The following is an 885,516-nucleotide window of genomic DNA, read 5'->3' as shown; positions in this document are numbered from 1 at the left end:
CCGATGGGCCGCGGGGCGAGGGGGAAGGCGACCGCACCGCCGCTGCTCCCGGGGGAGCCGTAGGGGCTTGGGCCGGGTTTTGGGCGTGTGGGAGCTCAGCACGCCCGGGGAGCGTTTGCACAAACGCGGGTGCATCCGAGGAAATTAACTCGTCGGCAGGGCAGGGGCTTTGGCGAGCCAGCGCTTTTGTCGGCCGGGAGCTTTCCAGCCACGCACCCGCAGCCCCCTCCGAGGGCCAGCAGGGATCCCGAGCACAGCCCCTCGGCATCCTGCTGTGGGCCGAAAGTTTTGTCTGGTCTGGCTTCGCTGTCATCAGTTTTACACAGGGAAAGCCCAGGAGGTAGCTGGACCGTCAACGAGATTTGCTTTCCCGTTGTCACTTCCATTTTGTGCAAGTTTTTCCATCCAGAGTGCAAACCGCACACTTTTCGGGAACAAGGGCTGCCCTGGACCTCAGCCTGTGCCACCTTCCTGCCCTAAGGTACAGCTCCTGCGTGATGAGACGTGAGAGCAGTCTGGTAACAGGAGCAGTCAGGAATAAGGCCATAAATCCAGCAGCAAGCTTTGGGTAGGCAGAGGGGTCAGGCATGGTTGTTGTCCTTTCAAATACAGTGATGGAGAGGCAAGCCCCGTATTGCCAAGACTGAAAGAGCACTTTCCTTCCAGCTGGTGGAGTTCAGTACGGACTGCCTCTGCCATGTTAATGTTTCTCAGTAATTACTTGCTCTTTTTGTGAGCTGTGCTGCCAGATGTCAGAAGACTTCTGCTCCTCGGCAAGGTAAGGTGCATTCACTTGCACGGAGCCTTGCTCTGCTCCCCCTTGGCTGCCTGGGTGCACTGGTGACGTTATATAAAGCTTGCTCAGATCCACATTGCATCTGGTCTGCTGGGCAGGTAAACCATTTGGATCATCAGGCTGTGGGGCTGGCACTGGTCTTGTGTTGTGAAGCTAGTGCTTTGCTATGGCTGGAGCAAATGCCCCAAATAACCCTTACCATAGACACAACTGGATGCATTACACACGATATTTTACTTCTTGCTGGAGAGCTGCACCAAAACTGCCCCCAGGAGTTAGAAAGCTTCTTCTAGTGCCCAGCCTGAATACATTCAAGACCAGTTCATAACCACATGTCCTTGTGCCATACAGTGCTGCAGAAAGGCATTTCTCTGTCCCTTGCCTTGTACCTGTAACGGGTGTATGGGCAGCAACCACAGCCACTCTCGACTTGCCAAGCCTACCAGCAAGCTCTTTAGTCTCCCCCTGTAACTCAGACAGCTCGATACAGCTTGAATTCAGCTTTCTTCCCCACAGCTGACATGAAACATGTAACATCTTTTCACAAAGTATTGCCAGTCTTTGCAGCGGATGAAGTCTCTCCCCAGATGACCATTTTTCATACAGGCAATTTGCTTTTTATATGACCAGATCACATTGATGGTTTGGGGTCACACTGTGAATGACTAATACAGGCAACTCCTTCTCTTTGTCTGTCATTTACAGTCCATAATAAAAATGCTTTTTATAAATGTCTAAGTGCATGACCTTATCTTTTCCATTATTGAATTTCGTCTCATTTCTGTTATTCCAGTTCTCAAGATTATGTAGTCATCTCTGTAAGATGTTCTGAACCTCCTTTGTATTGACAGTCCTGCCCAGCTCTTTGTGACCAGAGTGCACCAGCTTTCACGCTGATGAAAATACATGCACATGTAAACTATGGGTCCCAGAACAAACTTTAAGAAACAGCAGGAATAACTTTTCCCACTTTACATGTTCCCTTCCAGGGCAGTCATTTGCAGCGAGTTCCCAACTCAATTTGCAGCGTCGTTTCAGTTCCCTAGCTCTTTCAGCTTAACTAGGCAATCCCTATGTGGCATCACATGAAAGCTTTTAGCAAGTCCAGATAGACTGTAAGTAAATCTAATGGGGTTTGGGATTGCTTTTATTTTTTTTTATTTTTTTCCTGGCTCCTGGAATAAAATACATGTTTTTTTTTTTTTTTTTTTTTTTTTTTTTTTTTTTTTTAGGCTAGAAAAGCCATGTCTGAGTGTCTGAGTTGTGCTATCTGTCTGGAGGCACCTCTAGCTAGTCTTAAGTGAGTGATACAGTCATGTTTGATTGGCAAATTCACACTGTGCCAGCTGGGTACTCATCCTGTTCTCTGATATATATTAAAAAAAAAAAAAGGTAAAAAAAAAAAAGAAACACTTTCCTGCCAGCCAAAGAAGCAAAAGAACTCTAGAAGAGTTTGAACAAGCTGCTCCTGCAATACAAGTTGTTACAGGCTGAGGCAATGCCACACTGAAGAAATGACAGATCTGATATCTATCTCTTTGAGATCATGCTAAATCCTGTCACATTTGGTACCTTCCATCTTTGGCAAGTGAATATGACTTTATTGCAATTATATAGTAATTTCACTTCTGCTCACCTCCAACTGTGAAAGTAGGAAGCTCCACAGATTGTCTAAAATTGTCATCCTCTGCAAGCTCTTGAACACAAACAGCAGTTTTTCAGCCTGCTGCTGGTGCACATACCATTTCTGCTCTCCCTTATTTTTCTCCAGTAATTGTAAGAAGGAAGATGCGCAACCAAAGGGAACCAGGGAATATGCAAGAGCAGGGAGAAGCTGCCAGACTGGCAAGGGAGATTTCATTTGCCAGAGATCTGGAAAAAAAAAAAAATATATATATATATATGTATTTGTGAAAGCACTGTTTTATTTCATCTTAGATTACAAAATGGAGAACAGAGATCTCTAATTTAGTGAAATCATTAAACGGTTGTCTGGAGCCCCATGTACCTGTATGCACGAGGCGTTAGGATCATGCCCTTGCCATTATATATATATATCTTTTTTTTTTTTTCCTAGAGAATTGTACTTGTAAATCTCAACTTTCATTCTTAACAAAAATAAATAAATTCCAATTCCTGTGCTTGTGAAGAAGACATCAAAAATGTTAGCAGAGTGCAAACTGGAACAGTGTTCACAGACTCACAGCACTGGTGAGGCTGGCAGAGCCCTCTGGAGGCCACCTGGTCCCACCCCTGCTCCAACAGGGACACCCAGAGCAGGCCGCCCAGGGCCACGTCCAGGTGGCTTTTGGAGATCTGTCTCCAAGGAGGAGACCCCACAGCCTCTCTGGGCAGCCTGTGCCAGTGCTCAGTCACCAACACTGTGAAAAAGCGTCTCCTGATGTTCAGAGGGCACCTCCTGTGTTTTGTTTTGTGTTCCTTGCCTCCGGTCCTGAACCAAAGACCTTGCTGTCTAACCAAATCTAGAGTCAGCCTCAACAAAAGCCTCAGGATCTCTCCTACAAACTATTTAATTTTTGTTCTTTTCATCAAAAATACTCTGTTTGTCCAACAGTTGAACTCATTTCTCTGTCCCCATTTTTTTCTGCTTCTCCTCACTGCCCCAAATCTCATCTGACACCCACCAAAATCTGCCACCTTCATCATTTACAACTTGAAAAATACAAATAAGGATCTTCAGAATATGATCCTGCTGCATTTTATTAATATAAAATGAGTGCACAATCAAAACAGTCAGTAAAGGACCAGGTGGTAACGGTTATGTCATTTAGTTCCATATGTAGTTAATTAGCTATTAAATTTCGTATTTAATTGATTCACATTAAAATTATTTTTCAGCACCACAGAATTTCTTCTGTGTTATTCCTACACACTTCAGCTCCCCAGTGCGTGGCCCAGGATTTAGGGCACGTCCAACTCTCGGTGCAGAAGCTTGATGAAGCGATTCAACACCTCACAAAGCCACCCCCATAAACTGATCACGGCTCTGGGACAAGCAACACTGGCAGTGGGACAGCAGCCATTTTGTGGCTTCCCCAGCACCCTAATGTCCTTTCCCAACTCTCAAAGCTGCCCCAGTGACTCACCAATTTTGGAGGCAGCAACATCTCCAGGGCAGTTTTTCAAACGTTTACCTACATCTTTCTTTCCTAATTTTCTGCTTTTCACTTTTTCCATTCACTATGGTGCCCGATCTGTTTCTCTTCTTGCAGTTGTTTTGCCTTTCCTTTTCCAGAATATCTTTCTTCAGCTGAAGGACTTGACCAAAAACCCATTTGGCTCAACAAGATGATTTTTAAGAACCAGGATAGAGATACATTTATTCTTATGTCTTAACAATCTTAGCTCATCTCTCCATTAATATGATAAATCCTTGTCCCCACGCTAGCCTGCTGGACCATACATGTTCTTGAATTTGGTGTCACAACATCTACAGGAATCAAGAAATATCACTGAGCCCATTTTGGAGCCGAGAAAATTGAGGCATGAAGTGATTGCTGTTCTTTTAGGGGTGATGTGCTTTTTTTGTTTGTTTGTTTGTTTGTTTGTTGTTTTGTTTTGTTTCAGTGATAGCCATGGGTCACAAATGGTTCTGTAGCCATTTCAGAGCAAAATACTTGTCTTTTAAAACCCAGTTTCAAATGCATGTTTCTTCCTTGTTATTCAGTTCTGCTTCCTCCCAGCACTAAAACCTGTCTTGGCTTTTATTCTGAGTGGTGGCAGGAACAGTGGTAGAATCTGCATAAAAATTTCATGGCACAAATACGCTTACCTGTTAGGTGTGCCCATCTTGCATTGCCATTGCATATGCATTCTTGGATCTTACTAATCTATTCCAAACATTTTTTTTCCTTCTTTAGTTTCTATAATAAAGTATGACCTGTCATTTAGTGACTTCACATATTCAGGTCTTTTAATCTTTCCTCCTTAATCAATTCTTCAGCACATTAATCATTTTGTTACCATTTTCTCAGTTTCTTCTCATTTGTTGACATCGTTCTCTTACTAAGAAATACTGCCAGCCTCTAATGGCTGATCAGTAAAAAGGATTTCCAGATGTTGATAAATGTTTTTGTCTCTTATTAATTGAACTGTTTCAATTCTTTGTTAATGTGGACACCAGTGAATCATATCTAGACTGCAGCTAATTCACAACATAGTAACCTATGTGCTCCAAGGGATACCAGGAAGGTCACACGTTATTCAATTCTACAGTTCTTTCACTATCTCCATAAAATAAAGCAGATTTGAAATTCTTCTTTTAGCTTTTGGCATCCTGAAAGGCAAAAATATAGTATATTTCACCAAACCTGAGCTGTACTGCCCCAAAAGATTTCTGTCTTCTGAATCAGATGGGTATTTAGTTTAACTATAATCTTCAGTTAATGACTACTAGGGATCTTGCCAATTATGCCCCTTGTTTTGAGAATACCCTTCACGTTGCTATCTGCAATTCTTAATCAAAACACAAAAGCAGATTAAAGAATGACATGCTTTATGCTGCATTTAATTGTCCCCAATGACTGGTTTTAGTAGTACATTATATAGTAAAATATTCTCAAACATTTTTGTCAAGGGGCTCTGTAATTTCAATTTTATTTTGTTTTAATTTTTGTTACAGAAGCACACAAGTGAATGCAGCATACTACTTGTCAGCCCACTAAAGACATACAGAAAGGGAATATTACCTCCCTGTGCTGTGACAGTGTGTAATTCAGAATTGCATAAGCTTTTCTTTATTGCTATATTGCATTGCATTTCCCAGCCTAATTTTCTCTGGCCTTCTGCTCTTCTTGCACTCTAGTTTTGCGTAACTTTTTAAAGTTTATTAACTATTTCCGTGATGCTGCAAGTTGATTTCTATCATTATACAGCTAGCTAGCCTTCTCAAGCATAGCCAGATGCGTTCGTATCAATGGCTATATTTCTTATGCTTGTATTATCACCAAACTGTCCAACCTTCATTTTCCTAGCTATTTTAATGATGTTTAACACAAAAGAGGCAGATTACATTTTTCTTGCTCCACATTATACGTAATGCTTATAAGCACAAAAAGCAATTACATTATCTTTATGTTAATATGAAACTATACACTTAGAAAAAAAAGAAACTGCCAAGGACAATGAGAAACAGAAAAGTTGTGTATTTTTTTAACATGCCCAGTGATTGCAGCATATAAAATAAGAATTAGGCAAGTTGCCAACTCTAACTTAATGCATTCTCAGGTTAATGAGAGATTAGGGTCTGGAATAATGACATTCTTAAATGATAACATACTTATCTTGGTTCTCCACAAAAATTCAGAAAGAATTTCCAAATCTCGTGGAAGTCCAGTGTGTGTCCATTAACATAGTAATATGCTTTTTCCAGTGGAGCACATCACTAAGTATTTGCAAGCCATGACTTATAAATGGAGGTTTATTGAATTTCCAGAACCTCGTGAAATCTCCTTTGGTGGATAATAAAGGCAAATGAATAAATTTCCATAGGAACTTGTCTAATATTATTACATTTGTATCCAGAAATATGAGACTATTAGGGACTTAAGCTGGCCAGAGCATTGTTTCTCCTGCTCCATGCGTTTCTTTCTGTCTGCTGGAAGTTTTCAAGATAAGAACAAGGCCTGTGGTGGGAACCATCACGCCATCTGACGAGAGGCAGCTGCTGCACCTTGGTGAGGGCACACCTGGAAATATGGCGCTTTTGGCAGATGCCTAATGGAGGTGTTGTAGTGAATGAGGAAGATTTAACAATGGCTTGCCTGTTCAAAAAAAAATAATAATAAATAAAAGCTAGCTGAACGAAGCATTTCCTACCATTCGGTTATGCAACAGTAATAGCGGTCTGAATCCAGCTTCAATCTTTTTGACAAAGTAACTTAATAAGTAGTCCCTTAATATCAATGGTGAAATTTCTACTTGGCAAGATAGGAGATGAATATAGCTTTTTGCAGGTAGCACCGACCTCTTGATTTGCTGCAATCACATGATTTGATTGCATGTAACCATGCCTCCTGCCCCAGTTCCCCCTCGAGAAATTTTACTTCTTTTCCACTAGAAAGATATATTGCCCAAATTTCCTCAAAGACCACCTGCTTCTGACAGATTAAAAGTACTTTCTGTTTGAGATCCTTTTGCAGGATATTCCCTGGGCAGCAGAGCTGGGGTTTGGTGGTGGGGCTCTGCAAACCAGGCTTCCCTGGCCACCAGCAGGCTGCAGGGTTCTTCTCCTCCTTCTGCCTGCTCTGCCACCCTGTGTGGGCACAGGCTTTGAGTCTTGGAGGTCCCTGTTGCCTCCTAACATTTCACAATATCTCAAACACTTGCCTGGAGTAGGGGGGCCCACCTTCTCCTTTTCAGAGGGACATGGCTGGTGGAAACACATTAAACCTGCAGCATTTGCGTATGCTTGTGAAGCAGGACCCTCTATATTTAATGGTCGGGGTTCCTTTGTAGATAATACAGGCAGCAGTAGGACGCAGATTCAGTAGGTTTTGGAGGATAGTATCAATTACAGGCAATTTTCCCATTTGGAACTTTCCCCTGTATCACAAATGCTTCTAAAGTTGCAAGGTTCAAAGTACTTCTCCCTGCCCTGGGATATGGGTTTTGTGTTGGGAAGTGGCACTAATTGCTTTTAAGTGGAGAACAGGCTAAATTGGCTGATACATATCAATCAATATAAAAGCACTGACTAAAACTGTTAAGTGAGATGCACTGCATCTCACATAGAGGGAAATGCAGATACTATATGATTATTGTGCAGTCCTAAAAGATGCAATTAAATGTTATTTTAATTGTATTATTTCTCCTGTCCCTGAGAGACCTGACTTTGTGGATACCGACATAAGTCATAGTTAAATTTCAGAGTATCATTAATCCCTTTGTTCTTCATCAGGTCATGCATCCTATTGATGCTTGTGAGCATGAAACGGGTATTTCTTCACAAGACCCTGAACTTGCTATGCTCCTTGCTTTTACAAAGGGAGAAATGGATTTGCATCAGAGTCTCAAAAACTGCAGATTGTGCTAAAACCACATATTCTACCAAAGCGCTTTCTATGCCTAGCTAGTAGCATAATATGTAGTGAACTTATTGTTGACACAGCTCTGGATATTTATATTCCTTCTGGAATAGCACAACATGATTTTGAATGTCATGTGGAGATTGACAATGGGATTGCTACTGAAGGAAAGAGAACTTGTTCTGGACTGTGTTCTGAATTTCAATTCTGCACAAAATGAACTTTCATGTGAAGACTGAGGGAAAGCAAGAAAATCATTGCTTTTATTAAGTTAAATTTTATGGAGCATTTTTAATCTCTCATTGATTAGTGACCAGTATCATTGAGATAACTAATTTTTAAAAGAACATTTGTATGAATCTGCAGGAATGATGATAAGATGTAACCCACTTTCAAGGCTCTATTATTGGGATGAGAAATGTTTTTGTTTATTCAGCATTATGCTTTAAATTGAGCTAGAGGTTATATCACACTTTTTAAATTCTATTTTTATCTCTCTCGTGGTGTTTGAAATGTGCAACATCTGTATTACTTACATACATTACTTTGAAATAAATTTTAGTGTGCAGAAAAATATGTTTTTCAGATAGATGTATTTGTTCCAGTACCCCAGATATGCATCTGGCTTGCACCAGCTGTGGGTAAGGAAGTTAATGCTTGAAAGTTTCCACAGAAGTGCCTTCATCTTCCTGTACATACAGATTTTTTTAGCAAAAGTCAGTTCCTGGGAACAAGTGGTGGAAGGGCTGTCCAAGTCTCTTTATGCTGTTCCTCCAGCATAGCTGCCATTGCGATGAGCTCAGGGCCAAGTACAGTCAGTGTAATTGAGGAGAAAACGTTTAAGCTGTTCTTACACTAAGAAACAAGGTGCTTTTAATTTGACCTCCAGTGTGCATATGCACTCGTTTATAGCCTCCTCATACATGAGGCTCCCACCCCACCAGGATGTCCTCCCTTTTTTTCATCCCAGTCTGCACATCCTCTTCCAGGATAAGACCCATATGTCGAGGTTGTGCTGCTCCACACGCTTGCAAATGTGAAGAGGATAGGCTTGCTACCCAGAGAACCAAAAAGAACAAATCAACAGATGTGTCTTGGAGGTGGATTTGGTGTTCCTCTCCTCTCACTGTGCACCACCAGGTGGGATGAAAACCCAACTTCTATTTGCCTTCTGGGAACCTGCAGTACTCAGAGCTGTCAAAGCCGGATCTTCCACCGCCTTTCTTAAACCCCCTTCTGCAAGGCAGATGGTGGACTAGGAAGGAAGAGGAAACTTCATCTGCCACACAGGCCTTCGTTTTTGGCGTCAGGCAGAGTTTGAAAGCTCCTCAATGGGTGGCTAGACAGACCTCCCCGCTTTGCTGAGATGCTGGCCATGGCAAGGCTGGTACAGCAAGAAGCACCACAGCTGGCACTTGCCGGAGCCTCCGGTTCTGACAAATCAGGAGATAAATGGATTTGTCACGTCCCTGATTTATTTCAGTTTAAGATTGAAATGAAAGACACTGAACTGTGAGGAACTTTGTAGTCATAGCGATGATGAACAGCACAAGTGCACGTGAGCATGTATTGCTGTATACTTTAGTTATTTGCTGACTGATTCCTGTTGGTGATAAGCACTCTTGTAAAATATCGCTGTCTTGCTGGCAGGTCTTTTCTACATTATTTTATTTTTCTACATTATTTCGATTTTCAGAATCTGACCCTGACAAACAGTAATGTGGACTTAGCATTATGTTTCTCAAAAAGATGATACAACTACCCACTTGAAAAAATCTCTATTTCCCTTAAGTATTTAGAAGCTGAGTTGAAAAGCAGCTTACAGATACCTGCGATACATAACTAACAGTCTTATCTAATTCTATCATATGCACTTGGACACCTGAGAAGAAAACAATGCGGTTGATTTGCTTCCATTGTTCTAAAGATTACTGTGAGAGAAATAGAAAAAGGCTTTCACTGATTTGCACTATCTGGAAGGAATGATGTGCAAGATGTCTTCACAAGAAAAGATTAGAACTGAGATAAATTATTAATAAATTAATTTTTAATTTTGGTTCCAAAAGTTCTTATTTTTATGGCTAGACAAATGTACATAAATTACTAATGTTGGAAAGGCATTTTTCCATTAGGGGAGAGAAATAAAATACAGCACTACAATAGCACAATGTTGCTATTTCTAATGTCTTATTAACAATTTGAGCTACCTGACTAATGAGATACAGAGAGAGCATTATTAGGGAATAGATAATCTTTTTTATATTACAAAAATGTAATTAGACAAAGGAAATTTAATATGAAATTAAGTGAAGGGTAATATGAAGATATAAAAATAGATACTTGTTATTTGTAGACTCTAAGATGTATTTAAAAATTTGTTAACTTGTAAGATGCAAAAGGCCAGTATTATCTAGAAAATAAACTGATGCATTTAGAGATACCATGCTACCCCCATCAATATCATAGCTAGATCCAAACCAGAGAGGGTTTTAAGAAAGGCAGTCGCAGATCTGCCTTTGACAGCTCTGGGTACTAACTACTGCCTGCATAGGCAACCACTCTATACATTTTGCATACTAATACACAGACTGCTTCAGAAAAGCTGATCATAGAAGAGTAGGCACAAGAAAATGTAGAAGAGAATGACATCTGGGAGTTTAGTTAAGTCCTCAGGCTAGAACTATGTTTGGCAATATTTTATTAACGCTTCCAAAGGCTCAGAAACCCAGTGGACCTTCATGCTCCAAAGAGTCTGGTGCCCTGAAGTTTCCAGATCTGGGCTCGGTGGAAAACCTGTCCAGCTACTTTGATGTCTAAACGTTGATGGCTTGCTGAACTCTTCTGAAAAATCCTGTGCTTAGAGTCTGCTTCATTTATCATCTATTTAAAATAAAAGTTGTGACATAGACCGTTCTAACTAGAAGAGAATTGCAACTTCTATTACAGCATCTTCCCACCACCTTTCAATTGTTCCTAACTCTGGTATATTAATTTATTCTGGGTAGTAATGTTCCAATTATGCTTTCAGCACAGCAGCATTTCTTTTGAAGTGAATCAGCAAGCTCTGTTGTATTATTTTTAAACTCTGCATGGTAAGGGAAGAAGTGGTGAGACCTGTATTTAAGATAACCAGAATTTTCCATTATAAAATGTCTTGCAGCAGTTTTTTAAAGAACTGTTGTTTCTCCATGATTTACAGTCTGGTGCCAGAGCTGGCCTTGAAACAAAAAGCCAGGTTCCATTTTTTGGACTTTATAAAAATCAGAAAAGGGCAAGTTACTAACATCCAGGCCCTGGCATTTTCTGTGTATTTGTTTTGTCCAACCTGAAACACTGGCAAAAACCCTTAAAATGCCCCAAAAAATCCCTACCCTCATGCAGCTTCAAAAGGAATCAAATTCCAGTGTTCAGGGACCCCTCTGTAATGTGAATGGTCATTAAGGATGACTGGGAAAAGCACTCTGGGACTGCACTCCCAATTCAAACTGAAGTAATAACATAGATGCACTCAAAACAGCAAACAGCCGTGTTTTCTGTGTCTGAAAGGCATTCTTTCTCTCCAGGGAGCTTTGCTGTGCTTTCCTCCATGGGGAGCTGTTCTTCCAGGAGGAAGACGATGAAAATGCAATGCTGGGTAAAGAACTATGGCAGCAGAGTATTGCTGCTATTCCCTAGTTGAACCAAAGAGCCCAGGAGCTGTGGAGGAAAAGAAGAGAACTGGAGAGAAGAGCTACTGGTGCTTACAAGGCAATGTTACATCACCGAGGATACCAATCTGAACATTTGCTTTATTTATTGAGCATTTATTAGTAACACAGTGCATGAACCCACAGGAAGCAAATGGCATTGCTGCTGAGCTTTGTTCCGTTTTTGAGGAAATAATAGGAAAGGGACAGAACACTGCTACGAGTTTACAAAGCACTGTTAAGCCACACACCCTTATTAACCATCTTATAATTTAGAATTGTGTAGCATAATCTTATTGATTTATCGTCTAAAAAGATGTTCTATTAGGCCTGATCATCGTGTTTCTGTTAAAATCAAAGCCCAGTTGATGGAAGTGTCCAGTAGTTGGCAGTGGTAGCCAAATCTTTCTTTGAATTTGAACCAACTATTCCATCTCTTGAGCCTGAGCTCTGGCCTAAAAGAAGTCATGCAGACTCAATCCTGACAGAAAGTGAATGATTTTTGCTGCTAATTATGAAAATGCCTATGTATTTTATTTGCAAGTAGATTACAGAAACGTTAGTAGATACATTCTCAAAAGATTTGCTTGTACAGGGTCTTGATGACAGCAAAACAGCCACACACACTCTATATAAAAATATATTTTTCCATTTGCCTGCATAATATCTTCTTGGATTACTGGTTCCTGTCCTTAACTGTTCCTCTCTCTGCATTTTAACTTTTTCAGTTGCCCTTGTTGGGCTCAGATGCTAGCATCTATCCTTTATTTACCTTATCATGACACTTTGCAAAAGGAGGGAGACAGAGAACCACCATCTTTCATTTCAGCACTTGAAAAATGATGGAAAAATATTTCAGGCAGAAACTGACGGCTTTTATTTTATTTTATTTTATTTTATTTTATTTTATTTTACCACTTTTGGGGTGTTTTGCCCTTTCAGGGTTTCTGAAGAACTTTGCCTGCAATAGCCATTACAGTGTAGCAGCTCTCCCTTCATGGTGGCAATATCATATTTGAGACAGGTTTTTCTCTGCCTAATTTTTCAGGTAGTACAGTACCACACAGACACAAAAAAATCTATTCTCAGTTTTGACAAAACACCTATAGGATGACAAAGCCCTGCTGATGTATGGAGTGATCCATCTTTTTCCCCACATATTGACTATTTTTTCAAACATGTGTAAAACTATTACATAAATGTAAACATTTCTCTTCTACCAGCTTCTCTCAAAGCTTTTAAGGTTTGACTTTTCTGTGCAGTTCTAAATTGAACTTGGATTGTATATAGGTGTTGTATATGTTATTTAACACCTATTTAAAGATAAATTATCTCGAATGTGGCTTATCAGCTTCAGATAACTTTGAAGTTTGCTTATCAATCGTTGGATACCTGAGCTATAATTGCCAAGTAAAAATACAGCATGACCAAAGCATTTGAAACTCCAGTGTGTGGGTGCAGGTGCCTTCAGGGTGTGGGGCTGCTCCATGAGGTGAGGCCGGGGCTGCCCCATGCTGGCGCCATCTGGCTCCAGCCAGCCCCTGTGGCCGCACCACTGGGCATGGCTAGGCTGCATATCCAAGATGGCGGTGCCACATGGGAAGAGTGGGGAAAAAAGAGCAAAACGTTGCCTGGCAGCCATTAAAAAAGGTGAGAAATAGCACTGCAGGACACCAAGCTGAGAGAAGAAAGAGGAAAGGAGGTGCTGCAGGCGCCAGAACAAAGATTCCCCTGTAGCTGCTGTAGGACACCATGGTGGAGCAGATATCCACGCTGCAGCCCAAGGAGGGCCCCATGACAGTGCAGGTGGTTATTTCCCCAAGGAACTGGAGCCCATGGAGAGCCCATGCTGGAGCAGGTCTATCCTGATGGACTGTGGCCCTGGCCCACACTGGAGGGAGGGAAAAGTATGAGGAGCAAGGAGAAGCAGAGAAGACCCATAACGGGCTGACCACAGCCCTCCTTCCCCACCATCCCTGCACTACTCATGGGGAGGGAGCTACGGGAGCTGGCAAAGAAGGACAGAAGCTGAGCCTGGAATGAAGGGAGCAGTAAGGGGAAGGTGTTTCATCTTTTGTCTTTGTTTCTCACCATCCACATTTATTTTAATTGTCAATAAATTAATCTCCCCCAAGTTGCCCATGGCAGTAATTGGTACATGATCTCCCTGTCTTTGTCTCTACACACAAACTATTTTCAACCTGTTTTCTCAGGACAGAGCTGCTGTTTAGGTGTCTGGCAGCTGTGGGCGCTACAACCAGAGAGCACCCCTGTCTTACTAGAAGAGGGTAACCAGAAAATTTGAACTGAATCACATGCTATCTTGCAGTCTGATGACTTCAGTGAGTTGGAGTTGGATGCTGCCTTGAGCATCCAACTTGATGCCTTGACCATTGACTGGAAATAAAGGCACTCTATAATCCAAGATCTGATAGCTGCAGAGCACCTGATGTATTTCATTGTGAAATAAATAATATTTTGTAGTTTACCAACTGAGGCTCAATCAAATGGTTTAGTGTTTGCTATTGATGACAGTATTAACAAAGGCTAAATAAACATTTTTAAAAATCTTAGAAAACCTAGGGGAATAAAAGCTTGCCAAAGCTTTTGGTGGGATCAGTCACTTTCCAGACAAAATGAACTTTAGGCAGGCTATTTCCATTCATCTATGACACGAGAGCTCAATTGTGGTTGACGAGCTGTTTGTGACTTTGTGAAAAATTCAAGAGCAATTCCTATGCCAGGACTGCATGGACGTGAGTGGCAGCTGGCTGAGCTGGAGCAGGGGTTGCTCACTAAATGCTCAACAGCATGGGGAAGCAAGTTGGCAAGCACCAGGCACCTCCAACATCCAGCTGCACACCCAGCCAACCCCTATCTCTCAACAGATCAGTAGGACCCCAGGGAAGCCACTGGTTGTCTTCTCTTTGTGAACTACATGTGGCTTTTCCGCATCTCACGGTTCCCCAAGTAAGGAGCATACAGCCTTCAATTGCTGCCCTGGTTCCAACGCCTCATAAGACTCAGACTCTGATTTTGTTTACCACGTGCACAAAATGTGTTTGCATTTATTTACTTACTCTGTACTTGACAGTGTTGCAGCTATGCTGGAAATCCAACTTTTATGTTGGTTGGATACTTCTGAATCTTCAATGCTGAGTGTGAAAAATTACAGTACTTATGCATGAGTCATCATCAGTTTTACCACTTTAGATCAAAGAAAGCAAAACCATCTGGATTTTGTGTCTTATATGACTTTCAAAATTATAATATATCTGCAGTCAGTTCATGCATATACTTTAAGAAAGTTATATAGGCTTCTGAGGGCTTTAGGTCATATAAGGTAAGATTTTCTATAGCTATTTCCATCCTCATCTTTCAGAAACTGATATTTGCGTATAATTCTACTTAGATTGGTATGCCTTTTTCACTGTATATGAAATGTCAATCATCTCTGCTTTCAGTGCAGGTAAACAGTTATGAATTTTTCTGTGGACTGACACATAAGACATTGTACAAACAATCTCTTTCTTGTCTTGTCTAAAACAAACCATTTATTCTGAAAGTATGGATATATATAGTACTTTCTGTGAACTGAGACATAACACTGCAAAAGTATTCTATATTCAGGAAGATAATAAAGTAGTCATAGCCACACGCATGCAGTACATTATTGTGCAGCTACCGCTTACAGATTAAGATGCCGTCCATCTTACTAAACAGGAATGCAGTCCAAAACCAGCAAAAGGTATGAAAGGATTATTGATATCTGAGGCTAAATTTTGTTTGTAGCCAGTTGCTCAACAGTAACAGGGGCCATTTCACATACTTCCTAAATGAAATCCTGTTAAGCAGGCAAGAACTAATGAAGAATATGAAAAATTTCCAATTTCTATTGTTGATATATAAGTGATCAGCATCAACAGTTGGTGCCAGAATATAATGCTAGCAAGAATTGTTCTCTAATGGATTTCACTCTTAAGAGATGTTTCATAAACATTTTTGGATTTTTTTCTTTTTAGTTATGAAATTCAGAATTTAAATGCAGGAAATTTTATCACATAGGTGCACAAGTTGTTACTGACTGTCATTTCAGCTGCATATGTCAAAAATCTAGTTTCTCAAAGCTCAGATGGTAATTAGTACCAGAGTTACATTTAGTGTACAGCTACACTGGTAATTTGGATCGATCTTGCAAACTGTTTCACACACTGTTAAGCTATTTCTTTTCCATGTCACTCCTTATTGGTAATCCACATCATTCTTCTGGCTGTCGGACCAGAAAATTGTTTTCATTTCTGCGAATTGCTCTAGTTTCTCCTTTCAACCCCATCCCTGGTAATCGTCAAAAGAGAGGAAGCGGGGTGCTAAGATCAAGTATGATACCTGATTTTACCACTCATGTGATGCGTGATAATTTGGTTTGACAACAAAGCAAGCTGTGTGCACACATAAAGAAATCTTTACCTGGTAACTGTCCAGGGATACATTCCTACCCCACAGTAAATGTGATACACTTTCACTAAGAGATAAACCACCTCCTGTTTTCTATGAGGTAATAGTGTGACCAAGTGTCATTGTCATGGAGCAGTTGTTGCCTGGTAGTTTCTTATTGTTGCCTGATAATTTCTTACTGTTGTCTGATAATTTCTTGTCCTTCAGTAAGTCATTTCTGAGTTTGTAATCTCCCTTCCTAAGTGCTGTAGCCTGTGTAGCAATTGCATCCATCCTGCCTCCAACACTTCTGCAAGAGTCAGTGGGGCAGAAGGCTTGAGAGGTGAAGAAGACAGGGTTGGTGGTATATGGGAGGAAGGTGGAAATGATAAATGAATGGGAGTTTGGGGTTGATGGGGTAGGACAGAGGGTGTGGAAAATGGAAGAGGAGGCTAAGAAGGCAGGGGTATGCAGTAGAGAGGAATAAACATGTACTTGAGGATTGGAAATGTTGAAGTGGTTGCATACAGTTGGAAAATAGGTTATGGAGGTTGGACAGCTGAGGGGTGAGGACTGGACTGGCTTCCAACAGCCAGAGGGATTTGAAAGAGATATGAGAGCCTCAGAGTTGGGATCAGAGCAGATGGTGTTGTCAAACACCTACGTAGGGGACTAAACAGCTGGACATAACAGTAACTCAAAATTAGTCTAGTGATCTCCACACACATTGCTTTCAGAAAACAGATCCCGCAACTCCAGACGAAAATGGAGCAAGGCGGATCTGTCATGGTAGCTGGACTTGCTACCCTACGCAGTGTAGCTGTGCCTCCCTGCTGTGAACTGCTCTGGGATGGGACTTTCTTGCTCCCATGTATCTGTCCTTCTTGCTGTTTAACTTTGCATAGAATAGTCAGATGTCTACTGGGCATAAGAGATTGTTCTCTTTGTGGAGAAATAACGTACATGCTGTCAGCTAGAGCAGGGAATGTGACTCTGGCCTTCCAGCTCTCTTCTGCATACTAGAAAATTTGTGGTGTCCTCTGAGGTTTTGAATAAAAGAGGATGAACAGCACCTTCCTTTTACAGCACTTTGAAGTAAAAGGGTATTCTACACCTTTGTGGGGGGGATTTTTTGTTGTTACTGATTTGGTTTGTTTTTTATTTGTTTGCTTTTATGTATATAGAAAGAGCTTAGGCACTTTAAAAAAGGTTAAAATGTTTCGGGCCAATGGATAAAACCCTACAGTCCAGAGTTAAGTGGCTAAATGCTACGGATGGTGATATTTAAGAGAACTCTGTGTTTCGTATTAGCTGGAGGAAGTGACTCTGTAAGAGTGCAGGCTTTTGAGCATCCTGGTCTTGCATACCCATATCTCTTGAAGGAAAGAAAATACTATATGTGGAAGTGAGGATCTTAGAAATTTTTATACCTGGGACTGAGGTATTTTTCTGTCTGGGACTGAATTACCTAATGAACATCAGCTAGTGCAATGGGTGGATGCTTAAGTCTTAAACTGATAGCCTGTGAGGATACAACCTTATGTTAGACACTGAGTTCTGGCCTCAGGTGTCTTCCAGAATGGACTGCCTCTTCTGCAGGCGATGTTCCTTTCAGCCTCCTTAATTGCAGTTGTATGAAAAATAACACCAATATTTCAGATTTACAGATATGGTGATGGCAAATAGGAAATATCAGATCCTTTTCTTTAGTAATGAAAAAGAATACTGTTTTATTTATTTTGCTTCATTTTTTGTTTGTTTGTTTGTTTTTACCTTAACTTACATGCAAATCCATGGTCTTCTGTAGTAATGTAGGCTTCAGTCTGCGATCTAACACCAAATGTCTCATTTAGGATATGAAAAAAAAAATGAATCTAATTCTAAGAAGATGTCAATTAAACAGCACATTTATTTCTATGACTTTATGACTTGTAGCCCTTCTTTGAGCTTCCTTATGTCTTTAAAAGTAAGGCCAGACCTTGGTATATTTCCTCCCCAAGGATATTGTATATGAAGATTTAAAAGTGCCTTGTCTTGCACTTCATTTCAGTTAATATGACAATAAATGTAATAATCTTTTCTGGAGGCAACGGGGATGGGATGGTGCTTGTCTGTACAGTGGTGAGAAAATTCTGAGAGCGTTGCTGAGCTCTCATTTGCCAGTAGTTTCACACAACTCTAATTTCTCTGAGACTTAAGTGCACAGTGTAGCAGTAGAATAAATCTAACGTAGGCAAGCAAGAAAACACAATGTTTTTTTCTCTAATGACACTATTAATCATTACACGGTCTTTGTTACATTGACAACTGCAGCGTAAAGCTCATTTCTTGAAGAAACTTTTCAGCATTCCAGCTATCTCTTAGCACAAGCTAACATGTTCTTAGAGATTTTTTCTTGATAAGTCTGGTATTCTTGCAGGCTGCATGTTTTAAATTGGGGCCAAAGATTATCTTTGGCTCAAATGACACAGCATGCTTTGTCTCCAGATGACTCTTCCCTCTCCTCCCCAGCCCCCAAAATAGAGTGGCTTTGTCTGCACCATCTTAGGAGGAATGTCCCCTTGTACTTCTGTCCCTCAGTGTCCAGGCATCACCTGGGAGAGAGCTGGTTGGCAGAGACCAAAAATATGCAAGCAGCACATGAGAAACAGCACAGATAATCTCAGGCCAGTGCTCAAGCCTCTACTCTGGCATTCATTAGCTAGTGTAGATGTGGCTGTAGTGATTACTGAGAGGAAAGTCCTTCCAAATCTTGAATATTAGCATATATTTATGTCTTTTCACCTAATTTTTGAATAAATTTCTATTGAAGTGAAAGAACTTGGATCAGACTATGATGAAATGCTGTATTTTCTTGTTTCTTTTGGTAGTGTAGTCATCCTGAGTCAGACTTGCCTGGTACCGCAAGGTATCATGTGTTATACAGCAAAGAACCTGGAATTGAGCGCACATGGCCCTCTTCATCTGCAGTCCATTCATACTCCGAAAATGTCAGCAGCAAGAAATCATGTAGGAGCTTGAACTTTTCCATCACACTGCATATTGCCCAATACCTGAGCCTGGGCCCAAGTATGTTTTCTAAGATCTGGATAGCAGTGAAGTAGGGACTCAAATGCTGGCTACATCTCAGGTTTAAGTATGTCCTTACAAAGATACATGAGGACACTGAAGAAGAATTCATTTGAATGTGCTCATAGATTGCGAGAATTGTTTGGTTCATAGGTCCTTCGGTAGTAGCTAAGGTTTAACTGCTTTCTACTCTCTCAGTAGTAACACAGGGTTGTGTCCAGGTCTGGGTAAACCCAAACTGGTGTTTCCACAGCATGTGGCATTTTGGTTATCATTGGGCTGCCGCAACAACTTCTGAGAGGTTTTTGCAACCAAGCATTAATTAGACAAGCTATTAGGGGCAAGAGTAGCATAAGCCATTCCCTTATGTCTGCACTAACTGATCCCAAGCATCCTGAAGTCACTGAAAATATTTTTATTGATTTTCAGTGAACTTTGTATTAGACCTTGGGTATTGCTCAGTTACAGCAGACAGTAAGGACGCTACATTCTTGTGATGTTGTAGTATTATTCATGAAGTATTGTAGACATGGTGAATTAGTAATGGATACTGTTCTACAGCTTCCTCCCGACCAAATGACGTATATGACACATTGAATGTGATTCATCCTGCTTTTCCTCATTTCTGTAATATTTCTATTTCATAATAACAAAAATGTAATTCCCATTCAAAACCTGCTGGACTTTCTGACTCAATGACATTTATCAGTAACGGTGTTTGTGTTGGCTGCAATATATCCTTTATCAATTTTAAATATTCTACTTTCACATTTTGCATTCTGTTTTGTTATTTTCTTAGTGTTTACCAAGTCTACTTACTTTACAATATTCAATATATAGACCTTGCATGATTTTCCTTTTTTTTTTTTAAAAAAAAAAAAAGCAAACTCTTCTTATTATATACAAATTCTCTCCTCTCCCACGTATAGCCTTTTGATTTTCATCACTGCTGTCAAACTTGTCAAGAAGAATAATCAAATATGAACCAAGGATTCAGGCTGCAGATATGCTGTAGCAATAAAGCAAATCATGCTTTACATACATTTTTGTAGGTAGAGTCATGCCCGCTGTTTACCCTGTAATGCCAAAGGGATTTTGATCTGCTTATCAGGCTTGACATTACATATGTACCACATGGTTGTGGCAGAGCACTGCTATATGCTGCTACCATAGTAAGGGAGAACACAGATTACTGTTGAAAAAGTAGGTATTCTATGACCCCTAATATTCTGATGCTTAGTTTGCTCACCGGCTCCACTAAAGGATGTTCAGGAGATGCTTCCTTTCTACTACCTCAAATTTGAGGGAAGACCTCAAATTCTTTCTTTCTTTTGCTGCTGCTCTCAGTGGAAGAGAGAAAAAAATGCAATTGACTTTTCCTGTTGCCTCTGCTGTTGCTCTTAGAGGGAAATGTCTGTGCAAAGTGATGCAAGAGAAAGTGTGTAGGAAAGAAGACAGAATGTGTGTAAGGTTTAAGATGAGTTCATCTTTGGCTTAAACTTTTAACATCTTCTCCACTTCTGTTCTTTGAAAACAAGTTGCAGATGATTCCATGAAGAGTCCATTTCTGCACTGAACTTCTCCATCACTCTCTGTTCAGCTCCTCAGTGTGTGTTATATCCTTGAAGAAAAGAGGGCTAAAATGGGCAGATGTAGAAGACTGGAGGCTGGGCATGTGAGTGATGGGAGAGAAGCAGATGGACAAAGGAGAGAGAAGACTAAAATACAACCACTGTTTCCTGTAATCACTGCCAAAAACTCCAGAAGCAGTGGAGGAAGACTGCCTGGTTGTGAAACATGGAAGTGACAAGAAATTAATTTGCAAAAGGAAATCATCTGTTTCAAAACTTCATGAATATACAATTCATAGTTACTCAATGATGCACTAAATCCTTCCAGAATCTCAAATGCATCTATGTTCCAACTTCTGATAACAGAAAATGTGATGTAGGAAACAACATACCCAACACAATCGTCTCCTAACCCTGTGAACAATGCCAGAACAAGTCAAAAGCAGGAACTGTCCTTTTTGCTTTTCTGTTAAACAGGGTGTGAGGAACGGAACATGTTGTGTCCCAACTTTCCTTCAGCTCCGGCACAGCTGAGGTGCCGCTCACAACTCACAGGCTCAGACACTGACTGTACTTGACTGTACTCAGACACTGAGGCTGCTCCCAATAAACCAAACTGTATTTCTAGAAGTTACCACTGTTAATATCTTCTTTAAAAAGTTTATTAAAACATCATCCTCATTAATCTCTTAGTGAACTCCCCTGGACATTTTCTAATAGAACATATATCTTCTTCTTTGGGAACTTATCTCTGACCCAGTGTACAGCGAGGGGCAGTTACTATACCTCAGTTTTCTTCTGCCCTAAAAATATTATGCTCCACTTTACTTGAACTTTACTTTTCTTACTTGCTTCATTCTGATACATTTTGATTTATTTTTAAATGTGTATTTTCAAAGAATAGAAATAACAGTTATATAATTCAGATATTTTCAAGCGACATTTGTTTATTCCTCTTTCAGGGTCCACCTATTATTTCAGCAAGTCTGTGAATAAAAACTATATTCCTCAAATTCCATTGTAGCTATTGTATTGCATAAAATATTACAGAATAGTAGGCTCATTTCTGTAAAATGACTTAATTCAAGTTTTTTTTTGTTTTTTTTTAAAGAGCTGTGTTTGGAGGGTACAATTAAATACATAAATTTCCCTTTCTGTGCTACAAGAAGCTGAGATTATTCAATTTTTGCTCAACTACTTGAAATGCAAAACTCTCTTCAGTGAATACTCAGGAATTAGCTGGCACTTTTGTTGCACCCTCTCTGCATCTGCCATTCCTCACTTCAGATAATCTGTCAGAACAGACGGGGTAAAATCAGCTGTTCTTCAGCAACACCATTTTTTCCTGCTTAGAAACAGAGAATGTGGATATCTTGAAAGAATATAATGAACATGCAACTATTTTTTTCTCAGTAATTGTGGGCCATGTATTTAAGCCAAACGCTTACCCATTATAACAGCAGCCCATTGACAGGTGCTAACGGGCAGTATATTATCTTATGCAGGGATAATTGTGTTTAACAATATTAATGGCTAAGCAATAATTAATATGAAGATTGGCATAAGGTATACATTTTTAGCAATGCCAATCTTTAGTCTGTCAGGAAAAAGAAAGAAAATGTTGAACTATAGCACTGGACTGTTGCCCTGATGAAGCCATAAATTACTCCAGAAGGGAAATCAAGGAGACTTGGCTTCCATTGGCTCATGGAAAGAAATCAAACCACTTCACCCAGAGAAAGAAACACCATGTTCTGCAGCATATTTCTTCCATGGAGACAGAGAGGATAGAGATCAGCTGCAAATGATCCCTGGTCAAGCTTCCAGGTGTGTTGGGAAAACTTTCTGCTTAACCATGGCCATGAGTCAGTCTGTCTTAAGCTGACAGGTTTGTTAGGCTCATAACTAGAGAAAATAAAAATGCTCATGTACAAAGACAGTGAATATTTGTTTCAGATTTATGAATTTTTTTTCTGTAAAGGAGAAAAAAAATACAATATTCTTATCTGAAAAGACACTTGTCAATTCTCAGAAGTAAAATGGGCTTGTTCTCTTGTGCATTGTGGATTATTTAACTGCTGTTTTGTTCTACATGAGCATGTATATATATTATACATAAATGTCTGTGCTACTTATGGGCGGCATTCCAGCTGTAGCTAAAGAAGTTTTCTACAGAACAAAAAAGGGAACAAAGATTAGTCTGAGATTTCTTTGAAATAAAAGAAAGAAGCACATTGGGCACTGAATATTCCAAATGGCTGGGTAAAAGTGTTATTTTTGTAGCAACTTTCCAAACATCTTATTAATGATATATGCTAGGAGTTGTTTTAAATATTACTATGACTTAAATTTTTCAGACATATCACAACTGTGTGTAATATGACCTACCAGTAGTAACTACTGTTGTGATTGCTTTTCAAGCAATGTTTTTGAAGCTATGGTTGCATTTCTGCCATTTTAGCTTCCAAATTTTTGTTATATCAGTTCCAGAAAGCTTATATGCTTTTTATGGATATTTATGTACTGAATGCCCAACCTTATGCTAAATTGTCAGTGATTTGATGAATAAACGCGATTAACACATTAAAACTTTCAAATAAAGTGATGGTGATTTGTGAATTTATGCTTAAATTTATTGTACTTTGTTCATCAGTCAGTGATATAAGACAAGAACAAATTTAATACAGTCCTGGCAGAAAATTCACTTTTAGTCAAGGAATATAGTGGATTATATTAAATAGAATTTAGAAAAAAAATGGAGATTTTAAAGAAAACCTGTTAATGTTAAGGTACTCTACAGTAAATAATGAAAAATAAGTGGGACCGTCAAAAATATTCAGTGGTATACTCACAGAGAAAAAGAGAGATTATAATGTGTTTTTAATACAACTTTATATAGATATTTCCAATACCTGGCCAAATGACCGGTATAGCTAAGATGCAGGACACTAAAAACAAAACAAAACAAACAAAACCACAATTTCTACTTTCATTTAACACCTCTCTTAGCCTGGATAAATTCTTGAAGCTTTTAGACACATCATTTTAGGTTGTAACTGGACAATAATATGAAATGTGTCATTTAGTTTGTATTTCATTTGGTCATGAACTTCATCTATAAAAGAATAATCATTTTGACTATTGCTAATCAGGAATAGTGTAATAATGCTTTGCTTCTTTCCCAAGTATTTCAGCAAAAAGCTTTACTTTTAAAGGTATGGAATTACACATGTTGAACTTATGGCTGAATCCAGTCTATTTGATGAGTTTATATGACCCATTATTACTTTTTCATGTCCTGAAAAATGTGGTGTTTTAGAACAAAGTGATCCACATTGCAATGAAAAAGAAATGCATACCTCAGAAATGTATTATTATTGAACAGCATCTGCTATCAGGACGATACAATGCATTTATAAATAATGCATGAAATCACCTCATTTGAACAATTTCCGGATCTCTCGTGGTGTCAGAGTCCAACAGTCTCTGGCCAAGTTCCTTTAGATACTCTACACAAGGAGAGTCTAATGCTTTTGATTTAAAAGAGTGAGACAGCAAGATTCTGAAATCACAAGACAAGCATAATACAGTAATTGCAATACTCAGTTAAACCACATTTCAGATGGCTTGCCCGTTGACAGTCTCTGTGTGCTCTGCTGTAATGATGCTGGGAAGGAAATACATGGCCAGCAGCCAGGTCAAGCCTCTTGCTCTCTTCACCGCTCACTTAGTTGGCTGCTCACTTTTGATCCTCTGTCTTGGGCTAAGCCACGCAGACATTACTCCTGTGCTGGTCTGGCTGGCTCAGGAAGACATTTGCTCCTTTTTGATCATCTCAGGGATGGCCGTTTACACAAGCAGATGATCCACCCAACCGACACAACTGTGTCTCTAAAACAAAGGCCAACCTCTGTTCCCCCTTGTGTTCAGAGAAGTGCAATTTTCTTTACAACATCTGTGGCTGCTTGCTACATTCTTCCCTGAGCTTCATGAGCACATCATCTGGGCCCACCTCCTCTGAGCCTTTGTCCACTGAGGGGGTATGTTGACTGGTCAATTAATTCAATATTTCATTCATTTGCATGGTTCAGCCACACGTGGGCAGTGTCTGTTCTTCATGATCATTGCACATTTGATCAGTAGCTATCATCTTCCTAAATTTGCCTATCTTGGCTGACAGACATCAGATTGTATAAATATTAATATAATCCTGCTGCAATATATTAAATCATGGCATGGTGTATTTTCTATAAAGATCTTATAAGGAAGTCACTCCCTACAAAATTATCCCTGCATTTCGCTTATTAACTACTAGTTATTTAAAATAATGAATGATTCTGATCTGTTTTCATCATCCAAAAGTAGTTGTTTTGTGCCTATTAGCTGATCTAAAGCTAAATTATAGTACTACTAGCTAGTCTGCAATGGACTCAAATATCAGGAGTTCAACCCTAAACAGTCACTGAAAAATGCAGGCAAAATGGTACCACATAACAGAAGGTATAATGTTTTTTTTTGTTTTGTTTTTTTTAACAATGAACCTCCTGTCAAAACCAAGTCTGCTGTAAGATAAAGCACGTGAGATTTATTGACACAGGTTTGGAGATGCATCCCTTTTTGCTGTTCTCAGAGCTCTGTGAGGGTATCCAAAACCTGAAGCCTGTGTTGAGTTCAGGTTAGTGAGTTCACTGCTCACATATTCTTTCCTGGCTTTGGGTGCCTAGGTTTGTGCTTTAATTGTAATTTCTATAACCAAAAACCTTCTAGCATTTGCTTAGATCCTTAAATTAGAACCTGCCAATTCCCAAGCAGCTCCCCCAAAATCTCATCCAAGATATAAGACCTCAAGGTGATATGTTATTTAATTATGAGACAGTATTAAATTTAGCACATGATATACCAAAGATCTTAAACATGACTTTGAAATAACCATTGTTCTTAAAAGATAAACCACAAGAAAGTAGAGCTCATTTTCAATGCCATACATATCTCGAGCATTATCTAGACTCATACTTTGAGCTTGACTGGCGATTTCTGTGTTCCAGGAGGATGAGATTCTCCTGCTATCTTATCAAACTCTCTGCTGCTTCCCTCGCTTTGAGCTAGTAAAAATAGTCCCCTAAATAAAGCACCTCTAATCCTTTGAAGTGTTCAATGGCCTTTGTCATGAGACCTCTTGACCTTTCCTTACAGGTCGTGGTAAACATTATTCTTAAGCTATGACTCGGAACTCTACTATAGATGAAACACTTTGACCATAATACAGTGTCTGAGACATATGAAATTGGTAGGATATTTTTTTCAGAGATGGCTTCTGTTTTTGTTTTGTTTTGTTTTGTTTTGTTTTTTAAGCTCAGAGTCTCTTTGTCTTATACAAGGGGCTCTGTGCAACTTGTAGCTTAGAGAGGAGTAGCATGAAGAGCAGAAAGCAAGCAATAAACTGAAGACATTTAGGTGGAAGGCACAGGGCACAGAATGTCCTAGAAGTGATTGGTAAAGTTATTCTTCGGAGTTTTGGTTATAAGAAGTACTTGCTAACATAGAAGATTATATGAAATTGTTAGAAGTACTAGACTAAATGTATAAAACCAAAAAGCGTTGAAAGAATACTCATGAAGTTGAAATTAAGTAAAGCAAAACAGGGACAGATAATCAAATCCCAATAAAAGAATAGTAGCATTTGTAATAATAATAATAATAATAATAATAAAAAATCTCATTTCACTAGACAACACCATTCCATGCTCCAGGCATCAGGTGTGAAAAATCTATGCTAAAAAAATCTATATCTAAGTGTTCAAAGATCATGTGGAAAATCCTTTGTAATCAACTTGATATAAGTGTTAAAAGTCTCTGAAAATTGAAAGAAATGTGGTAAGCACAAATAATGTAAAGTGTAGGAAAAAAAGCGCATTAGATTAACGACTTCAATGAGTTTAACAGTGAGGCTTTGGGAGAGCATGTGGTCCCCAGTCATTAGCTTGAGGGCTCACCTGTGCCCTGCAAGCCTTAGAAAGCAATCCAACACGCCAGACTGCGTCATTTCTAGAGAGATGATAATTTATGTCAGATTTTCTGGGAAATTTCACTCTAATTTCCATACAAACACCTGACCACATTAGTCTATATTTTTCTCTCCTCTGTCTCCTCAGTACCAGTGAGGAGACTCATAAAATCAGTCTCAGAAAAGAGAAAGATCCTGAACCTTTTTTTTTTTTTCCTGTCCTTAGCAATTCCATGCAATGTCAATATAATCTTCCTTACTAAAATTTCTCAGAGTCCTGTACATTTCCATGAAACATTCTGGCTTTAATAATAACCCATTGCTGTAAATGTAGCATGGCTTTTCTTCACTAATTCCCTATCAGATACAAAGGTTTATAACGTTTTCATCTTTATTTTCAATTGAAATAATGGGTCAGTCCCCAGCTATATTAGTCACAGAAATGACTGTACTCCCTTGCCACTATGGCATGTCACAAAGCCAAGATCAAAGCTGTACAAGATCCAGAAACAGGGCAATAACTGTTCCATAAATAGTCCACTAAGGATTATTGATTCTGCACTGAAGATGTCTCCCATACTTAATGGCAGTACAGCCTCTAAGTGACAAAAAAAAAAAAAAAAAAAAAAAAAAAAGATACAAATCCTTGCAAAGCCAGTGCTACAGGTGCTGTGACTGGGTTGATTCTTGTAAGTGGATACAGGACAGAAAAAAGGGTATCCCCCCAAAAGAGCTTTTTTAGGGTTCTCTGTAGCAGTTTATACATATCCCTCAACTTGAACCTACTTGTCTGGGGCAGGTTTCAAAGTTTGTTTGTATTCTTATTGAATCTACATTATGGCAGATATGGTACAAACACGAAGAAGCATGCCTGCTTCAAAGAGTTTACACTCTAGTCTTTAGAAAATTTAATAACCCTCATAAACTCAAAGGAAGTTTGAATCAAATAGACAGCTGTGAAAATAATGTAGGACATCACTCTTTCTAAATAACAGACAGAAATGCATCTCATCTTTGCCCTTAAAGCATTCTCCATGAGTGTATCTTGCTGGTTCCTATACTGATCACAGCAGGTGAAGGGCATTCTGCCTCAGCCCTTCTCTCTGACCTGGGATAATCTTGCCTGAAATGTTTAGTTAAAGAAAATTGATGCATGGGTATTTTCTTCAAATTAATATTATTAAAAAATTAATTGGAGATGTTAGTGCTGTTTTTTCCCTTTAATTAACAATGTATAATGCAACTTTAACTGCAAGTTAATTACATTATAAAGGCAGAAGGTATTTTCTGAAGGCTTTTGAAGTGTTTTTTCCCTTGCTCTTGGGGAATTAATCCCATTAGTATTAATAGATTATCTGCTTAAATTCCTCATATATTATTATGAGAACCGAGCTCAAAGTTTAACTATTCTAAAAAATGTAATGCTTTTAAATTAAACATGTTCTACTAGATCTTAGAGCCATTAAAAAGAAAAGATGTATGGAATTTCAATGTGATTTTGGCTAAACATGTTAGAAAAACTGCTGCATTGATGAAGAGGATCAAACTGAAAATAATTAGTGTGATATTCACAGGAAAGATTTTGACATTGACAGGGGACACCTCTTTCCTGCCCAAAAAGGAAGGTGTGAAAGCATTCCCATTCCCATTGCCATTCCTATACTTCTCAAGAGAAAAAGTTGACTCTTCTCCCCTTGGTTGCAACAAGAGACTTCTTTTCTCCTTAGCTCCTTGGTGTTTAGGTTGAGTTAGCCATCTGCACAGCATTCTCTTAAAGAACAGGCTTCAGAGAAGTGGCTTTTGGTTCTGGCAACTCATTGACATGAATGATGCAATCCACATTCCAAAACAGCTGGTTCAGGCTATCATCCAGTTCCAGCAGATAAATTTCTTTGGTTTTACATAGGCCATAGTTCTAATTAACCTATGGGTTAGCGATTCACCTGTACAGAAAAGAAAAAAAAGAAAAAAAGAAAAAAAGAGAGAGAGAGAGAAAGTCATCTCCCCAAATCTTCGTATTCTTATGCATCTATCTAAATTTCAAAAATAGGTAAAGAACAACAGATCCCAAAATTCATTTTGTCCTAACCAGCAGAGGAAACCCAGACATCCATAACAGGCCACAAGCATGTCATAAGAAAATCCATTACACCCCCTCAGGGGTGAAATCTTAGAATGACCACCAGAGGCAAAAGACTGGCAACAGATTGATTAGAGTTGCAAATGCCATGTTTCCTTTAAATGTACCATGTGCAACTGTCTGTTTTTAATGTGAATATTATGTGTATTTTGAATTGACAAGTTCAAGCACAAAGGTTGAGTTGTAGAAGCAGAGAAGTGGAGAAATAATACTTAAATTTTCTTGGACAAGCACTGTGAAGTAAGCCTACCTCAGATTCCCTAGCTGAGATAAGCTAATCTCAAGAGGAAACAGGTTGAGCTGAACACACTCTCACCTTGACTACTGGAACTAGAAGATCCTGATGCATTTTATTGAGGATAGCAATGCAAATGAGTGAGTTTCTACAAGAGTTTCTGAAAAGCACTTCCTATGTAAGAAGCTGAAAGAGCTCCGTTCTTTGTGTATGCAAAGGGAAAAGTATTTTTACAGAGGCATTTATCCAGGTAAACAAGCATTCCCTCAGTTTCTCTAGACACACTTGAAGAGCAGTTGCAACAAATATGAAATTGTATTTGATGGAACAGTAGGCTCTGAGAGAGGTTCAGAAATAAGGACAGATCTTTTTCCACCAAGTCAGAGTTCCCTCTAAATTTCTGATTCCACTTCTGAGGAGCTTCTCTGAAAAATAATGCTGGAAGGTGAAGCAAGAGATCTGAGTAAACTCTGATGATGCCATGTCTACTGAGCACCTCAGTAAAACTGAATCACTATGGATTAGGTGGAAAGTATCCTCCATGGGAGAGGGAGGAGGCCAGCAAAGAGACATGTAGACAACTATGACTTTCTATGTCCTTGTAGAGTTTCAGTCTCCTTATAAAATGGAAGTTCTTAAAAAGTTCTTAAAGTAATGATGTCAACCTTCCCCACAACTCTGGGTGGAGAAACCCATCCTAGGTATTTTTCAACAGAATACTCAGACCAACCGACCCCTTGTGAATCTGTAACTATGACACGCAGACAGATTATAGTAATGTCAGGATTTCAAGTGCTGTTGGACAGACAGCTCATTCAGAGTAGTCTGTGTGTTGTGTTTTCTGAGAGTCATTCTGAATAATGCTAGCTTCTGGATACCTAGGGTAGACCCTAAGGAGATTTTACCTTCCCCTCTATAATTTCTTTGAGACCTCTGGGGAGACTCCACAAGGCAGTTTACAATTTTTCCTGCTACCTATGACTGCTTTGGAAATGCTGCCGCACACATCTAGGCAGACTGCTGGCTAAAATGGCTTTGAACAACTCACAGTTTGGTGATGTGCATTTTGCTGAAAAATTTCTTAAGCTAATTCAACTTTGTCAGCTTTGAATGTTTCTAGTTTAACACCTACATCACTATCCTATGAGCAATAGGATGAAAAATGCTATGTAGATGGAATTTATAAACTAAGGTATTACAGTAATTCCCATCAATAAATAGTGGAAAAAACTTTACTAGGTGTATTCAAAGCTATAGTGAAGGAAAAAGGCAAAGGATTAATTTTGCAGGCATACAGAGTTGATCCATTTCCAATTTTTGTATAATTTGATTTATATATATTTCCTTGTTTTATCTTACATATCGTAAAAGATTTTTTATACTTATTATTCTGCCTGTGTCTGTACGTAATCAAGGCCATAACTATCCACAAGGGGTCTCTAAATAATTAGGGTGAATAGTTAAAGCTTCAGTGAATCCAATACAATTGAAACCTAGAGTAACTGATCTGCAATTTGATTGCTTTAAAAACTATACAATGTGTATATAAATGAGGTAGTTTACCAGATGAATCAATTTCTTCTAAATTATGGTAGCATAAAATTAAAATCTTGACTCTAAACTTAATGCTGATGATTTATATATAGTTGTGATGAAAAGACAAAATAAGGAGCTAACTAAAATGTCAGCTGGGTACACTAACACTTACAGATGACACTACAGTCATAGTAAATATGCAGACATTTTATCTGGTGAGGGCAAAGACCAGAACAAAAGAAATTCTAGGAACATGAATGCAGTTTAAGATTATTGTCCTCATTTTAAATATCAGACATATATCATCTGAGATTCAAAGGGTAAAACATGGAAAAAACTATGATAGGCTAAAAAAAGCGAAAGCAGAAACAGCAATGAAAACAATCAAGTGGACTTCATTTTAATTAAATACCAGCCGAAAAAATAATGAAGTTCCTGTTCATTTGTGAGTGACACATGCTCGGGTAATATTTCTGGATTCTATAATTATCTTCTTGAGCAAAATCCAGCCAAAAAAAAAAAAAAAGATAGAATAAATATATATGTGGACAAACTGTCAGTGGCAATGATGGATTCAAGTGATAAATGTGGAAACTGACTTATACACATTACTGAGCTGCATGAAAGAATTACTAAATTAACACCAGTTTTTACTTGGATTTTCTGAATACTTCTTGGTATTTCTATTACAATAGCCCGTTTATCACTTGCTTTCCCCACACTGCTTGTAAACTTATTTCTGCATTTATCTGAGTTCCCAAGCTACATTCCCATTTACTATTAAGGTTATTTGAAGATATCACTTCTACTCTTTAATCTTCGAAAAAAAACCTTCACCAGATCATCTGCATTCCTCAACAGGGATTCATAATCCCCTTGCCTTATTGAAATGAGATAAAGCGAAGGCAGACAATATTGATTTTCTAGATATTTGGATATTGAACGAAGTACAGAACCAGATTCACAGGAGAACTAATGCTTCAAATTTTTATTTAGAAGCTTTATTTCCTAAACAACCAAGGAGATGATGGTGTTAAACGAGAGGCAGGTACATAAACACCCATGAGCACTGAGGACTATAAAGAATGTAGGTTATAAAATCTGGGCCACCTCCTCAGATCTCCTACTTATACTGATTTTTCCCATTTAACACTGAAATGAATTACTTTAACTTCTGTCTTAAAAGTGTTTTGTGTACAATTAAGGTATGATTATGTCCTTTCTCTACTGCCACTTTACAAAAGCAATGTGACTATGTAATCTGCTTCAGTGCCTATCTTTTCACCTTCCCAATCCAGGTTTAATGAAAGCAGCATGTCTCTAAACACTTAGCATTTTTGTACTGAAAAGCACTACTAAACTTTTATCTTGTATTGACTAAAAGCATTCCTTGCCTTCCCCCATTATTTACCAGAACCTCAAATACATGTGCAGTTTCCTTTCCAGTTTAACCTTTTGAGAATGTCGAAAGAGAGAAAAATTTCTATTTCTCCTTGAGATATGTTTCAGAAACTAGCTTTTGAAAACAGTTCACTGAAGCAACTAGTTCTTATGTTTCAGAGAAAAATAACACATCTTTTTCTGTCATCTGGGAAGTTCAGACTTCAGTGCTCTGAGGGCTCCCTTGGTCTCTTATTTTTTTAGCTTCAGTCAAAGCTAAACAGAGACAGTCAATCAAATTCCGGCTTAAGTTTTACAATAAAGGCAAAAATAAAAGATGAAAGGTCCCGAGTACTTCAAGTTCTGGATCCTGAGGCAACAAAAATACTGGGAAAATGTCAACTGGATTTTGAATGTAGTGAATGAGATAAAGTTAAGCACATTATAGTGAACAATGAACATCAAGAGACATTTCCGAATAACAATCTATTAAAATGTGTATTTTCTTCTGGGCAGAAAGGAATTTTCAACACTGTAATTAAACCTTGACTAAAGTAGATAGAGTGATATCTGTAGATGCAGAAGGATAATGCCACTTCCTTATTCTCCTATGTGAATTAATTTCTGTACTTCAAGAATGTTTTAAAAATACAAATACATACAGCCTGCAAAACCCATACATGAAAAAGTGTGAGGAAAATAACATGAAGTTAGTTACGGGTTGATATTTTTCTGGCTGTTATTTCTATCAAAACTACTGGAAAGTCTGTGCTGATACACTAGTGGTAAAGATAAATTGATCATTATTTAAATAAAATTGCTAGAAATAAACTTAATTGTTGTAGCATCTTACAAAATAAGTCAAGAAGATGAAGTGGGTAAAGAACAAGCTTTTAAAAAATGTCCAAAGAAATTCTGCTTTTTGGATTTTAATATAGCTTTTAACAGTATCTATTGTATAACCATGAGAAAGATAATAAAAATTAAGAATTAATAGCAATGAAAGTTGCTCTTCTATACAAAAAAAGCAGTTAGCTCTGAATTTCTGGAGAAGCATGAACACATCAGAGAATGGGATATCTGAAGACCTACCACTATCTCCCAAAGAGTTATGAACTGGTAAAAAGATGCCAGTAGTTGTTTCACCTAAGCTCGTAAAAATTTTTGAAACTTTAAACCTAAAGAGGTAGGAAAGGGTTTATCTGGACTTTCAGATGCACCTCGGTGTGTTATATGCATCACTCACATTGAAATCTACAAATTGTGTCCATAGTGCTCGAACACTTGAAAAATGACTTAGTGCACCTCTCTGAATCTTTCTGTGTCTAAATGTAACTGGCAATTTGTCCCTTATTAATTCTGCAGGCCAGAGCACATACTTACAAATGAGAATTATAATATTCAATTAAATAAAATTGAAACTGATTTGGTGACCTCAGATGGGACACTCCAGGGAAGAAAAATGTGTTAAACATATCAGGCAATAAAGCGACAGTACAGAAGACAAAACAACACAGATGAAGAAACATCACAAGCTATGTCTTTTCAGATGTGCCACCATAAATAACAAATTAATCAAAGAAAGGATTTCTCGATGAGTGAATTTTTGGCCACAAGTTTAAATTTTTTATAATAGTCAACAGAAAACTATTTTAGCTCATTCGTATTAGTTTCCAGGAATTTGTGTGCCTTCCTCAACACAATGAATCTACTTAAGTACGGCTTTACACTAATTTAAAACTGCTTTGGTTTGAAAATAGTGTGTTCATTTAGATATGAATGGTATTCTAAGTATGCAGTACATATCATAAACAATATAATCTGAAACAAAAGTTTTTTTTTTATCTGTTCATACTTCAGATAACTTCTTGTAATCATTTGCTGTTCTTTAATGTACTTGCTACTTCTGGGACTCAAAACACTACACAAATTTAGCTTATGTTTCAAATTATCTTAGCCATGTTTTAATACTCTTATCTTGCAGAACTACATTTACTGCATTTATTGTGTTTATTTCTGTATTATATTATTTCATAGGTGTTGGATTGGTAACTAGCAGCTAGACATTTGATTGCTGTCTTATCACAGCCCTAGTACTAATGCTTTCTTCCCAAGTGTTCCAAGAATCACTGATTTAACATAAAATATATGTAAAGCAGAACATCCATTGTGAGGTAAAACACCACCACGAATGTCCAGAGGATTTGTTAGGTACAAAAGTGTTTTCCTGAAGAATGCCGTGCTGTCCTCATGGCAGTTGTCTATGGGCATGCCGAGAACAGGTAGTGGGGTCTGCCTACAAGTCATCTCATCTCTTGTTGCAAGTCTGGGCTGATGTAATCACATCAGTTACATTTACAGAACTCCCCTGCCTACTTCATGGCCAGTGAGTTTTGGTTATTTCTCAGTGATCCTCTCCATTATATGGATACGATATATAGCAGCTCTACAGCTTCTTGACACCTTCATGACAATTATGAAAATCAAATCCTGACATTCAGGAAATCCACTCTGTATTCAAGTTATTGTTATTGTGATTTTATTGACCAAAATCTTGTCATGCTATCAGACAGAAATTGCTCATTGTGATGCATGGACTGACTAGCGTATCTCAGATTTGTCTAAATGTCAGATTGATTTATAACAGCCTGCTATCTCTTTAATCTTTTTTTTCTTCTTCTTCTTCTTCTTTTTTTTTTTTTTCCTCAGAACCTTTCCAGTCAGAAACTTTCCTATCAGTAGCATCTTGGTGTTAGAAGAATAAATATTAGTGTAACATACATTGGGAAATTTGAAGAGGTTTTTGATGACATTAGTTTAAGACAGGAGATTAAATTGTTTTTCATTCTAATTGAGTTCTACAACAATTAGGTATTACAGAATCCCAGAATCACAGAATCAGAGAATGGTTTGGATTGGAAGGCATCTTAAAGCCATCCAGTTCCAGCTCCCCTGACATGGGCAGGGACACCTCCCACCAGACCGGGTTGCCCAAAGCCCCATCCAGCCTGGCCTTGAACACTTCCAGGGATGGGGCATCCACAGCTTCTCTGGGCAGCCTGTGCCAGTGCCTCACCACCCTCTGAGTGAAGATTTTTCCTCCTAACATCTCATCTAAATCTGTCCTCTTTTAGTTTAAAACCATTACTCCTTGTCATATCACTACACTCCCTGACAAATAAACCCTTGCCAGCTTTTCTGTAGGCCCCTTTTGGGTACAGGAAGGCAGCTATGTATTTGTGCTTGGGATTGACCCAGCCCAGATGCAGGACCTTGCACTTGGCCTTGTTGAACTTCATGAGGTTCGCATGGACCCACCTCTCAATCCTGTCCAGATCCTTCTGGATGGCATCCTTTCCCTCCAGCATGTCTACCGCACCACGCAGCTGTTTTATTCACAGGTACAAAGAGGCTTTTTAAAGTCTCGTTTATGCATTACAAACCTTGTTTTAGTGGGCTAAACAAGGAATAATCTTTAAGAATGCTTTCTTAGTATAACTTCATGGGTGGTTTGTGTATCCACCCTAGATGTCTTCACTTTCCAGCCTGTGCATATCCTTTGTGAAGAGCATTGTTTATTAATAGGGAGAGAAAAGGGTAGAGATCACAGTGAGGACAAGAAGTAAGGTACAGAATGAATATGTTACTTGACCCATTCTTATTCTTTTTCAAACTTTTTAAAGAGGAGAAGAGGAAGATTCATTTTGCCCATGATCCATTCAGACCTTGAATTCTGTATAAAATGAAGAACCACGATACCTTCTTGATGTACACACAGTGCTATCAAGTATCAAGGGTTTGTGCAGGAAGTGAAAAACCTGAACACCATATAATACATGGAGAAAATTATCATTCGTTTACAATGCTGCCAATGATGTAGATTTTCTTCATAATGGCAATAAAGGCACCTATCTAACCCAAAGACTCTTTTGCCAAGCTTCCGAAATGTGCAGCTAATCATGAAGGAACTGGAGTTGCTGAAGATCTAACCATTTTCCTTATTTCAGAAAGCAGTAAAACTGGGTTAGACGCTGCAATTCCTTCTGTCAGAATGCCTATATAGTAATGAAGTAATTATGCCAGACAATCACTTTCCAAAAGAAATATCCTTGAAAATTTTGAATGTATGGTTCTTAAAAGCTATCTATATTGAAGATTGGAAATATGGTGCTTACATTTAATTTGAAAAGGTACCAAAGATTTACAAGCCTCTGATTCACATCCCCCCCCCCAAAATCTTTTACTGATATAAAGTTCCCATTCACATCAGTTTACCAGAACATTTAATTTTAGCAAAATTTTCCACAGAAAATATTTCTCACAGCCAAAACAAAAAACTAACAACAACAACAACAACAAAGGATAGGTTTCAAATTAAACAGTAAATGGTGTCATGAGACACCAAAGCTGTGATTTATAAAAAAATATATGGAGAGAAAATGACAAAAGAATTTAGAATCACATATTTGCATCAACACATACCGCATGACAGTAAAATAGTCTTGGTAGCAAACATCTCCCGTTTAGAGAACGAAGTCTGAAGTGTTATAAACATCCAACCTTCTAGATGGTGGTGTCAAAAATTATATATTCACATGAGTACCAAAGCAAAGGATGTCTTTAGGAGAAAGAATTGTTTGCTGGTTTTTGTTTGTTTGTTTGTTTGTCTGCTTTTCTATGATAGTAGAGAAGAAACTTTCAGTTAAAATAACTATTTCAGATTTGTTTAAGGACACCACAGATCTTTTGGAAGATTTAAAGAAAACTGAATTTTAGACATTAATTCAGTAAAAGATACTAAGGTTTCGGCAAGAAAACCGTGTCCAAAATATTAAGGTTTCACAGCAGCTTTTTTTCTTCTCTGGTAGGCAATATGTATCTCTTTTCCTTATTTGGAAACGTATCTTCAAGTCTGAAGAATTTAATATCCTTTTTTGAATTTCCACTCAAATTTTGAATTACCATTTTTGAAGTTTTAAAACAAAGCAACTTTTTAAAGCTGCTCTTTGGCTTTTGCCTTTGATTACTTTTTATGTGTTTTCAAGGAAGATGGTAGACTTGATAAACTCTCTGCTTCTCAGTTCATAATTATAAGCTTTTGCCTTGTTAAAATACTTGTATACGTGTTCTCATAAGCATTCACTTAATTCAAAATTATTATTTTTTTTTCCACAAAAAGCCCCTAAATATAAAAATATTGTGTCCAGAAACTAAAATTTAGGTTTTGAACATAATGTTCAAAACATTGTGTGGATAGACACAAGGAATATAGAGAGCTTAAAATACTGTATTCTAAAAATAAAAAGACTTTGCCAGTAATAAATATGAACAGTATATACTGAATGATATGACAATTTTGCAGCTGCATTCTCAGCTGCCCATAATTAGAATGAACAGTACATATACATATAGTACAATAATTATTGAGAATCTGTCCCAGAATTGTGCCTCAGCTTCAAATGAACAACATCCTATGTGGACTTAGTTGTAGCGTATGCATCCAACCACAAAGTTATCATCATAGAAAAAGATGATTAAAGTGTGAGTTACTTCACGATTTGCAATGTTATTTACAGTAAAATTTGGGAAGCTAAGTTATTACCTAAATGGCACTATATTCTAAATTTGGTTTTCTTTATTCCATTGGCAACAGAGTTTTCCATCTCTTCCACTTGTAGCACTGTTGTATGTTTATCTCACTTTAGTAAGTGCAAGAACGACTGATGTCCACAGCTGCTGGTATGCAGGTAGGCAACCAAAGAACTGAGTTAACTGAGTAGCTACCATGGAGAAGAAAAGATGTACACCTATTTACAAAAGGCTTGATCAAAAGCCTGCTGGACAAAGCTGTGTAGAGCCCAGGGATGCTGTCAGACTTCAGTAGCCAGGTTAATATCAGTTTATCCACCTAATTCTTTTATGTGTGTTCTGAGTTAATGGTCTGATTCATCTCTATGGCTACTTTGCCAACATAGCATTAGTGCTACTTCACAAGCAACAAGCTGTTGGCTAGTTTTGTAAAATTGTTACAATCACCCTTCCCTACCACTCAGTTTGATTCTTGGCTAAGGCACAAGATGAATTTCAGTTGCTAGAAAGCACAAAATCAAACACTGGGGCTTCCATTATTTTGGTGCTACAACAGATTTCCAGTAACATCTACTCTGTGGTTAACCCCTCTCTTGCAGCTGGCACTAAGATATGACCTGTAATCAAGAGGGTACAGTCAACTTAAGTCATACCTTTACATCTTCAACAAATTATTCTAAGCATTTCAGGAACACATTTTATGCATATGTATGTTTATGTATGTATTTATGTATGCTTATACTCACGTACATGTGCTTACACATTCCACTACTTAAGTTCAATTAGCTTCAGCCCCCAAACCTACTTAGCATACTTAGCATTATGTGAGATGGCTTGTCCACAGAGAAGAGTTTATCTTTGTGCAATGTTGCAGGCAGATGCAGGTTTTGCCTGGGCTCTTGGCGAACTGTGCTATACAGCACCAAATCCCCCCTAGTTGCTTTGAGAGACTGGATACATGAGCTCTGACTCGGTGACTTGCTAAGGGGGTCTCAGGCTTTTGGACGAGAGCAAGTTCATAAGCTGCTTCCTCAGAGTGCAAGAGAGCATGTCCATACCTGCCATCAGTGCAACACTGCAGCTGTGCTTTACAAAGCTACCTGTGCTTTACCACCTGTATTTACAAAGCTACCTGCAAAGTAATTAAGCATTACTAACGTGCCTTTTGGTACCTCTCTTTTATCCTTCCCTTCTCTCCTGCCCAAAGGAAAGAAGGCAGTTGCATGTACAATGGAATATTTTGGGTATTTTTAAGTATGTAAAGCCTGTTCTTTCCTTTTCTCCTCCCTAATAGAAAAAATGGCAGTTGCATGTGCAAGGAATATTTTTGTTGTGTTCAGGCATGTTAACTGCTTTAAAAAACTCAGATGAAGAAATGCCTTTCTTAAGGAGCAGAAAGTAGTTAGAAAAGAAGATCAGCATATGCAGGTCATCGGACAAAGTTACAAGAGAAGCATTTGCAGGAAATCATACAGCAACCATTACCGTAAATGCAGTATTAGATTTTTCTGCCCTTTGTTTCTTTCTATAGGAGCCTCCTCTGGCTTAGGACTATAGCACTAGCAATTGTGGAGGTTTTATCATGAGCCAAGAAATACATGACGAAGTGTGAAATACAGTCCAGAAATACCCAGTGTTCAGCTTTTTGAGTTATTTGAAAAAGTCTATTTTGAGTTTCTGGGACCATGGTTGTAAAAGAAACTGAAACCAGACATGTATCTCTGACATCAGAAGATAACTTTTATTATTATTTTCTTCTTAAAAGAGTATAGACTTTCAGCCATACAGGTTCGCTTTCAGCATTTGGCTCATTGTTTTTAATACTTATGATTAGTGAATTAGTGATCCTTGGCCTTCTCTTTTCTTTGCTCATTTCTGAAGTAACAAGGTGCATGTGGATCAAATTTTCTTTTTTCTTTTTTTTTCCTTTTTTTCCACTGCAACTGCAAGAGCTAGAAATGTATTTTAAAGACACGAACACTGAAATTCTCTTTCAAAGACATGATTAAATAAACTGTACTTTAGGGCTTTAAAATAACCTTTAGAAAGCAAAATTAAATATGGAGTCATGAATACACAATGGGTATTTATTAAGTCCCCTCTACCAAATACATTTCATGAAAATTCTTACATCTCTCCACTCTCCTCTTTATGATCTAATCTGAAACTGCTCAGGAGACAGAGCACAGAGAATACCTGAAGGCTTTTCTGAATCCACAAAATTTCAGTTAGTGGTGTGAGACACAAGATGATGAAAATATACCTTTATCCTTTTCCCAACGCTATATTTTTAGTTAAAACACTATCCCTGGAGGACAGGACTTCTCTCACTTCAGTTTTCACAGGACTTCTCTCACTTCAAGTTTCACTTTTGTTCCATCCTTTCACCAACCTGCAACAATGAGTCAAAGTTAATCCTTGGGCACTGGGTCAATGGCTTCAAGTAAAACTTTAAGGATATATGCCAGTGGAAAGACAGACTTACTAGAGCTTTGCTACACTGTGTTAGCACATTGTCCTCAAGTCAGGACACTTTCCTGTGGTTGGTTGGAGCAGATGGTATAGGCAATGGTTTCGTGCACCTGTAGATCTCTGAGACTGGGGGACTGGAGGCACCATCCTTTCTCAGGGCACCACTTACAAAAGGAGCTGCTTATCAGCAAGAGGCTCAGAGACTACAACTGACTGGTGTAACCTCTACATCATTTTTTCTTCCCTGTTAAAAATATTCCGGTGACCCTCTGAGGAAAATAAACTCTTCTAAGTTTTGGAGGGTGGGGAAGAGATGTGGCGATCAGGTCAATGATCTTTGGATGGTTGGACCAGATGATCTTGGAGGTCTTTTCCAACCTTAGTGATGCTACGATTCTATGTAATGCTCATTTTCTGGATACTCTTGTGTAACCTGACTTACAGATATGCTGAGAACCTGTCATGGGACTATTTGCCATAAGTGCAAGTTTTGCTTTCTAACAAGCAATCAGAAAGCGTAGTCTGAAAATATATGCATGTATAAACAACAACAAAACACAAACTGGATGCCTAAACTTGACTATTACACATTTTATTTATTTATTTGTTTACTTTGATTGCTATCAGTGCAGCATCTCTGCAATGTTTCTCAGTGTTGATTGTATTTTGTATTGTCGAGCAAAACCCGTGGAGCAATGCCACACAGGAAAAAAAAAAAAAAAAAGAAAAAAGGAAAAAAGAAAAGGCAAAATTTTGGCCTGAAATACATATATAATAGGAGAGTTCTTTTGCTGTCACTTGTGCTCTACTTCCAGTTCTGTTTCTCTCTTTTACTTCTGTACAGACATCTTGACAGCATAAATGGTTGGGTAAATAGCATTTGTTATCCGTATGGAGAGATTAGCTATTTTTTGGATGCAAAAGCATTAACATGTTCTTAGTAACTTTGTGCTGATTGACTCAGAATTGTGAGTAGCAACTTCCAATTTTACTGTAGCAACTGGGTTACTCTGGAATTTTGAAACGTAGTTTGCTCTCCGGGTAAAGAAAGGAAGCCAGGTGATTGTCTTACAAGAAGAAAGTTCAAAACTGAGTAAGGTGAGGAATAAGAGAATTTTTACATAGTTTGAATCAGAAAATTCTCTGATGTCCAGAACAGAAGAAATCATTGAATTTGTCGTGATTGACACCAGAATGAGAAGTGAAAGACTGAAAAGAATCCAGATGACTAAGCCCAGGAAAATGATGACATGTTAAGCAATTCACCAGCACTCATTTTCATGGGGTTAGGGAACAATCATTCAGTTTACTAAAGGACAGATTGCTGTTTCTTCTAGAAGGGACTGTTAAGAACTAAAACTGCAAGCGACAGCTGAAAGCAAAGAAAGAACTACAGAATTTGACAGTTATGACATTAAAAGTACCTGTGTACTTATGTGCCTGAGGCAAATAATATTGCACCTTAAAAGGTTAAGTTAGAAGAGCAAGTTTTAGCTATAGCTCTCAGGCCTTCAGATCACCTGAAACAAGTCAGAATGGAAAAAATCGGTGCAGCCCAGCATTTAGTGTGCTGTCAGTGCCCAATAGCAGATATGCTACCTACTGAGCTGTGGTTTTGTTGTCATTGTCTGGCAGCGAGATCATTTGTTTTAATGACCTTCTGCCATCATGTGAAAGCAATAGCTCTTTTGATTGGACATGCAGTAAAATTAAAGGCTAATTGGTATTCCACTGACAATATACAGTAGGTACCTCATTGTGCTGCTGACAAGATCTGATTGATGCCACTTCTAGAACATACAGGTTTAAAGGAAATTAGTTTGATAGGAAAAAAATTGCAGTGCCAAATTTTCAAGTTATCTACTAGTGTTCCATTTCACAAGAGATATTATACCATCCAAATTTAATACATACCAGGCAGAAGAAACCACAATGACAATAATCTTAAACATTATTGTGGCATCTGTCATATGCTGTATGAGGTTATCACATATTTGGAACAAGTGCACCTGAACACAGCAATAGTTTAACAAGAGTGAAGACTTCTGAGTGCCAATTTATCAAAACAGGCAAGTCTTGAGGCCAACAGCAGGTCTCCTACCCACATATCCTTTTTTCCTACTAGAAATGTTACAGGAGTTCCTGAATATTAGTGCTGGGCTGATAGACATCAAGAAACCCAGCATATGCCAAATAGTTCTACGTTGTATTTGCAGTAGCGTAGTGTATCTGTAGTGTTAGAAGTGGTATACATAACTTCAGAGTTCATCTAGTTAAGCACAATTAATATAACACATTTTGGACACTGTCTATTCTGCAGAACACAAACAAGTAGTTGGGGCATGTCTCTAGACCTACCTCACACATGCACTCCTGTTTCATTCCAGAAAGCTCCAGAGAGAAACATGGCAACTGTTTTAATGCACATAATACACGGTAAACGCTTGCTTCTGTGATCTAACCCTCGTGTCAGAACAAGTTTGCTTCAAGTATTAGTCATAAGAGCTTAATTCATTAAAATTTAAGCTTACATTATTCACTAAAGACAACATTTTAAAATGCAGAATTTGTCAAAGGGAAAGGTGGCCAGCCATAAATCCAATACTATCTTCAGCACAAATGGAAGAACCACAACAGAGGTCACCCTGGGGCAACATCCCTTTCACAGGACCCTGCACCTAAAACTGGAAAGAATATGCTACTATCATAAACTTCATTCTTCACCATGAATTTTCTCACTGTGGGTGAATCTTGTCTAATTAGCTCAGGTAAAGAAGTGAGGACAATGGGTGTCATAAAACCCAATGCTATCCCAGCAAGATTTGCAGCCCCCATCCATGCCAACTGGGCCAGGCCATTTGAGATTCAGGTTTCTGTTTACACACTCAAATGAGCAAAGTGTAGGAAAAAAACTTTTTTTTTTTCTAATTAACAAGAAGTTACTTGATGAAAGAATTGCTACCTCTGTGTGTTTTAGGCACATATAAAATGTACATGTTCTGTGATGCAGAATTTCTTTGGCAGCTTTCTGAAGTAAATAAAAGCTCTAGGCTCCAGATGATAAACAATACTCAGACACTTTAACTAGTATAGTCCTAAGGCACAAAGGAATAGACTCTCCATCCTGGAATACCTTGTAATTATGTTGTAGATTCCCCTGTGAAGATATATAATAACTTATGCTACTTAAAAGCATGACATGCTCTTATTCTCTTGCTTCAGCATCTTCCAGTCAATAGCATTTACAATAATTTTTAAAATTATTGCATATTATTGTATGCTATATAGTAAGTCTTCATATATACAGTATATATAAAAGTGAATATTCTACAGTTCTGAATAGGTCTTTCTGAAGTCTTTATTTTTCTCCTTATTCCTCTTCTCCATGTTCTTTTCTGATATACTTTTCTGGTGCTTATCCTCTTTTCCTTCTTGAAAAAACAGCCTCTCTTTCTAGATCTGCTACCAGCAGAATGCCCAAACAACAATAATTACTGTGGTTTACTGAATCTTGTTGGGCAGTGGAGGTGAGGCTGCCACTTCCCTAGGTCCAGTGAGTAGCAAGGCTGAGCGTGTATTGTCAGTAGGTGCACAGTACACGTGGCTGGCCATGCAGATCAACCCAGACAGAAAACACAGCACTCACAATCACAAACAGCACCAACAGCCGCATCCTGTTTCCCTGTCAGGCTGATTAGGATGAAAGCCTGTTAGCAGGAACATATATATCTATACAACATAGATCCCTCCAGTAGCTTCTCCCAGGCACTCAGTCTATCCAGTAAGCTGGACTCTGGGTCCTCTGGTTCCTCCACTTGCTGGCACCTGGATGTGTAAGCCCCCAAGGCCACAGCCCCACACCAGCTGCTGGTACTCAGACCCTCTATGTATGTGTGTGCACACCGGGGCACACACCCTGTGAATCTCTCTGGTAACTGGCCTTAGATGGGCTCTCTAGTACCTGCCTCCTGCATCCCTGGGTCTTCTAGTTGCCTCATGCACAAACACACATGCAAACAAGCTCTCTTAGAGCCCTGATCCCATGGGTCATTCCATAAGATGCCTTGGACCTCCTGGTTCCTTCCATAGCCAACACTCAGTGTGCTCTGGTCTCTCCAGTATCTAGGCCAGACTGATGTCTATTCCAGTAGTTGGCTCCCAAGCCTTGTATCCTACTATCCTGCTAGTAGAGCTTGATGTCCATTAACAATTGCACACACTGACGTACACATCAACACAGTATTCATGCACTCCAGTCTCTCCAGTTGCTACCACTCCAGACACCTACAGCCCTTGTCCCTCTTTCCAGTTGCTGGCCTGTAAACCTCCACACCCTCCTGTCATTTCAGCTGTTGGGCCCCTGTGACAGAAGCATGGCCCCTGTGACTCACGGTCCCCTCTTCAGCCACTGGGACTTAGATGCCCATGCACAAAGAACAGAGAGCCCCTCACCCAGGAAAATAGTTAGAAATGGAGTTTAGTAGGAAGAGAGGACAGGCTGCAGTGATCACATACAGGGCATGAAAAGTGCACTGAACAGCAGCCTTACAACTGGCTCCTTTTGTTCCTTTTTCCCCATCTTTTCACATTTGTTACTCCTTAAATCACCTTGATCTTCCTTTTCCCCAGCTTTCCCCATCCTTACTCTAAACATTTCATAATAAACTTTGCATAATCCCAAGTTCCTTTACATGTGCATTCCATAATGATTCAGATGTCCCTGACAGGGTGACCCAAAGCCCCACTAACTCATCTGCTGAATTTCAAACCTGGACAAGGGGTTGATCCTCCTCCTTTTATAGACCCAGGTCCAGGTGTTTTCCCTGACTTGGTGACTGGAGTTTCACCACCTGTCACTGCTCCTCTGGGTTCATGGAGATGAGCCTCTAATCACATAACTTGTCACATACACCTTACACTACAGTACTTTTTTGTTAGGGTCATATAATCAAGAAAAATTTAACAATTTAGAATTTACTCTCTGCCTGCTGGTGTTATTTTAGTACAGCAAATCATTTGCATTTTTCCTGTGACTGACTCACACAAAAATTTGGGCTTTTCTGCTGTGAAATCCGGGAGTTTTCATCTGGACTCAATACTGATATTCTAGATACATCATAAGCATTGAAGAACACAGCAGCAAAACTACTGAAAGCAAGAATTGCTCCAGACCCAAACTGTGAACTTCTTGGCTTATAAATACCGCGTGATGACATGCTCAAATCACTAGGAGCTTTTCCACTGACTTCAATAGCTGACGGATCAAGCTAAAGGTAAAAGATGTTCTGTGGGAAAAAATAGCATAACTTTAACATTTTATTTCCATTCTTTAATATTTTAATCATTTCAAGGCTTACTCTTTCAAAGTGATTTGTAAATAGGTCTAAAATGAAATGCAGCGACTGTAACCAAAGATTTGCAAGAAAATGATACAAGTCAAAGCCCTACCCTGGCAGTTAGTTCTTCCCCAGGCTTTTGTGCATCTATGCACAACACAAAATGATTTAATGCTCTTGCTGTCCAACTTCCACATAATTGTTTCTTTTGTTAAAATCTCTTTTTTTATGAGAGGAAAAAGGAAAAGAATTTGTTGAAATGAGAATGAGCCATTACAGAGAGACAGGAGCACAGCAGAAGGTCCTTGTAATTCTTACATACGGAAACCACTTGCATGCTGCTTGTTTCCATCTCTACTGAAGGACGTATGCTTATTTATGTTTTATTATTGCTGTGCACATATGCTAATAAAAACCACCAAAACTCAGCTTGCAGGTTGCTGAACATTTGCAGCCATATGGCAGCCATAACTAGTAATACCTTTTTTTTTTTTTCCCAGATATAATTCTAAGTATTTTGAAAACCAAAACAGAACACACATGAATAAAACTAAGGATAATGCTACATTAAATGTATCCTTGGGACTTAAAATATAGTACCATCAAGTATGCAATTGCTAACTAGTTTTTTTGGACAGAGGAACCTTTTGCAACAATAACAGAAGGAATTGTTTGGGGGATTTCTTTACGATTGTGAAATTCTATTAATAAAATAGAAGGATTACTGGAGCTTTTTAAGAAATCAAATGGAGTTTTGTCTGGGGTCAAACCTACCCAGAAGTTGTGTGATAACAGGTCTGCAGTTTAAAACAAATATGTTTTGTAACTTTCAGAGTTTTCATTTATTTTATACATTTAATATTTTTATTTGCATAGCTGTTCTTGTTGAAAGATTAAGAGGCAAGGAAATATCAAACTTTCCAAATTTTAAGAAACTTTCAGAGGTAGAAGCTGTAAGATATTTTCTTAGAGAAACAGCATCATTCACAGAAGCACTCCCCTGCCCACTTACTTATCATCACTTCCATCACGTGTGTAAAACTGGGCTCATACAACACATTTCTGATGAAATGTTGCAATAGCTAGAAATGGCAAGAAAGAAAGGATGTGGCTCACACAGCCAGCTCACACAGAACTGGTTTTCAATGCTAAAATGCTATCTTTTTCTTTTTTATAATTATTATTTTAATTTGAGTAGTTAAAATATAACAGCTAGGAAAAAAGAAAAAACAAACAAACAAAAAAAGGCCAGTAAATTTTAAAATCCTTTAAAAAAACTTATTTGCAGTAAAACTTGAGACCAGATCTGTTTTACCCCACCTGAACTAATCTCAGTAAGTTTGCCTCATGGCAAATTTAAAACTGCCGAGTTTTAAAGCATTTGCCCTGACACACACTCAGCAGAGCAATCAAGAAATTTTGGGGTGACATTAGCGCCAACAGTGCAGCAGGTGATATTATGTCATAAACCTATCTACTCTAAATTCAGACTGGCTGGGAAACCAGTTGCAATATTTGCTAGACTGGCTGGGAACAAAACTTGGGGGGGCAGTGCAGCTGGCTGAGGACTTAGGTCCCCTAATTCACTACAGGTACACAGAACACTTTCTCCATTAGCACTTCCTTGGATCCATCTCACACATTCCTGCCCCCACTTAACACACATTGTTAGTACCTCTCACTACAACTAATTAGTTCCTTACACTGTCTGTGAGTCGATTAACATTTTTGCTCATATTGACTTCTGAAAGTCCCAGCTGTGTGACATTAAACCTAAGTTAAGAGATTAAAGACCAGGTGAGGCCTGACAAGTCCCAAGGTCTAATATGGCCAGTGTGGTTTGTGTAACTCAAGGCCTGTTGTATAAAACCACCATACTCTATCTCAATTATAGGTAGTTAATGACTGTCCTGACTTTGTCCAGAACAGCATCTTAGGTCCATGACTACTACAGCTTAATTATAAAGGACATAATTATTCATGGAAGGTAAGTTTGCTTTAAGCCTGCTGTACTGTCAGTTAGCAACCCTAGTGCTTGCAAGAGCAAATCATTGCTCCTTTCACGTGCTTCACAGCAATTACTGTACACATCCATCAGATCCCTCCTCATTCACCTCTTTTCCAAGCTGAAAAGGCCATCACCTCCTGAAAGCCTTATTGAACAGAGCAACAAACAAAAATCGCAGTGACGATGGGCCCTGGAAGTGCCATTACACTGTCCTTGAAAGAGGCCTGGAGATGCAGGCTGCAGTTAAGGCACAGTCACAAGATGGATCCAGACAGCAGCCGAGCTGCCTCCTGCCTTGCTCTCTGCTCTCTACATAATGCTGCCTGTTTGCCCATGCTTTGTATGGTCACTGAACTATCCCCTAGGGACACGAGGGCCCCTATTTTATGTGGTCACAGCTCTGATTCATAGAGCTATGTGTGGTCCGGACCTCACAGCTGGGCAGGTATTCAGAGCAAGGCACTGGGTAGCAGATAGAGCAAAGACAACTGAAGCGCTTTAATTTTATCATGAGGCAAACTTACTTAGATTAGTTCAGGTATGGTAAAACAGGTCTGACCTCAAGTTTTACTGCAAATAAGTTTTTTAAAAGGATTGTATTTACTAGCTTATTTATTTATTATTTATTTATTTTTGGCCTAGCCGATGTGTGTTCACTACTCATATGAAAGGAATAATAAAAAAGAAAAAGATAGCATTTTAGCATTGAAGATCAGTTCTCTGTAACCTAAGCTCTGACACTTAAATCTGTAAATGACCTTGACAGGATGTGAGAGGAGAGGGCAGATTTGACACAACGAAACAGCAGGAGACAGCAGATACATTCAAGAGGCTGGAAAAACAGGCTCTGCCATTTGCCATCTGTATTTGGAAGTAATAAAATTAAATATATATATATAGATATAGATATATAACAGTCAAATGCTTAACATTAGCAGCTTAGGCATAAATGTTGTGTTACTGAAACATAATAAAGGCATCTGGTCAACAGTATTCATGCAAAATGAATTAGCATTTAAGAAAAAAAATGCACAGCCCTCCTGCATTTTACATCCTCATGCTCACCCTCTAGGGGAAAAGAAATGAATAAGGTTGAGGGACACAGCATTTTCTCAATACTTCAAAAGCTAGTACGTGGAATAAATCCGTAAGCGGTATCTGTTGCTCTCTGTTTCCAGAACTGTTCAAACCCCCTATCTCTGTCCTGTCCTCCAGTCATCCGACCCCCTGAACAAACAGGTTTAATTCAGCTGGAGACTTGGCAGTGCTGTGTACAACGAAGCTCCATGACCTCTGCATTATCTCTCTACAGGTACCTTGAAGGAGGCTGTAGCGAGGTGGAGGTTGGTGTATTCTCCAACGTGCCTGGTGACAGGATGAAGGGGAATGGGCTAAAGTTGTGCCAGGGGAGGTTTAGGTTGGATATTAGGAAAATCTTATTTACCGAAAGGATTGTTAGGCATTGGAATAGGCCGCCCAGGGAAGTGGTTGAGTCACCATCCCTGGAGGTTTTTAAAAGACGTTTAGATGTAGAGCTTAGTGATATGGTTTAGTGGAGGACTTGTTAGTGCTAGGTCAGAGGTTGGACTCGGTGATCTTGGAGGTCTCTTCCAACCTAGATGATTCTGTGATCTCCTGGCAAGCAAGGTGGCTCTGCCTGTAGCAGCAGGCAACAGAAGGAGACCAAGGGTTGAGCACAGAGTGGACATTAGGTTCAAGCCGCTGGCAGCCAACGAGGAGCCATGGGGAAAGCCATATTCTAGGGCCGGTGCCTTCATGCTCCAGCGAGCCTTAAGACTTGGCATGGGTCACAGGGGAGAGGCCGAATTCCAGAGCCAGCGAGGGTGCATGAGCAGCGTGGGGTGGCGGCAGCATTAAGTGACATGGCGGCAGCAGGCAAAATGTTGGGAGCTGTGAAAAGAGGAATAGGGAATACAACGGAGCCTGTGCTGGGGATGTAGAAACGCACAGGGCTGGGGTCTGTGAAAGGATGAACACCACCACAAAGTTAAAAAAAAAACCACTATATTTATTTAGTTTTCAGCAAGCTCTAAGCCTTTCCTTGGCCATCTCTGCCCTTCCCTGCTTTCTCTTAGCTCGCCCGTGCATCAGGCCCTCCACCGCCCCTCGCCCCCCGCCCAAGCCGCGCCCTTGCAGCACCGCCCGCAGCCCCGCTTCCAGCGCCGGGCCGCCTGCCGCTGCGCGAAATCCCGCCCCAGGCCCACGCCGCTGAGGAGCCGCGACTTTTCTTGCGCTGCACCTTCCGCCCCGCCGCGCTTCCCCATTGGCCGCCGCGCACCGGAAGGGAGGGGGGGGGGGGGCAGCGCTTGGAGCGCGTGCGTGTGCTGAGGGGAGACGGGTGGCCCGGCTCGGCGGCGGACCAACGGCCGTAACGGATGCAACGGTCGGAACGGTTCCAACGGTTTTAGCGGCCCTAACGGCGGCCGCAGCAGCCGTCTTCTCCTCCTCTTCCTCCGGCGGCGGCCGGGCTGCCGGGTAGGTGTGTGCTCGCCTTGCGGCGGGGGCAGCCGGGGCGCTGAGGTGGGGCCGAGGCGTGGCGTGGCGGGGTCTGTGCCGCCGGTGTGTGTGTGTTCCTTATGGAGGGTTTAGGGGGCCCCGTTGAATTTATAACAGTTATTCCTTGGTAATACATGGTTGAAAACTGAAATTAAAAGGCTTATTTCAAGCACGAGAAGAGCCTAATGTAGAACTCAAGTGGCGCGGCTGTGAGGATGCTATCGTCATTTTATCTTGCGTTAGAAAACTGAGTCAGGCCAAGCAAAACAAAGGTAAGGCTACGCCTGGGCGAGAGCTTCAGGCCAGTGACTGCGCTGTGGTATGCAGCTTCATCCTGTGTTGCCTGAGGCTGCACATCTGGGAAAAATGCTGTGTGCGTAAGAAATGTAATTGGCTTTTCTCATACTGTGTAGATAGCTTGAGCAGGGCATTTCAGCTAACTGTGGAAATACATTGCAGAGGAAGACACGATCACCGTTTGCACTGCATGAAAATAGTAAAACTTTTCTTTTTTCTTTCTTTTTCCTAGAGTCTTTAACTCCTAATAGGAAACTGGAATGGAGAGCACAGTATCGGTCACATTCCTTGTGTTGTTTTCCATACTATTGTGTGAAAGTTATCATCATGGAGTGGAGACGGGGACAGTTGTGCAGACATTGGAGAGAACTTTTCCGGAAAAGGCAGCCAGTGTTAACGTTGACTTGGCAGGACTAATACAGAAACTCCACCTTCAAGAACTTTTTCGTCGTTATGGGGAAAATAACTCTCTGACGATTGAAGGATTTAGAAAACTGCTCCAGAACATAGGTATAGATAAGATGAAAAGGGTTAAAATAGACCATGATCATGACCATGATCATCATCTTCATCATAACCACGTTTCACTGAGTAAAAACGCGGAGAAGACTGTTTGTCCAAACCACGAATCTGATGCTGGTAAAGGCCCCCAGAACAGTCGTTCGAAAGAACCTCATAAAGCGGAGAACGTAGATCATCAGCAGAACTTGGTACGCAGCAAGAACACTGTTAATGAAATAGTGGTGTCTATCAACACTACCCCCACAGATGGCAATCCTGAGCTGCAGAGTCTGGATCCTGGAGAAGGCAAGTCAGTTGCTCGGTTAGGTCTGACTAGCTCTAACGCCATTAACATCACAGATGGCAGCAATACCAGTTGGCTTGCTAACAGCAAAGCAAATGAATCTCTTGCTTCTCCGAAGGAATCAGAAAGAGGAAGTTACCTGTATTCTAAACTTAAAAACCAAAATACCCAAGAGGTGAGACTGACTCTTTTGTGTTCTGGGAATCCAGGTCCACTGGCGGTATTGTTACAGCTTTATTTGCTGGGTGCTTTACGCTTAGCTTGGTTCAAGCTTTGTTGTTTAACAGTGTTTGTAGCAAAATGCATGCAAGCAGCTTTCCTCGAATCTTAACCCTTTGCTTTGAAGGAATGTTACGGTCATGCGCTCAGGAAAATATGCTATCCAGTTAATATAATTTTCTTTCCTTAAAAGGCAATACATATTTATATTACCAATATTGACATGTTTTTAAACATATACTAAAAACAAAGAACACAAAACTCAGGCAAGTATAAAAAGTTTGCATACTCCACGGAAAAACTTCATGTAAAAGCAGCAGGGAAAGATCAGGTGTTCAAGGTACTTTGAAATGAATGGTACTTCATTTTTTTCCAAAATGAATTTCTTGCTTTGTAAATGCAGCCAAACAGTCATGCAGGTATATGGCGGTTGTTGAGCTTGTTTTTAGAGCTTGTATTTTTCTGCTTGTGGACAGGAAATGAGTAATATGCTCCCCCAAGTTAGAAATAACTGAGGTCTGATGGAATTTTAGACTAACTATATTACTTATTTGCTTCTCATTTCAGATATACGTAAATCAACGTTAAATTCTTAGTAAAATGTAGCGAAGGGAATGGTAAATTCTTTTAAATCTTACTGACTTCTTTTTGGTTCAGCTTGTTTTTTCTGCCGTAAAGTCAGAATCTGTATTGTTTTCCAAGTAACGTGGTGAAAGAGGAAAAGAAAATACGGCTAAAATAGTGTTATTCTTATGAGAGCTGCCTCACAGGCATAAGATAATCAGGTAGGCAAGGCAGAATTGTAGGGAATTAACAGGTACACGCATTCTCTTTTTTTCCCCTTATATCTTCACATTTTTCTTTTAAGATTGTGTTTAAGGACCAACTGTAAAATCAGAATAAGAAAAAATATTGCTGCGAAATGATATCTATTACTTTAAGATAGTAAAAATGAGTGCTGATAAAGCCTGTAATTTTGCTGTAGACAGTTCTGTTACACAATCGTATCTTTCTCCATGAAAGGCTTTTAAAACTAAGTGTCTCTCTGGCGTCGTAATGGATGCAGTCGTCCTAGATAATTCCGGGTGGGTATCTGCAGCGTGTGATTTGTGGGTGCTGGTTACGAGTTACTCTGCTTTCTGCACAATCAGACCAGGAGTGCTACGGGGGGACTCGGGGGGGGGGGGGCTACTGAACCCCGTGTGGCTGTAGGTCGTGTAGTGGAGGAAATGTGGGGTAGAATATGTTCTGTCTGAGACTTCCCATAGTAATGACCCATACAAAAAGGTCTTCAACCATGTTGCTGCTTCCTTGCGTGGCCTCCAAAACAGCCTCAAAAGTGTTAGGCTTTTTTCTAACCTCAAAACAAAGCATCTGGCACCCACCTTTGAGCTGAGAACGTGTACTGATTGCGCGTCATCTATCGGTGCTACCCAGCCAGCCTCTGGGCCCGAAGAGGGGATGAAGGTATGGTTCTTCTAGAATTGGCTCATTACCAGTTTTTAATTGCTGTTGTTACACCGTTTTTCATGCAGGGTCACTGTATTCATTTCAATTAAAATGAGATGTGCCGTTGTTTCAATATATGGTATTTTGGCTCTGCTTCACCTTTAACAAATGTGTCTTTCCACAGTGCTCCAGTGCATCCAAGCTGATGCAGTCCCACGGAATAGGCACTCAGGCTCTGTTGACTGCTACGGAATTTAGCTATCTTTGTCCAGCTCTTATTAATCAGATTGATGGCAAGTGCTGCATAGTCCATGCAAGTACTGAAAAAACTGAAACTCCTCCAAAAGGTTACTCTTTGCAAATAGGTAGGTTCCCTTTTTTAATATGGAATAAAAGCCTATTGGAAACTCGTTTATGTTAGTTATACGTTTCAGAAACATATTCCAGAGTTGAAAGAAGCTTATGATTTTCTTCTGGCACTTCTCCTTACCATGTGTAGAGAGAAATCTTTGTGGCCTACCATTTGTTAGCATCTAATTAATCAGATGATCAGGAGTATTTGATGACAGGAATGTTAAGCAAACAATCTCATACAGCAGTTGTTTATTCTAATTGCTTTTTCTCTTTTTTTTTTTTTGTTTACCAGCTTGGATTGGTGGCTTCATATCCATCTCCGTCATCAGTTTTCTTTCCTTATTAGGTGTTATATTGGTACCTCTGATGAATCGTGTATTTTTCAAATTTCTTCTAAGTTTCCTTGTGGCATTGGCTGTGGGGACTTTAAGTGGAGATGCCTTCTTACATCTCCTTCCGCACGTAAGTATTAATTACCATTTTGTTAATTATCTCAAAACAGAAACACTGACAGCTGCCAGTACCTATTAGTGGTAATTTTGATATGTATTAATACCTACATGGTGGATAATTTCTCAACCTTGTAGGGTAGATTATTTGATAGAAATAATTTTGCTTCTACTAATAAGCACCTATCTGGAGCTGTTTGTACTATTCCTCAGTCTTTACCGTGTAAGAACTTCGCACCATGTTCCCTCAATCTATTTCCTGTTTTCAGTCATGCGTGCTGCCAAATCACTCATAGTTCCTTGCACCAAGAACTTTGGGTAAATATTTTTTTAGTCTCTTATTGCAGTGCCGTGTCTCATCCTAAAGCCAAAACACAGCACCATACCAGGAAGAAGATTAACTACCCCAGCCAAAACCATGACAAATGTGGAATAGAAATCTTGTATTTTCTGTTACCAGTCACTTGTGTCGATTGCTTATCCATTGTAATGTTTTTGTCAGAATCTAGCATTTCTGAAGTCCTAGGAAAATATTGCTCGATAGGCTTTGAAATGAACTGCTGGTGTTACGTAATCTGGGCAAAGATATGGGAATATGATTGAAAAATTTCTGAATTTCTTGAAACTCTTAAAAATATTTATGGATCCAGCATTCAGGTAAGATGCACTAAACCACAGATCCTGTGCTGGTTTCAAAGCCTTGTCCTTAGGGTTCTTCCTTTTCCTTTTCAGTTAGTCTTGAACTTGTCATGTGAGGTCACTGCAAATCTAAATGTGTGTGTGAATGTATGTGCATCTGTGGATTATACCCAAAAGTTTTTTCAAGAATGCCATATTTGCTTGAAAGAGGGAAATTACTGTTAAGTGCTTTGTAGAAAAGGGTGTTTGATGTCAGGTAGCTGTCTTAGGTGGGAAAATAATTATTGTTCTGTCTTTGATTACTACTTAAAATGCAGTTTCCTTGCTAGCATCAAGGGTATTTGTAGGGGCAGTTGTGCGTCTTGTATTCAGCAGAATGCAATTAATTTCAGTAAGGGAATGAATACCAGTCCTGCTCTCAGTGTTTTTCTATCAACAATTTGTCCTCGTAATTGTTTGAGTTCGTATCCAGAGCATTTATCCCATTACAAGCGCTAAATCTGGACTCCAGACTTGAGGAAAAGAATGTGAAGAAAGCTTTGTGTGTTTCTCTCGTTATCAGTTCTTGTTATGTATATAATGATTTTGTCTGTTTGGTTCTCCCCTTAGTCTCATGGAAACCACCACCATCACCACGAAAAGCCTCCCCTTGAACAAAACAAAGGTCCTCTGTTCAAACATCTTGTTTTTCAAAGTACAGAGGAGAGTGCTTACCTGGATTCTACGTGGAAGGGACTTACAGCACTTGGCGGCTTGTATTTCATGTTTCTAGTGGAGCATTTGATCACTTTAATAAAGCAGTTCAAAGACAAGAAGAAAAAGGTATAACTATTTTGAAGTTGTGTTGTATTGCATGAGGATTTTTGAATACGCTTCTATGAAGACATAAGTATCATGTATATCCTGCTGATAGGATTTGCTAGCAGTTGCTGACTTGCTTAGTGCTCTAATTTATATTAGCAACATCTACACTTACAAACTAGGCGGTAACGTTTTTTGTGGTCATCTTCAGGAAGCCCTCTGAGTTATTTCCTTAACCAGACAGGTAGCACAGGGTTAACATGGTGAATTTTTTTAATAAGCAAACACCTGATTACAGCCTTTGTTTCAAGTTATTTAAGGTCATTGCTTATTAGTGACTTCTTTCTGACCTCTCAAGGAGATTATGCAACTGATTTTTTTTATTGTTTTAAATCTCCTACTGGCTGAAGTAAGATGACCTCTTGCAGTTGTTGCACTACTGCTGAGGGGGCACTTCCCCAAAACGGGTGAGGGTGGCAGTCACTCCTTAGACAAGTAAGCATCTGACTATGCTGTAGAAGGTGACCTTGTTAGATAGTATTCAGTTTGAAAATATCAGCTGCCAAGTTCCTCTTCTTTCCCTTCTCTGTCTGCAAAGAGGAGAGCAATACAGCCTTCGCATTACGATGCTGTGTTTTATGTGGAAGGTGTAAATAATTGATTTGGGTGGGTTGTAAACATTGGTTCAGCAGACTTGGTGCTGTGTGCTCTTTGAATTGGGTCACAGCAGGTTGTGTTGGTGTGGTTGGTGCTGGAGTAAGCTAAATTAACTGTGAGTGACAGGATCACTTTCCCAATCTATTATTAAGTGTATTCATCAAGAGATGACTTGAGTTCCAAGCAAAGCAATTATTTTCTGTGTCCTTATCTCTTAGCCACGGAGAATGGATTTTCTGTTAGGCTAATTGTGCCTTTCTAGATACTGAGTCACTGATCATAATTTTTTGTGATGCCGACACTAGTGAGTGATGACTTTATTTGGCTTTCTTTCAATACATTAGGAAAAAGCATCACACTGACATTACACTGGAAAAGAACTAGTGGAGTAGCTCTTGTTCAGCATTTGCTGCATTTTACTTACCGAATGACCCCCTCTGTTTAGTCCTTTCACAGAAGTACATGGTATTTATGCAAGTTCATTTTTTCCCCCCTTTTGGAGCCTGAGGAACTTCCGTCTCTTTATTGTACTTAGAGGTTTCTAATGTTCCTCTTCTGCATTCTTTGTATGGCTTCCATGTTGTCCTCTTTCTGTGCAGGCTGTGTAAATGTTGTGAATATTATGTTGCTCATGTATATCCTGAAAAATAAGTAAAATATTCATAACTACAGTATTTTCTTTTGGAATAAGAAAAAAAATGAAGATGATGGAGAAAGTAAGAAGTTTTCAGCGAATGAAGAAAAGTTAGATACAGATGATCGTAAGTCTCAGTAATATTATTGAACAGTTGTTGTTGTGCAAAAGCACAGCAGCACAGTTTAAAAAACCAAACAACTGATTGATGGCAGCTCATAGATTTGATTCTTACTGTAGGTTTGATCACTGTCTACTTAAATTCTCTCTGAAACAAACCTGAATGTGCACTGATCTGTAGAGCAGTAGCTTTGTTTGCTACTTCCATTTAAAAAGGATCGATAGGTTGGAAGTAGTGGATTCAGTTTAGAAACAAATGCGTTAATTCTGGATTGACCAGTGGAAGTAATTTTGAGAAGCTCTTCTGGCTATGCCTGTTGCAGATGTAGCCATACCTAATGGCTTCTACACTTCTTGTATTAGACTGTTGGATGCCATTTACAGAAATCTAAATAATAGACCATGCGTATCTGAAATCCAGACTTGAGTACTTACTTATTTTTAAGGTTGATAACCTAAAATCCAAGGTGCTGAAGTATTTGGACTGCAAATAATCAGGTGTCCTCAATACTGTGTTGTGAGCAAAGCCACACCTAATTAGATACTTGTTAGTCCTTGTAGCTAAGGGAGGCTTCCATTTTTTTCAGAAAGTAGTTGTCAGCCGTGCAGGATAAAAACATGCATTTTTTTCATTCAACAGAAGGGAAAGAACTTAAGAAGTTTGGGGTTTGTCAGTTAAAATCACTAACATTATTGTGCTCTTAATGTTTCTGTGAGGACACTTCAGTCTGTTGAAATTTTTGAGTATATTTTTCAGGTGTTCAAGCTTAAGAACTTGTGTATAATCAATTACTTCCACATGAAATACAGGAAGTTTGCCAAGATTATCTGTACTGTAGTCCTGCTCTTTTGCATTCCTACTCTGTAGCCCTAAGATGAATAAATGGCATATGCGTGTCAGGCTTTTCCCTTCAGAAGCAGTTGAACTAACAGCCTTTGTGCTGTGAAGTTGAGATGCAGAGCCTTATGCTCTTGTACTTAAATTGCACTGGGTCTTAGATGAAAAGCTTTATTTATTTTTTGATTTTTTTAAGAAGGCATTTGTGGCCATATTGTATGGGGCTGCTTTAGTGTTAGGGGACAAAATAAAATGTATTTATTGTTTTGGAATAACAGGAATTTTCTCGGAAATCTGATTGAAGGAAAAATAGCTTGTGGAGGCACTTGGTACAAGGAGCTGGGTTATCTGCCTCAACTTTCAGACTTGCTAGTTGTTTCTTTACTGTTTCATTTATTCAGCTTGTTTATTGTATTTTTGCTTCCTGAGTGACTCTAAAAATGTATAATATTATACTCTGGGTTTTTGTAACAGGGTCTGAGGGCTATCTAGGGACAGACTCACAAGATCCATCGCCCTTCATTTCTCAGCAGCCAGCCATGCAAGAAGAAGAAGAAGTCATGATAGCTCATTCTCATCACGAGGAGGTTGACAATGAATATGTGTCCAGGGGCTGTAGAAACAAATGTCATTCTCACTTACACGATACTCTGGGACAGACGGATCATCTCAGCCACCACCACCATGATTACCACCACATTCTGCATCATCATCATCATCAGAACCATCATCCACACAGTCACAGCCAGCGCTACTCGCGTGAGGAGCTGAAGGATGCTGGAATAGCAACTCTGGCCTGGATGGTGATCATGGGAGACGGACTGCACAACTTCAGTGACGGCCTAGCAATTGGTAAGTGTTAGTATGAATGCTGCAGCTTTGTCGTGTGTGATTAGAGCAAGGTCTTGCTGTCACTTATCTTTTTGTTAGGAATAAAACTAATTAGTTTTTCAAAAACCCACACTGCTAAACTTTTATCTTACAGCAGCTCTCAATGAATGATAAAATTCTCCAGTTTAACAACCTGCAGACCAGTGACGAGTAAAGCAGAAATGTTGTGCTTACAGGTGCATTTCTTTAGGAAATCTGTAATTTTTGCTCTAATTCTCACTCTTAGGATAAAAGTAGGACAAAAAGAACAGATCGAAGGTTTGTGTTTTGGGCTTCTGGATTTGAGGTCAGATCTGGGGGTCACCTTCTTTCTAGAAGGAAAGCTAGATGGTGAAAGTAATTTATAAAGTGAAGTGAAATCAGTAATCCTTAGTTCTTCTGCTAGTCTTTCGTGATCTTGACTTCAGTAATTAAGACTAATCTCTGGTTTTATCGCTATTGGCTTCATTTCCAGCTTGTATAGCATACTGGGGGCAGTTCAGCAGTAACGCTCTGTAAATTTTCCTGTATATACAAGTTCATTCTTGTTTGAGGAGGAAGCCCTATAGTAACTATTTTCTCAGAGCAGTATTTGCAGTTGTTCAGGTTCAGTCAATTCAAAGAATAATGTGAAAAGAGACCTTCTGATTTAATCTCTCTTTTATGAAAGTAGAAGAGTGGAATGTAAATTTCCTAGCAGATCAGTACTGAAAATGTGGTAGAAGGAGGATTTGCATACAAATTACATGCAGAACCAATTATCTGTTAGCATTAGGGAGATTTGGGAAGGAGCTGTGATTTGATAGTTATGAAAGGAAAAATATGAGAGGTTAATAAAAGCTTATTGAACAAGTGAGAGTAATAGCTTTTAGAAGTCCTGCTGTGTGGCTTGTTCAGACTAATGGAAATGTGGCTTTCCGTCAGTTCTGGGTGTGCTTGAAAATGTTATGGAAAACACTGATGCTGTGGGAATGCCAATACTACTTGTATAATATTTATACATATTTAAATGAAGGCGTGAATGTTTCTGTGAAGATAGGTGTAGCCAGAATAACCCTTCACTTAAGTTTGTTTATTTCTTGAGATTGCTATTGATAACTTCCATCAGTTTTCCCCCTCAAAGCTGTTGTGGTAAGTATGTAGGAATTAGGTTTAAGTGCTTGTATTTCTGTTAAAGCGTGCAACAGTTGCATCTGACTATCTTGTTTAAAATGATCTGTGATCTGAACTCTGCGTAGGTTCAACTAAATAACTAAAATGCAGAAAACTGTTTATTTCCATACTAATCTATATTTTTTTCTTTATTGGGGGGAAAAGTGATGTCTTAGGTATATTTTAAAATACCATAGCACTATTAATTCAGTTTCTTGAGAGGGCATGCTATCAGTCGGGTACGTTAATGTTGTCTTCAGTTTGAGTATTAATGTTTCTAAGAGCTATTTTTAGCAGTGAAAAATAAAAACAGATATTCCTGTTCATATTTAAGGTCCTGCTTTAGTGAATCTGGACAGTATTCAGCCATATCAGCCACCTAGGAACTTTGTAACACTGTCAGATTTTGTTTTGCTTGCCTTCGTGGTCCCCAACTCAGACTTACTTTCTGTGATTTAGCTGGATCCTTGTATTTTTCCTTTTATTCTAATAAGCTCTAAGACTGGGAAAACATTGTATAAAGGCAATAATTTAGAAGAACTGGTAGATTATTGAGGATGCAGACATGGGAGAAAGTAATTACCTTCTGCCTTCCTTTCCTTATCTAGTCTCTTCAGGATCTGAAGCCCAATTAATGCTGTTGAGTTCTCCTGTCTTAGGAGATAACTGCAGCTGTTCTCTCTCAAAAATCTGACTCAAAAACTATAAAGCGATGTTTGGAAGAAAACAGATTGCCTAGGAAAGATTGATAGTGTTTGCTAATACTAGCTCTTGCTAGTCAAGTAGCATTAACTCGTCACTTACATATTAATTGCTGTGTGGACTGCTATGACAAAGTGTGCTGGAGTGCAGTGTGAAATACTCCTGTTGAGGTCTTAAATCAAAATAACTTTAGTCTTGCACACTGCACCTCCCTGAATTGGACTTCATAACTAGAACCATAAAAATGGATGTTTCCTAGAGGTCATCTGGTCAAACCTTCTGCACCCCAAAGTGGGTTCTCTTATCCTGGGAACAGCCTCCCCAGCATGAGGAGTATTATTTGAGGCCTTTTTTAAGGCCCTGGGGACTTGGGTAGCTGTGACTTTCCATCAGCACCCTTGGGTGAATCTCATCCCATGCATCTGAGTACTTCTGTTTTATCTAAATAATCTCTAAATTATTGCTGCTTTGCTGTGGGCTGTCCATTTCTTTCTGGAATGGTGCTGATACCTGCTGGTAGATCAAGTCCTAATTTTACTGCTTCCCTTCCCAGCTTTCTTCTCTATCCTCAGCTCAGTTACCTTGTGCTCACTGGAGCACAATCTGACCGTTTTTGCTCTATTTTCCATCAGTTCTCATGTTCCTGGCGTTACTCTGATCTTGATCAAGAGACTATCAATAGGCACAAAGAACTGCATTCGTGCTTGGTTTTGTACTGGAGCTCTGTACAGCCAAGAAAACCCTTTCATGTAAACCCTTTCAGGCAAAAAAATAAAGAGCGATAATGTTTGCATTCTGTCCTCAAGCAACCTGTACCTGTTTGTGGCGGGTCAGATGAGCTTTGGTGGATCTCCACACCACCACCAAGGTGGGCTCTGCGCAGTGGACTTCCCTGGGCAATAGATCTTGTCAGCAGGTCTGCCTCTGTCATCTGCCTTGCATGTGAGGGAGTTGCCTAACACTAAAACTCTTTCTTTTTATGGTGCTGGCGCTAATCAGATCATCTGAAGTGGTGGGTGAATGTTCTGGGCTGGGCAGAACTCATTTCTCCTCTAACTGCTGCCAAGATCGCAACCATGTTCTTTAGATCAGCTGCTGCATATGGAGGTGGGAGAGTTCCTCCTGTTGCTAGGCACTTCTACTCTCCAATTTTACTCATCTGGAAGTTCACATTGGCTTCCTGGTCCCGTGCTCCTTTGGTCCTAGGCTTTTTTTTTTTGGTCCCAGGCTTTTGCTTCTGTAGAATGACTTCTGAAGACCTTCTCGATCTCCTCCTCATTAAACCAGGTCCAGAGATGCCTGCATGTTTTTTTGCACCTCCTTCACTAGGTGCAACAGTGGCAGGTAAAGCTGTTGTTGCTGCTCCTGCAGGGGAGAGCGCTGATCACCTCCTGCAGCCAGGTACTTGGGTGGCAGCGTCCACCCCCAGGAGCTTTGTCTGGGTGGAGTTTGCTGGAGTACTGGTGGCGGCTGCCCTGGTGGAGAGAGAGGATGGTCTCCTGCGTTCACCACCATAGCTCTCCCTCCGAGCCGTGCTCCTGGGACCCCTGTGTGCCAGCTGCTGCAACGTGACCTCGTGCCTTTTTCGGCCCTCGGTGGCTGCACCGTTTGCTGCACACTTGGGGAATCAGTTGGACAAGAAGCTGGATGTGGTTCTGCAGCACCCCTTGGTGAGACTTGGGGAGAAAGGTGGCTGCTAGACTGATCTGAGGAGCTGTGTGTTTGTTTTTTCCCTGTTTAAAGTAGGGTGGTTCACTGTGCATACAAGCTGTCCAGAATTGCCTAATCTTTCACTGCTGGCTTCATGTGGCTGCATGGCCTCACGTGTCATTGAATTTGCCTTCTTCTAGTGCCTGACTCGGAGAGGCAGTTGAGATGAAATCTTCCCTCTATATCTTTTGAAAACCAGTGTCCTTACTAATGGTATCTGCATATGTTGTCGGTTTTTTTTTTTGTGAGCTGCGTTGTTGAACAGTAGTGGGCTTAGTTCAGAAATTAAATGGTGAAACTTGGTTTGCTGTAGAGCATTAGAGGATTTCATCTTGCTTTGGATTGACCTTTCTGAATCTTAAACAAGAACTGTTCAGTGACGCTTTAAATGCTTGTGGAAGCATAACAAAATTTGAGTGAGACTAATCATATGTCCTGACCTAATATGAGCATGTGCACCAATGCTTCTGCACTTAATGACTGCATGTGAAGTAATGCCTCTTATTTTTTCCTTTTCATAGGAGCAGCCTTTACCGAAGGGTTATCAAGTGGTTTAAGCACTTCTGTGGCTGTATTTTGCCATGAATTACCTCATGAACTAGGTAAGACCCAAATAATTTGCTATGCTGCAACTACCTAGGTACTTATAAGTGCCCTCTGGAGAATTAAAGGTTATTTTATTATGCAGCACAGTAAAATTTCTTGATTAGAAAGCCTCAGCCATATCAGACTGTCTATTCAATAATACCCTTAACGTATTTAAAAGAATGTTTTATTTATGAACTAATTTTCCTTTTTAAACCCCAAACACCCCTGCTACTAATTCTAAAGCTCGTTGTCTTTTGCAATTACTTACAACTTGTTCTGTGCGGTTCATCTCTAGTTCGTATTCTTCATAACATAGATTCAGGAGAATACATGTCAGAATTTGTTTAGTCACATCTCTGCCTAATTTTATTGTTTGTGCTGTTGAAATGACTCCTTTGTGCATAGCATGTGCTACTTTTCCTGTTAAGTCTTACAAAGAAGCAGTAGCTATAAATTAAGCTTGGCACTATTCAGAAATCTTTCCTGGAAATACTTTGTCTCTTTGAAGCTCGAGTGATTTAAATTCATGACGGTAATTTTTTAAAGGAATGCATGTGTTGTAAGTTCGGTATTGTGCCCTTTTGCAGTGAAGCTCCTGAGAACAGGACTTGGCTGTTTGGTTGAACTCAGAATGATTTTCTTTCCAGTTGTTGAAGCATTTTGAACATGTAACTGGTATGTCTGTCTTAGCAGCCGTGGTCACATCTGGTATACAGAATGAGGAAAGAACAGTTTGCTGACACTTTTTAAGGTTTAATTCTCTAGAAAGTGCACTGTTCAATTTCATTTAACAGAGCTTGTAAACCAGCGTGTGTATGTATCAAACCATTTATTAAACAATTAGATGTACTTGGCTGTCGGTACAATCATGTTGTACAGAAATAAATTATTTTCTCTGGAGAATGTACCTGGTTTTACAACACGAGGGGAATTGAGCCTTGTTCATCTTAATCTAAATTCCGTGGAAGTCGTGGAACTTGTATTAACTACGTGTACTAATGACATTTAGTACAAGTATACAAAATAAATTCATGTTACAAGTCCGACACTTTGGATTCAAATGTCCTGTTTACCTTCAAGCAAGAAAAATCTGAAACTTAAATCATGCTTTTTTTAACCAACACAGAAAACTTGATGCAAATACCTTCTTTAACAGAGAATGTGAAATGGCATAGGAATACTAAGACAAATTGGACTGGTTAAAGTTAACTAGGGAAGAAATTGGATTGTTCTGTTGTTAGTGCTGAGCACCTGTTGATAAGATTATACCAGTTCATCTTAATTGTAACCTCTCATGGGATAAGCTGTTGTAACAAATTTCTCAACTCAGCTTTGAAAACTGCCTTTATTTAAACTGGAGTGAAGTTACATTTTCTACGTAGAATCAATTTCATTTCCAAATAATAAGCTTGTATTACTTTACTCTTTGTTTAAATACATTATACTGATCTTAAAACAGATTTCTACCCTGAATGGTGAAAAAAATCTGGTAATCTACCATTCTTTCAAATAAAATTAAGACATTATGATTGCTTATGGAAATTAATTATGACTTTCTAAATTTAAGCAAGCTAGACTTAAAGTACAAAGCAAAGTTACAGGATAATAAATGAATTCATCTTGGTACCATTGTTCTATGCAGTTAAGTGGGAATACTTGGTTTTAGAAACTGACTTGGAGTGTTCGTACATGTCAAGGACTGCAATGTGTTCGTTTAAATACGAGCTACACTACAAGCTGCCGCTTCCAAAAATCAGGAAACATTAAGGCTGTAAACTTACCACAGTAGTGTTGTTCTTCATGTGTGCTTTTTAATTTTTTGTCCCACTGTTTTCTAATTTTGTGAAGAAAAATGTAAGGCAGATAACAACATAAAAACTTCCTATTAATCTTGTAAGAAGGAACAGAGATCGTGAATACTGCAGTAATTACCTGAGGGTGTAAACACCTGCTTTGTTTTACCCTGCTGTAGGAGATTTTGCTGTGCTTCTGAAGGCTGGTATGACTGTCAAGCAAGCCGTGCTTTACAATGCGCTGTCAGCAATGTTAGCCTATCTTGGAATGGCAACCGGGATCCTTATCGGTCATTACGCCGACAACGTTTCCATGTGGATATTTGCACTTACTGCTGGCTTGTTCATGTATGTGGCTCTTGTGGATATGGTAAGTGGCTATGTTTTACGTAACATAGTTTAAAAATGAATGCCAGTTGCATTTTGATCATAAATTCTTCCACCTGTTCTCCCTTGATATGTTTTGGTACCTGAAGGTATGGAGGAGTGTTCAGTTAAATGTCCAGGTGCAAGATTACTTAAAGGTTACTGTTGGTGCAGAGATTACTTCTGCTGTTAAGCATCTGATTTAAAAACCAAGGCAGAAACAAAGTAAAACACTTGCTCTGACAGTGGCTACTGTAGCAGGTAGTGCTCAACTTGCAGTCTTAGGGGCTCTCTGCAGCACCAAATGTGCTTCGGCTTTTGCAGCAAATCGTTAGTGCTTCTTGTGATGAAGCCCGAATTGTGTTAAAATCCACACTGTACCTCAAAGGTACAACAAAGTACTTAATGGATGCTCATGGAAGTTTAACCATCATCTTAGAATAAAATTCTTGGTGTGGCTTGATTAAATCAATTGGTAAATAAGCCAGCCATTTACTCAGATTATAATTAAGACATCAGCATAATTATCATGAAAACAGTAATTATACCATTACAGGCTCTGTCTCTAGCTTATGTGAAAGTAGACTGATAATGTTATTTACGTTGAGTGATACCTAACTCAAGGAGTAGCGTGAATGCAGGCAACAGGAGAGTCTCAAGGAGTGAGGCCCAACCACTGCATGCTTCATGGCTGAAGCACTGGGTTCTAAATACCTGTTTGTTTTGAAGGCGTTTAACCCTTTCTTGTTTGTTTAGGTGCCCGAAATGCTTCACAACGATGCTAGTGACCATGGATGTAGCCGCTGGGGATACTTCCTCTTGCAGAATGCTGGTATTCTGCTGGGTTTTGGGATCATGTTACTTATCTCTGTGTTTGAACATAAAATTGTATTCAGCATAAACCTGTAACCTTTGCTGCTGGGAACAGAGCTTGGCGTTACGTTGAAAGCAACAGGTAGCTGTTTTTCTATTCCGTAACAGAGGGGTACGCGTGATAGAAGCTAGATATTTTTATTGGTGTATGTATTGCGTCACTTTCCCCCCATGCAGATCTTTTTTCCTCCTGTAGAAATGAAACTAAGTGTTTTTCACTCAGAATTTAGTTCTGCATATGGTACTATGGGAAGGCATACTTAGGAAGTCGTCATGAAAGTGCCAAACCTATGACCGCATTATCACCCGTGGTGGTGGTGGGGATCTAGTCTTTTTTTGTGAGTTTATTTACTGTAAGTAATTACGTGTAACATTGTTTTTTTTTTTTTACTTTGGTATTTGTTTTTACCACATTTATTTCTTTATGCCAATAAAACACATCAGTGGTTCTTATTTTAGCACAATCAAAAACAGTGAGTAGAAAGCACCATGAGCAGCGTAAAACAAAGGCAGGCAGTGTGTAGCGTGTGATTATATTGGTAGAAACTGGTCTCTTCTGCGTCCACCTGGTTTACATGGTGTGGCAGATGAGCCCACTCCATCCTTTTCGCAGTGGTTCTGCTTTTGGATTCTGTGTTTCCTATTCCAGCTGCTTTCTACTCCAAATGGTTTCATGTGAAATCCTGTTTCAGTTGTTTGCAACAAGTGTGTTTTACCTGCTTCATCCCTTCTGATGTGTGTTACTCTTCACTGATTACTCAAATCAGCAACAACGGTACAGCTATTATGTCGTAAAAGCATAGCTGTGTCTATAATACACTTGAATTCCATTAAAAAGACTGAAAGCAATGCTTTATCACATTTATGCTGCCTGGAGCGGCGAAGTTGTATTACAGTGTTTGATATCAAGGGGAGTAGCGTTACAGGTTGAGACAAACAGGTATTTACTGCGACAGCTTTCCTAAGTCTTGATTTATTTTGGGAAATGAACTAGTCAGCTCTTCCACTCAGCTCTGGTTCTGTGTGATTACACACAATAAACCTGTGCTTGCTCAACAGTTACATTCTTTGCAACAACTAAACCTGAAAGATCCAAAAAGCAAAAAATTCTTTGATAGCACGTATAGGGAAACAGCATATTAAGAATAATAACCAGTGTAGATATAAGTATGTAGTTTGAGCTTACTGTATTATGGTCTTAATATTTTAACCATCGTGAAAGTAACCAGGAAGGAAAGAGACAACTGTTCACAAAAAAAGAACAAGACACACCCCAGCAACTAGAATCCTGCATTTGCAGGAATTGTGAACGTTAAATTGTCGTGTGTCTCAACTTTTATGTAAGAATAAGAAGATAGGCTACCTTAACTAGCTAGGTTAACGGAGGGGAAAAAAGCCCCATAAACATTAGAACTTTTTTCTGATTCAACTTTACTGCTCTTTCAAATCACCAGCTGAATAGAAAACTGGAACAAAGAGGACCTATTTGATCATACCATGTCTGACAAGTCCAAAAAATCTGGCATATGTTGCTCTGTCATAGAGTAGCATTGGCTTTCATTTTATCACATCAGAAATAGATGCTTGGAAGGAATCGAAAGATTTTTATTTTAACTAGTTGAGAAATGGGGCCCGCAGGAGTTTGTGCAGGCAGTGGACTATTATCTTTTCTTCCTCCTTAAGTCTTTACTCAGATTAACAAGACAAATTCATTTAAACTTCTTTCCACAGTGATGAAATACTGTTTTATCAGTGTTCTCTGAGCAAGCTGAAATAATCAGCATAAATCTGTTAAGGTTTTAATGCCAGTATCAGAGCTCATATTAAGAATTTACATAAGAATAGATTTTTTTTTCTGAGTTTTCTCTGGTGAATTGTTACCACTTTTTTTTAGTGTAGAATAAGCAATGTCTTGAACTTCATTTCTGTGCTTTCTTTAAAGGTCAAATGATATCAATCTCTCCATAATAGTAGAAAATTATGGAAGGGAAAAAAATAGTGTGCTCCAATAAAACATCTATGGCATCTAAACTGTGAGCAAAAGAAAAAGGAGCAAATAAAGCTCACTTCTGTCCTGCAAGAGATTATGTCTTAAGGCTGGGAGACGGCTGCTGGCAGCTCCCTTGTAACCTTTTCTCTTGGGAAGCAGTGTGAGTGGAGCAGGAGCCAGCAGAGCTCCCTGTCATTCTTTAGACTGCCTGATCCGCATCGGGGGACCTCACCCTCAAAGGAAATTCTCACTCCTTGCATCCTGTATTCAGTACTTGGCCAGTGCATTTGAGACAGGATTTGTCTTGTTTTCTTTTGAGTCAGGAGGCAGAGAAAGGCAGCCTTCTTCAGCTTGTCCTCAAGCTGAGGCATCCTGAGGGGAGTGCTCAGGTGTGGTTGGGTCTTACCAGTTCCCCCAAATCTTTGTGTGTATGAACCTGTGGTTTTTTTGTTGGTTTTTTTTTTTGGTTTGGTCAGCAGTTGTTTGGAGAGAATAGACTTGTGTTTTAGAGCTCTCCATTCCATCTCTGAGAAGAATACTAACAAAATACAGGTACATTCTTACCTTTCATCAAGCACTCTGCATTTTGTTTTTCTTTTCTACTGTTTTCTATTCTACACTTTTGTGTTGTGGTTAGGCCTCTGTACTTTCTTCAGAAGCACACCTCTAAAGAAACAGCATATGCAGTCTGCCAGGAGGAATGCTGCAGCTCGTGGTGCAGAGGAGTCACGCCACGGTACAATAGCCATCTGCTATGTCTTTGTAACATCTCTTTGGTCTGCTGTTCTGTGCTACCTCTGTCTTTTATAAAAGTCCTATTCCAGTGTTTCCAAGATTTAGACTGAATTAGGAGTAACAATTCTAGAATTTGTCGTAACTGAACCCTAAAGGCCAGCTGCTGATCGTATTCTTTCTTTCACTACCCCTAGTGCTTCAGTGTCATCAGCTCTGGCTCATGGAGAACTGGTCAGTTTCTGGCATGTGCACATTGCTGCTATCTTCTTCAGAAAAACAAATACGTGAGTCTAAAACAATGCCCCTATGCACCTTCCCATGCCTAAACTGAAGCTTTTCATACCTTGACTAGTATTTTCTACTCTAATGCCCTTCCGTCTACGGTCCCAGTCATGGGACAGAGGTCTCGGAGCATGGCAGCTCTTTCTCCTCTGGAAGTCTCTTTCTGATCTTTATTGCAGTTGGACGTGTCCCCTTTAGAGCTGCTTCCCAGGAGTTCTTGGCTGGCTTGCAATGTAATAAATTGACATTAAAATACCTGCATATCAAATGTGCTGCTCATGTAGCAATGTGAAAAGTAAATCACCCTGTGGAATGCGGGGGAAGAACAACTAGGTAAGCTGGCCACGGGCATTTCAGACTGGCTCACTGCTCTGGTACTTTTGTCTTCGGTGGGACGTTGAGCAAACCAAGGGCTGAAACTTGCTGCAGGTTTGTGCCAGTGAGCTGACAAAAGTGGCTTAGATTTCTGTTGTCAGCCTGTAGTGGAAGCAGATCTTCTATGTCGTAACTGTACTTGCACTGAAATTTCTCACAGTTTGGGAAATGAATGGGGCTGAGCCTCTAAGAGCATTTTGCTGTTACACATGTACATTTCTGCAGCAGCTTGTGGTGATGTGCATGACAGCTGTGACTGATCAACAGCAGCACCTTTTTGTCTGTCTCCCTGTGTGCTACCTACGGTACAGATCTTAATTTTATGTGCAGCTGGAGTGCCTGTGCATGGCTGGCGTATACAGAATAGGCAAATAAGGATGGATTCCAAGTGATTTTCTTTGTAATGTATTTATTCTTCTCAGATTTTTGCCTGGGTTTGTATATAAAAGCTGTCAGGTGAAGTTCCTGTGCACAGGGAGAGTTAAAATCAGCCCATGGCAGTGCTTGTCAAGTGCAAGGCCTGTGGGGCTCAGAGTGGGATGGTGTCTCTCATGCCAAGAGCCACATCGCAGGTCTTGCAAGGGGCACAAGGACTGGATTTATTTAAAATTCATTCAAGGCTAAAATGCAGGAGTGGATCTTCTGCTGTGCCTGAACGTAGGGTCACGTGTAGTTAAAACTTCTGTGGAAAGCTGGGCCCCTCTGCTTGGCACAGAGGGGCTGAAAAGCTGTTTTCGTGAAGTGTATTTTTACTTAAGGTACGGTTTTAGTGCATATGATAATCGTTACAGACTCTATTGTATTGCTGTGTGCTAAAAAGAATAAACCACTGAACAAAATGCTCTTTTCTCAGTGTTTTCATAGAGAACAGCGTGGGTTGGAAGGGATCTTAAAGATCGTGTAGTTCCAACCCCCTGCGGTGGGCAGGGACACCTCCCACCAGCCCAGGTTGCCCAAAGCCCCATCCAGCCTGGCCCTGAACACCTCCAGGGATGGGGCACCCCCAGCCCCTCCGTGCAGCCCGTGCCCGGGCCTCGCTCCCTCACGGTGCGGGATTTCCTCCGCTCCGCTCCCGCCCTGCCCTGGTTTCGGGGCGGGGCCGCCCCCACGCCTGCGCCCGCCGGGCTGCGAGATGGCGGCGGGGCGGGCGGGCGGCGGCGGGGCGGCGCGGTACTTCACCCGCTGGTACAAGCCAGGTGCGGGGCGGCCGGGGAGGGAGGGATGCAGGGAAGGGGCCGGGGCAGCGGGCCCGCGGCCTCACCCGTGTTTGTGGCCTTTTGCAGACGTGAAGGGGCGGCCGTGCGAGGACTTCTGCGTGCTGCAGCACTCCAACAGGCGAGTGGCGGCGGGCCCCGGGCTCCCCCTAAGCAGCAGCAGGCTGTGGGGGCCCGGCTTTCCCGGGGGCACCCCGCGTCCTGTCCTGCGCCTCTCCGGTCACTGCTCCCCAGGAGCACCGGGTGTGGGCGCCCTGCTCTGCCCGCCGTGCTCAGCCTCAGCGGCTGCGGCGCAGCCCTCCAGTCCCTGCAGCCTCCCCTGCTGCAAGGGCTCTCCTAAATGAGAGGCGCTTCAAAGCCTTCTCCACGGTGGTATTTGGAAGCAGTCTGCTTCACTTGGATTCCGGGAAATCAGTTGGCTCAATTCAGTTTCAGCCCTTTCCGTTTGGCACTACGCACTCGCTTTTACTTGTACGTTCACGGAGAGGTAGGTAGCGGGCACGAGATAGGAACTAGAGATGTGTGCATTGCTTCTCCCTTGTGCAGTGGAATGGTCTGTACACAACATGCCCGGCTCCTTGTGCATGCCAGGCATCTGTGGTGTGGCTCAGTTGTTGCAGGATGAGCAGAACTTGCCTGCTGTCTGCTGCAGGAAAAGGCAGCCTTCATCTTCCCAGCTTCAAATTTCTCATCTTTTGAGGGGAGGTGAGGTGGAGACGCGTCTGTTGTTCCCAGCGGGTTGCCCACTGCTCTTACGAGCTCAAAGTAAAAGCAAGAGCTTGACACCAGCTAAACCATGCTGCTGACGTTTCCTACAGTACCTCTGGCTGGGTGCTCAGTAAAATAGTCTCTTTGCCCTTAAAATGGGTGGGGCCGTGGCTTGGTTTGGTGCCTTTTAGCATCACAAAAATCCTTTTTGAATTGCACTGCGAGGTCTCAGCTCTAATGGCTAGGTGCCAGCTCTCAGATCCTCCTGCTCTTCGCAGGAAGCCGGGGTCAAAAGGAAGCGGCTTTTCTGGTTCCTCTGAGCTGCTGTAAAGCTTCCCGGTAATGCTGGGGCATGCTGCCCGTGTTCACCGGGATCCAGCTCCCTCTTGTGGGGAGCTGCTTGCCCAGACCCTGCAGAGCTTCGGTGCTGCAGCGGCATCGGAGTGCCAGCTGTGGGCTTTGTGCATTAAGTGCAGGTCTAAAATAGGGGTGAAGTTAGGTCTCAGCGCTACAGCTGGGTTTGTCTTGAGCACTCCGGTTTTGTGACAAGAAATTCTCCACCTTTAGAAAAAGATGGGATGCAAGCAGCAGGTTAGCTAAAACCCAATTCACAGGCAGAGCACTGACAGCCCCCAGCTTCACCTTTGGCTAGTCCGAGAACTGTTGCCCTCTGCTACAACATCATCCTTCAAAAGCAAACCGTGCTTTACTTCATCTTGAAGCAGCTACTTCAGCAGTCCCAACACAAGTAAATTAAATATGCTCATGTGGAGTGCAACACTGGATAAAAGCTCTGGTTCTGTGTAATTACCAAGTTTACTGTTTTTTGATGACAGCCTAGTGTCTCAAAATGAAGCGTCTTCTCTGTGGGTTGCTTTAGGTCAGAGTTCAACTTCCATTCAGTCTGGTAGAGCTCGCTTCAAGTAAGATGCCCTGAAGAAAGCGAGTCCAGTTTCGTCCAGTAGCTGACATTTGTCTAAGTAGGAAACTAAATTTCTGTCTCATCCACAGGCAATAATCACCGTAATTTCTTCGTCATTAGCTCAGGTAAATAGCTTTCTGCGTTACCCTGCTCAACCCCCGTGCTGTCTCTGGGCCTGCTGAGTGAGCCAGCCGCAATAAGCTGAACTATCAGCTGAACTTTCCTACTAAACTGTAGAGGGACTAAACTTCCACTATAGACTATGGAAGATCAAGTATCCAACAGAGAAAGTCTTGCTAGCATTTCAGACTAGATGCCCAAGTGAAGTCCCAGTCTCAGTTTTAAATCCCACCAGTACTGGCAGAGAAGGTGGTGGAGCTTGCTTAGGGCACGTAAAGGCATGGGTTTTCACAACTACAGCATAATAATTATAACTCTTGTTGCAGAATCTGCGTCATCACCTTGGCAGAAGCCCACCCTCTTCTTCAAAATGGAAAAACAATTAAAAGTATTAATTACCAAATCAGCCCCAACTGTAGCAGACTTCAGAATAAGGTCTCTGGGAAGTCAAAAAGGGTATGTCTTTGATTTGGTTAGCTTTCATTTTAGTCTCTCAAACTGCCTGAAACTTTCTGTCCTTTCTAGAATTGAAACTTTGCAACTTAACTTTGTGTTTCATTTTAAGCCCCTTCCTAGTTAAATAATTATGACTCAAGAGAGAGAGAGCATCCCAACCAGGGTGTTACAGTGATCGTACAGCTCTGGTGGTTTCCAGTGTTGCTCAAACCAATGTTAATAGTCTCTTAAGTCATTTTGTTGTGGTATATAGAGGGACTTAAACATCCCGTAACAGATTAAAAAAAAACTGTTTTCACCAAAATGCCAAGGATTTGGAAACTACTGTTTTTGTCAAATAGACCTAGACAGCAGATGGCCTAGTTCAGTTTTTCCTGGTGGGTTTTCAAATGTGTAGTTAAAACTGCATATGCTAAAGTTAACTAAGCTATGTTTTTCTCCTACTTTTGCTTATTCTAATTTCATTAAACTATAAATCTGTTATTCCACAACAACCAGTTATAAGTAAATTTGTAAGCTTTTACAAGCTTCTATTTGTGCACACAGTTGCCATCTCTTCAGTAGGAAAGCATAAATACATAACTTGCAATGACCTGTAACTATTCCACTTCCTTGCTTTGTTCTACAGCTTACAAACTTGTTACGTTGCTGATGATACCTTAGAAGACCTGTGCAATTACAAGTGTGTGTGTGTGTGTGTGTGTATATATGTGTGTTATTTTTTTCAAATGCAGGGAGCTCAGTTTTTAACAGAACTTGCCCCACTGTGCAGGATATCCTCAACAGATGGAGAAGAGTACACCATTTATAGGTAAGGATATTGTCCTCCTTTTCCCCCCTACAGCCTGACATACCGTGCACGTTTACTGAATCTAACTACTTTCACAGTTGTATACGAGGGCGACTGATAGAAGTGAATGAAAACATTCTTAGCAATCCAGCTATTTTGCAAGAAAAGGTAAGAAACTTTCTTGCTTTTAATTTATTTTACTTATTTATTTTACCTTTATTTTACTACTAACTTCAGTCTTGCTTTTTAGCCATCAACTGAGGGATACATTGCAGTGGTTCTACCCAAATTTGAAGAGAGCAAGAGTATAACTCAGGGACTTCTGACGCAGGAGGAATACGAGGAAGTTTTGTTGAAACGTCGTAATAATTCTGCATGAAGTTAATTATACAGGCATCATCTGTATTTGATATTTAATAAGTTTCTTGGACACTGTAACTTTCATAGGATCGAAAGGCCTGTGTGTCTGTTTTTAAACGTGGAACTTAAAACACTGGTTTCACACAAGAATAAAACAGTCCATTTTGTATATGAAAATCTGCTTTCTTTTTTTTTCCTCAATTCTAGTGCCACAACAAGCTTTTAAATAAGCACAGATGGATATTTTGGAGAATGTGTGTGTTCCACAGGCTTCTTTGCTTCTGCTTAGTGCAAGCATAATACAGAAGAATCACATAATTTAGTTGTCATGTAATTTAGCTAAACTAATACAACATGGAGTTTGACAAAGGCGAATTGAAAATAAAATGCAACAGGAGCCTGTATACAAAGAGCAGATAAACTTGAAAATGAGTATTTCACACCAGGCTACGTTTTCCTAGCGTCCTGAAGTCAAATAATGCCCTTTCTACGGAAGTTTGTCATAATCAGTATCTATTTACTTCAATTTTAAATGCTATAAAGTCTACATAATACTTCAGTGGTTCCACATGCAATTCAAATTCTGCTCAATAAGTTTTAATCAGAAAGGAAGCAACAACAGCTATCTACAAATAAAGATAGTAAAAGAAAAAGGTATTGAGACAGGAGTACTAATGAGATAGGAGTATAATTTGGGAAGAATGAATCATGCCAACAAAATTAAGATTCTTTGTTCAGCTACTGCAGGAGTGTTTTTTCCTAGGACTATGCTTCATTGCAGGTATAACTCAAAACTAAGGTAACATTTCAGTGCTTTAGGCCACAGCCTTTCAGACTATATTCCTGATTGGGCTTTATAAATTCATAGACTGAAGCAGGCCAGAGATGAGTTTACAGACTTCAGCAGTAGTGTTACATATAGCATATTGAGCACAAGGTTCTGTACGTGAAATGTCTATTAGCAGCATCTTTGGGTTGGAACATCCATTAAGACATTCAGAAGCATTAACTACAAAACCAGTATTGATAGCGAGCGTAGGAAATTCATTCACATTATAAAAATATATAACGATTACACTAGTTGGTGCTGTAATTGTTAAGTAATGGGACATCTATTAGATGTGACAAAGGTCAAGGGTTTTAATTCTAATTAACCTGGTTTGACTTTCCACAAATGAAAGCAAAATTGAAACTTCAGCAAGTGTTATTCTCTGGTGGAGTTCCTGCATTTCTAAGTGCTATAGTTACTTGCTCTCTAAAAATGTCATGTTTGTTACATGATTTTCCAAAGACTTGATGCCAAATGTCTCAGCTCTCCTTTCTGGAGCGTGTGCGTTTGTGCCAGGTCGTATTCTGTCTTCTCTCCATGGTGGAGCAGGTTTAAGATAGCCGTTTCCTGCTTTATTCTGTAAAAAATGAAGATTTATTAAAAAAAATAAGCAAATGAACAAAAAGCAAGCAAGAAAAAACTAAAATACTGCAGATGAATCAAGTACCTTTCTCATTAATTTGCTGCAAAGTGGAAGAAGTTGACATAACAGAGTCATCACGTTCTTTGTTTTCTGAATGCATGCATCAACCTAAACAAGATAAGTACAGTAGAGTAAGATCACTGATTACTTTTGTCATGCAACTATTTAGTACATGAGATGATAATCTATTTTGAGCTCGAATGGATAACATTTGTCGTTCGTAAATATCTCATCTAATCAGACAGTTTTACCTAGCTGTTTTGAATTTCTCTAGTGTTCATAAAGCAACAGCATCCCTTCTGTTAAAGGGAGACTTGGGCTGGGAAACAGAAGAGAACAATACACAGCTCAGGAGAAGGAACTAAAAATAATATAGTATTAGAGAGTAATATTATGTGTTTCACTATTTTTCTTTTTTTTTTTTTTGGCAATGTCCTGTCAGCAAGATTTAGAAAGCAGTGTGACATGTAAGCCTTACCTTGATATGAGTTACACTAAAGGTTAACTAAATCTTGAAGCGTTTGAATTTAAGCTTTATGTATAACACTCAGCAGAGGTCACAAGTTCGGGCTTTTCAGAAACATTGTTTTGATAGCCTTTCAGTACTACCTAACTATAAAGAGACTGGAGTTCCCATTTAGTTTAGCTAGCGAGTGTAAAACAAACCAAGCAGTAGCTCTCAGGTGCTGACTTTGGTTTTGATTAGCTTGGATGGTCTAGCCCCTTTCAGAACTCAGCTGTCCCTCCCACGAAATTGAAACATCTCCCACATAGCTAATTGGAAACAAACACCCAGCTGCACAGAAAAATGGATCCTACTACTGCTCCTTAACAAGCCTGACCTCCATTCACCACTCAGGTTTGTAGATCTACTTATGGTAACAATGCAGAAACTTTTATGGCAGCTATGTATAAGTTTACATATAACAAAATGAGTAATAGCAGAATAAAGTAGGCAGTGTAGGGTAGACTCTTTACCTTCTGAGAAGCAAGCATGTACTTCACAAATAGAGTCTTTGGGGTTTGGAATTTATGTTTATGTAAAGTATCAATAACAAGAGAATAACAATAATTAATACAGTGGTGGTAATACAAATTGCCTTAGTTAATGCTTTGAGCACTTCTTAGCGAGCTACACTTAACTATGGTTCATATAAATAAAGTTCTGTGGCTTACAGTAAGATAAATACTGTCTCATATTATTCAGCTGAGAATTCTCAGTTTCACCATGATAAAATTCGAGTACCTCTATTTATGTAGTGAGTAAAAGTTGAGGGAGATGTTGAGAAGTTCCTTGAAAAATGTTCTCAGCAGTAGAAAACAATGTAGTGGAAGTCTGTGAACAACTTTCCTTTTTTTTTTTTTTTTTTTGGACAACATCATTGTCTTGGGAAACTCTTTACTAACAGTGAAATCCAAAACCCAAATGGTAATTTTACTATTTTTAACAATAACAAGGAAAAAAAATGTCTTATTTATTGTACTGATACTTACACTCTATAAGTTGATAAGTTACTGGTGAGGAAATTGTTCATTAAAACATTAATATTAATGATCTGGGCCAGTTAGACAAAATTTGGATATCCATGCTCCCTTAAGAAAATAGTCATATAAGCCTGGGAGTAATAATGTTCAAAGTATCCACCTGCAGGCTTCCATATATGCTGGGTGCCAGTGTATCGTATTTTGCCTCCTTTCAAACTCTCACCATGAATGAAGGGGTCAGGATAAACTTCACTGAAGCCCTGCTCTGCTACTGGGGGAAAAAAAAAAGTCCAGAAAAAGTTGCACCTGTGCTGAAGAACATCCTTTCCTAACACAGGATACTGCAGTAAATGGCTTCGGCTACAGTGACCAGTGAGACAGTAGACAAAACATTTTCATCAAGAGGAACAGTTCTTACTGTTCTTCCTCTATACTTTGCACATCAGCTTCTCAAACCATGTTAAGTGCAAAATAGTTTACTTCAAGTTGAAGTAAATTCCTCTTCTACATAAGGAACAGCAACAATGATATATTGCATAGCAGAAAAATGCTTTTGCAACATAAGATTTTGTACTTGTTAGTTTTTATGGACCTCTGGCAGTCGAAGAAATTCAGCTGTCATTAACTGTTTCATGTTTTATCAGGAGCATAAATTAGTAAAATACCATACTTTAAAACAAGTTAGGTTTTATTTTCAGAGATATATATAATTTTTTACTTCACCTTTGTAAATATGGCACTTTTACCCTGAACAGAAGCTTTTGCTGTTACTTGGAGCTGCTTGCACATAGGGATCAGTTTTTCAGCTTCCAGCAGAAGCAAAGGTTTGTCGTCATCGTGTATCTGAAGTATGTTTTAAGAAGACAAAACCACTCTGTGTTAGACTCCAATATTAAGTTAATGGAGAAGACAAAACAACCAGCCTTTACGTAGTATCATTAAAATCATAAGCTGAATGGCTTTTCAGTTGTCATACGTCACCTGATCAGAAAAGGCTTGAAAAGCCGAAGCAAGCTTCATGCCCTCTGTTGCAAAAATCTGAAAGTGGAAAAAAACACGTTAAAAAAAAAAGGTGAAGCAAATGAACCACCACTCCTTTTACCTTTTGTTTTAATACACAGTGTACTCTAAAAGGGTAACAGGAAATATTTGCGCAAGTTGCATACATTTATAATTAACAAGTTTGCAGTGACTTCTGAAGTAAAAACCTACACTAACGCATTGCCATTCTCCCACATAAGCGAAGTTTTAAAAGTTTTTCCCTTTACATATGAAAAAACATTTTTTGAATTGGAGCAGCTTACAAAAATTTTGTGGTTAGATGATACCCTGCCATGCTTGCTTACTGTCCTAACGCAGGTAAGCAGTCTCCTGTTAAACATGCATACCGTAGAAATGTCACAATTATAGTCCTTCATTTGGTCCCTTGTCTTTTGTTTGTATTATTCATATTTTTGCATCTTCTTCCTTTCCCAATAGAATACTGCTGCTCAGATTAGGATAAGTATCTGTTAACACCATCAGGGACTAAACTAAGTGACACAATGAAGAATACTACTGCACTGAAGGCCACTATTTCCCATTCCTAACTGGAATCTCAGTTTAAGTAATGTCTTAAATAAGGTCCCACCAGAGCCCTGGAAGGTTAGCTTTCAGAAAGTACCAGAGTTATGCTGTTTAAGAACTACAGTTGCCAGTCAATTTCTGATACTCTGTACTCATGTATAAGGAATCAAAGAGTTAAAGTTGCATTTTGTTATTCATTCAGAATCCCTAACTCCCAGTTCATTATAAATGTATTACCTCTGCTTGATGAAATAAATCTTGAGTAGTTTTCAGAAGTCCTTCTCCTCTGTGGAAACAACGAAAACAGAATATATGCCATGTATAGACTGCAGAATATTTTGCTGGCTGCCTGTACAATTTATTTTCTCAGTCTCTCACAAAAACATACCAGGTGTGGGGGGAATGGGGACACATCTGTAATACCAAAAGGCAGGATGTGATCCCTACATCCTTGTCGGATGGTTTGTACTATTACCTATCTTCTTGATACATCTCTTAATATGCTCCATGTAACTATTATAAATAAATAAATACTTGGCATCATAAATGTAACAAAGCATCTCTGCCTAGGTATTTAAAAAGCATCAGTCAGAGCTCTTTCATTAATGCAAACCTGCATGCTGCAGTAGCAACACGTTTTCAGTAGCTAGCATTCTAACATTTTCCTCCCATTCTATTTGAAAAGAAGGGTACACTGATATGCTCTTTGAAGTGTAGGCTCTAGAAAGGAGTGTTATTTCATTTATCGGCTAGAAAAGAGGTTGTGTGCTCCCCTCCCCCTGTGCCAGTAACTAAGCCTCTGTTCTTTTTTAGAGTGAAGTATTTCTGCAAAACACAGAAGGACCTGAAAATTACAAGAATGAAAAAGGGCATGCTAAAATCTTAGCAAACACAGAATATATTTAACTATTGAAAGTAGAAAATCTGCCAGTAAAGACAGTGAAGTACTAATACTCAGTGTCTCATAGCTAAGAAAAGGGACTAAGTGGTATTTGAATGGTGACAGCATGATGCTTAAAAGCGAACACACGAGGGCGCAGAATGAATAGTGGACCACAGACAATTAAGCCATAAAGCTAGATAACACCCAAAGAGCTTTTGCAAAGAAAAAAAAAAAAACAGTTACTGCTTAAAACGTTTTACCTATCTATTAAAGCACTCTATCCCAGAAAGTCTTAGGTCTTCCACTTATGTAAGCATTAACACCTCTGAACTGTAAAATTCCACTCTTTTGGAAGATGTTTCACAGAACTTATTACAGGAGCCCCATTTCACAGTATTACATAAATACTTCAGTGACTAGAGCACTGCTGGGAAATTACACAGAAGTTGCTCAGTCCTCATCAGCTGAGCAAGGACAGAAATCTGGGTCTCTGGCATACTGAATAATACTGGAATACTAGGTGAGATTAATCTCTAATTTTCATCAAAAAATCCTAAATTATTCAAAGAGGCTGACATTGTGCAGACAAATTTCAGAACACCCTTCAGTACAGCAAAGATCAGTAACTCTGATCTGCAGTAATATAACTGTGCATTATTTCCCTTAGTTTTGAAAATATTTAGGACCATCCATCTTAAAGTATTTCCCTACACGACAGATCTTTAATTAGTTGTTATGCAACAAAACAGATGTTTAGCACTAAAAAAAAAAAAAAAAACACAAAACACTAGTTTATTACTAAACAGTTTAAAAATTACAATTTATAAAATACAAGGATAGAAATTAAAGCTCCTTTCCGACTGTCCCCCAGTACTTATACTCTGAAAATAAATTTGCCTTATTTCTTATAAATGCTTCTAATTCTCTTCTCCCCATTGAAACATACTGCATACAGCATAATTACCTGGTAAATAAATACATGGAATAAGCCATACTTGACATGCCTTGCCCATGTTGCACAATCTCATTCTCCTGATCCTCCCATTTCTCTGTCTCAGAGTCCACATCAGATGTGAGCAGGTGCAGTTCTAATCCAAGTTTTGCAATTTTTGCCTGTTCCTATAAATGGTGACAATATTCATAACACATGAAAATACATTATTCAGACATGAGGATTTTTTTATATTTTTTAAAAATGATGGTGTCTTACCTCAGTATCTAGTTTGACTGGCTTTAATGCTTTCAGATTTGCATTATGCTTCTGTTTCAAACAAAAAAATAACATTTATTAAATAAAAAGAACTGGTAATATTTTTTACAAACAAATCAAAAAGAGATGGCTGTATACTCAGACTGTGCAGGAAAGTTCCAGCAGTTCGGACAAACTTCTCAATAGAAGCTGAGAATCTGTTCCAATTTGACTGTTCTGAAATGGCAAGTGCAGACAGGGTCTGTGCCTGCAGACACAGTAAAGTTTCAAGGAGAAGACCTCTTCCATAGTTCTCATGCTCATGTCTCTTCTCTACTTCTTCACACAGTACCATCTCTTCCCCTTACCCTCAAAATCCTGACTAACAGGTATTGCTAAATAGTCATAATCAAGTACAACTGTGCTGATTTTCCCTACAAATATGACATTGCTGTGACAGTGACTTGGTACTAGCTGAACCAACTTCCAAGCTGATCTAGGGTACAACCCACGTAAATGCTGGCATGACAACATAGCTGATCATACTGTCATTCCGTGTCAGTTTGCTGAAGTAGATGGAAACAAATATTGAAATTCTGAAGCTTTTTTTCTTTCCATCTCCAATTTAAGCCACAAACTATCTAAAATATGTTTGACTGCAAGCCAAATATTGGCTCAGATTAAACAATAATTAGTGGTACCGATGCGAGTGGAATACTTGATAAGACAGAGCTTGCAAACTGCATAACAGATGTACACGGTCATACATGATTTGTTGTAAATTAATTTGCATGTAGAGAACAGCAGTTTCAGGCTTTAACTTCATGTGCTAATGCTGTCACTGTGAAAAGACAGCGGAAACTAATAAATATGGGAGCCAGAGTCCACGCTGAGAAACTGCACTGGAGTGCAGGGAAATGAAAAGAGCAAAGCTGGTGTTGTAGCTTGGAGAGGTAAGTGTCAGCCACTAGAGGAGGTTGGATGACAAAGAGTGCAGGATTGAGAACCTTGCCTGAGGATCTAAAAAGAGCTGCTATTAATTAGTAGGAATACTCAGGCAAATTAAGCTAAGGAATCCCTGCCGGAGGGTGAAGAGGGGGAGCACTACTCATTATGAATAGCATCATAAATAAGCTCCAGGTGTGGTCTTCATCTCTGACTTGAGGAATCTGAGCAAAAATAAAACAGTACTGTTAACTTCCTACTGCAATTTGCTGCTCTGAATTTAGCTGTCATGTCATTTCTCTTTCCCATCCCCAAATTTTTAAACATTCTGGATCTTAATGTCTACCCAGACTACACACTGTAATTCTGCCTATGTATTACACATAGGACAAGCTGATCTCATAGCAAAAGATTTAGAAAAAAAAAAGTATGAATTGATGCTCCTACTTGTCATTTAAGTTTGACTACACTGTATATATTGCTGTTCAAGAAATATTAGTTTTAAGGCAGAGTCTTAAAAGAAGAAACAAATACAAAGCCAAACTAGATTCCTATTTACATACAAACTTTGGGCTACAAGATATGGCAAAAATTTAAGCTGCTGAGTGAAGGGTATTCAAGAAAACCAGCACATATTTCTTTATCCACAAATAACTAAAGAAACCTCAAAGTGTTTGTCAACTTTGGAGTTTTCTCCATTCTAGTGTTCACTCACACTATTTGAATAGGAAAATTGGTAATAAATAAATAAATAAAAATCACATGAGCAGTCACCAGTCAGCTTTTAAAACATGATTTGACATCTAATACTACAGAGGAAAATAAAGCTGTGCATTAAGCACACGTGAATCATCACCACTGCTCTGTGCTCAGCTAGGACACCATGGTCTAGCATGCCATTCACACCAACAAGCAGCACTGTTGCAATTAAAGGTGGAATAAAAAGGTAAACTAATTAGATCTACAGGAACAGTGTGGCTTTGTGGAGGGACAGCTTTGGCATTAGCCACGGACAGCAGACCAGCTCCCCCAAACCTATGCACCTTGCAAAATTCAAAAGACAAAATTCCAGAAGAGAGCAAAGTAGAACTATTTAAATCTTGGGAAGAAAAAAAAAAAAAGTATTTTTAAAAGGCATACAAACCACTATGTGAGAATATCACTTAAAACGTTTCTTCAAATGTTGGCTGAAGCTCAGAAGCTATGTAGCTTAGTCAAATCGGAACAATCTGACAGGGACAAAAACCCTACCAGGTCACCAAACCAGTCTGTTTTCCAGTGCCAGTATTTTGTGCCACAGCTGTGAAATTCATCTGTGGCAGGTGGGCTCTGCTCCTGTTCTTGGCATAAGTCTTGCTGAGGCTTGTGAGCCACAGCAGGCCTCAATGCGATCGATCGCTCCTTGAACTGGGCAGCTTGGTAGCAACAGGGCCCCAGGCAGAGCTCATTCCCATGAAATCTCTTGTGGGCAGTAATGAAGGAACCTGAGTTTGACTACAAATCAATCACTTTATCTAATAAATACCGAGCCTCATCTCTTTCTTCTCCATAACCAAAGGAGAAGTCATCCTGACACAATCCGTCTTATCTATGGAGCACGGTGAAGCCTGACTTTTGCCTCACTCCTTTGAGGCCTGTTGTTTATACGATACAGGCCTCGGATGGTCGGGGCTCCCCTCCGATCGCATCGGGGCCCTGTAGCGTGACTAACTGACAGGGGCACAACTAAGCGTTAAGAGGAGGGGGGCTGCACAACCTGATTCCTATACAAATTGGCCGATCTGAATTCTGGAAAATTACTGACCAAATGACAGTGGCCTCGCAATCCTACAAACAGTGATCCCAAACAAGAACTCTTAGAGGTCTCCAGGGTCCACAGCAGGCTGCACCCTCAGTTTCCCCCAGTGCTGACATGCCTCTCAGGATACCCTGAGGAGAAGTGCGCCTCAGGGCTGACTCCTCAAGGAACAAACTCATCCGTAGACAAATGCCAACGAGGGAGAAGGGTGAGTAATTCACTCTAGGGAGATATTTTGGAAGCACGCAACTGGATTTAGAAACACTGCTCCCCCCCAGTACCCTGCCAGTAAGTCTCAAGAGAACCTTGCCATTCACAAATCTTTAACTAAGTCACTGTTCCTATTGTAGCAAATTTCTTTAGATTAACTAATACTTAGATACTGAACAAGTGTTGATAAAATCACATAATCTAACTTTATCTGCTCTAAAGGTATATAATAAATCCTTAATTGTTGCTACATTACAGTTGTGTAAATCTAATTCCACAACATCACCCATGCTCACCCAGCCTACAATTATATTCTATTTAAATCTGCAGGTTGGATTTATAACGATGACCTTTTCTCTTACCCGTTTTTCATTAAGGGTCAGAAGTATAATATTGTGTTTCAAGTCAAAGAATTGCACAACAGAAGACATGGAGATAGGTGATTACTTCACACCCAAATTCCTAAACACTACTGGTTAAAGAGAGAAAGCAAGGAGAGAAAGAAACAACCCAGAGCTTACTGTAACTTCCGAGATCATTCTTCCCCTTCCTCCTCCCAGTGAAAAGATTCAGTACGTAACAAGGAAGTTAAATGACTGATTACAAGGTTTAGGTGGTTTCCTAACATAGAAATGCTCTCAGAAAAAGTAATATCAATTATTCAGGTAAGGGTATTAATTACCTCACAACCAAACCTGGACATTTGGTGTTGCTTTTTTTTTTTCCTGCATTATAAACCTTTAAGATCAAATAAGGAAACGAGAACCCATTACTTGAAGAACCTATGATATGTTTAACCATGTCCATTTCTTCAAAATAGGTTAATTCAGAGAACAATACCAAAACAAAAAGTCAGGAGTACCAAGACTTATTTTACAGTATGTTGAGTGTATTCTTACTATTTTAATAGCGACCAGGCATTTATTATTACACAGCATAGGAGTCAAGTATGTGGTACAAAATGTCACATTAAAAAACAGCAATTAAAGGTCACCTACAAATTTAGTTATTGAAACATATTACATGACTAGTTACCCTAGTTTTGAGTATGTTTATTGTTCAGTTAGTAAATGTACAAAGTTTGGTATTTTGCTGACAGTCATCCAGTCAAGATGCATGTTAGAGCTTAGTGATATGGTTTAGTGGAGGACTTGTTAGTGTTAGGTCAGAGATTGGACTAGGTGATCTTGGAGGTCTCTTCCAACCTAGATGATTCTGTGATTCTATATTACGAAGATATTGCTATATCCTCATTAAATGCAATACAGAAAGAAGTCAGTTAGTTAACAGAGTGTATAATGTATATAAAACAGTCCCAAGAGCAACTTACCCCTGGTCTGGGCAGTGACAGGTAGACACGCTTCTCTCCTAGGAAGAACACACATTTACACCAAAATTTGTATGCAGATTTTAATCATCAGACCACATGCCTTATTTCATCCTTCCTCAAGCTGCAGTACTACATATAAAAGTGAATTACTTACCTGTAATTTGAATATTGCAGAGGAATAGCACTCTATCTTGTGTTTTCAGAGAGAGACAAGCTAAAAACTTCTGTTTAGATTTTAGCTCTCAGTAACTGGCACCTAAGTATCTGAACAGCTTTACTCCTTAAGATTTCTAGTCCCCAGCGTGCAGTCCCATGTAAGAAACTCTCTCCGGTGACTAGTAGCTATCCACTACATGCACTCATGTTGTTGCCAAATACAGAACATACTGTGGTAGTTACATGTAAGGCTTTTCTTGGCCTTGGATGGTATAAAATTTGGAGTAGGCAAAGTCAATAGCGAGAGAGATATAAGAAAGCTATGGAGTTGTTGTTTTTTTGTGTTTTTTTTTTTTTTTTTTTTTTTTTAAGTAACAACAATAAAACCCCTATGTTGTACCGTACTATATGTATCCCATGTGCTCTGTATTTTATGAAGAAAAAAAGTTCTGTACCATTTTACACACTTACTAAATTATTTCTTATATCTCCAGGACTCTCAGTTATTCCAAGTCCAAGCAAAACAAATTGGGGAAAAAAAAAAAAACTTTTCAGGTATTAACTGAAAGTGGATAAGAAGAATTTATTGGCAGGTAGAAACAAAGACAGGGCTAATAGCCTACTATTAGAGCTCCAGTTACCAGACAATGTAAATATCAATAAAGACTTACATTTATTACAACAGATTCAGGAGAGGAAAGTCTGCTAAATAAAAATAAGTAAATAAATAAAATCCTCAGAGTTAGTGAAAAATAGGTGTGTCCTGAAGAAACAAAGGGCTGAGATAATGGTAACATGTTTGCAAGGAGATAATGCACCTGGACAACCAATAAGCAAGCAACAAAAAAAACCTATCATTGTTATTTCCTCCTCTTGTATCAGCTCCTAAAGAAATTCCACTTTGAGTGCTCAGAGGACAACTCTGTTATACATTTATGATTTTTTGAAAGGATGGTCTTTATCTCCTGGCACCACAGAAAAATCATGAGCTCCATGTTTAGGCAACGGACTTTTAAAAAACAAATTTCAGCAAATTGACAAGTATCCGACAACCCACTTGATAAGTATGGGAAATTGAATTCTTCTTTTCTGCGATCACCTCTGTCTTCTCTAGCCAGTTTTACAAAAGGGTAAACTATCAGGGCATAAGTTGCCTAACTATTTTTCTAAGAATGCAGAGTTATTTAGATATTAGTTGCCTACACATGCATCCAAGCACACCAGATTTCTAAATAAAGACTGACAAAAATTATGCGAACCACTTTACCATGTCCCCTGTATCAAAACATCAGCTAAACGGGATGCAAGAAATCATGTAAGAAGTACCAAGAACAGAAGCTAAATGCTGTAAAATAAAATATCTCCTTAACATTATGTAAAAACATGTTGCACCCTGTTAAAATGAAAAAGAGTTCAAAAGCCCAGAAAGCTTTGACATAGATGGAAAAGAAATATGTATTGAGAAGACATAAACACAAAAGAGGTGAGCGTTCAGAATTATGCCAACTGAATTGATAGTAGTACTAAACAGATATAATAATTAAAAAAAATACTTTTGGTCATCTACCAATTCCCATTATTTGGCTTTGGAAGTTTGAATTACTTACCATATTCAGAAAGAGGAAGGATCTGCCTATTTCTTGGAATGTTAATTAAAACCCACCCCTACTCTGAGTGGACCCACAGACATCATTCCTTTCAGAAGCACAGATAACTCAAGCCAGAGATAATCCTCCTTCATCAGAAAATACATCTACAACAGTATAAGCACAGAATTTATATTTGATTTCATTAACAGAATACACGTTTTTTTCAGGTATTTAATTTTCATATTTTGGAAGTCAGATCTAGGCTAAAATACTAAATGGCTTTCTGCTATATTATGATCTTCCTTTCACTTATTCCAGTCTGTCTTTGTTTTCCCTAATGGGCTTTCTGTAATGTAGTTTTCTTTTTTTTTTTTTTTTAAATAATTTTATTTCAACCTCCTTACCTTGCAATCTTCCACTTTCTAGTGTTCTTGTGTTTCTAGTAGTTCTAGCCCATGTTTTTCCTTCCAAATTTTTGAAATTTTAACTTCTAAATATTGCTTTTGACCTCATGTCTTACCTGTGAATAGGATAGCTACGTCCCTACTTCACCTGTCTATTCTTAGAACTCTAATTTCTAAATTCTAAAATTAGGATCTGTATCCCCTATTCATCAACTATGGCCTTCCTGAATCCTAACAGTCATCACTCCTCTCAAATCAAGTGAGCAAAACGAAAGGAGGGCAGAAAAGGAAGTTATCTCATAAATCATTCTCACACTTACGGCCAGGTTACAAGGAAACAATCAGGGGATTGTTTGTATTCTTTTTCAACACATTGAAACCAAAATTTAAAAGTGGGAAAAACTGACTGGAACACTGGCTGATACCCAACAGATTGGATGCTTTCTTTAGGTGATTCACCTCAAAGAGCAAGAACCTGAGATTTAAGTATCTAGCCTGAACTAGGTATTGCCAGCTTTCTGCATGGTCATCAGAGAGAAAACGATCACCTCCACTGGCTGAGCCAAATCACCCGTTTTTTGTGATCCTCCCTGTAGAGGTGCCCATCACACAGGCTGACCTTAGCTCAGACTAGGTAAGGCTAACACTACGCAGAACGGGTCTCCTCACCGTTGGATGATATGAGGTTTTAGGATTAACGAAGAAGTTCCAGCTCTACCTTACTTGACAGTTCTGCACAGCATAGAGAGATTTTCAAAATGTACTTGAAAGTGCAGCGCTCCCCCCTTCCTACCCCCAAAATGTGCCCACTTCTATTTAGGCATTTTTGGTGCGATTCCATTTCAACTGAATAAAAACAAGGCTTCATTTCCAACCTAAATTTTGCTCTCTATCCATACAAATTTTGAACCTCATTATCAGAAATACCTAGTTTGCTGGTATGAAAGAAACACCGGATAAACAGTTATGCAATTGCTTGTTAAAAAAAACCAAAAGTTTAAACAATGAGAATCTCCCGTAATCATAAAAATGCTTATTTTATTAGATGTGTCCAGCACATTTAGTCACCATTCAGTTTCTTGCCTCTTATGCTGTATTCTGTACTCTCTTACAAAGCCAAACATTTGCATTAGTGGTACAAAAATACAAGTTTTTAAACGAAGGAGAAAAAATATATATATACACCTTCTTACTGTAATGCTATCTTTTGTTAACACACAATCACAATTCTACTAGGAATAAAGCACTTGTTACATTGTAGTGTAAAATGAAGGTACTTTTTACCAACCTCAACATTAAGCTTGTTAACTTGTTAACATTAACAAGTAGCATGAGTTACAAGAAGAGCAAGTAAAATCTTATAAAATATTGTGAAACTCCATTGTGTTTGGAGCAAGAATGGCATTCACAAAACTTTTATAATCTCTTAGCAAACAAATATTTTAGTCTAATTTATTAATTGGGTTATCTGTAGTGTTTTCTAGAAGAAAAAATGTTGAAAGTGGTGAGGTAACTTTAGGGTATTTTTTGAAAGCAAAGAGGTGAGGGTAATTTCGGTGGGACTTTTCTTCTTCAAGAGTCACCCTGAAGTCCAACAACAGAAAACAAGCAAAGAAAAAAAATTGTGCACAACACAGAGGAAAACTGTAGAAAACCAGTGGATATAGGAGACCAAAATTAATTCCAAGGAGATAACTGACAGTTAATATGAAACCATCCAGATTCACTGAAAGAAATCCCTTACTAGAGAGAAATCCCTTACTAGGCTGGGCCATGCAACAAGCAAAATGGAGACAAGATTTCTTCAGCATCTTTCAAGATCTTTTAAGACCCAATGCACCTAAGGAAATACAAAGTATACAAGGTATGCTCATTATCTTACCAGAGGTGGTATCAGAGCACTTAATGCTGAAGACTGGGGAAACAAGAAACACTAACTGACACAGACTCATCTACCTATGCCAACCAGAAAAAACAGTCTTCACTGCACTCAGGCCCGTGTACCCTATACACTTTGCCATGCTCAACAACACCTACCCATCTTCTTCTGTCTCCTACAAGCAACAAAGTTGGGGCAGCTTTGTGAAATGATGCTTTAACGAAATTGGAAAACATCCATTTATGGAAAACGTCTGTTATCTGCTGACAACATCCACAAGAGGAGAGAAAGTTACTGACTAAAGGAGATGCTGGGAATATGCCATAACACTTCAAGAACTATTTGTTTTGAGAGCCAAGTGTATGCTTTACTGTGGCTGCATGGTTCTTGTCCTAATATCTTTAATTACATCGATATTTATACGTATAGACACACACACACAGATATAGAAAGGTTATCACTCAACTCTGCTAGACCATTGCATGAATATGAAAAAAATCAACTGCATAATCAGCCCTGCAAATTTCAAATTTATTGCTATTAGAGCAATACTGTGTTTTTAATTGTATTATATAAAATTTAATGCTATGTTTAGAGAAAGTTAATACGTCCTTGGCTCTCAAAACAAAAGAAAAAAGACGCTGAAAGTTAAAAGGCCCATAAGTAGGATCTCTGATCTAATAGATTGCTACACATCTTCATATAGCATTCCAGACTAAGGTGGAAGAACAAGTAAGATAACAATCACATACTTCTCACATTCCTAATAAAGTGTGCTACCCACAATTATTGCAAACCCATTCAGAATTTCACTATATGTTTTCCTTTCACAAGTCTTCAGGCCAATGCACATATCCACCTAGCAACCAGCAGCAACAATTTAAGATATCACTGCCCTGTGGTTGCTTGTTTACTGTCCTCACAACAAATTGGCAGAAAAGAAGTACCTGCATGAAAACTCAATCAAATATAGAAAATTAAACTTCCAAATTAAACTCTAATAATGAAAAAAAGTCTCATGTTAATAGCAAGATGAAGTACTATATCATTGATAAAGTGTCATCTAACCTGAATAAGGAATTACTTTTTTCTGTATCTTAGGTACAAAAAATTGAAGTCCCTGTATTTAACTAAATCTGAACTTTTTAACCTGAGCAATATTCTTAGAAATACAAGACATTCAGTATTATTATATATTACATTCTATGTGTATGCAATTATACTTTAAAGACTGAAACAAACACACAGCTGCAAGAAGTATAACATCAGGCTACAATAAACACAATCTGAAAAAAAATTACGTTAAATAAAAATGAAAAATAAGTGGTTTGTTTTTTTTTTTTAAGATAACCTATGCTAAAAGTAAACACAGATCTGTCTCGTAAGATTCCAACGTTCTCTTCTACATGTTGTACAAATACCAATAAACTTACCAACCAAAGAAAATATCCCAAGATTGTGCAGAGTCATCAGAGATTCCATCCAGGAGAAAGGACAGCAGTTTAAAAATCAAATAACTACATTCACTACATTATGAAGTAAATACAATGCAAAAATGCAAGCTGACAGTACAGAATGTATTTGTATATATATTATCCAGAAATATAGGAAATGAATTAAACATGCCACACAATTAAGTTATACCTTGATTGTCATGAATTAACATGTCCTATTCAAATCAAAAGGTAGGATGAAAGCCTTAAATCACTAACATTTGGGCACCACTGGCAAAGAGTGGTGTCGAATACTTTTGAGTACTTTGAAAAGTTCCATTCAATTTTGCTGAAAGTAATCACCATGCAGGAAGTTAAACATTCTTAATTTTACACAAACGAGGCCTTTAAATTTCTGGCTATGTTTTTCCTTGAAAAACATACCCTAATTCGACATTTACCCTAATTCGACATCTCTACGAAGTGAAGAAGATATTTGTATATTACCGCCCAGATTTCACATTGCTGTATGGGATATGGGACAGTGTATTGTGCTCTTGTCTTAAGAAAGCAATATTTCTTAAATCACAGCTAAAATTCTTAGACTTCATTTGTTTTGGAAACTTAATTTTTCTATTTGTACATAGCATTCTTACCTCTTCTTCCTTCAAACACATCATTGATTTCTCTCAACAGCATAGACATGTCACTCAGCTGAGACTCCCAGGCCTCACAGAACACCTCCAGATTTTCTTTTGCAATCTTGCTAGATGGATGCAATGCCAATGTTTCTACAGCAGAAATTATCTGGACAGAGAACAAAATATTTGTTATTGGAAGACATCCTGGTAAACAGTGTTGCACATGAATTCACAAATGCCTCCACAGGCAAACCACAAAATTTAAACCGTTACTATTTTATGTTTATAGTGTATTCATCTGACACTTGCAGGTTTGATGATCTTCTTTGTGCGTTATTTTAGCCAACACCCAACACTGAATTGTAACTCTTTCTCAGAGCTGCTTTGAACAGTTTAACGTGACATCTCCAAAGAATTCATGCAAGTAATTTTTATTTATGTCCAGTTGAAGTGGCTAGATAAAAGCTAAGCATACCTGTGGGCCAGTGACCTGAAAGGTATCTTCTGCATGTATGCATGTAATCTCAAGGGGCTCTGTTCCAGAAACATGCCTCAACAAGCGACACATCTAAATATATATATATTTTAAAGAGAAAAGAGTGGTAAAAATATGGTTTCATTAGTAATGAGAAAAGGCGCGCACACACAAAATTACTGACAGTCCTGTCAGAAACTTACTGGGGACTGCAGAACTTGGTGTTTCTCAGGGAGCATTTACAATAAAGAAAAAAAATCCTGGCTTGAAAGGTGCAGAAAAATCACCAGGAGAAAGAAAATTCTTTAAAAAAATCATTCCAACAACAATTTCACACATAAATATACCTATGACTTAATAAATCTGAAAGTAATCAGACATCTACAGAACCTGGAGACATTTTGTAGCATAAATGACATCACCAAAACAGGCTTATTCAACAATCATCAAAACTATGTGGAAAATTTAAGGCTTTTATCATCCAGAGGACTGAATTTGAGCAAAACAGTGCCATATTCACGTAGGGAAGAAATATTGTTTACTTCCACAGTAGGCAAAAGGTAGCCACCTATCTTTTTGTAGTAAGATTAAGCGTGAACTTTGGGCTGAGGATGAACACTGAAGATTTCAGATCAAAAGAAGAATTTATAAGACAGATATAGCACATACTAAACTAACTACACCTTGTCCATTACCAGAAATGCTCTAAGGCCTAGCTACAAATACTATTTTACCTCGCAATAATGCCTGGAAAAAATCAGTGTCTCACTAAAAGAGGAACACTAATAGAAGACACTAGGAACACTAATAGAAGTCATAGAAGAAGGGGACATTAAAGCTGAAATTAAAAATGACCAGAGTTGATTTGTTAGTCCCTGAAGTTCAAGCTTCTGCATAGTCACTATACTGGGATGAATTCTCAAGCCCCATATTAAATCAGAAATTTTTAGAAATTGAGTACTAGATGTCGCATAAGTATAGCTACCAGTGTCGCCATGTTCCAGATCAAAATGATACATATCTTTTTGTATCTCCTGCTGGTGCAGTTACTTCTGCTCCACCTTAAGACCATAGCATGTGACAGAATTTGTAGAAGTGAAGCAAAACCATGTATGCACACTCTTATTTTATTTTTAAATAGTTGGAATTATTTGAAAGGTTTTCTGACTTACTATGGAGAAAGATAAGGGAATTGGGAAGTTCAATTTAAATAGATACTACAATCTGTCCTCTGACAAATTCAGCACACTAAGAAGTGCATAAATGCTAAAATTCCAGAAACAGTCCTAAATATTCCTGGCACAAGAAGCTCAAGTCTTCCTCAGTCTGTCTATCTCAGTGCTCCAACACTATCTTAGCAAGCCTTGCTTTCAAACCACTTGCTTCTTCATGCAACTCAATACATCTACTTAACACCACATATCACAAATATGGCAGGCAGAAAGGCAATCTTCATCACCTTAGAAAGGAACAACAACAACAAAAATAGGCCTTACTCTGTTGTTCACATGTATGAGTACTGACATACAAAACTGTGGATGCAATAGAACCTGCAGTATATAAACATTGCTTTTCACAAAAAAGACAAGATCTTCTGTGATCCTCTGACTGAAAAAAAAAATCTTCAAAACAGTGAAGTTCATTGGACTGAGGAACTTAACCTTAGGTTCTCAGCATTCTTAAAATAAGTCTTTGGGTTCAGCTGTTGCTGGATAGCCACTGCTTGAAGAAAAGGCTATAATCTCTACTTGGATCTAGAAGTCTACTTTTTTATGAATCCTTTAGCCCCAAAAGATACATACAGATAAGAACAAGTCAAACAATGAATTTAACCGCAGACCTGACCCAGAAGGAGAATTGGTAAGACTGTAAAATGTACACTCCCCTTCTAAACAGCCATATTCCACAATTATACACCTGGCTCAGACCATACCAAGAACACCACAAAATTCAACAGTATGCTAGGAAAAGAAAATAGTAATAATAATAAACAAAAAAACAAACCATAGCCTTCCTAAAAAATAGATTAAGACAAATCCAGCCACTCATTTGCTGTGTGTCTTATAAAATCAAAGCAACCGTGAACTCACCTCAACAAGTTGTTCTTTCTGCTCTGATAGCTTGCAAGTATATTCTGCTACAGCTTCTAGATTTCCTTCTACTCCTGTTATTTTTAATGTTTTGAGAAGCATATGATCTGTATGGTATTTTAGAAGATCTGCTGCCAAAGATGTTGCTGCACCGTGGACCTTGAATAGCATTAAAAAAAGGAGAGAAAAACCTTGGAAGGAAAGAAATGCACCCAGTATCAAACCGAATCAACTTAAAGATCAAGCGATTTTTTCAAGAAGCAAAAAATTTACTGCTATGAAAGCTCATAGACAGCCTGGTGCTTTAATTCTTCAATTATTATTCAAAGTACAAAGATATATAATCCACTGCACTCAAAAACAACCCAACCAAACATGAAGAGGAACAAAAGAGCAGCTGGGTAGAATCAGGACATGAGATTATCACACAGCTGCTTTCTGATGATGTTACAGCTGGAAAAAAACAGGTGCCTGAATTCGTGGGGCACCAAGTTCAGCATAAGCATGGCACAGTGACCACTCCTCATGAAGAACACACATTAACAGAACCAGAACAAAGCTACAGCATCTGAATTTATAATACATTAGAAATTAAGTTTCCATCAATAAATTGCCAGTGATGAGAAGAAAAAAAAAAGGCTTGAAAATAATCCATTGGCTTGTGACACAGCTTTAGAAAAGTAAAAAGCTCCTTTTCTGCAAGGAGCTCCCCCTTGAAATGCATCCTTAAATCCAGACACTTTCAGACCCATGGATCTGCTCAAACTGTGTTGTTGAGAACTCTGCTTGACAAGAGCTATCAGCAACAGCTGCTGCTAGTTCTAGTGACTAGGCATACTGGCTTTACCTATGCCCTGTAACCAGCCCCATTTTAAAAACATGAGTAAAACAAACGCAGCATCCTGTTTTAGAAATAGCAGAGCATTCTTTTGACTGCTGAGTCTTGTAATATTCACTTTACTGGATTGCATTGAATATACAACACACTTGGCTGTTCCAGAAGGTTATTTTTCAAGTTCTTATGAATACAAAGACCTTGATAATGTGATGCTGGTGAGCCTTGGCTGTGGATAGAATAGAATGTTTTCTTGAATTATATGTATTTTTTTTCTCCTTTGGACTCTACCTGTTTTCCTTCCTTCCCCTATGCAGCGTCATAGAGTCATTTAGGTTAGAAAAGACTTCTAAGATCATGTTGTCCAATCCTTAACATAGCACTGCCAAGTCCACCATTAAACCATGTCCTTAAGCTCTACATCTACAAGGTTTTTGAAGATCTCCAGGGATGGTGACTCAACTTCTTCTCCGGGCAGTCTGTTCCAATACTTTACAACCCTTCTAGTGAAGAAATTTCTCCTAACATCCAACCTAAACCTCCCCTGGCACGACTTAAGGCCACTTCTTCTTGTCTTACCACTTGGAGCTTGAGAGAAGAGACCAGTCCTCACCTCACTATAGCCTCCTTTAAGGTAATTGTAGAGTGCGATAAGGTCTCCCTTAAGGACTTCCTATGCAGTCCAAAATTAAGAGGTTATGTTTGATTCTCTCTTTTTTTTCTTTTTTTTTTTTTTTTTGTTTTAATTTAGTGCAAGAAACCTGAATTGCTTCCTTAAAACCTTCTACTACTTTTTAACAGAAAGAAATAATGCCATGACAACATATGAACTTTTTATATGGTGTTGCTTCCATGCCATTAAAAATTAGCATAAACTACTAATCTCAGAAATGAAGTCAGCTCTGAAGAAAGGATATCTGCAACTTATAACGTTGAAGTAGGAGCTGGCAATTCTCATTTATATATAGACTACACTGTGATTACCATTTCATTAAAGATTCTTTTCAACATGATCTAAAAAAGAAATTTACTTATATTAATGCTGTCTCAGAGCATTAAGCAGGAAAATGATCTCAGGGAAGGAATGTACCTCTAGTTTCTTTCATAAAGTGACAAGAGATGGGGAAATGCTATTATAACAAGGTTGTATTGTGTTCTCAGCAACCCAGGCTATTAGAACATTTTAATTAGTGTCACAGTATTTAATTTCATCACCAGAGAGCCTGTTTACTGACTGATACACTGTGGCACCAGAAGTCAAAGACTGGCAGGACAGTCCTCAACCAAACACTCTGGCTACTCTGGGATCAGATACAAATCCAATCACTGCATAGGGAACAAGATAAATGACATAATACTCTAAATTTGTTTCTACTGATTAGCATTAATCTTGCACATTTTAACTAAGAAAGCTTTAGTACTTTACAGGTCACAAAATCAAGGCATACAAAACTAAGGGTTGTTAGTTTAAAAATTCAAACCCACTCAGATTGTTCCAGAATTTCTAGAATAGCTTCATACACTTTCACTTGCATAATATGGGACTAAATCACAGGGCATAGGTAACGCACTATTTTATATTTTATGCCACCTCTGTTAGCTAGCTTACAGAAGGTAATTTTCTTTTATTGTCACCTGAAAAAGTTCTTTAACATAAGTGTAATGAGTATGTAGTATTTGTCGCATGATGTTTTCACAAATAGAAGTCTGTGGGCAGGATAGTATGGTAAGATCTACATTTATGGAGCTAAAAAAAAAATCCACGATATTTGTAATTTTTTCTACATACTATATGACAACTCCTTTAGCTTTATGGTCTCTGTAATTACATAGTTTCATATTATTTTGACTGGGAATCCTTCCTTCTCATTCAGTACACAGGAATGATGTCACCCAAAAAGGACAGTCTTACAGGGGAATGTCACTCTGGAAAAGCTCTGCTTCTGATTTACTACATAACAATGACCAAAGCAAAAAATATTAGTCAAAGAGCACAGATTATGTATACTCCGTTTCCTGGGGGCCCAACACACTGCCTAGCAGCAGAAGTGCAAAGAGCTTAACAGTACCTGAAATAGATTTGAAACACAGTTCAAACCTTCAGGGCAGCTGTAGGAATTATTATAATCCACAGGTTCAAATTTCTCATTTTGCCTCTATTAAAAAATATACAGCATGATTTTTGAGTACACAAAGTTAGTATGTGACAGGTAACAAAACTAGATGAAAATGGTTTGTTAGCCAAGTATTTGCATTTAAAGCAGCTCGGAGCACAGTCCGAGCAAGTTCACTGAGTCTCTCTAACATCTTTGTACTGTTCTGTAGGCTTGTATAGAAACCATCACTGTCCTTAACATTCGTTTTGCCATCTGTTTAATGGAATAATAATAGGGAGGACTTTAAAAGATATTTGAACGCTTTTCAAACATTTCAGAAGCTGCCAGCTGCCGGTAATTCTTTATTTAGCTCAAGTCTGTGGAACAGACAAGGCACCAATGCTATCCATAAAGTGAAAGGGAGGTGGGGGGGGGAAGGTAGGGCCCTGATCAATAAGCACAATCCATCCCATGTGCTAAATGAGGCAGCTATCTCATATTGTATGTAAGGATTGGTGACATTTGGCATGCTTGCGTTTAGGAAAAGAACAATTACAATGAGCACATACACAGCTGCCAACTATCCAGAAAAATACCTCAGTATAACGCATAGTCATAACACACTTCTGCTTTAGAATTCAATAGAGGAGGTCATATACAAATGAACAACTAATGTAAGTTATTCATTTAAGCATATACTAACAAGAAAAAGCATTAAAAACAGAGTTGCATGCATACGCAAGCAGAATTTAGCTGTTACATTCAAAGTAACAATTACATACATGGTACTTTCTACCTAACACATTTTTATTTGATTCTTGTCAGAGTCAGCAAACCAACAGATTTCTAATCAGTTATAAGAAATGAAAGAGAAGGTGATTGCATACTAGCTCACTTATGTAATTCTGATTTGGCTACTCTCATCTATAAATAGATACTAGTGTTTTCAGGTCCAGGATCCTATTTTACAACTTTGTATCTGAAAAGTAAAAAATGCAAGGTTTTCTTCAGTTTTTTCAGTTTTTGTTTGTTTAAACTGAACTTACCTCTCTTTTAAGTTCATTCATGCACTGGCATGTTTTTAAAATGGCTACTTCCAAGTCTTCCATAAGATCCTTGGTCTTCTGGTTTTGCTACAAGCCAAAGAAAGAAAGCAGACAATAAATTACGTGCACACACACAAAAAAAACCCCACACAGCAAATCCCACCTTCACAAATTACTTCAAGTTTCCTTAGAAGACAGTTATTTAGTTCTAGATGTAATGTTTTCATATGCATATCCCGTGTACATTTTACTTGAAGAATTCCTTTATAGAGTTATTTATCACTAAATCAAATCTAAAATTAATCATGATGAAAGCTAATTGACTGTTTTAGTTCAACAGAAATTTATTTCTGAATCTTACTGACCTCTTTTCAGCAAAAGCATTCCATTAAGATTTAGAGCTTCCAAAAATCTACTTTAGGATGTTTAGACAGAAAAGTAACCTTTTTTTTTTTTTCCTATTTAATATCAACAAACACCTTTTGCAAATAAAGTATGACCTAAAAAGTTATATTAAATGTTTTATATTGAATTAAAAAAGACAGCATCCTTGTAAGACTTTAGCTCATTGTCTAATTTAAACAACTATGGTAGCTACTTTTTGTTGAGTTAGCTTCAAGACAGAGCTCCAACTTCTGCAAAAAAATACCCATCTGTGGAACAAAACAAATGTCAAAACACATACAGTGGGAAAAGAGTCAAGTAGCAGTGAGTTTGCATCCACATCCATAAGATATTGGAAACAATTATCCAAGGTGGGACCTTTAACAAGGGCACAGCTGCAAAGCCACTAGCCCCTCAGAGTATAATTTACATAAACACAAACACAAAATGTATGTAGATAAAGACATACACACTCTCACTTATTTTAAAGGAAAAAAAATCCCCCCAAGCTACTATCATCATTTCTTCAGGTATTCTTATCCGTTCCAAGTCTCAAAGCTACCTGCCCCTTAAATATAATGCAATGTTACCAAAATTACTTAAAGAAAAGTAACATCACAAAATCATTTTTTAACTCAAGGATCATAATATTTTATATTCACCATAGTGTCCTTTTTTATTCTTTTATGTATTAATTTAATGTGCACAATTTATCTCCTTTTATGTGCAACTTTTTTTTTTTCTTTTCAATAAACACAACTGAAAGAATTTTCCAGTCCAAATAAGCTTACAGGAAAACCTAAACCAGGACACTATCTTCCAATTTTACAAGCTCAAACATATACAGCAAGGATTTCAGAAACATTTAACATTCAATCAATAGCATTAGATTCTCTGGTGCGTTCCAGCCAGTTTGCGTTCACACAGAAGAACACAAACAAGCAGGCCAGTGATGCCAGTCTATAATTTAAAATTGATCTACATTACAAGACACTTCTGCTTTAAAATCCACTCTTCACTGAAGACTCACGGTTACTCTGCCTACTGAAAGGAAGTACGATGAGTGAAAATGGAGATAACTGGGCACTCTAAGAGCTCTACATATCACTCAGTTCATGTATCCCAAGGCATGAAAGTATTTTGGTTATCAACAATTCCATGTGAATTCCATTAAGCCCCTCAGAAAATATTCCCCCTCTGACAAAGCTGCTGAGCTAAAACTGAAAAGCCGCTTCAGTGAGCTGATACTGTTTTAACTGCGGAGTCCTCATTTATAGCTAGACCAGATTATTTATTAATGTAAATATTTAATGCATAAGCACACGTGCACACTCAAACATTTTCACGGACCATATATATGCATAGTTTTGTACTAGGCTCTCATTTCTATCACCTGAACTGTAGCATGTAAATGATCTAGAGGTGATGAGTTTCCACCAGTAACACAGCTTAGAACTACCCAAGCTAAACAGTTTTAGTTTCTTATAGTTATTGTATTCTATGCAATAAGCATTCTAGATATGTCTTCTTTTTAATAACAACACTCTGTATTATCAAAAAGATTTATATGCTCTTCAAACTGCACTACTGCATTAAGAACAGCTGATGGCTACATCTGATTCAAAGAGGAGAAAAGGAAGAAAAATGCCTTCTCAGAAGTAGAAGAATTTAATACATTCAGTATTAAATGTATCCTATACTAGTACACATCTGCCATATTTCGGACTGTTAAGATTTTGTGCTATACATTTCCTTAGGAACAAGATTGAAAGGAAGTCAGTACCAGGAACAGAAACTGCATTTTCCATCTCTGTTTTTCCTCACCCTTTTGCATGTATATTCTACTATCTTCAAGGAACAATGTATGACAAATGACAGAGAGAAGCCTAATGTACTTCTTCTCTAAAAAGCAAAATTACCATCATTGAACCTTTTTGAAAAGGATGAACAAAAATACCGTGTAGTCATAGCATCTTTTCTCTCTCTTCACTCCTTCTCTCCACAAGGAAAAGAAAAAAAAAAAGAAAAAATTCAAGTTTTAGAATATTTCACTTTTCAATAGTTTAGGTATTTCCAATATTCTGTTGAAGAACAGAAATACAAACGGTGGTCATTTTCATGGGATTAAGACAATTGAAGTCTCTGAAGAACCTCATCAAAAGACCTAGTTGTTTAAGACTGTGCATTGACATTTCTATTAGCCTTCTTGTTTCCACTTACAGCTTCATGAAAATTAGGCTATCATCAGGGTAGCCTAATTTAGGTGTTAATGAATCAGTAAAGCAATATCGCTGGGGCAGAGGGAAGACAGTATTGAACTTGCAGAAGCATAGAACAAACTCTGACTTCCTTGATTAGCTAACTTACTCTGAAGGATGCAATCAATTCTCTCTTCCTAAACCAGAGGAAGCGTGGCATTAAAAAGTTCTTTCAAAAGTAGAGGTGAAAAGATTTACTTTGCTAAAAAGCTCTTACAGCTTGCATCCATACTGAAACCAGCTGCTCTAGTTCCATTTTAGCCTGCTTAGACAGCTCCAAAATGTGTTCTCTGTGCTCATGACTGGTATAGGCAGAATCCGTGAAGTCCTCCGTATGTTCCAGGATAACCTCCAGCATTGTTGAAAGGTTCTCTTTTGAGAGAAAATACAGATTCTCACGAAGACCCTCCACCTTATTCTGAAAAAAAAAAAAATCCTTGAGAATTTATGTGGTTATACTGTTGTGATGGAAATACAGAAAGCAGATGCATCAATTTACATTTTATTTTTCTTCTCAGTGCTTTTTAGTATTCACATATTTTCAAAATAATCCAATAACTTTCTTGTATCAGACCTCCAGTTTAGGGTGGGTATTTTGTTTGTTTGTTTTTAAACAAAATTCCTGACCACTCATCAGATCTAACAGCATTGTCGTCCTGCAGTCAATAAGATGCTTTTCAGTTCAGCAAGTTTCAGAAACTAGTTGTGTATTCAGTTTGTTTGATCTTTACAAGATTTTCCACACCCATATCATCAATTTTGAGTATTTTTCTAAATATTTACATATAGTATATTGAATACTTTGAGAGTACGTCTCAAAAATTCCAACCAAATTCTAAAGAGGGGAGGGAAAAAAATAAACAAAGTACTTTATAGACCCTGAAGAAATAAGACACAGTTGTTCATTAACTCTTCTTAACTGAATATGAAATTTAGATGAGCCTTTATCAGGAAAAATACACTGAGCTACAAGATACAATTTCAATTCATAACATTTCCTTTGAATGACAGTATGCTCTTCTAAATATTTGGATGAGTATCTGTGGGCATAGTTTTCAAAATGTTACCAATTATGAAGAAAAGATTCTTCAACAACAACAATTTTAATGAAGTTCTGATATCCTGATACTTAGGTTTATTCAACATTAAAAGCATCACCTCAAAAAAAAAAAAAAAAAAAAAAAGAAAACAACCAAAAACATTAGAGTTTTGAATGTATTCTGACCCAGGAGGAAATGGAAAATATAGAAAGGTATATTTTGGCCACATCAGTGAACTTATCATCACCTTTTGTCAGGTTCTCTTACATTTTGAGACACTTATTTAAATTACATTGCTAAAAAGATGTAACTCCACCATTTATAACTAAAAACAAAATGAAATAAAGAAAAAAAATCAAGATTCTGGTTTTGGGGTAATTTTTTAAGCTATATAAAACAATACTCTTTCTATTCTTACCTTGAATTCTTTGATGCCAGAATATATACTGATGGGTGCCATTTCATTTTCTCCATTTGCTCTAGAGTCAGTTACAATTTCTATTACCTGTTCCAAAGCCAGTCTCATCCGATGAAAAACACCATCTTTGTTTATACGAGCAGATTCACAGTCTGGATGCCTAAGACAAGTCTTTTAAAGAAAACAAAGTTATATGAAAGAGTAGCAAAATGAATGCTTCCTGCTAAGACAAGTCTAAAGAATGTCTTAGAATACAACAAATTCCTTCTGTTAAAGTGCTATTGTGTTAAGCAGAATTCATAGAATTATTCAGAATATAAAGATATTCCTCTACACGTTTTTTACTCTTACACCTTTGAGTATGAAATTTAAAGTAAGCCTGAGAAAGAACAGTCAGCTCTCCTGCCAGATGCCATACGCGGTGATTTATCTAAGTTGTGTAAGACTGTGAATGCTCACTCACCTTTGAAGCAGTTAGGAGCATCATGGTGCACTTCTCAAGAACAGCTCTAGAGGCTGCCATTCTAGCCTTTTTCTTCTCATCCTTCAAATCCTAAACACCAAAAGAAAAATGATTTGAATATTGCATATTTTGTTTACCGCTTATGAGACCGGAAAAAAGAGACTCTCTTGAAGATGGACGGGTTGTGAAGAAGCTTCTTTATGACGTCTGACAACAGCTATTTTGAGCCTAGCTCATGATCTAGAACTTGCCTTTTAGATGGATTTTAATTTATGCATTTATTCTTGGCTCATTTCAATTCAGATTTCAAAGAAGGAAGATCTCAGAGATACAGAGCATACTACATAAACTGTCACTAATTTCTCTATCCTTATCATAGAGCATTATTTATAAAACAGGAAAGGAAGCAATAAAAAAGACTAAAAATATTGTCTGAAATGGCAGGGAGGGAAAGACAGAGAAAAACAGATTTTTGTTATAATGAGAGAAGGAAATAGAAAACGTATCTTTTATCTGCTTAAATATTATATTTACCATAAACCAACTAATAAAAAATGTTTTAACAGGCTTAAAAAACAATTCCTGTATAGAAAGTACTGAGCAAAGGAACTTCCCAAGAACCCTCCAGCAAAGATAGCCAACTGCTTTTTGAGTGCTAATAAATGGGCATCTGAATGCAACTTCCAATGAAACCATGCCTAGTTCTTTCGTACGCCAGCTACCCATGTGTCATACGATAGTTTTTATAAGCCGATTAAGATTTTTCATAGAACTAGCAACTTTTTAGATCTTATTGCTACTAGAACATCTAAGCTCCTCGTCACAGCAAAGTTTAGAAAACTTAATTTCTAACCTAAGTGCATTCATTTGCTGTCTATAATTCTGTTTCTACAAAAATAGTGACGTGCATTTTGCATCAAGACTCTTATTATTCATCTCAAAATACATACTGTAGAATGGACAAAGTTGTTAATGGCTGAAAAGGGAACAGTCTACAGGATGGAATTAATCCTAGATTTACTCTAGATCAACAAAAAACAAGTGGTTTTTTTGTTTTGTTTTTAAAAAAGCTTATTTCAGAAATTCTTGCATTACGTGATGATAAATCTGACCAGACTCAAGAATTGCAGGCATACTTACTATAATTGTATTAAAGAAAAATACCTAAAACTAACAGCACCACACAGCAGCCTACACACTGCAAAGTGAGCATATCAAGCATGTCCTGACAGCATTAAAAAAAAACAAAACAAAAAAACCACTAATGAAATACTCTTTCCAAAAGAGTCAAGTAGAAAAGAAAGGGAGAGCCAAAGCTGAGGTAATATTGAAAAACAAAAATAGATGAAAAGAGTATCATTACTAGCAATGCATCCTTCTCTTTCCAAGGAACATGAATATTTGAACAAAAAAAAATTTAAAACCAGCTCATTCCCAAGCAGGGATTTCCTTTAATTACATGTAACATTTCCAGAACTCATTATTTGATACTGAGCATGTTCTTCGCAGATCCAGGACACAACAAGAGTGTGATATGACTTTAGCAAACTACTCCAATGTTTATATGAAGGATGCTGTGCCATGTCACAAAAAACTACTTCCATATGCATGAGGATAGCCAATTTGTTCATACAAATTTAATTTGAATTTTGCTGTGTATTAGGGAATCTGTATATCTATATCAGACCCTGGTCCAGTTCTGAAAGGGGGATTTAATTGCCAAGGGGAAGCAACTAGAGCTCCAAGCAGAGGTCTAAAGCTTCAGCAAATTTTATTAACATGGAAAGTATCAGTAAACAGGAAGGACCATTTCCCTGATGAACTGAACAACAAAGATGAGTAGAGTCCCTCTGTAAATGATGAAAAAAGGCTTTGACCTAAACCTAGAAAGGTATTTCAGAATAATGAAAAAATACAAGCAGATGCTTTAATAAGATGTAAAGATTTCAAGTTTTGAGTTTCCTAAATTAATTCTTCTGTTTTCAAAGCCTTTTATTATGTGCAAACATCAATTGTTTCTGTCAAGTAACAGCAAACAAATTCTCTACCACAGTAACAAGCCAGAAATGCTAGAGCCAAGGATAACAAATGAAGCTAAAGCGCATCTCAGATGACATGCATCTAGGCTTCTGGAAGATACACACAGCAAACACCCCAAGCTAAGCTTTAAAGCCAAAGGAGGTACTTTGTGTGGAGCAAGGAGAAAAATTTGGGTTTCAGAGACAGAACACCAACATTGTTTTGCTTTTTAATAGTTAATAATCACAGAAGAACACAAATCTTCAAGTGAATCAGGTGAAAAGTGATACTTATAACATTTCTCATAGCTTTTTATTAATACTTACATTCTGCCGGTCTCCAGTTAAATGGGCAAACTCAACCATTTCATTTCCAAACTGGCTGAATATTTGTACAAACTCTTGGAAGCTACTGACTTTTTCTAGCTGTTCCATTGTTGCAAGAACCTGAAAGAGAAGGGAAAAATACTGTGGATTATCAAGATACTAAATAAAAACCATTACTACTAAATTAGGAATTTTATTATTTATTTTTAAATCATGTTACTTAAAACGTACATATTTTGTTACAATTGAAGTATTAATAACCCAAAAGCTGGAAATCAAAGCCTAAATTAATAATCATGCTTCAGTCAAATGAGTCACTTATTCTGAACCCTCAAAACCATTTTCTTCACTCTTCCCAATATCAAGAGAAATATTATTACAGGATTCAGTTTCCATATTTAGGAAAAATGTTATTGTCATATTAAATTTATAAACACAAGTACTTAAAAATAGTATACTGTTAATATCATGTGTGGAATTCTCGATTTCAAAGTTTAATATCAGACGCATAATTTTCAAAGTTTAAAGCTGTAGCTGAACAGTCAGTCCAACAGGTGTTTGGTGACTGGCAGTGTGAATAAAAAATTCATTCACAAAAGAAAATTTTTAAAAGTTAGAAATGCGTTAATATAATTTTATGCTTCCTATAACAACTTATTCTAACTCTGAAGATAAAAGTGGATTTGAAATATTTTTTATTATTTCTATATGAAGCAAAGTACTAAACGAACCCAAGCTATATCAAGCTCTTAGTTAAGATACATAAGAACACGTGAAATCAGCATTTTGTAAAAATTTAGTAAAAACTATCACATAGCTTATAAATTACTGAAGCTATACTGCTGAGTGCAGTGAAGTATGGTTTCCACCAGAGGTTAACGTTAGGGTTTTTCAGGTTAGATGTACAGTATCACCAAAGTGATTTTTCAAATCCACTTTCAGAAGGGAAGACAGTTAAAGCAGATCTTTGATGTGTTTCAGACTGGAGAACTAACAAACTACTTAAAAGAGAGAAACTTCAACTCAGTTTTTCTTTACTGTGCCAAAAAAAATATTTCTCTCAAGTAAAAAAGCAGCCTACATAACTGATTATGATAATTTCCCCCTCCCTGCAACCTAGGAAAACACTCATAGAAGCAGCCATTCTTTGTAAGAGGGTAACTCTTCAGTCTCATAGTTACAATCTTAGAGGTTTGACTAGATTGATCTTAGAGGTCTTTTCCAACCTGAATGATTCTATGATTCTACAGCAAGCATTCCACAAAATCCTGAGCAATGTGAAACTGAATGCCTTGCTGTGCAATATTAGACCACAGTATCAGTCTGTTTTGTCATGTAGCCACTTCCACAAATGCTGCAGAAACAAGAACTTTAGTGATTCAGGTGTTTAATCCCTGTGTGAGCCTGGCTGGGGCATAAAGGACTTGAAAGGAAACCGTACAATAATGAAGATAGGAAAGCGATGTATGAGTGTAAGAAGCAAAGAACCACAGGACTGGGAAAGTGAGGATGTAGAAAACAATGTGGGGAAAGGAGAAAACATACAAGATCCAACTTTCTTTTCCAACGATGAAAAAAAAATAATAGAGTAACTATGCTTAATCATTTTTGGTTTAAGCAAGTAGAGTACTTCATGAGTATGGTCTTGATTGCAACGAACCTCTATTACACTTACCCTAGAGCAAGTGTTTCTGTCATGACAAATCTCATCAAGTAAAAATTTCAGTAAGAGCACACACATTTCTATTACAGCTAATGATTCTAGACGTTCCAGCATAACTGACGTTCTAAGGAACTACTTACAGAAACAGTATAGCCAACCCTAAATCATCTCAAGCTTATTCAATAAGCTTCTAAAATGCAAAGTATCCGTGGTGTCTCTTTTTTTTTTTTTTTTTAAATTTTAAGCTTTCAACATGAAACATACAGACACTAATTAAAATGTACATTTTTAAAATTCAAGGTTAAAATATATATAGAGAAGACTAAGTTTCTATTAATACCTAATTTAGAACTTACTATTACACAGCTACTGCTGCACTATGAATGCCACTTTTCAGACTGCAGTCTTAGGCTGGCATCACTTCAGGGCGTGTCCATATTTTGATTCATTCTGCACAGGATAGCAACACCCCCGCTATCTGTCACTTCTCTATTCATTGTTCTGGTGCTCCTAACCTGATTGATGACAGTAAGCGGAGCAAGATGTAAACCTACTAAGTATGATGGAGAATGAAACAAATTTTGAAAGGTAGGAAAGATGTGGGCATGGACTTAAGATGTACAAAATCTAAAAACACAGAGGTGCTGGGGATACAGAGGCAGGAACAGAATCATTAGGATCATCAAACAGAGATTGCTTTTCTGCAATAGATCACCATTCCAAAAGATCTCAATCACTTCATCAGTCTATGAAGTTGAATGTCCTACCATTATGGCATTTTTCTATCCTTCACCCTTGGTTGACTTAACTACTCTTGATTCATATGTGGAAGATGATCATGACAATGAAAATGAAACTATTCGTAAAGAGGCTGCAAGAAAAGTGGCACTAAGATTTTAACATTGGGCATTCAGTCTCTAAGATGAAAATACAGGTGAGATGTTCTGGAAAAGTAACACGATCCATAAAGTCAGCATCTGTTACAGTTGACATAAATGATGATCTCACTTCTGCCTTTCCATCCTCTATGCCATACTATACTACACTGTCCCTGAGTATTTGTATGCACTGCTCAAGTCCCTGCCTACATCATCCCTCTATCACAGTATTTCTCAAAGGAAGAACTGCTTTGCCATCCATCATACCACTACCTGACACACTTTTCAGTGTACTCTCGCAGAGTGTGCCTGTATAAGACACCATCATTTGTTTGACTTGGTCCTAGATACGTGAATTGCTCTACTGGTTCCATAAACAGAAGCAGACATTCTCAAACACATGTAATACGTGTGGAAAGGAGAATGAAGTGAAACCCAAAAGACCACAAAGACTAAGTGACTACAGCAATCACAGTGAGACACACTTACTTTGGAATATAAGACTTCATTTTATATATTGTAATACTTTCCAAATTAAAACTAATTTCTGTACCTACGGTTATTGTACTCATAGCACCATAACACTCAGACATTAGTTGTCTGAATGGCTGCAGACAAAGAAGAAAAGCTCAAGAAAGGCAGCAGAAGTTATCAAATGTGCCACTCTGGTTTCCGCTGCAAGAAAAGACCAAATTGCAAGTAACAACAGGAAATTAATATGATGAAACTGATGCTAGCTTCTCCAACCACTGGGAGAAGAAAAGACCACTAAAACAGCAAATCAGTGTTGCTAAGTCTCTGAGCCAGATTGAAGCAGGTAATACATGCAACATGGTTTCTAAATCTTGGGACTCAGTTAAGTGCCTTGAATCTAAAAGCTGCTTAATAAAGAACAGCCAGTCTAGAAAGCAAACTGGGAGAAAATAAGAGAGATATGAAGCATAAGGAGTCAAAAGAAGAAAGAAAGGCTCTGGATTACGAGTTGAAAAGTAATGGAAAAAAAAAAAAAAGAGGCCTTCTGAAGCTCTCATTTTTCAATTTTTTTTTTTTTTTTTTTTATCTTAGTACGCTTTGGGGGGGGGGGGAGGGAGATATTCTGCAGTCAAGACAGTGCAGTACTTGAAATAGATTACACTCAAAGTTAAATGGCCTTCATGCACTATTTAGATCAACTAAGTTTCAAGCCATAAGCTAAACTACACAAAAAACTTTTAATCTGTAAGGCTCACTGCACTAGCACATACTTTCATCAGCATTCCTCACAGCTTTTTGCCTTAGATACATGCTGAATGGTCTCCTTGTCTTGTTCCTGACAGTAGAAAGATCCTGTCTTTTAGTAGCTTTTATTGGCCTTTTTACTGACAGACACTCTTCCCATCTCACAGAAAACTTACACATTTCTTCTCCAGCATGCTAAGTCTATAGTGCAATATGGATCATATAAAATGTAACAAGTCATTGAAAATTTTATTCCTCTTGACTTTATAGTCATCCCATTTCAGATATTTGGTAGGTGGACATAATGTAAGACATTCATTTTTACCTCTTTATTTTGCACTTCCCCTAGAGATACAACGAAAATACCCCTTCATGTAGCACCATTCTTTTGCATTGACTGCAGATAGCAGTTAAAAACTAAAAAGAAGTTAAAACAAAAAAAGAAGCTCCAAATACCTTGTTTCTGGAAGTTATTATTTGCTTAATAACAATTCTGTCTGCTAACACCAGCACTTTTGTGACCGAAGAAAGCAACAGCCTTGCAGCTTTTACCACTCCTGTTTTGTCTGTAAAGATTGTTATGTGGCTATCAGATTCCGGATGATCCAAGCTTGCTACATCCGTAAGTTGTGCAATTGTTTCACCTATAAGGAAAATTGTAAACAGTTACCATTTCATACTAAGAAAAAAGACACTGGGGTATTCTCAACTTTTACTTTTGAGGTATTTCAGAGCAATCCACAACTACTCTTTACTTCATTTCACTTCCTCTGGCTGACTGTTGGTGGCACCCTCTCCAAATTTAAATTTAGATGACTCAGTACTGCCTCGAACAACCATCTGTAAGCAACACTAATTTTCTTACAGGAGTCTACTGATATTTAAGTGGAAGGTATTTCTCCAATTTTAATAGCAAAAATCAAATCAATACCAACTCTTGCAGCACCATCACACTGAAGGAGTAGGATGCAGCAAGTAAAGAAATACAAATTCCCCTCCATCTTCCAAATTCCAGTTAGTATTCTCATAATTTGTGGATTTCATATTCCCGTGGAAGTTTTCTGGCATGAAGTATAAAGAGATTCCAAAAAATAACATCCTAATTTATAGGACTGAAGCACGACAGTGAGGCTATTGCACTTTTTATATAAAACACCATCAAACACTACATTGTCAGAAACACAAGAGAAAAACAACAATGAATCACTGATTTTTGGTTCATGAACATCTTTTAGTCAACTAGCATTTAATATAGCAACAGTTAAATAGGGCTATTTGACAACTTTTATTTTTAATGTGGTTAGAAAATTCACGGTCCAATGCAGTCAATGAATCTTCTCCTTGTCTGAGAAAATCACAGGACCCTGCCCTGTTAAATAACAGATAGTCCTAAATAATAGTCCAATACAGGAAGGGCACAGAGCAGTTTCCTTACTCCACAACTGCAGAAGGACTGCTGAGAGACCAAACACAAGCAAGCTCTGAAATAAGGCATACTTTTTATTAGCACCCAAGGCAAGATGACCAAACCACAGCTAACCTGCAGATCATCCTTGAAGATAGTGTCTAGGACATTTGATTGAGTCCCCTAGGATTCATGTCCAAAACCATGACTAAGATAATTCACCTAAGCATACAAGATAATCACTTCAAAAATCTGATAAAGCCAGGGCTCTCATATGAAGAACCTGGGGGTGCATTATTAATCTGGAAATGACACATACAAACTCTATGGAAAAAGGAAGGCCCGACAGTCCTTCAAAAGACAGCTCCACACTTCATATTATTTACACATAATTTTTCTCCTCTGATAATTATAATCCCTTGAGCTCTCAAGTTGCCTGAATATATATTCCACGACGGTAAGAGACTTGCAGTCCTTTGCCAGGACCACATCAGGTCATAAAAGTAATGCCAGAAATAATCAGAAGGTTTCTCTGTTAGAAGTATGCAAATGTGATAAACAGAGTACACTCCGAGATGGTTGACAAAATGAATTCCACAGCTGAAAGGCCTGTTTTGGCCTCCCAGTACAAGAAAAACATTGACATACTGAAGCATGTGACAGTAGAGTTTGAAGGAAGCAGGTTTGTTCTCCCTCAAGAAGAGAAGGCTAATGGCAAAGCTTACTGCTATCTATAACCATCTAGTGGGCAGGGATAGAGGCAAGAGGGACGGACTGCCCCCAGTGGTGATAGGACAAGGAACAGTGGACAAGATATAAAAGGCTTTTATGAATGTAAGAGTGGTCAAACACTGCAAGAGGTATACAAGTGAAATTGCAGTGTCTCCATTCTTGAAGATAAACGTCCTTACCAACCTCAGTTATCTTGCGATTCTACGTATCCATTTTAAACTGCTGCTTGTCAGACTTTTTAGTTTATTCCTTCTCTGTACTAAAAGACAAGACAAAAGTAGGAGAGAGCTGTCGCTCCCATTTTACTCCACGTCTTCCTTTAGGGCTATGTAGTCAACTGGCAGAGAATACTGAAAATGTTATGACACTAACTCATTCTTGACATGTGTTTTTTCTTTTAAATTAACCAGTCTTTCCTTAGTTTTGGGAAAAAAATATCACAGATGGGCATCTAAAGATGTGATTCTTTGAGTTACATTCCACTACTATACTGTCACTGTAAACACTGACACAGTGCAAGAATAGCGTTAGGCAAAATCTGCTACATGACCCTCTGCAGTGTTTGATGATTCTTTTCCAAGTCAATCAAATTACAAGGTTTATTGCAAGGAAATAGTCATAACAAGTCTGAAACACTTCAGATCACTGATTATACCCTTCACAAGAGTCAGACACTACATCTGTCATCCTTCAAAGCCTCTGCAGGATGTGCAATTGATCTGAAGACTCACTACTTTTCTCAACAATTCAGACTCTTAACGTTCTAAATCTTTTAGGATTGAGATCTATTTTCTTTGGCTGACAAATCTTCCCTTTAATTTTTGGAGCCTCATCTAATTTATTGGCTTAAAAGGAAGTATAAACAGCTCCACAACATCCTGTCCTAATCACCGATGACTTTCTGCTGCCCATGCCATCAGAACATGGGACCTCAAAGTTTCAAAATCCAGCACACAGACATGAAAAACATATGCTTTAGCTGCATGCAAATCTGCATTACAGAAATTTTGTTTCCATTAGAGTAAGAATGTTCAGAAGTGCAGAGCTAAGCTATTACTACCTCACATGTGATATCACAAACTTCACTCTACTGCTACTCCTTAACACTTCATTAATGTACATATAATTTTACAACATAGAACGTTTTCTTAAGTGACAGAAAGCTCATTCAGGTCAATTTCTAAATTTTTTGCTTCCTTAATATGCATGTGCAACTAGAAACAAATGAAACTTGGTGACCAGAACAATCTCAGTCAACAAGAAGCAGTTACAACGTACACTGAGGATATCTTAAAGGCTTCTTCTCCCACTTTTCCCTTCATTTTACCCTTGCAGAGATAAAAACAAAGGAAGTTCACACCTTCATCACAGAACTCAATAACTGAGGCAAACTACAGCTTCCCATAAGAAGAGTTGATGCATGGTTGGCTGAATTTGTTGTGGGAACTCCACTCCATACAAAGCTTTATGCTTGTCATGCGTACTGTAATGCATAAATCCAGTATTTAATGTTGCCATCTCCAGTATTGAAGGGTGGTTGATACAAAAGCAGAACAATGAGCTGGCAGTTTGGGCTTTTCAAACTAGTCACATTAGCTGACATCTATCAGTGACAAACAATGTTTCCATGCTGATTCTTTTATAGTCAATATTCTTGGATATAATTTGCCGGGAGATTTTATTGGCTTGCTCAGAAACACCAGAGCTGTTCAAAATGGCACTTGGGCTACTGTGTTCTGAGACTGAATTCAGAAGACAGCTATCCTTAAAAATGTCTCTGCACAAAGGGCTCTCTTGCCTTGTCCAACACTTAACAGTCCACAGAGATAACATGAACACAAAAACAAACTACAACACAAAAATGGCAACAAACACATATGATATACTGAGTTTTCCATGCAAGTCTTCAGTTAGATCTGAAATACATAGGTCTGAGAAAATAACTGACCTGTGCCATGGTAAATTTAAGTCTTGAAAGAAAAGTAAACAACCCATATCCTCCCTCCTCTATATTGAGGAAATAAAACTTAGAATATAGAGGAAGTATAACCATTTGGTGAGATAAAATAGGGCAGCCAGACTATTTTTAGATTCTGAGCTCCTCCTGGATACACTGTTGGAGAACGGGGGGAGAAGCACTTGGCCACAAAACAACTGCCAAGTCAAGAAACAGAGATTCACACTACACTGGTCTTTTAGCAGCTGAGGTTATCAATGGGAGCTTTTGGCTTGTCAGCATTTTACTTGGATCTCTGGAGAGAAAAGACATACTTTACATAACAAATGGAATGTTTTCAAATTAGGACATTTCTGTTTGCAGCCAAGCTTAGTGAAGCAGCCATGAATCTTCAGCCTCAAGTTTATCTAGAAGAGTTTTTCAAGTAACAAAAACAGTCCTTTACCACCAGTGTGTTTTGTTGCTACTCATTGATGAGGAATTTTCAGAGGATTTCTTACATTACCGTGCCTAATCTGTAAGCTTTTTTTTTTTTTTTTTTTTTAAGCACAAAACCAGTATTAACTGCACACGCTGAATGTACTAAACATGCATCCCCAAAGTTCGAGGCCAGCACAGGGATTTAGCAACAAATACACCAGCTAGGACACCAATAGGCAAGATCCTCAAGGCTTCTGCAGCTACTAAAAGGGTAACAAACAAACTAATAAATAAACAAAAATAAATCACGCAAACACCCACGAGTCCACTGTTTATCTTAACAGATCAATTACAGTAATCCATGTCTTAGAGTGGAGAACGGCTCCTTCCTGCAGACAAGACATTAGTGTTGAAGGAAGGGTCATTTATTTGCCATCACATCTGGAAACTTAAGACAGACTTAATGCTTCCTGTGGCTTCAGGGAGACAATCTGTCATGCCAGGAGGTACTTCTGCCTGCTTAAAAAGGAAGAACTTCAAGCAAAACTTCCCATTATCTGAAAGTATTTGAAAGAAAACAAACAAACCCCACACCCAACCACCACAAACAACAAAAGGAGCATTATTTTAGATCTGATCTTTCTGAAGGCTGCACTGCAGTTGTAAGAATATTCATTTATGAATAGTCACTAAAACATCATTCAAGGGACATATCCAGGAAGATAGTTTCTAACATGACACTGACATTCTCTTACAGTATCAGAGAATGTAACCTACTGTTTGCCTAGAGAGGGCCTTCTGAAGGGAGAAGGGTGACAAAGTCAACTCAATCAATTTTACATACTTCAAATTCAATCCATACACCCAGCAAGTCTGCAACAAAAACTGAATCCAGCAAAAAGACAAGCATGGTATGATTTTCATTTTACTGAGGGAAGTCATAAGATGACTGATGTGAGTCATCTTATTGACTCTTGATGAAATATGGGTTGACACTGACCTTCATTCACACATTCAGATTTAGAATGATCTCATATTACTTTATACACTCCACTGTTTTAGCTTGAGAGCAACTCTAAGCTTATTTTCTCAACGTTCTGCTCTCTGTCTCTAGTTACATCTTACTATAAACATCAGGTAATTCCTTGTGGCAAAAGATCAAAGCCAACATACAACTCCATCCACCTCTCATAAAATGACAGCAGTTTAAGCAAGCGACAAAAATGAGTGACAGATCAGGCCTTGAATGAACCAGCAGAGATTTAAACAATTACATAACACATTAAAGTTCTTACATTATTCCTGACACTAAAAATGCTGTGCCAAAACTGGCACATGCACAAAAGGTTGCAAATTTCGTGAGTAACTACATACCTGCTCTCCTTGCCTCGATGCAAGCAACACTCATTTCTTCTTTCAATTCACGGTTTTCGTTGGCTATAGCTTCACCTACTGTAACAAATCTTCCAACTGCCAGGTTAACTGCTTGGCCCACTCGCTGGATTGCTTGCAGAGTCTTGTCTGAACGCTTTGGTTTATCTTTATGATTAATAAGAGTAGTTATCTGTGAACAAGTAAGAGTTAATTTTTAGAACTGCATACAAGATGAGTTTTTAATATTATAGGCAAGTTTTGAGCTGTTACTAAACTCAGTAACAGCTTTTAGGATACTAATAAAACAAGTGTGGGGTCATGAGTTATCATTTAACTTCTTAGAGAAAGAAAAAAAAAATGGAGCATAAGTTTGCTCATCTGCTGTGATCTCAGCTTATCTCAGATCTGAAATGAATTGATTTTTTTTTTCCTCCTACTTGCAATATTAAAATAAACTGCCCTAGGTCTCAACAGGCTTTCACATTAAGGACAGACTAGAAGTTGAGGAGTCCAGCTGTAGGCATATCAACGCTGTTTGGGGTTTGCCAGCATTGGAAATCCTATAAAGTATTTGTGCTGCCAGGTAACTAAACTCACTCATCTACTAGGATTTAGGATCTTTGGCTCCTTTAACTGAAATAAGCCGTTCTAAAAGATGTTTTATCCAATTGAATAAGGCAAGCTTTAAGAAAGAACAAGCAGTAACACAGTCTTTACACAAAAAGAAAGACCATTTACCTTTTAGAAACTACCTGAAGCATCCTATTCTGGCCTATCCAAAAATCCTAAACCAGCATAAAAGCCGTTATTGTTGCCAAAAAAAGTTAGTCCTGCTTATCCTTGCCTCCCCTCCACCCTCCTCCCCATTTTTGCAATGAATTTATCTGATGTGGGTTAAAATTGGGCTGTGGAGAAGTTGATGTTTATTAGTTTAATTTTATTCATAATCAGTTGCCCATAATCAGTTTTTGGCAGCAAAAGAGAAAACGTACAGACTAGAAAGATGGCAGAAGTGCTTCTTTCAGTAGCAGTGCGGTTTAAAATGCATTGCAGTACTAGCCACATCCTTAGGAGTTCAAAGAAGTCTACTAAAAGAATCACAGAATTACATGAATCAAGTGCTTAAACACCTCGGCTGTATCAGCTTGATCATAGCTGCCTGTCTGTTCCTCAAAAAACATGAATCACCATTCATTCATACATTCTCCTCGAAGCTGTATCCGTAATGCTTGCATCACATCCAAGGAAAGAGCCGGAAGCAGTGTAAGAACTGTTCTGCTTCGTAATTTGATCAATGCCCAAGATTTTTGTGTTCTTCTTTCTCCATCTTTTTCCCAAGCCAGAAGTTCCAAAGGAATGCCACTTTCTACAGTTCATACAACGAATTTGTCCCTATAAGAGGCCCACACCACAGTTCACCAACCTCCATTCCCAAAGCCCAAAAACCCTTGATTTCTCTCCAGCAAAAAGACCAGTTTAGAATGAAAACAGTCCTATTAAAGAGTAATCCAAGCATATATGTCAACACTTCCAAGTTCATTCTAGAGATGGAATGACATTCCCAAAATGGATACCCCTCCCAATTACCATCACTTCTGTGGAAATTCAGCTTATGTTAAAAGCAGACGTTAAACACGCCTGCAATGTGCAGCTCTCCAAATTCCAGCATTGTGGATGCTTTGGGTACACCAAACCACCAAACACCTGCAGCTAACCTAACAAGCCCAGCTCGCTAACTCCTGACTAGCCATGGACAGTAAGCGTAATAAGAGCATCAGCCCAAATGCTGCAGAAAACCAGTTTGACAGAGGGGCACAACTTTCTTTCCTCAACTGATATTTAAGCAAACAGGAACCCAACGTTATGCAAACAAAGGACTAATATAAACCCGTTGAGTTACTGACTTTTCAAAATTATATAGAATAACAAATAAAATACAAGTTGGATGCACGTCCTGGCTGCAAGTTTGCCTCCCACAGCATTTTATAATAGCAGAAGTTTAAACATATTCAGCGTAACCCTGAAAAAATGCATACAGAACTAACACTGCAGAATGAAAGGAATCCCACGGTCTGTTACAAATCATCGAGGGCATTTTAATCCCATATGCTACTGTAAAGGTACACAAATGACAAAAATCACTAAGATGTCAGTTATGTCAGTTTAAGTTGCTTTAATAAAAGTGCTACAAAACATTTTTAGAAACACTTTCATTTGAGATATGGGAGAACTTCACGATTCTACCACTTTAGCACTCTCTTTATAGGGGTCATAAGTATCGCACAATTTCAGAAATAGCCACCTCTTATTCTCCACCACGTAAGGTGAAGCAAGAAGCAGCAACTGTTTTGGCAGGTACCACCACCAGTGTCATCTAGTCTGTAACACCCACTGAAGGAGTTTCTAAATGCAGATTAAGTTTAGTATGGACACCTATGGTTACACATGGCAGACGATGCTTTGCAGATATTTCCTGGAATAATGAAGTCCTAGCTGGGTAATATAATTTCTTTGGGACTAGCTGCATTAGGGCCACTAGAGGAACTCTCTCAACATTAGAAAGGAAGGAAACTAGTTCCAACAGAAGTTGGTCAAGAAGTTTGTAACATACCAAGACATAAACAGCTTCACGCCTATTCAAGTGTGATCAACATTATAACATTAGATGTGGCACATGCAGCCTGTGCTGATACAGCAACTTTTGTGTAGGATGCTTATTAAAAAAAAAAAAAAAAAAGGTAAAGTAACAAGCAGCCCTGAAATAGGAGTAGGTAGTTCGTAATAAAAGAATGAGGTAGAGAAATGTATGAAATATAGATCAACTAAAGGAATAAAGGCTCTTTGGTTCTAGAACCATGAGTTAGATATTCCAAACAGAAAAAAAGCTTAATGATGTCAAAGAAATGAAAGTTCAAAATTCTTCAGATATAGATGGGCTGCTCATAACCTGTCACCTGCAGAAAGCATTGCTGTGCAAGCAAGAAGAATGTATAATTCTGAGAAATACCTCTTTCTTTCATGAAATGTTAAGCGTGACAGGATATATTCAGATATATCCTCTGTTCAAATTTATGAAAAAGCAGAGGCACAAATCTATTGGAGGAAATTAATTTTAATACTGTATTTCAAGCCAATAGCCACTGCAGTTTCAGACTTTTTCGGTGAAGAATTAATCAAGCTTAAAACAAACAATCAAGGGCTACTGAGATGGTGAGGGGCCTAGAGGGGAAGACGTACAAGGAGCAGCTGAGAGGTCACTTGGCCTGTTCAGCTTGGAAAAGAGGAGGCTGAGGGGAGACCTCGTCGCGGCCTACAGCTTCTTCATGAGGGGAGTGGAGGGGCAGGCGCCGATCTATTCTCTTTAGTGACCAGCAATAGGACCCATAGGGAATGGTGTCAAGCTGAGGCAGGGGAGGTTCAGGCTGGATATCAGGAAGAGGTTCTTCACCGAGAGGATTGTTGCACACTGGAACAGGCTCCCCAGGGGCATAGTCACAGCACCAAGCCTGTCAGAGTTTAAAAGTGTTTGGACTGTGCTCTCAGTCATATGGTCTGAATTTTTGGGTAGACCCATGTGGTGCCAGGAGTTGGACTCAATGATCTTTATGGGTCCCTTCCAACTCGGGATATTCTATGATTCTATGAATCTAGTGTTTAAGGATGTTTTAGATTATAAAAAATTACTTTTTGCCCTCTATACGGCTGTGACTCACAGCCCATCCAGTGGCAATCAGACCAGAACTATTACTGCTGTGTTTCTTTCTTGTTTTTTATTTTTGAATAAAATCCCCTATGACTCCAAGAACATTATCTAAGCTCTGCTTTAAACTTAAGACCTCCCAAATATTTAATTTGCTGTATACTGATCATGCATCACCCAGTCACTAACATTTGTGGTGTTTGGGCAGGAGTTTAGAATTGAAGAGATTACCTGCAAGCCTCTTTGAACAAGAGCAATACACTACATGCTGTTTACTTAAGAATTTACCAGTCAGGTGCTAGAAAGGAAGCAGTCCTTTTGATAACACTTATATTCTGTTGAATAAGGACTCATACTTTTTCCATGAAATGCTTGGATGAGACTTAGATGATCGGCTGAAGGATTGTGCTGTCTCAAAAGATTGTCAGTTACAATCTTCAGTCACTTGCTATGAGCAGCCTCCAGAAAACTGTCTTTTCCCACAACTTTACTGAAACTAACTTACAGTCATAATAGATCAAGATGTACTTGATATTTAAGGAAACAAGTTCAACCATGGCACTTTTCAAGCAGCTGTTTTCAAAGCTTTTGGAGAGCCTTCAGATAGTGATATTTAAGTTGTTATATGCTTCATGCACAGGAAACATCATGACAGCATGCTTAGCTAAAAATATTCTAATGTCTATTTATTATCAGTGTAATTAAGTCTTGCATGACAGAATAAAGTGATATTTAAGAGATTGGGTTTCAGGAAGTATTTATAGACTACTATATATAACACCAGCGGAAACGTAGCTATTTCACAGCCACTCCCACAAACAGAAGTTAAATTGGGAAATCAAGTTGGAAGGTACCCTACACACCTCCTTACACACAGTGTACGTAGGATGATTTATACTTGTGTGAGTAATATTTGTTATTGCCTCACACTAATCAGTTTTCCTACTAGAGCAAATATTTAAGGTATTTTCTCTATGCAGTGAGGATTAGCTATTGCCCCGTAGCATCCTTAGAGTAACAGCTCCTCTTACATTCTGTGTATTTTCACATTTGTATCTTCCATTAAGTTCATGTAGGTTAGAAATCCATTTTTGAGGGAAGTATAATAGCAGCAGTCGAAAGCCTTTGCTAAGAAAATGCAATAGTGCTACATGCTAGGCAAGAAGTTATAAACCCCTACAACATAAGTGTACTGTAAAGCAAATTTAGTTGCAGTTGATGGGACCTAAAAATCTTGATCATGACAGACTTTCCAACCTGGTTCGTGCTTTCGGTAGCTTGTATCAAGATGGGGGAGGCCATGGAATGACTTCTAATACTACTTTTAGGTACGGCATCTCATTCAGTCTTGTGTAACTACCCAAGGACAAACAGACAGGTCTTCTGACTCATTTAGCAGGTCAGCCACACACATCACTCTAACATCCACATCTGCTACAGAATGCAACCTCACTTGAGAGCGTGCAGAAGCAGCAGCTGGCATTCGACATCCAGCCCATCCAGACTGCCAGCAGAACTGCCAGGGAGACTTACCATCACAAAGGACAAGCCTCAGGGAACTTGAGAAGTTGACAAGGACTACCTGCTTACTCACCCTAGAAATCAGAAGTGTTAAAATTAAATGCACATCTAGGCATTATTGAAAGCCTTATTAACCATTTTCTATAATTTTAAGCACTCATATGTGTGTACATATACTTTTTAGAAGTCTGGCTAACATGCAGATCTTTTATTATTTAAGATTTGGAAGACCTTATCTTCCTACTCCGTTTTTCTTTGTAAGAATTCATCTTTGAAAGTTTTTTTTTTCAAATGCTGGAAAAGATCAACCAAAGAGAAGTTTTGTATGCAATTAGAAAGTATGCAAAGAAGGGCTACAAAGATGGTGAAGGGTCTAGAGGGGAAGACACATGAGGAGTGGCTGAGGTCCCTTGGTTTGTTCAGCCCAGAGCAGAGGAGGCTGAGGGGAGGCCTCATGGCAGCCTGCAGCTCCCTCACGAGGGGAGCAGATGGGCAGGCGCTGAGCTCTGCTCTCTGGGGACAGCGACAGGACCCGAGGGAACGGCATGGAGCTGGGACAGGGGAGGGTCAGGGTGGGTGTTAGGGAAAGGTTCTGCTCCCAGAGGTTGGGCACTGGGACAGGCTCCCCAGGGCAGTGGTCACAGCACTGAGCTGCCGGAATTCAAGAAATGTTTGGACAACCTTCTCAGACATAGGGTTTAGTTTTTGGGTGGTCCTGTGTGGAGCCAGGATCCAGACTCAGTGATCCTTGTAGGTCCCTTCTCACTCAGGATATTCTAAGATCCTATGAAATGCAAGTGCATTAACTGCTAGTGCACTAATTAACTGTATATACCCATATTCTATTTATCCTGAAAACAGTATTTGAGACCACTGCCTCTGCTTTATGAACACTTGAAACAGAAGTTTCTTCTACACATTACCGAGCGGCAACCAACCCTTCCTTGCAGAAGTTGCACAGACCTCAACACATCGTTAAGGACCTCACATCACAGCTTCTGTAAAAGAACAGCTTCCAAGTGGTATGATCCCATTACCCATATTTATGTATTTACCTCATACTGCCTGCAGGAAGTATGCAAAGGGCAGTACAAATATGCTGCATGTCCAAGACTGCTGAGTTCTGTTAGACTTATAGTATTGGGACTGTTGTAGTCGCATCTTTACCTGAAGGCTTTCCAAAAGCATCTTCTCACTGCTTTGGTACATGCCTTTCATAAAAGCCTTCAGGGAAGCTAATGAAATAAACCACTTTAACAACCTAAGTTGGTTCACTTATCTGCAGGGAAATGCTTGGAGGAGCCTCTGGCAATCTTTCACACCTAGTGCCTAACAAGCTGATAAGCTACCTCACCTCTAGAGAGGAAGAAGGAAAAACAAAGGGCAGGCAGTGACGAGCAGAAGCTGACAAGCAGCAAAAGAGCCCTACCAACTCAGATTATTGATCTGCCTAACTGATTACCTCCAACAAGGGCTAAGCAAGGGTGTCCAGGAGGAAAAAAAAAAAAAAAGAGGTAAATGAGGTACTAGCTAATTACACTTGTATCCAGAGTTTTGGTTAACTGCAAATCATACTTTTAATTAAAAATATTTGTGTATTTCTTATGCATAACAGCTTCAACACACAACATCATTTGGAAGGGGTCGGAACAGCCCTCTTCAGCTCTTTCAGATCTAGGCTTCAAAACCTACTTCAGACCTCTCTTTGTAAAGTTTGCCAAGAAAGGCAAGAGTACACAACTTCTAATTTGAATACACCCCTCGGATTATTAGCATCATTACTATTCACTTGTTACACATTCTTGGAATTGTTTAGAGAACAAAAGAAAGGACTGAATTCATAGCATGGCCATACTATAGTAGTGAATGCCCTTTCTTTGTGCCGAATGCATTCTTAGAAATCCAAGGGTCCTTTAAACTTCAAGATCCAAACCAAACGCCAACAAAATGATTATCCAAAAAGTGAAGATACAGATGACCTTGTTCAATTGACTTTTATGACGCTAATTTATTTCCTCCAGCCTGTTTGGTTCCCTCCCCCCCCCCCCCCCCCCCCCCCCCCCCAGGAAGGGGGTGAGGGGTATTTCGATTTTCCCTCCCCCCTAGAGTAATGAAAACTCGATTTTTTTTTTTTTTGCAGTGTGATTAAGTTATTTTGAACTTTTTTTTTTAAGGGGGGGGGAGTTGCAGGAGCTCTAGAGAAGCAAGAGAAAGAATAAACACAACTCACACTAGTACAAGACATTATGTGGAATTTATAAATACTTTAATAGTACTACTAAAATGACACTGTTGTAAAGGAGAAATACACTTGCTTTTTTAACATTCACTTTTCAGACTCCTTTAAAACCAGGGAACACCAGTGATCCACAGATACAAGGCAGAAAAGTAAATGAAAACTGATGTGCACTCCTGCCATTCTCCCCCCCAACCTCCCCCCAGAACAGCAGCAGAAAAGAATCCCTGAAGAATGTTCAGCAATGCTTCACCACTGATCAAACAAAGCTAACATTTTTTACTCTTACATGCCTTACAAGTCAGAGGACTGCCTTATCTTCCCCCAAGAAAAGGCGTCTTCAGAATTTCTATAGAAATGAGTGACAGTGGCAAAGATCTTCATTTTCAAACAATCCAAGTTCCAATTTCCTTCTCTTTTCGAAAAGATGTGTGGAAGTTTACAGACTGAAATTTGCACTTTTGAGCAACTTGACACTTATAAGTTAACAAAAAAAATGGAAAATCCAATTTAACCTCCTCAGATTTTATACGTGCATCAAGTACGCTGATCACAGAATGAGTTTACCTGTCCTGAAACACATCCAAGGATAAAACAGCCTTTCATGCCCTTTTCTTTGTAAATTGGCCTTCTAACAACCACCATCTTGAAGTTTTGCTGAAGTGCACGACTGCCTCACTAGAAAAGTGAGCTTGAGCTAACAAACAATTGGTCTTCGGGGTGTGCAAGCCTGCAAAAGTGCATTTTCCTCCCCTCCTATTGTTCAATGTCTTCTAACCTAAATGGGTAGATTTCATAAACAAAGCTATTACCTTTTTTTCATTTTGCACCTAGAAATCCAGGGCATGAGCACATCTAAGAAAACAAAACCCACTCAGATGGGAGCACATTGTTTAAAGTGTACTTTCAGATGTGGTCAAAACAAATGCAGACAAGTTTTCAGCACCAGAGAGATGCAAGTCTCAAAAATAACTGAACTTACTAATACCATCAGGTAAACCTAAAACCAGAGACTCAATGTCAAATTATTTAATTATTGTGGCTTTCCTGTCAAACTTTAACTTTCCTTTGTTAGCATACTTAAACCTCTATTGCTTGTGCAAACAATGCCCGAGACAACTCTGAACTTCTCGTTTAGAAAAAGTCACTGCTGTGGAACTAAAAATTCAGATATTGTAATGTTGGATGTAGCAGGAACAACACTGATACTGCCTGCAGTTGAGAACTCTTTCATTTCAAGTTGGGACTGGCTCCTGTAGATGTGCAAAAAGTTGTTAGCCCCATAGGCAGCTTCACTGGTATGAATACCAGCCATTCACTGCGGGCTGCAGACAGGATGGTTCTTCGGGCCTTTTTTAGAGAAAGCTTCCTTAGCTGCTTTTGGCATACCACTTCAATACAGAGAAACACCTGGCATTTCTTCTTGAAAAGCACATACTTGCCTAGGGATTAACAGAGAAGTATACTGTACACTGGAAAATGCTTTGCATGTGCAACTATCATCCATTTAGAGGAGCGTAAGAAAAATAAAATACCAACAACAAAACAAAACTTGCATATAATTCAGGAACCATTACATGAAGGGCAACAAAAATTCATTCAGTTGTGAAATTTAAGGAAATTTAAATGCAACACCAAAATTCAGTAACAAACTCTGATAATAAAAGGGAACATCCATACACTGCTTTAACTCCTACATTTAATTATGTGTAACTTTGGACAATATTTCCTTTCTAAACAATTTTGACACCTGTGTATTTTTTGAATAACCTCCCCCCCACACACACACACACTTAAAACATTAAGTTTCTAGAACTCATTTTCAACTTCATTCTTATTTGAAAGAATATAATAATTTGTGTGTTTATAAGAGGTTGTATTGATTCTGCTTTATATGAAAAGTCAATACAAAAGTTTTCTTCTAGGACAAAGGCAACTGTGTAATATTTTATTTTTCTGTATACCTCTGAAAGTACTGTAGTATTTGCTCATAAATGGTGTCTGATTATTCATTTTATGTATAAAACAAAGAAATCATCCCATTCACTGTTTAGAGCAAATTAACAGTTACAGTTGGGTCCAGACTCTGTATTACTACTCAGTTACCCCACTAGCTTTAAGCAAGGCTATTGATGGAATACAGTACAATTCAGCGAGTAGAAATGATTGTTTAAGGCTCTGGCTAGTAAGGGTTATGTTTTGCCAATGAATTCATAAACAGAAAATAATCCATGCTAAAAGCAATAGGCTCATATTACCATACAGCAATTTTATTAAACTATAATCAGAGTTGTTTGCAATCATTAATTCATAATTCATCCTTTGGGGATTTCCATACCTAATCTGTCTAAAACCGTCTGTTCACAACGCTGAATAGCAAGAAAGCCGCTCTCATTCTTTTTGTGCAGTATCATTGTGAGGCAGTTTTGACTTAAAATTCATTCTGCTGGAGAACTCAAAAAATTTTTTTTGTTTAATCTACAAGAAAGCCGTTAATCTGATCTCCTAAGTGTAAAAGATAAGCTTCCGCTGAAAAAGAGCAGTTGACTTTCAGCTATGTCAGTATGAAGAACCTTACTTCAGCTACTTGACGTGCTACTCTTACTTAATTGTATCAAAGCTTAAGGTACTGAACGTCATACCAGAGGTGCGAAGCTTAACTCAAAGCCAATTTCACCATTCAAGGGTTCATGGAATGGAACGAAAACCACAGGTTTTTCCATGCCTGTGCTGTTGCTGATGTTGTAAGTTTTCAAATGTAGTTTTTCTTGTGAAGTAGATTACCATTAGTGATACCAATTAGCATCAGTAATTAGCATTAAAAAAAAAGAACATTCTGGATAGGTAAACAAAGTATAAGGTATTCCTGCAGTCCCCAGCATACCTTAAAAACCACAACCATAACTGACCAGCTATGTCCCTTTCACTGTTTCCTAACAACCTAGCTTCAATCACTAAACAGCTGCCAATTAAAACTAGCCTCTGTAAAGAGAAACCTGCAACTACATCAGCTCAGAGACCCAACTGCGGGTGTACTGTGACTGAAGGAATCACGGGATCTACAGTCAGGTGACAAACTCGTATGGTTAACTTTCCTGCAGAAATCCCAGACAAAGAAGCAGGCTCCTTAAGGGGCATATGGTACCTCGTGTACACCGAGTAACAGCAGAACTGCTGCAAGCTTTGTTGTTTGCATAGGGTAGAAGAGTAGTAATACAGAATACACACAAAACTTAATCCACAACACCTGTGGAGCCAAAGGGAGGAGAAGAGTCAATGAGTTAGTCACTAATTGAAACTAATTAGGTACAACCCTGTAAACAAGCAGCATACCACATGCTTCCGACTCAGCAGCAGAGTTAACACGTACGACTGTTTCCACAGTAGTTTCTCTGCAGCACTAAAACAGGAGGTTTTCTTCACTCAGTACAAGTAACAACGCAAGCCTCTACACAGCCATTCATAATTTCATTAGACTTGGCACTACTGTTAAGTAAAGTCTCTACCAAATTAATTCACACAGAAGAAAATCCTGGAAAAGGGGAGAAGCGGCTGCTTGTGAGTTAGTGGAATTTTTGAAGTACTGAAGGAGAAAGACTAGTACCCAAGAAGCATTTAAAGAGAGGAGCACTGTGTTTTCTTTCCTCAGATACACTGAGGAAAGCAGTAGGTTTAAGACAAATATGGATTACCCTACTTTTTCCAAAAAGGAAGTTTCCAAAGATTACCATGAGGAACAAATCCCAAGCCTTGGCACCATCTTGGAACAAGAACAGCCAGCAACATAAAAAACCTTTAGAACACTGCAGGTGGCCTAGAGGTACCAAAAATGCCTAGTGAAACACGACAGGCACAGGACTTGCTGGAACAAATCTCTCAGTGTGTCTGCTACATGGGAAATGCGAATACGTTGAAATGGGTAAGAGCTTGGACTGAATACTGAAGCTCAGGAATGAGAGTACATTTATTCTTAATTTTAAGAATATTGCCCAGAGAACGTATGAGAAATGTTTTGACAGTCTCTAAATGAAGAGGAGAGTATTATTTGATTTGCAAAAAGCTCAAAAGTAGGTATGTAACTGAGCCTGTAGTTCAACACAATGGTACAGCTACAGACCTTCAAACACCAGGACATACACAAGACTAACACATGATGCAGATGAAAAGCAAGAAAACTTTTCCAGTTCTTGCAGGCTTCCAAGAATAAAAAACGAGTGATAGCAAGTTGGAAGTCTGAGTGCTCTTAAGATATCACTCTGTGTTTTAAAGTTGTTAGTGAAAGTCCATTAAGGCAAATCCATGACTGAATAATCTCCAAGATGACTAGTTTTGCAACTGTTAAGTTTAGAAGAAACAAACACTTGTAGGAAGATGTTATATGTATCTTTTCACCTATGTGATGCTACAATCTTTCATAGATGTTTTGGCCAGTGTTGGCACCATACATGCATACGTTCCCAGAAAGCTCTCATGAAGCTCCTTAGCTAAATCCAGAGAAAAAAAAATGTCCGTCATTAAAGACACGTACTAACCTCCATATCCACAAGCGTTGTGGATCTACCTGAAGGTGAGCTGCTGTTCCCAGTTTTGCTGCTACTAGATACAACAGGAGCAACCTAGCAGTTTCCAGGCACCTGAGGACTTTTTAAGCCAATGAGACCACAAAACAGCTTTCCCAAACACAGTGTTAGTCCACAGATAGCATTCATAGACCAGTGTCATACTGAACTCAGTGTCTACAGTTTAACATAGCTCTGTTAAAAGTCTTCAATAGACTGTTTGTTTAGTTGCATGAAGATTAACAACAGTTCCACTGAAAGTAACTTACCGGCTCTTACAGTTCATTTCTTCAGGAGGCTAAGTCTGATATGCTTGGTTACCTCCTCAACACAGCTTTGCCTCAACCCTTTGACAGAAGATGAGAACAGAGCAGAGCAGAGCAGCTACTCATACTTGTGCTCAGCTACGACAGAAAGTGAAGAAATCCCTACACCAGAAGGCTCAGAGAATCTCTGTCGAATCAAAGTGACGGTAGAAGAGGCCATGAAAATATTAGATACAATGAACTGGTACAACCTGCCAACATTAGATGTCATTCACTAATATTTCAAGGAACTCAAAGATGCCACAGATGATACCAACTTTCTCATGCCACTTAAAACTAGACTGATAGTTGAGGTATGGATGTTGCCTGACACATTGACACAGAAAATGAGGAAGAACAGAAGTAGCGGACACCTGAATAAATATGATGTACTGGGAAAAACTCATGGTGTTTGTTAAGGGAAATCCTGCCTCACAAAACAACCAGAGCTCTCTGTAGAGATCAGGGATTACATGGATAAGGATAGACTCTGCTGAAAGAGAACTAGGAATCAAAGTTTACACCAAAAGTTTCAAAGAAAACCAAGCAATTCTGAACAACAAAAAAAAGATCCTCTGCACAAATATTTAACTAATTAAGAGACGGAATGAGAAGAAGGAAGATGGAGTAGGAAGGCAGAAAGTAAATGATTGCTTATTGTAATAGAGGGAGATCACCAATGGAGTTTCACAGAAACTTGTGCTGGGACATGGATTATTCTGTGTTATCACAGGGAGGGGAGATAAGCTGGTAATAAAACAATTCACAGTTCACACACCCTTGCTGAACAAGCTAGCCCATCATCCCAACTTTCAGATCATCAGTAAAAACATTAAAGCTTAAGAACAAAACAAAAATGTTAAGTTGGGCCCTGTAACAGTCCATGTTGGACGCCACTGGTAACAGAATGCCAGCTGGGGTTTGTACTACTGATCACCACCCTCTGAGCCTGACACTACAGCCAAGTTTGACCTACTCTATCACATCACTTTTTCAGTATATATTGCGTTGAATTATTTGCAAGGGTACTAGGATGATAAGGATACTACTGACATCAGATATACACTCAGCAGCTGTTCTTACGAATTAGGAAAGAAACAGAGACCACTATGCTTCTATTTATTGACTTCATCCACATCGTAATACTGTATGAGTTCTAGTTCCTGCTCTCCACCTTGACCACAGAAAACAAACAAAAGATACAGCAGAAACTTCAAAAAAGGCCAAAGAAGGATGATTAAGTATTAAACAAACGTAAGTAACAGTTTACATAAGGAATATCTCCAAGTAACTTTAGACTAACCCTTAAAAATGTGATTGAAAGTGGGATGACAGAAATTTAGGAAAACTTTATACCACTGAAGAAAATTGATAAAGATCAAGTTGGCAACGTCTCTTCCAGTGATGTATCAGAGAGCAAGTAATATAGGTGGTAGGAGCAAGATTCAAAAGCAGAAGAAAAAGCATCTGATAGGGACAACAAGACAGAAAGATCGCTGATTCTATGCCGATCTGTAGCTTGATCCAGTGTGGTCATTCTAAAGTCATGCCTTCAATCTGAAAACTACGTCAGTGAGCTTTTCACATACATGGGAAAGCATCATTTGTTGGCTCTTCCTGGGGCTCTAACACAACTCCAGATAATTCTGGAAAAAACAGGACACTGGCAGAACACTACATACATTATATAATTATTTAATATTTACTGAAATGGGAATTATTATAGCTTGCTTCAGAGAAACAATGCCATAATAAAGAACAGACTTGTTTTTTTCCTTCTCAAGGCACATACCATTGTAATTTATTCAGAATCCAAGACTGACGGGAATAAAAGTCAGCAACATTGGTATCATGGACTTTTTTTTTTTTTTTTTTTTTTTAAGTTATTTAGGCTTTGAATGTGTTGGCCAAACAAATTCCAAAACCTCTAGTGGTATCTTCCATAACAAGGAAGTTGGAAAAACATGTTCAGTAACATGGGGGCACACAATCTTTTTCCAAAGTGCCCGTGACAAATAGGCTTTGTGGATATCGAGTAGCTAGCTGTGATCCCACAGGCCTACACACAGGCAGATAGGTTACCTTCGACTGAAAAGTGACTGTCTTCTTTCATGAATGCAGGCAAAGCTCAAAGTTTCATCTCTGAACTTTTTCAAGTGCCTTACCGTGAAGACTTACAGAAAGCTATTCTGCCATTTCTCAGAACACTTCCCTGGAACAGATCCACCCAGACAGGCTCCTCTCCAGCTGTGAAGGTACCCAATTACTGCTAGGCTAGCGAGCAGGTACATAACTGCAGCTGAGGAAGTCACTGGTGGAGCCACATCCTGGAAAGTGCTTTTTCCCTCGTCTTTGCCTTTCCTCAACTGTTTAAATGACTTGTTATTAAGTGAGTCAGCACAGACCACGTTAAACACCCTTCCTGACCTGTGTTGCCAAAAACTTTCCATAAAAAAAAACTTAACATAATTAAACTGGAAACGGTAGCAGCAGTGAAGAGCTAAGGAGATGTAAATGGTACAGTGTTCAAGTGAAACACAGAACTAAAGGCACCTACCCAGAAAAAGAGATTTTTTTTTTCCAAACAAAGTGGGTTTTGACCCATAAAACCATATTTTCTGAACTGCATGCCAAATAGTTTACACAATACTATAGAATAATTCTCTTCACAGTACAGATAAATGGATAGCTAAAAAGAAGTTTTGGCTAATACACTTAATACTGTGTCTTAAGTCTGCAATTTTCTTTTGTCAGTTGTGGCACAATCAAAAAAGGGAAGCATGAAGCTATTAATAGATCTACATGAAATAAAGATCTGGTTCAATTCTGTATTCTTTTTTTTTTTTTAATTAAAGTTTACTAATAAGCATATCCAGTACTGACTCTAAGGGTAGTTTCTCCTACCAGGAAAACAAGAATCTCTTATTGCTACTGGTAGTAAATATACTCTGATAGCATATAGTCTGTAAGTAAAGCAAGCTAGAAAGTGCAATTTTATTTATTATTTTTAATTGCTAAGCAAAAACAAGTAGTCAAATATGCATTTGCAGTATTGCATGAATTAAAAATAAGAATTAATGCAGGGTTTTGTTGTTGTTGTTGTTGTTTGTTTAAGAAAGGAAAAGATTTAGCTAAACAAGGGAGGTTGAAAGCAAATTTCTCAGGGCAGCCCGTAATTTCTTCTTTGCTCAAAAGCAGTAGTGAAAAGCAGTAGCAACATTCTGACTACTTTTTTCAGTGGTAAACAAGTATCACATGGCACTTCCCACCTTTTTACCAAATGGTCTGCTATGAAGTTAACTTCACAGCAAGAACAAAAGTTCCCTTTGCAACTGTACTTTGTACAAGCACAGGCAGAAGTCCCGCAGTTACTGTGGATACACAGCTTATGCAGAACACATTTCAAGAGATCGAGTAACCTACAAACATAACTTCTGCAAAAATACTCAAAGAAAGCAAGCTAGTGAGATCCCTACTTAAAAAATCTCCATATCTCTACTTAAAAATCTTCATGAAACAGTAAAAAAGGAGCAAGTAAACCTGTACAGTAAGTAGGGCATGCTATCTGGCAAGTTTAGCTAACTGCTGCTGACACCATCAGCAAACAGAGCTCAGCACTCACACTTCAAGGGAACAAGCTTGTTTGAAGTTTGGAGCACTTTAGCAGGAAAACAGTAAGCTCGAAGTATTCAGAAATGCTCAGACACTTTATATGGCACGTAGAGGAAGTGAAAGATGCACTTCTGGAAAATGTAGTCATGGGTTTTGTGGTCATTAACAAAATCATACATGGCATATTACACGTGCAGGGAATCTACAGAGGAACAAGACAGCCTCTCTCAAGCAGTATTGGTGGAAAATAAGGATGCAGAAGTCTGTTAACAGTAAGAATTTAACATAAGCAATTAAGTCCGTCAAGCCTTTGCAATTGGAAAGGTTTTTGTTTGCTCCTAAGCTTCCTGAAAGGGGTCACCTTATTTTACCTCTCTCCGTTGTTTCAGGGGCAGAAAGCTGATTGAACTCGATCATTAATTTCACTTTGCCTTGGAACAAATGGTTGAATCCCTGAGATAGGGTTCTCTGAACTGACTGGGATTTCTTTGGAGGAAGACAAATTGCCATGGGGTAAGTGCAGAACCCCAAAAGCCCATCACAAGCCTGTCCTGCAGCCTGGCTGCACGAACGCAGGACGAGGCTTACGACAGTTTGCTTCCAGACAGCCAGGACAGTACGAAGACAACTCGGTATCACCAGGACGAATGCTTTTTGTGTCGCTGTTACACATCCTTTAAGCGTTCTGTGCAGATGTGGAGACAGGTTTTGACTTACTTTTATGACCAGTTTTCAAAAACACTACAGAGTAAACGCTGTATGTTATTTTCACTCGTTGTTTTTCAAGACAGAGCGGTTGTACCGGGTACTTCAAAATCCAGTTTTATAAGCAGAGACCAAGGAGAACTAACAAACAAACAGACCCCGGAGTGGCTTCCACACAACTACCCAGCAGACCGCCAAAAAGCCAAACTTTTCCCTTTTTAACCTCGCTCAGGGCGGCGTGGTACCTGCTGAGAGGCCCCTAAGGCTGCTTTTATGTATTATTTAACTCTTAAAATTCACCTATTTCCTTGGGGGGGGAGGGAGGGAGCCTCCCCCACCTCAGAGCACCCCGCACCCCACAGCCCCATCCCGGGGCTCCAACCGCCCCCCGGCGGCTGTTACGCAACGGCCCCGCGACCTTGCGGGGAACTTCGGCTCCCCCGAGTTTTGTTTTGCTGTTTTTATATTTTCCCTCTCGGGTGGCTGAAGCATCCCCTCGGACAGACGGACAGACGCACGGACGGACCGCAGCGAGCGGATTGCTACCTGCGACACCAACGGCACCAGCGTCTGCTCCACGGAGCGCGTGCGGATCTCCAGCCCCGCGTCCGCCCCCAGCCCCGACGAGGACGACGAGGAGACGCCGCTGCTGCTGCACGGGGACGTGGCCATGGCGAGCAGCCCGCCGAGACGACCCCTGCCACCGCCTTCCTCCTCCTCCTCCTCCTCGCCCCTCCAACTCCGCTGCCGCCCCGCCCCCCGCTGCCTTGCGCGGGCTCAGCCCTCAGCTTCCCCCCTCCCACCCCTCGGGACGGGATTTAAAGCGGCAGCGCCGCTCCTCATTCCCCGATCCCCATCCCCTCACACCGCCCCTGGACCCGGCTCTCCCCGACCCGGCTCAGGGGTCCCGGCCCGGAGGTCCCGGCCCGGTTGTGGAGACCTCCGGGGGAACGGGAGCCGGCCTGCCGTGGGTCTCTGGTTGGGCCCGGCCTTGGTGCCGGGGCACGTCGTCCGTGGCTGAATAAATAAAAAGTACTCAAAGAGGAACAAAAGTTGTTATCCATTTATTTATTTCGTGTTCTGGTTTTGGAATGGGCTGAACTTGCTCATCAGCATCAGCTTGTAACCTGTATTTGAACTTGCTCCCTAACGCATCGTCCCGTGAAGGCTTCCCATTCCAATTCAGCTCCAGTTGGTCCCACCAAGGCACGTCCACACCAACCTGTGGTATCAGGACCAAACTCCTGGGGCTATGGGCCACTGAGGTGCAAAGCAGTTCCCATCCAGAAATGTGAGAACCTAGCTCAGCACCGTATGCATGGCCACATGCACTGCCCAGCGTCAAGGCGAGCAAACCGCACTACCACCACACCATAGTTCCCCAGTCAGAGCCCAGGACCTGTGTCTGGTTTCTCAGAGTTCAAACAATGCAGCCCTAAAGACATGTATCTGGCTTTCTTATGTTGTATCATTCTGTGTCTTCGGAAATATTTCTGACCTGTTCTGCACAAAACATCCTTTGCGCGGTTTTGAAACCTAGATATAAGATGAAGGACAGTGTTTGTTGTCCCACGGAGTTATCTATATTTATTGAAAAAAGAAAATTGCCAGGACTGCAAGTATAACCCTAGATAAAGATATGACCCTACTCCTAGCTCTTCAGGAAATTGGTTTCCAGCACCGTCTCATATTTTCTAAAATGACATCTTATATAACATCGAGTGCTACATGAGAGAGAGGAAGACATAAATCTACCATGGTACAAAAACATCTAAATGATGGCATAGACTTGAAATAAATGCTAGTCATGTTTGATCAAAGTGGTTTAGAGCACACTCGAGATTTCTTGTTTTTTTTTCTCCTAAATTTTATGCATTTTTTTACAACCTATTTTGTTCTTTTCCAGGTCATTTGATTTCCCTTTATGTCTTTCTCAATACCTAGGTTCTAAGCCTTTGGAAACAATTGTTATTTTCTGATATGTTTTGGTAGAGTGCTTAGGACAGCTGTGGCTGCAGCCTCCCCAAGCCTGCACACTGACCGGTACAGGAGACTGCTGGATCATATGAGTAAAGACATACACTACACAAAGTGTCAGTAACACAAGAGAGAAGTGCCTTTCTTTGTCCTCTTCCCTCCCTACGCCCTTCTATTTCGTCCTTCAGAATTGTTAATTCCCATTCATTGACTGTTTTCTAAATATTGTCATAATATAAATCACACTGACATGTACAGATATGAATCTGTGATTCATATTAGAAATGAACCAGAAGCACACGCACACTTGGATGCATAATTTGGTGTGGTCAGCTAAGTTCATGTCACTTAATTTTAAAGACTGCCACCTGTCTTCTTCAATACAGTAAAGAGATCGGACATCAAGGGTCTGATAAACATTTTTTTTATTCAAAGCCGAGTTATTAGCAGAGGTTAACAGTGAATTTTACAGTTTTTGACTTCACATTGAAAAGGAAAACAAGTTGGGTATGAAAAAAATGGTAGCAAAATAGCAGTTCAAAAACCATTTTCTACCCAGTTTGGATGAATGATAGAAACATTACACTGACTTTCTGCAGACAGAAGTCCTGTTCCCAATCTGCCACTCTCTATTCCTGCTTTCAATTTGTTTTCACTAGAGAAGCAACATTAGTGGGCCATACTAGTGACAAGAAGGTTTCATTCTCCCACTTCTCTTCAGGTACTTTCAGTACAGACATGGAAACCACAAGCTCTGCTTCTGGGTCCTGTGTTGGGCAAGCAGAATGCATGCTGTGATGGTTTAATTTAATACATTTGAAAAGCTCTAGCATGCTGCAGACTAACATGTTTGAAGACTTCTTGAGGAGATCTTCAAAAATGATAGCCTGGAGCCTAATTGTGTTTTTTTAATTATGTTGAGACAGTTTGAATAAGCCAGTGTGATAGATTACAACCACACCTTTGGCATGCCAACACATACTTCTGAGGGAGCACTCTGAATTTGCAATGCACAGCACCGGAATGCTTTGCATATGAATATTTTCATGTGATGGATCCAGGAAAGCAGCAGTCCCTCACCCCAAAAAGAATGCCCCTCACTCCTGTAATGCAGGAGGTGTACTATTGGCCAGTTTCTAGACAGCTACTACCATTTAGCTCTGCTTTTCATATGAAAGGCATTTGAAGTACAAGGATAGAGGACAAAAGTAACACCTACTAGACTATACTTCTAACTTCATAAATTTGTCAGTGATCAAAGGGAAGGAAGTGATTCATACCTTCATAGCATTATGATCGTGGCAATCTGTTCCTCCTCATTCTGTTTCCAGACTTCACTCAGGGATGTGACACCTTCTGCTCCTCTATCCATGATCTCCCGCAAGCTTGGGTTCCCACACAACAGGTAAAATAGCTTTCTCTAATCTAGCTCTTCACCTTTTTTTTTTTTTTTTTTTTTTCCTATCTGAAGCAAGTTTTTTTAAGAGGAAAGATTAATATCCAGTACAGTGTTGAGCCAAAACACTATCTTTTCTCTGAATTAATATCCCTCACACCTTGACAGTGACAACACTCTTGAGAAGGAAGGCTGTTTTGAGCTTTTATTCATGGTTAGGCTTCTGACCATGAATGTTGGTGTCTTAGCTTTGGTGGGACTGATATGAAATGTACTAATGAGCAGGCTTTTGTTCTGTCTGCACCATGGTTTGTCTACAGAGGCTGTCAGCCAGCCTCACTTTGGTGATCTAGCACCTGCTTTTACCTTCCAGCTAAGAGATGTGTGTTCCCTGGTCTGTTTAAAGCAAAATGAGATGTATAACACTGAAAGTGTTTTTGCTAATGTGGCCTTTTTGACTGGCATAAGGTCAGTGGCCAGGGTTGAAACCTTTTCCACTGGGAGAAATCATGTGTCTAACCCTTAGGAAACAGATTGTTATACTTGTGACATGTGTGCTGTCAAGGCAGAGGCAGTAATACAGATGCCATTGAACCAGTCAAGACAGGTTTGAACTTGTGTTTTGTGAAGAGGAGCCTAAAAGTTTCTGGCCACAGAGAGCAGTTGGTCTAGGAAACACAAACTGCAGGGAGAACAAGAAAATACTGGTAAAGACCAGCTGATGGGATCAAAGGGCTTCTCAGTAAGTTTTGATAATGAGCATTTTTCCATGCATATTTATAAGTAATCAGATAAGATGTATAAATTATCTAAATTAGTAACACTTTGAGGGTGAATTCCAAAAGCAGGTAATTGTTCTTTATCCTCCCATGGAGAACATCCCAAATATCCAGGGGTGAGAGGAAGTAGTGCCACTGTTGCTTCCTTATCTCACAGCTGCAGTCTGGAAAGCAGAGCTGCGTGGGCTAAGTGTCAGATTGCTCACCTTCAGCTCCTTTTCTCTTTCCTCCAGGTGAGAATAAAGCAAGAGCAGTGTGGGAGGGGAAAGCACTTCAATCATCTTTCCAGATGAAATTTAGAAATCGACTCTAAAATTAAACTTTTCCCATGATTACCTCCAGTTGCCTCTATCACTTGACAAAGTAATATTTCTTTTTTGTTTCGATGTGGATGCTTTAGAGTGAACTCATGAAATCAGTCATTTTAAAGATGACTAAAACTTTTAGGCTTTTCAGAAATGTCAAAAGATGGGAGACAAACATTGCTTGAAATGTCTAATCCTGATTATTAATGGTTATTAACTCCAAAGTACATTACTTTTCTTTATAAAGCCAAAAACTCTCTTATGTTTACTTCTTACCCTGTAGTAAAATACTTCACTTCACAAAAAAATAGCATTTTAAAAAATGGAGAGTATTTTATGTGACTATGTATTTACTATATATGTTTGTCATTTTCTGAATTACTAGTTTTGCTACATGACTATAACATTTATTACAGGGACTATTAAGAAGAAAGGGATGTGAAAATAATGCATAAAAGATTCCAAGGACTACAGCTAGTGTCAATTTTTACTCTGAATGTTTATTCATGATGCCTGTGTGCCTATACAGCCAGAGGATGGTTTCAGACCGTGTCTCTGAGTTTATAAGGTTGTAACTGCCAAAATCTTCAGCAAGCAGCAATTATTTGGCCGTGCTACCAAATGTAGTATCCCTCCGAAACACTTCTGTTTGCTATGGCTATCAGAAATAAAATAAGGAACCTTGTTTGAATGGTTGGATATTGATAACCCATCATGGATTGACTACCTCTTTTACAGAGCACCCAAGAATACAGTTCCCCCTGATAGTTCTTAGAGAAGTCTAGGGACTCAATGTGGTTCATAACTCCTAACACCATCAAAAGACTTCTGCAATCAGTAGCTCATTTTTGAGAATTGGTATACAGTGTAAATTACCCATCACTTGCTGACTGTGAAGAGCGCAGAAGTTTCAGTTAACTGATCAGAATTATAGAAAAATAGTTAAAATCAGGGTCTGGAGAATATATCCCACCTTCTCACTGAAGTTTCTTATCCAAAGTCATAGCAGAAGTATGTCTGAGGTAAAAAAGAACAAAGGAAAAAATTTCAATCCTATAACATGTTTTTTGTTCAATGTTACTATGAGACTTTATTGGCAAGGAAAGATCGACACAAGTGAAGACTGCTAGAGTTGCCCAAGACTTTCTCCTGTAAAACCCATGCTTTTGGCTTTATATGAAAACACTAAAATTCAAACCTTCGGTGTGGTTATCTGACGGGTGTTTGTCTCAAAATTTATTTGTTCATTTAATTTTCAGAAGAAATGACATAGGTTGTTTTTGTTTTTGTTTTTAAGTGAGGTTAGGGAAAAAAATGCATTTGCCAAAACTGAATGATTCTTACCCTTGTTTTGTGGAGAAGACCCAGGCTGATTCAAGAAGGTAAAATTTAGTGACATGGATGTAAACAGGATGAAACAGTCAGAGAAATGCCTTTTGTCATCTCTTAATGAATAGTTTGCCTAGATTTAGATGAAAAATAGTTTTCTGAAAACTCTTTTTTTGGAGACATTTTTTAGAATTTGTTTGGAGGTTAACAACTAAATTTTCTGAAACCTCCACGTAGTTTAAGCAAGACTGTTTATTTAAGAGCTTAATAAACAAGACAAATGTGATGAGTTGGAATAAATGAAAAAAATGACAAGCTGAAGGAGGGCACAGCAAATGATGTGAGAACAAGGGCCAGAGTGTGAGGGGGCTTTGTAAGAGGAAGTAACTATGCTGGATTTCAGCATTCTCCAGCTGCAGGAATTACCTTCAAAAGTCTCCTCTGTGTGGCAACCAGGGACTTCTGTCTTTTCCACAGGTACGAGATACTGCAGAAGAAGTTGAAACTGTTCTGTAATCAAATCTGTTTTTTTTTTTTTCCTTTATTTTTATTTTCCGTGCATTGTCCTTTAAAAGTATTACTGGTATATGGACATGAGTCTAGCATTCACTGAGAGTGGTTTGACAACTTTTAGAGGTGAAACACCTCTTTAGTTTAGTGTCACCTGTGAATTTGGCCTTTTTTCAAAAGGACATCTGAAAAGTACATTTTCATCTTGAAAAGTGAGTAGGAATTACAGTGTATTTTTATAAAATCATATCCTAGGAATGGTGGAGTACGAGACCTTTTTGAGACTAACACTATATAGATTTAGCAATGAGTTAATGCACTTTTCAAAACTCTCAATGCTGCTGTAACATATCAGGCAAAATCAGTTCTTGGATGGTCTGTTCCTGGATGATAAGCAATAATTTAGGCTTGTTTTCTTTGCAGTCCATGAAATTCTTCTTTCATACATTTTTATTTTTTACAGGACTGTGGCTGTGGCTTGTTACTTCTAGGATCCTGTTCTAAACAATAGCTAAGAAACTAGTTTTAGGAAAAGGTAAGAGCAGCCTCACAATGCAGGATGATCATCCCTTTGGAAAGTCTTAAACAGGCCTGTAGTTAGGGATTAGATTAATCTTTGATGCAAAATGTTTTCTTTCTTTCAAATCTTTTATTATCCTAGTACTGAGCATTTTATTTTAACCATTCCTGTAGGCTATAAAATATATATGGAGGATTAAAGGTTTGAAGAAATCTCTAGCCTGCAAAATCTCTAAGAGCATTTGCCACCTAGCAACAGCCAGGACCATGTGTGTGCTTAGAACAATCAGGAATTGGGTGATTCACAAGAAACCTCCACGCTGCTTTTAAGCACGACTGTAACTTCTGGAGGAAGGAAAAACATAGCAAAAGATTTGGGTTACATCACTGACAAAGGGATTTCATTACCATAAGAAGTCCCTAACAGGGTGACAAATAATCAAGATGAAAAAGAATGTGTGAGAGCAGCAGAAAGGGAAACAATGACGTTCCTATTACAGCAGTGGCCTTTACAATAAATGATATGTCAGCTTTTTCATTTTGAATTGTGCTGAATAAGTTGGTCATTTCAATTCATCAGCAAATGAATACTTAGATTAGAAGCTATTTTCTTTTCAAATTTGCATTTACTAGCTTAGTCATGCAATAAATACCACATTCCTTGAGAAACTGGAATTATCTGCATATTATTTTTAAATGTGCTGTTTGCAAATGTTAACGATTCAAAAATACAGGTACTCTGTTAGTTTGCATGGGGATATGCAGGGAAAGTATGGGAATATTATGAGAGGGAGCGTAATTGCAACATGCATGAGCTGGCTATCCAAATCCCATTGGTCTGCATTTTGTGATGCTAATGAATACGTAGGAAAAATTACACAGCTGCTAAGGCACAAGAATTCTTCTTAGCCTACTCTTCTGCATAAGCTTTTGCAACATCTATGAATGTGTTTCATTGTATATCAGTTATCCCATTTGCTCTATTTTCCTACTTTTTTTTTCTTTCTTTCTTTCTTAGAGGAAAGAAACAAGGGATATCCAAGGACACTGTGTCTTTCATGCCTCCCAGACCTCTGAACTGTTGATACTTGTTAAGGAATTTTACCCATGTGACATTGTTAAATTAACCTGGATCCGTTGTGAAAAAAAATAAATAAAATAGAAAAAAATAAAAATAAAGGCAGCTTATAGACTTGTGATTGTATTATTTAAACTTCCCTTTAGCAGGGTACTAAAAAATACTTTATTTCAATACATGGTATTTTTAGAACACAGGCTATAGTGTCTCAGTTAACAAACCAACGCCAACCCAACAAATACATGATTAATATGCATTGCTAACAAACTACTTTTAATGCTTGAAGATGGTGCATTGTTCCTAAATTAGACTACTTTACTATTTGGAGAAATCATTAGTCTAGCTCCTTACAGGCAGCTGGTAGGATTCAATTCTCTTTCTGGCAGCAGGAGAGTACATGCTGGAGTATCAGAATTGGAGCAGAAAATTGTAAGTGCAGCTGAAATGGAAAGGGAAGCAGCAAGCTATTGCCAAGGGAACACAGGGATTTTTGTAATAAGTGCGTTTGTTGAGTTTATACCAAATATAAATAGCTCTGGAAAAGATCATGTAAATAATGGCAAATTTAGTACTAAAAGTATTTCATAGAGCTTGACATTTGCACTGAATTGCCAGTGCTGCATGAACCATCGTAATATAGACAGGCCCTAATAGGCAAAAGTTTTCAAAGCTAAACAAGGTGTTTAAGTGTAAAGAACATGTTGACAGATTGTTTTTGTGTTGTACTCACTAGCAGTAGCCCCTACTCAGCAACATGCCTACTGATGTAGGTTGGTGCATTGCCAGACAAGGACTGCATGTTCAGATATGCTCAGGACGCTGTAGATGTTCCTCCGAAAAGAGCAAGTTTGCAAAACACAGAAGGAAGTCGCTTCAGAGTCCAAGCTTTCCTGCTTCACTGTTAGTCTCTTCCAGCAATTAATCAGGATGTGAAATCTAGTTGTGTTTTGGTTAAGAAGAAAATAATTTTATAGTCATATGTTTCTTTGATTCTGTTTATTAATGAGGAATGATAAAAGTCCTGCTTCTCTGAAGACAACAGAAACCAAGCAATAGGAAACAGTTTGTGCCTTCAGAGCTTCAGGTTTCTTATCAGCTGCTATTTAGCCCACAAGTGGCTTCGGGACCTCATCCAGTCTTTTAACCTAAACGTGTATCCATTTTGATTTCTTATAATACCTAGCGTCATAGTAGAGCAGCATAATTAGAAAAATATTCTTAAAATGGCACATTTTTGGAAATGTAAAATATTACAGGGCAATATGTACTGATGGTTACACGGTGATGGAGTTGACCTCTGTCATGCTCAAATACTGATCTGCATTCAAGCAGGGAATCTCAGCCCTTTCAGCAGGAACTGTGCAACAGCTGTGTTTTATCTGCTTCTCTGGCCTTCTCAAAAGTGAGGATTGAGGGAATACAGCAAACAAGATAATGTTTCTATTAGCCCTGGCAGAGCTTGTCCTTGATGTTGAAAGAGAACGGGTTAGGATTCATATTTTTTAAAGAAACGGGCAAAGCAGAGACAAGAAGGAAAGTAAAAGAAATCCACATTGACCAGTGTAGTCTTGTGTCCAGGTCACATACGTAGCCTACAGAACCAGATTAAAATCCCTGCTCATCCAGTTTCAGACCATACTCTTGAAAACAGATTCTCTCTTCCCATGTGAGTGCTCAGCTGTGGATGCTTCAGGGTGGTGGCCTTTTTTCAGAGAAGTCCGAGACAGGTTTTGACTCCATCCTGGTACAAGACACAGCTTTGTTCCCTTACAAATCTTACCTAACCCTAGAAAAAATAATAGATGCAATAACAAATTGAATAATAATAATAATAGACAATAATAAAATTTCAGTATTGACATTTTACCAGTATACTTATGATTTATGTTCTTTTCACATGAAAATAGAATTGGAATTAAAACATGTGATGTGGAACAGTTCATAATATGTTGAGCAATATTTCATCCTAAATAAATGGTGCTACGTTCCACATAAGGATTTAAGCATAAATGCTTATTTTTTTCATTCCTAATATTCTCTTCAATGTCTGAAGATACTTTAAGATACCTCTTCCCCTTTAAACACCTTCTTAGTGAAAATTGAATGTATACTCTTGACTTCTAAATCATACAACATTTTGATTCCTTCCCTTAAAACTTTCCCCCAGGTAAGTCATATTTGAAATATGAGTTTCAGAAAAATTTCAGCATTCCAAGAGTACCTTAAAAAAGGCATGAGCACTGTTCTTCTGCCAGGGATTTTGTGTATCTGGGCAGATTAAAATGGACTTAATGTGCATGATGAAATTGTATTATAGCCATGCAGTTTGTATTATATTGTTACTTATATATCTCCCATCACTTCTTCCCAGTTAACATTCTTCTCATTTACACCTCAAGACTGTTATCCCTCAGGAGATTATTTACCTGTTTTTACAGAGCAGCATGTTCAAATGATTAGAATCACCAGTTTTTCATACTCCTCATTTTTAATAGAGAAACCCTAGAGTTGGTTCTGTTATACTTGGCTGCAACCCTCTAGCAAAAAAAGAGTAAAAACCAATTAACTCTTTCAGTACCTTACACCTACCCCATTAGGATTCCACTGAATGAAAGTCTTTGGCAAGAGCTAAAGACTTGGAAGTCAGCTCTCACCTCCTCGGTGCTCTGGGAACAGGCATAGGCCAACAAAAGGCACTTTTGTTAATCCCTGAATCCTATCACCCATCTTCTTGTAATCTCAAACTCTCTTGCAGAGACTTGGCTGTATTCTGGCTTCCTACCGTCCGATAACTTTTCATGTGTATCAAGGTATTCTCTGTTTAGCACTATTGAGGCTCTTTTTTTTTTTTTTTTGGCAGCTTAGTGTGAAGGAATTGTTAGAAGGAATTAGGTGCAGGGAACCTTCTGAACCTTACAATATGTACAGTTGTTGCGACTCTACTTTTGTCCTGTGCTACTACAGTTGATAATGAGAGACATTTCATTCCTACTTACTCAGCTTTCTTACATTTATTTCCTTTGTAATGAGATGGATGCACACTGGGGGTTGTGGGGCAGGGGAGGTGAGGGATCCTTTCCCTGCTATCTGCTGGCTGTGCGCTGCAGCTGCTCACCCTGGGTAGGGCTGAGCACCCAGTACCCCAGGGATGGACTTCACCTCCTAATGATGAGTACCACTGATGGAGCTGCTTTGCAGAGGCACAGACTCTTCAAGTCAAACATCAGTAGCAACCTCGCATAGCGGGGAAGTAGATTTGTTTCCAATAAGGAGACAACTTCTTCTTCTTGTCCTGTCTTGGGAGTTTTGCTTCAGAAGAGCTGGTTGCAGATTTTCTGGGAAAGGTTTTGGTTTTTTTTGTTTTGGTTTGGTTTGGTTTGGTTTGGTTTAAAGAGTGTTTTCCTTGTTCCTAAAACTGCACTGATAGATCATCCAACCAAAGTCAGCGTTTCCTTCTGTGGATTATTTATGTGAGGCTGCTGGGAGAATTGATGTTAAAAGCTGGAATTAAATTCTCTGGCTTTTACTTTCTGTAGATCCCACCCTTAGAGAGCATCCTAGGACAGAATAGGTCACACATAACCCTATACTATTCCAAGAAAGAAAGGAAATGCATGATTCAGATGAGTAAGTGCTTTAATGATTTCTGGTTGAGACATGCTGCTGTGCATAGTTTTTTCATCTTCCAAGGGATGATAAACAAGTTTTTGAAACTGGCAATTGAAGGGAAACTTAGAAGAGCTTTTAGCTGAGAAGGTAAGACTACATTAAGTTCAGCCTTGGTGGAAGACAATACAGGGAACTATGATCAAGTATAGAAAAGCTAAATTTAGCCCATTCCCTTCAAATTTTTATCTGAGATCAAGGTCTTATTGTTAATCGTCGCCTTTCTTTGTGCTAAGTCATGCAGTTTAGGTTATGTTCTTCCATTTAGAAAGAAGGAATAGAAGAAGAAAGATGGAAATGTTCAGTGCTTTTACAAACACGTATAAAATATAAGCAAAGAGAGGTAGTTGAGTCTCCTCTGTTCCGCAGCACTAAAGCAAAGAGAACATACAATACAGGCATCCTGAGCAGGTTTCTAGCACACAAATCTTTCTTTTTAGAAAGATTTCTCTAAGATGTTAAGTTATTGATTGAATATATATGGAGCTTGTTGCTCCAGTATAACACATAGAAAGGAAATTTCAGCTATCACCACTTCTGGCCTAGGAGGTAAATACTTGTAGAGGGCTGTGAATCACTACATTTGATTCCAACAGGAATCCTATGACAAGCTGCGTTCCCATATAGTACATGAATATGGATCTTAATGTTTATATGTATGCAATGCCCTAGTTCAACATAATAAAAAGACATTGGGTTAAGTTTCTGTATCTAGTACTAAGTTACAAAGGTAGTGGTTCCCTAAAATGCCTGTGCATCCAAAAGTCTCAGGAACTATGTAAAAGTTGTGGTAAGGAAAACCTGAACTAACCTGTTACATAAAAAGAGAAGTGCCTTTGTGCAGCTGCATCTACTTATGTACCAGTAACACAGTAGAGAAACCTGTGAAAATTTAGGGAAGACTATGAAGAACGTTAGCTTTTTTTGCTGACAAGGTGTCAACAGATACAATGACTATCACTTCTTTCTTTCTTTCTTTCTTTCTTTCTTTTTTTTTTATTAATTAATTAATTACTTTTTATTTTTTATTTTTTCCCAGTGTAGCCTTTACTGGAAAATGTTAAAAAAGGCTTCCTTGAATTCCTTGTCCTCTGCTATTTGGAAGCGCAGAATTAACCTGACTTCGCTGCTTATAGATTCCCTGCTCATCGCTTTTCCTTGGTTGAACGTAGAGCTTTTATCACATTACTACAGAGAATATTTTCCAAAGTCAATTCAGGGTTGCTTTCAACAAATATTTAATTGTGTCACTGAAATTCATTTTATGCAAACATCACAGATGGTGTTATTCAAATGAATAGGTATAGAATATAATGTAAAAACTGATGTATTAAATTAACTTAAATTTAAATATCTATGGGGAAAAATGTATTATCCATCCAATGCTCTTTTCTACAGATTTTGTATTCTCTCATAAAAATTAGCAAATCCCACCAACTTTTATGACAAGGGATTGGAGTGATTTTGTTAAAGAAACATGTCTTTACATCACGAAGTATAGACCCACAACTCCTAAGCTTTCCTTCTCTATTAATTTCTCCCACAAATATTTTCGAAAGCTCGTAACCTGTGTTTTTTCTCTGTAATTATTTTCTGTACGTGGAAACTTCATCGCAAGGGAATATGAATGATTCAGATATGCAGACTCTATTTTGTTATAATTTTAATGCCATTAATTTGATATTTTCTTTATTACTTTCAATACAGCTATATGGATCCAGATATTCAATAATGCAGTCTGAAATCACTGAAAGCTTGCTGAAGTTAGGGAACTGGAAGAAACTTACCTGTAAAGGGCTACTGCACACCCATCACATCAAACTGATCCCAGTGCTCACTCACTTCCACGCATGGCTTTCAACTTCCAGGTCTGTTTTTAATAAAAGCTTTGCTCAAGTTCTACACACTTCCAGCTGATGTAAATAGTAACTGTTTAAGAACAGGTTTATGTTTTTATGTTTATTTTTTATTGTTGCCAAGTTGAAATAGATGCTTGTTTATTTACTGTAAGAAAACTGAGATGGCTTTTGTATATTTTAAGTAGGTAAAGGTCATGAGTGCTTGTAAATGATACACCATCCTGTACTTTTCAGCCAAACACCACTCGATAACATTTCAGTCTTTACACAATTCAACTTTTCAGTTACCTTTCATGTCCTGATTCTGCCAAAGTAATGCCTTTTTTTAATTCGCATGTGAGAAAAATGCATAACTTTCAGTTTTAGCCAGATTTTTTTTAAACCAAAATAACACAGTCTGCCATTCCTTCCAAATGAATTTCTCAGGCTGCAAGGTGATCTGCAGAGTTAAAATGTGGAAATAAAACAGTCTTATAAATTCATGTACAAGATGTTCCAAGAATGCAGTCAGAGCTCAGAAGAGAAGGAGACAAAGAGGACTGGTGAAGGATAAAACACTGTGCAGACTCATTTGCAGTTCTACAGTGAACGCCTTTATGTGCCTGGTGCCTTTCCACTCCTTCTCAAAAGTGTAAGACTTCCAGGAGAGAGTGAACTTTAAATTATTTTTGGCTTTTCTTACAAGGAGAAAGTTACTAGTAGCTACAGCAAAAAGAACTAGTGATTTAAAACTAATTTCAAAATACTTGCTTTTCCTTTAACTCCTTAAAAGCAAGACTTTTGTTTTACAAATAACTAGATATTTATTTTTGTCTCTGGTTTACAGACCAGATTACAGGAACATAAAGAATTCAATTTGCTAAGACTTCCACAACAAATCTGTAGCCAAGGCAGAAACAGAAGCCTGGGTTCTTCAGGCCACTGCTCTAACAATTAGATTTGCTGTGTGTTTTTGCTGATATATATGTGATAGCTCATGGTTTTTGAACAGATAACATTCTGGATAGTTAGAAAGCAGCCCAAGTAGAAGCTTAGTCATTGCTAGGTTATATTTTTAACTGATGTCATCATCTCACCACTCACTCTACCCAGCATCAGTTTGGCTGTACCTTTCTCTTGCAGGCCATCCATTTTCTTCTACTCTATTATTGTCAGAGAGGATTTCTAAGCTGGTCCGCAGTATCCTTCTCTACTGAATGCAAATCTCTCGTGATATTCTAACACATCACTTAGGAGAAACTGGCAACCTAAGAGCAACATAAGAGGCAGTTAGAAATCATTTATAACTAAAATACAGTTCTGACTGTAGAGGCAAAATATGCCAAAGATAATATATGTATAGTAGATGGCTCCTTAATAGGCATGTTGATAGTACGGTCCAAAGATGCTTCAGGCTTACTTTCATGCTGACTGTTATTACCATTAATGCAGTGGGAAACTATACCAGCCATAAAAAGGGGATGTTACCATTTCCAAAACATTTAATGAAGTTTCATAATGAAAGAATACAAGGATCACAACAAAGATAGATAATGCCAATGAAAGCAGAGAGACTGCACAGAATGGCAGGGTTTTCTAGTTGTCGAGCAAATATGAATGTTGACTAATATAACTGTATGTTGCAGCACAGTGCTAAATGGAAAAACACCTTTCAGACACTCCTGTTGAATCTCATAGGGGACCACTCCAATCCTTGCATAATAAAATGAAGAAACTTTACTGCACTAAACCAAGAACAGATACTTTTATCAAAACGATTTAATGGTTTCTCTAGAAAAACAAAACAAAACAACAACAACAACAACAAAAAAACAAGGAACCAACCAACCAAACCAAACAAAAAAGAAAAACAGCCAAAACACTGGCTTTTCACCAAGCAATTCAACCTACAAAAAGGGGAATTGTAGCTACACCGCCCTAGGAACTCTGACTCACAGTGTCACACGTCCTCCTTGTTCCAGGGGGGAAACAGTTTGCACCACCCTTTTTCCTGGCACAGCTTGCTTCCTCCTCTCCAGCTCTGAATGCAGCCCAGCCCACTGACCCGTGAGACCACAGCTCTCTACTTTCTTTGCCCACTTCAGAAAGAGGATGGATCCGTCCACCAACATCTCCTTGCTGTCTCATACAGAACAGCAGGTAGTCCTTGCTCTTCTGTGCAGGCATTCAGAAGGGCTCACAAAAGGATTTCAAATATTTGTGCAAATGTTGACAGTCTGGATGATGTTTTAGCTTCTTAAAATAAATCAAAATGTTACTAATTTGACCAGTTCTTTAGTGAGTTTACTGTTACCTCTTGGCACATTTTCAGCAACTTCAACACAGTGAAAACTTCTGTTGTTCATCTTATCTCAAAAATGCTGTTAATTTGCCAGAAAAGGTGTACTTAACACTTAAATGCATCAAGTATGGTGGATGACTCTGAACGTACAGACAAGGCTTTATGCTAGCCCTCCCAAAGCTAACCATCAGTTCTGATTTACTGGTTTCTTCTCCTGTCCATTCATGGAATGGATTAAATTGAAGGGTGCACTCTCAGTAGTTATGCTGTAATTAATTTTTAAGGTCTAGTAAAGCATCAGGAGTTCAGCTACTGATGTGGTACTGGTCCTTTGTGACATTAAATATCACTGGATCTTGGTTACCTGTGATGTTATTAAATGCACCCCAATCATGTAAGCAGCCCCATAGTTTCAATGACACCACTTCCATGAAGAGGCAATACTAAAAAACATTGGTTAATTCCTTCCTGAAATAACACAGCACTAATTGTTTATATAGATACCTCCTTCTATATAGGATACTGCTAATTTGCTCGTGGATCTGGGAAAGAATGAAAACAGGACTGTTATGAGGCAGACTTGTTTCCTGAGACATTCAAGACACCTACTCTGAATGACAGGCCCCTGCATATTCTGCCTCCTCAGGTTACTTTTAATTCACTTCTCTCTTTTGTGCAGTGCTTATAAGAACACTGTTTTTACTGCATAGATAACTAAATATTCTGTTGTGGCTGGATGTAGGAGGGACAAGGGTAACATCTGCTTCTGCTGTTGGAGCAGTTACATGAGATGCAAGACAAAGATGTGACATGTTGAAGAAAAAAAAATTACTTCAGACTGATGGACTGCAAGGGGAACTAATAAAAATTTGGGTATAGACTAAGATGTAATGTTGTTTTGGTTAGGAATACACACAGCAGAAGAGCTAGGACAGCAGTTGTATCCATCACCTGAAATAGATTGTGGGATTAAAGAGAATATCACAAAGAAATTTAGAAGATGCTGTCGTCACTAACACTAAGACAGAGGAACGTGTATCATGGTAATTTGACTAGTAGTTTTACTGTTCCTGTTACCATCTTAAGAAAACTTGCAAGTGGCTAAATGGCAGAGCCTTCTTGAGATCCTGAAGAATTCTGTATCTGTGAAGTCTGAGCTAGATGCTTCTGGGGAAAAAAATGCAGGAAGTAAACTTGGCAGGCAAACATGCTTTAAGAGTGGAAAGAAGCTGTGATTGAGAAGGGGTAGGTTCTCTCTATGTGACAAGAGAGAGACTTGTTTCTCCAAAGAGGCAACTGAATTTGTTGGAGGAAGTAATGTTCAGGGAAAAAAAAAAAAAAAAAAAAGTAAAAAAAAAAAGTAAAGGAAATGGGCTACTTATATATGCAAACCCAGGAAAAAAAACATATTCTGGATCTTGACAATGGTATTTGGAAATTTCCCTTTCCGTTGTGGTTAGGGCACCATACTGCCCCCTTCACTTCTCTCTAGTCACCTAACAGAGTACGACCCAGGTCTGTAACAGATCTCTTCATCTGATCCCTAATTCTGTAAGTTGGACCTCAACCTCTGCAAGTTTTATCAGTCTCTTCTTGTTCTCCTCATACTCAAAGCACTGGAAAAAGTACTGCAATTAGAGCCAGATCCCATGGTTCTGGAATGGCACTCTCTGTCCAAAACTAGTTTCAAACAGCATCCTCCACTTTCTTGGAGGAAAGAATCCACTCCACTGCCTTTTTCTCCTACCCCACTCCTTCATGAGTCCTCCTGAGATCTCTCTTCCCCCCTCCAATCTGCTGGTTTATGTACTGAGTCAAACTGGGGACAGATCAAATGCATATGGTGCTCCCCTCCAGCAAATATACACACATTGCCTCTGTACCTCAGAGCTAGACTGCTGCAACAACGCAGTTGTAACTGTTTCCAGTCCACTCGGAGGCTGAGGTTGTTACAAGATGTACCACTTCATTAAGCAGGATATTTTACTGTGAGTGAGAGAGCTAGTACTCTCTGTTCTGCAAAAGCTGGTTGAGGATTATAGCCAGAGATTCAGAAGTATTGCTTTAAATACATGAATCTCTAGCTCGCCCATGACTTATTTTCATGAGGCTGTGTTTTCTCCTGTATTGTGTGACCTTGCAGCTGTCAACTTCAAGTCAGAGACTTTTAGCTGAAAGACTTTGATACATCATGAAGTATCAAAAGAGACAATGAAAAAAAAATGAATTAATTCACAGAATGGTTTGGATTAGAAAGGGCCTTAAGGATCGTCTGTTTCCAACCCCCCTGCCATGGGCAGGGACACCTCCCACCAGACCAGGTTGCCCAAGCCCCATCCAGCCTGGCCTTGAGCACTTCCAGGGATGGGGAATTCACAGCTTCTCTGGGCAGCCTGTGCCAGTGCCTCACCACTCCCTAAGTGAAGAATTTCTTCCTTATATTTAATCTAAACCTATCCTCTTTTTGTTTAAAAGTGCTACCTCTTGTTCTGTCAAACCATTATCATTTGTCCACTTGATGCTCATGGTGTGCTTTACTCATGAAGTACTAAAGCTATCACATAGCACAGCTGTAATCCAAAAGTTTAAAAAACATATGATTTATCCTGATACATATTTATCCTTATATAGAATTCCTTTATCAATGTAATATTAAAGGGGACTTTTCAGAGTGAAATATTTGCATGTTTCAGAGCCCTGCTAAGGGCTTTCACTGAGACAGCTTCATGAAGCTGATAAAGTTGAAAGTATTTAATGGGATGACTAACTTTTAACACTCACTTCTATTACTCTTTTATATCCTAACCTTATCTGTTCCCGCCCCCCCCCCCCCCCCCCCCCCCGAGACTTTTTGCATGATTTGGGTGGGTGAAGAGTCAAGTACTACAGTCATATATGTTTACCATGTACTTCATTAAGCTCTTTACCATATCCAGGGGTGTTAACTTTAATATTCATTTAATATTCATTTTACACATAATGAAGCAAAAGGTTTCACTCCGAGCATGGTGGCCTTCAAGATTCTGTTCCGCTACTGAAACAGGGCCACCCTGGCACCACAAGACTTTCTCCTTTGGCAGCCTCTCATACCAAGCTTGCAGATCCCCACCCACAAAGTTTGTTTAAGAGATACGGAGGAGCATGCTGCTCAGCTCCCCTTTGCCCAAGGCCAGTGCTTATCAGTGACACTAAGCCTGCCTATTCTCCACAAGCAATATTCCATTGCTGTTATCTTTGCAGGGAGTTGATATCAATGACACTCTCCAAATCTCAGAATCTTATTTCTGTTGTTTCCTTGGAAGGGGAAAAGCTCCTAGATTTTTAAAAAAACCTTTTCCTTCCAGCTTATATATCCTGTTGGATGATCACTAAAATATACCATGCGTATGGCAATGACTTCACAGTCACTGCTTCCCAGGTTAAACTGTAAAATTTTTGACATGCTCCATAAAAATGTCTTGTAAGTTTTTCTTGTACTGCTTATTTTCATAATAAATTGCTTTGTAATTTCATCATGAACATAAAAGGAAAAATCAAAGGAAAAACTGTGCACAATATAAGCTGTACTTGGCAGCTGCACTGGGTAATATACATGACAGAAAAATGGAAACAGAAAAATGAATAGGCAGTGGATATGAACATGAACTATGTCAGGGTTGTTCTAAATCAGTAACATTTGACAAAAGATTTCTTTAACTCTCTCTTTAACTTTCAAATTATTGGGTATCCATCATGATAGTATAAATTATCATTCTTTTGAATATCTTTTTGAAAGAGAATGTAGAGATTAAAGGAAAATTATCACATTTTACTTATTCACAGACCAAATTACTTCCCAGTTAAGCTCCAATAGTAAAACACATCTAGAAAAACATTTCTTTCTCAATGTAGGTCAGGCTAGTCCAAAAATTCACTTGATTTATTTTATTAATAAAAATTATCTAGGAAAAAAAAATCATTAGGAGATTTAACATGTGGTTGACTTGAATTGAGACAGCTTGGCTTGAAATGTTTTTATTTCTTAGTTCAAATTAGTCTCAGTTAGGCAGTCTCCCTTCTCAGTAAGCTGATATAATGCACTGCAGGAGCCATGGGCAACTGCAAAGGCAATCTGAGTGGGGAGGTCAGGCTGTTGAGAAGAACAGGAATACCACTCGCACCTCAGGTACCAAAGTAAGGCCAAGGGACAAGTTAATTTCAAGCCAAGACAGATTTATGTGTTTTTACATTTCTAAACCAAAAATGTCTAATTGAAAATGAATAAATCAGTATTTTGGCTTTGGGGTATTCAAGATGAAATCATCCATTTTTCAAGAGTGGAATTCCCAGGAACTACAAATTCTCGTTTATAATATACTAGAAACTAAAATATGCAGTGGACCTCTTAAATACATTTTACAGGAATAGTTAACTAAGAACAACGTCTCATTTAGACTTCAGCTTTACAGGTCACAGGGACATAAACGTAATAGGTTTACAAATTACTCAAATGCTAGTGCTGATTCAGAGGGTTTATTTCAGATCTGTGAAAGTTCTGGGTCACGAGCAGCTGGGCTGTCATACCAGTACTCTGTCAGTACTGTGGAGATCGGGGTGACATGAGAACGTGGGTTGAGATAAAACAACAGGTCATGGTGTAAAGCAGTGGAGTAGGACACAGGGAGCCTGGATTCCAGTTTTGCCTTCCTAGGCTTGGCTGTTTGCTGGATTCTTAAGCTCATATTTCATTTATAGAAAGAGAAATTTCATATCCAAGACGGTGACAGTCAGCATGCCTTGTTTGTCAGAAGAAGCTAGCAGTACTCCATGTACAGCAGACTGCAGGGGGTCCCAGAGTATTTAGGAACAGTGCATCAGCAAAGATTTTCTCTCATTGCTACAAACAAAAGAATTCCATCAAAAGAATTTTCATGGTTTAGAGTATATTCCTTCAGAATTTAGCCCTACAGATTGCTTCGCTTTCTCCAACAAGAGAGGAGAGGAGAGGAGAGGAGAGGAGAGGAGAGGAGAGGAGAGGAGAGGAGAGGAGAGGAGAGGAGAGGAGAGGAGAGGAGAGGAGAGGAGAGGAGAGGAGAGGAGAGGAGAGGAGAGGAGAGGAGAGGATTTTTTGCATTTTTGCAGCAGTCCCCGTGGGCAGTTTCCCCCAGCTCCACTGACTTAGGGCAGCACTACATACCCCAGGCCCAAGCTGCAAGGTACGGCAGCTCACCCGAAAAGACGCTGGAGCTGATCCAAGAGCAGCAGGACTGCTGAGGCTCTCACATTCCCCAGTGTGATACGGGGGATACCAGCACCACGAGGGAGGAGGAGGATGGATCAGCACTCTTGGCTGGGGAATGTCTTGCCCCCAAGCACAGGAATGTGAATTTGTGGATTAGTGTGATAATGAGGTAGTGAATTAGAAACATAACAAATTAGGCTAATCCATTAAAAGCAGATTTGTCCTCGTTTGAATTTCATCTAATGAGCTCATGAACTCAAATTTTATTCATGGAATACGTTGTTCTGGCAATGTGAGAGGTCCAAACAAACTGTGCCATTAGGAACTGGCACAGTGTGGTGGAAGGAGACAGGCTGCCTTTGTTTTCTTGTTGGGGGATGTTCTTATTGGTTGACTGGTTTGACTTTGCATTCACTATTCTTGCCATTTTTATGTTTTTGTTTGTTTGTTTGTTTTTCCTAGTGTCCAGCAGCATTTTTTCCTAGGTATTTTGGACTTTGTCACTTCACTACATTAAGTTTATCGGTGTTTTATATGAATATAATTTGCTACTGGCAGGTTATTCTGCACAAGCCTAGTGAATAAATTCCACTCATTCCCCATGCTCTCATTCTCCTTTACTCACACCATGTAATTGTTTTTATGGATTTAAATGGGACTTCTTCAGAAAAAGGGAGAACAGCATGGGAAGATGTAATAGGAAATAATGTGACCTTACAGTGATTGGGGTACGGTATTATTATTATTTTTTTCAGATATATTTCTTGTTGCTATATTTCTGGGGTTCTGGATATGATACCAGATACTTCAAATTTCCAGGGAATGATTACTGCAGAGTACATACTTATTTTTGACATTTCTGAAATTAACTTTGCCTAGTCAGAGGACTAAGGCTTTTGTAAAGGGTCCTGACATTTTAATTTGATGAATACTTTAACCAGTGCTGTATTCTCATTTACATTAAAACACAAACATCTTGAACTATTTATACCTCAGAGATTAAAGAGTAAATAAACTACCGAAAGATAAGATACTTAACATTGCTCTGACAGAGAAAGGAAACAAACACAGGTCTCTGGGCTCTCTGGGGATAAGGCACTGGGACACTGAGGAGAGGCATGAGTACTTTCCAAGCACCCACTAATTTATGCATCCAGATAATTTTCCCTTTTTTTTTTTTTTTGCGTATTAAGTCTCAAACTGTCATTCCTTAGTATTCTTGTCCCCCTCTGAAAATCCTTACAGTAGGGTAAATCTTCTAAATACCATTTTGGGGCAAGGCTTGTCTCACCAATGATGATTTTTAAGATCGTTTAATGTATTTTGATATGATTCCAACATACTTCCTCCTACCATTTAATAATTAATCTTAAACCTAAGTTAAAGATAAATGACATCTCAGACAATAAGTGGCAATTTTAAAGCAGCATTTGAGTGTCTGTTTTAACAGTACTGTTCCAGTCTGTTTAAGTGCTGTTCTTTAGAATCCCAGATTTTTTCCTTAAAGGCCTTTCTGCTAATTTCCTGTTGTGTCATATTGTCATCTTTCTTGTTCTACAGAAATAAATCATCTTCATATAACTGGCTTCTGACAGGACACTGACAATATTTAAGAAGGATCTCCAGGTCGGAGCATTACTATTTATCATTGTCTCCTGCCTTGATGACTGATACAGCTGATTAGTTGAATGGATGGCATAACTATTCAAAGCACCAGGAATAGTAAATGTGAAATCACTCATCACCCAGGAGACATGCAGAGACTGATCTTCTTTCATACTGATACAGCCGAGATATGTGAAGTTAGGATTTCTGCAGGTGGTGCCCAGCTAAAACAGTTTCAGTAGTCCTCTACTCTGCTTTAGTTGCTGCTGAATGGTATTTAGATGTTTCCCAGTCTGCTAGAGATAATTGCTCCTAAATCCTGCCTATTTAACTTTTGTTTTCATGGCTCCTGAACCTGGATGAAGGGTGTTTGTTTTTTTTTTTTTTTTCTATCTTGCATAACTCATTAGGGGAGAACAAAGTGAGCAGCTACGGTGACTAAACCAGGCCAGTAACAGAGCAGCTCTGCAGACAGAGTGGAGCAGCTAGAGGCAGCAACCTCTTGATGTGAATACTCATCAGCAGTGACAGTCTGCCTATGCCTGTGGGGCCATCCTGCTACTCTACCATTAACGGTTTCTAACAACTCCTGTTGCTTGCATAAAAGAAACTGTTTGCTAGGAGATAACTTACAATTCTTGTTGTGTGGTCAGACTGAGGTCATTACAGTGAAGTATAAGAGAGTAGGAAAAGATGTAGCTCTTGGATCCTGGAGTCCAGACTCTGACCTAAACTCGAGTTGTCTGAAGGCATGCTATCCGTCAGAATATGAAAAGTGCAATGTTTATGTCACAGCTGAGCAGTTTTAGCTGCACTTATTTTTCTTGTACTTCAAGTGCATAATAATGCAAGCACAACTGAGGACAAGTCAGACACAAGCTTTATGATCATGGTGAGAGCACATGTGGATAGCATCTCCCCCTCTGCTTCCCATCACTGCCCAGTGAAGACAGAGCCCTGACCCATACACTGTTTTGGAAAAAAAGAAAGTGGTGAGGAAAACCAACCATCCCAACATTAACAAGGCCAGGTACCCATCCCTGGCAGGGGAGGACTCCTGCAGTGGCTTGCTAAGTGCCACAGCTCTGGGAAGACACCGAGCAGTGGCTACACGGCAGCGTGGGGAGATGCCTTGCTGCCACTCGTGGCAGTGGCACACCCTGTGTTAGCTCAGACATGGTGAGTGGTAGCAGTCATGGACTGCTAGCTTTCGGTTGAAAGAGATTTTAGTTTGGATAAACTTCTCAGCCAGACCTCCCAAAGCTTAAATATTGCTAATTTTATTACCACAGCCTCTTGTCCTCACTGACCTGGATTATACAGCAGCAGTTGTGCTGAACTTCAAGCGCTGCTCTCTCAGTGGCAAATTCCAGGTGATTTTAGAGAGCCTTCTCAGGGTTTAGGAGGTTGTGGGTTAAAACCCCCAGAAGCTGGTGCTGTTCTCTTCTGAAATCGGAATTAAAAATGAAATTGCCATTTTCTCATAGGGTAAAACAGCTTCTCTTGAGGATGTTGGAAATCTTCCACAAGGTCTATGCAGCAGCTGTTGTGAAGTAGGGGGAAATGGTAGAGAGATGGAAATTGAGACCAACAGCTGCATAATTATTTTTTTTTTACAGCTGTCTCATGCCTTTTTTCTTTGATACACATCTTTTTTTTTTTTTTTGTGATATTTATGAACTCCTTCTCATGACAACGCGTCACTTCTGGGTCTGGGGCATGGGGTGAGCACTCGTGAGTGACAAGAAGATTGCCTGCTCTTTTATGATGAGCTGCCTGGTGAGCAGTTCCACCGGGTTGAAAGAGAACAATGACTTTGCTTTGGAAAATGAGTGCAAGAAATAGTAATTGCACTTTTGGAAGACCCCTGGTAGTTGATACTACTGCAGAAGACTCAGATGGGTGCAAAGGAAGGGAGGACTGAGCCAGGCTCCTTTCAGTGGTGCCCAGTGCCAGGACAAGAGGCAGTGGGCACAAACTGGGACACAGGAGGTGCTATCTGACTGGTGAGTCAGCCCTTCTGTGCTGTACGGGTGACGGAGCACTGGCACAGGCTGCCCAGAGAGGCTGTGGGGTCTCCTCCTTGGAGATCTCCAAAATCTGCCTGGACATGGCCCTGGGTGACCTGCTCTGGGTGTCCCTGCTGGAGCAGGGGTGGGAACAGGTGGCCTCCAGAGGGCCCTGCCAGCCTCACCAGTGCTGTGATCCTGTGATTCTGTGACTTCCCACTGAGAAACGAAGTGCAGCCACCCCCCATCCTACATCTGAAAACGTACACCATTCGATGAGATCCTAATGGAAAGCTACTAACTCCTGAACTCGAAAGTAAAGTTCTCATCCTCACCTCCCAAGTATCACTTGATTAAAGTAACCACCATGCCATGACAGAAGTATTCAGATCACTCTGATCTCCAAGTATTGAAGCCCATATGTCTTTTCTATTTGTAACCTCTCTCTCTCCTCCCATGTTGGTAGAATCGTCAGGCAAGATTAAAGAAGTCTGCTCTTTGTAAGAGCAATTGGAAAGCTGTGATCACCTCAGGAAGGGAGGAAAGAGGATAACTATGCAAAAAATGTCAGAAAATGTTTTAAGCTGGAACTCTGTAAGCTTTAGGTGTATGTTCACAGTTCCCTCAGATTTATAATCCTCTACTGAATCTTTCAATGTGTATTATTTTTATACATATTATTATAAAACAAAGCAATGCCAGCCTTCTGTCACTCTTCAGCCCTTCAATCATACGTATGGCATGCTGAAAATTGATATTTTTTCCACAGGAGGTGGCCGGAAATTCGTTTACTGATACCGACTTGTGAAGTCAGGTCTCTGAGAGCTGAGGTATGTTATTGAATTAATCCCTTCTCACACCTTGTGCTTTGTTCTGATGTGTTTTCAGATAAGAGTTACCATTATGACAAAAGAATTTGTCATCAGTTCTTTGCCATAACACCATCTGCAGAGAACGCGTCACTTCAGAAACCTCGGCGTGTAAAATGAAGCTGCTCAAGGGTTACACAATAATAAAAAAAGATTTTAACATGCTGTAAATGAAATAAAAGTCACGTTCAGTTACCAATGGCAGTTTGCCATCATCCATACCTTCATCATCTTTAAACAATTCAAAGTTTGCATTTGAGAAATCCTCACCTAACATACAGAAGAAAGTTATAGAAACTGGAAAACAGGTAGAAGTTGGAAAAGCTTTCAGATTCTTTTCAATGGCATGGCACAAAGACAAACATTTTTGGTGAATAAGACTCAGAATATTTGTGTATTCCGCTGACAAGGTGATACATATCCTGAAATTCCTGAACTTTTTGGTCTCTGAGAGATTTTTATGTAACTTTCAAATCAAGAGTTATCAGTAACATTCTTTGTTGTATTACACAGCATATAATCTGAGCAGGCAGATGAGAGCAAGTATGCTTCAATTTATTCTCACAGATACTAGAATATTCCCCTTGTTAACCTATATTAAACATGACTATAATAACTACGTTCATTCCAATTATCTAAAGTATCAAAGGCCACTGAGAAAAGCATGTCCTTTTCATCAAAGTCTTTAATTATTTTCTCCTTTTATTCAAAGATTCAAAGATCCTAAGATTCAAAGCCTGCACACATCTCACACCCTCCAAGTTATAGGTAAAAGAGTCACCCATTTCAGATTAAATACTCCACTGCCATAATATTGCCTTCTTTGGTTGGCATACTTTGATTGCTTCTATAGCAGTCACTTCTGCCTTTGCTCTTTCTTACCAACAAAATAAGCTGTTTATCAGTAGAAATGTTGGGACAGATTTTATGATTTTCTCTTTTAACTTGTTATCTGATGTCTGACAATCCAGCATGAAAAATTTGAAAACTCTTGTCTTTTTTGATCTATGTAGAATTATTCTACAGTGAAAAGGTGTCTTTTATTTTGCGAATGAAAAGTCTCAATCACTTTTAAAGTCATGGCCATCATGAATAGAGGTATATAGTTTATCAAAACATAAATATATGAGTGATGCAGCCAACCCTAACTCATCTCTTTAGTGCCTGTATATCTGTCCATTAAATAGGCAGGTGTCACATATAGCTGTATATGAGATTTTAAACAGGTAGCATAGCATACTCTTTATAGGGAGTGATTTTAGCTTTACATACTGAGAGTAGAGCTTTTTCTGGATGACACATAATGCATCTTACATTTCAGCAGCAGCTGAAATCCTTTCCATGTGAAGTTTACAAACTTATGAAATCTGGGGTTTGGGATTTAGTTCAATTACTCACAAGTCTCTGTAGGAGTGAACATTTATCGTATACCTCTCAGCTACTCCTAGTCTTTGGAAAAGAGGAGCGATTTCCATTTCAGGGTTTTTTGAAGATGTGCTGTCTCTGGATCTCACATGTGGCCTCTGTCCTGGGCTCAGAGGGATCCTAGATCTCTTTCCAATTCCCTCAAAAGACCATAGCTCTTCTTTGTCCAATGTGTGCGGGAGAATATATCAATGCCAAAGCAAACCCCTCCATGACTTAAGTTCTCCTTTATTTATAGGATGCTGAACCTGTTATGAAACTTCCATAAAGCTTTGGTAAAGTCACAACTTAAATTATAGAAACCAGAGGGGATGGTTTGTTTCTGCCTTCCCCACAGTACTCACTGCACATTTGCAATAAAACATATAAGACTTCAAATAACATAAGTATTTTCCTTTCATGTAGCCTGCATGAAGCGTTTGAAAAATTTCTTTCTTGCATGCCATTTCCCTCACTGGGTTACAGATGCAGGAATAAAAGTGTGGGAGAGCATCTGTCTTTAATTGGCAATGGCTCAGATCGATACACCACCACAACCATCACCTATTATTTCAAGTCTGCAGTTCAGAATAGCTACAGGAAAAAAAAAAATAGAAAAGGTTATATTTTTTCCTAGGCTTTGTCTTCAGATATTTTTACAAGATTTCATTCCCTCAGGCTAAACTCCAGCCTGAAACAAGGTTTAGTCAGCAATTAGATTGGCTGGTATTTTTTTGGCAAAGCTCATCCCAGTAGCATTTGACTGAGTGTTTCATTTTTTTTCCATGGCCTTCTGACAAGTAAATGAAAAAACAAAAAACAAAAATAAAAACAAAAACAAAAGCAGAAAAGAGATGTACCTTAAAATTAAGGATAGAGTGTACCCATGGTGAAAAAGTTCTTCTGCCAGGAGGGAGTGATGACACTTGTAGGTCTCATCAGCATTTACAGACGAGTGCATCAGTTTGCCCTTTTTTTGACATTGTCCTTTAAACCTACCTCTACTTTGCTAAGCCCAGACAGGTGCAGTGTCACTCCAAATGTGTTGTCATTAGTGCTATAATCCAGATCAGAACTATGCTTTTGAGGTGATTCTCCTGATTGTGTCCACTTACTTCACTTTGGTTTGCATCACAGACCTGACTTGGATTACATGAACTAGGTCTTCCTAAGGTTCTTGAAACTTCCTTTTGGATGAAATTAAACCAAACATGTGCTTTAGGACCACATTAAATGTGCTCTAGCCACTACTCATTCCAGGTTCCCAGGCAGAGCAAATTTTATAATTGAGGAGGGAATGTGATGGGGCACGGGTATTTAGCAAAAAACAGTGCAGCATCCTTTTGTCCCCACTGGCGTTGAGGTCATCTGTGGTAAAACAAAGTGACAGCTGGATATGTGCATCAGATATTTTTGGCTTCTGGATCTCTCTGCTTGGAGAGTTCGCAGAGCCCGCAACGAGAGCTGGGACCTCCAGCCAAGCCATGGTTTCTCACTGCAATCCCTTCCCAGAACTGGTGATAAGGAGGAGATTGAACTTGCAGTTTGATCCTACCTCTGGCTGCTAGAGGCTTTGCAAGGGAGTCTGAAGATGATCACTTATAAGAGCTGGGAAATTGAAGCTAGCTTCACCTCTTTCAAAATACGGAGTCACTGCTCTGGTTATGGGGGATGTGAGACCAGCCTGGTTACAGGAAAAGAGGGATGGTAAGAGCTCACTTGGACTTAATCCAGTCCAGCAACAGAGAGATGATGAAATCGAGCATTTCAAAACAAAATTATGCACAAGACAGCAAGCTGCGCCAAATGAACAAATTCTGCACCAAAATTTCAAACTCTGCTTGATTATGTGCATGCAGGAACAATTCTACATCAAAACAAATCTTTTTTTTTTTTTTTTTTTGGTGACTGAGTCAGAAGGCAATAGGATTTTCTCTGCGGAGATCTGTACTGCTTTTTTCTTCTCTAAAGAGAGAGGCAAGGTCTCGCAAAGATGGCATTTAGTGGAAATCAGGAGAGCTGCTGGATCAAGAGATGCAAGAAGTGGGATTTCTTGCCCAGATAAGCCCGAATGTGTTAAAACCTATCATGATGCTGTAGCAGAGCAGTGGGCTAAAAATTACCAAATTACCAAATTAAAAATTAGCAAATTACCCTTTACAGCTTTTACAGGGCTACATCAGGTAGTTCCTACACTGATACAGTGAAATGAAACAGCAAGTTTCAGCCTCCAGTGCCACAGACAGGTTTTGTGGTACAGGGCTGCATTTTTCAAAACCTCATTTGTTCCCTTTGAATGCATGAGGCTGGCACCTCCAGGCTATTAAGAGCTAAGGATTGTGTAAGTCTCAAATTTAATATGACTTCAAGAAGTTTGAGAAATCTCTATCTGCCCATTCCTTGAGCAGGCATATCCACTACCCCGTCTAGGTGCTTAATAAGTAACAGCCTCCTTGTCGGGCTTACTTTCCTGAAACAAATTTTTGAAGGCAGACTCTCTTCTGCTAATCTGCGCTGCCTTGTTCACAGGTCTGGAGGGTTACCAACCCTCTCTGATCATATGTTAATGAGTCATTAGTAGTGACTGTCTGTTAACGTGAATAAATCACCCCTTCTTAGTCACTCTCTGTCCAAATAAAGAAATCTGCTCTGATAACAAAAACGTTACAACTAGCCAAGAACCAACGTGATAAAATTAGAACAGTTCTTTCTCAGACCTGCCACAAAAACAACGCTTAGCTTGCTCTGACTGATCTTCCCTACAGCCTTTTTGTTTTTTTCTCCTTGTTTCATTTAAGTATACCTATTCAATTCCCTACACTTTATGTCTAAGACTGCATAATTGCATTTCGGTAAGATTTTAATGTATGTGGATGGCTAGGAACAAAAGGTCGACACTTATTAGCTGCATGGCTTTACTGAACTGTGACTTTCCACCAGAAAACTGGCACATGTTGTTTTAATTTTTTTTTTTTTTTTTTTACAGTTTCATTAGCAAGGGGGAATTACCTCCACTTCTGGGCAAGGTTAAATAGCTGACAACAGCTACAGGTTAAATATTAAGCCGTTGGTCCTTCATTTCAAGCAAGAAATTGTAGTTGTTTTCAAAACCACTCGAAACTTCAGGCAGCATCTTGGCACCAGTGCAAGGAAAGACCACTTTTAATCAGCACGGGGGACCATACGTGTCTTGAGCCAGACCCTATTTTCTTGCACCTTCACACAACCTTGCAAGAGTAGGAAAGGCAGCTTTCTGCCTGCCATATATTGTGATCTGAAAACTCAGCATAATTTTTTACCAGTGTTTGTGTGTGTTACATTCAGCAGGACTAACAATGCAATCACATGAGATGACTGAGCTGACTTCACAGTCTGTTATTGCTAAAAAAAATAGGTCTTTTTTTTTTTGTAAGTTAATTTCTGTCATTTCCATACACTCAGCTACCTCTTTAAAGGTCATATATTGCCACGTTTGCTCAGGGAAGATATTGGGACCATTGGGGTGAGATGGAGGGCATCAGTGACAAAAAAAGAGGAGGAGGAGAGGAAGAAGTACTGCTCCTTTCATTATCCTTGAGCTGTGGGATCAGCATAGTCTGTATGATCAGCCTGGACCCTTGGTGCTCTGCACTTGATTGACAACAGACCAAAGTCTCCCTAGTTAAGACATTTAGACCCAGACTTACAAAACATGTGAGCTCCTGTTATTTTATTAAACTTTTAACTTCCTGCTGATTTAATCGCTTTTTGGAGTTTGGTAATGGTTAGGATCTATACCTTATTGAGTTTGTGTCTATGGGATTGCTGTTATGGTGGTAACCTTGACGATATGAACCAAGTTTATGTCACCCATTTGCTTCCAGCTTGCAATGATAGATACCATAGGGGGTAAAAAAGTCGTCTGCATTTCAAACAGGAACTATGTACTTCTGGAGTGCATGATTTTGACTTTTTTATTTATTTATTTATTCTAAGATAATACCGAACTCAGTATTTGTACCCTAAAACCCACCAGTTTGTTGCATTTGGCCACCAGCCATTTCTCACCCCTTTGTGTATCCAGGACGTGCTTGCAGCTGAGTTTCCCTTCCTGGTTTTCCTCACATGGCATTTTGGGCTGCCTGAATTACAGCACATGACTCCTGAACTGCTAAACCTTTACCTGAGTGAAAGCATATGCCCTAACTGACTGCCCAGCCACACCACCAGCCCCGGACTGTAGCTCGCTCTGGCTTAGCTCTTGAAATGCCCTTGGGGATACGATTCAGAGCAGAGGCAAGAGACGCAGCCAGCATTTCTATAGGTGGCCACGAGCCACATTCTGCATGCTGTGTGGCTGGAATGAGCAAGTCATGCAAGCATGGAGGTTACTAAGCCATGGTCAGTAGCTGTGAAGAGTGAGGGGATGTTTTTTTTTTTTTTAACTGCACTGAACTCATGAAAGCTCCTAATTCACATCAGCTCAAAGTCGCATACATTACCTTACTACAGTTGTGTTCAATTTTACCTTCTAAAGGACTGGAAAAGCTTAAGTGGCCTGGGGAGGCCAAGAGGAAATTTAAGAAGGTGAAACGCCTCAGCTCATTTACACGGCCTCCCAAAACAAACGTGATATGGACAGTATAAGTCCTTCTAGTGTCTTTTAGCTCGAACTGAAAAAGATGCTTTCCACACACGCGCTTCAAACTTGTGCTGAGAAGAAGAGAGAACTTCCAAGAGATGTGGTGACTGTGCAAAGACAGTTTGCAAGCTTTCCCCACTGGCACATCCCATGTCAGTGGTGTTGGCTGAGGAGTACCTGCCTGCACGTTGATGTGGCTGGAGCATTGTGGTGAGGCAGCACATGGGGAGAAGCTCTGGTCCAGACCTGTCCAGTGCTGCTGCAGACTTTGTGTAGTGGGGAAAAAAACACTGAAAACTCATTCTTGTAATGTTTTATAAAAAACATCCACCGTAGCTTTGATTTTGGTAGCAGGTCCTTGGATATTAATGTTAAATTCCTACTGAGGCCTCTCTTATACTGTGTTTTATAGACTCCAGTGCAAGTCTGATGAACCATGAGAGATGAGGATGCACTTCTTTCCAAACTGTGAGGTACCTGTAACGTTTGCCAGCCGCATCAGCCTAGGTTCTGGGGTGGTGATCACAGCTATGTGGCTGCTTTTTACTAAGTAGTACTCTAATTCATTTAATAATGCAAATGCAGTCCCAGCAGTGCAGCTTTATTGCATAATAACTAACCTCTGCCACAGCAGGGTGCTGAGAATGAGTTTCTCTGGGAAGCTGTGGGTATGCATAATGAGCAGCTATCCCCAGTAAAGTCTTTTTAATCAGGAGTCCTTCTCAGATCAATTCAGTTAAATGAGTTTGCACTTTGTAAACACAATGGTTCAAGTCTTTGACTTGGGTAAAACACCACGTATACTCTCAAGTCAGTCAACTTTGAAACAAGATGACATCCTGGCCCTAAGAGTTAACTTTTCTCCTCATATGCTTGACAAGGAAGCCTGTATAACTCTAAAGTGCCCCCTGTTAGTGTACTTAGAATATGTGGTATTGCTTCATGTCTGTTTCATTTTCCCTATAGCAACTTCTGAACATACGTCACAGCCAAGGTCAACATATCTGTCTGGATATTTCAACCAAATTTGAAAAAGCAAAAAGACAAATGTTTCAGAGAGGTGTGTTTCCTACAGGTTTGAACAAATCAGGTGAGAAAAGAGAGAGGCTGTATATACGGGGAGCACTCTGAGCACACTTTTGAAGAAAATTTCCCATTGCCCGCTCTTGCTGTGTGCCATTTCATGTCACGGAGTGGTCTCAGTGTGTACGAACGGGATTCCTCTCAGATGCAACTCAAGTGAGAGATGCTCTCCAGAATGGTTTTTAATGCACTTCAGTCTCATATGGGCATATAGTCTGTGGGACTAGGCAAGCCATGCTCAAAGCTCCCTGAAACGTTGATAGCAGAGACTGTGATATCCTGTTGCTCTCTACAGACCCAGCACTATTTGTCTGCAGTTCCTTGCTATTATAGACATGGTCATCAGTGCCCCCACCTTATTAGATGCTGGGGAACCTAGCCTGCTGCCAGTGTGTCTTTGAAAACTGCACCTCAGCGGGGAGATCAGATGGCTCCCAGTGCAAACTCAGGCAAAAATATTGGTCAGACCAACAACTGTTCACAGGACTATGTGTTTAATAGAAACAGATCCACTTCCAATGTTGTATTTATATAAGTACAACTGCTAGAACACTCTGGCCTAGGAGAATGGACCTTTGCAGTTGTTCTTATGCATTAAAAGTCACTTCAGCAATATATTTTTGTGTTTGGGAGCCTATATTCCCTCAGGGACTTGCAATTGATTGTTGTAGCATTATAATTAGACGTAAATCAGTAAGTAAAAATGACAAATTTGCCTTTGAAGGCCATCCTGAATGTCAAGACCCATAACCTTTTAGAAATACAGGTTTAATTCTGTTATAATAGACTAATCTTTTATTCATAAGATCCAAGGAAATAAATTTGTGTATCCTAATATGGCCCACTGACTTGACAAGATTTTGCAGGCTTATCCTGCATGTAGGTGTATCTTTTTCTTATTTTTCTTGTTAAGGACAAGGTAAGTTTCCAGCAAGAATAATCATCTAAATTCCAAGTACAGACAGACATGGGAAAGTAAGGTATTTTTTTTCCTTGACTGTTTCTGTGTAGGTTATAGAGGTCAGAGCAGCCAGTCACAAAAATTTGGATGCTATTGTGGTTAAAGTCACTTTGTAAAAGAGGCTGGTGGCATCTTCTCACATTTTTTACCTTTTTTTTTTTTTTTAAACTGCATATTTAATGAAGTAAAAAAGATAAACTATTTTTAAGCCAAAGATGCAAAGTAGATAAGCAGAATCTGCTAATAATTTCTGCCTACTTCTAGCACCATTTGCAAATACTGTCTCCCTAGAATTTCATACCAAACAGGTTTTGTAAAAATCTAAGTCTCTAAATCTCATCTCTTCATTTTTTTATCAAACACTATGTGTCTGGGAGAGGGAAACCCCACAGTGGAATATCACACAGGTTGTGCAGTTCTACTGTACACGCACAGATCCCACTTTGGTGTGGAAACATTCCAATCTTGTCATGAAAATCAAGCATAGAAAATCTAATTATTCTGTTAAAAGCATATTTTTTTTTGCCTTTATGTTATGGCTATAATGATGTTATACTTTTTTTCTCACATACCATTCCAGTTAAAATTTTAATTATCATAAAACCATATCTGGGTTCCCTGGCCCTGGAGTTCCATAGAGCAAGTCACCACTAGGATGGGAAAAACAAGATGGTCTGTTGAAGAGGTAATAAAAAGTTGCCTAAATTTTGTAACACATAAATTCGTAAAAGAAAAACAAAGGGAACCCTCTTGGTTTACCCTCTGGATTTCTTCTTCTGATGCTTGATGGCAAACAGAAACCTGGGGACTGTTTCAGAAGGCCAGACCTTTTTGCCTGAAGTTTTGACCAAGCCATCTGGAACTAGACTTCCTTCCCGTCATGTTATATGAGAATGTATATGAGAACCACAGTGATGTGTCACTAAATATAATGTGGTGTCAGTGGGCAGCAAGAAAATCTGTGAGGGACTACAGGATAATACTAAGAGAAGAATTAATCATAGATTATAAACCTTTTTTTTTTTTTTATGGCTTACTATAAAATCAAATGTGGGATGTTCACGATAGGGAAAATTAGCTCATGAATAGCATTAGTTTTTGTATCTAAGAAAAACCATTATCCATTTATTTAAATGTGGAAAAAAATATGAGAGAGAGAGAAAGGGAAATTATTTCTAGTTTCCTCATTCAATCTTTCCGCCTACCTAATCTGAGAGACTTTCAAGGGAAAATGGACTTAAAATTGCTATTCTGTGAATGTGATAATTGATAAACTGGTCTCAATTTAATAACCATTCTTAGCTCTCTGAAAATGAAATAGGGTGTAAGGGATATTTCTCATAAAGAGATCACATGAATTTTGCCACTGGAGTTAAGAGAGCTAAATTAATTTGTTTGGAAAAGTGTCAGCCAGTGCAGAATCATTTGTAAGTTGCTATTTTTCTGTTCACAAACCTATACAAACCTACCATCCATGTAGCTTAAATTGTCACTGCAACATAAATCAAAGGCATTAGTATATTTCTGCTGAGGGTAGTGTATATGTCAAATGTCTGCTGAAGCACATTTGAGCTTTTTCATCTTCCAGGGCCTATCTCTTCTGCAGGTTCTCTAAAATAATCTCTTTTACATAATCTGTTCTCTAAAGTGATCTGAAAACCATTGGCCAAAGGCCGTATAAAGAAGACAGCACAAGCACAGTAGTCCTGCACATCGATTAGTAAAATGAGAAAAGAGACCTACATTGTTAGAGCGTTCACATTATTTTAAAAATTGTCCCCAAAGTACATTAATCTCAAGAATTATAACATGGCTGTTCCATTTAACCCTAAACTACCATGAAGTAGTACCATACCCGACCCACCTGTATCACGTGTCTCTCCATTATGGACACAGAAATGTGAATATTTTTAAATTGCCACACCCCAACAAAGTGAACACAGTCTGTCTTAACTTTTATCAAATCCCAGGAATAGCATGTGTTTGCTGCATGCAATAGAGTCCTAGGTTTTAAATTAAGTGTACCCACTGTGTGACACAACGCATAACAATGGGCAATAGTTCTAGGTGGGAAATGGTGTTTGCCTTTGAAATACTCCAGACTTGGTATAGCTGTTTCAAATTCTATCACGAAAGCAAATAAATATTAGCACTCTAAAATAGCCTCACTGTTTTACTGCCATAACTCATTCTTACTGTATTCTTTTTTGTTGGATACGAATTGTATGTTTTATATAGAAAGCCGTGCTCTTCAGGAGAGGAAGCAATTTCCAATTACATATGTCTCATAAGGAAAACATTAGAGTGACAATGGTTCCTGTGTTTAAACTGTCAAGTAATTTTCACTGTGAGATTAAAAAAAAAAAAGAAACTGTCTGTAAAACTGGGGGGATGCTAATACTTGACACTGACCTCAGGCTGGGATGTGTAAGACTTCGCCTCAGAAGAAGGGCTAGTGATAAACTTGAATATGTGTGCTCTTTGTTTCCAGTTCTCTCCATGTTGTAGAGGATTGAGTGTTTGGAGTGGCACTCTCCCTTTTTTATACAGTTGCACCCAAAATGTTCTGCAAAGTCTGCAAAGCTTAACATTTTGAAAACTCAGTTCATCTCACATGTCGTGGGCAGCGAGTGAGTTACATGCTACAGGCTCAACTACAACCACACACTCCTGTGTCTCTATAGAGCTGATTTGGCCACTCTGTTCCTCATCAGGGAGGGACTTGGCAAGAGCATTGTACTGTTTCTTACAAAGGGGAAACCAGACAAATCTAACAAAAATAATGGGAGATTTATTTCAGGTAATAATATTAAAAATGGATAAAGATACAGCGTTTGAAGTTCTGGAGTCTGAAGTTCCCCGTGTTTATAGTAGCAGATGGTGTAAATCAATTTGCCATTAATTTACTTTCATGTCAAACACTCAACATAATTAAGCAAAGTGTCATCTAAACTCTGATTACTTACTTTCAAATTAAAATTATGTGTAAAACAGACTCCTAATTATCATGCTAATACCTGTGAAATTCTGTTTTCGGTTTCAAAGCTTCACAGCCTTTATAGTATCAGACTTCAAAGGCTCCTGACAGGAATTATGGGTAGGAAGGTTAGGACTTAAATCTAGATTTGTTTAATATTATTCTTCATGTGGGAGCACTTGTTTCAGTCGTTAATGCCCTTTTCTAAATTTCACGTGTGCAACGAAGCATGACTATCCATGTTATACCCCAGGGTACCATTTGCTCCACCTGCACCCATAAATAAAAAGTGGTATTCTCCCTAACACTAAAAGAAATTGTCCAGATGAATCATTGACATGATTTAAAACCTCAGTCCAGTATATATCTTTGGTTTTATTCTGAAACAAAACAAACCAACAACACCACAAACCAAAAAATCCAACACCTATTTGTGTTAGTATTAATTACAGGCAAATTAGAACAGAAGAACAAATCTGACTGAGGAAAACACAATGCATGCCACTTGCTTTGTAACTGTGCCCACACCTAATTGCCCTTCCATAGATGTGAGACATCAGAAAGGACTTTCAAGCCATTTTGTTTATTACCTGCATTGCCACAACATTCTTCCTCTATAAGCTATTGCATTCAACCTTGTTTTCAACATTTCAAGCCACTGGCAAGCTTTTGTTGTTGTTGTTGTTCTGTTTTGTTTTTGTTTTCCTGGAGAAAATGTTGTTTAATCTTTTACAGATGTTGTGGTTTTACCCAGCTGAGCAGCTGAGCTCCATCACAACCGCTCTCTCACTCCCCTGCCTCAAAGGGAACAGGGGGGAGGAAAATACGATGGAAAGGGCTCAAGGGTTGAGATGAAGACAGGAAGATCACTCAACAATTATTGTCCCAGACTCAGCAGAGGGAGATTAATGTAATTTATTACCTATTACTAACAAGCTAGAGCAATGAGAAACTAAAAGCAAACTAAAAGCACCTGCCTCCCATCCACCCTCATCCACCTCCTCCCCCTGAGCATTGCAGGGGAACAGGGAATGCGGGGGCTGCGGTCAGTCCCTGACGCTTTGTCGCTGCTGCTCCTTCACGGTCACTCCCTGCCCCTGCTCCACGTGGGGTCCCTCCCACAGGATGCCGTCCTTCCCAAACTGAGCCGGCATGGGCTTCCCACAGGCAGCAGCTCTTCAAGAACTGATTCCACACAGCTCTGTACCACGGGGTCCATCCGTCCCTCAGGAGCAAACTGCTCCAGCATGGGTCCCCCACGGGTGGGCAGCAGCTCCCCCCAGACCCCCTGCTCCTGCGTGGGCTCCTCTCCATGGGCTGCAGCTCCGGCCCGGGGCCTGCTCCTGCGGGGGCTCTCCATGGGCCGCAGCCTCCTCCAGGCCACATCCACCTGCTCCACCGGGGGCTCCTCCACAGGCTGCAGCATGGAGATCTGCTCCGTGTGGGACCCATGGGCTGCAGGGGGACAGCCTGCTCCACCAGGGGCCTCTGCACAGGCCGCAGGGGAACTGCTGCTGCGTGCCTGGAGCACCTCCTGCTGCACTGACCTTGGGGTCTGCAGGGCTGTTCTCACTCCCCTCTCCCACCTGCTGTTGTGCAGCAGTTTTGTTTGTTTGTTTGTTTGTTTTGTTTTTCGCCTTTCTTAAATCAGCTCTCACAGAGGCACAAACAACATTGCTTATTGCCTTGGCTCTGGCCAGCAGAAGGTCCCTTTTGGAGCCAGCTGGAGCTGGCTATGATCTGACATGGGGCAGCTGCTGGGTGCTGCTCACAGAGGCTACCCCTGCAGCCTCCTGCTACCTAAACCTTGCCGTGTAAACCCAATACAACAGACTGACCAAGAAAAGGTTTCCTGATACACACGCAGCCTTTTTAATCTGAGTCATACAACCACTCCTGTTTCTGCTGCTGGACTTCAAAGTACTGACCTCAGAGTCTTATTTGTGGCTTACTGACTGCAAGCTGGACATAGGATTAGTCATTTTAGCTTGATCCCACCTGATAACCTGGGAAAAAACAGCCGTATGAGAAGATAAGATTTTCCAGGTAATATTGTTTCCACGTAAGTAATGTCTCTTTAGAAATACAGGTGCCTCAAATAACAGGAGAAAATGGTAACAACTACTGCGGGTGGGAGGGAGGATAAGCCATGCAAAAATTCTTTCTCATTAAATTTTTTTTTCAAAAGATTTGAAAATCTTTGCCTCAGCTGAAGACTAAGGAAGAAAATCAAGGAGTAGTGCAAAGAACAGCAAGGCTATCATACTTCATTAGCAGAAAATGTGTGCCTTTGTAGCGCAGCAAAAAGCAACCACCAGGCTCATCACCACCAGAAGCTCATCTTAATGGGAATAAATAAGGAGATCCACTTGCCAAATTTTAAGAAAATTGCCCACATAGGGTTTTGACCAGCCTGTCAGTGGGAGGCCAATGACAGCCTGTGTAGACTGTACAGAAGAAGCTCTGGAAAGTTTCTAGGATGTGTCATAGAGAGTTGGGTGATCTGCATTTTATGTAGCTGACAACACTGAGGACTGGCTCTGCAATTCCTGAAACCCCAACTTTTAAACAAGCGAAAGGATTTAGGTTCTACTTTGGAGACTAAATGCAGTTAAGTTTTGTAATTAGCAAAGTTACAACCTCAGTATGCTACCATGCTGAAGGCTACACAGCTAGTGCCATACACAAGGTATATAGTGTAGCTTACACAGTGGCCATACCCCCAGATGTAGGGCTCAATGTATAACACATGCAGATATCTTTATTGCCTCCTTCCAGGCCTATATAAAAGATGCTCAGCTAAACAAACCAAGTATATTTTAAACCAAGCTACATATATAAAACCTGCACTTCTTAGGTGCTACCAGTATGGTTTGTATCATTGACAATGCTTTTTATTAGAGATGCAAATGTTAAATGTAAAAATATTTGCTGGACCCTGAAATGGGACCAAAATACTTTTCTGTTGGAGCAGTAGGTGTCCAGGTAGTGCAGATCAGAACTGTATCTTTCACTTGCATTCACACTGCATTCACAATGCATTGTAGGAGGGCAGTTGCTCAAACAGATCAAACATCTCAGTACTTAAAATAGAGGAGAACATTGGTGTCACAGTTATTACCTAAATGACGCAGAATGAGAGAAATCAATCACTGCTTGAAAACAAGTGATGTTGAAAGGATGGAGCTACTTTTGAGAGTTAGGCATGCTGGTGCAAATGTGTGTTACGTGTGAGAAGCTACATAGACTCTGAGACACAGGGGCCCTGCAGTACCATTCTGTGAGTAGTACTCAAATACCTGGACCACTGAATGCAAACCAGACCAAAAATACATTATATATTCTTCACTTACAACAACTGTCAATGAAATAGGAATGAAAACAAATGTATGATGTTGTGCTTTAATGGAAAACATAACTACATCTTGCCTCAAAGGAACTCTGTTACTTACGTCTTGCTTACTAGATGTAGGAATAGCACAATAATTCATGATAAAAGATGCCAGTTCTGAAACTTTGGATCTTATTATGAGGCTGCTGAAGAAGAAAACAGTACAAAAAATAACAACATTTCTGACAGATAAGAGGCTTCCTCATTTAAGAATCTTGTGGCTTGGCCTGATTCTTGTATTAGCTTTTGGGGCTTAGGGGATTGATCAAAAAAATCAGGCAAAACTTTCTGCAGCAATTTAAGAAATAACAAAATGTACCAACCCGCTGTACAGCTACAGGCAACAGTTCTCACATGCAGAGCTGACAGGGAAGAAATTTTGCTCAGAAATTTGGTGCAAAGCCTGCCATCTTAAGCTGCATTTAAGTTATAAGACTTCAGGTCACTTTCAGACTCATGGGTTAGTGTGCATATCCCTGACTACACATCAGGACAGCATTGTAGAAGTGGGGGAGGCAGAAGGCAGAAATGTTTTATCTTCCATTGTGATCCCAGTCCTACAGAAAGGAAATTTGGATGTGCAAGTAATACAGCAGGGATGGGGCATCTACGACTTCTCTGGGCAACCTCTTCCAGTGCCTCAGCATCCTCATAGGAAAGAATTTCTTCCTTGTATCTAATCTAAATCTGTCCTCTTTTATTTTAAAAAAAGAACATTAAGACCTTTTAAGGGTTAAAAATGTTGGTTTCTCAGAAAAGCAAATTGGAGAACCCCAGTTTCACTGGTAAGAGCTGGAGGCTATCTGAAGAAGGTAGATCTAATTAATGCTGCCACCATGAGATGCTGGGGTGTTAAGCAGCACACAGTTTGGTGGAGTATTCCTTGCTTTCAAAATACTTTAGAGTGAGCTTTTGTTCTCTTGCTAACTACAAGATGTAGTTTAGTCTAAGAATGCTGTTGGTCACCAACTTGTCACTGACACCATAAGAGAAGAACTGCAAATGACCAAACTCAGTCAGATTTCCAGGATGGTGAGCATTTGTCATGGATTGATACAGGCAAGTGCTTAATCAAGTATTTGCTTAGACAAAAAAAGTTTAATAGTCTGGAATAAATAATTGTCTGTAAAGAAGTCAAAATGGGAAATCTCTTTATAGAAAGAGAATAATGTAAATCTCTACATAGGATACGTGAGGGGGAAATAAATAATACGCCATGGAAAAAAATTGAGATTATGGGAGGACAGACTATGAAGTCATGGTTATGTTTTACTATGGTCATGGTTATATTTTACTTGCTGGCTTGACTTTTAAAATTCTGCATGGAATTTAAAATGATATATAAAGATATATAAAGATATATAAAGAGTTTTGCTGAAAGATTTTAAGGAGAAGAGAGGTTTGGGGTCAAAAATTGAGGGAAGAGAATCCAGTGAGAGAATGGATGAGCAGAGAAGACACGCCACATGTAATACAGAGCAAAGAGAACAAGACATGAGAACTTTTGTGGGACAGCATGATGAAGAAATTGTCCTGAAGAGCACAGGGCTCTAACACCTGAGTAGAAACATCTTATGTCCACACAGGCTAGGAGTTAGCACCTTTACAAGGGAGGTCACCTCTGTTTTATGGTGATTAACTTGGATTTGGAGCCCAGCTTCACCCTCCAAAGATGCAAAAACTTCAAATATCTTTAACCTGCCTGTCCTATACCTCAAGAAGACAGTTTATCTTCAGACAGAGACCTTCTTGTCAAGAGAAACATAAACCAACAACCAACAACCGAGCAATGCACAAAATGTAAATCCTAAAACAGATTAACTCAGACTTGAAGATCCAAGAGGACTGTTGAGTTAAAATGTGATTCTCCTTTTATGACTAAATGATTGCGATATTACTCAATTATGTAGGTTAATATGTTTTGTAACGGTGCATATGATTTGGTTTGCCACTAGATGTTATTTAGAATTCAGTCATACTCAGAATGAAGCAGATTGTCAGTAAAGCAAAATGCACATTAACATATTTAATCCCCTTAGACACAAAAGTAATTTGTAAAGTTTTGAAATGCCAAAGTATATACAAGCTAAAAGCAAAGGATATTCATGTACTGAAAAATAAAATATTCACATGAAAAAGTGCTTATAAGAATCAAGGTAGGACATAAAACTGCTAGAAAGAAAGGAAACTATAAGAAAATATGGACAAAACCGCAAATGTTAACCCTACTCTGCTTATTTGAACAAGCCAATAGGCTGTTCGTACAAATAACTTCCATAATATTTTCACTTGGAAGATAACAGTGATATGAAATAATGGTTAAAGCCCTGTTAGTCATCTTTTATTTACTAAAGCTTCTTCCAACATGTTGTCAAATTGCATCTGATAATCCCTCTTGAAATAAAGAAGAATGTTCTGGACAAAAGGAAATAGCAGTATCTAGAATAATATTGATGCAGAAAGCAGGAAAAAAACAAGTATTTTACACAGATACATGAAGATGAGATATTTTTAGTATTTAGAAAGATTTGGATGCAATTATTTTTCACAAAATAGGTAAGGCAGATCCTGTTTTTATGGCTTAAAAAAATATGATTAAAAAACCCAAACCAAAAAAAGCACACACACACATTAAAAAAAAAATAAAAAATCAGCCAATAATAGAAAGGAAAAACACAGCCCACGAGGCCTCTGATCCATTTTTCCTACTTCATGAACACCCACCTAAAATATATGTCAATATGCCAATTGTTTTTAAACTGCAGCACTGAAAAAGGTAGATCATACTCCCAGAACTCATTAGATATTTTTATAATATAATCTGGCTACAGCAAGATATCAAAACTGGATGATGTCATATTTTACCAGGAATACCGAACGCTTACTAAAACTAAGAATACAATGCCATTTTCTTTTCACGGTTCTAGAGGCAAGCCCTCAGAAGATGTATGCAATCAAAGATTTGCTCCAATGGAAGTATAACAATTTATATCAACTCTTATATGCCTTGCATGTCTAGAGAGAGATTAGGTTTATTTTAGGAATTCTCTGAGTCATGAATTGATTGAATAAGGGAAAATAACATTTTCCCATATGTGATGGAAACAGCAAGAAAGAAAACATATTCTCTTCACAGATCTCAGAAAAAAAATATTTAAAACATTTCTTTGGCATTTTCTAGAACATCTCTCGTATGGTACGAGAAAATCTGTTTGCTTCCTATCAGAAGTTACATATTTAAAAGGGAATCAGCAAACACTGTTTAGATACAATGTTTGATATAGGAACTGACAAACATACAAAACAGAGATCACAATGACTCTTATCTATGCTAATCACCACCTCACACCATAATTTTTTATTCACACTGATGCCTTTGATCAGGAAAACTTGGGGCAGGTTATGATAACCATTCCATTGGTATAAATGTGGACAAAAAAAAATAAGCATGACAGAATGATGACAGATTATGTCATTCAAACACAATGAGAATCTGGCTCTATGGTTTTATAAATTACCTGCTAGTATTTTAGTTGTTTTTATACCATATTACAAAGTAAGCTTGTTGTATTTTTTTGTAATTACATTAGTCATTCCTTTTACTAAAAGCTCGATAAAGATGACTAATCTTTGATGCAGTTGAATGCAGGCTGTAATAAAGTCCAAGTAAATAACGCAAAATGTTTTTTGGCTAGAGTAAGAATGTGCCTGTTTCTTTTTCACTTTCCCTTGAGGCTAAAGTTTTATCCTTTATTGCTCTCCTTGGTATTATGCCCCAGTGTTCACAAGGTAGAATTGTGCTACAGGTGACAAGATAGTCTATTAAGCCCACAGTGCGTGCAGACTGTTACAGACTACCCGAGGGTCTGTGCTTTTCCTTTTTCCCAATATGCTGCCATACCTCAGTGACCTTGGGCTCCCCTCAGTCCTGCAGAGCATTCCTTTGCTGAAGAGCTCTGGTTAAATAAATAAATAAATAAAATCCTCATTAAGAATAAGGTTTTACCATCTGTTGCAAGTCTCGTGGAAACAGCTGAACTAAAATGTCTTGGCTTCCTGGGGTTCTGAATGCTTCCAATACAAGTCAGGTAATGACTAATGACAGGCAAAAAATTAGGCAAAAGGCCTTTGGAAGCAGAAGAATGTAAAGCCATTCTCACAAAGTGCAAAAAAAGAAGCAGAAAAGAGGGCGGATAAAAGTAATCTCAGCAGCTCCCTTTTGTTTCTTGCTTTATATATGCTTTGGGGTGACTTAACATCATTTATCAAGCACATGTACTACTCCTAGTCTGGGAATAATATACAGCTCCCCAGCTCAGTATAGCTGATATTTGTATGAAGAACCCATGCAACTCGTCAGCTCAGATCTCCCAACTTCTATAAGTTTGCTTTTTTTTTCTCCCTCCAGTATAAATACTACTAATTCACAGCATTTTGGGAAGATGGTACTATCTGAGAAATGTAAATGCAATGAATGCTCCTTGAAGTGGGTCATGGGCTCTTTCAGCCCATGGTTGGTAGGTCAATTCCATGCTGGGTCATGAGCAACTTTACAGTCTGCACTAGCTCTCTGGGCTGTGGCATGGAGCCTGAACTAAGTATGTGTAAATGTGGAGGGCTGAGAAGGCAGGGTTGAGGAATCTGTCATTTGGGATGAGGAAAACAGAGGAGGCTGTTCTGCACCAGGATAGAAGAGAGAGATGTAGATGAAGAGGGATGGAGAAGGGCTCTTCCTGAATGTCTGTGAGAAAGGCCCAACAATAAATGGATTAATAAAAAAGCTGTTATAGGAAAATAGAGTAAGAAGAAGCATATAGACTGTGAGTAAATCTTCTGGGGAGAACCCCTTATTCATGCAGCAACAGATGGAGCCTGGATGGATTTACCCATTGCAAGCTGTTAGATCCCATCCATGGAGAAATCCTCCTTTTTGGTCATTTGAACTATTATGTGTTGTTCTTACAACACAAAAGCTCTGTTCATCTTTTCTAACATCAGACAGAAAGGACGTGCATGTGGGAACTCCTTGCTATGTTGTCAGATAAAGGCAAGGCCACGCAGGTGGCATCACCATCAGCACTGCATGGGAGCTGCCTGCAGGCTCCTCTGTTAGGAGCAGCTGGCTGAGGTGGTTCTGTGGTCCCTGGGCTTGGACCTGCAGCACTGCACAGACCTGTGCCAGCACAGCTTAACCATGATATGGTCACTGCATCCTCAATGTGCAACAACCTCCCGGTCAGTATCCACCCCTGCATTCACACAGTTTATCTATCTCAAAATTACTATAAGTTACTCATTATATTGGTTGGCTGTTCAGCTACCAGAAAGTTTCCTGGCAGGTTGGGAGGTTATCTCGGTGTTAACACCCACTGGCACAGCTCCAGCAGTGTGGGGCAGCAGGTTCCCATACAGCAGCTCTCATGCCAGAATGCAGGCTGCAGAATATAGGCTGCTCAAGCCCCAAGTATGAGGCCCAGTGGAGCAGACATGCTCAAGATCACTAGATTCTTGTATAGGACATCTTCTGTGAGGCTCCCAGTACAGAGGCAATGGGGAAGGAAACGAATGTGAGAAGGAAAAAATGACTGTAGAAGGTAAAGACAGACTAGAAATAGTAAGATATAACCACAGGGAGAAGGTGGCATAGAAGAGATGAATAGACTTAGGATTTAATGGCTGTAGAAAATACAATTGGCTGTTAGGACAGCTATGAGAAGCATACAATGGCTTAGGCTGGATGGGATCTTTGGGGGTCACCTGATCCAACTGCTGCTATTACAAGAGGGCCTACTGGAAGAGAGGATAAATTACACAGTCAGGAAAACACTTCATAAAGGAGGTGACAGAAGCATCAAAGAGATGCAGCAGTTTGTGCAGAAGGGGCCAGCAATTCTGAACAGCACCCATTTCCTCAGGTATGGTGGTGGTGCACAGAACAAGGTTCCCAGCAGACACTGGAACAATTTCCCTGTAATGTCAGAGGCCTTGACCCAGACAGAGCTGTAGGAGGATGCAGCTGTCCATGTCTTGGGATGCAGGGAAAGCCTAGGGCCTGCTGAGGAGGCTGGTGCAACAGAAGATGGTCTTCTAGCCTACTGAAGATGTGTGCTCATGTTACCAAGTCAAGGGACTGCAGGAGATCAGCAGGTGTTCAATATCAGAGGTGATGAGAAAAAGATAGACTGGATGTTCTCTGATATCCTGCAGCTTCAAGTCAACTCACATCTACACCAAAGGAGGAACAGACAGAGTCTACCTATCAGATCCGCAAGTGGAGACTTGGAGACTCCCGTGGTGGTGAAGGCCAGAAGCTGTTGATTTCTGGCACCATGAGGGGGACTCCTTCTCCATCTGAAGACCTGTAGCTGCAGAGTAGTTTCATTGCCATCATAGCTGATAAGGAGCTATGTCTGCTGAAGCATCTGTGCTGGCTTGGTCTGAGCCACACTACAAGTTAGTGACAAGTATTAGCAGTGGGAGACACCTTGCTGTGGGTGATGGAGGCACCTGTTTGCTGACCTGACCTCTTGTCCAAGTCGGTGGACCCAGGACTTTGACAGACTGCTGAAGCTTGCCCCTTAGTCTGTTATCCCCTGCTGTGCTTCTCCACAGGCACCAGCAATACTTGCAGGGGAGCCTTGGAGCATATCAATCATGACTACAGGGTTCTGGGGGTGATAGTCAAGGACATGGGGCCAGGTGGTCTTCTCTTTTATCCTCCCTGTGAGGGGAAAGAGCTTGAAGAGAACTGAGAAGGTCCTGTGGGTCAATAATTGTTTGTACAGCTGTTGTTGGCAGGGTTTTGTTTTCTATGATCCTGCATCCCTCTTTGAAGATGAAGAATTGCTTGGAAGAGATGGGACTCACCTGGTAAGTTGAGCACAAGAGTATTTGTTATTAGGCTGGCCAAACTGGTAAGAAGATCTTTAAATTAGGGATGATGAGAGAGAGTGAGGATAACAATCAAGTGAAAAAGTAGAGGACTCGGTTGGCAAATAAAGGTCTGTAGGGTGATTTGATCAGAAGGGGCTGAAGTGGGTTCACCCCAAGCACGTGCTTATAAATGAGGAACTGTCTAAGGACAGCATTATGGGGAAAGCTCTCATATCCATTATGAGAAACCAGTACAGCAGGATGCACAATGAGATGGCAGGTGACCACAGAAAAATACAGGCACGTTGTCCAAGTATGCAGAGGTAAGGTTAGGAAAGTCAAAGATCACCTGCAGTTGAATCTCGAGAGGGATATGAGGGGCGATAAGAAGGACTCCTACAGGTCTATTAGCAGCAAAAGGAGGGGAAGTGTGGGCCTGCAGCTGAATGGGGCAGGGGGCTGGCACTGTTTTGGCATCTTCTCTTTCTCCAAAGCCAACCTGGCCAAAAAACTGGGTTAATAATACTCTTCTGGTGAGCTGAATTGACAGTCATGTTGAGATTAATCCAAAGCTGGTGCAGGTTAAGAAGCTGGAGCAGAGGTGGTGGATGCAGGTTTCCACATCCAGAGAAGGTAGTCTGAAGCAAAGAAAAGTTTTGCTGTTGCTGTTTGCAGGGGAGATGGACTTTTTGGATGGAGGAACCGAGGAAAGATCTATGAAGAATGTTGCAATCCAATTTGTCAGTATTACTCTGTGAAATGACAATTTTTCATGTACTCAAAATGAGGTAAAAATTCACTCTAACCTTGCCTAAGTTTGGTTATGTTGCAGCACGAAAGGTAAGTATCTACTCCTTAAGTACTATTACTGCTGACTGTGCAAAATTTTACCTCACATTGCTTCTCGTGAGTGAATTTCAGTGTGCACTGCAGGCTGTATTTGGCATATGCTGCTTCTGCTTGGTTCTTTAATAAAAAGCTACTTGCAAAATGCCTGGTAAGGTTTGCTAGTGCAGAGATTGCTTTTGCCCTCATTTTCTAGACACTCCTGCTTCACTATTCTATTTCTTTGTATTTGCCACTGAAAATGTAAAGAAATATGAAACAAAATAATTTGCTTCAAAATGCATTAGCATATGAGAGTTAAAGCTCTCATACCTGGAAATGCCAGCCTGAGTTATTTTGTAGGCAATTGTCTAAATGATTAACCTGCTACTTCTTTCACTGTTTCTATAAAATGTTCTCTCACAGTTTCTCCATTTCATGGTGTTTTCCTGATGCAAACTCACTTTTTTTTTTTTTTCCCTGTTTCATCTGGTAATTCAAAATAACTATGTCACTTGCAGATTAAGCTAAACAAGGCAGGTATGGATCCTCAGAAGCATTTAGGAAATTGAATAGAAATTAGGTTCCTAACTTAGTTTGGTGATTTGGAACTTGGTCACAACAGTTCTCTTCACATCTTCAACAGTTACTTGGACGAATCAGGCAGGTTTCATCTCTTGGTGGAAACAGAATGAGATGCCTAGTTTGTGGCTTTCTCCATTTAGGAGGTGGAAAACAATAATAAAATAATGAAACGTCTTTGTTCAATAATTATGTCTGATTTGCAGTGTACTGTCTGGCTGCTTGTTGTTTAAAGTTATTTCACCTGTATATTTTCACATGTGAAAAATACCTGCATTTTCATAAACAAAGTAGTCCTATATAAAGAAAGGAAGAACATAGATATGAAATTTATTGATTGATGTCTTATTATTTTAACTATTAAAACATTTAATCAGTGTTCAAAGGCTATGTTTTTTAGAACTTTTAAGCCTAAGAGGGAGGCTAAATTCCAGCTTTGGGTGCAAAGCAGAACTTACTACCTTAAATCTGAATGTATATCAAGAACTTCTATTCAGTACACTGAAGTTTCCTATATCTGGAGTAGTTAGACTGGTTTACAGTTGGGAATTTTTTTCCTCATGTTCAGTCAATATTTGTCATTTCTAAATTTTTTTCTCAACAACTATTACTACTCAGTCTCAAGTTTTTATAAGAAATAATGCTTTTCTTGTTAATGTTTTCTACAAACTGGTGTGGCATGAAGTCTGCTTTTGAGCTGCTTATTTAATCTGGGCCGTATTAAATGGAAAACACTTCCCAGCTCTGCTTCAAAATGTAATTCCTGAACTCAGGAACCATTTCATAGCCACCATTTACACCCAGTTTCTCAACTTCCTCCTGGCACTGAGCTGCCTAGCGTTGAATGAAGTGCAGTCTCAGTTTATCGGTGTATAAAAAAGGAGTCATTATGTCGCTGCTCAGTAACACAGTGTCTCTGAGTGAAGCCCACGGCCTCTTTGTGCCAACAGATTGCATTACAGATGTTGCCAAGTCCAGACCACTTGGCTGCAGGCAGGCTATGCCAGGAACTGCTGTAGCCGGTCTTTTGGATAATAGCATGGATGGTACTGCCAGCTAGGAGGGGGGGAATGTAGCCTAGATAGATGCAACGTGATGACAGGGAGGAAATAAGACCAGGCACCTGCAATTCATGCTCTTACTTTAATGGTTATGGTCATTTTGTGACCTCTGCATGGGACAGACTCGGACACTCCTTACAACCTCACTTATAATGGGTGGTAAATCAGTCCAAGAAATTCTACAAATAAACTGTTGCCTACTACAGAGACATTGTATGTTAATATACCAATGGCAAAAGAAAAAAAGTGACTTTTAAAAAGAAAACTGTATTTTGACGGAAAATGGGGAATTTCTCCATTACCTTTCTTAGGAAATGAAGATTTACCTGACAAAGGCAGGCTGTTCTGTGACAGGTCAATATCCTGTACAGTATTCTTCTTTCCCCTGTAGCTCTGAGGTTCATTAGATGTTTGTCTTTCTGCACTTAGCACAGGCAATTGGGCTTTTCTAATACAACTCCATCATGCTGTTTGCATTTCCCTCTAACTAAAATCTTAGTTAAAAGTTAAAATCAGACTTGCAGGCTGGAAGTGTACTACTTTCCATACCTGTATTTACTAAGTTACTGTAAAACAGCAACAAGTAGCAAGGAAATTTGAAATTATACAGATACATTAGGCTGCCAGCATCTAATGTCAGTAAGCAGTTGACCAATTTACAGCTTGATCAAGTAATGGACATCTCTTTGACCATTGAAGGCTTTGGATCAGGCTCATTCTTCTGGAGTTTATTATATATCACATAACTTGTGCAATGATCCTACTTGATCAAAGCCATAGAGTGGATGTGGTTGCATGCACATGTGTGTACAGATAAAACCCCCCATATTAACTCAATGGGGTTTTTTGGTGCCGTTTTTTTTTTTTTTAATGAGCATGAAGAGATGTGTCAGGAAAATATTATATATATATATTTGCAAGATGTCCTTTTATAGAGTGGAACAATAACCTATCCAAGTCATACAAAAACTGCTGCTAATACAGAATTTAAGTGTAAAATAGGATTTTAACTACTAAAGATTGCCTTTCGGAGTTTTTTTTTTTTTTTTTACATGCCCTCTGGAATGCATGCTTATTATCACATCTTCTTTTAGACCTTCTGCTTCAAAAACATAATGTATAATCAGTTCGATTGTGTGACAAGCTGTTTCATCCTTTTCTTTTTTTTTTTTTTTTTTTTTTTTCCCTTTCCCAAGTAATTTTCTAGGTCATGTTTGCATCACATCTTCCTTTAAAAAAAAAAATAAAAATTCTGAGATATTTTCTGTGGGATTTCTTTCCGCAAGCAATTACATTCATTGTTAGGAGAGCTAATTTTCATGATATTTCTAAATAATTAGTTTCCTTTTTCCTCAGAAAATCAGAAATACATTTAAGCAGTCGGAATGTGAGGCATTCATAGAATATTTAAAATACATTCTGAAAAAAAAAATTGAAATAGCTATAGTTAACATTTGTTCAGTTCAACATTTTTCACCAGCATCATTAAACTTTCAGTCTTCAATAAGATGAATTAAAGGAGAAATTGGGTCTAAAACTTATTCTAAACATTTTTAATGAACTCTATTCAAGCAATAATTTTTTTTTTTTTTTTTAATCTTGAGACATGAATTTGAAAAGGATGCCACAGGCTTATATTATGCTCAAGATACAGCAGCATTCTTAACTTTTATTGAATGTAGGACCAACAACTCCAGAATCAACCAATGGCAGTTAAAAATCAGTCTTAAGAAAATGAAATCTGACACTGAATTTTAATGGACCCAGACAACAATGTTATGAATTACATTTGTCCTTGATCATCTCTTCTGACAGTGAATCTGGTAGCTGTAGGTTCAAGGGAAAGAAAATCCTTCAGAAGCACATCATGTAGTTGGAAAAAAGGGAAAGGCTGAGACATTTATGGCAGTGGAGTTGTTATCATAGAATCATTAAGGTTGGAAAAGATCTCCAAGATCATCTGGTCCAACCGTTCCCCTACAACCAATGTCACCCACTAAACCACGTCCCTAAGCACCACGTCCTACCTTTCCTTGAACACCCCCAGGGACAGTGACTCCACCACATTCCTGGGCAACCCATTCCAATGTCCAACTACTTTTTCCAAGAAGAAATGTTTCCTAATTTCCAACCTAAACCTCCCCTGGCACAACAAGAGGCTATTCCCTCTTGTTATTTGCTGTTGTATAGGTATCCTATGTGAAGATGCCAAATAATTTAAACTCATCTTTATGTTTTTGGTCACTGCTGTTTCTCATTTATTTTCACAGCCCTTCAAGCTCTGATCCCTCAGGTGAAATCCTGGCCCTGTAGAAGCCACGAAAAGTGTGCCAGCTGTGGGATCTGTTTTCCAAGTTTTGAACGCTTGCAATCACAGCCAAAGCTGAGGGGTGCTGGGTTCCCCTAACCTTTCTATGAAAACCATTCTGTGTCTTCTACATTGGGCACTCATCACTGAGTAACTATTGGGCTTTTGTTAGTAATTCTAGTCCTAGGAAGAAATTGTAGCTCAGAAAAGGAATATAATAATACCCCTTTGCCTAACAGTGATATTGTATAGAAAAATATAGTTCACACAGTTTTTCTGAGACATTCAGGCTCTGCAGTAGCAGAAATCACACAAATAATAATAAAAGTCTATGAGGGAAAGGATAATTCTTTGTTGTCTACAAATGATGTATAGCAAATTAGGCCTAGGGCCACAATATAATTAATGAGGAGAAATTGAAATATTGAATAGCTGCCTCATTCGCCAGGCACTATTCATCCAGGTTGCTATTGGAGGCAAGCAAACTACAGTAAAAATAGCAGGCAGTAATTTGAGTACGAGGTAACTTCATTAATGATTACTTCATAAGGCATGTATACAATGAGGACAAACACAGACAGGTTAAGTTCAACAGCTACAGGAACAATTAGGCTGCTAACTTTAAAGTACTTGGCTTTGCTACTGTAACAACATTTGAACATTTTTTTTCTATAGAAGTAGACTGGATATAATTAAACTTTAAACCTAACATATGATTGCTGCTTTTCACAGTATCATGCTGCAGAATGATCTGTTAATACATAAGCCTTTGCACAAAAAAAAACTCCACATGATAAAAGCACAGAACTTTGATTTAATCTACTGAAGATCAGATTTCTTCTCAACACACACTCAATTAACAATGCATATAATATATACCCAACACTATTTTCCTCATAAGACACGAAAATAAAGATGAGGCTAAATATGCTGTTTAATAGGTTGGAATGAATTCTGCAGGAAGTGAGAACATATTTAGACAGAGAAATGTTTATATTCACGCTATTCCTCAGTTTCTGATGAATTGTATTTTCTTGATCTCTGTATAAAAGCTAAAAAGAAGTAAGAAGTTAATCCAGTGTAACTGGTGAATTTGTTTTAAGCTAAAAAAAATCCTCTTTTTTTTTTTTTTTGGTGTAAGCAGTAACTGCCTTGTTGGGATTTGTCACTATAACCCCTGTAACCCCACTGGCAGAACTAAACCAGTACATGTAAAACATGTAAAGAAGGCTATAGAGTGACTTCTAAAGTCTGCTTAGGTATCACAACCTTTTCTGATATTTGGTGAATCAAATTCTTCCTGTGCCAGAAAATTTACACCAAAGAGGGAAAAAAAAAGAAAATATTTTTACATATACTTCTGAAAAATGAAGAAGTTATTTTCCAGGAAGGAAAATAGCAAGGACCAATTTGGATTCAGTAGGGACACTAGATATGAATGAAGATTGGCAGTTGGTGACTAGCCCATAATATGACCTCTTCCACTGTTGTACTGACCACCAGCAGTACTTTCTTACAATGCATATGTTCTTAAAAAGTGTATTGGCTCTGCTGTAGTTATCTGTTCTTCTAAATTTCTCATATACTATTCCATAGAGTAAAGTTCATATATGTCACAGAGGAGTCCCCAGCCCAAATCTGTCTTGAAGAACATCATGCTTATGCCCACTGTTGCACTCAGATCCAGATTCACTCCCACAACAACAAACACAACTCCTACAACGTGCCCCAGCTCTTTGGCAGCACCAGGCCTCCTCCTGCTGGAGCCCTGACTCTGGCCTTGGCAGGGCACGCTGAGAAGGGATGCTGCAGCACAGCCATCCTCTGGACAGTACTTGTCAACTACAGCACTTTGATGACTCTGTCCATGCATTTTTGTTCAAGGAGCCATTTCTTCTCTTAGCAGCTAACATTTCCAGCTGTATCCTGTATGTGATCAGGCACAGATTCCTTCCTCTTGCACCCACTGGCAAAAGCTGTGCCCAGCTGCAACAGTGTTGTGTCAGGTTACAGCTGACAGCCAGTATTCATGAACATGCAGGCACACGGGGAGGGAAAAGCCACGCAGGGGTGGTTTCGGGTCCAAAGTATTCCATGTGCAAAGCAGACGCTGCTTCCCCTGCATGCCTGCTTCTTTGCCTTCTGCTGCTTCTCTTCCCACCCATCCCTGTTCTCTGCACAGCCATGGAGAGCTGTCTTTTCCCTCTTCCATGGGCTTTCCAGCTTTTCCAGTTCAGAGCAGCTTCACTTATTTCAGGATGTGGCAGGTACTCTTTGGGGACAGAGGCCAAGAACACCTTTAGGCAGTCACATCTGTATTTCATATCCCTTTTCTCGCTTTCTGTCTCAGTGTAGTTCATTTATACTCTGTTCCAATGATTCCATTTCTTTAAGCCAATTACTGTACAAAGAAAACTAGAATACTAAGGCAGTATATATATATATGTATATACATATTTTGGATGTCACTTGATTAGGTTTCAATGTCTTGGGCAGGGAGGGCAATAAACATAAATAAATCAAGAAATAAAAATGTAATGGATGGAATTCTCTAATCTGCTATGATCTCATCTTTTTTGTTGAAAAATAGGTGTACTCAGACATATTCAGATCACTCTGTTGTACATCTGCTGTTGCTTAGTTGCAACTTCCTGTGATTTCTATGGCAGTTATTCCAGGACATCATAATAAACTGCAATATTAAACACAGTCTGTACTCAGTGACTTAATTTGGTAATCCTTTCTTGGAGGGATGCTTCACAGGTGACAGGTTTGATCTGTAATGTGTTAATGTACATCTGCAAGGACAAACAGGCCTGGAACTCTTTAGAAACAGAAAATCATAGAATCACAGAATGGTTTGGATTGGAAGGGACCTTAAAGACCACCCAGTTCCCACCCCACTGCCATGGGCAGGGGCACCTCCCACCAGACCAAGTTGCTCAAAGCCCCATCCAGCCTGGCCTTGAGCACCTCCAGAGATGGGGCATCCACAGCTTCTCTGGGCAGTCTGTTCCAGTGCCTCACCACCCTCTGAGTAAAGAATTTCTTCCTAATATCTCATCTAAACCTACCCTCTTTTAGTTTAAAGCCATTACCCATTGTCCTATCCTTACACTCCCTAACAAAGGGTCCCTCCCCAGCTTTCCTGTAGGTCCCCTTTAGATACTGGAAGGCCACTATAAGGTGTCCATTGAGCCTTCTCTTCTCCAGGCTGAACAAACCCAACTCCCTCAGCCTGTCTTCATAGGAAAGGTGCTCCAGCCCCTTGATTGTATTTGTAGCCCATGATTTCCAGTGTCCAAAATATGAAATACTGGGAAAAGGATACTTCACCAAAACATCTAAAATAGTTCTGAGAAGGAAAATGAGAAAAAGAGATGTTAAGCTATTAAGCAGTCTGCCAACTCAAAAAAAAAAAAAAAAAAGGATAATAACCACAGGAATATGATTTCAGATATTCAATTTAGGTCTTTCCTAGCACACATGGCATTGATTTATATGCACAAGATATTCAGTTAATCTGGCCCACTGCTGGCACTTTGTATACCACTTGTGGATCTGGTAGTCTGGTAGACTCCAACCTCTGCCCCTCTTGCACCCATTTCTTCTTCAATTAATGTAATTTATTTCTGTTGGCATAAAAAATGACTTTACAGAATGAAAACTTTCAATCCTAGTCAATCCTTTGTACCTATTTATGTACCCATTTTGGCCATCTGATGGTGTGCAGGCAGCCACAGTGATACCGAACCAAAAGGACATACAGTTCCCCCCTTTTTGATAGAGCAAAATTTGAAATGCTTTATGAGCAGATAGGTCTAACCTTTGCTATGTTTAGTTAGATAGAAGGAAGTTTAGAAACTTTCTATTACCTTGCCAGCTTTGTCTGTAAGAAAATACAGACTTGCACCTCTAAGTGAGAGCAAGAGGACCCAGGCCTGGAGGATGTGTCATGCTGTGCATATGTCCTTGGATGTGTAACCAGCTAAGCTCAGTATGCATGCCTAAGTAGAAACAATACGACAAGAAAGAATGAGATGGCTTGAGCATGCACAAGAACTGGGTTCAACCAGTGAACACAGTGTGGAAGACTATCGATGACCACCAGAAGACCCCCAAAGACCACCAGTAGAAACAAATGCACATGCCCCAGGGACATTTGCATATTTTAATGAGTTATGGGAAATAATATGAATATGTCAATTATTCCTTGGAAATCTAACGAGTATGTATATTTTGATTGCATATAACCTTTGCAGTTGAGCAACTTATTACGTACACTAGGTAGAGTGATCCCCTGTGCATCTGGCACTGCAGTTAAATAATGCCTTCTTTATAATACTCCAAACTGAGTCTTGGAGAGTTTCTTTGACCAACTTTTATGGTATGAACAGCTCCCAGTCGTGACGTTAGGCGAGGAGCCAGACAGTTATTTAAAACAAACGAATGAACACACAGAAACAAACCCAGAAAAGTTTTAACCTTTCACAACTTCGCAGTAACCCCCGGGCGTTTAATGAAAAGCGTAATAAAGGCTACAAGGAAGATCAATAGTTTTTATTTTCAAGCGGTTCCCGGCTGAGGGGCGGGGGAGAGCGGAGGCCACCACAACATGGCGGCCCCCTGGCGGCGCGGGGTCGTTGCTAGGGGAACTGCGTGCGGCCGCGCACGTGGCCGGCGGGGCAAGATGGCGGCGCCCGTGTCGGTGTGCCATGTCGCCTGCTGCGCCAACCGGGCGGGTGGCGGGGCCGTCTCCTGGGGGCGGCGGGGGCTGCTCGCCTTCGGCAGCTGCCGAGACGTCATCCTCTACCAGCCGGCGGTGAGCGGCCGGGGCCGGGGGGCGGCGGTGTGGGGTCGGGCGGGTGGTAACAACAACACCGACAACGCCACCGGCGCTATGGCGAGCTGATGCTCGGTGCTTTCTTCCCCCCCCGCAGGCGAGGCGGACGGTCGCCGCCCTCCGCGGGCACACCGGCAGGGTGAACTGCGTGCGCTGGGTCCGCCGGCGGGACGGAGGTGAGTGGCTCAGGGTCTCCGGGAGCGGCTACTTTGAGCTTCCTGTTGCTTGAAAATAATACCTCTGCTCTTGAGGTGTCTTGTGTAATGCAATTCGTATTGGTCACGCTTTATTTTAATGGAAACTTTGTTTACACTTCATGGGTGTGATGCTGTGCAAGTGGTAACTAGTGTCACTGCTATGTGTTGTTGGCTTCTGTTACAAAGAGTTCACACAACTAATGCAAATGTATTTTTCTAGCGACTGAAACGGAGTTAGTTTCTGGTGGATCTGATAAGCAGCTCATTCTTTGGGAATGGAGTGGAAAAGGAGTGTGGAATGATCAGGTAAATAGAAATAGCATCCTTTTAAAACTTTTCTTTTCCCTTTCTTGTTTCTCATCAAAAACTATCTGTGAAGTGAAAGTATTTATTTTGCCCATATTTCCTATTCATGCTTCTTCATTGTACCATTACTGTTGAATCTAATGTGTATTTTCTTCAGATTGTTGTCATGCCATGTTTTAATCTAAAATGTCTTTTATTCTTGTGTAGTTTATCTTTTAAAATCAGACTTCATTAAGATATTAACTAACCAGTCATCATCTGATTTGTCTACCATGTCTAAAAGAACCTGTTTTGAGTCTTCAACTTTTTGATCTCATGTAACACTTTTCTTTAAATGGCCTTGAAATCCTGATACTATGAAGTTCATTTTTAGTATATATTTCCTTAGTTCTTCCTTATTTCTTTATATCTATTTCTAGTGATTTCTGGTCAATCTACATAACATAGTGTTTACATATAGGCAGCCTACAGGGATGGAATACAAGTTGGAGTAGGTGTTTAAAAGTACATGTGCAACAGTTGAGTTTTGTCAGAAAAATTGAGACAAGCAACTTACCTAACTTATTACTCATACTGTAGAAATAAATAAAAGGGAAAAGATGCCGTATGGCATAAGAGTCTTCAGAATAAACTGAAATTTAGAAAAAAAAGATGCTTTATATAATTATCTAGTTTTTAAAATATTGCTTATTAGGCATTAGCCTGTGAATGGCTGTGTAGGTAATCCATTTTACAGGCTATCTCAAACTAGCGTAGACCGTGAGTTTTCAAATGTGCAAGAGCAGAAATGTACTAGGGAAAAGTGCACATGCCATAATCATCAGGCTTGTTTGATGAAGGAATGTTCTTTGAAACAAATAGTTCCTGTCCTGTTTTAAATCTTTGCATACTTATTTAAAATTACTTACGTATTTCTTTTTTAACCTTTTCCACTAACATGGTACACAGCCTCATAGCAGTCTTTGAAAAAGGATGTGACTAAACGTTTATACTTTAATGACGATTCTATACTAGCTTATATACTTAAACAGACAAAGTTCTGCATTGGACCAATTGAAAAATGGCAGTGGGGCTTATGAGGTTTTGTTTTGTTTTTTGAAAGAGATGTCAAGTGTATTTAGTACAAAATCTGGATAAATGCTAGACATCTTTTAGTCAGAGAATTAAGATCTTGTTTCGTCGTTTGTATTTATGACAAACAGATTACAAAGTGAATCACCTGTATTCATTCACTGAGGAGCTTAAGTTTAAATTTAGATGTTTTAGGTTTTGTGTCAGTATTTTAAAGGACAGAAAGGTGTTCTTGCAAATTAAAACATACTAAACAGAGCTGCTATAGTTGCCATTTATTCCATTGTGTTCTGCTCAATCTCCTTCACTAAGGTTCTCCAAACTTTTATGAGATGTTCCTTAGGGTTAGAGGCAAGAGAAGGAGAGAAAGGAAGGAAAACTACTCTTCCTAACCTCAGTACTGTTTCCAGCTTTCCTCAAGGAATTTGTATAGTGTGCACAGGAACATTTAATTCTCTTCAGCTTTGATTCAGTCCTGTCAAGTTAATGATTACTACTGTTGTACCCCTTCTCTGCACTTTCTGGAATGTGCTTTAGATTAAGCGTAGTTTGACAGAAGCACCACTATCACAAACATACAACTTGTTTTCAGTACTAAGTGTTTTTTTCCCCTTTCCTTAAGATGTCTTTAAACTCCATTAACTTTTCTGAGAGAATTTTTAATTTTGTTAGTTTGTATGACTTTGTAAAACTTTCTGATGTGTTCAGCTTGTGAAAAGCATTACTCTCGAAGGTCATACTGAAGCTGTTTGTGCAGTGGATGCTGTCTACCAGTCAGATGAACCTGATTTAGATGTGTTAATAGCTTCTGCAGCGTCTGACTCTACTGTGAGAATCTGGTCTCGGCATGGTTCAGAAGGTAATTTTTTTTTTGAATGTAGCAACAACATACTGGCTTAATAAAAATGATATATTTAATAGCTTTGGGTCAGTTTTGTTCCTCAGAATATTTTATCTTTATTTCTTGTCAGTGATATGTTGGCTGAAATTACCAGTTTCTTTTTAATGTGTTCAGTCTGGTGCTCTGAACCACTGTTTGTCCTTGGTAACTGGGAAGAAACTAGTTCTGGGTCTGCTTGTGTGAAGTGTGGGATAATAAATCTTGATCTTCTGTTGAACTAGGCCCTTGTATGGACACATCAGAGAATTGCTCTTTGAAATACATAAGAAATAATTAGGACAGATAATCTAGGTTTAAAGTGTCATTCTAGCAGTTGATAGTTGAGTTGTATTGACTACATCTCTCATGCTACTTTTTGTTATCTGTTGTACTTGAGGATTTCCCGTTGCCCTACCTAAGTGAGATTAAAAGATGTGAGTTGTCAGTCTTCACCCCTGTGTTCTAGAAGGCATTTCTTATGCTCCCAGAGAAGTTGTCCTTTCCTTTCCATTTTTTTGTCTTAATCCTGCTCCTGTAGGAAGGTTGTTCAGCTGTCTTGCTTGTTACTCTGATCTTGATGTGTCACCAGTTTAATTACTTCTAGGGTCTCAAGGGTGTTAAGAGGTGTCTGGTTTTTGCTTCTATCTCTGTCTGCTCTTGTAGCCAGTCCAGTTTTAGCTTTCTGTGTAGTGAATGCTGTTTGTCACAGGATCTAATTTGCAATACTCATTGCTTCACCAGAGTGAAACTGTACAACTTTAATATTCAGTGAAGAATAGTGACTTATCTTCTAACTCAGCTAACTGTGGATGGATTGCCATGACCCCTTAACCCTCAATAATAATGTTATCTTTTATTTTCTCTCTAAAAATCAATGGATTCTGACAAAATGTAGAAGTTTTGCAGCTCCTTAAAATAAAATTGAATGGGGAATTCTAACTACATGATGTAGAAGGAGATGACAATGTAACAGTAATATGATGAACAAGATCAACACTGTCTGTTCTTATTTTCAGCTAAATGCATTGAAATTCTGCAATTTGGAAATGGATTTGTTATGGATGTCTCCTTATCCTTCTTGCCTGGCAGCAATGGTAAGTACAGCTGCATATCTTGAATATCAATGCAGGAAAAATAAAATCTAAGAAATCTCCCAACTGTGTAACAGGATTTTCATTTAACCAACTCCAGACCCTTGTGTCATATATTTTGTTTTTTAGGGAATTAGCCTAAGTTCGTGCCTGTATTTAAATATTTCACGTGAACGTTTCATAGGAATTAGAAAACTACTGGCTGATTGTAGCATTTTGAAAATGCTGCTCAAAGTTCTTTAGTTGAACTATAAGACAGCACAAAAGCGGGGTAACAGAGATAGAAGTGAATGGGATAGGCTGATATGGATGGTTTCACTCATTCCTTGTGGTGCTGCACCTTATATTTTTTGTTGTTTGGGTTGAAGGGCAAGATACATAAAAAGAATCTGTAGGGCTGCATTAGAAATTGCATGTTAACGAGCAGTGCTAAGCATGTGTCCAGTCTTAAACATGAAAAAAAGGTGCTGAACAAGTTTAACCTGACTTTTCAGTATGGCTTACAGAGTTTTCTGCTAATGTAAATGTTCAGAACTGAATCTCTTGTGTTTTTTTTTTTCTAGTAAAGCTAGAATAGATAGTAAAGCTGTTTTCATGTCCTACCAGAGACATATTCTTCTGTTGGAAATCTGTAGAAGTCTTTTTTTAAAACTAGGTGCATCCTCTAGCACAATGCAAGCCAAATACTTATGCTCAGTTAGGTTTGTGTTTAAATATCATTAGAGCCCCTCATTTGGATGGAAGAGCGATAGGCTCCTAAGAGGAAACATATTGAAGCTTCTTACAGTTTCTGGAGTTCCATCTACTTGCTGCATGTGTTCCACACTGATGTGTTTTTAGATTGCATGCCTCCAAGGCAGTTACAGAAGCTTATTATATTCTTTGGCTTGAGATAATTCTGGGAGATACGAAAGCTGTTTCAAGATGTGTTGTCCCATTTGGAAATACTTATATCTGCTTCCAGAGCATGTCTGATATCAAAAACAGTGTCTACACTGGTGGTCTCTACACTTCAAACCTCTCTCTCTTATTTTTCTTGTAAATACACTAGTAGGTGTTTGCTGAGATGATGTTAAAAGGCTTAGGTTAAATCATACTAACTCCAGTGTGAATTTTCCTTAGAAGTGAAGTGTCTGCGGTACCAGTTTAATGAGGATAAAATTCATACTGTGAAGTATTAGATTATTTCTTCACTTACTGTACTGAATCTTCTTGAAATGGTGGAATAACAAACACTTTGCTTTACTGTGGAAAATCTACTGAAGTCCCCAAAGCCCAGTTTTGCCTAAAGTTGCATTCAAAGCAGGGCAATCCTTTATTATGGCCTCTTTCCCATCCTGACTTAAATTAGTTATCCAAATAGCACAATGCTCATAACCTGAAAAAGAGTACTTTACTTTTCTGAAGAGATGGAACTAGTTTTAACTCACAAACTCTTAACTTACTTTCTGTAAGGAAAATTAACAAAACATTAAACAAAACAAAAAGCCTCTATATTTCTTTTGAATGCCATTTTGAGTACAAATGATTTGCGTTGCTAAGATTGTCCAGAAACAGTTAAAATTTTGAACTGTAAATATATATTTAGAAGTATTTCCCCAGAAAAGAAACTTTTAATAGAGCATAATCGTATTCTGTACTTTACCTTCTCCCCCAAAAAGTCCATGCAATTGAACTGGTTCAAAGGATTGTTATGTATGATTTTGTATGAAATTAAATAAAATAGCTTAAAACATTAAAAATCTAATTGCTGATCATTTAGTCAAACATTATACATATTTTTATATATATATATATATATATATATATATAACATTATTACATATATATATATATATATGTATAAAACATATTATAGTGGCAATTCAGAAGATTAATGAGTTTCAGGAAAAAATGATGTATGATAACTTTTGGAGTTGCTCTGAAGTCTTTATGAAAGCTATGCTGACACCTGTATTAAGATTTAGAGAAGCTTTCATGTTGAGGGCAACCTGCAGCTCTGAAGTCAGGAATTAAACAAAGAATTAATTTTCTGAAAGTCATAGGCTACACTCCTGATCTAGAAGCATTTACAGGAAACTGATTTCACCAATCAAAGAAATTTAAAGCTCACATTGAAAATTGATTCATATGTAATGGGTGCTTTAACTTTCAGAAGACATTGAAGTTCATGATGCCTAGTATTTTAACTGACTGTTGCTGAAATATATTTAAAAAAAATGTTGAGAACCATTCATCTCTTCAGAATTGAATTGCAACAGGTGAAAAAGAGAGCAAACTTGAGAAAGCATTGCAAATCATCTTGTCTCCACTACAATTGGACCTTAGTTTCCAACTATTTTTTTTCATTTTCTTTTGCAGGACTTCATTTCATTCAATGCAAATTACATTACTGTAGAGCATTTTTGCAAAAAATGTATAATAGGCCATTTTTGCCAGTTATATACTTCTTGATAAGTCTTGATAGAACTTTCTGAGCGAGAACATTTGCATTTGTCTGATACAGCGACTAGATCACAATTCTCATTTTTTTTACTCAAACTTTTATTCAGTAAGTATGTAATTACTTTAATGGCCCATAAAATGTATTCTTTAGGAAAGCAGGATACAGGCTCCATGAACATGTATTGTGTTATGTGGAAAGAAAACTCACTGTTGCTGAATTTCTGTGGACCTGAAACCAGGTCTTCTTTCAGAACAGTTCATTACCTCTAGTCCAATATTTTCAACCCTGTGTAAGGCAAGGACTCCGTAGCCTTTGTGTGAACAGGGAGCTGTGTTTACTTATGTGCCAAAATAACTTTTTGAGTTTTGTGTTCCTGAAATACTAGTTTATTTTAAAAAATATAAGGTGTGTCTTTAGAAAACAGTTTTTAAAAAGTGTTATCATGCCTTCCTATAAATTTATATTATTGTATTTGTTTTTTATCTATGTAGTTTTTCATATCCTAGAACATCAGATTTTGTAACTTCAGTAATGGACTTTTTTTTTTTCCATTTCAGTACCAGTACTGGCTTGTGGTGGTGATGACTGCAAAATACATTTGTTTATACAGCAGAACAGTAAGGTAATCATAGCTTTTGTGTCTTGCTCAGAACGTTACACAGTTCTGCTTCTTTTTTCTTTTCATATGTGCTGCTGATTTTTTTGAAGTTCTTTAATAGCTACTGTCTCCAGATAACCATCGCACCATACCCCTGTTCAAATAGTTCATTCGTTTTCTTGATAATGGTGAAATGCATGTTCAGAATGCTGAAGTGGATTCTGTTTGTAAAAGTGTTATTTTTCCTTATTTTTTCCCTACTTGAAGATACCCTGTGTTTCTATCCCCACTGACATGAAATAACTATGACTGCGTCTTTATTCAGTATCCATGCACTGACTGTTTCACATGGAAATGTTATTTTCAGTCTATAAATAGTTACAGAAAAACTGGTATGATTTTTATTTATTGAACTGTATTTTTGTTAACTATGCTGTTTGTGCTGAATGCTTCTGAATGTCCAAACAAATACTTGAAATAGTATCTGATCTTCTATAGGCATACACATTTTTCATGTATTATTTGGAAGCTGACAATCTTTAGTTTTTCGTACAGTTAAATGTTCCTGTGGTGCACTACAAAGAAGTTCTGTTCTCTCTTGCAGCTGTTCTTTTGTTAGACTCTAAGGAAGGTGTTCCATGACTTGTCTTCCAAAACAGAAGTCAATGTCTCTTATCAGTCCCTTTAAAAAACAAACGAACAGGGATTCCACCCTTCCCCTCAACAATGCACAAATGAGCTTACCAACCAAAACCCCTTACTGAACTAACATGTATAGGAACCAATTATTTTTCTGAGTTTCCTGAGATTTTGAAAAATAGGTATTCCTTTTTGCTTGTTGAGACAAATGAATGCCTCTTATAGATTATTTTGCTTGTTCAGGCTGTCATGTACATAATAATATGTTTTTTGTTGATTAAAAAAAAATGCTTCATCCTATTATCTCCTATGTCAGTGATATCTTGACCGCTAAGCAGGAAGGGAGGATTGGTTTCTTAGCTTTATTTTTTCCTATGAAGGAAAAAAGGAAGCTCATGAGTTAAATCATTTTAATGACATTCTCTAAGAGCTAGCAGTGGCAGAATCCCTCTCGTGATTCTTAGTGTGCTGTGGTGCTGAAGAAAGACTTCTATCTCTGTCAATGTGCAGCTGATTTTCCAGATTCAAAATCTGGAACTTGTTTACTTCTATGGTCCAGACCAAACTTTCAGTTTGATTGGTTCTCCTATTTAGTCAGGTTCTCTCAGATCTGTTGACACCTTTTGTGGCTTCTGTAGCTCTACTTTTAGAGGTATTTGAAGAAATTAACATTGTCCTGCCACTTTTCAATAAAACATGATGTAGGAGAGTGACTAGAACCGGAACTTTTGCCTTCTTCCCTCTGTGGTAAGGTTCCATAGCTCTGTCCTGTTGACTCTTGGAAATCTCTTCCTTTAGTTCATGATCAAAGACTGTAGGAATGCAAAGGTACAATGTGAGTTTGTGGGAAATACTAATGAAATTCAGACAGCATTGTTATACTTAGAGGAAGGATGAGGTATTTTCGGGTTTCTTTCACTAACTGATTCAGGCTGCCTTTTGGGTAATCTCATGAATCTTACAGATGAAATATATTTATTCATAAAAATGGTTTTGAAATTCAGAGGGCAAACTTCACATCCTTAAAGATAATTTATTTGAAGATCCCTTAAAGCATTTAGTAGAGAGAAAATTTGTTTCTCTCTTTACTTTTCTGAGTTCTTGAAAGAGGGTATTGATTTATAAAAGCACTCAGGGAAAAATCTTCAAAAACCATTCCGTCTTCCTGCTAGAGATACTACGGCCCTGTGAAGGGGAAGCAAAGCAAACCAGACTGTCAAAACATAGCTTTAAAACAACATCTGTATGTTGAGCTTGGCTTATGTAAGAAGATTTTGCTGTGTGTGTTTGAGTATGTCTTCCCTGAAATAATTCAGTCTAGTTGAAAAGTGAAGTAAGAGAGTCAAGATAATTTGGGCTTTTTCTAATTCCACGAAGATTGTCAGCTGTATGGAGGAGGGAGCTCACATCTAGTGCGTGGCAGAGAAAAGCAGTAAGACTTGGACCTCTGCTACCTATCGTCCTGTCACTGGACACCACTGAAAAGAGCCTCTCTCCATTCTCTCTACACGCTCCTTTCAGATACTTGTATATATTGATGAGATTCCCCCAGGTTTCCTCTTTGACTGAACAGATGTCTCAGACTTTCTTCATCGGAGAGGTGATCCAGTCCCTTTGTCATTTTTGTGACCATTGGACTCTCTCCAGTAGCTCCATGTCTCTGTTGTACTGAGGAGCCCAGAACTGGTCACAGTACTCTACATGTGGCCTTACCAGCACTGAGTAGAAGGGATGGATCACTTCCTTCAACCTGCTGGCTATACTTTTTGCCTAATACAGCCCAGAATGCCGTTAGCCTTCTTAGCAGCAAGGGCAAACTGCTGAATCACATTCAACTTGGCATCCACCAGGGCCCCCATGTCCTTCTTTCAAGCTGGGTGGCCCTGAACTTGTGCTGGTACCTGGAGTTGTTCCTCACCAGGTGCGGGACTTTACACTTCCACTTGTTGAACTTCATGAGGTACATGTCAGCCCTGTTTTCCAGTCTGTAAAATAGTAGTGTAACAAATGAAAACATTCTACTAATGAAATTTCTCAAAAGAGAACGTGGACTGTGTGTGTGTTCCTGTGTTCATACAGAGGTTTCCATCTGCAGATACAGTTCTTCATGTATAACACCCTTTGAAACTTAGTAATAAATTTAAGAAGCACAGGGAATATTTCTAGCCTCATAAGTCGTAATTCTTAACAGCATCATATTAAAAAATAATTATGGAAATAAATTAAGGCACATCTAGCCTTTTATGCTTGATTTTTACCTGTATTCATTCTTCACATCTACAGTAGCATTTGCTTTGTCTAATACAAATTATTTACTGTGTTATATTTGAATTATGTTATTTTTTGTGTACCACTGTCAGCATGAAAAAGCTAAAATAAAATACATTCAGCTCCTTAAATTCTTATGCTTTTCTGCTCATATGTGGGAAGTGCCATAATGTAACATGTTTACACAATCGTGACAAAACCAGAAAGGCCTATTTAGAACCTATCATTACATTACAATCTTTTGTAACAGGTTATTTTTCCAATTTCAAATAATAAAAGCTGTAAATATAGAAGACCTCAAAATCCAAAGCTAATTGACCCTATGTGCATGGTAACTAAGTATATTTCTATGATCTAACAGGAAATTTTATTCAGTTTCAGAAAACATTAATCCTCCCTGGCCATGAAGATTGGATAAGAGGCATTGAATGGGCAGTGTGTGGTCAGTATGAAAGATAAATAAAGTGGAATACTGGTTTAATAACATTACTGATGTTTTACCACTCCAGCAGATGTTTTTGATGCACTGTAGCTTCTAAGCTCTTGTGATTGAGCATTTATTTTTTTTGAGTTGGTGATATAAATATTAAAAATCAAGGTAGAACTTTGTGGCTTCTTAAAACCAAGAATTGTTGAACATATACTGCAACCATTTTTCAGTTCTCAAAATTACTACTACAGTAAGATTGAAACAGAGCACACTTGTGTTTGCATTCCTCATTGTATTTCGCTTGCTTCAAATGTGTTTACATAACTGCTGCCTAATGCAAACAAATAGGATTTTTAGCAATTTGGCTTTCTCAGTATGGCAGTGTCTATATCTGAATGAGGAATAGTTTGCTGCTTCTTCAAAGGGGTAAAAATAGTGAAAGTATTTTTCTTCTTCCCCCCCATGCATATTTTTTTTTGTAAGAATAGGAGATTAAGAAGAGAACCTATTCAGACATTAACTAATCAAATATTTATTGCAATGGCAAAAATAAAATAGAGAGCATTAGAGGATGTTACAGTCCCAAAGAAAGAAATGGGTTAAAGTTCTTATCAGTATTAGGTTACTCGTTGTGGATGTTGGAATTGGGAGAGCGAAGGCCATAAGTAACAGGGAAGCTCATGTATAGTATTACCACGAGGCATCTTTCTATCTAATAAGCAGAGAAATGTCTATAGTCAGTATATTCTAAACAAGCGTAGAGTTTGAAATGGTAGAATAAGTTGATGTTGAAATAAAATAGCAGTATTTATAATATGTGTAAAATGGGGAAAATGAGGATAATGCTGTAGTGAAAGTTTGGAAAGATAGTAGTTTAGTCATGGCATTGGTTGCAATGAAAATACGGCTCTTTAATTATTATCATGTTTTTAACCAAATAGATGAAGACCTATTCTTAGCAAGCTGTGCTCAGGATTGTTTGATAAGAATTTGGAAAGTGTGTATGAAATCAAAGGAATCTTCAGAAACTGAAGATTATTCCATAAGACTGAAAGAGAATGTTTTTACTGTTAAAGGTAGGTATCAGCTGTAAAATTCTCATATATGGCTTCTTGTATATCTGTTAGTGGTTTCAGGGGGGCTTTCAAGGTGGTTACCATCTAATTTGTTTTGTTTCTTGTCTTAAAAGAATCAGAGACCAGTTTGACTGTGTTATTTTGTTCAGCTGTTAGAAAAAATAGAGTTACTGTTTTAAAGCAATAATTGTGTAAAGTTAACAATGTGTTACAAAAATGGTAAAGCAGTGAGAGAGCTTAATATCAACCTGTACTGTTACACATATTCCAAATGCAGTACGTAGCCAGGAGATATATTTGTCTGTGGGAGGTATGCTGTTAGGCAGTTCTCCTCCAGTTTAATAACATACTTCTTACTTTCTTTTAAATTCAACGCATTAAGAGGTACCACTGTTACTTAAACCTTTGGAAAGGATTGGAGACAACAGATAAGTATGTGCAGACTTACTTTGTGGTTATTTAACATACTATTTGAGCACTGTAATGTCAGGGTGTTGCAATTTTGACATAGTGGGGTAAATTACTAGACAACTTAGGTAATATAACGAGGTTTGTATGATGTGTGTAACAAGTGCTCATGTTACTTTCTCTAATGGATCATTGTTTTTACAGTCGTTTGGAGATGTAAATATGTCTAAGAATATGGGCAGAGATGATGTCAGAGAGTTTACTTCAAAATTCCTTGAGAGCTCTACAGGAGTTTTGTGATACCACTTTGAGGCAATAGGTGACCTGTTGGCGTCAACATGGTATGCAGGGCTTGCAGCGAAGTACGTTTTCAAGGACCTGTTCAATGTCAATAGGCTATTGAAATACTGATAGATGATGAAAGTAGTTGCTTTTATCACTGAAGATATCAGAAATGGTCTGTTTTTTCTTGGCTTTTAGAAAGAAATGTGCTTTTCTCTGATTTCTGGTAGATACTGGTACAACATATGCAGTTACTTTGGAGTCTGTGTTGGCTGGTCATGAAAACTGGGTGTATGCAGTCCACTGGCAACCTTCCTTTTCCAAAGGTAAACCGATACTAAACACCGTAGCAGTTATATTAAACGTTGTACGCATGACTAAAGTCATGTGTCTTTTCGTTGTGTTTGCATGTTCACTTGTCACTGTGGACTATGAAAATGTTTAAATTCTGCAAATAACATTTTATAAGTAAGTGGATTGTTTTGGCTGAACGTGCCAGTTGCACATCTGCTGTTCATGCTGCACAGGCTCAGTCTGTTGCAAGATGCTGTATTCTACTTGCTTCATTGTAATTGATTTATTACAGGATAAAAAAATAAATCAATTTATAACTATGAATTAATAGCTGCAATATGTTCTCGTGATATATGTATTTGAAATGTATGTTTTTTAGAAGGTCATTATTAACTCAAGAGCACTCCTTTCTTTTTCTTGGACTACAAAGGAACAAATAGCAACATTCAGAAGATTAATCTCCAGTCTTCCATGCATTAATTTAACATGCCAGGAATTCCTCGAGTATCAGTTTTCTCTAGCTAGCGTGTAGCTTTAAGACATTAACGCAGAATCTTATTGAAAAATTGTTATTTAGTTACTTTAATTTTGCATCTTGATCTAGTCTTTATTTTTCTTTTTAAATCCTTAAATTCTGACAGCCTTGTTTGCAGTACTGATCTGCTCGTGCATGTCTGCCTGGCGTGTAAGGGACTGAAATTCTTGACTTGATACACTTGCATCATCAAAAGGCCCCTGTGTATTGTTATTGGCAAGGCTGCCTTTTTTTTTTTTTTTTTTGAGATGTCTTAGTTGCTGGTGGCAGGTGACTTAACCAGTACAAAGCACAGCTTTGACAGTATGTATACAGCACTTGAACAGTGGAGTGCAATTAGGATGGTTAAATATCTGTAGTGAAAGACATGGCACTTGCTTTAGAAATGCTGCCTTAGGCTGTTTTCCCTACCCCACTTTTTTTTTTTTTTTGTGGGAGGGGACAGCGGGGACACCAGTCAAGACAATACAATATCAGTCAAGACAATACAAGGTTTTGCCTCTTAAGTCAAGGTTTCGGCAAAATATAGGCGTGCAAATCTTGCATTGCAATCCAAAAACCTTTGTCGTGTTAGGCGATGAAGCTTTCCAGGTATCTTACACCACGATTGTACGTACATACAGCTGCTTCTGTTCTGTGGTCCTACCCAACCTTGCATTCCCCAAAATAGATTTTCTTGTTCAACAGAGGCAGGCTGAGTGGAGAGACAGATCAAGGGCATTGCTTACGACTTCTCAATGCAGCAGCTAGGAGATCTGGTGCTGACAATAGATACTGCCTCAGGAGATGCCCACCAACGTCTCTGTTCTGAAGGGCTCCTCAACAGTTTTCCTAGGTGTTTCCCCAATGCATGGTGAACCACCTAGCTCCTTGGGGAGCTTCACTGACTTCTGGGAGCTGTCCTTACTGCTGTATTTATTGCAAGGTGCTATAGTCAACTGAAATCCGTTAGTGAATCTAACACTGAATTTGAAAAAAAAACAGTGAATATTGGCATAGAGATTGTTGTTTTAAACTGGAAATCTCCTGGTAAGAACTTACGTGAAGAAAAGAACCGAGGACTTCTATGTGGTCTCTCTGTGAAGCTCTAGCTTTTCTTCTGAATAAGTTTTTTCAACATGCATTGATGATGGAGTGAATAAACAGTAGAATATGGTTGTTCTCATGTATGTATTTTACACTTCATTTGGGAGATTATGGTTTTAAAAAATGCAATACCTACCAAAGAAGGCCTATAAAGAGTGGCACTTAGGTGCTGCGTTGCACGTCCCCACTGCTGAACTAATTTCTTAGCTTGTTTGCATTTCAGTATGAGCAAATTCTTTTAGAAAGCTTTCTCATGGTGTAGGGTAATCTTTTTCCTTGTACTGTAGGTGGCAGCATACAACAACCAATGAGAATATTGTCTGCTTCAATGGACAAAACTGTGATCCTTTGGGAACCTGATAAGGAATCTGGAGTTTGGCTAGAACAGGCAAGTGCCAGTCTTCCTCACAATATATACTGTATTAAAAGTGGCTTTTCAGTGTTGTATGTATACAGGAAGAAACATAAACTCTGTACAGTGCTGGGAGAGAAGGCAACAACTTTTTTCTTGAAGAATACTCATTCTGACACTGTGTTGCAAGTAAAACTATGTTTATCAAAAATGATGTGGTGCAGTATAATTTTTATCACTTGCTTATTACAATAGTGGGGAGTTTCTGACAACAGTTTGTGCTCAACTGTCATTCACAGAATAGGAAGTCAGGTGCGAAGGCACAAGGATAGGATAGGAAGTAAAGTTGCGACAGGGGAGTTTTAGGTTGGATGTTAGGAAGTACTTCTTTACCGAAAGGGTTACTAAGCATTGGAACGGGCTGCCCAGGGAGGTGGTGGAGTCACCATCCCTGGAGGTCTTTAAAAGACGTTTAGATGTAGAGCTTAGCGATATGGTTTAGTGGAGTACTTAGTGTTAGGTCGGAGGTTGGACTCGATGATCTTGAGGTCTCTTCCAACCTAGAAACCTGTGTCTGTGTCTGTGTCTGTGCTATATAGTAACACACTGTGTACTCAGACAGAAGAGGAAGAAATCACCCTGAAATATTTATAGTTAATCCTTGTGGGAACATGCGTGGAAGCAGTTTCTCCAGAGCAGCTGATGCAGAATTCACAATCTGTGTTTTATTCACAGTAACTTGTTCATGGGTTGTGACATGAGGTTTTTCTTCCATTTGAGCTGGGTGTTCATGTTTCACTGTATTATTTTGAATGCTGTTCTAATGTGGATCATCTTAAATAAACAAGTAGTACAACCAGATTGATTTAATGCTTTGGTAGATGCTTTTGGAAAAGCAGATTAACTAAAAACATATAGCAGTATTTCAGCTGAATTTGTTAGTGTTGGGTTATGCCAACCATTGTTTATGACTTCCGGTCACAAAGAAAGGTTTAATACTCTCTCGAGGGAAAGAAGAGAATTAGAGTAGTGGATGTATTTTTTCCCCTGTTCCATTGAAAAGTCCATGTGCCTTTCTACTTGAAGTATAAGTTAGTTCATAATAGAGTGATCATACAGAGACTCTATTTGTTGTCTGTGCTTGTGCCTAAATTTACGAGCTTCTAAAAAGCAGTTGTGCTGTAAAGCTTGTGAGTCATTACTTTGTTTTTAGATTCCATTTGCATTGATTAGACCTCAGACTGAGCAAGATCCCCCTCCTGAGATGTTTATGAAGGGAGACTGCGTGCAGCAGTGGCATGCAGCTTTAATTCCATGATATTTTAGTGCTCAACTTTGCAGTTACACAAAATACATTTGAAGAATATTGTATAACGTAAACTCTTGCCTATAACTAAATTTGCGTCTCAAGAGATTAGGATGAGTTTATATGAACAGAAGGCCATTTTCATGGATATCTCACTTCTGTTCATTAATTCAGGTGCGGGTAGGTGAAGTGGGGGGCAATACCCTTGGATTTTTTGACTGCCAGTTTAGTCCAGATGGTTCAATGATCATTGCTCATGCTTTTCATGGAGCATTTCACCTTTGGAAACAGTCTTCAGTTAATAAGGTATGTTATTTATTTATTATTATGAATGCTTAAGAAATTACATTTGTCACTTCAGTTGAGTTGTATTGTTAACAGAAAACATCAAATGTAACAGTGCAGCTTAAAATTAACAATAGAAATGTGCGCCCTCTGAATACAGCATTCTGCAGGAGCCTCACTCCTGCATAGAAGGGAGGTTGGAATTACCCAAACTCTAAATCTTATGCCTTTTTGCAGCAACCACTAAGTTGGTGGAGTAAACTGAGTACATCTGTAGTTTTGCTTTGCTCAGAAATAGCATCTAAACCAATAACACTAATTTGTTCTAAATTGGAGCAATGAATCGGCATATGTGTCCTTGTAGGCACTCTGAGTTCTATTACAACAGTTTGCTGTTCTCATACATCCTGTTTATTCCTTTCCCAATAAGGTCTTTGTTACTTATTTTGGTTAGAATATGCTAATCAGTCAACTGAAAACTTTTTGCTTCTTTGGTGACTCTAATTTTTATAGAAAGAATGGACTCCAGATGTTGTGATTTCAGGACATTTTAACAGTGTAGAGGATGTAAAGTGGGATCCAGAAGGAGAATTTATCATCAGTGTTGGATCTGATCAAACTACTAGACTATTTGCTCCATGGAAAAGAAAACATGAGACAGAGGTATGGTCTTCAAAGACTTTGTGGGGTTGTTATAGAGGTCTTGCCTGTCCTGAGTTTGGAACAAGTATAACTCTTACCTCAAATTTCCCTAAACCATGATCTCTTCAAAACTGCTTGTGTAAATGTTTGGTTTGGTCACTCAGTATGTGTTTTCACTTTAAAAATACTAGTGGCAAGTTTTAGTTTCAAATGACTTGACTGCTGTTTAATTCTGAGTTCACCTCTGGGTTACCTTCAGTTAGTGTTCTTGTAGGCTCTTAAAAACCAGCCTCTGCAATAAGGCAGGAGGAGAAATACCTGCCTGATTCTAGTAACCATTTATTGTCCTCACTTAACATTTGGTTTAGCACTGTGGCAGGGAATTATAAAGATTTTTTTTTTTTCTCCCCCTACCCACATGCTTAATCTAAGCAGACCTCTCACTGTATTTTTTTTTTACAGTATTTTGTTTATGAATGTGACTGTTTTATCAGAATGATTACCTGCCACTGAACTGCATTTGGCACCTATGTATGCGACTTTTCAGGAACAGCTATTCCTAAACAACTTTGTTACAAAAGAAGTCTAAAGTTTGATGTGGGAAACCCTGTCTGGGAATGCAGAACTTCCTGTTTCTGGTTGGTCATGCGTTTTGGTAGTCTACAAGTATGTTTATTTTTTTTTTCTGGCAAGATTGTACTAATGTTCCATTTAGGCAACTGCCAGAAACTAGAGCGATTGAAGTCACTGTGTAAGCTGTGCTATTAGCTGGGGAAGGTAAAGGGTAGCTATTAAAACTGTCTTAGCAAAGCTTCTGTAGTGTAGACCAGTACAGGGTGTCTTATGTTTCAGGGAGGAGTGAATTTGGCACCAGTTCCTTGATTTACTTCCAGGCCACACATAAGTGGTAGCAATCCCAGCTCAAGTTCTAAGCTTTGCATTGTGTTTGTAGGAAGGGCATCTTCAATTTCCTTCCCTGCCTCTTCCCCTAATCTCCAAGCTGGAGGGTACAACACCTCTGTGGAAAAGATAGTATGTTGGATTTGACATACGGAAGCCAAGTCCAGGGCTAGCACGCTATGTAAGTTGGCAGCGTTCAAAAGAGTTACTGATAGCACATCCTCTGTGACCTACTAAAGTACCACTTTTCATTATGTGTACTGTTTGATAAATTTTTATCGGGAAGAACTGAGGTTTATATGATTTACTTGTGCAGCTGTTCCTGCTGTCCCTGATTTTTTAAAAATTAATCAACTAATGTAGCAGAGTGATAGTAGTCTTCATACCTAAGTGGACTGAATTATTTTACTTCCCCTTCCTGTTCTGACAAAGAGCAGCCTTCTGGCTGGATAAACCACGTGAAAAGCCAGGTAGTGCCAACACTTTGTGTCATAGGGTCTGGGAAAAAAACTGTAGTATCCTGTAGGTGGAGTGAGGTGAAGGGTTGAGGTAGAAATGGGTCATTTGAAGGGGAATGGAGATAACGTAAGCTTTTAAAATGCCTGCCTTTCTTTACCATACAGAGTTTAGCATTTGAAAAATTGCAATAGGTAACACCTGATGTTTGTCTTAAGATACAATGGTTCAGATATCTATGAGAAGTTAGTAATAAAGCTCAGTATTCAGGATTGTTTTTTTTTTTTTTTAAGAGTGCTCAGAGTTAAATGAGAATTATCCCTTCTTAAAATTCCAGTTCTGATACTGTACTGGGTTCACATACCAGAAATAAGGGATAACAGCTAGCTTCAATTTGTCATGAAAACTTGTACCAGGATTTTTCTGGATGAAGTTTATTGTACAACTTAGGCAACCCTCCCTTGGTTTTGGTGTCTTTTTTCGCTTTTTTTTTTCCTGTTTGTTTCGTTCCTATTGTGTGCTGTGTTCTAAAGTATGTGAAGATGCACGTAATGAAGGGGAAGAAGGGTTATTGTACTCTTATTTTTTTTTAATCAAATCACGCTCTTGTGAAAAATGAGGTTTTTGTAGGTTTTCTCAAATACTCCATTCATGTGGCATGGAAGTTTAAAAATGAAACTCAAATGAATTTTTAGTGTGGTATAGGCAGTTTACTGTAAATGTAATGCCTTTCCTTATGTTTGTATATTTAGTATAATGTAACTTCTGTATTTATTGCAGTTTTTCAAACTTTAATTCTGAAGTAATATAAAGTAAATTCAATTTAAATAACAACTAGAAGAACTAGAATTAACTCAGAAATGCACACTGTATTGTTCCAACTGAAATACCACATATAAGTAGAAGCAAATAACACTTCCTAAAAATCTTTTCATGAAGAATCATTTTTTTCATGTGTAGAATAAACTACTTACATCATTTTTTTTCTCTAAAAATCTAATACTCTTGCTTGGTTTTTAGTAAGAAAGGTAAGCAAATGCCTTGGAGCACCTGGGCACGGACACCATTTACTAATTATAAGAATTGTTTAATGGAAGAATGAGATTTAACTGATGTATGTGTGCATACATCAGTAGAAGGTTGTTATTAACTTTACTTGCTGATGTTATCAACGTAAAGAGAAGTATTAGTACTTCTTGCAACTCAAAATCTTGCTGCTTCTCTGGTTAAGAATTGTACTTTAACTGTATTTTTGTTTGTTTAGGTAACCTGGCATGAAATTGGAAGGCCTCAAGTACATGGGTATGACATGCGTTGTTTGGCAATGATTGGCCGGTTCCAGTTTGTATCGGGAGCAGATGAAAAAGTGCTTCGAGTTTTTCGTGCTCCCAAGAATTTTATAGAAAATTTCAGTAATATCACTGGTATTCCAATGGAGAAGCTGTACTCTCAGGTAAGTGTTTTACAGCAATACAAAATGAAGGCAAGCCTCTTCCATGTAGATAAAAATCAGTGCTTTAGAAAATATCAGATTGCACTAAATTCCATAAAAATGCTTTTAATGGTTCTGAAACTTAACTTTATTTCTCCTTTCCTTTCTGTTGGCTTCCTTGTATGTTATTTCAAATGTATTTTTATGGTGCTGTCTTATAAAACAGGTTGTCTTCGAAACAAAGCAAGGCCTGATGTCTGAAGATTGTAAAGACCATTGGTAATTTAAAAAAAAAAAAAAAAATCAGCCCAAGTAGACTACTGTATGCAATTGGTGATTTGAAAACAAATAATAAAGTCTGGAAATGTACTTCTCCTTAATTTAAGGGTGTAGTAGACTTGTCTAGATGTAATTATTATTGTGTGGTTATGTGGTGTTGTTTTTTATTTCCAAGCATCTGATTAAAAAAAGCATAAAGCTTTCAGCACTGTTGTTAGCTGCTATATATAAATATTTATATAAATATGTACTTGTTCATGCTTTATTTCCTCTTGGCTGTGGAAATTTTCCTGTGAGTCCTTTAGATTTCAGTTCTTAGGCCTATAGCTGTTTGTAGATAAATATGCTTTCCTACTTTGTGGAAAGATAAGACTGCAGCATTGCCATCCTTTGTTTGCTACCCATTCACTTTAAGGTCTAATTTTGGTTTTCTCTGAGTTTTGTAGAGCAGCCCTCATTCAGGGTAGCTACCCCTGTACAGTGCCTTGCGTGCTCTTTGCAATTCTGTCTCAAAAGCAAATGTTTTCTGTGTAGCTGCTTGTTGGTGGATTAGCCCTTCCATTTCATTTAACAATTGAGATATCTGGGAAAGAAATCTCTTCACTTTTGATAGCAAGAAGTTACATAAGTAGCTATTTATTGCTTTAATTCCGTAAGTCTTTGTAAGCATTTGTGTTAATGACGTGCAAATAACATTGTTCTATTATAATGCTGGCAGCTGTCATTATTTTACTTCTTTGTAGACTTTCCTTATCAGCTCTTCCTCTGACTGCTATTTTTTGATCCATGATATCACAAAGTGTTTCACATGGACTTCGTTTAAAGAGGAAGGCTTTACGAGCTCTAATGATATAGATACTCTTAAATACAGGCACCAAGCCTGTCTGAATTTAAGAAGCGATTGGACTGTGCACTTAGTCACATGGTCTAAACTTTTGGGTAGACCTGTGCGGTGCCAGGAGTTGGACTTGATGATCCTTATGGGTCCCTTCCAACTCGGAATATTCTGTGATTCTATGATTCTATAGCTTTATTGAAATAATTTTATGTGAATGCTTTTTTTCGTTAGTGCGTAAGCTTTTTCTTAATTTAGCTCACGTGCATTCTCCCCATAAAATTTACTTAAAACCAAAAAAGCCAAGTTTATATTCAAAAGGAGATGAATAGGATTTTATTCAGCTTAAATCCATGGACTTGTATTATACCTTGGGTTGTTATGAAGAAGCACTTTTTGTTTTAGAAGCCTCAGACTGGTATGTTTGTATCACACATTGTCTCATCAAATTATGAACATTTAAATAAATAACATTGTTTTTCTTAATCTGACACTTAAATTGTAAATCCAGTTATGTAAAACAGTCTTTGAACTTTCCAGACCCTTGAACAAAGAGGTTTTATAGCTGTCAGATCAAACCCTTTTCCATCTCTACACAAAGGGCCTCAATCTTATTTACCCTTTCTGATTTTGGGCTTTTCTACCACATCTTTATGGAAATATTTTCTGATTATTTGTCTTTCCTCTTGGCTTCTCTAAATGGGCACGTGTTCCAGCCACATCTGTTATGTGCTGGATTGTGTTTGAAGTTATGAGCAGAGACGCTCACCCTCTGTCCACATTTCCAAAATGCTTCCTTCTTATTTCACCTCAGAACAGACTGTGCCCAATCTTACTGCATTTAAAACTGCAGTGCTCTCAGTTGAGCGCTTATCATGTGCATTCTAGGATAAATTAAATTGTGGTAGAAAACCTTTAAGTAGGAATGAAGATGCATGCTTGATGGCAAAACTCTCGTGCTGATGCCTTAGAGAAATCTTTTTTTCATTTTTTTTTTTTTTTTTTTTTTGTGGAGTAGCATTCTTCATTTTGTCTGGGGCGTGCTCTGGATGAGTTGGGAGTGTTTCAAAGTGCCTCCCCTTTACCTCTCTCTAGAAAAGTCTCTGTTATTATCACAGGGATTCATTAACCTGTGCAATTTAAAACTTGATCCTACATGACAATCTGTGAAACCTCTCTTTTTTTTTTTTTATTCAGCAATCATCTGACCTTCCAGAAGGTGCAACTGTGCCAGCTTTGGGTTTATCCAATAAAGCTGTTTTTGAAGGTATGGTTAATGAGAAATAATGGTGATGGTGCTTCATGTGTAAAATTTTTTAAATAATTGCTTTAGTGTTTGTCTTTTTGTTAGGTCTATCATTGTGTGCTTGACTGCAAGTTTAGAAGCTAGAAGTGAAGTTGTGCAATGTGCTTATTTGTCTGGCAGCACCTAAATCTGGTGCTTAACAAAAATAGCACAAGTGAGAATCCTTCCTTGAATCGTCCCTTTATCTACTTTTCGTTCCTCCCCTAAACATCCCACAATAAGCCTTGCGCAAACCCCAAATGTTCATTCCCTGCCTTCAGTACTAGGACCCATACCCTAGAGGAAGTAACCCCACTCAGTCTGTGCAGTGCTCCCAAGAGCTTCTCCTTGTCGATTGATCTGGATGGGTTTCATACCCAGGCGCTGGGGCTTGTTGCCTTCCTGAGATGGACTTGGAAGTGTCTGGGGCAGGCTATTATTTGTATTCCCCCACCTGCTGTTTTTTTTCCATGCTTCTCCCTATCCCCTAGATGAGAAGTGGCTTTGTTGTACGTGAAGTAATTCATAAAACGTAATTTGGTAAAACCTGCCTTTTTCTGCTCTTTCACCTCTTTCAATCCTTCCACTGACAGAAGGAAATAAAAGTTCCATCTTCTAGAGTATCTTCATGCATACAATAACTAATTTCAACTGATTTCATGTGGCACATCCAGCAGTAGCACTATAAATAGAAAAACTGTCAAATTTTCCTTTATCGTCTGTTATTGTCAACCAAATGCTGTCAGCATTGATGGCTTAGGTTAAAGTGCCTTATAACTCTGTTCCTGCTTACCCTGCAGAGGAATCTTAATGGTGAACGATGATCTCAAATTAGATAAATGCTGGTATATTTTTTTTTCAAGTGGAGAAGGCAGGATGGATAAGGTGATCTCTCCTCTGCTGAATTCTCTGTACTTTATTTTTTTTTAAATGCTGTATTTAAAATGCACTTTTGGCAAAAAGGCACTATTCCGCGCCTTTGTATCTTTTTCTTAAATAATACCTTCAAAGTGAAGGATGGAGATGAATTTTAACATAACTGAGTGATTTCAGTTACTTTTAGTACTTTTGCCTAAAGCTAAAGGCTAAGCCCTTGGCCGTTTTGCTGAAGCTTGCACACTGTTGATAGACTTCTACAAGTATGGCTTTTCATGTGAGTGTCTACATGAAATCTGGAAGTTCTTCACTTGTGTCTGAGATTTTTGCTTAAAATTTTCCAGTGCAGAAGGGAAAAGTTTTAACTTTGGGAAGCACAGTTTCAGAGCTCTAAGTGACTGATTCTTTCAGGTATATCAAAATCTCTTCAGGAATCTCTAAAAGAGACTGTGCCAATGGAGAGGTCAGTCCCATACTCGAATTGGTCCAAAGGGTGTTATTTTAATATAAATATTTTTTTGTATTAGTCTCATGTCCATTAAAATAACTAGATTCTAATATTTGTATTATTGTAGCTCTGGAAGTGGAGAAACCTAATTTCAAATTTTAGAAACGTATTTAGATTTTAGAGATAATAGAGGGTTTTCACTTGTATAACGTGTGCTCATGTTTTCCACTGTGCCAAGTATGTTCTCTATAGCTAATAAAGTCCTTGTTTTGAATAGGAGATATGCCTGTTCAACCAGCTGAGGATGAAGAAACTTTTAATACCATTTCTAATCGGTATCCTGAGATTTATTTTCAACCTTTGATCCTTACAGGTATGAGATTAATTTAGATTTTATGAAGTAGAGAATGAGATTCATTGGATATTAACTTTGAAGCATTATTTAGCTGATTTTAGATTATCTAGTACCAAATTTTGAACGTGTCGTACAAATGTCTTTTAGAACCTCCCCCAGAGGATCACTTGCTGCAGAATACTTTGTGGCCTGAAATTCAGAAGTTGTAAGTTTTCTTTTTTCTTTAATTTACTTTTTTTTTTTCTAGAAAACTATTGTAACATTAATTTGATTTGATCTGGTCTGATCTTACAACTCTGCCTGACTTACTACCTGATTTGACTTCATGCAGTGTATACCTTGTTAAATAAATAAATGCATCAAAAAGTTAAGAAATTGAAGAAAATGGCAGTTAGGACTTGTGTGTCTTAAAACTGTGTTTCACTAGTTGTACACGTGAATTTTTTCATGTTTTAGCACAAAGCTATTCTTCTTTTGAATTTGTAATGATCAGACTTGTCCCTTTGGGTTTTTGTCTTTTGGAGGTCTGTGTAGGGCACAGATCCCTGTTTTTCCCTCCTTGTACCAAGATAATAGTAACTTCTCTAGTCTGCTATCGGGAGCTATTGCTCTGGAATATGATAGGCTCTTTGCATGCTGTGACCTTGGTTTACGTCTGTCTGCTCAGTGCATCTACTTAAAACCTTGCCCATACTGAAGGTCTCACAGTGTAAGGAATTTTCTGCTTCTTTCTGCTTCATGGCAGACTTTGCAGATCAAGTCTGTTTTTCTGGTATGGATGTAGCGCCACTGCTAAAGGTTGAAGTATCAAATAAGGAGCTTTCCCCTAAAGGCTAACAAAGTTATAAGATGCAATAGGTGGAAACAGCAGCTGAAACAGGTTGTGGCTAGTGGTGGAGCAAAGTGGTTAATGTTGAGTAAGATGTTTACAGACCCAGTTTGGGTGTTGAATGCTGACAGGGTAGGTTATGGATTGCAAAGATAATAGGTCCTTCCAATAATTGTTTTGAGGTGGCATGATTTTACAATTCTTCTACAGTTTTTTGTTTCTTCTGTTCCGAGATTCACCTTAAGTAGTGATTTCATAACAATTTGCAAATGAAGATTTGTAACCTGTTTGTTCATTCAGGGTCTCAGTAACATGAATTGCAGTCTTCAAAGTTCTCATACTTGCAGGCCTCACCCAGAAGAGCTGGTCTTAGCTATGTGTTGCTGCCTCTAACCTTTGTCAGCTTAATCAATTTTTTTTCTTGTCTGGCTGTTGCTCATATCAGTTCTTTGAACCGCTCAGTGCGGTTGCAAGTGGCAGTGCTAGGGAGTTGAGAGGAACTGGAGGGGATAATGCAAACAGGTTTTTCAACTGCAGCTTTTGCAAGACTGTTTTAAGAGAGTTTAGTTAGCAATGCTGCTCTGGAAGCAGAGACGTGAATGGGAAACTGAATATTTATATGTATTGGGCAGCATTCTTATTTCTGATCTTGATTCTACAGCACAAAAACATGAATCATTTCAAGCTCTTACAGGTTTACTTATGCGAATCTTCTGAAACAGTGGTCTCGGGCAGAAACAAAAATGTTGAGCCTTTGCTGATAACTGCATTTACCTTCATGCATAACCAGTTTTATGACTTTATTTGGAAGGGAAATAAAAAAAAAAGGGGGTGGGGGCGGACAGGGGATGAGAGCCTGCAAGTTGATTTCATTTGACTGAGCAGGAGGTTTTGTAGGAGGTCAGCTTTACCTTCAACTGGGCATTTAATCTTCTTTGAATACTTTTAAACACTTCTACTGCCAGGGGAGCTGGCCAGAATTAGACTGTATCTGTACATTTTGTAATTACCAATTGTTCTGTTAAATGTCTCTCCTGTGCATGCTGTGCCGCTAATGTGGCCGCTTACATAAGTAGTGAAAAGGGGACAAGGCAAAAATTTTTCTTCATTTGCCTTTGACAGTTCTCAACATCTAATACGGTGTTAATCCTTGATACTCTATTGCAGGAATACTGGCTATCAACTCTTCTATTCTCCATTCAGGAAAATATCCTATATTTTATGATTGTCTTCAGGTGACTGATTTGAACAGTTTTTCCTCTGTTTTTAGAGAAACTGCTAATGATAGCAATTCCTTTGTGCAAAGGCAACAAGATGTAGAGTGTCTATAGACTTTCAATTTTTTTTTCCTCAGGATAATCTTGAAAGAAGTAACACGAAATCACATAATGCAGATTTCAGGTTGCCATAGCAGCAGAAAAACAGCATGAGGAACTGACTTGCTAAAAATAGCTTGTTTGTTATTGACATTTGTGTATTCCCAGCTATAACTCAACACCAGATTTTGAAGGATTAGTGTTTGGTGTTGATAACTGGTTGAGTGGGTTTTAGTATGAAGAACTTGATGAATTTTTTACATAATCTGATAACTTTAAAATAAAAATATGATAAATCCTGTGAGAGTATGCTAATCTTTATCCGCTTGGAAAATTACCATAGAGTGTTTATATGCAGTATGTACATCTCGTATAATACACTGGGAAGTCTTGAGAGGTCCTTTTCAACAGTAGAAAATTACTGTAATCATTTGTCTGGAAACTTTGAATGTCCAGTCAACTTACCTGTGCATAAAAAACGTTATGAATTACACATCGCTAGGGCAAAATCGCTTGTGGCTGGAAATGTCACGTCATTATTCATTCATGCAGTTGCTTCTCTCTCCATTCTGAAGCTTTTTTGTGCTGTGTTACATAAGGGAGAGATCAGATTGAATGCGTGGGGGCAGAGGATGGGGCTGTACTGGGGCTTCTGTACTTGCAATCTTCATCTTTAATGAAGTCACACTTCAGTGATCTCTGAAGTGAGCCCCTGCTTTTAGAGATGCATGTTATAGTTCAGTTTGTTATTTATGTATTTACTTGGGGGTGGGGGTTGTACCGCCTTCAGCCTTCTAGGTATTGCGTGAAACTAAATGGCGCAAACTGTCACTTGTTCACAGCGTTGCTGTAAGCTTTGGGGATCGGTCTGGGGGAGTGAAGCTGTGGCTGATGATGTCCAACCATCGTAGCAGTGGGAGGCTCCTTCCTCTCCTCTCTTCCTTTTCATCCCTTCCCCCGGTTTGCAGGGTTCTGCCCTCAAGGCTTAGGAGACAACTCTGTTCTGATTTAGCTCTACAGAGGTGGACAGTTCTCAGAACGACTTCCTTGGTCAGCAGCATTGCAAAGACGTCGTTACATGGGATTGATGTTCATGGGATTTTACTTGCAGCCAAAACAGCTATCTGTTTAAATGACAAATTACTGTCTGTATCTGTTGAACGGAGTCCAGAAGAGTAGCTGCTGGATATATCCCACAGACAGACTCCCACACTCGTGTCTGAAGTTTGGGCATGCACTGCCTTTTTATGAAGAGTAACTGTGCCCAGACTGTCTGGGGGGAGAGGGACGGGTGGCTGTGCTTAATTGGAATGTTAATTTGCTAATCTGATTGTGTCTTATAATGATGAAGTTACGTGCTTCTTCCTCTCGCCCTGCTACCAGTAGGAGTTTTATCATAATGCTTACCTTTAAGGCAGATTTCTGGAGGCTACTGTGTATTGAAAACGATTAAAAGTCTGGTTCCTTGAACAGAAAAAAACAAAACATTTCTTCCATGAAAAGTATACTTTCAATGAAATTCAGTGAAGGAAAAATAACCTGTGGAATAACTTGTGAAACAAGTCTGCAGTTGCTTTGCTTTTATCTCATGTAATGTAGTACTGCAGAGCATTTAACAGTAACATTTTGAGCTTCTGCACACCGCTTTGCTCTTGTTAAATAGAGGCATTAAAATCTAATCTTTCTCCTTAAAAGAAAATAGGACCTAAGATAACATCTTTTTGCAAAGTCACACGATCAGGACTATCATAGGTCAGACCAAGAGCCTATATAGATCAGTGTTATCTCCAGTGAAGACAGTGGCAGTAGGAGATGCTGTTTGCAGGGGTGTAGGAGCACTACTTATGCTGCCTTCCGAAGGAGAGGACAGCTGCACGTAAGCAGGCACCCAAACGAAAGTTGTTCTATGGAGTGTTCTCCCAGCTTAGCTGTTTTCAGTCCAGGAGCTTCTCAAGCTGAATATGCATTTTTGTCTTGTTTCAACAACACTCGTTTTCTCTTCCATACGCTTTTGTAGGCCTGCTTGAATCAATGTAAAATTGCAACTCTCTTGATACCCTGCCTCACAGAGGTCAGCAAGTGTGAAGAATCCTCCTAGCTATTTTTGGTAGTAGAAAAACCAACAAAAACTTGGTTTCCCATCCAACCCTTGTGTTTTTTGCAGATCAGCTTTGTTACCCCTGTCATATTCTCCAGGCAGAGGAAGTCTAGCCTACTTGATTGCTGCCTGTGCAGAAGTAACAATCTCTGAGTATAAGGCCATGAGGAGAAATAACCAGATTCTGGTGCCTCTGTACTTGATGACACTGAAAACAGTGTCCTTATGTCATCTGTGTTCAAGAATGATGCTGGAAAAGGTAGAAAAGAGGGAGGAGACTCCATGTGAGACTGACCATGTACAAAGGTCATTTACCTTTCGTTAACAGGGATTTCTGTATTATTCCTTGCATATTTGTGTAGGCAAGTTGCATGGTCTAGATTTTATCCTATAATTGTTATACCTTTGCTCAGAACAGAAAGGGAAATGCTTCCATAGGTGCTAGAAAGCAAAACCTCTCTGCAGGAACTAGTATTTAGCTGATATTTTTCTACTGTTTCTAGATGTTCCCAATTTTATTCTGCTTCCAGCCTGTTTTGTGACTAATTGCAGTTTATGTTAGCCTGTGTTGTTTTTCTGTTTATTAGTTAAACCCCAATCCAAATACGTGATATTCCAAGAGAATTTGTGTAAAGATCTTTGTGAAGCTTTTTTTTTTTTTTTTTTTTTTACAGTTTTCTTCTTCTGATGTGATTCTTGTCCTCTAACTCAGAAATCTTTCAGTATTTCACAGAGCTGGCATCCTTTAGCTGAGTGTTTGCGGTGTATTTATTTTGTGATCTTCAAATATGTGGCTTCTGATTTTTATCAGTAATGTTAAAATTGCTGTACAAGAAAATAAGAATGCATTAAATGCTGTCTTTGTCTGATTTATTAATCATTGCAGTAGTGTCTGCATTGCTGGCGCTTTAGGACTGTGGAATAGGCTGGAGAGATTGTTCTGTAGACAGTTCCTAAGCGTGGAAGAATTTACGCAGATGTTTAAATTGAATGCAGAGCATTATTAGGAATTATTTCGGATGCAGTACAGAAAGTGGTGGGATGCTCCTGGTTTGTACCTTTCTTTTTTGCAAAGGGATTGAAATTAACATAAAAGCCTTGATGCGTATTACAAACATGACTGTGATGTGTTAAATATCTTTTCACATTTATTTCAGATATGGACATGGATATGAAATTTTTTGTGTTGCTTGCAATAATTCAAACACTATAATTGCCTCAGCGTGTAAGGTAAGAAAAGATTCTAGCACCATCTAGTGAAAAGTGCTGTCGTATTTCTCAGGCTGACAGAGCAGGTGTCAGAATTCAGTTTGAGCTGAATCTGCTCTGAATGTGAAAGATTTTGTATAAGTAACAGTTGCCTTGCAAAGGTGAGAGCGAATACAGAAATTGTGTTATTCATAAATGATATGTAGTTCGTTCGAAGATATTAGTAAGATGAATTCTAACAAATATAGGTATAAAACATTTTTATTGATACGTTGTCAACTCTGATAGAAAGTGGTGAAACAAAATTTTGCAGAGGCAACATTCCAACTCCATTGTAAGCCTTAAAGTAAACCCCTTAATATTTTAGTATGTTGAGACGTGTGATTCTTATATTTGCTTTTTTTAATTCTCACTTTTTCAAAGGCTTCTAGAAAAGAACATGCAGCAATTATTTTGTGGAGCACTACTTCTTGGAAGAAACTACAGAGTTTGTCATTTCACAATCTGACTGTTACTCAGCTGGCATTTTCTCCTAATGACCAATTTTTATTAGCAGTTTCTAGAGACAGGAATTGGTCACTGTGGAGGAAACAGGACTCAGAGTCAGGTAAGTTATGTGAAATGGATATATTCATTTGAGAACTCTAAGATTTGTTCAACGTTTTTGGCTTAAAATATTTGAAAGAGACTTGGTTAAAAATAAATAAATAAATAAATGGATGTTTTCCTTACAACTTTTAAGAATTAATAGTGGTATAAGTTCCTGTGGTTTTAGGAACAGCAATTAATGGTGTATAGAAACGCTAGAAAAGGTAGAAAAGGATATAATCAGGCAGTAAACGACGTTTAATTGATGGACATAATGAGGTCTGCTGCTTGTCCTCCTGCCTTCTGCTTGTGATTGTGCACTTCTGATTTACTGAAATCACGTATACGTGCCAGAGCGTAATGTCTGAATTTCAAACTGGTATTCTGCCATGCAAAACCTTTGCCTTGGTGTTCTGTGCAGGCTAGGCTAGAAGGTTCATAATTATACTGGTGTCCCGCATAGTACTGTCTTATCCCTTTTTGCAGGACATGACTCTTTGACACTCTTGACAGGATTAATTTCTATCTTTGGTGTGGGTTTCTGATAATCCTACACAATTGATTAATTTGACTAGGGCTGGCTCTGTCTGTAAAATAGAGCAGACAGTAAAGATTCCATTTACTTTGTCATTAGGACTTTCAGCCTTGTAAAATCATGAGGAGGTTGCTGTTGAACACTTCGATGGATTCCTTGAACAGATGCTTGTGCTTAAATGATTATCATTGCACTGTTGACTTAGTAGCGCATAAACACTACTGGGCTCTTATAAGGTTACTGAGCTCTGTAGATTTTTTCTAGACTTGGCAATGAGTTTTGGCCCCATCAGACTGTGTCTGGTTGTGTTCTGGCTGGAGATTTCTGTTCTATTCATGCTTCTATTCTAAAGCCTGGCGTATTGCTCACAGTAGTTTTGGGTTAAGCAGTACAAATTCATATAAGAAGTAAGTAGAGGAAACCCTCTTTTCATCTGTTCATCGATAACTTTTCTGTCTACAAAGAACATTGTTATAAGTATAAAACAAAACTGCTTCTGTTGTCCTCCCAACAAGTGGTTATTCAACATCTATGTTCCAAAATGACAGTAATTCCTACTTAGGAAAAGCTTTCCTATTTAGTGATCTGCTAATCAGATTATTGCCTGACTGTATGTATAGTGAAATGGCAGCCAGTCTCTTTGGGAGCAGATTAGGATTGGATCATTATGATTTGAGTTCTCGGGGCTTTACTGGTAAATAGTAACTGTAATGAGATTGTTGGTATGTATGCGTACACACAGTAAAAGTTACTCTATACTAAGGCTTTTGAAGTCAGTGTTCTTATTAAAATTGTCCAAAGAACCTCGATGACTTATGCTTGGAATTAATTTCTTTTGAAATAGCTAAGTGTGTAAAAGATACTGTTCCCGCTGTTTTTGTGCTGTAAGGGCTGACTGGTGTGGTCTTAAACCAGTAGTAATTATGGTTGTGTGATTAACGTACTCCCAATTGCTTTAAAGATGAGTGGAATAATGTCCAGCTACTCCTGCAGTTCTCACTATAGTAAGTGAGAGTAACAGTTATTTTTAATAAGCAAAATAGTTGAAGCAAGGGTTTTTTCCTCTCTGTGCTTTATTCCAGGCCCAGTTTTCAGTTGCTGTGCATACACAGACAAAAATACAGCTGTTCACAGTCGAATCATTTGGTCCTGTGATTGGACACCAGATAGCAAGTATTTTGTTACTGGCAGTCGAGACAAAAAGGTAATTAATATAAAAGGAATGTTAAAAGCCCAGAATTATTTAAAATATATTTTAGGTTAGCAAATACTATGTTCTCATGGGCCCATAATTTATAAACACAAAAAGCTTGTAGTGTGTGTTACCACAAAGATCATGGAGACTTTCATATGCTAAATAAAGTGCTTGAATATGTATGTACAAAACAGTGGTCTGTCAGTTGGACTTCCTCCCATCTGAACTTCACACACTAAGATAAGCATATGTCACATAACTCTTATGGGACTCTACTTAGGTTTTTCTTTTTTTTTTTGTAATAGAATCCGTGTTTGTTATTAGTATATTTAATACAATCAAGCAGACTTTCTAAAAGTTGAATTTTCATAAACATAAATTTGTGACTGTTTTAGTAGTCATCCCCTTTTTTCTGTGCTCTGAGAGCATTTAACTACATAATTACTTAATTCCTTTGTGAATACATTTACAAAAAGAATAAAGTGAAACTTCCTAGATGATTCTCTTTCTAACAGGTCATTATCTGGGGCCAGTGCGATTTATCTATGACAGCTGAAGGGAATATGCTGGATTCAATCAAGCCTTGTTCAACAGTACTGGATGCCAGGGATTCTGTTACTGCCGTTAGTATCAGCCATGTGCTAACTCCTGATGGAAGGTATTGCTGTTTTCTATAATGCCATTTTACATTTAACTTGAAATTAGTATTCATGTTTTTTTCCCCTTTAGTCAATTTTCTGTGACTAAACAGCTCCTAAAATTTAACTGTCAGATATTTTGACCATTCTTTTGGATTAATTAACTTTCATTTCTTCTTTCCCAGCCTTTTTCAGGTACACAGTAATTTCTTCAAACAGTGTAACAAGAAAGGGAGGGGAGGGCAAGAGGGAAGGGCTAATGCATCTGAAACACATTCATTCTTCTTACAATATTGACTGGTCTGATGCTGTAATGACCTCATTATGACTGTTGTATTTTTTTATTCTAACCAAATATATTTTGCAGGTTTCTGCTTCGTTCATTTTTATGAAGAAGCTCTGATTTAAACTTTTTTTTCATGAAAAACTGTGTATTGAATTGAAGGGCAAGGTGCAACACACCATCTTTGAGTGCTAGGTCTTTCTAGCTTGCATTAGAGCAAGCTTTGCTGAACTGCCTACTATAGTCTCTTAGAAATAATGTGTTTGTTCTCTCGATAGGTATATTGTTGCAGTAGGGTTAGAGAATGGGAATATTATCTTGTACACATGGAAGCAGAGTGGGCAAGAACCAGCACTAGCTGATTGGACTAAATGCACTGAGATGGATAACAGGTATGTCTTTTGAAGTAACTTAGCAGCAAGGAAGTGTTCCTATTGAGAATGATAGTGCTGGAGTTCTGTTCTTATATCATAAAATGATATGAAACTGCTTTATTTTTATATCAGAATTTGTTATCCTTCTAGGAAAAGGTTGATCTCTGAAAGCCTACAGATGTTTTTATCAAAACCCAGAAAAAAAAATAAACAAACATGAAACACACAAGGAGGGGAGGTTAAACTCCAGAATACTTCGCGCGTGTAAACGGTCTGAGAAATATTACCCCCTTCATTGGCTTAAAGCTCCATTTAAAAAAAAAAAAAAAGGTTGTTAACCATAAAATAAGATGATAGAAAACACTGAAGGGGGAAGAAAGATTCACTGTCTATGTACGTCAGTAAAGCATTTTGGAGTGGATGACAGAAAGTTTTCTTTAGCAGTTTCTAGCAGAAACCAAAGGAATGTTAAGCTATATGTGGTGCTGCTATGGTGACAGCTAGAGAAAATCTCTGCGGAGAGACTTTGAATATTTCATTTGGAGCATTTTCCTAGATTCTTGTGGCATCTGGCATTGATAGTACCAGAAATGAAAGTTGATGGTGACTTTGGCCTGTGTGTACTTGAAGTGAATTCAAAAGAGACACCAAATAACAGGAAATTGCAGACAAAAAGCCAGAAATCTGTCATATCTCAATAAATGAGATGCTAGACCTGCAGCTTAATGTGGTAAAACTTGAAATCAATGGCTGTTTAAATTATTGATGAGCGAGAGGATAAAATGTCACTGGTACTTGAGGCCCTACTTATTTTAAGAACTTAATACCCGCTGGTTGTCACAAGTCAGTTTTTTCTCAGTTGGTAGTGTTAAGAGTACTAATTATATAAATGTTGATGTTTATAGTCACATACCCAACTGTGCTTGACATTTTGCAGTTATGTATGGATTTCTTTTTGTTGCAGCCAAAGTCACGCTCTTGCTGTGAAACGTTTGTGTTGGAGACATCATGAGGGCAGAGCTGGACATAATGATCAGAAAAACAGCGAATGGTTGCAGCTTGCAAGTTGTGGAGCTGATCACTGTGTTAAAATATTCAACGTCAACAGATTTGCTCTTTAGAAAAAACAGCAGGCCTGTCTGTGCAAAATGGGTTCACAACATTTTATTTCAACTTTGTTTAACCATATTGATTTTTGAATTCTGTTTTCTGCCATGGAAAGTGAAACATCTGAAATGTAACTTATTAAAGCATTTTTCATGGTTGTTTAAAACACCAAATATTTTTCTAATTTTGTAGTTCCAGGAATGTGAAGTATTTGATATAGTGTGGTTGGTGAATCTCTTGGAACTCAGAGAGAGAAGGTGGCCTAGGGCACAGAAGAACAATAATGAGATGGCTTTGTTCACTGTGACTCTGGGGTTGATGGGAAGCTGCTAGTACTTGGGTTCTTCTGTGCTTGGGGTTATAAGTGGAGTACTGAAATGTTCTGAGCACCTTATTCCTGTTAAATGCAACTGTTGGTTAGCCTGCCAGTGCTGACACTGTGTGTTTAAGCATCTGTAGTTAACCGGAGATAAGAGTTATGCAGCTTTCTTCAATGGCCTTTTCACTGTTTACTACAGTGCTGTTCCAACTCTTAGACTAGCCTACTCCTACTTTAGAAGGAGTAGATTTTCTTTATGCTTGGAGTGGTCTGCTTGTTTGCTTTTCCTATCAAGTGGGGCTTAAAGCCTAACTCGCAGGCAACTTAAATCTTCTTCCATCTCCTCTGAGTAACTGTGAACCTTTCCCATGCAGATGGCTATAGAAGAACCACCTCTTTCTTTGCTTCCTCTACAGTTTGGGCTGGAAAAGCTTACAAATATTAGTGGGCAGGAGCTGAAAGGTGGCAACTGTTCCCTTATATTACCTTCTACTAACTCTTCCTGGCTCTTCTACTGATTCTTCCTGGCTTTTGAGAGTTCTGTTGAGAGGCTGAGCGGGTTAACTTAACAGTCTAATTGTACTGTAATTAGCATAGAATGATGGTAGATGGTGAGTACTTCAAAAAGGGTGCCTTTGCCCTCAGCATGTCTGTCTCTGATTCCAAAGTCTAATTAGAAATTAATTAAACTTTGGGGTTGAAACGATTTTTGTTCTAGAACCAATTGCTACCCAAACTGGTAGTGCAGAAATAAATTGGAATTGTGTTTTACTGTGTTGCATCCTTAGCTAAAGAATACAGTGTGGGCCAAACTCTTTTCAGAATAATTATAATTTATGTTTTAAAGGGATTTTATATTTTATCTTTTTATTTTCAATTCTATTTTTCAGTATTTAACAACAAAAAAAGCAATTCTTTAAAATTCTTTAAAATTAAAGCCCTACACCTTAATAAAGATGCTTTGCTATATTCATTTTGTTTGTGGTACCCAGTGTTTCCCTCACATGCGTATTTTAAACACTTTATTAATGTATCTTGTCCAAGAATTCTTAAACCTAGACTGTATCCTGACAAAAGCAAGTTATAACTTACTATTCATGAGGCTTCACAATGTTGCCAAAAATGGAACTTTGTCACAATTGTAATTCAGTATCATACACTTGATACTTGAATTTGATGATAATACTAGATAATAATTTTCAATACTAGTTATGTCTTGCCATGAGGCTTCTCTTGCCTACAGGGAAAAGTGAATCATAATATTATTGTCCCTCACTTGTATTTTGTGCTGTCATTAAAGAAACTGTTTTTACCTATACCAATGTTGTTGTTAAACAAGCATCAGCTATTACATGATTTAGTAAACCATTCCATTACACCTGGGATTTTTGTGGCTCAATCATATGGAAGAGTATACCTCATTTTTCCAACTTTAAATGTATCAGACCAGACTTCATCTCCACAGTTTAACTGTTTGTAACAGACACTTTTTATTTTCAGTTGTTAGAGGTTGTCAGGAGACTTGCACATATTTTTTTTTAAAGTACAGCTTTCTTTGTTTATATTATAGCTTTCCTGTGCATTTAGTTGGCCTGACTTTTATGTATGCCTTTATCTTCTCAGCAAATCAACTGTAGTCTTCTTAAACCAGCATGTAAATCAGCACCTGGGTCAGATACTGATTTCATTATCTCAGCTCATATCAGAAAACTATTTGGATCAACATAAGCGTGATACAAAGGAAAAGTTAGTGTAATTTTAGAGGTCATTTTGGGGATAACATTGGGCTGCCTAATGAAGAATAAGGTTCTTTAAACAGCAAAGTAGTACACTTTATAATAAAGTCCCTAAAGAATTTCTGGTTTGCTTGGTTTCTTTATTAAAAAAAAAAAAAGAGAACAGCAAGTATTTTCCAGACTCTGACTGTATTCACTCTATTTCATTATTCTTGTTTTATTGATTTTGTAAATACTACTGGAATAAAGTGCCTTCTTGCTATATTTCCTTCTTGTTGCAAAAACTCAATTATTTTGGAAGAATCTACTGTTGTTTTTGTCCACTTGAGTGGCTGTCACTTTTATTTGCTATATTTTTCCATTTATGTGTTTTTTCCTTCGTCTATTCTTGCTGAGACACATTTTCATACATTAAAATAGTGCATACAGTCATGAATAATTTCATACACTTTTAAAAAAAAGTTATGGCTTTAGTCATATTTACCTTACTCACCTGAGCATAGTCTCGTTTACCTACCAACATCTCCAACCAGTATATGTATCCATTTTTATTTCTGCATTTTCTTCACTATTGCCCTGGTCAGTGCTGTTCTTCTGTTGTGAGGTGCCATGCCTCTTTCCATTCCTACACATCCTTTTTTCTTAAAATTCATTTATGGTTCATGGCTTTCCTTAAATGAAAGCTCTTGCTGGTCTCAGGTGTTCTTTTGGAAGATGGAGTTAGCCTGTATACTTTTGCAAGTTGCTTGTATCTCTTTATAGCAGATAGTTTGTGTCATACAATAAAATAAGAAGTAAATTTAATCTTCTTTCTTCCAATTTACCTTCAAGACTGTCATATAGGCTCTGCCAATTCTAATCTTAGGAGGCTCCAACTTTTCATGACACAGCCTCCCTCATTTCATTTGTTTTCCCTTAACAATGTGACTGTGTGCAGTGGTCAGAGGTAAAAACTTGTTGTCTGGAATTCATGGTGCTCCCCATCTTTGCATTACTTGTTCCTGCCAGCATTTAAATAAGGCTTAGTGACACTGTTGCAGTGATGAAAAGCCAGAGGCAAATGGTACGTGACAAAATGCAGCCATCTATAGCAGCCTAATCCTCCATATGAATTTTCTAACTCTGGTTACAACTTCTGAGTTTCTGTTTTCATTTCTGTTATCAGACCGGACAAGGGCAGTGTGCTTATTTTAAATCCCAGTGGTCTAGCAGCATACAAAGCTAATGTGACATCCCTTATAAACTGAGGCTTTCCACAGTACTACTTATAATTTATTGTCTTTTTTTTTTTTAACCAACCCTCCCATCTGAAATGTGCAGAACTGGGTCTGTGCAGGTTTAGAAAGCTAAGCTGCTTAGTGCCTCTGCAGTGTTGAAATGGTAACTTCTTGAAGTACTGTGGGCTGACTGATGTGTAGCTTACCATTAAATAATACGTGTTTAATTAAATGTTGCCATAAACGCTAAGGCAGATGAGGTCTTGTTTCCCCTAGATTTGGGTTCTCAGCTAATTGCGAGTTTTCATTAGAGTTTTCATTAGTTTTCTTATGATTAGTTACTTAGGACAGCTTTATGTGTAGATTTTTGCCTCCAGCATGACCTTAAGGTGCCGATTCTTGTCTAGACACTGAATTTGTTCTCTTCTGTCTCAAGCCTATAAAATTGGTGTATTTTTACCTTTAAACTTTACGTGTTTAAGACAGACTGGGGTTGAATTGATCCAGTGGATTAAAACAATTTATAAGAATATATGCACATGTGTAAACCATGAAAAAAGATTGGTGTACTCTTAAAAGGCCAGGGTAATCTTAAACCCATCTACAAAAATGTAAATGCACTTCTGACAAAATGTCAACACTTGCCTCATATTTGTCCCTTTGTAATTAATGCTTCTTTTCCTTTCCTTTTCCCTGTGGTATGGCTTGCATTGGACCAAGAAAGCAAACCAGCTTACTGGTTTGTTCGTATGGGTGCTGTTGAAAAATACCTCAATAGCAGTATCAGCTTTTAGCCCAAAATCTGAATTCTGGGAAGCAAATTGCTTCCTGCATTGAAGTTGGTGGGTAAGTTTCCAAATATGTGGCTTTTTTTTTTTTATTATTTATTTTGAAGTATGGGTTGTTGTATCTTTCTGCATCAACTAAAGCCATAAATATATTTCAAAAGTCTGTAATCATAGTCTGAATCTCTGAGGCATCTGCTTTTGAATGCTACATACCCTAGTGCTTCTTATCCCCACTCAAATTTGAGTTGCAAAGTTAGACTGCTGCGTTATCTCCTACCTGATTCAAAGCCACAAGGAAATGTAACTAAGATGGTGCCATTCACTTCTCCAAGGTATCCCATTAAGGAACACCTGGAAAACACCTCATGAAAAAGGAGAGCGGCATGTTTTGCAGTGGGAAATCTTGATTCTGCTGTCTTCATGTGGATGGAAAATAATTGTGTGTTTATCACACAGCAATGATCTATAAAGTCTTTAGACTTATAAATTAAAGAGTTAGTATACAGGAATGACAAAAGGAGAAAGCCATTTGTAGTTTCTTGAAGGCCTTTTCTTTATTTTTGTGACCGTGTAATAGTTCTTACATACATTATACAATATGCTCACTGTACAGTGCCATTGAGAATAGAGTTGTAAAAACTGATGGCATGAGCTAAAATTTATAGAGAATATTCTAATACCTTTTTGATATACTTGAACTAAAGCCATCCCATTAATATTTTGGACGAACGCTGTCAAAAGTACTTTACTAGCTTCATGCTTGTTCTGAGGAGACTACAGGGCCAAGGATGTGAACTATTTTATGAAGTTAGACTTAAAGAAGTAGGATTGTCTTATCTTAAGACAGAGTCATCTGTAGGGAAAAAAAAAGTGGGGGGGGCAAGAAAAAGTGTGGATCTTGTTTATAATCTGAGATCTATAGACAACACCAGGTGGTTACTGAGAATATCCAAAGCCATCTTAAGTCTGTCAGTCCAAAACAAAGGCATCCTCTGGTCAGTTTTGAACTGAAAAGATGTGGTATCCCTGACTCATGGGGAGGGTGCTGCACCAAGACCTGGAGAAAATGAGCTTGTGTAAAATGGAAAGACGAGAGGTGCTGACATTCAACCTGAGGAGCACCTGCCTGGGCTCCACATGGCAGGCTTGCTAAACAGTGCTGCCAATGGCGAGCTATCGATTGTGCCCATTTTTCAGTTATGAAGTTGGAAGGAAAGAACAGGTCTCACACTAAACTAAGCCTTTTTTTTTTTTTTTTTTTTTAAAGTGTATATTCTTCTGTTGTCATCTGTCTTGTGGGCTGGAACTTCAGAAACAACTAGAAACTGGTGAAAATTTCAAGGAAGTCACTTATTGAGCTCTCAGCTATTGAGAATATCACTTTGGCAACTGTGAGTAATCTCTGTTTTCCCAAATATTTAATGGGAAGAGATGAGGATGCTCGGAGGCTCGCTGCCGATTGCAGCTATTGCAGAGATGAGGGAAGAGGAGGAAGCAGCTGTGTCCTCATTTAGACTCAAATCTCACTTTAAGGAAGAAGTGACTGTTGCAAATAAGAAAACTTTAAAATAACCGAGATGGGCAGCAAAAAAATATTGCTTGCTCTGTTTCGAGGAGCATCTGGAGCTGCACAAAGGATGAAACAAAATCTCTGACAGTACAAAAATCAGAAGTTGCCTTCAGTGCACTAGGAAGCTGTTGGAGGTGGGAGCTGTTGAGCACAGCTTAGCGGTGCTCCACTACTACTCTTTTACCAACAGCAATTTATTGGGATCTAGAGCAGCTCTGAGCAGTAGTTTTGAGGTGGCTGGGGAGGGTGTTTACCCAATTGCTTTCCCAGCCCTTGAGCCTCTGACCATTCCCACTTTTGCCCTGTGTACTGCTACATCTTTGGATGATTGCAGGACCTTCAGCCGCCCTTCTTTACCCACTTTGATGCCTGTGCCAACCCCCAGCTTTCCCTTACCCTGCTTCTACCTTTTCTTACACATTTCACAGCTCCATCCCCTTCAAAGATCACAGGATCAATGCTGTGCCACAGTCACCTGAACTGCCTCCCTGCTGCTTGTCACCCTGGGGAGAAGAGCAGAGCCAGGATGTCCCAGTAACACCTCCATGTACTTGCACCACCCCATGGCTGGAGAACTCAAGACCTAGGCCGCAAATATCCCACTTAGATTGGAACTTTGCACCCTGCAGCACTACCTCCAGGAGAGTATCAGACCAAACCCTTGGAGACCAGCTTTCTTCCTATAGTGGCCTACAGGCTGCCTTTGCAGTTCCCTGATATTCACACTCGAGCACAGATCGTGCTCTCTCACCCTGTGTGATGAATTCTGGTGACTGCATTTGAACGGTTTGTGTTGAGTGGCATTTTCAAACTTTGCCAGCACTGTCATTTTATTTTCTGCAGTAATTCATCAGTTCTGTAATGTGGAGGTGAAACTAAAAATGGAAGGAATTTAGAGTGGATCGTATGACAAAACACAATGCCTCAACATAGTGGCAGGGCTGGTCCCAGTACCCCAGGGTAGCTGTATACCAACTAGGCATGCCCTGGACTTGAAGTCCTGTAAGAAATCTGCTCCGTGTAATTGGTGCATGTGTGATTCAGCCAACTGTCATGCTGTACAGATGAGAAGAGAGAAGGTGTTATACCTGAGGCAATTGCCAAGTTACGATAGTGTCACCATTATATAGACTCCAGCTGATCCAAACTGAAATAACAAAGGACTCATCAATCAATTTTCTCTGCAGAGGAGCAGAGGATCCTTTTGAATCAATTGCTTGTGCAAACAAGGATTCCTGCTCTTGTGTTTTTTCCTAAACCTCTCCTTTCTTTACTCACCAACTCTTCTTTTAAGAAGGTGTTTTGCCTTCTCAGTCCCTTCTCCTTTCTTGTAGGCTCTAAATCCTCATACAATCCATCCTTCTTTTCTCTACATCCTCTTCTCTCTTTATTGTTCTTGTAAGATAATCCTCTGCTTTTTAATACAAAATCCTAAGGGAGTGCATATATATCAAGTATAACATTCTCTTGGTATTTTATCTTCTGCCTTCTATGCCTCTGTGTACGATTCCTCCTCTGCTGGGTTTTTGGCTTTTGGTATTTACACAGGCTGTCCACCCTCGTTACCTTCTTTTTCCCTGACAGCAAATTGGAAGCCGTGTATGTGCAAGCAGCACACCTTCCTCTCTTCCTAAAGCATAAGCTGTCTGCCTGCCATTGGGGGGAATTCTTCCCCTCGACAGAAGTGAATTGACTGCAGTCTCTCCAAGGTAAGCTCTCCCAGCACTTCTCAAGATAAAACAATTTTTATGTTTGCCTTTTCATTTCATAATCTTGGAGAGCCTCTATCCGAGGAGTTTTCATATAAAGGTGTACATCTTTGAGAGAATATCAGTACTCTGCAGACTCTCTTTTTGGAGCTTAGGAGCTTTCTACCAGTCAAACCCTTTGCTTTGACATGGCAGGCAGACCTATATGGGCCTGTCATGTATCAATTCACTACCAGATGCTACTAGACTTCACTGCTGTCCGCAGAGGGCACTGAACTGTGGCACAAATTTCTCTCTCTCTGTGCAGAAGAGGTTGAGCAAAGATGTTCCTTTCTGCAGGGAAGAGCCTGAGACTCCTGTGGGTTGATCCATGTGGGTCTTCGGGGTGAGTGTCTCAACTACGCAGGCCCTGAAGGTGTGATGTTCCTGCTGGTGGTAGAAACCTACCATGGGTGCATTGCTCAAGCTTCTGCTTCTTCGGTGTGTGCAGGTGGTGTCCCTGTATCTCAGATGTTGCTGTGCCTTCAGGAACAGTCCCAGTTCACCAAGCCCACTGGGATTGTTCGAGGCGGGAGCCCCTCTCCACCTGGTGAGTATTGATTAAGGCTGGCAGACTGCCACTATAGTTATAGCTACACAGTAAAATGGGAAATGAAATGTAATCTGGTAATTGTGTAAAGCCAATAAAAAGGTGTAAAAGCTGTTTTCAGTTGGCTGCTACTAGGAAAAGCACAGCTTCAACTTTTTGTACCCATCAAAAAGAATTTGGCTGTGTTTTACAATGTAAGAATTATTTTCATAGCTCAAAACAGGTGTTACATCTGGGATGTGCAATTCTGCAATTCCCATTGATTGCTAAAAAATACATTTCCATAAGTTGCTAGTAATGAAAATTTTTAGCACAATGTTTTTATTAATAACTGAAATAAAATATGGACTGCACAATTCTGTTATACTATTGCTGTAAGAACTACAATTTGGAAAGGAGCTCAGGTTGTCTCTAGTCCAAACTTGTGCTCCAAGTAGGGTCAGCTATGAGATCAGACCAGGCTGCCTAGGGCTTTACCCAGAATGGTCTTGAAAATCTCAAAAGATAGACACTGCACAGCCTCTCTGGACAATCTGTTTCATTGCTGACTGTCCTTGTGGAGAAGTAGTTTCTTCTTACATTGGCTCTGAACCTCTCTTGTTTCAGCTTATACCTGTTGGCTCATCTTCCCACAATGAAGATCTGGGCTCCCTCCATCTTCTTCATGGCCTCCTCCTGGGTATCAGGAGGCTGCTGTCAGGTGCTCCCAAAGCCCTCTCTTCCCGTATTGAGCCAGCCCTGTCCCTCTGTCTCCCTTCACAGGGTGACTGCTCCAGATCCCTCACCACCTTGGTGGCCCTCCATTGAACATGCTTCAGCTTAACAACATCTTTTCTGTATAGTGAGCCCAAAAACTGGACACAGCCTGCACACGATCTGTTACAAGAGACCTTTCTGGTGCCCGTTGCTCAATTTCCACCCCCAAGAGGCCAGTCCTATGAAGTCCAAGTCTATAATTCTTCTTTAATGCTCTCTTCACTGTGGCAATGCTGCTTCTGGGGACAAAAGACACCCCCCCCCCATCCATTCTGTCTAAGTGTCCCTGTGCCATGTACCAAGTCCAGGAGCTGGACTTGACGATCCTTGTGGATTCCACTGCTCCAGCCCAGGAGGGGTCCAGGCCCCGTAGCAGAGCTGCAAGCCCCATTAACCATTTCCCTATAATCTGGGGTGTGCAGCTCAGCCATTTATTGAGACAGCCAGGAGCGGACTGCGCTAATACAGGAGATGGCACGCTGGTAGTGAAACCAAACAGCCCCTCACAAGTTCTGTATTAAAAATACACTTGTCGTCTGTCTCAGAGGAAAATAAATGGATGCTATTTAAAATGTTTATATATGGCCATTTCACTGAAAAATTGGTGATTTATTACTTCAGTATGCCTAGGACCACCAGGGGGCAATATAAGAAAAAGGATAAATACACAGCTCCAGAACCTGCCATGTACACATGAAAAATCAGAATAAATTACAAATATATTCAGAGACAGGTATTTGGTCTGCTCTGCATTGTTTAAATGCAGTGTTTCAGTGATAATCATTTCTCATCATGAAATGCTGATTTGAAAACATTTTTTTTCCTGTTTTCGTCCTGTAGATGGGAAACCATCCATACAGCTTCAGAAAATAATGTGCAACTCCTAATCACAATGTCTTATCATCAATTATAGGCATTCTTTCTCAGCCCAACATCTCCATTTGAAGAGGATATGAAAATTATATTTTTCTTACTTTGTTGAAATGCAAAAAAGGACTTTCCTGTCTCCGTTTTGCTGCCTCATCACAGAATCTCTGTTTTTTTTGTTTTGTTTTGTTTTGTTTTTTGAAACATTGTCTAACCATGCTGATGTCCCAGAGAGGGCTTAGGCTTGTGAAGTCCTGTGCAATTCCTGAAGGCAGCTGTGATTTGTAAATGACCAGTGACCAAAATGGACCATGTGGTGAATCTCTCCCAAACTCCAGTGATTTATGGTTCAGACCTGTCTTAAACCATAGGAAGCATCTGTGTGCTTATTAGCTGTTAATGGATTTCTTCTTCCTCTCGTGGGTTTTTCCATGGAGAAGAATTCCCCAGGTTAAGCGTGTGCCATATGAAGAAACAGCTCTTGGTTGTTTTGGACATTCAATGCCTGTTTGTTCTTGTATTAGAAAAGACAAAGCATTAGTTGTTTTCCACTGCCTCCATGTCATCCCTGGTTTTATAGACCCTCCCAACCCATGTATTTCTCTTCCAGACTGAAAAGACCTACTGTAGTTAAGAATCCCTCTTATGGTGGCTGTACTCTTCCTTTCATCAGCCTTACTGCCTCTTCCTCCGCACTCCAATATTTCTACCAATAAAGAAGCATTTACTATTCTTTTTGAACCTTTCAATTTATAAATATTTGTCTGGAAGGGCCTAGTAAACCAAACTGCTTATTTAAAGTACTGGCAAATGTGTTTGTTATTTTGTTTTGAAACAAATCAAAACTTTATTTGAAGCAGTTAAGATGCATGATGTGAATGTAATTCTGTCTTTTTTTTTGGGTATCTGTGGGACAGAGTGCAGCTGCTTCTTGCCTTCAGACTGCTTTTTTCTTTCCTCATCTAAGTCATAAATTGATTTTTCTAATATCATCCTGGACTGCAGCGGGAACTTGTCAGGGGCCTCTGAATGATTGCATGGTGTGGAATAATTAGCCCTTGGTGTCAAAGGATAAACCTAGCACTAAAATAACAGGGTAACCTTGGATGGAGGTACTGGTAGTGCATGTCTGGGAGGTCTGCATGCTTGGTGTTGTGCCTCCGGTGCCTTTGCAACTCTGTCAGAGAATCAGTCACAGCAGTGGGGATTTCCTTCGTTGGCCCAGCAGAAACAGAGGAGGCTGGCAAGTGACTTCTGTGGGTGGGTGGGTGAAAGCCTTGCCAGCCATGCCAGAAGAAAGGCTTTCTGGCTGCCTGCAAGGCCTCCCAAAAGGCGTGGTGGACACCAGAAGCCATTTCCAGTTGACCTTGCCAATGAAAGTAGCGGAGAGGAAAAGTCTCCATAGGATTTTACAGGTTTAAAAACAACAAAAAAAAATCATTGATTTTGAAGTCCAGAGGAAAGTGCTGTAGCTGCTTCGTTTGTCCTTTTGCATAATATAGAAATTATTGTACCCTGCTGAGTTTGTGAGCAATGCAGTGACTATTTTTTTTTTCCCCATGGCATCACTCTGTTAACCAGGAAGATCTTTTAAAAGGCAAATGAAGTGTGAAACATCTCCTTGCTCCTCTGCAGCTCGCCTGCTATAATGTGGCTGAAAGAGGTCCTCTGAAAGCAAGGGAGGGCTTGCAGGACTGCTGATTTTGGAGAGTTGTGCTATTGCAAAGTTGGGGTGGACTGGCCATCTGTAAGACATCAAAACATGGTCTAACAACTGTTTAGGGAAGTCATGTAAAAAGGCAGTACCTACTTGTCTCCATGTGTCTCGGGGAAGAAAATGAATGTGTGGTTTTGATTTTTTTCTAAAAGGAAACAAATGTTGGGAAAACGTGGTTGACTGTTTGGCTAAGAGTAAGAACTGGTGTCTCAGGCACAGGTGAAGAGCCAGCCCAAACCAGACAGAACTGCTGGATTTCAGCCCAAACGTGTGTGGCAGAATCACATCAGATGAAGATATCGTGGAGTTCAGAGGTGGACTGGAGGTGGCTGCACAGCACCAGCCCTGCCTGGGAGCAGCCCGCACACTCTGCTGTTCCTGTGACAGGCACCTTGCGTTTCTGTGTAGGTGTGGGAGAAAGGTGAACATATGTTTTTGCAGAAGCTCTCGTGTCCCTGTTCTGTTCCAGCAGTGCCATATGCACTCTCTGAGTCACTGGGAGGAGGGAAGCTCTCCCCTTGCAAAAATCCTGTCACATCCTGCACGAGGCTGCCCTTGCACAGGTAAAGATTTTCATGCTTATATAAAACCCTGTCTGAGATGCTCTGGAGGAGAATGTGTTTGCTTTTCTTTTAGGGGCTGCAGAGATAAGGCTGCTCCAGCAGGGAGGTGAGCCTATCTTCTTGACGTGGGCTTGGGGTCATTCTTCTGTGAGGTCTTTTCCTTGCAGACATCTCCCCATCCTGTACTGCAGGTGTGCACTCACATTTCTGACCAGTGGCAACCCTTATTTTAGGCAAGTGCAATCTTTTGTTATCCGTGTGGCACTTGAAACCAGCCAGAGTTATGACTTTGACTGTGACATCGTCCCTGTCCTTGGATCTAGAAGCAGTTTGTCGTGTCTTGTGGCAGTAAGTCTGCAGACAACCAAATCACCTCGGCTCCTGAAAGCACGCCATGTCCCAGCCAGACGTTCTCTTTTTTTTTTTTTTTTTTTGTCATCAGCTGTTGGCCAATATAAACAACATTCACTTCCCAAGTGGCACAGATATGCAAATCAACCTTTCATAGGATAATGGCCATATGAAGCTTTGCTAGCAGGCATTCGTGACATGTGGAGGCATGTTGATGCCAGATGCTTGCAGGGTTTTGGCTGTGCTCTTCTCATTTCCAGGAGGATAGTCAGTATCAGGGTATTTTGAGAGACCCACTGCAGGCCCAGATCAATGACTAGTGCTTCTTTCAAAGCAGCAGGCAGTGGCACTCTCCAGGTTGTGACAGGATCAGCTGGTCCCTGAGCAGTGTCACGCTGTTGCCTAAAGTTCCTGGCCTCTCTAGCTGCTCTAAGTCTTCCTCAAACACTGAACCAATGTCATGATGTGACATCTCTGAGATGTGATAGTCTTCCGCGACACAAACAGAATGATGTATTGCTCTCAGTGAAACCATCTGGGGAATCACGTTGTGAAAGGATGAGCAAAGTTGTAGCAAAATCATCGGTTTCTTTGGTCTTTTCAAACTAGGGTAGAAACCCATATCACTGTAAGTAGTGTTTTATAATGGGTTGAAAGCAAGTCTTACTGGTACACATGGAGCTGCACGGTTTTTGCTTCCTTGTTTGTCAGTCTAAAAGACTGCCTGATATATTGAGGTCTGTTGCCTTATCAGGTACAGGAAAATATCAATCTGCTTTCCCTTCTTCTTCTCCTCTGAGGCTGAAAGTTCACCTAAGTTAGCTGAATCCATTTGATGGCTTGGCTCACAATGGCTGCACAAATGAAACGGCTGTGGGATTGGTGACCAAGCCAAACTCAAAGTCCCTGCTTGCATTCAGGTCACTTCAAAAACTGGCAAGGTCTCACCCTAACCACGGGAATCCAGCACTCCCACTCCCACCCACCCACCGCACACTGCAGGGCAGTAGCTATGGCAGGATGAGCCAACTCACCGCCTTGGGAGCCCAGAAACCAGAATCAAATCCAAGTGCCTACTCCACAGAAGACCTTCCCGTAATGCCCTAGGAGGTAAAAATAGGAGCTATTGCAGTGCAGTGGGGTCTATGGGCTCCCCTGGAGGGGGGTCACCTCCTCACATTTCTGACTCGCAGCAGGGTTACCATCAGGAGGACAGGTGTGGCCCTGCTCAGGAAGTGTTTTCCTGTTCCAGTGGCCAAAAATGAGTTGTCTGGGGTCCCACCTTGGTGTTGTGCTCTGAGCAAACTCGAATTTAAAGAGGCAACAGAGACAGCTGGAGAGACAAAATGCATCATGGACAGCACAGGAGCTTTCAGCATCCAAAGCTATCTGGATTCAGACTTTTCTTTATTCTGCTTACTGCAGAACTAAGGCCTTTAGGCTAGAGGTTTTTTTTGTTTGTTTGTTTTTTTGTTTTTTTTGGGGGGGACGTAGAGATCTGTGCTACCTCACCCTCTTGCTGGAAAGAGTCCTGTCCTCACACCTCTGCCTGCAGAGCTGGACGAACTGCCTTTTATGTGAGATTGCTATGGGCAAAGGAGAGCCCTGGCTGGTCTCCGCCCGCTCTAATCCACTTGCATGCCCTGCTGTTGGGCAGCCAGCCTGCTGCGGTTTCTAAGTGGTCAAGGTCTTCACGAGTATGCTGCTAATCCCAGCTTTTATTTTGTGATTGATCTTGCCCATTTGTGCCTCACAGTGCTGCTTTTCACTAGATCGCATTTGCTCCACGGACTTCTATTTTAAATAGACAAGGGTTGACTTAAGGTACCCAGAGCACTGGAAGGGCCTTTGCTGGCATTTCTGACAGTGTGTGCAATTATTCCAACACCAGTATGGCTGTTTTGTTTGCCAAATGCTGATCTAATTTATATCTATATTAGACTGAAAAGTGGTTTAGCTAATGACAGTCAGCTCCAACATCTCTTCATGATTGCCTATTATTGTCCTGAACCAGATTCATTTTCTATTTTCTTGTTCAAAAAATGTAGGAAGGGAAGAAGAGGTCATTTCAGTGATCGATATTAGATTGTTGAGAATAACCAGAATTTGATCTGCCACCAGGAAGAGAGACCTACAGTCTTGGGTTTGGGTAGTGACTCAGTACATAAATTAAGCAGGATGGTCCCCAAGGCTTAGACATTTCATGCACTCTGCATCATGTTAGAGACATTAAAATATTAACGAACTTTGATCCCAGTGCAGCTGAATGCTCACTCATCTCTGTTTTCAAGCTAGAGTGCATTCAGTCTTTTGAGTCTGTAGTAAACTTCAGAAAACTTGACCTGAAAGCCGGAGCACCACCATTCAGCAGCATCTAAACTCCTTGTTCAATTATTTAAAAGCCATTCTGAGAGCCTCTTTTCCATCACGTTACTGATATTTGTTGCCTTTATGTTTTTGAATATTTTTGAGAAGAGACATCTCTCTGGCCCTCGCCATTTCTTGTGAATGAGATCAGCATTGCTGCCATGCAGCAATCCCATCGCCTCTTTCTCTTTAGTACCTCGAAGCCGTCAATGTCCTACCCATATTTATGTCAGGAGGATGCAACCTTAAATATCTTAAATGGATTATGAGATAGTGGGTGATCCTCACAGATCACGCTAGGATCACCTTTCAGGAAATGTAAGAGAAGAGACGGATGTAGGAATACACCTTATTCTGTCCCTGGATATTTCAGCAGGAGCATTAGGCACCGGCCAGCTAACGAAACCTCTCTCTTTCTCCCTCCCAGCCCTTCTTCCAGGGGCTCAGTGGTGGCTGCAGCAAAGTGCCTGTGTGAGGAAGACAAATTGAATCCCTGTCAGCCCTGCCCACTGCACCAGGCACTCGGGGGTACTGCAGTTTGCTTGCATGAGGCTGGAGAAAATCGCCTGCTTGCAATAACAGCCAGCCCAGTGTCTCTGGGGTCTGGCAAGTGGGAAGGGAAAATCTACGAAGCAAAGGGAGTGGTACTGGCCTCTGTTCCTTTATTTATTTTTAATCCCCCCCACCCCCCCCCACCCCCCCACCCCAATCTCCCCACTCAGGGCTGATTTGGCTGTGCCTAAGGAAGTTTGGTGTGTTTCTGAAACTTCCTTCATTTTGAAAAGGTCTCCTGAAAAATTTCCACTAGTTATGGCTGTGTGAAATCACACGTCAGAAAGAGCTCCAGTGCTACAGAGTGACATGCCCATCATCGCTACATTTCTCTCCCTGAATATCTTCCAGCGTTCCTCCCTTCCACTGCAGCTACTCCCTCGCTCGGTTTTAATTGTTGCTTCTCATTGATCTTTGCACAGCAAATATTTTTCAGACAGCTTTACCGGAGGAACCCAAAATATCTGTTAAGGTTGACAGAGAAGAGACTGGGGAATGAGGCACATCTGTGACAAGCACCTGGGAGGAAAGAGCTTCTGCTGGTGCTTGGGGGCCCTCAAATGACCAGGAGCTCTAGGCATGTGCTTCCCACTGTGTGGCAGCTATCCTCATTCTCTGGTGTGGGTTTTTGGACTGCCAAGCAAACAGAAAGAAGCACCTTCTCACTATGGACTGGCTGTGAATTGCCTGGCAATGAAACCATAATTAAAAGAGGCAATTCGGAGCCTTTTGCTGTCACTGGCAATCAGGTTGCTAACGAGGGACTTGGGTGACCCCACGACTGAGAGCCACTGAGGCTGGCGAGGCAATTAGTGAGTGAGGTGGATTGAGTGGGGCATGTATGCAGACCTCCAGTGGGCTGAGCTGAATACTGATTGTAACTTTGCTTTATTGGGCTTCTTTTCCATCCAAAATTTTTGGTGTGTCACTAAAAGTCTGTTCCTCTGTTTCCCCTGATAATATCACTGCTCCTCCATCCAGTTTCTGCTTCAGCGGGGAGACTAATTGATCACAGTTCCTAAATGCTTTACACATTTATTTTCTAAGTGACTACAAAGTGCTTTATTTAAAAACTATAACTTCCTTGCTGTTGAACTTACAAGCAGACTAGCTTTTAATTACAAAGCACACCTCCTACCCACAGAGTGATGAACAAGCAAGTTAAACTGCCTGAACAAATCAAGTAACATTAATTAAAATATAAAGCAGACCACAGCAATTAGACCTGAAAAAGCACCTGAAATAAGAAGATTTTTTTTTTTTTAGGTTAAGCAACTAGTCTCCATTCAATTCCCAGCTGTGTGAAGATTTTTTTTTTTTCCCAGCCTAGTTTGATTTTATTAGTAACTACAGTCTAAGGGTGAGCGTAGAAACATATGCAACAGCATCATGTTCCTGCCATAGGCTGATTAATGCTAATGGCAGCAGATTAATGAAAACAAAGGGAGTGTAGTTCACCTGGCGGAACAGCTTGCTATAGACAGGACATCATTTGCTGACAAGGTTGCTTGAGGCATGGGTATCTCCAGAAGCAGCCAGGTGCACGTGCCAAATGTATGTGCACTGTGTCAGATATTGAAATGCAGAATCAAACTGGTGGGGAAATGTATAAATCGCACAGTCTCAGAATCACAGCTTGGCTGAGGCCGGAAGAGACCTTTGGAGGTCATAGAATCATATCACAGAATGGTTTGGGCTGGAAGGGACCTTAACAACCAGCCAGTTCCAACCCCCTGCCATGGGCAGGGACACCTCCCACCAGCCCAGGTTGCCCAAAGCCCCATCCAGCCTGGACTTGAACACCTCCAGGGACGAGGCATCCACAGCTTCTCTGGGCAGCCTGTGCCAGTGCCTCACCACCCTCAGAGTAGAGTTTCTTCCTTATATCTAATCTAAATCTATCATCTTCCAGTTTAAAAACATTACTCCTTGTCATATCATTACTCCCTGAATAAAAAGTCACTCTCCATCTGGTCACCTGCTCCAACCCCCTGCTCCAGCAGGGACACTCAGAGCAGGCCGCCCAGGGCCACGTCCAGGTGGCTTTTGGAGATCTGTCTCCAAGGAGGAGACCCCACAGCCTCTCTGGGCAGCCTGTGTCAGTGCTCCATCACCCACACAGCAGAGAAGTGTTTCCTGATATTCAGAGGGCATCTCCTGTGTCCCAGTTTGTGCCCATTGCCTCTGGTCCTGTCACTGGGCACCACTGAGAAGAGCCTGGCTCTGTCTTCTTTGCACCCTCTACCCAGGTATTTATAGACGTTGATGAGATCCCCTCTGAGTCAAAAGGCTTCAAAAGCTGCGATGCAGAAGGTGCATAAGTGAAGTCATGGCCAAGGTGCTTGGGAGTTTCACTGCTGGGATGCCAGGCACCACTTGTCCACATTTCATTCCTGGTATAAGACAAAATGCCTGCCTGCCATCATACCTAAAAGAAGGAAACCTGAGGATGAGCCCAGTAGTGAGCTGAAGTCAGGCTGGCAGGTCTGATGATCCCTGGCTGTGGGAGAAGCAGACCCCAGGGGCTAGAGAGCAGATGTAACTACTGAGAAACCTATCACCTGGCTTCAGCATCTCCCCCAGGCGCCGCTTCTCAGCGTGTTTTCCCCACAGGGCCTCTCTCTCCAGCAGAGATGAGTTGCTTGTGCTCCCCAGGAGATGGCAAGCAGCGGCGGGTTAATGGGTTGCACCTGCCACCGAAATGAAGCTGTAAATATCCTGCATTTTTATACAGAGTTGGGTTACCTGGCTGCAGGGCGGCTGTGGGGGTGTTGCTGTCCTGGGGGGGGGGGGGGGGGGTGGCTGCTGCTGCAGACTGTGAAAAACAAAATGCCTTGTTTGTGCGCGGGGTACACAGCAGTTACACAGCTCGATGTTTACTGGGGATACAGCACGTGTGCAGGGTACTCCTGCTAATGGCTTTCCATGCCAAAGTGTTGACTGGAAAGTCACTTGAGCTGCTAAGAAACCTGACAGATACTTTGAAATGGGATTTTGCAAAGAATCATGGCAATGAATTTGGGCAGTTCAGTGATTTTGAGAATGACTTAAGGGCTGACAGAACCAAGACACTTTGATGCTTTGGGATAATTGATGAATTAAGATAATTGCTTAGAGTCACTTTCTAATACAGGGGGACAGACAGCAAAGATAACAGGCATCAGTATCAGAGTGCATTAGCAAATAATTTGAAAACCAATATAGAGTACCTTTCCAAAGCATCTTTCATAAAAACAATGGCCTGAGCTGTTTTAAAAAAATCAATAGAACCTCAAAATTAAGTGACAAGGGAAGTTTGCTGCTAGGAGAGCATCCTGCTTTTGCCTTAAAAGTTGCTGCTGCTGTGTAAATGTTTAAGTTGTCCTTCAGACATAGCAGATGAATGAGTGTCTCTGGAAACAATTTTAACTAACTGAGGAAAGAAGCTCTAAATTGAGGTTAGGAAGCAATTGATGTTGTAGGAAAGTACAAAAGTGTTTCCATTTGGAGGATTAAACAATGCTGTGTTTTACTGTTGGCTGATCCTGGGGACGATGGCAGCATCTCTCCGCTTCACTGCACATCCTATTGCCCTAGCACATGGCTAAGCAGAAGCCTGGATGTGACGTGGAGCTGCTGTGCTATTAGCAATTTCTCCCTGCTCAGCAGTGCTTCTTGGCAGTGAAATTGTCTTGCTCTGTGACAACAAAATCGATCAGCAGCCTCCTCTGGGGTCTCATCGCCACCTTGCTGCTTACACTACATAAACTAATTTAATATTCTTCCTTATTCTGTTTTGCTGCACTACTAGTAACAGTTCTGCGTAGTATTAAAAATGAAAAAGTGAGGAAGCGAGATGTTTTTACAAACCAGCTAGACAGCTACAGTGTCACCTGTGAGCCTGCTTCCCCTCCGATCAGCTATGCCACAGTAAAAGCCCTTGATGATGTGTGAAATTGCATCAGGTTCATCACAAAGGCAGCAAACCTATGTCCATTTAGGCTGAAACAAGTGTTTTCCTGAAAGATTGTAGAAATGCAGGTTAGAATCCTTTATCTGAATCATTCTACAACACTTTTTTTTTTTTTTTTTTTTTTTTTTTTTTTTGTAGTCGGGGCTTGGAGCTGGCAATGGCTGTGCCTTTGCTGTGAGCGAGTGAGAGACGCACTAGCTACATTTTATTTGGGTCACTTGTAACATTTCATTTTCACAGCTAGTTTGGTTGGCAGAATATTTGATTATATATTTTTTGTATAATGAAGCAATGGAAATCCATAGCAGTCCTCCCTGATAACAGGCAGCAGGACGATGCATATTTAAAAAACCTGCATGGGCTTTCCTGTAAGCCTCAGGCTCAGGCAGGGAGCCTTCTTCTCCCATCCAAGGCTGAAGTGAAGATTTTTCAAAACCATAACAGCCCTCTAAGGAAGAGAAGAAATTTAAGTTACATGACATGAGGGAGGTGGAAAAAATAAAGCTGATGTAAGTGTGTAAGGGCATGTGAGATCCAGTCCTCTGAAGCAGACACCAGGAAGAATCCACCCTCCTTTGCCGGGGGGACAAAAATGCCTTGAAATTCAATTTGTGTGCTCCTCCAGGATAGGAATCAGATCCAACCAAAGGCCTCTTCTGCACTACAGAGGAAGTCACAGGTCTTTAAGTCCCATTGAGGTTTCACTGTTTGGTATTGCTGTGGTACTACCAGCCCGTAGCCCAGTCTGCCCCAGCTGTGCAGTGCTGGAGTGATGCAGGATCTGGCCCCCGGCCACGTCTGCAGCTTACAGGGCAGCTGAAAACTCTCTCGCTTGGCTGGCTGAGCCTTCGGGGATGGGGGAAGCCGAGAGCAAGCAGGTTGCATAAATTTACAACAAAAATGAGCATGCTGAAATTGCCACACTTCTATTTCTTCCTCCTGAGCGTGGGCATGAGAGATACATTTCCAGTAGGCAGGGAGTGGGTGTGTGAGAGAGCTGAGTGTCTGCTCCCCGTTCCCACCATCTGGAGAAGGGTGGACATTTCGGGGGAAAGGATCCTGACAGCAGAGTTCATCTTAGATTAGCAAATCATAGAAAACCCACCCATTCTGTTACCTTATCTTGAGTAACTGCAGAAGAGACTAGGGAAAGAATACAAAATAATATTATTGGATCACCAGGACCAGGAATTGGTGGCAGGGCTGATGTGAAGGTGCAGCTAGTAAAGGAAAGGTGTGAGTGGTAGAGAGTGGAGAGGAAGGCATAGCAGAGTGGGGGCAGGCACAGAGCAGGAATAATCCAAGCAAAAGAGCAGGGAAGGAATCTGGGGCAGGGAAAACTAGATGTGGGGAGGCAGCTGAGCTCTGGCTTTTCTTTTTTTTTTTTTTTTTCATAATTAAGAGAAGCTAAACATGAAGGTGGAAAGTAAGAGCAGGGCTAAGAGGCACCCAAGAGATTCTGCTGAGGGCCACGTGCAGGTGACACACTGTAGGACATGGCCCCGTGCAGCCACTAAAGCAAGTGCCCTTGGCACAGCAGAGGCTTAATTCAAAGTGAGCTCCTGGGGGAGGATGGTGGTCCCCAGGGGAAGGATGAGAGGCAATGAGCACAAACTGAAATACAGGAAATTCCATTTATACATCAGAAAAATATTTTTGGTGAAAGTGGTCAAACACGAGAACAGGTTTCCCAGATAGGTTCTGGAGTCTCAGCCTTTGGAGATATTCAAAGCCATCTGAACATGGTCCTGGGCAACCTGCTCTAGGTGACCCTGACTGATGCAGGACATTGGATCAAATGATCTCCAGAGACTCCTTCTGACCTCAGATGTTCTGTGAAGAGAAAGATGGGACTATTATTTTGTTGTGGAGGAGCAATGGGAAGAAGAGACCAATGGCAAGGATAGGACCCTAATTTTTCTGCATCTGTCAAAGTCATTTTTAGGGAGTAGGACAGAGAAAGTATGGGCAGCAAGTAGTACACTTGCTGTAGACGTGAGCAAGTTTCACTGCAGTAAGGCCCATGGAGTTCTTTGTTTCACCATGTCTGCAGTTTAATGATGACTGAAGGAAGAGGTTGGGTTCCAGGGCTGTTTTAATCAATGACAGACACTTGCCTGCCTGGAAGAAGAAGCTGCAGAAGAGTGGCTGTTTTAATCTTTGAGAACAACCTGCTTGCCTGGAAGAGGCTGCAGAAGGGTGTTTGCATTCAGAGTCTCTGTGGCTGTCAGTAAGCACCGAACCATCCATTGAAGGAAACAGCTGGGATCTCTGTCAGTGGCAGCCCAGCAAGACACAGCAACACAAGCAGCAGGGGAGAAAGATTTGTAGCACAAGCACTTAATAACAATAATACATAGGATCAAAGTAGGCCTAGCTAGTGATGGACAGATGGGTCAGCCATCAAGATTAGCAGCCTGGAGCATCAACTCTGATAAAGCTAGGTGGGAAAGGCAATACTTCCCACCTTACCTAGGTGGGAAAGGTGATATTTCCTCTGGGACAACAGATTAATTTGTGCCTTATGTGGATTTCTTCGTGCTTAGGCATCAAAGTGATACAACCAGGAGACGGGCTGAAAGAGGACATGGTCAAGGGTCTCACTGCTGTCCTCTTAGATGTGAATATCCTACTTGGTAGGCTTGATTCACTTTTTCCATATTGGCATGTTGACTCCCCTGTTTTCCCTTTCTGATTATTTAAAGCCCATTTATATAACTCTACTTCTGCATTCAGCTTGTTCTTTAGCCCCCAGAAAATACAATTAAACTTCCAGATTTCTTGGTGGAAGCTTTTAGTGACCTCTTAGAATTGAACCAGACCTATTTCTGCCAATCAGTACCCAATACAAGAGATTTAGTCTTTCTAAAAGTTATTAGTTGACTCTTCAAGCGCACTGTTTTTCTTGTGTGAATGTGCCCGTCAGTGAAATTGACTAACCCCATGTTCTGCTTTACAAAATGAACCCGAGTTCATTTCTTGTCGCAAACTGAAGTACTCCAGAAGGCAGTTAAAGTTCTCAAATACCTTAAAGACCAACCTTCTCTTGAGTCATTTGGCGACAACTGCAGTTGCCTGAAGCATTAAGGCAGACATCTCACAGCTTAGCCAAAGCAGGGTGAGACACACAGTATTTTCAACAGAAGAGGCCTTGACTTTAGAAATAACTTTTATGCTCACCTTCCAGGGACTGTACCTGTGCATCTGAAGATTTTGCTGCAAAATTTCCAAGGTGTGAAGAGTTGGATAGATCAAGAGTAAAATTTAGTGTGGTTTGTGAATGGCTGATCATGGTTGACGTTGGTGTATGTATTGATACTTTCTTGTTTAATATTTTCCCTGGGCAAAATACATTTTCTCCTAAGCCCAGAGGTTTGGATGATTTATTAAACACCTATCTTATCTGTAGATTAAACAGCAGATTACTTTGTCAGTTAACGATTTAACTAGAAACTTTCTTTAATTTCCTAGTTTGCCATTTGATGTCTTGTTAGGAAGCCTAAACTGAGAAGATAAGAGCTAGCTAGGACTGCCAACAACTTAGTATAAAGAGAACTTATTCCTTAAACTAGATAACTGTCAAGAGAGAGTACCTTGTCTCTTTCCTGAGGGGGAGACCTCTTGCCTTATGTTTTCAGTAATGGTTGTTGATTTTTAGATATCTGTTTTGCATGTTTGATTACAGACTACTCTTAGGGTCAAGTGTTTTTGAAAACTCAAATCCCTTAAATACTTTTCAAGCAGTCAACCCTTTCAACTGCTTTTCTCATATCTATTATCTTTTGTCTTGTGCTGAAAGGAGTAGTACTTTTTTTTTTTTTTTTTTTTTGGCCACAGGTTTGCCAAAGAAGCCAAAATAAAGAAAAGCCCTTTTGATTTGCAAAAGCTAGCCTGCTACCTCCAGAAAACTGCCTTTCTAAAAGATCAAGAAAGCTCAAACAATTTATTATACAGTCACTGATGAAACAACAGTGCAGGCACCTTCAAATAATAGTGTTAGGAACTTCAACGCCTGGTTGCCTATCCTTCTGCTTATGGAGCTTCTTGATTTGAGGATGCCTAGCACTACTAAAACAGCCTAGTGCATACATGTTCCAGCAGTGTTGCAGTTAAACTAAGAAAGTGTTGGCTGTGAAGTCATCACCCTGAGCATCTCCTGATAGTCAATGCTTCTTGATTTGAAGGTGTGTAAGGCTGGGGAAAAATGTTCTGAAAAACAAAAAATATGAACCACTGTTGTGGTTTAGCCCGGCTGGCAGCCAAACACCACACAGCCGTTCGCTCACCCTCCCCCCTCCCTCTCCGGGATCGGGGAGAGAAACGGGAAAGTGAAGCCTGTGAGTTGAGATAACGACAGTTTATTAAGACAGGAAAAAGAATAACAATAATAATAATAATAATAATAATAATAATAGTAATAATGTGTACAAAATAAGTGATGCACAATGCAATTGCTCACCACCCGTTGACCGATGCCCAGCCTATCCCCGAGCAGCCGCCCCCCCACCCCGGCTAGCCACCCCTATATATTGTTCAGCATGATGTCACATGGTATGGAATACCCCTTTGGCCAGTTTGGGTCAGCTGTCCTGGGTCTGTCCCCTCCCAGCTCCTGCTGCACCCCCAGCCTGCTCGCTAGCAGGACAGAGCGAGAAGCTGAAAAGTCCTTGGCTTGGTGTAAGCACTGCTCTACAACAATTAAAACATCAGCATGTTATCAGCGCTCTTCTCATCCTAATCCAAAACATAACACCCTGCCAGCTACTAGGAGGAAAATTAACTCTGTCCTACCTGAAACCAGGACAACCACTTATTGTCCTTTGAATCCGTCTCCTTTTTGGTGTTCCCCCTTCATTAGTTTCACAGACTGTTCCTCATCGTCCCTAACAAATTAGCTGGAATCAGTGTGCTCTTCACCAAGAACTGTTGAAGAAATTAGATGCATATACTGTTACAGACAGTGTAGTACAAGATCTTTTCAAATACCACTGGAGAAAAACATCTGGGCTCACGTATCATGAATGGATGTTTAAGGAAAATCTACTTCAGTAATTCATTCAGCTTTCTCTGTGCAGTCAGCCTGTTTGGCGGGGTATGCCACCATGCAGAGCCCTCCCATCTAGCTTCTCCTGTGGTGTAGACTTCTGCTCTGTTCTGTCGATTTGGCCTCTCTAAATATCTGTAGTGACAGAACCTAAAATTGGTATTTTTGTGTAATTTAGAAGTCTTCCAGCTGTCTGACAGACTGTTACAGAGGTGAGGATATGTTATAGACCTATAAATAAATATACGGTACTCTTGTAAGAACAACAGAAAACCAATGTCAATTTTCTTCTCCCATTTGGCAATACTACAAGCATCTGCTGTCTAAGAAAATCAACTTTTTGTAGCAAATTGTTACACTGAAACAGTGTAGGTCAACTTTTCTTATTCCCTTAGTGACTGGAAAAGAAAAAACAGAAAAATTTCTATTACCCAATGAAAGATAATGAGAACTAGGAGGTCAGATTAATGTTTCTTATAACATGCCTTGGGCAATAATACAGACAAGACATTAGATTTTATTAAAAACAACAACAACAATACCTGTTTTTCCCTCCCTTAAAGTAAGTGAAAACTGGGACAGGCAATGAACAGACTATCCATCCAGCATGTTGGGAACAGTCACTTTGCTGGATTATCCATGCTAACCAGAGAAATTTGTTGTACGTGGCAGGTTTTGAGACTAGAAAGGTCTTGTGCTTCAAGGAAGGACGTATTTAAAACCCTTTGGGCAGATCTAGCCATAGTCATTGTCTAATCACCTGGTCTCTGGTCCTGAGGTTACCTCTGCTTAATGCTGTCTCCCCAAATTTTTACTAATGATGAAAAGCAGGAAGGGATCAGTGCCTCACAGCTGAGATAAGGAGGAAAAGGAAAAGAAGAACATAATTTGTCTGAATTCTCCATCAGCTAAGCGGTAAGGACAAAGAGTACTGAACCGTGGCTAATTGTTTGAGTGGTGCCTTTTGGGGACAGCAGCTGAGGCCAATGACCTAGGTGAACACCCAGCTTCAGAGAGCAGAGAGTAACCACAGACATAAGTCTTGTTGCTTCTACCTGGGCATGCAAGCAGCAGAATAAACTATCTGCTGGACTAACAGTTGGTCTCTCTGGGGACTCTGGCCTTCCAGTAGCAGCGAGATGCCCTGTTAACCTTTCATTCAGGAAATGTTTCCCTGTTCTGTGTGATAAGGATGAAAGTACATTAGTGGAAAACGTACATACATATACAATAAGGGCCCTGCAGGGTGCTGGTCTGAGACACATGGTCTGTCCACACACACACATGCGTAGTGGTCTCTTCAGTTGCTGGCATCACAGACACACAGGCACTGTGAGTGATGGTCCCCCACCCCTGTTTCTGTCACTTGGACCTCCGTGCACACAGATCAGAGAGCCCCTCACCCAGGACAATAGCTAGAAGTGGAGCCGAATGAGAAGACAGGACAGGCTGCAGCAATCAGGCACAGGGCATGGACAGAGACGTGTACTGAGCAGCCACCTGTTTACACACAATCAGTCACTTTTATCCCTTTTCCAAGAAAGCAAGATAACACAACTTGCAGAACTTTACTTTTGTAGGAAGGATGAACATCCACAGCTGTCCTTGCAGTCAAGGGGAGGTGAAGCTAATTAAAATTGCTCAGGGTTATTGCCAGCAAAATTATACGGAAATACTGTATTCATTATTTAGTAAGCTTTGTACTCTAAAGTTTACCACATAACCTCACTGTTATAAATCGCAGTACATTCAAAGAACAGCTAAAATAGCTTGGCTTTTGGCATATGCTCATTTCTCATTTGTTTAATTCTTGACTCACAAAGCTATTTTTGTTTTACACTCTTAAATTAAAATTAATTGGCCCAAGGATGTCAATTTGAACTTAATGATTAAAAAAACCAAACAAATGAAAAACCCCACCATCAACAACAAAACAACACAACAAAAGACAGAATAAAGAAAACGTATAAAAGCAGGGCAATGAAAGCTATTGACAAAGTTGGCTATAAATCTTAGCATACTGTGTAGTAATAACAGAGAAAATCATAAATACTTGCTGGCATCATCCACCCCACATTTCTGCTCTACCAAAATAGCAAAAATTTACTAAAAAAAAAAAGAGCCCAGAACATTCTTTCAAAACTTCCTTAAAAATAAATCAACATAATATTTATGCAATATTTGTTATCTGCTCATGCATATAGGGTTGTATTAACCCTGCAAATAGGGCTCCAACATTCCTAATTTTGCAGCAAGGAGGTTTAATTCTTCAGTATAAAATTGTTGTGCTTGAACCTATGCAACTTGTCACTACATCCAGACAGCAACTTCTGATGTAGAGCTTTGGCTGGAAAAGAGCGAATCTTATTCTGTATTCCTTAATCATTTTCTGGAAGACTAACTGATTTTCTAAAACTGTGTTTAATATTTACAGCCATACATATGTTTTCCCCCTTCTCCAGACTCTGTTTTGTTTTGTAATATACCCCTGCCCCAGCTTTACAGTTTTCCATCTGGGAAAGCATATGAAATAACCATAGTTCAATATCGAACAATTTGCAACTAATATTTTCTGCCCAATGACTGGTTGTACCAGCATAAAAACTGAGGAGCAGGGGTGAAAAAATCATGGAAAAACTCACTGTAACTATCTTTTTTTTTTAATATATATATAGTTTTGTTTTATTTTTACTGTTTTGTTTTATTTTTACTGTTTTTGGGGAGTTGTTCAGGTGGATCTAAAAATTGAGTATAAAAATGTTTTCTCCCAAGGAAAAAGGGGAAAGCATTCCTCTCCCTTCTTAATTTATTCCTTACTTCTCATTTATTTTCTTTGGTTTCTAGATACTTGACTATGTTTAAAGTGTTGATTACAAAATGATCATAAGACAACACTCTGTGCTGTCCCTTATAGAGAAAAACTTGTTTCATTAACGTAAAACTTAAATGATACAAAGTAGAAGATATATTAGGAATTATGGTGACTGTTGAGGCAGAAGCAGGAAAATACATCTCACTGTTTTCAGCATTTTTTAATGAAGATTTCAGCAAACATTGAATCACTCAGTTTATGAAACTGAGGATGTAGACTTGTTTGACGAGAGAATACTTTTCATCTCCCACTGTTGGTGAAGTCCATGCTGTATTGATCTCTGGTGCTGATGCTAGGGGATGGAGAAAAGCAACAGATGCACATTTCTCAGGGAATTGATTGACCTGAGATAAATGAAATGTCACTGTTTTTTTGTTGCATCAGACCCCATGCAATTTTTGTGGGCCTAAATGAACAGTTTTTAAACAGGAATTTATCATTAATGCAATTAGTATATTAGCAGAATCAAAATACAAGAAAGGCATATGAATAATGCAGTTACCATGACACACATGTAGTGCAAGTTACTTAATTTTTGTTAATTCCTAGTCAGTTAAAACTGTCATGCACAGATTTTCTAGTTTCTGTCTCTTTCTTTGTGGTGTTATGCTCACTTTTCTTGAGTCCCAATAGCAGAGTCATCATGCAGTTAATGCATATTACATAGCCCACCACTAGCAATAGCAACGCTGCATTTACTGGTTTACATCTTCAATAGTTTTTGTTCTTGGGATTTGTGCCATTTCACCTGGCAAAGAAGAGCTCAGGCATTAGTCCAACAAACCATTAGATGGCCAGATGCTCTTGGCAGTTGTGAGGAAGTTTTGGCCACTAAAGAAATAAAAAGAGATGAAAATGAATAGTCAGAGAAAAGCCTAGGAGAATTCTTAGGGTTTGAAGCTACATACTCTCAAAAACAAGACTGAAGAAAAAATAGGTGGGAACTAGGTAGGGCAAGAAAGAATATTGTAATTTATGGGTAGCCAAATGACTGCCTGACAGGTGCAAAAGCAAGTTAGCAGAGTGTGGGATGTTTTTATGCAGAAAGGTCTGTCTTCGGGGAAGAGCAGTTCTGCACACAGCGATGGAGCCTGGAGCTGTGCCACAGCCAAGGCATCTGATGTACAGAACTGTTATTGGCAAAGAGGGATCCACTGCACGCTAAGCATGTGTTAAATATAAAGTAAACTACAGTTCACAAAACAGTGTGTTGCATGATGTACCACAAAGATCCAAATAAATCTTTTCTAGTTGCACAAATACATCCCTGAAAGGCATGTGATAGGCTACCCTCCTCAACTCATGGGATAATGTGACCTTTTTGGGACATAAAATCAGACAGAAAGTTTCTCTGTTGTAGGTGCAGGACCAGATTTCTTGTCTTAGACCACCACTGTTTACACTGTGTAGCTTATAACATCCCTTTCAGTGGAGAAATCTGCAAGTAAATTCCAAAGAGTAGGGGAATGTCCACAATGAATAAGATCCCTCTGGCCAAGAGTGTTCATTCAGCAAGGGGACTCTGAAAGTTACCACAACTGTAACATCTCACCTTGCCAGCTATACCAGGAAAGAAGAGAGCAATCTCATCTTGTGTAGCAGAGAAACTTTGTGCCAGAATTCAAGTGAGACGGTGGAGTTGGAGGAAAGTACTTTTGAAATAATAAGCTGGTGACTGGGATTAGTAAAGCTAAAAGATGACCTAAAGCTTTGGGATGAGGATCGCTGATGACTGCTTCGTGTGATGAACTACCCACCCCATGGAGAAGGTGATGCTTTCCAAAGGGCCAGTTCAAAACTAGGATGGACTTTTGGAGGAATTCATTATCTCCATAAATCACCTTCTCTTTGTTACGATGCTAAACATATATGTGAACTTCCACTATAAACATGAATTTGTATTGTAAAAAGAAACACAAAAAAGCAAGTCCTTTCCTCACCCCAACTTAGTTTTAAGTTATATAATTGCAAAACTGTATACTGTAAACACTGTTCCCCTACAGGAATAGAAAAGGGAAGAATAAGATGAAGATGCATGATTAGCATCACTAGTGTAGTGCCAGTAATATAATGTTAATATAATGAAGTAAATATAACGTCTATAAAGGATAGATTATAAGAACTGAATGAAAGGAAAGCCTTATTCTGAAAGAGAGAGAAATTAATGAGAAACACTTTTTATTCATTTCAAATATACCTTATTGAAATAATCTGAGCAAGGTTGTCTAAATTCTGATATGTTTATAAATGTTTTTACACATGCCAAGCTGAACTAGGTCCTGATAAAGGAGAAGTGTCTTCCCGGGCATTTTCTGTATATGCAGCCAGAACAACAGAGTATTCATCAAAGCATAGACAAAGTACATAACCATGGATATAATTCCTGAAGCTGCATCTGGCTACAAAACTTTCAGAACCATGCGGAGAAGGCCTTCTTTATGTAGACCGTCTTACTGTAGCTTCAGAATATTATGTACTAAATTAATTCAAGGAACTCATTATTGCTTGAAGCTTGCCTATGACAAGGGCTGGGACTGAGTTTTCTTTTGGAGCATGGATTTTAATCTATGTTAATATTCACATCAGCAGGGTAAGTTAATGAGGCCCAAGCTCATTTTATTATCTTTTATCTGACTGCAGCTCTAAGCTCCTACCCGCGCAGCCCCGGATACGCACTCTGCATGCTGGATGAAGAGAAGCAGTTTGTACTTGAGCATTTGCACTGCACAGACGTGAGCACTCTGTGGTTGGTGTTCTCCATATGGGAAAGTTCATTTTGTTTCTGTCTTGCTTGAAAACAAACAAACAATAAATCAGCAACAAGACCATAAAAAAAATGAAAAAATAAAGCAGCAAATAAGGGGTACGAAAAAAAGATGCAAGCATGCCTGCTAGGTTTGAAGCAGAGCTGAGTGTGCACTTTTTTCTTTTTAGAAGACAATGAGTGGTTTCTGTTGCTGACGTAGGCTGGGAAAAAATAGAGACCTTATTTAGAGGAGGCAGTATTAAAATAGAAACTTTTAATGCTTGAAGCTATTTTGGTCACATTTGGGTCTCCTGAAGGAATTGTTTGCTCCTGATGATATCTCAAGTAAGGTATGACAGCCTTTTCAGAAGGATCTGAGCATATCTGATGTTCAAGCACTGGTAACAGCTACCCGAAGAACAATGGAAGTGGGACATGGAGTCAAGCTGGTAAAACAGCAGAAAAGAAAAAAAAAAAAAAAAAAAAAAAAAAGGAATGCAAAACTGCAGCCTTTCTGCACATTTCGTTGCAAGGTGATGCTGTTTGGAGAGGGTCTGTCTGGCTTCCAGTGTCCTCGCTGCTCCGCCTGCCTGCAAATGCACAGGGTGCAGTAACCTGGGCAGGTTCAGGAAGATGAAGGAGAAGTTTCACCTTGGAATATTTAAAATGACTCAGGCAGGAGAATTCATTCAAGACTGGAAGCAGAGAGGAGGTAGTGAGTCTCGCCACCCTGGGATAACTTAGAATAATGCATTGAGGAAATTTGTGCTGGGAGGAACCCATGAGCATTGCTGCCACTGTTCCCATCCAGCGACCCAACAAATAATCTAACTTTAAAACAGAGTATTTGCCTTCATATTATCATAGAATCATAGAATCACAGAATCACCAAGGTTGGAAAAGACCTCCAAGATCATCTGGTCCAACTGTCCCCCTGCTACCAATGTCATCCGCTAAACCATGTCCCTAAGCACCACGTCCAACCTTTCCTTGAACATCCCCCAGGGACGGTGACTCCACCACTTCCCTGGGCAACCCGTTCTGATGCCTGACTGCTCTTTCTGAGAATAAATGTCTCCTAATTTCTAACCTAAATCTCCCCTGGCACAACTTGACGCCATTCCCTCTAGTCCTATCATTGGTTACCTGTGAGACGAGGAGAACCCCCAGTTCCCCACACTTTCCTTTCAGGTAGTTCTAGGAGCAATAATGTCTCCCCTGAGACTCCTCTTCTCTAGACTAAACAACCCCAGGTCCCTCAGCCACCCCTCACAGAACTTGTGTTTCAGGCCCTTCACCAGCTTTGTAGCCCTTTCTCTGTACATGCTCCAGGACCTTGATGTTCTTCTTGTAGTGAGGGGCCGAAAACTGAATACAGGACTCGAGGTACGTCCTCACCAGAGCAGAGTACAGGGAAACAATCACCTCCCTGGTCCTACTGGCTGCACTGTTCCTGATATGAGCCAGGATGCCGTTGGCGTTGCCGTAGGCGAACATTGATTAACACCCCCAGATCCTTATTCATCAGTTTACCATTCCTAATACTGGAATGCTTTGCCACAATGCAATTAAATGAATACCTTTATATGTCTTTCCGCCATTGTTACAATTTCAAGTTAATTTTACATCGAATGGCAGTATTGAATTCCACAGTTTGCCATCGAGAGCTCATCAGGCAGCTGTTGCAGAGATGCAGGCAGCAGTAATGCACAGTGAGCGAGGGGCCCTGGCGGGTGGAGCAGGGCTTGAACCAGCCTCTCATGGTAATGCAGCACTGGCTTTGCTCCACAACTGTGCAGTCAATTAAGCCTGTGTTACAACAGTTTGAGTTTTGTTTTTTTTTTTTGAAATTCTTTTCATTTGTCTTGGTAAAATACCTGTGGGAGTTTTGTAGCAAGTGCTATTCTTATTTGTACACATGGATTATGCTTGAACAACTCATGCATTTTTTCCACTTTGCTGGGCTTCTCATCATAAATAGCTTATTTAAGTCCAAATGTCAGTTAATACTTATGTGAAGGAATTCTCGAGCTTCTAAACTAAAACAAAGCAGTAAGTACAGAATATTAGCTGGCAGGGATGGAGAAGTCTGAAAAGCCCTCAAAGAATGAGAGCACATATTACAGAACAAGGACACATATTTTGTTGCTATTCCTCATATGGCAGCATTTCAGCTGTACACTTTCAGCTTGAAGTTGGAGCATATATAATCTCAAAGAGAAATTCTGTTAAGACCTCTGAAAACAGTAAAATATCTATATGTAGGGAGAATAATGAAATATGCCCTCTCCCAACATCCTGACAGTCCAGTTATAAAAACATGTTTTTATGTGTGCAGAACCCATTTCTGTCATATTTTCATAAGGATTGGTAATTTGCAAACTTCACGCCCCTCCAGCCACCCAGTAATACCGAAAGCCTGGAAATAGCCTAGGCTGTTCAAGTATTGCATTGAATTTCAAACTTTGAGCCTACTAGAAGATGAGGTCAAAATTTGGAGGAAGGTCATTCCCATTTTAGTTACTAGCAACACCAATGCAGTTAGTGATGGCATTGGCTTTGGTTCTGACAATTTTAGCAGCTTCCTGTGTACAGCTAACTTTGTGGGATGACAGTGACTATCTTCTGCTAGTGGTGCCTGTGTCTGGTGCTGACATTGATATTCCTTCCTCAGAAGTGACTGCAGCTGAGCACCTTGTTCATTTGCATCTTTATGACTGTCAAGCCATCTTCTTGTATTTTGTTTGTTTGTTTGTTCCCCCCCCCCCCCCCCCCCTTTTTCCCCCATGAACTCTGTTACTTTGTTGGAATAGTTTCTTCCAGAGACCTAAGTATGGGCCAAGACAAGACCATGAGGATTTATTTCCAACATTGAGAGTCAGGAGTGTTAGGGCCTAAAGCCTTTAGCCCCAAGGACTATGCTATTCCTCAGAGTGTTTTGGTAGCTTTTTCAAACTAGTAAGGTCAATCAGTACATGCTTTGATCTTTCCTTAATAACCTTTACATGTTTTTCTTTTCTGCCCTCCTTCCTGCTCAATGAGCATTCTTCCTCAAGCTGTTTTACCAAAATGGCCCTGTCCCTGCCTCTACACCATAGCCAAGCATGTGGCTCCGGTGTGCAGGGACATTACAGGAAGCCTTTGTTTGGCTCTTTGGTGAGTGGCTCCATGCTTTGCTCTCTGGGTGCCCTCAGTTTTACCTTCATCTCATCACCCTCTCCCTGCAACTCTGGTGTGAATCTGCTGCCCTTGCCCCTCCTGCTCTGGTTCTTTCCTTGCTGCTCTGCTGCCCTCCCTCCACTCATCACAGGGAGAGTCAATGTCTTTGGAAATGTGAAGGCCTTTAGGATAATCTAGTAAGACTTTACTTCCTTTTACCTTTCTTGAGGAGAAGCTGATCTATAGTCAGCAATTTGCTCTTCTGCAGCAGGTCTTTTAGTGGCACCTACATCTTCAGGTGCCCCTCAGAGCATGATGGGCCAGTAGTCCTAGCACTGCTGCCTCCCTCTGCTTTATCTCCCGAGCCAGCCAAGAGTTAATTTTTTTTTTTTTTGTCTTTGGCTCTTTGCTGCAGAGGCATCAGCTGTTGGACACAGCTTTGCTATGGATAAACTGAAGGGTTTCACAGGATGGACAAACAGCATTGTACTCTGGGGAAGCAAGAGCCATAGTGGTGCTGTCGTACAGCTGTGTCCAAAGTGGTAGGAACACAAGGTTTCCTGAAGAGAGATGTCCACACGCAGGAGAGGAACACTGTCTTATTACAAGGACTGTGCTGGTTTGCATCACCAGTTGATGGACTACTTAATAATATGAACTAACTATTACATCAGTTAGCTTATTTGGTGAGGATGTGACGTTCCTCCCTCCTTTAGAACAGATTTGTCCATCCCCCTGTCCACTGGGATGGTTCCCTGGTGTTTGGAAGTACTGGAGTGCCCACAAATAGAGGAGAGAAGGAGCCACTTGGGGTAGGAGCAGTTCAGCAGAGCACTTTATGAGTACAAAGGCATGTACATATTTCATGCCAGCTCTTTTTCGCAATCTTTAGTTTCTGCTTCATATTCCTTTTTCTGCAGTCCTGGACAAACAGAGGATGCTGAGTTGTGCAGGCTTGTGTTTTTGCACTGTATGTCAGAGTGGGCCAGAGCCAAGGAGAGGAGTTACTGAGCTGGGAATGGTTAGCGTGCCTGTGTCCTTAGGATGGGTTTTGCATTTTTGTTTTTGTTTTTTGGCAAAATCCTAAAATGATAGGTAGCATGGATGTGTCGTGCAGGGTCTCATAGTGTTTTCCAGGCCACTAACGCTGGGCTGCTTGCATTTGCACAGTGTCCCACCAGCACTCTGCTGCAATGCACACACTATTTCCCAGTCAAAATGACTTGCCAGAATGGGTTACTTCAAACCTGTGGGGTGGTTTGCTGACAGTGGCAGCTCCCCTGCTGAAGCAGGCCTCCCACATTGCTGACTGCAACAGTCGGTGGGTGGGTGATGTGGTCTCTGAAGTGGTTAGAGCTGTAGGTTGTAAATTTATTCGCTCCTTTTCTTGGCTTAAATTGTACCCTTTGCAGGTGGGTACAGGGCTGCTGCTGCTGCATAGAGATAAAGAAATCCTCTGTACTAGTGTTCTGTGTTTGCCAGCTCATGAAGGTGTCTGTCCTTTCTTCTGAAGCTCAAGGTCCTCTGAGCCTCTTTCTGCTGTTTTTTTCTAGTGAGCCAGGCCAGAGGCTGCTTGCTGCCTGGTACCTACAGCTTGCACTCCCATCTCCTGCTCCTGTCCTCACATCCGTTGTAACTTGACTACATTTAGCCTCTACAATCCAGTAATTTGTTTAAGTGCTTGTGCTATGCGTGGCTCTGATGGAGTCAGTGGTGACCACCTTCTTGGAGGTGGTTAAAGACATGCTCAGAGATAGAAGATGACCTTCTCTCCTTTCTCCACTTGCCTACCCATCACTCTTTCCCTTTATTTAGCCCATTTCAGCACCTCATCACCAGGAGAGGGGGTCTAAAGAAGTTGCAATTTGCCAAGCTGTTGGTTTAAAATGCCTGAAGGCAAGGGAGGTCAGTGGCAGCACTGATGTAGCGGTACTGGCACCCCAGGTTGCCTTTGCCAGCTACCAAACAAATAGGGCTGCTTGAAATGCATCCCTAGACCTGCAACATCCCTTAGTGAGTGCAGACCAGTGCTAAGTATAGCCGTGCACCAGCAGGATCCTGATATGCTCAAGAGGCAGACTGCTCTTGGAAGTGCACTTGAGAATAATATTCATGTATATTAAAGTAATGGACATAAGTGCCATTCACCATCTCGACAGATGGAAAAGGCAGTCAGTAAATATGAGAACTGAACTCAAATAAAAATCACGATGTTTAAAGCACTGTAATAAACCTGTCAGTCTCCTCGGGCAGTGAGAAGCAAATCCCGATTAAACAAGCCAGTGGCAGCGAGAGTCAGCCCACCAAGGGGCAGACTGGCTCATCCTTCGGGCTGTGATGTGAGCGCATTGCAGACCCCTGCTGATAGCAGCAGGCTGCTGTGGAAGGAAAGGACAGGTCCTCCTGGGCTGCCTTCCAGAACCTAGGCAAGGCTGAGCAGAAAGAGCCAGAAGCACTAATCCAGTCTCGGGGAGAACAGGCACGCTGTATCAGGATTTGTGATGAACAAGCATGTCTGAAAAGAACAGAGAAGATTTGATTATAAAACTTCAAGAAAAGGTATTATATGTTTCAAAAGAAAGAGAAGACTGAAAAAGTGCATTTCTTGCTCTTCCCTTACCATTCTTAATGTTATTAATTATTTGAAAGATGTTCTGCAGAATTGCTCATCTTCCACGGATTCAAAGGCGCTTTTATGATTTTATGGAAAGTGTAGTTGCTGTGACTATAGAAACTCAGCTGTTTGAGTAAACTTACTCCCCTGACATCTCCCTCTTACTTTCCTTGACCTCTCAGAGCAATGGTTTGTTTTGTTCTTGTTTCCTATCATTCTTGAGCAAATCTAAGTCACTCACACCCTCCCACAATTTCTGGCTGAATATAGGCTTCACAATAGAGTTGTTCTAGACATTTTTTTCTTTCTTTCTTTCTTGAATGAGCTTTGATGTATCTGCGTGAGTGTCTCCTGCCATCTGGTATTCTGTATTGAGATCCACGATCCATGCTGCTGGCTCCTCACTCATGTTTTCTCCTTAGCATGTGTTCTGCGCGACTCTGAAGTTGCATCAGAAATCTACAGGAAACACATTTGCCATGGCTCTCATGGATTTTATGTCATTTTATGCTGGCTTGAGGTTTTTCATGTTGAAAAACAAGCAACTAAAAGTGCTCTTTCCTCCACCTCACTCAATATACTCCCACCCTCCTCATGTGCTGCCAAGCAGAAGAGACTTGTTTAGAAGACAAAACCTGTGCAAAACTGTATGGATAGGTTTAATGTTTTCCTTCATGAAACAATTTGTGATCATTCTCATAGATTTTATTCTCTGAAGCAGAGGTCTGTGTATATGGCTAGAAGATTGCCTTGCCTTTAGTAACTTATGTGAAATGTTCAGATCTTCCTCTTTCTCCTGAACTCACAGTTGCTATGGTGCAAGAGAGAATAGTGTATGCATTTAGTTAGGTTTGGATGTAAATATTTAGAATACGTTTGATGCATGTTATTTTCCCATTTAAAGAAGGTCTGAGTTTCACTTAGAAACACTACAACAATTGTATTACAGGACAGAAACTCATTTGTCTTTTTTCTTTATATGTGAACCTTTGAACAACTTGGATTTGTATTTTGACTTTTTATTACACTGTGGTGTTATAATAGGATTTCTCCTTCTCCAGGGAAGACTTTTGTGTATAGATGTGTATTACACATAAAGAATGGTTTTGTTGTAGGGAAAGAGGACACTGAATCCAAAAAGCTAGGTTTTCTATATTTTATTCATAAAAACAGATTTGCAACAATTTATTAAAAATTGATCTCATGCAGTATAAGGTTATACAAGAAATTCTTCATTTACATTTTATTCTGGCAGTTCCAGTCTAGTTTAAAGCATTTGTGCACTAACATCATTGGAAAATGCCATTGGGGCACAGCCTCTTCATAAATTTACAGTACATTTTTGCTGCAGTATAAAAGAACAGAAACATTAAATAGCTATATTCACTTGGTTGGTCTTGTTATCCGCAGTAAGTAAAAAAAAAAAAATGTTATGGGAGAAACTACAGTATCATTGAGACAAAGAATGTACTGCATGGTTTAAACCTAATAAACGTCACACAGTCAGTATTCACGAAGTTACAGACACACACACACACTCACCTCCAATGGTCCGATACTTCTGATTTTTTTTTTCCTGCTAAATTGGAATAATATTTCTACAGAGATCTTTGTGTATACATTATATACAATATTGTAATTTTTCTCTTTTTTAAAAATTAACATTCCTTTTAAAATAAACCAGGCCCTGATGATATTAATAAAGCAAGAGAATACTGTCAACACACATCGAGTGACAACGTCAGTGTTTAGTGCTTAAACAGAGTAATGAGTTCTATTTTACCTGTGTTTATACTTACATGTTTTTGTTCTAAAAGCTACAGATATTTCCATAACCTCTCTTACTGTATGTGCCAAGTGAAATATTTTGTGATGCTCCTGATTGTAAGATTCAGATATATATTCATGTTGGTTTTGGCCACTATGAGGTGTATTTTATTTTTTAATGGAGATTTATGCTAGCTTGTCAAAGCTGCAGTTAAGTCCCTCAGCTAATGAACCTCTTCAGCTGTGCTTCAGTCATTGCTAATTTGTAAACTTTTGTAGAAACGTCGTTCCCAGGTCTGAGCTGAGGTGCACAGGCATTGGTCAAAGAAGACTGAGAGCCCAGTGGGTGCTTCATGTATTTTTTTTCCCCTGCTCCCAGTAAACAGCCTTGGCAGGGAGATGCCACATTTCCAGTCCCTTGGAAAAAGAAGCTGCATGTGTATCTCACCTGTGGCGGAGGGTTTGGCTCCAGAGCTGGTCCAGATGGTGTGCCACTATCATTCCTCCTAATGAATTCTGTTCAGGGGAGGGAGCTAAAGTGTAAAACCCATTGTTATTGTTGTTGTTTCACAGTCCTTTTAGGATTAAAATAAAATATTCTGTTGGTAAATTTGATCTGTCCTGTCTATTGTCCGCTACAACTGTCACACACGCAGGTACAAAGCAAACATAGTGTATATTAACCTCTATGTGTTCCGCAGGCAAAGCCTGCAGCTCCAAAGTGCTGTGCCCTAACCCCTCCCCCACCCCCCCAAAGTCCGCTAAATTAATTTTATTGTAATTATGTGTGACAAAATTCAAACAAACTATGAAAAACAATCCACCCTGTGACATTAAGACTTTACTACCCAGCTGTCCCCAGCTTCTTGAGTTATCAGCCCTAGGACGTTTCCAGACAGTGTAGTACGTTACGCTTGGCGGTGTTTACTCTGAAATAGATGCCAAAACTTTGCTAAAACAAAGCTGCAGGTGGTCAGCACTCACTACCACCATCCCCGGAAAAGGGTAAAGTGCTCTGACCCCAACCAGCAGCTCTCCAGCTGGTAGCGATGCGGAGCTGTAGCTTCAGCCTCTGCTTGGGCTTTGTGTACCGTTGCTAGTTAGAGGTGACCCTGCTCGCAGCACTGCGGAGTCTCAATGACACCCGAGGAACCATTTCTCACAAACCGCCTTTCCTACCGAACATCATCCCTGAAATGAAAACAAGCAAGACTAACCAGTGCAGAATGTTTCCAGCAATTTAACACAACTCTTGTAAAAATGAGTGTATCTATTTCAATAAATATGTTATAGCTCAACCGCTGTATTTTTCCGTACATGGATACAGTATAGGATTGCATGTTCTCAGCAGCCACGTAAAGCTCAGTGACATTTGAGTGTTTGTTTTTTTTTTTTGTTTTGTTTTGTTTTGCTTTTTTTCCTAGTGTCTTTTTTGCAAGATCCGTATTTCCCAGCCTCCTTGTTGCTCGTAGAAATTTGGGAAGAAATGTTTCCAGTGACTTCTTTGTGAAGAAATAAAAACTCCATGAATAAGGCTACAGATCAAGCTCCTTGCGTCCTTCTCCTTTGCCTTCCCACATGAGCTACCCTGGCACTCCTGTGGCGGTGGCCTCAGCAGTAGTTCCTCTGTGGTCAGAGCCAATGTTATGTGTTTGTAGCTGAGTTCTATGTCAGATGTTTAGTCCAGTCATCGAGTACTTAAAAGCAGTTCAGGAAGCACTGATCTCCCTTTCCTACAGCCCAGAAACCATCACTCGAAAGGATGGCGGCACGTGTCTGTGCCGGGGGCTGGCGCTGGGGCTTACGCAGGGACTGGCACAGCTAGCGTCGACTCCTCCTATGGACGGCAAGTAGGCATGATGAAGGATGGGCAGCTGCAAAGACAGCCGACGCTGTATGCTGGGAGGGAGACAGAGAGAGAGGAGCATTAGCCAAGAGGAAAATGTCATATATTACATGCTTGGTATGTCTGCAGGTTGCTGTGAGGAGATTTCCAGTGCCTGACACTGTGATGGAGAGAGTTAATGCCAAGAGCATCACACTTGCTGCTGTTGAACTCTGCCACCTCGGTGTTATTTCCCTTTGGGGAATTTTTCTGACGGGCTAGACATGACAAAAGAATCTAATGGTGCATTGTCAGCATCTCACAACCTCCTGAAATTCCTGAGCACTTTCAGATTAATTGTTAGACTGCTGATACTCGAAAAAAGGAAAGCCTTACATTTGCAAGGAGGGCATGTGGGCATATAGCAATCCTCCGCTCCTTGCAAAGTGATCTACTGCATGCAGAGCAGTGGCTAACTGTATGGACATTCATGAGGTCGCCGACTCAGTTTTAAGCCATGCATCACTTAGCACAAGGATCCTGGAATTAAAGATGGCATTTTTGCAACTCCAGCTAAGGCGCATACAGGTACATGGAGAGAGGGAATTCAGACTGCTGACATTTCCAAGTAGTTCACCTTTGCAGTTTAGGTCTGTGCTTTTAAGGTGCTGACTGCTCTCAGGTTCCCACACTCAGCACCATGGGACCGCGGAGTCGGCACTTGAAAAGCAGTCTGTCCTCCCACCCACACCAAAATTCAGTGTTTAGGAACCCAGCATCCTCCATCCAATTTCCATAGAAGATTGACATCATCAGCAATGAAAGGGCTTTGTTTTGATTGTTTTTAAAAGGGATGCTAAGCCATGATCACAGCTAGCCCACCTAACCCATCTCCATGGAGAGGATAGTGCCATAAGACAGTGCTCTGCTCCTCCCATGCTCTGGATATACTAGCACCTTCCACAAAAGCCAAATCCAGTTGAGGTTTGTTAGTGCACGAGATGCTTTCGGTGATTAGGATGGTATCATACTAGGATTGTGCCTGCATTTGGACACATTCGCTCTTGAAACGAGGAGAGGTTTTCTTTAAGAGAGGGCAGCTGTTAAAGTGACAGAGCTGAAATGAAGGCCAGGTCTTTAATTACAGGAGAAAAATATCCATATGTGGCATTGGATCAGTTCAATGGAGTTTTCAATTTATATTTCCCTGCCATGTTCACTGTATAGACAGACCCTTATAAAAAGTGTATGTTTGGAAGTTTCCCTTTTGACTGCCTTTCTGATTCAAACATTTCATTTCTTTTTGCTTTGTGTTAGCAAGTGGAGACAGCTACAAATGCATCTGTTGCACTGCTCAGGGACCAAACAGCATAGCTATCAAATTAAAACAGAAAGAAATGAAATGATATTTCTCTTTAGCTTCTCCACTACGGCATTAAGGCTTGTTATATACAGGGATGGGGTGGAAAATGGTTGCAGCCTGCATAGACAGGAAGCTCTTCCTCATTCTTTTTCCCTCACAAACCCTCTCTAAAAGTTTAGAGCAATATTAATCCACAGTATTTACGATCGTACTGCTGGCCATGTGTCTTTGGGATAAAAGCAAATCCACTTGTGGTTATTTTGCCACTGTTTCTGACTCTTTTTGGTTGTATCAACGAACTCGTTCCTGGTTCTCAAGGAGTGCAGAGGTGGCACGGTTTGCTGCCTCCATGCGCTGCATCCTTATTAGCCTGACACTGCAGATTGTAATTCTGCCTCTCATTGCAGGGTCAGACACAGAACTGCCTGTGCTTATTTTCCCACCGGTGGAAATGCTTACTTTGTTCAACTGTTACAGACTTCTCATTAAAGAGGGCTTTGGAAGCTATTTCAAGAGAATCCAGTTGCATAATCAAGTGAATGGTGGTGTTTTGTTTTTTTTTCACCCATTTAAATGTTAGCCATGCCATGGACAAAGCATGTTTATTTGGCTATGCACATGGTGGCTGCAGTGGGTGGCAAATTTTGCTTTAACTGTACTTAAAGTTTACTTTCACTTGAAAACTTTGTTCCTGGAATCGAGGGAGAGGAAGATAGCCTGGAGACTAGTACACAATTAAGAACTTAGGCAAAACTCATAGGGAGGAAAAACAAAATAAACAAAAAAAGTAACAAAATCCAAACAAAAGTGCCATTTTCTCCTCAAGTGAAAGTAGATCTTTAACCTTGCTTCACTCTCCATGTTCTGTTTTTTCTTTTTTTTTCTTTTTTCTCTCTCCTCTCCTCTCCTCTCCTCTCCTCTCCTCTCCTCTCCTCTCCTCTCCTCTCCTCTCCTCTCCTCTCCTCTCCTCTCCTCTCCTCTCCCCTTCCCTCCCCTCCCTTTTCCTTTCCTTTCCTTTCCTTTCCTTTCCTTTCCTTTCCTTTCCTTTCCTTTCCTTTCCTTTCCTTTCCTTTCCTTTCCTTTCCTTTCCTTTCCTTTCCTTTCCTTTCCTTTCCTTTCCTTTCCTTTCCTTTCCTTTCCTTTCCTTTCCTTTCCTTTCCTTTCCTTTCCTTTCCTTTCCTTTCCTTTCCTTTCCTTTCCTTTCCTCTCCTCTCCTCTCCTCTCCTCTCCTCTCCTCTCCTCTCCTCTCCTCTCCTTTTCTCCAACATCAGTGCTTCACCCCCTCCTCCACCCTGCCACATTTTGTCAATGCTTTTCAGACTGGTGGCAGGCATTTTTTTTCAAGTTGGCCGTACGATATAGATACGTCAGAGCGTATGGTCAAGTAGGTGGGGGTGGGAAGTGGCTTTCAAGAACTGCTCCAGGAGACTGAAAGGAAAGGTGGTGCCACACACAGAGCAGTCACTCATCAGGGTGTTAGGATAGGGTGTATATGCTCAGCTCTACAGAAATGTCATTTATTAGGAATAAATAGATTCAAGTAAAAGCTTGACTTCCAGTGCCATTGCACATAGGAGCACAATGCAATGCAGGTGGGAACTGTGTGCATGATGCTGCAAAGAGGGCAGAGGCATTTGAAAAATATTTTGCTTCTGCTATACAAAAACACTGATGAGATAGATCCATTTGGTAAGTGTGGGGAGTGAAACAACTGCGGCTGCAGTCAAACCTCTTAAGATCTGTGGGAGTGTGTAAACTGCGCCTAAGTGCTCAGAGATCATTTCAATCGATTCTTCAGCCCATTAATGTTGATTTTTAGCAGCTGCTGGGAAGCTAGGGAAGTTCTAAAAGGCTACAGTAAAGCAAGATATTGTACTAGCAAGTAAACTAACCATTCTCAATGCACCTTATTTTAACAACAGCCTCGAGTAGAATAGGCAAATATGAAGCACCATCAGTAGAGAAACTTCATAAAGGAGGTATTTCATGCCAAGGCATATGGCTGTACTGCAATAATCCAGTCATAACTGACTTTTTGGATAAGAATTTTCAGTTACTAAAATTGACATAACTAGCCCCAACAGGGTATTTGACTGTCTTTTAAATGCTGATAAAAGCAGAGCTTTAGCTCAAAAAATATCAAGGTGGTTTCTACTATATGAGTTACACAGTGACTAGCTTCTTTGGAGGTTACAAAAATGAGCACATATAGAAAACAGTCTGCTGAAGTACCAGCTCTTAGTGGGGTCTGGCAGAAATCTATCATTATTTTTACTCAAAGATCTGCAAGGCTGTTACATGCTTTTGGCACTGTTAAAATGAGCACTGTGTAAATTTTAACAGTGCCAAAAACTAATTGACTGAATTCACCACTGGTGAGAAGGGACAACGTGCGGGAATGAAGGTGCACAGAAAAATATCTTTAGAGGTTACAGAAAATATCCCATTGAATTTATGTGTGTGGCCACAGTGCAGATAAGCTGACTGATGTGATCTTTAGATAAGCAAGCACTGTCAGGCTGGAATACAACTAATATCCTGATTAATATCTCAGCACGCTGTACTGATAAAATAGGTACCAAAGTGCCACGTGCAGCTCAGGTACACCAATCTTCCCCAGCAGATCACACACCCAGGGAAAATGAAAAAGTCAAAGAAACAGCAAAATTTACATGGCACTATGAATGACCTACCAGGTCCTGCCCAGCAGGAAAGGGAGTAAGAGGCAAAGGAAATTGTTAATTGCCTACTGTCATACGCTAAGGCTTCACTACAATCATGTAGACAGAATTTTCTATAGGTGCATGGATCAAAGTCTTAGCTATGTGCAAAACAAATGTTTTTCATAATATGATTGAGATGATATAAACTACATCCTGCAAGCAAGTATGAAACAACCTCTGGCATTACTGGGCCTGAAAAGTATGGCTGTGCCTGCACTATGGACATAGCTGTATGGTAAGGAATCACAGTCATATTATTCAAATGTAGCGCTAGTAGTAAGAAAGAATGAAAAAAAAATCCAAAACCAAATCTTTTCTTCTCTCTACAAAAACTTTTATACTGATGTGCATGAATGAGTAAGGGTACTCTTGCAGAGCACAAAGTGGCAAGAGTTTGGCAAAGTTTGGCAAGAGATAATCTCTTGTTGAAGAGAGAGAATCATAAAACCCTAGTCCCGAAGACTGCTATGCTTCTTCTTTCTGGAGGATCCATTGGGCCTGGGCTGTGCAGCTCTGGTAGCCAAACTGTATCCTTAGGGAAGACACTGACCCATGGCACATGCACAGCTGTGCAAGGGCTGAAAGATGCTGTTCTGATTTAGCAGGACTGTATTGATTGCTTTCCAGAAATGTCAGTGGCTGTTCAGATTTGTGCTGACCTGACTCTTAAGACCTTTAGGAAATCTCAGTCTTCTCATCAGTCACTGCTAGCCCAGAGGAACTTCTGTCTTCACCAGAAGTTTTTTATTTTCTTCACCAAACATTTTTTTTTTTTAATAATCTGTATCAAGAGAAGACTTGATGATCCTTGTTGGTCCCTTCTAACTCAGGTATCCTATGATTCTATGATCTGCGTTTTTCTTAGTATCTCTCTTACATCAAGGGGACCACATGTAGATGAGAGCATTTATCTATTCACACCACATTATGTCTCACAAATGGTGCTGGAAAAAGATGCACATCTAATAGGTATGCATTAAAGCACTCTGCTGACCTCATCAAGTCACAAGAGCTTGCTCAGTGAGGGCCCTGTTTTTGTGAAATAACCAAGAGATTTCGACTAATAAGGGCTTTCTTTGTGTGTGCATGTGCATTAAGGTTAGCTCCTGCACAAGTTTGTGCTGTGTTTTTTTTTTTTTTTTCCAGTGAGGACAGAGATAGAACTCCTTGTATTTTCCTGCACCATGTAATACAAGGCAGTGACTGCTATCTGAAATCAGGTTTGCTGTCACTGATGTAACATGTGACTGAGTCTGGCAATTTATTTAATTTATTCTGTTTAATAAGCTTTTAAGTTGCCCAAGTACCAAACAGGAGTCTGACAGCTATTAGTTCAGATGTTCATAAAGTGGTGCCAATGCAATTAGGCTACCTTAGGGAAATGACTTATTCTAGGGACAAATAAGCATGATGCTTCCCTTAGCTTTGGGCCACAGCAAGCCCTGCTGAGCTGTTAGAGGGTATTATGTGAATTTATTATATAGGTTCCTGGAAAGCAAGGCTGATACCATAAGTTCCTACCTTCTCCATGAATCTAACCAGTGCTTTGTGCCATCAATCACAGAATTCTGTGATTCTGTGATCCTCTCCTTGAGGATGCATCATTGTTTCTAAGGAAATGCTTTTCTATGTCCCACTCAGCTCCAGCTGCTATGGTAACATTGAGCCCCAAAACTGCTTTTATTTTTCTAGCTTAAGACCAAAATGGAGTAAAATGACTATGCACACCATGAACCCCGCTGGCTTTTGTGTAGAAGGACCTAGACTGTTGATAAAGGTCATAATGTGTGTGTGTTCCCATGTACATCCTCATCTCTCCTTTATGTTGGTGGCTGAGCACAACTTGTCCTGTAACTCTATAGAAACTTTAGACATCACACTATGGGTATTTCTGTCAAGAGAAAAAAAAAACAAACATGTTTGTTTTGGGGCACTTTAGGGTCCAGTGGGCCTAATACCCTCTAAATTTGGTGATGATGGTGAGCTATGGGCAGGGAGGCATTGCGGGTGCTTCAGGAGTTGCCACTCACATCTTCTCTTGCTGATGTTCCAGCTGTCCCTTATGTTTTAAACAGTAGAAAGTGTGAGCACACAAGCACATGCATACACAAGAGAGCAGGGTGTGCCTTTCTCTACCAGTATATAATGGTGTACTACTTACTGTTCTGGAGAGTTGATGTCTTCTATAGGATCTTTGCTCGTTCTGGAAGGGTCTGATGTGCCCCACTGTGCTGGTGGATTTTGATCAAGATGATTTTTCAAAATTGCTTTCTCGCCATCTAGATGGACAACATAGTCAATTTTATTTTACTGTTATCAAGTGATCTTTCTACAATTCTTTCATTGTAAAAGTTTATACAGGTATACACGGTGCCACAAAATAAACTCTTTCTGCCCATATTGCAATACAAGCTCAGGTTTCCCCATGAGTCTTTGGTACTCGTACACTTTTGGTGATGTGGTCCTTCGTGGCAACTACCAGGAAGAAACAGAAAAGTGAAAAAAACCTCTGTTGTCCTTTTTTTTTGTCTTCTCCCTCCCTCCCTCTCCCCTCTCTTAAATATCTTCTTTCATGCCTTTATGTGCCTTATCATATGCCTTTCCCTAGTCTTGAGCTGTGTAAAAAAATATAATATCATCATATTATCTTGAACTCAAACATTACTTTTCTATATGAAAAAAAAAACACAACTTGTTTAAATATTTTCCCAGAAAAATTATGATCTCACTGATTTATGAAACCTTGGTACTCTTTATCTCACAAAAGCAGTTAAGTGCTATCATTTAACCATCTATCTACTATGATTTAGCACAGAAATATCATTCATATCAGATGCACTGGCCCACAGGTTGTCTACAGAAAGGGCAGCTAATGATTTCATAAAGCTTTCTTCTGCAGTTCTCTCTTCTGTGTAATGATAACATATTTTCTCTGCAGGTAGCATCACTTAATTCCCATGGGAGACGCAGGAGTCAGGGGCTAGCTGTGCTGAGGTCTGTGGCATGCTTCAGTCCCTCTGCAAAAAGCAGAATGCAGCCATTTAAAGAAGGCTGTCTTAACTGGAGATCCTTTCTGTTCCTGCCTGCTTTTCCAAAGTTTCCTGCTGTGTTAAGCCAAGCAAAGTCACATGGAAAACATCTGAGTAATGAGGACAGTGAAGAGTTTTCATAAATAATTACAGAGCAGCTCCAAATCTATCACAGGCAGTTGTTTGCTACGCACGCAGAAACAGTGACTGCTGCAGGCACTAAGGCAACATGGAGGAGGACTCAAAGGTAGAAGCTGGAAAAGGATCTTGCAGGATTTGAATGCAAAAGTGGGCAGGAGTGACACAAGCAGGAGAACATCTGAGAGAAATAAAAATAGCCTGAAAAATCCAGCACGCATTGAAGGCTTAAGATGCTTTTCTCTACCACTAACAGCTAGAAGCCCCAAAGAACATTCAGGTTCCAGCACGCTAGGAGCATCCATGCTACCAATGAACATGGTAAAGTGCTCCTATATGTATGTCTACCCTCCCATTGTGGCCATAACTGGCCCTAATTTGTAGGATTCACTTTCCTCTGTGCAGGTCTAACAAGCAACTTGGAAAAGAATTGCTATGGCTCAGAAGAGCAAGAAAGATTCTTCACTTATGTTGCATGGAAGACAAAGGGCTGGGTGAGAAAGCAGACAACCGGAACACACGAAGCTGCTTCTGTTGAGGCAACACAATGTCAGTAAAAGAGAGCTAAGGGATCCAGCTGTAGGAAGAGAGAGGTGCTTTAAAGGGAGGGGACACAACAGGATTCGGTGATGGCTTAGATGTGAAGCAAGGACAGCAAGGAGTCAAATCTGACAGTGGCTAAGATAAGGAGCAGTGAAACCTATCATCTCAGGGCAGCCTGAAGTTTGCTGGTGTGGCACTTGCTGTCACAAGAGTTCAGTTTTTATTTTTCATATATCACATTTCTATGTATATCGAGCTTGACATTTGCATAAGAGCCGTGTGATGTCTATAAACAGACACATAGAAAAAAAACTCTTTATTTCCGTGATTAAAAACAATGTCAATGCTGAGCTGATCTAAACTGACAATGAAAAATGCTGACTTTATGACACAGACCAAAGTTAAAATTCATTTCATCCTTGTAATTAGGGAAAGAAAAGGCCTATTATTTAACTGCTCTAGGGCCCCAAATCCTTTGGCAAAGATAAGCAATTTGCAAAACCACTGAAAATACAATTCTACACAAAATGACTGGAATATGCAACTGCCAGACTTTGGGAGTGCATGATTTCAGAGAATAATCTATGTTGTACGCCCTGGAGGGATTTTTTGTGCTTTTAGTTTTGCTGGGGGGAGGGAGGAGAGGAAGGAGGTGGTCCCTGTCAAAAAGGTGGGGGATCTAGTTTAAAGTAGATCACAAATCATATATTCAGTGCCTACTCATTCCTTAACACCAACTGCCCATATATCACTCTGGGTGGTATTCTTAATAGACCCTCTTCTACCACTCTTGCGGATGATTCTCTCAATACACTGCATGTATTTCTGTATACAAGGTGACTGAACACGAGTTTTAATATCCCAGGTTAAAAAAGTGCAGACAGAAGCCACATAGGACTGCCACAACATCGAGACTTTTTTTCCCCCGTTTCTCTCTCTCTCTCTCTCTCTCTTAAAAAACTAAAAAACAGTTGGGTAATTCTTATTTGTTGCCTAGGGCTTTAAACTTTTTGGGAGAGGAGTTTTTAGATTTTTATTCTGCAGCTATGGAAACTAGAATCTTTTCACCTTCCCTTCCCTTCCCTTCCCTTTCCCTTCCCTTCCCTTTCACGTAAATAATGAAGATCAAGATTCTCACTTAGTCATACGCTTTCAAGAGCTGGAGCTTAAAGAAGAAACACTATCACCATATGCACTTAACTTAAGGATGGAGGAAATTGATTTTGTATAGGTGAACAGCTGAAAGAAAATAAATTAAAGCTAATGGTAAACTTTTGGCTTTCCTGATTTCTCTGAAGTTTAGGACTGGCTTTAGTATTTCCCTATCTTTTCTTCCTCTGTTCATTAAGTATGCCACCTGAAAAATGTCCTTCATTCTCAGAGTACTGTCTGCCACTGCAGATGCTACTGAATAAGTTGCACTGGGATGGTCTGACTGCCTTCAAAATTGAATTTACATTAGCCAGAAGCAGTTTCTAAGTAATTTTCACCTTCTTAGACCTCAAACAGGAACTCAGAAGTCTGAATAAGTGATGCCTGAGCACTTTCCATTCAGAAAACCACGGAGAAAAAAAGACAAATAGATTTCAAGTGCCTCGCAGAGCATTCACCGATTGGTTTATTAGAGAACAAAAGCAGCTACCCGGTTGTCAGTGAGAGCCAGGAGGTGTTAGCTCAGGACCTTTGCCCACCTGCAGCAGAGAAATGACTTCCAATTACAGAGCTCTAAGCCGCAGGAGGACATTCAGTTGCTGCTGCAGAGAGGCTCAGTGAGGAGGTCAGTGCTGCCAGCTGCTTGCCTTTCTCTCTGCCAGAGGTGACTCCTTCCTCAGACCTCCCATACCCGTAACCACTTCACAACCTGCCTCCCTCAAAATTACCTGGGTAGGCTTAAACAATTCATACATTTTAGCAAACGTTGTTCAGCTGCAGGCAGAAAGTACCACATGACTGCCGCTGCTGCTTTTTTTTTTTTTTCCAGGATTCTAGAAACTGTGTTTTTTTCACCTAGGAGTTTGTTGGCACTTGTACACCATGGCTTTATTGAGTATCTTCATCATTACGCTTTAGTGGCAATATTCCTCCAATTTCTTACAACTTGGTGTCAGGACTGCTGTTCACCCTGCATTTTTCAAGTCCGCTCGTCTTCTCTTTGTTAGAAAACATATTTTATGCTCCACAAAGAAGTAAATGTGGTTTAATAATAACTTGCAAGAGCTGGCAGAGATACTCTAGTCAATTTACTGAAGAGCTCTGAAAACTTTAAAGGTAAGGGTAGATCTTAAAAATCTACTGCTATTTTCCACACTTCTGTTGTTGGGACTGTGAAACAAGACTAGTCGCTTTTGGCTTTGTATGTGAGCAGGGTGGAAAGAAAATAAAGCCAAAAAGCAAATTAAAATGATCACATCAACTGCTGGTTATACGTGAAAAAATTCTCCTGAACAAAGTTCACAGCACCAGGAAGTCTAAGTCATGCCTTCTCGTAGTTACATTTGGAGAGGAAGACTTTTTTTTTAAAAAAAAAGCTAGTAAGATTCTCTTTTGATTTATACTACTGTGAATCAGAAGAAAGTCCCTTTACTACAGATTGATTTCCATGCAAGCAAAAGCAAGAACTGAACCTCTGGCAGATTGGTCTCTCTGTAGAAATAGAAACAAGCTCCAGTTTCAAGATTGGAATACATTTGCTAGGCTTCACAGAAACTAGAATCTCTCTCTCTCTCTCTCAGGATATAATGAACTATATCTTTTCTTTAAACCAACATTCCTTAAAGCCTTGCACACCTGTTTTTGAAAACCTTTCCTTTGAATCTGTGGTTTTAATCTCAAGCTTAATGCTTGAATAAAACCAGCTTCATAGAAGTAATGTTTTCCCCTCTATCGCAGATGAACTCTGTTTTGCTTTGCATTTACTAGCAACATGCCTTTGAAATCTTTTTTTTTTTTTCTTTGTGCTGCTTTTACATGGGGAAAAACTAACACTAGGAAACATTGGAGTGGGGTGACAACTGACAGAATGTGGGCATATCTGACATGCAAATGAATGCTCCCAGTCCATTTACAGCAACGAGTAAAGACTGTTTTCTGGCTCAAAACAGAAATGACTTTCAGAGCAAGCTGGGGTGCCTGCAGAGAGAGAACTTGCTAATGTGACTAGGAAAAAGAGATTGCTCATAAGTGGGGACTATTGATTCCGTGGCTGTCGTTCATTATTTTTTTTCTAATACACTACTTTGAAATGTACAGGCAAAGGTAGCAATAAATGAAGATATTACTGTATGTTTTTTTTCTCAGCTTGGCTTTAGGTGAAACTCTATCTATCAATCATTCACGTAGAAATAATTTCATTAAAAAATATCAGATAGAAGTCAAATAGAATAAGACTGTAGGATTCTAAGCATAACAAAATTAGCCAATCCAAAAAAAACCCACAGTGTATTACTGATGCATTTTTCTTGCAGAACCAAGTTCAGTCCTGATATGCATGCTCTTTTCACTCACCTATAGCTGTCAGAGAACAGAATTTGTCCCTTGAAGAACAGAAAGGGAGAAGAGTTCAGGAACTGATGAAAAGCAGTAGTAAAAGCTAAAAAGAAACCTTTTTATAGCAGTTTCTTCCATTAGTTTATTGACAATGCCTGCTATAAATGTTGTGGAAAAGTTAATCTTAAAACTGCATGGTGGAGCCTTCTGTTATTGCATGCATGGGCTCCTCTGGAATTATGGTGGTAGCTGATAGATACCCTGTGCTGCAGCTCCTGCAGGGACAAAACCAGGTGACGCAGCCCAGGTTGTGCTGCCTCTGAAGTGGCTCCAGGTATAAATCCAAATAACACCAAGAGTGTTCTAGTTTATGGCAGCTTCTAGGGATGTGTGGTAAAAGCCTCAGTAACTTTTATCTTTGCAGTCACTTGCATGGTAGAAATAAATTCTGCCTTCACAAGGTCTTCCCTTCTTCTAATGCACTGGTGGCAGGGGTGCAGGGAGCCCTTTTGGGAAGCTCTGGTTGGTGTCCATGCTGGGGTATTTCTTCCCTAGAATTGTGCAGCACAACCTCACTCTTAACATAGCACCACAGCTATAAGCAGGTGTCCTCCTTTTTCCAAACATCAGCCTGGAAAACTCATCCACATCTCCAAGCCTCAACCTTGGCTCTTCGCTGAGTGTCACCACCAGTTACAAGAAGTGCCCGAGCCAAAAACTGTACTCACCTACAGCCATGTCCCTGTCTTACACCCAGGCTGTGATGCAGCTCTGCTGCTCAGGCAAGGTGACCAGATCCAGCAAAGAGCAAGCTGGGAGAGAAGCTCATGTTGTGCTGTGCACAGAGATGAGGTAGCTAGCAGACACCGTGATTCAAAATGATCTGAGGAAGGTATCAAGTGAAGTTAAGGGGATGTCCTGTATGTATATTTTATATCCAACTGGGGAAGCCATCTGAGGTCCCAGAGCCACAGTCCGTGGAGCACATGGAGAACTGCCTGATCAGACAAAGCTAGCTAGCAGTGCAGAAAAAAAACTGTTTTTTTAAAATATATATATATATATTTATGTATATATAGATATATATAAACTAAACCATAAACTACAAACCACATTTTCCTTATTGCTTTTCTTACATGGCCAATTGCTGTAGATGTCTCAGGGATGATATGGGTTTCTGAACAAAAGATGAGCATCTTGGATAATATCTCTCCTTAAATGAGACCTACTAAATTAAAATGTGCCATAAAGAAGGAGTCGCCATGCCAGCAAAGAGTGGGCTATGCTAGGAGCTGTTCCTGTTAATAACTAACCATGAACTCCCAAAGCTATGAGGCTTTGCCCAAGATCAGGCAGTTATAAGAGTGCTCAGCTGTGTCTGTCTTTTCTGTCTAAATAGGCTTTAGACACCTAAATTTAATTTTTGGCTCCTAAATTCATGCTTGAGGTAAATGGCAGGGGTGGAGAGGGATGGGAAAAATCAGATAACATCTTTTGACACTCAGCTATAGGCTGGGAGTTTTGACTCTGAACAATTTTTACAGATCATAAATCTACTGAAGAGTGCTATGACATTAAAGTTTCATTAGGCCTTGTTTGAGATGCATTGCATAAATCCCATGTTATTATCTGTCCTCTGAAGCTCTGGAGTTGTGCAAGCAATAGCAACAGGGACACAGTACATCACGTGCACTACATCATCTATATGAACTCTTGCAGAACAGCATGATGTTTTGCAAAGAATATTGACACAGGATTCAGCCATGTCCACAAGAGCGGTGGCAAATGATCAGCTATGATTTTTAGCTCCAAGTCAGCTGTTTCTTTCAGCATTTCTCTTCACTGTATTAGTCCCTCTCTCTCAGCTCAGACTTTTTACAAGGTCCAAGCTAGGCAAAAGCCTTGTCGTTAACTGAAATGCAACATTGGACTGGCTTTCCCAGTTGCGGGGTGGAGATGATACACATGGCCACTTCTAGGTCATGCTAATAAAATATTTACATCTTCTAAAGCTTGGCTGAAGTACCATCAGAGATGCATAATTTCAAGGTTCTGTACTTTAATTTACAGAAAACAATATGAAATACATATCTACAGAAAGCATAGTTATGTCAGTAGCTGTAAGGGCCAGAATTTTTTTAAGTACCATTTAAGTGATGTTTGTTTGTATCTGCACAGAAGCAGCAGTGACTCAGCAGCACGAATTCTCCAAAGCCGCATTATTTTTATTGGAATGGCAAATTTAAATTAAGCACATAGGTTGACTGTTGGGATATGATGCAGTGACAGAAATACAGATGAGATTCAGACATCAAGCTAAGGGGAGGGAAACAGGGAAAGAGAGAAAACAAGGAGCAGAAGACAGAAATGGAGGGACAAAAAAAGGCTGTCGAGGGTTGTTTAACATGGTGTCTCAAAGCCTGGAGGTATGAATAACTGATGTAACTTGAGACGGGATCAGGATACTCTGTCATATTCATATTTGGGGCCTTCATCTTCAAGTGTGTGACCAAGCTTTGAACACCTGATGGAAATTGAGACCCAGGTCCTCCTCACTCCCAGGTCAATGCTCTAACCTATTTAATATAAACAAGGCCAGGAAAAAAAACATCCTTCCTTCTCTTCTCTTCCTTGAACTATAGATGGTTGGTCTATTCAGAAAACTGGGTCCAGAAACTGCAGTATGCAGAAGAATATTTATCCTGTATGTTTAAATAGTACATAATTCAAAGCTTCTCAGTACATTAAGGCTCAGTGCATAAAGATGGTTTTAAATATGTACCCAGCAGCAGCAATGTAGAAGTTAAGGTACCATACTGGGCTAAACTTGGGAATGCAGAGAATCTTGGATGCTGGTGTTTAAAACAGCAGTAAAGCATCGATGTCTTCTGTAGATATAGCCACAAGTAAGTGAAGAAAGGTTGTATTTTCTCCTTGATTTCTTTGCCAGCATCCTACTGCTAATGGAGTGCAACCCGCTGTGGGAAGCATCCAGTCCTAAATTTATACCCAACGTATCTCTTGAGAATCATTTTTGTTTCTCATACCCAAACTCAGATGGCCATTTGGCACAATGTAATGTATCTTTTTCTGCTTGAAATATTATTCATGATTTATCATTTTTCCTGGAGCATCTGACATGAGTGGAACATTCTATGTGTTCCTTTCAAACACTTGGTAAAACTGCTTCATCCCACTCACTGATGTTAGTTCTTGTTGCTGATCTCAGCCCAATAATCACACGCCTCCAGCAGCTATTTACGTTTTCCTTTTCCTCCTTTCCCCCCTTCTGTTTTTTAATTTTAAAAAGGACACTGGGAATGCTATGGAGCTCTTCCTTTTTTTTTTTTTTCTTTTTGGCCAAAAGTTACACAACCAAGTGTTTACCCAGGCTAAAACAAAGAACCCCATGAGAAAGTAGCCTTATCCAACCAAGATTACAATAATTACAATATGCTTCAAAAGCATATATGAACAATTGCTATTATTTTAAAATAATTCTTCAACAATTACATTTTTTACCCTGCCACACACAGCAATAGGAAACCTGAGCCTAGCATTGCAACAAACATGCAACTCAACAACTTCCCAATACATGGCAATTAGTTTTTTTTTAGTTTTTACTTAAGGTAATAATGTTCAGCTGTATGAAGTCACTGGCCAAAATTCACAAAGTAGATCTGTTCTAGAGTCAGAAATGTAAGCTGGGTGTCCTGGCTTCCACTTTATTGCACTATGCAATATTGCTTCCCAAAAGTGAAATTCTTTTGCATATATTTCTTTGGAGAGCTGTGCAAGAAACATTGTAGGAACAACTTAGGAATATTACAGTAGTCATGAAATCCCTTTTTATCCGTTCCTAGGGAAGAATTTTCATATATAAGTGCCTTCAATTCTACATTTAGAGTCCAAATCAGCACTGAAATATTTACATGTTTCTCTTCTATGTGCTTGATAGCAGTGTCCAAAAGCAGGATTTAAGTATCCTATTCAGAAGAGCACATATTAAACTGGGCTTCCTACTGTTGAAGGCTGGCACAATTAACTCACAACTGAAGCATTCTATGACTTCTCTCCCTCCATACAGTACAGAAAACTTGGCTTCTGAACACAAATTTGTTTTTAAAAGTTTCCTACTTTATCATGTCTATTACACACGTAAGGCATACAGTAAAAGAAGAGATATACAAAGAAATAACTACTTAGTGGGTACTGTATAAGCTTATGATGCGACTTGACATGCTTTTCATAACGTAACCAAAACATGTAAAGCTCTATCTTACCAAGATCTGAGTGCTCTGGAACTAGACCAATAGGACTTGTATTCTGGTGTTCAAAACCTTGGTGGGTTACACTGCTTATAGATTTCACTAACTCTCACCTTTGCTGTCTGTGAAGTTCCGTATACTGAGAATGTCATTAAGATCCTGATAGTGGTTCTGCTTAATGTATGTTGTTTTCTCAGGAGTGTCCTGAAGCTGCATTGTGACCTCTTCTAGGTCTTTGTCCAGCTGCAAAACAGAAAGGGCATGAATTGCTAAAAGTTCAAGGATCATTGCTTCAGGTATCTGCAGTAACTGCATAGCTATCTATAATGAGACCAGGAGGCAGGTGGTCATGCAATGGCCACACAGCACCAAATACAGTGTTCTTATGGCACTACTACAATGACACTAAAAATCATGCTACGGGTAGCAAATCGCATTCAACTGTGATATAGCATATAGAAGAATAAGCTTCAGTATTTAAGGGTTTAAGTAATTCCAGATGCACTGCCGAATAAGAAAGAAATGGGCATAAGAATGCCCGGCCTGAAAACCTTTCAACTAATTATTATTTATGCAGACCAATATGCTCCAAGTGTCCATGACGCTGAAACTACTTTTTTGAACCCACAGGGTCTGGGTATTTAATTTAATTTGTTGAAGTAAAATCTAAAAAGCATATCAGGGCCCTGTGTGCACTAACACAGCACAACTGCCCTGACCAGCCTTACCTGTGTCATTGTCATGAGCCTTGCAAGGCACAGACTGAGATCTTGTGAGTTAGGAGGCTTCATAGGAAATATATATCAGGATATAGAAATGAAAATAGTGAGTAGCCAGCAGAGCCTTTATCAAAAATTGCAAGGCTGTCACACGAAAGGCACCTGGCCAAGCTGAAGAACAACATTTCTTTAAAAAGGCAGGGATAACTTTTGCTTTTGAAGTCATTGGTTGTCTGAGTAAACACCTTTCTGTTGCCTAGGCAATTGTCATTACTTAAGACCTAGACAAAGAAGTAATGGTTTAAATAAAATACCCTTTCTTCAAGGTATAAGAATAGTTCACAATATAGGCAAGAAAATAATAATTTTTATAAGATTATGGATATTTTGTCTCACAAAATGGGCAGTCTTCAGAGTTGATTGGCCATTGTTTGAAGTCTCCTGAGCAAGGATGGACATAATGGAAAATACCCATGTTATAGCTCGGATAGGATTCATGTGCTTAGTCCTCCTCAGTACAGACTGAAAAAAACTTCATGGCCTTTGTTCTGTAAAAGGTCAGCTTACACAATCATAAAGGTCCTTTCTACTTTACGAAATTTGTAATACTGTTTCATAGGCAGATGGAAGACCTGTCTAGCAAATTTTTGAGTGAATTCTCAGAGAGGTCAAGAAATAACAGCAACAACAGTCTCTGAACTCAACCACAAACAGAAACAAAGACAGCTCTTAACTGCCCTTGGGGTTGAAGGTCTCTGTTACACTTGCATGGAAAAGTTGCCCTTCTACAGCTATTGCTGTATGGTGCTCAGCATGGCTATGTGAAGGAGCAGGGTGATTTGCCTGATACAAAGGAATAGAGGAAGTTTCACTTTAATTTGCTAAGGCACAGTCTAAATTCATCACATCTGCTAAGTATTCACTGTATTAATTAGCTATTCATATAAATCATCTGTTTCCTATTATTTCAATATTTTGCTAAGGGCCAACACCAATTTTTTCCTCTAAAAAGTAGTCAACATTTAAGCAGACTTCAGAATTGCATACACAATTGAAAATAAATTGCTTAGGCAGTATGGATAAAATAAACAATACCTCTGTAATTTTCATTCTCAAGCGGTGGTTCTCTGACTGCAATCCTTCTAGCCGAGATGTGCTGGCCTGATTGACGCTGGTGACTGATGTTGATGTTTTTGAGTCTTCTTTCTTTGATTTTGAGTGAACTGAAATCTTCTGTTCTGTGTGGCTGCATCTGGATTTGTTCTCAGTGTGATGAGCTGTAAGGTTTAAAAGCCTTAAGAAATCCTGTAGATGGTTTTATTTCTGCAGTTCTTCCTTTTGTATCCCCAAATATTCAAAGGTAAACCAACAGTTCCTTTCTGACTTTCAAGTACAAAATTCTGGAAAGTGAGCTTTGCTTGCCATATGTATTACTTAAGGCAATTTCTGAATAACTTTACAGAATAGTTTGGATCAAAATGTTTTTGCAAAAGGAACTGTTCCAAAAATTAGGAAAAACCCATTTAAAATATATTAAACTGGATTTTAATTACATTAAAGATATATTTTAATATTTCATCAAACATCTATTTCTCTTTCATCGACATCTTTATACTTTCAAAGGATATATTCTCTCTTCAAGGGAAAAAAAAACAATGCAACCCACCAAGCCCTTCACTCCCCAAACACAATGTCACATGAAATTTCTTCTTTCCTACTGTTCCAAGTAACACTCAAGCAGAGAAAGGCATGAAGTAGGAGTATTAACAGAAAGAACCCTTGGGAGGTTGCACTCTGGAGATAACAGAAACTTAATTAGGTTTTAGGGACCCAAAATAAAACAAATCTGTTCAAATATATTAAATAAGCCACTTAAAAAAAAAAAAGGTTAAACTTTCTTATATTTGTTTAAATTAAATATGTTTAAGATTTAACACTCAGTGACAATGTGAAAATATTGCCTTGACATGAGGAGAAAAAGCTACTAGCTGTTTGGCAAGGGGGAGAGAGATTCTTGGAGTACTCTGGAGAGCACAGAATTTGCGATTACTTGTCAAGCGTCATACATATATATTTGTATACTGACGCAGCTGAAGGAGCTTCCTGTCCTGAGAACATAGTTATGGTATCATAAATCCGAAGCTGTTGAGTTGTTTGAAAAGACAGAAGGGGGGAGTTATTTTGTAAGCACAGTGCCGTCAGACTTTGCGGTATAGCTGTATTTTGTAATTGGTTCACCTTGACCTTCTCTAAGCGTGGCTGTTCTGCAGCTGTGGTGGCACAAGGTAAAGACCTAGCTTCTGATAGAGAGAGACATGACATTTTGGGCCCCTCGCTACAAGAAGGACATCGAGGTGCTCGAGCGAGTCTAGAGAAGGGCAACCAAGCTGGTGAGGGGTCTGGAGAATAAGTCTTACAAGGAGTGGCTGAGGGAGCTGGGATTGTTCAGTCTGGAAAAGAGGAGACTCAGGGGTGACCTTATCGCGCTCTACGGGTACCTTAAAGGAGGCTGTAGCGAGGTGGGGGTTGGTCTATTCTCCCACGTGCCTGGTGACAGGACGAGGTGGAATGGGCTAAAGTTGCGCCGGGGAGGTTTAGGTTGGATATTAGGAAAAACTTCTTTACTGAAAGGGTTGTTAGGCATTGGAATGGGCTGCCCAGGGAAGTGGTTCAGTCACCATCCCTGGAGGTCTTTAAAAGACATTTAGATGTAGAGCTTAGTGATATGGTTTAGTGGAGGACTTGTTAGTGTTAGGTCAGAGGTTGGACTCGGTGATCTTGGAGGTCTCTTCCAACCTAGATGATTCTGTGATTCTATGACTGACCAGGCACCAAAGCACTTCTTCCCTGACATAGATTTACAGACAAACCTGCAGATTGGGATGGTGAACTATGTTTGAAGACAATAAATTGCATTTCTTTAGGTGATAAAGGGCATGGAGAAGGCTCAGGTACTCAGTACCTGCTTCACCTCAGCCTTTACTGATAATACTTGCTTTCAGGAATCCCAAACACCTGAGATCCCCCAGCTAACTGAACATAAATCCATGCAGCCTGACAAGGTGCATTCTCAAGGACTGACAGTGTTGATGTTGCCGTGAGGCCACTCTCAATTATCTTTGGAAGGTGATGCTGACCAGGAGAGGTTCCTGAGCACTGGGAGAAAGGAAATATACCACCTGTGTTCAAGAAAGATGAGAAGGAAGATTTGGGGAACTACTGGCCAGTCACCTTTACCTCAGTCTATGGAAGGTGGTGTAGCGCATCATCCTGGGATCCTTTTCCAAACATATTAAGAACAAAAATGTGATTGGAAGCAGTCATCTGATTTATGAAGGGGAAATCCTGCCTGATCAATCTGATAGCTTTCTTAAGTGAGATGACAGGGCTGGTAGATAAGGGGAGAGAGATATGTTTCTTAACGCATGCAAGGGTTTCCAAACCATCTCCCATAACATCCTCACAGACAAACTGTTAAAGTAGGGACTAGGTAAGTGGACTGTGAGGTGCACTGAAAATTTGTTAACCTTCCAGGCTCAAAGGATCGTGAAAGCCAGTCACTATTGCTGTACCCCAGGGTTCATACTAGGATGCCTACCACTTAACACATTATTAATGACCTAGATGATAGGACAGAGCACACCCTTGGCAAGTTTGCAGATGACCAGCAAAGGAATAGTTGATACCGCAGATGGTTACACTGTCATTCAGTGGTATGTCAAGAGGCTGGAGAACAGGGCTGACAGGGATCTCCTGAAACTGAGCACAGGGAAATGCTAAGTCCTACACCTGGAGAGGAAGAAACTCCGCTCCCACTCCCGAACCCTGGGGGCACACCAGCTGGAAAGCAGCTTTGCAAAAAAGGCTCTGAGGATTATGGTGGACACCAAGTGGAACATGAGCCACCAATGTGCTCTTGTGGCAAAGGTGGCCAGCAGTACCCTGGGACAATGGAGGTGATCCTTCCCCTGTACTCTGGTGAGAGCACACCTGCAGCACAGCGTCCAAATCTGGGCTCCCCAGTACAAGAGGGGTACAGGCATGGTGAATAAAGCCCAGTGAAGAGCCACAAAGATGCTGAAAGGATTGGAGTCTCTATGATACAAGCAGAGGGTTGTTTAGCCTTGAGATGGCAAGGCTCAAGGGAGATTTTATTAATGTGTGTAACACACAATAACAAAGAGTAAATGAAAGGACAGAAACCACTAACTGAAAAACAGGTTATTTCACAAACATCAGAAGAAACTTTACTGTGAGGGTGGTCAAACAATGGAATAGGTGCTCAGAGAGGTTGGGGAGTATCCATCTTTGGAGTTATTCAAGATCCAACTGGTCAAGGCCTTGAGCAACTTGCTCTGTCTGAATTTTCCTAGAGCTCCCAGTCTCTCCCTTCCCCCAGTTCTATGATTCTAATTAGGCTGGTTATAATGACTGGTGTATCTAACTCCCAGGCCAAAAACTCCATTAAATTGAAGTTAAAGGTGAAGAACAGTAATTACAAGGCTTCTTAAATTATTAGGCAAAAGACTGTTACAAGATAAAAGCTCTGCAATTTGATGTGGTCTAAGTTCAAACTGAATATAAGACAGAAGTATAACTTTCCATCAGTTGACTCAGCTTTATTTTGGAGTTTATAGCTAAAGAAGGGATATTTTTGCCACAAGGATGTATGCTGTAATGAATTCATTCACATAATGTAGATTTGATGGAGAAGTCCGTGGGTGATATTGTTTCGCAGTGTACAAGGGATGAAGTTAGATGAGCATTTGTTTTTTTCTGACCAGAAAATCAGTGGAACTTGTGGTTTTTTTTTTTTTTTTTGCCTTGCATCTGTGTGGTTCCAATTTCTACAAAGAGTCAAAGCTTGATATCTACAAAGAGTCAATACCAAATAGACAAAAAATGCTATCAATACACAAAAATAGTGTTTTAATCCTGATCCCTGGAACTGATTTTGCCTTGCTGCTCTACTGGAAACTGGATGTGAATTAACATGTTATGCCATTGCAGTGGAGGATGGTATGCACTCAGTGGATGACTACAAGTGAATGCAATGTTCTATTTCAAAAAGGATGGAGCAGAAAAAATATGAGTACGAGGAAATTTAATAGATATGGATAAACATGGGAAAATTGCTCCATGAAGAGAAAATACATTTTAGGATTGCTTCTCTTAAAGAAGCTTGTGGTTGTGTTGTTGTGTTGTGTTGTGTGGTTGTGTTGAAAAATATTACATCCCTATTCTCCACTAAAAAGATAATTAGGCATAATAGTTAATTTCCAGTAGGAAAAATATACATAATATTTGCTTGAATTTTACAGATTGTTTCTACAAGATATTCTTGTACCCAGAAATATAAAGTATTTTAAAAAATGATTGAATTATTATTATTATTATTATTATTATTTTGATTTGATAATGAGAACATCCATGGTTATTGTAAGTAGGGGCAGTACAAATGGATATCAACATTTGTATTTAAGGACACCTTTAAATGGAGAGAGGAATGAACAATTTTTCCCTGATCTAATTCTACTATGAGATTTTCCTCATGTTTTTCTTAGGTACCTGGTGCTTAACAAAATGGCAGAAGAAGAGGTGGGCCTTTAACTGGAGCAGTACTGTAATTGCCACAGTATACGTAAATAGGACTAATAGAACTGACAGGTAGTAATGGAAAAATGTCATGTTTCTTTCTCTAGTTTGCCTACATAATTGAATAGTTGCCTGTTCAGATCCATAAAGAGATTGTGGGGAAAAAAAAAATGAATTCTATCACTGTAGGACCTAGAGACAGCTGAAGGTTAGTTAAAAAGAATGTGTTTTACTTTGTATTGGAGAGAAACAGAAGTACTCGCGTGGCCCAAAAGCATAGTTTATTGTTTGCGTTTGTCTGACCATGGTTAAATAAATAAAAAATTGCAAGCTTCCAAGTCTTCAGTATCTTCTCCTGTTCTTGATGAGCCACAGTCTTTAGAATTTAATCAACAATCTTCCTATGTCACCAAAACTGTACTAACTGATTACAACTATTAATTATAATTACAATTGATTACAATTAGGGAAGAGATTTGGTGCCTGTCTCACACTGAAGTCTTACCTAGATGTACAACCTGGTTGTTCCTGGATCTAATATTCCGTGGGGTCCAGGCAGGCAATCATGAAATCTAAGCTGGAGAAGGTTGCAGGAGAGAGTGCTTGCCAGCTGTCCTGCTGCAACTGGGGCAAAGCACAGCAAGAAGAAATGTAGGGCAAAATATATACTTGTGAGAAGAAAAACTGCCCAGCTGTGGAAGTACTCATATGGACATGGGAGGTGCTGCATTCCAGCTCCTGCTTTGACCTTTTTTATATACCTTACCCAACGACCATTTATAATGCAAAATAGCTAAGCATTTGGAAACCTGAGAATACATGGAATGGGATAAAGTACTTTTTGCTAGGAGGCTAGGGTTCATGTTTGCATTTTGAGTACAGAGAACTGAGAGGAAAAATGAAGGCAGGGTAGTTGCGGGTTAAAAGAAGAGCAGATGAAGGGGTTAAAAGAGGAAACAGAAAAGTCATTTCAGAGCCTGCAGCAGCAGAATAGAAGGATGGGCAAAGGAGCATGAAAGCAAAGGGTCAGAAGAGCATGTCACAGCATTAATAATATTTTCTCTTTGAAGAGACTTCTGAAATTCTATGGAGGTATTTTTGGCAGCAGAGCTTTAATATGCATTTTCATACAGCTCACACATTTAAATCTTGCAGTATTTTGAAGTACTGTTCTTTGCTGTGTTTTGTGAATTTTCCTTAATTTAGAAAGAAGTTGTGATTTTTCCTTAGGATCCAGAATAAGAATATGACTATTTATGTCTGTGCAGCTTTTAATTTTTAAGAAGTGAATTGCAAAACTTATAAAAACATCCGGGTTGTAAAAACAGTCCTAGAGAATGAATTGCTCTGCTTTGTTGCATATCGGAAGTCAGCTTCTGTTGCTTGTCTGTGTCCCTTATTTCACTCAGAGGGAACACATTGAGATAAATTCTCCCTCCTAGAACCATCACTAGGGATGCCAGTTAACACCAATACATGCTCACTCTAATTTGCTCAATTCATTCACAAATATTTTATCACTACTCAACTGAAAAGCTTAAAAACTGAGATTCTAGAGGTAAATGGACCTGCATTGTGAATCTTGCCTTGCAAATGTTCCAGACGTCCAACTGCATATACATCTGATTTGGGGTGATATGCTAGGTTTATGCAAGTCATTTTAAATGACCACAATTATATATTTTTCCACAAAATATCACATGCATTCTCAAGAACTTTTGTTTTAGCTAAGGCAATCTTATGTAGAAATCAGCTTTCTCTTCATTCAAGGTCTGTTATACTCGTGTCTAAAGCTTAATTCTGAAGTAAAACGACCAAGTTCCAGCACTCTGTGGGTATCTTAGTTCTTCTAACAACATGTAATACACATATCCTCAGAGCCAAAAGGAGCAAAAAGAGATGAGAGTATATGCTTTACAGTCCATGCCTCACTTAGTCCTCTAAAATATTGGTTATTAAAAATATCTTTAGTGTTGGCATCTGCAATGTATGTACAGTTGTTTTTTTTTTTTTGTTTGTTTGTTTTTTCTGAAGTGCTGATAAATCATATTTTACTACCATACTTGTATACCCTTAGAGGTTTCAACATAGTTAACCTTACAACATGCCATTAACTCCAAAGGTCTTACTGTTTTGTAAGAATTGAAGAAAATGTCCAGATTAACTTGCTTAGGGCACATAAAAAACATGTGGCAGAATAGACAACTGGACCTGTCCCTCCTGAATCTCTACAAAGCAACCTCTCCAAAAAGTTTCTATTCCACTGAAATTACAGAAAGCAACCTTTGTTTTCCCAGTCACACATTCAGGAAAGGTGTAGCCATTTGAAACACGTCTTCATATTGCTGTAACTTTTTATTTTCCACTTTCTCTAAAATCTCACGAAGCTTTGTTCTTCATCTCAGAATACAGAGATAAGAGATTATAGACAGGCTTGGCTTAGAATTCACACATCCTGTGTGCTGGAAAAGGTAACGAACTTTTACATATTAAATCACAATTATAAAACAGAAGAAAAAAAAATCCAGACCCATGCTAAACAAATTCACCTACCTTAGGTACAAACACAAGGCAGAGAGTAATGGTGCTGCAGAATATTATGACTAAAGCAACGATACAGAACTGCACGTTGGGTTGGTCCCGAGTAAGGAATGAAACAGCAGCACCAATTATGCACATTATGCCCACATTGTATACACTCATTCCGATGTATTTGCTATCGTTCAAAGCAGGAATGCTGACATTTCGTGTCTCCCAGGCTAAGAAACAGCCGAATAACTGAAATGGTAGAGGAAAAAAAAAAAAAAAAAGATGACAATTATAAGAAGAATTGGTTAACATCCAGGAAAAAAAAATAATTTAACTGATATGTTTTCTAACTTGATAAATATAGGCAATATTACAGTACAGAGATATACACCTACCTTTTATATGATATCTAATTACCTTTTTGATTTCTTTTGCTCAGCAGGACAGATTCCTGCTTTCACAAGAAAAATGTGAAACTTGGAAGTAGTGGTAGTAGTAGTAGTGATGGGAACAAATTTCTCTAAATGTTATGGACATTTTCATTTTATACTTTTTGTTATTTTTGAAGATAGTTCTTCCTGTTTGTTTTCAAGGATTCCAGTAAAGATCTAAGACATGTTATTCTTTTAGCTATTGTTAGCAGCTGTTCTCAGTATACTCTTATCAATCCAGTTATTCATTGTATGATTATCACCTACATTAATAAGCAGCAGTGCCAAGATGTGTCCCACAACAGACGAATATCCAATATATAAAGTGTCACCGTAGTTGCTCAGACTGCAAATATAATGTCTTTTATTGTAGTGGGATTGGTAATGGCCTTTCAATTGAAGTTGTCTGAAGATTTCTGGCATAAAGCATTCTGGTGGCAATTTTTTATTTGCTTGTTTCTTTGACATATTTTAAAGTTCTAGCCCCATTTTTATTTGCAATATGCCTTTGAAAATCAGCAGGGTAAAGTCTTTAGTATAAGGAAATCTTCTTCATCCCTTGAAAGTTAATTGTATTTTTCTACAACATGAATGACTACAAATGATTATTTTCTTTCAGTTGTGTTTCTCAGGGAAATTCTGGCAACACAAGAAAGTCATAAATGAAGTCAAGACATTGTAAATAGGTAGCCCAGCCTACAGCCTGGGCAAAGCCCAGTAAATGTGTATGGTGCCCTGGGAAGAACAGTAAAGAGTAGATGGTGCCAGAAGGAAGGGAAGGACAGAGAGAGGAACCATCATCAAGACCCAAGACATGGTGCCTCTATTATTTAGCTTTTTCTGACCACAGTGCATAGACAAACAGGAAGGGAAAAGTAAAAAAGATGCACTCCCACTGATCTTGCTACACTTCCAGACCACCACATTTATCCATTGCTATTTCACAGGGATAATCTTTTATCTTAAACAACTGCAACCGATGTGGTAATCCAGAAAAGTAGAGGTCTGTGATGATGCCTCTTGGGGATTAATTACAGTTGCTTAGTAAAAACTTAACATCTGCTTTTTACCTGGGGCGGGGCGGGGGGGGGGGGGGGAAGACTTTTAAAATTTCAAAGGCAAATAACCTGGACTAGAAGAACATTGTCTGATTGCAAAGACAAGCACAGGAGAGTTAGGAATTGACAGATTTATGTTTGCTTTGCAAACTCAGTTTTGCCCTTACATGTTTCAACTCTGGTAATGACCAGACATTAATAATTGCACGTTTCCTTCATAATATGCTTTTTTTTTTTTTTTTTTTTTTTTAAACTCAGCTAACAACAGTAACAAACCCAACTGTTTGTGACTCATCTGCTTTGCACTCCCACAGAAGGTAGCAGGCTGCAGCCACCTACCTCCTTACCCAGACTCTTCAATCCTGGACTGACTGCTGAACTGCCACCCTTGTCCTCCCATCACTGAGGTTTACTGATAGTTTATTTAACTCTCTTGCCTACAGCACATGTTACCATGCCGCATATTCCTGAGAAGACCTGGCTGAAATGCTCTGGCAGGTTATGCATCTAGTCTCAGCATATGGAGTGTGGCAGGCTGGAAGTACTGCCTTTATAGGGCAGGCAAGCCTCTTGATCATCCACTTTCCACTGCTGCTGTCACTGCCACAACCTGAGTCAACACTTGTAGAAAGAGGTGGCCCTCCAGCAGCAACAGCAGCAGCAGTTGCCTTTGAAATCCTTACTGAAACCTTCTTTGGCACCATTCCCACCTTTCCCTCTCCTCATGCTCCTGCAGAACATGGTATTCTCCAAGTCCTTGGCTCCTTGCCATAGGACTACCTCTTTTGTTTTACCCATCTCCTCTTGTAGGACCAAAGTTCACACCTGCTCTTGAGGGGTCAAGATAAATATAGATGGCACCTGGAGGACAGAGGTGTCTCAGAGTCCTTTTGTTAGGACTTAGGTGGGGAAGCTGTGTATTGAACTGGGTAGCTTTGAGCAGCAGCTCATCCCCTAATGGTTTTTCTAGATCCCATCAGGTAACCAAAGTGAAGCTTCTAATAATGAAGGATGTAGGCACTATTTCTCCAAATTTCGAGTCTGGCACTGTGCACAAATGGAGCAGAAAACCTACAGACTTCTCTACAGGCTTTTGTTTTACAAAAGCAAATTGTCAACTGTATTGACCTGGTTGCACTGGGACCAACACTGGCAATGCCTTTTTCTCAGGCTACAAACGTATCCCTCCCAGAAACTCCACCAAATCAGCAGATGACTATTCTGCATTCCCTGCACTCTTGCTGCTGTGCAGCTCAGCTGTGTTGCAGATTTATGCTTCGTCAGTGCCTGAATTGACAAACAGGCTGGGCTGGGCTGAGCCTTTTGAGGGATAGGAAGGACATTGGTCTGTGTGTGTCTATAATATGTTTTAAAAGGGATGAAACCCTGAGTAACTATTTTAGTTCTAACCCAGACGCCTCTAACCATAGTGACCATGTTTAAGGGCCAGTGTGTACTTGGCAGAATTTCTGTTTTCTGCTACAATCATTAATGAGGTGTTTAGGGTTGTGGGTCATCCCTTGCTCTCCCCCCACTTCTTCCAGTATGAACAGACTCTTTTCCAAAGCATTATTCTGGGAACACAGCCAACATACTTAAATGAGGCCAGCACTTATTACAAATAATGGGCATGAATTTATAGCTAAGGCAGTTAGAAAGCTATCTAAAATATCAATTATAATGGAAAAAGATCATTTGAACACTGTTGTGGGTGTTAAGGTTTGACCCATTCTCATTTATAATGAAAAACAGCATGGAAAATGGTTAGGTATCTTCCAGCTGAAAGGAAGATATTTATTTACTTGATAACTAAAGCAAGAGAGAGGCTCTTGCAGCAAGTGGGTTTCCTCTGAATGATGCACTACAAATTTGAGAGCATTGTTTTTAATTTTTATTGGCATTTTGGGTAAAATATTTGCCTCAGGAACAGAACTGTGCTTTTCTAAAAGTCACAGCTCATCTTTGAGACTCAAACATGGATAAAAACGGAGATTTTTCCACAGCCTGCTGCCAGGACAGTGGTGATCACAAAGATGCTCCTTGTTTGCCTGTTAGGAGTTTGAAGGGCTCCACAGAGCTGATGAGATTCCTCCTCCGAGACAGAGCCTTCCAGAGAGAACATGACACTTCATTTTCCCTCCATTTGCCCTTCTCATGTTCTCCCTTCCTGAGGCTCAATCAATCTGCAGAAAAATTCACTTTTTTGACTTCAAAAAGCCTGAAACTCCCTAAAATGTCTTTGTTAAGGAATGGGATGCACATTGTCAGCAAAAGGTCCAGATTTCTACAGTTCTCCGATATAGTTTTGAATATGAAATGTATGAGCTCCGGTTAAAAACACAGCCTCTCAGCAGCCCAGTTCAGCTGCTCTCTGCTCCTGGTATCTAAACTTTAAACATTAATCTTCCCCAGCTATATAAATCAACCTCCTCATTATGCTTGGGGGCACCTAAGTCTTGAGATTGCTGAGGAATTTAAGGACTATTTGATATTTAAAGCCTGCTGGGATTAGCAAAGCAGCTGTTTCTTCTCCTATTGCTCCTGGAGGGCTCAAGCTGGTAAGGCTTCTCAGAGCACATCTGCCAGCTTGGCCTCCACACAAAACCCAGCATCAGCCATCTTCGCTCAAGACAATGATGCTGGTGATGATCAGTGCATTGCTTGGACACCACGGCACAGTTCTTAATTTTGGCTGAAATGTGCTCCCTAATCCCAGATTAGAGGTTGTTTTCAGAAGGAGCTCTCAAACTTTTTTTTTTTTCTTTTTCTTTTTTTTTTTTTCAGAGTTGTCAGATTTTATGTAATGAGAGACTGGCTGTCTTAATTACTTGGGCACTTGGGTGGGATGTTAGCTCTAATCTCTGCTGAGGATTTTGATTAAACAGTCTTTAGAGAAGGCGTGCATAAACACACCGGGATGAAGTGAGGCAGCTGTTAGTAGTGCTAATATGCAAGATTCACAGAGGGACAGGACACATCTGTCTCCACTGTTTTATACCAGCTAGCTTAGGCAGCTTCTGGCTGACAGTTAAAAATCCCTTCCTGAGGCTCCTGATGGATCCTGTGCATCACAGAAGGAGTTTGAACAACTCAGGGCAATGCATTCTCCTATAGAAAGCAGTTATCTAAAGGTTAAGCAGCACAATAGTCTACTATTGAGCCTAGTGGTCTAATTTAAGTCCCTTTGAGTATCTCAACCAAAGATAGGTTGAGAATGCAACTAGGAAGGCTTACTACATCCTTAGAGTCATTAACTTTTAAAAAATGCCTTTTCCCATTTTGGTCTACTAAATACACATCTCATTGATGTAGAAGGTGTCATAAAATGTTGTTCTGAGCTTTTTCTGAAGGTATGGGCTGTACAGGAAAGATTCGTTTGTTTGTGGGTACGCAGCTTCAATTTGGCACCACATTGATCGAGATCATTACCTTTGCAGCTGTCGACATGGTGGTTTTTAGGCTGTGTTGTCAGTGTACCTAAAAAGGCAGTGAGAGGACTATTGTATAAATTTGGGGAAAACAGTGTCTGAAGAAAATGGAATTATACCACCGTAAATAATGATGGAATTTCAGTCACTTCACATACTGAAGTCTTAGAGGAATAACAGGACTATGGAGAATATGCTAGTTGTGTTCATAGATTTTAACAGGCAAACTTTAATTTTTCATTATCTTTTACCAACTAAATAGTGATAGCAGGGAATAGAGCAAAAGTGTTTGTAGCTGAAGTATGGGAAAACATTTAGCACTGTTTTAAGAACCTGACTAGCTAGTTCATGTTAAATCTTGTTCAAGAGAATTACTGCTAAACACACTGATGATTGCTTACTGATCCACAGCATACATTAATGCAATCAAAATTCTAATTTGCTATTGGACTACATAGACTGGCAGATGACAGGCAGGAGATTACTTCTCTTCCTGTCTTCCTTCTTGCCCTGTGCTTACCATAAACCGGTTTGCCTATATGTTTCATTTCAAAGTCATGTTTGCTTATACTCTGAACAAGGGTAAAGATGAAGAAGGAAAATTATAGCAAGGATATCAGATAAAAGCAGAGAAATAACAGAGAAAATCAGAAAAAATCACAATCATGCTTGCCAATAACTAGAGGTTATGGTTTTGGAAAGATTATATATTGGATTAGTCTGCAGCTTTGCAGCTAATTACTGTATCGTAGTAGCACTTACTGAGCTCAGTTGCGGATCATAGCCCTGCTGTGCCACATAAAAGCAAGCTTTTACTTCAAAGATCTTACAGCTATTTTTATATCCAGCTAGGGTGCTGGGAGATTTCCCCTCCCGTTGCCCCTTGAAATAAAGGCAGTTCTGGACTCTGGCCTGCAAACATCTCTCAGTCTGAAGTAATCGTAAAGTTGGAGTTGTGGGTTTCCAGATTCATGTTCATTCATTAAATTTATATCATCACAGACATAAGCATTTCAGTGAAATGGCTGCACATTTTTCCAATGAGAATTTTCAAAACTGGAAAAAAAGCATTTTAATTTTTTACTGGAGAATCAAGCAATGAAGAATACAGAGCAGTTTTCAGGAAAATTTATAGAAGAGTGATCTATTTTTTTTTCCTATTTGCCAGCACACCAAGTCAAGTTGGCAAACTGAACAACAAACTACACCCTTACAGGTCTCCTACATACACAGCACAATCTGACTTTAAAACACCATTCACTCCCCTGATCAGGTAGGAGTCAGCATTTATTTATTTTTTTTTTTACAAACTCATTTTCACAGAGCTGCTTTAGATAGAAAGTACTAAAGGGAAGCTTAATATTTCTACTGAGCATTAAGACAACAGCTAAACATTTTTTGAATTGCAAGAGGAGATATTCAGCTATTCAGCTGAAGAGCTTTTTCCTTAAAGGTCACGGTAAAGTCCCTCAAGCTGCAGGTCACTTAGTAGGGTCCTGCACAGACCAAGGTGGAACAGCAGCTGCACAAAGCTGTGGACACTAACATGCATCCAGATAAAAATTTTCACTTTATGTTCCAACCTTTCAAATAAACAGGTTAATAACATCTTCTGCCTTCTTTCTGTTCTGGTGGTATTTGATTTTCCTCCATGTAAACTCTACTTAGTCATGAAACACATTATAGTAACAGTTATTAGCAAATATCCATTTGGAATAGCTTTATATGGTCTCTGGCAAAAGATCACCACAATCACACTTTAAAATGATCAAACATCTCTGATAAAAACAAGGGTGTGTTACAATTTAAATCTATTTCTGTTCTATGAAAGTGATGCAAAGAGACACATAAGGGAATATGCAATATCTGCAGTATTTCAAAAACAAATTTGAAATTTCCTTATGGTCACAGTAGGGAAAAATTATCCTATGAAACCATATGGTAACTTATGTTTAGGACACTAAAATACTGTCAATGTTTAATTAAAGATATATAAAAATCTCTGGTACCACTATAAACTACCTTCCTCCACCGTAAAACTTAACTACCTTCCTCTCTAATGCTTATAAGATGGGACAGATGGGTTGATGTTAAACGTGCCATAAATGAGTTGGAACCATGCAGTTTAACTGAGGAAGCAGTCCCTTCTCCCGAGTACTCTTTTTGATCATGAAGAGAATTAATAAAGAATGCAAGCAAATGCATTAAAAATTACAGATGTTTTGAGATATAATTAGGAATTTTCACAGAGTTTTGAGACTATTAATTTATATATTTTTTCTTCTACACAGAACATGTATTAATTTGATGAGGAGATTAATTAAGAATATACAAATTATTCATATAGAACCATAGGATTGGGAAGGACTTCAGGAAACAGAATCACAGAATCACAGAATGGTTTGGGTTGGAAGGGACCTTAAAGACCACCCAGTTCCAACCCCTGCCATGGGCAGGGACGTCACCCACCAGACAAGGTTGCCCAAAGCCCCATCCAACCTGGCTTTAGATCATCAAGTGCAACTTTCTGCTCAAAAGGCAGGCTCAGCTAGGAGACCAGACCAGGCTGACCATGACATTATCCAGTCTGGTGATGAAAATAGTAAAGGGTGGAGACTGATCAGCCTCTCTGTGTAACCTGCTCCACTGCTTGATTTTCCTCATAGAGAAAATAAATAAATAAATATATCTTTATATCCAATCTATATTGAGTGAATACAGAAAAAAAAAGATAGTAAAAACAGAAAAAATGAGCAGTGCAGGTTACAAATCACAGCTGCAGTGTTCATAGGCTAGATGTACAGTGAGGGTTTAAAGCACCTGATGCGACAGTGAGATGCTCCATCACCCCAATGCAGGAGCACGTGGCGCCGACTGTGCAACTGGACACTGCAGCCTAAACTCTAAAACATGATATTAATGACTTACTGCAAATCTACTCCCAAATGTGTGGAACCATTAGAAAAATAATATGAATAGATTGCTCTATTAACTATCAAAGTGAAGGAAGGGTAGCTGAGAAAGAGGGGGAACAGGGGAAGTGAGGGGAATGTTTACAAACAGTTACAGAAAGATGCTTGGGTATGTGCTGTAAACTGTCTGCCCTAAACTTCATAAATGTAAAAAAGCTTTCCTCAGCTTAAAAAATGTTTTGGTTGTTGTGGAATTTGGAACAAACAAGCAATAAAATTGGCAGAAGAATAGACATAATGTATCAAAACTTAAAAAGAGGAAATCCTAGCGATTATGAATTAAGGTTCTAAAATGGAAATAGTGTATTTTAATACACTACAAAAGTGTATACAAAGTTAAATTCATAAAGAAAATGAATGGCTAACAGCATTAAGAGTATTAATTAACATTTCTTTAACAAGTGTGAGAAAAAAAAGATTCCTGACTGATTCATTCCTTGGAAGTTGACAAATTCAATAGTAATGATGCATGATAAGATATTCTTAATTAATATTTTTGTCCTATATTTATAAAGAGATGGAACAATGCATCCATGTCTTGCCAAAACAGTGAAACCCAGTATATTGCAGCAGTTAGAGAGCTCTTGAACACACTGTCAAGACTAGCTGTTGTCATCAGAGATACCTGGTAGTTTGCACACAGTAGCTTTAGGAATTGATTTAGAAACTCTCTGGACTGCTGGACTTAATTGTTGATATTTATTGGAATTCTGGCAAAGCTCCACTTAAGATATAAAGGGGTTGTATGGGAAAAGAGAAAATGGAACAACTTCAGCAATTACAGAGCCATTGCTGTAATTTATATCTTAAACAAATTAATGAAATGTCTGATACCTGATCTCAGGCAATAAATTGAAAAAAGAAAAAAAAAAAAGCCATATAATTCAACATGCTATTAGTTTCCCAGTGAGATTGTAAGACTTAACAAAGATAGTCAGATTTATGCAGCTTGCTTGGATTTATCAGTAGTGTTTGTTTCAATATAGTATGGTGATTTTAAAATAATATGTAAAAAAATCCATATAACAAATTTAAACTGATTGAAATCTAAGTGATAGATCTAGACATGTATGAATGAGAAGGCAATGAAAATGGATAGGTTTACAAAAATTCCTAACCTAATGCTATCCCACATTTACTTCTGACTTGAAGTAGACTATAACAGAATTGCTAAGAATGATACAGAGGAAGCAATGGTGGAGAAGGGTAAACAATTAATAGATGTCATTTTCATAACACAGTAAGATTTTTAGAAAAGTCACAGAAATTTGGCCACACTCAGGGTAGTTTGTCTAGCAATAAACATATCAAGTTATTTTATAGAAAGAGGGATAATAGATAAGCAGGACCCACCAAGATTTGTTTAGCCAGAGCTAGACAAAATTCTGCCTATTGATTAGAGATCCTCAAGAAGTACAGGGATTCTTTCAAACTTGAAATTAAGATTGAACATTTATCACAAAGATATATTTTAGTTGAATTAATAGTAGTTTTAGCATCATAAATCAATTACAGAGTCATGTTGTGCAACGTGTCAACCATAGTGACCAAAACAGAACACTGGAATGTGAATCACGAGAAGGAATTTGACTTGTTCTTATCAGTCCTCTTAGTGACCTCTACCAAGTCCCATCATGTATATGCATCAGTTTTTCATTTCTCCACCATGATATTTTTGTCCTTAGCAAGGTAAACTAAGGACCATACATTAAAAACTGTGTATCAGAAGTGGTCAGTAATAATAGTTACAGCTCTAAAAAAATATGTTAATGTTTACATGGCAAAAGTAGGATTTGGTATGCACAGCAATGGCCAAGTTGAAAATATACCTTGACCTTGAGATTGTGTTTCTCAGTAATATGTGATATTACATCAGCAAAAAATTAAACTTCCAACATATGAACACCTTAAATCTAATGATAATTAAATGCATTAGCAGAAAGAGGGGAATCAAACTGTAGACAAATCCAGTGTGTATGATTAATATACAAAGTACGCTAGAGGAGTCCAATCCATCCTTAATCTGGTATTGTTCTTTCTGAGATTGGAAAATAAATTCATACTGCCCAGAAAGATACTAGTAATGCAGCACTGGCAAGATCGAGATGATGTGATTTCTATCATCCTTTGGAATATGCAAAATAAAGGTAGTTTTCAACTGTGTCTACACCATCAGAAATTAAAATTAGACATGCTGCAACTGATGGTCGCCATGTAATCACAGAGAGGCCTTGAGCCTGCACGTAGCCTTTTAGGAGCTGAACCTGAGATGTGAAAAAACTGCATCCAGTACAGGATGGGGGTTGGCCAAGGTCACTAAAAAGACTAATGCAATGACAAAGGCAAGATTCAGGGTTGTCATCTTTCTATTATCCTCTGGTCACCAGTCCTGAAGAATTTGAAGCCAACAACTGAGAGGCTTTCATGCAGTTAGTAAGCATGACTTTAAAGGAAATTGAAGAACTATGAATCTGATTTCTAATGTTTGCTTACTTTCATACAGAAGAAACTTGTTCCTCCTGGCAGCTAATGGCTTCCCTTGTCTTCCCTTGTCCTGCCTCCCCTGCCCTATCCTGCCCTTCTCTGCTCTGCCCTATCCTGAATGATTTATTTACTGTATTAGTGCATTTAGGTCACAAGCATGAACAGTGTTTGTCTATATGTTCAAAACATAGTGGAAAGTACTTTTCTAGGTTAACTTAATTTCTGTTTTCTCACTTTGAGACAACAAGAATTCACCATACATAATTTTGGCCCAAGGAAATCAATAAGTCATTTTACCTTAAATATTGCACTGTGCTGTAGTTGCCAATACTAGCTCTTAGTATAAAGTATGTGAAAAAATAAATAAATAACTAAATATCTTATTATTACAAACTGCTGAGATTCATATTAGATAAAGCATTATAAAATGGTACAGTAATGTGAGACGTTCTGTTGTTTGTTTTGGTTTTAATTTTGTTTTGTTTTGCTTTGCTTTGTTTTGTTTTATTATTCCAAAGGCAAGCTATATCTGGAGTAAAAAAGTCTGAAACATGTTTGGTGATGAGATTAAAAGCATCAATCCTGTTCTCCTGATATCACACAGTTGTATGCATTACAGAAGAGTGGGACACCATAGCAATTATTTGATCAATTCATTACAGTGCCTTTCTTTTTCATATATAGAGATTTATGTGATAAATGGCATTGGAGTAATAAAAGTATATATTTCACTGGTGGTTATGAAACACTGTGTGCCTGAAATAATTATAATGACTAATACCAAATGGCATTTGCAAACTTAAACAAACTGAGTCACATATCTTGTAGAATACAGTAAAATGACATGACAACAAACCAATCTAGGGCAATGATCCAGTGAGAACCAGTGCAATTTAACTACTGTCCAGAACAACCTGAACACAAATAAACATTTCAAAGAAAATTACCTGTTTTTATTTTTTTTAATATTTAACATTATTTTTCCTGTCTCTACTAAAAAATGGCACTTTTCATTGAAAATATTACTAAAGTTATTTTTACAAAAGAAAAAAAACTGCAGTGTTTTATTTAATGCATTTTAATTTCATTTGTTCATTTACACTGCCCTATACAAAACAAACTTATTTACATGTTGCTTTTTGAACAGAACAGCAGGGAAAAAATGTCTTTAGCCATTGTATAGGGAACACTGACAACTTCTACCTGGGAAAATGTGAAATGAACTGTTTGAAATTTCTGTACAAAGAGGTTGGAAAGCAATAAAAGTATGGAAAACCAGTTATTCCTTTTAACGTATTACCTAAAAAACTCTTGCAAAATTAAGTATTTAAAGGGAAAAATACTCGAAGTGAAGAGGAGAAATTTACTGACAAATACATCTGAATAGTAATCAAGGGATATGCTAGAAAAGAGACAATAAGGTTAAATACCTTGTCAGCAATTGGGTACTAAAGCTGACATCTTAGTTAGCTATCTTACTGTCAAACCGTGGCCTCAGTGCTGGTCAGTGTCACTGCTCCTAACTTCTTGCAGCCTTGCCCTCAAAACAAAAGTCTCTTGATGCCGTCCTGCATGCTGTGGTTGCCATGAATCCAGAGCTACATTCAGCTACCCAGTAAGAAACGCTGAGATGTGGAATCTCTCCTAAATCCTGACCCCTGTGGGGTGATCATGTATGTCCTATAACTCTTGGTTTCACAGCCTGCTTGGACACCCTCCTAAAAATAGGCATCTACAGCTAGTCATATTTTTGTATTTAATTTTTAAATGGGAAGGTAGGAAGGCTTTCTTCTGGTGAGTAGCTCCAGGATCAGAGCCCAGGAAGTGGAGGGGCTCAGTGCAACCCCCTTCTCTGCCCCCAGCAGACCAGCCTGACCACAAAGCAACTGAGTGTTTGGAATAAATAGAAAAAGCTCTTGTCCCTTCCTGTGAACTTTGTGTTGCGTATTTAAAGATCTTTCAGCCTGCAAAAAGCAGCATGAAAACAAGCAGGACTCTGCAGCCTGGTAGAGCAGCCGTTTGCTGTAGAGCAGTGAGATGTGCTCTCCAGGCACTAGCATCTCGCTCTCCCTGGCTTCCCAAAGGCAGCAGCACCAGCAGTGCTGAGTGGCAGCAGCTGACCCAGTCTTTCATGGGTGTCCCAGTGAGCAGGCATGCTACAAATGCACAGAACAGATTGAACCCTTCAGGCAGTGTAAGCAAATGTTTATCTAGTCTTAGGATCCAGATGGGGCTTAGTCCAAGGTAGGTGTTCAGCTGGTCAGTGCTGTCAAAAATCAGATATTTTAAAAGCCTTCAGGCTTAGGTTCTCAGGAGCTTTTAATCATGAATGGTCACTTTTACTTTTTTTTTTTTTTTTAATCTATCAAGGTTTGAGATTGCTGGTTCTTGAATTTCATTTTTATTAACAAAATATTTTTTTGTTGTTGTTGTTGTTGTTAGAGATGGGTCTCAGTGAAAACAGGGCTATTTTGACTCTGACTTCAAATTCATCTCACATATCCTGTGACAAATCCTGAAGGACATTTCCAACTCAGAGGCAAACTTTTAGAATAAGCTAGCCCCACCCTTTTGGAGAACGTAAAGGAATTCAGATGATCAGGCTGCTGAGTTTACTAATCGTCTCATTCATAGACCCATGTTTTCACTATTTAATTTCTTGGTTTGTGGTGTATTTATAGCATTCAGCTTTAATGCTATTAGTGTTCTATTAGTTTTATGTATTCTTATATCCACATATTACCACTTAATAAACTTTAGAGCAGGCCCAATTATGAAAGATGCATTCAAGAAAGTTTTAACTCACTCTCAGCCATCAGGAAAGCAAATATAATTCCATTCATGCCTATCAGTAAATAGCAGCTTGAAAGCAGCATTATGCAGAACAAACTATGCTTACCATCAGCAGCCCTTTATATGCATAGACAATCCCAAGCCAAATTGTCATGTGTGTGTTCTCACAGTGCTCCAGGATCGGTCGGATGGAGATGTCTCTGCCCGCAGGGTCCGGCTATAAAAATAAAGATTGAAATATTTGAATTCAGATTTCATCTCTATTCACAGATTCAGAGGTAGTTAAGTCTATTCTCAGCAGACTGAGGATGTGTAGGATACACATTAACAACTCAAAAGAAACCTGTGATGGCTGCAGTCCCAAGAACCTGCAAAGGAATGTACTAAAAAGCAAAGATCAGAGGAAACAACTGCATGATAAGTTACCGCTAGACGAGGTCACCTCTACTGCAAAACAGAAAGAAAATGTCTGAAATCACTCTCTTTATCAGTGTCAGTCACATTTATCAGCTTTAGGACTTTTTTTTTTTTTTTTTTTTTTTTTTTTACGAGGCAGAAAGCTTGAATACACAGCCATGAAAATAAATGTACTTGAAGTCATCCTTCCTTTCACCTGCAGTTCTTGTGTCACTGGCAAATGGCTGATAAACAATGTATGAAACACTGCTGTGTTTTAGATGTTTTCTCAATGATAACTATGAGCTAAATCAAAGACCATTTACTATGGAAACTGCAGCAGTAGCTTAGAAGGGAGTATAAATCATCAAAAAACTGGAGCAAACCTGTGCAAAATTTAATATGGCTGGAAGTTTTGTAGCATTGTTGAAAGCAGAGTGTATAAAAGCACAGAATCAAAAGGACTTGCAGACTCCCACGACTGTTTGAATGATGGAGAAGTTATAATTAATGCTCAGAGAAACCTGCAAGAACCTCTCAATTTTTACATCAAAAACAAAAAACAAACACCCCCAAATGAACAAACAAACAAATAATAATAATAAAATAATAATAATAAATCAAACAATTGGCATAAAGAGCAAACAGGTACTAGACACTATGCTGCCTACGATTAGGGTATGGACTAGGTTATGGTGAAACTGCTTTTTAATGGTGTACATAATTTAAGAACACAAGGTGCTTCTTATATGTGTTTCTAAGAGATGCTGTTTTTGTTAGGTACCAGAGAAAGTTCCTTTTGGCTATTCAGAGCTGTGTGTGCTATTATTCAGTGTTGCTTTACAGAATACTCTGAAATCCTCAAAGCTATTTTTGCTTTCTGCTTTGAAACACTGGATCTGATCTTCAGCTAAAGTGAGATCAACCCAAACATAACTTTCTGTACCTGGTTGTCCCTGTAGGCTCTGCAATTTCCCTTTGTGACAAAAAATGTGTGTAAAATGTCTCATGCAGGAGAATAATGATTATTACATAAGCTAAGGAAAAAATCACATTTCCACCAACTGAAACACAGAATTGTAGGTGAAGGACTTTAGAGAGGTCTAAGTAATTTGCTAGAGCTTATGCTTGCTGCTTTTGATGCTAGTGTGAATTTTGCTATAGATTTTAGTGGTAACAACATTAATGCTCAGTTGTTTCCTCCATCAAACTTTTTGGATGTGAGGCATTGTTCCTGGACTCATATAGTGTAAAAATAAATAAATAAATAAAAAAGTAACAAATAAAGAGATAGACATGGGGATAAAAGAAGAACAAACAGCCTTGTGCTGTGCACTGCACAGTCCCAGGATTTGTAACTTTCCTTGCAAATACTGCAGTAGGCAACACAATAACATTTAAAACCAATTCTTATCCTGGACTTCTGTAGAAACCCTGAACAGAAGAATAAAGATCTTTGTAAAAAATATCTCCTAAAATAAAATAGAAATCAGGAAGGCAGTATTTACTGTCCCTGAGAGCTTATGACTCCACCCTAACAGCTGCTGATGGAAAGCAAATAATCATTGACCACAGAACTCAAATGAGTGACAACATGAAGTGGCAGTACAACATTTCGGATGCTACGAATGTTGGTCTGGGGATCAGTACAGCTACCCAATTCTCCTTGATCAATGATAAAAGTCCAGTCCTAAAATTTCTGTTACAACCTCCTATGTTCAACATCATTTTTGACTAGTATGAAATGAAGTCTGCGTGATAAGTTGATCAAATATAGCTCTAAATATGTAATTTACATGTGAACAGGACTGCATTACAGACACATTTTTTTCTGAAATTCTAAATTATGCTTGAGATTAATATGAAGTTTTAGTTTTGTTTTTGTTGTTGTTTTTAATCTTTATGTTACAGTAAGCCATTCCTCATGGTCTGGAATTATGGAAATTACATAAAATTTAAGGTGAATCATGGTCATCAGAATGACTTTTTCTTCACACTGCAGAGTTGCCACAGGACTGTCCCTTCAGTTCCCCAGCTCTGCATTCTTTCTATCATGTATTTCCAGTTTCATACTTTTATGAAATGAAGAGGTTTACAAACAATGTAAGCTTCCACTTGGTGCAGTGCTTTGTTTCCCTTGTTCTTTGAAACCTCCCCTCATGCTTTGACTGAAGCATCCCACCACTTTTAACCAAGTACAAGTAATTGGAATTATTCCTTATTTTGAAAAGTGTTACTGAAATGTTGAACTCCTGTTTGGTCAGTTGCAGATAACCTTTTTATTTCCACTATGTAGTTATACTCTAATGCAAATTTGCTTCAAAATTGTAAAGCATATGTCCATTCATTACTCAAAACTGAAAAACTCAGGCAGAAAAATGATGAACTGAAAAACATAACATGTTTTGAAATCCTGTTAGAGAGAATGGATTCACATCATTTCCCTAATAGGAAGATAGCCAGATTTTATAAGGCCATGATAATTTAAAAATGTTGATTAAATAATGCAGTGTATCCACATCTTCCATGTGAGATAAGAAAGTCTTGTGAAGTGCTCCAGAGGGAGCAGGAAAAGGGAGAATACTCTCTGCAGCATCAGCAGTTTTGTACACGGGACAGCACTTCTTTCCAGATCTGCAAGGTGGTAGCATATTAAACAAATTTTGTTGAGCATTTGTGCATTTGGAGTTAAGTGTTGGAAGGTAGCAGTAATTTTAGAGTGAACTTATTTTGCTGATTACTTATCACTAGTGCAAAATGACATTCCTGGTTTACTGCTTTTAATTTGCCATTCTGTTTCTTTACTGATTTTGCATGAATTAACTAATCATAGCAAAAAGCTGAGTTAAAAAAACATGATATTTTCTGATGTCAAAAGAATTTTTAAAAACTCCACAATTACAGCTGAATGGAGCACTTCACTGACCTCTCCAATCATCCACCATTTGTGCACTTTTTTACTGCTTTAGAGAGGATGACAACATAAATGCTACCAGTGATTATATATGTACTGGAAATTTGCCCTTTCCTTTTATAGAAAACAATCTAAATGCCCTTCAGATGTCATTCCCAAAAGCCTGAAGACCTCCTATCTTATGATTAGACTGAAGCTTTCCTACCTCCTCTGAAACCTAATAAGGTTTCTGACATTGACATCAGTTTCTGGAATGTTTTCAGCAGTTGAACATAAACAGTTTAATCCGTTCACTTCATACAGGAGTTGCGTATCATCTCCAGTAAAATGCTTGTTTTACATTGGATCTGCTAGGTCTAGGGAGCAACTCAAGCCAGTGAACAGATAAACCTACAAAACGATTATACACACTTTCCATGCATGTTCAAATTGTTATTTGTCACCTCTGTAGTTTGGTTGCCTTTTTATTTTCTTTGCTCTTCAGTCTGTTGGTGGTCTGGCAGATCTTCTTCATGGTAGGTGAGAAAGGACTTAAGTGGTTACTGCCAGATGGAGGAGTAAAGATTAAAACCATCTGGAAACAGCAGGAAAATTTGCAAGAGAGACCAGGGCAGGGGCAATGACAGAAACTGCTGAGTGCCTCGCATATTCCCGTACCACATCAAAAACAATCAAACAAACAAACAAACAAAAAAAAACAGTCACAATGAGAATCAAGTGAAAGTGCAGTTTCAGTGGCAGAAACGTAAGCGGTGTGGTGGCCAGCTCTCCTTGTCTTGGGCTGAGGTGTGGAAAGATAGGGCAAACCACCCTGAGGCACCTGTACCACCTAGGCATGATGTTAGGAGATTTATATAAAGACTGTCTATGTCTCCCTTTTTCATCTAGAACTACTATTTATTTTTCACTGTAGGGGCTATTGTACTAGCCAAAATCCGTTTGGAAAAGAACCTGCAAAATGGGAAGATATTTGTATGACGACAAATATATTATTGACAGATTTTGAATCTTTAATGCCAGTTTTTCTCTATAGGACTTAAGGGAGTCTCATAAGACTTAAAAGGAAAAAGGGAAGGGTCTGTGCTCCTTGAGGCATTTCATACAGTGAAAAGGTTTCCTTTCACACTGTGCCACCACACAGTACCCAAAAGTTCTTGACGTTCTCAGGGCACTTCTAGGTGGACATATCTCCAGATCATGTTGCAAGGATAGCAGACAAACCTTATTTACACAGTGGTGCTGCTGCATAGCACAACTCGTGGGGTGGAGGATCTCACCAAGCTTTCTAAGAAAATACATTGCAGATTTCCAGTATATTTTGTCTTTTCTACAGCTATAGCTTCATCAGTAAGCAAATTCGAACATTAGGCCTCAGCCTTTCTAAAGATGGATATGAAACATAAGGTAAATAGTTCCAGCTTCTGTTTACTAGGTTTAAAATAAACTGTGCAGTTCCCATCATATAGGAAAATATGGGATCATACTCTTTTGTCACACCGTTAAAATGGTCTTCATATGCCATCCCACAGTCTGTTTTGTCTTATATCAGTCATATGGAGACCAAATGTGATTCCTTATCTAAAAATCCAGACTTTGTTAAATTAGAAGATTGCCCTTACTTCTTTTTTAAATTCACATTTTTGCAAGGATAATTATAGTTAGTTTTTACTATAAATGCTGTAAAAAGTTACATTTACTTGCACATTGTAACAGACCTCCTCTGTGCTAAACTGCATATCCATATGGAAAGGTGTTTCAGAAAAGAATTTAAGCAGGTTTTATATGCAGTATATTTTATCCAGGCTCTCAATTACTGATGAAAAGAGAAAAAGAAGAAACAGAGACTGTCTACTTTTCAATTACTTAATTATTTGAGGATATTTTTAGGCCAAAAAAACTTGGATATGAAAAAGAGATTGGTCAGGAAATTGATCTTCTTTGTTTTCTATATTTTTTTACTTGGTGAAGTCATAGCTTCCATGAATGCAAAATAGCAAATGCAATACTGTGCTAGGGTAGCTCACCTAGACTCTTCCAACTAAAAATTTGGTAATCAACCTAACATAAAAGCGTACTTTGTCTGTAGCTGACTGTACTCAGATACACTGTTAAACACTTTATATGTTGCCTAGTTGCTCAGATGACTAAAAATCTGTTACCGGATTCTTGCAGTCCAGTGACCAATTTCATTTCTCCTCAAGATTAATTGAGAATGTCAGTCATTTCTGTAACTGTCTACTGATCCAAAACACTGATTTAAAGACTTTTTCTTCATGTATTTTTATTTATTTTAGAGCCTTGGGACAACTAGGGATACTAAAATAGAAAATCAGAGAATGATGGAATCACCAAGGTTGGAAGAGACCTTCAAGATCATCTGGTCCTACCATCACCCTATCACCACTGTTACCCACTAAACCATGTCCCTAAGCACCACGTCCAACCTTTCCTTGAACACCCCCAGGGACGATGACTCCACCACTTCCCTGGGCAACCCGTTCCAATGCCTAACTACTCTTAGAAACATCTCCTAATTTCCAACCTAAATCTCCCCTGGAGCAACTTGAGGCCATTCCCTCTAGTCCTGTCACTGGTTATCTGTGAGAAGAGGCCGACCCCCAGCTCCCGACACCTTCTTTTCAGGTAGTTGTAGGGAGCAATAAGGTCTCCCCTGAGACTCCTCTTCTCCAGAGGAGGGGGGTCCCGAGCAAAGGTGGGGCAGTGGTGGCCACTGTGACCTCAGCAAGCCTCTGTGATGCCCAGCGTTGAGTGGCCCACGCATGGCCCAAGGCAGCTGTGTTGGGAGCTGCCTAGAAGATGCCCTCCTGTGGAAGAAGGAGGAGGGTCAGGACGGCTGAGGGCCCCTTTTCTGGGGCTGGCTCCCCAAGGCCTTTTGGCTTGCCAGAGAGAAAGGCTGCCCCTTGGCCACAGGGACTGCCCTCCACCTCCCATCCTGTGCCCTGGGTTTATTTTTAACACTGCTTTTGAGGTAATTTCATTCTATTCTTTATGGAAAAGAACAGAAGCAAGATGCATCTTCAGCCCTAATCCCCATGTACGCTTTGCACACGTGCTTTCTGGTGTAAGCAGGTAGGTGCACATGGAAGTTACCACGTACCAAAATGGCTGTTTTGCAATATAAATAATAATAATAAAGAATAGGATGGTACCTACCACACAGTGCTACTTGTAATAACAGAAAATTACTCAGATACAGCAACTCAGTCCTAATATAAGAAATTAGCCATCTGTAATCATTTACACACTACTATTTTAAATCATCATAGAATCGTAGAATCATCAAGGTTCGAAGAAACCTTCAAGATCATCTGGTCCAACTGTCTCCCTACTACCAATGTCACCCACTAAAACATGTCCCTAAGCGCCAGGTCTGACCTTTCCTTGAACACCCCCAGGGACGGTGATGCCACCACCTCCCTGGGCAACCCCTTCCAATACCTGACTGCTCTTTCTGAGAAGAAATGTCTCCTAATTTCTAACCTAAACCTCCCCTGGCACAACCATTCCCTCTAGCCCTATTACTGGTTGTCTATGAGAAGAGGCCAACCCCCAGCTCCCCACAACTTCCTTTCAGGCAGTTGTAGACAGCAACAAGGTCTCCCCTGAGCCTCCTCTTCTCCAGACTAAACAGCCCCAGTTTCCTCAGCTGATCCTGATCGGACTTGTGCTCCAGGCCCTGCAACAGCTTTGTAGCCCTTCTCTGGACATGTTCCAAGGCCAATGTCCTCCTTGTAGTGAGGGGTCTAAAGCTGAACACGGTACTTGGGGTGCGGCCTCACCAGAGCAGAGTACAGGGGGACAATCACCTCCCTGGTCCTGCTGGCTGCACTGTTCATGGTATGAGCCAGGATGCTGTTGGCCTTCTTGGCCACCTGGGCACTCATGTTCAGGTGAGTATCAATCAGCACCCCCAGATCCTTTTCCTCTGCACAGCTTTTGAGCCACTCTTCCCCAAGCCTGTAGCACTGCATGGGGTTGTTGTGGCCAAAGTGCAGGATCCAGCACTTAGCCATGTTGAACCTCATCCCATTGGCCTCTGCCCATCGATCCAACCTGTCCAGGTCCCTCTGCAGGGCCTTCCTACTCTCTGACACATCAACACTTCCCCCAGCATGGGGTTGTCTGCAAACCTACATAGTGTGTACCGTACTCAATTCCCTCATGCAAGTCGTCGATAAAGATTTTATATGGGCCCCAACACCAACCCCTGGGGAACACCACTGGTGACCGGTCGCCAACTGGATTTTACCCCGTTCACCATCACTATCTGGGCCCGGCCGTCCAGCCAGTTTTTAACCCAGCAAAGAGTGTACCTGTCCAAGCCATGGGGTGCCAGCTTCTCCAGGATAATACTGTGGGAGACCGTGTCAAAGGCCTTGCTGAAGTCTAGGTAGACTATGTCAACAGGCTTTCCCTCATCCACCAGGTGGGTCACCCAGTCGTAGAAGGAAATGAAGTTGGTCAGGCAGGACTTGCCTTTCATGAACCCATGCTGACTGGGCCTGATCCCCCAGTGGTCCTGCATACATTGCATGATTGCACTCAAGATGACCTGTTCCATCACCTTTCCTGGCACCAAGGTCAGGCTGATAGGCCTGTAGTTCCCTGGCTTGTCCTTATGACCTTTCTTATAGATGGCCATCACATTGGCAAGTCTCCAGTCATCTGGAACCTCTCTGGATGATCATGACCACTGACAGATGATGGAAAGCAGCTTGGCAATCACCTCTGCCAGCTCCTTCAGTACCCTTGGGTGGATCCCATTTGGCCCCACGGACTTGTGAGTCCAGGTGGAGCAGCAGGTCTCTCCTGGGGGGGTGCTCCTGCTCCTCATCCCAGACTTCTAGATTGGCAGGATGAGTACCCTGAGGATAAGTGGTCTGGCTAGTGAAGACAGATGCAAAGAAGGCGTTAAGAACCTCAGCCTTTTTTTTATCCTCTGTAGTCATATTCCACCCTGCATCCAGTAAAGAATGGAGATTCTCTTTGGCCCTCCTCTTTCCATTAATATATTTATAAAAACATTTTTTGTTATCCTTGACCATAGCGGCCAGGTTGAGCTCGTGCTGGGCTTTGGCCTTCCTGATTTTTTCTCTTCATATCCTGGCAACTTCCTTGTAATCTCCCCGAGTTGCCTGCCCCTTCTCCCTCCGATCATAAACTCTCTTATTCGCTCGAATACACAGCGAAAGTTCCCCGTTCTGCCATGCTGGTCTTCTTCCCTGATGGCTCGTCTTATGGCATGCGGGGACAGCCTGCTCCTGAGCCTTTAAGACTTCCTTCTTGAGGAGCGCCCAGCCTTCTTGGACACCTCTGCCCTTCAGGACTGACTCCCAAGGGACCCTCCCTACCATTGTCCTGAACAATTCAAAGTCTGCCCTCTGGAAGTCCAAGGTAGCAGTTTTACTGACAACCCTTCTGACTTCACCAAGAATAGAGAACTCTACCATGTCATGGTCACTCTGCCCAAGACAGCTCCCTGCCACAACATCTCCCACCAGTCCTTCTCTGTTCGTGAACAGCAAGCAGGTCCAGCAGACAAGCAAACAACTCTTTGATGTAGTAAGACTGTTTTCCAGTATAGGAATACAGTTTTCTGTCCATAAAATCACTCTCTAGACTAAATAACTGTCCTTATGCCTAGAGACTCCATGACTCATGTGTGAGAAATGTGAAACATAAAGAATCTGACCTCAGGAGAAGGTGAGGACAAGGTTCTGAACAACCACAATGGACACTGCATCCGATGTGCATACTAGATGCTCACTCATGCAGGCCCCAAGGAGAAACTGCTTTTAGACTTGGATTTGTATTTGTTTTTCTTTTTCATAGTGTTTACATTTTATAAGCTTACTATCAGGTAGTTCTTTATATTTGTCTAAAAATGTTTACAGCTGATGACTATGAATACAGCTTCAACAAGATAGCATGCATTATCAGTCCCTATCTGAATAGAAAACCTTCTCATAAGGATCAAAAATTTAGGAACGCTGCTTCTGAAGTGAAAAATAATAATAAAAAAAAATCATGAAATAGTTACAACTACTCTAGCTGCCAATCTGTGAATTTAGTCACTTTGTACCAGAACAATGAAGTACTGCTCAGGGCACTATCAGAAAGGGAGATGTTACCTCATTTCTGTAGCAGAAGACAGGGAGTGATATGAAGGTTAAGCAAATTGCCTAGGAAAGCTGAGAAGAACACAGCTTATTGTGTCTTACTTCTTTAAGTTAAAGAAAACATCTTTCTTTCAGTTTTCTAAAACTTGAAAAAGATGTACCATAAAAGCCAAGGAAAAAAGTCCTAACACATTTTGTGGTTTGAAGGATATTAATGTAGTTATTTTACACCACTCAACTTGCCACAAATACAGAACTCAGGTCTAACTTTACAAGTGGATGGGAATGAAGAAAGAAAGGCAGACAGACAGAAAATAATAAAAAGCATGTTAGGGATATCCACTGTAATTACTACTACTGCAAAACAATAAGGTCTGGTATTGCAGTTGCAATGATAGCCACGCTGTACTATCTTTAAAACAAATCTACTTTCTAGTTCCCCATCTGCCTCTTGTACAAATAATTCCTTAAAACAGCAATCATATATTCTGTATGTTAGTGCGATTGAAAGTTAATAACATACCAGAAAAGCTATTTAAAAGCTCTTGCATTGTGAATGTGTCTGTGCATTTCCTTGTAAAGAAAAATCTCCCAGCAGCATTTTTTTTATAACATCACTTTACCTAATGATTTTTATTTTAGTGTTGCGGTATTTCATTTTTTTTATAAAGAAAACTGCTTGGATTAGGGGATGATATTAATAAAAATACCAAGAAACATCCGGGAACCTCTGGGCTCTCAAAAAGCAATTTCATTTGTATTAAGGTAAAATACAAAATAATAAAGTGGACCTAGTAAAGAACCACCACCAACCACACCACCGATAACCCACTACAATACCTGCAAACAAATACAGACTGACAATGAAAGGGAAAAGACAAAATTCTCTTGTATTATGGTATGTTTCAAAGATCTATGACTAAGACTTCCTACTCTGCACTCAGAGATTTACTCAATATAAATTTTACATCGTATTATTTCCTCAGAGAATGTTGCCCCAATTATATATCTAGGGACTGGATAATGAAGTGTGTCAGAGTATGTACAGTGGGATGTGTTACAAAGACTTCATAAAAGATTCTCAGCAGTAGAACATGTGGTCTTCTTTGAAGGGAGGGCAAAAGGCCAAGGTTTGGAAAAGAAGTAGTTTAGAGGAATGAAGACCTTTGGTACTACCTAGACCCTCCTGAGCTGCACAGACTCCTCCAGAAATATGCACTTTGTGGTATCAGCTTCGCAAACTAAGGAAGAATATTATTCCCTCCCTTTCTGTGAAGCTGCCCAGCTCTGTGGGTGGCAAGCTGAATTTGCATGTTCTTTTAAGGATTTTCCTTTCCTAACTAGATTTCCTGCTCTGCTGATACCATGCCAGCCACCCTTTGTGGTGGCTGGAGTCATTCATTACCTCCTTGCTTACAGTAACGGAAACAGACAGCGTTAATGTGAAAGTATGGAAAATGCAGAAAGAAGAACAGGAAAACAAATATGCAGAGGACAGCCAAACTGTTATGGTGGTCCTAAAAGCAACCAAGGCACAGTCTCTTTTTTTGCTGAGGATTTGCTAGCAGGAAGGCTTTCAGCTGTATGTGGGGATGTGGCTTACAGTTTTATTGTGGCACTTAGAGAAACAGGACTTAGCACTTTTCCTGTAAATAATCTGGATAAGCACCCAGAAGCTAAGAATCTATCAGCAGGGTGTTCCTCCCAGCAAGAACAATTCTGAGGTTCTCAAATGTGACCAGCTATTTAGGCCAAGGAGGACAACAATAGTGCCTCTATAATCATATTACATTTTCTTTTTAGTGCTTTATTTCTTTGATTTATATATTTTGCTAATATTTATTACCATGCTTATTTGCATTGCAGTGCCAATGACAACAAATGGATGTTGTCTCATGCAGGAAGTGAAAATCCCTTTCTTAAGAGCATTTAAAACATACATAGAAGGTGTGGGAGAAGAGATAAGCATGAAGTAAAGTCGTATGACATTTTCAGAAGCAAATATCAGTTGACACCACTGTCACTCTATGCAAGCACTGGTAAATATTTAGTTTCTGGGCTGCGGCAAATAGAAGGGATTATTTCTCACCAGGAAAGAAATTTGAATTTCTTCACCTATTCTTTTATACTCTCCAGAATGGTTAGATGACAGCCCGTCAACCCACTACTGGAGGATTTTGCTGCGATTCTTATGACTGTACTAAGTAATAATTCAGAAACTGTTGTATTAAGTGGAGGCCTTTCCCTTGTTTTACAATACACAAGCACACAAAGTGTACCTTGATTTTAAGGGGAGGCCTGTTTCTGCTGTGAATGACATAGCCCAGAGCAAGGTAAAATTACTCTTGGAATCTTACTGAAACAGATGCTTTTCCTGCCTTAAAAAGGGAATCTGAAAGGAGTCTTACAGAATTCCATGCTTATATCAGCATTGCAGTTAAATGAGATCATTTTGATAACTGTTTCATCTTCAACAAAACACTGGATGTAGATTTCCCTTGCATTAACTTCTGTTTGAAGTAAAACACCTCTGAAAGACAAAACCAACCAACCAATGAAACAAAAACATGAACATTTAGTGGTGGCAAACCTATATAACCCTTTCTAAGTTGTCCTAATGTCAATTCTTTTGACTGCAAAAAAATTGGCCATCATTTTGCCCCTCACTTCTAAAATGAATTTAGTGTCAGGTTCTCTGAGTTCTTACTATATTTTGTCTACTAAATTGAAGTGGTATGTAACAACATATTATTCCTACATAGGTATTTACATTTTGGCCTAGTAAACTATTAATGTAGTCCTTGATAAGCCAAATACTGAGGTCCTACTTTTTTTTTTTTTTTTTTTTTTCCCACAACAGACATATTCTACCATTCCTTAACAAGTCTTACATCTCTTCTTTGGACCACCTCCAATTTGCCACTATGCTTCCTTAATTCTAAAGAGTGGGACTGAGCACACTATGCTGGTCGTGCTTGCCCTGGTGCCTTATCCATATGGTGGATACCACCATAACCTCCAAGGTCAAGTTTACAATGCTTAAGCATTCAGACATCACATTAGCTCTACTTACAACAGCTTCAAACCAGGAAATAATTTTTGGCAAGTTAGACAAAACTATATATATGAAACCAAAAATGCCATAAAATTTATCTTTTCACCTATGTAAAGTTATTAAACAAATAGAAGTTAAGGTAATTTAAAAGATATAAGAAAGATAACAGACGATTCTCAAATCTTATTTACCAAGTATTTCTCCTGGTTTGATAGGAGTAATTGACATGCGTAAGAACCAACAATAGTTACACTAAACTAGCTTGAAAGTTGCATGCTCCCAAAACACAAAAAGAATAGCAGTTATGGAGATTTTTGATTTTTCCATTACGTCTTTCTTCTACAAATAGCTATTTCAGTGTTGCCACTTCTGTTGACGTTATCCAGAGCAAAGCAGGTAGTCCTGGGAATTTTTGCTTTCTCTTTCTCTCAGTAAAACATTTATGCAACATTTTTCTTAAATAATTTATCTTCTTTCAGCAGCTGTCAAAACAGATTTCATATAACACAAGTCTACCAAACACTCTAAATGTTGCAGGTCCTTTGCTCTGGTATATGACAGAAGAATTTCAGTTGGTAAGGAAGCACGACAATCTGGAACAAAACCCAGAAACCATAAAATCAATTTTATATTTCCATAGAATTGTTTTTTACATTGTTAGGCTCTATATCATGTGGTTGATTTTCCTTAGTTTTTGAAGCATGTTTGATGTATATCTAGTACAAGCAGATAACTCAGAACTTATTCTACCATTATGTAGTGCAATTCCTATATCTTCTTGACAAAAGTAGTTCATCTGCTTATTCATAAGATTATGCTTCATTGACTCCTTGTATTAGAAGATCCAGTCAAGACAAAATGGCTTATTTTCAGTTCTCTGATGTGTTTTTAGACATTTTTTCTATAGCTAAATGTACAGTGTATATCTATAGCTATACATTTTGCGTCTTGTCATGCGAACTCTAAGTTGTCTTGGTAGATACAGATTATCTTACCTAAAAGCACCTTCCTACTACAGATGTGCCAAAAGTCAGTTTAAAAGACTGTTTCAGGATCCAGTATTGGCGGCAAGCCTGCAATCTTGACAAGCCTTGAAGAATTCATTGAGGTGGTTATTTCTGAGATAAAGTGCTCCCACCATCCTCTGTCCATACTTTTTTAATAAGCTATATTTAGAAATTTTATCATTTCTGCCATTAATGTTTTAGGAATGCCTATTACATTTTAGCAGATGAACAAGTATAATTCTTCTGGAACCCTTCTAGAGCTGACATCAAAGCACTCAAAAAATTTTGCACAGCACAGCCTCTGACAGTTTACATTTGCACCTAAGTTTCAATTTTTGAGATCAAGGCACTGAAAAGAAACAGTGAGTGGATTAGTGTCTTTGTTCTTCCATACAGTTTCTTACCACTCATTGAAAGACAGGCAAAGGACTAGATGAGCAGACAGATAGGCAATATCAGCACTAGGGCAGAAATGCTTCCGTTCAGAAAAAGCAGCAGATTTCTAAAGGGTGACAGCTGGTGTCAGCTAGGTTTATCTGAGTAGCATTCACCTCCTTTGCAGTTTCCACCTAGTGCCAGTAGCCTGTCACACATTTCAGGACAAACCTCTTCTATTTGAGCTACCTGAGCCATTATCATGCTGCCACTGCATCGCCTCTAAGGTAACAAGAATTTAGGAAAGGCAGGAGTTGCAACTTTCTGGTACTTTGTACTGGCCTGCAGTGCTAGAGGGCTTCCTTGGAGCAGAACCAGCCCAACTAGCCTGGTAAGATTAAACAGGACCTGCATGGCCTTGGGAAATCTCAGTTTTACCGATGTGCATCAAGAAGCTAAGGAAAATGCCGAATGGTCCACTACAGGGCTCTTAGCTGATCTTCCCCAGACTAAGCCTATACTGGGGATATATGGAGCAGCCCCAGCAAAAGCCAAATGATCACACTTGGCAAAGTGAGACATTTTAGCTGTTATGCTAGAAGACGCTTTCATTACCAAACAGAAACTGAAGCTTGAGCTTGCATTCACAACTTATCTGAGGCTTGAAGTGTCAGTTATGAGAATTCTTGATCACTTGATCCTCTGTTCAGTGAAACAAACACTCTGTAAATTGGTCAGAAGATGAAAGAGGAGCCATCAAAGATGGAAATAAACCTTGGGAGAAATGCTGAGATCTCACAGAGCATCAGGATGTAATTAAATTTTTCAATTTCTAAAAAATTTTAAACCTCAAGGACTGAAACTTCAGAGTACTTTCATTCAGGAAGAGAGTGGAGAAGGGAAATGGTGGCGAGAATATTCCCTCTTGCCTTTCATAACTAAGCAGAAAGAGAGGAGGGGATAAAGCAAAAAGAGGCCAGCTTCACATGCCACATGCTCCTTCTAAAGAGCATCTCCTTCTGCCACTGTCTGCAGCAGCTAGTGGGGTATGAAATGACTATGCAACAATCCTATGCATGGTCCCCCAGTTTACATTTATAATCAAAAAATAGAGAATAAAAATAGAGAATAATTCTTTCTGTCACCCAATCACTATTTTTCTATCTGACAGAACAGGATTTTATTCTAGCTGTATTAACAAATGCATTTTATCTTTTGAAGAATGTTTTTAAAAGTGATTTTTCTTTCTGAGATGTGTTTGTGTAGGTAAATGTGTACTTCCATGGCAACAAGCCCTGATGTTCCCATAATCACCTTGACATTATTTTATGAACACATCAGGCATTCAATATAACACATTAAACAATAGCAATTACTGGTTTGAAATGAAAAAAAAAAAAAAAAAGAAAAACCAAAAACACACAAAACACATTCTTAGAAGATGGTTGATGGCTACAAAATTCACCTCTGCAAGAATCAGAAACCATATTACTCTTTTAGAAACAGGAAATCCTATCTAGGCAAAATATAGATATATTGTCTTGATGTTGACTTAAGAAAAACACCATCAGCTGAAAATAAATAAATAAATCCAACAGCTTGAAAAAAAAAAAAACCTATCCAGTGTTCCTATCCAGGGAAGAATGACAGCTATGCATAGACTTATCTTCCACTGAGCACAGCTGGGATATCAGTGGGATGAAAAAATGTTAAAAAAAAAAAAAAAAAAAGTAGATTTTGATTTAGCTAACATGTTAGAACTCCAAGAATTACATACTGCATAGAGTGAAAACCTGGCATGGTTTGTTTGCATACAATTGCGCTTTATTTTTTTCCATGAATTCTTATTTTAAATTTCTGGAATATTATATGTTTTCATGTTTTTACCTGGACTGATTAGAGTTAAAAGTTACATGAACACATTCCTTACATACAGCTTATGTGATAACCTTCCCCAGTTAAATAGGACCCTATTCCACAAATAATTCTCAGTGTAGTAATTAGGGCAACATGTGGAAAAAAGTATGACCAAAAATTAATATGGATATCTGAATCTAGTGTTTCAAAAGCAGATAGTCTGCATTACCTGATTTGCATGTTAAATAGTACCTTAGTGCTGTATGAACAAACTGTCAAAATCTGGCCCCGTGTATTTAAATGTTTATGGAGGCATATTAACTTCTTATTGTTCTTTAAATACTTCTTTTTCCCAAAAGAATAAAGTCTGTGGCATTTTGATTATTCTATCTTCTAATTATGACTAAATCAAAGGTTTTCATTTACAATGTAGTATAAATATACACTGCTTTCATGTACAGTACCAAATATAATAGTCACAGTATGCAATTTGGATTGAATCACGTATCTGTGAATCTAAACATTCAGACAGGAATTGTTCGCATGTGAATCAAATCAAACCTGAAGACCACAGCCTCTTGTGATAAGCAATAAGAGCTGCCTCCAATACACTCTCATCCATATTGACTGTGCAAATATGTTCTTTAAAAAAAAATATTCTCATAATGCAGATGTTATAGTTTAATTTCTATTCCCAACACATTTTCACAAATGTGATTTCTGATTCTCTCTTTAATAGGGTCTATGTTTGCCAGAACAGTCTCAAAAGAATCTAGTAACGTTTAGTTCTATGGTTAAAATCATTTGCCTATGCCATGGGTTCATGAAGATATAGCATGTAGCGTATAGACAGAAATCCGCCAAGAACCATTTGTTGCTTCTGGGTTTCTTGCCAGAATATTTCACATGGTGAAGAATGAATATAAATATATACGTGAAATTCTCTGATCAAACTTGTCTATATAGACATAGCAGTGTCTTCACTGGTATCTCCTGGAGCAGGATGTGGGATTATTTGCACTTGTGAATGGCCATCTCCAACCCTCAGGATTCTAACATTATCTGACTAAAACAATACAAGTAGAAATAATAAATGCACAGATGAAGGGCATGACAATACACTTTTCTATATATATCATCAGCATGTCACTTATCAACAGATGATAAGGACTCACATCTGTACAACATAGTGTTTAAAAATGGCTTTAAAGGACAGGCAGGTGCAGGCTGTGTTAGCAGATAAATTACTTTTGTGCGTATGGACAACCACAAACAAGCAGGCTATGATGTTATTAAAGCTATGCATTAATGCGACTGTCCAGTGGGGTTAACGGTCTTTACTAGAGGGTGATAAGGGGTGTCTTTTTCTAGCTCCACAGATAAGTACAATTCAGAGTACATTATGACTTTGGAGCCAGTGGCAGTATCTAAAAATCGATTGCTGTAGTTCATTCCTGTCATCCAGCTGCCAAGGCAGGGAGAGTACCTACTCAGGGTATAATATGCCTTCACCAAAGTGGATGGGAATATTATTCTTCACTTTAGGGGCGTCAGGCTTACACCTCTGATCTTTCATGTTTTCAAGCTTGATAGCATTCGTACAAGTGCAACTTCTTTGAATTAACACCTATATCACATTCTGGTTTGGGTATAGCTATTGAAATGAAGTCCTGTGGGCTGAGCACCCATTAGTGGATGGAACACATTGGGTGCAGTTTTGAAACACATCTTCCAACTTAGTTTCACTGAAAATGGGACAACCTCTTGTTTTCATCTCTGAGAACCATTCCACAAGAGCATTCCCAAATTAAAACTCTGATGCAGACAGACACAAAGTTCCCTGGGGAGGGAAGCCACTTCATACCATAAGTCAGGAACTAGATTAAACCAAATAGGTCGCATTATTAAATGTGCATATGTGTATGTGTGGCTTTGGCATTTTTTTAAAGAGGAAATTAACATTTCACAAGCTTCAGGTTGAAAATTCAAAGTTCCTCTTTTAATTTGCATTACAATGCTGAACTTTAATTTAACAACAAGATCAAAACAGAAAACCTAACCACCCAACAAAAGCTGTCTTTCAAGCAGGTAGAGAATCAAAATGTTTCTGTAAATCGCAGTCTTCAGACTGGTTAGACATTTGCCATGGTAGCACCACCACAGACAGAAACCTGGAAGATTTTTTTAACTATACCATTACTCTAGATCTTAATTATTAAATTTATGTTAACTAATGACAGCATAGGATCTTGTATGGTAAGCCTGATTTGTGACCACAGCTCCTATGTACCTATGTCCTGTAATACAAAACACCAGTCATTCTTTGTAGTTCCTTGGAGCTGTTGCATACAACCACTCACTTATGATACTGTAGTATGTAAAGGTACGTCTGTACATGTGCAACAAGTCCAGGTCTTACTGAAGATGATCAGTAGAGAAGCCACAGTGTGGCATCTTCTCCTTCAAACGCTACACCTTACACAGCTACCACCAACAAGAAAATCCTAATACTTTCCTTTACTAGCACCCAGTAAAAATCATGGGCCCACGAAATTTATTGTTACATCCGAAAGAATGTCTCTTGATGTAACTGGCAATTATTGGAGTAACATGCAGACTGTAACTTTATATCTACATCTTCTGAAGGACACCCATAGCTCAGTCGAAAGACTGTTGGAAGGGCAACATGACATTCCTATCAGGAATTCAGGACATTCTCACCTAAAGATAGCCCATCATCAGAGAATCATGGAATAGATGAGGTTGAAGGGTACCTCTGGGAGTCATTTTGTCCCCTCTGCTCCACATAGGTTCAACTAGGGTCAACCGCATACCAATATTTTCTTTAGTGGTATGCAGGGTCTTTCTAGAAGGGACTCCACATTCAGATTGTTGACCAAGCTGCTTCTTTGCTCTATCTTCTTCAAGGGAAGATAAAATAGTTGGTGGTACAAGTAGCTCATGCCCAAGTCTCTGGCTTGTCCTGAAGTTTACATAAAAATACTTTGGTCTTCAAGTGTGGGCTTTGGTCTGCATTCAAAATGAATTTTAGATATGCCAGTGAAATATTCCATGCACAGGTTTGCACCAAAAATGCCATGTCTTGTCTTCTGCTTAGTGTTCATATATATGGCTTTTCCCCTAACATATGTCCCCAATTCCCCAAGTGCTGGGTATATTGAAAATTTATGCATGCTTTACATTTAATTTAAGCATTTCCATAGCAACTGCTAGATTTCAGGATGTTTTACTTTTCTCCCAAGATACAGAATATATTCTAGTCAGAACAATTTCCCAGGTTGTGTTTAGCCACATTCGTATGACTTTCTATAATTCAATTTTCAATGAAAATTACCATAACATCTACCAGAAGTAAGAGTTTTAACAAACAGATTGACTTTTATGATTTATTTCATCTCACTCTGTTTAAAGAAGCAATTCTGCACCAAATGGAGCTAATGGAGCCTGATTGCTTAGAATCAGTGGTTTTGATTGATAGATGCAGGGGTTTAATAAGGTCCAAGTCCCAACTGTTCTTCAGTATTCTTCACTGTTCCAATGTTCTTCATTTTTTGAATAGATCAGATATGTCTCCCTCTCTTATGTCTCTTCCCCTCTTTTTCCCTCTCTTTTACACAGATGCTCTACTCTTGGGAAAGCCTAAAGGATGAATACGGTTACAGGAAGAAGCCTAATATCCAACCAGTGTTCATAATGACATGAAGATAGGTAAAACAGACATAAGACTTCCTGTATGCTGAAGGCTAAAACAAAATTAAAGGGACTAGAGTTGATGCATGGTACACCTAGTAGTTATGAATTGATGACCCATAATTCTGTTACACCAGAAAGATGGGCATCCTTGAAAAACTTTTAAAAAAAAAGAGATTCAAGTAGGATTAAAAACTGCAGGATGGGTAAAAAAGGAAACATATACACAAATAAAGAAGATGATCTTCCTTGCAGTTTTTCACTCCTTTCTCACCTGCATTTTGCCTTTCTAAATGTCACTTCTGAAAAGGATACCACAATTGCAAGCTATTTTTCCTGTCCTATGCAGTCACAACAGCAAACTTTCCTGTTGTCTGCTTCCTGTTCCAGGAGCACAGCTGGTAGAGCATGCACCTTTTGTACTGGTATACTTCTACGAACAGACAGCATAAAACACAAATTTAAGGGAGAATAGGTGAATGAAAAATTCAAATTTACCATCAGCTTACGCACATATTACCTTCATTTTGTGGAAGCCGTAATGCCTAAGCCAGGTGGTGAACAATCAGGCTTCCTACCCTGTCAGGCAGCAACCTGACGCTTTACTTTTCTGATATGTCACACAAACCTGGGCTGCTATGTAAACAGCAATAAATAACAGAGAAGTGGGTGGCAGCACATTTGCATTTGCAACTTGCACATTTCTTTCAGTCCCATCACTTTCATCCCAGGAAGCAAGCAAAGCAGTAGAGAGGTACTCCCAGGATCCTGGCAGGCTCCAGGATATAACCATCAAATAAATTAATTAACTTAACCCTAATGTAATTATGTGCTTTAGATGAAGGGTGATTTTAGCTTGCTGAATTTGTTTATAAGATCAAATAGTTATCCTAATAAGTTTATACTGTTTTCAAGATGATACTGTTCTCAGCAGCCCTGATACAACTCCGGTGGCTTGAGTGGAGCTACTACACACATAAATGAGAGCAGCTTTCAGTCAGGCAACAAAAATTTGATTTCCAATTAAAAAATAAGTCTTCAAAAATAAATTCTATAATTACAATTAAACTCTTGTGGGACCTTCAGTGAGTATGTACCTGTAACATTGAAAGCATGCTCAATTTATGGAGAGAAATTTCAATAACGGATTCAAAATCAAAGCCATTTCCTCTGTTTTCCATGCTCAATCTGTCATAAATTGCAATGTCCTTGGGAGGAGGGACTATGGGTGATGTTCACAGCAAGGACCTAGTATGTTAATTATTAGAACCTAAAGATCTGATGATTATTTTGTCTATGAACAGTGCAGTGAAGGAGAACACTGCCAGGTAAGATTCATAAAAACTGAGCACTTGGTTAAAGAGAATTCCATGATGTGGTATTTTCAGCTCCTGTTCATACAAGCAGAAAGGCCAGGGTATTCTTGCAAGAAATGAGATATAAGGCAGAAGAAAAATTTATAACTGTGTATCTTATATTCCCACAGAATATTATAGTAAGGAGACGACTACTGTTGTTATCTCTGTTTTGAGTTGTCTAATTCAGACAATGCGATCCAAGAGTGAAAACAGAAGATAAGATGAAGGAGTGCCGCTTAGGTTGTGAACACTGGCAGAGGTGGAGGAGCTCATAGCTTATGCTGTTCACTACTAGAAATGGCAGTTGGGTATCTGGAAAGTGTAACAACTAGGATTTCAGAAGTTCTGCAAGGAGAAGTGGAAACTATACCGGAGGTTGTGAGAATGTTAATTTGCACTAAGGTGCCTATGAGGCATCTAAGCAGTTAAAAATTCAGATTATTTTGTGTTCTTGCAGTGTTTTGATTATTGCTGGCCTTCCATGAACAGAACTGCCATGCAACAAATACTGCTAACTCACAACCAATGCCTCTGTTGCCACTATCTCCTCTCCTGGTACCCTGGCCACTCTCCATCTTCTGTCCAAAGGAGCTTGTTCCAAAGTAGCTACTTGTTCCTAAGTAGCTGATTAATTTAGTTCCTTGCATCCTTGGAATTTGCCTCCCTGGTACTGGTGGGAACATTCCCTGTTTATGATTTTCTTACTCTCTGTTTGTGGAGGTGAGAACTGAACAGCCAGGTTGCGACACTGCTGAGAAAACCTGAGTGCTAGAGAGGCAGCATCACCTGTGCACTGTGGGAGGTTGAGCAACAGGCAATTCTTTACTTGTGGTGTGTGGGAAAGGTAAATAAATGTCTGAGAGAAGACTGTAATAGTAAGACTACAGAAAACTGGTAATAATTGCTTACAAGCACCCAGGGCTCCCCAAGCCAAACAAGCTAAGACTGTTTAACTTCACAACTCCCTAAACTATGTGTGCGTTCAACCCATCTGAAACAGCTTGGCAGGGTATAATGATGGACTTCAAATCATAAAAAGACAACTGAACGTATAAAGGGGATGTTAACTGAAGCTAATAAACTGTTAGTAATGTATGTTAACTGAAGCTAATAAACTGTTAGCAATGTACTATTTCAGCCATCCACCCGTAAACTGGTCAAATGTCATATGGGGACAAAGTTTAAGGAAGAAAGTTCTTTACAAATTAAAATGACTGCCTCAAGCAAGAGCTAGATTTTAGTACTGAGAAGAAGGCATGAATCCCAGCTAAAAAATGACTTTAGCTAAAAAAAATTTGGACATTATTATTCTGAAACTATAAGGGCTGCACAGATTAATGGTAAAATAACCAAAGGTAGTAATTGTTTTAATTATTTCAGTTCATGTTTATTTGCAGCTCAGTTCTCAGTCCTAAAGCTAGAAGCAGAAGTTCATTTTAGCAGTAACTGGGGTTGAACCTTAAATAATAATTAAAGGCAATTTCCTTGGAGGAGAATAGATAAGAATACAAAGCAAATCCTATTTATATATATCATGAAAATTCAAACCCATCTCAAACCCATCCATTAGAAAATGAAGAGGAAATGGGTATATAGACATGGGAATAAATAGCAGGCAATTCTTTTAAATGTGTTAGATGGAGGACATTTTATGAGACTATCCTCACCAGGACCAAAGACAACAAAATGGAACAATTAAGGTGGAGAAAACTCACAAAGATGCCCAAGGCTGCAATTACAAAGGGGACAGGAGTGCTGGGTTTCAGGGATGCATGTCCGTCATTTTGGTATCACTGGTATCTGTTTCTAGACATCAGATCCCTGTGACACATCAGTTTCCTCCTGCAAAATTTTCCAGTACACACCACTACTTCTGCAGCTACTTGAATGCATGGCATCTCAGTACACTCATTTATGTGTAATCTGTTTTATGATCAGCCTTATCATAAAATGGATCCCAGTTGGCTCACTTGTTAGGCCTGATCTGGTAAAGTTGCTTAGGCAGTGCCTGTCCCTCTGTAAAACACGTCTTATGGATAGGAAAGGGAGGAGTCCTTTTCGTCTTCCCTCCTCCCATCTTATCTATCAAGGTGTTGCAGAGATGACTTCCAAACTCTCTTCCACCTCATCAAACTTGAACCAACATCTTCCACCTGAGTACCCTAAACTGCTGGAGCACAGCAGTGTTTAAAACTTTTTTTACCTAAAGTGGTAAAAGAGTGCATGACACAAACTTTCACCTCCTTCTGTACCCTACAACTTGATGCGTAACTGTAAACTGGAAGAGACAGAAAAGTAAGGAACTTCAACACCTGTTTTGGAGATGTAAATTCTATTAAACTGCGTGTGCACTTAAAAATGGACCTATTCCTCCGTGTGGCTGACCACTGGTGAATGAAGTGGGAGGAAGAAAGAAGACTAGTCAATGGTGGGGAATGCGGATCGGTAAGGAAGGTGAGAAATCTTGAGATGGTGTACTGGAATACAGAATGGCTGGCCATTAACTGCTCCACTCCTCTTCTACTTTTGGTCTAGCATTTTCATTACATCTGGCATAGAAATCAATCCTGCCAGCTGTTTCGCTGGCTTTAGGGAAGAGAAAAACAAATTCAAAGTGTGGTAGAATTCAATCCTCATGTGACTGAAATAACCAAGAAAGCAATAAAATAAAGAGGCAGCACAGTCATCAACACTGTGAACTACAGTCAACAGATCTCTTAATTCTTTTTAAATAATCTCCAGTGCCTGCTTGTGCACTGTAAGCAAATAATTTAATCTAAATAGGAGTAGTGCTGTCATACGTTCATAGGCTAGTCAGTTTCTGAAAAGATGGTAAGAGGAAGATGTATATGTATTATCTATGCTGACTTTTTGACATCTTTCTTTCAACCAACAGTTGCTGTCTTTGTTTCCTGAGGATGAAGACAGCTTCTACAGCTAATCCTGACTTGAAATGCTAAATATTATAATTCTTCCCAAGCACAGACAATGCTTGATCAGAGGCAAGCTGCATTTTATAGTATCAGGAACTGCTCTATTATCTGTGTCATCATTCATTTGACTGACAAAACAAATAAATAAAATTAAATTAAAAGGACAAAATCCTGCACTTTTGATAGGAGTTTTATAAGTATGAAAAGAATTATCACAAGACATTTTAGCGTTCATCTTGTTATAAACTAATGAAAATAATACCTTTTAACACCTCTCCTGCCCCCAGAGAATGCAGAAATGTTATACCTACTTTAGGATATCATCTATCTATACACATATAAAATATATCTTTTATTGAAACTTTCTCACTCCCAAGCCAAATAGAGTACCTCCAATGTATATTGACTAAAGAATGATTGTTGCATTTAGGGGGTGGTGAACTGAGAAAGTGAAAGATTAAATGGATTGTCCAAATTTTCAGATCATTATGCCAATCTTGGTATTAATAGTTTTAATTGCTCTTTGTACTAAGAAACATAAAATCCCATCGGTAACTTGCTCCAAAAACTTTTTCATGGTATAAATAGCAATTATTGAATTAATATCAAAGACAAACCTGTTAGGAAATAAATTTTCAACCTTACGCATTGATATCTAAAGTGCTTCTGAGATCTGGAGGAAAAAAGGTATGACCTACCCAAAGTGTCATACAAGCAGCATAAACTTCTGCTGTGGTAGATGAGTTGCTTCATTTATGAAAAGAATTGATTTATTGTTGCTAGTAAAGAGCATTTCATTTCATTTAAGTGGACTTTAAATAGAACACAACAGAAAGTCAAGTCTTCTGTATTGCTATTGCTATTTTGAAGTAGTGCTCAGCTTTCACAATGACAGGTGTGAATCTGCACTCAAAGACATAATTTCTGTTAAAGTTTGTTTTTTTTTTTTTTTTTTTTTAATAATTAATATATCACCACTGTACCACAGCATGGACAAAGGAACTGTCACTGTAGATAAAGCCAATAGCCCAGTTAGCCGGAATCTTGCTTCCAGAGGCACTTAGCAAAGCATATGAGAGCTTGCTGGCCAACCCTATTTCCAGGAAAAAAAAAAAATCCTTCCCTCAAGCAGCTGAAAATTTTGTTTCTCTCAGATGGAGTGGGAAAATCTTTATTACTTGTATAAAGGTTAGACTCTTTATTAATTATTACTACTGCACTTTTTTTCTTCAGTATTTCTTACAGAAGTGAGTTCAACAGGTTAATTATGCATAGTCTGCAAAGTACACCCTTTTATCTTTTGAAAATGTGTTGCTAAAATTAAGGCTTCTGCTGTCAGTTTGCTTATGTCACATAAAAAAAGAGTAAATACTCACAGTGGTTGGCCTTTCTGGCCATTAATTATTTTATATACTGCTGTCATATTATCTCTTTTTTTTTTTTTTTTTTTTTTTCTGAGCTTTTAGAAAGCATCTGAACTAAACTCTAATGATTTTTGTTGTCCTATTATTTTAAATTTCTCTTTCATCTCTCTGTGGGTTGCTGCCTTCCTATATTTTCCACTTTCATCACTGCATGCCACAAACATCTACAATTGCTATCGGTTATAAAATTGCACTTCAAAATGAAAACACTTAAACTACGCTTCTCTTTTCTGCCCTTTCTTCAGTCCCTTTATATTTTCTCACAACTCTTCTATATATAACTGGAATGATTAGCTAGTGGTCAGTTGTGTATTTTTTGCCTGAATAGTCAGAACTACTTTTATGTAAACTTGCTGAGTAACTGTGATCCTCATACTGATTTTGAGACAGTTTATTATTAGATCAGATCGGTATTTTTTTTTCTATTTATTTTTAACCAGTACACGAATGAAGGCAGCCTCTTCTGAACTATTAGCTACTCTTTGAACTAAAGTAGCAAAACAAAAGCAGCATCCTCTGACTTTCATTAATAAAATGCAATTCAATAATTCCATAATGCATCTTTGGTAACAGGGTAATGGTTAACTGGATCACTGCTTTTTATAACACATATAAGTTCTATTCTAGTTGTGATATACTTAGTACTTTGTAACTTGTGGTTAGAGACAGATACTGTAAGAAAATCTTTTGAAAATATATGTAATTACTCAAGTCTGTATATATTCAAATTTTGCTGCTATTCACATTTTTTTTCAGGCATTCTTGAAATGAGAGTATTTAAGTATAACGTACGTATGCACAAAGTGCTTTAGAGAAAATATAAAGGATAGTAACACTTTGTTTTTGTGATGCCTTAAAGGAAAGGCAATCTCTTACTCTTTCAAGACACCTAAAACGTATTCAAAGGCAGGCCATTTTGCCTTCTGCTGTACTTGAAAAGTGAAACTCCGGAGGTATCCTCATGGAGTACCAGACATTTTATTAGAATTGCATTTCTCTCTAGGTTTCATATTTGAAAGTGGGAGGTTTGTCCTACAAAAATGTTTGAAAGTTTCTACCTCTTCATGTATGCCTATTAGAGCATGTAGGATATATTTAGTTTCTGTTTTTCACAACTGGATGTAATGACTCACACTTTGTGGTTGTTCTCTACATTTTCAAAGTAATTGTTGTCAGCTAACTATTTCTTATATGCCTGAAGAGAACTTCTGCCTTTGTAGAAACCCTTCACTCGACAATTTGCTAGAATCTATGCTAGTGTTATATTTCATTGAATATTTCAACATGAATTTTGATCATTTTTGCTCATAGATGTTAAATTAATGACATGATAAATCCAGAACTAAATTCATCCTTGACAGAAGCACAGATTTAATACCTTAAAGCACATCTCTGTTTATTCACAAGAATAATATAAAGAACAAGAGGAAACCTTCAGGGAGCACTTTGTTAAAATGAACTTCTCTGTACTGAGTAGTTAAAGTATACAGAAATGGGAATTTTAGAGCTTGTTTTGCAGTCGTCGCAAATAACCTGTATTTTAAATATGAATTCAATAGTAAATGAAATCTGTAAACATGTCTCATGTAAGATTTTACCTTGCTGTCTGTGGAAGAAGTGAAAACTGACAGCCACAGCAAATTGCCTTGGAGAACACTTTCAGACTTAGCACAAACAGCTACCCGTAACAAGAATCTTACATCTAAATAACATGTAAATAACTCCATAAAAAGTATGGAAATCTTACAAAAACACACTATGAACCTTAAAAAAGAGTCAGCAAGTTTATTACTATAGGTTTTAAACAGAAGGGTGGAATCAGAAACAATACATTGAACGTAGTTTGCGTTCCACAAGGATGAGATGCTTCACATTTCCTCATGTTAGATCTTTCTGGGACTGTAATACTTCCCTCCCTGTGTCGACATTTTTGTAGATATTTCCATACTTATGACAAGGAAAGGAAAGAAACTTTTCCTGTTGCTTTAGGGAATGTTAGTTGGTAAAGCTCCTTTACCAGAACAAATCCAGTTTAGCATGACATTGTTAGAATACTCTTGAGATGGATTAAACCTTAAAGATTTTCTCATGTAGCTCTTATTGTGTCAATATTAAGTTTAAGTGTATTTCTGAATATTTTGATGCATAGCTGTTAGACAGCTTTCCTTTAAACCACACATCATGGGTTCACAGGAAAATTCTGGTTGAAAAGAACCTCAGGAGGTTTAACCCGTTGTTCAAAATGGGGTCAGCTATGAAATGAGGTGAGGCTATTCACACAATCTGATCTTAAGATAGACAGAGACTGCATAACCTAACTGGGCAACCTGTTTCAGTGCAGGACTGTTGTTATAATGAAAAACTTTATCTTAATATGTAGTCTGAACCACTCATTTCCATTTGAGCCCATTGTTTCTCATCCTCCCACTACATACCACTCTTTGTAGGCATTGAAAGGCGATATCAAGTCACCGAGAAGTTTCCTCTTGAGGTTGAACAAGCCCTGTTCCCTCTGCCTCTCTCAGGGCAAGTGCTCCAGCCACCAACCATGTTGCTGGCCCTCTGCCAAACTTGCTTCAGTAACAAGCTAGTTGACAGTGCTTTGCTTTGTTTCCTGCACTAGTACAATTCACTGTAAGTTTAAAAAAAAAAAAAGACTCAAAATGAAACTACAATTTTTTTTGAATCTCTAGTGATGTAGGAGGTGTGCCAACTGACATTGTAATCATGCACACTCTAGACATACTTATTAACAGCAGGAATTTTAGGACCACAAACTGGCTTTGTCCTATTTTTTTTTGCTTCAGCAGACTTAAGATCACGTGACCTAGCTCTAAAAAGAATGTTAATTTTGCAAACTCCATTTAATATGAGTTATCGTTTTGACAGATGGATGTGTATGTTTGTAAAATCAGCAAATTACATGAATGCTCACAGCAAGTAGCTGATTCTGTAAGACAGAGCTGCTACAGAAGGCTTTTACATGCAACAAACCAGGTGAAAAGTGCAAACTAGTTAAAGTTTATTCTGAAGCATCTACTATGGTTTATACTTTATCTGAGATCAAGATTTTAAAAGTGATTTCCAACATGAGAAATGATATATTTTATGTTGGTAAAACATGTGTTTTGTTGTTGTTGTTGTTTTCAATTTAACTCAGAAATTCAGTTGAGAAGTACAATGAAAACAGTTAATGACAAGGTTACTTAACCATTCTCCAAAGGGCGTGGTGAATTTTCTACTAATTTCTTTTTTCCTGTGACGAGCTTTCTGAAAGACATTGTTGACAAAAGTTCACATAGTAAGTAGAACTACAGTCCCTGTTATTCTGACACTCAGATTAAAAATTTCTCTGACATAAAGCACAATAATCTGAGAATGCATTAAAAAAAAAAAAGGACAAAAACTACAAAAGAATTGTGTTAAATGTATTTTAAAACAGGAGGAATTTGAAGAGGGTGGAAGTTAACTCTGGACTGATTTTTGTTCTAAAAGATGCATGCTTAGCCCACCCTACTAAGGCTCTGTGCATCCTACCAAGACCATAGCCTACAGCCCACAGCCTACCCCTACCTGCTCCTGAGACCAATGAAGAAATGGACTCCAGGCAGAAAATGTATATTAGATCTTTATGGTGAATAACAAGTAATTTTAGGCCAGCTGGATGTGTGCCATACAATTGATCTGAGGATATGCAGTCACCTGACTCTTCAGAAAAGCAGTGGGTATATTATGCAAGTCCAGACTGAGTTTAATGCAATTGTACAGTAAAGAAGGGGATGACATGGGAGAGGATGTAGTGAATGGATGTAGTGTATAGGTTGTAGTCTCCCTGGCACTGCAAGAAAGGTGGGATGCCCTGCAGAATGATCAGAATAAGAGGTTCTTCAACCTCTCTTCCAAGAAAACAGCTACAATGACTAGCATGCTCAATCCTCTCATAACGGTTCTGCACTGTTCAGTTCATTAATTGTATACAGGTAATTCAAGACAACAACAACAACAAAAACAAAAGAAAACAGAATAGCTATACTTATCATTGCTCCTTGCAAAGAGATAAAACTTCCCAGATATTTCTTAGGCTAAAGCGTGCTCAGAATTCTCATAGAAGCTTCTGTTTGTTTTCAAGACTTCATAGCTCACTGCCTGAATTTCCAACATTGTTTCTTTAAACTCTAAAGCAAAGTATATGTGGAGAACTTTCTGAACACTTTTTGAAATGTCAGTAGGAATATGAATACTTAATAAATTTTCCCTCACTTGGAATTAAAGCTGTAAGATTTTTATTTTACTTTTTTAATCTTAGCTGATCCAAACAAAATTTGCGTCAAACATCCAAATCTGATCTGGATCAAATAGATTTTTCCCACTTTTTCTCCTACCATGACTAATAAAAGTTATTTTATGTTAAATAAAACATTTCATTTGCCCTTAGAAAATAAACATTGCTTCAGAAACTTGTTAAAAATCAGTTCTAAAGAAAGCCTGGACTCCCCAAGCCAAGAAGAAAGGATGGGTTCATTCAGCCGTTCAGGGAACTAACACCTCTGGAGCCCCAGGCTCAGCTGTCCTCTTTGCTTGAGTGGATCTGAATTCCCAGTTCCTACCTCCACAGAAAGTGTCTTACCTTACTACCATAATGGGCAATGTGCTTTGCACTGCACTTACAGATACTCTTTTACTGTATCGTTGCATACTAAGAACAGATACTAACACATATGAGCTCTCAGGCATGAGCTGCCTACCCAGCCAATGTCCCAGCCACAAGACAGGAGAGTCAGGTTCAGACTCTACTCTCTTTTTTAGTAACTTTCAGTATTTGATATATAGCAAAACCACCTCAACAGGGAAGACTGAGGAAGCCTTTGTTTAAGATGTTGTATAATCTGACTATTGGTACCTCCTCCTCAACCTACATACACATTTTAATGTTGCAGAGGGTGGGTTTTAACAGAACTGAGTCAAGTCCCTTCCAGTCTACCAGAGCTCTAACTTATGAGGCGGCAGAGAGATACCAATTTCCCTTCCCTATCTCATGTATACATCAGGCTGATCATTCTTTTCATTGATCATTTTGGTGAATTGTGGCTACATCTGTAAGATATTTCAGAGCAAGTGAAATTGCACTTCAGAGTGATTCCCTTTTCTTACTAAAACTGTTTGTCCATCTCTTTCATAACAATGGGCCTCGTCAGTGAATACTGTTTAGTAAAGAATAACTGCAATTGCATGCCTAGAAAACTAAACACAAAAACAAAACAAAGCAAAAACAGTAAAAAAATTAGGAGGCAATGAAAATTTTGCAAACAGAACTCCTAAGAATAATAACAAAAAGGACATTGCAAATGCACTCTAGGATTCTGCACATGAACATAGCAAAGCACTGCTGTAGACACCCACCAGATGGCTCTCCATGCTGGAACATAACAGATTGTAAAAATCCCTTTTCAGAAGAGAACGTGGCTTGTGCATATCCAAAATTATTCAGATTTTCTCTTGAATCTAAATATCCACCTCGGCTGCTGAACAGATGCTCAGCCTAGGAGAGAGTGTGAAAGCTTCACGCTCAATTCTTGTGTTTATTTTGAGGCTGTTATTTTTGAATTATTGTTCTGGATCTGGAAGAACTGTAATCCCATGTTTACCCAACTCTGTTTCCCTCAGTATCTGGGAGCTGGATGTATGTCTGAGTTTGCTGTATGCTTGCCTACCATAAGAAATGCTACAGCTAAGGTCTTGTGCACGACTAATATTCCAATTAAAGGATCATGCGATCCAACCTTTAAGCTGTGTTTGTTTACTGGCTGAAACTTGTATTTCTCTTAAAATCTTTTCTCCCTCTCCCCATGACTGCTTAACCTATTTCCATGATCGCTCTGAAATGAAGCTCCCAGTCCTTAATCACGGAATACATTGTCACTTGATTGTGGTGGCAGGCATTTGTAAGATGTTGTTTTCTTCCCCACCTCTCCATACCTGAGATAACAATGATTATCGAAGTCATCATGCTAAACCGAGATGTTATTGCTGGGTTAGAGTCTGAAAAGGGTGCAGCAGAGAAAATTATCATTATGTAGGCCCAAATCCTGCTTTAATCGAAGCGCAGAGCAGGATGTCTCACATATCATCAACTTTAAATGATCATGGTTTCTTTCACTGTTTTGGAGGAAGACAGAATTTTAAACTCTGAGTGCTTCAATGTTTTCCTGCCTCAGAGTATTACCTCACCTCTGCCTCTTTAACAAGACTTTATCATTGGGAAACTAACTTCATCTGAGAGCAACAGCAGTAAAGACACCTTTAAGTTTTTCTTTCTCATCTTAATTTTTCTTTTTGTATTGATTCTTCATAATGCTGGCACCTGGACAAAGAAAGAGCACTTCACAGCCTGGCATTGACTCTTTGTGAGGTTATCACATTTTCCTCATTTCTATCTTTACAGAACAATTGTTCATGATATAAAATTTTATCACCAAAGCAAGCTAACAAAAAGAGGTTAACTTACTGAGAAATCAAAGCTATTTTTACAAAAATAGGAATATTTACTGAGGTTGTGGGGTTGCTCTGAAATAAACTGAAGTGGTGAGTATGTGAGGAGATAATACAAGAACCAACTTACAGGTGCTGCTGCTTTCTGTCAAAATTGGAACCCAAATTTCATAATCCAGGGAAACCTGAATCAAAAGTAACCTACCCCCTAGGTATAAGGTATTATATAATAACTATGTATATATGGAGTAATAACTATGTATAAATGGAATATGTATACATACAATACAATCATACAATACAATATGAAGTATGTATACATACAATACATCTCTTTGTTTTATTTATTTATTTAAGTAAGTAAGAAGGCTTCCAAATTCAATGTTTAAATGAGGAGTACAAACTGGCTGCAGCTGAAGACCAGGTTGTGGTCTGCTGGGTTCTGTTGCTAAAGACTCATTAACTTGCTGTGTTGCACCAGGTGCCTCACCAAGAACCATGATCCTGGCATGCTGATGTTGCACACAAGGAAGTGGAAAACGCACAGACAATCTCCTGGGGAAGCAACATGATAGCACTCTTCTCCACTCAAGGATGTTCTGAGAGACAATGTGGCCATAGCAACAGCAAAGGGATGGGGCCTGCCTCCTAGGAAATACAGAGAAATCCCTTTGCCAAATAGCGCATATGTCGCAGATGGTGGTAGCATGGGCGACCCAGGAATGCTTTCTGCCAGCAGCAAGTGTGTTTCCACACATACACCCAGGCCCACTCCATGGAGTTACAGTTGACAGGATTTTAAAGAAATAGAAGACTTCTCTCCCAATACTGCCTTGGAGTACATGGGCCAAAGAAAAAGTAGTAGTTAAAAACTTCATTTATGACCTTAGTCCATCTCTACTTTAAACTTATGTATTTTGTAAAATATATACGGTATTGACTTCACATGTACTTAAATAAATGTTTATTTTATTTATTTATTTATTTATTTTGAGACAGAAGGTTACATAAGTCCTAAGGTGACAATGAACAATGCAGCAGTCCCACATTTTTTAAAATATGAAATAAAGAACAGACTGTGTAATGTCAGGAATGAGTTCACTTCTAATTTCAAAGAAGTATGGCCACGACCAATATGTTAATCATGAGAAGTGTCCTGTTGAAATTAATAAGACAAAAAAAACAGTTAAAAAAAAAAAAAGGCAAAAAAAATCAGGAGTGGCAATAAGAAAGCCAAGAAAACCCTGACAAGCATGAAGCTCATGATAATATCATGAAAACTGCAAAGCAGTAAGCTGATTTTTCTTATTTTCTATGACAAATATCCAGTTGGACTTACAGATACCTACCTGCCAATTTATATATTACTTATCATTATTTCTGATGACAGAGTATTATTTCCTCATTTTAGGCTTTGTTTGGGTTTTGTGCCTTTAATTTTTGATATGGATGCACTAACATAGCCTTTGCATTTTTTTTTCTTGTAGCTTTGCATTGCCGTGAGGAAAAACAGGATAAGAAAAAACTTTCTGCAATTCTAATGGTTACCAACTCAACAGCCCATGGGACTGTTTTTCACAAAAAGCTCTGGATGTGGGTCAAGTTCAGACTTGTCTTTTTTTGCCTTCAGGCATTTCTCTGCAAGGCTAATTCTATAGGGCAGAGACACATAAGAGTACAGTGAGATAGACAGAATTTTTGTGTGGTTAAAGACAGATTTATTTATTTTTAACAATGAAAGCTTATAATTTGCATAATAATTGTGCTGTGAAGCAAATATTACATAGATACCTTGATTTTGCTGAAATGGCATCTTTTTCATGACTGCACTTGTCTTCTGTCCTTGACAGTGACAGCATATTTATTTATTTTTGCAGAGATTCTGGAGGGTCTGCAGCACAGCCCCTGTTTTATTCACATAAAAAAATTCCAGCAGCAGCCTGATTCTTTTTACAATCAGGTCAAACACAAAGAATGCAATATTTTAATAGTGGGAAAGGATAATCCTGTAGTTTTTTTTTTACACTGTTTTGTAATGTAAGCAGTATAAGGCAGCAAACATTATAGCAAATTACCACAAAAAATGAACAATGCTGGGTTTTGAGCACTGATCAAATGTCTCCTTCCAATCCCTTCCATTCATTATATCTCTGCGAGATGCTCTTACAACAACAACAAATAATAATAATAAAGGGAGAACGAGATGGAGAATTTCACATCTCCAGCCAATAGAGGAATATCAGAGGCTGATACCTGTCAATAAAACTGATATTTACAGCAGAACTAAACATGATAAAAACAGGGTTACAGATGTGTGCAAATTACCCTTTGTATCCCAAAGAAGGCAACAGAAAGCAGAACCCTCCTAACAGACAAGATTTGCCGGCTGATCCAGGAAGATAAGCATTTGAAAAGAGGCCATCGAAAGCCTCTCATGAGCAGTCCTTTCTTCCAAAGCAATTTTCCTTGAGGATACAGGAAATCAAGCGTTCATTGATACTGTTTACTTTGTAAAAGAGTCATGTGGGCCAGATTATCAGATCCGCTTCACTTACTTTTCACAATTCAGCCAGTAGCAAGGATTTAAAAACTAGACACATTTTGCCAGCTAGGGATTCTTTTGGTGCAAGACAGTTCATTATCATCACAAATACAGTGGTATCCCACTATTCCTAGCAAAGGAGGTATGCTAGCTGTAGTTTTCCTGCATTCTGCTTAGCTTAGCAAACAAATCCTTTACGCACTTGCTAATTAGCAGTCTTCAGAATAGCACTAAATTCTGCTAATGCTATAACTGATGCAGAGCCAGCACGAGAACCAGGAACCAGGCCGTCTGAGCCATGATCATCATGAATGTGAAAACAGGATTGTTCCAAAAAGTCATTAAAACTAGATATTTCAATTTTTATGAAAATGCAGAACAAATGCAAATGTTAAAATATCTTAATTTTTTTCAAGACAGTTTTTTCCCCACAGCTTCAATAGACAGCCACAGCAGTGCCTTGCTTAATAAAGCTGTTTAATTCTTACTCTTAAATAACAAAGGTGAGGTTTTTTTTTGTTTATAACTTATTGCTTATGCACAGACACAGAATTTTGGGAGGGTGCCTTATCTGTATCTTACTTAATTATTGATTTAAAACAAATTATATTTGAGAATATGGATTTGTCCCCTCCAAGTGTCTGACATTGTGTAGCAGCTTTGGTCATAATAAATGGCAGACTGGTAATCATTCATATTTTCACTGCTAGTGAAAGTCATTGTCAGACACCTCTGAACACACTCTTGAAAAAATTATGCTGTCACCCAGAACAATTATGAGTGATTGTTAGTTTTTCCTGTCATTCAGACTATATTCACCATTTCCCTTTAGTTTTCTCTCCTTGTTGGATGGAAGGATGAAAATTACCCATGCTCTCAATTAATACTCTTACTGTGCAAATGAAGCTTCCTGAAAATTGTTCCCTTAAAAATGCATTAATTACTTCTGCAACTACAATCTGTCTGCACCCAGATCATCTTGTCTTCACTCTCTCCCACAAATATCTACTAGACACAGATGGATCCACTTAGCTGTTATCCCCAGATATGGTGTTAGGATGATCATGCTGATATGGGTTAGTTCACGCTAAGTGGGTATACTGTTGGAAGTCTGATCCCTATCACAAAGTAGGAACATGCTTTTTGGAAAATAATGTCAGGCTGTGTGGAGCCCCACCAGCATTCAGGAGATACTAAAAAGTTGTTGTCTGCTTGTTTCTGAGACATAAAAGATCAAGTGACACATGATTAGCAATATCATTGAGCTGAATAGAGTCTAAACTTTGTGGGTATATCATCTCTGTGCTCTATCCTAAAACTAAGATATTTTGCACTTTCCTACAAAAGATTGGAAATTGCCTGAGACACAATATAAATACAACACTTAAAAGGTAGTGTCCTTCACAAAAATTTTGAATAATGGCTCAAGTTGCTACTCTGAACATTAGCAATATCTAATGGTGGTAATCCTTCTACATACTGCCTAGGATATTTTCAAAATGAAGGAGTCTTTTCACATGCAAGAAACTTTCCAAAATGAATAAAAGAGTAATGCAGAAAAGAAAGAAAAATCATCCCAAATATTTTAATTTCCCTTCTAGAACAATATCCAAACACCTACCCAGCCAAAAACAATCGTCACCAGTCTATGATAGTCTGATTTTGGTTTGAAAAATTAGAATGACAGAATGGATGAGGATGGAAAGGACCTCAAGATCCTATTGGCCAAACCCTCTTCTAAAAGCAGAGTCAACTACAGGAGGCTACTCAGGGACTTTTCAAGGCACATTTCAAATATCTCTGAGGATGGAGACTTCACAGTTTCTCCAGGCAACACAGAATCATAGAATCATTAAGGTTGGAAAAGACCTCCAATATCTTCTGGTCCAACCATCACCCTACCACCAATGTTACCCACTAAACCATCTCCCTAAGCACCACGTCAATCTTTTCCTTAAACACCCCCAGGGACATTGATGCCACCACCTCCCTGGCAAACCGTTCCAATGTCTGACTACTCTTTCTGAGAAGAAATGTCTCCTAATTTCCAACCTAAACCTCCCCTCTCACAACCATTCCCTCTAGTCCTATCACTAGTTATCTGTGAGAAGAGGCTGCCCACACTTCTATACAAAATACACAGCTCCCCACAACTTTCTTTCAGGAATGTTTCTATGTTTCTATGTTTGACAACTATGTTTGACAAACATATTTCTATGTTTGACAACCCTTGCCATAAGAAAGATTCTTCTAATGTTTAAATGGAATTTCCTGTATTTCAGTTTGCACCCATTCTTTCTAATTTGTTGCCATCTCCTAGGCATCAGAAGAGAAGACTCCAGAGAGTCTTCTCTTCCAGAGAAGACATCAGATGAGAAGACTATCTCCACATTCTTTACTCTTTCCCATCATGTTTTATACATAAGGATAACATCTGTCCTGAGCCTTCCAATCTCAAAGCAAAATGATGACTGCTCCACTTCTCTATCAGCCTCTCTTCATCTGTCTGAGGCTCCTTCTTCAGAGTTTTTGCTGACTTGCTCCACTATGTCCATATCTTTCTTGTACTGGGCATAGCACTCCAGATGTGCTTTCAGGGCCAAGTAGAGTAGAAAAATCACCTCCCTCGACCTAGTAGCAACACCTCTCCTAATGCAGCCCAGGTGCTGATGCTGCTTTGTTGAGGGAGGTATGGAGGGTGGAACTCTTCTCACTTTCCTGTCCTGTCCTTCTTGAAGTGCCTGTATCAATCCAATGCATCACTCAACCTGTGGGATCCCTCACACCACATCTCCCTGATCCCTATCAGGCTGTAGCCCTGCAGCTGCACACACAGTTATGATTCCTACTGGTTTTGTCCTATGCTGCATGCATCCATTAATGTAAAGGCATTTCTGAGAGGTGCTCTAGAGTGCTGACTTTCCAGAAGGTATGAGAACTTCCCTCAGGACACTTGATGTGGGCCACCTTCACCCCATTTTGTCATTCTCAGGCTCTGTCTTGTCTGCCATATCCTTCTTGCTAAAAAAGACCACCACTTCCTCAACGGACAGTGGGTCATCATAACACTTCCACACCTCATTCTTAGTTTAAGTCTCCCCAGCAGGCTTTGCTACCAGTCTGTTGGCAGAGATTCTTTTTCCTGAATCCATCCAAGAACTATTTTCTAGAATCCATCTAAGTAATAATTTCAAACATTTTCATTACTAAGTAGAAATCACACAAAGCTAGACTGAAAGAAACCTCTGGGACAGGATGAAGTGTACCAAGCTCACTGTTGATTGCATATTCATCTAATGCATCCTTAGAAATCTCCAGTGAAGGAGAATGCACAATTAGTACGTTCCAGTGCAATCTGTCTCTACACTTTTTCCTAGCATCTAACTTAACAACTCTCTCTTGGGTAAGTTCAGCTAACTACCTTTGTCCTATCCTCAGTGGGTAGGAGGAAATTCTGATTTCTCATCATTACCATAATCTTTTCATATTTCACTGTTCTTTTTTATGACAATCTTTCTCATTTGCTTAGTTTAGAACAAGGAAGGCACAACAAATTAGCAAATCCTCAAACCTTCCTTACAAGCCATTTTCTAAATTTTTATACCTCTTCTTACTTACACCTGGACTGTAGGCAATTTGTTTTGCTTTTCCTGAAATCCAAGCATCACACACACTGCTCTAGTTAAATTGTCATGTGTAAAATAAAATACCTCCTATCTCCCTTTCTTCAGATACGAGCATTCCAATTCCTCTGCTCCATTTTTTTTGAGTATTAAATTGTAGAATCATGTTTTGCACCACAGTCTCCTGCCTCTTTGTACAGTATTATCATACTTATTATGAATTTTCTGTTTCAGCATTTTATTCTTCTTTGTAATTGCAATACTTCTTTCATCTTTATTGAATGTTATTTTATTGATTTCAAACCACTTCTTCAAACTACCATGACTTCTGAATTTAAATCCTGTCCTCCAAAATATTCCCTTCTTATCTGTAGGAAAAAAAAAAATCACAACATGTTGAAGAGTGTTTTCTGGTTATTAATGAAACTAGACCTAAACAGAAGAAAAGTATTCAAAGCATGTTATATAAAAGATTTTCGCAATCTGACAGTGAACTACCCACAGCTAATTTTTAGTACACGGCAACAAGTGGGTGCACCCACCAGGTGGCAATTTCATACAGAACATTTCCCTAAGTTGCTCATGAGAATATAGCTGATACTATGCCAAAAGCCTTATTGAAGTCCAACTATAACACGTCCACAGTTTCCTTTGTATCCACTAGGCCAGTTATGCTGTTAAAAAGGAAAACAGATTTGATTTGATTTGTTCTTGACAAATTGATGTTGGTTGTTCATATGACTTTATTTTATTATCTATGTGCTTACAAACTGATTATTTAACAATTTGTTTCAGTTAACATTTTGCAACTGAAGGCAAGGGTGACTGTTCTACAATTTATAGAGTGGCAGTATTTTACAAAATAATGATGATGTTGATGATTTCTATTGTAGTCAAAGCATTCTTGAATGCCTAAGTTGAAAGTCAGCAATTTGTAATATAATTGTAAATAATATATACTCTTTTAACTAAATTACAAATTTTGCATATTCTAACAAGAACTTGTGTTCCCTGACCCTGCTCTTGTGATTGGATTTTGTCTTTTGTTACTTTTGCTATTACAATTGTGCTCCAAGCCTTGTCTGTCTTTACTCTGTAGGAGTACAGAGAACTCTTGAGGACTGTAGAGAGGCATTTCTGATTTCCTCTGAATTAGGCTACAAATTCCTTTTCTTATCCTCCTCCAAAGTCTTCCTCAGGAAGATCTTTCTTCATGATCCTTAAGCAGAATTAGCCAAACAAAAGTAGTTTGCTATGGGCTTGTCTGCACACATTTAACAACAATTAGCAAAACCAAAACTCTGATTGTATGTTTTAGCCTTCATTTGCCAATTCTTTTCACATCACAAGTGTTTAGGAATTCAAACCCTCTCACTGTTTGGACACTGTGGCCTGACATGACTGAACAAGAAATCCAGTGGGATCTAGCTATAGCAATCTCAATTACAGATCTACTATTACTTCAAAACTTTTTTTTTTTTCATGTTCAGCCTGACTAAATAAAAGCAGAACAAGGAATCTATAACTTCTGAAAGACAAGTTTTAATTAGCTCATAGTACAATGCAGTGCAGCAAAGGATTTTGAGAAATAATAAACTAGATAGTGCTTCAGCCTCGAGATAATATTGTTTACAAGTGTCATTCTCAAAAAAAAAACAAAAAAACAAAACAAAAAAAAACCCTTCAGGAACAAGATACTTTAAGGTTGCTATAAAAAGTCTTGGTGCTTTGAATGTATTATGTCGTATAGTATCTGGTCTTAACCATTATTCAGAATGGTGTGCCTTTATTATATGACTCCCTGTACTGCTCTGGATGGATGAAGGAAGGCAAGATGTTTCCTGTGGTACACGGTCCTACCACTTCATCATGGAATCACAGAATCATTTAGGTTGGAAAAGACCTTCATCAAGCCCAACCATCAACCTGACCTACCAAGTCCCATCACTAAAACGCATCCCTTTGTGCCATGTCCACACAGCTCTTACCTCCAGGGATGGGGACTCCACCACTTCCCTGGGCAGCCCATTCCAATGCTTGTCCAACTTCTCTATGAAGAACTTTTTTCTAATATACAATCTAAACCTCCCCTAGTACAACTGGAGGCCATTTCTTTGTGTCCTATTGCTTGTCACCTGAGAAAACAGACCAACACCGTCCTCACTGCAACCTCCTTTCAGGTAGTTGTAGTGAGCAATGAGGTATCACCTCAGACTCTTCTACTCTAGAATAAACAACCCCAATTTCCTCAGTTTTTGTCTCAATTTTCTTTTCTTGCCCCTTCACAAGCTTCGTTGACCTTCTCTGTACGTGCTTGAGCAACTCACTATCCTTCATGTAGTGAGGGGCCCAAAATGAACACAATATTTAAGGTGTGGTCTCACCAGTGTTGCATACAAGGGCACAATCACTTCCCTAGTCCTGCTGTCTGCACTACTTCGCATGCAGACCAGAATGCCATTGGCCTTCTTGGCCACGTGGGCACACTGCTGGCTTGTGTTCAGCTGGCTGTCAACCAGTACCCCCAGGCCCTTTTTGGCCAGGCAACTTTCTGGCCACTCTTCCCAAGCCTATATCACTGCATGGGGTTGTTATGACCCAAGTGCAGGACCTGGCACTTGTCCTTATTGAACATCACGAAAATGATATGCATCATGTTTGAAGCTTCTGCACTAGTAGAATATTCATCCAATGTCTGTTCCATATCTAAGTTCTTAGCACTTAAGTGCTACACAGTTAGCCAAATCAGAGAAAATGTCACTCCAATTTATATCAGCAACTTATTTTAAAAAGAAGTAACTTCTTATAACGCAAAGCCTTCTTTCAGTTGGTCAGGCTGCTCCCACACTCTAACACAAAGACCAATCCACTCTCCCTGTGCTACTTCTTCTACACTTCCTTCCACTACAGGATTTGCCAAAATAAGATTGCCGAAACACACTTTCCAGAAAGACCCTGACTTTGATGTCCGAGATACTGAAATCTGGTTAAATGGAAGGATGGATAGGAGTTAAGCCCATTATGCTAGTACACTCAGCACTGAACTGGACTCCAGTGAGCTTCTGGGTGAAAGGGGTAACTTAAACCTATAAAACCCTAAATAGTCGTACAAGGATCTAACTAACAGCAGCAAATTCCATGACCAAATCATTATTCCTTGCTGCAGTCTCTGAGGGTATAAGAGAATTATAGTCTCTACAGAAGATGTGACAGGCTGCTAGCTTTTTGCCCCAACAGATCCTCAGGTTTACTCCCTTCATCCATGACGTTTGCTAACTTTTAGCATGCTGTGACAACCAGTATTCTTCTTGTATTTCAGAGGAAAAGGCAAGCTCAAAGTTCAAGAAAGTGGAGAAATATTTTTGTAAGTATACAATGGAGCACAGAATTATGCTTTACAGCTTATACAATCAGAGCTCAAGCATATGTGGGCACCTACAACTGTTGTATCAAATCCATGTGTTCACACTTTCCCAACATCCATGAAAATTATCTATCTAAATTTACAGATAACAACGTGCCAAATTTAATCAAAATGCATTCAAACAAGTTAAATCACATTAACGACAGCTCACAAGCATTTCTTCAGTCATGTTTCTTTGGCTTCAGATCTCAGACAAGTGATACGAAAACAAGACAGTTGATCAAAGTAAAATTTAACTGCCTGTGGCTGAGATTAGGTGGAAAAAAAAAGAGAAATAATTGCCAGATGAGAAAAGGCAATTCCCTGTTAACAGACATACAAAAAATTTAGGTCTGTATTTGAAATACTGTGGACTTCACAAGTTGGGAGAAGGCTCACCTTAAATTAACTGTGTGCTGCTTGGCAGAAGAAGGGGACAGAAAAGCAGCAACAATTAAGTATTCAATTTTTTATTTTTTATTTATTTTTATTTTATTTTTTGTCCCACAGCAAGGAGAAAGTTGGGGCTGGAGGGTGTGGAAGAAGAGTAGTAGGCTTGGCCTATGAAAACTGTTGAAAGAGAGAGCTGAAACTTATTCTTTGAATGTTAGTTGAATGTTTGTAGAAGAAAATATTATTTGATTTCCTGTTCTACTACTTCTAGATGAACAAGTGAGGGCTGAGCCAATATAAAGTGTGACAGTAATGTCAGTGTTTCTGAATGGAGGGGGAACAGCCTCTTATCTCCTCAGGATTACACTGTTGCTCTTCAGACTGAACATTGGTGAAGGAGAATTTACAACTAATTAAGGCAAGTGAGATGCCTGAATTAGGAGCATAGGGCTCAGATACTCCCTTAACAGCTCATAAGAACTCTTCAGGTATGGAAACTCAGATGGTGGCTTTTGTTCTTTTCAGACTTGCAGGTGTGAGGTTCACTGTGAATTAACACAAACTCAGGACATAATCCTAAATCCCTTGCTATTTATACCATGGTTCTTTGTTCATTTGATGATTAATAATGGATTTCCATGCAACTTGTACTTTTATTGAGTGTTTTGTTACAATTAAGATTGCATTCATTATTTTAAAAACAAGAATCCTGTTAGCTTAGAATTGAAGAATTCAACTTGTTAAAAGAGAATAATATTTTGGAGGATTGATATTACCATTGTACATAATACAGATTTGGCAGGTAGATTTCTTCCCAGGGCTTGAGATCTTTATTTATTTATTTATTTATATTATTATTTCACACTGACTTGTTAACTTGAAACTAATCAGAGTATCAGTTCTGCTTACTGATCACTATAAATTTAACATTTACAGGCATTTTTTTCTGCAGCTGGGCAATGCAATGCATCAATCTGAAACCCATGTTACATCAAGTCTTTTGGTATTTCCCTATCTTCTAAAGAGAAGCCACAAAAATAAATTGAAATATTAGGATCTCAGGAACAATTTTAATGGTGTGGTAGGTTACTTAAAGCAGCATTCACAAACGCATGCAGCTTGTTTAGTATATCTTCCCTTTACAGGGATCTGATAAGATAGGAAGTTTAATGATGCATGGAGCTCTGAAATGAAACAGTCATTCCACTTCTGGAGCACATATTTTTAACCTGATTTACCTCTGCAAAAATTAACTGCATTTTCTTTTATTAATTCTCTGAGGTGTATTCTTTCATGTGGAAACTGTACTATATAGCAGTTCTATTGTCTGCATGTGCAAACACGCACACAACACATGTAAGACAATATATGCCTGTGTATATATATAAACCAAAGCATAGATGAAGTGTATTGCATGACAATATGTTAGAACACAAGTACACTGATAATCACTAAAGCCAATAAAGTTCAGTTAGAATGATAATATCAGTGAGGAAAAGATCTGCAGCCCCATCTGTAGATGGTATATTGTGCCAAACACTACTCAGAACCTGTCCATCAATGCTCTGCTGAACCACTGGATGGCATCAACCTATAATGCAATCAGTTGCTGCTGCTTTTATCTTTTTACAGTTATACTGATTATTCTACCATGTGCAACTGCTTTATACAGTCTGTGAACTCTTCATCTAAAACTCCAGTCCTGTGAGTCTATCCCTCTGGGGAAAAGTTAATTATCCTAATAGAGATACTAACTCTGACCTTATCACTATTCAATAACTGTTTTTAATTATACCACAATATACAACACCAGCTGCGCAAAACTGAAATAGATTCTTTTTTGTTCTCATCTATACAGATCATTGAATATAACACATTTTTAAGGACTCACAATCCTTTATGCTCAACAGACTTTTAAGTAAAAATATAGCTTTAGAGTATGAAAGCATGTACTGTCACAGAAATATCTTGTTTTATATCTGGTTGTATCTGTAGGTAAACTTGAAGAACAACCTATCCATATATACTCAACATAGAAGAAATACTTCTTTTTTTTTTTAATTTCTGAAATTCAAATGTGAGAGCTTTTACTGAACACTCATTTTTAATAGCTGAGAAAAGCCATGCAACTTGTGTTCAAAAAACTTTCCTCTCATCAAAGGTATTGATTTTGCAAAACCGTACATCTGGCTATAAATTTAATCCTGTCAATGGGAATCTTTGTAGGATGATTTATTTACATGCACATCACATTTTGCAGGAATGGGGCCTTTATGGACTCAATTCTGCCTTCAAGTATATCTGAACAACTCCATTTTAAACCAATGCAAATTAGAAAGCAGAACTGAGTGCTGTTTGTATAGTTTGGCATCACTGATAGTCTTCTTCTAAGAAGAGGAAAAGTGCTTGACTGGAATGCCCAGATTGTTATAGATAAATGTTGAAATTCATTGGCTTAGCTGTAATGCAATACTGTCAAATCTGTACATACCATTCCAGCTATGCTGTGTACACCTGGCATGTGGTATTTACATGGATGGCCATTGCAAAAAAAAAATCCTAAATAGAGCTGACAGCATGTCCTACCTACCCCCTGTAGAAATTACAAGCTTTTTCACTGCCCATACAAAGTCTAGTAACCATGACCTATTGGTAGAAGCCTCATAGTTCCATTTCATGTTATAATATGTAGTTTCATGCCCATCAATATTTATGTCCTCATGCTGTTTCTGCTTCACTTGAGGGCAAGAGTCAGCTTCATTTATCTCTGAAATACGCAACAAGGAGCATCCAGTAACAGTCCCTATAATTCATTTTGGGCTGTCTTAATTAAAATGAGATTTATTAGAGAAAAAGAATCAAATTAAACGTTAAGCAGAGTAGAAACATAGTCAGATTAATGTCATGATAAATTTAACTCTCTAGGCCAGACTCTTTCTCTTTTCTAAGGTTGCTATTTATTAGATAGATAAGAAGGAATTTAAAAAAAAAAAAAAACACAAAAAACACCTGCATTTCATAAAGTTAATTTGCCTAGCAGCAATGCACTCTCAAGGCTGGATCTAATAAACGATGATCCCAAAAGTCAGGGCTGGGCTGGGACATCTGGCTTCACAGGTTTGGTGCCTAGATCAGACATGTGGGTATTGATAGACATCCTCAAATGGGAACCAAACTAATTAGTATCATGAGGGGAAAACTGCCTAGAATTTGACAATAGGACAGTAGGATTTTTAAATCTTGCCTCTCAGGCACATCATATAGATTCTTCTGTTTCTCTTCATCCCCCCACCCCTGCCCCCAACCTGAAATCCACTCCTGAAATACACCTCTGAGTTTTTCTTTTTAAAACAAAGCTAAAGAAACGGCCTTCTGTTTTCATGTAAAAGTTGGTATCTTAGAGCACTACTCAGAGAGAGAAAGGAACTGCCTCCTTATTCATTGAATAAAATGCAAAAAATAACCTTGAGATCAGTGATCAATCACCTACAAAGACAGTTTGTGTCTCCAATCCAATAATGCAAAGTGACATAATTTTCCAGGAGACAGAGAAATGTTCATACAAAGAAGAGTCAATGCCTGGTGATTAGAGCATTGATCTATGAATTGGGACTTTAAATGCTGAGGAGGGAATTGAAGCTGGTGTCCCAGTTCTAGGGCAAACAGATTCACCATCATCTTGTGCTATATGAATGGTTGTGTTTTACAAGAAGGGGGCAGCTGTCACAAAGATTTTTTTGGAAGTCTAAATTTGCCAGAGTCAGTTAAACTTACTGATGTCTGGACTAAGCTGCTCACGTTTAATAAGACAAGTGACACTTTCCTTCCAAGTACTGCGGTAAAACAAGGTATAAGTTTGCACCATTCTGTCAAGAGCAGAGGCAATTCATCATGTGTGTTATCATTCTCAAGGATTTTAAAGCAACAAATGAAGTACTATTGGCTTAGATGACAGCTGCAAGGGAGTCTTCAGCAGTGTAGGATTTAATTACATAATTCTGCTCAAGTCCCAGTTAAGGTGCTTGAACTTTTTTCTTTCATTTCAGTTTTTAATTGGTCTGTTGACCTTCTAGTCTCTCTTCTTCATATTGCAGATCAGCTGAGAACTGCAAAACAGAGCACTAAAGAAGGCAATCAGTAATGTTATTCGGTAGGCCCAAACTTCTCCCACAGAGCCTCAAGTTTTAAAAGAAAACTTCCTCAGCCCTAATATAACTCAGTTTCTATCTATGAATTCAGCTGGGCTAATATTTATGCACAAGAATCCAAGATATTTACACTCAGCACCAGAGCTGCTTAGCTTGTTTAGTACTGTTTGATGCAGACATTGGAAGAAAGAAGCAGTCTTTCTGTCCCCAGAGATTGCTGATGTGGAGGGACAGAATCTCAGCTTCAGTTTCCTATTACTTTATCCCAAAAGGTCACTTTTTCCTTCAAAAGTCAGGATAATGTTTTTCTTCACACAGTAAGGAACTCCTCTCTTCCAGTTCTCCTCACTAGGATAGAGGATGAGCAACAGTTTTAGAAAGTGGCCTCAGAATCTGAGCATTCAATTTTTAGGCTGGATTTGAGGCCATTAAGGAATTATAGCCTTGTATTTTCATCTCAGCTATACAATCTTTCTCCTATATTATTTATATTGGGTAAGGGAACACAGATTAAAAACAGATTTATACAGAATAGACAGAGACCAGATTAAAATAGCCTTTCTGAATATTTTATCTAGTCTGACTCTCTGGAAGGCTCGTCTAGATTGGTTTAGTTATATTGAATAAAAAATTACTTTTCTAAGAAAGCACTTTCTGCTTTTCCCCCTTTGACCCCTTCAATCTCTCATGCTGTCAGTTACTTCTGGATTAAATCCACTTTACTCCTCAAATCCCAGTCCAGTAAGTCTGTGTCATTTGCTTGTAAAAAACTGACAGAATTCATCATCCTATCAGAGAAACTGATTGTAACTCTATCACCACTTCAGTGATACAATGTCTGATCGGGTGCTCCAGCTGAAGTGAGTAGAATATCCATCCTGGTAGATTAGCCACGTCTCTCATTTCTGCTGACATACACATCTAGCTCTACTTATACTTCCCAGTCCCATCAAAATTTAATATTTCAAGTGCTCCTGTCATACAATTGCTATGTTACTTAGCGAAACAGGTCAAGGTGTACAGATCTTGGATGACATTTCAATTATTCTTGCCTGAAGACAAATCACATATTTTGTCTCTGTACCTTAAAAGAGGGGGGGCATAATTCCTAGATTTCTGCCAGTTATGTATTCTTCTCTTTATTAAATATGAACTATTTATAAACTTCATATGTTTTAATCTGTCACTGTGTTAAGCAGTTTAATGTAAAATATTCCATTCCAACATTGGCTGAACAAATCCAGATAAATGCTAGAACCACACACACACACACACAAAACAATAACAACAAAAAAGCACCACCACCACCAAACAAACAAACAAACAAACAAAAAAAAAACAAAGAAAACCACCTGAGAATAAATAGTAAGACACTTATCAAAACAACAAAGAAATAGTGTTTTCTGATTTATCATCTATCACATGAGTATTGTCTCAATTTTCTGTATGGACAATTAGTACTTTTCAAAAAGGAGAACAAATAGTGAACAATAACTGTGTTGAAGAAACAAACAAACAAACAACAACAACAATTTTTTTTTCCATGAATACATATTAATTTCCCATGCAGTTCACAATTCTTTTAGATTTGAGAATAATTTTCCTAGGTATTTAAATCTAAACCCAGAAAAAAAAAAAAAAAGAGGGCCTGACAATTCATAGAAATGTATTTATCTTGTCAGAGAAGGATTTGCTAACTAATACAATAACTAACCTGTTATACTGATTATAAGAATGTCAGCAGTATAAAAGTCTCTCTAGCAGTGGTATAGATTAAAAGGAGAGACACCAAAATTTGTAAAGAGAATATTCAGATTTGTACACATACTGACTCTAGAAGAGGGAGGGGACTTAAAAACAAAATTAAATAGTCCAGATTATTTCTATATAACCCCTCCTCCAACAAAGCAATGCAGCTGACATATTCATCTGTTCACTGAATTTGCTATAATCAATTTTCTGAAGTATTTGTCTCTATGCATTCCTCATACAGAACTCTGGCTGGTGAGTACATCTAAGGACTTCAGATGTCTCATCTTAGACATTATTGGAAGCTTTTATTTCATCTATCACTCTAAGTCACCCTAGAAGCACAGTGAGGTGGTGGTGCAGACAGAGAGAAAAATAGATACTATGGTCCACCTGGACAAAACATTTGAATAACTGTCATTACTTTAAAGTAAATAAGCTTGGACTCATGTAATAAATGTGTATTTTTTTTTTTATAAGGATGTCAAAGCGCACCTCACAGAGGGCCTGCATTGTGGCCTCTTAGGGCACAAAATGATACATTTTCCACTCATTACTCATGCTCCTTCTTTTACTATCTTGATTAACCTTTCACATTACCTAGCAGCATGGGGATTGTTGACTGTTTAAAATAATCTGGTGGGTGGTTGTTTACACCTGGTAACTGCTTTGCTGTGCAAGTTATTCCTGTTGAATTTATAAGACTGAAAACTGCTCCCTTACACAGTGAATATGACCCATCTAACAAGCACAGTGCAGCTTGTCAGGATGTGAAGTGTGGCATCTTTTTTTAGGAAAAGGAAATCATTGCAGACAAATTGGATCATCTGAGTTTCAATACATTTCCAGGAAGGGTGGACTACTGAGGGTCCATATGCCTTCTGCTTGCATGTGTTGAGGCATCTGTTAAGACCATACATTTGAAGGGAAGGAAATACAACACTGAGACTGTGTATGTTCAGCATCCCTGTGCGAAGACAGTGCTACAGAAGTGATACTATAAGTGCCCATATGGTGCTTCGGACTGGCAGCCAGCTCTGAAATAGCCTCAGGTGAAATCTTGCAACTGAAGCTATGTGGGGTAATTATAATAATCACAATGCGATACAAGGATTTATAATGACCACATTGATTATAGTGACCCGAAACCTTCCTGAAACTGGTCAGGATCCTAGGGTTGCTCCTATGGAACCAAGAACTGAACTGAACTGAAGAGCTGCAGAGAAGTCCTGAGATCCTAATGAGCATGAGCAAGGCTGATGTCACCAACCTGAACTGATGGGGAACTGGCAGAGCTGGACTGGTTATATCCTCCCATTTTCTCTTGGATGTTCAGTAGGAAGCAATACAGCTAGCAACAGAAAGTTCTGCAGCTCTGAGATCAAAGTGAGATATAGCATTTCTTTAAGAGAAATTGGTATACAAAACCTATTTGCAAATCATTTCAGATGCTGGAGAAGGAGAAATGGCAACTGCAAAATGTGGGAAGCAAGAGGTAGGGTTCTTATTAACCTGGCTAAACATGTTGCTTTTTTCTTATGAAGAGATGAGATGTCTTATATTTTGCCTAGTTTGCAGGATGCTCTTTTGTTAGGACAGCCATTATTGGTTTGTATCAAAATAGGTTTCTTTTATCTGTTCCCTTAACCAAAGTACAGGCTTGAAATTTATCAAAGAATAGATGGTTAGCTTTCACAAAGAGTTGTGAACTTTTCAGTGGGATCTTCTGTCATTAACTGCAATGCCTTCAAGAACTTCTGTGTACGAACCATGATACCTTACACCACGATCACAGACCCAGAAAGATGCATGCACAAATCTGTAAATATTTTTTCCCATTATTTTCAAAAAGATTTCTTTAAAATGTAGGGGGAGTCAGTGTGACTGAGCAATGTCAGAATAAAGCACTGAGGTACAAGGACAGAGACATTAAACACAGGAAAGCATTCCATAGTAAAAGTAATGTGAAAAACACCAATCCTGAGTCTAGAGAGATGTGAGCAATAGAACTGATAGTAAATATCAACATTTTCAATGCTTAATCCATTTTCCTTCTCTACTTGTCTGATCTGTAAGGTGTTTTCCATGAAAAACATCTCTGTTTAATCAAAGTAGGATTCTTGTAAGTCAGAAAAAAAAAATAAAAATCCTACCCTACAGTTGGCATTATCCTTCTACACAGTCTGGGTACAGTGAGACGTAGAAAGAGGGGAGTCCTGATAACTGAATTGCTGTATTGAAGGCAATTTTAATGGTAAATCAGAATATGTCTTTCACAGAGATTGAACTCTCTAAGGAGGAAGTTACAGAGCAATTAGAGACGCAATTACAGTAAGTCATCACGAGCAGATGGCATTTCATTCAAGGACTGAAAGGAATAGTGTGAAAGAATGTACTGAAGAGGATATTTATTCTGCAGCTTACAAAGAGTCAGGCTTCACTCTCTTAGCAGAGTGAACAGCGTGCTGAATAGTCACTGACAGTTGTCCACTGAGTCTCTGGTGACTGAATCAAGAGCTCTGGTCTATGGGTCCTTGCTACTCCATGAGAAAAGGAATGAATCTTATGTTGTAACTTTGAAAATCATCACATTTGAACTCTGGAGAAAATTTGACTTTCGCAGTCAGTGATTACTACTGAGAAGAGAGGTCTCAAGAGGTCAAGATGAAACTCACCAAGGTTACCACAACCTCAGATAGCAGAATTAGAAGAAATGCAGAAGGTATTAAATTTGTTCCTTCTTGAAATAGATAAGCCATCTGGCTCAAGCTGGATTGGTTGTATCTATGAAGTAAATATAAAACTCTGGCAAGACTGGCAAAGGGCCAAACTGTGGCCAATGTATAATGTGAAAACAGGTGCAATGCAACTCTTATGTCAAGAGTATGGCACAGTGTTATTACCCAAAGGAATATTGGAGTAAGGTAATTCTTCTGAGATAAAACTACTTCTTCCCTGTGAAAAGTTCCTGAATCTCCCTTTGATTCGTTTGTCACATGTTTTATGGCTGTTGACCATAAAGAATTTTGCCTCATACAGTCTGGAAGTTGGGCTATTTTTGTGCCTTTCCTTTTTTAGCTGCCCAAAATTTAGCATAAGCCTCTTGTCTACAATGGTGAAGCAGAAAACTTCACCTGAACATAAAGGAAATAAAAATAAATGCATAAATGTATAAAGATATTATAAATGTTTTAATTTATAGCAGTATGCCACTATGACACAATATTCTGGTATTCAATACTCAAATGCTCAAAAAGCTCACTGGATAGAAGACAGAATAAATGAGATTGATATTAATATCTGACATTCAGATCTTCAAGATTGGTAACAAATATTTCAGTAGGTAGAATAATAGGATTTTACAAGGAGTGTGCATTTATTTCAATGATGCTAGGCTGGCTAATAACAACTAGTAAAATATTGAAGATGAAAACACCCCCTAACATTTAAGAGGTAGAAAGCACATTTTCTTTCTTCTTTTCTGGGTACTTCTGCATGTAACTAGCTCTACCATATATCCAGAAAACACTTTGCATAATCCAATGCAATTAAACCTACTGTTTATGCAAGTTATTCTTAAAAACAGAAACTGTTTCTAAAGATAGCAGAGCTGCTCTGAAAAAGGCAATCTTAGAATCACAGCCAGGGAAACTGTCTGTGAATCTAGTTGATAAGTTAGTAAAACACTGATAGATACAATTTGAGATGATTAAATTTAGCATGATCTATCAAACAAAACCACAAAACCCACAAGCTTCAGCTCATTTTGTCATCCATCAAGGGTGCCAGTACCTAGGAGTTTTTTCTTGTGTGAAAATTCTCTGCAGTAATTCCCAGCAGTCTCTACCAGAAAAGCAAATCCCATTCCTGAGTGTACAAAGTATGGCTGATAAATCAGTAGTGTGGCAATGAGTCTAGCTTTATACTGGGTTAGAACACCCAGTAGCACAAAACTCTGCCATTTCCACACCATTCAGCAGGGCGAGAGGTTCAAAACATTATAGCTTTCAGAATTAATATAAGCTATACTTACATTATATGTTCATATAAAGAAAGAACCGGAGAGTACATTTCTAAAGTTTGCTGATTGTACTAAATATTTCAGGCATTAAAATACTACAAAAGACTTAAACTGTAGAAGGATTTACACAAATTGGGGGACTTGGACTATCTTATACCAGATGTTCCAGAAATGAGTGCTTTGCCTTCTGAAAGCACTATGCCAACATTAACTAAATCTCTGGAAAAACTTATTTTGGCTTGGGCTGTGCAGGACTATGAATAAATAACTTTTATGACACAGGTGGGAAAACTGAGACAAAAGCTTATGCCAGCTAATAGTATGCCAGCTTTTTGATTCCAGTAGTTTCAGGGCATCCATCTGTAGCCCTCAAGAGCACTGTCTATATACAGACAGTTATAATTCTAAATGCACAGTTAAAACTAAAAGATGGAGCTGTAAGGTGCACATAATGCCTATAAACATTTCTAAATTTTATTAATGTGACCAAAATCTGTGGCCTGTTAAAAGAGAAATAAATCTTTGAAGTGTTTTGGGCAATACATAGTTCACCAGCCATTTAAATTATGAAGTCAAATTAAAAATTGTGCACTATTTTTATTCTATTGAAAATCCTTCCCAGCCCCTCAGAAAAAAATGCTAAATATAGTTGGACAATTTTCAGAGCATATAGGATGGAGATGCTATTTAAAAATTCGTATACGTAACCCTTTGTCATTTAACAATTTACCTATACTTACCTATATGATTTTAGATTCGCTGTTAGGGCTTCAGAGACAAGCAGCTGGGATACAAGTGCTTTGATGGTTAATTGGGATGAATGCTTTTCTTTTTCCAATATGTGGATAGCAGAGACTGGCTGTGCCACTCTTTTTTCCAGGCCTGTGACATACATAGCAGTTTCAAATTGCATCTGATGGAGCCTGAGCGTGGTTAGTACATCTGTTCTCTGGCTTAGTCCTCCTCTATCTTTGTTGAGCTCTCTCATATTTTTTTTTTTTTTTTGGGGGGGGGGGGTGGCTGGTGGGATGGCCTTCAGTTCTTTAGGAGAGCTGGTTTATGGATAGTCTGCTATGCTCTAACCTTATTTCATGTAAAATTACTGTCTCCACTGGTTTGAAACTATGGTTCTTCAGTTGCCATCCACACTGTTTGTTCAGCTCACTCACTAGATAAATGAAATATCACCAGTAGTTGGATTAGACAAAGTTATTTGGAAGAGTTTTTCCTGAGACAAGAGACACTTCCACAGAAAATACTGCAGGGAAAAGGCCATGAAATGACCATCCCAGGAAACATTTTCTGCAATATTAGCACCTCTAAAGGAAAGATTATAATCTTACCACAGAGTATTGTTGCTGAAATGGAGATTTTGATATTGTTGACTCACAGTGAGGATTAGCATAGGATGTTTGAAGCTGTTATATGCCCATGCCAAAGAATGGTTGAATCACATGTGAAACAATTCCTAAACTGCTGCCTAACAGCCTAACTAAGCCTGACAGTGACTGCAGTTTTTTCCATCTTCTAGATTGCAAACTTCACATGAGGTTCAGCCACCCCTGCTTTGGAAGAGGCAACAGCTGGGGCTAGAGGTGGGAAAACAGATGAAGGCAGCAAGCACTTCTATCACATCCGTTAATTCAACCTCTGTTAACCCAACTGGACTAAAACAGCAGTGGAGAAAGGTAATCAGTGCACCAACCTGGATGAGTAGCTACACATGGTTTCTCCATAGCATGAACTTGAATGCTTCAGGCTAGTTCATCACACTATGAGTTGGTAGAAGCACAGCATGTACATCCAGGTTTTGCCAACTCTCTACTCTCTTGCACAACAGAGTGTAGCTTGTGATCTTCTAGTGCAATCAGCACTGAAACAGGTCCATAAGGTGTTTTTCTTTTTAACTGAAAACTAATACCATGTAAAGATGATCAGCAGCATCTTGTTTTAACAGACAGTAATGTAAATCTTCTGTTTGTAACTTACTAACAAAAACTGATAATACTTTTCTGTCCTACCCCAAAGCACAAAAAACACTGAAAACTTAACAGTTCTAAAAACCTTGCATCTAGGAGTGCTGTGGTTTGGCAGAGGACGATGCTAGTCTGTGTGAAGCTATTTAATCTAGTCCTCATATTAAGTTTCAGGGCCACACTCAACACAGGTGCAGAAATATAGCATCATAGAAGTCATTGTAGTAATGAGAGTAAATTTTTAGCCACAATAACATTAAAATGGCTACTGTAAAGTAAGCTGTGAGTAACTTCCAGATTTGGGATTTTCATGTGTGCCTCTGGCTTAAAAAGAAACTATATTATTGCTTATCTTCCAGGGTTACTGGGAAACAAATAAAATGATTGTAATTCTTCTTGATTTTTTTTCCATAAGTCAAAAGTTAATTACTTTGCAGATGGCAGAATGGCAAATGGAATGAATGCAGTCAGCTTGCCTAGAAAACTGGATTCGAGAACATATGCAGTGAAATGAGACGGAAAAAAGGGGCTGACAAACAATAAATATCTATTTCCCGTTTGCTTTAAATAGACCAACAGGTCAAGAGAAATATAGGACTGATATTTATCCAAGTAAATAACAATTGCACTACTAGGTATATTGGTCCACAAGCAATTGCAAAAAGAGGGTTGAGCATGAAATTGGCTAGTAAAAAAATAGCCAATGTAGGTTATCTCTTTCATATTCTTTAATTAGAATAGATTGAGATAAGTAGTTCTAAGGTTCACTGAAATTCTGCCTTATTGCTAACTGTGATAGAGATGGAGTTTCTATTACATGTCTGAGGGATATAAAAAAATATTTTGATGTTTTTTACGTATACTTATGTAGGAACATTATAGACTGTAATTTGCAGCAATTATGGTCTGCACATGTGAAATATTTAGTACCCATGTTGAAAGATTCTTTTGTATTCCTGTGTGGTGAAGTTTATCTACCTCAATAAATAATGATTTAACATTGATGCTGTAATTGTAAGCTACACTAATAAAAAGAATGGCTAGAGCATCCCAGAATGAGCTAGGCTAAAATATTAGAAAGCTAATTAATGAGACAAGACTAGACCTACAAAAGCAATGTGTCAGTTTCGGCTAAATTCATCAGACATGTCTACATGACTGCACTGAAAACAATGGATGCAAGCGAGTGCTGGATTTTTCTTAGACCTTAATTAATTTTGCTAGGCTTAATTATTTAAAATATTATTATTTTATATTGTATGAGTTTGTGCCATGGCTATCAGAGCCTTCCCACAGATGCCAATCCCCTCCCTTACACTTTGCCTGAGGTTAGGGAGAGAGTGTATTTAAAATCAGCTGTGTTCAAATAGCCAGTACACAGTTGGTGTGCAAGATAAATGAAACATGCATTTACTACCTGAATTACAATTCAACCTCAATTATTTGTTTTAACTTTGTTCATGACTGTGTTAGAATTCTTCAATAAGCCCTGGTAACGAGTCTTAGTTCTGAACTGCTATTGTATGAATTTGGATAGGCCAAGTCTTGCAATAAAATTTTGCAATGAGATTTTGTTAGTCAATATAAATGAAATATTTTTCACATTCATTTTTCAAAAGTGACAGCAATTAAATAGTTAGTCATGGATCCCTTAGAGTTATAATGGAATAGTATGATTGACTATAAAGGATTTTTATTTTTATGTGGTATTTTGACATCTGATATTATGTGATTTGCACTCATTTCTAAGAGTAAATTTTTCATATATGATAAAACTTCCATTGGACTCCAAAGTGTTTTCTGTGATTCTGTTGAATTCAACAGATCATCAGGATGAAATAAGCTGTTGATGCAGTAATTGAAACCTACACACGATTCATTGAGTATGACACACTTCTCCCTAGCTGAACTCCCAGGTACTTTCAGCATCTGTGAAAACCTAACGTCAGGAGGTGACATGGTGAACGGTACAGAGATAAAAACAGTGTATTCCTGAAGGGATTCTGGGTGCTCAGCTTAGAATTCATGATCTACAATCAGCCACTCTTCAGGAAACACTTTTTTAAAAGGCAAATAACAGTTTTAAGTCATAGTCACCTTCAGTACAATAATTTATACCCTAATATGAAACCTTTGTCCTGCTGGAATTTCACTGTGTAGGTAAGATTTGAAGAGTCTGAGAGATTTGTGTCTGGTTTCCTTAACTACTAACTGGTTCTTGTCAGTGGTTAATTCCCTCCGCATCTGTTAAATACAGTAGTATGGGGGAGAAAAGAGTCTGTTTTGGAAACAAATGTACTTACAAAGTAGTTATAAAAATGAAGCCCTATTTAAGCACAACCACAGTTATGCCTGTATTTTTAAAAACTCTAGGGCTTGATCTTGGCAATTTTAGGCCAATAAATCTCACATCTAAACCTGGCAAATGGGTTGAAATGATAAATTAAGCAGAATAAAAAGAGACCTGAGAGACCAGGCCTGCTGGCATGATCTAATTGGCAAGGATTCTGCAAAGGAATTATCTTTGACTGTAAATAAAATAGCAGCTATGGGAGAATAAGTTAATATATTTCATTTAAAAATTTCTACAGCCAATGTTACTGCAGAGCCACGAAGTGATGGGCAAAATACGTGCAAAACCTATGAACTGAATAAATATAACACTAATATGTACATGACACAAGGGGCTGATTCCAAACATCTGCCTTAGAATGCCACTGTAGGTGTGGTCCATTTGCTTATTATTATTATTATTATTATTATTAATTATTATTATTTTAGTTATTTCAAAGACAGAGTGAGTCGAAGTACCTAAGTATCAAAGTAGCTAAGTTAGACATCAAAATTCCCAGTGCAGTCAGTGAGGGATTTACAATTTCTCTGCAGTCTCTGGGAACTCATGCAGAGATGATTTAAGAGGTCACCAATCCCAGCTGCTTACCTCTGGCACAGGTTATTGCCACTGGAGCAGACATGGCAGAATGGATGATATACTTGCTGCAATTCAATGCTCACACCTTAACTTAAAATCACTGCTGACTTTCTTTTACAGGAATAACTTCAGTGGTACACTGTGGCAGCCAAAATGTCATTCTGTCACTTCTGTCAGAGAACTGGAGAGCCCCAGTAGATAAAATGGGCTTGGACATTTGGTGGCAGCAAGTTGCCCGGGGACCTGCTGCTAGAGCTCATCTGAAACCAACGAAGGTGCTTCCAAAGGGCATTTCAATGTTTTACCACAGGGGAAACTATCCTGTAAGAAATGCTAGCTGTGCCTGATTCCTCCCAGGTGCTTCAGCTGGTGAAAAAAGGCTGCCTGGTAGGTGCTTTGATCTGCTCAGATCCAGAACTAAGAATCCTCTTCTGCAGCTATATGCCACTCTTTTCCAACAGGAGAAAGACTGCATGTATAGTAGGCAACGGGAGTGAGTAACAGCAAACTCACCAGAAAAGATGAATTCCTAGTATTCTTCCTGCTGATGTGGACCTGTCTTCATATAAATGCCAAAGAGAGTAAAACTCCACTCATTTGCTAAATTCCAAGAGGGAGAGAGCACAGCTGGATTTTGACCTTGTGCACAGGGATATCTCTGCTTTGTATCACAAAAACGGCCAATATAAAATCTAAAAAAAAATCTGATTTCATTAATGCATTATGCCAAATAGATTATCTTGGCTAACATTATCTCAATCATCTGCTACAATTACAAAAATAGAACACGTATGAAAGCAGCAAACAGTAATACTTCTGAATTTAGGTCCCTCAAAGTTAGTGACTCAAGTGAACATAGAAAATCCCAGTGCTATGTTCAGACCTGAACTGAAATTGTTTGCCGAGCTATACAAAGTTTCACATCTGAAACAGAGGATAGGACACTATCTTCTTTAATATCTAAGCAACAAAACTTTGGTTACTATACCAAAACCTAATGTTACTTTGTTGGTCTTCATAGAATTCAAATAGATAAGCTGTGTAAAGCATTAGTGCAACTATTAATCCAGCTTTACAGTTATGTAGTGAATACTACTTTGTTTGTAGTTGTATAGCATCAGCTTTTCCTCTAAACTCATATACATATATAGATAGGAATCCTGCAAAGTATAGCTTCAGGGCACATAGGCAGAAAATGTGGAAACACATCAAGTGTCCTGCTCTTCCACACATTGGAATAACAGCAGTTTTGTTATATTCAAAGTCTTCCAGTATGGTTTGAGATCCAAATCTGGAAAAAAAAACAACTCTTAACCATATGCTTCTTTTTAAGCATGAGTCACCTGTTGACTTCAGTGTATTACCCATATGCTGAAGGTGCATAACATTTTTACTTTTTTTTTTTTTGAACCAAAGTTAGAAACAAGATATATCCTTCTTCTAGAGACATGAAATTGACTGAAGTTCACAATGTGAAAAAATTTACTGATTTTATCAAGATAAATGAAAAATAGAAAAGAATTATCAGCATAATTGGGATATATTCTGTTTTAACTAGAAGAAGGATATTAATTCATGGTAATATAAAATTGGATCATGATGTCTTTTGTGGTTTGAATGCTACAATGCACTTTAATTTCAAATTCCTTACCTTTTGCCCTTATTAAATAATTCTCTGAGACTGAAGACTCACCACAATGAATGGTTTTGGCTGATGAACATGGAAATTCAAGGTTATAATGGTATCCCTCAGTGTTAATCCCTGATGAGTACCCAAACTGCCCAACCCCAAACCCCAGGCCAATCCCTTCAAGCTAAATTAGTAGTACATAGTTTGGAAAGTGAAGAAGCACAAGTTAAGACATATCACATAATTTCTGGAGTACTACTTCAGCTCTTTCACACTGGTCATTTGGGATGAAGAGTCCTTTAGGGGAAATATAACTGAATCACAATGCAAGCTCGTAGCAGTAATGAATTACAGTGGTGAGGGTTTAAAGGTAGAAGCTTTCATTCCCAATTTATTCTAAGATCGGGGAGACATATCAGATTAACTTTATTATTGTGAACTCTTATTAGCAATGAAGTAGTTCACAAAATCAGTAGATATGAAAAGTATTCTATGTAAGGCATTATGAGATAATACACAAAATGATTTTAGTAACTAACATGCAATATAGTATTAGGTCAATTACTGGAATATCAGTTGTGTTTTATGAGGAAGACCAGAGTAAAACACTTAGAGTTGCTTAACTAAGATTAGTATTTTACAACATTTAGTTTTACAAAGAACTGTCAAATTCTTGTTTTTCTAGAAATCATACCTACATAGGCATTCATCTTCAATGTTAGTTACATAAATTCTCAACTGTCTCATCATAATAATGAACATACCAGGCAAATTCTGTGTAAAAATCAGCACTTCTCATAAGTAAACTCTGTTATTGGGTTGATGAATGCTATGTTGATGCTCAAAGAACGGAAGCCATGGGTTATCAGTCCAAAAGACATATTTAGAGTTAAATAATCTCTCCTGCTGTATCAGTGAAAGATCTTTTATCCATTAGTACCTTCACAGAAAGATTTTTCTCCAATGCCGATGAAAATTATCTGCCCTAGAGTACATTTTGGAGAAAGCTATCTAATTTTGAATTGAGGATTCCAAAGAGAGAGAGGAATTTGCCACATGAGCAGGATGGTCTAATGGCTAATTACTGCCATATTAAAAATGTTTGATTTTGTTTCTTAATGTGGACGGTGCTAATTTTGATTTTCACTCAGTAAATCATACTCTCGCTGTTTGCCAGATCAAAAAGCTAGCTAACTTTTATCTTTCCATTGTGTATAGGTACTTCTGAATTTGCCTTCACAAATGCAATGTGTCTGAAAAAAAGCAACCCAGACTGCAATAACTGGCACAAAAGTTAGATAAGGCTCTGAAAAGCTCAAAAGCAGTTGGCAATGCAAGACAGCAGTATTATGAATTCTATGTATTCGGACATTTGAAAATTGTACTTGATACCTTTTCCAAAAGCTATTTATAGCTCAGGGGAATATTCACTGAGCTGTGCAGTCCCAGCTCTCCCACTTACTTATGCTAATATTTCTGAACATTCATATTCCTTAGCACCAGTTAAAGCCTCTTAGTATTACTGTTCAGGAGTAAGAACATACTTTGTATTTTACTCATGAGGTTATTTAAGGATATTTTAGCCAGAGCTGAACATAAACCACAAGTTTTAATGAAACAACTACAGATATTTTCCCTTGCAACACTGCACTGCAGAACAAATTTTCTAAAAGATATGTAATATTAGTGTTCTAGCCCTATAAAAAAGCAGGTTTCCTAGGAGGAGGTGATATATTTTGTTAGATTGACTGAAAAAAGCAGATATACCTATGGATTTATGAGCTCTTCATCAGGCGTGAAAAGGAAGCAAAAATTTCAAAGCAAGAAGAGAAAAAATGTTCTGAGTTAAACTTAGATATTTTATATACTTAGGACAACTTGAGACAAATGGATAGTTAGCACTCATGGCTAACAAAAATGTTTTCATTGCTTGCCTGTTGCTGGATTGAGGAAGATAAATCAGGCATCAAATATCTAATTTACAGTCTCAGTATTGTTTATGATTGTACATCTTTCTAGGAGCTGTGCTATGGTTCTTCTTGCAGCACATAAGGAAAATATTTGTTTTGAAGATCAGAGAGATCCAAAAGAGGAACAAACTATTATGACTCTGGACATTAGACACACAAATGCAATATTGATCTAAGCCCCTGGTGGAGGGAGGATGTGGCCTGGAGGAGGCTGTGGCCCATGGAGAGCCCCTGCAGGAGCAGGCCCCGGGCCGGAGCTGCAGCCCATGGAGAGGAGCCCACGCGGGAGCAGGGGGTCTGGGGGGAGCTGCCGCCCATGGGGGACCCGTGCTGGAGCAGTTTGCTCCTGGGGGATGGACCCCGTGGTACAGAGCCATGTGGGAGCAGTTCTTGAAGAGCTGCTGCCTGTGGGCAGCCCCCACAGGATCAGATTGGGAGGGACCCAATGTGGAGCCTGGGCAGAGAGTGACCGTGAAAGAACGGCAGAGATGAAGCATCAGGGACTGAACACAGCCCCCATTCCCTGGTCCCCAGTGCCACTCTGGGGGAGGAGGTGGAAGAGGGTGGATGGGGGGGAAGGTGTTTTTAGTTTTTTTTGTTGTTGTTTCTTATTGCTCTAGCTTGTTCTTAATTTTATTAATCTCCCTACTCAGCGTCTGTTTTGCCGTGATGATAATTTTTGAGTGATCTCCCTGTCATTATCTCAACACTTGAGCCCTTTTCATCATATTTTCTACCCCTTTCCCTTTCAGTGGTTTTGACAGAGCTTGGCTGCCCAGCTGGGTAAAACCCCCACACTGGCAGATTCATCTTCCCCGTCCATCAGCATGGTCTGCACACTTACTGGAAAACCAAAGCTGCAGAGATCATTGTGATTCGAATGCCTGTTACCTACAGAAGTTGTTCCTTCTCCCTCCTAGCATTAGTTTGCCAGCAGACACAGTGGGATAGATATTTGCCTTAACCCCAATCTGTAGATATAAAGCTTCATACACCCAAACTACCAAGTACTTTTTCATCAGTACTAAATCTATATGAAAGAAGGTAATCTTCAGAGAATTCTGCATATTTTAAAAATATATGTAAATATATGCAATTTATATATGTAATACATATATAAATATATGTAATATATGCAAAAGAGTTCCTGGTTAATGCATAATGCTGGTCACAATCATGGATAATAGGAAGAGCTGCTCTCATAACCTTTGGGTTCTGCACTATAAAGGACCTCATACTTCCCCACCTATACTTTCAGAGCACCTCTGTGCTACTCCATCACATATCTGGAAAATATTCAAATCTCTGAAGAACTTAAGTTTCTTGCCTTCCTCTCTGGTTTCCCCACTAAACTAGATTATTCAATGTGGCTATATTGGCTGCATAAACTTGACTGCCTTTCTCTCCTCAGTGCAGGAAGAAACCACAATGAAGATATAAAATCAGTCTATTATGAAATAGTTTCCTTCCCTTCCCTTCCCTTCCCTTCCCTTCCCTTCCCTTCCCTTCCCTTCCCTTCCCTTCCCTTCCCTTCCCTAGGTTGTTCCCTATTACCCAATGACAACTTGTTCAGTCTCAGGAATGATGAACTTACTTATATCCAGACTTACTCAGAAACTGCTGTAAGTATGTGTAGTGAAGTAAAACTTCTTTATTGGAAACAGCCCCGATGATTTCTTTACATCCATACTACTCTAACAGACATTCTAAACTTTCGAAAGCTATAGACCTCAAAAAAGCAGCTTTGAGAAGACTAATTAACTAGTCCTATGATTTAAAGTTTGTGTTTTCTTAGTATATAATCAATTTTAATTAACCATTAAATGGAATGCTAATTACTGTTGTCATTTCATTTTAGACACTCAAATCAGTTTCAGAATGGACTTCAGTGGACGTTATTGAAAAAACATTTCAGAATCAAACATGTGACAAATTAAGGTGTTTTAAATAAGCAAGCATTCAAATTCTAGTCTGCAAGTAGGTGGGAAAATAATTTTGGTCTGCAGCCTAGACCCTGGATGTCATGTCACTGTAATAAAAAACCTCTGTGGCAAGGAAATTAACGTGCACAGTGCTTTAATTTTCCACTTAACCAGAATTTTTGCAGTAGACAAGGGCTGCAGAGACACAGACTGGAAAAGCAAGAAGAGGGGCATTTCTAGACAGAAAGCTTCCCTCAAGAATTTTGAAATATTTTCTTGTACTAGCACATGCATTTTCTTATCTGCACTTTGCAGCCATCTAGTAGACACTAATGAGAGATTTCATGTTCATACCAATTACTTGAAATATTTAACATCCTTCTTAAGGTGCATTTACACATCAAAGAAATGACTCAGTCCAGGCATTCCACAATGTTGCAGAGGAAAAAAACATGCCCCTGCTTTGTACTGTAATAGAAATGCCTTTGAATTCTGCTGTAGCTAAGGCTATGTCATCAGGTTTCTTTTAGACCTTCATTTTTGGGGGCTGATAACCCAGTGCAAAGCACTGTACCCAGATGATTCTGGATATTTAGTATACCAGGTAAATACCAAAGCCTTACCCTCCTTAGCTAGTTAGAGACATTTTTAAGTGGACAGCAGGCAGGACACACTCAAAATCTGACAAAACAGTGAAAGTTGTAGTATGTACTTTCTGGATTTCCTGGATCCAACTGGATTTCCAGAGCAAAATAACCCACCCTATGTTAAGGAACTAGGGCGGTGGATATTAATTTTTAAGGTCTAGGGCAAATCGTTAAACTTCTCTGCCTGTAAATACATCCTTCTGGAAATAATAAATCACCTTTTTCCATTAGTTTTGTCAGAACTCAAGAGATAGCATTCATAAAACATTTCTGCGAAGAGCACTGTCTGGGTGTTAATTAACCTTTAAGTATTTAAGAAAAAAATTGCTGAAACAATAGGTTTCAATAGGTGAGACCTATGCATCTATAAAGCATGTAGCTTAGGTTGTTAGTTACATGTTGCAGTGACATCGGCTGATAACTTTGGTAGCAAGTCTCAAATTTTTGCTGTTTTTTTGTAAACCTGCTACAAAGTATATCCGGTCATCTCTACAATAACCTACATGAAACCAAAGAAAGCTGGGTGTGTTAAGTAAAAGGATCTGCTTAATTGTAAAACAATCTCATTTTACATACTGCCTTATCCATGAATATTATTATTCAAAAATTCTGATGGTGCAGCTCAGAGTGGCTGGTTAAATGTCACCATTGCCTACATGTACATTAGCCTGCTCTTGCCAAAGACTGTCGACAACTACAGTATTGCTAGTTGGTGACAAGAGATGTGATCCATACAGAAGGCAGCAGATTAACTGGATGGTAGGTGGTGAGCCCAGAAGCATCTGTGTGAAGCACCCTTCACTGCACCATGAGGCTACCACTGTTTTGCCAATTTCCATCTGAAGAAATTGCTGTTATTGTCATAGATCATTGCTTGCAAAGACATCTTACCCTCAGTACATAAACATTATCTGAATTTAGTCTCGTGTCCTTTAAAGTCTTATTAGATCTGCTTCTAGTACGGAAACATCTTTAGCTGTTAAATCAAATAACATTTTCCTAGCTTACATATTTCAATGCCTGAGTTTGATTCACATTCTGCTGCTTCAGTCTAATACACTTCAGCCTCTAAAAAAAAAAAAAAAAAAAAAAAAAAAAAAGCAAATCAGCATTGGAAATAATGCAATAATATTAAACTTTAAAATTCCTGGATCGTATTTTTGTTTAGACAACTCATAACAATCACAGATATGAAGTGTATTTCCCATATGAACAGAATGCATATAAATAATATTAAGATTTTAAAATCTCTAATTGTTTCACCATTTTAATCATTTTGAAGAGAATTTAAAATCTTAAACCTATTGAAATTAAAAATGAAGGTGTTAGTCTTTGAAACACAATATAGTTCGAAGTATAACAAAAAATGGCTGCATTTGTTTTGACTGGAAACAGTTAATATTCAAAATATCCTACATTTATCTGCTTTACACTAAAACTGACAATTCATGCTGTAGTAAAATTCATACTTGTCATTCCATTTGAAAGCATTAGTTGCTGAATTTGGAAGAAAAAACTGTTATACAGGTAGGCAGTCTTTGCGTGATCTGCAGATCAGATACAAAAACTGGTCCATTTGACCTTTTCTTCAGGTTGTACCTGAAACCATTAATTTTTGTGGCTTCTCATTTATAGAAAAAAATGGCTATTGGTATTTAATCACCTTTTAAATGGCCTTTATTTACTTTCTTGTGTTGAAATCCAGCTGAAATGATTCAGCGGTGTGCTTTAACTTTTGTTACTGTGTGCTCAGTAGAATTCCAGGCACAGAATAAAGAACTTCAGTAACTTTCCCAGAAAATACTTGTGGTATCTTCATTTAAAACCCAGATATTACATTTTCAAAATGACTTTAATTTTTTTTTTTCCAGAAAAGTGCAGCTACAGATGGAAAGCATATAATGATGTTTACAATTTCACAAACAGTTTGGGGGCCAGAGGAGGAAAAAAAATCTACAAATGTACCAAAGGAGGATTCTGAAATGACAAAATCATGGTATTTTGAAGGATCTGACAGAATCAGGAACACAACTGTCACCGGTTTTCAATAAGGCCTAGGAATTAAATACTTTCAGGCATTCCCTTTGCAAGTTCAGCTACGATGGACACGGGACATATTACAGGACATGATACAACCATAAATCAGCCACAGACCGCTGTGGCAAATAAATGATCTTTCTGTAAAAGCATACTAAAACATGAGTTTTTTGTGTGTGCGTACAAAACTTTTACACCACCATGAGGCATGTGGCATTGCCTGTAACAGAAAACTATAATGGATCACTTTACTAATGTATTTCTTAATAGTATTACAGGAAAATGTATGTAATATATAAAATGATATTTTATGTATTTCACATAAAATATTTATATATATATAATGTATACAAGATTCTGAAGTATTGTTATACCCCCCAAAGGACAGAGAAAGCAGACTTAAGGCACTTGCAGAGGGTGATCAGGGGCATGAAATACAAGGGGATAAAAAGGTAAAACTACCCTCAGGATTACTATAATATTGATACCAACAAAAAAGCTGCAGGCCAGCAGCCCATAATATTAAGAGAGAAACTGTGGAGAGAGCAAGTGGATAAAGTTTTTTGGGAAATCTAGAAAAATCTGCATCCCTTAATTTGGTTGTAATGGGGACAACACAGCTTTCTAAAAGGGCCGGGAAGAGATCATCAGCATATAGTTCTCCCTGTCCACAAACAGAGCAGCTGATAAGAGCAGCATAATAAAAAGAGAAATGATAATAAGATTGACAGGACTTCAGTATTTAATTTAGAAATAAATATAATTAGCATAGTTATATGATGAACCAGTGTGTCCTGGATGCCTAAAGTTTAGTCCCTTATTAGTAAATTGCTGGCTTTACTGTCATTTTGAACCAGATAATTGTGCTGCTGGTTTCCATTTTTTACTCTACCTTTCCTATTTATCCCTAAAACTGGTGGTCTGATGCCTGCTACCATATCCTGAACCTGTAACTTGATGGGGTTGCCTTAAGCTGCTACACACTGAAATGGACAGAATGAAGATATTTATTGTGAAGAGCACTCCTGTCATACACAATAGATGAAAGAGATGACTCAAGGATGGTCTTTCAGTGTTTGGTTTCTGTCTGTCTCAGATTAAAAATGTAAAGGTGAGTTATGCAAAAGGACGCAGGCACAGTGTGAGACCCGGCATCACAGTGCCTAACTTTGAAGTGGTTGGCTTCTGCTTCTGAAGTGCAACCCACAGCTGCCTAAACTCTCTCCAGAGCTCTTCCGAATGAGGTTCAAAGCAGCAGCACACTGAGCAGTGAGCCACAAACACTGCTCCTAGGAAAAGCTAACAAGAGAGGTGTGTCTTAAACCCCAGCCTCCTTTAGTTTTGGGCTCCCAGAAGAGGATTAGCTGTGCTAGGAAGTCACATACTGGAGCCTTTCCTGGTAGAGTTTACCACCTGCCTGTTTTTGTACAAAATCCATGGAGAATTTACTACAACCTTTTTTGGACTGGGACACCCAGACAGTGCAGCTGTACTAATCACCACTTGTATAATACACCTCTTATTGAGGACACAGGGAGCTGTAGCTGTTCCTTCCTCTACGTGAAAGGTTTCAAACTCTGACCTCCTGTGTTTTAGAAAAGAATCTGAACCACCAGAACAATTCTAGTCCCACCGACAAAAATTGCTGTCGTTCTTAGCAAAAACCATCCTGGACACATTGGGCTACAAAGAGAAAGAAAAAGGTAGCAGAGAAAAGGTAGACTGATGGGACCCGCCTGATCTTGGTTAGGGCACATGAACCAAGAACAGTTTCTGTACTTTTATAAACAAAAGCATCTGACACTGATGTATTTTCAGTGCACTTTATTCTACAGTAGATTGAATACTTAAAGAGACATTTGTAGAAAAAGGCCTGAGGTACAACATGGGTGGTAAACTTCCACTTAGTGTACATGCAGATGCAGAATTTAAGGCATGAAGGGACTAACCGGTTAAATTTAGTTGTCTGAAAACAAAGGGAAAGGGATTTCTAAGTGAAGCATAAATACTGCTGAAAGTCCTGAGAATGAGTCCAAGTCTTTTTGCCCTTTTAGAAGATGAAACTGAAAAATGAGAAAGAACAGAACTGAAGGAAATGCCCAAAAGAAAAAGATTTTTTTTTTTTTTTAATAGCAGAGGTACAAGCTATGGAGCAACTTACACATGAAGTGATGAAGTGTGAATTATTCAGACATATTAGCTGCACTGACTACATGACTACATATAGGTCACCAGAACCTGCTCTCAAAGGCTGCAAAGCAAATAAAATAACTTCAAACAGAGCAAGACATAACGGGAAAAGAAGTGATTGCAAACCCATAAAATAAAGTAATGGAAAAAAGATTACCACTATTTTAGTTATGATAGCACGTTAGAAGTTGATACAGGATTATATGTCACCATGAAGAGTGCTGCACACATATACAGAATATTTTCTTGCATTCTAAGAGTTCATAAGCCTATCAAGAACCCTAAGTCATAAACTAATACATACTAATTTTACTAAATGTAAGAATTTCTGAGTTATAGATCTCATTCATTCACATTTGCTAGTTATCAAAGCCAAGCATTCCTGCATTTCATTGTTTCTCTTCTTCCTAATTCTTACCTGCATGCTCCTGACTGCTTTTCTTCTTGTGCGAAGAGAAAAACAGTTGTGCACCAAAACCCAGGAAGACACTGTCCTTCTCATAGTATTCCAGAATCTTAACAACACAATAAAAATAAAAAGCTAAGAAAATTCATTTTATGGGCAAAATGACAAAGGGAATGATCGGCAGATTCTACTTTAGGGCATGCTTACAATGCTACATACTCCTTATGTACAAAAAATCCCTTGCATTATAAAAGGTCAGTAAAGTTGCAAAGTAGTGTTTAAGGATAGGACCTTTATTTTTGTGAAAGATTACAGTGTCATTTGTACAGCTTGAATATTGTAGCAAATCTTTCTGGTTTCGGTAATGCTGGGCTGAGTTGAAAAGTCATGACTCAAAAACCTAAACCCAAGCATTACTCACAACTCCACTACGGAAATCAGGTGGATGCTTGATAATTAATGGGTTCATACAACCAAGACATTTGCAGGCAGAAGGGACTAAACAAATGCACTAGAAGAATGAAAGAGAGGACTACTAACAAATCCAGTGACATCTGCAACTATTGGTGACAGGTACCTTCCCTAACCAGTCAGACTCCAAGGTCAGCAATTGTCACTGTCTTTGGCTAGAGACTTTTTGCCTTAGGCTACCAAATAATGTGGACAAATTCTGACCTTGCCTCTGACTAATTCTGGTCATTAACTGTGTTCACCACCAGCACTTCCGCTTTAAGCTACTTTCTCTGACCCATTTCTTCCTGGCTTCTTACTCTGACTTGGCTCAGGATTCCTCTTTGCCAGGATGAAGCTTCAGTGTCAAGTTTTCCCAACATGTTTTTCTTTCAATCTATGACCTGACCTGCATGGCTAACGGGAACAGGCTCAGCAGTCTGTCAGGTCTGACAGTTCCCCCAAGCTGGAGAAGCAGACATGGTTCTTTCAAAACATATTAGAGTGCCAAAAAGACTATTAAGAAAGGAAAAATAAGAACCAAAATCAGCCCACTGGGTCCTACTTTCTGAGCATGCTGTGTAGGATAAAATGATTTGTGTCCTGAGTTTGGGAGACCAAACAGAAAAGCAAGCTCTCTATGGGAAAATAGAAATGTAGGTTTTCTTGCATTCATAGTTATAGAGCCATTATCCAGGTAGTTCAGCTTTTTACAATATACTTTTTATTTAACCAAATTATCTGTGTGTTTCTCAAGTCATTTATTTATTAGGTGCAGGTGTGCAAAATTTCATACTGAAGAGAGTGAATGTGAAATTTGATACTGTCAGTGCTTCAGGTTGGTAGATGCATGGTAGATGCATGGAAAATATGCAGGGGTCGGGGAGGAAACCTAAATAAAGGGAAAAAGATAAATGCCATAAAATATCATACCTTAAAAATATCACTGTTTCAGAAATTTCACTATTGTTAGGATGAGCTGATAACAGCGAGCAGCAGAAATTTTATATTTCAAGGAAGGATAAATAGGCTTATGATTATTTTTCCCTAAGTGTCAGCCATTTGGACTCTAATAATAAGTATGCATAGGTTAATGGAAAGGATACAGCCAAAACTGTTAAAGATGGTTGGCTCTTCAATTTATATATAATCTGTGTGTCACCTCCAGGACCAGGATACTTGGAGCATGAACTAGTCTTCCCTGCCTCTCTGGAGAGGCTTGCCAATAAAGAGTCTCAAGTGAATTATGATGTTTTCCCATTCAGCAATGAGGACGAAATCAATACCCCATTGTTCACTGTTAATAATAATCTTTATATAACAGCAATTCAAAAAAAAATGACAAGAATATTTATGAAAAAAAAATCTGATTTATAGCACATTGAGAATATGCTTTGCCTGCAGCAGCCATCTGTCTATGCACTTCACAGCTCTGTTTTCTGTAGGAGACAGGCTGTCATATGAAACATTTCTTTCTGCTGTTTATTTTGGGGGTCTCAGTTTGAAGGAGATCAAGTATTTTGTACATTTTTTTTTTCCAGCACCAGAAGACATATTGGAAGGCTGACACATAAATCAAAGATCTGGGGAAAGTGTTAAGCTTGTATAAAAGTTTAAGTGGAAGTGAAGATTGGGTCAGATGACTGTCAGTAGCTGGAAAAGCTTTCACACAAAGTACCTTACAGAAGGCTAATACTAGTGGTTGAATCTGAATGAACCAGTGTACTGAGCAGAACAGTTTGGGAAAACAAGTACATTGTTTACTCCAAAAACAATACAACTCTCTTAACTTCTAACAGTGCAGTTATGGCAAAAGGGTACTTCTTGTAACTCCATCCAAACAAGCATTGTTTGTATGTATGAAAATTTATGATGGAGATTAAGAATGCCTCTTGTTAATTGTATATAGCTGAATTCCTTTATTTAGCTTTTTATTTCTATTTATTTTGCTGTTAAGATTCTGTAGTTTTATGGGAGAACACTGTCTTCCCAGCTGTAGGCGCACATCTGTATGCTTCGTTGTTAGCTATATCTACATACATATGAAAAGCAAACCTCTGGGAAAAAAAAAAAAAAAGGTTTCAGAGGTTGATAAAGACCTGATCACTGGATTTGGATGTTTAAGGGAGAAAAATAGGGGTGCACTTTCCAGCTGTTTTTCCAGTAACGTGGTCAACTTCAAACTTGTAGCAACAACAACAAAACAACAACAAAAAACAATACCAGAACAGTATGATGTTGGCTGCTGAAAAATGCTGATTGTAGCAGTGACCCTAACATATAAATTTTTTTTTTTTCATGTAGAAGCACACTATGGAACAGTCAGCTGGGCAAAATCCATGCATTCTCTTTAGATACAGAGGTAAGGTACAGAAGAGGAAGTATCCTACTTAATCAAACACAGATATGTTCTCAACAGAGAAGAGAAAGACAAACATTTGTCCTTGAAGGAGGAGTAAATGCAAGCTCTCAATGGCAAAAGGTAAGATAAGAGATGTAGTAGGTTAAAAGTGAATGAATAAGGAGGAAGAGAGTAATCAGGAAAAGAGGCAACTGAAAGAATGAAAGAGAAAATGCAAAATATATAATTTTAATAATGTCTCTGAAAGAGACAGAGAGAAGAGGGAAACAAGCAATGAGTGGGAGGAGGCAAGAAGAGCATTTCAATACATATATAGATGAGTCCAAACCCACTAATTTAAGTAATACCTTTTCACTAATTTCAACAGGAATTGACTCAGGGTAATAACTTGAATTTATTTTCCTATTAGATATACAACTGTGTGCAGCAAATGGAATAAAATTTGCAGGATCTGGTTGTTTTAAGATAAACAGGAATGTTGGGCTGACAAGTCCAGGGGAAAATAATCCAGCCCAAATAAGCAACAAAAGAGCTCAGAGCTTATTCTTGGTTCATGTCTGTTTCACATAGGTGCAGCTGGAAAGACTGTATGTGCCAATGTGGTGAATACACACCTCACCACTCCTCTGGTGGTTGTGTTTTTTTTTGGAATAGAAGTCCATTTAGGACAAGTTGTACTTGGGAGGGATGCAAGAAATAGAAGACATTTCTGGTACAACGAATGTCAAATATTTGCAACATCAAAGGAGCACATTTATGCTGAGATGCAAATGCATGCTAGAAGTGTTATAAAATGAAGAAGGGCTTGGAAACAAACTTCTCATCAGGCCTTAGATACATAAAATCCTTATTTTTTTTTTCAGGTTAGCAACCTCTATATATACATATACATATACATATAAATATATATATTCTGCTCAAAGGCAGAAACAAATTCTAATCATCCTGAGGTCAGGCAAGAAAGTCTCTGATTCCACCTTCCTGCAAATCAGATAATCAACCAGAGGGCCAAATACCTTTTTCTTAGAAGTGAGGAGACTCATTCAGTTGGCTCACCAAAGGCCACAACTTCAGAGAACATAACTGGGGAGCTGATGTAGCTTACAGTGAGTGTGAGCTTACAGTGAGCTTACAGTGAGTCAAACTTCATAACAGTCAGCAGGGCGCTTCTCCCCATGTTCCACTATCCATAAAATGGATCCCACCTCTCTGCTCCTTCCTCCTATCCTCTCTATCTGTGCAACAAGCCTGGGGAGAAGGTGTCTATGAGGAAAGCAGGGAAAAGAGATGGCAGTCTTCACAGAAGACATCTGATCTGGAGGTTGCCAGGGTGTATAATTAATTGCTGGACTGGTAACTCAAAGAAAGAGTGTGGGAAGAGCACAAGCAAGCTAGAATCAGCAATCTGTTTTGGCTTTGGGGGAGCTACAGAACATGGCCTAGCAACTGCTGGAAAAAGCTTTGACCAGACAGCTCCTGCACTGAATGCTGCTGTATTTTCTCTACATTAAAGGAAACAATTCAGCAGATATACCTGCAATCAGAGAAATTTTGAAGAAGTCATGTTGTCCAAACACCCATTATATTTTACAGCTAGGTAATATGTGGTAGCTACTTTAAGTTAGCAAGTCCTTACATATCAATCATCTTAGTACCCCAACCAGGACACCAACAGGTATTGCCATAATGATAAATCAAAAGGAAAAATATGTAATTTTTCATGCCAAAAGATAAATACGTGTCAAATACTTTTCAGAATTTTAAAAAGTCAAAATAAATAGAAATGTATTTTTGTGTTTTAAGTATTGCTGGATATTGGGAAGAAGTCCTGGTAATAGACATCTGCTACATTAAAATTACGAGCAAGAAAATAAAAAAAAGATGGATTTGTAGTTTGCCTAAACAAAACTCTCTGTTCACTTCTACTGCTCACAGCTCATTCTCTTAGCAAGTAACATCACTTGTTGCCATAGCCCTTATTCCATCAGAATTACGCCTGAGGCAAATACTGAAGCCTATAGATAGCCTGATAAATGGTGATCTCGGCACATTGAACAGTTTTATTTTGCAGAACTAACAAGAAAGGTGATCAATCGGAGCATCTGCAGCTGTTCAGCTGTAACAGCCAAAACTGAAAAATAGGTCACGTGAGGAGCTACCACTCTTGAAGGCCTTGTAGACTTTGTCTTGCGTTAATCCACTCTCACTAGTGGAATGAAGTGAACTCTGTTCACTCAAATTTCATATAGGTCTATAATGAATCAACAGAAGACTGTTTTTGCTTGTTTGTTTGTTTTTTCATGGTCTATAATCTGTATTTGATGATCTATGTAATTTCCCGTGACTGTGGTTCTTAGTGTTTTCTGAGTTCCTGACATTTTTGATTATTAGAAATTAGTTAGAAAAAATGAATAAGTAATAGAAAATAACTCAGACTTCTTGAACAATTCCTTATGCTTTTCCTTGTAACACATTACAATTGTTGGTAAATAGCCTTTCATTGGTGTTCTCCTGTTAGTTACTGACTACAACATCCCACTCTTCATGTTATTGCTTTCCTTAGCTGTACTTCTTCCTTGGAACCCTAAAGCAGTACTCACTCACCTTGACTGTCTCACGTGAATATTTATTTTCTTTGCAGAAGAGCAATACAAGTAATTAAAACAAAACAAAACAAAACAAATAAAACACTTTCCCTGAGTCATCTTAAATTTCTTAACAGAATCTACTGTAAAAGGAATGCTGCAGGAAGCCATGAGTTCATAAAAGCCACAGTTCAGCTGCTGAGCACATGCTGGTGGCTGTGCAGAATAGCTTGCAGAGTCAGGGCTTGAATCAGCAGTATAATTGGGAAGAAAAAAAGACTGAAACCAAAACCCTACAGCATATGTTCTGAGGAGCTGCTTTATGAGACACAAACCACAAAATGCCTTTCTGTACTCTGGATGTTAAGAAAAGGAATTTCTATCAGTAGTTGTCATACACAATTTTATCTTTTTTCACATACTGAATATTATGTACAATAAACTTCACAGTTTGCTCTGGCCACAATACTTTATTGTGTAAAAATGATACCAGTAATAAATCTAAGATAATAGAGAGAGATTACAGGTATTCAGAAACAATGTAAAATATTAATCCAGAGTGTTTTGCATTTAAATACATGCTTTTGTTATTTTCCCAAGTCTTCAGAGAAGTGAGCAATAGTTTTTATTTATTATCAATTTACCCTATTCAGTTCCTCATTCCCTTGAGAAACTTCTTGTAGGCTTCATTACTTGATTTCTTCTGCTCCTCTGCCTTTGGCTCCATAGCAACCAAGGTAAAATTGGTAGCAGAGAGGAAATCCCAAGCAGCCCTGAGTCAAAATCTTAGGAAAGTCACCTTTTTATTTAAAAAGGAGGATGGTAAATCAACTGTGTAATTTGATGAGATAACTAGTTCTGCATTAGGGCTTATGTGGAGTTAAAATTGCTAGTATACCTGTATATAACAGACACTCCTTAAATACCCCAGTGCTTGGAGACCCACTGAAACTAGTGGAGTATCAGGAGCTACAGCTTCAGGCCAGTAATAGCTGAAAGCACTTGGTCAGCACTCATTTGAAGAACAAAAAAAAAACAAAACTAAAGAAGCAAGGCTGGAAGGAATAGAATTGTCACCATTTAAACAGGTTAATATGGAAAATACATTTTAATCCAAAAATATGTTGAAGTAGTTAAGTTTGTTTGAACTTCTGTCTGGCATATGAAGCCACAGTGAAAAGCTTTGCTGTTGTCACAATAGTCACTGCCATAAGACAAAACAAGATAAATACTTTTAAGCATGCAATTGCAGGGAACAGTTTGAAATTTCTGTCCTTTTCATTTATCAGGCCATAAGCTAATTAGTTGGAATAAGTAAGAAAACTTCCCTCATGGCATATTAATTCACAATGCATATTCATGGGGGCTCCTAGTCATCCTCTCAAGCATCCCAGACCGTCTACTGAGAGGCAGCACAGTTTGCCCTCCAGTAGTGCCCTGCAGAAAAGTGGGTATAACACCACTTACTGTGTTTTGAAGTCTAATTAGCTGTTTGCAAAGAGAATTGAGGCTGGCAGATGAAAAGTGCTTCAGAATTGCAAAATATTATTATTACTATTAATAATAATAAAGAACATGTACCAATTAATTAACATAGCAAAACAGAACTGACAGTTTCATAAGATTCATGAACTATATGAAATGAATGTTAAAGAGAAGTTAGGAAAATACCTTCATTTCCTTCAACAAAACCACTTAAATATCATCATTCTTGGATTTTAATAGATTCTGTTAATACAACTGGCATTAAATGATATGCATAAGCTAGGTGACTTTTCTAAATATAGAAAATACTATGGCAAATGTTATCAAAACAAGTCCATATTAGGTTAAAAAATACTGAATGCTAATCAGGAGGTTTTCCATATTTGCAAGCACTGAATTGGCTGGTCTCTGGAAAAAACATGACCTATTTTTAAACACTGATCTTCAAAATGCTCTACTTACAGTCTTATGTTCAAAGTATTAGGCTGCAAGGTTTGGAACAATCTAAATAATTGATGATCTCCTAATCAAAAGGGACATACATCAAAGAGAAAAAGTTACAGTTCTGTTCATTGAAAGACTTAAGCAAACACAGAAAAAAAGAAAAAGGGGAGTAGTGACCAAAAATGTGGGTAAAAGCAGAATTAAATCATTATTGAACATTTTTTACAGACCACTCCTATCGTAAATCCCACAAATTGTTTACGATGAATAATTCAGTTGACAATACCAACAAGAAAAAAATTCCAAAGCAAACTAGATTTTCACTTGATATTCTTAAGCCATACTTTCTATCCCTTTGTACACAGACCAATAATAGCCCCATATCCAAGTCTTCAAATGTCTAATATTTCCAGACAGAGAGCTGGACAAGAGACATGATTCTAATCCTCCAACTTATTTCACCTAGAATGAATGTGCCTTTGTGACAGGCAACTTGCTAGTTTTGAAATTCTTAACTTCCTTACATAAAAAACACCAATGAATTAATTTAAATCAGTTACACATATTCCAGTTAAACTGGTGAAAAAAAAATGCAGAATTAGAAAGAGTGCACTGGCAAGAGTTCTGATGTGAATTAAATGGCTATAAATCAGGTCAAAATCAACACGGAGATGTCATAAAATATGTCCACTTTAGAATATACCTTTACTTAACCTGTCACAACATCATATGTAAATCACATCTAAGGATACAGAGACATCTTAAATCTTTCAGTACCGATGGGAGTAAATTTTCATGGATTCTAAATTTAGAATGTAGGTGAAGAGGATTCCTGATATAGTCCAGGAAAATATTCACATCAGTTCACCTTGCAGTTTTCTGGATAGATCTTTTAAGGCAAGAGTCTTTTTTTTTTTTTTTTTTTAACTGATGCTTGCTAACTGTGCTAAAACAGCCTAAGTTTCAAAACACACTCCAGAAACTGTAATTTTAATGGCTTAACTTCATTAACATTTTAAAAAGAAAACATTCCATTACTATTTTCCAATTTATGTATAAAAGAATAAAAGAATTATCTTGGTATTTTTTTATAGCTGTATTTTAGGTATGTCCAGAACAGTCATTTTCACTGGTAGCCATGTGTTTTTGCCTTGTTTTCTTTGCTGGCATCTGAGACTCTGATCCAAAAGAGGAACAGTCTTCTGCTCCTCTTATCTTTTTTCATTAAGTCATTTTTACCTCCCCTCCCTTTTCTCATGTTTTTGCTTGAGTAACATCAACTGAGAACTTCTCATTTTTTTCATATCTATAATGTATATAGGCAGCCTTATCATTCAGGAAAGTTTTAAAGATCATGAGACATCCTAACATTAAATTATTTTAAAAGATGAATATCTAGTTTTTAATCAGTGTTATGGTTTAGCTCTACCCTTATAATGATTTTTTTTGCTGTTGTTCTTTCTGGAGCTTTTCTGCAGAGCTTGAATAAGCCTGTGTTCTTAGTGAACTAAACATTGCTCAAAAATATGATGGAGAGTGTATGACATGGGATGCAGGACTTCAACCAAACAAGTTTGTTTTGTATGAACTAGGCACCTGGTGAGGTACATCCAGGCCAGAGAAAACGGAGGCTTACTAGCACAATTGCTACGCCTTAAGGCAACCTTAATTAGTAATATGACAAGTTGGAAAACAAATTTATTTTGAGGAAAAATAAGATGAAATTTTATTTTGTTCATTATAGGATACATATACATAATTTCTCCTACCATCTACAGGTAAAATTTCCTGCAAGTCTTCTGCAACTTTCACAAAAAAAAATAATATAAAAAAAATTGTCTTCTAAGTAGATATTTTTACAGGATGAAAAAAAAAAAAAAAAAAAAAACAGCACTTACACTTGTCACTTTCAGTGATACACACATATATGTTTTTTTCCTTTATTCCTCTAAGTCACCCTCAGGATCTGAATAACACCAAAATGGGCACTTCCTTTAGCTGCCACCCCTTTCAAAACTGGAAAATATAGGAAGATAGCACAAAAATGACTAACGAGTTACTAAGCTATTTTAGAATACAGGCTGAGTGTCAGATCTAAGATCAGTTTTTATTCTCAGGCTTAAAAAAGTAAAGGTCCTAGAAATAGTTACAGACCAGACAGCCTAATAGATGGGTATTTTGCACCCAAAGACTGAAATTAAAAGCTCTGCCTGGAAAAGAACAAGAGTCTAAAGATCTACAGATTTTCCTTTTATTAAATTCTCAAACCCTCAAAATAATTTATTGAAGGAAAAGTCAGAGCTGGTCTACATTTAGAAAAGGCAAACAACTTTGAATCTTCTCAAGATAAATGATAATTGGATGTCTTAAATGACTTATTGGAGTTCTGTTGGCCTCCAAAGCCAAATACAGAGGGGCCTCCTTAAACTGTAAAAATTTCTTTCACTTCAGGGTGTCAGCATGACACTGAAGTTAACAGTGAGGACAGCTGGAAATGTAGAAATGCAAGATTTAAGCGGAGGATGTTCACTTACAACTCAGTCTCTTGGCTTGAAGCTCAGTCCATATCCCATTAGATCTCAAGGTAGGCAATATGTCTCTTTTCTTCACTACCTGCTCCAAAACATGGAAGATAATTGCTTTGTAACAAAAGCAATTAGCTTAAAAATGATGCCATTTTCTAAAAATTTGACAGTCATAAGAAGTTGCAGCAATATTTGGTGGTCAACACTGGATTCATTCAACAATGTACTTACTAGTTTGCTTCAAACACAATTGCTAAGGAGAAACTAAAAATGTTTTCCTTCAACCCCTTTTCATGATTCATGGATGAAGTTTCTGGTGCAAATTAGAGTACTCTGCTCTGTTAAAGGGTGGCAGTTTCTTGCGGAAGGACTGTTTGTCACTATTAAACATTTCGGTCACACAGTTGGAAGTCATATAATTCTAAGTTTAGATGAACATGCCCCTCTTTCATCAAAGGTTAAACGAAACTTGGGGAACAGTTTGTTGCAAGCATTGACACAAGTCTGACATATTTTAAGCCATATACTTTTGTAATTTGCCTTGTCTAGCTTTTCCTATTAGTTTCAACAACATGCTGTGACAGTTTGATAGATTCAAAGCCCTTACAGTAACTCACAGAGCCTTCCTATATAAAATGAAAATAATTATTTTAATTAGTCGAAATATATTTGCACACATATATAAAGAGGTTTTGAGGTTTCCAGATGTGAATTAGTCTGTGCTGGGCTACAGCAAAATAGCTGTGATCTGAAAGAGACTTTATTTTGCCATGCTTTTATTTCCCTGTATTTTGTACAGCCTTTTGCTTTCCTAGTCAGCAGCAAGCCACCTGCTCTTTCATTTCCTCAAAGTAGGTCAGCAGTCAGCCATCAATCTTTCAACATCATTACAGCTAAATCCTAAAGCCTGAGGCAAATGAACCATTTTAAAGGAGATGCAGTGATAGCTGTAGTATTCTTCCTCTTGTGTTAGCCATTTATGGCTGAAAAACATCACAAAATCCAGATGAAGGTAGCCAGGCTTTAACTGGAAAATAGTAGGAATGCAAACGGTTTTCACAAGTTCTTCATACTAATCTAGTGCTCAGTTCATAAACATAGAAACATGGGTCTAGTCTCCACATCAGATAGTCTTCTTCATATACGTATTAAATTCTGAATTTCAAATGTGCAGGGTCCCATTATTACCCCATACAAGAAGACAATTCTAGATCCTCAAATAATCTAGTGTCTTCCAGCTTCCAATTACTCAGGATCAATTCTTAACTATTTTTACATGTGTCAGCTCAGACAAACAGTTTGAATACTTCTTCCCCTTTCCTGGTTTTTATTAACCCATGACATGTAGAGATAGTAATCATATTACCTCCTAGCATTCATTCCACAAATTTAAGTAAAATGTACATTTTTTTAGACATCTTTAATAGGAGAGGTTTTCCATTTTTCTGATTAATCCAATATTGCTTGCATGTACCCATTCTTTTATGAGTTCTTTTCTGACCTGAGGTGACCAGATTTAAATAGAACATCATTTCTCAAAATTTCTGAACAAAGTTTGTGGAAATTAGATTTTTTTTTTTTGTTTAATAATTCTAGATATTTATCCTGAACCTTGAAAGTCTTCTGAAACAATGGTTCTGTTTCTGTAAATCAATGAAGTGCATTGAATATAAACACTGGACAGTTTTCAGAAATATAGGTATCTGACAACTTTAACCAGTACAGGCAATAAATCACCTCACTGATTTATTCTTGAACAGCAAAAGACTAGGCAGGGTGAGGTAAGCAAGAAAGAGCTAGAAAAAACAAACAAACAAACAAACAAACAAACAAACAAAATGCAATGGAAGGAAGCCCATATAAAGAGTACATATGCAAATGCCTGGTCTACCAGGAATCTCCTGAAGTTGAGCAAAGGGAAATGTGAAGTCCTGCCCTTGGTAAAGAAGAAAACAGGCACCCAGAGGTGTACAGGCTGGGGGGTGTTTGGCTGGAAAGCAGCTTTTCAGGAAAGGCCCTGAGGGTCTTGACGTAAACCAAGTGGAATATGAGCCAGCAATGTACCCTTGCATGAGGAAGAATGTTGCCAGCAGATTGAAGGAGGCTCTTCTTCTCTACTCAGCCCTAGTAAGACTGTGTTTGGAGTACTATGTCCAGGTCTGGCCTTCCTAGTACAAGAGATATGTGGAAAACTGTATTGCATCCAGCAAGGGGACAATAGGATGCTAAGGGCATTGGAGCATCTGACACATGAGAAGTTGAGAGCAGGGATTTTGCCTTAAGATAAGAAGGCTTGGGAGAATGTTATTCATGTGAATAAATACATAATGGGAGGAAATAAAGAAGATGAGATGAGACTTTTGTGTGTTATATCCATTGAAAGAACAAAAGGCACAAACTGAAATACAGAAAATGTCATTTAAACATCAGAAAAAAGCGCTTTTTTTTTTTTTTTTTCATTATGAGAGTGATCGAGCACTGGGACATGTTACTGAGAGAGATTGTGGAGAATTCATCTTTGAAAATATTCAAAACACAACTGGACCTGGTCCTGAACAACTTATTCTAAGTAATTCTGCTTTGAGCAGGAGTCTTGAATTAGAAAATCTTCAAATCTTCCAGCCTCAATACATCTATAATTTTATATTTCAATTCTTGACTCTGAGTTGTCTTTAATTAAACTAAAATGAGTAAACAGTGGAGGCTTCTTCCTCTTTAAGACATATTAGATGAATGTGGTTTCCCACTGAAGCACAACTACCAACTACTATAAAAATACAATATCATGGTATACTAGGAAAACAATGTAAGTCACGTGTTGCTGAGAATTACTTTCTAAACATTCTTCCATCAGTGTTCAGAAGTGCTATCTGTAGTTTGTCAAAACACATCACTCTATTCTATGAAAACATTATAATGAATAGAAATAAAGCTAAAAGCAAAGAGAATCAAAAAATGACAGGCGCATTCTCCCTCCACATAGCTGATTAGTGTAATAACTGTTGTACTTGCTGACAAAGGTCTTTCTAGCCCAGTACCTGTCTCAGACAGGTGAGTGACTTATGGAAGTAGCTTGTCAATTTTCATCATTTTAACAACTTAAATAACTACTATGATCATTTCTGACATGATTCTATCATTTTGGATTAATTAAATTTTTATGAATTTAAACAAACAAGAAAACACACTGGTAAAATTGGAAAAATACCCAAACTATCATACTTCTACCCAAACTATCACACTTCTTCAAACGATCACACCCCCAGCGATCATTTCCATCTTGCTCCAGTCTAATTCCTTTGTAATGCCATTTCCTATAATGCTGTTTGATGATCTGCCATCAAATATACATTTCTATCCTGAATGTGTCTCCACAGTGCTTTAACCGGCTGTTCTTTCTTCTATATTAGTATATGCAAATTAAGAATATGAAAAATAATACTTTGCTTTAAAACTTTGCTCACAGCATTATTGTAAGATTAGACCCCAATGAAAACATTAAAGATATGTGCCTTCAACCTATATAACAAGAGCTGAAGAAATAGAAAATTCCATAGTAAATTGCTTTCTATAATTAGCTCTATAAATTTTTGATGTAGGTGTTCTGTTCCACTTTTATTTTCTGTTCCCCCAAATGAGAAGGGAATAATCAAAGCTGTTAGACAAAAATTCTTTTCTACTGAGAAGTAACCAGCACACAGAAATATATAACGGGGGTATATCCAGGAATATAATCACAATCATAACCACAGTTTGTTTCAATTACATTTGGGTCCTATACGATTCCATAAGAGATTCTTGAAATCCACATGAGCTAGGAGCTCACATGTTCAAGATTGCCAGAAAGCAAGGGAGACTCCTCACTCTGTAGCTGTTGGAAAAATACATGTATTTCAAATTTTAGAAAAAGTCAAAAATAAAAATAAAAATAATTCTTTAATTGGACATTTAGCCATCTCTGCTATCCCTGACCAGGGATATCAATGGCCAAGATTTTAAACATATGTGTATATATGTATATATAAAAACACCCACACATGCATACATATAGATATTATACATATACATCTATATGCAACATATTTAAACTAAATGTTTAGAGAATTTTTTTTTCTTTTTTTTTTTTTTGTCCACAAATATGCGCCTTCTGGCATATCTAATTCCGTAGCAAACATCAGAAGAGATTCTCCCAAACTGCTAAGTATTACACAATATTTTATTTGTTAATGAGGAATTATGCCAAAGGCTGGCATAACGGTTTTAAAATGTAAGAAGTGGTATTCCGTAGGATGAGGATGAGCCTTATAAACCCTAATCTGATATAATAATAAAGGAACTCTCAACTGGTTTAGAAAGATTCCCCAGTCTCTAAAATTCTAACTTGGGTTACAGTTACTTCATCAGGAAGCATAAAAATATCTCGGAATGAATGGAAGCTCTTGAATAAAAAGGCAATACTAAAGACACCAGCACACCAAGGAACTTAAAACCAAAATGTTATTTGGGATAACCAGAGATCCCTTATAATATCCTCATAATACAGAAGTTAATACAAAATATGTATATATTTGAGACGTAATGATATGAGAACAAGTTAGGATGGCTAATACAGGTTTTCAGAAGCAAGTAGCTGAAAGAGAACACTGAGTTACTTTAATGCACCTGAAAATCAAACAGCCGGGCTCACAACATTGCTGGAGTTAAGAAATGAAGATGACAGAAGAATGAAGACTCAGCATTTTCTGGTGAGGAGAATATTAACAAAATTCCAAAAATCAGGTGTGTTCTTTTCAGGTAACAGAAATTAAAACAATCCACAGAGATTCAGAAGATTTGGAATAAAGTGATATATTAAGTACTATGTATGCTAAGGGGTAGTACTGCTTCTTAATTGATTCTGTCCACAGGCACATCAACACCAGCACGGTGGAACCTAAATCAGGGCCACCTGCACAAAAGCATTACTGGAAGGTGGAGGAGCATTTAAAAAACTCATGCACTTTTCAGGGCACAGATACAGTTCTGGAGACATAAGAACAAAGGCAGTTTTCAAAATAGACTTTAGGGTGACTCATGTCATTGTAAAGCAAAAAGTCCCCAGTTTTAAAGCTTTTTTTCTTTACCATGATTGTGGTCAAGCACTGGAACAGGCTTCCTAGAAAGGTGATTGATGGCCCATACCTGTCAGTGTTCAACAGGCTTTTGGATAATGCCCATAGTAATGTGCTTTAACTTTTGGCTAGTGCTGAAGTGGTCAGGCACTTGGATTTGATGATGTTTGAAGGTCCCTTGCAACTGAACTATTCTAATATGTGTCATTGTAGCATTGCTAATGCTTATTGATCCCAATAAAAATATGGTAACAGCTATTGTGTGTTCTCTTTTCTCCAGGGAGAGAATTTACATCAGGATGTTTTGAAATACTAAGCCATATCTGTAAACACATTTTGTCAGATAGTTATGCTGGAGAAGACTAATAGAGAAACAAACCTTGCTTTTGAAAGAGTGAGTAGATTTGTAATAATCTGCAGCTTTTGTAGAAGAGCTCATTCTAGTGTTTGGCAGATCCCGCAAAAAAAGCTTTTAGTTACCTACATACATAAAGTGTATCTGATTTTTTTAGAGTATGCTATTCAGAGAAGAAACAAATGTCCCTTCTGAAACTGTAAACAATTTTTACATACACAAGATATAGGTAGCCAAAGGCCTTGACTTAATACTGTATGAGAAATCCATGCAGAGAAGGCCTAAGGCACTTGCAGTAAATATTCTGTGCTGCTACCGTTTTATTTATTTTTTATAGTTTTCAAAATATCTGTATTTTCATAGACATTCTATCGGTGTTTTGCATATTATAAGGTATAAATAACTAATACTGCATTGCTTTGCCAGGGTGAGACTAGGTCTTCAAGGTTTGGATACCAATACGGCATAATACTGTACACGGGTGCTGCTCTGAAAGAGTGCCCAGCAAAGTCAGTTATCCCGGAGAACTAAACGCAGAAGTGAAATGACCTATAAAGCATAGACAGAGGTGGCTTAGTTCTTGGAAGTTTTTCTTCAGGGCCTCTCCCAACCAGCACAAAGTCTCTTTTCCATAGGCTAAGTTTCCAGCACTCTGTGCCATCTGCTTATTGCCTGTGCGTGTGCCATGCCATCTAGCTAGCTCACCAAGTGTCTCCCTGAGTATGCTAGAAATAGAAGTGCTCCACGTGGCACTTCGCCTCCACAGTAAAACTACATCACTACTTATCAGGTTCGAGAAGCACTGAGGTGGTTTTAGTGCAAAGCCAGGGCATCTCTTTTAGATGAAAGAGCATTACTTCAAGCGCTGCATAAAGATCTGTGACTAGATGGCTTACCTCTCCCTACTGACGGCACCACTTACCCACCACTGACATAAATGTGTTTCAGTATAATGTGTTGTTCAGGATATTCTGAGTGAAAGACACTGACTATAATCAGATATGCTGGAGGCTGGCCTTGTCCATAAGCTTGCTCAGTGAATAAAGGTATGGTTTTAAAGGAGTACCAGAATACCCACAGTGTGTCTTTCAGTGTCAGCCTATTAAACACTTGAAGGAACACAGGAATATTCATCCCACAAAGAAGCATTAATTACATTACACAATTTATCTTAAATAGCTATTTTAGAATAGACCTTTATGTCTTCAGAGAAGTCTGGTAGAAGGATTTTATTGGTCTCTATTGCATCTTCAGCATATTCTTGGAATAATTCACTATGCTTCGTTTAATCTGTGTCAGCATATGTTTCCTGACATAAGCACTAAAATCTGTGCTTCTCTATACAGTGGTGCATGTTTACAGAAAAAAAAAAAAAAGGAAAGAAAAAAGGAGAGGAGAGGAGAGGAGAGGAGAGGAGAGGAGAGGAGAGGAGAGGAGAGGAGAGGAGAGGAGAGGAGAGGAGAGGAGAGGAGAGGAGAGGAGAGGACAAAAACAAAGAGATGTTATAGGGCTAGAAAGGGCTGAACATTGAATGTACAGGATGGAATGCCAAAAGGAAGATTAATCAGTTCCTTGATTCTGTTTTCTGGGAGTTTTTCTTAATCAGGCTTTGGAGTTGGAGGGAGGAAGAGTTTTCCTGTCTGTTTTGCTTCTGATATTAAGAACAACTCAAATAACTGACAAAAGAGCAAAACATGTTCCTGTCTGGATTATAATGTCTCTAAATCTTGACACTTAATATGCAGTTCAAATAAAATTATGTCCAGAGATTCCTGAGAGATTTATCTCTGAAGGAACAAGGAAAGCATGTGAGGAGACAAGCTTCTAAGCCCTTGCAAGTGTGGCATTGCTGAATGAATGCTGAAATATCCTAAAGCTGGGATGCTGTTATTTGGTAGTCTAGAGATGACTACCAAAAAGCATCAGTGTGGTCCTTTAGTAAATCTGTAGTAGTTTGCAGCTTTCTTAAGGGAGCATAAAAGCAATATTATGTTTGGCTCTGGGTTCAGACTTCAGAGGAATAAATCTGAATGAATGTATCCTATGTATTCAATGTTTAAGTGAAGAAATGCCACCGGGTCTACCATATACTACCATATACTACCATATACTCAGTGAATGAACAAAACTATCACAGTGCCTTCTGCATGAACCAGTCAGGTATCACTGATACATGATATGTTTCATGCTCTTCAAGCTGAATAGGTTAGGAATCATTTACCGACGGTCTAACACTATACATAGCAATTTCAGTAGTGCTGCGACCAAAAGCAGTAAATGACTGCTTTTAATCCATATTTACTTAATGACTGTACTAGGGTTAGATAGTTGCCATCTGATTTCCTTTCCTCAGATAGTCTTTTCTCTTAGGATTGAACATTATACCTTGAAATCCCAAGAGAGGAACAATAGTTTGGACTGCCAAATACAGTGGAAAGGGTGGGTCCTATTGGGTACCTTTGGTAGTTGAATTCTCATAACAAGAGGAGCTAGAGCAAAGTGTTCCTGAAGCAGAAGAGATGTACCAGAAGTGTGACTGCGTAACAACAACACAAGTAACAATAATTATACGCAAATGTACCCAGTGTCATGCTTCCACATTCCAGAGTAACATTTTCATTCTAAGAACCATAATTTTATACTAAAATCAGATTACTCAACAGCACAAGCAGGAAAATATGCAGACAAATCTTGAGGTTAATTGAGTGTAAAGATTTATGAAGAAAGTAGCTAAGGTGAGTGGGAAATATGATGACAAATATAATTCAATTTCAGTAACTGTAAAGCCATTTTCACTTAAAAACAATGGAACAACTTATGCATTTTCTAGGGGTCTTAATTAATGTATGGAAATGATCCAGGAATCATTTTGACAGTAAAACCCCAACTTCTGTTTAATAATGTATGATAGTGAAAAAGAATATACAAAACATAAGGAACAGGATGAATAATAGAGAAAACTATTATTACACAGATCTTCTGAAATATGCAATATTAGTCATTTTAGCCAAAAAGGATGCTTTAGACTTTCTATGTCATAGGAAAAAAAGCTTAATAAAAGTAGAACTGTCTACCAAAGAAAGAAGAGAAAAATAAGGATGTGTAGTAAACACATGAAATAATGAAGGGTACTGCAAAAATAGATGAGGATGATACATTTTTTTTTCCCTAGAAGAAAAATAAGGCATATTCAGTGGACTTAAAAGCAACATTTTCAAAACTGAAAAAGGAAGTTTTTCACACAGTACATAATTAGCAATTACAATGAATTGCAAAAAGTAAGCAAGAGTTAAAAAAAATGGAAATTTATAGGATTAGCAAAAGTATTCAAATAGTGAGTGTGTACAGCATTGTTGTGAGATATATACAACCGCACATTTGAAGCCCCTACTTATTAGGAATGATGGGAAAAAATTTAGGCGGGACAGATAAACTCTCATTTGTGCACTGCACATTTCTAGCAACCACATTTGAAAGTATTTGTGCCAGCCACTGCTGCAAACACACCACTGAACCAGCTGGATTACAAATCTGGTCCATGATAGTGGATCCTATGTCCCTAAGGTTGGAAAGTAGCATTTATTGGGAAGTGAATAATGGAGCCAGAACTACAACTGGAATTGCTTACTGTAGAGGAATAAACACCAGCAAGCCTCATTTTATTAAGTAGCTGAAGCAGCAGCCATTCATCCTGTCATTTTGGAACTGACCCTGCCCTATTTCTTTATTTTTGCCAATTTGATATCTGTTTCCATGGAAACAGAAGTAGAACTAGCCACCAGCTGAGTCAATCTCAGCTGCTGGCTCCCAGTCCTCACGTTTTGTTCCGTTTCCTTGGAAACTGATGTCAAATCAGAAAGACAAGTAAAACAGCTTTTGCTTTTTAATATTTACTCTTTCTTTGGACGTGCTCTAGATCCTCTGGGCCTGCGGAAGGTTTACAGCTGAATTCCATGGCCATTCATTTTTGTCCTCTCTGGCATGGCTGCCAGCCACCAGTGGGCCCCAGCAGATGCAAGTTAGAGTTCTCAGTTTCAGCTACTGCTGGCGGGCCGCCTGCTGTGAGCTACAATGGTAGGGTTTGAAAGCAGGCTACAGATTTAGGAGACATTTGGCTCCCACTGTCTGTAATATTTCAAACTGGAAGGGAAGAAATTAAATTTATTTAAAAAATAGTAGGGGAAACAGATGGGCGTAATGATATTTAGAGAACAAATTGACTAACGAGCTCTGACCTGCATTAGGCTGAACACCCCCAGAAACTACTTCAGCCAATTATATACTTCATTTCATAATGTACATTTGACAAAGTTCTCTCTAATCCAGCTGTTAGCTGACTGAATAGCCCAATAGCACAATGTAAACAACACCCCTAAACACATCTGTTTATGAATATGTACATATGTGGAAAGAGAAAAGACCATGATCTGATTGTCTCAAATCAGTGAAGAATCTGCATAATTCTACTTGACTACATAAATTAGAACCAGATATCTTTACCAATACTCCCACGTTTTCCTCTTGTGTATACAGACACACACATGCTCTCCTCTGTATATACTTTCAGGGCAGAGTATTTTCCAGTTCTTTCAGTAGCAGTGCTCATGACTGAAGACAATTATTAAAAGGAAAAAAAGAGATCATAAAGAAATGCAAAAATAATTAAAAATAATCTTAAAGGATATGAAAAAAATAGAAAAGCATTCAGGTTACTAATCTAGGACTTAAGTACAACTTTGTATGAAAATGGTATTTGATATACGTCTGTGTAGTTGAATCCCAATTTTCACATATATTTTTTTTTGTTTGTTTAGAAGCACACAAGCAAATTAATTCCACAGGACAAAAGACTGTCCTAAAGAAAGTTTTTATATTTGGTGGTCTCTGCTCTTAGTTAAATGGTCTATTAGCATACATCGTCATGCTCTCCTTAAACATGCTTTTACCCTTTCTTTCCTTTCACACCTAGTGTAGGAACTCCTTTTTGAGTTTCCTTTACATCACATCTTAGTTACGTCCACACAACTCTCACTGAGAAGCAGCCTAGCATTACTACCTTGAATAACTTCTAGAATCGTATATTTAGTTGAATTCCCCTACAGTTCAAATAATATTTTTGGAATGTTCTTTTCTTCAGGTACTATACTTGGAGAAATCTCACAGAAAAGACTACAACACTCAGGCACATTTATTCCTCCAGTCTAGTTGCACTTGTATCCATCTATCAAGAAAATACCCAACAACATCTTTGTGCACCTGCAGAACTGTCAGTCAGCTAACATTGTGATTTTGTTCTGGATTAGTTATTTGAAAGAAAACTGCAGGCAATATTAGTTGTTTTAAGTCAAGCTTATTCTGTATGAGTCAGAAATGTAGAATGAACTGAATTTACCTAATCTGAATGTGTGTTTCCTCTATCTGAACTTTAAATCAAAATCTAAAATGTCATCTTCCACTATATCAGTAAGACTTTGCATAGCAAATGAGATGATAATCTCTAGGTTTGCTGCTGAAGTTATAATCAGAAAAGGCTATTTTGCCTTATGAGCTTAACTCTCAGAAGCACAGGTTTGGGCAGTGGTAACTTCTCTAATGAAGCATCAGCCATGCTACTTCATGTCAAAAGCACATATGGCACTTGCTGCAACTGATGGATAAGTCCTGACAAACCAATGCTAACTGGTTTAAGGGCATGAAAAGGTTCTTCGAAAAGACATACTAGGTGTGGTGGATTGACACCAGCTAGCAACCAAGCACCCACGCATCCACTCCCAATCCTAGTGGGACAGGAGAGAAAACAGGAAGAGCAAAAGCAAGAAAACACATGAATAAAAATAGAGGCAGTTTAGTAAATGAAGAAAAGAAGGAAAACAAACAAACAAGAAAAATAGTGATACAAAGGCAATCTCCCATCTCCTCCCACAAGAAGACCAATGCATAGCTAGTCTCTGAGCAATGACTCTTTGGAATACAACCCCTGCACCCCTTCTTCCTCTACCCCAACTTCCATTGCTGAGCATGAGTTACTGCTGAGCATGAGTTGCTTGGCATACTGTTGAGCATATGGTGAGGAACATCTCTTTGGCCAATTTGAGTCAGCTGTGCAGGCTGTCCCTTCGCAATCTCTTGCCCAGCCCCCAGCCTACTCACTGTGTGTGCAGAATGGTAAAAAGAAAACTCTGAGGCTGTAAAAGCACTGCCCAGTATTACCCCGAATATTGGTGTGTTATCACCACTATTAGCCACAAGTCCAAAACACAGCACTTCTATGAAGAATGTTAACTTCATCCCAGACAGACCCAGCACACAAGATCACACAGAAAATATTTTCTCTGCTGTGTTCTATGACTCTTTCCAAATACTCCCTAGCATGTCCTAGCACTATATGCTTTGATTGCTACTCTGCATATTTTCATGGGACTTTATAACACCAGCGCCTTGTTCCCACATAGCACTGAAGAACTCAGAATGTAATATTTTTTATCCAAACTCAGGACTATTTTACTTCATATGCATCACCTAAAGGCTCACTACATATATTTTTTTCTACTATTTTAATATTCAAAACCAAAGTTTTGCAATGCCCCTCCAGAATTCTTCACAATTAACCCACATTTTTACTATCTGGAATACTTTACTATTACCACTAACATTTTGTCAGCTCATCATTCTCTTTCTCTTCCACTGGAGAACACAAGTCCCAGCCCAGATCCCTGAAGAACTCTACCAGCTATGTCACTTCTTTCTCAAATACAACTTTTAGTAATTCCTTAGCTCTGTTTCCTTGTTGGAATGGATAAAGTTTTATACCCATTTGAGGGTTTCTATTTTTCCATGGCTAGTTAATGGCTCTCCATGAAAGCCTTTGATGAAAGAAATTGTCAAGTCCTTTCTGGAGACCTAGCAGGCTGTCATTTTCTGTTCACATGCTTGCTGGCTTCTTCAAAAGACTTCACTGAGGTTTTGAATCATATGTCCCTCCACAAGTGCCATGTCAACTCTTCTTCAGTGTAGCATATTTATCTCTAATTCCACTCTTGATTACAATTTTTATCAATTGGCCTGCTATGGGCATTAGCTTAAAACTTTGAGGTTTCTATTCTACCTTGAAAACATGACAAGACATTTGCAACTTTTCTTTCAGATATCAAAGCAGTTCTGAGCTAATAATTATGTATGGCTGCCAGTAGTTTCACTACTACTTCCCTGAATTGCTTTAAAAAGCTTGGGAGAATATAATCTGGTTCTAGTGATTTATTTGTGAATAGTTTGTCTATTCCTACCAGAAACTCCAGTCCCTCTTCAGTGAGTTCATCACAAGGGTTCTAGCATAGGAGTCTCCACAAGCTCTTCAACAAATACTTTTGCTGAAAAAAGCAGCAAAACAGTCATTTAATCATTCTATATGGCCTGTTTTCTGCAAGTAATGCTATTATATTCTGATCAAATATTATCCCTAAAGATTCTCTGGCAAGCTTACTGCTCCCAATATGTAGAGAAAGATTTATTATTCATTTTTGTGCCTTTTGCAGGTTGGTTTTAGCCTGCTTTATTGTGTTCTACATTTAACCTACCAGAATTTATGATCCTTTCTATTTTCCTCATTTGGATACAACTTTGTTTTTTTGAAGGATGTCTTCCTGCTGTTTAGTCATGCTGAGTTTCTTCTTTTTCAAGTCTTACTTGATGTGTGGCATGCATTTACTCTGTATCTCCAGTATGATATTCTTAATAATGTCTAGGCCACCTGCAAAGATTTAACTCTCTAGGGTGTCCTCTTTAGTGTCTCTTTAAGAGGCTTCATCAGTTTTATGTTGTTCCCCTTTCTGAAGTTGAGTACCACTCTGCTGATTTTTTTTTGGCTGTTGTTGCTTCTTCAAAGCTATTGAAGCTAAGCAGGCTTTATTTGTAGCTACAGAATAGCCCTTCAAATATCAACACTTCACAACAGATTCTGTATGCTATTCAGAATGAAATCAAGGGTTAATTCTCTCTTCATGGGTACTCCAATTTGTTGAAGTGTGAAGCAGTCACTGCTCCTAAATAAGTTAGTCTGAGTAGCACATTCTGATGTGACACTTGTCCAGTTTACATACGCATTTTTTTGCTCTTGCAATATTTTTGATTCCCTCGGTATATCAATCAAAGCTGATCTTATGACTTAGTGGTTAGCAGCATGTGGTTGATAACATAGTTAAACATTTGAAAGGTATAGGAATTCCACCTCACTCGCTAATTGATTAACCTGATCTGATTTTACTCCAAGTTTTATTTAACAGACAACACTACTCTGCCACTGCCATGGCCTACTCAATCTTTCCTGCTTATTGATATTTTTATTATAGTAATGTCCTTATATAAAGTTAGACATTCTCAGTTGGGCATTCTTAGTTTCCACATTTTATCTCTATATCAATGCTAGAAGCCCATACTGAATGTGTCTCATTGATCTGGTTTTCTCGTCTGTATCTTCTAAAAGGGCACTTTTTTTTTTTTCTCTGTTGCTTGTTTATTACCATAACAGGACAATTCAGTGCGAAACCTTAAATACTTGAAACATTCCAGAAGATATCAGAATGAATTTTTAAATATTTTAAAATATTTTTATATTTTAAATATAAAAATATATGTAAAAATATAAAAACATAAATATTGTTATATTTGTAAATATTGACAGTGTTGTCATATGGTTGCATAAGAAGAAATATCTCATGATAACTATACAACTAGTACTAAGCTACCAAGGAATGCAAATATTGCTATAAACAGATAAACAGACTTTAAAATTTTGCAAGAAATGTTGCCATCTTTTCTTGAGTCTAACACTAACACCTTTTTACCCATAGGAACTATAAAATCTCATCTATCTCCCCTAGTACACAAGTTTGTGTTTGTGAAATGTTATTACTGGTTACCTTCTAAGGCCACAGTCATTCAGTTTGTGCCAGTGTTACAGATATTTGTGCTGGGAGAAGACAGGCCAGTTGCAAAAGCTCAAGCTAAACTGTAGAATTACTATAGCATTATGTTATGAGAGAGAAGTGTGTGTGATTGCATGTCTACACAAAGACTTACTGAACTGTATTAAGCATATAATTGGATTATGACACGGCTGTTGCACAGGGAGAAGTGATTCTACTTTGTAAAAGATTTTGTGATTTCAGACTTGTGGTTTCATTCCACAGCAGGTGTATCCATGAGCAACTGAAATGAGAGTGAACTGGTTTCCTATGTATTTTTAACTTTTGACTATATTCTCCAAGTCTAACTAAATATGAAGAGCCCCTGCAGCAAGGTATTTATGATGTTTGTCTTTGGAAAGAGGAGTAAACTCTCACTGAAACCCTCCTCTTAGTGGAGATGCTACCAGAACCTCTCCTCCATTCAGCTGACTGTTTTCATGAAATCTGTAGCAATGCTAAGGCCTTAAGAGCTGTACCAACTCTATCAAATTTATCTGAAATTGGTTGCTTCTAAATTTATTAGGCAATAGGAATAAACAGGTACACACAGAGTACCCTTGCATACAGACATTGCTTTCTTAAGAAACCAGGAAAAATCCAAGATGCTTTGAAGAAGGAAGTAGACCCCTGCCAGTGGGGCAAAACTTCCACAGCCAGCCGCATACATAGAAGAACTGGAATTCCTGGTGGCTTTCAAGCCCAAGAACGTGGCAGGTGAGACAAGGAAGAAAGCCTTCTAGTTCATACTCCTGGAGTAAGTTGGTCTGACAGAAACAGTCAAAATCAGATCTTAACTTTGGAAGCAATTCCAAATTCCAAATTCTGCCTAGGAAGAAACTAATGAGAAAAATGGCTGTTGATCTCTTCAGTGGTCTGTAACATCAGCAAAAGAAAAAGTATTACAGAGGATGCAACAAGAAGTCTTACGAGGAGTGGCTGAGGGAGCTGGGGTTGTTTAGCCTGGAGAAGAGGAGGCTCAGGGGCAACCTTATCACTCTCTATAGGTACCTTAAAGGAGGCTGTAGCGAGGTGAGGATTGGTCTATTCTCCCATGTGCCTGGTGATAGGACGAGGGGGAATGGGCTAAAGTTGCGCCAGGGCAGGTTTAGGTTGGATATTAGGAAAAACTTCTTTACTGAAAGGGTTGGTAGGCATTGGAATGGGCTGCCCAGGGAAGTGGTTGAGTCACCATCCCTGGAGGTCTTTAAAAGACATTTAGATGTAGAGCTTAGTGATATGGTTTAGTGGAGGACTTAGTGTTAGGTCAGAGGTTGGACTAGGTGATCTTGAAGGTCTCTTTCAACCTAGATGATTCTGTGTGTGTGATTCTGTGTGAAGAAAAACAGATGAATAGAAGTAGCATTATAATTTTTCTCAATGCTGTTTGAAAATGAGAAGCATTTTGTGTTAGAAAATGCTTTTGCAATATGTGAGAATCAAGCCTACAGTACTCTATACAAAGAGTATGTAGGAGGAACCTTACAGTTCTTCTGTAGGAGATCGGAGTACAGCTACAGAACTTTTAAACCTGTCTCTGCCTTTATCCATAGCCTGTTTGTTTTTATACAATAATTTTGTTGTCTATATATCAGATACCGAATAACTGTCCTACTAATGGTTGGAGGGACTGGATGCTTAGGACTCGGTCATTGTAACTGTTAACTTGGTCTCTTTTGTAGATGTGCATTTCACAAGGAAAACAGATGTTCAGGGTCAGGATTGCAGAGACCAATCTGAAAGATGACAGACCAAACATCCCAGTTGTTTTCTTGCCTCTATCAGGGGCATAGAGCCTTCATTCCAACAGAAGTCCTTTCACTTTCCTTTGTATTTTTAGATATAGACTGCCTATCCTCAGCTTTAAGACCAGGATAGATTGACTTTACAAATTAAACATTTTGTGAGTAATTCCAAACAACAAATGATACAGTTTTTAGGTTCCTCATTTTGGTTATTTTGACTGACATGGTTATGAAGACACAATTAATAGAAGACCACCTGAAAGTCAAATTTTCACAGGCCAAATTCAGAACTTTCACATAGGGAGCCGATGAGTATTCATAGTTAAAACCTCTCTCAAAGTACATGGATGCACAGAAATGGGTGATAACTAAAATAAGTGATAGCATTCAGATCTTTGGAGCCTACGTTTTGTTTAGCGTCTATCACTTGGATCTACTTTAACTGAGAAAAAGTGCTCAATTAAAATTATTTGTTAGAAGCATGTGGGACAAGAAATATATGTGACATATTTTCATTCCAGAAGTAAAACAGGAATACTACTAGAATAGTGTGTACTCTGTGACAGGTATTTTCCAAACACAAAACCCAATACCTGCTGAGGTAAGCTCAACTAAAGAATTCACCACAGAATCTATTAAAAAAAAAAAAAAAGTGAATACAATTTTTTTTTTTTTTTACACTAAGGAGTTTCTGGGATCTGAATAGGCTAGCTTCAGGAAAGCAAATTGCAGTTCACCTAATTGCTTATATAAGATAAAAAAAAAAAAAGTACAATATTATAATTTGCTTCGTAAAATTTTTATTTTCTTACCTCCCCAAGTCCATTACCCTAAGAAAACATTCTGACTAATTTACATAGCAAACAACTCTAACACTAAGTTTTGGTCAATTCCATGCTGAGTATTCAAAATATTGTATGTTTTTATGTATGCATTCAGTGAATGTGAGTTTTTAAAATTTTGAATGGGCTTACACAGTTCCCAGGGAGTTCCAGTTCTAATAAAAAGTTCAGGCAACTAGTGTGCAGTCCTGTGGTCTAGACAGCACCAAACGTGGAGAAAACACACCATGTTTTTAGCACTATACAATTCACATTCAGATGTAAACTGTAATCTTTGAAACTGCAATTAACATTATTTTTCAAATGTATTTATGGTTTGATAACTTCACAGTTGCTGCAGCTGTCTATGAAAATTTCAATCTAGTGATTCTGCTAAGGTCAGATATCAAGTCCATCAGTTTTGTCTTCTCTCTGTTCAGAGGAAAAAATTCTAACCCACCAACGCACTGAAATGAGCATTATTTCAGTTGGATTTTGTGATTACTCGTAATATTATGTTTAGTTTTATATGGGCAGTGAAACAGTTAACAACACTGACAATTGAAATTTCATCAATTGCAATGCAGTTGGAGGTAATGAAGTAAACAGGGTTATTGGCAGAGCTTGAAACAAGCTCTGCAAATGTAGGGCAGAAGTGTCTGCACAAGACAAATTTCAGTTATGTTTTCCATTTTTATTGACAATCAGAATGACTGGGGAGTCTTCAAAAACAAGTTCAAACTCTAGGGAATGATTGTGAAAGCTGTTTTCAGACTACAAAATGGTTTCTTGAAAGGCTTCCCTTGCAGTTTAGGAGACATAATTCCAAAAGTTATATTCCAATAAAAAGTAAAATCTCCTAATAAAATTCCAGAACTACAATGCAAAGTAGGAACAAAGGAAAACCAATGGAACAAAGTATCATACTTCCAAACATTAACATCACAAGAGAAAAAAAAATATATTTTTTTCTCACTGCTGTCAAGTATTGGAGAATAGAATATCACTCCTAGATTATCCTCATATAATCTACTTTTCAGATGTCGCCAGTTTCCATGTTGGAGGTTATAAACTCTCAAACTCTGCCAATCTGCATAGAGATAGAATGCATTTTTAATTCTTTTTTTTTTTTTTTTTCTGGTTCTGTATTGTTACTGCCATGTTTCTTGCTGACAAATCCTCCATGTCCAGAAATTCAATTATTTTCTATTCTATTCTATTCTATTCTATTCTATTCTATTCTGTTCTGTTCTGTTCTGTTCCGTTCCATTCCATTCTGTTCCATTCTGTTCCATTCTAAACCTTTACTAGAAACTTACCAGAATGCTGGAAAATGTGTACAGGTGGCATTAAGCTATTTACTCCTTCCTAACAAAATCTCTAGCATGACCTTTCTGGGAATGACATTAAAATAGGAACAATCAGTATGTGTGTTTGCACATGCTATTACTGAAAATAAATATAGCAGTAGGAAACATAAATCCTGAGCACCTCCACAAAGAATGCCATCTAAGCAGTGACCTCTCCTTCACTTATCTTGTACGAGCTCTTACTGAAATCTGCTAATGGGTTCTGATAATCTATTATTTATTGCAACAGACTCTAATAGAGAGTCTTAGCAGAGAAGTCTCCTGTGCTTACAACACTTTCATATAAAATCTCTCAGAAGTGCAAAGAAATGTGGCACCTTCAACTACAGATAGGATTTCTTTTGGTTTGCATTTGTTCCATTTCTATGTACTTTTAAAAACTGAACTTTTCTTCCCCTCAAAGATGCAACTTGACCTGCTTTCATATAAACTAATGTATATAGCCAGGTCCTACAGAAAGCTGTAGATACGCAACCGTGAGTATTAGTTGGGCATGAGGACATACCTCCATGTTATACTTTTCCACTGTCCTTCTCAAAGGATCCACAACCTGCCAGCAAATCAGGATGCAAAGATCAATCAGTAGCATCCCTCCAACTATCACCAGTAGCTTCTGGTCTTTAATGATCTGGAGAGACAAAAAAAAAAAAAAAAAAAAAAGGAGAAAAAAAAAAGGAAATTCCCATGAGCCATAGATAGATCCCTGTACAGCTTTACTCCTATATAGGGAGAAAAACACAAGTTGCTAATAAAAAAGTATTTTAACAATGAATGGAGAAAAATTTCAGAAATATCAAAAGATGAAAGCAAGAAGACAATTATTTTAGTTTTTTTCATGGCTGTTAGAAATAACAAAAGTACATTCAGACTTCTAAAGAGAAACTAAAAGTTTTCTTAAATATTAATATTGAAGTCCAGGGTTAATATTAACTCTTAGAAAAAAAAAAAAAAGTATATTTTAGAGATCCACTATTATGTTTATTTATGCAATGTGGAAAAACGTTTGTGACATCTCTCAGAACACCAGGAGTTGAGCAGGAACTTAGCCTTCACAAAGATTTACAGTGTTCACTTTTTCATAGCCTTCTTGGATCTGGAAAACATGTTTGCAAGATATTTAAAGATACGTTGGTTTTGGAGGTGTGGGTTTTTCTCTATGTATATAATTCTTTCCTCTTTTATCTAGGGAGTGGAAAAGGATGATGTATTTTTTCTATATTACAATAGCGAGAGGCTTTTATGCAGATACTACTTAAAACATGTTTTTAATTTTGCATGAATTTTAGATTCAATAAGAAAAAAAAATGCTAATAAGAACAAGCCAAACTATATATTACAGTCTTGTATAGCTGTATGCAATCCCTATATTATTTCTACTCTTTCACAAATAGCAACAGAGATAAAATACACTATAAGTGCATTACTTCATTTGCAAAGTTGTAAGCATGTTCAAAATACCAGGCTTAAATGAACTTTATGTCAGTCTTCTTGTGCTTATGTTTCTGTTTTTTAAATGAACGTGTTAAATGAACGTTTTAAATGAACGTTCCTAATGAACACTCATCCAATATTCAAAAGATATTACCAAATTGTTTTAACATGAACAAATCCACATACTTTTCTGTACTTTTCTTTCTTAGAAAGAGTTGGTTTAATCTGAATGAAATATTCAAAAATATTAAGTCTGAGAGGCTTAAAAAAATGTGATTATTTTAGTCCAATTTGATAAACTTGTTAAGATTTTTAAAATGCTTTACAAAGCCAGAAGTGTCAGCTAATCTTAATATAGGTAAGGCTGCTATTCCTGCCTAGAATAAAACTGTATTTGCATTGAACTCCTATCAAGCTTAAGGAAAGAATAAAAATAAATATAATTTGAAATAATGTAAGAGGAACTTTAAAAGTTTGTTTTTCATATTATATAGTGAGATGCATTCTTGATTTTGAAAGAAGTTTCTGCAGTACTGTACACCACTCTATTAAACTGCTAGTTTATTTTGTAAAACATTTGGGGTAAATCCAGTGTAAAAATAAGGCTGGCAATCAGAATGATTTAAAGGACTTGAGGCATTATTTTCATTTTGTGAGACCAGGTATTTAAATCCATGTAGCCAACATCATCAGAAAGGACCAGAAAACAATACTTTTCAATATGTTTGCACAGGTAATGAAGCAGCATGTCCATCATGCTGCCCTCATCAGAGAGGGAGGGTGAAGGGAAAAGATGCAGCTTTCATTGTGTTTTGTCTCACTGCTGAACAGTTTGGTAAAGAGAACTTTGCAAGGGAAAGGTGTCTCGGTGGGGAGGTGGCTAGGAGGTTGTTGCAATGTATTTTCTCATTAAACTAAAAGGAAAGCAGGTATTAAAACAAGATTCTCTGTATCTGGTCTTCTTTGGGAAACCACAACTATGCCTAACCTTTAAGTTGTTTACAAAGTTACAATCAAAGCTGAAAAAAGGCTGTTAATCACTGAGATTACCCTCTGTAAAAAATTCCCATTCATTGTTCATCTTTTATCCAATGCCTCTAAACAGGACTTAGGTGAAATATACCTAAGTGCTGCTCCTGGTAAGAGCAGAGACATAAGTTAGAAAACCACAGGAAGTCATTTCCTAATAGAATTTGGATTTAGATGAGATTTGGGCACTTCTGTCCATATCTGTGATCCTGAAAACAGCTTTCTAATAAAGTTAGAAGTGTTTTTTACCAGACAAGCTGTCCAGTAGAAAGTACCATAGAAGGCCTATGAGCAGGAGAAGCCAGTCCTCCCTCAGCCACTACTCCATCAGGGTCCCTTTGGGAGTGTGCTCTCTATCCCCAGTCCCTTCCCAGTCATCTCTGGAACCTTCGGTGCTTTTGTTGGGACACAATACTTTGCTGGATTCAAAGGAGTGCTGGAGATGGTCCTTCCTATGTTCTTGCCCAGAAATCAGGGTAAGTATTAACTCTCAGGCTATGATTTGCAAAGGAACCCGTATTATAGACAGAGAGAGAGGCAGCCCATTGTCCTCCACTGGATAGATTTTAAGAGACAATCACTTTGAAAGCAAGAATGTGCCATTCACAGGAGGAGTCATTCGTTGCATCTAAAGCCTTTCCCTCCACCTGCCCTAAGATCCAGTGGACTGTACAATTCAAGAATTACCCCTCACAGTCTCACTGTTTGCTAACTCACCAAGCCAAGTGCATCGAATCTTACGTACTCTTGTGAGCAACATGAAAGGATTATAAAATCATAATCTCTTTTCAAATTGCACTCAGAGGGTCATATTATACCAACTAGAAGTTAACTAACATAGCAGCTACCCTTGATTCATACAGAATCCATGCATAATTCACCCATTTTACAGTATTTTATATTTTTCCTAGGATCTTGGTCTCATTGAGGATCTGTTCAGAAAATATACATGCAAATATATTTGTGTGTATATACATATATGGAAGATTTTCACATTTATCAGAAACATTATTCTTTAAGAATTAACATTCTAATTAAGGTATTTCTTACTTTTGGGTAATGCTATTTTTCCATTATAATGAACAGATAGACTCTAAAGAACTTCATTACGTGTTTCTGAAACATCTGAAAAATATCACATAGGAATTCTTGTTCTACAAACTTTCCAATGTACCAGATTTTAAAATTGCTTTTCCTCACTCTTAAATGGCTAGCTCTTAAATTGGTAGGTCTTTCTCTTTTCCTCACTCTTAAATTGGTAGGTCTTTCTTTGTAATTGATGGTATTTATTTTATTGAAGTTGGCTGTTTAACCATTAGGTGTCTGGCCTTGTCTTCCAAAGGAGAATCCAGCCCACCTACCTCAGGTACAATTTCAGATCAGAGAAATGAGTGCTCTGAAATGTGTCCCTTCCTTTCTACTCATCCCTTGCCACAAGTGTGTGAAGACCATTAACTTCAGCTAAAGATATACATTTGAGAAACTTAAGCTATTTGGAAAGAATCTGCCAGAAATGTTTCCCTCTGCTCTACTGACCCAGAGAAGCCCCTTGTAAACAAACAAAGAAACAAAACAAAAACAAAACAAAACAAAACAAAAAACATAAAAACATAAGCAAAACCAAAATCAGTAATGACACCTTATATTTCCAATTAAAATAGTGAACATTTCTATTGGGACAACTAGAACAGGTAAAAAAAGAGGTATCTAACCCACTGCCTTCCCAATTTATACTGACTATATTGATATTGAAACTAGTGTTGCATCAAATGCAGATTTACCAAGACCTAACAATGCTAATCAAAGTAGTACATCAATACCAGAAGCAAAAGAATGGAAGGAGACTATTAAAATCAGCAATACTGATAAACCAGTGATAAGCATGGTCAAAAGGAATTGCTATATCTGACATTATCACTTTCTATTCAGGATCATATTGCTAAGCGCCCTTTCTTGATCATGCTCATCTTTTATTTGCATCTGACCTCACACTACTGCAGATCTGATAATTCTTAGCCTTCTTATTTTCTCTCTTTTTCTTTTTTTTTTTTTTCCAGATAATATTTCCTTGTTAGAGAAAATAGAAGCAGTAATACAGCAAACAAAAGAGCTTTTTCTTGGACACCTCTTGGAGCATTTTTTTTCCCGCATTTCATTGTGAATGGCCATTTTCTATACAGAAGGGGAAAGGTACATAACAGCAACTGTCCCAAGCAGGAGGTGTTATTCATCCTTTACTTCTGCCAGACAGCAAACTGCCAGGATGAAGGCAAGGAAAAGGAAGTCTATAAGACAACCTGAGCAAGTGATCTGTAACGAGCGCTGTAAAACACTGCACTGCCAATGCTGCATTCAGGGTAAACAGGCTGAAAGCAGGCCTCCTGAAGCCACCTCACACACACAATCTGATCCAGCTTTGTACTTTGCAGAACTGTTGCAGTAATGTAGCTCTTGAGCAGAATTCTTCACCAAAACACTACATTTTCAGAATCAGACATTGAGCTTCAATTATTTTTAAAATTGGAGGCCAAATCAATGGGTGTTGAGAGCACTGAATTCTAACAGTGTTACCTTTACTGGGAGAAAAGGGGTAACCCAATTTGTCTCTCACATTATGTTAGGATTGCCCAATGTTTATATATATATATATATATGTATATATATATTGTCTTTTCATGCTTAACATCTACCTCAGTGAAATTATTTTAGACTGCAGGAAGGAAAAAAAAATATCTTAATATCTTCGTATGTGAACACTGTTGGGGAGAAAACATAAATGCTAACCTATGTTGGAGCTTCTTTTTCCCCCAGCTATTTAAAGAGCTTTACTTCTGCAGATGATTAGCAATTTTATCCTCACATACATTTACTCTGCCATTGCCACTGGCATATCACTAGCAGCAATTCCAAACGGCCTGCTGATCTCCCCACTCGACCCGCAGGAAGCCCAGCTTTCCTTAGCTCTAGCCATTACTCACACCCACCAGTGCTCCTTAAGTTCAGTACATTCACTCCTTGGGAAACACCAGATGTACTGAAGGAGTCTTGACTCAGATCTTGTGAATCCAACAGAATTTCTATTGACTGACAAAAGAAAGTCATGAGCAACTGAGGCTCCTTACCATCAGATATATCATTCTTCTTTCAGAGGAACATTCTGATTTTTTCCCCCTTTTCACCCTCCTCCTAGCATACAGAAAATCAGTCTTGGGAGAAATGCATAGTAGCTAATAAAATCCATTTTTAGGAGAGCTCCTGACTCCTTGCTGAAGCCAAGCTCTCATACAGCAGCATCTGTGAATAATATTTTCTACCATCTGTGATTGGATAGGTGAATCTGTCTCTTCCTGGCAGATCTGCCCACTGTTATAAATGCCATTGCTACCAGTCTGGACTATATCTCTGGATATAAAGCTATCTGTCTTCAAAATAAATTCACTCAGAACAGAAACTGGTAGGCCATTTTCTCTTCAGCAATATTACTATACGAGCAAATGAAACTTTTCTTCTTTTCTGAAAACTGCTGGCTTAGTGACCATGAAGACAAGTTCAAGATCAAAGTCCTTATCTGCCCTGGACTCAGTGGTCTGATCACAGAAGATGTGAAATCTGTCTAAGGCTCTGGGATGAAGTTTCTGCTCATGAAACTCAGGGATTTTCTCGAAATATCACAGGCTGTACTACCTGCCACGGCAACTTTAAATGCCCATTTTTTTTTTTTTTTCACAGAACCTATGTGGTTTTTGTTGTTGCTGTGTTGTTGTTGTTTGTTTTCTAAAGCACATCCATTGTGCTTTGCAGGACCCTATCCTCAACCAGTGTATGGGATCAACAGGTAATTTGGCAAACAACGACAAGAAATAATTAGACTTGCTTTTTGTGGTTAAGGCTAAGGCAAACTTTATTTTGTTATTTCTTAACTCATTAGAAACTGACTTCGTATGTAAATGTAGTCTTTTCATTTATGACATGGACCTTAAAGCCAAAATATGTTCAAAACCAAGAACAAAGACTCATATGTGAAGAAGACTTCTCAAGAATGCAACATTAGGTTTGTAACCTCTGAGTTTCACAAATAGCTTTCCAACGTGGATTCAATACGTCATTTCCTCCTGGGTGTTTTGTTGTTGTTGTTGTTTGTTTGTTTGTTTTTATTAGAGTTACTTTGTTACCAGGAACTTCACCTCCTTTTTATCAGAATAAAGTATCTTTGAATTTAAAGGAAGATCTATGAGCTCTTTATTATTTATTTATTTGTTGAATTCATAGAAACATAGTTTCTACGGGAATATTTTTGTATCTATTTACAGGCTATAACATATTTTTTTTCTTTTTCCTTAAAGAAATTGATTTTTGCCTGCGTAGAAGGTATTTCTGCTTTCTTTAATGCTTTTTATCCACCCTTTCTAGTTTAGCTGATAGATCTGTCCCTTGTCTTCTGGAACTTAGTTGGATGAACACTTCATGCAATTCAGTAACTTTTTTTTAGCTGTCCCCTCCCCAAACTCCTGGGAAGGAATATAGAGGGAAAACATGTTTAAAAGATCCCTCTGTGAAGCTTGCTAGACCTTATTCAATGAAATGAATAGCAATTAATGAAGTCCTTGCAAATCTGAAACCCAATGTTCCTCTCCCTGGTACATTTAGACTGAGCAGAAATCATGCCAGTAAGAGCCCTACCTCTGAACTGGAGAGAGAAAAAATAACAGAGTTGGTGGGAAAAAAATAAAAAATAAAGCCTACAAGGCTGGAAGAAAATGGACCTTTGCCTTTAGGATATTCTGTCACATAAATTACCCTTTAATTTCTCCCAGTATGATTAACAGACACCTTAGGGTGGCTCCCTTCATTCAGTGGGTCAGCACAGATGGAATGGTGCCACAAAAATTATGATGGAGAGTCAATGGTAGGTGAGCTTTGTTATATATGGGCAAACGGCCATCTATCTTTCAGTTATTATAGCCATTAATATTTTAAAGAACTATTCTGTAATGCATTCTTAATTTCTATTGTGTAATGGAATGAGGAAGAGAGGACTATTGAAAACACATCATGCACTTGTTCCTAATAACTCCACAACACTTTTTCAACAGCTATTAACGTATTTCCTATTATAGGTTCTATGATTAGTATTGGGAACACTTTTCACATTGCAATTATAGTTTTAATGAGTGAATCCTAACATTTTAAAGAACATACTTTACACCAGCAAGCTTTTTTGACCAACAAGTCACTGGTAGTAAAAGTGGAGCTCAAGAAATTTTACCCTCTTAGAGGTACCTCAATTAATTTAATGAAAATTTTGCATATCTACTTTTAAATATATATATATATATATATTTTTTTTTTTTTCTGTGATGATATACTTTGACCCCTTCAGTTTGAGAACTTTATGAGTTTTACTGCTTTCCAGGGTGATGGAGTGCCTGGTACTACTGATAGTAATGGACAATTGGATATGACCAAAAAGCTTGTTATTCAGAATTTAGTACCTGCAGCCACCAGCCTGTTAAAGCACACATTTCTAGAACATTTCTTCTTTGCTGTGTTGTGCTCAGAATAATTTCACAACATCTTTGAGCAGTTTCACCTTCTCAGTCAATGCACTGCAAATATATTATGTTTTGACCCCACACGTTGCTGCCAAGTGAAAGTATCCAGTTAGATGATGCCTTACTGCTTTTCTATCATACAAAAGATAGCAGGAACAAGCATGGGGAGCAGAAAATACAAATTTTACGGAAGGTAGAGAAGGAGAGGGATTCAATGCCAACTTTAAAAAGTTGAATCTTTGAACCTCAATTATTGCCACAATGCACCGGAGAATCCAAGAGATGATTTTATACTATCATTGCTAATTTAATCATAGAGGGCACACAGTGATATAATATAGCTACTTTCATAAAACTCTCTTTGAAAGATAAAAATGAAAAACACTGTAGTATTAAAAAAAAAAAGTGCTAAAGAAATCCAATTTGACACTATTAGAATCAAACCACTCTTGCTATATAATCTTTCAGAGAAGAGCCTTAGAAATGGACGTTATCATTGTGGTTACTTCTGTATGCTGCCATAAGTAGAGCTAGATAGGCGGCTTTCTTGAGAAAGCTCCACATCCTGTCCATGTAGCAGATTAAATTTACCTTTGAGAGAAATGCATCTGCTGAGCTGAAGATTGCATGGGCCCTTAGTATGGAGGAATTTCTATCAGGGATGTGAATCCTCATTAGTGCTAAAAGGGATTCCAATCTTTAGGAAAAAAGTACACAAAGGATTTGAAGGTCTAGAAGAAATGTTCTGATTTTGTTTGAGATAACATTAAAATATCTAGACTTTAATATTTTCCTTAATGAACAATTCTGTGGGAAAGCATACTGCATCGTTACCAAATAGCTGGGGACATCAATGCACTTGATTACATTTACAATCCAATTTCAAGCTATTCAGGAACAAATTACCTCATACTGTATAGCGACATGTTCTTTACTTCTCTGTCATCCATTAGTCTCATAACACATAGAAATTATAGTTGTAGCACCATTTATGAGCACTTATGTTTCATACAGAGTTTTCATTGTTTTCATTGCTACTGAGGTTTAGCCTTATCAAATTGTACCATGCAGAAATTTACATACATAAATTACTTCAAAAGCAGATTTTTCTTCTAGATGTATAGTTCATTAGCTCAACATTATTATTTTTTTTTTTGTGTGTGACAGGAGCTTGAGATTTAGCTCCCCAGTCCAGATTTATATGAATTTTAGAAACGTGATTCCTATTGTTCCCTGGCTGACATTTTGGCTGATCAGTTCTTACAAAAATAGGGATGTTTATTTTACATCTAAATATGGGTTCTAGGATTTGGAATCTTTGGACTTAAAATTTATTGTTATTGCTATGGGGGGAGTAATAAAACAATTTAGTTTCCACTTGTATTGCTTTAGAAAGCACTATATCTGTATATGAATAACTCAGGAAGCTATACTTAAATAATTTACATGGCACTGTAAGTATCATGGATTTTTTGGTCCAGTCGCAAGTATTTACAATGGAAAAACAAACAAAAAAAACCCACAAACATAAGCAGATTTCAAACTGCTGTCTCCTTTCTTACTCTCAAAGAATGACCAATAACATTGAACTTTTCTTTAGGTACCCATATGCTGTTTCATTTTCAGCAGATGGCCTGTAATAGATTGTTGTACTGTTGGAATGGTTACACAAAGCAACTTACTGGATCCTGACACATCTCCTTTTCAGACTTATGATCTCTCATATATACTTACTGAAATACATGTCTATCTATCCTAAGGGAAACCCAACACATAGCTTTTTGTTATACACACAAAAAGCTCTAGCTAGATTTAAAAAAAAAAAAAAAAAAAGCTTTAGAAAAGTATAAATATTTAAAGTCTGAAAATTGACCTGGAGGAATATTTTATAGTAGTAGTTACAAAAAGAACTGATTAGTTAATATGGTCTACACTCACGCTAATAAGAAAGAGCCACATTTACAAATGCATTAAATAAGATGTAGCCTGTGAGGTTCTTACCTAAGCAACATAATCTGAAAAGTCTGCTTTCTCTATTTTTAAGCGACTAAGATAATGAGTGTTGTTAAAAACCATTTGGGGCCTTTGTGAGAAAGACTATAGGTTGCAATAAATTATAAATTCCACAGATGGCTTGAAAAAACTATAGAAAAGTTTATAACTAGAGATTACACTTATCTTATAAACTTTTTTTTTTCCCAAAGGTTTTCAAGTGAGAGATGAGGATAGTAATAAACCGAGACAAGTTGTGAGGAGAAGGTAGCGGCAAATCCTCTTGTAAGCATGTGGTTTCCAGCTGCTCTCTTCTCTCTGTTGTCTCCCGCAGGGACGCTATGTGCAGCTGCAGCTCCTGACAGTTTCAGTGTAGCTGGTACCATGGGGTGACAGCACACAGCCAGCTGCTGCCCACTCTGACCGGAGGAGATGCTCAGAACAACCTATGTGGTCTGCTCTTCACAGAGGACGTGGATGGTCTCTTGCCCCTTCTACTCTACCATGCTTCTTCATTTATGGACAATTAAGGATATGAATTGGGGAAGAGGGGTGGCTAAACTTGGGTTAAAAACAGAGTGGGAAGGCAATGACCTAAAAAATTTGAGAAACACCACTCTGCTCAACTCAAATAATGAATTTACCTCTGAAAAACAAGGAATCCTACAAGTGCTATCTTCCTCTGAAAACTGTACTCAGAGAGAGTTATGCTAAAGCATAACAAATCATTCTGGCAAAAACAGAAATTAATCTTTTTCACCAAGTTAGCACATAACTGTTGTATACGTGAGACCAGCTTTCTCAGAACTCCTTTTCATTATGTATTTTTTTCTATTCTAAGTGAAAAAGACTTCAGCAGAAAGCTCTCTTTCATTATACATGTGCATGCCCAGAGCAGACTCACTGTGTACGCTCAGTAACACTGGCATCCTGCAGAAAACTAAGGCTGCACTTATGTCCTATAGTGCACATGGGAGAACAAATGTACGCTGTAGACATCTCAGTATTAGCAAGCTGTAGGTTTTCAATGATTGACTTTTTAGCCACAGTATCAGCCTTTTGACATTTTCATGAGTCCATTCTTTTTAAAGAAATCGAAGAGAAAGAGAATTCAATTATATGTAGAACTGCATGCATCAGCAAAATGAACTTTTAGAACTTTGCACACCTCATCAGCTTGAGCGAAAAGAGTAACTAGCAGCTATCACAAGCTATACAACAGCATAGCAGGAAGACAAGGCACATATTTTGCCTGTAGGTTTTATGGATACATAATAATAGATAAAAAGAAGGGTGAAACTCTAAAACGTTGTTCAGTCTTTATGCTCTGAGAAGAAGCCCACAATTCTGTGCAACCATTGGAGTCAGTCTTATATTTTTTTCCCTCTTATTCCTTTCTAAATCTTATGATCCTTCTCCCTTCTGGTCTTCAAGATGCACCTAATCTTCAGATCTGCCACCCTGCCTCTAAATTTCAATGTTAATCTATTTCCAAACCAGGTCTGGTCCCTTCGCTAGAGTTTGCTGCCTGATTCCCAAACTCAAGCTCCATGTTCCACCATACTCAACTTTCTTGACTACCTCTTAAGAGTGTCACCCACCCACACCACATTCAACTCTTTGCTATCTCTCAATCGTACTTGAACTCTCTGGGAATTCTTATCCAAATTCAGTATCCTTCATTTGCCCATCAACTCCTTTTCCCAGCCAATAATCCCAAACTTTTCTTTATTCTTTTTATCTGGACAAGATCTGGTTCTTTCTAAAGCCCTTAGTAGAAAACCTAATTTCCCATTCTCAGCCCCTTCCCTGCTCCATATCTCGCAGCCCTGCAGTTCTCCTGCACTGCCAGGCTCCCTTCTCCAAGCTGCCATCAACAGAATAGTCTGTACAAGCTCCTATCCATCTTTGCAATGCATGAACACCACAACCCTCTTCAGAGGTCTTTTAGGACTTAGTAGGTTGAATGTAAGATTTTAAGTTTGCCACAGCCTAGCTGCAGACTGGCAGGCATAGGTAAGTCAAGTTGGACCTGTAAGCTATTTTTCTCTCCTGCAGTTGTTTGTAGCTTTCTAACACTGAGGGAGTGCCCATATCTTGTTCTCCGTGCTTGTTATTCTTTTAACCCTTTCTCATCTGCGAGAAATGTATAAAGAGAGTAAATATAAGAATAGAGAAAAACAAGATATCATGGAAGAGCAGGATTATGTTGGCTAAATTGTAGCAGCAAAGGTCTTAGAAAAGATGTTGTTATACATCTCGTGCAATTATATTCTGCATTTACCTTGTAACAACATTGTCAACATAAAGACATATGTCACTAGAATTCTAAGTGGTATTAACAACTGAGCACATTTACAGTATTTTGAGTGGAAATTAAACACAAAACATCCCTCCCTTGATGTCACATTTAAAGGATTGAGTACAAATAGACAAAGCTACAATGTACTGTTATAGGGAAGACAAGCTTACCATAGCAACATCAACAGAGAAGTATTGTGCTTTCAAATACAAAATGCACCAAGCAACATTGTGGCCCAGATCATAATGCTTTATTGTATTCACCTACAAATGGAAAATACTTGTCGTTGTAGGCGAAGAAGATATAAAACTTATGGAGCCTTTAAAAAACACTGGCTTGAATTTGTTACTGTTCTGATATTTTCCAAAAGTGAATGGTCTTTATTTGGCATGCTGGAGCTGTGCCATGCAAACACTATGCAGGATTGCTTTAAAGAGCCCTAAGACCTGCCATTCTAGGGACTGTGCAGCTCCCATCAAAAAAGATAACTTCAGAACTTTCTAAATTTCACCAGAAGGGCTGGCTTCTTCAGATGGCTCAGATGGCTTCACCAGAACACCACAAGCACTCCCACCACTGATAATCTCCACACTGTCCTCTTAGCCACAGCCAGTCCTCCTCTGCTGGTGAGCATAAGAGCAATCCCCACCTCCCAATGAGCAGTAGATATTCTGCTGTCAAAACCAACAAAAAACGGATTTACAGAAAACAGAATTGTATCTCCTTTATGAATGTTACAGTTATTTTTAATTCATTCAACTTTCCATTATCTCTACTAACCTGCTTAAAAATAAAACTAATTTATTTTCCCCTACTGCTTTTGTTATTTCCATTTAACAAAAAATTTGATTCCCTTGCACCCCTCTGTTTCAGATCAAATTAATAAAAGCTAAAATTAATACATTTTTAATTTGCTTCCTTTGAGCCCTAGCAAGATCAAAGATGGTAACAGTACATTGGGAGTCTTGAAAAATTTGTCAGTTAGCAGCCTGATAGAAGAAGGAGTGCATTCTGAATTTTATTTTTTTGATAACATACAAGTAGATTTATAAACAGGTGAAAATAAAAGAAATTCTGAGAGATAAATAAAGAGAAGTTAATAAATATCTTCACCTAATTCAAGACATCGTAAATCATTTAGTTTCACTCTCTACAGCACTAAAATGGTGCAATAGTATTAAAATGGTGTAACAGTGGAATTATTTAACATTTATTATTTAACAGGTCCAACCTTTCCTTGAATGCCCGCAGGGATGCTGATGCCACCACTTCCCTGGGCAACCTGTTCCAATGCCTGACTACTCTTTCTGAGAAGAAATGTCTCCTATATTCTTCTTTGCCTTACTTACTACCCACTTCCATGAGATGAATATTTTCAAGTGTAACAATGAGATACTTCCCCACTATTAAAAAAAGAAAAAAAAATCAGTTTGCAAATTTTCCTGATGAAAATATACAGGATGACAGGCAAAAGTGGTATACCTAAGTGTAGGATTTTACTAACATATTTGTAGGTGGAAACTGAACTGACCACAAATGAATAGGAGCCACAGAGTTTAAATAATTTTGGAACTTTGTACTCCTTGTATTGAAATGCCAGTCTGCTCTGACATGGCACAGCTAATTCAAAAAGCATTAATGTGGTGTTTGTTTGTTTTTTCCCCACACAGAACTACCATTGTTTTTTTTTTTTTTTTTTTTTTTTTTGTCAGTTTAGGTACTGTTTGTGAAAATGTATATTGTCTATGCTTCAATAGATACAAAATCCTTTGTCTGTAAACTATGTCTACTGAAAATGGAAATGTCCCTGTTGTAATATATAAGTAAAGAATGCCATGGGTTTGAATCAGCTCTTAAATACACTTTTATCTATCCTGGGAAATCAAAACCAGAAAATGTATCATTAGTAAGCATTTATTGGGGATAGCTAATTTGTTTTGATTTTTCTTTCAAGAAAGCTGTTTTTTAAGATTCATGCCTGTGTTCTAGAACAATATATAACAAAATGCAAACCAAGATTATTCTGTGGAATAGCCATTCTTCATAATTTACAGAACCAAGTGCATTATTTACTTAATCTCAGTATATTTAATAACACATTCTAACACCCTTGTTTTACTTTGAGTTTTTTTACTTTGAGTTTGACCAACTCAATGAGCATTAATGTTGAGTAGCAACTTGAAGCTCTAAAATGAAAAGTTTTCTTAAAAAAAAATAATAAAGCACATTCTTAGTGACAGTCAATTGAAGTAACTGTTCATTCCTTTTTGGAAGAGCATGTATTGTAGAAGTGATAAAATTCTCAAGATAATAAAGGTTATTAAGTAAATGCTTTGATGTTACATTGGCAGTATTTTGTGTAACCACTGATTTACAAGGATTTGTACCAATATAGCTAAAGGCATCTTTACAATATAAATTTTAATTTTTCAAGAATGGTTGGGGTGAAAAGTCTTTAATACAGGAAGTCTAAGATTGTTAATATATGTGTATATGTGTATATATATATATATATATATATATATAGGACTGTGGTAGCTTAAACTGGTATATTATAGTGGGCTCTTTGCACAGGTGCACAAAGGGCAATCTCCGCTTTCATCCATCCAGGGTATCCTCGTTTTGGTACAGACATTACTTATAATTTTAATTAATTTTAAGATATTAGTTATTTATCCTTCTTTATTTTATACATTGATATATATTTAGTATTTAATTAACAAATATTTAAATAGACCTGATCTAAGATAATAGTAGGGGGAAGGACCTGGTGGTTGTATGTTAATGTGCCATGGCACTTACTTCCTTAATAACCTGAGGCATAATAAATCCTCTCAGAAACTGAGATAACTCTCTCTATTTACCTCAGGCCAAAATCTTTTTAGGTCAAAAGGTGTATCCCATAGAGACAGTGACCCAACATGTATCAGCTATAGAAACGTTATCATAGGCAATAACAACATACAGTTCTTCCGTGACCACGCATTGAGCAGAGAAATCTGAATAAGTTTTGGAATATTATTTTACTTAGTTTTGGTATAAATGCCTCTTTACTACTTATTAGAGAAAATATATTCAGCTGCATATAGGAACTGTGTTTTGCACTATTTTTTACTCTACAGTAATATTTATGTTATTCTCTCTCTCTCTCTCTTTTTTCTTTTACACATTAACATGATTTCTATTCACCAGTTTTCACATTTCTAGAAGAAACTGTGATCAAAAGTGCTTCACATGCAAAAAGAAGCTCCATGGGAAAAATATAAAATGAACACTATAGACATGAAGTGTTTACTATAGGTAAGCCTGGTTTAGCTGTTCACAGAATACTATGTATCAAAAATGCCTTAGACAACTTCTGTGGTTTATTTTTGATCAATCTGAGAGAAAGCTTATGCAATTTCAATCAAAATTAGAAATAGAGACCTACATAAGCCTCACTTTCTCTTGCCTCCTCCTACCAACCCATGAGAAACTTGTGTGTAATACCTATATCCTAAAGAGAGATATACAAAAAGCTTTTCATAACTGCTATGAATGTAGCAGAAACAGAATTCTGGATGTTGAAACCACACAGTAAATAAGAATGAGGACAGAATGCAATTCAAAAGGTTAGAACTGCCTCCACTGTCCACCTCTTTATATGGAATGAAAGGCTGTGGCTTGATTCCAACTCTCAGACTAAAAAGAAGACCAAGAAAGCCCCAATACCAAACTATTCAGGATATTTGGATGTGACACATGAACAGAGTCAGCACAAGTATTGCAATCCTGGAAACACAGCAAAACTGTTAGAAAATGGTATTAACAGATCAATGAAAAAAGAGTTTACTTCCCCTCACCTTTTTCTTCATTTTTACGTTTTTGAAAATTGCGTGAACTCTCCACGTTTTTGCAAACATTGCTCCAAATGCAGTTGTATATCCCACTGTAAGAATCCATGTTCGGACCTAAAAAAATACATATATAAAAAAAGACAAAGCCATTTTATTTTCAGTAGGTAATGTGGATATCATCGTTTGAGCCAATTTTTTCTTGACAGTTGAAAAATACTCAAAGAACTTAATAAAAATGTTGACATTTCAAAATTGTCTCATTTATTGCTTTCTCTCTTTTCTTCTTCCTCCATCCCCTTTTCAAGTGTAACAAATCTGGGTGCTGAATTCACAATCTCTTCCATATATAACAACAAAACTCAGTTACAATATTGTCCTTTCTTTTTTTTTTTTTTTTTTTTTCCACTTTTATTGTGTTCTGTGCAGGCAGAGGAAGGAACCAGTGGAGGAAAACAAGAGACAGAGACTATAAAAACTACCCGGGGAGCTAATATTAACAGCAACATTTTGAACAGAACGGAACAGAGAAGTAAAGATGTCATTCAGACTAAATAAGAGGAAATTGTACTATGTGTGGTATGTAACACTGAAAGCAGATCCCTAGCATACGGGAAAGATATGAAAAACTGACCTTAAAGTTATTCTGTAGGTAAAAGAGGAAAGACAAAGCAACAAAGCCTAGGTGGGCAAGCCTCAGGGGCAGGACCTGAATCAAAGACAATATATGCAATATGGGTCTAAGAAAAAGGAGATGTTGAGCTCACATAGAATGATAAATTGATGGGACCCTAAGGTCGCTACAGGTTTGAGATAGACCTATCTAGTTATTTTCCTTACAGTGAGTTTCCCAAGGAAATCCAGAAGATTAAAAAAAAAACAAAACAAAACAAAACAAAACAAAAACTATCAAACAAACAAACAAACAAAAAACTTTCAGAGTTGTAGCAAGCTCTGCAAAGCCTACTCTAGTTCCTTGGAAGTTTCTACTTTCATTGACCTGGAGGTCTGGCTGTTTAAAAGTTTTTCTGCCCTGAACAGACCTCTTTTCCTTCCCAAAGAGGGACCAGAGACTACAGAGTGTAGCAGGTGGAAGATCACGCAAGAGGCACAGCAACAAGCTGGAAACATACAACTGAATCTGGGTGCCTGAAAAATTACCGGAAGAATAATCTCCTCCTTCGTCTGGAGACTGCACCTGGGACAGCTGTCACGATGGAGCACTGCACAAATGTGAATCAAGAAGTAAGAGTAAAATGTACTGTACAATGCAAATGGAAAAAATGTGAGAGAGACAATGGCTAAAGAGAGGGAATGCAAACCTGAAAAAGGGGAAAGCAAGCCTTGTTTTGGCCATGTTAACCATGCATCCTTGGCCATTTGAGCTGTTTTTTTTGATTTAAAAAATCTGATTTGTTGAAAAAAGGACAGTCAGAAATATATATATATATCTGACTGATATATATATATATTTATATATATATATATATATTTGGGTGAATTAGAGGCAAATTTTTAATTGGAAACCAACTTAATTTTACATCTGAGTTCTGGAGAGTTTGAGATTTTCAATTTGCAACTTCAGGACCTGCTTGTTGATGACAAACTATGTGCTGCAGGAAGATCCAGAACTTGGGATCTAAGATAAATATTAAGAATAATGTAAATGTTTAACTTCTAAGTACATATCATCTATTTTTGCCTTACCAGAGATCATCAGCATTTCCATTCTTGTATTAAAAACTGTTTCTTTTGTCCCCCAAATTTTCTGTGGAATAGAAATTCTGATTTCTAGTAAGCATTGGTGATTGGATATCAAGACAGAAAAGACAGAAAAGACATGGACCCACTCAAAAATTTTGATAGAGCAATAAGAGTCATAAAATAACTACAGTTCCTTAAAATAAATAAATAAATAAAATCAATTAATTACATATGGTCAGCAATAGTGAATTAGGGAGAGGAAAGTACACGTAAAACAAGTGCCTTGGATTTTGGCTAAGAGGTATATATGTGTGTGGACACCCAAAACTGAGAAGGCATATGCCACCAAACTGATAACACAAAAGAGCATGTCAACCATTGGTGGGATTAAACAGTAATGAAGGAATTACCAACAAAGTTTGGAAACAAAGGAGGAGTCATACACATTTATAACAGTGCGAAGAAAGAGGATAGTACCAAAGCAGCAGTCCTGAGAGACCCAGGGCCAGAAGATGCCTGCATCAAGCAGAAGTGAATGTGTGGGGTGCGCTGCACAGGGACAGACATCTCTGATATGCAGATGTGAACTCAGGACGTGCTTCTTCACTGCCATGTGCACTAGCAGGTTGTAGATATGCACACAAAGATAGAGAGCTCACATCTCCTACAGGATGCATCTGCATGTGGGAAACTGCACTCCCAGAAGAAAGGGTGTGCTGCTGACCCATATGTCCTGTACGCTGTCTGCATGTTACTCAGAGGGTATGTGTCCTGGTTGTGGCTGGGGTAGAGACAATTTTCTTCGTAGTAGTTGGTAAAGAGCTGTGTTTATTAGAAAATGTTGGGATACTTGTAGAAGACTGTTTAGGCATTTGTATGTATATATTAAAATTTTATAGGCAACTGATGTTGTGGTTTATCTGTTACATTGCTGATATTGACTCTGACCATACACTGATTGCTGGTTAATCATGCCATTACTAAAATCAGTAAACGAACACCAACTAAACCCAAGCCAAATGAGTTTTGCCACCTAATGACATTCTTGACTGCAGTACTGTAAAAGAATTTCAAAACAAACAAACAAAAAAATGGGAACAGATATTTAGGTTGGCAACATATTATTTTTAACTTAAATATTTTTTCAAGTCTTTGCTCATTATCAGTCATCATACATTATGCTAATGACTTCAGCAAAGACACAGTCAGACCAACTTTGAGTGATTTAAAAAATACATTTCATATCAACATGTTCTTGTTAGCCAGTTATGTCTTTTTTTAACTTCACATCAACTGAGCTGTGATAACCATACTTAGTATTCAATCTTTTTGCTTCTATTAATAAATATTCAGCTCTTTTGTGTACAGTTTAGTGATATATTTGGCAAACAGATACATGGTATTTTCATGTCTCTAATAAGATCTGTTTTGTTCTCCCCGAAAGAGTAATTGCCTCTTGGGAATAGTAATAAATTCAATTATGCTCATAATATGTTTCTAACTGGATATTCAGAAAAAAAAAAAAAAAAAGTGTTATTTTTATCATGTTCAGTTCAAAAGTTTTATGTATTCCTGATCTGGATTATGCAAATTAGAATAATATAACTATTGGCTACATTAGAAATGTTCTGACTTAAAGACATCAGGAAATTTTATCAAAATGAGATCACTGTTGCTAAGAATGAGACAATAAGTTTCAGAAGAAAATAAATTTTTAATTTTGAAGAAAATGACCTTGAATTTGTCTGCTATAATTCATTTATACAGACAGAAAAATGAAAAATTTAGAAAATATCAAAAGCCACTGAAATATATATATCAGCCCTAATGTTTTTCTGAATTTAAAATAAACTAGTACACAATGCACATAAGAATCACATTATATATACATATATATGTATAATACATTTCAGAATATATATATATATATATGTTAGAATACATATATATATTCTGAAATGTATTATACTTCCAATTGCCACTCACCTGAAAGGACACAATAAAACTGACACCAATACTTGGATAATACCACTCGAGCCTACACTGAATGCCATCACTGTGATATTATAGAATTGATCAGTAACTCTGTCATGTTGGAACTTTTTAATTATGTATTTGAACAGAAGAGAGAGAAAGATCACGCTCTCCCCAGCAACTCCTCAATAAGCAGGAATTGTAATTTGTGCTTTTTATAAATTGCTTAATAGGAGCTCTTATAAGCGCATTCCTAGTGATAGCTGGAAAAGCTAAAAATCTTTTACTTGGTGGACAACCCATTTGAACACCACCAAACACTGAGTGTCTCCACAAGGAAACAGACCATTCTTGTTCATTTTCCAGTCTGTGGCTAAGAAAAAAAAACCAACATGATGTTTATTTAAAACAACAAAAAAATCCATCTCTGTCAAATATTAATGTTTAAACAAAATTTGTAAGGTTTAATTAAAGTCACTGCATTTATGAACTGTCTGTGTTTTGTAAAAGCGTGAACTATAGCAATTCTTTTCAATTTTCCTTTGCAACAAAAAGTTTCCATCTAAGCTTACCCATAGGAGGTGTTAAAAGACCTTTTATTTATTTTTTTAAGTTTAAGTATTCTTCCACAATGTAATAAGCATTGATAGCTTAACACCCTAATATAAAGTTACTTCCATGTAAATTGTATTTCCTCTCAACCTTGAGCTTCCACTGGGTAGCCTATGTTTTGAATGCTACAATTCGATATCTTCACAGAAATCAATGTATCCATGTAAAAACTCCACAAACTTATTTGATGTCGTAACTTGTTACCTTGGAAAATGGATTGAATTGATGAAATGTATAAAGTTTCACTATTAAAGAAGTTCTATTATTTTCCCATATTTGACCACCACTGCACATGTATTCAGAAAATCTCACAGTTGTGAACTGCAGAATGCCCATGAAGGTGTTGAGCTTATTAAAGCAATAACAAGAATTTCAAATGCAGCTTATTAAGAAAGTGATGTATTTTATTCTTCTATTAAGTTGAAAGTAAAAAAAAATAATAATATTGAAACTGAATGAAATATAGCAATCCATTGAACTGCATATACCACATCTTTCTTTTTGTGCTGCAGCTTCAAATTTGCTATATTAATCCAGCTTGCCAATATCATGCAACCAAGAAGATAGGAGTAGAGAAACAGAATGAATAATTTAAATAATAATTTAAATAATCAGGAAGAAGAATTTCAATATGTGTTGCATAAAAAGCTACAAACACCACCACTTCAGAGATACTTGATTTAAAAAAAAAAAAAAAAAAGTATTTGAATAGTGAACCAGCTTGGTTTTTTAGACAACTTCTTCAGTTAGCAAAATGTTTAGCTTTTGTTCCTGCAGAGGAATCACTCAGATTTAAGATTCTTGAAAGCATCATTTATACTACCTGAAGACCATTATTTTAATGGTTTCATTTAAATAAAAACATTCATGCATTTCTTTCATAGGACTAGACACCCCCAATACCATCCAATTTAGTTTATGAAATTCAGTCTGATTCATTTGGGCAATATCAGTAATTAGCAGTTTTACACATGCATAGGGTTGGAAGTTGCAGCACCAACTGGGTCAGCCTGTAGCTGAACATTAGTGCTGAGCTGCTTGGTGGCATCTTGGTACTAGATTTAGGCTCTTAAAAGTGACAAACAGGAGAATAAACTATATCGTGGGTTTAGCCCTGAAGAGCACAATTATCTTTAAGTAGGCAATTCTGTTGATTTTTGTGGACTATTCATGGGCTTAAAATTAAGCACCGTCTATTATTCTTTGCAGACTGGGGACATAAAGGATAATTATGATGAACAAAAGTGTGCCATCTCAACACGTTTTCCCTGGGGGCTTGATCCTGCTTCTATTAGCAATGGCAACATTCCCAGTGTGAGCATAGGCAGGCCCAAAGAATGAGTTCATCCATTTGAATTATACTTTTCTCATTTATCTCAAACATTTTATGACACATGTTTAGGTCTTTTAACTCATTCTTTAGAATTTGTGTGGCACCAGCACAATTCTTACTAAAAGTATGTGGCAATAACATTACAGAATTGAATCCTGCTGTTTTCACATAAATTAAGTACAGTGGCTCTTCACATGCTGTGAAATCTCCTGTAGTGATTTCTTAATATATTTCAGACCATTTTCGAGAGTCAATCCAAGGGTAGTGTAAAAGATATTATAATTGCCCACAATTCTATAAGGGGGCTTTAAAATCTAGCTATTGTCCTACTGAAAGAGAGGCAAAATGTTTTAAAAATGCTACCTAAATAAATTGCTGGCAAGGTTGTGGTGTATTTGCTTCAGCATATGAACGATTCTGTTTCAGGGATCTATTCAGCTTTGTAAATTTTCCCTCTATATTTTTTTCCCCAGGAAAATGTCATTTACTAAAATAGAAGCTGATCAGGCTCATGTTAAACTCAGTAACAGAATTGCCTTTGAATGTAATAGGAGTGAGATCAGTCTCGGACTGAACGATGGTTAGGACAATTATGGAATTGATTATACAGAAAAGGGAGATTAAAATTAACAGCTAGACAATCAAGAAGGAAATAAACTAATGAATACACACAAAATGAAAAAGGCCAGACTAAAAATACAAACAAAGGCTATGGTTTTCAAAGACAAAGAAATAGATTAGGGGTCCAAATTGCTTTGCTGTTCAGTATGAGCTGAGCTGAGCTGAGTGTCTGTGTTTTTTTTTTTTTAATTCCTAGCCAAGAATAAACAATTTGAATAAAAGAATTAGGCAAGTATACAGTTCAAAGGGAGGGGGAGGAGGAAATGGGGGGAACCCAAAACCTATGGCAATGTCTGAAAAGTATAAAGGAAGGGAATGGGGAATAAATCATCAACTACTTAACAAATAGCAAAGCTAGATGTCAGTTAGTAGCCCAGGGTCAAGTGCAAGTGGTTCTTGCCCATAGTACACCAAGACAGCCATAAATTTGAGAGGCCCTGCCCAACATTTTTAATTTTTGTCAGTTGCCTCCAAAAATTGGTAAACAGAGAAACCTCAAAGTGCTGAGGGAAGACAAAGCAGAGAAAAGGTTGATACATCCGCTTCTTCTCCCTGCTTTATCTTTAAAGACCAGCCCCTGCTTCCAGAGCTGCTGTCAGGCAACTCTATGACTTTCAGAGTTTTATGGAATTGCCCAGCATACCCTTCATGCTGCAGTCTACCCTCTTCCCTAGGAAACCATTCTACAACCCCTCACACCTGACTTCCTCCATGCTCCTTGCTGTAATCTCTGAGTCTGTGTTTGATGAGCATGTTTTAGGATGTCTCTCCACTTTCATACCACCTTATAATCCTGACCTTGCACAGACACAGGATTTCCCAAGAAAAAGTGGAACCAATATGGACCACGGAGTTCCACCTCATCTAGCTGCTTTCTCAGTGGGACATAGATATGACTATGGAAAATCAGTGAAAAAGCATAAAAGCTTGCCTTTCACTTTGCTACATGATACAGACTCAGATTTCAAGTATTCATCACCCATAATTAAGAACAATATTAGTAGTCAAACCTTAAGTGCTTCTGAAGATCTGGATACATTTAAAGGTGAATAGTCAAATTTTAAGTACATCTTTGAGAAGATAAGGTTTCTAACGCCTACTGTTATCATGAATGCACCTGTTCTCAGGTTGTCTGAATGAGAACACAAAGTCCAGACAGTCTCACACTGCAGTGGGTAGCTGTATTTTACCAGCAGATATCTCCATTTCTTCCTTCTCTCTCTCTGTCTCTCCACCTCACCCCACCTCATTGCTTGGCTCTTTCTTTCTATGCAGAGTCTGTTTTCAAATGCCTGCATCACAGCTGAGAGCACCTGACTGAAATCTGAAAACCTGAGAACAACCTGTGACAGATGAAAGCACTGTTGAACACCACAGGCATACAAAAACCTTAATGCACTCTGTTTACTTTGCCTTTTGTTAAGGCAAAACACTGACAAGACCCAGTGAGATCACCAGGAATCACAGGATATCTGTCTGATTTTGGCAATTCATATAAATTATGCTAATTAATGAGTACAAAACAAAGCATGCTTAATTTTAGTGACAGTGTAATCTGCAACATTTCCATCCTTTTACCTTTGATGGAACACCTTTGCAGAACTCCAGAGTGCAAAGGAGACTGAAAGACGATCAACGTCTCCAGAACAGATATCTCCTGGAATGGTATGAATTCTATCATGACCTGTTCCAAATAGATCACTTGCTCCTTCCCTATCAGTCCAGTCACCCATGGAGTATATATTCTCTCGGACAAAGTGCTGATACACATTGGGACCACCAGGATTGAGAATAAGCTGAAATGTTCAGTTTACTACTATCTAGTACACAACACCTCTCCAGGTAGAGACTATGGGCATTTACAGCTACCTGAGGTGCTCAAAAAAAACCTTTCATTCAACCACATCCTAATCAGTTTTATAACAAATAAATAAATAAATAAAATAAAACAAATAACATCTGTTTTAATCTGTTTTAGTTATCTAGTTGAGGGAGACACATAACAAAGGAGACTATGGTTCTCCTGAGGCTCACAGACTCACAGCACAGCTGAGGCTGGCAGGGCCCCTTGGAGGCCACCTGGTCCCAGCCCTGCTCCAGCAGGGACACCCAGAGCAGGCTGCCTAGGGCCACGTCCAGGCAGCTTCTGGAGGTCTCCAAGGAGGAGACCCCACAGCCTCTCTGGACAGCCTGTGTCCATGCTCCGTCACCCGCACAGCACAGAAGTGCTGCCTGGTGTTTACACGGAACCTCTTGTGCTCCATTTTGTGCCCATTGCCTCTTATTAGCCTTTCATCCCACAGTGGATCCAACTTGCAGAGACATCACTAGTCTTAAATGTAAAGCATGAAATCCTCAGTAGAATATATTACAGAAGTCTAAACATTATGATCATATTTAATATTCTCTCTATTTTAAGTATGCCTGTTTAGTATGTCAGCTTAAACTCTATTCACAGGGTATGTCACTGGCATTGCTAATTTCGAGTCTCTCTCTTCCATATAATGAATGTTTTCAATTATTTTTCCACTTGCTTGCATTTTTCCAGTTGGTATCACATCTGGTTTCACACCTTTACTTCTAACTTCTCTTTTTCTATGGTACCATGGTAATTCTGAGATTGAAAACAAAGATAGATCAGATCATCCTCATTCTCTCTCCCTCCCTCATACCTGAAGCAGTTTCTAGTTTTGAATATATATGCATGTAATGAACTACTGTATTACTTTTTCTGTACAACCAATGCAGTTGCAATTGACAGTTGTAAGACATCTAACTGTCCCATACTGCACTGACCACCTTCTGAGAATTCACTGCTTCAGATAGTTTTAATTTCACGCAGCTGGAGTTTTACAATATGACACCTACTCTCTAATTCAGATATGGAATGAAATAATACTATGTTTGTTATTAGGAATCCCTACCATAAGTAATAAATTACTATTTAAATATATTTGATTTTTTTTCCACAGAAAATGGGCATACCAAGATAAAAATGAGTTATTTTGAAACCAATTACCTACTCTAGCACACAGTCAACAATATGGAAGTTCAAAAACATAATACCCCTGTTTAGCAAATTATTTGCCCATATGTTTAAAGTGCTTTGCTGACTCTCAAATACATTTAACGATTGGTTCTGTATTTCAACAGATTGATTTATATACCACATCCTCCTACTGTCAGTGCCTTGCAGAGTTGAGAATGGTGGTACAATTTAACAAAGAAATTCTTTCAAATTTTTTATCATGGTTCAGTGTCCTTGGAATATTACAGAATAAAACATATGCCATAGGTAGATGCACATTGTAGAAAAGTCAGAAAAGACCAGAGATTCTAAGCACTTCACCCTTCAAACAATGCTATAAACACTGTGCTATAGAGAAAGTGCACACAATAGATTTGGGATGTAATACTTAAAATTTGGAAACCATTTTTCCTGAATTTAGTTGGTAGATTCAGGTGTATTTACGGACCTTCCACGAGTCTTAGCAGAAAGTTATCAGAAAATTACACTAAGACAGAATAATCACAGTAACCATATGTATCTTGTATCTAGTTTTAAAAAACTTGCTATTATGTATCCACTGCTACTCTCATGAGGTCTAATCATTTTTTAAATATGGAAGACAAAGAGGGTGATTACTTGGTTTAGAGAGGGGATAGCACTAATAACAGCCTTTCAGTTTTGCATGTGCTTATAAAAGCTGAATTAAAACTTTAACTTCCCTACCAAAAAAAAAACACAAAACAAAACAAAACAAAAAAACCCTCTGCCTCCATCATTGATGTGGTTCTTCTTCTCTGTGCCTAAAATGTAGTTATTCCAGCTGTACCCACATATTTTTGGTTCAATGGCTTTTTATGATCACTCTCTATTGTAGCTGGTTCTTTTAAAGAGTAACAATCTCTCATAAAACAGGAATTTTAAACTAATTTCTAGTATGTTTAGAAAGGATAATCCAAATCATGCATTACCAGGGAAACGAATGATAAGAGAGATTTGTGCCAGCCTGATCCTATAAGAACCGGTATCTGTAAGTAGGCCTTATGAAACCAATAAGCTCGCTGCCCATATGGAGAGATGGATGTTCCTTACATGGTGCCAAACGTACACTCTGTACTCAGCACTTAGTGGGAGTTTTGGGGTGGAAAGGAGGAGAGACAGAAGAGTTACTGAACAGAAAAGTGGGTTTGTCTCCCATATTTATGAACTCAACATTAATTTAGTGTTTCCTAGATACAGAGAAAGTGCTTAGGCAGGGTGGATGGGGGCTATGCAAAGATGATTTTTTTAAAAAAAGAAAGGAAGAGAACTGCTCATTGAAAGTTATCAGCTATTCCACAAGAAAAATAATAACCGGAGGAGGGAAATTTTAAAAGAATTGTTTAATGAGCTGAAGGTTGGAAAAAAAAAAAGTCCTGATAGGTTGCTTCTGGAGGTTTTCTTGCATCTATGCTGCTAACACTAACCACTGACAGAGCTGGGATTCATAAGATAAATCAGCAGTCATGTACAGGAAATCACAATCAGAAATGCTTCCGTACTGGACTGAAAACCAGGAAAGCCAAGCCTGGTGTGAAATCTCACAGTCTCTGCTCTGTTGATGTAAAATCTCTGTTTAAAGCCTGTGGCAATATTTCTTAATCAAAATTTGGCATTGAGAACACAACATTCTCCCCTACCCCTTTCTCTTGCAGTTCAGTTAGGTAAAGCAGTTATCTTATTCAAGTGCCTGTACAGACCTTTCCCTCTATGACAGACCTCATGTTGGTAAGTACCTCTGCTTCTCATTTTCTTTCATTCTATTCTGCAAAGCGTGGCTGCTTCAAGAGGAGGGTTGTATGCAGCCTAGTCATACAGTGTCCTACAGCCTGGCAATAAGGTCAGAAGATTTGAATGTAAGCCCTGCAAGGTTGAGTAGACATCAGGACGTATAATTTGCACTTTCTGCCACAAGCTTTTTCTGCAAAGGATGGTGAAAAAAGAATGGGGATTGATATCAATAGCTCTCTTCTTAATGTCACTTCTGGTCCATTGGAAACTGGTTCACACACAAAAAAGAAAGCATATTTGCTGGATAATGAATGCTGGTCCCTATGCATTCAGAGTTATATACTTAGCTTGGGAGAGGTGAACAGGATTTTCCTTTTGAAGTCTTTGAGGTACCTCTTTCTACTAGTTATATAGAGAATTTTTGTTCTAGTTCTAGAAAAATCGAATATTCTGTCCCTCTTCTTCCTTTGGCTGCTGAGGTGTAGGTGTCTAAAACACAGATGTGTCCTAAGGAAGCTAGGATTTTGTACAACAAATCCTGCATGTTCACATGTACTATTATATCTTGTAGTGTGTCTTAACACGTGCTGATGATAACTCCAGTGTTTTGAAATGGTATCACTGAACAAGTCACGATATTTCATTTCTATAACAGTTTTAGTCAGTATGGGGATTTCAACTGAAATATTGGGATTTAACTAAATTGTCTAGCTTTAGGCATGCAACTTTCAGACTTCAAATTTTTCTCTGTAAATAAAAACTTTCTTGCTAACTTCTAATACGCAATTTGATTTCAGAATTGCTTATTTTGATTTAACTAGGATATATGCTACATGGATTTAGGCTTGTTTGAGTTTCAAGTCTAGCTTGAAAATAGCAGTAGAAGCCTTTCAAGATTCAGTAAAAAAGACTAAGTAGAAAGGTCTGGGCAAGCAGCAGTCATGAAGTATAAAATAATATGGACTCTATAAAGAAAATGTAGCTTCAAATATATTACTAGGTGTAATTCCACAAACACTGCATTTAATACATCTTCATATGTGTAATTTCAAAACAAGAAGATACATCAACAGCTTCAGTCTGAGGCAAATTCCTAATGCACCTGAAGGTTTCACCAATTATAATAAAGCTTTATGCATGTTTCAGAATTTGGTCCCAGAAAATACCCCAGAAAAGAACTAAATCTGTTATGAAAAGGAATGAGACATCCAACTAGTGAACCCTTCTATTTGTACATCTTGCAGAGCTTTCTGCAAGACATTCTTAAACCAGAATATGTGGAATTACTTACTGTGCAAAGTGTCTCAAATGTCTTTTCGGAGACAAAGGATCCATCAAGACCAAAAAGAAAAATAGATGCATAAGAAAGCATCCCTCCAAGGATAATAAGGTTGTTCATGTAGGGACTGGACATCTTTATTAGTCTATGGACAAAAGGTGATAGAGCATTAAAGAAGAAAGATTACTGAGCAATAGAGCAAATGAGAAGAGTTTTTTTTTGTAACCAGGCAAACTTATAAACCTTCTGTAGAACTCCATAAAATATATAAGCATACACACTGTTTTATAAAGTCTACCATTGTTTTAGGTTTTTGCATGTTTAGTAAAAAGGTCTCCTATTTTACTGATGGATTAATTAGTGAAGGCTAATGTCAATAGCACACAGTCAAACATTAAATTAAAAAAGAAAAAATCATACTTTCCAAACAGTATAAAAGAACTCGTCCTAACAGACAGTTTGTTTCATTTTGTATATATAATACAGTAATTCTATCTGAATAGTTCTAAAATATCATCTTTCCACAGTTTAAATATTTTCTTTACATAAATATTAATAATACACTCTACGAAGTTGGCATTTAAATGGAAAACAAATTGAAATAGAAGTAACATGTATGTCTTACTTCTGATTTCTGTTTTTGATATTAAAAAAGAGGAAAGCACTGGCCATTATCATTCCTAAGATGGTGAGGGCTGAAAGGATGCTGTAGAGAGGCAGAGAGATCTTGCGTAGCTCCTCTTGTATAATTGTTTTGTCCTTTGGAGGCTCAAGTCCTAGAATAACAAGAAGAAAAAAAAGACTAACGTCCAGCCAAATGTAGAATTTGTGTAAGAAAATATGCCTCTCCTTACTACTATACCTAGATTTAGCAACTGTAAACCACATCTGTAGCTGATGAAATTATTGACTTTGATAGACATATTTTGGTCACATTGATTGACAAGAAGGTTTGCATTTCTGGAGCAAATGAAAAAAAAAATCACAACAAAATCCAAATGCAGAACCCCATAAAATGTATGCTATCTTCATTTTAAAATGTAAATAACACCAAAATGACTGTAAAGTTTACCACAAGGTTATGCTTTTCTGAAACAAATGACAGAAACATGAGTAGAAAACAGAGGACATCACTTCTCAGCATATTTTCATTATCATCAGGGCAAATACAAATGGCCTACCTCACCTGAAACTAACTGAGAGAAAGCTAAGACTGACACAGAGCTGTGGGGATCTGGAGCCTGGCCCTTCTGCAGCCTCATTGGGGCAGAGGCTGATGGCCCCAGGGGTTGACATGGGGACTGGGGCCATGGGCAGGGTGGGAGAGCCCTGGGGGTGGGCAGGGCTGTTAGTGCCCTCAGAGCCCTAGAGAAGGGAGCAGTGTGGGAGAAAGAAAAGCCAGGATTTTATAGGGACAGACCCACTCTTCAGTTCTCTGCAGGCATGGATTTGAATGTCTGAACTTAAAAAAAAACAAACAAGTTTAAAGCCATATACCAGACTGACCGTCAGCTCCCACTAATTAAAGGCTTCTTGGTACAATGAGAATAATTACTTCCTGACAGCTAAAATGAAGCTCTTCAATCCCTACTTCACACACTACCTGCTTACTAAAATGTCCCGATACATGTAGAGAGAAATTTATCCACTGCAGTTATGCTGAAACAATTCTGACATGGGAAGATCCTTATGCTTTGGTCTTTATTTTCAACATTTCCAAATAAAAAATTCCTTTCATGTGGTGATCACACTAAAGTGATCGGTCAAGGGACCAGTTGCTAAATTGAAATTAGAAAAAACTACCTCAGATTTTCCCTTTTTCCTCTTCCTACCTGAGAGCATGCATTTACAGGTTATTTATTTGCATAACCCTTCAAGAAATTAGGCAACAAATAACAAACCAAAAATATAATAAAGCATGTGCCCAAATGAAAGGAACTGATATTAAAGAAAAAAATTCACCCTGCTGTGTCTAAAATATAGAGTATATTGATGATGCGTTAAACAACCAGTGATTCCATAAAATATATTTTCTTATTTGTAGAATGACCACTCAATTTTGTTGCTTTTAATATTGTGAATAACTGTTCTCCTGTGTTTAATTTTATACAATGGTTTAAACAGAGTTATATTTACTACTCTTCATTTGAAATGCCTCAAGTTACTGTTTTTCATACTGCTTGACAGATGCAGCAGTTTTGTCCTGCACACCATATACATGACTACCTCCACAAAAAGCCAAGGTGAGTACAATGGGAGGGTTCACTGCCACTTGTGTCACACATCTTAAGACAGACATAAGGCAGACCATGGGTGGAAGGAATGCCAGATGCAGCCAGGCCAAGAAGTAGGAGTCTGGTCCTGCGAAAAGCCTGAACAGTTTTTCACATCCTTTATTGTCCAAAAAGGCATGGAGATATATGGAATGATAACTGTCTCCTGTTACTTAATTCACCCTGCATATATTTTCTGGAAATTAATAGTATTGAATCAATATTCAACTGCATCATCGGTTCTGTTTTCCATCAAAAATAAGCAGCTGGGTCCCAAGCTTTGGCAACTGGGACAGATTCTGCACTCTTGATTTTCAAAGTCTCATTCTTCTGATATATGTGAGATGGGCATGGAGCTGTGCTCTTTTGAGTCCAGTGAAGGATACCAGAAGGAAATGTAGAAAGCTCCAGCAAATGGACAAACAGTCATGGGTTAGGTCACTGCAGTGAAATTCCAGTCATGTCCATGTACACAGGCTACATGCCTGCTGTGGACCTTGGAAGCACTGCTGGACTGAACGCTCTCTAGCCTTGTTTCTCAAATGACATTTTAAACAAAGCTAGCCCTGTTATTTTGAAATCATATTTTCCAACTACCTAACAGACACCTCCTAAAGAAAAACAATAATTTCCGTCTCATCTGCAAACACAGCACACGAGCAACCTTCAGGTGGGTGGGAAATGGAGAAGAAATTAGAATATTATTGGTTGGTGTAGATGAAATAGAAGACATCTGTAGCTCGTTGAAATAAGAAAGAACATTGTGTGCACATGTCAATATAAATTTATCTCAGTTATTGGAATGAAAAACAATTATACAACATCAAAATGTTATAAATTTCTGGTCAGAATTCTCATAATTTTCTTTTTAAGAAGAGCTCAGTTCCATTTCTCTTTATACAATTTCCCACCTTTTTGATATTAAAAATCCTAACACAGGTCTCTAAACAGCATGCAGTGTTACAAACTACATACAGCTACCCATGTAATGCCTGTACCGCTTTCTAGTTTCCCATCCTACCTTGGAACCTGATGCTGTTGTTGATTATTTCCAGTGTGTCAGCTACAGCATTATACTCTCCCACCTTCACTTCCTTTCTTTCTGCAGAGAAACAAACAAGAGTGATTGTTTATGGCAGTCCACATGTTCTCAATTATGTAACTGATTTTCCCTTCTTTTTGACAGTGTGTCAAAAGGAAAAGAAATATGCTTGAAGTGCATGGATTATTAAAGCAGAATGCCAGACAGCTAACATCATTGAAAGAAATATTTCTGATTTTTTAAAGAAATGCAAAAGATTTTTAAGAACTCATTTACATAATCAGGAAATTGTTGTTACTGGGCACAGACATCTCCAGCTTGAAGATCACACACTTACTTACTGGCTCATACTGAGTAAGACACTTTGTTGGGAGAACAGACATGGCTAAATCATGTGTTCCACTCCCATTTAAACAACTAAGACATCTTGCTTTAGTGAAGTACTTGCCAGGGGAGTCACAGTTGCAGGCTCCAGCCTGTATGGAGTAGACAGGCTAGTTAATAAATATGCTGGGAATCTAATCTCTTACTCTGACTAGGAATTAGCAACTCATCAGTGTACTGACTGCAAAACATGTTGTGTTATATAATTAAAGCTAACTTACACTTGAGCTAAAATATTTACTGGTACTCTCATCTGCAGTTTTGGGATTACCATCACCTATATGACCTTCTTGTACCTAACATAGATACAGAAACTTAGTATGTTCAGCTACTGCCTTGGACACAGTAGCTGGAACTCTGGCACATATTAGTCCCAGCCTCCTGATGACATCTGGCACCAATTAATTTCTGCCTCTTTTTTTTTTTTTTTTTTTTTAGTATTACTTAGAAGTGCGGGAACTTACTAAATTATAATTTTTATAGTAAAACTTTTAACTTTTGATCAGAGACAAAAAAGAAAAAATCAACAACACAGACGCATTGGCTACAGTGTTCTTTGATGAGCTGGCTCAGCAGAGCCAAAAAATTTCATTTCAGGCCTCCATTTCTGGGAATGCACAACCCAATTTGCATGTAAATTCTGAGCTCATGACCCTATTTGTGACACTGATTCGGGGAGCTGATGATCTTGAACTAGATGCCCAATTTGAAAAGACTGTATTTTACCCAACAGCTCCACATTAACCTTTCCTCCTTTCTCACTCAAAGCAATTGTGCACTGTTCAGCTCTGCTGAATGGAGCAGCTAGCTCCATTTTAGTAAATTCTGCAGGCTGATTAATACTAATCTGAGAGCTTACAGCAGGCAAAAGTTTTCCTTACATAAACTACACTACCTTTTGTTAAAATTGTTTATGCAGAATTGTACACTGTGCTGCAAATCTGGCAGAGAAACCTAGGCATTTGCTATATCCAGATCAAAAGCTAGAGTTTGCAGTTCTATAAACTGATTCCCTTTTTACATGAATATCATCTATTATGAGGTCCTAAGACAAGTTTGACATAAAAGTGTAATATACTGGTTTCCAGCAGCAGTTTCACCAGGCCCGTCCACAAAAACAAAAACAACAACAAAAAACAAACAAACAAACAAACAAACAAACAAAAAAACTCTTCTTTTGCAATCAGCATTACATACTCTTAGGGAGTAAATAAAAGTTGGTGCTTCCTGGCACCAGGCATTTGCTATACCCAGATCAAAAGCTAGAGTCCCAACAATAATATCTGCACAGTCATCAGCTAAATGCTAAAATGATCATTGGTAAACACTGAACCATTTCACTGTCTTCTTTATTGGAAGCATGAGAATTTTAATCTGTAGATTTAAAACACACCAAAAAAAAAAAAAACCCTAGAGAGAAGAGAGGCAAACCCCAGAATGTGTATCTATATGCAATTTGAACATCTGATGCCACATAGCCCACCGCATCTACTTACACCAAATGAGAAGGAGAAGATGGGGAGGAGATGCACACAATGCCATTCCTTTTCAATGTTTACAAATTCTTACACAGCTTCCTTCACAGATGAAAGCAACACTGAGGACATGCCTACAATGGTAATTGTAATACAGTGTAACACACTTGAAATAGGCTCAAATTGTCTAGTTCAGGTAGTAGGAGCTAGATCTCATAGAAATGGGGCTCGGTAGAAGTATTTGGAGAAGTGAACTCTGATGGTGGACTGAGCCTTTCAAGATTTAGAAGCCCAAGATGGTGGAAAATACGCAAGATGTTTAGTACCTGTGAAGCACATTAGCAGTGCCTGGTCCCTTACAAATGGAAAAGGACAGTTCATAGAGACCCTGACAGGTTTTACTGAAGTTAAGAAATGCCATGAAGATATTTGATATCTTAAAGTACTTGCATTTGTGAAAAGTAGTCTGTGAGGGAAATAAACTATATTATATTAGCAGGAAGGATATAGTATCAATATCAGAATATAATTACATCAGTGCTGAGGGGGAAGACACAGTCTTTGTGCTCTTCTGTATCCCAAAAGACAACAGCTGTTGAGTTATCCATCCTCAAGCACAAGTGCTGACCAGTGACAAAGCCACCTCCAAATAGCAATTAAAGGAAGCAGGGAGGCAGCAGCATGGCTCTCTGTTCTCTTGCATAGGCCAACATAGCCAAGGGTGGATCTGCAGGCTCTCCTTTTCTATATGCCTCTCCCTCATGTTCCCTTTAGAAATTCTGAATTATTCAAGTCAATATACTGATTGTTTAATGCAGTGCATATCTGTCAAAATCTCTGTGTTCCACAACAACTGGCCAGGAGGAAGTGAAATTCCTTCAAATAAATACACCAACTATTGTTGCTTTTACAACAATAGTCAGAACACAATGTTGGCTTATTTCTTTAGTACTTTGATTATTTTTAACTTGATCTTTCCATACTCACAGTAGAGAGATTGTACTGAACACTCCACCCCCTGCCCCAGATTAAAATGGAAAGAAAAATATGAAGGAAAATATCTGTGTTTTGTGAGATAATACTTGTCAATACTGTAACAGTAGTGGTGTGATTTTACAATTTGAATCTGCAGCTGTTCTTTCACACAAGAACAGAAAACCAACAACTAACCAACCCAAAGAAAACTGGCCCAGAAATAAGTCACTGAAAATTATGCTTAAAAGAATTATTAGCAACTAACCCTTGTTATTAAATACCTGTCAAAAAATAGATTAATTTTATTACCAACATGAAAGTCTTCTGACAACAAAGAACTGAACTGCTCTTAAAGGTGGATTAAGATGTTTTCCTTGGCATGTTTTATTGTGGAATTTTATATCCCATTTTAGGTAACTGTGGACAAATCGACACACTACTAAATTAATTGGGCCACATTTCATTAAGATAATACAACAGATATTCAACTGTGTATCAGGTAATTAAATGTTCTTGTTGAATAAAAGCAAATATAATTCTGCAATGGACATCAACTGAGTAACATAAACTTATCAAAACACATGAGAGTATCGTGATTGCTTGTATAACTGATATCCACTTACATTGAGAATTTCTAGATGGGACTATGTTTACTTTCAGTTCCTTCCACTTCATGTCTTAATGTATATCTAATGTATATCTAAAGCATGTTGCAAGTATGTCAGTCTGACTGATATGCTGCAAATAACTCTAGTGGTGCAGTTAAATCAATATGAAAATGCTTGCATCATTATAATCACCAGTATAATTTATGTCAATGACAATAAGGACACTCTGAAATAAAGGAGGAGTTAAAAGGATATGTATATTGCTATGTGAATGAATTAATAAACTCTTACATGTCTAGTTGATTATACCAATGTAAAAACTTTGCTTAGCCCACCAGAAGAAAGATGGATTAACCAGACCTAACATTACTGTGGTTCCCAAACTGCATGTCTGTAAAAGATTAAGGACCTCAAAGTCTACCATCAGCTGACATTGCCTGTGTTTTCTTCTGTCACTGCAGCATGTTATACAGTTAGAACCCCATGCAAACTGCAAAGACAAACACGTACAAGTGATGAGTATTCACTTTCCAAAAAATAAAAATTATATTTTAAAGTAAATTTAATAAAGTTACTATGGAAACTTCTCCAGATAAGCTAAGGGTAACTGAGGGTTCACCTTTAAAGGCCACTTAAGCTGTTCTCAACTTAGAAAAGGCAGAAAAAAATACTACTTATGTCTGAAAGAGTACAAAATTCTAGGTCTTGGTTTGTCCTTTATCCCTTGATAAAGGGATCTTTATAAGGTGATGCCTCTATGTCTCCTCCTATAAAAGTTTTTCCAATTATTTTTTATATAGTTCCTTCTGCTTCTCCACTCAGGAAATGATTACTGTACCCCCATGAAAACCTTCTGACATCATTTTGTTTAGCAGTCCCTTCTCCAATTCTTGCTCAGAAGAATTTTGGAAAATGCCCAAGCAACAGCCAACAGGCAAAACTGAGCATGGATCATACATATCTGAAATGCTTAAAGATAGTTAGGGAGAGAATGATACTTGTGTACACTTAACATTTGGAAAGATTTTCATTTCAAGTTTCAAATCAATTTTCTACATATGAATTGAAAATCATTCAACTATACAAATACCAAGAAGTACTCACACTTCTGCCTTACTTTTATCTCAGTCATTTTGAAAACTCTAACAAAATAATCATCTACGACAAAAGCTGGGCATGCTGTTTTAAATGCCTTTACATTAGTGAGTTAAACCAAGCGCTATGAAAGCTAATTTGCGTTAGAAGAAATACAGAAACATGTCGTGTTGAGGATCCTGTAGAAACTATTAGCAAATTAATGTAATCTTAACTTTCATAATATATCCTTGTCAAACAAGATCAGGAAGTTTTTTAGTTATCTTTATCACATATATCCATATCACTTATCAGCAATAATAAATACACATTGAAAGTTTCTAGTTTAAAAAAATCACAAGGGAAGCTTAGAAATAATGAATGAGCAAAGCCTTTTTCTTGAATTTCTATCCACCTGTAGGCAACTATTTCTTTGTTTGAAGACAGAAGTTCTGAGATTAAGAATCACAGTTCAAATAAGGAGGAAAATGTCAGGTCAGATAAAAGATTGTTCTCCAGCAGAAGTCATTTCAAAAGAAAGAATAAAGGAAGAAAATATATGTTACTTTTGCAAGGATTTAAATTACCACAGTTTTTACATTTGTAATTGGAGGTAAAAATTGGCTTTGCTAAAGAAAATATTGCCTTCATCATTTACTGCTGCATAGCTATTTCCTACAATTGACATTCCTGTCTTTGTTTTGTTTTGTTTGTTTGTTTGTTTTTGTTCTGAAATCCTGGATACCAGTTCATACAACATACAGGAAATCCTGAGTTATGAAAAGAGTATAGTATGTATAGTATGTGCTAATTACTCTTCATTGCTACTTCTGAAGTCCTACCTTGCATTCTTCCATAAAGCAAAACAGACAAAAAAGGTTAAACTGGTCAAAGGCCAAAGTGTCAAAGGCCTTAGAGTCAGGACAAAAGCTAAGAGTCAGGACAAAAGCTAAGAAGTCTTAATGTTGGACTTACTTCACTACATTAGCAATGGTATTTAACCAACAGGAAACAGTAAGTATGTAAGCAAGCAAGCTCATAAAGTGACATTAAGTACCCTGATCTCAACAAAAATTGAGTCCAGTTTTATAGCCCATGAAGATTTTTCCACAAAAAGTTCAACCATCTGCACTTTTTAAAGTTTAATAAAATTAAATTTACTGATGCTTTTTAAACGTTGTTTTTACCTTCCAGATTTTATGTCTCCAATTTTCTTGTTAGACTGACTTCTAGCTTTGCTCAGAAATTTAGTAATACAGTTCATGTGTATTTAAATTTATCTTAGGTATTTAAATATTATGAGCTACATAATGAAATAAAAAAAGTGATGACTTCGAGTTTAAAACAATTACTTCTTAAAACCTGAATTACTAACACCATAATCATAACTTTCATTCAGGACACTAGAAAAGTAAACAAATACACAGTAGTGAAGGCAGACTGTTGATGAAGTAGAATGACGTGTGAAGAACAAAGTATAGAGTTTACACTGACTCTTCTAAAAAGAAATTGCTGTTTCTTAGGATGTTAAATAAAGTCCTTGATAGTTTGAAATGAGGCTGTATATGCAATCACAATTTTGGTTTTAATACTTCTATCATAAAATCTTAACTGTGAATCATATTCTTTTAACAACTGAAACATCTGTCAGTAATTTAAGCTACCTTTAACTCCATTAAGGAAGTCAACAAATACAAACCTATATTCAAAGAATAGGTATGGTACGATTCTATTTTAGGAAACATGTATGTAATAACTGCAACCCCTCAATCTAGCTAAGGATTTTTCTCCTCTCATGTACATTCTCTTTTATGATTTGATTAACTTTTCATAGTCTGTATAACTTTATCATTGTGAGGGTTTATTTACCAAAATGAATTATCTTTGAAGTCACACAGTAACCTAAAGGTTTTTACTAAAGGTAATATGATTTCAAAATAGGAATTGGTCCCTATCAATATATTTATTTCATTTACAATTGGAATCAACTTCTTCCTAGCAAAGTCCAACATCAGCATGCTTTTCCCAACTCACAGAATTTACAGTGGGAAACGTGTAAAACTACAGGCTTGTAGTAAAACTACTGGCAGCCAGTCCTAGCACCACGAGAAGGAAATTTTCTCAAGTATTAAATTATAACACAACTTTATTAATTGTTGTGTGTCTTTAAGCACCTTTGCTCACACACGCTGGTCCATTTTCTACAGCGGGCATGCCATGCAATCGAACTGTTGGCACATGCAGGCTGGGGCTGGCTTCCTAGCACATCTCCCAGGAGGTCCCAGGGTTTGAAGGCCTATCCAGGCAGTGACAGGTCTGAATGCGGATACCACTGATCTGAAGAGAAGTCCCCGCTGGCAGCAGCCCAGGCCAGCAGTAGCTCCATCTGTCAGAGTCTCTCCGGGAGAGGGACACCGAAGCAAGGACTGCGCAGGAGGCTGGAGGTGCCAGGGAGAGAGGCTGTGCCCACGTTTTGTTGCCTCTTCAGCTCCGTTTTGGAGTGCTGAAGCATCAGACATTGTGAGGCACAGTTCAAGATATAATGTGAAACTGCACTAATTCAAAGATAAGGGACGGCAAACCACAGCAAGGCAGCGTATCCATTTTGACAATCAATGAGACTTCCAAAGAGACCCAAGACGATGAAGCAGCAGTGTTTCTGGATCTCTAAATAATAGGGAATAAACACAATTATGCTCCCTTTGGTGCCCTGGAAAATGAGTCCGAGTATGCACAGCACGTGTGATCAGGAAAGTGTAGAAAAATCAAGATTTGAATCATTATCAAATGACCAGAGAATGTTTTTATAGCTTTTTTATCTAAACCAAAAGTCACTCATGAGTTCATGTCAAATTCACCAGGCAGTGATGTTTATCTAGGGAAGAAAAGACTGGGAATAGAGCTGCTGTCAGTCTCTTCTGTCCCAGCAGATCACAGTTTGCCTGTAACTCAGAAATGCAAGCCATCCAAGAGAGTAGCCTAATCCAGGTTTGCATCATTTGTATCTGCTGGCTCAGCATTTAAACCTTTCATAACAACTGACAGAGGAAGTGACTGGCCACCACCAGAGGATGGCCTGACAGGAAAGGCAGCCCCAAGGACCTGGAAGACCTTGATTCCAGCCTAGATACTCACTCTGGCTAAAGCAGAGAGATCAGGGAGAACTTTTCCTTCTCCTGTACATTTAATACTCTAGCATTTCATTAGATTTTGTCATGGATGCCCAAAAGAAGGGTTTCATCTCATTTACCTAAACATATTTCTCGTCAAACTGAAATTTTAATATCAATTTTATATGAAGTATTGCTTATTTCTTATTTCTTAAGTATTGCTTATTTCTTATGGTTGAGAAGATTAATTAATAAGTACTCATTTCTTAGAAAGCCTTGGATGGTTGTCTCTTTCCCCAGAGATGCTTTTCTCATCAGTCCAGTGATGCACAACACGACCGGTGACAGTAGCCCCAGCCTGCACAGATTCAGCTGTCGTGAACAACACAGCGAAATCTCTGCCACTGTGTTTTCGATGGCTGCTCAAGCATACAGAAAAGTCCTCCTTTTGAGGGTTTGGTGTCCCTTCCTGATTTAGAGAATAGCCAAGCATAACGTGACCCAAATAAAAATGTCCCCTACTATGGAAATGATGTGTGCTTAGCCAGAGGATGGGGCAGAGCAGCATGTCAGCTCTCCCACACATGCAGTGAAGTGACCGAGTGCCTCATAACAAGGTCGCTTTCCCTTCACTTAGCAAAGCATGCCTGCTTTCTGGTAATCTCAGACAAAGAAGGGAGGAAACAAAGGCTCTGTTATCTCGCATCACACATTTGGATGCATACCTCTGATTGTATGATTAGGGCATTCCCTCACCATCTGCCACTGTTGTGCTTCCCCTCCCATGGGAGGGGAGGGCTCAGCACATGCCGAGCAACTTCACAGTAAGCTGTGTGTGATACTCCAGCTGAGAGGTCAGAACATGAGGTGCTCTGGCTTCTTTCCTATGCAATGCATCCTTAAAACTTTTTTTTGTTTGTTTGTTTCAGAGTAAAGAGCATATTATTTAGAGGTTGGAGTTGCACAGTTATCGTGCCTGAGATGGGAGGAGAGAAGCAGCTGGTGTGAATATTACGACTGTTGGATCTCAGCAACTCTCTATGTCCTTGTATATCTACTTGCCCTTAGTCCAGGTGGCCTGTGAAAATGCTGTAGCACATAAAGAGTTTTCTTAATGTCTTCTTTGACATTCAGGGTCAAACTGAAAGGCAGGATTCCACTACCCATGTCCAAAGATTCAAAATAAGATAGCTGAGGAAGTGTTGAACACATTTATACAAAGCTGTGAAATCTATGCTATTTTCTGTCTTGTAATTTGTATGGTAGCTGCCAGTTTTCTGTTTGTTTGTTTTTTTCCCCTGTATGAGAAAGGCAGTTTTGATGCAGCAAGGCTGGTTTATTCCAGATACTTTATTCGGAAAGAGCAGGGGAAGCTTTTCAGAAAAAAAAAAAAATATATATATATATATATAAATATATATATATTAAAGCAACCAAGATCCAACTTGTGTAATAATTTGCATCTCCAAGTGACCCCTTGCCGAGATATAGGGAAGACTATAAAGGCACACAAACAGTGATACGCCTTGAGAGTACCCCTTCAGCTTCCAGTGATTAAATGAATGAAAGCCATCAGCAAAAGACCCACCAAATTCCATAAACACCAAGCCTTTCAACCTTTAGCTCTCCCATGACAATCAGCTCCCCATGTAGAAGCCTGCCTCTGGGCTTAGAGCCAAATGGGGTCACAAGTTGTATTTCCCCTTCCTTAGGGAGCAATGCTCCCCTTAAGGGATAGGCTACATTTACACTGCTACGCTTAGGGGTAGCTCACTAGGAAGTGAGGAAAATGTTACACAAACCCAGGACACCCATCAAACCCAAGAATCGCATGAATCATAGGGTGAGAAAAGTGTGTTCAGGAGTGCTACTTTGAATGCTTTTACAAGCAGATGTGGCTGCTGGGAAAATCCTCGTCAAGTTCTGTGTTTCATACCTGTCTTTTTGATCCTTAAGATGCTAACTGAGATGTTTTTAGAAGTCTGAGGCATCCACCAGGTATAGAGTTGTGAGAACATAAGGACACATGTAAGGAACCTCAAGCCTGGGACACTGGTCTGAGGAATTAAGGTGATGGGCTTGTGCAGCCTCATGCACCAAGGCACCGGAAGACATGAAATGTCCATGTGAAATATTGGCAGCTAGAAAAAATGACCATGCTCTACTCAGTTCTCATAAGCTTTAAGAGATGAATCCAGGAACTGGATCCAGTCACAGGAGACAGGTGATCTACAAAAGAAATGGTGGGTTTGAAAAAACAGCATTTGAAATGTTCTATGTACAGCCCAGTGCAATAGTCCCCTACAGTGATATTTCTCACTTTATGAATTTCCATTTGACACCCTTTTTTGTATGTAAGCATGTGTGATTTTTATGTCAAGATGAGGCCAAAACAGTTTTGAAAAACAAGATGTTAGCAACAGCCAAATTAGAATTAACTCACTCGGATATACTTTTTTCCATGCTGTTAGAGCTGTTTGGCTTCCTCCAGTTACAACTTAGCAACTGAAGGAAGTAACTTAGTAACTTAGCTATCCGTTTTAGTAGGATGCATTCTAGTCTTGAACTTCAAAATTTATCACTGTTACTATTTTTATTTTTATTTTTAAATTCTAATGGTGCTAAAACTTACGTGAGGAAAGAGGATAGTATTTGCAAGACAGCTCATTCAGGAAATGATGTTGTTTTGGCTACATATATATATATATAATTTTTTTTTTTTTAACATATAAGATGATTTTGTATTCAAGAGGGGTGAAACACACTCCAGCAGGAAGTTGTTAAAAGTCAGAGTTTCAGAGAAAGTAACTCAATTTTCCTTCTATTTCAGTGTACCTCCACTTGCTTTAACCTCTGTTTCTAGCAATCTCTTTTTATTACTAATCCACTGAACGAAACAGAAAGGAGGAAAATGAGCCAACAGTAATCTCCTCTCAGTACTAATTTGGAACAATATATATATTTTACTAAGAACAGAAGGAAGTGGTTTAGAAGAGTGATTAGGTTATAAAGAAGAGTTTTGAAGTGGTAGTCCCTGATTTTATCTTTAATGATTGCTTCAACATTTTCCTAAAATGGCAAGCCTCATTTCTACGCTGTTCAATTTCAAATTCTGACTTATTTTTCCTTTTACTTCTTCTGGAGTTTGAATAACTACAGAAAATAGGCCTGTATTAAGAGAAAATTATCCCATGGAAAACTACAGATATTAAATTATAATTACTCTAAATAACAAAGGATTAAATAATTAATATAGAGCAGTTACATAATGCACCTGACAGCTCTGGAATAAAGTTGCTTGGCAAAGCACAGAGAGATCACATGGGCATTTATACATAAGCATAACTTTAATTTTGTGCATAAAATTAAATATACTCATGGAAGTTTCCAGAATCAGGGTTGATATTATAGGTACTGAGTAAAAACAATTTGACAAAACATGCATAGTTTGAAAGAATCTATTCTGCCCAGAAAATTGATAACATAAAGCAACGATGATTTTGTTTTGAACATTAGCTTGTTACAAGAGGACAGGATTTATGCCTGTAGGAATGATTTATAATATAAGGCAAAAATCCTTGAAAAACTGATTAAAACTAGAAAAGCAGAAGTAGGCATTCTTCTCACTTATCACTGTATTGCAGTATGACAGTGAAGAACAGCAGAGACTTTGCAATCACATGGGCATAAAAGACTACATTAAATAACCCCTGTAGATGCACAAAACTGAGTAAAATATAAAACTAGTATACAAAAGTAATGTTATCAGTCTTTCATTACAACTAGAATCAAAACCTGAAAATTTCTAATATTTCAAAAATGAGATATATACGTGTCCCTGTTTTATCACATAATCTTTAGCCCTTTTTTGGAGATAATATTAAAAATGCAGATGTATGATGGCTAAAGAAAGCTGAGTTTTGTTTAGAGTATGAGAGCAAGACAAATTTTGGAAACAGAAAATAGTTCAAAGAAAAATGTATTTCAAAAGCTCCTGAAACTGTTGATGTAATCTAAGCTGACTACCGAAGTCCTGCAAACATAGTTGTGACAAGCTTTGAAATCAAACCCAAACCATTAAACTATGCGAGTGGGGTTTAAATCTTACTTGAAGATATATCTCAGTGCATGTGTATCTTTCAATTAGGTAGGTAGAAATTTCAACCTTGCTAGTTACAGTATTCAACAGAAAATTAAATTACAGAATGTTTCAGGAATGAAAAAGAAAAAAAAAAAGAAGACTGAACCGAGGGGAACCATAATCTTTGCCACTTATTTTATATATTTATCAAAATTTAGAAAAGCAAGTACTTTACCTATTTGACCACAAATCTTTGACCATCAAATTTTAAGATGCTCAGTGCAAAAAATTATTAAATTCACATACAGATTTTCTCTCTGTGACTTTTTGTAAACAATTGCTTCTTATGCAGTAGCCTTTACAAATTAGTGAGAGCTAGCAATAAAAGTCATATGCTCTTATTAACTGCATTTCTATATAAGATGTAAAACTGCTGTTTTGTTTTACTGTGTTTTGGATGGGTACAGAAAAATCTAGCATGAATCACATGCTTCTGTAACTTTGACTTAAACAAGAACAATGGGCTGTAATGTAAAGAAATCAGCCAGAAACATATGAAAGATAGCCCAGGAAAGCAGTCACTGTCCTGTGACTACTGTGCTTGGACCCATACTCCCATACTTGGAAACCAAGGGCCCCCAGATTCCAGATGTAGTCCTTTCCTCAATACTCACACCCTCCTCACCTCCACAGAGCTACTTGCTCTGCATCTAGCACCTCCTCACTTCCCTACAGGACCAGGAAATAGAAGGGACAACAAAGGCACCGGGATTTAAACCACCTGTAGCATGGTAAGACATGGAATGCCTGTGCCAAAAGCCCACCACACTGAAATCACTTTCTTACTCAACTAAACCACATTTCTCCTCACTGCATCATCAGCACGTACAAACATTGGGCAAAACAGCACTGGTGTGGCATCTTCCTCTGCTCTGCCTGTGCTGCAGGAGGAGTTGATGGCTTCTTTTCAACCATGTCATGCATTGGAGAGCACTGCTGCTGGGCAGCACCGCTGTTTCACATGTACAGCGCCAACACTGAACTTCAGCTTGCTTTGCCTTGCTCTGCTGAAGAGTTTCTGGCACACAGCAGCCAATGCATTCCTAGAAATGCAGGTTTATTACTTACACGGAAAATATTCTGTAACTTAAATGGCTTAATCCAGGAGACAGACTGTTTCTGCAGATGTTTTCATACCTGAGCTGTAGAGGATACCAGTGTTGCAATTCATACAACTGTGGTGAAAGTGATTTCCACTTGTGCAACTGGTATAGAGGTGATGTTAACCTGCTGCATCAGGCAGACCAGGTCAGGGGCCAGTCAGGGGCTATTTCTTCCCTGTGTAGCATGCCCCCAGTCATTCTGGCAGATTCTGTAGCTGTTGTTTTATTCAAGGATAGCATATCAGGGGATTTCTGATGTTTTTTTTGTGTGTGTATGGAAGGTCAATGGAGAGTCCATGAATGTTTTATGGACTTTTCTGAACTAGCCATTAACAACATCGTTCAGTTCATGCTCCTATCCTCAAAATATTGAATCCCTTCACTGTTTTGACTGCCCTCCCTTCCCCCAGTTATACCAAACCTATCCTGTTTATATGACAATATACCTCAACTGTCACTAATAAAGCCAAGGAAAAACCTTCACTTGTGCCAAAATTTCAGTTTTTGTTTTTAAATTTCAGCAGGCTATAGGGCTGAAAAATATTTTGTGAGACCAGGAGGACTGAGAAAGAGATGAGGGGGGCAGATACCAAATGTACAGCTGCAGAACAGAGCTCACCGGTCAGGTAGGGGAGCAGTGTTAAGCACAGCAACCAGAAGGCACTGGGAAGTGCAGAGGGGTGGTGGAAAGACAAGGACACCGCCTCACCATGCTTTGTTACCAAAAGTTACATCAGCTAACCCTGGAGAGACCAAAGCCCCGGGAAACTGCCATTTAGATCCATAATCCATCAAAAAGAAATATAATTTAGAGGACTTTTTACCTATCATTAAATCCTTAATCTTTTCATCTTTGGAGAATTTATGTTCCTCAAAATTACTCAACAGTTTGGGGCATATCACTACCATTTTGGAGTTTTCCGTAAAAGGTCCAGAGAATTACAGGCCTTATTTGTCTGGGTCCCTTTCCAATACAGCTATTCACCAACCAGAACTCAGTTTGTGATTTTGTCTATAAATCTGTCCTATTGAGTTGTCTAATTTTGCGTTAAATAGATGCAAAATATAAATTGATACTCTAATTTTTATTTATTTATTTATTTTTTAACTCAGTGCACGGTGTTCTCAGATTCATGATTTCCATTTACTTCAATGGGTCTTTCCAGACATTAGAAGGCTTTTACAGATAATGCTGTAAAACCTATAATACTGAAAGATAGCTGCATTCAAATGAAAGGAAACAAACAAACAAAACCCTAAACTAAACTGAATACATTTTGTGATCTAGCTTGTACATTCTATGCTACCTTCGGTACTTTATCCTGTTTTTGTGAAAGCCCGCCCACTGATTTTGGTAAGAGAAATTGTGTAAGTTTGTTTTGAAGATATCCAATTTCCAGCTTCTCTTTTCTTAATAGAAGCTTCCTTCTATACACCCCACCCAAACCTTTCATTGAGTTTAAATACAAAATTACCTGCTATCTGAAACTCAATAATATGCTTAATTATCTAATTCCCATTCACTTCAAACAAATGATAATCATTTATTCTATACCTTGACCTAGAACACACTGTAATTTAATAATCAAGAGCGCACTATACACATAATTTGGTGAAAAATCCATTTGAAGATTCTTGAATTTCTCTGCTTCTTGCATGAGACATTTTCTTAGAGGAATCTGTGTATGACTAATTTAGTTCTACATAGGAAAGAAAACAAACCTCTTGAAGATCATATCACACAGTTATCACAACTAATTTTTGCTAAGGGCATGTCAGCTTAGATGATATTTTTCTGAATTGATATTACTACAACTTGTATAGCAATCACAAATAAGAGAAAGAGGTTTAAATCCAGGTTTAAAAGGACTATTTCCAAATCAAGTTATAGTTTTCTCAAAATATTTGGCTTTGGGTGAAAATAATTCATGAATTAATGAAATCAACTTACAGGTCTAATTACTGTATAATTTTTTTTCTTTTCTTGCTAAAAATAAATTAATCTTGCAACCTTATTTGATTTCCAAGTAAAAGCAAAAAGTGCAAAATAACTTACATGTTCAGAACTCTTTCTCAGGTATTAGACAGTATTATGACATTTAGTAAAATTTAGTAAATTTTTACAAAAGTATTAGAAAAGAAAAATTATCCTGCAGAAGATTTAAAATTACATATTCATAGACGGAGTGTAGTATTTTTCACTGTAGAGTTGTGATTGACAGAATACTCTGTATTGGTTACAAATTCGATGAGAATGCTCTAAAATGAATTAAACCTTAATTTAATCTTAATTGTCCTTAGTAGAAAAATGTATCTTGGGTTTTCTCAGCAAGGATGCTTGGTTTTCATATTTACAGATTTCATTTTTTTGACTTAGCAGTAGCAAAGTATTTCTATGAGATCTAAAGCCAATGCATAATACATGGCCGAAATTGGTGATTTAAACTTTATTATATGAGAAATCACCATAGTTTTCAAACATACAGAACAGCAAACTGAACTGTATTTGATATAGCTCATTAATTTTACTGTAATTAATTCTTCCCTTTCATAGCTACTACACTGTTTCTTAGTTAGAAGACTTGATGGGATTCAACTCTTTAATCTTACATGAGTACACTGCAGATTTCCATCTCTCAGCTAAATTGTCCAAGCTCTTTTTCAAGATATTGGGTAAAACAAGGGCTTTTAGAGCATAATTTGTGTTGAGTACTGTAGACACATAGTAAAGTAGAATAAATAGTAGAATTCATAGTAGAAATTTATGAATAGTGAATTTCATTCTGTAAGTGTCTGTATCTCTCTTTACGGTGGACCAAGGCAACTTGCTCAGATGTAAATAGCTGATCTTGGACAAATGAATCCCACATGCTGTGACAAAATGCATTTCAATAAGTTTTTAAATGTTTCTGGAAAAGGTGGGGAACCTTTAATCTTATTTTTAATAAAACGGTTAACTTTCATCCCTAAAAGATGACTGATTTTTTTCTCTATTGGTTACATTTTGGATTTGACTTTTTATGGGTGTCAGGAGTGAGCGATTTCATCTTCTTTTCTTTGAAAAGAAAGATGAATGAAAATAAACATAGATCTCATAAATTATTCCCTTCTTACACAGAGATTTACCATGCATAGTAGCAGAGCTTTGAAAAGACTTAAAGAACAAATGTTTGGAACAAATATTTGTAAAAAGGCCACAAGAGAAAGCAATAACTGCTTAAAAATAATAAAAATAGTAATAATAAAACAGTACTGTCAGTTACACCTATGCTAATAGGTCTCAGCACACAAACAACAGAAACTATGTTTAGCCAAAGATGACTGCTTTTGCATAGAAATTTTTGGTCTTAGGCTATTTCTTAAAATTTCCTAACATTTTTGCTAGCTTATTGGTTCTCTTTTCCAGGTAATGGAGCACTTAAAAGGCCAAAACTTGACATACAAGTTAGGGAATTTCCACTTTCGTTTCCAGTTCTGTTGACCAGGAAATATAATGATGTGTTTTATCAAAAACCTAGGCACAAAGGTCAGACACAAATATGGGCAATTAACAGTGAAAATATATCCTAGAGCTAACCTAGTACTTTTCTGTGACAAGTAAGAGGAATTCTTGCTAACACCATTCAGCCCCCTAGCTCAGTCACAGGAGCACTCTGACATACAGCAAATAAGAGTTTAAATTCCTCCAGAACAATGAGGGATCATAATTAATCTCTCCCACACTGCAGATGCATGCCCCAGCTCCTGGACTGTCATTTTGTGCTTTCTTTGTGGTAAATTAATTACTTAGCTATTTATAAATAGAAAAAGAAAAAAAAAAAAAAAGCTCCAGGATGAAAGACTTAAAGAGATTTGCCCCAGAAATATCAGGAGCAGTTCAGTAACTTCAGAATACAGAAAGACCTTGATGCCAATCCCTGCTCCACATGAAGTAGAAGATGGAACCAAATCTGAATTATGCACCATCCATATAGGTGCTCTGCCTGCACACATCTTGAACAAAGCCTCGCCTTACCAGACACCTTCTTGGAGCTGAAGCCACCCAGGAATGTGAGACATCACCTAATCTGTCCTGAGGTACTAGGTCTTAGTGTGCCCTATTGTAGTTGAGTCGGGAGCCGCGCATCTAGCAGACAAACACTGGTGTAAATATGGGCACACTGGGAATTTAGGATCAGGCAAGCATCTGAGGAAAGGCCCTAAGGTTCTACTTTCTAAAACCAATATAGCAGGTAAAACAATTAAAATCTTTTCAGTGGACTCCGTAATATTCAGTTACTGAATAAAACAAATTTATTGTCCAAACTCAGAATATAATTTTCACCTGGCAAACACAGACAGTTTGGGCATGTGTCAAAACAAACAGATTAACAAAACATTCAAAATGAGATATGATTTACTGTACAGGCCCTTCTGTAAACACTAAACTCTACACATACATATCTTTTTCATTTGTACCTCTGTAAGCAGGCGTTGCAGCAGACTTTCATATGCTTGGTGTATCTGCATTTCTTCAAGGAAATTAGGATTTGTATTTCATATGCCTTAAGAGCATATTTTCTGTAATTGGGTACTTATTATTAAAAATAGTTCAAAGTTTTGATTGTATACAACGAGATCAAAGTAGGTTGCAAAACAATATCTTAAAAGTTAAAAATAGCTATAGCCTCAGATGAATATTTAAGTCGTGCAAAATTAGGTCTCTCATGTTGTCTGTCAGATTATAGGGTTGATTGTATGAGGTGCTAGAAGTCATGAATGCCTAATCAATTTAGTATTCCAGGATCTACTCAGAAGTTTGTTGGATCAGGCTCAGAGTTTACAACAGTACAACTAGACCATCTTCATAAAACACTGCTTAATTAAAGTATTTGTATATACAGCAGTAATTCATCATACCATAAGCTACGGCTGATTAAAACCAGTAAGCTGGTTTTAAAACATTGTGCTCTCATTAAAATCAACAGTAGGGCAGGGTTCCTAAAGGCTTGACCCACTTCCAATGCAATTTGACCCAATTCTATGCAATGCAGTTCCATTTATAGTTTATCTGTTTGGGTTTTGTCCATCTAACAGATCAGCTATTGATTTCTACACAACAGCACAATTTACAGAATCATTCCAGATGAAAAGGGGAAACATCTATTGTTCATCTTTGTTTGTCCTTGGCCACCCCAACAGGATTAATTGTCTGACATCGTCTTTAGTAGATAAAAGGCTAGTTTGCTCTGAAAAAAAATGCAATGTGGATGGAATAACCTTCTTGGCAGGTTGTTCTACTGCCTGACTATCATGTAGAGTTACCCAATGATTTTGTTGACATTTAATCTAAATATTCCCATACATCTTTATCTAGACTCATAATTATGGACTAGAGGGAAAATTCCTATCCTTGAGAATGGCAGCTAAATTGTAGTATGGGAAGAGAAACCTACTGTGTGTACAGAGCAGGAAGCTCTCCTCATGTTTTAAGCCTCTAAGGGGCACCCACATCTTTTTGTTTAGGTAATCAGTGGTAATTTCTTGAATAGCAATACACGATTCTCAGATATGGCAATTCTCAGAAAACTTTTAACATCTGAGAAAAGGTAATAGGTGGGAAAATATTCTGGTCAAAGCGGAAAGGAGTTTACCAATATTTCAGGGACTGTGATTACTACTGGCCTTCTACAGAGACTGGAAAATGTAATTTGCATAATGGCAACAGAGGGCATGCTGTATGTTGTTGATGCTGGGTCTGTGACAGGTGTATATGAACATCACTATTTTAAATACAAATTTAACCAATTGCAAAGACTAATGCTAATTAATAGAAAGAATTGAACCTATTTTTCAAGGTTTTTTTTTTTTTTTTTTTTTTTCAGTCCCACAGAGCTCTATTCTGGGAGGATACCAACAAAGATAAATATGAAAGAATTGATGGAGAGAAAACTCAGAGGAATCTGTATTTTGTATTTCCTCTCTTCCCATTCTGTGCAGCCTTCCTGTTTCCATACTAATCAAGAAACTATTTGTAAATGCTAAGTGGCAAACCATTTGAATGAATTAGAGTAACATTATGAAACATTTCAGCTCTGTGTTTCTGTCTCCATTCTGAGCAATGTGGCTCAGGAACAGAAGTTCACTTCCTTAATACAAAGTGACTAAAAGCCACTCTCATGACCTAATCTTTCACCTAGTCAAAATTGGGTCTGTCAGCATAGAGTATTCCAGTCTCTTTATCTGGATCCTGAATAAGCTTACTTCAGCTACTTGTAACTTTTAAACTGCTAGAGATTTTCAACATTAGTCATTCTATAATTTTAAGAATAGAAGGGAAAATTATTTCTGAGATTTAACCTTTAATCCTGTAATTGTTGACTTCTAAGTGCTTGGTTCACAGCACGCAAACGTCACTTTTCTCTCTTTTGCTCTCCTCCTTTTTTTTCTTTTTTCCTTTTTTTTTTTCCCTTTTTTTTTCTTGTTTTTAATACTGCTTGCAAAGCCAAGAAGATGAAAGGAAAGCAAGCGAATGGAATATACCTACTCTTAAATAAAGAATTTCATAATATTTCACCCTAAATTCATTCCAAATGATGAGACTATAAATGCCATCTGGAATGAATACTGCTTGAATGAGTGTAAATTACAGACAGTCATGAAATTAATTATACAGCGATAAAGGATGCTGCTGAGCCACTTTGACACCTGTTCTTTTAGTCTCCACATTAGTGAGCTGGTGAAAGTGAGAAGCAACAAGTACTGCTAAGGCTTAGAAATCAGCTTTTCTCTTAACATTCTTTACATCAGTAATTTGCAGTTATCTGGGGCTCAGGAAAAGCACTGCAAATTCAGGGGCTAAAACAAGCATAATTTTAATGCGTGCCAAGAGTGCATGGATGGCAGAATCTGCTGGAAAGGTGCAGCACACATTTCTTCTAGTGTTTGCTGCCCAGCACAAGGAAGTATGCATGTAGATTGTGAAAGCTGAAGTTATCCTTCCAATAATTCTGCCTGTGCTCCTATGGGATATGAAGTCCTGCCAGGGATACTAGCTGAACTGCAAAAACTTTTTATCTTCCTATTTCTCTGTCCATGCAGGAGCAGCCAAGATTTTGCTAAATGGGAGAGCCTGAGGCCAATAACCACAAATAAATTGAACCTGGCAGATCATTTACCATAAACTTTTATTCCATTTAGGATCTCACACTAAGAAAGTCTCAACACAAAATTCCACCAGGCAGAGGTGGGGAACTTTGCAATGCTCCTACCTAGACAAATTTTCTTTTTTAATTCAGTAAAAGAGAAAAATAATAAAAAAAAAACATTATTCTGGCAAGAAGATCTCCTTTGTCAGTCACAGCAAATTAAGGGGAGAACAACTTGGAAAACTGCTTAGATGTTCAAGTTTTCAGTTACAAAGCTGAGGGAGACACTTTTTTCCCGGCAATTCATCTTACAAACGATTAGGGTTAGGATTTGCTCCATTTGGGGAGAATCCACTTTGGGTAGCATTTTCAAAATGCTGAACTGATTTAGAAATATGTGTCTTATGACTTACTTGGCTTTCCCCTTCAAATGTTATCTTGGATATTTCTTACATTTAGTCAGGCTCTTCCTTAAATGTAGCTAGATCTGAGACATCTAAAAAACCACACTAGAACTCTAGTTAAAAAATTACTAAAATATAAATCAATAAGGGAAAACAGGAGCATAAGTCCAATTTGAGCCGAGAGGAGGGATGGAATATTTACCTGCTGATCCAGGGCATCAGCAAGGCACTCTATATCCATAGAGTACATGTACATGTTTTTGTTACATACAAGCTCGGATTCCCTCCCAGACCACATGCTTCTATAAACACTACTGATTTCAGAGCCAGCCCAGAGTTGGAGTTATCTGCACCAGTAATTTTAGCCATCACAGTACACCATCAATTGGCCTAAAGCTGCAAGAGTCTTGGGAGGTTTTCAGTGATTAAAACAGGCCCACAGTGCTGAAAAATGAACCTGTAACACACAGGCAACAATCTAGCATTTGGCTGCAGGTTATCACTTGGAATGTCAGCTGAATTTATCAAACCTGGGATATGAGCAGTTAAACAGCTTCTGGTGATCTATAGCTTCTGTATATAATTGCAAACTTAAATCCAACTTAACATTTTCCAGGTGTGAAAATTCATGAATGATTTTTCAAAAATTTCGCTCTCTTCTCTAAATTCAAAAAGCCCTTCATGTATTTACTGACCTTTGTGATTCATACTTTAGGGGCCTTTCATAGTCTTTCCCTTTTGAGGGGGAAGCATAGACTAAATATGTGAACAACTTCCTCCTTTTTATCAGGCCCCATGCCATTTACTAATACAGCACAACATTTGCCTGCTGTCACATCATACTGCCACAACCATGCTCCAAATGTCACATTAGCAAAGTCAGGTTAAAATCACTTTGTGTTATAACATTTTCTGCACTGACCTTTTGAAGGGCCAGAGTGAGAGGAAGGCTTAGCTCCTATTGTTCTGAGTGGGAAGCCTCTGCTTATTTTCTCTTCTAAATGCAAGAAGCACATGCTTTGTATTAAGGAATCTGTTATAATTGTCACATCCTCACAATCCACCCAACTTTCTGGGTGGATTCTTCAAGCACTCTTGTAAAAAAAAAAAATAAAAAAAAAAATAAAATGAAATTGATTGCTCAAGAATTTGGGTCCTTTTGTACACAAGACATCTTGTTCTTTCCAATATGCGGGTCAAAGAGCACAAATGGAAACAGCTCAGAAATCTGCTTCTCCTGAGGCTGTCAGCTTTCCATTTTAACACAGTTCAGGACAGAATGTGGAGCTATGTGCCTCATAAGGCTTACAAATTACCTGACCTTTTTAGATGAGAGCAATGGATCTGTATTACTAATTTGGGAACTATAGCATACTTTTAAATGAGGCAAGTATCCACCATGACTTTATGATAGGTAGGCATATATGTTTCCTTGTCCATAGGGACAAGCTATCCAGCCTGTTCAGTGTAAAATATGTTGTGCAGCTGTGCAGGATCATTTTAGGGAACACCCTTTCAGAAAGGTATTTCTCTTTTCCTTCTTCTTCAAACTAGTCCTTATTCATAGCCCTAAGATGTTCCAGCCATGGACAGGGAGGCTGTGACAGAGTCTTCCATGTCAAGGGGGATTCTGAGCCCCCCTACTGAGACCAGACAAGTGCCATATCTAGTACAATACAAGGAAAACGTTTATTATACATATACATTCCTACACAAGGGATTAACCATCAAAGATTGCATATGGTCTTTCAAGGCGAAACATGGCCTGAATTCGATGTGCAGAAAGCAGCTTAAGGAGGAAACGTGTCCACTGCATGGACATTAAAGAAAGCAGAGAGGACTATGCTGGTGAGATAGTGAGGTAACAAACAGCTTTGTGTCAGTAGTCAAAGATCATATAAAGTAGCATTTAGCTCTAAATCACAGTTCCCTATTCCTGCCTGACCCTGTTTCTTACGTACATGGTATTAATTTGATATATTTTTCATTCTGGCAGTAGTTTAACAAACTGACTGTTAAATCTTCTGTGGTGAAATCAGTTTTTTAAAGGTTGATGTGCTAGATATATCTAATGAATTAGTTTACTTACAAAAAGCTCATCTCCTGCCCGCCATAGTCATTTAAGGGAAAATAATACATGCACTCCAGCTGAAGATAAAAAATACCAAGATGGCTGGAACTGTAAGAAAATATTTTTCTTAACAACCCACACTCATGTTCTCTTTTTGGTTTCAGTTTTTGAATCAATAACTCAAGAGTAAGATAACTATGACTCAGCCCCTTCCTCTCTGGGGACAAGGGGAAGTTTGAGTCCACAGTAGGATTTTTTTAGGGTTTTTCCTAAATCCTAAATGTCTATGTTTTTTTGACTCCCAGAGTCTGCAAGGGGGAATTTTGAAAAATGAGCTTACTCTGTGAGCTTACGGTGACGACAAAGGGTCTATACTGCCACTGGGAATAAAGAAATTGAAAGCTACTATTTCCTGAACAGGCATCCCCACTTAGTTTCTTTTGAAAGGGTGTATGTGTAATAAATTTCTGTTCAAACAAGTCAGCAAAATTCACTGAATAAGGAGATGCTTATCAGGGAAGTAAAACAAATTTAATATAGCCATTTTAAGTAATGTGATTCAAGTTAAAAAATGACACCTATCCCATTGCAGAGTATTATTTGAGGTTGGACATTTAGAAACAAAAGGGTAGAAAAGCTTGTCTCCTCCTAAATCTATTGATTACATATGCTCATTTTCTAGTACCATGTTTACAGAATCAGTCTTTAACTCCCCTACTAGATTCCAGTGATGATGTATGGAAACAGATTGTTTTTAAAGAAACTAGAAAATGTCAGCTTAGAGAACAAAGGGCCGATACAATGACTGCATGACCAGCTATACTTAGAACTGAATTAGTACATACAATGACAGAACAAAAATGAAGAATGATGAGTTTGCAGAAAGGGGGACTAGTAAATTTTAAATGGAATTTGTCTTTTCACGCCCTTTATACAAAGCTAATGTCTGGATTAATAGTGTTCCTGTGCTGTCAGTGTTTTAGTATCAATGACTTTATGACTTCTGTATGATTCACAACTGTTTTTGATCACCTACACAGAGAACAAACCCATCTTCACTGTTTTTTAAAGTGTTTCTTGTTCATCTTGTTTATCTGTAATAGGTTTAACTCTCACAGTGATCTTTGTTTTCTCCTGGCGCTATGATAATATTGCCTACAATCCCAGAACTAGCTCTCTAAAATAAATTTTTGTCAAAAATTCTCTGTTATAGAATTCCATTAACTTGGAGAACCTGTCAGATGTTATAAACTTATCTCAGTATGTCTAGCCTACAACTGCACAAACCTTTATGTGCTGGGGTGATATATTAGTAAATAATGTTTTGCTTTTGTTTGTTCAGATGCTGTAATGTCAAATAATAAATCTATGCACTTTTAGTGACCCAGATAAATTTTATTTTCTTCTCTTCTATTCATTAATTATTAAAGTTGTTCTATCTCATGGGTTAGTATCTGTTGGGGGAATATTTGAACTACAGGTATGGTGTCATTGATAGTGTCATTGAAAAAGACCACATTCTCTATTAATTATATCAAATGAAAGATTTTCCTGCATTATACACCAGGGTCTGATGGATTTCTCAGAAATCTTCTGGTGCTTTTTATTCCCTGTAGAAATTTTATTACAACTGTTTCCAGAAAAAGTGCATCTCTCCAAGATGCCAACAGGAGAGATGTTAGGAGTCTGAATACTGATTGAAAAAAAAAAAAAGTTACAATACAATTAGGAGAGCTCTGAAAGAGACATTTGACAACTCTTTCAGGTCTTTCTCATCTGCTGTTTCTTTACAGTTTGATAATTTCTGGTAACTTTTTGGAGCTGGATATGTTAAACTTTTGTAGAGATCAATTATTGTAAAATTCTTTCCTGTTGCTTTCCAGCCTTTTTTTTTCTTTGCTGATGAAGGTTTTGAAATGTAGTCCTTTTCGTTGTTATTTAAGAAAGTGCCTGAGACACTTTTGTAGAAAATAGGGACAGAGACTCATCAGTTCCTATGAAACAGTTTGTGCCTCAGACTATACCAGATGAACTGACGTGGAATCCTATGAAAACTACAGCTATTTCTATAATGCCTGTACTTGTCATAATAATAATTACTTGCACAGTCCAAATCATCTCTCAGGGTATGAACTGCTCCATAAAATCTTGTACAGGCACACACACACACAGATAAATAGGTCTCCCCTGCTTCTCACACAGGCCTTCCTCTCTTGCCTGGGGGCAAAGAATTAAACCAATTCTTTCCAACTACTCTGTGCTGGTTATTACAACTTTGGGTTACAGAAGTACCCAGCTACTGTTAAACTTGCTTACGCAAATGCTGATAGCTGCAAAGCTGTGGTCCCCCAGAGCTCTGTTCCCAAATGAAAGGTTAGCTGCCAAATTGCTTGTTTTCCTCCTTGGTATATCTCTAGCTCATAGCCGTGTTGTTGTTGCTGCACTGATAGCAGCACCCAAGCTTCCTAGCTTAAAAACTAGCTCAAGTAAAACCAAATAAGCTGCTGTGACAACCAGTGGCTGCAGTATTGGCATATTTTTTCTGTATATCCTCTCTGGCCCTGGAATTTATATCCATGCAATATGATTTGTTTCAAATGAGGCGACTCTGGCAACTCCACACACTTAATCCCTTTAATCTTTCCTTATGCCCTAAGACCTGAAACAATTTCTGTAGCTCTTATCTGTCTTTTCTCCAGTTTGACAGTTCTCCTGCAGAATTTGGATACCTGAATCTCAATATAATATTCCGTGTTTACATATAAAAATCAAAATAAGTAAACAAATAAATAAATAAATAAAAGTAAGTTATTCCGAAAGAATAGGTTACAAGAGGAACAACTAGAACAAGGGAAAAACATTTCTGATAGTATTTAGGGAAGAAAAAGATAAAATAGGAAACGTGTCCAAAAAATCATAGGTCTGATAAAAAACAGCTAGAAACAATCTCTTTTATGTTGTCATCCAAGAGAGGAGTGGTACAAAGGTGAGGCAGTGCTGATAATAAAATTACAGATGAAGTTCAGTGCTGGTAAGATACAGAGTAACATATAAGAGAAAAGTAATGGCAGGTATATATACAAAGTGGTTGATACTGATAAGTCACAAGTGAATAGCACCCGGGATGAGACCTTAGGCTTACTGTAGCTGGTTCTTTGAAAACATCACTGCTGTGCTCATTGGTGGCCAAAGAGGCAAGGAGAGGTTGAATGTGGCAGAACAGAATATTGGGAAAATAGTTAAAAGTAACATGGAAAGGTCATTCTGTGGTTTGATATATGGTGATGGATATTTCAATGTTATATGTGGCTTTCATTATGCGATCACAAAAACGGTATAAGAGTATCAAAAGAGGTATGGGATTATTAGAATTATAGAACAGCTTTTTCGTAAGGAAAAAACTAAGTGAATAACAAGAGCTTTCCTTTCTAAATGAGAGTTATTGATGCGAAAGATCTGTAAGACATGAATGGTATGGAAAAAGTGAATAATGCACAATTATTCTCAGCTTCTCACACAACGAGACCAGGGTATGCCCAATGAATCGTGAGATAGATGGTCTGAAACAAACAAACAAAGAAACAGATGGAATAGCTTTAATCATTCCATGCATAATTATTTTTGTGAAGCTCATTGCAACTGGATGTGTTGAAGGCCAAATTTATAAACATATTTATGAAAGATACGACAAATTGGTAGAGGATAAATCCACAAGGAACCATTAAACTAGATATTCAAAAGACACCCTCCAATTCAAAAAGTCACGAAGATGCTGGCCTTTGGAAACTGGGAGGATATAACTGAGAAACAATTATTCTATATATGCTTGTTTTTATGCATATGCCCATAACTGACATACACAATATCCTTCACTCCTGAGCACTGTCAAGTGGATACTGACCTAGACAGAGCTTGTCATCTGACCCAATACTGCAATGCTTCATGAACCAGACATACAATTAATTTTCCAAACCGAGAATCAAGTACTACAGCATTAGGCAATTGAAACACCAAAATATCTGCACTTCAAATTCCACACCTACAGACATGGGAAGAGTTGCATTTTCTGTTGGGGGTTGTCAGAGGGTAAATGGTCTCTTATGATAGGTTACTTAATTATCAGTGTCTTTTTTTTTTTTTTTTTAAAGTATGTGCTTGTGGGGGAAACACCTTTCAAGAACTTACTGAAAGTCACTTCTTTAAATGCTTCAACAGAAGAGGAGACACAACACTTCCCTTTCCTAGTAGCTATTTAAATAAATGGTTAGAAGAGACATCATGCTTGGGAAATCCCATGTTTAATTCATGTTCTGCATGAGCGGACTGAAATGTTTTCCTCTTTCTATTCATGTCTGGGCTATCCATTTGTCTAAGTATTGACTCTCACTTTTTGTTCTGCTAAAAATATTGCAGCAAAAAGTTCAGGACTGATGGACCAGAAAACAGAAGGACAGAAGGCCTAACACTACATTAACGATTATATTTATGATCCTCACTTGGATGAGGGATCCTCACCTCTTCTCCAGCCCTGGCCCCAACGATTACTTGAGAATTTTACATTCAAATAATACATTGGATCTAAACAAAACAAAACATAAAACAGATGCTAGAAGAGGAACAAAATCTGTTTTCTCCTCACAAATCACCTAAACAGTCTACAGTTTCATGCTTATCCTGTCTTTTACTAGAAACTATTCAAAGAAATACAACAACTGGTATTAGTAGTAGACAGGTATTTGTAAATAGATGGGTATTTGTAAATTGAATGGCAGAATCACATAGCATACACTGCAGATGAGCAATAGCTCAAAATTAAATACAGTAGTTCTAGCAGGGGACTCAAGATGTATAAAAAGTCATTTGATTGTTACCAGGCACAGTGAAAACACCTATGACACTTTAGAGGTCTGTTCAACTTGTTCTTCAAAGGTTTCAATGGTAGTGGTATTATGATCCCTTCAGAGTTTAAATATCCTTTTCATTAGAAAGTCTTTCCTAATTTGTGGCTTAAATATCCACTGATATTATTTAAATCTCTTGCTTCTCAGCCAGATGATGAGGGTAGGACAAGGCAATTTTTTCTGTTTTTAGCAGAACTGTCATATGTTTTGACCATTGTGTCTCCTCTTCTCTACGCAACGTAGATATTTTGCTTTTTCTGATGAGGTATGTTTTAAATCCTGCCATCTTTATACATTTTCCTTAAATCACTCCTGGACACAGTAGGTAGCTGTAGACTTTTGGCACTGGCTAGAGTAAAAGTACACCATTATTTATACATCCCAGTACAAGATTTTTCTTTTTATTTATTTATTTTTTTTTCTACATGGTTTTGCTTATTCATATTCAGCCTGTGGCCCACTGTAACCCCTAGCTCCTCTTACATATAACTATGGCCTGGTGAGCGTTCTCCATTTTTTATTTACCCAGCAGATTATTCCCAATGTAGCACCAGGCATTTGACCTAAATAAACAGAATTCTGTTTTTTCCTGGTTATTTCTTCAATTTGTTAATAAGTTTTTGAATGCTTGTCTAGTCCCCCTGGAGCTTGCTGGCTCCCCCAGGGACCATTGTACATTTGATAACTACACATTGTAGTTCATCTTCCTAATCAGTAAAGACAATATTCAGTGACTCCAGATTTAAGGCACATCCTTTCAGGACTCTCCTTGCTATATCTCTCCATTTTAGGAAGCTATTCTTTTCATGAAAATGAGACTCAGTTTTGTGGACACCCTCTACCTTCACATAGACAGTACTCTCCTAAATTGCTTAAGAAATTGTCACTGGTAGCAAAAGAGGGAAGTTGTACTGCACAGAGGCAGTGTGACTGAAGCACAATACCTAAAATTTTTGAATCATCCTGCTAAATGACCAGATTTAAGACAAGAGAGCACCAACGCGGTTTTGTATACCACAGTTCTACCAGGATGAACTGGTATTGAAACATTTGACAGTATGTTGAAAACTATTTTTAAGGAGGATTTCAATTGGAAGGGACCTATTAAAAGTTTCCACATTGTCACAACTAATAGCCTTGGAGCTGAAAAAAGTTACTGTCTATGCATTTGCATGTGGTGTGCTAGAAAATTGCTACTACTCATGCTGTTACTGTTTATTAGTCTTCAACAGGATGTACTGATCACTAATATAAAAAATTACTAGTCAGGAAGACATGAATGGCCACAATTTAACTACACTGCTTCTGATATGCAGATACATTGGAGTTGATACTCCATGTCTTAGGTACACCTAAGATTTAGTTCACCAAACTAAGTTTTTTGATTGCAAGTAAAGCACTCCAGTAAGGATGTCAGAAGCAAATTTTCCCAATTCCTTAATTTATTCCCTTTTTGCATGTAAAATGATTCTTTAAGGATAGAGTTATGTTTTCCATAAGAATCCAGCTATATTTGCTACCCAGGATAAACAAAACTCAATTTGTTTTACGTCCTTATTGTTACATGAAACTAGTGAGTCTTTATATTTCACTATTCACATTCTGCTCAGCAAACAAAATTCTGTATTCCTTTATTTACTTTTCCCCAAAGTTCATATCTGACTATCCAAAGGTGATCCTTAATCTTGGGGGGGGGAGTGGGGGGGGAGGGGGGGAGGGAGTGGGGCACAGCCATTGTTAAGGATTTTATTCTCATTTTGTACGTATGCGGCTGAGGTAGAGAAATCTGAATCCACTGATTCTGGATGTTTACCACCACAGACTCTGGATATTTGACATGATACATTTCAAACTTGATTTTTTCAGAGTTTTAACTGAATATTTTGTGTCTGTTGGATTATATTCTTTCAACATTATTCACAGAAAGAAAATCCACAAACTGGTTCTGCAGGATATATATTGGACAGTATACCATAAATATAAAAAATATTGAAAGGCAGTTAGTCTCATTATTTATATGAATCCTTACGAGAGCAGGAACCCAAAGTAGTTGGACTCCACTGAATTGTATTTAAAATAATAGAAGAAACTTTTCCATGGTTGAATAGATGCCCCTGGAGAACAAGATGTTGTATCTGTAGGTGATTCTGGAGAATTGCTAATGTCTCCTTCATTGAAATGGTTGTGGACACCAGACAAGTCAGAACTGAGTAGATGAACACAGACTACATGAAAGCAATCCTGTAATCTCGTGTACCTTGTTCTTGACCACAAAATAGACATTTGTTTATTTGTATCTGTTGAATAAGGAATACCTAGGGCTTTTACTGTAGAAAATCAGTAATGGCTTTTCTAAGAAAACCAATGGTCTTAAAAACATAGCCTACTTCCTAGCCTACTGCCTGGGTTTTGAGTTGAAACTCTTGAATTCTTTGACCGTTTCTTCCCAAAAGGACACAGCAGGTAACCATCCCTCTGTCTTCAAGTTTTCCCAATATGAAGTACCACAAACTTTTCCTCCTACCTACAAGCATGATTTATGTACATTTCAATGCTGTTTGTTTACAATTCAGCTTTACTTTTCCTTTCCAATCTATTCTAGCACCAAAGTCTTCTAGGTTTTCTCTAATGCCTGACAGAAATAGGAAAATGTCTGAAAGCAAGGTGCTTTTTAGGCTCCAGTCAGATGAATCAGCAATGATCTACCACAGTGAAGCACTCTGAAGAATGGATATGTATCTGTCCTTGCAGCTTCCTGTATCACTGCAATCTTCAGTCCCAGTTTTGCAGCTTCCTTCCCTGTTTCCTGACATGCACACAACAGTTGCCAGGATCCTCTCTCAGCTTACAGTTGCCAGGATCCTCTTTCAGCTTCCACTAGCCAAAAGATTTTGGCCCATCTACTCCAATTACATGTTTGACAATGACAATAGTCCTTTAATGGCACCAGTGGAAAAATTGCTTCATTCAGAAAGATGCCAAATTTCAAAAATTACATGGATATTTGAGCTAGACTGGCAGACTGATCTTTATTTATCAGTAAGGTAGGGGAACAAAATGCTGTTACATGTGCTTTGTGTTCTCTGCTGAATACTAAATCATTCCTGAGTGATATTCACAATCTATACGCCAGTAAGTAGTTTGGTCACAGCTATCCCTGGCACCACCTGTTTGACCACTTGCAAAACTAACAGAAGCTGAAAAAAGGGAAATGGCTAGCATGAGTTTGGGAAAAATTACATCTACCTCCAAAATTAAGGCAGCTATTCAAAATCTCATCACAGTGTACTGCAGTTACCCTCTGAACCCTCATGGGCTGTTTTCCCATGCCTCTGGCAGATGTCATTGTCTACTTTTCCAAAGCCAAAATGTTTGCAGATAATCTCATTAACACAACAGTTTCCAGCAAAGATTTTGTGTTAAGGACACCTGGACAACTTTCTCTTTTCAACAGTTTGTCAAGCAGTTTGCAACATGGAGGCTTTCTTTTTCCAGGGAAACACCAAATTGTTTCAGTTTGAGCACTGCCCTTTGAACCTGGGAAAAATGCCTTGCTCACTGCCTGCCTTCTCAGTTTTGTACCATTCTGCCTTTTAAGCTCTTGTTAGAGTTGTCAGGCACAGTCTGTCCAATACTGCAGGAAACAGAAATTGAAGCTCCTGAGTCCACCATAGACTGAGTTGTTTTTCTGTTCAGGCAAATGAGGAATAGAGTTTCTGGCCAAGAAATCCTACTTCTCATATATGATTACCTACTTACTTTTTATTTTTCTGCATTGATTTGCTGGTGATAATTGTGTGTTTTCATTCAAGCTATTAATAAAACGATAAACCATTGCAGATGAAGAAATGACTGTGGAAGTGCAGAACACTGATACTGATGATTCCCAGTTACATTTGGATAATAAGCTACTAATGCGTTTAATATATGTTATACACTGTTAACACTAATCTCATTAAAAAAAAATAATAAAAAAAGACATCTTTGATGTTGTCTTTTCTTTTCCTAGAAATCATGATGATTTGTATCATAGTTCATAAAAAAATGTTAATGAATTAGATATATATCTATCTCAAGCCTGATAGCACCTAACAGCTATAATTGCAAAGGAAAAGCCCATTTATTAAGTACTGGATTTAATTAGCTTCTTTCCATTATTTGGATCTGCTCCAATAGTCCAAGATTTATTAAAAGTTAATGTGAATGTTTTGGAAAGCTTTCCAACCAATGTTTTAAAGATTCTTTTTTTAAAAATTAACATTTTCTACAGGTATTTTCTACAACTATGCCACAGGTATAAAAGCCATGTATTAAAACAGTAATGAAAGAGGAAAAGAAAAGTAATCTGTTAATAGCTGGAATAGCATTTCTAGTTAAAAAGAAAAAAAAGTGTTGTTTTTCCCTATTGTTTGTTTCTTATTGTGAATATCATTCCTTATTTCAATTTCTTATATTTTTTGTATGTTGTTTTCATTTCCCAAGTTAGTGACAACAAAATTTAAAACAGAATTCAGATGTGTTGATGGACTATTGATTGTGTGAGAGATAATCCAGCCCTTCTTCTGCATTTGTCCATAGGATGCGTGGGTTACAATGAAAACAAGTAGGTTTTTTTCCTGTAGGTTAAAGGGAAACATTTGGTTGATTATCAAAATCCTGGGTATGGGCCTGAAGCAGTTCTGAAACAGCCATTATGAAATGGCAAGGAATTATAAAATGGGCAGCTGTTTCCTCTGTTCTTATTGACCCAACAGTACTTCAACTGATAGTAAAGCCATTGGTGTTAAATAGCATCTGTTGCAAAACTGGAAAACATTATAAAGAAACTCAAATTTCAAAGGTTGGCAATAGAAGTCTGTCTAAAATTAGCTATCCAGGTCTTCAGCTGCTCCTCTAGATTAGTTCAGAAGATACATGTCTCACCTCCCCATGACCCCCCATCACATCATTAATACACAGAGGGAATGTGCCAAACTTCCTCCTCACTTGGATGCTCTAGCAGGGTGCAGCTGCCTTGGGCAGAATGCACAGGGCCTCCTTCAGACTTCTGAGGAATAAACACCTTTTGTAAAATCCCCTTGTAATATTTACTGATGATTCTTTCATGTTGCTGTAAATGTTGCTACTATGAAAAAAAGGGAGGAAGGAGAGAAGCAGAGGAAGCAATAAATATTTATCATTAGTGTTGAGCAATAATTTCTAAATTATATTATGAGATGGCGTCTGCAAAATTTTAGTGGGTAGAAATGCTTCAGGGAACATCAGCTAATAGCATCAGTTGTAGATGTGAAGACAAGAACAATCCTTAAGATTGCTTTTGTAAATTAGAATGAGTAACAAATCCCCTCAAGTGCATTGCTGTTCATTAATAATAATGCCCATACAGCAGACAATTTCTGCTCAAAGGATGAGCCTATGAAACTTGGTCAGCAAGATTATGTTTAAAGTGATCCCCTAAAGAGAAAGAGTGAAAGCCTCTTTCTTGTGCACTGCCTGAGAAGGATTTGCCATCTCCATTTCTCACAACTGCTCTCACAAGACCACACAAATGTAATTATTTCCAGCTTTATCTCAGTCTCAGACTAGGAATAAAAACATTACTTGTGTTCTATGAGCTTAGAAACAACTATGACATGTCTTCTGTGAATTACCATTTCAGCAGAAAACTTTATCAAGCAAGCACCTTGTCCTGGCTGCAAACAACCCTTGACAAATCCTAGTGTCTGCAAGGAGGGGCTCCATCTGTGGTCTCTGCTGCTGAGACCATTCCCTTCAGAAGAAGCTCAGGCTGAGGGGATGCAGCAGTCTTGGTGAGTCACATTGCAGGAGAGTATTGCCTCTAAGGGATGGGGTTGGCAGTTTGTGTTCTTTACATGCTGAGGGTCTGCCTCCAGAAGCAACTTTTGGCAACCAGTTGCTAAACATCAAAGCAAGCCTTCAGAGAGCACAAATGCTAACTTGAAAGAGCTTAAGAGAAAAAAAAACAAAAACAAAAACAAAAACAACAACAACAAAAAAAACACACACACAAACAAAAAATAATAATAATAAAAAACACCTCTCCAAGACCCTCTTCAGATTCAGTTTCCAGAAATGACTGTACTAAGGACTGGGTACTAAGTGGATCGGTGCAGTTTTTCCGACGGCTGTTGACTGCTGCTATAGATCTATAGTTTCTATGTGTATGTGGATTTTCTTCTAGGAAAATACCTGGAAATATTTCAGACCATTATGTGTACAAAACACAGTACTTTAAACAGGTAATAAAACTCATATTTTTTTCTAAGTACCTTTCTGCATCTTCCAAGCACTTTCTTTTAAAAGTAACTGCACATATTTAAAACATTATGAAACAAATACAACCGATACGTAAGTTTGAAACTGCATACATAATTGTAATGAAAATAAAATTGTTTGTAACCTACCTTGGAACTGCGTAAACTTGATGGTTCCCATCCTCTCTCCATTTCTGAAAACAACTTGACCCTAAATAAAATAAATAAATAAATGTTAAAAGTTTTATAAATCTCTCCTAATATAGTTTCATTAGAACTGCAGTTATTTTTCATTCATTGTTAAAATACCCAAGTAAGGTTTAAACACTGAAGATAGTAGATTCAGCCAAGATTGAAATAACTCAGTTAACATCTCCTTAAAGATTTCTTCCACATACTTCAAATGGCCTTAGAAAGTTGATCAGTGTCATCACCCACAGTTCGAGTGTGAAAATGGAGGTACAATAAAGCCAACAACTTGCTGAATCCCCGATGACTGTTTTTATCTAGGATATGAAAGTTATTAAAAGTCATGCAAGAAATGGTTCTACATTTCATTCATCATATGGTTCTCCAAATGGCTCTTTAATCTACTTATATCAATGAGTATGGATACCAGAAGCTTTTATGGTGTGTTTTTGTACTATATCAGCATCTATTTTCGAAGCGTTATTTTTTAAATGTGATCCCTGTAAGACAGTGCTACCCTTTGTTATGTTACATGTTGTTACACTTTAAAATAAGGTCACCTCATCACCTATCCCTGAGGCTGAATCTCCTCACATATCCCTAGCAAATTACTCCCATCTTTCATCCCATCTTTCTGAGTTCAATTAAGAATACATCTTTTTAATTTTCTCCTTACTTCAGCTATTTTATGATGGAGTGTGAAAGAACAGGTTTTCATTCATTTATGCTAAGTAGTATTTTTAATATTTTGAATTTACAGTGGAATGCTGAATGCTGTCAATATAGATTGCTGTTTTACTCCACCCCCAGTTTGGATAATTATTATCATCCATCTCCATTAATCTTTGTTTTAGCAGATATTAGGATAAGAGAAACCAAAAAAGCATGTAAGGCTACATACATTTCTTTGTGTGTAAGTCCCATTGTGGATAACCTTTCTGGTCACAAAGGATGCAAAACACAGTCATATTCAGTTTACAGAACAATGCAAGAAAAAAAACTTAACTTTTACACTTGCCATAAAATCTAATCTTATAAAAATTGATTATACTATTGTACTGATATGCTGTCAATCGGAATTTTAAAAGCAGAAAGAGACTGAGTCACTGAAATCAGCTGGAACCATACCAAGGGTGTGTAGTGCTCTTGGGCCTACAAAACACTCACCCCATGTTTCCTGCAAAGCTACAGAATACCATTCCCCTTTGGTAAATACAAGAAGACACATTTCAACAAGTGTAAGCTACCATGTGATAAGGATTAGAAACCAAAAAGTCCAATTTGTGACAAAAAAGAGAGCAAGAGAAATGAGCAGTGGTAACAACACAGATTCTCTCGACAGCTACAGAAGTGCACAGGAACTGCTCCAGTCGAAGTCCAGCTGGAAATAAATCTAATTCAGTGGCTACTACCAGAGCTCAGGGAGATGACATAAAACATTAGCAGGCAGATTTATGCATGCACCTTAGCAACTTTCATCTAGATCTCCCTTAGTTTGGAGTAGTATTTAATATCCCTTAATTTGTTTGAACATAATCATAAAACAATTGCCTACTTCATTTAAATAAAAATTGTAGAAAACATTAAAGAAAAGACTTGTAAAAGGTGCTGTGCAAGTATCACTTATGGCAGATATATAGCAGCACAAGGTCAATGCAGTCATAAATTTTTGCTAAATTCTCAGTTCTGTGGCCTGTGACAAAGAATTCTATAGATAAATTTTTAACAGTGTGGATAAATTACTTTTTGATTTGCTTTTAAATTTCTTGCCTTTTACTTTAACTCTGTCTCCTCTTATTCTTTCATTACAAGATAATAGTATTGCAAGTTGTAGTTTACTGGAGTGCTGGAGATAAGCATACAGCAAGAATCATTGCTATCATCTATGATGACAGTCATCTATGACTACCATCTATTATTGACAGTATAATATACCAACTCATGAATTTTTCTGGATTCCCAGTGCAATTGGTTTGCAATATTATCATTGCCTCTTGTAATATCACCATACATTTTCATCATTCAATAGGACAGACATATACCATATGCATCTGCTGACTAGAGATAAATATATACAAACTCATTGGCATGTTATGAAACTATCAATTGAACATAGATGAGATCTGAATGTTCTGAATAAATGTAAAAGAATGGATAAAATACATATGAGGAAAAATATTATCTATATTTATATATAAATTGAGTTACAGAACTATTTGTTTTTAACAACTCTTTGCTAAGATTTATTAGACTCATCTAACCAGTAGAAAAATAAAGATATGGATGATGAGGAGGAAAGAATTATAGAATAACTCATGTGAAAATGTCCTTTTTATCTACAAAATTATTCAATCACAATATTTTACCTTCAAAAAAGCTTACTGAATAATGTTAAAAAGTAAAATGGGTTATTAAAAGGAATAAAAAATTTCTAAATACAATTTAATGAGTCCTGACATTGTCTTGGGTATTGCTGACAAACTACAGCCATTATTTTATAAAACACAAGACTATTACATTTGGGGTAAAAAGGCTAAACAAACATACAATATTTTTTTAATATTCTACTTTGTAAACTGATACTATTGCTATTAAGATTGCTATTATGGCTATTAACCAGTCAGTCTTTCAGAAATCTGTTTTGTAGAAACAATGGGCTTATGGATAGAAACCATGGATTTATGGTATAAGAAGTGAGTTAAAATCTGATGGTGTTCTATGGTCCACAGACACAGACACAGACACAGACACAGACACAGACACACAGACACAGACACAGACACAGACACAGACGCAGACACAGATTTCTAGGTTGGAAGAGACCTCAAGATCATCGAGTCCAACCTCCGACCTAACACTAAGTACTCCACTAAACCATATCACTAAGCTCTACACCTAAACGTCTTTTAAAGACCTCCAGGGATGGCGACTCCACCACCTCCCTGGGCAGGCCCGTTCCAATGCTTAATAACCCTTTCGGTAAAGAAGTACTTCCTAACATCCAACCTAAAACTCCCCTGTCGCAACTTTCGCCCATTCCCCCTCGTCCTGTCACCAGGCACGTGGGAGAACAGACCAACCCCCACCTCACTACAGCTTCCTTTAAGGTAACTGTAGAGAGCGATAAGGTCGCCCCTGAGCCTCCTCTTCTCCAGGCTGAACAAGCCCAGCTCCCTCAGCCGCTCCTCGTAAGACTTGTTCTCCAGACCCCTCACCAGCTTGGTCGCCCTTCTCTGGACTCGCTCGAGCACGTCCATGTCCTTCCTGTAGCGAGGGGCCCAAAACTGAACACAGTACTCGAGGTGTGGCCTCACCAGAGCCGAGTACAGCGGGACAATCACCTCCCTAGACCTGCTGGCCACACTGCTTCTTATACAGGCCAGGATGCTGTTGGCCTTCTTGGCCACCTGAGCACACTGCTGAACACATTTTGTTTGTTATCAATATATCACACCATAAGATTTAGCTAGAGAGTTATTTTCTTTATGGTTGAGATCCATAAATTATTAAAACTTTTTTTTTTTTTTTTATTTAAATAGTGTCCAGCACATGTGCGAGAACAGACTGGAGTTTATGGTGTGACCCATGATAAGGACAAGATCTGATGAAATCCATGTGGATATAACAACAGCCAAAATGCTCACTGTGTTTTGGTGACAATAGGCATAGTTAGATACTGATTAGCAAAGGGAACAGTGATTATACAGATGAGAAGTACTTTTCAAAAGAAAAGTAACAGAAGTAATGTCAATACTGACTTCAGAACATGATTCTTGGATTCAAACAATATTTCCCAGTCATGTAATTATTTTACTTCAAGAGATGCAAAATATGGTCTCTTCCCTTAACAAACATTTCAATCACCTAAAAAGTGAATTAAGTTCACTTAGATCAAACCACATATTTTATTATACATTAAAATAGTTAATCAGAAAGAGATTTCTTCTTCATTTAACACACATCATCCCAATGGATACCAATAGAAATCACACAGAAATCATAGCGCCTCTTTTATTTTCTTCGATCTACAATCTACAGACTTTTTGTTTTCTTTCTTTTAAAGTCATTTTCTTCACCTGTTGCAAAAGTGATGCTACAGTAAATACCAATTCTACAACAGATCTGCCCAACTCTGCGCTGTGGACAAGCACCTTTGCATTGGCAATTATTCTTGAAAAGTTGATGGGAAGAAAATAGTAAATGTGTGACTTGGAGACTGATACACAGCAATGTGAACAGAAGGTGGAAGAGAAGCTGAATAAGCTCAGTCTGGCACAGAGTTCTTGAAATATATTTCATTAGTGCTAAAAGCTGTAGAAGTTCATGTTGTGGGTTTTTTTGTTTGTTTTGCTTATTTGTTTTGTTTTGATTTAGTGATATCTCCAAGTCCAGCTGCTTTTCTTGTAATTGTTTGGCCTCTTTTTTTTTTTTTTTTTTTTTTTTTTTTCCTAAAAAGCCACAGTTTTTTAATGTGCATTTCAAATGATGAAAACCAGAACTGGACCAAACATTTCAATGTTAGTCTTACAACTGCCACATACAAGAATATGACCTTCCTGTTTCTTCTGCACACTGCCTTCTTCTATGTGCTCCATTTTTTATAAACCTAGCATTGTTTTTGTCCTACTTGCAGACACTTGGTTATACAGCATAACTGCATTTCATCTCATTACTAAAAAGACAGTTTCCCCTTGGAAATGTACAGTCTCCCTAGATGTACAATCTTCGTCTTCTTTTCTTGAATTTATGTCATTTTAAGTCATCGGTCCTTTATTTGTGGTGAGAGTAAGAAGTTCACAACAATCATCCATTCATACTCATAAAATATTAGCCAACATTAGTTTTAGTTTAGACACATGGGACTTCCCCTGTCATCATAGCATTGTTAGTCATTTGTCTACCCGTGGAAGCAGCTCTTTCATATATTTTAATTTTTTCTTGGTTGATATTAAGTAGTTATCTTTGCTCTATTATGAACATATTAAGTTCTTTTCTAGCTATGGAGCTATGGAGCACTAGTATTTATTAGAATTTTCTTTGCATTATCACTGACAGTTTTATTATTTCTGCTCTGGACATAGGCCCATGCCAATATTAAAATTCTTTCATTTCTCATAAACTGAAATGCACAGCCAACACATTTTTTCATTCATGTCTTTTGCTTCCTTCATCACTCTATAAAAGACGAGTTCAGAACATTTCTAACTGCTCTGTCAGTCAGGGACAGGTCTACACTTCAACTATCACTTCATTTACTTTATTTCTGCAAAGTGTCTCAAGTATGTTCATCAGATAAATTAACAGCATTTATTTCATGATTTTCCATACCATGCCTACAAAAAAAGTCTGCTTTAGTCCATGCATTTTCCAATGTGCCACTACTTTTCAGGGGTTCCTCCTCAGTTCCACTCCACTGGCAAGCAATCTGGGATACTGTGCCCTACGGGCAGGTCATCTACCCGTATAACAGTGCTTATCCCCGGTGGGTTTCCCTGAAATGCCCATAGCCTACATAGTCACACTAGTTCCAAAAATGACTGTCAGTAGTTTTTTCCAAAAATAAACTATCTCGGTCACTTTGGGGGTTCTTCAGTTATATATGTGAGATAACATAAACCATTTAAATAAAGGGCTGCAGAAATACCTGAAAAAGAGTGGGATCACTAAGGCAGATGAAGTTGTGTTTTTTATTGATAGAACAGTGTCTTATTGCGAAAGAATATAAAGTATTGGCAGACCTGTAATTAAACCATCCCTTTAAGCTTCATAATATCTGCTGAAATGAAGGTGTTCTTCTGATCCTTTACTGTCCAGTCCAATAAACATAGGAGACAAGGAGGGTGAAGCATCAGAGGACAGCAAACCTGAGAGCTTGCCAACACCCAAAGGGCAGGTACTGCTCTGCCATGTGGCTCCCAGCTGCACAGCCCTACACTTTCCTACTGGCAGCTCAGCACTCATTGGGCCCCTAAGTGGGCTACTGCAGCCTGTTAAACCAGCAAGATGTATTCAGCTATTTTTGGTTTGGTTTGCTGGGGGTGTGGGGGGTTGGGGGTAGGGGGGGTGGGGATGTTGTTTCTGAATTACTTTTCAGTGCCAGACTCCAAACCAGCACAAAGGAGCAGCTAGCAGGAAGAAGCATGGCACCCTTTGTTAGTCCCAGAAGCCTTTTGGTGTTATCAGGCAATCTGCACAGCCTGCTACACGTCATACACACTGACATAGATTTACTCATGCAGGACTCTTTATCTATAGCCATGCCTTCCTGGCCATGCACAGAGCAAGCTGGATCTTGGCTCCACAATGCCTAGATGATGAAGAGCTACAGGCTGTGAACCATAACCTCTTCCACCCTCCAAACATAACCTTTAAGACAACAGTAACCCAACAATTTTTTCATCAGTGTAAATCTAATCTCACTTCTGAAAAAATAGCAAACTTTCAGCCTGCACAGAACTCTTCTGGTTTCGACCTAGTTATGTCACTGAACTAGCTGGAGACAAAGGAGTCCTTGAGCATAGGTGGAGAGAGGATATGAGACAGGCAGAAATAACACTGTCACCCCCCTAAGGACAAAGAAGTAGTCATCACCTCTGGAACAGGGCGAGGTGAACAAATGCAGGGGGTGAGGAAAATTATAATGGTTTGTAAAACCAACAATGCTCCTGAATCCTGAGAATTTTATATCTGTGAATAAAATGTTTTTTAGAACATGTGATTAAAGCAGATCTAGTTACTGCAGTTTTTCAAGACTCAAGACTATTTTCAGTAAAGATGTTTCTGTCAAATTTTTCAAAATGGAACATTTAAATTTGAAATGTTTTATGATCCAACAGGATTTTTTTCCCTGCCTGTTTTCTCTCATAAGACATTTTCTAAGAGAAAGGGGTAACTGAATACTGGTGTCTGGAGAGCAGCAGAAGCAAAGCAGCTTAAAGAACAGGTGTGAAGAATCTGGTCTTGGTTAACATTTTCTAAATGAAGCATTACCATTGTTCTCAACTAAATATGTACTTGTGTTCTAGCTATGACAGAGTAGGCTTTAAAAAAAAAAAAAAAAAAGGAAAAAAGGAACATGCTTACTTCTAAGTATTAAATATTTTCCTGCTCCACAGGAATAATGCTTGAAAAAAAATATTTGCAAATGAGTAAGTTTTCCAAACATGAATACATGGGTTTTGGAGAAAGAAGGTGGGAAAGAAAGATTAATTGACAGAATAGATGAAATACACAGATGTTGCTACAGAGGTAGAGTGTGCAGAAAAATAAAAATAAATAAATAAATAAATAAATAAAAACAACAGGTAATTATGATGGTGATGGAAAAGGAAAATGGAGAACTGGTGATCATCAAATCCTGTAATATTATAACCAGGAGATGTTCATCAAAATTATTAGGACATTGGTCTATAACACAAAAAATCAGTAGCATTTTTCATTTTGTTTCTTTGCACAGCAGGCAGCAAACTTATGAAACTTGCATTGAGTGTGGATTGCATGTTTATTTTGTTTAGAAACGGGTCTGGGAGGTGGACCGCTCTACTGACCTCATGAGACATTTCATACGTTCCTATGTAGCTGCTTCTGTGATCTCTTTGTAGACAGAAGAGTAAATGGGAAAACAGCTTTATCTCAGCATTCAGGAAACATTCATGACCTTTTACATAGGTTACAGAAAATGCTTCAACATGAGTGACGTACAGGATAAGCAGATGTACAGGTTCGCATCAGAGGCCATTTGGAAATATTTGGAAATGAACACAGGAGAGAGACATACAAAAGTGTCACTTTTTTTTCTTTTTCTTTTTTTTTCTTTTTTTTCTCTTTCTTTTTCTTTTTCTTTTTCTTTTTCTTTTTCTTTTTCTTTTTCTTTTTCTTTTTCTTTTTCTTTTTCTTTTTCTTTTTCTTTTTCTTTCTTTTTCTTTTTTCTTTTTCTTTTTTTTTTTTTCCCCAGAGCCAAACTGTTTTGGAAAAAAATATCCAGCAATTTTCATTTTAAAATATGGGCTTGGTGCCTTATATTTGACAAGAAAACATCTCTGTTAACAACAGCTTGTATAAGTAAACTGCAGCACTGGCCATTTGTGCTCTGTGTTTCGGCATACATCTCTCTTAACAGCATATAAGCCTATAGAATAAATCACAGTCTCCAGAAACTGGTTATATATATATATATACACTCACATATATATATATTCAGTAGGACCTATTTTTCACCTGTGATAATACCAGAGAATGGCATAATGCAGTAAGAGAGATTGCATAGTTCCTTTAGTATGAACCATCTTGAATTACATGTCCTTCCCAAAAAACAAGATTCCTCAAAAAATACTACACTTTAAATCCCCTAATATCTCTCCAGAACATGACAGGAATGACAGAGAGCCCAGCTTCCACAGCCGGGGTGGAAGAAATGGTAACTGAGGACCAGCACCTTAAGTCTCAAATTTAAGGTTTGAAACCTTAAGGTTTCCTTAGGGATAAAACAATCAATTGTAACAACTTTGTGTGTCTATCATGCCATACATAAGTGCAAATATACATTACTATAAGCCTTACCATGCTTATCAAGCTTCCACTAAGCTCTTTCTAAAATGAGGGGTTGCAGTCTCTTCAACCTCTCCTTTATAGAAGAGGGGATTTTTTTTTTCCCTAACTCCAGCCTTTACACCCCTTTTTCAATTTTCTTATTCATTTCCTAAGGAAGGCTATCTATAACTGAAACACAGGATATCTTTTGAAAGGATGGTCTTGCTGTGTACAAGGGTGCCTCTATTTCTACCTAATATTTTGCTACCTGAACTTTACCACATTTGGGGCAGACATGCATCTCCATTTCCAGGGAAGTGCAGGAATCAGACAAGGAATGGACAGAATTTCTTTGGATGGAGTTTCTTCTCAGCTCAGGGGAGAAGATGATGTCCAGTCATCAGTTGTCCTTGCATAAAAGTGTGCTGTGGCCAGCACATTGTCATGAGATAAACCCAGACTAAGCTGTTCCATTAGATTAGCATTTAGATGTATACATACAATTTTACACAGCTATGCTGAAGTGAGACAGCACAATCATAGCTTTTTTGTTTAGCACAGCAAGCTGAAGTAGTGAACATCTGAGCACTCTGTTTTACACACAGAGGCAAGTCTAAGGGAATGCTGTTCCTGACAAGACAGCAGCAATTCTTAAGCAGGTGGAGATATGGAAAAAAAGAGTATATTAACCAGAAAATCATGCAGAAAATCAAACAGTATCGCACATGCTGGCTAGTGCAGATGAAGAAAAAATAAATCTAGTACCTTTATGCTTTGTCACTCATACTAGAATGTGCTTGTACACATTCAGCTAGGTTTATGATTAGCAGAAGGCAAAATACAATCACAATTAGTTGTCCTAGCTTTAAAAGCATGACAAGAAAGAAATTAAAATAGATACCTGACAAACTTTTTTCACAAGTATTTCTGAATACTGTGGGAACAAACTAACAGACACTGAAGTTGTTTGCAACAAGTACTTCCATGTCTGGTGGTATAACTGACTACTAACATTTAGCCAGTTTCCTGATCTGTGGATGGCTTGTGAAGCACAAGCCAAATAATGCCTTCACTCTTGATGCAATCTCTTTGAGATGTGTGTACAAACATTGGATGTAAATAACCTGTCTTTCAGGGTGGCAAGAGAAGAGGAGGAAGAAATAGTCTGTAGCACTGGGACTAGAAATTCAAACCCTTTTCAGTGTGTATTAAAAAAAGTAAATTTGAACTGCAGAGGTGATGTTGAGAATTGTTCTTTTGAGGTTGAGTCCCTGATGATTTCAGTTTCTTGCTCTGTGTGTCTGTAGAAACAGCATAACAGCATATTATATTCCACCACCAATGTGTGTGTGTTTTTTTTTTTTACTGTTTTTGTAAGAATGAATCAGAAGAGATGGCATAAAGCCTTTTAAGGACACCGTACTAAGCAGCAGTGTTATCTGTTCAACAGTGCAATTTCATATGATGTTCTGAAGTAATTTCTTCCATTCTCTTCAAACTCCATTAATCCCAGTGGAGAGAACAGCACAGGCTGCATTTCATTTGTTCTGATGATGACCCAAAAGACGGTAGGAGCCACTACCTATCCTCTGCATACTTCTTCCTGCCCCATCTCTGTCACATCTGCTGAACACAGTACATTGCTTTGTTTACCACACTTTATCCACTAAAAAGCCAGCCTATGTTATTAACAAGGTCTTTGCATCCAAAGCAGAGCACACTGGTATTATTCACGTGCATGTGATCTCACCACAGAGATCTTTTGACTATTATTGTTCTAAGTGACGAAACTTTTATTCAAAATTGCCTTAATGAGTAAGAAAAAGAAAAAAAGGCATGCAGACCAGCCAGTTTTACAAATTAATGTTTCAAGTATGAATACCTGTTAGCCTTGGATGATTCTTACTACTGGCTATAGAAAAGACTACAATAGGAGACTCATTTTCAGTCTTCCATGGCTACTCTACATCTGAAAACTCCCCTGCAGGCAGAAACGTGAGCTGACACCTATCAGGAAAGACATTTGGAAATAGATAGAAGTCTGTTGTTTTATTGCACCCATGTCTAGAACAAAAACACTGAGCTTCCCTCCTTACCCAACACTAGCTCTCACACAGGAACTCAAATATTTCTATTCAATATTCTTGAAATGTCTCTAGTGACTGCAGGATTTTAAACCTTTCTATGGCAAATCAATTAAGGTAATTCAAAGCATAGGAACTATCCAGGTCATTAATTTTCTAATATATAGTTCACGGTGGCAGTCACTAAGAGGCTGATTTTCCATTTCATAATGGAACAAAGATAATATCTCATCTAAACTTACAGCAAGTTTCTAACAGCTGTTTATTTTAACCCAGTTGTAGTTTTGGCTTTGCTTGCCAACTTTCAGAATTATTATAGCAATTAAGATGGCTTTTTCTATAAAGCTAAAGAGCCCAGACTAAACTATTTCTAATCTTAGGGCCTTTAGAATCACCTTTCTTTAAAATTTCAGATTTTGTTTATATTGCTTTCTATATCAGCAAGCGCTCTTGAAGACAGCTATGTTTGATGATAATGAAGTAGATGTTTCATCGTCTTCCACTTCCTTAGTGCTACATCCCTTCAGGTGATACTTTCATGAGCATCAAATTCTGACCAAAAGCTGCAGAGAATAGTATTAGTGGCACTGGGCAGGGACATTTTAACAGACTTGCCGGTGGCAGGAATGAGGTTTAGCCAATGGATTTTTTTTATAAAATCAAATTAAGCCCTTTTTGTTGTCCATTTTAATCCTTCAGGGTGTTCTAACCTGTGCCAACAGCCTGCAGAGTATCAATGAGATATAGTTGGAATATTTTTGAAACTTTATAGATTCTCAATTTATATCCCTGCAGCAGTTTCAGTGAGAAAAGACTTCTTTTTCCATGTTCTTCAGAAAACAGTCAGATCCAGAGACCCTGGAAGATGCTCAGTTCAGCCCCTGCGTTGTGAAAGACCAGCATCACATCTCATTAGATCCTACACAGTGTAAGAGCTTTCCAGCTGGTATATATCAGAGCTCTCAAAGGTGTAGCTCTCTTCAGATGCCATAAAGTGATTCTTAGAGTAATGGGACTACTTTGGGTTCACTTTTCCCACATTTTCAGAACACTGCTGTGAAGGCTTACTGATATTTAAACATCTTTCTACTGTGATGGATTTATTAATTTTTTTTTTTTAAGAAATACTTTATTGATTCAAATACATCCTCTGCCTAAAATTAATTTTAAATCAATGTTACACTAAAAAATTGAAACATATATAGAATGCACACTCATTTAAAAGAAAAAGTGTATTTAAAAAAAAAAAAGATATTTGTAAACCCTTCATGATTCCTATATACATTATTATGGGGATAAAAACAGGGCAACATATTGTATTTCATTGTCAACCCTTAAGTAAAACTAGATAATTTGCAGAAATAAGGAAAAATTCTAGTTATTGGTAAATTGAGTCCACTTTTTTGCATTTTTTCTAACTCAAGGTCTTGTGTAAAGTCCAGTTAATCACATGGAATAGCTAAGGGCTGGACATCTCTTTTTTTTTTTTTTTTTTTTTTTCCCCTCCAATGTTCTTGTAGCCTAGACGGTATCTACACTGTGTCATGCAGACTAATTCAGATGCACCCAAGCAAGTGAACTGGTAAATCTACATAGGAACACATGATCTGTTTGAGTCTGAAAGTACACTCAGATTCCCAGGGTGCCAAGCTTGGTCTAGTGAATCTCTTTTCTCAGCTCTGACATAATTAAAACAGCTTCTGGACACAAAGTGATATGCACAGATCTTTAAAGTACTGCTCTCAGTTCTAACTTCAAGAGGAGCACAGGCAGAAGGAGAATCAGTAAATTTGTACCAGGATAGAGTTACTACCCATCCATGCATTTGCAGGGGGCTGTTTTCACGTCTAAGCCCTTGGAATTATAAAACTCCGCACGGTGAGTTTTTAGCTTCCATCGTTCCCATCAGGAGACTGTGTATGAACCTTGACATTTTAAGTTTTCTTCCATATGCTTTTTTCTTTTTTAAGTCTTACAGTACAATTTGAAATAAACAGCTCTTTCCCCTATGTTTGTCAGCTGATATTTACATAGAGAACAAGTAGTTCTCCTCTTGGCATACCAGGTATTCTCTCAGCCATCACGGGCTAAGTTAAAAACAGCGGAGTTATCTTTCCACTGGAAAAAAAAAAATAAGAAAAAAAAGATATTATATAGAAGGTCGGCTTTTACCTACCCTGTCCAAAATACCTCTCTTGCATATAATACACTATGTTCCAGAACAGCAGCAGGGTTTTAATATCAGCATACTGATGGTGAGACTGGGGAAGAACCCTCCAAACTACTGCTGCCTGAATCTTGGACAACTACATTATGTTTAAATGGTTCTGGTGTGTCTAAAGCAGCCAGCTGCCTCACTGCATACCCTTGCATTTTTCACTCCTGAATCTCCTCCAGTCTCTCTTACTGTAATCTTCAAGGTCCTTCAGTTCTGCCCAGGTGATATTTTAATTGTCCTCTATCTTAAGAGTGCCTTTCAACTCCATGTTATCAACAAGTTGCATCAATAACTCTTCCTTTTATTGCTAGGCATAAATTAAAATATCTGGTAACATGAGTTCGAGAACTGATGTTGGCATTTTGGGGAAACTCTACTAGGAAAGTTCCTAGCCCTTTCAGTCCAGCCTGGGACCAACCTCTACCAGCTGCATTTATTAGTCATTTTTTCTTGTGGCAGTACATCAAACAATTACATTAAACCCAAACAGATTCCCTCTGTTCCATTTGCCATGCAGTCAGAGAGGTCAGCAGCTCATGAGGTAGAGCTGACAAATGTATTGGGCATAGTCCAAAGAACGGACAACCTGAGCTTAAAGTCCTGGCTTTGGTTTGGTACATTCTACTAACATGTAGTGTAAATGATGTCCGCATGTGGGCATTACTAATTAAGTTGTGCAGTGCAAGTTTGTGTCTTGTCACCTGTTCACCAAGTGATGAAAGCTGACCTCTGGCAATTTGGCATATAACACACACCTGTTATTTAATAATTAAGAGACTGTTTGATACTGGCTATGCCCCTTGCTTTTACTTACTGGCATAAAAAATGGAAAAGGAATACATTTTAAAAGAAATACAAAAAGAAAATCCCGGAAAACAAAAGAAACCTAAAATTTTATCACATGGAATAAGGGCTTAAAATCTATTTTCAGATTTTTGAACATTTCATTTGAAAGGGAATGTTGAAAGTTTTCTTTTGAAAATGTAAAAGCAATTATCTATACGTTTTTGAGAATATTTCAAAAGATATTTAAATATCTGAAAAAAAAAGTATTTGTGTATCTGATTTGTGTGAATCAGAAGACTGATTCATGGTGGCACTATCTGGAGAATTTCACTCAAAAGCACAAATATTTTTGATTGACTCATAATTGCACTTCTTAGAGAATAAAATATACAGTTGTAAAATTGCCCATCCATTTCCCTAACTTTTATTCAGAAAGGTCTGTACTTACTTGAATAGAAGGATAGGTTTTCTGTTCCCCCAAATTAATATCCTAACAGCAGTGCCCCTGCCCTACACCCCTGAATCATACTAAGCTGGACTGAATTACTGTAAGAGCCCCAGCAGTGTGCTCCAGCAATCAAGAAAGCTGATGCCAATACAAACCTGCTGGGCCCAGTGCTGGCAGCACTTCAGCTCTTGCTGAAGCAAGTCTTTGAAGCTCTTTTCTGCTGAGGATGCTAAGCTGAATCATTCAGGGCAAGATCTTTGAAGGCAAGTTCAGTGGCACTGCCCTTACTAAGCCCATTTTCCTCTTCTCAAGGAAAGAGGAGGTTGCATTATACTCAAGATCCTTCTGGGTCGATGTCAGTATAGAAACCTCATATCTTGGCAATTTGGCTTCTTTCTTCAGCCTTGCTTGAAAGATAGAATCATAAACTCATTCAGGTTGGAAAAGACCTCTTAGGTCATCTAGTCTACCTTAGATCAGACCTTCAAGGTCTGAAAAGCATTTTACTTTGAATAGAACTCCACGGAAACAAATAAAACTTTAAAAAAAATTAAAAAAATTAAAAAAAAAATTAAACATGCAGCATTCTTGATCTTTCCAGAAAACATCCAACACTACAAGTTCTAAATAAGTACAATGAGTTGAAGTTCACACTGGCAACTTTCTAATTACAGCACTCCTGCATGATGCTCCTGGCTTTCCAGAGAGGGCTACATGGAGAAAGACAGCAATAATATCTAGACAGTTTGAAGGAAGACAAATAACATATTCCATTACTTTCTCCAGCTATCTCCTGTATCGTGACCTTTTCCTTATCTCGGTCAACACAATCACACTGAATAAAATGGAACTAAATTTCTTTTTAATATTTTGACAAACTGCACTGTTCTGAACAATGGCAGCAAACCTAGTATTCAAAGCTGTCCCTAAAAATCAGTGACTTTTATTTTTTGATACTTGTCATCAATCATATATGGTAATTGACCAAGTGTAAGGCATTCCTAGAGTGTATTAAGTTTTCCAAAGTAACTAACGAGAAGCCTTTTATTTCATCTGTCTCAAGTGAAAGTGTTATTAGAATAAAAAAGTATTTCCTTCTCTGCCACTGGCAATGAAATGAATATTTATGATGTTTTTGCACTATATTGCAGTGATCTGACAATGCTGAATTCCAGCTAGAACGAGGATACAGCACTTAAAAGGAGATCCTTCTCTCTTCCTTTCCATCACTCATAAAAGGAATTAATAATTGCAAAACAGCTAACCCAAACAATTGGTTCTCAAATTAGATCATATTTTATCTTCATATTCTAAGCTGGAAAAGGAGCCTTTTAATTTTCAGCAAAACCGTCTTTAAAACACTAATAATATGAACCCATCTATTAAATATTTGTAAAGCTATTTTATGCACAGTACTAATGCTGACTAATCAAAGTGTACATAATTAATGGACTAAAGAAAGAATCATTGCAATAATGGAAATCTTATTAGCATATAAATTATCTTGTACTTAAGGGCTTAGAACAACTGTATATGGAGGATACTCCTTGTATCAGATTGTTTTTCTGAAGCCATTAGACCAAGTCAACTTCCTTGGAAGCCCATATTACTATGTCTCCTGCTAACAGAAGAAAAAAATATCCCTTGACAGAAATTCATAGGAAGTGGTTAGGAAACTTCAGTTCAGATCTGGGTACCACGTGGTACTGTTGGGCTATGTTACTGTCCAACTAGATAGAGGAATTTAAGCAGCACTATTTTTCAATCTTATTTCTCTCTCTTCTATTACTACGCATCAGATAATGTGCATTGGTAACCCCTGGAGACAGAGAGGGCTTTATTTCTCAGGCTCTTCCTTTTTTTTTTTTTCTTCAAAATCTTCCCTCTGCAATATGGCAGGGTGACCATACAGGAATAGAAGAGGTGAGACATTTGCTGATGAGGATGTGACTTTTTTGACTCAATGTATTCAGGAGAAAGAATTTTACTTACTAAATCCTGACAATAATTCTGTGGCTTGAAGCCAGGAACAATTTCCAGTGCTCTCTGATTTGTCTTCCAGGGTGGATACAATCTGTACTACAGATGAAGACATAATGTTCGTACTCTTGCCAGGGTTACATTTTGAAGATAGAACTTTATTTTGGTCCCTGTATAGTGGTGCTCACATAGCAAGTAGTGGATCTGGTGATGGAGTTGCTCCTCGTTGCAAACCTTTTTATATATAACCCCCAAGAGATTATCGCAATCCTACCTAAAAGGGGAAAAAGGGGAAAACTTTCATGTTTCCAGCCATTCTAATTTGTACTTGAACAACAGTAGCACAGAAAATATCCGAAGCCTTTTTGATACAAATTTCTGTTCTAGGACAGCATTAAATTTATTTTTTTTTTTTCTCTCAAAATGAATCCAAATAATGACTATTTTTACCTTTGGTCTTATTAGCAAAGAATATGAATTGAAGGGTTTCTGAGCCTCTGAACCTCTGTAAGATTCATTCCTAGAGGAAGCTGAACCATTACTCACTCCACCAAGATTTTACTCCTGGAAGTATTCTCATGGAAAATAACGGTTGAAATATTCTAGATCACACCTAAGCAAGAAAAACTTTCTGATTATCTTCTCTCAGTGAGAAGAATGAGCCTTTATATTTTGTATGTGGACTGCCACAGGCCATTGTAACCTTTTTGTCCAAACAAAATGCATTTTACTGAAGTTATAGCAGAAGTCAATTACTGTCCTTATTGAACAGCAAGTGAAAATGATAGTCAGGTGGATATAAAATCTTCCCATTTTAAAAATGTAGAAGATATGAAAGTGTATATAAAAATTAATGTCACACATTACAAAGATACTGAGTATTACATACAGGAGATGAATAGGGGAAATGGTGCACAAAGTATATCCCATTTTCATTGCTTCTATTTAATGAAATTATTGTAAAATCTGTGTTAAGATAGTCTATCAGTCCAGCACATAAAAAAAAAATCTAGCAACTAGTATGATATTTTAGTATTTCAGAGTTTTCACTAAAATCTTCCTTTGATCAGAAACAGTTTCTTAAAAAAGTGCCTCCACTTATAGCTTGAGATGAGGCATCTTTAATTCCAGATTTATTCACATTCTATGGTAGGGAAAACAAGTCAGCTTCAAATGCACAACCTTCTATTGGAGCTTTATTTTAAATTTTACTGTACATGAAATGCTAAAACCACTTGCCAATAGATAATAGTTATAATACAATTATACATTTTGTTTCTATGTGTATTAAGACAAATCAAGATTATCTGATCACTGTATACAGTCATCAAATTTGGTGTATCTCAGAGGGGTGCTAATCAGGGAGATATGCTCTCCATCCACAACTTTAGCCCATCCTGTAATGAACTAAATGTACTGTTGTAGTACACTCTTCATGATTCTTTGGGCATTTTGCTTCTTTCCTATTACTCAACTCTTTTACCAATGATGTAAAAAGAAAATCAACCAAACCAAACAAAAAAAATTGTAGCTCAACAACTGAAAAAGCAGCATATTTCCTGCAAACAAGATACATTCAGCAGAGATAGTGTCTTGGGTTCGTTCTCTACTCCTTTCCCCGTCTCACCCACAACCACTGCAGAACTTCAACAAGCGTCAGATCCAGCAAGATGAGTTTTCCTAAATCTGGCTGCTCATTTGAATGTGCCACAAATGCAAGAAAAGGTTTTCATGCTAACACACTGCACAAAAAAAAATGCATTAAACAAGAAAGATCACGCAGACAGTTGTTATAAGGGTATGTATTAAAATTTAAGTTTTGTTGGCTGCTGGTTACATTTCTAACATACTCTACAGTACTAGGGGCTGATTCATGCATCTGGCCTCAGAAACCAAATGACCTCAGCATTCAACAGGTAAATTAACAGGTAAATCCCCTCAGGTAGGGCTGGAAATGGTACCTAAGTTGGAGCAGGCTCGACACAAGCACTGCCTACACAGGGACCCAGTACTGTGATTCACATTTGTCAGTCTACGGGTTATTATAACCCAGCTCCTCAGTTATTTTACTTGCACTCTGAGCAACAACCCCTCAAGGAAGCACTTCTTTTCATACTCGGTTTACTGTCCAGCATGGGGGGTTTGCTGATATCACAAGAGTTAAAAAGAACGAGTAAGACAAAATGGAGGGAGAGAGGAAGAGCAAGCCTGAAACAGGAACACAATACACTTTTCTTTAAGATAAATGATTGTTTTTGTTTCATATCCCAGATCACTAATCTGAAGAGAACTGTGATCTCTTCCATTCAAGAAAACAGTGCCATCTGGTTTCTAAGAGTTTTTTTTTTTTTAATTTCACCTTTTTAGTAGGCCATATGGGGACTAATGCCCTTTGAAAAACTGATGCCCTTTTTCTTCTTTAAACTTATACTTAATCATTGTTTAAAAGAGAAATCAGGTCAGATCAGATTTTTTTTTTTTTTTTTTTTTTGTCAAGTAGGGAGACTTTAAAAACAGTATTTGCCAACAACTTCCACAAAGTAGCATACAATATAGAGTTTTCCTACAGAAGCAATAGGAAAAAGCCTCTGTGTTAGACTTGTTGTGTTGTGTTAACTCTTGATAACATATTTTGGGGTTTGGAGGTTTTTATTTTTTATTTGTGTGTGTGCGTGTGGTTTCTATTTCTTCTTCTTCTTCCTCTTCTTCTTTTTTTTTTCCCACTTACACAGACTCCAAATAAGGATACCTTACTGTTTGTTTTGTCAGACAAAAGTAGAGCATAAAAATAGCATTGTCAGTGATTTTGGGGTGAATTTTGTCACATCCAAGATTTGAAGAAATAGTTAATATTTTTTAATGTTAAACATCTGCAGTTAGTGAGTACAAACACATGCTACTTACTGCACATTTTAAATGTACTACATAGCAAATATCCTTGCAAAAATACCTTGCCTTGCCTTTGTCAACCTTAGAGATTTACTGAGCAAACTCTATCAGTAATGGCATCACAGACTTTGTAACCTTGTCTGCCAGGAGACTGCACAAAGGGATGCAGGGGAGGGTGCCAGCTCTTCCTGCCTAGATCATTTCTACCCTCCTGCAGTTAATTATAAGATCAAACTAACAAAACATCCAGGCTTCAGGAATCTGGACAGGAGAAGCAATCAGTGTTTACAATAAAATATGGTAGATCTAAACAAACCGATGTACAGTCTAGAGGCAACAAGATAAAATGTTGAAGAGTGGATGTGAAAGTGCCTGTGTCTGTTTGGATTAACCTTTGAGATTTCTTACATTGAGAAAGCTCCGATCACTCACAAACATTGCCATTCCAGAAAGATATGAATTAATGAATGGAATTTCAGGAAGCCACAGCACAAAAGCAGCTTTTGCCAACATCATGCATGTCAAGTACTATCTCCTCTCTCAGATCACACATTTAAATCAATGGTCTGCTCATTGCCACTTCTTAACATATGCATTGGTAGAAGAATTTAAATCAAATTAAAGTAATAGTGATTAATTTCCTGGGGAGGATTAAGATCTTTCCATCTATACAGAATGGCTGAATAGCAAATAAAAACATATCTTGCCACAAATAATTGAAGGAGGCAATCAGCAAAGAAAAATGTTGCAAAGATAGTCAAAGGAGAACTATAGCAGGAGGAGCAGATTAGATCTACAGCGCAAAGAAGGCTAGGAGAGAGAAATATGTCTTTAATATAGACGTCAAGCTTTGGTCGTGACCAGCAGGATTCTGTTGCAAGTACAGAGAAAAGAGCAAAAGAAAGTGCCAACACGGAGCGGAAGAGAGATGGTGGTAAAGAAAAAAACACAGGTACAGGACTTCAAGAATGTGTACCACTGTCTGCAAAGCAAACCAAACACATTTGATTAACTAAAACCAGTGTTTAAGTCAAACAGATAGTGTACTCTGATTTATGAACGTAATCTGTGCCTTATATTGGCTGCCAATTATCAAAGGTTAAAGGGACATGAACTTAAATTTGTATTTACCTAAAAGTTTCTAGTTACTACAAGGAACTTTTCTCATTACTAGAACTGAAAGACAATTGAAACAACAATAACGAAACCTTGTGAATGTAACAGACAATAAATATTTTATTCTTATGAATGATTTTTGATTTTTGTATGGATGAATTTTAGTACTTTAGAAAAAGTACTGTGGCAGAAAAAAATAGCTATCCCTTTTTTTCCCATCCTAAAATCTCATTAACGCATGAGAGAATTGCTGTGTTTCTGATTTTTTTCACTTGTTCCCCTTTCTGTATGCAACCCACTGCTGAATGAGATTACACTGGTGACTCACAGGGCATTGGACCAGATTCTTTCCTGGCTACTATCTCCTATGTAGTGCCAGGCATGACTGAATGCTGTGGAAGGCAGTCTGAGATGTAGCTAGATGTAGCTGGAAAGATGCAAGAGAAAATAATGTTGTTGTATTGTATTGGGATTGCATCACATGCAATTGCATTTTTACTGAGACAAGTCCATGACGTATACATCTTAAAAAGCATTCAGAGAACTCAAAGAATAAAGCTAACCTAACACTCAAGTTATTATTTTAATTTTATTATCTCTATTTGATACTTTTATGACAGTAAGATCACAAAATACATGCAGTCTGCAAAAGCATAACACACAATATCTCTGCTAACATTGTAGTTTGGGCTGTAGCGCTGCATCGCATGTCGTTCATAGAAGTGAAAAGCATGTCACAAACTAGATTTTCAGCTCTGACAAGCCCCTTGGGCTGTGGCATGCCTTTACTGAAAAGCCCAAATCTGACATGCCTTTAATTTCACTGAGATGCACATTAAAAATTGTATAATACATTTTGTATAACAAGTTTATTCTCTCTTAGTGTTAGCATTCATGATACTGTAAAACAGTTCCACACAGAGAGGTTACTAAACATTAAGTCTCTATAGGAAATGTTTCTTTTACTTGGACACAGCCTATCTTGAAAAACAAAGAACTTACTCTTTTAAGACTTGATTCAATACAGCCCTTTACCAGCCCGTTTGGAATACACATGCTTAATATTCAGTGTGCTCTTAGGCACTTCACTTAATCACAGCCTAAGAGAAAGAGCAATATAAACAGTCTGAAAGCATTGGGGAAAATATTTTACAGAAGTAAAATATGAAATTCAACAATTCTGCCCCCAAGATTTTAAAGTATCTATATTAAGAAGTAGAGAAAGAATATACTACATTTTTTTTAACATTTGGCTACATATCCCATGTTCACTTGATTTACAATGGAGAAATAATGCTGTTTTACATTTGAAAATAGGCAACATGTAGGATCTTCCACATTTATTTTAAAGTTTATATGGAATTCTGTCTAATATCACCCCTTTTTAGAACTCATCACTGGGCAAGCCTTTGACCTATTTATCAGTTTGTCATAATGCTTATTTAAAATACCCTGAATGTACAGGGCAGATGATCTGATAATCGGGATATACATCAAATGCATCCTATCCCCTTTCCTCTCTATATATTTATTTCAATTAGAAATCCAGTACAGTATGCATCCGTTTAAATACATACTGGATGATAGGTTTTCCAAGAAAATCAATATTCTAGGTGCTTAGCTGCATCTTTACTTGCCTGAACATTTTTAACAGCTGACATTTACTCACTGATGCACCATACAAATATAGCAATTGAAATCACCCAGATCTTTAAAGCCCCAAATGCCCAAATATAAAAAAAATAGATCTGAAAAGAAATAATTGGAGAGGTGGTTATAATGTTTTCCTTCCTTTCTTCCTTCCATGTACATTCTATCTGCAGTAACAGCTACAGAAATTTGAGCCCAGTGACTCAGATGCCACTAGCTAGGTTTTAGAGGAAAGTGTGCTTAATATTCGTGATCCACAACATTTACTTATCCAGTTGTTTTCTGAACCACATCTACTGGGCCTTTTACCCACTCTGCTCCAGCTTTTCCAGTAGCCCAGGAGCAGCTCAGATTCACGTTAGAAGTACTCTGGACCAGGTTGCATCACCTCCCTTGCAGCTATGGGTTGACTCTAAGTGGGGAAACGGCTGCTGCTGTGTCCCTTGGGACTTAACAGCTGTGTTATGGGAAATACACCTTAAGCAGAGGAGAAGCTTAATTTGGTCTACTGCAGTGACTACCTCAGAGAGTACGAGGTCCTCACAGAAGCTGTGTGATGCTGCTGAGGCCTATGTGTAGCTCACAGCTATCAGTACATTACCAGTACATTACATTTAATACCGAGTTAGTTGGTTTTGCACTCATCTGAAGGGACTAGCAAACAATCCTTAGCTGTACATACTTAGCTGTACATACAGCTTTACTGATTTACTCCTAGATGCAATTTACCCGATGTATTCTCCAAGTTACCCGAGATAACTTTTTGGTGTCATGACGTCATAACTGGATTGCTTTTTTTTTTTCTTTTTTTTTTTTTTTCACTGCTGCTATGTCAATGAAACTGGTACAATGGAGAGGAAATTGTGTAACAAGCCACCAGGAAAAGGTTCACATAAAAAGAAGAAGAAGAAAAAAAAAAGAAATAATTAACTGGCAAGACATTTCAGGTCTCAAATGTCAAGTTTCAGGGTCATTCATAATAAAAGCACCAGTATCAAAATTTCTGAGATGTGCCTGTGATCTTACAAAACTCAATGCTGAGAAAATCTAACACTTCCAGTTAGGAAATATCATTGCAGCCTCTTTTGGAGAAGCTCACATACTACTCTGGTATGCAGCAAACACCTGAATTCAGCTGAATAACAGCCTCCAGGCTACAGAAGTTTACCTCCATCTCACAGAACTCACATTCAGCTGGAACATGCACTTTTGATCAATGTAACTGCACTCCTTTGTAACTCCTGAGGAACTTTTTAACCAAAGTAACTCAGTGTGAGCATGCTGAGGCTGTAGCCTCACAGTCACCAGGCAGATGCAGCAGCACCACCACACTGCATCAGAAAGCAATTTGAGCACTAGCACTGCCGCACAAGACTAGAAAGCTGGGTGAGGTGAGGCCTTGGCCTTTCAAGCCATGCCAGAGAAAGCTGTAAGAAATCTGGTGTCCAGATGCAAATGGAGCCCTAGCACCCAGCATGGCAGTCCTTCGTCTTGGCAAAGAGAGCTTGAGGGAAGCTGAGAGCTGAACTTCAGTTCCTGAGCCCCCACCAAAGACTCACCAAGCTGTTTCCTCCTAGAGGCTCTCCATGGAGCAGGATCCTGGTGGCATCCTGGGCTGCATCAACAGAGTGGCCAGCAGGTCAAAGGAGGTGATTGTTCCCCTCTGCTCTGCCTTTGTGAGGCCCCACTTGGAGTGCTGCGTCCAGGTTGGAGGTCCCAGCACAAGAAGTATGTGGGGTTGTTAGAGTGGGTCCAGAAGAGGGACATGAAGATGGTCAGAGGGCTGGAGCACCTCTCCTATGAAGAAAGGCTGAGAGAGTTGGGGATGTACAGCCTGAAGAAGAGAAGGCTTCAGGGAGACCTCATTGCAGCTTTTCAGAGCTTAAATGGGGCTTATAAAAAAGATGGAGAACAACTTGTTGCTTGTGCAGATACTGATAGGATAAGGGGGAATGGTTTTAAAGTAAAAGAGGGGAGATTTAAATTAGAGGTTAGGAGGAAAATCTTCACTCAGAGGATGGTGAGGCACTGGAACAGGTTGCCCAGAGAAGCTGTGGATGCCCCATGCCTGGAGGTGTTCAAGGCCAGGCTGGATGGGGTTTTGGCAACCCACTCTAGTGGGAGATGTCCCTGCCCATGGCAGGGGGGTTAGAACTGGGTGGCTTTAAGGTCCCTTCCAATGTAAACCATTCTGTGATTCTCTGATAAGGTTTGGCTCTTATACATCTGATTTACATCTACTGATAATAAATTTGACATGAAACATATGTCAATCTATCATAGATGGAAAAACATTGCATTTTTTGTTGATTTTGAAATGCAGTATATGGCCAACTCTTTCCTCAAATCGTTCTCTATAATCTCTTGATTTGTGTTGATTTACTCTGGAAAATTCTTCGGTTTGTCAGTATTATGGTGGCACTCAGAGTTTTACATGGCACCCTGCGGTGAGCAGACCGTTCTCTTCTCTGTAGTGAAGAGGAAACATCAACTGTGGCCAGCTTTATTTACATAATTTACACTATTGTTTAACCATAAATTCGCTCTTTGAGTTATGCTGTTTTAGTTGGAGTTGGGTTGTTTTCATCTATGTGATCTGTTACTACACTGATACCATGAGTGGAATAACACAGAAACTGTGCAGATTATGCACAGGGTGAAGGGTCATTCAGTCAAAAAGTCTTGATTACACATAAACAATACCATATACTTTACTGAAGTGAAAGTTCTTCTGTGCATTGTGAAATCTTAAAATAGAATACTCTTAACATCACTTTAGCAGGTGCTAGATAATTCAAAAATCATCCTCATCACCAGCAAGGCTTGAGACTACACACTGCCAAAAGACGATGGTGGGGAGAAGAAGGTTACAAATACAGAAGTCTTAAAAACTAATATGAAAAATACTGGAAAAGTGTTTGAAGATGTACGATGTACATATCCAGAATAAATGTCATTATAATACTTTAATTTTCTTGTATTTCAACTAAAATGCTTGCAGGCTCCAAGAATCCTATTTACAACTAGAACACCTCTCAAAGGAGGAAAACTAGTTCATTGTAGAAACCATGACTGCCAGAAAAGAGGAGCAGTGGTGTATGAAAATATAATCTATTGAACATCAGACATGACAACTTCAGAGCCTCTCCAGACTAAGTCAGCTAATAACACCATTTTTAATATTACAGGTAGTTTCATAATACTCAACAAAATTCTATATTCAAGGAATATTTTTGCCTTGAGCTGTCATAAAGATTAACAACAGCAGAGAGTATGTTAATTGGGGAAGCCAAAATCTCAGAAGTACTGTAGTATGAACACAGAATTAAAATACATTTTTAAATGTTTAATTTTTTTGCTGGCCAGAAAGTAAAAAATTCACACTGCAAAAAATTACCCAAGGGAAAATTTTGCTCTTAGGTGCACACAAAAAATCCTATCAGGCTAAATTCCAGTTCTTCACACATCAGTGTGGGTCACTTTCAATAAAGCCAGAAAAAGATTACTTTTTATAAAGTTTTTAAATTGCCCATTGATAGAGTAACCTAGGTGATAACAAAATATAAATTAAAACGACTGTCATGCAACTATTCAGCAACAGAGAGAAATAGTCCAATTAATATAAATCAACCAATCATTGTACATATAACACAAAAATTATCATAAGCATTAATTTTATTTCTTTTCCCAGAGGATCCAAAGCACTAATGTAAAGCACAAAAAAGAATGCAAGTTAGAATTACTTTTATATGTTGTCATTTCTTTTCTTTAAGAAAGATGCTTTAAGATTTGGACATATTTAGAAATATATTTCTCATTTACATGTTTTAATCATTCTTTACACTCTCAATACTTATAACAAAGCCAAACTGATGTTGAGATTTTAAAGTAGTATGATAACAGCTCTACGAACAGTAAAAAAAAACTTATTCTGAAGATTTTCACAAACTGGTATATGAATAGTCTTCCTATTGCTTCAGCCTTCACGATACTCTCTGTATGCTCTGAGATTTCTCCTTTTCCATATTACTATTTCAGATACTCAAATATCTGATACACAGTTAAGAATTACAGTGTTGTGCCAAAAGAATACATATGAGTGCAATTGATCACTAAAATATTCAGCATTTTTATGATTTACAAAATCCACACTAGAAGTTGCAGCCTTTTATAGGCATCAGTAGATGTTACTTTGTAAATTGCTATACTCTACCACATTATTTCCATCGCTCATAGTTATTTGACATCTGAGTTATGTAATTCCACATAGCACACTATCTAGAGGCATTCTCCAAGTGTGCTTGAACAAGCTCTTGTGTCTAATCATTCATTACTAACTTACAGCACTACAACAGATCAGCACTCTTAAAATGTATTCATTAATTCTAGAAAGCATTTTGGAAGCATTTTAAAAACAAATTCTGTAAGTGAAAAGGATTTTAGAATAATATTTTGAGTTATGTTCACAAGTTAGTTATTAAAGCAGTTTGCTAGGTAAGGACCTCCTCCTGCTCACAATGAAGTTAAAAGAGATTTGCCACTGACTGCAACAGGAACAGGATAAAACCAGTAAAATCTTGCTATATTTTGCCTTTACAGGGAAATAATAATAAAATATGATGTCTAATAAAAGAAGTGAGAGCAATAATACTAAAATACTATTTTGCATCTTTATAGCATTATCCCAAAAGAGTCCTGGTATAAAGCTAGTAAATAATAACTTCCTTATCCACCTGAAATCTCAGCAAGAGTTTTAGGTACACAGAATGGAATTACCAGAGCTGGAACAATCCCAAGGCAGCAGGGCTAACATCTGTTCCAGTGGAAAATACAACAAGAATTGCAATCTCCTCAAGCACTCAGGAATTCAGTTTTATACCACTTTTAAAATATGTTCTTTCTACAATCATAGTGGTTTTTAACTGAGATGGTTTTTAACCATCATAGTGGTTTTTAATTGAGCAAATTCAGGTACGTATGCAATGATCTCTTCTAGGAGGAGGCAAGATAAACCAGAGGCAGGTAAAGGAGTTTGCAGACTGAGGCCAATGCAGGATAACTAAAACTAATCTTGCTGTTTCAGCCATTAAGCATACTGAGAGAATAAGTTGCAACTGAAGGCTGCACAATGTTTGGTGAATTTCATCCCCAAACCACTGGGCAGCTGAGAGCTTGGGAACATCTATGGAAGATGTCATTGTTTGTCATTTAAATGAAGCTGCAGCAGACAGAAGCAGTAGCATTCCTAAATTCACCATATATTTTTATTTCTTCTCTTTGCAACACTAAATGCAGGAATACCTATACCACTGAATACCACTGTTACTCCGGAAGGTCGTTAATTCATAGATCTCTGCTTAAATGTCATTGCATCATCTGCAAAAATCTCACCTGGAAACACAGTTCAGCTGTGCCTGCACCAGCCCAGACCTGTTTGATTCATACACCATCTGCCAGCTCACCATAAAAGAGCTTTGTTGGCTCTTCAGGACCATCAAGCTCCATTTAATAAACACTTACATGGCCCATCTAGTAAACACACAGCCCATACAGATATGTCTATATCTGGACATATTTCCTTGGAACGAATGTACTCCGTTAATGATTTGCTCTCAACAAGGACAGTAAAATCATCTTCAAGAGAAGCACAGTCAGGTGAGATGATGCTCATTAAAATCTATGCGCTATTAAACAAAGCAGAACAAGGTACACTAGAGAATGGAAGCTCAGAACTGCTCAGTGATGCAGATTGTATAAAAGCCTTCCAGGAAATTTCTTCCTTTCCCATTATATTCTCCCCAGTACACCTTCTCCTGTAGTCTTCTATTCCAGACTTGTTAAAATTAAAAAAAAAAAAAAAAAAGAGAGAAAAAAAAGAAAAGGTGTGTATGTGAGAGGAGGTGGGGGGACATAGCTATGGATATAATCTGTAGCTACCCTCTCTCGGGGTCTCCCCATCCAGATCCCACAGCCTGCAGTATCCAGTATTTCTAAAGCCATACACACCACTTTTGGTGTATTTCACCCCATGATGAACAATTCTTCCATGTGTGGCAGGAGGTTGCAGCTTCTTCATCAGGGTCAGTATTGCCTTTGCAGGCAATACTTGAAAGGGGCTTGACATAATTTTTACTTGTCATATTATGTGCTACCACAGATACCAAGAACTGCATCAGGTCCCTGGGCAATTAAAGCATCTGGGACTTTCTCTTTTCCATCAACCCTCACCTTCCTTCTGCACCTCCCTTAACAGCAGTGTCCTAGTGCATTCTTGAGAGCTTACAGACACAGTTTCACTTAAAGAAATGGCTATATTTCACAACCTCTGGTTGTTAGAAACTGTCAACATTGTCAAAATTTTGCACCATATTTTCCATTTGGAATTATAATTGCAGCAGAGACTTTGCCAAAACAGTTCTTACAGCATATATTGCAAACCATTAACTCTTTTCTGCTCTCTTGGACATGGACCACAGAGAGATGCGGTGTATATTCTTTTGCTGATATGAGATCAGCTCCAGAGATGCACACTGATGTGTCAGCTGACTTTGATCATAAGTTACTGGCAAGGTTTGAAGTCACAGTATAGGTAGATAGAGCTACTCAGGGTTTTGTATTAATTATCAGAGACGATATTTCATTGATACACTTACTGCAAGAGGGTCACTTCTCCGTAAGTGTTTTTTATTATTATTATTTTTTTTTAAATCCTGTCACCCTTTTTAAAAAGGTACCTGAACAGTATTTACTATTTCTTCTAATGACCTGTGTAGGACACAGAAGCTGTGTAACATTTTTCCTTCGTTTTCCACCATATGCTGGAGGGGGTGGCAAAAGAACACCTTACTTATTTAGTACTTCTGTCTAAATGGAGTGCAAGAGGTCATTTAACTATCAGGAAAAACAATCTCCTACTTATGCAAGTAATACCAGAACTCACAGTTCCTATGTTGGTTGTGCAGGATGTATATCTTTCCACTCTTTCAATATATATATATACAATAAGCATATTATAAATATATTATATATATTATATCATAAATATATAGAGATTATATATACACAATATATTATAAATATATGTATATATTTAATGGTCCTCTATACCAATCTCAGATAAAACCAACTGGAAGACGTTATTTTGAAAACTGTTTTTAAAAGTGATGACACCTTCTCCCAGCTTAACTGCTGACCTGGAGAGCTTCCAAATTTCATAAATTTAATCTTTTCTTCAATCTCTCATCATTCAACTTTAAACAATATAGAACAGAAAAACAGTAAAAAAAAAAATCAAGGTGCATTGTAAGCAGGCAGGTACAAATCAAAGCACACTTCAGTAAAAACAGTGTGTTGAAAGTACTGAAATGTACTTTATTTTTTTCAGAAGCCTGAAGAAACACAAACACAATTACTTTCACTAGAGCGTTTTTTCTTTATTATTATTTGTAGGTATTTCTGTTAGTTGCATCCATAGTAGCAACAAAACAGGTTTCAGGGCATATTTTGTGTTATGTTAAACACTGTCTAGATTAAGACAAAACTAAATATAGGAGAAAGGAAGCTAAGATCCAGATCTTAGAAAACGTTTTACTAGCTTTTCTGTAAATGTATGTTGTTCATTTATTTTCATCAAATATCCACCTATTAGAGTGACAGATGCAGTAATAAGTGTTCTACAACTTCAGACTAAAGCTTTTTTTATTTGCCATCTACTATACCTATCAAATCATCAACTGCTGGTTAGCTTGAGGGCTAATCTTGAAATGTCACAGTTAATCTCAGTTTTCACTTTAGAAGTTTGGATTTCCTTCTGTATGCAGTTTTACATTGTTGGCAGATGAAAACATTTGCACTGAATTTTCCTAATGAGCCAGCATTATTTATGACCCCATGCAAGCTTGCTGATGGCTTACTTTAGCAGCTCTCTATTTGGAGGAGTCTCCTATAAATGAATTGGCTGTATTGAGAGTAAATTATTCCCTCAACCTTTTATAGCACTCTCAGTTGTTCATCTGAGTTGGACAATGCAGTGGAAGTCAGGAGGGAGTAAGGAAGTAAGAGATTAACCACATTTATCTCCACTGCACTGAGGGAAGCTCAGATTTAAGGTTCAGGAAAGCCACAAAGAGATGTAGGAGGTCTTTTATGCAGCCAGACCCCAAGTATTTTTCTTTCTTGTGCTACACAAGAAAGCTTGTCACAGAAGGCAAGTTCTGAAAAATCAAAAGGAAAGACAAGGCATTAAGTTCAGAGTGGTTCACGCTCATAACCCATGGTGTCAGGTGTCAACAAAACTGAGATCTGCCAATAGTTGGAAAGGGTTATGAGCATATGCAAGTGTATGTATACAAGTATATATGCACCTATAGTTGCCAAACCACATTTTGTTATCTTACTGAAGTCCCTCAAATCACCCAGTTATGGATAATGGCCAAATGTAAATTTTCAAGTGCTGAAAATTAAGACAAAGTCAAATTTGAAGGAACATGAAAAAGAATGCTATGAGAAACATGAACACTGAGAGCTATTTCTATAGACTTAGGTATTACATTGCACACTAGACCCTCTCCTCCCGCCTTTTATAAAATTAAATGTACTTTGAAAGCAGAATCCTAGGTTAACAAGGAGCTAGCTCCTCATCCAACTTTTTTACTATCTGCCTTGCTTTAGCCATGTCAAAGAAGAAGGAAGGAAGGAGGGAAGGAGGGAAGGAGGGAAGGAGGGAAGGAAGAAAATTTAGACTCCAGGTATAAAAGGTATAAATAATTATAAAGTCTTGATACTGAACTATTCAAGCAAAATTAATTACAGTGATCAATGTCACTACAGAAATGTTTGTTAGACTCCCCTATTAAGCATAAGCTCACTTGGCTAAAGTCCTAATTGATTTCATCTGATTCTCTGCCATGGATCCAGGTATTTCTCAATTTCATAGGCCTAGGGAGCATTGTTTTTTTCCAGGATGCCATGAAATAAATACGTTCTCACTGTTGCTATTCTGATGCTAATACCTCCTATATTTCTGAGATGTCTGGACAACACAATAGCTGCTGAAGCCTGGAAAGTGGAGGCGGACTGCTAAAATCAATCTTCAGAAATAATCAGCATCAAAACATGAAATAAACTTCATATCAATAAACATTTCCAGTTCTGAATCATGACTGGATCCATCTGAATGCGGGATGCCAGAGACAGGCATGAAAGCTATTTCATGGCAGTGGTTTCAATTGTTCAGCAGCTACTGTGATGGAATTTTATCTTACTGTGCTACAGAGACTCTGGTTGATGTAAAAGGAAATACAACACTGTATTTAATTTTATCTCTCCTCCACTGTAATTCTTTTTCCATTACACACAAATAATAGAAGGCCACAAGGATGAGAAATAAAATAATAATTCTGAAGCCTGATTTATAATCACAGATAGCAGCAATAAACTCAAGCAGCAGAATACCCTACCACAACGACCACAGGGAACAAATGCCAAAGGTGAAGTGATTATACAAGTAAAAAAAAATAAATCTGTAAAAGGCATTTTTTAAGAATAATTCACCACCTGGCTACCCCACAGAACCCCTACAAACATTTACCATTCTGAAAACAAAATGGTATTTAATCTTTCCAAGAATAACAAACATTTTTTCCAAACAAATATCATCATTTCTGTAGTTCTAAGGTTACTGTGTAAACCTCCATAGCCTTTGAAAAGGGGAAAGAGAAAAAAAAAAAAAAAGACTGAAATAAATCCTTCCACCTTCTAGATGGATTTTGATTCAGTATGCACTAAATATGACTCAGTATCCACAAAAGCCCTCATGAAAGACAGCTCAAATTCTTCACTAATTATCATGTTTCCAAGTTATAGTATGTAAATATCACACAGAATAAAGTTAGTCTTGTTAGACTTTTTTTTTTTTTTTAATTCTTTAGAAAAAGGATGTCGCTTTAGAATTATTCTAGCTCCATGGAAAATACTTTTTGTTTTTCACGCATTTGATGGGCATGTTTTTGAAAGTATGCTATTAACCGCTATATGATTGGTATATAAATATATAGGTATCACAGATACAAATTTTGTTTCTTATCACTTTGTCTTTCTGCACTGCTTCAAACCAGTGACATTTCAACAGAGACCTCAGCAAATTCTCCAGCTCTAAATAACCTCTAGTGGATCTACTAATTATAGAAGGGTGTTCCTCAGACATCTACAATGGGTCAAAATAAATTGTGTGAATACTTCTTTTCTTTCATTTTCTGTCACTTAGGTTACCAGAAATAATGTGTATTATTTGAGAAGAGGATAGGGATATATTTAGCAAGCTAACAGACATCCGGTGGTTTATAAATCATGCAGGTGGCAGGGTTGCATTCAGCTTACATAGTTTTATCTTGACTAAGAAAAGCAGGGAAAAAATATCCAAAATCCTTTCAGAGGATTCTTTTTGTTATAGTAACTCTCCAAAGTAAGTGTTCTGGTAGGTAAGGAATTAGAAAAAATTAAACCTAGTCCTGTATCAAAAGGACTCCTATCCTGGAAGTTGGTAGTTGCAGTTGGACCGCTCTAACCCCACAATGCCTTATGCAGTTTGAAAAGGCCTGACCTCAGTGGATCTGTGTGCAGAATTAGGATATACAGACTAACAGTATTATAGGAACATCCTCTGCAGGTCTTTTGTTTGTTCATATTGCATTTCTCATCACAAAGTTCTTTTGTACCTTTACAATAGTATCCGACTTAGCCTTTAAAAAAATAGTAGCAGATAACTACTGTTTCCTGATAAAACACCAAATAATACTTGTTTCCTTGGTCTATATTCCAAATACGCTACAACATTGTATGGTAATGTCTTTAACTACAAGTTAGATAATCACAGTGGAAAAATAAGAAAAGGAACCATTTTTCTAAGAGAAAAGAAAAAAAATGTGGAGAATGAGCAGAATCTTCATCGATGTTTAAGGAATACCTACAATTTTCTTTCCCACCAAGGTTTCTAACAGTAAAACAGCACAAGTAACATCTAGGTACGAAACTTCTGGTGCTCAAAAGGAAGATTAGTTCTGTCAAGCCTTTGGGCAGTAACCTAAACTGTTTTCTAAATCCTATCTCCAAGAAAAAAAAAGAAAAAAAAAAAGATCAAGGACCAGAAAACAGGGGAAAAAAATTAAAAAATAAAAAGACATTCTCTATAATCAGGAACTTACACGCTTCACTCCCAACAAAAAATTTCAAAATTGTTATCAAAATAAATCAAAAATAAACAAGCAACAACAACACCACAAAACCCACTACTCAACAATGATTATATTTATTGTGTTTTACTGTATATAATTTCAAAGAAAATTAATATTGGATGAAAGGATTTATTTTTTATGATGTGACAGTGTTTCTGATATATGGACAGAAAGATAATGAAAGTTGAATCTTTATTAAGATTTTGCATTTTTAGATTCTTGTCTACAGCTTCTTTACCTTCTCTTCTTACTTAATCATTAACAACATATTTTACTGTATCATTGGATGAGGTGTTAAAGATTGATCATATTTAGCCCCTCCTCTTACTTCTTCTTTCAGAAACTCATTTTATATTTGGCATAGATGATTCTCTAGAACAAATGAATATCCTTTTCCTGTTTAGGATAAGTTATTAAAAATAAATTGTAAAAATTTTATTCAAAAATATTTTTCTGGAAAAATATTAAAATGCAGTTTGGCACTCCCAGACCTAAAGATTCTGTTCCCATGAAAGTTTTAAAGTAGGTCAAAAATGACAGCAATTTATTAGACTGAGTAATATAAAGTCTAAAAATATTTCTGGTAGGATTCAATCTGTTCCTTCAACTTTCTGAACATTGCAATGCAGAACTGTAAGGTCTGCTATGAAACTCTTTTTCACACATTCTAGAAAAACCTTAAGTATTGTTTGATCTAATTAAAACCCAAGAAAGTGTAGCTGGTATAGATTTTATTCTCTCCTTAACTTTTTTTTTAAGAACGTGTTATAGGGACAAGAAGTATGACCCTTTACAGATTAGAAAACAGAAAGTGAATTTAATATTGCTAAGTACTCAAAAAAAACACAAATATAATCTATGTTTATCAATATCAATATCACTGATATATATTTAGTCTGTGCATTGTCACAGTGACTTAGTGAACCAATCTTTAAAATAAACATTTTATTAAGTTCCTCAGACAAGTACTAATCACACTGAATAATCCTGCAGTAACTGCTTTAGAAAACATTATACCTGAAGAAACAAAGTTTATCAATGTGATTGAATATGTTTGGCAAAACTTTGATTCATTCCCTCTGTAAAAAGAGACAGTTCATATTTGTTTTTTTGCTGGTGTCTCTAAAAGTAATAAAAAAGACCGATCTACATCTTAGAGGTGTTTTGTGTGGGTTTGTGTGCATGTGTGTTTTACTGTGTTTGTTGTTGTTTGTTTTTTTTCCTCTGGGGTGGAAAGAGGCTGGGCGAAGGGTAGGGGTTTAGTCATAAAATGGTAATTAAGCAGTGCTAATGAGATTTATCAATTTACTATAATGGGCTGTCAGGACAAAAACAACAGGCAAAAAGGTTACAAGGGAAAAAAAAAAGGCAAAAAATATATTGTACTGTCAACTAGATTCTAGTATTGCCTCACCATATGATTGTTTATTATTTACAAATCTTAAATTAGTTTCAGTCGCATTGTGATACATACTAGTCATTTTTAGCAATTAATACGGACACCAAAAAGTTGAGCCTGCTTCATTGTTCATAACTATACTTTGACATTTCCTCCTTGAAACCATTTGTGACATGTATGACAACCTTAGTTCTGCCGCTTCAACATGTTTTGAGGTTTACTGATATCCAAGACAATTTAAATTAACTCAGGGACAGAATGTGACAAGCTACTGCACAGTGGCAGAAATGATGCCAGTTCTCTGCATGTTCTTGCTGCAGAGACATTCCTAAAAGCATTCCTTGCATGCACCACTGAGTTACACTTTTCTTTGAAACTCCGATTTCCTTATCTAACTACGTAGCAGGCCATGTATGTGACATAACAAAATGGGTTCTAGGAGCTTCTCTCATTTACTATTTACTACATATATTACATTATTGGAAAGTGTGAAGACCATTCTCCCTGAAATGAAGTCTGCTCAGCTCTCTTGGTGACGGAGTACGGCTCTGCAGACTCTCTTCAACATGTTTGTTCCTTTAACTTCTGACTGATGTCTCAAATACGTTTAAGCAATTAAGAAATTTTAGGGCTACACTCCTTATTGCCTCTTTTACTCTGCTAAAAAAATAGAAGCAATGCAAAAAAAAATAAAAATAAAAAACCTTACTATGAATTTGCAATGGTGCAATTGAAAACAGAATGAGATTATTACTACATGTGACCAACTTTTCAGTCATAGTCATGCTTTGTACTTGACTGTGAAAGAATACGAATTTTAAATACAGGTAAATGGTTACTGAAATATGTTGGAGGATTTTTTTAGGATTTACAGCACTGGAGTTGGAGACATTAGTGTACTATTACTGAAACTTATTACTGAAAATAAAAGATGGGGGAAATAGGTGTTTTCAGAACACACCCCAGCTACTCCTTAGCTGTGAAAACAGTCACTTAAAAATGTTACTGCAGCTTGCAACACTAGTGGTTTACTTAAGACAGATCTGAGTTGTTAATTCAGATCACATCCATACTTAAAAATCTGATAACTGAGTAATGGAACAGTGTCATCTCTTGGCACCACAAGGTGGTAATGAACAAGAGTCTTAAGGCATCCGCATTAATTGTGAAGATAAAGTAGAACTGAGGAATCTCTGAAGATAAAGGAAATACAGAGCTATCTTTCTTTTTTATTTTTTATTTTTTTTTGAGTATTTAAAATGTAATGTTTGCTTCAGCTACTGACTTAAAGCCACAAGTTCCTTCCACCGCATAAATACCTGTTTTGGACTTACCGTTACTCCAAAGAAGTTGGTTTCATTCATAGCATCCAGAAAAATTTTGCCAAGTTTGTGATTTGTATAGTTAAAATCTTCAATTTTTTGGTGCTTGTTAGTGGCATTGAGATACTTCATTGCCCGCTGCAGAGTCTTGGCAATCACCCATATTCCGTCATAGGCATAACCATGAAATTTGCTGGATTGCCCATCACCTCGTTTAGCATTGTATTCCCTTTCATATTGCTGTGGAGTCTGCAGAGGAGAAAAATTTCAGTCTTACTTCAAAACTTAACATTTTACAGATTTGGGTCCAAATCTACACCATGAACTGCGTGCTCCAATTTAGATGTTTGCATGACTAATATAGAAAAGGCAACCAAAGAAAGAAGCAAAAAAATCCAGAAGCATGTGCTGCTTGAGTTACAGACTGATGGTGGGGCCAGAAGGGGGATATAGGAGACAAAAAGACTGAAATGCAGTTGTTCTGCTTCTCTGTATGAAGAACAACTTTGTTTGTTTTGCTTTCATACAGAAAGTTTTAGTTCAACCAAAGCTGTCAGCCTAGGGTGCACATTGGTGAGCCATAATACCAGAACATATTAAGTCTGTATCCCTGCAAATTATTGCTCTGATTACATTCTATAGGATAATGCAAATCAATTAATTTTTACTTAAGCAACTATTTGCTTAATGTGCAATTATTTAAGTGGCAATTTGTGTACATTTTACAAGTTTACTATGCTCTTTATGGTGTGCTCTGTTATGATGAATAGCCTTTTGGTAAAGTTCCCTTTCGTGCTCAGTCAGCAAGGCATGAAAGACAACAGATGAAAAAAGATGAAAAGCAACAAAATCAGGCATGTTTATTCATTGGCTAGAGTTTGCATGCATTTGTTCTATGATAAAATATTATGTACTTTATGGAAATGCCACATATTTACATGTTTAAAGCAAGCCCCAACCCTAGCCCCCCGTTCTGAGTTACATATCACCAATGAAATTAGATATTTGCAGGATTAGGGACAAACATAAGAGTTTTCTACTTCTGTGCTCAGTTATATTAATTTGCCACGATACAGCATGTAATATTGCAGACTCTAATTCAAGCTTTATTGTATGCTTAGCTGTAAGATGCATACAGGGGATGCATAAGATGCATTGGAATTGACTTCTAAATATTTTGAAATTGCAAATCAATGGAAAGAAGAGAATAACTATGATGAACGCCAACTCTGCAGAAGCACCTTGTAACTTGACCTTTTTCCTCCATGCTTTATTGTGCCATGATGTTGTGAGACTACTGACTGTATAAAAATATAGCTGGAGGAAAAAAACTAACCCTTCCTGATATGGTCTTTATCATTTTTGAACTGAGAGGCTCAAAATCCACTCCAATATAACCTTCCATGGCTGCAAGAAGATTTTTGCTGAGACACTGTGAGGAATTAATCCAGGATTCCCACCAAAGGTTTTCATACCACCCTGGAATAATCCACTGATATTTGCTGCCATACATTTCTTCGTCATAAGCCTACAATGAAAGAAAAATAGAAAAGTTAATAGATACTTTAATAGACATATTAAACATAAAGAATATTGTTTATTGTGTTTTTCATCATTAATGAAGGAATGGCCTGACTGAAGAACACACAAGTATTTAGAGCAGTTTAGAATAATTACTTGCTGACAATGAATACCTCTTTCCTGAAGATTCCTGTCTTTAAAACTAAGGTCATGAGAAGAAAATTCAATAAAATCTATTTTGCTTCCAATAGAACGTTTATTCAAAATCAGAGGAATAAAATAATGGATTCTAAAACCAGGAGAGATAAAGAGGAACACTGGCAGAAGGCACCATGCTTCCATAAGAAATTTTACATAACAGCTTTTACATTGTGGTAGGACCACCATGCTAACATATTTAAGCTAAATTATTATCAGGCTAAAAGGCACATAAAACAGGGTGAGGTTAAGCAAGAAAACGTGGAGCCTAGACACCACCATCAAATCCCAACACTGCAAATATGAATGGCACGACTGTGATAAAATAGAGACCACAGGGACATTAAGTAAACACTTTCTTCTGATAAGCATTAATCAATGGTCAACTGATAAAGCAAGCAAACCTCTGTGATTTTTTTTTCCAGCATGAAAATTCTTCAGGTGAAATTCTAGATTGTTTGAATACTGAATACAGCCCATTGTACTTCAAGATACTGAGATGATGATTATCCCCTTTAAATACACAGAAGATACATATAACAGGAAACAGAAATATTTTCTTAATAGGCACATATGCCGGTGTACCTAAAAGCTGATCTATTCACAATAGATATTTTATTGTGAAGAATGTTCTAGGATTAAAGTTAGCAAATTTTATCTCAGATGTTTCTCTCGCTGTCTTGTAACTAGATAGTTTTCTTTTGACACTTCAGGTAGACTCGATTTCAAACAGCAGTTTTTATGCTTATTTGGTTTTAATATAAGCAATATTGGAGATACAAGACATACTTATGAGATAAAATATCCAGTTTTTAGAAATACATGGTGCAACTTTAAAGTTCTTAACTGGAAAGCCTCTAACTCTTTACAGAATCTTTACAGCAGTAGAAGGAGGAAATTCTGGGAATGCAAAGAGGAAATATTAGTTACTCAGAGCATAACTGTTTTGAAAAGTATCCCAAAGATCTTCCCCAAAGCCTATCAGATATATAAAGATGAATAGCAAGAAATACAACATAGGAAAGCCTCCTAAATACATTAATACTAAAATTAAAATTGGGCTTGAAATCTGTTATAATGGTGCCAGCTCAGTTCAGAAATCCATTATGCACAAAGCAATTTTGTTTGGACCCTGGTTGCAAGAGTTGATGTTCAGCCAAAATCAAATTTCATGCATTTGTATACAGTGCTGCTCAAAAGTGCTCCTGGTCTGAAACCCAGTGTTTGCCATCTCATATGTTATTATACAATCCACATAAATTACTTGTCTTTCTCTCTCTCTTTAATTCTATCCTTCCAGAAATACATCTGTTTTTGTTTTCCTGCCCATCTCCACTCTTTCTACTGATACAGTGACACTGCATCCCATGTCCAGCTTTGAGGAAAATAGCAATTCCATCCTGCAATATGTTTTGACGTCCAAACAAGTTTCTGCTACACAATGAGGTGATTCAAGGCCTTTCAGTGATATAGTGTCTTTTAATTGTCAGTTTTCAAATCACCGAGGACACAAATTAACACTGAATGGCACTTTTAGAGAAGGGCAAGATTTGACAGCTTCCTCTGCTCTATACAGATTGAAGTATCAAACCATATGTTGCAGGGCATTATTAGCTACGAAGTATCCTGAACCTGGAGCTATTGGAATTATTCTGTTTGCATGAGCACTTGAGTCTGTCTTCTAAATAATCTGTAAATGGCCTGGGATATTGTGTAAAAATTAAGTTTCCAAATGGCCAGAAATTCTGTCCTGGAAAATGAGTGATCATGCCCAACAAGACTACAGTGAAACTTTCTGGCAGCTATTCCTTTGAGATCTGGTGGAATGACAGAGGTGGAAGAGTGATCTGAGGAAGCCAAAAGGAGGAGGAACAAAATTAATTCCCTTAAAGCTAAGCACCATGTCACTTTTCCAGTGATAGCACAACTAGTGCTTAGGCTTAAAGAAGACTTCTATTTCAAAATATTGGTTGGTTGGTTGGCTGGCTGGCTGATTGGTTTGTTTGTTTTGGTTGTTTTCCCCACAGTTTCCTCCCTGCTGATTCTGCTACATGGAGATGATTCTGATGCTTAAAAGATGCACTTCCTTGACATGAAACATATGGATCTTTCTTGAGCTGTTTGAATGCACACAGATCACCTCTTACAGGTTTTAGATTCTATAAGGAAGATTAATTGGCACACAAGAGCAGGGTAAAGAAGGTTTACAACTGCTATCAGAACAGTGTAAAGTAGTTACAGTATCTTCCCCAATCCTTCCTGTATGCCCTATGCAGGCTACAGAACTCTGATTACAGCCAAGCATCTAGGGAAATATCCTCAGTATTTTCTGCCCTTGTGAGACTGAATTTGGTATTTTTTTATAAAACCTTTAAATTCTTGTTTGAATCCATAAAAAGATACTTATTTAGAACAAAAAAAAATATTTTGGAATTGCAAAATGCTTGGTGAGGTAGAAGCTCTGGCTCAGCACTTTACACACCTATTTTGTCATTGTTCCTTCTCTCAAAAACTCACATTAACAAACAGAGCTGCTGCCCAGAAATTAGCCAAAGATGAGATGATCAATGAAATATTTTTTTGCACTTATAAATGGCCATACTTAAAGGTTAGCTGACTATTTAAGTGAGTTTTAAAATGTAAGCTTAACTGAGCCTTATAGGAATTAGATACAAACAGGTTTTAATAATATGCCAAAATTAAATCTAATTTCTAAAGTGTATTATGCTGGAGATTTTGATTAATTATGACTATAGAGCAAGTTTGAAGAAATTGTTTTATTCTATTAAGGGCATAAAGAAATCAGGACAAAAGACAAGCAGGCACCATGCACTTGTTAAAGAGACCCTTGCTATTAATTAGTTTTAGAATAAGCTAATTAACAGAATTACTTATAAGTTATGAAATGATTAATTTATTAATCAGACTGTAAGGGATGTAAGGTTGGAGAGGATATACTACATTATTTGTGCATGGCAGAGAACTTTAACTGTGAAGTGGTTCTCAGTGTGTCAGCAGGGATGTTGATTCTTCCCTTTGATTGTTTTGTACAATGGGCTTGCATTACTCAAAACAGGAGCAACACACTCATAAAAAGCTACAGGTTATCTTTGCTGGTGCTGAATCTGCATTCATATGCAAATGAAAGTCTGCTCCAGTTGTTTAAAAGAAAACAGCAGCAACAACAAAACACACTTAATTCTGTAAGGAACCATTTTTACACCCTTCAAAAACAAGACTTTGCTCTTAGTGAGCTTTTGCCTTTGCTAATGGAACCATTACACTGAATATCATTAGGATTTTATCTGCAAGCTATTTTATGGATGCTGCCTTATTTCAAATTTCATGATATCTAAAACAGAGCATAGCACATTTGGTGTTCATTTAAAATACACATCTTCAACACATATACGGAATGCTATTAGAGACAGACTGGTAGGAAATATGTAATACGGAAGCCCCAAAAATTTTGTGAGAAATAACAATACCTCTTAGTAGTCAGAGAAAGCCAGTTTTGCTTTCAACATAGCAGATCTGAGATCTGGAATCAAGTGTAAATCAAAAAGCTGAATCACCTCAGCCTCTGTAAAAAAGTTTTCTGTGTGTAGGAAACAAATACTGGTATACTGTGCAAAAGTGGCTGCAAAACCTAACCCCCTTTGTCTTTCCATCATGTTTCCGTCATGTCAGCATGGACACATCCTACATTCCACCTCTACAAAATGCCTGTAGACTTCTGCATTGCCATGAACCTGTTTCTCATTAAAAATCAATGGTGCCTTTAATTCCAAAGCAGAGTCTCAGCAGTAAAATTCTATGAGCTCAAGGAGAGTAGAATCCAGTCCTTCTGTATCAACAGGGCTGATTAAACCTTGCTTTAGTTATTATTAAATGTTTACTATAAGAGACACCCAAAGCTCATGCAGTGACCTATGTGTAATATTCACCATCTTTAACTGTCTTCAGACAGATAATTGTATCAGCTAGGCTGACTTGATGTGCATGTGGCTATACTGCATTATCCCTATGGCTTAAAGATATGTGGAAAAATTTCCACTAACTTTTTTAGACAAATTTTCTGCAGAATTTGAAGTTTTCTTTGGGAAGATGGTGCAGTTGCATGTCAATCCAATTTCAAATGAAAAACAAAACAAAACAAAACTTGACAACAGTCCAACATAGCTGAACAGTTTGCCTGTTGAATTGTTAAGTTTTGAGCAAAATACCCTTATTTCTATTCCATGAAAAAATATCACAGTCATCCCACTGAGGTGAAAACAATGGAAAGCTAGGATTTCCCATAGAACTACAATTGCAAACTGCTTTTGACACTCATGTTAAATGAATAGCTTAGATTATGTAAACCATCATAGGAAACACCTGCTAACGTTCACTTAGGCTTGATTTAGTCCTGTCATGTTTTTAAAGTTTCCCACTGGATTAGGCTACCTTTTAGTCCATTTATCATTGAGTTATGTGCAATGCTTCCTTTGTGTGTATATGCATATGTGTGCAAAGAATATCCAGGTAAAATGAAAACAAGCATATCAACTCTAATGGAGGTCCTGAGGAAACATCACAGCGTATGACTGTTGAATCCAGACAGAAAACCAAGGTATACTTTAAAGACTTTCCCACCTACATAAATCATTAACAAATAGTATTCCCGTTATAACCACTATCAGAAATGCATATATATATTTTCCAACGGTACAATAGCACCTCTCTCTAACAAACCTAAAACTCTGCTATATGCTTCAAAATATAACAGGGAATCACAAACACAACCTGTCTGAAGTTACACCTGAGGAAGGGGGTTAAAAAACTTGACATAACTAAGTTATTGTGCTCTTAGATACATAGCTGTAGGAGTGCATGAGTCAACAATATATTTTATGACTAATAACAAGCTTACTGACACATTGTAGTGTATTAATATATAAATGACCTACTTTGAACTGCCCTCTCCTGCATTCAGTCTCCTGCTGAAACTCTCATATTAATACATTTATTAAAGCATAAATACATAATCTCCTGGTTTTCTCCAGGCTCCAGAAAAAAAAAATCCACCTTATTATTTTTGACACTAATGTACTTTAGAAGAAGCCGTCACTCTTGAAACTTGAATTACGCATGCTTTCTGTGTTAGTACCAAACTGTTCCTGTAGAAAGCTGCACCAAGCTTTTGTGCTCAAGAGACAGTCCCTGTCATAAGTCCTTCAGACTCTTCAATCCTCAGTATGGACAAGAAGACACCTTGCCCATGAGGATTTCTAGGATTTCTTCAGTGTCCTCATGGATACACAAACATGGAACAGAACTGTAGAGGAAAGCAACAACATACTAAGGGAAGTAGCCTTAGTAAGGTCAAAACTTGCCAAGTAATGGGTTGGCAGACAGCTGTGATTAGGACACCTCGGCTGGGCAAATGAAGCCCAGTCACCAGAGATCTGTGGAGGATGTGAGCCATGGAAAGAACCTTCTTTCTTGCAGGAATGGAAAAATTGAAGATTATCTTTGTCAATCCAATTTAAATGCTGGAACAAAAAGATCTATATATAAAGACCAATCGGAGCTGAGAAGAATGAAGAACCAAATAATGCTTTCCATTTCCTTTTAGATGCAAACAGATTTTGCTCCTTCCAAACATATTCTGCAATAGCTCCTTTCCAAATTTTGCCAGCAACTAGGACAGATGCTGAATAAGAACCAACAATGTCTGAGGCACATGTAGCACTCAGATTTTGAACATTTGCCTTTCCTGTCTTTGCTTGGATAGGCAACTCTGTTTCTCTAAGTGAACATCGAAAGACACCCTCTGAAGTTTAAGTGCCATCATTATTGCTTTTCCACTGTATTCTTTGTGTTATTGGCTCATACTGGATTAATCTGGTTATTTAGACTAATAATTCAATACTAGTACAAAACAAGGCCCACTACAATCTGCCTATTTGGGGTTCATTTATTTATTGATCAGATACAAAAAAAAAATCCACATTTTACTCCTGCTTCTTTCAATGGCAATCAGACTGTTTGCAGCACATTCAAATACATACAAACAAATGGTGAAGATACATTCAGTGAAATTATATATGCTGGTCTTACTACATTTCTTTTAATTCAAATTCTGTATACCTTCACAAAGCAATATTTTCTTTCAGTAAGAATATGTCAAATGTACAGTAAGTGGGAAGTGAATGGTGACTATACAATTAATAACATTTTGGGTAGCAGAAATAATTAGAGTTGTTTGGTTAACCTCTAGAGGAACCGTTTGAATTTTTTTATTCTTCCAGAGCAAAACATGCAAAAATACGTACATGCAGACCTAATGACCAGAGCACAGCTCTTTGACATGATGCAAATCTGGCAGTTCTCTTCATCTGTAGCTACATATACAACTAGATAAACAAGTGTTTCCTATGACATGACATGAAGTTCAATCTGGCATTTAATTCCATAACAGGAAAGCAGAAATAAAATCTAACAATGAAGGCTGTGCCTAAATTTCACTAAAATCAAGTGCAAAGTATTTTACTGAAACAGAAATGGAGCAAAGCATATGTAACTGTTTATAGTCAAATATATTTTTATTCAAATGTATCACATCTTTATTCAGATATGCAATTACATATATTTACTTACACAGCAGAAAACTTTCACAGCCATTTCCTCATCAAACTGGCCAAGGATTATCCGAACGTCATTACCCTGTAGATTAAATAAGATGCAAGGAAGTTAAATACAGTCACAGCCTTTCCAGAAACAACTTCAGCTGGCCATTCAAATCATGTGGAGAGTTGGAACAGATTACAGCTGCAGACAGCAAAATTCATTCAGAACTATTCCATGTTTTACAAGTTCAAGATCTTGAAACTACACAAGAGGGGGCAGCTGAAGTGTTTGAAAAAAAATGGTTAAGCAATTGCACTTAAGAGAAAAAAAAAACACAAAACAAAACAAACTGTAATGTTTATCTTGTGAAATATTACTACTCAAAACACTAAATTACCAAATATTCTTTTGATGTCTTGCAAGATTTTTTCTTTTAATATTAATTTTGTATATTAAAACATGAAAATGTTTTGAAAAAGGTACTTTTTGCTGTTTATACAAACTAATCACGTGAAGATGAGAGAATGGAGATTTGTAAGTGAGATAAAATGTGTTCATATTATGACCTTTTTGGTAACTTTAAAAGGTCTTATTCATACAACATCTCCTCTGCGGTCGCTATAAACACCTTTTCAATCCCTCTTTCCCTCCCACATCCAAACAGAAAAAAAAAAAGAAAAAAAAAGAAAAAAAGAAAAAAAAAGAATCACACTGAGAATGTATTACTGACTTAAAAAGAAATCATTTACTTTCATACTTAGAAGTATATTAACAAAATATTCCTAAATATTCCTAAATTCAGGAGCACATACAGTTAAGTATTCCTTGAGAAATTGGTCTGGCATTCTTTCACGTGAAAAATTATGGTTAACTTCTATAAAACAAAGAACAGATAGCTTTTTATAACTTAATATTACCTTTTATTTCACACAAAAGCTGGGTTCTCAGTAATAGGTTGAGCAAATATGATTTTTCATTTCTTTTATAAAATACTGGATTAGAATTACTAATAGCTCTTTCCCTCTCCAAGGAAAAAAGAAACAGATGATTCAGTGTGAATTTCAGTGGTGAAAAACATTCCAGTTTTAATTAAATCAATTTATCAAAGATTTTCAGTTTAGGTAATTTCTATGTTTATTTCCTGTTCAGTATAAAATACCATTATGGACAGTGAAGAAAAATACTATAATGCCTCTGAAGTTCAATGAATGAAATTTATCTTTGCATGGTCAAAATGGTAAAATACATAATATGCTTTGCTTATTCTGAACCTGTGCATTTTCAATAAGCTTACTTATCTTTATTTTTATAGTTAGCCACAGGTTGATAAGCAATATAAATCTTATTGAAACAGATTAGATTCTTTTTAAACAAAACTAGCAAGGTCATGTGAAACTAAACAAATATATTATGCTCACTGTCAGCAACAGTATTACATTCTTTGTAAGGACAAAAAGTAGATTTAGGAATTAAGTGGCAAAAAAGCTCATCCATGTTTTCTAGTTTTCACATTTTAGCAATCATTTTGGTCACTGTTGGAACTCCAAACTGCTTGACTTCTCTGAACATAAAAACATATTTAATATTTGAAAAATAGTAGGTTGGTTATAAAAAAAACAAGTGACACACTGAATTATTAAACTTAAAATTGAATAAATTCCTTTTCATTTTATAACATGATGAGAACCAATAATAATAATAATAAAAATAACACCACCACCACCAAAGAAAACAAACAAAAAAAACACAGGACATGTGCTGTCTCATAGATTAGGAGTGCCAGAGGCTGTAGGCAAGATGTACAGGGTAAGAATGCATGTGCAGCATCACTGCTCACTGGCTGTAGACAACTTTCAAAACTGAAGGTATAGTAGTGCCTGTGGTACCATGCCCTAAGACATTACTTCCAACTGATTATCACATAAGCCACAACACATTTCCCACAGTAAATATGCTTTTATAGTAAAGCACTATGAAAAGTGTACGGTCCAACCTATTTTTTTTCCCCAGAAATATCCTACTCCATTTCAATATTCTTACTGGCTGCTGAGATTGTCTTATACTAACATCACTGTGCAACCAGTTTGGCAATAGCATTCAGACCCAAATCTTGTACGTCCAGGCACACAGAATCATAGAAGCATAGAGTATCCTGAGTTGGAAGGGACCCACAAGGATCACTAAGCCCAACTCCTGGCTCCACACAGGACCACCCAAAAAAGAAGTCCTATGTCTGAAAGCGCTGTCCAAATATTTCATCCACCAGGCTCAGTGCTGTGACCCTGGGGAGCCTATCCCAGTGCCTGACCACCCTCTGGGTGAAGAATCTTTCTCTAACACCCAGCCTGACCCTCCCCTGTCCCAGCTCCATGCCATTCCCTTGGGTCCTGTCGCTGTCCCCAGAGAGCAGAGCTCAGCGCCTGCCCCTCCGCTCCCCTCATGAGGGAGCTGCAGGCCGCCATGAGGCCTCCCCTCAGCCTGCTCTGCTCTGGGATGAACAAACCAAGGGATCTCAGATGCTCCTCAAACATCTTGTACTCTAGACCCTTCACCATTTTTGTAGCCCTCCTTTGGACACTCTCTAATAGTCTTAGGTCCTTCTTATACTGTGGTACCCAAAACTGCACACCAGTGCAGAGCAGAGCAAGACAATCCCTTCCCTCGACTGGCTTGCAATGCTGTGCTTGATGCACCCCATGACACGGTGTAGTGGGTTTACGTGGCAAGGTTTTGGTAGCAGGGGGCCATAGGGGTGGCTTCTGTGAGAAGAATCTAGAAGCTGCCCCATGTTTGGTAAGGGCCCCACTGCTGACCAGAGCTGAGCCAGTAAGTGATGTTGTTTTGTGCCTCTGTGAGAGCATATTTAAGACAGGGAAAAAAAATGCTGCGCCACACAGCAGCTGGGAGAGTGAGAGGAGTGAGGAACAGCCTTGCAGGTGCCAAGGTCAGTGAAGAAGGAGGGGGAGAGGTGCTCCAGGTGCCGGAGCAGAAGTTCCCTGCGGCCTGTGCTGAGGACCATGGTGAAGCAGGCTGTCCCCCTGCAGCCCATGGAGTACCACAGTGGAGCAGGGCTCCATGCTGCAGCCTGTGGAGGAGACCACGGTGGAGCAGGTGGACCTGCACTGACGGAGACTGTGGCCTGTGGAAGACCCCTGCTGGAGCAGATTCTGGGCCAGACCTGTAGCCCGTGGAGAGGAGACCACGCAGGAGCAGCTGATCTGGCAGGAGCTGCTGCCTGTGGGGGATCCAGGTTGGAGCAGTTTGCTCCTGAGGGATGGACCCCGCGGTACGGACCCATATCTGGAGCAGTTCTTGAAGAGCTGCTGCCTGTGGGAAGCCCATGCCGGATCAGTTCAGCAAGGACTGCATCCCGTGGGAGGGACACCACAGCACAGGGGACAAGAGTGACCGAGAAGGAGCGGCGGCGAAGAAGCGCTATAGACTGACCATAACCCCCATTCCCCCGTTCTCCTGTGCTGCTCAGGGGGAGGAGGTGGAAGAGGGTGGATGGGGGGGAAGGTGTTTTTGGTTTCTTTCCTTTGTTTCTCACTTCTCCAGCTTGTTAGTAATAGGTAATAAATCTTACTATCTCCCTACGCTGAGTCTGTTTTGCCCGTCACGATAATTACTGTGCGATCTCCTCGTCCTTATCTCAACCCTTGAGCCCTTTTCATCGTATTTTCTCCCCATTCCTCTTTGAGGAGGGGCAGTGAGAGAGTGGTTGTGGTGGAGCTCGGCCGCCCACCCGAGTAAAACCAGCACACACGGTTGGCCCTTTTGGCTACCAGGGCACAATGCTGACTCATGTTTAACTTGCCATTGACCAGAATGCCCAGGTCACTTTCCACAGGGTTGCTCTCCAGCCTCTCATTCCCAGTCTGTACATACATCCAGGATTGCTCCATGCCGGGTGCAGAATCTGGCACTTGCTCTTATTGACAAATAGTTCTTGGAACAGTTAGGGCAACCACAATCTCAGAAAGCAAGCTTTTCTCAGAAAAAAATGGAAGAACAATCTAGACAGAGGTGCTCTGAGGGAGACAAACCAGAGAAGCAGAATGTCGCTCTGGGTAAGAAAGGTACTTTGGGATGAATACTCAGAATGAGTCAAGGATGTTGCTAGGTTAAATGGAGGGTATGGGATTGCAGGGTCAAGCTGCCAGTGAATATCTGGCTAACTATCTTTTTCTTTGTCCAGTTTCATATTCTATTATTTTAGTTGATTAGCTTTGGAAGGGAAATGACAAGAGATTCCTCCTGTTTATAAACCATGCAGATATCAATACAATGCCATAAAATGCAGTGTAGGGGGGTTTATGGATTACAGTTTAAAAAGAGTGAATAATTTAGCATGCAACCATTTAACTAAGAATTGTATGTCAGAACTTATGTAGAAGGAAGTCAGTTAGGAAAGTCTGTACAATAGCTCTTCATCTTCCTTGCATAACATCTTTCTCTGTGCAATGACGTGCTCCTCAGCAAGCCTGTTTCTCTCCAACTCTGCTTTTTGCATTTCCATTCACATTTTTCCCAGATTTGTCCCCAAAGAATTGCATTCAGTATGGTAAATAAGCCTAGTTCCATTTGAAGCCAGAACTGGGACTGCTGACTGTCCTGTAAAACAGACACTGAAGCTACAAATTCATGTGTCTGGGCATAATTCAAATCCCATGCATAGATTTTATCTGCTCTGCAGTTTACCTGAACTGGTTTCATTTCAGTGCTCATGTACCAGGACATATGTCCACGTTATAGTCTTATGCAAAGAGAGATATCAGACACTTTCTGGCACATATTTTTTTCCCTCCTTAGGTCACACTGGTAAATCAACGAGTATGATTTCCTGGCATAAATACACTATTCTCCTACACCAACTCTCATAGGATTGATGCAAATTAACACAGCACAACTCTCTTGTAGGATTCAAAGAGGCCATCCACTGGATCCTAGCAAGTGCTAAGTATTCTTTCTTTTTCATAGAGTTGTACATTGGTTGTATGGAACTGAAGCATATTTGACAGAACAAGTTTTAATTCATGGAACTAGGCAGGTATCTATGAGAAGATTAAAAACATCCCATGGGGAAGGCAACTCACTAAACTATACTTACAAAAAAAAAAAGAAAAGACCAGAGTTTAGACCATTTGCCAGATGGTGAGCTGTCATAGTTACGCTTCTCAGAGATTAGAGCAGCAATATCAGCATCTAAGCTTTGCCCCTCAGTAAGCAATACATACATTCCTACCCTTTGAACTAGAGTTCAGACAAGAAAACTAAGAACAGTTACATTTCATTTACCCACAGTTACGTTGGACTTTCCATAAAAACATGTTTTATAAGTGAAGACTACCACACAGCCTTAAAAGTGAATGACTCTCTTGTTCCCTTCTTTCTTTCTTATAGGAGAGGATATTATTCATTCACTAAATATAAAGTGTATTTGGCACTGGGTAGTACACTGTATTGGCAGCTGGGTAGTATAAACCCTGAAGCCAATGAAGGTCAAGACATCTAAGATGCTCTAAGGAGAAAGGAAGAACTTGTCTTCCACTGCCATTTCTGGTATCCTGGATATGAGGCACTCTTTAGCCTCTTCAGTTTCTAAGCACTGTACATTATGCTGGAATAGGCAGCTATTATTTTTTTTTTCAGCCTGCAGAGCTGTGATCAGATTTTAATCTGTCTCATTTCTAATGAATAACACCACAATGTTGTATTACACAGCTTTCCAGAGAAGGATTGCTGCAATATCTCATCTGCCAGGAAGAGTCAATGTCTTGGCAGGCTCTTTATGAAATATCTAAATTGAACTGCTCAGATACTCTGTCATATTCTCTACCATCTATCTGACAGTCAAGATGTTATCAATAAATCTACTCGTAGCTGGGTAGCTTTGTCAATACAGGTATCCACATGTTCTGCCTCCAAAATGCCTGGATGTCCATTTGCAGGGCTACAGGTGAGCCTCTAACCTAAGCTATGGAATTACTGGTGGAGAAGGTGAACTAGAGGATTTCAGCTCCCACCTCCACCACCATGTTATCTACGTTAGCACATATGTCACTTGCTTAGATTGAGGCCACATCCAAACCTGTCCTTGGCCCCAAATTTTAAAATTTAATTAACTTGACTGTTAGAATGAGATCATGTTCAGTCAGCAATCTAAACATCTATTGTATTTGGGACATCAGATGGAAACTGTTTCGTTCAATTGGAATTCATATATTGCATTTTTTTGTCCTACATGCAAGATACAAGGCGGTTGAAAGCAGAAGTGTTATTACTCATGCAGTTTGCCTGTGCATGCTTAGAATTTTTAAGCATATTTAAGTTGATGTACAAATACATATCCTCCAACATCTCTTTCTTTGAGCTACAATTTAAAAATGAGTTTTAAAGATATCCTTAAGCCTAAATTTACTTTCCAATTGTGATTCAAAGAGGCTGGAGTCAATATGTAGTAAAACTTAACGTATTGCCAGGGAAAATATAGAACATATATTTCTGCAAATCATACTAGATATTTCTATTTTGCATTGCAAAATTCTATATTGCATTGAAATTAATCAATTTAAATTGTGTTTACTAAAATAAAAGGTATTTTTTGTCTATTTTCATCACAATTACAGTAAACAGACACCAGTTTACCAATCTTATGTTTACATCTCCTTGACAAGAATGAACATTTTCAGAATTGAACAGCTAAGTTATGTACCTAAGGACAAGTGACCATATATTTCTATAAAGAATAAGTGATTGTCTAGATGTATGTTTATTTATTGCTGTAGTAATTCATTTTGCAGAGGAAATCAAGAGATAACTTTAAAATATTGTTTCATAGACTCGTCTGGTCTTTCCTATAAAACAAACAATATGTTGTTGACATATGGGAAGGCTGGAATCTCACTGCTTTTTCTAACCTCCTGCCTAAACACACTTGCTTATATGCATCTGTTCTTGTTCTAACATCATTTATTGGTTTAAAAATCTGGCTTCAAAGTTCTTAGTTTTCTGATACCACGGGTTAAACACCTGGCCAAAAATGTGGAATTCACTGATAACACATACTGGAGTCTTTTCAACTACAGACGGGAAATACAAACTGGCTTAAACTGGACACACATATATGGTTCCATATAAACATGATCTTATACTTTAAGCATTCAAGCTTGCATCTGTAGTATGTAGGAATAATGCACACCTAGTTTACCATGCTTCAGACCTTTTCCAGTTAGTTTCGGTAGTGGCCTAAACTTATATAGGTTGACATCCTTGTTTAAATTTCAGTATTTCAATAGTGTTCAGTCTATTATTATTTTTTTCCTGTTTTACACATATTTAAGCATTTGCAGGATTGTGGCTTTGATTATGTATTTTATGTATTTGATGCCATCAGCACCATTTAAAAAAGCTTCCTCTTGCTGCTCAATCATTTTTTCATGTTCATATGCAATATAAGATTCATAACACCTATGTCTAGTTTATTGTTGGTTGCACTTCGTAGTATTGCTAAAATATAGTTTTAATGTTAGCAGATGTCAAGAACCAAAAAAATCATTATAATAAGAGAGATATGTTAAATTATTCTGTCAAATTTCTCTTTTTCTACTATTCATATGAAATAATGCAAATCATTATAAGCAAATAATTCAATCTAGAATGTTATGAAGCTAATGGAAGGATGCTCATTGTTTCACTACATGATAATCTACCTTAAAAGGGCTCTGAGTCCAAAACTTAAGAGTTTTTTCATATATATGACTAAGACTGATGCTTTAGGCATGAATATTAAGCCAGCAACAACTTGCTTTGCTTTATGTCCTTATCAGTAACTATAAAAACTTTATGATATGCATGGGCATATGAGGGCCTCCAGGAAACCTGGGGAGGGACATTTTATCAGGGAGTGTAGCGATAGGATAAGGAGTAATGGCTTTAAACTAAAAGAGGGTAAATTTAGATTAGATACAAGGAATAAATTCTTCACTCTCAGGGTGGCAAGGCAATGGACCAAGTTGCCCAGAAAAGCTGTGGATGCCCCATCTCTTGAAGTGTTCAAGGCCAGGTTGGATGGAGCTTTGAGCAACCTGGTCTGGTGGGAGGTGACCCTGCCCATATCAGAGGGGTTGGAACTAGGTGATCTTTAAGGTCCCTTCCAACCCAAACCATTCTTTGATTCTATGATGACATCCATTGACTTAAGCAGGACTAGGCCCTCAAAATGCCATTTGTTAACCTTATTATGCAGTGGCATGCTGTAGCCACTTATACTGTAGTCATTCTTATGCAAATTTTATTAGCCTTCTTCAGAGGAAAAAAAAATCAAATATCACAACATAGTCACCACCTTCTCTTTATTCCACAAAGAGTATCACATACCTTAAGCTTCTTTACACTTGTGCACGGATCATTGGAGAAACTCTCAGTGTCTGAAATTTCGATATCTTCACCATACAGGACACCAGTCAGATCATTCCTCACCTGTCAGAAGTTGAGAAAAAGGCAAACTAGTGAACTGAGACTCAGTGAGGTGGAAGAAAATGGTCTATATTTATCCCTGCAATGACAAGCAGTGGTCTCAATGGTGGTAACGTGCACCCACATTTTTTTTCCATTTCATCTAAAAATTGATCAAGGCAAATTCTTTTACCACCATAACCTACTATCAACCAATCTACCATGTCAAGAGCATTTATTACATGTGATGAAAAGTTCATAGTGGACTCCCACTTTGCAATGCGAGACTGGACAATTCTTGTGAATTTCGAGTGCTTCTAAGACCAAAAACTTTCTTGTAGCCAAAGCAATGTTTGAGACCATATACAGGTGAAAGACTTGTCAGAAAATTCTCTAAGATTGTGAATTCCAGCGACTGACTTGAAATCACTATCAGCCCTAGCATGAATCAGCAGAGCTTAGCTTATGTCACTTAGGGTTGATAAAGCTTAATGAACTGCTCTGTGCCTCCCCCTTTCTTATGGCATGCATCTTTTCATGGGGCAGCAAGTGTTTAAGCAAGGTTTGCTTAAAGGTGACACAAGTAACCATGTTATCAACAGATTTTCTCATCTGAATTTATGGCAAGCTAGTTGAGCTGCCTAAGAGCACAAAGATGCCAGATAACATACAAAACAATCTGGTGGACAGTTGTAGGGTGTTTGCTCTTGTTGTTTGTTTGTTTTCCTTTTTCCATATAACTACTTCACGGTTTTCTGTCTTAATCAGTGCTGTTTTTCCTCCAGTCATATGACTGCAAAAACAGAGCTTCACATTACTGTTCCTAATACATGAGAAAAAATAATTTTAGATGGAGATAACATGGTTATAGATTGAAGTGAAGAGAGAGGCACTCTGATTTTAATTTAATAAAACTATGATCACACTCATTTCACTGATTACCTTTTTTGTTTGTAACAATATCAGAAACAGGAGAAACAAATCACAGTGTAAAAGAAATAAAAACAGACATTGCATACAAACACAGGAAATACAATGCATATGTGACATTATATACGAAAATTTAGAAATACCTAAATCATTTGCAGATACTTTCCAATGACCCTCTCAATGGGTCAGTAGAATTACAGATTTTAAATCTCCCTCCTAACTGGCCTTTTCCTTAACCTCCTTAGCACAGTCCATTCTAAACAATTAGAAAATATTTGCTATACAGTGACACGGCCAAGAAAAGAACAGGAAGTGTTATCTGTCCTTCACCAGTGAAACTTCATTTTGAATTTAGGTAACCGTAAAATTTATTTTATGAGAAGACACTTTAGCCATCCAAAGACCTAGGTATTGATATATTTCCTCTGCTGAAAGCCTGTCACACTGATGCCTAAGAATGCAGTAAAAGCTAGAGGGTGCAATGGGACATGAAATGTCACAGGTGAGACATCTCAGTTCAACTGGCAGCTTTACAGATAAACTCATCTCTCCAAAATCCTTCTGCCTTTCTTTAATTTATGTTTGTGAGTGTCTCCTAGATCTACGCGTGTAAGTGGTTCTGTTGGGGTGTATTTCATGTTTTTATGTTATTGACAAAATACTATGCAACTATTTTTGGTATGCTGCTTAACTGTTGGATAAAGACATGTTTTGGGGTAAAAAATAAGGACATCTTTGTACTTTGATTTTGGCTGGAATAGAGTTAATTTTCTTTGTAGAGGCTTGTATGATGCTACATTTGGGATTTTTGATGAAAATAGTGTGGATAACACACTGATGGTTTTGGTTGTGGCAGAGCAGTGCTTACACAGAGCCAAGGACTTTCGGCTTCTTGTCCTGCCCTGCCAGTGAGGAGGCTGGGGGAGCACCAGGAGCTGGGAGGGGACACAGAATGACAGCTGGCCCAGGCTGGCCAAAGAGATATTCCATGCCACTTGGCAACACGCTCAGTAATAAAAGCTGGGGAAAGAAGGAGGAAAGGGAGGATGTTCAGAGTGATGGTGCTTGTCTTTGCAAGAAACCATTACATGTGATGAGCCCTGCTTTCCTGGAAGTGGCTGACCACCTGCCTGATGATTTGAAGTAGTGAATTAATTCCTTGTTTTGCTTGACTTGCGTGCACAGCTTTTGCTTTAACTTGTAAATTGTCTTTATCTCAACCCATGATTTCTCACACTTTTACATTTCTGATTTTCTCCCCCAACCCACCTGGGGAGAGTGAGTGAGAGGTTGTGTGGTGCTGAGCTATCTACTGGGCTTACACTAGAACAGTCCTTTTTGCAAATTTCCCTATAAGTTGGTTATGCCATGTTTCTTGGTTTCTTGCCATGTTGACCAATGAAGTACTTCCTGAAGATCATTATTACACTGATTGTCTTTATTGCTTCTTTCATGGCCTCTGCTTCATCCTAACACTTTTAGTCATACTCTCAAATTACTGAGCCACATTGTTACATTATTATTAGGCCTTTTACAAGGCTTAAAACAAGTGGACACATAGACAATTATTTTATTAAAAATTAATCAGTTTTACAGAAGTAACAATCAGAATGTGCCCACCAAGATTTGGGTTATATCCTTCATTCTTTTGTGATGTTATAGTTAGTTTTTAAGGACATTCTATGTAAGTGTATTCACAGACAAAAAAAAAAAAAAAGCCAACAAAACAGTAAATAGTTGTTTTTCTCCAAGTATACTAGTGAAGTGGAGGACTGATATTTTAGCCCCAGCAATCCCATTAGCTGCTCCTTATGATACAGGCCTTTCTTGATACAAAGTAAAATTGCCTTTCTGAAATAGACCATCAGTAATATCAAAAGAAAATAGACCTCTCTTGATCATAGTTTAGCCAATGTTCAAAATCCTTCTCCTTAGTATTAAAGTTCACTAAAACTATCATATGATGCTTAGAAAAAGCAAATTTTCTCTTAGCTAACAGAACTGTACTTTCCAAAGTTGTCATATGTTTCTAACCTAGTGTCCTACCTTCTTCTATAAAACAAAACTTTTTTTTTTTTTTTCCCCAGGTTTGCATTTCTGATGTTTTCTTCAGTTTTTCTTTTCCTGGAACAGTTTTAGTAGTTTTTGCAATCTCAGGAAGACTAGATCAACATAACTCAGTTGATGTGAGCAGAGAACAGCTGATTCATGCCAGCTACCTTCTTGTCAAATTAGACCATGGGAAAATGATAAAAATTAAATACTGTTAAAATAGACTAGCCTCAGTGCTAGCTAAAATAGATAGGACTCAGTGGAGTGCACTTGATTAGAATTATCCATTCAGACCAGCTACTGCCTTGCTGTGCTTAGAACTTGTTCATAAACTTTGCATTTGAGGTGTTCCTTTCTCTTAAGAAACAGGCTTAAGAATCATAATGAATCTTTTTCTGAACAACACATTTAAATTCAGCCACTGAGAAATCTCTTTTCATTCCACCCCACCTGCTAGAAGCCCAATACTCTGAAGTTTTCATAGCTCTTGGACTTTCCATTGAACTATTTCTTAATCTCCCCAAAGTCACATTTTATTAGATTTGGTGCCAGAGAAGTTGAAAACCTTTCTCTTCAGTGCCACAGATTTTGGCTGTTTTGCAGATGCATCTGTTGTGGAGATTTTGCCAAAAGGAAGATGTTTCTATTTCTATTATCACAACTAGATATTAGAAACTTTATCAGAATTTACAGCATCACCATTTTTTTTATTTATTTTTTTATTTTTTTTATTTTTTTCCCCAATCAAATCAAGTAAAATTTTTCCCCAATTTGTCAGACAACTCATCTGACGAATCTTATCTTATGCCTTGGTCTTGGGGTATTTTCACTACATTTTTCCATCTTTGCTTTCTATTTGCATAATATTGGCAACCTGCTCAGGTTCTTTTCTTTCTAAATATTCTAAATATCTGTTGACACAATATTGAGACTTGTGTTTCTCTGTCTTCTTACAGAAGTCCTTCACTTTTTCAAATAATTTAACTATGGATTCCTCTAATTTGGATTTGGGTCTGACATTAGAATTTGCAAAGCTTGGCCTCCAGTTTCTACAGCAGCCAATTCTTGTAGAAAATATTGCAATTTTGGACTGCATTTGTGAAACTCAGAATACAAAATGCTGCACATTTTGCTTAAGCAGGTACTGGAATGTGTACCACCAGCAGTACAAGCAGTTTGAGAGCTCAGCAGTAATTGTTTTATTCCACCAACTCTGAGTAAAGAAAAATGTAAAAAAAAAACAATCAACCAACCAAACAAACAATCAAATAAACAAAACCCACTACACTTCTGCTTATTGTGTAGCATGGGATAACTTCAAGTGGAGGAAACAGCTGTACAAAGTCGTAATAAAGCTGCGTTAAGCTCTGGTGGTGATCTGAAGTTTCTAAGTAAATTTTGCGTTGATTTATAAAACAGAGGTATTATAATTCCATGTGATATAGTCCATTGTTAAAAATTTAATGAAGCTTGTAGCTATATGCCTGTTTACAATTTTATACATTTTAAAGAAACTAATATTTCATTTTCCCTAAACCAGGATTATCAGACTTGATCATCAATAAAGCTGCTGACAGACCCTAGTCCTTCACTCACAGCAAAAAAAAGAGTGCTTTACAGAGCTCTTCATACAAAGCTGGATGAAACTGGGATTTCACCTTACTACATATTTAATAGATCTATATATAGTCATCTTCAAAAATTACTAGAGGAAAAATATGCTTACCTAGCAACAAGCTAAAAAAAAAAAAAAAAAAAAAGGTTTTATATCATATATAAGGAACCCAGTTAAAGGAAGAAAAGGATGGCCCTTATGCTTGAGGCAATGGATGGAACACAAGGGAACTGTTTTTTATTCCACGTCCTACCAGAGCTGCTCTGTGATATAGCTCATATGACCTAAATAAGATTTTAAAGTTTGCTACCAATTCTGTCTGTATCTCTTTTTCTGTGATGTGGATGGTAGCAATACTTGCCTACCTCATAGCTGCTGTATCAAATTCAGTGATGTTTGAGAGCCAAACAACAAAGTCCCTGACCCTGCACCTGTGAAGGAAGAAATACACGGATTTTGAGGAGCCAAGAACTCGCATTGAAAAGAAAGAAAAGAGTTTCTTTAATCTCTAACAAACTGAGAGAATAGACAGAATGACTAAATGAGCTGGAAAAAAAAAAAAGTCTAGATGAGATCAAACTACAGCATTCCTGTGGTCTGTATCAGGAAATATAGGTTTAACAAAAGGAAATGAATGTTGGGAAACTGTATGGGCTGGCTGCTCCTTAAGGAATAGGGAAGTGAGTGCAATTACCCATTAACTGGACAAGGGCCCTCCCCTGCCAGATCTCCATCTCACACTGCCCCAGCGAGGGGATCAGGACAGGTCTGGATATTACCAGTTTCAGCCATGAGTCTAGATCATCAGCCAAATTCATAGTGATAAGGTCCAAGGTAAAGAAGGCTACAAGTCAATCCTTGAGTCAGGGAAAGGGTCAGATCCAGTGAGAGGAATTACTGTCATGCACACTTGGTGACTGCAGGGCACTGACATGACAGGTCTGAGGACAAGCTGGGAGATAAAGTCTGTGGGTCCAAACCAACTAGATCCATGCCACGCACAGCTGTGATGGAGATAGGGACCAGCACTCCTACAGCATCATTCGGGCAGGGACTGATGGCCCTGGGCCGAGCTGAAATGGGGTCCTATGTGGTGGGCAAAGTTTGGGGAGCCCTGGGGTGCTGGTCAGGGGCAGAGAGGGCTACTGGTGTTCTCGAGGCCCTGACACTGAATTTCCGTTGTTGGCATGTTGTTGACTTCCTGTATCTGACATATGATGACTTCCTGACATCTCCATATTATGATTCTATCTGCACAAAGTACAAATGACCCCCTACTTCACAATGATACAAAAGTGACGTGCATTGATTTTATTTCAGGTGAACAGATATTACTAACTTCAGTGGGACTATTCACATAAGCATCTTTCACCAAGAGTAAATTACTAGTATCCATTTTATCTCAGTACTTCGTTTTTATTTTATTCCCTTTTTTCCCAGAAAATAGTAAAGAAAGGAGATGTTCCTGATGAATTGTCAATCTAGGGATGGTGGTTTGGATTCAATCGTCTCCACTACTTAATATTTCAAACTCTGTTTCAGATGATACATTTAAAGGTATAGTTTGCTCATTTAATCCTAACTCTGCTGGTTACAAAATACATTTAATAATTTTTAGATTAATCATACTACTTTGCTTTTAACAGATATTTCCAATGACATTTTGGTTCACTAAAGCTGAATGTAAGTACTGCAAGCTAAATCCTTGTTGTTAAGGGCAATCTAATCCTACCAGATGTTGATCATAAGAGACTCCTAATGAATGAGAACCGGTCAGACCAGAGAGATTACAGTCAGATATTTTACTAAGATTTCCTGCTGCCGAGATTTATACTGTGTACTTTGAAATGTATTGTCAGAGTTTCAGTGTAGATATATAAATATATGAGTACAAAATAAATACATAAATTAAAAGAAAAAAAAAGACATTTCCTCATTGCATGGACCAAACATAAATTGTTAGTAATTGCAATGGATACATTATGGTTTCTGGGGCTAGTAGAGATAGAAGCATCTCACCATATATGATGTGTTACAAGCAAGCATAATTATCCCTATTTTCATTCCTCACATTTAGAGGCTAAAGAGCACTAAGTGAAATTTACTTACAAGAAATAATGTATCTGGAGAAGAGAGATTTGGAAATGCTAATACTTGTCATTTGCCTTAAATATAGGAGAAAACTGAGGTATACTTATATAGATACACACAACATTTGGGATTATAAAAATGAAAGAGCAGGTAGGACCTTATTTTGAACAAAAAGACAACACCAAACAAAAGCATGGATGAACCAAAAGGAAACAGTAAAATATTATCTCAGGCATTAAAAATAGAATCCCACTTCCTAATAAATAAATAAATTAATTAATTAAAAATACTTTTTTTGTGTGTGTAAAGGAGAAATAAAAACAGAGATGTGCTGGACTTCCATTTTTTCTGGTAAATGTGGTTTCACGTAAAGCTTACACATGCATGATTACCTCACAGCTCATGCTTATTCAAGCATAAGTTTTTATAAAATTAGGATAAAATGCTCTAACTTTCCCCCAAATTCTCCAAAGCAGATTTTTCTTTTTCTTATGCTTTTTGGTCATAGAAACTAACAGTAATCATGAACTCTCACGTTATTCCTAATAGCTGTGGGTAAAAAGAATTAATCGGAATTTAGGGTTGTTGTAGAGGGATGTCTATAATATTTATTTATTTATTTAAAGTTGGCATACAGTTAGAAGTTGATTTCTCTGTAACAAAAAAAGAAAATCAATCTATCTCATCATGAGGTCACTTGCTACCAAATGCCAGGATACTACAGTGACATTAAAATTTAACAAGGAAGAAGAAACGGATCCACACAATGAGATATATAAAAAGCTTATATTCTGCTTACTCTACAAGTATATAAGGATCTACACAATAGGTTAAGCAGGGCTTTGAAGAGTCCAGTGAAACAAACTCTCCTCAATAAAGACTGTCTGTTAAGAAAGCGCACAACTCTGCAGTAGAGGACGGAGGGAAAAGGCATGGTGCATTCCTTTTAGGAAAAAAATGTGTAAGGCATTGCAAAACCAGAAAGGATCCCAAAGATGGTGTAGATCAGCTATAACAGCAGTTCCCATGCAGATTTCAGGAACACTGATGAACAGACCTGAAGAAACAAATATACACAAAATATACTTCTGGTTCCTTGAATGTGATGTATTTTCTAGAACACTGAAGGCCACGTGGTTTGGATGGCTTCTAGATACTTTGGCTTCTGTATTTTTCTACAAGTTTATCAGACCTAATACGCTTCGTTGGGTTAGAAACTGGCTGGGTAGCCGGGCCCAAAGAGTCGTGGTGAATGGAGTTAAATCCAGTTGGAGGCTGGTCACTAGTGGAGTCCCCCAGGGCTCAGTACTGGGGCCAGTTCTCTTTAATATCTTTATCGATGATCTGGATGAGGGGATCGAGTGCACCCTCAGTAAGTTTGCAGATGACACCAAGTTAGGTGCGTGTGTCGATCTGCTCAAGGGTAGGAAGGCTCTGCAGGAGGATCTGGATAGGCTGGACCAATGGGCTGAGGTCAACTGTATGAAGTTCAACAAGGCCAAGTGCCGGGTCCTGCACCTGGGGCACAACAACCCCGAGCAGTGCTACAGGCTGGGAGATGAGTGGTTGGAAAGCTGCCTGGCCGAGAAGGACCTGGGAGTACTGGTTGATAGTCAGCTGAATATGAGCCAGCAGTGTGCTCAGGTGGCCAAGAAGGCCAATAGCATCCTGGCTTGCATAAGAAACAGCGTGGCCAGCAGGTCTAGGGAAGTGATTGTCCCCCTGTACTCGGCTCTGGTGAGGCCGCACCTCGAGTACTGTGTTCAGTTTTGCGCCCCTTGCTACAAGAAGGACATCGAGGTGCTCGAGAGAGTCCAGAGAAGGGCAACGAAGCTGGTGAGGGGTCTGGAGAACAAGTCTTACAAGGAGTGGCTGAGGGAGCTGGGATTGTTCAGCCTGGAGAAGAGGAGGCTCAGGGGCGACCTTATCGCTCTCTATAGGTACCTTAAAGGAGGCTGTAGTGAGGTGGGGGTTGGTCTATTCTCCCACATGCCTGGTGATAGGACGAGGGGGAATGGGCTAAAGCTGCGCCAGGGGAGGTTTAGGTTGGATATTAGGAAAAACTTCTTTACTGAAAGGGTTGGTAGGCATTGGAATAGGCTGCCCAGGGAAGTGGTTGAGTCACCATCCCTGGAGGTCTTTAAAAGACATTTAGATTTAGAGCTTAGTGATACGGTTTAGTGAAGGACCTGTTAGTGTTAGGTCAGAGGTTGGACTAGGTGATCTTGAAGGTCTCTTCCAACCTAGATGATTCTGTGATTCTGTGAATTCCTAAAGATAGCAGAATAAAAGTGAAGGGTCTGAAGTGTGTAGCATTATATAACAATAAGTTTCATGCCAAGTACTATAAATGTAAGTAGTGGCCATACTAAGAATAGATTATTTAATAATTTTAAAACCAATGCCAGAAGTAATTAATCAAGAAATCAGAAATGTTTGTTTATTAAAGCAAATTAATGTAATAGGAGTACTGAAAGTTGGTGCAAGCAGTCACATAAGGAGGAGTGTTAAAATCCTTGGAGGTAATACAGAGGTAGACAAATAAAGGTACTCTATTATATTATCTGTGGCAAGTAATTAACAACATACAATGAAAAATATACAATATGTCTTCTGACAAAAAAAAATCACAAGCTTTAGGGTATGTGCTTTGATAACAAGAACTACTTAAAAAACAAACTTTTAAAAATATTTAGAATGCATATTAAATCTGCTTTACATTGGAGAACTTGATCAAAATTAGGAAATATGGACGGAATAGGATGTAAAGTATGAAATAAATAAAAAAATCATAGTTTAGAAAAGTACCATGTATTTTGTTTGAAGCATAAGCTATTATATCACCCTCGAAAAGACTTCTATAGTATTTTTCTCATGGCACAGGAAATGTGTGAATAATGCACTAAAAGTTAGAGACTCTCAACACCAAATTACATTACTACAGGTGGACAATATATAGAATTTATTAGTAACTCTTATGTACACACATTTCAGACCACATAGAAAGAGCGCATTTACTAAAACAATTCTAAACAGAATTCATTAGGGGTGGATAATTCAAACAGAGCAACTTGAACAATAATTATTAAGAAAAGGTTATCAGTGTCAGAAGGGATATTATTACAATTATAAGGAATTATAATTACAAAAAAAAAGTGTTTTTATGTAAAATCCTTCTTGATGAAGCAGAATGAAAGCAAGAATAACATTTATGCATTCACAGTCTCTCCATCTGTGATAGATGAAATATTGTTTATTCCAACACTAACTAAGAAAGGCGTTACACAGAAATTGCTGAAGTTAAGATAAATGGGCATTTCTAAAGAATGACTCATCTCATTCATAAATTGATATCTGAAATAGGTGAGATTAATTGCACCCTGGAAGCACCTCCCTCTTTTTTCCATTAACAATAAATGGAGCTTAGATGACTCTCCCAGGCACAGAAACAGCTGAACTGCAGGTGAATCCCAGGTCTCAAAACCAAACCCTGTCTAAAAATGTTGTTCCACTAACAGGAATATTCACTGAAACTTAGAAACCCCAAAGATCCCTTACCTTCACATTTCTTCTTTAGGAAAAGGTCAGAGGAGAGGATTGTTTTCTTGCATCCTTTCTCAGTCTGACCAATCAACTGCTGAGGGAGAACAGACAAGTTGTTCATCTCCTTGGCTTGTAGAGGAGATTTGTATGAATTAAAGTTTTTCTGAAAAAATTGGAAGTTTTATCAACCTGGGATTTTATTTTATTTTTTTTCCCTCCAGAAAACCTAGGCTGAGTTCAAATACTATGCATTCAGTTGCTGTAGTTATTTGCTGTATTGGGTTTACGCAGCAAGGGTTTGGTAGCAAGGGTCTGCAAGGGTGGCCTCTGTGGGAAGAGCTGCCCCACGTTAGATAAGGGCCAGTTTCAGCTGGCTCCAAAGGGACCCAACGCTGGCCAGAGCCAAGGCAATAAGCAATATTTGTGCCTCTGGGAGAGGAGATTTAAGAAAGGAGGAAACTCCTTTCCTACAGCAGCTGGGAGAGAGGAGTGAGAAGCAGCCCTGCAGACCCCAAGGTTAGTGCAGCAGGAGGGCAGGAGGTGCTCCAGGCACGCAGCAGCAGTTCCCCTGTGGCCTGTGGAGAGGCCCCTGGTGGAGCAGGCTGTCCCTCTGCAGCCCATGGGTCCCACATGGAGCAGATCTCAGCGCTGCAGCCCGTGGAGGAGCCCCCGGTGGAGCAGGTGGATGTGGCCTGGAGGAGGCTGTGGCCCATGGAGAGCCCCTGCAGGAGCAGGCCCCGGGCCAGAGCTGCAGCCCATGGAGAGGAGCCCATGCAGGAGCAGGGGGCCTGGGGGGAGCTGCCGCCCGTGGGGGACGTGTGCTGGAGCAGTTTGCTCCTGGAGGATGGACCCCGTGGTACGGAGCCATGTGGGAGCAGTTCTTGAGGAGCTGCTGCCTGTGGGCAGCCCCTGCAGGCTCAGTTCGGGAAGGATGGCATCCCGTGGGAGGGACCCCACGTGGAGCAGGGGCAGAGAGTGACCGTGAGGGAGTGGTGGAGACGAAGTTTTAGGGACTGACCACAGCCCCTGTGCCATCGTCCCCTGTGCTGCTCTGGGGGAGGAGGTGGAAAAGGGTGGATGGGGGGGGAAGGTATTTTTTGGTTTGCTTTTGGTTTCTCACTGCTTTAGTCTGTTACCAATAGGCAATAAATTATATTAATCTCCCTTATACTGAGTCAGTTTTGTCCATGACAGTAATGGGTGAGTGATTCCCTTGCCCTTATCTCAACCCATGAGTTTTTTTCATAGTATTTTCACCCCCCGTCATTTTGAAGAGGGGGAATTAGCTATGTGGTAGTGTAGCTACCTACCAGTGTGAAACCACCACATATACTTAATTACATCAAACTCAGGGGACTATGTCAATATTTATGAAAACCTCTGTATCCAGGAATAAGCATTGTATTAACTGAAAACTATGAGTAGAACCTTCAGTGGGAAATTAAAAAAAAAAAAAAAAAAAAAAAAGAAGAAATGTTTACCTAACACAAAAAGCAGATGTCATTTTGATGAAAGGGGGATTATAGAAATCATACCTGTGAGAATACAGACAATAGGAAATTATTACTATTTCAGTAATCCTTCGAAATAGCAAACCACATTCCTCAGTCTTCCTAAATGTAGAAAGGTCAACAACATCACACTAAGATTTAATTCTATATTCTGTCTGAACTATGGGAGTATTTGTCCTCATCGCAATACACCGGGGTATATGGGCTTTAGGCTTTTTAGGAGTGGAGGGGCAGACTTGGCTGAGTTACCAAAATAAAACGTTTCAGTAACTTACTTCGCACTTGGCAATATACTGCTCCATACAGGTTTGTTTAGATCAACTTTGTAAAAAGATCTGTTTAAACTTCATAAGTCTGTCTATAATTTTCTCCCAGGTGAAAAGGGGAATACAGATGCTACTTCGGGGATGTAAGATCTTCACAGGACAATGTTGAATCAAATGATAATGCTAATATAAATAATCATGAAAATTTTATCATATGAATGGTACTCCCACCCCATGTTCCTTCCAGCTAGGAAACAGTGAGAAGTTTGCTTCTCTCTCTCTTCTGAGCCAGAAAATTTCTGCTACATTCAAGAACTAAATTAGATGCTGACTGGAGTGATGTTACTGAGCAAAGAGAAGCAATCAGGAGGTTCAAAAAATAGTTTCCTCTTTTCCTCCATTGTGTGTTATTTACATACAAAGAATCTTTCTCACTTGCACCTGTCTCTTAAATAGTGCCATTTTTTTCTCTTCTCATAAGATTGAATTTTTGTAGTGGGTGTTACTAAAGACTAAAACTTTAATCCTTTTGGAAACAAAGTTAGAAGAAATCAAACTGAAGATGTATGACATGAAAGTAGGGGTGCATTTCTTGCACTGGTATTTATTGAAGCTTCATATTAATGTTTAACTATCAAAATAATTTACAAACCTTCTGGAGTCTTTAAAGGAAGAAGCATAACATACTGATTAACTTTATTTTGTCACTGGGACACTGACACTCTGAGGGAACAACTAATTTACAGATCTAAATGTCCCCTTTCTGGACTTGTAAGCACTGCTGATATGATCATTCTGTCAAAACCTTTTACCATCCACTCTCTGTGACAGATACCTTCACTATATTCCTTTTTATAATGCAGAGAAACAAACTAATTTCACAAATATTTCTGAAGCACAATCTCTTTTTGGATCCTCTATATTTGTGAGACCATGCAAATCAACTGCAGCTCAGATCTTCCAAAGAAGGAATGTGAATCTGGCTATAATTACTGTAATCAAGAGTTTGCACTCATTCATCTATACAGCAGAAACCAAGGAGTTATGAGACCATAAGGAACTGAGACACTATCAATGCTACAAGGCAATCTCTTTCCTTCCACTTTCAAGTCCACAATTCAGAAGACGGTTAAAAAAACAAATTTTCAGTAGTGACAGTCTTCAAAATAGGCACCAAATTCCTCCCTCTGGGTGTCCTCAGACTATTCTATATTCTAATTTATACAAATAATGTCTTCCAAGCTAGCTGCATAGATACATAACCTGGGGAATGTGGGAAGAAGATCTTCCCCAGACACCCTATCATGGTTTCATATACAAAAAAATACTTCTGTAAATACTATCTTTAAAATCCCAAATAGTACTTGCTAGAGAAAACAAAAAATAATTTGTATTTCATCTGTAGCTGCACTTAGCTTTTACTGCATTCTGATCTATATATTTTACATTGTGCAATGTGCTGTAAAATTTCTGGTAAGAATACTTCATAAGTTCAATTTTATTGTCATTTGACACTATAAAAAGGTACAAATAAACAAACACAACTAGTATTTTTTCTATTTGAGAAATTCATTACTCAGTGCAGTAACCTGTGACTCCTGAGTATAGTGTCATGAATGTCCACAGAAACTCCTGCAGTATTCATTCATGTAAAATTTTGAAAAGACCCTGCATTAAAAGCTTAATTCTACAGTAAGCAATTAAAACCTTTGTGTGATACAGTTAATCCAGTTTTAATTGTATGAAAAATAAATCCCCTAAGAAGTATTTTCATCAATCATGGAACAGACAACATTGAGAAGACACGCTGCATTAAAAATAAAAATAAAAAAAAAAAAAAATTGGGTTCTTGATAAATTGACCCTACCAAACAATGCACATGATGGAGTACACAGTACCACTTGAGACTACCATACTTCCTTGAAGATGGTTCATAGATAAAGACACAGATTTGTTAAGAAATTAGAGCTGCCAACCAGGTCATTATACTTATCAAACTTCTGACACTTATCAAACAGCTGATATTAAACTACAGAACACTAAGAACGAATTTGAGAGAGGGGAGAAATTAATTTATCATGAAGAGCCACATTATATTTTGTACTTGTCAATAGAAATGCCTATCACCTGCATCACCTTTTGAGGAAGCTTTACAAGGAATGCAACTTTTAGATTAAATAGGGTAAGGCACTTTAATTCTCTATGAATGTTGAGTCTGTCCTCTAAAAGTGTACTGTTAGAGAGTGCTTAAGAGTAATTCTGTGTAAAAGTACATACATTACTTAAAGAGTAGTTTCACTAGCTTCTAAATCATAGACACTACACAGACATTTCACTCGAGTCACTTTTTTTCCTAATAAAGCAAATCCCAAATGTGTATTTTCATCCTGTTTCTCAGAATGCAGACTAATCCATTAGACATTGTGTGGAAATAGCATGCACTGATTCCACAAGACTACCAAAGGGCCATTACAGCCTAAATATGTAATTCCAGAGAAAATAGAAACTTAACAATCTTTTGATATCTAGGTCAAGACTCTACTGGCCAAAGATGAAGATCCCATGGTGGTGGTATAATTCCAGTAGAATGTGGGATGCCACCTGTGGTATACTATTGATGTACAAGGTACTATCGATAACAATTCAAAGGGCATTTTTAGAACCACTTCAGAAACACAGGCCTGAAATGTAGTTTCATAAGGGCTATAGCACATGTCAATGACTCACTGGTATGTTCAGGTGGAAAATATCCACATTATAAAATAATGCACAAAATTCCTTTATTTTAATCAAGAAATAGATTATGCATTGCTATTTTGTAGCATAAGAATATGCAGGCAGATAACAGTCAAACCAAAGTTATTCCTAATGTAGAAACATACAGGACTACAGATTTTCAAACACTTTCAACAGCTCCAAACTCTTCTGTTTCTTAAGGCAGCATAGACATATGAGGGTTTTTTTTTTTTATGCCAGACCAAGCAGGCTGGGGAAAAAAAAAAAAAGGTCCTGGAAACAAAAGTAGTAATTTCAGTGCACTTCATATAGGCTTAAAGCATGCTACAACATAAGATTTGCCCTAAGCACGAGCTAAAGATCCAGATACCAAGATGATCTAGATAAAGTAAAAGTAACCAGCACAACTCATATCATGCTGTCATTCTTTTTTGGGCCTTATGTGTACACAACAATATCAACAAATGTTTTAAATAAATTAGCAGTGTATCTTCAACACAATTTTCCCTTCATCTCATCCATGAATCAAAATCCAGAGATTGTTGAATTGCTCACCTCTTTGAGGATGAGACATTAACCTTAAAAAGACTGAAGCACTGATTTCTGTGAAAGTCATTCCAGCAGAAGGAAGCAGCAGCCATGTAAGAGCTGTATGGGGGCTATGCACCCACCTTCAACTGCTGCCACCAGATAAGGTGAGCAGTGGCTGTGATCATTCTACAAGGAATCATTCCTGCTAGGAAACCTCACCTCAGTATGCCTATCACTGAATGCTTCCCGAAGAACTGTCTTGATGTTACTGTTCTGTTTCCAAACCCAAAGAAGGAAAGGCAGTCCTAGGAAGTGTCAGAAAGGCACATGAAGTGGAATAGGATTACACGTGCAAAATTAATGACATCTAACATTTAATTAGCATGATAATGCCACCCATTGCCTGAGGAAAAAGGATAAAATTAAAAATAAAGCTGAGAAATTCAAGACTAATAAAAGACATCTAGGCATATAATATCAACTCTTTACTACTAAAATGTATTTTCAAAAGGTGTCATGCACTTGAGACAAAGTCAAATTGTGCTTCTCAGGGAAGCCCCAAAAGTTCTCCCCATCTGTCATGTGTAATGTCAGAGCTGAAGTTCAAGGCTGCTTAAAGGAATGAGAGAAAGTCGCTATAAATCTGCAACAGAAAAAAATACTTAATGTTTAAAATAATCCAGTCAATATATGCTATGCTAACTTTAAACAACATCAATTTTTCAATCCAAGTTAAAGTAAAGTAAAGCAAGACAAAGTAGTGGCTCTACTAGACCATTTTCATCTTTCTTTATAGGACTACTACATGATTAAATGTTGTTTCATAGTTTGGGGATTATCCCTTGCTCCTCCAACTTTGAAGAGACCACTGAAGCTATATTAACAGTTTTTTGAATATCGAAGAAAAACTTGCAACAACATTTCCTGCAATGGCGTATGGCTGCTATTTCACACTTTATTTACTTCAGAATCCTCAGAAGGATGCCATATGGTGGCGATAATTTACTGTACTTGAGCTTCTCAGTTTGGTTCACGTAATTCCTCCACTGAGATTTCAATTGTCAGCTAAAGCTGGACTCCAGTTACCTGTGAAAAGTCCTTCTAGACAAGAAAATTCCCCCTGGCTCTTGTATGCATCTTTTTTGAACACTTTAATGCTTTCATTAATTGCACTTGCTTTTTCTCTTCTCTGACAGACTTCTACATTCTGAAATTTCTTCCTTCTAGTACTTTTCCTTAAGCTCTTTAAATCACAGTAATTCTTGGCATATCTTATAATCAACTCCTTTACAAATAAATTCTGCACATCATTTTATATTACTTTGAATGGGATACTGAACAGGCGTTATCCTGCATCTTAGCATATTGTCCTAAGTTTTGTCTCTTTTACAGCAATGTAGTTAAAAATACCATGGTGGCATCTTTTCATTCCATTGGCTTTATGGTCTCTTTTCTTACAGAAGAATCCTCCAGGGTCACATTAATACAAGCTATTTGGTTTAAGAAAGTAAAGCCAATTTTATCCATGACTTTAAAGGAAGAAGTTTTCTTTCCTTGTTTAACAAGGAATAAGTTAAAGGGAAAATGATACAAAAATACAAGTAGTTTATCAGGACTCTCTGAGATAAAATCCCTAATTCAGTATGGAAGCCAGAAGACAAAATCTTCTAGGCTGCCTGAGAATTACTTGATGGGTTTTATGCTATAAAGAAGCAGGAAGTTTCATTTGTAGTCTTTGGGCAACTCGTTGGCAACCTTGCATGGTGAAAATTAAGTCTGTCTGTTATGAACTGGCAGTCATCTCCTTGACCATGTGTGCTAATACTTTCTATTGTCACTGTCCTTTCCATTTCAGCATTACAGTTTGTGCTTGGAATTCACATCACCTGGAATCAGACTTCACCCTTCTGTATCCCCACAAGCACTAACAACAATCTGGCATAAAAAAAATGTTCTGTACCTTCATAGGCATATGTAATGCTTTATTTTAGCTCTCTGAAAACAGGGAGGAGAAAATACACATGGCATCATTAAAGGTTATGCATTTAATTTCACCAGAATTGAACAATCCCCTTTAAAATATATTTTTTGAGTTTTAGATAAATTCCAGACCATTTATTACATGTTTTTAGTTCATCTGAAGGATAATTTCCACTTAGTATTTTTTTATATCTGTAGTTTCTATTCTAAAGTTAACTGCCAGCCCAACTCACTAACATAGAAAATTCAGAAAAACTTCAAAGCATACTAGATTGGATTTAGGGAAAAATCTGATTCTTTTGAAATCGTCCAGCACTTGCAGCTAAGCAGCACAATAATTATAACAAAAGCATCCACTAATTCTTCTGGATCACCACTTTTCCTCATATACCAAGAAAATTTCAAGTTTTAGAAACATTCATCCTGACAATGACTAAAATAAGTTTAATTAAAAAGATAATGACATAACCATCTTCCCTGTTAGCTGCATGCAAACTGACCCAGACATTATGAACATCTGAAAATGGCCATATACAACATTGTCAAATATCTATCCAATTGTATAACACCTTCAATTTTCCAGTGTATATTCTGGTTCCTCCACAGTCCACATACTGCACTGAACTCAGTAAGCACATCACTCCTTTACACATGAATGGGACCTTTACAGATGACTCTGAAACACAGGGAAGAGAAACCCAGTAGCCCATACAAGCAGAGTCTTGTCAAGAAGCAGCTATATTGGACTGGGATTTAGGAGAAGGGCATTTGTTTTATTTTGATGATTTTTTTTCCCTAAACAGAAGATTCCTGTTGAAGCTGTGCAGACATTTAAATTTAGAATGTTTCAACCTGCAATCTGAAGAATTCTGTAAGGTTTCATCTATTTATTAATTCCAGAGCTCAGAGAATTTGGTGGATAATTTCTGGAGAAGCTTGTTTCCATAAAACTGGTGGCACTCCAAAATGCCAGAAGTATAGATGGTGTGACAGCTCTTCAGAAATCGTCATGATATCTCTACAGAAGACATTTCACCATTTTTTTCATTAGTGACCATTTGTCACTAATTTGCATGAATATCAACCCATTGACATCGGATCAGATTCTCCTCCACATTATATGAACACACCAAATTAAGGGGAACAGAAAAGTTACCACTGACACCTGGATCTAAAAAGGTGTAATGGGGAAAGAAAAGGAGAGGAATTTCCCCACACACACACTCCTTCAGCAATTCTCTAGATCGCCAGCTATTTTCCTCCTCAGTTTCTCCTAAAGGAGAAGAGAAATGAAAAAAAGTGAGAGTATCTTACAATACTGTGCTTCTCCTAGATTCCTACCCTTTATCTAGACTGTTATATAATAGAGGTTAATAGATTAATTTTCAGCTTTACAAGGGAAAGTGACATCTAAGTGTCTTCATACGGTGTCTATGTCATGGTGTGAAATGAGCCTACGGGAACTGAATGGAGCTATTTACTAAGGTTATTTATCTTTGACAGAACTGCAATATCCAGAAGCAGAGCAACTATCCCTACAGAAGCTATGCTGGATTGAATGGGTGCTTGGATTGTGTAAAGGGTGGAGCCCTTCCTATTAAACTCTGTAAAATTCATGATGCATAAACATAGTTGCTCATGCCAGAGCTCTGACCAAAAAAAAAACAAAAACAAAAACAAAACAAAAAACAGGTTAATTCATCTTCTTGGTTTTATTAATAGAGGTCATTGAATAAAAGTAAAGTGGCAGCAGTAACCTTATATATTTATAACATAGACAAAAAGCACTGTGCTACAGTTTCTGGACTACTGCAGGAATTTCCAAGGTATTCTTCAGACAACTACACATGAGCTTTGCCTATTCTTTTAGGCAACCAGCAGGAACTTCAACATATGTAACTACAATGAGATGCAGCAAAGAATTAATCTGCGATAAACTGCAATACATTGCAACATATGGAAAGCATATGAATTAATTGAGGATACCACTGTCAACCCCTCCACATTGTGGAGTACCCACTCTTCCCTAAGGGCACTTTGTGAACGGTATGATGTATGTGACCATCTGACGTAAGGACCGAGTAAGGACGCCAGCGTCAATCCATGTATTAAATATTAGCAAAGCTTAAATTCTTCCTTATATTTTTTAAGATTAAAAGCAAACAAACAAAAAAACCACTTGGATACAACTGCTCAATGGCATCCTTAGCTCTACGCACAGCTAGTTGGGCATAGTTCAGATTTTGCTAGCATCTATCTGGATTGCAATGTGGATTGGAGGCAATTTGTGCCCACTTGCAAAAAGACATACTCTTCAAGACATACACTTATAAAAGAAGATATATGCTTAAAGTACCTAGAGTCCCTATACACTCCTCTCCCAAGGTCCCAAGACTGGAGATAGCCAATTCTATCCAGTTTTTCCACTAAAAGTAATGCCAAGAAAAAGTGAAAATTTAGAAGAAAACCATAAGATTGATTTGCAATTTGGAAATAGACTTTACAATAAGAGACTAAATGAGCTCCAAGATGGATTAAGACAGAACTGAATCATGATGATACAGTCTGCACATGATAAACTACCTACTTAAGGAGAATTTCTAACTCTGGTCTCTTTAATCTAGCAGACAAAAGTACATAAAATACAGTGACTGGAAGCTACAGATGAAATAAGATGCATTTTTTAAAGTATATCACTAACCACCTTCTGATGCTCTTGAGCATGAATATATGACAAACAACAAAAATATACATATATGAGTTAGACCTTGCAGCATTTTTCTTCAAAAAAAAAAAAAAAAAGCATCTTGGTTTTGATTGTGGAACAATGATTTCGTGTCAGAGCTATAACCAAGTCTTCATATTCTGAATTTCTTACTGACATTATGTCTGACCGTCATCCAAAAAAAAACCAAGGTACCCTACATTGATTTGTACCTCAGCATCTACATTGCCAAAATGAGAATAAACACCTCTAGATAACAAAAATATCAAGTTCCTTTTAACTATTAAAGACCTACGAATGAGAAATATTCATGACATCTGTTTCACGGATAGGAACCTAAGCACAAAGCAGAAATGCAATTTACTGGGTCTGGCTGAGATGAAGCTATGAAGTTAACTTATTTCATAGCAGCCTGTGTCATGCTGTGCTTTGCATTTGTGACTTAAACAGTGATGATAACACACCAGTGCTTTGGATGTTGCTGACCAGTGCTTGCACAGTGTCAGAGCTTTCTCCCTCCTCCCAGCCCCTGAAAGTCGGTAGGCTGGGGATGAGCAAGACATTGGCAGGGGACATAGCCAAGACAGTTGACCCAAACAAATCAAAGGGATATTCCAGACTATATGATGTATTCAGCAATAAAATCTCAGTGAAATTTGTTTACATTATGCTGCACACAACATTCTATTAATATAGACTGGTATGTAACACTTTTTTGGAGAAGAACTCCAAGATCTAAATGGAGGAAGGAAATATATCTGTTGTTCAGTCTGAGCTCCTGCAAAACAGAGGGCATAATACTTTAGTCGGAAAGTACTGCTTCAAAATCATGTACAGGAAGGATGACAGAATCTAAGCCCTAATAAATAAATTCCTTTTGGAAAGTCCTTTCTATCCTGGAGACAGGCGAGAACTTTTACTTTTTAATGGAGACATATTCTTAGAATCACACTTGCAATCTCAGGTCCCACAGAGTTTAGCATTTGTTTATCAAGTAATTGCATTTAGCTTTAAAAGTCTGCAGAGAGGACTGACTACAGCTGAGAATGTTTCTCCTTGCATTGCTGACCAAAATGCAAACATCCATACTGTGTACAACTGAAAACATTTTTTTCCTTGCCTTTCATTCATCCTTACATTAAATGTTATAAGGACAAGGTCTATCATACTGAAAAGGTACATGTATTCAGTACCAGTCAACATCTTGATTTTAAAATGACATAAAATTCCTACTGTTGTATCAAAGGATCTGGGAGCTTTGTTTAATGTCACTTGGACTTCTAGTAAATGTAAATCACTCTGTTATGAATTATCTCAGACTGGTAAACAGTCATTTAGCAGAACTGATACTTCTACACAAGAAATAAAAAATATAAATATATAAACTCATTTAATTGTATTTAACACATTTCTTCCTATGAAAATATATAGAGCCAGTATTCAAATTCAAGCATGTTCCATATTTATGTCAGAACTGTGTGATTTGATGATTATTATCCCTAAACTCACACTAGGTTTACATGGCAAGGTAGCAGGGATGCTGCAGGGGTGGCCTCTGTGAGCAGAGCCCAGCAGCTGCCCCATGTCAGATCAGAGCCAGCTCCAGCTGGCTCCAAAAGGGACCCAATGCTGGCCAGAGACAAACCAGCGAGAGACGCTGGTTGGGCCTCTGGGAGAGCAGATTTAAGAAAGGGAAATTGTGCAGAGGCAGCTGGAAGAGAGAAATGAGAAAATGTAGAGAGGAACAATTTTTTAGACACCAAGCTTGGTGAAGAAGGTGGGTTCTGGAGCAGCAGATCCCCTGCGGCCTGTGGAGAGGCCCCTGGTGGAGCAGGCTGTCCCTCTGCAGCCCATGGGTCCCACATGGAGCAGATCTCAGCGCTGCAGCCCGTGGAGGAGCCCGCGGTGGAGCAGGTGGATGTGGCCTGGAGGAGGCTGTGGCCCATGGAGAGCCCCTGCAGGAGCAGGCCCTGGGCCAAAGCTGCAGCCTGTGGAGAGGAGCCCATGCAGGAGCAGGGGGCCTGGGGGGAGCTGCCGCCCATGGTACAGACCCATACTGGCACAGTTCTTGAAGAAGAGTGGATGGAAAAAAGTCTGTTTTACCAAACTTACCCAGAATCAATTTTAACCTAGTTTTGCAGTTAAAAATGTAAAGGTATTAGTCCACAATATACAGGAATTCTGCCTGGGAAAGAAAGGCTCAATCGGAAGTAAATTTAATAAATTGATGGGAAGTATTTTCTATGGAAAAAAAAAAAAAAAGAAAAGGAAAAAAAAAGCAAAGTATGTAAAATATTTAAAGAACATGGCTTAAGCTAAATAAGGCAGTTAAGGCTGCATGGATTTCTTTAGTTTTGTGTTTGTGGGGCTGCACAAAGAAAAAAATAATTCCAAAGAGAACAGAAAAGTTGAAAACAAGTAGTTACCAGCTGAAAGGGTATTGATTGATAAGTTGTTTTTTGGTCTTTGACAACCATTTGTCTCAAAGTGCCTACTATTCATATAAACAAAAGCAATCATGAAACCATGGGTGATGGAATCCATCACAGAAACCTACAGAGCAAATACCATTGCTTTCCATTTCAGCAAACTGGACAAGCAAAACAAAGCTAGTTTGAGGACAGGCCTTAAGACTGATTGCAGAAGACTGACAAGGGTAACACAGAGCACTTGTCTGTTCCACCAGTTCAAGAGCAAACACTTTTGCAATCATTAGACCTGACAGAGGCAAAAAAAAAAAAAAAAAAGACATTTTACTAAGCTGTAGGCAAATTCGCTTGCTAGTACATCAGAACATCACAAGCTGAAATTAAACAAATAAAGCTAAAGTGAGGAAAACGACTGGAAAGCAAAAGAGCTGAGGGCTACATACTATACTGCAGCATATCATAATCAAAAGATAATTCATATATTCCTTTCCTCTCCATCTTCAGGGCATACCATTTCAATGGGGTGTAGACAGCCTTGCAGTCTCTGGAACTACAAGGAGCACAATTTTTCAGTATAGCCAAAGAACGATAACAGAGCTGGGAACTTTGCAAGAAACACACTGCATGAGCATGGCAGTTTGGATCTGTGCTAGCCTAGGGGTCTCTGAACTCTTAAGAATTTTTACTGTGATTGTCAGGACTAAATGCAAAACCTTGGAACCGTGGAGAAGAGGGAGGTTTGTCTTACAGAGGAAACCTTGCTTCTATAGGAAGCCATGGTTTCAGCAACCATCATGCAAAGCGCCCCTCCTGATAACTGCAAAGCCATAGCCTCACCCTTCCCACACACATACTTTGAGCAATGTATTTTTCTACATACTCTTTATTTATGTATTTATTAGGAATGGGGACTGCATCTTAGAGATATGCATCTGAGATGGTACTACAGCTTCCCCCAGTCCTTGATACCAGTTTGTTCTTTCTGGCAAGTTGTACTTGATCACACACAATTGTTAAGGGAGCTTTGCCCTGCCCGTTAGAACTTACTAATGCCGTACATCATCTTGTCTCTCATGGGGCTGCTTCGGTTTGTCTTGGCAACACCTATTTAAGACTGGGAATGCAAACTGCATGAGAAAAGCCTCCACTATGTCTGTATGCTATAAACAAAGTCACAGTAAAGACACTCCTGCACATGCCATGTTACTAACTGTGCATATCTGAAGAATGACTAGAGAAAGACCAACATCTGCTCATTTCATATCATGCAAACAACTGCCAGCTCAATGTCCATATATGGGCAGAACCTGAAAAAGTTTTGTAAGTGAAATGTTCTCTATAATGCTACCTAATTCTGTTCTGTAATCCTCCTCCCTCTAGTACATGTGTAATTTGCAGAATGAAGTACGGGAATTCACCACCCACCTTCCTCCCTCAGAGTAGTGCAGAGCAAATACAAGCATTTCTTGTTATACATCTGTTTAAGAGTATCTGGACACATTCCTTGTTTTCCACCACCTACACCATAGCCTTCTGGAATGGGCTGCCATTTATTACTGTTGTGAAAGTACTTGGAGTTACTGCCAGAAAAAATGCAGATGTCTGCTGTTCTACTGATTAGGGCTCAGTCCTGGTGGTGGGCTGATGTGAGTATGATTTCCTTTTGAAGGATTCAAGGAGAAGGGAACAGAAAACAGAATTTCCACTTCCTTGGTGAGTTCTTGAAAGAGCAGCTAAGGTGAAGATATCATCATTTGCAGAAGCAGTGTTCTGGGAGAAAGAACTGGCCTCCATTATCTATGAACTGCAGCACTCTGTGGTCCAGAAAACGATTCAGGGATGTGAATCTTGCATATTCAGAAGCACATCTCTATAGCCTTAGAGGAATGTTTTAGACTCTGTCGAAAGGACCAGGATCTAAAATACACAGGAAACATAGTGTTGTCTCTTGGATACCTTTGCTAGTTCTTGGCCTGCATTTTTGTCATTTCTGAATCTGACTTTGGGAATGCATCCAAAAAAGATTTATCCACTACTCCATCAGTCACATAAGGAAGAACAATCAAACTCCACAGCTCTTGGATCTAGGGGCAAGGAGCCTAGATGCATTTACAGGTCTAGCTTTATGAGCCTACCTAAAGGATCCTCTAGTGTCAAAGCAATTACAAAGAGCTCTGGAAACTAAGCCGAGAGACACTGCAATAACATTTCTAATGAATTTAACTCCTATTTACAGCTTCCCTCTATTAGTTTCAACAAGTATACAATTTAGCTTTTGACATTTACAGAAAGAGTTGTCTCAAGTCCTCTTTAACTGTATTGACTGTGGCAGAAGTTTAGAAACATGTGTGCTAGAAGTACTGATGCATCCATTTCAGCCAGGAAATACTAATACAATCTCCAAGTAGCTTGTCTGATCTGGACTAAGAAACTAAGCAAAAACACAAACAAGCCAGAAATCTGGCAAAAATGGTATCTAATGAACTTATAACATCTTGAAGTGAATAATGATAGCATGATTACGACGATATTTTCCAACAAAAATAAATACATGCTCATATGAAATAATTTCTCTACAAGTCATGGAACATTACTCTGCTTACAGAAATTGAAAATCCCACTTGCAGAAGGGGTTCAAGGTTAAAAATCAGTTTGATTAGATCTAGGAAAGGAGGGAAAGGAGATTCTTATTAAGAATGTGTGTATATGAAAACCACAAGAACTTAAAACTGAGAGGTCTCTTCAGATAATGTAGGCCATACAGCACTTTACAAAAGCAAAACTTCAGTCTGTAATAAAACATTAAAACCTACAGTTATAATGTTTAAAAGGAAGGATCTGTAGAGGGAAGAAAATTTGAAAGCATCACCCATATCTAGTTTCCTGCAATAGCTGGGATCTGTGAAAGTCCTGGAAAATCTAGGCACCGTGTGTTCTGTTCTACACTTCTTTTTCTGACTCCGATTAACAAGATCATACAGATTTTCCTTTCTGATGATGTTTCTTCATGTTATTGCTATTTCTCCATTCCCTGTGTCATCTACAAATTTCACAAGTTCATACTTTGTTCTCCCCCAAGTTATGAGTTGATACACTGAAAACAATTGGTTGAAAGGCTATTCCCCTGCTTCCTCCCCCCCTACTTTAAATATGCCATTATCAATTTCTTTATCCTGAGAAGTGTTCTTATAATACTATTTGCAGCAGTTTTGCCTCTAGCTGGCTCCTGCCTGCCTTAGAATTTCCTGCGCTCATTCTAACATCTCCATTCCACTCCAGTCCTACAGGGCACTGTACCAACCAATTTAGATTTAAGTTAAGCATTTAAATCCACTCTAATAGTTAGATAAAAACAAAAACAAACCACCAACAACAATTGTCTTACCATCTCCAACATGATCTTCTGCTGATAAAACTGTATTGTGATTTATCATCTGCCTCCCTGTTTATTCTTTCCTTCAAAGCTTTCCTTTTCCTGCATCGTATTCAAATACATCAGTCTCTGGGCTCTGCTTTGGGAGCTTGAGGGGCCAAGGCCCAGCATCACCAGGGAACTCCTGAGAACCCTCTGAGAAACTTGAGGGTGCCAGTTACTGCCAGGTAAAGATGAAGTAAGGAGAGCCACGAGGATGCATGTATGAGGAAGCTCTTGTAACTTCTGATGAGTCTGATCAGCTGCCTTAGCCCAAGGTGACTGAAGCCTTTGTTATAGCTTCCCCCTAATTACGGCCTGTCAAGCACTCTTTTAGCCAGGGAGAGCCCTATATAAGACAGGGCTAGAGCAGAGTTCCGAGGGTGCAACCAACAAACACAGTAGTTTATGCAGAGGGGGTGCAAAGAAGAAGGTATAGTTTATGTGTTCAAACCAGTATAAATAGTCTCAGGTAAGACAGTGCAGAGCAGTGCCCCAGCAGATTTTAAAGCAGTCAATCCTGCAAAGCAGAGGCTTCAACCCAGATGGAGCTTTGGATGGTGGGTACAGGCCTCCACATCCTAGGCTGCTGAAAGTGGCTTCTCTATCTCAACAGGAGAGAGAAAGGAGTGGATGGAAATGCTTACCAGCAGCTGTAGGAGGAACAAGTGAACAGGGCTGATGAGCGAAGGGCCTGGAATGATGTGACAGAAAGGTATCACAGAATTAGCAAAACAGAGCTTATGCAGTGTCACTTTAAGCATTTGCACATAAGCAAGAAAGTGCCTACAAAGCACCATTATGGGGCAATCCCCAAAACCCTTTCTGGGAAACCAGCATGCTGCAGAGCCTCTCCAAAGTCCCTATACGCTAATGGATTCACACAGTGTGGGGAATAAGCCTAAATTGGAGATTTGTGTGCTGTTCTGTGATGTGAGATTACAGAGATGTGGTGGAATAGCTCATCTGACTGCAGTGCTCTAATGGGGGGATACAGGGTTTTTAGGAAGGGTGCACCAGGAAGATGAGGAGGTGCAGTTCTCCTTTATGTGAAAACAGCTGGAGCACATGGAGCTCTGCTTAGGAATGGATCGTGAGCCAGCTGAGAGCTTATGGGTGAGGATTGAAGAGCAGACCAATATGGGTGATATTTAGTAAGTGTCTGCTATAGCCTACCTGACCAGGAGGAACAAGTGTATAAGGCCTGCTACAAACAGGTTGATTTTATCAGCCACAATTTGGAACCCTTTTCCAAGCTATGAAAGAGATTAGAAATTAATTTTCATGCAAACCATTAGCTTAGTGCCAGTCACTGGGAACAAAAAAGCTCAGAATATGACTGTGTCAAATAAAAATCCTTAAGAAAAAAAGTGGGAATGAAGAATGCCATTAAATTTACTAAGTCACGTCTCTCAAAGACATGTTCTCATTGAGATAAGATATTCAATTTAACAATGCAGGATACTTCTCACCTACAAATGCCCGTACTTTTTAGTTGAGCATGCACAGACTGTTTTCTATAAATGGGGACAAACCTAGGATAAGGTCCCCTCTCAGATTTCTCACTGATATGTTATAATTGTGTAACTTTCCCATAATCTCATGGTTTTTGAATATTTACCAGAACCCTGAAGAACCACAACAAATCTAGTACTTTAGTAGTGTTCAAAATTTCTAGAAGTCACAATGTAACTTTGACTTAAGGAATGGCCCCAGGCTGACACATGCTTAACTTCAAACAGTTTAACAGATTTTACATTCTTGACTCAAGTGCTTGGAGATTACCCTTCAAAGACAATGGATTCAGGGAGGGGGGGGAGATGATGATTGCTAGGTAAATTCCTGTTTAAAATTATATTTTATCTTTATATTCTCATTTTGAAAAAAAAAAATAATAAAACAAAACAAAACCAAAAACAAATAAATAAACAAACAAAAACCACCACCATCACCACCAATGAAAACACCAAAGCACAGCAAAACCTAAAAAAGAACTAGGACAATGCAGCAGTATAAGCAATACTGAATTTCAATATGTCATAACAAGCATTGTCTTGGAACATGTTTTCAACCAAATCTAAATGGATTTATTTTGTTTAAGTCTAGAGTAGTCTTGGTTTCAGATAGAGTGATGATTTTTATATTATATGCATTGGGAAATATCTATATGGAATTTCTCAGCCATGAGCTATTAGAGGTGTTCAAGCTCAGGTGAAGGTACTGATCATTCCTTTGCTTCATGTGATATTGCAAATACCACCCTGTCACATACGCACAAGATAAAGTTTAAACATGAAGCAGTTCTCTAAAAAAAAATCTTAAGTTTGATTTGTTTTTATTCAAGACACCTGACGTTTGATAAGGACATGTTCAGTTCATGGGAATCCTGTGGCCTCTTATGCTGATAGTTGACTGTAAATCTTCAATGCAAGATATAACACAACTATAATGATTTTTTTCCTTTACCATTTTTTTGATGATTTTTTTTTTCTTTTATCATTGCATAGCTGCAATTCTTTGTCAGGTGATGTTCTATCCTCTTGGTTTTTTGGTTGTTTTTGGAAGTTAACAAAAATAAGTAATGGGAAACAGAAGAAAAGGTGAAAATCACTGGATAAAATGCTAGTGCCATAAAAAAAGAAAGAAGTTTCTTAGCATGGATGACATTTGCACAAAAGGCCAAAAATATGCATGCTGTTCAGAAAATTCCAGCAAGTGACAACTTGTATTTTATATGCCTAAATGTCTTCCTTTCAGATTCCGAACTTTCTTACTGAAATGAATGTCTTGGTCTCTCTATATTTCTTCATCATTTTAAATTCCTGCAACAACTCCTACCAATTAGAAACAAATAAGCAAAGATGCACTTTCTCATTTATATGGATGGTGTCCTATGATATTAGAAGCCACTTTTATAGACTGCCTGTGAAGATCTTAATGTATCAAATTGAATTATAGGAAAGCTTAATTACAAGACAGAACAGGGAAATTCATTCTTCTTTACAAGCTCAAGAGAACTTGAAATAAGTTTTTCCTGAGATTTTGCCCTAGCAATCAGGCAAGAATCTGGAACAGAATGATGTAAAAGAAGATCTCAGGAACATTTTTGCCTGTACCTCTGCCTAGCAGAACAATTTAGAAACCACAGAGAACAGAATCTCCATATTTCTATTTATCATACTCACTGGCACTATTTGGGGGAAAAGAAGATTTTGGCTTTTGGGATCAGGAACCTGAAGTATTTTGCAAAGGAAAAAAAAAAAGCAAACATACAAAGTGAATAAAGGCAGATTAAATACAGACCTTGTTTCCCTAGCATTTTTACAGAACATTTACAATAATTCACAGTTTTCAAGGTATACATCCCAGTTTGGTGAAAATTTGCTTTTGTTTTCCTTTTAAACCAGTGATAGAATAGTCAAAAAAACAAAAACAAACCTCTTTGATACAATATATATTTCAACAAATGTTTGAAGAATACTTAAAGCATGTCAAGCACCCTTCAAACACAGGAAGAATAGACTATGTCAATAACCGTCCAATAACAATGAGGAAAATAACAACTTTTGCCTAAAAAACTTTACAATAAAGAAACCGTATAATAAAGAAGGTCAACACTTATTTTATTTCCAGTTGGCTTTATAAATAGTACTGAATACTGGGCAGAAGTTATTTGTTTATTTTGTCCCAACTGTAGCAATCTGTGTTGAGTAAATTAATCCTTCCCTGAAGACAGCTGAACACATGGAGATGGGAGAAGTTCCTGGATGGCACCAGGAAAGGAAACACAACAGGCTGAGTTTTTTTAGTTTTCCTTAGGAGTGAAAATATGAACCAGTAAAAGGAATCTGAAAGACTTTGTGGAAAGAATGAAAGAATGAAATGAAGCAGAAAACAAAGAGATGGGTAGAATATATAAGGAAGACATGGCAGGTTGAAAAAAAAAAAAAAAAACAAAAAGAAAAAGGAAATATTAGGAAGAGATAGTTTGAAAAAGTTCTACAGTTAAACAATAACATTTGTAATGTCTCAGTTGGCCTGCTCTCGCTCTTTTCTCTCCATTTCATTTCCAATATTTTTCTTTGACTGCCTTCTGTCTCACATCTCTTGAATTCTGTCTGTCTTTTCTACTTTTCTACCCTCAAAGGTGAAAGTACAGTGCTCTTCCAAGAATTAAATCAATGGGTACTGTTTGGAGATTCCAGATTCAACATCGCTGGTATCTGGTAAATTTAATGCTTCCAAGCTCATTCTTGTAGAAAAAGTAATATTTTTCTTGCTATCCTAACACCTCTTGGTACCTGAGATAGAGACTGAATGAATGTCTCTGCTCTTCTGTCTTTCCAAAGAAGCCAAACCCAACAAGTCAGACAATGCAATCAAACCTCTCTGCAGTTTTTTAACTAAAGACACCACAAACTGATGTTTAGGTTTCTTTTCTGGCTCAAGTTTGAAAGGTGCCCGGATATCTCGTTTCTTTTCCCTGCCTAATCCATCTCAGCCCCTCAGTAACTGTCACTGTATGTAACTCCTCGTATCTACTTATCCAATCAACTTTTACTAATTCAGATCTTAGTTTGCAGACTCCACTGTGAGAGAGCAATACTGCAGTAAATATACTTCTAGATTAACAAGACCTCTGTCCTGTTTTCTCTACAGAAATAGACATATACTACTTTGAGAAAGATTTTTTACTAGCAGTTTTTTTTTAGACAGTTTTCTTTCCCACAGTATTACATATTCTGGGATGAGAATTTGTATTTATAGGTGCTAAAAGATTTCAATTTAGGTAAAAATGGACTCTGATAAACCACTAATTTTTGAAGTAGATGTCACCATACGAAATACAGAACAACAGGAAATCCTAAGAATGTTAATCATGTCAGCCAAAGAAAGTAGCATTGTCCACTTAAAATGGAAGTCTGTTTTTTGGAATTTTTAGGTCATTAAACTCAATGAAGATGGTGATAGAATCATGAGGCAATCTTTTATTTTGCATATTGTTAATCTGTTTCATTAGCTTACAGCACACTTCTCATTTCTTCTGTCTTTTTGAAATGCCACCTACACTGATAAAATTACATTAGGAGTTCTCAATATTTCCAGGAAGAAGCAGAGAAATCACACAAAGAGATGACTATTAAGAAGTACAGAAAAACAGAGTCGCTTGAGACGATCAAAATTTAACTTGTTTTAAAAACAATCCCAGACATGATACTCGGTGGGAGGGAAATATATATTTAAAAGAATTCAGAAATATTATGAACATGCTACCAAAAGTAAAGCTAAAATGCAATTTCACTTAATTTTAACGTGACAGAGGAGCAAAAAGAAACAGCTTAGAGTAAGTGTCCTTCTCAGTGCCAGTCCCTTTTAGTGTATCAGTCCATTAAGTGACAACTTTCAGTTTGAAACATCCTATGAACCTAAACTTGAATAAACAAAATGGTCAATGTGTAGGAAGGAACAGTAAAATACTAAGGCACACTAGAATTACTTATTAGCAAATACAGCATTACCTGAAAATCAATACATCATTACACACTTTTCTGTTTCACAGTCATATTCTGAAGCCTTTATATTTTCTACAATACTGGTGGCTCCCAACAGTTGTGAGTTATTGATAGCTAAATATGACTTCATTCTCATGACTCTTCACACCAAACCACGAAACAGAGCAAGCACAAACCACAGGAATATCGCTTGGTTTGTCTATTTCAAAATACAGTCCCAAACAGGTAGTTCCAGATAGCAGCAGAATTAGAGGCACCAGTTCCTGCAGAATCTCCAGTCAGCTGAAAGCTCACCTCGGAACTGGAAATTGGACATAGTCAGGACTTTTCTGAGAACTGTGTTTGCAACAGCCATAATTCTTCAGGGGTGATAAACATTAAAGCTAGCTTTGCTTTGAGCAAGAGCTTGGACCAGGCAACCTCCTGAGGTCTCTTTGAACCTGAATTATCCTATGATACTGTGCCATAGCAAACACTTAAAGCTGAAAACCCTGAAAAAATATTTTATAACCTCATTTATAAACCTTTGCCATAGAATTATTAACTTTTGAAATAGAATCTTCTCCCAAAGGATGAGAACAGGGCTGCAATCCAAAAAAATCTAGGACGTATGCACAATGGGTATGAACTTGCCCTAGTTAAAAAACAGGAACTGATGAAGTTAGTATATCACCCTTGTACCATGAGGACTTACACAAGTGAAACATTAATCCAATGGAAGAGACCTTTCTGGTTGTACAACTACATGTAAAGAACTTACAGAGGATACTACTAGTGAGCTGTGCTATTGGGAACCACAGAATTCAGGTCACATTAAAAATCATGATCCTTAGGTTCTGAGCAATGTCAAGAAATGGAGCCTCAAGTCCCACTACCAGTATCAGATATACAGATATTGCTTATGTATATGCTTCAAGAATTCTCTGTTCTACCTACTTCTGATTGATCTATGATACCTAGAGATAAAGGAAGATGTAATATTTGTTTACAAGAAAGAGGAGTTTTTCTACCAAGAAAGAGGAAGTGGGTGATAACGTATAGTGTCTGCAGGAAGTGTTCCAAGGGAAACAAGTGAAAATCACAGTCCTCTGTAATTTTGGCTTCCAGAGATATATTAGAGTAAGATTGATACTCTAAGCAATTTAGACAACTGCCTCATTACAAGACAAGGTAAACCAACAAACAGTTTTATGACTTTCAGGGCAGCTAACAATGTGGACAAGTTAAGTAAACTTTTTTTTTTCATCAGGATATAAGATTGCAGTACAAATTGCAAAGACAGGAGACAGTGATCCAACTAAAGAAAAAAGTCATCAACCACAAAAACTGAAATTAGACGGCTGTGATTGAGAGGCAGTTAGATTTCCTGTTGTCTAAACTAAAAGGATACAAAGTCTTTCCTGTGTAACATGAACGAGAAAGCAACCTGTATCGCCATATAGGGGTTGGAGGAACAACTGGAGGAAATTCAGACAAATGCTGATTATTCTATATAAATTATTCTAGAAAATGAAAATTTTCAAACAGGTACAGACTTTCTGGGAGATGGAAAAAATGGGAGAGAGCAGGAGATTACATGCAGAACAAATTGCTCTAAAGCCACCTGAGTTACTACACAGGCTCCCTCAAAGACCCCATTAATTTTTGCTTATTTTATTTTATATGAGAGTAAACAGAAATGACATTCAGCTACTTTCTGCCTAGTGGCATACAATATCTTTTTAGCACAGAAAAGAAGAACCACATCCCAAAGTTACTGGGATTTTACAACAAAGATATGTTTAAGATACTACTCCACAATTTTTTCATTTTCAATAAAACATTAGGAAAATTAATAATTTAAGCATTACTTAGAATGATAGTTTTGGCTGATGTTCCTTTAGAGGAAAGATTATGATTTCAGAGTGGATGTATAGACTTGTATCAGCAACCAGAAGTCACCCTTAAAGGTCTTTCACCAGGGGTCTCCACTCACATCGACCCCAGAGGTCCAATTTAGGCTTAGTCCTGCCTGTGCCTTCAACCTCTGCCATAGACCTTCTCAGGAATCACTAAACCTAACCCTGACCTGCAGATAGGTTTCCCAGCTGTGCCTCAGAACTGACTCATTGCCATGGACTTGCCTGATGGTCTGTATCCTTGGCTGAACCTGGCCCCATCCTCTGGGCCTGTTCTGTTCCATTGCAGTGGAGCAGCATGCCCAGCCACTGGGTGCTATCCCCCTCTGCTGCTCACGGATCCTATCCCTCACTGCTTCTGGTCAGTTATTTCCTGCAATTTTTCCTGTGCTTTCACTATCTACAAAAGAATACAGAGGGAATGGAGAAACTGCATGGAGCTGAAAAAGAAAAGATGCAGCCTTAATTATTTCAGGAGCCTCAGGACTCACTATGGTCTATGAAGTCACTTGAATTGAAGGAAGTGTTAACCAGATCTTTCATTACCTGAACACTTTAATGAATCACACTAAATTGAGTTTGCAGTCTGACACAGAAGGGTGTCACCTTTCTAGAGGAATGGAAAGACCTTGAACTCAAGTTTAACACTCTAGCAAACCCTAGAAAGCAGCAGTTTTGAACATTTCTTAAATGATCAGGACAGACATGAAGTCCATTCCTCTATCCCAATGGAAGACCAAGAATACCCACGTTGTGTTTGTCTAGTCTTATCTTAACAAACCCTCTGCAACGGAGGTTCAACAACCTATAAACTCTATTTCACTGTTTCCCACTTTTAATCTTTCTTGGAACACATGTTTCTAGACTTCTTAACTTTTTAAGAGACCTCTCTGATCTGTTTCCCTTTGAAGATGGTCCTTTAGACCTGATGCTCTAACTTCCATCTAATTAGCGCTAAGTAGTGTTGAAGCTTACTCTGTGTGTCTCAAATCTCAATAATGCATTACATTGGGATTGTTGAAATGGAAGCTGTTTGCTACTTCTCTACTTTCTACAGTTTACTTTTTACTTTTGATTTTACTCAGTTGGTAATTCTTGTAGTGCTTCCCCTATCTTACTCTGGAGATCTGCTGTCTAGATAGCCATTCTTCATTAAAATAGTTGATTAGTGTAGTCTAGTATTTTGTACTTTTTCACTTACATAATATTTATTTTAAACCTTTCTCTACTTGTCAAGATTACTCTGAAACCTAATCCTGTCCCCTGCAAAAATGTTTGGAGATCTTCCCAAGTAGGTATCAACTGCATATTTAATAAACATTCTCTCTATCTAGAAAACCACTTGACAGAATCCCATCCTTCTTGTTTGACAGTGAGCCACTGATAACTACTCTTTGAAATCATAATTCCAAGCCAGTGAAGGATAAAGCATACATACATTTCGACAACTTTTCTTCAGCACTCATTTTAAAAACAGTCAACTGATCTGATGTCAATTAACCTTGTGGTGGCAAGAATATTTGTCAGAGACTGCTTGCTCTTACAGTATCTTCCTCATGATCGAGTTTCCCTAGTTTTCTTTAGGAATAGCTTTAACGTTTTTATAAGCCATAAAACATCACATTTATCATTTACTCCATCTTCTTGAGACCTGTTATCTTGTCATAGAAGGAAATTAGTTTGCTTTACATGATTTATTCTAGACAAATCCACTTTGGCCATTGTTTAGCACTTTTTTTTTTTCCCCTTCTGGGTAATTCTGAACAGATTATCTGTTCAAGTATCTTTCCAGGAATTTATTTTAGGCTGAGTGGTTTATAATTCCCTGGGTCTTTGTGTGCTTTTTGGAAAGACAGGCACACTGATCTCTCCCTCCCCCTGCAATACTCTTACTTGTTATCTTTGAATTCTCAAAGATCATAAGGGAAGACTCTAAGATTTATTAAGTACTCCATCGTGACAGAGAATTTGAAAATATCTGACTCATCCAAGCAGACGCTAACCTGTTCTTACCCCTCTTCACTGGTTTTAATTATATTAGTCTTCAGATCACAGTCAGCTTTTTTTAATGAAAGATGAGAAAGGTAAAAACAACCATGAAACTGGCATCCATCTATTAGTTTTGCCTGTCAGTTAATTGGCCAACTCGTTCCCTTGTCTTGCTCTAATGAATTAGTTATAGGATGTTTTCTTTTAACTGTTTTGTTGTTAATGCCATGCTTAAGGCAATTGTCCCATACTTTCTTTCAATTTCTATGCGCAAAATGTTGCTCAGGGTGAAACTCAGAGGATTTGGAGAGTGCATAATACTTGATCTTATCAGTTCTGGGGGCTGCGGTCATTTCTGTCACAGTAAGCTCCTACAACTCTTTCAACCATACATTTAGCAGATTTTGTCCCTCAGTATTTCAGACTGACACTTGCAGTAAATCAGAGCGTGAGAAGAAAAACAAGATGAAATTAGATTTAGTCTCTCTTTTAACTCAACCAATGTCAAGATACAAACCTCCTTCAAAATCACACACTTAGGCAAGTCAAAGCATATACAGAATCCTTTACTACAAAACAAATATTATTTTTTGCATTTGGGTGCAATGATCTTGGTGTAAAAAAAGTCAAGGGAAAGCATGAGTAGTTTTTAACCATAGCTAGTCAAAAAAGCCCCAGAAGGGAAGTAAGTTTATTTGGTACAGCAAATACAGCCTAGTAAGACAAAACCAAACAACACTGAAACAGTTCATCTGTTTCTTTTTATTTAATTGCTATTAATGGAGGAACTAGCTCCTTGGAAGTCTGATATTAGTAGTTCTCTTTGTGCACTGGAAATTATGCAAATCTTACCTCAGAGAACCTTTGTACGTCCTGGGTCAAAGTTCCTACTCTCTTCCACTGATAATACTTGAGTAACTTCAAAATTGCTGGATTTACTGCATTATCAGATGGCACTGTCCGGAAGAAATAAGGATATTTTTTCTTATCAGCCAACTCTGGGGTTGTTGCTGCAAATGAAAGCTGAAAAACAGAACAAAACAAAACAAAAATGACAACAAAGAAATGAAAGTCACCATCAGTCATCTAGCAGCCAGAAGCAAAAATTTTGCTCTACTCAGTGCAATAAGACAGAATCCTCTAGAAGCACCCCTTTCTATCATCAGGTAATAAAACAGCCCCAGGTACCAGAAACAAAGGGAATAATTATGACAGCCAAGACTGCAGCACAGAAGTTTGCCTGGCTCCCATTTTCCTTCAGTGAAGAAGCCCCCTGTGACCTGAGTAATCAAAAGGGGCCCAGTGGCTAATTCTACGTATCTAAAAACACCAGGATTGGAATGTAGTTGGAGAATGTTCATACTAAAAGAAAAGAACAAACCTGTCAACACACATACACACAAAAAAACAAAACAACAACAACAAAAATACTTCAGTGAATTCCCAATTATTTTGGACACTGAATGCCCCAGTTAAAGGTAGCATTTATATATATATAAAGGTATATATATATAAAGGTATATATAAAGGTAGCATTTATATATATATATAATTTTTTTTTTGTGAATGATTTTCAGGCAGTGTATGGAATACCTGAATATTCACTTTCTGAAAATGCTCTAATTCCAAAGATACTTATGGTTATTTCCTCCAATATTTTTAAAGCTACTAGAATTGTGTTTCTCAAGCTTTTTTTCACTCATGCATAACAGTTGAGGGTTTTTTTAAGTACCAATTTAATGCAAATTGGTTTGACTGCAGAAAAATATGATCCCTAATACAGTTATGTTAAATCTTTCAAACTCAATAAAGAGTAAAAAAGTGGAGGTGAATTCAAGCCTATGTAAGTACATCCAACCACAGTATTAAGTTTATACATTCTTCAGTCAAGATTTTGGTATATTTGTACTAGAAACCCTCTTCTGAAATTCAGAATAGGCAGATTTGCTTTGAAATAACAGAGCTGTTTCTTCATGTTTGTAAAATCTGGATTTTGGCTGGAAGGGGAGGAGTCTATTCTCTGATTTTACACTGACAAAGAACTTATTGCATTGCTATAAGCTCTTAAGCCTGAATATAATTTATTTTCCTAATTACAAACCCTGAAATCCAAACAAGTTAAAATGTGCATAACTTTAAAGTTCACACTCTACTCACAAAGAGGAGATGCTTTCTCTTCAACTGTCAGCAGCTAGAGGAGACTTTTAAGACCTTCTACTGCCATGCAAGTCTAATGTAAAATACGTTTAATGTAGCAATTGCTCTTTGTTAGATTTCATGAAGAAAGTACACTATGAGGTATTGTCATATTGTGATCTTGATTTTTCAAACCTGTACTGGTTGGCTCACTCAGCACTTCATAACATCTAGTAATCAGCAACGAGTTTGCAAAGAGCTAATTTCAAGTGAAAAAGAATGAAGGTCTGCTAGGTGGAACCAGCCAGCTTTTGTGTCTAGCCTTGTAGTGCTGAACATCGTGTAGACACTGCATAATGAAAGTGGAAGAAAGGAAAACTGTGACTTAAAAAGAGATAAATAAAAGAGAAAATTTGACTTTGAAAATTCGACTGAAATCCAGCATGAAGAGGAATGCTTCTCAGCAGCCTGGCTGCTTTCAGCCCGGTGACTGCAAAGGACTTGCTTTTCAAGTTATTGTGGTTTTGGATTGAATGTAATTTGATTGATCTTTAAGGAAAAGAAGTAAAAAACAAGGCTAAAATCACAGTAGTGACAAGCAACATAGGCAAGGTTCACAGATGGAACAGTAAATTTTCTGATCAAAAGTACAGAAAGCCTTAGTAATGAGGAGTATCTCTATAGCTGTGAGCTGGCTTTAGGGGAAAGATCTGTGAAACAGGCAAGCAAAATCAGAACCATCCTTTGACATTCTAGTGACTCAAATAAAATGCCTAAATTACGATCCTAATTGTCCAAATTACCTTAGGAAACAATTAAGTGAAACATTACCTCTTGTCATTGACTAAGAAGATTCAAAACTTAGATTTCTCAGCTTTGTAAAGCTATGTGAGGTGAATCCAGGTTTATGTGTAATACTACTGACATTTAAATTACAAGAAATTCACCTTTTCATTTTCTTTTTGATGACAGGTTTTATTAAAATGTAAAATGGGAAAATTTCATGCTTAAATAAGTCTCGGAACATTGGATATGTTCGGAGGCCTTTCTTTCACACATCCCATATGCCATGGTTGGTCACATTCTGCATCACTTTGCCATTTTAATAAGACATCTATTAGAGATGGACAAATAACCTGAAACAGTTATGTCAGTCCATATTTTTTCCCTTTCTCACAGAAAGTAAATCAGTGAAAATATTTAACTTCTCACAAAATCATCTCTCTGAGAGTTTGGGAACATGCAAGAACTTAACCCAGCAGTCTCCAGAACTTAATGGTCTGCATTGAAAAGGACAAAGAAGGAAAAAGAAGAAACAAAATCACTGTATGTTTTAAAAAGTTGTAATGGAAAGCTCATGTTAATAAATAAATTGATACGAAACAGACTTACTCTAAAAGCACGTGATATAGTGTAGTTATATAGAAATACTGACAAAAAATTAAATCTATGTGATATAACACAAATAAGACCACAACACAGTCCATCCATATGCATTGTGATGGCACAGGCCTTGCTTACTGAACATAAATCCTCTGTATTTTAGGGCTAAATTTGTTTATTCATGATTAAAAATTGAACCTATTGAAAGGCAACCTTTTCAGTTTCTTTACTTCTTCATTCTACAGGACAGAAAGCCATACAAATCTAATTCTGTTTTTTGTTACTGGAATTTCTTTTTATAACCTTTAGTTATTTACCCAAAAGTCTGGGTAAATAGCAATCCTACTGCTCATATAACTTTTTGCAAATCACAAAGGTACTATTTTTCACATTCCTGTATTTTCAGAGTACACAAAAAAAAAAATGTTACAGATGTTACATAGCTGCTGCTCTACACAGAAGAAAAATGGGAATCAAAAAACTTATATGCAGGAGTATAACTCAAGCAATAAATATTTGTGGGGTGTATGATGTCTGATTTCACAGAGGATTGTTTTATATAAGCTGCTAAAGATGTTGGCCAAAAGGCAAATTTCAAGAAGGGGTGAAAGGCTGGAGAAAACTTTTTTTTTTTTCAAATTTCAAATGCAGGACACACTATATATACCAGGTGATATATCAAAACTGAGTGTATGTGAATATGCAAAGAGGCTCTGTGCATATGTAGATATATAGAAAAAAACTATAATGTAAGTACTTAATATATATCAGTTTGAATATTATTAGAAAAACTGAAGCTACTTTTCAGTCATCCCTGGGAAACCTTTCTTTACAAAATCTGCTTACAGTTTGCAACAAGTTTGCAAGCAACTGCTTGAGAACTTAAAATGAAGGGAAATGAAGTGTATGAAGGGAAACATATACCCTATGACTCAGAGTGAGATTTCAGAGATGAAACAGTTTAAAACTTTTAAATGGGAAAGATGATAACATTTACCATTCAACTAAGGATATTAACTGTAGTTCAAACTGAGAAGCAAATAGACCAAGATATTGAAAAATAAATGTTTATTTCTTCATCAAAAAACCACACCATAATTTAGTAAAAGTTTTGCTGCCTTAATTTAGTCTACGTAAATTCTCAAATGAAGGACTTTATTAACAGCTGAAACGCACTATTTCTGACTCTTTTAAATGATTCATACTGCTTGTGGATTCACTATATGAGCAGATTATAGTTAGCAGAACTTCCTCAGAATGCATTTTGACTGTAAATGTTAAAACACAAACATAGAAACAAACAAAAAAAATGTTAATACCCTAGAAATCATTCAAGTTGGGAATAAGTATGAAAGGAATCAGCACAAAATGACTTTCAAGTCTGTCATCTGAAGTTGATGTACTAATACAATGCTTTGCTTTCTGTGGTATTCTCCCTGTAATGTACCACACGGACGACAGGGGAGCAAAAGACCAGCTAACTAGAGAGGTACATACGGGGTGACTGCAAATCGGTATTTCAGATGAAGTCTCAATCTCGCTGAAGTCAGTGCCAAAACTTTCACCAAATTCCTTTAAATCCAATTTTTCAGGTCTCTGAATACCTGAAAATCATGTTTACTTAGTGTGATTTAGCAATACTGATGTAATTGTAACTTTTTGATTTATTGATCCTGTCATATTACAGTTGCCTACACTCAGATCTGAGGCAATGCAGATTCTTCTGTTTTAAAAATAAATACACAGCTGGCCCAAGAGTGAGCTGAGCAGTTGTGCTTCATTACTAACAGTGGAGAAACAGAGCACAAAGACAGGCTAATAGCTTTATCTCACTCAGTTAATAGAAAGGAAGCAATGAATAACAGTTCTGGAATGAGTTCAAAGCAAAAGAATGCAGGAATCAGTGTGAAATAGAAAAGGAACAAAACATTAAAGGTGATGCAGAAAGGACCCATTAGCACTGTGTGAGCATCTTACAATAATGAGTTTTGAGGCCATAAAATGTAGGATTCTTTTATATTTAAAAAAAAATCTTGGAAATCATCCAAAATTGAAAAACCCCATGAGACAAACTCTGCTTTCACAGAAAAAATAAATAAATATATATATATATAATTAATATAATTATTCCACAGAATTCAAGGGAATTTCTTTGGCTTCTTGCTGCAGATAAAAGTAGGATTTGATAATGGTGACAATAGGAGAGGATACAATGTGGTACCAAATTATGAGAAAAGCTTCAGCCTAATATGACAGATGGCTAGGTTAAGGAATTTGATCTGGGGGACTTTGCTGAAAAACTGAAAATTATATCAAGTATTTTATTAAGAAGGTGCTGGGGTCAGGCATATGTTTTGGTAAATTAAATTTTCTCCAGAAAGATGGTACTTTCTGGAACAGGAAATATTATTTGAAAATCCATACAGTTTCATGGAAGAGTTTTGGCCAACGGTAGATACAGTGAGATGGGGAAAAAAAGTTAAAACTAAGTGTAGAAAGGAACAATTCTGCACTAGAGGAGTACAAGCTAGCTTTGTAACCCTTTATCCGTCTGAAATGAAGCATGGTGGATTAAGTCAAGAACATCAATCTAAAGCACTATCAAGTTAAAGCAAGCATGTTCCTATTTTGGGGAAGAATGCATTCCCTTAAGGAAAGTCAACACACAAGCAGGAATGTTAAGAGGATAAGCTCTAGCATTCATTTAAGAAAATGGGATGCAACACTAATGAAGTCAATGGGAAATACCAGGAGTTATGGAAGACAGGAGGGATATTAAAGAGCTGAAACAAAATTAGAAAAGAAAACAGCACTATATACAGAATGTATATGTTATTTATAGAAGTCTGGACATTGGAAACTGGAAGACTGAAGCAACCCTGCAGTCCCAAGAATTCTAGAGGGAAAGGAAGATGCCAGATAAGGGAAGCTATTTTCTGATGTTTGGCTGTTTTACAATCTCAGGGAACCATTTATGCTAAAATTTTGTCACCGTACTAGTGTATAGATGTCTGGGAAAAATAAGAGTGCAAAACTAGCCCACGCTCTGCACTTTTAGGGTTAACAGTCACCCTAACCTAAGGCAAAATGTCCGTTAAGTGACAAATTTATTTACAAGGGCTGTATTACCTAAAGGAAATCAATAGCAAAAACCCTTAGCAAAGATATTGTTTGTACATAAAGGCAGAACACAAAACTTCACTCTCTTAAAGCAAAGAGGGGCCAGCAGAGCAGAGTGGCTAAACAAACAGCAGCACCTCCCATCACAAATTCCCCAGCAGCTCGAGGGAGACCCCTGCCTTCTGGCAAGGCTTGCCAGAAAGTCTGGTTTTGACAAACCCAAACTCAGAACAAGGTGTCACTCTGACCACTTGCCTCTCCAAAGGAGAAGGCTCTGAAACATCTGAAACATAACTACACATTGAATGCATGGAGTACAGTATACTAGAAAAAAAAATGCCCTAGGTAGCAGGGCGATCTCCCTTTAATAAAACATCATCTGCTAAGACAACTGATTCATACTTGCATTTAGAAAATTGGGTTATTGAGCACCAGAGAGATTAGCTTAATTTTGCTAGGATTCTGCACTGTGGTTTATACAAGTGTTTTATTAATGATCCCTAGAAATTTAAATTTGCCCCTGTTGCTGCAAAACAAGTTTTGATGGAGAGTTTTATATATGCACATACATATATAAACATTTAAGTGGCAGATACTGCCTGTATTATGCTGATAAATCAACATTGCCAAACAGGATAAGTACTGTTGATTCAATCGGTCAGTGATAGCATTTATTATCACCATAACTAAAGATTGCATGTCATATTTGCTTAGTTAAGAAGCAATATTCTCTGTGAATGTGGAAAACACAAATAATTATTTCCAAAAAGAAGACAGAATGTTAGAAAGCTCCACAGAAAATATTAATGCAATGGTATAGGCTTGCACATACAGCATCTTGTCATAAGAAAGTAATGTGGTCAAAACTTAGGAAGGCAATAATTTGCAGCAATACCTAATTGTGACACCATATACCACTCCACTGTGTGCCCTGCCAGGGGCTCTAAAGCTGTGACAAACCTGTGCCAGCAATAATAATACTTGATTGTGGGCATGTGATGACTTGATGGTCCCAGGAGCTAGAAGGACCTGAATGGAAGTTAATGAAGAATTAAAAGATTTGCCTGCTGCAACTCTTGAGACAGTATTAGGTGATGTCACATCAAGAATGAAACAATATGCTCATAACTCAGAACCAGAGAATGGATTGAAGCCTAACCATTAAAATGCATTTTTATTGAACAGTAACTGATGAGTTAGTTATGTTTTGCAATAACTACTGAAAGACACAGAATATAAAGATCTAGGTTAAAAGTTAATTTAGTATTTAGAGATTAACAGTAAGCCTACTACATAAGCCACCTTGCTCAGAAGTGCAGTCTCACTACTACCAAACGATCTTACTACTAGTCAAGTTACGTATAAAGTTTTAATACAACAACAGTACTTGGAATAAGAAAACAGAGTTATATAATCAAAAGATAATCTTAAAAATTACATGATACCATGCACAAAATGCACCAGCTAATCAATTTTGATGAATGATTTGGAAGAAAGATATGTGAAAATAACACTGCAAAGTCACAGACGTATTTGGAGAATATTCCAACATAAGCTAAGTGCAGTGACTTCATTGACTGAGGCATTGCACGAATCTTCAAAGCTGATGAAAGCAACACACAGTAATAAAGATGAAGAAACAATGATAATGTGTCTTGGCAATTTGCCTGCACAGCCACTGGTGATGGGTGTCTACGTACAGAGAGTAAAGGAGCTGGTTCTTAACTGAACCTAAGAATCAAAGTGGCAATCTTCCCTACTAGCTATACTGAAATCCTGATCCCCAATAGCACAGGTGATGCAAACATAATCAGAAAGAAGAAAGAAGGAAAATAATATGTATATATAATGTGGTGCTTTATAGCAGCTACAATTTTATCTGTTTTAAGTACTCTTAAGTTTTCACCAGAATGAAGCTCTCGAGTCTCCACTGTACTTACATCCAGAAGGTTTCATGAGATTGTCATGAGACAAACTTCAGTGCTATAATGAATACAACTAATGAACATTAAAAAATGTTCTGTTAACTCTGTACAAAGACTTTCATTACGACCTTTGCAAAAGCAAACTAGAAGCCTAAGAGAACCTCTATGATGGATCACTAGCTGGTAAATGAGAAGGATGCCCCATCTAAATGGGAACATAAAATCACACATGGTATTAAACGCACTGGACAAGAATGGATCTTGTGGATGAACATCCTTTTCATCATCCATAACATATTAACCCATCTGATTAGCGCTCCTGTTCCTTTTAAAGTCAGATGTTTTGCCAAACACTCCTGCCCAGTATCATCCGCTGTTACCTTCATTAATTCTGTGGCTGAAATTGCTTCCACTGACTGCCTCCTGGCACCTGGGAGTTTCCAGAAAAAGAACCTCCAGCTGGTCTCAAGGTTGGAAGGCACCCGCCTGCATGCTGGTGACATTCCAGTGAACTAATCCAATCACAGTAAAATTGACATTCAGCTGCATGCTGCTCTGGAGACGTTTCAGGAAGCAATTCTGGCTACTGAATGAATCAATATTTTTGAGGATAGAAACTGGTTTAGATAAAATATATATATATACAAAATCCATGTGACAAGTAGTTCAAACGAAATACATGTACTTATAGGTTTATGGGAAAGAACCATTCAGTCATGTTTACTTCCACCTTCTGTAGCCTGGCATACTCCCGGAATGACATGGTAGGAACTGATAACGTCTGAATGCAGAAAATCAGACCAGATGAAGAAGTTTTGTCTTTTGGTATTAAGATTTGCTACTCCCATAAGTTTATAGATTATGTTAAAGTACAGTGATACAACTGAACCTCAAGTGAGGTGTGGTTTTGTTGTTGTTGTTGTTGTTGTTTGTTTGTTTGTTTCTGTTTTTTTTTTCTTTGCTTATTTTTAGTGGTCTTCAAGTAACGGAGAGGCTGAACAAAAGCTGAAAACTGTAGCAGATCTGCCCCCTCCCCTCCCAGAAAAGAAGGAAGAAAATGGTCTAGACATTAACATTAGTGCTTCACCTGCTTCTTAGATTGGAATAATCTGTTCACACCAACTGTTCACACCAGCCAGTGCCTACATTTAAAAACTTTGTAGAAGAACTAAGTTAAAGGAATTCCTTGAACAACATTTCAGATGAACAGAAAGTAATAGAGCTATTCAAAGAAGAATAAAGTTACAGATCAAATCCAAGTCCAAGTAATGGGATCCATTTTAAGTTCCAATAAATGCTACTTAACAAACCTAATAAATTCACTTCTGAGACATGCCAAGGAAGTACCTCATGGAGTTATGGAGAGTGTCCTTCAATTCAATGGTTAACAGTGCAACCAGTCAAGTTGAAAGAGACTTTGTCATTTAAACACTGTTTCAGTAGGTAGCTAGCTGAACACGAAGCAGAATAATCATCTCAAACAGATTACCACATCCAGCATTAGCCTAACTTGATTCTTTCACTACTAATGGAAAATAAACAACTTTTACACCTTTCATTGCACATTTCTTCTGACCATTCACTTGAAATAATCTAGCACAGTTTGAAGCAGATTTCAGAAAAAGGAATAAATCTGGCAATTATGGATTGCTTTTTCTCTAGAGAATATTTTCAGATCTACAGTAGGCACAAATCATTTACAGCTAACACAGATGTTTTGTGTACTGCTGGAGGTTGATCAGAGCATTGAAATCAAGTATCAGATCTACAGAGATTGCTGCAAAAATTCTTTAACTTCCAAACAGAATAAGAGACAAAAGCTTTTAAGCATTTTCATAAATGGAACTGCATTGTGCGAGAGGGTTGTATCTTTGTCTGTCACACTCAGTTGCTTAGCATTTGGCTGCTGGCCTGGATTATACCAGAATTCCGCTTCAAATCCCTGCTCTGCTTCAATCACAGAATTATTATTTATCCCAAATCATGCAAAGTGTCCTACACTCATACTCTATCTACCCGGCTTTCTTGTCTCCTATCTACAAGTCATTATCCTCAAAATTTAGTGCAGAACAACAACTTTGTAAGATATGTCACCTTTGACAAAACAGGCTACGCTGCAATAATACATTAAAAATAAAAATAAAACAAATGAACAAGGAAGCACACACACACACAAAAAGATCCAGACCTATTCACAACAGTTTGTTCCTGGATGGCTGCCTAAAACTATTATCATTCTATTAGTATTGTTTGTTCGGCAGACTTCATCCAGCTAACACATGTTAAAACTACATCTGTTCTGTCTACATTTGGACTTCAGATAAGATATTTGTTTTATAATTTTCCTCCTCTAAATGACGAAAAGTAGGGAAAAGCTTCCCCAGTTCAAAGATATCTTAATTGTGCAGTATGGGTTGTCTGGATGTCTTTTCATGTAAACAAATCAACATTGCATTCTGTTAGAATCAGGGAGATGGACCATTGGTGAGATTTAAGATGAGAACTCCTAATTTCTTCTGGGGGTCAGACACCTTAACACACTCCCAGTTCTGTTTTTTCTATTTTTTACTTCTGTTGCTGCAAATATGGCATCTGAAGAAATCTGAAGAACTTGAAGAAATGTGAATCTGAAGAACACACTATTAATTCATGATTTACTGAAATCCCTACAAATATCCTTTTTGCATAGCCCTAAGTCATGAATTAGCAATTTGTTTATTCCTTCATTCTCTTGCTTCAAATCTAAGCAAAATATCCCAGACTTTTCAAGCCAAAACAGGCAACATCCTCACTGTACAAAGTAGAGATAAATATGCTGTTTACTCTGTGTGGAGCAGCACAGCTCAGAGATACCTTATCAGGTCCTGGAAGCAATACCATAACAGTAATTCTGCACTCTGCTTGGACTAATTTGCCTTTTTTTTCAGGTCTGTAACTTTTCTGATGTCTCAGCACTGCATGGTGCAGTCACAATCCACTAGAAATGCTCAGAGAAAAGTCCAACATTGTTTGCTTGGAAATGTACCTTCTCTAATTATGGATGAAGAGGGGTTAACTCAAAGAGTTTGCTGGAGGTGTTGAAACATAGACTGGTAAAAAATCAGGGAACTTTATTTGCCAACAGCCATTGCCAGCAAAATTAGTACTGTTGCCAAGGAAAACGTTTCTTCCATGCCCAGCAGCAAGGTCATCCTGGCTTACATCGTCAGTATAAACCTTCAGCAGAAATGCCAATCACAATTATGATTATACTATATTTGGCATAAAAATGCCAAATGTACATTTGATTCCATTCTAAGTAATAACTAACATTACACACTTGGTAATTTTTTTTATTTGCAGTGAATAGAGATTTTATCAAGATGTTTTAGACAGAAAATTATACATACAACGCTTTCTAGTAACGTATGCAGAAAGGAAAAGTTCATGCAGATCTTTTCAGACAATCTAAACTACAAAACTATTTGTCAACTCAAAGCTATATTCTGCGGTTTCTAATCTTGAAGTAAGAATGGCTATAAAAATTTTTATGAGGCATTATATTCTATTTCTAAAAAAAAAAAAAGGCAAACTGGCAAACTGTCTTGGTCTAAGTATGGTCACAAAACAAAAATCCCTTCTGAATGTCACTGGCAACAGTGGAACAAAGCAAATGCATTTCCTCCCTGTACCACTGCCTCCAGGACATCAGCTAATTGTTGCCTGAGTAACCCTCAATGTGTTTCTCTCAATACCTATGCCTTGCAGGTCACTTCAGCGGTTACTATTAATTTAATAAATGTTTCTTTATGTCTGCATTTGATTTTAAGTACAGTACTTGCCCCTGGTCTTAGAATGCATTCTGGGTACAAAGCATTAACATTATCTACACCATTTAAGATCATGTACACTTCAATTAGATCTCTCAACCATTTTTCCTTAGATCTTGCCATCATCCTCATTTCTGCTGACCAACAACTGAATGTTTTCTCTAGACCTTTTTACCTTCTTTTGCCACTTACTCCATAAAACTGTTCACTACAATCCCATCTGTTCCTGAAAATAGCCTTTATCGATCTGCTCTTTTTATGGTATTTGCCATAACTTTGATCCATCCATCCATCCATGTTAGATAAAAACTGAACTGGATCACTCTACAATCATATGTAATACTAAACCTAATGTAGCCTTAATTTCTTCACTCATAAGGAATATCTTTGTGCTTGATCTTTGGCATGGAGTCAGGAAAGTGCTTAAGGATATCACTTAATTTTAAATATTTCAAGAGTTATATTGATTTGAGAGAAGGCACTCACATATGAAAACTCACTATGTGCATTAGAGTTTGGTAGTGCTTATTAGTTTTGGAAGGCTGGTTTACATATCACCTTTCCTAATTCAATCACATGTATTTCATTATTTATTACTCACTTCTCATGTGTGGTGATTAAGTAGTAATTTTCAAAGTCAATTGCCTCTTCTCAACTTTTTTTTTAGTGATGTAGTTTTCTAAATTACCTTTTATTTTTATACATTTTTATTAAATTGTCGTTTTATCTTGTGTCTTTTTTTTTTTTAAACTATATATCTTATATATATATCATGGCTTTGTCTACTTGGTCTTGACAGTTTATGGACTTTGACTTCTGTTATATTGGCTACCGCTGAGTTCTCTTCGACTTTTTACAAATGCCACTGTTGGACATATTTCTGCCAAGTGTGAGCGTCTACTGTTTTTACTGTCTGTACACGAGACAAACATGACGGGGCAAACACTTTATGGTAAAAACAAGAGGGCAAATGGAAAGCATCTTTGACAAAGGTTATCATTATGATTCCAGATCAGAAAATATAAATCATGAATATTCAGCTAAAGATTTCAGAAATTAAATGGGTGATCTGGATTTTTTTTTTCCCTAAAGAATTAGACTTTACTACATGCTAACATACATCCACTGTTAATTTTGAAGTATGCCCCTCAGGTAAAAATGCTGTCAGCTTTATCAATAATATATATCAAGGGATGCACTAACAACCTGTATTAATGTATTGTGCATCTGGGTGAAAAATGAAATAAGATTAACTATATTCATTACCTTTTCTACAAACAGATTATTCTGAAATCCTCTGACTTTGTATAGTTAAGTCTGTTAACTGAAGAACAACAGTTTCCTACTAAAGAAAACCATGTCTTTGAGATTTGAGACTCCTGGTATATTTGATCATTACCTAGTAACAAAAGAGAGGGCAAATCTTTGCAGCAAGTTCACAGAAAGACCTAGAAATTAATATGGCATTTTTTTCTTTTTTCTTTTTTTTTTTTTTCCCCTTCTTTTCCTTAATTTGGTTATCAGTTTCATCCAGTCCATTATCTATAAGATACTGGAATTTCCAGATTACATTTCTACTGTACTAATAATTTATTCATTTTCCAGCTTCCTGGAGTCCTGATTTTCCTCTTGTAGAGAGATTCTGATTAGTTTGAGCCGTAAAGCACCTCCTAGAGCACAGATAAGGAGTTCTCAGTTGGCAGCCAGCTTGAATACTGCCTCCTGACCCATTCCAAAACAGGGCTATGAAGATAAGAAGAAGCAGGGAGGAAATTCAGGCAGGAAATAAGTAACAGCACAAGAACAGGATAAGAGATTGTGAGATAGATGGACAAATGACAAGAGAGAACCAAGGAGGCGCTATTCAGAGCACATGACAAGACACGCTGTAGGAAAAAAAAAAAAAAAAAAAAGAGATGAACAGAGAAAAACAAAACACAGACGCAGTGGACAGATGCAGTGAACATGCTAATAGTTATGTTTCCAGAAGGAATCTTGACCTCATTTGTATTATGCTGAAAGCTGGGCTTTGTGAATACTTGAGCTGATATATGTAAAGAGAGGCATCTAACCAGCTGCATGGTTACACATCCCTGTGTTCAATTAAGGAACTTCAGAGCTCTGCAGCCACTGAAAAACCTGGCTCACCTGCACCACAGGTAGCAGTAAGTAGAGGATAGCATGTGCTTTCTAAGACTTTCCTTATGTCTACACAAGGAATTTTACCTCCCAGCACATTTACAGCAGAGTAAAGCTTCAAGTTTGATGTGATTTATATTGGTGCATCATAACTTGTATTGACTTGCCTCGGATAAACTTTAAGGTGAGATGACTCACTCCCTAGAAGCATCTACTTCTCACCACTGTAGGCACTGATGGGAGACAACAGTGACTATATCAGATGCAGCCGCCTACACTACACTTGGTCAAATGAATCCTGTACAAATTATCAGATCTATATAGATATTTAAGCATGTGATTTAAGCAGTGAGGCACCCAGAAGGCACTTTGGCCTACTAGACCCTCAGGATTTTCAGGTAATTGATCTCTTTAACTAGATGGTTAGTAAAATTGATGATGCCTAAATTCTTCAAAAATCATATTAAAAATAAATGCAGATGTTACAAAATGTTCAAGTGGATTTATATCTTCACTGTCCAGAAAAAATCTTACTATAAGTGCTAAAGTTTAAGGTAACTGAATTTTCACTGTAATTTATCTCAATCTTAAAATTGTTGAAGATTCAGGTTGGGTGTCTCAAAACAGTCTTAACCCTGTCCTTGTCACATCTTTCATAACAGCATAATACTTTCACTTCTACACAGACAACTCAGAGCTATTCATGATGCAATGGTTTACTTTGTTGAATATGGCTTGCCATTTCAACCAGTGATTTTTGCAGTGTCTTTGAGCATGGTCTCACCTCCATATAATACCCCTCTATGACCAGCAAGCTCATTTACTTTAAATCTCAAGCAACAGCCAAACAAATAAATGCCCATACACTTGCATCTGCTCCTTTTAAGCCGTTTTACTTAAGTTCATGTGGCTAAGGCCACAGGCAGACCTGTGGTACACACAAGCCCAGCTGAAGTCTGCTGCTGAACTTCTACTGAAATCACCTGTCTTGTGATTATGCCACATGGGATCCTTGGCACATGCATGGGGTCCCACTTCCAATACCATCCAACTGCTGCATGATACTTCAGCTATTGTAAACTGCCTTGGAGTTGACTACACACTCTTGTCGTCAGTTTTCTGCAGTTTCTGCTTTACCAAAATACAAGTGCAACACAGCTGAAATATGACATGAAATGTATTTTAAAGGACTAAACTGAAGACTAGGGACTACAATTTTAACCCACACTTTTCTCCACTAACCTGCTTTGCTTTGCAGCAAAAGTGTGGTGTAATTGCAGGGAAGAGGATACTGGACAAATACTACAGCCAAACCCAATCCATTTCTGATTTGGGGAGCCAGACACAATTAACCCGTATGACATCCAACTAAAGATGAAAGAGAGGCAGATGGGTCAAGGATTTTTCATTGTTCTTAGCAGAAAATGGTGCATTACAGGCATAAAGTTTCCCTGGAGATAATAGGAGACACAAACAAAAGGCAAAACACAGTAAAACCTCAAAAACACAGAGTCTGGAAATGTTTTGAATTAGTGGATAAAGAAAAAAAAAAGGAAAAAATATTTGGAAATATTACACTCTCCTTCCCTGCTTTTACTGCAATACAAGTTGATGGGTCTGGACATCATTCAAATCATACTTGTTTCAAGTCATTTTGTGTTAAAGTGATGCCTACTTCCAAGTTAGTGATCAAATGAAAATGGAATGACCCCATTGCTGATGAAAAGTGTTTTTTCTGTATTCACTCAAAGCAGTAATTCTGAAATTTGGACACCACTACTTATTGATGTTATTGAGAACTCATAAGCTATACATAATGGTCAATACACATAATTTTCTTGCATTGACAGCCTGTATGTCTCACTGCCAGCAGAACCGATCATCCGTTCAAGTTGTGAGCCTGCAAGACTCAATCCAGTGCTGTGACCTGAGGAGAGTTGGTCAGGAGGGGAAAGAGGAGAATGACTCCAAAATGAATATTGCTATTTCTGTGTTCTTGTTTTGGGAAGGTACAGGACTGTTTTGTAACAGCTGTCAAAGACTGAGAGGCCATTGCAATTTTTGGAGGGTGATGTTGGGAATAGATATGCATGTGCTCCTCACCCATACGTCTTCCTACCTCTCCCTTTTCTCCTGCCACGCCATTAGCCTTCTTGAGACCCACAATACAAATGCACACTCCTGTCCCCAAAACAGCCATCCTTCTATCCCTGGCATAACCTCAACTCACCTCCTCTTAAACTGCTTAGAAGAAACAAGAACTGGGAGCTGCTCTCCGAAGAGGTGGAATAGAAAGCTGAGGCTTGAACAAGCAGCCAAGCAACTCTAAAGGTTGGAGATAAGCCAGAACAATCCCTCTCCCTAGCTTCCATCCCACTGGCTGGGTAAGAAGCAGATAACAGGACAGCCTACCCCTGCATCGTGACACAGAGAAGAGTTGGTCAGCCACCTACAGCAACACTGCTCTTTGCTGGTTACATCCAAACTCAGCACTAATGGCACACGAAGGCTGCTGCTGTTGAAAAAGACTGGGATGTATTGAATAACAGCTAGTATTAACTAGCCTGTTAACTAGCCTGTTGCAAGTGGCTTCCTATAGCTGATTCCTATTTTTGAATCATGGAAAAAAAATGTTGTTTATATTGCCAATTATTGCCTTTATTCTTATAAAATGGAAGTAGAAGGAAATCCCTAAAGATTGTATACATTTTAAGACATATGTACATATTTATACACATGAGATCTCCTGAGTCTTCTAATTTAGCAAATGTTCTCAGCTCTCTCAGGTTCTCCTCATATGACAGATGCCCCGATCCCTTCCCCAGCACAGTGACCCTTTGATAGACCTCCCCCAGTGTTCCAGTGTCTGGGAAAGTCTATCAAGGGGCCACTGTTCTGGGGAGCTGAGACCACGACAAAGTACTCCAGGTGTGCTCTTGCCAGGGTCAAGCAGAGAAGAATCACCCTCAACCTGCTGGTGAAGCTCTTCATAATGCAGCACAGATGCTGCTGGCCACCTTTGCATCAAGGGCACGTTGCTGGTTCATTTTCCATTTCCTGTCCACCAGGAGTCCTGGAGCCTTTTCTGCAAAGCTGCTTTCCAGCCAAACACTCCCCAGCCTGTATGGGTGAGTGCCCAAGGTTTCTTCCTCCCCAAGTGCAGGACTTGGCATTTCTCTTTGCTCAGCTTCAGGAGAAACCAGATCCCCAGCCTCTCAACATCCCACTGAATGGCAGTGCAACCACTCAGTATATCAACCACCCGTCCTGTTTTTGTATCATCTGCAAATCTGCTGAGGATGTGCTTCATCCCATCCATCATTCAGGCCATTAATGAAGACATTAAGTAGTATTGGCCCCAGTATCGACCTCTGTAGTCTAAATATTAAATAATATCTTCTTTTTACTGCCTGTATGTGTACTTAAATTCTTCACTTGTCATATTCTCAGAATGTTTTCAATAAAAAATAAATTAAAACAGAAAAATAAACCCAGTAAAATAAAACAGTCATAAAGATGACTTCTAAAAATCATTAAGGTGCAGTTCAGAGTTAAAGCTCTAAAGCAGGATAATAGGTATGGTGTATCCCTCTATTTCACCCTTTGCCAACAAATTGATCATAGAGCAAATACATTACTCCGTAAGAATGATGCCCCCTAGCCCTACTATTCATATGCAGTTTTACAGAAAATATCTTCACTAAATCTAACCTGACAGCATTCAACCTCAATCCCTTGTATTGTTTCTGTATATGCAGTTACTGTACAGTACTGTTTCAGGCTCAGGCATCCAGCTTAGTGTCTCATTATTTAGATGGCTGCCATTGAAAAAACACCATTATTTGAGTCACATAATTCCAATACATGATTTAATGAATGCAAAAGCACAAATCCCACAAATGCAGTTACCTCATTACTTCTGAACTCAGAAACTACCATCCATCTAATAACTACAGATAAGACTAACTTTAGGTGTTACCTAAAACACACAACCATGGATTTATTATCACTTCACTCATCTTCATGAAGCCTGAAAGCTAGCAGTCTGAGGAGGTGAATGGGAAAAATCCACACAACTTTCAATGTTATTCCATCAGATTTTTCACAAAAGCAGACAAATTCGTGTGCTATGGCCCACTGTGCCTGAGCTACACGCTTTGATTCAAAGAAAATTTAAGAACTTATCAGAGGCCATACAAGGTCAAAGCAGAAATCTGCACAGATGTTTTCTTCACCTAAGTACCTGCTCTTAGCCATTGTTAGAGACATTTCCAAAGAAAACTCGCATTCTACAGAAATTTGGGGCACAAAGATTTGCTTGTATCTTTCTAACCTCTTTGCGTTCACTATCTCTCATGCTTTTTTTTTTCTTCTTTTTTTTTTTTCTTCCATGAATTTATCTAATTCAGTTGCTTTCTGAAGTTGTAGTTTTTGGCATGCGCTATAACTCACAGTAAAGAGATCTGTAACTTAACCATACATTAAACGAGGAACTATCTTTTCTACTTTGTCCTGAGCTTGTTTCTTCTTCATGTGCCATAGTTCTTGCTTAGAGAAGAGAGTAAACAAACATCAATCTGGAACATAATTCAGTGAAGACAGAGCAGAAAAAAAATATATACTTATATCCCTTCAAAGAATCCATGATTATGATCTTCATACAGTGATTTGTAAATAAATTTAACCCCATTTTTTTTACTAAACATTGTAATTCTCTTATAGAAATACAGGTAGGAGAACCATCTACTTCAGCAATACAGCGTGCTTATTATCATACTAAACAATATGTATATTTATTGCAAAGGATGGGAATACAAAATCTGAGTACAGTTGCTTGGCAGTCCAAAAACTGATAAACGTGATTGTAGCAGAGACAGTGGAAATATTCTTTTTTATTACTAAAGAAGTAGATGTTCATGAGAAATACTATTATAATCATAGATTAATCGGTAATTTTGTTTATCTCATTGGTAACGTTAACAATGTTACTATTATTTGCATGACTTAAAACTTAATGCCTTTATAGCAACATGACGTGTTAAGTATTGTAGGACAACTAGCCTACCAATGTTTTTGAAGGTTTATGTTTTATTACTAGCTCTTCCAATACTCACTGCAGTTCCCCATATAGACAACAAGCAGAGGGTGGGAGCTGCTGGCACAATGCTGCAACTCTGGCAATTCTTAGTTGGAAACTAAATCTCTAATCCTCAATCTGCTTTCAATTATACTGAGATAGGAAATAGCATGGAACCGCTCCCAGGATAAGAATTTTATAAGTGGCTCTGTAAAAACGTATCCTCACCCCCTAGCAATGAATAGAAAGTAAAGTCACACTGAGAATCCAGCCCCCTTCTTGAAATTGCAAGGGCAGCTGCAAGTTGTAAAAACAAATGTAATATTTTCATGGAATTAAATTTATCAGCTGGATTAACAGCAAAAATAATTCTACAGACCTTCTAAAATTCCTCAGGTTGTACCTTGGTAATTAGATTTCACTGGAGCTAAGTGAAGATGGACAAAAGCGAAGATGTTGTGAATTGTGTGTGTCAGGGCTTGTAGTTGTTACACGCATTGTTTGAAAGTCAGCACTGCTTGCAGCCATCAGAAGCCCTGTGGTTCAGAGTTCAAGGGTGGTACACGGCCTGTCAGGCAGCCGGCAATGCTTCGAGCTGACATTAATCACCTGCTTTGGGGTTCACAGCTGTTGCAAGCAGCTTCAGCAAGTTGGCGATGCTACTACCAATTTATTTCACTTAGCAACAAACACTGGCATACGGGTGTTGCTTATCATTTCTAAGGAGCTTTTTGCCAATGCTTTTAGCTTTCACAGTCAGCTGGGGCTACAGTAAGGGGAGATTTAAGATGTTTTAAGAACATTTCTAACGGTGATGCCTAACAACAAAGAGTACCTTTGGCTATAGTAACTGCATACAAACATTGCTAATATGCTGGCAACTTCCCTAATAATAACCAAATGCCTGATACTACCTACAGCTGTGGAAGCATTAGTCACTGCTTCAAAACACTGCTGCTATATCAACAACATGTATAGAGTTTAACGAGTAATTCTTATAATATCAGGAGATACTCTGCCAGAACTCCATGCAGCAGCTAAGTCCCTCAGCAGGGTATATTAGCTCAGGCTCAGCACTGTGCTAATAAAGTTACACAGATTTTGAGCAACGTGAAAATATTGAAAGCTACACTGCTGGGAACACAGACAGAGGCTCTGCTTCTGAATACTGAAAAAAGTCTTTAACACAGATGAGAGATGGTCAGAAAAAAATAATTCAGACATCACTGTCATTACTCATGAATATGTCAGACTTTTTTATTATGATTTTAAATCTCAATTGAAAACAAAAAATGGAAATGCTCAGTGCCTGATAAACGAGATGGAACAATTCCACACCACATCTCGAAAAAGAGATGGTCAAGGAAATGTTAAAGTGAAATTATTCACAAAATCAACATAATATGAAAGTTATATTTCAATTCAACCTCTGAATCCTGTAACATAGAAGCATGTTTTAACATCATTCTATAAAAGAGCAGGAAAACACCTGCCAAATCCTCGATTAACCTCAAGATTTATCATGTCTGCAAAGTTGACAGGAGAGCTTTAGAAAATTTTTCTTGTTTTTATTGGCAGGAGACAAACTTGAACAATGGTAAATGAGAGAAATGGTCTTGAAAAAATAGGATGAAATTTAGTAAGAAGAAATGAAAAACCTCTATAAGCTTTAGGAACAATTAAATTCACACACCTCCTCAAAAAAAAAAAAAAAAAAAAGCACTACAAGTACCAGAGGAGGAGAAGCCAAACATTTCTTTCATAGTTCTTTCCAGAAGTTATTCATAAAACCAACCCAGAAGCTCCAAGTGATGAACAATGCAACTACTGACTTGAAAAGCAATAGTTATCAGCTGGTAGCATATAGTCATTATGATCTGCCTACTGCAATATAAAACTAGATCTTGGTTTTTAAATCCGGTTTCAGCAACTGTAGTAAGAGTCTAGACAGCATGTGCTCCAGTAGCCCCAAACCACAAAATATTCCCTACATGCTTTATTAAATTTAAAACTTGCAGTAAGAAACAAAAGGGTCCAGGCTCCTCAGGCACAGGCACACACATGCTAAGGGTTTCTCAGCCAACCTCCTGGCCTCACAGTCTCTCCCATCACTGGTTTTGGCTTTCTGGTCCCTCCAGCAGCCAGCCCTTAGACCTTCTGGGCTCTCTGCCATCCATTCCAGACTTCTGGCTGCTGCAATAGCTCCTCACCAGCGAGTCAAGCCTGACGTTCCCTCATGACCACACACAGACATACGTAATCACACTAGCTTATGTTTGTGGCACCCCAGACACATGGGCCCTGTGAGTCACAGTCCCCACTCCAGCTGCTGGCACTCAAACCTCCATACATACAATTTTGCACAGAAAAATAGTTAGAAATGGAGTTTAATGAGAGGAAAGGACAAATGGTGCTGGGCAGGTGGAGATGCACAGCCTCTTCACACACAACCAACCTCTTTTATTCCCTTTCCCATGTTAGTTCCTCCCCAAATCACCTTGATTCCTCATTTTTCCTGCCTCTGGATCTTCCCTAAACAACCCTTAACAGGTCTTGCACAATCCCAAGACACTCTTCCCCTGCCCATAATTCTCACATCCATGACTTTGTGTTATGAATCCTTTTTTATCATTTCTGTTGCTCCTTTTAAAGGGGCATGTCTTTCCTTTGGAATTAAGCAAGAAAGCTCTCTTTAGTAATGGCAAAATCTCCCAATTTTGTATCACTTGCAAATTTTACATGAACATATTGACTTAATTCTCCTAGGTCACAAAAAATATACCAAAAAATAAAAAGAGCATTGCCAAAATCCCCTATGCAGATTGAATTAACTCTGGACAAAAGAAGGGAAAGTATAATGGTAAGGACAATCTATCTTGTAGTGTGCATTAGAGGAAGAAGATTCAAGTTTCAGTCTTCAAGACTGTATTTTATTCCATACTGCACAGTCAGTGGAAACAATAAGTAGTAGTTTTTTGTTTGTTTGTTTTTTTCAGCAGGTTATCAGCCTGAAATCTGAGGCAACTCACAACCCTTTCCCAGTACAGATGCTAGTATATGTAGATGGTGAGCCAAAATATTTTTTATTTCTTTTCCAGTGTGATGAGTCCTTAATGACAGCTTTGACAAGAGGATATGTAACTTCCCTCAAAGTCTTAAACAGCCAGCACCCTGGTGGTATGGGGGTCTTTCTGAGAAGGTGATACATATGGGTTTGAAATCCTTCAGATGAAGGACAGTGATTCTACTTTTCTTTTTTTTTTTAATTGTTGGATTTGTTTTTAATCTTTTTGATTTATTTTACTTTCAAAGTCTTTCTAACTTGAGTGTTAATAATTTCCTCCAGCAGTAGTCAGTGAAGACAACAGAAGGTACAACAGGGACAAAGATGCATTATTTTTGATATTAATTACAAATGACCAGTTATAGGGTCCATTGATTTAATTTTGTGGAACCAAATCAAATGGTCCATGTGTAAAACTGGAAGAGTGTTTCTTGCATGGGCATGAATAAAGCCATGCCTTAGGGTGTAATTTGTTAGCTTTCACACATACATGGCCTGGTGAGGATAAAGAGAATTCTGTCTAGAATTCAATGGCAAGATCTATCCCAAATTTGCCTAATTGTTTCATAAGTCCTATTGAGACAGGAAATGTAGCTGCTACTGCAGTTGTAAAATGAAAGGAAAATGGTTTTTGATTCTATTTTTAAGTATGAAAAATGTGCTTGTGTAGTACAATGATACAGATATTCAGATATACCAGAAAGGGAATAGGAATAGTATAGTAAAAGAGCAGGCTTGTATTACATTGTAAGATAATGACAACCACCCTAGACCTACGCAATATGAAAACACAATGGCTGAATAGCTTGTAAGGTTTTAAGGTTAGTAGAAGTATCCTGCCAATAATGTGCAAAATATGCTTCTAAGAATTTTATGTTACATTACTGTTTAAGAACCAGAGGACTACTGTCCCGTGAGTTCACATAACTTAAAGGCTGTCAGTAGTTGCCTGAGGTCCCTTTGGCTGGAGCAACATAACTTACCCTATGGATAGCAATCCTTCTAAAAAAAGCGTGCATGTGATTTTTATTTTAGGTCCTGTTTTAGTGATGGGGGGGGGGGGGGGGGGGGAGGCAGGGGGGGGGGGGCGGAATAAAAGAAACAAAAACAAAACCACAACTCCTTCAAGAGCCAGGTAGCTTCAGAAGGGACAACATACCTTTTTTCATTACTCACAAAGGAGAAAAATCACTGTAACCTACACCAGGCTGTGGCAAGAGTTGCACATCAGAAGTCCTGAAACACCCAGCTACAATAACAGAAATGACCGATGAACTTCATCACAGAGCTGTGCCCTTCCTGAATGGACTAACAGGACATGGCACTGACACAGCATAATGGCACTGAAGTGTTTCCAAACACAGTTCAGAAGAACTTTTAAACAAAGAGAAGCTGTCTACTGAAAACAGAGCACGATCTCCACATGGCTGTAGCAAAATGCTTCTGAGTGTTTTATCTGGAATGAATCTTCACTGTAAGACACTGAAGAAACAGGTATTTATTATTAAAAGAAGTGTTATCAAAAATAATCCATTTTAGCAGTTAGCCTATTACAACTTGTCTACCCCTGTTGATGGAGACAAACAGATTAACAGAACAAACCCTCAGCACTTTTTACAGTACTACCAAAATTTAAAACAAACAAACACACACACTTATTGACTTCCTCAAGTAAAGTAAAATTAAAAAGAAACCACAGTGACCTTCTCATGTTTTCCCTCCATTCATTCTAAAAGGTTCATATTTCAAGCCTAGTCACTTGGGAAAAGGAAGTAGGGAGTATAGAGATTCTTGCATAACAACAGCAAGTCAGGAACTGAGGTGTTAAAACACTGAATATCACACGTGTTGCAGTTGAATCTTGAGGCCTGACAGCTCTGTTCAGTCCATACAGCCAGTGGCAGCTGACAAGCAGGGGCTGAAAATGAGGGAGTTTGTGTACAAATGATATGTACCCACTGACTAGCTGGTGGGTGATGACTCAACTAAGTTTGTTAATCACTTACTAAGAATAAGGCCCTAATTAACAAGTTAGTGTAAATGTGGGTTTATGGCTTTGGAGCAGTCACCAAATTACAAACTTTAAGTCTATGCCTGAATAAAAAACTCCTTAAAAATAAAAAATTAAAAAAAAAAGTTTTTCCCCCTTTTTTCCCTAAATAATGAAATTCCATTGCAAGTTAGCCCTTATATTCCTAAATTACTTAACTAGATTTTAGAGAGGTATCTTAAAATTAGAACACCCCCATTAGTGGATGGTTATCTTATTTGTGAGATCACCAAACCAACAGTTTCAACCCTGCAGGACTGGCAAGTGAAGAGTCTGCTTTCTTCATACCTCCCCCATATCTTGGACCTGTCAATAGCTCTTGCAGATTCAACCACAAAGTTGAATCATTTCAAAGTGATTCTATCAGTCCTCAAGGCTCTGCTGTGGTAGTTAGAAATCACAATGAAGTGGAAGACCTTCAGAACCCGTTCACTGCTTCTCCTTATTTGCAGTGTCATCAGGAGAGTTGGCTTCCCTGGCACAACTTGAGGCCATTCCCTCTAGTCCTGTCACTAGCTACCTGTGAGAAGATGCTGACCCCCAGTTCCCCACACCTTCCTTTCAGGTAGTTGTAGACAGCAATAAAGTCTCCCCTGAGCCTCCTCTTCTCCAGACTCTTGTTACACCTTAGAGGAAATTGTGGTAACCACTGAGTTTCATGAGAGACCTGACCACACGGCACACTTTCACAGCATGACTTTTGGTCACTGCTGTCAGGAGATTTATGAAAAAATTAGGCGTAAGCAAGAATCAGGTGTTACACCACTCAGATTACAGAAGTTCAGCCGCATGTACGAGTAGAGGTGTTGGTGCTGGCAAAGTATTAAGTTACACTAGGACATGCCGACTAAATGTAGGCAGAGATTTCATGAAAATTTGGCTTCTACAGCTTTTGTGTTAGGTGGTCAAAGCATTCCTACATCTGACAACAGATGGATGAACTACCTCGTATTTGAATAATCCCGTAAAGTTTTTATAACAACTTGTTTCATATCATAAATGGGTTTCTCTTGCTTTGGAGGAGTTGATCAGTTGACTAGCTATACTGAGAGCAGACTGAGGTTTGGCCATTTACCAGATAACATCACCTGAAAAATATGTCTAGCGAGAAGCAGACCATTTCCACCTATTGGAGGAAGAGTATGTACTAAGTGACACACAGGAGGAAGCAATTAAATGTTAACCCAAGAACCAGGATAGTATAAGGAGAATACAAGGTATTTTTATAAATGCTATAAAAGGGTATAGATGGAGTAAAGACCCTCTTGTTCTGAAAATATAAATTTATTTGTAGTCTCCAGCTGTGAATGGGAATTTGAAGCACAGAAAACAGAAATGGTTTAGGAAATAGAAAAATGACTTTCTGAAAAACATTAGTTAGTGGTTGCAAGCTTTCTGTTAAATAAGGCTAGAAGTTTAAAAAGTATTTTTCCATGATGAAGAAAAATAATCAGTAAGTAGGTACATATATAGAAGAAAAAGAACCTGAGGAAAAGCCTTTAAACATGCAAGAATGACCCTGGGTATGAAGTCAGGTATGAGAGGGTGGCATAACAGAAGTCAAGTCAGACAATCCTACAGTGGGCTGGAAAAGGCTTTAACAGTTTTGGCAGATAGAGTACCCCATTTGCCTAAATGATGTGACAAACACTTATTAAAAGTAGAAAGTTGTTTCTGAAATCTGAGCTGAATCTTTCACAGTACAGTGAAGGAAAGGTCCTGCCTCTGTCCTTTTCCTTCTTGCAGTCACCTACTTCATGCTTTAAACTTGTTATCATTCTTTCTTCCCATCCTTCCTGCATAACTTCAATTCCTTTGGTCTTTTTCTTTGCAGGTCAGGTTTTCTGGACTGATAATCGTTCTCATTGCTCACCTCTGAGCACACAACCTTCAAGTGTCACGCTCAGAGATTGCTTATCCTTTTCCTGTTTCATATTTGCCCTTGTACTTCTCCTGCTGGTCAGAGAGCTGAACTAATTCTTTGGGCTTTATTATGTTGTTTCCCTTAGGAAAGTAATGGCAGGATCAAAAGACAGACAGCCCTTGATGGCTTGAGTTGTACTAACTACCTGAACACACAACAACAGAGCCAAAAAGCTCATTAACTTGCTAGTTTCTTGGCTCCTCAAGGACATTCTTCCACAGTTCTTCAAAAGTCAGGGTGTTTCTTGCTGTTTGTTGGCATTTTTGTTGCTGTTTTTAAATGCGTCAAATTCCTGAATTGCCCTTTTTGTCAGTGAAACCAGTAAAACACAGAAAACTTTGCAGAAGCTGCTCATCAATACACAAACTCAGGGGCTACGTTGTACTTCTGAGCACAGCTACAAGATATCAGGAGATGGTGATTCTTCCCGTGATTTCTATTTCTTTTTATGCCACTACTGTGTTTTGTCTTTTTACTCCACCACCGTGTTTGTCTGAGTATGGGAATGTTTCTTTAGCTACTGAATAGCCTTCAAACACATAACATACTAAGCACACAGCATAAGTTAAAGATGGAATGTGAGCAAATCAAAGGTCAAAATTAGAACTACAACAAAAATTCTTGATAATTTGAAGAAATAACTTGAAAATAAATAATGAATTTGATAGAAATATCAGCAAGCTATTACATTTGCAGGCAGAAATAATCACCTACACAAACAGAAATTGGGAAACAAGTGTTATTGTTTTTTTTCAGAAAAGATCACTGACCCGCTTTAGGGAAACATACTTCAAGTAGGCTGTGAAGCAAAAAGAGTGTGTTCAGAGATAAGCATAAGCAATGACCAGAAAATACCACCTTTAGGGGAAAATTAGGGTTTATCCTTGCTGAAAGACATAGTGGACCTAATACGAGTGTTCAAGCATAGAAACAGCTTCTTTCAAAAAACAATGAGAATAATCTTTTTCAAAAAGAAAGAAATTATGAGTTTATATTGCAGCAAGAAAGATTCAAGTTAGATTTTATGAAAAAGTCTTTCTGCTAGCCAAGAACTGGAGAAGGTAGCTTGGACAGATGCTATTTTGAAAAGCTTTAAAAACAGTAAAAGAACTTTGCCAGCAATGATACACATTTCATTCTTTAACTTGAAGTCCTTTACAATGATGATTGCCATGGCGACAAGGTAAAAATTTCTGATTTATTTTCTCTATTGTAATTATAAGGTTAAAGTTGGTAATAATATTAAATTTTATGAATGAAGGATTGAATCTTCCAGTTCAAATAAAGTGACAGTATCTTGCCAAATGAATCAGAAACTCAAGATCCTAAACTCCAGAAAAATCTTATTTTTATTTTATTTTATTTTATTTATTTATTAGTATTATTTTTTGGTAACCAAGTTAATACAGTGACCTGCTGTGTCTTTCAGGCTTACGCCTAAAAGTTCAGGGTGATCCAGTCTGATTTTTTTTTTTTTATCTGTATATCCTATCTAACGTCCCATACAGACTCCCATCACCCTAGTCTTTTATCTGGGAATAAACTTTGTGTTCTCTTTAGAAATTAAAATAAAATAAAATAAATAAAATAAAATAAAATAAAGTAAAATAAAATAAAATGAGAAACTGTTAAATGAATAGAAACAAACATTCTAAATATGAATAGAAAGCTGAATAAGAATTCAACTGATTCCACTCTACACCTGATGTTTTATGAAAGACTACCTAAAACCCCTTAATTTCCCACTTTTCTGCTTTCATATGTTGTTTAACCTACATTTTTTGCAATTTTTCTTGTTATATAAGTTATATGCAGAGAACCAGTCAAATATGTCAAATATTACATCTTCAAATTTAAATGACAGATGCATGAAAATGTATATTTTTATCACTCCTATTTATAAGAATAATCATTTTGACAGAATATGAATCAAGATTTTTAAACCTAGTGTGTTTCTATGAAAAAATATATTATAACATTTCCTCCAACACTGGAAGCCTACACTGAATACACAGCTTACAATATCTGGACAAGTTCTGGTTTTAATTATCTACACCTTTTTTCAACTTTTGCCAACATTCAGCAATTTTTCTATTTTCTTTCTGTATAGCTGGATAAGTCAAACTACTCCTAAAAGAACTGAACACTCATACTCAAAAAATATAGAAAAGAAGCATGTAAGATAAACACCACCACAAAAATCTGTTTTTTTGTTTGTTTGTTTTTGATGTAGAGGATCCAAAATGATGGGAACAGAGAACTGCAGTTACAGAAATATAGAAGGCACTTCTGCGTCTCAGCAAAGCAAAGGCACGTTCTCCTTGGTCAGAAGAAGAACAGCAGGTTTTGTGTTTTTGTTTATTTGTTTTGTGTGTGTCTGTATTTTTTCTTGTACTGGAAAAGTCAGTCTATCCCAAATGAAACATGACACAAGAAGAACAATGCTAAGAAGAGATGCTAACTTTCCCGTTTTACAGTACCTAGTGAGGAATAAGTGGTTACTCTCTAACTGAACATATATAACAGATTAAAGAGAAAAGAACGTGTCAAATATTTGTTAACTTCCAGTTTTTCACAACTCAATTTCTTTTTAAGCAACAAAAAGAATAAAGAAGATTGCTACCAACATGGTTTTAATATGTTCGGTAGTTACAGCAGACAGACTCAACAAAATATCCTAATTGCTGCATATTTGTTCAAACACATAACCCAATGTAATTGGTCTTACAGAATGTATTTATCTAAATGTGTAAAAAGACAGATTTTCTTTAATATGTTTTTATCTGATGGTGCAAGATAAGTTATTCTTTTAAACTGTTTGGAATTAACACGCATGCTTTACTTTCCCATCTGCCTGCAGGCATGAGTTGGCATTTGCTCTACTGCAGTGTCTGTGGTAGCCTACTGAGCTGCCATCAGGACTGCATAGGATGTAATGTCATGTCAGGCCAACAGTAAATGCAACCAGATTTTTAATTAAAAAATAAGAAAACCAAAGATAATACTTGCATAACTGTATATACAATGAATAAATACATACACAGAGAAATAATTGATTCTAGTACAATCAGTGCTTTTTAGTGTTCATGTGAGGGCAGAATAGGCCTTATCATTTTCCCTATCCACCTTCTCATTCTTGTTTGATTTTTAAATAAATTCTTACTAAAACTACTGGACAAAAGTAATATTGTCTGCCAACTAAGTCTGAGGCATTGTCCATAAACCCCGAGCTCCATTTTTCTTAAAGGCAGAGCCTTTTGTGATTTTATTTCTTTAATGCCTACAGTGTACTTATGTACTTGATGTTTTTAACAAGTATCAGCAAAATACATTAATTCACAACATGCCACATTTCCTCATATTCTTTAACATAAAACTCTCTAACAGGCACAGCACATTTAACTTTCAGGCTTCTTATGATCTGGGAAAATTTTCTGCCAAAAAATTACAGCCAAAGCCATGCTAAAGGCTTGGCTTTAGCCTGGAAGTTTGATGCAGAGTGGGCACGTACTGCTTTTGATATTTATCATAAATGGATCCTTATGTATTTTGTCATTATCTACTGCTGAAGAAATATATATATATGTGTGTGTGTATTACAGACAGAGGGTGTTTTGCAAACACAGTGTAAACACCTATCCATGGTCATTAAAGTGCATCAACACTAAGCACTGAGCATCCCCTTATGCCTTACAGTTTGTGCTGCATCATGGCTGAAACTCAGTGCAGTGATGGATCCATCCCTGTGACACCCATCCCTGAAAAGATTACGGGGAATAAATAAATAAATAAATAAAGTGTGCTTGTATTCCTCTAAATCACCAGTCATATTGTGCATCTGTAACAATGTCAGCAAGGGCATTACCAATGGCTTAGAGAACTAAATGGACAAAATGTAGTCTTGTAAACTTGATTTCATAGTAAAATAATTAAATATTTACTTATGTCTACAGGTTTAAAGTACTAATGGATATCTATCAATATATCTATCAATACTACATTTACAAAAAATCAGTCATTGCAGACAAGCAACTTCACATGAGACTGCAAAATTTAAATACTCAATGTTTGGATTTAGGCAGAGTATCTGTCTCTGGGAGTCTTTCAGCCTTTTAGCTGCAATGAGTTTCAAGATAATTTCAAAAAGACTGAGGGATCTTGACTGAAGCCTGAAGATAAGTCACAACTAACAAAGCAACTTTTTCTGCTCGCTTCTGCTTCCATGGGAAGAACGCAGCAGAATAGTAGTAAACCTTTAAGATGTGAGTTCCCAAAGGACTGCATCCTCATACCTATATATTGGCAACTTTGATAAAGGAAGAAACAATCCATACATGGGAGCCGGTCTCATCCTCCCCAGCCAAGGCAGGAGCTGCTGGATGTGACATCTGGAGAACAGCTCTCCACCCAGGCAGCACAAGCAAACCACAGGCCTCCAACCAAAGTGTTAGTGTTGGTGTGATAGTCATTGCTGTCTTAACATCTTTACCTGAGCAAAACTATGGTTGTCGGTATTGTCTTCCCCATTTTCTGTGAGAATGCATGCCAGTCAACCTTTTTAAAATACATCAATTTTTTATGTACATTCTAATATTCAAACTATTTTCATTGTTTAATAGGAGTCTTATATATATATATATTTTTTTTTCTTTAACATTCTCCTTATATCCCTTTAGTATAGGATTTATATACACCTGTAAAGGTTAATGCTCAGGGCTGCAATGCATTTTATTAACATACAGAACTAGTCAGATTATAGTCGCTTGCACACACGAGTTGATGTACTAGTGTGGATGCCCTCTGTATCGCTATGTCTGACAAGGTGAAAATTATGAACCAGCTCTTTTCTTTCTAAGCAAAAGAGAGGAGCAGACAAGCTAAGCACTTTTGGGTGCCCAATCTACATGGAAATCAAGAACCCATGTCAGTAAGTAACTAACAGTGGCATTAGGCAGGCTTCTGGTGCAAACTTCATCCCTCCTTATGCACATTCTAGCATACATGTTTTTTCAGTATCTTCAAACTATACATTAAAATGTCATTAAGAGCTGTGAAATTTAAAGTTGTTGAAACAATCAACAACAAAAAAGCTTTGGGGGATACAAGAATTGCTTCTCCTCCTCTTCTGATTTTTAGTTTTTTTTTTTTAAGATTTTCTTACCTCAATATGTATATTTTCTGTTTTTCCAGAAGCCTTTTGAATATCAATTCATTATGCAATGATTTTAACTCATTTTTAATCACAAGAATATCTCTCATCCTTATAGTATAGCTCTCAATCAGAGCCTGCTTTTACAATTTGCATCACAGGAACAGTGTTTTGTACCCATAACATTTTTTCTTGAAATCAGTGCTCTCTCTTGTGGGCATAAGGTTTTCACTGAGCAGTAGGATTAATCATGCCTTCAATTTGTAGCAGTAGCTGATAGACTAAAAAATGTCTGGAAGCTAATAAATAGACATTGGAAGAGGTCCTAATGCTTGTCATTTAATGACAACCTGTTTGTCACTTGTGGTAAGGAGCTGGTTTGAAAGATTTTTTCCCCTTTTCCTTCTCCCACCCAAGCTGTTTCTTTACAATACCCCCTCTTCATTTTCCAAGGCCATCCACAATCAGGTTTTGCTCACTGCAACAGATTTTGATATGTCAACAGAAAAACAATGAGGGCATTACTATACATTGTTGCTGTACAAGTGCTATTTTTTAAATGCCCAAACTTACCACAATACAGACTTTAGAAATCACTGCTCCTAAGCCAATCTTAGTGCTTAATTCAGAATATCTATTTTAATGCAACCAAAACTGTATAGTTACAAAATAAATATTGAACATATTCACTTATCTAAAATTCCTTCTGTGCTGATATTATATTTCAGCAGATACTGTCAACTGGACAGGCACTCAAACTATTTTACTATTATATCATCATAAATGCTTCCTATAAACTAAACCTAGTAGTACAACTTGTAACCTTTCCATCATGGAGGCATCTGTTCTTCTGTCTCAGTAAAAAAATCTGATTTTTTAGGAATAAGTAACTAAAGATTTCAAACCAGCTATGCACTTCCCTGTTTATTAATGATGAACATAACATGAATCATCAATGTGACATTGCAGCAAAGAAGACTATCAGTATCCTCAGCTGCATTAGGCAATGAATTGCCAGCAGGTCAGAGATGGTGATCTTACCCCTCTACTCAGCACTGGTGAGGCCACATGTGGAGTACTGTGTCCACTTCTGGGCTCTCCAGTACAAGAGAGATGTGGAGCTGCTGGACAGAGTCCAAAGAAAGGCCACAAAGAAGATGAAGGGATTAGAGTGCCTCTCCTAAGGACAGAGCTATTTTCATTGGTACCTAATGACAGGACAAGAGGCAATGGGCACACACTGGAACACAGGAGGTTCCATCTGAACACCGGGCAGCACTTCTGTACTGTGCAGGTGACCGATGACTGGCACAGGTTGCCCAGAGATGCTGTGGAGTCTCTGTCCTCAGAGATCTTCAAAAGCCACCTGAAAGTGGTCCTGCAGGTGTCCCTGTTTGAGCAGTGGGGTTGGACCAGATGACCTCCAGAGGTCTCTTCTAACCTCAAGTATTCTGTGATTCTATAAGTTTTCTAACAGTTATATATTTTAATAATGTTGAAGTAAATACAGTTTAATAATGTTGAACTAAATCATGAGATCTATTGTTAAAAAAAAAAAAAAGCTTTTCAAGTAACTGTTTCAATTAGTGCTCATACACCTTCAAGAAAAACATTATTTTTGTTAATTAAACTCAAACTGTGTTTTTATGTTTTTGTCTGTTGCATCAGCAAGAAGCATAGTTAATTCATATTAGCATCTGAACAGTCTTACAGATTCACTAAATTGTATCTTGTTCACTTTCAGATTTTTTAACACCTTTTCTCCACCTCCTAACGTATTTGTCAATTTTTCAGTTACAAAGACTTCCAAGTAAAATAAGAACCTGGAAGAAAAGAGGACTGTGTAGTAGACTATCTTCAATTTCTGCATAATTGATTCTTTCTCTTTTATGACTACACTTTTGTAAAATAAAGCAGTGTACATCACATTTTAAACTGGTTGATAGACTACTGGAATTTTAAAGAAAAAGAATGATATGAACTTGTCAGATCATCTGTACAACATCTGACTTCACCCAATTCCTAGTGAACTGGAGAAGTCCTGATTAAATATTCCAAGTGACACTGAGTTTAAATCATCACTCTGCTCCAGTGCCTAATTATGGTTTCTGTTAAGCATTTGTATATGATTCTTAATTTGCTAATTTTACTTTCTAGACACTGAGTACATGATAGCGTAAAGGGCCCTACTTAACATCTTTCTTTGTAGGTACTTATAAGGCCACAGATGATTCATCTCTTAATAGGCATATTGATTAAGCAAATATTATGCTGTACTTTACACTACTGTACTCATACCTAAGATCACAGGAACAAAGACATGACATGCTTGGTCATAATGATACCGAGCAGCACACCAGATGAACTCTTCAGCTTCAGAAATCAAATTATTTTCAGTTTCAGTTGAATTGTTTTTCTAAACGAGCTTAAAAAATTGTAATACTTCATTCAGCATACAATTTCTTACTTCACATTCTCTTTTTCTGAAGAACTGCAAATCATAAAAGTATACTGTGCTAAGAACAAAATCAAGAAACTTCCCCAGCAAGTAAGTTTGGACAAGATTACTAAGGATAAGCTTTAAACTGATATCTCCCATACTATCCTGACTTTAAGCTATTTTACTGGCTTTTTCAGGGAAAAAATACTGTGCATGTGCTGTAAAAAGAACAGTTCTGGTGAATTCTGGAGATCACAAGGACTTAGTGCGGTTACCACTGAATGCAATGACAAAGGCTTTCTGAAAACAAAAACACTCAAAAAATTTCTAAAAATGACCTCAGGAAATTGTGAGCTTCAAGGAACATATCTTCATTATACCATGTCTTGTACCTTCTTCAGGGCAAATGGCATGTGATAACACAGAAGAGCATTTGAGTTTCAAAGCAAGACTAGCTAAGACACAATCATTACTTGCTTTTCCTTTACTTCAATGAGAATGTTATTTATAAGAAGCAACTCTTCTGAGAAGCTAGGCAAATTCTTTTTTGGAAGATTCTGGAAGGTGAGGGGTGGGAGGGGAACAATTATATTCACTAGTGATATTCACTGTTTCTGGTCTGTGTAGAGATAATTTCTACCAGAAGAAGAGGAAAGGCAAAATATTGCATTAGCTATCTTTATGCAACTGAAAGAACTCATATTTGTCCATTATTTGTTTTGCAGTCCTATATTTGTGACTATACATATATGGCATGATAGGATCATCAGATATAAAGATATAAGTACTAAAAAGGCACATAAGTGTCTTACTTATCTGTTGCATTTCAGATACTCGAAATCCCCTAAAGCTGATATTGCAAAGGTTTCCAAATCCTTCTAAAGAGACTACTTTTAAGCTTATATTAAAAATCTAGTTTCTGTGAAAATCCTGCTCCACTGTTAGAGCAATTAAGAGATATCACTAAACAGACTGCAAAAAATATAAAAGCTTTGTTTCAATTTTTGCACTGTAGTATTGTTTCAGCAACATTGAAACATGGGTATATTTCAATTTTAAGGAAGAAACCAGTATGAAATTACTTGGAAGCCAGATGAAATATTAACATTGAAATGATAGTGGGGAAAAAAAAAAAGAAAGAAAGAAAAAAAAAGACTGGATTAAAATAAATAAATAAATAGACCAAAGCAAGAAGGCAGATTTCTAATGTATGCCACAGAACTGTTGTTAACATAGATTTACGTGTTTCATAGATTTGCAAGATTTAGATTTGCTTCAGAACGGTCTGTGCATGTTTGCGTAGAAAATAGCCACACTCAGATGCACAACAACAGGAGGCATAGAGTACTTAGGTTAAGTGTGGGTAACAAGCATAAGAGGCCAGAACTAACTATGAACTAATTTTAAACATACAAAGTGTAGTGCCAGGCAGCACTTCTAGCTCAGGTCCAGAACACACCAAACCATCCCAGAGTGACACAGAGCTAATGTAGCCTGCCTCTCAGTAGGAAATAATTTGTGGGGAAAGCTGCATGCTGACATTCATAGTCATCAAGTTGTTTTGCCATTGCCTGCTCCAGAATTACCTTAGTCACAGCATTCCTAGGATGTCTGGACTGTATTTTTATTTTTTATGTCCAAGATGGAAAGACCAGAGAGTATCTTTTAAAAAATGAAGGAATTAAGAAAGATGAGGGGGGAAGAAGCCACGCTAAGTTTTGTACCTTGTCCTTGTCCTGAATCAAGAAAAGGAAGGAACAGAAGGACAGTCAAGCTTGCAGGACAAAAAGAAAAATAGCAGAGACTGCAGCTCATTTGAATCAGTGGAGAGGGAAGTCCTGTTGACTACAAAGATGAGCTGCCAGGACACGGCTGGTGCGCAGAGAGGATAGGGCTGGAGGCAAAGGGGGCGGGCAGGTCTCCAGGGGAACGTCAGCAGGGAACTTTATGCAACACGGAGTCACAGTCTACTAGGCAGACTGTCTCTCAGGGGACAAAAACAGCAGTCATAAAACTGTCATCAACTCTACCAGTGAATTTAATGTAACACCTTTTATTTTTTTCCTTCATTATTTTTACTTCTGTCTTTAATACTTCCTTAAGGTGTTTTTTGTTTTTTGTTTTTTTGTCTTTCTCCACTCAAGAGTAGCTGATGACAAAACCACTACTCTGATCCCTTCCTCAGGTTGTAGTCACGCTGCAATTACCTGTGCCTTTGTTTCCCTAAGGATAAATCATTTTTTTGTAAAATATAGAGTCATTGAAACTGGGTATTGATGCAAAATGAGGTTGCTTAATTATTAAGAGGAGAATTTCAAACAACTCAGCACCTAATATCAATATTACAACATTTTGAGTCCTTTTGCTTTTAATAATGTATTACAGTTCCATAGGGGTTTGAGATACCAAATGTCAAGGAGTTTAAGACCTTTCCACGCGACAGCTGTTCCAGACATAGTATACATGTTGCAGGAATGCTCAAAAAATTGTCTTTTTCTGGGAAGATAATTTTGTTGAAGATTCACTTTTCATTTGGGTAGATTTCCAACTCCAAGCCTGGAGTTTTTCTGGAAGAACCAGACTGAAGGTGTTGGAGTGGAAGACTGTAGGTCTTGCAGCAGTTACAGTATTAGTCGTGAGTTTGTAGAACCAGAAGAGATTACTTTGCTCCTGATTCTTGATCTAACATGGTGTCTGAAACCTGTTTCTACTTTACTTTTCATCACTGTTCACAGTATCATCCTGTTGGCAGCTGATCAGAATAAATCACTCTATAGGACACTGTCACCGAGGTGTGACAGTAATAAATAAAGAAAATTAAAAAAAAAAAAAAGGCAAATGCCAGAATGCCAGACATATTACTAAAACAACAGCCTAACTTTACTAACTGAAATAAGGAAATGAGAAATTGACAATAAAAACTAGTGTTTAAAGAGAAGATTTTTCAAATTTTTCCATACTGATAAGAAGAAATTCACTGGGAACTGTACTTCAAAAGTACACCTGTTACACCTGTCCTGAAGGTCAAAATTAAGACATTTAATTTCTAAATTGAGATATGACACATGATATAAAAATAATAAATCTTCATCACTACTCTGTGTTCCAAAACTAACCCTCAAATAATAACATTTCTGTATTCAATATGCTAGATTTTATTCAATATTCTACACGAGAACAAGACATAAATTTCCTAAATATGATTTTCCTGTCAGTATTGACTTTATTTTCATCAGCTAGAACTCTATATAAAATAAAAAATAAAAAAGGGAAAAAGAAAATACAAGAAATGAAATGTAGTCTGCTGCCTGAAAATAGCCAGTATCAAATGGTTACAAGACAAAGCAAGAAATTCAAAGATAGGCTATATGTGAAGCTTATTTTTATTGCTGTTGTTTGTTTTTTTTTCTATTCATACCAAATAGTGACATATTATGGTCTGAAATTTGGGGTTTTGCATGACATTTTTAGGGTTTACTTTTACTATTCCCTGAAGCATGTGAAATTGTAGTAATGTTTCAAATAAAGAAAATTACTACTTTTTAATTCTATGAAGTGATAGCTTTTAATTATATTTTGAATCAACATGTTTTATTGATTTTTAAACACAAAATAAAACCTTAGAAATGAAAGAGAGTGCCTTAGACTCAGAAAGCAATACCCAACTGTGTAATATAAATAAGCAACAATACTGCGAACAAGAAGTGGGGAGTTTTTGGTGCTGCTGTTTGGGGCTATGGGTGCTGTTTTGTAGGTCCCAGTTTAAAGCGTGGGAAGAATTCAGACAGCAGTTCTTTAGGTAAAGGAAGCTGGTATTCTCTGACAGATTAAAGCACCGCTGCCTAGTTTTATATAGGACTGCGTTGTTTTCTTTTGGCTGACATTAATTGGGTGAAGATGTCAAATTTCTTTGTTTATGACAAATAAAAGACACATTTGAGTTTCAAGTCTGGTTGGTTGACATGAAGTATAACTGACGTATCACAATTTTAAAACCAGTACTTTTCAATTTTACTTGATGTGCATTTGCAGAATCAGAGAAAAGAGAATCCAACTTCATGCATCAGTCAGCATCAAAGTACAACTAGTACAGATTCTAGTATTGTGTTTGTAATAAAGAAATGGTGATCTGAAAGAGGACTCATTACAATATACCATTTAAACGTCAAAGAAAATAGTGAAAAAATGTGTGAAGAAACTGGGTTGCAAGATATGGACTTTGTGGAATGAGTCCAGCCAGCAAAGAGGCAGCCAAGACAATTAAGGGACTGGAGCATCTCTCCTATGAGGATAGACTTTGAAAGCTGCAACTGTTCATTCTGGAGAAGAGGAGACTCTGGGGGATCTTATCAATGTGTATAAACACCTCAATGAAGGGTGCAAAGGCATGGATACAGGCTCTTTTTCAGTGTTGTGCAGTAATAGAAGCAATGGGCACAAACTGAAATAGAAGAGGTTCTGTCTGAACACCAAGGAGCACTTCCATACTGTGCAGGTGACAGAGCACTGGCACAGGTTGCCAGAGAGGCTGTGGAGTCTTCCTCCTTGGGGATCTTCAAAAGCTGACCGGACATGGTCCTGGACAACCTGCTCCAAGATGACCTTGTTTTGAGCAGGTGCATTGCACCAGACAATCACTGGAGGTGCCTTCCAGCCACAATGGGTCTGCGACTATCGTAAAAGTGACTAGAGTTGTCAAATGCTAATGCTAACATGTCAGCAACATGTCAGAAACTTGTAAGATCATAACAAATAAGAAACTAAATTTTTAATTGGTCTCAGTTTGTATATCAGTAGGTAGGAAGTACCTGCATTCTTAAATCTAAAGCTATAAATTCATTATGAGGATTACGGTATTGAGCAGCTTGTTTTATACAGGAGGTAAGTCTAAATGATAACTGAAAAACATGGATTTTTTTTTTTTTTTTTTTGCTTACAGACACCTTCTAGGTGGTGTTTTAAATTAATTCACTCCAACTAAGCCTTTATTTTATCATAAGTCTAGTGTAGTCAAACATAGTGAATAAAGAAAATGCCATCTGACACGTGGCTAAAATTTTGGAGTTCCGAGCTATTTTTAAATTCTCATTTCTGAGTTTGCAAATCTCATAATCTCCTGTGAACTCCAGTGTTTGCATGATCACAGCAATAACAATCATAGGACAAGTGGATGCCTTTACAAGTTCAGCCTGTGTGAAGCCTTAAGATCATGAAAAATAAGCTCTTACCATGAAAGGAAGATCAATCATCATTGTAACTGATTTCTTTCCTAGAAGGAAAGTCAACTGACCATGTCACTGCCCTATCACTTGGCTCTAATAAGGAAGGTGCTGCAGCCCCACAGGGACCATTTGCAAGGGAAAGTATGATAAAGAAGGTAGAGGCATTTTCCCCAGGCTGACTGGAGAACTGGCCTGAGACTGGAGAACTGGCCTGAGACTGGATAAGAGGCTGAACAGTATGGTAAGCACCAACAAGAGTGCATAGGGACATTGTTAGAAACATGGTGGGAAATCTTCTTCCACTCCATTCTCCAGGACAACACATTTCCTGTGACTACCACTTCTCAGGGAACATAACAGAATCATACACATCTGACAGGCCAAACGAATCAAAATGAAGACAAAAATGAAGACAGCACCCAAACTACTGGCTTTGGTGACCTACATCTGGAAAAGTTAAGCTTTGATAATCATGAAACATGCCTTGTTGGCCAGAATGTGGGAGGACTTTACAGTTGCTACTTCAGTTGCAGTGATTTAAATTCTCATTTAATGGACTTGGTTCCACTATACTACTTTTATCTTCTAATTGAATGTGGCAAAATATTCAGTCTACACCTCGCAACTGCACAGGTGATAGTATAATAACATGCAATAATTACATTTTACTGTCTCAGTTGTTATTAACACTTGCATTCAAAGATACACATAGTTTTCGGCTGCCACTTCCAGAATTCAGATTGCAATAAAGAACATCTGTGCTAGTAACTGCCTTTTAACTGCAGAGATTTTCTATACCTTTTCTTTTTTGCTACCTTATTTGCTAACAAATAAATTAAATATCCACTAAAAATGCTTTCATGTCCACATGTCATTGTTTTCTGATCTCTCTAGAAATTGTGAAAATGATAATCCCTTCATATTTTTCTGTCCATACAAGACATTAAATTGTGCCAAAACATTTTTTTGTTCCACAGGCAGATGAGCAAGCGGAATATGGACATGTACTATGTTAACAGTTGGATTTGATGATCTTAGAGGTCTTTTTCAACCTAAATGGTTCCATAATTCTATGACAAATTGCAGCATACCTGCAGATTGATGCAATATTCATGTAGTAAAACCATACAAAACCCAAAACTCTATTTAAGTGTATACAAAGCTGTGCTCTTACACTGTAAGCACAAAGGGTGTCAAGAATAACTAAAACCATGTAATGATTCCTACAGTGTGAAACTAAAGAAAACAAAGAGGGACACAACTGAGTTTGCAAAGGGGCTAGGAAAACATAAATGCTATCAGAAAAGATAGAGAGAAAGAATTAAGTGGGGGGAGGAGGGAAGGTAAAGTGAGAAAAGGACAACAGTTCTCCAGATTCAGCAGTGCAATTAAGGTGAACCCTTTCAGTATATATTTAGACTTCCAATCCTTCAAATGTGCAAATTTTATTAAACATTAAAAAAATAAAAAATAAAACAAAAAGGCCAAACAAAACCCTGTTTCTTATTCTTCTTGTCCCATGCTCTTGTACTCCCATGAAAAAAAATAAAAATAAAAAATTAAAAAGATAAATCATACAACACAATCCAGTATCACATAGCTGAAGTAGAAACTTGGCAAGATGTAGTGCATTCCACTGCACCACTTTTTTATTTTTTTATTTTTACAGGTAATTTTCCAGGTTTTCTAAGTATTTTTAAATTACCTTGCAGGAGGTTGTAGCAAGTTGTGGATTGGGCTCTTCTCCCAAGCAGCAAGTGATTAGACAAGGGGAAGGATAGGTTTAGATTGGATATTAGGAGAAATTTCTTTACTGAAAGAGTTGTGCAGCATTAGAAGAAGCCACCCAGGGAAGTGGTTGAGTCCCTGGAGGTCTTCAAGAAACACGTAGATGTAGAGCTTATGCTTACCATGTAAGCATGGTTTAGCGGTGGACTTGTCAGTGCTAGGTTAAAGGTTAGACTAGGTGATCTTAGAGGTCTTTTCCAACATGAATGATTCTATGGTTTTATGATTTTTTGAATACATCTTTATATAGCATAGCCATTCATAATAAATAAACAAATAAATAAATAATAAAAATAATAATATTATAATTGTGAAACAGTTCTTCAACAAAGAGTAAAGAAAACTAGAGAGAGAAGTTTCCAGAAGACAGCAGTGCTCTTAACTTTCAGACGCAATGTTGTATTTACCTACGCTCATTTCAGAAGCAAGCACTTTATACCAGGGGCCTCCCACTCCCACTCCCAGTTCATGTGTAACAACCTAATCAAAAAACCTGGTGTAGTCATAACTATATCAGATCATATGTGACTACTGTCACTTATTTCAGCCTTTCTGTAGGAGATAAGTTGTTGAATTAATGGTTTACAGAATTTTAAATGAAGTGCAACTTCTCATCAAACAAAAATGGAGTAAACAACGCACACTTCACAGAACAATTTGCTTCCTCTTCTATGAAAGACACTCTTGTACCACTCAAATTGAGGTTTTCCATTGGAGTTTGTTCATCTCTTCTCTTTCAATTCTATAAAAAGAAAAATCACTGCAGCTGCTTGTTCTTCAAGAGCAAAAACCTGCAATCTAATCAAAATTCTGTTTTTCTTGCTATATAAGCATTTCCATTTTTTGACTTGCATTTTAAATTCTTTTAGCACTAAATATAGATTTAAAAAAGCAACCCAACATGTTCAGTTTTCCACACAGTCATGAAAGTGGCTTAACAATGGAGTAAGTAAGACAAAATAACGTTGATATCTAAAAGCTAACTGACATCAAACTAAACTTTACATATGGTCACACTCTTAAATGAGTTGGAAGCTATCTAACAGTTGCTGTCTTTATCGATTTATTTTTATCCATCAACATTAAGGCAATCCCCACTGAAACATCCTAGAGCAATTTTATTTTTTTTAAGACATGTAATTCATGCACGGATTCACTAATGCATTAATATGTAAATACATTAACTCACTAATACCCCAGTGGTGCAGCTTACTTTATTTCTAAAGCTCCTGTAATGCAGAAAAGTCAAAATCTCTCTTAACAAAAATAATTGTATACATATAAATATACAAATGATATAAATATTTTTTTCTTCAGCTGCTCAGCATGATTCAAGTGAGGAAAGATAACAGATTCCTTGCTCCTGGAGCAAACTCTTTTCTTTTTAGCCATTTTTTTTTCTTCTACTTCTTGAATAAAGCTGCATGTATTACCATAGTCTGTTTTTGTTGTCATTGTTGTTCTGCCTTTGTTAAAGTTCTGCAGAAACATTTGTGCACACCAACAGATTTACTTGCAGCAACAATTTTTCTTCTGGTTGACATTTTTCTCAACTTTTAGCTCAGTAGCTCTTATACAGCACACATCTTGAAGCATTAAGTGCTTATCACTAGTTACAAACACAAATTCATTTTCTTTTAATTGAAGGTCATGTAATGAGCTGGAGACAGTTTTTGTTTTCCCTATGGTTCTTGGGCCAGTTCTTGTTCCCTACAGTGCTTAATGCTATCATGCATTATCTTATTTTTCCTCTAAGTTGAATAAAACAAGTTCTTTCAGTTGGGTATGGTTTTGGCTAATAATATTTCTCCTTTCTCCTAGGAGACTAATTTTAATATTGTTGTTCTGTAGGTATGTATCTATTATTGTAGGATGATTGATTCCATTCAACACAAAAATTTAATTGTGAAGTTACTCCTTTAAGATACGAGTGCAAACACTACCAAAAGGTTTAAAGCCCAAAGACTGTAAAATTAGGGTCCATGACTTATGCATTTAAAAGAGCTAATGATCTGCATCAACTATGAATGCATCAAATTGCTGAAATCAAAAAGCTCTATTTCTATTTATATCACAAAGTCATTGACAGAATAAAGAGACTAAAAGTAGTGAAACATTCATGAATGATTTAGTAAGAGAAGATGCCGATTGCATCAAGATTCAGATATTAGTATTCGTCAGCCAAATGGGACAGAAAGCTTCTTATAAATGAACCCTCAAAAACAGATGAAATAGAAAATGGAAGTGCTGTCAATATTTTTTATTCATTACCTATAGATAACACAAATGTCTGGCATATTTTTCTTGTATTTCATAATATATTTTCTTCTGTTTACTATATCCTGTCCTGTAAGACATAAAAAGGATACCTCTGACATGAAAGGAATAACCTTCATCTCACCAAATGTATAGCCTAAACTTCCCCTACCTCCCCATCCTTATTCACTATAAAATGAAATCATTGAAAACTTAAGCACAAAAGATATACTATACTCCTTTTCTGTAGGTCTGACAGTGAAACAGCTCCCTGCCATGTACTTCAATAAAAGTGACTGAACCATACAGAAGGTTACTATTTTGTAGCCCCTTTCAAATTCTTTTATTTTTATTTAAGTTTTACATGGTGGATTTCTAAAATCTGTCTTTAGATTCTGTAACCTGGCTCACATAACCTTAAGTAGGTCTTTTAGATTTTGAGGGGGCAATTTTTGTTCTGTTTGTATTTATTTCAAAAGTGGACATTAGAATTACAAATTATATTATAAAAGAAATTGTAAAATTAATTACTTGGCACTGTAAATGTCAAAACTAAACTGCTGATGCAAGTATATATGGCAGTATGTACTGACTGAAATTATTTTTATCACATCTGGCTCGATTATGTTCCACTGAGGTACTCTGTCAAAAAAGAAGTTGAAGTGATCTGAATATAGCAAAATAATTTGGAACTAAAAATACACTAAAATGCAACAAAATCAGTTGCAGAAAGATCTGCAAGTGGAAAAAGGTCAGCATAGACAACCAAGCAAAAGCAGGTCAAATTGTAGTATCAATGATACTAGGATAAAGTAAATGCCATGCCCAGAGAAATAGAAAGGCAAATGACTGAAAATTATCGAAGAAATGGGGAATTTCAACAAATTCCTAAGAAAATAAAGCAGCACAATGCATAATGGATAACTTCAGGAACTGGAGACATTGATTTATATGAAAACAGACCCTAAAATGGATAATAAAAACAATAATGCATGTCTATATTTTCTTCAGGGACAAGTTAAAACCAGACAAAAAATTCCTTTATATCACCACTAAGAAATTCAGCAATAAAAGTAGATTTTCTAAGTAATACTATCCACATCAAGATTTTAGAGATCAAAATGGGATGACTTGAAAAGGTTGGTCAGACTTAAGAGAGTTGTTTTGTAAGGAAACACAAAAAAGTACCTGAAAACATGCAACACAGTATTCTGTAGATCCTTTAGAAAAGTAACCGTAAGATGGAGAAACATGCAGATGCTTTTAAATATACCCAAATGAAATATCAACTTTTGTCTAATTAAGGTCCTGCAGCTAATACCGGGCAACAACCTTCAGATTCAGTGAGTGTTACAAATTACTTGAATCTAACAAGACCTGTCTGTAGATTCATAAAGTACAGAGGGACTAATAGTTCTATTTTACCATGACAGTTCCCAGTTGTGAGTTACCTCCCAATATAAAAGAACTAGCCAAAGAGAATCACCTATTACTCAATATGCCTTACTGAACCAACAGTCTGAACATAAAATTACTTCACTTTCATGAGCTGCAGGTTTTAAAATAGAATCAGTTTTGGTCATTGGAGTCATTAAGATTAAGCGCCCAGTAGGTGACCAAAGCGATTTTCCTTGTCAGTCTGACTGCGTTGTAACTAGCACCTAGACATAGAGTCCATGTTTTTTATCCATATTCATTTGTGTTGCGTGCTAATTACATGTAGACAGAAATAGAGCACTTCAAAATAGAATAATTCCATTTGCATCTTTCAGCCGAAAAGGTACTAATTTCCAACCTTCCAATTCTTTTCCAGGGTGTCTGAGGTAGCATCCTCTTACCCCCTCGCAAGAAACATGACAGGTCTCCACTTAATACCAGTGGGAACAGTCAGCTGAAAGAACACTATAACTATATGGAGTAACGGAACACAGAGGAAGGATTAAAAAAAGATAAGCTTGTTCTGGATCACTGCAAAGTAAGAAAATGTGTAATTCTGTACAAAGTCTTATTTGGAGCTAGCTGAAAAGTCTTATTTTAATTTCCACTTTTTCTTTTCCTTTGCTATACAACAAAAGAATGAAAACAAAAATAGTTTCAAAATGACAGTGAAGTTTCTTTTGTTTATAAAATATTGAAACTACTAATTTTAGTTCATCCATTTTGGTCTCCCTGAAATGATTTTGCCAGTTTTTCTAAAAATAATAATAATAACAACAATGTCAACAACAAACTCAAGCAAAAACTCTTGTAACATTCCTCCAGTTTCATAAGTCATTTAATTTCAACACAACTGCTTGTTCCAATATTATAAGTTTCTCTTGTATGCTCTCCAAAAACTGATGGCCAGTTCGGAATTTCTAAGTGACTCATTCAATGATATTTGGAAGTACCTAGTCAGGAAACAACCCGCTTTTATTAATGTGAAATCAGCTACACCATAGAGCCCCTGAGTTATGGTAAGCAACTAAGTAATGCAGATAAATCACATGAATGTGGATTAACTGGAAATGAAATTTATTTATGACAGAATTGAACCTGAACACAGCAGTTACTTTTGGAAATGAACTTGACTTGACAGGAGGTCCATAGGTAGAATGCAGCATGCAAGAGAATAAAACAGGCTACAAATGTAAGGAAACAAAACATACCAACCTAAACAAAATAAGTGGCAGTTCTGCAAAACCACACTTTCAACTAGAAATCCCAACCTTTTCACAAGTACAAACTAAAACCAAAGATTAAACAAAAAACAAAAAACAAAAACAACAACAACAAAAAACTCATGCTCACAATATAGAACCGACATCTTGGTTTCTTCAATGCAAAAGTATGAAATTAGTATGTTTTTAAAGAGTAGTCTCTGATATGGTAAATAAACAGAGCAGCAGATATCATAGCTCACTCAGTTCAGTAACAGGAAACTTTTAGTATGATTTTATGGTACAAAGAATAAAACTATGTAGCTTGTACTTAAAAGACATACCATTCCAATGGAATTAACAGAACAGAAAGTACCATGTTTGATCCAAAACTAAGACTTGTAATACAGATATATATTTCAAAACAAATGAAAACAAGTGTGTGAAATCTATCTAGCTGTATTGAGAGTACGTCATACATAGAATACTGTAGAAAACTCAGGTTTTGGGTGCATGTGATGCCTGATCTTTATCAATACTGAATATGGGTCTACAAAGTAGGTGTTCTGCCTGTATACGAAACAGCTTTCATTTGACTGGCACTTTCAAGTGCTGTTTTAAAATAAATATTACCAACTGGATGAACAAGCTATAGAGAATGTCCAGCTCCTTGCAAACCCATTTTAAAATGAACAACATGCAATAAGAGGTTATGTAGTGTTTTATTGCCTCACGTGCAAATAATCTCCACGTTTTCCTCAGATACAAAATCTGAAACAATTTTCAGTGACATTCCCATATTAATTGCGACACTCGTGGAGAAGATATTTTGACTAGAAGCTGAATAGCTAAAAAATAAGTCTTGAAAAGGTCGTGCAGATGGAAGGTGAATTTATATCACAGAAAAAGCTCCAACATGTTGATATAATTAAGCATTCCTAATGAGTTAGAAATCCAGGCTAGTTGCACATGCTATTTTAGTTTCTCTAGCCTTCTGTGGTTGATGGAGAGACTCTTCTTGAAGGCAATGCCTGACTCAGGAGCTGATCCTGTTCTCTAGAGGGCAGTCTCTTGCTCTTTCTGCACTGACTACAGCCAGAAATCAGGAAGATTAATAACTAGCAGTGTCCCTTTGTTAATAACCCCATTCCACTTTAAACTGTGTAAAGATTGGCAAGAGCTATTACTTTGAAGAATTAAATATAGTCCCAAGTATGAAGCTTTACTGAAATGTTTCAAGTTTAACAAAGAACCCAGGATATCAGTTAATGCAACATCACCTGGTTGGAAGGCTTCTGTCCAGCTCATTAACCAGTGACATGTTTTGTTAAGCAGTGACTAAAGCACAATGAAACTATTTTCTCACTTTATGTCTGACAAATATTCGTCATTTGAATTTTATTGAAGGCATAACAAACTAACCATTGGAAATCACTTCACAGGAATTCTAGCACAAATGTCTATTCAGACTTTATAAAGGGATGCAAATTTGCAAAGTACTCCTAAGTATGAAATAGTATGCCAGTAAGAAACTACTGTTCCAGACATCCCTCAATGACACCTTTTGAAAATGAAATTAAGAAGGTATGGGAAAATAAATTTTAAATGATTTGCACACCATTCTTTTTGTTTGTTTTATATATATAGCATCTCTGAAAAATTCCAATGGAAACACATTTCAGAACCACTTATTCTGAAATTTATGCAGATTAAAGTGAGAGAGGATGCATTTATGTCAACACCTAACTAGCTTCTTGACCCAAAACAGAATTAAACCTCAAGGAGATTAGTTACAAATCTCCTGAGCAAATGAGAGGCAACATCAGACATCAAATAAAGTGTCTGGCAACTCTCCAAAACACCAGCCTGTGCTGAGGCTGTATATCCTCACCATCTCTGAACTTCTGTCTTGCTGGGCAAGGAAAGGACATCTAAGTAAAACACACACAATAAACTGAATTTGCAGGTTTGGGGGCCTGCTGTAGGCAGTACATCTTGCAAACAAACCACTTGTGCTATCTCCTTCACTGAGGGAAAGATTAGAAGATGGGGAAAGGTGAGAATAAGTTATAGAGAATAGCATCAAATTTAGAAATTCATCTCAGGAGTTCAAGACCTTATCTCTATTCTGAGGATGAGGAGAGATGTAAAGAGCACATCGTATTCAGATAGAAACCTCTGGAAGACTAGTTTATGCCCATGTCCTGGCTAGCACAGAAAATTTATTCATCACTGGGTGGGGGAAAGAGGGGAACTGAAATCAAGTTATCAACATGCCATCTGATAAAGGTGGTGGCATTGACCTCTGATCTGTGGCAGTGGGACTGATGTCTGAAACACACACTGCTTAGATCCTGGTCCTGTTAGCATTTTTTCTGAGGAGCAGAGACATATTTGTACATATATGCATATATGTATATATATATGTACTTCACCAGTACTTCAGTAGTAACTTTGTCTTAGAGCTTTAAAAACCAAAACAAAATAAAACCAACCAAAACACATAAAGCATAAGCAGTACAGCTGCAAACAATTCACAGATATATGAAGCTTGATCAGGAAGGCCAGAAGGAAGAATAGAGTATATTCTCGGCCAGAAAAATCACCTTCTTTCTGTATCAGTCACATTGAGTGAACCACAGAACAGTCATTTTAATGATTTTTTTTTAACCTTTCTAAGACCTCTGATCTCTTGTCTGAGAGGAACAAATATTCCACTGAGAGAAAATCAGTCTTATCATCATATCCTTTTGTGCACTTCACGTCTTTCTCTACAAGCTGTTGCACAAAAACTTCCACTGTGTTCTGATCAAAGTATTCCCTGCAGTTCCCACTTGGAAGATGTCCATGATAGCTGTCTACAAACATACAAGCACTCTGATTCTGTTCTCTCTCCAATGCTGGGGAGAGAGGGCAATGTAGGAGCAAGCATGTAACTTCTTGATCTGTGGGAAGCTAGCTGTAGGTATGGATGGAGTGGTGAACATCCACAAACTGGATCAGCAGGGCTAGCTACTGGGTTTAGCTCCCAGCAAAACTTAGGTAGTTACCGATATTTGTTCACACCCCAAATCTAAAGGTTGAATGTGTGAAATTCTCTCATTTCTTCTCTTTAATTTTATCTGAGCAAACAGCAAACGTCCTTACCCTCTAAAGGCAGAAAAGAGAGACATCATCACCAGCATGGACATTATGGACCCAATTATATGTTGCACTGCTATGCCTGGCAGAACCTGGGAGCTGTTTGATGTTCTTTGGTCTTCCTCAGCTGGCAGAGAATAAAAGTCTGAGACGTGAGTTCTTCTACTCTCAGTTAATCTAACTGGGTTGTTCACTCATTTTAAGTGCTGGCATTAACTGTTCAATGATACATTTTTGGAAAGGAGTTGCGAGAAGAAGTGGAGCCTAAGCAAAGGAGGATCAGCTGGGAGTTCTCAAAAACAATGAAACAGAAGAAAAAAGTAAATGAGAAACAGGATGATCTGGAAAGAAAATTCTAGGAATGCCAGGAAGAAAATAAAAAGCCAAAAAACAGTGGTTCTAAAATTGACTGTTTTTCCAGCTCTTTGAGACATTTGAACTCACAAAGAGGTTTCCTATATATACCAGTAGTACATTTAGATATTATTATTTATTTCATACACTTAAGAAGGGAAGAGGAGGTGGACAGTTCAGGGTCTGCTTGCAAAAGTAGAAGTTGGCCTCCTCATGAGATGTGTTCAGTCCTAAGATCTAATGCAGAAGGGCATTTTAATTTTAGTTAAATGCAAAACAAGTTATTAATACAGTGCTCTGGGCATCAAATCAAGTGGCATGTTCTTTTCTGAACAAAAATACCTTCTTGCCTGGAGCCTGCAAGAGCAGAGAAGACGTAAAATGCACTTGGCCTTCATGGAAAAGTTATAATAAGTGTGCAATAAAGAATATTCAATAATCCATGATGAGATGGCATACAGGAGAAAGTAGAAAACTTATTACAATTTATATGTTATTATTAGTATTACATTATTATCATTAGTAGTAGTAGTAGTAGCATTAAAAGGGGAGGGGTGGATTTGTAGCATCTGTTGCAAAATCTTGCATACCGGACCGTGTGATTTGTACAACAATAATAGGATTTTACAATGTTTGCTAGTGAATTCATTTTTAGCAGGGCTGACAGCACTAGTCAGACAACAATCAACACTGCCTAATAACACAGACAAGAGTTCATTAAGCAATAAGAAGAAACTGAGAAAGTATTTTAAGGTGACGGAGTAGCAGGCATCTTTCAGATGTATTAAATTATCCTTGAGGAAAGCTGTGGAGTTGCAGACAGTGTTGAGTTCTAACACACTGAGGTACTGAATGATAGACACATAAAAAGATACTTTTTTTATGACTCTGAAATTAAACATGTTTCAGCAAGCAAACCCTAAGTATTACAGAGAAACAAGGACAAATGAAACTTCCTTCACTCAGTTCAGTTCAACTTCACTTCAATCAGTTAAAAATATTCTTTACTTCAAAGTTTTGTTGATTATTAAAATGAATGACAGCAAATGCAGGGCTCATCTTGTTTGTAAAGAATGAAGTGGTGACTGTCAAAGGAATATCTTTCGGTACCTTTGATATCAGAAGCGGAAACCTTCCACTGCACGTATTAAACTATGTCACTGCAAACAAATCGTGCATGTGAATTATAGTGACATAACCTATCACCTGAAAGGACAGCTGAGTAAAAATGACAAACGTACATTATTAAGGTAAAAAATGGATTACTGTTAGAAACAGAGAAAACCCATGATTGATATTCGCATTTTCACACACGGAAAATGGTTAAAATCTTTCTAAATTTTTAGGGTTAGACAAAAGCCATTAGAACTAACAGATTATAAAACACCTTTATAGTAATGTCAATCAATACAGTCAAATTGAAATAACTTTATTAACACTTTTTCTCTTTCGCTCTCCCAAAAAGGAGCATACGTTAAACTAGGTGTGTAGAGAGATCTAATTTTTCTGAGAACTGTTTAAATATTCTTACAGTAAGAGCCATAGTGCATGTATCAGATTTTTCCTTCTGGAGCCAGAAAAATGGAAACTATTCAAAAACTCTTACACATACACATGAATAAATATACTCTTCTTTACTAGAATCTTACCCTAATTTGTCCCTTAAATTTCAGGAGTCAACCAGCTAAATCCCTAATTACAAACAATGAGAATATTTCTGGTAAAATAACTGAAAATAGAACAGATTCCTGTAAGCCAATATTAAAGCAGCAAAGTGGGAAAAAAAATACCACATGCAGTCTTCCTTGTCACTTTCTCAGAGAAGATTCAAGTGTCATAATGTGTAAATTGCTTCTCCAGTCAGAACAGACATATATTAATAATCCACGTGCCTCTTTTAGCCTAGTCTGCAAAAAAAAATCAATGAAGCAAAAAGCAAAAATACCTTATTTAAACAAATGCTGCCCTTCTCTCAAAAAAAAAAATATTATCATGTGAAGCACAAAATCAACTGAAGAAAGATGAAGTTGTTTGCTTTAAATGTGCAAAAAGCTGACAAAGCTTGTTTTTCAGAAACTGATTCTACAAAATAGATTTATATCTATCTACAGTGTCAAAACAAATTTGGTAAATTTGTGTTTGTTTTTAAGCATATATTTATTATTTATAAGGGCACTAGATTCTGCATGGGGGAAACAATATTCTAACTTCATTTAATTGAGTAAATATTAGTTTAGAAACTTAGTGGAAAGAAATTATATCACTTTCAGTAGATTTTCTGTCAGTATTAAAACTATTTTTCTGGTTATATTAAATATATCACTAAAGAAAATAAAAGTAATCTATATCATTGATCTGCTTGAGTACCCAAGCAGTCAGTAGGAAGCTAATATTACTTTTCAGACTTGATTTTATTTGCAGTAAAGGTATATATCAAAACACAACTTACAAAAACACACTTGAAAGCCTCTGAAAGTAAATCCATTATCTTTTCTAGTGCTTCCCTAGTGAATTACTTTTCCCCTTTTAGACTTTTTGCTTGCTGACAAAGCCTGTAGTGTATCTTCACTGTAAAAACAGCCATAATACCTGACTAACCCTCCTGTCATAGATACTACACTGTTGTTTTAACAGTAGATGTTGAAAACTGACAGAAAAAATGAGACATTTTTAAATCTTCCTCCTATAGAGTAAATAATTCACTGTTTGTGAAGTCTCCCTCTATAAGTTACTCAACAGTTTAGATAGCTTTCTTGTTGATTATAATCATTAGAAAGTAATGCAGAGAATAATCATTGTAACTTGGGTTTTAAAAGCCTCTAGGTATGTCAACAGAGATCCCAAGCAGCAATGCAACCTCTTTGTAGTCACAAGAGTTGTGAAAGAAAAGGATTGGGAACAGACAAGCAAACAGAAAAATGCCTTTGTTATTTCAGACTTTCACCTCTATCTGTTAGCTGCATGGTGGCAAACATTCCCTACATGCTTAACAAGGAAGATGAGTATGGTGTGAGGCTCAGAGGACCACTGAAAGTCCCCATACCCAGCTCCTCATTTAAGGTAGGCAAGAGAAAGTTTTTTAACACTTTCCACAACAACTTCCAACAACTTGTGCTTTACCTAGAATATACCATGTGGAAGACTTCCAGTAAGAGCACAGCTTCCACAACGCTTAGGAGACTGCAGTTACCATTCACAAAGAAAGATGATGTTTCCCCACACACACATTTGAATTTTTCTAGTTGAACATTGAATTCCATCACATTTAGTATGCTAAGTCAGAAAGGACAGTAAGATTATTGATCAACTCCCTGTGTAAGAGTAAAGTTCTCTAAATCTTTATTTGAACTCAGAGAAACTAGACAGAAAAAAAGAACAAAAATAAAACAAACAAACAAACAAAACCTTTGTCCAAAACCTTCCCAGATAGTTATAGTACCATTTTCATAAATTTAAATATTAAGGTCTTCTAATGAATATAGTATTCCAGTCCTCCTCAAACCATTCTTCCTATAGTTTCTGAAACATAAGTACAACAAATAATCCAGTAATTCCAAATATGCTGGAGAAGTAAATCGTACCATTTTTTCCTATATTTTCTTGCATTTACTTTATTAAAAACACAGAACCATGTGTTCAGTTCATCTACCAAGACCACTCAGACAACTTCAAATTCACAGTGCTGAATCTTAACAAGTCTTTATGCTTGATATAAAAAATGTATATAAAGTTAGAATTGGTTTTATCAAATTTACTCTGAAGTGGAAAACTTTCTACTCAATTTATTTTGTGTCAGGAAAATACCCCCTGTCTCATGTTAAAGAAGAACTTCTAGACCCCATATATTTGGTGAATTTCAAGGGAGATCACACTTGGAAAACCTACCATAATCTGAATGGAAAAGGCTTGAAAAGATTTGAACAGATAAAAATGAAAAGCATAAAATTGTCAAGAATGTACTATTAACATGGTCTTCAGTATGAAAAAGGTACTTTTTCTTAAAAAAATAAATTAAAAAAAAATCACAAGCATTTCCTTTCACAATTCATCTTCTTCATAGAACGATACACCAGAATTTCTTCTTTCATTAAAAATTACATCCCAGAATGCTGGACTATAGCTTAGCAGGTACCTAATTCCTCTCCTTCTCATAATCACACACTAAAATCAACAGGCAATAAGGAAGCTAAATAACAATGAAGAGACTAAATTTGTAGTGTAAATTGATGTGGATATTCTGCATATATTTGCTGAAACAACAGCTCTGAATAGCGTCTTTTCTCTTCTTGCCTCTCTCAATTTTTATTACATTGACTTATTAATTTCTAATTTCACTGTTTGGCCAGAACATAGGCTGGGCAGAACCTCTTGAGTCAGGATCCAGTCCCTTGTTATTACAAGTCTAGCTACTTTACAAAGACTGTTGAGAAACCTCATTTTAAACTTAAACATACCAAAAAGCTGCATAAGCTAAAGGATAAAACCTTATCTTCCTGACCCATGTAAAGAAAGCAATCAGCCATTCCTGTTCACAGCTGAGTCTTACTCTGAAGATTTATCCATTGAGTACTTCTCATTAGATTACAATGAATGGTTCAAAAGATGGGATCAAACACTAGTGCTAGATTTGCAGGGAGAACTGGAAGAGCTGGGAACAGGGGACAGTAACTTCAGCTACACAACCTAGACTATCAGTTCCACAGAGATTCTTACAGTGCACTTTGCACCGTAGACCTGAAGCAACATTATCACCAAGCAGACTTGTGGAAATTATGGAGAAAAACTGCTGTAATAGGCTTCAAGCTTATTCTCTTCTCCAGAACACTGGAAAAAGCAAGTTCAGACAGAGGTTCTGTGATGATACTAGTCAAAGCCTAAGATATGTGGCCATACTACTTAGAGAGCTCGTAAAAGTAATTGTTGAAAATATTAATCCAACGTAAAATTTGTCGATTATTTTCAGCTATGAGTCATAGTTTGTGTCTTTGCAAGGGGCAGAAGTGAAGAAAAAGAAGCATACTCCTCAGCAATAAAATAAATTGATATTTCCATGGAATTTAATGGCTGCTACTGCAAAATACAGACATCACTGTCAGAGAATTTGATGCCACTGTGCTGCAGAACACAAATGAATTCAGGTACATTTCAAACAATTTGTATGAAAAACTTCAATTCATGATCTGCTTTAAAGACATTCAAACCACATGTGCACTGTGATCAATTTATTTATGAGAAAACATCATCATTCAAAACAAAATATTTCCTAGTCTAAGAGCTGAATCATCATTTCATGTAAAAACAAAACAGAGCACACACACACACTCTAATACACACATGCAGAACTGTGTACAATCAGCATGCATTCTCCAGCTTCTATTTTTGTGATATTCCAAGTGGATTCAAACCAAAAGAAGAGGGAACTGGTCCCTATAACTGGTCGCTATTATCATATAGAAAACAGAAATTGATAAGCACTGCAATTTTTGAGATATTCTTTATTTTGAACTACTACTACTACCAAAATAAAAATAAAAATAAAAAAATAATCTGAAACAGCGCTTTCAAAATAAAAGAAACAAAAATAGTGTTTTGTTCTCACACAGAAACAATCAAGCACTATGTAAAAGAAATATGTTAATGGTGGCACTGATAATGTAAAAAGGACAAAGATGATAACTTAAATGAAAATACTAGCTTAGTTTTAGTAACAGGAATTTTGAGAAGAATACGGGAGAAACAGAGGAAGAGAAAAGAGATGGGAGTTTAGCAATAATTGAAACGATTCACAATTGAATATAGAGAGTACAAAGGAATAGGAGAAAGGGGTCATGGAATTAGAACAGTTGAATTGTGTGGTGTTTTTAGTAACCATATTTGATCAAATATACTGCCTATCTGACCACTGCTGTTACCTAACGAGTTGAAAATTTTGCTGGAAATAAGTTCTGTGTAGGTCCATAACAACTGAAATATATGACCATGCTAAAAGAAACAATCAAACCAAACAAACAATCCACCAAACATATTATCAGTAGAACTGAAATGCAGTTATGTTCCTAACAATGACTCTCTGTATTCAATAATTTTGAATTAAAATCTGCATGTACTTATTGAACACTACTGGGATCACTTACATGCCTAAAAGTTAAGCATGTCGTTAATTTCTTTGCTGAATCAAGACCTTATGTAACAAGTTTATTTTTATCAGATGTATATCAAAGATGATAATATTAGAGATGTTCTTGAGTTTGAAAGATGCACACATGACTTTACTGACAGCCTGGTTTCCCCAATTTAAAAATTTCCAGACTTCATGGTTTATTTATGGAAAAAATCACAGAGACTGTCATATCCTTTGTTTGATTAAAAGGAATGAATTAGGTAATATAATAATACTTGTTTAAATTTTGTGACACAATACACTGTGCTAGAATAAAAGATTCATTTTTCTTTTACCTATTAATTTGTATTGCCTGAACATTAGCTTATCTGAGAGAGGCAATATTTTGTAATGGCTAGAGAAATGAGAGACAAACTGCAAGTGAATAGAAATGAGTTGTATTTCCTGATCTTTAGTGTCTTTCTGTATAATTTTCAATAAATGCAAACACCATGCCAATAAAATTACTCATTACCAACAAACAAGCAAAGAAAAAACAACACTGGGATAAATTTTAGGCATCACCATTTACCAAAATGTGAGTGTCTGGCAAATGATCATGTTATGAAATTGAGATTTAGTAACCAGCAATACCGCACAAGTAGTTCAAATCCTAGACCTATTTATAACCTTTTTTTTTTTTAATGTCAACAAAGCTACCAATTTAGACTACCAGCTCAATAGTGCACTGTTTCACATACAGCATGTGCTTAGGTGACATGCTTAAACACAGACCTGGTGTCTGGTTTGGGCCTACTGGTCTAGGGAAATGAAAATTAGCTGTTCAGGCCATTTGTTTGCAGTGGTGTTCTCTGAATCTAAAAGACAGGAACTTCTAACAAACTCCAAGGCAAGTGCTCAGGCAGGCCGAGCAGGGAGCCCTCCATGAAAGAAAGGCTGAATCACTCATGTAACCCCACTTGTAGTATTCACAGAATTAAAGAAAAATTCAGGGTGGAAGGGACCTCTGCAGATCAACTAAGTTCAACTCCCTGCTCTAAGCAGAGCCTTCTATTTCAGGTAGCTCAGGGCCATGTACAGTCAAATTTGAACATCATCAGGGACAGAGATTCTAAAACCTCTCTGGGAACCTGTTCCAGGTCTGATCAGTCTGATATTAAACTAATAATTAATATATATATTTATATTTAATTGGAATTTCTCATGTTGCAACACCTCAGGCTGAAGAGCCTGGCTCCACCTTTTCTACAATTCCCATTAGGTACTTACTTTTCTAATGCTATCATTTGTGTGTGTGTGTGCCTTTACCTAGTAGTAGCTGCAATAAGAAAAACTTTCTGAGACACAACTGTTTAAAAAAAAAAAAAAAAAAACTGTTGCATATATTTGAAAATGATGTTATCTGAGAGGTAACAAAGAGGAACACAGGCTTTCTTCATTTGAACTCCTGGCCATGGCCTGGTGAAAATAAAATAAAAAAAAAAAAAAAAAGCTCTTTCTACCCCTTCCTGCAAGCTCAGTATAACTATACTATATATAAAGAAGGAAAAAGGTACTTCTCCTTTCCTTTCTATTCCCCTAAAATTGGAAAGTGTTGAAAACTGTTGTTTTAAATTCTGATTTTTTATTTTCAAAGTATTTTGAAAATATATGTAGATTTTACTGAACTGAAAAGAAAAGTCTCAGTTTGTAAGTACCTCTGTATTAAAAGATTTTTCAGTGGCAAGCAGCTCCATGACAGACAAAGGCACAAAGATGAATGACTGGTGATTGAAGCTAAGCAAAGTCTGACTGAAAATATTTTAAGACTGAGTGCAATTAATCAGTAGAACACCTCACTTAAGGGTATGCTGGATTCTCCAAAGAACATTTTAAATCAAAATTAGATGTCTTTTATAAAGATATGATCTAGCATAAACATAAATTACTAGGCTGTACAAAGATGCATACTAGATTAAAAAAATAATTATAATAAAAAAATGACCTGTGTATTAATTGGATGTCAAACTAAATGTCGTAGTTGCTTCTTCTGGACTGAAGATCTTGAACTGTGCAAATAAATTATTTTCAACCTCTACAAAACAGTAGTTTCAGTAAAAGCTTGTAAGGTCCAGAGTAAGAATGTAAAAGGCCTCAGCTGGAACAAGCTCTATGTGGTAATTCCACCCATATTATATCATGTTCCAACACTGTGAATATTAGGGTCTCTGACTGCAAGATGACTCTTTGGGCTTCCATGGATGAAGAAACAAAAAACAGAGAAGCCCAACAACTGTTCAAAAGCAATATTTACCAGGCACAGATGTCAGCAGAAGACATCATCTTTCCTTCTCAGTAGTTTGCTGCTCCTGGATCAGTAGATCCTGGGACAGGGATCTACTGCACGCTTGCAGTTCTGACAGGGTGTGTGAACATCAGTGAGAAGTGCAGAGAAAGAAGAGACAATTTGCCAAGCAAAAGCGTTGGTTCTTAGGACCCAGTGTCCACAACACCATATAGATTAGCTCTATATCTGTGGATGAGCACCAATTTCTGGTGGAGGAAAAGTTAGTTGTGTTCCTGGAGCACACATTCCTCTCAATTCTTCTATGAGGCATCTAGGTCATACACTCCAAAACCTCTCCACGGTAAGAACCAAAGCATGGTAAGTCAGGACAATTGGAGGATTTATTTCAAAATGGTGCTCCAGATCAGAACTGCCATGTAGTTATTCCCCTATAGTCCTAGCCAACTTGGCCCAGATGTAGTTGAAAAGCACAAGGACAATTTTTCTGATAGGGTACTTCCATGTCTCCATAGCTGCGAAAGTGTCCGTCATGTCTCTGTGACATCTTGGGGCACAATACTAAGGATAGAAAGTTACAATAATGGAAACAGAACCTAATTTTGTTTTAAATGTGATTTGAGAAACTGATGTTCTAACATTTAATAACATTATTTCTGTTTTAATTTAAGAGTAAAGTAAAAAATAAATGGATATAATTCCTTCTTCTCTGTCAACTACTGTGATCTGGAACACTATTTTCTCCCTATTTTCCTCCAGAAAACAAATTCACATGAACACGTTTTCCAGTTGAAAATTAAAAATATTCTCTTACCTCAAAGGGCTAGCTATTGTCTCTTTACCGAAAGAAATTTATGTGCCTCTAGTCTGTCCTCAAAATGAGGACAGTGTTTCAATGTTTTCATTATGGATTTTTGTCCAAAAAAAAATCACTAAATTACTAAAAGATCTGAGCAAATAACTTAGTCAATCATGCTTGTTCCTTTTTTTCTTTCTTTTTTTTTTTTGTTTGCAATTACTTTATCCAGTGTACTGTTAATATCCACTAATATTTTGCTTCATGTAAATTCCAGATGAATAATTTCCTTCTAATACTTTTTTCCTCAACTTAAGACAATAAGTAGCTTTCTCTGTTATCTAGGGAAGGTTCTCTGATATTTTTTAAAAGGTCATTTTCCATGCTTTCCATACTATAAATGATAATACCTAATTTTCCTGTAAATAATATGTGTTCAGCTGATCTGAAGATAAGGTTGAACCAAGTAATTTTGAGAATCTAGGGTGACCTCATAAGCCAACTAACTGCCCCAAATTGCATATTCTTTGACCTAAGGCATAGCTTTAGAAAAAAACACTTACTCTTAGCTTACTAGTAAGGTAGGATTCAATGCAAGCCTCAATAAATTGTTCTAATTATTAAATATCTTAAAACATGTAACCTATTTCTAGACTTATTTTGTCTAGCTTCTACTTTGAATTATTCAGTCTTATTATTTTTCTTTGCAGTCTGAAGCTGCTATCAAAAGTTTTTATATAGTTGAAGTGACAAAATGTCACCAACATCTGCCTGAGGGGATGAGCATAATTCTTGGAATCTTTCCATATAAAAAGATTGTTTTACTGCATTTTAGCCATTTCCATGGATCTTCTCTGAAAGCTTTGGAATTTATGACTATCTTCTGAAATTATTGACGACAGAATAGGACACAGAATTTCTTCTAAAATTCCCCTATTTATTTTTCTACCCATACAGGAAATCTGTTGTGTCGAGTACAGCATTATACTGTGGTGACAGGCTAATTATTTACCAAGATTACAGACCCTTTGGAGACACTGCTTTCCAGAAGAATATGATCCAGAAGAGAGGAGTATGATATCTATTAAGACATGCTGTTCTCTCACTAATCAGGATCACTCTGTGTTAGTGACGTGTTTTTGTTATTTGTGATTTGCTAACTCTTGCAAGATAAGTGCCTTAGGAGATTACTTAGAAACGAACTCAAGTTATTGAAAAAATAATTTATTTTTTTTTCAACAGAGATTATAATTTCATCAAAGCAAGACCAGTTTAGCAGGAGATAATTTTCATTAACGCATATGAGTTAGTTTTCTCCTTCCTCTGTCAACTCATCATTAGTCAATACCTGCATTATGTGTTTTATTCTGTAGGTCCCATTTCAGCCTATAACAACTTGGACTATCCTTTATAGTGTTTTAAGATACTGGAGCAGTATTAGCTTCCTTTCTGTTCCTTTAATGCTCTCCAGTGGTCCAAGACACTAAAATTCATATCATTATATACAAAATTATTTATAACAACCTGTTCTAAAATACCTAACCATCTATCAGCCTTGTAGGTTGATAGATTCCAAGATGCAGTAAAGCATTACTGCAGAAAAGCTTTCAGCATTTGTTTTTGTCATCTGTTCCCCCAAAACAGACACAGAAATTACATAAATATTAAATCAACACCTACTGTTTATCCATTACTGACAATACTATTTCTTCCTAACAATGAACTAGTATTACTGCTAGATTTCCTTTGGTCCTGATAAACTTAAATGTGTCTTATTGCTACCCTACTCCTTTCTCTTACCATCCTAGAATGGCAGAATAATTTAGGTGGGGAGTAACCTCCAGAAGTTGCTTAGACCAAATCCCTGCTGAGAATAACTTCAATCATATGAGATTGCTCAGAGCCTCGCTAGGCTCCAAATCATCTTAACTTCTGCTTTCTAACAGCTGTTATCACGTTCTCCTTTTCTCTGTTTTCAGTAAATGGCAGACAGAAAACCAGTTATATTTTTGTTTTGGTTTGGTTTTAATCAGGGCAGCCTGTAGATTTCTGGTTATGCAATAATATTAATAAATTATTCCTGATTACAAATTTTGGAAATTTAAGCATCTGTATGTTCAATAGTCCTTTTTTTGTTGTTGTTGTTGTTTAAGTTGCATTTTCTAAAAGTTAGAGGTTAAGAATGTTCTTGTATTGAATGTCCTTCTTCTTGTTGAGGCAGGACCTCAACATATTTCATCCAGACTGAAGTCCTCTACTGTACATCTTCATTTACCTGTGTATATATCACAACTACAACTTGAGTTCATCATCTTGTTTCTAGTGTGATTTGATGGTCTTCTGCAAACATCAGGAAATAACTTTATACTGATTACTTGCTTCATATCTCTCCAACCTGACAGTAATTCCTTAAATATTCATTTTCTTTCAAGAGGTCACTGACAGAAAAACAATAGAAATGCTATTTTTGAGAGTGCTCCCTCTTGAATTTTGCCCACTTGATCTTTCTTAAGAAGGCTGCAATGGTTGAATTTAGCGCTCTAGTCATGCCAATCTTTCCAACAGGATTCAGTAATATATAAGGTTGAATTTATGTTTATAGATGAGCAATTATAGTTCTTTTCATGTAAAACTCAAGTACAACCAAGGGAAAAAAGTCTTGACCGACTGTGCAAAACAGTGATTTTGCATTAAATAGGTGGACTTTCTCTCTTCTTTATATTCTTTCATACTTTCAGCGCAGTGATCTTCTCACCATCCTAGTCAATCTGTCTTCCTGAGTTTCTCTTTATTTTAGTAAAGAGCAAGCCATACATTCTTTTCAGTCTGCTCCACGTAGAAGGCAGACATCATTGCATTACATTATTTATGAACATTTCTGCCTGTTCTCTTCTTTGACTTTTGGGCTTGATAAGATTTTTTAGATGATCTTTTAAATGTTACTGCCTGTTGAATTTTTTGATTGTTAGGACTATTTGGTAATGAACAAAGAGCTTTAACACTTTAGTAACCATCAGATGTCATTATGGCAAGAGATGTTGTAAGTTCCAGTTATCTGAACATAAATGCTATTATTGCAGTTTTTGGAAAAGTGCTTATCATCAGCTGGGAAGCAGTATGTTTTCAGCACTGTTCACAGTCTCAGGAAAGCAATTTTTCCTTTTTTGAGAATAATTTTAAGCCTACATAAGCACACATCACATGTTGCACACCTTTTAATATTAATATCTACCTGCCACAGGGAGTTCTCTGAAATCCATTTACTTTCAGAACTTTTCAATTGTCTTGTCGGTATACTCAGCAAGAAGTTATACCTTCTACATCCAGCCACATAAGGCCACACCACATTTGGATCCAGAAATGATCACATACAACTGAGGCAAACAGCTACTTTCCATATGCCCCAAACGCAGGTTGTAAAATAAGCAATTCTAAATGCCTATTCTAATTTCACACTTCTTTGTAGTGTAAGTCATTAGTTTGAATACTTGATAAGTAAAGCACTGTCATTTCCACAGTTCAAGGAAAGTACTAAAAGTGACTTTACAACTGATACTTTGCTTTCTTGAAAGCTGTTGCTATTGCAGGATTTCTCTGATGGAACTACTTTAGGACTTATCTAGAAAATGGCATTAGATGAGAGGTTTCATGAATCTGAATGGCAGCTCAATGCAAAAGTAATATATAATCTATTACAAAAACATAAAATTTGTCTATTACAAAAAATAAAATACAGAAAACCTCCATATAAGGACTCACTTTACACCTAGTTTAGAGATTACTCCCATCTCCCCAATATGATCATTATAAAAATCACTACCTCCTCTGCAGAAATATAAATATATATAACCTGTAGAACTGTGATAAAATGAATGTTATTTGTTAGTGAAAAGCAAGCAAATGGATCACCTTGCAGACTCTGCTGTCATTTAGAAATACTTGAACACAGAATTAAATGTTTCAGTTGCCAATAATGCCAACACTTTCAGAATTCTAATGTGTGAAAGATAAAACCATCTTTAGTGTTTTAAATGTAACAAGAACTGCCACAGCTCAGCAATTTCAGAATCACAGGATCACAGAACAACAGGAAGCTCAGGAGATCATATAGTCCAGCCTCTTCCTCAAAGGCGGATCAAACCAATGTTATGTGTATTATTAAACTCTTTGTTTTTCCAAAATATTTATTTGCACATGGAGTCATACTCAGTTCAACTCAGAGGTTATAGCTCTCTGCTTCATTGTTATTGCTTTCAAAGCCTGAAGAAGGATTTGGAATACAACAGTAACAATAAATGCATACTGAATTAAACAGGATTAAAATAAAGCCTGCTCATCATTTTGGTTGATAAGGGAATCTGTAGTGAATTCAGCCAATCAGTATAATTTTGCTGCTATTACTTCAACTTTCTACAGAAAAAAAGAAAAAAAAATAAAAAGGCTATAACTGTGGGCTACATTTGGAGAATGACAGAACAGCTGAGGTAGGAAGGCACTTCTGGAGACTGTCAAGCTTAACCTCCCTGCTCAAAGCAGGGGCAATTCAAGGAGGTTGCTCTGGGCCCTGTCCAGTAACATTTGTGAATTTTTCCCAGGATGGAGTTTACACAGTCTCTGTAGGTTTGGTCACCCAAAAATGGAATTTCCTGCATTTCAGTTTGTCCCCGTTGCCTCTAGTCCTGTCCCTGGCACCACTTAGAAGAGCCTGGCTCTGTCTTCTTTACTTACTTCCTGCAGGTATTTATACTAATTGATTCAATCCCCTTGAGCCTTCTCTTCTCCAGGCTAAACATTCCCAGTTTTCTCATTGTCTCCTCACTATATAGATGCCCTGATCCCTTCATCATGTTACTGGCCACACCAGTATGTCTGTGCATCTCTTGTACCAGGGAGCCCAGACCTGGAGACACAAGTCTGCATGCGTTCTCACTGGGGTTGAGAAGAGGGGAAGGATCACCTTCCTCAATGTGCTGGTGGTACTGTGCCTAATGCTGCCAGACTCCAGGCATGGAGACTCCATAAAGCCTTTGGGCAATGTGTTTCAATGATTCACCGCTCCCACGATAAAGAAAATTCTTCTACTTATCTGTTCCCTCTTTAAAGTGCCCTGTCTAGGATACATATTTATGCTAAAACCAGACAATACATTTAAAACAGGATCTCAATCATGTATTGTGATTGTAGTTCCCATTTTTCATGGCTCCAGATATTCGAAGTATATTTCTAAAGAAACAGCTAAACTTAGGGTCAGATAGACATATCAGAATTTACAGTTTGTAACCTCCAACCAGAATCATAAGGTATTTGTCCCTGAAGGAAGAATACTTTTAAACTTTTATGCAGAATCAAGAATCTATATCCTCATCCAAGAGAAAGTTATAAAAACTAACAAAAACAAACCACAGGATTAGAAATACTGCCAAACATCAGTTTTTAATTTTGCTTGATTTCATCTAATTATACCTATTTTTATAAATACTTCAATATTCTTAGCTCTGATCTGCATGTTGTGTCATACTTTTACAGTGCTGAATTTTATGTTCAAAGAAAATATAGAGATACCGCCATGGAAAAATAAATAAATTAAAATCTGGAGGTTCATAAGTGTTTGTTCATACATAATCAAAGCAGAGCATGGTGTCAAGGAATTAGCACCGAGAGGTAAATATCTTCAAAATATGGATATACTTAGTCTCTAAATTTACCTGAAGAAAGCTTAGAAAATAGTAACATTATTTTTATTAATGTCTGGGTTCTAAAATATTAGAGCTTATATTCCTAGATTGTGTATGGAACCATAAAAGCTGGAAGATTTTTTGGTACATATTTTGTACCAAGATTTTGGTACATGTAGAATACTTCCAAATATGATGCCACAACTCCCTTAGCTTCACCTTTTGGTAAAATAATGAACATTGTGATTGTTATGTTAAGGTGGTGAAGGATCACTGTATTAATTCTCAAAAATGCTTGCTCTGAAGTTCTGAAAATTAACTGTAATCAATACCTAAATTTTATAATGTTCTTCTCTTTTGGATATTTTTTGAAACTTATCCACTAGTTTATGAATAAACTGAAGTGTTTTTTTGTTGTTGTTCTTGTTGTTGTTTATATATAAAAACATTCTCCAGTCACTTGTTCCTTATAAACAGATAATTTGACTGCCCTATCCTGAATTGATTCCAAAGAATCCACAATCTTCATCTTCTACATGGATATAAGTTCAGACATACCAAATGTCACATCATACACTGAATAAAACTTAAATCTGGCAAGATCAGTCACATGCTCTTTAAATTATATCTTTGGGAGAACAAAACACATTTTATTCCTTTATATATTACCTAGAATCTTTAAAATGAGCCGTAAGCTATAATCAATAAACTAGGTATTTCACGGTTTTATCCTTACTATGTGTTTATATTGTACAAGGTAACTTGAAGGAGCATGGGGAATACAAACTCAGTTCTAGACCACATTAAGTTTCCTAGTATCTAAAAGTTAAATACTGCAAGAGTAACTTGTGGAAGCCAGGTCCCAGAAGAGAACTCTGGACTCTTGCATGCACTTAGCTTCCTTATGCAATGAACTGGAAATGACAGTGGTGCAAAACACATAACAAAACAAACAAACAAACAAAGCCATATACTAAACAGGACACATCTATGCCCCACTGCAAAACAAGGCTTCTAAAAGGTTTGCGTGTCCAGAAAAACAGCATGTGAGGGACAGTGATCCCATAGCCTACTTGTTACAGCACCAAAATATGATTTTGATTCTCTTATGGAAGAAACTACGTAAAACTTCAAGTTCCTGGGCAAGTGCTCTGACTGCATTATTGCAATAGTCATAAATACCAGTATCTCCTTGCCACTTTATCTGCTAGCAATATCTTACAGAAATACAATGCATTTTATTAAGGCCTATTTCTGTTATTAAGTAATAGCGGCCTGTATCAGCTAGAGCCAGTCTAGATAGCATGCATAAAAAGCAGATTCATAAATGTCCAGCACCTGGAGCCAACTAAGACAAAAAGGGAGCTGACTTGTACATTTATGCATTCCTAAAAGCAGGCTAAAATTCCATGAAGGGGATTTTTTTTCAATCAGTGTTTTGATCTTCCATGTATAATACTAGCTTAAATCCTCAGTAGAAGCATACGACTTACTCTGTACTGAGCCCATAAAGCTGTTATAACAACTTTGAAGAGATTTCTCCAGATGACTATTAGATGGCCGAGCAGGAAAAAGGATTTGGCTAATAACTTTTCATTTTGTTCATTACAGCCACTTCCACAGCAGCCGATTGTGAGGGTAAAATTAGAACTGCAATTTTATGTATGGTGATTAAGCAGAACAAGCAGTTGCAGTATGATGAAAGAAAGACATGGTTTCAGAAATTCCTGGCAAATACTCATACTCTGAGAACATCAATGTTTTTTTCAGAGATATGGAAAACGAAGTTAGGCACTTAAGCTCACTGTACAGCACACAGGGAGAGTTAAGTGCCTTAGGATGGGACTCAAACACATCTGGCATACTGGGGTTGGAGGTGGTTAGAGCTGGAGCAATGAGCCATTACAAACTGAGTGCATCTGAAATCCCACCCTCCTCAGGGCTTAGGCAACAGACATTATAACTCTATGCTCTCAGGGACCAAAGCATGCTCTGAGAATGTCTACACTTCACTGTATTTCACTCTTTTCAGGTAAACCTGGAACGTGGCTATGTGGCTGTGCTTATTTCTCCATATATAGAATCATAGAATGGTTTGGGTTGGAAGGGACCTTAAAGATCATCTAATTTCAAGGCCCTTGCCATGGGCAGGAATGACACCCACTAGATCAGACTGGCCAAGGTCACAGCCAGTCTGGCCTTCAGCACCTCCAGGGATGGGGCATCCACAGCTTCTCTGGCTGGTCCAGTGCCTTGCTACCCTCAGAGTAAAGAATTTCTTCCTAATATCTAATCTAAATTTACTCTCTTTTAGTTTAAAACCATTTCTCCTTGTCCTATCCCTACACTCCCTGACAAAGTGTCCCTCCCCAGCTTTCCTGTAGGCCTCCTTTAGGTCTCCTCATGTCCTTCTTGTGCTGGGGACCCCTGAGCTGAACGCAGCACTTCAGGTTGGGTCCCACAGAAGCAGAGTAGAGGAAGAGAATCACCTCCCTTGCCCTGCTGGCCACACTTCTTTTGATGCAGCCCAGGATACGGTTGTCTTTCTGGGCTGCAAATGCAAAAAGCAACAAATTGGGCAACAAATTCAGGCAGGATTTATACAGTCTCTTGGACATACAGCTAAGAATTCCAAAGTAACACTCACAATCCACATATTCTCAGTAGACATGAATCATCAAATTTGCTGCACAGTGCCCTCTCCCCTTTACAGCTATGCTAAGGATATCCTATACTGTGTGAATTCATTTGGGGTTGGAGATGCAAGCTGTCTTTGCAAGGCAATTACAAGACCATCTGCAAAGCAGTAGAATGTTGGGCAACAACATTTAAAGTTTCATTTTCCCAGTTCACATAACCAGTTGAGCCATTGAACTAACTAGGAAATTATGCCCTGTTGGTTCATCTGCAGGAACAAACATGAACTTTTAGACATAAAAATAAATGCTTACTGTTCAAAGGAACAGGCTGCAAGCCATGACTAATTGGCAACTTGTTTCCTTTAAGTCTTCCTAGCACTGCTTGTGGCAATGGAAAACTAAAAAGTTAAGAATGAGCTGAAAAGGAAGAACAAACCACAGAATTATTGTTACAAAGATTATTACAGAATTTGTCTGTCTTGTTTTAATGGTTTAAATGAAAAAAAAAAAAAGAAAAAAAACTTTTAAGACAACGTAAATCTCTTATTGTGGTCTAACCATTAGACAAATGAATAGGAGAATAGGAGACGTCAAATTAGTGCAAGGACATTTGTTAGGAGGGTAGACCTTTTTTTATAACTGGATATATGCCTCATGCAACCTTGAGTGCAATCTATGCATAAGGTGACTCTATGATAATTATAGTTCCAAAATTGTAGCTTGAGGTCTTGATCAATAAAGGTGGATGTTTCAGGAAGCGAAACTTAGGGCCTCATAGCTGCACCTTTCTGCCATTTCCTCTAAAAAAAATAATAAAATAAATAAATAAATAAAATCTGCATTTTCTCTTTTCTTCCCAAGCTAGAAACAACATAAAGAGAGGATTTTATCACTTTGTCAGGAAGACTTCCAAAAGTAAGGACACAATTGCATTGGTCACGAGATTTTTTACATTACCTAATCGAAGAATTCATTATCAATGTTAATGTTATGTTGAAGCAATATCAGTTTTGGCAACTGCCACATTATTGAATTTCATTAGCTAAGACACAGGTATCAGAAAAGATTTCATGAAGGTCACTGATGAAAAATCAAATTTGCTTGAAGACACATTTCTTCCGGAGTGGTCTGATCACAGGAAATTTCTTATCACCATTATCAGGATACACAAATAACATACAGGCTCCTTATACAACAGTAAGCTATTGGTTTCCCTGATCTATCCTTCTCTTTCTGATTTGCAAATCAGATTTTTTTTTAATCTTTTAACTTCTCATAAGCAAGCAGAATAATGTAGGTGAAGGGCCAAAACAGCTGGAGAGCAGTAAGTCAAAGGAAAAAAAAAAAAAAAAAAAAAGTCAAACAAAGCTGCATACATAGCACCCACCTAGGCATGTCAGCCACATTCCTGAGTGAAAATTAATTCTGATACAATGCAAGAAAATGCAACCACATTTACTTGAAATGTAACACTGCCCCATCAGCAGTAAACTGAGCCATCAGAAGGAGTGAAGACAGTTTTAGCTAATTCTAAATATGTCTGTCTATATATGTAAATATATATAAACCTGTAAGAATCAGCACCAACCTTAGTCTTCACATCTTTCTTTATTATTTGCTTTTCATTTTATTAACAAGACCTAAACATAATACTGATCGCTATTGCTTGCTCAATCACTCTGCTTTTCTCAGTAGGATTTAGTGTCTTCAAAAAATAATCAATAAAAATCTGCTTACTTAAGCAAGTCTTTGGATTGATCTTTTAAATTAAACAATAGACATTAGGAAAATAATCTCTTTAGCGTGATTATGTCTTTATAGAAGACAATACAAAAAAAAAAAAGAAACAAAAACATTATTATGAATGATGCAAGTCTACCCCACTTTCCCAGAACTGACCTTTTCCTTGCAAATACAGAATTCTTAAACAGAATAGTGGATCTAGTCTGGGAGTTTGTTTACAAATGCAAAACCCAGCATACAACTTTTGATTTCTAATTGTAGACTGTTTCAGATTGAGACTGTCATGGCTCTTTTACAAACTCTTATTTTCCAAATGGTTATGACGAAGAACTTTCTTGCTCTGTTTTAAAGAACTAATTAAATCTTTCTTTGTGTCAACATGGCAATGTTTAATAATGAATACAGCTCTAAAGTACTTCATGCAATAATTTAGACTGCCTGGTTGGAGATCTTTCACTCCCCCAGCCATATATTTTCTTGTTTCATCATCTGAATATTGAAGGATTTGAATGAATCTTTCAGAAGCTGTGCCACTAATCTTTTTACTTTTGGGAAGAAAACTGACATAATGAATCCACCTCCTGATACGTATTGTGCCCTCACAGTAGCTTAATTATAAGTAGCCAGAGAACTTTCCTAGCTTAGTGTAGTATCATAAAGCAAACAAAGCTCTTAGTGGTTATGCTGTCAATCCTTCTGTAGCTTATTAATCAGCCTGCGATATGCTGTACATTGGATAACATATAGTCTAATGGACTTCAGCAAAACACAGAAAGATGAGGACTGAACTTCAGTGGGGAAATGCTTTCCTTTTTCTTTGAGAATTAAGAACAGAATGTGACATAATTTAACACAGAGTTCAGAAATCTCAGGCTATTCATTTCATAAAAAATGAACAAAACCAAGGCAAGAGAAGAAATCAAATTAAATCTGGATTTGTAACTCCAGATAGGAATTATAACACAGAGAGCCAGGAAGAGCTTCTCAAAGACAGTTAAGGAAGGTACAATTCTGGAATTATTCTTCAAGGAAAAGTTTAGAGTCAGTTACTTAACTTTCTATAGTTATGAGTCTCGAATGTGATAAGAAGGCAAAGAAAATGCCTTAGTACAAGTCTGAGCTGAAGAGCTGTGTAATGTGTTCCTGTTCTCAGTGTAATCTTAGGACCAAACCTTCTTACTCCAAATATGGATTATTTCAGCAGCAATTTTGTACGCATGTGTTAGTGCTTTTCCAACAAAGCTTTAGGGCTTTTACGCTGCAATCATCGTAACTATTTTCCGTGACTGTGAAATTCTGGTTTTGATATCTGTGATAACTAAGGCTAAAGGAAATGTGTTTCCAAATCAGTTTAACTTCAATTAAAACACAAGTATACCTTGTTTATCCCTTATTTTTCTCAAGATGGGTTAAAACTTAGCTGATGCCAGGGGAAAGCATGCAGCAAGAAGTACTGCTCTAAAATGGTACCCCAGGAATCACTCTAGAGTTATGGAGCACTGAGGATACCAAGAATTAGGACAAATACCATACTGGTCATAACGCAGATGAATCATATACCAAGAGCACTACAGTGCACTAGAAAATCAAGCCCTTTGAACAGCCTCTATTATAAGAGGATTTGTACTTCAGATCTTACTTTTCTATAAACGTATGAGCAATTTATTACTTCTTCAATGGAACACAATTAAGATTTTTCTGGTTTTAAAGGCCAGAAATATTTTATTTAAATTTCAAAATTATGTAAAGATCATCTTTTTTGCAACTGCTTAGTTTATGCATTTGTTCTCTAATCTATGCCCAGGAGCTGCTATTGCTCAATTTTGTATGAATTATTCTATCCCTCCAAATAAGTAATTAAGTCACTGCTGGCACAACAACATTTGAGAGAACGCAGGTTAACTCACCACATGAGGAAGCTTTCCTTGTCTTATAATGGGATAGTAACAAGAAATAAAATATAGAAGTAAAAGAGAATGAAACAAAGAAATGTATTTAAGATTGTGGGAGTAATAGTATGAAGCAATAAATTTTTTCATACCATGCCTTGAGTTAGTTGGTGAAAGGAACTGGACAGAAAGCAGTCCCAGGGTTTTCCAACGTAGCTACTAAGAAACAAGTCAACAAGCTAGTCTTACAGAACATACCCAAGCTACCTTTCAAAAGAAAAAAAAATAAAGCAGTTACTCCAGCATACCTTGTACCAAAATCACCAGCTCCAGCTTTACAGAAATTCTAGGTATGGGCCGTATTTGGGGGATCAGTGGTGAAAGAAGATGGAAACTAAATTTTTGGATTTTAAATGTTGCAATAATTACAGAAATACAATAGTACAATCTTAAGATTTTGGAGTAAATTAATATTGATGGCCAAGACGCAACTAAAAAGTGACAAAATTATTGAATTTTTAGGGAAGAAAGGTAGTTTTCGATCATTATAAACTGCAAAGCAGAAGAATCATATGCAGATGGGCAACCAATTAGCATCTGATTTCCCTAAACTAACTTTCAAATAACAGACATAAAAACAAGATTTGTGTGAAGTCAGACACAGAGAAAAATGCAAAGGTGATCTCAAAATGCAGTAGTGCAATTGCTGAGAAACTATAATATTGCTCCCACTCAACAATGGAAGACTTGAAGCCATGTCTGTGGGTCACAAAGTAAAAAAAAAAAAAAAAAAAAAAAAAAAAAAAAAGCAATAGGATTAAAGAATCAAAATGCAACAGGGTTGACAGAACTGAGAACAGAATCCAAGCAAGATTATCGTTAATGGGATTTTAGTGTCACACAGGTATATCCCCACAAATCATGTGTCCTTTCCCAGAGATAGTCAAGAGAAGACACTGACCATCTATGGGTTAGATAGAAATTTAGTAGCACTACTGTCCAGTATCTTGGACCATACAGAAAACAGATATAAGACAGATATAAGGTACTAGAAAAAGCACGATGAAAAAAAAAAATAAATATCTCCGACCCGGAAAACAAATCAGCATATATCACAGTCTGCCTCATCTGGCACAGCAAAGATGCCAAAACACAAGCTGATTTTCCAACAAAGAAAACCTTAGGTCTGTCTATCATATCAGGACAGGGAGCAGGAGAGAAGGAAGCGATATGATCAAAGCCAAGCATCTCCGCAGAAGCACCTCCAGAAAAAGCAGCGGCAAGCAGTAATAAACCAGCCTAGGGGGACATGACAGAATACCTCTTGTAGCAGTGAAAGAAGCTGCAGCAATGGCTGCAAGGGGCAATACTGAAACATTTTGGTAACTGAGCAAGATTCTATTTGGCAGGTCCACACTAGGTGAGGGGCTGTGGAAACCGCACAAGAAAAGACTTCAATGGTCTTTTACAGAAACTACCAAATAGAAAGAAACAAAACCAAAACAAAGATAAACAATAAGACACAAGACTTTGATAAAAATTAAACACGTAAAAAAATCCAAACAGACATTGTTTACTCTGATAATATATTAAACTGGATGCTGTAAACACTTTACCTCACCAATTAATTGAGCTAACATTAAAACAAGATTTTATGTTTGGAAAAACATCAATGTTCATATGTTATGTTTTTTTGTTTGTTTGTTTGTTTGTTTTTCCCCTTTCTTTTTATTCAAGAGACCATGTAGATTGAAGGAAGGAATATATGGAGGAGAAGGAGTATCTGATGTGTTCAAAATTAAATGTATTTTCCCAAACGCAGAGGATACTTCGTAGCAAAGTTATACCCCTGCTTTTCCAGTACCATCAATGGGCATCCTGGAACCAGAGAGGCTCTCTCATGAGAGCAGCCCTGAGCCAGAGACCCAGGCAGTCCCAGATCACCCTGCTTTGGTCTCATGTTGCTTCCTCTGATTTTTCAGAAATTTTCTAATTAGCTTTACTATAAAGAACATAATAAAAAAGAACTCTGAAAGTGTTTGAACTGGGAGAGGTAAATATTCCCCTGCTGCTAGCAGCTGGCAGAAGTGATTTTGTGGCCAACCTGCAATGCAGACGAAGCATTTCCAGATCTGTGGAGAAACACATAAGTATTTTGCTGCTGCGGCAATTCTAAGCATAGGTTGTCAAAGGGTTAGGCATTTCAGCTGATGTCTTGTAACTGTCAATGACTTCAGAATCTACTGCCCTTAAGCAGGGAATCTTGGAAAAAGGCAATTTGGAGATTTCTGAATCTCCAAAATTTTCTCAACTTTATTGTACCACAGTTTTTTTTAAGCATTTGCTGTGGAACATGTGAATAACAGTAGAGCTGTCCTGAAATTTTTGTTAAAGCAGTATTTAAGACAGACAATTCTTTTCCTGATTTTTTTCTATTTTGTCCCAATTAAATCCAAAATTGAACAAAGGACAAATAAATTAAATAAAATAAATAAAATAGTTTATGAGATCCATGCTCAATGGACCACATGTATTTTACATTATTTAGAACTTACACGTGATTTAGGCTTCACCATATAAGCTGAATGTGAATAAATCAATAAACATCTTCATATAAAGCAAAAGGCAATGGCATTGTTTTTGTTGTTCCAGAAACAAAATTCTCAGCAGGTGTACTTTGATGACGCCTTTTTCATTCAGACCCAGGAAGAGGAAAATAGGCAAATTTTCTATACTGAATGAAAATGTAATATGTGACTAGCTCAAAATTTAAATCCTATATTTCTATCTTCTAACAGGATTTCAGTGAAATAAAAATTAAAAAGGAAGAGGTATTTATTCAACAATATGCTTCATAACAAGTTTTAAATTTTTCTGTTTGCTCTTTAGACCATTACTTATTCACTCTGCATTACTGATCCAACACTGAACAAAACTGAATTAATAGATATGGAAAAACAGCTAAGAAGAAAAAAAGTAATAAAAGGATATTTTTCCCCTCAGAACATGCAGATCAGAGTTAGAATATAGATAGAGGTTCAGTATGATAGCTTTGATATCAGTATGTTATCAGTTTGATAGCTTTGACCTAACTCTAGAACTTTATTTAAATACTTTCATTCACATTTTATGTAACAAACTGAACTTGCTGACTTTACATCAAACGCAAAAACAGTGTACACTGTTATTTGCTATTTTCTCCAACAGTAGGAATACAAGACAAACGAGATGAAAAAGAACAGCTAATCATATTTAAATTAAGTGAATACTGGACAGAAGCCAATTTCAAACTGAGAGAAAGCCAGATTAAGCCAACTCATCTAACTGTAAATCAGTCTCATACATTTAAGCAGAAGACAGAAAGAAGGGGAAGGATGGTCCTGTTACATCTTGTAGCGCGTCTGCTATAGAAGATGCACTTTCTACCATACCTCAGTCTGGAAATTTTCTGAAATTTTCAATTTAAACTTTGTGGACCAAATTTCTGTGATTAACAGTGACTAATGTTTCCACTGAGGTACAACCGAAATAATGCACCAGGAATCAGCATCAGAAAGAAAGAACTTCCACTACTAAGTTAATTCTTCTGCTCTGGGCTTGTCCCCACAGGTGTACAGCAACATTCGTTTCTCTAAGTTTAAGGATGAATATATAACTAACTTCCCAAGCCTTAATCCATCCCACCTTGCACATGTACACATCTGTGCTACCCACGGAGACACAGTCTAATTAGGAGGCATGATACTGCTGATCTAACTCCCCATGCATTTTCTTCCCCAGCAGCAATCACACAGCTTCAGGAGGGCTGTGTCAATAACAGCAAAGCTCCTGCTGGCAGCTTGTATCAAGGCGAGGATTTGTAGAACTAAAAGGTCTCTCTCCCTCCAAATTCAACAGAGCCTCTCCCAAATGAGGAGAATCTTCACATGAAATTCTACCTGAAGGTCAGTCCTGCTGTGTTTTCTTCCTGTTCAGGAGCTCCCAGGCATTCCTATGATGAAGGAAGCAAAACTTCCTTATGTGCACAACTAACTCCCAAAAGCAGGACCAGAACGTCATCAGGTTTGCACCTTACATAATAAGTCCTCAAGAGGTGCTTTCCCTAGCACACTTTGCCTGTTAAAATTACAACACCAGCAAAGAAAGTCTACAAAATCCCTCCAATCCCAGGATATAAAATAGGAAAGCAAAGAAAAAAAAAAATGATGATGATGGTGAATTGAGGGCTGAGAAGCCAAAGATTCTAGTTTTGTGGTGTGCTGGGTCATATTCCAATGGGAGACTGGCCTGTTCAAATGGGACCGCCTGCATCTCATAGATAGAAGTAGCTAATCTTCTTAGCCAAAGACTAGTCCAAATGCCCTTTTCATTGCTCAGACTAATAATACATAGAAATTGTGCAGTGAAGGCAAAAGTAGCACAAACTTACTGTGCTGGAACAAACGTGATAAGGAATGTGATTTTTTTTTTTTCAAAATGTTTATGTGTCCATGCCAGAGCTCCAAGTAACAAGCACGAGGATTTAGAAAATCCAGACATTAACAAGAAGAAATATGATTCAGTGGGCAGTATAGAAACCTCTGTGATGATTTGTGTTATGGAGGTGTTAAAAAAACACTGGTTATAGGCTGTATTAACATGTATTTTAATGAGTAACAGAGCCAACAAATAAAGTCTGTTTTTGTATAGTGTGTCCTACACTTTTACACACAAAAACACCTTAAATCCTGCTTCATAATCCTCTGTGCTTTACCCCTCGTCCACATTTTCTCCACCTCTTTTTCCACTGCTATTTAATTTCTCAGTGCAATCAGTCACATTCTCATAATCAGCAGCTGGACAAGAAGCAGCACATACCATGGCAGGCTCCCAGTTACCTCCATGCTCATGTCACAGCCTCTCCTTCATTTGGATCCCTCTCCCCAGCAGTTCCTTTATGCAGAAATGTGTAGAGGCTAATAATCTTTAGGAAGTTCTTTGTTAAAATCCGGTTTCAGTTGGACAGTGGTCAGAAATTATCAGGAGGAACTGACAATGAAATCACATCAGCCTTGTTTCAGAAGGAAACCAAAGGCTAGAAGCATCAGTGATTTTCTTTAATATCAGGAGTCTTTCTGGCAATTCAGATATTGGATCTTGAATGCCTATGGACTTCTGTGATAATATAACAAATCTCAGGGTAGGCTCTTTAATACTCCATGACATCAAGCTAGAGAAGTAAAGGAGTTTTCCTTTCTAACATGTGAAGCTGCCCCATGTTAATACAGGAGACTTTTTTTTTTTTTTTCTGGAAGTCCAGCCCACAAAGTGAGTAATACATCATGATTAGAGTACCTACAGTTTTCTCAGAAAATGTTCCAACATGAGACTCTGAATCCAAAACAAGGTTTCTGTGTTGTGAATGTCATTATGATCTAATCACTGGACCTGTAGCAGTTACCTGTCTAGAAGCCAGCTGTTATGACTAGATTACATTAAATATGTGGAGGGAGGATATTTCAAGGAAGCAGTAATATTTATACTGATTCTGGAAGAGGCTTATTCCAGAGTTGACAGAAAAGATAAATGAAGCAGACTGTAAGAGAATGTAAACATCACAATAAAGGAAAAAAGAAAAATCTCCAAAATGGAGAAGTAGTTCAACAAATTGTGAGAGATGACCAGTTTGGTCAAAACCCTCATCCCATTTAAATGCTTATGTTAAGATGGTAATTGGGAAACAAAAAGTGACAGATGACAATGGAAAATAGGTGAAACAACAGTCTAAACAAATCAGGCACTTTTGACAGTATAAGAAATTCACATGGAAAGATAAACAGTTTATGAATAGCCTGAAACAGAAGAGAAAGACTGAATTATGAACAATCTCCTCCACTTTGGACAACCTGGATTCTATCAGGAACGTATTGGTGTATAATATAAAATACATAACTGGTCATTTTCAGTATAGTGCAGATACTGCCAATAATTCTTCTTCACACTGCTTAAAATACTTCACACTGCCTCAAATAAATTCTTCACACTGCCTCAAATACTCATTGAAAGGGAATGGAGACAAGATGAATCCTGAAGAATTTGATACTTAAGTATTTCCCTGACAGCAAAGAAAATGCCCCATGTTACACCTCCGCACCTTTATGACCCATTGCCAGATACAGAGAATACTATTAGCACTTTATAAGCAAAGTGCCAAAGATTCAAACCGATTGCATGCCACAGATGGGAGATCAAAGCCACAAGCAGCAGTTCCCAGCCTATGTTCAGGCTGTCAGTCAGCAAAGTAATGACTGCTGGCACACAGGAATGGCTCACAGGGAAGCTCTCAATTTTCCAGGTTTGAGAAGCTAAGGAATGGGTATATGTGCCTCTCCTTCTAAGAATGTGTGTTCAGAAACAGGTTGTGACACCTAGCATACCTCAGTGAAAGTCATTAAGGATGAAATAAGTATTTGCTGTCTAAAACAACTTGCTTTTTCCACAGATACAAAGAGCGCCATTAAAAAATCATTACTTTTGTTACAGTAAGAGATAATTGAATCAGCCAGCAGCTGAAGGCTGCCGGTTGAGAACAAAATCTCCCATTCTGTTGCTGATCATAAGTAAATCAAAATTTGCCAAGATGGGAGAAGAAAAGTACCTTCTGTTTAGACATGGTATGAAAACAAGACAGAACAAGGCACCTTCAGACTGAGACTCTTAAGCTCTGATAGTCTCTCCTATTTCACACTGTTGCGGGACACCAGTGAACTCAATTTATCAGTGAAGCAAAAGTCACTGTACTTCACACAGTGAAGTAAAGACACTGTCTTTATCAACAGAACACAGTAAGGAGTATAGAGACCACAGCTCTCTTGCAGAGAATTATCTCCCTTTCCTTCCTCTCATCACTATTATAGCATTGTTTGAGTAATAAAGGCAATGTAATAATTTCCAGCACATTTGTACTTTTTGCCTTTTATTTGATTTCTTGTTTTTGGAGACTTTTTACTGGAGACAACAGGGAAGAGGCAGAAATGAAAAAAAAAATGAAAAAGAAAAAGAAAAAAAAGTCTCCCAAGTGGAAGAAAAACAGTTAGACAGAAACTTGGAATTCAGGGCTAAAAGGCTTCTAGAAAAGTTTTCCAGGCATTCAGCCTTGTATCAGATTTGCTAAGGTAAACGTTCTGTTGTCCTTCTTTTCTTCCCTATTCTCCCCAGTACTCTCAGTATCCTGCATTTCTCTTGCAGGGAAGACAGTCATCACTTTGCACAGTCACAGGACACCTGCGTAAATCAGATCAAATCAAATGTTCATGCTAGGGTTAAGAGCTCTGTGTTCATGACCGCCTGCACCGGAGAAAAACAATGGAGTCAGACATCCAAATGCAAATCCTCTCCTCAGCAGTACGATGTCACCTTAGGTTTTGTCTATATACACTGTTTTCCTTTTTCTAGATTGCAAAACAAAATGACTTTAGCATGATCACAAATTTACATAACTAGTTATGGGAGTTTGCTGATTCTCTGAGGTGAATTTTCAAGCTTTAAGGGAGCGAGGACAGTCCTGTATTTTTTCAGGCTGAACATTATTTCTCCACTACTGAGAACTACAGATTTCTGTCTATTCCATCTATTCAAGTTACATATTTAATCAAAGATGTTCAAGACAGAGGATCCTGGGGAGTGGAAGGATTTATACTCCGTTTCCCCACTATCTTATACATGATATTTTTGCTGATTTGCTGTTTCTGTATGACATGACACTTCCACAAACTGTTTCCATTCTTGCTGTACCATCCACTAAGCTTCACCACACTCCCCAGCCACACTATCATTTGTGTTCTTTCATCATTCAATCAATATATAAAAACCTGCCACAAAGTGAAATTATGCCATGTGAGGATTGATCTAGTGCCTGCAGGACACTGAGCCCAAGCAACAGAGAATCCCTTGATATACTGGTATCATTAATAACGTTTAGGATTTTGTCACAGTTGTAGTTGTTAAATACAGAGAAATAGATTCTGTCTGGTAGCAATGCTTCATATCATTATATAAGTTAACACATATATTGACAAACTCAGCCATTTAAAAGCAACTAGAAGCTTTCTAATTGTGTTTACTTATTGACTGAGCAACTGCATTAAAAAAAAAGAAAAAAAAAAGATTTTCAGACTCTAGCAGGCAGAACTTGCGCATAAAATAAAAGGATTTAGCACAATGAAATCCCATTCCTTAAAACAAGCTACATCATCTAGAAGTTCCATGTGAAAAATTCCAAAATAACAGGGCTCCAGCCACACATTTCATTATAGCCCATGTACTAGGCCATTTCTAAAAGAGTGGTAAATGATAGTTTCAAGCTTTCCCTTCCTTTCCCAGCTCTCCCCAGAGATATTCTATTATTTTGTTTCCATAGTAGAACTGATGTTTTTCACATCAGAAAAAAAAAATCCTGAAGCATAAAAAAAGTCTGATATGACAAGCACTGCAAACACAGTTAACAAGCTACTTTAATTATCCTCCTAAGAATTTCCCATTTGTACTCTGATCATCATCTTCTTCACAAACGTAATTATGCTTCATTTGTTCATTCTGCACTCTGCTCAGTGCGTATTCCAGGTGGAAAAGAGGGATCTGTTTGTAAGTGAAACCTCAGGTGATTGCTATATATTATTATTTTATCACTCTGCTATACTATATATACATATATATTAATAAAGCAAGATACAAATTATATCTTCGGGCAATACAAATATTGAGTAGGACGCCAAGGTTTTTCCACAGCTGAAAAACAAAACCTGCTGCCTGCATTGCCTGAACAGCCATCAATCTCCAGATCGTTACTGGGCAGATGACTGAAGAAATGAAGAAAATCATACTGCTATCATCCGCATTTTAAAGATTAATATTAATAAATTCTGATTCCTCAGCAGAAGAAACCTTTCCACAAACTTGACCTTTGAGAAAGTCAGAAAGAACAGCTGGGAATAAATGTGCTCTGTGAGTCAAATACTGAAACTCTTGCACAGTTACTACTTACAATTTATGTACTCCTAACACTTTTAAAGTCAATAGGAATTATTGCATTATGATTGAGTAGAGACTGAGTAAAGACCCCAGTGTACCATAGTTTAAGGACTGACAAGTTGTTTCCTCTACCTTGTTTAGGGCTGAGATTTGCTCACCTAGCATGACTGAACTTTTAGGTTGCTTTTTGAGATACATCAGATTAATTTTATTTAATTAATCTACTGAGATGCACAACTGTTGTCCTACACTCACATATTTTGAGCACAATGCCATACCTTGGAATCTAGTACTATATAAAAGAGACTGTCCTTATTTACATGTAACTGCACTGACCTTCAGAATGGTGGTATACTAATTACACAAAATGTTAAGCTTAAAAAGCATCAAACGCTAAGGTTCTAAATTTAAAAATATATATGTACAAAATATTCAGCATTTGAATATAATTCATTTCATGTCTTACCTGAACCAAATTCCATCCCTTTAGAGATTCAGCAATGATAGATGTAACTGTTGCACATACGCCACCAAAAACCATCAGATGATTAGGTCCATATTTTATTGCATCATAGAAGGCTTTGAGTCCTTTTGCATTGTCACACTGGGGAAGAGAAAAAAAAAAAGAGAGAAAATATTCACCATCACAAATAACTTAATGAACTAAGAAATAAACAACTGGGTAGGGAAAAATGTGAGGGGTTGCACTGTATAAATTGTACAACATATAATATCTTACGGCCCAGACATGAATAACTTGAGCACTCTGCCTTGGACCCCTAACACACTACAGTAAAACAGGAAACCCCCTCCTTACATCATTAAAACCCCTTATGTCTTCCTTCCAAAGCAGAGCTGGGACATCTGAATTTTGATGCTATCTTTTAACAAAGAATAAAAAAAAAAAAATCAACAAAATATGACTGACTGAAAACTTACTCTGCATTCAGAGCTACCATTTCCCAAAGCAAAATTTGGAATGTAACACTAGATGTCAGCAGAACTTTCATAGTTGAAGGAAAGTTTGACATTACCCATTGTGTCTCTTTGTAAAGCAAGTTCCGTCTCTAACAAGGCTCCTAAGAAACTTCTCCTTAAAGTCCATGCTCAGCACTCTGTGCAAAATCTATATATATACACGTGCATATATGTGTGTGTGTGTATATATACATATATATACTAGAGAGCCTGTCATTTAGAAGGACAACACTAAGCCTCCAAAAAATATCAAAAGAATATTCTAGGAGTATTCCTAGAATATACTAGGAATTAATTTGTCTGCTCTAATAGCTTGCCCTGCTTTGAACAGAAGACTGGACTAAATGACCTTCTGAGGACCCATTCAACATGACTTGTTCTGGGAATTTCTGATAATTAGTTTGGTAATTATCCAATTGCATTAATAATTACACAATTTATTTTTTTCAATTTTAAAGATCTATAACATAAATTGTGACCAGGACTGACAATAGAAATAAAGAGTAATAGTCAGTATTGCAAAATATTTGAATATCAGTCATTGTCTGGAGTAGAATTGATCATTCACAATAATTTATGTAGTCCCACCTTAATTCCTGAGCTTGCAGCAGAATGTTAATAAAACATGTACCTGAAGTTCAGAATTTGATTCCAAACTGTACTGGAAGTCAGCCTGCCAAAAGGCTCTAATGGTAGCTACCACTTCTCCAGTAGCAGCCACTTCTTTATCTCTCATTTTGAAACAATATCCTCTGCCCTTTTTTCCCTCCTCTACAAATTCTTCCTCATAATCTTTACATGAACTATTGTACACCAACCTCCTGTTTCATTGTAACTATTCAATAAAACAGTTCATTTACTATCAGCATCCAAGTAGTAATTGTTTTGCGTTCTGTTGAAAGAATAAAGATTTTGCCTAAGAAGTTTTCAAGCTTATATTAATCTTCTTACAGAATTAATATGCTAAAAGAAAAAATATTCTATTTGCATACTACTTGCAAGAATAGAATTATTCCTCTTACTTATTCAGAAGGATACAGATTATTACTGAAGAGTTTAAAATTGCATAATATAGAACAACTTTTTCTTTTTTATTACAAGAAAAAAAAAATCAGTATGGCAGAGGCTCCCTTCTGAGTTTGATGGATCGTTGGCAAGATCATAATGTGTAGGAATCAAGACTGTGATCAGGCAGAGTCCTCCATCCTTACTCCTCCGCCCCCTACTTAAAGATCAGTTTTTAATTCCAAGTGCAGCTAAATATTCTACTACTTCTTTACTTCTATAAGCAACCAAGGACTCTAGACATTAAATATAATATATAGAAACTGAACTTAAGTGACATTTAGCCAAGTCTTTGCCCTCATCCACCCCACCATTTCAACCTGCAGCAAAAGAGATTATTGACTTGATTTTCATACCAACTTAAAACCAGAGAATACAATCATATTTTTTTCATTATGTCATATGTTTTCAGTGTTTCACTGAATAATGGTTTAAAAAGAATACATATATGAAATAAGAAGGATGTTGATAGTAAAATAGCAGTTGGAAGCTGTAGCCCATGAAGTGGGTATACATATAAGTAGTTATGGAGAAATAAAATTCTGTGTTTTAAATGATAAAGATGTACAATCTGTTATCTGAAGTATATTTCATACTAAAATTTACCTTTACATTACAAAACTTTTATACATCCTTTAACTACTATTTGCCTACAATTTTTTTTCTCACTGTATTAAAGTCACTATGTGCAGTTGTAAGAATCACAGTGGGTAAATTTGCCGGGAAGTTCAGAATTGCTATTATAATCAAGGTTCCTCTTTCTTATTTATTTAATCTCTGCATGTTTATAAAGACACTTTCATGAAAACAACACTCTTCCAATCACTCATCATTTCTCTTTGGAAGACATGCTGAAAGCTTTATTTGTCTCTCCTAAAGTGTAAAGGTTTGCACTGCAGAGATATATTACTGATCAGTCCAAAGTATGTGTGGGGTTTTATTGAATGAGATTCAGTTACAAGCCTACCATGTTGTCTTTTAAGCCACCACAATTAATTAGAAGAGTCAGTCTGCTCCTTAAGCAAAACTGTCAAAATGGTCCAAAATATTTCCCAGAAATGAAGAAAAAGGATTTAATACTGTGGATGAACAGAAAGCTGGACAGAAACAAAAGGAAAAACGATAAAGATGGAAGAAAGCAGACTTTCACATTTGTTTAATGTCACATTTCACAACATATACTGTATATAACATTCTTTCCTGCAAGCAACAGAGCAGTCCGTTACAAGCATTAAAAAATAAACATTCAGATAAAGATAATAGATCTACTGAGCCAGAGAGACAAGCAGTTACAAAAGGTTTCTTCCTGCCTTTAGTATGGGAAATTCATCTTAGTGAGTTCCTAAAGCCCTTTTATAACATCACTTTTTCAGAGATCCTAGAAGACCCTATTGCCACTCATCATCATCTATTGCCAAACCCTAATATATCCCTAAATGTGGGCAAGGTTGTTGAAGGACAAAAAGATCAGGCACCACAGAAGTGCTCACCCTATAACCAAATGAGTTCTTGAGTTGTTCTCACCAAGTGATGGTAAATAGGTCCATGAGCAATGCTACACAGCAATCTAATTACAATACAACAAAAGCTTGCATAAGAACTAAAATCCTTAGAAAAACGCAGAGGCTACAGAGTAGGCCACATGTAGATGACAAGAAACTGACTTGGTTATTAATTGGAGCATGACTAACAGCAATGAAGGGGAAAGAATCCCTCATAAAAAGTCAAACAATTAAACAATTAAAATTACTACTCAAAGGAGCCAATGTGGCTTTTGCTAGATAGTTTTGCTCTTTCACTTAAACTGTCATTAACATCTCTATTTTGCTGAGCTGAACTGCAGCCAGCTCACTTTTGACTCACATATAAAAAGAGACAGATATGCCATGTGGTTGATCTTAACTGCATGTTGAGACACTGAGGATACCTGCAATGCATTTTGTCAGAGAAATCTAGTACCATAACTATAACTTCAAATACATGAGATTTAGTACATGATACAATTTGCTTTGGAGGAAGGGCCTGAGAGCTACTCATCCCAAACATATCGATTGTTGTGCTTAGCCTCAGTCAGGAGTCAGTAATAATCCATGTACAAATAGCAAACAAACCTTTTAATGGATAATTACATTAAATGCATCTCTTAACACACTGGCTTGGTAGAGATCGTATGGACAAGTCACACCAGGAATTCACCAAGCAGAAATGTGTGAGGAGTTCTACTTCTCATTGAGACAAAGACTTATATCACAGATGATGCTTCTCAAAGTCATAGTTTCCATTTCGAAGGAAGTAGGACTACTTATTTTAATTATGAAAAATAGCAGATGATCTGCTGCATAGGAGAGGAGTTGAATGAGTTTAGGGATTGAAGTGCTGACCTTTCTGAACCCTCTTTGAAGGAGAGGCTGGCAAATAAAGACTATCATCATCTATCAAGAAAGGAATCAGGACAAACAGGGAGAAAGTACTGCCTGAAGGGTAACAGATGCACAAGGATAAGAAACCTCTCGGGAGAGGACAGCACAGCAGCTGAAAACACGAGTGAGACCTTCTAGTTTACCCAAACTGTAGCAGGTCATCCTTCCTCTCCGCTGCGCAGGGCCGTATGAAGAGCAGAACACTGAAATCAGAAGAAGCTGAACCAACCTCTGAGGGTTGCTGGCTGTCAGGAGGGCTGTCTGGCAGATAGTGAGATGCCTGGGTGTACTCTCAAACCCCCAGGGCCACAGGAGTGACACAGAGTTAATCCTCAATGCAGAGAATGAGAATTTGCGTGGAATTGATACATGAAGTTTGCTGACTCCTATGGCATTGACAGGTCTGAGTAATTACAGGACTAGCAAGAGAGCTGGTACCTGTAATTTGATGGATCTAGTTAAACCTGCAGTTTTACAAATAGCAATGAGAACTGTTGTGAATTGATGTACTGTTCAGATGCATAATTATATTTAGATTTATAGCTAGTGGATAGCTATGCCCAGCTGTTTCTCAGTTAGCTACATTCTGGCACAACTCTAGTTGTCTGAGCAAAATGAAACCCAAGGAACTGTTTTGGTATCTATTGAGATGCTGAACACTTAGGTTAGATATCCATTATGGTGAGAAGGAATAACCCACAGCTGTCATCTGCATATTGAAATATCAAACTTTTTCAAGCAATATGAGAGCTTTCAGCAGCACTTTGTGCTAATATCATCAGAGAAAGAAGGAAATGCTCATAAATACCTGATAAGACCTCCTTGAACAGAGAGAACAGAGTTACAAAGCAATTTTCCTACACTTTACAAAATCTTGCTCAGAAACTAACTCTACGTTAGACTATCAGTGTGGAAGGAGCTACGGAATGAGAACAACTAAATGATTTTCATTTGGTTTTCTTTCAATTTTAAGGTCATTAAGCAATACTGACGATTCAGTGAAGAACATATGGAAACTGATCTGAGCTATACCAAAGATCAATCAGATTAACATTCTGTGCCTGGACTTATGGGCAGGGCATACTTTTCCTAAGGTATCCTCTTGGTTTTCAGGTATCTACAACTTAGGAACTTTCAGAGTCAGAAGTTCTGTTTTTGCATTTAATCACTCTAGCTGGATTTTCCTTCCATAAATTTGTTCAATGGCTCTTGAAACCACCACTTTGATATCAACAACATCCTGTGACAATGTAATTAACCACCAAAGGAAAAACAACTTCCTTTTATTTGTTCTAAATTTCTTCATGCCATGATAAGTACAAGTGAAACATCTTGCCATCAGGTGTTATGAATATTTTAAGTTCACAAATACATGAAAAGAAATTGGATTAGTTCATAGGTTAAAAAAAAAAAAAAAAAGTAAAAACTTCTTATATAGAGCCAATGATTTTCTTAGAAAACTCTTGAATCACAAATCATTGGTGGCTAGTATATTATTCTGGGAATGTACAATTAAATGCTTGCCCTGTCCTTACATGCTCTGCTGATCATCTTTTCCAGTACAATGGAGAATACCAATACCACTTCTTGGTCTGATCGCCATTCAGTGGTCTAATAGCCATTCATGTGTACTGTATTTGAAACAAAAATACCACCCCCCCAACTACACCAGACTTCTCTGCCTCAAAACTGTAGCCAATTCATCCCAAACTGCAGGCTCTTCTATATATGATTTCTCTATCATCTTTTAATTTTAACTACGAGCAGTTAGATTTCATTTTGGTATAGAAGAAGTGGCTACAGCAGAGGAGGACTTAATTAATTCAATGAAATATTTCCCACTGAATTAACCCTCTCAGCTTGACACCTTTTTTTAGCCACATTTTGGGACCTTCCCTAGCAACTTCTTTATCTGATCCTGCCTGCTATACAGGGACTAATTTTCAGAGTGTCACCACTAAGCTACTGGTGTTTAGCATCCCATTTCACATCTTGTATTCCATCTCTGGTACTGCCTGTCTCTTCATAAATCACTGATTTCACGGCAATGGTGACAACTAACTCTTCTGTTGCCAATTTTTCTAGGGACCGTCTAAACACCTTGTGAAGGTTTGGCTTCTTGCTCAATATTATTTTCTTTTTCTTAGTTCACTGCTATTTGAGAGCTGAGTCCATCCAGCAAGACAAACAAAAACTTTCCATCTGTCCTTATACAAGGAGTATATGCATTTTCTCTTTTTTTCCCTGTTTATCTTTTTTATTATTATTATTTTTAATATGGCTTATATTTTCTCTCTTTTTAGTAGTTCCTCTAGTATATAACATTTACACTGGATGAACCCAATTTAAGTATTGCAATATATAATGGAGTTGAAGTGTAAAAAGTTGATAAATCCTGTGTAACCAAAGCTGACTCTGCCTAAGTTTCCACCATGGTTAAGCACGCAGTAAGAGCATAGATCAAGTTGGCTTCCTCTTTTCACACAAAATTTGTGTTCAGCTTGGAAGTTGAAGTCTCTCCTCAAAGAAAGTTGAAGCCTCCCTTTGAACTGTAACTGTTGCACACACAGCAGTTCAGAAGATGTTCAAGAAACATTTTGCAAGATATGAAGATCATGTCCTTTCAATAAAGTGACTCTGTATTGGGTTTACATGACAGGGTTTTAGTAGCAGGGGGCTCCACGGGTGCCCTCTGTGAGAAGAGACCAGGAGCTGCTCCAGGTTGCACAAAGGCAGATGCAGCCAGCTCCAACAGGAATCCACAGCCAGCCAAAGCTGAGCCAATGAGTGATGTTGGTTGTAAGAGCTTATTTAAGAACAGGTGAAAAATGCTGGGCAGACAGAAACAGTCAACAGATTGCAGTATATCTGTCACTCCTTCACAACCTTGTTCATCTTGTAGGACCACTTCATGCTCTTAAGGCAACGTAGTCAACAACAACAATAAGGAGAAACAACCAATGACAGTTCCTTCTTCAGCTGCTCAAGCAGCATTAGTAAACACAAATGGTTCACTGAACTCAAGGAATTCAGTTTCAACCTTCACTCTGCTTCTCCTCTCCATGTATAATTTTACACAGGGCCCACTGTATTCTTTTCTCTGGCTGTAACACTGATCAAATGCAGTTGTTCTAAGGCTGTGCCATGACAAAATTTGTAATTCAGGTAACTCTGGCCAGGACTTCTCATCCTGAATCTCTCATTAACATCTCATTCTGAATTGCTAATGGCAAGCTAACACTTGGGCCAAAGCCTTAGAGAGATCCTATTGTGCAATATGCGCAATTAGTCAGATCCCTCAGTATAACTTATTGAGTTCTCCTGGATTATTCTGCAGCTGGGCCCATCATCTAACAAGAATCAAATTGGTGTTGATTCGAATATTCCTGGGACAGAAGGGTTTTTATAAAATCCACACTTTATTTGATCACAGATAACATACAGTCCATTCTATTTAACTCATTCACTTCTGCATCAATTCAATAATTTTACAAAACACAGTTTTACAGATGTTTAGCAGCATGTAGACATCTGTTTTCACATATATATAGCGTGAATACATAAAAAACAAACCTAATTCTTAGTATTGTCTTGTTTTCTCCGACATCCCAGTGCTAAAGCACTTATCAGATATTTTGGTATAGTTCGGTATTAACTGGGAGACAAATATCTTGCTCATTTTTGCTTCTTCTTCCTTCCTATGTAATCTATACTGCTGTTCCTATGTTTTATAGAAATTAGTGGAATTATGGAAAAGCATGTAAGTCTGGAGGAACAGTGTAGGAAAAAACAAGATATAGAGGGATGTTTAAAAAACAAATAACATATCCTGTTGTTGAGAATATTGTGGCTCAATTTTCTCCAGCTTTTCTAACTTTTACCAAAGAAGTTCAATACTACAATGATTTCTAACAAAACAGAAAATTAATTTTAATTATTCATCAAGACGAAAATGTCTCAGTTCTTTATTTGCAGCATGAGGCTTTTAAAATTCCCCTAGGAAATCAGTTGTGTTTTGGCATTTAAGTAACCTCTAAAGGTGCTAATTGTTTCAAACACTTGAACCCCAAGATCATTATCACTTAAATTTATTGATGCAAGCTACTTACTGTTTTGTTGCCTCATTTTTGAGACAAAGACTTATGCAGTAGTAGATTTACAAGACATTTGCCAGTCGTAGATCGAATACAAAATGAAGTGCTAACGAAGATAATTTTGGCAAGCTCAACACACAGTCACTAATATCAATTGTTCAATTTGGTACTCATCTTGCTTGATGCTTTCTTGTTTCTTTTCCTTTCCCCCTAATTCCCTGTCATTTATTTTTACACTTATAGAAATTATATAGATTATATATATATATTATATATAGAACCTATATTTTCATAGACTATTCCAGATCTAGTCACAATTTGTTGGAATATTTCGGTTAGATTTCCTTTCATCCCATTACTGGTGTCATTTTAGAATACAAGAAAAAAAGGTCACAGAAGTAAAAGGGTGTGTGTGATCACATTTAAATATATAGAGGTTTTTTCCACAGTTAATGTATGAGTACTGTAAAAAATACTACTCAGCATGAACAATCAAAGACAACAAATAAAAACAATACAGAAGTACTTCATTCTACGTTTAGTAAAATCAATTTTCTGAAAATGCCTTAAAGTTTAATTTTACCAACATTTTTCTTTCCTTATGCCTACTGTCAACAAAGTAATGTTCCTTTCTGCATAGTTCTGTGAACATTGTAAGTGCTACCTGAATGTCACTAAACTCAATAAGATATTTACTAGGGACTAAATCATGCCGTGATGACTTCACACATATTATACATTGCACATTTGGATACATCCATGTTCTTTATATATACCTTTTTAAAAAGTATTAATACTTAATTTCAATAGGAGAATTATATTTGTCAGGTTATTTTGGAGGAAAAATTACTTAATGCAGGGAAGGTCATCATCCTCTGAACTGTTGACACTCATCTCTTTAGTATACTGAAAATTGATGTGTACTGGCAAAACTCCTTTTAATTGCAGCTACGCTCTTTGCAGCAAGTACAAAGAAACAGAATATGAAAGAATATAGAAGGAAGAAGTCCAAATTTATAAATAACAATCAGGAAGCTCTTGTAGATGGAAGAAAATGGAAATGTACTAATGCAAAACACTGGAAGTAACAGCAACATACATCACAGTTGACATCCCACTCTTCAGTAATAAGCTACAACCAAAACTGCAGCTGAAGTGCAATGATATTTTGCAAAATCTCTCGGCTCTCAGCAATCAGCAAGAATCAGTTGTGAGGGAAGTTTGTTATATGTATTTTTCCTATCCCACAACCTATTCCCTCCTGAAAGATGCTCCAATTTCATCAAAAAAATAAAAAAAAACATACAAAAACCTCCCTCTTGATAATTTTATGACATGAAATTAAAATAAAACTTTATTCTGAGTGTGCAAAGATGAGATAAAAGAGATACAGATGACTACAAGGGCCTTCAGAATTGTTCTTAGAGCTTCGGAAAGTTGGTTACCTAGGAAATGTGAGAAGATCTCTTCAAATACCACAAGAATATCTGTGACATTCTATATTTGAATTCCAATAAAAGTCCAGAAAGCATCAAGTATTTTTGAAAAATAATATCAAACTTTTTCTTTAGAGGGAAACCTTGTGTATGAAGAGTGTTACATGGCACAAAGTAGATAACTCCCAGCATGGCTTTTTCTGATGCCATATTGTTTGTTTGTTTTTTTCCTCCAGTAAGAATTTTGAAAACACAGACATAGGGCAGAAAAAACAATATAACTGACAAAGTAGGAGTTTAAAAAAGGCTTAATGAATTAAGAATGGCAAAAATGTATTTCTTGGCCCAGAGGTCAAGAAAATCTCGTATGATATTCTTCATCACGTCTATGTTTTTTTAATTAAAATCACTTAGTGATGTAAAATAGCTGAACTTTGTCTACAGTGAATAAAACTCTACTGAGCTAATTTATTTAAGGAGGAATAATGTGTGATCATTTGGATAAGCTATCACTTCATTTAGCCCATAAAAGTCAAATGAAATTCATGATATGCCTTAATTTGGATTAAATGGTAATATAGCACCAGACTACAATAACCCCCCATTTTACAGAAGTCATAGACTTTTTAAACAATGGGTTAGAAATGGTATCCAGACCCATGGTCAGACAGGGACAACCTGCAGCAAATGGATCTCTAGTATCAGAGAGACTAAATGTGCTCTTGGTTCAAAACTACCGTGACAAATACCACCATTGTGCTATATTGGTGTATTATCCATTTCCCCCCCACACACACGTACTTCCAGAGTGCAGAATGGGGCAGGAAAGCAGATAGCAATAGAGACTTTCCAAAGGGAACCAGCGGATTAACACAAACCTGAGGTGTCATGGACTTGGCTGCAACAAACAAGCAACCCTAGAAGGGCAGGGAGATGTATAGAATTCCAACTTTATGGGCACTATGGACAGGGTTATTGCAGGTGTGTTATTAGCCTTCTATTTAATAACTTGTGCAATGTTTTTGAGATTTCCCTACTTAAAGGCTCACCTTGACCTAGTTTGGTTTTATACTCCAGGAAATTAATTAGCAGAAATTAGGAACTACCTCAAAAACACGGAATGGTGGACCTGTCTTACTTGAGATCCTGTTGCATTCACAAATGGACACCAAATTTCTCTGGCTTTAAAGCTATGCAAGCAAGACATTGCCTCTGTGCAACCTGGTTAACAAAGAGCTATTCCTCTGCAAGATCAAAACAAGCTAGCAGACTGCCAAATAAATCCCTAACACTCACATTTTACAGCATGATATGTGATTTCTGCAAGTAGAATTACCAATACTTTTCCCCTTTGGAGTACCTAAGGAGAATCTTAATTAAGCTTGCCAAGAGCACAGCATTACTCACCTTGATGTATCAACTGTTGGGGGTTCCCACCTTATGCTCCATTAAAAATAGTACATGTGGACCAGAAGTGAAATATAGCTGGGCTGTATGCAGGTGAAATACCCACAGAGTACATAGATTAAACCTGCATTTGTCCGCAAATCAACCAAATACATTTAGTGCAAGTCCGGAAAGTGTAAACAACCCATACTAGAAGCTAAGACCTGCTAGCTTGGCCAGCTCAGCTTTATAAGGTCAGCCTAACTCTCTTCATTAGTTAACTAGTTTGGTTAGCTAGTTAAATATGTTATATGATTGTGACACACCTACAACAAACTGATTTGTTCTTGTGGCCTGCTTGCCATGCAGGATGAACTCTAAGAGCTGTAAACCCAAAAAGAGACTGTTTTGTCTCTATGTGTGCTATTCTTTATAATAAAATCACAGACTCCCTCTGGTCTGAATACTGATTTAGTAGATCCTACTGATTTTTTTAAACCCAGTTCTATGGAAAATTTCATTGGCACCCATCACAAAGTAGTTCCAAATGACCAAATTCTATCATTTGTCCAATTACCTTCAGACTGTGGTTACGTTTGGCACCTCACTGATTGCTGCTATTAGTTTGGCACATAATGCTCTGTTAGGCACTGCTACACTTGAGGCAAATGCATGATTAGCATTTGTGGCTATGTAAGTTGACTTTTTTCACTAGTCTAAACTCTACTAAAAGTGTCTCAGCTAAACTCTGCAAAGCTTTAAATTGCCAAACTTTACTAAATTTTTATAGTGGAAAATTGTCAGACCAGTTCAATACCTGGATAGACAAACAGATCAGTTTATCCATCTATCAAATCTCCATGATTTTGCCAGACTCTCCCTGTCCTAACTTTCCGAGAGATTAAAAAAAAATCATCCAAATAACAAGCTACTTGAGGACAGCCTGCTTTCTGTTACACTACGTATTCTAACAGAGCTAAATTGCTTTAAGATTGCACTGAGCAGATTCTTGACATCTCTTTGCCAAGTACGTACTGACTGTCACCCAGAACCCTAACAGGTTGAAATGGTATCAAATGCTAATAGGATGATTTTAATCATTTTGTCAAGTGCAGCTGACACCACATTGTCAAGTATTTAAAAAAAAAAAAAAAAGGTACTTCGTAAAGCTCTAGATCAATTTTATTTCTTACTATGGCATCTTAAAAGGAAGAGAAAAAGTGCGAATGAATCAATTTTTTCTTGGTAGTTTTTTAGGCAACAAACTGAAAGTGATATATTAAATTGACAATGACTGTGCCCAAGGTAACCTATCTTAAAATGAACCAGTGTTCTGAATAACTTAATAGCTTTCAAGTGCCTTGCTTAAATATGATACTCCAAGCGCTCCAAGGCAGATAAGAGGTTACTGTCATTACATCTCCTGTTACAAAGAGGCCATGCAATAAAAGAGACTTAAACAGGTTTTCTGTTCATTACATGAAACTCCATGCTACTCGTCTATAAATGTGTGAGAAGTTTATGTAAGTGGTTTCCACTTTGGACAAAGTGAGTTTGACTAGTTGCAGCTGATATCGACAGTTGTTCAAATATGTCAGCTGACCTCACAGACAGGCAGATAAGAAGAGTTTGTATCATCCTTTTTATTTCAGCAAATCACAGGTATGAGCGCATGTGTGTGTTGGTGCATGCATGCAGGGGTAGTAGGACAACAGCATTGCTGGTTGCCATAGATCTTCCTGCAGCACTACTTTGACTGCTATGCTTTTAAGGTGAAAGAGAAAACAGCAATCAAAAGGAGATGCTTTTTCCAACACCTCATACCTGAGCTTCAAGAACATTACAGTTTGCTGGCAGATTTCTACATATTCAATTTTTAAAAAGAAACCCACAAGTGAACCAAAAAGCCCACCCCACTGATACCTCCAGCAAATGGTGCTGGAAGCACAACTCGCTGAGTTATGAAGAAAGTGCTGATAAATAGAATCATAGAATCAAAGAATCATTAACGCTGGAAAAGACCTCCAAGATCATCTGGTCCAACCATCACCCTACTACCAATGTCACCCACTAAACTGTATCCCTAAGCACCAGGTCCAACTTTTCCTTGAACACCCCCCAGGGACGGTGACGCCACCACCTCCCGGGCAACCCATTCCAATGCCTGACTGCTCTTTCTGAGAAGACATGTCTCCTCATTTCCAACCTAAACCTCCCCTGGTGCAACTTGAGGCCATTCCCTCTAGTCCTATCATTAATAACATCACAGGTGCTGGTTTATGAGAACATGAAACAGCCCCTTCCTCATTCACAGTGGAGATTGTATTCCCTGGCAACAACAAAGCCAGTAAAACAAACAGGGACTGATTCTCCCACTGCCTCCTACTTATACTGCTAGATGCAAACCAAAGGAAGACAGAGCAAGTACAGGCTTCCAGTGTGCTCAAAATTTACTTTCAGCTACCATACGAGTTAGAAGATAGGAGACTCACACCCACACTGAACAAGAAAAGAGACAGGCAAAGATATGTATTAATCATAAAATGCACAATATTAACATGGATTTGGGTGGCATATGGTGTGTTAGCATGCAAACATGTGCCTGAGTTGGGGGGGGGGGGGGGGGGAATGTCATATGTCACCCCTAACCACACAAGCTTATTCACTCTTTTAAGCTCAGCTTACCAGAATGTTTTCAACAGATATCAGTTAGAAGTAGATATGACAAAACAACTACACCTCCAGATTTCAGAACTTCTCATGCTTTAAATTCACTGTGATAACAAAACTCTATTGAGGCAAGGAAAAATAGAAAGATTTGTCCACTGCTTTCTTCATGGTGTTGTAATCACTTCTGTGAATGTACTTGAATTCATAAATTATGCACAACGTGTCTCCCATCATAAACATTAGAAATAAATAAGAACAAAATTTATAAATAATGAGATCACACCAGAAAAATGAGACTACAAGAGTTATTTATGGTATTACTCTACTCCTCTGACAAATTATTTCAAAAGTTTGTATTTTAACGTTCAATAAACTTACAAAAGGCTTTTCAGGACTTAAGATTTGGTACACAGAATACCAATAATTTACTTTTTAGTACTTCTTCTCTATATCACAATATATGGAAAACAGAGGTGAGCTTATAGCTAACAAAGTACTAATTCTTCTTTTGACTATCTCCTGACTATTGAAAAAAGACTCTTAGGAGTCTTTTTGGTCTTAAGAGTCTTTTAAGAGTTGGTGGTTTTTGTTTTTTGTTTTAAACTTGTTTGTAAATTATATCCATCAGATGTATTATGAGCAACTTCATGCTAGCCACCTCCCCAAGCCTCACTGAGTAGAAGTAATTTGCATTCTAATGCAATTCTTTACCACTTTGAATTTTTTCACATCTTGAAATATCATTTAACAGTCTGCTTTGGTCATTTCAAAAAACACTTAGCATTATTTCCTGTATTTTCCCATCTTCAGTAAATGTTTGATAAGTCCTTGATTACAAATTCTTAGCATCCAACAAATTGGATACTATGATTTAACAAAAGCTTACAAAAACAACGTAAGAAAACCTTATGAAAGACCAAAGTACATTAATTTGATGTGAAATGTAAGTTCAGTATAGAGACAATCCTATTTGCAAGAAATCACATTTTATAAGGTATCTGTGTTAAAAGTAATACACAGCTTGAGCTGGATTGTGCGAAAGAATGCAGTTGGCACTGATTTCTATTTAGAAATAATAAAACAGAAGTGATATTGGCAGAGCTTTATTCTGTTATAAATAATTTAATTGCCTGCCATTTGCAAATAAGCCCCATTTTAAGACCTCAAAGAGTTTCTGTAAGCACTCATTAATACTACCCACTCTGGGACGTCAAACTTTAAGAAAATATTTTTGATTGAGTAATGTTTTCAAAAAGATATTTCTTCTGCCTAATGAAAAATGGTAATTTTAGGTGGGATGATTTTGTTTCCTTTTAATATAAAATACAAAATCAGGGATCAAGGACCCAAGAAGAAGATAATCTTTCTTTGATTTGCATGTCTAGAAAGAGTAAAGTTTCTTCTAACAAAAAAAAAAAATCAGGACATCTTCAGCAGAAAAGCATACCTTGGTTCTGGAGGTTAAAAAACGTCTGAGGCGCAAGCCTGAATTACCTCAGGCTGAGAAGAGTCACAAACATCGGCTCAAAATATCAGTTAATGCTCTAAACACAAAGGTCAAAGTCAGTTAATCCTCCTCTTATGCCGAGTCCAACCCCTGCCAGTGGATGCTTGTCAGATAACTCTTTTTTAGATTTGAATCTAAATGCAGTAATTCCTCGATGCCATTGATCCCTGAGGGAAAAAAAAAATAGTTTTGTGATATACAAATATAAAATTCTATTTTGATGTAATTGATTAATACCCTCAGAAGCTAGCAAAGTACAGAATATGAGCTTGGAATTCAGTAAGTTATGGGAATGACTCAAGAATTCGGTAGATTCAAAAAGGCAAAAACTGAATGAACTAAAGGAAACATCAAGGCAACCCTATTAAATGTGGAGCCAAGTGAAAAAGGACAGAGGCCAAAACTGCAGGCTGCCAGACCTCTGAGAGACACAGCTCTCTCCTTCAGGGAAGCTGTTGGAACAGCAAACTGAAGTGCTCTGCTCGTAACTCATTCACCTGGGCTCAGCCAAGTCAAATTGTTATGTTGATATACAGGAGAGCTGGGCTGCCATTAAGCTCGCCTTGACAAGCTGAAGGTGTTCATTGTTGACAGGATCCTCATGAATATCGTCAAGGCAAATCCAAAGATTTGCACGCAGGAAAAAATAGCCCCACACAACGGTACAGGGTAGGAACCAACTGGCTAAGTAGCACACTTTGAGAAAAAGAAAGTGGGAAGGAAAGTGGTGAATGGAAAGTTTAGGGTGAGTCAGCAGTGTTCCTATGCCACAGTGAGGGGTAACTGCAGACGACTCTGCTAGCAAAAGCATAGCCAGTGTTTTGAGGGAAGTCACTGTTACCTTCTGGTCATTGTTGATAAAGCTACATTTCAAGTTCTGTGTTCATTCTTGAACCTTCAGGTACAAAATAATTACTGCTAAACAGGAGAGAATCCAAGAAGTACCACTGAGAAGGTCACGGGGCGCACAAGGAACAGCTGAGGGAGCTGGGCCTCCTGTTGCCTCAGGAAGAGAGAGCTAATGTGGCCTCTAGGGGCTGTCTTCCAGTGCCTAAAGCCCAGGAGGGGGAATGTGGATGGAGCCAGATTCTTCTTGTAGGTGACCAATGAAAGAACAACAGGACACAGTGCTGCTGCAGCAATACAAATTCTGGTCAGACTGAAGAAGAAAAAGGGCACACTGAGTGATCAAGCACTGGAACAGGTTATCCAGAGAGCCTGGGGAACACAGATCCATGGAGATTTTCAACAGGTCAAGGTCCTGAGCAACCTAGTGTATCTCCAGGATTGGCTCTACTTTGAGTAGGATGTTGGACCAGATGACCCCCAGAGGTCCCATTCGTTCAAAATTATATTTAAGTAGCCACGAGAACTGAAACAAAGAAAACAAGGCAAAAATCATCTTCACAACACCATGTCCAGTCACTGCGGTATCCAATGCAGCACTAATTCTAGCTAATCCAGCAGTAACTTCAGCATGGATGCAACAAAATCTGCACAATTTTGAGCAGCACCCATGAGCTCTGAAAAAATAGCATTTTTATCCTATTATTTTTGTGATGAAGCTGTGCAGCTCACAACTGCAAAGGTTCTAGGCTAAAGAGTTGTATCACATCTTTCTGCCACCGGGAAGAATCAATCTTAATTGGGAAAGCTGAAGACAACTTCGGTTAGCATTTAAGACAGCAATAAAAATACATATGAAATGCTTCTTTCAAATGGCATTGTTAACTTTCACATAACAACAGTATGATCTCTGGCTCTCATGAGATTTTGTTTGAAATCTTGTTTTTTGTTTTGATTTTTTAAATTGCATTTCTATCATGATTTTCTCTCTGCTAGCATAAAGAACATTGTTTACAAATTGTTATGGGTAGTTGGGCAATTGGTATCATCTGTTGTTTTCTTTGTACTAACATCAGACTTTTACTGCAATTTTTCTAACTAGAAGAATTTCAATTTGTCTAGTTAAAAACTTTTTCTCTATTTTCAATATTATTTAGTTGAGCAAGTGATGGCCATATTTCTTCATTTTTATGCACTTGTCTCATGCTCATCCAGCAGCTCCGAAGAGGTAAGGAAAAATACAATATGACAATAATTAGTCCAAAACATGGGATGTGCCACCTCTTGCTGAGGTCCCAGGATAATTCCTTACAAGTCAGTTTGCAAAAGCTCAGTAGAAAATAATGACAGTCATTTTCCTTGCAATCATTTAAATGAAATATTGAAATACTATAATCTTTTAAGGTATTTATAACAATGTAATTACAACATCCCCTAGAAAGCACCAGATTGTCTAGGCTACATTCCTAGAAAGAAGGCATCTGCTTATCTTGGTAAACAGAGCAGAAAAGTGGGATCTGCTTGAGATTATACATTCTTAATATCCATTCATTGCTTTTCTCAGGACCAATCCTTGAACTGGGAGCAGCCACAGAAGTTGCCAACATATGCTACTCTCTGGGAACCAAATCCCTGCTCCCAGTCAAGTCATTCCTCAACCATACGTGCACAGTAAAGTTGCTATAGGTTATATGACATACAGAAACCTGCAGCTACAAGAGAACGGTACTTAAATGCAATTCATATGTTTTGGCATCAGGATCTTGTCTTTCAGGTGCGAACGTGGAAATATAGATCTAGGAGGTGGGAAAATAGAATTGGGAAGATTTAGTTTGGCTAGAAAAAGGGGTGGGAACAGGGAGATGGTGAAGATAGAAAAGGTAAAAGGACCTGAAACAGTCCTGACAGACAGGAATGGAACCTAGTGAATCTGTGCTAAAATACCCTTCATCTAAATATTGATTGTGACCCCTTGTCCTTTAAGACAGCTCTCATTTGAATGACATCCTTTAAGTAATAAAATGAAAAATAATTTTGTGCTCCTACCATCTGATCAAAAGAGGCAGAGGAATAGCAGATGGCAGTTCTGTGCACATGGATGTACTGTTATGTAGAGTTCCCATCTCTTCCCTCAGTATTCCGTAGCCCTTGCACCACTTCTGTCCTGAGACATCCTAATTATTTTAACTCCAATCCCTCTTTTTCACACTCTGTTGAAAATCTGTCCCCATTCATGCCTTCTGCATTCTCTTACCCCAGGGCCAAGGTTACTTACAGAACGCAATTAAAAATAAATGTAATCATAATCCTTTCTTCTAGAGAGTTAGAGAAACAAGTATCTGCCGTAGCCATATCTCACAGCTTCACTAATACTTGATCCTGAGCTCTGACCTGTGTCTAACCCAACACTTCTCCCACAACATCAGTATTTCTGTCCTACAGTCCCACTGACTATTGGCATCTGTCTTCACTGGGTACAACCTGAGATGTCCACATAAATGAGATGGGAGATGGAGGAGTAAGAGACATGTAGAAGAAAGAGAAAAAAAGGATATATTAAGATGTAAATTATATTAAAATTTATACTAATTTAAATACGAGGAATACACTTAGCCCAAATAAGATTCTTAAAGTACAACGGGCTGGGCATATTACTGCAGCAGATGTAAATACAGCAAATATCCTCTGAGAAACCATTTCTGTGCTGGACTTCTGGGAACCAATTAAATACTTTTATAAGATAGCCTTGCCATAGTTCTAACTTGGATTTCTACCAGACATCCAAAATTTTTTACTGAGCATTCAGTATCATTTTCACTTGAGAGAACACCATGTATGTTACCCCACTATTGAATACTCTGTTATTCAGTGTATTTTATGCAAGGCATTTTCAGATCTAGCATTCTCAAATGTTGGCATTCAAATAGGAAGGAAATGATCCAACACATTGCAGTATCAGTGTAGAAAATGTATTTTTAAGGAAATTTGCATTTGAAATTTTCTTCGTATAAGGAGATGGAAAACAGCACATGTTATCGTTATGCTTTATATAGTACTATCAACATGATCTTATCCTTTTTTCTATTTTCCAATAAACTTGAACAAGATGTCAGTGCCAAATATTCATGACCTTAACATACTCCCTTCAATGTAACATATCTGTTCTGATTTGACTGTTAGATTATCCATGGGAGGTAATTTAGGAGCTTCAGGAGAAGCATCTCACACTATATGCTTCCCCTTGTTTCTTCCTCATCTTTTCCTAGCCCACTAGCAATAAAAAGAGAGGGATACAAACCCTTGCATCAGCAGACTAATACAAAGCAACTACATCTCTACAGCTATCAGACCATCGCCTCAGCAGAGAAGAGCAGCAAGCAGCAGCCATAACAGCTTCTGTACAATACTTCCCCACACCCAATAGTGTTCAGCAAACTATAAGACCAGAGAGAGGATAACTGGCACACTCTGGTATGTCAGGAATAGCCAGCTTCCTATCATCCACCTCGTGCAGGCAGAGCAAGTTAAAAACTTATGATCTACAAAAATTTAAATTAACTAATTAAAGTTCAAGCCAGGAAGGAGTACAGCCAGTCTGCAGCTGAGCAGCATAAGAATTCAGTAAGCCCAACATTAGAGCTGAGCCTGTTAGAGTGCATTATATGAATTTCTTTGCAAGAGGGGAGGAGATAGTGTTGCATCCCTGACTCTCTCATTGACCTGTAGTTTGCCATTAGGCCATGCTTTTTATTTCTTCCTCCATTGCAAATGGTTCTTTCCTGTAATGCAGGACCAAACTTTAGAAGCAATATTCTTTGGCATAACCAAAGCACCATACAAGAGATGACCTAATTCCACTTTAATCTTTAATCCTTCCCACACTCTTGTTGATCTGCAAAGTCTGCTCCAGCCCCTGCCTCCTTAGCTACTCTCAGACTTGCTCTCAGGTTGCTGGTAAAAAGCAAGCAAGATTAGTAAAGGTTATTCAGCAGCCCTATGCTGTCCATATAGCAATGGATTCCATCAGGAAAAATAATCTGTGGAAAACTTTAAAGCAAAACAATAGTCTGCAAGCCAGGTAAAATCCAACCTTTGGTTGCTAATACAGTGTATTAAAGTCCCATAAGTTATGTATAGGATCTTAGTTCATTTCTAGACTCAACACTGCCATCAGCAAATATTAGAACAAACATTCTTCTTAGCCCAGAATAGAAGACAGAGTTCTGCAATTCCTAGCATTTTTAGTTAATGGTAGCGGTTAATCACTAACAAAGTTAATCCCTGTTCACACCCACAAGGAAATAGTTTACTTCTGCTACCATTTATTCTTTTCATTCAGGATACAGATTTTTACTGTGAATTTTCTCTTTTCTAACCTTGATGCTGTCTATCACCAAAAGCCTTCACTCTGAATTGTTCAAGGTAACAAAAATCCATTTAAGCCTATTGTACAACAATGTTTTATGAACAGTCAACAAGTACTGGGAAGATTAGATGTATCCAACCCAGTAAATCTACTGATTTTATTCAAAGCCTATGCTAAAATCTTTCCTGGTCATTAAAAAGGGGAGAATACAAGAGGAAATTACACACAAACTGATGTCTGAAGTCTAAGTGATGAGCAGAGTAATGAGTGGGGTGAACTACTGCCCCCCATCACTCCCCATTTAGCCATCTTTAAGAAAGATACTGTGGGGACAGATTGAGCTGTCCAAGGAACCTGATAGACAAAAAATTGAATTTCACATTCAGAGCTATCACCCTGCCATCTCCGTACATGTTGGAGGTGCACAATGAATGGGCTGAGGCTGCAACAGCCTGAGCAGACTAGGCAAGAACCAGACAGCATTACCATGAGAAAAGTCATACTGCTGCTTTCACTGCTTTTGAACAGTACATGGAGTTCATGAACACCTGGGAAGTGGCAGGTAGAGTTCCTGCTCTGCTGTGTCTGTCTCCTTCTGTCACTTCAGTGTCTTGTGTCTAGTTACATTCCACTCACAACCACAAGACCTTTTATAAAGCCACAGTGAGCCTGTCCTCAAAAGGGCAAAGTAAAAGCAGTTTGCGGGTCACTAAAATTTCCTCTGAGGGCAGTCTAACTCTCATCCTTACCAGTGAGGAGAAATATGCTTTTTTTTAGGGTGAAATTCATCCAATAGGAAGGTAGATGCTTTGCTGCCTTTTTTTTTTTTTTTGAGCTGTTATTTAAAAGCCTTGGCACTTATTGAAAAACAAGAATTTACAGCAAGCAGAACAAGCCTAAAAGCCAAGGTGTTACAAGAACCTGCGTGCATTTCTTCCACGCATGCCCTTGATGCAGCTGAGGGCACAGATTATCAAAATGACCGCAGCTGAACTAACAGCTTGCTGCTGACAAGAGCAAGAGGGCCTGGCCTTCTGCTCCTGCCATCCTCTCATACATCTGACATGGTGAGTAGGCTGGAACTACAAAACAGCAGAAAAGTAAAGAGCTGATTTTTGCCCGTGCCGATCCGTGGGATAAATCAGCTGAAATTGGGGGAAGGAGAACAGAGGGGAGGTTCAAAATAAGGAAGCACCATGGGGAGGGAAAAGGTGAAAGCACAAGAATTTTCCCTTGCTGCAGCATCAAGCTGGTAGTTTGTGCTGGCCGCACCACGAATGCACTCTTGATGATAATTACAAAGCTGCCTCCCCAGTGAGTTTTATAACAAAGGGCATGTCTTTGCATCTACTCAGGCCACACTCACACCTCTTCTCTTGTTCACTTGCTGATTTTCCATTCTTTCTCTGCCACATTTTTGCTTTGAGTGCTTACACACATGCACAGCCTTTCAATATATTCCTTCAGCTTATGACTGCAATCAGTTCAAAAATAAAAATTCCTTTTCAAAACACAGTCTTCTGGCTTTACTAGGCATCCAGCTAACATCCTATCACTTGTAGGTATCACTGTGAAGTAGGACATTTGACTCCACTTCCATTTAGCTTTACTAAAACAGGATTAAAACACACAGCTTCAGACAGACCCATGTTTGCATACAGATCAAATGCGCAATCAGTGGTAGCCATTACATGAGCAACGGCAATGGGGATTCCTCTTTCTGGCAGCATTTCTAAAAATTTGGCCTTGTGGACTTATTTTTAAGTTATGGTTTTCAATAGTTCCTTGCAAAGGCAGTTTCGTAAAGAATTCTTTTAATATTGCACATACTCGCCTGATCTTCTTCCTTACAGCAGCTATTTGCTACAATAATTTCCCTATCTTCAGAGGACATAGTTCTAACTACATTAATTTAAGTAAATTCAAAAGTAGGCCATGGAAAAAAATTGAAGGATGAGCAAAGTGCAAAAACTCTTCAATAGTCTCATTTAATTTGACATATAAAATAAATATGGATTTTATTCTGGGGTGTATTGTCATCTTCAAAAGATTGCTAATCCTAGAAGTCATTTTATTGAGTCTTTGGTTGGTGAGTTTTAAGCAATAATTTATTTCAATTAAATGACAGCATCTTTTAATCTCAACGAAGTGACTTGGCAGACAAGCAATTCTGTCTTTGGAGCTTTCATACATTTATTCATCTGCCCAAATTTCCTAAGACTTTGGAGTTCAGTTGAGTTTCATCTTGAATTAATGATTTAGAGAAAGCAATCTGTTTCATTACGACACAGAAGGAATGAAACAAGATGAATGTTAGAGGGAACAAGAGTAATGCGATAACTTCAAATCTGAAAAAAGCAGGTGCAAGCCCACTGTAATTGCTGGCAAATGCACCTCCATGTGCCAGAGTTAAAATTAGCCCCCAATGGCTATGATTTTTGTGTCACTACAACCATAAATACCCCTGAAAACAATGTCATATATCATGAAAAGATGTTAGAGTATTTAAGCAAATGAAGGTGTTAAACACTGCTGATACACTTAGGAAGTATCTCTGTGCCTGGTAGATAATGTTTAATGCCATTTAGTTGTAAAATTGGGCAAAATAATTAAACCCACCAGTAGGCATCAGACCTTGACTTCCTTGACTTCAACCATTTTTAACAGGGCTTGAGAACACATGAAGCTCTGTTCACTCACACCACCATTCTGTAGCGAACAGCTACACCGTGCTACACTCCTCCATCTTTCAAATCTTTTTGCTGCATATCAACGGAAAAAACAACAACAACGCCTGAAGCTTTCTGATAATATATATTTTTTTTTCCAGATGTATTTTTCAATTTGGAAAGAGCCCTAATAGCTCCATGTTCTATAAATGGATGTTTTCATTTGGCAGAGGAGCAGCCCGTAGACACCAGGGCACTCTTTTTTGTTGTTGTTCTGACAAAAATTGTTTAGCTGGAGTGCATCAGAAGCTGTTGAAATCTCCTTACAGAATTTATCACATTTGCCTTGTTCAGCCAGCAAAGAAAATAAGTTATAAGTTAAAAAGCTAAGCCACCTACTCAGAAGGGAGTTTCACATTATTAGACCACATTGTTGTAATTATTAAAAAGCCATACACACACACAAAATATTCCTGACCATATTAAAATATTCTTTTAATATGTTATACCTACAGATTATCGATCCAAACTATGTTGTTTGTTGGTACATTATCCCACTACCTCCTGAAGTATAAATAAATGGATTTCAAAATGTGCAACATTAATATCCATGGAATTGTTTAATGTGCCATAAGATAAACAGAATTTAACAAGGCTCTTTGGCCACATCTCTTGCACTCAGTCCACAAATATACCTCCACACTACTTAGCCTAGCAGTGCAGTTTCTATTCTGATTCACATATCTGTCACAAAAAAAAAAATAAAATAAAATAAATAATTAAGCCAATATACCATAAATTCTTCCTCTCCCTGAATCTGGGATTTATCTCCAAAGTTTGTGCAAAGCCAAGCACTGTACAACACTGAAATCCTGTAAAGTGTTAGGTTCATTGCATTAAAAAAATAAAAAATACGTACTTACATTGCCTGATAGCTTGATGTTATGGTTTACAATGAGCTATTTTAATCATGGAGGGAACCTGTTCCCATATTTTATGGAAGCCTTGCTATACCTAAATAAGCAGTGGGTAATGATCTAGGGGAAAATTCTATTTCTAAACTCAAGGTCTAGCCAGTAGACAGTCCTATGATATTTTGCCTTAGAAGAGAGGTCATGGTGGCATGAGGCAAAGAAAAAAGGACAGTCATCACCTTGAAAAAGTGCTATGGATTCTGAAACTTAGACAGATCTACAGTGTTTTACAGTGTTTTGCTAGCAACAAGAAGAAGCTGCAGTACAAAAAAAGGTGCAAAACATCCTGCAAACAGGCTGAAATAGAGTTAAACCAACCACTGAGATTCTCACATTGGTGCATGCATATTGAGCTGAATGAGAAACTGCAGTACTGACCAATGAAATTAAACATTTATATGCCTTTAACAGTCTTAGTAAAATAACTGTGCTTATTCAAACACTGCGTTTGTAAAACCCAGGAGGTTTAACCTCTAGAGTAATTGTACTCTCTGAGTTCAGCTTGTAGTGTAGGTCAAAAAATTAATTCTGTACAACCCCAAACATTCTTGTGATTCTCTGATGCTCCACAACCCTTCTCTGCCATGACAAGTGGAGTATCTGGAAATTTCCGCAGTCATTGAGCAAGGAGAACATTTAAAGGCTGTTTACCAGCACTGCCACCTGAATAGCACTAAAATAAATTGGGCCATTCAAAGTTCAAAACTCCTTTCTCAGCAAATACTTAGGTACATCTTATGATTATATATAGCTGGTTTATATTGTAAAGGTTAACTTATTTGGAAGAGGGAACAGACAACAGTTGATAGAGACTGTGTCCATACTTGTTCCCCTTACTATTTCATGCTATGGACATGCTTTATTTTGGGGAGAAAAACATCTAAAGTAAAATGTGTTTAGTATTGTAAGCATTTGATCTACACCTTTCTGTGCATTCCAGCATCATGTGATGAAAATACTAATATTTGTTTACAAGTAGATCCATTCCTAAGTGCAGCATAAGACTGGCAATATTACAGCTTGCTTGGCTTCCTGGCAGTTACATACTATCAATGGCCATGATATACAATATTATCTGAATATATAAATACACATAAATAATTGCAAACTCTACAAATGATGAGGTAACATTTACTCATGTATCTTGACATTTAAAAATTCTTATGCACCCTAATTACTTTTCCTTCTGTACAACATTTAAGCATCTCCAGAGAGTTCACTACAATGATTTCCACGTATATCAGATCACATTTAACAAAACTCAGTCAAACAAAAATTATCGCCATCTCTGTGAATAGCTCCAAGTTCATAATTTCAAACTATAGTGAAAGCATGTTTTGTCCTGATTCTTTCCCAACAACAAATTACATTTGTTTTTATGCTTTTTTAGCTTAATACAAAATATGGATGACATCTTAATGAATAATTTCTTCAAGAGCACTCTGTCTCTCACTTCTGTCACTGTGTAAGTCAATTTTCCTCCCATAGAGAATCAAGTAATCACTTGGCTTCTCATCTGCTATTGCATAGCACCCATGGGACCATCACAGAAAAGGCTTATTTGTGCTTTGGCAGAATATTAGATTATTTCATCCGTTTGGATCAGACATTTAAAATAGGGGCATTCTTTTTTTTTTTTTTTTTTTTTCCATCTTTCTTTGCTGCTTAGTTTCCTTCAGTTGAAGGAAAGCGGCAAATCAAAACCACAGCACTATTCCATACAGAGCCCATGGGTGGCATATGTTCCAAAACACAGGTGCTGTTACTTACACAAAGCATATAAGCAAAACATCGGTACAAAAAGAATTCACTGGAATTAGGTCTGTAGGGACTGATCTTCAATCGCTATCAATTCCCTGATATCCCAGCAAAGTAAACTAACACTAATAGCTTGGTCTACCATTTAGCCAGCCTAAACACCATTAATTCAGTGAAAGATCATGCTTCATAACTGGCACTACGACTGCATTGTCTGTTATCTTCTTTTATGTCAATATTTCTCAGCCTATTCTATAGCTAGATCATAACTGCTCATGAAATACATTTCAATATTGGGGCTACATATATATATATATATATATATATAAAAATCACTTACTTCTCTTGATATAGTAAGAAAAATATCTACTTCTTGAGTACCTAAGGAAACGAATAGATTTTTCTTGACCAATAATTTCTCCTTAGAATTTAAGCTTTAAAAAAGGCCGTTACATGTGTAACTTCAGGTGAAAATTATGAGAATATGGGATACTTTACATTAAAACTTCAGTATATAGTACCCACTAAAAACTGTTTACATTTTTGTGTTTCAAAAATGCAATTGACTGCTTTCATGGCACTGCAGTACATACGTTGCTACAGCAGCAGATAGAGACTTTCTCTTTAGAAGGCAAGAGAATTGTGCAATAGCAGAAATATAACTCTCTCATGACACAGAATTGCATGCCACACTGGCTGTTGCTAATTAAACAAGGAAGTAAAGAACTGCTCCTTCTAACACTAATCCACAATAAATATTTGGCCTTTTTAGCCATATTTGTGTGTCAAATTTTAAAGAGCATAGCTATTTTCACTCTATCGATGTGAGAAATTTCTTCAAGTAAAATGTGGCCCTTTACTGCTGTCAAAAAATATATTTTAAAAAATCACAATATTTGTCACAATCCTATAAATATAATTCATTAAGTCATTTAGCTTATGGTAGATGTACAAAATGAAGATGCAGTATTACAATATGCTGAAGTTGCTGGTCAGCATTGTGCAAAATGTTGTACTGATTAAAATGCCATATATTAATTATACATTAATATTTTGAGCAGGCCTACACATCAATTCCTTAATCCTTAAAACCAAGGACAGAAACAATGCAGTGTTTAAGACTGTGTGCACTCCTCACTGTTAACAGCATGGAGTCCTTCCCAGACTCTGCTCTCTGAACTATGCTGGGAAACACAAGACATTTTTGCTCAGCCCCACAATTATCTGTCCCAAAAGGCTGTCCCAAACACATTTGTCACAGTTGTATTTTGGCCTTTCAAAGTCAAATAGAGGACAAGATAAAGTTTGTTGTCTTCCAAAGGCCTCTTAGCTCCTTTTCCTATTGCCGTGCTGACCTCTCCACCCAGCCACTCACCCTTCCACCCTCATGGTGCCTCAAAATCACCATGTGGCTCTTTCAATGTACAGCTCGGACACCTGGCTCTGTAGCTATCAAGCATGTGCAACACAGCTAAAGTAGGTTAATGATGTCAGATGCAGGAGGCAAATTATAATCTCAACTAGATTTCAGCGAAAGGGATTGATGATCTCCGTTCTTCCTCATCACAACAGTGCTCTGAACTTACCTAAACACTGAATAGATGCACTGACCTCCGGGTGCCCATTCAGTATGACCTGAAGGAAGCCACATAAATACAACCCTGAATGAAAGCTCTAGTCTCTTCACATACATGAGATAACCCTCTTTCTAATAAAAGGAAAAGATACTTTGTCACTGAAATTGATATCCTTATATGAGTCATAAATACATTGCCATTATCTACGTTTACCTGAACAAGTTATTTCTATTTTTAAACAGCAACATGAACCTCAGCTCCTCAAAGATAGGTGGAGATAGACCACTGCAAAGGTTAGAAAAACTGGGTAAGAAATGAACAAAAATCTCTTTTATTCATGCTCTATTTTGCAGTTTGTTGTAATTGTGTCTCATCTCCTTGAATTTAGAGCAATGCTTATGTCTATGCTTAAGCCTAGAGGCCTACAGAAAAGCTGGGGAGGGTCTCTTTGTTAGGTCAGTCCCCACCACTTCTTATTTTTGTTTCTCTGCCTTTTCTTTGTTTTATACCTTTTTTGTATCCTCTGTATTTATTGTCCCACTGCAATCCTCAGTTCACACTGCTCCATTCCTATACATTCATCCCAGTTCTAATTACCCAACAAAAGTTAGCTTGACCTTAATAATGCATACCAACATCCCTTTTTTCACTTAAAAATGTGTAAAACCTCTCCTCACCAAACTATCAAATTTTCTTTTATGTATGGACTAAAGGATGATTCAGTTTGGTTTTGAAAGTGTTGGGGTAGAAGCCTGCTTTTGGTTTTGCCATGCAGTTTACATGCTAAAAAAATGAGCATACACTTCTGACGTTGGTCATCTAACAGCATAAATCTCTCCTGTAACTTCAGATTAATATTCCTCCCTGAAAAACAAGAATAGACACAGAATCTAGGTAATGAAACAGCCGACTGAAGGCTATATCTAGTTACCAGAAGAAATTTCTTAAAGCTGAATCACAGTGTCTTCAGAAAGAGATGCAAAGTTTTCTCCCACTGTTGTGGTTTGTTACCAAAAAAAAAAAATATATATATATATATATATATACTTTCACTTATAATAGTAAAGATTAGAGTTTTATTTAACAAAAATTTCATTTTGTTAATTTTCACTTTGTATTTTCATCTTGTACTGTATTATTACACAAGATAACACAATTAAACAGCTTTATTATAGTCGAGATGCAATTTATTTTTTTCAACATCTTCCTAATAAGATTAGGATCACCTCATTACTCATTTGGATTAAAACATCTTGATTTAAAAAAATGAAAAAAGTCTTCATTTTCCTCATAGGAAAAAATTCTGAGGTTATGCTATAACAAAAAGATCACAGCCATGCCAATGAATTGGCTTTAGGCAACAAAATGGAAAAAAGATAGAGTTCTTTTCTACATTAAAACTAGCGGCCAGTTAAAAACTGACAAACGTACAAAAGGACAAGATAATTAACACCTATTAGTTCTCTTTTTGGTCTCTTAATTACAACCTTCTTCCTCATGCTGGCACACTATTAAGAGTCATTTTGTTCCTGCAGTAAGTTAGAAATCTGATGCAGTATTCCTTACTAGTGTCATTTATAACAACTGGAAACACTACTGATGTGAAAAAGACTCAGGCCAGTCACTCAGAGTTAATATGTAAGACTACACATTCACAGCAGAAAAAGCCTTTGCAATCTAAAAAATAACTGAAATGAGTAATCAGTCTAAGGATTTTCACATGGTAGAAACGAGGAATTCATAGTGAGACTTCAAATCTTAATCACAAATCTTCAGAAGGAATTTGAGATTTTTGTTACCTCTTCATCTCCAGATAGGGCTGTATGAGAGCATCTTGACCTTCAGTAAACTAGGGGCCTGTATGTTATGAAAAAAATATGTCACAATCTGTGAATATACACCAAAATACCAGAAACTGAAACTAGCAGTAATTTTTAGGAATGCGAACTTAACATTTCTAAATCACGCTCCTTTCCCAGTTCCTACAGTCAGCATCTGCAATCTGCATGTCTTTGGTTCCACACAAAACACGCTCAGTATCTATCTTTCTGTCTCCATCTGCCTCTTGTTCTAGTTTCCTAGTTCCTCTATCTATCTAGTTTATGTTCTGAGTAATGGGAATTCTAGTTTCTTGAAGACATGCTAGCAAGGTATACAGTACCAGTACAGGTACTTTATGAGGTAGACACCAAGAGTGTTAAACAGATTAAATATCAGATACAGGACGCATAAATATTAAGCTTTCATAGAATTATCATTTAGGTCAGAAAAGACCTTCAAGGTCATCACATCAACCTGTCCTACTCAGTCCCATCACTAAAACACATCTTTTAGTGCTACGTTTATAGGGCACTTAAATACCTCCAGAGATGGGGACTCCACCACTTCCTTGTTCCAATGCTTGACCACCTTCTCCATGAAGAAATTCTTCCACATATACAATCTAAACTTCTCTTGACACAACCCGAGACCTCCCTACATCCTGTCACCTGACAAAAGAGACCAACTTTGCTGCAACTTCCTTTTGAGTAGTTGTAGTGAGCAAAGAGGTCTCTCCCCTCAGACTCCTTTTCTCCAGTTAGCCAGTCATCCATCAGTCACTCCTCATAAGCCTTGTTTTCTGGTCCCATCAACCTGTTTTTTGGTCTTCTTTGCACATGCTCAAGCAACTCAATATCCTACACATTGTAAGGGGCCAAAACTGAACACATTATTTGAAATGCAGTAATCACCAGTGCCATGTACAAAGGGACAATCACTTTCCTAGTCCTGCTGGCCACACTATTTCTAATCCACTTTCCAGCTACTCTTCCCAAGCTCATATCTCTGCAAGTATCCATGACCCAAGTGTAGGACTTGGAACATAGCTTTGTTGAATGTCAAGCAATAGGCTAAATTGGTGGGCTGAGTCCAATTTGCATCCTTCTGCAAAGCCTTCTGACTCATAAGCAGATCAACAGTCCCATCTAACTTGGTACCATCTGCAAATTTACTAAGAGTGTACTCAATCCCCTCATCCGGATCATTGATAAAAATATTAGACAGAACTGGACCCAATTCTGAGCCCTGGGGAATGCCACTGATAACTGGCTGCCCATCAGATTTCAGTCACAGTAAATGGAATTCATCCAGCCATCCAGCCAGTTCTTCACCCAGTGAACTGTACACCTGACTAGATATTAGGACTAGACATTCTGCTGGTTATAGCTGCACTGACAGATCTACATTTGTCCCTATTAGTGAGTTAAGTTATATCACAGAGTTTAAAGCTGACCTTAGAACTTTAACTTCTGTAAATAATTATTCCTATTGGCATATACTACTATTCTTCTTGTACAACTGTAAGAAATCTGGTATTTCCATCACCCCTCTACCTCCTAGATGAGTGCAACAAAGCCAAAATTGCATAGGAAATATCCTAAGAGGGAAATTTGATACTCCTACTATTTCAAAGAAGGAAGTGGGCCAAGGGGGCAGATTATCCAGGCAAGTAACTCTTTTGGGACTGATGGTCAGGATTCTCCCGCTTTGAAGGCAAACACATGCCTTGCAGCAAAGTGCTGCACTGCATACGAGCAAACTAGTTTTAATCCATTTAGCTTGGACAATAAGTCTGTCTTGCACAGCCTTGCCTTTGTGCTGCAATTGTGCATAGTGGCTCAGTAGTTCATGCTTTTTGCTCCAGAGCTTTGCTTGCACCCAGGCTAACTATATAAATGTGCTCAGACTAGTCTTAACAGGATGAAAACACACTTCCGACTACAGCAGACACAATAACTACATTATGATCTAGCCTAAAGCTTATAATTGGACTATATAACATGGTTGTATATATTACATACATGGGTGAACAGCAATTTTCTTAATCTGCAGAATTGACGAAGAAACACAATAGCAAAGACATGGGATATTATCTCTATTTAGGCACCAACATCCACATAACACTTTTTTGTAAGTGACTTCAGGGTCTCCTTTTGTGCCTCGAAGCTTAAGACTATCCAAGTTGCTGTTCGTCATGCACAGAGATAAACATTGCTTGTTTGTTTTGCAAGTGGTTTCTAAAGGTATGAAAGAAGTTTTACATATCAGTTAGATTTTCTTCCATGAGGTTACAATATGGTTAACAGGCCCACTTTGCAGAAGGAGATACTGAGTACTTTTAGCAATTACAATAATTCTTTGCCTTTGTCACGATATATTTAGCCACATTTCTCCAGCTTAGGGTTTCCTTAAGCATGAAGGAACACAGTGAGAGAGGATGAAAGTGAGTTGGGGTTGCATTGGGTTTGATTTTTCCTCTTTTACCATCTTGCAGTGGACACTGGTGAGGCTCCTGCTAGTACTCCACAATGCAGACCAGCACCAGCCTTGTACTAGGCAAAAGAAAGGAGCAAAAGCAGGGCTTCATCCTGCTTACCCTGGTGCTATACATGTCAGAAGCTTGCGCTTATTAGAGGAGAGTAGAGATGAACTTTCTTTTTGTGCTACTATCCCACTGACTCATATATTTCATCTTCCAGGATTTGTTGCCTGATCTTCCTTGTCCAGTTTGAGAGGGGTGGCTGACTTGGGCAAATGCATCAGTAGAAGTAGCTGTCAGGTTATATATCGCTGTGCTGTGATTAATTAGTTTGGGGCAATTTCAAAACATGAATTAAGAGTCTGAGTGAAATAGCAGCTGTTAATGATTTTTTTGCAGTGTTACCTGTGCTATGTATGTGTTGGTACAGTTACTGTGCATATCTAAGGTTGTTTTCACACCATTTTTGGGCTAAGTTTGAGTTGTAAAGGTAACAAACTCTCATTTCAGAAAACTTAAAAATCTATTTTTCTTGCCACTCAGCATAGCTTGTTTTGGCAGAAGGCAGGGAAGTAATTTCTGGTTTTGCAAACTACATTTATTCTTTTCCTGAGCTGACGTACAGATCTTTATCTATTCTACATATAGAAATTAGGTTGTGTGGTCATATATTTCTTGCTGATTTTCTACCACACCATGTAATATAAAGTACATGAAAGTTTCCTTAAAAATTAACAGCCTTATTTTACTTATTGCAGTAGTCTACATCCTCTCTAGCATATTACAACTTTAAGGACTAAAATAATGAAACACTAAAATTTAATAGAGCTTGTTCACACACCTACAGTGCGTATGTGTACAAACAAGAAAAGAGAAATATAAAATGAAGTTTGAAGCTCACAGTCTGGAAACAGAGGGAAAAAATATTTTAATTGAACAACTAATCACATTTAGGTATGAAAACATTAAATATAATTTTAAAACTTATTAAAGTGCTTCCAAGCATAGATGGTAACCCAAGGAATACTATGTGCATCTTGAATCACCACATTCAGGAATATTTACTTCCTAGTACAACAGATGCAGAGAAAGGCTTCTAAAATAATAATGGGAATGGATAGCTTATCTTAGGGAAAGGCTATATGAGCTTGACTTACTTATCCCATGTGATAAAAGGTGGAGAATGTTGTCCACACAATGACGTAATTCAATGATAATAGGAATGTAAAATCCTGTTAATTTTTATTTCTACGTTACGTTTACAGCATTCTGAATATCCCACCTTTGAACTGAATATGTTTAGGTTACTTTGTAACCCCAAAGATGGGAATGCACCTCTCCTTTTAAACAGCCATTCAGATTTTGAACATCCTGAAATATCTTTCAGAGTATATACATTTATCAGTCAGATCAGACCTAGCCCGCCCGGTATGTGAAGAGCGTGACACTTTCCAACATGGTGACAAAAATCCTGAGTCATATCAAGCTGGAACTTGAAGTCAAGGACATTTTAGATAGATTAATATGCCTCACATGTGAAAGCATGAAATGGAAGACTTTGAGACAGAGAAGATAACACTAGAATTTAATTTTGTATATTTACAGCACTAAAATGCTATATAAAAGCTAAAATTTAAACCATTTAATTTTATAACATCACATATTGGAACACTGTGTCTATTACCTGGAAAAGCAATTTGTATATTTAAGTACTTGTGTGAGTCGAACACAGATTTAAACACAATTCTTTCTTCCCAAAGAGAATAAGCACAATGTACAGTAAACGAGAAAACCACTCAATGCTCTCAGCCCTTCTTTCAGTAAGAAGTGTCAGTATTACTGAGAACTTTTAGTGTATGTTTTCCATTTGAAGATCACATAGATGAATTACATAGGTATAGTATAAGCATGTATTTTATTTTACACTTATTAGAGCTGCCATAGAAATGTTTCCATGAGATGTGTTCTTATGGACTCTGTGCAATTGCCTTGAGGGAGGGAGTATTTTTCTTATCTTGTCTTCTGGTAATAGTCTACTTCTAGAAACATCTCATTTATAAAAGCAGTTATAATCACAGAGGACTGGCTGGCTGAACAGACATGCTGTGGTTATGTAGTAAACATTACTCCTACAAAGTGAGCTAATATTTATGAATGATTTCAGAAGGATCTGTAAAAACAGGGAGCCTTTCCCTAAGCCTTTGTCCTAGGGAATAACATATGAGTTCTCTATCACAAAGCAGCTTCATAGAAGCATTTGTTAATGAAGTATCGACACTGTAGTTCTTGCAGAAGCAAACTCACATTCTGTTTTACCTGATCCACATCTGATATCAGCTCCTTACGCATACAAAAAAAAAAACCTTAAAATATTTCATGATCATATCAGAATATAGCTGCAGTTAAAATCACAGAAACAGTTCCTCTCACTGGAAAATTCATTAAAAAAATCTCTGCAGTTGTCATAGCTTATGGTTTAATGAATTGGTTCTTTTCTTCTTGTTTTCTTTAATTTAAATTCCAGCATGAGATACATAATAAAATGGAGACAGTTATATATTCTACTGCTATGTTAAGGTTAAGAAATAAATATGCAAATACAGAATTTCAAATTGCTTTAGAGACCACGCAGGCAGGCAAAATTTATAAATATGAAAGGAAGTCAGCCCTGGTGAAAACTCATGCAGTTCCACTGACATTCTTAATAAATGTGTATTTTTAGAACTGCATCTATACCACTTCTGTTAACACTTTGGGATCCATACAGTAGTTCTGCCCTATCAACAGCTTTAAGTGGTTTTCCTTTTCAGGAAGTACCCTGGGCTGTTAGTTGTGACACTTCCTCCTGCTTTACTGAGAGAATAACTTAAAATTTACCGCTACTTCAATACAATTGATTTTCATTTTAGTGTTGTTTCCCCCTCCTCCACATTGCTTCTGTTGCTGTTCACAAAATTGCGTTTTATGCTGACAACTGAAAATTGAAACAAGTGGAATTAAGGAGTAATCAATGTGATCTCAGAATCAGCAAGGTCAGAATCCTGCCCTAAGGAGCAGTCCCTAACAGAGGTGTTAGCACAGATTCTCCCCTAGACCAAAGGAATTACGTGTGGGGAGGATTTGTCTGTCCTATAGCAATAAGCCACAATGAGGACAAGTTTATTTTTGATACTCAGACACTGAATTCTAAAGCTGAAAAAAAAAGACATCTTGCTCTTCCCTTATTTCTTGAGTGACTTCCTAACTGTACTAGTTGTTTTCAGCCTACCCACAGAAATTCACCCTCTCCCAATCCATCATCCCCTTTCACAACCCTCCACCTTCCTGAAGTCCCAGAAGCTTACTTTAAGTTTGATGAAAGCTAATGACCAAATACCAGGAATATCCAGATTAGAGCTTTTGATTTTGTCAGGTGAGACGGTACCATGAGTTCAGTTATCCACCGAGCAGTCGGCACACAGGTGCTGACTAGCCACATGCAAGTCCCACATTAGACATATCTGCCTCTTTCCAAGGTGTTAGGGAATATGAGGTAGCTGGCAGTGCTATAAGGGCTGAGAAAGGAGAAAAATCACAGTGGTAACAAAGAAAGCTTGAAATTATATTTATCACTGTGTGTGCAGAGATCAGGCAGAGGGACTCAAATCTCTAGGACACCAGGCTTTTTTTAATACTCTTCACAGAATAACTAATTTCTAATTGGATTCTGCACATTTAATAAAAATTGCACTATGGTTATTCTTTTTCTCCACAATTATACTTTTGGTTACTGAACACCAAGGGGGTGGGGGAGTAGTCCAATGAAATGTAAGATATCTTTGAGTACTCACTGAGCTTTTTCTATTATTTGCACTACAACTAACTTATTGGCACCAAAATCTCACATTGTCCTATCTGGCTTTATAAAATAAAACAGTAGAATCAGATTTTCCACTTCTGAGCAGACACTGTCTTGCAAGTGAGAAAGGTCAAATCAACTTCTCTCTTAACTGGTTCTGTGGAATTTCTTAAAACAGAAATAAATATAAGGAGGAAAATAATCATAGTGAGAGGTAAAGAAGTTCCCATGAATTAATGCAAGGTAAGAATCTACGAAGCCAAAGTCCTATCAAAAACAAACAAAACAAAAACAAAGCAAAACAAACAAAAAAATGCTAGACTATCAGCTATGTACTATGTGGATGGAAGGGACCTATGGAGGTAATCTGCTCAAGCAGAGCCACCTATAGCAGGTTGCAAAGGACCCTGTCCAGGCAGCTTTTGGAGGTCTCCAAGGAGGAGACCCTCTGGGTCTCTCCTCACCTCTCTGGGCTGCCTGTGCCAGTGCTCCATCACCTGAACAGTACAGAAGTGGTGCCTGGTGTTCAGATGCAACCTCTTATATTTCAATTCGTGCCCATTGCCTCTGCTCCCAGCACTGAACAATACTGAGAAGAGGCTGGCTCCATCTTCATTGTATACTCCCTTCATTTAAACATACTGATACAATCCTTCCGAACCTCCTTTTCTCCAGGACAAACAGTGCCAGGCTCCAGCCTTTCCTCATAGGAGCAATGCTCCAGTCCTTTGATCATCTTGGTTCGTTGATACATTGGACTCTTTGTAGTATGTCCACGTGTCTCTTGTGCTGGACATCACAGAACTGGAGACAGTACTCAGGTAAAGCCTCACCAATGGTGAATAGAGTAGAATCCATTGGACTTCAGAAATGCATGCAAGTTTACTGTATTTGTAAAGAAAGCTGGATGGGAGGTCAAAGTATTTCCTCTCCCCTTCTTCCTCGAAAATCCTGATCTCCTGGAAAACATGCATATCAACTGAGATTCAGCAACAAGTAATTGGGACCATTCAGCGATGGATTAAACTTCTCAGCATCACAGTAAAAATATGCAAGATAAACACAAACTCTCAGCTGCGCCTGAGGTCTACTGTTTACAGATACCAGCCGGTATATTTACTCCAGAGCATAGTTTCTATTCTTTTTTCCTTGTGAACTCTATAGTGGTGACCATACAAGGGCTGGAAGCTGCACACATGGATTTGCTATTCACTAACCAGGAAAGAACTGCCTGGCAACAGGGTAATCAGCAGTAGCACTAGCTGTAGTGACCCTGACACAGAGTTCAGCATCCTGTGGGGAAGAGAAGAAGCAAAGTACAGACTCCAGACTTTATGAGAGCAGATTTTAGCTTGATCAGGAAGCTTGTAGGTGGAATCTCATGGTAGGCAGGTTTGAAAAGCAAAGGAGCTCAGGACAGCTGGCAAGTCTTTAAGGACAGCATCCTCCAGGCACAAGAATGATTCATCCTAATACTCAGGCATACTAGCAGATGTATCAGGGACCAGCTTGGCTAAGCACGGAATTCATGATGGAGGTCCAGTGCAAACAAGCATTGGAGCCCCATACAGCAACCACCACCAGAGGAATTCAAAAACATTGCCCCATCATGCACGATAGTGTCAGAAAAGCTGAAGCTCAAACGGATTTGAGACATAAAAAGAGATGCTAAGAGCAGAAAAAAGTTTCTACTGCTATGCTAGTAATAAAAGGCTGAACAGGGAAAATGTGTGCCCTCTTGCTGAACGGGATTGATGAGTTGATGACAACAGACATACCTGAGGCATGTCTGAGAATACCTGCGATTTCTTTGCCTCAGCCTTCACCAAGAAGGGTTCCCAGGCTTTATGCACCCATCTTCAAAGATGACCAAGAGAAATTACCCAGAAAAAAATTACAAGGCAATCAGTTTTCCTTTGATCCTAGGGAAAGTCATGAAGCGAGCCTTCTTTGAACACACTTCTGGCACAGGAAGAAGAAAAACGTCATTGGGAACAGTCAGCAGGGGTTTACCAAGAGTAAATCCTGCTAGACCAACCTCATTGTCTTCTGTGGTAAGACTAGATTTGCAGATGAGAAGAGAGCAACAGATGTCATTTACCTCAAATTTAGCAAAGTTTTTGACATTGTCTCACACAATATTCTTGTTTCCAAGTTAGGACATGATGTGGATGAGTGGTTAACCAGCTGAACAGAGAACTGCTTGGATGACTGTGCTCATGGTTAATGAGTTTTACTCTGCCTGGAGTCAAGCAACAAGTGGAGTACTGCAGAGATCTATCCTGGGACTTGTCCCTTTGATCTTTATCGATGCAGTGCTTGCTCATCAGCATTGTATATGCACCAAACCAGGCTCAATCAATGAAGTTGTGAGCACAGCTACCATCCAGAGAGACTCAGGCAGGCTGGAGGGATGAGTTGATGGGAACTTTGTGCGATTCAGAAAGGACAAATGCCAAGTCCTGCACCTGGGAAGGAAGAACCTCATGCAACAAAAAGGCTGGGGACAGAATGGTGGTGGAGTGGCTCTATAGAAAAGAACCTGGAGCTCCTGGCTGACCACATCATTCATTAGACATGAGGCAGCAACATGCCCTGCTAGCAGAAGCCCACAGTATTACCAGCTGTAATGACGGGAGTGAAGGCATCAGGAGGAAGGAAGTGATTATCTTCCTTGTTTCAGTGCTCGTTAGACTCCATGTAGAATACTGCATCTGATTTTTGGCACATTAATATGAGAAAACTATTGATTAACTGGAATGAGTCCATGGAAGGATCGTGGGGACAGTCAGAGACTGGAGCACTTGCCACATGAGGAAAAGCTGAGAGAACTGGATCTGCTTCAGATTGTGGAAGAGAGGACTTTGAGGGCAACTATTAACAGCCTTCCCATACCTATGAGGAGGTCAACAACGCAGAGCCAGGCTGTGCACAGTGGTGCATAGTGAGAGGATGAGAGGCAGCAGGTACAAGTTGAAACAAGAGAGGATCAGAGTAAGAAGTGAGGTAATATACAAGACAGCATTCAATCCTGAAGACAAGAATTCAGGGGAAAAAAAAAGTCTGAAACACTGAAATCTTAACATAGATTTTTTTTTTTTTATAGTCTATCTAAAAAGAAGCATCCCAAAACATAAAACACAAAACTGTTCTACCTAGTTAACCCACACAAAGAAAACACAAGGAAGGCATGTCTTAGTAAGTGTAATAATGCTGAGAGTTGAGGGCTTTTTAACTTTGAAGAAAAGATATGTTCTAACCACTGAAGGATGAACATAGTCTAGAAGAAGAAATGCTGTTTTTAAAAAAAAAGTGGGAGAGCTAATAACTATACCATAAAAAAAATAAACTGAAATTTTACAAAAACCTCCAGACCATTAAAAATCAAGTTTGGATATCTTTCAAAAAAAAAAAAAAAGAATTAGTTCTATGCAATTCAGAATATATCCATTTAACGTAAGAATTAGTGAATGAATTTCCATGGGTTGTGATACAGATGCAAGTCAAGAGAGTTGTAATGGAAGTCTCAAAATCACCAGGTCCTTATAGAATCTATGGCTGAGACCCTCTTTAAAAAAAAAAAAAAAGCTTGCTAGAAAACATTCCAAAACAAAAAACAACAAAAAAAAACTCTTCAGGTCAAGTGTATGAATTTATCCCGTCTCACAGAGAGAAAGCGTCTTTGGTAACATCCTTCATTTTTCTTGGCAAGCATTTCAGTTTTTAGTGGTATATAGAAATACCATTTACACAGCTCTCACTAACAGTTCAGAGACCTTGCTTTCCTCACTGCTAGGTGGTACTTATGTCAAGGAATGCCCCCATGCTCTCAACTTGTCTCCAGCTGCAAACGAACCAGATACACACTGATAGGCAGGAAAGTGACTGCTACTTTTGGGGGGGGGGGGGAGGTAGGGATCTGAAGAAGAATCAGCATATATATAGGCACATTTGGGTGACTTCAGTGCTTTCATTTGCAATTACATAGCATTAGGTGTTGGGATCCTGCATGAAAACAGTCTCCTCCATTTGGAAATATTGCATTGTGTCCAAATGTGGACCCAAGAGCAATGCTTTGTAGCAGTTTCCTCTTTCATTTCTGAGAAGTGTTTCTGTATACATCTTTTCTTTTCTTCCTGCCCTACTGATTAGTAAGGTACTTTAACATCTTTTCAGTGTCAGCAACTTTGTAGTGAAAGTCAGAATTTCCAAATTCACCCTCTTTATGGGTGGCCTTTATGGGTGAGGGTGTTGCAGACAGACTTATTCCAGTCCTGTACCTGAGAGAAGACCATGGAATTTGGCATAGTATGTGCAACTGTGTAGCATAACACCCTTTAACCACAGACAGGTCTTTAATGGTCAATCAAAAAAAAAAAAAAGAACGGTTAAACCAAATACCAAGAACTAACCAAAAGAGCAGGCTGGACAAAACTGGTGTTAGAAGGTAACAAAAAAAAACATCTAATACATGAAGAAGTCATCACATACAGAAAATTTGAATGTAATCTGGAATTGCAGACCAATGAAAAAGGTGGAAATATATTCTAGCAAACAAAAAAAAAAAAATCACCCTAAGCAGATTCTACAGCAATGAAGAAGAATACATCAAGATGAACATCACATCCCTCCCAGCAAAGAGGTATGGATGCTGACAATCCACCATAAGACCCTGCCCCACATGGGCAACACCGGTGTGAAACCACCAACCTCAGGATCCAGAGGAGCAGCGTAGACAGGCAAGACTTAAACTGAGAAAGGGGCAGAAACTAAAGATGTGCATGTAACAATTTTATCAGCATTGTTATTCTCTCTTTTTCTGCAGCTAATAATAATTAAACTCTTATGATTTCAATTATACTAACTATAAATGCTTAGCTTTATATTTATGTAAATAGTCGTATGCTTCCTCTTTGCCCATAAACAAAATTTTCAGCATAATACAAGGTCAAAGTGTTTCAGACCCTGTCAACAGAATCAACGGGGCCTATAGTACTCTAATTTGAGTTGCTGGACTAAGATTCTCACATCCACCTTTATATGCCTTAGGTCTGTAGGAAGCACAAATGGAACATTTCCCAGGAATTTCTTTGAGGCAAATTTGCAAAAATATCTGTACAAAGTCTGTTTCACACAGCACATGTCTTGCTGACGCAGATGATAAACATGCACTGCATATTTGCATATGTATAATATAAATTTATATTTTAAAAAAAAGTCTTTCACATATTCATGAAGTATGCTTCTGGGCTCTCAGCTGAATAGGCATACCTTGTGCCCAGGAGCTGGGCCACCTGAGCTGGCACCTGCAAGGGGAAGGTGTGGGCAGAGGCAGAGCTGAAGTCAAAAGAACAAATTGAAAATTTGATGGAATAAGGTATGGTTATACAGAACCTGATGGCCAAGCCCCCACCACTCCTTCATCTAACTACAATAAGAGAGGAACAAACGAATGCAATTCTGGTGAGGAATTGGGGGATTCAGGACACATGGAGATGTAACTACAGCCCATTTCGGGTCCCAAGATGAAAACCCCCCAGTTTGATCTGTGCTGGTGGAACCTGTGGGCAAAGCTCCATTATTACAGAATATTTTATCAGCATGAGAAAGGGGTGGATATCTTCTGAGCCTACTTCATTTTAGACAAACACAAAGGCTACTGAAATGCAGGTGGTTCAGGGTCACCCAGTTTCAGAATACACATGGACTACACCCAAAACCAGAACAGATGCAGTGTGCAGACTGGCCTTTTATTCAGGTATCACAAGGCTCGGCTCTGAATAAGTTCACCCAATGTGAAGCAGTCACTTCTTACACACAGCTGTCTGAATAGCTGACAGTGCCATCAATAGAGCCACTGCCATCATCAGACTGAACAAGTGCAAGCACAGGTGCCGTTCTTCAAAATACACTTATCCACTTGCTATTTGAGAAATTGTTTTGCTGACAAGAATATGCTGGTTTATGTATTTCATGACTCCGAGCATTCTCCTCCTCCTGCCTGTTACCCAGGGAGACTATATGCTGGCATGGTCACCATGGGAACAGTGGACAAACTTAAGATGTTTTCACTGTCGTAGACGAGCCATCTGCATGATTTTTCCATTTCCGTCCCTCATACCACCGGTGCAGGCTCCCAGGGCAAAGCACAGCCACCAGGACACCACACACAGCTCCCAGGCTGGGACCCTGCTGCTGTGCTCCTGCAGCTGCTGGTGGGACTCAGGGTAAGCCCCTCACTAGTCACAGACATGCTTTTCTGTCCCAAACATCTTCTATACATCAGGGACAGATCTTACTTAAACACACCCCATCCTCAATCAAATACTTTTAATAGTTATTTCAAAGAAAAAGTTCTCCATATAATGAGGAAACTCTGGACTCCTACCTTGATATAATCTAGGTTGCGATGTATCTGTTCTGTTCTTACTAATACATTATGGATTTCCTAGACCCAACCTAGAAAATTCACCAGAATAAGAATTTCAGTTCTATTTTTATTTCTGAATTAGGAATCAACAGCCACCATGAAAGGTCTTGTTTGTGGCTATTTGTCAATATTGATGCCATACCCATGCTTATTCAGGTGATCTTAAATTCATAAACAATTACCTTCCCAATACATGGGGTGGAAATTCAGTGAGCTTTCTTGAAGCTGAGCCATTTCTATCTGGCTAGCAAATAATCCCCTCACATACATGCCGTGTAGGCCAAGCTGACAGAATACAACCAGAAAGATATACTAATTAGCAGATTAAGTTTCTGCAGATTTTCCAGACAAGACTGACTGGATGTCCTGTACATACTTGCTGGAAGTAGAGCATGGGGTTGCTCTTCTTTCAGGGTTTTTGCTCCTTACCAGAAGCAGAACTTTAGGATGTTTCTGTTCTCCTAATCATTAAGCCAAAATTTTGACATCGTTGCACGAACATACCCTTTCCTTGTATTCAAAAAATGACATCATTGTAAAGAGCCAATTTCTTCACAATAGTACTTCAATTATGAAGACAGACATCTCAGAGGATGCTTCTTAATTTCAGGAATCACTTGTAACTCTGTTTTTATCTCTCAGTGGGTGGAAATGTACTGTTTGATGCTGCATGCCTGTTATGTGCTTACGCTGTCTGTAGCCTATAAATCCTTCTGATTCCTAATGAAAGAAAATTATTTCAATTATTGTTATATTTTGTTAAAGTTAAGAGATTCCTACTAAGCTGAGGCCTGCTGCAAATTAAAGACAGCCCAAGGAGGGTCAGGTGGTGGTCTGGATAGCAGGAGTTTCTTACCTGCCTGCTTACAGCCACATTTCTATCCCACACAACAATCTTCAGCATGATCCTGCCACAGGCTATAGTCAGGTTACTTCTTAAGCATTCATTTAATAAACTATTTTTTTTCCCCTCTCATGATTATTTTTCCAAATACCACCTTTTTTCATCACCTTGATATTCTCAAATGCTTATAAATCACACTTGTTCAGCCATTAAGTGATCCCCAAATCCATCGAGTTGCTATTTTATCTCTGTACCCATTTTTTGTACTCTTCTCCAAATATCTTACATAAGTTTCTTTATAAATCTCTCCATTACGTATAAGCAGCCAAGACCCTTTGCTCCTTGATCTTTAAAAATAAAGAAACATAAGGTCAAACACAATATTCAAAATGAACCCAGGATCATACAACTGATTTTATGCTCTATAACTGGCTTACACAAGACTTGTCTCATTTGAAAATTTAACCGGTAATAATTTCGTTTTCTTATCATCAGTGGCAGCTTTGACTGCCACAAAAAGCACAACCTGCTTTTCCTCAAAAATAAGAAGTCTGCCTTTTTTGTATTTGGATGGACTACTTGATTTTTAAGAGAGACTGGAGTCCTAAATCATCATTTACTTATCTACAAATTTTATAAAACCTCTCTTAAATTAGTTATTGTACCCTATACCATTTTCTGTAGATATGAAGAAAATCTTTCATTACCTCCTTAACTTCACCTACCAAATTTCTTACAATTCATGTATCTTTTCTTAATAAAGATGCTTTATTACTTCATTCCTTCTATTTTATCAACTTCTTGACTAAGAAGACTTTCAAAGGTATTACCTCTAAAAAGTGTCTCCTGAAGAGTGAAAACTATGTTTTTCCATGAAACTAGTTTTTCCTTTAAATGTTTCAAGATGTCAATTTTATCTTTTTAAAGAAGTGCTTTAGTATATTTACCTACTTATTTCAGTCTTTGCAAACAGGCTTTTTTAAACACTCAATAAACATACTGCCATTTTAAACCAGTTGTTTGCACATAAATACATTTATTGTGATCCCTTGATCCTAGTGAATTACCATTTTATCCATTGGTTATCTGCTCTCTAATCCACACTCATAACACTTACTTTAGAATTTGAGTTAAGTTATTAAACCTAGGTTAGGAAGTGTTAGGTCCGCCCCTTTTAATATAGGGTAAAACCTAACACAGCGGACAAATGGCTGCTGTACATCCTGAGTGTCTCCAGTGCCAAGCAAGATGTTCCTGGAGAATTAGCTGGGCAACAGCCACGAAAATATATTATTGATGGAGCCATTTTTTTCCCCAATTTTGGAAAAGTGAGCTGAAAACATTATGATTCTGTAGTTATTTTTCATATATCTCATGCCACAAATCAGACTAGAGAAAAAGATAGGCATCTCTTTCTGTGTATCCGAGGTCTTCACACAAAGCTATTTTATGAATGTCTAGTAAGATGTTCAAGGGAACAGATTCAGTAATTCAGTCATAAGAATCATCCACAATGCAGTAACAAATAATTTCAGAAAGAGTACACCCACCATGATTATTACTATAAATTTGCACCACTAGCAGGCTGGAAGACTTGTAACGATAAATAACATGATCATTACCTTTGCTTAGAACATGTCTCAAGACAGGGGCACATTAGTTTATGTAAAGGAAGCTATTTATTCACACTGATATTGTACACACAGCATAAGTACAATTAGCTGTGGTAGCTCAACATCCTGAATTAAGAACATAATTAAGTTCCTCTTAGTTGATTTCAGATCCCAACTTCAAAACAGAATTGATTATTAAACTTGAAATTTATTAGACTTCCAAGTCAGTGAGACAGATAGAACTATCTATCTTCAAGAAAAGTCAATGCAAGCTGTAGAAAAAAAAAAAGATGGGGGGGGGGGGGGATGGTTTGAAAAACTTCTGCCAAAACTTCCTAGTTCCATTTCTTTTTGTTTATACAAATGGTCACAATCAAAAATGAGAGCTCTAGTATCACAGTGGCATTTCCATTCACATATAGGATCAGTGGCAAACACAGGGCAATAGGTGTTTTGTGCTTCTTTAGCACTTTAGCAGCCTCAGAAGAATGCAACAGTCAAGACAGGTAGTTGTGAGAAAACAGTGATAAGACGTTAGCAGATTTTGGTCTGTGTGAGACCTGAGTCTCCGTAGGCTCCTGAAAAAAATAACGTCTTTTTCTTAAGCACACTGAGATCAAAAAGAAGGCAAGAGTCTCCACAAGAGGGTATAGTTTTCCTCCAGAGAGGATTCATTTGAGAGCACTGCAGTTTAAGGTCTCTGGAGTCAGAAGCGAAGAGCACAGATTTTTTTTTTCCTCCCCCATCCAAGTTTAAATCTTGCGCTTCTCAAACAGAAACTATAAGAACATCAGCCCTCCCATGATGATATCTATCCCACTTCACACATCTGTGCTCTCCTCCCTGCCCTGAAATCTGTAGCAGTTGGAAGCGCCAACATTTACCGTGATTTTTGTGAGCAGTAAACTGTAATTATGCCCATCCTCAGTAATCTAACCTATAAACTAGGTAAGCAAATGCAGCTTATAAAAGTGGTTATGTTTTAGAAGTTTGAAGACCTCTTCCCATTTCTCAAAGGTGAAATCAAGATTCATTTTGTCACATTTTTTAAGTCTGTGGGAAATAAAATATTTGTAGAGACACAACCTACCAGCCAGAGAACAGATTTATGAAATTCAAATGTCTACATAACACATAGAAGTAAAAAGAGTACAAAAATTCTTAAAGCAAAATTAAGAAGTACTTACCCAAATCACTTAGGGATGACATTTTTCCAACATCTTATAGTTGATTTCCTAAGAAATACAGCCTAGTTCTACCAGAATTTATGGGGATGGATGAATGACCAATGGGTGAAGTTCCAAACGGAAAAGAACATGTAATTTGAGGCTAACAGCTCCTCACTTGGGTCTGCTCTAAGACAGCCCTATACACAACCCCCGAAGCATCCCTCATGCCATATAGTTTCTGGGGAAATCCCCATCTGCTTTCTCAATTCTGCTATAAGATCTACATGATCAGGTGTCATAATTGATTAATTTCAATTAAGATGCTTAATGTACATATATATAAGCTGTTGTCCATTCTTTTGCATTATGCTGAGCTATATTCACTTCCTCTTCATCTGTTTGTTTGGCTCACTGCTCTGTGTGGGTATGAAATAATGTGAAGCTTTTCTGCTCTCCCTTGTGCACCGTATGGGAATACGGCAGAAAACACACAGGCTTGTGACTCCCTCACTGCAGTAGACATGATATGAAGATTTGAAATCAAATCATTCACAGTGGGATTCCATCTGTGATTTCAAATTCTACCTGTAGTTTGAAGTACAAGGATTTCTCACTCCTCAGTAAAATTCTCTAGCACTGCAGAGAGCAGGAACAATACGTTTCACATTATTCTTCTGGATATAGATTAAACCAATGCAGCTAAATGCTTTTCTCTCCAAATTTGTTTTCATTGTAAATCAAAACTATATCTGGAGGGAGCATTGTGGAGAAGTGGCACATGGGAGGAGTGATGCCACATTTTGGGACACTGGCAAGGAGCAGAGCAGATGGGACTGGCACAGAGACCAGAGAAAGGAGGCAACAGACAGCCATTATGAGGAAGAAATATTTGATGAAATACCTTGAAGAAAGGAGAGGTACACTGGACAACTGTAAAAGCTGTAAAAGTTGAGGTCATTAAATGCAAGCAAGTCCAGGTAAAGAGACGTTTAAGGAAAGCAAGGTATGCTACGCTGGAAGGCCTTGCAGCAGGGTGCTAGAGAATAGCTGTTGCCAATGCAGTCACTGGAAAAATACTTTCCTTTAACAGACCACCGTTTCATTGTGCAACTAAATACATTTTTGGACATCCATCAACATCATGACTAATTATGGGAAGTCTAAGGGCAAGGAAGAGAAAGAATAGTTCAGTAATACTGTATAAATATTAAAACGACTTTGTTGCCTGAGTACACAGGCTAAGCAGCTCTAAAAGAAATACATCAAGTTATATTTGAATGTTTTTTTTCACCTTATACATAACAGCTATGTTTGATCTCACCTTATTTTGATAGCAAAAATGAGTGGTGTTAGCTAAACCGTTTTTGCCATCTTTTTATCAGTGCATTTATAGTGGTATTTTAGACTAAGCCCCAAACTCATGGACCTAAGCGAAGCTAAGACTCAGGGAACAGCATGAAGCTGGGACAGGGGAGGGTCAGGCTGGGTGTTAGGGAAAGGTTCTGCACCCGGAGGTGGCTGGGCACTGGAACAGGCTCCCCAGGGCAGTGGTCACAGCACCAAGCCTGCCGGAGTTCAAGAAGCATTTGGACAATGTTCTCAGACACACAGCTTGGCTTTTGGGTGGTCCTGTGTGGAGCCAGGAGTTGGGCTCGATGATCCTTGTGGTTCCCTTCCTACTTGGGATAGTCTATGATCCTCATATACACTCTCTTCTATTCGTCTCAAAGAGTTTACCAGCTTTGTTTATCTACTACCCTACTTTGTTTATCTTTACCCAAGAGCAGCATCCATTCAAACAGTTGCATCAGTCTGGTAAATAAATACTAAAATAAATGGCATTTTAATTACACTGTAAATCCCCAAAACAGCACTCCCAGAGCTGCCCATGCCTCTGTAGACATCCTGATCCTCAGGAGGATCTTTACTTCAATTGAGTTTACAAGCATTCCTTCAGAAGTCTTCTAGGACAGATAGATAGCTCTATGCATGTGGAAATACAGTGCCATTTTTTCCAGTGATAATGCAGACTTGTGACTTCAAAGGATTAAAGGCTTGCCTGTCCTTTTAAGTTACAGGATGAAAGAGGACTGAAGCAATATTTCCAGAAATGTCAAAGTGATTTACATGTCTAATTCTCTTCTGAAATTTGAGAATACAGGCTTTAAAATTACTTAACTTATTTTAAAAGACCTATATCTCTAAATAACATGTGCACCAATTATGTGAAAATGAAGTCAATCACAGAATGGTTTGGGTCAGAAGGGACCTTAAAGACCACGCAGTCCCAACCCCCTGCCATGGGCAGAGACACCTCCCACCAGACCAGGTTGCCCAAAGGCCCCTCTGGCCTGGCCTTGAACACCTCCAAGGATGGGGCATCCACAACTTCTCTGGGCAGCCTGCTCCAGTGCCTCACAATGCACTGACTCTTACTTGCCAGCTAGATCACGTACATGAGATCAGAAAAATGACACACATTTAAACAAAAAACACACAAGTAAGGGAGCATGCTCTGTACTGATTCTTAGAAGTATTTGGATTAAAGAAACCATAAGACAAAGAACTGCTTTCTGATTTGTTGAAAAGTTGTAACATTTTTCCAAAACCTCAGTACAGCACAGCATGTGCATTTCAATAACTGGATCTCACATGTCTAATAGAAATGCAAGTTGTTTAGAAGCAAAGGGGTTTTTGTGTGTATATATAGACAAGTGTAGAAAAATTATGATGCTACAGTTAAGGTCAAGTCAGCCCATTGCTGGATATTAAATAAAAAACAAGAGATGTGTCTGAATTACTATGTATAATCCTATTTCCCAGCTGAATCACTTGAGTCTCAGTTAAGATTACAATTTGTGAGCTTCCTTTACACAACCCTCCTTCTCAGTAACCTCCTAAAGAGGGGATAACAAGGGAACAACAACAACAAAAAAAAAAGAGACCTCTCACTGTAACAGGTCCAAGCATGGTATTGAATGGCAGAGAGCCTTTGTCACCTGCAGTCACTGGAGGACAGTGAAAACCACATGTGCCAAAAAGATTTGTTCTCTATCTCCCACAGGAAACTAATCAAGAGATAATTAGGTAAATCACCATTATTTCCACTTTGTGTCAAATAAAACAAAAAAATTTGCTCAAACTCCCCAAAATTCTTAAATTTCTGTTCATGAGAAAATATTGAATTTTTATAAAATGAACTGAATATTAAAATTTATTATCAATAGAAATGTTTAAATAGATGTATTTAAAAATAACACACAGAACTAACATCCTAGAAAAATACCTAATCTATTTTAGAATTACAGTTGTAAAGGACCTCATGAGATTATCTTTTTAATCCCCAGTAAGTTTATATTCTCAATTTAGGGTGTTACACAAATACAGCAATCTTAGAGACCTACAAGAAGCCCTGCTTCATATGTACCTGACTGAACATGAGGAGAGGCTGTTAGTTTGTTTTGCCTTCCCCCCCCCATCATTCTCCACAGCATACTTTAAAGAATTTTGTCCAAGTTATTTTTACATGTTTCACTTCATTGCTTCCACTTACTTCCATTAAGCAAATTTTTTCTTTACTCTATTTAATCCAATTATGAAGCAAATGTTAAATTACAAGGTTAGTCAGGGGATTAGCATGGCAGAAAAAAGACTGTTCAACATTTTAAGTTTCCTGTCTAAATTTCCATTGATATCATATTTCTATCTATAAGCATCTCCAATTGCACTTGCTAGGTCTAAGGAAAGAATTCTGCTTTTTAGAACAGACAGATATGCATCATTCCTGATGTTCACCATACTTCATTTCAAAGGCTACTCCACTTTCTTGGAAGGAAGAAACATCTATGTTTATAGGATGCAGTCAGCTGCTCTAGCTGACACTCCATGAATTTATGGGGTGATACTGAACTCTCTCCTGGACCAGGCCCTGAGCACATGCAACCTAGGAGCAAGATTTCACCCACATCCTACATCCAGCTGGGACAGAGGAGCAGGGTGAGAGGTGAGAAGCTGCAGCAGGGAGGGAGCACAGTTTTACTTGTCAGTTTAATCCAATTGTTAGGCAGCAAGGCATGCCAAGACTAGAGGGCTGGAAAAGCAGTAACCTGTCTCTGAAACAAGTCACCACTAGAAATGAGAGTAAATCATGCTTTCTTATGGACATTTTAGAGAAGTATACAGCTCTATTCTAACCATGAGCTTATTGCATAGGCTTAATTTAGCCTTTTATAAATTACCATCTGCAAGATGCCCCTAATTTTTTTTTTTTTTGGTCTTTGCAGCTTTCCACATATAGTTCATTCTGGGCAATACACTATGCAGCTATGCAAACGTTTTTCCATCACATTTATTAGCTGGTATTGTTTCAGAATCAGTGCTAGTTTGTTTTCTAAGTACGTCGTTGCATCACAACATGATTTAAGACCTAAATTGTCGTCCTTGAGAAAACAAGATTTTAAATCCTAGCTCTGCTCCTGATTAACTGGATTATTTTACACAAATTACTCAACTGCCAGCACATCTACTTCCCCACCTTAAGTCAAGGCTGGACTCTCTCCTTAAGGGTATGAGATACACAGATAACTTATATAGAGGGCGTCTAAAAACTTTGCAGACTCATATAGTTTTCTACTTGAAGTTTTCATATGGGTTGACTAAGGCAGGTTAGGTGAGGAAAGTTCAGAGCAGTGGCCAGGCTGCCCCCATTCCCAGCTAAATGCTTCATATATTTTGTTTCAGACACCCTTTCTCTGTCTCAGGGTGTCAGAAAACTTCTTACTTGCTAGGTAAGTCAAGGACATAGCTGATAAGAAAATGCCTGCTTCATTGTTCCAATACAAACAGTTAAAAGAATGAATTATTTTTTTCTAGAAGGGGTGGAAGTCTGGAAGGAAGGAGATCTTCACAGAAAAAGCACTGATAAAGCAATTTATTTGCTAAGAGCAAGAAGTTGTTAGTGCTGCAAAGATAAACATAAGTGTAGAGCATAATTGTTTCTCTGCATAAGAAGTAATTAGTTACCTGGGAACACTAGGGATTCTCATAGGTTGTTCTATGAGCAACCTAAAAACCTCACGTAGTGTATCAGTAATCATCACCAGTAACACCATTAAAGACAGCCATAGACAAAATCTTATTTTTCTGTCTTCCTTTGCTCATGTGGTGGCTTAACAGGATTAGAGGTGTTATTATAGTAAATGGGAGCTAATACCTGGTCTTAGTTCATCTTCTAGACAAAAACAATCCAAAGTTGTGATAAATCTGAAATGTTATTTTAGATAGTGCCACCCTACATGTATGGAGGCACATTCTATAAAAGAGATCTATTAGAAGTGAAGTAAAAGACATTATTTTGAATGATAGGTTATCAAACTGTTTTCTGAAGTATTCCATATATTGCTAGTCTGAACTAAAGATATGTGTTGCTAACATCTCTGTGCTGACAGCCTAAAGTCAAGATTTGCAGGTGACCTCATTTTTGAGTGCTGTATCTCAAAGGCCGCTCAGCTGTGAAACTGACAGTATGCAAGGACTTTGAGGTAGGGTTTTGTTAGCAAGTTTCGAAACTAAAAGCCACAGAAGACTTAGTCTCAAGGAGTATGACAAAGATTACTTCTGGGCAGAAGTAAGCCTGTAGCTAACATATATGCACCATTTTATATAGCAGATGAACAGAAAACATCTTCTTCATATGAAGGACAGGAAAAGCCAGGAAGAAGTGAGTGGTCTAATCCCTACTTTGTTACCATAAATACATCAAAAAATGTGTACTTCCTACACATACAGGTCTGAGTGCCATTTGTTTCAGTAGGAAGTCTCTGCTGTCAGATGGCTTCACAGGTCCTCACCCAAATTACAGACTCCAGTTATGTATATTCCAAGTTGATTTGACACTTCATCTTTAATAGGTTAGAGACAACATACATGTCTAGCAAAACCAACATCCAACTGATTGAAGAGCAGCACTCTTTTCCCCCCATTTGTTTTTAAGTAGGGAAAAAGAGGCCTCTACATTGAACAACTTCATTTGTCTAACCTTCTAGGCGGTTCCCATTACAAGCACGGACCTCCATTTGAATTAAGTGCAAATAGAAACTTTACATTTTCAGTTCCACAGATGTAGGACTATACTAAGGAAAACAGGGGCAGGTGCTGACCTCTTTCTAGCCGATGATCTACTGTACCACACCAAATTAAGAAAAAGAAAACACCACACAACACAATAAGAAAGAGTATTGTCCATAGGACAACTGAAGCAGTCCTTTTGCTCTGTGGAGCACTGGTAAGGTCTTTATCAGAATATCCAGCCTGAATGCTAAAACTAAAGAAATACTCAGATTCTGCACAGTTGGCTCTTGAGTGAGCCATGCAGAAGTCTGTAGAGAAGAGGTTAAAGGGTTTATGACAGTTCATTCTGGAAAGTGAAAACTGGTCATCATTTATCAGTCTTCAAGTTCGTAAGTAGTAAATTAAAGGGGTATGGTGTACCATTTTCTCCTCCACTTCTGCTGGTAGCAAAGTATTGGCTTACATCACAGATTTAAGACAGAAATGTTCCCCATGCCCAATGCTGAAAGCTAGGATATATGACGACAAGAGGATTTAGAACCTCTCTATCACAAGAGGTTTTTAAGAATAGGTTAGACAAACACTTGTGAGAACTTACAGTTGCAATCAATCCATTTATATTTGGACAGGTACATGGAAAACACAGCCTCTTTGAGTCCTTTCCACCCCTCTTCTCTCCAATTTTCCTGTCAAGGATTTGCAGAGTTTACTTCACCAGCATAACTTGAACATATCACACTTTTGCCATACTACAGCCAGTTTAATGCCAAAGGATAAGCAACTTTCAAGAAACTACTACAAATTGGGATAAGAGACAGTGAATAGCAGAACTAATTTTCACCAAAGGAGCAGACTGCAGCATTGCACTGCATGCGTTTCACCATCCACAGTTCATAGCCCAGAACAAATACGCTTATGAAGCCAACAGTAACAAAAAGGTGAAGGAAAACATTTTAATCACATCTTCGCAGATCTTAAAAGGTTCCTTTTTCACTGAATCCCAGCTACCTGCCAACAGCACTGAGAGGCAAAAGTATAGAAACACTGATACAACATTGTAGGACCCCAGAAAGTGCTTTCAGCACAGGCCAGGAGTAGAAACCAGCAAGAACTTTAAGTTTCAGTTTACCAGTTACTGACCTGCAAAACTTGACAAATTTGGCCAGTGTGAAAGTCCCTCAGGGAGGCACATCAACAGAAAGCAGAAGCAGCAGAAATAAGAGCAGCCAGAAGTAAAGGTATTCTGAAGTAAGAGGTGCAACAAGGATTCTTTATGTTAAAAAAGCTAGCACGGAAGAACACCACATGCTGACATAACGTTACACACACTTCTGAGCAACACAGTACGCGACAATATTTTTGTTAATCATTGTACATAGCTTCATAACCACATCCATTATGGCTACCAAGCAGCTGTGTAGCTCCTGATCAGATGAAGGCAGATAAACCTCAACGTTAATTTGAATTGGGTCAAACCAGATGAATTGATAGTGACTTATTTCAGAGACCGTAGCTTAGAAAAATAACAACAAAACCTAGCAAAATTTTATTCTCCCATCTGAGGTAGTATTATTACTAGGAGTTGGAAAGTTTCCTACACTTGTGCATCACTGAAAGCATGCAATCTTGTGACCATGCTGTCCCAGTTTTCAGGTACTGTTATCCTGCTGCATAGGGCAATGCTTGGAATCATTTCAAAGCTGAAATTCAGGGACACGAAATCCAGCCTTTGAAAAACTTCATGGGAGGAACACTTAGAACAGTTATCCAGGGCTTACAGTGGCCTCTGCAGAAATCTGCTGAAGAATACAGTTTCCTGCTGACAAGGAACTGCCAGCAGAAGTGGGCAAGAAGGTGGGCAAAAGCTTTAGAAGTCATTTGAGCCTGACACTCGGGTACTAATATGAGCACTAAACACACTTGCTCTGCCCTAGCTGAACCTTAGTAAAGAGCTGAGAGAACAAGACATGAGCTTGCACTTTAGTTCCTCCTGTTCAGTCTGGCTTCTTTACCAGAAACCTTCTTAATGTGGGTTATAAAAGTGGAGGGGATGAACCACAAACGCTTGCCTCATTCTTCTGACTGTAATGAAGATGGTAATTTCCAACAGCCAGGGGAAATCTTAAATGAGCACAAGCAGATCCACCAAAACTCACCTTTCAAGTCATTAACTAATTCTAATGCAAAACCACAATAAAATCCTAAGCATAATCAGAAACAGGCCAACTGCAACTAGATATATGGGTATGAACCAGACTTAGCTACAGTATTTCTTACATCGGTCACAGCTATGCAGTGAAGAAAGAAAGTACAAAACTTTAAGGACTCCTTATGCTTTGCCAGGTCACCTTTTCCCTCTAATATTTTAACAAATAACAGAAACCCAGCAGTTCAGCACATGGTTGGTTTCTCCTCCTATCTCAGGAGATGACCTGATTAGACTGCCACATTAATATTTTTGAACCTTTGATGTATTCCTGTCCCTACATCCTCCTGCTAGGAAAGGAAAAACATCAGTCACCACAAAAGCTAGGGATAACTACTTTATTTGCTTACTCTTACTTATGAGCTACCACCAAAATCTGAAACTAAAGCTTTGATTGTAGGGTCCACCTGGCACTACAGCAGGTCCCTTGCCAGAGGGCTAACTGCTTACAGTTGTGCATTTACAGACCACAAGAACATGGGATCTCTCCTTGCACTAGGGCAAAGGACTCCATTCCTCCAAGATCTTTTTGTTTTCATTTGCATCACGATAAGGTTTTACTAATTCACATAGAGGGAGTTACACAGAATGAAGAGACTATACCTAACCTTACTTTTTTTAGCATGCATTTAAATTATTTCACTCTACTAGGAGAACATGACAGAAGAAACTGAAAACAGCAGTATTTCTTTTTTTCTATCCCACTTGATTCAGCTCTACTGCATTTTACTGCCCCAAATTCTCTTTTGTGAGCTCAGTATGAGTTCATATTAAAAGCCATTAATTTCCTCCACAATTTCTCTAAGTTCACTATTATAGCACCTGGATATTTTATGGCATTCTAAAACATCATTTTCACAACATACCTGTAATAATAACAAATGGCACAATGTCTAATATTAAAACAAGTCCTGAAGAAATTGAGGTTTTAAAAAATAAAAACTTACTATTAATTCTGTGGGCTCATCCTGAAAATGCTGAAAAGTGCTTTTTCGGGATACTTGTTACATGGTGCTCCTCCCATCCTCAAAGCCCAGCTACTATTAACTTCAGCTGCAGCTGTAACTATTCAGTGCTTCTGAAAAATCAAATGCTTAGGTCTCAAGTCATCAACCCAGAAAATGAGAGCCACCTGTGAAAAGCTGTATTTCTCTGCCGTGACTGGTGCTGTATTAGCAGAAATGATTTTTCACAGCTGTTTAGCTGTGACTAAGGCTAGGCAAGATAGCTGTTTGTTTTGTGGAGTTGTTTTTCTTTATATAATATATATATATATATTTTATTTCTAAAGAAAATTGTAAACTATTTATAAGCTCAGGTTGATTTCAGTTAACGTAGAGGTTAGCAAGCAGGAAGGCTCTACAGAAGGTCTTCATCTGAAGCAGCCCTGGCTGTGGAGACATGCCTGGAGCAGCCAGCCCTGATGCTGCTGCGTGGCTGTGAATGTTCCAGAGACTTTGGCTGGTCCTCTGTGAGGAGGAAAAAGCAGAGTACAAAGAGTTCACTCAGACCATGGAAGTAAACAGTATTTCCCGCATGTGAACAACTTCCCATCTCACTACAGAGAAGTACAGGCCTGAGCTGGAGCAGGCCTGGGTTAGCAGGAGTCTGTAGAGCCCTGATGGCTCCTTGCCTACAGCAGCTAGGATCCACCATACCAAGCAGGAGCTGTGCTAGCTCACAGGAAAGTGACTTTGCTTCAGTTCAAAAATTGCTCTTGGACAGCCTTAAAGTTGTGAGCTTAAAGAATGCAAGAGCCACAAGAGCTTGTGTTCAAGATGTAATAGTGGCAAGCTAGTCATTCCTGCTTAGCTCTTCACAGGGGGAAGTCCTGTACTGATTCTCTCCCTACAAGGAGAAAAATGGGATATTAGGTGGGTTTAAAGTATACGGAGGTTTTAGACCACTTTACAATTCACCCATTATCTTATTCCAGGTGATGTTCTTCTTTTCATGTTTGCCTTCAAGATGCTCTCTCATGCTTTGATTTTTCTGGCCTCACTTTTGCCAAACCTCAAGTCTTCCAGTAAGTAAGCTTTCCTCATAACCAAGCTGTAGGAATAATTCAAGCTGCACCCTAAGGGCCACAGCTTAATATTTATTCTTTCAGAATTATGGTTGTAGAAGTGCATGACTTGCACTTCCAGCATATATAACCTTGCTGCTACTCAGAGTATTTATGTCTCTGCTATAAATCTCTTGTCTCTGTCATTAAGTACTGGGCAGTGACTGTGGCCACCCACAACAAGGAATTACAATAGTAATATCTAACTTACTACTGGCAGTATGCTGAAAGTAAAAATTTTTAGAGGAATTCTGTTCAGCTAAAGTAGCTGATTAAAGTTTATAAAACTAAATGATGCTGTGTACTCTTTACATCTTCTGTTGCTAATCACTCTATTAATTCCCTTTTTGTTCATATTTAGATATAATAATTCTATAAATAAGTTGCATTAAACATTCAGACTAATGAACAGGAAAACATTATTTTGTGCTGGAAGACCACTGTCCTTTACATTAATTGTTTATATAATTGTTTTTATAAATGACATATTGTCCTTCACCATGTTTCTACAATAAATTTTCTTCAGTTATAAACAAAAGGTTTACAATTTGCTTATTGAGCGCTTTACTTTTTCTTTTTTGGCAAGTTGTCTGGAATGCTTTTCTTGCATTTCCTTAGTCAGCCATATTGCTAGGTAGCTGCTGAACTAGTCACCTGTACATTTGAATCTGTCACTTCTCTGTTGTGAAAAAAACAGGCTTGTATATATTTTGTCTTTTGCCCTTCACGTCTGACCTCTGCTTTAAATGCTAGTTGCATTCTTGGTCAGCCAGAATATCGAAAGTTCCAGGAGACTGGCCATCTCTGTGTAGTAATACTAGATTTGCTACCACTGGCTTAGTGCTTACAGTCACATTTTCAGCTACTGCTGGCTTCAGAAGTTCATTTGCTGTAAACAAGATAGTCTGTGTATGGTGTGACATGAGCTGTACTGGAATGCTGCCTTTGCCTTCTGGTGGTGTTTTTCTCTAGTGTACTGATTCTTTCTACAGGCTTTGTTATTCTGATATGCTCCCACTTACCTATCTCTCTCCATCTGGAGGGAAAAAAAAACAAAACAAAACAAAAAAAACCCACAGGGTTTTGGCAGTCCTGACTTTTTTTTTTTATTGCCTTGTCATTGTGGAAGCTGTTCTGCAAAGAGGATTAGATACATTCAAGCTCCTGACAAGAAAACTGAGGCCCATTAACTGTAATAACACTTGACACGCTCCGTTGTTCATTATGTTATCAGGTTACAATCAAGAATTTCCTCAGCCAAACATTCTAGTGTCGTCTGTGTTTGTATCTAACACCCTTGAGGCCTTATAGAGCTAAACTAATGTCACTAGCACTGCTATGGCAATAGGAAAAAATGCAAATGTCCTTCATAGCTTGGTGGATCAGCTGAAAGGCAACCAGAAGATCAAAAAAAATTTTCTTTGCAAACTGTTAATAGAAAGCATTCTAAATGGAAGCATCTAACACCAAATCCCTTGTTTATGATTGCTAGCTTGTTAAGAATTTTCAGTTAGGAATAATTTAATATGGAGTTAAAAATCAGTCAGTCAATAGCTATGAATGTACCTCTGTTTCTATAAGAGTTGTTGATTCCATCTGATGATTGTTCTTAGGACTTCCACTTCCCCCCCAAGCTATCAACTTGGTTTGGTTTCTTCTTCCAAAAACACTTGTAATATTTCTGCAGGATTGATCTCCTAATATTAATTTAAAGAGAATTGCTTCAAGCTTTTGCCTAATATATCCAGGTGATTTTGTTTTTTATAAAAAAACCTGCATTACAGCATAAGGACATATACATTTCTATATACTGCAGATGTTTGTCATTGTAAAGGCATAGGCTTGGATATGCCTCTAGTACTGATATCAAGCTATTACCCAATTTGTTCTTCTCTATCCACGTGTTCTGGCAGATTTTTATTTCTTAATTCTGAAATTGATGTCCAAATCTTCATTTATGCAATTTTTCTTCTTTGTTTCACAGCTGCAGCCCAAGAAGTAAGAAGCTCATGTAAGCTGAATTCATTTCCCATGTAACATATGCTTCATCTTTGCTTCTACTTGGAAATCATTGTTTAATCCAGATGTTGTACAAGAAGTTACAAAAATGTCATGCAGTGGCCAGCCTTCTGAACGACAGGTTTACCAGCAAGCAAGTAGTTTTCATGTTGCATTTGCACAAATTGGCTGCATTGCATAGAGCAAATAGCCCACTAAGTATCAAAAGGCATCTAAAACATAAAAAGCAAACATGTTATTTAAAATAGTTGAATGGCTTGCTTGACAGTTATTCCTTCCAGAAATTAGTTATTTTTGTCAAGATAAAGAGACATGCTGATAAAACCATTTTAAATGGCCATAACTTGACATCAGATTTTGCATCTGCAGTAGTGCAAATACTATTATTTATTGATTTGCAAACTCTAATTTGCATGCTGCATATGTTCATGCACTTTCAACAAGATGCAGAAATGATAAGGAGGAAAACAACAGGCAGTGTAGTACCGTTTTGCACTCCTAAAAGATAAACATCATATCTTAGAAGATAAATATTTATAAATAAACACCTGCTTTGATATTTGATGGGGGGGGGGGGCGGGGGAGTGAACACGTCTGCATTGGTAGACTAGGTTCCCTTGTCTCTCTGTCCAGCAGCTTGATAAGAACTGACCACTGGATCAGCCCAAAGACCCCCACAGATCAGTAACCTCTGTTAGGCAGCGACCAGAGTATTTTGCAAGGAAAATGTAGCTTAAGATTCACTTTGGTACATTTCCAGCTGGAAGCAGACAATATACTAAGAGTTCCCAAAAAACAGTCAGATCTTATTAGACTGCACTTAGATTTTTAGGCATAATTTTTTCCTCCCTTCCCCTTTCAGTCTTGTAAATGAAGAAATTTTTGCTGGCCGAACTCAGGGTGAGTGCACATGGGTATGAAAATACTTTTCTCTGAAGAAACACTGAAAGAGCAGTAAATGACTCTGAAAGATTCATCCATTACTGTCCAACCCAAGTCATCCTGTGGTAGGATGAGGCTAGGGTGCATTGTCCTCTAGGTCCTCTTGTATTTTGGTTTCTGGGGGTAGGAGCTTTGAGGCTGTGTACTTTACCAGACTGCCACATCTGCACAGTTGAGGTGCCAGCACTTTGGAGCATGAAGCAAACACAGACTTCAGCTAACACGCAGCCTGTGAGCATAGTGCTGTATTGGCAGTGTTTGCTAGAAGATGTGAGTAGTCTCTTAATTGAAAAGCTGTGTTACATTCACTTACTGCATTACAAATTCTATGGGAACGTTTGAGGAGGTGGAAAAAGCGTTGGTATTGTGCCTTATCTTGAAAAGAGTCATGAAACTGGTATTGTGACTATTAATTTAAAAGGATTTCCCACCTCAGTCTTCCTATGAAGATTCTGTTTCTTTCAATGAATGGAAAAAAAATCTGAAAAAATTATTTGAAGACTGGTTTCAGTCTTCTTTTTCGTCGCTTGTTTCCACCAGCAGCTGTAGATAGAAATCAGCACTTTTAGCAGCTAAAAAACAGTCAACCAAAAAGTAGAAGGTTTTTTGTCAAATAGAGATTTTTCAATGAACAAATTGAGAAAGCAGAATTTAAAAAAAAAAAAAAATCCTGGGAAAAAAAAAGGTTTGAATATCAGTAGTAGCTATTGCATCAAAACCATTAGTACTTTGAATCTGAAGCTATTTTTTTATACAAATTGTTTGGCTAGTGTACTAAAATTCATCTAACTGGTTTGAATTAAGTTTTTATTTTGGAGCCAGGGAATGGAAAGATTATCATGAAAGCAATGGGCACTGTTACATCCCAGGCAGAATTCATATCAAGCATTCAAAAATCTAGTTTACTTACTTTATACAGCAGGCAAAGTAATTATAGACACAATTTTTTGAGTACATATTAATATGATTTTATTTTCATAACTAGCACTGAAAGTGTTAATACAATGTGTTGATTGTTCTGGAAAGAAATAGCCTGGCACAGATGCCCTGAACCATTTGAAATCATCAAGATAGACCAATAAGTTGTCTTTCTCAACTATTTCAAATTTCTTTTTTTATTTTATTTTATTTTTTTTGATGGAAGATGTAGGCAGGTCCATGCTTCACAGCTTGGTCTTAGCCAGCTCAGTGAATTAGTTGCAGCAAAGTGTGCCCAGTCCCCTCTGTCTCTAGGATTTTTTTTTTCAGTCACTGGTGCTCTGGTCCCTGCTCTTCCCCACAGCCGCCTGGATGCTTTTGTTGCCCTGCGCCCCTCCTGCTGGGCAGACCTCTGTCCAGCTTGCCCAGCAAGAGCAGCCTCCCATCCCCACAGAGGGCTTGCCCAAACAAATTGTCCCAGTTAGAGAAATAAAAGAAGAGATAATAAAGCAAAAACAAAAACCTAAAATAAACAAAAACCACTCTAAATGAAATATAACATTGGTGATGTCTCCCAGCCACATTTTATTCCAACCCCTTCTCACATTTTTTTCAGTCTGTCAGTAAAACTGAGATAGTTGTCTTTCTTTGCAGACCCCTCCACACAATTCAGAAATTCAGCCTTAACTTAATCCTTCCCTTCTCCTTCTTCATTCTCTTATCTCCTCATCTTTTCCTCCTCCTACAGCTCATTCTACTCAACATGGATCTGTGTTCTGACATTTCTTCTTAAACCAGCTCTTGATTCTGCTTGCCTACTCGGTTACTTCTTTCCATCTGTAAATTTTATGTCATGTTGAATTTTGCAGGATGTGAGACTGGCAATACAATGAAAGACTCCAGTCAGAAAAATAAAAAATAAAAAAAATAAATAAAAAAAAAACAGTTAAGGAAGTCCGTTTTTGTCTTTCAGAAAATTGTTTTCCGTGTGAATTGGAGGGGAAGGGAGAGACTTTTTCTTTGTAAAAACTGTAATGTTTTTGTATAGTTACTTCTTTATTATTATGGCTAGCTTCTGTTATCACTGCTATTCACGTTACCGTATTCACCATTTAACATACTGTTTTTCCACTTTATTGCCCTTACCGTTTGTAACTCTCAAATAATTCCATATACAGTTAATTCATCAAGTCTTGTCTCCTCCCCATCAAAAGAAGCTTTTAATGCATGTCATCTTCCCTACAAAAATCTTCATACTTCCATGCGCTCTGTTACAGAAAAAGATCTATGCATAAAAATGAATTCTATCAGACGCTTCCTTTAAGTCTGCCCCAACAGGGCACTTATAAGTCTTTCTGCACCTGTCAATGTTTTAACCTTTTTTTTTCATACTAATTGCTTATTATGTTTTTCTCTCACTTTGGCTTCATGCCACTGTTATCATTGATTTTGTACCAAGACAGGATTTCTGGCCTAGGAGTATCTTTTTGGTTACTCAAGATACATCCCATGAAACAGTACTCTTTTTGAGTCCCTATTTGTTGTCACAGCATAAAGAACTTTAGGTGTTTTGGTCACCAAGTCTTAAATTATTTTGTGACTAAAAACAAATTTGTCACTGCCTCTTTATGCCAAGTACTACTTCATTTAAACCCCATTTCTGATCTGGTTGCTCACAGAGAATACAGTTCTAGAGGAAGCAAATATCCTTCTAAATTGAGTTGAAAGAAAAAGCAAGCAGAACAGTAAATAAGTATCCACTTTTTTTATTAAAATGAGAGCTGTTCTAAGTGTCAAACTGGAAAAAGGGCTACAAAGAAAGTCAAGAGTTTAGAATTAGTTACAGAAGAAAGTGAAATTCTGCTGGTTTACAATTTATACATAGAACTTTACATGACTTACAGAAGGAGTTTGCAATAGGAGGCATCTACTTTCTTAATATCCTTAAAAATTAATAATATATACTGTATGGAATTAGGATGGGTTCTCCAGTTACTTTTGAAAGTAATTAGTCATCTCTGCTTTAAAAAACACATTTTTAACAATACTGCCATTAAATTAACCAACTAAAAAGGTATTTTAAAAGTAGTAATGAAGCAAATCTCATATATTGACCTCAACGCCTTTGTGGAGACCAGCTATGTCTCCTTGCTTGAAAGGCAATCTGTGCACACAGAGATGGCACAGCCCTCTCCTCTGCTGTCATCCCTGTCACCAGCAGTGAAAGTGACGTGTGCTGCTGATACTCATCTAAATCCACAAACATGAAAGAAAAGATGAAGCTAGGCCACAATTGCCTTCCTTCTGTACCTTCCTTCTGTTACTTCATCAACTGTGAACTTCAGATGAAGTTCCATTTTTGTGGAACTTGTAAGAAACAGATCTTTTAGAAAACATCTTACGGTATTTGTCAAGCATTTCTCAAACACAAGGACGATGTAGTTAGACTGTAATGTAAATAGACATGATTAGGCTGGAAGAGGGATGATATTGTTCCCTTCTATTTGACACTGTGTCTGGAATACTCTCCAGAAAAAGTCTAGGTACCAGGACAGTCAGTCCAACAGGGAGAGGCTGAGGAAGCTATGTCGTAATATAGAAGCTACCTAACAGTACTTGAAAAGGTAACAGTCCTGAACACCTCTTGTAGAGGCATATGATGCAGCGACTGGCAATGGCTACATATTGCAGCCTGGGAGATCTCTCTGGGCATTAGGAATAATGTTTTCACTGGAGCAGTACTGTGGCAGGTGGCCTAGGGGAGGCTGCTGAGTCTCTGTTCTGGTTGTTTTTGAGGTTTGGCTAACCAGAGCCAGGGCTGTCCTGCTGCAGCGTTGGCAAGGGCAACTACTTGGAGCAAGAAGTTAGACTAGATGGCCTCCAGACATGCCTTCAAACCAGTGTTTCAGGGATTCTAATGAGGTATGCACAAAGCTGGACAGAGCCCGTACTAGCATATTTGAAAGCAGACTCCCAGCTAAAAGTTACACGTACTACAAATACCTATTGACAGATATCCACATATGTTACAAACCCATTAAGAATGCTGATCAAAATGTTTCCTAACATATTTTTGCTTTAAAGAATTTTAGTATTTTCTGTACACTTCTGTCTAACATTTCTGCTGTAGTCGGTTCAGTTCTTGTTTGAAATCTTCATGTAATAGCACAAGTAAGGAGGGACAGGAAAGAATAATATTTAAATCCATAAAAGGTGCTATAGAGCTTGAATGGTAGTTACACCTGAAGTATAAATGTACCCTATCTTTGACCAACCCTGAAGACGTACTTTGAGATATGAGCACTATCCAACTTTAATAACTGCTTTAAATTAAAATGGAATAAAACTGTTCTGAACTGGAGTTACACACCTCCTCACATTATCCTTATTCAAAAAGAACTAAAACATATTCATGGCTTTCAATGGTAGTACTTTCTCTGAAGACTGATTCAGAGATTTAAAAAAGTGGGCTCGCTCACTTACTTGAAGCCAGTTCTCATTTGTGTTGTCTACCCTCAACTGCTTTAACTCTCATTCTTCTTCTTAAATGTGTGCATGCAGAGAAGACAGGAGAGACACTCCATTCAAACTCACAAAGTGGCTTTGCCATCTATATGCTATTCAGATTTTCTAAAATAAAATAAACCCACTAGCTTAAAACCAAACAATATACATTTTCTACTGATAAAGTAAACTAGGAAAAATGACAAGCATGTGCACTGTCCCTAGAGACACAGTGAAGAGGTCCATCATTTTCACATGTAAAACACCCGTGCTACCCCCAAAAACAAAACAAAGCGTATGTGCACGATGGAAAGCTTCTTTCCAGCAGTACTAAAGGTCGAAGAAAGCATATTTTAGAACCCTTTCTGGTTAACATCTACCAACTTCCCTCCACTATTCTTGAACCTACTTCTCCTTGTCTCCTTGTCCAGATCTCCTAGCCTTTATATGAATTACTTGAAAGTCTGGGCTATTCAGGGATTTTCATGTCATAGTACATCCAAAGGAGCCTTGGTAAAATGCGTGAAAACAGTCTTTTGAGAAGGAAAGGATCTGCTCATCTTGCAAGATCCAGAAAAGTCACCACTTCATCGAAGGATCTGAAGGAAACCAAACCTACACTTGATGGGCAACTTTTTTAACTTTCTGTGTGTTTGTAATTTTTTTTTGCTTGTTTGTTTGTTTGTTTTTCTTTCCAACACCATGACATTTGAGATTCAGAAAAGAAATCTTGAGGGAGCTAGCTGTTGAGGAAGAAGTAAGGGTCAAACTGTGCAAAAAGCGGTGCTAGGAGAGGGAGCCGATCCTGTCTGTATAAGGCAACTTAGAACTGGGTAGGTTGTTGTGAGCTGTCATTAATGACAATGTAATGGAGGCTTCTTGCCTTACAGAGCATCATTACCATGGATACAGAAAATATCTCAATTCAAGTTTTTTGGCTATTTTTCTTTTTTCTTAATTTGGCCAGCAAAGTGCTTGCTGTGCTACACTGATGAAATCACAAAGTTCTAAAACTATGTTGCACTGCAGCTGCCAAACATAATAATGGAGTCTGATGCACAGCGGTTCAGCTGGAAACGGCCAAGGGACAAACAAGAAAAAAAAAATCAGTGCTACATTTGTAGGTACTCACACAATTGCAGGATGCATGCAAATAGCTCCTTTGCTATACATTTTAATATATCTGTTTTTCAAATAAATTATTTCAATGACAATCTTGACATTCTCTTTCTTCTCAGGAACCAACACCTTTCAATACTTTCTGGATAAATACTTTCTGGAAAATACTTTTCATGTTACGTATACATATCAGCAAAACCTGCAATGTAAACACTTTTTTACTGTGCATATCGCTTCAGAAATATGAAATCAGATATCCACTTGGGTGATGGAGGAGCCGGAGTACAATCCACTTAATGCTACATTTTGTCATGCTGCATTTTTTCTCCCAAATTAATCTGTTGGGCAATTCTAGTACAGAATGGGAATGCAATAAATTATCCCACCTCCATCTTACAGATAATGGAGCAAATCATTAGCCACTGTAACTGAGTTTTAATTTGTTACAGCAGGAGAAGACAATTATAGGTCAACCTGTCAAAGGAGTAATGTGAACAACTATAACTAGTTGACCTTTCTGGTATGCTATTGCAGGACTAAAATCGCCCCCCTGCTAAGCAGTAGCAGATGGCCTGGGCTGCGCAGTTCTGCTTCTCAGTGAAAAGTAATTTGTTTTTTGGGATTGTTAGGTATGTAAAGAAAGAAGATACAGGCAAGCCCTTACTTAAGAATCGCTGCACGTCAGAAAAAGCACGTGCCTGTGGTACAGCACAAGAATGTGAAGGGTGGAAAGGAACATTACAATTGGAAATATGAAAGCAGAAAAACACAAAGAGAAAAAAACGCATGAAGTAGAGAAGTTGAGAACATTACAGAACAAAGAAAATTTAATTTTGTAACGGTGATGAAAAATAAAATTTTAAAACAAAACCTAAGGTCACGGAAGAAGGAAAATAATATTTTAAGCTTGATTAAATAGTTTTCTTTTCTTTTTTTTTTTTTTATTCAAATTAGAAATCTGGAAGACAATCTTACAGAAAGAGTGTTACTGGTCAATTACCAAAACCAAGAAAACAAACAAAAAAAATTATCTGTGTCCTCATATATTAAAATAGGGGATCTGATTCACCCCTTTATTATTCCGGTCTGTTCAAAGGTCTATTTTTGCCAGCATGAGACAGGAATAACACTGGTAAATTAGAGGAAACTTACTGAGTGACACTTACACTATCTCAAAGAACTGAGTTTTTTCCCCTGTTCTGCTTAAACCATGTGGTATTCAATATCAGAAAATGATTTTGCTGACCACCTTAAATATGAATTTTCTGGCTTTTTTATGTAGCACATAATACAGAATGGAGTGCATGATATTATGCATGATATATCTTAGGTTGCCCCAAAAGTAAATTATGCTAAGAAAAGAATCATTTTTGGAGGTAGCTTTTCAGAAGTCCATAGTTACTAATAATCTAGATTTTTTTTCTTTAAGTGTGCTGCAATTTTAATATGAGATTAAGTTATGCCACTACTTGGGCAAATACATTAATACGTTTGTTGAATATTTTTTAAAGTCAAGTAGAGCAGGTTCCCTAAAATAACTTGTTTAAAAAGGATTTGTATTCAACATTGCTCATAAATAAACAGTGTTTAAAAAAATCTACTCATTAGTGGTGAGTGGGAAGCAACTAATTCCCTGTTGTAGGTCCTAAGCCAACAATTCCTGCTAGTTTTAGGCTTTCATTTTTAAAGCTATTAAGATTAATCCTTTCAAAGCAAATAAAGCATTTCAAATGAATGTATGAAAACCAAAAGAGCAAGTTCTTGATTCTACAGAGTGCTTACGTGCTACTCACAGTTTCACCAAGAAATGATCAATTTTGTTGTTATTCACTTGAAGACATCCAAAGAAAAAAACTACCAATACTCCTAATGTTCCTCAGAATGCACCTGATTTGAGTATAATATGAGATTAGGAAAGGTGGAAAGAAAGGTCTTTCATTTGAACCTCTTAGCTCCAATGCATGACCTACAGGGTAGCATTAGTCCCTTGTTTACATTTATCCATCCATGTAAGAGGCTAATCTGGCTATGTGCGCATTTGGCAAACTCTTTCTAGACAGATGAATGAATTTTTCCAGAAGGAGCTGTTAACCAAACATTTGTGATCTTCAGGCAATACTTACCGGGTCAAAAGTCCAAAAAGTTTTGCTTGTTGGAATGATGCATCAGCTTAAAGTTATGCTAAAAATCTTACTACCATTGACCTTATAAGGTATTGTGACCCAAATTATTGCTCTGTGTTGAATCTCCTGCACAGTGCTCACAGGCACTAATCTCACTAATTCCTTCTGTGCATGCATAAGACTTTACGTAGTATAGCTCAAAAAAGCCTATTTGTATTAAAATAAATTTGTAAAGCACACGTCCAGGATAAAATGATCAAGCGTAATATACATTACATCTGATCTTACTAATAAAAGACAGAAATGGGCTATAATATAAACTTAACCCATTCTGTGGTTAGTAAATGTGGTCTTTGGGAAAAAAATATTGTCAAGCATGTGGGAATTTTGTAATCATGTTTATGTATACACCTACACATACACACACAGATGAAGTTTACATTAAAAAAATAGTTATGCAAGAATTATGTAGGCAGTTTGTGTTGTAAATGCTTCAATTAAAAAGTTTTGCCATACAGGTAGCAACTGGAAGAGTCTGTAAGAAAATTCAGAAATATTGCAGTTGAGGAGTATTAAGGAATTACATACAGTCTTTTGTTTTTTAACTCAGATTTCTTTGTACATATGAACCATCTGGTTGGAGAAAAAATGGGAAAATGTCATCTCTAATAAACATACAATGCCTGTGGAAAATTAAGATTGTATTTGACAATCCTACAAAAGTACAGAGGAAGCAAGTTGGTTAATGCTGATTATCTTCCAGATCTTTAATAGATTTTCAACACCCATTAAAATATTCATCTTCAAAGAACTTGTCAGGGGAAAAGTAAAATGTGGTTCTGTGGAACAAATTCCTTCATACAAAGATTCTTCTTACATGGTTTCCTATCCTGGATCGTCAGTGTTTCAGGAAGAGGAGGAGAATGTTTTAGATCAGCACATTTCATATTGAACATGAAATGATTATTGTTTAATTTTGTGATAGTTTTTTTCTTATTTGACCAACATTACATGTCAGTTTGCATCTCCCATCGCCTGAAGACTCTAAGTTGTGTATTTTAAATCATCCATCTTGATAGCAAAAGATATACGGACTTTAACAGACTGTGCAAATACAAAGCTATGCCTGAATCTAGTAATATATAATGAAATTATTATTAAAGTGTCAATTAAAAAAAAATTGGTGCAAGGATTGTTATTGTTGTTAAATAATGCATGCCTTGAGAACACAGCATAGGACATAATGAATCCGCAAGTTTTCATTACGTTACAATGTCTGCCAAAACCACTTTTCCATCTTCTACCAAAACCTTTGATTCAAGTAATAATTATAACTTCCACTTCATAAAAGAATTTGTCTTTCTTATACATTCATGAAAATTAGGGTTGTATTAAACCAAAATAGCAGGATGAGAAAAATGCTGAAAACCAGCTCCACATTGTCTGTGTGTTTGGACTTAGATCTCTGAGATCCAGCAGGCAGCCAGCGAACAGCAGAACAGCAGTCTGTGTGTGGAAAGGACAACTTCTGCCCACGGTACATGCCGCTTGCACTGAAATTTCTCCCAAAACGGCAGAGAGCAACTGGGGAAAAGATTTCCCTTTGGCAAAGAGCTTGACTGAAAACACTTCAATTTTAAAATCATACCAAACCACTCAGAAAATATTCTCAGATGAAAATCAAAACCTAGATTCTTGAAAAAGAAATCCTGGACATTCCTAAAATAGAAAGATAATGGACCAGTCTTCTATTGCTGGCAGATGAATTGGTGCAGGAGCCTAGCACTGCAACCTGCTGATGTAATTGCTCTTCTAGCAACTCAGTGAGCTTTTACTTCTGATGCCAAAAGATCTAGGTTTAGTTTCCAAAAAAGACCTGAAAGAAGCTGTGCAACTGCAAAGGAGAACCCTACCACCCCCAAGGGTAGGAGCAGGCATACGCTGTTCCTGGAAAGATGAACCTTTTTTTTTTAAGAGAGGGGTCACAATAATGAAAACGCTTTGGCTGCCACTACACTGTCAGAGTTTCCTTCTGTTTTTGGTCTGTGCAATAGGTCCTTTCTGATCTATCTGAAACAATTGATTATCCATGTCCTTCCTATTCTCTTCTAACATCAACTCACCTCCAAGTGAGTGGGAAAGGAGGAGTTTCCCCTCAGTGGTAAATAACTCCTATTTTGTCTAACTCTATTTTTGTGTCTGTCTTTAAAATTGCAGCATTTGAGAGACGATACCTACTTCAAAATACAACATCACAACAGTGTACAAAAGGAAACCTAAGTCAGGTCAAAAACAGAATCATAACCACCTCTGAGCCATCTTTCTGTGCCATCAGCACCGAGTACAACAAAATGCTCTAAACCAGTTCCTTAAAGAGGCCTGAAGGTCTGAAGCCATCTCTGACACTATTATTTTATATTACCATTATTTTATTTTAGAATGAGTAGTATAGTATACTATACATGGTATAAAGCATACTATTATATTCTCCGACAGTAGAGAAGACAATACACCAATGAGTGTTCTATAAATTATGGGAGGGAGGAAAACTTGACAATGAGAGCAATGTAGCAAATGCCTCTGAGAAAACCTCTGGCTGCTATATCTCCTCTCTGCCCATTACTCACGGTGAAGTAACACTGGGACCTTCTGACCAGCTATCTGGCAACCCTCAGTATTTTTCATTTGCATAACACTTTCTGTGATAAAAGCCATTTCTGTGGAGGTGTAGGATTCTAAAAGGTCATGTTAAGTCAGTCCCTGAGGAAGAGAAGTGTCTTATGTTGTACGAATCTGTATATAAAAATCCATACAGTTTAGGCCAATCTATGCAGATCAATTTATAAAAAAAAAAAATAATTTTCGTAGCTGTTTCATAGGAAAAAAAAAATTAAAAAAAAAAACACTTTGGTCTTGGTCTTGGGCCCTAGTTCCTCCATCGTCTACCAGCATAACATATGCATCACACTCACATCATGCATCAGTCTATATAAAATATAAGCCTTTAGCAGGAATCAATTTGTCTTCCTCTTTCCGAAATGCATAGAGTATCTTGTTTCTCTTCCTTGCCAGTTAACATATGTAATTCCTCTTTCCCTCATACTTATATTTCCACAATTATGGCTTTTCCTAGCTCTTATTAGTTTACCCTATCTTCATGGGAAACAGCATTTACATGATGGTTAATTTGTCCATACGCACTTGCATCAAAACTAAATCAGTGTAGCCATACCTTTGAGCAGGAAAACCTCTATCTACTACATTCCCCATGAGACAGGAGACACTCAAAGCTGTTTTTAGTGTCAGTCTCATTCCCCAGTAAGAGTGACAAAACCCTGCAGTGTAAATGCATTTCCAAACACTACTGTCAGCAGCAACACTCTGGTTTTCCAGCTAGGAAAGGGAATGAAAACTCATTCCCTTGTGCCCAGTGCACACATACCGCTGTACAAATGCTTTCCTAAGCACCTTCGTCAGGTCTATCTTCATTTGTCTCAGCTGGGAAATGCTTAACTGCCACTGTGTATTTTTTGCCTCATATCTTTTAATGAGGCAAGAGGCAAGGCATAGAGGATTTCTTTCTGGTTTCAGCATTTTTTTGTTTTGCTGTGTTCTAACAAAGCAATGTTTCTCATTGTCCATTCCTCTAAACAACACAAGGACACACGCTACCCTCAGTCCAAGACTCTGTTACGTATTGTTCAGGAGTAATGACACAAAACAACCCCCTGCATTAGGTTCGTTTCTAACAGAGTATTAATGAGCTACATAGATAGAGAAGGAAGGTCTCCCATTCCTCCTATTCTGCTAGGAATTTGGGGCTGAGAAGTTCAGGGGAGGAGGCCATGACCTGATGTGTGTTTATATTACCCATACATCTGTTCCCACTGTGATAAAGTCATCCAAAGTCCGCTTTCCATAAGGAGACTATGAAAACACGTGCAAGTGAAAACAGTTTATTTCTCTCTTTCTCAGAAATAAATGGCTTCTAAGGATAAAACAGGACAGCTTTCAAAGGATATTGAACTTCCAGGCCTGGGGTCCCAAAATTTGCACACAATTAAGAAGTGAGATATATGATGAACAAATGACATTTGTGGAGCATCATAAAATAGACTAACAAATGGGAACAGGTGCAGGTATGAAAAAATATGCAATAGTAAAACAATAACTAGAAACATACTCTAGGTTCTAACTTGGGACCATCACTCCTCTCCACTTCCCCCACCTCTGCTAGCTCACAGCTTGGACTTCTCTGGACGGAAACAGAGCCTTTGCCTTTTGGCTTGAGGAGCTGGGAGTTCGCTACTTGCAGCTGGGAAGCAAGAATTGTGATTTTCAAATATGCAGTTAGATCATATTTCTATCTGAATATGATGTTTTTTTCCTGTTCTCCACAGAAAACAAGGAAAAATCAATCTAGTAGGACTTTTCCATATCACAAAGGGTTTTACCCATGGTTCCTAAAAAGATCTAACACCTCCTTAAAGGGATGAATGAGCCCAAGAGGCACTGCATGAAAGATGTATAGAGTGTGTAGATACCAGGTAGCAGCAAAGATGTACAGGATACATGCATATGTCTATTCAGAACTTGGGAACAGAGCTGCATGCCATATAAATCAGGGTAGATGCAGAGAATCTCAGAATAAATTAAGTGGGAAGGGAAAGAGAGTAGACATAAAAGCATTTATATGTATTTACATAGATTAAGCTGGGCAAATTGACGACAAGCCAATATACACTTATGGAAGTGGCTGACAGCAACTGATTACAGGAAAAGGAGGGGAGGAAAAATCAGAGATTTGCAAGTGCTTCTAGGATATATGCAGCCATGTAACAAGATGGAACAGCTGAAGAGAAGAAAATGATTTTCCAGAGCCACAAAAAAATCTGCTTAGGAGAACATTACTTGTTTGGCCCCAGGGAAAACAGAAGTTGGATGACACGTGCACGCTCTATCTTATGAAATGGGAGAATATAGCACTACAGAAATGGAAAACTGACTTCAGCTCTGTAGACCATATAAGCCATTTTTCACTGTTACTTTCTCACACATAAATCTAAGACTTTTGTTTTCAGTCCTCATTACTGTTAAATAAACCTTATTTAAGACCTGCTTTGCATGGAGACGTTGCCTACTCTTCTGAGGTGCAGTGCTTAGGCTTACAAAGCAAGGTGGTTTAAAACCCTTTCTTGTATCTGCCAAGCGGACACAGTCAGAAAGGTACCATCCCAACACACTGCAAGAGGCACAGCTGGGCAGTACTGTAAGATTAGAAACAGGCAACATAAAGACCAGGATGATTTATTCCCTATTATCCTGAGACTGGCATCCTCATTTTTCTGTCCGTGTCCTGTCTTCTGTTGTGACAATCTGACTGTGCTGTGACTTGGCCATTCAGGCGGCCAAGTCTGACACCATCTGACACTGTTGTTCTCAACCTGCTTCAGAAACCTAAGAATAAATAATATCTCTACACAGACCCATCTGCTCTACTTCTAAATACAACATTGGAACCCTTCTGTAGACTCTCTCAAAATCATAATGCTCATGACATGGCCCTTCCTTGACTGTTATACTTAATCAGACACATATCCTGGAGAATTCTGAAGAAAAACTGATTTTACACATCCCCTATTCTGGCTAACATTTTCAGACCTACCCAGGAGTGTCTCAGAGATCCCTGTTCTTGCACAGCAGCCCCTAACAGCACTCCAGACCTTCATTTTTCTTATGGGAAACCACCAAAGTCATGATGACCATCTGTAATCAAGCTTTTGCCTCAACCTTTTGCTTCCCTGTTGTTTGCCTCTCTCCCTCCCCCCCTCCTTTATTAATAATAATAATAATAATAATAATAATAATAACAATGAAGGAATGCCCAAGAACTGTGTTCATCTCCAGAGACAGCAGTCCAGACTATTATTAACCTGTGTCAGCCACTGCAAGGGTTACTCATTTATTTATTTAGTGCGTTTATTTCTCAGAAACAACTATATGAAGAAACCAAACCAAACCAAACCAAAGGTACAGATGGCTAGGCTACAACACTGGAAAAGAAAGTTGTGACTAATTTGCTGGTCCAAAAGTCATCTTTCCTTTACCCCTCACTTGGACGCACTCACAATTTAAAAATGTGTTTTTTATTATGAAGTCTTTTATCCTGGTGTCTTGTTACATCTATGAAGATAAACAAATATATTCATTAATGTATGTAGATTTCACTGATGCATAGATTTTGCTCCCTAAAATGCTAACACCTGGGCGGAGTGCTGCAGCTTTGATGGTGCTGACATCACACTGGCAATTTCTCTTCCCAGTTTCTCAGTTCTAGCAGGAATCTCTCATTTGACCTTGGGCAAAGCATTTAAATTCTCCGTGCCTGTGTTTTCTCATCTGTAAAATTAAGGCTATAATGCCTACCTACTTCACAAGAGAGACAATGTTAAATTTAATGTATTAATGTTTTAAAGTGTTTTCAGACAGCTGGATCAAAACCACTACAGAATGTAAGTTATTACTAAATTATGCTTCACTGAGTCAATGCTGTTGTATTACTGTATCTGATTAAATAAGGAAAAATATTCAAGTGATGCCTCCTAGATTATTATCTTTATCAGAGGACAGAAACGATGCTCTTTCACCAGCCTAAAGATGGATTTGAAAGCTTTTTCTGAAGAAAGACAGTGAGGAAGCGTAGCAGTCCACAGAATCGAAAGAAGCCTTTGGAGTGGATGATTGCAAGGGCATTTAAAGTGAGGTAGAGCAGTCGGCAGCCACACCTTGTGCCCCACCGTGACACGTCAGCCTCTGGTAGCAGTGCAGTCTCTGTTCACCTTGGTGCCGGTGGGACGGGAGCACCCCTCAGTACCGTAGCTGCTGCATTTGGCCTCCGCTGTGAGCAGTGAAGCAGGAGGGGCACAGCCTGGAGTCGCCTTCCTGGTGGAGCCAGCCAGCTCTCAGGCAGAGTTCAGATAAACTCTGAGTCTGTTCGGTCACGGCAGCTAATCCATTTATGATGAACATGGCACGTTAAAACGTCAGTTAAGTTATAAAAAGGGGGGGATTTATTGCAGGAGGATGGTTCATACCTGGTGCCTCTCCTATATCTCCTCTTGACCTGATGCGCAGATGCCTGGTCTTGTCCTGTGATCTCACATCAGGGTCTTGTTGGGGGGGGGGGAAGGGGAAGGAGTGTTTGGAGCAAGAGCTGCAGGAAGATGAGAAGGGTTTTTGACAGCATGTTGAGGTGGATGTTGTACTGGTGTTGATGCCGCTGGTCCCAATGCCATCAAGGCATTTCTTGTGGATGACAAGGAATCTAGGAAAGTAGTGATTAACATGCATATCAGTGTGATTGACAAGCTATGTTGCCTGCTTTGTGCTAATGTATTGCATGGAAAACACCTATTCTAAGCATATCAGAATCAGCATATAGATTTAGAGTACAGACTTAAATCAGAAATACTTAACGTCCTTCCCAATAAATAAAGAAAAACAGCTTGATGGATCTTTCTGCTCAATAAACCATGGAGATCAGATTCTGTCTTGTGAGGGAATGTTTTCGACTGGCAAGGTACAAAGGGACAATAGGCAACATGCTTTCAGATTGCAGAAAAGACCAATGCACTTGCTTTACCCCTTCTTCCATCCCCAATGTATGACTCCAAAGGCAAGAAAAAAAAAGTACATTAGATTTGATAACCTTTTGATAATAGTGAGCTATTAAATATACACAGACCAGAGAGATTGAAAAAATTATAATCAGCGATTATATTGTCTACCTTCCAGATCTGCCAAGACGACTGAAATGGAGGTTAAAATTGTCTAGGATTGCATATATTTTTTATGTATTTTCTGACAACATGCTGCATACATCAATGTATCCATTCTCTGCTGTTTTTATTTTTCCTTTTATCAGATCAGCACAGAGGCCAGACTACATGTTTTATTACAGTACCCTTCAAAGACCACACAGCTTTCTAAACAATTAAGCTACTTCAATTTACCACAAAAGCAGTGATGCCACATTTGTTTGCTTGAATCCCTGAAGAACTGATGCTGTGTAAAATGTGTGCAGTAACTCCTAGGATTAACTCCGTGTGTTAACTCTACCTTCTGCTGGTATCACATACAAATGCTCCTTCTCAAATTTCCTCTTTGCACCAAGTCATAAGTAAACCTTTGCAATAAATTTTCTTTTTTTCTCCACCTTATTTTTTATGAAATCTAAGTCAAGAGCCTGAAGATGATTTCTTAATGACATTTGTTTTATTTATTTGTTTATTTGTCTGACTGGTAATTTTTAAGTCTCTGGTATATCATCCAGAATCAGCCTCCTGCTGCCAAAAACTATCTGTGTCCTTCGACTGAAAGATCAGCCACTTCCTTTGGCATTTTTACACCAAATGTTAATCCTGGATCCTCTATCAGCAGCAAAAAGGTAACATTTTGCAGTCTGTTCCACGTGGAATAGTACATGCAACTTCTATCAGATGATTAACAGTACGGACCTGAATAAACATATTCCTGAGTGCTGAGCACAGAAATGTATTGTTAGATTATCCTCAACTAGAAGATCACTAACAGTGCAGCAAAACAGTTTTTTTCCACCTCTAATTTCAGTGACACCATGTCTTCTGATATTTACAACTTCACCTTACAATAACCAGTTTATGCCTCCCAGCTAGGCTGGCTGGAGGAACAACCACATGATTTATGTGTGAAAGCCATTTGCCCAGAATAAACTACAGTAAAATAAAGTATGCTCAAAAGTATAATTTAAGACTGCCATTGTCGTGCGAAGATAAAGCACATAAATTTGTATTTCATTTAGGAATAGTGCAGCAATCAATGCTTCCAGTAATATCTGGCATAACGGATTCAGTGGGCTGTTGCAGGGCAATGGGGCTGTTTAAGCAGCAAGCTAATTTCCTGATACTATTTTTATGCACAGTATATAAAACCTTATAGATAATCATTTGGCTAATTATGAAAGCAAGTAGAAATGGCAGCGTATGTGTGAAGGAAAAATTGTAAAGAAGGAAAGCAAGAGCTAGATGACAGAACAATTTAAAAGATACAGTGAAAAGTAAGAACAAGTCATGAATAGAAGGAGAACGCAGGGGATAGCTGCAAGAGGTGAAAGGAATGGTGGGCAAAGGGAAATTAGAGGGCTGCAGAAAAGGTGATCTCCCTTTTAAAAGGTAAGGGACAATCCCCCTAATACAGATCCTTTGTTGGTGATTGAGAAAGGCACAAACTGATTGAGACGTTTCCATGTTATACTACCACTGGCACAATAAAAACCAGCATATTCAGTAATTTACATTCCACAAGTTGAAATATCTGTTCCATAGTTTATAATCTTCTTCCAAGCTGTTCTACAATGAAAAGGAGAGGTTATGGTGGTTGTTTGTTCTATATGATGCAGCAAGTGCATTTATAACTCTGGCATTTCCCTTCCATTGGCAGCTCCACTCAGTATGCACCACTTGTGGAGAGCACAGAAGCAGTAGGACAGACCACCACAGTCATCACAAACCTCCTGAGTCTCTGAGGTGGAGACAACATCTCCAGCACCAAACCTAAGAAACAACTGCAATGACATCTGGTAGAATTTGTCAGATGTTAATATGTGAATTCATGCGTGGTAAGACAGGAAGAAATGCAGATTTTCAGTAGAGGAGATGCCCAACATAGAAGAACTGAGAAAAAGCTGCAGAAATGAGTAGCAAAAGAGATAAGCAAAAGAAAAAAAAATAGTAGATCCTACTTCAAATGACTTTCTCAAGAATACTTTAGATCATAAATGAATTTTGTTATATGTTCTTGTTCTTGTCATGACTTCTCATAAGATTTTGATGTATTTAAGTTAAGAGATCTTGACTATATTCACATATAGTACAATAAATAAAAATATATATCAATGAAGATTTAGGAATTCTCTTGGTATAGAAATATAGTACCAAACCATCACTAATCATGTTTTATTGTCAAAAGATATGTCCTCTTGTTGGTAATGGACAAACATATCTTTAACTCTTTATTTAAAACTGAGGAAAACTTCCAAATTCAGTAACATGCCTCAAAAATCTAAAGACAAGTAAGGGAAGTATTTAATATCTTCTTTGTCTATTGCTAAGGCTGGAACTTGAACATGTCAATATTCAATTGTATCTGATTTTTTTTCCAGACTGTTTCTTCAGTTCATAAATCATAGAATCATAGAATATCCCGAGTTGGAAGGAACCCATAAGGATCATCAAGTCCAACTCCTGACACTGCACTGGTCTGCCCAAAAGTTTAGACCATGTGACTAACTGCGCAGTCCAATCTCTTCTTAAATTCAGACAGGCTTGGTGCAGTGACTATACTTCACTGGGGAGCCTGTACCAGTGTGCGACCACCCTCTCGGTGAAGAACCTCTTCCTGATGTCTAGCCTAAACTTCCCCTGCCTCAGCTTAACACCGTTCCCACAGGTCCTGTCACTGGTGATTATGGAGAATAGGTCACCTGCCTCTCCCCTCCCCCTCGCGAGGAAGTTGTAGACTGCGATGAGGTCGCCCCTCAGCCTCCTCTTCTACAGGATGAACAGACCAAGTGACCTCAGCCGCTCCTCATATGTCTTCCCCTCTAGGCCCTTCACCATCTTCATCGCCCTCCTCTGGACACTCTCCAACAGTTTAATGTCCTTTTTGTACTGTGGTGCCCAGAACTGCACACAGTACTCGAGGTGAGGCCCCACCAGCGCAGAGTAGAGCGGGACAGTCACTTCCCTCGACCGACTAGCGATGCTGTACTTGATGCACCCCAGGATACGGTTGGCCCTCCTAGCTGCCAGGGCACGCTGCTGGCTCATATTCAACTTGCTGTCAACCACAACCCCCAGATCCCTCTCTGCGGGGCTGCTCTCCAGCGTCTCGTCGCCCAGTCTGTACGTATAGCCAGAGTTTCCCCATCCCAGGTGCAGGACCCAGCACTTGCTTTTGTTAAACTTCATGTGGTTGGTGATCGCCCAGCTCTCCAATCTGTCCAGATCTCTCTGCAAGGCCTTTCCACCCTCATCTGAGTCCACAACTCCTCCAAGTTTGGTGTCGTCAGCAAATTTGCTCAAAACACCTTCTAGTCCTACATCCAAATCATTTATAAAAACATTGAGGAGGACTGGCCCTAAAATGGAGCCTTGAGGGACCCCACTAGTGACCATCCGCCAGCCAGATGTGGCCCCATTTACCACAACCCTTTGAGCCCTGCCCGTCAGCCAATTGCTCACCCATCGTATGATGCTTTTGTTTAGCTGTATGCTGGACATTTTGTCCGGTAGGATCCTATGGGAAACCGTGTCAGAAGCTTTGCTGAAGTCCAAAAAGATCATATCAGCTGGTTTCCCTTGATCGACTAGATGGGTGATCTTATCATAAAAGGAAATCAAATCTGTTAGGCAGGACCTACCCCTCATGAACCCATGTTGGCTGGGACCAATGACTGCATTGTCCCCCAGGTGTGCTTCAGTAACTTCGAGGATCATCTTCTCCATAATTTTACCAGGCACTGACGTGAGACTGACAGGCCTGTAATTGCTAGGGTCTTCTTTCTTACCCTTCTTGAAAATTGGCACAACATTTGCCAGCTTCCAGTCCAATGGGACCTCTCCAGATTCCCAAGATCATTGAAAAATAATTGTGAGAGGTCCCGCGATGACGTTAGCCAGCTCTTTTAGCACCCTGGGATGAATCCCATCCGGACCCATGGACTCGTATGTATCCAGGTGGAGCAGCAAATCCCACACACGTTTAGGGTCGGTTGGGAGTTTGTCATTCCCACCGTCATGGTCCTCCAGCTCAGGGTACCCTGGGTCCCGAAGCCCATCATCAGTGTTGAAGACAGAGGAGAAGAAGGCGCTAAACTTAGGCTTTAAAGATCCCATTAAATTTTAATCTCCTCCACCAGCTAACATCAGGAATAAATAAATAAATAAATAAGTAAATAAATAAATAAATAAATAAATATAAATAAATAAAAACAGAAATCTACAGATCACGTCCAGTAAAAATGTTCACAGGTTACGGCCCTGAGTTTGCTGGCTTCTGACTCTCAGAAGGCTTTCAAATATATTATCTAAAACTACTCAGTTCCCTTCAGTAGCTATGGAAGTCCTACCGCAAAAACGGCTTAAAGCTACAGAATGCCACAGGAAGTCATCTGACTGAAATGGTCCCCAATTTTAGGATCATCAATTTATACTGCATTAGAAATATTCATTCTGTTTAATCAGACCTATTACTTACAGAGTTTTCAATAAACAAACCAATGAGGTGCTGTTCCCACCAATTCTTTGTTTTAGAAAGGCATTTCTGGTGGTTTTACCCTGCTGGGCAACCAAACTCCACCACAACAGCTCTCTCACTCCCTCCACAAAGGGAAAGGGAGAGAAAATACGATGGAAAGAGCTCAAGGGTTGAGATAAGGACATGGACATTGCTCACCAATTATCATCACGGGCAAAAGAGACTTAGCATAGGGAGATTAATGTAATTTATTGCCTATCACTAGCCAACTAGAACAGTGAGAATTAAACGCAAACTAAAAACACCTTCCCCTCATCCACCGTCTTCTACGTTCTCTCCCCAAAGAGCACAGGGGAATGGTAAATGGGGGCTGCAGTCAGTCCCTGATGCTTCGTCTCTGCCGCTCCTTCACAGTCACTCTGTGCCCCTGCTCCTGCATGGACTCCTCTCCACGGGCTGCAGCTCCGGCCTGGGGCCTGCTCCTGTGGGGGCTCTCCATGGGCCACAGCCTCCTCCAGGCCACATCCACCTGCTCCACCGGGGGCTCCTCCACGGGCTGCAGCATGGAGATCTGCTCCATGTGGGACCCATGGGCTGCAGGGGGACAGCCTGCTCCACCTGGGGCCTCTCCACAGGCCGCAGGGGAACTGCTGCTGTGTGCCTGGAGCACCTCCTGCCCTCCTGCTGCACTGAACTGGGGGTCTGCAGGGCCGGTTCTCACTTCTTTCTCCCAGCTGCTGTGGTGCAGCAGGTTTTTTCCCTTCCATAAATCTGCTCTCCCAGAGGCACAAACAACATCATTTATTGGTTTGGCTCTGGCCAGCGGGGGTTCCCTTTTGGAGCCAGCTGGAGCTGGCTCTGACCTGAACTGGACAGCTGCTGGGCTCTGCTCACAGAGGCCAACCCTTACAGTCCCCCTGCTACCAGAACCTTCATGTCAACCCAACACAGCATTCACTGGACAGGATAGTATTTCAGGCTCTGGCCACACTGGAAGAATCTCTTTAAAATAATTTTTATGTTTGTCTTGTGTCTTATTGATACACCCCTGTTTCATTCTCAGAGCACTGTCCATACAGTCTCCTACCAGGCTTGCATGCATCCCTTAGTAAATTCTCACCTTGCAGTGCCCCACACAAGAAGCATCAGGTCACACCTCGGATTATACCAGATAGCTACACTGTCAGCACCATGTCAGAGTGTCATAAAACTGTAGAACTGGTGGCCTCTGAGAAAACCTGTGAGAGTATTCACCCAAGGCATTGCTTGCAAACAGCCAACTGACAGTGTTGTGGGCTCCCTGATGCAGAGGAACTGATCAGAAATCATCTGATGATTCAGGATGATGGGGAATTTGACAGCTGCTTCTCTCCAAGACCACGTGATGTGTGAGAATACATCGCTGCTGCTACAACTACTACTGCTGCTGCTGCTGCTGCTACTGCTATTGCTGCCAACAACAGTAAGTTTGTAATAATGCTCTCCCTTTATATTGAAATGCCTTTCTTTCAGATTTGAAATAATTATGGCTACCAAACAGGGGACACTTTCATAAGAACCAGAAAAGCCCTTTTTTTTTTTTTTTTTTCTATATACAAAATATCTTGTTTTCAAATAATAAATATTTTTCTACATTTTTTTCCTGAAGTATTTTAAAAATTCTACCCAAAAATCCCTAAAAACATTTTGGGCCTCATGATGAGTGACTATGATTCTACCGCTGTTAATCTTACATATAGATTGACATTTGAGTCACTTTCAATACAACAGATGAACTCAACTGCTGAGTGGTTCCCATTATCTTAAAATGTTCAGTGACTTATCAGAGTTACAAAAAAATTTACTTCTCTTCCAGGATGAGGAATTAACAGCATCCTGAAACACAGAACTCTTTTCTCAGGCTGTTTGCTTTATTGGGGAGATCTTTTCATTCGCCTGTTCATTATTAAGAGAATTTGTTTATCTGCCAAATGACTGTTGAAATGCAGAGTGCAGGAGTAGTGAACAATTTACTCATTTACTTCACTATGCTTTTGCAAAGCACTAATGACAAAATGCAGGTTTGCTCAAACATTAATTAGCATCAATCCATTTACATTTCTATTATTACCACAGAATTTAAGATGTATAGGGATTATGAGAGTGTAATGTCCCTCTTTGCATTTGTTTCACTATGCACTTTTCTCTCTTGCTTTGCTGTTTGTTTAGGATATTTTTTTAAGCTGCACTACTTCGTGTTACTAAGACTTTCCCTTGACTCTTCTTTTCTCCAGGCCAAACCAACTCCCTCAGCGTCTCCTCATATGAGAGATGTTCCAGGCCATTGAGCATCTTCGTGACACCTGGCTGGACTCACTCCATAGGTCCATGTCTGTCTTGTACGAGAGTGCCCAGAACTGACACTCCAGAAGTAGCCTCACCAATGCTACGTAAAGGTGAAGGATCATTTCCCTTGACCTGCTGGCAATGCTCTTCATAATGCAGCCCAGAAGCCTGTTAACCTTCTTTACCACAGTGGCATATGCTGGCTCATAGTCAGCTTTTTGTCCACCAGGACCCCCAAGGGCCTTTTCTGAAAAAGCTACTTTCTAGCTGCTCAGAGGAAGTGTGTACAGCTGCCTGGTGTTACTGCTCCTCGGAGGCAGGACTTTGCATTTTCTTTTGCTGAACTTCATAAGGTTCCTGTCTGCCCATTTCGCCAGTATGACAATGCTCCTCTGAAAACTAGCACACCCGTCTGGTACATCAGCCACTTCTCCACTTTTGTATCATCTGCAGCCTTGCTAAGGGCACACTCTGCCCTATCATCCAGATCATTAATGAAGGGATTAAGTGATACTGGCCCCAGTATTGATGCCTGGGTTTAGACAGCTTTCAGTCTACCTTACTGTCCATTTCTGTAGCCCATACTTCATCGCTTCATGAGCTCCTTGATCACTTCTGTTAGGAATTTATCATCAATGCCCTTCAGAAACCTTCAGGACTGCTTGTGCTCTGCTTTGTTTTCCCTCCAGCACCTATAAGAGCAATATAAGTACTCCATGAGATGAAGAGAGATGATAGCTCAATACAGTAGTTCCACTTTCCCTTCCTACTAGTGATTCACCAGATATTGTTATTTCACCTTCCCTTACAAACAGTATTTCAAAATAAATTTTTAACTAAATTTTGCATATCATGTCCTCCAAATGTTTTAACCGTCTTGGTAACCCTCTGCAGGACTCATACCACTTTGTCAATGTCTCTTACTCAATAGCCCCAGATTGGTTCCTCTTAACATAATCTTGTTGAGTTCTCTTTGTACAGATCCCTACACCCAGTCATCAACCACTCCTACAGCCTGGTGTCAGCTATAAACTTGCTAAGGGTGCACTCCAACCCATCCTCCAGGTCAATAATATAGGCATTAAACAAAATTATCTCCACTGTTACTGGACCTCTGAAGGACACCAGTGGCAAATGCACAGTCTTCTCAGTCTTTAGGAGGTATATATTTGGTTAGAGGGATAAGTTTTAAATGACAGCTTTTAGAACTGAAAAAGAGTATTTAGAATTTGTTTGTCTATTTAAGGATCTGTCTTTACTTATTTACTGATCCATAAAATCCATTCAATATAGCAAAGCTTAAATGTAAAATATCATTACACTACATTTCTGTTTTCAGAAATTTTGAAGACTCTTATCTAATCAAGTTCATTTTCTTTATTTATGAATTACTTACTGTATCACACATGCTATTTCAACTCATATTTCTGCTTTATTACTATTGGACCTATATATGAATTGCACGCTGTTACCATAGGCAAATGCAAAAGGCTCATAAGAAATATATTCTCAATCTCTTATCATTACAAAGAAGAAACCCAAAAGAAAGGTTCAGATAGATAAACTATATTCATTAAGATAAGTCTGAATTTGTTAGCAAGGTATATTTCTTCAAATTCAAATGGAATAATACAGAGAATAGTACAGAGAAAGATAATACTGTAAAGAAAATGTCTACTTTGCACAGGGAAAAAAGGCAGGAAGTGCCACTGCAAAAGGGCTGGCAGGTACTATGCTCCTCATTTTCTGCTACACATTACAAAGCTCTTTCATATTTTTCTAGTATCGTCCATCCCAGATATTCAAAAATCATGAGTCAGGCTCCAAAATATCATGAAACTGAATCTAATCATGGTAAATTTTTATTGCCTATTTTATTTGCCTTTTGATTTCTGAATGCATCCTATTACCTTTTCAAGTTCTACCCTGCAACCACACAAGAGACTTCTATTTTTAAACAGGAGCATTAGAGTGGCTTCCTGACTGATAATTCATCACACCACCTTCTTCACTCTTTCCAGCACTCACTTCAGAGAGCTCTTCTGCTTGTTTCTTTTTTCTCTCGAGTGCTATGGAAAGTCTCCAAGACAGTTAACTTCACTTAGAGGACCTAGAGTTCTCCCACATTTCCGTATGCCTGAAAAAAAGCCCTTTTGGGGCAATCCCAAGTCAAAAGAAGGAAAGGTTGATTGGGGGCAACAATGGAAGCAGCAATTTTATATATCAGCTCAAACTAATGAAAGGAAGTGCTGTGCATTATGCGGTAGACAATACAAAAAGTGAATCAACTGATAGTCTAATAAGATAGGCAATACTAAGAGACCATGTGGATAGTCCAGTGCAGGCAGAAATCACAACCATAGGGTCCTACTTGCGATGTCTGGGCCAATGAATATTTAATTAATCCTATTAAAATACAACAGTGAAAAAAAGTTTTGCGGGGTTGGGTTTCTTCTTGTTGTTGTGTTGATTTATTTTGTTTTGTTTTATTTTAGGGAAACTCAGTTGAGTAAATCTCATGGAATGCATGATACTTGGGATTGACCTCCTCTTTCAAATCAGGCAGCATGGGGATTTGATCAAGTGGCTGGAAACAGTGCTTAAGTATTTACAAGATAGGCAAATACTGTTTGAAATTAAACATTCCCAGTTGTGTATGTTTCTCTTCCAACTGAAGCAGTCTTGTCATTCATCTCTGAACACCTTCTATTACTCCTGTATTCATATTTATGATGGAGTAGAGCACAGCTCGTGTATAGATATGTATCACTGATTTATCTAATATGTTTATAATACTGTATCCACTATTTTCCATTTCATTTGTTATGCATTGCACTTTGATTTTAATGTATTTCCTTTCCTGATGCATCTGCCCAGTGAAAATGAATTTTAATTGAAAACTAAACTTGAACTCACTTAGAATATTTGAAATTTAGCATATAATTTTATACGATCTCACCAATTAATTACATATGATTACATATGTGTGACAGGATGGTCTGAACTGTAGCTGAAGTACCACAGGGATGATAAACAACTAATTGCTAAGTTTTGCAAAGGTGATTATAATTAGACTGTCAAAGGATCACTGTCAGAATGGTCCTGCTTAACATTTTAATTTTTACATGGAAGGAATAAACAACTGGTTAATTTGCTGGAAATTTGCAGATGTTATTAAACTGGGTGCTAGTGAGAATACTAACGAAGACAAGAAAATAACAGCAATAACAACAACAACAGCAAGGAACTTAATTTAGAAATATGTTTAGAAAATAACAAAAGAGATTAAATTTTGGATGCTGCAAAATCATTAATTATCAAAGCATCCTGCAAAATGAAGATATTCAATAACAAAAACAAATCTGAATGCAGTGCTAAAAGAAGGACTAGAAGCAGAAAATTAGACATGAAGTACGCAGAGAAGGCAAAGAAAAAAGTGTCAGGTAACATAAGCAGATGCTGGGAGGTAACAGTCCTTCGAGTGCAGAGATATACTTCCATTAGTGGGTTTAATTCTCAGACATAAAATAACTGGTTTGTTATGTAAAAACATAGGTGGTACCCAGGTACCACACATAGACATGAAGGTATTCCCTGGGTTAGAGAAGATTAGTTCATGAATATGAACAAGAAAGAAAATTATGAATACACAGTTTTGCAAAGCAACTGGCCAACAAGCTAATTATCTTCATGTATCTGAACAACACAAACAACAAATCCCCATCTATATGACCAGATACATCAATTTGACCAAACTTAGACATTTAAGGTAAATATTCTGTTAGTTCTACAGACAGTGGAAGAAAACAGCGTCTTCTAGGACAGGATTCATCTCATCCTGAAGGCATATAAATGTATATCCACCTTGACTGTAAAAGCCGACTAGCTTAGACATACATTTCTAAAAATAGGTGTGATGAATCAGACAATATGTCACCTTAGTACCTACCATCACATAGTTCAATTCAGCTTTGTTGGGTCCTACACATGCATATGGATCTTGGCTGTGGATCTGGTCTTAAGAAGAGCCTTTTTTTTTTTTTTTTTTTTTTTAGGAACCTTAGAAGTCTAAACTAGCAGTATTTAGATAAAAGTAAGAATGAAATAATTTTGGATGACTATCAAGGCAGAAAGCCCTACAAGCTAAGTGTATTAGAAAGTAATTCTTTAAAAAGAAAGTAATGGGAGCATTAGAAAGACCAACATCTCAAACTAGAAAATTTTATTGAAAGTAATTACCTTCCAGAAATTCAAGTAAAAGTATATGAAACGTAAGAGGTCTCATACAGGAGAAATGAAACCGAAAACAAGAAACTAGCCTTTTGGACCCAAAACCAACCACAGTCCCACACATTTTCCTATAGTACTACATAGGAACACACATTTACATATGCAGGTAAGTTTAAAGCCAAAGTATACAACACATCTATCATATAATTTCCACTGAAAGAACTGCAAATTTATATATTCAGTATTCAGTAAATAAAGATTAGCAATCTTTCACTGATACGTGAAACATTTTAAAATCTTAAAATATCTTCAGTTTCTCATGCTAATGATTTTTTTTGTCATCAGGGAGATGGGTTTCTAATGTCTCTCGAGCGGAAAAGGTCATACTGTGGTTCTGTCTATCAAGAAGTCGAAAGTGAAACAATTACGGTTTAAACTCCTTATACTTCATGAACACCGCCTGACTCTCAGCATTATTCCAAGAAGGAAGAGTAAGTACTCTCTATATGCTGATAACTCAAGGACATGTGAAAGTTTCTAGAGATACTTTTACCTTCACATACAATTTAGAAATAAATAGAGCTCTCTTCCTATATCAGATTTGTATCCCCACTGTTCTTTGGACCTCAGCACATCAGTAGGAATAAGAGAGGCAATTGCTATGGGAACCATGCTTCTACTGTGTGAGGGTGAAGTAGGAGTCAAGCAGGCGAACAGAGAATGGTGACACTCCTCTGCTCTCTCTCCAGAAAGCTCATTCAGTGAATGATGTAACTCCTGGAGATTGTGCCTTGCAGCAGGAAAACAAACATGCTTCATCTGTTTATCACAGCCAATAGGAAGGGATGAGATGAACATGATCCACAATCAGCTGTGCAGAGATGACAGTATGATCTCAAATCTAATAGATATGGCATTATATATTACAACTGAAAAACAGCAGAAGCAAAATTTAACCAGAAATAACATGTGAAAAGACCCACTGGTACAACTTTGCAAGAGATGCAGTAAATTCTTCACCCTTGGAAGATTCTGAATGAAAATTGCATATCTTTCAAAAAGAGATACTACGGTTCTGAGGGAGAAAAATTCAGAAATTTTGCCATTCTAGCCTCCAATCTATGAAATACTGGATCCGCTCAGCAACAGCAAGCCCATTCCAGGTTAAAATGTGAATAGGAATACATTTCTCTGCTATTCCTCCTGTTGCTAAATGCCTCCAGAATTAACACCCCTCACTATATCTTCAAACCTCACTTCTTCACATACAGCAGTCTATGAACAACGTTTGAGTCTTTGCATCCCTTGTCTTTTAGATGGTAGCAAGTCATGCACTCCTAAAGGAGTCCTGTGCTGGGAAATTGCTCATAAGCTGTTAGGGAGGTACTTTATCCCGATACTTTTCTTAAAAAGAAAATCCTGTGAAACACCTACTTCTTCTTCACGACATCAACAGACATCCTGCTGATGACTCCTCTCTGTTGTATCCCTGCCTCTCCTGCTGACTGTGGTCAGATGAGAAAACACAGGGTGCTCAGAGTCAGAGGTCACGGGCAGCAGAAAGGAGCTCTGGAGCAGTAATGATGTGAACCAAGATAATGTATATGCTAACAACAAGGAAGAAGATCCCTGTAGCGGGAATCAAGGATAAGAGCCGTGGAATGGGTGCAGCAGGACTCAGGAATTTCCTATGATGCGTATATAAGGTTTGGAAAATAATCAGAACTGGGTATGAACAACCTCAGAGAACAGTGCTACATTCCTTTTTTATTCCAAAGCCCTTCTATATGTTTAAAATATTTACTGCTGCTCTGTGTTAAACAAGGAAATGCTTCTAATGAGATGGTATCAGCTGGTATCAGAAATAGACAGACAGCATCTGAAAGTGCAAGACACTTTTATTTTAGAAGATTGTCTATGCCAAAGAAAGATAAATAAACTTTAATTATTATGCAAAACTATTTTTTCACTTTCAATCAAGCAGTTTGACCACCTCAACCTATTTTGAAAGAAATCCTGATTTACTTCTTTGGATACTTTATTAGTCAACTAGTAGTCCACCATTCTCAGAGTAGTTTGTGAGGCTGCCATACTTTAGCCTAACTCCAATAGATCCAGAACTTAATGAATTTTTATTTTAAAGTGACTTGCCTTCAAAAGTAAAACAGGTCCCTGCATGGTTTTCTCACTGCTTTACAGTGAAAGCTAAGAAAATTGCAGGCTATGCCTGCAAATGACAGCAGAATGAAGACATCACTGGTCATATTTCTTGTAGAGGCTGACAATTCTGCACAAGTCACAAATCAAAATCATGTAAATTGCTCCAAGAGCAATAGTATTCACCAGAGACTTGGATTCATTCAGACAGAAGACACCAGCATAACAAGATCTGCTAAAGTTTCCCTGAATGGAAGTGTAGTATATGCAGTAATCTTTCCAGAATCTCTTTATTCTGCCAGATCTCCATTTTCATGTTAGAATCTGAAAAGAGGCATTTTGTGAAACTTTACAAGAAAGATTATAAAATATATATCTGTGTAGAATATTGCACCAGCAAGTCATCTATAAGGAGACATGAGTGGAGAGGTGCAGAACAAGAGCAAGTGATTTTGTGAAAAAAAAATTTGGGGGGGGGGGGTTCATGTTAGTACAAACAGAAAATCTCAAATATTTAATTTTTCCATGAAAGAGAATTCTGGAAAAGGAAAGTACACTTTGTGCTGACAGAAATTTTAATCTCCACATGGCTAGATGTTTTTATTTTGACTTTTAGCTTTGACTTTAATGTTTAATACACTGTAAAACTCCCTAACATCTCAATTGAAATTCATCTTGAAAGCAAAATATAAGCACATGCAATTTCAAAAATTATGTCAAAACTATCTGAGCTATTCTTCCTTTTGGCTTTTGAAACTAAGGCTTCGTGACAGCAATATGAATTCACAATTCATGTGATTTTGAATGAAATTGCGCTCTGCATGAACAATTTTCTCTTTATACAAGAGTTAAACACAAGGCCAGAGAGCAGCTTAGGTGAGGAGTGGCCTGAGTGCCCATGGAGGAGCTCCCCATGCTCCACTCCCGGGTTCCCAGCACACTGTATGGCCTTGCTGGCCTGGTTTCCAGGTTTTCTGGCTAGACATGAGAGACCAAAGAAGGAATTTTTGAAACCGATAAAGATGAAGTGGGGGTGGTGGGAACTGAGTTCTCAGGACCCTCTGCTGAAATCCCACTGAAACCTGGAGGTGATGGAAACACATTGTTACTACAGCTTTTTACATTAAAATTCCCACAGGCTTGTAGGGTAGGCTTTAGCTGATGCAACACAAATCTCTACATAGAAGACATCTACATCTATACTAGCCATCTGAGCCTCCCTTTATACTTCGCAGAGAGAGATAAGCTTTCTCTAGGACACAATTCTTTTTATCTTAAAATAGCCACCTAAAATAGGTCAGATGAATTTTTCCACATAGAAGTGCCAGCTCCTTGATGGCATAGGGAACTCCGCCTCACTAGCTGAAGGGAGATACCCACAGCACAAACCTCTAAAGCCAGATCAGATGAACCACAGCCCTAGCAGAGCCCTTCTGCTCTCTCACACCCAAAACCACCGCCAGATTCATAATGCCAAACCTCTCTTCAGGGCTGTCAGCCCTCATTGAATCCGCCAGCTAGCTCCTCCACTCAAATTCCTTATGGCTAGGAAGTAGGAAGGGGAGTACAACAAATGCAAAGCCCAAATCATTTTTCTCACACCAGATGCCTGCATATACACTATTGATATATTCAGGTGCGTTACAAAGATCCACTTCAAATGCCTGAAATAAACAAAAGGTGACACTAAGGAATCGCAGAGATGAGAGTAGCAGACTGAGTAGTTTAGGGTAAAAACATAGCAAAAGCTACATCTCCTTTTTCTGTATGAGAACTAGTTAGAATAACATTTAGAAAGGGTTAGTGTAAGGCAACTGTTGTGTATCCTTTGTACATCTCTGAACCTTGGCTGCACTGAAAAATAAAATATTAGCATGAAACTGAAACTGCATACCTTCCATGGCAGTTCACAAGAGTAGCTTACAAGGAATTTAGTCAGACTTGTATACTTACACTTTGTCTTAAATATATGATTTAGAAAACAAAGAGCTACTGCCAAGAATCATAATTAAGTCCTTTTTTGGGGAAAAAAATAGATAACAGAACACCTTTTCTTCTTGTTTTCAGTTAGACAATTTTAATAATAGAGATAGTGATACAGCAGTTTAGGAAAGCTAAAATTAGCATTTGACAAGTACTTTATGGTTCACAATTTTCATGCCTGTGATAAGGTATTGAGAAACTGTACTCTCTAAGAGGTAAAACACAGTACCTTGCTCATATGAATGTTAAATGTCAAGAATTGACTTACTAAACATGCCATCTTTTAGTAAGTTTCACAGAACACCAATTTACAAAAGTTTTCAAAATTTCTTGTCAAATAATTTTGTCACTGAGCAAGCCAATAATAACCCGCCTATCTGAATGTATCACCAAGCATGGACTTTTTGAATAATAAGACACTTTTTTACTATGTTTGCCCTGGAAGATGGTTTCATAGAGAATTGCAGAGGACATGCATGTGTACAAGATGGAGTTACAGATCATATGCTATTTTTTTTTTTAATAAGCATAAAAACTATGCCTTAAAGAAGCTGACACACAGCTATCATGTTATTGTGTCATTCCATTACAAAGGAACCAGTTTATTACCATAGGAAAGACAACCAACCTATAAGTCAGACCAGAACATGTATCATCTTTGTCAGAGAAGTTACGCATTGGATAGACTTAGTCAAGTGCCAAAAAGCAATCAGAGTACAAATCAGCACTCCTCAGGAAAAAAAAAAAAATCAATCAAACAAACAAACAAACAAAAAACAGTGGTAGAGTTAAGTCTGGTTATATGCTTAAGCCATGTCCCTGTCACAGAATGTGAATGCTTCCTGTCAACTTCAGTGCTGGTCAAAGCACTGACATCACAGTCCTTCTACTGGCTACTAGCTCTCAGAAATCTGGGTAAGAACAGAAGAATAACTTTGAAGGACTGAAACATTGTTCTTTTTCCACCATTAAAACTATTTTTAGATTTGCCTAAGCCTGTAAGAATCTGCCAACCCGGTCACCCTGAAGATAAAGATGAAGAACCTCCAGATGTCAGTCACACAGTGAAAGACAGAAATAAAGTGATACACAGACAGCTCAATTACACCTGGCCGCCCACCCCTACAGTTAAAAATCTCAAGGGAACAGTTTCCCTTACAATACTAAAAAGCTGCTCCGTGGTTGGATTCATAAATCTGCAGATGCAGCTTTTCTGCCTTCCCACACCTCCTGTCCAACAGCACAAGGATCTGGGCTCTCTGCAGAACCCAAGTTCAGCCTTGCTTCAGTTACAGGTAGGAAACACATCCCAGTGAGTGCTTAAGCATTTTTGTTATTATTATTATTTTACACATGGAGTGCTTCATCATGAGTGTCCAAGGCATTTTCACTTTCAACAAATTTCAATACTGTAATTGGAAGTGCATGTTAAATTATAGGAGCTAAAAGAAATCGGTCAAAGGAAGCATTCAGTTCTCAGCTCAGTGCCTAAGCCACCAAGCTATAAGAGCTCTGCTGAAGAAAGTTTTCTGAAAGACCTCTGTTAAAATAGCTTCACTTGATATAAAGAATTCAGATAGTTCTTGCAAGAGTCCTTCTTTCACCTCATAGTTACCATTCACATGCCAGAGTGAAGGCCTAATTAGCTGAAATAAAACAGTAGCAAAACAAAAGACTGAGAACTCTCCCCAAAACACCCTACTGTGCAGTAGGGCAGTGCTCTCTCGTGGGAAACAGAAAGTGTGGATTCAAAGCCACAAGACAGAGAGGAGCTCCACTGCCCTGTACTCGTGAAAGAAGCTACAATGCTCTTCAAGCCCTATGCAATGTTATGTGTTAGATGACGTGATTTTTTTTATTTTTACTTTTCAACAAAACACAAATATTTCTAGATGCATTTTTTTTCTCTTCCTAGTTAACTATGCCAAAAAGTCAATTGTCTGTCACAGTCCTGAAAGATCTCACATCCAAAGAGCCAAGCACCTCTTTTTTATACTAAAAAGAAAGTTAATTGGATGGTTGTATAGGGTCACTTATGGCAGATCTGGGTTCACAACATTAATAAACAATCAGCTCTCTCACAGCCATACTGCTCCTGAGAGACGATTAAATCCAAGGACCTCTGCAGCTTGTCTGTAATCAGTACTTAAAATTCCACACTCTCAGAACCAAGAAGAAAAATCAGAAATCTTCATGCCCCACATTTTGTTAAACTCTCACAAGCCATCATGACATGTCTTTTTTTCCACGGGCTGATTCAAAAATATAATTACAAGATTCTTGGATGTTTCAGTTTGAATTGTAGAGGCCAGTGCAACATAGCTGAAGCTTTGCAATACAAATCTATTGAAGGCTTATGTGGTGAAAAATATTTTGGAGTTACTCCTAGAATTAGAAACCAAGCAAATAAAATAAACAAACAAACATCCCCCCAGTCCCAGTGAAACAGAATTAAAAGCACTGTATATAAGCAAATACCAGTAGGTTTTAATTGCTGCCCACCTACACTCATATCCACACTTTCCAGTTACTTAAGCTGAATTGTTACTGTTCATCTTTGTAGTTTTACATGGGAAACTAAGATGTACGTATTTTTCAGGACTGCATATCTATAATTACATTTCCCATAAGGTCTTATAAACAAATAAAACAGTGAGTTGTACTAAATGTAATTTACAAAACAGGAAAAAAATCATAATGAGAATATATAGTTGATGCATTTGTGTTACATTATTAAACATGGAAGCTGTCTTCAAGTGACTTTATAGCATATGGGATCGTATTTGTTGTATGTTGAAGCACTTCAAAAATAACACAAAGTGCTTATGAACGAAAGGCACAATTAAAATTACATTAGAATTTCTCCCTTGGATAATTTTCTAGAGTCTCGCAAAAAGACATATAGAGCCTTCTTCCCATTATATAGTGCGGTGCAATTGTTATTGGTGTAATAATGTCTAATTTTAATAACTTAATCATAACAGCATAGTTCATGTTTAAAGGATTATAGATAAGCAAATATTTTTGATGCACTGCTTTGTAACTTCAAAATATCAAGCAATTTGCTACTGTATATGGAGAACGTATACATATATACATGTATAGAGCATGTGTGTGTGTGTCTGAGGACATCTGCTCCAAAGCACACCTGGGATGTGGAGAGAGAAGCTCAGGTCAGTGCTCTCCTTAAGAATAGGCTGGCAGTCCCATATCACACTGCTATGGGAGTCCTTCCTCTTAATTTTGTCAGAGGTGTTTTGGCCAGCTGAATAGGCACACCTTAAGAATTTATTTTCCATGTTTAATTTCTGCACAGAAGATTGAAGAAAATTGGCCAGGATGGGAGTCAGCTACACACCTGCACCCTTTTACCTGCGTATCGTGGAAGGTAACCTGGAGCTCGTAGTTCCTCAGCATCCAGGAATGCCTGTGTAAGTGCTGCAGGGCCAGGCGGACAGCAGGCAGGATGCCTGCCGTCAGGTTTCTGCGGTCAATCAGGCAGCTGGTGGGTGAGAGCCCAAGAAGGGAGAGGCGAGTGCGATTCAGTCCTTCAGAGCACCTGGCCACCAGTAACACCAGCAGCACCAGAACATCTACTTTCCAGTTCCAGAGAACCATATTTCTGTTTTTTTTTCTTCTTTTTTTCCTCCTTCCCCTGCAGTCCGCATCCCTGAGGAGCCGGCAGGCCTCAGACTCTCTGGTCGCCTGACATTCTGCAGCTTTCCTCTGCTTCAGTCAGCTGTGGCCCTCTAAGAAAGGAGCTAATTGTTATTAAAGGATAAAGACCTCTCTACGGCTGGCTTTTCCAATTTGGACAGTAATCCTGCTCACAGCAGTGCTGTGAATCAATACTTCACAAGAATAATCTCTAGGCAAATTGCTCTGCCAAGTCTAATTTTAAACACGTGTCATTTTAAACATTTCTGTAGCAGAAATACTCGTCCATAGGTGACAAATCAATAAACAAACCAGTATGATTCCTTTGAAAATGGGTATTCGAGGGACTGATCGGCATGGTTGTGCACTGAACTCCTATTTTCAGCATTCTGTACGCAGCTGGGCAGGAAGATTGCTTCCGCTTGTTTCATCTTGCACATATCAAATTTTCAATCAGCTTCATACAGACCGAACAGAGAATACAGAGTGCTGTGTATTGATGATACTTCGTATGTCTCCAGTGCAAAAGCTGTGTTAGCTCAAAGCGATATATCCCGTGCCTGGTTCTGCTTTTCTCCAAAACACCTTTTTTTCGTTAAGATCAGTGAAAGTTTTGAGCGTGCACAGAATTCAGGTCTGTCTCTCCCATGCACATTCACCTAGCTTTGGACAGGCATTTCACATACCATCTTAGCTAGCTAAGTACTTTCGTCACTCTATTTGCAGCTTTCCAGGTAATAATGCAGGCCATGGAATGGAGCATGTGCTGTGTACGCAGGAATGCAAAGAGAGCAGTGCTGCCAGAGAAAATCTTTGCTGCAGGATTACCTAAATTCACGGGGGAAGAAGGGAACAGAAACACAACCACCACACCACAGGAGATCCAGCAGTCATAGACAGCAGCCACATCTTTCCATCCCACCCATGCCCAGAAAGACCCCACACTTACTGGGATACTAATACTGGAAAGGGGGGGAATGCAAGCACCAAGCCCACAGATGGGGAGGGGAGGAACATCTGGCCTGGGAGATGCTTGTTTATCCAAGGAGAAAAAAGCTCCGATTTTCTGGGCAGTCTCATTATACACACAGCTGAATAGCAAATTGTTTTGCCATCTTGTGGAAATGCAAGATTTCAAAAGAAATGCCCTGTGCCAAGCTGGGATGGAAACCCAAAACCTCAAAGGTTTTCATGACTCAATAATCTGAAAGAAAAACAAATGGAAGGGCTCATAGACAGAAGTTTGATTTGATACAAATCAAATTTGAAATAATATGTTCAGAGCCTGGCAATTTATTTCATGAATAGTTGACATTTCAAAACAAAGTACTAGTTTGATGCAGAAAGTAAGGTTTTTTTTATTTTAAATTTTCAAAACACAGTGTTTCAAAACATTTTCAGGTCAATAAATTCTTTTGAAACTGACATACAACCAAAAAGCTTCAAGAGAAAAACTCCCAGTGAAGTCTAATTATAAGCATTCTAATTTACAATTACAGTCTATAAACTGTGTGACATAAGGGCAGGGAAATACATAGATAAATAAAAGCAAAAAGAGCAAAATAATACTGAATAAAGAGGCAATAAATGTCTGCCTTGGGCCCAGGGACTAGCCCCAAGCAGGAGATACGCTCAATTTATTGCTAACTGTCCGCAGTGTCTCTTCTGCCAGCTCACTCGTGCAACTGGGTGGGCAAGAAAAGAGCCCAACCAATTATTATTATTGCTCTCCGTGAATTCTCAGGCACAAACATGAGGTGACATAGTAGTACCCAATGTACATCCCTCGCTTGTCTTCATCACCACTGCCTATAGCCACAAGGCTGTACTGAGCCCTTCGTGTGGGGAAGGAAATACAGCTTTTCTTCCTGTGCAAGGCAATGTCCAAATCAAACGCAGCAGGGTCAGAATTCATTAGGGGAATCCCCTAGACAAAAATTTAGCACATTAGCTGGGCACAAGACTAAGTAGGAGGCACACTCTGGAAGTGCAGTCCTACGTAGCAACAATTTCATGCCATGGCTTGATAGGTATTTTCTATTCCTTATTCTTATAATTCCATAACATGATTATTGAAAATATATCTTTTAAGCATTTTTTTTAAACTCAGGATGAAATTCTTTCCTGAGCAGAGGGCCAATGTAGGCCAAGATGTTGCTTAAATCCCATTTAATACCTTTCTTAGAGGCTTAAAAAGGATTTTGTTGGTGAATAGTCTTTGGGCCAGCCTTCCTTACCAGCATTATTTCAATATTGACTACACCAGGGGAGAGGAAGGGAGGAAAGCAGAACACTTATGCTGCCAAACCTCAACAACTAAGGTGATCTGAACTGCTCTCCTCCTATGCCTAAAAGCTTTTCACCAACTCAACAGGGAACATGGGGCTGCATGAGGTCTCAGCTTTGACTCATATTTAGGCAACAAAAAAATGTGGTTTGAATATCCTCCTCTGTGTTCAAAACGTGAATCTGCTGCCACACCTTGTTCAGCCCCTGTCGCCCCTGCTGATGGATTTAAATTCTTGAGAGAGAAATGGTGTATCAGAGACTATGAAACCATTTTCGGCAACATATGAATGGACATAAATTTTAAGAGGATGGATTTTAGGGGGCATCACCTCGCTTTATAGGTATGTAAGTGGCTTCAATCTAGAGGAGTGTTATTTGTTTTGCTTTGTTTTTTCTCCTTGTGCTACGTTTGGGCCTCCTTAGCAATGCTGCGTTTAACCCATAACTGGCAAAGGAACCAACAAGATAATGGACAAGTACAGCCTCATGTTACTTGCTTCCTTATAGTTTGCTTCCTGAGAGAAGCACTTAGCTCTCTAACCAGATGAATATTTCTTATACAGTATTCTTATTGCTAATTAATCCCATGATATTTGCCGAAACATGCCCATATGTTTTCATTTTGATGAAATAACTAACCATATTTGCCATATATATGATTGATCATACAGATATCATTTTCAGTCTCAGAATAACATCTCCCAAGGTTTAATACCTATAAAAACACATTTTAATGTCCTTGTCACACCTTTGAGAAAATTCAATTAAGAAACTATCTTCAACACCCTCAGAATCTACTATGAAATGCAGAGATTGTGAAATGCTGACCTGTTAAATGAAGTAACTGCATCTTGCATGCAGTGCTCAAATTTGAAGCTGAATTTTTACAATTATTTGAAATGCTAATCATTTTAAAATTTGATTTCAGTGTCAGAAAATTAAGGCAATTTCATTTTACACCTTGCCTTCCCTGCTATTTTGGGGGAATTTACCAAAGGTAGATACTTGTTCTTCAGCACAGTAAGGACCACTCTAGGTTTTGCAAGAGCTAGCTTAAAGCCTTTAGGACACAACTGGTGACTAGATGACTCACTGTTGGCATCTCCATTGTGACATCTGCACAGACAAGCTGAGTAATTTTCAGAGAGCGAAACTGTAGGAGGAAACCATGCCCCCTTGTAGGAGCACAGTCCCTGAGAACTTAAAAAAAAAAAAATAGCAAAAATGTCTTGCCTATAGCCAATATATTTCAAAGGCAAAAGGGGAAATCTTTTTTGTGTTGCCTTTTTTACCACATTATCCTCTGTCTTTATAATATTTTAAATTGAGTTCTCAATCTCCTGATCAGTATTTCTGAACCATAAATCACTTTAGGAATTATTGTTTCATGTAAAAGGTTGACTATACACTACGTTAACTGCGTTAAAGGCTGGCCATATATTCAAGCTATATGTAACCTCATTCCTCCCACACAAAACTTCATCCCCCTTGAGTAACACCCATTAACATTTATAGGATATTCTAATCCCAGTCTCAAATGTTAGTTTTTTCAAAGTAGGTTATCATTCACCCCTCTTATCCCCTGTGTCTCCCATCTTGTTGCTTAATCGCTCAGTGTAATTAGAGTATGGAGCATTCACATATCCTGAGAAACCTCAGTAATGCATTGGAATCCATTACAATTTATTTTGGATGGCAGTTCCTGTTCTCACATCAAGACCAAGCCTCCACCTGTGCCAAGAGCAGCTCCAATATTGAGGCACCATTATCTGCTCTAGTGTGTCTCAGCTTTTCAAGTAGCCAGCTGTTTAGCTAGAGCTATTTACCTCCCACAGCGTTACCCAAATGATCAGGGTATCTGCTTTCTGCTGCCCAACCAGGACTGACCAAATTTGCTTGTAGCTAGCCAGATTTCCTCTGAAGAAGGCAAATGAAAATTAATTGTGCCGCAAACCATAGTGTCTCACTTCTCCTGTGTAGCCTGAAAATCTCAGCTCAGCTCCTTTCCCCCTTCCCCAGCATTGCAGCACACAGATCAGATTCATTTCCTTCGTGCTCAACAGCAGGCTTGAAGAAAAGAGATAATATTACTAGTATATACCGCATCAGTGAGATTATTCCTCAAGTAATCCATCAAATTCTAGTGGTAGCACTTCGAGAATGAAGATGACAAACTGTAAAAGATTCAGAAGAAAGCCACAGGAGCACACAAAAGGCTGAAAAAAAAACGAGGCAGCTGGGTCTATCTAGTTTAATGCTCAGGGGGGCCTTAATCTGTAACTTGCTCTATAATAATCTAGAATGGAAAAATGATTTCTAGTAATACCAAAGTTTTGAACTCACCGGTCAAGGAAAACGTGTTCTCTACCCTTCAGTTAACTATCCCCTTTAAATGAGATAACCTTTGTCAAGGTCAAGCATGCCATTTCCATAGGCAGTAAAAATCTGGTGGATATGTGTTAGTTACCAAAATGACTGTTTTTTTAAAAATGTCTGATTTTTTAAAGTACCTGTACCTTGCATTTTCTTTACAGTCTTTGAGATGCAATAATCTAATCCTGAAGGATATTTAATTCCAATAATATTGACATCAATCCTGAAAGGAGCCGTATCCCAAAGGCTGAACAAAACTAGCATTTTATTTCACCAGGCAATCTGAAAGTTTAAAGCCAGTAATTATGAATGTCTTTGTTCTTAATTAAATGTGGCAATTCTAGTTCTCTTTCTCATAGAAGCACATTGCATTTTCATAGGTGGGCTGGCGTGCTAAAGTGCTGAGCATCCCACTGATGTTGACAGGAAGTGAAAATCACTCTGTGCTTTTGGAAAGCAAATCTTCAGTTCAGGAACCTAACTTGAAACTTAAAAAGAGAAGAAAAAAAAAAAAGTGATCTGGAGCTGATACCATCAGCGTTCGCTACAAGAAGAAATGATGAGAGGAGGGAAGCCTGTCTACGTTTAAAGGTCTGGAATGTAAAATGTCTTTATATTGCTTTCTTTATGTAGCGGTAGCTATTACTATTTAATTTATTTTTACTATATCACATAAAGTCGTCCTGCCACCAGTACATCCCTCCAGACTAGATTCTCACCAACATCATGGAATTCAGTCCTGCCTACAATTTTTAGAAAGGGAGAAAGTGGAAGAGAAAAAAGAAGAAGCGGGCTCTCTCTCAGTCAACTTCCAGTAAATTATTAATACTCAGAGCTCTCCAAATTCACAGAGGTGAGGGGAAAGCAAAACTCAAGGTGCTTTTACAGAACTTACAAGTGATATGAAAGACCCCAGAGAAAGGCAGAGCTTAATGTTTTTATACTATACATGTATATTGAAATATTTCTATATGATGCAGTTGAGATACACAGGAGTGAATGTCTGAAAATCACAATGCTTGAAAAACATTACAGGCTATATTATTTACCATACTAAGTGTTAATCTGTCAAAAGCTGTCACTTTATATTGAATAACAATTGTAAAGAAAGATATGTGTTCTTTGCCAGAAAAACATTAAATTCCCTGTGAAAACAGAAGCAGTAAACAGTGGAAAGGAAGTTAATTAGCAACCCAAAAGGGGCCTCTTACTACTTTTCCCTGGAGGTTTTGGATGTAAAATGGTTACTTGGACACCTATTGTGTGTCTGTATCTTCATGTAATTCTGGAGGTCATTGAAGCTGCAGCAGAGACTGAGGCCAGTCTCAGATAAGGGGTATCAAAATCAAAATGCATAGCTGCTTGAAGGAAACAGATCGAACAAATATCTTCTTTCAAAGATATGTGCTAGTGATTCTTTAATCAAAAGAAAGAAAAGAAAAAATAAATAAAAAGGTTCTGAAAATAACTGAGATAACATCATCAGCTCCTCCAGTGGCAATTGTGGCAAAATGGTCTTTACATCCACAGAAAGGAAGAGGATCAGCAGAGCGTAAGCTGGAAATAGCAATGCACCTTTAAGGGGATTTCATGCAAATCACAGAGAAGAGTTTTGCAGGGAGGAGGATTTGGGGGATCCTGAAGACACGTTTGGAGGGCTTGCTCAATCACTCATTGATTGAGGAACAGGCAGAGATCCCCAAGTGAAATATATGGCCTATATTGTAATTGCTGGCTAATCCTAATGGTCCTCTGATCTTAGAACACGTTAATTATTTAAGAGAAGTACCATGGCCATAGCAGGAAACCTAAGTTTTCTAATCCTACCCCTCACTTTGCTCACTTTCAAGCAATTAGTCCATTATCTGGGCCTTCATCTCTCAGGAGCCTCAGTAAAACAATTTGGACAGCCCTGCTGAATTAGCCCTTATATTCTAAGATCTTTGTGACTTATTTTCTGATGGATATTTACCTTTAATCTGTTAGCTTTCATTTTCACACTCGGGAATACTTATTTGGAAAATGCTATGGATAAAATTGTCAGAGGTGAAGTCTTATGATAATGAAAAGCTAACGACATGGAAATTGGACATCAATCACTGACTTGGCGATGAGATTACACGGTTATTCCAACAGAAGAAAAAAAAATAAATCTGAAAGAACAGAGTTTGGTGTTTGCTGTTCCCATGCAGCAGGCAGCATAAAACAGCCCCCAAATCCAGCAGATGTTACCCATAGCAAAATCCTCCGCAAAGAGAAGCACCCCTGGCTAGCAAAAAAGGCTCTGTCATCCCTCAAGCATAAGCAGGATGGCATGGGGAAACACCATATGACTGGAGATATATTTCAGCTATTCTTAGGGGCACTTTGTTTAAGTCAGAATGATGTTGTGGCTGAACCAGTTTGCTTCAGGAGTCAGGCTACTGGTATATAAACGCCAGAACCAGGGGACAAGGAAAGAACTAAAAATATCGTTTCTAGCTCAGGTAGACCCACAAATCAGACAACAGTGTGACTGCCTCCTCAAAGACTTCAGGCTTAGTTCCAGGATCCCTAGCACAAAAACAATTTAAAAAAAAAAAAAAAAGTGATGTATCTGTACTGCACCCTTCTCCGTTTGGAATCTCACTGCTTGAAATGGAGCACTGGCAATGTATGGGGCTGCCGGATACCAACACACATCTCCGCAGGACTGAGTCACATCAGTGCTGACTGCCCTCAGTGTACTTTTCCACTTGCCCCAGCTGCTCCCAAAAGTTAGCTGAGCCACAATGGATCACGGTTTTTTTCCTCTCTTAACTTCCACCATTCATCACCTGAGCCAGAATTCTGTATGCAGTGGTTCAAACCTTCCTAAGAAAAATTCTTCTTTTCTGTGGTGGCAATGGCCTCTGCTTGAGTGTCATGAAAGAATTGTTTGGTTCCCAGCTTCTGCAGTTCCCTCAAATGCATTGCTGTTCTGCTATATGCCATGAAAATTTCCATAAAGCAAAGAAATTCAAAGCAAAGAACAAGGCTTGAGACACAAATGCATACATTGCTGTGCTTATATCAATAATGTGAGATGCTGATCTGATGCCTGATCGGAGATGCCTTGACATGTGATGCTATTTGTTGTCTCCCCAAATAGTTGCATGTGTTCAATTAAAACAATGCATATATTACACTGACAACTTTTGGTGTGAATGCCATCATTAAATGTCTGTCTTCTAGTTCCTTCCTCTCCCTTTTCCTACCACAAATATTTTCTTCACAGTTATCGCCAAGACATTACACCCCATCTTTTCCACAAACCTGAGTAATTTGCTTCAGCTGGTAACCATTTCAGAGGATAGGGTCTTCCCCCTCTTTCTGCAAATGTAAAAGGAAACTCCTTCCTGGATTTACTAAAAAATAACTTTTCCATGCTGACAGAGTGTGTTTGGCATTTGAATCAAAAGATCCCATAACAGTGTGTTTTGCAGTGTGTATAGGATAAGTTATAGATGAAATTGCAAGACATATGCCAGAAAAATGATACATTGGCTTTAATATCTTTGCAGAGATATTTAGAGGATATACATTCTGCAGGTCTGAGATCCACACCCAGAGGAGTGGGTGCCGTGAATACATGATTTCTCTCCTCTCCCCACCCACATTTTAGCATCAGTGGAAAAGCCAGCATAGAATTAACATAAGCGCTTAACTTTTAGATGATTCCCTCCAAGTTTATAAAACTCAAAAGCAAAAAGAGATTATATGCCTCAAGTGGAGCCATATTGCATGGAAGTCAGAGGGGATGCTGTCTGTTTTATAATATATGTTCATTCCAGGCAGAATGCATGTGACAACACAAGTGTGTCGTCAGCTTAATGTCTAAACTCTCTGCATATATCAGAAAGCACTAAGTACTTGGTGATATTTAAAGGTAAGAAATTACCCCTCTACTTCAACATATACCAGGCACAAGCTCTTCTGATGATACAGGAACAAGTATCCTGGCTTGGCTCTGATGTACCACGCTTCCCTGCACAAATCCAGTGGCTGTCTCCAACCTGTGCCTCCTGAGACAGCGAGCCTAGCCAGCACACCGTGTGCATTTCTCTCAGGGGATCTGCTTTTGCTCCATTCTCTTGGGGCAGAGCTGGTCAGGTGGCAGCCAGGAGCTGCTTGTCCTCCTCTGAGGACCAGCCCCTGAACTCTGTTCCACGCTCCTGGGAGGATCCTTTATTTTGCACCACTGACACAAACCATCCCTCCTGTTTCTAGAATATGTTCACTGTCCTTAATAAGTTACTGACTCTAGTATGCAGGAACAAGACATGAGTAGACTTTGCCGACACCAGTCATGACTTGCAAAAAAAAAAAAAAAACCTTTATTTGGAGGCCAAAGGCCCTTTTTAACGTAGAATAGCTGGTAGGAGTAACCCAGACTGGTGTATAGACATACAACTCTCTTATACCTCAAGGGAGGGGGGGAGGGGTTGATGAAAAACACTGAGATTTTCTTATTAAAAGAGGAAAATAAAGAGAAAGACTATTTATAACATACCTAGATTGTAACTTCTTGTCAGGTAAATTAGGCAAGGCACTTTCTATTTAATTGCAGAATAGAAGAGGGCAAATATGTATTAAATGTCAAGAAGTTCACATTTTCCTTATAAGATTTTGTGGAGTCCTGTGTATGTTTCCGAGCCCACCCTTCTATACCAGCTTGCTCTTTAAATGTATTAGAGTATGTTATTATTATATAAAGATGAGATTACATCAGGATTACTACAAGTTATTTGTAGTTATTAGAGAAAATGAAATAATCTCATAGTATGAGTTTTCTTCTTTCTTTGTGATAATATATCCCACTTAGTTCTGGAAGATTTTTTTTTCAGCTTGTCAAGACTCCCTTTGATCTTCCCAAACAAATGTCAGACTCCTAACCTGCATTCACAGCTATACATGTTTAGATTCAAAACAAATTCAGCCTCTCTGTGCAACATTTGCAGCATCAATCCTAAAAGAAATCAGGAAATATATTCCATATTCAAGGGAAGATATTCAGATGTGGAAGGGCAGATATCCAACTTCCATTAAAGCCCTTGTCTTCTTCCACTATGCCTCTTCCTCTGCTTTCTGCATGGTCAGTTTTTGCCTGATGCAAATTAAATACTGTTGAAATTCATAACATTCTCTATTAGACTGCTTAGCTCTTTATTTTAGGGTTATTGTGCTTTTTTTCCTCCAACAGATGTGTGCCAGGATGCTTAAGTAATTATCATCTTTCCTGATTTACATGAAGTTGAGAACTGCATCAAGCATGTATAGAGCTTATTTCACTTCTCTACAATGGATTTATTTGCATTTTCAGCAAACTGATGTTACAATCACAGGGACAGGAAAAAGAAGAAATATTATATCACAGTTACTGACCTAACATCATAAACTACCAAGTGCCCTTAACTTCTAGGACCTGGTCCAAAGGCCATTGGGATCAGTGAATTATTGCCATTACTTTCAATGGGCTTTGGATAAGACTCCTTACAGATGATCACTCTTGTTTCTAAAATAACCTAATTATGGCACCGTGTCTAAGAGTCTCATCTTGAGTTTGCTCCTGTTCTCATTGAAATGAACAGGACTACCTTAAGTCACTAACCTAGACTGGCCTTTGCAAACACCTATACCCGAGCTGTATTTTATTCACCGAACCTAGGCAGGAAGGTCCAAACAAATAAAGATGCGCCCATGGGTAGCAAAATGGGGTTCACTGAACTGGATCAGGGTCACACTCCAGACGCGTTTAACCATCAACAACAGCACTCAAGCCAGCAGCCTCTGCATTTGCATGTACTTGCTGTGACCTGTGGTTAGATTTTGTGTCAAAGGTACAAATCAGAATCACAGCTGGTCGAGACATGGATAAAGGACTGTAGGGAACTATGTGCTTAATTCAGCTTAAACGTGTTGATAAACACCAGGGCTGCTGCTCATGTACTCAAAAGGTAGCGAGTTTACATATCGAGAAACAACAGCCCAACTTAGAAAGCCCTCTGCAATTCTTCAGATGGTTGGTCAGAAAGTAGGGGCATTCTTATGCTCCACTGCACAAGTCAGAGATATCAAGCAAACAACATTCAGTTCAACTTCGCCAGAAAACTACTTAAATAATAATAAAAAGATCCATTTTTTTCATTTTCATAATATTTCTACAATTATTTTTCATGCTCTTTTGATTAAAGCATTACATAAAGCTGCCACACAAACATCGGTTCGTAGCAGTGGGTGATTTTGGAACTCTGTGAGGGAGTTTCTGAATCACTGCCATACATTTCCGAAGCACTAAAGAAATATTACAATTATTTTCTCAAGCCGTTCAAAAACCCCGCGTGCTCAAGGTTTCACACTCTCTTTTCAAGAGCTGACAATGTCACGAGCATCTGCAAAGTCCTGAAAGGGAGAACGTATCCCCGGTCTGTGATTATGTAAGGACAAGGATCCAGGCCCGTCAGGCGTATCTATTTATTGGCAACCTCAGGAAAGAGGCTGAGCACCAAGCGGGCACAAGGAGCAATCTACCCTTCTGCTTCCCGTAAGTGCCCAGAAGAAATAAGATAATGTCTGAATTGAGTGAAAAAGTTTGCACTGCCACTACATATTTAATGGCTATTCCAGCCATTAGCCTGCTCCGTTTTGGTGCAGTCAATCTAGCGCTCCTTAGGAACGCTAAGTTATTTACTTGTCACTGTTAAGCATGCAATAATGATCCAGCTGCTCTCCAAATACATACGTTCACCCAACTTAGCATTCCATAACCATCCATTTATTAATTGCTCTAAAAGCATTCAAGGCTACCCAGCAAGCTGGCAACATGATCCTGATTCTTTATGTCCCTAGAGTGCGAAACAGTAAAAAAAATGCAATTTTTTAAGAAACTGATACTCATTCCAGAACAAATAGGGTATGTGGTGTTTTTTTGTTTGTTTGTTTGTTTGTTTTTTCTGAATATTTTAATACCAAGTACCTTCTTTGGAACCCAAAACCTGTATTAACAACTTCAAAATGTTTGGACTGCAATAAAGCGCGGCAACTTATTGATTACGGCGTTTCTGGATGAAGAGGGAAGATGTTGCCGAGGAAGATCTGCTTCCCCTGCATGTGTTATTTCTGTAACAATTCCTTCCAAGGGATGAAGCTAAATAGAATAATGTAATGAAACCAGGATTAGGAGAACTGATTTTTTTTTCCAGCTAGTGCCTCACTTTATGAAACAGGTAATGTCATTCAGAAAATCCCCCATAATTCTTTTCATTATGATTGCAGAGTTCCCCAGGACTCATTTTTTAAGGACACAAAAGACTCCTCGGGGCTGATCCTGCCTGTATTCCCGCTGGGTACAGCGAAACACGGTGGCACCACGCTTCCTCCTGAACGACATCTCCAGCGATGCCGCCCTCTGCGCCTCTCTGCCCCAAGGTACCTGAACCGTACCCCGACAAAACCAAGCGCTGCCACCCCAAAACGAGAGATTTGCCTGAGGTTTTGGGGGACGGGGACCCTGCCACGGCGCAGCGCATCCCGATAGAGCCGCGCTCCCCTCGGCTTCCCAGAGTCGGAGAGGAGAAGAGATGGGGGCTGCCTTAAATGTCACCCGGGTGGGTTTTGGCTTTTTTTTCAGCATCCCCTCGCTCTGCCGGGGGTTGTGCTGGAAAAGGAGCTGCGGCGATCCACGCGAGGCGAGTGCCATCTTCAGGAGGGGCCCGAGCCTCTCTCTGCCAGCGCACGGCTCCCGAAGTTGTGACCCGAACCCATCGCCGCTGGCTCGGAGGGGAGGGGGGGCGGGGGGGGCCGCCGCCGGGACCCAACTTCGCCGAGCATCCTCGGGGGAAGGGGGGAGAGGCTCGGGGCCGAGCCGAGCCGGGCCGGACCGGGCCGGGGGCAGCACTCCGGGGCCGGGCAGAGGCACCGCAGATTTAACTCTTTCCTCCGAGTTCCTCCACCCGGCCCCGGGGGGCTCCGGGGCCGGAGCAATGGGGACCCCCCCCTCGGGAGCCCTGCCTCCTGCCCCGGCTGCAAGGACGAATCCAGCCCCTTTTTCCCCCCCAAAATAAACCCGGCAAGGGAAGCGGCCGGCGTGCATCTGTTGCTGGGGGGCTGGCAGGCGGGTGCCCGGGCACCTCGCGGGGGTGTCAGGGGAGCCGGTCCGGATAGGGCCCGCCGGCCGGCCGGGCATCCCTCTCCCCCCAGCCCCGGCCCCCCCGTGTCCGCGCTGCCCTTGCGCCCGCAGCGCCCCGGCCCTGGGCGTCGGTCCCTACCTCCGTGTCGTAGAGGCGCAGGTCCAAGAAATAGGGGTTGAGCAGGGACTCGTTGCGGATCTGATCCATGGCCAGCTGCACGGCGGGCAGCACCCCCCGGCCGATCTTGCTCTTCTGGTCCTCCTCGGACTGGCTGAGGGGCATCAAGCCCATGATGGAGATCGGCGTGGTGGCGTTGGGGGGCAGCCCGGCAGCCCCCCGGGAGCTGCCCCGCGGCCAGCCCCAGCCCGGCGGAGCCCAGCCCAGGCACAGGAGCAGCAGGAGCATGGCAGGGTTGGAGGTGGCAGCGGCCGGTCTCCGCGGAGAGGGATGCATGCTGCTGGATGGGGGGGAGGAGGAGGAGGAGGAGAAGGAGGAGGAGGAGGAGGAGGATGAGGAGGAGGGCTGAGCGTCGGGAGGGAGCCGAGCCCCTCTCAGCCCGGGCGCATCCCCCGGCGGCAGGAGCCGAGGCGGGAGGAAAAGAAACGCCTCTCTGCTTCCCCGGGAGCCTCGGGGTCTCCTCTCTTCTCTCCCCCCCCCCCCCCCCCCCTCCCCTGGCAATAATCCTTCTGGCAATGGCGCCTACTCCTTCCCAGGTCTGCCAGCTGCAACCACCAGGAGCGAGAAATAAATAAATAACCCCCCCAAATACATGCACACACGCACTCCCCACCGCCCTCTTCCTCCTCTCCCCGGCAGCAGAAGCAGGGGAGCGGGACCTGCCTCTGCCTCCCGGCTGCTCTTTCTCATCCCCCCCCCCAAAAAAAAAAAAAAAAAAAAAAGCCTTCTTCTCCGCTCCGGGAGGAGGAACGGCACCTCTCAGGCGCGGAGGGGGGGGTGGTCACTGCACACCTTCCTCCTCCCAAAGGAGAAAATAAATAAAAAAAAAAAAGGATGAGGATGCTCCGGCAGAAAACACCGACGGGGAAAAAGCCCCCCCCAAAACGCCAGAGGAGGAGGAGGAGGAGGAGGGAGGGGAGCGGTGCCGAGCCGGGGCGGGGGGGTTAGTGCCGCATTCCCGGGGGGCAGAGGGACGGGATGCGGCGACGGACCCCCCGCCCCAAACCCGGGGAAAACGGGGTGCGGGGGCAGAGCAAAGCGCCCCCGGGGCGGGGACCTGGCCGCGATCGCGAGTGGGAACGGGGAGGGGGCTCCGCGGCCGCTGCCCACCCGCGGGGGTGCGGGGTGAGGGCGCAGCCCCCGGGCCCCCCCCAGTTTTCCCCGCCGCAGCCCCCCCGGCACACAAACGCGCTCCCACTCCGGCTTGGCACCTCCGCTGGCACACGCGCGCACACACACACACACACACGCAGCCCGGGCCATGGCAACTCTGCAGCACGCTGGGGAGTTGGGCGTTTTGGAAAAAAAAAAAAAATCGGATTTTTTTTTAATTGTTATTATTTTTTTTTATATTACTGTTTTTTTTCTCCCCACAGAATTCACCGTTTCCCAGAGCCTGGCTCTGTCTGTGTCTGTTTTCCTGCACCTGCAGCTTGTGGCTGCCAGCAACGCACAGAAGAAACATGAGGTTCCCGAGGGGATAGAGGGCTGCCACAGCCCCGCGTGGGGGTCAGGAGCCCCCTGCACCCAACGAGCCCTTCCACACACCACCTCCAAGGCCTGCGGGGCACTCCCACGCCGCCCACCCCTGCCGGTGTCCTGCCAGGGCCCTCAGCAGCCCTGCTCTGGTTTGCAGCCTGCTCAGAAGACTGTGGGCCTAAATCCTGTGCTTGTAACCCTGTAACGTGCCAGGCCTTGTGGCCCTTCCCTCGGGATGCTGCCCAACAGCGGTAACTGAAAGGCATTGGTCCTAAAGGGTCTGCCACCTCTCCCAATACGTTATTTCAGTCATTAACACGCACACCAGATTCATTAATAACCTTATTCCAGGTTCCAAGCACCGGCTCTCATCGTGCCTGTATCAAATCAAGGGGACATAGCATCACCGATTGTCCCTCATACCCATAAGCTAAGCTTAATAACTGCACCTCACTTTTGTACTGAATTTCACCTCAGGAATTGCCCTTGGAGGCACTTCCAAGGCACCTCTGCCTTTTCTGCTCCATGTAGGCACAGCTGCCTACACTGGGCCACCCGTGGCAGCCTCGGCCCTGTGGGAAGCAGCCCCCAGAGGCAGGAGAGCCAAGCTGTCCTCAGGGGCTGCCTCCCTGTGGAGCCATCCATGGCCCATTTCTGAACCCCTTCTGCCAAAAAGCACACGTTACCCTTTTGCTCCCATGTGGCTGACCTGGCGTTGCGATAAAGCCAAATGTGCACTTGTTATTTGTACATGTGGCCTGCCCCCAATTTGTCACCTGCAAACTTACAGTAAGCTGTCTCCTTCTAGAAAACCGGTTATCACAACACCAACAGCTCTTCCTAGGATCCCAACAGGAGCAGAGGCCATATTGATTTTGCATAATATTATTTTTAATCAGAATTTCATATGCTAAACGACATTTCGCCCTTCTCAGCTGTATCTGCAATAGGTCCTGAGTTTGTTCATCAAAACCCATTTCACGTAAAACCATTCCTCACTGCTTGTATCCCCACATCATTCTGTGATTTTCTCTAGTTCTTGGCCACGAGGGCTACAGCTACTTGGATCACTTTGGTTATCATTCTGCAATATTGGCAGTCTGTTAACACACGCGCTCGCACTGTCTCTGGAATGCCATCAGCTTTCTGAGTTTTATTTCAAAATCAATCTCCTAGTTATAGGGAAGTCAGCCTTTTTGTAAGAGAGCTTGAGTCCAGGCTATATGGTACAACAGAATTAATACCTTGGATATTAGCAGCAGCTGCTCAACATCCGTCTGGGTTACTAATGCAGCAGCAACGGACTCTTTATTATTTTGGGAATCGGATGCATCTCCTAGCTTCTCTCCAGCCACAGGCCACAAACAGCATAGAGCGTGGCAGCCTGAGCCCAGCTGCTGGTGGTGCCCATGTGGACATTGGGAAACCAGATGCTGGGGATGCAGGTCAAAGAAACACACCTGGGAAGTGCTGCCTTGCTCAGTTAATGCGTACCATGGAGCACGAAACCAGCTCCAAAAGCAGGCCTGGAAAGCCAGCACTTACCTGTTAGTTGGGAAACTCAAGGCAGACCTTTCAGGGGCACTCTCTGATGGTGCCTTCCCCCTTTCTGGACACTCGGCAGGAGATCCTGCCCTACCCTGGGATGACCACACACACACACATTTCTGTTTTGTACACCACCACCTTTGGTCAAACGAGTCCTAGCTCCTGCACCTGAACTGCAGAAGTCTGGGTATTGCTGGGTGTCATTTGTACCAACCAAAGCTAAGCATCAAGTTAGAGCATCAAATAAGGTGGTACTTCTGACATTGATGTCTTTGTTGCTGTCTTCTCTGTCAGTAAAACAGGGATGCTCATGCTTCATGGCGTGAAGATAGAGTAATAAATGTTTAGGAAGCACTAAGACACTGCAACATTCAAGTTTCATGTTGAAAAATGCTGAGAAAATAACCTTTATTTTTCAGGCAGGGGACTTAATATAGAGAAGTAAATAAAGTCATACATTGAACAATGAGGATTAAGCCAAATAAGCCTCTTCAAATCCTTCCTGTATACTCAGCGAAGCATTGAAAAGACAGTTTTTTGTATTAAAAAAAAAAAAAAAAAAAGGAAACAATGCAAGAAATAGTTTATGATCATGTAATTAGAGACAATACTGTAACGTAGATGCAGTTAAGCTATGTTTAGCTTAACAAAGAACTTCATTTCTGACACTTTCAAAGACTGCATTTGCAATCCCATCAACATTTTTCATATAATACGCATATAAGTTTAAATATGATATATACAATGAGTTATCTTTTGTAAATCCTCATCTTTCCTGCTATCAGCACTCAGAATTTTGTCCTTTCATACTATTCTTTGCTTATGCATAACAGACAACCAGGTACTACCTCATTTTAACTAAAAGGCCTAAAGGAGAATTGCACCAAACCTATTTTTAAAAATTATGTCAGACACATCCTCCTGCCCAACTATCTATTTTTTTTCCCCAGACATCCCCAGAATGTTTTGCTACAATAAAATCGGTGAAGTGCATCCCCTAGGATGGAATCCTCTAAAGCAGCACAAGTTGTTTATATACAATACAAAAATGCTTTCTATTTTTATTTGGTGGTCTACACCAGACACCCTCTATATCTGCTTATTCCTTTTTTGGCTAAAATATCAGGTTGTAAGAACTGTAAACCCATCTCTCTTTGCCTGAAAAACAAATGTAATTTTCTTCTTTGGCATGTTACCCAGTCACTTCAGCATTTTGCTCATGTGAGCCCTTCAACTACATGCGAGTAACCAACAGTTCTGTCAAAGACCTTCATGCTAATGATAATTTCCATTTTTTTCCAGTCATTACCAAGCCTTCTCTCAGAGTATGCAGAATTAACAGTTTTTGTTATGTATTCCCTAGATCTGCTCATCACACAGCACCCAATTCACGCATTTCAGGTCCAAATATCTGCACTGCTATTACTCCCTCCATCGCTTTCCTTTCAGCTGCATATTAAATCCCTTCAGAGGATGTGTAAGTTCAAGAAACCCAGAAGACTGCTTTTCCCCTTGCCACCAAGAAACTGCCTCTGCTGCAAGTCCTCCCCCACGCCAGGAGATGGCCCAACGCTGCATGCAGCATGTCTTACCACCCATCAGACCACTGACTCACTCCCGGTGTCTTACATCTTCTTTCCTCTTGCTTGTGGAGTTAGGAAAAAAACACAGAGAAGGTCCTGACCTGGTTTAGTCTCCAGCCCCCTTTGGAAATCCTGGAAGCCTTTACAAGTCTGTCATCTACAGCCACGTCAGTCCTGCCAGCGCTGACGAGGATTGGTGTAACCAGGCTTTGCCTCTTCATATAAATGTGAGTAATGGATTGGAAAAATAGCCTGAAAACTGTTGATCTAGGCATAGCAATTTTAGTACCACATGCACATACGCAATTGTTTTCCTATGTAAATGGGAAGTGGAAGAATACTGCAATGCTCTAATTCAAACTCCAGTGGTTGGAGCCAAGCACTAGCAACCTGGCAGAACCACGGGAGCTCCACTGTCCATCTCTTCTCCCTCCCAAGGGCTTCTCCACCTACATCTGCTAACTTGCTAGCAGTCATGAGTTTGCCTTCCTCGTGAGCTTCTATAGTGTTCTCACACACTGCCAAAAAATCCTACAGTTTTAACTGTATACAGACAGACGTGCGATCCTAACCCTACCGTCTCTCTAGACTTCTTGATCGCTGTCATTCCGTCAAGGTATCAGAACAAAGCTCAACTTCAAATTAATCTGCCAAGACAGCCAAATGAAATTACAACATCAGATTTTGAATTGCCAGCAGTATCGCTGTGTATCTGCCAGCGTTTCCAGACATAGGAAACAGGAGCACGATTCCATCAGTGTTACCAACAGGAATTTCTCCGTCAAATAGATCTTTTCACTTCCCATAAATATAGCAAAAATTGAACACAGTTCTAAGTCTTTGTTTCAGCAGAGCTAGCAAGAACTACTGCTTCCAATCCATGTTGACCTATGTGCATACAATGACAACTGCTGTTCCAGAGTGATTGTGCAAGCTGCAACAATCCTCCATCATAAAGGTTCAGCCAATACTGTGCATACAGAGGTTTTAGTGGTTTATTTTATTTCTTAGAAAGAAGGTTTATGTCCTGTCTTTTCTTGAAGAAAAAAGTCCATTAAGGTCTTGGCCATGTCAAAGACCCACAATACTTAAATGAAGGGAGAACTACAGAAGAATAAAAGAAAAAAAATAATAATTCAAAACAAACAACCAGCAAAAATACTTACTTGAAGAGTTCAAAGACATATAATAAAGAATTGGGTATCAGAGTGCATTTTTTTTTTTTTAATTTGATACAGAAATACAAAGACATAAGCATATTTTTTTTTAAGACAATACCTAAATTCCCCCAAAACAGCCAGTTCAATCAGCAGTTACTACCCCAAATTCTCATCTTGAGGATAATATCACCAGGTATTTTAAGAGTTAAAAAAATCTTTGCATATTTATATTCCTCTCACAAGGTGTATCTAGAACAGAACATTGGGAAAGTATTTTGCACAGTTCGGTTTTGTGAAATACTTCTAGTTTAATCTTTTGTGCCTCCGCTGTGCCAAATATGACCCATCTCTAGGGATGTTCAAGGAACACCAGAAAAAAGTAAGGGAAGAAACCTGGGAGAACACAACATCAAGCTGATCCCTTATATCCAAAAAATGGCAGTAAACATCAGAGAGGCTGTATTTACTGCTAGACAATGAAGAAGGAATTAAAATCCATTTGGAAGACAGATTTCTGTGTATCAATCTTCAAATTGTATACAGCAAATCATGTGCTGGGATGATACATTCTTGGCATACCATTGTTAGCCCATCTCCATTTTTCATTTAAAAAAAATTTTTTTTTTTTTTGAACAACCTAATAGCACAAAATGAAAGAAGAACCCTTGATTTCCCTGCTTGCAGTGCCAGTATCACATTATTTTAATATAAGTTTATCAATAAGCTTGAATTGCCTGATTTGCTTTTATGGATGCTTCACAATGTTAGCGGCAAAGAGGAAAAAAATAAAGTGTGTCTTTAAACATAAAAGATGAGTACTAAGAAATGGGGGAAGTACTGGTTGATGTTTTGGACAATGTGGAAACTCCTCATCTCTCTTTTTCAAAAAAGAGTCTTAGGAGGCCAGAACCAGATGGAGTGTGAATTTATGACTAAGTCCTCCAATTTTTCCGGTTCTCTGAGGCATCCAGCCCCTTCTTTACTGAGAAGCCCAAAGTCTACAGTGCGTTCCTCAGCAGATGGCCACAACCTCCTGCAGGAGGAAGTTTGAAAATGTGCATTGTGAATCAGACACTTGATCGATTCCTTCATCATCTAAACCTGAAGCCAGACATTAATACAATTCCTTTGAGTTGACAAGAAGGAAAGTATCAAGGAGAAAACTGTGAAGTAGGTGGACTAAAGGGCCAACAACATACATGGAGCAAGCTGGTGATATTACTACAGTCAGTGACTGCTTCTGAACTAAACATAAGCACGTTTGTCTAGCAAATATTCAACCCAGGCTAGCGGGTTTGCTGGTGCAGGAGAAAACAGCTCAATTGCATATAACTAGAAGCCCAGAACATCAGTACTTCCCTCCAAAAAAAAAAAAAAATGCAGAGTAGCAAGATATACAGAAAACAATTTCCAATTACTAAATTTCATTTGCATATGAACACCTGCTGATAAAATCTGGAAGTCTCAGAACTAAGAAAACCTCATTGACCTTGAAGGTCAATGAGAGTTTTGTCTACAAGTGTAATTGCTGGGCTTTCATTAACTTATTAATGTAATGCAATCAACAGTCACGAAGGCAAAACAGAAATGAACAGAAAAACCTTGCTGTGTTGGTGGAGTTCTAACAGCTCTCTCATGCAGACACCCAGCTTTGATATGTGGCTCCACAAACTGAACACAGTTGCTGCTAGCAGGTGAACAAAAGCATTAATGAGTTCAGTAATGGGAACTTGAGAGAGCATAAAATAAAGCTGTCTTCTACCAAGTGCTGCAGGGATCAGACCCTAAGAGATCAGAGAGAGGGTTAAAAGAAAACCACTGACCATACGAAAAAAAAAATAGTTGTAAAGACAGTTGCCACTCTACCGAGTCACAAAATATTTTATTAGTTCTAACATCAATTTCATCAGTCCAACCCACAGAGATCTTTGAAGGTCTTCAAATAACATTCCAGCTACAGGGTTTTAGACAGATCTTGGAAGAACCTCCATAGGCATCCTCTACAGGCAGAAACCCTCCCCCCACACCCTAATCATATAAATAGATATGTCAAAATGACATGAGCTTATGAAAATTTAAAGAAAGGTCTGTACATTTCATATAGAAAACAAGAACAAAGACAAATAATGGAAGAAATCTAAAACTAACCAGAACAGATGCCAAGACTTCTGGGGGAAAAAAGGTTGTAATCTTCATGCTTCTATGCATAAAACATACCTCCAGCTGACATAAGGACACCTTCCTCATGAGCTGAAACTCTTTTAATCAACACTTTAATGATAATAGTCAATGACCAAACATATAGCTATACTTAACTCCTTGTCTGAATGGGTAAAGCAGACCCCACACACCACAGCTGAAAACATCTTGCACTGATGCAGATTAAATCCTGTGTTTTCTGTAGGACTGTGTGTGTTAGCATAAACAAGTTATCAGAAAAGGAGTTCCCAGACAAAATGCAAGTTATATATGAAAGACATTTTTTTAATTAATAGCAGCTGCATATCCTATCAATTAGTTGTAAACCATTTTTTTTTATTTATCCATTCATTTTAAACGAGCCATTTAAACAATTACAATTTAATTAAAGATATTAATTTCTTAGATTTTTCTGTAATTTTAAGTTTGAAACAACCCCTTCATGTCAAAAGAATTATTGCTAGGTCTGATCTTGCAGGTTGTATGCATGCTGTATGTATGCAATTCACGTAATGTTAAAGTCAGTTGTGCAGTCTAGCTGCACAGCTAGATCCATTTATATCTAAACAGAGCATCACCTTTAGATGTTGTTGCCTTAATTAATAAAGATGAGAAAATCCCCATTTTACTCCAAAATCAGACTTAAGCATGATCAGAATCTAATCAAGTGCCATGAGCAACTGAAATTGTCACAACATTTAATGTATAGTATTGTCAAGCATGTGCAATATGTATGCATCTAGACTGTTATTTGTGCAAAGATATGCAGACCTTCTCAGCCTTCATGTGCAAACCCACAGTCTTCAGTGAGGGGTCTGTTGTAGCCACTCAGGGGTGGAATCTGGCCTACATTTACCCTCTTGGTATTAAAAAGACAAGGAGAATTATTAACCAGCATCTGTCAAAAGGCACAACTGCAGAATGCTTTAGTAGAAAAATAAACATTTTAGTTACTGGCAGATAACATTAGTGCAATTATTTTGACTGCCTTACTTTCACACAGTAGATTAAAAAATATATTGTCACTTGTGAAAAATAATCTAAGACACTTCAAAAACAGTTATGTAGCTGCCAAATACAGGGAACCGAAGAGGAGCAGATTCTGTGGCATGATACAGCCACAGTACTTACTTCACGTAGCTCTCAATGCTTAGTGCCTTTTAATGCTCCAGAAAACAAAATTCAATGCTTGTAAACTAATTACAGTTCTTTTCATACAAAAATATATCACTTATGTAATTTTCAAAAGGCTGACTATCTGCTGACTAGAAAGAGAACATTTTCATATTCAGCTATATACTAGATGACATCTGGATCAACTTCTTTCTTTGAAGAACCATTTTTGGTATTCTGAATCAGTACACGGTCGTAATACTGGTGCTGGATTACCATTGTAAGAGTTCGACTCTGCTTGTAAGCACTTCTGGGTTTGTACATGAAACAAAGTACCATCCTGCAAAAGAGAGAAATAATTTTTGCTTTTTGTGTCTTAAAAATTACAAACACATCATTGTATTCTAAAAGTAACAGAACGCACTCATAATAAACATCACACACATCCTTCTCATGAGCTACGCAGTGAATCCAAAATGCCTAACTTGAGAATCTCTAAAACTTTATCAAAACACCCCACTTTTAAACTTAATTTGTGTCTTGACATTTAAGTTTGTAAAGGATAAACTCGCTCAGCTCCCTTTCATTCCCTTTTGTTACTGCATCAGAGTATAAGTGGAAAAAATCAAAGACAAATAAAATACATTACCTAAATTCACCAACTTACTGCACACTTCGCAAGTAAAATTCACATGTCAGTTAATTGTATATGCTGGATATATTTTTGGCAAAAAGAAAATTGCCCTTTCTTTAGAGCGTGTATTTCTGGTGGAAAAGGCAAAAAATTCAAAGCGTACTTCTTCCCTGCTAATCTCTATGCAGTCAGCTTGCTTTGCTTGAGGGGAGCACATCTGCCTCACTAGGTGTAAGGTCTGATTGGCCTCTACAGTCAGGTTCCCCAAAGAACGTTATTTGAGCCCTCAGGCCCTCCTATTATGGCGCTCTCCAAAAACATTTTATCTCCAGTTCATATAGCTCGCTCCTATCCGGGAGCACTGTCAACTAAGAAAGTCGCAGAAAGGCTGTGTACCCAACTTTGGAGAACAGCCGTTCTCCGAGGGCCCTTCTTGGCCCAGGTGACATCCCCACACCTATTTCCAAAGCCTCTGACAGCTTTGAAAGAAAAACGCCAACACCCTGCTTAGGAGTCTAAGCCTGACTCCTCTGAAACGCTGCTGTTCAGGCATCAGGAATGTTGCACAAACGGCACCTTGCACCGCAGCCTCTGACGTCCAGTGATGCGCGCTTGCTCACAGGTTTGCTCACAGGCTTAGCTGCTGAATGACTTTCCTGTTTCCATCTGTGATTAACTCAAATTCTTGAGTGGACTAATCTATATCTGCCTCACTCACTTTTGACTTGGTGCCAGGAAGAACTTAATTCTGGCCAGGCAGCTGGGAAGGCTGTTCAAATCTTTGATTATGCTACATCTCTGTTATTTTTGTGAGGACAGCTTTGCTAGTGCCTGATGCTTCTCTACACAACGCAAGAGAAATGCAGTGCTGATGATACCTGGCCCTCTACTTGCCTTGAAACATGGGGAACAGTGATTTTGATCAAACGCAACAGAAGAAGAGGAACCAGTGCAGAGCAGTAGATTCAAATCACACCCAAGAACAAAGCGGTCATGAGAAAAGATGATTTAGCATATGAAACTTAAGGAATTATTTTAAAAGTTAATGGCTAGGAATGCAGTGGAAACAGATGTATTCCAAGATTGTGTTTTCTTAGTCATTCCCTGACATGACTGAAGTTCATTCAAAATATGTCACTCTCAGGGATTAACACATATGACCTTGAAAAACTTTATGAAGTCAGCATTAAAAATGAAACATCATTTCTCAAGCCAGCCTTTTAAATATTTTGTTTTACTCAGTAGTATCACTGTGAGCTTCAGCATAGACTAGATTCAGTGGACAGACAGTAGTTTTCACATTTTTCTTTAGAATTTACTCTGCCACCTACCACTGGTGGTATTATCCGGGCATGAATTTGTCAGCTGTGGAGCCTGTAGAATTTAGATGCGTTATGTAGATACATTATGTAAATATACCATTTTGATATATTATTTGACCTTTTTCCTTAGCCGAATAATAACACCCCAGAAGCTGTCCAAGGCCATCATTTTTCATACAATTTATTTTCTCTGAGGCATTCCGGAACTCCTTCAGAGATTAAAACCTACTAAACACGAGGTTTTCTAAGATCACATGTTATGTTTATTAATATACTCTGTACTTCTCAGTATTTCTCCTCTTTGGGAGCTGGCATTAAGATGGAAGGAAAGAAGTATAGATTTGCGGAGCCCCCACAGCCAGTAAGATGTGTTCTGTGTACAGACAGAAGGTATCTTTTGATGGGGCATCAAGTTGTACAACTTGCATCACATCACTCTGAGAAGCTCAAAGAGGACTTCTGGTGCTTGTGAGGAGGGTTCAAGACAGATTGTTTGCAGAAGAGAACCAGCAGCTTCTCCAAAGCAGGGAAGTTTAAAGCAATGGTGATGTGAAGTATCAGGGATATATGGCGGTGAAAATTCTGGAAAATAAAAGATGTCAATGAAAGGAGAGCAAAACTAGGCCATCCACGAGACTGGCTGGGGAAGGGGTACGGAAGCACTTCAGTTCTCAGGGAAAGGCAGTAGGAGCGGAATGTGAGAAAGAACCGAGCAGTCCGCTGAAAGCACTGGGAAGTACTGGAAGCACAGGACAAAGATAGATGTCTCAACTTTCTTGATTCCTCTGGGGTTAAGGAAGGGTGCTTTCTTTCCTCATCCTTCTGTTCTTTTATGACTGGGGTATTCTTTATCTGCATTCTGCTGCTACCCTGTTCTAAGTTTAGATATTAAAAGCCAAGACAGTCATAAATCTCTAGGAACAATACTCTATGTAAATACAATCCCACTCCAGACACAGGAGTATTTGTGGCCTGCATAATTTGTAGGCAGTAAAATAAAAAGAAAACAAACAAACCAACAAAACAAACAACAATTTTTATCCCATCCCCTCCCCCCAAAAATCAACAATTTTTCTTCCACTCCCTCCTCCCAGAAAACAAACCTAAAACCAAATGGGTACCCTTACCTCTCTGAAAATAAACTTCTGGTTTTCAGGAATATCAGGAGTATTTTCTTGACACAAGTTCATTGTCAAATAGTCAGTCCCTGTGTCAACTGCTGCACAGGCTTCTGGCTGTCGGGTGTTGTAGCGTATTTCATTACGGGATGTGTACTCAAAAAACTAAAAATGCAAGAGAAGAAACAGGGGACAACAGTAATTTCATATGTACGCAAGCAAGTGTTTATAAGGAGGACATACTAAGATACTATAATTAAGTTCACATATTAAAGGTGCTATTGTGGAGAGAAATTCTGCCAAAAATATTCAAGGAGCCTTCACTGCTGTTCTTTGCTTACTATTTTATAGAAAATCAATCCCACCACAGCACTGATTTACTCTGGTAGCACTTAAAACACAAGAGATGTTGAATAAATGCACTGGAAAACAGACATTCCAACTTTAAATAACAACTTACAAACTTCAGTGTAATATTTTACTTTCACATTCTCACCCACCTTTAAAAGTAGAACAGGAACCAGTTTACACCCTGACATTATACCTTCTTAATTCATCTATCTCAAAATAATGTTACTTTTAATTAAGGAGCTGCTCACTGGACAGTTCAAGTGCTGTTTGGTCAAGGTTCATTTCTGGTTACAAAGAACTCAGGATGCATGGTGATGAGCATTTTATTATATGACATTTTAAGATATTTGGAGCAAATCAGCTACAGATGCCTTTAAACATGAGAAGATCTTTAATAAAGCCAATTTATGGCCTTTGCTTATTGTACAATATTCTACAGAGATTTTCTGAACATGCCCTAAAACACTGGCTTCTGCAGCAATTATGGTTGAAACATTCCTTAAAATTTTTATATTTATCATGGACATTCGCCAAATTTTGGACTTCATTAAAGGGGATAGCAGAGTATGAGAGTTGTTTGTATTTAGCATGCTTGTAAATAATTCAGATGACTATAGTGCACAGATGTGTGTTTAGAACTGATTTAGATTATACTCAGTAGGCTAGCAAGAGGTTTATGCACATCAGAAAATTGCTTGTTACCAATAGTATAGCTGCATTAGTGGAAAGCAATAAAAGGATGAGGGGGAGAAGGGATCCTCTTTTGTTTTGCTTATCCCCTGGAGAAAGAGATTGTAAGGTGGTATGAAGGGACTATATCTATTTAGAAACATACATACTTGAACTTCTCACAGAGCCATCCTTAATAACCAGAAGCTAATTAGCCTTTAAAGAGAAACTGGAAAGGCACTTTTCATGTAAATAGGACTATATGATTACCAAGTCTGCAAACATCCAGTTCCAGGTGCCAGAGCTCTGATTTAGACTAAACTGGTGGTATCCATTTCAAGAAATCTCCTATGGAGGAACTTCTCTGCTGAGATGGCAGTTGCAGCTGTATGCAGGCAAATGCTGCCCACTGCTTGCAGAGCTTCATGGCTGTTTTGCAGGGGTAGTAATGGAAGAGATCCCCCTGCACTAACATTTTCACCATCATTCATTTATAGCAAGCCACAAATAAAAGTGTTTTGAAAAGCAACTTCAAGCTTGAAATCTACCACCTGGCATTACATCCAAGAGACTTTGACTTCCCCTTGAAAAATATTATTCGGACCTACAGCCTAATGTAGGCTGCTTTATAACATTTGTTTTATGCCAGAAATGTGTCATCATTATCAAAAGTCAAATGTGGTAACATTGACCTGATGTTTTATTTTCTACCCCAAAAAGCATGGTTGCTCCCTATACTTTAAGCACTAGTTCACAAGTTTGGTATCTGATTAGCACATGAAGATCCTGCTTCTTCAGGCATCACAATGAGCAACTGGCATTGAATATTAGTGAAAGCCTGCAAGCTGCTGATTATACCAGATATACCAAGAGTAGATAAAGCAGCTACTAGGGCAGAGCGCTTCTTACTATTAACATCTTTCCTGAGTAACATCTCAAGGTCTTGCATCAGATCTTGGAAGAGAAAAGCTAATAAAATGGTTAATTTCTGGATAACATTAAGGATTGGGGTTATATTATTAACAACCAAGTACATGTGTCTCCCTGCCTAATGATTATACAGTTTTTTACCCTACCTATACTGCTTCAAACGGAATAAATTCTTCTGGCTTCAGGCTTTTTCAAGTTCCAGTAATACATCAGGTAAATCTCTTCCTCCTCAAAAGGAGGACTTTTTTTTAGTGCTCTTTCCTTGCTCAGTGGGTTCTATGAACAGAAAAGAAACATTTTCAAATTGATCTGTGGCCCAGTAACTAGTGGCCTTACTGCATCTCTTTCCTTCAGAGAGCTGGTAGACTCCTTAAGTGCCATAGGGAAACTTAGAATTATAGAATGGTTTGGGCTGGAAGGGACCTTAAAGACTATCCAGTTCCACCATCCCCACCGTAGGCAGGGATGCCACCCACTAGGCCAGGTTGCCTAAAGCCCCATCCAACCTGGCCTTGAATACTTTGGGGTATCCACAGCCTTTCTAGGCAACCTGTTGCAGGGCCTCACCATCCTCATAGTGAAGAATTTCTTCCTTGTATCTAATCTAAACCCACCCTTTTTTAGTTTAAAGTTGTTACACCTTGTTCTGAGGCCTTACCTGATGAAGCCTTGAGGCCTTCTGCCCAGTGCCTGCCACTACTGGGAAATCTGCAGGACATGCCACAGCTGCATCTGGGCACGCTGGTACAAGGGATGGTGGCTACCTCACCAGATTCTGAAACCAAACTCTCAGCCCTCTATCTGGCTACCTGCTGCTCTTCTGCACACTGGTAGATGCTTGCACTTAACAGGTACTTTCTGGGTGAAAGAACCAGCAGTGATCTTACCAGGTCTGATCCCCCTTTCATGGAAACCCAGGGGCTTTACTAAGCTCTTTGTTTGTCTCTCCCTGTTTGCCTCAAATGGGACTAGCCTGGGGGATATCATCAGACACAGCTCAGTAATTACCAATCCTCTTACATCAGGAAGGCTTCCTGCCAGCACACATTGGTCCCTCTGTCCAGCCTCCTAGCCATACCAAGAAGGGCAATGGACTTTCCTGGTCCTGAATTTCAAAGCCCCTTACTCTTCTCTACCTGGGCAGACATTTCCACCACACAATAGCCTGGGGTGCAAGCACTCAGTAGCCAAAGTATTGCACTTTTTCTGCTTCTCTTCCACGTGCACTTGGTTTCTATCACCTCAGTCATATCTTCACCTTCTTGCTATAAAGAATACACAAATTTTAAACCACCCCCAGTTAGTTTTCTTACTGCTTACACAAAAGCAATTCAAAAGGACTGAAGGGAACCCTATCCCTTAGGCCATGGCACTATTCAGTTGGATTCCAGGCAAAACAGCAACAAATTACCAAGGACCTCAGACAGTTTTCTGAGAGTAGTTTTACTTACTGAGAGATAAAATGAATAGGAACTGGACTTCATAAATAATCAAGAGCACAGAGCTCTCTCCTCTCGCCACAGTGCACACAGATATTCAGAGGTCACCTTAAGTGGAGAACTGCTTTCAGTGAAAACAGCTTTTGCAGTTGTCCCCTACATAAACAGCCACCTGCCACTGGTGTATCATGCCAGAGGATGGGCGCACTGGAGTGTAAGATACGTATGGCTGGCCAAGTTAACATTCACTCATGTTAAATTCTACCACGATGTTTTTGGAGAATAACTTTCCTGAGCTGTACACTGGAGAATAAAGTTCACTCCCTGCACACCACAAGATAGTGTGAATGTGCAGCAGTGATGATCACTGTCTGGGGAAGAAAGTGGTGAATGGTGGAACAAACATGGCAAGTGGAGGAAGGGATCAGAAGGAAGAAAATAGAGGAGAAAAAATGGGAGCTAGGTGGGAAAAGGAAATACATGACAAGGTGTAAAACATGACCTAGTGTGGGGAACTAACTGGTAGAAGGAATATCTGAGGAGAGAGACACAGCAAGGAAGTTAGAGAAAGATTGTGAGCCAGCCAGTGTGAAACGGGAAGTGGTAAAGAACTACGCAGAGAAACAGGAGCTGAGACACGTGGCATAGAGGAGGGCACTGAGTTGAAACTTGCTTGTGAGGGTTTGCTGCTAAAGCCCTACAAGTGGAGTGACAAGCAGAGTGGAGGAGAACAAGCAGAAGAGCTCAGGATCAGGATGGAAGATCCCCCTCTAAAGATGATACAGAAGATACTGGCTACCTGTTGTTAGTAAATACCTGCAAAACTCTGTGGTGAAGCCCCCTGCTCTCAGCATTGATACAGCCAGAGGATGACCTTGCTACCACCAGTTCCATTTGCTTAAAGTGGTGGATGTACATGTGGGAGATTTGAGATGAACTAAGGAACTCACTAGATTGAGAATAGCCTGTCATTGTTAAGAATGACTGTCTACAGGCCATGGGGAAGGGAAGGAAATTGAGAGAAGCATTCTGTGAGCCAGAAAAAGGAACTGCAACTTCAGGAGTCCCGATTCCTATTTCCCATCTCACCTGTGTTTCCACATCTCATCTTAGTTTAGCCTCCTTCTATTCCCACACCCACAGTTCTTCCTGCTGTCCACTTTTTGTCATGGAACTACTACTTTCAGCCTTACTCATGGCCTCATTTGCCAACTGCTCTCTCTGATTCCAAGTCAAGTCCTCCTACCCTCTTCCACCAAATCAGTCTCCAGTTATCCCGCTTCTTTTACTTTAACTGTGCAGAGCTCCTAACTATTTCTTCCTCTGCTGCACATGCCCTGACTCATACCTGCTGTCCTACCTCTGTCCCGTATTTCTTCTGCCCTCTGTTACCTTGCCCCCCCCTTAACCTGGCTCCCATCAGAACTTCCACGCCTTTTTCCCAATTTCACTAATATTGTTTTGCCCATTTTCTGTGTATAGCCTTCCCTCTGCAGGCTTTGCAATTCTCTTCTGTCATTTCATATTTGCTTTTGTGGGTTTACATTGCTGTCAGGTTATCTACTCCATTCCTCCTCCTTCCTGCTCCCTGGATGCCAGCAGAGGGAGCAGTAATTGCACAGCTCAGAGAGCACCACTGCTGTCAGGTCGGTGCTTGCTCTGTCACAGGTACTTGGAAGCATCACACTGTAAGCAGAGACATGAGAGCATCAAAATCCAGTGATGTGGTATCTTCACAGTGGACTCACTAGATTTTTTAGTGCTCAATAAGCAAAGTATAACTATAAAAAATGTAATCTCGTAAGAACTCTTTTCTTATGAATTGTACTTTTTTTTCTTTAGCCTTCTACCTCATAATACAAGAAAAAACAAATCTGTAAATGCCTTTTGGGTGTGAGCAAGTAACCCTGTAAATGAGACACTTCTCAGCCTATGAATGTAATCAAATTTGTGATAAGGAACTGGCTTAACTATGTTATCTTGTTATTAATTCATCTTCTGTATAGGTGTAGAGACACATGCTCAGCTTGGGCAGGAAGCTGAGCGGAGGGAGTGAAATGGGTTGGTGTGGCTTAACGTGCTTGACATACATCTGTCAGTATCGATACACTTTGGCTTTTATAATGCATGATTCGCTTCCATCCAGGACAGAAACTTTAGGCAAGTTAAGACAAACTACACAAACTAATAAATAATACCAAACAATAGTTCTACCACTTAAGGCAATAAACTTGCTGGCAGAAACAAATCTACTTCTGTTAAGAATTGAAACAGAGCGCTCAGACTGTTCTTTTTATTTCCTAACTTATAAAGCAATTTATATTAGAAGCTTCCTCCTCAATACAGACTTGTTTTCAGTCCTCAAGCTTTTCCATTTTTTAAAACAGGGCTCAGAAAGACAGCTGATAAACTGCTTATGTTCCACAGATCTCTGGTCCTTTTCCAAACCTGTTTTTCCTTTCTGAAACAAATGTTTGGATTAATTTCATAAAAACACAGTTAAGCCACTGAAACCATCACACAGTTATGTAGGGTCTTGTTCAAAGTACATATGTCTCTACCCCTCCCCACTAGGAGCATGCCAGATAGTCTAATCTGAGTCTGAAGCCAAAAACCAAGTATGTTATACACCACATGTCAAACTCCAAATACTAATTTTAGAAGGTGGTTATTAAAAGCCATGCAAAACAGCCATTGTAGATTGGCATTTGGTGCCCCATGGCATTTTTATCGTGGCGTTATGTGGAGGGCTTTATGGCTATCATATCTAACCACTTGCACAGAGTTTCAATGAGCACGGAGAAAGATACTAGCAAGCATTTTCAGCTTTATTACTTAAAAGCAAGAAAGCAAAAAAACATTAGAACGGATCCATACTCTCAAGGATTGTATTGTCTCAGCCCAGGAGGACGTTTCTGCAGATGAGAGTAGAGGAGAAGATGCTTTTCCGAACCTCTTGTGCAGTTAGACAAGTACCAAGAAGAAAAGGCCAGTGACAGACACAGGCAGAATTAGGTGAGGTTTGCAGTGTTATTAAGGGCTTTGGTGACATGGACAGGCCAAACATCACAGATGTGCCAGTCTGTCCAAAGACCAGATGGAGATGAGGGAACACTGGCTTCTAAGCCTGATAACTGCACTGTTGTGCTATTAACCCCTGCTAATGAGCTCTGTGGAAAGGCATGACTAAGGTATTCATGAATTCCCTGCTCTGGAGAGAGACATCTTTAGAACTATGAATATCTGACCTCAGGATACATTGAAATTAAAAGCATCCAGTGGGAGAATCAAAATCAGATCTAAGATCATCTCACTGTGGCAATATATTCTCTTAGCCCTATTGCAATGCTTTTTACCATAGTTTTCACATTAAAACCATAGTATTAGCCAAAATGAACATTAAAAAAATGAATCTTACCTGATTTTGTCCCATCCCATGACATGGATACAGTATGACCCTGTGTCCAGTTACTTCATGTTCATTTGAAGGGTTATAATCAAAACAGAAGTTGACCATTCCTTTATTTTTCAGCTAATCAAAACAAAAGAATATATTAAAGTAAGGAAAACACACTGCAGTCACTTTACAGCCATGCTGCTAGACTGTGAGGTTTATATCCCAGAGCTGGTTCAAATGATTTAGAACGAACCAAATGGATCTGGTAGCAACACTTCTCTCAGACTAAAGCAAAATAAAACTGTTGGGACTGTCTTGACTTTGGGCATTGAGCCAGCCAGCCACGATGGCTTCCCTTAGGAAGGACACCATGTCAAATGAAGTGGGCAGGAATCACCTACCATTAAGCTATACTGAAACCCAGCTCCCTACTTTCAAATTATGTTGAAATCCAGCAAGCCTGCAACGCATACAGAACGAAAGAGTCTGCTGCGTCTTGAATTTCCACCACCCAGGATCTACTTCTTCAATTTGCTTATGAAAAGAAGACTACACCCTTTTCTCAGCTTTTCAAATAAGAGATGTAAAACAGATTTGTTCTAGAAAGTACACCAGTACCCTCTTGAGGTTGAACAGACAGTCAGATTTTAAAACCTGAAACCATGAAAACAGGTAAGATTTATCATTTGGAAGAGACACTAGATATGGCATTAGATGTTCTTTACTACTAGTGCTGATCTCTGACAAAAATAAGTACGTACATTTTACATAAATTTTAAAATATTAAGCTACATCATTTCAAAAAAATCAGGCTAATTAACAAGGATTCACATTTAAGTATTCAGGAGCCAAAGGTAACTGAAATTAAGTGGAACAATGCCATAACAATTACAGAATCCTAGTATTAACCAATTAACCAAATTAAAAAAAAAAATAAAAAGGAACAAAAGTTTTGTAAACACACGTTCAACCTGAATGCCCCCATTACTGGGTGTAATTACATAACAGACAAAAAGAACAAGCAGAGCAAATCTCAGAAGTTACTTCAGCAGCGTGCAATTTCACTTCTCTTCACTGGTAGCCGTAATAATTATATCCTCTGTTCTTAGTGCAGAGAAAAAGCAAGACACAAAGGAATTGCGGAAGGCTAAATCCAACCAACTAAACCTCACAAGACCCAAGCACACCGCAGAACAAACCACAGAAGTAAGAAATTTAAACCCTTGTGTTCTACATATATTTTTACTTTCCCAACATCGAATTTTATTACTACCTGATGTCTTCTTTCTACTGCTTTGTACCCACTCCCACTGACAAGCAGCCAGCTCCCAGCACTCGGTGTGCTTTGGCTGCGAGCCCAAGCCAGGAGGAACGAACATACTTAGGGCCAGGGAGAAAAACCATGGTGCCTTGGTCCTACGGAGACGAGCTAGAAGCTCTTCCTCCTCCTCTCACCCCCTGCAGAAGGAGGCCTACGGGAAGGATTTCCACAACTGCCCACGAAGCTGCCATGTTATAGGACAGAGAGAAAGTAGCAGGAGGGTAGAGCAGGGAGAGCCACTTCCCCTGCACTGAGCAGTCTTCACCTCCTTTCCCCCTGCACGTCCTTCCCCCAGTCTTCCACCTCTTTTGGCAAACCTACTAATGTGTTAATGTATAAATTTGGCTAATGTATAAATGTAGAACTGCAGGCTGTGCCTTTTAATTCCTTTCTGAACATGTTATTGCTATACATTTGGTGCAATTTTTCATTAAAATTGTTGTTTCATCAAACATCCAATTTTGGCATATTATAAAAAATTATTCAAATTTTTAGCATCGAAGTATACCAGAAGTGAAATAAATCCTCTGGTCATTCTTTCTACAGGCAATGCTGCTTGGTTTGATGGGAATACGATATACTATTGCACCTCAAATCTGAGCTGTCAAAAGAAGACACTTTTTTTTTTTTTTTTTTACCTTTGTAACACTAGGCAAGAACTATATTTACCAAAACAAACAAACAAAACAGGAAAGAAAACTCTTTTACAGATGATTTTTTAAACACACACCATAGGACAGACAAAACAATAAGCTTCTGACATTTCTACATTCTATGTAAAAAAAATTCAACTTAAAGCCATACCCACTTAAAAATGATAATCATCTCTCTGAAAACATAAATCAGTTTCTGTTGTTGTCGGTGGCTGTCCTCCAGATCAGAGGGTCTCTCATTAGTATTTTTAGCAATGTATGACTTTGCTTGACAGTCTACTGACTCCAGGAGGAAGATGATCGTAGCAAAGGACTTATCCTTGGTGCCTTTCCAGACAACCTGAAGCCTTTGCTATCACTCCAAGTGTGTGCCCTTCACTGTCATTACCTGGCATTTGCTTTAGCATGTGCCTTTTGTGGCCTGTAATTTTAAATAACTTATTTTAAAATGCCATGCTCCACCAGAACTACCACAACTTGGGCACAAGAATGCTCTCCCATGCATGTTACACGATGCCCAACTACAAAAAAAAAAAAAAAGCTGTATAAAAGACTACTAGCTTAAGCTCCACTTCAGATGGTTTAAAACTCATTCTGTACTCATATGATGCTACTCTCATTTGCTCTCTCATTTTCTTCTTTGAGGCATAAATACTTGTGATATATGCAGACATATTCCTAAACATACATGGTCCACATTTCTACCTGGTTCTTTTAGCTTATTTTATCAGACATTGGTAGATGTTCTTTCATACCCACACTTTATCAGGAAACCAAATAGATGTTTTAGACCTTATGTGTGGGGATAGCAGATGACCTGATAAATAGATAAACGACCTGACCTGAGATGGCAAAGATTTGAAAGTAATCAGATTTTCAAATCTGATTGCAGCACCATTTACGCTGAAAAATTAGTGGTCTGTTCCTAGGCAGAAAAAAGCCTAGGAGAACTTGTGAAAATAGTGTTTCCCTTGTTAAATGAGGATAGACAGTTTAAGTTCTTTTTACGTACAGTAGTTCTATCAAAATAGTAATCGTCCATTCACTGCTTAAGCTATCTTTGTTCCAATATCCACTGTAAACAAGTCATGCAATAAGAACAAAATTTTCTCCATGACTTACCTCAATTCTTTTGCAGAATGCTGCATTAGAGAAACAGAAGCAAGAAAAATGTTGATCACCTTGCCATTAAAACACACAGTTCAGTTTTAAAAAGTTCTGCCCATGCTGTATTACTGGCTGTGCCTTTTCTCCACCTTTGTCTAGTGGTGAAACATTGCAGGTCTACTTTACAATGCCAATTATCTACTGTTCCGTTTGGAGGCTGGGACAGGTAATAAATAGCAACCACTGAGATAATCAGCTCAGACCTTTACCTTTTACTACTTGGAGAAACATAGTCTGTTTTTTCCTAATTTCTGGACACTTGCATATAGCTATAGAGATACAGATGACATTCTGTAAACAATTCTTTGCATTTTTTTCAAGATAAAATCAATTTCATATGATTGTAAGCACTGAATGAACAACGGATTTTTAACATTAAAACTTCATGATACTATTTGATAAACACAGCCAGCAGAGCACAGCCAACCTTCCTTTTCATCCACAGAATAGAAGAGAATCCTCTTTATTCCTCCACTGTGACACTGGTATTGATGCATTATTGGCATGGGCAGATAATATCCTGTGACACAATAAGACATGAAATTGTAGCAAGCCAACAACTTCATGGTACTGACCAAGCGTAAATTTTTACCTCAAAGGTAATTCCAGCAGTCACAGGGAACAATTTTATTGAGTGCATGCTACTTTCATATCACCTTTTTGGAAGAAAAAAAAAAAAAAAGTGTAATATCCTCAGATTCCTGTTAACTCCTGAACTGCATGTACAACACTGATGACTACGATTGAATGAATTGATGATATGACACTGTTGTTGCAATTCAGCTGCTCACCTCAACAAGTGCAGATCTCTCTAGGAAGCTCAAGAATATACGAGCACATCTCAAGCTATGTTTTGTTCACTTGAAATTAGTATCAAACACTTGAATTTCTCCCACTTCCTTAAAAAAGTCTGTCTCAAGCTTTAAGAGACTGCACAGCTAACGAAGTGGTGGAAAAGCCCCTGGACCATGCAAAATTCTGCACGGGTATCCTATGTTGGGTATCAAATCTCAAGATCTAGTCAGTGGTAATATCTTAGGTACCAATTCAATCTCAAGTGGCAAATTCTACAAATTTTATTATGTTTTAGAGGTATAACCCCCAGGAGGCTGTTCTGGAGTCTGATACCTCTAAGAACTTGTAACACTGGACATGCAATACTTTTTTTGCTTATACATCTTGAGCTACATAGCTCAGATCCCTTCTTCTGAAAGCCTGTCCATATATACCACATTATTTAGGTAATTCATAACACGATCTCTAATTTCTTAGCAGAACAAAATTCTTCCTAGTTTTAAAGGCTGATGCTGTCTTCCTTCCTGATCTTTTTTAAGGTTACGTCTGGTCTTAATTAAAAGAAAATTATAATTAAGCATTTGGAAATTCATTGAACATCAGATGCTCTTGGGGAAGAATGTGGAAGTAAGCTATTAATAGAAAAAATCAAGTTTTTGACCTCTCAGTTGACTCCGTTGGCCACAGATGTCTTTAAGGATAGGTGGTGAAGAGTCATGGACTAGATAGTTAGAATAGATATCTATTGGCTTAGTTGCTTCACATTCAGCCTGAATATTCCCTTGCTTTGTAGCTGTGCGCTTCTACTCACCACTAACAGGAAAAGGTCACAGCACTGCCCAGTCCCCCTACCTTCACATAACTGCACGATGCAGCAATGTCACAGTGCTGATATTAAACCTGAGATGGCTCAGAGCCCTTCCTAGAGGTGCCCACACCAGCCACTGCAAGCTGCAAAAACAAACAAACCACCAACAACAGAATCAAAGTCAAAAGGTTTAATTTCTGTCCTATGCAGAGCTCCGAAACTGCACATGCACTCCCATGGACTACTTATATACCTGTCCAAGGCTTTAAAATGGCTTAAAAAAGGCAGGTGGCTTGAGCCAAGGAAGGAGATGGACCATGACTATGCCTATAACCTGGCAGCTGAGGTGTCCCACAAAGAAACACCCTGCACTCTCATTGAGAGCTCTCGAAGTTTCTAGTGCGGTTTGCTTCACCATGCCACTGTGCTAAACACTGCTAGGCGCTCAGATGGGAAGCCGGGTTGACTTCTCCAAATTTTCCTCACTCTTCAGTGAAAATAGTGAATAGGGACTTACAAGGTGCTCCTGCACAGATGCTATGCAAGAAATGGTTTTGATCAAATGGAGTTTTGGTAAGATATTTTTAGGGAATTTGTCCTTATGGTTATTTTCTGTCTACTGTTGGTATCTCATACAGCAATTAAAACTTTTTCCAAAATTTATTCTCATAACGACCTCTTTATGCTTAATGTTTGAGATAATATAAAAGGGGAAATTTTAAGTTTTGAACTTCACTGTTCCAGCTCTGGAACTTTAAAGAAAAATCTGACATATTAAAAAAAAAATCACAAACAAGAACACAAGTAATATTCATAGTACCCCTTCTCAAAGAATGATTCTGTTCAGAGTACGTAGTGAAATCACCATTGTGACATTCCAGATTCATTGTTGCTAAATGGTTTTTGCATGAAGCATAGTAATTTTATTAGTAAGACACCTTTCCCTATTTCTAGGCCTCAGGGAGTTCATAAGAAGGTAACCATGACTCGAGCAAAAATATCCAAAAATTTGTATGTTTAAATAAAGTTGTAGGCAGCAAGCATTTTCAGACAGCCAATCCTGGTAGAGATAATAAAACTTTGTCAAGGTATCAAGAGAAAAACATTAGCACAAGTGTCTAACTGCCAGTGCAGGACACCGAGTTCCACTCAACAATTCTTGCATTTCTTTCATTACTTTGTGGCTGACAGATTTGTGGGTTTTGTGTGATTTGTGTGATTTGTGGGTAATCTTAGAAAGATTTTCAAATTCAGTGTAAAGATTTTCAAGGGAGGGAGAAATCCCCATATCCCTTGGCAATTTCTTTGAACAATTAAATAACCTCACGCTAAGCAGAGATGTTAACAAAGCCAACATTTTTAACCACCGTGTTTTTGTGAACCAAAAAAGCACTACACAACTAACACAGGAGTAAAGAACACGATCAATGATTCATTGAAGTTAGCAGATGGGACTCAGTATCCATAAATCAGTTGAATCAGTAGGTGTCATTTTTGTACTGTCACTTTTTTAGAGTATAACTGTACTTTAATCACATTTTAAATTCTTCCTGCCAGAAAATGGTGTATTCTCATTATGCTCACAACTAGATGACAGCATTTACGAATTGTTTTTAGAGAAATATATAGAGCACAGCTAAATTACCCCGTTGATACCTCCAGGAGCTCTGAACAAGAATTATTTTTTCAAGGTATTGTCCTAGACACCTTTCTTGAGGATGACACACACAGTTAATCATGAAAAGAACTGCACAAATCTCTTCCCTTCCCAAGAAGGGAGAAACTCTATCACCACCTCGAGTCCAGGCTTTCTTTTGGCAGGTGAAGGATGGAGTCAGAGGGGAGGTGCTGGGTAACGGAGGATACTACCCTTCCTACCACTGATCACATAGTTTTGCCAATTCATGTGCAAGCTCAGAGACAAGCGGAGCAGGGTGGCTGCTCTTTTAGAGGCTCCTCGTGGCTTTGCTGCATTGCTGCTGACCGATGCTCACCCAGAGGGAAATGTAGCTCCCTGGGGAAAACTGTGCCATTTCCCTATGAGAATCTTTTTCATTCAACAGGTAACAAAGCTATTAGGAACCACATCTCCCCGAGTCTTCTCTATCTGTTTCGTATGCACACAGTGATCAGTCTTCTTCCCTCCTCCAAAGAAGACCCAGCAGAAACTGAGTAACTGGAGTGCAGACAACAGCAAGCCAGGGCTGTTGTGATACTGTCTGGAAGCAATGAAGCAGTGTTGGAATGCAGCTTAGCTAGATTTGTAGAGTGACTGAGATACGACAAAAGTACCTAAAAGTCAATGGGGCATGTGTAATCAGGGAGGTATGTTATACATCTTTGCCAGGCAGAAAGGTGCAGCCTCATCTTCCTGATATGACAATGCAGCAGGTATATGACGATTTTTTAGAGGTATTTGCTTCATTATCTGTCTTCATCCCTTCCAACTGAGATTACAGTAACATGATATATATATACATGAAGCTACAGTTTATAGTTATTTGTAAGTTGCAATTAGCATAGAAACTTGTTGTCTCTTAAAAAAGGAGAAGATTCTTATACTGAGCCAATGAAAATTGCTTATGAACGAATGCTGGTCAAAAGTGACCTCCAGATTAAAAATTGACACGTTGGTTTTGATATAGAGTTCTGTATGATTGGTCATCAATTTTAATCAGATAAAATGTACAAATACATGTGTCAAAGCACACTGTTTCTATTTTCTAATTGAAAAATTGAACAAAATACTTCAGTGCTTTTTTTTTGTTGTTGTTGTTATGCAACATTTCAAGAAATTAAAAAGTCATCCTTTGCTTGGTTTAACACTCTCAGGATGTCATTTTGAAGGTGTATCTCATGGCAACGTTACCAGTTCTCCCACCCTTTCACAGAACTCCTTTATAAATAGTATCCCCTCACATAAAGATTCTGATAGAAACCACATTTTGAAGTCTACCAATTCTAACTAAATTCTATCAAAATTCCAAACTGGTTTTGGCATAAAAATACCTTCATAGTGAGTTAGCAGGAGAGCTCAGGGAACTGCGAGGAAGCCCGTTCCCAGCCACCACATACCATGCCGAAGAAGCCTGGTCTGTCCTCAGGTACGTGAAGCTCTGGGTACACGTTCTCCAAGAACCATTTGAAGTCCTTACATTTCAGCTTCTCTCGAAGGAGTCTCCTCTCCGTCACATCTCCATATGGTTCCTGAAAGAAAAAAAAAAAAAAAAAAAAACACAGAACAGATGCTCCCTTTTAAGTTATCTGTATACATTATTAGGAACCGTATGCTAAAGTGATAAGTAGGATTTTTAACCAGGAAAAATCCCCATGTTTGGGTGCTGCACTTGATTTCATTATCCTTCCATTTGTAAAATGTTGACAAAAAAAGGAATTGAATTGGAATGGTACACACAGAATTTTAAAACGTTCTAGAAGACAGTCAGCCTGAGAAAACTCCAGAATATCCGCAAGTGAGGAAGTCCTTGAATACAGATTGCTGAAACTGAGAAAGTGTAGTGAAAAATACACTTCTTTTAGCTGGATAATTGAAAATCTCAAAAGCAGTGAATGAATTTTGAGAATTTTAAATTATTCCATCATCCATTTGTAAATTACCTATAAAAATGTTTTTGCACTTAACTGATGAAATTTGTAAAATCTGCCAAGGTTTCCTTTGAAATTCATGTGGGTATTTTTTGGGTGGGGAAGTGTGAAATCTTAAATCTTCAGAGAAAAGCCTTCAATGTAGACTTTCTCCTGTCTATGGATGGGAGCACAGTTCACATCTTTTCATGCCTATCTTCCAAATCTATCTTTATATTGACTAGGGACTTCAGACACTCAGGCATGATTTACTGTTTGCAGTCTCCAGATTCTTGCAGGTCACTTGACACACTCTTTTATCACACCAACAATATATTTGCTTTTCTCAAAACTGTGGAAATATCACTGAAAACACAAAGCAGATGTAAAACAGAGGCAGAGATGCCTGCTTGAATAAACAAACAGCATGACATATTAGCTCCAAGGTCTGAACATTAATCTTAAAGCAAAACTTTACAGAACCAAATTCCGCAGCCTTAGCATCAATCATTTTTCCATTATACCGTGGAACTGCATGTTTGGGTTAGATGAAGTAAAAGTTTCTGAATTCAGCTATTGAAGCCTATGGTGTACAGAATACTATGGAAACCACAACGCATTGGTGGCAGCTTTGCTGCATGAAAAAAAATGCAAGAGTCTCAGCTTACAGCCACCATGTTACAAGCAAGCCAATATGCGAAGCTTATGTTACTAGCACGCAAATAACCTTTAAAATTCTGTCATGACAGGCATCAGCCGCCCAGAACTTAAAAACTGCCAGCATGTATTGCTGTTTCCTCTTTGCATATGACACATGCAGAATCAGGCTAGTGTTGCCTGTGAACTCCCAAAGTCTTTGGATACACAAAAAACATACTTCTCTCAAAGTCAGACTCCAAGGATAAAACCTAAATGCAGTTTATGACGTTAAATTAAAACAATTACTACTAACACATGGACTATAATAACCTAATTGCCCAGTTTAATCTTAAGGAACATGAGGTGGAAGCTAAACAAATTCTGCTTCCCCAGTCTCCTCCAGCACTTCTTTTAAAAACGTGGTGATTTGAAGAATATTCTTGTCACAGGCATTTCTACCGGGATACGGGACACTCGCACATGTTAGGAACTCACTGTGTCACCTCTCATTTCTGATCAGGTGTATTCAGAGGCGGGTGTCCAGCAGCCTGTGCTGCACAGCTTGGTTCTGCCTTCCAGTCTACAGGCCCATCCTTATAAATACAAGCGAGCTACCGATTTGCACACTCCTTTATTGTTCTGACCTGCTCAAATTTCACACTATTTATCTTCTGAAATATCTTGCTAACCAATTAACATATTTTCTTCTTCACTGACAATAAAAATATTAACTTGAAAAAAACAAAAACTAACAGAACAGACAGTACAAACACTCCAATAAAATTATTTTCATCTGAGTTCCCAGAATTGATTTTCATCAATTTAATGTTTTCAATATTGATTTTCTTTTATTTTTGTTTGTTTATTTAAATTGAACATTGTGCAACAGTAAATCAAACTTGGGAAAATCCATTTTGTTTTATATAAACACAAAGTTTCACCATTAACACAAGACTGGTGATCTTACTAAATATTACCACCAAGCTGGTCACTTAAAGATCTACGGTCCATTGAACTGTGTTGACTAACATGCATTAATTGTTTCTGTTCTGTAATTTATTATTATTGTTATTTTTAATCGATACAATCCTGGATCACCAGATCACCTGTTTCACAGAAGCACACATTTCAAGATAAGCAATTGACCCAAGAAAGGAGGAACTGTTTAACTTTATTCTTTCATTTATTTATTCATTCACCCATTATTGTCACAAGCTTAGCTGCCTTCCCAACTTACCAAATTTCTAATTTTCCCAAGAAATTAAAAATTTACTACATATACATTTATTAACTGTTTGGGAAAATGTTTCAGAAGAAATAAAAAAATATTAAAAAGCCCTTCACATTAAACATTAGTTAAATTATCAGTTATTTCATTGAAAAGAAATTCAACTCTAATTCCAAGAACAATGGATTTAACTCACCAGGCGAGCGTGTGGGTTTCGATGGTAATAAAGCTCTTTATATTCATCCATCCACACTTCAGCTGCACGTACGCTGTTCGCCAAAGCCTTAGACCGTGAGTAGGGAGCTTGTTTGGGGAAAACGTGGCCTACGTGTGAGCATGGGTGGATCTCAAGACTTCCTCCACACTGCCATATCTGAACAAAGAATATAGATTGTGCACCATTAATTTGAGTCTTCGCAAGCACAAGGATATAGGGACAGCAAACCCTTGCAAGGATAATACTTTCCCCAAGAATATCACAGCGTATTATAAGCAATGCATCCAATAATTTTGTGTCTCATCTAGCAAATAAGGTGGATTAAGTTACTTCCTCATGAACTCAGAGCAAATCGCAGGGAGTAACAAGGTGATAACCCCATTTCTGGTTTTATCAGGTGTGCAATTATCCCTTTCTTAGTTTTATTTTCTCTGAATGCACAATAAGAAACGGTCCACAATATTTCTACAGGCCTAAATGTGGTCTACTATTCAAGTTATACAGGCATTATTAACAAAAGAGCTGTATTTCTAGTCCAAATTAATCATATGAATAGCCTCCTCAGAAAGAAACCGATGACAGTTACCAGAAATCTAACCTTTCTTTGCCTGTATTCTACTGGCAAGCTGACTTGTCAAAACCTGTAAGCTTGTCATGCTGGAATATGATTATTTGTGCTCCCATTTGTATATTCACCATATGAGAATAGAGGTATGGGTGCCTAGTCATAAAATGTGACTAACCTTTTTAATAGGAAAACTGGAACAGGAACCCAAGACACGACACATAAACAAACAAATTCTGTAACTGACCCACAGTGGGCCAACCAGTATCAGTGGAGAAAAGCCCTCCCCTGTCTAAGTAAACCAGTATTTCTACTTATTGTTGAGGAAAGTACATGAGGCTTAATGGGGAACTGGCAGAACTCAGGGCTCTGGCTCCCCAGGCCAGGAAATGTACACCTCAGGAGGTAGAGCCAAGTGCCAAGCATGGACATGAGCCTCAGCACTCTGTACAAAATTCCATAATTATACTCCCTGCCCTTGAAAACTGTGGCCAACACTTCTTAACAGACCTTTTGCAGTCCAACCCCACGGCCACATCCCCACCATCGGTTCAGATGTCCAGCTTGAGGTAATGGAAAGAAAAACACAGCCAGGTGCCTGCCATGTAATGCTGCGCATCAGCACAACGTGGCAGGCTCCCAGTTTCTGAAGGGTGCCTGAAACATGGTTCCTGAGATTTAGTCAGGTGGGAGGAAAGGGAAGACACGTTGCTGCACTTGGACAACCTTCAGGCTATCACCAATGGCTCCCACAGACTTTCTTTAGAAGCTTTTTGCAAGCTGGCACTCCAGTGAGCTAATTCTCCTCGCTTATTCAACCACGTGTAGGTGGCAACTCATCTTTCCCAAGTAAATGGAGGACAAGGGAAATTGGCTAAGAATTGTTTAAGGGGTAGAGAGGCTTGCTGCCTGATGACCCCTTTGTATGACACATACATATTTAATTACCTTTTATGGAAATGAACACAGCAGGCGGGAAAACCATGAAGCAGAAAATGAAACCTGGGTTCTTAACGATCTTAACAGATCAGTGGTAGGCCTTCCCCCAGCTCCCTCCCAGAACTTTTAGGGATCCAGTAGTCACTACAGATGAACGCCTCCAGCACACACAAGACAGATGTTGCCTTCAGATGGTTAATTTCTTTCTTAAGTTACTTGTGATTTCTCTCAAATATCTTAATTTAGAGATCATTGAATGTTGTCTCAGTTCCGCTGGTTTGGTTTTGGATAATGATGTTAGACTGACAAACACTTCTATGAGGGGCACAATACTGTGCTTACTGACAAAATTTAAGCCCTCTAATACATACGTTTACTTTTAACACAACTTAAAGGATTTCTTAAAGGTAGAGGTAATTCATTGCACAACTGTGCAGAGCACTGGACAATCTTCACTTCCTGGATTTAAACTGATTTCTTGGCTTTCACAGGAGGTTTCTCTGTTTTTTTTTCTCATATGGGGAAGAGGTATGGTCTTCTTTTGAACAGAAAAATGATTAAAGGAGTTACACAGCAAACTTACAGTTCCATACTGATCTCTTCTTAAACAACTTCCATTTTTACAAATATAAGTTACTGCTATTTCAAAAGCCACTAGAAAACCAGCCAACCACTTTCACTTTAGGACCTCCCTTGTTGAGATTTCTGTTTCAAAACAACAACTATCTTACATTATAATTTTTACATCCAAAATTACAGTTTTTTAAAACTGAAATTTATCAGACAAAAATTTTGTCAGCAAATATTAAGGTCCATTAAATTTATTAAAGTCTATCAATTTCCATATTCGTTTTATTCCATATAAGTATTTTTTCATTGATGATTTGTGTTTTGATCAGTCTGTTTTCAACAAGAACATGTGAGCAATGGACCATAAAGTCTACTGAAGCAAAAGTGTGGAGTTATAAAAAGATGCACTTTCTTCAACTCTTCCATGAGAAAGTCTGATTTAAATGGAGTAAAGCAGCCCCACTCTATTTATTAAATTGCTGCCAAAATGAGAATTCCACAACATCTGAATTTTCAGTAATTAAAATTCTGAATTTCCCTAAGAAAATAACTGTAGGTTGCTAAGCAGTGCTCATTAAATTCTTCTTCCTTCATTAAAAAGGTTTAAAAGTTCTTGTCTTCCTATTACAAAAAATGAGATATATTTCAGCTGATTCTTCAAAAGATTTATTTATTTTAAAAGAAAGCATATTTTGACTTCTATCTAGAATCAGGTACAAATGGAGAGTTGAAAGTAAATCAAGGAATTCAACAGAGACACCAAATTTGATCACTAAAAGCTAAATAAGTGACTCTGTGGAAGCTTCTCCCCTGAAACTATTTCCACGTCCTGTAATAGAGAGGCACATTAGATTTCATTTATACTTTGCCTGCTCATGTGCATGCAAATATGTTTCTCCACTAGGTCTGTCTGGCTAGCAGCTCTGATTATAAAAGCATACCTTTTTTTTCCCCGACTACAAGAAAAAAACAAGGTGACATTGGTTTTACTTTCACTTTCATCTTGATGTACACAGGCTATAAACATCTTTTCTTTTCTTTACAGGGATGAATGCTTGCATTAGGGAAGAATAACAATAACACTACAGCTCTCACCTTGGGATCCCTGTCCCTGCCAAGCTCCTTGGAGAAGTGACCCAATTGCTGGGTCAACAAATGCTAAATAAGAAAAGCAAGTTGGTGTCAAGAAAGTAGTTTGCCCTATGAGCTACATTCTCTGTGGTAGCATTTTAGAATTCTCCAGAAAGAAAGAAAGAAAAAAAGAAAGATGGTACATCCTGAACAAAGACAGGGGGTATGCAGCCTGTCCCCCATGCAAGCTACTGCTATTGCAAAAGAAATTTCCACACTGTGAAACAATACAAAAAGATTAGAGAAGAGCCCAGTCAATTGGAGTTGCAGCAGGACCAACAGACAAGGAAATTATAAAAAAAAAAAAAAAAAAAAAAGGATTTAGCAGTAAGTAATTTTGCCTTTTTGAATATATGCATTTTTCCTTTGTGCTGTGATGGTGGGTGAAAGGACAGATCACAGACATACCAGCCTTCCCCAGAAGAAAACTTCCCTGCTAGTGGTGCTGCAGGGTAAAAAAAAAAAAAAAAAAAAAAAATAGAAATAAAAAATCTGCAACCAGATCAATTGGCGAAGGAGATGAGAGGGCACTGCTTTGCATCCCTTGGGAAGAGGAGCTTCAGTGCCCATTATGCCCATGAAGTAAAATTTTATCTAGCCAAATAGCTTAATGCTATCCCAAATCAAGGTGCATTGACTCAATTCTGCATTCAGCACACAGCCTCAATCTCTCTTAGTCATAAGCTTTCAGCCAAAGCTTTGTCCTTATTGCACCTCTCAAAACCACAAAGAACTTCTTCAGCTTAGAATAAATGAAGTAAGAGAAAGAGGAGGCTTGAGAACAAGTCCCTTCTTGTCCCCAGGAGGGGGTGGAGTCTTCAGAGACAAGAAGAAGAATGAATTAGTTTACAGTGAGTTTCAGGTCCGGTAGGTCCAGAAACCACACAGATGAGGATTAGCACTGATTTATCCCTCGACCTTCTTCAGCACTGTGAGCAGCAAGAAGAGCACATGAAGAACATTTTCCTAGTGCTCTGCTCCCTTCCACAAAAAGCCTCATTGCAGGAGGCACGCACAGGGGGGCTTGAAATAAAACAGAGGAAAGCGTGTCACCTGCTGTTTGGTTCCAAATGCCTACGTCTTTCTGGCAATCTGCACTGGTGAAATCAACGTGCCCAGGTGTATTTGCTGGCCCTTGGAGCAGCTGCCATGGCACGGTCGACCATGCCAAACTGTCTGTCCCCAGTTTGACAGCCACTCAGTCCATCTGCAGCCTACAGGGAGCTGGACCAGCCCCTGAGAAGAAAACCTTTCCCTGGGTCAAAGAGGCAAAGCCACTGCTCAGTCACACTTTTGCGTCACGCAGGGTCAAATGCCTGTTTTGGGGAAGTAGCAACATAAAAACAGAGACCCCTGCAAGAGCTCAACAGAGGTCAATGGCAACAGCTTGGATTGACAGCAGCAGACAGACCAGGGCCAGTCCCTGTAATATAGGGCAGGGGCTGGGCCTGTCCTCCTGTCTGCAAGCCTCAGTTTCCTAAAAAGTGAGGTGTGAAGAGCAGAGAGTGAAGAACTGCATGCAGACGGCCATCTTCCAGGCTTTCTACAAGGAGCTGGTGCTGGCCTGCAAGCCCCACAGCTCCAAAACCCAACTCAGAGAAGAAAATCAGTCATCTGGGGCAGTGCTACCCCTAGTTCCTACCGGTCAGAAGGCAACCATTTCAGGGCCACCAAATCTGTGGCAGTCAGGATCCCAGCAGACATTTCACCACCACGAAGCAGATCCTGTAACGCCCATTTCTGCCAACTGTGGTTGTTGCTTCCAAGCTTGTTGCTTTGGGAGAGATGCAAATTTCTGCTGAGAGGCAGTGGATACCGTACTGTTTTCAAAACCAGCATCCTCTCCACCTCACCGGTGCTTGGTCTGGTTGTGCATGTACTAGCAGACACAAACAATTGCTTCCAAGAGCCAGTCTTGCTCAAGAGATGTGCACGCCTACTGTGATTGCTACTGTGATGCTGCACGTTTGCAGCAGACGGTGTCTTGCTCTCTGAGGCAGCTGGCTGCTAAGTCTCCAATCTCTCCTTAGTTGTCTGCTGCAATGCTGTCACAGCTGAACAAGGAAGAGACGCACCACCAGGCATGTACATTGCCCTAGGAGAGCAAGCATCTCTCCCCAGAAATGCACGACTACCTCATCGCCATCACCCCTTCCTCGTCCCTCATAAGCAAGAAAAACAATTCTCACTCACCAAAGAGAGCTGGGGTTGGCATCCACAAGCAGGCTGCTGTCCAGCTTAACCTACCTTGGGTTGTGAGTGATGGAGCCCCCTCCTACACCACGTGAAATGTCTTACCCTAGCTAAGACTGCCTTTTCACAGTGACAAGCACCATCAATTCTTTGGGGCCACAAATATGAACCCAATCCATTGCTGCTTGCGGCTTCCTGAGAAGCCTTGCAAAAGGAGGCACAAAAAACATTTCATCAAGAGCTATTTTGTAGCTCCTGACCCTGTGACTGAGTGATTATCCTAAAGAGAAGTGCCTTCCTGTGGAAAGAAGAGACTATTGTTATGCACACATCAATGCAGGTTGCACCAGAACTGCAGCCAGATGGGAGATGCCTGCTTCAGAAGCTCACAGACCTCACGGAGGTGGGTAAGCTGCTCTGAGCCTCAGGCTGAGGCCCCCTGAATTTGCTAAGACAAGTGAGCTGTGAGGCTGGACTTTGGTGCCGGAGAAACTTATCTCTACATGAAATAGGAGGCAGTCAGGACTTCAGATCAAACAGTGATCCCAACTGAGAATTCCTCCTGCAGAAAGAAACCATATCATTTCTGGGTCAGTGCTTATTGTCCTCCTTAGCCCTTTTCTTCCCTAATTTTTGTGCCCTCTTTGCTCGGATTTCTGCAGTACAGGAGACAGGCACAGCAGCCACAAAGACGGCACATTTCTTCTATTAACAGGCAGACATCTAAAGCAAGGTATTCTGCTGATGCTTCCTTCCTCATGAGAGTGTTTTTTTAACATAAAAATACTATTTATCCCTGAAAGCTGCTCTCACCTAGTAAAAACAAAACCAAACCACCAATCCCCACCCCCTGCAATCCAGCGACAGACAAAAATGCAAATATGACCATAACATGTATCTAACGAGGAACAGAAAAAAACAAAAAGGGAAGGCATGGTTGGTAAATTGTGAACTCCCTGCAAATCAAAAATGCAACTGTGGGGTACATTTTAAAGCACCACTGTATTACTTCAACACACTAAGGGTGATGTGGGACAAACCAGGAGCAGGCAGTGCTCAGTGGGAATCAGCAGTAGTAACACGTAACAGCAAAGCTGAGGAGGACACGACTGCTTTACTCCTCAGCCTGGTCTGGCTCAGACCTCTCTCTTCCTCTGCCTTAAGTCCTTTCCATTCCAGCACAGCTATGTGTCTGCTTCATGCCTGAGCCCAGGTCCACCCTCTGGTGGGGTACCTCACTACACTTCCTGGAGATTTTCCCCTTGCGTTTCGTAACCTTTATACAAACTTTTCCTGACATGAAACAGAATAAAGCCTTTAAGAAACACAGGCTAGCTCATCCTGTCCCACTGATAACATCCATCAGCTGCTGTCTGTTCTCTCTATCAACTGCTACAGAGCACTCCAGAGTCAATTACAAACATGTCTTTCCAGCTATCCGCTTCAAGCCACAGAATGTAAACTTCATATTCTAATATCATACAGCTGCTTATATTTTATACTGACATTCAGAACATGTCTTTGAGTAAAAGGATGTGAAGAAACAAGTAAGAAACGTATTTTTACGCTTATGAAAAAAAAACATTCAATAGAACCACCTACCCTAAATGAGAACTCAAGGTTTTCTCCTCCCCAGACTTCCATTCCTGTGTCGTATGAACCAAGATAATCAAAATACTTCTTGCTCACAGAAAACAATCCTCCTGCCATGGTTGGAGACCTATAAGAGAGAACAGTAACTCTGGATTGAATTAAAAGAAAAAAATATAAATTAAAGAACCAATGCAATGGATTATAAATACATTTTTACTTTCCATTTTCTCAGTCTTCTGAACACAAAGTAACAGTCAGCCATTAATCAGTTAGGTACTACACTGTTAGGCCATTTGAATTTAACTTTTTACTAATAAAACTGTATCATAAACGAGCTCCAGAATGTATTAAAATAAAAATAACAATGAAATGACAGAAGATAAAAATTATGTTGATAAATTTTTGCACTTACAGCACCTTTGAAACTGCCCATAAATGACTAGCCTCTTACTTTCAAAAAACAGACCATAAGCAGAACTATTTTAGTCAGTTCTGAAATTCCAAGTGCAATATACATCTGTATTTTCCTTAAGTGGTAAGCAAACACAGATCTGTGCGTTAACAATTAATAACGACATTCCATTAATATCAAGCGGGAAAGCTCTCAGACATCAGCAGAGCAGAATTAAATAAACATAGCCTCTGGAGAGATTTTTTCTTTCTAAGAAGACCTACCCACCTGTATTTTTTGTTTGTTTGTTTGTTTACTATTTTTGACAAAAAATCAGGGGCCAAGATTGGAACCACACTGATGGGGCATGCTAAAAGGGCACAAGGCCCTGAGCCACAGCATAGTTAAGGGATGTTCTTTCAGTAGGGTAGTGTGTGCTTGTGTATATAAAATTGAGTATGTTCAATTTTGCTCCTAATTGTTTACAGTCTAAGCAAATGACCCTTTTTAAAGTGCCAACCAAATAATGCCGGTTGGAAATAAATTCAGCTGACACTTATGAAATTTACTAAATTGCTATTGATATACAAATTAACAAATGCTAGGTGTAGCGATCAGTTATTCTTAATATGTCAAAACTAATTTTACCAGCCATCTTTTTGAAGCAACAGTCTTATACTGTCATACGTTGTTTCAAAGAACGGAAAGAGATAAGGTGAGACAGAAGGGAAAAAATATAAACATTCAAGCTCTTCTGTCTCACTCCAAATCTAGTCTTTCCAAACATAACTGTCAGTGATATCAGCCTCTCAGCACTGCTGCTTTCTCCAGATTACTGTACCACTTGCAGAGCTTGGTCCTCAGTCTACCTTGAAGCTTTATCCCTCATCATTTTCCCCTTGGCATTCCAAAAACAATTCCTTCTTGTGGAGAAGAAAAGCATCACGTTTAAGCTAGCAGCTTTAAAAGTTTTGACTCTATTTTGAAACTTTTTTTGGAGTATGTGAACTAATATATGCTGAGAAGGGCTAATTTACTGCCTCACTTTTCCCATTAAAAAAAAAAAAAAAAGCAAGCTTCTTTTCTCTACGCTGAGGATAAATTCATTAATATTTGTGAAGTACTGGGTATTATTATCATGATAAGCGACCTAGAAAAGACGGGCAAGAATGAATCATTCTGTATTTGTTGTAGGCTATAAGATGACAGATTATAAATAAAAGCAAGGACTAACAAAACCGTGACGTTAAAAGTGCAGAACAGCTGCTTCATTTCTCACAATGCACTGCTGAAACACAGCAACTTCCAAGTGGAGTGCAGCATGCTCTCAGCTCTCAGGATTCTGTCTACAGTGCCCATCTTCCAGATGCATCCTTTGCAGACTTACCCCACCTCTCCTAAAATACAGTATGTATGTACAGTAACACCTACAGATAGCAACTCTTGCAAACATAATTAAAAGCCTCTATATGAATACATTCACATGAACTCCTGAGTTAGTCCCTCAGAAACTACGGTGGGTAGACTACACCATTTCAACCGAAATGAGGAACTTGCAAACAGGTTCACCTTTGAAAACAGACCAAGGAACCACCACTATCGCTACAGCACAGATAGTCTTCTGAATGACTTCTGCTCTCTAGTTGCTTCATGTTTTTTTCCCCTTTTTCACAGTTGACCATGATACACTTTTTACAACATGGATCTCTTCGTTTTGCATAAAGGACATCCTTCATTATTAATTAAGAAGTTACAACTTTTCCTTGCGCTGGTAAGTGTCTGGCAGTTTGTCTGAAGAAGTGACTACTTGTGCAATAAGGATTCCACACAAAAGATTACATGGGAATTTGATTTTTTAGAGCAGTAGTTTTTCCAGCAGCATGGTGTTTTTTCTGGAGCTACTTCAGAAAATAGGGAACCAAACAAAATATGTAATGTAACTGTAAGTGGTAAGCACTCATTTATTACATATTTTGTCAGCACCTGACATTTCCAACTCAAGTCAAAAGCACTCACAACATTGACATTTTAAGAACAGGATGCATAAAAATTAACCTGATCACATCGATCTTGGACTTTCTTCGTTTCTGTTCTCTTTCAGGGGTACTATGCCAAGTGAAGACCAGCCTCCAGTCAAATCCACCAATCTGTGGCTCACCAGCATTTCCCAAGTACTCAAATGTATTCCAGTCAATAACATCAATAACAGGGCAGACAACAGCCGATTCTTCTTCCGCAATCCTAAGATGTTTTTAAAATAAGAGAAAGGTGACTTCTATTAGAAACTTCTCTCAAAAACAGAACTGTCAAGAAAAGAAAACAATGGTGAATACCAAACACAAAATTTTGCCCTGTTTCAACTCATGCTGCAATACAAGCAAAAAGCAGCTACAAGAATAATCACCAATTTTTTGTTGAGGATGCATCAGGAGGATGCACCAGGATGGACTCAGCTGCAGGCATCTGGCAAGCAGCGCTCTTCCTGGACAGTGGAAGTGAGAGATACGCCAGCTGGCTTGAGATAAGAGGTTCTGCATCTGGCTCAGCTGTCATATCTAGCATCACATTCTCAACAAAAAACATCTATTTTGTTTTGTACAGGTAGCTGCTTCTGAAATATTAAGAGAGAAGAGGATCTAAGTGGGACTCCTGGATTTTCTCAGAGGCAAAACTGTGTCATCTTTCAGCATGGCCATTATCATTCTCCAGGGACAAATAAGGTGTCTAGGGTCTATGACCCTCAAAGTCACAGTTGTTCTTATAAATGTGATCATCTTCAAAAGGTTACACTAAACACTACTACAGTAGTTCAAAAAGATGCCATGAGCTTAAAACAAAAAAAAACACGTGATGTTTCCATGTGGGAATTAGATCACCAAGGAGGCCTCAAGAAACCCTAACACCACAGGAAGTTAAAAGGACAAACAAGATAGTCCTGCAGATAACATCACTATCAGCAAGTGTGATCTAAAGAAAGTTAAGATCCTTATCAGTACTAAGAACACATCAGAGCTGAGGACATCCCTTGCAAGCCTACTTCTGCAAGCAGATAAACTTCCTCCCATGTCTCAATGCCATGCAGGGTTTTCTGGATTCCTTTCCAAAAGTATTTGCCCTCACAAAAGACAGTGGGACCCTTTGCCTTAATTTCTTGAAAGGCCTCTCCTAATACCACAAGAGATCAACTTCAAGCATGCAAGCTGAAGCTAAGGCTTTTCTCCTAAATCCCTCTTCAGCAGTCTTTTCCATGCTAGTCTTAGACATCTCTGGTTAGTTCAATGAAAAAGTAGCTTGCTTGACTTTGGGACTTGCTTAGCCCTGCATCTGCTGATTTGCATGTTCTTCTGTTTTTCTTCTTTAGGAGAAGAAAAAAAAAAAAAAGAACATGCTCTATGGCCATACACGATCTGATGTATCTATCATTCAAGGAGAGTTGGTTCCTCATGGGATTATGAGGCTTAAAACCCACAGGCTGAACAAGGGGCTCCGTCCCTGTTGCACTCAACTCTCTGAAATTAGAGCATCTTGTGGTGGTTAAATACAGAGGAGAATAGAAGTGGCTCCAAAAAAGTATTGTCTGAGCTGAGAAAGACTGCCTTAAATATGAAACGGTCCCTTCTTGTTGCCACGGGGGAAACGCAACACAGCTGTTTTCTTCTCTAAATTCCTACACTGAAGTCCTATTTGGCAGAGTGCACAAAAGGGCTTATACAAATATTGCTGTCTCCTGTCTCACTTGCATAAAGGTTATGCACTAAGCAAGGAGAAGGTTACAAACACAGAGAGAAAAGAAATCCCTATCAAATGGAAAAAAGCCTTGTTGTTCTTGAAAAGGAGTAAAAAATAAATATTTGGCACATGATTGCAGTCATCAGGTAAGTGAAAAACTATCACTTTTTCTGTAAATTAAGATGTAACTAGCTGGTACAATGCACAAACAGTTTACAAATACAGCAGTGGCTGCATGGCAAAATGCTAACACTGTCATATTGTTTCCATACATTTGAGCCAATGCCATACAAACAATCCCCTAGAGTTGGATATCTGCATCTAGAGCAAAAAGGGCACCGATTCCAAGACACATCCAAAGATAACTTTTTACAGAAGGCAATTTTTCACACATTGGAATTACCCAAACTCTTTCTCAAGACTGCCATCTAGTGGTTTGCTAAAAAAAAAGTGAAGTCTGCCCTCTGTTTCTTCATACTTATTTTTTTATTTGTAATTCTTTTTCTTTCTTCACACTATCTGTACTGTTCATAGTTAACCCACAATTATCTGGAATATATCCAGCATGAAATTTAGAAGAAAAAAAAAAGACACTTCTAAGATGAAAATAGTTATTCCAGATACAATCTCAAATGTACAATGGGGCGTTTGTTCCTCTTGGAAATCTCTCTCCAGTTTGCACAGCCCTTCTCTGACATAGGCAATACCTGAGATGGGACCTTTACAGAAGGCAAATCAAGCCGCTGATCTTGCAGAAATGATTTATTTATTTATTTTCAAAATGTTTTAAATGGAGATGTTTTTCTATATGCAGTATCTAGGAGGTCTGATTCAGGTACTCTAATTGTCTGTTAATGATGTCAAAGGGGGCAGAGATCTAAGGGTTCAGCAAAAGGGGCAAAAGCAATACAACTTCATGTATGCAGTGATGGGATGGTGGGGTGCCGCAGCAAGGTATACCAGTGGCTGAACCCACGGTAGGAAAAGTGCTCTTTGAGCATCTCTGTGGCTGCTGACTGGGTGAGGCCTATCATAAATATTTGTACCAGACATCTAGTATTCTGGTTTCTTTTTAAAATAATATTAAATATTAATATTATTTTAATAATATTAAAGACCTGTAATATAGAGAAACTACACAGCTTTAAATTACAGTATCCTAGGAGAAATGGTGTTCCAAGTAGTAGTCACTGCTGACATAACATTAATTCCTCCCTGTCCTACCTGCCCCATGATGCTTTGTATCGCAACCAGTTTGGATTAGCTCAGGACTAGGAAGATGGAGTTTATTGACTTCTCTTCTAACCTCCTTATGTGTATGCTGTCCTGAAAAAGAGGATGTCTCAGGATCCATATCTTTTGAGATGATCATCTTACTCACCCAGGCTGATAACCACGTTACCTAAGGTAGTTTCACAGCTGGGGGTGGATTCTCCTCCTGAAAACAAAGTTTTCACTTCTCTGAAGAAAAAGAGCAGCCTGGCTCTCAAGAAAAATAAATAAATAAATAAATAGTCTACCTCCTCATCTTCCAGACTCCTACTTTCTATCCCTCTGCCAGGAGAAAAATACTTGCATTGCGTGAGGGACCAGGCTGTGGTAACCGTTGGAAAAGGTCTGTGAAGAGCAATTTTTCCCCTGCAGAGCGCAGGAATGTGCCAAACTGACTCTTTTCCTTCTGCCTCAGGACAAAGTCAGGACGGAGCGTAACTCTACCTTTCCAGAAGTGGTTCCAGCCAGCCCTCATGGCACTCACAGTGGCAGTCCAGGAAGGTCAGGATGTCCCCTTTGGCTATAGAAGCCCCCAGCAGTCGGGCTCGAACCAGCCCTTCCCTCTTGTTTGCACGGATAAGACGCACCTTGCGTAAGCCAGCCACGTAGTTTTCCAAACGCTCCTTTAAATGCTCTGTAACAACAGAAAGAAAATAATATAGTTCTCTATTTATTCATTTATGGCACGCTACAGAATGATCTTTTTCCAGAAGCATAGAACTTACAGTAGTGCTTTGAAGATGCTTGGACTTAGAGCTCTGATTCTGCTATCCTGTCTATGTAAGGAAAGGGTAAGGATGGACAAAAGTCAGTTCTTTTAAGAAACAGAATGCTTCATATTTGCCTCTGCAAGTCACTTCCAAATTGTTAGGTGTATCTCAAATGTAAAGGCTTTACTATGCACAAGTTTTGTTCTTAACACAATTCGTGTGTGGTAGAAAAAGTCAGCATTGGCTTGTGTCCCATAATTCACATAAAAACGGACAAACTCTTTACTTATTACTATAAATGGCACCAGCACAACCTTGGAGCAACCAAAACATGCTCAAATTAGCAAACGTGAAATGCTCTGACCAGACTGCAGTTATACATGTATGCAGGCACTCGCACTACAGCAAAGCGAACATGCTGCCCCATTCAAAACTAAATTTCATCCAGAACTTGAAATTTTCACTGCCATGGAAGAGACAAAATGTTTCCAGTTAGATTCCCATTTTGTACAATTTCATGGTATGTTACCAGAAGAGCAGATCTTTTCCTCCTGTGGACTGGCTGACAAAAAAACAAAACCAAAAACCACACAAAACAGATCCAACATTGTTTAGAATTATTCTTCCTACCTTTGTCACTGTAATCATCCACAAGGATAACTTCTTCTAAAAGTATATCTGGAGATGTCTCGAGAACACTATGAACAGTCCGCAGAAGAGTTGACCAAGCCTCATTATAGAAAGCTATCACAACTGATGTTTTTGGCAGGCTATAGTAGTCATACTTCTTCTCTTTGCATCTGTAAGCAAGGGGACTACATTTAGTCAAAGTGCAAAAGAATTTGTTAATTTTCAGAAAAATACTCTCAAATGAAGAGTCCATATGCTACTTACTAACTGTAAAAAAGACTATCTAAAGGATCTTAGAAGAACCCTATGTATCTGGAGTAGTCATGCAAACACTTTTAGAAAGCTGGCCTTCCAGAAGTCCTATTTCTACAGCAAAATTATGACTAAAATTCTGCAGCCCCCAAAAATATCTAAACAGAAAAATAATAGGAGGGCTGGTGTATGTGCAGTAGCTGCCTTTGCACAAAATTACTACAGGTATAGGAGCAAGCAGTGGTTAAAATACGACTCACAGATTACGGAAAGAAAAAAAAAAGGAGAAATAAAAAACTGAAGTGGGGTAAAAAAAAATATAAATTACTGTACACTTGTATTTTGGAAAATAAAACAAGTGCTAGACAGTCAAAATATAACTGTGAAGAAACAGCAATATATAAAGAAAAAAAGCAGTAACAAAACTAAGAAGTATGTACACTAAAGCATAATTCAGGAAGACCACAGAGCTGCCAAGATATAATAGTGAAATCCATAAAAACACATAATTTTAAAAATGCATGGTTTTCACTCCGTGGAGAGCCAGCAGGTTTGCAAACCTTTGAATTAAGCTCCAGAAGGTATTTCCTATAAAAATATATATGAACTTCCCTAAATGAACATAAGGATGCCAAGAAACTTCCAGATGAGCCAAAAGTATAAATTAAAGATTTCCCTCATCTGAAAGAATTTTAAAATAACGTCAGTACTTATCACCACTTTTCCCCATTTCTTCAAGCCCTCTGTATTGGCAAGTTTGCTACCCACCAAAATAAATGGTTTTGAGATTTGAGAGGCTTTCTGTGCTTCCTGCTTACTGCCTGGAAGACACCAAGGTTTGTTGGGAGCACAGGGTCACACTTCAGGTTCTGTAAATTGCTGAGGACCAGAAGGTACTGCAGCACGTAAGATGTCTCTCCCATCAAGACCAGAAATCCTCTAAAACCCACACAACTTAGGGCTGAATGGGTAAACCAAAGCAGAACCAGAAAAAAAAAAAAAGAAGCAAATATGGCAGCAACGTACAGTAGTCCCCCCCTCAAAACACCCAGAGAATGATACGGGAACTGCTTACCTAGAGCTAGAGCACACTGAGACCACATTTACTGCTACGCAATGCTGCTGTGCTAGCAATAAAGAGACTTCTTATAGTTTTGTTTAAAGAGTAGGCAATATTTGGTAAGATCTGTGGTATAACAAGTGAAACAAAGTTTGTATCTGAGAAAACACTCCTAAAATTAAAATTTTTATGAGTGGAAAAGAAAAAAAAAAGGTATGTAGAGTACTTTTGTAATAAATACCTGAAAAATGAGGAAGCAATGACGAGAAACGATACTTGGGCAGAGTAGGAACACAGACGTGTTTCTCAAACATGACAAGAATGCTATGTAACACCATTCATTTTATATATGTATACACGCATCTACTCACACGTAGACACACACACGCACTCACACAGTGAAGTACAAAATTGCTCATCCCTCCAGGCTGTAATCTTTGCTAAGACACTACATACAGAGATCTACCTCACACCAGTGGCTGGTGACAGAAATAATTTACTTTGCCAAATGTTCATGTATTAACACATGAAAAGGAGTAACATTTTAATTAACTTTTTTTCTCTAAGAACATCACAGAAAACCAACCATATGAACCCAATTTTAGAAATACATATTTACTTCAGCCTATTGAAAAGCAATTATGTTCATTACTGCCAGGAAAAAATCTTGTTATATATCACAATCACTTCTAAGAGGTAATTTCAGTTCATTTCTTGATGGAAACAGGATCGTTACCTACCCATTTTAGAAAACTTAAGGAAAGAGAAAATAAATAGGAGAAAACCTCCAGGAAAGCTTTCTCTGGAAAATGTCTCAAGAAGATTCATGGAATAATAAAGTTGCATTCCCTTATTTAAAAAGGGAAAGGAAATCCAAAAGGTCTAAAGAAGCTTATAAACCTAATTATAGATTAAAGACTTCAATGGATTTGCTTGAAAATTACATGCTGGAGACAGGAAACATAATTTGGCAGAGAATATGTTAGTCCCCAGACTGCTCCTGATTCATCGTGCATTTCTGCCTCCTCCATCGAGCATTACCAAGGCTGTGGAGAAAAGTCTCTTAAAGTCTGTTACAGGACAGAGCAGAGCCTGTGTTTCTTAGGTTTGTGAAGTCAAGAAAGAGGCTAAAACTGAAAAAAAAAAAAAAACCTCTTATCAAGCACAGTGACCTATTAGCATGGCAAGGAGGAGAGCTGGCTCCCTGTGGCTGCTGCCTGTGCCTGCTCTCAGCCCTCAGTCCCTGCAGCCAGCTTCCACCTAGCAGGAAAACCTCACTCACCTGACATACCAAAACACCCAGAGCACTACCAAAAGCTCAGTTTCTTAGTGCATTGCATTTATTCTGGGAGGGGGGGGGGAACAATCAGCATGCATGTACCAGCTAACATTTTGAAAACTTCTAACTTAAAAAAAATAAAAATAAAAATTGTCATTTAGCTTCTATGCAAGTTTGCATGTTTAACTCAGAAGTTATTTCCAACACACATATCCATTCCTAGATTATTGCTAAATGGCTGCCAGTCTCAAATATTGTCGCTAAAACGCAGCATACTTTTATCTTTCTATATTGAAGGAAATTTCAGATAGTTTTGCTCAGTCTTAAAAAATAATGTCATTGTAGAGGTCACAAAGCTAAAGCGCTTAAACCCTAGAAAAATAATGATGCAAGAAAATCATGAAAAAGAATGATTTTCTGAAATAAAAATGTTTAGAAGTGTCATTGCTTAACAATTAAGGATACATATCAACACTAAACATTAACACTTAAAAAGAAAAATAAGCTTTAAAAAAAAAAAACACTACAGATATGAAACCTGACTTCACGACTAGTGGTCTCCTCCATTTCCCAGAGTCTACTTACAACAACCATCTTCACATCACATCTTCTGTATCCACCCTTGCAAACTTCCAGATGCATTTCCATTCCCCATGTGTCACTCAAGTATCCAAGCCCCTACTTTCTATGTGAATCACTTCACTCCTACTTTGGGTTACTGAGAACAACAAACGCATATCAGTTACAATATGTCATTAAAATGACAGGGAGGATATAAACTGGTGACAGTAGTCCAAAAATATGTTTTTGCAGATAGAGAATGTGTATTTATACTGCCTATATTGCAAGCTGCTTTCCGCTCCTAAGGCACGCTCCAGCGCCAACCCTAAGCGTCCAACACTGTCCTCGCCTAGGCCGGGGGCCCACGGTCAGACAGCATTACCTGCACCTCACGGCAACCATCTGAAAGCCAGGTGCCATCCCTGAACTGGTTGTCTGGGCTCTGCGTGTCCATAAAGACAAACACAGAACGTGATCCCCCTCACATTCCCTGTGATACTTATTCAGGATGGACAAACAGGCCTCTGTAGGCCCTCACCTCTCCTTTGTCAACAGAGGTTTCATAGTAGAGTAGATGCTTTTCTTTCCGTGGCTGAAGTTAAGTGAGAGGAAACTACCCATGGCCCCTACTAGTGACTGATACACCACCTTGAACCTCAGTATCGTAACCACCAAACAGTTCAAAGAAGCACCATGTGGTTACAAGGAAAGAGCTGCTAGTAAACGTGACATTTCTAAGCATGGGAAATAAACACAACAGCTCTGTCATCTGAATTCCAACAAATTCCACCACTCTTCTCATTGCCTCATTCTACCACAGGGATTTGTTTGGATTTGTTTGTATTTATACAAATAAGCATTATACAAAGCAAAGCTTTTGTTTATCAACTTATATTCTAATTCAACTTTAATTCTAATTGTGTTCAGCTACAAATCTTTAAATTCCTAGACAGGAAGAGAGAGAGAATAACCCTGGTACGTGCCTTCCCTTCAGGGAGCACAAACTTAAAAACACATTCACTGTCTACCATCTTTTCTTGATCCTTCTCTACAGCATCTACTCAAACATTTACCTTCACCAAATGAAAACGTATCACCATACAACAACAGTCTTGTGGGGTTTTCATTTTATTTCTTTACACTGCCTTTGCAAATTCCATTCTAACTGAGGCTGCAAGGCTGACAAGTTTAATAATTTAACTGTGGAATCTACTATACTACAAAACGTTGTTAGCAAGCATTGCAATTAGGTTATCCATTAGAAACTAAGGAGACATCAGTCAGGAGAATCCTAAACAAAATTAAATGGGCTGTTTTGGGGAGTTTTTGTGTCAATTAGCGTAATCACTCAATTTATTTCATTTTGAAGAGCTGTCTCTCTCAGAGATGCGTATCTATACGCAGGGAGAGAGAGCATGGACGTGTGTAGACTGGGCACGCTGCCATGAGTTCATAAAGAATGGCTGCTGACATACTTCTGTGCAAGACTTCCACCACAGCTCTAACAGCAACATGGCAGGAGAAAATACATTTTTAATATCCAAATTTTATGTTCTACATGCCCAGATACTCGTATTTTAAGAAAAAAAAATATATGAAACTGAGTTTTCAGAGGTTTGTTCAGAACACAATCTGCTCACAAATAATTTAGTATTTTGTAAGGATATACCTCTCTTTTAGAAGTAACAGACTACTACATTTTAATGAAAAAGTCTGTAGTGAAAATCAGTAGGTTTCAGTTATTCTCAGTAATCTACCACAATACAACTGTTTTAGACTGCTAACATTTTTTAAGTTTGTTTTTTAAATTTTCACTACATAGTCCAAAACCATAGGCAAGCTCAAGATTCTCAGGAAGTTCAGAAGAGTACATGCTATTGCCATACCTGATTTAATGTTATTTATGCGACCGTGGTACTTGACATGCCACATGTGCATTGTCACAGTATCACCCTGTCAGCAGAGCTAGACATTTCTTTGGGCTGGGTTTGACCCAGTAGGTCAGGGACCAGGCTTGCTGGGTTTGTGAGGGCAGGCAGTGGCACACTGGCTCACCACACAAGTGCCTTTTCTCTTCCTAATTTGAACACAGTGGGCATCTGAATCCAATTTCACCTCCTCCACCCCATAAATCACAGAGGTATCAATGTGAGGGACTGCCAAGAGAAAATACCTCCTTGTCCCACCCTCCCAAAGCTGTACCTCCCCTGAGCCTTCCTCTTAGCCAGCCATGAGCATCCCAAGCTCAGAAGCATGACACAGGTTGCAGCCTTGCTTTCTGAGCCAACCTGCAGTTATTGTGGCTGTACTACCTGCTCCAGGATGAATTTGTGTTTGAAAAGCCTTCCTCGCTCCTCCCTGTGAGAGCAATCTATGCATAATGCCCACTGTTTGCGCCAAAAGCCACGCAGCCCTACTGCATCAAAACCCAAACCAAGGTATGTAAGTGCAACATTTTCAACACAGTTGAAGGATATGATAAATAGGCTTATTCTTATCTCCTCCAAACACCACCCGACTTTTCATTCTTATATATTTTCTCAGCTGAGAGTACCTTGAAATAAGCATCAGTTCTGCTTAAAAATTAAAAGCCTTAAAGCCTTATCCGAGCAAGGAATGCAAAGACTGCGCCTGGTTCTGCACACCCCCGAGCTGCACAGCACTCAGATATTGCAGAAAAAGGTGTTGAAGTTTACGGAAGGTGTGCCTTGCTCTGCTTAGCAAAGCAGATTAGCGGCAAGCTCCCGATAACTGCCAGGATGGCCAAATTATCAGGGTGAAGGCGTCAGCAGGGCGAGTTGGAGATACACCAGCTGTACCTCTTGCCACCCACTCCCCTCTATGCTGGCAGGAAGCCACAGTCCGGATCCATGCTGTCAAACATGCATCTGGGGGAATACATCACGATAGGAAAGACTCCCTTCCCAGGACACAGCACAGTCTATGAGACTGTAATGTGACCAAGTCTTTGAAAAGCGAGGCTAGCTAGATTATGGAGCAGTTTTCCAGATTATTTTAAAAGTCTTATTTTACCGGTGGCAATAAGGTCTTGAAAAGATAAGACTTCCAAACACCTATTTGGGATTTCAGGTCATAAAGGGCTGCTATAAAAACACCATAAGATGCAAGGAAGAAAGTCTTCTGATATACAAGTAAATTTAGTGAAGAAGTTTGAAGAAAAATACAAACCTCTTTAAACCAGATTAAAAATGTATTAAGAAAAAAAAATCGTCTATAAATCCATATCCTAATATTCACTTTCTTTTTTTAATCTATAGATCCTCCTAATTCTGTAATGTTATAAAAAGACTATAGATGCTCCTACCTAGCCCAGCTTCTGGAAAGCATTTCTGCACATATCCATTGGGAAAAAAATACGTTTTTATTTATTTATTTATTTATTTATTTAGCAGATTTAAAGCAGTGTTGTCATTTGCTCAAATGGCTACCCACATTTGCAATCTTCTTCCAAATCAGTGAGACACTTTCATTTGTACCAAGCTATATGATTTCCTACACCTACATTCAAAAATTTACCTTCAAGTGAGTAATTTGATTCAGGACAAGAAAAAAATTTTGCAAAGTAATACAATAACTGAAAGTTATTGCAACCATCAGTAACGGCAGGGTGCAGATGCACCTGGTCCTTAGAGACACTTGTGTATAGTGAAAGCACTGTTTGGAAAAAAAAAAAAAAAAAAAACACTTTGTGCTTTACTGTCACTGATCTGGGAACTATGTCACATTAAAATGAAACCAACTGAAACCAAGCAGTCATCTAGAGGTCAGGGGAAGCTGAGGATCTCCGCAAAGAACTATAAAGAAAAGCGTTCACGAAATAACACTGCGAGCTCTACTAGATGTTGGAGGGTGACCACTGAACAGAAGCATAATGGCAAAGACAATCGACACATTTTTTACAGAAGATAGGAAACAGCATCTCAAAAATAGTAAGATATCCCAAAGTACCAAAACACATGTGGAAGCACTGTTGTATTTGTACTGCTACAAAATGAAAGCCTACTTATTAAAAAAAATAAAAAAATAGTATTAGTGCTGGAGATGTATTACTCCTCCACTTAACTGCCGGAGGAAGGAATGAGAAGGCCCAGTTACACTCCGCTTTGTGGGTCTAAAGCCTATATTTACGCAAGTGAACAACTCTGCAAACTAATAAAGTAATGACTACAAGGTATCATGATTAATGTAGTTGCTGATAACCAATCATCCCTTCCAGAAAAGCTCAGAAAAACAAAAACAAGCAAAAAAAACCTAAACCACAGTGTTACGAAGATACTGAAAGTGTATAACACTGCAAGTGTTTTACGCAAAACGTTTGCTCTTGAGTAGGGAAGTGTGGTCTGGTTTGGACTCTGCTCAGCTGTAAAGCAAGGGCATAGCTAATAAACCCAGGTGCAGGCAATGCCTGCATTGCAAAGAGGCACACGGGCAAGTTCAAACTTCTGCAGGTAAGCACAGCACTTATGGTGAAAGTGGACTCCTTGGCATTAAGAAGTCACTACTGTTTTTTATCTGCTATCTGAAAATGAAATGAGAAGCTCACAGTGAAGCCAGGGCACTGGAGAGGAAACCCCCAGCTGTGGCGCCATTTCCTGCAGCACGGCAGCAGGTGAAAATCCTGGCGGGAGCCGCCGGCCCATAGAAACAAGGTGCTGTCATTTTTAGTGTGGAGCAAAACCAGTCTTGAAGGTTGCTCGGGGAATTTGCTAGTGAGATAATGCCAGATGAGCAGACTACGTAATTTGGTATTTACAATCCAGCAAACTAAACAAAACACAGTACCAAGAGGAACAGTAAGTGACTCACACTCAAATCCCGGAATAGGTGGAAAAAGCAGTTTTGAAAGTCAGGACAATCTTAGCAGAAGTCTGCTACTCTGAACTCAAGGACAACATCCCCCAAAAGAAATAATACTACAGGCATAAATAACGATGGTGATAGAGGAACTAAGCTCTGTATGTGCATGTATTTAAGCACATGTATATTTAAAGACATATCTACATATATTTAAACAAGCCCTCTCTCCAAACCACAGAAAATTATCTAGAATTAAAGAACGAACCTCTAAGACTTTTTACAGCTGTTAATGATTAAGCAGACCAGATTCAGGGTTTGGAGGGGGGGGTTCTGTGGTGACCCAAAATAACTTGCCAGGTAAGGAATGACAGAAAAGACTTGCAACTCCGTTTGCTTTTCAGCATGAGTGAAATGAAGCCCAAAGGGCTGATTCGGGCTTCCACCATGAAAAAGACAGCATGAAATGCCGAGTATGTGAAAAATACTTAGTCAGCACGAAAGCGCCTCTCCCTGCCTTGCTCCTCCTATAACTAGAGCCAGCCAAAAGGAAACCATCCCTGAATAAATGGGCAATGCACACGTACTGCGAAGAATATACCTCCCTTCCACACTCCCCTCAAAAAAAAAAAAAAGAGGTAGAATGTCTAAAATCAGGAAAAACTCTTGGGCACAGTCCTTAACTGAAAAGACCTCACGCAGAAAAACTAGAAATGTCTTTCTCACACATTGTACAAGACTGTCCAAGAGATCCTGGAGCTGTGCAGTCCCACAGACCAGAAGAGAAGCTCGTCAGGAGAAACCCTACAAGAGGGGACGTGCCATGCTGCCTGGGAGAGAATGCTAAGCAGCACCAGGAGCCAAAACGCACAGGCCTGAGCCCACTGTGTGGCACTTGCAGGGGAACAGACCCAGCAGGATCCTCAGAAAGTCAGTGGTTGACAGGATGCTTACTTGTTGTTGCACACTGTATAAATGGAAAAAATGAAGGACAGACTTTGAGAAGAAAATCTGGCCCATCTAGGTAACATGATGATTGGGAAAAAATTCACAGTGGCCCTGAAAGAGGTACCCAGAGAGGCTGCTGAGTACCCGTCCTTTGAGACTTTCTGAATTTGATCAGACAAGGAAAGCCTGCAGCAATAACCCTGAAGTTGGCCTGCTTTGAGGACGCTAGACCAGAAACCCCTGAGATTTAATCCAACCTCAGTCACTCTATGATCCTCTGACATATTTCACGCCCAGCCTTTCACATATTGTATCACCGTTTGGTAATTTCCTGGTAAATCTTCTGGTAAACGTTCTTACCTATATTTTATAGAAAATATGATTATGGTTTAATTATTTATGTATATAATGTCTATATGCACACAGTTCTAGCCCAAATAAGACCAAAAAGTTTTTGTGTGATGAAACACAGTATTATCAGTTGCTGATTTCAAGTTAAGACAGTTAAAGGAAGCAGCAACCATCTAAAGGAAACTATAGAAGTCGTCAAACACTCTAGGTCTGTAAATCTAGAGAAACATGATCAGTTCCCAGAATAACACGTTATGGTAGTCTGTGAGAACAAGGAATAAAGGTCCTCTGAACATTTACATCTGCAGGAATCTATTAGTAGGAGAAATATCTAATGTCGATCAAACTTTGTAATACAGTGCATAACATCTGTATAGAATTTGTAGTCAAACACTATATTATTTTGGGGGCTAAACTCAGACCATCATCCTTCTCTTCCTGCCCATTACAGCCACACAACACTGGACACCTCCACAACTACCTTTTATTAGTGAATAGTTATTGCTACATGTCTGGTCTGACAGCAAGCCCAGGATGTACAATACACATCAAGAAGAAAAAAATTATGTCACTAGTTTCTGATAAAGCAGCACTTTATATCCGTAATTTTGCAGATCAGGTTGAAAGGTTTAATAGTTCAGATATTCTCCGTCTTATTATAAGATTATATTCAAAAATTATAGTTGGTATCACCCAGAGAGTAGGTCACTAATGAACGTGGGAGGACATTAAGACTAAAAGGAGCAGTGGAGCATTCAGGTAATGGGGACGTTGCCAATATTTATTTGCCTTTCTTTTCATCTTCCCATTTTCCTTCAATCTAAATTTCCAGACTCACCTCTAAACATATAAGAATATATTGAAACAGACCAAAAGCACATAGCCCAGAATGCAGAATGCCTCCAAGCCCATTATCTGTTAATATCTGATGAATCCTTGATTTGAATTTCACAGTGGACAGACTTCCTTATACTTTACAGCAAACGGATTCTTGGAGCAAGGAGGTGGCTCAATTTGCTTCACCCACTTCATGCACCAACCTCGCACTGCAGTGACTCAGCAAGAGGCACCCCTCAGTAGCTTGTCTTCCAGGCTGAAGAGCTGCACATTAGTCATTTCATTATAGGAGCCTTCCCATAAGATGAACAGCACTGGGTCCCGCAAGATTTCTGTGGAACTTTACCAGCAGCCTTCCTTCACTACAAAAAAAAAAGTAAGTGACTGCTTCCCAGCTTTTATCCAGTTATGGATAATTAAGGAATTTCCACGTTATTTCACACCTGTTTAAGGAACTCATCAAAAGGCTGCAAGAATACCAACACATTATGCCTTCTTATCCATACAGTTGTTCTGCTTTTTCAGAGCACTCCAATAGGTTTGAGACATGTCATGCCTGACAAAAGCCAGGCCAACTCCTTCTCAACAGACCACACCTATCTACATGCAACTAATTCTATTCCTTACCACAGTTTCTAAATAACAAACTTGGAAGAGGTCCAAGCTTTACCAGTACACAGTTCTCTTCTTCTCCTCCAGAGCGCCACTAAAAAAAAAAGTGGTATATCTGTCACTTTCCCGTCATTAGGTACCAGAATAGTTTCATTGATCACATCTAAAAATGTAGCTTTTGCATCATTTTTAGGGACAGATGAAGTCTACCATTACTTCTTATTTCCTGCCATCAGCCTCTCCTAACGCCCCAATGTGCATTAAAGATCATGAAATGCTGAACTGAACTGGCTGGTCAAGCATTACTAACCTGAAAATAAAGTAAACCAGATATTTCCTAGACTTGACATATCCATATAGCCTCTAACGTTACACTGAAGTGCAATGAATTTTTGGTCAGTACAAGCTTGTTGATACCTTTTTTAGTACTTCTTTTTTTTCCACTTATCTCTTACACAGTTTTCCCTCTTAAGAAAGGTAATAACAACCTTATTGCAAAATTGTCTTTGGGGATTTCTTGTTTACATTTGCTGTGTGAGTTGGATACATGTTCTGTGGTATTCCTGCCATAATTTAGATTTAACTGTGCAGAAAGGCACGAAGAACTTCAGTGTACCAGCAGATACTAAAGCAGTACAATACAGCCCTATCTTCAGAAGACAATTATCTCCAAGATTACATCACTGACGCTTTGCAATCCTTTAGTTTGGATCTATTTTGTCATTTCAACATTGAAATATTAAAATCAAAAAGGATGCTTAATTGTAGCAAGATTTATCTGTCTACTTACACTACTTTCATTTCAGGAATCTCCCCCCTTTACTTACAATGTCCCCTGCTCAACAACTGTGATCTTCCATTTCCTCCAACATCCTGTCTGAGAGAAATGGCAGGAGTCCAAAGAAATTTGTTAAAATGATTTAAATTCTTCCTGTAGGAACGCGACTAAAGTGGTCCTTTCTAGCCTACGATCTAAAGACTGCTTCTAAAGGGAGGGTAAAACCTAACTAAGAAAAACAAGCCTACCACCAGGCTTAAGTTTATGATAAAAATGCCTTGCATTCGCACTGTGATTTTTTAAGAGCTACCATAAGATTCATGTTTTAGATTGAGCAATTGTAACTAGAATCGGGTGAGCTACCAGCCAGGACACACTGACACAAAGAGAAGGTACGGTGGAGGCAGAACCCTGCCCTTTCCACAGCTCCTTGCAACCACACAAGCCCGCTGCAATGAAATAAACTGGTGGAAGCCAAGGCCTGGAGGAACAGGGAAAAGGACTTGGAGGGGCTGGTAGCAACCATAGCTTTGCCCTCTTTGGCTGAAGGCACATACCCACAACTGGTCAATGTACAGTTTAAGACCATTCTTCTCCCCAGCTGGCTGCCCACTCGTGGTGCACCACTGAACCAAAGGACAGAATACCTCTGAACCACCGAGCAAAGCATTTGCATCAGGCCAGAACCGACCATATAACCCAACCTGTTGTGCAGTAGCAGCTTCATGACCGCACCAAACTGTTGCCTGCCAACTAGGACCATCGAATAGTATCTAACCCTTATTTTTAAAGCACTGATGCCATTATCTCTGGTAAATTGTCCCAACAACTGACTATTGAGGAACACGGAAAGCACCAGTTTAGAAGAGCATTATCCATCTCAGGGGGCATTTCTACATAACACAACAGCATGGGACCCTGCTAAGTCTGTATCTGAGCCTGCTTGGTGATAAAACAACCTGCTTCATCCTGCACGGCATCAGCCCCTCAAGTGCAGTGCAAGGCTGAATTCTGGGAAGTACGATGTTCGCAGAGCTGGGAGTGGTTGGAAAAAAGCGTGCTGGCTGCGGTGACCTACCCAAGGGACAGCAGCAGGAGAAGCACTGCACTCCCGGGCTGGCACCAGGCTGCTGGGGGTAGCAGAGGGACTTGGCTTCTCCCGAGTCACACAAGCACCTGCATCGGGCCATTTTTATGCCTTTCAGAAGGGAGCAGAAGGAAAAGCATCGACGGCTTCAAGCCTGCTAGTGAGGGCTGCGGTTTTAAAGCTGTTTAGCGGGTTGGAAACAGCGACGGGGTGCGAGGGGCGGCGGAGAGGCCCCGCCGCTGCCCCCCGGGTACTCACAGCGGGTGCCAGCGCTCGGGCAGGCGGCGGTGCAGCGAGATGCGGTCGCTCAGGTAGATGTTGATCTGGTGCCGCCGGATGCTCTCCTCCTGGCGCCGCTTCTCGGCCGGGCTCAGCTCCAGCCGCACCGCCCGGCCCAGCTCGCCCAGCGCCCCCGGCTCCGGGCCGGGCTTGGCGTACACGGGCTTCCGCAGCGAGGCTTCGTCGGCGGGCGGCGGAGGCGAGGGGTCGCCGCGGCGGGGCGGGGGGCCGCGCCGCCAGGCGAGGAAGCCGAGGGCGGCCAGCAGCCCCAGCGCCAGCAGCGCGCCCCCGCCGCGGGACCCCCGGCCCCGCTTGCCCCGGCACACGCCGCGGCCGAGGCGGCCGGCCATGCCGAGCGGGCTTGCGGGCGGGAGGAGCCGCCTCTCCCGGACACAGAGGCGGACACGGGCACGCCTCGCCCCGGGGGAGCTCGGCAATAACTTCTCGCCAACCTGCACCGGCCACGCAGCGCAGCCGGCGCCTGCTCTGCCCGCCTCGGCTTCGCCAGGAAACCCGCCCGGCTCCTCCGCCGCGGCTCCTCCCTCTTTCCCGCCCCGCCGCCGGCCAGCCCGCGGGGCACGGCTCGGGCCGGCTCGGCTCGGCAGCGAGACCCTTCACCGGGCGGGACCTGGCGGCCCCAGGGTGGGCGCAGCCCGCGGATTGCTCCGGGATGTCCCGGTGGCGGAGCTCCTGCTGGCCCCGGGGGCTGTGAGGGGCAGGGAGGGAGCGGTGGGGATAGGCCCTGTGCTGCTGGTCGAGGCACTGCGGGTGTAGAGTGAACCTTTCTTACCTGTGGGGGGGGGGATGTGGTCACCCCAGAGCGTGAGGGAGCTGTGTGGTGGACACGTGCATGTACCCCCAGTGAGGGAAAGTTAGGATGGCACAGGGCTACCATGGCCACAGCGAGCAGCTTTAACTCATGGGGATCACCAGGTTGGCCCCAAGGCATCCAGGAGGGTGACAAGGGACATTTCGTGCCGTGGAGGGACTAGGAAGAGCTTTGGGGTGGAAGGAAAGAATCCTGTAGGAAACCAGGCTTCATCAGCTCCGCTGCCTCCAGGACAGCACGTGATTTGACAAAAATGAACGGAAAATGGGCCAAGAAGCTGTGGGAGTTAATGACAAGCTCTTTTTTCACTGGAGAAAGTGGCCCTCTTTGTTGAAAAAAGTCTTTAACATAGATAAGTCATAGATAAAGTCATAGATAGAAATCCAGAAGACAAGTGAAATTCCAAACTCACTATCCAGATAACGGGCAGCCCATTCCATGACTTGACAGAACTATGGAAAAAAGCAACCACGGCACTTAGTCTGAACTTTCTGTTTGGCTTTTTCATTTTACCCCTTAATGGCATTTAGCCCTCTTTGTTTAAACTTAAGATCCTGAGGCCACGCGATCACATGAGAATTTGTGGTTTTGCTGTTGAAAACAAATTAGGCATACAGCTGATGCAGTTTTATCTCTCAAGAGCAGCAGGGAGCTGAAACACTGTTTTTGAAGTGTTATGTGCACTGTGCCTTTTACAAAGAGGTGTTTGTCCTCTGATTTTGGAGGCCTATCAAGCTCAACCCAGCCGAGGACTCTGGCCATGCCCAGAGGGACGCAGCAGAATTAGGTGTGCTCACCAGCACTGCTGAGGAGTGAACAAAAACATTTCTGATGCTAAGCAAGAGGAAAAACCTGGTCACTACCAGACAGGGTCATAGCATGCAGTTATGAGCTATTTCCGATTTTAGATGCTAACAAATAGTAGATGGGACAACAAACACAGAGGCAGTCAACTTCTCTGGAGGCCTTGCTCTGGACAGAAGGTTGCTGAATAATAATGAGTCACCCTGATGCTGGAAAACTACCATAAATCAAGGAGTTTTGGTGGATTTGATGATGAGTATGTGTGTGTATAGATATAACTTAATAATTTCTCATCCAGCAATACAGTTGTCTATTATAGATAACTATATGTACATAAAACCTAGTTTCAAATTATATTTACATGTTGCAATAAAACTTAAGTTTAATAGTAGCAATGTATATATGTGTAAAGATGCTTTGCAGCCAACTTTTAAATACCAACATGCTGAACATTAGAATATACATTGTATGTAAAGGAAGCTAAAACCCTAAAGATGCAGGTGACATTTCTGGTGCATGCTGTGTGCTTAGGTTTGGTTGTTTGGAATAAGTAGTCTTGATTTCTCCCTTTGTGGGAGGCTGCAAATTACTTAGAAGATGGTAACAAATATTAAGCATGAGGAACCAAACAAGGCTTTCTTGGAATGAATCAAAGGAGAAGGAGTTCTTCCCAAAAGGAATTATTGGGGAAAATTCAGAACACGTAAAGATCAAAATTCAGGGCTGAGATTTAACTAAGAACAGTGGGAAAGAAAACAGGAGTATTCTGCTGCAGGGGTTAATTTTACGTATTAGAACAATACAGAGGGTGCACAAGAATATGATTACATCACTAAAACAAGTTTGGGGTGAAAAAATGGGAAACTGAAAACGTGAAAATACTGCAAGAGACATCCTGTAACCAGGATGCGGTCAGACAAGATTGTTGAAGAAGATAACCAGCATAGGAAGAAAGGACTTGAAACAAAAATAGGAGAGCACCAGCTTTCTTCCATGGTGTCATAGAATCATTTAGGTTGGAAAGGACCTCTAAGATCCTCAAGTCCAACTGTTAACCTAATCCTAGTGTTAACCTATCTTTCACAGCAGTAGGAAAGGTTACAGCAGGTAGTACATTAGAAGTGTGCTACTCTGCCTGATGGTTGGCTCTCAGTAGTAATAACGCCATTAAGCCAAGTAACTGGGAAGGCTTTCCATGATCATCATTGCAGCGAGGATTGGAAGTAATGCTAATAAAAGGCAGTTCCCCAAGGGATGATATTCAAGCACATAAATCTGAGGAAACTCAGCAAGAGAAAGTACAATAACGATGCTAATGCAAAAAAAAATAAATAAAAATTAAAAAAAAAATAAATCAGTTGCATTCACAAATACGTCTGGACAAGATATAAAAAATGTGAAGTCAAAGACACTTTTTCTCAACCTTTTTTAGAGTTTGTACAGTTTAATTAAAATGGGGAGACTGACATGTCTGAGCTAAAATACCCCAGGTATAAAGACTTAGGGAAAAACTCTGCTCTGAGTGTAAAAATAAGCCCCAGAAGAAAAAACAAACAAACAAACAAAAAAACAAACTATTAATAAGCTTAATGAGTTTCCTACTATCCACAAAGCTTGCAACAGCATTTTAACGGAAAAGTTACTTTTCAGAAATTCTATTGGCTTTTTCAGGTTTAATAACAAAACAATTGGTTTTGAGATTTTTGTTTTTTCAAGATTAGTAAGAATATTTAGTGAGATATAAATTCAGTTACTTTAGGATTTTCAGTCATAAGTAAGTAGAGTAACCAGACAAGTAATATAAAATCTATAATTGCTTATCAGGAAGATCTAATATGCCCTCAATTGCCAAAACAGAAGGTCAGTGGAATAATGCATTTGAAGAGTTTATTTTTTAAAAGTGTAATAGTATTTTTTCACAAAAAAAAAAAAAGAGGAAACAAAATACTGACTAAACCTTTCAAAAAGCAATCAGACATAAAACTAAGAAACGGTAAGAGAAAACTACAGTATGTAGTTATCCGTAAGAATTTATATTATAGTAAATCTAATACCTGAAAGTAAGAGTATATCTCTTGCTCACTGGAACATTCATTTAAATTGCAGACAATATTTGGTTTATCTAAAATACATGGGCTTGTTGAAGGAATTGGTCTACAGACAACGAAAACTTAAAGCAGTAAGATGAATTATTTTACATGTGTATCAGTAGTAGTAGTTATTCTTCCTTTATAGTGATGATGTGCAGTACAGAAAAAAATAGAGGTATTAAATATTGCAAATGCTTTAAAATTTTCCTCATCCAAAGTTTTCTTTTTACAAGATTTTATTTGTTAGATCTGTACTTTTAGTCAAAATAAAGCAAAATTACAGAGGGGAAGTGGGGTTTCGAGATGTATGAGCAGATAGAGACTGCATTTTGAATAAACTCAAAGTTCAAATGGCTTCCTAAATTCATACTTTCTGGGGAAAAGAAAGTACCATATCGTGCTTCAGGATAATACTCCTAGTTTTAGTAACAACCAACATTGAGGTGTTCTCAAAAAAAAGGAAAAAATTATCAGAGGAACATGGTATACAGATACACTGCAGAGAGATAGGAAATTTGTTCAGGGAGAAGATTCAGTTGAGTTATGAAACGTACATAGGCAAGAGCTGTGGACCAGTGATGGGTCATTGTTCACAGTCACTTTAACTGGGCACAACACAGCACTGGCCCGCAAAAAAACTGCTCCCCCTGACTCCCACCTTGGCAGCTTATTCCCTCCTTTGCCAACACAAGTGTGCTTGTCTTTTTTTAAGCGTTATTTCATCCCATTTTTTGACCAGTGCCAAGCATTTTTTTTTATATTATTATTAAAATGTTTGTCTTGAAAGTGTCATTATTTGGTGTAGTTGCATAATGCAGGCAAAACATGGGATGGGATGGGTGCTGCTTTCCCAGCTGCAGGTCTGTGTGAATTTGGGGTGGGTGCTGAGGTCCTTTGTGCTGCAGTGGGGACCCCAATTTTACAGGATAGCCCCTGTGGCAGGAGATAGCCTGACTGCGTAACGAGTAGGCAGAGGCAGAGCATATCAGGAATTTAAATGGGAGGAAGAACAGAGGGTATGGAGGCCTAAAAATAAAATAGGTTAAAAACACAGACTTGATGAGTGAGATAGAAACCATCAACTATTTCAGGCATCTCGTACCAGACTGAAGAATGAATGCTGTATAATTCTGATACTGACAAGCCAATAAAAACAGACTGATTTGGTGGATGCTGCTTATACAAGACCTCACCTGTACTGGTTTGCAGAACACTGTATGTGCATATGTACATATATACATAGACATATATAGGTATACGTACACATACACACACACATATACAAAATACCTCGTTCAAATGACAATGTGCAAGCCAGGATAGCTTAAAGATAATAAGGATGTGCATGCCAAAGGCATCATTCAGTATATTGTTTGCTATGGGTATGTGTTGTTCATACATAAATTTCCTTTCTTAAATAGAAAGCGTGAACTGTAGACACTAGAAAAAATCCTACACATAAAGGAAGTCTTGGCTTGTAAGCTTGAGTATCAAGAACTATTGAAACAAAACTGCAGTTCTGCGCACAGAATACGGTATGACAGGACATGTTACCAAAGGGACTGTTTGAGGTCTATTGCATTTGAATTTTTCTTTGAAATTTGTATGAATTGATTTTTCATAAATTCTTGTGGGGCATAGTAAATTGAAATACTGGATTCCAAATAATTGTTGAAAGTTTGATGAAAAATGTGGCATATTCAGAAACATGTAAGTGAAGTAATTACAAAGTTACAGCAGCTGGTTATAGAAGACAACGTGGAGACTTGTTACATATATGCCATGATTAAAATTCTGATCCAAGGACTCAAGGAGAAATTGAGTGGTGGAATTAGCCGTAGTCATCCCATACTGTAGGCACTTACCATTTTTTTAGTCATTTTTTCAAGGTTGTTTCTGCTTCTGTGTCTGAAAGGACCAAAGTTAACATTTATGAGTCTCATGATACTGGAGAGGTATCTTCTTTTCTCTGATGACATTTCTAATATAGGTCAACCTTTTTCAGTAAGAGATAGACAAGTATCTTCACACAAAACAGATGCTAAAACTTTCAGTTTTCTTTTTCTCAGAAGTATGACTTTCTTGTGATTCACATCAGTAAGGTCTTTCAATAGAAAATAAGCCTTTTATTCCTTGAATTGCCATAAAAATAATGCCATCATAGTTCTTCAATCTTCCATATTGTGTGACCCTGAATGATACACGAGGTAGAAATTTGCTCAGGTATCATGGTGTGAGGACATGCCCATTTGTATTATACCCTACTACTACCGTAAAAGCAACCACATTTTCTGTCATGTTATCTGGGCAATTTGTAGTTCTACATCATTGCACGCTTGCCATATTATAGTTATTTTACTAGCTCCACTGGTGCATTACATGCCCTAATGGCTTCCCGTGTTTTGTTTTGCAAATGAGGAGCTCCATCTCTTGCAGAGCAATGGCTCTAAGTTTATTTCCTTTATGTTACATTGTATTGTAAGTAGCTTTAATAAAGCTTATATTGGCCCATTTATCTCCCTGCTGGCGTTTAGATATCACTCGCAGTGGGGACTTCTGTTGGAAAAGGTTCACAAGTGTTGGCCTCACATGTCTGTTCTTGACTCATCTGTTCTGCTTCCTTGGTGTGCCTGCTCCTGTCCTTGCACTTTTCTCATTTTTTGCCCTCGTTGCAATCCAACACCGACTTATCCAAATGAGCACACTGGTGGCACAAAGGAATTCCATGTGAAAAGCAATGTGTTTTTCAGTGACTGGACAAACCAGATGCAGATGCCTTCCAAATGATCAATGCACCATGTGCACTTGAAAGCCTTGGTTTTGTTTTCTCCTATATTCTCTTGTAGCCTAAGCCTTCTCCATTCTCTTACCCTAATGACCAGTTTGAAAGGCTTTGGCTGTTCTTCCATTGCTGAAGAAACTAAGTTGTGCATTTCCCAGAGGACTTGGTAATGCATCACCATAAGAATATCCAATAGCACTTTATTCATTTCAGAAGAGATCTGATTATTACCTGATTCCTATCAGTGGCAGAAATCACTGTGTGATCACATCTCTATAAATGCCTAGAAAGCTGACTGAAGATAGCAATGATCATCAGATAACGATAGCAGAATTTAGCATAAATAATTTTCTCTTTCATTTTGTAAACCCCAGCAAATATCTCCTGTTGCTTATGAGTTTCTTCAAAGAAGAGTTGCATCTTTTGCTGCTAATTTTCTAATTATATTCGTGATATGTTTGTCTGGAGTTTCAAACCATTAGTAGAATTTGATAGCATGATCATCAGCTACATAACATAAACTTGTATGATCAACACATTCAGCAGCTTATCTCAAAAGGTAAACTGGAGAGATCCTGTCGCTAATTTGACTGTATCCAAGCATGCACTTTGATATGGTAAGTATGACCCAGTTTTCTTGAATCCTGAATAATGTATTGCATTAATCACTCTTGTCATTCCATTCTTCCAAGCTCTGAAATCTTGCATGAAATTAATTACACCGTCCAGTTTTATTCATCACAGTGAGTTCCTCACACTTCTGTACTGTTGAGAGCGGTTTTATTGGCTAGACCAAAAGTTTGCCTAGCCGTGTTATCTTGCTTCTGATGATGGTCAGCATAAACATCTTTGTGCTTATGGATTTTTTTTAACAAAAGTACCCATGTTTACATTATTTAATGTATGATATCTATAATGGAGGAAGCATCACTGAATACTTACCCTGTCTAGGAATTTGTCCTATTGTTTCTGTGAGGATAAATTTGCAAAAGTCTAAGTCATTTTTAACCTGCTGTGAGCGGTACTCTCCCAGAGGATGGGTTTAAGCAGCCTTACACAGTCAGTACTTTTTTGATGGAGCCTTTCTTGAAGTGCAGCTTGTTAGGCCCTTTGCCATGATGGTCCTGTGATCTGGATTTGCCAGTGGATCAGAAGAAAGCCATATAACATGGAAAGTATGGGTGTCTCTGAATAAAACCAGTGGATGGCTTCATTTTAGTGACACCTGGCAGTTTCAACTACACCCCGTGCAACGTCTCCTAATTCTCTCTGCCCCAAACCTCCACCATTGTAACAAGTGCCGTGTTCTGCCCTTGAAGTCACAAGTTTTGATAGAGAGCAACCTGCTGGAAGTTAAAGAAGTTAAAGGGGCATGATAACATATTCTTAAGTTAACTGGTCAACTGTGGTTCAGGAGTTATTTCACCAGAGCTTCATCATTTTTTCAGTTTAGGTGTTGTACATCACTTTAAGCTGGAAAAGGTTCCAGGCTACCTAGGAGGCTGAAGGTAGAGAGAAGAGACTTAGAAACAAAAATCGGAGTTTTATGTTCGGAGACCAGCCGCTGGGCACTACTGGGGTGCAAAGCGATGTTTGTTGGGTAATGACTGGGTTCTGTAACGCAGAATTGTATCGAAGGAGACTGTGAGGGAGGGAAGGAGGAGGCAGGAAGGTGCCGCTGCCAGCCCAAAGCGCCTGCGGCACCCGCGATGGCCGAGGCCGCCTCTTTGTGTGGAAGCAGCGCGAAGATGGCGCGGGGGCCGGCGGCAGCGCCGCCGTGAGGGGACGACGCAGGCCCTCGGCCGGCCTCCTCCCGCCGGCCTCCTCCCCTCCTCCCCGCCGCCTTCCCAGCGGCCGCCGAGGGCCGGGGGCGGCCGGGCCGGCCGGGGCTCGGCGCCGCCGCCGATGGGGGAGTGCGGGGTTCCCCCCCAGGTGCAGCTCTTCCTCCGCGCCTGCGAGCAGGGCGACTGCGAGACCGCCCGGCGCCTCCTCGGGCTGCCCGGCGGCAGCGCCGAGCCGGCGGCCGCCTCCGCCTGCGGCAGCGAGGAGCCGGCGGAGCCCCGCGGAGAGGCGGCGGCGGTCGTCGCCACCCCGGTCCCGGTCCCGGCAGCCGCTGCCGTCCCCGTGGACTGCACCGACGAGGCCGGCAACACAGGGCTGCAGTTCGCCGCGGCGGGCGGCCACGAGCAGCTGGTGCGGTTCCTGCTGCGGAAGGGGGCCTCGGTGCAGAGCAGGAACCACTACGGCTGGAGCCCGCTGATGCAGGCGGCCAGGTAGGGGCGCACGCTTCACCCCCACCCGGGGGGTCTTCGCCCGCAGCCGCTGCCGCCGGTCCCCAGCCTCGGGTCGCGCCCGCAGGCACCGGCCTGCTCGGAGGACGGGCTCGGCCCCCGCGCCCCGGTCCCTGCCGGGGAGGGCGTCCGGCTCCTCGGGCCGCTCCCGGGCGCCCACCTGCCGCCCTCCCCGCGGCTCCCCGGGGGGCGGGAGGGGCTGGCGGGGCTGGTGCGGAGAGGCATCCATCCCAGGTATCCAGGTATTGGAGCTGGCCACCCCTTGATACTGCCAGGGTGAAGCCAGCACCCCAAAGCTGCAAGGCATCACCCGAACCCCAAAACGCTGCATGCTCATCCTCCCTTCCTTGGCAGGGAGATACGTGCAAAACTCCTGACCAGTTTCAGTCCTTCTTCTCTTAACCCTACCTGTTGGAAAATCACCTCCGATTTGAAACGGATTGAACTAAATATAAACAATTCATTTTGCTTGCCTTTTCCTTATTTTCCTAAAGGGCTCGCTGGAGGATATGCAGAATCATTATTTTGGGTATTAGTGGCAGAGCTGGGTTGTTTTTAGTATCGTACCATTCTCGTATCACTCACCGCAGAGCTGCGGATGGTTCCAGTATTGCTAATGCTTGAGTTTCTGCTTATCTCAATGTATACAAATACCCGCTGGGTTTACATATTTTGCAAGGTTGGGGGGCAGTGCTCTACTTTGATAAATCAGTGCTTAATTGAGAGGAGATTTTTTTTTTCTTTCATAACCGATTAAAATACTTGGAAGAAAAAAAGTCTGTTTGAAAGTCAACATTCTCTTTTCAATTAAAGCCCACAGAAACTTCCCAAAGAATGAGTCACACAGCTGGTTTTCCAGTAAGAACAAGGAAGACAAGGTTCAGCAGTTCTGTTATTTTACGAAGGTTAAAAAAAAAAAAGCCCCAAAAACATTCTTAGATTTTTTCCTTAATGAAAACCTCACCCTCATTCTCTAAAAACAATAAACTAAATGACCATAGTCTTCTAATTGTTTTAAAGAAATGACTTGCTACTATTTGAAACGTATGATAAATATTGAAGCCTGGGGAGGAAGCTTAAAATGGAAGAACTTTTTTTTTTTTTTTAATGGATAACCGAAAAGAAAATATAATGACTGTGCAAGCATAGGTCTCAAACTATGTACATGTTGAATTTTCTGGCTGTGTTTAGTCCCGTTGAAATCGGTGAGATAGCATATATGTATAAACGTAATCACGTTTGCAGAGATTGCGGGATCTACTGAAGTGGCACAGTGAAGGCTACAAGGACAGACTCCTCACAACTTGACAGTCCCTGGAAACTTTCTTTTGCAATTTAATGTTTTCTGGAAAGAAGCTAGGGAGTTTGTGTTTTGTGTCTCATGTCTCTGTTAGTGGTCAGTAGCGTTCCTGGGGATTTCCTCAAGTACTATTTGTTCTGTTTCAGAGTGCAAAAGCAGCTTTCAGGAACAAAGCTTGGTTGTGTTAAACACTGCACAAGCATATAGTAACTTATGATAGCTACAACAAGCAGTGCAAAAGTACACATCTTATAAATGTATTATGTTTATTAAAGTGTGGGATTGCTCCTCAACTGGGAAGGGGTAAAAGGTTTCCATTTTCTCACTGTGAGCAAGCTGGTTTGAGGTATGGTGTAGGTATGAGGTATGGTAGCGGGGGGCTGCAGGGATGCCCTCTGTGAGCAGAGCCCAGCAGCTGCCCCATGTCAGATTGGAGCCAGCTCCAGCTGGCTCCAAAGGGACCTGCTGCTGGCCAGAGCCGAGCCAGTGAGAAACACTGTTTGGGCCTCTGGGAGAGCAGATTTAAGGAAGGGGGAAAAAAACCTGCTGCAGCACAACAGCTGGGAGAGTGAGGAGTAAGAACAGCCCTGCAGACCCCAAGGTGAGTGCAGGAGGAGGGCAGGAGGCGCTCCAGGCATGCAGCAGCAGTTCCCCTGTGGCCTGTGGAGAGGCCCCTGGTGGAGCAGGCTGTCCCCCTGCAGCCCATGGGTCCCACATGGAGCAGATCTCAATGCTGCAGCCCGTGGAGGAGCCCCGGTGGAGCAGGTGGATGTGGCCTGGAGGAGGCTGCGGCCCATGGAGAGCCCCCGCAGGAGCAGGCCCCGGGCCGGAGCTGCAGCCTGTGGAGAGGAGCCCACGCAGGAGCAGGGGGTCTGGGGGGAGCTGCCGCCCGTGGGGGACCCGTGCTGGAGCAGTTTGCTCCTGGGGGTTGGACCCCGTGGTAGGGAGCCGTGTGGGAGCAGTTCTTGAAGAGCTGCTGCCTGTGGGCAGCCCCCGCAGGCTCAGTTCGGGAAGGACGGCATCCCGTGGGAGGGACCCCACGGGGAGCAGGGGCAGGGAGTGACCGTGAAGGAGCAGCTTTAAGAACTGACCACAGCCCCCATTCCCCGTTCCCCTGCTCCACTTGGGGGGAGGAGGTAGAAAAAGGTGAAGGGTTGAGAGAAGGTGTTTTTAGTTTGAGTTTCTCAAATATATAAGTATATATTTATATAGGTAATAAATGTTACTAATTTCCCTATGCTGAGTCTATGATCATTATTTTGCCTGTGATGATAATTGAATGATCTCCCCGTCCTTTATCTCAACCCTTGAACCCTTTGCATCATATTTTCTCCCCCTTTCCCTTTGAGGAGGGGGAGTGAGAGAGCGGTTGTGGTGGAGCCCAGCTGAGTAAAACCACCACGTATGGCTTTCATGATTGTCTTTTGCTTAATGACAAATTACCAGAGCCTCTCACAGTCAACATCTATCAGAGCGGTGCTGCTGGTGAAACCAGTGTCAGAGTCCAGTTTCCCTGAGGTGTTCTACATGAGGAGAGCTCATCTGGTCCCCCTGGTGCTAAGTTCAGCTTCCTTTATGAAAGCAGTGGCCACTCGCTATATTCTTTTTTGAGCTTCATGAGCGCATCACAGTTGCCTGTCTTCACTGAGCCACCTTCTGTTCTGGGAGTTTGTTGATTTTTTTTTTCCCAACTGCAAAGCAAGGGGTGATGCAAATGCCTTTTTTATGGATATGGTCACTGGTGCATGTGAAACAATTCAGGAAGGTACAGTCCACCAGTAAGGTGACCATGGTCACGTTCAGTGATGTGTGTGTGATCTCACATAGCAAGTATCTCAGTCATTTCCATTAATCGATACGCTGAATTGGTAACAAATTTTTCTGTGTTCGGAGTATGACTGTTTTCAGAGTATGTCAGAAGCCTCTGCCGTCCAAGGTGTTTATTCTCTTCTTCCCCTTTCCTCTTTATTTCTCTCAAGGTTTGGACATCTAAGCGTGGCTCACATCTTGCTGGAAAATGGTGCTGATCTCAACGCACAGAATAAGTTGGGAGCCAACGTCCTCACAATGGCCTCTAGAGGCGGCCACGTCAGCATGGTGAAATTGTTGCTGGAATCTGGAGCTTTTGTAGACAATTACGACCATTTTAGCACAAATGTGCTTAACAGCAGCAGAGACGACCTTCCTGATATCACTCCACTGATGGCAGCCGCTCAACATGGACATGAGGCAGTGGTACATCTGTTATTAGACTGGGGAGCTGATTGCAATTACACTGTGAAGACTATGGGCTGGAGTCCTTTAATGCTGGCAGCTGTTAGTGGAAAGGTGAGCTTGGCACAGCAGCTCATGGAGAAGGGTGCCAATCCCGATCACCTGAATGTACTACATAAAACACCTTTCGAAATCTCTGTTGGCTTCAAACATAAAGACATGAAGGACTACCTGGAATCTCTCACAACAATTAGACCCCAGGCAGGTATGGAGCATTAGATTTTTGTTTTGTCTTCTTGGAGTTTTGATTGCGTATTTGGAAATTGAAGGTGTTATGTTGTATGTACACCACGTTCTTTAAAATTTGTAACTAGACTGAAAATGTTGGAGTAGGTATACCTACCTTGGGTGATGCAGGAATACTCAACTTCAGCAGATGTCTTCCAGGTTAACATGGTAGAATTCCTGTTCTGCAGTAAAAATGTTTAAAACATTTAAAATATTGTAATGTTTTGGGTTTTTTAACCTTTAAAACACATGATACAGGCACTCATTTAGGAAGAAAATTTAAAAAGGCCTACTTGTTAGGGGTCTAAAGAAGAGATACTAGAGAAAAGAATAAGGACATCAAAGAAAGGATATCACGAACTTGGAGAAAACTTTTAAAAGATAGAAAATCTTGAAAACCTGCCTTGTAGTGAGAGACTAAAGATGTTCCGTCTGCCTAGTTTCATGAGGTGGTTAAGAGAAGTGATTAATAAAGCTTCCACGTTAAGGACAGGACATCCAGTACTTGAGGGTCTTTTTGTACAGCAGCCAAAGAAAAAAAACTGCAAGTTTAAAGTCAGAAGAATTTGAATGGGAAATAAGACAGCAATCTTTGCAGTGAAGTTTAGACCTGGAATGACTTAGAAAAGTTGTAGAAACCCTGACATGTGCAATCAAGGTTGAATGCTTTTCTAAAACTTATCATCAGATTGTCTTTGCTATGTGTCACGTACAAGGTCTGTGATATGCAGAAAAACAGATTAGGTTAACCTGATAGTTTCTTCTGGTCTTCAGCTCTCTGAGGGTATGAACCCTTCTCAAAGCCCTTTGATAGTAGACTGTGTAGTATAAGAAGATGAAGTATTAATGTGGATGAATAACAAGTTATCATGTGCTCCACTTTTCTGATCCTTGAAGGTGAGGGGAATACTTAATTTCAGAACTTCATAGAACTTGTAACAACCTTCTCCACTCAAGCATTGATGTGCCTGCAGCGTGCGTGCTCACACATGTACACATATACACACATGCTGTGCTAATTTATGTACAAAATTAGATCAGAAGTACATCATCTTGATGCAAATATCAAGTAAGATGAACTGCAGAAATGCTGCTTTTATGGTGGTTTTAGTTCTGCACTGTAATACATGCATTATGTGCGTTGAATGAGATAAGGGAAGATAAACAGTCTGACTGTGCAGTTAATGAGTGTGTAGTGGTGTAGCTTTAACCAGGAGAGCTTAAGGATGTAAAAAATCCAGGTTTTTGTAGAGAGGTAATACCTTGTGTTGATGATCGAACGGTTTTGAAAGATGTGAGCTAACTTTGACTACAAACTTTATCAAGTCTCAAACAATATGTCCAGTGCCACATAATCAACCAAAAGGGCATAATAGTATGTTGTATGTTGTTACTAGTTATTTTCTTTCTGAATTACGAAGCAAATTTGTATTCTGTTGACAGCTTTCTGTATGCATGCTTGTAGGATTTTCATTTTTATTGAAGATAAAGGTTAAGCCTATCTGTTGTCACCTGTTCATTTGAAATACTAATGATTTTTATTTTTTTAAATCTACTTATTGTTAGATATCTCTGATTTCCTTCCAAATTAACTTAGCTTTTCTTGCTAGGTGGTTCTATAGAATAATGTTATGATTGGCTTATTCTAGTTTTGTTGTGAATTTGCTTCCTTTTCCTTCTCCAGAAATTTGTTTATTTAATACAGAAATGTATTAAATCTGTTCATGAAGTCAGGCAGTTTGGTCTGGACATTGTGTTGGACGTTTGAACATCAGTAAGTCATTTCAGAGGTTGAGACCTTATTCTGTGTGTGGCTGACTGGGGACTCTTTTCGAGGTGTTTGTGCCTCATAATGCAAACTGATGCTGGGAGACATTTAACTAGAGGGTTTGGAAAAGCAGCGAGGCAGGATAGGCATCTAGTTTTCCGGCTCTAGAATTTTCAATAAGGGTAGGAGTGACCCTAAAGAACAGCTTTCCCAGGTGCTACCACCCATTCAGCCATGGTGGCAGAAAGCCTGCAGGCTATGTTAGTCCGCTCTAAGCTCTCTGCCACGTGTGATACCCAAAGAGGCTTATTTAAATCTTAGCTAATTATTTTTCTGTTACACTGCAGCGTAGACATACCCGCAATCCCAGTCTCCTACTTAAAGCTTGTTAATTTTTATTTAAATTGGGTCTTATTCCTGCAGGTCAAGCTTCCCTTGTACTTTAAGACTCAGGACCGAAATCTGACATTTCCTTCTGCCCCAGAGAAAGTTTGAACTCGCTCAGATGTTGACTCATAGGTTAAGTTGGAGCAAGGGCTTTCATACAGCCAAGCTACCAGGCAGAACTGTCTGCCTGCAGACATTTGCTCATGATGAGCCTCTGACAGAGACCTTGGTTGCTTACAGTGTGCAGAATCAGACATCTGGGGGATTTGCTAGTGCAGTGCTTTATATCTTGCCTGTGCATTTGCATGTAATTTCTGTGCATGCAGAGTTGGCCTGATGCTGCTGGAAAGTCTTCTATAATCATCCAACTTAAAGCATTGAAGTCTGTTTAAACTAGAGCGGACTTGCATTAAAGCAGGTGAGTGTGCCTGCCACCTCTGCTGAGGGCAAGTTTCCATCAGCAGTAAGGTAGTAACTGGGGTGGAGAAGAGGTTAATAGTGTTAGGCTTCCACATAAATTTCTGCATCAATGTTTGGCCATGGCTTTAGCCTCCTCTAGCACTGGAATCAGTATATCCTGGGGGAAACAAACAAACAAACAGATCCTTTCTCTCCTGTGGAAGGCAGCAGAAAAGGAAATTGTCTTCCGAACCATTAACCGTGACCCTATATAGATAAGGTGAATTGCATCTCGAATGAAAGCATCTCTCTTCTATGAGCTGTTTTCAGTAGCAAAATCAGAACTGCCCCTAACAGCCTGGGTGTTGCCTGTGTCTTCTGGCACCTCCTCGTGGTCTCCTGCTCCCCGAGGCAGCGTCTCTTCCAGGCTTTACACATGCCAAGTGCAGAGTCCCATCCTTTCCTCAATTAGTCTTTTGAGATCTGTTTTCCATCAGTGAGTTCATACACAGTTCCTTCTATAGAGCAGTTTCTTAATCAGGAGAAAACTTAGGACCCACAGCTCTAGTTCCCAGTCTTAAATTAAGAGTTTCTCATGTTTTGGGGGGCTTTTCAGCAACTGTTTTTTGTTCAGCATTTTCAAATGACTTCCTTTGAAGTCAAGCCACGAACATGAACCTTTTCTGTTTTACCATAAAATGGCAGAATCGGACCCGAGAGACCTCTCGATGTCACTTGTTTTCCTACGAATCTTCTTGCCCCATTGGCTCTGTAGTGACAGTAATGTTTTGGAAGACAGAGAAGGATATATTTTTCTGGTTTGAGTGGAAGGTGCAAAATATGTCACTATTTTTTCCTCTTTGTGTATGTTGCCAACCGTTTCAAAGCACTGGGAAGGCACGTAGAACTAAAGATCCTTCACTCAAAGTCTTACAATTGTAATAATTACACTTCTTTTTAAGATGATGATGATCTGGGAGCTGAAGGATCCCTATTAATGCACAAACTGTGTATTTGAATCATCACTATTATTTTTGTCACCTTCAAAAATAAGCTTGTCAATATTCAAGAGGAAGTAAAAAGGGAGCATCTTACAAAACTCCTTTGAATCCCTTTCCAAAATAGTCCTGTGTTATTTGAGTGTTTGCCGTTGTACAGAGAATTACACCAGACCACAGAACTGTACTGTGGTTCTTTCATTGATATTTAAGTCTTCCAGGCAGGAAACAGAAGTTTCCAAATAAAATTTCCTGATACAGAATGGAAGTTGAAAGGCAGAGCCAGTACTGGTATATTACAGTGTGTAGCCTTATCTCTGCACAGAGAACCATACAGGTGAGTCATTGTTCCCAAAGGGAATAAAAATCTGTGCTCTCTTCATTCTTACTAAATGCATGTGCAAGCATCTTTTATGGTATATTTCTGTATATATTTTTTCCTATATATTGTGTATTTTTTCTATAAAATTTTATTAGTTTTTTTTTGCCTTTTAAATGACTCTTAATAGAAATATGTGTTTTTCAGATACAGAAAAGAGGCAACCTGATGTCTTCCATGCTTTGAAACTGGGTAAGTACTGACAGGGTTTTTCCATCATGTCTGGTTCTTGCAACTACAGAGTACGCTTGTTTGCTAACATGGGAAACTGAATTGTGTTCTGTTTTAACCCGCAACTACTTTTTTCCCTTTTTCATTTAAAAAATACATTTATTTCTGTAGTTTTTATTTATTTTTTTTCACATTCCAATATGAAAAAGTCCTTATGAGCTCCTTGTTGTGCCCTTCATACCACAATGGTGTGATTTAGTAGTTTCCAAGACCATGCTACCTTTAACATGATTTTTTTTCCTTCCTGGTAATCTTGAAGTATGAAAATAAAACTGCAAAAAATACACTGGTCTTTACTCCATATGGACGTTTTCATTGCAGTTGAAAGTTGCTTCAGGAAAAGGGCAATTGTCTCGAATCCTGCACGTTCTTTCATGACTGGCAGCGACTTTTCATGAGCACAAAGTTGATAAATCTGTTTTGTCACAAAGAGAAAAAGACGGTGCTATCCTGTTGATTTAAATTTGATTCAAGCTGTGATGGGTTGCACTCCTGGTGAATGGCTAACTGCTTGCTGGTTACCTATTTTCCTGGATCTTCTAGCATAGGAATATGTGCTGAAATTGTGGGTTTGGCCTGAGTATTGCCATCTGATGGCATTGGCTTGGGAAACAGGACTATACACTTTCTGCTGAGGTTGCTGATAATGCCAGAGATCAGAAACTCTACCCTGTTGGCAATCTGTTTGACAGCTTAGAGAGGCTCAGTGTTTGAGCCTTCTCTGATTCCTGCTTTTATAATTGGTGTTTTGCTTTTTAAACATGTTCTGAGCTATACAATAGCACCTGTAGCCTACTGTCAGCGGTCCTAGCTACGTGGACAGAAAAAAAAAGTCACTGAGCAGTAAAAGTAAAGGACTTGATGGATTTATTTAATATCAGTTCAAATAAGGAAAGAAGTCATTCTCATGTGAGATTAAATCTTACATCCAGTGAACTAATGAGAGGTGTCTCATGAGACCTATGAGAGTCTCATAAGGGTCTTTCCCCAGTCAGCCTTCCCTTACTTGGGGCCAAGACGTCCCAGGCAGTGAGGTGCCGTTGGTAATACAGCCTCGTGGTTGCAGTGGATGTAGTAATACTGTGCTGTGTAACAAAGCTGTGCTTTCTGTGGCTCTGGCAAAGAAAACCTGATCCATGGAAAGCTGGCTGTACCCCTCCAGACTGTGATGTATGCATGTAGTGAACTTCAGGGTTGATGTGATGTGTACATGTAGAATAAGTGAACTTCAGGGTTGAGCACAGCTACCTCTCCTTCCAGCTTTTTGTCCATTTACCTGCTTCTGCCTGTAAGGTAATCATGAATGCTCTGATGAGGTTTATCTTCTTGCTTTCAGTGGGGAGCTGCAACCCGAAGGAGAATTCTGAGTTAGTACCTTTTTGATGAGTTTTTGCGTCTTTTTTTATTTGTATGCAAATAAAATTGTGAAGGAAAATACCACTGTTTCTCAACATCTGTCCAAATGGATTTCAGCAACACACCTTTAAATCAACAGTTATCTTCTAAGTTTTATTCTTACTGCATTCATTCCTATTGAAAATCCAGAGTTGTATTTTCAAATGGTCAAGCCTGGCCTTAGCATCGAGATCTAATCCAGGATTTGGTACTGCAGCTAAACGGTTGCTTTTTAACTAACTATTGTAAGTCACCAGCTCGGAAACTTTATGGCTTTTGGGGCTAACAGAACTGGAAATGGGCAGACATAATTGTGAGGAAGAAAGAGATGATAGGTAGCAGTAGTGGGAGTTCTGTCATACATGTCAATTCTTCACACGTAAGCTGCCAGAACTTATTCTGGAAAGCCTCATGTCAGCTACATTTTAGAAAGTTCAGCCGTCCTTCTCATACCTGTGTGACTTTTGGTTTGAGATTTAAAAACATTAAAGCTGGGTAGGAAGTAGTCAAATGAATATTAGTCAGTGTGCTGCATTTGTTTTTCTCTAGAATACACAGCTGTGGATTGCAGCATTGTTTAAGAAGACTTTGCTAGGTTAAGAAGTATCCAGGACAGAGTTCGAAGTCAATTCTGGAGTCTCTGTAGGTTCCAGGGTTTCTGTTTAACAAAATTTTTGATGCAGTTCTGTGTTAAAAAAGCCACTTGGTGTCTTTTACTAAATTGGGACATGGAAAATGAGGTCTGTGCTTTTCTTTCCCCTTCCAAGAAATTAGATGATGGGTGGGGGTGGATGTTAGTTTCAGTGCATGCATTCAAGTGCCTGCAGGGTTTATCTGGAATTCTGACTGTCTTTCAAGGAAAATACTGACACCAGTGATTGAGTTGAAGGCAGTCCATGCCATAAAGCAGTTTACTGTTTGAAGTGGTTTTTTTTGGTTTTGTTTTGTTTTTTAAAGTGTAAGAATTTTTCCATTTGCATGGCAGTTGACAGTCTGCCTCTTTTTGCCTCTGTTCCTGCAATGGTACATATTCAGTCCGAGATCTTTCTTTCCTCTCAGCTTCTTCTGTGCTTTTGTCAACCATATGTCATCAAAAAAGTAAGGGAGCTGGGCAAATTTAAGCCCTCTGCTTAGGATGACCCTGACTACCTCAGACATTTTTTTTTAAATTGCTTGTTCCTACCTTTATTAAGATTTAGGAAAAAAAAAAAAAAAAGAAACACAACGTAGCTAACGTATGTTCCGTAGCAGATTTTGCGCTGCTTTTTGTAATCTAGACAAGAACTCAGTGACTGCCAGCCTCTTTTATCTGGAAACTTGACTGTTAGGTTTACTTCTAAAAAAGGATGACAGGAATAGTGCATTACTCTTGAGGAAGGAGTAGGGAAGTTTTGCATTGGAAATTAAATATCAGAAGTAGAATTAAAAAAAAAAAAGTACATTCTGAATATAAGAAGTTTGAGCACTGGTATAGACTAGTTCACTGGGAGGTTGTGGAATTGTATCAGTCGTGGTTTTTAGAAGCAGCAAACAACCTTTGTAGGAGGAATTACTGGTCGATATGACCTAGGGCGTTGTTCTACCTGCTCGGGGCAAGAATGACCTTTGTCACCTTCAGAGTGCCTTTGTACCCACCTTCTTTGGTTCTAGAATTGTGGTTTTCTGTGATACCTGTCTAAGGAAATGCAACGGGGGATCTTAGTCCTGCTGAATGGCAAAGCAGTTGTATCAGCAGTGTCTCAGCATTGTTGCTTTTCCTTCTGCATCATCTTCAGACAATTTTATGGAAAAGTTCCCTACACGTGTCTTCACATGAGATACACTGCAGTTTATACAGCATTAATGGCTTAGTCATTATTTGAGAAAATTATTCTTGTAACAGAATTGTACTGTAAGTGTGCAGGTATGTAAAAATATGAGGGAAAACAGTGCCTCCAGCTTATATCACAACTTCCCGTAGCCAGTGAAAATGTATCGACGAAACGAAGAAACAGAGATCGGTACAAATACTTTTAATGTTTGAAGCTGTAGTATTGCAATTCTGTAGTACTGACAGTTCTACAAGTCTGTTGTTATTGATACTGCTTTATTGTTTAATGTGCAAAATGTTTTAAAGGACTATATACATTGAAGTGATACATACCGTATTTCTTCTGTTTTAATTCCACTAAACGTAGACCAGTGTCAGCAAATCAAAGTACATATTAATTCAGTGGCTAAGCAGTTCTATGTTGCTGATGTAGATTTTTTTTTTATATCACTGTTTTGCAGGCAACTTTCAGCTGGTTAAAGAGATAGTTGATGAAGACCCAAGTCAGGTCAATATTACCAATGTTGATGGCGCATCTCCGTTAATGATTGCGGCTGTAACTGGGCAGCTGCCCCTTGTCCAGCTCCTTGTTGAGAAAAATGCTGAGGTTGACAAACAGGATAATGTTCATGGCTGGACAGCACTAATGCAGGCCACGTACCATGGGTAAGTTGTATGCTCTCTGGGTCGAACAGAAAAGAAGTTTCATTCTTCTTACATCCAGATAGAAAAGATCTTTCTGATATTGACTTTGGAAGCAGAGAGCTCTTACAAGAATTGTGGAGGCTTGTGACCTCAATTTTCTAAAACACGTAGGATGCCCTCAAGTTTTCAGAACAAACACAAACAAGTTTGGATTTCAGAAATGAGTGGCATATATGGAAACACGAGTCTTGCTCTGTAAGCACTGGGAACATTGTGCTCCAGGCAGGCACTAGGAGCTTTGATGCAGATTTCGACTTCCAGCCTTCGATGGCTTTTAGTCCTTTGTAATATATTATCACCCCAGATCAGGGTTGTAAGCCTACACCAAGTTATGAAACTCAATGTAATCACCTTTCTGTGTGCCACGTTTGCCAGTCTTAAAACCGTTCTTACAATTCCTTTCTTCAGAAGTTTTCATTTAACTTTTCTGGAGTGTGTCCACTGGAGAACAGACTTTTTTTTTTTTTTTTTTTAAATCAAAAGCTATTTTATAAATTGAATTTCACGTGTAATCTCTGTCATAAAGTTGGCAATGTCGAAATACATGACACTCCTGTCTGAATTCAGACACTCCTCTCGTCTGTGATAACAAGGACTGGAAATCCTTATACTCAGAAGAATCTCAGCTTACCCCTTCTTAGGAGCAACAGTAGTTGGGGGCAGTTTCTAGTTAGAAGGAAGGAGCAAGCAAGGTCTGTGTGAGCCAGGGGCAGTAGAGGATTGAGTCACTGTGTGCGCCCTGAAGGTGCAGGACTGGAAAGGAGGTTGGGACACATTTTTAAGGAAAAGAAGTAATGGGAAATGTACAGAGGAGCTACATTGGGGATAAAACAGAGTTTTTCTTAGAAGAGAGAGAGAACGTTCATTCTTCATTTTAGGTTGACTTTATTTGGAGTATGTTCAGATAGAAGGAATGCTCTGAAGTGATCTTCAGAGATCTGTTTGAGATCTGTCAGCTTCAGAGTTAGAGCTGGCAGTGAACTATTGCTACTTAAGCACATTGTTCTTCAGTATGGCTTATGTGTGTCAGAGTTTGTTTTTATACAAGGTTAGTCTCCGTGTAAGAGGAATTTTATATTAAAAATATTTTCCACAGCTTTGTTGTCATTGCTTATTTTGTATTGTTTTTAATTTGCAAGGCTAGTCCTGCTATTTTTTTATTTATCTATTATTTATTCAGGTATATGAGAAGGGAGAGGGGTTAATGGGAATGGGATGATGATTCCTTTTATGCAACTTGCTTTTATGAGCTTTTATTAGGAGGTGTTTGTATTATCATTTACTGCTGATTTGTTTTTGCATTTTAGATACATCAAGGAAATTTGTGTCTCTAATTAAGTGATTTACTGTTTGGAGTTCATAAATTATCTTTAGTCAGTTGGGGTTTTATTAAATGGAATTTTTTTATCTGTTCTGAATATGAAGCTGTGTTTAAGTATTAGCGATGTGTGATGACTTCTGGACTGACCTTTGTATTTCCACTTGCTGTTTTGCCCTAGGCGATAATGGCCTTTCAAAGGGAAACTGGCAACAAATACCATGATCATTTCTAAAGGGTCAGATGAAGAATCTGACTATTCAGATTATGTTTTTTCTAGGCTGACTCTTTGCATGCCAATTATTGTGATTTATAGTGAGTAAACAGTGACTGACAAAAGAGTCATGGGAGCTCCTGAATAAATTGTGGACACATTGTGGACTTGGTTAGCTGTTGAAGAGGTAAAACTATGATCATTAATTGAGGAGCGATGATATAAAAGGATGGAAATGGTGTATTGGGGTACTCCGTCTCTCTCTTTAACATAAGCAATGCTTTTTTTTTTTCTCCCTTGAAGAAACAAAGAAGTGGTAAAGTATTTGTTAAATCAAGGAGCTGACGTCAATCTTCGTGCAAAAAATGGATACACAGCTTTTGACCTGATAATGCTCCTGAATGATCCAGGTATGTTATTTTAGAGAGCACTGAGGAAATGTTTGTAATTGCAATATAACCAGATAAACATTTCTTTTGATGTAGAAATTGCATCAAATTTGCTTCAAGATACTGACTGCGGTCTGTGCTAGACTGGACCAAGAATGGATACTGCCTGAAAATGTTTTGTTTTTTTTTTTTTTTAATTAGTTGTTTACATGTATATATACATTTATGGGCTAATAGATTTTTTGTGGTCCTTTTGTCTTTATTTCTGAAGGTGCTCCAAAATGTTGTTTGTGTCATCACAGCCAGTTCAATAGCATTTACTTGTGGTGGCTCAGGTAGTGTCATTAGCTCTGAGCTAGGAACTGGAGCTAGGAGTTTCCACTTGGCAGCAGTAAAGGGACAGGACGAAGAAAGTGCAATCAGCACAAGACTAGTGAACTGGCTGGAGCTCCCACTAGGTCTGTAAAGGCTGAGATTAACTCACACTTCAGCATTCAAGTTTTTAGTCATGGGAGTGCTTTAGAAGAAGACAGCATGCTTTGGGGAGACTTGGATGAAACACATTTAGATTTTGTTGTAGTTTGTTTAGCCTACCTAATTTGGGACTTTATTATTAAACCTGCCTGGAAGCTAGATTGCGTTCTCTGAAGGTGAAAAACAGTAGTGCTAATAGAAAGAATGTTTATGTTCTCTGTATTTACTCACAGTGTTGTTTTTGATCACTAGCATGTATCTTTGCTTTGCCAAAAGTTGATAACTAATAGTATAAAATTTTAGAAAATAAATAATGGTGAATGTGTTTTTCTTGTAACTAGCTCCCTGTAGGACAGAATAGTTCACCTTGTTACCTGTTCAGCAACGGGGATATAGGTTGTTTCTGTCTGTCCTTCTGAAAATCTTTCCTTATTTCTGTATAAAATACAGTTTTACAGAATATTTCTTGCTTTCCTGTCCTCATCTTATTTTTTTTTTTCCTTCTCTTCCTTCCTTTTTTTTTTCTTACCTTTTTTCCTCTATATTTTTCTTACCATGTCTTTTCAGTCCTTTCATTGTCCAGGCTGAACATCTTCTTTCTCTTTGGGATTTAATTTCAAGCTTCTTTTCTGCAACCTGTGCTTGAAGAAAGAATATTCCTTTTTCTCTGCTTTCTTCTATGTCAGGTGAGAAAGGGGAGCATCCCAGTGCTGTTCTTAACTTCTACAAAGTGTGTGAGCAGGCAGTTCATTTGGTCACACATGACTGAATGGCATGATTATTTATACTGATAAATGTTTAGAGAGGCGTTGATAAGAGTGCAGCCCACTGTGTGGGGAGAAGGGGTGGGAAACAGAGGCCAAGAAACAAAGTTTTGGGTATTCATCTGCTTTGTTTGAGAGGTGTTTCAGCATATCAGTCATGATTTGTGTCCTGGTTTCAGTTAGGACAGAGTTAATTTTCCTCCTAGTAGCTGGCAGGGTGCTATGTTTTGGATTAGGATGAGAAGAGCGCTGATAACATGCTGATGTTTTAATTGTTGTAGAGCAGTGCTTACACCAAGCCAAGGACTTTTCAGCCTCTCTCTGTCCTGCTAACGAGCAGGCTAGGGATGCAGAAGGAGCTGGGAGGGGACAGACCCAGGACAGCTGACCCAAACTGGCCAAAGGGGTATTCCATACCATCTGACGTCATGCTGAACAATATATAGGGGTGGCTAGCCGGGGTGGGGGGGGGGGGGCGGCTGCTCGGGGATAGGCTGGGCATCGGTCAACGGGTGGTGAGCAATTGCATTGTGCATCACTTATTTCGTACACATTATTACTATTAATACTATTATTATTATTGTTGTTGTTATTCTTTTCCCTGTCTTAATAAACTGTCTTTATCTCAACTCACAGACTTCACTTTCCCGTTTCTCTCCCCCATCCCGGAAAGGGAGGGGGGAGGGTGAGCGAACGGCTGTGTGGTGTTTGACTGCCAGCCGGGCTAAACCACAACAATTTGGCAAAGCGAAACAGACTAAAAAGTATCTGAATTTGTTTTCTTTTAGACACAGAACTTGTACGGTTACTCGCATCAGCATGCATGCAAGTAGACAAAGACAAGAATAAACTCAACAACAGATCATCTTTGCCTTGTTCCAGAAGTAGGCAATCCTTAAACGTCCCAATGCTGCCAGATGACAAAGGAGGTTTAAAGGTAAATATATTCAGTCACTCTTACTGAATGAAGCAGAGAAGGTCATTGCTAAGAAGTACTTTGGATCTAATATGTAACTAGTTGTGGGGATTTTTCCCCTTCTGAATTCCTAGTTGTTTCCTGGTTTTATGATACGTAGTGTATGTTCAGCTTTCTTTCTCTTCAAGTAACAAGGCAAAGGGAAGACTTCTAAAGAAGAGTCAGCATCAAAGCACATTTCAGTGCCTAGAAATAGATGTCATAATTAAATAGTAGAATGTATTACATTCATGAGTTTGGAAATGAATTTCCCTTATGATCTTAATTTTAAATCATCCAATTGTACTCCGTTTTTAGTAGACTTTTCCTTTACTCATAGCTGATCTTTTTTCTTTGAAGTTGAAGTGAATGTGTTTGGGATCTCCGAAAAAAAAGTGAGAAGCTGCCTGTTTATGTATTTGCTTTGTGTAGGATTTCCAGCAATTGTTCTTTATAATTTTCTTTTATGGTATTTAGTGGACCCTAGAAGAAGAAAAGCATGATGTAGGAAGTAAACTGAAGTTCAGGTAGTATATTGAAAATACTGTGACTATGTGCAGGACAGCCCAGACTGAGGCTTCATCATAGTGCTGTAAGGAGAATAAAAGGGACAAGTTTAGATTCATCATGAAGCTGCAGACTTCTACGAGAGAGGGTAGACTTTATTTCAACCATGAATGGAGGTTGGCACTGAAAATTAAGGGCATAGCAGAGATTTTAATATGAAAAATGGAAGAGAGTGCAATTCATGCTTACCCGTCCTCTGGAGAGTCACTGGAATGCTGTATGCTTATCTAGAAATTGGCAATAATCCAGTAGGAGACAAGTGTGTGCCATTTGAACAAGGACATTGTGACTTATATTGTCTGTGTTCAAAAAAAGAAGGAAAAAAGTATTAGCTTATTTTGTTGTTGTTGCTGATTTTATTTGTTTAGGTGAAAATTTGTTAATGGTCTTATACCTCAGAATTTCCTTGATTCTGTAATCTCGCATTTTTAGCATAAATGTTATCAGAGTCTTGGAAACACACATGCTAATTTCCAGGCTATTTCTGACATGAATTTTAAAGATCATTTATAGTTCTACTTTAGCTCAAATCCATTTTGCAATTTTAACAATGAAGTGACAAGTGATATTTTCATATGATCGTTCTATTATTTGATATGATACAACTTGAGTATCAGTTTAGATGGGCCTATTTAGGAATTTTGTTACCCAGCTTGGGGATTTCAGAACAGTCTTTGGCATTACAGAAAGCAGATCAACAGCAGGTCAGATTGCAACTCTTGCAGAGTTCAAGCAAATGCTTGAACTGGGGTCATAGAAGATTTTGAGGTGAAATTAGAAAAAAACAATTTTGTAGGATTTGTCGATAAAGATTTAAATATGAGTACTGACATTTAATATTTTGATGTGTTGGAATACTTGGTTGCAAAACATCAAAACTTCACAGTATTTACAAGTTAAGCCTTAAGCACTTTTTCAGCAGAAATATTTTATATAATTCTCAATTCTCCTGTATATATGTGCATGTGTAAATACACGTATATAAAGCCAATATAACCCTCCTCTTCCAACATTGCTTAGTGCTTTATTAACCATTCTGTCTGATCACGAGTGTGTTACATATCTTATTCTCCATACAGAGAATAAAGAGATGAAAAATTATATTTTCAGAGTGACTGGGGTGGTCATCAAACACATCTTGCTTTAGACCAGTGTGTGAGGAGAATGCACAAGTGAGGGATTTGTCCTTGGCTTTGTAGCAGTGATGATTCCATGTGGACAACTTGTCTGTGCTGAGCCAGGACTGTAAAACAAATTGCCCGGAAGGTTTCAGTGAGATATTTATAGTGACTCAGTACATAAATTTTCTGTCTAGGTCAGTGCAGATGGCAAAACGTGGAATCATAGAAATGGAAGAATGAGAGGGAACTCGATGAGCCCACCTGTCTTTACGTAAGGAGACAGAATGAATATGCCAAGAACATCCTTGACAAAGTTTCTGTTCTCTCTTCTTTCACTGTGATGAAAAAGGTCCATAGTGTAATTTTGCAGCTGGTTCCACTGCTTGTCTGTTCCTACAGTCAGATTTTTTTCCTTTGGTATAAGCTAAATCTCTCTTGCTGCTTATTAAGTTAATTGTTTTTCAGTTATCAGTGTCCACCTTCACCTTTATAGGAACTATATACGTACTTAGAAAAGACGGAAATTCTCTTAAATCTTTTATTTTCCATAATAATAATAAAATGTATTCAAATTTCCTTGTTTGCAGACTGTTTCCTAAACTTCTTACTATTTGTAGTTTGTCTGTATTAGTCTTAAGGTGAGGTATCCAAAACAAGTCATGAGATTCTAACTAAAGTCTCAATATTACATAGCAGGGTACAAAAGCCACTTGCACAGTTGTGTATCTCATGGGGTGGTCAGTGAAATTTGCCGTTTTTTTGCAGCAGTAAGACACTGTGGACCTATTCTTAGAGGACCTATGATTAGTTGGTGCTATGTTAGAACTCTGATTTTCTTTCTTCAGTACAACTGCTTTGTTTATTGTTCCTTTTTCTGTATTTATACACTTGATTTCTTCTGCTTCTACATATGACCTTGACCCCCCCACACTGAATTCAATTCATCAGTGAACTGAAGTCAATTCATCAGTGTAATGACCTACTGAAGTCAATTCATCAGTGTAATTTAGAGTATCTAAGGTGCTCACAAAACTGTCCAGATAGATGTCTTACATGGACTGTGCAAAATGAATTCTGTTTCATCATTGATGTTGTTAACGAATATTTCCAAGCTCATGTTTCACACCACTCAATATGCCCTCCCCATTCTAGAGTAAATTGCTGGTAATTTGTCTGTTAATGTGTCTGTTGGTTATCATGCTTTTCCTCTATTAATTTTACTAGAAGCATATTTTCGTCATTTGTTCAGAGAATGGTACATGGAATATTGATAAAAGCTTTATTAAAGTTAAGCTATGGTACAGCTTCTCCTCCTTTCTTCCACTTCACCAGTTAGTCTGTCAGAGAGATTGATTTGGTGTGATTTATTCCTGACAAACGTATGCCAGCTGTCTCTTACAAGCTGTGATTACATAAAAAGTTCTTTCAGTGATGTCCTTTCAAGTTAGAGAACAAATCTTACGAGGAGTGGTTGAGAGAAGTGGGGTTATTTAGCCTGAAGGAAAGGAGGCTCAGGGGAGACCTTATCTCTCGCTACATCTTAAAGGAGGTTGTAGAGAGGTGGGGATCAGTCTCTTCTCCCAAGCAACAAATGATAGGACAAGAAGAAATGGCATCAAGTTGTGCCAGGGGAGCTTTAGGTTGGATATTAGGAAAAAGCTCTTCACAGAAAGGGTTGTGAGGCATTGGAACAGGCTGCCCAGGGAAGTGGTTGAGTCACCATCCCTGGAGGTCTTCAAAATACATGTAGATGAGGCGCTTAGGGACATGGTTTAGTGATAGATGCAGTTACCTGGCAAGGTAACTTTGCTAGGTTAATGGTTGGACTTGATGATCTTGGAGGTTTTCTCCAACCTAAGTGATTGTGTCATTCTGTGATTCTAAGTTAAGCTGATTGGTCAGTAAATTTTTAGATTTTCTTCTTTGGGGTAGGTGTGGTAATGTATTTGCCTTTTGCTTCTGTAATTTCTTCCATCCACTCCAGTTACCTTGAAGGTAATATTGGTTCAGAGTTTGTGTTGTCTATAATTACTCTGGGTAATCAGTTCTTTTTGTTTTAATCTGTGCAAGCTCATTTCAATAGTCTGTTAACCAAAGGCACATCACTAAGGGCGGATTGTGCCTGACAAATCTGCTGGCCTCCTACCATGGGATCACAGCATTGGTGGATAGGGGAAGAGCAACTGATGTCATCTACCTGGACTTGTGCAAGGCATTTGACACTTTCCCCTATGATATCCTTGTCTGTAAATTGGAGAGACATGGATTTGACAGATGGACCACTGAGTGGGTAAGGAATTAGCTGGATGGTCACACTCCAAGAGTCGAGGTCAACAGCTCAATGTCCAGGTGGAGATCAGTGATGAGTGGTGTTCCTCAGGGGTCAGTACTGGGACCAGCACTATTTAACATCTTTGTCGGTGACATGGACAGTGGGATCAAGTGCACCCTCAGCAAGTTTGCTGATGGCACCAAGCTGTGTGGTGCAGTCGACATGCTGGAGGGAAGGGATGGCATCCAGAGGGACCTGGACAGGCTCAAGAGGTGGGCCTGTGTGAACCTCATGAGGTTCAGCAAGGCCAAGTGCATGGTCCTGTGCCTGGGCTGGGGCAATCCCAAGCAGAAGTACAGTCTGGGTGGAGAATGGATTGAGAGCAGGCCCTGAAGAGAAAGACCTGGGGGTGTTGGCTGATGAGAAGCTCAACATGAACTGGCAATGTGTGCGCTTAAAACCCGGAAAGCCAACCATATCCTGGGCTGCATCAAAAGAAGCGTGGCCAGCAGGTCGAGGGAGGTGATTCTCCTCCTCTACTCTGCTCTCATGAGACCCCAACTTGGAGTACTGTGTTCAGCTCTGGGGGTCCATCACAAGAAGAACATGGAAGCATTAGAACAAGTCCACATGATGGCCACAAGTATGATCATAGAGCTGGAGCACCTCTCCTACAAAGACAGGGTGAGGGAGTTGGGGTTGTTCAGCCTGGAGAAGAGAAGGCTCCAAGGTGACCTTATAGCGGCCTTCCAGCACCTAAAGGGGGCCTACAGGAAAGCTGGGGAAGGACTCTGTGTCAGGGAGTGTAAGGATAGGACAAGGGGTAGTAGCGTTAAACTAAAAGAGGGGTCAGTTTAGATTAGATATTAGGAATAAATTCTTTACCCGGAGGGTGGTGAGGCACTGGCACCGGCTGCCCAGAGAAGCTGTGGATGCCCCATCCCTGGAGGTGCTCAAGGCCAGGCTGGATGGGGCTTTGGGCAACCTGGTCTCGTGGGAGGTGTCCCTGCCTATGGCAGGGGGGTTGGAATTAGATGGTCTTTAAGGTCCCTTCCAGCCCAAACCATTCTGTGATTCTATGTGGTCAATGACTGTTTTCTCATCCTTTACCCCTTTTACTTAGAGGTTCACTTAGGAACTAATAAGTACTTCGTTTCCCACCATTTTCTGGACTTGGAAACAAAGTTGTGTCCTTGGTGTATGCAAAGATCTTATTTCCTCTTTTCTTGTTGCCCGTGCTTTTTCAGCAAACAATACCCTCAATGTCAGTAGCAGAGCAATGTAAGTTATCACATTCAGTTTCTTTTTTAGGATAAAGTTGTTTATAAAGTTGTTTTAAGACAGAGGTTTCCAGTGCTTCCCCTAATTCTTTCTTTTCTAATATTGTTAGAAGTATATAAGATATTTCTCAAGTGGCAACACCTCTTTTATGGTTTTTTTTTGATGCTATTGCATTCTCCCACTGCTACTAGATCATAGCCTTTTGACAGACGCTATTTTAACCACTGGTGCATTTTTATTTGGCTTTTTCAATCTAGCTTAAAGCCCTTTGTTCTAGCTTCTATATGTCTCTCATGGGCAAGGTATATGGATAGACCACAACTTTCTGCAGCAACACGCTGGATGCTCCGCAGCTCAGACGACCCTACTCTGAACACCAGAAGACAAGATGAGCTTCTCTACTAGCTTTCCTTCGGTGCCAGAGAGTAGTAGAGTACTTTGTATGGTAGTGTAGTAGCTACACTTACTCCATTTTAGGTGACTTTGTGGTGAGAGCCTATGTTAGCAGATCAGAAGCCTATAAAGAGTAGCAAAGATGAGAGGAACTGAGAAGTGATCTTTTTGCCCAGTGAAGCTAGCTTGTTCCCATAACAAGCAAGCCACGTTGTACAAACAGTCTCTTTTGTAAGCTCACTGTTCTCCATATTAAAACTAGATGGATTTTTGCCCTTTCAGTTCCTTTTGGAAGGTGAGTAAATGCTGAACTGTGTGGTTTTTACTGCTTTCTCGGAACTATTTGTCTCTCTTTTTCCACCAGCTCTTTGTTGATGAAAGTAATGTATATCTTTATTAGTTATGACTCCAAAGAGATACAGAGGTCTGAGGACTCTGTCCATTAGTAATGCTCTGTGCAGATTTAAAATCTTTTTAATGATCATCTGCTAGAAGGATTGATTTATGGGGAGTAAGTTTACAATTTATATTACTTAGTTCTGCTCCGTGACAGTTAGGAAGAGATATATCAGAAAGCAGTTCAGAAATGTTAAATGTCAGGGAGAGAGGGGAATATATATGGTGAGAAGGAATGGCTAAGAATAAAGAGTAAACGAGGAAAGTACAGGTCTGGGTTGGATATCTTATAAAATAGCCTTGATGAAATATCATCATTTTAAAGTATCTTATTTTTTTTAAAGTGTTCCAGAAAGCGAAGTAGCTTTACTAAGAAATAATCAGGACATATTTAGAATTTTTACTTATTAACCTGCAAGCCACATGATGTTTAATGGACTGCATGGGCTTTCTTAATATTGACTTATAAGTCTTGTATAGTCTGGAGAAACATAACGAAAAAATGTAATCATCCTGAATAGTTGAAGCATTTTATATCATCTGCCTACAAAAATATAGAAATCTGTAATCTATTTGCATAAATTCTTGAGCAAAGCTCTGACAATTGCCACATATACAATACCTATATGGGTGGAAGCTATAGGTGCAGTAGTCATTAGGCTTGTGTTGTTTTCACAGCTGGTCTTTCTTGCCTGTCAGTCTATAGTCTCTCCAGTCTGACAGGGTTTAAGTTAACTGTATAGCAGCACCATATGTATTGCGAATCTTGATTCTGATAGGAATGCTATTAGAACTCTTTCAGTTTGCCACCGGTTTTTAAAATCTTAAGGAGAGGCTTTCGTGCGGATCAGATAAACTTTTGTGCATGCCTCTAAAAAGAAGAAAACATGTATGCCAGTTCATTGATGTCAGAGTGCTGGAATAGATGGTGAAGTTGGAAGTTTATTGTAAGATTAAGAAATTGCCATGTAGCTGCAAAAAAAATCCCACTCAAATTGTCCTAATGCTTTTATCTAACTTGTCTTTCTAGATACAGTAGAAAAATATTGTAAGCTATTTATTTGCCAAATGAAACATAAGGAGAAAGGTAAATCTTACCTGTACAAATCATGGGGAAGGATTCTGTTGATGACTGCAAACCATTTTAACATTGCTTTTGTAGTTTCTCTGTAAAATTCCTTTATCACTGCAGTAAAGAGTACTTAATTGTACTTTTCTTTTCCTCTTTTAGTTGGAACTAATTTGTTCTTTTTCCTTCTCAATCTAGTCTTGGTGGAGCAGGATGTCCAATCGATTCCGCAAGCTGAAGCTGACTCAGACGTTGCGCCACGGGTTTTCTTCCAATCAGTTTGGGCCTTTTCCTGATGAGCCCGGATCTTCATTAAATTCCACCATAAAAGCAGTTTCACAGAGTGATACAGACACCTCCGGAACCCCTGATGCTCCTACAGCTTGGGTCACAAATAACAAAGGTAGTGGTAAACCCAGAGTTGTCTGATGGGAAGTGAACTGTCATGGGGATAGTCAAGATGATACTATTTCTAATTTATTGATTTAGTGTTTGTTTAGTTTAATATAGCTGAAAAATCACATAATGTATTTGTGCTGAACACCTGCAACATCATTTCAGCAGGAAAATGCTAATGTAGCAATGTTACTGTTCTGTAGCAAGCACCGTTAAATTTGACAGGCGAGGCAGCTCAATCAAAAGTTGTTAGTATCCTTGATGAACTAATTTTTATAGTGACAACCGATTTATGTTAAAAAATAAACCTGAGACAAAAGATCAGAAAAACCCAAATTGTAAAGCACATCTAGTGAAATTATGCTCTCTGTGCAAAACCCCTCCAGTTTGTGATGTGAAATAAGATTATCAGCTTAACTGTAATTGAAGTAACTAAAAGTCTCAGTGGAAAATTTGCTTGTGTGTGCTTACAGGGGATACAGCTGTTGAATGTTTGAAAACAAAAGCTACCCTTGAGAATAAGTAGCAGGGGCATGCAGATAATAACACTTCATTTATGTTTTTTTTCAGGTGTAAACACTGCAAAAGGAGGGAAGAATGATGAATTATTGACAACCATGGTATGTTGCAGTGCTCTTGGCATCTTCAGTCCAATTCAGAAGATCATGCAGCTACATGTTTCTTGTTTGTTTTTGGTTTTTAACCTGCTATCCAAGTCACCATTAAAAAGAGAGCTATCAGTTGTTGATAATCACTAAACAGGAACTGACAAGCTGTGGTACATCTGTAGTTCTGTAGACTAGTAAGTACTACAAATAGTACAGTATGGCAGCTCTTAATAGATACTTTTTTTACTTCAAGTTTTCAAGAACTTTTTTAAACAGCTGTCTGTACCTTTGTATGAACAGCAATGAATTAGTAAAGTAGACTGAACAGTTGACAAGAAGTATGCTATGAGGGAAACATGGAGCACAGTGCAATGTGAAACTGAGAAATAATGGAGGAAACCATGAAACTTACTTTGGGAGTTGTGCTTATATTACTCTCTTTCTATTTTTGTTACACTGGAGCGTTAAGTTCCCCCACAGTTTACTTCCTGGAGATGTCATTAAGTTTGGCTGTTGATTTTTTTTGTGTGTTCTTTTAAGAAGATTGAGCAAATTTTGATATGACTGACTGACAGAACTTCAGGGACCCAGTGTCATTTTTGTGGTTCTCTTCTTTTTCTGGAGAATACACGTAGAGGGGGAACAAATATTTGTTCCCTATTTCTAGGTGTCTTATCTAGGAGTTCAGAGAAGAGAACCTTACCAAGCATCCTGTTTGTTATTTCTTTGGAAACTACTTGTTAACATTCCTGCTGAAATGAATGAAGAAAGAAACAGCTTCTATGATTTAATGAACTGTATTCATTGTATTGAATGAACGAGCTTCCTTACTGGTGCCAGTATGAACATTGGATTGTGTCTGTTATATGTTGTACATCTTCACAAATACTACTTTTATATCTCATTTCCATTTAATTTAGTTTAAAAATGCATTTGTCTCCATCTTTTTATTTAACTTTGAAACTACATCATTAGCTCCCAGATATCTTTCTAAGAAGAGTCTCTTTTCTTTTTCCCTTTCTTTCTTTTCCTCTCTCAGTTGAGAAGTAGTGCTCCATTTACCAGGCTGCCCAGTGATAAACTGAAAGCAGTGATACCCCCTTTCTTACCACCCTCGAGTTTTGAGCTTTGGAATTCTGACCGAACACGAATCAACAAAGATGGCAAAGCTGAACAGATGAGAACTGCCTGGCCACAGAGAGTGATCAAGCACGATTTTAACAGCAGTGGGAACTCTGATGTAGTAAGTGGATGAAATATGTGAAAAAATATGTCCAGGGCGTGTTGGCTGGCAAACCATGCTCGTTTTGTGTTTAGAAATGATTTTGAATCTATTGTCTCTAGTAATGGCTTGTCCTTTTAAGATCTCCTGTTTAAGAAGAATATATGTCTCTGTCGAAGGAACATCAATAGAATGAAAGGTCTCTGTAAAATAAAACTACTTGTTCGCTGTAAACCAGAATAATGTCTAGCCATAATGAATTTGTTGCAAACTGCTAAAGTGACAATGGATTACACCCATACATTTTAGTTGCCAAACTAGGCACAGTCATTCTAGTGTGCCAGAAACTGCTCTGGTTTTGAAGACAGCATGGGGGAGAAGAAAAGAATAGAAGATTCTCAATTTTTAGGACCTGAAGGGAAGAGAAGAAATACTGGTGAGATACAATGTATATGAAAATATAATGACATAATATGCTGAAAGGGTTGGTATGTGATAAAACTAGCAATTAGTGGTCACATTGGCTTGAAGATGTACAGACTCAGTACAAATAGTGTAAAAGGGGGAAAAGTCTGAATAAAGTCTAATTTTTATAGAAGGAGCTTGCCTGATTTTACTTTTTTTAGTAGTGAAAACACAAAACAAAAGGAAAATGCCTTGTTTGCAGGAAGCAAAACAACCTTGACAACCTTTGCTTTCATAGGAAAAAAGAGAAGTTCTTGCTTCCTTGAATTAGGAATCTAATATCGAAGGTTAAAGAAAAGTTTATTTTACTAGCCTGGAGTTGTATTTCTTGTCAGTTCTAGAAATGGGACAATAAAGACATTTATTAGTAGACATTTAGACATTTTTTGTATTCCTATTTTAGTTGAAAGTTAGCTTAATACCAGTAGAGGAAATCTAGGTGGAGTGTGGTGGAGAAGGCAAGTAATAGATCCCAGGAAGGTAAAGTTTGGTTCATCGTCCTGGAAAGGATGGCTGTAGTAAATGAGTATAGTAAGATGTTTGTAAGTGGATAGTTGGGTCCCATGAGGAGCACATGAGGAGCAGGGCAAGTAGAGGAGAACTAGCCATGGTTCCCTCTGTAGGGAAAGAAATGTGTTGATCAGGGTGTAGGGGAAAGAAATGTAGTAAGTCTGTTCTGTAAGATAGGAGAAACAAACTAAAAAAAGGATTCTGCATGAAAGAAGTTTTACGTGTGATTTTTTTTGCCACTGTTCGTAATATTTTCTATATTGTTTCTCAAGTGCATCACACATATGCACATTTTATGTTGGCCAAAGGTTAAGGAGAATTAATGCCTTTATTATATCATGTCATTCATTGAAGATATATATTCAATATATTACATGCATTTATATAACTACATATATTCAATACATTATGTATGTTTTTTATAAATGTATTTGTAAATGTAAGATAAGATTATTTTACAGAGAAAGTTTCTGAACTTACAATAAATAAAATAGTAGTTGAAGTTTTTTTTGTTGTTTTGCTCAAATAAGAAAGATAAAAATTATTTTTATTTTCCAGATGTCTGTTAGCAAAGGTACAAGGCCAGTCAAATTACCAGCATTTGCAAGAAGACCTGCATCTCCTTCAAATTCCAACAACTTCAACCATTCTCCCCATTCTTCTGGTGGATCCAATAACATTGCAGGAATTAACAGGCACGGAGGAGAACTGCATAACAGATCAGGTACCACGCTTCTCTTGTTTTTAATACAAAAGTCATTTGAATGTGGTTCACCAAAAAAAAAGTATTTCTCATGACTGTAGAAGAAATTAAACTTCTTCTGAGGGCTTGTAGTGCTGCATATTTGAAAATTCTATAAGCTGTTGGAACAGGACTGAACTTTGGATACCAATGTAAGGGAACAAAACCTCACATCTCACTTGTTAACCCCTGTCTGAGAGAAACTTTATTGATTTTACTGAGTCCACCCATGGTGGATTAGGCATATACTTGTTCATTGCTACGTGTATTTCATGGAGCTTACATGTGTTGCTTGCTTTTTGTTTAAATTAAAAATATTTTTTAATTAAAAAATAAGGAGTAAACATTGTATCTGCCATTGTATTGTTTCTATAAAGAAATATGGTGAAGCAACTCACGAAATGCATCCAAGAGTATGAAAGTAAACTATGTGTGTGTGTGTATAGGCAAGGCTGGCTCCTGGTTAATTTTTGTCTCCTTTGCTGAAAGTTGCTGAACAGATCCGAACCTTACAGTTCTGTCTCTTACTTAATGCAGTCAGTTTTGAAGAGGGAGTGAATGGTGGAGAAATGTAAACTGAGAATTAACAGACTTTTAAAAATGGTGGTCTCCTTGACTCTGTGTTTGGTTTCTTTTTCTTCTTAGGTGGCAGTGCAGATAATGTTTTGTCTCAAATCGCAGCCCAGAGAAGAAAAGCAGCAGGCTTACCTGAACAGAAGCCCAGCCAACAGAATAGTCCAGTCCAGCCAACTCCTTCATCCACCCTGTCTGATTTGCAGTGTGCTCAAACTGTTGGCAATGGCCATGTAGTAAAGGTACAGATGAATGCCATTTTTTCTGCTTTTAAATTGATTTATTTTAATAGGTCATGCCTCAGTCATGGGTGATTCATAAATAAAACTGCATGACATTGCACAGCCTAAAATGAATGAATAAGCTGCTACAGTAGTGGAAACTTTTCAGCTCTACAAACCTTCATTCTCTTTACAAATTCTCAGAAGGTCAGACATAATAAAATATGATTTTGGTTTATTATTATTTTCACTCTCTTTAAAAAACAATAAATGTAATACTTGATCTTAGGGTAAATGTGTACTATTATTTTGGTTTATTACGACTTCTTCCTATGACCCTGACTGAGTCCAGCATTTTACATGTTAGTTATTCCTGAGCTTTCCTCTGAAATGGTATAGCCAGTTTCCCTCCAAAGGCACAGCCTGAGTGAAGAACATGAGATTGTGTGTACTGGGATCTGTCCACTCCAACAGTATGCATGTACTCATCCATGAGGTTTTATTTTCAAACAGTATGAGCATTAAGTTGTCATTACCAAAGCCAGGTTTTGCTCACAAATGCAGGCTATATTATCTGTGCTGAATTTCCTGTGAATTTCCTGAAATAGCTTTGCCCTCATGACCTGCCCATTTTATTTTTTTTGTGTACTTTGAAGCCAGCAGCTGTATAGTGCAAAATTTTTAAGGGTAAAGATCAAAAATCTTTCCTCTTCACAGAGACAAGTTAGAGAGTAGCGTTGTAACAGAAGATGTGATCGTAACAGACTTCTGTTGATTCACATGGGGAAGGTTTAAATTCCAGAGAGCAAGAGAAAGAAAGCACATGACTCAGGGTTTTAGTTCGTAAGTCTGGTATTCTGCAAATGGTAGTATACATGACCAAGAGCAAAATTTCTCAGTTTTTTTGCTTGTGGAATCTCCAAACAATTCTTTATTTTGTTTTGTGTTCTTTGCATTTGTTCGTGAGATTCTTCTTAGAGTTGTGCCTCAAGAAACAAAAATGGCCATAATACAAAATTACTACCTTCGCTATCTCATTCTGTGATGTCTTATATGGCAACAATAAGCAAAGTATATATTTAATAAGTTAAATTTGATGATAAATGAAGTTACAAAATAGTTTAGTGATTTAATAAGTGAAATTTCTGGCAAACAATGGTCAGAAAAAGAAAAGTGTGCAACTGCCAGTGTCAGAATGGTTTCCATGAACAGTCACTTCGTCTCTGATCTGTCAGCCCTGATTCTAAAGAGACTACAAGTCAGTTTTCAAAGATGGGATTGGGAGCTAAAATCTACAACTCTGCTGGACCCCAGAAGCTATGGACTCATAATCTTTTCTCCCTTCTACCCACATAACTGCTCCCCAGGTTATAAATGATCTGTCTCTTTCTTTCCTGTAGACAAAGCCACTTCATTATCCTTTTCACTCCTTAAATTCTCCTTTACTGAACAGGTACCATGTGCTTTTCCTTTCAGAGGTGGTCTGACCAATATATTTCTAATTAAACTCCCAGCAGTTGCTCTCAGCTCATCTTAGCTTGGAAATAATTTCAGAAAGTTTGTATGTCCAAAAAATATTACTACATTTTTTTTTCCGCGATTATATTAGTTAGCCTATTAAGAGATAATACCTGTGCCTATAACTTTTGAGCTGCAGATCTTAGGGCCTGTTATTACAGCAATGCTGCCAGTAAGAAGTTTAATTACTATTCCCACTCACAGTGAAAGATGTTAGACGTTAGGGGATAGAGAAGTAGAGAGCAGTGATGCCCTGTAAATCATCTTCTGGGAAGGCAGTTCATCATACTGTTTAATATTTTTTTAAATAGAATTGATGCCTGTGTGTTGGAAAGGCAACAACTCTTTCAGTGCTCTTTGCTCAGATGTCTAGATGAAGTTCACTCTACTCATTGATTTAAAAAAAAAAAAAAAAAGTAATGAACATGGATCTCAGTATAGGTGTCCAGAAAATCATCGCAGACATGATACACGAACAAGAGTTTTCTGTTGGCAGTATGCAATTGCATAGGGATCCACACTGGCTGTAAGAGCTTAAGCAAGCTACTTTGTGGTTGTAGTAAACAGCTTAAGTGGTGAAAATTTACCACGCATATCCATCGTGGAAATGCTTGTGCCCTCCCATTAAGATCATGCTGTCTAAACTTGGAAATAACTGATCTAAAAAGTGCTGCGATGTTACAGTGCTCCATTTGCAAAAGCTGTCCATGAGGGTAGAGATTGTACAAGCCTTAAAGAAAAGAAGCAAAAGGCTGAGTAACAATTTACAGAGTGATATAATTTAGATAAACGCAGACAATGCACCAAAGAAGGAGGAACATTTTAAAGCACAAATGTAAAATAATAGACTACAGAGAGAAATTTGGGAATGTATCAAGGGACAAAACATAGAAATGAGCTCAGAGTGCTCTGCAGAAACCTCTCAAATCTGTATCATGCTTCTAGTCAAATGCAGGGCTGAGGGCATAGTGCATTCTGGTGTAGGACAGAGTAATGGAAGAATGCTACCAACTTAAGTTAGTTTTATCTTTTTAATCTGCATCGTGTTGATTAACTACAAATGCTCCCTTTATGCCACAACACAGTAACAAAACTTAGAGCCAGGAGTCACAGACTCTCTCTCCTTCTTGCCTTGTTACCTACCTCAGTGTTTTTCTTATGTCTTTATTGTAGCATCCTGACTGACAAAAGTATTTTAAGTTAAACTCTGAGTTCAGGAATCCAGGAGAATGTCACGTAGACTTCTCTTTAGGTCATATAGTGCAAACATCAAAATGTTTGAAGTGGTAGGTAGATCTAGGAATTTAGGATGTGAGTTACATTAACTATTGTTTGAAAAGACTGATATACCTACTTATGTTTGGTGTGTTGTTGTTTTTTTTTCTTTTACATGTTTATAATTCACTACTTTTCCCATTTCCATGCCTCCATGCCTCCACATTAATTAAATATCTGTAAAATATTAATAAATTTGGAATCATTTAACTGATGTTAGATAATATCAAGTTTAAGGATTGACTGGAAACTTTAATTCCAGTGAAGCAAGGTGTTTAAGTGCACCTAAAACTTGGTTTGTGCTTGCTACTTATTTCTGTTAATCTAGCATGAAGTGTTACTTTAAAATATCATCTGATGTACTTTGAGAAGCTGTAATTGAGGCTTTGTTTATTTGATTAAATTTCTCAGTGAAAAAGACCTCTGTTCTGTTCACCTGAGTCAAAATAACTTCAGCTTTTATACAGAGTAGTTATAAGGCTTATATGTAGAATTGCTTTATGAAAAATAATTTTCTTATTCCAAAATAGCAGCCTTAATAAATGTGTTTTCCTTAATGAGTTTGAGGGACTGACTCTCACCTGGGATATGCCAGTATTACTCCAAGTATTTCAATATGAATCAAGCAGATACTTCCAGTTGTGAATATGTGCTCTGCAGAAATAATATAAAGCTATGAATCATAAATAATATTGAAGCAACATATATAGGTAAACACCTTTTTTCTATTTTTCATTCATGAAATGATTATATCTTTAACTATAGCAAAAACTGGAGATGAACAAAAGACCTCCATCTGGGACTTCATCTACATCTAAAAGCACATCACCAACTCTCACGCCTTCCCCATCACCCTCCCCGTCTCCTAAGGTTCACAACGTGGAGTCCTCTCTCTCTTCTTCTCACAGACAGGCCAAGAGCAATGGTTCCAGCAGTGGTACTATTACAGAAGATGGTGAGTAGGTCTCTGTAATTACAGGAGACTGATGTATCAAGAGCACATAGTGTTTAAAACTGTAATTGTACTGGATTATTGTTTATCAGCGTGAGAATGAGAGTTGTTTTCTTTCTAGAAAAAATACCTTAGTGTTTTCTGATTTGGGATTGACATTCCAGCAGTAGCTGTGTCTGTTTATCTTCCAAAAGCTGTGATCTCTTCCATTTAGAGGGAGATAATTACCATCTCAAAGCTAGCATAGAGCATGTAGGTAGGCCACTCTTACAGCACATCCTTTCTCTCCCCTCTCCCTCTTTGTGGCTTAAATACTGATTTTCTGCTCTTTACTAAGGGTAGAAAATGTACGTTCTCCAAATTTGGAGTGAAAATGTATTTTTAATAAATTCAGTGAAGATTACATTCAGTACATTTCATTACAGAAATACAATTTTGTTTCATAACAATTCATTGGTACATGGATCTGCTTTTAAGAGCTGTATTTTTTTTTTTAAATTGCAAAAAGTAACCTTATTTTGACCTTATTTTTAATTTTAGGTTACTACTTTTCCAGTGAGATTACTGCCTTTTAATTTTAAATTTTAGATCTAAATTACATTTATTTTAAAAAGTTCTCTTACCATATTGGAAACAGGATATCAATTACTTCATATTTTTTCCCCTGTAAACATTTCAAAAAAGTGAGAAAAATAACATGACTCAGAATCTTTTAAATAAGAGATGTGGGTACCTTTTATCTAGTTTCTTCAAGAGGCACGCTTCCTATTTTTGGTGGGTTTTGTTTGTTTTTGCAAGTGTCAGGATTGATTTTTATTTTTGTTTATTTTAACTTTGTACTGGCACTGTACTTCCCTGTAGTTGACACTAAAAGGAGGTGGTATTTGACCCACTTTCTGTCCTCTTATCATGGCTTAGCTGTAACATATTGTACTGACTGCTGGAGAAAATCCTTTCACATTTTAGTGCCATTTTATAATGATGGCTTGATAATGTAAGAGTTGTCAGTTTAGAAATATATAAAGGGAAGAGAACTGGTTCTTGGATAAGAAGGGGAATTCTCCAAGCTATCAGCTGTTACACTCTCCCCTTGAGAAGCAGGGCTTTATGACTACACCGCTAGTGCCGTGATACAGTGAGTTTTCTCTGTAGCAGAAGTGTAGGTTGTGAGAAGCCTAAGTAGTTTGGGGTTTGTTGTGCTTGTGAGCTTTCATACTTGAGTGGTCCTTTAATTCAAGGGCTTCTCTTACTGTGAGTTTACTCAGGAGCAGCAAGTCAGAGGCCCAGCAGCAATCAGAAGAGTAAGTTATGCAATTTTAAATTTTTTCTTTTTATTTCAAGAAAATTTAAATTAATTTTCTAATTCATTTTCTCTGATTATCACTGTGAAGGACCAGTAGGCAGCGTGGTTCAGAAGTGCGCATGGTTTCTTTTTAGGCAATCAGTTGGTGGACCATCAACAGTTTTTCCCTATTCTGAGAACCAGTGATGTAGAAAATCATGAAAGAAGAAACCATGTGAGAGTAAAAGGAGGCTGTGAAAACTTGGAGAAAGGTAATTTTACCCTACTCCTATAGAATAGTACTAATAGTTGTTAAATAGGAGTATTGTGTCAAAGCTCCCAGAACCTTTATAAAGATATAGGTAAGGAGACTAGGTATGGGTATAGGATAAGTAAAACAAAGATTTCGTGAAAAAGCAAAAGTGAAACATTATGCAGTGCAGGATATAAAAAAAAAAATGAGAGGATTCTGAGGTTGTTCAAACTTCGTGTATAATACAGGAAGAGGGAAAGAGGAAAAGAAATCCTGAAAGGCCTACAGTTGAAAATGTTGTCTAAGTTTGTGAAAAGTATTAGAATTACAGTTGTTTATCAAAGAGTCGTAGAGTTGTTTGGGTCGGAAGGGACCTTAAAGATTAGCTATTTCCAACCCCCTAGTTCCAAGAGTTGGCCTTCCAGACTGCAAGCACTTACAGCTGGCTCATGTCAAGCTTTTCATCCACCAGAACTCCCAAGTCCTTCTCTGCAGGGCTGCTCTCAATGAGTTCTCTCAGTCTGTGCTCACATCTGGGATTGCCCCAACCCAGGTGCAGCACCTTGCACTTAGAGTTGTTGAACCTCATTAGGTTCATGTGGACTGACTTCTGAAGTTTGTGCAAGTCCCTTTGGATGGCATCCCTGCCTTCTGTTGTATCGACTGCACCACACAGCTTGGTGTTATCTGCACACCTGCTGAGGGTGTACTCGATCCCACTGTCTGTTGTTCATAAAGATATTAAACAATGCTAGTCCCAGGACAGACCCTCTGAGGGACACCACTCGTCAACGGCCTCCACTTGGACATAGAGTTGACCATCACTCTCTGGGTGAGACCTTCAAGCCATTGCTTATCTACTAAATGGTCCCTGCAATTGAGGGCAGCTCTTCTGCTCCTCTTGAGGTCTGTTTGGATGTAAGCATCTGCCTGGGGAGGTTGTGGTCCCACCATCAGGATTTCAGCCTCAGCCCAGCAGTTGTGGTGGATGGTCACCATTGTCGTTTCATAGAATCATAGAATATCCCAAGTTGGAAGGGACCCATAAGGATCATCAAGGCCAACTCCTGACACTGCACAGGTCTGCCCAAAAGTTTAGACCATGTGACTAAGTGCACAGTCCAATCACTTCTTAAATTCAGACAGGCTTGGTGCAGTGACTATACTTCACTGGGGAGCCTGTACCAGTGTGCGACCACCCTCTCGGTGAAGAACCTCTTCCTGACGTCCAGCCTAAACTTCCCCTGTCTCAGCTTCACACCGTTCCCACAGGTCCTGTCACTGGTGATTATGGAGAATAGGTCACCTGCCTCTCCACTCCCCCTCGCGAGGAAGTTGTAGACTGCGATGAGGTCCCCCCTCAGCCTCCTCTTCTCCAGGCTGAACAGGCCCAGTGACCTCAGCCGCTCCTCATATGTCTTCCTCTCTAGGCCCTTCACCATCTTCATCGCCCTCCTCTGGACACTCTCCAACAGTTTAATGTCCTTCTTGTACTGTGGTGCCCAGAACTGCACACAGTACTCGAGGTGAGGCTGCACCAGTGCAGAGTAGAGCGGGACAGTCACTTCCCTCGACCGACTAGCGATGCCGTGCTTGATGCATCCCAGTTTCAGTAGAAGGCTTCTTCCAGTTGCTCCCAGAATAGAAGAAAGTGACTGGCCACTCTATGACATTATTTATGACAGCAAGTCTCTAGGTTTTGAAGATCCTGGAAGTTTCTTCCAGTATTCTTCCAGCCCAAAATTTAAGCACACCAGTGTGCTGAAAAATGAGAAGGGTAGCCAACCTAAGAAGAAAAACGTTAATAATATATCTGAGGGGTTCTAATGTAACTTTTTAATTTTATTTCTTTAAGATGGTATTTTTCATCAAGCTGTGTGAAGTTCTCTCACTGCGCTTTTACAGCTGGCTATCTTTTCCCGTGGACTAACCTCAGTTAGGGTGCTAAAGCTTTTAGCCTGAAACCATGTCAGCCCTTACAAATCATGTTAAGCATACCAAACAAATTGGCCTTGAGGTAAAAAGTCAAACTCTAACAAAAATAAGACGCAGCTAGAGTTATCACTTCAGTTTTCTTGAGCTTTTCTGTGTGAACAAGGAGGCTTCCAGAATGCTGAACAGAAAAACGTGTTCATTTCAAGATACCTGATGTCTTTTGAGAAGCTTAGAGAGTGAAATTCTCTTTCATGTTTCTACTGGTGGTGAAAGAAATAGGACAGTCAAAGAAGTGAAATAAACAAAAGCAAAATTGGGAGTGGAATGGTGATTATCTTTACAATAAATGTGAGTTTATATAGAGTATATTTAATATTGTTTTGTGCTGTAATGTTTTCATTCATGTTCTTCATTTTGACTTTGATTCTCTTCTTCAGTTGATCACTGGTGATACTGTTGAGGGTGAGGGGGAAAACGTTAGTCACTTGTGACAGCAAAGTGATAAAAATAAACAGGATCCTGAATTGAGAGAGGTACTGTGTAATTAAGAGAGTTAATAGTGGGTTGTTGTAAAACTGCAGTTGTCTTTTAACTGGCTAATGACATTTTAAATGTGTGTTAAGAATTGCTATCAGGTTCTCCAACTTCTAATATCCTTGCTCTTTGAGAGGAAACCCAATATCCAGTGCCGTTATCCTGGGAAAGTAAGCTTATGGAACTTAAATTCTGCCCAAGCTTCATCTTAGCTGGACTAAAGCTATCTGTGTTTAATACTGGATGCCAGGTACTTGAGGAGAAGAGTTTCAGATATACCCTTGTTATATCAGGGTTTTGAATGAGTGACTGGGTAGTTGCTTGCATTACATCTTGCCTTCCTGGATCATGATACAGAAATACCTCATTCAGTTCAGTGCCTGCTTGAGGAGTTTTGCTGTATAGACTGCATGATCTGGATCAGCCATCTGGGGCCAAGCACCTGCATTTTAGACATGAAAGTGCAGAAGTTGCCCTCAGAGGTACACTTATTTAAGATCCTTTTTATGAGGAAGAAAGAAGGATGCAAAAAACGAATTTTATCCTAGCAAGGTACAATTAGATAGAATTACAGTATATTGAATTAGGTGAGAACACAACAATATTTTTATTTCTGATGCAGAGTAAATGTGATTGGGTTTTTGCTATCATATGTCATTGTGTGAAATATATTGTTTAATAATATATCTTTAGCAGTTAGTGATCTCCTTAGAGATCACTAAAATTGATCTTTTGTGACCCTTGTTTTGTTTTGTTTTTGCAGATGAGCTGACTGGCATCCTTAAAAAATTGTCACTTGAGAAATATCAACCTATTTTTGAGGAACAAGAGGTAATTAAAAAAAAATTACTGTTTTAGAAAAGTATGGTGCAACACACATTGCATTAGAATTGTGATCCAAATTATCAACTTTGAAGTTGTACAACAATTTTTGGCTGAAGGACCTTGAAACATGGACCAAGTGGTATTTCTGGAGTTCTCCAGGAAACTGCAAGTATCAGTGTTTTTTAAAGTGAATCTACAATTTTGTTATAGATAGATGCTTCAGATTTTTTTTTCCCCTTCTCTTTTTAAATCCTGATTTCTCTCTTTCTGTCTGTATACAATGGGCATAAAGAGTTTATAGGACACACTGTATCATTCCTGGAATCACAGCTGGAATCTCCCTTGCAGATGGAGAGCAGCAGGGTGCGAGTCACTGAGACGGCTGTTTTCTCTTATCTGCTGTGAATAAGTAGGAGATTTTTGGGAAACCTAAACATTATTGTAGATGAGACCCGTGACAGTGACTTGCCTGAAGGATGGAATTAAGACACATTACTGAAAATAAGCAAAAATAATTTATTACAGTGTTTAAGACATTATCAGATGTGAGTAATACCTGTGCGTTCAGTTGTTTGAAGGCAGAGGGCAGTGAATAGACATGTAATAGATTGCCACTGCTGCGGAGTTCAGGATTCAGCACCACATACAAATTCTTTAGCTGCATCACAGTGCACTGGGCTTATTATCCTTCCCTTGAGTTTTAGAGAAGGAAGCATTTTGTAGAAACGTTTTGTGTGTGAAGTTTGTATCAATATGAAGTTTCAGATGTTTGTTTTTATCACAGCTTTATAGATGTTTCGATATAGTATAAACTGATATATGAACAAACCCTAAGTTTTCCTCAGGAGACACTGGAAAAGTACGCACAAGATTCTGAAAATCAAAAAATGCTTTTAAAAAGGAGAGAGAAAAACTGTTGTCTTATCCAAATAATTGTTACAATAAGGAGAGGATTTTTTTTTGAGACTATATTTTGTATTGACTGTGCTTTTCTAAAAACAATAAAATCTAGGAATATTTAAAATGTGTTACCGTATTATCATAATTAGCTGAATTATTAACAGCAGATTTAAAACCTAAGAGCACAGTGGAAAAGTGGGTACCATTTAGTGCTGTTAATTAATTAAATGTTTTTGTTTCACCAATATTTCCAGTGAGTTTATAGAACTAAAAAAAAAAAATTCTCCATCAATAATGAATCTACACTTAGGTAAATACTACTTTTTGCTTCTTCATATGCAGGTGGATATGGAAGCCTTCCTTACTCTTACTGATGGCGATCTGAAAGAGTTGGGTATTAAAACTGATGGATCAAGGCAGCAAATTCTGGCAGCTATTTCTGAACTGAATGCAGGAAAGGTACGTTTTGGAGTACTGTGCTTAGTAAACTAATTCAAGGTTTGTTTGTATTGTTAATTCAACATATATTTGAAAATTCAGTTGCAGATGTTAGATAGAAAAGCTAAACAAATGTTTTCCAAACAAAACATTAACGTATTTGGTTAGTTAAAAGTACATTGCTTTGTGGTATTCCCACTTCTTTCATTAACTGTTTCCTAGTTCAGTAACTATACAGCTCTTTTACAGAGTATTGACAATCATATGAGAAGCTAACACTAACATGAACATTGGTCCTGTTACAGTTAGTGAATGTTGATTTCAGTGACACTAAAAAGAATATAATGAAAAAGGTCTCCTTTTTGATTTTTTTTTTGTTACTAGATAAATAACACTTCTCTCATTCCTTACATTTTTGATGCCATTTAATTTTATATTCACAGTTACTAGTTCGAGGAATGGTGTAGAGTAAGCAATATTTGCATCAGAGAGAGATTATGGACTGGAGCATCTCTTTAATTACACCTGCTGACACTGCTCAGCTGCTTTTTAAGTTTCAAGGTTCATTTTATCTCTGTGATACAGGAAGCTCAGCTAAACAAAATATAAAGATAATTCCCCCAAGTTAAAATCAAAAGCAGCAGGTGATAAGACTAAAAAAAAAACTTGGGGAGGTGGGTAACGTTCCATGCTATATAGCCATAGAGAATATCCTGAAAATGCTTCTACTGCTGTCTGGCAGTTTCAGGAAAAGATGACCACAAGGCTTTCTATGTATCTGGGAGGTAAGGATTTGTCATTATTGCTAGTAGTGCACTGTGACTCTCTGGGCATAGAAACGGATGTTTTCATATCTTTTTATGAACTCATGATAAATTAATTTGTAAAACAGAAATACTTCATTTTAATTTATTTTTCTTTCACAGGGACGAGAGAGACAGATTTTACAAGAAACTATACACAACTTCCACTCTTCCTTTGAGAGTAGTGTTAGTAACACACGACCTCCTGGTCATTCCCAAAGTAAGTAGCACCTGGCATTAATTGAACAATATATGAGTACTTCTAATTAATAATAGCTAGAGGACAGAATGTGACAAACAAGCTAGGGAACCACTTTCTGGGTTAATGATCGATGCACGTCTGTGTCTTTTGCTGAGACTGTAGAGAAGATTTCAAGATAAAGAGAGGTATCTTGAAAATTTTATGCACACCTCAGCATTATCTAAAAGGAAAACAAGATTTTTGTTACACATTTATTATTACTGAACATAGGAAATGGATATAAGTGTAGCAAACTATAGTATATGATGAAGGGCAGCAGTGGGAGGTGAGTTTCTGTATGATACATAGTTTGCTTTTGCATACTGTTCATATAAGACAATTTTCCTTGGTGTGATCAAGTAGATTCAATATAATTGAGGTTTGCAATTTAGTATATTGGCTTAAATAGCTATTTTAATTATGTATTCATGTGTGTATGCATTTATTTTTTATATGTAATATTTTTATATGATTGCCTATAGTTGCTTTGGAATACATCTATTCCAATCATCAGTGTTAATTGCTAGCCATTTTTGGATAAAACCCTGCATTTTAAAATGTAGTATCTATAATAAAAATGTAGATCTATTAAAATGTATAAAAAGACATTCCTGACCCACAACAAATGAATATATTTACTACCGTCACACCTAGATATAAAGGTTTAAACCTCTGCCCTGCTAACCACCTGAGCCAAAGGCAGGTATACGTCTGTTACTCAAGGTCAAGAAATAGGGCAAAACCTATTCCTACCAGCATTTCTGGATCTGTGTTTTGGGAGGAACAAGAAAGCCATTGAATGGCCTTGAGAAATTTACCTTCTTAGGTACTTCTTACTCTCCTTCAGCTGCTTATTTTGCTGTTTGCATCTACTCACAAAATTGTTCCACTCGTTTAGTGGTTATGCTAAATAACATTTGAGCTATTGTATGCTTTAGCAGGCCTAAATAGTGAGTGTGAGTCCCAGTTGTTCCAATCTCAATCAGCTGAATGTCACTAGATCTGTGAAAGCAGGTGCAAACTGTAGGTCTCACTGCTGTCTTGGTGAAAACCAGGCATTGCTGGGGTAGTTAGGCTACTTTCTGAGTTCTGTGTGGTCTGCTTGGTTGAAAAGCCACTGTCAGGTGTCACTGTACGTGTAGTGCAGCTTACTTCCCATTCTCAGAGCAGTCATCATTGTGTGGGAACTTCTGGATGTCTCTTGATAACATCCCAGACTTGAAGAGCCTCTTCTGTAGGTACTGCTGGGTGAGCAGAAGCTGATACTTGGGATTTGGTAACGTGCTGCAGTGAACTGGAATTACTCAAGAGCTGAAAAAACATACAGATGTAAAGTGTCTCCAAGCAACTTGTCGGTGTCTTGAAGACAGCAGAAAACAGTAATGGTGGCACAGAGTTGGTTAGAACATCTTTTTGTATGAATTGAGGCAACAGTTGCTCCTGCTGACCAGTTGACAAAATGCTGCAAGGAGGCTCATCAGAGATCTAGCTTATGGGTTTTTGTGTGTGAGAGCTTCATGAAGTAGATTTGGCTGAGTGACAGCAACAGAAGCACTAACAGAGGAGGAGGAGGAAAAGAGCATGTAGATAAAAGAAGTTTCTGCACCAGGTAAGCTGCTTTGTATTGTAAAAAGTAGCAATGGGACCCTTATGCAATTTCTGGAACTTGAAGTGATTTCCAGGAATATGTAATGTTTTAGAATATACGAGCAGCTATACTGAATCAGATCCAAGATTCATACAGCTGTGTTTGGCTATTTCATCTGGTCTTATTTGACATTTGTGTGAGAGCTGCTTGCTTTCATTTGTTTTGAACTTGCAATGTCTTTTGCTTCATCCTACTGGATCAGAAGATATAGTGGACAACTTGTTTCCTCTTCACTACCTCCATGCCACTGATGGTTTTACAGATATCTGACATTATTCTTCAGTCTCTTTTTTTTTTTTTTTTTGCATTGAAGACTTTTATAGGCTGCTTAAGCATTCCCTTTGCTATAGTTGTTCTATCCTCATTTCATTTTCTACTATATCCTTTCAGACTTGAAGATACTGTAAAATATTCAAGATGTAGGCATACCATTAATTTACATATGATACAGTCATTGTTTTTCAGCTGTGTTCTCTGTTTTCAGTTCTCTTGCCCTTTCCTAGTTATTTCTAGTACTTTGCTTTTTTGGCTACAATAGAAGACTGAATCGATCCTTATTGGAACTGTGTGTTACAACCCGGATCATCTACTGAGTGTGAGCTCAGATCTTACCATTTTATATAATATACCTTGCTTCATATTAGTTCATTTTTATCTTCATCAAGTTTTGTCTGCCATACTGTCTGGTCACCGATGTCTCATGAAGTCCTTTTGCCAGATTTCTGTTTGCCTTTGTTTTTATTTACATGGATAACTTAAGAAAACTTGTTGCTTGAATCTACATGCCCTTTTCCAAATCATATGTTGAATATCCTGAGTCCTCATGCAGAACTCTGGGAAATGCTACTGGTGAATCTTTCCACTATGGAAAATTATTATTTACTCCCACCTTCTGTCCTCTGCCTTCTAACCTGTTAGTTATCCACACAAGATACATTTTTACCCTGTGGCTTCTTTGTTGTCTTAAGAACCAACCTTGGATCTTGTGAAATGCCTTTGAAAACTGAACACACAAGTGGATCTCTTTTGTCTACAAGATTGTTGGTACCTTCAAAGAATTCCATTAGGTTGATGAGGAAATTCTTTTCCACAAAGTTTCAAATGTTCACTATTTCAGTTCTTTGTTATAGTTCATACTAATCTTCCTCTTACTACTGTCATGTCTGTGATTGATGTTTCCCTGGAACCCTTAGAAAGATGAACATCAATTCTCATCAATTCTCAGTTACCTGTCAATTTAAACAAGAACCTGCAGTCTGTACTCAGCAGTTCAGCTGCTTAACCATTTAAGTTCCTCTAGAATTTGTGACTTAGCGATTTGTTATTATTTGCTTTGTGCATTTGTTTCGTAACCTTTTTTTACCAGTACTTCAGGTTAAAATACCTTGGAATGAGTCCCAGTCTTATTACACTCTAATCATTGGATGGCATCGTGGCATCTGTAACAGGCTGCCTCGTCTGATGTGTTTGAAAAATATGTGAAATTTTTATGCTTTTTGCATGGTCCACAACCACCAGTTTCTCTAGAACTCTTCCTAGGAGCCTTTCTGGGCACTTTGTGTCTGAACACCATTATCAAGAAAGCCACCTGATGATTCTCCCTTTCAGAAAGCTAGATGTAACTCATAGGATAATAGTAATATCCTGCTCTTCCAACTGTGTCAGTGTCACTGTTTCATACCTATCACTGTGGTTTGCTCAATATGTGGAGTAATTTTAAAAGCTCAGTACCTAAAATGAATTGGCTGCAAGTATACCTTTGCCTTTATGAAGTTTCCAGCCTTTAGGGATGTAAAAAAGATAATGAAATGAGATTTGAACGTATCCTTAAGGCTCAGAAATGAAAAAGCGGGGAAAAAGAAACTAATTTCTCACTTTCTAGGAATGTAGCTTATAATTCTGGGAAGTCTGCAGACTGGCTACCATCACCAAACTCGTGACTGTCTACAACTTCCCCACGCTTCCCACATCAGCAGCTTCATTTTTCCAGTTAGCTTCAGTTCCCCAGGAAACACCCCATTCCCAATGCCTTAGCTCAGCACCTCTACTGCTGCCCCTGGCTTAGGAGCTCATCAAACCTGCTTCAAGATGTCAGGCAGAAGAAAAAGAAAAACATCTATGTGAACATTTCAAGGATGAAAAAGAGAAGAGCAGTAATTATTTACATTTATACCTCTAAGAAAGCATTAGAAGGAAAAAACAATAAGCAGAAAAAGTAAAAGCAATACCATCAGAAATAAAGGCATGATCATATAACTAACTTCACACAACAGGCTTGTTTAGAGAAGATGCTGCAGTTTCTTCATGATGTTTTTTTGGCAGTTCAAACTCAATTGCTAGTTTGTTGCATCCTCAGCTACCTCCTGGTTGAGCAGCTCCTTCTGAGGTCATTGCTTCTGAACTCTCTATGATATTCGCTACAAGAACTAGTAGAAAAGTTGTCAACTGTATGTTGGATTTTGGCAGCTGAGCTACTTCAGTTACAGTAAGGTTCACGGTGGGAAGAGAGATTACTTTGTATATCAGGTTCTGTGTCACCCCTGGGGCTGGTGGTGAGATGATTCTTCTTTGCAGAAAACAGTAGGCTTTGACATACATTTGTTTTCTGTCAGAAGGATGTTGAGACCACTTCCTTCTTGGCTGCTGCCAATGATACTAGGTTAGGCTGTATGTCCGGGCTGTGAGAGCTCCGTATTTAAATTCTTACCTGAACTGCATAAGACAAATGACTGCTCTACCTGTAAGTAATGCAGTGGCTACTGGACCCATAAACTGTTAGGATCTGGGGCATTGCAGTTCTTCTCCCTGTTCTGAACAGGCGAAACAGAACTTGCACAGAGAATGTTGCCTTTGTCTCTTTTTTAGGGGAAATGAATTGGTAACCTTCAGAAAATTCTGTTGGTACAAATTAATTGCAAGTGCGAATGTCATGTTGTTTTTGACACTTCGGGAGTTTCCAAGGGGAAAAAAATTATCTTGGAAAATTGCCAAAGTGTTCTAGTCACCCTGTTCCTGACAACAGGAACTACTAGGAAGATAGAGCTTTTTTATAACCCAGTGAACTGTGTCAAAAAAGCCCTCATAGAATTAGCTTTCTGCTTCATCTTTTAAATTTAGAGCAGGTGACCAGCCCATGGAAGCATGTGGAAAGATGACTGCTCTGAGAAACAAAACATTCTGCTTTGGTCTGTACTCTGACTTCACTGAAACAGCAAGCAGCAGCACAAAGTCTGGATTTAAGAAATGACGCTATCCCAACAAGTGTTTGTTTGTACTTCAAGGCAACCTTTTTGCTTATGTGATTCTGGTAATGAAGCAAATCAGACTTTTTGGATACCTAGTTGCCAGGACTAATTGCATACGAGTTCGATCAAGATCCGTTCAGTCATCAAGCAGTTAATTAAGAGGTTGAACATAGCTGGCATGGGTCTGCAGGTTCACTGAAAGAAATAACATCAACAGAGGAAGAGCTGCATCTCAATACAAACTTGCCAAATCAGAAACAAAAAGATGAAAAAAGCTCATGTGTATTATATGACATTATATTGGCAGGAAAAAAGCAAAAAGGAGCAAAATAACTGAAACTAAAATGATTTTATAGAATCATAGGATCATGGAATGGCTTGGGTTGGAAGGAACCCCGAAGCCCACCCAGTTCCAACCCCCCTGCCATGTGCAGGGACACCTCCCACCAGACCAGGTTGCCCAAAGCCTCATCCAGCCTTGCTTTGAACACCTTCAGGGATGGGGCATCCACAGCTTCTCTGGGCAACCTGTGCCAGTGCCTCACCACCCTCTGAACAAAGAATTTCCTCCTAACGACTAATCTAAATTGGCCCTCTTTTAGTTTAAAACCATTCCCCCTTGTCCTGCTGTTGTCTGCCCAGGCAAAAAGTTGCTCTCCATGTTTTTTATAAGCCCCCTTTAAGTATTGGAAAGTGACCCTGGAGCCTTCTCTTCTTCAGGCTGAACATCCCCAGCTCTCTCAGCCTTTCTTCATAGGAGAATTTTGATTTCTTCCTGAAAAGTAGAAATAGGATTTCTTTCCTAAAAGTAGAAATAAAATTCTGTGTGCTAGTTAAAAAAATTCATGTAAGGAAGTGTTAAATTTTAGCTCTGTGATGAAAAATGGAAATACCTCATGGAGTTCCCTTGTCAAAGTCTGAGACTTGTAACAGAATTTGTCACTACAAAAATGACGTGCAAAAGAAAGAGAGCGTCCAAGGTTTATATTCTAAAGAACACCATTTTCTTCTTTTCCTAGGGCATTTTTAACCTCATTTCGGGGGGGGGGGGGGGGGGGGGGGGGGGGGGAAGTTTGTTGAATGTAACTGCCAGTTAGCTTAGTTTGCCTTCTAATATCAAATTTATCGAAATACTTGGAAGAAAAAAAATGAGCCTCACCACTTGCTGTAGACTTCTAGCTGCCCTCCCTCACCTAAATGCAATGCTGTTCTCATAGCAGGCAGGAAGAAAAGGGAATGCTCTGACATTGGGCAGTACTGAACAAAGGGAGGGTTTAGGTACCGGAAGAATAAGTTGAATGTTCTGCAGATACAGGTTAGATGAAGAAAAACTATGCCTATGATGAAAAAGGAATATGGTGCCATTCAATCTGTGATTAATATTAATTTTTTGCAGTAATTCTGATCTTCCAGTTTCTCGTTACCTAATATTTTATGTTGCATATTGATACATATTTACACATACATACCTGCAGATAAACGTATAGGTATTTAAAAAGATGTGACAGAATAAAGTAGAAGACAGCGGGGAGGGATTTGTGTATTTGCTTTCCACTTCTGAGTTCAGAGTCAAAAATATCAAATAGAAATTATCCAGAGGAGAGAGTTAGAGAGATTGCAGAGTAAGAAGTAAAAATAAGAGCAAAACCAGTATAGACTTGCAAACGGAAAGGTGCACACTGAGAAAAGAGATACTGGAAGGGTTCATGGCAGCAGATGACCTTTTCGCCCCTGGTTTTGACTTTTCATATGTTCTCCATACAGGAGAGGGCTTAAGATGAGTAAAGTGAATTTACAGGGTCAAGTTTTTGGAGTCTGGTGTAACAACGAGATAAGGAAATACAAACCTGTTTGTGGTAATTGTGGAATTAGTCTGTCTTCTTCGAGTAAAGCTGTGAGTCTTGCTGGCTGTAGGTTATCAGATTTTATTCTTTTCTTTTACAGCACCTGGCTGCTCTATAAAACCCCAAGAAGCTATTGCTCCTAAGAGGTAGCTACTGGAAAAAAAAAGGATTTTGTTCTTATGGTGAAGTCTGGGATCTGGCTGAGTCAATCCAAGTGTACAAAGGAAAATTTGAAACATTAGTCCTAACTGCACCTGTACAAAACTTTCTGAAGTAATGTCGATTATAATTCCAATGCCACAAAGCATCAAAGAAAGTAATGAAAAGATTGCTTTTGTAGTTCAACTTACGAGTTGAACTGTTCAAGGCTTCAGTGGTTTGGACTTGAGAAGAACAAAGAGAAGCAGGAAGAATGAATGGCCATATAAGATTCATGTTTTCATCCTACTTTTTAGTGCCTATAGATGAAGAACCCATAGGAAGCCTATCTGGGCACAGTCAAGAAGAACAGAAGCATGGAAGAAGTCATGAAAATCACCATGAATTATGAGAGCCTCTACATGGAGAAATATATAGCTGAATGTACCACTGTTGGCTGAATACAGACAAGAGTCCAGGTTGAAAATACAGTGGTTTCATGAGGAGGTGTCTAAAGGAAAAGCAATGCCGCATTCTTCAGTAACTAAAATACACTTTATCTACTCAATATTAAGAGGTTAGAACAGCAGTAAAAGTAAACACAAAATACCTATTTGTAAAAATAGCACTTTATTTAAGGAACTGCATAATCTGTCACTGATATTTAAACATAAATGGTATTAAAGTATTTTATATTGTTGATCTGTTGTTTTGAGAATAAAACCATATAACTGATGTTGTCTGGGTTTTCTGAACAGTAACACCAGCAGATCTTCAAAGTATTTTAATTAACTTTTATGTTTGAAAGGATTAGTACAGTAATTTTCTGCTGAATACATTTTTTTTAATTGAGCAATTGCAATACAAGTAATCAGAAACCTCTGATACTATTTTTATCTGTCTGAAATCTTACAAATCCATTACTTGACCACTGTCTGAAATCTTACAAATCCATTACTTGACCACTGGTTTAAGTCATTGTGAGTCAGGGGGTACTTAATGCAGGAGAAATCCAAAAGATCTTAGAGCTCCAATGCAGAGGAGTGATTTCAAGTAATTCTCTATGCATCTAAAAATTCTGTCTTTCTCCTTCTCACTGTTCTGGTTTTAGTGGAGTTTGGCAAAAATAGGGATAGAAGTGCGCATAGTGACAAATAGAGGCAATAGCAGCAGTGAAAGGAGTGAAGTGCCTGCTATCTCTCATCTTGCCTCAGGTTTGGCAGCTGATTTTGAGATGGCTTCATTGATTCAGCCACCTGAGGGAAGGCTCCAAGGTGCCAACAGCAGCCAGTAGAGCAGCTGTGCTGTATCAGGTAGCAGCCACTGAAAACTGCTCGTTTGGCTTTTTTGTTTCTTTGGGTTTATTTACGTTAAAAATGTCACAATAACTTTCAGAAGTTAAACCTTTTTAAAAATATGCATGTAAAGTAACTGTTGAATGAATTAGCTAGGAAGGGAGGCATTTTTCTTAAGTAGAAACAGTCTATTATGGTTAGGAGTTTAGAGGAATATAGGCTGAAAGGTGTGATGCTGTACCTTTGTGGAGACTTTACTGAAGGAAAATATAGTAAGGAATAAAGGTGGAAGGAAAAAGAAGAGGACAGCCTTGGTGAAGTATGTCAGCCATAATCGTGTAAAAATGTAATCTGCCTTCGAAAACAGGTGTAAGGAACAGAAATAATCTGCAAAAAAGAAGTGCTTTCCTTTGGTTGCATGTTCAACAAGAGCCACTGGTCCTGGTAAGTTATGCCAGCCTTCAGTGTTGATTTTGTGGCTTGCTAAGAGGTTCTTTGCAAAACGTTTTACTGCTGCTTCAGTCCAAATGCCCAAGGACTAGTTGTACAGTTGTGCCACACTGGAGCTGACCTTGAACACAGGTAGCCCAACCCTGAGGAGGAGGAGAAGAGGTTATAGAGGGGCAAGGCAGAAAAAGATGGTTACCAGCTGGTTATGATCATCAAGGGCTGTTATTGCCCTGAGGCCCTTGGTGGTCATTCTATTGCCATTAACAATGTTAACAGTACAGCCATGTTTGAAATAACAAAACACTGTGCAGAGAGTTAGCTCAAGCCAGCTAACAGGGAAACCCGAAGGTGAGAGGACTTCAGCAATTTATGTTCCGAGCTTGCTGACCATATTCTTTAAAAGGAGAAATACTCACCTGCAATAAACTGAGCTGGGGAAGTTCTTTCTTTTAAAATGTGGCTGGTTGAGGTCCCTTTTCCAAAGGGTACTGAATGGCAGCCTAAAGGTTGAAAGATGCATTCTTTCTGCAGTCTGAGGGTTTAAGTTAAAATATACCACTGCCCAGAAGGCTGCAGTAATCTCAAGGCTATGTGGCAAGGTTTATTTCTCTAGCTGAATCCTCTCTGTGCAGAAAATAATTCAGAATTCACCAGGTGTGCCCCTACAAGGCATGAATGGGGAAGAATTAGGATTTACTTTCCCTGTGACCAAGGATATAAACAGCATAAATTTGGGAACGTGAGGGAAAACGTTCAAAGAATGAGCAGCAAAGAGATTTAAAGAGAACACAAGCCTAACAAAGGAGATTGGAGCACAAGTATAGGTTCTTTATGTCTACCAAACAGGTAGAAAAGCTTTCTTATGCTGTCCCATCCAGAAGTCTCAGTATCTAAAGAGTTAGCTTTATTAATACAGGAACAAAAATGTGCGTTTTTAGAGTTTGGGGACTTTCCATATCTTGTGCTGCACTTATTTCTTAAAAGGTGGTCTGTTCCTTCTGCCTGAGTCATTTGCAATTCTAAGGGGAGGAACGAGGAGTTATGTTTGAGACCAACACCTACATCTCTGTGTCTATGACATGTAGCTGTATACACTCTGTTGCGGTCAGCAGAGGTCTAGTCAGTACAGCCACTGGACCCTCAGACACCAGTTTCTAAGCAGCCTAGCCCAGGAGCTTGATTCAGTTGTCCAGACATCTGCTGGCACTTGCATGCCCTGGGGTATCCAAAGCAAGCGTACAGGGTGCCAGACATGATGCAAAATGAAGGTTACGATCTGTTTGTTGGCTGCAGGCACTCACTCGGACAAAGAGACCATTCGGGGACTAAGCCCATCACTTCACTGACCTGTCCTGACATGTCAAAAGTGAAAAGCTGTTTCCCATTTGCTGTTTACTCTCTGTGTCCTCCTTTTTAGTTTAAATGAAAATCTTGGCTAGCAAAATTTGGACTGCTTACGTGATAATGAATGATAATACCTTCTGAGATTTGTAGAATTAAGCATTAGAGGTAAAGGTTTAGCCCGGAATTATGAACTTGATAAACCTGTAGTTGATAACCCTAGGATGTCTTATTTTACAGAGGAGTACTGCTATTTTACAGGAAGCTCTTATGGAATTTCATTCTCATTACTCTACACTTTGAGCATTAATCGAGATCAAATTTTAAATAGAGGTATTTCAATATTTGGAAATGATTTAAGCAGTCATCTGTAGTATTTTTCATGCTTCAGCAAATGCCTCAGAAGCCAGGTAGCTTCTCAAGGGAACAACTTTGGTTTCCAGAGTGAAGGGGGAACATAAAAGTTCTCACAAACAGATATCTTTAATACTAAGATCATCTGAGTTTAGAACTGCTTGGCTTGTCTGACTCTGACACTAATAGCCCCAAACTTGCCACCTCTAGATTTTATTTTATTTTATTTCAAAGCCCTCCTGGCAGTACATTTAGTGGGAACAAGCTTTGTCCATTAAATCCGAAACAACTTGTGCTTTATTTAAAGCTCATTTGGAATACTTAATTTCCAGTCTTTCAGAAGTTTGTATTATTGAAATAAACTGTTAATGCAGTGTCCTCCTTAAAGCGTGCATGCAACACTCAAAATAGGTCTGCCTGGTCTTGAGAGTGCCATATCATGTCAGGAGAGTGAATTGGGGCACAGTTCTTGAAGGTGATTAAACAGGTAAAGGTGAATGTAGGAAAACATGTAGGTAAAGGTGAATGTAGGGCCCATTCAAGGCACTTTCTTATAAGTAGTCTGAAAGAATTCTGTGTTAATGCATATACTTGATATGTGGCTCCAAGTTCTTGTTTTTAGTAAGCCTGAGCTATTTGTAACACCACAGAATCAGTGGCCTCCAATTAGCTGGAGCAGAGTTTTCCATTTTGCTGAGCTGCACAACAAAATCACTTTGCAGTCAAGTGCAGTGGATTTGATCACTATGAGCCTGCTTTCAGCTCTTCTCAACAGATTCATGTATGAATTCCATATGTAAATTTTTCATGTATGTTTTTTCCAAGTCACTCTCTGCTGCCAGTTTGTCCACAGAAGGGGAAGATGGATTAAAAGGACAACAGATTGAAAAACACCAGAGAGAGAAGCACAGGTAGTATTTTGATTGGGATCCAGGATCTGTCTCTCCTTTAGATCGTTTTTTGAATAGTCAGACTTCATAGTCAGACTGGGGTTCACTTTCTTCACCATCTCAGGACTCCAAAGCATACACACTTTTTATCACAGACTTGCTCTTGTTCCTTTGCTCACAGTGTAACAGACAGCATCGTTCTCTGTGCTGGTAAGTCAAGAGGTCCATCCTGCAGACCTTCCAGCAGTCCGAGCCACAGAAGACAAAACACAGCCTTGTGTTCTCAATACCTTGTATCGTTTATCTCCTATCATGCATTTTAATTGCTAACTTAGTGTACGTGTCATGCACACACACAAACTGTAGTCCTTAACAATGCCATAGCTTTATTTCACAGAATCACAGACTCACTAAGGCTGGAAGGGGTCTTTGGAGATCATCTTGGCCACCACCGTGCTCTAGCTGGTTGTCTGGGGTCATATCCATTCAGGTTTTGAATATATCCACAGATTGAGACTCCACAACTTCTCTGGGCAACCTGTTACGGTGTGTTCGGCCATACTCTCAATCAAAAAGGTTTTTTTTTTCTTACACTTAATCAAAATTTCTTGTGCTTCAGTTTGTGCCTATTTCCTCTTGTCCTGTCACTAAGCAGCACTGAGAAGAATCTGTCTGTGTCATCTTTACTCCCACCCATCAACTATTTTTACACATTGATAAGATCCCTCCTCATCCTTCTCTTCTCCAGGCTAAACAGTCCCATCTCACTCAACCTCTCTTCCTATGATGCTCCAATCCATTCATCATCTCAGTGACCCTATGCTGGATTTGCTCCATGATGTCCACGTCCTTGTTGTACTGGGGAGCCCAGGTCTGCCTATAACACTCCAGATGTGCTCTCAATGGTGCTGAGCTGTGGGGAACAATCACCTCACTTCTGCAGGTGGCACTCCTCCTAACGCAGCCCAGGACAGTATCGACCTTCTTTGCCACAAGGGCACATTGCTGGCTCATTTTAACTTGGTGTCCACCAGGACCCCCAGGGCCCTTTCTGCAAAGCTGCATTCCAGTCATCTGCACACAGCTTGTACAGGCGTATGGGGTTATTCCTCCTAACGACTTTGCATTCCCGTGTTGAACTTGATGGGATTTCTCTCTGCTCAGTTCTCCAGCCTGTTGAGGTCCCTTCAGATGGCATCATCTGGGTTATGAATAAAAAGACTAAACAGTGTTGAACTGAGTACTGACGCCTGGGTACATCACTCTTGACTGGTCTCCAGCTGGACTTTGTGAAGCTGATCACAACCCTCTGAACCTGGTAATTTGTACAGTTTTCACTTCTCACTGTCTATTTATGTAGCCCATACGTCATCAATTTCTCTTCGAAGATGTTGTGGGAGGTAGTGACAAAAGTCTTAGTAAAGCTGAGGAAAATAAGGTCCAATCTCTTTCTCATCCACTGAGCCAAACATTTTACCATAGAAAGCTGTCAGGTTGGTCAGACACGACTTCCCCTTTGTAAATCCATGCTGACTACTCCCGAGCACCTCCTTGTTTTAAAATATATGGAAATGATTACCGGGATTATTTTCTCTTTCGTGTTCCCCATCATCAAGGTGAGGCTGGATCCTCTTCCCTGACTTTCTTGAAGATGAGGATGGCTTTTTCCAGTCCTCAGGAACCTTACACAATATCTATGACCTTTCAAAGGTCATTGAGAGTTGTCTTGTAATGACACCATCCAGCTCCCTTGGTACTTGTGAGTGCATCCCACCAGGTCCCAAGGACACGTGTATATCAGACATCTCTGGGAATACCACATAAGGATATTTTTTGGTCTTGATGCCCGCCTCAGCCAATACCATGGGTGTTCTGCATACCTTGATGATTGTCTTTTGGTGGTTTATAGACATCCTCTTTTGCAGTGCACTTCATAGTAGTTTTTCAGTTGTGTTCCAAGCATCCCATCATTTCAGTTGCATCACCATTGCATCCACAGTTCCCATTCTTTGGGCTTGCTGTATTACTTTTTTAGACTACACAGTGATCCACCAGCTTTGGGGTCTTCCTCCCGTTTCCTGGGACAAAGTCAGTGTACGTGTTACAGCCAGCCTTTGTCAGCATTTTCTCTGTGTGTGTTAACGTTCAAGCAAGCTCAGCATCATCATGAAGTGGGTGAGGATCTACTCTAAAATGCTGATACCTTGGTGGGCTCTGAATAGTCTGAGAAAAAATGTAGTACATACTGAAGAGCACAATACCCGATTGCTTCCATTATCACTCTTGACACTCACCACATTGAGGAGTACAATAAAGAAAAATGATAACAAATTAATGCAGAGTTAGGAAACAAGTTATTAGATTTAGAAACAGATAGCAAAGCCTGAAACAATTGAATGTCTCTTGTTGGTTTAGCCAGAGGTGTTTTCCTAGGTTTCATCCGGATAACAGACTGACTAATAGTATGATTCAGCCAGCCAGCGGACTTGGGTCCAATTCTCAAGCAAGCCAATTTCTCCAGGTGCTGTTTTCCACACAGCACTAATTACTTGCAGACAAGCTCTTCCTTATTTCCTCCCCCTGAGAAGAGATGCACCTTCTGAAGTATCCTGAGACTTTAACCTTGATAATCAACCAAGGGTATTGACTTCTAACATTCTTACTGACACTTTGTTGTTCGCAGTTGGAGGACAATGAGGACCTCAAATTAGGCAGTGCCCTTGTGACAGCTGATGGATGTAATGTGTTTTCTGATGGTGTTGCTTAAACCTAATAATCATTTTATACTTTTGCCAAAATGCTTGCAGAGAAGTTCTAACAAAAACGAAACGTTCTTTTGTACTTTCCAGTAAATAAGTGATGAAGTCAAGAGCCAAATATTGGCTTAATTTGTACTGATGTAACTCCATCAACTTCAGGCCACCCTGGATTTATATGCATAGAAGAGTGACAGTCTGGGCTGAGATAATTTAGAAACTCACTATTTTGGATTGCATCACCTCTGTGCAAGCACAATGTGTAAACAAGGAGACGGTAGGCATGTTCTGAGTCAAGTAGCTGAAGAAGTTGTGTTCCTTTAGACATCAATTTAATTTGTTGGAGCTCATCTTCCTGTTGGCATTCACTCTACCATTGTTTAGCATCTTGGAAGGCCCTGCCACTCTCTGATCTGATAAGCAGCAGCTTGATAAAACAAGTATTACAAATGTTAATAGTTGGCTTGTTTTACATTGCCTTTCTCTTCTGTCAGCTACCATAAAGAGCAATTCATGTGGGCAATTCATATGAAAGGAACAAAAGAAAACTAACAAAAAACACCAAAAAAAACCAACCTCTGTCTTTGCTGGATATAGCAACAAAACCAAGAAACTGATTTAGCCTGTTTGTTATGTGCGGATTTGCAAAAGCCTTGTCATATATTGGCCATGATCGATCTATGGGTGTATATTTTAATTTGGGAAAACTGTGCACAAACATAGCGTGGCTAACACCTTCTTTCACTCCTGGAGACAATGTATAATATAGGAAGGGTTGCACCACCATTTTACAAAGGCATTTCTGGCTCTCCGCTCCAACTTGCTTCTTCCTCACAGGCAGAAAAAGCCAAAGAAAAAACAAATGCAAAAGCCAGAGCTGATGTTGGGATAGAAATACTAATGCCTTTCTTACCCGCTGTGTATGGTTTCCCATGTTATGCTGGATTCCTTCAAGTGTACTTCCACACAGGTACCCACACAAAAAAAAAAACAAACAACCGGAACCCTCTGTTTCATGCATTTAAGAAGACTTGTGACAAATACACAATAGTGATTCCTTCATTGGAGCAAGGATGATTCAGGAAGGAAAAAAACGGGGGAAAAAGAAACTCTTCCATTCTTTTTGCATTTTAAAATGAAAAAGTGCATGGAAAATTTTAAAACATGAATGAAAGCTCTGCAACTACATTTTTTTAAATCAAACACAAAAAAAACTTATTTAGAAATTTCCCATAAAAACAGTCCCAATAAGATATTTGTACTTATAATTTCCAACAGAAAGCATTTTACCAGCTTTGCTGTTTTCATTTAATGTACCTGCTTTATTCAGTCTGTCACCCTAGGTTTTTTAACATTCCCCAATGAGCTTCTGTTCCCCGTTAAGTGCCTATTATCAGATTCAAGTGCATGTTGCAATCTGAATAATTCACTTGACCATTGTGTTGCTTTTTTGTTTGTAAATTAGACATGTTTATTTAAAATGCAGTGAAGCCTCATGTGGAGGTCACTGGATGGAAGAAGAGATTGTTTGTCTCACCAGGTCTGAATAGAAGAGTATGTTCTTGGCAGTAGTTGTCATGTGATGAATTTGGGAATTAATATGTGACCGGGAGGGAGTACATCTTGAGTTCTGCTCCTGTCATGACAAGACACATTGTGTGCTATCTTTTTTTTTTTTTTTTTTTTTTTGCTTGAGTTCCCTTTCAGTAATAGACAGCTAGTAATATTACTTCCTTAGCTGGTAAGAGAGAGGCCAACGGTGACAAGAGAAAGCTCCAGAAAGAATTAACACTGTCATTAGTGATAAATGACTTTTTGACCTGCTCATTCTTTTTGAGGTGTTGAAATGAGGAAGTAGAAATACTGAAACAACATTTGCAAGTGTTTTGGTGACCAGAGAGGCACGCTGCTATATGCCCCATGCTTTGGATCCTTCTCCTTCCCCAGATTCACAATGAAAGCTGGGAGAAGGTGGTTGGGAATAGTCAGCATGGGTTTACCTGACCAACCCAATCCATGGCAGGAGGACAAGGGACAACTGGCACAGGTTGAAACAAGACTGCATATCAGGTGTTGCTTTTTCACCATGAAAACAGTCAAGCAGTGCAGCAGCTATCCAAAGGGGCTGTGCAGTCTCCATTCTTGCAGGATTTCAAGACTTGACTGGGTAAAGCCCAGGACGGCCTGGACTCACCACATAGCTGATTATGAGTCCTATGACTATGGACTAGAGCCGGCAGACCTCCCATGGTCCCTTGATACCACGGATCTGTAATGAAAGTTGTTTGCCATGCAGCATGACCCCCACTCCCTTCCGCCTCCTGCCAGCTCCCCACATGAAGAACCTGACATTTTGTGAGGAAAAATCCCACCCTGCAGCTCTCCAGCAGCTCCACATGCTGCAAAAAAGTTTGAGTCTCCTTCCATACCCCTTATCGCGGGCACCTCAGCCTCCGCGACAGCCGTTTGAATTATTCATGGCTATTGACGGCGAGAGAAATTAACATTCCCTCCGCAAAAGCCTCGCTGCGAGATAGCAATGATCAAAGATGAAGCCAGATTACCGCCGCCTCCCTCAACCCGGGGTCCCGGGGCTCTGCCTCGCCGCCGGCCGCGGTCTGTTGGTGGCGGCGGTCGGCCGCCAGGGGGAGCTGCCGACCCGGCGATGGCGGAGAGGAAGGGGCGGCCGTGGCCGCTTCAGCCGGGCCGCAGAATGAGGGAGAGAGGCCCCCAGCGCAGACCAGCGGGGCCGGGGCTCTGCCCGGCCTTGCCATGAAGGGAGAAGGGAGCTGGGCAGCCGGCAAGGAGCTGGGGGAGCCCGGGGAGCGGTGGAGGAGGCCCCCCACCTGCACTTGGGGGCATGCACTCACGTTAGTGCTTCATGCCGTGCCCCAGTGTTTTGGTCTGTGGCTCTCCATATAACACCGGTGCAGTGTGTCAGCTCATACGCTGGCAGGGCCTTGGGAAGCTAGATCAACCGAGACTTTATAAAATTGATGCACATCAAAGCTTCCTTCTTGTTACACACAGGAAAGAAACACCCACATTGGTGCGTGAGTGGTGAACCACATTGCGAGTGCTACCTGAAACTGGCCTTGTGCATTCCCTACTCCTGTCATTCCAACATATAACTGCTGTAAAACTATAAAACAGAAAGCCCAAAGGAAGTAAAGCGATACCATTCCCACACAGCCCTCAAAACACATCAACATTGTTCCGTTTTGCAGTCAGCTGCTGGGATAAAGTTTAACTCATTAGACCCCCTTAAGGCTAGGTATATATTAGTTTAAGCCATATGAATCAAAAATTTTTATGGTTGTGAAAATCTCTGATCTGCTTAAATTCTTCCAAATTGAGGCTTGCGGTTGAGTCATCATTATTTCCTGTCAAATGGTTTTGTGAAGTCACCCAAAATAATGAGATGTCACTTGCCTGGATACATTAATAATTAGAAGGATTTATTGCAGCAGGCATCATGGGAAAGTGTAACTTTCCCATTAGATGTCCTTAATTAGAAAAGAATATGTCAGATTTCAGATCAACGTAGGGGAACTACAACTATCCATTAAAAAGAGAAGGACAAATAACACAAGTGACAGCCCTTGCAGAAGTACAAAGATTTAAATACTTTATAAATTAAGGGGATTGAAGGTGCTCATTTTCATCACTAAAGCTCTTTGACTTGTCTTCATCATCAGAAGGCTGCAGTCACCAAACTGAATTAAACAACAGAAAGAGCAAATGCTGTATATAATTCTGACAATAGACTACCTCAGTAATTAGTTATTATTCTTTTTATCTCTTTCACCAACATCTCTTTAGGGTGGGCCAAACTGCTTTGGAAATTGTTCAATTATGCTAATAGGAAAATTTGATAGTGACAATGATATCTCTTGAACCACAAGAATCATAGCTACTACATTTGTTCAGCTAGTGGCAAGATGTGGGATAGAGAAATGATTTGACTAGCTTTTAGATAAAAATTGGAGGGCTATTAGGTAATGTGTGGGAAGTGTAACTCTAAATCTGAGTGAGATGCCCAACTACTTGGGTATGTGTAAAGGGTTAAATACTTGTCTTTTTTGGCTTCCTTTTGACTGAATAATCCCTCACAGACCCAGGCCACAGGTACTTGGGTGTTAGGTACACAGAAGCTAGAGAGTAACTCTTACAATGCTTACATTTACTTCAAGTCATGAGTAAAATTAGGTTACTCTTATATTTCTGCCTAGCACTTGGTTAACAGCCCCATATATATTTTATTTATGCAATCTTAAAATCATACTATGAATGACATCAGACCAGGAGTAATTTAAAGAAAGGGTACATATGTCCACAGTTTATTTCAGCTTACAGGGAGATGTTGCTCTAAGATAGAGAGACTAAAATTTTGCAGTATAAACCAACTACTGCCTCTGGGCCATTGGATCTACTCAGCCCATATCAGTTATATTTGAAAGTTACTACAAACTAATGCTTTTTCTGTGGCCTGTAAGAAATCAGTCAGAAACACTGGACAACTGCCTAGCTGACAGGTGGCCACATTAGGGCTGCTTTTGGTAGAAAAGCTGAATTTCTTTCTTATAAGGAAAGGAAATCCTTTAACAATGAGTCTTGGCCACAAACAGGGCCTTGTTAGATAAGTTTTTTGTTTTGAGTAATCATTTAGTGCAGCATTTTGCCTGGAAAATATATATATATATATTTATGATTGTTTATGGCATAATTTTGAGCACTAGGTTTGGATTTAGAAGAGGTTAGACTCAGTTTAGTGGAGGACCAGGTGGATATAGGTGCTCAAAACTTGTGTATTTGAGTGGGATTGAAAAACATGTATGTATTTCACTCAGAAGTTAATTAAAGCATAAACTGAAGGTAGAACTTTAGAGGCATGTCATAAATGTCCTTTTGAAGTACTGGGGAGAAGCCCTTTTTATTGGTAATTTAGCCTTTTCAAAATTGAACCTTTCATCACATATTAAATCCTAAGAGGGCTAGGGAACATGGGGTGTGTTCCAAGGTAATTTCTATGTATCCCCTTTCTTCTGTAAGTCATTAGCATCCAGCATTTGTGCTTTTAATGAGCTGAAATGAGAAATCTTGTAAGCTAATTTGAACAAACTACAGTGTCTTACTCACAGCAAGATACCTCAGACATCGATCAGCTCATGAAAGTTTGTTTGTGAGGAACTTCTGTGAGAATCTTTCATCCTAAAAATGACACTTGAAAACTGCAACAGATCTTGACAAGATTCACATGTGAATGCCGAAGAGATACATGATGTATTGTTTTACTTTAGAAGGCGGTAAAAATATTCCACTTCTAAAGCTAGGTCTAAACAAAGCTTACCTGCTCATTAAAATGTAATGAAATCTGGCTATTTTGCATACTGTTTTTTAAATGAGATTTCATAAAATCCACCTTTGTTTCTAAATCTTGTCTGAAAAACATCTAGAGATAAGTGAAGTTCAGTATGATAAAGAGAACGTTTTATTCAGCTTTAAGAGCTGGAATGCCTGCCTCAGAGAAGTGTTATGTGGGATGGCTGCATGCCACACCGTCAGTGGACTTGTCTCTTCTCTTTTATTTGTAGTATTATAATTTTTAGTTTTAAATTAAAAGCTGCCCGAAGCCACAGATGAGTTCTCAGCTCACTGCTCTCTGAACAGGGATACAAATCAAAATTGGCACTTCCCTCAGAAAGCCACTTTGAAAGTTAGCTGTCCACTTGGACTGAATGAAGCACCTTTGACTTCCAGAAGATTGCTGTGCTGCAGATGATTGCAGGCCTTCAGTACCCTCGAGCACTTCATAGCAGGAGAATTCTGATGTATTATACAGTCACTGTTTCAACACTTTAAAATAGAGGACAAGTTACACTAGAGAGAGAGTCAAAGAGAAAGCTTGAAGCTCAATGATCTGATTTTTTTTTTTTTTAGCAAGCAAGGGTCTTCACACATGTGAATAGAATAATTTTTTTTTTTTTTTTGCATTTTAAGAATATCTGTAGCAAGAATTTGAACTGATGAACCAACATGTCTGTTGACTTTTAATGTGTTAAAATAGAGTCCCTATTTAATTTTGTCAGTAAAGACAATGTATTGAACAGATTATACAAAGAAAAAGGTGCCCATGCCAAATGGATCATCTAGTGATGTCTCTGAAGATTGGAAATTCAGTCATTCAGACCGTTTAAGGTACCAAAACATGAAGTTAAATGTTTCAGGAGATTATGAAATACACCTGATGGCCTTTGAAATCAAATGAGGAATGCTGAGTTAATCTTGCCTGTTTTGCTGGTATCTCCGTACTACAATCATGAATAAATATAAATGTTATTTTTCATGGGTAGCCAAATATACTCATGACCAAAGAAACTTCTCAGGACCAAACACCTTCCTGTTTACAGGGCTTTTAGGAGCTTATGTATTATTAACTGTGGTAAGAATGATAGTAAACAAAATCAACAAAACAGGGCCTTAGGCAGTGTCACCTCAAGCTTTTGAGTGTAATAAAGGAAGTGCCTACAAGGCACCAATACAAAAAAAAAATAATAATTAAAAACAAACCAAACAAAAAGAAACAACAGACATTTACTGGGAAATTAGCATCTTGGGGTGCCTCTCTGAAAGTGTCCATACAGTAATGGGGAATAACCATGAGGAATTAGAGGTCTGCGTGCAGTTGAAGGGCTCTGATATTGGGATTGCAGAGATTTGGTGGGATGGTTTATGTCACTGCAGTGCTGAGATGGGATACAGGCTTTTTAGGAAGTACGGGCTGGGAGGACAAGATGATGGAGTTGCCCCTTATGTGAGAGAAATGTGAGAGAAATGCCCCTTATGTTGGAGTATTTGGAGCTCTGCCTAGGGCTGGATGATGAGCCAACTGAGACTTTATGGGTGAGGATTAAAGAACAGACCAATATGGGTGACATTTAGTAGGTGTCTGCTGTAATGTGCCTGACAAGGAAGAAGAAGTGGATGAGGCCTTTTTTAAATAGGAGTAGCCTCACATTTGCAGGCCCTGGTCCTCCTGGGGAACTTCAGCCACCCCAGTATCTACTGGAGGAACAATGTAACTGGGCTTAAGCAATCCAGGAGGATCATGGAGAAGATTTACGACAACTTCCTGACCCAAATGATAGAGGAGCCAGTGAGGAGGGGTGCTTTGATGAATCTCATGACTGAAAACAAGGAAGGCCTGGTGGGAGTTGTGAAGGTTGAAGGCTGCAGTAGCCTTGGCTACAGTGACCATGAGGTGGTGGAGTTCAGGATCCTGAGAGGAGAGAGCAAGGCAAAAAACAAGATCACAGTTCAGGGCTTCAGGAAAGCAATCTTTGGCTCTTCAAGGATCTGGTGGCAGAGTACCATGGGATAAGGCCTGGAGGGAAAAGAGGCCTGGGAAAGCTGGTTGACATTCAAGGATCATCTCCTTGAAGCTCAAGGGCAGCCTGCTGCACCTAGCAGGAAGTCAGGCAAAAATTCCAAGAGGGTTGCAGGGATGAACAAGATGCTCCTGGTAAAACTCAAACATAAAAAAGAGAGACACTGTCTGAGCACCCAGAGATGCTGTTAGGAAAGCCATAGTCCACCTGGACTTGAATCTAGCAAGACAACACGAAGGGCTTCTGAAGGTACGTAAGTAGAAAAAGGAACTCGGGGAAAAATCTGTGCCTGCTGCTGAATGGGTCAGGGGCCCTGGTGACACAGGACAGGGAAAATGCTGAGGTACTGGATGCCGTCTTCTCCTCAGTCTTTACGAGCAAGACCTGCCTTCAGAAATCTGAGGGCCCAGAGACAAGGAGGTCTGGAGCAAGGAAGAGATCACTGTTGGAAGAGAATCATGTTAGAGAATGGTTAAATCCAGCTGGACCTACCCAATTCCATGGACTCTGGTGGGATGCACCTATGAGTGCTGAGGGAGCTGGCTGATGTCACTGTGAGGCCACTCTCAATAATTTTTGAGTTATCATGACAACTGGGAGAAATGCCTGAGAACTGAAGGAAAGCAAATGCCACTCCTGTCTCCAAGAAGGGCAAGAAGGAGGACGCAGGGAACTACAGGCCTGTCAGCTTCACCTTGATACCTGGAAAGGTCATGGAGTAACTAATTCTGAAAACCATTTTCAGGCACATGCAGGACAACGAGGTAAGTGTAATCACCATGGATTCACCAAGGGGAAGTCATGCTGACCAACCTGATAACCTTCTATAATGAAATGACTGGCTTGGTAGGTGAGGGAAGTGCAGTGGCTATTGTCTACCTTGACTTCAGTAAGGCTTTCAACACTGTCTCTTATAAGATATAGAGAAGCTTACAAAAAGAGTTTCAGTCTGTTCTCACAATGAAGAAGAGGTCTGCAAATTGGTGCCAGAAGATTCGTGTAGCCGCCATATTAGTACAGGAGCACTTGGGCTCTATCAGTTGAGAGTCTTCTGTAAAGAGGGCCTCAGGCTGTAGGCCAGATGAAGTGGTTAGGTGCAGATGGGGGTTGGTTTCAATCCTGTGAGAAGTGATTTTAAACATCTGTCTCAATCATGTAGAGCAGGGAATGTAGAAATGAGCTTCCCAAAACACAGTGGGACAAAAGAGGGGCACATGAAAAGGATTTTGCAAAGAGCCTGTCTTCCTCTGCACTGATCTGTGAAGTCAATAGCTCCGTGCTTCTCAGTGTGCTGGCCAAAAGTGGTCTCCATTTAGAGGTGGTGGAAGTTGATGGAAACAGTTAAAATGTGCCCAGGCGCTTTTTATCTGCCTGACTATAAACATCCGTGGATATTAGCACAGTTTGTGTATATTTTTCCAATTACCATGGAAGTGAATATTGCTGCAGTGTAAGCATTTTCATCCATTTGTCTTTTGAGTAAAACCAAGAAAAATAACCAATACCAGAACATTGAAAACATTGCAAAATCACTGAGTGTTCATTACAGATGTCCACTTTGACCTATTGTAATGCCATGAGTAACGTTCTCAGTATTTTAGCAGGCTTCATTTACCTGATTTCATTATCATTAAATCAAATGAAATTTCAGCTGTTTATTTTTCTTTTTTTTTTTTTTTCTTTTTTTGCATGTGCAGTATGAATGTGCAATATGAATGTGGTTGGAAGGATTACAGCCTTTGGCATATCCAGTAAACGTGATCTGAATTGTCTTTACACATGAAACAGCCCAAATATGATTACAAATATGAATAAAGTCACCAAAGCATTTCCTATTCCATGTGACCGACAGGGCTGAATTGGCTATCACTGTGCTTGATGACTGAAGCTTCTGCTTTGCATCCTACATTTTTTCAAAGCATAATGCAGTTTCTGTTGTTATGATTGTATGAGACAATTCCTAGCTTTAGAAAAGGCAGCAGCAAGTCAGGGCATTAAAATTAAAGGGGAAAAATCTACACAAACCAATTAAGCACACTCATTATTATGGCCCTTGCTACCTCGGGCCACTGGAGAACTTATAATTTAGTCAGCATTATGCAGTTTGAAGTGTTTTATGTTCTGCATGGGAGCAGGCTGCGATTCAAATATCAGTGGCCATGAAAAATATGCACATACGTTTAGTATGAAAATCTCCAAGGGCATAATGGAAGAGACGGGCACATGTCGCTGCGGTATGATGGAGAATTTCTGTGAATTAATCATTTGGACATAGTTTATCACCATTTTATATTTTGCCAGAGACGCTTCTTCGTCATTTGTTGGGAAAACTTATTATACATGCACATCTTAGGAAGATAATAAGGCCAAAGCCTTTGATGCTTAAAGGCAACAGGCATTGTTGATTCTGTTATGACACAGACAACTTCTCCACTGACAGAGCCATTCAGATAACAAGAGTAATTGCTTATTTTATTGAGTTTAGGGAATTGTGCTCCATTCTCCCTTCTTGCCTATTACATCAGCTATTATGACCCATCTTCTATCATAATTTAGGGGGAGTGGAGTGTGTGCATTTTGAAAGCATTTCTTGAAAGAAAAGAATGCTATATTTACGTTTCCTTCATTATCCCAAAGTGCAGATACTTTAATGTATTCCTCCCAAAGAAACAGAGTGGCATGCGTGTGTATGACTACATCCATTTATGTGCCTAGGTGCTGGTGTGTAGTTTACCATCTGCAGTGTCTAGGGGAATAAGAAGCATTCATTTAGTTCTTTCTTTATATCTTCTTCCGACTGGAGATGATACCACTGTAATTAGTATTAGCAAAACTACAAACAGAGCAATCGCTCCTGACACTTTAAAAGAACTTTATTGACATCCCCAAACATGTGGGGAATTTTCAAGTAGAACTTTTCCATCTGTAGGACCTCATACGATCAAAGCTCTGATAGCAATTCCAGATTACTGAAAATGAGGATACAGTCCAGATTTCAGTTCTTCTTCAAAAAAGGTTTAGTTTGTTTCAGCCTAATCCTCACAAAAGTATAAGAAAACTAGCACTGCAAAGAGAGAAATACTACTAATAAAAAGATGCATTCAAATTTCATGTCATCCAAAGATTTTAAAATGTATAAAACCAAAATTTCAGTGTATGATTCAATATCGTAAAATTTTACATTGTTATACAATTTTATTGCCTAGTATAACCAATTTTCCTCAAGTCTGAAGTTTAAATTTTAAAGTATGACCACTATAGCAAAGTCATGAAATGGTCGGAGTCTGACTTCTGAAGCAATACAAAACAATATTGATGTTAAGAGAAGAAAAACTCTCAAATGAGAGTTGAGTTACATGGAAACCAAAGTGAGTTCTACTTCTTTTGCTATATAAAAATACGGTAATTTTCCAAAAGAGTAACCAAATACAGAGGACATTTCTGAGCAAATTCTGTCAAAGCTATTTTATGAAGCAGAAGTTTGTGATTTTTCTCCCCCAGGCACGACGGTGCATTTTTACATTGCAGAAGCACTAGCAAAGAGGCTGGGACTCGCAAGCTAGAATTTAGCATTCTGTAACATTTGTTTTACTGGTTCATGTGAATGCCCTGACAGAGTATCTGATCTCACTCACCTAGCATCACTGCTATGCTGGGTATACTGGGTGCCAGCTTCCCTTCCCTGATGCTTGTTCTGCTTTTGTCTCCATGAAAAGGTCTTGTTAATACATCCACCTTTGTGTTTGTCATACTGAAATGTGCGGCCAGATTCTTAGTTTTGCAAGGACCTTTTCATCATCTTTTGAAGTCACTCCATGAGACTGGAAACAAATGAGAGCTTGCCAACTATGGAACGAGTATTAACAATGAATTTTCCACAACAGACATGCATGCGTTTGTCTTGTGGCTGGCTGAGAGGACAGAACTATGTTCTGCATCTCTGTGGAGCAGCTGGCAAACTAGGCAGAGTGTCTGGATTAATGTGTTCTACTCTAATTAGCTCTGCAAAGAGGAAATTGGCCTAGGCAGAGGGCTATACTGTGGTAATAAAACTACATTTTTTTTTCAGGACACTCTCTGCATAGCACTGGTTTCTGTAGAAGGACCAACTGATTTGGGCCAGTTTCTTTATGACTAAACTGTGCACCATTGTGCTTGCTGCACATTTTCAACTGTGGGGTCAAGAGTGAGATAACACTGCTGTAGATTTTATGTGCTTGGCAAAGCAAAGGAGATTTAGCCACCATATATTCAAGCAGTTCCATGAAACGGAGGGAAAGAGGATGACAATTTTGTATTTCCTTTCATAGATAGCCCACTTCTATTTTTCTTTATAGGAAGTCACTTTGGTTTGTTGCCTGTAGTGGCAGCTGTTCCTTTGTACACCGCCGTGACCATTTTGGCTGCAAGGCTGTTGGGTCAGGAATGTGTTGAGATTCACAGGTAGGTTTGCACTGTCCCCAAAGGTCTATCATACTCTACCCTCAAGTCTGTTGTATGTACAGTGAGCCTACAAATGGCCCCTTGCCTGGCTGTAGCACAGTTAGGGCTTTACTTGCCCAGCAGCTTAGCACCCAGCTGCATTTGCACACACACTCGCATGTGGTGAGTCTGACAAACCAGTCATGTCAGGCTCACCGTGCACACAGGCTTTGGGTGCGCAGCAAATCTGACACACTGTGGGTTCACTGAGTTTACAGTGGGTGTCCAGTGACTCCTGTGCAACCATGTAGTAAATCCAAATTGTGTCATGTGAGAGCGTGGTCATTTGTGAAGGGGTTCTGGGCATCAGGCAAGTAGACAAAACTACTGCTTCTGCTCTGCCTGTAGTCCAGGACAAATGTCCAAATTCCATTTTTCCTATGGGAAGTGTTTCAAGTAGAACAAGAGATCATATTTGTGGAAGTGCAGGCAAATAAATGGCAGCTACATGGGAGGTAAATAGATCGGTACACAGGACGTGATGGGCAGCCACTTTTCAAGAAAGATAGAAATGACCACTGATAATATATTGTACTGAGATCACAGAATCACAGAATCACAGAATCATTAAGGTTGGAAAAGACCTCCAAGATCATCTGGTCCAACCATCACCCTACCACCACTATCACCCACTAAACCATGTCCCTATGCACCACGTCCAACCTTTCCTTGAACACCCCCAGGAACGGTGACGCCACCACCTCCCTGGGCAACCCGTCCCAATGACTGACTGCTCTTTCTGAGAAGAAATGTCTCCTAATTTCCAACCTAAACCTCAGACTGTTTGACCCAGTTGCTTCTTGACAACACTGAAATATTCTTTGGCTGTGGCACAATCTGCATTATATTGCTGGCTGCCGTGTTTAATCTCTTAGGGACTCCAGTAGCTCAAGTCCTGTATAGAAACAGCATCACTAGCTTTTTAGGTTTGCTAAGGATTCTTCATTGCTGCTGTATCAAGATGCCATTTTACAGCAGAGGTACTTCAGGATTGTCTGAAGTCTTGGTGATGCTTTACTGCAGCTACTGTTGATTTACCTGAAGTTATTTGGAGCACATGCTTCACTGCTCAGCCTTCTCTTGCTCCTCCACTTCTGACTGAAGTCTGCCTCCCTTCCTCCTTTCATGTTCCTTTCAGTCCATACTACTGTATGTGTAGTATGTTTGTGCTTCGTGCTGGCAGTGAGAAAGCAACAGTAGTAAATAAAAATTCATCCAGGTAGTAAGTGTTGGACTTGCCAGAGCTGCCCTTCTTGGGTTTCTGAGGATGAGGGCAGGGAGAACTGAGCAGAGGTTTTGATGGAGAGCCCAGGACAGTATTTCCCTTCTCAATAGCTCTGCAGCACGGGGTTGTGTTTCAAGGCACTCACAGCCTGTGGTCTTTCTCTTTTGATTTTCACTTTTTAGAAGCATCAGTCAGTGGACTTTGAACAGGAGCCTCTGACCGTTTATTAACAGATATATATATATTGTATTGTCACATCATTTCCAGCTTGTGTCATTATAGCCTCCCTGTCGGGCATGCAGTCTCAGTCTTTCAGGTCATTTGCTCTTTGCTGCCCTGCTTCTCAGTGTTACTTTATTCTCTGCTGGTTCAGATGGGGCTTGAAACAATCTTTTATGTCTCATGTTTAAGACATTAGCATTAAATGTTGCTGTTTCTTCTCTCCAAATTAACTAACTGCTACTTTACAGATTCCCTGAAAGATGGAAAAATCCAGGTCACTTCTATAACCTGAGCATAAAGACCGGTCTAACAAAGCATAAGGCCTAACAGGGCAGAAAGCCTGTGGCCTAACTCTATTGCTTAATGGAGGTTATATATATTAATAACAGAATCTGCAAAGGTAGTGGAAATTGCAAGTATGGACAGACAAGATCAAAATGGAGAGCAAGGCTCTGGCAAAAGTTATTTAAGACAGTTTTTTTTTTTTTTTTTTTTTTTTTTTAATGCTTGGGACAAAGTATGAACGCAAGCTAAAATTGCAACAGCAAATAACCCCAGAGCATGGCAAGTTATACTTAGCTAGCATTAAGGTAATGTCATGTAGAAGCAGAATATTTGTGGTTAGCTAAAGTGACAAAAATACAGCTGCCCTGATATTAATCCTGCATTAATCTTGTAAAGAGATGGGATTTTGAGAAATAGAGGTCTTTGGGAGGGATCTACTTGCTTCTTCTGCATAGAGCAGATTTCTCTTCTTAGGTATTAACTGAACTTGTTATTCTGATTTTGCTGTTGATAACCAGGTTAAGTAGGGAGCTAAGCTTTACTGCTTACTTATCTGTGAGTTTTATGAGTTTATTTTAAATCCTTGTAATAGCCCTTAAATTCTACTTATCATTAGTGGTCACAGTTTGGAAGTTTTACTGATGTTGTAATAAGTGGTCAGTAATTCAGGGTGCAAATATGTGGTCAGTAATTCAGGTTTTTGAAGATACAGCTGCTCCCTAAATACTTTTCCATTGCAATGTGAAAATCTGCCTAGGTGTAATGTGATTTCATAAAATATGGTCCTAACTTGGAAAAGGATGAAACATATGCTTGCTTCGACAGGAAAAGGGTAATGGTTTTAAACTGGAAAAGGGTAGAGTTAGCTTAGATAGAAGGAAGAAATATCTTCTTAGATAGAAGAGAAGCTGTGGATGTCCCATCCCTGGAGGTGCTCAAGGCCAGGCTGGATGGGGCTTTGGGCAACCTGGTCTGGTGGGAGGTGTCCCTGCCCATGGCAGGGGGTTGGAATTAGATGGTCTTTAAGGCCCCTTCTAACCCAAACCATTCTGTGATTCTGTGAGTACATAGATAGCAGTTGAAAGCTAAGTCTATTGTACATATTTTTAAAACACCCTGGCTTGAAAAAAGAGTATTGCAAGAGTTATTATTTCTGTTCTGCAGAGGGCAGTGGTATAGATACATATATTTAATACTTTAAGAGGAACAATGTTAGTTTTATTCATTATAAAGTCACTTTCACTTGAAAAAAGAAGGTGATAAATCATGTAGGAAGTAGTTGTTATTCAGTATTGCTACAAAATTTGTTTTTGCTGAGATACAAATAGGGAAATGTTAATATTTAAAGTACTTTGCTGTAGATATAGGCTAAATTGAATCTGCATGAAGATAGTCAGCACTTGCAATTTGCCCAGTGCTGTGACGTGATACACAGATTAGGACTGTATCACAGAATCACAGAATGGCCAAGGTTGGCAGGGACCTCTGAAGATCATCTCACCAACGCCCCTGCTGAGCAGGATTGCCTAGAGCATACTGTGCAGGATGGCATCCAGGTGGAGTTTGAGTATCTCCAGAGAAGAAGACTCCACAACCTCTCTGGGCAGCCTGTCCCAGTGCTCTGTCACCCTCAGTAAAGAAATGCCCCTTCATATTGAGCCACAACCTCCTGTGCTTCTGTTTCTGCCCATTGCCCTTCATCCTGTCACTGGGCACAACTGGAAAGAGACCGGCTCCGTCCTCTCGATACCCTTCCCTCAGATATTTATATACATTGATGAGGTCTCCCCTCAGTCTTCTATTTCCAGGCTAAACAGGCCCAGTTCTCTCAGCCTGTCCTTGTACAACAGCTGCTCCTGTCCTCTCATCATCTTCGTAGCCCTCCTCCGGACTCACTCCAGTAGCTCCATGTCCCTCTTGTACTGGGGAGCCCAGAACTGGACACAATACTCCAGGTGTGGCCTCACCAGGGCTGAGCAGAGGGGGAGGATCACCTCCCTTGACCAGCTGGCAACACTCTTCCAAATGCAGCCCAGGATACCGTTGGCCTTCTTGGCCACAAGGGCGCATTGCTGACTCGTGGTCAGCCTGCTGTCCACCAGGACTCCCGGGTCTCTGTATGCAGAGCTGTAAGGTGTGTGCAAATTCTAGCTCTTACTTTGTTGGTACAGGGGATGTGTAATAAACTGACATTGAGAATGGATCTTATATATTTGGACCAGAATAGCAACTCATATGTTTTTACTCTTTACTGAGGGGTTAATAGGATTGCATCCTGTGGTCATCTCATAACATTTATTATAATTCTTCTTTTCCCCTGGGAGTGCTTAGATGAGAAACATTGGAAGTGAAATGGAGACAATTTGGAAAAGTCTAGAAACCCTTGAGGGTACATTGCTGGACATCAGCCTTTTGAACTAAGTAACTACCGGGAAACATTTGCAGTCAGTGGATTTTTTTTTTCCAGTGATAAAAGGGGAGGAATTGTGGTCTTCAAGGTGCTTATAGCTTTAGCCTGTATCCTTTTTCCCTTTTCAAGTTTCCACTTATGTCACTGTGCTTTTGGATCTTTTTTTTCTTTTTTTTTTCTTTTCTTTTTTTTCCCAGACAAACACACTGCAGTGTTTAAAATCTCCCTGCATCACAGTTTTTTGAAAAGCTGGTCACTGCCTCAGATATTTTATTTTCTGGTATCGCTGGATTCATGGTTATTGTGTTACCGGATTACTAAAACAGACTGGTGATGAATACTGGGGTGTTCATGACTTTTTCTCCCAGGAAAATACAGCTCCAAAATGTGATTTCCTTTCAGTGAAGCAAATGTTGCAGGTGTCTGTTGAATTTTCAAAAGAAAGCAAATTTGGGACTTCTTTTGCCTACAGTGTCATTTTAAAAATTGCAACATGGCTATCCAATATAGATGTTCGAATTGGATCTCAGGTATCAGTCCTGGAGGAATTAAAGTGTTGCAGAGGACAATGCTATTTGATTTGGAGTATGTGCCTTAGATTGCATCCTCTATAGTTTAACTGCGGTAATTGGTAGGGGGATATTGCATAGCCAGCTGTTTCACATGGCTTCCCCTGCAGCCTCAGCTGCAAAGGGATGAAACAGCACTTCGGATGGGGGGATTTTCAAGATGGTTCGTGCTTTAGCAGGTTGTGAACATATTTTAGACAGTTATACAAAAGAAAAATATACAGGATTTTTTAAGGTGCTGGTGCTGTTACAACCACTTTCTGACTAACTAGAGATACTGGTATTTGCTCAAGTGGAGGCTTTCTGGTAGTAATCTAATTGATTTCTGATTAAATTAGCTGTTCAAATGTCATTAGCATTTACTTTAGTAAAAGAAAGACTCCTATAGTCTCCGTTCTCCTTTGATTTTCACTCACAACACTATCTAGCACAGTGAATACATACTCCAGTTTGTTTCTGTTGAATGATAAACAAAATCTGTTCAGTACAGCACTATGGCTTTACTTACTTTTAATTAGATTTCTTAAAAATGAAGGAAAGGAGAAACTGGGTTATTCCAGGTACCTTGAGGAAACATTTTATGAACAGCAGGTATCATAGGAGAAGTAGGAATACTCTGGTAAAATAAGAATATGCAGGCTGTTATTCGGACTGCTGTATTCCTTTGCTTAATGTGTTTTGGGGTAGCTGCCTGCTGGGCACTTGCTCCTCTGCCAGGCAAGGAAGGATGGAACCCGATTGCGTAAGCCACAGAGTTGGGAAGAAGATGGTGAATGGTTCTTCATTAGTCTTGGGGAATGGATAGAGCAAACGGCTTCTTCTCATAGCTATTCCCTGCTGATCAGGAGAGAAGGGGAGGAGAGATACTAAGGGTCAACAACCAGATATGTCTGCAAATTGACTGAGTCTTCTGGAGAGACCATCTATTTAGAGTGAGTGAGGAAATCATTTGTGTTCCTCGTCCTCGTTATAACCACAAGATGACTAATGAAGGTGACACCAGTGCTGTATTTGCAAAAGAAACACTTACTTGAAAACTGAAGGAAGTAACTTCATATTTACAGGGCTAGTGAGCAACGATAAGATCATTTATCTTTTCCCCACTGTTGGTCAGTCTGAGCTAGATTTGTTACACATATAATGTATGCATCAAAAAAGAAATTTGAGCATCAGGTCTTGATCGGGTCAGATATTAGAAATAATAATAATAATGAAAAGTAATCAGACTTTTGATGTTATTTTGCTTTGTCTATAGCATAATATCCCAAGGTAATAAACAATATGATATAATGTAATAATGAGATACAGTGCATCATCAACACCTTCAAGTTTTCCAGGTAAAACATACCAATATCACACAGACTATGTCTTTCGTTTTGCATTTTAGAGTTTTTAGTTGTTGGCAGATGAAATCACAGTAAATTGCAAGGAAAGTATTATTAAAGAAAAGGATAGAGTAGCTCTAGAGTTGATGGTTTATTCAGAGGCCCGGATTGCACAGTGATCAAAGTTTTCTTGTTCGTGGCAGATTGCTGCTTTCTTTGTGCTTAGTGGTGCTGATTTATGCTCTTTATAAAATACATTATATTGCAGGGTGAGTGACTGGGAGAAGCCTGATACCTTCTGGGTGCTAACTACACGCCAGACACTGGAGGCTGCATGCAGCGTAATCCTCTTGCAGCCAGCTCATTATTGGAGTTTTTATGTGAGAGTGAAGCAGAGCACGTAAGCCAGAAATATTTCTGTTGTGTTCAGTGGATATTGGGTTATGCACTGAGAGGTTCACTGTAATAAACAGTCAATAAGAGAGAAGACAACAGAGGAAAATCTGGGAATTAAACTTTTATCATAGTTTTTGTGACTCCAGACCATGTAGAAGGCCAGTGGAAGGCTGACCTCTCCCTGTGTATACACCATTCAAATTTGATGTAAAAGCCTTAAAACTGCGGTCCAGCCTACACCTGCTCGGTAGCTAAAAAGAGATGTGCTTTTCTCAGAGCTGTCAGACTAGTGCCATTCATAAGAAGTAAATTCATACAAATTAATTTTAAGAGATGGAAAAAAGTTGAGTTTGCTCGCAGGTAATACATTTGGACTTCAACAGTGTGAAAAATTTAAGAGCAAGTAAAAAAAAAAAGAGAGAGAGAAAGAAAGAGAGCAAGCCATATTTTTTCCTTATATTTAATGAAGCACTCTGAATTTCTGGCTCTTTGGGAAAGGTGTATTACTAAGAGTCATTAATGGAACCTGGGCTTAAAATACACTCGGCTGAATTGCTGACTGAAGAGATGTCTGTGTAAAACTTAATGTTTTCCTTTTTGTGAATATTTTAGAATCTTTAAAAAAAATTGAAGAAAAGGAAATCAATGTTACACTTCTTACCATTTGCTTTAAAAAGGATTTTCCACTTACTCATTTCCAGAAGGTCATCTGTGAGATGTACAAGCTAGCCCTTCATTTAGGTCTCCTCTTACATTCATATTTAACTTTCTTTCATTCTGTGGCCTTTATTAGCTGAGCTCAAGGAGCTTGTAGCACATTTTAAACAGCAACACTGGGAGGATGTAAATGCAGAATAATGTATCAGGACTCAAATTTGCATGGTCAAATGTCAAAAAAATTAGGCCTTCCCCAGAACCATGTCAAGAGAAATAACATAAGTGGCCAGCTCAACAGCAGGCATGCCATTATCAGTTAGTTCAACCTGTCATCACTGACTGGGAGTGGAAGCAGTGGTCATTAGCTTTAACTCTACCGGGGAAGGTTGCGCTTCCTTTTATTTTATTATATATATTTTACGCCATCTGACAGTATTTCACAGAGCACCACCATGTTATGGTTTCCTCCTTGACAGGGGAGGGGGAGGTGCAGGGGAGGGAGTGGAGAAGAACACTTGCAATCATCTGTTGTCAGCTGGAGGGGGCAGGAATTGCATTGCCTATTGGATAAATACTCATTTAGAGTAATCACTTTATTTCAGCCCTGTAATGACATTAACAAGCTTGGAATACAGGGAATTACATGAGTCAGAACAAATAATTGAATATTCCACTGCTGGGGAATGCAGTGCAAGTCTGACTTAATGTCATGCCATCTCTGAAGCCAGCACTAGCATGCAATTAGATTATAGGCTTAAACAGCATATAACTGGCACTACTAGTATGAAAAACATGCTGTTAATTGTTAAATTCTTACCTGCTTGTAACTTTCATGAAACAAAAGTATCTTGCGTGTCTTTTTAAAATGAAAAGAACCAGAGGAAAAAATCAGTAAGTTTTTAAGAAAATAAGGGTCTCCAGTGAAGAAGGGAAGGGTTGGAGTCCAGAATCTGCTAGGAATCATTTCAACATGAAAAATTAGGAAGTTTGAGGTTTTTGTTTAGAAAAGTATATGATTAAGAAAAGGATAAGAATTATTTAATATATAATATCAAATGCTATCACATTTCATATCCAAAAGGAAAGTTCTCTATTTGTCCTTTAGCAGAACATTTGTTCAATTTACTTTTTTGATTTCCAGAAGTTGTTGCCCCACAAACCTGTGATAAGAAAATCCAAGAGCTGAAAGACAACTCTAAGCCTTTTTTTATTTTTTATTTTTTGTCACTTATTGCTCTTGAGATGTGGTTAATAATGCAAGGGTCTTTTAACAGAAATATGCCAAAGTATCCAACACCATTCAGGGCTCTGGAAAACAAGAAGGCAGAGAAATCTTAAAGTGAATGATGAACACAATGCCTCATAATCTATCACCAAACAAGGTTTAATTTTTGACACATTCTTACAATATCCCAAGTCAGTGTAATTTAGCAAGTTCCATCATTTTAAGCATCACTTAACCTGAATTAACTCATCAAATTATATATTCTGTGGTAGTATATTAAAAGGAATCAGTTGCATATATACATATGTACATTGAAAGATTTGATAGCAGTTATTACAGGCAGGATGATTCCTCAGTATGTGCCAGTTTAGGTAAAGACTAATGTTGGACAGAACGAATGTAAACACAGAAGCAGCATCTTCTCCATCTCATGCCTAGATAAGCTGTAAAAATCACAGTATTATCTAACAGGTAATACATTACATTTCCAACATGTGAACTAAACATTGTGGAGAACTTTTCACACGTATAAAGGTGAAAGGATTATGCCATCTTGAAAATCCGAACCTGTTATGGATCTTTGGCCCTTGGTTTCTGCAGCATTGGAGCTTCCTTCATAGCTAAAACAACACTTGGTGCTGCGGTTGCTATTTGTTTTTCTCACTAGTCCTATCATCAGCCCACCATAGGCCCTTCTGCTGAGACTTTGGCAAAGTATTTTGCTGCAGGAACATGACAGAACTAGAGAAGAGCTCCTTCTTCTGGAGGAGGTTTCTCGGGAAGCCCAGAGGCAGTTCAAACTGGCAAGTAGAGTTCTTCTTCAAAAGGAGAGAGTAGAATCCAAGCTGATAGGGAATTGTGGGTTCTGATAAGTGAAACTTTGCATGGCTAGCCAAGTCTCAGAGATCTGAGACTTGTCATGTTGAACACTTATTTCTGTTTTCTTAACAGAAGAGAATGACCCCACCTCTTGCTTTCCAAAAGATAAGGCATCCTGGGTGATCGTACTTTAGATTATCACTGGCATTTGGAAGACGTAACCCATTTGTTTGACAAGTTGGCTTGAAGAAAAACTGACTGTAAAGTAGCAAGCACAAGCTTTAGATTAGAAGGTCAGGTGAATATCTGCTATAAAGGGTTATAGCTGATCTTTGGATAGAAGCTAGGTATGCTGCTCCTGTAATGGGGTAGCCTTGAAATAAATGAAGCTTTTTTTAAAAAAAGGAAAAAGATAGTGCATTTCTACTAATCAGTAACAAAATTTTGATCACATTTACATTATGTTTTTTACTCCACAGACAGCATAATCTCAACCACTTCTATTTATTGTATCAGTAAGAATACCTGCAAACCTCATCTCTCAATTTTTATAAAGATACTGCAACTACAGAATTTATTTGAAATTGAGCTATTTAACAAAATCTGACTTAAATATTGTTAACATTTTAAAACATTGCAATTACTATCAGCAATCCAAACATTCATACTCATTTGCTATAATTTTCTACTTGTTTGGTATTCATTCCAAGGGGGCAAGTTTTCAGTATATTAGTATTATCCGTGTGTGTGCCAGGATTTTATATTATTAAGGTGGATCAGTTGTTTTACTTTGGAACTGTACTTGCACGCCTGAAGAGGCAACTAAAATGTTAAATTACACCAGAGTAGAAATTTGGAGATAATACTTATAAACAGCACAAAAATATTACCTAATGAGGAAAGGTAAATAAATACAGCACTGGTTTCTATATCATTTCCTAAGTTTTTGTCAGGTCTCTGAGTGTACCCCTTCCCTCTAGTCAGTGCTAATCTGGTGCAGCTGCCTGGTCTAGAGTCCAACTGCTGTGAAAGAAGTGTGGGAAACGGCTGTGAGAGGTCCTGGTGGGTTTGTTCCCCTTTTGATTGATAGCTGTGTTTAAGCTCAGACCCTGTTCTTTGTTGCTGCCTGACCTTCATAGTGGCTGTGCTGGTGCCTGGCCACACACTCCACTGAGAAAGACACCCTGTCGTGGCTGTGGATCTGCCTCAGCTCTACAGACTTGTCTGATAGTCTGGACTCTTGTTTAACCTGATCACCGCCACTAAACCTGCTTTGCCGATCTTGTCTAGGTACCATGGAGCTGTGCTTTTGCTGATGAAGCCTCTGCCTGCCCTGCTTCACCCTCATCTCCCTGTTCCCCTTCCTTCATGGAGCAGCCAGCCTTGCTGCTCCCTGTTGTTTGCCTCGGACCTTTTTGAGCCCTGAGCCAAGCACCATGGAGCCTGGCCTCTGTGCTGAGCAAAACCTTTACCCCACCTTGCAGTCTGCACGCAGGGTTCTGAAAGCATTCCTTAAGTCCTTTACAAAGCAGATAATTTCCATAGCAATGTGGGCTTGGGAACGACTTCAAAAAGCCAGCTAGTGCCTTTCTGTTCATCATGATAAGGTAAATATGCCTGGTCCATCCCTCACAGACAACTGTGTAATATTTTCTTAAAAATGTTTGAGAGATTCTGCAGCCCCCTGGGCAACCTTGTCCAGACTGGAACAGTTTTTAAAGGTTTGCCTGAGAGCTCTCCTAAAGTGTCTTTTGCTACCATTGAAGCTGGTTACTTTTTGTGTCCCTCTCAATAATATGAAAGAATATTGATCATCTTGTGTTTTACTACAAATCTTAAACTACTTTTGGAGATTCTCCTCAGTGTTTTTTCCAAAGCTGAGCAAATACAGTTCGTTCTACTTGTCTTCACAGGCCATGTTGCCTAAACCTGTCACCATTGTTCTCCTTAGAATGTATGGCAGGCATTATTCAACAAGAATCTTCTCTGGCCATTCAGCTTTTGGTTATTGTAGATTACTTCTTAAGAGAAGCTTTTGCTCCACAGACTTTGTAGAGTGCTAAGGTGTCTATACCCTCACAAATGCAAATATCTAGAGTGATCACAAGCCACAATGTAGCATGGAAATAAGAATATTTTATTTCATATCAGAAGACATTTTGATGCAGTTACAGAGTTTTCTCCATGAATATCAATAATTTAAATTGAAAAATATATTGGCCACTCCTCTGTTGATGCAGCCCAGGATGCAGTTGGCCTTCTGGGCTGCAAGCACTCACAGCTGGCTCATGTCAAGCTTTTCATCCACCAGAACCCACAAGTGCTTCTCTACAGGGCTGCTCTCAGTGAGTTCTCCCAGTCTGTACTCATGCCTGGGATTGCCCCCACCCAGGTGCAGGACCTTGCACTTAAGACTTGTTGACCGTCATGAGGTTCACAAGGACCGACTTCTGAAGTTTGTCCAGGTTGCTTGGGATGGCATCCCTGCCTTCTGTTGTATTGACTGCACCACTCATCTTGGTGTCATCTGCAAACTTGCTGAGGGTGCACTCAGTCTAACTCGACGTGCATCTGTGTCAAAGGCCTTACAGAAATCCAGGTAGATGACATCGGTCCATCTTCCCTGGTTGATTGATGCAGTCACTCTATCATTGAAAGCCACCAGATTGATCAGGCACTATTTACCCTTGGTGAAGCCATGCTGGCTGTTTCAGATCACCTCATTGTGATGTAGTCTAGTCTGTAGTCTACTGGTCTGTAGTTCCCTGGGTCCTCCATTCTACCCCTTTTAAAAAAGGGAGTGATGTTTCCCTTTTTCCAGTCACAAGTGCCTTCACCTGACTGCCAGGAGTTTTCTGCTGTGATGGAGAGAAGCGTAGCAACTCCATCAGCCAGTTCCCTCAGGAGCCTGGGATGCATGTCATCAGGCCCCATAGACTTGTACCTGTTTAGATTTATCAGGTGGTCTCAAACCTGCTCTTCACTTACAGTGGGTGGGACTTTGCTCCCCCAGCCTCTACCTAGAGGTTCAGAAGCTCAAGAGACATGGGAAGCCTGACTGCCAGTGAAGACTGATGCAAAGAAGTAGTTGAGTGCCTCAGCCTTCTCCATGTCTGTCATTACCAATTCTCCCTCCTCGTCTGTCAGAGGGGGTACACTCTCCTTGGCCTTTCTTTTCTGGCCAGTGTACCTGTAGAATCCCTTCTCGTTATTCTTTGCAACCCTTGCTGTGTTTGGGTCCATCTGATTTCCCGTGTCAGTATCCCTGTACAGTAAGCTCGAGGGTCAGGGGAATGTGCAGTCACTCACTGATCTCTGGCTGGCATCTCTGTTTTGCAGCAGACTTACCCTGTTGGGGATGAAATTTTGTGGATCAGTAGTGCTGTGAAATTATGCAGATTAGAAGAATAAAAGGATTATTATTATTTTTTTAAGAGGTCAAGGACAACGATTTAAAAAATCTTGTGAAATGTTACCTGAAGATATTTTAGTGATCCCTGAATGAAAACAAAGCTGCCGTAGGACTTATAGAAAAAGTCATGCCTACTGTGTTTAATAATGATTCACCCAGCATTTGGCTTTCTTGCTGATAATCTTAAAAAATATTCCAAATGAAGTGTGGTTTCCAGCTGGGAAGGAGGAATAATACAGTCATACATTTACTGTACGTCAGCATACATACTGTAAAAAAAAAAAAAAAAAAAAAGGCATATCAACTTAAAGCCAAAAAGTAGTCCAGTTACATGACACAAGCAATATGTGGATAATGAATATGGAGCTCTCTGTGCTCACAGGGACTTTGGATACATTTCTGAATAAGGGCTGGCATTTTAATGGAAATGGCAATTTTTACATCAATGTCAGACTGGCAAAGGGGTGGTGAGACAAGAAACCCTCCTGATGTGTTTGCCCAGACAGATGTTTAAGAAGAAGACGTTTCAAAGACATCTGCATCTCTGTGGCATTCTGAGGATGTGCTGGTTCATGGCTGTTCTTCTTGCTAGCTCAAAGAAGGCTGACAAGGCTGATAAGTACATTTAGCTTACCTGCTCCTCTATTTTTCCTCATTTCCTAGTTTATTTTAAACATTTTTCTGACCTTGAAAAGACTCTGGAGAAGGCATTTTAAATGTTGCAGTCCTCATTCTATCAGGTTGAGTGACCCAGTGCATATACCTGCAAATGTCTTTGATATGTCATCCTTTAAAAACCTATATAAAAATATATTTAATATGTCTGTTCCTTACCATAGGTGCTGCTTCTTCCACTTTGCAGATTTACGCAAAAACATAAGCTGGCTTTCTTCCTTTCTGCATTTCTTTAAGCAGAAATTTATAAAACATACAATACTGAAGAATCTGCTATTTCATTGTTGCCTATGGATTCTGAAGAGATGGATTATTTTTCATTGCCATAATTTCATTAAAGATATTTTCATCCTCTTCTGCAGTATAGATCTATGGAACATAAAAACTGCTAATATGTGAGTCACGGTCTGATTTGTATAAATTAACCCTCGCATTACAGATTTAATCCAATGGTAATTTTAACTGTCTGTCCCAAGTATGTTGATAATTTGAAGCGGGATGCCCTGCAGAGTAACTCCAGCACATCTCCGTGGAGTTCAGGGGAAAGCAGTTCAGACATGGTGATTTTATTTATTCCTAAAATCCAGACCATTATTAAACTTGATTAAAATTCAGCAGACTATTACTGCTGTTTAGTCCTACTGATTTCAGTGTTTGTGTAATGTTTTGTCCCCTTGGAGTTCCTCATCGGTTAACCTGGAAACCATGTTTACAGTTGTAATCCTTTGTGCTCTACAGGTCTGAGTAATCAGATTACAATACACTAACTTTGTGAGATTTACTGTCTAAAACTGAACAAATTTGAGGCAAGAATTTGGGACCGAATTTCTTGTTAATATTTTTCCATTGACTGTGTTGTTCAATGATTATGAACAAGACGTAGCTATGGTGGTAATAAGGTGCATAGGCCTCAAGAGGAGTTGTGCAGCCTGAAGTGGTCGTTTGTTAAAATAGATATTTTTCCATTTGGTTCCTCTACATTCTGATGTAGAAGTGCTGTTTGGAGACATCTCTAATAGCTGTAGGATCATTGGATTGATAACTTGTGTTGGGCATATACGCACAGGTTCCCAAAGAGTGTATCGCAGTGAGCATCCAATCCCCTGAATGTTTAGTGATGTCTCCTCAGTTCACAAAATCAAATGTTAATATTGAGACAAAAGTCTTCTCTCCACTGCCCTTCCTTTTCCAAACAGTAGAAAGTCCAGAGTTTTTCAAATCTTGATGGAACTGGTGTGACACTCCAACTAAGACAATACTTATAAAATAGCGGGGCCAAGGTCCTCGTCCTTTAAGCTGTATTCACTTTGTATTGCTATGAAACAACCCTGACCCCACACCCCCAGAAAATCCCACCCCCGAAGTTTCTCTTAATATTTGAGTAAATTAGTTGAAATCCTGTACATGCAAAATAAACAACAACAACAAAAATGAGCACTGCCATCACCACCAAAAGAAAACAAACAACCTAATTAAACATTGATAATTTGAAAGCACAGTTTTTTATTAAGGGTCCATAGGCAACTGAAACCTTGGGTACATGGTAAGAAGATTTTAATTGAGATTTTGAAAGCACATAAAGCACATTTTTGTGTTTTTTACTGTTGAAAACATAGTCCTTCAGGGCTGTGGCCTTGTACATGGCCCTTGCAGTTGCTTTCAGTGTGGATATAGAGGCAGAGAAATACTGGCTTCCCTTGCTAGAAGTCTGTTTTCCTCCTTAGAATGTGAGGCTTTTTCAGGCCATTATGCTGAAGAAATTCAGGGACTTTTACCCATGAGTAACTTTAGAATGATGTCCAGTTTTTCAGAAATTAGTTTCTCATCAACTCTATTAATTATTAATTATTATATTTTACAGCAGCTGTATCCTTCCAAGTTAGCATTAAAATGATCCTTACATCGTCTTTGCACAGTTTTGTTCAGCTGATTAACTCTAACTGGTTTATCACTATGCCAGCCGTTTAAATTAACAATCTGCTAAGAAAGCAGATAAAATGCTTCACATGTCCCATTACTGGAGTAGTAATAGTTACTTAATTAGGCACAGCTACTTCAGTTTCCAATCTGTTCTTTAATGATCAACATGAGGCATTAGTATAAAATGTTATTAACCAACAAATCTATTTAAAGAGATATTTTAACAGATAAAAACAATGCTAATGATGAGTAAAACATGCTGTTTTACTTAGTAAGCATTTGCACTACAATTGCTATCATATCTAAGCAGCAGTACAGTGCTCCAGCCCTTATAAGCATGACCTCTAGTAGCAAGACTACGGCCTGATCTACTGTCCATTGACTTTCACAGGTGATGAACTAGGAACAGTTCTGAATATTTTTCCACATCATGTGGATTTGGTGGGGAGGAAAGAGGAAGGTGAGGGTGTGGAAGACAGCACGGTCCCTGTCTTGCCATAAAGTTTATCTACCATTTTATATGTGCTGGGAAGTCCTGCGAAATAATGAGAATAATTAATCTTCAACAGTTATTTAAGTGGCTGCTGCTCTAGCAGTCTGGTAGCAGAATTGGTCATAGGGAATACAGCTCAGAGCAGGGAGACATTAAAGACAGTTTGATGACATATGGAAAGTCCTGTTCGTAAGCATTAATATTTTTACACACCGGAGAACCATAAAATGGAACTTGCTGAAAAACTCTGGCAATCCTTCTGTCTCAGGAGCATGGCATTTATACCTTAATACCCCTACAGTGTATTCTGGGGTGCATTAGCAAAATGGCAGCTCTAAGTTGGAGAAATAATGGCACTTTCTGTCTCTAAAATGTGAAAATCATGACTCATTAATAGTTTTAACATTTAAAGTGGAATTAACCTGTTTTTACTACTCTGTTGAGGCTTCAAACTTAGGAAACTGAGTAAGTGTTGAGACTTCCTACATACATCCTGCTATCATTCTGAAGCTATGTGCTTCTATGAACATTGATTAATTGTACTAATTCTGCAGAATCAGCATTTTACACAGTTTTTGTAGGTGGCTAAGCCAAAGTGTGGAGAATCTGCTTTGCCTGAGATTACACAAAGAGTAAAGTAAGGAAAAAGTATGTGGAAGCATGAAATTAAAAAAAAAAATAAATGTCTCAGCAACTGATAACTGGAAACACATTTTGTGATTTATTGAAACTAAAACATATAATGAAATTTTGTGATAAAATGAAAGAAAAAAAGTTAATACTCCTTTGAAAATATAGACATTGTTGGATCAAATTTGCTTTTCAACTGATCTCCCTTGCAAAGAGTTGTAACCTTGCAGGTGTATTTTCATAGTATGTCCTTTTTATCAAATATCCCATAATACTTTAACTAAAAGATGATTGGTAGCATTATTATTCACAATTAAAACAAAACCTTGCTTGTCAAAATAAATGAACAAAGTACACTGTGTGATTCAGTATCCTTGACTTTTTTAATCCTGTTTATTTATTTACACACTAATTGCAAAAATTGATAATCCATATGAGGTCACCTAGGTCCATGCAAATGAGTTTTTACTGTATGGTCTCAAACTGTAAATATTTATTTAGCTGTCCAAGTTATTGGAATTAATCACCGTAATTTTCCTGTAAAGGGCAGGTTTCTCTGTAAGAGCTTCCTGAAGGGGAGAAGATAGTCAGAGAAGAGCTATTTGTAATAGGGCTCTTCTTAACGTTTGTATGCAGTTTTATGTATATTTTGTGTAGTTAGATAATTGTATAACAATGCAACTGCATACTATCGTCCACATATATCATGATATATACATCATGACACAACCAAACGTTTGCCATGTTCAGACAGTGGACTAACAACTCTGCAGTCTCCTTGAGGGGGGGTGTGTATGAAAACATATTTCAGCATATTTCTACACTTTCCACAGGCTTACATATTAGGTGCTAGACAACCATTTTCACAATGGATTGAGGTAGATAAAATCCCAAACACCGAGGGATGTTACCTTTTTTCATGAAGCTGCATCAAGTACCATATAAATTTGATGATCATACACTGATATTGTCTGATATTATTATTTTTAATAATAGATAATGACTTAGAAAAGTCATTAAATTTTTGTCATGCTTTTTTTGTCCATGTTTGTATCTTGGCAAGTTGGAGTTACATGGGGTTTTAGAAAGAGCAAAGCTTCTTTAATCCATCTGTTAATTATGCTTAACATTTGTGTTACAAACGTACAAAGTAAATTATACTATACAGTTTATATTAAAAGCAGTCTGCAAATGTCAGATGCTTATTCTCTCTGAAATACTTCAGACTTCATTACGTGTAACAGCACAGAATTAAGTGTGCTTGGACTTATGTGTGTCTCTGTGTACAGTCATAAACGAATGGGTGAAGGAGCTACAGTTTTTCTGTTAAAAAGAAGCATTTTATCGTCTTCCATTCAGGAGAGGCTTTCAGCCAGTTTCAGTTTCATTTTATTACATCTCAGGTGAAGCAGCATAAATGATTCATACAATAGAATTGTTCAGTAATTGTGCGGTTTTTTAAAAAAAGGAGGGAACGTGACAATAGAAATGTAGTTTCTCTGTTGTTCTGAGAAAATTGAGGATCTACAACTTTGTGATAAAATGTAGACATTAACAATTATATGCTTCTGCAAAAGAGAACTGCAGATATTAAACAGGCTGAGAGTATAGTGCATAAGAGTTTACCTATACTGCCTCAAAATCAGTTCTACATGCAGATATTTTAAAGTATTTTTAAGATCAAGTACATTTTAAGTCAATTTTAAGTTTATAAAAAGCCCTTCACTGCATCTATATTGAAATATTACATCTGCATGTTCATACCAGGACTATCTGCATTCACACACACTGGTGTGCTTTCATTCTGTAAAGTAATGGCTGCAAATCTTTAAATGTTAAGGGCTAAAGAGACAAGGTGTGAGCTCAGATTTGCTCAGTGTTAGGCTCATAAACAATTAAGCGAACACTAACATTTGTGAATGTGATGTGTTCTTTAACCTCTAAATACTGCAGGGTTATTTATGGTTAGGTTTTGGTCTCAATGCTTTGCTGATAATAGCATTTCACTTGGCCACTAAAACATATTCTGAGGACCACATATGCAGCACATTTTCTGTTGTTACAACTTTAAAACATCAGGTGTAATGTTCTTGACATTTTAAGTTCCATATGCAGTGAGTTTAATTTGTATTGCTGACACATGTTGGATTCAAGTGCCTGCCTTTAAAAGTGTATTTTTTATAGGTTTTTTGTGGCTTTTGAACCACAAGCAGACAAGATCTTTCAATCATTCTCAGAGGTAATTGGCTATATATTTATTTGGTCCTGAAACGGCATGCAGTCAGTGCTACCAGAAGTGATGTCATGCTTCTTGATCCTGCAACATTATATACAGCAACACAGTGTATCATATTTACATCAGTATGAGTTTGACACATAAACAAAAAAGCCATGGCCTTCTTCCCATTTCTCCTCTGAGAGAGCCAAAGGGTTGGAGAGTACAATAGAGGGCAGCTTCCTGCTAAAATCTGCTACAGATTAGGGGAAATAAATGAGTAAATAGGCATCAGTAACATGTTGAGACATTGTTCCTTTGCAGGAAGAGTGAAGTATTCAGCTTACAGTTTTTTTTTCTCTGCTCATTTTGTTGCCTTTCCTGGGAAATATTTATTTTTTTTTAACTAGATATACCATAGGATGGTACTTGTGGGTATGAGATAGTAGACATTTTTCTTGCCATCTCATTGTCCATAATATTGTGGATTTTTTGGCTTTGATTTATTCCTTGATGAAGGCACCTGTCAAGCCGGAGGTCTGACATTTGTGTTGATCTGACCCAGTGTTGATCTTGGAGTACTTCATGCCCTACCTGACCAGAGAGTTTGGCCCGGCTACCTTAACTGCTCATTGTTTCCCTTGCAGAGATAGCATGTTCCTCAAGAATGGTCTTTGGATCATATCTTGACCTTTTACTCTCTCAAGTCCAGATCCAGCAACCATGGCAGCCTTTCTGAAGCTTCTAAGTTAAATTCTTGGAAAGGGGTGGTGTGCATATGCCACAAATCCTCCTCTCCACTATTTCATTATTTAGCAGTGTCTTAGCTCTGACATAAAGACGTTTGTTTCTCATGTATGAAGACCAGAGCCGTTCAGACTGATTTCTAACACGTGATTCATTCCATGAATTCTGTTTGCAAATTGTTGTGAGTGCAAGTTAATTGTTTACAGATGTGCTTTCTTAAACTGGCAATTTTATAAGAATAGTCTTTGTGAGTGATTTGTTGAACTGTTTGCTTCAGCTGTTCACTCTGTGCTGTTCATTCTTCATGCTGAGTGAGTGACCACCTCGGCTGCCTAGGACTGAGTTTGCTTCCTGACTGAATGACTGAAACTTTCAAAATGGAATTGGAAATGAATAATATATGATAAATGCTCATGTTCACATATGGATAGCCTGGCTTGCATGCAAATATCGGGATTCAGGTTGTTCTTGGTGTTTTAGAATATCTCTAGGAATGGCCTGAGAACAGGAGCTCTCACGGTGCATTCTTTTAAGCATTCAAGCCACATCACTGTTAAGCATAAGTACACTCTCTCTCCACGAGACCTTTCATGGTGCTGCAGATTTTAATGGGCTCTTTTTTGTTGCCGTTGGGGATCCATATCCACCATCTCTCAACCCACTTAATAAAATCGCCTTCAGTTTTGTTTCATACTGGGAGATGGTAGCGTTGCTCCATCGCTACTTGAATATGCAGTGGTGATGGCAACACCAGAGATCAGGTGGCATCATGACCCTTCTGACTGGTGAGTTCAACGTGGTGTGTGGCTTTGTCTTCTAGCAAAGAGCTCTTTTGCATGGCCTCAAGGGAGAAATTTGTTTACCTATATGAGCTGATAAAATGCCAGTAATGACTTGAGTCTGCCTATACCTTAAAAATATGTTTAGATAAACAAATATATATTCAGATATACACATTCATATAAAAACAGATACATATATACCTACATACATACATTTGTCTGTGTATATCTATATGGATGTATCACAGTTGAGAAAACTAAGACACAGCTATTGTCCAGCTTTAACAAATAATTTAGAATTCTTTACCCTCTGTGTAAACACCTAACTGCACTCTCATTAGTACAGTGTTTCTTCCCTGTATGTCCATCCCTGATGGTCGTCATAATGTGCTGCTGGGGTTATGGAGCTAAGCAAGGCATGTCAGGGAAGGTATATAAGGCCTTCCCCGAGGGTGCTGCCATGTGAAGATTACAGGCTAGTAATTTAGAGGTCTGAGCTGACCTTCAAGATGCTGTGTCCTAGAAATGCTTCATCCACTGCAACTTTGCAATTGTCTTGTCTTGGAAGTAATTTTTCTGGCTCATCCCTAAGTCCTAAGTCTTCTGGGGAAGCTTGCAGAAGGTTAAAGAGTTTCTCTTCCACCTCTGTATGTGCTTGGGTTAGGCTAGAAATCCAGTCTGAGAAAATGAGAGAGAAATGCATGGTGAGAAGGCCATTCCCACTGCCTCTCAGAGAGGCAGCAACTGGTAAGTGACATAGAGAAGAAAAGAGAACGGAAGGTTCCAAAATCCTGTCTCAATAGTGCAGTCTTAGCATTCAGAAGCTGGGTTTAATAATGCCTACAGAACCCACTTCATCTTTTATAAAGAAGACTTCACCCTCTCAGTTGAGTCCTGCATGTTCCACATTCTTTGACATCAAGATGTTTTAAGTTGAAAAAAGCAACCGAGTCTTCCCAGGACATGTGCATGCCACATGGGAATCCTGTGGCCTTACCATCTCTCTTTACTGCAGAAATCTACATGATGGTTCACATTATACATATTTGTGTATGCATACTGCCAAATAATGCCTTTAATTATACCAGCATAAAGAGGGATACAACAGTTATGTAGCATCGAAAGTTTTTACCGTCATGTGCATTCCTATCACAGCTATCTGTTGACTTCTTGGACTGTTTTTCTTTAGTACAATATATCTATATTCCATATGCAAATTTCACTGTGAGTGATTTGCCTGTTTTGTAAGCTAGACTGCACCTGTAACATGTGGGATTGAGTTAAAAATGACAAGCAGACAAGCACAAGGCACATTATCTTGACAAACTCAGCCTCCGAAAATTAGCCTGTGCCTGAATTATTAAAATAACAAGGAATATTTCACTCAGCTGTGGAGAAATGCTCCTAATTGTCCACTTTAGCCAACTTCTTTCAGACTTCACGATCGGTCAATTTACGGTAGTGGCTTGCAAATTCCTGAACTCCCATTAGAGAAAAGTGCAACAGCAGTCCAACACACCCTCATTTATTTTAATAACCTGCCAAGCAGACATGAAAATGTTAAAGTTGGAAGGCTATAACATGACAGGAACCTGACTTGTCACAGCCACATTATAATCTAGTTAAACTACTTTCTCTCTGCCTTTCATGTCTTTTCAGGTAAGTGGAAAACTAATTGTCAAATTACTAATTTTGTTGGCATTAATATCAATACTAAGGCAAGAGAAGCATGAACAGATAGGCCTGTGGTTTTCCTTTGTATTCTGCTTGCATGCTGGAAAGTGTTCTGAAAATATAGAAGGATAAATCAGAGCCCAGTCCTTCTATCAACACTGACCTATTTATTTTAAGAGGCATTGAAGCTCTATAAAAAGGCTAGTTAAAGTCTCTGGGTTCTTTTATTATTATTTAATGCCTGGAAATCTTGTTTACTTCAATCTTGTTTCCTTTGTGCATAATAGTGTACCTGACGTAACAGGGCCGGTATTCACATCTAAAGTATTAATGGTGGAGTCTGATCTTGTAGGAGAATACAAGAAACTGCACTACTGAGAAAAAACCTTCAACAATGACAGGGTCACACTATTGTTCAAAATCGAGTGTAAGTAGGCCATGCTTCAGCTGCGGGTGAGGTCGAGAACATTACTGCAGAAAGTGCTTGGGATGGTTGAGAAGCAAGTCGAGAGAGTTCAGGTGACTGGAAGAAGGACCTAATTGTGGTGACCATGGAGATATGAACCCAGCTACAGGCATGCTGCTAGACACTTTATAAAGAAGGGGCAACTTGCCCAATGTGACATGAAGGTTCCCAGGTGCTTTCTGAAGGCAGGACTGAATCTATTACTTATGTCTTCTGTGCATTTTTGTTGTTGTTTGTGTTAGGGTGTATGTGCGTGTTTTCTTTTTCTTGCCCATTTGATCATAACATTTCTGGGACATGGGGCTTGGCTTCATCTGTATTTGCACAGACTTCTACTTGCCAGCATGGCTAGCTTCTTATGAGTAATAAGCCTTCTGCAAAAAGGAGTGGAATACTTTATTAACAAAAGAAGCACGGCTTTTCCTAGCAGTACGTGGAAGCTGTTCCTACCAAGCAGCTAGCTTTGCCTCTATTTCATCTAGAGTGGGCCTCTCATAATGTGTCTAGGGTACAGTGTCAAGTAATATTAGCTGTGGGTTTGTAGGGAGCTGAGTGTTCAGACTATAGAAACGTTACTATTTTTTGTACTATTTGGGACAGCAGTTATTTTCCATTTTCTTTTACCTGCTCTTTTTTTCTCTGCTGAGAACAAAATCATGCAAAAGCCTATTCCCACAGCCTCTTACCACTTCAGTTCTGCCCCAGCTGAAACCAGAAAGTGGAGCATCAGAAGACAAAAGTCTCGATGTCGCTGACAGGATTAATAAGACTGGGACTGCATTCAAGTGATTCCTAATGACTTTGTAAATATATTCTTGCAGGGAGTACAAGCAGGCAAACCTGTAATAGCACTGAGCAGTGGTAGTTCTGTACGGGACTGCAAAATGAGACTCTGAAAGATTTTCTATGCCTTGGTCTTCATCTCCTCCTCTCTCTTCTCACCATTCTCACTGCACTTCATGCGAAATGTGTTGGTTAAGTTTGGGCTGTGACACAAACATTGCCTTCGCAATGGGATCTTACTGCAGTGAGCAGGAAGAGAAGGAGAGAGAAGAAAAGCAGGTCTGTTGTAGTGTAGGAAGGGAAGGGCCAGGTGAGTGGCACAGGTAGCTTTTCAGTTCCCAGAGGATAATAAGGAGGGGCTGGGATGGTTAGGAAGAAAAGGCACTTGGAAGGTTGGATGAAGGGAAATGGGAAGACTGGCTGTCAGAGGTCATGTGCAAGCTTAGGATGGTAAATGAGGTGGGTAAAGGGTGTAAGAGTAATCAAGCAGCACTGGGCCTTACAAATAACTGATTTTGTGGTGTTGCTGGCAGAGGGGGAAAAGTTTCTGTTGTCCCTTGAGGTCACTTGGGAGCAGCTGTTACAGAGCTCCAGCCAGAGCAAGAAGGGAGCTCCTTTATGAAACATCAAGCTGCCTTTTGAGAAATCTTATTAATTGCCATAAAGACTGGTCATTTGGGTTGGCTGGAATTTTTACTAAATTATTTCCCTGCCTTATGAAAGCTTACCAAATAACTAGAAATGAATAGAAATGCAATGACTCTGTTAGTGACACTGCCTTTGTGTTCACACGTGTGTGTGACACATGCTGTCCTGTACTTGGTTCTTCCTGTCAGCAATCTACAAAGTACTTATGAATGTGCTTTTTAATTTTCCCATTGTCTGTTTTAAAAATGTCTCTATTTTGGGAGACAAGCAGACAGCCGTGCATGTTTAACTTGCCATTAGCATCTATATTTTATGTCTGAAACATTTAAAAGCTTCTGTTTTAAATGAAGATAAACACATCCCCAAACAGCTGTGCAATGCGTGACACAGAATGATTGAGTAAGCATCAAAGTGCTTAATAGATAAAACAGTGCTGGATGTGGTAAAATAAACAGGACTTAATCCCTTTATAACTTCAGTAAATAAATACAGCTTTAATTCAGATACAGTTTTGCCTTTAGGTTGCTTTGTTCTGTTAACACCTATCTGTCAGCGGTAATACCATGCAAATGAGCCACTCTGAGCCTTTCCCCTTGCATCTTGTTTAATCCTCTTCCATTCTTCTAATCATCCTACACACAGAGGCCAATATCTATTTTCATCTGGCAAGATAGGATCTCCTAAGGAATTAAAGACGGTTTCCACTTAGCTCCACAGTAGGCAAAGGCTGGGCTGTGATCTAGGGCTTTAGGGACTTCTCATAATGCGTTGGTGCTTGCTAGATCGAAGAATTGAGTTCTGGCTACTGGATTTTTAATCCTCCTGTGGCTGATGTTGGGAGCTCCAGTGATTTAAGATCTTTGATTACTCAGAGCTTGGCCCTTTGATTGAGTGAACTTCTGAAGACAGCGTGTGACTGTGATTTCAAGTTAGCGGTTTTAAGTAACTACTGGAAAAAATAGATAGGAAAAGCCCTGTGATTAAGATGCACCGTCTCTCCCTTTAATTGACTTTCTGAAGCTATCTGATGCTTTACTCCCTATACACAAAAGAAAAACTGTGTGGATCAGTATTTATTCTAATGAAGAACTCAAGTGTCACAATATTTGTCTGGACTTGTTTTGAGTGACATATCTCATAAAACAGTAGGCACTAAAGGTTACATTTTCAAAACATATTTTTAACAGTATATATATTGGAAGTTGCAGCAAATACAGCCTTAACACACAGGGATAAGTTAAGCAGTTGATATAATTTCAGTTCGCAGTACATTTTCAGGTAAAGTACATATTTGGCAGCTGCAGAACTATACACGCATAAAGGCAGATAGGGGTCATGGAAAGCTGTTGGTGTATCAGTAGTTCTAGCAGTACCTGTTTGTGAAACTGACTATAACATTGTGATGTATCTAATTATACCCTTGCAAAAAATGTTTAACAGCAGTCATTCTGAAGGAGGTGGAACCACCCTGCCAAGAAATGTTACAATAACATTCGCCTTTTGGGGAAATAAATTATCATTTTTGTAAAATAAAATTTTAATGCAGTGACCTTGTTTCAAAATGGT

At 38.5% G+C, this 885,516-nt stretch overlaps 6 protein-coding genes across 20 annotated transcripts; 3 read left to right on the top strand and 3 right to left on the bottom strand.

Moving 5' to 3' along the window:
- Positions 1–49,606: 49,606 nt before the first annotated feature.
- LOC118249957 (protein Abitram) lies at positions 49,607–73,264 on the top strand. Of its 14 annotated transcripts, none has more exons than XM_035550481.2 (16): positions 49,613–49,798; positions 50,349–51,096; positions 52,774–52,954; positions 53,236–53,405; positions 54,641–54,853; positions 56,181–56,250; positions 57,556–57,933; positions 62,037–62,117; positions 64,076–64,266; positions 65,019–65,094; positions 68,055–68,144; positions 69,801–69,852; positions 71,808–71,937; positions 72,672–72,748; positions 72,826–72,895; positions 72,978–73,264. In XM_035550481.2, the coding sequence occupies exons 2-16, from the start codon at positions 50,377–50,379 to the stop codon at positions 73,104–73,106; spliced, it is 2,628 nt and encodes an 875-aa protein (XP_035406374.1). In that variant the 5' UTR covers positions 49,613–49,798; positions 50,349–50,376; the 3' UTR covers positions 73,107–73,264. The 14 variants fall into 14 exon arrangements, 12 of the variants coding, with proteins under 12 accessions (XP_035406385.1, XP_035406374.1, XP_035406383.1 ...); XM_035550491.2 differs by having other exon boundaries at positions 49,614–49,798; positions 50,349–50,923; XR_004779257.2 differs by having other exon boundaries at positions 49,621–49,798; positions 72,710–72,748; positions 72,978–73,057.
- Positions 73,017–130,569, bottom strand: CTNNAL1 (catenin alpha like 1). Its single transcript, XM_035550494.2, has 19 exons — positions 130,349–130,569; positions 113,165–113,354; positions 107,733–107,920; positions 103,518–103,637; positions 101,173–101,262; positions 100,710–100,880; positions 99,469–99,669; positions 96,610–96,696; positions 92,633–92,791; positions 90,543–90,635; positions 90,083–90,233; positions 83,966–84,003; positions 79,704–79,754; positions 79,458–79,612; positions 77,848–77,896; positions 77,026–77,082; positions 76,768–76,887; positions 74,584–74,667; positions 73,017–74,493 (listed from the first exon to the last, which is right to left on the bottom strand). Exons 1-19 carry the CDS (start codon positions 130,472–130,474, stop codon positions 74,332–74,334), a joined length of 2,292 nt encoding a protein of 763 aa, XP_035406387.1. The 5' UTR covers positions 130,475–130,569; the 3' UTR covers positions 73,017–74,331.
- Positions 130,570–185,958: 55,389 nt separating this feature from the next.
- Positions 185,959–221,685, top strand: ELP2 (elongator acetyltransferase complex subunit 2). The gene is made up of 22 exons (XM_035550575.2): positions 185,959–186,113; positions 186,232–186,310; positions 186,552–186,637; positions 188,417–188,567; positions 189,605–189,682; positions 192,683–192,747; positions 196,006–196,072; positions 197,002–197,136; positions 198,057–198,152; positions 200,029–200,129; positions 201,574–201,705; positions 202,198–202,347; positions 204,947–205,135; positions 207,426–207,495; positions 209,115–209,210; positions 209,340–209,397; positions 214,593–214,665; positions 215,068–215,251; positions 216,850–216,971; positions 217,478–217,620; positions 218,162–218,275; positions 219,222–221,685. The coding sequence occupies exons 1-22, from the start codon at positions 185,982–185,984 to the stop codon at positions 219,376–219,378; spliced, it is 2,478 nt and encodes an 825-aa protein (XP_035406468.1). The 5' UTR covers positions 185,959–185,981; the 3' UTR covers positions 219,379–221,685.
- A 36,606-nt stretch (positions 221,686–258,291) lies between these two features.
- GABBR2 (gamma-aminobutyric acid type B receptor subunit 2) lies at positions 258,292–731,304 on the bottom strand. The gene is given in 20 exon segments (XM_035550670.1): positions 258,292–258,518; positions 264,692–264,809; positions 274,108–274,237; positions 275,809–275,924; positions 275,927–275,990; positions 282,862–283,086; positions 296,110–296,220; positions 391,970–392,092; positions 407,613–407,720; positions 419,916–420,048; positions 420,529–420,679; positions 423,198–423,278; positions 457,017–457,077; positions 492,720–492,956; positions 494,044–494,235; positions 501,072–501,137; positions 509,421–509,522; positions 545,572–545,742; positions 624,958–625,095; positions 730,990–731,304. Coding segments are annotated over 20 exon segments (2,808 nt in total). The 3' UTR covers positions 258,292–258,352.
- Positions 731,305–736,874: 5,570 nt separating this feature from the next.
- Positions 736,875–787,319, bottom strand: GALNT12 (polypeptide N-acetylgalactosaminyltransferase 12). The gene is made up of 10 exons (XM_035550633.2): positions 786,945–787,319; positions 774,107–774,276; positions 773,211–773,400; positions 769,821–770,006; positions 767,384–767,501; positions 760,363–760,539; positions 757,790–757,921; positions 749,992–750,105; positions 743,194–743,349; positions 736,875–740,450 (listed from the first exon to the last, which is right to left on the bottom strand). Exons 1-10 carry the CDS (start codon positions 787,313–787,315, stop codon positions 740,313–740,315), a joined length of 1,752 nt encoding a protein of 583 aa, XP_035406526.1. The 5' UTR covers positions 787,316–787,319; the 3' UTR covers positions 736,875–740,312.
- Positions 787,320–795,360: 8,041 nt separating this feature from the next.
- On the top strand, positions 795,361–842,151 carry ANKS6 (ankyrin repeat and sterile alpha motif domain containing 6). Of its 2 annotated transcripts, XM_035550572.2 has the most exons (17): positions 795,361–795,743; positions 799,041–799,540; positions 803,642–803,686; positions 807,392–807,596; positions 809,471–809,577; positions 811,583–811,731; positions 819,047–819,251; positions 819,815–819,864; positions 820,892–821,095; positions 822,608–822,773; positions 823,437–823,606; positions 827,144–827,333; positions 828,768–828,884; positions 832,098–832,165; positions 833,402–833,518; positions 834,424–834,520; positions 841,379–842,151. In XM_035550572.2, exons 1-17 carry the CDS (start codon positions 795,376–795,378, stop codon positions 841,426–841,428), a joined length of 2,808 nt encoding a protein of 935 aa, XP_035406465.1. In that variant the 5' UTR covers positions 795,361–795,375; the 3' UTR covers positions 841,429–842,151. The 2 variants fall into 2 exon arrangements, with proteins under 2 accessions (XP_035406465.1, XP_035406466.1); XM_035550573.2 differs by lacking the exon at positions 828,768–828,884.
- Positions 842,152–885,516: the final 43,365 nt, after the last annotated feature.

Source organism: Cygnus atratus, chromosome 2 (genome assembly GCF_013377495.2).
Source record: "Cygnus atratus isolate AKBS03 ecotype Queensland, Australia chromosome 2, CAtr_DNAZoo_HiC_assembly, whole genome shotgun sequence".
Taxonomy (NCBI): domain Eukaryota; kingdom Metazoa; phylum Chordata; class Aves; order Anseriformes; family Anatidae; genus Cygnus; species Cygnus atratus.
The sequence above is the reverse complement of the archived record's forward strand: the minus strand, read 5'-3'. Positions and strand labels throughout refer to the sequence as shown.

Coding starts and splice junctions, on each gene's coding strand:
- GALNT12 (XM_035550633.2), bottom strand. CDS start 787,315: ATGGCCGGCCGCCTCGGCCGCGGCGTGTGCCGGGGCAAGCGGGGCCGG. Junction 760,540..767,383: donor ACCTTGAGTTCTCATTTAGG/GTAGGTGGTTCT, acceptor TTCTTTGTTCAG/ATATGGCAGTGTGGAGGAAG. Junction 757,922..760,362: donor GAAACCCACACGCTCGCCTG/GTGAGTTAAATC, acceptor TTTTTCTTTCAG/GAACCATATGGAGATGTGAC.
- CTNNAL1 (XM_035550494.2), bottom strand. CDS start 130,474: ATGGCCACGTCCCCGTGCAGCAGCAGCGGCGTCTCCTCGTCGTCCTCG. Junction 100,881..101,172: donor TGCTCCTAACTGCTTCAAAG/GTGAGTGAGCAT, acceptor TTTCTTTAAAAG/ACTTGTCTTAGGCATCCAGA. Junction 79,613..79,703: donor CAGTCAAACTAGATACTGAG/GTAAGACACCAT, acceptor CACCATTTATAG/GAACAGGCAAAAATTGCAAA.
- ELP2 (XM_035550575.2), top strand. CDS start 185,982: ATGGCGGCGCCCGTGTCGGTGTGCCATGTCGCCTGCTGCGCCAACCGG. Junction 186,311..186,551: donor GGTCCGCCGGCGGGACGGAG/GTGAGTGGCTCA, acceptor GTATTTTTCTAG/CGACTGAAACGGAGTTAGTT. Junction 207,496..209,114: donor CAATAAAGCTGTTTTTGAAG/GTATGGTTAATG, acceptor TGTTTTGAATAG/GAGATATGCCTGTTCAACCA.
- ANKS6 (XM_035550572.2), top strand. CDS start 795,376: ATGGGGGAGTGCGGGGTTCCCCCCCAGGTGCAGCTCTTCCTCCGCGCC. Junction 795,744..799,040: donor CCGCTGATGCAGGCGGCCAG/GTAGGGGCGCAC, acceptor ATTTCTCTCAAG/GTTTGGACATCTAAGCGTGG. Junction 799,541..803,641: donor AACAATTAGACCCCAGGCAG/GTATGGAGCATT, acceptor TGTGTTTTTCAG/ATACAGAAAAGAGGCAACCT.
- LOC118249957 (XM_035550481.2), top strand. CDS start 50,377: ATGGAGAGCACAGTATCGGTCACATTCCTTGTGTTGTTTTCCATACTA. Junction 53,406..54,640: donor TCTTACATCTCCTTCCGCAC/GTAAGTATTAAT, acceptor TTCTCCCCTTAG/TCTCATGGAAACCACCACCA. Junction 72,896..72,977: donor CAGCTATTTTGCAAGAAAAG/GTAAGAAACTTT, acceptor CTTGCTTTTTAG/CCATCAACTGAGGGATACAT.